This window comes from Pristiophorus japonicus, chromosome 4 (genome assembly GCF_044704955.1).
Source record: "Pristiophorus japonicus isolate sPriJap1 chromosome 4, sPriJap1.hap1, whole genome shotgun sequence".
Taxonomy (NCBI): domain Eukaryota; kingdom Metazoa; phylum Chordata; class Chondrichthyes; family Pristiophoridae; genus Pristiophorus; species Pristiophorus japonicus.
In genome coordinates, this window is record NC_091980.1 from 107,797,517 (window position 1) to 108,950,949 (window position 1,153,433).

At 44.4% G+C, this 1,153,433-nt stretch overlaps 3 protein-coding genes and 2 pseudogenes across 4 annotated transcripts; 1 reads left to right on the top strand and 4 right to left on the bottom strand.

Moving 5' to 3' along the window:
* Positions 1-10,230: 10,230 nt before the first annotated feature.
* On the top strand, positions 10,231-722,906 carry unc5a (unc-5 netrin receptor A). Its single transcript, XM_070877285.1, has 16 exons — positions 10,231-10,482; positions 362,708-362,929; positions 409,679-409,822; positions 453,538-453,641; positions 462,212-462,392; positions 489,175-489,342; positions 507,516-507,680; positions 562,117-562,305; positions 577,157-577,453; positions 596,184-596,271; positions 598,475-598,643; positions 628,521-628,754; positions 666,223-666,372; positions 682,713-682,877; positions 720,039-720,217; positions 722,741-722,906. Exons 1-16 carry the CDS (start codon positions 10,257-10,259, stop codon positions 722,904-722,906), a joined length of 2,847 nt encoding a protein of 948 aa, XP_070733386.1. The 5' UTR covers positions 10,231-10,256.
* Positions 722,907-739,825: 16,919 nt separating this feature from the next.
* On the bottom strand, positions 739,826-905,704 carry pdlim7 (PDZ and LIM domain 7). 2 transcript variants are annotated; one of them, XM_070878487.1, is made up of 10 exons: positions 905,402-905,704; positions 864,024-864,175; positions 833,079-833,112; positions 821,561-821,685; positions 791,514-791,587; positions 774,193-774,436; positions 749,489-749,669; positions 748,337-748,457; positions 744,331-744,446; positions 739,826-741,879 (listed from the first exon to the last, which is right to left on the bottom strand). In XM_070878487.1, the coding sequence occupies exons 1-10, from the start codon at positions 905,495-905,497 to the stop codon at positions 741,793-741,795; spliced, it is 1,230 nt and encodes a 409-aa protein (XP_070734588.1). In that variant the 5' UTR covers positions 905,498-905,704; the 3' UTR covers positions 739,826-741,792. The 2 variants fall into 2 exon arrangements, with proteins under 2 accessions (XP_070734588.1, XP_070734587.1); XM_070878486.1 differs by having other exon boundaries at positions 821,417-821,685.
* A 2,547-nt stretch (positions 905,705-908,251) lies between these two features.
* LOC139263596 (U2 spliceosomal RNA) lies at positions 908,252-908,490 on the bottom strand (annotated as a pseudogene).
* Positions 908,491-1,001,300: 92,810 nt separating this feature from the next.
* Positions 1,001,301-1,108,052, bottom strand: LOC139262476 (NADH-ubiquinone oxidoreductase chain 5-like; annotated as a pseudogene).
* A 15,630-nt stretch (positions 1,108,053-1,123,682) lies between these two features.
* Positions 1,123,683-1,124,588, bottom strand: LOC139262137 (transcription factor Atoh1-like). Its single transcript, XM_070877286.1, has one exon. The coding sequence runs from the start codon at positions 1,124,586-1,124,588 to the stop codon at positions 1,123,683-1,123,685; it is 906 nt and encodes a 301-aa protein (XP_070733387.1).
* Positions 1,124,589-1,153,433: the final 28,845 nt, after the last annotated feature.

Consider the following 1,153,433-nt stretch of genomic DNA (forward strand, 5'->3'; position numbering starts at 1 on the left):
ACTGACCGACCGAGAGAGAGAGGGAACTACACACTGACCGACCGAGAGAGAGAGGGAACTACACACTGACCGACCGAGAGAGAGGGAACTACACACTGACCGACCGAGAGAGAGAGGGAACTACACACTGACCGACCGAGAGAGAGAGGGAACTACACATTGACCGACCGAGAGAGAGAGGGAACTACACACTGACCGACCGAGAGAGAGAGGGAACTACACACTGACCGACCGAGAGAGAGAGGGAACTACACACTGACCGACCGAGAGAGAGAGGGAACTACACACCGACCGAGACAGAGAGGGAACTTCACACTGACCGAGAGAGAGAGGGAACTACACACTGACCGACCGAGAGAGAGAGGGAACTACACACTGACCGAGACAGAGAGGGAACTACACACTGACCGAGAGAGAGAGGGAACTACACACTGACCGACCGAGACAGAGAGGGAACTACACACTGACCGACCGAGAGAGAGAGAGGGAACTACACACCGACCGAGAGAGAGAGGGAACTACACACTGACCGACCGAGAGAGAGGGAACTACACACTGACCGACCGAGACAGAGAGGGAACTACACACTGACCGACCGAGAGAGAGGGAACTACACACCGACCGAGAGAGAGAGGGAACTACACACTGACCGACCGAGAGAGAGAGGGAACTACACACCGACCGAGAGAGAGAGGGAACTACACACTGACCGACCGAGAGAGAGGGAACTACACACTGACCGACCGAGACAGAGAGGGAACTACACACTGACCGACCGAGAGAGAGGGAACTACACACTGACCGACCGAGACAGAGAGGGAACTACACACTGACCGAGAGAGAGAGAGAGGGAACTACACACTGACCGAGAGAGACAGAGAGGGAACTACACACTGACCGACCGAGAGAGAGAGGGAACTGCACACTGACCGACCGAGAGAGGGAACTACACACTGACCGACCGAGAGAGAGAGGGAACTACACACTGACCGACCGAGAGAGAGAGGGAACTACACACCGACCGAGAGAGAGAGGGAACTACACACCGACCGACCGAGAGAGAGAGGGAACTACACACCGACCGAGAGAGAGAGGGAACTACACACCGACCGAGAGAGAGAGGGAACTACACACCGACCGAGAGAGAGAGGGAACTACACACCGACCGACCGAGAGAGAGAGGGAACTACACACTGACCGAGAGAGAGAGGGAACTACACGCCGACCGAGTGGGATATATTCAAGAGGGAGTTAGATATGTCCCTTGTGGCTAAAGGGATCAAGGGGTATGGAGAGAAAGCAGGAACGGGGTACTGAAGGAATGATCAGCCATGATCTTTTTGAATGGCGGTGCAGGCTCGAAGGGCCAGATGGCCTACTCCTGCACCTATTTTCTATGTTTCTATGACCGAGAGGGAGGGAGGGAACCACAAACCGACCGAGAGAGAGGGAACTACACACCGACCGAGAGAGAGAGAAAGAGAGAGGGGGAACATCACACCGACCGAGAGGGAGGGAGGGAGGGAACTACACAACGACCGAGAGAGGGAGGGAACTACACAACGACCGAGAGAGAGGAAACTACACACCAACCGAGAGAGAGAGGGAACTACACACCGACCGAGAGAGAGAGGGAGCTACACACTGACCGACCGAGAGAGAGAGGGAACTACACACCGACCGAGAGAGAGAGGGAACTACACACTGACCGAGAGAGAGAGGGAGGGAACTACACACCGACCGAGAGAGAGAGGGAGCTACACACTGACCGACCGAGAGAGAGAGGGAACTACACACCGACCGAGAGAGAGAGGGAACTACACACCGACCGAGAGAGAGAGGGAACTACACACCGACCGAGAGGGAGGGAGAGAGGGAACTACACACTGACCGAGAGAGAGAGGGAACTACACACTGACCGACCGAGACAGAGAGGGAGCTACACACTGACCGACCGAGAGAGAGAGGGAACTACACACCGACCGACCGAGAGAGAGGGAACTACACACTGACCGACCGAGACAGAGAGGGAACTACACACTGACCGAGAGAGAGAGGGAACTACACACTGACCGACCGAGACAGAGAGGGAACTACACACTGACCGACCGAGAGAGAGAGGGAACTACACACCGACCGAGAGAGAGAGGGAACTACACACTGAGCGACCGAGAGAGAGGGAACTACACACTGACCGACAGAGACAGAGAGGGAACTACACACTGACCGACCGAGAGAGAGAGGGAACTACACACTGACCGAGAGAGAGAGGGAACTACACACTGACCGACCGAGAGAGAGGGAACTACACACTGACCGACCGAGACAGAGAGGGAACTACACACTGACCGAGAGAGAGAGAGAGAGAGGGAACTACACACTGACCGACCGAGAGAGAGAGGGAACTACACACTGACCGACCGAGAGAGAGAGGGAACTACACACCGACCGAGAGAGAGAGGGAACTACACACTGACCGACCGAGAGAGAGGGAACTACACACTGACCGACCGAGACAGAGAGGGAACTACACACTGACCGAGAGAGAGAGAGAGAGAGGGAACTACACACTGACCGACCGAGAGAGAGAGGGAACTACACACTGACCGAGAGAGAGAGGGAACTACACACTGACCGACCGAGAGAGAGAGGGAACTACACACCGACCGAGAGAGAGAGGGAACTACACACCGACCGACCGAGAGAGAGAGGGAACTACACACTGACCGAGAGAGAGAGGGAACTACACACCTACCGACCGAGAGAGAGAGGGAACTACACACTGACCGACCGAGAGAGAGAGGGAACTACACACCGACCGAGAGAGAGAGGGAACTACACACCGACCGACCGAGAGAGAGAGGGAACTACACACTGACCGAGAGAGAGAGGGAACTACACACCGACCGACCGAGAGAGAGAGGGAACTACACGCCGACCGAGTGGGATATATTCAAGAGGGAGTTAGATATGTCCCTTGTGGCTAAAGGGATCAAGGGGTATGGAGAGAAAGCAGGAACGGGGTACTGAAGGAATGATCAGCCATGATCTTTTTGAATGGCGGTGCAGGCTCGAAGGGCCAGATGGCCTACTCCTGCACCTATTTTCTATGTTTCTATGACCGAGAGGGAGGGAGGGAACCACAAACCGACCGAGAGAGAGGGAACTACACACCGACCGAGAGAGAGAGAAAGAGAGAGGGGGAACATCACACCGACCGAGAGGGAGGGAGGGAGGGAACTACACAACGACCGAGAGAGGGAGGGAACTACACAACGACCGAGAGAGAGGAAACTACACACCAACCGAGAGAAAGAGGGAACTACACACCGACCGAGAGAGAGAGGGAGCTACACACTGACCGACCGAGAGAGAGAGGGAACTACACACCGACCGAGAGAGAGAGGGAACTACACACCGACCGAGAGGGAGGGAGAGAGGGAACTACACACTGACCGAGAGAGAGAGGGAACTACACACTGACCGACCGAGACAGAGAGGGAGCTACACACTGACCGACCGAGAGAGAGAGGGAACTACACACCGACCGACCGAGAGAGAGAGGGAACTACACACCGACCGAGAGAGAGAGGGAACTACACGCCGACCGAGAGAGAGAGGGAACTACACACCGACCGAGAGAGAGGGAACTACACACTGACCGACCGAGACAGAGAGGGAACTACACACTGACCGACCGAGACAGAGAGGGATCTACACACTGACCGAGAGAGAGAGGGAACTACACACTGACCGAGAGAGAGAGGGAACTACACGCCGACCGAGAGAGAGAGGGAACTACACACCGACCGAGAGAGAGAGGGAACTACACACTGACCGACCGAGAGAGAGAGGGAACTACACACCGACCGAGAGAGAGAGGGAACTACACACCGACCGAGAGAGAGGGAGAGAGGGAACTACACACTGACCGAGAGAGAGAGGGAACTACACACTGACCGAGAGAGAGAGGGAACTACACGCCGACCGAGAGAGAGAGGGAACTACACACTGACCGAGAGAGAGAGGGAACTACACGCCGACCGAGAGAGAGAGGGAACTACACACCGACCGAGAGGGAGGGAGGGAACTACACAATGACCGAGAGGGAGGGAGGGAGGGAACTACACAATGACCGACCGAGAGAGAGAGGGAACTACACACCGACCGAGAGGGAGCGAGGGAGGGAACTACACACCGACCGAGAGAGAGAGGGAACTACACACTGACCGACCGAGAGAGGGAACTACACACTGACCGAGAGGGAGGGAGGGAGGGAGGGAGGGAACTACACACCGACCGAGAGAGAGAGGGAACTACACACTGACCGAGAGGGAGGGAGGGAGGGAACTACACACCGACCGAGAGAGAGAGGGAACTACACACTGACCGAGAGGGAGGGAGGGAGGGAACTACACACCAACCGAGAGGGAGGGAGGGAGGGAACTACACAATGACCGACCGAGAGAGAGAGGGAACTACACACTGACCGACCGAGAGAGAGAGGGAACTACACACTGACCGAGAGGGAGGGAGGGAGGGAACTACACACCGACCGAGAGGGAGGGAGGGAGGGAACTACACACCGACCGAGAGAGAGAGGGAACTACACACTGACCGACCGAGAGAGGGAACTACACACTGACCGAGAGGGAGGGAGGGAGGGAGGGAGGGAGGGAACTACACACCGACCGAGAGAGAGAGGGAACTACACACTGACCGAGAGGGAGGGAGGGAGGGAACTACACACCGACCGAGAGAGAGAGGGAACTACACACTGACCGAGAGGGAGGGAGGGAGGGAACTACACACCAACCGAGAGGGAGGGAGGGAGGGAACTACACAATGACCGACCGAGAGAGAGAGGGAACTACACACTGACCGACCGAGAGAGAGAGGGAACTACACACTGACCGAGAGGGAGGGAGGGAGGGAACTACACACCGACCGAGAGGGAGGGAGGGAGGGAACTACACACCGACCGAGAGGGAGGGAGGGAGGGAACTACACACCGACCGAGAGGGAGGGAGGGAGGGAACTACACACCGACCGAGAGAGAGAGGGAACTACACACTGACCGAGGGGAAGAGAGAGGAAGGGAGAGAGATGGAGGAAATGAGACACCGACCGAGGGGGGGGGGCAGAGAGAGAGAGAGAGAGATGGAACTACACACCGACCGAGAGAGAGAGGGAACTACACACTGACCGAGAGAGAGAGGGAACTACACACCGACCGAGAGAGAGAGGGAACTACACACTGACCGAGAGAGAGAGGGAACTACACACTGACCGAGAGAGAGAGGGAACTACACACCGACCGAGAGAGAGAGGGAACTACACACTGACCGAGAGAGAGAGGGAACTACACACTGACCGAGAGAGAGAGGGAGCTACACACCGACCGAGAGAGAGAGGGAACTACACACTGACCGATGGAGAGAGGGAACTACACACCGACCGAGAGAGAGAGGGAACTACACACTGACCGAGAGAGAGAGGGAACTGCACACTGACCGATGGAGAGGGAGGGAGGGAGGGAACTACACACCGACCGAGAGAGGGAGGGAACTACACACCGACCGAGAGAGAGAGGGAACTACACACTGACCGATGGAGAGGGAGGGAGGGAGGGAACTACACACCGACCGAGAGAGGGAGGGAACTACACACTGACCGAGAGAGAGAGGGAACTACACACTGACCGATGGAGAGGGAGGGAGGGAGGGAGGGAACTACACACCGACCGAGAGAGAGAGGGAACTACACACCGACCGAGAGAGAGAGGGAACTACACACTGACCGAGAGAGGGAGGGAGGGAGGGAACTACACACCGACCGAGAGAGGGAGGGAGGGAGGGAGGGAACAACACACTGACCGAGAGAGAGGGAACTACACACCGACCGAGAGAGAGGGAACTACACACTGACCGAGAGAGGGAGGGAGGGAGGGAACTACACACCGACCGAGAGAGGGAGGGAGGGAGGGAGGGAACGACACACTGACCGAGAGAGAGGGAACTACACACCGACCGAGAGAGAGGGAACTACACACCGACCGAGAGAGGGAGGGAGGGAGGGAACTACACACTGACCGAGAGAGAGAGGGAGCTACACACCGACCGAGAGAGAGAGGGAACTACACACTGACCGAGAGAGAGAGGGAACTACATGCCGACCGAGAGAGAGAGGGAACTACACACTGACCGAGAGAGGGAGGGAGGGAGGGAACTACACACCGACCGAGAGAGGGAGGGAGGGAGGGAGGGAACAACACACTGACCGAGAGAGAGGGAACTACACACCGACCAAGAGAGAGGGAACTACACACTGACCGAGAGAGGGAGGGAGGGAGGGAACTACACACCGACCGAGAGAGGGAGGGAGGGAGGGAACGACACACTGACCGAGAGAGAGGGAACTACACACCGACCGAGAGAGAGGGAACTACACACCGACCGAGAGAGGGAGGGAGGGAGGGAACTACACACTGACCGAGAGAGAGAGGGAGCTACACACCGACCGAGAGAGAGAGGGAACTACACACCGACCGAGAGAGGGAGGGAGGGAGGGAACTACACACTGACCGAGAGAGAGAGGGAGCTACACACCGACCGAGAGAGAGAGGGAACTACACACCGACCGAGAGAGAGAGGGAGGGAGGGAGGGAACTACACACTGACCGAGAGAGAGGGAGCTACACACCGACCGAGAGAGAGAGGGAACTACACACCGACCGAGAGAGGGAGGGAGGGAGGGAACTACACACCGACCGAGAGAGAGAGGGAGGGAGGGAACTACACACTGACCGAGAGAGGGAGGGAGGGAGGGAACTACACATCGACCGAGAGAGAGGGAACTACACACCGACCGAGAGAGGGAGGGAGGGAGGGAACTACACACCGACCGAGAGAGAGAGGGAGGGAGGGAACTACACACTGACCGAGAGAGGGAGGGAGGGAGGGAACTACACACCGACCGAGAGAGAGGGAACTACACACTGACCGAGAGAGAGAGGGAGCTACACACCGACCGAGAGAGAGAGGGAACTACACACCGACCGAGAGAGGGAGGGAGAGAGAGAACTACACACTGACCGACCGAGAGAGAGAGGGAACTACACACTGACCGACCGAGACAGAGAGGGATCTACACACTGACCGACCGAGACAGAGAGGGAACTACACACTGACCGACCGAGAGAGAGAGGGAACTACACACTGACCGACCGAGACAGAGAGGGAACTACACACTGACCGACCGAGAGAGAGAGGGAACTACACACTGACCGACCGAGACAGAGAGGGAACTACACACTGACCGAGAGAGAGAGGGAGGGAACTACACACTGACCGACCGAGAGAGAGAGGGAACTACACACTGACCGACCGAGAGAGAGAGGGAACTACACACTGACCGACCGAGAGAGAGAGGGAACTACACACTGACCGACCGAGAGAGGGAACTACACACTGACCGACCGAGAGAGAGAGGGAACTACACACTGACCGACCGAGAGAGAGAGGGAACTACACACTGACCGAGAGAGAGAGGGAACTACACGCCGACCGAGAGGGAGGGAGGGAGGGAACTACACGCCGACCGAGAGGGAGGGAGGGAGGGAACTACACAACGACCGAGAGAGAGGAAACTACACACCAACCGAGAGGGAGGGAGGGACCTGTGGGCTGACTGTTGGCAAATTATATATGTTGTAACATTTTATTGTACTATTTGGGTACCGAATGTACTGGGTGTAACAATTTTTTGATTCATTCAAAACTTGTGTTTTTTTGGTTTTGTGCCTTTCCCAGGTGACTATGCGGCTGCAAATGGGGCAGAGATTATGTAAATAGTGTAAACAGCCTATGTGACCTCAGCTTTTTTCTTGTCCATTTGTGTGTGCACTTTGGCCACTCCGGACCCGAGCCATTCAATACTTTTCCACTTCTACCCCTCTTTTTCTCTCTATCCCTCCCTGACCGCTCTCTCGTGTCATCATGCCTCCTTTCATCTCTCCTCTCGGATACACTGTCCTCCCAAATCTCTACTGTTATATATGCAGACTATAAATATACTCTCTGTTCATCACTGTATAGTTGCATAAGATGGAGACGTGTTTACCTGATGTCCTTTCAATAAAGTTTACACGGTGTACATACTATGCTGGCACCACTAGAGGATGCAACTTGTGGAGACTGGGGTTTCCTGCCCTGGTAGCGGGCTATATAAAAGGGTAGCCACCATGTGGCTGCCTCACTCTGGAGTTTGGAATAAAGGACCAAGGTCACTACAGTTTGAGTGCAACACATTGCCTTGTGGAGTCATTCATAAGTACATTATAGACGTAATAACTGGTGACGAGAATACGGACTTTCACGCGATTATGGCTACATTTGGCACACTAAAAGACTTTGCAGAAGGTGATGATTGGGATGCCTTCATGGAAAGGCTTGAGCAATATTTTGTGGCAAACGACCTGGCAGGGGAGATGGACACATTGGCGGAGAAGCGCAAGGCTATACTGCTGACCAGTTGTAGGCCCGAAGTCTACCGCCTTGTCCGGGACTTGCTGGCACCCACGAAGACCAAGGATAAGACATACGATGAGCTGACTGCACTAATTCGCGACCAACTAAAATCAAAACAAAGCATCCTCACGGCCAGGCACAGATTCTACACTCACTGCAGAGCTGAGGGCCAGGAGATTGCAAAATATGCTGCCAACCTCGGGAGACTTGCGGCAACGTGTGATTTTGGCACACACCTCAATGAAGCATTGCGAGACATCTTCGTTATAGGAATTGGCCACAAGGGCCTCCTTCACAAGCTGTTATCTGCCGACGTCACAATCAACCTGCAGAAGGCCATCAGCATCAGTCAGGCGTTCATGACCTCGACCTGGAGCGCCAAGCAAATTATTCATCCTGTGGACTCAAACCTGGCAAGTACTGTACACAGAATAGTGCCTTTCACAGGCAAGACTGTAGAACGTGGCTCTGCCCAGGGCAGAGAGCACAGACCTCAGTGTTTCAGAACTCGGAATCCAACGAGGGGTGCTAATCGAGTAGCACCATGCTGGCGTTGCAGAGGAAACCATAGGGCTCACCAAGTGTCGGTTTGCCAAGTACGTATGCAAAGCCTGTAACACGAAGGGCCACCTCCAGCATATGTGTAAAAGAAATACAACTCACTGTCTAGCAGAGGAGTCGGTAGATGACTTTGAATCTAGCGGGGAGTATGATGATTTGACCAGAGAGGCAGCTCAGCCCCAAGAAGTGGTGTATGGAGTGTATACCTGCACCACTGATTGTCCTCCAGTGAAGATGGAAGTCGAGATAAACAGCATTCCAGTCTTCATGGAAGTGGACACGGGAGCGAGCCAGTCAGTGATGAGCCAGGATGTCTTCGAGAGGCTATGGAATGAAAAATGACCCGAGCTGGTTCCAGTACAGGAAAAGTTGTGCACCTACACCATGGAGCTGATCCCAGTCCTTGGTAGTGCGGAATTAAGTGTAATCCATAATGGCGTGGTGCACAAGTTACCTCTGTGGATTGTTGCAGGTGATGGTCCAATGCAATTCAGATGAAGGTGGATGGGGAAGATGCAGTGGAAATGGGAAGATCTCTTCACTCCAGCAATCGATGTCAGAGGCAATGCAAAAGCTCACCTTCGCTTCTGCCAGGCACCAGAGAACAGACCAGCGCAGCACCTGAGCACAGACCGTCCATCATAACTGCGTGGCAATGATCCGGCCGGAATGACCTAAAAGTACCTTCCTGGCTCCAGTGGCAGGACTCCTGGGGAGAAAGATCGAATTTAAAAGTACTCTTCCAGCTTTTGTGGCTGAATCGTGGGAGAGAAGAATCAAGGCACTCAACCTCGAGGACAGAGGCAAGGTGGCGACCTTGCTGCAGTGTGGCATGGTAGGGTTCTCTTAAAGGAGACCTGCAACCAACTGAACTTAGAGACATTGTATGCCTGGCAATCAATATAACGAACCGATTAAGAATGTAAAGAACAAAATGTTGCTGCGAGATGTCGGGAATAGAGTGTCCCCAAAAGTAGCAAGCGAGCGAATTCGGGAGGGTAAAGGCGCTGATCCTGATGCCTTGCCTCAGGTGTTCCCACAAGTTATAGGCCAGCGACCTCCAGAGGTGAAGGCACTGATCCTGATACCCTGCCCCAGGGCTATCCCATGCTGCAGGCACCCGATGGCACGATTCGCCACGGACCTGGAAACAAAAACTGTGCCAATATGCGCAGTCGGCCGCCATTGCCCACCATCCGGCTGGAGACGGCGCAGACCCCAGACCCAGTCGCTACCTCAGCCAGGTCCGGGAGCAAAAGGTCAGAACCAAACAGGACCAGGAACAGCCAGGCTCCCAAAACTGTCGGAGAACAGGCAGAAGATTCTGCAACCCTCAAAGGAGGACAGGGAGGCCCACCACTAGGCAACGGCAAAGGCCCTGTGTCCTGGCAAGGTGAGTGAACTGAGCCCACCCCGCCAGCAGGGGGCGCACCGTCGCTATCAGACGACGAGGACCCCGTCCGGTTGCTCTGGATATATCTGCAAACTATAGATATATTCTCTGTGTAGTCACTGTATAGTTGCATAAGATGGAGACTTGTTTACCTGATGTACTATCAATAAAGTTTACATTGTGTATACACTCTGCTGGCACCACTAGAGGGTGTAACTGGTGGAGACCGGGGTTTCCTGCCTTGGTGGCAAGGGCTGTATAAAAGAATAGCCACCATGCAGCTGCCTCACTCTGGAGTTTGGAATAAATGACCAAGGGCACTACAGTTTGAGTACAACACATTACCTCGTGGAGTCATTCATAAGTGCATTATAGACATAATATCTACCCCAATCCTTCATTACTCTTCGACCTTCCTACTCTCCTGTACTAGGCTTGACTCCCTCCTAGATAAGCCTACAGCTTCCCTCTATGCCTCTTTTGTCATCCTACGAAGGGCCCATTGAGGCCCATCAGGTACAGCCCTGATTTCCGCTCCCTAAAGTCCAAGGGATGTAGACTTGAACAGATATGGCGGACAGCTGTTTAGCCATTCACCACCAGATATGGCTAGACCACATAAAGTGCTATTGGGTCCTGCTCTTGTCTGCCCAAATCGCTCACTATTCCAGAACCATTCTGGAATGTAAAGATAAACCTCCGGACAATAAGTGTGAGGAGCTCATGGACTTCTTTGTCTCTAAGATTGAGACCATCCGTTCGGCCACCTCTGCTTCTTCCCTTCTTTCCCCGAGCTCACCGGGCCAAATTTCCTCTAAGGATCCCCCATTCCCTAGTCCTGGCCTCGCATTATTCTCCAGCTTCTCTCCAATCTCCCCTCATGACCTGTCCATGGGACCCACTTCCTGCTCCATTGACCCTATTCCCATCCAACTTTTTTTTCTGGCTCCCATGTTAGCTGACATTGTTAACAGTTCTCTCTCCTCAGGTACTGCCCCACTCTCCCTCAAATCTGCCGTCAGCACCCCTCTCCTCAAAAAAACAACCCTCAACCCCTCTGTCCCTGCAAACTACCGCCCCATCTCCAATCTCCCTTTTCTCTCAAGTCCTTGACCATGTTGTTGCCTCCCAAATCCCTGGCCATCTTTCCCACAATTCCATGTTTGAGTCACTCCAATCAGGTTTCCACGCCTGCCACAGTACCGAAACGGCTCTCATCAAAGTCACAAATGACATCCTTTGAGACTATTCCAGGACCATTCTGGAATGTAAAGATAACCCATTTCTTCTATTCTCCACTACAAATCGCCTTTTTAAACCTCTCTCCCCAGTTTCCACCCTCTCCTCCGGACAATAAGTGTGAAGAGCTCATGTCAAACTATTCCTCTTCCTCCTTCTTGACTTGTCTGCAGCATTTGACATGGTTGACCACTGTATCCTTCTCCAACTCCATCCATTGTCATCCAGTGGGTGGGACTGCAGTTGCCTGGTTCCATTCATACCTATCTAACCATAGCCAGAGAATCACATGTAACAGAGTCTCTTCCCACCCCCTCATTGTTGCCTCTGGTGATCCCCAAGGATCTATCCTTGGCCCCTTCCTATTTCTCATCGACATGTTGCCCCTTGGCAACATCATCTGAAAACACAGTCTTAGTTTCTACATGTACGCTGATGACCCCTAGCTTTGCCTCAATACCACTTCTCTCGACCCCTCCACAGTCTCTAAATTTTCAGACTGCTTGTCCACCATCTAGTTCTGGATGAGCAGGTATTTTCTTCAAATGAATATGGGGAATATTGAAGCCATTGTTTTCGGTCCCTGTCACAAACTCCGTTCCTTAGCCACGGACTCCATCCATCTCCCCAACTTGTCTGAGGCTGAACCACATTGTTCGCAACCTTGACCCTGAAATTAGCTTTTGACCACATATCCACAGCATAACTAAGACCAACTATTTCTACCTCTGTTTCATCGCCCGTCTCCACCCTTGCCTCAGCTCACCTGCTGCTGAAGCCCTCATCCGTGCCTTTGTTATTTCTAGACTTGACTATTCCAAAGCACTCTTGGCTGGCCTCCCACATTCTACCCTACATAAACTAGAGGTGAGCCAAAACTAGGCTGCCCCTGTCCTAACCAAGTCCTGCTCACCTATCACCCCTGTGCTCGCTGACCAACATTGGCTTCCGGTTAAGCAATGCCTTGGTTTCAAAATCCTCATCCTTATTTTCAAATCCCTCCATGGCTTCACCCCTCCCTATCTCTCTAATCTTCTCCAGCCCCACAACCCCCCAAGATGTCTGTGCTCCTCTAATTCTGCACTCTCGAGCATCCCTGATTATAATCGCTCAACCATTGGTGGCCGTGCCTTCTGTTGCCTAGGCCCCACGCTCTGGAACTCCCTGCCAAACCTCTCCATCTCTCTACCTCTCTTTCCTCCTTCAAGATGCTCCTTAAAACCTACCTCTTTGATCAAGCTTTTGGTCACCTGTGCTAACTTCTACTTGTGCAGCTCGGTGTAATTGTTTTATCTCATAATACTCCTGTGAAGCCCCTTGGGATATTTCACTACATTAAAGGCGCTATATAAATACAAGTTGTTGTTGATGCATTGAAGGGCAAGGTTTTCTTTAATCATCAGTGTTGTGTGTGGAGAAAGAGTCAGACTGAACACACTGAGCCCAAAGTAAAATGTGACCTTAGTCTTTTATTGCAGGTCTCCAGAATGCCTCTCCAACCTGTGAAGCCTCCTTAAATACCTGTGCTCCAAAGGGATTATGGGATCCTTTGGGACTCCAGGGGATGAGCCCTCTGGTGGCTGTACAAAGTAAATACAAGTATACATATATAACAATCAGCAAATGATTTTGGGGTGGAAATTCTGATTGGTTAAGTATGATTGATATGAAAACTTGGTTGCTAATGTAATGATTAATTCATGTTATTAAACCCATTATTATATTATAAAGTTTAAGGACACGAGCTTTTTTCAAAACACAATATTAAAAGTAATCTTAATTGAAATAAGTGTCAGGTGCCTGACCATATAAAAATGATGACTCAGTACAGTGAAAACTTTTGTAAGTTAATCACATGCAAAACGATTACTGTTGAAGAGACTTTCCACGTGATGTAGTCTATTTTAATACACTTCTACTGTTGATTACTTTCAACTTAAAATAAACTCTCTTCCTTTGACTATACTTATTGTAACCAGAATTGAACTGATTTTTGTTGAACTGGTTACTGTGAGTTGATTATATCTCACAAAAATCGGTTCAATACAATAGACACTTGTTTTGTTTTTACAAACTACATGAAGGTAAATTTCCTCAGCACTTATCCCATTTCACCGTCATAACTTTGGCAGAAGTTCAGCGGAAATGCGTGCATAAATGGACTTCCTGCCAAAGTTTCAATGGTGGAGCAGAAGAAGTATTTCTTACTTAATAAACTACTTCTGCGTCTCAGTGGCATTGCTCACGGGTCGTCTCACGGATCTGGGGGATGGTTGTGATATTTAGCTTTTAATCTAGTCTCTGGCTTTAAGACAACTGCTCTAAATTGCAAATTTGGGTAATTGTAGCTACTTGTAAATTGATGAGGGTGATTGTAACTGCTTGTAAGCTTCAAGGTCCAGGTATATGATGGGCTCTCTTTCTTTTAAGAATTGCCTATCATCTACAGACTGTTATGTCTGGCTTATGGTTAAAATGTGAAAGGCACAAGAATAATACACAATTGTTGATGTCCCAAGAGTGTCAAGACTAATTTAAATTTTTCAGATCAAGTAGTGGGTGGTGAATAATGGAACCATTGGAGGGGAAGGAAGATAAAAACCAATAAGAGGGGGATAGAAGTGTAGTGGGGAGGAGAGGGAAAGGAAGGGGAGAAGAGGAGGAAATTCAATAGTGACAGAGAATTCGATGGGAGAGGAAGGGAGGGGGCGAGGAAGAGAATGTGAGAGGTGACTGAAAGAACAACAGAGTGATGAAGATGGTGAATTCAGATTAGCGGGATAGGGACATGGGGCAGCCAGCCATTGGGGGAGGGACATCTAGTGGGGCTAGGTGCTGGTATTAATAGAATCATTGAATGATGCAGCTCAGAAAGAGGCCATTCAGACCATTGTTCCTGTGCTTTCAAAGAGCTATCCAATTAGTCCTACACCCCTGCTCTTTCCCCATAGCCCTGCAAATTTTTTCCTTCAAAGAAAGATGTTCCCCGCCCTTTCAGGTAGTGCATTCCAGATCATCATAACTCGCTGTGTGAAAAATGCTTTTCTTATGTCGCCTCTAGTTCTTTTGCCTTTCACCTTAAATCTGTGTCTCTGGTTACCAGCTCTCCTGCCACTGGAAACAATTTCTCCTTATTTACTCTATCAGGTGGGGGAGTGGAACTGGAGGCATGCACGTCAGGGGCAGGAAGAGTGTACTGGATTCTTCCTCAGTGGCGAATTGGGTGGGTTTAATGATGAATATTTTGCTTAGCGAGTGAGCTGAAATCATCTGCAGTGGTGGAGGGGGTTGGGGGCGGAAGAGGTTTACTCGATTGGATAGTACAGTACTTCCTGGCTTCACAATTCTTACCGAAGAGGTCAATGATTCCGATTGCTGCCTGTTTAATTTGGGTCTCCGCAAGATCCTGCAAATCCCCTAGGAGGATAGACGCACCAACATCAGTGTTCTCAATTAGGCCAACATCTCCAGCATCAAAGCATCACCACACTCGACCAGCTCCGTTGGGTGGGCCATGTTATCCGCATGCCCGATACTAGACTCCCAATTCAAGCGCTCTACACGGAACTCCTACACGGCAAGCGATCCCCAGGTGGGCAGAGGAAACATTTCAAGGACACCCTCAAAGCCTCCTTGCTAAAGTGCGACATCCCCACCGACAGCTGGGAATCCCTGGCGAAAGATCGCCCTAAGTGGAGGCAGAGCATCCGGGAGGGCGCTGAGCACTTCGAGTCTTGTCGCTGATAGCATGCAGAAACCAAGCGCAGGCAGCGGACGGAGTGTGCAGCAAACCAGACTCTTTCCTTCAACAACTGTCTCTCCCACCTGTGACAGAGACTGTAATTCCCGTATTGGACTGTACAGTCACCTGAGAACTCGCTTTAAGAGTGAAAGCAAGTCTTCCTCGATTTTGAGGGACTGCCTATGATGATGGTGTTCAATTTGGGGCTGGTATGTAAAATTTGGAAGAGGCTCATTGTAATCAAAAGCAAAATACTGTGGATGCTGGAAATCTGAAATAGAAACTGCAGAAAACACTTGGTTAGCAGGTCAGGCAGCATCTGTGGAGAGAGAAACTGAATTAATGCCCCGATATTTACTGGGGCAGGATTTATAAGCGGGGGAAGAAGTTTGTGCGTGTTTTTGGATCCATGCCTGGAAACCAGCCTGATTGACAGCTTTGGCTCCCTGTCGGGTGAGGAATGCTGCAGAAGTGGCTGCAGCCCAGGAGCAGGTACGGACGTGCTGCTTGGAGATGGAAGGGGGGTGGGTACAGAATGGCTTATAGGGTTGGCGCTGATTGTGGGAGGTCAGGGGCAGAGATTGTGGGGGGTGAATCGGTGTTTGGGGGTTACGATTGTGGATGAGAGGTCCGATCGCGGGAAGGGATACCGTTTAGTTTATGGAGCTGGGGCGGGGGGTGGGAGCACTGCTGCTCCTCCTGACCCACAAGTAGAAAGGGATATACTACTTCCATACAGCAGTTCTCATCTCTCTTCAGCTGCCGGCTTTCTTGAGGTTCGTAAAACCAAGCTGGTCAGCCTTAAATATAAAACGGAGATAAAATCTGAGGTACACAGCCTCATTAAAATATTTAAATGACCAGCCCACCTCCTGGGATCGGGTTGGTTGCCAGCAGCCCGTCCCTCCCACCTCCGTTAAAACTGGAAGTGGTTGGGTTCAGCTTTGAAATTTTTTTAATTTTCCATCCCACTCATCTCAAACCAAAACATTTTTGAGGGTTAAAATTCCCCTCAATGTTTCAAGTCGATGACCTTTCATTACAATTGGAAGATGTTCAAGATGAACAGCTAATAAGCAAATACAGATCCAGGGAAAAGGGGGCTGGAAAAGAACAAAAGGGGAAAGTCTGCGATAGGGTGGAGAGATGAGATCATGAGTCAAGTATAGAAAAAAGAAAGACTTGGATTTATCTCGTGCCTTTCACGACCACTAGACATCTCAAAGCGCTTTACAGTCAATGAAGTATTTTTGGAGTGCGGTCACTGTTGTAATGTAGGAAACGCAGTAACCAATTTGCACACAAGCAAGCTCCCACAAACTGCAATGTGATAATGACCAGATAATCTGTTTTTTTTTAATGTTGATTGAGGGATAAATATTGGCCAGGATACTGGGGATAACTCCCCTGCTCTTCCAAATGGTGCCGTGGGATCTTTTACGTCTACTTGAGAGAGCAGACTGGGCCTCCATTTAACATCTCATCCCAAAAGACAGCACCTCCAACAGTGCAGGCTCATTCAGCATTGCACTGGAGTGTTCCAGCATGGATTTTCTTTTGTGCTCAAGTCCCTGGAGTGGGATTTGAACCCACAATCTTCTGACTCCGGCGAGAGTGCTACCCACTGAGCCACAGCTGACACTGTATGTGCCCATATAGGTGCAAATGATTACATGAGGATAGCAGAGGAGGAGGGAAGCATGGGAACTCTGATGGAGAGAGATGGCTTCCATTGCCCAGGAATGTAATTGTAATCAGTTGGTCATATGTTTTAAGGCACTGGTGTAATATTTGTAAATGCTTGACCCCTTTTAATATTGAATACATTGTATGAACTTGCATAGCTTATAAAATGAAGTTCTCAGATAAACATTCGCATGTATTGAGGTTGTTGGTGGTGGTACATTAACACATCATTACATCGCAACACAATTTAATCAAAACATTAAAGTAATTGTCAGAAAAACGTTTAATACAACAAATGTCTTTGTTTTAAATCACTACTAGGTTAAGTCACAGTATAATTGTGTAAATAGTTATGCAAAGTAATATAAGCAATATAATATTGAGGTATTTTTACATTAGCGGGCCGATTTTATGAATGCTCACTGCTGGCAGACCAGGCTCCCTATCTAACAGGAATTCGTTAAAACAGACTGTCATGTATCTCTCATTACTGTATATAACTGTATCTTACCATGCTATACATGACTGTAACTGGATATGACCTGTAACAATAAGCATACCTTACCACCAGGGGTGCACTTGCAGGTGACACTCCATACCTGTCCCACTGAGGTATATAACGGGAGGTCTCAGGCAAGTGCAGCACTGGAGAGCTGAAATTAAAGGTGCAGGTCCTGAGTGACCTTGACTTCAGCATGTGTCTCGTGTAAGTCAGTACATTAGAGTCAGGACTTAACACAGACATTTGTTTTTTTTTTAAAGCATTTAAAAATAATACAAAATTGACTGGTTTCAGCATATTGTCAAAAACACACAATCGTAACTAATCTGCCACAGAATTTATTTGCTAGATTGGGTATTATATTTCTTGTTTCAACCTCTCTCTCCTCTATCTTTTGAAACTACAATTATTTTTATATTTCTTGTGTGAATTTTGATACATTGTAACATATTATTTAATGCACATTATTGATCTGCCCATTTCCACTAGCTGTATACACGGATAACTACAATTTTAACATCTAATATGAATCTCCATAGGAACATGTACATTGATTGACTGGGATTGAAAAATAACTGGACTGCCCATTACATGAGTATGTTCGAACTGGCTCCATTCATATGATTTTTATTGTGATGTACAATAGCTTCTGGAACATTTTGTCCTGGAGCTGGTATCATGCAAACATACAGCAAGAGCACTGACAGAATCACATCTACTGGTCAGCACTTGAATTTAGTAATAGATTTTCCATTAGAATAGTGTGAATAAAGCACAAACATCAAGTAGAATGGGTTATTAATCTCATTTCTCTCTGTCACTCTCATACCACAATTGTATGTACAGTACATGAAGGTAGAAGTCCTAACATTTTTATCAATAACTGCAGTATGTATTCTACACATGCTAAAATCCTATGCAGCATTATCACATAAGATGCAACTTGGTACATGGAAAGTGATTTTCACTAGGGGCTATTTGCAATACCATGTGTTCTCTTAAGACTGAAGAGCTGACTGGAGAATAATCTCCTCTTAGTAGATGCATGGACTGTTGGGTTGGAGACATATTGCAGATGAGACGTCATGGGGGAGAATTTCCTCATTGTTGTGTCTGGTAAACACTCAGTTCTTTGGTTCAGTAGAAAGGAAAAGTGGGATGGAGACTCACTGGGGTCAAGTTTCTGCTTTGGGTGCAATTGGAGATTCCGGCGCAAATTGAGCCCAGAATTGTGCCCATGTTTAAAGTGTTTTTTCCCCTCTTTCCCCTCCCCCCCCCCCCCAAGTTTCTGCTCAAACTCATTTGCATATCGGCGAATGCAAAATCTGTCATGAACCACTGCAATTGGGCAGCATTTCGTAACATAATTTTAAAACAAAATGTTGGTTCATATGAGTGGTAACCTGGTGCAGTTTGATTAATACAGCTGCAGATGGGATTATCACAAAAAATAAGTATTTTGAATCAGTGTCAATCCAGCACCTGTGAATAACCTGATTTGAAATGACTGAAAATTACTTTTTTTAAATACGCAACTATTTTCTACTTCAAGTGGGGTACAGTAGAATAGTCAGTTCCTTTAGTAAATTTTTAAAAAATCAAAAATTTTGAAAACATTGGGCTAGCAATTTGCCAGGTTTGCACCCATTTTACTGCCATTTTGGAGTGCTAAAAGTGTTTTTGGCGCTAAAAAAATCTAGCGCCATTTTGCAAGTTTTGCCAATGGTTTAGCGGCGGCGATAAAAATGATCAGCCGCCTTTTTTTGTCGTTTTTATGACGTCAATTGTCATGCAATGCTCCACTTTTGCTGTTTTTGCAAAATTCAACGATATCACCATTTTTAGCGCCGGCGATAAAACTTGCCCGAAAAAAATCAAGTCTGACCAGGTCGGACTCACGACGCACTCATCACTAACGACGCCATCTTGAAAAATGGAGCAAGAGTTCAGTGCAAAAAAGGATTTGGAGGGAAGGCTCCATTTTACAGATTGAGCTTTTTGAGAGTTTAACTTTGTTTTTAAGGAGATTTAAGGACATTTAAAAAAAATGGGTCCTATGCTATCTCTGCCATTATTGCTGGCTGTTTTTTCTATGCAGCATAGAGCTTGAAGAAGGCTTATTCAACAGCATTATGAGCGTAATCAAAGAGCTTGCAGAAGTATGGGGAGGAGGCCTTACCCACCATGAGTTTACAGGGAACAGCGCTCATACCTGCAGCTGTCTAAGGCACAGTGCGTTCGAAGGCTACGCTTCCGAAAGGGAATGGTCACAGAGATATGCCAGCTCATAAAGGCAGTCCTACCAGTGGGAAGAGGACTGCACTGCCCGTCGAGGTGAAGGTAACTGCGGCACTTGCCTTCTATGCCTCCGGTTCCTCTTAGGCATCAGCGGGGATCATGTGCTCCATCTCGCAGTACGCTACACATTGCTGCATTTGCCAGGTGACTATTGCACTGTATGCACGCAGGATGGACTTTATAAAGTTCCCAATGACCAGAGAAGCACAGAATGAAGCTATAGGTTTTACATGATTTGCTGGCTTCCCCAAGGTGCAGGCTGTCATTGACTATGCACATTGCCCTACAAGCACCTTTAAGAGGATCCAAAGGTTTACTGAAACCGAAAGGGATTCTACTCCCTGAACATACAAATTCGTCTGCAACAATACTCAGCACATCATGGCAGTAAATTTCCAGGGAGTATCCATGATGCGTTCATCTTGCGTGAGAGCAGTGTCTCATACCTGTTTGAGCATCAGCCACAAGGCCAGTGCTGGATGCTGGGGGGACAAAGGTTACGGCCTTGCCACCTGGCTCATGGCCACCTGGCTCATGGCCCCCCACCGGAACCCTCAGACAGAAGCCGAGCATTGCTACAATAACAGCCATGTACCACACGCAATATCGTGCGACAGACAATTGGAGTGCTCAAGCAGCGCTTCTGATGCCTGGACCAACCTGGAGGCTACCTGCAATACTCCCCTCAGCAGGTCTCTTGAGTTCATTGCAGTGTGCTGCATGCAACACAACTTAGCCATCATGAGGGGACAGGAATTGCCACTGGGGATTGCAGGACCACCTGAGGAGAGGGGGGAGGAGGAGGATGAGGAGCCTGGTGATGAACCTATGCCACCACCCCCACCACGACAGGGGAGGGCTCATGGAGCTTTCGCAAAAGCCTTGCGTCAGCAGCTGATAATTCAACACTTTGCACGAAGGTTGAATGGCACATTTGCTCATTGACTGCCCACTATATCCCATCATGTTGACTACTTCCCCCTGTAATTCTGCAAATGAGACACTGCACAAGATTGGTTAAGGTGAAAAAAACTTTAAATTTATTAAAATTTTTACATTAATGAAACTTTGTAATTTAGTAACTTGAATAACATTTTTCAATATTAAAGCTTTTGTAAACTTTATTTAAATAACAATAGCAAATCAACAACCCCGGTACGAAACATCCTTCAGCTGCAGCCACCTTTGCACCCCTTATTTGAACCCACCTGCCCCTGTCGATTGGGCCCAAGTTGTTTTTAGCAATGAGCCCAGGACACCGGTGTTGTTGGGGGAGAGAAGTATGAGACGCCAGTGGATCCCCTGGAGAAACTGGGGCTGCAGAAGGCCCAGCTTCTAAGTGTTGAGCCTGTCGCTCAGCCTCACCACTCACTGGTGCTGTCAGTCTGGGTGGCATGACACTGGGGACTGGAGTGCCGTGAATCGAGCCCGTCAATTGCCGTTGGGCATTGCCAGCCTCGGTGTTCTCCCTTGTTGTAAATACAAGCTACGAAAAACCATCCCCTATGTCCGCAGTTAGTGCTGCAATGTTTCCTGAGATCCCACCCATGACCTTGAGGAGCTGTCGGCTGAGCTGGATGCTCTCCCCAGACAGTCCCATCAAATCTAGATGTGCGTCTGCCTGCCTTTCCCAGGCCAGCTTTGCCGACTCCGCCTCCGCAGAGACAGCATGTGGGATTCAACCCTGGGGTTTGTTGCTGCAACCCACTTGGACCCAGGGCCTCGGATGCTGGGTAACCATGGAATATGGTGTCCTCATCCAACGAACTGGAGGCTGCAGCTGAAGTCTTTCGTGCCTGTGTGGGGCCCCACCCGCTCCATAACATTAAAGCTTTGGTCCTCCTGCTCCTCCTCCCGTAGAGATTCCTTAGCGTGGCTGATGTCTGTGTCCTCCACCATAACATCCAGCGAGGTGGGGGCTTCCACTCCTGGATGTAAGGCCTCGGAATCCACATCTGCAAAATAAAAAACAATGGACAACTGGTTAGCAGCTGGGGAGGGGGCAGGGTGACATGACTAGGGTTACATAGTGCAAGCTCATGTGAAGGACCACCATTCCTGTATTACACGTCAACGACAGAAAGCACATCGCATTACCTGAAAACTAGCCCACAGACAGTGCATAACATTGACTCAACCCAGACCATGGACTTTGCAGGACTCTCCCTCTCTCTCTTTCTCTCCATCTCTCTCTTTCTTTCTCTCCCCCTCTCTCTCTCTTTCTCTCCTTCTATCATCATCAGAGCACTTATACCATACTTGCACCTTATCAAGGAGGCTTTGAGGTTGTCCTTGAAACATTTCCCCTGCCCACCTGGGCTCGCTTGCCATGTAGGAGCATGCAAAAAACAATTGCAGGCAGCGGAAGGAGCGTGCGGCAAACCAGTCCCACCCACCCTTTCCTTCAACAATTGTCCCACCTGTGACAGAGATTATAATTCCTGTATTGGACTGTTCAGTCACCTGAGAACTCACTTTTAGATTGGAAGCAAATCTTCCTCAATTTCGAGGGACTGTCTATGATGATGACTATGACCTATACCATACCGTGTGCATTTAATACAATCCTGTGTTTAATGGCCCTGGTAGTTGCACGTCGTTCATGAGCAAGACATCGAAGTGCACAAACATCTTTTAAGATGTCAAAAAGCAGTCTTTATAATGTGTGATGATCATTCATGGCAAATAAGGTACAACACTAAGCCTAGCAATACTAACATGTGTAACATTTACAGTTTAAGTAATTGGAGTGCATCAATAAAAATATTACATATTCTGATGAACCTACAATTGCCATTTTACCTTTTCCGACACTGTACATACTCCCTCCTGATACAGTCGACAGAGGAAACCTTCTCGGCCACACTTTTCCACATTTTACACTGGCTGGGGGGAGTTTTGTACGAAACTTCTTCAAAGTCTCCCCCATCTGCTTTCTACACCAGTAATGAGGGCCTTATTTGCATCATCAGTGAATTTCCTGGCCCTCTTCCTGTCGAATTTTTAATTCCTGCTGTTTAAATCAACTCTCAAAAATGGCTGATTCAGCCCTGGGTGTACTGCGCATGTGTGGACACACCCTGACATGTGACCAGGATCGCGGGAAAAAAATCGTCCAGAAAAAAACATTTGTGCATGCGCAGAAGGTCCATTTTTTTTTAACTTCAGGAGTTTCAATTTGATTGCACAAATGTTGTGCAACGCTGTTATTTACCACTATCGCCGTTATTTACCACTATCGCCATCGCCACTTTCCATTTGGTGAATTTTGAGAGCTTACTTTATAGCGCTATTTCGACGATTTAAAAAAAAGACGGTAACCGCGATTAGCACAAAAAAAAACGGTGCTAGTGCTAATTGGCGAATTTTTAGCCCATAGTGTCCTTGCGCTAAAAAGTTCCACATTCATTTTAAGAGCCTCTTCGAAGGCCTGCAAATGAGCGCAATTAGCGAAAACTCCCAATGGTAATTAATTCCCCATCCTGCGGGTCTGGCCAGTTTTGTGGGTGGGGCCAGCTTCTTGTATGATGATCTTAAAACTAGCACGAAAGACCATGGAAGCTCAAGTTGTGCTGAATGCAATTTGCGCTTAAAATTCTGCGATCTGTTACGTTGGTTATGCCGATGTTGGTGGAATTATGCTGAACAGAAACAGCGCAATCGAGCGGAAACACTAGGGCACGGTCTTCAACCTCCTAACCCTACCCTGAGAATTCTGTGGCTTCCCCAAATTCATGCCTCGAGTTGGTATAGGCCTATAATAAGTGGTGTAATGAGGTAGAAGGGTCGAGAACCAGAGGGCACAGATTTAAGGTGATTGGCAAAGCATGAGGAATACATTTTTTTTACACAGCGAGTTGTTAGTATCTGGAATGCATTGCCTAAAAGGGTGGTAGAGACAGACTCAATCACGGCTTTTAAACGGGATTTTGGATAAGAACCTGAAAAAAAAATTGCAGCGCTACGGGGAAAAGGCTGGGGTGTGAAACCAGCTGTGAGGTGCTGTTGTAGAGAGCTGGCACAGGTTCGACCGGTCAAATGGCCGCCTTCTATGCTGTAACCATTCTATTCTATGAATGCTATGCTTGTAGTGTCTATACTGCGTAATTACATATCTGTCTATGTAGAGGGAGCGTAGATTCGGAGATAATGCTATAAATTGCTGGTTAGTTCATGGCTGAATGTAGACATCAATGAATAAAAACATGGTTGCTGAATTGGTCTTTTATCAATTTTTCTTCAATTTCATTTAAAATCTGTTCCACAGACACATTAAGTATTTCTTCCAAAAGAAGATATATTGCTTTCACTCAGTATGTGCCAAATGTGTTCATATTTTACCCAACTTATGTCATTTGGAACACAAGGTAGAGTTGAGCTACGTTAGGGAGGAAGAAAATGGAAATGAACTGGGAAGTGGGATTCAAAGAGATACCACACTAGGGGGATGAAAGTCTACAGCATTGATTTATTTGTTGCAATTATATGATAAGTATCTAAAGCGGCATTGTCTTCATGGAAGGTTGCTAATATTATTTCTTTGCAAATAAATAATGTAATGATGTAAATCTTGTTTACACGATCACGTCATTTGATCATGATAATGAACATTATGTATGACTCTGATTAGCTCTTAATTTTCTAAAATATTTATTTCCTGAAGATGTGTCCCTTTCATTTCACAGGGAAGCTTGGTGACAATATTCTGATTTCCTGTGATATCCGAACAAGTTATTTTATCAGTTTCACCAACCAATCTAATAGTTTTCGCCACTTTGGATTCTTTTGGTTCCTAACTCCTTTCCCAGTTTTTCCGAAGATTAGACTTTCCTCTTTCCTGCTCCACTGGGAGATTCCTTTTCCAAAATCTCCCTGCCCTAACGCAACTCCTTAATTCCTGGCCCTCCTAACTCTGTTCTATGTAATTCTTCCTCTGAGTCTCCAGTCTCTTATCTGCCTCACTCTACCATTATCTGTAATATCTCTTATCTCACTCTGGTTTGACACATAATTCCATTATAAAACTCTCAGTATCGATAAAAGAAAAATCTGGAGATACTGAGAATTGGATATAAATGCAAAAAATGTTGGAAATACACAGCACGTCCAACATCATTGGAGTCGAGAAAAGAGTGGTTATTATTTTGGCTCTAGACTTTTTAGCAAAGCTGGAACATGAGCGCACATCTTTAGACGATTAATCAAAGAAAAGAAGGAAGGGAGGGGAGGAAAAGAATGCTGAATTAGGGATAGTGTATGTAACTGTCGTGACAAAGAAGCAGTTAATAGAACAGTTTTTCATAAAAAGATGGAAAGAAAGAAAAGAGAGATTTGCATTTATGTGACGCCTTTCATGACCTCTGGATGCCCCAAAGCACTTTATATAGCCAATGAAGTACTTTTGAAGTGTTGTAATGTAGGTAACATGGCAGGCAATTTGCGTACAGCAAGTTCCCACAAACAGCAATGTGATAATGACCAGATAATCTGTTCTTGGGTGTTGGTTGAGAGTTAAATATTCACCAAAACACTGGGGAGAACTCCCGTGCTCCACGGGACCATTTACATCCACCTGAAAGGACAGATGGGACCTCAGTTTAATGTCTCGACTGTAATGTAATGAAGGATGGCACTTCTGACAGTTCAGCACTCCCTCAGTACAGCATTGGAGTGTCAGACTAAATGTTGTGCTCAAGCTCCTGGAATGGGATGTGAACGTCAACCTCTGACTCGAGGGAGAAGACTACTACTGATCCATGTTTTGGTTTAAAGTGCCAGATGATCCACAAAGATCAGTCATAGTGAAACCATGTTAGGGAGACAAAAGGAGGGTATGAAAACTCAGTAAGGTTGTCAAAAAGCATTAGAAAAACACATAAAAGGGAATATATATCGCTCAATAATTGAATGTAATGAAGTGGAAGATTGATGAGCAAAACAGTTATAAAAATAGAAAGATATGCAAGGCATAAAATAGCTAAAATTAGTGATCAGGCCAGAGGTTGGCAAAGTGCCAAGGTGAAAGATGAAGTTTGCATTGAAATTGTAGTGGGAAGTAGTGTACAGGATAAAAAATATAAAAGCAAGAGTGGGAAGGATGAGAATTTAATGAGGCAAGCTAAGGGAAGGCTGAGATCATGCTTGCAAACACATCATTGATATTCATCAAAAGTCACCAATCCGTTTTTGGACTTCCTGATGTAGAGGAGAAGTGCAAGTGTGTAAATTGTTGTAAATAGGCTTCCCGCGGGGAAATGTCGCTGATCCGCAAATAAAATACCCGCATACCTGATGGTCTGGGAAGTACGGAGATTCACGGTGCTGGGCTTCTCTGGATACCTGCGGGTGGAGGCCCACGTATCTCGGGTGCACATGGGCTGGCCCAATTAATAAAAGAAGAGAATCCCCATTCATGCTTCAGGGGATTCCGTATGTACGGAAACCCCACAAACATGAATGGGAATACCCCCAAAATACATCTGCACTTCAAATAAATAAAATTAAATATTTAAAATTAATGAAAATGTAATTTAATTCAATACTTAAAACAAAAATGTGATTTTTTTGGGGGGGGGAAATTTATTTGCAAGCTTTAACGGGGTTAAAAACAAACTTACCTTATTGCACAGGTTTTTAATATATAAATAAAATTTTTTTTAAATTCATATACTGGTAGAAGCAGGCCTTTTGTGTGCTTTTAAGAATTTCACGGGCATTTACTAGGCAGAAGTTGGGCAAATAGCCCAACTCTCCGCCTGCGGAGCCCTTTACACGTGCGAAAACCTGAAACTTGGGCAACCCTTACGGGCTTGTGTGCATGTCATACACGCTCGCAGGGGGCCGCAAATTATGGCCCAATGAAATTCTCCAGCAAGGGTATGAAATAGAACCAGCACAATCATCAATGTATTGGAGGAAGAGATCAATAATCGCACCTGTGCAAGTCTGGTTTGAGACTGCTGTAAATTATGTCCTGTGCTGGTGTCATTTGAAGATGCTTAAGTTGTGGGTCAAAGGCTGTTGCATAGGGCTTTCACTGTAGAAGAAAGCTGTGTAGGACTTATCCAATTAATGATTGCATTACATTCAGAAAGAACCAATTCACTGTAATTTATTGCTATCTTCATTTTTATGTATGCTTAGTTGACATTCATAATGCATTTATTTTCTGTTTAACTCTTGTTATTGTAGATTTTAAAATGATTAATTCCAGTGAGGTGTTAAACTGATGCCGATAAGAATTTTCCTTTTTACAGGCATTCTCATACCCTTTTGGTGATGGTTGGGTCAAACTAAAAGCTATAAAAATAAAAATATGCAAGTATTGTCTTAAAACCGGTGCTCATCTGTTTAAACTGGTATTTCTATACTTCTACTTCCAGACCTTGTTATAATTGTGACCAACAATATCAATTCCATTAGAGATGTAATATGTGTTCAGGTTTAACAGACTAGGGACAAATTAATCAAAAATCTTTGCAACATACATCATCATTTTAAATGAGAAGTTTTCAACCATAACAACCTATTTATTCAATACCTGTATAACATTCTAATTATGTTACTGTAAGAACAGCAAATTGAATCTGACTATTATATTTCTTTGTCTCACTGCCCCTCTTCCACTGTCTTTCTAATGTCAATGTTACTGGTACGGACACAATATACCATCTATTATTCCCTGCCAGGGTCTAACTTTCTTTGGAAGTAAGCCACATAGAGAGAAACACAGACACTTCTCTCATTTCATCTCATCACTTCATTCATTGTAGTTGATGGCTCATTTCGACTCTCTTTTACTGTCAACTCAGGATTTCTGGAGGCTCAGTACTTGCTTCTATTCTGTACTTTCTCCATTTCAATGTCCTTCTCTCTCAATAATCCAACCATAGCCATTCCTTTTATTGATGATTTCATTCTGGGATCATGAATGTCCTTCAGATTGTAAGTCCTCAGTGTAACATTTATTTTACTTGCAACGCAATGGTTTATTACTTTTGCACTTTTTGATCGAACAGTGAAAACCTTGTTCCTTCAAATATTTAACTGTTCTTTCAGTCTCTCAAGTCCAACAGACAGGGGCCACCTTTTACCATTGACACCATTTTAAGCCTTCCTTCATTTATTGACAATCTTGATCTCAGCTTTAGCTCCTCTATCACCACTACAGCTTAAGCTGCCTCAAGAAGCTTGTTTTTTTGTTCTTTCATGCCAAACATCTCCTTAGCACTCTTTCAATCCTAAAACTTAAATACTGCTTCCCAATCTGCGAAGCGTCTTCTAGCACTTCAATCACACTCCTGGCAAGGAAACAAAATGCTCATCATTTGTATGTGACCATTTTCACATTCATCCTCTTTTGGAAACATTTTTGTGTTTATCTGTTTTATCACTACCATTATGTTAATTGCTCCTTTGAACTTCCTTGCTTGAAACTCTTAAGCTCCAAATGTTCTATTTCAGATCATTTTCTTCCTATAATCTAGGGATTCTTTTACATATGAACTTTGTGCTCATCCAGTGTGGGATGTTCATTCTGTGAATGGAACTCTCCATTTTTCATGTCTATATTGATTACTTCCAGCTCCACCCTCAAAGCAATTCTGAGTGCATCAGTGCAAAATTTGCCATTTTGCCTTCCAGCCATTCTGTGGACTTTGAGCAAAATGATCCAATTGCTGTCAAATTTAGAAACCAGGGCTGTGCTTGAGGCCTATGCGTACAAGGGATTGGTTGAAACTGTCTAAATGCATTTCATAGGACCTTTATAACTAAGCAAGAATAGGAATCTTTAATCCCAATCTAAAGTCAATGTCGAATTCACTACCCACAATTATTTTTATTTTTCTCTTTCCTTTTTCATAATTTTAATGGCTCTTATCCAAACTCCTTAGTATATGTAAAGTGATTCAATAAAGCTCGAGTAATTTCAGCTATGGAGTTTTTCATAAAACTATCATAAACAAAAGCACTCTAAGCTTTAAACAGGAGCTGTATTTCTACATTTGTGTGTGTGTGTGTGTGTCTCTGGTTAAAAATATAACCCTTAACAACTTGATCCAACACTGTCATTGATGCGTCACTTACTTTTCCATCAGCCCCAACATCTTTCTCATTCTGACATTTCTTTCCCCGCCCACCTCAATACATAGAAACATAGGAAATAGGTGCAGGAGTAGGCCATTCGGCCCTTCGAGCCTGCACCATCATTCAATGAGTTCGTGGCTGAACATGCATCTTCAGTACCCCATTCCTGCTTTCTCGCCATACCCCTTGATCCCCCTAGTAGTAAGGACTACATCGAACTCCTTTTTGAATATATTTAGTGAATTGGCCTCAACAACTTTCTGTGGTAGAGAATTTCACAGGTTCACCACTTTCTGGGTGAAGAAGTTTCTCCTCATCTCGGTCCTAAATGGCTTACCCCTTATCCTTAGACTGTGACCCCTGGTTCTGGACATCCCCAACATTGGGAACATTCTTCCTGCATCTAACCTGTCTAAACCCGTCAGAATTTTAAACGTTTCTATGAGATCCCCTCCAATTCTTCTGAACTCCAGTGAATATAAGCCCAGTTGATCCAGTCTGTCTTGATTTGTCAGTCCCGCCATCCCGGGAATCAGTCTGGTGAACCTTCGCTGCACTCCCTCAATAGCAAGAATGTCCTTCCTCAAGTTAGGAGACCAAAACTGTACACAATACTCCAGGTGTGGCCTCACCAAGGCCCTGTACAACTGTAGCAACACCTCCCTGCCCCTGTACTCCAATCCCCTCGCTATGAAGGCCAACATGCCATTTGCTTTCTTAACCGCCTGCTGTACCTGCATGCCAACCTTCAATGACTGATGTACCATGACACCCAGGTCTCGTTGCACCTCCCCTTTTCCTAATCTGTCACCATTCAGATAATAGTCTGTCTCGCTCTGTTTTTACCACCAAAGTGGATAACCTCACATTTATCCACATTATACTTCATCTGCCATGCATTTGCCCACTCACCTAATCTATCCAAGTCACTCTGCAGCTCATAGCATCCTCCTCTCAGCTCACACTGCCACCCAACTTAGTGTCATCCGCAAATTTGGAGATACTACATTTAATCCCCTCGTCTAAATCATTAATGTACAATGTAAACAGCTGGGGCCCCAGCAAAGAACCTTGCGGTACCCCACTAGTCACTGCCTGCCATTCTGAAAAGTATCCATTTACTCCTACTCTTTGCTTCCTGTCTGCCAATCAGTTCTCAATCCACGTCAGCACACTGCCCCCAATCCAATGTGCTTTAACTTTGCATCTTAATCTCTTGTGTGGGACCTTGTCAAAAGCCTTCTGAAAGTCCAAATACACCACATCAACTGGTTCTCCCTTGTCCACTCTACTGGAAACATCCTCAAATTCCAAAAGATTTGTCAAGCATGATTTCCCTTTCACAAATCCATGCTGACTTGGACCTATCATGTCACCTCTTGCCAAATGCGCTGCTATGACATCCTTAATAATTGATTCCATCATTTTACCCACTGCTGAGGTCAGGCTGACTGGTTTATAATTCCCTGTTTTCTCTTTCCCTCCTTTTTTAAAAAGTGAGGTTACATTGGCTACCCACCACTCCAATGGAACTGATCCAGAGTCTATGGAATGTTGGAAAATGATTGTCAATGCATCCGCTATTTCCAAGGCCACCTCCTTAAGTACTCTGGGATGCAGACCATCAGGCCCTGGGGATTTATAGGCCTTCAATCCCATCAATTTCCCCACCACAATTTCCCGACTAATAAGGATTTCCCTCAGTTCCTCCTCCTTACTCGACCCTCTGACCCCTTTTATATCCAGAAGGTTGTTTGTGTCCTCCTTAGTGAATACCGAACCAAAGTACTTGTTCAATTGGTCTGCCATTTCTTTGTTCCCCGTTATGACTTCCCCTGATTCTGACTGCAGGGAACTTACGTTTGTCTTTACTAACCTTTTTCTCTCCTCCTACTCCTTTCTACATCTCAATTTTTGTTCTCTCCCCTCCATCTACGTCAATTAATTTTCTTCTTTGCCCACCTCATTTCGTCGTTCTTCTTTTCCCATCCCAATTCTTAGTCCTTTCCCCCTGATTCAATTCTTCTTCTCCTCTTTCCTCCTCCTCCTTTTCACTTCTCCTACATCAACTCTTCTTCTTCCCTCCCAGCCACTTCAACTCTTCTTCTTCTCTCCAACCGCCCCCTCTCCAACTTGTGTTTTTTTTTTAACTTGCACAAACTTTTGTGCAACTTTTCTCATCCAGATTTACAAGAATGTTAGATTCACAAGAATGGTTCCAGGGATGAGGGATTTCAGTTATGTGGATAGACTGGAGAAGCGGGAGTTGTTCTCTTTTGGGCAGAAAAGATTGAGCGGAGATTTCATAAAGGTATTCAAAATCATGAGACGTCTGGACAGGGTAGATAGGGATAACCTGTTTCCATTGGCAGAAGGGTCGAGAACCAGAGGACACAGATTTAAGGTAATTGACAGAAGAACCAAAGGCAACATGAGGAAGAACTTTTTTATGCAGCAATGGTTAAGATCTGGAATGCACTGCCTGAAAGGGTGGTGGAGGCAGGTTTAATCATGGCTTTCAAAAGGGAATTGGATAAGTACCTGAAGGAAAAATAAATTGCAGGGCTACGGGGAAAGGGCAGGGGTGTGGGACTAGCTGAAGTGCTCTTGCAGCACTCCTTCTGTGCTGTAACCATTCTATGATTCTATGAACTTGGATCCATAAAGAATTTCTATACCAGTTTGGCTGGTGTGTAAAGGATGAATCACTCTGGGACAGCAAATTAAGATGCAAATAAAACTATTTTCATTTAATTTAATTCATGTGAACATACCTTGTGTCCACTCTCCCAGTTTCCACCACAGACAGATTTCCACAGATATTTATTCTTGTAAGAGGTGCAAAGTTATTTTATGCTGAAGTTGATTCACAGTAAAAACAAAAGTAGGGACCTCTGCCTGTCCTCATCTTGTGGATCTTTCCCCCGATATAGTGCTTCTCTCCTCGCCCATCCCAAGACTGCTGCTGTAAATGTATCTTAGCTGAGAACATCTGACCTGTCAGGAGTCAAAACAATCATTAGAGTTTATTTCATCTTCGTTAGCTTTCAATCGAATTGAACCTGATGGGCACTTGTAGTTCTGTGCTGCTACCTACCAATAAAGCCAACTGTACTTACTATATTGACCACTTGAACTTATTGAAGACCACATGGTCTCACTGCTGAATTTACCTCACGTCTTCAATCTTCTAGCACCCTTAAAAGAATTTGGTGCTGAAAATCAGGCTAATATCATATACAAGTGTGCTTCACACAGTGAGTCACGCAGTGCAAAAAGCAAAAAGGACCACATTACAGCAAAATTCTAAAGGGGCAAAGAGTGTTAGAAAGACAAGCCTGAAGGCTCTGTGCCTCAATGCGAGGAGTATTCGGAATAAAGTGGACGCATTAACTGCGCAGATAGCAGTTAACAGGTATGATGTAATTGGCATCACAGAGACATGGCTCCAGGGTGACCAAGGCTGGGAACTCAACATCCAGGGGTATTCAACATTTAGGAAGGATAGACAGAAAGGAAAAGGAGGCAGGGTGGTATTGCTTGATAAAGAGGAAATTAATGCAATAGTAAGAAAGGACATTAGCTTGGATGATGTGGAATCGGTATGGGTGGAGCTGCGGAATACCAAGGGTCAGAAAACGCTAGTGGAAGTTGTGTACAGACCACCAAACAGTAGTAGTAAGGTTGGGGACAGCATCAAACAAGAAATAAGGGATGCATGCAATAAAGGTACAGCAGTTATCATGGGTGACTTTAATCTACATATGATTGGGCTAACCAAACTGGTAGCAATGCGGTGGAGGAGGATTTCCTGGAGTGTATTAGGGATGGTTTTCAAGACCAATATGTCGAGGAACCAACCAGGGAGCTGGCCATCCTAGACTGGGTGATGTGTAATGAGAAAGGACTAATTAGCAATCTTGTTGTGCGAGACGCCTTGGGGAAGAGTGACCATAACATGGTAGAATTCTTTATTAGGATGGAGAGTGACACAGTTAATTCAGAAACTAAGGTCCTGAAATTAAGGAAAGGTAACTTCGATGGTTTGAGGCATGAATTGGCTAGAGTAGACTGGCAAATGATACTTAAAGGGTTGACGGTGGATAGGCAATGGCAAATATTTAAAGATCACATGGATGAACTTCAGCAATTGTACATCCCTGTCTGGAGTAAAAATAAAACGGGGAAGGTGGCTCAACCATAGCTAACAAGGGAAATTAAGGATAGTGTTAAATCCAAGGAAAAGGCATATAAATTGACCAGAAAAAGCAGCAAATCTGAAGACTGGGAGAAATTTAGAATTCAGCAGAGGAGGACAAAGGGTTTAATTAAGAGGGGGAAAATAGAGTACGAGAGGAAGCTTGCCGGGAATATAAAAACTGATTGCAAAAGCTTCTACAGATATGTGAAGAGAAAAAGATTAGTGAAGACAAATGTAGGCCCCTTGCAGTCGGATTCAGGTGAATTTATAATGGGGAACAAAGAAATGGCAGACCAATTAAACAAATACTTTGGTTCTGTCTTCATGAAGGAAGACACAAATAACCTTCCGAAAGTAACTAGGAGACCGAGGGTCTAGTGAAAAGGAGGCACTGAAGGATATCCTTATTAGGCGGGAAATTGTGTTAGGGAAATTGATGGGATTGAAGGCTGATAAATCCCCGGGGCCTGATAGTCTGCATCCCAGAGTACTTAAGGAAGTGGCCTTCGAAATAGTGGATGCATTGGTGATCATTTTCCAAAAGTCTTATCAATTCAGGATCAGTTCCTATGGACTGGAGGGTAGCTAATGCACCACCACTTTTTAAAAAGGGAGGGAGAGAGAAAGTGGGTAATTATAGACCGGTTAGCCTGACATCAGTGGTGGGGAAAATGTTGGAATCAATTATTAAGGATGAAATAGCAGCGCATTTGGAAAGCAGTGACAGGATCGGTCCAAGTCAGCATAGATTTATGAAGGGGAAATCATGCTTGACAAATCTTCTCGAATTTTTTGAGGATGTAACCAGTAGAGTGGACAAAGGAGAACCAGTGGATGTGTATTTGGACTTTCAGAAGGCTTTTGACAAGGTCCCACACAAGCGATTGGTGTGCAAAATCAAAGCACATGGTATTGGGGGTAATATACTGACATGGATAGAGAACTGGTTGGCAGACAGGAAGTAGAGAGTCGGGATAAACGGGTCCTTTTCAGAATGACAGGCAGTGACCAGTGGAGTGCCGCAGGGCTCAGTGCTGGGACTCCAGCTCTTTATAATATACATCAATGATTTGGATGAAGGAATTGAGTGTAATATCTCCAAGTTTGTAGATGACACTAAACTGGGTGGCAGTGTGAGCTGAGGGGGATGCTAAGTGGCTGCAGGGTGATTTAGACAGATTAGGTGAGTGGGCAAATGCATGGTAGATGCAGTATAATGTGGATAAATGTGCAGTTATCCACTTTGGGGCAAAAACACGAAGACAGAATATTATCTGAATGGTGGCAGATTAGGAAAAGGGGAGTTGCAACGAGACCTGGGTGTCATGGTTCATCAGTCATTGAAAGTTGGCATACAGGTGCAGCAGGCGGCAAAGAAGGCAACTGGTATGTTGGCCTTCATAGCTAGGGGATTTGAGTATAGGAGTAGGGAGGTTTTACTGCAGTTGTACAGGCCCTTGGTGAGGCCTCACCTGGAATATTGTTCAATTTTGATCTCCTAATCTGAGGAAGGACGTTCTTGCTATTGAGGGAGTGCAGCGAAGGTTCACCAGACTGATTCCCGGGATGGCCGGACTGACATATGAGGAGAGACTGGATCAACTGGGCCTTTATACATTGGAGTTTAGAAGGATGAGAGGGGATTTCATAGAAACATACAAGATTCTGACGGGATGGGACAGGTTAGATGTGGGTCGATTGTTCCCGATGTTGGGGAAGTCCAGAACCAGGGGACACAGTCTTAGGATAAGGGGTAGGCCATTTAGGACTGAGATGAGGAGAAACTTGTTCACTCAGAGACTTGTTAACCTGTGGAATTCCCTGCCGCAGAGAGTTGTTGATGCCAGTTCATTGGATATATTCAAAAGGGAGTTAAATATGGCCCTTACGGCTAAAGGGATCAAGGGGTATGGAGAGAAAGCAGGAAAGAGGTACTGAGGGAATGATCAGCCATGATCTTATCGAATGGTGGTGCAGGTTCGAAGGGCCGAATGGCCTACTCCTGCACCTATTTTCTATGTTTCTAAGTATGTGTGATGATGTCACTAATGCAGGACCTCATTTTCATCAGAGAAAATGGGGAGAATTTTGAGAGTTTAAGATCAGAAATTGAAGTGAATTATTTTTTAAACAATGTAGCAAGCTGGGAACTTATGGTAAAAATCTGTAATAATTTTTTTTTTTAAAAAGGCTTTCATGATCTCTGTGTATCATAAATTAATCAGTATGACTCAAAAAAATAATTTAATCCGTATTGTTTACGGTTTAACAATAATCATAATGAAAGAAAAGCAATATGAACTAATTGGGATCTTGCATCTTGAATGTATTTGAAATCTGTATTTAAAGTATCCTACTCTTCTAAGTGTAATGTAAGCACTGCAATTAATAATTCATTACTTTCATGAGAAAGTGTTTGTCAAATCATTTTTGAAGTGGAAGAGCCAGAATTACTTTCTTCAATTTCATAATTTTAATCATGTATTCCAATGTAATTTATATCACGTATTACATTTGGAAACAACCCTGCCCCCAGTATACCTTTAAATTTAGTCGATATTAATTGGAGTATTGTTTTAATACAACAGGACTGAATGTAGCCTGAGGAAAATGTTAAGTTTCAGTCTCAAAATAAGTAATAAATTTGCATCGTTGATTAAAAGGAAATGCAATGGCACATATTGTTCCTCATATTACCAATTAAATAATGATTGTTATCTTGCATTGTGATTATTTGCTGAAAGAAGCTCAGCATGGTAAATCAAAGGCTGCCTGGAGTCACCAAGTATGCATGTAATGAATTTATCTCAATTAAACTGTTTACATTTGCTTGCGGCCTGATACTATTTGTTCTAATCCAATCCAATTTGTATAGTGGCCTATTCCTTTCTATTACAGTTTTGTTGTGGGGAGCCATATATAGTTTGAAGTGGAACTAACTTTTAATGATGCCCTATAAGCAACCCATCCTGTTCCGTTCCTGCCAAAAACTGGATACCATCGCCCCTCCCTCAATTCCCTTCCATGACCACTCATTTGAAATGTGCAGAGCCTCAGTGTTCTTGATCAGTTTTGATCTGTTACCAGCCTTACCTCTATCACTTTTGTTACACGGGCTTGAGTTTTTTTTCAACGATCTCACTCGCTTCTTCAGTTCCAATCGAGATAAACTCTAATGTGTCCAATACTCTGCTACCACCATCCTATCCTGCATTAGGTTGTGCTTGCCCATCACCACTGACCACCCGATGCCCAAACACATTGAATTCAAAGTCCTCCTTTAAAAATTGTTCCACGGCCTCACCCAATGTTACCTCCTGAAAGCACCTCCAATCTGAAACGGAGACTTCCTCCCTAAATCGCGCTCTCTTGCTACACCACTTCTCTTTCAAGAGCCTCCTTAATACCATGCCTTAGGCCATTTCCTTTAACTCTTGATGATTGGTGTACATTTGTCCTCTGTGAAACACTGTAGGATGCTTACTCATTGAAGTTACTGGGCAGAAATTTGCTGAAAGCCGGCACCATAATAGTGGTGCATCTACATCATTATCATCATCATAGGCGGTCCCTCGAACGAGGATGATTTACGTCCACATGAGTTTACAGATGTTGCTATGAAGGACCCGATGTTCCAGTCCTGAACTCCAATTGAAAGGGTGTAAAATGCCTGTGCGTGGATTATTTTAACGTGTGGTGGCTTGACCGAACTAGGCCTTTATCCAGTGGCAAGGGTTAACCAGGACAACTGGAGACCTGCTCTGCTGCATGGACCTAGTGCGCACATATATCGCAGTGTGGGCAGGCCCGTGCTGCCCCTGGGCCCTCTGCTTTTCTGGGCCCCGTACCCTCATTTGCCGCACCTCCGCCACAATCTCTCGCTGCTCCTCTACCACAAAAACACTTGCCGCACCTCCACCATGAACTCCTGCCGCACCTCCGCAGGATGCTAGCCAATTGAGTGAATCCCTTCCAAAAGAAGGAGGTGAGCAGCCTCTCCCCAGTCTCCTACCACGACGGTTAATTGAATCCCTTCGCACAGTCCCCACATTCCCATGGTTTCTCCGTGGTGCAGGTACATCTACAATGCACGCAATGATTACGGTGGAGAAATTCCAGGAAATTATGGCGTGATTGTTGAATGCCAGTACATACACCACGCCATAATTTCCTGGGACTTTTACATTGCTTAACATAGCACTTTGCCGAAAAGTTCAACAGCTAATCGTCATTGCTCCGCACCCATTAAAATCAATGACGAGATTGGGTTTGCTGAATTGACGCCATTGTGATTGTCTCTAACACTTAGACCATTACAGAATGATGCTGGTGGGCTTAGTACGTTTGCAAACACAGGAATCATATTTTGCTGTTTAAATTACAAAGTTAGATGGGAATGTAAGTTGTGAGGAGGATGGAAAGAGGCTTCAAGGTGATATAAACAGGCTAAGTGAGAAGACAAGAACACGGCAAATGGAATATAATATAATATGGAGAAATATGAAGTGACACACTTTGGTTGGAAAAATAGAAAAACAGAGTATTTTTTAAATGGTGAGAGATTGGGAAATGTTGGTGTTCAGAGGAACCTGGGTGTCCTTGTACACGAATCACTGAAAGTTAGCATGCAGGTACAGCAATTAATTAAGAAAGCAAATGGTATGTTGGCCTTTATTACAAGAGGATTTGAGTACAAGTGTAAAGATGTCTTGCTGCAATTATATAGGGCCTTGGTGAGGCCACACCTGGAGTATTGTGTACAGTTTTGGTCTCCTTATCTAAATGAAGGATATACTTGCCATAAAGGGAGTGCAACAAAGGTTCAGTAGACTGATTCCTGGGATGGGTGGGGGGATTGACCTATGAGGAGAAATTGAGTAGACCAGGCCTATATTCTCGAGAGTTTAGAATAATGAGAAATTATCTAATTGAAACATACAAAATTGTTACAGGGCTTGACCAAGTAGATACACAAGATAAGAACATAGAAATAGGAGCAGAAATAGGCCATACGGCCCCTCGAGCCTGCTCCACCATTTAATACGATCATGGCTGATCCGATCATGGACTCGGGTCCACTTCCCTGCCTGCTCCCCATAACCCCTTAATCCCTTATCGGTTAAGAAATTGTCTATTTCTGTCTTAAATTTATTCAATGTCCCGGCTTCCACAGCTCTCTGAGGCAACGAATTCCACAGATTTACAACCCTCTGAGAGAAGAAATTCCTCCTCATCTCAGTTTTAAATGGGCGGCCCCTTATTCTAAGATTATATCCCCTAGTTCTAGTCTCCCCTATCAGTGGAAACATCCTCCCTGCATCCACCTTGTCAAGCCCCCTCATAATCTTATACGTTTCAGTAAGATCACCTCTCATTCTTCTGAATTCCAATGAGTAGATGCCCAACCTTCTCAACCTTTCCTCATATGTCAACCCCCTCATCTCCGGAATCAACCTATGCAGGGAGGAGGTTTTCTCTGCTGGTGAGTCTAGAACCAAGGGTCACAGTCTTAGAATAAGGGGTAGGATATTTAGGACTGAGATGAGAAATGTCTTCACTTTGTGGGTGTTGAATCTTTGGAATTCACATCCCAGAGGGCTGTGGAGATTCAATTGTTGAGTATATTCAAGACAGATCGATAGATTTTTGGATATTGAGGGAATCAAGGGATATGAGGAGAGTGCAGGAAAATGGAGTTGAGGTAGAAAATCAGCCATGATCTTATTGACTGGCAGTGCAGGCTCGAGGGGCCGAATGGTCTACTCCTGCTCCTAATTCTTATGTTATATTAAGAAATAATTGTGTTGCTCTCATTTCATGCTTTTTTTATTCATCAGTGGTACAGTTCTGACAGTGTCTAGGGTCATTGGTACAAAGTGCAAAATATATATTCCAAAAATTATATAATAAAAATGATTAGAATGCATGAATATACATATATATATATTCCGCGTTTTTCCGGACTTTGGAATGTCTTTCTGACGTCACGAATCCAGAAACATCCGAGCCCAGGTTCAGATATTTCAGGATTTCGGAACATCAGAAAGGGTGGGGAGGAGGTGCTTGGCGAGGAGCTGTTTGGGCTGCCGGCCCCATTGATGAGGTCGTCTGGCGGGGTCCCTCCGCCGAGGAGCGGTTTGGGCGGGCTGGCAAGGAGGCCCCGAGTTAAGGGCAGCGACAGTGAGGTGAAGCCCGAGGTCAGGCAGTGGTGGGACCTCAAGGTCGGTAGGGTCGGCGGGTCCGGATTCCAGGACATTTTACAGATTCCAGATGACCCTGCCACCAATCAGTCCGGATTCTGGAACAGTCCGGATTTTGGACGCTGCTCCTGTGTATATAAATTATTTGTGTGTGCCTGTGTATACACACATTCATATATTATATATATGTATATGTATATATTTGTGTGTGTATGCATATGTGTATATGAATGTGTATATATTTATAAATACATATATGCAACATATACACATTCATATGTGCGTGCGTGTCTTTTGGTTTTCATGTTGTTCCTTCAACTGCAATGTGAAGGGGATTTCACTGTTCCATTTAATTAACTCATCTGACAAATATAAAGAAAAACAAACAGTCCTCAAGGCAAATCAGTTATCCTTAATTTGACAATGACATCCCAATGTCTCCAGAAAGAAAATGCCATATAGTTCTATTTTGTGTAGCATAACTGCATCTTTCTATTGGTGGTAACACTGGGAAGTAAAGTGCTTCAGATTTATTGGTGCTATTTATATAACGAAGTGCTTCTGATATTCACCACTGTTATTTCTCTTAATGAGCACCCTACTACTACAACTGCGTGCTGCCTGAGTCAGAAATGCAAATGTCCTCGCATGCTGCTGTTAGTTAATATGTATCTCAAATAGGAAAGTGTCTGTGAACACCTCCAATGTCTCTCCGTGAGTTCTCCCCACTTTGGCCTTTAACATCTTGTACTAAAATGTATTGGTAAGTCCAAAAGCAAGAATTCCCCTTTTGATCAGCAGTAGCCCTTTAAGACCTTTTGTCTTGGTGAAAACTCCCACCTGCCACTTCCTCCCGTGAATCCAGGTAATTTCCAGGAACTGGTATCCTATTACCATTAGAGATGGAGGCGGTTTCCATTGAGGGCAGCCCTCCTTACTGTCCGCACTGCTGTGCCACTGCCATTGCTGGATGCAGCTCCAAGTTTGCCTACACCACAGTTTGGCAGTTTAATGTTCAGCTATGGGGAGGATAATATCTCTCAGAACATCCACATGTGCATTTCCATCAGAGGTTGCTGGATAGCAATCCAGAGTGAGAACCCTGGAGGATGTTCTACTCCCTCATGGTTCCCTCATGTCATGGACATTTGGCCCCAGGTTACCTTGTAAATTATTTGGCTTGGCGATTCCAATTGTGTATAATAAGGCTTTATTGTAATATGAGCAGAATCAATCATACACACAGCATTTAAGCAACAATTAACATCAAGGTCAAGTCCCAGGACAACAGTGTGTGGAAGGTCTTGTTCAAATCTGCTGTGTTTTGTTTTGTTTATGCTCTTTCATTTATATCCCTTTTCTTATTGCTTTGTGCTGCATGCTCATCCCTGCATCAGCCGAAACACTGCTGTCTAGTTTCAACGAGCCATTATCTTGCACAGACGACTGTGTCCTTGTTTGCCTGGAATTCGGTGTGATTTCCCTCTCAGCAATTGTCAAAGCATGCAATTGTTAAGTTGTTCACAGTTAACTGTTAGTTAAGACCATCAAAGGCCATCGAACAGTTAACAAGGTAGCAGGCACCTCCTGATTAGTTCCACTCAGTCTAGCTTCAATCATCTAACAAGGGTATCTAACATCTCTAAATTTGGAGCACTGAGGCCAGCGGTACTGCCATTATATTCCATTCACACTCCAATCAGCTAACTCACCAAAGACTTGGAATCTTAGAGCTGATTTTAAGTCAGCCACCTGATGGAAATCGGGTCAGCAGCAGAGTTGGTCGTTGTGGTGAACAAGCTATCCCTTTTCGCTCTGCCATCATTTTTACTGGGGCCTTCAACTGGGCAGTCCAGATGCCCGCCTCTATAAGGTGGGAGCTTCTTCACTGTATAATACCCTCACAATTGCACCGAGGTCCTCTGTACAATGGGGTGGAATGTGTGTCACGCCAGGCGACGAAGAGGAAAAGATCCTCCTTAAAAAAAGTGAAAAATTATTTTTGTGGCGTCAGGAGCAGGAGTGCTCTACAAGAATAATGTGCGCAGCTGCCACTCTGGGCTTCCCCCATCAGCACTTGATTTCTCCAAACTAAATCTACCTTCCTTCCAGCTCGGTTGGTCTCGGGCAGCTTACTTGCTGGTCACATGCCTATCTCAGAAGAATTATTGGATAGCAGTGGAGAAACATAGAAAATAGATACAGGAGTAGGCCATTCGGCCCTTCGAGCCTGCACCACCATTCAATATGATCATGGCTGATCATGCAACTTCAATACCCCATTCCTGCTTTCTCTCCATACCCCTTGATCCCATTAGACTCAAGGGCCACATCTAACTCCCTTTTGAATATATCTAATGAACTGGCCTCAACAACTTTCTGTGGTAGAGAATTCTACAGGTTCACAATTCTGAGTGAAGATGATTCTCCTCAGCTTGGTCTTAAATGGCTTACCCTTTATCCTTAGACTGTTACCCCTGGTTCTGGACTTCCCCAACATCGGGAACATTCTTTCTGCATCTAACCTATCCAATCCCGTCAGAATATTATATGTTTCTATGAGATCTCCTCTCATTCTTCTAAATTCCAGTGAATATAAGCCTAGTCCGTCCTGCCATCCCAGGAATCAGTCTGGTGAACCTTCAGTGCACTCACTCAATAGCAAGAATGTCCTTCCTCAGATTAGGAGACCAAAACTGTACACAATATTCAAGGTGTGGCCTCACCAAGGCCCTGCACAACTGCAGTAAGACTTCCCTGCTCCTATACTCAAATCCTCTCGCTATGAAGGCCAACATGCCATTTGCCGACTTCACCGCCTGCTGTACCTGCATGCCAACTTTCAATGACTGATGTACCATGACACCCAGGTCTCGTTGCACCTCCCCTTTTCCTAATCTGTCGCCATTCAGGTAATAATCCGCCTCCCTCTTTTTGCCACCAAAGTGGATAACCTCACATTTATCTACATTATACTGTATCTACCATGCATTTGCCCACTCATTTAACCTGCCGAAGTCACCCTGCAGCCTCTTAGCATCTTCCTCACTGCTCACACTGCTACCCAGCTTAGTGTCATCTGCAAACTTGGAGATATAACATTCAATTCCTTCGTCCAAATCATTACTGTATATTGCAGATAGCTGAGGGCCCAGCACTGAACCTTGCGGGTACCCCACTAGTCATTGCCTGCCATTCTGAAAAGGACCCGTTTATTCCTACTCTTTGCTTCCTGTCTGCTAACCAGTTCTCTATCCATGTCAATATATTACCCCCAATACCATGTGCTTTAATTTTGCACACTAATCTCTTGTGTGAGACCTTGTCAAAAGCCTTTTGAAAGTCCAAATACACCACATCCACTGGTTCTCCCCTGTCCACTCTACTAGTTACATCCTCAAAAAATTCTAGAAGATTTGTCAAGCATGATTTCCCTTTCATAAATCCATGCTGACTTGGACCGATCCTGTCACTGCTTTCCAAATATGCTGCTATTACGTCTTTAATAATTGATTCCAACATTTACCCCACTACTGATATCAGGCTAACCGTTCGAAAATTCCCTGTTTTCTCTCTCCCTCCTTTTTTAAAATGTTGGGTTACATTAGCTACCCTCCAGTCCATAGGAACTGATCCAGAGTCCATAGAATGTTGGAAAATGACCACCAATGCATCCGCTATTTCTAGGGCCACTTCCTTAAGTACTCTGGGATGCAGACGATCAGGCCCTGGTAATTTATCAGCCTTCAATCCCATCAATTTCCCTAACACAATTTCCTGACTAATAAGGATTATTTTCAGTTTCTCTTTCTCGCTAGACCCTCGGTCCGCTCTTATTTCCGGAAGTTTATTTATGTCTTCCTTAGTGAAGACAGAACCAAAGTATTTATTCAATTGGTCTGCCATTTCTTTGTTCCCCATTATAAATTCACCTGATTCTGACTGCAAGGGACCTACATTTGTCTTCACTAATCGTTTTCTCTTCACATATCTATAGAAGTTTTTGCGGTCAGTTTTTATGTTCCCGGCAAGCTAACTCTCATACTCTATTTTCCCCCTTCTAATTAAACCCTTTGTCCTCCTCTGCTGAATTCTAAATTTCTCCCAGTCCTCAGGTTTGCTGCTTTTTCTGGCCAATTTATATACCTCTTCCTTGGATTTAACACCCTCCCTAATTTCTCTTGTTAGCTATGGTTAAGCCACCTTCCCTGTTTTATTTTTACGCCAGACAGAGATGTACAATTGTTGAAGTTCATCCATGTGATCTTTAAATGTCTGCCATTGCCTATCCACTGTCAAATCTTTAAGTATCATTCGCCAGTCTTTCCTAGCCAATTCACATCTCATATCATCGAAGTTACCTTTCATTAAGTTCAGGACCCTAGCCTCTGAATTAACTGTGTCACTCTCCATCTTAATGAAGAATTCTGCCATATTATGGTCACTCTTCCCCAAGTGGCCTCGCACAACAAGTTTGCCAATTAATCCTCTGTCATTAAACAAGACCCAGTCTAGGATGGCCTGCTCTCTAGTTGGTTCCTTGACATATTGGTCTAGAAAGCCATCCCTAGTACACTCCAGGAAATCCTCCTCCGCTGTATCGCTACGAGTTTGGTTAGCCCAATCTATATGTAGATTAATGTCACCCATGATAACTGCTGTACCCTTATTGCACGCATCCCTAATTTCCTGTTTGATGCTAGGAACTTGGGCCTTTACTTTTTCTTGTTCAACACTGTAGTGCCTTCAACACCAGCCCACCTGAGTTTGTCGCTAAGTCAGCAGAGTTAAGGAATCATTACTATAAATCCTCATTTTGACAATTCATGCCATCCTCTCTCCTGCAGAGCATAACTACATGCATTAACTCCTCTGGTGATATTGGTAATGAATAAAAGCAATTGCACGCTCAAAAATGTTTGCGTATTCTATGAATAGAATATTTGAATGTTTTGGTCAACTTACGAGAGATTTCTTTTCCATTTTGTTCCATTACGTGATGATTTATATTATTGAAATGCTTTTATTTGCCATTCCATCTTAATTTATGGTGCTACAGCACTTGAATGTTGTGAAGCAGAGCAGCTCGGCTTATTCTCTTGAGCTATGATGCGACTTGCTGCTCACACAGCACACAAAGTGAAGAACAATGAGCAAAAACATTCAAAATAGTTTGATTTGCATAAAGCAGTGTTGTGACTGGCATCCAAATGTATCAGCAATAAATTATAATCAAATTTTAAATATTAGAGGGGCCCATTTTAATATGAAGTGCATATCGGACAGGCAGTGGGCAGCACGATCGCTCCGCGTTGAGCCTCAAATGGATGTAATTGGCGAGCTGCCTGTCGATGGTCAATGAGCGCTAAAGAGAACTCGCCAATCAGAGGACACAAGAAATCTGTTGGATCCTCCATGGAATCAAACTGGAAGTCAAAACCTAAAGGAGAGAGGTATCCTGGGAGAAAATAATCCATGGGGTGGGGTGCATGAAAGTTGCATCGGGGTCCTGCAACTGGCATTGGATCCTGATTTAAAATAAGGCTCACGTCTGTTGCAGGCAAGAACACAGGCCATCCATTTTGAGGCCCACTCAAATCAAGTTGGCCAGCAGATTTAAAAAAAAATTAATTTGCGACCGCCCCATTTTTCAGTATTAACAGGGTGATAGAAAGACGAAAATCACCCCAAAGACATTGCTTGTATTCTGATGCATTGCCAACACTAATAAATTGATAAGAAGCTTGTTAATGGTTTCAGTATAATTTTCACTTCAGTTTAACGCTGAATGTATTCAAACACACCAATAAAGATTAAACTGCTTCGCTTCAGTTGTCATATATCGTGCGAGTTCATGAGCATTTTATAAACACTGCACCAGGCCTCTGGGGTGTGAACTCCATATCATTATTGACGGCACTGCAGAACTCTTTGTAGCTGTCGTTACAAAATGCCAAAATAATGACATGCATACAGAACTATGCAGCATAATCTATTATTGAATACAGAACTTTAATAGTGTTAGAGCTGGAATAACTTTGTTCATTTTGTTAAGCTTTTATCTCCTTTACTCCATATCTGTTTCCTGTAGCTATTTTTATGGGCTGTGATCAATTCTGCACTGACCTGAACCTGTATAAAGCCAAATCAAAATACTGCGGATGCTGGAAATGTGAAATAAAAACAATAAATATTGGAAATACTCAGCATTGGAGGAGGAAGGAACAAAAGAGTAGGTCTGTGATACGGTGGAAGGCAGGAGAGATTAAATGACAAAAGGGCTGATGGTGCAAGGCAAAAGAAGATGGTAATGGGACAAGTAAAGAAACAAAAGATGGATCTTGAAGAGGTGCAAATGGGAATAGCAAAATCATCAACCGCTGTAGTCTGAAAAAATGAGGGCAGAGGTTATGATCTGAAATGTCAATGTTGAGTTCAGAAGGCTGTAAGGTACCTAATCAAAAGATTGAGGTGCTGCTCCTCAAGCTTACATTGAGTTTCATTAGAACAGTGTAGGAGGCCGAGGTCAGAGTGGGAGTGGAGAATTAAAATGACAGGCGGCCAGAAGCTCGTGTTTGCACTTGTGGGCTGAAAGAAGGTGTTCTGTAAAGCGGTCACCCAATCTGTGTTTGGTCTCCCCAATGTAGAGGAGACCACATCATGAGTAGCAAATATAGTTTGCTAAATTGAAAGAAGTACAAGTAAATCTCTCTCTCACCTGGAAGGAGTGTTTTGGGCATGGTCCCTGGGAAGGGAGGAGGTAAAAGGGCAGGAGTTGCATTTCTTGCACTTGCACGAGAAGGTGCTGTGGGAAGTGGCGTGGGTGTTGGGGATGATTGAAGAGTGGACCAAGGTGTCGCGGAGGCAACCGTCCCTTTGGAATGCTGAAGGGGTGGGTGGGGGAGAGGGGGACGTGGAGAAGATGTATTTGGATCATGCTGGAGATGGTGGAGGGTTATCCGTTGAATGTGGACGCTGGTGCAGTGGAGGTGAGGACAAGGGAAACAATATTGTGGTTCTGGGAGGGAGGGGAAGGTGTGAGAGCAGAAGTGTGGGAAATGGGATGGACACGGTCGAGGGTCCTGTCAGCCATGATGGAGAGGAAAAAGAAAGACCTATCGGAAGCACTAGTATGGAAAGTGGCATCGTCAGAACAGGTGCGACTGCGACAGAGTAACTGGGAGAATGGAATAGAGTCTTTACAAGAAGTGGGGTGGGAGGAAGTGTAATCAAGGTAACTGTGGGAGTCACTGGGCTTAAAGTAGACATTGGTTATCCCCAGAAATGTAGATAGAGAAGTTGAGGAAGAGAAGGGAAGATGGACCATGTGAAGGTGAAGGAGGGATGGAAGTAAAGTCGATCTTTTCCTGTTCGGGGCAAGAGCAGGAAGTGGCATCGATGCAGTCATTATTTTACTGGAAAAAGCAGGAAAGGCAGCAACCTGAGAAGGACTGGAAAAAAGAATGTTCCATGTATCCCATGAAAAGGCAGATGTAGCCAGGATCCATACAGGTTACCATAGCAAAACCTTTTGTTTGGAGCATGTGAGTGGAGTCAAAGAAGTTGTTCAATGTAAAACCAGTTCAGTCAGGCAGAGGAGGTTGGTGGTGGATGGAGACTGATTGGGTCTCCATTCCAGGAAGAAGCAGAGAGCTCTCAGGCCATCCTGGTGGGGACGGAAGTATAGAGGGACTGGATATCCAGGGTGAAAAGGAGGTAGTCAGGGCCAGAAAATTGGGAACTGTTGAAGTGGTGGAGGCTGTCGGAAGAGTAGGGGATGTAGATCAGAAGGGACTGGACAAGGGGAGAAAAAATAGTCGAGATAGGAAGAAATCATTTCTGTGGGGCAAGAACAGACTGAAACTTGTATGTTGTGTACTGTTCTTGTTGATGTCAAGAAGCGTAATGTGACATAATTAGTAGAAATTTTCAGCGACATAAGTCCATACTCTACTTCAGCAAGATTACAACCTTTGATAATCCTGAAATATCACTGAAGGACTGCTATTAAACCAACATAAAATTGAATTAAGGAACACAACTCATTTTTTGATCCATCAAATCAATTTTACATGTATATGAACAAAGGCAGGCATGGAATGACGAAAAATAATCCAGCCCATTCTTTCCCTGACTACATACAATCGGATCTACAAGGAAGTAACTGACCCAAATAGTCTCCTGAGAAAGGGTTTTTGCAAGTGTCTCCTTATCTCCCGATTGAGTAATTGAAGGTAACTTCTTCTTCGCCATAACATTTCCATGGGTTCAGATACACAATCTTTAAAAATGCGAGGATAAGTTAGTAAAACACTGTTACTAGGTATTTGAAGATAGGGTACAGGAGCTAATGCCAAACCTATATAAGCCTTGATTCGGCACAGTTAGAATATTTATCCAGTTTAGAAAGCATTTTAAGGCCGTGGAGAGAGCGCAGAAGAGATTCTCTGAAGGGTTTTGAAGAAGTAAATCAGGAGAACAGAATCCCACTCAATTTTTATAATCATTGCCAAAAGAAAATGAGAGGTTTGAGGAATTCTTTTTACAGTGTTGTCACAATATGGGTGAATGAATGATACAGCAGAATTCATAATGGCCCAGAAATTCCGATCGAGGTCTTCCCGTGGGCAAACTACTGAAAAAAGGAAAACAAAAATGCGCACTTATCTGAAGGTGCTCCGCTCGCTCGAGCTTCCGATCCCGAGGCCTTCACTCCCTACACATCAGAGCTCGTGCATGTTGGGCTGTCCGTTTGCTGGAGCTGGAATCACATGGCTCTGAGCAGCCAATCAAGGTACAGTATATTCTCATTCATAATAATGGGAACTCCGTAAGTTGGAGTTCCCATTATTATGAATGAGAAAGCCCCCCAAACACACACACTAATAAAAAAAATAGAAAAATACACTACATACTTAACATTCATTTAAATTAAAGATCTTATTTAAAAAAATATATATTTTACCGACTTTTTAAAAAGTTTATTTAATTATGCCTTAATATAAGCTTACCATAGTGGGGAGCGTTTTTAACAATATATGTTTTCATATGTGTTTATTTAATTTCATTTTAATGTTTATGTATGTTTATAAACACTTGCGCCTGTAAAAGTAGGCTACACGCCTGCTTTTTCAGGCGCAAGATTTTTGAGGACATTTGCTGGGCAAGATATACGTAAATATCGCAAATCTTGCCCCTCAAGTGTCCTCGCTCCCAATATGCGTGAGATCTGTCAAGCCAGAAACTTGACGGATCAGAAAAGCCGGTTTTCAGCGCATACGCATTGCGCGCTGAAAACCGGCTTTTCCGATGCCTTCCCGGCTCCGTAGAAACTTCGTACGGACCCGGGTCATCGGAATTTCAGGCTCATTAACTTGTAAAAGGAAAGTGGGTAAATATTAGATTTTTTAAAAAAAGGGTATGGGGTGAAAGCAGAGAATCATTGTAAACCTCTGTTGGAGAATCAGCACAACACAAATTCAAATTCAAATGTGGCAGTGTGAGAATTTCAATTCAGTTTAAAAGGATCAGGAAATGTAAGATTTGGTATCAGTAAATGTGACCATGAAGCTGTCGGATTGTCATAAAAACCTAACTGGTTCACTAATGTCCTTTTAGGGAAGGAAACCTGATGCCCTTTTCCAGTCTGGCCTCTTTGTGTCTCTCGTTCTACACCAATGTGGTTGACTATTAATTGCCCTCTGAAGTGGCCTAGCAAGCCAGTCAGTTGTATCAAAATTTTCCCTGGGAAATAAATGCCGGCCTTGCCAGTGATGCCCACATCCCGAGAATTAATTTTTTAAAAAGCAAACTAAGCACTAGGGTTTATTTCTAGAGGTATAGAATTGAAAAGTAGGCAAGTTATGCTAAACCTGTATCGAACCTTGATTAGACCACACGTAGAGTACTGCATACAGTTCTGGTCGCCATATTATAGAAAGGATATAGAGGCACTGGAGAGGGTGCAGAGAATATTTACAAGGATGATACCAGAAATGCGAGGGTATATATATCAGGAAAGGATAAACAGGCTAGGTCTCTTTTCTCTTGAAAAAAAGATGGCTGAGGGGTGATCTAATAGAGGCATTTAAAATTATGAAAGGTTTTGATAGAGTGGATAGAGAACGAATGTTTCCACTTGTGGGGAAGATTATAACTAGAGGCCATCAATATAAAATAGTCGCCAAGAAATCCAATAGGGAATTCAGAAGAAACTTCTTTATCCAAAGAGTGGTGAGAATGTGGAACTTGCTACCACAGGGAGTGGTTGAGGTGAATAATATAGATGCGTTTCATCATCATCATCATAGGCAGTCCCTCGGTATCGAGGGAGACTTGCTTCCACTCTTAACCTGAGTTCAATACGAGAACCACAGTCTCTGTCACAGGTGGGGCAGATAGTTGTTGAGGGAAGAGGTGGGTGGGACTGGTTTACCGCATGCTCCTTCCGCTGCCTGCGCTTGATTTCTGCACTCTCTCGGCGATGAGACTTGAGGTGCTCAGCGCCCTCCTGAATGCGCTTCCTCCACTTAGGGCAGTCTTTGGCCAGGGTCTCCCAGGTGTCAGTAGGGTTGTTGCACTTTATCAGGGAGGCCTTGAGGGTGTCCTTTTAACATTTCCACTGCCCACCTTTGGCTCGTTTGCTGTGAAGGAGCTCCAAGTAGAGCACTTGCTTTGGGAGTCTCGTGTCTGGCGTGCGAACTATGTGGCCTGCCCAGCGGAACTGATCAAGTGTGGTCAGTGCTTCAATGCTGGGGATGTCGAGGACGCTAATGTTGGTGCGTCTGTCCTCCCAGGGGATTTGTAGGATCTTGCGGAGACATCGTTGGTAGTATTTCTCCAGCAACTTGAGGTGTCTACTGTACATAGTCTATATGTTTCTAAGCTATGCAGGAGGGCGGTTATTACTACAGCCCTGTAGACCATGAGCTTGGTGGCAGTTTTGAGGACCTGGTCTTCAAACACTCTTTTCCTCAGACGACCGAAGGCTGCACTGGTGCACTGGAGGCGGTGTTGGATCTCATCGTCAATGCCTGCTCTTGTTGATAGGAGGCTCCCGAGATATGGGAAGTGCTCCACGTTGCCCACCGCCATGCCATGGATCTTGATGATTGGGGGACAGTGCTCTGCGGTAAGGACAGGCTGGTGGAGGACCCTCTGAAGTGGAACTAAATTACAGAACCGGTGGGAAGCTGTTCATCCTTCACCATCGCTGGGCCAGGCCAGGTCCAAGACCACCTCTGTTGTTGGGCTACAGTACGCGGACGATGCCTACGTCCGCGCGCATACAGAGGCTGAACTCCAGGACATAGTCGACGTATTTACTGAGCTGTACGAAAGCATGGGCCTTACGCTAAACATCAGCAAGACAAAGATGCATTTAAGAGGAAGCTAGACAAGCATATGAGAGAGAATGGAATAGGGGGTTATGCAGATAGATTTAGATGAAGTAAGATGGGAGCAGCTTCGAGTGGAGCATTAATGTCGACATGGACTGGTTTAGCCGAATAGCCTGTTTCTGTGCCGTATATCCTATGTAATCCGATGAATAGAAAAAACATTGGGCCAAATGGCCTCATTCTGTGCTGCAAAATTCTATTACATTCTATGGTCCGAGCAGCATAGAAATTATTCATCCACAGAGCATTTAATCAACCTTAATGTACTTATCCTTATAATTCTGGAATTTGTACCTAACTAGTGAGTGTAATATATATACACGCACACACTTCAAAAATGAATTTTAAAAATTTGCACTGAGCACAACTAATCTTGTATTTTAACAAATACATTTGTTTTGGTGTGATGTATGCGGATCTCTGTCAGAAAATAACATATAACATGGTAAGTGTTGTATGTGTGGGAGGAACAGGTGGTGTTGGACCTATGTTTCCCAAAGCTCTCCATCACTGCGGTTTTCCATGCATCATGTCTGGCTCTGTTGTAGATTAATCAACAGTGATTGATTGTTATGATTAGTCAAGAACTCCATTATTGTTGTATCATGCGACTACCAGGATGCTAGAAGGCGAAATAGATATGTGAACATAGGATTTGGAAATGAAAATAGACCAAGGTACATATATATGTAAAACAATATAAATTATGCAAGTCACATGAAGCCTCTTTTTTTACAATGTACTTTACAGTGAATCATGCATAATCAATCCCATTTCACTTTGTCTTTTTATCTTGGATGTCCTAGTTGGACAAATTATTATTTAGATGTTTAAGGTCATAGTGCTATGTTTTCAATGGTTAGTTTACTTGCACTATGAAGGACTGCAGTGTTGTGTGCTACTCCAAATTGTAAATGCTGCTGATTATTCGATTGGCTGTTGAATTCTATAATCTAAAATAAAGGCAAACTCTTAAAGATAGTTATTGTATTTGAATGGAATTCACAATAAACATCTGTCTGAATGTGGTCATGTTTCCTTATTTGTTATCTTATCCCATCCTTCAAACTGAACAGCAAGTGAGGAATAAAAGGGGTATTTAAGTCAAGTGACTATAAATATAAGGGTTGAAAAGGGAAGACTTACACTGTGCCTTAAATAATGCAACTTAGTTCTTTGGTAAAGGAAGATGCCAGGAATAAGACTGATTAATAGTGAGTTATTGTACCGTCTGAGTTAAATTCCATATATGCCACTATATTTTAGTTCATTGTTCTGGCTTGAAATATTGAAAACGGGTTATGGAGAGAGGGAGCGGGATGGCCCAAGGACTGTTGAAGGGGGTTAATATTTACATTATCGACATCTTCATATCAAGAAGTTAAAATTGATATATACGTATAATGTAAATAATAAATCAAAGTTTATTTATACAGTTGAATACCTTATGGAAACTTACTGAAAAAGATGACTGAGCTAAGAGAAAGGGCTCAGAGATAGGGTCCACATGACCATTCAATGGACGGAGTGTGTAATTACAATCGTGACAGTTAACAGCTTTTTTACAAAATGAGGACAATAGCAACTGTTAATGGTGGGGAAAAGTTGACAAAGTGTTAACAAAATGTGAAATAATGTTTATAAAGACGAAATGGTTGAAGATGTAAGAGTTTAATAAGAATATAATTAATCAACAAGCACTTGGAGCTTAAAAGAATGAAAACAAGTAACTGAAGGATTTTTTGATGATCTGTTGGTAGGCACATTTACTTGAGTAAAGTGTTAAATCTATATCTATTAATGCACAGTTATCCAGGTATACATAATGAATTCTATAATTAAATAATTTCCCTTGATATTGATCTGACATTCCTGTGAAAAAGTAGATGCAAGTAAAAAGTGACTGGGAGGAAGTGCCAAAGGATGACTTCTATCTCCATAAAGAGAGCAAAAAAGGCAAACAAAAGTGAAGGGAGTGAAGTGGGGGAGTGAAGTTTACTTGTTTAGGCCAGATTTGGTTCTCAGTGGTAAACTAATATCGGCAACTATTCATTACACTTGCACTTGCCCACAGGCTTTTTATGTGATTTTGCATTGGAAGTTACACTAATTAGAGAACCATTTCAGCACCACGCCCTCGACAGGGAATCTGGGACTTGAACAGAGGGGCAAGCAATTGTATCTCTCAATCAATCAGATTAATGAAGTGTTAATGAGCTGTGCAGAGTCTGAACCAGGAAGTGTCAGTTAAGAATATTTAATTCAATGTCAAATCAGGTACAGAAGATTAAATAGAAGAATTAAATTTGGAATTAAGAGAGAAATAAAAGAGAGAAAAAGAAAGTTATTTCTTTTATTAAAAAAAAATCTCCAGCAATAATTAAACTCTGAAGGAATGAGATGTCACACTTTATAAAAGTTAGTGCCAGAAAAATTGTTTGGCAGCAATTAAGACTTCCCACATAGTGTAAAAATGTACTTACACTGGAATGGACATGTCTCAACTCTTTTGGTGAGTTGAGTGGGTATACATCACACAAGTACAGCAACATCACGGCATTCCATATATTTCAATGCCGAGTCTCTTGGTGAGATACCATTATAGTGCAGCTTCCGGAGGAGCAATGCAACTTGGACAGAAACGTCCTGATTGTCACATTTAACTGTGCATCTGCGGTCGTTGTCCGATTTAAACTTTAATAATGGTGAGCGCTGTTAGCCTCATCTTTATTTCCACAGCAAAATCAGACCTATTAATAATGTTGAACTTGAGCAATTCCAGGTCAGACCTGGAGTTAGAGAGTTCAATGAAAGGGAATCTTTGGAAGTAGTACCACAGGAGTAAAAAGTAAATAGTGTAAATTTGTTTTGGCCCAAAGCCGATGTGTCGTGACCATTGGAAATCATATTGCATTGAAACAAGAGGAGAGGACAACTCAGAAGTTCAGAGGGCATAAAATGTGGGTGATCGGTGGCAGATGATACTACCGGCAGTAGGTCGACCACAACCTGGATATGTTGGAATAGTAATGCACGAGGAAGCTGGAGCTCCACAAGATGGATACCACATAGTCCACGAAGAGCTGTAACAAAATCAACCTTCTGCCATGAACTACCAGCGGTAGCGAAGATCACCACTGCTGTCAACTTTATACTGTTGGGGCCTTTGAACAACTGTCACTTTATTTTCTTCATAACGAAAGGATGACAAATTGAAAACCATATTATAATTAACATAATTGTACTCAATTGTGCATCGCTGCTTGTATATCCATTTAATGTGCTTGGTAGTCTTAGAAACATAGAAAATAGGTGCAGGAGCAGGCCCTTCGAGCCTGCACCACCATTCAATAAGATCATGACAGATCATTCCCTCAGTATCCCTTTCCTGCTTTCTCTCCATACCCCTTGATCCCTTTAGCCGTAAGGGCCATATCTAACTCCCTCGTGAATATATCCAATGAACTGGCATCAACAACTCTCTGCGGCAGGGAATTCCACAGGTTAACAACTCTCTGAGTGAAGAAGTTTCTCCTCATCTCAGTCCTAAATGGACTACCCCTTATCCTAAGATTGTGTCCCCTGGTTCTGGACTTCCTCATTATCGGGAACATTCTTCCCGCATCTAACCTGTCCAGTCAAGTCAGAATCTTGTAAGTTTCTATGAGATCCACTCTCATCCTTCTAAACTCCAGTGTATAAAGGCCCAGTTGATCCAGTCTCTCCTCATATGTCAGTCCTGCCATCCCAGGAATCAATCTGGTGAACATTCGCTTCACTCCCTCAATAGCAAGAACGTCCTTCCTCAGATTAGGGGACCAAAACTGAACACAATATTCCAGGTGAGGGCTCACCAAGGCTCTGTGCAACTGCAGTAAGACCTCCCTGCTCCTATACTCAAATCCCCTAGCTATGAAGGCCAACATACCATTTGCCTCCTTCACCGCCTGCTGTACCTGCATGTCAATTTTCAATGACTGATGAACCATGACACCCAGGTCTCGTTGCACCTTCCCCTTTCTTAATCTGCTGCCATTCAAATAATATTCTGCCTTTGTGTTTTTGCCCCCAAAGTGGATAACCTCACATTTATCCACATTATACTGCATCTGCCATGCATTTGCCCACTCACTTAACCTGTCCAAGTCACCCTGCAACCTTTTAGCATCCTCCTCACAGCTCACACTGCCACCTAGTTTAGTGTCATCTGCAAACTTGGAAATATTACACTCAATTCCTTCATCTAAATCATTAATGTATATTGTAAAGAGCTGGTGTCCCAGCACTGATCCCTGCGGCACTCCACTAGTCACTGCCTGCCATTCTGAAAAGGACCCATTTATCCCAACTCTCTGCTTCCTGTCTGCCAACCAGTTCTCTATGCACATCAGTACATTACCCCCAATACCATATGCTTTGAATTTGCACACCAATCTCTTGTGTGGGACCTTGTCAAAAGCCTTTTCAAAGTCCAAATACACCACATCCACTGGTTCTCCCTTATTCAATCTACTAGTTACATCCTCAAAAAAATTCTAGAAGATTTGTCAAGCATGATTTCCCTTTCATAAATCCATGCTGACTTGGACCGATCCTGTCACTGCTTTCCAAATGAGCTGCTATTTCATCTTTAATAATTGATTCCAACATTTTCCCCACTACTGATGCCAGGCTAACCCGTCTATAATTACCAGTTTTCTTTCTCCCTCCTTTTTTAAAGAGTGGTGTTACATTAGCTACCCTCCAGTCCATAGGAACTGATCCCAAGTCGATAGACTTTTGGAAAATGATCACCGATGCATCCACGATTTCTATGGCCACTTCCTTACGTACTCTGGCATGCAGACTATCAGGCCCTGGGGATTTATCGGCCTTCAATCCCATCAATTTCCCTAACACAATATCCTGCTTTATAAGGATATCCTTCAGTTCCTCCTTCTCACTCGACCCTCGGTCCCCTAGTATTTCCGGTGGATTATTTGTGTCTTCCTTCGTGAAAGCAGAACCAAAGTATTTGTTTAACTGGTCCGCCATTTATTTGTTCCCCATTATAAATTCACCTGAATCCGACTGCAAGGGACCTACATTTGTTTTCATTAATCTTTTTCTCTTCACATATCTATAGAACTTTTACAATCAGTTTTTATGTTCCCAGCAAGCTTCCTCACATTCTCTATTTTCACCCTCCTAATTAAACCCTTTGTCCTCCTCTGCTGTATTACAAAATTCTCCCAGTCCTCAGGTTTGCTGCTTTTTCTGGCTAATTTATATGCCTCTTACTTGGATTTAACACTCTGCTTGATTTCCCCTGTTAGCCACGGTTGAGCCACCCTCCCCATTTTATTTTTACTCCAGACAGGGATGTAGAATTGTTGAAGTTCATCCATGTGATCTTTAAATGTTTGCCATTGCCTATCCACCGTCAACCTTTAAGTATCCTTTGCCAGTCTATTCTAGCCAATTCACGTCTCTTAGCATCGAAGTTATTTCCCCAAGTTCAGGACCCTAGTCTCTGAATTAACTGTGTCACTCTCCATCTTAATAAATAATTATACCATATTATGGTCACTCTTCCCCAAGGAGCCTCGCAAAACAAGATTGTTAATTAGTCCTTTCTCATTACACATCACCCAGTCTAGGACGGCCAGCCCTGTAGTTGGTTCCTCGACATATTGGTCTTGAAAACCATCCCTAATACACTCCAGGAAATCCTCCTCCACCGCATTGCTACCAGTTTGGTTAGCCCAATCAATATGTAGATTAAAGTCGCCCATGATAACTGTTGTACCTTTATTGCACACATCCCTAATTTCTTGTTTGATGCTGTCCCCAACCTCACTACAACTGTTTGGTGGTCTGTACACAGTTCCCACTAGCGTTTTCTGCCCTTTGGTATTCCATAGCTCCACCCATACAGATTCCACATCATCCAAGCTAATGTCCTTCCTTACTATTGCATTAATTTCCTCTTTAACCAGCAACGCCACCTCACCTCCATTTCCTTTCTGTCTATCCTTCCTAAATGTTGAATACCCCTGGATGTTGAGTTCCCAGCCTTGGTCACCCTGGAGCCGTGTCTCCGTGATGCCAATTATATCATATCCGTTAACTGCTATCTGTGCAGTTAATTCGTTCACCTTATTCCGAATACTCCTCGCATTGAGGCACAGAGCTTTCAGGCTTGTCTTTTTAACATCCTTTTCCCCTTTAGAGTTTTACTGTAATTTGGTCCTTTTTGCTTTTTGCCTTGGGTTTCTCTGCCCTCCACTTTTACTTTTCTTCTTTCTATCTTTTGCTTCTGCCCCCATTCTACTTCCCTCTGTCTCCCTGCATAGGTTCCCATCCTCCTGCCATATTAGTTTAACCCCTCCCCAAAAGCATTAACAAACACTCCCCCTATGACATTGGTTCCGGTCCTGCCCAGGTGCAGACCGTCCAGTTTGTACTGCTCCTACCTCCCCCAGAACCGGTTCCAATGTGCCAGGAATTTGAATCCCTCCCTTCTGCACCAGTCTTCAACCACGTATCCATCTGAGCTATCCTGCAATTCCTACTCAGACTAGCACATGGCACTGGTAGCAATCCTGAGATTACTACTTTTGAGGTCCTACTTTTAATTTAGCTGCTAGCTCCCTAAGTGCATCTTGTAGGATCTCATCCCATTTTTTACCTATATCGTTGGTACCTATATGCACCACGACAACTGGCTGTTTATCCTCCCCCTTCAAAATGTCCTGCACCCGCTCCGAGACATCCTTGACCCTTGCACCAGGGAGGCAACATACCATCCTGGAGTCTCGGTTGCGGAAACGTCTATCTATTCTCCTTACAATAGAATCCCCTATCACTATAGCTCTCCCACTCTTTTTCCTGCCCTCCTGTGCAGCAGAGCCACCCACGGTGCCATGGACTTGGCTGCTGCTGCCCGCCCCTGATGAGTTATCCCCCTCAACAGTACCCAAAGCGGTGTATCTGTTTTGCAGGGAGATGACCGTAGGGGACTCCTGCACTACCTTCCTTCCACTGCTCTTCCTGTTGGTCACCCATCTCCTATCTGGCTGTGTAACCTTTACCTGCGGTAAGACCAACTCACTAAACATGCTATTCACGTCATTCTCAGCATCGTGAATGCTCCAGAGTGAATCCACCCGCAGCTCCAGTGCCACAATGTGGTCTGTCAGGAGCTGCAGCCGGATACACTTCCCGCATATGTAGTTATCAGGGACACTGGAAGCGTCCCTGACTTCCCACATAGTACAGGAGGAGCATAACACGTGTCCGAGCTTTTCTGCCATGACTTAACCCCTAGATTAACTTAATTTGGCAACAATAATGCTAAAGGTTACTTACTGATAAAGAAAATAAAAATAAAAAACTACTCACCAATCACTTACCCTCTTGGCTGTGACATCACCTTTCGATTTCTTTCTACTTCCTTTTTTCCTTCTCTCCCTGCTGTAGCTGCCCCAGCTGGCCTTTATAGGCCACTCCGACGTCCCCGATCCTCTAGCTGTGACGTCAGACTTCATTTTCTTTTCCACCCAGGTCGGGGAGTCAGCACTGGTGGGGAAAACAAGACAAAGCAACACCTCCCGCACCCACTTGCTCAAACTCTCCCACTCGCCAAACTCTTACCTTTGCACTCTGACCTGCTGCTGCACTCCGAGCAAGACTGCACCAAGCCCCCTCTTTTTATACTGTTCCTAGCTGACTCACCACTGGCCTGTTTGCTCTGGTCTTGATTTCTCCCTCCTGTACTACTAAATAATACCCTCGCTGAAGGAATCGGACTGGTGTACAGCTGCAAAGTCAGATTGATTGCTACAGCAGACACGAGCTTCTACCTATATCTGTGACTAATCATAAAATTACTTCAGAAATAGTTTTCTATCTGGAGCTGCAGTGGAATTATCAGTGGAAACTTTTACTTGAGCAGAGCTACATGATGCTCATCCACTGGCATGAGGGCCAACTGACCCCTGTGTATGCCATTATTGCAGTCATTTTCTTATGATGCTCATTGTGTGCGCGTACAGGTGTGATGTCCGAAATCCGGAAACCTCGGGACCGAAGCAGTTCTGGATTCCGGGTATTTTCGCAACGGGCTGAGGCTGTTGGGGGTGGGGAGGGGGTCGGGCAGCTGAGGTAAGGGGGCGAGGTAAGGCCGCTGAGGGGCGAGGTTGGGCCTAGGCTGGGGGGGCCAAAGTGGGGGGGAGGTCGGGCCGCCAAGATAAGGGGGCGGGGTCGGATCACCATGGTAAGCGGGGGGGCCGAGATCAGGCAGTCAAGGTGGGGGAGTCCGGATTTTGGAACAGTTTCTGGACGACCCCACCACAGATTGGCCTGGTGTCTGGATTCTGGAACATTCCAAACTTTGGAACTCCGGATTTCGGATGCTCAACCTGTGTAGAACACAGTCGATCCATGTGTTTTCAGAATATCTCTCTCATAGTTGCCTGTATCCATTCACCAAGCAGGCTGAAGTCAGCCATGACACTAAATCCTCCATAGTAGTAGAGGAAGATTTCATAGATGTTTCTCTTATACCTATGGTGTAACTGAGACCTCCACTGTAGATGCTGTTGGCACTTGTTGAATAGCAGTCTGCAGTGCATACAGCTGATACTCCACGACATCGCTTGCAGTAGAGTGCATATCTGGGTGGTCTTCCCCCACACTAATGGATCTCCCCCCACATAGCTAGGGGATTTGAATATAGGAGCAGGGAGGTCGTACTGCAGTTGTACAGGGCCTTGGTGAGGCCTCACCTGGAATATTATGTTCAGTTTTGGTCTCCTAATCTGAAGAAAGATGTTCTTGCTATTGAGGGAGTGCAGCGAAGGTTCACCAGACTGATTCCCGGGATGGCAGGACTGACATATGAGGAGAGACTGGATCGACTGGGCCTGTATTCACTGGAGTTTAGAAGAATGAGAGGGGATCTCATAGAAACATATAAAATTCTGACAGGACTGGACAGGTTAGATGCAGGAAGAATGTTCCCGATGTTGGCGAAGTCTGGAACCAGGGGTCACAGTCTAAGGATAAGGGGTAAGCCATTTAGGACCGAGATGAGGCGAAACTTCTTCACTCAGAGAGTGGTTAACCTGTGGAATTCTCTACCGCAGAGAGTTGTTGATGCCAGTTCATTGGATATATTCAAGAGGGAGTTAGATATGGCCCTTACGGCTAAAGGGATCAAGGGGTATGGAGAGAAAGCAGGACAGGGATACTGAGGGAATGATCAGCCATTATCTTATTGAATGGTGGTGCAGGCTCGAAGGGCCGAATGGCCTACTCCTGCGCCTATTTTCTATGTTTTTACATGGACCACCTTCTGTTGTCATGCACAGAGCGGTCTTCAATGGAGTGCACTTAAACAGAATGGTTATTTGGGAATTTGGGGTTCTGCAGGGCTCAGTGCTGGATCCCTTGCTTTTTGTGGTATATATCAATGACTTGGACTTAATTGTTGGGAGTGTGATTAAGAAGTTTGCAGATGACACTAAAATAGGCTGTGTGGCTGATAATGAAGAAGAAGAAACCTGCAGATTGCAGGAAGATATCAATGTATTGGTCAGGTGGGCAGAACAGTGGCAAATGGAATTCAATTCGGATAAGTGTGAGGTTATGCATTTAGGGAGGTCTAACAAGGCAAGGGAATACACATAAATGGTACGACACTGAAAAATGTAGAGGAACAAAAAGGGACCTTGGAATGCAGGTCCACAGATCCCTGAAGGTAGCAGGCCAGGTAGATAAAGGCAAGTATTCCATTTACCTTCTTAACCACCTTATTAGTCGAGGCATGGAATATAAGAGCAAGGAGGTTATGCTTGAACTGTATAAAACATTGGTTAGGCTGTAGCTGGAGTACTGTGTGCAGTTCTGGTGACCACATTACAGAAAAGATGTGATTGTACTGGAAAGGGTGCAGAGGAGATTTGCAAGAATGTGGTCTGGCTACATGTAAAGATTGGAGATGCTGGGTCAGTTTTCTTTGGAATGGAGGATGCTGAGGGAGACCTGATTGAGGTGTATATAATTATGAGCGGCCTGGATAAAGATGATAGGAAGGACCTGTCTCCCTTGGCAGAGGGATCAACAACCAGGGGGCTTAGATTTAAAGTAACTTGTGGGAAGTTTAGAGGAGATATGAGGGAAAATTTCTTCAACCAGAGGGTGGTGGGGCTCTGGAACACTCTGCCTGAAAGGGTGGTAGAGGCAGGAACCCTCACCACATTTAAAAGATAGTTGGATGGGCACTTAAAGTGCCGTAACCTACAAGGCTATGGACCAAGAGCTGGAAGGTGGGCTTAGGCTGGATAGCTCTTGGTTGGCTGGAGCAGACACGATGGGCTGAAATGGCCTCCTTCCATGCTGTAAAGTTCTATAATTTTATCATTCTACAAAGAAGCAAGCAATTCCACAATACAGTATTGCTGCTTTAACACTGTTCATTTGAAAACAGGCCCACTAAAGTCTGTACCTCTATTCAAATCGGAGCATGAGCACAATGGATCTTGGCCCACTCATCTGCCACTGCTATTCCTTGTTCATTAGCGTTTGTTGTCATGCCTTGTCCTTCTGCATTAGTATGTTCTTCTCCTGTAGTGTGTGTATCTCTGCTGCTGCTGCTTGCTTCATGAGGGGTGCTAATTGTGCTTTATCGGTGCAGCTGGTAGTTAACTGGAATCTCTCTTGTTCTGTGAAGAGAGTAGATCAAACATTATGAATTAATGGGTACTGTATTGGCTTATGTACTCTGCACAGTGTGTAATAGAAAATATGATGAATATGGCATATACTAGTAGTATTGCACACTGCTTCGATCTCAGCAAGATCGTTCTTAGCTCTCCCTTCTGAATAAAATCAACAATAATTTCCTCATATGATGTGACACTTGGTTCAGCACCTGTTCTTCACTGTCTTCCTTTGATGTATACATTTTGCTTTGTACATAGGATCAGTGGGAATTGAGAATTGGGATTTGTTTTTTTCCTGAAGTGTATTTTCTTTCCCATCATGGTATATATAACAACATTTGCCAAACCCTACAATTTTCACTACTGGTGTGTTACTTGCTGCACTTTTACTAACATTTCTCTGTGTCTGTCCAATATTTTTTGTATACCAGTGGCATTGCACACACGCCATCAAATTCAAGTGCAGCATTCAGGTCAAGTAGGGTTAGAGGGTGGTGGGGCTAATTGGATAAAGACAGGGAAAGGATAGAAGGAGACGGAGGGAATCAGGCGAAGGATACAGGGATAGGAATGAAGGGAGGAACAAAGGACTGGGAAGATGGAGAGGAGCAGGATTAATGCAGCGAAGGGACAGGGAAGCCTTGAAAGTCTCAGAGCGGGGTAGAGATCTACTGAATGTCTCTTAAGCTGGGAAGTAGTTAGAGTTGAAAGGCCCTGAAAGTCTCTCAGCAGAATGGGGGAAGGGGTTTCTGAGGCCTTGGAACTCTCTAATGAGGAAGGAGGGGCCAACCACTGAGAGTAGATGTGGGAAATGCTTTTAAAACTGCCAAAAAATCAACAAATAACACTGTAAATGAATGGCATTGGTGACACAGGTGAGTCCTGTACACTGGCAGCAGATGCTGTCACTAATCAATAATGTTCAGCGGGGGAACATTTATGGCAGAGATTGTTTATGGAGAAAAGAGTGGAATGGGAAAGGCGAGAAGAGAGAATATTTGATTTCATGTGGGGGTGGGTAGGCCTACAGCTGAGTGACAACAGTAAGAGTCAGGGAGAGACCCAATGATGAAATGGTTGCTGCAATGAAGAGTCCTGCAAAGAGAACTGCTGCTTTGGTGTCGCGGACTACTGCTAGTACAGGACAGGGAGTTGACCAAAGTAGCTTTAAGGAGAAGGGAACCAGTGGAAACTCCCCATACAGGGAGAGTGTGAGAGCCTGAGAGAGGGTTTACAGTTGGACAGCGGAGTTGAACCTCCCTGTCAGAATACATGGAGACTCTGATAGGCAGCACTGAAAGATAGCTTTAAAATGTATGCTGTAGTTATGGAAACCGTTTTACTAAGAACATTTTAATTGCAATTTTGTTAATTTTTAAATAATCAACACAGTCATAAAACATAAAACTTTAACCCTTACCTTAAGCCTCAGATTTAAGGGCTTCATTCATATTCATGCACATCTTTTGTTACATTCAGAATAACTCCACAAGACTGTATATCTTAAGCTCAAACTGTCTCTTTATTGTAACTCCAGATTTAGGAAGCAGCATGGTAGACTGCCTTTTATACCTGCTTGCCCAGGGTGTGCAGGTGACCCTTGGGTCTCCCACAAGTGCACCCCCTGGTGGCATGTCTTATACATTGGTAATGTTTACATACATAACATCTTTACTGTTGGGTCTTTTAATATTATGACCCAGAAATTCATTGGCACAGCGCCCATTTTACAGACTTGAAATGTGCGACTAAGCATCTAACATGGATGGTGGGTGATATTGGTAAAGGCTCCAATTTAGGTGTCTGGGGCCTTTGCCTGAACAGGCGTTAGGATCTTTGCATATAACCGGGCCTGCTGTGTTCAGGATAACTACAACTGGAATATAAAACCTTCCATGGAATTCAAACATTCTATGTGTCAGCCCATTTTAAATCCCTTCACGAATATAAAGAGGCAACCACAGTTTGACATCTTTGAAAATTATTTGTGCACAACAATAAATTATTTGCCTATTATTATTTGTAATACACATTGTCCACTGATAGTATCTAACATTCAATAGGTGAATTCTGGTTGGCAAAAGAGGTAGTTAACACACAGTACATTAAACAGCTATCATATTAGGTGCACTCTCTGCTGTAATCGCATAAAACATGTTTGGCAATTATAAACTAGCAATGGCATCGTTTCAGAAGGATGTTTGAAAATAAATCTAGTCAAAGCCAACGACAGTAAATTGGCCTAGAAACATTTAATTTTCTATTGTTGCTTTATATTGCCGTCAAACATGGTGTAGTTGTGCAATCGTTAACACGATAGCAAGATCACATACATTAACACAAGCAGTAATAGGAAGTTCAAAGGATATAAATAGTACAGGACCAATTTTAAGCAGATCTATACAACGAATTTCATTCCATGCACAATGAATGGACACAAACTCATTCTTTTTTCCCTCCCTGGTCCTCTTGCTCAGATTTTTTAAATAATATTTAATATTGATAATTTAGTTCCTCTAATATATTACATATATTGGGTTTAATTAATCACATTTGGGTTTTTCCATGTACTTTTCTTTTATAGTAAGTTTTGACTAGCGGTGTGTGTGCATTCTACAAGTGAATGTGGCATGAATAGATTTCCACATTGTTACATTTAATAGATGTTCACTGATACTAAAAGTATTTTCCTCTCGCCACATCAATAATTTGTATAAAGATATACCCAGGTTGAACCTCCCTTATCCGCACCCTCTGGACCTGGCCTGCCCCAAATGAGGGATTTTGCCGGATGAGGGGAGGTCATGTGTTTGGGTGGACTGCACCTTTAGTGCTGTTGCTGGGGGGTAAGTGTGTATGTGCGCTGATGGGCATCAGCAGGCCAGGACCTGCTCTCACCTTCTGTCTCTCCTTCTCTCCCTCTTTCTCTGGCCTGCAAGACCATCAGCAGGCTGGGGCCATTAAAGGGAGCAGCGTGCGGTAGCATGCCACTTCAGGGAACAGCGCGTGCTGCTCCAGGAGGGCAACAGCTGACTGCAGTGTGGGCAGGTACAGCAGGAGTGGCGAGGTTGGGGCGAAGGAGCAGCAAGAGTTCGTAGAGGGATGTGATCGGGCCTCAGGAGAGGCGTGAGTTCGGGGCCCAGAAGAGGCGAGGATCCAGGGGCAGCACGGCCCACACGGCAATACATGTGCACACTAAGTCCATGCAGCAGAGCTGGTCTCCAGTCGTGTTGGTTAATCCTTGCCACTGGACCAAGACCTAGCTCTGTCAAGCCCGTGTGATGGCTAGTGTGCAACAGCCACCACACGCTAAAAAAAATCCACGCACAGGCATCTTCCACCCTTCAAGATGTAGTTCGGGATCTGGAATATTAGGTCCTTCATTGAAACACCTGTGAACTCATCCCTTTTTGGCGTGGAAGCAAGTCATCCTCATTTTAAAGGACTGCTTATGATGATGATGTATGTGCGCTGATTGGCTGGACCGACAGCCAATTAGTGTGCAGGGGACCCCGCGGAGCCGGCCTGACCCCCCGAAGGGAGCGCTGTGGGGAGGAGTGGCTGGCCCGAGGACTGTGGCTGCAGGAGTTGCAGCAGAGCGACGAGGAGGAAGCAGCCAATTGGGGAGAAAGATTATATTGGTGAGTAGGAGTTTGATGGTCGTGTTCTGCGCATGCGCCACCCGGTAGCCGTAGATGGTCCTGGATGAGGAGTGGTGCCGGATAAGGGAGTCCCGGCTAAGAGAGGTTCAATCTGCACTTAAAGCATGATGTCAGGTGCAACCCATTAAAATAAGTAATATCCAAAAGGCAGTAATTGCAAAAAGATGATTGCTTTCTGAAATGTGTCCTGAACTGCATATAATTTCTTAACGTATATTCTGATGGAGATGAGTCAGAGCTGTTCAATTTTGATTATATAGGTGGAGCTAGGAAATTAGATTTTGCAAATGCTATATGTGATGGTCAATACAAACTGTTCTGCTATTATTTCAATTATTTTTTTTTTACTTGTTGGTTTACGGAATGAATTATTCAATCCTTGAGTAAGTTTACTCCTCATTGGTGTATAAAATCATGCATGCACACAATTCTAACCAGTGGGCAGGTAGGTACCAGCTTGTGCAGTTGCTTTGATTGACCCTATGTAAAAGCTTCACCTGGCATCCTTCACAGGTTTTTCCCAAATAGATGAAATTTAGCATTTTTAAAATAATGGCCCAGAGTTTGCAATCCTTTGAAACTGACCGCAGCAGCAGGATTTAGCACATGCACAACTTAATGCGGAAATCCTGAAGTTACGGTCTTTCACTGCCCCTCGACAGGCTGCGTAGATCTTCCTTTTCCCCATTTGAGAGTCCCAATCTTTGTTTTGCTCTCTCTAGCATTTTTTAAAAGTTAGAATTTAGGAGCTTCCTTGTTCGCTGTCTGAGAATTCTGTGTTTTGATTGGCTGTTTAGACAGATCGCAAACGTCACAGCAGCTCTTTGCTGGGAATCCCCGTTAACTTCCGTTGAGTTGAACTATGTGTCGGAAAAGCCCAAATTCTCGACACCGATCAGGCGATCTTTCTGCGAAGCTTACTTCGGGGCCAGCGGCGAACACCTTTGCTTTGCCGCTGACTGCAAATTCTGGGCCATTATATACATATTCTTGATGGACATACTGGTAAAAGTTATGTCATGATTCATTCAAATAGATATTTAAATTGGCCCAACCATATATAATAACAACTATGTAGGAAATAGTATCTGATGCACCACAGATAAACTAGAATAAACCCGTCCATCTTACAGTAACAGAATATTTTAATCATGAAAATATCCGGATTTTGGATTGAACAAATACATGTGGGAGATCATAGCATATCATTTGTGTAGCATCTACAATGACATTTCTTTTAGTCATATTTGTGGCAGAATGTCACATTTGCAAATTAAATTTATGCTTTTTCTGCACTGGAACAGTCGCTATAATACGAAGAGTTTAAACTAGTCTGAATCACCAAATGTTCTGATTTAATTAATGCTAAGCCCCAAATAAACCTAGAATTGGAAATCTAGGGCACATTTAATCGTCATTTTAGGGTTCACTATGTAAAATCCTATTCATTAACACGGACAAAAAATTGAAGATAATTTAATTTTTGGGCATTTTGGTAAAACAATGAGCTCTCTATTCTATTAACTATAAAATGTCGTAAAAGCCAGCAGGTTGGAATCAGTTTAAGATGGAGGTTGGAAAGTGCCTGACTATTACTTGTTTATTTGTTTGATAATTTCAATTAAATTTGACTTAAAGACAATTGTTCTTTTTTTTTATATAGTTAACAGATATATCCATTCCTTTTTCCCATATCAAGAAATACTTTATAAACAGATTTAAAAACGTTTCTAATCGAATAGATATAATACTATTATAATTGGTCTTTGTATAACTGTTCAAGATTTAAGATTTTAAAATAAATCATAGTTTTTGTTGACCTTCACTAAAACATATAAAATGCAGTGAATTTACAGGAAATATATATTTGTGATTCAAAAGCAATTGCTCATTATAGGGTTTATAAAATAATGTACAAAAGTATACACTTAGTTTATTAATAATGATTTCCATCAGAAATTTTCCATGTAACTGGGGACTGCAAACTATTTATAGAGTAATATCTAACAACCAAGAAAAATAAACCTAATGTATGCATATTATTCATGATTATGTAAAGAAACATGGACCCAATTTTCAAAATGTTTGTAATTTTTCTGCAGTTTGTCACATCTCTACTTGTAATTTTAGAAAAGTGCAATTTTAATAAGTTTGATATTTGCAAAAAAGCAACGTAAATGTTGTAACATTTGTTTGCATACAACTAGCCAATTAATAAACGTGGAAATGTCTCAGACCAACCAAACTGGTGTGATAAGTGGTTGTTTTTGGAAGAAAACAAGATTCTAAGAAATCTTCCCTTCAACAGCTTAAGGTCAAATTCTTACAGAAAGAAACTGGATTCTGGTGCAAGAGTACATACATCATGCTTTGCAAAATATATACTACATAGGAAAATGTAACAAAGAAGTGCAAATTCTCCAATTGTCAGGTACACAAAGTAGCAAAATGAGTTATCATACTGCAATGCTATGAGTGTGGAAATTCAAATAAATTACTCGAGTTCCATGACCCCTATTTTCGCCATGATTGTGCACCGTTTTTTGGCGTGAAATCCTCCATTTCCAACTTTCGCCAATGTTCAAGCATAACCTCCCTGCTCTTATATTCTATGCCTCAGCAAATAAAGACAAGCATTCCGTATGCCTTCTCAACCACCTTATCCACCCGGCCTGCTTCCTTAAGGGATCTGTGGATATGCACTCCAAGGTCCTTTTGGTCCTCTACATTTCTCAGTGTCCTACCATTTATCATGTATTCCCTTGCCTGGTTGGCCCTCCACAAATCCATTATCTCTCACTTCTCCGGATTGAACTCCATTTTCCACTATTCTGCCCAGCAGTTCATTAACCTCTTCCGGCAGTCTACAGCTTTCTTCTTCATTATCAACTAAACGGCCAATTTTTTTAATCATCTGCAAACTTCTTAATCATAGAAAGATTTACATTTATATAGCGCCTTTCGCGATCACCAGACGTCTCAAAGCGCTTTACAACCAATGAAGTACTTTTTGAAATGTAATCATTGTAATGTTGGAAATAACCCCAACATTAAAGTCTAAACCAATGATATTTACCACAAAAGCAAGGGACCTAGTACTGAGCCCTGCAGGACCCCATTCGAAACAGCCTTCCAGTCACAAAAACACCCATCAACTATTACCCTTTGCTTCCTACCACTGATCCAATTTTGGATCCAACTTGCCAGTTTGCCTTGGATCCCATGGGCTTTTACTTTCCTGACCCATCTGCCATGTGGAACCTTATCAAAAGTCTTGCTAAAATCCATATACACTAGATCAAACACACTACCCTCATCGACCCTCTTTTTGTTACCTCAAAAAATTAAATCACTTTAATCAGACACAACCTTCCCTGAACAAATCCATGCTGACTGTCCTTGATTAATCTGTGTTTTTCTAAGAACATAAGAAATAGGAGCAGGGGTAGGCCATTTGGCCCCTCGAGCCTGCTCCGCCATTCATTAAGATCATGGCTGATCTGATCATGGGCTCAGCTCCATTTCCCTTCCTGCTCCCCATAACCCTTTACTCCCTTTATTGTTCAAAAATCTGTCTATCTTCGCCTTAAATATATTCAATGACCCAGCCTCCACAGCTCTTCCGGCAGAGAATACCACAGATTTACAACTCTCTGAGAGAAGAAATTCCTCCTCATCTCAGTTTTAAATGGGCGATCCCTTATTCTGAAACTATGCCCCCTAGTTCTAGTCTCCCCTATCAGTGGAAACATACTCTCTGCATCCACCTTGTCGAGCCCCCTTATTATCTTATATGTTTCGATAAGATCAGCTCATTCTTATGAATTCCAATGAGTGTAGGCCCAACCTACTCGACCTTTCTTTATAAGTCAACCCCCTCCGGAATCAACGTAATGAACCTTCTCTGAACTGCCTCCAATGCAAGTATATCCTTCCTTAAATAAAGAGACTAAAACTGTAAGCAGTATTCTAGGTGTGGCCTCACCAATAGGATCCCCTGTGCAGTTGTAGCAGGACTTCTCTGCTTTTATACTCTATCCCCCTTGCAATAAATGCCAACATTCCACTTGCCTTCCTAATTACTTGCTGTACCTACAAACTAACTTTTTGTGTTTCATGCACAAGGACCCCCTTTGCTTTTTTATTTTTTCTGCCACTTTCCCACATTATAGTCCATCTGCCAAATTTTTGCCCACTCAATTAACCTGTCTATATCCCTTTGCAGATTGTATGTGTCCTCCTCACATCTTGCTTTCCCACCCATCTTAGTATCATCAGCAAACTTGGCTACATTACACTTGGTCCTTTCATCTAAGTCATTAATATAGGTTATAAGTAGTTGAGGCCCCAGCACCGATCCCTGTGGCACCCCACTAGTTACTGTTTGCCAACTGGAAAATTACCCACTTATCCCGACTCTCTGTGTTTTCTGTTTGTTAGCCAATCCTTTATGCCTACATCCTATATTAGCCATGCTAAAATATTACCCCCAACCCCGTGAACTTTCATCTTGTGCAGTAACCTTTTATGTGGCACCTTGTCAAATGCCTTCTGGAAATCCAAATACACCACACCCACTGGTTCCCCCTTATTCACCCTGCTCTTTACATCCTAAAAGAACATCAGCAAATATGTCAAACATGATTTCACTTTTCATAAAACCATGCTGACTCTGCTTGACTAAATTATGCTTTTCCAACTGTCCTGCTGCTGCATCCTTAATAATGGACTCCTACATTTTACCAATGACAGATGTTGGGCTAACTGATCAATAGTTTCTTCCTTTCTGTCTGTCCCCTTTTTAAATTAAGGGCGTTACATTTGCAGTTTTCCCAGATTCCAGGGAATATTGGTAGATTACAGCCAATGCACCCACTATCTCTGCAGCCACTTCTTTTAAGACCCTAGGATGCAAGCCATTAGGTCCAGGGGACTTGTCCACATTTAGTCCCATTATTTTACTGAGTACTTCATCTTTAGTGATAGTGATTGTTTTAATTTTCTCCCTCTCTATGGCCCCTTGATTATCAATTATTGGGATGTTTTTAGTGTTTTCTAGTGTGAAGACCGATACAAAATATTTGTTCAAAGTCTCTGCCATTTCCCTGTTCCCCATTATTAATTCCCCAGTCTCATCCTCTAAGGAACCAATATTTACTTTAGCCACTCTCTCACTCTTTCTTTTTATATACTTGCAGAAACTCTTACTATCTGATTTTATATTTCTTGCTAGTTTACTTTCATAATCTATTTTCCTCTATTATATTTTTTAGTCGTTCTTTGCTGGTGTTTAAAAGTTTACCACTAATCTTGGCCACTTTGTACGCCATTGTTTTCAATTTGATACCATCCTTTATTTCCTTAGTTATCTACGGATGGTTATCCCTTCTCTTAAAGTCTTTCCTTCTCATTGGAATATATTGTTGCTGAGAGTTATGAAATATCTCCTTAAATGTCTGCCACTGCTAATCAACCGTCTTATACTTTAATCTATTTTCCCAGTCCACTTTAGCCACCCTGCCTTCGTACCTTTGTAGTCTCCTTTTTATGTAAGCTTAGGACAACTTTCTCACCCTCCAACTGAATTTGAAATTCAACTTTACTATGAGATCATTTATTAATCCTGTCTCATTACACAGGACCAGATCAAAGATAGCCTGCTCCCAGGTTGGTTCCGCAACATATTGTTCAAGGAAACCATCCCAGATACACTCTCTATGAACTCTTCCTCAGGGAATTATAGACCGGTCAGCCTGACCTCAGTAGTGGGTAAAATGATGGAATCAATTATTAAGGATGTCATAGCAGTGCATTTGGAAAAAGGTGACATGATAGGTCCAAGTCAGCATGGATTTGTGAAAGGGAAATCATGCTTGTCAAACCTTCTGGAATTTTTTGAGGATGTTTCCAGTAAAGTGGACAAGGGAGAACCAGTTGATGTGGTGTATTTGGACTTTCAGAAGGCTTTCGACAAGGTCCCACACAAGAGATTAATGTGCAAAGTTAAAGCACATGGGATTGGGAGTAGTGTGCTGACGTGGATTGAGAACTGGTAGTCAGACAGGAAGCAAAGAGTAGGAATAAATGGGTACTTTTCAGAATGGCAGGCAGTGACTAGTGGGGTACCGCAAGGTTCTGTGCTGGGGCCCCAGCTGTTTACATTGTACATTAATGATTTAGACGAGGGGATTAAATGTAGTATCTCCAAATTTGCGGATGACACTAAGTTGGGTGGCAGTGTGAGCTGCGAGGAGGAAGCTATGAGGCTGCAGAGTGACTTGGATAGGTTAGGTGAGTGGGCAAATGCATGGCAGATGAAGTATAATGTGGATAAATGTGAGGTTATCCACTTTGGTGGTAAAAACAGAGAGACAGACTATTATCTGAATGGTGACAGATTAGGAAAAGGGGAGGTGCAACGAGATCTGGGTGTCATGGTACATCAGTCATTGAAGGTTGGCATGCAGGTACAGCAGGCGGTTAAGAAAGCAAATAGCATGTTGGCCTTCATAGCGAGGGGATTTGAGTACAGGGGCAGGGAGGTGTTGCTACAGTTGTACAGGGCCTTGGTGAGGCCACACCTGGAGTATTGTGTACAGTTTTGGTCTCCTAACTTGAGGAAGGACATTCTTGCTATTGAGGGAGTGCAGCGAAGATTCACCAGACTGATTCCCGGGATGGTGGGACTGACCTATCAAGAAAGATTGGATCAACTGGGCTTGTATTCACTGGAGTTCAGAAGAATGAGAGGGGACCTCATAGAAACGTTTAAAATTCTGACGGGTTTAGACAGGTTAGATGCAGGAAGAATGTTCCCAATGTTGGGGAAGTCCAGAACCAGGGGTCACAGTTTAAGGATAAGGGGTAAGCCATTTAGGGCCGAGATGAGGAGAAACTTCTTCACCCAGAGAGTGGTGAACCTGTGGAATTCTCTACCACAGAAAGTAGTTGAGGCCAATTCACTAAATATATTCAAAAGGGAGTTAGATGAAGTCCTTACTACTAGGGGGATCAAGGGGTATGGCGAGAAAGCAGGAAGGGGGAACTGAAGTTGCATGTTCAGCCATGAACTCATTGAATGGCGGTGCAGGCTAGAAGGACTGAATGGCCTACTCCTGCACCTATTTTCTATGTTTCTATGTTACCTTGGATAATCTGATTTGTCCAAGCAATATGAAGATTAAAATCACCCATGATTATTGCAGTTCCTTTTTTACAAGCCTCCATTATTTCTTGATTTATACTCCGTCCACACTGTAGCTACTGTTAGGGGGCCTATAGACTCTGCCTACCAGTGACTTCTTCCCCTTATTATTCCTTATCTCCACCCAAACTGATTCTACATCTTGATCTTCTGAGCCAATATCATTTCTCACTACTACACTGATCTCACACTTTATTAACAGAGCTACCCCACCTATTTTTCCTTTCTGTTTATCCTTCCGAATTGTCAAATACCCCCGAATATTTATTTCCCAGCCTTGGTAACCTTGCAACCACATCTCTGTTATGGCTTTATCCTGTGCCTCAGAATTTCTTCCAATAATTTACCCACCACCGAGGTTAGGCTGACTGGCCTGTAATTACTCGATCTATCCTAGCTTCCTTTTTAAATAATGGTATAATGTTACCAGTCCTCCAGTCCTCTGGCACTACACCTATAGCCAGAGAGGATTGAAAAATTATGGTCAGTACCTTTGCTATTTCCACTTTTGCTTCTCTTAACAGCCTGGGGATTTATCTACTTTCAAAGCTGCTAAACTCCTTACTACTTCCTCTTTCTTCTATTATTTCACACTCCTCCTCCCTGATTGCAATGTCTGCATCGCCCCTTTCTTGTGAAAATAGATGCAAATTCAGAACCGTACCCACATCTTCTGCCTCCACACATAGATTATAGTCTCTAATTGACCCTACTCTTTCTTTAGTTATCTTCTTACTCTTAATGTACATAAAACTTTGGATTTTCCTTGATTGTACTTGCCAAAATGTTTTCATGCATCTCAAATAATGGCTGCTAAGGGCTCATAATTTAGGGGCTTTACGCCACCTGTTACAAGCAAAAAATAGCAAAGATTCCGGTCACCGCTCTTTCGCCAGCTGGTGGCAGGTTCCTAGGCATCCGTCACTTTCCAAGGCTCGGCAGCGCTGCTGGTAAGTGATGGATCTCCAAATTTAAATTAGAGAGAAGTGACGTAAGTTGGCTTGCAATGTTGATTTAACATCATCTTGGGGAATTTGGTGCATAGCGCTGAGTTCAGTGCTGGGTCCTAAGCTTGCCATGAAAACCCAGTATTCAGCAGACTCTGAGGTGCTGTCAGCATCTGTTAAAAGGAACTCACATCTTTCAGGTATGTTTGCATTTAAGCTTTTGGATTGGATTTTTCTGCTCTTATTGAAGTAGTGGCTTGCGGCAATGCGTGTTAAATGCTTTTTAAGTGTATAGGGAGCGCTGCTGGATGGTTGCAAGGCCTCGGATGGTAAAGGAAGGTCTCTTAGAAGACAGAAACTCCTGCAACTACTCAGCAGATCGGGCAACATCTGTGGAGAGTGAAACAGAGTTCCCGTCTCGGGTCATGATGCTGCCTGACTTGCTGAGTATTTCTAGTATTTTATGCTTTCATTTCAGATTTATAGCTGAGACAAAAGGAGAATGCTGAAGAGGAAGACACAGAAGGAAAAATGCAACCCAGACAGCCCTTTCTGGCCAGGATATCTGAGATGGAATCATCTGCCTGCAATCACAATGATCACAACCCCAATTTCCCTTTTAATTTTTATCCCACACCTTACCTTCCCAATGTGACATCAAGAAATCAATTCATCACCCTTATGCATTCCGAGGCATTACATTTACAAGAATGGTTCCAGGGATGAGGCACTTCTGTTATGTGGATAGACTGGAGAAGCTGGGGTTGTTCTCTTTAGAACAGAGAAGGTTTGGAGGAAATTTGATAGAGATGCTCAAAATCATGAGGGGCCTAGACAGAGTAGATAAAGATACATTTTTCCCATTGGTGGAAGGCTGTGTGCAATGAGGAAGCACGAGGTTGGAGTTGTGGTGAGGAGTGGGATAACAAGAGGTGCATGTGAGGAGAATACCAGCATCTTGTATGCTTTTTGCCCTGCTGCTTGTCAATGGCTGAGCCATGCATCTGCCAAAACTGGCCTGCATCGTTTCCTCCAAAGGGTTGAGGTGAGCCTAAGAATGAGATATTTGCCTCATGATTGGTACAGATTGTTGGTAGGTGAGTGATTTTTCTTTGGGGGGGTGGGGTGGGGTGGTGTCGTGCATTATGAAGTGTGTGAGGCTAGTGATTCAGTTGGTAGGAGACAGCTTTCGAAGGTGCAGTCACTGACCTTGACCAATGTTCTGAGGTCATGACGCTTATTTGGGCATTGGAGCCATGTGGTGGGGGCACACTGCTGGCAGTGATTGCCTCGGTGATGTGTTTCCACATCATTCTGTCTGGAGGGTCTCCTGGCCCCTGTGGGTAAAGGACCTCTCTTGTAGTGTTGACCCTCTGCACAATGCTGGAGTGCTGTGTGCGAAATCCTGCGTGCCCCTTCCCTAACTTGCTGAGCCACTTGTGTTAATGCTGAAGTACTTCTACCAGATTTGAGTTACGGAAGGGAATTCAGCTTTCAGTTGAAGTGGGCAAAATTGCCCTGCGCCCCTATTCGGGTGGTAACCTTCCGGGGCTGGGACTTTTAGTGCTTGGCGCAAAAGTCCCACCCCCACCGCAGAATTGCCCTTACCGCCCCTGAAAGGATGCGGAGCTTAGTCTCCCGCGCTCCACTTCCTTTGGGGGCGGTAACCGGGGCACGACTGGGGCAGGGAGTCAAGTGCTACATGGATGCTCCACGTAGCACGAAAGCACTTCAACATCCCTCCCCTTCACTTAAAGGGGAGGACCGCTGCACACTCTGCATGGCCTCTGATGGCCTCCACTGGGCCACCAAGGCAGTGTGCGACCGGACCAGCACCCGAGCTGCCTGATGGTGGCCTGGAACGCTGGCACCCTCCCCTTTAAGCACTGCCCTGAGAGCAGATGTCGGCCAGCTTCGTGACCCATGAAGCTGGATTTGATATCCGCTCGTGCCAGCCTCCCAACCCGTGGAGCAATTTCACCCACGGGGCTGTGAGGGGTCACTGCAGGGCCGTGAAGGGTCACTGAACACAGTGATGACATCATCACCTGTTGTTCGGCAGCCCAGGGCGTGGCATGTTGGAACAGCGCCTCGCAAACCACTGGATCAATTTCCTTGGATGAGGGAGCACTCTTTTTACCACCCCACCCTCCACTCCCGTCGCCCCAACCTTTCCAAATGAAAACTGTTATCGGAGGCGCTAATGGGGCTACAAAAGGGGGCTATTTCGCCCTCAAAGACTCCCACTTGGGACTTCTTTTTAATGTAAAAAAATGTTTAGGCTGAAAATTGCATGTTTTGCTTTATTTTAATGTTTAACAGTTCAGAAGGTATTGCCCTTTTTAACGTCCCACATTGCCTAGCGAACTCATTGCCTCGTTTCCAATGGCTGTTGGAAAATGGAACTCTGCTTCCAGATGCCAACTTTACCTCTGATGCCTGCACCAATGCTACCAGGAGGGCGATACATTGAAACATAGAAAATAGGCCCTTTGAGCCTGCAACACCATTCAATAAGATCATGGCTGATCATTCCTTCAGTATGCTTTCTCTCCATACCCCTTGATCCCCTGAGCCGTAAGGGCCATATCTAACTCCCTCTTGAATATATCGAATGAACTGGCATAACAACTCTCTGCGGCAGGGAATTCTACCGGTTAACAACTTTCTGAGTGAAGAAGTTTCTCCTCATCTCAGTCCTAAATGGCCTACCCCTTATCCGAAGACTGTGTCCCCTGGTTCTGGACTTCCCCAACATCGGGAACATTAACCCGCATCTAACCTATCCCGTCCCGTCAGAATCTGATATGTTTCTATGAGATCCCCTCTCATCCTTCTAAACTCCAATGCATAAAGGCCCAATTGATCCAGTCTCTCCTCATATGTCAGTCCTGCCATCCCGGGAATCAGTCTGGTGAACCTTCGCTGCACTCCCTCAATAGCAAGAACGTACTTCCTCAGATTAGGAGATCAAAATTGAACACAATATTCCAGGTGAGGCCTCACCAAGGCCCTGTACAACTGCAGTAAGACCTCACTGCTCCTATACTCAAATCCCCTAGCTATGAAGGCCAACATACCATTTGCCTTCTTCACCGCCTGCTATACCTGTATGCCAGCTTTCAATGACTGATGAATATGACACCCAGGTCTCGTTGCACCTCCCCTTTTCCTAATCTGCCATTCAGATAATATTCTGTCTTCGCGTTTTTGCCACCAAAGTGGATAATCTCACATTTATCCACATAATACTGCATCTGCCATGCATTTGCTTACTCACCTAACTTGTCCAAGTCACCCTGCAGCCTTCTAGCATCCCCCTCACAGCTCACAACACCAACCAGTTTAGTATCATCTGCAAACTTGGAGATATTACACTCAGTTCCTTCATCCAAGACATTGATGCATATTGTAAAGAGCTGGGGTCCCAGCACTGAGCCCTGCAGCACTCCACTAGTCACTGCCTGCCATTTTGAAAATGACCCATTTATCCCAACTCTCTGCAGCCTGTCTGCCAACCAGTTCTCTATCCACGTCAGTATATTACCTCCAATACCATATGCTTTGATTTTGCACACCAATCTCTTGTTTGGGACTTTGTCAAATGCCTTTTGAAAGTCCAAATACACCACATCCACTGGTTCTCCCTTGTCCACTCTACTTGTTACATCCTCAAAAAATTCTAGAAGATTTGTCAAGCATGATTTCCCCTTCATAAATCCATGCTGACTTGGACCAATCTGTCACTGCTTTCCAAATGCGCTGCTATTTCGTCCTTAATAATTGATTCCAACATTTTCCCCACTACTGATGTCAGGCTAACCGATCTATAATTACCCGCTTTCTCTCTCCCTCCCTTTTTAAAAAGTGGTGTTACATTAGCTACCCACCAGTCCATAGGAACTGATCCAGAGTCGATAGACTGTTGGAAAATGATCATCAATGCATCCACCATTTCTAGGGCCACTTCCTTAAGTACTCTGGGATGCAGACTATCAGGCCCCAAGGATTTATCGGCCTTCAATCCCATCAATTTCCCTAACACAATTTCCCGCCTAATAAAGATATCCTTCAGTTCATCCTTCTCACTGGACCCTCGGTCCCGTAGTATTTCCGAAAGGTTATTTGTGTCTTCCTTCGTGAAGACCGAACCAAAGTATTTATTCAATTGGTCATTGTGCCCCATTATAAATTCACCTGAATCCAACTGCAAAGGACCTACGTTTGTCTTCACTAATCTTTTTCTCTTCACATATCTATCGAAGCTTTTGCAGTCAGTTTTTATGTTCCAGCAAGCTTCTTCTCATACTCTATTTCCCCCCTCCTAATTAAACCCTTTGTCCTCCTCTGCTGAATTCTAAATTTCTCCCAGTCCTCAGGTTTGTTGCTTTTTCTGGCCAATTTATATGCCACTTCCTTGGATTTAACACTATCCTTAATTTCCCTTGTTCGCCATGGTTGAGCCACCTTCCCCGTTTTATTTTGACTCCAGACAGGGATGTACAATTGCTGAAGTTCATCCATGTAATCTTTATATCTTTGCCATTGTCTATCCACCGTCAACCCTTTAAGTATCATTTGCCAGTCTATTCTAGCCAATTCATGCCTCAAACCATCAAAGTTATCTTTCCTTAAGTTGAAGACCCTAGTTTCTGAATTAAATGTGTCACTCTCCATCTTAATAAAGAATTCTACCATGTTATGGTACTCTACCCCAAGGGGCCTCATACAACAAGATTACCAATTAGTCCTTTCTCATTACACATACCCAGTCTAGGATGGCCAGCTCCCTCGTTGGTTCCTCGACATATTGGTCTAGAAATCCATCCCTAATACACTCCAGGAAATCCTCCTCCACCGCATTGCTACCAGTTTTGTTAGCCCAATCAATATGTAGATTAAAGTCACCCATGATAACTGCTGTACCTTTATTGCATGCATCCCTAATTTCTTGTTTGACGCTGTCCCCAACCTTATTACTACTGTTTGGTGGTCTGTACACAACTCCCACTAGAGTTTTCTGCCCTTGGTATTCCGTAGCTCCACCCATACCGATTCCATATCATCCAGCTAATGTCCTTTCTTACTATTGCATTCTATTGCATTCATTTCCTCTTTAACCAGCAATGCCACTCCGCCTCCTTTTCCTTTCTGTCTATCCTTGCTAAATGTTGAATGCTCCTGGATGTTGAGTTCCCAGCCTTGGTCACTCTGGAGCCATGTCTCCGTGATGCCAATTATATCATACCCGTTAACTGCTATCTGCGCAGTTAATTCGTCCACCTTATTCCGAATACTCCTCGCATTGAGGCACAGAGCCTTCAGGCTTGTCTTTCTAACACACTTTGCCCCTTTAGAATTTTGGTGTAATGTGGCCCTTTTTGCTTTTTGCCTTAGGTCTCTCTGCCCTCCACTTTTACTTTTCTTCTTTTTATCTTTTGCTTCTGCCCCCATTCTACTTCCCTCTGTCTCCCTGCATATGTTCCCATCCCCCTCCATATTAGTTTAACCTCTCCCCAACAGTACGAGCAAACACTCCCCCTAGGACATTGGTTCCGGTCCTGCCCAGGTGCAGAACGTCCGGTTGGTCATGGTCCCACCTCCCCCAGAACTGGTTCCAATGTCCCAGGAATTTGAATCCCTCCCTTGTGCCCAACTCCTCAAGCCATGTATTCATCTGAGCTATCCTGCGATTCCTACTCTAACTAGCACGTGGCACTGTTAGCAATCTGAGATTGCTACTTTTGAGGTCCTACTTTTTAATTTAGCTCCCAGCTCCCTAAATTCGTCTTGTAGGACCTCATCCCGTTTTTTACCTACATCGTTGGTACCTGTATGCACCACAACAACTGGCTGTTCACCCTCCCTTTTCAAAATGCCCGGCACCTGCTCCGAGACATCCTTGACCTTTGCACCAGGGAGGCAACATACCATCCTGGAGTCTCGGTTGCGGCCACAGAAATGTCTATCTATTCACCTTACAATTGAATCCTCTATCACTATAGCTCTCCCACTCTTTTTTCTGCCCTCCTGTGCAGCAGAGCCACCCACGGTGCCATGAACTTGGCTGCTGCTGCCCTCCCCTGAGGAGTCATCCCCCTCAACAGTACCTAAAGCGGTGTATCTGTTTTGCAGGGAGATGACCGCAGGGGACCCCTGCACTACCTTCCTTGTATTGCTCTTACTGGTGGTCATCCATTCCATATCTGGCTGTGTACCCTTTACTTGCAGTAAGACCAACTCACTAAACATGCTATTCACGTCATTCTCGGCATCATGGATGTTCCAGAGTGAATCCACCCACAGCTCCAGTGCCGCAATGCGGTCCGTCAGGAGCTGCAGCCGGATACACTTCCCGCACACGTAGTCGTCAGGGATACCGGATGCATCCCTGACTTTCCACATAGTACAGAAGGAGCATAACACGTGTCCGAGCTCTCCTGCCATGACTTAACCCTTGGATAAACTTAATTTGGCAACAACAATGCTAAAGGTTACTTACTGATATAGAAAAGAAAAAGAAAAACTACTTACCAATCACTTACCCACTTGGCTGTGACGTCACCTTTCGATTTCTTTCTATTTCTTTTTTGCCTCCCTGCTGCAGCTGCACCAGCTGGCCTTTATAGGCCTCATATATGACACTGCTCTGCCTTTCAAACTGCCGCCGATCCCCAGACTCCCGCTGGGCCTTTACAGGCCTCATCCATGCTGCTGCTCTGCCTCTCGAACTGCCGCCAATCCCCAGACTCCCGCTGGGCCTTTATAGGCCTCACCCACGCTGCTGCTCCGCCTCTCGAACTCGATACAAGGTGAGTTAGTACCGGGCTAAAAATCTTTCGTCCCCAGCATGAATTTTTCTGTTCTGTTGCCACAACCATTTTCATTGGCCGTTAACCCGAGGCCGTAGTGACACTAGCAATTTTTGTGGCAGCCACAAATTAATAGGCCTAAGAGTTTGCCTGCACCTGATGTTAGATTCATTGATCTAGTTTAACCTTCACTTCCTTCTTGAACAGAAATGTTACATTAGCTACCCTCCATTTTTAAAATCTTATCAGCAATATTACCAGGAAGCATTTAAATTATGTGAGGTGTTTTTTAAATTTTTTATGTTGTGTTTAATAATATGTTTTGGTTTTTTTCTCATTGATAGCAATAAGAACTCGAAGATCTGGAGTTCTCATTGCTATCAAAGAGAATATTGTACCTGATTGGTTGTCCAGTCACATGTGACTCCACCTTCTTCGTGCGAACCTCCAGGATGGGGGCATGCTCCGAAGCACAGGAAGAGAAGGCCTCCCACTGCAATCACGGGCGCTTCCGGGACCACCAGGTACTTTCAGAAAAAATTATTGGGTCGGAGGCGTTTGTCCGAAGGAAGCCTCCGACCCGAATTCAGGCCCGTTGATAAATGTGGCTGAGTCTCAGGTGGAAACTGACTTCTACAAGCCAAGACTCAGATATGTTGCGATAGCTATCTGCTTTATATACTAGATAAAGTGAATCTGGCTATTCTTCACAGATTACAAAGTAGTCATCACACAAATAAACTGAGCGAACCAGACCTGTTATAAAAGGGATCATATGTTGAGCAAATCTTTGCTTGCAATTAATTATTGTCTCTGCAGTTACATTTGGTAGTGTGTACAAGAACCTTTGACTGAACAAGGCACACTAGAGAATTTTGAGTCTGATAAAGGCCTGTGAATGTGCTCTCTCAAAGCAAAGGGTGAATAAACCAACTGTTTTGCTGTGGAGACCATGGCATAGATACACAGTCTCCACTTCTGTTTGCAGTACTGATGGATTAGGGTTTAGAGAAATTAACAAAAATGGCTGGTAAATGCAAAAACGAAGTTGACAAAGTCTATATTAGCAGCACAATCTGAAGTTTTTGATGGTAAATGTGAACACTGAAATATTAACAATGATTTTAAGACAAAATTGATGAAGTTGGCTGAAGTGGTAAATATGAGGCATTGAATAGAAGTGGTACCTTGCTGAAGAAGGTTTCAGTCTTGAAACCATGATTCAACCTTGTGCATGCTGAGCACATCAGTGCTGAGTTAGGTATGTTGGTGACATGTGTCCTTCTAAACAATGAGATGTAAAGACAAATGTGGTTAATTTTATATGATAAAAAGTTCTGATGATGGAGTACACTGTGGCTAAAAGCTAAATATTTTCTGTCTTCTAAAATAAATACTGTGTGCCTCATTGTTAATTCCTGTCTGAGTGCTGTGAATGTGGCTGTGTTACATGCTCATTATTGCAGAGGGTCAGTTTTTGTAGAACAGAATAAGATATTTTGGTATTTAATTCTTTGATAACTCTTGTGGTTATAGCAGCCTCATTGCTTGCATTTCTTGTAGCAATGGTATGTGATTTCTGTCTATTAGATTGTAATTTAAATGAAGCTAGAATCCGAAGTATCAGTAACAAACACATTTTATTTACAACACATGACTTGATTTTGATGAGCACATGAATGCACTGTAACCGCACAGATCAGTTGCCAGATTCTCAATCAACACTTTTTCCATAATGTGAACTGGACAAGCACTCGTCACACAAACTCTGAATGTACTTAAGGAATTACGGGTGCATTTAACGACAAGTGGTTTTGTTTTGCACTAAAGCTGCAGTTATAATGTAAATACAGCCTAAATCCAGAGTCGTGGCCTGGATGTGGGGGATTAAAACCGTCGGGAAGCCAGCTCCAACCCGCCGACCTCTGCATTTAACTACAGTGCGTTAGGTTGTTTGTTCTAATTCTCAATTGCGGTGATATTGGCACAGGTTTTTCGGCTTAGCGTGTGATCCATAGGTTTGCTGGGCTTCCTGAAACTCTCCAACGAAAGCAAGGCGAGGCAACAGTGGCAATTGAGGGAGTCAATCTATCTTGGGGAAATATGGCACAACATACTCAGTACTCAGCTGCTTTCTTACTTGCTGGAGGGAAAGGGTGTTCACAGCACTTTTGCTGAGTGTACTTTCTACAATTTGGATGTTCTATACTTTTGAAGGGTTGATCTTTCAGATCGGGTTGGGTGCAGCTTGTGGTACCTTAGATTGGACCTCGAATGAGGACCAAGATGATCAGCAACATCAGCAGTAACAGCATCTGCAGCAGCCTGCTGGTCACAGATCTATAGCTGCACAGAGGAGAGGGGAGCAGCAGAGAGATAGATGCAGCTCGCAGCAGGCTATACCCGCTGTAATGTAATTGATTTATGGGTTCTTGCTTAAGAATTCATAGCAACACATTGTTGTTAAGAACTAATTGGTTTATTAGCAAAGGTTTAACAATCATGCTACACATTACCAGTTCATCCACCGGGCTCATAACTAGCTGCATAATGGTGGATCCCCTAAACCCAAGTGGCTGGGGTTTTATTGAGTCTTGTGAACATACTCACAGGTGCATACACTTCACTAACCACACAGGGTCTACAGGCAGGGGAGCAGCTTCCATGACATGTCGGAACAGCAGTGTCTCAGGAAGCTCGGGTTGTTGCGTCAGGTGGTGGCAGAAATCTGCAACCAGCTGGAAGAAGACCCGCTCCTTGCTGGATGTGGTGGCCACGCTTTACTAGTGAATGTCAAAAGTCACCACCATGCTCTACTTTTTTGTCTCTGGAAGCAGAGCTCTGCCAGAGACATTTGCAGGATCTCCCACTCAGCGACCCTCAAGTGCAAAAAATGGCTTGATCGGCAGGGCCGCCAATCATGTCAACTTTGGCTACGATGATGCCAGTCCGAATGAGCGGCCACTGGGGTTTGAGTCTCTGGCTGGCTTCCCACTGGTGCAGGGTGTCATCAACTGCACACACATGGCAATTTGGGCACCCACAGATCAACCACGAGTATTCGTCAATCACAAGAGCCCACACACCATCAATGTGCAGCTGGTGTGCAACCACAAAAAGATCTTTGTGCAGGTTTGTGCAAGGTTTCCAGGCAGCTGTCGCGATGCTTTCATCCTGCAGCAGTCTATCTTCCCTGATCTCTTCGTACCTCGAAGCAGAGTTGCTGGCTGATTGGAGACAAGGGATACCCACTTAAAACGTGCTGATGACACCTCTGAGAAACCCAAGGATTGAGGCCCAGGAGCAATACAAAGAATGCCATAAAGCCACCAGATGAGTCATTGAACAAGCCATCGGCATGCTGAAAATGTACTTCGGGTGCCTTGACAGATCTGGAAGTGCCCTTCAGTAAGCACCAGCCAGGGTCTCCAGAATGGTCCTGGTGTGCTGCGCTATGCACAACATTGCACAGCAGCAAGGTTTGGACCTGCAGGAGGAACAAGGCACAGAATGTAAATCCTCTTTGGGGAATTCCGAGGAGGAGGAAGATGATGATGAGGAGGAAGGTGATGAGGGCAAGCTGCACACATTGCTGCCAGGGATATCCTGATTATTGTGAAGCTCACTTTCCACCAATGGACCCATCTCACAACCACATCGCAACACCCTGATCAAGTGTTTTTCTTAAATTATTCGTTCATGGGATGTGGGTGTCGCTTGCAAGGCCGGCATTTATTGCCAACCCTACTTGCCCTTGGGAAGGTGGTGGTGAGCCACCTTCTTGAACCGCTAAAGACCGTGGTGTGATATTTTTTTTGCAGCAGTTTGGTATGACAGTCACTTCCTCAGCCATTTCAGAGGGCTGTTAAGAGTCAATGCTGTGGGTCTGGAGTACCACCTAGGCCAGACCAGGTAAAAACGTTGGATTGCTTTCCCTAAAGGACATTAACGAATCAGATGTGTTCTTGCATGTATAGGTGGCCAGCTCCATGGAACATCAAATGCTCCAGTCAAATGAGTCCATGCAGGCCTTAACCACAGCCATGCAGACTCTGGATGACATCATGTCTGCCACCTTAAATAGATTGACAGATACCTTAGCCTTGACCTTACAGTGTCACACTGATCGGCACCAAAGTGCTCTCCAGCACAGCCGTAACAGTGAAAATCAACTGGAATATAAGAGGGATGATGACGAAAAGGGGCATGGAAGGGGGAAACCTATCAAAACTCCCCCCCTCATTAGCTCACATTCTGCCTCATCTCCCGATGGCGCAGGTGCAGGCGGAGCAGTCTTTGGTGGGGTCTTCGTGGCTCCAAATCCCAGAGGACTTTGGCCAAGAGCATCTCAACAGTCAGAGCAGGGATGTGAGCAGCCTGCCTCAACCTCTGCTCAAGCCACGGCGGTTGCATTACATAGGAGCAGTAGAACAAGGAAGATTAAACATTAAAGAGTATGCACATGGGTGTCATGCACATGGTTTTGTTGTTAAATTTCTGTTCTTTACTTGAAGCACATTATATTATTACGAAGAAGAGCAGGGGAGTTATCTCAGTTGTCCTGGCCAATATTTATCCCTCAATCCACATCACTAACAGATTTGCTGGTCATTATCCCATTGCTGTTTGTGGGAGCTTGCTGTGTGAAAACTGGCTGCCATGTTTCCTACATTACAACAGTGACTACATGTCAAAAAGTAGTTAATTGGCTGTAAAAGGCTTTGGGATGCCCTGACATCATGTCATGAAAAGCGTTTTATAAATACAAGTCTTTTCTTTCTCACAAATATTATTCTTTTGCACCACTTTCCCATCTTGCCCATTCTTGGTTGTTGGGTGGCAAATGGCCTTCTAAGTTATTTGATGATGAATGGGAAGACATAACTTGATGGCGACCAATGGGGCATGTCAAAGGGATGGTTGGTTAGTTGCAGGACTGCTTTGTGTTAGCGGCATTGGGGTGGGGCAGGAGTCACAGAAAAGTGTCTGTTGTGTGTAGTTGTGAGATGGTTGAACCTAAGTGAATAGGTGACCTTCACAATAATCAGGTCATTGCCATGCATTGGACGACAAACCCAACAGTAAATGATAATGATGTGACTGCATTAAAAAGCCACTGGCAGACGTTCTTAACCTACTTCTGGGCTTCCTGCATGATATCGGAACTGCCATGCTCCCAGCGAGCCTCCCAGACAAGATCAGGGCCTGTAAATCTCTGGAGGAAGGAATCTCACTCTACTTTGCTTTGGAGCCAGATTGCGACTTACTATTTTATTGATACTGCATAAGTTTATTATTGATGCAAAGCTGAACCCGCTTCATGCTAATGCTAAACTTGTAGTGCAAATGCACCTTAAAACATAGATTTGACATTGTGATGCCTTGTGGCCAGATCTTTGTCTTTCAAGAAAAGGCAAGTGAAGTTCAATGATTTTGCCTTGCTCTTCCTTAGATTGGTTCATTAGCAGGGATATTCCCATATTAGAGTTTTGATTCTCCTGCAAAAGCCTTATGTATGCTGTTGCACAACTGAATCCACCTTTGGTGTCACCGCTTTGCAAATCAGGCAAAAGAGCTCTTTTTCCTCATGGCTCTCTGAGATTTCTCATTGTTGGTTGTTATTGATAATTTGGGTGGGGATGTCAGGAGGTCACCCAGTTGCCCTGTTAATCTTTCCTCCATCATTTCTTGTTCTGGGTGTCGAAAAGGCTGCAGAAGCTCAATCATTAATCCTGGAATTTTTATCTTGGAATTTGTTTTCCTCTTTCCAAAACCTCCATTGCTGGTAATTTTATTTTGGTAGCCACAAACCACCAGGTTGTGTGTGTTCTCAGCAGGAATGTAAATTGCAGGTGAATTAGATGCAGATATAGTCTAAAGTTGACCATGCACTGACTCGGCCTGATCAGCCTGAATCACCTCATGATGATGGTCATCATATGAATGACAACTGAGTTTGTGGTACCTCTCATTGCAATGCACACTCACTGTTATACATCCCTTGAATAATGCATTGTATGTAGCTGTGAATGAGCAGTGTAGTTAGCACATAAGCAGCAAGCAGGTTCAATGGGGTGTTGTGGGGTGGGGACTCTATCAAGCACAGCAATTCCAATCTGAGCATAAACATGAAGTAGAGTAAGCACATTTTTCCATTTATTAATAAACTGCTACATGATCTTGTACCACCAATTCAAACTGGGACCTGGTGTTACAGTTATAGGGCCGGATTTTTACGAAGTTTGCAACCGGGTTTTTGCCGCAATTTGACCCTCCACGGCGAAAACTCTGTCGCAAAGCCCGGGCGGAATCCTCGGGTACCTGTTTGTGGCACTTTCAAGCCAGGGAGAGGTGCACCGACGTACAACGATTGTGTTACCGTCGTCCTTTCGGCTCTCTCCCGACCCTCAAGCCATGCCCAGAATACCGAAAATTCAAACCTGTTGGTGCAGCCCTGCCAGCAGTGGTAAGTATGAAAATTTGCAACAAAAAAAATGTAACTTCAAGTTTTTATTAATTACTTTTCAGCGATTTGCTAGCTAAGGGTTTTGTGAATGTTTTTGGCTATGTTTCCCCCCCCCCTCCCAAGACCTCTCCTGCAGCACTCCTGGCCCCGGACTAAATTTGGCGAAACTCGCGTCTATGCACCGTGATCCTCGTGCAATGCCCCGCTTACCGATGCGCCCCTGGCACAGACGTAAAACCAGAAAGTTCGGCCTAAAAACGGTAGTGTATCGAAAATGGTAAACTTCACATATCGCTACTGTTTTCACCGACAAGAACAGGAAACCAAAAATCCAGTCCATACTATCAATTTTATATCACTAGGAAATGGAAACTGCCTTGAAGTAATGGAAAAGTGGCAGTATAACTGCATCATTCAAATGAAAGAAAACAGAATGGTTGCTAAAATATAACTTTTTAAAGCTCATTATTTTATTGAATCTTTCAATCAATGTATTGGGAATCCCAATATCCATGTAGCAACTAACCCACAGGAGTCAGGGGTCAAGTAGGGCTGCGTCATCGCACCAACCCTCTTCTCAATTTTCCTCGCTGCAATGCTCCACCTCACACTCAACAAGCTCCCCGCTGGAGTGGAACTAAACTACAGAACCAGTGGGTACCTGTTCAACATTAGTCGTCTCCAGATCCAAGACTGTCCCAATCTCTGTTTCGAGCAACATTACGCGGATGACGCATGCGTCTGCGCACATTCAGAGACTGAACTCCAAGTCATAGTCAATATCTTCACTGAGGCATGCGAAAGCATGGGCCTTACACTAAACATCCAATAGACAAAGGTCCTCCACCAGCCTGTCCCCGCCACACCACACTACTCCCCAGTCATCATGATCCACGACACTGCCCTGGACAGCGTGGATGACTTTCCATACCTCGGGAGCCTATTCTCAACAAGGGCAGACATCGACAACGAGATTCAACACCGCCTCCGGTGCACCAGCGCAGCCTTTGGCCTCCGGAGGAAAAGAGTTTTCGAAGATTAAATCTGCCACCAAGCTCATGGTCTACAGGGCTGTAGTGATACCCACCCTCCTGTATGGTTCAGAGACGTGGACCATATGCAGCAGAAACCTGAAATCACTGGAGAAATACCACCAATTATGTCTTTGCAAGATCCTGTAAATCCCCTGGGAGGACAGATGCACTAACGTTAGTGTCCTTGACCAGGCCAACATCCCCAGCATCGAAGCACTGATCACACTCGATCAGCTCTGCTGGGCGGGCCACATTGTTCGCATGCCTGACACAAGACTCCCAAAGCAAGCGCTCTACTCGTAACTCCTACATGGCAAGTGAGCCCAAGGTGGGCAGACTAAATGTTTCAAGTACACCCTCAAAACTTCTGATAAAATGCAACATCCCCACTGATACCTGGGAGTCCCTGGCCAAAGACCGCTCTAAGTGGAGGAAGTACATCCGGGAGGACGCTGAGCATCTCGAGTCTTATTGCCAAGAGCATACAGAAGACAAGCGCAGGTAGCGGAAGAAGCGTGCGGTAAACCAGTCCCAACCACCCTTTCCTTCAATGACCTGTCTGTTTCACCTGTGACCGAGACTGTAATTCCCGTATTAGATTGTTCAGTCACCTGAGAACTCATTTTTAGAGTGGAAGCAAGTCTTCCTCGATTTCGAAGGACTGCCTATGATGATGATGATGCATCAGCCGCAGAGTCAGACTGCCAACAATCCTAACCAAGATAGTATCTCTGTCATCTACAAGTAAAGAAAACAACCTTACACTAAAATGAACCAGAAAGTAAATCCACTGGCAGTGAATGCTCCCTATTAGAACTCAACTATGTAATTATCCTCTAAATGAGGATTTGCAGTTGACAAATACTCCTGATGACATTGGAGTATATGTGATTTGTTAACTATGAAAAGCACAGACATTCCCCTAAGGAGCAGCTGGCACTTCAGAGAACATCCATTTTTTAAATTAAGAAATGTGGGACTCTGGATTATCTGCTCGTGTGTCCCCTGCATTATGGTGGATAATCGAAGTCCTACTGTATTATTAAAACACTCATTATATAGTTTAAGTAGAGTGAAGAAAACATCACTGATAAAGTATAGAGGAAGGTTGGCTACTCAACATTCTTCCGCTGTTTGTAATAAAGAAACTCGAATTTTGATACAAAGTGGCACAAGGAGAGGGATTGCAAAGTTGGGAATAACAACTAAAATCCAATATAAAAAAAATAGTTCAAGGTCACACACAGACTCAAAATCTTTTAACACCATGACAAGTGATCTCTTTAAATTAAAATTGAACCCTTTTACCAAGATTATTTTCAAGAAAACAGTACCAAGAGGCAATTTTATCTGTTGGATGGCATGTGAAGTTCAATGGATGTGACCCATGACCCATTGACTTCACTTAGAGCTCAGTGCAGGCAATTGCAGAATGACAGATCAATAATTTAAGAAGTCAATGAATAATGGAACAGTTCAATAATCATGTTTTTGTGACAACTGGCAAAATCTCTTCAGAAACATTAGAACAGAAGCCTTTCAGAACACATTTTGAACAGGCTTTTTATAGCCTCGATGGTCTATTTAAGCTCTCTGATTGACCTCTGAGAATGAAGGGCAACAAGGTTGAATCAGGTTTGTTTTATCTTTATAAAACTGGACTACATAACCCAGGATAATGATGGCTTATCCTTACTAATGAAAAATTGGATCATTTGTTAGTTAAGTGGAGCTGATTATGAAGGCATGAAGAGAACGCTGCTTCAGAATAAGTAGAGATTTATTTTCCTTTTTTTTGTAAACAGATAGTCTGTGACTAATCTTTAAGATCATTCTGAAAATCTCACTACTTCCAAGTAGTCAAAGTGAATTCAAGGGACTCATGTTAAATGTTTTTTCGAACTGGCTATTATTTGAGCATAATCACAGAGAAAGCTTTGCATTACAATTTACTTAAGATCAGAATTTTTTTAAGTAGTAGCTTGGAAACTGGCATTTTAATTGAGAAAAATAAAATCAAAATGTTTATAAAATTATAACATTTCACTCATTTAAAGAAACTAATCTTGTTCATAATGATGTACTTGCATGAAACATTAATATGGAAATTGTTTATCACTTTCTTTCAATTATATTAGGAAAAAGAGGGAGGTCAGGAGCAATATGGCCCCTTGAAAACTGATAGTGCTATTGTAAATGAAAATAAGAAAATGGTGGACATGTCGAATAATTACTTTGCATCAGTATTTACAGTAGAGGAAGAGGATAGCATGCTGGACATCCCAAAGAAACTAATAATGGGACAGGGACTCACCAAAATTAACGTAAGCAGAATAACGGTAATGAAAATAATGGCACCAAAGAGTGACAAATCCCCAGGGCCAGATGGTTTCCATCCCAAGGTTTTAAAGGGAGTAGGTGAGAACATTGCAGATGACTTAACTATAATCTTTCAAAGTTTTCTAGATTCGGGAACCATTTCTTTAGTTTGGAAAATTGTGCATGTCACTCTGCTATTTAAGAATGGTGAGAGAGGGAAATCAGGGAATGATAGATCAGTTAGCCTAATATCTGTTGTCGGGAAATTACTAGAGTCTACAATTAAGAATAAAGTGACTGAACACCTTGAAAGTTTTCAGCTGATAGAGAGAGCCAGCATGGATTTTTAAAAGGTAATTCATGCCTGACGAACCTGACTACATTTTTTGAAGAGGTGACTGGAGTAGAAGCAGTGGAAATGTCTCTGGATGTTATATATATGGACTTCCAGAAGGCATTTTATAAAATCCCTCACAAGAGACTGTTGGCTAAAGTTGAAGCTCATAAAATTGAAGGCAAATTATTGACCTGGTTAGGAAATTGGCTGAGCGGCAGGAGATAGAGAGTAGGGGTAATGGGCAGGCAGTCTAATTGACAGGATGTGGCTAATGGTGTCCCACAAGGATCTGTGTTAGGGTCTCAACTATTCAGTATTTATTAACAACTTAGATAATGGTATAGAAAACCACATATCCAAATTTGCTGATGATACCAAGATAGGTGGCATGTAGCAGTTTAAATGGGAGCATAAAATTATAAAAAGATAATAGATTAAGCGAATGGGCAAAACTGTGGCAAATGGATTTCAATGTAGTCAAATGTGAAGTCATCCACTTTGAATCTAAAAAGGAGAGAACAGAGTACTTTCTAAATAGCTAAAAGTTAGAAAGAGTGGAGGTCCAAAGAGACTTGGGGTTCCATGTACGTAGATATTGAAATGTCATGGACAGGTACAGAAAATAATCAAATAGGCTAATGGAATGCTGGCTTTATATGCAGAGGACTAGAGTACAAGGTAGTAAAAGTTATGCTACAGCTATACATAAAGCCCTGGTTAGACCACACCTGGAGTACTGTGAGCAGTTCTGGGCACTACACCTTAGGAAGGATATATTGGTCTTGGAGGGAGTGCAGCGTAGATTTACCAGAATGAAACCTGGACTTGCAAGGGTTAAATTACAAGGAGAGATTGCACAAAGGGAGGTTACATTTCTGGTAATTTAGACAGTTAAGGAGTGATTTGATTGAAGTTTTCAAGATATTAAGGGGAACTGATAGGGTAGATAGAGAGAAGCTATTTCCGCTGGTTGGAGAGTCCAGGAGTCGGGGTCGTAGTCTAAAGGTTAGAGCCAAGCCTTTCAGAAATGAAGTTATGAAACACTTCTACACTCAAAGTGTGGTAAAAGTTTGGAACTCTCTTCCACAAATGGCAACAGATGCTACATTAATTGTTAATTTAAAATCTGAGATTGATAGATTTTTGTTAACCAAAGCTATTATGAGATATGGTGTTAGATCGCAGATTAACCATGATCTCATTGAATGGCGGAACGGACTTGAGGGGCTAAATGGCCTGTTGCTATGTTTCTGCCTCTCATTTATATCATCTTTTATTAACCATAAAAAAAGAAATTTAATACAAAAGTTGGAAGACTGGCACTTGTGAAATTTGCAAGGAACTGCAACAGAAGTTATTAGGTAAATTACATTATTTATTTGGTGCTCATCTCAATTTTCAACATATTCCTTTACCTCCAAACTGGAAAAAGCAGTAAGCACAGTGTCACGAACCACATTCTTTTTGAATGGGACCTATAAACTTGCAGTTTGAGGATTGCTATGTTCCATTCAGACAAATATCAACCAAAAGTAGTAGAAACCAAGGAAGAGACGAATAGATCCAAATCTTTATCTCCTAGAAGCCCTTGTACAAGGCAGAGACCACACCTCCACAGAGTCTGCAAATCAAGCAAACCCAAGGTAGTGATTCCTACATATTACTGTTCAATCACCAGCTGCCTCAGCAAATACTTCATCTACCGTGCTCCCACGGTAACCATTACATTATGATTTCCATGATTTCTGCACAGAGCCTCCAGGGATGAGAGTGAAGGTAGAATTGTGGCACTCATTCATTCCAACCTGCTTTGTGTGCTACTGGGGATTATAGCATTGATATGTGACATTTGAATTAGATAGCTTCTTAATGAGAACTATATATTGCAATTCAAAGTAATAAACAATGAGACATGTCGAGGTTGTAACCATGTATTTTGTCATAGGTTAACAACCTTGCATTGAAATAAATAAAACATTTTAGTTCTGTCCATGCTGCTTCACTTGTTTTTCCTGGCAATACCAAATGAGTGTTGCAATAGTTGAGTCTGGATGTGACATAAGGCAGGTTTAAGAATTTGAATAGTGAAGGGATGAAGTATTGGTAGAGGCCAGTAATATTCCTGTGGTGGAAGTGAGCAGTCTTTGCAAGGAGAGGATATTGGGTTTCAAACTCCGCTCAGGATGGAGCCAAAGGCCAAAATTACAAACAGTCTGATTTAACTTCAGACAGTGGTTAGGAAGGGTGACGGAGTCGCTGGCAAAGAAGCAAACATTTTGGCAAGGGCTTCTCTTCTGAAAATTAAGTTGGAGAAAGCTTTGACTCATCCAAGACTGGATGTTGGCCTTCATAGCGAGAGGATTTGAGTATAGGAGCAGGGAGGTCTTACTACAGTTGTACAGGGCCTTGGTGAGGCCACACCTTGAATATTGTGTACAATTTTGGTCTCCTAATCTGAGGAAGGACATTCTTGCTATTGAGGGAGTGCAGAAAAGGTTCACCAGACTGATTCCCGGGATGGCAGGACTGACATATGAAGAAAGATTGGATCAACTAGACTTATATTCACTGGAATTTAGAAGAATGAGAGGGGATCTCATAGAAACATATAAAATTCTGACTGGATTGGACAGTTTAGATGCAGGAAGAATGTTCCCAATGTTGGGGAAATCCAGAACCAGGAGTCGCAGTCTAAGGATAAGGGGTAAGCCATTTAGGACCGAGATGAGGAGAATCTTCTTCACTCAGACATTTGTGAACCTGTGGAATTCTCTACCACAGAGAGTTGTTGATGCCAGTTCATTAGATATATTCAAAAGTGAGTTAGATGTGGTCCTTATAGCTAAAGGGATCAAGGGGTATGGAGAGAAAGCAGGAATGGGGTACTGAAGTTGTATGATCAGCCATGATCATATTGAATGGTGATGCAGATTCGAAGGGCTGAATGGCCTACTCCTGCACCTATTTTCCATATTTCTAAGTAGTCTGATTGCACAGATACATTTGAAGGGTTGAAAGAGTCGAGAAGTATAGCTGGGTTTTATTGGGTATACGTGTAAGCTGACCTTGATTCCCTCGGTAGCACTGTCTACAGATATATGTAGATGAGGTTGGGGAGGATGCCAAAGGTCAATTTTTGGGAGACTCTGAAATAAATAGTGCAGGAGAGAAAATATGCCCTCGTTGGAGATTCACTAGCTTCTTTCAGATAAGGAAATCCTGCAGAAATGTGTGATGAAGAAATGTTGGAGGAGGATGATGTGTCAAGTGTATCAAACTCTGTGGATAAGACATGGAGGAGTAGTACACTAGGGTCATGGTCACCCAAGATATCATTCGTGACTGTGGTGTGAGTGATTTTCGTGCTCTGAGAAGAGTGGAAGCTTAACTGGAGGAATGGAACAGACAGGCTGAGAAATTGGACATGCTCAAAATGGATGGTGAGTTCGCAAAGTGATTTGCTTCGTGTGCTGGCTTTTGCCGGCCTGAGACCTGACCAAAATTCGTTATCAGGCCTTATTTGAATTAAACAGATGAACTGTAATTCGGGCCAGCAGCAGCCTGCAGTTAAGAAAAGCACCTCTGCTGTTCCTGGCTTACAGAAATAAAACTTGGAAAAGTTTGGTGCTCATTTCTACAGCGGTTCCTTTAAGCATCGCTCGTTGGGTCTTTCTAGACCTGTACAATTAGGCAGAGCTTGTATGGCACAACCTCCAGCCACTTGTACATGAATTTCGATCGGGCTCCTGCAACCAGCGTTAGGACCTCGATTTGAATATGCAAGGTGGTTTAACAGCTCTTTCAGACGGGAGACCAAAAAGTTGCTGATTTCCAATTTGGCGGTTGGCATACCCCCATTAGAGACTGGAACTCGTCCCCTTATCCTTCGTTTTATGCCCACAAAATATGTTAAGTGATGTTGATTTTCTCACCCACAGTTACGTGTGAGGTGGGCATGGTGCTGAGAATCAATGATCCATTTAAATCTCTAGGAGAGGAATGGTTAGCTGGTGAGGATGGAAAAATCCAATACTAACGTGACAAAAATAAATATTTGTGTCTAAAATTCTCTAATGGTTGTCATTTTAAATCTCAGTTGTTTAACAGTTTTTTGATACAATGCAAAAGGCATTGACCCTGTCAGCATGTTTCAGAACGAATCTCGTATCTCCATTTTCAAATCTATATAGGCTTCTGCTTATACTTCAATTTGTACTTTACTGAAAGCTCTTTCTTATATCTGAGAGGATGACTATTCAAGTAATAGGAAGTCTCCAGCCTAATCACTTCCACAGTTATGTTGTGTACACGTAAATAACTGACAAACTCAGCCAGGAGAAATATAACTTAATTGTGCTTTTACACAACCCAAAATGGTGTCCCCTAACTGGCATAAACCAGCACGAGTACAGCAACTGTGAATGGCAACCTAATGCCTGTCCATTGAGCTGTAACAAATAAATAGAGTATGAACACAACAATATAAAAAGACAAGCTTCCTGTGAAGTAGGGCAGGCAGCAGTTGGAGACTCTCTCTTGTGAAAAGATAGTCACATGGACTGATGCTCTAGAAAACAGCATATATTGTGACAAATGGGTATGATCTGATAGGCATTACAGAGACGTGGTTGCAAGGTGACCAGGACTGGGAATTAAATATTCAGGGGTACTTGACAATCGGGAAGGACAGACAGAAAGTAAAAGGAGGTGGTGTAGCTCTATTGATAAAGGATGGAATTACTGCAATAGTAAGAAACTATATAGGTATATAAAAAGGAAAAGAGTGGCTAAAGTAAATGTTGGTCCCTTAGAGGACGAGACCGGGGAATTAGTAATGGGGAACATGAAGATGGCAGAAACTCTGAACAGTCTTTACGGTAGAGGACACTAACCATATTCAGACAGTGGATAGTCAAGGGGCTATAGGGGGGAGGAACTTAACACAATCACAATCACTAAGGAGGTGGTACTCAGTAAGGTAATGGGACTAAAGGCAGATAAATCCCGTGGACCTGAAGGGTCTTAAGAGAAGTAACGGCAGGGATTGTGGATGCATTGGTTATAATTTACCAAAATTCCCTGGATTCTGGGGAGGTCCCAGCAGATTGGAAAATTGCAAATGTAACGCCCCTATTTAAAAAAGGAAGCAGACAAAAAGCAGGAAACTATAGACCAGTTAGCCTAACATCTGTGGTTGGGAAAATGTTGAAGTCCATTATTAAAGAAGCAGTAGCAGAACATTTGGAAAAGCAAAATTCAGTCAGGCAGAGTCAGCATGGATTTATGAAGGGGAAGTCATGTTTGACAAATTTGCTGGAGTTCTTTGAGGATGTAACGAACAGGGTGGATAAAGGGGAAGCAGTGGGTGTGGTGTATTTGGACTTCCAGAAGGCATTTGACAAGGAGCCACATAAAAGGTTACTGCACAAGATAAAAGTTCACGGGGTCGGGGTAATATATTAGCATGGATAGAGGATTGGTTAACAAACAGAAAACAGAGAGTCGGGATAAATGATTCATTCTCTGGTTGACAACCAATATCTAGTGGGGTGCCGCAGGGATCACTGCTAGGACCCCAACTATACAATCTATATTAACAACTTGGAAGAAGGGACTCAGTGTAACGTAGCCAAGTTTGCTGACGATAAAAGATGGGAGGAAAAGCAATGTGTGAGGAGAACATAAAAGATCTGAAAAAGGACATAGACAGGCTAAGTGGGCAAAAATTTGGCAGATGGAGTATAATATCAGAAGTGTGAGGTTATGCACTTTAGCAGAAAAAAATCAAAGAGCAAGTTATTATTTAAATGGAGAAAGATTGCAAAGTGCCGCAGTACAGCGGGACCTGGGGGTACTTGTGCATGAAACACAAAGGATAGTATGCAGGTACAGCAAGTGATCAGGAAGGCCAGTGGTATCATGGCCTTTATTGTAAAGGGGATGGAGTATCAAAGCAGGGAAGTCTTGCTACAGCTATATAAGGTATTGCTGAGGCCACACCTGGAATACTGCATTCAGTTTTGGTTTCCATATTTACAAAAGGATGTACTTGCTTTGGAGACAGTTCAGAGAAGGTTCACTAGGTTGATTCCGGGGATAAGGGGGTTGACGTATGAGGAAAGGTTGAGTAGGTTGGGCCTCTACTAATTGCAATTCAGAAGAATGAGAGGTGATCTTATCGTAACGTATAAGATTCTGAGGGAACTTGACAAGATGGATGCAGAGAGGATGTTTCCACTGATGAGGGAGACTAGAATTAGAGGGCATGATCTTGGAATAAGGGGCCGCCCATTTAAAACAGAGATGAGGAGAAATTTCTTCTCTGAGGGTTGTAAATCTGTGGAATTTGCTGCCTCAGATCTGTGGAAACTGGGACATTGAATACATTTAAGACAGAAATAGACAGTTTCTTAAACGATAAGGGGTTATGCGGAGCGGGTGAGGAAGTATAGCTCAGTCCATGGTCAGATCACACATGATCTTATTAAATGGCGGAGCAGGCTCGAGGGGCCGTATGGCCTACTTCTATGTTCTTAAAACATAGCTGCAAATTGATAAGCTATAACAGAGGAAGAATTCTCTCAGGTTTGCCAGTTACATTGAGTGATTTGAAGAGTGTTGTGTTCTAAACGCAGATGAGACTGCACACAGGGAGGTAAAAGTAACAGTGACCTCAGTCTTTATTAAGACACTCCAGAGTGAGGAACAGGCCTTAGGAGCCGACTTATATACAGTGCTCCCAAGGGATGCCGGGATCCCTTGGGACTTCAGGGGATGCACTCCCTGGTGGCGAAACATGGGAGTGCATGCTTAACAGATACACAACATCACTCCCCCCACAAAGTCAAAGTGAAAACTATTTACAAGGTGAGGCGGTCGGGAGTCTTTCTTTCCCTGGTGGACCACCTCAGTACAAATGTCTGTTCTGGTGTGTCGGCTGTGCCCTCGCTGGGCTGGCATGTTGTTGGCCCTGCATGGCTGCTGGGTGAGCCTGGCCTTGCTGGGCTGTTGGGCATGATAGGTTCGATTTCCTGGCCCGCAGTGGTGTCGTTGATCCTTTGGGTGTGTGTTGTGGGCTCAAAAAAGATGGTGTCTGCTGTGCGTTATTCAGTGCAGTCTGTGAACCGCACCCTCATTTGGTCCAGGTGCTTTCTGCAAATTTGTTCATTCTCTAATTTGACTACAAACACCCTACTCCCTTCTTTAGCTATCACCTTGCCCATGATCCACTTGCGACCATGTCCATAGTTTAGCACATACACAGGGTCATTCAGATCAATTTCCCGTGACACAGTGGCGCGACCATCGTTTATCTTTTGTTGCTGCTGCCTGCTCTCTACCTGATCATGCAGATTGGTTTTACGTGTCCTTTTCATGAGTAGCTCAACCTGGGGCACCCCTGTGAGCGATTGGGGTCCCATGCGGTAGCTGAGCAGTACTCAGGACAGGCGGGATTGGAGTGAGCCTTCTGTTACTCGTTTAAGGCTCTGTTTGATTGTTTGTACTGCCTACTCTGCCTGCCCATTGGAACGAGGCAGAGGTGACATGTTTGATCCCATTGCGGGTCATGAATTCTTTACATTCGGCACTGGTGAAACATGGCCCGTTGTCACGGACCAGTATGTCAGACAGGCCGTGGGTGGCAAACATGGCCCTCAGGCTTTCAATGGTAGCAGTGGCAGTGCTTCCCGACATTATTTCACATTCAATCCATTTTGAAAAAGCATCCACCACCACCAGGAACATTTTACCGAGAAATGGGCTCGCATAGTTGACATGGATCCTTGACCATGGTCTGGAGGGCCAGGACCACAAACTTCGTGGTGCCTCTCTGGGCGCGTTACTCAACTGAGCACACACGCTGCATTGCCGTACACAGGACTCTAAGTCAGAGTCGATACCGGACCACCACACGTGGGATCTGGCTATCGCTTTCATCATTACTATACCCGGGTGTGTGCTGTGGAGATCCGAGATGAACGTCTCCCTGCCCTTTTTGGATAGCACTACACGGTTACCCCACAACAGGCAGTCTGCCTGAATAGACAACTCGTCCTTTCGCCGCTGGAATGACTTGATTAGCTCTTGCATTTCAACGGGGATGCTGGCCCAGCACCCATGCAGTACACAGTTTTTTTTACTAGGGACAGCGGAGGATCTTGGCTGGTCCAAGTCCTAATCTGGCGGGCCCTGATAGGTGATTTATCATTTGCAAATGCTTCCATGACCATCAACAAGTCTGCGGGCTGCACCACCATCAACAAGTTTGCAGGCTGCGCCATTTCCACCCCTGTGGTGGGCAGTTCTTGGTGCCTGGCCTGTGGCGGATGGTATACTTTTACACTGATAGTGCGAGTGCCCACCTTTGTATGTGGGCTGAGGCATTAGTATTTATCCACTTGTTTTCAGCGAACAGCGATATGAGGGGCTTGTGATTGATTTCCAGATCAAATTTGAGGCCAAACAAGTACGGATGCATATTCTTGACCCCGAACACGCACGCTAATGCCTCTTTCTCAATTGTGCTGTAGGCCCTCTCGGCCTTAGACAAGCTCCTGGAGGCATAGGCGACAGGTTGCATCTTCCCCGCAACGTTAGCTTATTGTAATATACACACGACTCCGTACGACGACACATCACATGCTAGCACAAGTCTTTTACATGGGTTATACAATACAAGCAGCTTGTTGGAGCATAAAATGTTTCTGGCTTTCTCAAAAGCAATTACTTGGTTTTGTCCCTATACCCAGTTCTCACCTTTACGTAATAACACATGTAGGGGCTCTAAGAGGGTGCTTAACCCCGGTAGGAAGTTACCAAAATAGTTGAGGGGTTCCAGGAACGACCGCAGCTCCGTGACGTTCTGTGGCCTGGGCGTGTTTCTGATAGCCTCTGTCTTGGCGCCTATGGGCCGAATGCCATCCGCCGTGCTCTTTCTCCCCAAAATCTCCACTTCTATTGCCATGAAGACGCATTTCGACCTCTTCCGCTGCAGCCCTATGCGAACCAGTCGCTGGAGGACCTCCTCCAGGTTTTGAAGGTGCTCGATGGTGTCCCGACCCGAGACCAATATGTCGTCCTGAAAAACCACTGTGCGTGGTACCGACTTGAGTAGGCTCTCCATGTTTCTCTGGAAGATCGCTGCAGCCGACCGAATTCCAAACGAGCATCTGTTGTAGGTGAACAGTCCCTTGTGTGTGTTGATGCAGGTGAGGCCCTTCGAAGACACCTCCAGCTCCTGCGTCATGTAGGCTGAAGTCAGGTCAAGCTTGGTGAACGTCTTGCCTCCTGCCAGCATCGCAAGTAGGTCATCTGCCTTAGGTAGTGGGTATTGGTCCTATTGCGAGAAACAATTAATAGTTACTTTATAATTGCCGCAAACCTTGACTGTGCCATCACTTTTGAGTACTGGAACAATCAGCTGGCCCACTCGCTGAATTCCACTGGGGAGATGATGCCCTTGCGTTGCAGCCTGTCCAGCTCGATTTCCACACACTCCCTCATCATGTGAGGTACCGCTCGCGCCTTGTGGTGAATGGGTCATGCCGCTGGGACCAAGTGGATCCACACCTTCGCCCCGGAAAAGTTTCCAATGCCTGGCTCAAAAAGGGAAGGAAATTTGTTAAGAACCTGGGTACATGAGGCCTCATCGATATGTGGTAGCGCTCGGATGTCATCCCAGTTCCAGCGGATTTTGCCCAGCCAGCTCCTTCCAAGCAGTGTGGGGCCATCGCCCGGGACAATCTAGAGTGGCAGTTTGTGCACCGTGCTCTCGTAGGTGACCTTGACCATGGCGCTACCCAGGACAGTGATAAGCTCTTTGGTGTACGTTCTCAGTTTCATGTGGATGGGGCTCAGGGATGGTCTGAGTGCCTTGGTGCACCAGTCTCTCAAACATCTTTTTACTCATGATGGATTGGCTAGCACCAGTGTCTAATTCCATGGCTATGGGTAAGCCATTCAATTTTACATTTAGCATTATAGGTGGACATTTCATCGAAAATGTGTGCACCCCATGTACTTCAGCATCTGCCTCCTCTCTCTGAGGCTCGAAATTGCTTTGATCCTCCATGGACTGATCTTCTTCTGCCACATGATGGTTAGCCAGTTTTGCAGACCTTGCAGCTCATCTGCAAGCTCGTTGGAAGTGCCCCATTGTTCCACAGCTCTTGTAAACATACCCTTTGAAGCGGCATGAATAGGATAAATGGAAGCCTCCACAACACCAACAAGGTGTGAATTGCCTTGCATTATTCTTTGTTGCCGACTCTGAGTCATCTGGGTCACCTGAAGTCTGCTGGCAGTTGCAGACTCGTGGTTTCTGCCCTGTACATTTCTGCTCGCAAACACTGTTCCAATTGATTTATGAACATTGCTAGCAATTGTGTCCTGAGAGATTTCTTTGGTGTTATCACTGGTGGACATAAATGCTTGTGCTATCGCAATGGCCTTGCTGAGGGTCGGTGTCTCTACAGTAAAAAGTTTTCGTAGGATGGTCTCGTGGCCAATGCCCAGTACAAAAAAAGTCTCTGAGCATTTGCTCCAGGTATCCATCAAACTCACATTGTCCTGCAAATCGCCTTAGCTCAGCGACGTAGCTCGCCACTTCCTGACCTTCAGATCGCTGGCACATGTAGAACCGATACCTCGCCATCAGCATGCTCTCCCTCGGGTTAAGATGCTCCCAAACCAGTGTATACAGCTCCTCATATGACTTATCTGTGGGTTTCACCGGAGCCAGAAGATTCTTCATGAGGCTGTAGGTCGGTGCCCCGCAGACCGTGAGGAGGACCGCTCTCATTTTTGCAGGGGTTCCTTCTCTGTCCATCTTGTTGGCGACAAAGTACTGGTCTAGCTATTTGACATAGGCTTCCCAGTCCTCACCCTCCAAGAACTTCTCCAGGATGCCCACAGTTTGCTACATCTTTGCGTTGGATTCGTATACTCGTCACCAGTTGTTGTGTTCCTAACACAGATGAGACTGCACACAGGGAGGTTAAAGTAACAGTGACCTCAGTCTTTATTAAGACAGTCCAGAGTGAGGAACAGGCCTTCGGGGCCGGCTATACACAGTTCGCTGGGATCCCATGGGACTTCAGGGGATGCGCTCCCTGGTGGCGGAACATGGGAGTGCATGCTTTACAGATACACAACAAAGAGCAACTTGTGACAGTTTCGAAATGTAGGTAACCGAGAGAAGTTTTGTGTGGATCTGAGTCAAGCATAAATAATTAGATTAGTTGCAATCTGTTTGTTATTTTCTCTTTCAAGGATTTTAGATGATAGAATAATGTTTAATGTATGACTTACCACTGTTAGATTCTTAGCTTTTTTTGTGAGTTTCTATTTCCTTTCAGAGACTGGTTGCAATCTTAGGGTAGCATAAGTCACATTTTCAAAACCTTTCCTAGAGATTGAGGCAAAAATAAACATTGTAAAAGGCTTCTGGGAGTTGCACATGAGAGTGTTCTAAAACTTGACAGCCAAAAACAATTAGGATAAAAAGGTCTAGGATAGCCTGAAATCTTGACAACTCGGCTATTTCATAAATAATTTAGCTCTGTTAGTAGTGGTACACAGGATCTCAGTAGAATGCCAATTGTGTGCTTTTGAGACCCAATGGCTGCAGCTATATTTGAAACCCCTTTTGCTGAACTTTTCTGCAGATTGTTGCTGTCTGCTAGACAGAGAGCAACTTACTTCTGTCTGGTCCACCATTCTGCTTCAAAGCAGAAACCATTAAAGTCCCAGATAATGGTAAAACAATCCTTTTCAAAGTCGATCAAGATAATGCTAGATTATTTTAAGACTTATCTGCAGAATCATAGAAAATAGATGCAGGAGTAGGCCATTTGGCCCTTTGAGCCTGCACCGCCATTCAATAAGATCATGACTGATCATTCCCTCAGTACCCCTTCCCTACTTTCTCTCCATACTCCTTGATCCCCTTAGCCGTAAGGGCCATATCTGTTGGTGTATCTGTAAAGCATGCACTACCATGTTCCGCCACCAGCGAGTGCATCCCCTGAAGTCCCAAGGGATCCCAGCATCCCTTGGGAGCACTGTATATAAGCCAGCCCCTAAGGCCTGTTCCTCATTCTGAAGTGTCTCAATCAAGACTGAGGTCACTGTTACTTTAACCTCCCTGTGTGCAGTCTCATCTGTATTAGGAACACAATAATATCTAACTCCCTCTTGAATATATCCAATGAACTGGCATCAACAACTCTCTGCGGCAGGGAATTCCACAGGTTTACAACTCTCTGAATGAAGAAGTTTCTCCTCATCTCAGTCCTAAATGGCCTACCCCTTATCTTAAGACTGTGTCCCCTTCTGGACTTCCCCAACATCGGGAACATTCTTCCCGCATCTAACCTGTCTAGTCCCGTGAGAATCTTATACGTTTCTATGAGATCCCCTCTCATCCTTCTAAACTCCAGTGAATACAGGCCCAGTTGATCCAGTCTCTCCTCATATGACAGTCCAGCCATCCCTGGAATTAGTCTGGTGAACCTTCGTTGCACTCTCTCAATAGCAAGAACGTCCTTCCTCAGATTAGGAGACCAAAACTGAACACAATATTCCAGGTGAGGCCTCACTAAGGCCCTGTACAACTGCAGTAAGACCTCCCTGCTCCTATACTCAAATCCCTGAGCTATGAAGGTCAAGATACCTTCACCGCCTGCTGTACCTGCATGCCAACCTTCAATGACTGATGAACCCTGACACCCAGGTCTCGTTGCACCTCCCCTTTTCCTAATCTGCTGCCATTCAGATAATATTCTGCTTTCCTGTTTTTGCCCCCAAAATGGATAACCTTACATTTATCCACATTATACTGCATCTGCCATGCATTTGCCCACTCACCTAACCTGTCCAAGTCACCCTGCAGCCTCTTAGCATCGTCCTCACAGCTCACACCGCCACCCAGTTTAATGTCATCTGCAAACTTGGAGATATTGCACTCAGTTCCTTCATCCAAATCGATAATGTATATTGTAAAGAGCTGGGGTCCCAGCACTGAGCCCTGCGGCACTCCACTAGTCACTGCCTGCCATTCAGAAAAAGACCCGTTTATCCCGACTAATTATCCATGCTAATATATTACCCCCAACCCCATGAGCTCTTATCTTGTGCAGTAAACTTTTGTGTGGCATCTAATCGAATGCTTTCTGGAAATACAAATATACAACATCAACTGGTTCTCCTTTATCCATTCTGCTCATTATATCCTCAATGTACTCCAGCAGATTTGTCAAACATGATTTCCCTTTCATAAAACCTTGCTGACTCTGCTTGACTACATTATGATTTTCTAAATGTCCTGCTATTAATTCCTTAATAAAGGACTCCAGTATTTTCCCAATGACAGATATTAGGCTAACTGGTCTATAGTTTCCTGCTTTCCGTCTCCTTCCTTTCTTAAATAGAAGTGTTACACTTGCGGCTTTCCAGTCCACTGGGACCTCTCCAGAATTGAGGGAATTTTGATAAATTACTACCAATGCATCCACTATCTCTGCAGCCACTTCATTTAAGACCCTAGGATGCATGCTATCAGGTCCAGGGGATTTGACAACCTTTAGTTCCATTAGTTTGCCTAGTACTTTATCTCTAGTGATAGTGATTGTTTTAAGTCCTCCTTCCTCCCCCCTCCCTCCCCCCCCCCCCCCCCCCATGGCAATAGCTCCTTGATTATCAATTATTGGGATGTTATAAGTTTCCTCTACCATGAAACCTGATGCAAAATATATTTTTAAAATCTTTGCCATTTCCCTGTTTCCCATTATTAATTCTCCAGTCTCATCTTCTAAGGGACCAACGTTTACTTTAACTACTCATTTCCTTTTTATATACCTGCAGAAGCTCTTACTGTCTGTTTTTATATTTCTTGCTAACTTACTCTCATATGCTATCTTCACTGTCTTTATCATTTTGTTTTAGTCATCCTTTGCTGGTTTCTAAAAATATCCCAATCCTCTGGCCTTCTACTGTCCTTCGCAACATTGTATGCCTTTGTTTTCAATTTGATACCATCCTTTACTTCCTTAGTTAACCAGGGATGGTTCATCCTTCTCTTAGCATCTTTATTTCTCACTGGAATAAATCTTTGCTGAGAGTTATGAAATATCTCCTTAAATGTTTGCCATGGAGGTTCTACAGTCTTACTGTTTAATCTATTTCCCAGTCCACTTTAACCAACTCTGTCTTCATACCTTTGTAATTACCTTTATTTCAGTACAGGACACTAGTTTGAGACCTAGCTTTCTCGCCCTCAAACTGAATTTGAAATTCTACCATGTTATGATCACTCTTCCCAAGAGAGTCCTTCACTACAAGATCATTAATTAAGCCAGATTTGTTACACATTAGCAGATCTAAAATAGTTTGCTCCCTGGTTTATTCCACAATGTATTTTTCCAAGAAACCATCTTGAATACACTCTATGAACTCCTCCTCAAGGTTACCATTGCCAATTTGATTTGTCCAATCAGTATGAAGATTAAAATCACCCATGATTATTGCTGTACCTTTCTTACAAGCCTCCATTATTTCATGATTTATACTCTGTGCCACTACCACCAGTGACTTCTTTCCCTTATTACTTCTTATTTCCACCCAAACTAATTTTACATGTTGATCTTCTGAGCCAATATCATTTCTTACTACTGCACTGATCTCATCCTTTATTAACAGAGCTACCCTACCTCCTTTTCCTTTCTGCCTATCCTTTCGAAATGGCAAATACCCCTGAAATATTTAGTTCCAAGCCTTGGTCACCTTGCAACCACGTCTCTAATGGTGATCCGATCATACCCATTTACTGGGTTGCAGGATTCTAGCATTGCACTACTTGTGGATCCCGGGGTTGATGACGGCAATCCTATTCATGGTATTGGAACTATACTCCATGTGACCTCCTCATCTAGTATTTTTTTGAATACTGTCTACTGAATACTGAAAGTAGTGTCAATAGATGGTCTAAATTGGTGGTCTCAAGTGATAAAAGGTACCACTGCTTTCTTAACCTCATGGAAGATCCTTCTCTCAGGTTCATGGACACATTCATAAGTTACTTGTCACATAAATCAATTTGAACTTCAATCAATGTAATTGACACCGCTGTGAGTTAAGGATTAAAATTTGTGGTTAGACGGTTGATCTCCGACCAAAACAAAATACAACTCTGTTACACAAACAGGGCAGAACTTTCTCAACTTTATTTGCAGAGGCATTATGTCAGACACAACACTAGTGTCACCAGAACACTAATCTGGTGAATCTCTCTGCACAGTACACTGTAGGTGCGAAGAATAACATTTCTGTCCCGGAATATTTGATAGTTCGGGTTCATGTAACCAACCATACTGCCATGGAAGAGCAGACTGATGAGGCAAGATCTTTGACATCAAGGTTAATGAAGGGTGTGTAGAAAATAAAAACCCTCACTCAATCTCATTCTCCATAAATTTATGTCTGCTAATTTTGAACACATTTTATACCCTCAAATGTCAATCCTTTTAGTTTCTGCCTGCTAAATGAGCTGAGTGGATCCATTGAAATATGTGCACTATTCAGAAAAAGCCATTATTGGGCATATATACATTTTTTATACAAAATGTTATTTGTTCTGGGAGATTATGTACCTAAACTTTTGTTGCCACTGTACTCCTTGCAGTTAATTGTAGATATAAAGCCCTCCCATAGAACATGGCAAAATTCACAGCCTTTTATCAATCTGTGGTTTTCCTGGTTAAATGGCTGAGCTAGTTACCAGATGAGCTTCTTGGCTAGCAGAAAAGCTCAGTTATGCTCTTTCATACATTGATATCCAAAGTTGATTTAGCAATCCAGTCTATAGGCGAGATTTTCCATCAGTTTTTCATCACTGCCGCCCACTTAACATCCATTTTAATGCTGAGATGAAGTATAACGTCCAGATACCGCCCATTTCACAAAAAAATGGAAATTAATGCCTATTTATTGCTCACTTACCGCCCAGCATTACTTTCGGCATATAATTAACGCCGAGAGTTAATAATACCGCCCACCCATTTTTTTTGCCGTAAAGGTCAGAATAAACAAAACTAATGCCCATAATATCGGCAAGCGTTACTTTCAGCATCTTGCCCACATATCGCCGAAAATATCACTCGCCGAAAAAAATTGTGAAAATAAAAACACTCACCTGACCTTAACTCAGCGGTATGGACGACATTTTGTAAGTCAGAGGATTTTTCATATAAAAGACTGCTTCAACTTCTGGGGAGTTTTGATGTAATCTGCAGTTATTTTCAGGTGATTTGAAAATCTGAACAAACATCTTATCATACTGTGGACGAATTAAATTTATTTTATTTGTTTTAGTAGGTAAATTTATTGTTTGAAGAATAGGTATAATTGTTGTTGTAATGGGGCCTGTAATTTCTCAGCCTGTCTTAATGACTACTCACATGCTGCAGACAAGAAATGGGAGAAAGTATATTGAAGAGCATTATGTGCCCAATCAAAGAGGTGGCAGACTGACGAGGAGTGGGAGGAGAACTTACACCCACCGCACTTACCGGGCGAAGCGGCTTTACCTGAACTTGTCTGATAACACATGCCTTAGGAGACTGCGCTTCCAGAAGGAGGTCATCAGTGAGATATGCCAGCTCATTAGGGGAGATCTACAGCCTAACAGCACCATCAGAACTGTCGGTTGAGGTCAAGGTAACTGCGGCAGTGCCCTTCTATGCATCGGGTTCCTTTCAGGCCTCAGCTGGCGACATTTGCGCTATATCTCAGCATGCCACATATTGCAGCATTCGACAGGTGACTGAAGCCCTTTACGCACACAAGATGGGTTTTATCAGCTTCCCTATAACCAGAGAGGCTTGGACTGAAAGGGTTCTAGGATTCTCGAGAATAGCAAACTTCCTCAAGGTGCAGGGAGCAATAGACTGTACGCACATCACCATGCGGGCACCTTTTCAGGATGCTGAGGTTTTTAAGAACCAAAAGACAACTCGTTGTCGACCACAAGCAAATTATAATGGCAGTAAATGCAAAATTTCCAGGCAGCATCCATGATGCTCACATTCTGCGTGAGAGCACTGTATCTGGCATGTTTACCAGTCAGCCACAAGGTCAGTGCTGGATGCTTGGTGACAAAGGATATAGCCTCGCCACCTGGCTGATAACCCCCCCCCCCCCCCTGCATAATACCCAGACAGAGGCTGAGAAGCAATACAATGAAAGCCACAGAGCCACAAACAATATCGTTGAGAATACCATTGGAGTACTTAAGCAGCACTTTAGATGCTTGGACCACTCAGGAGGCGAGTTACAATACCACCCTGAGCAGATAGCTCAATTCGTGGTGGTGTGTTGCATGCTGCACAACTTGGCTACCAGGAGGAGACAAGAATTGCCAGAAGAGACTGCTGGTCCACCTCAGGAGAGAGAGGAAGAGGAAGATGAGGAGGTGGATGATGACCCCGGAGCAGACAAGCAGGCTGACGCTGAAACCATGCCCCGCCCCTCTGTAGACTGCAGGAAAGGGCTCGTGATGGCTACATAGCTGCAAGACTCTTATGTCAGCAGCTCATAAATGAGCGCTTTGCTTGAAATAATGTTGGTGGTGTTTACAAAGCTGCAAGAATGCTGTGTAATGGTATGCATTACCTTGGTGACAGTTAATGTTTAAAGTTGATTCAAGTTACGTTTAATTATCCCCTTTCATGTCAAGAATCACCAGTGTTTAATGTTGCAGCTATCTGAGAAAATGCACAAAAATGTTATGTTAAATAAAACATTTTTAATGATACCATTTCTAATTATTCATTATTATTACTCAAAAAAACCCACCCCACCCCACAACAAATGTATAACATTTATAACATTTCCAATAACACAAATGCAAGTACAACAAGGTATCCCCTCCTCCCTTCCCTAAACCTCCCAACATTGATTAACTAACAACAACAATACTGTAAGAACTCCAACTCCTGCGAACATGCACCTCATTTTTCTTTCCCCCCCGCTTGCATCTTCACCCCACCTTACCCCTTCCCCTTCCCCTCCCGACTCCAAGCCACTTTGCCACAGTGCTCCTCAGGCGCTGCTTTGTGGGGGTGTGGGGGGGTGGGGGGTTAATGGCAGATCTGCTGTTTGGCCGGATGCTGGAGAGAACATTCCCAAGGAGGAATCGTTCTCCAAGCCAGAAGCAAGAGCTTCCTCCTGGCTTGCATGTGGCTGTGTTGGCAATGGGGGTGCGACACCTTGGGGTTCAGTGCCGCATTCCAGGAACACTGATAGCCCTCTGGCACCAGTGTTCCTGGCTATCACCACTGCTATCCGCGTCATTTTCTCGTTCATGTTTGCAGATAGTGTGGCCATCTGGTCAGAGATACCCTCCCATTGCCTGGAGGAGCTGCTGACCTATCTCAACACTCCTCCTGGACAAATTTACCATGTCCCCGCTGAGATCTGATGATCGTGGAGCAGTCTTGCTGCGTCGAACCAACCCCTTCACAGGGTCGACGCTGGCATGGAAGCACTTGGGGAGCCCTGCGGCAAAGTGTTTGGGCCCGTTACCTCCATGGTGGAGGAGGACATGGTCGCAGGAGCACTAAAAGTAATTGGAGTGGTTGTTCTTGATATTGTTGCTGCAGACTCCTCCTCCAACTCTTCCCTGCCCTCAGTGGAGAGGATAACCTGCAGCTCAATGGGCGATATATGGGGCTCCTCAACACCAGCAGAAGCACGATCCACCGCTGACGCCGCTGCCAGATCTGCACCTTGTCTCGGTGCTGTCGGCAGTGACTGCGCTCTTGGCTGAGCTACAAACCATAAATGAGGTAATTATAGAGGAGAAGGGGGTGCTCGGGTCACTGGGTAATTCAAACGCTACAAACAGCACATGCATGAGAACAGCACTACTACTATAAAAATAATCACAGACATCACATTTAATGAACATAATCAAATTCTGCATTACAATGATTTTCATGAGCCCATCATTAATTACATAACACTTTCATCAATCATCTATCATATTGTACGCATATGAGTGGGTATGGCATCTATTGACTTTACATCACGCAATGGTGTATACTTTACTCACGTGGCATAACATCAGGTTCTGCTGCTGCACAGGTGGCCGACCGGTTATGGATCCTCACTAGTACCAGCGCCCGCTCCTCAATGTCCGTCTGCTCACAGATCACTGTGCGCCGCTACTCGGCCCTATTCTCCAAAAGCTTCTTCTGCAATAGGTAACAACAGCACGACATGGCATAAGATCATTGGTAGGTACTGTCACAGATACTGATACAACACATAACTGACAGATGTTATAATAATTATTATCATTATTAACCTAAACACGTACACCGTAAACTTAGGATTTGAGTAAAACATTACTAGTTCAACTGGAATACATCAGATCTGAATTTATTGACTTATTACACTTATATACAATTCCAATTATATACATATATAAGTAACTGTAATACTCTGCTGGAACCGACAAGGTCTTTCCAGCACTTGCGGAACTGGTTGCCCTCACGCACCTCGTGCGTCGCTGACGACACCACCTCAGTGATTTTAGACCAGATCTTCTGATAATCCTTCAGGGTAGGCTTCCCAGGTCAATTGGCCCCAACGTAACTCCACCTCCTGCAGGAGGGCAGCATTTGCCTCGTCCGAGAATCGCCTCGCTCTTTTTCTACCTCCCATCTCCACTTCCTCTCCAACCTCACTGCCCTCACCAGCCTCCTCCACTTCCACATCATAACCTCTTGCCTCCTCCATGCCTTCCATTTAAAAAAAATATTTTTTGGACAGATATTTCTCTCTCACAGAACTAAATAGTGATATTTGTAATTGAGTACTCCTCACAAAAATCCTTCAAAACTCCTACAATAGCCAAACAAACCATAAACACCTACACAACAAACTCACACAAGCTTTCTCTTCCTCTCTCCTCTCTCTCTCTCTCTCTCTGTGCATGTATTGATGACCCCTGACCTCCTAAAATGCGGGAAAAGACCATTGCTTTGGCATTGCTATGGACGCCGACATTTTACCACAGAAGAAAAGAAACGTGAATGCCCATTTCACATTGCTCCCACTAACGCCTATTTTATAAAGTGGAAACTAGCGGGTTTGAAAATGGGTGATAATCTGGCGGTCACAAAACCCATAATAAACGCTAATGATGGAAATAACGCCCATTTTTGGTGATCTGCACAATAATGGAAAGTCTAGCCCCCTTTTATTTATTTTTCATAATTCATGACCTTTTTCGCCACAGTCTTTCTCGGATTTAAAGATCTTGATTGTTAAGTAGATCAGCACTGAAAATGTCCACCAACAAATGCTTTGTTACAATTTCTGCGTTCCAATTAAGAGTTAACCCTTACATTTTAAAGCAATAACTTCCCTCTATGCCTGTTCGTAAAATATGTTTCATGATGATTTCACAATTGTGTTTGACAAATTTATTGGAGTTTCTTGAGGATGTAACTAGCAGCGTAGATAAAGGGGAACCAGTGAACGTAGTATATTTGGATTTCCAAAAGGCATTCGATAAGGTGCCACATAAGAGGTCAATACACAAGATAAGGGCTCATGGGGTTGGGGGTAATATAGTAGCATGGATAGAGGATTGGTTAATGGACAGAAAACAGAGAGTAGGGATAAATGGGTCTTTTTCAGGGTTGATCGGCAGAAACTAGTGATGTCGCAAGGGTCAGTGCTGGGGCCATAGCTATTTACAATCTATATTAATGACCTAGATGAAGGGACTGAGTGTAATGTTTCCGAGTTTACTGCTGATGTAAAGCTAGGTGGGACAGTAAGCTGTGAACTGAACACAGAGTCAGCAAAGGGGTATAGATAAGACTAAGTGAGTAGGCAGTAAGGTGGCAGCTGGAATTTAATGAGACTAAGTAAGTGGGCAGTAAGGTAGCAGATGGAGAATAATGTAGGGAAAAGTGAGGTTATTCACTTTGGTAGGAAGAATAGAAAAACAGAATCATTTTTAAATAGTGAGAAACTTTTAAATGATGTGATCCAGTTTTAAATGTTGGTTTTCAGAGAGATTTTCGTGTCCTCATGCAAGAAACACAGAAAGCTAACATGCAGGTACCGCAAGCAATAAGGAAGGGAAATGGCATGTTGGCCTTTATTACAAAGGGATTGCAGTACAAGACTAAGGTGACTGACAGCGCATCCATAATTTAAAATCTGGAGTGCCAGTGAGTGAAGCTCACCACAAATAGCCCATCGTGGAAAATTGCTCCCTTCATTTTCACTTTTTTAACATTGCGTTGTATTTTCACCATTCACATCTGTTGTGTTTGCACATGCCATTCATCATGATCTGCTTGATAGGTCATGCAAGGTGTGCTGCTCCCGATTTCTGCCAATGCTCTTGTGTAACCACCAGCTGACTGGTGTCTGACAGCAGCCTGATGTGACCGAATTTATTTTTTTTCCCACATCTCCTTCCATTGAAAGCCTTGAACCTCCATTCTGTGCCCTCCCCGGATGGCATAACTGAAATTCAGAACAATATTTCTGAAGATTAGCCGAGGTAAAGCTGCAATCTACCACTCTGTGTCACATGGCATTGGAGCTCCAACGTATTTTACCACGCACACGATTTTTTATTTGGCTCATTGAAAATATAATTTCTGAAGGTGGAGGAGATAGCGGATTATTGTACTTGCCTAGCAGAAAAAAAACCACTGCAAAAGTGGAACATACATAGTCAAGAAAATAGTTGAATAACAGTGTTTCTGTAAACTTGTGCAGTATTGCTCCTTTTGTTCCAACTGAAACAGCTCATCAGCTGGTTCGGGCAAGATTGCATTACAGCTTTAAGATTGTTCATCGTAAAGATTGTTTTCCTTTTGACCTCAGCTCTGTTATGTTTTAATGGAAATTAAGGCCATTGTACCTATTACAATGTTCTTGGATTGAATGTACCGTAGAGTTACTGAGAGATTTCTTAACATGCTGCACATTGATGTTTGTACATATGCCAAGCATAAGCATTTTTATAATGTACCATAGTTAAAAGAAAGAACGAATTGCATTTATATTGTGCTTTATATATAGAAATATCCCAAAACACTTCACATAGAATGAATTACTTTAAAATGCAGCCACTGTTATGTAGGTGACCGAATGTAGCATCCATTTTGTGCACAGCAAGATCATATAAATAACAACGGAAACTTTGACCAGTTAATCTGTTTTTGTTGTATTTGGCTGTGGGAGTATTGTTGGCTGGAGAACGCCTTGCTCTGAATAATGTTTTGGGTGCTTAAATTTAGCTTCTTCCGAATACTTTTTACTGATGCATAATAAAAGATTAGCTTCTATAGGCAAGCCTTGTGCTTCCGATGAACCAACACGACTTTATGCCAGAAGTATTCAGGACAGCATGTCACAGAGCTAATGCTGAATCCTCTTACCACTGTATCCTTCTGATCTCTACCCATCAGCACCATGCTGACAGACCGCATGGTACAAGCTAAAAGCTAATTCAAGTTGATAAAAAGGTAAAATTATACAAAAATAAGAATAAATTGCCAAGCGAAAATAGGAATATAATGTTTAATTTCTCACTTTCTGATACCAAAATAACAACTGTCCTTTTTTGAGCTTTCTGTTAAAGTGCACACGATTGTCCTCATGGTATCCTGCCTCAATGCAACCATCCATACATGTGATTAAACTCTGTGAACTGAACCAGCAAATTCTTTTCATTTATACTCCATTGCAGGCAGCTGATCACTACAGAACTGTAAATTATAATCAAAACAAATACACAATTAATGAGCAACAACAAGAGGACTTGCAATGCCAAGGAAAGTAAATGTTGCACAATGTGCACCTGACCATTAGAAAAATATGGTACTGTATCTCTTTACAGCCAATTATCACATCAGCAATCTTTTCCTGCTTTCTTGCATAGAACCTAACTCTGTTGTCAGCTGGTGATCTCAACATAAGAACATAAGAAATAGGAGCAGGAGAAGGCCATATGACCCCTCAAGCCTGTTCCGCGATTTAATACGATCATGGCTTATCCGATCATGGACTCAGGTCCACTTCACTGCCTGCTCTCCATAACCCCTTATTCCCTTATCGATTAAGAAATTGTCTATTTCTGTCCTAAATGTATTCAATGTCCCAGCTTCCACAGCTCTTTGAGGCAGTGAATTCCACAGATCCACAACCTTCTGAGAGAAGAAATGTTTCCCTATCTCAATTTTAAATGGGTGGCCCCTTATTCTAAGATTATGTCCTCTAGTTCTAGTCTCACCTGTCAGTGGAAACATCCTCTCTGCATCCACCCTGTCAAACCCCCTCATAATCTTATACATTTCGATAAGATCACCTTTCATTCTTCTGAATTCCAATAAGTAGAGGCCAACCTACTCAACCTTTCCTCATAAGTCAAACCCCTCATCCCCAGAATCAACCTAGTGAACCTTCTCTGAACTGCCTCCAAAGCAAGTATATCCTTTCGTAAATATGGAAACCAAAACTGCACGCAGTATTCCAGGTGTGGCCTCACCAATACCCTGTACAGCTGTAGCAAGACTTCCCTGTTTTTATACTCCATCCCCTTTGCAATTAATGCCAAGATACTATAGGCCTTCCTGATCACTTTCTGTACCAGCATATTAACCTTTTGTGTTTCATGCACAAGTAACCCCAAGTCCTACTGTACTGCAGCACTTTGCAATCTTTCTCCATTTAAATAATAACTTGCTCTTTGATTTTTTTTCTGCCAAAGTGCATGACCTCACAATTTCCAACATTATACTCCATCTGCCAAATTTTTGCCCACTCACTCAGCCTGTCTATGTTCTTTTGCAGATTTTGTGTATCCTCCTCACACATCAAGAGAAAGGATAACTTTCATTTTAACATGCCAATTTAGAAAATTCATTTGGTTGTTCCTTGTGTGTCTGTGTGTGTGTGTATATGTATATGTGAAATTAGAGAATAAAGGATGAAATATATAATACCCACATTTTATTATTCGTGGAAGGACAAATCTCACTCTGACAATGATATCCTTAACATCCATTGGATCAGGCAGATGGGCACCTCAATTTAAAACCTAATCTGAAGAACGGCAGCTCTGCCACACTGCTGCATGCCCTCAATATAGACTAAAGTATTCAAGGGAATTCTTCCTGTTGGCTGCTCCAGACAGAGTCTTGCCTATTAGGAATGCAGACCAGGAAACTGTGCCTGTTCAGTTCAACAAATGAATGGCTGGGAAATTGTGGGCTGTGTGTGCACATAATGTCCCAGTCGACACCCCTGGTTGGCAAGACTTTGTGTGGGGAGCATGCAAGTAGAAAATGTATCCTTAGATGCTCAAGTCCTGGTGTGGGGTTTAAACCCTCACCTCTGCATCACAAGGTTGCTATGTTATCAACCATGCTGAAATTCCATTTGGTTTATTCAAAGGTTATTGAGATGTTAAAAGAAATTGGCTGGAATTTGCAGTGGTTTTATAGCGCAAAAATATCACCGTTTGGGCAGGTGGGATTTAGGGTGCATCTTCTGCTCCCCCCACCCCACCCCATCCCACCCCGCCCCGCCACAGTGATAACACTAGACGAGGTGAAACTGGTGGAATCTTGTCAGGTGTACTAAATTCTGGTGTTCTAAATCAGTTGCTTCTGATGCACTGTGCACCCCAACATAACTCTTTTAAAGGAAATAACTTGCATTTATACAGCTTCTTTCATGTCTTCAGGAAGTACTGATAAATTCCTAGCCAGCACAAGCACAAAAGACCTCCTATTGTGCAATATGATTCTATGAAATAGTTGTTTTTCGATGTGATGTGGTCCATAACAATTTGTTGCAGCTGTCACTTTTTTAAAGCAGGAATTTGAAATTTGGGGACTTTCGCCTCTTAGGTGAACCCTGTTCGGCTCAGCCAGCCCTGGTATGCTGTGTCAAGCAGCAATCAATGGCGGAAATCCTACCCTCTCTCACTTCTGATGGCACAGCCTGTTATCAACCTGAACGAGGGTGTCATCCTTATTTATTTAAAACTTATCCCTATAGATGATATGATTATGGAACTAGTAAAATATAGTTTAATATTGCAGATAGGAACTTGCAAACAGATTTATTGTCACATTTGGTAGCTATCTTTTTATTTAGAAACTGCATTTTCTCAATTCTTGCCTTCTGACATGCAACAGTAACGCATTAGGTGAGTCTCTTGATCTATTTACAACAACGACGACTTGTATTTATATAGCACCTTCAACATAGTAAAATGTCCCAAGGCACTTCACAGCAGTGTTTCAAGACAAAACAAATACATTTGGCACCGAGCCACATAAGAAATTACGGCAGATGATCAAAAGCTTGGTCAAAGATGTAGGTTTTAAGGAGTGTTTTAAAGGAGGAAAGAGAGGCGGAGAGGTTATGTGCGGAAGTTCCAGAGCTTAAGGCCCAAGCAACTGAAGACACAGCCGCCAATGGTTGAGCAGTTATAATCGGGGGGGGCTTGTAAGGTTGGGAGGGGTGAGGAAATGGAGGGATTTGTAAACCAGGATGAGAATTTTGAAATTGAGGCGTTGCTTAACCGGGAGCCAATGTAGGTCAGCGAGCACAGGGAGATGGGTGAGCGGGACTTGGTGCGAGTTAGGACACGGGCTGCCAAGTTTTGGATGACCTCAAGTTTACATAGGATAGAATGTGGGAGGATAGTCAAGTCTAGAGGTAATAAAGACATGGAGCAGGATTTCAGCAACAGAGGAGCTGAGGCGGGGCAGAGGTGGGCAATGTTATAGAAGTGGAAATAGGGGTTTTAGTTATGCTGCGGATATGTGGCCGGAAGCTCATTTCGCGGACAAATATGACACTTGCAAACAGTCTGGTTCAGCCTCAGACAGATGCTAGGGAGAGAGGGATGGAGGCAATGGCTTGGGAACGCAGTTTGTGGCGGGGACCAAAGACAATGGCTTCGGTCTTCCTAATTGGAGAAAATTTATGCTCATGCAGTACTGGATGTCAGACAAGCAGTCTGACAATTTAGAGACCGTGGAGGGGTCGAGAGAAATGGTGGTGAGGTAGAGCTGGGTGTCGTCGGTGTACATATGGAAACTGACTCCTTGTTTTCGGATAATATCGTCAAGGGGCAGCATGTAGATGAGAAATAGGAGGGGGCACAGGAGGACACCATAGGTAACGATGTGTGGAAGTTGGAAGAGAAGCCATTGCAGGAGATTTTCTGGCTACAATTAGATAGATAAAAATGGAACCAGGCGAGTGCAGTCCCACCCAGCTGTACGATGGTGGAGTGGCGTTGGAGGAGGATGAAGTGGTCAACCATGTCAAAGGCTGCAGCCAGGTCGAGAAGGACAAGGGACTAGAATTTCCTAACAACGTGCCAGCACCCGATTGCCACCCAAAAGACCGTTAAGATTCCCAAGATTATCGCAGGCGAAAACTTCCCCCAAAAAAGAAAAACATTTCGTACAGTGACAAAAATGGTCATTGCACCCCGATTCTCGGCGAAAAAGGTGAATTTTGGGTTGATTGGGCAGTTCTTAAAGAAAATGGGCGACAATAAATTTACTAAGTATTTACCCCGAGACCTAGGAGGAGAAAAACAATAAATATTTTTTTAAAACTAACATAAAAAGTCATAAAAACATTCTCAGAACTCTTTTAACTTAAACCACTACAAAAGAATTTCAAAATAATTAGTAAAAAAACAATTATCTTTTTCTTGCAGGGCTACTCACCTACCGCCCAGCTCCGCTGATTCTCGTGGGCTTTTATTTTTATACTTACCTATGGGTCACCGCTGAGCCAAATATTGTGCCAGGGCGGTCTGTGGATGGTGCACACCGATGGTCCACTCCCCAGTGGTACCTCGAACCCGCCGACAGAACTCAGCTGGGCAATTTCTCGCAGACCCGGTTATTGCCCAAAACGGCCAATACCGCCCACAAACCGGGCGGTGAGCCACAGCAAATTCTAGCCCGAAGAGGGATAGTATACCTTTGTCACAGTCACAAAGGATGTCATTTGTGACTTTGATGCAAGCCTTTTCGGTACTGTGGCAGGGGTTTAAATAAATATAGAAACATAGAAAACAGGTGCAGGAGTAGGCCATTCGAGCCTGCACCGCCATTCAATATGATCATGGCTGATCATGCAACTTCAGTACCCCCCTCCTGCTTTCTCTCCATACCCCGTGATCCCCTTAGCCGTAAGGGCCATATCTAACTCCCTCTTGAATATATCCAACGAACTGGACTCCACAACTTTCTGTCGTAGAGAATTCCACAGGTTCACTAAACTCTGGGTGAAAAAGTTTCTCCTCATCTCGGTCCTATATGGCTTACCCCTTATCCTTAGACTGTGACCCCTGGTTCTGAACTTCCCCAACATCGGGAACATTCTTTCTGCATCTAACCTGTCCAGTCCCGTCAGAATTTTATATGTTTCTATGAGATCCCCTCTCATTCTTCTAAATTCCAATGAGTAAAGCCTAGTCGATCCAGTCTTTCTTAATATGTCAGTCCTGCCATCCTAGGAATTAGTCTGGTGAACCTTTGCTGCATTCCCTCAATAGCAAGCACGCCCTTCCTCAGATTAGGAGAACAAAACTGCACACAGTACTCAAGGTGTGGTCTCACCAAGGCCCTGTACAACTGCAGTAAGACCTCCATGCTCCTATACTCAAATCCTCTCACTATGAAGGCCAGCATGCCATTTGCTTTCTTTAATGCCTGCTGTACCCTGCATGCCTACCTTAAGTGACTGATGTACCATGACACCTAGGTCTCTTGCACCTCCCCTTTTAATAATATGTCACATTCAGATAATAATCTGCCATCCTGTTGATGCCACCAAAGTGGATAACCTCACATTTATCCACATTATACTGCATCTGCCATGCATTTGCCCATTCACCTAACCTGTCCAAGTCACCCTGCAGCCTCTTAGCATCCTCCTTACAGCTCACACTGCCACCCAGCTTAGTGTCATCTGCAAACTTGGAGATATTACCTTCAATTCCTTTGTCTAAATCATTAATGTATATTGTAAATAGCTGGCGTCCCAGCACTGAGCCTTGCGGCACCCCACTAGCCACTGCCTGCCATTCTGAAAAGGACCCGTTTATTCACACTCTTTGCTTCCTGCCTGCCAACCAGTTCTCTATCCACATCAATACATTACCCCCAATATCATGTGCCTTAATTTTGCACACTAATGTGGGACCTTGTCAAAAGCCTTTTGAAAGTCCAAATACACCACATCCACTGGTTTTCCCTTATCCACTCTATTAGTTACATCCTCAAAAAACTCTAGAAGATTTGTCAAGCATGATTTCGCTTTCATAAATCCATGCTGACTTGGACCGATCCTGTCACTGCTTTCCAAATGCTCTGCTATTACATCTTTAATAATTGATTCCAGCATTTTCCCCACCACCTATGTCAGGCTAAACGATCTATAATTCCGTGTTTTCTCTCTCCCTCCTTTTTTTAAAAAGTGGGGTTACATTAGCTACCCTCCAATCCATAGGTATTGATCCAGAGTCCATGGAATTTTGGAAAATGACCACCAATGCATATATTATTTCGAGGGCCACTTCCTTAAGTACTCTGGGATGCAGACTATCAGGCCCTGGGGAAAAATCGGCCTTCAGTCCCTTCAGTTTCACTAACACCATTTCCTGACTAATAAGGATTTCCCTCAGTTCCTCCTTCCCGCTAGACCCTTATTCCCCTAGTATTTTTGGGAGGTTATTCGTGTCTTCCTTAGTGAAGACAGAACCAAAGTATTTGTTCAATTGGTCTGCCATTTCCTTGTTCCCCATTATGAATTCACTTGATTCTGACTGCAAGGAGCCTACATTAGTCTTCATTAATCTTTTTCTCTTCACATATCTATTGATGCTTTTGCAGTCAGTTTTTAATGTTCCCTGCAAGCTTACTCTCATACTCTATTTTCCCCCTCCTAATTAGACCCTTAGTCTTCCTCTGCTGAATTCTAAATTTCTCCCAGTCCTCAGGTTTTCTGCTTTTTCTGGCTAATTTATATCCCTCTTCCTTGGATTTAACACTATCCCTAATTTCCCTTGTTAACCACGGTTGAGCCACCTTTCCTGTTTTATTTTTTACACCAGAGAGGGATGTACAATAGTTGTAATTCATCCATGTGATCTTTAAATATCTGCCATTGCCTATCCACTGTCAACCCTTTAAGTATCATTCGCCAGTCTATCCTAGCCAAATCACGTCTCATACCATCAAAGTTTCCTTTCTTTAATTTCAGGACCCTATTCTCTGAGTTAACTGTGTCACTCTCCATCTTAATGAAGAATTCTGCCATATTATGGTCACTCTTCCCCAAGAGGCCATGCAACAAAAGCAGCAACACTTCTTAAAATAAAGTCTGCTAACATTCTTCGCTCACCATCAGTGATCGTTCAGATTTACAATCCTGGGCGCAATTAGCAGCAATTGCAAACCATTTGCCAACCTAAGCGCCCAGTGTTGTTCTCATTCTTCTGCTCTGTGTTGAGAAACTTAAGTTGAACTAGAGAAAATTCACTAAGCAGATCAGTCACATGTCTTGTAAAATCCCCATTCTCATTCCTTATCTTGCTAATTTCTGCCATGCTATTTTGTTGAAATAAGGTTGTCTGGAGCACACTCATGTATGTAATGGTACTGCTGACAGCAACATTGATTTACACAGTCAGACCCAATGAGATTTCTTCATTTCATTTTTTTCCATCTCGATGTAAACCTTTTGCACCATTTCTTCACAGTTAATGTTTTAAAATAAATTGAGACATTTTTATATTTGAGAGCTGACTTACTGGTTGCATCCAATGTTTACAATGTTATCTTTCAGATATGGTCCTGGTCGTAAAATAAAATAAACAAGACCACCTACCCAGCATAGCTCTTTTAAAGGAAATAACTTGCATTTAGATAGCTTCTTTTACGACCTCAGAATATCCCAAACCGTTTACAGACAATTAAGTACTTTCAATTAAACTGTTTGATTGCTTCATAGAAAAAATTGAACTAATTAAAACATTTTGGGTGATAGACACTTTGTGCAAAGGCTACATGCAATTTTGTGATGGCAGGAATATTGTATCATATGATGTACAAAGTAGTACTGTGCTGCTAAAGTGGAGTTGTAATTAAGCTGAACCATAAAGGTTATAGACTCTAATTGTTATAGGCAAGAGTCTAAGGTCACTCTGGGTTCAGTTGCTTGGTCAGTGATGTTTGAGGTTGCCGGTGAGAAGCAGCCAACATGTTAAGATTATTTTGCATTTATACAAAACGTCACACTTGTTTTTTGGTGATGTAATATTATTCATATATTTCTGGCAGATGTCCTGTGATGTTTCTCACCGTAAGTCAGATAATATGCTGCTCTATGATGACTAGTATTATAACATGCTAAATACTATGCATTATTCTACTGGTTAGGTGGAGCTCTATTCATTTAACCCACAAAGTCTAATAGATAAATGATCAGAGGTTCAGGTTGTTCATAATTTAATTGTTATTTGCCAAGAAACTTTGCAATTTGCAATGTGCTTATAAGTTTAAGTCTTCAATTCAACAGTGTAAAAATGCAATCGATGAGGAAGCCTATCCGGGGAAATTCAGCTCGGGGTTTTTTTTTCCCAGCGGGGCAGAAGTGAATCTTCATGGGGGTGGAAGTGGGAGCAGAGCAGAGTGAGAATCACTAGCGAAGCGGAAATGGGGGCGGGATGGAGTGTCTGCAGCTGTCGGTCATCGTGCTTGTGCGTCACAACGCCTCTCCCCTTCAGTTAAAGGGGAGAGCCGCTGTGAACGCTGTATTCATTTTAGTTAGGTCCACTGGGCCATCCGGGAGGAATTCGGCCAGGCCAGTGGCTTGGCACCCAAGAGGGAGTGTCAGGCTGCTTGTTGGCAGCCCGGCCGAACCCGGGAGCATAATTGTTGGGCTGACCTGGCAGTCGGCCGGCAAAAAAAAATAACATGGCCCTTTAAGGGTGGACGTGCCGTCATTTCACATAGCGCACTGACAGCAAAAGCTGTTGAGGGCACCGGCCTGCGACATTGCCACTCCAGCGGGGCAATTTTGGGTAAAGGGCGATTTCACGAGGGGGTCCCCGACAGACGTGCACGTCGCGGTGGGAAAACGGGCGGTGCGGTCCCGGACACTGCTCCGCTCCTGAGGAAGAGCAATTTCTAAAATTCCAGCCCCTCCACGGAGAGTCGGCGGCCATTCCATACCGCCCCATGGGTGCTGCTTTCTGGCGATCAGAGGCCTTATCAAAATGGGCAATTTCGGACCCCAAATGTCAAACTATTACTAGCAGCTCTCCTGTGGCATTGTTCACCTTGACTCTCAAGATATGGTTGTACCAGAGAGGGGACAATCCTGGATGTATTAGCACTGGAGACGGGAGAGATCTGGTGATTCAAGCAGCAGTACAGAAGAGATATTTGAATTTTGTAGTACTGGAGAGAGTTAGATCGCAAGGTTTGGCAGCACTGGAGAAAGGTTATAGCATTTGCAACAACTGAAAATGATTTTCGGGTTTGGCTTCATGTTATAATATAATTTTGCATTGTGATCTGCCACGCCCAAACTGTACTGGGTGTGTGCTTGATGCTACATTGACTCAGGATGCTTTTAGTCATCCAAGGCTCCTTAAATATGCAAATCAGCATCCTACACTGGTGGTATGACCCTGAATGTGAATTTCAGGTAAAACGTGTTCCCCACATACTTTGCTGCATTAGGCATTGAGCAGCTTAACCAAAGCCTGAGCAGGCCGCTAGAGCCCACTCAATAAAAGGCACATGAAATTTCCGTTTTTATTTTTGTGGCCCCATGTCAATCAAGACTACTCCCACTGGGCTCATTTAAAAAAAAACTCAGGCTGGCTCGCACCTGGTCCATTCAAGGTTCTCCCCAAGATAGCCTGCCGCCGCACCCCCCCCACCCCTCCCCCCGATCTCCCACCCTGCCTCAAGCAATCAAATCTACATTGACCATAACTTGTATACTTGGTACCTGCCTCTGGCATGACATGATCTCTGCCCCAGCCAGGAACCAATCCAGGTCTCTGTCCAATTTCTTCCAGCAGTCAACTATTCTCTGGGAAAAGAAAAACCTCATAACATCTAACTTAGTTCTATCCGTTTATTACTTATTAGCGTGATCCCTGGTCCAAACTATGTAATTGAAATAATTTTCAATATGGACACAATCTGATCCCATTTATTATTTTATGGACCTTAATCAAATTGTTCCTGGGTATACACTGCTCTAAAGTAAACAGGTCCAACTTTAGAAGCCTATCTGGATGGTTCAGGTGTTTTAAACTGGGAATCAAGCTTGTGGTCATCCTCTGAACCTATCTCAATAACATCCATCATGTGCAGGAACCAAAATTGGATACCGTATTCCAAATGTACAAGTACAAATGGGTAAGTTTAGTTTTATATTGAATAGTCCTATGAATGTAGCCTAGTACCCTATTTGTTTTAGATATAGCTTCATGGTCTTGATCATGAGCTTTTAGCCACTTATGCATTATGACACCAAGATCCTTTTCTTTCTTCACTGGCTTTAGTTTTGTTCCCTGTAGGATGTATGCATACTTAACATTGCTCCTGCCCATGTTCCTTGCACTGAAGCTAGCGTGGTCCTTCTTTAAATATGAAGATTGAGTTTTGATCACTTCGCTGGACTCCGACTGCAAAATGAACCCCAGACCTGCATGGGGAAACCCTTGACTTTTCTGCCAGGCCAAACCTACCAGGAACAGGAGTCCTGGTCAGAAGAGCCCTGGTAGTCCAACCCCTGACATGGAATCTCTCTGGACCTCCCGTGGCCTCGGCATGCGAGCTTGCCACTTGCTCCAGTCACTGGTCTCGCCTCTCGTTAAAATCAACCCCTATATTTTAGCCTGTCTTCTAATTGAGTAGACTGTCTGAAGCCGTCAGAGATAGTTAGAAAGGCTGCGAGACTCTATACAAGATCATCAGCAAACTACCATGTAAGCTTAATATTCAATGACCTTGTCGGATGCAGTTATCATTGATGTTTATGTGGCAAATGCAATTGTCTGTTATTTCCTTGCTCAGAGGGAGATAGTTAATCCTTTAATAACTGTAAATCAATGATACTGTTCATTTATCTATTTACTATTTAATAAATCTGTTTGGCGGTTTGAGACCTAAGCTACAGTCTAGTGGAATATTTATTCTGCTGCCATCTGAAGTCGAAGAAGGTCTTATGAGGGCACATGATATAAGCATTAAACCAAAATACAGTGGCAGGGACTTTCTTTACAGTACCCATGCTCTCTCTAAATTAATTAGATATATGACAGGCATAGGCATACTGTGGTTTGTAGTGAATGAGGGCTCAGCTGCAGGAATGGGTTGAGATGTAGACCCCAAGAAAAGTATCTGGAATGAAACCCCAAAAACATAATGAATGGATCCGTGAACATTGGGGACTGGCAATTTCGGCAGCATTGTGGAATCCAGTGTACAGCAAAATTTGGAGGATTGTTAGCATTGATGTGGAGGAGGTCCAGGAAATTGTGACCTGATCTCTTCTGCTGTTGCCTCCACCATCATGTGTAGCACACTGACCTCCATTCCTCACCAACAGGCCTGGGGCCTGAGTCCAAGTCTTCCTGCTGCATTCTCATCTGCCAGCAAGGAACATCCTTTCATTGAGTAATGACTGGCGACAATAAAGAAAGGGGTGAAAGGCACTGACCACAGGAGGAGGTGGGGCCCATGAGGTGCAGTAGGAGAGAATGTTGGGTAAAAGGCTTGTTTTTCCTAGGCTCGGGTGTTGATGCTGAAACCAGCGCTACCTTCTTTGGAGATGGACTCAATCAAGGTTAGAATACTAAATAGGCAAGTTTAAGTGTGACAAATAGGTGTGACAGGTGGATGTTACAGAAAGTAAGTTTTATTATTTGTGTAAGAACTTTTAACATTTGCACACTGTGTTTGTATATGTAATGCTTTTATTTATTACTGGAGCTTTTTTGAGTTGCTTAGCTGCACTGGATGCCTTTGGGTTTTTCTGTATTTTTGTTCTCCAATGCTAGAGGACTGAAATTGGCTAATGATGTATCCAACACTAATATAGATGAGTGAGATTGGACTGAAAGTATGCATGACTGGTTTTGTAGTATCATTTTATGGGAAATGAATTCAGGTTAATAAAAGTGGCAATGTTCATAATATTCAGAGGATTGTCAAGGGAGAACCCCTGAAATTAGGCCATGTGTGAGGAAAACAAATAAATCACATATGACTTTGTCACTCAGTTGTGGCCAGCTTGTTAAAATTTATGCAGTGAATTCTGATTTCCACAGTTCCTACTTCTTTACATTTTTTTCACTTTGAGATTTTGATTTAATCAGCCTAGCTGTGTGTTAACGAATAGACAAGCATTTGATCCTTTAGTTCAGCATCTTTTATTTTGATTACGTTTCTGTGAAGTGCCTATGTTACAAGCATTATATGAATGTAAGTAGTTGTTGTATCTATGTACTGCACCATTTCTCTATAATTCACAAATAATGGGCATGAATTCTGCCTTTTAAATTGGCCAGTGAGCCACCTTTCAATTATGGTACAAGTCTGTGGTGACCATGATCTACTGAGTATAAATATTTTAACTGCAATGTTTTCAAAAAATTATTTCCTTTTATTTATTTTTCTTGAGGACAGTTTATGCCAAATTTCTCCCCTCCCCCATGAAGAACTTGACTTCTTGCTGGAATACAGTTTTTGAATTTTGATTGCGATCATGCAACCAAAATGTGATAGCTTTACTTTGCTCGTTATAAATGCTGACTGGCCTGTGCATTAGCTTTTGCTTTTATCACAGTTTACAGGTACCAGGGAGGTGTCTCCTGATACCATCCCCAAGTAGCCATTATTATGTGAACCTAGATATTTAGGCTGCGATCTCACCAACGGTGGTGAGATGGGGATGGCCAGGGTTGGTGGCAGATGGTGGTGACTCTGCACTGTACTGTATGAAGAATATTCCATTGATATGAATTGTTGCGCTTGCCCTGCGAGGTTCCTGGCCAATTAAAAGGAAGTGGGTCTGATTACTTCATTTGATGATGCTTCATCAGCTAGTTTCCTTAAAGGGACCATGGCCACGTTGATTTTGACAGTTGTTCTATCAGTGTTTTGCAGCATTGAGCTGCTGCAAACACTGACATGCACTGCATAGAGGTGCATGGCAACACACAGACTCTCCTGTGACTCCCAACATATGCTTATGGAGGGAGACACAGCATGAGGGGAGGTTCTCCTCCCTTCCAATGGACAAAAGAGACCTCCCCAGGACACCAATGTAGCTTGGTTGCACATTGTACAGGAGGGGACAAGCAGGGATGTCGTCAGGATGAGTTGGCTGCAGTGGCGCAAACCTTTCAATGATCTCAGTAGTTCACGAAACATTACTGCAAAGCTGCACTCAGCCTCATCCTGCTGTGCCACTCATCACATCCCCATCATCACTCTTCCCAACCCTACTCCTGCACATCCTTACTCACGCAAACTTACCTTGCACTTCCACCCGTCCCTCTCTCACTATCTATATTATCACTTCCCCATCTCACTAACCACCCTTCACACGCGCCTTCATCCTTGTCCAATCATGCCAACTAGCAACACACAAGGGTGGGCACTTTGATCTTTTAGTCAATGTACAGGTAGAGTTTCTACTAATGTGTTCTCAAACATTGAAATCTTTATTTTGAACACTTTGTGTTCTTGGGCAGATTTATGTAAACCTTTGGAAGTAGTTTAGTGAGTTGTAGTGAATGGTGAGACATAACGGTACCCCCCACAATAGTGATGAGTGTGAAAGGAATGGGTTGGCATTGTAAGGATGCTTTATGATGCTGGTGTGGGGTGGTACCAATCTGGCACACCATGTGGCAGACAGCGTCAAGTAAAGTAAGTGTGGCCATGGTGAGGCCATCCCTGGCCTCCCAAGCAGCAATGTGTTCGGGTGCTAATGTCCTCTGCCCTGTGCAGCATCAGGTGATTATGGAGAAGTTTGGTGGTGGTGTTGGTGATGCTGGTGTATTTAATGATATTGGTGTTGGGGCTGATCGTGGTGGGATTCTGAAGACCAAGGTGAGATTTTTTCAAGGACACCGATGCTCCTGGAATAGATGGCAGCTGAGGTTGAGATGACAAAAGTGATCTGTCAATGGTGAGAGAGTTTGCTCCAAGGCAGTGACAGTGAATAGAGAGTTCACTGCAGACACTTACAAACTGCATACACCTCAAAAGTGTCTTCCAAATCCTGAAGGCTTCAGCCTCTAAAATTGGAAAGTGAACAGCTGTTAAATGGGAGCTTTTATACCACTTTTGCAGCTGTCAATTAGTCAAAGCAAAAGAGAGTCATTGAGAACCCAACAAATTTACCTGCCGGAGCAATGGGAAGCTGCTGAAAAGCTTGGAAAAATGGTAAGTACCTGGTAAAATTATTTTAAAGTATCTCTAAACTACCTCTTAATGGTGCTAATTGGCTGGCCCGCCGCTTAGTGTCAGGTCTGTGAACCGCAGCCAGACTCGATACTTTGGAAGCTGACAAGGAGGTGGGTTCAGAGTAGGATCCCGCCCCGTTGTCAATCAAGGTCATTTTGACAGTGGGCCCGCTTCGAAACCCGCACTCGCAGAGGTGGTAAGATTCTGGCCTGAGTGCCACTAGGTTACTCAACCACAACCATACCAGGACTGGGTCTCATCCTGTCCTCAACTGATGCCCTGACCAATAATCAGTATTTGAAACTCTAATCAATTTTACTCCATCACACAGGGACTAAGGCCAAATGCCATGTCCTTACCAATGCACCAACTGAGATCAGCTAACTCAGCATAGATTGGGAATCAAACCTGGGCCCATCAAGGTCTGAATGGCTCAGCGATTCACTTAGCCATTGGGGGTGTCTGACAGGTAGCTGGTTAGTATCTTCAATTAGACACCAGGTTAAATGCAGGACGTTTCGGCATCATACTAGCAACCTAACAAGACAAAAGTACAGGAAGATAAAATTAGGAGCCATTTTATTTGAAAGTAAAATATCAAGAGGCTGGAATTTAGGCACGCCAAAAAGCTGTCGCATCCACGATTTTTTTTTTACCGCCAGATGCGTTGAGTGATTTTCTGCACTTTAACATTTTTTGCTCGCTGGACTTGAAGTCGGTCATAGTGGGCGGAAATGCGCCGGTATGTCCTGGTGAGGGGAGGGACCCAGTTTCCACCGCCATCACTCAGTGGCAGAGTGGAGATGATGTCACAATGTGTTCGGTATTCACAAACATCGGTCCGCTGGGCCACCAGGGAGGGTTTCGGCCGGGCCAGCGGCCTGGCACCCAAAAGAGGGTGCCAGGTGCCTGTTGGCGGCCCGGCCGAACCCGGGGCAATAATTGGCTGGCCGATCAAAAAGTCGACCGGCAAAAATAACATGGCAGCTGCAGCATTAGGCCCTCCCCTTGAAGGGCTGCCATGCTGCACACAGATAGGAACAAGTGCACCGACAGAAAAAGCAGCAGCTTATGGATTTTTTTCACTCAATTTGGGGTGGATTAAAATGTAGGTGCGGGATAGTGGAGATGCGCACTTTGATGATGCGCTTGCGGCGGTCGGCAGCAGTGGGGTGGAAGTGGGGACAGGCCGAACAATCCCCAAACTGAATTTGGGTCGGGGCAGTCAATGGACTGCAATTTGGCGGCCACACGATGCCACTGCAAAATGGCAGTAACGGACCTTATACGGACCCTGAATTTCAGCCCCCAAGACTTTTCTTTAAGAGCTTTTTCATTCTGTTTATGCCATAAGTAAGACAGGAAAATTGTATATATATTTTTTACTATGGAATCTGCCTTGTTGAATTTTGTTGGAAATGACCTACAGTAATCGAGTTCATTTTTAATTATGGGCATGTGTACTGCCCTGAACTTGTCTTCGAGACAAGCCAAGGAGAAGGCAGCACTGAATTGTAATCACTATCAAACAAATAATTATAACTAGGCCTCTTTTTTTTTTTACTGTGGCCATATTATACTTCCTTGATTTAAGCTATTTTTTGTTCACGTGGGGTTCAATCACCTCTGGCAGTGCACTAGTTAATTAGTTAATGGGCAGGATGGGAGTGTTTTCAAATTTGCAGATGGGAAGAAATAGAAAACTTGAAATTATTAGTGAAGTGGCAAATATAAATGAAACAATGAAATATTTTTGAAGGAAATATAGGTGGCTGTGAGTAATTTGAAGGAATAGCGTGAAAATGTTTTTTTTAAAAAGAGGATATAGAAACTGTATAAGATGCAGAAATTGAGGCTGGAGGAGATAGTTTAGAGAATGAAAACAGGATTGACTGAGCAATTCCATGAGTTGTTAAATATAGGCTGGAAAAAGCTTAGTGGAAGGGAAATAAATTGTCGGAACTGAAATGAAAAAATAGATCAAAAGGAAATTAAAGAAGTAACACAACAACAAATATAGGTAAAACAATCTAAAGAGAATAAAAGAGGAAAAATGAACTGCTGATGCTAGTCAGACCAGACAGTAGCATTTTCCTCTGCATTTCCTTCATATCCTCGTTGACTTCTGGCTCACTTCTTATCTCACCTTGCATGCCATTACTGTCAGTTCAAGTCTCATCTGGACTGCATGCTGTGCTGTCTGCCTTTGATGAATACTACTTCTTCCTAATTATCTGGTTATATCACCCCTACCCAAAAGCAGAAATGAGTATAAAGGTTAAAATATTGATTCGAAATGTTACGTTTGCATTAATATTTTCTACCTTCCAGCAGATATTTTAACATTGAATATTTAACCATGTTTCAAATTCCATTCTGAACTATTCTTACAGAATTATAATAATTAGGAAAATAAATTGGTTATTTTATTTTCAAAAACCAAATCAGCATTATGTTATTAATATTACTGTTGGTGTTTTAATGTTCGAATTTATTTGCAATATTTTGTGAATAACAAAATTGCATTGCATACAATAAATTGGATGCATATAATTAGATGCACGGCATTTGGACGAGAATTTAAAAAAAATTAATATTGTTTTCCACAGTAGTAAAAATGTCAGCATTATTTAATCTTTTAAAAAAAACTCAACTATCAAGACTGCATTTAATAAACAGAAAGAAAAGCTTATTAAGAGATCTCTTTATCAAGGGCATTGTAATTATAGAATCAATTTCTAATGTTGCTGAAATTAAGAAGCTGTGTAGCCCCAGCACCATCGAATAGATCAGGGCTTTGCATCAATTCCTGTTTTGACTAAGAATGGATGTGAAATTATGATTAAAAATTAAGTGTGTCTTGACCAGTCACTTGGGTTGGAAGATAACTGGGTGCAGTTTCCACTTTGGGCGCAATTGACAATCTGGGCTTAAATTGCGGCAGTTTTCCAAAGTGAAGTTATGATTCAGGTTTCCGTCCAAACTCATTTGCATAATCACAAACCTAACATCTTCCATAAACCAGCGCAATCAGGTGGTGCGATAGAATGTAATTGTTTAATTTTCTTGCCTTGCATTAAAAAATATTCCTTGATATATTTAAGAGTGGTAACCTGATGCATTTATTAATACAGCTGAAAATGGGTTTATTACAAAAAATAAGCATTTTTAATCAGTGTCTGTCCACCACCTGTTAATATCTTGATTTAAAACAACTGAAAATGACTTTTTTTTAGAAACTATAATGAACCATTTACTAGTTTAATTTGTGTAAACTAGTCAGTTTCTTAGTAATGTAATATTTTTTAATATGTAAAAACGTGCCTTTGCACCTATAAATAAATAAATAAATAAACAAATAAATGAACAAACAAATAAGTTTAATTTGAAGAGCCTCCTCAAATGGATGTGATTGTTGGAAACTTGCCATTGCTTATTATTACAATCTGGGGCCTGGCCAGTTTTGTGAGTGGGGCTGGCTTCCAGCGCAATGTTTTTTAAACCAGTGTTAAAAGTTAAAATGAGGTAACTTGTACTTAAAACGCCTCGATCTTCTAAGCTGATTTCAGGCAAATTAGGCTGATAAAATTAGCACAAACTAGTGGAACCTATAGGCCAACATTTATATTTCAAATCCGTATAACTAACTTTGTATAGAAAGTTTGTAACATCATGCATGCCAAACTAGAAAATAGAACCAACTGCTTCAAAAGATCTGACACTCCTAGAAAGCTGACTGCTACAAAAAGATGGGGTGTATTTTAACTGTTTGCTCCAGGCAGTAAATGGGTAACAACTGCTTGACTCTCAGTTTTTCACTCCGACCCATTTTCCTGTCTATTGACTTTTAGATAGGATATTAAGTGCAAAGAGAGACAGATATTTTATTCCAGAACTGAGGAAATGGAGCTATGAGAAGTTAGCAACACTAGGACTCCCGCTGGAGTTCCGGCAAGAGTTTGCTGGAATGGCCAAGGAATTTGGCCCCTTTATATTGGATATCAGAACAGCCCATGGAATTAATGGGGCAGTAGCTGTTAAGTTCAGAATAACTCCACGAGACTGTGTTGTAAGCTCAAACCATTGTGACCTTGGTCTCTTTACTATAACTCCAAAGTGAGACAGCAGTGTGGTGGACTGCCTTTTATACCTGCTTGCTCCAGGGTACACAGGTGACTCATAGGTCTCACACAGGTGTGTCCCCTAGTGGCAAGTCTTGCACACAGGCGAGGTTCACATACATAACATCACTTCCCCCCCCCAAAGTCTTGAGTACAAGTTATTTACAGGTTGAGGCGATCTGGCGCTCTGCATACCCGGGTCGATTGCCTGAGTTGAAGTCCTGGCATGGGTGAGTTGGTCGGATCATTGCTGCACGGCAGCTCGGCTGGTCTGATCGGACTGTCGGGCAAGGTGGGTTCATCCTCGTGGTTGACAGTGAGGTCAATTGCTTGTTGGGTGTGTATTGTTGGATCATAGATGGTTGGGTCGTCTTCAACTGTTCTTGGTAGTCTGTGAATCGCAGTGTGGTCTGATCCAGATGCTTTCTGCATGTTTGCCCATTCAACAATTTCACAACATTCTATTCCCCTCCTTGGCTAAGGCAATGCCAGCAATCCACTTGGGACCGTGACCATAATTTAGAACAAACACCGGATCATTGACCTCAATGTCATGCAAGGCCACCACATGATCATGGTACACGTTATACCTCTGCCGCCGGGTTTCTACGTGATCATTGAGATGGACTAAGGAGAGCCTGGTTTTGAGTGCTCTCTTCATTAACAATTCTGCAGGGGGAACATCCGGTAGCTGAGCAGGACCCTAGTTAACTGAGTCTGCAAGGAGCCGACCGTTACGTGTCTCAAGCTTTGCTTGATTGTTTGAACTGCCCGTTCCGCTTGGCCATTGGATGCGGGCTTAAATGGGGCAGATCTGACATGCTTGATGCCATTGCGGGTCATGAACTCGTTGAATTCCGAGCTGGTGAAACATGGTCCATTGTCACTGACAAGGTCGTCGGGCAAACCATGGGTGGTGAACATGGCTCTGAGGCTTTCAATGGTGGCAGTGGACGTACATGATATTATTATACATTCAATCGATTTAGAGTAAGCGTCCACTGCTACGAGAAATATCTTCCCTAGAAAGGGGCCAGCGAAATCTACGTGGACCCTGGACCACAGTTTGGAGGGCGATGATCACAGGCTCAGGAAGGCCTCCCTGGGTGCGTTGCTCAGCTGTGTGCAAGTGTTGCATTGGTGTACGCATAACTCTAATTCGGAATCAATGCCGGGCCACCAGACGTGCAACCTGGTGATAGCCTTCATCATGACAATGCCTGGGTGAGTACTGCGTAGGTCGCGTATAAATGTTTCCCTGCCCTTTTTGGGCAAAATCACGCAATTACCTCATAGGAGACAAGTCGACTGGATTGACGGTTCGTCCTTGCGTCGGTGAAAAGGCTTAATTTAATTTTGCATTTCCCCAGGATCCCTGACCAGCTCCCATTGAGGATGCATCTTTTTACTAGTGATAGCAGGGGGTTTTGGCTGGTCTAGGTCCTGATCTGGTGAGTCGTGACCCCTCGCTCTCAAAAGCATCCGTTACCAGAAGCAAGACTGCGGGTTACATCATTTCCACCCAGGTGGTGGGCAATGGCAGCCGACTGAGGGCATCAGCGCAGTTCTCAGTGCCTGGTCTGTAGCAGATTACATAGTCATATGCAGACAATGTTAGTGCCCATCTTTAGATGCGGGACGAAGCGTTGGTGTTGATACCTTTGCTTTCTGAGAGCAGTGAAGTAAGCGGTTTGTGGTCAGTTTCGAGCTCGAATCCGAGACCAAATTGATATTGGTGCATTTTCTTAACCCCGAATACACAAGCCAGCACTTCTTTCTCAATCATACTATAGGCTCTTTCAGCCTTGGATAAACTCTGGATGCATATGCAACCGGTTGCAGTTTGTCTGACACATTTGCTTGCTGTAACACACAACCGATCCCGACGCATCACATGCTAGTACTAAGCGTTTACATGGGTTATACAATATAAGTAACTTGTTAGAGCATAGCATGTTTCTAGCCTTATTAAAGGCTGTCTCTTGAGATTTACCCCAAACCCAGTCGTCACCCTTGCGTAGCAACAAATGCAAGGGTTCCAGCAAAGTGCTCAAGCCCTGGTAGAAAGTTACCAAAGTAGTTGAGGAGTCCCAGGAACGAACGCAGCTCCGTCACATTCTGCGGTCTGGGTGCATTCTTGATGGCCTCCACCGCAATGTTTCTCCCCAGAAATTCGACCTCTGGTGCCAGGAAAATACACTTGGAGCATTTCAGTCTGAGTCCCACTCTCTCCAGTCGCTTTAGAACCTCTTCCAGGTTGTGCAAGTGTTCGGTGGTGTTGCGACCAGTGATAGAGATATCGTCTTGGAACACCACTGTGCATGGAACCTATTTCAGCAGACTCTCCATGTTCCTCTGGAAGATGACCGCCGCCGAGCGAATCCCAAAGGGGCATTTGTGGTACACGAACAGTCCTTTGTGCGTGTTGATGCACGTCAACTTCTTTGACGGTTCAGCCAGCTCCTGTGTCATGTAAGCAGAGGTTAGGTCTAGCTTGGTGAACAACTTTCCCCCTGCTAGTGTTGCGAATAAGTCCTCCATTTTGGGTGGCGGGTACTGGTCCTGTAATGAGACTGGGTTGATCGTTGCCTTGTAGTCCCCCAGATTCTGACCATCCCATCGCTCTTTCGTACTGGCCCACTTATTGAATTCGCCTGGCAATCGTTGGTCTGTCCAGCTCGATTTCGACTTTCTCTCGCATCATATATGGGACTGCTCGGGCCTTGTGATGACCGGGCTGTGCCCCAGGAACAAGATGGATCTGCACTTTGACATCTGTGAAGTTGCCGATGCCTGGCTCAAGTAAAGCCGAGAATTTGTTTAGCACCTGGGCGCATGGGGCATCATCCACCGAGGACAGTGCTTTGATGTCGTCCCAGTTCTACCAGATCTTGCCTAGCCAGCTCCTGCTGAACAGTGTTGGGCCATCGCCTGGTACAATCCATAGTGGTAAATCATGTACCCTTCCATCATACGATACTTTCACTGCCGCACTGCCGATAACAGGTATGAGCTCTTTGGTGTAAGTGCCCAGCGTAGTGTGAATGAGGCTCAGTTTTAGCCTCTGTGCCTTGTTACTCCACAGTTTCTCAAAAGCCTTCTGGCTCATAATCGATTGACTCGACCCTGTGTCCAATTCCATGGAGACTGGAATGCCGTTAAGTTTAACTTTTAACATTATCGGAGGGCTTTTGGTGGTGAAGGTGTGTACCCCGTACACTTGCTTCTTATCCTCCAGTTAATTGCCTCTCCTGCTCGTTCAACGTGATCTGTGCTGGATCGGTCGCTCTCTGCTGACTCTGCCACATGGTAAGTCCGAGGTCACTTGCACATTCGCTGGAGGTGCCCCATTATTCCACAGCCCTTGCACACATAGTGCTTGAATCGACATTGATGGGCTCTGTGACTGCCCCTGCAGCGCCAGCGGGGTGTTAATGGATTCACATTAGCACTCCCTAGCGGCCTCTGAGTCACCCTAGGCTGCTCTCTGCGGTTGTGTGGGCCCTACTATGTACAGTTCTGCCTGCTGAGGTCATTATTTTATGCACAGTACTTGCCGGTGAGCTTCGATTCTGTGAAGATACCTGTTTCGTGTTGTCGCTCGTGGATGTGAAGACCTGGGCTATCGTGATGGCCTTGCTCTCAGATCTAAGGATTCGGCAGACAGAAGTTTGCGGAGGATGACCTCATGGCCAATTTTGAGCATGAAAAAGTCCCGCAACATTTCCCCCAAAGATCCTGCAAATTCGCAAGGTCCTGCAAGGCGTCTTAAGTCAGCAACAAAGCTCACCACGTTCTGGCCCTCGGAGCGATGGTGCATGTAAAAGCGATACCTGGCCAATAAAATGTTCTCCTTCAGCTGGAGGTGTTCTCGAGCCAGCGCACACAGCTCTGTGTAAATCTTGTCCGTTGGTTTGTCTGGGACCAGTAGATCTTTGAGGAGGCCATATACCGACAACCCACATGCGGTGAGAAGAATTGCCCTGCTCTTGGTCTCCGTCTCAGCCGTGTCCAGCTCGTTCGCCACGAAGTACTGGTCGAGACACTCAACGAAGGCTTCCCCATCATCACCCTCAACAAATCTTTCAAGAATACCAACGGCAGCCATTTCCGCATGAAAGTTCGCGATTTGTAACTTGGCGCCAGATGTTATGTTCAGAATAACTCCATGAGACTGTGTTGTAAGCTCAAACCATTGTGACTTTGGTCTCTTTAATATAACTCCAAAGTGAGGCAGCATCGTGGTGGACTGCCTTTTATACCTGCTTGCTCCAGGATACACAGGTGACCCATAGGTCTCCCACAGATGTGCCCCCCTAGTGGCAAGTCTTACACACAGGTGTGGTTCACATACATAACAGTAACAGTGTGGATACATTGATGGCTAAGACACAGAAAACAGAGAGTAGTGGCAAGCAGTTGTTTTTCAAACTGGAGGGAAGTATACAGTGGTGTTCCTCAGTGGTGTTCCTCGGATCACTGTTCTTTTTGATATAAATTAATGACCTGGACTTGGGTATACAGGCATAATTTTTAAGGTTGCAGATGGCACAAAACTCCTAAAATATAATAAACAGTGAGGAGGATCGTAACCTATTTCAGGAGGCATAGTTAGACTGGGGAAATAGGCAGACAACGAGGAGAGGCAATATAAACTAAATAATACAATCTTAAAAGGGGTGCTGGAACAGAGAGACCTGGGGGTGTACGTACACAAATCTTTGAAGGTGGCAGGACAAGTTGCGAAGACTTAAAAAAAGCATACGGGATTCTTTGCTTTATAAATAGAGGCACAGTGTACAAAAGCAAGGATGTTATGCTAAACCTTTACAAATCACTTGTTAGGCCCCAACCGAAGTATTGTGTCCAATTCTGGGCACCACACTTTCAGAAGGATATCAAGGCTTTAGAAAGAATGCAGAGGCGATTTACTAGAATGGTACCAGATACACTGGAGAGACTAGAGAAACTGGGGTTGTTCTCCTTGGAGCAGAGAAGGTTGAGAGGAGATTTAATAGAGATATCAAAATCATGAAGGGTTTTGACAGAGTAAATAAGGAAAAACTGTTTCCAGTGGCAGAAGGGTCAGTAACCAGAGGACACAGATTTTTTAAAGTGGTTGGCAAAAGGACCAGAGGCGACCTAAGGAGAATCTATTTTATGCAGCAAGTTGTTATGATCTGGAATACACTGCCTGACAGGCTGGTAGAAGCAGATTCAATTATAACGTTTAAAAGGGAAACAATTGCAAGGCTATGATGATAAGGCACGGGCATGGCACTAATTGGGAGCTCTTTCAAAGAGCCGGCACAGGCACAATGCGCCAAATGGCCTCCATCTGCGCTGTATCCTTCTATGACTCTATGATGAAATAAGGATCCAGAAAGAAAGTGTATTACAATTTGAACTATTAATGGGTAATATATATGCACAAATAGAGGATCCCGCTATGGTTTGTCAGCTGCTGGAGCTATTTGAGTCTCCAGAATATCTGTTAGGATGGGTTGTGGATTTGACTTAAGTGACTATTTTGCATAGATCAGGATCATCCAGATTTACAAATGCAATTTCATTTAGAGCATTACAGGAATTTATAAAGACATAGGTTTAGCTGTAGGGATAATTATATATCCCACAGATGAGATATAATTCTACACTTTACAACTTGTATTCCAGAATAGATCCCCCCCTGCCCTCCACAGCCCTTTTCATCAATCATGCATAGATGCTGAGTTAATATTTTAATATTGGATTCTGACTTTTTCACGTTCACTTGTCAACTTCTAAGCTTCCAGGCATAATGATTGAATTGTTCAGAGATGATAGATTTCTTGTCACAATGATTTTCTGGAGTAGTGCAGTGACATGTTGTTGCTGCTGTTACGGTGATTTCCACATGTTGAGTTACTGATCTGATTCATACCTGCTGGGGAGATACTGCTCGTGAATGAGATGGTTCCACACATGCAGGGGAGATCAGAAGACATTCTAAACTTACACAATGGGGATAATTTTTACTATGAAGAGTGAATGGGTTTGGGAGCGGATGGGTGGTTAAAAGCACTGTTATGTGGCTCCAAATTGCCAATATCCACATTTAACTGGAGCATGCAAGAAGCCCCCTCGGGGGAGGCGGGTTGCCAATTTAAACATGCTCAGAGGGAATTAACAACTTTTTTAACGAGGGTTTTCAACATTAAGTGTGGGTGCAGAGATTTTCCAGGCTTCGGGACCTCGCCAGTGAAAGCAAGGTGAGAGAGAGCACAGCGGCAATTGAAGGGGCTGAACAAATGACAGGCAAAATTTCCTAAAAGTATTGGGACCACACACCTGCTCCCATGTCTAAGTGAAAGGCTTTTGCTCAGAGCAGTTGTTCTGAGAGTTTGCTTTCAGCAATTTTCAGGTAGTTTCTACTAATTTGGAGGTGATTTCTGCTACCTTGGTGGTCACTCTCCCCAGTTTGGAGATTTGTGCATCTGATCTCCATTTTCCATCTGTCATATGTCAGTTCAGCACAAGTGCCGCTTATGCTGTTTAACCTTGGACCTCAGATACAGCAGCCACCTTCTCCTCACAGACCTGCTGCTCCGCAAGAGAGATGGGATGAGCTTCGAGATGCAGCTCACAGGGTATAAAGACAGAGGATCAGCTTCCAGGTCATGCCTGAGCACCAATGCCTCAGGAGGCTCAGAATATTGTATCAGGTTGTGATGGACATTTCCAGCCTGCTGGACCAAGACCTGCTGCCAAGTGGCCCTGGTGGCCATGCTTGATCAGTAACTGTCGAAAAGTGACCACCGCCCTCAACTTCTTCACATCAGGCTCTTTTCAGGGACCTGCAGGAGACTTTTGCAGGATTTTGCAGAAGACCACCCGCAAATGCATCGCACAGGTGATTGTTGCCATGTTTGCCAGGGCCGGAGATTATGTGGACATTGCCACTGATGAAGCCAGTCAGAATGAGCGGGCTCTTGGATTTGTGGCTCTAGCTAGTTTCCCACAGGTGCAGGGGTTATCGACTGTACATGTGTGGTAATCAAGGCACCCCCCCCAATCACCCAGGAGTGTTTGTGAACCGTAAGAGCTTCCACTCCATCAATGTGCAGCTCGCCTGCAACCACGGATAGATAGTTATGATGGTGTGTGCAAGATTCCCAGGGAGCTGCCATGACTCATCCTGTGTTAGTCCGCCCTCCCTCAGCACTTCGCCCTCCGAACAGACTTACCGGCTGGTTGCTTGGAGACAAGGGCTATCCACTTAAAACGTGACTGCTGACACCCATGAGGATCTCAAGATGTTAAAATTATACCTTAGTGTAACTATATATAGACTAAACGTTTTTTTCTGATTATCCTGTGTTTAAATTAAATAAAGAAATGATAAAGAAAGACGTGCATTTATCTAGCACCTTTTACGACCACTGGATGTCTCAAAGCGCTATACAGCCAATTAAGTATTTTTGGAATGTAGTCATTGTTGTAATGTGGGAAATGCGGCTTCCAATTTTCACACGGCAAGCTCCCACAAACAGCAATGTGACAATGACCAGATAATCTGTTTTTGTTATGTTAATTGAGAGATAAATATTGGCAGGGATAACTCCCCTAATTTTCTTCAAAATAGTGCCATGGGATCTTTTATTTTGACCGAGAGCGCTGACGGGGCCTTGGTTTAACATCTCATCTAAAAAGACAGCACCTCTGACAGTGCAGCACTCCCTTATGTTTTAATTTCCCTGGATTACCTAATACAAAGTATGTGACATGACCTCCTCGCAATCAAGCAGAAACGTCATGATCACACGAGAGGAAAAACTATACACATGGAAAGACAGTGGAGAGATTATTGGTTTACCAGCTTAAAAAATGTCAGTATTATATCAGCAATGCAAGTCAAACAAAATAGCAATACAAATATAACTGCTCCTAATGACAGTAATAAAACATACAATGGCAATTTATAGATGGCAATACTTAAAAGCCAATTTAGAACAATTTTTGTTGGACTTCATTTCCGACAGCCGTCACAGCAGCTACTTGAGGCATCTTTTAGCTTGAGGGAGCTGGAGAAAGCAATAATTATGCTGATTAATGGAAAGATAATTAAGGATGAATGACTGTATAATAGATTGTTAAATGAGATTTTCACAGGTCAAGTCACTCCTTGACCTTTACAGAGCGTGAAGTTGAGATTGAATAATACATTGTTTCAAAATTCAGTAATACTGAAAAGTTATTATGCTTATCTATTTTCTAATAAACAGTTACTATCCTATTTCTCTGTAAATTGTAACACTATCATCAGCCAGGCACCCAATGTAAGATTCAAGAAAGGTATATCATCTTTTTTAGTAATTATCCATTTTGTTTTGGAAAATCTGCCCGATTCTGATGATGTGCATCAGAATTGCAACCAAGTGGAACAAATCATCTGCATTAGCATTATCACATATCGAAAAAGCTTATGGAGTGGAAGTACTTAATAGTTTCTCTTCAGTGGTTTGTCTTTTGACTATACTTTTATAATTGGATTTGTACCTCATATTTTCTTGCTCGGCATCATCCAGTACAAATGGTTATCTTGGCCTATCAGAATGAGTAAATGTACAAAGTAAGCCTGTCCCCTCTCTCCCTATTTTTATTGGAAAATGGAGAAACAGTGTTATCATTTCAAGGCCATATATGCACTCATAAACATTATGACACGGTTAACTATTATCTATCTTACTTTCAGGGATCCCTAGATTAGTTAGAATCGTAGAATGGTTACAGCACGAAAGAATGCCACTGGGCCAGGCGAATCCATGCCAGCTGTCAGCTAGTCCCACTCCTCCTCCCTTTCCCCATAGCCCTGCAATTTTTTTCCCTTCAGATAATTATCCAATTCCCTTTTGAAAGATAAGATTGAGTCTGCCTTCACCACCCTTTCAGGCCGTGCATTCCAGATCTTAACCACTCACTGCGTAAAAAAGGTTGTTTTTTGCCTCGCCTTTGGTACTTTTGCCAATCATCTTTAAACCTCTGATTCTCGACTCTTCTGCCAATGGGAACAGTTTTCCTCTACCTAGTCTGTCCAGGCCCCTCGTGATTTTGAACACCTCTATCAAATCTCCTCTCAATCTTCTCTACTCCAGCTTCTCCAGTCTATCAACGTAACTGAAGTCTCCCATTGCTGGAAGCATTCTCGTAAATCTTTTCGGCACCTTCTCTAATGTCTTCACATCCTTCCTAAAGTTTGATGCCCAGAGTGGGACACAGTACTCCAGTTGGGGCCGAATCAGTTAAAAAAGACAAATATTGGAAACAAGAATCAGCCTTCAGAATCTGGAAGGATCAAATCTATTTGTCCTGTTGTGACACCATGTGCTTTTAAAATTGTAATCAATGATTGATTGGCAGAGTCTCCAAAAATTAGAATTTATAGCTGATTTTATAAGAGAATAACATTTGTCATGATTTGTGAAGAAGTAAATGATCAACAATATATTAATGAAAACAGAAAAGAAAGGGGGAGGGGGGATAAAAGAACACATGGGAACTTCTGTGAAAGGGTGGAAGGCTGGAGTGATTAAATGAAACAAAGAATGATGGGGCAAGGCAAAAGGGGGTGGTAATGGGAGAAGTAAAGAAACAAAGTTGGGTCCAGAGAGGCTGTCAGTGGCAACAGCAGAATCATTACCAGCGCCTGCTGTCCAGAACAAAAGGGAGCAGTGGTAAGGATCTGAAATTGTTGCTGTTATGTTCCTAACACAAATGAGACTGCACACAGGGAGTTAAAGTAACAGTGACCTCAGTCTTTATTAAGACACTCCAGAGTGAGGAGCAGGCCTTAGGGGCTGGCTTATATACAGTGCTCCCAAGGGATGCTGGGATCCCTTGGGACTTCAGGGGATGCATTCTCTGGTGGCGGTACATGGGATTGCATGCTTGACAGATACACAATATCATTGCCCCGCAAAATTCAAAGTGAAAACTATTTACAAATTGAGGCGGTCGGGAGCCTTTCTTTCCCTGGTGGACCGCCTCGGTACAAATGTCTGTTCTGGTGTGTTGGCTGTGCCCTCGCTGGGCTGGCGTGTTGTTGGCCCTGCAGGGCTGCTGGGTGAGCCTGGCCTTGCTGGGCTGTTGGGCGTGATGGGTTCGATTTCCTGGTCCGAGGTGATGTCGTTGATGTTTGGGTGCGTGTTGTGGGCTCGAGAAAGGTGGTGTCAGCTGTGGGTTGTTCAGGGCAATCTGTGAACCGCAGCCTCATTTGGTCCAGGTGCTTTCTGCAAATTTGTCCATTATCTAGTTTGACTACAAACACCCTACTCCCTTCTTTAGCTATCACCATGCCCGTGATCCACGTGGGACCATGTCCATAGTTTAGCACATACACAGGGTCATTCTATAGGTATGTAAAGAGAAAAAGGTTAGTAAAGACAAACGTAGGTCCCCTGCAGTCAGAATCAGGGGAAGTCATAACGGGGAACAAAGAAATGGCAGACCAATTGAACAAGTATTTTGGTTCAGTATTCACTAAGGAGGACACAAACAACCTTCCGGATATAAAAGTGGTCAGAGGGTCTATTAAGGAGGAAGAACTGAGGGAAATCTTTATTAGTCGGGAAATTGTGTTGGGGAAATTGATGGGATTGAAGGCCGATAAATCCCCAGGGCCTGATGGACTGCATCCCAGAGTACTTAAGGAGGTGGCCTTGGAAATAGCGGATGCATTGACAGTCATTTTCCAACATTCCATTGACTCTGAATCAGTTCCTATCGAGTGGAGGGTAGCCAATGTAACCCCACTTTTTAAAAAAGGAGGGAGAGAGAAAGCAGGGAATTATAGACCGGTCAGCCTGACCTCAGTAGTGGGTAAAATGATGGAATCAATTATTAAGGATGTCATAGCAGCGCATTTGGAAAATGGTGACATGATAGGTCCAAGTCAGCATGGATTTGTGAAAGGGAGATCATGCTTGACAAATCTTCTGGAATTTTTTGAGGATGTTTCCAATAAAGTGGACAAAGGAGTACCAGTTGATGTGGTATATTTGGACTTTCAGAAGGCTTTCGACAAGGTCCCACACAGGAGATTAATGTGCAAAGTTAAAGCACATGGGATTGGGGGTAGTGTGCTGACGTGGATTGAGAACTGGTTGTCAGACAGGAAGCAAAGAGTAGGAGTAAATGGGTACTTTTCGGAATGGCAGGCAGTGACTAGTGGGGTACCGCAGGGTTCTGTGCTGGGGCCCCAGCTGTTTACATTGTACATTAATGATTTAGACGAGGGGATTAAATGTAGTATCTCCAAATTTGCGGATGACACTAAGTTGGGTGGCAGTGTGAGCTGCGAGGAGGATGCTATGAGGCTACAGAGTGACTTGGATAGGTTAGGTGAGTGGGCAAATGCGTGGCAGATGAAGTATAATGTGGATAAATGTGAGGTTATCCACTTTGGTGGTAAAAACAGAGAGACAGACTATTATCTGAATGGTGACAGATTAGGAAAAGGGAAGGTGCAACGAGACCTGGGTGTCATGGTACATCAGTCATTGAAGGTTGGCATGCAGGTACAGCAGGCGGTTAAGAAAGCAAATGGCATGTTGGCCTTCATAGCGAGGGGATTTGAGTACAGGGGCAGGGAGGTGTTGCTACAGTTGTACAGGGCCTTGGTGAGGCCACACCTGGAGTATTGTGTACAGTTTTGGTCTCCTAACTTGAGGAAGGACATTCTTGCTATTGAGGGAGTGCAGCGAAGGTTCACCAGACTGATTCCCGGGATGGTGGGACTGACCTATCAAGAAAGACTGGATCAACTGGGCTTGTATTCACTGGAGTTCAGAAGAGTGAGAGGGGACCTCATAGAAACGTTTAAAATTCTGACGGGTTTGGACAGGTTGGATGCAGGAAGAATGTTCCCAATGTTGGGGAAGTCCAGAACCAGGGGTCACAGTCTAAGGATAAGGGGTAAGCCATTTAGGACCGAGATAAGGAGAAACTTCTTCAGCCAGAGAGTGGTGAACCTGTGGAATTCTCTACCACAGGAAGTAGTTGAGGCCAATTCACTAAATATATTCAAAAGGGAGTTAGATGAAGTCCTTACTACTCGGGGGATCAAGGGGTATGGCGTGAAAGCAGGAAGTGGGTACTGAAGTTTCATGTTCAGCCATGAACTCATTGAATGGCGGTGCAGGCTAGAAGGGCTGAATGGCCTGCTCCTGCACCTATTTTCTATGTTTCTATGTTTCTATTCAGATCAATTTCCCGTGACACAGTGGTGTGACCATCGTATACATTTTGTTGCTGCCGCCTGCTCTCTGATCATGCAGTTTGGGGTGAGCCAGCGAGAGTCTGGTTTTAAGTGTCCTTTTCATGAGTAGCTCAGCCGGGGGCACCCCTGTGAGCGAGTGGGGTCTCGTGCAGTAGCTGAGCAGTACTCGGGACAGGCGGGTTTGGAGTTTGGAGTGAGCCTCCTGTGACTCATTTAAGGCTCTATTTGATTGTTTGTACTTCCCGCTCTGCCTGCCCATTGGAGGCTGGTTTAACCGGGGCCGAGGTGACATGCTTGATCTCATTGCGGGTCATGAATTCTTTAAATTCGCCACTGGTGAAACATGGCCTGTTGTCACTGACCAGTATGTCAGGCAGGCCGTGGGTGGCAAACATGGCCCTCAGGCTTTCAATGGTGGCGGTGGCGGTGCTTCCCGACATTATTTCACATTCAATCCATTTTGAAAAAGCATCCACCACCACCAGGAACATTTTACCGAGAAACGGGCCCGCATAGTCGACATGGATCCTCGACCATGGTCTGGAGGGCCAGAACCACAAACTTCGTGGTGCCTCTCTGGGCACGTTGCTCAACTGAGCACACATGCTGCATTGCCGTACACAGGACTCTAAGTCAGAATTGATACCGGGCCACCACACGTGGGATCTGGCTATCACTTTCATCATTACTATACCCGGGTGTGTGCTGTGGAGATCCGAGATGAATGTCTCGCTGACCTTTTTGGGCAGCACTATGCGGTTACCCCACAACAGGCAGTCTGCCTGAATGGACAGCTCGTCCTTTCGCCGCTGGAACGGCTTGATTAGCTCTTGCATGCTGGCCCAGCTCTCATGCAGTACACAGTTTTTTACTAGGGACAGCAGAGGATCTTGGCTGGTCTAAGTCCTAATCTGGCGGGCCGTGACAGGTGATTTATCATTTGCAAATGCTTCCATTACCATCAATAAGTCTGCGGGCTGCGCCACCATCAACAAGTTTGCAGGCTGCGCCATTTCTACTTCTGTGGTGGGCAATGGTAGCCGAGTGAGAGCATCCGCACAGTTCTGGGTGCCTGGCCTGTGGCGGATGGTATAGTTATATGCTGATAGCACAAGTGCCCACCTTTGTATGCAGGCTGAGGCATTAGTATTTATCCTCTTGTTTTCAGCGAACAGGGATATGAGGGGCTTGTGATCAGTTTCCAGCTCAAATTTGAGGCCAAACAGGTACTGATGTAATTTCTTTACCCCGAACACACACGCTAATGCCTCTTTCTCAATCATGCTGTAGGCCCTCTTGGCCATGGACAAGCTTCTGGAGGCATAGGCGACAGGTTACAACTTCCCCGCAACGTTAGCTTGTTGTAATACACACCCAACTCCGTACGACGATGCATCACATGCTAGCACAAGTCTTTTCCATGGATTATGCAATACAAGCAGCTTGTTGGAGCATAAAATGTTTCTGGCTTTCTCAAAAGCAATTACTTGGTTTCTTCCAACAAGGTGTGAATTGCCTTGCATTCATCCTTTGTTGCGGACTCTGAGTCATCTAGGTCACCGAAGGCCTGCTGGCAGTTGCAGACTCGTGGTTTCTGCCCTGTACATTTCTGCTCGCAAACACAGTTCCAGTTAATTTATGAACATTACTAGCACTTGTGTGCTGAGAGATTTGTTTGGTGTTATCACTGGTGGAGATAAACGCCTGTGCTATCGCAATGGCCTTACTGAGCGTCGGTGTCTCTACAGTCAAAAGTTTTCGTAGGTCTCGTGGCCAATGTCCAGTACAAAAACGTCTCTGAGCATTTGTTCCAGGTAGCCATCAAACTCACATTGTCCTGCAAGTCGCCTTAGCTCGGCGACGTAACTCGTCACTTCCTGACCTTCAGTTCGCTGGCACGTGTAGAACTGATACCTCGCCATCAGCACGCTCTCCCTCAGGTTAAGATGCTACCGAACCAGTATACACAGCTCCTCATATGACTTATCTGTGGGTTTCACCGGGGCCAGAAGATTCTTCATGAGGCTGTAGGTCGGTGCCCCGCAGACCGTGAGGAGGACCGCTCTCCTTTTTGCAACGCTTCCTTCTCTGTCCAGCTCGTTGGCTACAAAGTACTGGTCTAGCCGTTCGACTTAGGCTTCCCAGTCCTCACCCTTATATAGAGTGCTCCCAAGGGATGCTGGGATCCCTTGGGACTTCAGGGAATGCACCCCCTGGTGGCGGTACATGGGAATGCATGCTTTACAGATACACAACAGTTGCACTCAGTGTTGAGTGCGGAAAGCTATAAAGTGCTTAATAGAAAGATGAGGTGCTGTTCCTTGAGTTTCCGTTGAACTTCATTGGAACAGAAATTGAGACAGTCGATATCATGCCGGTGGTTCCCAATGAAAAGATCTAGGGAGGGTAAGAGGCCAGAGGGAGGGGTCTAGATGGTACTAGAATTCTGAAGATGGGAGAAAGGGTCTTCTGTACAAGGGAAAGACTCTTGGCCAAAGAAGTGGGCACGAAGACAACAAAAGAGAATCTGAATCGTGCCAAGCTCAAAATTAAGCGATGTGGGACATAAGGGGATGAAGCTGGGGCCTTTGCTGAGCACTGACCGTTCAGGGTTAGAGAAGGGAAGGTCAGAAGGAATCGTGAAAATAGTGCAAGGGGTGAGATTGGAAGGAGGGATGGGGTCAGTGACGGGGAAGAAGAAGCCAGAGGAGTGTTGTTATCTAAGAGTTGTTGAAGCTTGCGATCCTTGACACCTGAAAAGAAGAAAAATAGTTTCTTGTTAAAGCATCGGATGAGGCGAAGGATGAAATGGAGCTGCTGACTGGGACAACTTTGAGGTAGAGTGAGTCGGTGCTGCGAAGAGCGAGGCTGAGCGCGTGCATGTGGATTTCAGGAAGCGGCAAGAGCAGTGGTTTGAGAAACACTGAATGTCTTTGAGATTTGTGTAATCATGGGTGGATCTGAAACATGAAGGTGGAATTTCAGTTGGAATCCACATGGAATAAGTCAGAACCGGAGACAGTTGCTGAGGAAAGAGATGCGACTGTGAAATTGGGTTTTAGTAGATACTCGATCAACCATGACAAGGGAAAGAGAAAGCAATGTAAACCAAGGTAAAAGAGACGGGCTGAAATCCCATTAGAGAGAAGAGCAGAACTTCTTCAAGTGGGGCTCTCCTGGAATAGAAATGGCAATGAATTAAACAAAAGCAAAATACTGCGGATGCTGGAAATCTGAAGTAAAAACAGAATTTGCTGGAAATACTCAGCAGGTCAGGCCACGTCGGTGGAGAGAGAAACAGAGTTAATGTTTCAGGTCGATGACCTTCAGAACTGGCAGCAGTTAGAGATGTGATGGATTTTAAGAAAATACAGAAACTGGGAATATATTCACCATCTTTATTATAAACAGTTTATAAACATGGTTTGCAGGTTGAACATTATTGTGAGCTCTCTGAATAAGTTTGCCACTTTATGCTGATTTTTTTTTTGCATGTTCCTGGGATTTGGGTGTCGCTGGCAAGGCCAGCATTTGTTGCCTACCCATAATTGCCCTTGAGAAGGTACTGGTGAACTGCTTTTTAGCAGTTTGGTACAAAACAAGTGGCTTGCTAGGCCATTTCAGAGGGCAGTTAGGAGTCAATCACATTGCTGTGAATCTGGAGTCACATATTGGCCAGACTGTGTAAGGACAGCAGATTTTCTTCCCTAAAGGACATTAAAAACCAGATGGGTTTTTACAACAATCTGGTAGTTCATGGCCACCATTACTGATCTTAACTTTTCATTCCAGATTTATTTACTTAACTGAATTTAAATTACCCAGCTGCTGTGGTGGGTTTATGAACCCATGTCTCCAGATGATTAGGCCTCTGGATTACTAGTCCAGTAACATAGCCACTGTAAAGTCCTTACTCAATGGCACAAAACCCACACGAGGCACATTCTATGGACAAGGTCACTATGACCTGAACCTTTATTCACAGGACCAAGAAGTGATGACCCTGCGTATGACCAGGTAAGGAGTGTCTCCCACAAATTCACCCCCTGTGGTCAAGGTATGCATTGCTTAAGTATATATAGTGTTGCGGTGGTGTTACATAGAGGTTATATACATGACAACCACAATGCTAACATTCCTGATTATGGTTATCCTTTAGCTCTAGACCAGCCTCTACTAGGAAATGTCTTTGAGACTGCCGAAACCCATTTCACCTAGGGTTTTGGAACTTTCATTAGTCCAGCCTGGATTGAAATCCAGAGATAACAGAATCACAGGATTATAGAATCATAGATTGATACAGCACAGAAGGAGGCCATTCAGCCCATCGTGCTTGTGACGGCTCTTTAGTAGAGCAATCCAATTAGTCTCACTCCCCTGCTCTTTCCCCATAGCCCTGTAATTGTTTTCCTTTCAAGTATTTATCCAATTCCCTTTTTAGAAAGTTACTATTGAATCTGCTTCTACCACCCTTTCACACAGTACATTCCAGATCACCACAACTCGCTGTGTAAAGCAAAACGTTTCCTCATGCACCTCTCGTGCTTCTGCCAATCACTTTAAATCAGTTTCCTCTGGTTAGTGACCCGTCTGCCACTAGAAACAGTTTCTCTCTATTTACTCTCAAAACCCCTCATGACTTTGAACATCTCTATCAAATCAAGAAGTAACGGAACAATTTACTGACTTGTTTCACTCCTTGTCATCTGTGTGACTGTGATTAGGGCACAACACACAAAAGGCATAGCTTACATTTGCTTGATATGTCAGTTTGGCTCAGTGTTCATGCATTCATGTCCCACTCCTGGACATAATCTAGATTGACACCTCCGAGAAGTGAGGAAGCACTGCATTGCCTGAAGTGTTGTTTTTCTAGTGAGACTTTAAACAGAGATCCTGTGTGCTTGTTCCGATAAATGAAGGGTAGGCCAACTCAGGTTGGAGAAATTCCTGGAGGTTTGGTCAAGTAATTGGTGATCACATGATTTGCAATCAGTTGACAGAAGATCACATGACCTATGCAAATATTATTTTATATCCCTTATAATGATCGAGTATCTTTGCTTGTGGTTTATCACTAGCAGCTGTAGTGTGAAAGGTTCCAAGAATCAGGACGCCACCCTAAAGATGGAACCCATGGGTATGTAACTGGCAGTAATAGGTATAACATCCGAATTTCCTACCTGTAACTAGTAGAAATCCTCGATGCTCCTAATATTCACCCTGAAACTTCAGCCACAATCCCCCTGCACACTGCACAAGATGCAATTGGGTTCCCCAGTCAATACCACATTTAACAGATCTGACTTCTCTCCCTATCGCCTTGGACTCTGGTTCCATGTGAAGGTACCAACTCTGAACTGGGAGCCTCAGTCACACCTTATCTATGCTTGGACTTCACACGTCAAAACCATCCAGCGCAGATCAACTTGAACCAAACCGAGAGATCGCACAGAGGACAACAGGCTCAGTTTTTTGGACACTTCTCAGAGGCTCATCGTCTTAAGCTCAGCTGTGGACCAACATTTTAAAGCACACCTTGGGGCCTGTGCTGGCACACTATCATGTAACCCCATTCCCCACCCCCCTCCCCCCCACCCCACAGATCATTTTATATTCCTCCTTTTTAAGTACTTATCCCAATCACTTTTAAATGATCTTGTTTCTGTCTCAATAGCATCTTTCGGATCAGACATTAAACTGAGGTCCCGTCTGCTCTCTCAAGCGGACTTAAAAGATTCCATGGCACTATTTTGAAGAAGAGCAGGGGAGTTACCACCCATGTCCTGGCCAATATTTATCCATCAATCAACACAACAAATAAACAGATTATCTGGCCGTGATCACATTGCTGTTTGTGGGAGCTTGCTTGTATGCAAATTGGCGGTGACGTTTCTTACATTACAACAGTGAATACATTCTAAAAGTACTTCATTGGATGTAAAGCACTTTGAGACATCCAGTGGTTGTGAAAGGCGCAATATAAATCCAAGTCTTTCTTCCGTCCTTCTTTCTTTACTTGTGGTGAAGCATCCCTTGGTCCCATAGCTCTCAGTTCAAATACGTTTGTTCCTCCTTCCCTATAGTTTCTTTCAGAGAAAATCCTTAGTTTCCAAACCATTCGTTTAATCTTCCACTATTTACCCACAGTAAGGATACCCCTTTAGTGTCCGCTCCTCTCGCGGCGCCCTCCCACTCACCATGTTACTATTGCTCCCAGCTTTCCAGGAAACTCTGGGCCCCACACTCGCCTATCCCATTCTCCCTCACCTCATCCTCCCACCCAAGCCTCAATCCCTGACCCCCCCAGTCACATATTTTATCTCTCTCTCCCGCTCTCTCGCTCCCTCGCTCCCTCAACCCCCAACCCAAGTCTCAATCCCTGATCCCCAGTCTCGCGCTCGCTCGCTCTCTCTCTCTCTCACCACCCCCCCACCCAAGCCTCAATCCCTGACCCCCAGTCTCACGCTCGCTCGAGCTCTCTCTCTCATACCACCACCCCCCCCACCCAAGCCTCAATCTCTGACCCCAAGTCCCACTCTCCCTCTCCTTCAGCCCTGCCACACAAGCCTCAATCCCTGACCGACAGTCCCAGTCTCTTTCTCTTCCCCTCAAGCCCCAATACCTAGTCTCCTCCAGAGCCCCCATCCCTGACAACTCCCCCCCCCCCCAGTCTTCTCTCCTCGGACCACCAGTCCACTGTCACTCTCGCCTCATATTCCTGTTCATTACTCTAGCCCCTAACTCTCTCTGTAAGCCTCTCCATCTGACCTGACTCGGCTACACTCATGTCTCTCTTCCCCCACCTGCTGGTCCTGTTTCTGGTGACTCCTAAGCGGGAACCAGCTCTCTGCAGTGTCAGGGGGTGATGCCACCAAGTCGGAGCCTTCTCTGGGCGGCAGTGAGTGATGTGAAGTGGGAGTGGTGGTGGAGGAGGATGCCGCTGTTGCGGCAGAAAATTAAAAACACGAAGGTGTCCCAAGCTGCCAGTAGGCCTTCCTCTCCTATTTTGCCTCGACGCCCCCCCCATCCACTCTCATCTTTTCCCTGGCTCCGTACTTTCTTAAAGCTATTACGGGCCAAAATTGCTGCTCCAGAAAGCGGCGGCCACGGGGTGGCGCGGAATAGCCGCCGGCTCTCCGTGGCGAGGCCGCATTTTGCAAATTGCCCTTCAGGGGCAGATCGGTGTAGGGGACCGCTCCACCCGTTTTCCTGCCCCGGCGTGCACGCGCTGACCCCCTACTGACTGGCGGTGACTGCTTCCCAAAATTACCTCTCGGGAAATATTCCTTTTGTGGAATTGTCCTGCAGGAGCGGCACCACTGGACGGTACCCCCGACAGCCGTTTGTGCTGGTGCACTTCTTGTTGGTCGGCGGCGTGGCTGCCATTAAAGAGGAGGTGGCGCTGCTGGCGACATCACATTTTTTATTGTCGGCTGACTGTCCGGTCGGGTCGACAATTATGCCCCTCTTGGGTGCCAGGCCACTGGCCCATCTGAGACCTTCCCTGCTGGTCTAGTGGAACTAACTGAGAAATATGCAGAGCTCACAGTGGCTTGCCCCTTTAACTGAAGGGGAGAGACGTTGTTACTTGTCTGCGATGCACTGACGTCATTAGCGTGGCACTGATGAGTGATCGGGGTGGCCAAGCCACGACAAGGGCACTTCCACCCCTCAGCCACGGCTATATCCTCCCTGAGCAAAAAAAACACATCTAAGTGCCGAATATCAATGGTACCTCCGCTGCAACCCGGGCGGCAGAGAAAATCTACAAAAAACAGAATGTGCGCCCCATTTCAGGCGGAGGTAAATTTCTCTTAGTTCTGATGGACGATCATCAACCTGTAACATTAACTCTGACCTGTTGAGATTCCATATCTCTTCCCAGGTGGCCGTACAATGCTTCCCTAATAATCCCTTAGAGCAAATTGTCCATAACCAAAGTCAAACGGAGTAGCTTCCATTGAATTATCGATATCACAAGGGCCTCTCTCCAGCCACATCACTGTCTACTCTGTTTCATAGACAGAAAATGATTCATTTTGTTCACATATGCTTTATGTGTTTTTGTATATGTAGTAAATTGAATATAGGGCAATAAAATCATTTAAAATAATCTCCACATGGTGTTGCTATATAATTCATAGCAGCATCTTGAGTGATCATTCTGGTCAGTCTATTTATACAGTACACTCCATTTGGTTAGGTCTGTTGAATAATTTAGCTAATCAAATTATGATGTGGTTATAATAAGCTGATGGCAGGCTATGGTCAGGAGGTGTGGATTTTTTTTTGTACTATGGCTGAATTTGATTAGTTATTTAACTGAAACCAATTTTAGTGACTTTACATCGAGGATATTTGATGCTAACTTTTTTTCATCATTGGCTTACAGTTACATCCTGTAATAGCATTTTTGCATAAACTTACAAGGAGCAAAGTGTAAGCAATATGTGAAGCTGCAAAGCATAATGTGTCAACGTTATCCCCTCTCAATTGTTGAGGATGCACAGAAAGATAAAACTTGCATTTATGAGATCCCTAATATGACAAACATCCCAAAGTACTTCACATACAATTAATTACTTTGAAGTGCATTCACTGCTGTTATTGTGCAAGGAAAGTATTCAGGTTATTTATAGTATCTGTTTTAATGATTGAAAACTTTCTAGGTCAGAAGCTTGTGGTTTCGAAAAAATAGAACTTGCATTCATATAGTGCCTTTCATGACCTCGGGACATCCCAAAAAGCTTTACAGCCAATGAAGTCGATGAAAGCGGGAAGGGGAAATCCAAATGCTAATGGAACAAAATTGGTGGTACATTTCTAGGGAGTTCTGGGGGCATACTCCCCAGTAACATTTTGAATTTTTCTATTTATATTTATGCATTCAAGGTTTACTGGATTTTTAAATCAAATATTGTCATATGGAAAAATCTCACACAGGAGCCACCGGATTCCGGGCCTCTTGTCTGTGTTCCAATCATGTAGGCAGCTCATTGATGGCATGTTAATGAGGTCTGACCATGAAAATTGCCTGATGTCCTTCCAAAATGAAAGTTGGCCCTATTGTGTTCAAAGCCATACACAATAGCATCTTACCAGTTTATACAGATATTTCTGTCTCTCCATTCATGTTCGGTACCCTATCATTTCTTTCTCCTGCCATTGAGCATATTGCCATGTTAATCTATTTGTTTTGGGTTTTTTTTAGTCTGCATTCCAAATCATACATCAGTTAGGCCGAAACTGACTTTAATGCACTGGGACCTCTGAAACTTCTAAAGATACCTAATATCAAGCATAAGGGAGCCTATTAGGAAGCAATAATTTAATCAGTTTATCTATACTTGAAATTTCTGCATTTTCTAAATGCTAACATGAGAGAGGAACATTGGAACAGAAGTATACCATTCAGCCTCTCAAGCCTGTTCTGCCTTTCAATGAGATCATGGCTAAACTGTATCTTAACTCCATCCACCTACCTTGACTCCATATCCTTTTAAACACTTCTCTAACGAAAAATCTATTGATCTCAGATTTAAAATTATTAATTGAGCTAGCATCTATTGTTTTTTGTGGGAGAGAGTGTCACAATTCTACTACCCTTTGCATGAAAAAGTGTTTTCTAACTTCTCTCCTGAATGGCCTGGCTTTGATTTTAAGGTCATACCCCTTGTCAGACTCCCCAATCAGTGGAAAAAGTGTCTCTATCTACTTTATCAATTCCTTTCAAAATACTAAAGCCCTCAATCAAATCAACACTTAACCTTCGATATTCCAAGGAATAAAAGCCTAGTTTATATAATCTCTCCTCATAATGTAAGCCTTGTGGCCAATATATCCTTTGTAAGGTACGGTGCCGAGAACTGTACACAGTACTCTTGATGTGGTCTAGCTAGGTCTTTGCATAGCTGTGGCAAAACTTCCGCTTCTTTATATTTTGACCCTCTAGTTGTAAAGGCTAATATTCCATTAGCATTTTTGATTATTTCTTTGCATGACAAATGTGATATAACTTGACAAAACTTAAATATTATAGTATTTCTAATAGTTGAACACTTTCTCCAGTGAGTTTTAGACATAATAATGACGAGTTTATGCATATTGAAATGATCACTTTTGCAATAAACAATGAATGAAACAATGCAGCATTATATTTTTTTACAGAATAGTGAATTACATATGTCCAAACCCATACAAAACAGTTCCCAGCATCTCTCTCTGAAAAATGAGAGCATCTTGATGCTGAAGTGCTTTTGAAGGATAGACTTATACTTGTCTACACTTGTCTATCTTTTATCACATTAGGCTCCAGGATCCATTGCAATCCAGGCTTTGCTTCAATTAGGTTTTCTTCTCCTGGCTATCTCAGTTGATGGACTGCTGGACTGGAGGTGAGAGATCCCTGGGGTTGAGTCACAGCCATTCATCCATCGGAGGTGGATAACATTAATAAATGAATAGCGCATTTTAGAATGTAGAGAAATCAGGAGCCTGCAGGGGTTGCATGCAATGCTTGCCACACTGTCACAAATACCGTCCTTGGACACGCATAGAATCTTACAATACAGAAGGAGGCCATTCGGCTATTGTGCCTGCGCCAGCTCTTAAAAAGTACTAATTAGTCCCACTCCCCTGCTCTTTAGCCATAGCCTTGAAATTTTTTACTTTTCAAGTATTTCTCAAATTATCTTTTTTTTTTAATTATTATTGAATCTGCTTCCTCCAGCCTTTCAGGCAGTGCATTCCAGATCATAATTTGCTGCGTAAAAAGTTTTCTCATCATCTCTCCTCTGGTTCTTTTGCAAATTATCTTTAAATCTGTGTGCTCTGGTTCCCAACTCTCCTACCAGCGGAAAAAGGTTTACTCCGTATTTGCTCTATCAAAACTTCATAAAATTTTGAACACGGCTATTAAATCTCTCCGTAACCTTTTCAGTCTATAGAGGACAATTACTGATTCTCTAGTCTCTCCACATAACTGAAGTCACTCACCCCTTATATTACTCCTGGCTCTCAGCGATAGAAATGGAGATCATCACCACACTTCTCGCACTCTCAACAATTATTTTTTTTCTCGTGTTATCTAACGTGCATGCACCTCTTTTGTGGCTTTCGTGCGTTACAGCATCACTTGTCTGGGAGGCAATTAGGTTTTACATAAGAACATCAGAAATAGGAACAGGAGTAGGCCATATGACCCCTCGAGCCTGCTCCGCCATTCAATAAAGTCATGGCTGATCTGATTTTGGCCTCAACTCGACTTCCCTGCCCTCCCTGCGCCCTCCCCACCCCCCCCCCCCCATAACCCTAGACTCTCAACTTTCAAAAATGTGTCTATTTCCGCCTTTCAAAATATTCAATGATCCAACCTCCACAGCTCTCTGGGGTAGAGAATTCCAAAGATTCACGACCCTCTGAGAGAAGAAATTCTTCCTCATTTCCATTTTAAATGGGCGACCCCTTATTCTGAAACTATGGCCTCTAGTTCTAGCATTTTACATTTCAGTAAACAAGCAATGCATTCTCCTCGCGAGACTTCAATGTCACCTGTTTATATCTTGGACAGCCTGTTGCTTTAAGATGCCTGGACCACTCAGGAGGCAAGCTCCAATACGACCCTGAGCAGGTAGCTCAATTTGTGGTGGTGTGCTCCATGCTGCACAACTTGGTTATCAGGAGGGGACAAGAATTGCCTGATGAGTCTGACAGTCCACCTCACCAGAGAGAGGAAGAGGAGGACGAGGAGGTGGATGCTGAAGCCATGACAATCGGCCCAGACAATCAGGCTGACGCTGAAGCCATGCCCCCGTCCCCCTGTAGATGGCATGAAAGGGCCCGTAGTGGCATGGTAGCTGCAAGAGCCTTATGTCAGGAGCTCATCAATGATCGCTTTGCCTGAAAGAACGTTGGTGTTATTTACAAGGTTGACACACTGCTGGGTGTGCAGATGATACATCAGTGGTGGGACAGAGAAGGTTGCGAGGAGACCTCATTGAAGTTTACACAATGTTGAGACATAATATATAGTAAGGGTCTATTTCCATTGGTGGAGGGGTCTATTTAAAGGGGGCATAGTTTTAAGGTGGTTGGTGGAAGGTTTAGAGGGGATTTGAGGAGGGCCATAGCCTGCACCACCATTCAATGAGTTCATGGCTGAACATGCAACTTCAGTACCCCCTTCCTGCTTTCTTGCCATACCCCTTGATCCCCCCAGTAGCAAGGACTTCATCCAACTCCCTTTTGAATATATTCAGTGAACTGGCCTCAACAACTCTCTGTGGTAGAGAATTCCACAGGTTCACCACTCTCTGGGTGAAGAAGTTTCTCCTCATCTCGGTCCTAAATGGCTTACCCCTTATCCTTAGAGGGTAAGGATAAGGGTAACCGCAGAGGGTTATGGGGATCTGGCACTCACTGCCTGGAAGAGTGGTGGATGCAGAAACCCTCACCACTTTTAAGAGATGGTTGGATGGGCACTTAAAGTGCAGTAACCTGTAAGGTTACGGACCTAAAGCTGGTAATTGGGATTAGACTGGATGATCTTTTGTTAGACGGAGCAGATATAGTGGTAAGTACTGCAGGGAATAGAATATGGCCAGGGTGATCTCCTGGACCAGTTTCGATCGCCTGGATGGGTCAGAGAAGAATTTTCCCAGATTTTATCTCCTAAATTGGCCTGGATTTTTATCTGGTTTTTGCCTCTCCCAGGAGATCACATGGCTCCGGTGGAGGTAGAGTGTAGAAGGTTTCAGTATAAGAGGTATTGCAGTTGGGTGAGGCGGACTGGTTGGGCTGGGTATTCTTTGCCTTTCCGTCATTGTTCATAGGTTTATATGTAACCTTTAGGGCTGCTGACCAAGGGCCATGCGACTCTTTGTCGGCCGGCGCAGACACAATGGGCCGAAATGTCCTCCTTCTGCGCTGTAACTTTCTATGTTTCATAGAAACCTTGGTGACAGTTAAAGTTTAAGTTGATTGAAGTTAAGTGTCATTATACCCTTTGATAAGGAATCACCAGCGTGTAACAGTGCAGCTATCTGAGCCAATGTGCTACAAGGTTTTGTTAAATAAAAAACATTTAAATTGAACATTAGTCTGAAATCAGTATTTCTGTACAAACCCAACCCTTCCCCCTCCCCCTCCCCCACCCCGCTTCTCATCTGCACCTCTACCTCTTCCTCTTCCCTTTCCCCTCCTGACTCCAAGCCACCTGGCAGAGGAGCTCCTCAGGCGATGCTTCATTGGGGGTGACAGCCAAAACACTGCTTGGGACCATTGGGAGCCCTCTGCCACCAGTTTTCCTGGCTACCAGCTCCAGAGTCTTCTCCATCCCTTCCATGTTATTTCTTATTTGTTGGACAAAAACTTGGTGCCAACTATATTCTTGGTGCTTAGTAGGCTTTTTGCTGCTGGTGAATCTCCCTCGTGCCTCCCACAACAGCCAGACAAGCACACACCACAGCCACACACGCTTTCAGTCCCTCTGAGCTCTCTCTCTGTCTCCTCTTCTGTGCATGTCATGATGACCCTTGACCTCCTGAATCACGGGAATCGAGCATTGCCATGCTGTTGCTAAGGACGCTTATGGCAAAAGGTCAAAAAAGTTTAACGCTACTGCCCATTCATATCGCTCGCGGTAACGGCCATTTTCAAAAATGGAGACTAGGTGCTTTGAGAATGGGCGAGAAGCCGGTGATCTGAAAACCCATTTTTACTGCCCATGCTGGAAATAACGCTCATTTTTGGGTGATAAGCACAAAAGTGGAGATTCTAGCCCTATGCCCTTTTGCAGGTTTTTTCTGTACTCTTTACACATTGCTTTTCCTCCCATTTTTGTATCATCAGCAAACTTGGCTACGTTATACACGGTCCCTTCATCCAAATTGTTAATATAGAGTGTAATTAGTTGAGGTCCCAGCACTGATCCCTGCGGCACCCCACTAGTTACTGATTGCCAACCTGAGAATGAAGCATTTATCCCGACTCTCTGCTTTTTGTCAGTTAGTTAATCCTCTATCCATGCTAATATATTACCCTCAACCCCGTGAACTTTTATCTTTTGCAGCAACCTTTTATGTGGCACCTTGTCAAATGCCTTCTGGAAGTCTAAATGCACCACATTCACTGGTTCCCCTTTATCCACCCTGTCCGTTACATCCTCAAAGAACTCCAGCAAATTTGTCAAACATGACTTCCCCTTCATAAATCAATGCTGACTCTGCCTGACTGAATTATGCTTTTTCAAATGTCCTGCTATTGCTTCTTTAATAATGGACTCCAACATTTTCTCAACCACAGATATTAGGCTAACTGGTCTATAGTTTTCTGCTTTTTGTCTGTCTCCTTTTTTTAAATAGGGGCGTTACATTTGCAGTTTTCCAATCTGCTGGGACCTCTCCATAATCCAGGGAATTTTGGTAAATTACAACCAATGCATCCATTATCCCTGCTGCTACTTCTCTTAATACCCTCAGATGCAAGCCATCAGGTCCAGGGGATTTATCTGCCTTTAGTCCCATTATCTTACTGAGTACTACCTCCTTAGTGATTGTGTTAAGTTCCTCCCTCTCTATAGCCCCTTGACTATCCACTGTTGGGATATTTTTAGTGTCCTCTACTGTAAAGACTGATACAAAATATTTGTTCAGAGTTTCTGCAGTCTTCATCACTAATTCCCTTGTGTCATCCTCTAAGGGACCAACATTTACTTTAGCCACTCTTTTCTTTTTTATATACCTGTAGAAACTCTTGCTCTCTGTTTTATTTTTCATGCTAGTTTACTTTCATAGTCTATCTTCCCTTGCTTAATCATTTTTTTAGTCATTCTTTGCTGGCTTTTAAAAGCTTTCCAATCTTCTGTCCTCCCAGTAGTTTTAGCCACTTTGTTTGCCCTTGTTTTTAATTGGATACCATCCTTTATTTCTTTAGTTAGCCATGGATGGCTATCTTTTCTTTTACATCCTTTCGTCCTCACTGGAAAATATTTTTCTTGAGTTATGAAATATCTCCTTAAATGTACGCCACTGTTCATCAACCGTCCTACACTTTAATCTATTTTCCCAGTCCACTTTAGCCAACTCTGCCCTCATACCTTTGTAGTCTCCTTTATTTAAGCTAAGCAGGCTGGTTTGAGATCCAACTTTCTTGCCCTCCATCTGAATTTAAAATTCAACCATACTATGATCACTCATTCCAAGGGGATCCTTTACTAGAAGATTGTTTATTAATCCTGTCTCATTTCACAGGACCAGATCTAAGATAGCCTGCCCTCTGGTTGGTTCCGTTACATACTGCCCTGACCAATTTGATTTGTCGAATCAATATGGAGGTTGAAATCACCCATGATTATTGCTGTTCCCTTTTTACAAGCCCCCACTATTTCTTGGTTTATACTCCGACCAACAGAGTTGCTCATGTTAGGGGGCCTATGGACTATGCTCACCAGTGACTTTTTCCCCTTATTATTCCCTAGCTCCATCCAAACTCTTTCAACATCCTGATCATTTGAGCCAATATCGTTTCTCACTATTGCATTGATTCCATCCTTTATTAACAGAGCTACCCCACCTCCTTTTCCTTTCTGTCTGTCCTTCCGAATTGTTAAGTACCCCTGAATATTTAGTTCCCAGTCCTGGTCACCTTGCAACCACGTCTCTGTAATGGCTACCAGATCATACCCATTTGTATCCATTTGTGCCATCAGCTCATCTATTTTGCTACGAATGCTATGTGCATTTTGACAAAGAGCTTTTAAATTTGTTTTTTTTACCTTTTTTCCTGCTTGTTTCCTCTGTCCTTCAAACTCACTTTCTTCATTTTTGCTTTCTATTTCCAGCTTTACTCCCCTCCCTACTGAATCTATTCTCAGGTTCCCACCCCCCTGCCAAGCTAGTTTAAACCCTCCTCCCCCCATGAGGATATTGGTCCCGGCTCTGTTGAGGTGCAACCCCTCCGGCTTGTACAGGTCCCACCTCCCCCAGAAATGGTCCCAATGCCTCAGGAAACTAAAGCCCTCCCTCCTACACCATCTCTCCAGCCACGCATTCATTTGCCCTATCCTCCAATTTCTGTACTCACCAGCTTGTGGCACCGGGGGTAATCCGGAGATTATTACCCTTTGAAGTCCTGCTTTTTAATCCCTCTCCTAGCTCCCTAAACTCTGCATGCAAGACCTCATCCCTCTTTCTGCCTATGTCATTGGTCCCGATATGGACCATGCCCTCTGGCTCTTCACCCTCTCCCCCCAGAATGCCCTGCAGCCGCTCGGTGACATCCTTGATCCTGGCACCAGGGAGGCAACATACCATCCTGGAGTCAGGTCTGCAGCGACAGAAACACCTGCCTGTCTCCCTGACTATTAAATCCCCTACCACTGTAGCTTTTCCATCTTTTTCCTCCGTCCAGCACTTCCTCAGTAACTTACTGTAGTGTCACTCTGAATTATTTATTCAAATCTCTGGAGTGATGTTTGAACCCACAATATTCTGACTCAGGTGAGAGTGCTACCAAGGCTGACACACTGTAACCATGTGAATTTCAGATGATTCAGTCTAGATATGGCATTAGGCTTTGATTCAGGTGATACTGTCACCTGACCACCCTGACTTGGATTTCCCTTCCCTCATCGAACTGGGACTGACACTGGCCAATCCTTCCCTGTACCACAATGAACTAGCGATAGGTGAAGGGCCTGAGTTTCTGGTAAATTTCCCCCTCCTCGATTTCACCTACCGCCATTTCCCAGGACCACTATGTGCAAGGTGGCGATAGGCCCTAGCTCGCAGTGGTGAAGGACTTAGGTACCCCCACTGGAGTGAGAAAGGACCTTGTAGCCTCCAAGTAGGCCCAAGCACTTACCTGCTGATGGCTTCAATCTAAATTGAGGCTTTCAGTGGGACCTTTGCTGCCATCTTTTGGGTGCTCCTGTTCCTTATAGGTCCCATTTCTTCTGGTACTGATGCAACATCCTTGCTGTAGCACCACTGAGATTCACTGCCCTCTCACTGATGGGCTCCCTTTTGGTGGCGAGAATCCCACTGGGATATATACGAAATGATTCTTGACCCAGGAAAATAAGTCAGGGTGGATCTAGAAGGGTGGGTGAAAATATGCTCCTGCCAAAATTCCACCCTGAAGAAGGAAATACCTCCCTCCGCCCTGCCCATACATCTTATACAAACATGGAAGTATTTCTGTAAATTGACAAACTAAAGAGTTTCTTTGCATTATCCTTTTGTGAAGTGACACAAAGCGGGCTTAGGAGTCTTGAAAACAATGGCCTTGTAATTTTACCCAATTCTTTTATTCAGCTATTTTAGATTTGTTGCAACAGAGCTTGACTTTTGATATCAATGTAAGTCTTGATGGGAAAACAAATGGCCTAAAATTCTGATCAGATGAATGATGCAAACCCAGTGGATTGATGAAGGTGTCCAGAATTTGGGACAGAAGATGGATCTGCAGGTTTTCACCCCTCTATGTTCCACCACAAATTCTGCCGGAATCGAGAATAGTGAAGAGTAAATAGCCAACGTGTAACTAGTGCATTCTGGTGCTCAGGGTTTCACTTGTCTCTTTAAGGCTTGTCTCTTTTTCTGGGGGGGGGGTGAGGGGATGGAAGGAGGTGGGTGGGTCGGGGGGGAGGGTGGAGGTGGTGTCAGGGGAAGAAGACTTTTCTAAAATAAGCCTGTAAGGCTGAAAAACATGTTTTGCAATGAGTATTCCCCTCGTTATGATATATGTTGAAGGAGGAACGGGCAACCAGTGAGGACATGCTTAGAAAGATCCACCATATGAGATCGAGCAAAATGGCTGCAAAGGGATATAGACTGGTTAAGTGATAGTACAAGAAGATGGCAGATGGAGAACAAGGTGGGGAAATGTGAAATTATCCACTTTGGTAGGAAGAATAGAAAATAATATTTTTTTTAAAGTGAGAGACTATTGAATATTGTGAATCAAAAGGATTTGGGTGACCTTGTACACAAATCATAGAAAGTTAACATACAGGTACAGCAAGCAATTAGGAAGGCAAATGGTTCCACATACGGTCCGAAAGTTTCACAGTCGTGATGAAATTCCCCCAAGCACCTTATTATTCCCATAGGCGCAGCTATCTGGACTCTGGCAGTTTAGCCAAGTGTGCTTCTAATTTACCTTGGATTTTTAGCTGTTAATCAAAACAAAGAAGCCCTCAAAGTCTTTCTGTCAGTTGGCTGAATCATCCACCAACAACAATTTCAGCTCGGTTATCCAGAAATCTTATCCTTCATCGCCAATGTTATATATTTCGTACGACCTCACAAACGCACAGCTCTAAGATGGTGATAGCTTCAGGAACCTGTCAGGTGACCTGTTCCTTTTTTATTGTTGTAAACAGCAATGGCTGCATTGCCACATTAGTGCAGTTTAGAAGAATGAGATATGATCTCATTGAAATGTATCAGGTTCTTAAAGTGCTTAACCGGGTAGATGCTGAGACGCTGGTTCCTCTGGCTAGAGAGTCTAGAACTAGGGGTCATACTCTCAGGATAAGGGGTAGGCCATTTAGGACGAAGATGAGGAGTAATTTCTTCACTCAGAGGGTTGTGAATCTTTGGAATTCTCTACCCCAGAGGGCTGTGGACACTCAGTTATTGAGTATATTCAAGACTGAGACTGATAGATTTTTGAGCACTAAAAGAATCAAGTTTATGGGGATAGGGCAGGAAAGTGGAGTTGAGGTCGAAGATCAGCAGCCATGATCTTATTGAATGGTGGAGCAGGCATGAGGGGTCATATGGCCAACTCCTGCTCCTTTTTCATGTTCTTGGATCCTACCTCAAGAGTTCAACTTGAGACCCTCGACCTTCCTTTAACATTTCAATTTCAAGGCCTTTTTTAAGAGAAAAATGATGGAGGACACAGCAGGTTAACACAATTCACAAAACAGTTTTGGAACATTACTGGAGAGAGCTCCCTGGAGAGAACTCCCTGGAGAGAACTCCCTGGAGAGAGCACCCTGGCCTATCTAGGTACCTGAAACTTTCCTTCAACATGCTTATGACCTGTTCAATTTTAATTCAAGTGCAGATGTTGTAGTGGTCCTCCGCTGCACTGATGGTCTTTTGCAAAGGTGTTAGCAACCATGGTAGAATTAAATACCCTTTATCTCCAAGAAGCCAACCTTCACCTTGCCCTTGATTCTGAAGAGTGCAGGGATTAATGAGGTATGGCAGATCTTTGCATACTGGACATTGATGCGCAGGAATCTATGCCTGTAGCCATACACTAATTGGACACTCAGGGACTGAAATCTTTTTGGGTTCACAAAGTAGCGTGGGCTCACAGCAGGAGCTCATGATGCCCTGAATGTCCAATTATTATAACTATTGCTCCCAGCACTCATAGAAAACCAGCAAGCTGATAAAAATTAATGGCACGATCACTCATCTGTCTTGCCTCTGCATGAAATTTAATTAACTAAGCTGACCTGCCAAACACGGCATTAATTATATGCCTTATGCAAGAATGGACAGCAAATTGACTGACCTGTCAGAAGTTGCCAGTTGCCCCTTGGAATGATCCTGTGGCAGTAAAATTAAGCAAAAGTCCCATGAAGATCCAAAGGTTGAAAACATCTACTTGCTTTGTCCTGTACCAGGTTATGTTAGATTTAGAACAATTATGACATTCTCTCAATTTCAACTAATTCTGTGTATTTCTGAAGTTTCCTAACAAACAAAAAAAATCACAGAGATTTGCCACCAAGCATCCCCTTGTGACAGTTCTAATTTTCCTTCGGCCTATTATAGTGTCGCCTTGAGGTCTGAGATATCATGGCTGTTCTAAGTGACTGAGCATCTTGGGAAAGAGGTAGTTCTCTTCTCAAACCTGGAATGAACAACAGCAACTTGTAGTTATATAACACCTTTATCATAGTGAAATGTCCCATGGCATATTCTGTACACAGATGTATTATGAGACAAGAAATTTGACACTGAGCTACGTGATAAGAAATTAAGGCAGGCTTGTTCAAAGAGGTAGGTTTTAAGGAGCATCTTGAAACGGTAGAGAGGTGGAGAGGTTTAGGCAGGAAATTCCAGAGCTTAGGGGCTAGGCAACAGGAGGCACGGCCACCAATGGTTGAGCAATTATAATCAGGGATGTTCAAGAGAGCAAAATTAGAGGAGAGCAGACATCTTGGGGGAGTGTGGGGGGCTGAAGTAGATTACAGAGCTAGGGAGGGGCAAGGCCATGGAAGAATTTGTAAAAAAGGATGAGAATTTTGAAATCGAGGCATTGCTTAAACGCGAGCCAATGTAGGTCAGCAAGGACAGGGGTGATGGGTGAGCGGGACATGGTGCGCGTTAGGTTACCGAGTTTTGGATCACCTCTAGTTTACATAGGGTAGAATGTGGAAGGCCAGCTAGGAGTGCATTGGAATAGTCAAGCCTAGAGGTAACAAAGGCATGGATGAAGGCTTCAGCAGCAGATGAGCTGAAGCAAAAGCGGAGACGGGCGATGTTACGAAATGGTCGCTCTTCGTTATGCTGCGGATATGTGTTCTATAGCTCATTTCAGGGTCAAATATGACACCAAGGTTGCGAACAGTCTGGTTCAGCCTCGGACAGAAGTTGGGGAGAAGGATGGAGTCAAGGGCTAGGGACCGAAAACAATGGCTTCAGTCTTCCCAATATTCAATTGGAGAACATTTCTGTTCATCCAGAAATGGATGTCAAACAAACCGTCTGACAATGTGGAGACCGTGAGAAGTGGTAGTGACGTACATACGAACATAACAACATAAGAAATAGGAGCAGGAGTTGGCCCTAAGGCCCATTGAGCCTGCTCCACTATTCAATAAGATCATGGCTGATCATCGACCTCAACTCCACTTACCTGCCTGATCTCCATTTTCCTTGATTCCCCTAGACTCTCAAAATCTATCTCTCTCAGCTTTGAATACATTCAGAGACTCCGCATCCACAGCCCTGTGGGGCAGAGAATTCCAAAAATTCACAACCCTCTGAGTGAAGAAATGCCTCCTCATCTCTGACTTAAATGGCCTTCCCCTTATCATAAGACTGTAACCCCTAGTTGTAGACACTCCAGCCAGGGGAAACAACCTCTCAGTATCTCCCTGTCAATCCCCTTCAGAATCTTGTATGTTTCGATGAGATCACCTTTCATTCTTCTAAACCCCAGAGAGTATAGGCCCATTCTACACAATCTTTCATCATAAGACAGCCCTCTCATCCCAGGAACCAATCTAGTGAATCGCCGTTGCACTGCCTCCAAGGCAAGTATATCCTTCCTTAGATAAGGAGACCAAAACTGTGCACACTCTCCAGGTGTGGTCTCACCAAGCCCCTGTACAATTGTAACAAGACTTCCTTACTCTTGTATACCAACCCCCTTGCAATAAAAGACAACATGCCATTTGCCTTCCTTATTGCTTGCTATACCTGAATGCTAGCTTTCTGTGTTTCTTGCACAAAGACACCCAAATCTCTCTGAACATCAACATTTAAAATATTCTCACCATTTAAAAAATATTCTGTTTTTCTATTCTTCCTACCAAAGTGAATAGACTCACATTTCCCTACATTATACTCCATCTACCACCATACTGCCCACTCACTTAGTCTATCTATATCACTTTGCATGTATTCTCCTCACAGCTTACTATCCCACCTAGCTTTGTATTATCAGCAAATGTTGATACATTACACTTAGTCCCTTCATCTAGGTCATTAATATAGATTGTAAATAGCTGAGACCCCAGCACTGATCATTGCGGCACCCCTCGAATTACAGCCTAACAACGTGAAAAAGACCCGTTTATCCCTGCTATCTGTTTTCTGTCCATTAACCAATCCTCTATCCATGCTAATAAATTACCTGCAATCCCATGAACCCTTATCTTGTGTAATAACCTTTTATGTGGCACCTTATCGAATGCCGTTTGGAAAACAAAATATACTACATCCACTGGTTCCCCTTTATCTACACTGCTAGTTACATCCTCAAAAAGCTCTAATAAATGTGTCAAACATGATTTCCCTTTCATAACACCATGTTGACTCTGCCTAATCATGTTCTGATTATAAAAGTACGCTGATACCACTTCCTTAACAATGGATTCCAGCATTTTCCCAATGACTGATGTCAGGCTTACTGGCCTGTAGCTCCCTGTTTTCTCTCTCCCTCCTTTCTTGAATAATGGTGTTACATTTGCTACTTTCTAATCTGTAGGGACCGTTCTAGAATCTAGGGAACTTTGAAAGCTGGGTGTCATCAGCGTACATGTGAAAACTGATGTGTTTCGGCTGATATCACTAAGGGGCAACATGTAGATGAGAAATAGGAGGGGGCCAAGGATAGATCCTTCGGGAACACCAGAGGTAATGATGCGGGGGTGGGAAGAGAAGCAATTGCAGTTGATTCTCTGGCTACGATTAGATAGATAAGAATGGAACCAGGCGAGTGCAGTCCCATCCAGTGTAGAGAAGTTGGAGAAGGATGGAGTGCTCAATCGTGTTAAAGGCTGCAGACAAGTCGAGAAGGATGAGGAAGGATAGTTTGCCTTTGTCACAATCACAAAGGATGTCATTTGTGACTTTGATGAGAGACATATCGGAACTGCGGAAATCGGATTGGAGGGATTTAAACATGGAGTTCTGGGAAAGATGGGCACGGATTTGGGAGGCAACAACACATTCAAGGACTTTGGAGAGGAAAGGGAGGTTGGAGACGAGGTGGTAGTTTGCAAGGACGGAGGGATCAAGGGTTGGTTTTTTTGAGGAGAGGGGTGATGACGGCAGATTTGAGGGAGTGGGAGGCAGTACCTGAGGAGAGAGAACCGTTAACAATGTCAGCTAACATGGGAACCAGAAAAGGAAGTTGGGTGGTCAGCAGTTTGGTGGGAATAGTGGCAAAGGAGCAGGAAGTGGATTTCATCGACAGGATGAACTCGAAGAGGTCCTGAGGGGAGATTGGAGAGAAACTGGAGAACGATATAAGGTTAGGGCTAGGGCAGGGGGGATCCTTAGAGGAAGTTTGGCCCAGTGGGCTAGGGGAAGGAAATGAAGAGACAGAAGAGGCCGAACGGACAGTCTCAATCTTGGAGACAAAGAGCTCCTCATACTTATTGTCAGCGGTGAGGGTGGAGACTGGGAGGAGGCGTTTAAAAAGACGATTAGCAGTGAAGAATAAGAGCTAGGGATTATCTTTACATACCAGGATGATTCTGGAATAGTGAACAATTTTGGCAGACGAGAGCAGGACCCGATAATGCTTTATGTGGTCCAGCCAGATCTGGCGGTGAATGGTTAAACCAGTTGTCCCCACCTTATCCATTGGACTTAAGGGAGTGAAGATGTACTGGGAGAAATGGCCAGGGTGAGTGAGAGAGTAATTGTTTTAACAAGGACTACGGCATCAAAGATGATGGGGAGGGTCTGATTGAACAGATCGGTAGCTGCAGAAATGTTACAGTGAATGGAAGGCCAAAGGCTGGACAGTTGGGAGTTCATAAGTGCCATTGTAGGAGAGACGGGAAAGGGTCTTGTGCCATAACAGTCTTGAAGCCATAACAGACTGTTTGTCTTCTCTGCAGCCTTGGTCTACCTGCAAAAGACATCTTGGGGGATGAGCAGTTAATTCTCTTGTACTGCTATCCTAAGGGAAAACCATCTCCTCAGAGTACTCTTCTGCTCTCCCACAAGACTCGGGAACATTATATTCCTTAAACCTTGAAGAGAGTGTTATTCTTCAGTGCGAGGAATGGTCAGCTATGTTGAAACATAAACTAGACTGTTCTCTCCACAGATGCAGAGTGACGAACTGTGTGTTTCCAGCATTTTCTGTTTTTCTTTGATTTCTCGCATCTGCAGTATTTTTCTTTTAGTCCTTTTGACATTCTACCATAGATATTAAGATGTACTGTGAGAAAAGGTCTGCTTGCTTTGAACAAAAATACATCAATTGAGTTAAAGGTGCTTTGAACCAGATGTGAAAGGAATACGTCAAATTTCTATTATGGATTGAAATTGCATCAGAATTGCCAAACGATTTATATTTACAGTTCTCATCAAACACTGTGGTAACCAAGTGCCTTTGTTCTTTTAGTTTGTAAATGCTGCGATGATGTCCATTGGCTTTCAACCCCCATGCCTGTTCTTCAGAGGGATTATATATGACCAAAGAAACACATTTTTTATTTGTTGCAACTTTGTATATCTTGGTGTGGAGCTTAGAGGTAAATTAGGCTTGATAAGTACACATTTACTTAATTGTAACACATCCTATTCTGCTTTTGCTGAGGAAAAAGGTTGCTTATTTTCTTTTTGTGCAGTCCTTCATCTTAAATTCTGAAAGAAGAATTCTAAGGGACTTGTTAACTTGTTTAGTTTGATTCACCTCTTATGAACTATTTCCAGTTGTGAACTGTATTGAATAGTTCGATATTGTGCGTGTAATGTTAGTTTTTGTTTATTTTATTACAGAAACTCTAAATACCTCGCTTCTGTTTAATGACTTGGTCTCATACAAAAGGTGACTGTCAATATCTGTCTTCTGAAATGGTACGAGATGTAGGCGGTATCCTACACCAAAAGGATTGGTAGCACTGATGTAGAGTTGGCAAATACAGTATTAACAGAATTTGTGCTTAAAAATAATTTCAGGTTGCGAAATGGGCAGTGATTGATCAGGGTGGCAACAGCAGCAATGAGCTATACAGAAAGGTGGCAAGCAGAACACAGAAAGCAGGCAGACACATATACACACAGTGGACAGTGCAACAAAGAACACCAGACAGGTAAAAATATGAGGCAGACACACCAAAAAAACAACGTATAACATGATAAACATGAGCCTTAAATTTCTTGGAGAAAAGCAAGCCTCTGACTCATAATATTAACGAAGGCACAAAAGGGAATATTATAGGTAGGTGTGGAGGACTGTATGGTCCTTAGAATGCACAGGTTGCGTATAATGATGGCGTGCACAGTCAAAGTTCAGTTGTCCTCTGGGTGATACACACGTGTGAATGCTATATGTCGACATTGTTGTCTGTTCCTCAGCTGTGTTTAATTACGCCGGCATTACTATCACATTGCAGTAAGTCTAATCATGTTCTTGTGAGAAATGTCATTTTTAATATTTTAACTTGTTAGCAAACCTGGGTCCAGAAACCCACAAGTCCTGCCCTGCTGCTACAGCAATTGCAGACCGGGACTTGTGTGCTGGCAAGTTGATCCCTTGACATTGTTTGAATTCCTGAGGTCAGGGATATTTACATACAATGGTTGGGTACCTGGGCCAGGGGGGGGAACAATATTTACAGTGGCACTGTACACAACTGCAGGTTGTGTCAGACCAAAATGTCCTAAACTGTAGGATTGCTAGGGAGAGTCCATCCCTTAAAAAGTAAAGAAAGAAAGACTTGGATTTATATAGCGCCTTTCACGACCACTGGATGTCTCAAAGCGCTTTACAGCCAATGAATTATTTTTGGAGTGTAGTCACTGTTGTAATATAGGAAATGCTGCAGCCAACTTTGCGAACAAGCAAGCTCCCACAAACAGCAACATGATAATGACCAGATAATCTGTTTTTGTTATGTTGATTCAGGAATAAATATTGGCCAGGACACCGGGGATAACTCCCCTGCTCCTCTTCGAAATAGTGTCATGGGATCTTTTACGTCCACTTGAGAGAACAGACGGGGCCTTGGCTTAATGTCTCATTGAAAAGACAACACCTCTGACAGGGCAGTGCTCCCTCAGCACTGCATTGTAGTGACAGCCTAGATTTTTTTGTGTTCAAGTATCTGGAGTGGGACTTGAACCCACAACTTTCTGACTCAGAAGCGAGAGTGCTGTAATATATAACTCCACCTGGTGGACTACTTGGTGTACAGCCATTGCTGTTTACAATAATAAAAAGGTCAGGTCACCTGACAAGTTCCTATGTTAGGAGCCATCTTGAAGTCTATGTGTTGTGATGTCATAGAGAATATATCACATTTGGCGATGAAGGATAGGATTTCTGGATAACCTAGCTGCAATTTTTGTTGGTGGATGATTCTAGCCAAACAACAGAGAGAGTGCAGAACAGCTAAGAATCCAAGGTAAATTACAAGCACACTTCGCTGAACTGCCATTGTCCAGATGGCCATGTCTATGGGAATAATAAGGTGCTTGGGTGCATTTCAACATGACCAGGAGACTTTCGGAGTGTATGTGGAGTGGCTAGAAATGTTTTTTCACCATAAATTGTATCATTGAAGTCCCCGATGATGAAAACTGTAACTGGGTGGTGTTGGAAAGAAAACGGTTATTTTCTTGACTGAAGCATGCCCCGATGTGTAAGAAACCCTGAAAAATGTGCTTGCTCCTGTCAAGCCAAAGGACACATCACTTACGGAGATTCTAAGCAAGTTAGAACAGCACTACAGTCCTGAGCAACTGGAAATTGCTGAAAGTTATAATTTTGGAATATGAAATCAATTACCTGACGGAAGTATCAGTGAGTATATTGTAGTCTTAAAGAAGCTATCTATTTATTGTCATTTCGGAAACTTTCAGGACCGAGCATTACGTGACCGCTATGTTTGTGGGATGAAAAATGAAGCGATCAGAAGAAAGTTATTGACAACCCCTAACTTGACTTTTGATTTAGCTTGTCAGACAGCTATGTCAATGAATATGGCTGACCAATATTCCCGAGAATTTTGTACCATTTCCAGTTATCAGACAACCGAGGTGAATCGCCTGCAGGTTAAAAATAAAAGGCAGTTGGGACCCAAGGCCTCAGCAACTGGCCAAAGTAACAGAGCATTGAAGTCATGCTATCAGTGCCTGGGACAACACATTGCTCAAAGTTGTCCATATGTGAAGGTAGAGTGTTTCTTCTGCAAGAAAATTGGACATCTTGCAAAGGCATGCCAACCGAAAAGTAAACCAACTTTCAAGGCTATACATAGAAATCCCCAAAGACTACATGGCATACATGGCATGGAAGAAAAGCAACAGAACAAAATGATACACGCCATCAGGAGCACGGGGGTATCTAATAGTGATTCAAAAAGTATCATCATCCAAGTAGATGTTGCAAGAACCAGGATACCCATGGAAATCGACATTGGCACATCCGTGAGCGTAGTACCGGAATCGCTATATCTCGACAAATTGCATGATTTTCCATTCGAGAAATCCAAGGTAGAGCTGCGAGGCTACTCAGGAGAGAAAATTCCTGTGGTAGGTCGTATCACAATACTGGTGAAATACTAGGATCAATTTCAGAGCTTGTCTCTCTTAGTAGTGGCAGGAGACAACCCTGCCATAGTAGGTAGAAATTGGTTGGGATCACTGAAGCTTGATTGGAGTGAGATTTTTCGTATTGAATCAAGATTTGCATCGAAGGATGATGTCATCAAGAAGTATCCAAAGGTGTTCTGAAAAACAGGCAGTCCGATCCAAGACTTCGAGATGAGTATCAGGGTACAGAAGGACGCTAGACCAGTTTACTGCAAGCCACGTCTCATACCATATGCACTCAAGGGGAGAGTTGAGCAAGAACTCAAAAGTCTAGAGACTGAGAACATTATCTGTAAGATATACCTCTGTAATTGGGCTACACCCATTGTTGTTGTACCTAAGTCCAATGGTAAGGTACGATTGTGTGGTGATTATAATGTAAACATAAACCAGGATCTAGTAGGTAATCTCCCCAATACATTGCCAAATATAGAAGATTTGTTCACAACACTGACAGGTGGTCAGATTTTCTCAAAGTTAGATCTCACAAATGCCTACTTACAATTGAACTAGATAAGGAGACCAAGTCTAGGCCTATATCAATTTAATAGGCAACCATTTGGAGTGTCTTCCAGCCTCGCCATATTTCAAGGGATGATGAACCAGATTTTGCAAGACATTGAAGGTGTAGTATGTTATTTAGATGACATACTCATTTCAGCACCAAACAAGAAAATCCATAATAACGTATTGAATGAGGTGCTCAAATGGCTAGAGAAACACAGAGTATGAGTATGTGCTCACAAGTGTGAGTTATTTCAAAACTCAGTGGAGTACTTAGGGCACAGAGCACACAAAGATGGTTTACATCTAACCAAGGGAAAGCTGGATGCAATTAGAATTGCACCCACTCCCAAGAATGTCACTGAACTTTTGACTATTATAGGAAGTTCCTACCAAATTTGGGTACAGTGTTACTTCCACTGAATGAGCTGTTGAAACCACGGGTCCATTGGAAGTGGTCAGAAGAATGTGGTGCAGCATTCAAGGAGTGTAAAAGCCAGTTGGAAGAGAGAAGCATATTAATTCACTATGGTGTACCTAAAGAGATCAAACTAGCATATGATGCCTCTCTGTATGGAGTTGGGCAGTGATCTGTCATATACTACATAGTGGGGAGGAGAGACCAATTGATTTTGCTTCACGCACTCTCAGTGCCATTGAGCGTAATTATGCGCAGATCGAAAGAGAAGCTTTTTCATTAATTTTTGGGGTCAAGAAGTTCCACAATACTTGCATGGTCGTAAGTTTACCATCGTTATGGATCATAAGCACCTGACAGCAACCCTCCATCCAAAGTCCTCAGTTCCAATATTAGCTGCAGCCTGAATGCAGAGATGGGCTTTGATTTTATCAGCATATATATATATATGATATTGAATACAGATGGTCAGCTGATCACAGTAATGAAGTGCTATGTCTAGATTGCCTTCCCCATCAAAAGTTACACTCGATAGGGAAGAAGTGTTGTATTTTTCATATATTGATAAACTGCCAGTCACAGCTGAAGATATTTGTAGAGCAACCAAATGTGACCCAGTTATGTCAAAGGTGTATTATTACATAGCAAATGGCTGGCCAAACCAGATATAGCTTTAGTGGCTAAAGTAAATATTAGTCCCTTAGAGGATGAGACTGGGGAATTAATAATAGGGAACAGGGAAATTTCAGAGACTGAACAAAAATTTTGTATCGGTCTTCATGGGAGAAGATAAAAACATTCCAATAATGGACAATCAAGGGGCTATAGTGAAGGAGGAACTTTAAACATTCACTGTCACTAAAGAAGAATTACTCATCAAATTAACGGGACTAAAGGTGGTCCCTTGGACCTGATGGCTTGCATCCTAGGGTCTTAAAAGAAGTGGCTGCAGAGATAGTAGATTCCTTGGTTGTAATCTACCAAAATTCTCTGGATTCTGGGGAGGTCCCAGCAGATTGGAAAACCGCAAATGTAATGCCCTTATTTAAAAAAGGAGGCAGACAGAAAGCAGGAAACTATAGACTAATTAGCCTAACATCTGTCATTGGGAAAATGCTGGCGTCCATTATTAAGGAAGCAGTAGCAGGACAGTTGGAAAAGTTAATTTAGTCAAGCAGAGTCAGCATGGTTTTATGAAAGGGAAATCATGTTTGATGCATTTGCTGGAGTTCTTTACAGATGTAACGAGCAGGGTGGATAAGGGGGAACCAGTGGATGTGTTATATTTGGATTTCCAGAAGGTATTCGATAAGATACCACATAAAAGATTACTGCTCAAGCTGAAAGTTTACGGGATTCAGGGTAATATATTAGCATGGATAGAGGATTGGCTAACTAACAGAAAACAGATCGAATTAAATGGGTAATTTTCCAGGGGCAAACAGTAACTAGTGAGGTGCCACAGGGATTGGCGCTGGGGCCTCAACTATTTACAATCTTTAGTAATGATGTGGATAAAGGGACCGAATGTAATGTAACCAAGTTTGCTGATGATACAAAGATGGGTGTGAAAGCAAATTGTGAGGAGGACACAAAAAATCTGCAAAGGGATATAGACACGCTAAATGAGTGTTCAAAAATTTTGCAGATGGGGTATAACGTGGGAAAGTGTGAGGTTATCCACTTTGGCAGGAAGAATAAAAAAGCAAATTATAATTTAAATGGAGAAAAATTACAAAATGCTGCAGTACAGAGGGACCAGGGGGTGCTTGTGCATTAAACACAAAAAGTTGGTATGGAGGTATAGCAAGTAATCAGGAAGGCAAATGGAATGTTGGCCTTTATTGCAAGGGGGATAACGTATAAAAGCAGAGAAGTCCTGCTCCAACTGTACAGCATATTGGTGAGGCCACACCTGGAGTACTGCATACAGTTTTGGTCTCCATATTTAAGGAAGGATATACTTGCATTGGAGGCTGTTTAGAGAGGGTTCACTTGGTTGATTACAGAGATGAGGGGGTTGACTTATGAGGATAGATTCAGTAGTTTGGGCCTATACTCATTGGAGTTCAGAAGAATGAGAGGTGATCTGATTGAAACTTATAAGATAATGAGGGGGCTCGACAAGGTGGATACAGAGAGGATATTTCCACTCATAGGGGAAACTAAAACTAGGGGACATAGTTTTAGAATAAGGGGTCGCCCATTTAAAACTGAGATGAGAAGGAATTTCTTCACTGAGGGTTGTAAATCTGTGGAACTCTTTGCCCCAGAGAGCTGAGGAGGTTGGGTCATTGAATATATTGGAGATAGACAGATTTTTGAGTGATAAGGGAGTAAATGTTGATGGGGAGCGCGCAGGGAAGTAGAGCTGAGCCCATGATCAGATTAGCCATGATCTTATTGAATGGCGGAGCAGGATCGAAGGGCCAAATGGCCTACTCCTGCTCCTACTTCTTATGTTCTTATGTATCAGAGAAAGACATTCATCTGTTCATAGGAATGAATTATCAGTCGATAAAGATTGTATCATGTGGGGTGCAAGAATGTTTATACCCAAATAAATTCTGGTCCAAGCTATTAGGAGATTATGACCAGCACCTGGGAATCTGCTTGTCCAAGAGTCTTGCACGCAGTTACTTATGGTGGCCAGATCTAGATAAAGATCAGGGGCCCGAAATTCGTTAACATACCGCCCACTACTGCCTGTGTACTGCGTGCTTACTGCACAAGAATGCGATTTTGGTGAAAAAATACTTACATACCGGCGACATACCGCTCGGCGGAATATTCATCATTGACATACCGCTGAGCAGTATGCACACCATCCGCCATGTAGGACCACCTGCATACCGCCCAAGAAGTCCCATTTTCATGGCATACCGCGACATACCACTGGAGCCACATACCGTCTTGGTAAAGGTGGTTTTACGCGATGTTAAGTGGGCGGGAATGGGCGGTAGTAATTGGAACCGCCATTTTGAAATCAGGAACAGTCAGCTAAAGCAGCACCTCTGTATTTGTGAGGTGAACAGTGACTTTACAGTGCAATTTACAGTGGAAAGCATATTCTTATTGGTAGTGAGTAAATTATTAAGTTACATGTTTTTCATTGAAAAATATTCTGGAGATTTAAAAAGAATGGGGCCTGTACTATCTCAGCCTGTATTGCTGACTATCTATCTAATGGAGGATCCAGATGTGAGAAGGTTTCTTGAACACAGTTAACAGGATAATGAAGGATGTTGCAGACTAATGAGGAGGAGGAAGCCTTACCCGCAAAGGATTTTCAGGGAGAAGCACTAATGCTTGGACCTGACTGATCGAAAGTGTGTTCGAAGGATGCGCTTCCGGAAAGAGGTGATCAATGAGATTTGCCAGCTCATTAAGGTGGACCTGCAGCCCAGTATCTCCAATATAACTGCACTCTCTGTCGAGATGAAGGTGACTGTGGCACTTTCCTTTTCAGGCATCAGCTGGGGACATATGCTGTATTTCTCAGTACGCTACTCATCGGTGCATTCGACAGGTAATCGAAGCACTGTATGCACGCCGGATGGAATTTATAAACTTGCCAATGATCAGGGAGGCACAGAATGACAGGGCTTTGGGATTTCCACGCATTGCCGGCTTCCCCAAGGTGCAGGGTGCTATTGACTGTATCCATATTGCCCTGCGAGCACCATTACAGGAGGCGGAGGTGTACCAAAACTGTAAGGGATTTCACTCCCTCAACGTGCAGCTCGAATGCGATCACACACAGCGGATAATAGCAGTGAATGCCAACGTTCCAGGAAACATCCATGATGCGCACATCTTGCGTGAGAGCACTGTGCCTGACCTGTTGAAGTCTGAGCCACAAGGTAAATGCTAGATGCTGGGAGCCAAAGGGTATGGCCTTGCCACCTGGCTCTTGACTCCCCCCCCCCCCCCCCCCCCGCCGCCTCCCCCGCGGAACTCTCACAGAGAATCCGAGCAACGATATAATAAGAGCCATATAGCCACACGTAATATTATCAAAAAGGTAACTAGAGTGCTGAAGCAAGCTTTCGATGCTTGGACCACTCGGGAGGCAGGCTGCAATATCACCCTAAGCAGGTGGCTCAGTTCACAGTGGTGTGCTGCATGTTGCATAATTTAGCAATCGTGTGGCGACAGGAATTGCCACAGGAGATTGTGGGACCACCTGGGGAGAGAGTGCAGGAGACGGAGCAGGAAGAAGAGGAAAATGAGGGGGAGAAGAATGAGGAGAAGCTTCCAGATGAACTCATGGCACCACCCCGCCCCAACAACACAGTGGAGGGCACGTGGAGCATATGCCACTGCAAAATTGTTACTTCAGCAGCTCATAAATGAACACTTTGCTTGAACGTGGAGAGCTGCGTTTTGGGACCTGGTGACTGTTAACCCAAAAGTTTGACACTGTACAAGAGAGTGCTTAAATTCAATTCAAACGTTTATGTAAAAATTTCAAAAATATACAACAATTTTAAAACTTTGTAAAACTTATAACTATAAAACAACTTTAACAAAACTTCAACAAATTGAATAAACTTTAAAAAACTCAAACTTCAATTATTAAATGAATAAGTGCAAGAAAAGGCCCTTTAGTGTCCTTGACCACGACCTCGACCTCGACCACGTGCTACACCACCCATAGGACGTTTCCCCCCTTTCTTACTCCCACCCTTCCCTTTCCCACTGCCTCTGAGCCCAGACCTCCCCGTGGTGGTACCAAGCCGGCGTGCAGCACCGCACTCTGAGTGCTGTTGCTGTCGTTGGGGGTCAGACATTGCAGACGCAATGAATGGGGCCTCAGGAGAAGCTCATGGTATGGAAGGCATAGCTTCAGGGCTGGAAGCTGCTGGCAGCTCCTCACCCTCAGGCGCTGTCGACCTGACTACTATAGCACAGGGAGATTCGCGCCATGTCCCGATCCTGTCAATTGCTGCATAGCATCGACGGAGTCGGCGGTTCGCTCCATTGCGGTGATCAGACGCGACATATCCTCCGACTGCCGTCCTGCTAGAGCCACGATGTTTGCAGCTCTTGTACCCATGGCCTTGAGCAGCTCTCGACCTATGTCGATGTTGGCCTGTGACAGATGCACCATGTCCTGGTACATGCCTACAGCAACTGACCTTTTCTGCACCAACGTCCATTGCTGCGGCAAAGGCACTGCAACATTGGGGGTGCCTTGCTGCGCACTGATTGGTCCCACAGTATCAGAGGAGCCATGGGGGAATCCCCTGAATATAGACTCGGTGGTTGAGGATGTTCCAGCTGTCCCACATGGAACTGGTGTATCCTCCTCTGCCTCCACCCCCATCTGCACCTCCACTAGCTGCAGGATCAGCGGATCTTCCTCTTCCTCTTTGTCATCTTCATCTCTGCCAGTGGTGAAGTCAGGAGAGGGCTGGGTGACGCCAGAGGTGGAAGCAATAGGTCTGTCATCTGGTCTCTTTGAGGTGTGGTCTGAATCGTCCGAGTCTGGAAGTACAAAACAACATTTAAAAATGCTTGGCACCAAGGGAGGGGTCAGGGTTACATGAGTACTCAGTGACTTATCGCAGTCTTACTTAAATGTCTACCATTGCTGCATTACTGCATTACATATCACAGACAATATATATATGATTTGCGTTACATGCCCCCAACATTGCAGAACATCACATGAGGACAACATTACAGTGCAATAAACTTACATTACATAACATCAGGCCAACATTACAGTTACATGGCATGACAGAACTGCAACACAGACCAGGAATTGTATTCAACTTGCCATCCTGTGTGAGTGGGTCAGCTCCAATGCCAGTGGTGGCACGGTTGCTATCCCTGACCAGGGACGGGATACGGGTCTCTATTTCTGTCAATGGCACTTGTGTTGTGGATAATTAGCAATCTTGTTGTGCGAGACCCCTTGGGGAAGAGTGACCATAATATGGTAGAATTCTTTATTAGGATGGAGAGTGACACAGTTAATTCAGAAGCTAGGGTCCTGAACTTAAGGAAAGGTAACTTCGATGGTTTGAGGTGTGAATTGGCTAGAATAGACTGGCAAATGATTCTTAAAGGGTTGACAGTGGATAGGCAATGGCAAACATTTAAAGATCACATGGATGAACTTCAGCAATTGTACATCCCTGTCTGGAGTAAAAATAAAATGGGGAAGGTGGCTCAACCGTGGCTAACAAGGGAAATTAGGGATAGTGTTAAATCCAAAGAAGAGGCATATAAATTGGTCAGAAAAAGCAGCAAACCTGACGACTGGGAGAAATTTAGAAATCAGCAGAGGAGGTCAAAGGGTTTAATTAAGAGGGGGAAAATAGAGTACGAGAAGAAGCTTGCCAGGAACATAAAAACTGACTGCAAAAGTTTTTATAGATATGTGAAGAGAAAAGGATTAGTGAAGGCAAACGTAGGTGCCTTGCGGTCAGATTCAGGTGAATTTATAATGGGGAACAAAGAAATGACAGACCAATTGAACAAATACTTTGGTTCTGTCTTCACGAAGGAAGACACAAATAACCTTCCGGAAGTACTAGGGGACTGAGTGTCTAGTGAGAAGGAGGAGCTGAAGGATATCCTTATTAGGCGGGAAATTGTGTTAGGGAAATTGATGGGATTGAAGGCCGATAAATCCCCGGGGCCTGATAGTCTGCATCCCAGAGTACATAAGGAAGTGGCCTTAGAAATAGTGGATGCATTGGGTGATCATTTTCCAACAATCTATTGACTCTGGATCAGTTCGTATGGACTGGAGGGTAGCTAATGTAACCCCACTTTTTAAAAAGGGAGGGAGAGAGAAAGCGGGTAATTATAGACCGGTTAGCCTGACATCAGTGGTGGGGAAAATGTTGGAATCAATTATTAAGGATGAAATGGTAACGCATTTGGAAAGCAGTGACAGGATTGGTCCAAGTCAGCATGGATTTATGAAGGAGAAATCATGCTTGACAAATCTTCTGGAATTTTTTGAGGATGTAACTCGTAGAGTGGACAAGGGAGAACAAGTGGATGTGGTGTATTTGGACTTTCAAAAGGCATTTGACAAGGTCCCACACAAGAGATTGGTGTGCAAAATCAAAGCACATGGTGTAATGTAATGTAAGTACTATGCCACACCACAGAGGGCGCTGCGGTGGGAAACCCTGGTAGTACCTGTAACAAGGACTATATAAGGGTGACCACCACACCTGGGAGGTACTCTGGAGCTGAACAATAAAGGACGAAGGTCACAGCAGTTAGACTTACACCAGACCGTGTGGAGTCAGTGATTTGTGTGCTACATACACCACATATGGTATTGGGGGTAATGTACTGATGTGGATAGAGAACTGGTTGGCAGACAGGAAGCAGAGAGTCGGGATAAACGGGTCCTTTTCAGAATGGCAAGAAGTGACTAGTGGAGTGCCGCAGGGCTCAGTGCTGGGACTCCAGCTCTTTACAATATACATCAATGATTTGGATGAAGGAATTGAGTGCAATATCTCCAAATTTGCAAATGATACTAAACTGGGTGGCTGTGTGAGCTGTGAGGGGGACGCTAAGAGGCTGCAGGGTGACTTGGACAGGTTAGGTGAGTGGGCAAATGCATGGCAGATGTAGTATAATGTGGATAAATGTGAGGTTATCTACTTTGGGGGCAAAAACACGAAGACAGAATATTATCTGAATGGTGGCAGATTAGGAAAAGGAGAGGCGCAACAGATCTGGGTGTCATGGTTCATCAGTCATTGAAAGTTGGCATACAGGTACAGCAGGCGGTGAAGAAGACAAATGGTATGTTGCCCTTCATAGCTAGCGGATTTGAGTATAGGAGAAGGGAGGTCTTACTGCAGTTGTGCAGAACCTTGGTGGGGCCTCACCTGGAATATTGTGTACAGTTTTGGTCTCCTAATCTGAGGAGGGACGTTCTTGCTATTGAGGGAGTGTAGCGAAGGTTCACCAGACTGATTCCCGGGATGGCTGGGCTGACATATGAGGAGAGATTGGATCAACTCGGCCTTTATACATTGGAGTTTAGAAGGATGAGAGAGGATCTCATAGAAACATACAAGATTCTGACAGGACGGGACAGGTTAGATGCGGGTAGCTTGTTCCCGATGTTGGGGAAGTCCAGAACCAGGGGACACAATCTTAGGATAAGGGGTAGGACTGAGATGAGGAGAAACTTCTTCACTCAGAGAGTTGTTAACCTGTGGAATTCCCTGCCGCAGAGAGTTGTTGATGCCAGTTCATTGGATATATTCAAGAGGGAGTTAGATATGGCCCTTACGGCTAAGGGATCAAGGGGTATGGAGAGAAAGCAGGAAAGGGGTACTGAGGGAATGATCAGCCATGATCTTATTGAATGGTGGTGCAGTCTCGAAGGGCCGAATGGCCTACTCCTGCACCTATTTTCTATGTTTCTATGTCCTTCCCCCATACGCCGCTGAATGGCTGCTATTGCAGATGTCATCTTCTGCAGAAGGTCAAGTAAATGAAAATAAAAATCTTCAATCTATTTAACATCATACAGACACACAGGCTCTCTCTCTCTCTCTCTATCTCTCTATCTCTCTCTCTCTCTCTCTCTCTCTCACACACACTCACACACACACACACACACATTAAAACACCGTTTATCCTCTTGTCATTGCCTGAAAGCGCAAATACATCGCCGTAACCTTAAGATAAATGACATCATCCATGTGACACGGAACCTACATTTACATGACACATGGGGGTGCATAAATAAAATCATTACTTTTGCTACCCTCACCGGGTCGTTTCACCTTTTACGGCTGAATGATCAGCCATGATCTTATTGAATGGTGGTGCAGTCTCGAAGGGCTGAATGGCCTACTCCTGCACCTATTTTCTATGTTTCTATGTCCTTCCCCCATACGCCGCTGAATGGCTGCTATTGCAGATGTCGTCTTCGGCAGAAAGTCAAGTAAATGAAAATAAAAATCTTCAATCCATTTAACATCATACAGGCACACAGGGTCTTTCTCTCTCTCTCTCTCTCTCTCTCTCTCTATCTCTCTCTCTCTCACACACACACACACACACACACACACATTAAAACACAGCGTTGATTCTCTTGTCATTGCCTGAAAGCGCGAATACATCGCCGTAACCTTAAGATAAATGACATCATCCATGTGACACGGAACCTACATTTACATGACACATGGGGTGCATAAATAATATCATTACTTTTTCTTCCCTCACCGGGTCGTTTCACCTTTCCCCGGTGCGTACCATGGTACTTGTGGAGGATACAGCCTCCCCGATCTCGTCCCATATCCTTTGTGGGTTGGGGGGGGGCGGCAGTGGGGCGTGGGTTGGTGCTTTCCATAACCACCCTTCATTAGGTCGGAGTACCTCTCTGTAATATTCTCGAGAAGATTCAGGTAACTCCGTCTCGTCGAAGGCGGGTGCCCTTAACCTCCCGTCCTTTTCGATGTTCCTGCGCTTCGATTTTTTTTAACATTTCCTTTTATATTTTTGTTGTTAGGATTTTTGCTTTGTAAAATATGTCTTATTGTTCAAACTGTATAATTATTATTTGTTATGAATATTTTTTAACTCTGCAATCTGTTATTAAACCAACTGACCATCGACTAGCTTGCTGATCTTTCTCCCCCTCTCTCCCTCGACTTCAACTCACTGTGCCTGCGCGGGTGACCCCGATCCCCGAAATCACAGATAAAATGTTTCTGTGAAAAAAATGGGGGAAAAAAATCGCGTATGCGCAGTTCAGTGCCACACCGTCCATCGAAAGGAAAGTCGATCTGGATCTACTACAATGTTACCTACCGCCCGCTGCAGACTGCTCGCATATCAATGAAAAATAATCGACCAAAATTGCGTTCTTCGGTATGCCAATGGTTTTTAAATGACGTACTTCTGGCATGCCGCCGAGAAATGAGCGGACCTTATGCAATGACCAATTTCGGGCCCATAGAGTACATCATTAGTCAGTGTACAACATGTCAATCGGTAAGCAAGAAACCACCATCACTACCATTACAGCCATGAAAATGGCCTCAAAGGGTGTGGCAAAGGTTACATATCGATTTTGCTGAGTTAGAAGGACAGCCATTATTCATTGTGATTGATAGCCATTCAAAGTGGCTAGAGGTGTTTCTGATGCGGAAAATAACAAGTAAAACACGAGACAATTTGCGAAGATTATTTTCTTCATATGGCCTCCCAGAAGAAATTGTGTCTGATAATGGCCCACAATTTGGTTCAGAAGAATTTGCACAGTTCACGAGCAAAAATGGTATGAAACATTTCAAGGTTCGACTGTACCATTCTGTTTCAGAGTGCACAGTCCAAATTGTAAAACTTGCCCTCATCAAGCAAATGTTGGATCCAAATCCAAGGAAGTAGCAGTTGTAGTTGGACAACAAACTGACACATTTTCTGATTACTTATCAGAATACTCCTCATAACACTACTGGTAGAACACCAGCAGATTTGTTTCTCAAACAACAGCTACATGAACCAGATTCTGGTTGTTAAAAGCAAACTTGGCACAGTCCGTAGAATAGAAACAATTAAGACAGAAAGAGAATCATGATCAAGGTAGAGTAAGAGAGAGAAGTGTGAAATTCAACCAGAAGGTTAGAGTGAAGAGCCATCACCATAAATGGTAAATCGGTTACCAGGAGGAGTGGTGAAGATATGGGGTCCTCGCACATATTTGGTCAAGATGTTTGATCATGGACAGGTTAGGTTTGTTCAAACTGATCATATTTTACCTACAGATGTGGAAGGAGTTGAAAGTCGGAATGATTCGATTATTTCTGACTCATCAGATAGTCTTGTTACAAGTAGAGTACTAGTAGCAAATCCTACATCAGATGTACTCGAAATAAGTCCAAGAGAAAATCAGAATTTAAGTTTGAGTCCAAGTTAGGCAGACAAGCAATCTGAAGTTGTAGAAAGTTCAAATGTAGATCAAGGGCATCCCTTGGAGGAAAACTCTCCTCACGATCAGCCTAGAATGAGTCTAAGTTTGACACCATGTTTGGAAAGTTCTGTTCGAGATCGAAGGTATCCTCTTCAAAACAGAAAACAAATGGTTATGTTTGATTTATAAATATGGCAAAATAAGTCCATATCTTTTGTTATGTATAACCATGCAAGTTATGTATGATGATTATTTTGTTACACTTCTCCCTCCTTAATGAAGAAGTAATTATAATATAGAGCTCCACCCAGTGGACTACTGTGGTAATGCTGCCATTGCTGCTGACAATAATGTAACGGTCAGGTCACCTGACAAGTTCCTGTGTTAAGAGCCATCTGGAAGTCTGTGTATTGTGATGTCATAGAGAATATACCACAAGAGCTCATCATCATAGGCAATCCCTCGAAGCGAGGATGACTTGCTTCCACACCAAAAATGGATGCGTTCACAGGTGTTTCAATGAAGGACCTAATATTCCAGATCCCGAACTACATCTTGAAGGGTGGAAGATGCCTGTGCGTGGATTTTTTTAACGTGTGGTAGCCGTTGCACACCAGCCACCACACGGGCTTGACAGAGCTAGGTCTGTCCAGTGGCAAGGATTAACCAAGACGACTGTAGACTAGCTCTGCTGCACGGACCTAGTGCACACACATATCGCAGTGTGGGATGGCCCATGCTGCCCCTGGGCACTTGCCTCTTCTGAGCCCTAAATTCACGCCTCTCCTGGGCCCCATTCACTTCCATCTACAAACTCTTGCTGCTCCTTCGTCCTTCCTGCTGTGCCTGCCCGCACTGCAATCAGCGACCTGGCTTCGCAGCCATCGCCCTCCTGCAGCAGCACGCGCTGCTCCCTGAAGCGGCATGCTGCTGATTGCTGTTTGCTCTAATGGCCCCGGCATGCTGATGGTCTTGCAGGCCGGGACCGCACCTATTTCCGGCCGGGCCGCTGCATGCTGCTCCCTCCAATGGCCCACGACCCACTGAGCCACAGCTGACACTGTGCTTTAGTCTCCATTCTACTTTAAACTAAAATAGATACTTCAGAAGCAAAGTGTTTTTTCCCTGTACTGTGACATAACACAGCTGTTAATCATATTCTTCATTTAGATTAAATCCAGAAAGTTCCCTTTACTTGCATTCACATAGTATTCAATGATTTACATTGCTACAGAGATACAGTACATTGCAGTACATTGACTGTTCACTGAATTAGCAAACTATGAGCCATTGCCCAGAAGAGTTTGTATCTCTTACTGGTGATCAACTGATGCAAAGAGAAATTATGTCATGTTGACTTTGTACCTGTTAGATAAAAGTGTATGGTACCTTGGCTTAGAATTGCAGATTTGTTTGCTGACTTGTATGTATAAAAGGAGCATGGTTTTTACACTTGTTTGATGACCAAAATAAGGTTGTGCTATAATGGTCTGCAATAAAAATTTGAGCCAAATGAAAAGCCACAGTACAAGTATGTGTGGGTAAACCCTCCCCTCCGCCCTCCCCCCTTCTAGTCGAGTGGGGGAACAACACTGAAGCATTTCTTTAGGATTAAAAATCTGAACACACAATAAACTATTTTGTTTTTAATCTAAAATATATTCCGGCAGATTATCCATTCCGTTGTTGATAATGAGTTGAAGGATACGCTGTTCTATAACAATAGGGCTGCTGCGTTATGTAATGCGTATAGAGTATAAAGGCCATTGATTTATAGAAAAGGTGACAATGTTTTTATTACAAGATTTTTGCTAATGTTTTAAAGGTCAAATTTCCCACTTCTACACATGTTCCATGAAAATTTTAAATTGGTGGTTTTAATGATTATACTTTCTATTATCTCTGTAGTCAGTTTCTATCTCCTACCTATTTTTAAACCCAGGAAATACAGCAAGGCTTCCCAGAATGGTCTCGAGTATGTGGGGGGTTCCAGGCAGTAGAACTAGAGTGGGGACTCTGGAATTTTTCAACACTGGAATGGAGCAGCTCAGGCTTTCTCGCATTGGGAAGGGAGTTTGCTGAAGTTCAACAACACATGAGGGGAAGGGGCTCCTGAGTTTCAAAGCACTACGAGGGTTTTCCTGCAGTTGAAAGCACTTGTATGAGGGTCTTGCAATTTGGCAGGACTGAGGTGGGAGGATCCTGTGGTTTTGCAGCACCAGAGGGTGAGGGCGATTTGGGATTTAGTCGGATGGGAAATAGCACCTGACATTTGGAAGAACTGAGATGATGGAGCTGGGGTTATGCAGCATGGTGATATCACAGCATTTAGCAGAATGGGAAATGGTCCTAGGAATTGGTAGTACTGACGTGATGGCTCTAAGGTTTGACAACACTGGGGAGGGGAGGAAGGGGTCTGTGGGGTTTAATAGCACTGTGGAGGGGTAATCTGGGGTCTAGTAGAATTTAGATTATGGGGTCTGGCGGAAACGGTGGAGAGAAGACTTTGAAACAAAGTTTGCAGGAGTTATTTTCAGTGATACAGAAATATTTTTTGATTGGTTCTTGAAAGATTTTTTTTAAGTGTTTCTAGCTATTACCAATCTGAATGTTGAGAATTCTGCAGCTTTTCGAGAGTGATATGTGTTGCAAACCCAATGAAATTCTGTAAGAGAATGTAAATTCTGCAGCTCCTTATCCAATATCTGCAGTGCATTAGTAAGTCCTCAATATGTTTATGTATGTAGCAGATTTAAAAATTCATAACACCATTATTCTAATCAAATATTAATGGCTTAAAAATGTAAATTGCAAAAATATCAATTTACAAACTCAGACATTTCTTCAATGGTATTCTGTGCTTAACTCAATTGTTTATTCCATCCCCATGAAAGGCCAATATATTTATGTTTAGCATTAAAATGATGTTCAATGCTCTGCTCCTTCAGGGCCATTTTTCTCTCAATGTATTTTACATTTTGTATTCTAAAGCTCTGGTCTGAATCAGCAAAATTTGGGAAACATTTGTTGGAGGTCAAAGCTAGACTTTCAAGATGTGGTACACATGTTTTTGCACATCATCAAAAAATAATCAAATCTTTGGGGTTTACCCGTCATAGTTTGTGATCTGATTTGGTCCTATAATCTTTAAATAAGTTTCAAATTTCTCGACTGAAATATCTTGGCATCCTGGGATAGTATTGAACTCCCTTTCTGTGCAGAAGGAATGTCATCTTGAAATGTTCAGTCTTTGAACACCAACCCTTCCCCTTGCTGAGCAAAATCTCCTTTACCCTTTCCTCTCACCCCTCTCTCTTATCTCACTCACTCCTCCCCTCTCTCTTCCTTCCCCTCCCCTCACTTCTCCCTCCCCCCCCTTGTCCCCACACCCCCTCACCTCTCTAATGCCTCTCCTTCCCCTCCTTCTCCTGCCTTCCCCCTACACTTCCCTGTCCCCTCCCCTCGTCTCCTTCTCTCATTCGTTTTCTTCGCCACCTCACCCAGTTGTCCCCATCCACAGTCTCTGTCCTCTCCTCTGGCCTCTTCTCTGTCACCTCTGCTCCCTCTCTTCTCCCTCCTCTCTTCCACCCCTCCCCTCTCTCTTCACCCTCCCTCATCCACCCAGTCCCCTTGCCCGCTCCTTGCCTTCTCCTTCTCCCCCTCCCTCTAGGGGGTCAATTTTATTCCATACCAACCTGAAAGAACAGTTAAATTCTCTTTAGCGCACTTACTGTTTCATTCTCACTGCCACTTTAACAACAGATTTCTTAGTCGGTTGAGATGCTTGCCAGAGGCAGGCGGGGCCTCATGACTACATATAATATCATTGGGACCCTAATGCAATTTTAATGCAAAATATGCTTCTAAAACTAACTTTTTAAAGAATGTTTTGTTCTTAACATAATTAGAAACTTTAGCTTTCTTTTTTTAGAACAGAACCCCTGAAAAGATTGTATCAATATAGCTACCATTTTTGAGCAAAAAAACAAAATAAAAAATATGGCAGTTTCAACATGTGCCCTATTACTACATGCAAAAAAAAATCCTTTTCATTCAAATAGCAACAAAGCAGTAAATTCCAGCTTAATCATCTTACTGCTTCGTACAAAAGAAACAACAATGTTATTTAAGCACACATGATGCTAATTATGCAAGACTTGCTACAATCAGGGAGCCTTACTCCGAGACAGGGCTGTTTGGAGAATCTGAGGTGGAGTCAGTCTGCTTGATTTCCGGCACCGCTAATTTTCCCGAAGTCGGGAAGGCTGATATCCACGTCACATTCTCCGAGTCGTGGCCCACCAGAGTCCGGTTCCGAGCCAAGACTGAAGTCTTGCTAAATCAGCTCAAACTTTTCTCGCGCAGGGAAAAAAAATTAGATTAAATATGAAATCCTATAAAGCATAGCATTAAGCCAGTTACCACATTAAATCACTCACCTACAAAAAAACTAGTACCTGTAGGAAAACCAGGTAAAAACAGCAGCAGGGTGTCTCCTGAACCAATGACACTGCGTAACAGAGCGGGGCTCTTTATGATTAGCGAACAGACCTTCTTGTGGTTTTCACACTGCTATTTGTTAAAAATGTAAACTAAGTTGGCTGATTAGCATCACATGATTTTAAAGTAATTGGTAGGAGGTTTAAGAGGGGATTTGAGGGGAGATTTCTTCACTCGGAAGGCTGTGGGGGTCTGGAACTCAATGCCTGAAGGGGTGGTAGAGGCAGAAACCCTCACCACATTTAAAAAGTACTTGGATGTGCACTTGAAGTGCCGTAACCTACAGGGCTACGGATCAAGAGCTGGAAAGTGGGATTAGGCTGGACAGCTCTTTGTCGGCCGGCGCGGACACGAAGAGCCACAATAGCCTCCTTCCGTGCTGTAAATTTCTATGATAATATGATATTCACCATGTGATGGAGAAGCAGTTCTCTGCAGGATCCTAATCATTTTATTACCAAAGACTTTTTAATTTAAAAATGTTTGGTGAGGAGGATCAATTCTGTGTACGGAGGGGTGGGGGTACAATTTGGCAGCTATGGGGAAATTCTGTGGTGTGTATTCCATCGCTGCAGAATTGCTACAGGTTTAGGGCCTTCTTGAAAACCATCACATGGCTGCTTTAATACAGATCAATCGGGAGATTCCCAGCCCTTGCTCTGTTAACACAAAGCAGTTGAGAGATTAGATCGCACTTGAATCGTTGCGCAATGCCGGTGCTGCGCACTCTGCACACACCTGAAGAGGTCGGTGACCGACCACGGCGAATTGGTCTACCGGTCCTGTTCATATAAACGCCAGTCTCGCTGGTTCCACGAGGCACGATGATCGGCTGGCTCGGATGGAAACCGAGGTCGTAAGGAGAGTCCGGAAGGTCAGGGGAAGCGATCGGGGAGGGGGCAAATGATCGTCGGCAGCAACTCATGAATTTAACATGTAGCAGAGTGGAGCACATCTGCTCCTCCCTGCTCCACAATAAGATCAGTTTCAAAAAAGGTGAACTCACGTTTCTGGTGGCAGCCTCCAATGGTCTCATTAAGTCTGCTGCCAAGCGTACAGAGAGGCTGCAGTTAGTCACTGTTATATCTTCAGTGTAACTCATACAAACACACAGACAGCAGAACATTCTGGAACTCCAGTCAGGTGACCTGTTCCCTCTTTATTTGTACACAGCACTGGCTGCAATGCCACAGTAGTCCACAGGTGGCGCTATATATATATTACACTTCTCCCTCCTTAATGAAGAAGTAATTATAACAAAATAATCATCATACATAACTTGCATGGTTATACATAACAAAAGATATGGACTTATTTTGCCATATTTACCAATCGAGCTTAACCACTTGTTTTCTGTTTTGAAGAGGATACCTTCACTCTCGAATAGAACCTTCCAAACATGATGTTGAATTTTAACTCATTCGAGGCTGATCCTGAGGAAAGTTTTCCTCCAAGGGATGTCATTGATTTCCATTTGAACACTCTAACTTCAAACTGTTTGTCTGCCTGATTCGGACTCGGACTTAAATTCTGACTTTCTCTTGGATTTGTTTCCAGTACATTGGATGTAGGATATGCTACTGGTGTATCAAAACTATCTGATGAGTCAGAAATAATTGAATCATTCCCAAATTCAACTACTTTCATGTCTGGAGATAAAATATGATCAATGTGAACAAACCTAACCTGTCCATGATCAAACATCTTGACCAAATATGTGCAAGGACCACATATCTTCACCACTCTTCCTGGTAACCACTTTAATCATTTATGGTGATGGTTCTTCACTCTCACCTTCTGATTTAATTTCATACTTCTCTCTTTTACTCTACCTCTATCATGATTCTCTTTCTGTCTTAATTGTTTCTCTTCTACGGACTGTACCAAGCTTGGTTTTAACAGCGAGAATCTGATTCGTGATTATCGTTTGAGAAACAACTCTGCTGGTGTTCTACCAGTAGTTGTATGAGGAGTATTATGATGCGTTATTGGAAAATTAGCCAATTTGTGGTCCAATGACCACTGCCGTTTCTTTGCATTTGGATCCAACATCTGCTTGATGAGAGCACATTTTACAATTTCTACCGTGCGCTCTGCTGCACCATTTGAAGCAGGGTGGTACGGTAGAACCTTGGTATGTTTCACACCATTTTTGCTCATGAACTGTGCAAGTTCTTCTGAACAAAATTGTGGTCCATTATCAGAAACAATTTCTCTTGGGAGGCCAAATGAAGAAAATAATCTTCGTAAAATGTCTCATGTTTTACTTGTTATTTTCCACATTGGAAACACCTCAACCCACTTAGAATGTCTTTCAATCACAATGAACTATTGTTGTCCTTCTAGCTCAGCAAAATCGATATGTAGCCTTTGTCACACCCTGGGAGGCCATTTTCATGACTGTAACGGTACTGATGGTGGTTTCTTGCTTACTGATTGACAAGTCGTTCACTGACTGACGATGTACACTATGGGCTAGATTTTCCCATTTTTTTCCATGCTTAACGCCCACTTAACGTCCATTTTACCACTGAACTGATGTTTAATCACCCACTTAGCCACAAAATGGAAACTAACTGACTGCCATTTTTCGGAAACTTATTGCCGAGCGTTACTTTCCCCATGTGCGTAACGCCGGGAAAAAAATCATACCGCCCCCCCACTTTTTTTGGGCGGAATCTTCAGAATGGGTGAAATCAACGGCGATAATATTACCCAGCATTAGTTTCCACGTGGAATTAACACCAAGATTCAATAATACCGCCCGCCCGCTTTTTTTTGTCGTAAAGATCACATTTGCCGAAACTAGCGGCCATGTGATCGCTCAGTGTCACCTCCACCACCTCGCACACATATCGCCCACAATATCACTCACCCGAAAAACTACCCAGAAAAAGTGGAACTAACCGGAACTAATCACAGCGTTAAGGACGCCATGTTCTAAATCACATGTCGCATCCTTTAAAGGCTGCTCTGCTTCAACCTCGGGGGGAGGTCGAATGTACTCTGGAGGTCTTTGGAGGTGATGTGAACATCTGTACAAACATCTTGATCATACTGCGACCAATTGGAATTTAACACGTGTCTTCATCGGGACATTCATTCTTTGTGACCAATCGGTGGAAAACAGAGAGCTATTGCAATGGGGCCTGTTCTTTCTCACCCTCTCTTGGTGACCATGCTGCAGACTCGAGATGGCCGAAGGTATGCTCCACAGCATTATGAGCCAGACTGATGAGGAGGACCAGACATTACACCCCCCGCAAGTAGAGAGGCAAGCGGTCTTACCTCGACTTGCCCGACACCACCTGCCTTCGGAGACTGCGCTTCCACAAAGAGGTTATCACTGAGCTATGCCAACTCATAAGGGGAGATCTGCAGTCTGCCAGCACCATCAGTACTGCACTGAGGTCAAAGTCACCGCGGCACTGTCATTCTACGCCTCGGGTTCTTTTCAGGCCTCAGCTGGAGACATTTGATATCTGTCTCAGCATGCCACACATTGCTGCATTCGACAGGTCACTGAAGCCCTGTATGCACGCAGGAGGGACTTGATCAGCTTCCCTATGACCAGGGAGGCACAGACTGAGAGGTCTCTAGGATTCTCCAGAATTGCAAACTTCCCCAAGGTGCAGGGAGCAATAGACTGTATGTACATCACGATGCGGGCACCTTTTCAAGATGCAGAGGTTTTCAGGAACCTCCATGGTTTCCAGTCCCTGAATGTCCAACTCGTTGTTGACCATGAGCAAATTATAATAGCAGTGAATGCTAAATTTCCGGGCAGCATCCATGATGCTCACATCCTGCATGAGAGCACTGTATCTGACTTGTTTAACAATCAGCCACAAGGTCAATGCTGGATGCTTGGTGACAAAGTATATGGCCTCGCCACCTGGCTGATGACCCCGGTGCGTGACACCCACACCGAAGCCAAGAGGCAATACAATGAGAGCCACAGAGCCACTTGCAATATCGTGGAGAAAACCATTGCAGTGCTTAAGTACCGCTTTAGATGCCTGGACCACTCAGGAGGTGAGCTCCAATACCACCCTGAGCAGGTAACTCAATTCGTGGTGGTGTGCTCCATGCTGTACAACTTAGCTATCAGGAGGGGACAAGAATTGCCTGAAGACTCTGACAGTCCACCTCACCACAGAGAGGATGAGAAGGCGGACGCTGACATTGGCCCAGACAATCAGGCTGATGCTGAAGCCATGCCCCCGCCCCCTGTAGACCGCATGAAAGGGCACATGGTGGCATGATAGCTGCAAGAGCCTTACGTCAGGTGCTCATCAATGATCGTTTTGCCTGAAAGAACGTTGGTGTTATTTACAAGGCTGACACACTGTTGGGTGTGCAGGTCATACATCAATGCTGGGCATCAATGGTGGGCATCACTTTGGTGACAATTAAATTTAAATTGATTGGTTAAGTATGATTATACCCTTTGATAAGGAATCACCAACCTGTAACGGTGCAGCTATCTGAACCAATGCGCAACAAGGTTTTGTTAAATAAAAAACATTTAAACCGAACATTTGTCTGAAATTATCAGTATTTCTGTAAAAACCAACCCTACCACCTCCCCCCCCCCCGCCCCCACCACTTCTCCTCCCCGCCTCCACCCCTTTTCCTTCCCCTTCTGACTCCAAGCCAACTGGCCGAGGACCTCCTCAGGCGATGCTTCATTGGGGGGGGTGGGCGGGATGACGGCCAAACTGCTGCTTGGACGGATACAGGAGAGGACAGTCCCAAGGTGGGAACATGCTCCAAGCCAGAAGCAACATGTTGCTCCTGGCTCTTGTATGGTTGGCAATGGGGGTGCGGCACCTTGGGGTGCAGTGCTGCACTCCGGGACCACTGGGAGCCCTCTGCCACCCGTGTTCCTGGCTACCAACTCCAGGGTCTCCTCCATCCCTTCCATGTTATATCTTATATGTTGGCCAAAAACTCGGTGCCAACTATGTTCTTGGTGCTTAGTAGGCTTTTTGCTGCTGGTGGATCTCCCTTGTGCCTCCCACAACAGCCAAACAAGCACACACCACAGCCACACACGCTTTCAGTCTCTCTCAGCTCCCTCTCTTTCTGGCTCCTCTTCTGCGCATGTCATGATGACCCTTGACCACCTCAATCATGTGAATAGAGCGTTGCTGTGCCGTTGTTTAGGATGGTGACACTTTACAGCAGAAAGTAAGAGAGATTTAATGCTACCACCCATTTCATATCGCTCGCGGTAATGTCCAATTTCAAAATGGAGACTTGGTGCTTTGAAAATGGGCGAGAAGCCAGCGATCTGAAAACCCATTTTTACTGCCCACGCTGGAAATAACGCCCATTTTTGGGCGATATGCACAAAAGTGTAAAATCTAATCCAAAACTTTACCTGGACCTGGCCACCATAAGTAATTGCTTGCCAAACTCTTGGTCAAGCACATTCTCAGCTGCTGGTCATGGAGGTCTCTTAATAATTTGGACCTGAATTTATTTAGTATAATCACTCTTGCACCCCACATGATACAATCTTTATCGATTGATAATTCATTCCTATGAATGAAGAATGGATGAATATCATTGTCTATTTCCTGGTTTGGCCAGCCATTTGCACTATAATCATACACCTTTGACATAACTGGGTCACGTTTGGTTGCTCTACCAATCTCTTCAGCTGTGACTGGCAGTTCATCAATGTGTGAAAAATAGAACACTTCGTCCCTATCAGGTGTAACTTTTGATGGGGAAGGCAATCTAGACATAGCATCAGCATTTCTGTGATCAGCTGATTGTCTGTATATGCTGACAAAATCAAGGCCCATCTCTGCATTCAGGCTGCAGCTAATGTTGGAACTGGGGACTTTGGATAGAGGATTGCTGTCAGGGGCTTATGGTCTGTAACTATGGTAAACTTAGGACCATACAAATATTTGTGGAACTTCTTGTCACCAAAAATTAATGCCAAAGCTTTCCTTTCGATTTGCGCATAATTACGCTCACTGGCACTGAGAATGCGTGAAGCAAAAGCAATTGGTCTCTCCTTCCCACTACGTGATACATGAGAGATCACTGCCCCAACTCCATGTGGAGAGGCATCACATGCTAGCTTAATCTCCTTAGATATGTCATAGTGAACTAACACGGTGCCCTCTACCAATTTGCATTTACACTCCTTGATGCTGTGTCGCATTCTTCTGACCACTTCCAATGGACCTGTTTTTTCAATTGTTCATTCAGTGGATGTAATACTGTAGCCAAATATGGTAGGAACATCCGCTAATAGTTCAAAAGACCCAAAAATAATCAAAGTTCAAAGACATTCTTGGGAGTCGGTGCATTTCTGATTGCATCCAACTTTCCCTTGGTTGGATGTAAACCATCTTTGTCTACTCTGTACCCTAAGTACTCCACTGAGTTTTGAAATAACTCACACTTGCAAGCAGACACTCGTACTCTGTGCTTCTCTAGCCATTTGAGGACTTCATTCAATATGTTATTATGAATTTGCCTATTTGGTGCTGAAATTAGTATGCCTTCTAAATAACATACTACTCCTTCAATACCTTGCAAAATCTGGTTCATCACCCCATGGAATATGGCGGGGGTGGAAGACACTCCAATTGGCAGCCTATTAAATTGATATAGGCCTAGATGAGTAGTTGCAGTCAAACATGACTTGGACTCCTCATCGAGTTCAAGCTGTAAGTAGGCTTTCGTAAGATCCAACTTTGAGAAGATCTGACCACCTGTCAGTGTTGTGAACAAAGCTTCTACATTTGGCAATGTATTGCTGAGATTTACCTCTAGAACCTGGTTTATGGTTACTTTATAATCACCACACAATCTTACCTTACCATCAGACTTAGGTACAACAACAATGGGTATAGCCCAATTACATTGATCTATCTTAGAAATAATGTTCTCAGTCTCTAGTCTTTTGAGTTCTTGCTCAACTTTCTCCTTGAATGCATATGGTACAGAACGTGGCTTGTGGTAAACCGATCTAGCATCCTTCTGTACCCTGACTCGCCTTGAAGTCTTGGATCGGACTGCCTGTTTCGCAGAACACCTTCGGATACTTCTTGATGACATCATCCTTTGATTCAAATCTCATTTCAACACAAATAATCTCACTCCAATCCAACTTCAGTAATCCCAACCAATTTCTTCCTAGTAAGGCAGGCCTGTCTCCTGCCATTACTAATAAAGGCAAGCTCTGAAATTGATCCTTGTATTTCACCACAGGAATGTTCTCTCCCAAGTAGCCTCGCAGCTCTACCTTGAATTTCTCGAATGGAAAATCACGCAATTTGTTGAGGCATAGTGACTCTGGTACTACACTCACAGATGCACCAGTGTCGATTTCCATGGGTATCTTGGTTCCTGCAACATCTACGTGGAAGATGATATGTTTCAAATCGCTGTTAGATACCCTTATGCTCCTGATAATGTGTAGCTCTAAAACCTCCTCATTTTCTTCCATGCTATGTAGTCTCTGGGGATTTCTACTTATAGCTTTGAAACCTGGTTTACCCTTCAGTCGGCATGCCTTCGCAAGATGCCCAGTTTTCCTGCAGATGAAACACTATGCCTTCACATATGGACAACTTTGAGCAATGTGTTGTCCCAGGCACCGATAGCAGGACTTCATGCTCTTATACCATTGCCAGTTTCTGAAACCTTGGGGCCCAACTGCCTTTGACTTTTAACCTGCAGGCGATTCACCTCAGTTGTCTGATGACTGGAAATAGTGTGAAATTCTCGGGAATATTGGTCGGCCATGTTCATTGACATAGCTGTCTGATAAGCTAAATCAAAAGTCAAGTTAGAGTTGTCAATAACTTTCTAATAATCGCATCATTTTTCATCCCACAAACAAAGCAGTCAAGAAATGCTCGGTCCTGAAAGTTTCTGAAATTACAGTGAATAGATAGCTTTTTTAATACCACAACGTACTCAATGATACTTTCTTCAGTTAACTGATCTCGTATTCTGAAACGATAACTTTTAGCAATTTCCAGGGGCTCAGGACTGCAGTTCTAGAATCTGCTTAAGAGTTGTGTCTTTTGGCTTGACAGGTGCAAGCAAATTTTTCAGGGTTTCATACACCTCGGACCCTGCTTCAGTTAAGAAAATAGCCCTTTATCATTCTAACACCACCCGGTTATGGTTTTCATCATTGGCGACTTCGATGATATTATTTGTGGTGAAAGACATTTCTAGCCGTTCTGCGTAAGCTGTGAAACATTCACGGTCACGTTGAAACTTCCCCAAATGCCCTATTTTTCCGATCGGCATGGCCATCTAGACTCTGGCAGTTCAGACAAGTGTGCTTGTTGCTGTGTATCTGTAAAGCATGCACTCCCATGTTCCGACACCAGGGAGTGCATCCCCTGAAGTCCCAAGGGATCGCAGCATCCCTTGGGAGCACTGTATATAAGCCGGCGCCTAAGGCCTGTTCCTCATTCTGGAATGACTTAATAAAGAATGAGGTCACTGTTACTTTAACCTCCCTGTGTGCAGTCTCATCTGAGTTTGGAATACAATAACTGGCGATGAGTATACGAATCCAAAGCAAAGATGCAGCAAACTGTGGGCATCCTGGAGAAGTTCTCAGAGGGTGAGGACTGAGAAGCTTATGTCGAATGGCTAGACCAGTACTTTGTAGCCAACGAGCTGGACGGAGAAGGAAGCGCTGCAAAAAGGAGAGCGGTCCTCCTCACGGTCTTCAGGGCACTGACCTACAGCCTCATGAAGAATCTTCTGGCTCTGGGGAAACCCACAGGTAAGTCATATGAGGAGCTGCGTACACTGGTTCGGGAGCATCTTAACCCAAGGGAGAGCGTGCTGATGGCGAGGTATCGGTTCTACACATGCCAGCGATCTGAAGGTCAGGAAGTGGCGAGCTACGTCGCCGAGCTAAGGTGACTTGCAGGACAATGTGACAACCTGGAGCAAATGCTCAGACTTTTTTGTACTGGGCATTGGCCACAAGACCATCCTACGAAAACATTTGACTGTAGAGACACCGACCCTCAGTAAGGCCATTGCGATAGCACAGGCGTTTATGTCCACCAGTGATAACACCAAACAAAGCTCTCAGCACACAAGTGCTAGCAATGTTCATAAATTAACTGGAACTGTGTTTGCGAGCAGAAATGTACAGGGCAGAAACCACAAGTCTGCAACTGCCAGTAGATCTCGGATGACCCAGGTGACCCAGATTCCGCAACAAAGGATGAATGCAAGGCAATTCACACCTTGTTTGCCTTGTGGAGGCTTCCATTCAACCTATTCATGCTGCTTCAAAGGATATGTTTGCAAGAGCTGTGGAACAATGGGGCACCTCCAACAAGCTTGCAGATGAGCTGCAAGCTCTGCAAAACCTGCTAACCTCCACGTGACAGAGGAAGATCAGTCCAGGGTGGATCAAAGCAATTTCGAGCCACAGAGAGAGGAAGCAGATGCTGAAGTACACGGGGTGCACACATTTTCGACGAAATGTCCACCTATAACGCTAAATGTAAAGTTGAATGGCTTACCCATAGCCATGGAACTGGACACTGGTGCTAGCCACTCCATTATGAGTAAAAAGATGTTTGAGAGACTGTGGTGCTACAAGGCACTCAGACCAGCCTTGAGGCCCATCCACACGAAACTGAGAACGTACACCAAAGAGCTTATCACTGTCTTTGGCAGCGCTATGGTCAAGGTCACCTACAAGGGCACGGTGCACGAACTGCCACTCTGCATTGTCCTGGGTGATGGCCCCACACTGCTTGGAAGGAGCAGGCTGGGCAAAATCCGCTGGAACTGGGATGACATCCGAGTGCTATCACATGTCGATGAGGGCTCGTGTACACAGGTTCTTAACAAATTTCCTTCCCTTTTTGAGCCAGGCATTGGACGAAGGTGCGGATCCACTTGGTCCCAGAGGCACGACCCATTCACCACAAGGTGCGAGCGGTACCTCACATGATGAGGGAGAGAGTGGAAATCGAGCTGGACAGGCTGCAACGCGAGGGCATCATCTCCCCAGTGGACTTCAGCGAGTGGGCCAGCCCGATTGTTCCAGTACTCAAAAGTGATGGCACGGTCAGGATTTGCGGCGATTATAAAGTAACTGTTAATCGTTTCTCGCTACAGGACCAATACCCACTACCTAAGGCAGATGACCTATTTGCAACGCTGGCAGGAGGCAAGATGTTCACTAAGCTCAATCTGACTTCGGCCTACATGACGCAGGAGCTGGAGGAGTCTTCGAAGGGCCTCACCTGCATCAACACGCACAAGGGACTGTTCATCTACAACAGATGCCTGTTTGGAATTCGGTCGGCTGCAGCGATCTTCCAGAGAAACATGGAGAGCCTACTCAAGTCGGTACCACGCACGGTAGTTTTTCAGGATGACATATTGGTCACGGATCGGGACACTGTCGAGCGTCTACAAAACCTGGAGGAGGTCCTCCAGTGACTAGATCGCGTAGGGCTGTGGCTGAAGAGGTCGAAATTTGTCTTCGTCTCAACAGAAGTGGAGTTTTTGGGGAGAAAGTTTGCGGCGGATGGCATTCGGCCCACAGACGCCAAGAGACAGGCTATCAGGAATGCGTCCAGGCCACAGAACATCACGGAGCTGCAGTCGTTCCTGGGACTCCTCAACTATTTTGATAACTTCCTACCGGGGTTAAGCACCCTCTTAGAGCCCCTACATGCGTTATTGCGTAAAGGTGAGAACTGTGTATGGGGAAGAAACCAAGTAATTGCTTTTGAGAAAGCCAGAAACATTTTATGCTCCAACAAGCTGCTTGTATTGTATAACCCGTGTAAAAGACTTGTGCTAGCATGTGATGCGTCGTCGTACAGAGTCGAGTGTGTATTACAACAAGCAAACGTTGCGGGGAAGTTGCAACCTGTTGCCTATGCCTCCAGGAGCTTGTCTAAGGCCGAGAGGGCCTACAGCATGATTGAGAAAGAGGCATTAGCGTGTGTGTTCAGGGTAAAGAAATTTGAGCTGGAAACTGATCACAACCCCCTCATATCCCTGTTCGCTGAAAACAAGGGGATAAATACTAATGCCTCAGCCCGCATACAAAGGTGGGCCCTCACGCTATCAGTGTATAACTATACCATCCGCCACAGGCCAGGCATCGAGAACTGTACGGATGCTCTCAGTTGGCTACCATTGCCCACCACGGGGGTGGAAATGGCGCAGTCTGCAAACTTGTTGATGGTGGCGCAGCCCGCAGACTTGTTGATGGTCATGGAAGCATTTGAAAATGATAAATCACCTGTCAGGGCCCGGCAGATTAGGACTTGGACCAGCCAAGATCCTCTGCTGTCCCTAGTAAAAAAAACTGTGTACTGCATGGGAGCTGGGCCAGCATCCCCGTTGAAATGCAAGAGCTAATCAAGCCGTTCCAGCGGCGATAGGACGAGCTGTCCATTCAGGTCGACTGCCTGTTGTGGGGTAACCGCGTAGTGCTACCCAAAAAGGATAGGGAGACGTTCATCTCGGATTTCCACAGCACACACCCAGGTATAGTAATAATGAAAGCGATAGCCAGATCCCACGTCTGGTGGTCCGGTATCGACTCTGACTTAAAATCCTGTGTACGGCAATGCAGTGTGTGTGCTCAGTTGAGCAACGCACCCAGAGAGACACCACTATGTTTGTGGTCCTGGCCCTCCAGACCATGGTCGAGGATCCATGTCGACTATTCAGGCCCATTTCTCGGTAAAATGTTCCTGATGGTGGTGGATGCTTTTTCAAAATGGATTGAATGTGAAATAATGTCGGGAAGCACCGCCACCACCACCATTGAAAGCCTGAGGGCCATGTTTGCCACCCACGGCCTGCCTGACATACTGGTCAGTGACAACGGGCCATGTTTCACCAGTGCCGAATTTAAAGGATTCATGACCCGCAATGGGATCAAACATGTCACCTCAGCCCCGTTTAAACCAGCCTCCAATGGGCAGGCAGAGCGGGAAGTACAAACAATCAAACAGAGCCTTAAACGAGCCACAGAAGGCTCATTCCAAACCCGCCTGTCCCGAGTGCTGCTCAGCTACCGCACGAGACCCCACTCACTCACAGGGGTGCCCCCGGCAGAGCTACTCATGAAAAGGACACTTAAAGCTGGTTTACCCCAACCTGCATGATCAGGTAGAGAGCAGGCAGCAGCAACAAAATGTAAACGATGGTCACGCCACTGTGTTACGGGAAATTGATCTGAATGACCCTGTGTATGTGCTAAACTATGGACATGGTCCCAAAGTGATCGTGGGCACGGTGATAGCTAAAGAAGGGAGTCGGGTGTTTGTAGTCAAACTAGACAATGGACAAATTTGCAGAAAGCACCTGGACCAAACGAGACTGCAGTTCACAGACTGCCCTGAACAACCCACAGCAGACACCACCTTTTTCGAGCCGACAACACACACCCAAAGGACCAACGACACCACGCCGGAACAGGAAATCAAACCCATCACGCCCAACAGCCCAGCAAGGCCAGGCTAACCCAGCAGCCCTGCAGGGCCAACAACACTCCAGCCCAGTGAGGGCACAGCCAACACACCAGAACAGACATTTGTACCGAGGCGGTCTTCTAGGGAAAAAAAGGCTCCCGACCGCCTCACCTTGTAAATAGTTTTCGCTTTGACTTTGTGGGGGAGTGATGTTGTATATCTGTAAAGTATGCACTCCCATGTCCCATGTTCCGCCACCAGGGAGCTCATCCCCTGAAGTCCCAGCATCCCTTGGGAGCACTCTATATAAGCCGGCCCCTAAGACCTGTTCCTCACTCTGGAGTGTCTTAATAAAGACTGAGGTCACTGTTACTTTAACCTCCCATTTGTGCAGTCTCATCTGTATTAGGAACACAATACTTGTAATTTACCTTGGATTTGTAGCTGTTACTCAAAACAGAGAAGCTCTCTAAGTCTCTCTGTCAGTTGGCTGAATCCTCCACCAAGAACAATTGCAGCTTTTTTTTTACAATTATCCATCTTCATCGCCATTGTTATATCTTCAGTACAACTCACAAACACAGCCTCAAGATGACAGAACACTCCAGAACTCCAGTCAGGTGACTTGCTCCCTCTTTATTTGTACACAGCACTGGCTGCAGTGTCACAGTAGTCCACAGGTAGAGCTTTATATATTACAGTCACAAACTCATTTTGAAAATGGGACCTCAAACACGACTTGGAGGGTCTCTATTTGAATATGCAAAGGGACAGCTATGTAGAGCTCCTGTGCAAGAAACCTCTTTACCAATATTTTGGCTGCTCATCATGTTGGATCCTTATGCATATAAAATGGGTGTTGCATGAGCCAATTTTAAGTCCATGTGTTATCTGTTTCCAAATGCGTGCTGGGATGTGAAAATGGGAATGGATGCACATCTCCTCTGCAAGAATTGGAAAAATTATTATTTATTGTTTCACGCAAAAATCACGGCAGTACAAACACCCATTATGTAAATGATGATTATTTATCTTTGTTGATTCCAAAACAACACAGCTGTTTTCCCCCTCTCAGCAAGATTTTTTTTTTTGAAAAAATAAGTTTATGAAAGCTTTCTTATGAAACTTCTGCTCAGAATAGCTTCTTAAACTCATATTTTCACATATTTATAAAAAATATAGAAACATAGAAATCTACAATGCAAAAGGAGGCCATTCCGCCCATCACGTCTACGCCGGCCAACAATGAGCCACACGGCCTTTGATCAGCAGCCCTAAAGGTTACATATAAACATGTGAACAATGACGGAAAGGCAAGGAGCACCTAGCCCAACCAATACTCCTCACCACAACTGTGACACCCCTAATAGAAACATAGAAACATAGAAAATAGGTGCAGGAGTAGGCCATTCAGCCCTTCTAGCCTGCACCGCCATTCAATGAGTTCATGGCTGAACATACAACTTCAGTACCCCCTTCCTGCTTTCTCGCCATACCCCTTGATCCCCCTAGTAATACTAAAACATTCTACACTCCACCCCAACCGGAGCCATGTGATCTCCTGGGAGAGGCAAAAACCAGATAAAAACCTAGGCCAATTTAGGGAGAAACAAATCTGGGAAAATTCCTCTCCAACCCATCCAGGAGATCGCAACTAGTCCAGGAGATCATCCTGGCCGTATCCTATTCCCTGCAATACTTACCATTATATCTGCTCCATCCAACAAAACGTCATCAAGTTTAATCCCAATTACCAGCTCTAGGTCCATAACCCTGCAGGTTACTGCACTTTAAGTGCTCATCCAACCATCTCTTAAAAGCGGTGAGGCTTTCTACATCCACCACTCTTCCAGACAGCAAGTTCCAGATCCCCACAACCCTCTGCGTAAAAAAAGCCCCCACTAAAATCCCCTCTAAACCTTCCACCAACCATTTCAAAACTATGCCCCCTCGTAATAGACCTCTCCACCAATGGAAATAGACCCTTACTATCCATTATGTCCAGGCTCCTCAGTATTTTGTACAACTCAATGAGGTCTCCTCTCGACCACATCTGTTCCAATGAGAACAAACCCAGCCTATTCAATCTGTCCTCATAACTAAGATTCTCCATTCCAGGCAGCATCCTAGTAAATCTCCTCTGCACCCTCTCTAGTGCAATCACGTCCTTCCTATAATACAGCGACCAGAACTACACACAATACTCCAGCTGTGGCCTAACCAAAGTATTATACAATTTCAGCATAACCTCCCTGCTCTTATATTCTATGCCTCTGCCGATAAAGGCAAGCATTCCGTATGCCTTCTTAACCACCTTATCTACCTGGCCTGCTACTTTCAGGGATCTGTGGACAAGCACTCCAAGGTCCCTTTGTTCATCTACACTATTAAGTGGCCTACCGCTTAATGTGCATACCCTTTCCTTATTAGCCCTCCCAAAGTGCATCACCTCACACTTCTCTGAATTAAATTCCATTTGCCACTGCTCTGCCCATCTGACCAGTAGATATCTGAACTGAAATAATTATGCACTGAGCAAAAACCCACTGATAGTGAAACATATAAACACAGCTGGCACAAGCCCCCCTCCCCTTCATCTGTACTGAAGAAAGGTTAGAAAATTCATTTTGTAGCTGATTTCAAAATGACCAGACATTCGCATTTGCAGTGAAATGAAAATGTTGAAAATACTCAACAGGTCAGGCAGTATTTGTGGAGAGAGAAACAAAGTTAATGATTCAGATTGATGACCCTTCTTCAGACCAAAAACGATAACCCTGTTTCTCTCTTTACAGATTCAGCCTGACTTGCTGAGTATTTCCAGCAATTTCTGTTCAGATTTCAGATTTCCAGCATCCGCAGTATTTTGCCTTTTGTATGAGCATTTTCAGGCTGGTTGCACCAGCAGCACCTGCCTCAATGAGCCGCCAGAAATATTTGAGTGGTATGGCACACTCTGAAGATAGAGGTGTATTTGTGGTCCTCAAAAAGGTCTGCCCCTGCCTCCCTCGCCCCACCCCGTAAACTGGAAAATAGCAGAATGGAAAACATGGGTGGAATTCCAGTGGAACTGGGTTCTACCCCATTTTCTGGTATCTCAAATGATGTTCTGCTCAGGGCCTGACCAGAACTTCAAATTCAAGGTCTCGATAATAGTTTGAATGTTAAATGTAACTAGAGTAAAATTGTTCCAGCTGGCTTTCAAATCATTTGGCAACAGAAAGGATCTCAGAAATCCTTTTGCAGAAGCAGGGAAGGGAGTTTACAAGTTGCACACACGGGAGATTATTCTAATCCCTGATAGGAAATTCTGCACACGCTTAAATTGTAGCATCCAGGGAATTGCAGGCAGACAGAGTAATAGCTGTGTGAAACATTATCAACTACAAGCTCAAACTTTTTTGAGATGCCGAGGCCTGGAATTTTAAAAAAAAAATGAAATAAAACTTTAAAAGACAAAAAAAGATAACTGTGGGTAAATTTAATAAACTTATGAATTGATCCCACTTGGTCTTGCACATGGAGGGCCAAGTGATGTTTTATGGTGAAATGTGCTTATAGAGTATTTTTTGAAAATCCTGGGGTTTAAAAAGAGATAATTTAAATATAAAGGTAAATTAACATATAAAAATAATCAAGGGCACCCATTTCCAGTTTTAACAAAAAATTGACTGAATGATAATAGTCTATGCATAAAATATTGGTAACATTCCCATAATATCATGTAATGAGAACAAAATTTGATCTATTCTGTTTGCATAAATCAGTGGCCTTGGCCGGCCGATTTCACTCTATTGCACTGGTATCAGTGTAACCGGCGCAAAAGATTTCGGAATTTTAAGCGCAACTTGAGTTTCCGAGATCTCTTACGCTAGTTTTAAAAACATTGTGCTATAAAAGCAGGCCCTGCCCATAAAACTGGCCATGCCCCCAAGATGAATCAATCACCATTGGGGTTTTCTGCTAAGTGTGCTCATTTGCGGGCCTTCGAGGAGACTCTAAAAATTAAGCTGAGTCTTTTGGGCCAAGGGGACTTTGAAAGGTTTTCAATTAATTTTATTTTAATTTACTAAGAACTGATTACAATACATCAATGTAACTAGAAAATAAGTTTGCATATTTTTTCAGTCATTTTCAATAGTTTTAAAATCGGGTTAATCACATGCGGTGGATTGAGACTGATTCTTAAAGTGCTTATTTTTTTGAGTTAAAACCATTTTGAGCTGTATTAATCTAACTTTACCAAGTTACCCTTCTTAAATATATTAAGGAATATTTTGTAAAGCAACATTTTTTTAAAGTTGTGTTTTAAAACGTTGCCCAATTGCGGTGGTCCATGGCTGATTTTGCATTCGCCAATGTATAAATGAGTTTGAGCGGAAACTCGGGGGGAGGGGGGGGGGAAACACTTTCAAAACGAGCCCAATTTTGGGCGCATTTTGAGCCGGAATCGCAAACTGCATCCAAAGCAGAAATTCTACCCCCTTGTATGTTACATGGTGTAAAGTGTTACAAAGTAGGATATAAGAACATAAGAACATAAGAAATAGGAACAGGAGTAGGCCATGTGGCCCCTCGAACCTGCTCCACCATTCAATAAGATCATGGCTGATCTGATCATGGAATCAGCTCCACTTCCCCGGCCGCTCCCCATAATCCCTTATCGCTCAAGAAACTGTCTATTTCTGCCTTAAATTTAATCAATGTCTCAGCTTCCGCAGCTCTCTGAGGAAGCAAATTCCACAGATTTACAACCCTTTGAGAGAAGAAATTTCTCCTCATCTCTGTTTTAAATGGGCGGCCCCTTATTCTAAGATCATGCCCTCTAGTTCTAGTCTCCCCCATCAGTGGAAACATCTTCTCTGCATCCACCTTGTCAAGCTCCCTCATAGTCTTATACTTTTCGATAAGATCACCTCTCATTCTTCTGAACACTAATGAGTAGAGGCCCAACTTACTCGACCTTTCCTCATACATCAACCCCTTCATCCCCGGAATCAACCTAGTGAACCTACTCTGAACTGCCTCCAAAGCAAGTATATCCTTTCGTAAATATGGAAACCAAAATTGCACTCAGTATTCCAGGTGTGGCCTCACCAATACCTTGTATAGCTGGAGCAAAACTTCCCTGCTTTTATACTCCATCCCCTTTGCAATAAAGGCCAAGTTACTATTGGTCTTCCTGATCACTTGCTCTACCTGCATACTATCCTTTTGTGTTTCATGCACAAGTACCCCCAGGTCCCGCTGTACTGTGGCACTTTGCAATCTTTCTCCATTTAAATAATAACTTGCTCTTTGATTTGTTCTGCCAAGCATGACCTCACACTTTCCAACATTATACTCCATCTGCCAAATGTTTGCCTACTCACTTAGCCTGTCTGTCTTTTTGCAGATTTTCACACATTGCTTTTCCTCCCATCTTGGTATCGTCAGCAAACTTGGCTACGTTACACTCAGTTCGTTCTTCCAAGTCATTAATATAGATTGTAAATAGTTGGGGTCCCAGCACTGATCCCTGTGGCACCCCATTAGTTACTGGTTGCCAACCAGAGAATGAACCATTTATCCCGACTCTCTGTTTTCTGTTGGTTAGCCAATCTTCTATCCATGCTAATATATTACCCCCAACCCCGTGAACTTTTATCTTGTGCAGTAACCTTTTATGTGGCACCTTGTCAAATGCCTTCTGGAAGTCCAAATACACCACACCCACTGGTTCCCCTTTATCCACCCTGTTTGTTACATCCTCAAAGAACTCCAGAAAATTTGTCAAACATGACTTCCCCTTCATAAATTCATGCTGACTCTGCCTGACCGAATTTTGCTTTTCCAAATGTCCTGCTCCTGCTTCTTTCATAATGGACTCCAACATTTTCTCAACCACAGATGTTAGGCTAGCTGGTCTATAGTTTTCCACTTTTTGTCTGCCTCCTTTTTTAAATAAGGTCATTACATTTGCAGTTTTCCAATCTGCTGGAACCGCCCCAGAATCCAGGGAATTTTGGTAAATTCCAACCAATGCATCCACAATCCCTGCCGCTACTTCTCTTAAGATCCTAGCATGCAAGCCATTAGGTCCAGGGGATTTATCTGCCTTTAGTCCCATTATCTTACTGAGTACCACCTCCTTAGTGATTCTGATTGTGTTAAGTTCCTCCTCCCCCCCCCCCCCCCCCACATAGCCCCTTGACTATCCACTGTTGGAATATTGTTTGTGTCCTCCACCGTAAAGACTGATACAAAAGATTTGTTCAGAGTTTCTGCCATCTCCATGTTCCCCATTACTAGTTCCCCGACCTCGTCTTCTAAGGAACCAACATTTACTTTAGCCACTCTTTTCTTCTTGTATACCTATAGAAACTCTTGTTATCTGTTTTTATATTTTGTGCTAGTTTACTTTCATAGTCTATCTTCCCTTTCTTAATCATTTTTTTAGTCTGAATCACTATAGGCAGAGGTATGCCAGGTCAAACCAGATGTACCTCACTGACCGGGACTGACCAGAGGATTCAAGCTTTAATTAAGGACTGGAGCCCTGATAAAAAGTTGCTTTTTTTCTTTAAAAAAAATGCAGTCCACTTGTCAAGATGGCAGCGGTCGGCCCACCTTTGAACTTTCCAGTTTAGATACAATGGCTAGCAGATCAAATGCACTGTTAGTGTCACAGTAGCCCCTGATGTCAGTTAAATGAAGATACCTCCCCTTGATCCCTTCAACATTGGTGGAGTAGTGGGCACATCTCAGCACTTATGCCAAGGTGTGCCACTGCATGGATTTTCAGGGCCAGAATGCCTAGCGCACATTTCTTTCCATCACCTTTTCTGGCATCAAGTGTAGCAGCTAGTTTTCTGCATCACACTTCCAAGAATATTAAAAATGAACTGGACTTAGGATGTCAACAGTTGTTTTAACTTGCATCTATAGGATCTCACCCCAGGTTTACTTAGCAACAGACTCTTATTTACCTCTGTGTGAACCCATTGTTAACTTTATTGCAATGTATTAAAGTAGTGTCGTTTTTTGCAGTATCAAAATGGTTGAGACTTTTTTTGAATGCATTTACCAGGTTTTAAGTTCAGTCCCATTAGCGGCAGTGATACAGATTCATGCTCCACCCAAAATGTTTACAATAATGGTGCAGATGGGGGAATGTACCCCATATGAATGGAATATTCTTTCAGAACCTCTAATTTCCAGTATTCCATTATATGGCCTGGGTTTTCTTCCAAATCACTTCCCAATTTGATGTAGTAAATAAATTAAAATGGGTACCTGGAGACTAGTATCTCAAATCGGCTGCAAATAATCTGCACCTGAATTATTCTGCCAAGAAAAGCACTGTCCCCTTTAAAATCACGACTCATTACCACAACTTCTTCCCAAAACTGCCCCAAATAATGACCACCAGTATATCAGTGGCAGTAGGAGCTGCAGGAAGGTAGTCCCAAGGCAGATGCCACATTGGAGAGACCATTTTGTCTTGTCTCTTGTGTCTGCATCAGTCAAAGTCACCACTTGCTATCACTGGTGCTCGCCACATTAGTCAGGTAGATGCTCGCTATTGCAATAAGAATGTGACTTACATTCTATTCAGGAGAGCTTCGCGGTTACTGAAAGTTGGTGTTACTTTGCCTGCATATCGATCTCTAGCCCTCTGGAGGGTGAGCCAGGACTTTGGCTGCTAGTGTCATTAAGTTATGCTCATAATACTGCTTTGCTTGGAGACATGGATTTCCTGATGGGAATCAGATATCCCTATGCTAAAGGGAGGAGGAGTATGAGGACATGGAAGAGGCTAGATTGAAGAATATTAGAGTCATGCTCCACTGAAAGCATCTGTCCTGCACAGGATCACACATACTCACCAAGGTCTACAGACCCAGAGAGAGTTATTTAGGCTTTTCTGACTATTAGGGCCTCAGGTGGCTGTGCTACCACCAGAGGTTATTGGGGAAATATGTCAAATGCTGGCTGAGGACCAACAGTGCACTTTCACCAGGAGAACAGCATTGTCTGTATCAGTCAAAGTCACCACTTGCTTTCGCTGGTGATCACCACATTAGTCAGGTAGATGCTCGCTATTGCATAAGAAGGTGACTTACATTCTATTCAGGAGGGCTTCGCAATTCATATCCTTCCTAATGGAAACAGGCAAACAAAGGAAGCGCGCTATCCAATCCTACAGACTGGCAGGTACAAGGAGCAATTGACAAGACACATGTGGTACATCGAGCCGCTACATTTTATAAGTGGGAAAGGCTTTCATTCTATTACTGTGAAGCTAGTATGTGATGTGACTGACCTTATCTGACGTCAATGCCAGATAAATAGTAAGCTGTTACAATGCTTTCACCATACGACAATCCATCATACTTGCCTCCGTGAGTCTGAGCCTCGATGGTTGGTTTTCGTCCTATCAGTGCTATCCCCGGCAGTTGCAACTGCAGTAAGGTTTGCACAGACAGAGTGAGAGAGCAGATACAATGAGACCCATGCCAGTACAAGAAATGTCATCAAACGAACTATAGAAATTCTCGGGTCCTGTTTTACATCTCCGGATAAATCTGGCGGAGGCCTGCAATACAGCCCTTGGGAGAGTCTCCAGGATCATTGAGATCACCACATTCCACATAATGTCACAATGAACAAAGGCTGTTGAAGGTGGCAAAGAGGGGCTGGAAGAACCTCCCTCCCCACATGAGGATGGTGCACAGGAAAGCGAGGATGTGTTGACAGGAGAGCCAGCAGCAAGGAAAGGATGGCATAACTGTGGTCTGGTGCTTTCAATAAATCACACACCAAGTAAAGTCACTTCGCACCTACCTGCCCCCTCCCCCCACACACATTCTCACAAAGTCTCTCTCTGACGATGACTTCTGCCAAGTTCCTTTATGCAGCAGAAGTCGACATTTCCCCTGCCATCATCCCAGCCCCCAAAAGCTGAAAGCATGCACAGTAACAGACTTCTAACTCTATGTACACAAGCTGTGTTTACTTTACACAATATCATATTGTTCAAAGTGCCAAAAATTCCACACACCTCGCCTACAACTATTTCTAAATACCGTGTCTACCCTGTGTGCCAGCTAACTTACTTGTGTGTGCTCCAAATCTGCCACTTCTACAAGGTATTCCATCGGTGAGATAAGTTTGTGAGGGATGTCTCTTGTGGAGCCTCTCAGACCTGAAGTAACTCTCATGTCCTGTCCCTGAAGGACCAACTTCCTGCAGCTTTTTTCCAACAGTGGAAGGGGGTGCTAGGCCAATGTATGAAGCTATCTGGAGGGGGCCTTAAGGCAACAGGCTTAATGCCACTCTCCAGAGAGACAGTGACATCTCATTTGCAGCTAATGTTTGAATATTGTTTCTCCCCTGCTTTCAACCACCCCACTCATCATTTCAGCATGCCTAATCACTTCACTCCTCTTTCTTCTCCACCCCATTCCCATCCATCATACTCCTTATATAATTGAATCAATATGTGAATTTATATTTCACAGCTTCCCATTTCTGCTATAGTTCTTTTTATTCTTTTAAATTTTGTCCCTGCTGTTTCAATCCACCCACCTGATATTTTAATACTTCCACCCACTTCCCCACTTTTTCAACTGCATCAATTCCTCCTAATCTACTCTTTTATTTTAAATACAAGACACCCTTTCACAATCTCCAATGTCCTACTGCTGTAATAAAAAAACTCCCCTCCCCCTGCCGTCCCCCCCCTCCCCCGCCACACACACATCCTCTTTTTTCTTTTCCATGATTACATACTGGCAGTGTTAGCTGCGGCTCGGTGGGTAGCACGCACACCTCTGAGTCAGAAGATTGTGGGTTCAGGTCCCATTCCAGGGACTTGAGCACCTAAAGCTAAGCTGAGGGAGTGCTGCACTGTCGGAGGTGCCGTCTTTCGGAAGAGACGTTAAACTGAGGTCATGTCAGCTCCCTCAGGTGCACGTAAAAGATCCCATGGCACTATTTCGAACAAGTGCTGGGGAGTTCTCACCGCTGTCCTGGCCAATATTTATCCCTCCATCAACATCACTAAAACAAATTATCTGGTTGTTATCACATTGCTGTTCATGGGAGCTTGCTGTGCGCAATTTGGCTGCCACATTTCCCAGTGACTGCACTCCAAACGTATGTGGCTGTCAAGTGCTTTGAGACGTCCGGTGGTCGTGAAAGGCGCTATATAAATGCAAGTCTTTCTTTCTTCCTTTCTTAAACCTTTCACCTTTACTATTTCTTTAAACTTCTTAACCCAACAACTTTTTGATATGTATAATACTTGCTTATTGTTCACTGAACACTTGATGGCCTCCTGATGGGAGTAAGCACATTGCACCAATTATACTTCTCTTGTATTATTTTTGTTATTCTTTTACGGAATGTTCTAGAGGGACTTGGAAATAATAGTTATTACCACAGCGATACGAATGGTTATTCAGATATATTGAACTTGCAACTCCATCTCACTCCTCCACCAATTACTCCAACCCTCTTCTCCTTTATGAGACACCGCTCTTAACCTAACTCCTTCTGCTATTTCAGCTTGCCCAGCCCCTCCCCTGTTGTCCCCTCTCTCAATGCCATCTCTGCACCATTGCATTCCTGCCTCTTCAACTATTTATGCTTGTTTAACCAACTCAGCATGTGTTTCTTTAGGTCTCATTCCCCATTCCTGTTCTATCACCTTCCTCACTCTCACCCCATTCCGTTCCTCACTGTGATATTATAAGGCAACTTCTGTTGCAACATGTTTCTGTTATACTGTCTAACATTCCTATTCTTACACTCATGCACCCTCTGACACATCATGAGTAACAACGGGAGATCGACTAGTTACAATAATGGGCCAAAAATAGCAGACGGAGGCTTCCTGCGGAAGGATGCCTCTAACCACAATAATTTCTACGAAAGTACCTGGTGGTCCCGGAGGTTCGGTGACTTGTGGTCGTGGGACTCGACGCAAAGGCCAGCGTAGGGGCCCACATTTCCCAGGATCGTACGTGTTTCGTATGGATGTCTGGGGTCACGTGGATGTTTGGGTCATGTGGGCTGGCCAAACCAGAGTCGGGGGATCCCTATTCATACAAATGTGAGCTCCGTATGTACGGAGCTGCCATAAGTATGAATGGGAATACCCCAAAAACACACAAACACTGAAAATAAATTTTAAAAAACACATTACATATTTAAAATTAATTAAAATGAAATTTAATTAAATATTTTATACAAAGATTTTTGAATTTAATGAAAAAATGTTTTAACAGGGCTAAAAATAAACTTACCTTAATGGATATGGTTTTTAATATATAAATTAAACCAGCATAAGTATTTGAAGGACATTCGCTGGGCGAATAGCCCAACTCTGCACCCGCGGAGGCCCTTTTCCTTCGTATGTGTGCAATCTGTCAAATCGCAAGTGCCGGGTTCATGTGCAGTGCATACCTAAACCTGGAACTTGCTCGGCCCCTACGGGCACGTGCGCACCTCGTCCGAACCCGTAGGTGCCACAATTTACCGCCCAATAAAACTACTCCTAACATCTGAACAACTTTTAAACTGCAACAATATTTATTTCCGTATCATGGTACATGTGCGACAAATGGTAAGCACAAGGAGCCTGGAATTGCCTTGAGCTTCCAGCAATCTAAGAGTTAATACTACTTATGTAGCTTTTGTGAACTGCCTCTCATTTCCTTTGAGAAGGAAGTAGCTCCTAATTTCTTAGTGTGATGTAGAATTAAATGTGTGTGTGCCACTGACTAATATAGAATGTGTTGCAGCAGATGAGTTGATAGTTACATGACTCAACACTAGACAGAAACAACAGTACAATCACAATTCAACCGATGCACAAATGAAAACAAACTATTACTGCTTTCGTTCTGTCGGAAAATAATTTCCAATTTCTTCCTCCTAGCTACATAAATGTGAATTCATGCAGGTTTGTCATTCATCACCTCACCTCCACAGATGGAATTGTTAAAATATTGCAGATGAGCCACATGATAATACAGCTTACAGCAGCACCATAGAATTGGAGGAATCAGGTTTGATCACATATGGTTGCGTTTTGAGTCTGTCACTGTGGGCAGGTGGGGGATATAACCAAGCACAGGTTGGGAGAGAGAATGGGCCTCAAACCGCACTTGTGCATCTCCTCATAGATGGATCAGGGTGACATTGTTGGAAATTAAGGATCAGGTTGGCTGTCCATCTTCTTGGTAATAGTTGTTATATGGCTGATGGAGAACAGAGGATGAAAAATGAGAGAAGAATAGAAAGTTTACCCTCAAATAATAATAAATATCAAAGTAATAGCATGATAGCGATTGTAATAATAGATTTCATAGCAACTGTGCTGACAGTGAATCCAGAAATAATCCCATTTATCATTTCTCATAAATATAGGCTGTTTCTTTATCCTTGGAATGGGGAAGCCTAAGTTTATAGTACATTTTAATGAGCTATATCTGTTGCGTATAAATATCCGCTTAAATATAAAAATAATGCATATTTGTATATTAGAAACAAATTCTTGCAAACCCATTACAAATCTTAAAATACGTGCACTCTGCAGATGATGATGCAGCTAATTCAGGGCACATGATGAAAGAAGGTTAGAAATGGTATTTTGCTCCTTAAATATTTTGAGGTTGAACACAATCTTTTCCAGGGTCCTTCAAACAAACTAGATTGAAAATAATTAATTTTAAAGCTTTCAAACTGCAAGTGAACTTGAGTTATTACTTTGAATGAACTACGAATCAATAAATGCAGGAATGGGACGGTAGTGAGCCAAAATGGCAACACCTCTAACCGCCCCATTCCAGCTCCTAGCATGGCCTTTTTGTTGAGGCCTTCATACAGGCAATCTACATGGTAGCCTACTTTCAATATGCCCATTATGGTCCTATGATTTACGTTGGATCCCTGAGGCAATTTTGAAGTACCAGTAACGCCTGCCCATTAGTATCGGATGTAAATGGATCTAACCAGCAATCCTTAAAGGGACTGCTGCAGGCCACTCAGAAAAATGTACAAGTCATGCTAAAAAAAATTTGTAGGGCTAGGCTCCACAAAAATCTTTTAGTCCGCTCTATGTCACCCCTCACTACCGCCCCGCGCCCCCCCCCCCTCCCCGTAACCCATTCCCACAATTGCCTCCCTCTCTTTAATTGAATGCTTCCAGGTTGGCTCTGAAGAAGAGCTGCCAGATTTCCTGCCCACCTCAACTGACCAGCTGCCTGTGAGCACTAGTTCCGTGTTCCCAGCTCGCCGATCAAATAGTGATGAGGCCTGGACCTGGCTTGATCGCACCGCCCATTGACCACCTGATATCTGCCCAGGTTAAAACCAACCCACACGGGTGCTCATACAGATCATGGAGGCAACTTCAGGGACCTCACCACACATTTCAATTGTATTTTAAGAAAATCGTTGGCTTCCCCACATAGAGCGGAATGCATTGATGTCTTCGTGAAATTGATCAACGATTTGCTTCTGTTGAAGTCGGATCGGGGTGGTGAAATCCATTTTGTTTGTTTCCACCTTACCAAATCATGGCCTGAGGCATTAAATCTGGAACTTAAAACTGAGCTGGATTTAAGTTAGTGTTCCCAACCTCAGCGAAAAGAATTTTTGAATTTTTAAGCTATATCACTTGTCGCGCTTGGAAATTAATGCTGCTAATATCTCACTCATGAGACCATTTTATATAACCTCCTTATATTAAGTATTTTAGTATCAATATTCATGAACGACTTAATATAAATTATTAAAATTTTAAGTGGTGCTATGCTAATCAATTCCAAGCCACAAGTTGAGCTAGTACCTAAAACTTGGAATGAGTCATCTGTGTCTAAATAGCCCACAGCCTGCTGTCCCCAAATTACAAACAGAGCAAGTTTCCTACATTCAGTGCAAGTTGAGAAAAGATGGAAAATGAATGTTCTAGCATCGTGAAGACTATCCGCTCTTCCTTATTGATTGCCTCTGCACAGGTTGCACCATTTCTTCTACATAACTAAAACAGATATTTTTGCTCCTGCCACAAAATGAGCAAAAACATCGTCCTTCTCCACTAGTCAGGACTGCACGGGTTCTTTGGGCTATATTCCATTAATGTTTTTCTCAAAATACTTTTTTGTAATTAATATTTATTGATTAAAATGCCAATAACAAAACTAAAAGGCAATGCTGTTTATGTCTTTAAAGTTCAGTGAAATCAGTAAGTAATATTTGGACCCATAAATGAGATTAGGAAATTGGAATTAGCAATTCAACTTGTCTGTGCAAGCCATTATTCTGAGAGACCTTGCTTTATTTAAACAGATCTGTATTAATTCATCTAGGTCTAGCAATTCATTGTTCACATTAAGCTAGATTGCTTTGTGCTAAAGACTGTTACCTATCAAGTCACTGGTTTACATCACTGGAAGTCTTCAATGTGAAGGCTGTGATCTGATATGGGCTTATGAATCACATTTGAGATATCCCACAGGCATTAATTACAGTTTGGTTACTAGTTAACTTGCAAGTTAACAAGGATAATGTTTGAGTGACTTCTTCAATACCATGCACATTTGATGGTATTGGAGCCTATCATTTTATGGTACAGTTTGGGCTACAGATAATGAGGATTAATTCATATAATCAGAAGGTGAGAATCTATTTTGGACTGTTGGTGTACTGTATGCACCTGTGAGTGTGTGCTCTCACAGGTTTGTAGAGCTGTTGCATTGTGAGTGGCTTAGCCAGTCACGTGACATTCACAAGACTCAATAAAACCCCAGTCATTAAGGTCAAAGGTCATCCATGCTGAGGCATGTAGTTGTGAGCCCAGTGGATGAACTGGTAATGTGTCATGTGATTGTTAAACCTTTGTTAATAAACCAACTAGTTTTTAATAGCAATGTGTTGCTATGAATTCTTAAGCAAAGGACCCATGAAGCAAATACATTACAGTTGGTAATGTTGATCTGTAAAGGCAATCCTTCTGGCATATATCTTGCTTGATTGTCTACAGTCAAAGGCTATGACTTGCTCCAGTTGTGAACTAATTATTATTGTTGTGCTGATTTTGCGACTTATACCTGGAGTACCTATGACAGCCTCTGTTCTACTGCTCTATAGTAGATCTACCCCCTACACATGGAGATGGACCTTGCATACTGGATATTGGTGCAAGCAGGAAATGGTGCCATAAACTTTCAATCATAGTACTGATATAGTTTATCAAAGGTTTTCTGTTTTCTAGTTGCTACAATTATGAGGACTGCACAGAATACAGTTCAATAGACCATCTTTAGTGGTTGATATTGATGTAACTTAAAACAAAAGCAAAATATTGTGGATGCTGTAAATCTAAAATAAAGACACAAAATGCTGGAAACACCAGGTCAGGTAGGTCAGAGAGAAACATGCAACGTTTCAGGTCAGCGACATTTCAACAGCATATTTCTGAATGAAATTTCATCGACCTGAAATTGGTCAGATCTAGGTTGATCAGCTGAGAAACAATTCACTCCAACTCAGATAATAGTTGTACCTTTTCCACACTCAGTGTTTAAAACATTCACTTAGCAAAAAAAATAACTGGGTTGGAGGTCTCAAATAGGTTCAGGACTTTTATGTTTTCTGCCATGAACTATTCTCAAATTCACTAATATACATGGTTCAAATGTGGAAAGGCGATTATACATTAAATTTGGAATTGATTTGCTCAATTAAGCGGACAATGGCGTTTAACCTAGAAACCTGACTGGCTGCCAGATCTTGTTTTCTTTGGTCAAATAAGGAATTCCATTTTGATAATCGTGCAAAACTTGATGGCTTGTGGATGTTACAGGCTATCTAAAATGTACTCAAGTCATGAAGCAAAAAAGCTGCCAAAGATATAAGAGTTAAATGGAAACTTACCTATTTTAGGGTTGAGTTCCTCAATGTGCTGTATGCAGCAAAATAATTTTTCAAAGAAAGCATTTATAAAGATCATCAGGCAGAACATCTGCAGCCTTTCTGGCATAAGAACATAAGAACTAGGAGCAGGACTAGGCCATTTGGCCCCTCCAGCCTGCTCTGCCATTTAATAAGATCATGGCTGATCTGATCATGTACTCAGCTTCACTTCCCTGCCCGCTCCCCATAACCCTATATTCCCCTATCACTCAAAAATCTGTTTATCTCCACCTTAAATATATTCAACAACCCAGCCTCCACAGCTCTCTGGGGCAGAGAATGCTAGATTTGCAACCCTGTGAGAGAAGAAATTCCTCCTCATCTCAGTTCAAAATGGGCAACCCCTTATTCTTAAACTATGCCCCCTAGTTCTAGATTCCACCACGAGTGAAAACGCCCTGTCTGCATCCACTTTTTGTTGAGCCCCCTCAGTATCTTATATGTTTCAATAAGATCACCTCTCATTCTTCTAAACTCCAATGTATATAGGTCCAACCTGCTCAACTTTTCTTTATAAGTCAACCCTCTACTCAATACTCTCGGTTTGGTCTCACCAATACCCTGCACAGTTGTAGCAGGTCTTCCCTGCTTTTATACACCATCCCCCTTGTAATAAAGACCAACATTCCATTTGTCTTCCTGATTACTTGCTGCATACTCACTTTTTGTGTTTCATGCACAAGGACCCGCAGGTCCCTGTGAACTGTAGCATTTTATAATCTCTCTCCCTTTAAATAATAATTCATTTTTTTATTTTTCCTGCCAAAGTGGATAACCTCACAATTCCCACATTATACTCCATCTGCCAAATATTTGCCCACTCACTTAGCCTGTCTTATATCCCTTTGCAGATTTTTTATGCCCTCCCCACAACTTGCTTTCCCACCAATCTTTGTATCAGCAGAAAACTTGGCTATGTTACACTCGGTCTCTTCATCCAAGGCATTAATATAGATTGTAAATAGTTGAGGCCCCAGCACCGATCCCTGTGGCACCCTACTCTGACAACCCTGCAATGCTCACTGAACTTTTTCTGACGCTGTTGATGGTCCCTCTTCGTATCATCCACTGAGGAAACCTCCTTGGCCACGCTGATCCACAGACTCCTTCGCACAGCTGGGAGGGGGTTACTGGCACCCTTCCTATTAAATTCCTCCCATCTGCTTTGCACAGATACAATGAGGGCCTCGTTTGCCTCATAACTAAATGTTTGGGCTCTCTACCTGCTGAAGTCCCCTTCCAATCTCTGTAAAAAGTACCTGCTTCAGGCCTGGATGTACTGCGCATGTGCGGGCGCAGCCTGACACTTGACCAGAATCACAGGAAGAAAAATTGGGGGAAAAAACGGAAAAAGAAAAATTCACGCATGCGCAAAAGGTTTGTTTTCTTCTTTTTTTTTTTATCGCAAATTTGGCTCCGGCGCACAAATTCACTCGTGCAAGGCTGGATTTAGCACTATCGCTGGTCACCATTTGACGAATTTTGCGACTTCCAGCAATAGCACTACCCCGGCACTATAAAAAAATACCGCCAAGGTTATCACCCAAAAACGGGCAAAATCGCTAAAAGCTGAATTTCTAGCCCATAGAATTTGCATCATAATGGAGAAATTTGACATTGCGAAATATAACATTAATTTTCAGGGCCATAAAGATTCAGCCGTAATTATGCCATAGTACACCATTAAAAGCCCAGTTACACTTCATTCAACAATGCTTAACTTTTTTTTTGAGGGAGCGGTGGGGGGGAGGGGAAACACATTTACAGTAATATTGGCACATACAAAATGGAAGTACATGTCAATTTAATTAATTTGCAAGATTTACATCTGGGAGGACTTCAACAGTGTCTAGGAACGGGGAATTACTAACAACAACTTTTAGAATTCCCCTTTTAACTGTGTATCTGCGGATGCAAGAAGTTGCTGTCAGTTTCACAGAGTAATGATGGCAAACATTGACAGTTTCACTGTTATTACAACTGCAAATTCTGGGCTATTATTTATGAATCGCAGATTTTGCACAGTACGGTGAGATTCTCCAATGAAAAGTATTGTGAGATTCTCCAATGAAAATCTGAATATAAGCGTAACATTTTCTTAACTTGATAGAATCTGAATTTATGCACACAACCATATGCCACAGTGAAACAGCACAGGTAGAAAGCAAGCAATGCTGAGTTTATTTGAACAAAACAGTATTGCAACCAATATCTAGGGATGCTCCGTTTTGGGGGAAACAAATAATGGATTTTAATCACTTGTGACGGAAACAGTTGCTAGTCCAGCTTGCTAGACCTGTGATTGATGATAAACAGCTGGTGCTAATCGAAATAATAAGTGTGCTTATCAAGCAAAATATCTTCAACGCAGGTTACTAATTAGCAGCTGTGACCTTATATATCAAGGGCTGTGATTAAATTAATGAGGAAAATTGAATCTACTGCTGGAAATGAAGAAGATATTGTCAAGGCCCCACTCAATTCCAGGTTCTTTCAAAGACATAATTAGTTTGGAATGGCCATTTAGAAGTTGGAATGCTAATTAATATGTAAATTAGGGACTTTAAACATTTACATTGTATGCCAATTTCTTGTATCCAGGTTATAGAAGAATGAACACATCTGTTCCAATATAACTGGCTTTACTTGTCAAATAATTAATGTATCCCTTTGTATTTGCACAATGGAAAAAAATAATGAAACCCCGGCCTCCCCAGGTCTGGACTGAGTGTGTACGGACCCAGGAAGTCATTGCAAAAGCCGGTTTTCAGTGCACAATGCGCATGCGCTGAAAACCGGCTTTTCCGATCTGTCAAGCTCTGGCTTGACATATCCTCTGTATCCCACAGCCAGGACATTCGCATGGGCAAGATTGCGGTATTTACCCATCTCTTGCCCAGCGGATGTCCTGAAAACTCTTGTGCCAAATAAAAGCAGGGGCATAGCCTACATTTACAGGCATAAGAGTTTTAAAACATACAAAAACATAACACAATAAAATCAAAAGCACACATTTTATTGTTTAAAAACCCTGCCCACTATGGTAAGTTTATTTAAGCTATAATTAAAAAAAACTTTACAAAAAAAAATTGGAAAAATATATTTTTTTATAAGATATTATTAACTTTAATTTAAATTAATCTTAAATATGTAGTGTTTTTTTCTATTTTTTATTAGTGTTTTGAAGTTTGTGGGCAGTTTCTCAATGATAATAATGAGAACTCCTACTTACGGAGTTCCCATTTTTGTGAATGAGAAAATACTGTACCTTGATTGGCTGCCCAGAGCCATGTGACTGCAGCTCTAACCTATGTCCGTCCAGAAATGCACGGGCTCTTATGCGCAGTGAGTGGAGGCCTCAGGACCAGGATCTCTCGTGGGCGCAGCAGGAACAGGTAAGTGCGCATCTTTTTTCCCTTTTTTCAGTTGTTCGGGAAGAACTCGACTGGGATTTCTAGGCCAATAGCTATAACTTTAAAAAGTGAATGCATTGTTTGAAAGTTCATTTTTAATGAATTATACGATATTCTTTGTCTACAGAGGAGTTTAAAACCTTATGTATATTTTAATGCATCTGGACAATAATGACATGACTAAATATAAGTACAGAAATCTGCATTGTGTGTACCTGTGTATACAGCACAGAGTATAATGATGGCAGACACTTATTTGTTCTATTTGCACTGCAGCAACTAATACAGTTTTATTGCACCTGATCAATACTATCTAATTATGTGTAGCTGTGCAATTGCCTGCTATAAAATTGTGGCCCAAAATCTCTTTACCTTTTATGTGTAGATTCAGTTTTATTTTGCAGTCAATTAATGCCAACTTGGACTATGTAAATGACTCACAACCATTTAAAGGGGTATTGATGTCCTATGGTGGGCCAGAAGCTCACTCACATTTCCAGCTGGATGTGCGCACCTGCCGTATTGGTGACAGAAAACAACTAGGCGACCAGGGCCCATGACTGAAACTGGTGTTAATCCCTTTCCAAATGCAAATAAGGGGCCTAACACCTGTTTGAGGCCTCCACTGCAAGAGTGGTTTGTCCTGTGGTAGCCGGTACCAGCGTTGGCTAATACCAGACCGTCGAACCACCTGGCGCCAAACAGATATGTTTTTGACATTTACTTACATGATTGTGGAGCCGGGCGAGCAGGAGTGCTCCTCCTACCCTCATATTTACAGAAAGTGGGTCGCCATTTCATATGTGAGTAAACCGTGCTGCACATTGTTATTAGGAGCAGCATAGGGAAGGGCATTAAAAATTATTTGATGAATGCAATGCTTCAATTTGTTGCAATTGCATTCATGCCCCAGAAAAATCTTCCCTCCTGCTGCCAGCACCTCCACATGGTCTTTTCCCACAATTGCCTCCTCCCTCTTTAGCAGGAGCCTCAGGATTTTTTGCCTCCCTCCCCGATTGAGTGCTGGTTCAGCCCGACCATTAAAATGATCTCTGCCCACTGCCTTCGGTAATCTGCCAAAAGTTAAAGTGCACCCTATTCTCTCTTTTTAATTCCTCATTTCTTCACGTGTTCCAGCACAACAGCCAAGATCGGCAAGGAGAAAAATCTGAGTGAGTTTAAGCTGGTTGTTGAGGGGTTGGTGCAGTGCCAGGCATTTTCTATATCTGCTGACTGGTTTAAAACCATTGCCATATAAATCAACCCCCCTCTACAGCTGGAGAAATAGAAACAATACTAAAGGTGTTATTAGAGGCTCACAGTTACCATAGTAGGAAAAGAGGGGAGGAGGAGTTGTGAGAGGGAGAGACGATGTTCTAATGCATTGCACCATGGATTAGATGGATGTGAATTTTCCGCAGTACAAGATGGTGATCTTATACCCGATACTAATAACCTGATACCTGGTCAACTCCCACTTGCCATTACAAGCAGGTCAAGCAAAAATCACATTGAATAAAACCCATCTTATTGGTGGATTTTGAAAAGTTAGCCACAGTTGAATTTTATACACCTACCTGTTTCATGGAAGTTGACCTTTTGACAGATATTAATAGAATATGATAAATATATTATATACATATATATATATTATATTAATTTTAATAAACTGCATCAACCTTTCTCTCAATTCTTTTATTCCGTTACATTTTATTTTTTACAGTGCTGACCTCATTATTTTCATCTGTAATCCTGTCCCTTGATTCTCTCTGTTGGTACAGTAGAATTAGAGTGACATCTGGTAGCTCTACACTATGAGTTTGTGCCAAACAAAAACTGTTATTGGTGTAAAAAAAATTGTGATTATGGCAGTGGTATGAGTCAGTTCAGTAGTAATGTCCAGGATGCAGGGAAGTAGGTAAGGATGTTGTGGCTGAGAGAGTGACAGCTTCACTTGTTTTGTTCTGGCGCATGGGAGTTGAACTGATTCAATTTCAATTTCCTACTATTAGTATCAGGTATTTAGATTGTCACCTTGCATTGAGGCGAACCTGCATCCAACCCATCCACAGTGCAGTGCATTACATCCTCAGTCCCTTCACCTCCCATTTCTTTTCTATATACGTCTTAAATCATTCATCCAGTGCATCTAAAACCTGATCATTCCTAGACTTCCAACAATGTGTGACACTCAAATTAGACACTGCTGAGGATGAATCTTACCCCGGTATAATCTTTTGAATATGAATTTGCTGATGAAGCACAAAGTCTGGAGGCAGCACTATCCCCACTGTCAGTTTGAACCATTTATCTGCACCCTTGAACTCTGGAATACATATGGCTCAATAGGTTACATTTTTAGATTTGTATAGAAAATAGGTGCAGGAGCAGGCCATTCAGCCCTTCTAGCCTGCACCGCCATTCAATGAGTTCATGGCTGAACATAAAACTTCAGTACCCCCTTCCTGCTTTCTCGCCATACCCCTTGATCCCCCGAGTAGTAAGGACTTCATCTAACTCCCTTTTGAATATATTTAGTGAATTGGCCTCAACTACTTTCTGTGGTAGAGAATTCCACAGGTTCACCACTCTCTGAGTGAAGAAGTTTCTCCTCATCTCGGTCCTAAATGGCTTACCCCTTATCCTTAGACTGTGACCCCTTGTTCTGGACTTCCCCAACATTGGGAACATTCTTCCTGCATCTAACCTGTCTAAACCCGTCAGAATTTTAAACATTTCTATGAGGTCCCCTCTCATTCTTCTGAACTCCAGTGAATACAAGCCCAGTTAGGTGCAGTGCAATTGATTTGTATTCTGTGAACAGCAGTTAGCCTTTGAAGAGGGATTACTTTGGAATTCTGGAGTACATTTTCTGAAATGCAGACTAAAATTTCAATACAGCACCAAACAAGGGTAAAGTTGGTCGAGCTTATGGGCAGACTGATTGTCTTGAGTCTAACATGAGTCTCAAATGCTTGACTGAACTGTGTAAGCATCAGAGATAAAATGAGTCCAATTTGAGACTGAATCAAGTGGCCTCCCAAGGGCAGCTGAATTCTATCCAAAGTGTTTTTGGATTTTCCTTTTCAAAGGAATATCAGTCGAACAGAACATAAATATCAACGGCTAAAATTCTGTGGGATGTCCACTGGCCTTCCACTGTATCTCTGGCAGACAATGTAATATATCTTGAAATCATACAATGTATGATTAATAATGTACATACTAGTAATTCTACACAATTCTCCAGTCTTTGTAGTCCCAGTGCTTTTCAGCCTCTGTATCCCAACTAATTCAACTAACCCAACAAACATTATGGAACCGCTCTAAACAATAAACATGTCCATGTGGAATAGTTGTCGCTGAACCCTCAGGCATCAGTAAAGCATTCACGGATGAGCTGCTGGTGCAAGGCTCGAGAAATCGTTAAAGGAGTACGATGATCCACCCTCCTCCGCCGTCGTGCTCCGGCCTCAGGCAGTTGCATGGTTTCCTCATCATCGTCATCCTCCTCCTCCTCCTCCTCCTACTCCTCCTCCTCCTCCTCCTCCTCCTGCTCGTCACCTGCAGCTTCCACATTATTATCATCAGCCACTCTCACCTCAGGTGGGTCTTCCACTATCGGCTGCTGCCTCATGATGGCTAAGTTATGCAGCATGCAGCAGACAACTGACCGGCAGTCTCAGGGGAGTATTGCAAGTAGCCTCCAGAATGGTCCAGCATCGGAAATGCTGTTTCAAGATGCCAATGGTCCTCTCTATGATGCTGCATGTCGCAATGTGCGACATGTATTCATGGTCAGCTTCTGTCCGGGTTACGCGTAGGGGCATCATGAGCCAGGTGGCGAGGCGGTACCCTTTGACTCCAAGTAGCCAGCTCTGCCTTTCTGGCTGCTGCTGAAACATGGCAGATATAACGCTGTCGCATAGGATGAACGTATCATGGGTGCTGCCAGGGTATCTAGCATCGTCTGACATGATGCGATGCATGTTGTCACACATGAGCTGTACATTAATGGAGTGGAAGCCTTTTCTATTCCTGAACATCTCGGAATCCTCCAAAGGTGCTCGCAAGGCGATGTGGGTACAATCAATGCAGCCCTGTTCCTTTGGGAAGCCAGCAAAGTAGACTATGCAGTGTAACTGCAACAGAGCAGCGGCATTTCTAGAAATCATTCACAAATAAAACAATTTGAAAAATCCTCTATTGTTAACAGTACAAATGGATTGACCAGCCAAATATTAAAATTATAGGAATAAATGTTAATTATTAACTCTAATGTTAAAACTAATTCAAATTATTCTGCTGCACCACTGTATTGGCATTTTTTACAGTTTCCTTGCCTGTTACGAGCATTGTGAGCTTAATTGCAATTTCTCTGCCCCTTGTGAGAAGAGTATCACTTAATTTATCACTGCATAACACATAGATAGAAACATAGGATTTACTAGATGAAAATAGACCAAGGTTCATTGAGTTCACTTTCTATCATCCTGGTAATCACATTGATAAAATGTTAATGGAGTTTGTTGACTAATCATAGCAATCAATCTCTATAAATTAGTCTACAACAGATCTGGACATGAGTGGTAGAAAGCTTTTAGAACCATAGGGCCAAAGCCACCAGTTCCTCCCAAGCATGCTATACTCATCATATGTCATGTCTCAAATTACTCACATACTGTATCACAAAATGTTATTTTCTGAAAGAAAGCTATGTAATTTTGCATCTGAATGAGTTAACACTATCTGCTTCCAACATCTCCTTTGGGATCCCGTTCCATAGATTGACGACTCACTCACTGAAATAATGAAGGGAAATTTTACTTGGAGCAGCGTGTAGGTTTAGGTGCAGGGAGGTTGGGGGGGAGGCAGCGTTAAAGTGGCCAAAAATGCGTTTGCATCCGGATGCTGGCTCCAACACACTGACATGTGGGTTAGCTTGGGCACGGTCTGCTGGTTCCTCATGATCCCCTCCGAAGAGGTGGGATAGCAATTTAAATAAGTTAATCAATCAATTCCAGCAATATTTTAACCGACAATCAAATTTACGGGCGCATCCACAGGTTTCCCGGGCTGGCATTGAAATCAAAGCAAGAAGGGAATGGCAATTCATGGGGCACATTAAAAGTCAGGCAAATACAGCAATATATAATTAGTGCTCGGAGCTGCTTTCTTATCTACCACTGGGAAAGGGTTTGTTGAGAGTACTTGTGGTAAGATGTTACTTTCTGCACTTTGGAGGTATTGAGACTCGAATCAAAATGGGTGGCGAGGTAGCTACTTTTGATTGGACCTCAGATGAGGAGCAAGATGACCATCAGCAACAGCCTACTGTGGAGAGATCTGCAGGTGGTCAGCACAGAGTGGAGCAGCAGAGGGCTTGAGCTCACGGGAGGCACGACTCGCATAACAGAGTGCACACGCAGGGGCTCAGCTTCCTTGTCCTCTCAGAAGAACAATGCTTCCAAAGGCTGAGGCTGTTGTGTCAGGTGATTGCGCACAACTGCAGCCTCCTAGAAGACCTGGTCTTCTGGACCTGGTGGCCATGCATTGCCAGTGGCTGGGAAAGTGACCTCTGCCCTCAACATTTTTGCCTCCAGCACCTTCCATGACTCATTAGATTGTCGCGATTGATGGTCCATGGCGATGGCCACTCTATCCATTGGAGAAGACATCCTTGCAAATGCCCTGTGACATGCTTGAGGAGAAGTCCTCCATTCTCTCTGCAATCGTGAATAGTGTGCATGGAAGGCCTGTCAGTACATCACAGATTTTCTGCTGTCCCTCAATGATCGCTGACCCCTGGGGTACAGCATCTTTGTCCAGCTGAGCAGAGCTTGACAAGGGCTGCGCCCTCCAATCCAGACTCTCCACGGCTGTCCCTTCCACCGCTGCATACTCTTGCTCCCTTGTGAAGTGTGAGTCACCAGGTGAAAACCCAACTATCTGTCCACCGAAGTGGGAGTATCTGCGTTGGTGCATGGTAAGCATGAGTCACATGATGGTGCACACTCATAAGGAACCAGCTCCTCTGAGAATCTGTTGTCCACGTGGTCCACAGACTGCTGCTACATACTTGAAAGCACTGGCAAAGAGAAAATATTTGAATTAGTACTGGCAAGGTAAGAATGTTGCAACCTATTGTGGAAATGATCATATTTCGCTCGCTGCTGAAATCAGGTCAACATGACTGAGTGCTGTATCGATGATATTTAATTCTGTCACCAGGTCGCTGGGAGCAAACCATCTCTGATGGCCAGTGACACTGAGATGCCACTGAACTGCGAAGGTCCCTCTTCTGTAGTTGTCAGCTGGGAAATCTGTGGAGGACCACCTCCGGTTCTCTTCATCTCCCTGATGTTCTGTTCTCACTCCTGCAACAATGTAATGGCATGTGTTCACCTAGTGGATTCGGTACATTTGGTGAGGGTGACTATCAGAACATAAGAGCTGGAGTAGGCCATTTAGCCCTTTGAGTCTGCTTCGGTCATTCATCAAGATCGTGGCTGATCTTCTACTTCAACTCCATCTTCCCACACTATCCCCATAATCTCCCAAGGGTTAGACTTTCTCGAGAGCTCCTCAGTGCCCGATTGCCCACCCCAAAAAAACGCTAACGTTTGGTAAGTAATGCTGGCGAAAATTACACTTTTATGTTAAAACTAATTAAAACAAATCGCCCGGCGAGAAAATGAGCCTTGCACCTTTATTCTCGGTGATTTTCTCGACGGTTAAAGGAAAACTAAGTAAAACAAGCGTTTAAAAAAAAAAATTTCGTCCGAGGCTGCAGTTGGGCCCAGGGAGAGAGGAAAACATTTTTAAAAATTCACGAAAAAAAGGTAAAAAGCATTCCCAAGACACTTTTACACCTAATCGCCATTTAAAAATTAAAAAAATAAAGAACCTTTAACTAACCTTTCTTTGCAGAGTACTCACCTACCACCCTGTTTAAGCAGCTTTCACAGGGCGGTTCCCTCGGCGATCTGGATCGGCTTCCGTTGAGGCTAAACTTACGCCCTGGCGATTTTCTCGGCATTGCACGTTGGCGGTTTGGTCCCGGCAGGCGTTTTCGGATTTGGGTGATACCACTAAAAAAATAACGGGGAAACTTTCGACGGGCAACAAAAGAGTTGTACCGCCGAGAAAATCGCCACAAACCTGCCGAAAATGATCGGAAAGTCTAGCCCAAATTCCCTTTGTTCTCAAAAATTTATCGACCTCTGTCTTGAAAATTAGATTCAGCGACTGAGCATCCACAGCTCTCTGAGGTAGAGAATTTCAAAGATTCACAATCCTTTGAGTGAAAAAATGTCTCCTAATCTCAGTCCTAAATGGCCTATCCATTATTCTGAGACTATGACCTTGTGTTCTAGATTCCACAGCCAAGGCAAACATTTTATCAGCATTAACTCTGTCAAGCCCCTTAAGAATTTTATATGTTTCAATTAGATCACCTCTCATTCTTCTAAACTCTAATGAATATAGCCCTAGGCTACTCAAACTCTCCTCCTATGGTAATCCCCTCATCACAGGAACCAACCTAGTGAACCTTCGCTGCACTCTCTCTATGGCAAATATGGTTTTCAGTAGGTGAGGAGACCAGAACTGTACACAGTACTCCAAGTGTGGCCTCACCAATGCACTGTATAATTGTAGTAAGACTTCTTTACTCTTATAGTCTAATCCCTTTGTAACAAAAGCTAACGTACCATTTTCTTTCCTAATTGCTTGCTGTACCTGCATGTTCACTTTCTATGATTCATGTACAAGGATACGCTGGTTCCTCTGTCTACAAACATTTCTCAGTCTCTCGTCATCTTTTTTATTCCTCCCAAAGTGGATAATTTCATACATTCCCCACGTTTTATTCCATTTGCCTTGTTCTTACCCACTCAGTTAACCTGTATAAACTCTCTGCAGCTTCTTTGCATCCTCCTCACAGCTTACTTTCCCACCTAACTTTGTATCATCAGCATTACACTCAATACCTTCATCTAAGTCATTAATATAGATTGTAAATAGCTGAAGTCCAAGCACTGATCCTTGCGCTACCCCACTAGTTACAGCCTGCCAACTTGAAAAAGTCCTGTTTATTCCAACTCTCTGTTTTCTGCACATTAACCAATCCTCAATCCATGCTAATATATTACCCCCAATCCCATGAGTCCTAATTTTGTGTAATAACCTCTTGTGTGTCACCTTATTGAATGCTTTTTGAAAATCCAAATAACCTACATCCACTGGTGCCTCCTTATCCATCCTAATAGTTATATCTTTGAAAAACCCCAACAGATTTGTCAAACATGATTTCCTTTTCATAAAACCATGTTGACTCTGCCAAATCATATTATGATTTTCTAAGTGCCCTGTTGCATGTCCCTAATAATAGATTTTAGCATTTTGCCGACTATTGATTTCAGGCTAACTGGCCTATAGGTCCTTGTTTTTTCACTTCCTCCTTTCCTAAATAGTAGGGTTATGTTTGCTACCTTCCAATCCCTGGGGACTGTTCTAGGCTCTAGAGAATTCTGGAAAATTAATACCAGTGAATCCACTATCTCTGCACTCTGCAGCTACCCCTTTTAAAATGCAGGCCATCAAGTCCAGGGGATTTGTCGCTACTTAGTCCCATTAATTTCTCCAGTATTATGTGCTGGAATTTGATCACAAACTGCCATCGCCGGGTTACCACCCAATAAATCGTTAAGATTATTCAATTAAGGCCGGCCGAAAATTGATCAAAAAACGGAAAAAATTCCGCCCGGCAGGAAAAATCGGTGTTCCACGTTGATTCTCAGCGGAAACTGCGATCCTGGTCAAATTGAGTGGTATTTAGTCAAAATTTAGTCCGAGGCTGTGAGTTGGGCCTTGGGAGGGGGGAAAACACACACAATATTTTTCAAAAAATAAAAAATCGGAAAACATTCATAGGACCCTTTTCCAGTGAATCGCTGCAAAAGAATGTAAAAAAACCTTTTCTTGCAGGGTTTCATACTGACAGTTGCTGCTCCGGTTGGTTTCGCCTGGTTGGTGTTTTTTTCAGCAACTACGGAACACCGCTACCAACAAACTCGGGCGGAAGCAGTTTTTTCAGAGTTGCATGCCAGTGGGCCGCTCCTCAGCAGCATTCTGAAACCGCTAGCAGAATACTTTGATCAAACTTCAACCAAAAAATAGGAATACCGCCAAAAAACCCGGCAGAAATGCTGACCAAATTCCAGCCCTATGTCGTTACTTATCCTAATTTCTTTTAGTTCCTCATTCTCTCCAGACCCTTCGTTCCCTGTTATTTCCGGAATGTTTTGTATGTCCTCTAATGTGAAGACAGATATGAAGTATTTGTTTAATGTCTCTGACATTTCCTTATTTCCCATTATAATTTCTCCTGTCTCTGTCTCTAGTGGGCTTATGTTTACTTTCATTAGTACCTTCCAGTTACATACCTGTAGAAATGTTTAAAATCTGTTTTGATATCTCATGCTAATTTACTCTCATTTTGTTTTCTCTTTCCTTATCAATTTTTTGGCCCTCCTTTGCTGAATTCTAAAATACTCCCAATCCTCAGGCCTACTACTCTTTTTGGCAACATTATAAGCCTCTTCCTCTGACCTTATACTATCTTTAACCTCTTTTGTTAGCCATGGTTGGACCACTTTTCTCGTGGGTTTTTGTGCCTTAAAGGAATGTATATTCATTGTAAATTATGTATTAATTCTTTAAATGCTAGCCATTGCTTGTCTACCATCATACCATTTAATGTAGTTTCCCAATCTATCTTAGCCAACTCGCCCCTCATACCTACGTAATTTACCTTGTTTAGATTTAAGACCCTAGTTTCGGATTTAACGAAATCACTTTCAAACTCATTATAAAATTCTATCACATTATAGTCACACTTCCCTAAAGGCCTCTTTATTACAAGCTTATTAATTCATCCTTTCTCATTGCACAATACTAGGTTGGTCCACAGCTGGAGTACTGCGTGCAGTTCTGGTCACTGCATTACAGGAAGGACGTGATTGCACTGGAGAGGGTACAGAGGAGATTTACGAGGATGTTGCCGGGAGTGGAGAATCTTAGCTATGAGGACAGATTGGATAGGCTAGGTTTGTTTTCATTGGAACAAAGGAGGCTGAGGAGAGACCTCATTGAGGAGTATAAAATTATGAGGGGCCTAGATATAGTGGATAGAAAGGGCCTATTTCTCTTAGCAGAGGGGTCAACAACCAAGGATATAAATTTAAAGTAATTGGTAGAAGGTTTAGAGGGGATTTGAGGGGAAATTTCTTCACGCAGAGGGTTATGGGGGTTGTGGAACTCACTACCTGAAAGGGTGGTAGAGGCAGAAACCCTCACCACATTAAAAAAATTCTTGGATGTGCACCTGAAGTGTTGTAACCTGCAGGGTTATGGTCCTAGAGATGGAAAGTGGGATTAGTCTGGATAGCCTCTTGTTGGCTGGCACGGACAGAATGGGCCGAAATGGCCTCCTTCCGTGCTGTAAACTTCTATGAGTCTATGCTCTAAAATAGCCTGTTTCCTCAACATACTGATCTAAAAAAACTTTCTTGTATACATTCCTTGAATTTGTCCTCCACACTACTACTGCAAATTTGGTTTGGGCGATAGGGAGGGAGAACTTAATACAATCACTATTACTAAAGAATAGTACTCGGTAAAATAATGGGACTAAAGGTGTCCGAGTCCTCTGGACCTGATGGCTTGCATCCTAGGGTCTTAAAAGAAATGGCTGCGGAGATAGTGGATGCATTAGTTGTAATCTACCAAAATTCCCTGGATTCTGGGGAGGTCCTAGCGGATTGGAAAACTGCAAATGTTACGCACCTATTTAAAAAAAAGGAGGCAGGCAGAAAGCAGGAAACTATAGATCAGTTGGCCTAGCATCTGTCGTTGGGAAAATGCTGGAGTCCATTATTAAGGAAGCAGTAGCAGGACATTTGGAAAAGCATGATTCAATCAAGCAGAGTCAACATGGTTTTATGAAAGGGAAATCATGTTTGACAAATTTGCTGGAGTTCTTTGAGGATGTAACAAGCAGGGTGGATAAGGGGGAACCAGTAGGTGTGGTGTATTTGGATTTCCAGGAGGCATTCGATAAGGTGTCACATAAAAGGTTACTGCACAAGATAAAAGTCCATGGGGTTGGGGGTAATATATTAACATGGATAGAGGATTGGCTAACTAACAGAAAACAGAGAGTTGGGATAATGGGTCATTTTCCAGTTGGCAAACAGTAACTAGTGGGGTGCTGCAGGGATCAGTGCTGGGGCCTCAACTATTTACAATCTATATTAATGGGTTGGATGAAGGGACCAAGTGTAATGTAACCAAGTTTGCTGATGATACAAAGCTGGGTGAGAGAGCAAATTGTGAGGAGGACACAAACAATCTGCAAAGGGATATAGACAGGCTAAGTGATTGGGCAAAAATTTGGCAGATGGACTATAATGTGGGAAAATGGCACTTTGGCAGAAAAAATAGAAAAGCAAATTATAATTTAAATGGTGAAAAATTGCAAAGTGCTGCAGTACAGAGTGACCTGGGGGTCCTTGTGCATGAAACACAAAAGGTTAGTATGCAGTACAGCAAATAATCAGGAAGGCAAATGGAATTTTGGCCTTTATTGCAAGGGGGTAGGAGAATAAATGCAGAGAAGTCCTGTTACACTATACAGCGTATTGGTGAGGCCACACCTAGAATATTGCGAACAGTTTTGGTCTCCGTATTTATGGAAGGATATACTTGCTTTGGAGGTTGTTCAGAGAAGGTTCACTAGGTTGATTCCAGAGATGAGGTGGTTGACTTATGAAGATAGGTTGAGTAGGTTGGGCCTGTACTCATTGGAGTTCGGAAGAATGAGGTGATCTCATTGAAACATGTAAGATAATGAGGGGGCTCGACAAGGTGGATGTAGAGAGGATATTTCCAATCATAGGGGAAACTAAAACTAGGGGACATAGTCTCAGAATAAGGGGCCGCCCATTTAAAACTGAGATGAGGAGGAATTTCTTCTCTCAGAGGGTTGTAAATCTGTTGAATTCTCCTCCCCAGAGAGCCATGGAGGATGGGTCATTGAATATATTTAAGGCGGAGATAGACAGATTTTTGCGCGTTAAGGGAATAAAAGGTTATGGGGAGTGGGCAGTGAAGTGGAGCTGAGTCCATGATCAGATCAGCCATAATCTTACTAAATGGCGGAGCAGGCTCGATGGGCCAAATGGCCGACTCCTGCTCATATTTCTTATCATCTTATGTTCTTATGTACTGTTTGGGGGCCTATAAACAACTCCCACCAATGTTTTCTGCCCCCTGCTGTTTCTTAGCTCCACCAAAACTGATTCTACTACTTGATTTTTCGAGCTAAGATCCTTTCTCTCTACTGTCTTTATCCCATCCTTTATTAATAGGGCTACCCCTCCCCCTTTTCCATTTTGCCTCTCTCTTCCAAAAGTCAAGAATCCTGGAATATTTAGTTCCCAGGGAGAGGCATCAAATTGTATAATGATCAAGATGAGTTGCAGTGGTTGATGAATTGATGCGGCTGTGAGAAAGTTCATAGAAAGAGAAGATTGGGCGTGCTTGCAAGTTAAATGGGTGTGAGGAGTGATGTGATGGAGTAGGCAGAGTGAGGGGGGAGGTGATGTGCACAACAGGATGTAGGCGAATGTACAACTGTACTCACGTTTCCTTACCTGGGTACTTCATTAAAGCTCTTCATGTACTGAAGCCAGGAATGTGGCACAATGCTCCGGCTGCTGACTTCCAAATTTGCGGATGACACTAAGTTGGGTGGCAGTGTGAGCTGCGAGGAGGATGCTGTGAGGCTGCAGAGCGACTTGGATAGGTTAGGTGAGTGGGCAAATGCATGGCAGATGAAGTATAATGTGGATAAATGTGAGGTTATCCACTTTGGTGGTAAAAACAGAGAGACAGACTATTATCTGAATGGTGACAGATTAGGAAAAGGGGAGGTGCAAAGAGACCTGGGTGTCATGGTACATCAGTCATTGAAGGTTGGCATGCAGGTGCAGCAGGCGGTTAAGAAAGCAAATGGCATGTTGGCCTTCATAGCAAGGGGATTTGAGTACAGGGGCAGGGAGGTGTTGCTACAGTTGTACAGGGCATTGGTGAGGCCACACCTGGAGTATTGTGTACAGTTTTGGTCTCCTAACCTGAGGAAGGACATTCTTGCTATTGAGGGAGTGCAGCGAAGGTTCACCAGACTGATTCCCGGGATGGCGGGACTGACCTATCAAGAAAGACTGGATCAACTGGGCTTGTATTCACTGGAGTTCAGAAGAATGAGAGGGGACCTCATAGAAACATATAAAATTCTGACGGGGTTAGACAGGTTAGATGCAGGAAGAATGTTCCCAATGTTGGGGAAGTCCAGAACCAGGGGTCACAGTCTAAGGATAAGGGGTAAGCCATTTAGGACCGAGATGCGGAGGAACTTCTTCACCCAGAGAGTGGTGAACCTGTGGAATTCTCTACCACAGAAAGTTGTTGAGGCCAATTCACTAAAATATATTCAAAAAGGAGTTAGATGAGGTCCTTACTGCTAGGGGGATCAAGGGGTATGGCGAGAAAGCAGGAATGGGGTACTGAAGTTGAATGTTCAGCCATGAACTCATTGAATGGCGGTGCAGGCTAGAAGGGCCGAATGGCCTACTCCTGCACCTATTTTCTATGTTTCTATGTTTCTAACAGGATGTAGGCGAATGTACAACTGTACTCACGTTTCCTTACCTGGGTACTTCATTAAAGCTCTTCATGTACTGAAGCCAGGAATGTGGCACAATGCTCCGGCTGCTGACTTCCTCAGCTACATCCAGCCACACCTTCTTTGTGGCGGCAGCAAGTTTCTTCCTCCCACTGTTGGTGAAGAGTATCTCTCCCCGAATCCTCATTGCACCTAGCAGTACATCCAAGGGGGCGACCTTGAAGTAGGGCACAGCCTTTGAGTGTCCTGAGTCCAAAACCCCCCAACTGGTCAAATGGTAAATACTTGAGTTGAGATCACGTCATGTGGGTCCACACCATGCCCACTGCTGTGCCTTTGACACCAAACCTGGAAGTCAAATTATAATGAGGTGGCTGCATTAAATGCCACTGACAGATGCACTGAAATTATTTCCAGGTTTTTCCCCTACAATATTGGAATGCCACCTCCTCCCACTCCCACCCCCGCTCCCAACATCACGGCCAAAGTTTCCGCAGATTAGTTCTGAATTTACCCCCTTTCCAGAGGAGGCCGTGTCCTCTGTTGTACACGGTGAAGTAGCTATTCATAGTTTACATGCTCTAGTCCATTTAGATTCCCAAAACAACAATCGGAATGCCTCCTAACCTTGATCCGGATTTTACGGTGGTAATGACGGCGAACTGTCAACGTTTGCCGTCAATACCCCTCTGAAACTGACCGTAACGTCAGAATTTAGCACATGCGCAGCTAAACACAGAGAATCCTAACGTTGTGGTCAGTCATTCACTGCTCCGACACTGGCTGCACTACAGAACTTCTTCCCCCCCACTTTGTTGGAATCAGTTCTAACTGGGGTTTTAACGTGTATTGACTGCTGAACAGCCATTCATGCTCTGAAAAACAAATGTTATATTTGTGGAATGTCAAATTTCTCCCTATGATAGAAAATTACTAGATTCTTAAAATAATAAAATAATATTTAAAAAAAATGTTTTTATTGTTTGAGATATTTCAGTTTCTACCAAAACCCTGTGTATGTCCCAATCTTTATCTTGCTCTCTCTAAAATGTTCTAAATGTGAATTAAATCAGTGCTTTTAATTTCCAGGTTTGCTGTCTGTGAGAATTAGTCAGTGTGATTGGCTGCTTAGACAGCTGCTGTCACTGTTGCGCTCTAGTTGGGATCCCGTTTTGACAGTGCTACAATCAATTTAACGGCAAGAAAGCTTACATTTTCGCCACAGAAATCACGAGATCTTTTTTGGCAGCTTTCTACGAGGTCAGCGCCAATTGGCGTTGCTTCACTGCTGACCGCAAATTCCAGGCACCTATCTTTTCCAGGGAGAACCTGTCCAATTTACATAATCATTCCTCATAATCCGATCCCTCCATGTCCTTGTCTCTATCCTTTCAATAGCTGTACAGGTGCAGCGTCGAGAATCCGGAGTTCCAGAATGCGGAGTCCAGACCGATCAGTGGCAAGGTCGTCCGGAATCCATAAAATATTCCGGAATCCGGACCCGACGACCCTGCCAACCTCAAGGCCCCGCCGCTGCTCATCCTCAGGCCTCGCCTCACTGCCACTCGCCTCGCCCCACTGCCGCTGCCCTTACCTCGGGGCCTCTTCACCGGCCTGCCCGACATCGTCCTTGGCGGGGCCTGGCCGACGACATCCTCCTTGGCGCAGCCGGATGGCCTGAACAGCTCTTCGGCAGGAATCCCACCCCCCCTTCTGATGTTCCGAAATCTGGAAATACCCGAACCTGGGCTCGGGTGTTTCCAGATTTGTGACATCAGAAAACAAATGAAAAGCCCGGAATCCGAAATGGCCTCCTCCCGAGAGTTCCGTATTTTAGGCGCTGCAACTGTAATATTGTTTTTGAACACTGGCGACCAGAACTATACACAGAATAAATATATCTCTTCTAAAGTTATGCATTCTTAAGAAAATATTAATGGAAACAGTATGATCAATAATTTTCCAAGATGACGGTTATGATTCTTATGACAATAAAAAAATTCTGAAACCGTAAAGTTCTAAAAATAATTTAAAGATTTGAATTGTATCCTATGGAATCTTTATTGATCTATTATAGTATATAATGCATGTATGATTACTGTTGTCCTTAGACAGTTCCAAAGGCATTTTTCTTCAGGTATTATTGAATTGTAAATAGTAATGGTGGAACTATGCATCTTTCAAATCATTGGCTGCCATGCAATCGCACAGACACCACTGCTTGCATGTTCTGAAGTAAGGCTGATCATTTAGAAATTCTGCTTTATTATAAAATTATCCCAGACAATGGGCTGGTTTTTCATGAGGCTTGCGACCGGGTTTTCACCGGGATTTTACTCGAGTGGCGAAAACCTGGTTGCAAAGCCCGGGCGGATCCTCGGGTACCTGTTTGCGACGGCGCTTCCAAGTACCGCCAGGGAGAGGTGCGTCGATGTGCAATGACGCGGATTGCATTTGCGTCATACTTTCGTCTCCCAAACATAACTTATTTGAACATTTTTTTTGTCTTCTGATGCTAGAAACTTGGTTATTTATAAAAGTCATGTTGCAGTCCTATTAGTGGTGTGGAGTTGATCTACACAGGAACATTAGGAACAGGAATTGGCCATTCAGCCTCTCAAGCCTGTTCGGCCATTCAATTAGATCATAGCTAATTTATACTGTACCTCCATTTACCCACCTTATTCCATATACCTTTATACCCTTCTTCAACATAAATCTATTGGTCTCAGTCTTGCATTCAGTGCCTTTTGGGGGAGTGAGTTCCAGATTTCTATTACCCATTGTGTGAAAAAGTGCTACCTGTTTTCACTTCTAAATGACCTAACTCCACCATTAAGATTATACTCTCTTATTCTGGATTTCCCAACCAGAGAAAATAGTTTCTCTTTGACTAGGGCCAATAATTGCATTGCCGTTTGGTGTATGAAGCCTGCCCAATAAACCTAATGAAAGCTAATATGTCCTTACTATACAGTACAAATGCACACGAGACCCATACGAGGGAGAAGGTCACTCTGTGACCAGTAACCTTTATTACTCAGCACTGAAGTGATGAAGATGGGTGGAGCTTTCGCTTTTATACCTGAAAGTCCAGGTTAGGAGTGTCTCGCACAAGTTCACCACCTAGTGGTTAGTGTTTTCACGCTGTACAACTTAGGTCAGTTTATACATGGATTACAATGACAGTTGAATACATGACATCACCTTCCCCCCCCCCCCAAAGTCTTATTGGGATCACAGGTTAAGTCTCTCTGGTGGTTTACGCTCCCTTGTAGAGCGCCTGAGTTGGAGCTCCGGTTTTTGGGCACTGGCCTGAGTGTCTGCTGTTTGCGGTGCCTCAGGCCTGTCCGGACTGCCCACAGTGACTGGGCTCTCCTCCACTTGGTTCCGGTGTTCAGTCACCTGTGGTGGAGTGAACTCTACATCATGTTCTTCCTCTGCTTCTTCTATGGGGTTGCTGAACCTCCTTTTTGTTTGATCCACGTGTTTGCGGCAGATTTGTCCATTGGTAAGTTTAACTACCAGAATCCTATTCCCCTCTTTGGCAATCATTTGGTCCCTGCAGCGTAGTTGAGGACAAAGACAGGGTCATTGACATGAATACATTGCGCCCTCGCATTCCAGTCATGGTAGTCACATTGTGACTGACGCCTGCTCCCAACAATTTCTTTCATGGTGGGGTGTATAAGGGATAACCTGGTTTTGAGCGTCCTTTTCATTAGCAGCCCTGAGGGTGGAACCCCTGTGAGCAAGTGTGGTCGGGATCTATTGGCCAACAGGAGGCGTGATAAGTGGCTTTGTAGAGAACCCCCTTGGATTCTGCGCATCCCTTGTTTGATTATCTGCACTGCTCGTTCCGCCTGACCGTTTGAGGCTGGCTTGAACGGTGCCGTTCTGACATGGTTGATACCATTTCCTGTCATGAAGTCCTGGAATTCAATGCTTGTAAAGCACGGGCCATTGTCGCTGACCAAGACATCCGGTAGACCATGGGCAGCGAACATTGCCCGTAGACTTTCTACCATGACAGAGGATGTGCTTGAATTGAGAATGTCACACTCGATCCATTTGGAGTAGGTATCTACTACAACCAAAAACATTTTTCCCATGAAAGGACCTGCGTAATCCACATGGATGCGTGACCATGGCTTGGCGGGCCAGGACCAGGGGCTAAGGGGGGTTTCCCTGGGCACATTGCCCAGTTGGGCACACGTGTTGCACCTGCGAACACAAAGTTCCAGATCTGCATCTATCCCTGGCCACCAAACGTGTGACCTGGCAATTGCCTTCATCGTGACAATGCCCGGGTGCTCATTGTGGAGTTCTCGGATGAACATCTCTCTGCCCATCTGGGGCCTGACTACTCGGTTTACCCATAGTAGGCAGTCGGCCTGAATCGAGAGTTCATCCTTGCGCCTGTGAAATGGTTTAAATTCCTCAGGGCATGCCACGTATGTGGCTGCCCAGTCCCCATTCAGGACACATTTCTTGACTAAAGACAGTAGCGGGTCACTGTTGGTCCAGACTTTGATCTGACGGGCTGTCACGGGTGAGCCTTCGCTTTCGAAAGCTTCAACAGCCATGACCATCTCAGCAGCATGCTCGGTTGCCCCCTCGGAGGTGACTAGTGGTCGTCTACTGAGTGCATCGGCGCAGTTTTCAGTGCCTGGTCTGTGCTGAATTGTATAGAAATAGGCGGCTAACGTGAGTGCCCACCTCTGTATGCGGGCCGACGCATTTCCATTTGTGGCCTTGTTGTCGGCCAAAAGGGACGTTAGGGGTTTGTGATCTGTCTCCAGCTCAAATTTCCTGCCAAACAGGTACTGGTGCATTTTTTTTACTGCACATACACATGCGAGCGCTTCCTTTTCTACCATCCCGTAGCCTCTTTCTGCCTGGGACAGACTTCTGGAGGCATAAGCTACCGGCTGTAACTGACCCTTGGCGTTAACATGCTGCAACACACACCCAACCCCATAGGACGACGCATCGCACGTTAAAACAAGTTTCTTACATAGGCCATATAGCGTTAACAGATTGTTGGAGCATAACAAATTGCGTGCTCTACCAAACTGCAGGACTGACATACCAAGAAAGACTGGATCAACTGGGCTTGTATTCACTGGAGTTCAGAAGAATGAGAGGGGATCTCATAGAAACGTTTAAAATTCTGACGGGTTTAGACAGATTAGATGCAGGAAGAATGTTCCCAATGTTGGGGAAGTCCAGAACCAGGTGTCACAGTCTAAGGATAAGGGGTAAGCCATTTAGGACTGAGATGAGGAGAAACTTCTTCACCCAGAGAGTGGTGAACCTGTGGAATTCTCTACCACAGAAAGTTGTTGAGGCCAATTCACTAAATATATTCAAAAAGGAGTTAGATATAGTCCTTACTACTAGGGGGATCAAGGGGTATGGCGAGAAAGCAGGAATGGGGTACTGAAGTTGCATGTTCAGCCATGAACTCATTGAATGGCGGTGCAGGCTCGAAGGGCCGAATGGCCTACTCCTGCACCTATTTTCTATGTTTCTATGTTTCTATGTTTCTAAAAGCCCTCTCCTGGCTGTCCCCCCAGACCCATTCACGATCTTTGCATAGGAGCACGTGTAGCGGCTCTAACAGCGTGCTCAATTTGGGAAGAAAGTTACCAAAATAGTTCGGGAGTCCCAGGAATGAACGCAGCTCTGTCGTGTTACGGGGTCTGGGTGCTCTCTGGATCGCTTCCGTTTTGGGCGCAGTAGGTCTGATCCCGTCTGCTGCTACCCTCCTCCCCAGGAATTCTACCTCTGGAGCTAGGAAGACGCACTTCACCTTTTTCAGTCGCAGACCTACCCGGTTCAGTCTGCGTAGCACCTCCTCCAGGTTGTGGAGGTGTTCTTCAGTATCGCAACCCGTGATGAGAATGTCGTTTTGAAAAACCACCGTCCTTGGAATCGACTTGAGGAGTCTTTCCATGTTTCGTTGATAGATCGCGGCGGCCGAATGAATCCCGAACGGACATCTCTTGTACTCAAACAACCCCTTGTGTGTCGTGATGGTGATCAGCTTCTTCGACTCACTCGCCAGCTCCTGGGTCATGTAAGCTGAGGTCAGGTCCAATTTTGAAAAATGTTTGCCACCGGATAGCGTCGCAAAGAGGTCCTCCGCTCTCCGTAGTGGGTACTGGTCTTGGAGTGACACCCGATTGATGGTAGCCTTGTAATCGCCACATATCCTGACCGACCCATCCGACTTGAGCACCGGCACAATTGGGCTCGCCCAGTCACTGAATTCGACTGGCGAGATGATGCCTTCCCTCAGCAGGCGGTCCAATTCGCCTTCTATCTTTTCCCGCATCAAGTACGGCACCGGTCTGGTCTTGTGGTGTACTGGCCTGGCGTCCGGGTTTATGTGCCAATGCTGGGTTGAAATAGTGAGTCAAATTTGTCCTGGACCTTTGAGCATGATATTCGCTCCACACAAGAAATTGCATTGACATCGCCCCATTTCCAGTTCATGACAGCAAGCCAACTCCTCCCCAGCAGTGCGGGACTGGCAGAGTGGCAACCTGTTCTCCGACTCTTTGTGGGTCATGACTACCGAGGCGCTGCCTAGCACTGGAATGACCTCCTTTGTATATGTCCGTAGCTGTGCATCAGTCGGCAATAATTTTGACCTCCTGGCCTTGGACGCCCACAACTTGTCGAACTGTTTGATACATATCAGGGACTGGCTGGCTCCCGTGTCTAGCTCCATTGATACTGGGATTCCATTGAGGAGCACTTTCATCATTATCGGTGGCGTCCTGGTGTATGAACTATATTTGTGCTTCACATGAACTCGCTGAACTTCAGCTTCCAGCGATTTCCCCCAGTATTCATTTGGCCTCGTAGAGCTTACATCGGACCCGTCCTCCTCGTACATCAACCTGGCTGCAGGCTTCCTGCACATACGCGCCAAGTGACCGCCGACGTTGCAGTTTCTGCAGGTATATTGCTGATACCTGGAAGCTCTGGCTGTATGCTTACCTCCACACCTCCAACATGAGCCGTTGTTGGAAACAAAAGGTCCATTACCAGTCGATCGTCTCTGACTGTCTCTGTAACTGTCCTTAAATGCACTATTGACAGGTGTTGATGGCCCCATTACTGGCCGCAATGTCCCTTGCAATAGCGTGAATCGCCGTTCAGCTAGCCATTGTCTCTGTTGAATTCCCCCTTTGGGTTCGACTACATGCTCAGGCATGTCCGATTGCCCCTGTCTGCCTGGAGAACTGTGTGCCGCGTTAACAATGTAGATTCCCTGTCCATTTGCTGCATTTAAACCAAGATTTTTGTCAAACATCATTCTGGTCTCTTCCTCCCCTGAGATAAATGTCTGGGCCATCAAAGCTGCTGTTTCCAGGGTCAAGTCTTTGGTCTCAATCAGTTTCCTGAAAACCCCAGCGTGCCCGATGACCTCGATAAAAAAATCTTGCAGCATCTCCGCTCTGCATGCATCTGGGAACTTACATAGTCTCGCCAGTCGCCAGGGGTCTGCCACGAAGTCTGGAACGCTTTGCCCTTCTCGCCACCGGTGCGTGTAAAACCGGTGTCATGCCATGTGCATGCTGCTTGCCAGTTTAAAGTGTTCCCCGATCAACTTACTGAGCTCTTCAAAAGTCTTGTCCGCCGGCTTCTCTGGCACTAGAAGGTCCTTCATCAGGGAGTAGGTCCTGGATCCACAAACAGTCAGGAGATGAGCCCTGCGTTTGTCGACCGAATCCTGTCCCAGCCATTCCTTGGTGACGAAACTTTGCTGTAGCCTCTCAATAAAATCGTCCCAATCATCACCAACACAGTACCTCTCTTCTGTGCTGCTAGGGGCCATGCTCGCGTGGTTTAAATCCCAGTTTCTCGTCGCCAATAATATGTCCTTACTATACAGTAAAAATGCCCATGTGGCCCATACTAGAGAGAAGGTCACTCTGTGACCAGTAACCTTTATTACTCAGCACAGAAGTGATGAAGGTGGGTGGAGCTTCCCCTTTTATACCTGAAAATCCAGGTTTGGAGTGTCTCCTACAAGTTCACCACCTAGTGGTCAGTGTTCTCACGGTGTACAACTTAGGTCAGTTTATACATGGTTTACAGTGACAGTTGAATACATGACAAAAGCCAATGTGGATTTCATGAGAACCCTGAGAATAGAAGTACTTACCGTTATTACATTTGCTTATATTGTATTCATGCTCAAGAGCTTCTGGGTTGGAATCTTGCTCTGAAGATTTGCCAAAGCAGAATAAGACATGAAGTGCAAATAAGGAGTTTATTACAAGCATATTATTGCTGAAGCTTGGTATAATTTGTAAACTTATCTGCTTCAGCCATTGGCTTTGACAGTTTACATATATTCCCTCAACATGAAATTGATGAATTGCCAGAGGGAAGCTGTTGTTCAGGAGACATAAGGGGCCTGAAATTGCGCTTCCCACGTGCATAAGAGGTGCACACGTGCCCGTGGTGTCCCCTCAAGTTCCGAGTTTTTTTTTTTGTTTTTTTTTTAATTCGTAGCCAATCGTTCCAATTCTTTGTCAAATCACAAACGCCAGAGGTCACCTTGCACATGCCAAAGATCACTCTGCGCCAATGCTCTTAGCCAAAAGGCCTAGAGCCACTGCACCGTTCCTGGAAGTACTGCAATACCAGGTTCGTGCCATGGAGGTGGATGGGTCAGGTCCCCCACACACCTCCGTGGAGGTGGATGGGTCAAACCTCCCCACCCACCTCCTCAAGTTCCGAGTTTCGGTATGCGAAGTGCATGTGCCTAAACCTGGCACTTGTGATTTGTCAAAAAATCCACCGCATCTGAACGTAAAGGGCCTCCGCAGGCTGAGAGTGGGCAGCGAATGTCCTTCAAATTCTTATGACTGATAAAAGCAGGCATAAGACTTTTAAAGTACAGAAAAATACATTTAAAAAAAAATTATTTAAACATTTAAAATCCTGTTAAATAAGGTAATTTATTTTTAGACCCTTTAAAATATGCAATTTTTTTTTTAATTATATTTTTGTTTTAAATCATTAATTAAATTCCATTTTCCAAATAAATGATGTTTTTTAAAGTTATTTTCAATGTTTCTGTGTTTGGGGGGTATTCCCATTCATACTTATGGCAGCTCCGTACATACGGATTTACCATAAGTATGAGCAGGGATCCCCCTACTCAGATAGTTGGGTCGGCCCATGTGATCCCATTGATGCATATGAAACCCTTACGATCCTGGGATACATGTGTGTCTACAAAGACTTTCGTGTAGAGGGCCAGGAGCAGAAGTCGGCAAAACTTCGGAATCACTAGGTAGATTCATAGAAATTTTTCTGGTTGGAGGCGTCGGCCTGCTGGAAGCATCCGTCCGCAATTACTGGGCCAATATTTTCCGCTTTAGTGTTGGGAATCTCTGGAGAAGTGCATTAAGGATTTGGATGACCCTCAAATTAAAGCTTTTAGTGAATTTCAGGTTTGAGTTGAAGAAACCTTTCCTGCTCATATCTCCATAATTTTAAACTATTTCTCCACAGGAGAACTTTGATCCCATTCAGTGGGTGCAGAGGATGCCAGGTGGACAACAATTTGCCCTATGGACTGAACCAAAGCAATAATCATGTGCCTCAGTTGTCAATTTTGTTATGTAAGGCAGAAATTTGGAGACGGTTGAGGGAAGCAGAACGATGCAGCAGGAATGTTGACAGTAGATGTATTAATCATGTCATTAGAGAGAGTGTGTGTAAGCTGGCTCGGTAGGGGTGAAAGCCAAGCTGTCTGCATCACCAGTGGTGATTGCTTCGGAGCTAAATCTAGGAAGGAAGTGATGGATTTTTCCATTCTGGAGTTGGGAAGGGTTGAGGGGTCCATTGTCCCACAGGGATTACCAGGTTAAAGAGTCAGAAAATATGATGACTCCTCCATGGCGCTGAGCCGGATGGGTGAGGGAGGGGTGGTGGGGGGGGTGCAGGTGGGAGATGGCGAGGGGGGTGGGTGAGGGAGGGGTGGTGGGGGATGGGGTGGGTGAGGGAGAGGGTGGTGGGGGGGTGTAGGTGGGGGAGGAAGAGGGGGATGGGGGAGGGAGAGGGGGTGGGGGGGCTGCCGATGGGGGAGGGGTTGGGGGTAGGTGGGGAGAGGAGTTGGGTGGGAGGGGGAGTGGTGGGTGAGTGGGGGTGGGGGAGGAGAGGAGAGGGTGGGTGGGATGGGGGGAGAGGAGGGGGGGTGGGTTGGGGGGAGAGGAGAGGGGGTGGGTTGGGGGGAGAGGAGAGGGGGTGGGGTGGGGGGAGAGGAGGGGTGGGGGGAGAGGAGAGGAGAGGAGGGGGGGTGGGGGGAGAGGAGAGGGGGGTGGGTTGGGGGGGAGAGGAGAGGGGGGTGGGTTGGGGGAAGAGGAGAGGGGGATGGGTTGGGGGAAGAGGAGAGGGGGTGGGTTGGGGGGAGAGGAGAGGGGAGTGGGTTGGGAGAGGAGGTGGGGTGGGTTGGGGGGTGGGGTGGGGGGAGAGGGGGGTGGGGTGGGGGGAGAGGAGACGGGGGTGGGGGGAGAGGAGAGGCGGTGGGGTGCGGTTAAAGGGCAGGGGGATGGGGTTGGGTGGGGGTGAGAGGAGAGGGGGTTGGGGTGGGGGGAGAGGGTGTGGGGTGGGGGAAGAGGAGAGGGGGTGTGAGGGGAGGGGGTGTGAGGGGAGGGGGTGTGAGGGGGGGCGAGGGGAGGGTGGTGGTGTGGGGGGGAAGAGGGGAGGGTGGTGGTGTGGGGGGGGGAGAGCGGAGGGTGGTGGTGTGGGGGGGTGAGGGAGGTTGGGGGGAGTGAAGAGGGAGTGGGGGTGGGGTGGAGAGGGGCGTGCAGGGGAGAAGGGGTGGGGAGGAGAAGGGGTTGGGGAGGAGAGGGGGTTGGGGAGGAGAGGGGGTTGGGGAGGAGAGCGGGGTGGGGAGGAGAGGGGGGTGGGGAGGAGAGGGGTGGGGAGGAGACGGGGGTGGGGAGAAGATGGGGGGTTGGAGTGGAGGGTGGGTGGGGAGGAAAAGAGGATGGGGTGGAGAGGGCGGGTGGGGAGGAGGGGGGTGGGGTGTAGAGGGGGTGTTGGGTGGAGAGTGGGGTGGGGAGGAGAAGGGGGTGCGGTGAAGGAGAGGATGGAGTGGAGGGGGGTTGGGGTGGAGAGTTGGGTGGAGAGTGGGGAGGGTGAGGGGTTCGGGGGAGAGAGGATGGGGGGTGGGGTGGGGTGGGGGAGAAGCACTGAGTGGCTGGTAGCAGGTGGAAAGATTTTTGCTCCTCCTGGTCCCACAAAATTCAGTGGCACCGTGGTTTCTGCCCAATTTTCAAAGCAGACCAACAGCAGTCCTTTTAACGACCATTAATTAGGTCACCCTATGTCAAATACCTAAAAATTGCATTGAGGTCCTACAATTGGTGTAGGACCCCGATTCAAATACTGGGTAGTGAAATAAAGCCAACTTGAAAATAAAGTCAAGCAGGCCTCAGGCACGATTTCAGCTGAATTTTCCTTTACAAATTTCATCCCACTACTCCCCCACTCACATCAAAAATCAGAGTGGTAGAGAGTGAAAAATCAGTTCCATTAGTTCTGTTTAAAAAGAACTGGGTAATCTGAAGAAATATAAAAATATGCTTAACTGATAGCCAGGTCTAGAATGTGAGATAATTTGAATGATATCAGGTAATGAAAGAAATAATAGTGGAGCTAGGTAAAACTGAACTGATGCTAAGGTGTGTTAATTGTCTTTTGTAGAGAACATGAAAAGCCATTCATGTGTCAACAATAAGGTTGATGATATCATGTTCTGTATGTTGACGACATGACTTTGGAAGACCAATAGAATTAGACACAGGCTCCAGCAGTGTGAATACAGAATGAAGAAGAGAAGAATTTTCTATGGAGTTGTATTAGGACTGGAATTATATCAGTTTTAGAACTATGTGGGATGATATCCAGGCCTCAGCGAAACATTGCTAATTTGGTTAATTCAGACCAGAACTAAATCGAGCCCACAAAAGTTCAGTTGTAGAATTTAGAAAAGAAGAAAATGGCCTATACTTGTCACTTGACTTGACATCAGGGTTGTAATGATGTTGATGATGATGCCAGTGCACAGCAAATAACAAGCACAGTGCAGCTGGTTTTGCTGGGTCCTAGCCAGCATTATCAGGAAGATGAAACATCCTTTGGGAGAAAAGTCAACATTGTCTGACACTTAAAACATCCATCAGCAAAGCAGTCAAATTACAAGGGCTGGCAGTATTCATCAGGATAAACTTGAAGCATTCATGTGGGACACTAGTATGTCCTTCAGAGAAAGTTTACAGCATCATTATTCAGGGAGCACAAACCATCTGCTTGGGCAACTGGGAAGAGTTTTGATCGAGGAAATAGAGCTTTGATTGGTGTAAACTGGGCCAGGAATATAAATTGTTAGTGGAGGACCCTACAGCTAGCGATATTGTTCAACAAATGCATGAATAAATTTGGGACACCTGCGCATTTATTAGCTTAATGGGAATTTAGAGACAGGTGAAGACCTGATAGCCCATTCAGTGTAATTGTCTCAATATATTTATTTTCTTAAGAGCTAATAATAAAACATTCCCAAAACTAATATTTTAGGTAGAAGCAGCAATTGAACAAAGAAGTTAATAAAAAGCTTAAGTTTATTCAGTAGTTTTGAGTAATTCAGAACTATATGACTGGGGATTTTCAATCTAGCTTGCTCATCTCCTCCAAGTGATGAGACTAAACTTGTGATAATGATAGTGAGCTCTTGGAGCTAGTACGAATAGTGATGGAAGTAATGATAATAGAGGTGGTTTTGGTGGATATATTATGGAATGTGCAATTATTGTTTTTGTTAATTCATTTATATATGACGAGTAAGATTTAACAATTAATGCAGCTATACAGAATTAAAGGGGTGGCTTTAACCTTACCTGCGTGATGGCAATTGGGCAATTAAATTCCTGCCTGGATCCCGTCATCTTTAATTTTAACCTGCTCTCTGAGCAGTTGGAAAAGGCAACTATCTGGAGCCACTGTGTTGTCAGACTGCTTGTCTGACATCCAGTCCTGGTTGAGCCAAAGTTTTCTCCAATTAAACATTGCAAAGACCGAAGCCAATGTCTTCAGCTCCCGGCATAAACTCCGTTCTCTCACCAATGATTCCATTCCCCTCCCTGGCCACTGTCTGGGGCTGAGCCAGTCTGTTTGCAATCTCAGGGTCCTATTTGACCCTAAGCTGATCTTCCAACTCCATAATCGTCTATCACCAAGAATGTCTCCATAATATCTCCTATCTCTGCCCCTGCCCATCTGTGGCTGAAACTCTGATCGATCGTTTTTCTATCTCCAGCCTTGGCTACTTCAATGTTCTTATGGCTGACCTTCCATCTTCCTCAATCCATAAACTTAAGCTCATCCAAACTCTGCTGCCTGCATCCTAACAAGCGGCAAGTCCCATTCACCCATCACTGTTGTGCTCATTGACCTACATTGGCAGCCAGTCCACAAATGGCTTGAATTTAACATTCTCATTCTTGTGTTCAAAACCCTCCATGGCCTTGCCTCGCCTTATCTCTGTAACTTGCACCAGTCCTACTACCCTCAACTTTCCGAAAACTCTGTGTTTCTTCAACTCTAGTCTCTTGTGCATCCCCCACGTATTTTCTCCAAAATTGGCAGCAGTACCTCAGCCATTTAAAAAGACCCTAAACTCAGGAAGCCTGGGAAACCCATGGATGCACCGTTAAATGTAAGTTGTTAATTCTGAATGTACACGGAAATATCGCTGTAATCCATCGATTTGCATATTTAAGTTGCTAACCCGCCTCTCCTAAGGGGTTATGCGCAAACAGCCGAATGTACCCGAGATAAACGTGGAAGCTGGCGGGTTGGAGCTGGCTTCTGGACGCATTCAAGTAATTAGCTTCCATAAACCCATGCACTGCTCCAGGTTAAAATCTGCTCCCCCCCCCACCCCCCCAAGTGTTTCCTTCTGTGGCTTGGTGTCAATTTTTGTCTGATTATGCTCCCTTGAAGTGCCTTGGGACATTTTGTTAAAGGCGCTATATAAAAGCAAGTTGTTGTTGATGCTGTCTGGGCCCTTTGGCGTAATCGGGCCCTGACTCTAATTCTAACTGCAGCCTCAGTGGGGAAGTCATTATAGCTTTCGATGTAAATAAAGGCTGGGAGTTAAAATCACACAGGCCTCATGGCATCAAGTTTGGGGGTGTTGCCGCTTACCCAGCCTAAATCGTATTCTAAGTTAAATAACTCGTCAAATAAATTGAAAGTTGTGCAGTGTTCAATAATGCATTCATAATATAATAATTGAAGAATAAGTGGTATCAAGCATAGGAAACATGGGACAAGAGGAATTACAGTCCTATAAAGCTCCATATTTTTGAATTGGGAAGTAGCTTAATCTAATCATTTGACACATTCAGACATGTTTATATTGTTACAAAGATCTTAGATCTGCGTCTTATGATAAGATATGACATAAAGATTTAGGTGACTTGACATTAATTTTGAAAGAAACTTTGTTGCAAGAAGCTGTGCCTTCGACAGCTACTAGATGTGTTACATTCACCAAAAATACACAGCTTAATTCATCATCTTCACTGTCCTGTCATCAGGTTAATATCTAATTTTGGAGGACTATAAAGAAATGGGCCAAGGAAGCCTGTTAACTGAAACCTTAGGCCCATTTCCACTGGATGAGTGATACACCACGGAAGTTCGAACAAGGGAACAAATTTAAATAAATACACAATCAAACTGAGGGCAGTATTTGCTGATATCAAAGCTTCATTATTGGCCCCAAAATAGCTTCTTGTATCTATTGTTATATCTAATTTACTGAGATTTTTATGTTAAAAAAGTAAATGTAAAGAAATCTAACTATCCAATTTCTATCTGGGGAGAGGCTGTTCTGTCAGCTATAGACCTTGGTTTCCATATTCTACTGGATAGATGCAGCCTTGCTGTTGGAAATGTGCAGTTTTGTCATGATTTTGTGTTTACTTTACTTTTGGGTTAATGATTATTCTGCTTTTTACTCTATGGCATCTCTACTCTAGACATCTATCTAGTACCTGGTTCATCTAACTCCCCTCTCACATGTTTAGTTTGCTGTGTTCCCTTCATATATCCTGCAGATTCAGTGTCCCAAGTTGTTACTCCTTGAACCTAGCTATTTTGTTGTGGGGAGGAATGGGGAAAAAGTGGGGGAGCGGGATGGTGAAAGGGAGAGGAAATTGTTCTTTATTCCGTATAATTGGCTATTTTCATTTGGTCTATTGCTGAAACAGGGGGAGAAATTGTACTGGTCCTCTCTCCTGCTCTGGAGTATATATATCCATGATTATTTTTTATTTCTATTATGTGGCTGCAAGATGTATATTTGTTGGGATCTCATAGATTTTTGGAAATAAACCAAAGATAACCAGTAAACTGTAGAGACTGGATTGTGCACTGCTATTCATCACAAAATCAGGTGGTGTAGCGAGGACGAAAAAAGGGAGGAATTTGGTTGGTGAAGTCTACCCTTTGTCCGCTACCCCCACCCCACACTCCCACTTCAGCAGAAATTGCTCCATGCTGCTCCTTCCCGCCAGCCTCATACAAATACCAGTGTGGGCAAATCGGGGCCAGGGTGCCTCCTTCCTGTCTGTCCCATCCAGTAACCATGTCAGCAGGCTCAGGGTAGTGCTGGAAGGCCACAATTGCTCCAAATGAAGGGAAAGTGTCTTGTTGCAAGCCTCCTTGCCATCGAACTCTCCACTATGCCTGAGCTGCTGAAGGCCTTGGGCTTGGTCTAGTCTTTGGGGCCCAGTGACCCCTTTATGTCTCCTTTGGGCCCCTTCTAGATCAGCACTGGAATCAGGGAAACTTAGCTTTAGATATTTTGTCAGAGTACAATTTTCTTCACTTCTCCTTCTGGTGTTTTCCAGTTATTGGAAAACAGAATGTTCTTCATCTATAAAATTAGTTTATATAGCAATCATTTAGCATTAATAATGGACACTTGGATTTAAAATTCAATTTATTAAGAGCTAAATACTTAAAAATGTCAATAACAAATAGACATGACATCCTCTTCAACAAGACTTGTGGGGGGGGTTGATTTCATCTCGGGGCAGGATCGGAGCGTGTGGGGGACCAGGATGAGTGATAATCTCGCATACCGAGGACTGGAGAGATTTTAGCTCCAGGCCTCATTTCCAAAAGGAATAGTGAACTCCCACTTGAAAATTATCAGTGAGCTTGTGACAACTACTTAGTGTTTCTTATCACTCGATGTAATGAGCTAGTTAAAATAGCATGTGTAAGGATACTACAGTCTCATGCACAATAAGGATTGACTCACTAGTTTATCACACACACTCCACACAAACATCTGCAAAGATCAAATGCATGAAAGGTTAGAAAAGCAGCACCACTTCCACAGTAACTGCAACTACTTCTGAATGCAAAGAGAATAGGCATTGCGAATAAGCCGTGGGTAATGATGCTGCAGTAAGTCATGAAAATCTTTTATGTCTCTGCAAGAAAAGGCAGCATTTAACTGACGGCAGGATGAGGCGGATCTGCTACTGGGTAGAAAGTAACCCCATTTGCAGAAAGATCAATAGAACCCCAGCCTTACATTTTGAGAGAGGGGTGGCAGGGAAACGATGAAGCAGGTGGGCCTGTCCTCACTGAGATTAATTCTTAGCTTTCCTTCCTTCCCTCCCAGTTCTGGTCACTGTGTCCGAATATGTTAACAATCAGGACCTTTCTATGAAGCCCATTTGTACAAGGGGGTGCCAACTCTGGTTGGGTGTATTCTTGGAGCTTTGATCACGTGAGGTTTGGGAATGGGTAGTAAGGAGAGTGAGCGAGCAAACCTTATGACCTCGAGGTCAGGAAAGTAGAGTACAAACAGGAGCCTGAAATCACTGATGTAGCAAAAGGTTAACAAATAAAAGTACTAATCTGTATCAAGCGTCTCCGCCGTGCCTGAGCACTTTACTCCTCTAATAGTACAAGGTCGTGTTCTGCGAAGAGCAACTGGTGTAGAGTGCACTTCCATTCAAAAGAGGGTAAAACTAAATATAGTTTCTCATGATTGGCTTCACACTAGCGAACAGAGAGAACCGCGTTTGAAGGAAGGAGTGTGAGCAGAGTAATAATATATAAAGGAAAATATTCCTTTGGCTCTTTAGCCACTACTTCAGTAAACTTACAAAAATGATTGCTTTTAACATTGAAATAGTGATTCATTCTGTTGTATTTTAGATGTAACTGAAACTGTGGATTTATAATAATGAACTGAAATTCACAGGTCTCATTTTGCTTGTGTGTGTATTGCTAACTTAATAGCTTGATTGCTGTTCAAGAGGGAATGTGATAAGGGACTAAATAACTTAGTCCCTTATCACATTAGTTGCAACCAATCCTCGTACAGCAAGGGCGGGACTTCATCTAGTGGGTGAGCGGGTTGGGAATAGCAGCGTCTCTTTCTGAGTAAAGACCTGGAAGTTGCGGCAAAGCTGTGGGGCTTATTCGTTTTAAATTGATTGTTTGATTTTTAGAAAGTCAAACTGATCTTTTTTCATTTTTGAAGAAACACTTCCTTTTTGTTTTGCATTTAAACAGAAAAAGAAAAAAATCCCTGTGATGTGCAGCAAACATTGTAATATTTGAATAAAATCACGTATTTTGGATGGATTTATTCTTGATGACAGGCATTTTAAAAATGATGCGAGTGCTGAGAGACTCAGGTTCTCTTCTGTGTATTTCTAATGAAAAGTGGTTCTGTGCCTTCCTATGTGTGGGGATAGGTATTTAAAGCAGCACTATCTACAGTATTTTTTCTGTCATCCAGTTAACATGATACTACCATTTAGCTTGCTCTGTCTGCAGACTGCATCTCACATTCATGCTGTCAGAAGTCAGGCTCTTCTGTATTCAGTGATTATGGCTGCAAACCTGTCTATTTGAGTGGCTTCGGCATTTTTAAAATGACTTATTTTTAAAACATCCATTTCAGAAAATCACAGAATAATAATGGGTGAGGAGGGGCATTCAGCCCATCTTAGTTCATCCCTCCAGAATGGCCCTCCTGATAACGCACCAACCACAACTGCGTAAGCATGACATGGGAGCAGGTTGGCTAGGTCTTCGTGCAAGATCACCCACTTCAGCTGCTAGACTGTGCGTGCTCAGTGGGGAAGGATGTACTTGGGTGCATGCTACCTTTCTCTTTGGTTGCTAGCAACTGTACCCAGAATCTTTCATTTTGGGATGATTGGCAACTCTATTCGAACATATTCACTTAACTGCGAATTTGCCTTTCTGTTTGTCCATCTTTATGTCTGCACAAGGAAAAAAAGCAATCAGAGGACTAAATCTCTACAGAACCCGCAAGAAGCTCCTCATCTCGCACCCCTCACAATACCAATGCATCCGTCCATATGTCTGGTTGATTGTTCCTCCTGTTTGGGTGTTCTTAGGGCACTGTATCAAAGAAAATTAATCTTCTAAAGTTTAATTTTGTTTATTTGTACTGATATGCTACTCTGGTTTCACTTACTTTTGTATGTTAATAATTGGGGCAGTTAATGCCTCTGTTAAAATAGCAGACAGAAATATATCAGATTTGTTGTAATTTCTAGTCTTATATGTTTTGAGGGTGTTGCCTCTCTACACAATTTCTCCAATGTTCTCCTTATTAACCTCCAAATCTCCTTTAATTCTAACTTGTTCAAAACTCAACACTCCCATGTCCTGTCCTTCAAAGTGCTTTTTGTTCAACACCCAATCCTCACTGATCTACACTTACTTTCTTTTCCCCAACGCTTTCAATTTAAAGTCCTCATCTCAAATCCTTTCCAGTTTTGCACAGCCTACCTGTGAAACCTCCTCTAGCATTATGTCCTTTTCTTATCCACTGGTCCAACAAACTCTGGCTTTACATCCCTCCATTAGTTCACCCCAACATTGATGACAGATTCTTCAGCAACCTTGGCCCCACTCACTGTACTACCTGAAACCCTTCCAAATCTCCACTCCTCTCATCACTTTCAAAGACCTTCTCAAAACCCATCTTTTCTACCAAGATTTTGCTCACCTCTCCTAACTCTTCCTTACAGAATTGGAATTCACTCTGTTGCACCTTAAATCTGCATTTTTTTCTTCTTTCTGTAAAGCACCTGGGGTACTTTCTATGTTAAAGGTGCTTTATGAATGCAAATTGTGTTGCTGTTTCTCTCCTATTTTACAATATTCTTTGCTGTGGTCCATGCAAGCTTTGTTACGAGCCTTCAGTCTGAGACCTCATCTGTATCCATTTAAGTTCATATCTCCTGTTTGGTTCCTAAACTTCTTGTTGCTCTTTGACTTCTATGGTGCACAATACGCTTCAGTATTCTGTTCTGCACAGAATACATATGTTTTTTGAGGCACTCCTGCATGTCGCTAATCATTGGGCTCAATTTTGGCCATGCGTTGCTCCGTTTTTTTTGGAATAACTTGGTTTTTCTGGCGTAACTTAAAAATCCCCTGTTTCGCCAATCAATTTGCACCAGCATAACTGAGTAAGTTACGATTTTTTTAGGTTTGTTTTTTTTTCTCAAAAGGGGGCATTACCAGGCACCTACGCCAGTTCTGCCCATTTAGGCAACTTTGTTCAGCTAATAGTTACTCCATTTCTACTTCGGCCAACATATGTGGCCACTTCAGAAAACCCTTACAGAGAGTTAAAGAAATCGGTGCAGGTAAGTACGTCGGAGGCCATTCGGCCTGGGATAGGGACGGGAAGCGGAGAGGACCTGCACCTAAACCAACCAAGCCTTATCGATAGCAATGTTTGCAAACAAAAAGTACTAACAATTCAATAAGAAATAAAAAATTGAAGACCTACCTTCATCTTCAAACTCAGCCCGGGAAGGCAGCGGGCCGGCCGGTGTGGGAGGCCACTCGGCCTGGGCTAGGGGCGGGAGCGAGTGAACTGGCCGGCATCGGGATTCAACGAAGTGGCTGCAGCAAGCAAATCAATGGAAAGGCTGGGGGTGAGGAGTGATTGAACTGGCCTGCATTGGGATTCAATGGAGAGGCTGCAGCAAACAAATCAACGGAGAGGCTGGGGGGATGGGGAGAGAGAGGAAGGGAGCAAGGGAGCTGGCAAGCATCGGGGGCCACAGAGAGAGAGGCTGCAATTTAACGGAGAGACTGGGTGGGGGGTGACGGGGGAGGGAGGGAGAGAGGTCACAAGACTCAAGGGGGGGAGGAGGAGAGAGAAATAAGTCTCAAGACTCAAGGGGGGGAGGAGGAGGGAGAGAGAGGTCACAAGACTCAAGGGGGGAGGGAGGGAGAGAGGAGAGGACAAAAGACCTTTGGGTGTGATCCATCCATACAAACCTTGGGGGAGAGAGAGAGAGAGAACTGTGAACCTGTGCTGCCTGGTTTCCTGCCATTTTGACCTTCTTTGAAAGTTTAACTTTAACTTTGGGGGCAATACTGACAATGCCATACATTTTGCAAGTGTTCTGCATCATTGTGTTATGTAGGAAGCAATTGATTGGAGCTCATCACATCAGGAACATCAGAGCCCATAGGCTGCTGGGCAGGAGGCCTTACCCACGTTGGCAATTTCAAGTCAGGCATTCGAACCTGCACCCGAATGATGCAGACTGTGTCAGAAGGTTGCGTTGCCACAGAGAAGTTGTCCGTGAGATCTGTGAGTTGCTGAGACCAGACCCACAGCCGAGAAGTGGCAGGTGGACTGCTTTGTCAGTTGAAGTGAAGGTTACAGCTGCACTTTCATTCTATGCCTCCGGATCGTTTCAAGCTACAACTGGAGATATGTACACCATCTCTCAACATGCAATACATGTCTCCATTCACCAGGTCATGGCTGCACTGTATGCACGGCAGAATGAATTAATCAAGTTCCCCATGACCACCCAAACAATCTATGACAGGGCTATGGGTTTCTCAAGGATTTCTGGTTTCCCAAAGGCACAAGGCTGCATTGATTGTACCCACATCGCCTTGCGAGCACCTTTGGAGGATGCTGAGCTGTTCAGGAATAGAAAAGGTTTCCACTCCATTAATGTCCAGCTCGTGTGTGACAATATGCATTGCATGATGTCAGTCAAGTAAGATACCCTGACAGCACCCATGTTGCGTTCATTCTATGCGACAGCATTATATCTGACATGTTTGAGCAACAGCCAGAAGGGCAGAGCTGGCTACTGGCCGACAAAGGGTACGGCCTCGCCACCAGGCTCATGACGCCCCTACACGTAACCTGGAGGGAAGCTGACCGTCAATACAACATGTCGCACATTACGACACGCAGAATCATAGAGAGGACCATTGGCATCTTGAAACAGTGTTTCCGATGCCTGGACCATTCCGGAGGCTACTTGCAATACTCCTCTAAGCTTGTTGGTCAGTTCACTGTTGTGTGCTGCATGCTGCATAACTTAGCCATCATGAGGCAGCAGCAGCTGATAGTGGAAGACGAAGACCCACCTGCGGTGAGAGTGGCTGATGATAATGATTTGGAAGATGCAGGTGACGAGCAGGAGGAGGTGGTGGAGGAGGATGATGACGAGGATGAGGAAACCATGCAAGTGCCTGAACATGATGTCGGAGGAGGGAGGACCATTGTGCTCCTTTAACGATTGCTCGAGCCTTGCGCCAGCAGCTCATCGGTGAACGCTTTACTGATGTCTGAGGGCTCAGCGACAACTATTCCGCATGGACATGTTTATTTTTTGGAGCTGTTCCATAATGTTGTGTTGTATTAATGGAACATGATTCAGTTTTAATGTAAAATATATTTTTTCAAAAGTTTACAACTTTAGTGTAATAAAATAATTCTTGTATCAAACGTTACTTTAATATGACTCTTTAAGATCAATTAAAAACTTTAAGATCACTTGTAAAGTTGTAAATTTACATAACTTACAAAAAACTTTCAATTTGAAAACAGTTACAACAGTAACATCAACAATAACAACAGCAGCATGAAAGGCTGCACCCATCTCTCATCCCCCTTAGTCTAACACCACCCAGTCTTGGACTTTCCACCACCCTGGCCCGCAGACGGTGGCGCAGTCATTTTGGGCTTGGCACCAAGGTTATTCCTTCTAACATCTCGTTGAATGTGCATTTCTTGATGGGTGGTGGGGGTGGGGTCAGGTGTTAATGTGGAGGGCCCGGCTTGGGTCTCTTCAGAGGCTGGTGTGGGGATTGCAGTGGGAATGGCAGTTGAATCCGTCAATGGGCGCATGGTCTGGGTGTGTTCCCTTATTGCAGCAGCTACCTCACACATGCCCTCCCTCATGGCCTGTGTCATTGCCAGTGTTGTCCTTTCCACTACCTCTGACATTCCCTCCCTCATGGACACTATTCCCTCACTAATGTTCCCGGACATTGTTCCCATTTTCCGTGCCATTGCTGTTATTTCTCCCGACAGTCCCGCTACCTCATCACCCACCCCACTGATGGTGTCCAGGAGATATCGGGTAAGGTCAATTCTCTCTGCCATGATCTGAACCACATCTATTGCATCCTGCATTGCAGGAGAGCATGGTCGATTTCTCCTTCCCCTTGCAGCATCCCAGTGGAGCCGCAGGCTCGGATGGTGGGGCCCTGGGTGTGCCGTGCGGAATCCCAGTGGGACCCACAACCTCCGACGGTGGGGTCCTGGGTGTCACTTGCTGCAGCCTACTACTGGGACCCACAACCCCGGATTGTGTGAAACCATGGAATGTCCCACCAGAACTCAAAACAACTAGTCACGGAAGGGGCTGGCAACTCCGATAAGTGCACATACTCGAAGTTCAGTATATAAGTGGTAGCTTCAACAAGTTGACCCAACTCACCCTCACCCCCATGTTGGTCTGGACGGTTGGCTTGGAAGATGTTCTCGTGCTCAAGCTCGTCTGCGTCCGCATCTGAATTTTCTTCTGGATCTTCAGGATTGGCATCAGGTTCTACAAAATATAACAGAAGTCAAATGGTTAGCAGCACAGGAGGGGGCAGGATGGGTGGCATGAGTAGGATCACATATAGCAGGCCAGGCAGCAGGTTGATTTGAAGGTCCACGATGAATTTTCAGGACTTACCCTCTCCCTCGAGTGTGGGCCCAGCTTGTGCAGTGCTCATTGTTTTTCTCCAGGCATGACCCATCAAAGCAGCGACCCTCTCTTCCAAGGGTGTCAGTGCATGCAGATTTGCTGGGCCTCCTTCTGTTCAATTTCTTTCCCTTTTGTTGTTGAACAATTTCTTCTGCATAGATGAAAATGCAACTTTTTAGAGAGAGAACTTTTTATGTCCTGCTGGGTGGGACATATACAGCTGGTCACATTTACAATTGCAATTGCATTGAAGAAATGAAAATATTACTTACACTAACTACTTGACAAAGGTCCTGCTATTTCTTTTTACACTGGCTTCCAGATCTCTTGGTGTTCATCAATGCGCAACTTGGTTCCAGCGTTTCTTCATTTCTTTGGGTGGCACAGCTGGTATCCAGCTCCTGCTATCTGTTCTGTGACATTAACTAGTATCTGCACTTCTTCCAGCAAGAAATTCTTTGTTCTTGGTGCACGTTGCTGCATTGCTGTATTGCTGCAGCTGCTCTGAGACACAGCACTTTTCCAATGCTCTTCGACGCAGTGATTTTTCCAAACACACAGTAGTTATTTTGCATGCAGCAGTGATGTTTCCAAATACAACACTCCTTCTGGCACTTCTGCTGGCATACAGCACTGATTTTACCAAACAGAGCACTGCTTCTTGAATTCAGTCGTGATTTTCCTGTCACAGCACTCCTTCTGGCACGAAAACACAAGCAGCTAGCTAGCTCTTTAAAAATGGCCAATTTCCAACTCACAGCAGCACTACTGCTCATGCACGGACATCACCATACTCAACAACGCGACTGCAGTGAAGAGGCCAGACAGCGGCCAAAGTTCCAACATTGTTTTTCGGTGCATCTCGGAACAAAAATAAGCGGCGCATCTCTGGTAAGTGTGCCGAAAAACGGGCTCGGCCAAAATTGAGTCATTAAGTGGCAAAAAATAAGATTCACCTTTTATATGCCTCACAATGTGATACTTTTGAGCATCATGTGATTTGATGCAGGATCATATCGAAGGTAAAACCTAAATTGGGATTGAGCTGAATGTTTACATATTTGTAAGTACACTGTAAAACAAATGAGGCTGAATTTGCGGCCCTTACGGGCATGTACGAGGTACGCACTCGCCTGTAGGGGCCCCGCAAGTTCCGGGTTTAGGCATGTCTGCGTGCAAAATGCCTACTACCCTGGGATACATAGAGGCCCAGGAGTGTGAGTCCCGAACCTCCCGGACTACCAGTCAAGTTCGTAGTTTGTTTTTAGGTCGGAGGCTTACACCCGTGGGAAGCCTCTGAACACAATTTCTGCACCAATATCTTTGAACCTTTAGTTAATGAAATGATGAAAGTTATATTGCATTTATAGGGTGATTTTAAATTTGAAGCATAGTGTATAAATATAATAAATGTCACTTGTGCAATAATTCCCATTGGTCTTAATGAAGTAAAGCATGGGGAGTGATAAATTGTCATAAAGAAGAAATAATATAAAATATGTATTTCACATGAATTAGCTACTTGATTGAAACCTTTAACTCAGGGTGGTTATAAGTCTCCAATTAACAGTTTGATCATGATGAAAGAGTTATGTTGTCATTGTGACTATATTTTGCACACTGGTACATTGTTCTAGTTACGACATTCATCTATCTGTTTTCTAGATTTAAGATGCCCCAGATATTGTCAAGTCAGAAATGAGATATTCAATGTAGACCCAATTTTAACCTTGCCCACTGGCGGGAATGGTGTGAGCAGCTGGTTCAACTGATGGTCATGTGCTTCCTGCAGCATTCCCAATGCATTTGCGCCCGCCACCATTTTATGCTCATTTTAAATTAACATAAGGCACTGCCACAGGCAGGCATATGCCCGATTAACATGTAGAAGTTAGCTCCGATGGCATCACCTGGACCCCAATGCCATTTTAACTGAAAATCACGGAAGCCGCGCTATCCTGGAGTCCAGCTTGGTGTATGAGAGCTACTGAAGTTACATAAACAGGGGCTCTCGTCTGTAGCTCAGTGGTTCAGAGGATCGTTTTGCTGTCTGGTTTGTCAACTTCCAGAATGCTTTCACACTTTTTTGGCCTTATCATCTTCAGTAAGCTTTAGCTGCTTATTATGAAGGCTATTGCTAATTTACTCTCCAGACATGTAGGACTTGTGCATATAGCGCAAGTGGTGAGAGGTGGTAAAGAAGCAATAGAATGAGGATGAGGAGGTGATAAATGTCAAGGGAAGTGAGTGTAATGTGAAGTGAGTAGGGAGTGGTGATTCTGGTGGCACTATACCTTTCAGCCACCACTGTCCAGGCCAGTTTCATTGTGGATGTTTTTGTGGCTTCCAGGGAACAATTTCAACTGGGACCTACAGGGAGGTTTCCAAAAAGCTGGGAGAAGCCCTTTGCATTAGCTGTCTTGCCAAATAAGAGTTGTACAAGTGAAAGTTCAAACTTCTTTAAGAGGTGCATCTCTGTTTTAAGAGTCGCCCCTGAAATTAGGACGTGGTCTGTCAATCATATTAAAATGAGGCCCAGGTCTTACAATGGCCTGGGCTTCATGTCAAAAACATCATGCGAGGTTTCCATCCACTCCATCACCCGTTCACCCAATTTGTGCCCCCAGAGAAAATCATTATTTTGCTCTGGACATATGGATCAATAGCACTTTCCTAATTTGGGCCTCTCTGTCAAACTATTTGTTAATAAAATGACCGCTTCATGTCATCAAGGTGATAAATATGAGCCTTTGGTCGCCTTAGGAAGAGTGTTTGAAGACCTCAAATCCGGCACCAAGCTCATGGTCTACAGGGCAGTAGTGATACCCGCCCTCCAATATGGCTCAGAGATGTGGACTATATACAGCAGACTCCTCAAAACGCTGGAGAAGCGCCACCAGTGCTGCCTCCGCAAGATCCTGCAAATCCATTGGCAGGACAAACGACCAATGTCCGTGTTCTCGCTCAGACCAACATCCCCAGCATCGAAGCACTGACCACACTCGATCAGCTCCGTTGGGTGGGCCACATTGTCTGCATGCCCAACACAAGACTCCGAAAACAAGCGCTCTACATGGAGTTTCGACACAGCAAGTGAGCCCCAGGTGGGCAGAGGAAACACTTCAAGGACACCCTCAAAGTCTCCTTGATAAAGTGCAACATCCTCACCGACTCCTGGGAATCCCTGGCCCATGATCGCCCAAAGTGGAGGAAGAGCATCCAGATGGGCGCTGAACACCTTGAGTCCCATCACCGAGAACAAGCAGAAACCAAGAGTAGACAACGGAAGGAGCATGCGTCAACCCAGGCTCCCTGACCATCCTTTCCTTCAACCACTGCCTGACCCACCTGTGACAGAAATTTTAGGTCCCACATTGGACGCCTCATCACTGAGAACTCACTTTTAGAGTGGAAGCAAGTCATCCTCGACTTCGTAGGATTGCCTATGATGATGATGCGCTCTGTAATTGAAATATAAACTGCACTTCATGAATTTAATCATGGTAACTGGAAAAAATGCCATGGATAATATTTAGACCTTCTTTACCTATCAGTTGGATCCAACTAGTTCTTGTAACCTAAGCAAGAAATAATTTCTGCAAAAAATACATTACCAGTGTAAGATGGGCAATGTTCTTTTAATCCTTTTTTCCTTCATTGATGATTCTATGGTGTGCGCATTTAAAAAAAATATTTATCTGATGTTTCCATCTTACAAGTATTGTTACAGCAGAGCATATTCTGTTGAGCATCTTGACAAATTGCTGCCATTCTTGCCTTTCCCTGTGCCCACATTAAAACAGTGATGGTGGTCATGAAAGGCGCTTTATAAATGCAAGTCTTTCTTTTTAAATATGGAGCTAAATGCATTGAGATTTATGCAACCTTTTTTAATTGAATTACTTCACTTCTCATCCTGTACTGCTTGTACCGGTAAGGCTTTCTGAAACAATACAGATGCTTTATTTTGAAGAGACAGCAACTTCTTCATGACAAGATAGCTCAAAGTTTCAATTATAAATACCAAACTGGGCTCCCTCATGATTTAGCAAAATATATCATAAGATCGAAAAAGCTTTGCATGTTTTTCCATCAATAAAACCAATAACTGGCCCAAAATGTAGCTTTGCTTACTTGTAAGGATAAAGTATTTATGGATTATGAAAAATTGTCCTAATTTATGTACATACAAATTACATTTGTTAGATTAGACTCTGCCTAATCACTGTATAAAGCTTATAATGTAAAATAGTGATGTTACTTTTAGATCATTTAAATGAAAACATTGAGAATCAAGAATTGCAAATACTGTATCTTGTTTAAAACTGACTACAATGCTGTTGCTGCATTAACAAAAATTATTTTGTAAAAACGTTCTAATGTTTTGGTTTGGTACGGGTTATAAACACATAGGGGTAGAACGGGGTGCTAATTTTTGAAATCTTGAGAAATGATTTTCAGCTTCCACTAAATTGGCTGTCAGCACCCCGGGAAACAACTGGAGCGCTAAATCAAGCGCTAATGACCTCAGTGGGGTGCTACCAGCAGAGCGATAATGAATTTCAGGTGCAATGCAATGAGGAATGATCATTCACACTGGCTCCTTCCAGCTCTTAAATGGGAGGTTGCATCATTGTGCAGATCCTCATTATCAGCATTACTAGTTGTGAAGGCGACCTGCAACCAATTAAATCCCCTGATCGTAATGACTGATCTCACTCCCAGGGAGAGAGCTTGTCATTTCACTATCGAGGCATTGGTCGCAGAAGGAGGGCAGTGCTGTTCCCGGCCACTGGAAGGAAGCCATTGCCGTAGGACTTCAGGGAAATGTGGAAGGAAGTGGCCCAGGAGGTCTTGGCCAGTAGTGTGGTCATCTGGAGCCTGACACAGTGCCAGAAGAAATTCAACAATCTCACTTGGATGGTCAAGGTGAGTACATGCTTCAACAGCTCCTATGTACCAGTATCTGAACCACAGTCTGTGCACACTGCACAATGCACCACATCCCCAACATTCGCCAATCAAGCATCTCCGCCTACTGAAACTCACATCCATATCTCATGCCTTGCCTGTAATTACAGCTATTCAACTATAGAATGCATATCTCCCAAACGCATAGTAGGACTCGCACTCACACACATTCGTTTCTCTTACAAGCCAAGATGGCCCACAATAGGTGGGGGTGATGTGCAGCTCCAGCAGCTTATAGACCTTGAGGAGCGAGTGCTGCGACTCATTGGGTAGCAGGTGGTGGGTGCTGTGGCCGTCGGCGATGTTGACCCTGTTGCGGTCTTCAAACTCTCGCCTTTTCTTATCCCACTTCCCCCTCAGACCACAGCCTTTCTACTTTCCAGCTCCTGAAATTATCTGCATTCCTTAATCTATTCCTTCCCCCCTGCCCGCACCTTAATGTGAGTCATTTCCCTTATGTTTTCAGATGGTGGATGGCGAAAGCACAGGAGATACAGCAGCTGGCCGACAGCCATGATGTGCAAGGATTCATCATCGCAGTCAAGGCCACCGACGGTCCAAACACCCAAGGCCCCACCCCACTGCTGGCCAAGAATGGGGAAACACTCATCAAGGACACCGAGGCAATCAGGCTCCGCTGGAAGAAGTACTTCGAAGATCTCCTCAACTGAGACTCTGCCTGTGACTCGAGTGTTCTCGACTCCATCCCGCAGCATGCTACCTGCCACCAACTCAGTAAGACCCCAACACTGCACGAGGTAGAAAGGTCATAAGACAGCTTGAAAACAACAAGGATACGGGAGCAGATGGAATCCTGCTGAGACATTGAAGTATGGCGGAGAGGCACTGTTGGCGCGAATACATGACCTCATCTCTCTCATCTGGAGGGAGGAGAGCATGCCGGGAGATCTCAGAGATGCAGTGATCGTGACCATCTTCAAAAAAAGGGACAAGTCCAACTGTGGCAACTACTGAGGAATCTCCCTGCTATCAGCCACTGGGAAAGTCGTCGTTAAGTCCTCCTCAACCGTCTTCTCCCTGTGGCCGAGGAGCTCCTCTCGGAGTTGCAGTGCAGATTTTGTCCCCTAGGGTGCAAAATGGACATGATTTTTGCAGCGCGACAGCTGCAGGTAAAATGTGGGGAACGGCGCCAGCCCTTATACATGGCCTTCTTCGATCTTACAAAGGCCTTTGACACTCAACCGCGAGGGTCAATGGAGTGTCCTCCTCCATTTCGGATGTCCCCAAAAGTACGTCACCATCCTCCGCCTGCTCCACGATGACATACGGGCCCTGTTCTTACCAACGGATCCATCACAGACCCAATCCAAGTCTTGTCCGGGGTCAAGCAGGGCTGCATCATCGCCTCAACCCTCTTCTCAATCTTCCTCACTGCCATGCTTCACTTCACAGTCGACAAGCTCCCCGCTGGATTGGAACTAAACTACAGAACCAGTGGAAACCTGTTCAACCTTCGCCGTCTCCAGGCCAGGTCCAAGACCAACCCAACCTCTGTCGTCGAGCTACAGTACACATACGACGCCTGCATCTGTGCACACACAGAGGCTGAACTCCAGGACACAGTCGATATATTTACTGAGGTGTATGAAAGCATGGACCTTACGCTAAACATCAGTAAGACAAAGGTCCTCCACCAGCCTGTCCTCACCGCACAGCACTGCCCCCCCCAGTCATCAAGATCCATGGCACAGCCCTGGACAACATGGACCACTTCCCTTATCTTGGGAGCCTCCTGTCAACAAGAGCAGGCATTGACAACGATATCCAACACCGCCTCCAGTGCACCAGTGCAGCCTTTGGCCGCTTGAGGAAAAGATTGTTTAAAGACCAAGCCCTCAAAACTGCCACCAAGCTCATGGTCTACAGGGATGTAGTAATACCCGCCCTCCTGTATGGCTCAGAAACATGGACCACGTACAGTAGACACCTCAAGTCGCTGGAAAAATATCACCAACGATGTCTCCACAAGATCCTACAAATCCCCTGGGAGGACAGATGCATCAACATCCAAGCCAACATCCCCAGCATTGAAGCACTGACCACACTTGCAGCTCCGCTGGGCAGGCCACATTGTTCGCATGCCAGACATGAGACTCCCAAAGCAAGCGCTCTACTCAGAACTCCTTCACGGCAAACGAGCCAAAGGTAGGCAGTGGAAACATTACAAGGACACCCTCCCTGATAAAGTGCAACATTCCCACTGACACCTGGGAGTCCCTGGCCAAAGACCGCCCTAAGTGAAGGAAGTGCATCCAGGAGGGCGCTGAGTACCTCGAGTCTCATTGTCGAGAGCATGCAGAAACCAAGCGCAGGCAACGGAAGGAGCGTGCAGCAAACCAGGCTCCCTGCCCACTTCTTCTCTCAATGACTATTTGTCCCACCTGTGACAGAGACTCTGGTTCTCGTATTGGACTGTACTGCCACCTAAGAACTCATGTTAAGAGTGGAAGCAAGTCTTTCTCGATTCCGAGGGACTGCCTATGATGATAATCAGCAACCGATGACCAATCTGTCCCTGAGCCCCCCACTGAAAGTGAGGTAGGAGAAGAGGAAGAGGAGCAAAGCATCGCGTCACTGCAGGCACCACCTCAGTTACTGTCACTACGCGATCTTCAGAGGCACGTTTAGTAGAGGGCCAGCACTGCAGACGATGGTTGGTGGCATCGAGTAGCAGACTGCTTTAGTGCAGTCTCAGCTCGATGACACGCAAGCTCTGACTGCTGCCATTGTCGCTGGATCCACCACATTCCACCGTAGATCTCTCTGTGTCACAGCCGACCACTAGTCTGTGCTCCAGTAGTTTGGTAGGGATGCTGAGGTGCTGCCCCGGGGAAGTGAGAGTCGGTCAGTGGAGCAGGAAGACAGCACTCCTGATCCCACCATCTCAGGATGACAGCACTCCTGATCCCACCACTGCCACTCCACCATTGCACTTGTCACTGCCTGTCACCCAGCCAGTTCAGACTGGCGCTGCCCATCCTGAGGTGGTGCAGTCTACAACTGGGCCTTCCAGGCTCAGAGCTGGTCGAGGGTGTCCAAGTCTCTAGTCTCTGGCATTGACACTCAGCAGCCTTCCACCAGCCCTGCTGCAGGCACAGGGGACACACTATGTAGGAACAGTAGATTAGGCAAAGGCACTGTAAAGAGAAGAAGTAAGGGCTGCACAGAGGTGATTAGTTAATATTGTTGTGGCTATGTGGTTACTGAATTTGAATGAATTTATTATTGGAATGTTGCGGATTTGGTGCTGTCTCATTTCAGCTTTGGGATGTGATATGGAACGAGAAATTGATGGAATGATGGGGAGATGCTGAGCAACTGGGAAGTGGCCTCGAATTCATTGGAACTGAATTCTAATGAGGCATTCATGGACCGCCCTACCACAAGGCCAATTGAGTGGCTGACTCCTTCATTGCTTCTGTTCATGCTCCAGTTCCTCCTCCTCTTCGTCTCCCTCGTGAGATAGTGTGACTATGCCTCGTGGCAATGGCTGTGGCCTCATGATGGCCAAATTGTGCAGCATGCAGCAGACGTTCACAAAAAGGGACATCCGCTCAGCCGAGTACTGGAGGGCTCCTCCTGAGCGGTCAAGGCAGCGTGTTTGACCACTCTGATGGTCTGCTAATGATGTTCCTGGTGGCAGCATGGCTCTCATCAAATGAGTGCTTGGCACATGTATTTGGGTTGCAGAAGGGAGTAATGAGACAGGTGGAGAGCGGATAGCTTTTGTTACCCAGCAGTCAGCTGCGAGCTTGACGTGGTGACTGGAGCAGAGCTGGCATGGGATGAATGCAGCATGGCAGCTGCCAGGATAGCGGGCATTGACGATGAGGATTCGTTGCGTGGGGCCACACACCAGCTGCACATTCAGTGAGTAGCCTTTGCAGTTATGGAATACCTCAGGATTGTTATGCGGTATCCGCAAAGCGACGTGGGTGCAGTCAATGGTGCCCTGCACCATGGGGAAGCCTGCTATCCTGGCAAAACCACATGCACACTCGTGCTGCTTATCTCTGGTGATGGGAAAGGAAATGTGCTGCCTTATCCTTCTGTAGAGAGCATGTGTGACCTTGCAGCAATGCACGGCAAACTGTGATATACTAGATATGTCTCCTGTTGCACACTGAAAGTATCCGCTGGTGTAGAAATTGAGGGCGACGGTGGCGTCAATTGCCACTGAGAGAGCCGTGGTCACCCTGGTCTGTGGCTGGAGGTCTGGTTGCAGGAGGTGGCAGAGCTCTGTGACCAGGTCCTTGGTGAAGCAGAGCCTTCTACGACACTATCCTCAGTGAAACTGATGTAGGAGAACTGCTGCTGGAATACCCTGGGAGGGTAATGCCTCCTGTTGAGAGCTCTGTTGGCCCTCCTCACTCTGGACATATTTTGCAATCTTTCTCTCTGCCTCCGCTGCCTCTGACGGTGATGCTGAAGGGTGAGGTCCAGTGCCAGTACAGCCCCCAGTAATGTGTAGAAATGTTGCACTTTTAAATCTCACCTAAATGAAAGTGAATAATTTTTCTGAGACAGAAGACTCCTGAAAGTGAAAAACAGAGGCGCTCACTGGAGGCGCAAAGGAGGCCAATTTCTCCCTCACAGAATATTAAGTGTAAAATTTTCAGTCACATGATTGATTCCTCAGGCTTTGTCTCTGAACACAAATATGGTTACACAGTGGCTGCACCTGTCATGTGGGCTGCAAGGGATGGCCAAGTGTCAATCATGTATTATGGAGACAAGAATATTAAACATCCTTAATATTAGTGAAATCCCTCTATTAAAACTACAACTTCAATGTTACTTTTTGCAGTATTACACTTAAGCCTTTTTATGAGATTCCTTGGGGGGGGGAATTCGTGGCCACACTGGCAACTCGGGTTAATGGCCACTGAAAATGGATGAAGTGCTACCCGAGAAAAATGTACTCTGGGGGCTAAAGATTTTTATCCCAGCGCTAACTTACTTTCTGCACCCTACTGCTGGCATTGGAGAGGCCTGGAAGTCGAAGTTCCCGCCCTGAAGTGTGGTTCCAGCTTCCAGCAACCTCTGCTTGCGAGGCTGTGGAGTTCGCAAGGAATTGTTGGCAATTAAAAGGCTATGAATTAAAGGGGGAAATCCGTTCAGAACTAATAAAAATTTAAATGAAATGAAAAAATGCTGCTTTCAGTCCTTAAATGAACATAAAAAAGAAGTCCTAATTGGGAGTCTTGAGCTCTTAAAGCTGAATTCCCTTCCGAACCTCAAAAAATGGGAAAAGTGCTTCAGCACTAACACAAATGGCTCAGCAAGCCACAGAATGGACACCCAGGGTCCCACATGTGCAGGGGTCAACATTGCGAGAGAGGTCATCTACCCACAGGGGCCAGGAGGCCCTCTAGAAAGAATGATGTGGGACTACATCACCAAAGTCAACACTGCTAGCAGTGTTGCCCCCACCACCTGAATCCAGTGCCCAAAGAAACTTCATTACCTCAGACCACTGGTCAAGGTCAGTGAATTCATCTTCAAAGGTCATCTCCTACCAACTGAATCACTAGCCTCACCACGCTGCTCAATGCATGACTCTCCCTACCCCCCGCCCTCCCCTCACCACAACTCCACCCTTGAGCCTTCCTCATTTCACACACCCAAGAAATGCAGCCTGCCCAGTCAGTGGTTGGCCAAGACAAGGGACAGTAGAGTGAAGAAGCAGGAACACTGTCACTCGATTTGACGCTCCACTGTATGTCAGCAGCCTTCCACCAGCCATGCTGCAGCCACTGGAGTAGCAAAGGTTGGATAGGCAAAGGCAATCACAAGACAGTCACTAGAAAGAAAGACTTGCATTTATATAACACCTTTCAAGACCACCAGATGTCTCAAAGTATTTTACAGCCAATGAAGTACTTTTGGAGTGTAATCACTGTTGTAATGTGGGAAAATAAGGGTGATAGGCTGATTTCTTGATGTCCCATTGGATGGATAGATGTATAAAGTTGGATTGGAAAGTTTGCTTTGTGGTGGCTTTTATTTCAGCATCGTGTCCAATTGGACGCAGTGATGGTCAGTAACAGAGGGATGGTAAGGTATGGGACAAATGTTGAAAGGAGCATTGGGGTAGTGGTCACTGGGACCGCAAATGGATACTTCCATCCCAGATATCCTGGCCAGAAAGGAGCTGTGTCTGGGTGGCATCCTTTCTTCTGCATCCTCCTCTTCTGTTTCTTCCTCTTCCTTCTGCGAGTAGATACTGTAAATCTGAAATAACAGCATAAAATGCTGGAAATACTCAGCTGGTCAGGCAGCATCGCGACCTGAGTCGTGAACTCTGTTTCTCTCTCCGCAGATCTTGCCTGACCTGCTGAGTATTTGCAGCATTTCCTATATTCACAGCGGCCTTCCTTTACAATCTGAGGTCTTGCAAGCATCCCCGAATAACAGCATTCCCTACCCACTTAAAAAAACTTTTAACATCTATTGCAGGAAGCCACTACTTCAGTAACATCAAAAAAACCCAGTCCAACAGCTGAAATGCAACTTACCTGAAAGATGCGTTTGTCCCTTTTAAGAGGTGCTAACAGCGCCTCTGTGAGTCTGCTTGCATGCTGGATTTATCTGGCATGCTTAGGACTCGGTGCTAGGGTCGAAGTTCACCGTAGTGACATTAAGTCAGCATTGCACGCCGGCTGACGTCACCACTCCACCATTTTCCTTTGCAGGGCCATACTTCATAACAGCAGCACTACGGGGGCCTAGGAAAATGGAGCATGCCGCGGAACCCGACACCAGCTGACGAAAGGTCACCCTCTTTGTGCCATTTTTGCTGGTAACCGATGCTGTTAAGCCCCCAAATTTTTAGCCCCTTATCCCTTATTTTAAAATAAATTGGATAATGCTTCTGTTAAAATAGCAGGCAATGGAATATCTTAAACATTTTATCTACTAATGTCCCATACAGGCTTATATATCCTCCAGTTTTAATAGAGGGCTTTCACTACCACTGGGATAGTTTTGTTTCCGTGGGAATGTCTTGATTTCCTTAATTGTCAAGTGAAAGAAGGCAAGGAAAATGCCAGGAATGAACTACACATATGCATATCCTCAGGTGGGAGAGTGGTGTATAAGGTGCTGCCAGAGGTGGAAGATTTGCTAGACTTGAAAACACTATTGACGGTTCACTGTTTAAATAAACCATCCCGTGGCACTGAAAATCCTCCAATAGGCCAGAAGTCCAGAGACATCTTATGACTTTTACTTTACATATACAGCAGACAACCTGACTCCAGAACTGAAGACCGAGTTACCAAACAGCTGTTGTAAAAGTAAAGATCTACAACTGTGCTGTTTGTACTGGAATTCCAGCATACAAAAAGACTTCACAAAGAATATTACCTCAACATTGATAATGACATAAAAACTACAAAATAAATGTCACTAACTTACTAATGTACTTTTCTGACTACATAATAGCATAATTATGACAGAATTATAAAGACTTAAATGATACAGCTCAGCTTTTGCTGTGCACATCCTATATTGACAGAAATTTTAACCTGCAAATGAAGGGGAAAAACACAGAACATAACTGTTCTGTTAAAAGATAACTGTGCAGTCAAATAATGATTTAAGCACTACTAATAAAGGCTGCGTTTAATAGGTCCACATATGAAGTATCATGGTTCAGTTGGAATAATTCTGAGCAGCTAAACTGAGATACATTTTGAAAACAGCCACTTTAGCTGCCTTTGTGTTATTTAAGATTTTTCAGATTTTTGAGGGCATATTTTCATAATATGCAATGTTGAATGGGAATAGTTCAAGAATTGCCAGCATTGTGGGGAATAGCCATCGTCATTAGTCAGTAATACACATGCGTATGGGACTGTTTAAGTGCAGCAGGAGTCAATGTGAATTAGCATTTTCATAATCAAATACTGACAAACCACTTTAAATAAAAAAAAATTAAATGAGCTTTGATAGAAATGTCACTAGAAGCATCATGTCACAGTAAAAGGATGCCCTTATCTTCACAAAATTGATAAAGTATATTTAAACAGTCTTTAAGGGATAAAACTATTTATGATTATGGAAATCTGATCTGATTTACACATGTATATTAGGATCCATTAAAATACACATTTCCCAGTTATTGGAAAAATATGAATCTTATAAAGCTTAGAATATAGATATAAGAGAGAAATTCTCAGCAGGTTTTACAAATTAAGTGCAATTTTGGGCACCCTACTTTCAAAGGGATATTGGTGCATCAGATATCCTGATGGAAGGAAGAATGCTGAAGGTGATTCTAAAATTTATGTGTCTTAAGGTAATAAGAGAAGGTCACAGACTTTTTTTTTGGAGAAAAAAAGATTGAAAAGGTACTCCATCCAGGATTTAAAAATACTGCATTGGATGGATTACATAGATGTAAGCAGGTTGCCCAACTTAATCCGTGATGGCAAAATTAGAGAAAAAAATTAGCAATCTATGGTGAGAATAGACGTGAGATTCTTTTCCCCACAGTTATAGATACTTGGGGAAAAAAAAGGGTCGATGACCCTTCGTCGACACGAAACGTTAACTCTGCTTTCTCTCCACAGATGCTGCCTAACTCATTGAGATTTCCGGCATTTTCTGGTTTTATTTCAGATTCCAGCATCCGAAGTATTTTGCTTTTGTAATAGATTCATGGAGTAGACTTTCAAAAGTAGTTAATGCTATGTTCATTAACTTCTTTAAAAGGAGTTGGCGTTAAATGTGGTTTAGAAAGGTTGGCTAAAGGTTATCTGGATATGTTTGGACATGCATGATCAAACGCTATATGGAACACAATATATAATGCACTACTGGGAAATGTCATTTGTGGGATGCAGCTGGCCAAGCATGTTATTCAGGCAGCTATAGCAGCTCAGCACAAATACAGTCTCACACTTGGTTTAGTCATATCACCTCTCAATATTTATAGGCATTTCCTGTGCTGGAAATATATACAAACTAACACAACTGATAAAAGGGTCATATAATATTCTGTAATATGACTATTGAGCAAAGAACATATTTTCATTATTAAGCAAGTGCATGCCTCAGTTTTTGAGAGCATAGTATTTTCAGGAGATGCAGTTTAAAAAAAAACATTAGTCACTGGCTGTAATCAGCTCATGAACCAAAATCCCAGAGCACTCAATTATAATCTGAAGCAGAGATACTTTTTCAGATTCACGATCATTTTACATTGTTAATAAAGTCCACCTGGAATAGAAAGCAGGTGTGAATGATGACATTCCCCTGCAATACTTAATCTACTCGAAGACAAAAGTATTTCGCTGGCTTTGGGAGCCGACACCCATACCTTATAATGTGTTCAGTATTCAAATCTAAATCTTGATGCGTCTCAAGACAATATTTCATGACCATGAAAAGCTTTAGTTACTCATTTTTGACAAGATGGGTGGCTTATACATATTAAAGGGCTTCGTTAGAAACTCAGATATGAATCAAAGTAACAACATTCTTTATATTAAAGTATTTGCCTTGCAGGATAGGGCATATTTTCTTCCCCCTCAGCTTCAGTTATGCCATAAACTAATATATCGAAAAACAAGCATGCAAGAATAGAAGTGCAATTGTAAGCAAACAGCATTGTTGCAACTGTGAAAATAAAAACAAGCATAGTAAGGTTTCATTATATCATAAATATCATTAATTTTACATTTGAAGTGATCCAGTTTTGTATTACATTGCAGTACATTGTGATATACCTGTTCATTTCTCCCAGTACATTAACAGGTTGGTGTTAAATTTGTTTATTAGGAACCTCGATATGAATCAAATGTAACCAAATCTTACAAGGAAATATATATTTCATATATAAATGATGTTGTGCAAAGCAGGATTACCTGGTAACTTTCAAGTGCCACAACTGTGTTTTATCAAGTTTAACAAATTATAGACACCATATTCAAATACTCTGTCAAAATGTTTTTTTTTTAAATCTTAATTTGAACATTCTTTACTATGTCATGTTACTTAGTTTCACCCATTGAGCCTGTTGGTCGGTATTACATTCTATAGCAGACGTAGTGTGAGATGGTACAGCACAGAAACAGGCCATTTGGCCCAACAGGTCCATGTCAGTGTTTATACTTCACATGAAGCTCCTCCCACCTCTCTTCCTCTAACTTTATCTGTATAACCTTCTATTTCTTTCTCCCTCGTGTGTTGATCGAGCTTTCCCTTAAATGCATCTACGCTATTCGCTTTAACTATTCTTTGTGGTAGCGAGTTCCATATACTAACCACTCTCTGGGTAAAGAAGTTTCTCATGAATTCCTTGTTGGATTTTTAGTGACTATCTTATAATTTATGCCCCCTAGTTTTTGTCTCCAACACAAGTGGAAACATCTCTACGTCAACCCTATCAAACACTTTCATAATATTAAAGACCTCTATCAGGTCACTCCTCAACCTTCTATTTGCTGGAGAAAATAGCCCCAGTCTGTTCAGTCTACCCTGATGGGTATAACCTTTCAGTTCTGGTATCATCCTTGTAAATCTATTCTTGCACTTTTCTCCAGTGCCTCTAATTGCTTTTATAATGGCCCGGAATTTGTGGTTGGGATCACGTTGACCTGGCAGCCATCATTCCATCATTCAAACTGGCGGCAACTGAAATCCCGAAGTTGCGGACTATTAATGACTGGTCTGAAACTTGCTGCGCTGTACCACCCCACTCCCAACAGAGCCGGCAATCAGCAAAATCTTGTAAATCATTGAAACTGAAGAAAACTTTGGATCTTCCGCAGTAAGTATCTGTGGATCCAAGGGAAAGAGGCAAGTTGGATCCAAAATTGGCTCAGTGGCAGAAAGCAAAGGGTAATGGTCGCCGGGTGTTTTTGTGACTTGAAAGCTGTTTCCAGTGGGGTTCAGCAGGGCTCAGTACACGGTCCCTTGCTTTTTGTGGTATATATCAATGATTTAGACTTTAAGTTAGGGGACATGATTAAGAAGTTTCAAAATGATACAAAAATCGGCCATGTGGTTGATCGTGAGGAAGAAAGCTGTAGACTGCAAGAAGCTATCAAAGGACTGGTCAGGTGGACAGAACAATGGCAAATGGAATTCAATCCGGAGAAGTGTGAGGTAATTCATTCGGGGAGGACTAACAAGGCAAGGAATTACACAATAAATGGGAGGACACTGAGATGTGTAGAGGAACAGAAGGAGCTTGGAGTGCATGTCCACAGATCCCTTAAGGTACCAGGACAGATAGATTAGGTGATTGATAAGGTATACGGGATGATTTCCTTTATTAGCCGAAGCATAGAATATAAGAGTAGGAAGGTTATGTTTGAACTGTAAAAAAACATTAGTTAGGCCACAGCTAGAGTACTGTGTACAGTTCTGATCACCACATTACAGAAAATATGTGATTGCACTAGAGAGGGTACAGAGGAGATTTGTGAGGATGTTGCCAGGACTGGAGAATTTTAGCTATGAAGAAAGATTGGATAGGCTGGGGTTGTTTTCTTTGGAACAAAGAAGGCTGAAGGAAGAGTTGATTGAGGTGTATAAAGTTATGTGGGGCCTAGCTATGTGGGGATAGGATGGACCTATTGCTAGCAACTAGGTCAATAACCAGGGGGCATCGATTTAAAATAATTGGTAGAAGGATTAGAGGGGAGTTCTGGAACTCTCTGCCTGAAAGGATGGTAGAGGCAGACACTCTCGTCACATTTAAAAAGTACTTGGATAAGCACTTGAAGTGCTGTAACCTACAAGGCTACAGCCCAAGAGCTGGAAAGTGGGATTAAGCTGGGTAGCTCTTTTTCGGCTGATACAGACATGATGAGCCAAATGGCCTTATCTGCGCCGTAAATTTCTATGGGGCTGGAATTGGTGGACATACTGGCGCGTAATGCTCACGGACTACCGACATACCGCCCAAAATTGCGAAATTGATCAAAAAATACCTACATACCATCCGTCGGGAAATTCATCAGTGACATACCGTCAGACAGTATGCACAACCATCCGCTCACACGGAGCACCCTACAGACCACCCAAAAGTCCGACATTGGTAGCATACCGCCGACATACTACCGGAACTGCACACCGTCTGAAAAAAGGTGGTTTTATACCAATGGTGTGTCGGTGGTATGTAAACTACAATGTTCCTCCCCCCAAGCGACCTATTTCTCCCCCCCACAGAGAGATCTAATCCCGCCCCCACAGTTAACTAGTCCCACCCCCAGAGATCTAAGCCCCCCCAAGAGAGATCTAATCCCCCCCTGGAGATCTAATCACCCCAGCCATCTAGACCTTCCCCCCCCCCCGCCTCCCCAGTGATCTAGTCCTCCTCCCCCGGAGATCTAGTGCCCCGGAGATCTAGTGCCCCGGAGATCTAGTGTCCCAGAGATCTAGTGTCCCAGAGATCTAGTGTCCCAGAGATCTAGTACCCCAGAGATCTAGTGCCACCAGAGATCTAGTCCTCCCCCAGAGGTCTATACCTCCTCCCCAGAGCTCTATTCCTTCTCCCCAGAGATCTCGTTCTCCCCCCTCAGAGATCTATTCCCCCCCTCAGAAAAACATGAAAATAAATAAATAAATAAATACAATATTATAAATAAATCAAAAACACTGCACAAAACAATTAAAAAGCTACACTTACCTGCGATCCAATGTCGACAGTCTCTGGCCTCCGGACTGCTCTTCTCAGGGTGGGGGGGTGGAACAGAAGTCGATGGAAGAGCGTGTGCGCGCAGAACTCAGGATCCGAAGAGTCCCGAGTCCCAGACAACTTACCCTGCACCGCCGGAGCAGACCATCCATTGCACTCCACTGACACACCGCTTAGGACTGGCTGGACCAATGTTGCCAGCACTCTGCCCCAGCGGTACCAGGCGGTGAAGATTGACCGAGAATTAGGCGATCCACCAACTTCGGCCCCTATGATTCTAAGTACACTGTTAAATTCCCCACTAAAAGTTAGACCCAAAGGGATTAGGTGTAACTGGGGTTTTAACAGTGTATTGACTGCTAAACAAATGTTAAGAGCCTAGCAAACTAATTTTAATTTTGTGCAGTGTGAAATTTACCCATTTTAATAAAAATCTAAATTTTTAAGAAAGTTTAAAAAAAAAATTATTAATTATTTTAAGTTTGTCAATCTTTATTTCAAGTTTGCTTTTTCCCCATGTGAGAAATCCAATCTTTCTTTTGCTCGCTAACATTTTTTAAAAGTTAGAATTTTGAGGGCTTATTCACTTCCTTCTTCGTGGACTGAGCATTCTGCCGTTTGATTGGCTACTTAGACAGCCTGTTGATGCCACAACAGTTCGAACAAGGGGATCCCCACTACACTCCATTGAATTGAATTGAATGCCAGAAAACCAGAACTTCTCGACACCAGGATTGCGAGATCCTTCTGCAGAGCGTATTTCCAGGCCTGTAGCAAATGCCTTCATTTCACTGCTGATTGCAAATTTCTTGTTAATATGGAGACCAGAAATGTGCAAAGTACTTCCAAGTAGTCTAACATAACATCTCTGCTTTTCAATTCTGTCCCTCTAGAAATGATTTCCAGTGCTTTGTTATATATTTTTATTAACCTCGACTGTCGCTACTTTTAGCGATTTGTGGGTCTACCCCTAGCTCTCTTCGCTTCTCTACCCCATTTAGACTCTTTGAGCTCGAATTTGGTCAAACCTAAGTTACACCCATTTACCGTCGAAAAGACCGCTAAGATCCTGACGGTACTTTGGGCGGAGGTTTGGTGAAAAAAATGGAAAAGAAAACGCCCAGCGGAAAAAATGGGCATTACTTGCCGATTCTGGGCGGCAGCGGGCGGTAGGTCGGAATCTGGGTAGCAAATGCAATCCTCTGCAAAGTAACGCCAAGGCTAGAGTTGGGCCCAGGGAGGGGGAACGCAAAAAATAACCTTCAACAAATAAAAAACAAAACATGACAAAACCTTCAGAGGACCCTTTCAAATAAAATCGCTGTAAAAGAAATAAAGCGAAACATCTCACTGACCTTTTTTTACAGGTCTTCATACTTACCGCCCAGGTAAGATCTGCCTCCACACGGCAGTCTTTGCTCCTGCAGGAGTGGAAGACCGCCCGGATCAATCTCGGGCGGGAGGACTTTTTTCGGCGTTGCACACCAGCGGATGCTCCGCAGTGGTCTTTTCAAAAGGGCCTCCCAAAACTCGCACGTAGGGGAGAGCGCCGAGAAAACTCTGCGGCAACCAACGGTAGGTTCACCAAATTTGGGCCCTTTATTTTCCAAGGAGCACGTGGCCTCCTTATTCTTCCTACCAAAATGTACCACCTCACACTTATCTACATTGAAATTAATTTACCAATTGCACACCCATTCTGCCAGTTTATTAATGTCTTCTTGTATTTTGTCACAGTCCTCCTCACTATTAACTATACCCCACCCCCACTGATTTGGTGTCATCTGTAAATTTTGAAATTGTACTTCCAATTCCAGAGTCCAAATCGTTTATGTAAATAGTGAATGGCAGTGGAGCCAATACCAATCCTTGTGGAACACCACTTTGCACCTTTTGCCAGTCTGAGTAATGACCCTTAACCTCTTTTTTAACCAGCTTTCTCTCCATTCTGCTACTTGTACCCTGACTCCAGATGCTGTGACCTTAGACTTGAGCAATGTAAGCTGAGTGGCCGCACAGTAGTTTGGAGGTCCAGCGCAGGTTGCTCACCGGCTTTTAAATGGGAATAAAAACGCATATGCGCGAAGATTTGAATGGGCCGCGCAGCTACTTAAAGGGACCGTGCACCCCAAGAAATCAGAGGGAACATTGATCATAAGTCTAATGTATGGTATCTTATCGAAAGCATGTTACGTCAATTATTTTGTGTTAGAGATGCTATTTTTATCTCTAACGCTTACGCAGATTTAGATCTTTTTCCAGATACGTATCACAAAGTTCAGATATAAAGCTATATATTAGCCTGCCTGCTGGTCCTTCCATTAGTGACAGGCACAGTGTTTTACACTACTTCCCATTTGTGCACAGCCCACAGCTGAAACATGAATCACAGCTGAAACTGGAGGTATGGCCTTGGTTTCAATTCAGTTATTTATTTCACTGTGGATGAAATATTGTGCAGTTTCATTCACATTGCTAAATATTTATCTACATTTGATTGCCAAGTCAGCTGAGAAGCTATAGTTGCTAATGTTTTCAGGTTGGTTTTCAAAAGCATTTTTATACCAAAGGATGGTCCTGATCATAAAGTCACCGTGCCATTGATATGTTTTTCATGTAAAAAGTATAGATTTTTGGTGTGTCTTTGCTCACATCACTTTCTAAATCATATATGCAAGGATAGTGTAGTGTATATAGGCACCTTTAGTAATGACTCCACGAGGCAGGGTATGATACTTAAACTGTTTAGACCTGTAGTCCTTTATTTGCAGCTCCTGAGTGAGGACAACAAGCTGTGTGTTCCTTTTTATACTGGATTACCTGCAGTGTGCAGGTAACCCTTAGGTCTCCAGCAGCAGTACCCTCTGGTATACAGGCAAGGTGTGTACAGTATAAGGGTACATTCAATGTTGCATAACAGTGTTACAGACATCATACAGTAAACAGGCAAATATACACAATAACATTTTTCATATCCTTATTGTCATGCCCAGGGGAGGTGATCAGTGGTGTACTATGGGAGGTTGTGGTCAGGGTTGTGTGGTTGCCAGGTGTGACCCCTGTGCTTGAGGCTGGCCTCATACGTTTCCCCTCCCTCACACACAGACCATGTGGGTGTTACTGTTGTGGGATCCCTCGGGGATGGGGGGGAGGGTAGCCACGGCAGCAGTAGGTGGTGTGTATACACTATGATGTGGGTAGTTGTGGGCAGGGCCACAAGACTGGGTAGGCTCCTTGTCCAATGTTGTTGTGGGGTGGTGGGCAGGGTCACAAGACTGGGTGGGCTCCTTGTCCATCTAAGGATAAGGGGTAAGCCATTTAGGACCGAGATGAGGAGAAACTTCTTCACCCAGAGAGTGGTGAACCTGTGGAATTCTCTACCACAGAAAGTTGTTGAGGCCAATTCACTAAATATATTCAAAAATGAGTTAGATGTAGTCCTGACTACTAGGGGAATCAAGGGGTATGGCGAGAAAGCAGGAATGGGGTACTGAAGTTACATGTTCAGCCATGAACTCATTGAATGGCGGTGCAGGCTCGAAGGGCCGAATGGCCTACTCCTGCACCTATTTTCTATGTTTCTAATTGGGATGAGGGTCAGGTCATCCAAGGGTTTGCCAGGGAAGCTGGAGGGTATTGGCCTCATGCTCCTGGTATTGGCCCTGGTGGCCAGGGGTTGTAGGGCTGGTCTGGTGCAGGTTGCCATTGGCGGTGGTTGGGCTGCCCATTGACCACTGTCCCTGTAGTGGGTGTGCTCCCACTGGCTGTGTGTGTGGCCTGCAAGGGGCATCACATTCGTTCCAAAGGTCCAGGCTACATGATCAAGTAGCCTGCTGGACCTGGGTGTCTCCCACAGGGCGATTCCATTGGCATTAACATGGTCCCTGTAGGACCCAATGTCCTTTGGCAGTGTCCGACCGGTATACATGATACCTTGGCTCTGATCACAAATAGTCAAGCCTGCATTATACATTCTAGCATTTGCATCACTTTTAGGTGTCTTGGTTTCAACAGACATGTTTACTTTAGGCATTTCACATTCTTTATCATTATTGTTAAGCATAATAAACTTGTTCTTAACCTTACTGACACCTGCATTCATCTCATTAGTCACATTAGTTAAACCAGCATCACAATTCATGGTTACAACGCATACATTTCATACTTGCACCCTTTAACCGCATCTTTAGCTTTAAAGTCCGTGTACTCAAATAGTTGAAACTTCCCCTTTAAATTTCTTTGGTTACCAGTTTCCTTTAAGGGAGCCTTCAAATCCGATTGGCTGCTCGGTGTCATGTGATGCTCCCCCATGCTCACTGGTGGCATGGCGGTGGCCATTTTGATTATAAGTGTTTCTCCTTGTGCTGCTGATGCTGCAGCCATTTCCTGGCTTTCCTGCAGGAGGGCTGTGGTGGTCTTTTCTTTCACAGGGCCACTTCGCCTGATGTGGACCCGGTTTATCCAATTCCTGCCCAACAGCGTGCTACAATCCAAAGGGGGAATTTGTTCAACATGCCGCCCTGGGAGACCTGGACGTCTACACTGTCAACGATTTGGATTTTTCCTTTGGTGTAGGTGAGCAGCTTTGCCTGGACAGGAGACAGTTTTGGTCAAGTGGCAGGATTCATCCAAATTTTTTCAAAGGTCATTTGGCTCATCACAGACTGGCTCGCCCCTGTGTTGATCTCCATGGAGACTGGAACCCAATCGATGTCCACTTCCATCATCCACAAAGAACTTCCGGTGGAGCAGGTAAAGATTCCATACTCTTCTTCCAGGGTGTGAGCAGCTTCATCTTCATCTGTGTCGGAGCCCCGGTGATCAGCCAACTCATCAGAGACGCAGTGAATACAACCTTTTCTGCACATTCTCTGAAGGTGCTCTTTCTCTTTGCAGCCTTTGCATGCATAGTCTTTGTCGCGGCACTGGTGGGCCCTGTTTGCCCCATGTGGCGGACTCAGGGTTGCAGGACTCGGGGCAGCATTTCTGCCTTTAGAAGTATCCATGCGGTGCACTGCGCTCGCCGGTTTAGAGTCCCTTAGTGCTTCATTTAGGTGGTCGCCAAAGTGGCACGGTGCAGTCAGTCTCTTTAAGTGTTCCAATCTTTCTACAAAAGCGTCCCAATCTTCCCCATTGGTAAATTGCTGAAAGATGCTGAGATTCGACATGCTGAGCATGTGGATCGTAACCTCGTATTCCTGTCGCCAGTTGTAGTGTAGTTAGGCACCTTTAGTAATGACTCCACGAGGCAGGGTATGATACTTAAACAGTGTAGACCTGTAGTCCTTTATTTGCAGTTCCTGAGTGAGGACAACAAGCTGTGTGTTCCTTTTTATACTGGGTTACCTGCAGTGTGCAGGTAATCCTTAGGTCTCCAGCAGCAGCACCCTTTGGTGTACAAGTAAGGTGTGTACAGTGTAAGGGTACATTCAGTGTTGCATAACAGTGTTACAGACATCACACAGTAAACAGGCATGCATACACAACAGATAGCATGCTGACATGATCAACAGTGAGATTACAGTACTTGTGTTAGAGATCAAATTTGTGGTTATAGTTTGTTTTTCAAATCTCATTTTTATACATAAAAAAACCCAACATTCTGCAGCTTGAAGTTGCTTTGTGGCAGGAATTTTCCAAATAAACTGAGCCTGCCTGAGATGTCTCTAAAGGTACATTTATATGCCAGAATGTTGAATATTAATGTGGAATTGATGATATTACTTGGGAAGCAGGTTCTTTTCTGACAGTGAAGAGCCCTAAAGACCAGCAGTTTTGGACTCCCTCCAGGAACCGATCAGACACTGCTCTGAGTTCACACCATGTGTGATATAACTCTAGTGCAGCCCTACTCTGCATTTTAATATTTTCTAAGCAGTCCATCAGACATCCTGGGTAACTTCTAAATTTGCATCTGAATATTTTAATACTAGGAGAAAACGATGGCCGGAATGTTGTGGGATTTGTATGGGCGCAATCGGAGATGGGTCGGTGGGAAATTTGAATTAGGTTGCAGCGGGTCGGGAACCCACCATCACCCCACCCCCTCGCGTATTTCCCTCGAGCGCCTTTGCCGGTGCGGCAGTGACCTGACTGCCAGAACAGACGAACTAAATCGAATCATTAACAGGTAGTAGTCAAACCCTTAAGTGCCTTTTTCAGCTTTCCTTTCAAATTTCTCTGGCTGCCTACAGGATTCACGCAGCTCAGGAACCACGGCTGTCAGCCTGAGGCAGAAATTGAGTGGTCATTGCACCAGCTGATTTCATGACAGCATGAAATGTACTATAAAAGCTCCCACCTCACAGCTGATCACTTTCCTCAGGCAGAATCTGTTGCTGACTGCATTCCCAGCACACATTTAGCTTTCTACAGGCTCCAAGTGTTTCCAGCAAAGTCGCCAACCAGTCTCGTTTCATTGGTATAACCTATCACACAATTGACAGCTTGCTCCTCTGATCTCTACTTGACCTGCCATCTATTCCATCAACCTTCTCCTCAATCACCTGATGCTGCTCAGGACAGAGGGCAGCAGCGTAGGGCTGCACTGCAACGGATGCGATACCCCCAACACAGAGTATATAGGCAAAGGATGAGCTTCCTCAACACGATTGAGCAGCAGTGCCAAAGGAGGCTCAGGCTATTGCGCCAGGTCATCACAGACATTTGCACATTGCTCGAGCAAAACCTGCAGCCCAGGGGAGCGGGTGGACACTGTGATATCTTTAGACACAACTACACAAGCCCACACACTACAAGATGGCTCCTAACAGAACTGTGATCACATGACTTTGCCACATTAATTTTTTATTGTTATTACATCAGTAGTTGTTATTATATCAGTATTTCACTACACTTCTCCCTCCTTATTGAAGGAGTTAATCATAATAAAATAATCATTATACCTAACTTGCATGGTATACACAACAAAAGATATGAACGTATTTTTCCATATTTACAAATCAAACTTAAGCACTGTTTTTCTTTTTCGAAGAGAACAGAACTTTCCAATCTTGTTGTAGGACTTAGACTCATTCTAGGCTGAGCCTGAGGAGAGTTTTTCTCCAAGGGATGCCCTAGAATTACATTTGGATTCTCTGCACCTTCAGACTGTCTGCCTGCCTGACTCGGACTCGGATGTAAATTCTGACTTTCTCTTGGACTTGTTTCTAGAACATCTGATGCAGGATTTGCTACTGGTACTCTACTTGTAACAAAACTATCTGACTCATCAGAAATAATCGAAACATCCTAACTTTTAATTTCTTCCACATCTGTTGGTAAAATATGATGAATGTGAACAAACCTAACATTTCCATGATCAAACATCTTGACCAAATATGTGTGAGGACCACATATCTTCACTATTCTTCCTGGTAACCACTTTAACCATTTATGGTGATGGTTCTTCATTCTAACCTTCTGATTCAATTTCACACTTCTCTCTCTCACTCTACTTCTATCATGACTCTCTTTCTTCCTTGATTGTTTATCCTTTACTGACTGTGCTAAGTTTGGCTTTAACAATGAGAACCTGGTTCATGTGGCTGTCGTTTGAGAAACAACTCTGCTAGTGTTCTACCAGTAGTGTTATGAGGAGTATTCCAATAAGTAATCAGAAAATGTGCCAGTTTGTGGTCGAATGACAACTGCTGTTTCCTTGGATTTGCATCCAACATTTGCTTGATGAGGGCATGTTTTACAATTTGTACTGAGCGCTTTGTTGCACCATTTGAAGCATGATGGTATGGTCGAACTTTGGTATGTTTCCATCAACATGTATCCTTTGCTACACCCTGGGAGGCCATTTCCATGGCTGTAATGGTACTGATGGTGGTATCTTTCTTACCGATTGACATGTTGTACATTGACTGATGATGTACTCTATCTCTTTATCTACACATGGCCACCATGAATAACTGCATGAATAATTCTTGGTCAAGCATATTCCCAGGCGCTGGTCATGAAGATCTCTTGACAATTTGGACCTGAACTTATTTGGGATAACCACTCTTGCTCCCCACATGATACAATGTTTATCCACTCACAATTCATTGCTACGAATGAAGTATGGATGAAAATCTTCCTCTGATATCTGGTTTGGCCATCCATTTGCAATGTAATCATACACCTTTGACATAACTGGGTCATGTTTAGGTGCCCTACTAATCTCTTCATCTGCGACTGGCAGCTCATCAATGTATGAAAAATAGATCACTTCTTCCCTATTGGGTGTAACTTGTGATAGGGACGGCAATTTGGACTAGCCACCAGCATTACTGTGATCAGCTGATCATCTGTACTCAATGCAAAATGTATATGCTGACAAAATCAAAGCCCATCGGGCTGCATTCAGGCTGCATCTAAGGTTGGAACTGGATACGTTGAATGGAGAAATGCTGTCAGGGCTCATGGTCAGTAAGTATAGTAAACCTAGGACCAAAGAAGTATTTGTAAAATGTTTTAACCCCAAAAATCAATGCCAATGCTTCCCTTTCGATCTGCGCATAATTACGCTCACTGGCACTGAGAGTGCGTGAAGCAAAAGCAATTAGTGTATCCTCCCCACTATCTAGTCGATGAGAGATCACTGCTCCAACTCCATAGGGAGTGGCGTCACATGCTAGCTTGATTTCCTCCGATAAGTCATCGTGAACTACCATGATACTTTCTACTAACTGGCTTTTACATTCTTTGAATGCTGTGCCGCATTCTTCTGACCACTTCCAAGCAACCTGTTTTTTCAATAGCTGATTCAGTGGATGTAAAACTGCAGCCACATTTGGGAGGAACTTCCCGTAATAATTCAAAAGACCCAAAAATGATCGAAGTTCGGAGACTTTCTTGGGAGTGGATGCATTTCTGATTGCAGCCAGCTTTCCCTTGTTTGGATGTAAACCATCTTTGTCTACTCTGTGCCCTAAGTACTCCACTGAGTTTTGAAATATCTCACACTTGTGAGCAGTCACTCGTACTCTGTGCTTCTCTCACCGTTTGAGCACTTCATTCAACACGTTATTATGTATTTGCCTGTTTAATGCTGAAATGAGTATGTCATCTAATTAACATACTACCCCTTCAATCCCTTGCAAAATTTGGTTCATCACCCCTTGGAATATGGCGGGTGCAGAAGATGCTCCAAATGGTAGCCTATTAAACTGATATAGGCCTAGTTGAGTATTTATAGTCAAGCATGACTTGGACTCCTCATCTAACTTAAGTTGCAGGTAGGCCTTTGTTAGATCTAACTTTGAAAAGATCTGGCCATCTGTCAGCATTGTGAACAAATCTACATTTGGCAACATATTGGTTAGATCGCTGTTAGATACCTTCATGCTCCTGATGATGTGTGTCTCCAGAACCTCCTCGTCCTGTTGCTTCTCTTCAATGCTATGTAGTGCCTGCCAATTTCTAGTTCTAGCATTGAAATTAGGTTTACTCTTTACACCTTTGGTACGCCTTTGGAAGATGCCAGTTTTCTTGCAGCAGAAATAATCTGCCTTCACATATGGACAGCTTTCAGCAATGTGTTGTCCCAGGCACTGATAACACAACTTCAATGCAGTGTTACATTGGTCAGTTGCTGAGGCCTTGGGGCCCAACTGGCTTTTACTTTTAGCCTGCAGGCGGTTCATCTCGGTTGTCTGATGACTGGAAATGGTGCAAAATTCTCGGGAGTATTGGTCGACCATATCCATCGACATAGCTGTCTGACAAGCTAAATCAAAAGTCAAGTTGTCAACAATTTCCTCCTGATTTCTTCATTTTTCAACCACAAACAAAGTGGTCATGCAATGCTTGGTCCTGACAGTGAATGGATGGTGTTTTTAAAGCTACAATGTACTCAGATACCCTCATCATTTAATTGATTTTGTGTTCCAGAAATGAAAACTTTCAGCAATTTCCAGGGGCTCAGGACTGTAGTACTGTTCTAACTTTGTTATAATCTCTGTCTGTGGCTTGTCCTTTGGCTTGATGGGAACAAGCACATTTTTCAGGGTTTCATACATGTCGGGGTCTGCTTCAGTCAAGAAAATAGCCTGTTTCCTTTCTAAAACCATCTGGTTATGGTTTACATCAGCGACTTCGATGATACTAGTTGCAGTGAAAAACATTTCTAGCCACTCCACATACGATCCAAAAGTCTCTCAGTCATGATGGAACCCAGCCATACACCCTATTATTCCCATAGTTGCAGCCATCTGGACTCTGGCAATGTCGACAGTTCAGCCAAGTGTACTTGAAATTTACCTTGGAATTTTAGCTGTTCTGCAAAACAAAGAACCTCTCAAAGTCTCTCTGTTGGTAGGCTGGATCACTCACCAACTAAAATTTCAGTTAGGGAATCCAATAATCCTATCCTCGTCACCAGTCTGTGAAATCTTTAAACACAGTTCCACAAGCACACACACTACACGATGGTTCCGGACAGAACTGTGATCACGTGACCGTTTATTGTTATTACATCAGTAGTTGTTATTACATCAGTAGTCCACTAGGTGGGGCTCTATTACAGACACACCTTACCCATGGCTGTCAAAGTCACCAATGCCCTCAACTTATTTCTCTTAGACACCTTCAAGGGATTTACAGCAGACAGTTGTAGCATCTCGCAGTTGGCCACCCACAGATGCATCACACCGGTCATCAACGGCCTCTTTGGCAAGTCAGTCAATTAATCAACTATGCCACTGATGAAACCAGTGTTACTGAGCGGGCGGTCAGCTTTGCCACTCAGGCTGGCTTCCCACAAGTGCTGGGCGTCATCAACTGCACACATGTGGCCATCAGGGCACCCCATCATCACCCAGGAATGTTTGTCTTGCAAGGGCTTCCACACTCTCAATGTCCAGCTCGTCTGCAACCATAGCATGATCATCATAAGAATATAAGAACATAAGAAATAAGAGCAGGAGTTGGCCATTTGGCCCCTCGAGCCTGCTCCACCAATCAATAATATCATGGCTGATCTGATCATGGGCTCGGCTCCACTTCCCTGCCCGTTCCCCATAATCCTTTACTCCCTTATCGCTCAAAAATCTGTCTATCTCTGCCTTAAATATATTCAATGACCCAGCCTCCACAGCTCTCTGGGGCAGAGAATTCCATAGATTTACAACTCTCTGAGAGAAGGAATTTCTCCTCATTTCACCTTTAATGGCCTTATTCTAAGACTATGTCCCCTAGTTTTAGTTTCCCCTATGAGTGGAAATATCCTCCCTGCATCTATCTTATCAAGCCCCCTCATTATCTTATGTTTCAATCAGATCACCTCTCATTCTTCTGAACTCCAATATGTATAGGCCCAATCTACTCATAAGTCAACTCCCTCAGCTCCGGAATCAACCTGGTGAACCTCCAAAGCAAGTATATCCTTCCTTAAAAACGGAGACCAAAACTGTATGCAGTACTCCAGGTGTGGCCTCACCAATACCCTGTACAGTTGTAGCAGGATTTCTCTGCTTTTATACTCTATCCGCCTTGCAATAAAGGCCAACATTCCATTTGCCTTTCTGGTTACTTGCTATACTTGCATACTAACTTTTGTGTTTCATGTACAAGGACCCCCAGGTCGCTCTATACTGCAGCACTTTGCAATTTTTCTCCTTTTAATTTATAATTTGCTTTTCTATTATTTCTGTCTAAGTGGATAACCTCACATTTTCCCACATTATACTCCATCTGCCAAATTTTTGCTCACTCACTTAGCCTGTCTATATCCCTTTGCAGATTTTTTTGTGTCCTCCTCACAATTTGCTTTCCCACCCATCTTTGGATCATCAGCAAACTTGGCTACATTACACTCGGTCCTTTCATCGAAATCATTAATATCAATTGTAAATAGTTGAGGACCCAGCACCGATCCCTGCACACCCTACTAGTCACTGTTTGCCAACCGGAAAATGACCCATTTATCCCAACTCTTTGTTTTCTGTTAGTTAACCAATCCTCTATCCATGCTAATATATTACCCCCAACCCCGTGAGCTTTTATCTTGTGCAGTAATCTCTTATGTGGCACCTTATGGAATGCCTTCTGGAAATCCAAATTCACCATATCCACTGGTTTCTCCTTATCCACCCGACTCATTACATCCTCAAAGAAGTCCAGCAAATTTGTCAAGCATGATTTCCCTTCCATAAAACCATTCTGACTCTGCTTGATTGAATCATGCTTTTCCAAATGTCCCGCTCCTTCTTCCTTAATAATGAACTCCAGCATCTTCCAAACGACAGATGTTAGGCTAACTGGTCTACAGTTTCCTGCTTTTTATCTGCCTCCTTTTTTAAATAGGGGTGTTACATTTGCGGTTTTCCAATCAGCTGGGACCGCCCTAGAATCCAGGGAATTTTGGTAGATTACAACCAATGCATCCACTATCTCTGCAGCCACTTCTCTTAAGACCTTAGGATGTAAACCATCAGGTCCAGGGGACTTGTCGGCCTTTAGTCCCATTATTTTACCTAATACTACTTCATTATTGATAGTGATTGTATTAAGTTCCTCTGTACCTTAATGATTTGGATGAAGAAATAGGCTGTAATATCTCCAAATTTGCAGATGACACTAAACTGGGTGGCAGAGTGAGCTGTGAGGAGGATGCTAAGAGGCTGCAGGGTGACTTGGACAGGTTAGGTGAGCGGGCAAATGCATGGCAGATGCAGTATAATGTGGATAAATGTGAGGTTATCCATTTTGGGGGCAAAAACACGAAGGCAGAATATTATCTGAATGGCGGCAGACTAGGAAAAGGGGAGGTGCAATGAGACCTGGGTATCATGGTTCATCAGTCACTGAAAGTGGGCACACAGGTACAGCAGGCGGTAAAAAAGGCAAATGGTACTTTGGTCTTCATAGCTAGGGGATTTAAATATAGAAGCAGGGAGGTCTTACTGCAGTTGTACAGGGCCTTAGTGAGGCCTCACCTGGAATATTGTGTTCAGTTTTGGTCTCCTCGTCTGAGGAAGGATGTTCTTGCTATTGAGGGAGTGCAGCAAAGGTTCACCAGACTGATTCCAGGGATGGCTGGACTGTCATATGAGGAGAGACTGGATCAACTGGGCCTTTATTCACTGGAGTTTAGAAGGATGAGAGGGGCTCTCACAGAAACAATTAAGATTCTGACGGGACTGGACAGGTTAGATGCGGGAAGAATGTTCCCGATGTTGGGGAAGCCCAGAACCAGGGGACAAATTCTTAGGATAAGGGGTAGGCCATTTAGGACTGAGATGAGGAGAAACTTCTTCACTCAGAGAGTTGTTAACCTGTGGAATTCCCTGCCGCAGAGAGTTGTTGATGCCAGTTCACTGGATATATTCAAGAGGGAGTTAGATATGGCTCTTACGGTTAAGGGGATCAAGGGGTATGGAGAGAAAGCAGGAAAGGGGTACTGAAGGAATGATCAGCCATGATCTTATTGACTGGCGGTGCAGGCTCGAAGGGCCGAATGGCCTACTCCTGCACCTATTTTTCTATGTTTCAATGTTTCTACCCATAGCCCCTTGATTATGCACTATTGGGATATTCTTAGTGTCTTCTACTGTGAAGACCGATACAAAATATTTGTTCACTGTCTCTGCCATTTCCCTGTTCTCAACTATTAATTCTCCAGTTTCATCCTCCAGGGGACCAACTTTAGCCAGTCTTTTCCTTTTTATGTACCTGTAGAAACTCTTATTATCTGTTTTTATATTTCATGCTAGTTTACTTTTATAATCTATCTTCCCTCTCTTTATCATTTTTTTAGTCATTCTCTGCTGACTTTTAAACATTTCCCAATCCTCTGGCCTCCCACTAGTCTTGGCCACATTGTATGTCTTTGTTTTCAATTTGATACCCTCCCTTATTTCCTTAGTTAGCAGTGGATAGCTATCCTTTCTCTTACAGTCTTTCCTTTTCATTGGGATATAGATTTGTTGCGAGGTATGAAATATCTCCTTAAATGTCTGCCACTGCTCATCAACTGTCCCATCCTTTTGTCTATTTTCCCAGTCCACTTTAGCCAACTCTGCCCTCATACCTTTGTAGTCGCCTTTATTTAAGCTTAGGACCCTGGTTTGAGAACCAAATTTCTCACCCTCAAACTGAATTTGAAATTCAATCATGTTATGGTAACTCATTCCTGGAGGATCTTTTACTACGTGATCATTTATTAATCCTGCCTCATCACACAGTACTAGATTTAAGATACCCTGCTCCCTGGTTGGTTCCGCAACATCCTGTTCAAGGAAACTATCCCGGATACACTCTATGAATTACTCCTCAAGGCTACCCTGGCCAATTTGCTTTGTCCAATCAATATGAAGGTTAAAATCACCCATGATTATTGCCGTTCCTTTATTACAAGCCTCCTTTATTTCTTGATGTATCCTCCATGCAATCATGCATTTGTGTACCAAATTCCCCGGCTGCTGTCATGACTCTTTCATTCTTCGCCAGTCCATCGTCCCTCAGCACTTCTCACCTCCAAACAGACCTTCTGGCTGGCATCTTGGAGACGTGGGCTTCCCACTGAAGATGTGGCTCATGACAACATTTAGGAGACCAAGTACTGAGGCCCAGGAGAAATACAATGAAAGCTACATTTGCACTAGATGTGTTTTAGAGCAGACAATAGTCATGCTCAAAATGCACTTCAGATGCCTTGACAGATCTGGAGGAGTCCTTCATTATGCACCAACTAGTGTCTCCAGAATTATTATTGTCTGCTGCGCCCTGCACAACATTGTGCAGCAGCCAGGATTAGTGCTGCATGAGGAGCAAGGCACTGAGTGCACAGCCTCTTCAGAGGAGGAGGAGGAGGAGGAGGAACAGGAGCTGGAGGAAGCTGTGCACCAGATCCCACCAGCCCTCGAGCACATTGCTGCCCGGGAGGCCAGGAATGCCTCATCATATCCAGATTGAAGCAGTACACCCTGGCTGCCACATGCTGTGCCAGGTTGGCACCACCCCACAGTAACACCAGGAAGGATCTCTACAATAACCAAGCCAGTCCTTCCACACTGACCACCATTGCTGGAGGTAATGTTATGTCTCACCATTCACTCCAACTCACTAAGCCACTTCCAAAGCTGCACACTAATTTGTCCAAGACTGGAAAGTGGTGAAAATAACAATTTTTATGGTTGACAATACATTAATGGAAACTTGACATGAACATTGACTAAAACACCCAAGTGTCTACCGTTGTGAATCTACTTGTGTGTCATCTTTCTTTTATGCATGCTTCTACGAGGTGCTACCCCTGTAGCTTCAGCAGAGGCAGAGGAAGCCTGTTCACTTCCCTGCTGTGACTGATTAGACACTCTTGGCAATGTTCTCTGGGTTTTGGGGCCTGTGATGGCCCCACCAAAGTCTGCTCCTCCTGTCACTGTGCAGGGGCAGACTTGGCCATCCCGATCTGAGGAATCATTTGGGTGGGTGACAATGGGGGAGAAGTGTGAGCGTTTGGAGAGGAGCCCACACTTCTATGTCCCCTTTCACCATCATACTTCTCATGGGCCACCTGCGCTTCTCTGCTAACAAGAAGCTGGAGAGCAATTTGCTGCACATCAGTGGGGCCATGAGGACCCACTCTACACTGACATCCCTCCTACAGAGGAGGTCTATGAGCCGCTACCATCCATGCTCCATAGATAGAGATCTATTCTCTATCGAGACCATGTGTTCCTGTGAGTAGTGCATTAGCTGCTCCATGTAGGTGGCCATCCTGTCCATGGAAAAGCCTGCAGTCGCCATCGCCAATGATACGCTGGTGTTCATGTTGGAGATGGACTCCTCCATTCTCTGAACATTTGTAAATATCACAATTGCAAAACCTGTCAGAGCCCCCTGTACTTCTTGCTGCACATGCAGGATCGCCCTCTTTCTGGATGTCCCCTGAGGCTCAGCATCTGCATGCAGCTGAGCAGGTCTGTGAGGGTACTGAGCCCTCCGACGGAGTCTCCACTGCTGTGCTTGTCTCCAACATCTACTTGTACTAACTTGTGACTTGTGACAGACCTGGTGGCAACGCCACTCTATCTCACATGGACATTTGCTTCTCTGCGCTGGTGCTGGGTACGCTTGTGTCTGGTGACGCTGCGCCCTCCTGAGCTGGAGGCTCCTCTGATGAGTCATCTTCCTCTTCCACCTGGACAGTTGAAGGGGGGGCGGGGGCTTCTTGATGGACCTGTTGGAGAGTAAAGAGATGTATTAGATATGCCATATGAAAAATGGGTACAGATACCATTATGCACATGATGACCATTCAGTGATTGATGACATCTGTCCCCATATGAGTGTCTGATATATGATATGTAATTCTGTCACCAGGTTGCTGAATGTCCCCCTCTCTCACCGTCTCCCACCTCCAGCTGCTCGGCCACTCCTGATACAGCCTCCTCTGCTGTTGTGAGGGTGGCAAATGATAGAGGCCCACCTCCAGTTAACATAGAAACATAGAAACATAGAAATTAGGTGCATGAGTAGACCATTTTGCCCTTCGAGCCTGCACTGCCATTCAATAAGATCGTGGCTGATCATTCCTTCAGTACCCCTTTACTGCTTTTTCTCTATTACCCTTGATCCCCTTAGCTGTAAGGGCCATATCTAACTCCCACTTAAATATATCCAATGAACTAGCATCAACTACTCTCTGCGGCAGGAATTCCACAGGTTAACAACTCTCTGAGTGAAGAAGTTTCTCTTCATCTCAGTCCTAAATGGCCTATCCCTTATCCTAAGGCTATGTCCCCTGGTTCTGGACTTCCCCAACATCGGGAACATTCTTCCCGCATCTAACCTGTCCAGTCCCGTCAGAATCTCCTGCATTTCTATGAGATCCCCTCTCATTCTTCTAAACGCCAGTGAATAAAGGCCTAGTTGATCCAGTCTCTCCTCATATGACAGTCCAGCCATCCCTGGAATCAGTCTGGTGAACCTTCGCTGCACTCCCTCAATAGCAAGAACTTCCTTCCTCAGATTAGGAGACCAAAACTGAACACAATAATCCAGGTGAGGCCTCACTAAGGGCCTGTACAACTGCAGTAAGACCTCCCTGCTCCTATACTCAAATCCCCTAGATATGAACGCCAACATACCATTTGTCTTCCTTACCGCCTGCTGTACCTGCATGCCCACATTCAGTGACTGATGAACCATGACACCCAGGTCTCGTTGCATCTTCTCTCCCTCTCCCTATTATTGCGCGCTCTCTTCTACAAGGAGGGAATGAAGAGAAGGTTGAGTGAGAGTGATGGAATAAATATAAAAAATGGATGGGTTACATTTTTAGAGGGAGACTATGCTGGATTGGGGTGGCTATGCCAAGTGGCCTCCTTGCGTGTTGTTAATTCGTGTGATTGCATTAGGATGAGGGTGAGTGTGAGAGGTGGCTAGTAAGATGGGGATGTGATAATGTAGCTAGAGATGGGTGGTGGTGCAAGGTATGTTGGTGTGAGTAAGGATGTGCAGGAGTAGGGTTGGGAAGGCAGAGAGATGGGGATGTGATTAGAGGCACAGCAGGATGAAGTTGAGTGTGCCTTTGTACTCACCTTTCCTGATCGAATTAGATTATTGAAATGTTCCTGAACACATTCCTGCTGTTGACTTCTTCTGCAATTTGGAGCCAGGCTCTTTTAGTATCCTGGGGAGGTCTCTTCCACCCATTTGAAGGAAATAGAACGTTCCTGCTTGCTCTGACTCCCTACACAAGCATATAGAGGGAGTCATCAGAGAACCTGGGTGCAGCCCTCTGTCTCTGTGCAATCATGTCTCCAAATATTTGGACCAATCAACGCCTCCAGTGCAGTAACTGCACACTCCTAGATGAGCCTTCAAATGCAATGTGACCATGGCATCTTTAAATATCCCGGCTGAAAAAGCATCATGGATGACGTCATCAGACCCGCACCATTTAATAGGGCCAGGTAATGCGCAGGGTAGGCCCCATTAGCACACAGTCAATTTCTGCAGCGGGATGGAAGCAATAACAGGGTCATGATCTATCACGCCAACCGCGCGCAACTGACCCGCCCAGGTTAAGAAAATTCCGGCCACTGTTCCCACCTCTCAGAGCAGTGAAAATGAACAGCTGACTAGGTGACCTCTATGCAAGAATCCAAACTTCTTTATCACTGACCTGAGTGTAACCTGCAACTTGCAAAGTTGGCAGTATAACTATGGTGTGCCAACTTTACATCCCACTTCATTCGTTGTAGCACGGGAAAGGCACTATAATGCTTAAACACTGAATAAAAGTGCCATCTGTAATGTTGTGAATAAGTGTTTGATTCGAGTACATTGTAGTAAACACATTTTTGTTATGATCCATTCTCACATCCTTTTATTACTGCCTCTTGTATAAAATATTTTAAACTCTGCCCATTGCTGAAAGATAGTGATTGCTGTACTAGAAATTAAGATGATTGATCATGCTCGCTCAAGGCTATATTTAAATGTGTTTGTACAATAGAATTTGAATATAATGATCGATTTGGTAGCGCGCTGTTTGTTACATCAGTTGATCGCTACATGCAAATCCATGTGGCACTATGCAGTAGTGCACTTTACTGATCACTCAAGCAGAATTGTATTATTGACTCTAATGATAAACAGCTGTTCAGCACTACATACACTATGAAAAACACATTAGAATGATATAAAAACATTCGTTTAAATTGGGATGCTGTGTCCATATGTGTTCTCTGCATTTGAAGTCTCTGTTATTATTGAGTAGTCAGTTCTGATTTATCCTTGTTCCTCATCAGGTTAGACAGTGTGGAATGTTAGATTTTAAAGTGCTTTAGAACATAAGAACATAAGAACATAAGAATTAGGAACATGAGTAGGTCATCTAGCCCCTCGAGCCCCTTGAGCCTCTCCACCATTCAACAAGATCATGGCTGATCTGGCCGTGGACTCAGCTCCACTTACCCGCCCGCTCCCCATAACCCTTAATTCCCTTATTGGCTAAAAATCTATCTATATGTGATTTGAATACATTCAATGAGCTAGCCTCAACTGCTTCCCTGGGCAGAGAATTCCACAGATTCACAACCCTCTGGGAGAAGAAATTCCTTCTCAACTCGGTTTTAAATTGGCTCCCCTGTATTTTGAGGCTGTGCCCCCTAGTTCTAGTCTCCCTGACCAGTGGAAACAACCTCTCTGCCTCGATCTTGTCTATCCCTTTATTATTTTAAATGTTTCTATAAGATCACCCCTCATCCTTCTGAACTCCAACGAGTAAAGACCCAGTCTACTCAATCTATCATCATAAGGTAACACCCTTATCTCCGGAATCAGCCTAGTGAATCGTCTCTGTACCCCCTCCAAAGCGAGTATATCCTTCCTTAAGTAAGGTGACCAAAATTGCATGTAGTACTCCAGGTGCGGCCTCACCAATACCCTGTACAGTTGCAGCAGGACCTCCCTGCTTTTGTACTCCATCCCTCTCACAATGAAGGCCAACATTCCATTCGCCTTCCTGATTACCTGCTGCACCTGCAAACTAACTTTTTGGGATTCATGCATACCAACTGCCTGCCTCTCTTCCGCTCTTACATCCGGTCCAGGGTGTCCTTGGAGATGGAGCACGCGGTGTCCACCGGTACGCTTGCGGCCTTCCGCGAGAGGTGGGCACCGGAGGGACTGGAGTGCATCATCACGCCCGGCAACCAAATTTTAATTTGATTTTACGTTTTAAAGTTTAATTTGTTTTAATTGCCGGTGCTTTTAGTGTCCCCTTCCCTTTTATAGGGGGCACTGGAAAAATTTGATTTTAGCGCCCAAAAAAAACCCCCAAAAAAATGAAAAACGCAAAAAAAAAAAAAAAAAAGGAAAAAAGGGCCTTGTAAATGTCTGGTGTGTCACCCAGGTCGGGTGGCACGGTTTAATATTTTATGTTTTTGCAGGTGAACTCCAAAAAGAGTTTCATGCATACCAAAAAGAGTTTCATGCACAAGGACCCCAAGTCCCTCTGCATCGCAGCATGTTGTAATTTCTCCCCATTCAAATAATATTCCCTTTTACTGTGTTTTTTTACCAAGGTGGATGACCTTACATTTTCTGATATTGTATTCCATCTGCCAAACCTTAGCCCAGTCGCTTAACCTATCCAAATCTCTTTGCAGCCTCTCTGTGTCCTCTACACAACCCGCTTTCCCACTAATCTTTGTGCCATCTGCAAATTTTGTTACACTACATTCTGTCCCCTCTTCCAGGTCATCTATGTATATTGTAAACAGTTGTGGTCCCAGCACCGATCCCTGTGGCACACCACTAACCACCGATTGCCAACCTGAAAAGGACCCATTTATCCCGGCTCTCTGCTTTCTGTTAGCCAGCCAATTCTCTATCCATGCTAATACATTTCCTCTGACTCCGCGTACCTTTATCTTCTGCAGTAACCTTTTGTGTGGCACCTTATCGAATGCCTTTTGGAAATCCAAATACACCACATCCATCGGTATACCTCTATCCACCATGCTCATTATATCTTCAAAGAATTCCAGTAAATTAGTTAAACATGATTTCCACTTCATGAATCCATGTTGCATCTGCTTGATTGCACTATTCCTATCTAGATGTCCCGCTATTTCTTCCTTAATGATAGCTTCAAGCATTTTCCCCACTACAGATGTTAAACTAACTGGCCTATAGTTACCTGCCTTTTGTCTGCCCCCTTTTTAAAACAGAGGCGTTACATTAGCTACATTTGCAAAATCCTTGTGGCTAATTCTTGCATTACATCAGTGCCCTAGAAAATATCTACTTTACCCTAAATATGTAACTATATTATATTTTCTGATATGTTTATCTTTTGTAAAGTCAATTTATTACATATTTTAAGCTTAAAACAAAGCTGATGCGATGCGCCACTGCTTTCAAAGAATACAGTGAGACCTTATGGAGGTGTAGGATAAGTCAGGGTTTGCAATGTGCAATTATCAGAACTGTTCCTTTCCCAACCATGTGATGAAAAACGTACCTCGACCTCAAGGCAAGGATAGACACTCTCAAAGGCATGGGGAGTTGGGATTGACAATCGGAGTAATCTAAGGTAAGAAGGTTAGAAAAGACCCAGAGATATAACTGTTTTATTGTGGATAAATGTATATTATTGCTAGTTGAAACAGGAAACAACAAATGTGTACATCTGTCTGTTATGAATGACATGAAAAGGAAAAGATTTGGTGTGATTATTGATCATTTACAAAGTGCATTTCAAGCCATTATCAACAAAGTTAATCAAATACTTGGATATTTCAGAAGGCATTGACTAAGTTTAATCAAGTAATCCTCAGCATATGTAAAATCACCTTGGTATATTATGTGACATTTTGGGTACTTTCAGAAGGATTTTATGTGTTGGAGAGGCAATAATGTTGGTTCAGTATTGTATAGCTTTAAAATCTTAGAAGTTAGGCTCTTTCAATATTAACATATGACACATGTGTATGAAATTTCACCAAGCTCACTAATCTGTTCAAGTTAATGGTTTTATGCTTTATTAAAACAACAGAAAAAGGAATTTTAATGTTCATATTCTAATATTTGAAGAGCCTTTTTTAAAAGCATAAGTTGTGAGGGCAGATGCCTTGAGTTGTACTTATTTTCAATGGATAAAAGAATGAAGATTGATATAGATATAAGCAATCTTATTTGTCTTAAGGCTCAAAGCTGGAGGAGACAGGTTTAAAATTAACAACTTTTCAGCAACATTAGAGACTGGAAATATGTAGTTTTCCCACAGTGGATATATGGAATAGAATTCCAGCTCAGTTGATTAACTCATTCCAAAAGAACTTGGATAAATATCTGGATTGGAGGTTAAAATGAGAGAAACATAATGATTGTTGTGGTATTGACACTGAAGAATGAGAATGAGAAACTCCAGTGATGGAGATGGATAAATATTCAGAAATGTTGTTGTTTCCTTTTTGAAATCAATCTAAAACTTTCCCTTAAATTATATAGTGAGGCAAAGTACAAGAACTTGAAAGAGTAAATTGGAAGGAGTGTGCGATCAATGGCCCTTTTGCTGTTGAATGCTTGATCACACGTAACCTAAGAATATCTAGGGATAGCCCAACCAACAAGGACATTCCAGGTGACATAATTCAGGCATGTGAGGATGAAGAAATTGGATGTTCCATAATCTCACACTGTTCCCCATGTCTGATTATGCAATTGGGCCATTATGTCTGTGTATACTGCTCTCATGCATTTTCTATAAGAACTTGATTAAGCATTCATCCTGCATGCAAGTGAGTGACAACCGATTCTGACAATTTCCTGATCTTCAGTCAGATGTCCTGCCCAATGTTATTTCTGTCCATTAAAACTGGCTGTTAAATATAAGTTATATGCAGGAAGGGCACAAACGTTTGTGGGTTTTTCCACTTTTTCTTTGTTTTCTTTAAAGGGGTCGAACTTGGTCCTGCCCAAAAGGCCGCCGATGGCCGCCGAGAGACCGGGCAGCACTTTGGGTGGGAAGTTGATGAAAAATAATTTAAAAGTTGGGCCGCCGGCAAATGAGCGATGTACGCCGTCAAACTGGGCGGGAGCTCCCAATCTCGGTGGCAAAGGCTCTTAACGCTGAAGTGCTGCCGAGGATGGAGTCGGGCCCACAGAGGGTTAAAGACGTTCAAATAAAAATGATTGGAAAAGAAAAAATACCCTGAATACCTTTGGGGGAACCCAATAAGGTAAGTCACTGTGGGGAAAAAAAAAAAGTATTAAAAAGTTCACTAACCTTTTTTTTCAGTTTTTTAAACTTACCTTGGGGGTTAGACCAGGCTCCTCACGGCAGTCCTTCCCCCTGCCGGCGCCGACTCCCACCCGCAACAATCTGGCATCTCGGCGGGCGGGAGGTCACTTGCACCACTTGGCCATCCACTGATATCAGCAAGCAGCTCTCGGCGGTTCTCCCCTCCCACCCGCTCCAGCCCAAGTGCAAACTGGCACTGGGCGTAACGCAGAGAGGAACGTCGGTGGATCTCGGCAGCAGCGGGCGGTAAGGCAATCAATTTCGGCTCCTTTGTTTTTTAGGTGCTGTGGAGGGTTTATTTTGCTGTTGGCTTTTTGGATCAGAACATGTGTAAAATGTTTATTTTAGTACAAAAGCAGCCACATTATTGCCTCCACTATTACCAGAGAAATACCGATAGATAAAGCATTTCTAAGGGGCCAAAATTGCCCCTTTCGATAAGAGAGAGGCAGCAACGGGGTCGGTAAGCACTCACCGCTCGGTCGGCGCAGAGCGGCCGCCATTTTGAAAATTGCCTTTGTGTATTTTCCCGGCAGAGAACGTCTCCGCTCCAGCCTTGTTGCTGCCCCATCAATCCCTTTCCGCCCCACATGGGAAATTGCCCCATGGGAATGAATTAGCCGCCGCTCGGTGCCCCCGACAACTTTCCCCAGCGGGATTCTCCTTGTGGCTGGGTGGCGCATCCGACCTTAAAGGGGAGGGCGCAGTGCCACGGCCGCCATTTTATTTGAATTGGCAGCCAACGGCCAGGTAGGCCTGACAATGGTGGCCACAGGTTCAGCTGGGCCGCCAACAGGCAACCTAGTACCCCCTCTTAGGTACCGGGCCACTGGCCCAGCTGAAACCCTCCCTAATGGCCCAGTGTTTGCCACTAAAGTGGCTGCAGAGTTTGCAGCGGCGCTCCCCTTTAACTGAAGGGGAGGGATGTTCTGACGCTTCAGCGCAACACGGCACATCTACCACTTGTCAGCCCAAGCCTAAATGTTGTCCAGGTTTTGCTGCATGTGGACACAGACTGCTTCATTATCTGAGGTAGAAGATTCCAGTCCTCCTTTGGCACAGCACTTACTCTCCCTCCTCCCCTGTGTACTGTGACTTAACAATGCTATTTCTTTTTGCTCACTAACTGCATCCTACAGGGTGTGTGTAGCTATGTTGATGTTTACATTGTCATTGTTGAGATTGATGCAAGGTGCTGTCTTGTTCTGAGTTACTGGGAGTGCTGACAGTTTGCTTTTCCAGCCCTAAAATGACAGAAGAGGATCATTTATTAAAATTCTATGAGATGGTTTTGTGATTGTGTGTACAACTGTGTGCGCGAGTATGAAGGAGGACAAGAACTAGAAGAACAGGATTGTGTTCGCCCTGAGCTAGGGAACGTCCTGCAACTTCATCTTTCTTCATTCCCTTGATGCTCCTGTTGTATAAAGTGGGATTTTATTTTTAAGAAGGGGTATTACTCCCCAAGCTGGGGTACATTTGACCCTATCATTGCAATGGTTAGCTCTGCCTTTAACTATTGATGGCTGGGCCAATGACAAGCCACAGTGTCAACAAGCCAGGAGGGTTTGGTAACAGCAACCTTTTGAGAGTTGCCAAATGATCAGCGGAAAGAAGTGCAATCGCTTGTAACTGTACTGTGCACACATGAGCTGCGGAGATACATATAGTTAACATAGTGTCATGTGTGTACTTTTGGGATCACTAGCCACTAGATGGCGTCACTGTTGGAGACCATTGGGCTGCACTCACATGTGTGCAGTCCAAGTATAAAAGGCCAGCCATTTTCTATATTAGGCACTTTGGGCTTTAATAAAGCAGAGCCAAGGTCATACCTCTTGGAGTTAAACTGTACTCAGTCTAACAGTTATTGCATAACCAACATTTGGCAACGAGGCAATAAGAACCTTTGCCAGCAAAAATTAGCACAATTGGATTGTTGGAGCGATTTGTGGTAGAAGATTGGGCAGACTATGTGAGCCTTTTGAGCCAGTTCTTCGTGGCCAACACAATGGAGGAGGTCTGCGACGCAGATCGGCGCCAGGCAGTGTTCATGGTTTGCGGTCCAAAAATTTTTATGGTCTGATAAAGAATCTACTCCTGCCTGGATTTCTAACAGAGAAGACATATAAAGAATTATGTATACTGGTACAGGACCACCTTAAGCCAGACGAAGGCATCATCATCTCAAGATACAGATTTTACACGCACGTTCGCTCAGAGGGCCAGAATGCGGCGGAATTCATTGCCGACCTGAGATGTCTAGCGGGACTGTGTAAGTTCGGGGCTGTGTTGGCAGACATGCTGCGGGACTTCTTTGTAATCGGCATCAACCACGAGGTGATCCTGCATAAACTACTGGCGGTGGAGACGTTGGACTTGAACAGGGCCATCACAATCGCTCCGTCATGCATGACGACGGATAGAAATCTAAAGCAGATATCAGTGAAAAATCAAAACTCGGCAAGTACTGTAAATATGATTGATTTGGCGTTCGGCAAAGCGGCACATGGCAGGGCCTACCTGATGGCGTACGCGAAACCTGTGGCTGCCCAAAGTCTGCCAGCGGGAATGCATCTGATTTTTCCGTGTTGGCGTTGTGGGGGAAATCACCGGCATCAGCAGTGCTGATTTAAGCAATATAGTTTTAAAGGTTGTCTGAGAGTGGGGCATCTCCAGTGCAAGTGTCCACAGATGAGCAAGCGTGCTGCAACACACCACGTGGAGGATGATGGTCAGACTAGCGCAGATCCGGATATGCAATCCGAGATACCAGAGGAGGAAGCGTATGGACTGTACTCATTCCTAACTAAGAGCAAGCCGATAATGATCAACGTGAAATTTAATCGAGTATTGGCATCGATGGAAGTGGACATGGGGGCGAGTCAATCGATAATGAGCCAGAGGGCATTCGACAAGCTGTGGGATATTAAGGCTGTGAGGCCCAGGCTGAGTCCAGTCAATGCCAAGTTGCGCATGTACACCAAAGAACTCATAACCGTGATTGGCAGTGCCACAATTAAATTGTCGTATGATGGTACGGTTCATGAGTTATCACTGTGCATTGTCCCAGGCAATGACCCAACGCTGTTCGGCAGGAACTGGCTTGAAAAAAATTACATGCGATTTGAGCAACATCAAGGCGTTGTCGTCGGAGAAAGATACATGTGCCCAAGTACTTTGCAAGTTCCCCTCGCTGTTCGAACCAGGCATCGGCAACTTCACGGGAGCCAAGGTGCAGATCCACGTGGACTCGGATGCAAGACCTGTTCATCATAAAGCTCGGGCATTTCCGTACATGATGAGGGAGAAGATTGAAGTCGAACTGGACAGATTCCAATGAAGGGATCATATCACTGGTTGAATTTAATGAATGGACCAGCCCTATTGTTCCTATGCTGAAAAGTGATGGCACAGTCAGAATGTGTGGAGACTACAAGGCTACGATCAACAGGGTTTCGAAACAGGGTCAGTACCTGTTACCGAAAGCTGATGACTTGTTTGCAACGCTAGCCAGGGGGAAGCCGTTCACCAAACTGGACTTGACCTCGGCCTGCATGACACAGGAGCTAGTCGAGAGGTTGAAGAGACTTGCGTGCATTAACATGCATAAAGGACTGGTTATTTATCACAGGTGCCCTTTTGGAATTCGCTCGGCTGCAGCAATATTTCAGAGGAACATGGAGAGTCTACTGAAGTCCGTTCCCAGAATCGTTGTGTTCCAAGATGACATCCTCATCACAGGTCGTGACTCCGAGGAACATCTGAACAACCTGGAAAAGGTTCTACATCGTCTGGACAAAGTGGGACTCAGACTGAAACGCTCAAAGTGCGTCTTCATGGCACCAGAGGTTGAATTCCTAGGAAGGAAAATTGCTGCTGGTGGCATCAGGCCCACAGACGCGAAAACCAAGGCCATCAAGAATGCACCCAAGCTGTAGAATGTGACAGAGCTGCGTTCGTTCCTGGGTCCACTCAACTACTTCGGTAACTTCCTACCTAAATTGAACACCTTATTAGAACCACTGCACATGCTGCTAAGAAAAGGCGGCAACTGGGTGTGGGGTGCGTCTCAAGATAGAGCTTTTGAGAAAGCTTTGCTCTAACAAGCTGCTGGTACATTATGACCCATGTAAACGTTTACTATTGGCCTCCAACAAGCTTAATGAGTTGGGTAAACTTTAAGCAGTCGCGTATGCTTCAAAAAGTTTGTCTAAAGCGGAAAGAGCCTACAGCATGGTAGAGAAAGAAGCACTATCCTGTGTGTATGGGGTTAAAAAAGTACCTGTTTGGTCTTCAGTTTGAACTGGAGAAAGATCACAAGCCGCTCATTTCACTGTTCTCTGAAAACACAGGTATCAATACGAATGCTTCATCCGACATCCAGAGGTGGGCGCTGACATTATCCGCTTATCATTATGTCATTCGCCATAGACCTGGCACCGAGAATTGTGCCGATGCTTTGAGCCATCTGCTGTTGCCCATACCGGAGGTTGAAACGCCATAGCCGGCAGACCTATTGTTAGTTATGGATGCTTTTGAGAATGAAGGAACCCCTGTCACGGCTCAACAAGTTAAGACCTGGACCAGCCAAGACCCGATTTTATTGGTGGTGAAGAGTTGCATCCTCAAAGGTGATAGGTCTGCCATACCCAAGCAAATGTGCGAGGAGACCAGACCTTACATTCGTCACAAAGACGAACTGTTTATTCAGTCGGATTGTATACTGTGGGGCAATCGTGTTGTTATGCCTAAGAAAGGGAGAGAGAAATGTGTACGTAAGCTACATAGCACACATCCCGGCATTATAATGATGAAAGCCATCGCCAGGTCTCATGTATGGTGGCTGTAAATTGACTCTGAGCTGGAATCATGTGTGCATCAGTGCAACACTTGCATGCAGCTCAGCACAGCACCAGCGGAATCGCCGCTGAGTTTGTGGTCGTGGCCGTCCAAACCATGGTCCAGGATCCACATAGACTTTGCAGGTCCCTTCCTGGGGAAGATGTTTTTAGTTGTGGTGGATGCATATTTGGAGTGGATAGAGTGTATAAACATGTCATCCAGCACATCCACAGCTACCATTGAGAATCTCAGTGTCATGTTCGCAACACATGGTCTGCCTGACATCATTGTTAGCGACAACGGATCGTGCTTCACCAGTCAGGAGTTTCAAGAGTTCATGAAACTTAATGGTATCAAACATGTAAGATCAGAACCATTCAAACCTACATCCAATGGGCAAGCAGAATGTGCTGTCCTAATCATAAAGCAGAATATAAAGCGAGTAACCCAAGGGTCACTGCAGACCCGTCTGTCATGCATACTGCTTAGTTACAGGACAAGACCACACATGCTTACCGGGGTCTCGCCTGCTGAACTAATGATGAAGAGAGGTCTTAAGACCAAACTATCTCTTGTACACCCTGACTTGAATAATCATGTTGAATATAGAAGACAAAATCAGCAAGGGTATCACGATCGTGCAGCTGTGTAACATGATATTTCTATAAATGATCCTGTATATGTTCTGAATTATGGTCAGGGTCCCATGTCGCTGGTACTGTCATGGCCAAGGAGGGCAACAGAGTATTTATTGTCAAGCTCAAAAATGGGCAAACATGAAGGAAACATATGGATCAGACAAAGCTGCGGCACACAGACGAACTGGAACAGTCGGAGGAAGAGGCAATCGACGACCAACCAACCTACCCTCAGTCATCAGAGGACTCAGTGGTCATCAATTAATAGGGACTTTCAATCACTGACATGTTCAATGAAAATGGACTTTCAATCCCTGACATAGCCACTGCCACTCCCACCAGGTCAGCCACCCAGCCACCAGTCACCCAAGGCTGGAGTTGAACTGAGACGGTCAACCCGGGAGTGTAAAACACCGGACTGTCTCAATTTGTAAAAGACTGTTAATATCTCAGAGGGAGGTATTGTCATGTATGTACGTTTGGGATCACTAGCCACTAGATGGCGTCACTTTTGGAGGCCATTGGGCTGCACGCCCAAGTATAAAAGGCTAGCCATTTTGTATATTAGTCACTTTGGGCCTTAATAAAGCAGAGCCAAGGTCACACCTCTTGGAGTTAAACAGTGCTCAGTCTAACAATTATTACATACACAACACGTATTTTCACTGAAAGGATCAAATATCTGACCCCATGCAGAAATTATTAATGATCTTTGATTTAATCTTTATTGTATATCTAGATTTCTCCATGCAGTGCACTGCCAGATCTACGATATAAATCAGAAATGTGAGAGTGGGTCATTGCTGTTCTGGGAATTGCTGTTCTGGGAATTACTGTTCCCTAATCACCCTAATTAAAATAAAAAGAATGATTTAACTGGTTTTGCACATTACTGAAGAAGTATGCATTCAGAGCATTGTAATGTTCGTATAATAAATGGATACAATCAATAAAGATATTGCATATGAGGAGGTATTTTAAGATCAAAACTCATTCACTTGCCATATCGGTGTATAGCAGTTACTAATGAAATCACAAAAGCTCCGTGTTGTAAAGACTCTCATCTGAGTGACCCATTAAATGTTGAATAATCAATACAATTTCATCAGCAACATTCTACATCACTATTTCATAATTCTCATGCTGTAAATTAAACTTACTTCTGATTATTTACATTGCATTGGGACCTTCCAGGGATAAATCTAGAAGCTAATCATTGTCATAAAATTAGCCAACCAGAAAATACAATGTTCAGATTTTAAGTTTATTAGTAATTTAAAATATTTGCTTCATAACTTCAAATAAAAATGCATAGTTAAAGATTTTTGCATGCATAAATTTAACACTGCACATAAATTATATAGAGCATGTATGCATTTTGATACAGTGCATTTGAATTTTAGTGTCACCAGCATGAAAATGCCTGAGACTAAGATTTCCAAATGCTGTACAAGAAAGAAAAAATGTTGCTGTAACAGGACTGTTGTTTAATGTAATTATTCAACAGCAAACATTCAGTCTTGTAGGAAAGAACACAGCAGTATACTCTGTAAATAAATCAGCCCCACTTCTGGTATAACAACAATTGTATTTCTCTATTGTTCATTACACAGAGAGAAAGATATCAAACTGCTTTAAAGATCTGTGGATAGCAGGTGCTCACTGAATTGAGTGGTGGCAGGCGTGTTGGGGTGGGGGGCTGCGGTGAGTACGCACAGTTGAGGAAGAGGATCTCCTGAAGGGTTTTGAAGGAAGGGAAGGAAGGCGGAGATGCTGAAGGCATTCCAGAGGCCAGTGCAAGGTGATTTATGGAGCAGCTACTAATGGTGAAATGGGGAACAAGAAATGGATGAGTATTGCAGGCCCATAGGACAGGCAAGGATCTTTGAGGTTGGGTGCATTGAAGCCACAGAGAGATTTTAAAGTGAGGACAAGAATGTTGAAGTGGATTCTCTGAAACAGGACATGCCAATGAAGTTTGGCATCGACAGAATTAATAGGGATGGAGTGGTGGCCTTCTGAATGATATAATTTATGAATAAGGGAGACCAGCAAGGATAGCATTGGAGATGTCCAGGTGATAAAAGTATGGATTATGGTTTCGGTCACAGAGGAGCAGAGTTTAGCAGTCTTTACAAAGGAGAAAAAAATAGTCTTGGTGATCAATCAGGAATGGAAATTGTCATGTATTCAACTGTCATTGTAACCCATGAAAAGCTGACCTAAGTTGTATACCTTGAGAACACTGACCACAGGGGGCGAACTTTTGGGAGACACTCCTAACCTGGACTTTCCGGTATAAAAGGGGAAGCTCCACCCACCGTCTGCCTCTTGAGGTCTTGGTAATAAAGGTAACTGCTCACAGAATGATCTTTTCTCAAGTATGGGCCTCGTGTGCATTTATACTGTATAGTAAGGACATATTATTGGCGATGAGAAACTGGGATTTAAACCACGCGAACTTGGCCACTAGCAGCACAGAAGAGAGGTACTGTGTTGGTGATGATTGGGACGACTTTATTGAGAGACTACAGCAAAGTTTTGTCACTAAGGAATGGTTGGGACAGGATTTGGCCGACAAACGCAGGGCTCATCTGACGGTTTGTGGATCCAGAACGTACTCCCTGATGAAGGACCTTCTAGCGCCAGAGAAGCCGGCGGACAAGACGTTCGAAGAGCTCAGTAAGTTGATCGGGGAACACCTTAAACCGGCGAGCAGCATGCACATGTCGAGACACCGGTTTTGCACGCACCGCGGCGAGAAGGGCAAAGCATTCCAGACTTCGTGGCAGATCTCAGGCGACTCGCGAGCCTATGTAAGTTCCCAGATGCATGCAGAGCGGAGATGCTGCGAGACTTTTTTATTGAGGGCATCAGGCACGCTGGGGTTTTCAGGAAACTGATTGAGACCAAAGACTTGATCTTGGAAGCGGTGGCTATGAAAGCCCAGACAATTATCTCAGGGGAGGAAGAGACCAGAATGATTTATGACCAAAATCTTGGCTCAAATGTGGCAAACGACCAGGGAGTCAACATTGTTAACCCGGCACACAGTTCTCTAGGCAGACAAGGGCAATCGGACATGCCCCAGCATGCAGTCAAACCAAAAGGGGAAATTCAACAGAGATAATGGCTAGCTGAACGGCGATTCATGCCATTGCAATGGACAATGCGGCCAGTAATGAGGTCATCAACACCTGTTAATGATGCGCTTAAGGACAGTTAAAGAGACAGTCAGAGACGATCGACTGGTAATGGACCTTTTATTTCCAACAAATAAATAGCGGTGTGGAGGCAAATACCCAGCCAGAGCTTGCAGGTATCAGCAATATAACTGCAGAAACTGCAACATCAGCGGTCACTTGGCGCATATGTGCAGGAAGCCTGCAGCCAGGTTGATGTATGAGAAGGACGGGCCCAATGTAAGCTCTACGAGGCCAAATGAACACTGGGGGAAATCGCTGGAAGCTGAAGTTCAGCGAATTCATGTGGAGCACAATACAGTTCATATACCAGGATGCCACCAATAATGATGAAAGTGCGCCTCAAAGGCATCCCAGTATTAATGGAGCTAGACACGGGGGCTAGCCAGTCCCTGATGAGTATCAAACAGTTCAAAAGGTTGTGGGTGTCCAAGGCCAGGAAGCCAAAATTATTGCCGATTGACGCACTGCTACGGACATATACAAAGGAGATCATTCCGGTGCTAGGCAGCGGTAGTCGTGACCCACAAAGATTCGGAGAACAGGTTGCCACTCTGGATTGTCCTGGGGGATGGTTCCACACAACTGGGGAGGAGTTGGCTTGCTGTCATGAACTGGAAATGGGGCGATGTCAATGCAATTTCTTCTGTGGAGCGAGTATCATGCTCACAGGTCCTGGACAAATTTGACTCATTATTTCAACCTGGCATCGGCACTTTCATGGGGACCAAGGTAGTGATTCACAAAAACCCAGTCACCAGGCCAGTACACCACTAGGCCAGAGCGGTGCCGTACGTGATGTGGGAAAAGATAGAATGCGAATTTGAATGCCTGCTGAGGGAAGGCATCATCTCGCCAATCGAATTCAGTGACTGGGCAAGCCCGATCGTGCCGGTGCTCAAGGCGGATGGGTCGGTCAGGATATGTGGCGATTACAAGGCCACCATAAATCGGGTGTCACTCCAAGACCAGTATCCGCTACCGAGAGCGGAGGACCTCTTTGCGATGCTATCCGGTGGCAAACTTTTTTCAAAATTGGACCAGACCTCAGCTTACATGACCTAGGAGCTGGCGAATGAGTCGAAGAAGCTGATCACCATCACAACGCACAACGGGTTGTTTGAGTATAACAGATGTCCGTTCGAGATTCGTTCGGCCGCCGCGATCTTTCAGCGAAATATGGAAAGCCTCCTCAAGTCAATTCCAAGGACGGTGGTTTTTCAAGACGACATCCTCATCGCGATACGAAAGAACACCTCCACAACCTGGAGGAGGGGCTACGCAGACTGGACCGGGTCGGGCTGCGACTGAAAAAGGCAAAGTACGTCTTCTTAGCTCCAGAGGTAGAATTCCTGGGGAGGAGGGTAGCAGCAGACAGGATCAGCTCTACTGCATCCAAAACGCAAGCGATCCAGAGAGCACCCAGACCCCATAACATGACGGAGCTGCGTTCGTTTCTGGGGCTCCTGAACTCTTTTGCCAACTTTCTTCTCAAATTGAGCACGCTGTTAGAGCCGCTATACGTGCTCCTACTCAAAGGTCGGGATTGTGTCTGGGGGAACAGCCAGGAAAGGGCTTTTGATGGAGCACGCAATTTGTTATGCTTCAACAAACTGTTAACGTTATATGACCCATGTAAGAAACTAGTTTTAACGTGTGATGCGTCGTCCTATGGGGTCGGGTGTGTGTTGCAGCATGTGAATGCCAATGATCAGCTACAGCCGGTAGCTTATGCCTCCAGAAGTCTGCCCCGGGCAGAAAGGAGCTACGGGATGGTAGAAAAGGAAGCGCTCGCATGTGTATATACAGTTTTAAAAAAATGCACCAGTACCTGTTTGGCAGGAAATTTGAGCTGGAGACAGATCACAAACCCCTAATGTCCCTTTTGGCCGACAACAAGGCCATAAATGCGAATGCATCAGCCCGCATACAGAGGTGGGCACTTACGTTAGCCACCTATGACTACACAATTCGGCACAGACCGGGCACTGAAAACTGTGCCGTGCACTCAGCAGGCTCCCACTAGCCACCACTGAGGGGGCAGATGAGCATGATGCTGAGATGGTCATGGCTGTTGAAGCTTTCGAAAGCGAAGGCTCACCTGTGACAGCCCGTCAGATTACAGTCTGGACAAATAAAGACCCGCTACTGTCTTTAATTAAGAAATGTGTCCTGAATGGGGACTGGGCAACCACGTACGGGGCATGCCCTGAGGAGTTTAAACCGTTTCATAAGCGCAAGGATGAACTCTCGATTCAGGCCGATTGCCTACTGTGGGAAAACCGAGTAGTCATGCCCCAGAAGGGCAGAGAGATGTTTATCAGAGAACTTCACAATGAGCACCCAGGCATTGTCATGATGAAGGCAATTGCCAGGTCACACGTTTGGTGGCCAGGGATAGATGCAGACCTGGAACTTTGTGTTCGCAGGTGCAACACATGTGCTCAGCTGGGCAATGCACCCAGGGAAGCTCCCCTTAGCCCCTGGTCCTGGCCCGCCCAAGCCATGGTCACGCATCCATGTGGACTACGCAGGATCTTTCATGGGAAAATGTTTTTGGTTGTAGTAGACGCCTACTCCAAATGGATTGAGTGTGCCATTTTAAATTCAAGCACATCCTCTGCCACGGTAGAAAGTCTACGGGCAATGTTCGCCGCCCATGGTCTACCGGATGTCTTGGTCAGCGACATTGGCCCGTGCTTCACAAGCACTGAATTCCAGGACTTCATGGCAGGCAATGGAATCAACCATGTCTGAACGGCACCGTTCAAGCCGGCCTCAAACGGCCAGGTGGAACGAGCAGTGCAGATACTCAAACGTGATGCTCAGAATCCAAGAAGGTTCCCTACAAAGGCGCTTATCACGCCTCCTGTTGGCCAATAGATCCCGACCACATTCACTCACAGGGGTTCCAACCACAGAGATGCTAATGAAAAGGACACTCAAAACCAGGTTATCCTTTATACACACTACTATGAAAGAAATTGTTGAGAGCAGGCGTCAGTCACAATGTGACTACCATGACAAGAATGCGAGGGCGCGATTTATTGATGTCAATGACCCTGTTTTTGTCCTTAATTATGCTGCAGGGCCCAAATGGATTGCAGGCACTGTGATTGCCAAAGAGGGGAATAGGGTTTTGGTAGTTAAACTTACCAATGGACAAATCTGCCACAAACACGTGGATCAAACTAAAAGGAGGTTCAGCAACACCATAGACGAAGCAGAGGAAGAACACGACGTAGAGTTTACTCCACCACAGGTGACCGAACACCAGAACAAGTGGAGAAGAGCCCAGTCACTGTGGGCAGTCAGGACAGGCCTGAGGCACTGCAAATAGCAGACACTCAGGCCAGCGCCCAACAACCGGAGCCCCAACTCAGGCGCTCTACAAGGGAGTGTAAACCACCAGAGAGACTTAACCTGTGATCCCAATAAGACTTTGGGGGGGAGGTGATGTCATGTATTCAACTGTCTTTGTAACCCATGTATAAGCTGACCGAAGTTGTATACCTTGAGAACACTGACCACAGGGGGCGAACTTTTGGGAGACACTCCTAACCTGGACTTTCTGGTATAAAAGGGGAAGTTCCACCCACCGTCTGCCTCTTGAGGTCTTGGTAATAAAGGTAACTGCTCACAGAGTGATCTTTTCTCAAGTATGGGCCTCGTGTGCATTTATACTGTATAGTAAGGACATATTAGAAATGAATCTGAGCTTGAGGTCAAGTGATGTGCTTATGGTTCCACCCTCTCGACTAAATGTGAGGTGATGGCCAGCAAGTAAGATGGAGTTGAGGCCGGAGGCACCTAGGCGTTTGTGGAAGCCAAAAATTATGGGCTCAGTTTTGCTGACATTGAGTTGGAGAAATTTGTTAAAGCTCATGAGAGGCTTAAACTGCTAAAGTTCAATAAAGGTAGTGAAGCTCAAATACAGTCTCCAATATAATTTTACAGTTACGATGTGCAGCAAACTAAAACCATGCTTTGAATATCAATTATAGATATTTTAGTATGATCCTGACATCAAAGGGTGATGGGCTAAACGTTTTGACTGTTTCTTCACAGTTTGCAGTGCTTATATAATTTTGTGACCTGCAAACCAGGCAGTGTATTTTAATCACAGCACAGGGTTATTTTAGGAAGTTGTTAGGAAGAGGTGGGGAAGATATTAATAAAAGGCCAAAGACATTTATTCCAAATATCAACATGTCAATATAGTGATTCCCTCCCCTTCCCTGGCGACTGTCTGAGGCGAAACCCGACTGTTTGTAACCTCCACGTCATATTCGACCCTGAGCTGAGCTTCTGACCCATTTCCTCACCATCGACAAGGCTGCCTTCTTCCACCTCCGTAATGTTGCCCATCTCTGCCTCTGCCTCTGCCTCAGCCCATCTGCTACTCAAACCCTGATCCATGCTTTTTTTACATCCAGACTCGACTGTTCCAATGCTCTCCTAGCCGGCTTACTATATTCCATCCTCCGCATCTCATCCAAAACGCTGCTGCCCGTATCCTAATCGAAATCCTGTTCAAATATCACCCCTGGCTCTCCAGTCCAGCAATGTCTCAAATTTAAAATTCTCATCCTTTTGTTCAAGTTCCTCCAAGGTCTTGCCTTTCCCAATCTCTGTAACCACCTCCACCGGCCGCTTCTGTCCCCGGCCGAAGGGACACTGCACTGGCCCGGACCAAAGGTCTCTGCTGGTGTTTTTGCATCGTCTTCGCAATGCGGGGAGCGGCTCTGGCTCAGTACAGCGCAGTATCTTCCAGCCAGCCATCTGGCCCGGGAGAAGCGCTCTGTCCACAGCCACCTAGCCTGGGAGAAGCACTGGATTTGGAGGGCGTCTGGCCGGCCGAGGAGGGACAAGCTGTCAAAGGGACTCGAGGACGTGGAGCCGGCCGAAGGGACTCCAAGACCAGCATTCGATCCACCAAAGGGACTCTGAAGCCGGCTTTTAACCGGCTGAAGGGACCGAGGCGTGGCGTCGTCTCATACTCCCAACCGACTTTTAATTAATTTTTAAACTTTTAGCCAACTTTTAAACATATTAAACAACCAAAATACTTTTAAACATCAATTATTAATTTACATCTCTGACTTTTAACAACTTTTAGAAACTTTTTAAATTGGGGAAACTTTTATAATCTATTATTGACTTACATCTTAGATTTTTAACAATTCTTAGAAACTTCTTAAAACGTTTTAACATATCTTAGAAACTTTTGAAACAAATTGGGAATCTTTATCAACTTTTAATCTTTTAAAATAACTTTGGAAGTCACCTTCCTAATGCCTGCCCCCCAACCTGGCCGCAGGCCATTGACCATCAATGGCGTTACTCGGTGCCGAGCATGCAGCCAACACTTCGCCGTAGGCAATTAGGCGGATCGAGCTGTGCCTGGTCTCCAGTTGTCTTGGACCCCCTTGCCACTGGACCAAGACCTTGTTCAGCTAAGCCCGTGTGGTTGCCGGTGTGCAGCGGCCACCCCACGTTAAAAGAACTCACGCACAGGCATCTTCCACTCCATCAGTATGAAGTTCGGGACCTGGAACATCAGGACCCTTATGGACAATCCCAACAGCAGCAGGCCGGAACGCCGCACCGCCATAGTTGCCCGGGAACTCAGACGTTTTGACATTGACATCGCCGCCCTAAGCGGGCAGGGAAAGGCCAATTGAAGGAACATGGTGGAGGTTACACCTTCTTCTGTAAAGGGAAACCAGAGGCAGAACGCCGCCTTCATGGAGTCGGCTTTGCCGTCAAAAATGAGCTGGTCGACCGCCTCAAAGACTCCCCCTGTAGGGTCAACGAATGCCTCATGACTCTCCGTATCACTCTATCTCGGAACCAATGTACCACAGTCATCTGTGCGTACGCCCCCACATTCCATGCATCGGATGAGGCTAAAGAGGGTTTTTATTCCAACCTCGAAACATCCTTGTCCCATGTCCCCACGGGCGACAAACTGATCCTCCTCGGTGATTTTAATGTCAGGGTTGGCAAAGACACAGCCCTCTGCGGAGGCGTGATTGGCAGAGAGGGGGTAGGGAAAGCCAACTCCAGTGGTACCCTACTCCTGACAAAATGTCTAGAATAGGAACTCCTCATTACCAACATGCTGTTCCGCCAGAGGGACAAATACAAGGCATCGTGACAACACCCTCGCTCCAAACACTGGCACCTGCTTGACTATGTCATCGTCCGAACCATGGATCGCAAGGATGTGTGCATCACCCGCGCTATGACAGGAGCTGACGACTGTTGGACGGACCACCGTCTAATCCGATCCATCATCAACATTAACATTGCCTTAAAGCAGAGGGGACAGCAGAAGCAGTTTTGCAAAAAAGTTAATGCCAGGGCACTTTGAGACCCAGCTAAGAGAGCCCTATACAGCCAGCGCTTCACAGCCAACCTGGCGTGCCTTGATGACCCTAAGATGCTGAATCCCCATAGTGCTTGGTCTGGTCTCCAGGCCTCTATAACTAGTGCCTGTGAAGAGACACTTGGTCACTCAACCAGAAAACATCAGGATTGGCTTGATGAAAATGATCAGGGGATTGAAGAACTAATAGATCACAAGCGCAAAGCATTTCTGAGCCTCAAGCAACAGCCAACTCGGGAGCTGCAAAACAACATTACAGACGGCTCAAGGCTCAGGTCCAACAAAAAACTCGGGACCTAAAGAACAGGTGGTGGATGGAGAAAGCACAGGAGATACAACAACTGGCCGACAACCACCATATGCGAGGATTCTTCACTGCAGTCAAGGCCACCTACGGTCCAAACTCCCAAGGCCCTACCCCACTCCTGGCCAATAATGGAGAAACACTCATCAAGGACACTGAGGCTGTCAAGGCCCGATGGAAGGAGCACTTTGAAGATCTCTTCAATCAAGATTCTGCCTTTGACTCGAGCGTTCTCGATTCCATCCCGCAGCATGCCACCCGCCACCAACTCAGTGAAACTCCAACGTTGCACGAGGTTGGCAAAGCCATAAAACAGCTTAAGAATAACAAGGCTACGGGTGCGGATGGAATCCCTGCTGAGGTGCTAAAATATGGCGAAGAGGCGCTGTTGGCGCGGATACATGATCTCATCTCTCTCATCTGGAGGGAGGAGAGCATGCCGGAGATCTCAGAGATGTAATGATTGTGACCATTTTTTAAAAGGGGGACAAGTCCGACTGCGGCAACTACAGGGGAATCTCCCTGCTTTCAGCCACTGGGAAAGTTGTCGCTCGTGTTCTTCTAAATCGTCTTCCTGTGGCCGAGGAGCTCCTCCCGGAATCACAATGCGGATCTTTTCCCCTAAGGGGCACAACAGACATGATCATTGCAGCGCGCCAGTTGCAGAAAAAATACAAGGAGCAGCGCCAGCCCTTATACATGGCCTTTTTCGATCTTACAAAGGCCTTTGACACTGTCAACCTTGAGGGTCTATGGAACGTCCTCCTCCGTTTCGGATACCCCCAAAAGTTTGTCAACATCCTTCGCCTGCTTCACGATTACATGCAGGCCATGATCCTTACCAAAGGATCCATTACAGACCCAATCCACGTCTGGACCAGAGTCAAGCAGGGCTGTGTCATCGCCCCAACCCTCTTCTCAATCTTCCTCGCTGCCATGCTCCTCCTCACAATGAACAAGCTCCCCGATGGAGTGGAACTAAACTACAGAACCAGTCGGAAGCTGTTTAACCTACGCCGCCTCCAGGCCAGGTCCAAGATCACCCCAATCGTTGAGCTGCAGTATGTGGACGATGCCTGCGTCTGTGCAATTTCAGAGGCTGAACTCCAGGATATAATCAATGTATTCACTGAGGCATATGAAAGCATGGGCCTTATGCTTAACATCCATATGACAAAGGTCCTTCACCAGCCTGTCACCGCCACACATCACTGCCCTCCAATCATCAAGATCCACGGCGCTGCCCTGGACAACATAGACCATTTCCCATATCTCGGAAGCCTCTTATCAACAAAGGCAGACATTGATACGGAGATTCAGCATCGCCTCCAGTGCGCCAGCGCAGCCTTCGGCCGCCTGCGGAAAAGAGTGTTTGAAGACCAGGTTCTCAAGTCTACCACCTGTAATGTCTGTAAGCTTGTAATCTTTGTAGTTCCACACTGTGGATGTGGATGTATTGTGTACTGCAAGTGCAGGGTTAATAATAAACAGAACTAGTCAGATTTCCGGAGAATTCCAAGAGAGCTGCCTGCCATGTTAGGAAGCTGTGTGTGCTGTGCTCTGTGAAGATATCATATTTAGCGACTGAGATGGGATTTTTCGGATGATTTAAGCTTAATTTTTGTTGATGAAGGATTCAGCCAGCCGACAGAGAGACTTTGGAAGTTTCTGTCTTTGGAAAAAAGCTACAAAATCCGAGGTGAAATACAGCACATGGAGTGAACAGCTAGAGATTAAAATGGTAGCACCCGCAGGTGTATTGGGACATTTGGGGGAACATAGACATGACCGGGAACGTTTTAAAGCGTATGTGGATCAGCTAGAAATGTATTTCATTGCAAATAACATAATCGAAGTTCCAGACAATGCAGTCCAGAACTGGGCTGTATTGGAACGTAAGAAAGCGATCTTCTTATCGGAGACAGGTCCGGCATTATATGACACTCTTGTAAATCGGCTTGTGCCTGACGAGCCAAAGGACACAATGCTTAAGAGATTTTAACGAAGCTGGAGCAGCACTATAACCCCAAATCGTTAGAAATTGCTGAAAGCTATCGTTTTGGGATTTGGAATCAAAAGGCTGATGAAGTTATCAGTGATTACATCATAGCATTAAAAAAGCTATCGATGCACAGTAATTTTGGAAACTTTCAAAACCGAGCATTACAGGATCGTTGTGTTTGTGGCGTGAAAAATGATGCGATCAGAAGGAAGTTATTGACGACGGATGACTTGACTTTTGAGATTGCTTGTCAGACAGTGAGGTCGATGAGCATGGCCAAACAATATTCCCGAGAATTAAATAATGATTACAGCCATCAGTCAACTGAGATAAGTCACCTGCAGGTTCAATGTAAAAGACGGTGGGGGCCCAAAGTCTCAGAAACTGGAAATTCTAACAGAGGTCAAAGTCATGTTTTAGGTGCCTGGGAGAACACATTGCTCAAAGTTGTCCATACGTGAAGGCAGAGTGTTTCTTCTGCAGAAAGACTGGGCATATTGCGAAGGCATGCCAACTGAAGGGTAAACCAGTTTTTAAAGCTATGAGTCCAGCGTTCAAAGTTATGATTAGAAATCCCAAGAGACTACATAGCATGGAAGAACAACAGGACAAGGAGATGTTAGAGTTAAACATCAGGAGCACCAGGTTAACGGACAGCGATTCGGAAAGCATCAAAATCCACATAGATGTTGTGGGATTCAAGATACCAATGGAAATTGACACGGGTGCATCCGTGAGTGTAGTACCGGAGTCACTATATTGCGACAAATTGCGTGATTTTAAATGGATAAATCCAAGATAGAGCTGCGAGGCTACTCAGGAGAGAAAATTCCTGTAGTAGGTCATATCACCGTACTGGTGAAATATAAAGATCAATTTCAGAACTTGCCTCTAATAGTAGTGAAAGGAGACAAGTCTGCCTTACTAGGAAGAAATTGGTTGAGCTCACTGAAGCTGGATTGGAGTAAGATTTCCTGTGTGGAAGCGAGATTTTCATCAACAGATGAGGTTATCAAGAAGTATCCGAAGGTGTTCTGTGAATCGGGCATTCCGATCCAAGGCTTCAAGGCGAGTGTCAGGGTACAGAAGGATGCTAGATCGGTTTACTACAAGCCACATTCCGTACCATATGCACTCAAGGAGAAAGTTGAGCAAGAACTCAAAAGACTAGAGACTGAGAACATTATTTGTAAGATAGATCGATATAATTGGGCTACACCCATTGTTGTTGTTCCTAAGTCCGATGGTAAGGCAAGATTGTGTGGTGATTAAAAAGTAACCGTAAACCAGGTTCCAGAGGGTAATGTCCCCAATACATTGCCGAATATAGAAGATGTGTTCACAACACTGACAGGTGATCAGATCTTCTCAAAATTGGATCTTACGAATGCCTACCTACAGCTTGAACTAGATAAGGAGTCCAAGTCATGTTTGACTATAAATACTCATCTAGGCCTATATCAATTTAATAGGCTACCATTTGGAGTGTCTTCTGCCCCTGCCATATTCCAAGGGGTGATAGACCAGATTTTGCAAGGTATTGAAGGGGTAGTATGTTTGGATGACATACTAATTTCAGCACCAAATAGGCAACTTCATAATAACATATTGAATGACGTCTTCAAACGGCTAGAGAAGCACAGAGTACGAGTGTCTGCTCGTAAGTGTGAGTTATTTAAAAACTCAGTGGAGTACTTAGGGTACAGAGTAGACAAAGATGGCTTACATCCAACCATGGAAAAATTGGATGCAATCAGAAATGCACCCACTCCCAGGAATGTCACTGAACTTCGTTCATTCTTGGGTCTTTTGAACTACTATGGGAAGTTCCTACCAAATTTGGCTGCAGTATTACATCCACTGAATGAATTTTTGAAAAAACAGGTCCATTGGAAGTGGTCAAAAGAATGCGATACAGCATTCAAGGAGTATAAAAGCAAATTGGTAGAGAGCACCATGTTAGTTCACTATGACGTATGTAAGGAGATTAAGCTAGCATGTGATGCCTCTCCGTATGGAGTTGGGGCAGTAATCTCTCATGTATTAAATAGTGGGGAGGAGAGACCAATTGCTTTTTCTTCATGCACTCTCAGTTCCAGTGAGAGTAATTATGCACAAATTGAAAGGGAAGCTTTGGCATTAATTTTTGGGGTCAAGAAGTTTCACAAATACGTGTATGGTCGTATGTTTACCATCGTTATGGACCATAAGTCCCTAACAGCAACCCCCATCCAAAGTGCCCAGTTCCAACATTAGCTGCAGCCCGAATGCAGAGATGGGCTTTGATTTTGTCTGCATATACATATGATATTGAATACAGACGATCAGCTAATCACAGTAATGCTGATGCAATGTCTAGATTGGCTTCCCCATCACAAGTTACACCCGATAGGGAAGAAGTGTTTTATTTTTCATACATTGATGAACTGCCAGTCACAGCTGAAGAGATTGGTAGAGCAACCAAACGTGACCCAGTGATGTCAAAGGTGTATGAGTATATTACAAATGGATGGCCAAACCAGATAACAGACAAAGTTACACATCCATTCTTCATTCGTAGGAATGAATTATCAGTAGCTAAAGATTGTATCATGTGGGGTGCAAGAGTGGTTATACCAAATAAATTCAGGACCAAATAATTAGGAGACCTTCATGACCAGCACCTGGGAGTGTGCTTGACCAAGAGTTTTGCTTGCAGTTATTTATGGTGGCCAGCTCTTGATAAAGTTATAGAGGACATCGTGAGTCAGTGTACGACATGTCAATCGGTAAGCAAGCAACCACCACCAGTACCATTGCAGCCATGGAAATGACCTCCTAGGGTGTGGCAAAGGCTACATATTGATTTTGCTGAGTTAGAAGGATAACAATTGTTCATTGTGATTGATAGCCATTCGAAGTGGGTTGAGGTGTTCCCAATGTGGAAAATAACAACAAGTAAAACATTGGACATTTTACGAAAATTATTTTCTGCATTTGACCTCCCTGAAGAAATTGTTTCAGATAATGGACCACAATTTCATTCAGAAGAATTTGCACAATTCACAAGCAAAAATGGTGTGAAACATACCAAGGTTCCACCATACCATCCTGCTTCGAATGGTGCAGCACAGCGTGCCCTCATAAAACAAATGTTAGATCCAAATCCAAGGAAATGACAGTTGTCATTGGATCACAAATTGGCTAATTTTTTGATTACTTATCAAATACTCCTCATGTAACTACTGGTAGAACACCACCAGAATTGTTTTATTCAAACGACAGCCACGAACCAGATTCTCGTTGTTAAAGCCAAATTTGGCACAGTCCGTAGAAGAGAGACAATTAAGACAGAAAGAGAATCATGATAGAGGTCGTGTAAAAGAGAGAAGTGTGAAATTAAACCAGAAGGTGAGAGTGAAGAACCATCACCATAAATGGTTAAAGTGGATACCAGGAAGAGCGGTGAAGATATGTGGTCCTCGCACATATTTTGTAAAGATGTTTGATAATGGACAGGTTAGGTTTGTTCACATTGATCATATTTTACCTACTGACATGGAAGGAGTTGAAGGTGGAAATGATTCAATTAGTTCTGACTCATCAGATAGTTTTGATACACCAGTAGCAAATCCTAAATTCAATGTACTGGAAACAAATCCAGGAGAAAATCAGAATGAAAGTCTGAGTCCGAGTCAGGAAAACAAAGAGCCTGAAGTTAGAGTGAGTTCAAATGAAAATCAAGGAAATTCCATGGAGAAAAACGTTCCTCAGGATGAGCCTCGAATGAGTGTGAAATCGACACCATGTTTGGAAGTTTCTGTTCGAGAGCAAAGGTATCCTCTTCGAAACAGAAAACAAGTGGTAAAATTAAATTTGTAAATAATGGAAAAAAAATAAGTTTATATCCTGTGCTATGAATAAACATGAAAGTTACGTATGATGTTTGTTATGATGGCTTCTTCATTAAGGAGGGAGAAGTGTAATGTCTGTCAGCTTGTAATGTTTGTAGCTCAACACTGTGGATGTGGACGTATTGTGTACTGCAAGTGCAGGGTTAATAATAAACAGAACCAGGCAGATTTTCGGAGACTTCCGAGAGAGCTGCCTGCCATGTTAGGAAGCTGTGTGTGCTGTGCTCTGTGATGATATCATACCACCGAACTCATGATCTACAGGGCTGTAGTAATACCTGCCCTCCTGTATGGGTCTGAGACATGGACGATGTACAGAAGGCACCTCAAGTCGCTGGAGGTATATCACCAACGATGTCTCCGCAAGATCCTGCAAATCTCCTGGGAGGACAGGCGCACCAACATCAGTGTCCTTGACCAAGCTAACATCCCCAGTATTGAAGTATTGACCACACTCGATCAGCTTCGCTGCGCAGGCCACATAGTACGCATGTCAGATATGAGACTCCCTCAGCAAATGCTTTATGCGGAGCTCCTTCATGGTAAACGAGCCAAAGGAGGACAGCGGAAACATTATAAGGACACCCTCAAAGCCTTCCTGGTAAAGTGCGACATCACCACTGACATCTGGGAGACCCTGGCCGCAGACCGCCCGAGGTGGAGAAAGTCCATCCGGGAGGGCATTGAGCTCTTGAGTCTTGACGCGAGGAGCATGAAGAGGCTAGGCGCAGGCAGTGGAAGGAGCGCGCGGCAAACCAGCCCTACCGACCCCTTCCCCCGAAGAATGCCTGTCCCACCTGTAACAGTGTCTGTGGCTCCCGTATCGGACTGTTCAGCCATCAAAGAATTCACTTAGGGAGTGGAAGCAAGTCCTCCTCGATTCCGAGGGACTGCCTATGAGGATGATAAACTACCTCCACCCATACAACCCTCCGAGTTGCTTCAATTGGCTGCCATGCCGTCAGCTGTCTAAGACCGCCCTAAGCTCTGGAATTCCCTCCCTAAACCGCTCTGCCTCATCACCTCCTTTAACACACTCCTTAAAAACCTATCTCTTTGACCAAGCTTTTGGCCATCTGTCCTAATGTCTCCTTATGTGGTTCAATGTCAAATGTTGTCTGTTAATGCTGCTGTGAAGCACCTTGGGACATTTTACTACATTAAAGGTGCTATATCAATGCTGCAACTTGTTGATCAGCATTCTGGGGGACCAATCTGTGTGTCAACATTTGCTGTCAGAAATAAATACAAACACTGTTCCTCCTGGATACAATACTGGAGAAACTATTCTCATTACTGACTAACCAATGAATTGTATAGGATTAGCACTGCCAATATGCCCCTATTTGTAACCTAGGATCCTGTGTGTTCTTTTTTTAAAGCTTGATCAACTTATTATTCCACTTTTAAAGATTTGTGTGTATGAGCCCCTATGTTTCTCTGCTTTTGTACACTTTAAAAATGTTTAACTATATATGTCCCCTTCTTCCTTCCAAAATATAATGCTTCATATTTTTCTATATTAAATTCCAAAGGGTGTCTATGTGCATAATCTACTGAACTGGTTGATTTTCTTCAATAGACCCCTTTATTTGTCTCAGCATACCAGAGATGTGCTGTGCCTGTGAAAGGAAGACTCAGCTGAATAGGTCTGGTGCAGGCTTACCCTTGACAGGATTGTGTTGGGATTTGGGAGAGAGGCATAAGCGGGAGTGTAGTTGTCGACCTGAAGACCCCAAGGCCCAAGGATTGACAGCAAGAGGGCATAGGAGAAGGGAAGGAGTTCTTAAAATACTGCAGTTACCATGTCTCCTTTTATTTTATTGGGGTGTTCCCTTGCCGCCTGCAGAGTCTCCTGTCCAAGGAAGGTCGTAACGCACGCCCCACAGCAAGGTTTCTTTGGGTTCCCCTCCATTTGGATGCAACACAGGGAACAGTAGCATAGTGGTTATGTTACTGGACTGGTAATCCAGAGGCCTAATGATCTGGAGACGCGAGTTCAAATCCCACCATGGCAGCTTGGGGATTTAAGTTCAGTTAATTAAATAAAATCTGGAATTAAAAAGCTAATGTCTGTAATGGTGACCATGAAACTACCAGATTGTCTTATAATCCATCTGTTTCACTAATGCCCTTTAGGGAAGGAAACCTGCCGTCCTTACCTGGTCTGGCCAATATGTGACACCAAACCTACAGCAATGTGGTTGGATTTTAACTGCCCCTGAAATGGCCTAGCAAGCCACTCAGCAACAGAGTCAGCATCAGTAACTTCACCATACAGACTGCAGCGGTTCAAGAAGGTATCTCACCTTCTCACTGACAGTTAGGAATGGCCAATAAATGCCAGCCTTGCCAGTGACGCCCATATCCCAGGAACAAGTACATTTTTTAAAAGATGCAGAGGAAAATGAGCTGGCAGAGCTGGAATGCCCTCTCCCACCTCAGCAAGCCTACCGTAGGCCAGAGCCTACAACAGGATTAGGCCCGGGTGTGAGAGTTTGAGGATGTCCCATAACGGGTCACTGCCTCGATTTCCCCCTGACCGTTCCCTTTGTGCAAGAAAGGGGACAATCTGCTTTCTTTCATCTTTATGAAATCACTTACAATCCTATTCACAGTTAAACAGGATGCCTATTTTTTTGTTGTCTGCAAATTTTGATATTGTGCCCTCTTTATATAATTTATTATATTATGGACACTGCTCCCAACTATCACATTTACATTCCTCCAGGTCAAAGAAACATCCAGTTATCTCAATTCTGGCTTTTTAACAACTTCTTATTCATACTGCTATATTCCCTTTAATACTGTGCACCTTCATTTTAGCAATAAGCCATCTGTGCAGCAAATTATCTAACCTATTTTGAAAATTTATATACACAACATTTTTATCAATACACTGTTATTTCTTCAAAGTGACCTATTTTAATTGTCTGACCTGACTTGCGTTTTAAAGATCTGTGCTAGTGTTTTTAATTAACCTCTTGATCTTCTTTAAGTCTTTCTAAGTGAGTATTAATTTTATCCCATATTAAAGTCACAAGAAGGTTATCTGCTATCACTGTTAGGTTGTCTGGTCTGTAGTTACCAGGTTTATAGGTTTAATAATTTGAACTTGGGAACAAGTAACTCTTAAGTAACATTTGCAAATGATACCAAACTGCATGGTATAAGTAATACTGAGAAGAATGTAACATAATACAAGAAAACATTAGAAAACTTGCAGACTGGGCAGTTAAGTGGCAAATAAAGATTAACATAGATAAATATGTTTGCTGAGAAAAATAGAAACATCCCCTACACCTTAGAACATAAGAAGCTGAATGGAGTAGAAGAGTAAAGGGATCTCGGGATAGAGGTGAACATTTCATTAAAAGCAGCATCGCAGGTCAGCAAAGCAATTAATGCTAACAAAACACTAAGATTTATTTCTAGGGGTACATATTTTTTTTTAAAGTGAAGTTCTGTTAATCTTGTATAGGACCCTGGTCAGGCCACACTTAGAGTACTGTGGACAGTTCTGGTCTCCATGCTATAAAAACGACATAGAAGCACTGGAGAAAGTGCAAAAAAGATTTACAAGGATGGTACCAGAATTGAGAGATTACAGCTATTGGAAAAGATTGAACAGATTGGGGCTTTTTTCTTTAGAAAAGAGAAGATTTAGAGGACTCTTTAAAATGATAACTGGGTTGGACAGGAATGTTTCCACTTGTGAGAAAATCCAAAACTAGGGGCCATAAATACAAAATACTTACTAATAGATCGAATAAGGAAAAAAGGAGAAATGTCTTTTCTCAGAGAGTGATTAGAATGTAGAACAGGAGGTGATTGAGGCAAATCGCTTAAATGCTTTCAAAAGGAAATTAGACGAGTACATGAGAGGAAAAGAAATAGAAAGATGTACTGAAAGGAATAGAAAGATGTGCTGAAAGGAATAGAAAGATGTACTGAAAGGCTTAGATGAGGAAATTAGAATGGGAGGATATTCCTGTGAAGTATAAACACCAGCATCGTCTAGTTGGGCAAAATGGACGGCTTCCGTGCTGTGTATTCAATGTAATGTAGCATTGACAGTTCTTCAATCCACTGGCACAACTTCTATAGCCAAGAAAGTTTGAAAGATTGCGGTCAACGACTACTACTTCCTGTCTGGCTTCCCTCAGCATTCTAGGATTCATGCAGTTCCTTTTCAACTTTGTGGCGGGACTGACATATGAGGAGAGACTGGATCAACTGGGCCTATATACACTGGAGTGTAGAAGGATGAGAGGGGATCTCATAGAAATATATAAAATTCTGACGGGACTGGACAGGTTAGATGTGGGAAGAATGTTCCCGATGTTGGGGAAGTCCAGAACCAGGGGACACAGTCTAAGGATAAGGGGTAGGCCATTTAGGACTGAGATGAGGAGAAACTTCTTCACTCAGAGTTGTCAACCTGTGGAATTCCCTACCACAGAGATTTGTTGATGCCAGTTCATTGGATATATTCAAGAGGGAGTTAGATATGGCCCTTACGGCTAAAGAAATCATGGGATATGGAGAGAAAGCAGGAAAGGGGTACTGAGGGAATGATCAGCCATGATTTTATTGAATGGCGGTGCAGGCTCGAAGGGTCTACTCCTGCACCTATTTTCTATGTTTCTGTGTTCCACCAACATTTTCAGTAATGCCTCTTACACCTGGAGACTGGGAGAAATTTAGAACTCAGCAGAGGAGGACAAAGGGTTTGATTAGGGCAGGGAAAATGGAGTATGAGAAGAAGCTTGCAGGGAACATTAAGACGGATTGCAAAAGTTTCTATAGATATGTAAAGAGAAAAAGGTTAGTAAAGACAAACGTAGGTCCCCTGCAGTCAGAATCAGGGGAAGTCATAACGGGGAACAAAGAAATGGCGGACCAATTGAACAAGTACTTTGGTTCGGTATTCACGAAGGAGGACACGAACAACCTTCCGGTTATAAAAGGGGTCGGGGGGTCTAGTAAGGAGGAGGAACTGAGGGAAATCCTTATTAGCCGGGAAATTGTGTTGGGGAAATTGATGGGATTGAAGGCCGATAAATCCCCAGGGCCTGATGGACTGCATCCCAGAGTACTTAAGGAGGTGGCCTTGGAAATAGTGGATGCGTTGACAGTCATTTTCCAACATTCCATTGACTCTGGATCAGTTCCTATGGAGTGGAGGGTAGCCAATGTAACCCCACTTTTTAAAAAAGGAGGGAGAGAGAAAACAGGGAATTATAGACCGGTCAGCCTGACATCGGTAGTGGGTAAAATGATGGAATCAATTATTAAGGATGTCATAGCAGTGCATTTGGAAAGAGGTGACATGATAGGTCCAAGTCAGCATGGATTTGTGAAAGGGAAATCATGCTTGACAAATCTTCTGGAATTTTTTGAGGATGTTTCCAGTAGAGTGGATAAGGGAGAACCAGTTGATGTGGTATATTTGGACTTTCAGAAGGCGTTCGACAAGGTCCCACACAAGAGATTGATGTGCAAAGTTAGAGCACATGGGACTGGGGGTAGTGTACTGACATGGATTGAGAACTGGTTGTCAGACAGGAAGCAAAGAGTAGGAGTAAATGGGTACTTTTCAGAATGGTAGGCAGTGACTAGTGGGGTACCGCAAGGTTCTGTGCTGGGGTCCCAGCTGTTTACACTGTACATTAATGATTTAGATGAGGGGATTAAATGTAGTATCTCCAAATTTGCGGATGACACTAAGTTGGGTGGCAGTGTGAGCTGCGAGGAGGATGCTGTGAGGCTGCAGAGCGACTTGGATAGGTTAGGTGAGTGAGCAAATGCATGGCAGATGAAGTATAATGTGGATAAATGTGAGGTTATCCACTTTGGTGGTAAAAACAGAGAGACAGACTATTATCTGAATGGTGACAGATTAGGAAAAGGGGAGGTGCAAAGAGACCTGGGTGTCATGGTACATCAGTCATTGAAGGTTGGCATGCAGGTGCAGCAGGCGGTTAAGAAAGCAAATGGCATGTTGGCCTTCATAGCGAGGGGATTTGAGTACAGGGGCAGGGAGGTGTTGCTACAGTTGTACAGGGCATTGGTGAGGCCACACCTGGAGTATTGTGTACAGTTTTGATCTCCTAACCTGAGGAAGGACATTCTTGCTATTGAGGGAGTGCAGCGAAGGTTCACCAGACTGATTCCCGGGATGGCGGGACTGACCTATCAAGAAAGACTGGATCAACTGGGCTTGTATTCACTGGAGTTCAGAAGAATGAGAGGGGACCTCATAGAAACATTTAAAATTCTGACGGGGTTAGACAGGTTAGATGCAGGAAGAATGTTCCCAATGTTGGGGAAGTCCAGAACCAGAGGTCACAGTCTAAGGATAAGGGGTAAGCCATTTAGGACCGAGATGCGGAGGAACTTCTTCACCCAGAGAGTGGTGAACCTGTGGAATTCTCTACCACAGAAAGTTGTTGAGGCCAATTCACTAAATATATTCAAAAAGTAGTTAGATGAGGTCCTTATTACTAGGGGGATCAAGGGGTATGGCGAGAAAGCAGGAATGGGGTACTGAAGTTGAATGTTCAGCCATGAACTCATTGAATGGCGGTGCAGGCTAGAAGGGCCGAATGGCCTACTCCTGCACCTATTTTCTATGTTTCTATGTTTCTATATTTCCACGGCCACAATCTTCTGTGAAAACCAAAGTACAGATTTGCCATTCGCTAAGCTTGTGGGTGTAAATTGGGTTTGAAAGCCCAAGCTGAATCGTCAGTGAAGTGGAATGTTGCGCCCTCCTCCACGGAGCCCTGCCTGGTGATTCAAAGAAAGAACCTGCATTTATGTAGTATTTTTCATGAGTTCAGGGTGTTCCAAAGTGCTTCACAGTCCGTGAGCTACTTTTGAAGCGTAGGCACTGTTGTCACATATGGAATAGCAGCCTATTTGTCCTGTCCCACAAACAGCAATGAGATAATCTGGTTTTTTAGTGATGTTGGCTGACTGATAAGCGTTACATAGGATCACATAGGATGTACGGCACAGAAACAGGCCATTCAGCCCAACCAGTCCATGCCAGCGTTTGTGCTCCACTTGAGCCTCCTCCTAGCTTTCCTCACCTAAATCTTTCAGCATAACCCTCTAGTCCCTTCTCCCTCATATGCTTGTCTAGCCTCCCCTTAAATGCATCTATACTATTCGTTTCAACCACACCCTGTGGTAGTGAGTTCCACATTCTCACCACTATTTGGGTAAAGAAGTTTCTCTGAATTCCCCGTTGGATTTCTTGGTGACTATCTTATATTGATGGCCTCAAGCTATGCTCTGTTATTCTGTTAGCCAGGACTAGTGGGAAAGTTCATGCTCTGTGAATATGCCATGGATTTTTATGTCCACCTGAGCAGGCTTCAGTTTAACATCTCATCTGAGAGCGCAGTACTCCCTCAGTGCTACACTATTCAACCTCGATTATGTGCTGAATTCAATGGAGTTAGGCTTGAACCTGCCACATTCTGACTCAGAGGTCATACTGACCATAGCTAACACCCACATTCAGGCTGCATTTATTACTGCAGCGCCAGTGAGAAGTAAAACACATTTGCACCAATGCTACTGTCATAGTATAAATGCATCCTAAAACTTCATCACATTTATTAAGTACAACTTTTATCTAAAGACCAGTAAAGTCATAAAAGAAGCGATAAAACTTATTGAGAAGAAAATTGAAAGGTACCAAATCGAGTAAATGTACTATGCTATAGTAATGGCAAAGCTTATATTATGATTCTATTTTTGACAATATAATAGTTATCTGATCATTGTTTGTCTCCACTGATCATCTAACCACTAATTCACGTGAAAAATTTATGGTTGGTGCAAAGTCAATTGGGCTTCACATGGCTGCGAACTTTGTGGGGGCACAAATTTCAATGAGGCATATGAATGGAGAGCAGATGGATTACCTAAAGGGGTTCAGATTTTAGGGTGGTACCCAGTTCTGCCTGGATTCAACCTTGTATGCAACCTAGTAAATTCCAGTAAAAGTTTGATGCTTTATGGGAGATTTCCACCCGCCCTCTCTACATGAAGCAGTTATAGTCTTGAAAAGGCTTTAGAAGTTTCCAGGCAAATGTAATCAATCCTGGATGTGATTAATGACCTTTTTAAGACACCATATGGCATTCTAGGGAACTGAAGATAAATATGCTCACATTGGGGCAGAAATCCCGGCAACCCTGGGTCCGTACAGAGTGTGTACGGACCTGGGAAGGCATCGCACAAGCTGGTTTTCGGCGCACAATGCGCATGCACCAAAAACCATCTTCTCCGCTCTGTCAAGCTCTGGCTTGACAGATCATCCGTATCTTCACAGCCAGGACATTCGCATGGGCAAGATTGTGGTATTTACCCATCTCTTGCCCAGCAAATGTCCTGAAAACTCTTGCTCCTGATAAAAGCCGGCAATAATAGCCTAGTGTTACCACTAAGAATTTTTAAACATAATAAAAACATATAAAAATGAAATGTGAAAAAAATTAAAGTTAACAACCCTGCCCACTAAGCTAAGTTTATTTTTAATCCTAATTACAAAACTTTTTTAAAAAATCGGAAAAATATATATTTTTTCTAAGACATTTATTAACTTTAATTTTAATCAATTTTAATGATGTGAGGTGCGTTTTTTATTTTTTTATTATGGTGTTTAGTGTGTTTGTTTTTTTTCTCAATAGCAATGAGAACTTGCTATTAATGAGAATACTGTGGAATGCTGTACCTGATTGGTTGTGCAGCCACATGTGACTGCATACTCTGCGTCCAAACCTTGAGACCTTCGCAGCGTGGGAAGAGAAGGCCTCCCCACCAGAATCTGAAGCACCTCCGGGATCACCAGGTAAATTCGTAAAAATTCTCCAGTCGGAGGCGTTCGTTCGTTTTGTTTCAGTCCAGTAAAGGCCTTCCTCTGGCAGATTGGGCAGGCATTTCTGATAAGTCCTTACAGGTATGAATCATATGAGTATTTAAATTATGCTATGTCCAAAATTATGATTGGGATCTGTGGCAGAATCCATGGACAGACTAGACTTCTGCTCAGCTGCACTTTCGCTGGCAGAGTGGGAATGTCGGTCTCATGGACTGTAAATCTGGAGTGAAAGCCCAAACTGACTACAAAATGAAGTGAAGGTAAATTCTCCTCTGGGAAGTCTTACTCCAGATTCAACCTTTTTCTGCAACATCTTTGAAGTAAAACTGTTTGAATACACACTTAAGCTCTGGTTTATAGCAGTTAAATCAATCAATTCTAGGCATAAATACTTTGAGGAACCAAGATATAGGCATAGGAATTCATCTCGTGCAGTGGCGCAAAACGGGCGGTGTCAGATCGGCCGCCCGTTATAGGCAGCGCCTGATATTCAGGTCCCTTGACTGCAGTGGAACTGATCCCGTGAATGCAGTGGAACTGAATATCAGATGCTGTATATAACGGGTGACCAATCTGACAACGCCCATTTTGCACCACTCCCCGAGATGAATTTCTAGGCTATAGAGTTCTTTCTCTGATTTTGAATTGTAGACTGTGTAAGTTATACAATTTGGCCCAGTAAATCTTCAGGCTGCAATGCCAACAGTTATGTCAGTATCGCTCCCAATGTTGACCTCCAGGTAGACCCGGCAAAGTATGTGAGGCCAGTGGTTGAGGCCAACAGGCATGTGAGCCTATATGAGCACATCTTGGAAGTCCACACGGTCCAACACTCCGGCACCTGACTGCCTGCCAGTGAAATGTCCAGTTCTCTCTTCTCCCTCTCTTCCCCCCCCCCCCCCAAGAAGCATTTATTATTCTCTGTTCAGCCTCCTTATAAAGGTGGAGGGCCAAGAGGTTTACTTATTTTAAAAACAATTATTCCTCATCTTCAGCCTCCCTAGACTGGATCCCCCATTTGCACCTGATCTATTTCCAATACTGCTCCATCAGACCCCCTGCTGAAACAGTTGAGTAAATTCATCCCCTTTTATTTGTTTTGCATTGGATATCTTTGTACTGCAATTATTTGTGTTAAAGAGAATGCAGAATTAACACCAAAACAAGTATAATATCTTTAATTTCCTTCTGATTGTTTCATTCTTCAACCCACAAACAAAGCGGTCATGCAATGCTCGGTCCTGAAAGATTCCAAAATAACCGTGAATGGATAGCTTTTTCAATTAATTGATTTTCTGTTCCAAAACAATAACTTTCAGCAATTTGTAGATGTTCAGGACTATAGTGCTGTTCTCTCTGTCAGTGGCGTGTCCTATGGCTTGACGGGAACATGCACATTTTTCAGGGTTTCATACACCTCAGGGCCTGTTTCAGTCAAGAAAATAGCCCGTTTCCTTTCTAAAACCACTCGTTTATGGTTTTCATCATCGGGGACTTCGCCAAAACTATTCGCGATGAAAAACATTTCTAGCCACTCCACATACGATCCAAAAGTCTCTCAGTCACAATGGAACTCATCCAAGCACTCTATATTATTGCCATAGTTGTGGCCATCTGGACTGCTTGAAATTTACCTCGGATTTTTAGCTGTTCTGCAAAATGAAGAACCTCAAAGTCTCTCCGTCGGTTGGCAGGATTATCCACCAACAAAAATATCAGCTAGGGAATCGAAATATCCCACCCTCATGGCCAAACTGTGATATCATTGCAGACACACTAACACAAGCACAACCTACAAGATGGCTCCTTAACAAGGACTGTGTCATGTGTCCTTGTCACTTGACCTTTTAGTGTTAATAAATCAGTAGTTGCATTAAATCAGTAGTCCACTAGGTGGAGCTCTATTACAGTATCCCATAATTCTATGAGATAGATTCTTGAGATGTGTCCTTCATAGCTCGATATATTCTACAATAATCATAATAGCATTAAGCAATATGTAACATTCGGTAATTAAGTGCCCCCATATCATAATCAACCTTTGTCTGTGGATCCCAATCATTTCTCTGGTGTTTGAACACAGCAAAAAAAAGTACGAAAATAATGAAACAGATTTTACAATGGTCTTACTTATGTGAATACAGGAATCCTTAATGATATAGGAATTTTAATATTTAGAACTTTATGGTGATGCTAAAATGAAGGACAGGAGAAGGCTAGCAGGTTCACTGGCACTATTCCATCCCAGCCTGGTGCAACTTGCATACGCCATCACCCCCATCCCTCTGCAGTCAAGAAAGCTCGTGAGAGAGGTAAGAAAACAAAGAAAGTACCTTGGGTCAATTTGAGAAAAATTCTGTGAAATTCCTCTCTGACCCACAAAGGATACAGAGACAGTCCTGAAACCTCCAGGAATTAAAAAATAATCGCTTGGACACTGCTGTAAGCAACCCAGGAGAAAAATCATAGGGGCATTAAAAAGGATGTGTTTTTTTTTCATTTACTTTGAACGCTTTCATTTATTCGTTAAAAAAAATATTGGAGATGGTGAAAAAGGTTGACTGGGTGGGGCGTTTACAGGTGGACGGCCACGTGATGAAACCGCCATTCAAACAGTGTGGATGACCCTACCCCAATAACTCACCTATCTTTCTGTATGTAGCAATGTATCACTTGCAGGCTCTTGTCCATCTGAGTTTTGAATGCTTACAGTAAATCCACATACATTGGACATGCTATTCCAGAGGATGACAAGTCTCTGTGAAAATAATTGCTTTGCTTACCAGAGTCTAACCTAGCTCTGAGCTTTTGTAAGTTATACTGATGTCCTCTAGACCTCCCTAACCTATCGAGCTCAAATAGCCTATTCTCGTGGGCAGAATCTAATGCTTTCACTATTTTCAAGACCTCAATCATATCTCTTCACAGTCTATGCGTTTCCAAAGTAAAAAGCTCCAGCTCGGTCCTGATTTTTCGATTCTACCTTTTCATTTTTTTTCTCAGTGATTTCTGTTTCTTTTCTTTTAGCTATTCCTCTCATTTGCCAAGGCTCTGGATTATCTAGAATTTCAGGAATTTCTTATCCACATCCATTTTCTGACAGAGGGTCACATGAAAAGCAGGAATCCTTATTGAAAATGGCCACTGGGAATAGAAATGAGAGGATTATAGATACCCCGAAGTGATTGAAACACGGCATTATAGAGTTGAAATTATTCCCCAGTCCCTGTTCTGCTTCAATAAATTATTACACCAGAATGGTGGTGAGGCGATTTTATTTCATTTTTGTTGCTACGACAGATGTCATAACAGACATTGATGGCAAGACTGCTCTACATAGCTGATGCTGATCGAGGATTAATGATTATGAAATGATCACTGCAAGGTATTGAGTAATAATTTAGAGCGAGTTTTGAGAAATTAACAGTCAATGTGTGCAGTTTGATATATGCTTAATGCATTCCTATCATATTCTTCTGCTTGCAATTTTAAGTAGGTTAATATACTCATAAATATTATAGATGGAGAAATGTCATACGAGCTTGTTACGTGTTGAGTTGCTAATCTAGCCAACAGTAACTTCCAGCTTCAAATGAAATGTTAGTGTTACAGCACAGAAACAGAAAATGTGGCCTGTCAGGTCTGACCCTTTGAACATGAAATTCCTCAATGTCAGTTATGCTGTTATCACACTGTGGTTGTTGGAAAGTTTTGTTATCCAAGTTCCCTGGGGTAAGTTATTTTAAATATTCTTGGCACAATTCTGGTGCAACTTGAGTATAGAAACTGCCTAAGTTGCTGACCTCTTGCAGGAGACTTCTGTACAACAACTACATAATTCTTCAAAAGCACTCGACCAAGTCCCCACAAGACATTGTCCGATAGCAAGATAATCCGCCAATAAGTAATTTAATTGCCAATTTCTACCAAGTTACTTGACGGCATCTCTCACGCAAAGCAGCAGTGCAGATTGGCAGATTGGCACCACTGCCCACTGTCAGCTGTTCCCACTGGCCAGGACAATAAGCAGAAGCACAATTGGCTTCTCCAACGAAGACTTCCAAGCTCTCCTCCAAGGGATACAAGACAGGAGCCTCACACTCTTGATTTTTTTTATCAAGCCGGCCATCAATATTAGTTGTGCCGCCTGCAGGGAGACATGGCACTGACTGCCAAGCCCCTCATCCACTTTGGCCAAATGTTTTAATATGCCTCATTCTAAAGCATCTATCTAATTTACTTTTAAAATAACATATGAACTCTGATTCAACAATGTTGTGTGGCAGTGTTCCACTTTCTGTATAATGATATTTCTTTTAACTTTCCCTTTAATTTTTGTGGTTGTCTTAAATATACACTCTGCTGTTGCCATCTCAACAACAAATGTTGGAAACATTTACTGTTTACCCTATTAGAATCTTGAAGAAGTATGTCACGTCACCCCTTAACCTTTTCAGTTCCAGTTAAACAAGTCCTAACTTCTCAAGTTTGTCATAATAACTGCAACACCTCATCCCTGGTAAGATGCTATTGAAATTTGCTTTTTGTTGTTTTTATGTCTTTCCTATTCTGAGGTGCCCAAAACCGAACAGAAGACTCCAACTGTGGCAATACTAAAGTCTTGTAGAAGTTCAAATTACCTCCTTTATTGTGTTCTTTGTCTCCATATACAGAGACAAATATAGAGATTCTGTTTGCCTTTTTATGGCTTTATCTACTTGCACTGTCATTATAATGAGATGCGTATCTGTACAAGGTCCTTCTGCTCCTCTACTCCATTCAAAATGTTTCTGTGAATTAACTTAAATTGTTGCAGTAATTACCATACAAAAAGGGCTTTTCACTGAATGGTTAAAAAAAGCCTCAACCTTTTACTGTGCAATAATCATCAATGCTAACCTTACTTAGTACTCGCTATGAATAATGCTTGCACAGTCCTTAAACTGATTTAAAGTGCGTGTATTTCATTAAATTTTATGTGAAAAGTACCATTATCGAATGTTTTATCCAAACAAGAACGGTAATAGTTTTTGAAATATGATCAGTCATAAATGTTTCATAATTCAATTTACAATGTTCACAATTTTCAAATATAAGACATATATTTTGATTTTTAAACAAAGTAAAAATGTTATATCATTTGTATAACTATTATTAAAAATAATCATAAATGCCAATGAGTGGTTATTATTTAAATTTTGTGAGGTCTCTGATGGTTTAATGTTTCCCATTGCTATTCTCCACAAGCAGTTTTCAATATCACTACATAAAAATAGTTAATTTGTTGGCAAGTATACCGGCAAAATAGATTCTTTTACATGACTTATCCCTCCCCTATTCATGTATCCCATACCTTTTGGAAATTCTGTTAATTTCATTTTGTGCAGATTTCACAGTCCACACAGCATCCAGTTTACATGTTATCATCCAGTTTACAATGTTATCATTCAGTTTAAATGAATTGGCATGACATTTTAATAAATGCTTTTGCATGTGAGGTAGTCTGTGAAATAAGTTAAAGCATGAATTACGCAAATTAAAAAACTATACAGAATAAAGCTACAAATAACCTAATTATTTGACAATAAAGTTGAATTATATCACTTATGTAATTCCAATCACTTCGTAAATATTTATGAATAACGGACAATAACCACTTTAGAATTGGAGAGTAATCTTGACAGCTAAGAGGCTAAATTGTTACTAATAAATATTAAGCAGAAAATTCATGTGCACCTTACTGTAAACTTTTAAATTAAACCAATAAAGTTAAGGAATTTTTGGCAGTTTGTAATGTGCAGTGTTGTGAATGAGAAGTCATTTTAGCCTTTGGGTGGTTAAGTACAGTTCATATGTGTTTTACTGACGGAGCAAGTAGATTTCAGAGTGAACACCATCATATTTAAATCTGAACTGCTGCAAATTGGACTAACTTGGTTAAATCCAGGAAAGCAGCCCTTTTGGTAACCAGCACAAAATGTATTTGAGAAAGGAAGCCCAGGCAGGTTTTGGGTGAGTGGGTAGTGGGTGCTGCTCCAGTAATGAGGCCCAGGCTATTTTAACTCTTCGGTTTCAGTCAGCAGAAAGCGGTGGCAAATCACTTAGCCCAGAGGCCAAGGTCGGTGGCGGGAAGGGCCTTCGAAGCCATATTATTGGGGTCTCATGTTCAAGAAGGGTGAGGGTGTGGGTGGGGAGTCCACAACAGGGGAGGCCTAAACATTCCTTGTGGGTCCTGAAGGAACACTCCTGCTCCTCTAGGTTACACAAGGAAAGTTTTTTAAAAAAAGGTACTTGTTTGACAAACCCACTTCCGCTGTTGGAAGCAAAGTCTGCGGTGGTGATTTCCTTCCCCCTCTCCTGAGACAGGCCCCCAGGCATAAGCAGAAATCCTGCTCGGAATCTGCTAAAATTATTACATTCAGGCTAATCCTGGAAAATCTGATTTGATCAGTAGCTGGCAAGTTGGCCGATTGTAAAACCTTCATCCACCTTTATGTAAGGTTGCTGCCAAAGTGAAAAATTGACAAGTTGATTACAGTCATGGAATGCATTTCAACTGTGCTATCAGTCTGTCCAACATCAAGATGTGTCAGAATGGATGTGTCAGAAATTCCACCAATGCAACATTGGGAAACTCAAAGCTGTTGTTTTGGCTCCTATTACTAAACACTATCCCTTCAAAATCGACTCAGCTTTCCTCTCCTGCCACTTGCTCAGGCCGAACTAGCCTGTGCAAAATCTTGGTATAGTTTTAGACCTATTCATGAGCTTTAAATACTATATTCTATCGATCACCAGGGCCATTTACTATCACCTCCACAAAGTCACCCACCTCTACCCCTATCTCCCCTCCACTACTGTTCCCTTATCCATGCTTTTGAGCTGGGATAATAATGTGCCTGGTAAATCCATAAAGCAAGTAATAATTTTTAACCTCTTTACCTGAATTCCACATCAGAGAACTGGCTGGAGATTCACCACTCTTGTCTATAGGCTATTAGATGCCTAAAGTCTTTGTTTGCTTTTGAACTGTGTTACATTGCCCAGGCTAAAGTATATTAGCAATTGCACAAATGAACCCAACCACCTAGGGGCACCATTTACTATTGAGTGAAGGAGTCAACCTCTTCTTACCAAAGTCAACAAAGTTAAAGTCAAATACTGAAATTCATGAACCAATGTTTCTTTAATGGTACACAACAAGCACACTGCTGTGGGTCTTCAAGGAGCACGACTTATACCTCAAATTCAGCGAGGTGCAATGTATTCGGTACCTGCACTTCATCAAGGACCCCTGCCCATTTTCGTGTGCAATCAAATATCTCGCCCTTTATCTCTTCAGAAGGGAAAAATTTAAAAGAGCACAAATGTATATGCCAACTTGCTTCTCTATTTAAACAACTATCATATACACAGCTCCCCACCTTCTTGTCTCCTTATGAGTTATGAGAGTAGCTAAAATCTGCCTGCCTTTTTATGAAGATTTTAATTTGTTTGCTTTAACTCCACGCAAAGAATAGTTGTCAAATGTGGCTTATTTATATTCATTTTCAGGATATCAAGGATGATTTGATTTTCATACTGCCAGCATCAAAACAGGCTGTCACATCCATGACTGAACCAATTAAAAAATCCATGATTGAATCAATTACAAAGTCCAGCGTAGAACTGCAGACCAGTAAACCGTGTGCAATGATTACCCTTCAGTTGGCATAAGCAGGCCCTACTTGAGCAGTGAGGGAATGGGGGAATGGCTTCCAGTCAAGGGTAATGGCTTGGATCTCAAAGAAAATGGTAATTTTTTTGTTGAAAAGATAACATGGACTTGCAAAGAGACAAATGAAGGACACAGTGGAGTCTTGGGAAGGCCTGGACAACAGCCCCTCCCCCAACTGTGGGAAAGCAGCAGATTTTCTGGCTGTGGGGGAAAGATGGACACAAGATGAACCCGTACTGGTGTGGGCCCCGACCATTACCTTCCTGGTGGCACCACAAACTCCAAGGGAGGGTACCAGGAACTGTCATCTGTTATAACTGACAGTATCATGGGCTACTAGTTTTAGGGCCTATACATCTGAAAATCTTTTTTCCGACTTCCTCTCAAGTCTGATACTAGGGAGACAACAATGACAGAATTCACAATATATGTAACAGTTAAGGCTTTGGCTGTACAACTGTCTTTTTAAACACTCATGTACTATTCCTCATTTAAAGGGACAACTACTAGACACAAACAAGACTAAGGTGCGTCTTATTCTTACAACAGCGAGCTGGGTTCACAATGTGTCTGAATTGGAATCTCTTGGTTAAACGCAGGACTTAAATGCCATTTGGCATGGTATGACAGACACCCCTAATCTTTGTTTTGAATTTTGATATTTGCACTCTGCATCTACAGCCATCTAGACTCATCCATCTCTAGAGAGATTGTTGCTAATTGGCCCATTTTCCCCGAACCCGGGAATCAATCTATCAGCCTTCCCTTGGTTCACACAGATTCATCTCCTTTACAGGTTGCTACAGCGAGGCTGGATTCCATGCCCCTGAACTTACTTGCTGTTTGTGGCATATTATGGCAATGGAATGGCACATCAGCATTTTTAGGCCTGCAAATTGGGGTATCCATTTTCTACTGGATTTCCAGTGCTGAATCGATGCTCTCCAATTTCTAATATTTGTTTGGGCCTCCCATGATTTATCTCTCTGTAGAGTCACCAAAGGACTCATAAACATTCATTTAAATGAGGGTCAGTGGTGTAAGCACACTAAATCCTAGAAGCTATGCAATGTGCACCAGGGGTAAGTTAGAACGAGATAAATAAGGCATCCCTGCAGTTTAGATCAGCGAATATGAGGAACTTTTGAGCCTGCGGCTGATGAAAACTTTGATTACACATGAATGGATCTGGGATTAAATGCAAATTCTTTATTTTAACTGTTCGTCTAGATAGAAGTTCTACATGCAAATAATTGTTCTAAGTGGAAATGGCAATGAAGAAGGAGGGATTTTGGTTTCAGTCTTATGGCCAGCTGCTCTGTATCTGCCCCAACCTTGATGTGTTTTCTTTAGTTAGAGTTCATTATGTATGTGCGATGGGCTCCTGCCCGCCAGTGCAAGAGTAGAGAATTCTGGCGGAGCTGCAGACAGCTGTAATATTTCTCAAATATCCTCATTACCTCGCTTTTTTGTTCCACGAACAGCAAGATAGTGACTACATTTGGGTTAAGAATATTCTTCTGTGAATCTTTTCAAAAAAAAATTACTTACACTTGCAACCTCCTTGTTATAGGCATTTCTACCTGTGCAAGATAATTGGCACTCATACCCATATAGCAATGTCTAGTAACTGACAGTCATATCCATATATAACAATGTAAGATAATTGACAGTGATCTTTATTGTTACCATAGTACTTTTCTTCAAATGAGACATCTTCTATATATCTTTCAATGTGAAGAGACCACATTCCACACCTGCTCGATCTTCTCTATTCACCCGTCCATAATAATTTGCATGACCCCATTTGTGAAGCTTGTTTTTCTATTACTCCCTCCATCAGCACAGATGAGTGTACTCTGCAGCTGCACTGATGCATTGACATTTTGATTGCACTATTAAGGGAGTACTGGATGAATCAGCAATTTATCCTGATTGTTCAGTTGCATCTTAGTTGGACCGCCTCCGAGCTGTAATAACATGGCCTGAGTAAATCTGCGCAACCCTGCGAGTGTCCTAAATAAGAAAAAAAAATGGACTCTCATTAATACATCAATGATGTACTATAAGCAAATTAAACCCCCACTAAATTAATAACCTGACTCCGAGAGGCCACAAGAACGGCTGGCATAGGAAATCAAAAAACTCACAGTGGTGCAGTTATGGAATGCTGTTGTGAATTGGGGTTAAGGTACATTGTTGATGGAGCTTCACTCAGCATCTGGTCATTTTATATCTGACCTATCATGAGCATCTTCCAGACATAGCTGCATAGTAAAGACACCCATCTGGACACAAACTGACAGTGCAGCTGTCCTGGGATTTTCAATTGCTGATGAAGTAGCTTCCTCAAGTGAAAGAACTGGGTTGAGGCCCCTAACAATCTGATTACACCGTTCTAGAGACACATTTGACCACAGTGCCGTCGGAGCAGTCGAAAACTCTGAACAGTGATGGAACAGGCAGGAAACAAGATCTTGGAGAAAATGGAATGGGAAGCTGAGAAACGTGAATTTTATTTTACTCTGTATGTGAAGTTGAAGAACAATTATTTTGCTAAGCTATCATTTTTTTATGATGACAAATTGGTAGTAAAATTTTTTTTCATATATATAGACAAATATACTCCAAATCAGTTGGAGATGGAGAGTAAAACTTCTTTAGTTCAAAAATTATGAGAATGAGATACATGGGAGGGAAAAATAGCAAAAAAAAGGGTTTGGCAACCATTGTTTCCTACACATATATATCAACTAATATACAACCATTACAGATCTTAATCAGATCTAATTAATGTTTCCAAACAAACAAAGGTGATTCTAAACCATTGGAAAAATGCACAGGGAGATAGAACAGGTGGGCATGACATTGGATGATGAAATTAGTAATGAGATAAGTGCATTTAAAATTAAAAAGGATATATATTAAATAAACTACTCAAACTCAAAGAGGATAATACACTTGGTCCAGGTGGATTGCATCCGCACATTTAAAAAAAAAAATCCAGGGAAGAGGTAGCAGAGGCATTACAACACATATTTAATAGTTCTTTATACAAAGGTGCAGTGCCAGAGGACTGGCAGATAGCTCACATAAAACCTATATTTAAGAAGGGGGATAGAACATGTCCAGGGAATTATAGGCCAGTCAGCTTAACATGGGTTGTAGGAAAAGTAATGGAATCCAACTACAGGAGAAAATAGAAGAACATCTAGAAACCAAAAATATAATAATGAATACTCAGCATGGATTTCAAAAGGGAATGTCTTGCTTGACCAACCTCATTGAATTTTTTGAAGAGATGCTGAAGATGTAATTTATCTAGATTTTCAAAAGGTCTTCGATAAGGTACCCCATAATAGATTGATGAACAAGATCAGAGAAGTCAGAGTCAGGGGACAAGTAGCAGAATGGATAGCTAGCTGGCTTCAAGACAGAAAGCAGAGAGTAGGAGTAAAGGGTAGCTATTCACAGTGGCAAAAGGTGGGTAGTGGTGTTCCACAAGGATCACTGCTGGGACCACTGCTGTTCACAATTTACATTAACGATTTTGGAATCAAAAACACAATTTTTAAATTTGCGGATGACATCAAATTGGAGGGGGATAGTCAATACTGAGGAGGAATGCAACGCATTACAGGAGGACATTAATAAACTTTCAGAATGGGCATATAATTGGCAAATGAAATTCAGCACAGATAAATGTGAGGTACTACATTTTGGTAGGAAGAATAGAGAGGTCACTTATTACTTGGAGGGTGCGAGTCTTGGTGGGGTAGAAGAACGAAAGGATCTCGGAGTACAAATACACAAATCACTAAAAGTTGTGGCACAGGTTAGCAAGGCCATAAAAAAATGCAAACCAAGCACAGGTTTATTTCTAGAGGTATAGGGGCCTAAATTCATCACCTCACCGCCCACTGCCGCCGACATTCCTCGTCAAGATCTGCCTAGTGCCACTTTCGTGGTGGCCTGGAGTGGGCGGGAGGAGAGAGCCATCGGGAACCACCCGCTGACGTCAGCGGACGGCCGAGTGGCGCAACTGACCTCCCGCCCATCGAGCTCCCAGATTCCTGTGGGCGGGACTCGGCGGCAGAATGGGGAGGACCACTGGCTGGAGGCTGGTCTGTCCCCGATGGTAAGTCTGAAGAACCTGAAAAAAAGGTAAGTGAACATTTTTTTTTTAAGTTTTCAACAGCGACTTACCTGCATGGAGTCCACTGAAGGTCTTCCGATAGTTTTTAGTTTTTATTGGTGATTTTTTTTTCAGGCCTCCGTGGGCCCGGCTCCATCCTCGGTGGCACTTGGTCGGCAAGCACCTCTGCTGCCGAGAATGAGACCTCCCGCCCACTGCCACCCAGATTGGTGGCGTACGTCATTCATTTGCCGCCCGCCGACCTTCGATGGACCTCGGCCATGAATATCCCGCCCAAAGTACCATCCAGTCCCTCGGTGGCCATCGGTGGCACTTTGAGCAGCACTTGGGCGGGTGGAGGCCTTGATAAAAATCGGCCCCATAGAATTGAAAAATAGAGAAGTTATGCTAAACCTGTATCGAAACTTGGTTAGACTACACTTAGTGTACTGCATACAATTCTGGTCGCCATATTATAAAAAGGATATAGAGGCACTGGAGAGGGTGCAGAGAAGATTTACAAGGATGATACCAGAAATGCAAGGGTATACATATCAGGAAAGGCTGGGTCTTTTTTTCTCTTGAAAAAAGAAGCTGAGGGGTGACCTAATATAGGTCTTTAAAACTATGAAAGGTTTTGATAGAGTGGATACAGAGAGAATGTTTCCACTTGTGGGGAAGAGCATAACAAGAGGCCATCAATATAAAATAGTCACCAAGAAATCCAATAGAGAATTCAGAAGAAACTTCTTTACCCAAAGAGTGGTGAGAATAAGGAACTCGCTAACGCAGGGAGTGGTTGAGGTGAATAGTTATAGATGCATTTAAGGGGAGGCTAGACAAGCATATGAGGGAGAAGGGAATAGAGGGTTATGCTGACAGATTTAGATGAGGAAAGATGGGAAGAGGCTCGAGTGGACCATAAATGCCGGCATGGACTGACTGGGCCAAATGGCCTGTTTCTGTGCCGTATATCCTATGTAATCCTATGTATGTAATCCTATGTGTATTGCACGTTTTGAAAGGAGCTAAGAAGCAGGAGATTCATATAAGCTAGTATGAATAGCTGATGCTAATCTCTTGCGCATTTCATTGTGCGTGTGTTGGGTAAGTAATTAAATATCTTCAGGATCTGACCAAACCAGCACTGACTCAAGTCGTCCTCTCTATAAATCTGGCAGGATTTCTACAAATCAACTTGAATGCAATGTGGTTGTGGTGTATCAAGTTCTTATGGTGCATTCATTTCACTCTAAATAAAGGTCAGCTTTGTTCAGAAGACTAATAAAATATAATTCAACATTGCAGCAAAAGCTGTACAACACGATCTGATGAATACTGTTTGTAATCTCTTCATTGATTCTTTATTTCCCCCTTCCCACTTTTGACATTTATGTAAATGGTATTTATTCTAATTTTGTTTATCTGGAAAATCAGATTAAAATTATTCATTGGGAGCGGTGTTTGTGCATTATGTTACATATTGTTATATTAAGTACATTTGCGACCACAGCCACTGGGCACCTGATAATAAGGCATTCTATTGAACTAGCATTTTAAATTTTCCAGCAGCTTTTCAAATAGTTTTGGAGGCCATATTTTGTTTGTGCTCACTGACCATCAAGTTTTTATTTGATTTAAAACTAAGCATGACTGAATAAAATCTAAATATGAATGGAATGCAAAATTCCGTTGAGGTGCAATTTGCATACCAGATTTCTTCAGGTTACCAAGTATCATTGTAGAAATGGTATTAATTTGTCGGGCTCCTTGAGCCTGCTTTATTTTAGCACTTGTTTTTTGTGGTATAATCAATGATTTAGAATTGAATTTAGGGGGTATGATTACGAAGTTTGCAGATGATACCAAAATTGGCCGTGTGCTTGATAATAAAGAAGAAAGTTGTAGACTGCAGGAAGATATCAATGAAATGGTCAGATGGGCAGAACAATGGCAAACTGAATTCAATCTGGAGAAGTATGAGGTATTGCATTTGGAAAGGGCTAATAAGGCAAGGGGATACACAATAAATGGTAGGACACTGAGAAGTGTAGAGGAACAGAGGGATCTTGGAGTGCATGTCCACAGATCCCGGACGTTGGCAGGACAGGTAGATAAGCTGAAGAAGGCATATGGGATACTTGCCTTTATTAGCCGAGGCATAGAATACTAGTTAGGCCACAGCTGGAGTACTGCATGCAGTTCTGGTCACCACATTACAGGAAAGATGTGATTGCACTAGAGAGGGTATGGAGGAGTTTTATGAGGATGTTACCTGGACTGGAGAATATTAGCTTTGAGGAAAGATTGGATAGACTGGGGTTGTTTTCTTTGGAACAGAGGAAGCTGAGGGGAGAACAAATTGAGGTGCAGAAAATTATGAGGGACCAAGATGGAGTGGATAGGAAGGACCTATTTCCCTTAGCAGAGGGGTCAATAACCAGTGGGGCATAGATTTAAAGTAGTTGAAAGGAGGTTTAGAGTGGTTTTAAAGATAATTTTTTTTACCCAGAGGGTGGTGGGGATTTAAAACTCTTAACCTGAAAAGTGGTAGAAACTCTCATGGCATTTAAAAAGTACTTGCATATACACTTGAAGTGTCGTAACCTATAAGGCTACGGACCAAGAACTGGAAAGTAGGATTAGGTTGGATAGCTCTTTGTTGGCCGGCATGGACACAATGGGCCGAATGACCTTCCTCTGTGCTGTAAATTTCTCTGATTCTATAATTGTCCAGTCACAATTAAAGGAGAACATAAATTGAGGTAGGAATAATTGGGCTGCTCTTCCCCTCCCAAAAATGACGAAGGATATTTTAAAGGAGGTACTTAAGCTGATGCAGTTTCGAAAGAGCCTTAAGAGATCTTCTATGTGGATCTCCCAACTGTAAAACACTTTTTAATTAATTTATCTGGTGGGTCCTTCAGTCTGGCTGTAATTAGGGTGAGCATAGATTAACATTATTTAATTTCCCGACTCCAGACCCAGTTTTTACACCTAAGTTAAAGTCATGGCCATGATTGCGTTTGAATTCCAGCCAGCCTAAATGGAGTCTTTTGAGCTTTCTTTATTTCGGTCACTGTACCTGTTAGATAATCAATGAATATTTCTCTCCAAGCTGAAAATATAACTCCATTATTTAAAAAGGTGAGAGAGAAAAATTTGAGCTGATTAGAGAGAGCTAACATGGATTTTTAATGGGTAGGTTATGTCTAACAAACCTAATTGAATTTTTTGAGGAAGTAATTCAAGTTGTAGACAGGGGAATGTCAATGGATGTAGTTAAATGACTTCCAGAAAGCACTCAAGAAGGTTCCACATAAGAGACTGTTAGCTAAAATTAAAGTTCATGGAATTCAAGGAAAATTATTGACCTGGTTAGGAGCAGGAGTAGGCCATTCGGCCCCTCGAGCCTGCTCCACCTTTAATGAAATCATGGCTGATCTTCTACCTCAACTCCACTTTTATGTTTCAGTGAGATCACCTGCCATTCTTCTAAACTCTAGAGAATATAGGCCTAGTCTACTTAATCTCTCCTCATAGGATAAGCCCTCAATCCCAGAAATCAGTCTGGTGAAACTTCATTGCACTCACTCAATGGCAAGTATATCCTTCCTTAGGTAAGGAGATCAAAACTGTACACAATACTCCAGGTGCAGGAGATTGATTAGATGGCAGAAGACAGAGAGTAGGGATAATGTGGATATACTCAAGTTGGAAGGAAGTGACTAATGCCCCATAAGGGTCTGTGCTGGGACCTCAACTATTCACTCAATTATCAATGACTTAGATAACACAATAAAGAGCCAGATAGAGTTAATGTTTCAGGTCAATTACCTTTTGTCAGAACTGGAAAACTTAGAGATATAGCAGGTTTTAAGCAAGTGCAGTGGCAGGGAAAGGGGGAGAGGATGAATGAACAAAAGGGAAGATGTGTGATTGAGTGGAAGTACAGGAGAGATTAAATGACAAAAGGTCTGATTGTACAAAGCAAAAGGAGATGTCAATGGTCCTATTGCTTTGTACAGTCATATCTTTGTCATTTAATCTCTCCTGTCTATCACATACCTGCCCTTTTGTTCTTTCCTCCCCGCTCCCTTTCCCTGCCACTGCACTTGCTTAAAGCCTGTATCTCTAACTTTTTCCAGTTCTGTTGAAAGGTCATCAGCCTGAAACCTTAACTGTTTCACGCTGCCTGACCTGTGGAGTATTTCCAGCATTTTCTGTTTTTATTTCAGATTTCCAGCATCTGTAGTATTTTGCTTTTGTATTTGTTGTAGAGAGCAATATATCCAAGACTGTCCATAAGAGAGATTGGTGGTGTAGTTGGTAGTGTAGATGGGAGGATAAAATTATAAAGATAGCTTAATTGAGTAGGCAAAACTGTGGCAGATAGATTTCAACACAACTTAAGTGTGAGGTCATCTAGTTTGGACCAAAAAAGGATAGATCCAAGTATTATTTAAATCATGAAAAGCTAGGAACAGTGGAGTTCAAAGAGATTTAGGGGTCCATGCACACAGTTCACTGAAATGGTAGAAGTAACCAAAAAGGCTAATGGTCTTTATAACTTGAGGGTTTGAATATAAAGGGAAAGAAGTTTAGCTACAGCTATACGAAGCCTTGGTTAGACCATATCTGGAATACTGTGCACAGTCTGGGCACCGCACCTTAGAACGTATATATTAGCCTTGGAAGGAGTGCAGTTATGATTCAACAGAACATTGCCATGGCTCCAAGGATTAGATTAAAGAGGAGAGATTACAGAAACTATGCTTGTATTCCCTGTAATATAAAAGGTTAAGGGCTAGATTTGACACTTTTTGTGCAGATCGCCCAAAAATGGGCAGTATTTCCGGAGTGGGCGGTAAAAATGGGTTTTCAAATCGTCGGCTTGTCGCCCATTCTCAAATTCCCTAGTCTCCATTTTTGAAATTGGACATTATCGCGAGAGATATGAAATGGGCGTTATCGTTAAATCTGTCTGACCTGCTGCCGCAAAGTGTCGCCGTCCTTAGCAACGGCATGGCAACACTCGATTCCCGCGATTCAGGAGGTCAATTGTCATCATGACATGCGCAGAAGAGGAGACAGAAAGAGAGGGAGCTCAGAGGGACTGAAAGCGTGTGTGGGTGTGGTGCGTGCTTGTTTGGCTGTTGTGGGAGGCACGAGGGAGATCCACCAGCAGCAAAAATCCTACTAAGCACCAAGAACATAGTTGGCACCAAGTTTTTGTCCAACAAATAACATATAACATGGAAAAAATGGAGGAGGCCCTGGAGCTGATAGCCAGGAAAACTGGTGGCAGAGGGCTCCCAGTGTCCCCGGAGTGCGGCACTGCACCCCAAGGTGTCGCACCCCTGCTGGCCAATCTCCTGGGCATTAGTTTTGGCAAATGTGATCTTTACGACAAAATAAAGTGGGCAGTCGGTATTATTGAATCTCGGCGTTAATTACATGCGGAAACTAACGCTGGCCGATATTATGGCCGTTGGTTTCACCCATTCTGATGATTCCGCCCCAAAAAAGTGGGCGGGCAGTATTATTTTTTCCTGATGTTACCCACATGGGGAAAGTAACGTTCGGCGATAAGTGTCCGAAAAATGTGTGTCAGTTTCCATTTTGTTGCTACATGGGCGATATCTAGGCGTTATACGTCATTTCAGCGTTAAAATGGACGTTAACTGGGCATTATGCATGCAAAAAAAAGTGGAAAATCTAGCCTTAAGGTTTTAGGATTTTTAAAGGAATTGATAGGGTAGATAGGGAGAAATCTTTTCCACTGGTGGGAGAGTCTAGGACAAGGAGCTATAACCTTAATCAGAGCCAGGCCATTCAGGAGAGAAGTTAGAAAACATGTCTTCCTGCAAAGGGTGATAGAAGTGTGGAACTCGCTCCCACAAAAAGCAGTAAATGCTTGCTCAATTAATAATTTTTAATTTGAGATTTTTCTAGACAAGGGTATAAAATGATATGGGTCCAAGGCAGGTGAATGGAGTTAAGATACAGATCAGCCATGATCTCATTGAATGGCAGAACAGGCTCGAAAGGCTGAATGGCCTACTCCTGTTCCTATATTAGCTCTTTCACAGAGCCGGCACAGGTATGATGGGCCAAAATGTTTCCTTTTTTCTGCAAAATTTAGGGGGTATAGATTTTGACTTTTGGGCGACCAACCAGTCGTTTATACCCGTGGCAAAGGGCTGGCTGTGATTTTAAGGCCTTATTTACATCGGGTCAACAAACTGCTGGTTGCATTCCCTTAATGTTCCAACATGTACATGTACACGAGCCATGGAATTATGATGTTCAGTATCAGTGATTGTCTATATGTGTGCATGGATATGATGCAGTTGGTAATGATACTCCCAGTTCTGAAGAGATCGGAGGCATCCACGGGTGTCACTAGTGGAACCAGGGTGACCAAGCAACGGTTTATTTGAGTTGTCTAAGGAGTTGGCCTTTTACATATAAGGTCACAAACCAATTGCTGTAGTCCACGTGGTCACCTAAAGCATAGGGGAGCTTAATATTTGCTGGAATGGATTTTGATGTAAAAAAAATGGCAGAGCAAGCTGGGTGGCCTGGATGCATTTTTCTCATTCTTATGGCATAAAACTCACTCGCCTGCAAATGACCTTGAGTACCTTATGGTATGAGCACTTAATGTATCAAATTCCTCTCTCTACTAATTTAATGGCAGTGTTAACCCATTTAAAATAAACAGGTTAACACTTTCTTTAAAATAGCAGAGGGAGAAATTGGATACAAGAATGAAGCTGTCGTACAGTAATGCCTACAGCAGTTTCCAGTAACTATGACAAGCACATGACATGAGCGGTACTTTCTGTTTTTTTATGACTTCCATAATGAGAAGTTAATTTGTTCACCACTAAACGTTATGTGACTTCTTGATGTCAAGATACAATTTTTGATTTCAAAATGCACATTAGGAGTTGACATCCAAGGTGATCACTGTTACTCTAGTCTGCTTCCGATTCAGTTATTTGTTTTAACAATTTAAAAAATGAAATGTGCAATAATTTAGAATTAAACAAAGTAAGTAGTATGGAAAAGTGGGGAGTTGATGCCAAATAGTCTGAATGATCAGATTACTTGAATTAAGAAACCTTTTAATCAAGATGTAGACCGGGCTCTGATTTTCCTTTAGTCATATAGCATTGATACTATTACATTGATCAATATTAAATTCCATGTTTGACGCACAGAAAAGGGTATTTGTTGAAGAATTACAGCTCCAATGGCATTGCTTAGTTTCTCTGCTCAATGATGTGTAGCCCCAGAAAACAACAAAAGGACACAAATAGAGATACTAGCAGGGGTGCTTTAATCTATTTAATTATTTAACATCTGTACCAGCCCCCTACAGTGATGGCCTTTATAGTTACTCTTTTCTTCCCTCAATCGGCATTGTAACCAAAATGCAAGTACAATAATCCACAACCCATGCAATGATGATGGTTTCTCTACAGGTTGATTACTTCTGCTCCCTGCCAGCAGAATTGGCTTAACTGCAGGTAGTGCTGTTCTCCTTCCTGTCATCACTTTTATGTAAATCCTCCACAGTGGCAGTGGTTACTTCCTGGGATTGTTGTTTCTGTGAATTTACTACCAGGAGAAAAATATGTATTGGCAGTAAATCTACTTGTGGTCCTATCATTTCCAGTCAGTTTTAGTGCTGGCGGTAATAATTACTGACGGAGCCATTACGCCTGATTAATCAAATAATTTAGTGGAGAAACAGGAGGGAAAGTTTCCAGTTCCAATCTACCTCAAATTTCAGTATCTGGACTGTAAAGGGGAGGGGGCTGAAACAGAAAATCTTTCTCCGAATTAATGGCTGTGATCAGGCATTACCATCAAGGAAATGAATGAAAATGGGGAGAGGAAGACTTCAGCTAGCACCCCGCCCCTAAAAATGTCCAATTAAGTTTTGCTTCATGAAATGGCAACTTCATGCCCATTGACCATCCTGCCGAATGTAAATGCTAGTGAGTATGTGGGACTTCGTTCACTGCTGCACTTTGTTTCAGGACCAGCATTTTCCCAAACCCAGGAAAGAACACCACTATAAAGGAGGGGTTGTCACTTTCAGTACAGTGTTCCAGAGCTGGAAGGAGATTGTGGAACCCAAAATTGTAGGATTTTGAAGAGCTGCAAGTATATTACGTATTTATAGGTATTTGATCTTGAAAAGGGGAAATAAAACTTTATTGAAAATAAAACCAGGTGATTCTAGTTTTTCTTATATTCGTTGCTGGGATATGGGAGTCGCTGGCAAGGCCAGCATTTATTGCCCATCCCTAATTGCCCTTGAGAAGGTGGTGGTGAGCCGCCTTCTTGAACCATTGCCTTGAGGTGAAGGTACTCCCACAGTGCTGTGAGGGAGAGAGTTACAGGATTTTGACCCAGTGACAATGAAGGAGGGTCAATATATTTCCAAGTCAGGATGCTGTGTGACTTGGAGGGCAACTTGCAGGTGATGGCATTCCTATGCACCTGCTGCCCTTGTCCTTCCAGGTGGTAGAGATTGCAGGTTTGGGAGGTGCTTTCGATGCATCTTGTAACTGGTACATACTGCAGCCACAGTGCCCCGGTGGTGGAGGGAGTGAATGTTGAAGGTGGTAAATGGGGTGCAAATCAAGCAGACTGCTTTGTCTTGGATGGTGTCGAGCTTCTTGAGTATTCGAGTTGCACTCATCCAGGCAAGTGGAGAGTATTCCATCATACTCCTGACTTGTGCCTTGTAGATGGTGGAAAGGCTTTGGAGAGTCAGGAGGTGAGACAGTCGCTGCAAAATACCCAGCCTCTGACCTTCTTTTGTAGCCACATTACTTATGTGGCTGATCCAGTTAAATTTCAGGATGTTGATGGTGGAGTGTTCGGTGATGGTTATGCAATTCAATATCAAGGGGTGGTGTTTAGACTCTCGCTTGTTGGAGACAGTCATTGCCTGGCACTTTTGTGGCGCGAATGTTATTTTCCACTTATCAACCCAAGCCTGAATGTGGTCCAGGTCTTGCTGCATGCGGGCATTCATTATCTGAGGAGTTATGAATGGAACTGAACACTGCCGTCATCAGTGAATATCCCCACTTCTGCCATTATGATGGAGGGAAGGTCATTGATGAAGCAGCTGAAGATGGTTGGGCTTAGGATACTGCCCTGAGTAACTCTTGCAGCGATGTCCTGGGGCTGGGATGATTGACCTCCAACAACCACAAACATCTTTGTTTGTGCTAGGTAACACTCCAGCCAGTGGAGAGTTTTCCCCCTGATTCTCATTGAGTTCAATTTTATTAGGGCTCCTTGATGCCACACTCAGTCAAATGCTGCCTTGATGTCAAGAGCAGACACTCTCACCTCAGGAATTCAGCTCTTTTGTCCATATTTGGACCAATACTGTAATGAGGTCAGGAACCGAGTGGTCCTGGCTGAACCCGAACTGAGCATCGGTGAGTAAGTTAATGGTGAGTAAGTGCCGCTTGATAGGACTGTGAACCACACCTTCCATCACTTTACTGATGATTGAGAGTAGACTGATGGGAATTGGCCGGATTGGATTTGTCCTGCTTTTTGTGGACATACCTGGCCACTTTGTTGGGTCGATGCCAGTGTTGGAGCTGTACTGGAACAGCTTGGCTAGAGGGACGGCTAGTTCTGGAGTACAAGTCTTCATAGGACAAAAATTAAAAATATTGGAGACATTCAAGAACTATGGAATTTCCACTTGCAATTCCCTTCTTATGCTACAAGAAAGGGGATAATAAGTTTTCAGCAGATGAGTTTTGAGGTCAGTTCAAAACAAAAAAGTGACTCGTGTTATTTTAAGTCCGAGCCTCAATATACTGCCACCAACTGATATCCCATCTATTCCAGGTGGGAAGTCGGTGGGATGCAGCACAAGTTTGCGCAGCCCGGAGGCCACCCACTGAGTAAGTATGTGTGCGGGGTGGCCAGGCTGTCCCGTGGGGGGTCCCCGCAATCGAGATTGGCAGGGGGCGGGGCAGTGGGTGAGATCATGGCAGGGAAGACCAAACATTTCCTTGTGGAGACTGACAAGGACATAAAAAAAAACATTCAAACCTACCATTATGAGCCTCTCCTGGCCCCGCACTGGGTTGGCCTGCTGGGAAACTGTCTATCGTTTTATGCTCAGGCCTCCGAGTAAATACTGCAGTTGGGTCCCGATGATGACTTCGTGACCCGCCATGCTTTTGCTAAGAAGGATCCTGCCAGCTTGGTGCAGTGGTCCTTGCCACCTGCTCAGTGAAACGGGTGAAAACTCTGGCGGGCCAGATCCTAACAGCTCCAGGGGCAAAATTGATTTGGTGGATTTTAGCTGCCTAACTACCTTGTTTCACTAGCTGAGTAGAGTTAAGATCACCCCTAGTGTCTGTGAAGGATGCGTTTTCCACCTGATGTAATGTCTGAGTTATGCCAGCTGTCGGCTCTTGAGTTACAGCCATTTCGACTATGGGTACAGCCCCGTCAATGGCCATAAAAATTACAACTGCTTTAAATTTTTATGCCACAGGATCTTTCCAGGCTGCTTTGGGGAAACATAAACTACATAGGCAGTCTGCAATCCACCACTGCATAAAGCAGGTAACAGATGTCCTTTTGAAGCTCCGTTCAGCTGGGCCTCACAATTCATTTGACTCCCTATGGACCCAGTGAAGCAGAGAGTGTAAATGGTCAAGTTCCCCAGGTTCAGGGCACTATAGATCGGACCCATGTGGCACTAAAGGCACCATATGAGCTTCCATTAAACTAAATCAATAGAAAAGGCTTTCACTCGCTCACTCAGTGTGTGATGCCAGCCACATTATTCTTAATGTGACTGCATGCTATCCAGGAAGCTGTCCACAATATTTTTGTGCTGAAGCAGTAGTTTATCACTTCAGGAATATTCAGCCAGAGGCATGTGTCTGGATGGTTATCTGGTGATTAGGGATACCCTCTACCCTTGATTTATGACCCCATTCTGTCATCTAAGAACAGCAGAGAATAGGCACAATGAAGGAATTGATGCTGCAAGAATCCTAGTTGCTATTTGTGAAGGATTGATTCTTTCCTCTGCAGAGAAGGAAGAGAAGGTGCAAGAAGGACAGGAGCAGGACGTGTTGCAAATGTGCAGGAAGAGGTGCCACTGACTGCCATTTCCACCTTCCATAATGCCTGCACCACTACCTTGTTAGGCTTCCAGTGCTCCGTGCCTCAGAACTAATCACTGCTTAACCTTATTTCTGCAAGAAGAACCTCCACAGCAAATTTTGGGGTTCTTGCCACTGCTGATACACCAGAAATACATCAGACATCGTTGCAATTTGATGAGAGCTGCCAGGATTTCCAAAGTTGCCTGCTCCTTTGAACAGCTACAGCAATTTATACACTGCAGATACATTGCATTTCCCTCCCTCTCAGAGGTGGGCAGCCATTTAGGAGCAGGAATGCTGCTCTCAGCCTGCCCTGAATAGCAAATTAACTTCAGCCCAGGAAAGTGGCTCGGGTTACCACAGGGTCACACCAACTGCTGGAATTCCAGCACCACTGCACATCCAGCGGGGAAAACCACCATTGGAGAAATATTCAGGCCTAAAAGATTTCTCATATTGTCTATTAATTTATGTTAAGGTTTCCATCCAAATATAAAACTAAAATGCTCAAGCCGGATATGCCTGGTGGTAGAGAGCTCAATTTGTAAATGCATAATTGTGATCATAGTAATAACCATCATAGAAACATAGATATAGAAACATAGAAAATAGGTGCAGGAGCAGGCCATTCAGCCCTTCTAGCCTGCACCGCCATTCAATGAGTTCATGGCTGAACATGAAACTTCAGTACCCCCTTCCTGCTTTCTCGCCAAAACCCTTGATCCCCCGAGTAGTAAGGACTTCATCTAACTCCCTTTTGAATATATTTAGTGAATTGGCCTCAACTACTTTCTGTGGTAGAGAATTCCACAGGTTCACCACTCTCTGGGTGAAGAAGTTTCTCCTCATCTCGGTCCTAAATGGCTTACCCCTTATCCTCAGACTGTGACCCCTGGTTCTGGACTTCCCCAACATTGGGAACATTCTTCCTGCATCTAACCTGTCTAAACCCGTCAGAATTTTAAACGTTTCTATGAGGTCCCCTCTCATTCTTCTGAACTCCAGTGAATACAAGCCCAGTTGATCCAATCTTTCTTGATAGGTCAGTCCCGCCATCCCGGGAATCAGTCTGGTGAACCTTCGCTGCACTCCCTCAATAGCAAGAATGTCCTTCCTCAAGTTAGGAGACCAAAACTGTACACAATACTCCAGGTGTGGCCTCACCAAGGCCCTGTACAACTGTAGCAACACCTCCCTGCCCCTGCATTCAAATCCCCTCGCTATGAAGGCCAACATGCCATTTGCTTTCTTAACCGCCTGCTGTACCTGCATGCTAACCTTCAATGACTGATGTACCATGACACCCAGGTCTCGTTGCACCTTCCCTTTTCCTAATCTGTCACCATTCAGGTAATAGTCTGTCTCTCTGTTTTTACCACCAAAGTGGATAACCTCACATTTATCCACATTATACTTCATCTGCCATGCATTTGCCCACTCACCTAACCTATCCAAGTCACTCTGCAGCCTAATAGCATCCTCCTCGCAGCTCACACTGCCACCCAACTTAGTATCATCCGCAAATTTGGAGATACTGCATTTAATCCCCTCGTCTAAATCATTAATGTACAATGTAAACAGCTGGGGCCCCAGCACAGAACCTTGCGGCACTCCACTAGTCACTGCCTGCCATTCTGAAAAGTACCCGTTTACTCCTACTCTTTGCTTCCTGTCTGACAACCAGTTCTCAATCCACGTCAGCACACTACCCCCAATCCCATGTGCTTTAACTTTGCACATTAATCTCTTGTGTGGGACCTTGTCGAAAGCCTTCTGAAAGTCCAAATATACCACATCAACTGGTTCTCCTTTGTCCACTTTACTGGAAACATCCTCAAAAAATTCCAGAAGATTTGTCAAGCATGATTTCCCTTTCACAAATCCATGCTGACTTGGACCTATCATGTCACCATTTTCCAGATGCACTGCTATGACATCCTTAATAATTGATTCCATCATTTTACCCACTACTGAGGTCAGGCTGACCGGTCTATAATTCCCTGTTTTCTCTCTCCCTCCTTTTTTAAAAAGTGGAGTTACATTGGCTACCCTCCATTCCATAGGAACTGATCCAGAGTCAATGGAATGTTGGAAAATGACTGTCAATGCATCCGCTATTTCCAAGGCCACCTCCTTAAGTACTCTAGGATGCAGTCCATCAGGCCCTGGGGATTTATCGGCCTTCAATCCCATCAATTTCCCCAACACAATTTCCCGACTAATAAAGATTTCCCTCAGTTCCCCCTCCTTACTAGACCCTCTGACCCCTTTTATATCCGGAAGGTTGTTTGTATCCTCCTTAGTGAATACCAAACCAAAGTACTTGTTCAATTGGTCTGCCATTTCTTTGTTCCCCATTATGACTTCCCCTGATTCTGACTGCAGGGGACCTACGTTTGTCTTCACCAACCTTTTTCTCTTTACATACCTATAGAAACTTTTGCAATCCGCCTTAATGTTCCCTGCAAGCTTCTTCTCGTACTCCATTTTCCCTGCCCTAATCAAACCCTTTTTCAACTGACCTAGCCTCGGCAGCTTTTTGGGGGAGAGTTCCAGATTTCCACGACCCTTTTGTATGAAGAAGTGCTTTCAAAACATCACCCATGAACAGTCTAGCTCTAATTTTAAGGTTCTGTGCACTACCTCACCAGAGAAAATAGTTTCTCTATATCTACCCTGTCAACCCCTTTGATCATCTTAAACACCTCAATTAGATTACCCCTTAATCTTCACTATTCAAGGAAATACAAGACTAGTCCATGCAACCTGTCCTCATAATTTAACCGTTTTAGGCCCATGAAAGATTTAAAGGCATAATCTGATGCCTCATTTCAGGAATCATGTTTATTATTACCAAGGGTAATTCCAAGGTCAGTTTATGAAACAAAGCAATGTTAAAGCTAAAGTTGTAGTTTGTGATATTTTCCAATACTTTGCTTTTGTTCACACCTAGATTGCAATTTCCGTATGATGTAATTGAATGGCAGAACAGGCTTGAGGGGCTGAATGGCCTGCTCTTGTTCCTATGCTCCTATTGCTGACATGGTGCTGCATGCTTAACTTATAAGATGATGATGAGTATGATCACAATTATGCATTTACAAATTGAGCTCTCTACCACCAGGCATATTCGGCTTGAGCATTTTAAGTTTTATATTTGGATGGAAACCTTATGAATTGAAACTTGTGTCTTTATTCACTGCCATGTATCGATTAATGTAGCCCATGTTTAAATTGTTGGAAAATATGTGAAATATCCACCATGTTACCCTGTTACCTCAGAAGGGAGATAAATACCATACCACTGGACCGCTGTGTACAAGCTAAACCTACTGTTTTTTTATACCAAAAAATAATATACAGGATCAGAAAGGTAGGAAAGAAACCATTCAATTTAAACCTTTTTCACACCAGAAAATTAACTTTATCTTAATCAATTTGCAGACGAAATCCACTTGGTCTTTTCTGTGGACTATCTGCTGCCTTCCATTTTAAAAATGAGTGAAGATGAAGTCATCTCTATTTTGGCCATAGATATTTTAAAAAATATATAAATTCCTGTGATTATCACCGATGGTTAAATTATTCTACATGTGTTTTCTATTGGTCAATTTACTTTTTTTCGCTAAATGTTGTCTGAGAACTGTGCTTTGTCTTCCCAGTTACCTGTTGTCACTGAAAGAATGAAAATGCATGTTCCATAACCCCAGCATAAGTTCCAGGATGCACCTACCTGGAACATCTGCAGCCAACCCTTGTCAGGTGGAACATTAAGAGCGCATCTCAGACATCCACGACATCAGGGGGGGCAGGATAAGTGATGCTGTCCCAGGGCCACCCAATTTAAAGGTATTTTTTTTCCATGGGCCATCAGCCCCTTTTACCAGGTCCGATGAAGCCTCAAAGATTGTGGCCATGTTTTGGAGTTCCAGTCCAAGATGCAGGCCTTGAGCCCATGGAAGGCTCTACCTGTACTTACCAAGAGGCCGGTACACCTCCTTTTATCCCATGTACCCGCCACCTAGTAAATTCTAGGCTGGGGCTGAGAAAAATCCTAGCCTGGGTGTCCCCTCCTCGGGCCATAACCTCTCTGACACAAGAATCCATATTTGTAGTGGAGAGTGTGAGGGCAAAAATCCTGCCCTAGATAGGTCCCCCGGGAAACTTGAGACTGAGACCTGGCATATCCGAGTCCCAGTCTTACTGGCCTTCCACTGCACACCCGCCCAACTTATGGCAGCAGTGTGCTGGATGACCTACAGAAATTTTGGGCCCAAATGTCAGTGTGGATTATTGTGATTTAGCAGTTGAACGAATCAGAGCTCAAGTTCTCTGCAGTGTTCAGTTTTGAGGTTTGCAGTCAGATCCTAATTCTGGCTGTACTAGTCAATATGTGCCTGCTGGCGTACTAAAATAGCTTTAGACCCCTATGTATATCATCGGACTCCAATTTGCATTGAGTAATGAAGCTCCCATCTGTTTCAGACAGGATGCTTAATTCCTGGTCTGCTCCAAAATCACAGCAGGCTGGATGTCAGTAGGAATGGGATGATAAGTACTGCTTAGTGATATGATCTTCCTAGTCCTACACCTGCCAAAAATGGGGTGATGAGATCAAAATCATTCCTGATACTTGATTTGCTGTAAGTTTCATAACACCTTTGATCTGTTGAAATTTTTTATAAAGGAAAGCAAAATTTAAATTTGCAATTTCATACTATAATGGTGAAACTTCATATTACTGTCGCCACCTCTTACGCTGTCCATGCTTATCACAGACAGCCACCTTTATCAGACAAATGGTGTTCACCATTTGTCATTGCCATAGGAGTCAATTTTAAAGGCGCCGCTTAAAATGTAATAAGCGCACAATTCAGTATTTACCGATTTAAAAGCTCCGCAAATTTCAGGCAATGTCAAGTCTTCAATCAGCTGTTCACATTGTTAACAACAACGGGATTCAGTCAAAAAGTGATGACTTCAGGCAGCTTAATTCAAATCGTTTCGCTGTTAGCATGAACATGCCCACTTTATGTGGTGAGGACTGCATTCCAATGAAAGTTTATGCATTTCGTGAGAATTTTTTACAAATTACTAATGTCATAATTTGAACTCACGCCTTCTGAATTGCTAGTCCAGTACCATAACCACAAGGCTAATATACCCATTGCATAAATGTTGGGCAGTACACCAGGAGAATTCTCAAGCTCTATTTTCGAATAATGTCATGGGATCATTTACATCCACTTGAGCAGCCAGACAAGACCTTGGTTTAACATCTCAACTGAAAGACAGTGCAACACTTGTTTAGTACTGTACAGCAGGAACAGCCTAGAGTGTGGGTTCAAGTCTCTCGAGTGGGGTGTGAAAATCTACTGGAGAAGAGATGAGAGTGCTGTAATTGAGCCAAGGTTGGCAAGTAGAAGGTTTTTAGATTAGAAAAAAGCAGTATGAAACCAAAGATAATTTTTACACTTTGGCAGGAGCTTGAACATTCTGAGTTTTTAATTGCTGAATTGAAGCCCCTTGAAATAGAAAGCATTGTGAAGGGTGACATGTGAAAGTGTTCCTTTAAGCAGGTGAAGAGAGTACCCAGGTGTGCAAGGAAGAAATGGAAGAAGTGTGCAGTGTGTTTAATTGAACATCCTGCTGAGGATTTGGAACTTTTTGCTTCACTATTCTGCAGTCAGGGGTGAGGGAGTTGGCACACAATGGCAATGTCACTTCCATAACAACATAAGAAATAGGAGCAGGAGTAGGCCACCTGGCCCCTCGAGCCTGCTCCGCCATTTAATAAGAACATGGCTGAACTGATCATGGACTCAGTTCCACTTCTCTGCCCGCTCCCTATAACTCTTTATTCCCTTATCGCTCAAAAATTTGTCTATCTCCGCCTTAGATATATTCAATGACCCAATCTCCATAGCTCTCTGGGGCAGAGAATTCCATAGATTTACAACCTTCTGAGAGAAGAAATTTCTCCTCATCTCAGTTTTAAATGTGCGGCCCCTTATTCTGAGACTGTGTCCCCTAGTTTTAGTTTCCCCAATGAATGGAAATATCCTCTCTGCATCCACCTTGTCTAGCCCGCTCATTATCTTATATGTTTCGATATGAACCTCTCCTTCTTCTGAACTCCAATGAGTATAGAGCCAACTACTCAACCTATCTTCATAAGTCAACCCCCTCATCTCTGGAATCAACCTATTGAACCTTCTCTGAACAGCTTCCAATACAAGTATATCCTTCCTTAGATACGGAGACCAAAACTATACTCCCAAGTGTGGCCTCGCCAATACCCTGTACAGTTGTAGCAAGACTTCTCTGCATATATACTCCATCCCCCTTGCAATAAAGGCCAACATTCCATTTGCCTTCCTGATTACTTGCTGCACCTGCATACTAATTTTTTGTGTTTCATGCGCAAGGAGGGACTGGAGTGCATCATCACGCCCGGCAACCAAATTTTAATTTGATTTTACGTTTTAAAGTTTAATTTGTTTTCATTGCCGGTGCTTTTAGTGTCCCCCTCCCCTTTTATAGGGGGCACTGGAAAAAAGGAAAATTTGATTTTAGTGCCCAAAACAAAAAAACCAAAAAAAAAGGGCCTTGTAAATGTCTGCTGTGTCACCCAGGCGGGTGGCACCGTTTTAATGTTTTATGTTTTCGCAGGTAAACTCAAAAGAGTTTCATGCGCAAGGACACCCAGGTCCCTCTGTACTGCAGCACTTTGCAATTTTTCTCCATTTAAATTATAATTTGCTTTACTATTTTTTCTGCCCTAGCGGATAACCTCACATTTTCCCACATTATACTCCATCTGCCACTTAGCCTGTTTATATCCCTTTGCAGATTTTTTGTGTCCTCACAATTTGCTTTCCCACCCATCTTTGTATCATCAGCAAACTTGGCAACGTTACACTCAGTCCCTACATCCAAGTCATTAATATAGATTATAAATAGTTGAGGCCCCAGCACCGATTCCTGCGGCATCCCACTAGTTATTGTTCGCCAACCAGAAAATGACCCTTATCCCAACTCTCTGTTTTCTGTTCTTTAGCCAATCCTCTATCCATGCTAATATATTACCCCCAACCCCATGAACTTTAATCTTGTGCAGTCACCTTTTATGTGGCACCTTATCGAATGCTTTCTGGAAATCCAAATACACCACATCCGCTGGATCCCCCTTATCCACCCTGCTCGTTACATCCTCAAAGAACTCCAGCAAATTTGTCAAATATGATTTCCCTTTCATAAAACCATGCTGACTCTGCTTAATTGAATTATACTTTTCCAAATGTCCTGCTACAGCTTCCTTAATAATGGATTGCAGCATTTTCCCAATGACAGGTGTTAGGCTAACTGGTCTATAGTTTCCTGCTTTTTGTCTGCCTCCATTTTTAAATAGGGACATTACTTTTACGAATTTCAAATCCGCTGGGACCACCCCAGAATCCCTCTTGGTAGTGTGAGTGATATTTCTAGCTAGCATGGGGGCAAGAGTCTGTTTGTCCTGCCTTCAGTGCCTTCCAGAAGGGCTGGGAGGTCTGAATGAGTTAAGTTATGAGTTCTCGGGTACAGTAGCATAGTGGTTACGTTACTGGACTAGTAATCCAGAGGCCTGGACTAATGATCCAGAGGACATGAATTCAAATCCCACACTGGGAATTTAAATTCAATTAAATAAATCTGGAATAGAAAGATATTAACAATAATGGTGACCACTAAACTACCGGATTGTTATAAAAACACATCAATCCACTAATGTCCTTTAGGGAAAGAAAACTGCCATTCTAGTCTGGTCTATATGTGACTCCGGACCCATAGCAATGTGGTAGACTCTTAACTGCCCTCTGCAATGGTGGCTCACTGCCACCTTCTCAAGGGCAATTGGGGATGGGCAATAAATGCAGCCTTGCCAGCGCCTCCCACATCCCATGACTGAATTTTTAAAAAGCTTGGTGCCTTGCCCTGCTGCCCTCTGGTCCAGATGGTCCAGATGGGCATTGACTGTTCATAATTCTATAGAAGTATAATAAAATTATTGCAAAGACATGCAGTGCAGTGTGTAATGAAAGAGCAAATCACTGTTCCTCTCTTAGCTTCTTGTGCCCCAGTCTGCTGTTGAAGTGCAGGCTGAACTATGTTCTTAAAGGCTGTACAGGAATTGCTGGTAATTCAGCTGCCTAAAGCAGTCTTACACAGGTTTTTCACTACAGCCCACCTCACGCACTGTGTTGGGTGGGCAGTGTAATCCCCAGCCCACCTCACTCACTGTGTTGGGTGGGTAGTGTAATCTCCAGCCTGCAATCACGCACTGTGTTGGGTGGGCTGTGTAATCTCCAGCCTGCAATCACTCACTGTGTTGGGTGGGCTGTGTAATCTCCAGCCTGCACTCACTCACTGTGTTGGGTGGGTAGTGTAATCTCCAGCCTGCACTCACTCTGTGTTGGGTGGGTAGTGTAATCTCCAGCCTGCACTCACTCTGTGTTGGGTGGGTAATTTAATCTCCAGCCTGCACTCACTCTGTGTTGGGTGGGTAGTGTAATCTCCAGCCTGCACTCACTCTGTGTTGGGTGGGTAATTTAATCTCCAGCCCACACTCACTCTCTGTGTTGGGTGGGTAGTGTAATCTCCAACCTGCTCTCACTCACTGTGTTGGGTGGGTAATTTAATCTCCAGCCCACACTCACTCTCTGTGTTGGGTGGGTAGTGTAATCTCCAGCTATTACAGGGAAAGGGCGGGGGAGTAGGACTAGCTGAAGTGCTCTTGCAGAGAGCCGGCACGGGCTAAACGGGCCGAATGACCTCCTTCCGTGCTGTAACCATTCTATGATTCTATGATAATGGGAATGTAAATGAGCAGACCCAGGAAAGCCATGTGTAATTCCCTCGACTGTTAACCGGCAGGAATATTTTGAAAGGGGCAACAGCAGTGAAAATCACTGAGGAAATCCTCGGTCCAACTATAATACAGTTTGTACAATGAATACAATTTTGTAAGCTGTTGTTCATCAGTTCACTGTAAACCACTGTGATTGTCTCATGTGAAATTTATTTTTAATCACTATGAGTATCTTTGATTAAGTAGCAAAAGTTTCAATTATTGTTTCTTGTAATGTAATATAAACATTCTACTCAGGAAACATTAAAAAATATTATGTTCAGTGAAACACACCTAATTTATTTTCCATGCTGTTGCATGCCAAATATAATCACACTGGCTTCTTGATGTGACGGAAAGTGATATATATCTCCCATCAGTCTCAGAACATTTATTTTTCATTAACAGTTAAATGCATACATGAAACATATTTGAAAGGGTTCAGTGAGTTCCTTTTCTGGACTTGTATCTTACATTGATGAATTGATGCAATCAATGTGTCACAAATTGATGGTAGAAACCTGTAGACTGATGTTATGGTATGTTGCAATAATCCAACAGAGCAATACAAAACCTACCAGTATGCAATGCAACTAAGTATATTTCTGTACATTTTGCTCAACTGTATAAAAGCTAACAAAAATATAGCAGTGAATTAGTTTGTTTTTACTTGGTCATTTTTAACTTCAGTTGTTCTCCCATCGCTTCCCATGTGTGGAGAATCAAGGGGCTAATGAGATTGAGGAACTTAAAGTAATTAACATCAGTCAAGGAAAAATACTTGGAAAGTCTAAAAGTCGTGCACGCCAACCCCTTTGCGCCCCTCGGGAAATTGCCCCGCGGTACGTGAGGTCGCCGTGAGGCATTGCCACTGACAGCTTCCCAGTGCAAGAAGTTATGTCAACCTGGTCGCCCTTAAATGGGAGGTGGTAGCCATCTTTTTTCAATCGGCCCGACGATGACGGCCGCTGGTGTGGCCGGGCCGCTAACATGCACCCCCTCTTGGGTGCCAGGCCGCTGGCCCAGCCTACACCCTCCATGGTGGCCCAGTGGGAACCTTAATGAGGCTGCAGTGTTCGCAGCGGCCATCCCCTTTAAAAGAAGCGCGTACGAACGCCAGGGGAATGCTCTGTTAGCACAGGCAACATTATTTTTAAATTAGAGAGCTCAATCCGTGATGGGGCTAGTTCTTACTGAGCCGGCGTGAAAAATATCACTTTTAGCGAAATGACCACCCCAAACCCAGCACGGGGCAATTTCAGCACCAATATTTTTAAATGCTGAGAAACTATTTAATGTTGGTGTTCAGAGAGATTTAAGTGCCCTCATACAGGAAACCAAGAGAGTTAGCATATAGGTACAGCAAGCAATTAAGAAGGCAAATGCATGTTGGCCTTTATTGGAGTGGGTTGGAGTACAAGAGTAAGGAAGTCTTGCTACAATTGTACAGGGCTTTGGTGAGACCACACCTGGAGTATTATGTACAGTTTTGGTCTCCTTTTCTGAGGAAGGATATACTTGCCTTAGAGGTGGTGCAATGAAGGTTTATGAGATTGATTCCTGGGATGAGAGGATTTTCATATGAGGAAACATTGAGTAGATTGGGCCTATACTCTCTGGAGTTTAGAAGAATGAGAGGTGATCTCATTAAAACATATAAAATTCTGAGGAGGATTGACAGGGCAGATGCTGAGAGATTGTTTCCCCTGACTAGAGAGTCTAATACTAGGGGGCATTGTCTCAGGATAAGGGGTCGGCTATTTAAGACTGAAATGCGGAGGAACCTCTTCACTCAGAAGGTTGTGAATCTTTGGAATTCTCTACCGCAAAGGGCTGTGGATACTGAATTGTTGAGTACATTCAAAGCTGAGATAGATAGTGTTATGTAATGATGTGTGTATCGTCCCAGTACCTTAAATGTAATTTAAGTACTATGCCACACCACAGAGGGCGTTGCGGTGGGAAACCCTGGTAGTACCTGTAACAAGGATTATATAAGGCTGACCACCACACCTGGGAGGCACTCTGGAGCTGAACAATAAAGGACGAAGGTCACAGCAGTTAGACTTACACCAGACCGTGTGGAGTCAGTGATTTGTGTGCTACATACACCACAGATAGATTTGTGGACTCTAAGTGAATCATGGGATGTGGGAATCGGGTGGGAAAGTAGAGTTGAGGTTGAAAATCTTATTGAATGGCAGAGCAGGTTTGAGGGGCCATATGGTCTACTACTGCTCCTAATTCTTATGTTCTTGCGTACTCTGAGCTCATCAGGCCCATGAGACTCACCCCCTACTTTCTCAACCCCATTTCCAATAAACTTCTGGACAAAAATTCCCATCCTAACCCTCATGCTAGCTGCCATTGTAAATTGTTTCCTCTCTTTAGGAACCATCCCGGCCCCTTTAAAACTGCCATCATGACCCCTCTCCATAAAAAAAACACCCTCCCTCCTCTTTCCCCCCTTCTCCAACTTTCTTTTTCTCCCCAGTGTCCTTGAACGTGTTGTCATTTCCCAGATCTGTGTCCATCTGCTGCACTTCCCCTGTTTGAAGCCCTCCAATCAGGTTTCCACCTACAGAACCAAAATTACCCTAACTAAAGTTATGAACAACATTCTCTGTAACTGTGATGATGGTGCATTATTTCTCCTTGTCTTCCTTAACTTCACTGCAGCATTGAGAAAGTTTACCACACAATTATCTTGCAATGCCTCTCCTCCATTAGTCCAACTTAGTTCGCTTAGTTCCAGGCTTACCTATCCAATTGAAGCCAGAGCACCTCTACACATAACTTCTCTTCCTTGCACTTTCACCTTGAGAATCTTCCAAGGACCCATCTTTGGCCTTCTCCTCTACCTCACCTACATGCTCCCTCTTGACAATATCAACAACCAGTTCTTCCTGTTCACCATCTTTCTGGAGCCCTCCCTGCCTCTGTGCTGTAAGACTACTTGTCCAACATGCATCTTGAATCAGCAGCAATTTCATCCAGCTAAAATTTGTACGGTCTGAAGCAATCATCTTGGACTTCAGCCACACATGCCATTCATTCGCTACTGACGCCCTGCCAGGCCATTCTGTCGGAAAAGGTCTGTGGCCTCAAGCTCAGCTTTTTACCCTACATCCTCTCCACCACAGAGCCAGTATGTCCACCTCCGTCAGATTGACCACGTCTGCTGCTACCCTCAGCTCAAATACACTGAAATCCTGATCCGCTCTCCAGGCTCAATTGCCAAGCTAATTATGGCTTGTATTGAGAGAATTTTATTGATTGTCATTAATTAATTCCTACAATATGTTGTTGTAACCCTGAGAATAAACATATTTCTCATACTTTAAATTATAAATTTCAAATGCAAAGTTTCTTCAAAAATATAAAAATTGCACCTTAAAGTTCCTTCATTTGTTAGTATTTCTGACTGGATAGTACAGATTTAATATGGATTTGCATTTTTAAGAGTGACTGGTCACTTATGGATTGGAACTGGATTTTCTGGAGCTGAATAGAACTGTTTTCAGCTTTCCAGTTCTGTCAAAGTTTTAAGAAATATCTATAGTGCATTCTGGTACAATTTTATTTGGAGTTTTCAAGCCAAATATTGGTTAAATGTTTCCTGGAAGTAAATAAATTGACTTTTTTCACGACAGTTTCCCTCTTTGAAACAATTGAATTGAGTGGCAATAAAGAATTATTCCAGCAGTTTTTCAGTAACGCGAGATGAGGATTCAATTAAACCATTTTACCTTGAAATTAGCTCTTTTAATATAGCATATTCATATGAAATGCCTTTGCTAGTTTAATGGAGGTGTTCATCCATTAAAAATCAGTCTTCATACACTAACATTCAAGAGTATAATTTTAAGGGATCTTTATTACAAGGAATTACACTGACTGGTTCTTTTGGTTTATCCAGAACTAAATCAAATAAGTTACAGCTTTGTGTACTATAAATGTAACAAAATAATTGCATGATGTACATTAATCAAATTGATCACATTCTAGTCATATGTTGTGTGACTTATATTACAATAGCTAAGTCTATAAATCACTATTATATTTTAATCATCAACACCATTGCATGATGAAAATGGCTGCTCTGTCTTGATCACTGTCATTTTTGCCTAACCCTACTTTTGCAGATTATGATATTAATTAACAGATACAGATAATAAGTTCTCGATTTAAAACGATGTGGTTGACTTCTATTGCTGATTTTTAAATGGCCATAGTGAGAAAAGAGAAACAACAAATCATCTCCTTAAAAAAAACCTAGTGTCTGTTAAAATGATCATAAAGCTGTCAAATTGTCATAAATCACTGGTCCTCTGATGATCTTTAGCAAAGGAACCCTGTCATCCTTACCCGGTCTGGCCTATATATGACTCCAGTCCCACAGCAACGTGGTTGACTCTTAACTTCCTTGTGAAGTGGCCTAGAAAGCAATCCCACCATTGCCTTCTCTGGGCAAATAGGGATGAGGAATAAATGCTGGTAACATCCACATTTCAAGAACGATTTTTTTTTTTAAACAGAAAAAATTACAATTCTTAACACTATGCATTTTTCTTCAGATGCAGAATACAGTGAGACACAGTCTGAAACCATTCCAGTGGCTTCTTCAGAATCCTTGCCTCATTTTCTGGTTGAACCAGAGGATGTGTACATTGTAAAAAACAAACCTGTCACCTTGGTCTGCAAAGCAACACCAGCCACACAGATATATTTCAAATGCAATGGTGAATGGGTGCATCAGATGAATCATGTAACGGAAGAGACCATAGATAAAGTCACAGGTAGGTCTGCACTTATTTCATCAATTGTGAAAGTGAAATTAGAATTAGAGGTGTGCTAGATGAATAATTGTTTAATTAATATTGTTTTACCTGGAATACAAAGACCTCAGTTTTAATTAACCATGGACTGGTGGAAGCGGGGCCCGGTGGGTGGGTGGGGGAGGGGTGGGTGGGTGGGGGTTGGATTGAAGAGTTAAAATACGGAAGTGACTTACCCTCCCACCCTGGGATCCCGCTGCTGCCGAAAGGCGGTGGGGTCCTGTTTTAAATATTCAGATTGGGACCCGACTGCAATTTTATCTTGATGTCTGAGTGGGCAAGCAGTGTTGTCTTCACCACCAGGCCAAATCTGCCAGGAATTGCATCGCAGGCCAGTAGAGGCTCAATGAGGTAGGTTTTAACAAAACATTTTATTTAGGTTTCCTTATAAGGCAGGAGGTGCAGGAGTGCTCCTTCACACTCCACAGGAAACCTTAGGCCTCCCCTTTCCCCTCAACAAGTTCCTTCTCTGTACCTCCCCCAAAAGGCTAGTGTGAATGATGATTTGCTGCACTTCATCTTTCAATCACTCGTGTTGATGGTTTGTCTGTCAGTATTGATGATGACTGCCCATAATCCATCTCCAATTAGTACAGATTGTGGGTTCTTGTATGAATGTAATCCTGAATTTTCACAAGAAATGTTTTCCTACACACAGCACATCGGATTGACTTGAGAGCTGATCTTTCCTTGATTTCCTTTGGGCTCACTTCTCTTTGTCTAGCTGGCTACAACTTGTTTTCAAGCTACACGTGTCATTGTAAATCATCTTGAGTCATTTTTCGCTGTCATGAGCTTCATGCTGTCATTTGTCAGTTGAGATGCCTTTTTTTTTAGCTTGGTCTTTAAGCAATCCTTATATCTTTTGAACTGACCACCATCAGCGGATAGTCAAGGGACTATAGGGGTGAGGAACTTAACACAATCACAATCACTAAGGAGGTGGTACTCAGTAAGATAATGGGACGAAAGGCAGGTAAATCCCCTGCACCTGATGGCTTGCATCCTATGGTCTTAAGAGAAGTAGCAGCAGGGATTGTGGATGCATTGGTTGTAATTTACCAAAATTCCCTGGATTCTCGGGAGGTCCCAGCAGATTGGAAAACTGCAAATGTAATGCCCTTATTTAAAAAAGGAAGCAGACAAAAAGCAGGAAATTATAGACCAGTTAGACTAACATCTGTGGTTGGGAAGATGTTGGAGTCCATTATTAAAGAAGCATTTGGAAAAGCAAATTTCGATCAGGCAGAGTCAGCATGGATTTATGAAGGGGAAGTCATGTTTGACAGATTTGCTAGAATTCTTTGAGGATGTGACAAACAGTGTGGATAAAGGGGAACCAGTGGATGTGGTGTATTTGGATTTCCAGAAGGCATTTGACAAGGTGCCACATTAAAGGTTACTGCACCGATAAAAGTTCACGGGGTTGGGGATAATATATTAGCATGAATAGAGGATTGGCTAACGAACAGAAAACAGAGAGTCGGGATAAATGGTTCATTCTTGGGTTGGCAATCAGTAACCAGTGGTGTGCCACGGAATCAGTGCTTGGACCCCAACTATTTACAATCTATATTAACGACTTGGAGGAAGGGACGGAGTGTAACGTAGCCAAGTTTGCTGATGATACAAAGATGAGAGGAAAAACAATGTGTGAGGAGGACACAAAAAATCTGCAAAAGGACATAGACAGGCTAAGCGAGGGGACAACAATTTGGCAGATGGAAAGTGTGAGGTCATGCATTTTGGCAGAAAATAATCAAAGAGAGAAATTATTATTTAAATGGAGAAAGATTGCAAAGTGCTGCAGTACAGCGTGACCTGGGGGTACTTGTGCATGAAACACAAAAGGATAGTATGCAGGTACAGCAAGTGATCAGGAAGGCCAATGGAATCTTGGCCTTTATTGCAAAGGGGATGGAGTATAAAAGCAGGGAAGTCTTGTTACATTTGTACAGGGTATTGGTGAGGCCACACCTGGGATACTGTGTGCAGTTTTGCTTTCCATATTTACGAAAGTATATACTTGCTTTGGAAGCAGTTCAGAGAATATTCACAAGGTTGATTCCGGAGATGAGGGGGTTGACTTATGAGGAAAGGCTGAGTAGGTTGGGCCTCTACTCACTGGAATTCAGAAGAATGAGAGGTGATCTTATCAAAATGTATAAGATTATGAGGGGGCTTGACAAGGTGGATGCAGAGAGGATGTTTCCACTGATAGGGGAGACAAGAACTAGAGGGCATAATCTTAGACTAAGGGGTCGCCCATTTAAAACTGAGATGAGGAGAAATTTCTTCTCTCAGATGGTTGTGGATCTGTGGAATTCGCTGCCTCAGAGAGCTGTGGAAGCCGGGACATTGAATACATTTAAGACAGAAATAGACAGTTTCTTAAACGATGAGGGAATAAGGGGTTATGGAGAGCGGGCAGGGAAATGGACCTGAGACCATGATCGGATCAGCCATGATCGTATTAAATGGCGGAGCAGGCTCGAGGGGCTGTATGACCTACTCCTGCTCATATTTCTCATGTTCTTATGTTCTTATGTTCTTATGTTCTTATGTTCTTATGTTCACAGAGCTGATCCCAGAGAAGCAGTAAAATTGGTCAAGAGTGAACAAAGCAGCGCCACATACTGAATGTATTGTTGCTGTAGGTGAGATCCTCAAACACTTGAGACATTTTAATTTCATGCCCTTTCATCAGGCCATGCTACTTTGTTAACTTCTTGACTAATTCTTCTGTGTCTCTGGGATCAGCCCTGTGCTCTCCACGAAGGTGCCATTAAGCTGTACATAATAATGGCCCGAGGTTGGACTCAAAAGTGATATTCTTCAGCTACTTTGACAGTAAGGAGACATCCATCATACTTACTACCGTCATGGTGTCAGCAGCCTGAGGAGCCTCCATTAAAAAAATATACTTCAAGGTCCTCCTGACAGTCAGCAGCCAATCTCCTTTACTGGGTATTATACTCATCACCTCAGTTACCCTTCCCTCCAGGGTGACCTTGTACATATTTAAGCAGCACCAGGCAATGGTTGACTGTGAAATGTTTAGAAAACACATAAGCAGTGCCAGTGTAAGAAGCAAGTTGGTGCTACCCTAGTTTTAAATTATTGGTACCATCTTGCTCCCCAGTAACGGCCTTTCTGCTGCCCTCATTATCTGCCCTGTGTTTTCAGGCAGGTGAATCTATTATAATAAGTCACAGTTTCTCTATCAATATTTCATGTAACTGGAGCCAGTTTTCAGCTATTAAGAGAACTTGACAATGCAGGTCCCGGCACCAGAATGGATGCGGAGACTCAGAAGCAGAAGAAAAATGGTAACTTTAATAACTTTTCGGGGAAAAGATAAATAAAATGTAATATATACATCATCTAGAAAAAAGAACATCTTTAAAATTGGAAAGTGGGAATGAGAAGTACTGAATGGCTCAGTAAACTTGCATAAGATTAAAAACTAGAAGAGGTAAGATAAATTATTGAATTGTTTTGCATCCTCTCAATTACATAGAGAGAGAGTAAGATATCTCATTGTGCATTTTTTGAAAAGAATTATTGTGATTGCATTTAAAATATTTTCTTGTAATATGTAAATTTGTCTAGTAATGAATTTGGCATAATTACTTGGAATTAGCAGGACTGGAAACATTGAATTTCAACAGATAAATTCAAAGTTGGTATTAGATGTTCTGGATATTGAACTCATGGGGTACCATAAGGTGCAGTGATTCCATAGATGGTTACAGTACTTGCTGTCTGTTTTTTCCCTACTTATTAGTACATGAGTGTTCCCTTGAAAATATGAATCTACATTATAAGTGAATCAGTTCTGTACTTCAGAATAATGGTGAACTAATTTAGTCCCATTTTTCCACTTTCTTTCATTCTGTAATAGCAGAATCAATAGACTGTAAACCTGTTTCAAGGATGTTTACTGCTATTTTTTGCTAGTAGCTCCCACAGACCATCTGGTCACTTGTGATCGACAACTTGTTTCCTGGCTGCTGAAGAGCCCAAAATATGCCATGGAAAGTTATTTCATTCTCATATTTGACATCGCTGCTCATCACAATTGACAGATATTTCTTGGCACCCTAACTTCTGTCGCACAAAGGAAAGTTTAACCTTGGCTTTAATGGTGATTTTGATTATTCCTCTGCTATTATTACTTAATTGTCAATTTAATTATCTAGATGAGGCAACTCCCCTGTGCATCTGATTAATTCCCAAAGCAATCCTGTACATCTGTCTGTTTGTAAGAATGTTAACAGCTCACACATCTCCTAAATGAAGGCTCTTGACACCTCTTGACCAGAGGGCATCTTTTTTCCTCCTGTAAACTGTGCTACTGATGTACATTTTGTAGAATTTCCAAGTGTCATGTAATTCAGCATTAATATTAAAGTAATTAGCATCATAATTTGAATATGTTCTACCTAGTGTACTCAGCACATTGGAGAATATCGAAATATAGAAACATAAAAGTTTACAACACAGAAGGAGGCCATTTCGGTCCATTGTGTCCATGCCGGTCGACAAAGAGCCACACGGTCCTGGGACACTGCCAAACAAATATGAGGCAAAGTGTCACAACCTTCTCTACTTCCTTCAGCAGTTGCCATCTGCAGCAGAGTAAGCAGGTTGGGAGGAATGACATTAAACACTATGTAGACTTAAGAATTGGATATGTCTTCTTGCAAGAAAACCATTAAGCCAAATAGCCTTCCAGTTACATGTGGTAAATGGACTGGATAGATCCCCTCCCCACTATTCTTTTATCCATTTGATAATGTTTTTTTCAACCCTATTAAGAATTTGGGACATTTTAGACACAAATTGGCCTCAATTTTAACCCCCCCCCTCACCCAGCGGGAATGGTGTGAGGGAGGGGTTGAGATTAGGCTGAGTCTACTTATATGTAGGGAGACTGTCCATTATTTAAATGAGGCCTGGGAGTGAAAATGGCCCAGGCTGAGAATCCCCATGGTAGTTTTCCTCCCGCCTGCACCCCCACCCGTCCCAAACATGCCCCCCTCCCATTGAACTTTACATTATGGTTTGGTAGATTTGAGACCTGTTTGTGGCGTGTGAAATTATTTTTCCATCTCCCATATCTGTATGGTAAGCCATGGAAATGAACTCTTTGCTTTATTAATTGCTGTCCCTTCAAAAAAATATTTGAAATCTTCTTCCCGGATGAGGAAGGATTTCCCAATTGGAAACCCCAATTCCTATTTTTTGAAGAGGTGGATATGAAATAGGCCAGATTGGAGCTACTTAGAATAAGGTAACACAGAAGACATTTGGTTTTTACAAGTACCTAGCCAGGGTTTAAAGACCACAAGTAACTTACTTGGGCAGTCGGCAGCCTCAGAATGCCATGCCTTCACCTCGGAGCTGCAACAAGTATCCAACAGGATAATAGCATTGTCTGTACCAGTCAAGGTCTCCACAGCTTTGGCTTTCTTTGCAACTGGATTCTTCCAGGCAATACCTTTGTCACTTTAGTTAGGCAATAGTTTGCCACTGTATAAAGCTCACGGATGTTCTCTTCAGGTTGGCTATAAACTTAATTTCCTTCTCACTGGCACCAGCTAAACAAAAAATGAGAGCTATCCAATTCTACAGACCAGCAGAGTTCCCACAGATGAAAGGAGTAATTGATAGAGTGCATATGGCACTCAGAGCCCCTTATGAGAACAACCCACTCAATTTAGTGAACAGAGGTAGGCTTTTGTTTGATTGATGTGCAGCTAGTGTGAGAGGCTAGTCACTTTATTCTGCATGCTAATGTCCGCAACTCAGGGAGCTATCATGAAGCTTTCAATATGTGCATTCCACTATAGCAGCCTGATTCATGTATAAGAATTGTTGACTGGTGACCACGCTATCCCCTATAGTTGTAGTTTGTGGCTCCAGTAAGATTTCTGCAGGCAATAAAAATAATAAGCTTGTGGGATGACAGTGTCATGTATGTACATTCTGTTTGTAGCCACCAGATGGTATCATTGTTGCTAGCCACTGAGCAGCATGCACATGGTGCTGCTCAGGTATAAAAGACCAGCCATTTTGAGAGTCAGGCACTTTGGGCCTAAATAAAGCAGAGCCAAGGTTGTACCTTGCTTATTTAAACAGTACTCAGTTTGAACCTTTATTGCATACTTAACATTTGGCGACGAGAATGTAAGAATCTTTCTTTGCAAAATGAGCACGATTGGATTTTTAGAGCGATTCGTGGAGAGAGAAGATTGAGCAGACTTTGAAAGCCGTTAGAACCAGTACTTCGTGGCCAACAAAATGAAGGGGGTTGATGATGCAGATCGGTGCCGGGCCGTGTTCCTCACTGTGTGTGGTTCAAAGATCTACGGTCTGATAAAGGATCTACTCATGGCTGGAGATACAACAGAGAAAACATATGAGGAATTGTGTACACTGATATGGGATCATCATCTCGAGATACAGGTTTTATACACAAGTTCGATCGGAGGACCAGAGCGCGGCAGAATTCGTTGCCGACCTGAGACGTCTAGCGGTACCGTGCAAGTTCGGACGGTGTTGGCAGATATGCTGCGGGGCTTCTTTGTTATCGATATCAACCACAAGATAATCCTGCGCAAACTTCTGGCAGTGGAGGAGTTAGATTTAAAAAGGACCATCCAGATCGCTCAATCATGTATGACGATGGACAGGAGTCTAAAGCAAATATCAGTGAAGAACCAAACCTCGGCAAGTAAAGTAAATGCGATTGATTCAGCGTTCGGCAGAGCGGCACATGGCAGGGCCTAACCGGCTGCGTTAGCGAATGATTTGGTGTTTGGCAGAGCGGCACATGGCAGGGCCTATCTGGCTGCGTTCGCGAAACCTGTGGCTGCCCAAAGTCTGCCAGCGGGAATGTATCTGACTTCTCCGTGTTAGCGTTGTGGGGGAAATCATCGGCACCAGCAGTGCCGATTTAAGCAATATAGTTGCAAAGGCTGTCTGAGAGTGGGGCATCTCCAGCACAAGTGTCTGCAGATGAGCAAGCGAGCTGTGACACACCACATGGAGGATGAGAGTCAGACTTGCGTGGATCTGGATACGCAATCCGAGATGCCAGAGGAGGAAGTGTATTGATTGTCCTCCTTCACAACCAAGAGTAAACCAATTTTGATTAATGTGAAGTTTAATGGGATACTGGTATCGATGGAACTGGACACGGGGCGAGTCAATCGATCATGAATGAGAGGGCATTTAATAAGCTGTGGATTACTAAGACTGTGAGGCCCAGGCTGAGCCCTGTTAACGCCAAGCTGCGCACATATTCCAAAGAACTGATAAAGGTGATTGGCAGTGCACAAATTAATGTGTCATATAACGGTGCGGTTCACGAGTTACCGCAATGGCCCAACGCTGCTCGGCAGGAGCTGGTTGGAGAAAATCAGATGCGACTGGAATGACATAAAGGCGTTGTCATCGGAGGAAGATACATGTGCCCAAGTATTGAGCAAGTTCCCCTCGCTGTTCGAACCGGGTATCAGCAACTTCACGGGAGCCAAGGTGCAGATCCACATGGACTCAGATGCAAGACCCGTCCATCATAAAGCTCAGGCAGTGCCATACATGATGAGGGAGAAGGTCGAATTTGAACTGCACAGACTCCAGCGTGAAGGGGTCATATCACTGGTCAAATTTAATGAATGGGCCAGCCCCATTGTTCCTGTGCTGAAAAGTGATGGCACAGTCAGAATCTGTGGAGACTACAAGACTACGATTAACAGGGTTTCAAAACAAGATCAGTACCCATTATCGAAGGCTGATGACTTGTTTGTGACGCTAGCTGGAGGGAAGTCATTCACAAAACTGGACGTGATGTCGGCCTATATGACACAGGAGTTGGTCGAGACGTCGAAGAGACTTACGTGCATTAACACGCACAAAGGATTGTTTATTTACCACAGGTGCCCTTTTGGAACTCGCTCGGCTGCAGCAATATTCCAGAGGAATATGGAAAGTTTACTGAAGTCAATTCCTAGAACCGTCGTGTTCCAAAATGACATCCTGATCACCGATGTGACTCCAAGGAACATCTGAACAACCTAGAAGAGGTTCCACTGCGTTTGGATAGAGTGGGACTCAGACTAAAATGGTCGAAGTGCATCTTCCTGGTACTGGAGGTCGAATTCCTCAGGAGGAAAATTGCCACTAATGGCATCAGACCTACTGACGTGAAAACCAAGGCCATCAAGATTGTACCCAAGCCGCAGAATGTAATGGAACTGCATTCGTTCCTGTGTCCACTCAACTACTTTGATAGCTTCCTACCTAAATTGAGCACCTGACCTGAACCACTGCACATGCTATTGAGCAAAGGCGACAACTGGGTGTGGGGCGCATCGCAAGACAGAGCTTTCGAGAAAGCCACCAATCTGCTTTGCTCGAACAAGCTGTTGGTACATTATGACCCATGTAAACTATTGTGTTCCTAACACAGATGGGACTGCACACAGGGAGGTTAAAGTAACAGTGACCTCAGTCTTTATTAAGACACTCCAGAGTGAGGAACAGGCCTTAGGGGGCCGGCTTATATACAATGCTCCCAAGGGATGCTGGGATCCCTTGGAACTTCAAGGGATGCGCTCCCTGGTGGCGGAACATGGGAGTGCATGCTTTACAGATACACAACATAAACATTTAGTTTTGTCCTGTGACGCATCGTCATATGGAATTGCTTGCATACTCCAACAAGCCAATCAGTCGGGGAAACTTCAACCTGTCGTGTATGCATCCAAAAGTTTGTCTAAAGCAGAAAGAGCCTACAGCATAGTAGAAAAAGAAGCTTTAGCATGTATGTACAATGTTAAAAAGATGCATCAATACCTATTCGGTCCGAGGTTCGAATTAGAGACCGATCACAAGCCTCTCATTTTGTTGTTTTCCGAAAGCAAAGGTATCAATACCAACACTTCATCCCGCATCCAAAGGTGGGCGCTGACATTATCTGCCTATGATTATGTCATTCGCCACAGACCTGGCACAGAGAATTGTGCCGATGCTTTGAGTCAGTTGCTGTTGCCCACACCGGAGGTGGTTATGCCACAACCGGCGGATCTAATGTTAATCATGGATGCTTTTGAAAGTAAAGGAACCCCTGTCATGACTCAACAAGCTAAGACCTGGACCAACCAGGACCCGATTTTATCAGTGGTAAAGGGTTGCATCCTCAAAGGGGATTGGTCTGCCATATATAAGCAAATGTGTGAGGAGGCCAAACCGTACATTCGTCGCAAGGACAAACTGTCTATTCAAGCAGATTGCATATTGTGGCGCGATTGCGTTGTAATGCCCAAGAAAGGGAGAGAGAAGTTTGTGTGTGAGTTACACAGCACACATCCAGGTATAGTGATGATGAAGGCCATCCCAGGTCCCATGTCTGGTGGTCAGGAATTGCTTCTGAGCTGGAAGCATGCATGCATCAGTGCAACACTTGCATGCAGCTCAGCAAAGCACCAGTGGAATCGCCGCTGAGTCTGTGGTCGTGGCCATCCAAACCTTGGTCCAGGATCCATGTAGATTTTGCAGGTCCCTTCCTGGGCAAGATGTTTTTAGTGGTGGTGGACGCTTATTCGAAGTGGATAGAATGCATAATCATGTCATCCAGCATGTTTACGACAACCATAGAGAATCTCAATGTCATGTTCGCGACACATGGTCTGACTGACATAGTGGTGAGTGACAATGGGTCGTGTTTCACCAGTCAGGAGTTTCAAGAGTTCATGAAATTTAATGGCATAAAACATGTAAGCTCATCACCGTTCAAGCCTGCGTCCAATGGCCAAGCTGAACGTGCACTACAAATTATCAAGCAAAGCATGAGGAGAGTAACCCAAGGGTCACTGCAGACCCGCTTGTCCTGCATGCTGCTGATTTACAGGAAAAGACCCCACACACTCACAGGGGTCTCGCTTGCTGAACTCATAATGAAAAGAGGTCTTAAGACCAAGCTATCTCTGGTACACCCGGAGTTAAATAATCATGTTGAATACAAAAGACAAAGTCAACAAGGGTACTAAGATCGCGTAACGCGAGATTTCTGTTAATGATCCTGTATATGTGTTGAACTATGGTCAGCGTCCCAAATGTATCGCTGGTAGGGTCATGGTCAAGGAGGGCAACAGAGTATTCGTTATTAACCTCAAGAATGGGAAAACTTGCAGGAAACACATGGATCAGACAAAGCTGAGGCACACAGAAGAGCTAGAACAGTCGGACGAAGAAACCATCGATGACCAACCAACCTACCAACAGTCTTCAGAGGACTCAAGGGTGATCAGTGAACCTGGAATTTCCATCACGGACCTGTTCAATAAAAAAGGACTTGCAATTCCTGACATGGCCACTGCCACCCCCAACAAGTCAGTCACCCAGTCATCAGCCACAACAGACCTTGTGCACTCACCCAAGGCTGGAATCGAACCAAGACGGTCAACCCGGAGCACAAAGTACCAGGCCGCCTCAACCTGTGAAAGACTGTGATAAGATCGCAGAGCGGGGTATTGTCATGTATGTACATTCTGTTTGTAGCCACCAGATGGTGTCATTGTTGGAGGCCACTGAGCAGCACGCATATGGTGCTGATCAGGTATAAAAGGCCAGCCATTTTCAGAGTCAGGCACTTTGGGTCTAAATAAAGCAGAGCTAAAGTTGTACCTTGCTTAGTTAAATAGTACTCAGTTTGAACCTTTATTGCATACCTAACAGACAGGAAATGCTATAGAGCAGATTATAAGCATCTAGATGACTAATTTTAGGTGCCTGAATTAGAGCCTTGCAATACAGCCCAGTAAGGCTCTCCAGAATCATTTTACATGCCAAGATAAAGAAAGGTTTGTTGCTTTCAGAAGTTAAAATTGATGATGATGAAGAAGGAGTAGAAGGACCCCCTTTCCCACAGTATAAAGATAGTACACAGGAAGGAGAGGATGAGCAGCCACAGAAAGGAGGAAACAACTTACAGCCCAGTGCTTTTGATGAATAAAAGTTGACACACCAAATAAAATCACTTCACACCTGCCTGTTCTCCCTCCACTCTTACAAAGTCCGTCACTGTCAAAGACTTCTGTCTATTCACTTCACAAGATGAAAATCTAAATTTAATATTCAAAAAGTTGCAAGCATGCAAGAATTTAATTCCAAAGTCTATCTGCACAAGCCATGTTTACTTGCCAGAAAAGCATTCACCAAAAAGTCCAACTAATCCATATTCTCTACCTTGAGCTACTTCTTGCCTCCATCCATCATTTGTGCCAGCTAACTTATTTCCTCTTGCTCTTAATCTACCGCTTTTATGAGGGGCTCCCTGAGTGAGCTGAGCTTGTGCATTGAGTGACTGGGAAGAGACTGCTGGAATTTAAGGTTAGAGGTGACTCTTGTCTTAGCGAAGCATCTGTCCCAAAGGAGACCAGCTTCCAGCAGCTTTTATCTTGCAAAGTCAATGCGTACTGGGCGCATGTCTTAAGCCCCTTCATATGTAAGGATTGGAACAGCCTTAAGGAAGCAGGTTCATTCTCTCTGGAGAAACAGCATCTGTGATCACTCCTTGCAGCCCACTTGTGCTCGGCACTGACTCTAAGGTACTAGTGCTCCCCTGAGGTCTGTGCATCCAGGATAAGGACTCACTTATGTTTTTACATGAAGATATGATTTTAACTGGGCAACTTTATTTATTTGGACAATAATGAAATTAAAGGCATATGTTTTATTCCTCCAAGAACTGTGTGGGTGCAATGTAAACGCGAGAGCTAATTCAAAGCATTGAAATCTACGCCTTTAAATGTATAATTATTGTTAGCTGACATTTATGTGTGGAATCTGTCATGTATGTAGACCATGTATACGAACTGTATAGTCACATAAGGTGTGTCACCAGAGGGCACTGCAGTGGGAGACCTGAGGGTCACCTGCATAGGTGTGCAGGGCCCAGTATCAAAGGCTGCCCACCATGCTTGTGCCTCAGTCTGGAGTTACAGTAAATGATACTAAGGTCACAGCAGCTCAAGTACAATACTAGACCTCGTGGAGTCATTCATAACAGTATTAATGATTTAACAACTGACGACGAGATTATGAACTTTCACGCAAAAATGACTAACATTGGTGCATTAGAAAAGTTCACAGAGGGTGAAGATTGGGAAGCCTTTATGGAATGGCTTGACCAATATTTCATAGCAAATGACCTGGTAGGCGATGATCCGGCCACGCTGGCAGATAAGCGCAGAGCTATCCTGTTGACCAGTTGTGGGCCCGCAGAGACGGCCTCGTCAGGGACTTGCTTGCATCAGAGAAAACAACGACCAAGTCATACGAGGAGCTGAAAGTGCTAATTTGGGACCAACTCAAACTGAAGGAGAGCATCCTCACGGCCAGGCATCGATTTTATACACACCGCCATCCCGAGGGCCAGGAAATCGCGAAGTACGCTGCCGACCGCAGGAGGCTGACAGGACCGTGTGAATTCGGCGCATCCCTTGCCGATGCGTTGCGGGAGAGAGGGGGAGGGAGAGAGGGAGGGAGGGAGAGAGAGGGAGGGAGAGAGGGGGGCGTCGGGTCGGGGAACAGGAGCGCGGGAGAGGGAGGGAGGGAGAGGGGGGGGGCGTCGGGTCGGGGAACAGGAGCGCGGGTCGGGGTAGTCGGGGGGGGGGGAGCGGGTCTCGGGTCGGGTCGGAGGTGGGAGCGGGGGTCGGGTCTCGGGTCGGGGCGGGGGGGGGAGCGGGTGTCGGGTCGGGGCGGGGGGGGGCGCGGGTGTCGGGTCGGGGCGGGGGGGGGAGCGGGTGTCGGGTCGGGGCGGGGGGGGAGCGGGTGTCGGGTCGGGGCAGGGGGGGGGCGCGGGTGTCGGGTCGGGGCGGGGGGGGGGAGCGGGTGTCGGGTCGGAGCGGGTATCGGGTCTCGGGTCGGGGCGGGGGGGGGAAGCAGGTGTCGGGTCGAGTCGGGGCAGGGAGGGGGAGCGGGTCTCGGGTCAGAGCGGGTGTCGGGTCTCGGGTTGGGGCGGGGGGGGCGGAAGCGGGTCTCGGGTCGGGTCTGGTCGACGGGGGGCGGAGGGAGGGAGGGAGGGAGCGAGAGGGAGGGAGGGAGAGGGAGGGAGAGGGAGGGAGGGAGAGAGGGGGGCGTCGGGTCGGGGAACAGGAGCGCGGGAGAGGGAGGGAGGGAGAGAGAGGGAGGGAGAGAGGGGGGGGCGTCGGGTCGGGGAACAGGAGCGCGGGTCGGGTCAGTCGGGGGGGGGAGCGGGTCTCGGGTCTCGGGTCGGGTCGTAGGGGGGAGCGGGGGTCGGGTCTCAGGTCGGGGTGGGGGGGGAGCGGGTGTCGGGTGTCGGGTCGGGGCGGGGGGGGGAGCGGGTGTCGGGTCGGAGCGGGTGTCGGGTCTCGGGTCGGGGCGGGGGGGTGGGGGAAGCGGGTGTCGGGTCGGGGCGGGGGGGAAGCGGGTGTCGTGTCGGGTCTGGTCAGGCGGGGAGCAGGAGCTGGCCGTGGGAGGAGCCCCAGTGAGGCCATTGGGCCAGGGCTAGGGGCTGCCTGCTTCGGGCCCCTCCCACACAGTTGGGCGCCTGGAGCTACTGCACTTGCGTGCCGACTGTAGCGCGCATGTGCAGAGGTCCCGGCACTGTTTTCAGCGCAGGGACCTGGCTCCGTCCCCCCCAGAGCTCGTGCTGGCTGCGCCGAGGGCCACAGGACCTGTAAGTAGGTGCAGAATACCGAGGATTTTTTTAGGCGCTGTTTTAGGCGTGAAAAACGGGCGCCCAGCTCGGAGGGGCGCCCGTTTTTTTTCTTGTGGAAACTTGGGCCCATTGTGTGCAAAGGCTGCAGCACAAAGGGCCACCTCCAGCGAATGTGCAAAAGAGCTGTGACTCACCACGTGGAAGAGGAGTCAGCAGATGGCTGTGAATCCAGTGTGGATTACGAGGTGATGGCTAGAGAGGCAGCTCAGTCCCAGGACGAAGTGTATGGAATATATACCTACATCACAGATTGTCCTCCAGTGATAATGGAAGTCAAGATAAATGGCGTTCGAGTCTTCATGGAAGTGGACACGGGGGCAAGTCAGTCAGTAATGAGCCAGGAAGCCTTTGAGAGGCTATGGAACGATCAAGCTGAATGACGCAAGCTGGTTCCGGTTCAGACAAAGCTGCGCACCTACGCCAAGGAACTGATATCAGTTGTTGGTAGTGCGGATGTAAGTGTATCCCATGATGGCGTGGTGCACAATTTACCATTGTGGATTGTTTCAGGTGATGGACCAACGCAATGGGGAAGATTCATTGGAACTGGGAAGACTTCATGTCTCCAGCGATCAGCGACCCCCGTCCTCACAGGCAGAGCAAGACCCCACCTTCGGTTGGACCAGGCACCGGAGAGCAGATCCACGCAGCCCCCGAGGCACAGACCGCTCATCACGACGGCGTGGTGATGATCCGGACGAAACGACCCGAACGCACCTTCCCGGTTTCAGTGGCAGGACTCCTGGGAGGAAGATTGGATCCAAGGGCGCCTTCCCAGCTTCAGTGGCAGAATCCCTGGGAAAGAAGAGCGCGGCAGTCGACCTCATGGACAGGGAAAAGATAGCATCCAAACCACGAGGTGCAGCGCTAATGGAGCAACGATACGTGGTTCCACGCAAGGAAGATGATTGGGATAAAAGTAGTAAGGCCATTTTAAAGGAGGCCAGCAACCCGCCATTTTTGAATGAACTGCTTGGTTACCAATTTCAAAATTTCAATGTAAAAGTCCAGCTTTAACAAGCAAAATGTTGTTGAGCGATATCGGGTGCAAATTGCAATCGGCCAATGTAGCGGGCGAACACCTAACATTCGTATACAGGTCCAGTATACTCCATTCTGTAGCTTGTGTCCCCACAGCTGACAGAAGTAGACAAGCCATGGAGTAAGTGATCCCCGGAGAGCAGAGGCACCGGTAGTGATACCCTGCCTCAGATCGGTTTAACATTGCAGGCACCCGATGGCATGAATCGCCACGGGCCAGAAACCGTAAACTACACCTAATCTCGCAGTCGGCTACCATCGGCCACTTCCCGGGTAGAAAACGCGCAGCCACCACGGCAATGCCCAAGAGTGAAGGGTCGCCCGCAACAGCTCCTCCGAACGGGACCTGGACCAGCCAGGATCCCAAACTAGAGGGTGCTCACAGCGGTGCCATCAAGAAAAGCAAGTCAGCAGTCCCCTGCGAACTGCTAGACAAGACGAGGCAGCCCCACCGTCGCTTAGACGAAACACTCACTCGCTCAGACCGCTTTCCAGGGAGCAGCAGCGACACTGTGCAAACGAAAAGGACAGGGAGGTCACAGACACATCAGCTGTCTTTGGGCCTGCCCAACACTAGGAGTAATGGCAAGTGCTCTGAGCTCTGGCAACGCAAGCAAAATGAGCTCACCTCACCCACAGACCCACTAGCATTCTGCTCCACCACCAAATGACCCGGATCTTATCCGGCCGTGCTGGAACAAGACTGTCCTTGTGTACTTGTACTGATATACCTGTACTGATCATGGAAATGTACCACACAAAAAGAAACAGAACTGTAATCCACCCAACAAATATACCAAGATGTAAATGTAAAACACATGTGATGAACTTGAATGCAACTTGCATGTAACGGGCCATTATCATGATCTCTGTGTCGGGGGGAGAATGGAGTAGTCATGGACTCAGAAACCAATGGGACCTCCACTGGCAACAAATCTCACTACCAAACCACCCAAACTAGAAGCGACCCTCTGACGGTCAACCAGGAAAAGCAAAGCGCAGGTCACCGTCAATGTACGAGCCAATTTGCATTAAAGACTTGGAGGGAAGTGATGTCATGTATATAGACCATGTATACTAACTGTATAGTCACATAAGGTGTGCCACCAGAGGGCACTGTGGTGGGAGACCTGAGGGTCACCTGCATAGGTGTGCAGGGCCCAGTATAAAAGGCTGCCCACCACGCACTCTGGAGTTACAATAAATGGGACTAAGGTCACAACAACTCAAGTACAATACTCGACCTCGTGAAGTCATTCATAATAGTATGAAAGACACAACAGAATCAATCTTCTTATTTAATATGTATAAAATTGGTTTCCATTGTTCACAACAAACCTCTGGTGCCGAAAAATCTAAAGCTTTTTCAGCTGCAGAGTATGGTGTGTGTTTATTAGAGGTTTTGTTAGGATCTTCAATCAATCAGCATTCTCCTTTAATGATCTAAGAACTATTGATGCAGATTGAAAGGTAAAGAACTGCATTAAATCATAAGTTTGATTTTCAATCTAACCTGTGTCCAGTATGTTTGTTAAGTCAGTACATGAGTGAGGTGTGGAGAAAGATTGCACAGGAACGGTTGCACCTAGGGAGAAAAGAATAGAAGGTTTCTTGATACAATCACAGAGCGGTATTGATAATGTTTACAGAGCATGAGGACAAGGGACTGTAGTGGCATACATTAAAGGAATAGAGATGAAAGAAAGTATAGAGGACAATGATTTGTTAATGTCATGTATTTAATATTTCACATTTGCTTAAAATGTATCCAGTTGTCAGCAGAATGTAATTGTTCTGCCAAGAGTCCCAGCAGTTTATTTTGATATAAATTGCATCAATGTCAATTTATTACAACTATTTTTAATAGTACATACATCCTAATGCGTTATGATGCACAAATGTGTACTGTGGTTGACTGAGCTTTTTTGAGATTCTCATTAATATGGATCAAGATGGAGAATGTTTTTCAAATGGTTTGTTCACATTGTCTTGAAGGTCTTGTTATGTTGCTGACAGTGTTGTGTAAGATTAGTGCAGTTAATATTAAAATATCATAGGACTAATTAATCAAGAACTGTCTCATTATTTGTAACACCAGGTTTCAGAAGTAATTTATGTTCAGCAGCTTTTCACTGGATCTGTTTAATTGTATTTGTGCTTGCATCCACACAGGTGCTTTTTCAGTTATTTGTAATGGAGAGGGCAGAATGGTTCTATTGCATTTGCTTCTCAAGCACCAGCCCAGGTACACCCGCTCAGGACAAGGATATTACTGAGACAATAGGGATAGCACTCGGTGAATTAGCAGATAGCAGGAAAAGTTGGGAAAATAATGAGGAAATAGCCATCTCCCCCAGGGGGGGGACAGAGACTGTCCTTATGCAATTCATTAGTCCAACTAAGCCAGCACTAGTTGACCAAGAGGTGGCACAGATGTTGCCGATACTTGTAGCAGGTTTGTGTCTGAGCCTAAAATATCTAGATAGTGTCCACAATGTTAAATTTGAATTAAATCTTATCTTTATCAGTCCTGCATTAATATCAGTTGTATTTTCCATAAACTCATAATGGGCTAGATTTTTGGTTTTCGGCAAAAACAGTAGTTTTACACCAAAATTACCATTTTCGCTGTGCTACGGTTTTTAGACCGAAATTTCGCCCTTTACGGCGCATTGGTAAAGCAGGCGCTGCACAATGATTCAAGGTGCAAACCGTGAGTTTCAGCAACTTTAGTCAGGGACCGGGAGCGCTGCGGGAGAGGCCTTGGGAGGATAGGGGAAAAAAATAAAAAATTAAATTCAATCAAACACTCAAAGAAAATTCACAAATTAGTCACAAAACACTTAGGGCGAGAAACTCTACTTTTTTTTGCATGCTTAACGTCCATTTTACCGTAGAAATGGCGTATAACACCCATATATCGTCCATTTTGGCACAAAATGGAAACTGGCGGGCAGTTTTCGGAAACTTACCGCCGAGCGTTACTTTCCCCATGTGATTAACGGTGAGAAAAAATATTACCGCCCGCCCACTGTTTTGGGGCGGAATCAGCAGTATGGACGAAATCAACACCCACAATATCGCCCAGCATTACTTTCCGCACGGAATTCAAGCCGAGATTCAATATTAACGCCCGCGCACTGTTTTTTGGCGTAAAGAGCATATTTACCCAAACTAGTGGTCATGGAGATCACCCATTGTCAATTTCACCACCTCTCACACATATCGCCCACAATATCACTCGCCCAAAAACCGCCCACAAAAAGTGGAACTAACCGGAACGAATCACAGCGTTATGAACACCATGTTCTAGATCACATGTCGCTTCCTTTAAAAGGCTGCTGTGCTTCAACTTCGGCAGAGTTCGGATGTACTCTGCAGGTCATTGGAGTTGATGTGAACATCTGTAAAAACATCTTGACCACACTGTGACCGATTAGAATTGAAGAGGTGTCTTCATCGGGACATTCCTTGTTTGTGAGCAATCGGTGGAAAGCAGAGAGCTCCTGCAATGGAGCCTGTCCTTTCTCACCCTCTCTTGATAATGCAGCAGACTCAACATCGCCGAAAGAACGCTCCACTGCATTATGTGCCCAATGTAAGAAGTGACAGACAGATGAGGAGAACCAGATGTTACAACGCTAGTATAAGGAGAAGCATTTTTACCTCGACTTGCCCGACACCACCTGCCTTCTGAGACCGCGCTTCCACAAACTGAGGTATGCCAGTTGATAAGGACAGATCTGCAGCCTGCCAGCACCATCAGTACTGCATTGTCTGTTGAGTTCAAAATCACCGCGGCACTGTCATTCTATGCCTCGGGTTCTTTTCAGGCCTCAGCTACCGACATTTGCAGACTTTTGCAGCATGCCACACATTGCTGCATTAGACAGATCACTGAAGCCCTGTATGCACGCAGGAGGGACTTGATCAGCTTCCCTATGACCAGGGAGGCACAGAGTGAGAGGGCTCTAGGATTCTCCAAAATTGTAAACTTCCCTAAGGTACAGGGAGCAATAGACTGTACGCACATCGCGATGTGAGCACGTTTTCAGGATGCTGAGGTTTTCAGGAACCGCAAGAGATTCCACTCCCTGAATGTCCAACTGGTTGTCGACCACCAGCAAATTATACTGGCAGTGAATATTCAATTTCTGGGCAGCTTCAATGATGCTCACATCCTGTGTGAGAGCACTGTATCTGACTTGTTCAACAATGAGGCACAAGGTCAATGCTGGATGCTTGGTGACAAAGGATTTGGCCTCACCACCTGGCTGATAACCCCCCTGTATGACACCCACATCAAGGCCGAGAGGCAATACAACAAGAGCTACAGAGCAACTCGCGACATCGTGGCGAAAACCATTGGAGTGCTAAAGCAGCGCTTTAGATGCCTGGACCACTCAGGAGAGGCGAGCTCCAATATCACCCTGAGGAGGTAGCTCAATTCGTGGTGGAGTGCTCCATGCTACACAACTTGGCTATCAGGAGGGGACAAGAATTGCCTGATGAGCCTGACAGTCCACCTCACCAGAGAGAGGAAGAGGGGGATGAGGAGACGGACGCTGACATCGGCCCAGACAATCAGGCTGATGCTGAAGCCATGGCCCCGCCCCCTGTAGACCGCATGAAAGGGCCCATGGTGGCATGATATCTGCAAGAGCCATACGTCAGGAGCTCATCAATGATCACTTTGCCTGAAAGAACGTTGGTGTTATTTACAAGGCTGACACACTGCTGGGTGTGCAGGTGATACATCAATAGTGGGCATCACCTTGGTGACAGTTAAAGTTTAAGTTGATTGAAGTTAAGTGTCATTATACCCTTTGATGTTAAAGAATCACCAGCATGTAATGGAGCAGCCAACTGAGCTAATGTGCTACAAGGTTTTGTTAAATAAAAAACATTTAAACCGAACATTAGTCTGAAATCATCAGTATTTCTGTACAAACCAAACCTTCTCGCCCTCCCCCCCCCCACCCCGTGCTTCTCATCCCCACCTCTACCCCTTCCCCTTCCCCTCCTGACTCCAAGCTGCCTGGCCGAGGAGCTCCTCAGGTGATGCTTCATTGGTGGTGGGGGGGAGAGAGGCGTTGACGGCAAGCGTTGCTTGGACGGATGCGGGAGAGGACAGTCCCAAGGTGGGAATGTGCTCCGAGCCAGAAGCAAGATGTTGCTGCTGGCTCTCATGTATGGTTGGCAATGGGGGGTGCGGCACCAACGTTCTTTCAGGCAAAGTGATCATTGATGAGCTCCTGACGTATGGCTCTTGCAGATATCATGCCACCATGGGCCCTTTCATGCGGTCTACAGGGGGCGGGGCCATGGCTTCAGCATCAGCCTGATTGTCTGGGAGCCCTCTGCCACCAGTGTTCCTGGCTACCAGCTCCAGGGCCTCCACCATCCCTTCCATGTTATATCTTATATGTTGGACAAAACTCGGTGCCAACTATGTTCTTGGTGCTTAGTAGGCTTTTCGCTGCTGGTGAATTTCTGTTGTGCCTCCCACAACAGCCAGACATGCACATACCACAGCCACACACACCTTCAGTCCCTCTAAGCTCCCTCTCTCTCTGTCTCCTCTTCTGCACATATCATGATGACTCTTGACCTCCTGAATCACGGGAATAAAGCGTTGCCATGTCGTTGCTAAGGATGGCCTCACTTTACGGCAGAAGGTCAAAAAAATGTAACGCTACCGCCCATTTGATATTGTTCGCGGTAACGCCCATTTTCAAAAATGGAAACCGGGTGTTTTGAGAATGGGAGAGAATGTGGAGATCAGAAAACCCTTTTTTAACATCCATGCTGGAAATAATGCCCATTTTTGGGTGATAAGCACAAAAGTGGAGGTTCTAGCCTTTAGCTGCTAAATCGCTGAAAAATAATTTTAAAATAAAAAATGTAAATACCTTTTTTGCAGGTTTTCATACTCACCGCTGCTGTCAGGGATGCACCGACAGGTTTGACCTGTCGGTTTTCTGGGCGTGGCGATTGGGTCAGGAGAGTACCAAAGGTACGACGCAAACGCAATCTGCTTCGTTGCACGTCGGCACACCTCTCCCCGGCGGTACTTAGAAGTGCCACCACAAAGAGGTAGCCGAGGATCCCGCTGACTGGGTTTTCATCGCGGAGGGTCAAATCGCGGCGAAAACCCGGTCGCAAACACTGGCGAAAATCCAGCCCTTAGTGTTTCTGAAATTTTGTAAGTAGTTTTAAAAACATAGGAAACATAAGACATAAGAAATAGGAGCAGGAGTAAACCATTTGGCCCCTCGAGCCTGCTCCGCCTTTCAATAAGATCATGGCTGATCTGATCTTGGCCTCAACTCCACTTCCCTGCCCGCTCCCCATAACCCTCGACGCCCTTATCATTCAAAAATCTGTCGATGTCCACCTTAAATATATTCAATGGTCCAACCTCCACAGCTCTCTGGGGTAGAGAATTTCAAAGATTAATGAGCCTCGAAGAGAAGAAATTCCTCCTCATTTCCGCTTTAAATGGGCGACACATTATTTTGAAATTATGCCCCTTAGTTCCAGATTCTCCCATGAGGGGAAACATCCTCTCTGCATCTACCCTGTCAAGCCCCTTCAGAATGTTACATGTTTCAATAAAATCCCCTCTCATTCTTCTAAACTGCAATGAATATAGACCCAACCCGCTCAACCCTTCTTTATAAGACAACTCCTTTATGTCAGGAATCAACCTCGTGAACCTTCTCTGAACTGCCTCCAATGCAAGTATATCCCTCCTTAAATAAGGAGATCAAAACTCTATGCAGAACTCCAGGTGTGGTCTCACCAACAGTCGGAGCAGGATTTCCCTACTTTTATACCCCATCCCCGTGCAATAAAGGCCAACATTCCATTTGCCTTCCTAATTACTTGCTGTACCTGCATGCTAACTTTTTGTGTTTCATGTACAAGGTCTCCCAGGTCCCTCTGTAGCTCAGCATATTATAATCTCTCCCTATTTCAATAATAACTTTCTGTTTTATTTTTCCTACCGAAGTGGATAACCTCACATTTCCCACATTATATTCCACCTGCCAGACTTTTGCCTACTCACTTAGCCTATCTATATCCCTTTTCTTTATGTCCTCCACACAATTTGCTTACCCACCTATCTTTGTATCATAGAAACATAGAAACATAGAAAATAGGTGCAGGACTAGGCCATTCGGCCCTTCTAGCCTGCACCGCCATTCAATGAGTTCATGGCTGAACATGCAACTTCAGTACCCCATTCCTGCTTTCTCGCCATACCCCTTGATCCCCCTAGTAGTAAGGACTTCATCGAACTCCTTTTTGAATATATTTAGTGAATTGGCCTCAACAACTTTCTGTGGTAGAGAATTCCACAGGTTCACCACTCTCTGGGTGAAGAAGTTTCTCCTCATCTCGGTCCTAAATGGCTTACCCCTTATCCTTAGACTGTGACCCCTGGTTCTGGACTTCCCCAACATTGGGAACATTCTTCCTGCATCTAACCTGTCTCAACCCATCAGAATTTTAAACGTTTCTATGAGGTCCCCTCTCATTCTTCTGAACTCCAGTGAATACAAGCCCAGTTGATCCAGTCTTTCTTGATTTGCCATCCCGGGAATCATTCTGGTGAACCTTCGCTGCACTCCCTCAATAGCAAGAATGTCCTTCCTCAAGTTAGGAGACCAAAACCTGTACACAATACTCCAGGTGTGGCCTCACCAAGGCCCTGTACAACTGTAGCAACACCTCCCTGCCCCTGTACTCAAATCCCCTCGCTGGAGTGCATAAGGGATGGTTTTCTAGACCAATATGTTGAGGAACCAACTAGGGGGGAGGCCATCTTAGACTGGGTGTTGTGTAATGAGAGAGGATTAATTAGCAATCTCATTGTGCGAGGCCCCTTGGGGAAGAGTGACCATAATATGGTGGAATTCTGCATTAGGATGGAGAATGAAACAGTAAATTCAGAGACCATGGTCCAGAACTTAAAGAAGGGTAACTTTGAAGGTATGAGGCGAGAATTGGCTAGGATAGATTGGCGAATGATACTTAGGGGGTTGACTGTGGATGGGCAATGGCAGACATTTAGAGACCGCATGGATGAAGTACAACAATTGTACATTCCTGTCTGGCGTAAAAATAAAAAGGGGAAGGTGGCTCAACCGTGGCTATCTAGGGAAATCAGGGATAGTATTAAAGCCAAGGAAGTGGCATACAAATTGGCCAGAAATAGCAGCGAACCTGGGGACTGGGAGAAATTTAGAACTCAGCAGAGGAGGACAAAGGGTTTGATTAGGACAGGGAAAATGGAGTACGAGAAGAAGCTTGCAGGGAACATTAAGGCGGATTGCAAAAGTTTCTATAGGTATGTAAAGAGAAAAAGGTTGGTGAAGACAAACGTAGGTCCCCTGCAGTCAGAATCAGGGGAAGTCATAACGGGGAACAAAGAAATGGCGGATCAATTGAACAAGTACTTTGGTTCGGTATTCACTAAGGAGGATACAAACAACCTTCCGGATATAAAAGGGGTCAGAGGGTCTAGTAAGGAAGAGGAACTGAGGGAAATCTTTATTAGTCGGGAAATTGTGTTGGGGAAATTGATGGGATTGAAGGCAGATAAATCCCCAGGGCCTGATGGCCTGCATCCTAGAGTACTTAAGGAGGTGGCCTTGGAAATAGCGGATGCATTGACAGTCATTTTCCAACATTCCATTGACTCTGGATCAGTTCCTATGGAGTGGAGGGTAGCCAATGTAACCCCACTTTTTAAAAAAGGAGGGAGAGAGAAAACAGGGAATTATAGACCGGTCAGCCTGACCTCAGTAGTGGGTAAAATGATGGAATCAATTATTAAGGATGTCATAGCAGTGCATCTGGAAAATGGTGACATGATAGGTCCAAGTCAGCATGGATTTGTGAAAGGGAAATCATGCTTGACAAATCTTCTGGAATTTTTTGAGGATGTTTCCAGTAAAGTGGACAAAGGAGAACCAGTTGATGTGGTATATTTGGACTTTCAGAAGGCTTTCGACAAGGTCCCACACAAGAGATTAATGTGCAAAGTTAAAGCACATGGGATTGGGGGTAGTGTGCTGACGTGGATTGAGAACTGGTTGTCAGACAGGAAGCAAAGAGTAGGAGTAAACGGGTACTTTTCAGAATGGCAGGCAGTGACTAGTGGAGTGCCGCAAGGTTCTGTGCTGGGGCCCCAGCTGTTTACATTGTACATTAATGATTTAGACGAGGGGATTAAATGCAGTATCTCCAAATTTGCGGATGATACTAAGTTGGGTGGCAGTGTGAGCTGCGAGGAGGATGCTATTAGGCTGCAGAGTGACTTGGATAGGTTAGGTGAGTGGGCAAATGCATGGCAGATGAAGTATAATGTGGATAAATGTGAGGTTATCCACTTTGGTGGTAAAAACAGAGAGACAGACTATTATCTGAATGGTGACAGATTAGGAAAAGGGAAGGTGCAACGAGACCTGGGTGTCATGGTACATCAGTCATTGAAGGTTGGCATGCAGGTACAGCAGGCGGTTAAGAAAGCAAATGGCATGTTGGCCTTCATAGCGAGGGGATTTGAATACAGGGGCAGGGAGGTGTTGCTACAGTTGTACAGGGCCTTGGTGAGGCCACACCTGGAGTATTGTGTACAGTTTTGGTCTCCTAACTTGAGGAAGGACATTCTTGCTATTGAGGGAGTGCAGCGAAGGTTCACCAGACTGATTCCCGGGATGGCGGGACTGACCTATCAAGAAAGATTGGATCAATTGGGCTTGTATTCACTGGAGTTCAGAAGAATGAGAGGGGACCTCATAGAAACGTTTAAAATTCTGACGGGTTTAGACAGGTTAGATGCAGAAAGAATGTTCCCAATGTTGGGGAAGTCCAGAACCAGGGGTCACAGTCTGAGGATAAGGGGTAAGCCATTTAGGACCGAGATGAGGAGAAACTTCTTCACCCAGAGAGTGGTGAACCTGTGGAATTCTCTACCACAGAAAGTAGTTGAGGCCAATTCACTAAATATATTCAAAAGGGAGTTAGATGAAGTCCTTACTACTCGGGGGATCAAGGGTTATGGCGAGAAAGCAGGAAGGGGGTACTGAAGTTTCATGTTCAGCCATGAACTCATTGAATGGCGGTGCAGGCTAGAAGGGCTGAATGGCCTGCTCCTGCACCTATTTTCTATGTTTCTATGTTTCTATGCTATGAAGGCCAACATGCCATTTGCTTTCTTAACCGCCTGCTGTATCTGCATGCCAACCTTCAATGACTGATGTACCATGACACCCAGGTCTCGTTGCACCTCCCCTTTTCCTAATCTGTCACCATTCAGATAATAGTCTGTCTCTCTGTTTTTACCACCAAAGTGGATAACCTCACATTTATCCACATTATACTTCATCTGCCATGCATTTGCCCACTCACCTAACCTATCCAAGTCACTCTGCAGCCTCATAGCATCCTCCTCGCGGCTCACCCTGCCACCCAACTTAGTGTCATCCGCAAATTTGGAGATACTACATTTAATCCCCTCGTCTAAATCATTAATGTACAATGTAAACAGCTGGGGCCCCAGCACAGAACCTTGCGGTACCCCATTAGTCACTGCCTGCCATTCTGAAAAGTACCCATTTACTCCTACTCTTTGCTTCCTGTCTGACAACCAGTTCTCAATCCACGTCAGCACACTACCCCCAATCCCATGTGCTTTAACTTTGCACATTAATCTCTTGTGTGGGACCTTGTCGAAAGCCTTCTGAAAGTCCAAATATACCACATCAACTGGTTCTCCCTTGTCCACTCTACTGGAAACATCCTCAAAAAATTCCAGAAGATTTGTCAAGCATGATTTCCCTTTCACAAATCCATGCTGACTTGGACCTATCATGTCACCTCTTTCCAAATGCGCTGCTATGACATCCTTAATAATTGATTCCATTATTTTACCCACTACTGAGGTCAGGCTGATCGGTCTATAATTCCCTGTTTTCTCTCTTCCCTCCTTTTTTAAAAAGTGGGGTTACATTGGCTACCCTCTACTCGATCGGAACTGATCCAGAGTCAATGGAATTGTTGGAAAATGACTGTCAATGCATCCGCTATTTCCAAGGCCAACTCCTTAAGTACTCTGGGATACAGTCCATCAGGCCCTGGGGATTTATCGGCCTTCAATCCCATCAATTTCCCCAACACAATTTCCCGACTAATAAGGATTTCCCTCAGTCCCTCCTCTTTACTAGACCCTCTGACCCCTTTTATATCTGGAAGGTTGTTTGTGTCCTCCTTAGTGAATACCGAACCAAAGTACTTGTTCAATTGGTCTGCCATTTCTTTGTTCCCCGGTATGACTTCCCCTGATTCTGACTGCAGGGGACCTACGTTTGTCTTTACGAACCTTCATCAGCAAATTTGGCTACATTACACTCGGTCCTCTCATCCAAGTCATTAATATAGATTGTAAATAGTTGTGGCCCCAGCACTGATCCCTGTGCCCAACCCCCCCACGTTACAGTTTGCCAACCTGAAAGTGACCCATTTATCCCGACTCTCTGTTTTCTGTTAGTTAGCCAATCCTCTAGCCATGCTAATATATTACCCCCAACCCCATGAGCTCTTATCTTGTGCAGTAACCTTTTATGTGGCACCTTATCGAATGCCTTCTCGAAATCCAAACACACAACATCTACTGGTTCCTCTTTATCCACCCTGCTCATTACATCCTCAACGAACTCCAGCAAACTTGTCAAACATGATTTCCCTTTCATAAAACTATGCTGACTCTGCTTGACTGTATTATGCTTTTCCAAATGCCCTGTTACCACTTCCTTAATAATAGACTCCAGCCTTTTCCCAATGACAGATGTTCGGCTAACTGGTTTATAGTTGCCTGCATTCTGTCTCCCTCCTTTCTTAAATAGGGACATTACATTTGCAGTTTTCCAATTTGCTGGGACCTCTCCTGAATCCAGAGAATTTTGGTAGATCACAACCACTCCATCTACTATCCCTGCAGTGACTCCTTTTATGACCCTAGAATGCAGGCCATCCAGGAGACTTGTCCACCTTTCATCCCATTAGTTTACCTAATACATTTTCTCCAGTGATAGTGATTGTTTTAAGCTCCCCTTCCCAATAGCCCCTTGATTATCAATTATTGGGATGCTTTTAGTGTCTTCCAACTTGAAGACCGATACAAAATATTTGTTCAAAGTGTCTGAAATTCATATTTATAATTATATTTATATTTCTAAACATCAAAATTATTATGTACACATTCATTACATGAATTTAAGAAAAAATTATTTTTTGAAATTTGGAAACCGAAAAGGAACGACAAGTACAATGTCCAAATCCGGAATTCCGAAATCTGGAATTGTCCGAAAACCGGACATTTTTGAGGCGGCTAAGATGGCGACATCGGGCAGCGAGAGATGAGGAAACTGGTAAAAAGCACAGCACCATGGGCCGCGGGAATCCGCGGGCGGTACGGAGCAGCGAGGAGCGGAGGAATGGCGTGAATCGGTGAGCAGCGAGGAGCGGATGTTCGGCAAGGGGCGGCGGGAATCCATGAGGAGCGGCAGGAATCAGCGAGGAGCGGAGGAGTGGCGGGAATTGGTGAGCGGAGGATCGGCGGGAATCGGTGATCGGCGAGGTCCGAAATCCAGCAAAACCCGAAATCCGGCATGGATTCGGTCCCGAGGATTCCGGCTTTCAAATGTTGTACCTGTTCTGAAAAGGAAATTTGAGATAAAGGGCAACAAATCTAATCTGTTAAACCTAAGTAAAAAAACTTACACACACTGAAATGTATTCAACCAGCATTGTAACCCATGTATAATCTGACCTAAGTTGTACACTGTGAGAACAATGACAACTAGGTGGTGAACTTGTGGGAGACACTCCTAACCTGGACCTTCAGCTATAAAAGGCGACACTCCACCCACTTTCATCACTTGAGTGCTAAAAAATAAAGGACAGGTCACAGGCATGGGCCTCGTGTACATTTATACTGTATAGTAAGGACGTATCAATGGCGACGAGAAACTGGGATTTAAACCACGCGAGCATGGCCACTAGCAGAACAGACGAGAGGTACTGTGTTCAGGAATGGTTGGGACAGAGATTCAACATTGCTAAAGCTGCACACAGCTCTCCAGGCAGACAAGGGCAATCGGGCATGCCCCAACATGTAGTCAAACCCAGAGGGGGAGTTCAACGGAGACAATGGCAAGCTGAACGGCAATTCACGCCATTGCAAGGGACAATGCGGCCAGTAATGGGGCCATCAACACCTGTTAATGGCGCACTCAAGGACAGTCACAGGGGCAGTCAGGGCCGATTGACTGGCAAGGGACCTTTTGTTTCCAACAACAGCTCATGTTGGAGGCATGGAGGCACACACTCAGCCGGAGTTTGCAGAGATGAGCAAAATACCTGCAGAAATTGCAGAAATGAACGCTGGGGGAAATCGCTGGAAGCTGAAGTTCAGCGAATTCATGTGGAGCACGTATACAGTTCATACACCAGGACGTCACCGATAATGATGAAAGTGCTCCTCAATGGCATCCCAGTATCAATGGAGTTAGACACGGGTGCCAGCCAGCCCCTGATGGGTATCAAACAGTTCGAAAAGTTGTGGGCGTCCAAGGCCAGGAGGCCATAATTATCGCCGATTGACGCACAGCTACGGACATACACAAAGGAGATCATTCCGGTGCTAGGCAGTGCCACGGTAGTCATGGCACACAAAGATTCGGAGAACAGGTTGCCACTCTGGGTTGTCGCGGTGGACGGTCCCGCACTACTGGGGAGAAGTTGGCTTGCTGTCTTGAACTGAAAATGGGGCGATGTCAATGCAATTTCCTCTGTGGAGCGAGTAACATGCTCACAGATCCTGGACAAATTTGACTCATTATTTCAACCCGGCATTGGCACTTTCATGGGGGCCCAGGTAGTGATTCACATAAACCCGGATGCCAGGCCAGTACACCACAAGGCCAGAGCGGTGCCGTACGTGATGCGGGAATAGATAGAAGGTGAATTGGACTGCCTGCTGAGGGAAGGCATCATCTCGCCAGTCGAATTCCGTGACTGGGCGAGCCCGATTGTGCCGGTGCTCAAGGCGGATGGGTCAGTCAGGATATGTGGTGATTACAAGTGAGTACAACAGATGTCCATTCGGGATTCGCTCGGCCGCCGCGATCTTCCAACGAAATATGGAAAGCCTCCTCAAGTCGATTCCAGGGACGGTGGTTTTTCAGGACGACATCCTCATCACGGGTTATGATACTGAAGAACACCTCCACAACCTGGAGGAGGTGCTACGCAGACAGGACCGGGTAGGGCTGCGACTGAAAAAGGCGAAGTGCGTCTTCCTAGCTCCAGAGATAGAATTCCTGGGGATGAGGGTAGCAGCAGACGGGATCAGCCCTACTGCGTCCAAGACGGAAGTGATCCAGAGAGCACCCAGACCCCGTAACACAACGGAGCTGCGTTCGCTCCTGGGGCTCCTGAACTATTTTGGTAACTTTCTTCCCAAATTGAGCATGCTGCTAGAGCCGCTACACGTGCTCCTACGCAAAGGTCACGAATGGGTCTGGGGGGACAGCCAGGAAAGGGCTTTTTAATAGAGCACGCAATTTGTTATGTTCCAACAATCTATTAACGCTATTTGACCCATGTAAGAAACTTGTGTTAACGTGCGATGCATCGTCCTATGGTGTCAGGTGTGTGTTGCAGCATGTCAGTGCCAAGGGTCAATTACAGCCGGTAGCTTATGCCTCCAGAAGTCTGTCCCAGGCAGAAAGGGGCTACGGGATGGTAGAAAAGGAGGTGCTCGCATGTGTATATGCGGTAAAGAAAATGCACCAGTACCTGTTTGGCAGGAAATTTGAGCTGGAGACAGATCATAAACCCCGAACATCCCTTTTGGCCATCAACAAGGCCATAAATGCAAATGCATCGGCCCGCATACAGAGGTGGGCACTCACGTTAGCCACCTATGCCTATACAATTCGGCACAGACTGGGCACCGAAAACTGCACCGATGCACCCAGCAGGCTCCCACTAGCCACCAATGAGGGGGCTACCGAGCATGCTGCTGAGATGGTCATGATTGTTGAAGCTTTCGGAAGTGAAGGCTCACCCGTGGCAGCCCGTCAGATTAAAGTCTGGACAAATAGAGACCCGCTATTGACTCTCGTCAAGAAATGTGTCCTGAATAGGGACTGGGCAGCAATATACAGGGCATGCCCTGAGGAATTTAAACCATTTCACAGGCGCAGGGATGAATTCTTGATTCAGGCTGATTGCCTACTGTGGGGAAACTACGTAGTCATGCCTCAGATGGGCAGAGAGATGTTCATCAGAGAACTCCACAATGAGCACCCAGGCATTGTCACGATGAAGGCAATTGCCAGGTCACACGTTTGGTGGCCAGGGATAAACGCAGATCTGGAACTTTGTGTTCGCAGGTGCAACACGTGTGCCCAGCTGGACAATGCGCCCAGGGAAGCCTCCCTTAGCCCCTGGTCCTGGCCCACCAAGCCTTGGTCACACATCCATGCGGACTACGCAGGTCCTTTCATGGGAAAAATGCTTTTGGTTGTAGTAGACGCAGACTCCAAATGGATCGAGTGTGACATTTTAAATTCAAGCACATCCTCTGCCACGGTAAAAAGTCTATGGGCAATGTTCGCCGCCCACAGTCTACCGGACATCTTGGTCAGCGACGATGGCCCGTGCTTCACAAGCACTGAATTCCAGGATTTCATAGCAGGCAATGTCAGAATGGCACCGTTCAAGCCGGCCTCAAACAGCCAAGGAGAACGAGCAGTGCAGATAATCAAACAGGAGATGCTCAGAATCCAAGGGGGTTCCCTACAAAGCTGCTTATCACACTTCCTGTTGGCCTACAGATCCCGACCACACTCGCTCACAGGGGTTCCACCCGCATAGTTGCTAATGAAAAGGACGCTCAAAATCCAGTTATCCCTTATACACCCCACCATGAAAGAAATTGTCGAGAGCAGGCGCCAGTCACAATATGACTACCATGACAGGAATGCGAGGGCGCGATGTATTGATGTAAATTACCCTGTTTTTATCCTCAACTACGCTGCAGGGCCCAAATGGCTCGCAGGCACTGTGATTGCCAAAGAGGGAAATAATATTCTGGTAGTTAAATTTACCAATGGACAAATCTGCCGCAAACACGTGGATCAAACAAAAAGGAGGTTCAGCAACCCCATAGAAGAAGCAGAGGAAGAACATGATATAGAGTTCACTCCTCCACAGGTGACCAAACACAGGAACCAAAGAGAGGAGAGCCCAGTCACTGTGGGCAGTCCGGATAGGCCTGAGCCACCGCAAACAGCAGACACTCAGGCCAGCGCCCAACAACCGGAGCCCCAACTCAGGCGCTCTACAAGTGAGCGTAAACCACCAGAGAGACTCAACCTGTGATCCCAATAAGACTTTGGGGAGGAGGTGTTGTCATGTATTCAACCAGCATTGTAACCCATTTATAATCTGACCTAAGTTGTACACTGTGAGAACAATGACCACTAGGTGGTGAACTTGTGGGAGACACTCCTAACCTGGACCTTCAGGTATAAAAGGAGAAGCTCCATCCACTTCCATCACTTGAGTGCTAAGGAATAAAGGACAGGTCACAGACTGATCTTCTCTCAGGCATGGGCCTCGTGTGCATTTATACTGTATAGTAAGGACGTATCACATACCATTCTGAAAGTCTAAGTAGCTAAAATCATTGCTTTGTAATTACTAATTGATGTATTTTTTTAAATGATTTATTGGATTGTAAAATAATGAAATAACAGTTTCAACTTTCAAGGGTTTAAAAGTGAATAGTGACGAAAACTTGAACTATATTGGCTTGGCTTTTGCTGTAATAATGATGGCGAGGCTATTCGTGCTAGCTTTTATAGCAGAGTAAATCTGACAGCAACTTCTGGCATCCACACATGCACAGTTACATGCTGGCAGAGATACCCTGCTCCTCCACAGGGTACGCCAACTGAAATCAAAATAATAAACTGATTTTCTTTTTACCACTTTTGTTTGTCTCTTTTATCTCTGTCTCTTAATCCTATCTGTATTTCCCAATCTTTATTTCACTTCCTGTACAAGACTTAAATGTAATATATATTTGCTGTTTTTTACATCCAGGTTTGCAGTCTGCATGTCATGGGGAGGATACTTCAACCTAATTGTTTGAAGGGCCTCGCTATTGCTCTTCCTGATCATAGACACCACAAATCCCCTTTAGAGGGCATTGTGCTGGAAAAGATGCCGGATTAATGGAAATTCCCATTGACCAGCCTGCAACAAGTCTCTGGACAAATGCACAAGAGGTGAATGGCAAAATCCGTTCCTTTGCCATTAAGAGCAAATTCCGGGCCATTAAGCTTCTGTAACTAATCTGTAATAGTCACACATAAATTATTCATAACCATATTGGCAGAGTAGCACAAAATATTCATTGCTACACTTATCTACACTTGTACTGCTATGCATCTTATTTAACATGTTCTTGTTCTCTGATCGCAACCTTTCTTCCATGCAAATGGTTCATGTATTACATTTTATTCTTTACAAGTGAAAATTCTACACAAGAACAAATCTTTACTTACAATATTCAGATGAAAAGAATATTTATTGCTATGCTTCTCTACATATAATTTATTACCAGTGGCCCATGTGGAGATATCAACACTGTTGGCATAGAACCAAACATTTGACAGTTCAGAAAGAGGCCATTACAACAACAACAATTTGCATCTATACAGCGTCCTTAACATATTAAAATATCCCAAGGTGCTTCATAGGAGCGCTTATCAAACAACATTTATATTGACAGCCCATCATGGGTGGTGCTGGCTGTCATTATTCCCGTTTTCTTATCCTCTCCACACAGCATATATTTATTTATCTTTTTCAAACATTCACTTCCCTTTTAAATGCTATTATAGATTCTCCTTCCACCACTACTTCTGGCAGGACATAATGGACTGGAATTTCCTCAGGACAGAATCACCATTAGATGTATACTAGAACTGCTTAGAAAGCTGCCTGTGTTCTACCACCAAGTTTTACTCAAAATCCACGCCGATTGACATTACGCTCCGACTCATTACAATACTCTCGACAAGTACAGGCAACGGCAACGCTGCCGATCTGCCAAAAATGGTGGTCACCTGGAGCGGGCAATAGAGCAGTGCCCGCCAATTTATCCTCGATTCTGGTGGTAACGGGTGGCACTAAACCCTCGAATTTTTATTTCAAAAGTTTGGATCTCATGGGCTTTCGTTAACAGATTTATCGACCCACTTTTAAACATTTGAGCTTCTGAACATGTAAGTCTCTCTGCTTGTGTACTTTTTTAAAGTAAAGTATTACCATTTAGTGTATGTCCTCCCTTTATTCTTCCTTCCAAAATATATAATCTCACCTGTCTTCGCTGATAATTTCATCTGACATCTTTCTGCTCAATCTATAAACTACCTTATGCCGCCGCCCCCCGTCAAGCACATTCTCTATTTGTGTGTAATCTGCAAATTTTAATAATGCGTCTCCATACCCAAGTCCAGATAAGAAAAAAACCGCAGAAAACATGCATTCTATATAGTTCCTTTTATCTTCGCAGGGCACCCCAATGAGCTTTACAATCAATCAGTTACTTTTGAAGTGTGGCTATTTGCTTTGTAAGCAAATCAAGGGAAAGTACTTATTTAGGGCCCAAATTTCCCCAAGAGTTGCTTTTTTTTTGGAGCAACTTGATTTCTCTGGAGTATCTTAAAAATCCCCATTCTGCACATTTAATTTGTATCAGTTTAAGTGATTTTGTTTTTGTTTCAAAAGGGGGCGTTACTAACCACCTATGCCTGTTTTGCCCATTTAAGCCAGTTAATAGCCAGCTAATAGTTACTCCAAACTCCAAACTAACTTAGGCCAGCATATGTGGTCACTTGTGGCCGCACAGAAAACCCTTGCGGTGAATTAAGAAATCAGCGCAGGTAGCCTCCAAATGACAGGATGTTATGATAGGATTGCTAGTTTTTTTTTTAAATCCCAAGCAGCGAGACGGGACAGGGTGTAGGTGCTACCAGCCTGATTAAACTGAGTATGGGGTTTTTACAAGAGTAGAAATTATCTTATAATGAAGGCTGAAGTATAGGGGCCACTTAAGCAAGGAGAGGGTTTTCTTTGTAAGTAATAGATCAAGAGCGCCTAATGGATTTGTGTGCGGCATCACAGCAGATTGGATTTTGACTTCTGCAGCACCAAAGAATTGCCCTGACTAGGTTTAGAAATTTAAAACGTTAGATTTAACAAAAAAAGCATGTCAAAATGTAAACTTAAATTTTGGTGTTCAGTATTGCATAGTGTGACTCTGATAATTAGTAATATTTTAGAATTCTATGCAGTAGTGGGTGAGCTGTAAGATATTGCAGATAGGGAATTTTTAATAAAGATAGCTAGATATTAAAGTATTGGAAAATCTTTGAAGATTCTTTCTTCCCCCCACCAACCTGTTTCTTGTAACCCTCAGCGCGGGATGACAGCAGCCGGCCTGTGTGACAGACCACTTGGCCCGGGATAGGGGCGGGACACATTGGGTCATCATCACAATCATGGGAGGACCTATTGCGCATGCGCGAACACTCCAACGCGCATGCGCAACACTGTCGGCACTCTTACAGACACTGGGCCCTAGCCCCGCCCCCCCGCTGACTCTGTTTCAGCAGTATGGCCCTAGCTCCGCCCCCAACTGCTTTTGCCATGCCACGCCAAGGCCTAGGACGGTCCACGGAGCAGGGAGAATACGGAGCTACATTTTTGGCGCCGTTTTGGGAGCAGAAAGTCGGCGCACCTCAGGTCAGTGCGCCGAAAAACCTGAGGGAGAAATTTGGGACCTTAGTATCTCTGCCATTTTTATCCATCATATCTCATTGGCTCTACTTTTCCATTAACTATTTAAAAAAAACTTTTATGGAGGTAATGTTCACCTTCACTGCTTGGAAAACAAATCAAGCATATTCTATAAAGGGAGGGTGATCAGTTAGTTTACTGCCGATTCAGTGAAGGAGAAAATTACTCCCATGCGTTAAGGAAATCCTTTACTATTTCTGGTATTGTTTTTCACCAGTCTAACATTTGCTTTTCCTTCTATATTTTCTAGATTTGGCTTGATTTTCTTTAATGTGATTAGCCCTACATTTGTTTAGAGTAAATTGTCTATCCACTGTCACCTTATTGGAGCAGCCTCTCTCACCATTCAGCTACCATCTATTCCAGCAACATCGGTGCCCTTGAAAAAATCTCACCTTGGTCCTCAGAATCCCACCACAGTCATCCCCAACACCAACATCACCAGGCACACCAGCATCACCAACAACAACACCAACCTTCTGACACAGTGCATCAGCAATTGACCAGATTGCTGTCCGGGAGGCCAGGGATGGCATCACCATGGCCAGATTTACTTCACTTGATGCTGCACACCCTGGCTGTCACATAATGCACCAGATTGGCACAACCCTACACCAACACCAGAAATCATCCCTGCAATGCCCAAGCCATTCTTTTCACACTCATCACTGTTGCAGGGGGTACCGTTATGTCTCACCATTCACTATAACTCACTAAGCGACTTCCAAAGGTGCACAAAAATCTGCTCAAGAAGGCAGAGCATTGAAAATAAAGGTTTCAATGTTTGGCAACATATTAGTAGAAACTTTCCATGAACATTGGATAAAAGACCCAAGTGCCTACCCTTGTGTGTTGTTAGTTGGTACAATTGGACAAGGATGAGTGTGAATGTGAGGGGTGGCTAGTGAGATGGAGATGTGATAATGTAGATAGAGAGAGCGAGGGATGGGTGGACGTGCAAGGTAAGTTGACGTGAGTAAGGATGTGCAAGAGTAGAATAGGGAAAGCAGTGTGATGGGGATGTGATGAGTGGCACAGCAGGATGAGGTTGAGTGTGGCTTTGCAGTAATGTTTCATGATCAATTGATATCATTGAAAGGTTTGTGCCACTGCAGCCAAGTCCTCCTGACGACATCCCTGCTTGTGTCCTCCTGTGCAATGTGCAACCAGGCTGCGTTGGTGTCCTGGGGAGGTCTCTTCTGCTCATTGGAAGGGAAGAGAACCATCCTGGATGCTGTGATTCCCTCCAGAAGCATATGGAGGGAGTCAAGGGAGAGCCTGGGTGCATGCAGCCGTGCACCTTTGTGTGGTGCTTGTCAGTGTTTGCAGCACCTCAATGCTGCAGAACACTGACAGCACAACTGTCAAAATGATTGTGGACATGGCCCCTTTAAGGAAACCAATGATGATGCATCATCAAATGAGATCATCAGACCCGCTCCCTTTTAATTGGCCGGGAACCTCGCAGGGCGGTCTTAACAAGCCCCATCAATGGAAGATTCTTCTCACAGAGCGGAATGGAGCCGGGAGTGTGTTCACAGTCCACCGCCTACCTTGTTCACACTGGACCTGCCTCAATAGGTGAAATCGCGACTATTATTTTTGGAAACTTTGATCAACCAAGCCTTAACAAGTAAAGTCTGCCTCTCTCACCAGTCTTTTTCACTCTGATTTTGAAGAGATAGGAATCTTTACACTGATGTTTGTTGGGTTTTTTTCGTGACAACATACCACTTTTTATTAATGTGTAATTTTTCTTTGAATTTTTCCTTAAGTGGTTTGGAGAGTGCCTTGATGAACTAGTGTTTTAATGAGGAAATGTAAATTTAAGTTTTCAAGATTCTGAAGGGAATTAATAAAGTTAATCCAGATAAATTATTCACAACGGTGAATTGTTAAAACACAAGGGAGCATGTGTTCAAAATTAGGAGAGAGAGGAGCTCTCCTATTTAGCTGTAAAAATAGTTTAGCAATATAGGGGTAATTTCTAAACTTCGTGATCCCAAGGATACGTTCATCTGCCAGAAGTGTATATTAGACATTCTGATGATCATAGCTTGATCACAGGCTAGATACTGTATTGCTAAAGGGTGTTGTGTAAATACCCAGCTAACAACCTGAAGGCCTCAGAGAGGGTGCAGAAATTATTTACAAGAATGGTTCCAGGTATGAGGGACTTCAGTTACGTGGATAGACATTCAAAATCATGAGGAATCTAGATAGAGAGAAACTGTTCCCATTGGCAGAAGGGTCAAGAACCAGAGGTTATAGATTTAAGGTGATTAGCAGAAGAACCAAAGGTGACATGAGGGAAAACCTTTTTTATGCAGCGAGTGGTTATGATCTGGAATGCACTGCTTGAGAGGGTGATGGAGGTAGATTCAATCATGGCTTTCAAAAGGGATTTGGTTGTACCTGAAGGAAAATAAATTGCAGGGTAATGGGGAAAGGCGGGGGAGTGGGACTAGCTGAAGTGCTCTTGATGAGAGCTGGCGTGAGATCAATGCAATGAATGGCCTCCTTCTGTGCTTTAACCATTCTATGATTCTAATAGTCATTTCACACAGAAAAAATTATTCGGGGATTGTGCCAGTCTCTCCAGTAATTCCATTGGGAGACTTAGTTGCTCAGGGTTTGTGCTATTTCCTGCATTCTCCTGGTTGCCTTGTAAGAGGCAATAGCATTATCCACTCCTTACAAGGTAAATGAGAGCAAGGGGACACAGCCAGAAACAGGGTCTCAATACAAGAGGAGATTCCAATTCTTTGGGTGGACTGGCACCTGGTATATCTGCGAAGAATGATACTTCGTGTGAGTTAAGGCATACTGGCCATCAGAAAGGTAGATGATGACTCACTGGTGGGTTCAAGTTAGGAAAGCAGCTTGGATCCCAACTAAAAGGAGGTTTAAAAACAATGTTTTGCTTAGGAGTGACGGGACCAAAACCAGAGATGGAAGGGGCCTGGCCAAACTTTCCTTCCAATGGCAAGCAGATGCCAGTGTTCCTAGCAATCATAGGGAAGTAGGTGTTAGAGATATGCCCAAAGTGGTGTTTGTGCCTCGTAAATGAAGTGTCCTCTCACTGACCCCGCACCTCTGGTGGGCTGAGCACTGACCCTGGCACAACTGCTGGGATCATAACCCTAGGAATTTTCAAGCCATTAAGTTTAAAACGTATAAATTATCCAAAGCTGGAAAAATGCCTTGTGGTGGGATGTTCTGCCCCAATTCCGATTCCCCTAGTGCAGGGTGGAGGAAAATCTACTCTAATGATTACATTTTATTTGAAATATGGGGCCCAAGTTTCGGCCTCAGTTGCTCCTGATTTTTTGGAGCAACTGGTGTCGAACGGAATATCTTAGAAATTCAAATTCTCGGCATTTAGTTTGCTCCAGTTCGAGTCAGTTAGAACAGTTTCACTTTGGAACAGAATTTTTTTTTCAAAAGGGGGCGTGTCCGGCCACTTACGCCTGTTTTCAAAGTTTCGGCAGTGAAAACTTACTCCAAACTAACTTAGACTGGAGTCAGTGAAGATTTTTGTACGCTCAAAAAAAAACCTTGTCTACACTTTAGAAAATCAGGCGTAGGTTACAAATTAGGCGTAGGGAACGAGGGGGGGGGGGGGAGGGGGGGAAGGGAAGTCATTAAATTCTACAATCAATCCTTAGTTCTACTTATACAAATATTATACAAATAAATCCAACCTGAATAAAAATTTATAAGCAAAGAAAAGATTAAATAAACCATGTTCCTACCTGTGTGAAACAGCAGCAGCCTTCGAGCTGCTGTGCTTCAGGCAGGCCTTTCATGTTGGAGACAGGCAGGGGTGTGGCGTCAGTGTCTCGACGGCAGCCCCAACAGTGGCAGCAAGCAGCCTTCGAGCTGAGCTGCTGTGCTGCAGGCAGGCCTTCATTCTGTTAGTGGCTGGCTGGCAGCCGAAGGATCAACACCGGAGGCACGCAGCTTTTCAAGGGGGCTGAGGCCATTCGGCCATGGGATAGGAGCGGCGTCAGTGGCTGGTCGGCAGCCGAAGGATCAACACCGGACGCACGCAACTTTTCAAGGGGGCTGAGGCCATTCGGCCCTGGGATAGGAGCGGTGTTAGTGGCTGGTCGGCAGCTGAAGGATCAACACCGGACGCACGCAACTTTTCAAGGGGGCTGAGGCCATTCGGCCCTGGGATAGGAGCGGTGTTAGTGGCTGGCCGGCCGCCGAAGGATCAACACCGGAGGCACGCAGCTTTTAAAGGGGGCTGAGGCCATTCGGCCACGCTTAAGGGGCGGCGTCAGTGGCTCGACGGCAGCCGAAGATACAGCACTGAACCGACGTGAGGCCATTCGGCCATGGGATAGCAGCGGCGTCAGTGGCTGGCCGGCAGCCGAAGAATCAACACAGGACACACGCAGCTTTTCAAGGGGATTGAGGCCATTTGACCACGCTTTAGGGGCGGCGTCAGTGGCTCGACGGCAGCCAAAGGTACAGCAGCAGCCTTCGAGCTGTGAGGGGGACTGAGGCCATTTGGACAGGGAGAGGCAGCCACATCGACAGTTTTATACTTAAATTTGCAGAATGGATGCTGCATTGTCAACACCACGTATTATGCAATGGTTCGCCATCAATTCACTGCATAGGAGAGCTGGCGACTGGGAGACAAAGGGTACGGCCTGACTACCTGGCTTATGACACCCCTACGCGTGACACGGACAGAAGCTGACCGTCAATACAACATGGCGCACATTACGACGCGCAGCATCATTGAGATGAGCATTGGCATATTGAAACAGCGTTTCCGATGCCTGGACCATTCCGGAGGACAGTTGCAATACTCTCCTCAGATTGTCAGTCACTTCACTGTTGTGTGCTGCATGCTTCATAACTTAGCCATCATGAGGCAACAGGAGCTGGTAGTGGAACCAGAAGACCTACGTGAGGGTCCAGTACATGATGATAGTGTTACGGAAGAGCAGGATGTGGATGATAACGACGATCAGGAAAGCATGCAAGTGCCTGATGCCGAAGCACGAGGTCGGAGGAGGGCCGTCCATCGTGCCCCTTTAACGATTGCTCGAGCCTTGTGCCAGCAGCTCATCCATGAACGCTTCAACTACTGATGCCTGAGGGCTCTGCGACCACTTTTGCGTATGGACATGTTTATTCTTTGCAGTTGTTCCTACGTTGTGTTGTGTTAATGGAACATGAAACAGTTTTAATGAAAAAATATTTTATTGAAAAGTTAACGTCACTCTAATAAAATATTTGTTGTATCAAACTATACTTTTTAATATTACTCTTGAAGATCACTTATAAACTTGTAAAGTTACAAAACACTTTCTATGTGAAAAATTTTACACTCTAAGATCACTTACACTTCAAGATCACTTTTTAGATGTAAAATTAAATAATTTACAAAATGTGAGAGCATTTACACTATAAGATCACTTGAAAACCCTGAGATCACTTATAAGTTGTAAAGTTACAAAACTTACAAAACAATTTCATTGTGAAAAATCTTACACTCTGAAGAATACTTAAACTTCAGGATCACTTTTTAGGTGCTAAATTAAATAAGATACAAAAAATTGTGAGAGCATTTACACTATAAGATCACATAAAAATCATAAGATCCCTTATAAGTTGTAAAGTTACAAAACTTACAAAACAGTTTCAATTTGAAAAACGCTACTACAGCTACATCAAGAACAAGAACAAAAGCAGCAAAGAAAGGCTACAACCATCTCTAATCCACATCTCAGTGAATGTTCACTTCCTCATTGGGGTGTTATTTGATTGACTGGGCTGTGTGCCCTTATTGCAGCAGCTACCTCAACCAGGCCCTCCCTGACGGCCTGTGCTGACACTTGCATGCCCTCCCTGACGGCCTGTGCCGACACTTGCATGCCCTCCCTGATGGCCTGTGCCGTCGATTGCACTCCCTCGGATATTCCCTCCCTAAGTTCCCGTGTCATTACTGCTATTTCTCCCGTCAGGACTGTCAACTCTTCACCTACTGCACTGACGCTACCGATGAGTGATCGGGTAAGCTCATTGGTCTCCATACTCAATGCCACAACCTGAGTCGCATCTGTTGCACGCTGCATCTCAGGAGAGCGTGTCTCCAATCTCCTCCTCCTCTGCCTGGGTCTGCCTTGTGGCAGCACTACACTGGGAGGCAAGGGCACGGACTGTGGGACGCTCTGTGTTCCAGACGGCTGAACTGGAGGGAGAGGCTCAGGCTGGAATGGTGGGATGCTCTGTGTTGCAGACGGCAGAACTAGAGGGAGAGGCTCGAGCTGGAACGGTAGGACGCTCTGTGTTGCAGACGGCAGAACAAGAGAGAGAGGCTTGGGCTAGGATGTTGGGGTGCTCGGTGTTCCAGACGACAGCACTCGAGTGCGAGCCGTGGGCTGGGATGTTGGACGAATGGGTGTAAACTGCTCCATGATATCAGCAGCAACACTGGGACCCAAAGCGTCGGAATCAAAACCATAGTAGGTGGCACCAGAACCTATGCGAGAGGAAGGCGCAGGCTCGGACGGTAGTGCACTGACTGTAGAATGCTGCATGATACTAGCAGCACCACTGGGACCTGCAACATCGGAAGCGAAACCATGGAAGGTGGAACCAAGAACTATGCTAGGGGTTGAAACTCTGATGCCCCTTGACGGAGGCTTATAAACATTAAATTGGAAGCTCTCCCCTGCAGACATTTCAGTCATCGCTGCCATCATCCAGTCTAGTTCGTCCGCAGCTGGTTGTACTGGTTCTTGTTCTGTACCCTCAGGATCCTCAGGGTTGGCAGCAGCAGCATCGTCATCATCATCATCAGCATCATCATGTTCTGCAAAATACATCAGAACAGTGAAATGCTTAACAGCAAGGGAGGGGGCCAGATGGGTGACATGAGTACTCTCACACATAGCAGGTTAGGCAGCAGGTTGATTTAAAGGGCCACGATGCATTTTCAGGACTTACCCTCTTCCTCGCGTGTGGGCCCAGCTTGTGCTGTACCGATTGCTTTTCTCCATGTACGACTCATCATAGCAGCTACCCTTTGTTCCAAGGGTGTCAGTGGATGCAGATTGGGCACACCTCCTCCTGTTCGAGTTGCCTCCCTTTTGTTGTGGGCCAATTTCTTCTGCAAAGAGTAAAATATAACTTTTTACAGAGTGTGTCAGTCTGCAAGGTGGGACATACAGATAGCCAGGTTACAATTACGATTAAAGTAAAAATGGGAAATATTACTTGCACTAACTACTTGACCAAGGTTGTGCCATTTCTTTTTACACTGGCTTCCAGATCTCATGATATGCACCACTGTACAGTAATCTTTTGCAACTTGGTTCCAGCGTTTCTTCATTTCTTTTGGTGGCACTTTTATGCGACCTCTGTTGCTGGTATCTAGCTCCTGCCACCTCTGCTCAATTATGTTGACTAATATCTCTACTTCCTCATGCAAGAAATTCTTTGTTCTTGGTGGATGTTGATCCATTGCAAAGTTGAATTGGCACTCTTATTTCTCAAAACACACAGTCCTTAATTTGCATGCACCATTGCAGCACCGGTTCTGCAAGTTTAGCAGTGAAAAGCTGAACTCACTGATTTCAGCAGGTGATTTATTCAACAGTGCTGCTAAAAGCACTCCCTCACACACAGAAATATCACACAAATTAAATTACAAGCCTTTGCAGGGGTCCAAGAGACAAATCTTCACTTTTTCTCCAGTCCTTTTAAAAATGGCCGAGTGCCAATGTTTGTTTGACACTGCGCGTGCGCGCACGCTCTAACGCGCACGTGCAGGGTTGCCGGCACCACGTTGGCTTATTTAAATTGGACCCGCCCCCCCACTACTTACAGAATCGGCGCGAATGTTTGGCTCCACCCCCCGCTGTGAAGAGCGCGCCGCGCCAAGCAAAGATCGAGCTCCGAGGAGCCGGAGAATATCGAAGTTTTTTTCTAGCGCACTTTTAGGCGCGAAGAACAGGCGTCCAGCTCGGAGGTGCACCGTTTTCGGTGCGGGCCGAAACTTGGGGCCTTAATGTTTCCAGTTTTCATATTCGTTATTTATCCTTGATAAAACCTATAATTGTACAGTATAATATAGAAGGACTGTATCAGAACAATCAGACCTTGAAATTTTGCTTTAAGAATTTGCAGTAATCTTTGGTATGGTATGATGTTACTTGCCTGCGTGAAAAGATATGACATTTTTCAGGTGTTGCACTAAATGTGACTGATCTCGCTATGAATCAGCATCAGAATTCTCTAGCATTCATTACACTGTTTTGAATGTTGCTAATTTCTGATGAAGTGAGCATTAATCTTCCCAATATATGAAGCATATGATATATGTATCATAAAATGCACCAAAAAGAGCACATATCGTTGGGATTCTGGATGGTTGAGAATGCGAGATTTGTATGAAGGTGTTAGCTTTTTAACCAGGGGTTCTTGGTTCAAATTCCTCCCTACCAATAGCAGACATCATCTGCTGGTGCAAAGACATCTCTAGCTATATTCTCTTCCCATTATTGGGTACTGAGCAGGGTGTGATTTGCACCCACCCACATGACTACACTGCAAACCCATTGAAACATCCTCCCAGGATTCTCGTTAGCCATATTGGGTTACAACCACTAGTCTCACAGAAGATTGTGTGCTCGTCTTTTCTTCCTCCTTCAATGCCCATGTAATTTCTCCAGCTGTCTGAGCCATATCCTCGACTGAAATACTCATGTTCAAAATGTTTTCCAGGTCACCCTGAAACTGATGGCACAGCTCTTTAATTGGCTCCCTTCTAAATTCAAGCCTCCAGAGGTTGGTATACCTGGGTCTCCAGATGCAATGGGTGGCATAACAAGCCCAGACAGTACCTCTCTGGTGGCATCTGACATCTCAAGCAGCCATCCTGTGCTTTTGCTCATCCTGTTCTACGAACTCAAGTGCCAAGGCAGCACTGAAATCCCCATTCTAGTAATCCTTCTGTCTGTTTAAATTGTAGCAGTTCCATTCTGAATCCTGCGATGCAAGAATCTGACTCAACTAAAACATTTATTTCATATAATTGGAATTAGTACATCACAATGCAATGCATGAAGATTAGAATTTTGTAGGCTGCCTAATTAACAAACAGGCAGCCTGGAATTAATGAGCACAACAATGCTAACACTCAGTATGAGCATTGTAGTGTATTAAAGAACTCAACAATGCAACAATAATTTCCTAACGTGCAAACCAAGTTGGAATTGGGTGAAATGATGAATTCCTCAAATTGTTGGCCAGTAATGCTGAATTGCCACCTAAGAATACTTTACTCCAACACCAATTTCTATGCTTACATGCAAGGGTGGACTGGCTGCCCCGAAAAAGTGCAGGATCCTTCAGGATTTTCATGGGAAAAGGGTGACTGCTACGGAACCATTCACAGGGGAACTCGTGAAATATCCTAATTTCCTATATGTCCAATCTGCCCCTGCTTACATGAGTAATTTTCTTAAGCAACGGACTCACCATAAATGGGTTCCAGTCTATCCAGTTGCTAAACCTACACAAGCATTGTTGGGATGTCAACAAGAATCCTGTCAGCAGGAAGCACACCATTATGTTGAATCCTGCTTTATTTATTTTGAGTGATTTATGTCACAGAAACCATTTTTTACTCCTTTAACAGCAATTAGTAAAGTTCGGGGAAGATGATCAAAGGATAAGATTGAAGGACTCATCCTTCAAACAAGTGATCTATGTGCTCAATTACAGTCTAATGTGCAACCAGAAATCCAGTATTTCTATCTAATTATAGTTTTTGTACAATCCAATAGTTTTGTAACATGATTTGTGGTGGTGGGAGCAGTGGTCATTTTGTCTAGGGAACTCCTAGGCTATCATTTCATACTAACAGTACTAAGAGGTACATGCTATTATTTTGAGAGGCTTCCTTCTAGAACTGTATGCTGTTAGCTTAGCAGATCTGGCAAACAAAAGGGCACTGAAGGAAGGTAATCCAAATACAACTTTCAATTCTCTTGTCAAAAATTCAATAAATCAACTCATTTGAGAGGACGTATTCCAGACACCTGTTAAAAATCTCTTCAAAAGTGTAGAATAGTCTGGAGTAGCAGGATGATTTATTTAAATTAAGAAAACAGTACCTTTCTGTAACTTAAACTAAAAAGACAAAAGCAATGAATTGTTCTGAAGCCTGTGGACCGCATTAAGATTCCATCACATTTGATTATAAGGAAGGAACAGAACGAAACTTTTAGTTTGCCCTATGTTCAAATAATCTATACATTGATCTAAGGTCAGTGAATTCACCAGTGTATCAGCAACTACATAGCATTTCTGAGCTTGACATAGCATTGGTTAGAAACCTTTCACGTAGGTGTCTGCTGTTCCCACATGTTTTGCTTTCTTCTCCACAATTTAACAGAATGGTTGTTGAATGTTGTGGAACTGGAGAGTGGGTATACTTGGCGCCAGGGTCAGAAACTGGTAATGATGTTTTACAGGTGTTCTTCATTTATAGAAAGTTGTCTTCAACTGAAAATTGAGACATCGGCATTATCAATCAGGAGTTAGGAATCTTGGACAGTTATCATTTAATTCATGTTGTTGAGATCTATTGTGTTAACGTGTTAATTCTCTTAATGCATATACATGTGTACCTCCTTGGAAATACGTGTTTTCATTATTATTCCTTTACATTTTAATAACGACTCAGTTAAAAATGCCAGGATCAGGTTTTGATTTATGTGTGAATAGACAAAGAGTAAAATTAATTTACTAATTATTCATTTACAGGACATGATCAACTGTATGGAGCTGGACCATTTTTGTATTTGTCCAGTTGGCTCCACGCAGCCAATTAAAAACTAATCTATCTTAGTTCAAATTTCTAGTTCAGTGATTAGCTGTAACTTATTAAAAACAAAAATATAGGTTGAACCTCCCTTATCTGGAATCCTCGAGACCTGGCCTGTTCCGGATCAGGGATTTTTCCGGACGAGGGGTGGTCACGTTAAATTGGATGGTACAGGTACTGAGCAAGGGGACAAGGGGCTGGGACTGCAGCAGAGAGATCATGGGGGCGGGTGGGTGGATCACGGATCAGGCCAGCGATTGTGGGAGTCGGCAGCGAGGAAGGACTTCAATTTGTTCATGTTGGAGTTCTGCGCATGTGCCACCTGGTGGCTGGGAATGGTTCCGGATGAGGGGTGGTTCAGAATAAGGGAGTTCCGGATAAGGGAGGTTCAACCTGTACCTGTTCATATAATAGTCTTGCATTAGCAAGGCCATGCTCTCCCCTTCTGTTCCACATCAGTAGGTCATGCAAAGTAAAAATAAACAAAACTGAAGCAGGATATTTATATGTATTACTGGTATTTCCCGAAAAGGTCATGATTTAAATGTCTTTTAAAAACATGGCCTGAAAAATTATACTTCAACAGCACCCCTCAGCCATGAAACCTCTATTGTTGAGAAGGGCAAGTACAGTAACAGCATGGAACACCACCACCTGCATGATTCCCTCCAAGTCACATATCATTCTGTCTTGTAAATTTACCCCCTTCTTTCATCATCACTGGATTAATGTATTGGAATTTCCCATCTAAACCACTATGGGAGCACCATGACCACAAATATTGCAGCGTGTTATGGAGAAGGCCCTTCTCAGAGCAACTAGGGCTAGGCAATAAATATGGCCTTGTCAATGTCACCCAAAATGCGAGAGAATTAAAAAAAAAAAAATTCTGACTTAAAAACCGTTCTGGCACGTAAAACCCATCTGATGATATGCAGATATTTAACTGAAACTGTAGATTTTACATGAAAATTCTCCGTTTGATGGGCAATGTATAACTGCAGTTGAAGCTATGCTTAACCCATTGTTGCGATTTACATGGTTCAATGAAAAGCAGGTTAGAACTGATGTGTTGAGGCATTACTAATACCATTGTTGCTACCTACAGGGCTCATGGTACTACAGGTTAGAACTGATATTTCACGACAGCAAGTAGAGAAGATGTTTGGCTTGGAAGAATACTGGTGCCAGTGTGTGGCATGGAGTACGTCAGGCACTACTAAAAGCCAAAAGGCCTTTGTCCGCATTGCATGTGAGTACCCAAACATTACTGCATGTACAACTTTTATGTCAGTATTAATTAAGATTGCTGTAATTAATAATTGTATTTTTTGCAAAGATTTCAGCTTGGCCCAGTTGGTAGCACTCTTGCCTATGTCAGAAAGTTGTTGGATTAAGACCCACTCTAGGATCTGAGCACATAATATAGCTTTACACTTCAATGTTGTACTTATGGAGTTTACATTATTAGAGATGCCATTTTTTGGATGAAATATTAAACCAAGGTCCCTCCTGCTATTCAGATGGATGCAAATAATCTTATGGAATGATTTGAATACCAGGAAGTCTTCTAGTGTTCTGGCCAACATTTTTCCCTCAAACAACATCGCCATTCATTTTATTTGCTGCTGTTGGGATCTTGCTGTATGTAAATTAGCTGCTGTATTTGCCTAGATAACAACAGTGATCGCAATTTTAAAGGGTGAGAAATTGGCCTGGTTTGCACCTCCCATTAGCGCCTGTGGGTGGTGATAACAAGGCGCGAAAGGGTTACCGACCAGGCGTGGCGAAATCACTGATGCCCGCAAACTTCCCTGGCCGTTTTGTGCCGGTGCTAACAATTGCTGCCTCACTCTTATGTGCCCCGGAGATCGTGACATCATCCGGTGCGAAGCACCCCGTCATCACCCCAGATGCAATCTTCACTCCTGCCCCGTCACCGGGTATCAACAACGGCAGCTGCAGGAGGCATTGTCACCTTGTCTGGCTGCTTGAGTTCTAATTAAAGGCAGTAGTGGTCAGGTAGGGCCAAATTTATTTATCTCCCCAGTCTGGTGCCTCCTGATTTCCTTTGCTCCCACAATTGATCAGCCCTGCACTCTCTTAGAGTGCTTGGGGCTGCTCTGCACATAGCTGAGGTGCTGTGGCTCAAAACAGACAGCATTAAAAACTCATTCACCCACAACATTGATCCTTCCCTTTAAGGGAGAGAAGGAGCCTGTTGAGACGGCACCACTGCACTGGTCCTGTACCAACCTGCCCCCGCCAACAGTACTGCCCCCTGGTTATCAAAATCCATGACGAGGCCTTAGACAATGTGGACTATTTTCCATACCTCGGGAGCCTACCGTCAACAAAGGCAGACATCGACGATGAGGCTCAACACCGCCTTCAGTGTGCCAGTGCAGCCTTTGGTCGACTGAGGAAGAGAGTGTTTGAAGACCAGGACCTCAAACCCGGCACTAAGCTTATGGATTACAGGGTAGTAGTGATACCCGCCCTCCTATATGGCTCATCTCCAAATGCTGGAGAAGTACCACGCTGCCTCTGCAAGATCCTGCAAATCCACTGGCAAGATAAGTACACCAACGTCAGTGTTCTCGCTCAGGCCCACATCCCCAGCATCGAAGCATTGACCATGCTCGACCAGCTCCGTTGGGCGGGCCACTTCGTCCACATGCCTGACATGAGATTCCCAAAGCAAGCACTCTACTCAGAGTTTCAACATGGAAAGTGAGCCTCAGGAGCAGCGGAATCATCATAGGCAGTCCCTCAGAATCGAGGAAGACTTGCTTCCACTCTAAAAATGAGTCCTGAGGTGGCTGAACAGTCCAATACAAGAACCACAGTCCCTGTCACAGGTGGGACAGATAGTCGTTGAGGGAAAGGGTGGGTGGGACAGGTTTGCTGCTCGCTCTTTCCGCTGCCTGCGATTTCTGCATGCTCTCGGCAATGAGACTCAAGGTGCTTAGCGCCCTCCCAGATGCACTTCCTCCACTTAGGGCAGTCTTTGGCCAGGGACTCCCAAGTGTCAGTGGAAATGTTGCACTTTATCAGGGAGGCTTGAAGGTATCCTTGTAACATTTGCTTTGCCCACCTTTGACTCGTTTGCCATGAAGGAGTTCCGAGTAGAGCGCTTGCTTTGGGAGTCTCGTGTCTGGCATGCAAACAATGTGGCCTGCCCAGCGGAGCTGATCAAGTGTGGTCAGTGCTTCAATGCTGGGGATGTTGGCCTGGTCTAACGTTGGTGCATCTGTCCTTCCAGGGGATTTGTAGGATCTTGCAGAGACATCGTTGGTGGTATTTCTCCAGCGACTTGAGGTGTCTACTGTACATGGTCCATGTCTCTGAGCCATACAGGAGGGCGGGTATTACTGCAGCCAGTGACAGATTTGAAGGCCTGGTCTTCAAACACTCTTTTCCTCAGGCGGCCGAAGGCTGCACTGGCAGACTGGAGGCAGTGTTGAATCTCGTCGTCAATGTCTGCTCTTGTTGATAAGAGGCTCCCGAGGTATGGGAAATGGTCCACGTTTTCCAGGGCCGCGCCGGGCAGAGGAAACACTTCAAGGACACCCTCAAAGCCTCTTTGAAAAAGTGCAACATCCCCACCAACACCTGGGAATCCCTGGCCCAAGACCGCTCAAAGTGAAGGAAGAGCATCCGGGAAGATGCTGAGCATGTCGAGTCCAATCGCCGAGAGCAAGCTGAAGCCAAGCGTTGACAGCGGAAGGAGCGTGCAACAACCCAGGCACCCCACCCACCCATTCCTTAAACCACCGTCTGCCTCACCTGTGACAGAAATTGTGGGTCTCACATTGGACTCTTCAGTCACCTGAGAACTCATTTTTAATCTGAAAGCAAGTTATCCTCAACTCCAAGGGACTGCCTTAGAAGAAGACTGAACATTGCTCAGCCCTCTGCCGATACCGCCCCTCTCACTCCCTTTAGCACTCCAAGGGACGTGGTAGCGCTTGATTTAGTGCTCCATTTCTCGCTTGGAGTGCTAAAGCGGAAGTTCCCGTCAGCTGTAAAGCTGCTTGATCTGGCGATACTTTCGCGCTCCCTGAAAAGTTATCGTGCCAAACGGGGCGCTATGCAATTTCTAGCCCAAAGTTTTTTAATGTGTGTGAAGGATTTGGGGTTTTCCTCGGCATATGATAAGGTGCTATTTAAATGGAAATTGTTTTTTGCTGCCTTTTAAAATACATTTCATAAATGTATGGAAGAATATTTAGAGAAGTTCAAGTAAGTATGATAGGCAGGAGTTTTTAAAAATTTGTTTGCAGGACATGGGTATTGCTGGTTAAGCCAGAATTTATTGCCCATTCCTAATTACCCTTGAGAAGGTGGTGGTGGTGAGCCACCTTCTTGAACCGCTGCAGTCCTGTGGCGAAGTTACTCCCACAATGCTATCTTTGACGTCGTGGTTTGGTACAACTGAGTGGCTTGCTGGGCCATTAAGAGTTACATATGTTATAGTTAGGAGTTACATGTAGGCCAGACCGGGTAAGGACGGCAGTTTTCCTTCCCTCACATTAGTGAACCAGATGGGTTTTTATGACAATCCAGTAGTTTCATGGTTACCATTACTAGCTATTTTAAATTCACTGAATTTCAATTCCCCGAGCTGGGATTTGAACTCGCATCTCTGGATTATTTGTCCAGGTCTCTGGATTACTAGTCCAATAGCATAGCCACTATGCTACTGTACCCTTTCTGCTGGGTTGCGCTGTTTTTTTTTGCACAATTAGGCCGGAATCGGCCAAACCAATGCAAAAGTTCGAGGAATTTCCAGCGCAAATGACATCCAGCGGGAATCGAGTTTCTGCGATCTTTTGTGCTTGTTTAAAAAGATCACGCTGGAAACTGGCTATGCCCACAAAACTGGCCATGCCCACAGATCAAATTAATCACCATGGCGAGTTTCCACTAATTGCACCTGTTTGCGGACAATCAAGGAGGCTCTTAAAAATAAGTTGGTTCTTTTAGGCACAAGGACAGTAATAGGCAGCTTTTAAAAGCTTTTATGTTTTCTTTAATTTGCTAAGAATCTGACCACTATTGACCAATGTTCTGTTCAGGATTTTAAAGTGATTGTCAGTTATTTAAAATTGGCTTACTCACAGGTGATCAACTAGAGGCTCTGATTATAAATGCTTATTTTTGTGATACTCATTTTAGCTGTATTAATAAAACTGAACGAGGTTATCTACTTATCAAAAAATATTTTGAATGCAAATTTTAAAAACAAAATACGTTCTACATATCTGCCCGATTGCACTGGTTCATGGAAGATTTTACTTTCGGCGATATGCAAATGAGTTTGAACGGAAATATAAGACAAAAGAATTCTTAAAACTAAAGCAATTTTGAGTGCATTTTGCAATTTGCACCCGGATCACTGATTGTACACAAAGCAGAAACACTTGGCCTATATTTTTAATGCTTCATTTCTCTCATGCTTACCACAAGTGAGTACTGGCTCTTTACAAACTGGAGTATGAGTTTCTGTGTTCAATACCTGTTAATGTATTATTGCCCAGTGGTTAAACAGAAACTGTTGCTGTAATCAGCTCACTGAATTGACACAAGCCCTCTCATGTTCTCCTAAACTTTGAATAGCAGAACAATAAATACTCGATCAGCTCAAGTGACTTGGGTCATAAATTATAAATCAAGTTTATTAAAAGTAAAAAGTAGACAGTAGTGGTAAATCAAAACAGCATATTTCAGCTGATTATAAAACTTTTAACTTGCAAATTGTCACATTTTTCCAATCATCTTAGCAATCCTAAGCCTGGACCAATGTCTGTAACATAAACTTATATGTGAGGTTTCATCTAACCATCACATCTTCAGCTTCTATCTTAATGGACTTAGATGATCTGAAGAATTGTAAGTGTCTTGCCAAATTTATATTGTTGCCTTGCTATGGAGTTGTCAATCAACCCCTCTCTGCAACCCTTCCCGCCCGAAACACATCATGGGACATCCTGTTACTATGCAAATACAGTCACTTGAGTGTAAGTTCCACAGCCCTTTGTTACTCAAACAAAAGATACAATGGAAACTGATTGTATTTTCCCTAACAGCCTCATAATAGATGCTAGGTTTAAATCCATTCATGTCTGATTCCAATTTCCTTTATTGTAATTGATTAACTTCAAACCAAAGCAAGCAGCTTGTCTCCATAGAATCTATAGGATTACTTGCTTCCAAATATTGAGCCTTGTCCCTTCAAAAGGTGAGTAGAGCTATATTCCAGACAGAGTGAGATGTAGAATCTGTTTGCAATAAACGCATCAAACGCAAGGTTCTGTGCTGAGGCCCCAGCTGTTTACATTGTACATTAATGATTTGGACGAGGGGATTAAATGTAGTATCTCCAAATTTGCGGATGACACTAAGTTGAATGGCAGTGTGAGCTGCGAGGAGGATGCTATGAGGCTGCAGAGTGACTTGGATAGGTTAGGTGAGTGGGCAAATGCATGGCAGATGAAGTATAATGTGGATAAATGTGAGGTTATCCACTTTGGTGGTAAAAACAGAGAGACAGACTATTATCTGAATGGTGACAGATTAGGTAAAGGGGAGGTGCAACGAGACCTGGGTGTCATGGTACATCAGTCATTGAAGGTTGGCATGCAGATACAGCAGGCGGTTAAGAAAGCAAATGGCATGTTGGCCTTCATAGCGAGGGGATTTGAGTACCGGGGCAGGGAGGTGTTGCTACAGTTGTACAGGGCCTTGGTGAGGCCACACCTGGAGTATTGTGTACAGTTTTGGTCTCCTAACCTGAGGAAGGACATTCTTGCTATTGAGGGAGTGCAGCGAAGGTTCACCAGACTGATTCCCGGGATGGCGGGACTGACATATCAAGAAAGACTGGATCAACTGGGCTTGTATTCACTGGAGTTCAGAAGAATGAGAGGGGACCTCATAGAAACGTTTAAAATTCTGATGGGTTTAGACAGGTTAGATGCAGGAAGAATGTTCCCAATGTTGGGGAAGTCCAGAACCAGGGGTCACAGTCTAAGGATAAGGGGTAAGCCATTTAGGACCGAGATGAGGAGAAACTTCTTCACCCAGAGAGTGGTGAACCTGTGGAATTCTCTGCCACAAAAAGTTGTTGAGGCCAATTCACTAAATATATTCAAAAAGGAGTTAGATGTAGTCCTTACTACTAGGGTGATTAAGGGGTATGGCGAGAAAGCAGGAATGGGGTACTGAAGTTGCATGTTCAGCCATGAACTCATGGAATGGCGGTGCAGGTTCGAAGGGCCGAATGGCTTACTCCTGCACCTATTTTCTATGTTTCTATGTTACCTGCCTGCTCACAGGGCCAATTTTATGACTGCATACTACTGGTAGGCAGGCTTGCCCATTGGTTGTGCATACTGATGCAGTGTCCCCCATTTATGTACTAATAAAATTAGCCTTACTCTATTCGTCAAAGCTTTTATGTAAAAATGTATAATGTAATACATTTCTATGACAATAAGTAGGACAATTTCTCATCTACCACAGGAGAAAATAAAACTGTGCCTTCTGATTTCCGATGTTCTGTACCTTCTTCGGCATGGAATTTAGATTGTAAAATATGTTTCACGTTGTTTACTAAACATATGCAGCAAGAATGTATTGGCCAAATATTCCCAAATATAGTCAGTGCATATTTCACCTTAATATTTGGCTAAATTTAGTGAAGGCAGGAAAACATTATTTAAGATGGTTCACAAAGTCTTATAATTAAAAATCTTGCATCACAAAATAATATTTATAACCCAAAAATAGAATAATTCATTAAATCAATAAAGCATACCAGTAAATTTTCAAAATTTCTTTTGGAAATCGATCCAATATGTTTTTCTCCGAGCAAAGCCTCAAGGGTTTGAATTTTTCTCCTTTCCTAGAAATTACTTTCTTCCACTGGACCTTCCTTCTTGATATTTTTGATCTACTTCATATTAAATCATAAAAATTATGATACAGAAGATACTCATTTGGTCCATAGTGACTGTTTGTTCTTCATCGTGAGCCATCCACTCTAATGTGTCTCTTCTCAAATTATGTGAGAACAACACAATAATCACATTCACTCCTCTCTGTAATAGAGCTCCCTCTAGTGGTACTACTCCACCTAGTGGACTACTGTGGTAATGCAACTAATGATGTAAATAATAAATGGGTCATCTGACAAGGTCACAATAGTTTTCTGCAGAGCCATCTTGTGTGTAGTGTGCTTAGTGATGTCGTAAAGATTATATCACATGGCGATGAGGATAGGATAATCACATTCCCTAGCTGAAATTTGTGTTGGCAGATGATTCCTGCCAAACAACAGAGATTTTGGGCCCAAGTTTCACGCCACAAAGTGCGCCTAAAAAAATCCTTGGTATTCTCCACCTACTTGCAGGTCCTCTGGCCCTCGGCGCAGCCAGCACGAGCTGTGGGGGGGCGGAGCCAGGTCCCTGCGCTGAAAACAGTGCCGGGAACTCTGCACATGCGCGCTACAGTGGGCACGCAAGTGCAGTAGCTCCAGGCTCCGAACTGTGTGGGAGGGGCCCGAAGCACGCAGCCCCTAGCCCTGGCTGAATGGCCTCACTGGGGCTGCGTGAATAAGGCTCCTCCCACGGCCAGCTCCTGCTTCCCCCCCCCCCCGACCAGACCCGACACTCGCTCCCCGCCCCCCCTGCCTCCCGACCAGACCCAACACCCGCATCCCGCCCCCCCCCCCCCCCCGCCTCCGGACCAGACCCGACACCCGCTCCCCGCCCCCCCCTCCCTCCGGACCAGACCCGACACCCGCTCCCCGCCCCCCCCTCCCTCCGGACCAGACCCGACACACGCTCCCCGCCCCCCCCCCCCGCCTCCGGACCAGGCTCGACACCCGCTCCCCCCCACCCTGCCTCCGGACCAGACCCGACACCCGCTCCCTGCCCCCCCCTCCCTCCGGACCAGACCCGACACTCGCTCCCCGCCCCCCACCCCCCTGCCTCCGGACCAGACCCGACACCCGCTCCCCGCCCCCCCCTCCCTCCGGACCAGACCCGACACACGCTCCCCGCCCCCCCCCCCCGCCTCCGGACCAGACCCGACACCCGCTCCCCCCCACCCTGCCTCCGGACCAGACCCGACACCCGCTCCCCGCCCCCCCCTCCCTCCGGACCAGACCCGACACACGCTCCCCGCCCCCCCCCCCCGCCTCCGGACCAGACCCGACACCCGCTCCCCCCCCGCCTCCGGACCAGACCCGACACACGCTCCCCGCCCCCCCCCCGCCTCCGGACCAGACCCGACACCCGCTCCCCCCCTGCCTCCGGACCAGACCCGACACCCGCTCCCCGCCCCCCCTTGCTCCGGACCAGACCCGACACCCACGCCCCCCCCCCCACCGACTGACCCGACCGACCCGCGCTCCTGTTCCCGCTCCCCGCCCCCCCGACTGGACCCAACCCGACCCGTGCTCCCGCCCCCCGACCCGACCCCCCCCCACTGGACCCGACCCGACTCCCACTCCCGGACTGGATCCGACCTGACCTCCCCCCCTCTCCCCCTCTTTCTCTCTCTCCCTCCCCCCCTCTCTCTCTCTCTCTCCCTCCCCCCCCTCCCCCTCTCTCTCTCCCTCCCCCCCTCTCTATCCCTCTCTCTCTCTCTCCCTCTCTCTCTCCCCCCCCCCCTCTCTCTCTCTCTCCCTCCCTCTCTCTCCCTCCCTCTCTCTCTCTCTCTCCCTCTCCCCCCCCCCCCCCGACCCGAACTGAACCGAACCGAACCGAACCTCCCCGACCCGACCCAACCCAACGCCACCTACCTGTAAATCTGGTGCTGGGGACGGGCTCTGCCTGAAGTCTCGGGCCCGGCTTGTTCAGCCTTCGGTCCCGAAAGGCCTGCCTGAAGCACTTTCACACAGGTAGGAAGATGGTTTATTTAATCTTTTCTTTGCTTATAAATGTTTATTCAGGTTGGATTTATTTGTATAAGTATAAATAAGGATTTATTATAGAATTTAATGACTTCCCTTCCCCCCCATCCCCACCCCAACCTCGTTCTGGACGCCTAATTTGTAACCTGCGCCTGATTTTTTAATGTGTAGAACAGGTTTTTTCAGTTCTACAAAAATCTTCACTTGCTCCATTCTACTTTAGTTTGGAGTACGTTTTCACTGTGGAAACTTTCAAATCAGGCGTCAGTGGCCGGACACGCCCCCTTTTGAAGAAAAAATTCTGTTCCAATGTAGAACTGTTCTACCTGATTAGAACTGCAGAAAAAAAAATCTGGAGAATTGCAATTTCTAAGATAGTCCGTTCTCCACCAGTTGCTCCTAAAAATCAGGCGCAAATCATGTGGAAACTTGGGCCCTATGAGAGGTTCTTTGTTTTGCAGCATAGCTAAAAATCCAAGGTAAATTTCAAGCACACTTGCTAACATTGCCAGAGTCCAGATGGCCATGACTATGGGAATAATAGGATGCTTCGATGAGTTCCATTATGACCGAAGACTTTTGGAGCGTATGTGGACATGTTTTTCACCACATACAATATCATCAAAGTCCCCGATGATGAAAAACGTAACTGGGTGGTTTTAGAAAGAAAACGGGCTATTTTCTTGACTGAAGCATGACCCGAGGTAGAAGAAACCCTGAAAATATACTTGTTCCCGCAAAGCCTTAAAACATGCCACTGACGGAGATTCCAAGTTTGAACTGCACTGCAGTCCTGAGCCCCTGGAACTTGCTGGAAGTTATCATTTTGGAATACAAAATCAATTAATTGACCAGAGTATCAGTGAGTACAGTGTAGCTTTAAAAAAGCTATCCATTCACTGTCATTTCGGAAACTTTCAGAACCGAGCATTAGGTGACAGCTTTGTTTGTGGGATGAGAAATGAAGAAATCAGAAGAAAATTGTTGACAACCCTGAACTTAACTTTTGATTTAGCTTGTCAGACAGCTATGTCAATGGATATGGCCGACAAATACTCCCGACAATTTCGTGTCATTTCCAATCGTCAGCGAACCGAGGTGAATCACCTGCGGTTAAAAGTAAAAGGCAGTTGGGTCCCAAGGCCTCAGCAACTGGCCAAGGTAACAGCGCATTGAATTCATGCCATCAATGCCTTGGACAACACATCACTCAAAGCTGTCCGTATGTGAAGGCAGAGTGTTTCTTCTGCAAGAAAATTGGGCATCTTGCAAAGGCATGCCGACTGAAGAGTAAACCGATGTTCAATGCTAGAAGTAGAAATCACCAGAGACTACATTGCATTGAAGAGAAGAAATAGGATGAGGAGGGTCTGGAGATACAAGTCATTAGGAGCACAAGGATACCTAAAAAACAATTCACGAAGAATCGTCATCCAAGTTCATGTTGCAGGAACCAGGATACCCATGCGAAAAAACACTGGTGCATCCATGAGCGTAGTACTGGAATCGCTATATCTCGACAAGTTATGTGATTTTCCACAAGAGAAGCCAAAGATAGAGCTGCGAGGCTACTCAGGAGAGCAAATCCCTGTGGTAGGATGTATCACCATACCAATGAAATACAAAGATCAGTTTTAGAGCTTGCCTCTCTTAGTAGTGGCAGGAGACAAACCTGCCATAGTAGGTAGAAATTGGTCGGGATCACTGAAGCTGGATTGGAATGAGATTTTTCATGTTGAAACGAGATTTGCATCGAAGGATGATATCATCAACCAGTATCAGAAAGTGTCCCGTGAAACTGGCAGTCCGATCCAAGGTATCAAGTCAAGTGTCAGGGTACAAAAGGACACTAGACCAGTTTACTGCAAGCCATGTCCCATACCATATGCACTTAAGGAGAATGTTGAACAAGGATTCAACAGACTAGAAACTGAGAACATTATATCTAAGATAGATTTAAGTAATTTGGCTACACCTATTGTTGTTGTACCTAAGTCAGATGGTAAGGTACGGTTGTGTGGTGGTGATAATGTAACCATAAACCAGGTTCTAGAGGGTTATCTCCCCAATACATTGCTAAATGTAGAAGATTTGTTAAATTTTCTCTAAGTTAGATCTCACTAAACCTACTTACAACTTGAACTAGATATGAGGAGTCCAAGTCATGCTTGACTATAAATACTCATCAAGACCTAGATCAATTTAATAGGCTACCATTCAGAGTCTCTTCCACCTCTGCCATATTCTAAGGGGTGATGAATCAGATTTTACAAGGCATTGAAGGGGTAGTATGTTATTTCGATGACATACTAATTTCAGCACCAAACAGAAAAATCCATAATAGTGTGTTGAATGAGGTGCTCAAATGGCTAGAGAAGCAAAGAGTATGAGTGACTGCTCACAAGAGTGAGTTATATCAAAACTCAGTGGAGTACTTAGGGCACAGAGAAGACAAAGGCAGTTTACATCCAACCAAGGGAAAGCTGGATGCAATCAGAAATGCACCCACTTCCAAGAATGTCACTGAACTTAGATCATTTTTGGGTCTTTTGAACTATTATGGGAAGTTCCTACCAAATGTGGCTACAGTGTTATATCCACTGAATGGGCTATTGAAAAAACAGGTCCATTGGAACTAGTCAGAAGAATGCGACGCAGCATTCAAGGAGTGTAAAAGCCAGTTAGTAGAGAGCACTACGTTAGTTCACTAAGGACATTAAGCTAGCATGTGACTCCTCTCTGTATGGAGTTGGAGCAGTGATCACTCATGCACTATATAGTGGGGAGGAGAGACCAACTGCTTTTGCTTCACGCACTCTCACTGCCAGTGAGCTTAATTATGCGCAGATCGAAAGGGAAGCTTTGGCATCGTTTTTTGCCGTCAAGAAGTTCCACAGATACTTGTTTGGTTGTAAATTTACCATCGTTGCTGACCATAAGCCCCTGACAGCAATCCTCCATCCAAAGTCCCCAGTTCCAACCTTAGCTGCAGCCCGAATGCAGAGATGGGCTTTGGTTTTGTCAGCATATAAATATGATATTGAATACAGAGGGTCAGCTGATCACAGTAATGCAGATGCTATGTCCAGGTTGCTAACCCCATCACAGGTTACACCCAACAGGGAAGAAGTGTTATATTTTTCATACATTGATGAGCTGACAGTCACAGCTGAAGAGATTGGTAGAGCAACCAAACATGACCCAATTTTGTTAAATGTGTTTGATTACATAGCAAATGTCTAGCCAAACCAGATATCAGAGGAAGATATTCATTCGTAGGAATGAATTATCAGTGGATAACGATTGTGTCATGTGGGGTGCAAGAGCATTTATCCTAAATAAGTTCATGTCCAAATTATTGGGAGATCTTCATGACCAGCCCCTGGGAATGTGATTGATCAAGAGTTTTGCAAGCAGTTACTAATGCTGACCAGATCTAAATAAAGATATAGAGTACATCGTTAGTCAGTGTACAATCGGCAAGCAATAAACCACCATCAGTACGATTACAGCCATGGAAATGGCCTCACAGGGTGCAGCAAAGGTTATATATAGATTTTTCTGAGCTCGTAGGACAGCAATCGTTCATTGTGATTGATAGCCATTCAAAGTGGGTAGAGGTGTTTCCGATGCGCAAAATAACAAGTAAAACACTAGACAATTTCCAAAGATTGTTTTCTTCATATGGTCTCCAAGAAGAAATTGTGTCTGATAATGGGCCGCAATTTTGTTCAGAAGAATTTGCGCAGTTCATGAGCAGAAATGGTGTGAAACATATCAAAGTTCCACCATACCACCCTACTTCAAATGGTGCAGCAGAGCACACAGTACAAATTGTAAAACGTGTCCTCATCAAGCAAATGTTGGATCCAAATCCAAAGAAATGGTAGTTGGACCACAAATTAGAAAATGTGCTCATTACTTATCGTAATACTCCTCATACAACTACTGGTAGAACACCAACAGAGTTGTTTCTTAAATGACAGCTACGAACCATTTTTTTTTAAAGCCAAACTTGGCACAGTTAGTAGAAGTGAAACAATTAAGACAGAAAGAGAATCATGATAGAGGTAGAGTAAGAGAGAGAAGTGTGAAATTGAATCAGAAGTTTAGAGTGAAGAACCATCACCATAAATGGTTGAAGTGGTTACCAGGAAGAGTAATGAAGATATGTGGTTCTTGCACATATTTGGTCATGATGTTTGATCATGGAAAGGTTAAGTTTGTTCACATTGATCATATTTTACCTACAGATGTGGAAGGAGTTGAAAGTTGGAATGATTTGATTATTTCTGTGAGTCAGATAGTCTTGTTACAGTTAGAGTACCAGTAGAAACTACAAACAAGACCAAGACAAAGTCAGAATTTAAGTCTGAGTCCGAGTCAGGCAGACAAACAATCTGAAGTTGTAGAGAGTCCAAATGTAGATCAAGGGTTGCCCTTGAAGAAAAACTCTCCTCAGGCTCAGCCTAGAATGAGTCTAATTTCAACACCAAGATTGGAAAGTTCTGTTCAAATGTGAAGGTATCCTCTTCGAAACAGAAACAATGGTTAAGTTTTATTTGTAAATATGGCAAAATAATTCCCTATCTTTTGTTATGTGTATAACCATGCAAGGTATGTATGATGATTATTTTGTTATGATTACGTCTTCATTAAGGAGGGAGAAGTATAATAGAGCTCCCTCTAGTGGACTACTGCTCTTCATAGTGGACCACTGTGGCAATGCAACTAATGATGCAAATAATAAAAGGGTCATGTGACAGGGTCACATGATAGTTTTCAGTAGAGTCATCTTGTATGTAGTGTGCTTAGTGATGTTGTAAAGAATATATCACACTCTCTAGCCCACTCTCCGTTTAAAATATCCTTACAGATTCTTCACCCGTGTGTTCTTATGGTCCCTGCTCCCCACTGCCACCTCTTGCTTGATCTCCAGTGCTAATTCTTGCCCACTTCCAGCTGCCAACATCTCTGTTACATTCCAGCAATGTACATCTACTATTCTCTGGTTGGCACCTTTTTTCCATTTGCAGACTTGGTTGCTTCCAGGCCTGACCTTGCCCTTGAGACCTGGGACAGTCCTTGGGACTTGGACCTGTATCCGTCCAGCACCATGGCACAATGTTTCCCACATCACATTATCCCTCTCATTGCTTCCAAATCCATTCTACTCCCACAACCTGTCCAATCTCAGCTGCTGCGTCACCCCCAACCCTCTTCATTGGACCGAGACCTCAGCATGAGAGGTGCTTTCAGACTCCAGCATGACCACCAACTCTTCCACTTTCTGCTTCCAGACACCAATACCCTCCCACATCTGCCAGACCTCCAACCTACTAAATCTTGCTAGTCTACAGACCCCCACTTGAGTGCTCTCATTCATCGAAGTACTGCCAGACTACTGCCCTAACCTATGAATACTCCCATGGACCAGCCCTTCCCCTATGTGTGCTCACAGAGGTCCAGCTACCTAAAAAGTAATTTCAATCCCAGATTATAATCTGCAGTGTTCCCAAACCTAAATACCGAAATGTTCCCATATCCCATTATTCAATCCCCCTTTTCCTCTCAAACCACAACCCCATCTGCTTATATGTTCACAGTACCAACACCAACCCCAGTCCCCTATGTTGTCCTGGCCACAGCTCCACTAATTCCTCCTGGTCTTTCTTGTACATTTTCCTAGTCCCTGCTTCTCTCTTACCTATTCATGTTGCAGTATCTGTCTGGCAGCCTGTCCCTGTTTGTTACCTCCAAACCAGTAAATGATGCCTTCCATTTTGCAGCATAAACAAGGTCTTAGAAAATATAAGAGACTATGGCCTGGACTTTCCGGTCCTTTGCACTCCAGGTTTCTCCCCGGAGCTGCGTGAAATGAGGCGGAAAGGTCTCCTGCGTCTGGTCAGGAGCTTTGGGCGGGGTTTTCCGGTGGCGCGGGAAGAGCTGCACCGAGTGTGCAGTGCTTCTCGTTGCGACACCGTCTGAGTTTTGACTTGCACTCGACCTGTCCGCCTGGTATCACGCCTCGCAATGACTGCCTGGGAAATGAGAGTGGTCCACCATGCCAGCGGCGGTGAGGAAGGTAATGTGCTGTAAAGGTAAGTGCGGGTGTTTGTTCTTTTAATTGTTTTAGCGATTTGTGTTGTGGTGGCATGGGCAATGTTTTGGGAATGTTTTTGTGGGGTTTTTTTAAAGGTTTTTCACCCCCCTCCCCCCCCACCCCCCAAGGTCTGTCTCGGAGCGCGCACGGCCCAGCACTTTAGTTGTCGAAATTCCCATTTTTGCGCCTTGAAAGTTGTGCAAAACTACCCTTTGCACTGCGCACCCTGGCACAGGGTGCAGATAATGCAAATTCCTTACTAAAGCGCAACCTATTCCCGGCCAGTAATTTTCCCACCCCGCCTCCATTTTTGCCCCGAAAACAGAAAAGCCTAAAATCCAGCACATAAACTGAGTAGCTCAAGAATGGAATGTGTGTAGGAGCCACACAGAGATATCGGAGATATATAGGGCCCAAGTTTCCACATGATTTGCACCTGATTTTTAGGAGCAACTGGTGGAGAATGGATTATCTTAGAAATCGCAATTCTCCACTTTTTTTTTTCTGCAGTTCTAGTCAGGTAGAACAGTTCCACTTTGGAACAGAATTTTTTCTTCAAAAGGGGGCGTGTCCGGCCACTGACGCCTGATTTGAAAGTTTCCACAGTGAAAACGTACTCCAAACTAACTTAGAATGGAGCAAGTGAACATTTTTGTATAACTGAAAAAACCTTGTCTACACATTAAAAAATCAGGCGCAGGTTACAAATTAGGCGTCCAGAACGAGGTGGGGGGGGGGAGGGGGGGGGAAGGGAAGTCATTAAATTCTATAATAAATCCTTATTTATACTTATACAAATATTATACAAATAAATCCAACCTGAATAAAAATTTATAAGCAAAGAAAAGAACCATCTTCCTACCTGTGTGAAAGTGCTTCAGCCAGGGAGAATGCTGCTGGGGGGGGGGGGGGGGTAGGAGGAAGCCGTTCGTTCCCACGGGGGGGAGGGAGGAGGGAAACGGCTGCCTCAACTTTCTGAGGCTTCCTGCAGCCTTCTCACTGCTGCAAGAAGCCTCAGTGCTGATGTGCTGATGGCAATGTGCTTTCATTAAAAAATGTTCAAAAATTAAACTGCTACAAAGAACTACAAAAATGGCCGAGTGCCAATGTTCCCTTCACACTGCGCATGCGCGAATGCTCCAACACGCACGTGCAGCGTTGCCGGCAGGAAAAAAACTAATTTAAATGGTACCCGCCCCCTCCCACTTACAAAATCGGCGCGAGTGTAGGCTCCGCCCCCCTGGGCGCCGCGCCAAGCAGACATGGAGCTGCAGGGCGCTCCAGAATCGCGCGTTTCTTTTCCTACGCCGTTTTCGGCGCGAAAAACGGGCGCCCAGCTCGGAGGGGGGCCGTTTTTTATCGTGTGGAAACTTGGGCCCAATGAAAGGAGAAAGTGTGGAAAAGATACTTGCAGAAAGTGTGAGACTGGAACATTGAAAAGGAGTTGGACACAGAGAAAGACAGACACCACAACTGGAAGTGTGTATTGCAATCAGACAGAGAGAAAGAAAGAAAAAGAGTGGGAAGCTAACAGAAAGAATTCGACAGTGATAAAGAAGTCTTGGCAGTTACAGGAAGAGAGATGTAATTTTATTTTGTTTGTGAGCAATGACATGAGTGATCAACGATATTATAGTATGCTGTGTGTTATAGATTATAACGCTTCAAAATAATGCATCTTGCCATTCATTGTGGCCAGTGCCATAGGAGATCCACTACTGTATTTCCAATAATTTTATATTAACATCTTTAAATTTTCATTGTGATACATGAAGTATCAGAATAATTAAAAATGGTCAGCTGACTGTGATAAATCATAATTTATATTGCAGTGATTTTACTAAGTTGCTAAACTGACAAATCAAATTTCAAAATAGTTCATTTCATGGCACACTAATTAAAACAAATTAATATTTAATTACAAAAACCTCATGATGTAAAACTGTGCTCCCAAATTAATTTTGTAAATGCCAATTACTGTTCCCATCATCAACCACCATAGTTCACACAGATTACTCCAGCATCAACATATTAGGAATAAGTGTCGATAGTTAGTTCCAAACTAGTTCATGCTGCAGCTTTATTTCATTTTAAACATAACAAAAATTGAAGCAGTATAATGTCAGTTTAAAGGAAATTTATAATCCACTTCTTGAAGCGTCTGAATTCTTTGACTTGCTGCTTTTTAAACTGCTCCATTTACGCTGTAGAATGTTGTGCTGCAGCCAGATCAATTTTACGTCATCTGTGTGTGTGCGCAAGACTGTACACGTACAGCTTTGAAACTAATGTCTTTGATTGTCTTTAGTATTAATATCTTCCCCAATGTCTGTGGAAGGTCTGTGCAGGCAGCTTGTACTGAAACAACTTAGCCTGCTGGCAGCTTGTCATTTACATTATAGACTGAAGCAGCACTGGCACCAGAGGCATGGCTGAAAGCCAACAGTTTTGGTGATGTGGGCTTCCTCTGACAGGACCAATACTGCTGCATTTACATTATGAGCTTGTTGCTAACAGCAACAGTGCCATTGGAAATAAACTCCTAGTACGAATGGAGTGTTGGGTATCTGCTAATGCCAATATTCTATAAGATGTTGTTTAAAATGACTCAATCTTCCCTCTTCCACAAGTGGAAATGAGACAGTGCAAATGAAAATGACTTATGAGCCCAGAAGGTCCGGCCAGCGAGAGAGCAAGCAGGGACCACAGAAGCATGAAATCTAAAAACTCTCTCCCCGTCGGAGGATTTCAATCATAATGATGATGAAGAAGAAATAAGAAGGCAAGCCAGATGGATCAGGTGGCACACACACTATTGTGCTAGCAACTATGGGCCCAAGTTTCGAGCCGCGCCTAGAACGGCGCAGTCCCGACCTGGACGCCCGTTTTTCGCGCCACAAAGTGCGCCTAAAAAAAACCTCCGTATTCTCCACCTCCCTGCAGGTCCTCTGGCCCTCGGCGCAGCGCAGCAGGAGCTGTAGGGGGCGGAGCCAGGTCCCTGCGCTGAAAACAAGTGCAGTAGCTCCAGGCACCCGAAACTGTGTGGGAGGGGCCGAAGCACGCAGCCCCTAGCCCTGGCCCAATGGCCTCACTGGGGCTGCGTGAATAAGGCTCCTCCCACGGCCAGCTCCTGCTTCCTGCCGACCCGACTCCCGCTTCCCGCCTCCGGACCGGACCCGACTCCCGCTCCCCCCCCCCCCGACTGGACCCGACCCGACTCCCGTTCCCACTCCCTCCACTCCCCCCCCCCCCCCCGACTGGACCCGACCCGACTCCTGCTCCCGCTCCCCCCCCGCCGACTGGACCCAACCCGACTCCCGCTCCCCCCCCCCCCCCCCCGACTGGACCCGACCCGACTCCCGCTCCCCCCCCGCCCCCGGACTGGATCCGACCTGACCTCCCTCTCTCTGACCTCCCTCTCCCTCCCTCCCCCCGAACCAAACTGACCTCCCTCCCACTACCCCCCCGACCCGACCCAACGCCACCTACCTGTAAATCTGGTGCTGGGGACGGGCCCTACCCTAAGTCTCGGGCCCGGCCCATTCAGCCTCCCTCCCCTTTCTCCTTCCCCCCCCCCAATCTCCTTCCCACCCCAACTCCTTCCCCCCCCCATCTCCTTCCCCCCCATCTCCTTCTCCCCCCATCTCCTTCTCCCCCCCTCTCCTTCTCCCCCCCATCTCCTTCTCCCCCCCCATCTCCTTCCCCCATCTCCTTTCCCTCATCTCCCCTTTATCCCCTTCTCTCCCCCTCCCCCCTTCTCCCCTCCTCCCCCCTTCTCCCCCATCCCTCCCCCCTCCCCCTTCTCCCCCTCCCCTCCCTCTGCTCCCCCCCTCTCTCCCTCTACCCCCCTCCTCCCCCTCCCCTCACTGTCAGAAACACAGACACTGACAGACAGAGAATGAGAGACACACACAGACAGACAGAGAGATAGAGACACTGACAGAGACACACTAGGGGGGGGTATCCCAGCACGCTGTTGGAGGGCTCCCGGTGCTGCAGTCGGTAAGTAGAAAATGTTTTATTTATTGATTTAAAAAAAAAAATTATTTCTTATTATTATTGGTTGATTTATTGATGTATTTATCATTTATTATTGATGATGGCTCTTTATTTGTAAAACTGAAGTGTTTAATGTTTGTAAACTTCCCTTTAAACCCCCCCCCCCCTCCACCATTCCCTACGCCTGATTTGTAACCTACGCCTGATTTTCTAAAGTGTAGACAAGTTTTTTCGAGCGTACAAAAATCTTCACTTACTCCATTCTAAGTTAGTTTGTAGTAAGTTTTCACTGACAAAACTTTGAAAACATGCGTAAGTGGCCGGACACGCCCCCTTTTGAAAAAAGAATTCTGTTCCAAAGTGAAACTGTTCTAACTGACTAGAATTGGAGCAAACTAAATGACGAGAATTCCGATTTCTAAGATACTCCGTTCTACACCAGTTGCTCCTAAAAATCAGGAGCAAATCATGTGGAAACTTGGGGCCTATATGTGGATACTCATGCACAACTAATGGAACTGACACAGAAACGTATTCTTTGGCCCAGGTTCAGCTGTGGCATTTGTTGCAATGAGACCTGCAGCCAACCTCCTTTGGAAGGGAGAGCACCGCCAATGGCAGCTAGGGTAGTCATGATCGTTACATTTGGACCTCCAGCTCCTTCCCAGCTAGTAAAAGGGAATTCTGCCGTATTGGTTAATTTGCTGTCGAGTGATATATCAGGTACTGTTACGTTATTCATTGTTCTGTAGAGCCAACAATGACACCACTTTTCCCACTACATCGCAACTATGGCATAACAGGGCTGCCTAATTGTAATGCTGGATTTCCCAAAGCACAAGGATCCCTTGATGGCACCCTCGTGGCCAACTGGGTCTGAAACACTTGCCAATGCCAACATGAACAGAAGGGTTTCAACTCCATCAAACAGAAACACAAGTGAAGCCAGGAAGACTGATGCATCAGGCACTAATCCACTAGATATTCAAAGGCGATTTTAAATCTTGATACCCTCCATTGGGTCGAAGGAGTTAAAATCAAGTGACAACATTTGCTGCTCTGATACCATCTCATGTAAGTTTTAACACTGGGTGGTTGAAACGTCTACCTGAGTAGTCTTATGCTTCATTAATTTATTACTCAGATAGGATCCCAAGACAATTTTAACAGCCTACTGGCCAAAGCAACCGGCCTGGCTGTTAAAGTCAGCTGGGCCTTCCACCGAGACTCCATGTTATGAAGTTTGTTGGCTATATCCGGCTTTCTGTCCAAGAGTTCAAATTCACACTTAAAAATCTGAGCTTCTCCTTTAAGGGACCCTGCTGTCCAATTAGCAAGAAAGTGGCTTCAAACAAATACTGTAGTAACGTCGTTTGCACTTCATCCATGAATATCAGTGCTTATCCTTGGTTTTGCTGCTGGCTTTTTTGATACAATGAAAAAGACAAAGCTCAAATACTATGCAGCCAATTTATTTATCATCTTTGTGCATTGTGTCATTAATGTTAGTATCTTTTCCCACTGTGCATCCTTTTTGCGCTGGTATATTGTATGCAACTTCTAACTCCTAATCTGTGACTGCTACTAAGTGATTCCTAGGTGGAAGTGGTAAGTCCACTAGCTGGCTGCAAGGTTTCATTGGCCAAACCCGTGGCTGCCATTGTTGGCCGACTTCGGAGTCAGCCGACAATTAAAATAAAATGGCGGCCATGGCAGTGCGCTCTTCCCTTTAAGGGCGGATGGACTGCCCAGCCACAAAAAGCTTCCCGCTAGAGAAAGTTGTCAAGGGCAGCGACCAACAGCTTGATCCGCTCCCGCGGGGCAATTTCCCAAGCGAGGCGGAAAGGGGGTCGCCGCCAGTTGGTGTGTGCCCGACAGGACGGGAACATGGCCAGGGCAGTCCCGTACACTGCTCCAAAAATAAAGGAGGGCAATTTAGAAAAAGTCAGCCCCTCCGCGCCGCCTCTTTGAGGTGGTAACGGCTCTTAAAAAAAGGGGCAATTTTAGCCCCCTAATCTCTTAGGAGATTAAATCTGGACAAAACATAAGGATAGTAGAATCCATATGGATAGAGTTGAGGAATAGGAAGGGTATGGTACAAGTTGTGGTGTACATTACAGGCCACAAAAGAATGGAAATGAGATCGATGAGGACATTCTTTTGACAATTCAGAGAAATTTATAAGAAAAATGGGACAATAAAATTGAGGGATTTTAACAATCCCAAGGTAGACTGAGAAAAGTGGAGAATGCGTTTTAGAATGCATTCAATACTGATTCTTAGAAGTTTGTTTCTATTCTAACACGGAAAGAAGCATTGCTTGATTTAATTCAGGGAAATCAAGTGGAACAAATAACTGATATGAGAGCGGGAGAACAATGAGGAAATAGCGGTCACAACGTAGCTATGCTCAATGATAAAATAGAAAAAAAAATAACGAAAATTAAAATTAGGGGTACTGAACTGAAAAAAACCCAAAGTTCAATGCAATAAGATAGAATCGAGGTCAAAGTTACTGTGCAGAAAAGTTAACAAACAGGATAATGTATTTGTCGTGGGAAATCTTCAATTTTAAGATAGGCAGAGTTCAAATAGATTGAGAATAGAGTGCTGTGAGAAACTAAAACTGATTGGAAATTTAAGGTTAAGGCATATGATAAAACTAAGGCTGACAATATTAAAGGAAACTATGAGGAAGAAAGACATTATACCGGGGAGATGAGAAAGGAATTAAAAGAGCTAAAAGGCAATGTGAAAAAAGACTTGCAGATAATATAAGAGGAATTAGTAAGGGTTATTATAAGAATATTAAAAGTAAAGGAATAATTAAAGAGAAGGTAGGATTGCTCAGGAATGAGGCGGGAGATCTGGTATTGAAGGATGAAGGTATAGAATGCTTTGCCATTAGGAATAGTCAAATCAGAGACCATTGCATCTTTTAAGTGAGGAAGCTTCCCTCAAATTTTAAGGGAAGGACAGAAAAAACATTTGAAACAGAGGAAGAAACAGGGGTAGGGGGAAAGAGCAGATTAATGAGATTAGTGTTGTATTGCTCCAGCTAAAGCATGCATAAACAATTTCCTGGATCATAATGTTCCGACCTAAATTGCACTTATATCATGAGCCACATGGCATCCTTCTGTGCAATAAACTTCTACAGATACTCTGTTGTAGATTGGAGCACTATTGTGAACATTCATGAGAGTTATTTCCAATGCTCTACAGACTCCCCTGCAGATGCCCCTGAGATTTTAGTGTGCATCATGAATTTGTGTCCTGTTGAAGTATGGTGATCCATTCAAAGAGCTCTAAGGTTCTGAGGGCTATAAATTCCCCAGTCTATTATTTGATAAATAACATCATTTTTGTGAAGAAATAAGAAGAAAGAAATTTGCCATTTTTTAAGGGGGTAAGTTTGGCCAAAAAATACCCATGTTGTTAAAAAACGGCATTGCTGGAGGAATCGTGTTTAATACCGCCGTCCTCTCTATCTTTACAACGCGGTCGATATCGCCAAAAATACAAGGGAGAAAACACAAAAAACAATTTGCAGAAATTAAAAAAATTTAAAATTAAAAAACATTCATAAAAACCTTAAGAAATGAATCACTGAAATTTTTTTTAAAACTTCAACTTAACTTTTTTGTAGGTCTTCTTACTTACCGACGTTTCTTAGGCTGCAACGCCTGCTTTTTCCATGCGTTGTTTTTTGACCCGAATACGGCCAAAGTTAGGCGGTACGATTTTTAAGGTATGGCGATCCGGAAAATGCCGATATTTTGAAAATGCCATTCTTAAACTTTGGGGAATCTTGTATACTTTATTTTAAGAACAAAAAAGCAGTTTTAACACAAAAAAAATCACGTTAAAACGTGCGTTAGGATGGCTAATTTCTAGCCCTGAGTGTTTTTCATGGATTAGCAATAAAAAAAGTAATCAGTTATGAATAAACGGGCTGTAGCATGCATAATGGGGGCAGCTATTCGGTACAGGAAACTGCTACCAAGCCTTACTTTGGTAGCTTTCCTTTAGTCTATCAACTGTTTTCTTATCTGTAGCAAGGTCCTCTAGCTGTCCTAGACTTCAGTTCACCCAGTCAGCTAATTTGTGTATGGTGTTTTGGATGACTATTCTGTGGGGAGGTGTGCCCTTGCGTTTCATATTATACAGCTCTCCTTTGTCTTACTTCATGCAGCATCACCTCAAGAGTAGTCTCTGCAAATCTTGTTGATTGGTGTCTGAATCCCTCATGTCACTGCAGTTATTTATTTTCGGTCACCAAGTCTCCTGGTCAGCAGAATTTGTAGCCCTTTAAATAGCTGCAGCAGGGTTGGAAAGTCAGCTGTGCAAGTATTATCACAGGCAGGCTGCTCTATATTGCCATAAACAGAAAATTATGCAAATACCTAATGGAATGGTTATGAGAAAAATATTGCTGGAACCTCCTGCATCATACAGTTCCCACGTGAATTGTACCCCAACAGGAGGTAAGGGATGAAAACAAATGGTGAACAAAAACATTGTTTCAATGAAGCAGTACATCAAAGTCAACTTTGCTTTTTTGATCAGATCAAACTCGATGGGATAATGAATGCCTTTAAAATAGAGCTGGTGTTTCATGAATTTGAATAATTACCTGTCCAATTCATAATGATGGCATTCAGATGCATTTATAAACAAACCACACAGCACATTTGTATTTCAATTTCAGTTGAATGGCTTGGCTCTTCCTTCAAGTAAGTTGCATGTAACCATCATCAACATAAGCAGTCCCTCGGAATTGAGGAAGACCTGCTTCCACTCCTGAAGTGAGTTCTTTGGTGGCGGAACAATTCAATACAAGAGCCGCAGACTCTGTCACAGGTGGAACAGATAGTCGTTGAGGGAAAGGGTGGGTGGGATTGGTTTGCCGCACGCTCTTTCCGCTGCCTGCGCTTGATTTCTGCATGCTCTCGGCGTTGAGACTCGAGGTGCTCAGCGCCCTCCCGGATGCACTTCCTCCACATAGGGTGGTCTTGGACCAGGGACTCCCAGGCGTCAGTGGGGATGTCGCACTTTATCAGGGAGGCTTAGAGGGTGTCCATGTAGCGCGACCGCTGTCCGCCTTTGGCTCGTTTGCCATGAAGGAGCTCCGAGTAGAGCACTTGCTTTGGGAGTCTCGTGTCTGGCATGCGAACTATGTGGCCAACCCACGGAGCTGATCGAGTGTGGTCAATGCTTCAATGCTGGGGATGTTAGCCTGAATGAGGACGCTGATGTTGGCGTGCCTGTCCTCAAAGGGGATTTGTAGGATCTTGCGGAGACATCGTTGATGATATTTCTCCAGCAACTTGAGGTGTCTACTGTACATGTCCATGTCTCTGAGCCATACATGCATGTTACCAACCGACCAATCCTTCCAACGTAGGTATGGATTTTGTGCTCAGTGGTGAACAAACTGCACTCGCCATTCATTCTACCCACAGCTGTCCATAGACTTTTAGTGGGCTTTTGCATGGCAACTTATGGTGATTTTAGAGCCATTTCAATGTGGCGTCTTCTACATGGATGTGGAACCTGATCGAACAGAGCAAGCAAGAGCATGTCTCTTCAACCAATAAATTGAAGAATCCTTACTGAGACACGCAGGGGAAGTTTACCATGGGTGAACGGGTGGGTTTGAGTGTGGTTGGGGAGACTGAATTCCTGGAAAAGTGCGAGCACGTCGGGAAGCCGATGCCAACTCACCGATAACCACATTTCGCTCAAGCGCGCAACTATCGAGAGAGAGAGAGCGAGGTGGATTGTCAATTTCAATATGTTAATCGTGCAATTAGAGCGATATTGACGTGGGTTTTGCAATTTAACTTTGGATCCATAGATTTCCTGGAACTCGCTAGTGAAGGCAAGGCAAGAAGAAGTGACAATTGAGGGGCTGAAGCCATGACAGGGAAATATACCAACCCATAATAGTAACAGTCAGTTTTTGTCTGGCCTGGGCGGGGCCAGGGGCTGTGAGCACGTGGCTCGGACTGAGTGACAGTTGCACCGACCAATGTATGATCAGGGCCCGTCCGGCCTCGCAACCAATCAGGTTGGGGAGCGATGGTGCAAATTTTAAAAGTTTGATTGATGCTGGGTCTGCTCCAATGAGGGGGCAGCAGTGGAGGCGGTGGGGCCTCCCTGGCATTGCTGCGGAGCCGGGAGGGGTGGGAGAGGGAGAGAAAGAGAAAGGGAGAGGGAGGGAAGGGGAGAAAGAGAAGGAGGGAGGGAGAGAAAGATAGAGGGGGTGGATGGAATGGAGGGAGAGAAAGAGAGGGAAGGAGGGGGAGTGGAGAGAAGGGAGAGAGAAGGAAGGGGAGTAAAGGAGGAGGAGAGGGGGAGGAGAGGAGGAGGAGAGGGAGGGTGGAGGAACAGAGAGGGTGGGCAGGAGGGGTGGGAGGGAGGAGGGAAAGAGAGAGAGAGGGATGGTGGGAGAGAGAGGGAGGGTGGGAGGGGGTTGGAGAGTGAGAGAGAGACAGATAGAGGGAGAGAGTAGGAGAGAGAGGATGGGAAGATGAGAGGGAGTGAGCAGCTCCAACAACACTCAAGAAGCTCGACAAAGCAGCCCGCTTGTTTGGCATCCCTTCCACCACCTTAAAAATTCACTCCTTCCATGGCTGCAGTGTGTATCATCTACAAGATGCACTGCAACAACTCGCCATGGCTTCTTCGACAGCACCTCCCAAACCCGCAACCTCTACCACCTAGAAGGACAAGTGCATGAGGCACTTGGGAATATCACCTGCAAGTTCCCCTCCAAGTTACACACCATTCTGACTTGTAAATATATTGCCGTTCCTTCATCATCGCTGGGTCAAAATCCTGGAACTCCTTCCCTAACAGCACTATGGGAATACCTTCACCACACATACTGCAGCGGTTCAAAATGGCGGCTCACCACCACCTTTTTAAGGGCAATTAGGGGATGGGCAATAAATACTGGCCTTGCCAGCGACGCCCAAATCTCAGGAACCCATGTTTGGATGGAGAGCATTTTTTGAGGGTGACTGAGGAATAGGCATGACATTGCATAAGAATGAGTGTGAGTGTCAGTGGTAGGTGCATAGGTGGAGATGTGAGTAATTGCATAAAAAGAGATGGATGGGTTCACCTGCAAGGTAAGTTGGTGTGAGGAGTGATGTGCTAGAGTAGGTTTTAGAAGGCAGAGTGAGGGAGCTGGAGTGATATGCACATGAGGATGCCGGTGATTATGCCATTGCTCTGACCTTCCCTATCCTGCTTAGTTCATTGAACTGCTTTCTGCATTGAATCCAGGAGTGTGAGACCACAATCCTGCTGCTGATTTCTTGGGCAACCTCCAACCATGTCATCTTTAAGTCACCTGTAGGCTTCTTCCTCCTGTCAGTCCAGCACATCCAGTGAGGCATCGCTGAAGCAGGATGCAACCTTTGACCTTATACCTCCCATGGCAACACTTCTTTCTCTCCTTTCTATCTCCAACTTCTTCAACTTGCATGTTTGGAGTGTCCCTTTAAATGGTGGAGTTTAAATTGCGCCATACATGTCATCAGCATCCCTGCTGACACTAGTTGGTCAGGAAACCCAGACATCATATAGAAGAAAGAAAGTCTTGGATTTATGTAGCGCTTTCCACGACCACCAGACGTCTCAAAGCGCTATACAGCCAATTAAGTACTTTTGGAGTGTAGTGACTGTTGTACAATAGGAAACTACTGTGTTAATAAGCCACTAATGGATGCACTTAATGTATTTCGAAGCTTCCTATGCGTTATTGGGTCCAGCGCGTCTGAACATTAAAATCCAGCCCAACCCAACCAAGTCTAAACCAGGGAGTGCAAATTAGATTATTTAATTCAATGTAAAATCATATGCAGAAAGTGAAAGAAAGATGGGATTAAGAGATAGAGACAGAAAAGTTAGAAACATTTTAATTTTATTTTTTTTTCATCTCCAACAATAATTAAAATTTGAAGAAATGAGACTCCACACTTCTAGAAGTTAATTTTCAGCATCGGAGAGGTTGTTTGGCAGTAATTAAGACATTGCACCGTTAAAAATTCACTTACACTTGAATGTAATGAGGGGCCCTAACTTTTTCTGGCATGTTTAGTGGGTTAGTACTGCAACTTCAGCCCTTCATGTATTTGAATGCCGAGTCTCTTGGCAAGGTACAGTTTTGATTTTCGTGTTTAAATGCTCATAGAAACATAGAAATTTACAGCGCAGAAGGAAGCCATTTCGGCCCATTGTGTCCGCGCCGGCCGACAAAGAGCCACACGGCACTCAGTCAGCAGCCCTGAAGGTTACATATAAACCTATGAACAATGGTGGACAGGTAAAGACCATCCGGCCCAACCAGTCCACCCCACACAATTGCGATACCCCATGTATTGCAACATTTTACACTTCACCCCACCCAGAGTCATGCGATTTCCTGGGAGAAGGCAAAAAAACAGATAAAAAATCCAGGCCAATTGGGGAAAAAAAATCTGGGAAAATTCCTCTCCGACACATGGTTGAATTTGTAATACAGATTGAGGGTGAGGAAGTAGTGTCTCAAAAGAGCGTACTATGCTTAAACAAAGGGGACTACAGTGGGATGAGGGCAGAGTTGGCTAAAGTAGACTGGAAACACAGACTAAATGGTGGCACAATTGAGGAACAGTGGAGGACTTTTAAGGAGCTCTTTCATAGTGCTCAACAAAAATATATTCCAGTGAAAAAGAAGGGCGGTAAGAGAAGGGATAACCAGCCATGGATAACCAAGGAAATAAAGGAGAGTATCAAATTAAAAATCAAAGCGTATAAGGTGGCCAAGGTTAGTGGGAAAATAGAAGATTGGGAAAATTTTAAGCGACAGCAAAGAATGATTAAGAAAGCAATAAAGAAAGGAAAGATAGATTACGAAGGTAAACTTGCGCAAAACATAAAAACGAATAGTAAAAGCTTTTACAGATATATAAAACGGAAAAGAGTGACTAAAGTAAATGTTGATCCCTTAGAAGATGAGAAGGGGGATTTAATAATGGGAAATGTGGAAATGGCTGAGACCTTAAACAATTATTTTGCTTCGGTCTTCACAGTGGAAGACACAGAAACCATGCCAGAAATTGCTGGTCACAGGAATGTGGGAAGGGAGGACCTTGAGAAAATCACTATCACTAGGGGGGTAGTGCTGGACAGGCTAATGGGACTCAAGGTAGACAAGTCCCCTGGTCCTGATGAAATGCATCCCAGGATATTAAAAAAGATGGCAGAAGTTATAGCAGATGCATTCTTTATAATCTACCAAGAGGAGGTACCAGAGGATTGGAAAGCAGCTAATGTAACGCCTCTGTTTAAAAAAGGGGGCAGACAACTATAGGCCGGTTAGTTTAACATCTGTAGTGGGGAAAATGCTTGAAACTATCATTAAGGAAGAAATAGCGGGACATCTAGATAGGAATAGTGCAATCAAGCAGACGCAGCATAGATTCATGAAGGGGAAATCATGTTTAACTAATTTACTGGAATTCTTTGAGGATGTAACGAGCATGGTGGATAGAGGTGTACCGATGGATGTGGTGTATTTAGATTTTCAAAAGGCATTCGATAAGGTGCCACACAAAAGGTTACTGCAGAAGATAAAGGTACGTGGAGTCAGTGGAAATGTATTAGCATGGATAGAGAATTGGCTGGCTAACAGAAAGCAGAGAGTCGGGATAAATGGGTCCTTTTCGGGTTAGAAATCGGTGGTTAGTGGTGTGCCACAGGGATCGGTGCTGGGACCACAACTGTTTACAATATACATAGATGACCTGGAAGAGGGGACAGAGTGTAATGTAACAAAATTTGCAGATGACACAAAGATTAGAGGGAAAGCAGGTTGTGTCGAGGACACAGAGAGGCTGCAAAGAGATTTAGATAGGTTAAGCGAATGGGCGAAGGTTTGGCAGATGGAATACAGTGTCGGAAAGTGTGAGGTCATCCATCTTGGGGAAAAAAAACAGTAAAAGGGAATATTATTTGAATGGGGAGAAATTACAACATGCTGCGGTGCAGAGGGACCTGGGGGTCCTTGTGCATGAATCCCAAAAAGTTAGTTTGCAGGTGCAACAGGTAATCAGGAAGGCGAATGGAATGTTGGCCTTCATTGCGAGAGGGATGGAATACAAAAGCAGGGAGGTCCTTCTGCAATTGTATAGGGTATTGGTGAGGCCACATCTGGAGTACTGCGTGCAGTTTTGATCACCTTACTTAAGGAAGGATATACTAGCTTTGGAGGGGGTACAGAGACGATTCACTAAGCTGATTCCGGAGATGAGGGGGTTAGCTTATGATGATAGATTGAGTAGACTGGGTCTTTACTCATTGGAGTTCAGAAGGATGAGGGGTGATCTTATAGAAACATTTAAAATAATGAAAGGGATAGACAAGATCGAGGCAGAGAGGTTGTTTCCACTGGTCGGGGAGAGTAGAATTAGGGGGCACAGCCTCAAAATACAGGGGAGCCAATTTAAAACCGAGTTGAGAAGGAATTTCTTCTCCCAGAGGGTTGTGAATCTGTGGAATTCTCTGCCCAAGGAAGCAGTTGAGGCTAGCTCATTGAATGTATTCAAGTCACAGATAGATAGATTTTTAACCAATAAGGGAATTAAGGGTTATGGGGAGCGGGCGGGTAAGTGGAGCTGAGTCCACGGCCAGATCAGCCATGATCTTGTTGAATGGCGGGGCAGGCCCGAGGGGCTAGATGGCCTACTCCTGTTTCTAATTCTTATGTTCTTATGTTCTTATCCAGGCGATTGAAACTACTCCAGGAGATCACTCTGGCTGTATTAGATTACCTGAAGTACTTACCATCGTATCTGCACCAGCCAACAAGAGGTTATCCAGTCTAATCCCACTTATCAGCTCTAGGTCCATAACCCTGCAGATTACGGCACTTCAAGTGCCCATCCAAGCACCTTTTAAATGTGGTGAGGGTTTCTGCCTCTACTCCCTTTCCAGGCAGTGAGTTTCAGAGCCCCACAATCCTCTGCATGAAGAAGCTTCCCCTCAAATCACCTCTAAATCTTCCACCAACCACCTGAAACCTATGCCCCCTTGTAATTGACCCCTCCATCAATGGAAATAGGCCCTTGCTATCCACTATATGCAGGACCCTCAAAATATTTTACACCTCAGTGAGGTCTCCCCTCAGCCTCCTCTGTTCCAAGGAGAACAAACCAAACCTATCCAATCTGCCCTCATAGCTAAGATTCTCCATTCCAGGCAGCATTCTCGTAAATCTCCTCTGCACTCTCTCCAGTGCAATCACGTCCTTCCTATAATACGATGACCAGAACTGCACACAGTATTCCAGCTGTGGCCTAAACTGTGTATTATACAATTGAAGCATAACCTCCCTGCTCTTATCTTCTATGCTTTGGCCACTAAGGGCAAGCATTCCGCATGCCTTCTTAACCACCTTATCCACCTGGCCTGCTACTTTCAGGGATCTGTGGACAAGCACTCCAAGGTCCCTTTGTTACTGTTTAATGTGTATACCCTTTCCTTATTAACCCTCACACTTCTCCGAATTAAATTCCATTTTCCACTGTTCTGCCCGCTTGACCAGTCGATTGATATCTTCCTACAGTCCATGACATTCCTCTTCATTATCAATTACACAGCCAATTTTAGTGTCATCTGCAAACTTCTTAATCATACCCCCTATATTCAAATCTAGATCATTGATGCATACCTCAAAAAGCAAGGGACCCAGTACTGAGCCCTGCGCAATCCCATTGGAAACATCCTTCCGGTCACAAAAACATCCATCAACCATTACTCTTTGCTTCCTAATTCTAAGCCAATTTTGGATCCAACTTGCCACTTTGCCCTGGATACCATGGTCTTTTACCTTCGTGATCAGTCTGCTATGTGGGACCTTATCAAAAGCTTTGCTAAAGTCCATAGACACTACATCATACGCACTACCCTCATCGACCCTCCTGGTTACCTCCTCGACATGTTAGTCAAACACGATCTTCCCTTAACAAATCTGTGCTGACTATCCCTGATTAATCCTTGCCTTTCCAAATGTAGATTTATCCTGTGCTTCAGGATTTTTTCCAATAATTTTCCCACCACTGAGGTTCGGCTGACAGGCCTGTAATTACTCGGTCTATCCCTTTCTCCCTTCTTAAACAAGGGCACCACATTAGCAGTCCTCCAGTTCTCCGGCACCCTGCTTGAATCCAAAGAGGACTGGAAAATAATGGTCAAGGCCTCTGCTATTTCCGCTTTTGCTTCGCTCAACAGCCTGGGATGCATTTCATCCGGGGCTGGGGACTTATCCACTTTCAAAGCTGCTAAACCCCTTGATACCTCCTCTCTCATTATATTTATTTCATCCAGAATTTCACACTCCTCCTCGATAGCAGTATCTGCATTGCCCCTTTCCTTTGTGAAAACAGAAGTTAAGTATTCATTAAGAACCATACCCGCATCTTCTGTCTCCACACACCTCATGGTCTCTAATAGGCCCTACCCTTTCTTTAGTTATCCTCTTGCTCTTAATTTTTTTATACAACATCTTTGGGTTTTCCTTGATTTTACTTGCCAAGAATTTTTCATGTTCTCCTTTTTAATTTCACTTCTGAACTTTCTATATTCCTTCAGAGATTCTACAGTATTTAGCCGTCGGTATATGACATATCTTCCCTCTTTTTCTTTATCCTCCCCTATAAGCTCCTAGACATCCATGGGGCTCTAGAATTGTTATTCCCTCCCTTTTTCTTTAAGGGCACATGTTTGGCCTGAGCCCTCCGGATCTCCTCCTTGAATGCCTCCCACTGTTCCGACACTGATTTACCTTCAAATAGCTGTTTCCAGTCCACAGTGGCCAACTCACTTCTCAACTTATCAAAGTTAGCCTTTCCCCAATTTGGGACTTTTATTCCTGGTCTATCCTTGTCCTTATCTATAACTACCTTGATCTGACTGAATTATGGTCACTGGCACCCAAGTGCTCTCCCACTGATACCCCTTCCACCTGCTCAGCTTCATTCCCCAAAACTAAATCCAGAACCTTGTTGGGCTTGTTACATACTGACTAAAAAAGTTCTCTTGAATCCATTTTAAAAATTCCGCACCCTCTATACCCTTCACACTATATTTGTCCCAATGAATATTAGGATAATTGAAATCCCCTACTCTTACTGCCCTATGGTTTTTGGACTTCTGTGTGTGGAGCCGGAAGATGTGCGGAAGCTGTCAGTTGCTGGCCGATTCACTCCTTAACAATGATGCGCATTTGAACACTGATAGCCTCACTGTTATTCTTATCTCAAAGTCCGGGCCATTGTTCTATTTAGATAAACTGGGACATGATTTTTGTGAGTAAAGCTAAATTTTAACCCCTTGTGTACTGTGACAAAATGAACAAAGCCAATACTAAGATAAGATTTAGACAAATAAAACACAGAAGTCAATCCTTGCAAATTCTCTGAACAAAAATAAACTGTGTTTGTCATCATCATCATAGACAGTCCCTCAAAATCGAGGAAGACTTACTTCCACTTCAGAAGTGAGTTCTCAGGTGCCTGAACAGTCGAATACGGGAATTACCATCTCTGCAGGTGGGACAGATAGTCGTTGAAGGAAAGGGTGGATGGGGAGTCTGGTTTGCTGCATTCGGCTTCCGCTGCCTGCGCTTGTTTTCTGCATGCTCTCGGCGACAAGACTCGAGGTGCTCAGAGCCATCCCGGATGCTCTTCCTCCACTTAGGATGGTCTTTGGCCAGGAACCCCCAGGTGTCAGTGGGGATGTTGCACTTTATCAAGGAGGCTTTGAGGGTGTCCATGAAACATTTCCTCTGCCAACCTGAAGCTCGCTTGCTGTATAGGAGTTCCGAGTAGAGCGCTTGTTTGGGAGTCTTGTGTCGGGCATGCGAACAATGTGGCCCGCCCAACGGAGCTGGTCGAGTGTGGTCAGTGCTTTGATGCTGAGGATGTTGGCCTAATCAAGAACACTGATGTTGGTGCATCTGTCATCCCAGGGGATTTGCAGGATCTTGCTGAGGCATTGTTGGTTGTATTTCTCCAGTGATTTGAAGTGTCTACTGTATATGGTCCACGTCTCTGAGCCATACAGGAGGGCAGGTATCACAACAGCCCTGTAGACCATAAGCTTGGTGCCAGATTTGAGGGCCTGATCTTCGAACACTCTCAGAAGCGGCCGAAGGCTGCACAGGCAAACTGCAGGCAGTGTTGAACCTCGTCGTCGGTGTCTGCCCTTGCTGATAATAGGCTCCCGAGGTATGGACAGTGGTCCACGTTGTCCAGGGCCACGCCGTGGATCTTGATGACTAGGGAGCAGTGCTGGTGGGATCAGATTGGTGGAGGACCTTTGTCTTACAAATGTTTAGTGTAAGGCCCATGCTTTCGTACACCTCGGTGAAGATGGTAATGATGGCTTGGAGTTCAGCTTCTGAATGTGTGCAGATGCTAGCATCGTCCGTGCACTGTAGTTCAACGACAAAGGATGGGATGGTTTTGGATCTGGCCTGGAGGTGACGAAGATTGAACAGGTTCCCACTGATTCTATAGTTTAGTTCTACTCCAGCGGGGAGCTTGTTGAGTGTGAGGTGGAGCATGGCAGCAAGGAAGATCGAGAAAAGGGTTGGCACGATGCTTGACCCCGATTCGGATGTTGATTGGGTCTGTGGTGGATCCATTGGTCAGGATCACAGCTTGCATGCCATCGTGGAGTAGGTGGAGGATGGCGGCAAACTTTTGAGGCAGCCGAAACGGAGGAGGACGCTCTATAGTCTCTCGTGGTTAACAGTGTCAAAGGCCTTTGTAAGGTCAAAGACAGCCATGTACAAGGGGGTTGGTGCTGTTCCTTGCATTTCTCTTGCAGTTGTCGGGCCGTAAAGATCATGTCCGTTGTACCCCGTAGTGGACGGAATCCGCACTGTGGCTCCGGAAGGAGCTCCTCAGCCACAGGGAGAAGATGCTTGAGGAGGATTCTAGCGATGACTTTCCCAGTGGCTGACAACAGGCTGTAGTTGTCGCAATCGTACTTGTCCCCTTTTTTAAAGATGGTCACGATTTCTGCATCTCTGAGATCTCCCGGCATGCTCTCCTCCTTTCAGATGAGAGAGATGAGGTCATGTATCCATGCCAACAGTGCCTCTCCACCATACTTTAGTGTCTCAGTGTGGATTGCATCTGCCCCCGATGGCTTGTTGTTGTTGAGCTGACGGATGGTCTTTTCTACCTTATGCGGGGCTGGGGTTCTGCTGAGATGGTGGCAGGTAGCATGCTGCAGGATGGAGTCGAGGACACTCGAGGACACTCTGTTTTGAAGCAATTAATGTCAATGCTCATGCAGTCTGGGCACACATTACGCTTGAAATTGCACTAGTATAAGGTGTTTTTTCTCTCTCAACATTATCCGCTCAAACTTACTTGTATATTGCCGAACATAAAACCTTCCATGAATCAGCACAATCGGGTGGAATAGAACGGAATTGGTTATTTTTTTCCCCTTGCATTAAAAAATATTCCTTGATATATTTAAGAGTGATAACCTGGTACTGTGTTATGAATACAGCTGGAAATGGGCTTATCACAAAGAAAATGCATTTTTAATAAGAGTGTCTCATCCAACACCTGTGAGTAGCCTGATTTTAAATCACTGAAAATGACTTTTGTAAGATTTCTAAATCTCGCACTAAAGTGACAGCAAGATCAATTATTTTAAAACAATTTGGAATAAGTTTAAACACACACACATTCATGTAACCTATCGAACAAAATCACAGTCCATTAGTATCTTACAGACTCTACTTAATGACATCAGGTAAGGTAATGAGTTACAGATTTACGTAGACATACTTCCCTCTGAGTCAAGCAAAGCTCTCGGCCTTCTTTGTTTTTTGGTCTGGTCTGTAGAGGGAGGTTTCCTACTTTGCCGTGTGGTCATCCAAAAAAAAAGAGAACAGGCTTGGGGTTGCCTTTTTATATCTCTTAAGGTCCACTGTCTCTCAATATAAGTTGGTAAAGCCCCAGGATTCGGTCTTAGTTTCAGGGAAGTTCTTTATTGGCTTTCTTCACATATGTGACTGTCTGCAGTAACTGGAGCCATCCTTGATTAGGTTCATCATTTCCAATTCACACCTTTTCTAGCTTGGTGAATTTTGATAGGCCTGCCCACCCCGAGAGGGCAGTGACTATTTATCCTAACTCGCACTTCTGCTCGTGCGCCTCCTGACGCTTGCGCAGGAGCGAGTTAGGACAAATAATCTCCGACTCCTCCCCTTGTGCAATTTACACTAACCCTTTTCTGCGCGTGCGTCAGAACTCGAACACCACATTGCCCGCTGGGCCGCTGGCCATCAAGCCTTGAGCCAGGGGCAGAGAGAGCCGGCGAGTGACTGCAGGGGAGAGAGAGAGCCTGTGTGGGGCGGTGGGTGGCGGAGGAAGAGAGAGCCTGTGTGGGGTGGCGGAGGAAGAGAGAGCCTGTTTGGGGGAGGAGGTGTGGAGAGAGCCTGCTTGGTGGGGGGGGGGGGGTCAGAGAGAGAGAGCCTGTTTGGGGGGGAGGGGAGAGCTTGTTTGGCGGGGGGGGGGTGGGGGCGGGGAGAGAGAGCCTGTTTGTGGGGGGAGAGAGAGAGACTGTTTAGGGTGGGGTGGGGGGAGAGAGAGAGACTGTCTGGGGGGAGAGAGAGCCTGTTTGGAGGAAGAGAGAGAGAGAGACTGTTTGGGGGTGGGGGAGAGAGAGAGACGATTGGAGGTGGCGCGAGAGAGAGCCTGGTTGGGGGGAGAGAGAAGGACTATTTGGGGGGTGGTGAGAGAGCGCCTGTTTGGGGGGGAGGGGGGTAGTGAGAGACTGTTTGGGGGGGAAAGATAGAGAGACTGTTTGGGGGGCGAGAGAATGCCTGTTTGGGGGTGGGGGGGGGAGAGAGAGCCTGGTTGGGCGGGGAGAGAAAGAGAGACTGTTTGGGGTGGAGAGAGAGAGCCTGTTTGGGGGGGGGGAAGAGAGAGCCTGGTTGGGGCAGGGGAGGCAGAGAGAGACTGTTTAGTGGCGGGGGGTTGGGCAGAGAGAGAGGGCCTGCGGGAGTTGGGGGGGGAAGAGAGAGCGAGACTGTTGGGGGGGTGGGGGAGAAAGAGAGCCTGTTTGCAGGGCGGGGGCGTGGAGTGAGCCTATTTGGTGGGGGGGAGGGGGCAGGTGTGGAGGGAGATAGAGAGAGACGGAGTGGAGGGGAGAGAGGGAACTCAGGGAAGACAAATCACATTCTTCCAACCCCCTTGACACCTATACCCAACATCGTTGGAGTGGATGAAATCCAGAAGTCACTACACTGACACTTCATACCCAATAAACATGTTAATAATCCACACACAATGCTCCATCTATGGCGGGGATGAGGCCGGGGGGGGTGGGAGGGGTTCATAGTCAGGGCCTGCACTTGCGCTTGGGTAAGGGACTTCGGCTGGGGGAGGGATGCACTTGCGCTGGGGTAAGGAGGGACTTTGGCTGGGGGGTGGGGGGGGAATGTATCCTTTCTAACTTCTGAAGTCAAAATGGATCTTGTTACAATGTGCAAAGTTAGGTTGGGCAGTTCCATTTACACATTCCAGCGAAACTTCAGGGTGTGGCTTATTCGCCAAGGGGACCAATCAGCAATAGGTCATGTGATAATGTAGAGGCAATCAGATAAACAGCTGCAATTCACTTGGTACAAATAAACACATCCCGCCGGCGACCGGGGAGATGCCCCTCTCTTGGCGCAGGGCAGTCATCGTCCTGCTGCCTAAGAAGGGCGATCTCCGCCTCCTTAAGAACTGGCGCCCGGTCTCCCTCCTCAGCACGGACTACAAAATCTTCGCCAGGGCGATGTCTGCTCGCCTTGGTGCCGTGCTGGACCACATGATCCACCCCGACCAGTCCTACACGGTCCCGGGCCGGACAATCCACGATAACATCCATCTGGTCCGGGACCTCATCCATTGTTCCCAGGAGGCTGGTCTGTCGGTCGCCTTCCTATCCCTCGACCAAGAGAAGGCGTTCGACAGGGTGGATCACGACTATCTGCTCGGAACTCTGCGCGCTTTCGGGTTCGGGACGCATTTCGTCGCCCGGATCCGACTTTTGTACGCCGCCGCGGAGTGTCTGATTAAGGTTAACGGGTCCTTGACGGCGCCCCTTCGCTTTAGGAGAGGGGTGCGCCAGGGATGCCCCATGTCCGGCCAGTTATACGCCGTTTGCGTGGAACCTTTCCTGCGCCTCTTGCGGACGAGGTTGACGGGACTGGCTCTGCAAGGGCCGGGCGTGGAGGTCATCCTCTCGGCTTACGCCGATGACGTGCTCCTCGCGGTAGAGGATCCCGCTGACCTGCGGAGGATGCGTGAGTGCCAGGAGATTTACTCGGCCGCGTCCTCCGCCAGGATCAACTGGGAGAAATGTTCCGGACTCCTGGTGGGTCAGTGGCGGGTGGACTCCCTGCCGGAGGAGCTCAGGCCTTTTGCCTGGAGCACGACCCATCTCCTCTATCTGGGAGTCTACCTTAGCCCCGACGAGGGAGCCTGGCCGGCGAACTGGCAGGAGCTGGAGGCCAAGGTCGCCGCTCGCCTAGGGCGCTGGACAGGACTGCTCCGAGTGCTGTCCTACAGGGGTCGAGCGCTAGTCATAAACCAGCTGGTGGCCGCAATGCTGTGGTACCGGCTGGTCACTTTGACCCCTCCCCCTGCGTTTGTCGCCAAGATACAGAAGAAGCTGGTGGACTTCTTCTGGAACAACAGGAAGCACTGGGTCTCTGCCGCGGTCTTGAGTCTCCCGCTTGAGGAGGGCGGTCAGTCGTTGGTGTGCGTCAGCGCCCAGCTCGCGACTTTCCATCTTCAGACCCTGCAGAGATACCTTTACGTCGAGCCCCCTCCTAGGTGGTGTGCTCTGGCGAGGTATTTCTTCCGCCAGCAGCGCGACCTCAATTATGACACGCAGCTCCTGTTTGTGAACTTGGGGGGGTGCCAGGACCGCCCTCCGGGAGCTGCCTGTCTTTTACAGGGAACTCATCAGGGTCTGGAACAAAGTCTCCACCAAGCGCAGCTCTCCGCCGGCTGGAGTGGCGGCCGTCCTGCAGGAACCGCTGCTCGGGAATCCGTACCTCCACGGCCGAGGTTTTATGTGGCGGTCGGAAGAGAGGGCTGTGGCTGGTGAGGTGACCAGGGTCAGGGACCTGCTCGATGGCGGAGGAGCGGGCTGGATGGCGCCAGACACGCTGGCACGGCGCCTAAATTCTGCCAACGTCCGCCACGCGGCCGATGCCATCGAGTCGCTAAAAACAGCTCTGGGCCCTGACTCCGTTAGGTGCATCGAGGAGGCTCAAGCACGTGGGGAGATCCCGTCCGAACTGACCCCCGTCCGGACGGAATTCCTCATCGGCGCCAAACCCCGGAACCTCCCTCGGGGGCCGGCGCCTCACAACTTGAGCCGCCTCGGGGAAATCCCCTCCGTGCCTTTCAGTTCCGCGCGGAGGGGTTTCCTGTACGGGCTGCTCCTGCACACCCTCAACTTTGCCATCCTCGCCGGCCGTCCGGACACGCCATGGCGTACCATCTTGCCGTCCGGAGGAGGCGGGGGTCCCCGATGGAGGGCACTCTACGCAGGGGTCCTCCCACTATTCATCGGGGACTTGGCCTGGAGGGTGGTGCACGGAGCAGTGCCATGCAACAAATTTTTAAGCCGGTTCACGGACTCCCAGGCCGCCTGCAATTTCTGCGGTCTGGAAGAGTCCGTGTTCCATGTTTTTATGGAATGCACAAGGTTGCAGCCCCTGTTTTATTATTTGAAGGGGCTGCTCCTGAAATTCTGGCTGCACTTCAGTCCCACTCTCCTGATCTTTGGGCACCCTGTGCGAAGGGGAGCGGGTAGGTCCGAAGGCCTCCTCGTAGGACTGCTCCTGGGCACGGCCAAGGGTGCCATCAGCCGGTCCAGGCAGCGGGCGGTCGAGGCGGTCGTTCAACCTGACTGCCTGCCTCTCTTCCGCTCTTACATCCGGTCCAGGGTGTCCTTGGAGATGGAGCACGCGGTGTCCACCAGTACGCTCGCGGCCTTCCGCGAGAGGTGGGCACCGGAGGGACTGGAGTGCATCATCACGCCCGGCAACCAAATTTTAATTTGATTTTACGTTTTTAAGTTTAATTTGTTTTAATTGCCGGTGCTTTTAGTGTCCCCCTTCCCTTTTATAGGGGGCACTGGGGAAAATTGTGATTTTAGTGCCCAAAAAAAAAGAAAAACACAAAAAAAAAATAAACACATCCCGCCGAGAGTCATGTTCCTTTTGTTCTTTAAGCTCCGTCCAGAAGGGAAGACTTGAACTTGGATGTATCAATTTATCTCGAGTTCAAACTGCACCTCTCTGCCCATCTGGGGCATGACTACTCGGTTTCCCCACAGTAGGCAATCGGCTTGAATCGAGAGTTTATTCCTGTGCCTGTGAAATGGTTTAAATTCCTCAGGGCATGCCCTGTACGTGGCTGCCCAGTCCCCATTCAGGACACATTTCTTGACTAGAGACAATAGCGGGTCACTATTTGTCTAGACTTTAATCTGATGGGCTGTCACGGGTGAGCCTTCGCTTCCGAAAGCTTCAACAGTCATGACCATCTCAGCAGCATGCTCGGTAGCCCCTTCAGTGGTGGCTAGTGGGAGCTTGCTGAGTGCATCGGCGCAGTTTTCGGTGCCCGGTCTGTGCTGAATTGTATAGTCATAGGCGGCTAACGTGAGTGCCCACCTCTGTATGCGGGCTGATGCATTTGCATTTATGGCCTTGTTGTCGGCCAAAAGGGACGTTAGGGTTTTGTGATCTGTCTCCTGTTGAAATTTCCTGCCAAACAGGTACTGGTGCATTTTCTTTACAGCATATACACATGCGAGCGCCTCCTTTTCTACCAACCCGTAACCCCTTTCTGCCTGGGACAGACTCCTGGAGGCATAAGTTACCGGCTGTAACTGACCCTTGACATTGACATGCTGCAACACACACCCGACACCATAGGATGACGCATCGCACGTTAACACAAGTTTCTTACATGGGTCGTATAGTGTTAACAGAGTGTTGGAACATAACAAATTGCGTGCTCTATTAAAAGCTCTTTCCTGGCTGTCCCCCCAGACTCATTCACAACCTTTGCGCAGGAGCACATGTAGCGGTTCTAGCAGCGTGCTCAATTTGGGAAGAAAGTTACCAAAATATTTCAGGAGCCCAAGAACGAACGCAGCTCCGTTGTGTTACGGAGTCTGGGTGCTCTCTGGATTGCTTCCGCCTTGGATGCAGTAGGGCTGATCCCGTCTGCTGCTACCCTCATCCCCAGGAATTCTACCTCTGGAGCTAGGAAGACGCACTTCGCCTTTTTCAGTCGCAGCCCTACCCGGTCCAGTCTGCGTAGCACCTCCTCCAGGTTGTGGAGGTGTTCATCAGTATCGTAACCCGTGATGAGGATGTCGTCCTGAAAAACCGCCGTCCCTGGAATCGACTTGAGGAGGCTTTCCATATTTCGTTGGAAGATCGCGGCAGCCGAGCGACTCCCGAACGGACATCTGTTGTACTCAAACAACCCCTTGTGTGTCGTGATGGTGGTCAGCTTCTTCGACTCACTGGCCAGCTCCTGGGTCATGTAAGCTGAGGTCAGGTCCAATTTTGAAAAAAGTTTGCCACCGGATAGCGTCGCAAAGAGGTCCTCCGCTCTCGGTAGCGGGTACTGGTCTTGGAGTGACACCCGATTGATGGTGGCCTTGTAATCACCACATATCCTGACCGACCCATCCGCCTTGAGCACCGGCATGATCAGGCTCGCCCAGTCACTGAATTCGAGATGATGCCTTCCCTCAGCAGGCGGTCCATTTCGCCTTCTATCTTTTCCCGCATCACGTACGGCACCGCTCTAGCCTTGTGGTGTACTGGCCTGGTGTCCGGGGTTATGTGAATCACTACCTTGGTCCCCATGAAAGTGCCGATGCCGGGTTGAAACAATGAGTCAAATTTGTCCAGGATCTGTGAGCATGATACTCGCTCCACAGAGGAAATTGCATTGACATTGCCCCATTTCCAGTTCATGACAGCAAGCCAACTCCTCCCCAGTAGTGCGGGACCGTCCCTTGGGACAATCCAGAGTGGCAAGCTGTTCTCCGAATCTTTGTGGGTCACGACTACAGTGGTGCTGCCTAGCACCGGAACGATCTGCTTTGTGTATGTCCGTAGCTGTGCGTCAATCGGCGATAATTTTGGCTTCCTGGCCTTGGACGCTCACAACTTTTCGAACTGTTTGATACCCATCAGGGACTGGCTGGCACCCGTGTCTAGCTCCATTGATACTGGGATGCCATTGAGGAGCACTTTCATCATTATCGGTGGCGTCCTGGTTTATGAACTGTATACGTGCTCCACATGAACTCGCTGAACTTCAGCTTCCAGCGATTTCCCCCAGCGTTCATTTCTGCAATTTCTGCAATTTCTGCAGGTATTTTGCTCATCTCTGCAAACTCCGGCTGAGTGTGTGCCTCCACGCCTCCAACATGAGCTGTTGTTGGAAACAAAAGGTTCCTTGCCAGTCGATCCTCCCTGACTGCCCCGTGACTGTCCTTGAATGCACCATTAACAGGTGTTGATGGCCCCATTACTGGCCGCATTGTCTCTTGCAATGGTGTGAATCGCCGTCTGCTAGTGGCCATGCTCGCGTGGTTTAAATTCCAGTTTCTCGTCGCCATTGATAGGTCCTTACTATACAGTATAAATGCACATGAGGCCCATGCTTGAGAGAAGGTCAGTCTGTGACCTGTCCTTTATTCCTTAGCACTCAAGTGATGAAGGTGGGTGGAGCTTCCCCTTTTGTACCTGAAGGTCCAGATTAGGAGTGTCTCCCACCTAGTGGTCATTGTTCTCACAGTGTACAACTTAGGTCAGGTTATACATGGGTTACAATGCTGGTTGAATACATGACACTTCTAACCATTTTCATCATGGCTCCTAAATCTGTGAGTGCCTGATTACATTCCTTGTTGCATTATGTGGGGAATAGCCATTTGATAAGGTGCAAAAGGAATCTCAAGCAGAAACAGGGATAGTGATTACCCAGATTATATGCAGCTCTTTGTTGTTCAAGTTTGTGAAAGTGTGGGTGGAACTTTCAACTTCAGCAGAGGTGTAAAATGGGTGGCAGCGGATGGCTACCTGTAATACTCCCTGCCTGGTTTTCCTTTCCATTGACGTCAACAGAAAGGAATATTGAGTGGGATATTTGATGGGCAGTCAATCAATCACCACTCATTGTTAGCTATGTGATGTATTTAAGTTGCTTATAATTCGTTCTTGGGATGTGGGCACCCCTGATGAGGCTGCATTTATTGGCCATCCCTGGTTGCCCTGAGATTGCCATGGTGGACTATCATCTTGAATGGCTGCAGTCCTTATGGTGATGGTCCTGCCAAAATGGTATTAGGTGGAGAATTCCAGGATTTTGACTCGGTGACAATGAAGAAAGTGTGATGTACGCTGGTATGTGACATGGAGGGGAACTTGGAGGTGATGGTGCCCTCATAACATTCCTGCTTTTGTCATTCTCAGTGATAGATGTCACGGGGCTCAGAAGTGCTGTCAAAGTTGCTGCACTGCATCCTGTTGATAGTCCAGTAATGATGGGCAGATATTAAATCCAGCAGAGGCGTGTCGATGAAGTAGATTATTCTGTCCTGGATTGTGACAAGTTTCCTGAGTGTTAATCACACTCCTGCCTTGTACCTTTTAGATGGTTGAGAGATTTTGAGTGCAGAGGAGATGAGCCATTCTTTACAAAATATATAGCCTCTTTCCTGCTCTTCTAGCCATGTTGTCCAGTTAAACTTCTGGTTAATGGTGACCACCGAGATGTTGATGGTGAGGGACTCAACAATGAGAAAGGTTGAAGGTTAGGAGATGTGCTTGGACAATTTCTGGTTTTAAGTCAGGAACAACCATATCAAGATTGCCCATAAAACATAGCACCAAATGTTGGTAAGTTATCAGTGAGATGGCATGAGCTTAATACAGCAGCAATTTCAGTGGTTAAATTATGAAATTTATTTGTGTTGTGTATCTGTAAAGCATGCACTCCCATGTTCCGCCACCAGGGAGCGCATCCCCTGAAGTCCCAAGGGATCCCAGCATCCCGAAGGCCTGTTCCTCACTCTGGAGTGTCTTAATAAAGACTGAGGTCACTGTTACTTTAACCTCCCCGTGTGCAGTCTCATTGTGTTAGGAACACAATAGTTTGCAAAAGGTGCTTCTGTCTGATGATAATGTTGCATTTTATATGTAATGTTTCAAATAATGTTTCACCATAATTATGTTTTCCAGTCTAGTCCAAGGAATTCAATATAAAATTTGATTTAGTCTTAAGGTTTTTCCTAATTTTGTCTCCTGCCTCTTTTAATGTTGTAGAAGGTGTCAGCATCGTAGCATTTCCCTCCTCAGCACAGCTCCCTCTTGGTGGCGGGGATTCTGCCAGGAACTCGCTCTGCATAAATAATCAGCCCAAACCAAAAGATGGGTCAGGGTCAGGGCAGAGTTGAGGCATTGGGGAGATGTCCTGTCCCATACCAATCTCCAGTGCGAGATAAATCCAGGCCAAGCTCTTAATATTGTAAATGAGATGGAGGAATGGAATTTCAGTTTCAGCAGTTAAAGATTGAATGGACCTCTCTTAGATTTGACTGGAGATTCCTCGTCATTGCCCTGATTTGATCTAGACAATAGACATCAACAAGGATTTAAATCTCAGTTTGTAAACTTTTACCTTTGTCAGACTGAAAACTTCAATTAAAGTGAAATGTTTTTATAAGAACAAAATTCCATGTGTTAAGTGCTAAATTTGTTTTTGAGACAACAGGTTTCATAACAGTGCAGATTTACTTAATTATAGTTCTTGTTTCTGATTTGGAGATCTGCGGAAGAATTTTGAACAAGAACCATTAGGGAAAGAGGTTCCATTGGACCAAGAGGTTTTACTTCATTGTCGACCACCGGAGGGCATTCCATCAGCTAACGTAAGTAATAACACTGTTCCACGACTCTGCCAGAAGCCACCAGATAACTAAATAGAAACAAACTCTGGCTTTAGAATATACCATATATTATAAGTACATAAGAAATAGGAGCAGGAGTAGACCATTTGACCCGCCATTCAATAAGATCCTGGCTGATCTGGTCTTGGCAACTCCACTTCCCTGCCTGCTCCCCATAACCCTTGACTCCCTTATCATTCAAAAATCTGTCGATTTCCACCTTAAATATATTCAATAACATAGCCTCCACAGCCCTCTGGGGTAGAGAATTACAAAGATTCACAACCCTCTGAGAGAAAAAATCCCTCCTGATTTCCATTCTAAATGGGCGACCCTTTATTCTGAAACTATGCCCCCTAGTTCTAGATTCCCCCACAAAGGGAAACATCCTCTCTGTATCTACCCTGTCAAGCCCCATCAGAATCTTATATATTTCAATAAGATCACCTCTCATTCTTCTAAACTCCAGTGAGTATAGGCCCAACCTGCTGAACCTTTCTTCATAAGACAACCCGTTCATCTCAGGAATCAGCCTCGTGAACCTTCTCTGAACTACCCCCAATGCAAGTATACACCTCCTTAAATAAGGAGACCAAAACTGTACGCAATACTCCAGGTGTGGTCTCACCAATGCCCTGTACAGTTGTAGCAGGACTTCCCTACTGTTATACTCCATAGTTTAGCATTCACCCTAAATTATAGTTTAAACAATGGGTTCTTGGGACTAATTTCAAGATGGCTAGTTCGTAGAAGGGCAAGAAGTAGTAATGAGTTTGAAACCATCTGGCACAGAAGAAATGATGTGCTACATTCATGTTCATACCATTTTTTCTTACACTCCTTATATTCATAGCAGAAATTCACTGAATACAGATTATAGTATTTGTATGGGCATGCTGAGTAAAATGGCTATGTAGCATAAATATCAATACTAATACGTATAGAGACAATATATATAAAAAAAATAGACTTATTGCATGGACATACTGATTTAAGGATGGTCAACATTTATGCTTATCTAAGATTACAATGAATATGAGGTAGAATTTCCATGGACCTCTCCTGATCTTGCACCATAGCTTTGGCAGAATTCCTACAGAAACAGCAGAAACATCTATTAACACAGTTTCTCTAGTGTTTCCGCCGCTTCTAGGCTTATGGCGAAAGACACCAGGTGGAAATTACAGCATATGTTTTCAATCGCTTTCAAGTCAAGTACTTGGGTCCTTTTGGTATGAGTTTTATATCTGTTTCTCACATTACAACAGTGACTATACTTCATTGGCTGTAATAATAATAATAAAAACTTGCGCCTTTAATGTACAAAACAAAACAGATAAATTTGACACCGAGCCACAAAAGAAGAAATTAAAGCAGATGACCAAAAGCTTGGTTAAAGAGGTAGGTTTTAAGGAGCATCTTAAAGAGAGGTAGAGAGGCAGAGAGGTTTAGGGAGGGAGTTCCAGAGCTTAGGACCAAAACAGCTGAAAGCACGGCCACCAATGGTTGAGCAGTTATAATGAGGAATGTTCAAGAGGGCAGAATTTGAGGAGCGCAGACATCTTGTGGGATTGTGAGGCTTAAAATGATTACAGAGATAAGGAGGGGCAAAGCCATGGAGTGATTTGTAAATAATGATGAGAATTTTGTAATCGAGGCATTTAACCGGGAGCCAATGCAAATCAGAAAGCACAGGGGTGATGGATGAAGGAGCAGCGAGAGATTGTAGAGGAACGTGATTGGGGCCCAGGAGTGGCACGAGTTCAGGGCCCAGAAGAGTCAAGGGCCCAGGGGCAGCACGGGCCAGCCCACACTGCAATATGTGTGTGCACTAGGTCCGTGCAGCAGAGTTGGTCTCCAGTCGTCTTGGTTAATCCTTGCCATTGGACCAAGACCTAGCTCTGTCAAGCCCATGTGGTGGCTGGCGTGCAACGGCCACCACACGTTAAAAAAATCCACGCACAGGCATCTTCCACCCTTCAAGATTTAGTTCGGGACTTGGAATTTTAGGTCCTTCATTGAAACACCTGTGAACTTTTTGACGAGTTTTTGGATGATATCGCCAAGGCGCAGCATATAGATGAGAAATAGGAGGGGGCCAAGGACATATCCATGGGGGAACACCAGAGGTAATGATGCGGGAGTGGGAAGAGAAGCGATTGCAGGAGATTTTCTGGCTACAATTAGATAGATAAGAATGAAACCAGGCGAGTGCATTCCCACCCAGCTGGATGATGGTTAAGAGTCGTTGGAGGAGGATGGAGTGGGCAACTGTGTCAAAGGCTGCCGATGGGTCCAGAAGGACGAGGAGGGACAGTTTATCTTTATCGCGCTCACAAAGGATGTTATTTGTGACTTTGATGAGAGCCGTTTCAGTACTGTGGCAGGGGCGAAAACCAGATTGAAGGGATTCAAACACTGAATTCATGGAAAAATGGTCACGGGTTTGGGAGGCGACAACATGTTCAAGTATTTTGGATAGGAAAGGGAGGTTAGAGATGGGGTAGCAGCCAGCAAGCAAAGTGTTGTCAAGGGTTGGTTTTTTGAGGAGAGGGGTGATGACAGCAGATTTGAAGGAGAGGGGAACAGTACCTGAAGAGAGAGAACCGTTAACAATGTCGGCTAAAAGCGCTTTGAGATGTCTGGTGGACTATATAAATGCAAGTCTTTTTTTCTTTCTACATTACATAAGAACATAAGAACATAAGAATTAGGAACAGGAGTAGGCCATCTGGCCCCTCGAGCCTGCCACGCCATTCAACAAGATCATGGCTGATCTGGCCATGGACTCAGCTCCACTTACCCGCCCGCTCCCCATAACCCTTAATTCCCTTATTGGTTAAAAATCTATCTATCTGTGACTTGAATACATTCAATGAGCTAGCCTCAACTGCTTCCTTGGGCAGAGAATTCCACAGATTCACAACCCTCTGGGAGAAGAAATTCCTTCTCAACTCGGTTTTAAATTGGCTCCCCCATATTTTGAGGCTGTGCCCCCTAGTTGTAGTCTCCCCGACCAGTGGAAACAACCTCTCTGCCTCGATCTTGTCTATCCCTTTCATTATTTTAAATGTTTCTATAAGATCACCCCTCATCCTTCTGAACTCCAACGAGTAAAGACCCAGTCTACTCAATCTATCATCATAAGGTAACCCCCTCATCTCCGGAATCAACCTAGTGAATCGTCTCTGTACCCCCTCCAAATCCAGTATATCCTTCCTTAAGTAAGGCGACCAAAATTGCACGCGGCCTCACCAATACCCTATACAGTTGCAGAAGGACCTCCCTGCTTTTGTACTCCATCCCTCTCGCAATGAAGGCCAACATTCCATTCGCCTTCCTGATTACCTGCTGCACCTGCAAACTAACTTTTTGGGATTCATGCACAAGGACCCCCAGGTCCCTCTGCACCGCAGCATGTTGTAATTTCTCCCCATTCAAATAGTATTCCCTTTTTTGTTTTTTTCCCCAAGGTGGATGACCTCACACTTTCCGACATTAAACATGGTTTACACTGACAATTTCACAGTTAATAATCTCAGTATCATTTCCACATATGAATATAAATTTGTATCCTCTTCCCGTTTTGCAACCTACTTAAAAATGTGAGCTTACTGATTAAATGTTCTTTCTCCCTTACCCTCAGGAGAATCATTATGCTATTAACTATCTATGGAGTACATTTCCTCTTTTGCTACTTTTGTCCCACATATTAAAGTAAACTTGTTACCGCTCTGATCTGATCTGCCAGAGTAACATCCAGAAGGTGAAGACAAAAATCGATCCCATTTCCTATAATAATAAGTTATGAAATTTAGAATTTCCTATCATTGCAGTGATTCTTACTGAAGCTCTAATTTTATCCCTGCCCACCGGGGACTTGGGTGGGCAGGAGGTTAAAATGGCGGCTAGATAGATTCTGCCGTGTTCCCGCCCACCACAATTTCATCTCCTGGGTTTTCGGGACAAGGAGGCCGTCAGTCACATAAATAATGATATGTTGGGATCCAATGACATAATTTGAACCCCAAAGTAATGTTAAGTCTGAAAGGTGCACCACAGTCTCTGAGCAATTCGATATCCCTTGCTAGTTATATTTTTCACAATCCCTTTTTTGCACCTCTTGTTAGTTTATTTGTATCATTTGGTTGCTTTTTATAGTTCTCTCAATCCACTCGATTTCCCCTTTTCTTTGCATTTGTGCACACTTTTTTTTCCCTTGACACTGTCTCTTTCTTCATTTGTTGACCATGGTTGCTTAACAGCACAAGTGGCGCTTTTGTTTTTTTGGGATATATCCTGGTTTTGTCAATTCAAAATATTTCTTTGAACAGATCCTACTGATGATCTGTAGGTTTATTCATTAACAGTTCAGCACAGTGTACTTTGATCAATTCATTATGCACCCTTTTGAAATTTGCCTTACCTAAATTTGCACCTTGGTTTGTGACTCACCCGTCCCCTCTCAAACCTAATATCACATTCAGTTAGATTATGGCCACAATTTGTATACTGTTAATTAATTCTGGTTTGTAATTCATCACTAAATTTAGAATGACCTGTTCTCTTACTGGTTCTAAAACATAGGGGCTAAAATTCCGGCCTCACGGAAAAGTACGAACCCAGCAAAGCTCCGCAAAAGCACAGTTTTCGCATCGCGATGCGCAAGCGCCGAAAAACAGCTTTTCCGATCTGTTTTGGCTTGACAGATCGCACGCATCCCCGCAACCAGGAAATTCGCGCAGGCGAGATTGGGCTATTTGCCTAATTCTTGCCCAGCGAATGTCCTTAAAACTCTTGTGCCTAGTAAAAGCAGGCGTATAGCTTACTTTTACCAGCATAAGAGTTTTAAAACATATAAAAATAAAATTTAAACACTCATTTTTATGTTAAAAACTCTGTCCACTAAGGTAAGTTTTTTTTATTAAAACACTATTAAAACACTTAAAAAAAAATCCCCAAAATATTTTATTTTCTAAAACATTTAATGAACTTTGATTTCAATTAATTTTAATTATGTGAGGTGTGTTTTTTTAATTTTATGTTGTGTTCAGTGTGTTTGGGAGTTTTTTTTCTCATTGATAGCAATAAGAACTCGGAGATATGGAATTCTCATTACTATTAATGAGAATACTGTACCTGATTGGTTGTCCAGTCACACATGTCTCCACCTTCTGCATCCGAACCTGGAGGACTGGGGCGTACTCCAAAGAATGGGAAGAGAAGGCCTCGCACAGGAATCGCAGGCGCCTCCGGGAGCACCAGGTAATTTCGTAAAAAATTCTTGGGGCAGAGGCGTTCGTCCGAAGGAAGCCTCTGACCCGAATTTCAGGCCCAATTGTTCTAGAAATCTGAATACATTCTAGAAATTCATCGCCTTTACTACTTGAGGTGTTCTACTTCTCCCCATCTATGTGAAAATTAAAATCTCCCATTGTAACTACATTGTTTTTGTTGCATGCTTCCCTGATCTCAGTATTTATACATCCTCACCCCACTATATCACTATTATTAGGAAGCCTGCAGACAACTCCTACCAGAGTCTTGTATCCTTTCCTGATCTTTATCTCTACCTATAGTGGTCCAGTGCCGAACCATCGTTACTGAAAGTGCTTCTCCCCCTCTGCCACCTTAAATTTGGCGACAGTTCAGCGGAAACCCTGTTAACGCACGAATACGAGGCAAATTTCCACAGAAGTAATATGGTGCAGCAGGAGAAGCCCCACAGCAATCCCCAGCAAATAGTTATATATTTGTCGAGATTACAATGTTACATCTACATGCACTTCGTGACCCTGACCCTGACTTCAAGTACTGCTGACTTCACAGCTATTTTGGGTCAAAGTTGAAAATCTCCCAAGATCTTTATCTTTATAAATCAGCTTATCATCTCTTTTAGTATGAGTAACACCAAGGGTGATCCATTACTGGATAAAAAAAAACCTTCATAATGTAAAATCTCACTTATATTATTATTAATAAAGAAAACCATTGTAGATGACTTTTTTTTAAACAGTTTTTCGGGGTAAATTTGGTGAGGTGTGTTCCTGGTGCAAAGCCTCACTCATGGGGCCTCAGTTGCTCCTGATTTTTTAGAGCAACTGGTGTAGAACGGAGTATCTTAGAAATTCTAATTCTCGGCATTTAGTTGCTCCAGTTCTAGTCAGTTAGAACAGTTTCACTTTGGAACAGAATTTTTTTTTCAAAAGGGGGCGTGTCCGGCCACTTATGCCTGTTTTCAAAGTTTCGGCAGTGAAAACTTACTCCAAACTAACTTAGAATGGAGTAAGTGAAGATTTTTGTACGCTCAAAAAAACCTTGTCTACACTTTAGAAAATCAGGCGTAGGTTACAAATCAGGCACAGGGAATGGCGGGGGGGTTTAAAGGGAAGTTTACAAACATTAAACACTTCAGTTTTACAAATAAAGAGCCATCATTAATAATAAATGATAAAAACATCAATAAATCAACCAATAAATCAATCAAAAAAAATTAATAAGAAATAATGTTTTTTTTAAATCAATAAATAACACATTTTCTACTTACCGACTGCAGCACCGGGAGCCCTCCAACAGTGTGCTGGGATGCCCGCCCCGCAGTGTGTCTCTGTCAGTGTCTCTATCTCTCTGTCTGTCTGTGTGTGTCTCTCACTCTCTGTCTGTCACTGTCTGTGTTTCTGACAGCGAGGGGAGGGGGAGGAGTGGGGTAGAGGGAGAGAGGAGGGGGAGGGAGGGAGGCAGAGGGGGAGGGAGGGAAGGAGAAGTGGTGGAGAGAAGGGGGTGAGGAGAAGGAGAAGGGGGAGGAGGAGAAGGGGAAGGGGAGAGAGGAGAAGAGGAAGAGGGGGGAGAGGGGGAGGAGAAGAGGGGGGAGAGGGAAAGGGGAAAAGGGGGGAGAGGGAAAGGGCAAAGGGGGGGGAGAGGGGAAGGGGAAAGCGGGGGGAGGGGGAAAGGGGAAAGGGGGGGAGAGGGGAAGGAGAAAGGGGGGAGAGGAGAAGAGGGGGGGAAAGGAGAAAGGAGAAGGGGGGAAGGAGAAGGGGGGGGAAGGAGAAGGGGGGGGAGGCTGAACGGGCCAGGCCCGGCCGGGCCCAAGACTTCGGGCAGGGCCCGGTCCCCAGCACCAGATTTACAGGTAGGTGATGTTGGGTCGGGTCGAGTCAGGTGTCCGGGGTCGGGAGCGCGAGTCGGGTGGAGGGAGGGTTGGTTCGGGTAGGGAGAGAGCGCGGGTCGGTTCGTGTCGGGGGCGGGGGGAGGGAGGTCAGGTTGGGTCGGGTCCAGTCTGGGGGGAGGGGGCCGGGAGCGCAGGTCAGGTCGGGGTGTTGTTGGGAGGGAGGGAGGTTCGGGTCGGAGGGAGGGAGGGAGAGGGAGGTCAGGTCGGGTGGGGGGAGGGGGGCGCGCGGGTCGGATTGGGTTGGGTCTGGTCCGGGTTCGGGGGGGGTGGTGGGAGGGAGGTCGCTTCGGTTTGGGTCTGGGGGGGGAGGGAGGGAGGGAGAGGGCGGTCAGGTCGGGTGGGGAGGGGGGGTAGCGCGGGTCGCGTCCGGTCTGGTGCGGGGGCAGGGGGGGAAGCGGGAGTCGGGTCGGTGTCGGGGTCGGGCCCGGTCTGGGGGCGGGGGGGGGGTGGGGGGGATGCGGGAGCTGGGCGTGGGAGGGCAGCCTTATGCATGCAGCCCCAGTGAGGCCATTCGGACAGGGCTAGGGGCTGCGTGCTTCGGGCCCCTCCCACACAGTTTTGGGTGCCTGGAGCTACTGCACATGCGCGCCCACTGTAGCGTGCATGTGAAGAGGTCCCGGCACTGTTTTCAGCGCAGGGACCTAGCTCCGCCCCCTACAACTCGTGCTGCGCCGCGCCTGGCTCAAGAGGACCTGCAGGGAGCCGGAGAATCTGGAAGTTTGTTTTAGGCGCATTTTGTGGCGCGAATACAGGCGTCCAGGTTGGGGCTGCGCCGTTCTAGGCGCGGCCAAAAACTTGGGCCCATAAAGAGCACTGATCAGAGAATTTGCTCCCAAGGTCAACGCATCAATCCACGTCATTCCAAAAATCCACTCCTGCTCCAACTTCTTGTACTCTTATAGATGCCGAGAGGTTGTTTCCCCTGGCTGGTGTGTCTAGAACTAGGTGGCATAGTCTCAGGATAAGGGGTAGACCATTTAATACTGAGATGAGGAGGAATTTCTTCACTCAGAAGTTTGGGAATCTTTGGAATTCTCTACCCCAGGGGGCTGTGAAGGCTGAGTCTTTGAATCGATTCAAGGCTGAGATAGATGGGTTTTTGGACTCTCGCGGAATCCAGGGATATGGAGATCAGGCAGGAAAGTACAGTTGAAGTCAGTGATCAGCCATGATTCTTTTGAATGGTGGAGCAGACTCGAGGGGCCAAATGGCTTACTCCTGTTCCAATCTCTGAAAACTGAAAATGCTGTGAATTACGCATGCTCACTTTATGCCGTTTCTCTAATCCATGATCCTGTTGCATGAAGCTGAGCACCGGGATTGCAGTTTTGTAAAATTTATCCTTTCTTTTCTGTAATGAATTCTCAAAATTTCTATTTGTAAGGTGGAATGGTTGAAGAACGAAGAACTGATTGACCCAACTCAAGATCCTAACTTTTACATCACAATGGACCATAATTTGATCATCAAAAAGGCTCGACTATCAGACACAGCAAATTACACCTGTGTGGCAAAGAATATAGTAGCCAGACGTAGAAGTGCAACTGCAGCTATAACGACATACGGTAACAAGATTTTAAGTCTATGTTTATTGTTAATATAAAGTATGCACAGCTGTTTTTTCAAGAATGGAATTTTTAAAATGATAATTGTTATTGAAACTAAGCATGTTTTACTCTCTCATGTGAGATTTATGAGTGTCTCCAAACTGTAAACATGAATAGATCATACATTTAAAATGCAAAGACACCATCGTCACATCAGTTAGAAACACCCCACTCCTTTTGGAGCATGCATTATGCAATTGTGGTGCCCTCTAGTCATAACTGAGCTAGGTGACCATCTTTCAAACAGCAAATATCCTGAAACAAAATATTAAACATCTAGAAATTATTTTTTAAATTGCTCAGAAATATCCCATTACCACATGGTCTTGACCTCTGCCAATATGTTGATCTCACTGCTCAACTACTATATTATCTAATGACACAACACACAAATATTTGGTAAATCCTTCCCTAATTTGAGCTGTTTTAATTGACAATGAGTGTTATGAATTCGAGTCCGCCTTACATTCCTGCTCTGGTTCAGTGGTGTTAATTGTTCCCATAAGCAATCTGAGTGTCTTTCTTTTATAGCAGCTGATTCACACTGCTACTGTATGACAGCACAACCTGGGGGTGTAATAACAGTACCCCCTTGTGATATGAACAGGATAATTGTGTATTTTGCGTGTATACTGCTTTAATCTCTCCAAATGTGAACCTAACAAACTCTTGGTGAGATAAGGCCTGATACAATTGATAAACTGCTTTATTTCATAGTAAGGTGACAGTTATTGTCAGACTCACTTAGTTCAAACAGTACTTATCTTCACTTAATGATACAAATTACAGAGCATCTCCCATGTCCCCCACATCAGTGGGTCATCTTACTTGACTTAAAGAAGATGACTTCTAACTGTTCCTCCAACACTTCTGACCTCTTGGTCTTGGAAAAAGCCACTATAGCTTTTTCCGCAAAAGAATTCACTGTTTGTACATCCTTCCTGTTTCAAAACACTAGCTGCCAGGCAGTATGCTAGTGTCTCTGTTTACAGCCAAAAAAGGTATCAAAGACTTTCTAACATAATGGGTGTGAGGTGTTTTTCAATTGCTGAGACAGTCTCGTGAATTGTTAGTTACCATATATGGGGAAACAACACAAATATTGCTCACGGAAATTCTAGCGACTAATCTTGTACCTCTAGGCCGGCATGTAAGTTTTGCTGGTGCATTTGAGGGGGTGGAGTGCACTCCCATTTGTATCACTTTGCTGCCAGGCAAACAGATGCAAACTCCCTTCTGTGTCATTATGAATTAGATTATCATGAGGATACTAGTGATCAAAATTGTCCTATTATTCAAACAAACAATATGAATGCACACTAGATAGCCAGATGCACACTACATGCAGAACATCACACGAGGGAAGTAAACACATCAAACCAGACTGCCATGGAAAACAGATGAACATTAGATTTTTTTATGGATCTGACATTCTCTGGATCACCAAGTTGTAAAAATATTTTGAACTGCATTTCTAAAAAAGACCCTTCTCTTTGTCACTGTCCCTATACTGATGAAAGCTGCTTGTCCATTACTTGCCATGACTGCAGAGAAAAACAGTATTTTACAAGAGCAGAGGAATATTTTGTTTTTGTCCATGTACGCAAACATTTTCCAAAAGGAAGGATCAACCTGAATTTAGTCAAATCAAATTATAAACTGACACAAAGTGTCCTAATACAGGCCACAGAATTGGTTTCAAATGTTATCCCTGCAGGAAAGCTGTCAGATTCTGATGTCCACACAGTGCCTCCTTTCAGAATCATGAAATGATAGAAGAGATAATATTTCCTCCTTCATCATCATTAATGCCTATAATGTGGCTGGGACACTCGTTACTCAGTTTATAGCACACTATGATGATTGCATTGTTAAATACATTACTATTGAAATAAACAGATACAGCAAGTTGTTAACTTTTATCTATTCTGCAACACTGTATTTTACGTGTAGATCAAGCAAAAGAAATCTCCATTTAGATCACATGATTTTATTTAAATCTTCCTAAAATACAATCATTTGGAGGGAATTATTTCTTCTGTGTACTGTGTTTAACAATAATGAATGTACAAAAATGAAGGACAGGAAAAGACTAACAGGTCCACCAGGCCTATCCCGTACTGTCATGGTGCAAATTATCATCGAAATATAGAATAATACAGCACAGAAGGAGACCATTCGGCCCATTGACTCTGTGCCAGCTCTTTCGAAGAGGAATCCAGTTAGTTCCACTCCCCCGCTCTTTTCCCATATCTCTGCAATTTTTTCTCCTTCAAGTATTTATCCAGGTCCCTTTTAAAGGCTACTATTGAATCTGTATCAACCACCCTATCAGGCAGTGCATTCCAAATGCTAATGACTCACTGCGTAAAAAGGTTTTTCCTCATGTTTCCGCTGGTTCCTTTGCCAATCACCTTCAATCTGTGCACTCTGGTTATTGACCTTCAGCCATTGGAAACATTTTCTCTTTGTTTACTCCATCTATACCCTTCATTATTTTAAACACACCTATCAAATTGTGTTCAACGTAAGCTCGAGAAACAACACCTCATCTTTCGATTAAGCATTTTACAGCCTTCCAGACTCACCATCGAGTTCAACAATTTCAGATCATAAACACTACCCGCATTTTCTCAGACAGCTGGTGCTGATTCTGCTACTCCCATTTACACCTCTTCCAGACCCATCCTTTGTTTCTTTAGTTGTCCCATGAGCACCCTCTTTTGCCTTGCACCATCATCCCTTTTATCATGCAATCTTTCCTGCCTATCATAGACTTCGCTTTTGTTCTTTCCTCCCATCCCTCCCTTTCCTTGCCACTGTACTTGCTCAAATCCTGTTTCATGTGTAACATTTTCCAGTTCTGATGAAAGGTCATCGACATGAAACTTTAACCCTGTTTCTCTCTCCACAGTTGCTGCCTGACTTGCTGAGTATTTCCAGCATTTTCTTTTTTATTTCAGATTTCCAGCATCTGCAGTATTTTGCTTTTGTATCAAATCTTCTTATAGCCTTCTGTCCTATAAGGAGAACAACCCCAGCTTCTCCAGTCTATCCATGCAACATAAGAACATAAGAATTAGGACCAGGAGTAGGCCATCTAGCCCCTCGAGCCTGCTCCGCCATTCAACAAGATCATGGCTGATCTGGCCGTGGACTCAGCTCCACTTACCCGCCCTCTCCCTGTAACCCTTAATTCCCTTATTGGTTAAAAATCTATCTATCTGTGACTTGAATACATTCAATGAGCTAGCCTCAACTGCTTCCTTGGGCAGAGAATTCCACAGATTCATAACCCTCTGGGAGAAGAAATACCTTCTCAACTCAGTTTTAAATTGGCTCCCCCATATTTTGAGGCTGTGCCCCCTAGTTCTAGTCTCCCCGACCAGTGGAAACAACCTCTCTGCCTCCATCTTGTCTATCCCTTTCATGATTTTAAATGTTTCTATAAGATCACCCCTCATCCTTCTGAACTCCAACGAGTAAAGACCCAGTCTACTCAATCTATCATCATAAGGTAAACCCCTCATCTCCGGAATCAGTCTAGTGAATCGTCTCTGTACCCGCTCCAAATCCAGTATATCCTTCCTTAGGTAAGGTGACCAAAACTGCACGCAGTACTCCAGGTGCGGCCTTACCAATGCCCTATACAGTTGCAGCAGGACCTCCCTACTTTTGTACTCCATCCCTCTCGCAATGAAGGCCAACATTCCATTCGCCTTCCTGATTACCTGCTGCACCTGCAAACTAACTTTTTGGGATTCCTGAACAAGGACCCCCAGGTCCCTCTGCATCTCAGCATGTTGTAATTTCTCCCCATTCAAATAATATTCCCTTTTACTGTTTTTTTTCCCAAGGTGGATGACCTCACACTTTCCGACATTGTATTCCATCTGCCAAACCTTCGCCCATTCGCTTAACCTATTCAAATCTCTTTGCAGCCCCTCTGTGTCCTCTACACAACCCGCTTTCCCACTAATCTTAGTGTCATCTGCAAATTTTGTTACACTACACTCTGTTCCCTCTTCCAGGTCATCTATGTATATTGTAAACAGTTGTGGTCCCAGCACTGATCCCTGTGGCACACCACTAACCACCGATTTCCAACCCGAAAAGGACCCATTTATCCCGACTCTCTGCTTTCTGTTCGCCAGCCAATTCTCTATCCATGCTAATACATTTCCTCTGACTCCGCGTACCTCTATCTTCTGCAGTAACCTTTTGTGTGGCACCTTATCGAATGCCTTTTGGAAATCTAAATACACCACACCCATCGGTACACCTCTATCCACCATGCTCGTTATATCCTCAAAGAATTCCAGTAAATTAGTTAAAAACATGATTTCCCCTTCATGAATCAATGTTGCATCTGCTTGATTGCACTATTCCTATCTAGATGTCCTGCTATTTCTTCCTTAATGATAGTTTCAAGCATTTTCCCCACTACAGATGTTAAGCCTATAGTTACCTGCCTTTTGTCTGCCCCCTTTTTTAAACAGAGGCGTTACATTAGCTGCTTTCCAATCCGCTGGCACCTCCCCAGAGCCCAGAGAATTTTGATAGATTATAACGAATGTATCTGCTATAACTTCCGCCATCTCTTTTAATACCCTGGGATGCATTTCATCAGGACCAGGGGACTTGTCTACCTTGAGTCCCATTAGCCTGGCCAGCACTATCCCCCTAGTGATAGTGATTGTCTCAAGGTCCTCCCTTCCCACATTCCCGTGACCAGCAATTTTTGGCCTGGTTTTTGTGTCTTCCACTGTGAAGACTGAAGCAAAATAATTGTTTAAGGTCTCAGCCATTTCCACATTTCCCATTATTAAATCCCCCTTCTCATCTTCTAAGGGACCAACATTTACTTTAGTCACTCTTTTCCGTTTTATATATCTGTAAAAGCTTTTACTATCTGTTTTTATGTTTTGCACAAGTTTATCTTCGTAATTTATATTTCCTTTCTTTATTGCTTTTTTAGTCATTCTTTGCTGTTGTTTAAAATTTTCCCAATCCTCTAGTTTCCCACTAACCTTGGCCACGTTATACGCATTGGTCTTTGATTTGATACTCTCCTTTATTTCGTTGGTTATCCATGGCTGGTTATCCCTTCTCTTACTGCCCTTCATTTTCACTGGAATATATTTTTGTTGCGCATTATGAAACATTGAAACATAGGCATAGAAACATAGAAAATAGGTGCAGGAGTAGGCCATTCGGTCCTTCTAGCCTGCACCGCCATTCAATGAATTCATGGCTGAACATGCAACTTCAGTACCCCATTCCTGCTTTCTAGCCATTCCCCTTGATCCCCCTAGTCATAAGGACTGCATCTAACTCCTTTTTGAATATATTTAGTGAATTGGCCTCAACAACCTTCTGTAGTAGAGAATTCCACAGGTTCACCACTCTCTGGGTGAAGAAGTTTCTCCTCATCTCGATCCTGAATGGCTTACCCCTTATCCTTAGAGCTATGAAAGAGCTCCTTAAAAGTCCTCCACTGTTCCTCAATTGTGCCACCGTTTAGTCTGTGTTTCTAGTCTACTTTAGCCAACTCTGCCCTCATCCCACTGTAGTCCCCTTTGTTTAAGCGTAGTACGTTTGTTTCTGACACAACTTTCTCACCCTCAATCTGTATTACAAATTCAACCATACTGTGATCACTCATTCCGAGAGGATCTTTTACTCGGAGATCATTTATTTTTCCTGTTTCATTACACAGGACCAGATCGAAGATAGCTTGCTCCCTTGTAGGTCTTGTTACATACTGTTTTAAGAAACAATCCCGTATGCATTCTATGAATTCCTCCTCCAGGCTACCCCGTGCAATTTGAGTTGACCAATCGATATGTAGGTTAAAATCCCCCATGACTACTGCCGTTCTTTTTTCACATGCCTCCATTATTCCCTTGATTATTGCCCGCCCCCCCGTGAAGTTATTATTTGGGGGCCTATAAACTATGCCCATCAGTGACTTTTTCCCCTTACTATCTCTAATCTCCACCCACAATGATTCAACATTTTGTTCATTAGAGCCAATATCGTCTCTCACAACTGCCCTGATATCATCCTTTATTAACAGACATACCCCACCTCCTTTCCCTTCTTGTCTATCTTTCCGAATCGTCAGATACGCCTGTACGTTTAATTCCCAGTCTTGGTCACCCTGCAACCATGTTTCTGTAATGGCCACCAAATCATACCCATTTGTAATGATTTGTGCCGTCAACTCTATTACTTTATTTCGAATGCTGCGTGCATTTAGGTAGAGTGTTTTAATCCTAGTTTTTAAACCATGATTTTTAGTTTTGACCCCTCCTACAGCCCCTTTATATTCAGTGGCCCTTTTCGTTTTTTGCTTTGGGTTTCTCTGCCCTCCACTTTTACTCATCTCCTTTCTGTCTTTTGCTTTTGTCTCCTTTTTGTTTCCCTCTGTCTCCCTGCATTGGTTCCCATCCCCCTGCCATATTAGTTTAACTCCTCCCCAACAGCACTAGCAAACACTCCCCCTAGGACATTGGTTCCGGTCCTGCCCAGGTGCAGACCGTCCGGTTTGTACTGATCCCACCTCCCCCAGAACCTGTTCCAAATCCCCAGGAATTTGAATCCCTCCCTGCTGCACCACTGCTCAAGCCACGTATTCATCTGCGCTATCCTGTGATTCCTACTCTGACTAGCACGTGGCACTGGTAGCAATCCCGAGATTACTACTTTTGAGGTCCTACTTTTTAATTTAGCTCCTAGCTCCTTAAATTCAATCTGCAATCTCTCATCCCTGGAACCATTCTAGTAAATCTCCAAAGCCTTCACGTCCTTCCTAAAGTGTGGTGCCCAGAATTGGACACAATACTCCAGCTGGGGCCGAACTAGAAATTTATATAGGTTTAGCATAACTTCCTGGCTTTTGTACCCTATGCCTCTATTTATAAAGCTCAGGATTCCATATGTTTTATTAACTGCTTTGTTAACCTGTCCTTCCAATTTAATCGATTTGTGCACACACACCTCCAGATCTTTCTCTTCTTACACCCCCATTAAACTTGTATCATTTAACTTGTATTGTCTATCCTCATTCTTCCTACCAAAATATATCACCTCACACTTTTCTACGTTGAAATTCATCGGCCATGTGTCCACCCATTCCACCAGCCTGTCTATGTCCTCTTGAAGTCTATTAATATCTTCCTCACTGTTTACTTCTCTTCTAAGTTTCGTGTCATTAGCAAATTTCAAAATTGTGCCTTGTACCCTCAAGTCTAAATCATTCATGTATATCAAAAACAGAAGTGCTCCTAGTACTGAACCTTGAGGAACTCTACAGTACACCTCCCTCCAGTCCAAAAAACAGTCATTCACCACAACTCTGTTTTCTATCCATTAGCCAATTTTGTATCCAGACTGCTACTGTCCCTTTTAAGCCATAAGCTTCAATTTTGCTAACAAGCCTTATATGTGGTACTTTATCAAACATCTTTTGAAAATCCAGATACAAAACATCAACAGCACTGCCCTCTCTGTTACCTCATCAAAAACCCCAATCAAGTTAGTCAAACACAATTTGCCTTTAACAAATCCATGCTGGCTCTCCTTTATTAATCCATACTTGTCCAAGTGGCTGTTAATTTACTCCCAGATTATGGGGACGAAATTCACCGTCCCTGAAGGGACTGCTACCGTGCGGGGTTTCGGCCGCCAATTTCGATCGGCGATCGGCCGCCGCAGTCAGGTGTTATTCCCTCCCTGAGCCATATTCAGCTGGGGGGGGGCGGGGGGGCGGATTTGAGTGGTGCGCGCTTCCGCCGGAATCGGCGGGGTGAAACCGCGCCAAACGAGCTGTGGCGCGGTGAGGTCTTCAACAGGCTGCCCACTGGAAAATGGCCATGCCCGCGAAATTCAGCAGCAAAAACTGAGGACTTCTTCAGGCAGTGCCCCCGTGAGGTTTTCCAGTCAGTGCACGTATGCGACACCGCTGGAGTTTTGCTGCGATCAGGTCCGTTTGGTAGGGAAATAATTTTATTATATATTACTGTTTTTATTTCAGAATCCAGCATCCGCAGTATTTTGCTTTTGAAATAGTTTTATTAATTCTTTTTGGCTCCGTTAAACCTGCTGAGTGCTGCTCAGAGGTGTTCACAGACTTTTGTATAACTTTCACGTCTGACTCTTTAGTGGAAGCCTGTGGGCTGCAGAGACTTGTTTGAAAGGGTCCACCCTGAGGATGGGAGGAGTGTTGGGAGGGCAACTCCTGGTACACCTGGTCAGAAGCAGGGTGGCAAGCAGGAGAAGGCATCGCCTTCAGCATCATGCAGAGAGGCAGCAGGCAAGGGAGGCAGCAGCCATGATTTGATCATTCTGTGCTAGACCAGGATACCCGCCGTCTTCACCGGCCCAAATCAAGATTGCGGTTGGCTGCTTGGGGACAAGGGAGATCCCCTGTCCACTTGGCTGCTCACTCCACTGCGGAACCCCAGGACAGCGCCAGAGCATGCATACAATGAAGCTCATTGTGCCACCAGGTGCATCATCGAGCAGTGCATAGGCAATCCTTAAGCAGAGGTTCCAGTGCCTGGACTGCTTTGGTGGCACCTTCCAGTACTCTGCTCAACCGGTCTCCATAATCGTCGTGGTCTGCTGCATGCTGCACAACCTGGACATCATGAGGGGACAGCCACTGGAGGTCGAGCCAGCAGTAGCACCTGAGCAGGAGGAGGAGGAGCAGGAAGAGGGGGTTCCCCGTTGCCCCCAGAGCTAGAAAGCATCAACCCATTGCAACCCTGGAAGGGCCGGGTGCAGACTGACCAGCACCCTCTTGGGAAGGTGTATCCTCACATATGTGGAGGTGACTGACACCTCCCCTGCAATCTCCCTCCATGCATTATGTACTGTCTGTCTGCCAGGTCTCCCCACGTCAGGAAACAGTATTCTTCTTCTGTCCTCCACACCGTCCATCAGTGTCTCCAGCTCCATATCAGTGAACCTTTTGGCTCTACTTTCACCTCTTACACCAGCCATCCTTCCAACGTCCTTCCAAACTCCGACCAAACTCCTTCCCCCTCAGGGCCTTGCTGCAAACCTTGGCCTTTAAAAAGGCCAGGGAGCATCTGGCTTGTTAGAAACACATACCTGCATGATGATGGCCCCAAAAAGGTGGGGGGATCACCAGCTTTCCAGCGGTATTGAATTTCGGGCCCTATGTGTCGAAAAGCTTCCCCACCATTGATGTTAAACTGACTGGCCTATAATTGCCAGGTGTATCCTTCTCCTCTTCTTTTGACCAAGGGTGTAACATTTGCAATCGTCCAGTCCTTTGGCACCACCCCTGTATCTAAGGAGGATTGGAAGATTGTAGCCAACACCTCCGAAATTTATACCCTTACTTCCCTCAGCATCCTGGGATGCATCCCATCCAGAGCGGGTGACTTATATACTTTAATCCAGTGTCCCGGAAACCTGCTCATTTTCCCTAGCTTTGGCAAAGTTCTCTTCCTTGGTAAACACAGATGCAAACTACTCATTTTAGTATCTCAGGCATGCCTTCTGCCTCCACCAACAGATCTCTATTTTGGTCCCCAATCGGCCCGCTGCTCCTCTGACAACCCTTTCAGTGTCAATATGCCTATGGGGCTGGATTTTAGGCTTTTCTGTTTTCGGGGAGAAAACGGAGGCGGGGTGGGAAATTTACCGGCCGGGAATAGTTTGCACTTTGGTAAGGAAGTTTTGGCATCTGGCCCTGCGTAAGGAAGGCATGTACTCTTTTTGTGGTGCAAGGATGGGAAACTCACAAACTAAAGTGTTGGGCCATGTGTGCTCCGAGAGAGGGAGGCCTGGGGGGTGGGGGGGAGTGGGGGGAAGGGGGGGTGGCGGGGACCTTAAAAAAAAACACAAAAACATTCCCAAAACATTGCCCACACCACCACAACATAAATCGCTGAAAAAATTAAAAGATCAAGCACTCGCACTTGCCTTTGGAGTCCTTTACCTTCCTCTATGCCGCCGGCTATGCTGGATCGCTCTGATTTCCCAGCGGTCATTGCGGGCGCACTTCTAGGTGGACGGATCGGGCAAAAGTCCAAACTACTGCCAGTGTTGCAACCAAAGCCGTTGCACACCCGGCACAGCTCTTCCCAGTGGTGCTGGTCAACTCCGCCCCAAAACCCAACCGGAGGATCGCGACGAGGCGCAGAAGTCCTGAATGTTGCATTTCACACCGCTCCGGGGCGAAACCCGGAGTGCCAAGGACCGGAAATTCCTGCCCTTGGATTCCATTATGTTAGCTACCAATCTATTCTCATACTGTCTCTTATGTACAACATGACCCTCATCCGCACCCTCCGTCACCCCCTCACCCTCGCAAACAACCAGCCATGAAATCTCCTGGGTGAGGTAAAAGAATAAAGAGAAAAAAACAATTTATGAAAAAGATTATTGGAAATTTCTCTCCTACCCCCAAAGTAACTCTGACATCTAACCTAGTTCTATGGGTAATAAGATATATTCATGTCCCCTGCTCCTCTATACCCTATCTAGCTCAAATAGCCTATCCTCATGGATTGAATGTAATCTTTTAATTACTTTAAAACCTCAATCAAGTTTCCTTGAAGTCTATGCTCTTCTGGAAAGCCCTAGTTCTCTAAGTCTGTTGTGATAACTAAGAGCCTTTAAATTAGATATCAATCTTGTGGCTTTTTTCTGAACCTTTTCCATGTGAAGGGACCAAAACTGGACACACCATTCCAAATGAGACATAAGTAAGATCTTATACGGAGACAATATAGTATTTTTTTGTTTGGTATTTAATCATACTAGCACTCTATTTGCTTTTGCAATAGTCTTGTGGCACTGATCGTGGATCTGAAGAGATTCATGTACTATAATACCTAGATCTTTCTCCTGCTCAATAGCATTAAGCTTACAACCCATGCTTGCTGTTGCATAACATAACATGTATTCATATTAAATGGCATCTTCCAGATCTGGGCTCATTCCCCCCATCACATCTAGATTTGCCTGTAATCCGTTTTTCTCATCTAAGATCCTAACACACATACATATATTTGTATTATCCACAAACTTGTAGATTGTTCCCCCAATGCCTTCATCATAGTCATTAATATAGATGCTGGAGACTAACAGCCCTAACACTGATCTCTGCGGCACTCCTCTAGTAACTGGTCCCCATGCAGAAACATCACAATTAATAACAATCTTCTGTTAACAAGAATGCAACCAATTCCTTAACCAACCCAAAACCTGCTCTCTAATCCCACAGGACACGATCTTATTAAGTAGCATATTATGTGGCACTTTATGAAATGCTTTTAGAAAATCAAGGTACACCGTATTAGCCTGGTGACATATACCATTCAACTTTAAAAAATTCAACCAGGTTAGTGAGACAAGACCTTTTTTTTTACGGAAGCCATGTTAAGACTCAAATAATTCCTTCTTTGTCAAGGTAAGTGTACAGTGTATCTCCAATGAGCCCTTCGCAAACTTGTCTCAGACTAAAGTCAGGCTAATGTGCCTGTAGTTTGCCAGTTCAGATTTATTGGCCCTAATAATCTGAAGGCAGCTCCTGAGCGGGGGCGGGGGGAGGTGCTGGAGATTGAATTGTGTGGTTGAAATCCGGAAATCAACTCAGCTGGTTGGAATCTGCGATCGCAACTCACTTGAAGCTATTGTTTTTGAATTCTGGGTTCTGCGTCGCCAAGCTGCGCAGTAGGCGTGGTGCGCACCGGCATGACGCAACCTCAGCTCTGTTTAAAATGACAATGCACAGATGGCATTTGGAGGTGTTCATGATGGATGGTGCGCATAGAGCAAGGGCAGCACCCATTGTCAATGACACGTCACTGCAATTACTGCTGGGTGCAGCCAGGAGATGGAGGGACATACTTTTCCCCAGCAATGGGAGGAAGAACCTGCATCTCACCAAGAAGGGATGGTTGGAGGTAGCCGAGGAGATGAGCAGCAGGACCGTTGTGCCCAGGTCTTGAATGCAATACAGGAAGTGGTTTAATGACCTAACCAGGTTGGGAAAAGTGAGTACATTTCCTGATTCAACTACATCCTGTGGTCGAAATCCCCCCATCTCTTCATGCTATCTTGCAAAGCGTTCTCTTTCACATTGGTCCTTACATCCACACAAGCACCCAGCCTTCACTTTCTATGCCTCTCATCACCTCCCCATTTATCCATCCCCTGTTGCCACTCACCCCAACGCTTATGCTATGTGATACATCTGTCTCAGTCACCCTCACCGAATGCACTGCACCCATTGGGTGAACACCTGACCTTCATTTTCTCACAGATCTGTTACTTCGCCCCTTCTAGGAGATGACAGCACAAAATGCAAGGGAGAGGACTGGAGGTGGACCACCACAAATAGACCAGCTCACAGATACAGAGAACGAGGGCTGGAGATAAGTGGCACATCTGCAAACCTCTCAGTCAGAAATGGAGAGACAGGGAACTTGCAGATAGCTGGTGACTGAATTATAAATAGCTCTGACACACATATTCTAACTTTATTTCATCAATGACTGAACTATGAGAAGACTGAGTATGGTGATTGTCAAGATTGTAACTTTGCCATGATTAAATCATATCCCTTTTTTTGTCTTCCAGGGTATTCATGCATACAGCAAGTGTTGCTGGATATTCATATGTACAATTCCTCAGAGGACCTCATTCCTTCTGAGGTGCACTGTCACAGGACGTACAGCCATGCACCAGATCAAATACTCGCACTTCGGTGGGTCCAATTAGAAAGTTAGTTGAGTTTTCACTTGATGATTCACAATTCACAAGTGAACAGGAGCAGACACTGGTGGCAGGGACAGCTGTGGAGAGTTCTCTCCGAGCTCTGCTCAGGAGTAGGCAACAGAAGGAGCACGCGGCAAATCAATCCCACCCACCCCTTCCCTCGACGAATGTCTGTCCCACCTGTAACAGGGTCTGTGGCTCTCATATTGGACTGTTCAGCCACCAAAGAACTCACTTCAGGAGTGGAAGCAAGTCTTCCTTGATTCTGAGGGACTGCCTATGATGATGATGCTCAGCTGGACACAGATGCTGAACCCCGGTGGCTATTGTTGAGAATGAAAATGCTAGAGGTACATCAGCAACATAGCCAGGTATTGACAGCTGTACTACGCACACGCTCCACAATACTGGAGAGGATGGAGGAGTCCAACTCGATCGCTACTGGATTTGTGGTGCAGGGAATTGCGTGAATGTCTGCCATGGAGAGAGTAGTTGCCACCATGGAGAATTCAGCATGGCCCTCAAATGAGTCCATGCAGGCCATGACCACGGCTGTGCAGGAGATGTCTGCCATCTTAAACAGGATGACAGCCATCATATCCGTGGTCTTACTGATTTCCAACACACTGCTCTGCAGCAGAGTGGTAGGAGTGATATGGTGCTGGCTGAGGAGATTGATGATGGTGAAAGGGGGCATGGAAGTGGGGACTCGACTCAAAGTGTTCCCACTTTCCACCTGTTACCCCCACATCATCCAGTACCCGACATGCTGAATTGTCTCCCATGGGCCGAGTTTTCCCCTGCACAGGTGCAGGTGGAGCAGTCTTTGGAGGGGCCCTACAGGCTCCAAATCCCAAAGGACATAGGCCAAAAGCATTTCAGCAGTAAGGGCAGGGATATGAGCAGCCTGCTGCCCCCTCTGCTGAAGCCACAAAGGATGCACCATGTAGAAATGGTAGGGAAACACAAGTTCAATAAATTGTAATTCGAAAAGGGTACGCTCGTGGGTGTTTTTGTTAAAATATTATGCTGTTAAGTTTCCTTCTTTTATAATGCCACATAAAATTAATTGATTAACATCACTTCTACGTCTTGCCAATTATTGCATCGTGAGTGCGAACTCACCCTTTCCCTTGTTTGGGTGGATTGTTTGCCAGGGTTGGGAGTTAAGTAAACTTCCCGTGATGACAATAGCCAGAATGAACGGGCACTTGGATTCGTCTCTCCGGCTTGATTCCTACAGGTATTCCTGTGGAAGTACAGCTCTTCCGAGAGATCAAGGAAGCTGAGCCACTGTCTGTAAACCCTGTGACATGGGTAGTGTCACGTGACTTTGACCCCACTCCTGTGTCTCCCCCTCCTGTGTCTCCCCCTCCTGTGCCCCTCCCCCTCCTGTGCCTTTCCCTCCTGTGCCCCTCCCTCCTGTCCCCCTCTCTCCTGTGCCCCTCCCCCCTGTGCCTTTCCCTCCTATGCCCCTCCCCCCCTGTGCCCCTCCCCCCCGTGCCCTCCCCTCCCTCCTGTGCCCCTCCCTCCCTCCTGTGCATGTGCTGATCCCAACACAGCAGGTCATCATTGCTGTGGATGGTGATGGTCTTCCTTTTCTGATGTACTGTCAAACACATCCAACGCAGCTCCCATCCTGATCTTGACAGTTTTAAAGCCTCCAGAGTTGAGAGAAAGCTGCATCCACACAGGAACTCTCCATCAAACATTTGCCAGAGGGAACAGAGACACAAGCTAAAATAAGTGAGCTTTTATTCAGATAGGGCAACCATTATTTTGAATACCCACCTCAATTTTGCCTTCGTTTCACGAGTCAGCTTCCTGACCCCTGGGAAACCCATGCTGGTGATGTTACATTTGAAGGTATGTTAAATTCAATTTCAAAACACCTTACTGACATCTCCTAAGGATGTCAATTGCACCAATAACTACCTGCCCACCTGCAGTAATTAAAGCCCCAACTTTGGCGTGTAGGTTACTTGTAGTCAATCTGTCTATATCTCTATGCAACTTCCTTGCATCCACCTCACAGCTTACTTTCCCACCTAACTTTGTATTATCAGCAAACTTGGATACGTTACACAGTCCCTTCATCTAAGTCATTAATAAGATTGTAAGTAGCTGAGGCCCAAGCACTGATCGTTACAGGACCCCATTAGTTATAACCTGCTAACCCCAAAAAAGTCCTGTTTATTCCTATACTCTGTTTTCTGTCCATTACCCAATCCTCAATCCATGCTAATATATTACCCCAATCCCATGAGTCCTAATTTTGTGTAATAACCTCCTGTGTTGCACCTTATTAAGTGCTTTTTCAAAATCCAAATACACTACATCTACTGGTTCTTCCTTATCCATCCTACTAGTTACATCTTCAAAAAACACAATTTCATTTTCATAAAACCATGTTGACTCTGTCTAATCATATTACGCTCTTCTAAGTGCTCTGTTACCATGTTGCTAATAATAAATTCGAGCATTTTGCCGACTATTGATGTCAGGTTAATCTGTTTTTTTCTTTTCCTCCTTTCTTAAATAGCAGCATTATGTTTGCTACCAGTTCTAGAATCTAAGGAATTATGGAAAATGAATACTAGTGCATCCAATATATCTTCAGTTATCATTTTTAAAACTCTAGGATGCAGGTCGTCAGGTCCAGGGGATTTATGGCCACTTACTCCCATTAATTTCTACAATACTATGGGGCAGAAATTCGGTCGCGCTTCTGTTGTGCCATTAATCGAGGCGGAGCGGTACTTTTAATGCCTTGAAAATGTTTGTGCCTCCCGCCCAGAAATTCATCAGAATCGGTCGAAGAGCTGACAGGGGTGCTAAGTTAACCGTTGGGCACCAGAGCTGGGGGTGCCATAACAAAAAATGTCAGCGCTAAATCTCACTTTTGCTGAACTCTGATTAAGATCCCGGCAAAAGCCGAGTCTTAAAGGCATGAACTAGTAATGCATGCATTAAAGTTTTCAAAATCACTTTTCTCAAGCTGAACTCATATTTCTGTCAGCCACTGCAAACTCGGAGGCTCACCACCGTGTTGTGTGTAAACGTTGCACTGACTGTGACCTCCTAGGGAAACGCTTCCTCATCCCTTTAAGTAGCCACCAGTTAACGACACTGCAAGCCTGTAACGACTGTTTTTCCAGACGTTGTTATTGGTTGGTGCTCAATGAGGCACATGCACCGAAATTAGCGACCGGGATGCAAGCGGTGCATTGCACTAGGCTGACATCATGATCGGAGTGATTGTCAGCAGCCAGGCACTAGCGGTTTGCACCCCGGTGAACCGCTAATCAATTTACCGTTGGGGTGCTAAAAGCTGCACACTGGGTCGCTAAACTCTAACGCTCACATTCATGCCTCCGCTGGCCACTAACTGAGGTGATAGACAATCGAAAATCCAGCCCTAAGTCCTTACTTATACTGACTTCTTTAAGTTCCTCATTCTCTCTAGACCCTTGGTTTCCCATTATTTCCAGAATGTTTTTTGTGTCTTCTGTCGTACGATGGGTACAAAGTATTTGTTTAATGTCTCTGCTATTTCCTTATTCCCCATTATAATTTCTTCTGTCTCTGCCTCCAGTGGGCTCATATTTACTTTCACTAATCTCTTCCTATGTACAAACCGATAGAAACACTTACAATCTGTTTTTATGTCTCTTGCTAATTTACTCTCATAGTCTTTTTTCTCTTTCTTTATCAATTTCTTTGTCCTCCTTTGCTGAATTCTAAAACTATCCCAATCCTCAGACTTACTACTCTTTTTGGCAACATTATAAGCCTCTTCCTTTGATCTAATATTATCTTTAACTTCTCTTGTTAGCCACAGTTGGATCACTTTTCCTGTGGGATTTATGTGCCTTAAATGAATGTATATTTATTGTAAATTATGTATTAACTCGTTAAATGCTAGCGATTGCTGGTCTACCATCATCACCTTTTAATGTAGTTTCCCAATATGCCTTAGACAACTCACCACTCATACCTATGTAGTTTGCTTTGTTTAGATTTAGGACCCTAGTTTCGGATTTAACCAAATCACTTTCAGACTCAATATAAAATTCTATCATATTATGGTCACTCTTCCCTAAAAGTCCCTTTACTACAAGGTTATTAATTAACCCTTTCTCATTGCATAATACCAGATCTAAAATAGCCTGTTCCCGAATTGGTTCATCAACGTATTCCTCCACACTATTACTGCAAATTTGGTTTGCCCAGTCTATATGTTGATTAAAGTCCCTGATGATTACTCTAATAACTTTTATGCCGCAGCCTCTGCTACCGGTGCTCCCACTCAGATCTGTTGTGTCCTGGATCTTCTCCGGTGTTCCCTTTATGCCGCTGCCACCACTCCCGCTCAGTTCCGTACTGTCCCAGCAAGCTGTTAAATATATGATCAAGGGGCTCGCAAGGCACAGCCCCCATTTCATTGCATATCCTCGGGTGAAAGCTATCAGGACTGGCAGTCACCTCTTTTTGAGATCCCTTATTCCAGCCAGGACTATATTCACATCCAATTTTACACTTTCAGCTTTTGTATCAACCTTATGAATTAGTATTGGTAACACAGCAATGTCTTCCATAGTGAGCCCTGATGCAAAGAACTAATTTAGAACCTCTGCTGAACCTGGCCTGAGCAATTCTTCAATGGCCCTATACAACCCTTAATTGCCTTCTGCTTCCTAACCTAACTAAAAAAAAGACCTTGCTATTACGACCACACTTCTTCATTATCTGATAATAGCTATTGTTGTGTTTAACGGTGATCAATAATAGGAAGCTAGGAAAAATTTGAAGAGTAATTAAAGCTCTGTTTTTGAGTCTGAGTCCATTTTAAGTCATTATCCATTATGATGGTCGCAGCTGTTCATTGTTAAAAGAAACATCAAGAGAATGTGAAAAACTGAAAAACAAGTGCCAGAGACCAGTTAGGAAAAAGGATTAATAAACAGAAGATGGCTTGCTAATTGGTATAATAGACTTTGAATGGAAAGAAAAAAAGGCCTTTGTTCCACATAAATCCACCAGCTCAATTTGATTTTACGAAGGCAGCTAGATAAAGCGATTTGAAAGATTTAAAATTGCTTCAGGCTTAGATAGAAAAAGATCTTTCTACTTCTTGTGGATGTGGAAGATCTCATGAATACCTTATCAGAAAATCTTTCCATATTGCGATGGATTACAGTATAAACTTTTCTAGGCCATAAATAACTCCCTCTTGAATATATCCAACGAACTGGCATCAACCACTCTCTGCGGTAGGGAATTCCATAGGTTAACAACTCTCTGAGTGAAGAAGTTTCTCCTCATCTCAGTCCTAACTGGCTTACCCCTTATCCTTACACTGTGTCCTGTGGTTCTGGACTTCCCCAACATCAGGAACATTCTTCCTGCATCTAACCTGTCCAGTCCTGTCAGAATTTTATATGATTCTATGAGATCCCCTCTCATCCTTCAAAGCTTCAGTGAATAAAGGCCCAGTCGATCCAGTTTCTCCTCATATGTCAGTCCAGCCAACCCGGGAATCAGTCTGGTGAATCTTCGCTGCACTCCCTCAATAGCAAGAACGTCCTTCCACAGATTAGGAGACCAAAACTGAACACAATATTCCAGGTGAGGCCTCACCAAGGCCCTGTACAACTGCAGTTAGACCTCCCTGCTCCTATGCTCAAAGCCCCTAGCTATGAAGGCCAACATACCATTTGCCTTCTTCACCGCCTGCTGTACCTGCATGCCAACTTTCAATGACTGATGTACCATGACACCCAGGTCTCATTGCACCTCCCCTTTTCCTAATCTGCCGCCATTCAGATAATATTCTGCCTTCGTGTTTTTGTCCCCAAAGTGGATAACCTCACATTTATCCACATTATACTGCATCTGCCATGCATTTGCCCACTCACCTAACCTGTCCAAGTCACTCTGCGGCCTCTTAGCATCCTCCTCATAGCTCACACCGTCACCCAGTTTAGTGTCATCTGCAAACTTGAAGATATTACACTCAATTCCTTCATCTAAATCATTAATGTATATTGTAAAGAGCTGGGGTCCCAGCACTGAGTCGTGCGGCACCCCACTAGTCACTGCCTGCCATTCTGAAAAGGACCCATTTATCCCAACTCTCTGCTTCCTGTCTATCCACGTCAGTACATTACCCTCAATACCATGTGCTTTGATTTTGCACACCAATCTCTTGTGTGGGACCTTGTCAAAAGCCTTTTGAAAGTCCAAATACACCACATCCACTGATTCTCCCTTGTCCAATCTATTAGTTACATCCTCAAAAAATTCCAGAAGATTTGTCAAGCATGATTTCCCTTTCACAAATCCATGTCAACTTGGACTGATCCTGTCACTGCTTTCCAAATGCGCTGTTACTTCATTTTTAATAATTGATTCCAACATTTTCCCCACTACTGATGTCAGGCTAACCGATCTATAATTACCCGTTTTCTCTCTCCCGCCTTTTCTAAAAAGTGCTGTTACATTAGCTACCCTCTGGGGCCACTTCCTTAAGTACTCTGGGATGCAGACTCTCTGGCCCCGGGAATTTATCGGCCTTCAATCCCATCAATTTCCCGAACACAATTTCCCACCTAATAAGGATATCCTTCAGTTCCTCCTTCTCTTTAGACCTCAGTCCCCTCATACTTCCGGAAGGTTATTTGTGTCTTCCTTCATGAAGACGAACCAAAGTATTTGTTCAACTGGTTTGCCATTTCTTTGTTCCCCATTATGAATTCACCTGAATCTGACTGCAAGGGACCTACGTTTGTCTTCACTAATCTTTTTCTCTTCACATATCTATAGATTTTATATTTTTTATATTCGTGGCAAGTTTCCTCTCATACTCTATTTTCCTCCTCTGAATTAAACCCTTTGTCCTCCTCTGCTGAATTCTAAATTTCTCCCAGTCCTCAGGTTTGCTGCTTTTTCTGGCCAATTTATATGCCTCTTCCTTGGATTTAACACGATCCTTAATTTCCCTTGTTAGCCATGGTTGAGCCACATTCCCCGTTTTATTTTTACTCCAGACAGGGATGTACAATTGTTGAAGTTCATCCATGTGATCTTTAAATGTTTGCCATTGCCGATCCACCGTCAACCCTTTAAGTATCATTTGCCAGTCTATTCTAGCCAATTCATGTCTCATAATTCACGTCTCATACCATCGAAGTTAACTTTCCTTAAGTTCAGGACCCTAGTCTCTGAATTAACTGTGTCACTCTCCATCTTAATAAGGAATTCTTCCATATTATGGTCACTCTTCCCCAAGGGGCCTCGCTCAAAAAGATTGCTAATTAGTCCCTTCTCATTACACATCACCCAGTCTAGGATGGCCTGCCCTCTAGTTGGTTCCTCGACATATTGGTCCAGAAAACCATCCCTAATACACTCCAAGAAATCCTCCTCCATTGTATTGCTACCAGTTTGGATAGCCCAATCTATATGTAGATTAAAGTCGCCCATGATAACTGCTGTACCTTTATTGCATGCATCCCTAATTTTTTGTTTGATGCTGTCCCCAACCTCACTACTACTGTTTGGTGGTCTGTACACAACTCCCACTAGCGTTTTCTGCCCTTTGGTTATCGCAAGCTCCACCCATACAGATTCCACTTCATCCAAGTTAATGTCCTTTCTTACTATTGCATTAATTTCCTCTTTAACCAGCAACGCTACCCCACCTCCTTTTCCTTTCTGTCTATCCTTCCAGAATGTTGAATACCCCTGGATGTTGAGTTTCCAGCCTTGGTCACCCTGGAGCCATGTCTCCGTGATGCCTATTATATCACATTCATTAATTGCTGCCTGTGCAGTTAATTCGTCCACCTTATTACGAATATTCCTCGCATTGAGGCACAAGCCTTCAGGCTTGTCTTTTTAACACACTTTGCACTTTTAGAATTTTACTGCAATGTGGCTCTTTTTGATTTTTGCCTTGGGTTTCTCTGCCCTCCACTTTTAATTTTCTTTTTTCTATCTTTTGCTTCTGCCTCTATTTTACTTCCCTCTGTTTCCCTGCATAGGTTCCCATCCCCCTGCCATATTAGTTTAACCCCTCCCCAACAGCACTAGCAAACACTCCCCCTAGGACATTGGTTTCTGTCCTGCCCAGGTGCAGATCGTCCGGTTTGTACTGGTCCCACCTTCCCCAGAACCGGTTCCAATGTCCCAGGAATTTGAATCCCTCTCTTCTGCACCACTCCTCAAGCCACGTATTCATCTGAGCTATCCTGCGATTCCTACTCTGACTAGCACGTGGCACTGGTAGCAATCCTGAGATTACTACTTTTGAAGTCCTACGTTTTAATTTAACTCTTAGCTCCCTAAATTCAGCTTGTAGGACCTCATCCCATTTCTTACCTATTTTGTTAGTACCTATAAGCACCACAACAACTGGCTGTTCACCCTCCCTTTACAAAATTTCCTGCACCCGCTCTGTGACATCCTTGACCCTTGCACCAGGGAGGCAACCCCATCCTGGAGTCTCGATTGCGGCCGCAGAAATGTCTATCTATTCCCCTTACAGTAGAATCCCCTACCACTATAGCTCTCCTACTCTTTTTCCTGCCCTTCTGTGCAGCAGAGCCACCCATGGTGCCATGACCATGGCTGCTGCTGCTCTCCCCTGATGAGTCATCCCCCTCAACAGTACCCAAAATGGTGTATCTGTTTTGCAGGGGATGACCGCAGGGTACCCCTGCACTACCTTCCTTCCACTGGTCTTCCTGTTAGAAGTTAGAAAAAGATTAGTCTAGATAGGGTGTGAATGGCGGAATAATTACTAGTTGCCATGGGAAATAGAGAGAAACAATTACCTAAGATCGGGAAGGGGGTGGTGTTAAAAAAAGGAGGAAAGGGAGCAAAATATGGGTAAAGGTTATGGTCTGAAATTGTTGAACTCGACGTTGAGTCCAGAAGGCTATAAACTGCCTAAATGAAAGATGAGGTGCTGTTCCTTGAACTTGCGTTGAGCTTCTTTGAAACAGTGTAGAAGGCCGAGGCAGGAGATGTCAGGGTGGGATTGGAGTGAGTAATTAAAGTTGCAGGCGACCGGAAGCTCAGAGTCACACTTATGGACTGAACGGAGGTGTTCCGCAAAGCGGCCATCCAATCTACGCTTGGTCTCCCCATTGTGGTGGAGACCACATCGTGAGCAGCGAATACAGTATACTAAATTGAAAGAAGTACAAATAAATCGTCGTTTCACCTGGAAGGAGTATTTGGGGCCCTGGACAGTGGGAAGGGAGGAGGTAAAACGGCAGGTGTTGCATCTCCTGTGCTTGCACGGGAAGGTGCCATGGGAAGGGGAGTGGGTGCTGGGGGTGACTGCGGAATGGACCAGGGTGTCGTGAAGGGAGTGGTCCCTTCAGAATGCTGAGAGGGGAGGGGAGGGGAAGATGTGATTGGTGGTAGGATCACGCTGGGGGTTGCGGAAATGACAGAGGATGATCAGTTGAATGCGGAGGCTGGTGGGGTGGAAGGTGAGGACAAGGGGAACCCTGTCATGGTTCTGAGAGGGAGGGGAAAGGGTGAGAGCAGAGGTGCGGGAAATAGAACAGACATGGTCAAGGACCATGTTAACCACGGCAGAGGGAAATCCTCGGTTGAGGAAAAGGTCAGAGGCACTAGTGTTAAAGCTGGCATCGTCAGAGCAGATGCGATGGAGGTGGAGAAACTGGCAGAATGGAATGGAGTCGTTACAGGATGTGGGTTGGGAGAAATTGTAGTCCAAGTAGCTGTGGGAGTCAGTGGGCTTATAGTGAACGTTTGTCAATAGTCTATCCCCAGAAATGGAGACAGAGAAGTCGAGGAAGGGAAGAGTCGGAGATGGACCATGTGAAGGTGAGGGAAGGATGGAAATTGGAATCAAAGTGAATCAAAGATACCATCATCAATGTACTGGAAAAAAAGGCGAGGGAGGGGACCTGCATAGGACTGGAACAAAGAATGTTCCACAATCGCACAAAAAGGCAGGCATAGCTAGGAGCCATATGTTACATCCAATCAGTAATAGAAGATAAAAAATATGCTTCAAGCAAATCAGATCTGTAAGCTGATCAAGGAATAAAAGGATGGCTGAAAAAAAAAATGAAAGCTGGTGATATACTGATTCCATATTTGGCCATCGCAGGAGGATTTACATTTCAGGATGGGCTTCCATTTTCGATTGGTAATGTGCTCAGATCTTTTTACAGAATACCAGCAGAACACCAAGGGACTGAAAACTCAGAGTTTGTGGTTGTCAGCCCAATGTGGACGGTAGAAACTTCACATACCCATTCTGAGATTTGTATGAGAAACTATCAAATTCTTCAGGCTAACCATACTCTAGACATTAACTTGAAGTGATCATATGCAAGAAAGAATAAAATAATTTGCATTTATATAGCGCCTTTCACAACCTGAGAACATCACAAAGCATTTTACAGCCATTGAAGTACTTTTGAAATGTAGTCACTGTTGTAATGTAGGAAACGCAGCAGACAATTTGTGCACAGCAAGGTCCACAAACACCAACGTGATAATGATCCGATATCTGTTTTAATGATGATGAGCAGTAAATATTGGCCATGACAGCAGGGAGAACTCCCCTACTCATCTTCAAAATAGTGCCATGGCATCTCTTATGTTCATCTGAGAGGGCAGATGGGGCCTCAGTTTAGCATCTCATCCAAAAGACAGCACCCACAGCAATGCAGTGCTCCCTCAATAGTGCACTGGGATTGTCAGCCTAGATTTTGCTGCTCAAGTCTCTGGACCGACAACCTTTTGACTCCAAGGCATGAGTGCTACCCACTGAGCCACAGCTGACAACAGATCTGAAGAGCCTTATTGGTGTCCAACATGATTTTATTAACCAAGTCTTGAAGCATAAGTTAACCAATAAAGTAAGAAAACTTTATGGCATGCATAAACTCATTAATAGATAAGCAAGGAAAGGATATGGTTGACTCACTTTTATAATCTCACACTCACATTTCTGATTGGTAAGTCAAGTAGTGGCATGTGATGAGATTTCTATGGGCCTCATTTGTATTTCCTATTAAAGTCTACAAACACTAAATAAATGCCTCGGCTTTCTGTGTCAGTATTTATTCACCTCACAGTTGTATTTTAGTGCTTCTTGCTTTGGGGAATAATGCATTTTATGACTTACAAATGGAACATGTTTTTCCCTGAGTATTTGAAAAACTGTTAATTCACTCCCTGAATGCGGCTTTTCAAATGCTGTTTAGCAGTCAATATGATATTACTGAACTATAGCGTCAGACATTTCACCAGGTGGTGCTCATTTTGTACTTGCCTTGATATGACTGAGAATGAACATTATGTGCAAAATGTGTCAGTAATATCAAAGAAGCCCCAACAATAAAATAGGCACAACTCTGCTACCTACCTTTTTTACTCTGCCTATGTAGAGAGCAAATTGTAGAATAAGGTAATTAGAAGAAAAATGTTTTCAGGTTTTCAGTATTTGTCTAAAATAAATCATCAATAGAGTATTGGGATTATCCTAATACAGCATATTATATCAAATTCAATTAAATTGGATATAAGTAATGCTGCAATTCAACTAACCAGGAAATACATTGTGGTACATTATGTAAAATTTGTTTTCGGCTCTTCCTAAAAATATCATTTATTAAATATATCTTTAGCACATTACTCTGCAAAGCAGGAAATAGTCAACACTTGTTGCCTTTGTAATAAGGAAACATTGCAACACTGAGTCTATATAATTATATAATGGCACGTAATTTGCAGTCAGCGGCGAAGGAAAGGCATTTGCCGCTGACCCAGAAGTAAGCTTCCTACAAAGATCTCGCGATCTCTGTGGCGAAAAGTTCGGGTTTTCTGACGTGTAATTGAAATCAATGCAAGTTAATGGGGATTCTCAGTGGAGAGCTGCTGTGATGTCAAAAGCTGTCTAAGCAGCCAATCAAATAGCAGAATTCTCACAGACAGCGAACCAGGAAGTGAGTAAGCGCCTTTGATTCTAACTTATTTTAAATGTGAGAGAGAGCAAAACAAAGATGGGGGCTCTCATTTGGGTAAAAGGTAAAACCTGAAATAAAGATTAAATCATTTTTTTAAAGTTTTGTTTAAAAATGTAATTTTTATTAAAATGGATAAATTTGACACTCCACAAAATTAAAATTAGGTTTTCAAGCCCACAAATGTAGTCGAGCAGTTACTACACTGTTGAAACCTCAGGTACACCTAATCCAAAAGGGTCTAATGTTTACTGTGGTATTTAACAGCAGTATTAATGCGACACAGCCAAAGTTTTCATCCGTTTCCACGATTTGACAGATCACACTGATTGCTGGTTCTGGGGGATGCGGGGTGGGTATGGGTGGGGGGCAGGGCACGGTGCAGCCTGTGGAGGAGCAGCAAGTAACAGACCACAACTTCAGGATTTCCGCTTTAGATTGCACATGCGCTAAATCGTGAAGTTGCGGTCAGTTTCAAAGGCGAAATGACGGCGAACACTGCCAGTTCGCTGTCATCTGGACCGCAAGTTCCAGACCATTCATAGTTATTATACCTCAAAAGCTGTTTCTTTGGATGAGAAGCACTTTGGGATGTCCTAAGGATGTGAATGAGGTGCACTATAAGTGCAAGTCCACCCACCCATTCGTTTTTTATTTAACTTTCACACTTTGAACTTTCTGGTCTTTGCCACATCTATCTGCCATGGATATAAGATTATGTATATTTATGCATTTGCGAGGTCTTCAAAAATCAGGACCTAATGGGGGCATTTTAACCCCAAAAAACAGGTGGGTTGGTGTCGGGTGAAAGGTTAAAGTTTTAAAAATCTGAATCCCGACCAGAACCCACCTCCAACCCGCCCAGTTCCAATTTTAATAGAGGCGGGACGGGCAACCAATCCACTCGCAAGTGCTGGGTTGGCCCTTGAAATATTATAATGCATGCCTCATTTTGAAGCACCATTTTAAATTTAACTCTAGGCAGCCATTTTCCCAGGCCTCGTTGAACCTGGCAACTAAAGGAAGGCGGGAGTACTGAATCCAGGAGGTATCACCGACCCAGTATCGGACACCCTTCCAACCCTTCCAATTTCCCCCGATCCCCACCCACCCCCAACTTCTAATCTCCAATCCCCCTCTGGCCTTCCAACCCCTCCTTTCCAGCCTTCCAACATCCGGCCCCTGACCCTCCCCTAACTTCCAACCCCTGATTCCTCCGATGATCTGCTGCCCCCGACCATGACGATGATCTGCAGCCCCCTCCCCTCTCCCTTCCCCAACCTTTAGCCCCAACCATACCGATGATCTTTAGCCCTCCGACCTCACCAACAAACCTCTAGCCCCTGACTTTGCACGATCTGCCGCCCTTAAACTCACAGGCCTACCTTCTGGTTGGCTGCTGGGGGGAAACAGAGAATAAAAATGTTAATTGGGCCCTGCCATTAAATTTGTTTTCCCAGGACCGCATTACAGCCGCTCCCCCCCCCCCCCCCCCCCCCCACCCTGCTCCCTACCCATCTCCAAGGTAAGATTCTAGCCAATGTGACTGGTGAATTGGTTTAACAATTTAATTTCTTTCAGGTATATTAGAAAGTTAATTTGGTACACAGTGCATATATTAATGCATATATGTTGACTGTCATATCCTTCAGCAAAATAAAATTGCTTCCCATTGAAGCATGAAAATGGAAATGAACATTGTTTGTCTATGCATCTGCTAAACTAATTTAAGAACCAAAGCTATTTTGTAAGTCAAAATTCTTAAACGAGACAGTACACGTTGTCACTTAGTTAATCAGATCAGCAGTGTTTTCTGTAAATAAACAAGTTTTCTCTGAATTCTATTATTGTGTGTGTGTATGGATTTAGCCAAAATAGTAGAAAATTCTTAATTTATTATATTGATCGTTGATTACTTAAGTGGCTATTTGTAGTATTTAATGATTATTCCTTTTGAACAGTAAATGGTGGCTGGTCTACTTGGACAGAGTGGTGGTCCTGCAGCACTACCTGTGGTAGGGGATGGCAGAAAAGGACACGATCCTGTACCAGCCCCAGCCCTCAGAATGGAGGATCATTCTGTGATGGACAGAACATTCAGAAAACTACCTGCACCATCTCCTGTCCAGGTAAGCAACTGACTTCTGTTAAAGCTGATTAATGTTTATAAATTGCTCCATTAGCCATTCACATTTATAATTTGGGGCGATATATGACATGAGAAAAGGTAGAATCAGAACAAAGATGATGATAAAAGCAAACAATCTATCAGAAAATAACAAATCTAGATGCATTCTAACTAAGTTAAAACAACAACACAGTTAAAGGATTACAGAAATAATGCAAAACTAGTAGGAAAGGATTAATTGCTCTGTCTGTCGATGCTTTGTCAGCTACTACGGGGCTGCCATATAAACGAGATAAATTATTTCTGGGAACTATGAAATCATGAATGTCTGGAAAGTTTGACAGCCGAGTTCTAAATAGTTAAAATTTTGAGGTCAGAAATCTGATGAAATACAAGAACAGTTGCAGCATTAGGGCATGCAACCTGTACAATTACACAGGGCTTTGCCCCAGGCCAGGGCCCCAAGCAGATCCAGTGAAATTACACCTACGCTCTATGGGACACATTGAGTGCAATATAGCGTCGAGCACAATCAGGAGATTTTTAACATTTTACTACTGGTTTGTTGTCATATATTGAATTTGCAGCCTGCCTTTATATTGTAAAAAAAAATGATTTGCCTCCTGCACAGGAAAAGGAATCATAAGCACTTGGTCACAGCGACAGGAGGTATGGAAGAGTATCCCCAATGGGAGCCTTGGTCTTCGGGTCCTGCCGTACCTCAGTCAGTGATTCCAGCTATCAGTTTAGGGCTGCTGATACTGTGTTGCTAGTGAGTGTAAGGGTCTGTCTCTGGGGTCCCATAGAATGAAGGGCAAGGAAAGAGTGGAATCAAGACAGCGAGAGAGGTCAGGAGAGAGAGAGAGAGAGAGAAAATGAAAAGGAGTACAATAGCCTTGCACAGTGAGATCAGGGTACAATGCTCTCTCACCCTGGGATGAGGGCACAATTCCCTCTCCCCCATGGGTATAGAGGGTGAATTACTTATTGAGTGAGTTAGAGAATGAGTGAGTGTGTGAGCTTGCATATGAGTGAGCGAATATGGGAGTAAGTGAGAAAATGAATGTGAGAGCAAGTGAATATGAGAGAAAAAGGGATGAGGTACCGACTGCCCTCAAAAGTTTGTCACCATCCTCCGCCTGCTTCACGATGACATGCAAGCTGTGATCCTGACCAACAGATCCACCACAGACCCAATAAACATGTAGACTGGGGTCACGTAAGGCTGTGTAATCGCACTAACGCTCTTCTCGATCTTCCTTGCTGCAATGCTCCATCTCACCCTCAATAAGCTCCCCGCTGGAGTGGAGCTAATCTACAGAACAAACGAGAAACTGTTCAACCTCCGTCGTCTCCAGTCCAGATCCAAGGTCGTCCCATCCTCTGTCATTAAAGTCCAGTATGTAGAAAACGCCTGCGTCTGCGCACACTCGGAGGTCAAGCTCCAAACCATCGTCAATACTTCACCGAAGCGTACGAGAGTATGGGCCTTACACTAAACATCCAAAAGACAAAGGTTCTCTACCAACCTGCCCCTGCCACACAGGACAGCCCCGCCGATTATCAAAATCCATGACGAGGTATTGGACAACGTGGACCATTTTCCATACCTCAGGACCCTACTGTCAACAAGGGCAGACATCGAAGACGAAGTCAAACACCACCTTCAGAGTGTCAGTGCAGCCTTCGGTCACCTGAGGAAGAGGGTGTTTGAAGACCAGGACATCAAACCCGGCACCAAGCTCATGGTCTACAGAGCAGTCGTAATACCCACCCTCCTATATGCTTCAGAGACAGGGATTATATACAGCCGGCACCTCAAAGCACTGGAGAAGTACCACCAATGCTGCCTCCGTAAGATTCTGCAAATCCATTGGCAGGAAAGGTGGACCAACGTCAGTGTTCTTGCTCAGGCCAATATCCCCAGCATTGAAGCATTGACCACGCTCGATCAGCTCCGATGGATGGGCCACATCATCCACATGCTCGATACTAGACTCTAGAAACAAACACACTACTAAGAGCTCTGACATGGCAAGAGAGCCCAGGTGCACAGAGGAAACACTTCAAGGACACCCTCAAAGCCTCCTTGAAAACGTGCAACATCCCCACCAACACCTGGGAATCCCTAGCCCAAGACTGCTCAAAGTAGAGGAGAAGCATCCAGGAAGGCGCCGAACATCTCGAGTCTCTTTGCCAGGAGGACGCGGAAGCCAAGCGCAAAACAGCGGAAGGAGCGCATGACAACCCAGGCACCCCACCTACCCTTCCCTCCAACCACCATCTACCTCACCTGTGACAGTGACTGTAGGTCACACATTGGACTCATCAGTCACCTGAGAACTCATATCCATGTGGAAGCAAATCATCCTCAACACCGAGGGACTGCCAAAGAGAGAGAGAGAGAGGTAAAGTGTGATTGAGGGCCCCCACAAGACAAATGCCACTCCTGCACCTAAGTAGTGTATTTAGGACTGTATTTTCCAGTCCTTTGTGCTCTGGGTTTCGCTCCGGAGCAGCGTGAAAGGCGGCAGTGAGGTCTCCAGCGCCCGCCGCGATCCTCTGGTCGGGTTTTGCGGCGGCTCTGAGCAACACCGCCGGGAAGAGCTGCACGGTGTGCAACACCCCTGGTTGCGACACCATCGCGAGTTTTGAGTCTTGCCCGACCCGTCCGCCTAGAAGTGTGCCCGCAATGACCGCCTGGGAAATCAGAGCAGTCAAACAATCCCGGTGGCAAAGAGTAAGGTAATGCACTGAAAAAGTAAGTGCGAGTGTTTATTGTTTTATATTTTTGTGTGAATGGGCAATGTTTTAGGAATGTTTGTTTTTAGGTTTCCTCTCCCCATCCCCCCTCCCGCCCCGGGCCTTTCTCGGATCGCTCACGGCCCGGCTCTTTAGCTCGGGAGTTTCCCTTCCTTGCACCACGAGAGGTGTACAACACCTCCCTTAGCACTGCGCCCCCTGATGCAGGGCCCAGATGCCCAAACTTACATACTAAAGCGCAACTTATTCCCAGACGCTAACTTTCTAGCCCCATCGCCGTTATCGTCCCGAAAACAGAAAAGCCAAAAATCCAGCCCTCAGGCTTTTTCAGGTACAGATAAAGTTCAGGTACACTCAGGTATAAAGCTCTGATGTCAACGGAGATTAAAGGAACACAATACAAATGCTGGAGATCTGAACTAAAAGCAGAAAATGCTAGACGTGCACCTAAAAGATGAAGATAGGTTAATGTTGCAGTAGTATTTTGATGAAGCTCACACCTCAAATATTAACCCATCTTTCTCTTTCAGGTGCTGACCAACATGCTGTACAATTCCAGAATGTTTTTGTTTTAATGAAATTTAAGCAATAACTAGTTGATCTGTGGCAATGCTCATGGTCATTTAAAATATATATTTACTATATAGTATGTATTGTGCACATGTTTGCTATTTCATTGTTTATCTGCATATATCTATATTAATATGAGAGTAAATGGAACAAAAAGCAAAAGTTAATGAAATGGTAGCTGTAATCTCCTCAGGCAATTCCCCATTTATATTTTTTATTAATAGTAATTGAGGGCATAAATTATGAATAAATGCTATCTTCATTTTTCTGGAAAAGTAGTCCTGATGGCAATAATATTTTTTTCCGCCAAGAAAAAAATGTAATTACTAACGTGTTACATCTAACAGCCTTTTATCGTTTTGCCCTGTGATCTGCCAGTTACAGCTCCCCACTGAATCAAGCTGTTTCATGTAGGCTTTAGAAGCCGTTCGATTTTAAAGTTATTAGCTTTCACCAGGCACCTTTTCACTCAGCTGATTTTTTTTTAACATGGCTGAGTCTGGGGAGTTTACTGGGCTGGGAGAGGTAGTTGATGCTGGAAAATGTTAGGAGGCCAGGATCTGTGAGCTGGAGCAATTGTATGCGACACATGAATGGGATTGGCCATCTTTTGTTGAATCTAATCTGCTGACCCGAATATGATCATCGGCATGGGAGGAGGAGGAGGGGCCAAGGCTGGGATGGGGCCACCCATTCAGCAAGCAGCGAGACTAGGCATATTGATCCACCGAATGATGGAAGTGGCGATGACATGGTTCACAGCCTGGATTTTTGAAGAGAAAATAAATGTTCTTTTGTTTTGCCCCCTTGATAAAGGTGGCTGTTTTCTGAAGGGGAAGCCCTAATACCCGCCTGGCCCATTTCCGTCGTAGTATGCAGCATCCTTCAGCAAGTGGGTGCCCCAGACATGCTCCTAATGGCACATGTGCCCACCTGAGACATTTAATAGAAGGGTCCATCCCCTGACTCCATTAGTTTTGGCGGGTCATCTACAGAGATCCGTTTGGGCAGGGCACACAACGGCACTTTTGCGAGGATTTGTGGCCCATATATATCTATATCATTTTCACTATATAGATATTCAACATGATTTGTTCTGCCATTCTTCTCTGGCAATTCCTCACTAATTTTTTAAAAAATTAATAGTAAGTGAAGGCATTACTTATGGATATATGATTTCTTAATTTTTCTGGAAAAGTAGCCTTGATGGCAATAATATATTTTATCCCACAATTTATATTTGATTCATATCTTCAAATATCACTATAGTATGTCTTAATTTTTTTTTATAAGGAAACTATCAATTAATATTGTGTAATGCTACATTATGTATTTCTTAAGATGTACAATTAAGGCCTGACATTGTGCTCCTGATATAAGTGAGGTTTTAGTGCTGCACTGCCTGTGCACTTTTGCCCTTGTGCAGGGGGCCAGTCCAATGGAACAAATGGAATTTCTGGCCATCAATTCTAGTTTAAAAGAATAAAAGCACATAAATATATTTACCTGCGAATGAGAGAAATATTTATTTCACCTTTAGCAAGCTTGAAAATCAATTTCAGATAATTATGATTCTTGACCAAGGATGGGGACAGGGCCAAAGCGTCAGGCACAAGTGCAGCAAAAGGACATCCAATATGGATGTGCAAAACTAAAATTACAGGACAGCTTTTTCTAATATTGCTGGGAGGCACGGGGTATTGTTGCAGTGCACCTGGAAAGCATGGACAATATGTGGCGAGGTGGAGGAAATGGTTCTGAGGGCATCGCTGCAGGATTGAAAGCTGGGATGCTCTGAACTATCAGGAACAAGTATGAAGAGAGCTGCAAACTTCTCAGAGAGTGGCATGTATGCTTCCAATTGAAATTAGGGATAGGAGGCGTGGACCAGTGGGAGTGGATTGCAAGAAATCGGCCAGCACAGAAGTCAGGACAATGTGGAAGGATGAGCACACGTAGGAATGGCAACTCCCTAACTCCCAAGAACCCCCTCCAGTTTACTGATCACACAAGGTCAGCAAAGGTAAACGGGAAAGCAGAAGTGTATATTTTAATGTTTACATGCCACAGACAAATATGAATTCTAAAAGTGCAGTAACAAAGTTAAGGGTATAAAGCAGTGAAATAAAAGAACTGTGGAACAATTACATAGAACAATTGCATTATATTACCAGAGAATCCTGCAATGCATATATGCCCTTTGAAGAATTATTTTCTATGAGAACTCCATTAGAGAAGTGATATAAATTCTCCAATAGTTGTCAAATAAACCTGTCTGGGGCTAAAAGTAACAACCACTCCTCTCTCATGCAGGAAATAATTGCATGGAATTTGTGGGAGTGACCAGCTACAGGAAGAAGAACAAAAATATGTGTCCTTTATCCCAGCAGGAGGAGGCTGTTGAGATATTGAGATCTCACTCAGCCGAGATTATTACGACGAGACATAAAAAATCCTAATTTATGCAAAACAAGTAACAAGTAGACCAAAAACAATTTCTGTTTTATCATGCTCTTACTCTGAGAAGACCCTTATATGATCAGAACAGTAAGGGAACAGTGGATAGTAGACTCATTGCATTTCTCTTTATCTTGCTACAGGATATGGAAGAGGGAAAAGAAGCCAAAAGAGAAACTGATCTAATGCAAGACCATCAGCAGTAGGGACAGCCAGTCGCTCACACCACCACCTCTCCTTCACATTCACCAGCTCAGTTTTTTAAAATATTCATTCTTGGGATGTGGGCATCGCTCGCAAGGTGGTGGTGAACCCTCTTCTAGAACCGCTGCAGTCCGTGTGGTGAAAGTACTCCCACAGTGACTTTGTCGTAGCGGTTTGGTACAACTGAGTGGCTCACTAGGCCATTTCAGAGGGCAGTTAAGAGTCAACCACATTGCTGTGGGTCTGGAGTCATATGTAGACCAGACCAGGTAAGGATGGCAGATTTTCTTCCCTAAAGGACATTAGTGAACCAGTTAGGTTTTTATGACAATCTGGTAGTTTCATGGTTACCATTACTGATACTAGCCTTTATATTCCAAATTTATTTAATTAACTGAATTTAAATTCCCCAGCTGCTGTAGTGGAATTTGAACTCATGTCTCCGGATCATTGATCCAGGTCTCTGTATTACTAGTCCCGTAACATAACTACTATGCAACCCTTCTCATGGGGGTACGGGGGAGAAATAGATAGCTCCAATGAGAAGTGGTCAGTAGGTGCTGCACAAAACATAGGGAAACCAGAGGAAGAAGAAAGGAAGTAGAAAAGGAAGTTCCTGAGCAGAGGCTAAGGAAATGTCAGCTCTTGGCTGAAAACCATTTGGATGATGATTTTGGGGATCCTGCACGAAAAGAAGGATACTATCAGAGCAACAAACTCATACAAAGACACGGCAAAGCCTCTCTGAAAATGTGCAGCAGATGACTAGGCTTGTGGTAGAGTCCAATGCCCTCTTGTGGCAAATAGAGTGAGAGGCAGCTGAATAAATCTCTCCTTATGTCTCTCAGAACATGAAGACCTGGAGGCAAGTCATCACCTCTAGTGTGTAAGCTTTGACTGGTGATGTTCAGGCCTTGAGTGATGTAATGGAGAGAATGGAGACAGCAATATTTACTGGATACTGAGATCTCTAGGGCACTATTTTGGAGGCCTTGCAGAATAATGAGGGCACTTTATCCCAGGGATTAAGGGATATTTATAAATGCGTAATGTATGTGTTCCTGCAGGTCAGTGCCAGCCAATATCCTGATGCCATGTCTAGTGGGAGAGCAGGAGATGGCTGTGTGGAATCTGTCTTCTTTCAGGACAGTTGAACCAGCGTCTTCTCTGCTCTGTCCTGTCAGATACCTTTACAGGTGGAAGAAAGTCAGCAAGCCAAAGCTGTGAAGATTCCAAGTCAAGCAAAGAAGTTTGTCCTGGGCCCATCCCAGGACTCAATGGCCTTGAGATGAGGGTCAACTTAGCCCCAAGAGGTTCATTGAAATCTACAGCAGCTGTCCACATCTCAGACTCCAGGCCCTGAGGTGAATTTAATAGAAGTATTAGAATGGGATTGAGTAAAATTTGTAAAGTCACAAGGGTAATGCACAGTGGTGATTCAAATTGACTTCTCAATTCTAAAGTTCCAGAATCATTATGATTGTTGTTGTCAGAAATATTATGATGTTCATGATTTTTCTGTTGAAAACATAAATTTGCCCTGGAACTGCAAAAATCGTATGGCTACATTAGTGCAATCTTTAGCTCCAAAATGGAAACCCACTGAACCCAATGAAAATTAATAGCTCACTCATTCAATATCCTTGCTCCTGTGTCAAATGTAATGACCGGACTGACTTGACAGACAGGACATTAATGACTTGCTTTATGCAACAAAGGACAGAAAAGCAACTGACCTGGCTGAAGTCACCTGATTCCCCTTTGGAATGAGCCAGTTGCCAGTTGCAGTAGTGACTCTTTTGAGATGCAGTAATTTCTATCCTATTTCTTGAACTTTGCAGATCTCTGTGTAGGATGATGCAGAACACTCCAGGGCTTCTGGAGCGATACTTAACTCCAGGGAAATATTCAAATAAGATTTTTTGGGTCTATACCCTCTGGTAGCTGGGTATCTATGGGGGATCGGGACCTCATGTGGTGCTACCTTAGGAGCCTGGCCCCTGGGTTTTTTGTTGCTCTTCCTCCTCTTGTTCCTCCAATATATATATCCCCATTGGGAAACCCATACTGCAACATAATACTATATTTTTGGAAAATTCTCAAACAAAAAAACAATCTCTATGGAGACTTCCCAATGAAGCTAAAAGGATCAAAAATAAATGGCAAATTGTGTTGACAAAATACCAATCCAAATTAAAGTTATCATTCATTGTCTATCAGTACAATTAAATACAGCAATTCGCTTTTAAGATTTCAGCATCGGCCTTCCTTAGTTCCTATTCTAATTTATCCATGTTTTACAGTGGCATTGGTTAGATCAGTGGCTCAGAGGGTAGAAATGATTAAATTTAGGAGTGATGGTGTTATCTGGGCCTAAACCTATCTTTGCATGATTGCATCTTAGCTAGGGCATGTACATCTTGCATAGAAACACAGAAACATAGAAAATAGATGCAGGAGTAGGCCATTCGGCCATTCAATGAGTTCATGGCTGAACATGCAACTTCAGTACCCCATTCCTGCTTTCTCGCCATACCCCTTGATCCTCCTAGTAGTAAGGACTACATCTAACTCCTTTTTGAATATATTTAGTGAATTGGCCTCAACAACTTCCTGTGGTAGAGAATTTCACAGGTTCACCACTCTCTGGGTGAAGAAGTTTCTCCTCATCTCGGTCCTAAATGGCTTACCCCTTATCCTTAGACTGTGACCCCTGGTTCTGCACTTCCCCAACATTGGGAACATTCTTCCTGCATCTAACCTGTCTAAACCCGTCAGAATTTTAAACGTTTCTATGAGATCCCCTCTCATTCTTCTGAACTCCAGTGAATACAAGCCCAGTTGATCCAATCTTTCTTGATATGTCAGTTCCGCCATCCCGGGAATCAGTCTGGTGAATCTTCAATAGCAATCCCTCAATAGCAAGAATGTCCTTTCTCAAGTTAGGAGACCAAAACTGTACACAATACTCCAGGTACTCACCAAGGCCCTGTACAACTGTAGCAACACCTCCCTGCCCCTGTACTCATATCCCCTCCTATGAAGGCCAACATGCCATTTGCTTTCTTAACCGCCTGCTGTACCTGCATGCCAACCTTCAATGACTGATGTACCATGACACCCAGGTCTCGTTGCACCTCCCCCCCCACCCCCCCCGCTTTTCCTAATCTGTCACCATTCAGATAATAGTCTGTCTCTCTGTTTTTATCACCAAAGTGGATAACCTCACACTTATCCACATTATACTTCATCTGCCATGCATTTGCCCACTCACCGAACCTATCCAAGTCACTCTGCAGCCTCATAGCATCATCCTCGCAGCTCACACTGTCACCCAACTTAGTGTCATCCGCAAATTACACCCTCATTCACTTCCGATGGAATTTAGGGCAAAACTTAAATGGGGTGTAAAACTGGTAGATTCTCTCTCATCCCCAAATTCCGAACCCCAGAAAGATCCATCAGGTTTAATCCTTCCTAAATCAACAGAATTTTGGGGCCCTGAACTGTGTATATTGCCAAAGACAATTTTAGCTCAGAAGCAGATTATATCCATTTATTTCTTCACTCTTTTTGGATTCATTCACAGAACTTAATTAGAGTTATTCTTGGAAGTTAAGATGAGAAGTCTAACACCAAAAGCTCAGTACAGAGCTTTAACACATCAACAAAGAAGAAGTACTGCTTTACATTTTGTTGACTTGAAAATCATCACCATCAAAGGTAATCCCTCAGAGTCGAAGATAACTTGTTTCCACACTAGAAATGAGTTCTCGGGTGCCTGAAGAGTCCAATGCTGGTCCTACAGTCTCTGTCACAGGTGGGGCAAATGGTGGTTGAAGGAACAGGTGGATGTGGTGCCTGGGTTGGCACGCGCTCTTTCTGCTGTCGACGCTTGGCTTCAGCTTGCTCTCGGCGAAGAGACTTGAGGTATTTAGCACCTTCCCGAATGTTTTCCTCCACTTTGGGCGGTCTTGGGCCAGGGATTCCCAGGTGTCGGTGGGGATGTTACATTTTTTCAAGGAGGCTTTGAGGGTGTCCTTGAAGTGTTTCCTCTGCCCACCTGGGGCTCGCTTGCCATGTCGGAGCTCCGATTAGAGCGATAATGTTTTGGGAGTCTCGTGTCTGGCATGCAGGCGATGTGGAGCTGATCGAGCATGGTCAGTGCCTCAATGCTAGAGATATTGGCCTGAGTGAGGACATTGACGTTGGTGGTGCACCTATCCAGCCAATGGATTTGCAGGATCTTGCGGAGGCAGCGTTGGAGGCACTTCTCCCGTGTTTTGAAGTGCCTGCTGTACATAGTCCATGTCTCTGAGCCATACAGAAGGGCGGGTATCACCACTGTTCTGTAGACCATGAGCTTGGTGCCAGGTTTGAGGTCCTGGTCTTCAAACACTCTCTTCCTCAGGCAACCAAAGGCTGCACTGGTACACTGAAGGCAGTGTTGGACATCGTTGTCAATATCTGCCCTTGTTGACAGTAGGCTCCCAAGGTATGGAAAATGGTCCACATTGTCCAAGGCCTCATTGTGGATTTTGATAACCAGGGAGCAGTGCTGTGTGGCAGGGACAGGTTAGTAGAGGACCTTTGTCTTACAGATGTTTAGTGTAAGGCCCATGCTTTTGTATGCCCTGGTGAAGCTGTTGACGATGGCTTGGAGTTCAGCCTCCGAGTTTGCACAGATGCAGGCATCATCTGCATACTGTAATTCAATGACAGAGGATGGGACAACCTTAGATCTGGCCTGGAGGCGGCGGAGGTTGAACAGATACCCATTTGTCCTGTAATTTAGCACCACTCCAGCAGGGAGCTTGCCGAGGGTGAAATGGAGCATTGCAGCAAGGAAGATCGAGAAGAGCATTGGTGCGATGGCACCAGTCTGTTCAGCCTAGTCTCAACGTGGATTGGGTCTGTTGTGGATTCGTTGGTCAGGATCACGGCTTGCATGTCATCGTGGAGCAGGCGGAGAATGGTGACAAACTTTTGAGGGCAGCCGAATCTGAGGAAGACATGCCATCACGGTCACGGTTGACAGTGTCGAAGGCTTTTGTGAGGTCAAAAAAGGCCATGTACAAGGGTTAGTGCTGTTCCCTGCATTTCTCTTGTATCTGCCGCATGGTGAAGATCATGTCCATTGTGCCCCTTAGTGGGCGGAATCCGCATTGTGACTCTGGGAGAAGTTCTTCAGCCACAGGGAGAAGGCGATTGAGGAAGATTCTTGCGATAACTTTCCCGGTGGTTGACAGCAGGGAGATTCCTCTGTAGTTACTGCAGTCAGGCTTCTCACCTTTCTTGATTACAGCATCTCTGAGATCTCCTGGCATGATCTCCTCCTTCCATAGAAGAGAGATGAGGTCATGAATCTGTGCCAGTAATGCTTCTCCGCCATGTATTAGTACTTCGGAGGGGATTCCATCTGCTTCTGATGACTTTTTGTTCTTCAGTTGTCCAATGGCCTTTTCTACCTCGTGCCAAGCTGGGGTTGTGCTGAGATGGTGGCGGGTGGCATGCTGTGGGATGGAGTCGATGGCGTCGAAAACAGCGTGTCGGTTGAGGAGATCCTCGAAGTGCTCCTTCCAGAGGGCACTGTGCCTCACTTTTTATGGTGAAGCCAACCCCATGGAGGTAACATTCTGCTTCTGGTTTGCCTTTCCAGAAGAAGGTGTAGCCACCAACTTGTTCTTTGAGCTGGCCTTCCCCTGTCCGCTGGGTCTTGCTTAGGGCAGCGATGTCTATGTTGAAGTGCCCGAGTTCCCGGGCAACAATAGTGGTGCGGCGTTCTGGTCTGTTGCTGTTGGGGTTGTCCATAAGGGTCCTGACGTTCCAGGTCCCAAACTTCATCTTAAAGTGTGGAAGATACCTGTGCATGAATTCTTTTAACGTGGGGTGGCGGTTGCGCATCAGCTACCACACGGGTTTGGCAGAGCAAGTGGCAAGGGGATCCAAGATGACTGGAGACCAGGCTTTGCTGTCGAGGCCTAGTTATATACACACACATGCTCCTATTTTCCTCCTTCCTCCTTCCCGCAGGGCCTCTATCCCTGGGTTTCGTAGGACACAATGGCGGTTTCATGAACTCGCCGTTCGCCCATGCTGCGCCGCTCCTGGGCCTGCTGCTGTCCTCAGACCTCTCGCTGTCCTCCAACCTCCTGCTGTCTTCTGACCTTTGTGCTCTCGCTGTCCTCCGATCTCCCTCTGTCCTCTGATCTCCCTCTGTCCTCCGACCTCTCTCTGTCCTCCGACCTCTCTGTCCTCCGACCTCCCACTGTCTTCTGACCTCTCGCTGTCATCTGACCTCTCGCTGTCATCTGACCTCTCGCTGTCCTCCAATCTCCCTCTGTCCTCCGATCTCCCTCTGTCCTCCGATCTCCCTCTGTCCTCCGATTTCTCTCTGTCCTCCAACTTCCTTCTGGCCTCCGATCTCCCACTGTCCTCTGATCTCCCTCCGACCTCCGATCTCCCGCTGTCCTCTGACCTCCCACTGTCCTCGGACCGACCTCCTGCTGTCCTCTGACCTCCACTGTCCTCTGACCTCCCTCTGTCCTCTGACCTCCCTCTGTCCTCTGACCTCCCTCTGTCCTCTGACCTCCCTCCATCCTCCGACCTCCCTTCGTCCTCCAGCCTCCCGCTGTCCTCCGACCTCCCGCTGTCCTCTGACCTCTTCTGAGCCCCGACCCTGCTGCTGGGCTCCACCTCGCACCGAGTCGCCAACCAATCCGCTACCTGGGATGCTGTGACGTTTGGTTTGTCGCTCGTTTTGCCTTCGTTGAACTCTGAATCTGGCTCGGCTACTCCTTGCAGTGGATGGCTCCTTCTGATGCTGCGCTGGGTCCTGGGGCTCTCCTCCTTTATGCTTCCTGCTCCGCTCCTGTTCCGCTGCTGTTTCCCCTCAGTTCGACTCTGTTAACATAAATACTAGCCGCAAGGTATCAATCAGCAGCAGTTAACACTGCTAAGAAGTTGTTTTTAAATTTGTTCATGGGAATGCTACTGACACTGAAAAAGCAGTATTTATCAATCGTCCAGTTGCCTTGAGGGTTTAAGGAGTCAACTTCATAATGTGGGACTGGAGTCATATGTAGGCCAGACCAGTGAGGGCTGGCAGGTCCCGTCCTGAAAAATATTAGCAAACCAATTAGGTTTTTAAAACAATCTAGTAGCTTTCATGATCACTTTATCTGGTGCCAGCCCAGATTTATAAATTTTAGTTTCACAATTCCCTGCGTAAACCTCTTCACCAATCTACCTCTTTCTCCTCCTTTAAGACGCTCCTTAAAACCTACCTCTTTGACCAAGCTTTTAGTCACCTGCCCTAATTTCTCCTTACGTGGCTCGATTTCAAATTTTTGTCACACAATACTCCTGTGAAGCGCCTTGGGACATTTCACTACGTTAAAGGAGCTATATAAATACTAGTTGTTGTTGTTGTTTCTCCTCTCAACCAGCACCACCAAAACCTGGTCATTTTATCCCATTGCTGTTTGGGGGACCTCGTTGTGCACAAACGGTGACTATAATTCAAAAAGCAATTCATTGGCTGTAAAGCATTTTGGGACATCCCCACAAAAATTTGAATATTCAATAGAAATACAAACATCAACTATGTGTATTTAAATAGCACCTTTAATGCAGTAAAACATCCCAAGACACTTAACAGGAATGACTTAACAGATACAAATTGAAACCGAGCCAAAGAAGAAAACATGAAGATAAGTGACCAAAAGCTTGGTCAAAAATGTAGCTTTTAAGGAGCGACTTAAAGGAGCATCGAGAGACTGAGAGATTTAGGAAGGGAATTGCAGCACTTTGGGCCTGGACAGCTGATGACACAGCCACCAATGGTGGAGTGAAGGAAATGGGGGATACATACGAGGCCAGAGTTGGAGGAGCATTGTTGGAGGAGAGTTGCCATACTGGAGGATATTACAGAGATATGGAGGAGAAAACAAAATAAATCTTCACAAACCCATTTACCATGTTATTACTTGGTGTCAAAAGGAAGTCCTACCCCTCTTATGTGAATTTGGTGATGTTTTAGTCATAAAAATCCAGTAAAACTGAAATTATGTCTTCCATTAGAGGCATAAGTTTAATGCTGTTTGAAATTGACAACAATTTTTCATTTCTAGTAGTTGATATGATAAAATTTATAACTAAATATAAATCTTATACAAATTACAACTATAATTTTATAGCACTTCACCTTTAAAACTGAACATTGGTTATATTTATTATGTATGAACATGATCCTTGAAAAGTGGCTTTGTCCAGGCTATCTACAATTGTGAACTTGCTGTGCAACGCCCAGTGCCAAGGTTTCCCTCCAGAAAAAATAAATCCTGGGTGACAGATTTCACAGTGAAGCAAATGCAAATGTATTATAATAGGAAATTAGCTGCTACAAAGTCTTAGGGTTGGATTTTCAGCTTTTGAGATTTTGGGGCAGTGATAGTGGTGGGGTGGTCCTGTTACCGCCTGGAAAAAGTTTGCACCCTCTTCTGCAAAATTCAGCAAAAAATTAGGTTCCATAATCGGGTGCACAAAATCAGGAACTTTTTTGTGCCCCGGCTGAAAATGGTGGCGTTAAGAAAATGTTGCTGATTTAAGGGACTTAATTGTTGCTCAGTGCCCTGTGTATTGTGTGGTTTTATTTTGGGGGGAAGTTTTTGTTACTTTGTTGCAGTAAAATTTATGGTTCATCCTTTGCCATTGGTGTCTTGTGTATCATTCCAACGTTCACCGGAGATGTGCCTTTATGGGGGCACATAGCATGTCCAATATTAGCTCCATCCCTCAATTTCCTACATTTAGGAAAACTGGTCCATTATGAGCTTCCTCCCCCATGGATGATGTGGTTATTCAATGGGGGCCTCGCCAGGCTTCTCTTCATTGTCCTCCTCCTGAGGTGGGCCTGCAATCCTCACTGGCAATGCCTGTCCCCTCATGATGGCCAAGCCGTGCAAGATGTAGCACACCACAATTAATTTGGATACCTGTTGAAGAGAGTATTGAAGGCTGCCATCAGAACAGTCCAGGCATTGGTCTGCCTGTAGGAGATGGCATATCTGTGTCAGCACTTCCTATCGGGAGCACAGCCTTCTCGCACACTGCTCCTCAGAGAACTGAACGTATGAGCATTGGTGCCTGTAAACCCATGGGGGGTAAACCCTCCTCCCCAGACGTCTTCGGCTTCTCTTCATCCGTGGGCCGACACAGCCAAAATCCCATCTTCTAGCTTGACACCACCTGGGAATCGCATGGAGCATGATACACTGTTGAACTAGTAGTGCCCCCATGAAATTCTCTCATTGAAGTTGTAAGGACACTGTAATGGCAGATAAAAGTGATGTTTGCAAGTCGGAGCTTCACGCAGTGTGATGTGCGCAACCGTTGCAGTCAATGTGATCTGCGATGTAAAAGCCTCATCCCTCCATTTAAATATGCTGCAATACCACCTGCTGCACCCTGGTAATGCCTGGTTTTTCAGACGTTTCCTGGGACAGACGTTAAATGAGGCGTTAGGGCCGAATTTTGCATCCGAGGCAGTAGCGGAACGTTGCACAACGATTGATGTCATGATCTCAGTGAAACTAGAAAGTGGGGCAGTAAGTTTTGTGCCATCACAAACCATGAACCGAATTTGTTGGCCGGACATTAAAAGCTGGATGCCCGCCGTAACGCCTAGAAATACCATTAACCGCCCCCTCCAGGGCATTAACAAAGGTGCAAGCAAGTCAAAAATCCAGCCCTTAGTTCCTAAAATATTAACACCCATTGTGCACCAACCTGTTAAGGCACAAAAAGTCAACAAGACATTTATTGTTTGTGGTGATTGAGGAAGCCCTGATATTTACTTATCCTCAATCGAAAGCCACTTACAGCTCCACTAATACTACTTTTGGATCAATGAGAACTGAAGTAAAACGTCAGCTAGAAAGATATAGGAGATACCAGTACTGAAGATAGATATTTCTTATCCAACAGTCATGATTTAATCAAATGTTAAGGTATTTTTTTCTCTGGGAGAGGTGTCTTAGCTCTTTTAATTAATTATGACAGAGACTTATAGAAATCTGTTTTAAACTACATAGTTCCAAATACACAGACACATTTTATTTATTAAGACATGGGTGAGAGGCCAGTTCTATTTTAGTGATTGGTCCGCATTGAAATAACAAGCTGCCGGTGCTGATACACTGCTTATAGACAACTCGACCTTTGGGAGGGCGGAAAATCCAGTGGGCGTGCCACTTCTTAAAGTGGAGTTGCACTTATTCTATACCCTTCTAATGACTCAGGCCTTGGATCAATGCAGTTTGAAGGGGGAACACCGTCCTAATGGTGCACTGTCAGTCGCTCATATCTTCCCCAGCACCAGAGATTGGCACCCTAGGTGACATAGATAGTGAATTAGTGGAGTCTGTACAGGGTGATTCACTCAGCATAAATGAACCAGGAGCAGGGTACAGGTAGAAAGGACAGCTCAGGAAATGGCCCACCGGAGGGAAATCTTGGCTCCTAGCTCTGCTGAATAGGACAGAGAGGCAGACTTCAGGGGCCCAGCAATCAACAGAAACAAGTTTTCTGTGAAGACAATTGCTCAGTGTATTAGACAGCCTGCCAGGGAGCTACTGCCAAATGTTGGAGATAGTGGAGGAGATAGCTTCTGGCTTTGGCATTGAGACACTGCAGTCATTCATGGAGCGTGTGGTCACACAGTGGCTGCAGCAGCTGGGCCCTGCTTGCAGGAGTCTGTGGCATCAGTAGTAACATCTGTCAGCCATACTCATATTGGCAGAATGACACCTCTACATGGAAATAGAAATCAAGACCTTTGTTATTCTTTTATCTACAGAACTACATACTAATTAGCATTTGAATTAGGGCCATGATCCCTTTAGTCTCTCTAAACTTTCTTGTCTTCCAACCTATCACAGACCTTCCCTTTTGTTCTTTCTTCCCCTCCCCCTTTCAGTGCTTGTTAAGAATCTGTTCTTTCCGAACACTCTTCAGTTCTGACGAAGGGTCATTGACCCGAAAGGTTAACTCTGCTTCCTCTCTACAGATGCTGCCTGACCTGCTGAGATTTCCAGCATTTTCTATTTTTATTCCAGATTCCAGCATCCGCAGTATTTTGTTTTTGACATACTAATTAGGGTAGACCTGGGCTCCCTGATTGGTTAGCTGGATAAACCAGAGGAGAGCCATACAGTTCAGGAAAACCCACATTGGATCGTCGATGGTGCTAAGTTAAGTGATCTTAACTGGGATGTCAGGAAAGCTGCTTCAATTGGCTTCAGTGCCCTATGGTTTACAGAGGGGAAGGTCAGCCAGAGTTCCTACTCTTGATCAAGATTCAGCAACCCCTGTTAGATGGGCATGTTTGTGGATGTCACTTGAGGATAGGGTAAGGCTTAACTGTTGAATAGCCACTTGGATGAGTGAAAGTCTTCAGGCGAATGGGAGGAAGGAAATTGGTGGACAACAAGGTCAAAAAAAAGAGAAACCCTTGATATGTGTATATGGGAAATGAATCAATAATATTTTAGGAGAAGAGGTGAATAAATATTTCAGATTTGTGTTTTTACTTTAAAATGCCTTTACACCAAAAGTTCCTGCACTAAAAGTTACACTGAAATTCCAGTCTATTACCTTGTAGGATAAACTACTCCCTGTGACAACATTCCATGCACTTTTCCAGAAAGGGTTTTCTAACCTCTTTACTCACTCGCTTAGTGATTGTTTTAAATAGACGACCCCCTCATCATGGATTCACCATCCAGAGGAAGTAATCTTTCCGTATTTACCCAATCAAAACCTTTCGTACCATACTCCTGGTTCCAGACAACACGTGAGCAATGCCATGTCAGATCTACTGGTATAGTAAAATAAAATAATATTGTTGTGATGAAATACTAATGCAGATGTGATTCGTTATGACTCTGCAGCTGAGATACATTTCTGACTATCATTTGTGTATATACTGCCCAAAATCAATATCATGCTGCACACGTTATAATATATTTATAATCATTCAATATTGAATCGGCTATTCTGTAGTATGGATTATGTGTTAATTGCTATCATTAAGAAGAAACTGATATAATCAGAGATTAATTCAGAGAAGTCAAATTTCCAAAATATTGGTCTTCAATATGATTTTCTTTTATATTTTAGTAGATGGAAGTTGGACTGAATGGAGCAAATGGTCTACATGTGGGACAGAGTGCACGCATTGGAGAAATAGAGAGTGTACTGAGCCAGCACCGAGAAACGGTGGGAAGGAATGTGATGGACTTGTCCTAGAGTCAGAAAATTGCACAAGTGGTTTATGTCCACAGAGTATGTATGATTTTAGCACATGATGTCTGCTGCAAAAATGAAACCATGCAATGTAGAATTATGATAAAGTACAAAATCAATTATTACTTTACAATTGTTCACTGACTTATTCAAAAGGAAATGTAAAGCACCAAGCCTGAAATTTTGTGTAAAAATATAGACGCAGAACCAAAGAAAATAAATTCTCCAATGCAAGGCATCCCTGTGTGCATAATAGTGATTAAACGCCACATTATACTGGATAAAATTAAATTAAATTAAACCGTACCAACTTAGCAGATATATTAAATTGAAGTCTTGTATTGATTTGAAACTGTTTTGTTAGTCACAAAGCTACTCAAAAAGCAGCTAAACATAGTTGCATGAAATAAATTAGGATAGAGAAGTACAGAAAATCCAATTACATATAGTGTAACAGAATGAACTTATCAAAGCTGATTAAGCACTCAGTATAGCAGTGTAGTGTAGAGGCAAAGTGATATGAAAGAGGAATTATAATTTCCTCACAGTTCAAAGTAAATTCTGCCAAAAGACTCAGATGGGAGATGAGGAGACATTCCTTTACACAGCGAATTATTATGATCTAAAAGGCACTGCCGGAAATGGTTTTGGAAGCAGATTGAACAGTAACTTTCAAAGGGAAAATGGATATATACTTCAAATGGAAAAATTTGCAGAACTATGGGGACGAGCGGGAGATTGGGACTAATTCGATAGCACTTTCGAACGGCCTCCTTCTGTGCTGCATGATTCTATGGCCTAGAAATTCATGAACGCCACAAAAACTGCCAGTGCCACCGGGGGTGGGGGGGGGGGGGAATGCTAACAGCCATCGAAAATGGTGGCGCAGGCAGGATAAAAAAATTACCGCCGGGGACTAATTAACATTAGCCCAGCGCTAAACTCATTGTGCATGGCTACTCTTTTGGTGTGGTCCTGGCAGCAGGCCCCAATGTAGCGTGGCCAAAGCGTTATTGCAGCTCGAATAGCCTCTCTAAAAGTGATGTCATGTCAGAAAGCAATTCAGTTTCTTAAAGGGGCACTGCCTTCTGAAATTAAAAAAATTAAAATCATGTAAAAATAAGCAGTTTTTAGCCCTTACAACACAACTGCCTTTTGAAAAGAAAATTTACATTTAAAAAGAACAGGTTGCACCACAACAGAGCCGATGCCAATACCCTCACGGGGAGGTTTGCAAGTGCAGTTGTGGAAAGTTTAAACTAAGTTGTCAGCGGGATGGGCACCAGGATGTAGCAGTAGAAAGGAGAAACAAAGGGCACAAAAGATTGGGAAAGACAGCTAGCACTAAAGTAATAAATAGTAAGGTATTCGGTGGGGTCAGACTAAGGGAGATTACAAGAAAGTCGAAGACAGGTTTACAGTGTACGTATGTGAATGGACGAAGCATAGTGAACAAGATTAGTGAGCTGCAGGTGCAAATAGTCACATGGGAATATGATGTCGTGGCAATGACGGAGACCTGGCTCAAAAAATGGCAGGATTGGGTATTAAATAATCCTGGATATAGATTGTTCAGGAAAGATAGGGAAGGAAAGATAGGAGGCGGTGTGGCATTATTGGTTAAGGAGAATGTTACAGTGCTGGAGAGAGAGGATGTCCTAGAAAGGTCAAGGACAGTATCTATATGGCTAGAGTTAAGAAATAATAGAGGTGCCATTATACTACGAAATAGTGCGAAAAATATGGAGGAGCAAATTTATAGAGAGATGCAAGAACTATAGAGTAGAGATAATGAGGGACTTCAACTATCCTAGTACAGACTGGAATAGTAATAGTGTAAAGGGCAGAGAGGGGGAAGAATTTCTGAAGTGTGTTCAGGAGAACTTTCTTGATCAGTATATTTCCGGCCAAACGAGGAAGGAGGCATTGCTGGATCTGGTTCTGGGGAATGAGGTAGGCCAAATGGAGCAAGTGTAAACATTTAGGGAACAGTGATCGTAGTATCATAAGGTTTAGATTAGCTATGGAAAAGGACAGGGAGCAATCTAGAGTAAAAAAACTTAATTGGAAGAAGGCAAGTTACAGTGGGATGAGAACGGATCTGGCCTGTGAAATTGGAATCAAAGATTGACAGGCAAAACTGTCGTGGAACAATGGGCTGCCTTTAAAGAGGAAATATTTTGGGTACAGTCAAGGTACATTCCCACTAGGGGGAAAGGTAGGGCAACTAAAGCCAGAGCTTCCTGGATGACAAAAGAGATAGGGGCCGACATTCACCAACCCCGAAGTGACGGCTACCGCGGGGTTTGGGCGGCCAATCGAAAAAATCGATCGGCCACCGCAGTCGGGTATTTTTCCCACCCGAGCCATATTCAGCTCGGGGGGATTGCAGCGGTGCGCACTTCCGCCGGAAACGGCAGTGTGAAGCCTCAGTAAAGGAAGGTTTGCAGTGGTGACCTCAGCAGCGTGCGGGCCGCTGAAAAGTGAAATTCAGGGATTAAAAAGGTTGGATGTTTCCCGGCAGTGTCCCTGCGAGGTTTTCCAGTTGGTGCACAAATGCAACACTGCTGGAGGTTTGCCACGATCGGGTCAGTTTCTTGTGGTAAATAGTTTGTAGTTGTTTTGGCTCCATTAAACCTGCTGAGTGCTGCACAGAGGTTTTCACAGACTTTTGCGCAACTTTCAGGTCTGACTGTTTAGTGGGGGCCAGTAGGCCTCATTGTGGGCTGCAGAGACCTGCTTGGTAGGGTTCACCCTGAGGATGGGATGAGTGTTGGGAGGGCGACACCTGGTACAACTGGTCAGACGCCGGGGGGCGGTATGCAGGAGAAGGCGCCGCTGTCAGCACCATGCACACAGGCAGCGGGCAAGAAGGCAGCAGCCATGACTGCACAACAGAGAGAAGGGCCTGCAGATGGCCGCAGTCCTGTAGCTGGAGAGGGTGGCCAGGAGGGAGATAGCATCAAGAAGAGGGTGAGGGAAGCTGACCACCCCCTCCAAATACTGGGCGAGGAGCCTTTGCAGCAAGAGCCTCCACAGGAGCCTGAGAATGAGGAGGACCAGAGAGATGGCCAGCAGGTAGCTGCCAGGGGAGGTGGCTAACGCAGACACGGGGGAAGGAGGCCCTACCCTCAAAGGGTCTACAGTCCTCAGTTTTCCTTCTTCCAGTTCAGTGATGAGCAATGCCTACGAAGGCTACAATTTCAGACAAGTACCGAGGGAGCTCTGCACTGTCATAAGATAGGATCTGCAGCCTCAAACAAGGCTCAGAACCACCCTCACCATGGAGACCAAGGTCATCATCACCATGAATTTTTACGCCATGGGATCTTTCCAGTCTGCCACTGCAGACATTGGCAATATCTCACAATTCTGAGCACATCGGTGCATCTGGCAGGTCACAGATGCACTGTACAGGAGAAGGGTCCATTACATCTTCTTCCCAATGACAAGGGACAAACAGTTGGAGCGGCAGGCCAGATTTGCCCGAATGGCAGGCTTCCCGAGGGTGCAGGGTGCAATTGACTGCACACACGTTGTGCTGAGTGCGCCACATCACCCCGAGATCTTTGTCAATCGCAAAGGCTTCCACTCACTGAATGTGCAACTCGTGTGACCACCAGCATCGGAACCTGGCAGTTTATGTGAGATTCACAGGCAGCAGTCATGATTCGTTCATTCTGCGCCAGACCGGTGTGCCCGCCGTCTTCACCGTGGTTGATGAGGGCAATGCCGTTGACGTAGTGTACATGGATTTTCAAAAGACACTTGACAAAGTGCCACATAATAGACTTGCCAACAACAATGATGCCCATGGAATAAAAGGCACAGTGTCAGCATGCATACGAAATTGGCTCAGTGATAGACAACAGAGAGTAGTGATGAACGGTTGTTTTCCGGACCGGAGGTAGCTATACAATAGCGTTCCCCAGGGATCAGTACAAGGTCCACTACTTTTCTTGATATTATTAATGACTTGGATGTGGGTGTACAGGGCACAATTTAAAAATTTGCAGATGATACAAAACTTGGAAATATAGTGAACAGTGATGATGTGAGGATGACTTCAGGAAGACATAGACAGGCTGGTGAAATGGGAAGACACATGGCAGATGAAATTTATCGCAGAAAAGTATGAAATGATGCATTTTGGTAGAAAGAATGAGGAGAGGAAATATAAATTACATGGTACAATCCCAAAGTGGGTGCACAAACAGAGAGACCTGCAGGGCATGTTGAGAAAGCAGTTAAAAAGGCTTACGGGATCCCGAGCTTCATAAATAGAGGTGTATGGAGTACAAAAGTGTAGAAATTATGATGAACCTGTATAAAACACTGGCTCGGCTCCAACTGGAGTATTGTGTCCAATTCTGGGCACCACACTTTAGGAAGGATGTGAAAGCCTTAGAGAAGGTGCAGCAAAGATTTATGAGAATGATTCCAGGAATGAGGGACTTCAGTTACGTTGATAAACTGGAGAAACTGGGGTTGTTCTCCTTGGAGCAGAGAAGATCGAGAAGAGATTTGATAAAGGTGCTCAAAATCATGAGGGGTCTGGACAGAGTAGACATAGACAGGCTGGTGGAATGGGCGGACATGTGGCGGGTGAAATTTAATGCAGAAAAGTGCAAAATGATACATTTTGGTAGTAAGAATGAGGGGAGGAAATATAAACTAAAGGGTACAATCCTAAAGGGGGTACATGAACAGAGGGACCTAGTGGTATACGTGCACAAATCGTTGAAGGTGGCAGGGCAGGTTGAGAATGTAGTTAAAAAAGCTTACGGGATCCTGGGCTTCATGAATAGAGGTATAGAGTACAAAAGCGTGGATATTATTATGAACTTGTATAAAGCACTGGTTCAGCCTCAACTGGAGTATTGTGTCCAATTCTGAGCACCGCACTTTAGGAAGAATGTGAAGACCTTACAGAGGGTGCAGAAAAGATTTACAAGAATGGTTCCAGAAATGAAGGACTTTAGTTACGTGGAGAAGCTGGGGTTGTTCTCCTTAGAACAGAGAAGGTTAAGAGATTTGATAGAGGTGTTCAAAATTATGAGGGGTCTGTTCGCATTGGCAGGGGGTCAAGAACCAGAGGAAATATAACTAAGGTGATTGGTAAAAGAAACAAAGGCGACAAAAGAAAAAATAATTTATGCAGGGAGTGATTAGTATCTGGAATGCACTGTCTGAAAGGGTGATGGAGGCAGACTCAATCACGGCTTTCAAAAGGGAGTTGAATAAGTACCTGAAAGAAAAAGAAAATTACAGGGCTATGAGGAAAGGGTGGGGGAGTGGGACTAGCTGAAGTGCTCTTGCAGAGAGCTGGCATGGGATCGATGGACCGAATGGCTGCCTTCATGCTGTAACCATTCTATGGGCCCGATATTAGTGGCCTTACCACCTGCTGCCGCCTGCTGTCGCCGACTGCCACCAGTTTTGCCTCCGGTTTCCTCTCTATCCCAGTTTCCATTTGGGCTGGAGCGGGCGGGAGGGGAGTACTGCCGGGAACCGCCCACTGATGTCCTCTGGCAGCCAAGTAGTACAAGTGGCTTCCCGGCCACCGAGATGCCACATCGGTGCGGGTGAGAGTCGGTGCTAGCAGGGGGAAGGACCGCTGCATGGAGGCTGTTCTAACCCTGACGGTAGGTATGAAGAAGGGAAACAAAGGTTAGTGAAAATATTTTAAATGTTTTTTTTACATCGACTTACCTCGATGGGGTCCCCTGAAGGTGTTCCGGTGTTTATTTTTGTTTCCTATGATTTTTATTTGCAGATCTTCCAGCCTCCCTGGGCCTGACTCCATCCACGGCGGCACTTGGCGGCAAGTACCTTTGCCGCCGAGATTGAGAGCTCCCGCCCGCTGCCGCCCAGATTGACGGCGTAGGCGGTTGTTTGTCCGCTGGGTGGTACTGCCACCACTTTTAGAGGAATTTTCCAGGCAAAGTACCGCCCAGTCTCTCGGCGGCCATCGGCGGTCCTTTGATTGGCACTTGGGTGGGCCTTGGCCTTCACCGATTTCGGCCCCTATGATTCTAATTCCCAGCTCTTAAAGCTGAATTCCCTTCTACACCTAAAAAAAAAATGGGAAGAGTGCTTCAGTGTTAACACAAATGGCTCAGCAAGCCCGTGAAGGGGCACACAGGGTCTCGCACACAGCACTCCAGCTTTTTGCAGAAGGTCAACACTGCAAGAGAGATCATGTATCCACAGAAGCCAGGTGGCCCTCCAGAAAGAACAATGTGGGACCAGATCACTGAGGCCATCACTGCCAGCAGTCTCGTGCCCACGACCAGGCTCCATTGCCTAAAGAAGCTTCATGACCTCAGAACACTGGTCAAGGTCAGTGAATGCATCTTCAAAAGCCGTCTCCTACCAACTGCACCACTAACCTCACACATTGCTCAATTCATGACCCCTTCTCCCATCACTCACCTACCAACAATCTGTACTAAACACGAGGCACACCTCCCACTCCTAGCTTCACCACACCCGCTTGGAGGAGACGGTGCTGGCCTTTATTGGCAAGGGCATGGCTGAGCCCTTGGCCATGGCCCTTGGTTGAAAGGAAAGAGATGCTGGTATCCTCATACGTCGTCCTCCTCTACCATGCACTTCTTGCTTTCCCGTCCTCCCTTCACCATAACTTCATTCTTGTGCCTTCCTCATTTCACGCAGCCAAGAAATGCAGCCTGCCCAGTTAGTGGTTGACCAAGAAGAGGGAGAGGAGCGTGAAGAAGAACAATAAACAACATCACTTGATTTCACACCCCCAGCCACCAGCTTCTCAAGGTGTACCAGCAAGGCCATTTGCAGTGGCTCACACTGAAAGTCAGCAGCCTTCCACCAGTCATTCTGCAGTCACTTGGGCAGCACTGCGTGGCATCAGTAGAATAGGCAAAGGCACACACAAGACAGTCACTAAGGGAATGCATAAGGGTGATGAGTTGATATCACTTTGGATGGATAGATGTACAAAGTTGGATTGGAAAGCTTGCTTTGTGGAGACTTTTTTTTCAGCATTGTGGCCAAGAGGATGCTGTGATGGTCAGTAACAGAGGGAAGATAAGGTGTGGGACTAATGTTGAAAGGGGAGTTGGGATTGTGGTCACTGGGACCGCGGACGGTTGATGCCATCCCGGATATTCTGGCCAGAAAGGTGCATTCTGGGTTGCATCTTCTGCTTCCTCATCTTCTGCACCTTCCTCTTCTCGCTGCACACGGATGCTGTAAATCTGAAATGAAAGCATAAAATCCTGGAAATACTTAGCAGGTCAGGCAGCATCTCGAACAGAGATGTAAACTCTGTATTCTCTCCATAGATGCTGCCTGACCTGCTGAGTATTTCCAACATTTTCTGTCATCTCAGAGGCCTTCCTCTACCAACCAAGGCCTTGAAGTGTCTACCCTGCACACTTGCAAATATATTTTAACATGTATTGCACCGGCACTACTGCAATAAAATGTTAAAATCCAGTCCAAAAGCTTAAATGCAAACATACATGAAAGATGTGTGTATCCCTGTAAGAGGTTCAGACAGCATCTCTTGTCAGTCTGCTGAACGCTTGGTTTTCAGAGCGAGCTAAGGACCCAATGGTAAAGTCGAAGATCGCTGAGGTGACGTTAATTCGGCAGGGACTTCACCCTCTCTTCGCTTACAGGTCAAGGACCAGCGCTGATGGCAGCGCTAAGATCCTCACCAAAATGGCAGCCGCCAAGTCCTGTGCCAAAGAAGTGTGCTCGAGTGGCGGCCACCATTTTTCGGCAGGACAGCAGCACAAACAAGTGGTGGTAAGTGGCCCAATTTCTACACCTATCATTCTAAATGCTAGTCCTGCAGTTGGCAATGGTGAGAGTAACAGCTGGTGAAGGAAATCCTGTGGTTAGTGGGAAGAAAATTGGTTAAGAAGATAAAATAATTTAAGCAAAATGAACAGAAAAAGCTTAATAGTTGCTGTAAATGTAGTTAAAAAAAACATTTTGCTAAAAATAAATACATTTGAAATTTGCTAAATTTGAAGTTGTTCAGTGAACATTACACAAGATTAATAATAGATTCATGGAAGCCAGTCATAAAGAAAATAGTTTAAAAATATTGAAATTAGGTCTAAAGACAATCTATAATAATTATTGTGTGAGAGTCGCTTTTTTAAAAAAGAAACTATTTTCAGGAATTATTACCTGTACTTTGAGCATCAAATTCTGTTCCACTTTCCATGAAAACTGTAGATAAGTGGCCTTGATTACTAGATGTTCCTTTAACTATTGATTGAACTTTAACCCTTCTCATTTCTAAAGACCAGGGTACACGGCATAGAAGGTCAATTTTAGCAGAGAGAAGACAGGTATGTGGAGCTTAACAGTAGTTGGCAGAAGTGATTGTGGGATTTAATAGCAGTTGTGGGAATTGTTGGATTCTGGTGGCTGTGGGCTATGACAGTGTATTGGAGGCACAATCTGGGATAGTAGCACTAGGGAAAGTGGATTGTAAGGTTTGGTTCACTGGCTGATCCCTGAGGTCTCGCAGTTGTGGGATAGAAAAAAAAGAGAAACATGTATAGTTATTGTTAGGCAAACACGACAGCCAATTTGCACACAGCAAAATCCTATCCACAACAATGAGATACATAACTAGATTTAGTGATGTTGGCTGGTATGAATGTTGACCAGGACAACTACCTTGCTGTTGTTCAAGTAGTGCAATGGATCATTTGCATCCACCTATGCAGTTCCAGCCTCAGTTTAATGTCTCATCTAAGATTGGATGAGACATTTGTTCTGCACAGATCAGCAGAACACTATTTTTGTATTTGTATAATCAGTCATTTCCTTCTTTGTTTCCTGTCAGCCAGTGGCTCAGTTGGTAGCACCCTTGCGTCTGAGTCAGAAGGTTGCAGGTTCAAGTCCCACTCCAGAGACTTGAGCACAACAATTTAGGCTGACACCCCAGTGCAGTGCTGAGTGAGTGCTGCATTGTCGGAGGTGCTGACTTTCAGATGAGATGTTACACCGAGGCCCTGTCTGCCCTCTCAGGTGGACATAAAAGACTGAAGAAGAGTAGGGGAGTTATCCAATATTGGCCAATATTTATCCCTCAATCAACATAACAAAAACAGATTATCTGGTCATTATCACATTCCTGCTTGTGGGAGCTTGCTGAGTGCAAATTGGCTGCTGCGTTTCCTGTTTTCTACATTACAATAGTGACTTCACTTCAAATTTAATCTTCATATTGATTGGACAAATCAAATTGCCCAAGGTAGCCTTAAGGAAGAGTTCATGGGGTCTATCCAATATTGTTTCCTTGAACAGTCTGTTGTGGAACCAACCAGGAAGTAGGCTATCTTAGATCTGGTACTGTGTAATGAGACAGAATTAATAAATGATCTTGTAGTAAAGCATCCTCTAGGAAAAAGTAATCACAGCATGGTTGAATTTCATATTCAGTTGGAGGGTGAGAAAGTTGGGTCTCAAACCAGCGTCCTGATCTTAAATAAAGGTGATTACAAAGGTATGAAGGCAGAGTTGGCTAAAGTGGACTGTGAAAATAGATTCAAATGTAAGATGGTTGATGAGCAGTGGCAGACATTTAAGGAGATATTTCATAACTCTCAACAAAAATATATTCCAATGAGAAGGAAATACTTTAAGAGAAGGGAGAATCATCCATGTCTAACTAAGGAAGTAAAGGATGGTATCAAATTAAAAACAATGGCATACAATGTTGCCAAGATTAGTGGGAGGACAGAGGATTAGGAAATTTTAAAAAACACAGCAAAGGATGACTTAAAAAAAAAATAGAGAGAGAGAAGGTAGATTATGAGAGTAAACAAGCAAAAAATATAAAAACAGATTGTAGCTAAAGTAAATGTTGGTCCCTTAGAGGATGAGACTGGGGAATTAATAATGGGGAACAGGGAAATGGCAGAGACTTTGAAGAAGTACTTTGTATCAGTCTTCACGGTAGATAACACTAAAAGCACCCCAATAATAGATAATAAAGGGGCTATAGAGAGGAGGGGGACTTAAAATAATCACTATCACCAAAGAAAAAGTACTCAGTAAAATAATGGGACTAAAGGTGGACAAGTCCCCTAGACCTGATGGCCTGCATCCTAGGATCTTAAAGGAAGTGGCTGCAGAGATAGTGGATATTTGGTTGCAATCTACCAAAATTTCCTGGATTCTGGAGCGGTCCCAGCGGATTGGAAAACTGCAAATGTAATGCCCCTATTTAAAAAAGGAGGCAGACAGAAAGCAGACAACTATAGATCAGTTAGCCTAACATCTGTTGTTGTAAAATGCTGGTGTCCATTATTAAGGAAGCAGTTGCAGGACATTTGGAAAAGCATAATACAGTCAAGCAGAGTCAGCATAGTTTTCCAAAACATAATGGAGAGCATGATGGAGTCTGCTACACACTTGTGTGGGGTTCTCACGCATGGCATCAACATTCTGCAGTCCACCATGGAGTGTGTGGTCACTGTGAGCCCCATTGCAGCTAATTATCCCTGCAGGAGTCTGTGACACTAGTAATAGCATCTCTCAAGGTTGTTCATACTGGAGACATCCAGGACTTGGGTTGAACTTTTTCTTCCATTTGAAGACGAAGATCAAACAGAGGGGAATTCACTCAACTTAGTAATCTCCGAGAGTCTGTTCTCCAACAGATCAGTGGGAGTGATGAGCTGCAACCCAGTAGCAGTCATGCAATGGGACTGAAAAATTGCGGCAGCTCTCATAGTGCCACCTCTGTGTCTTAGTGACCTCCCAGAACCAAAGCCTGCCTCGGTGCAAAAGACAAGCTAGAAATCGCTGACCATGCGCATCTCATGAGGCATTGATTAAACCACAGCAGCCTAACAACCTCTCATGTTGGAGCCACTGTGGTGAGCAACACGCTACATTAGGGGAAAGAGCAATTCAGACAAGTAGTAGGGACTCACACGAGGGTGGAAAGTAGCATGTTAATCTTTGTTTAAGCCATTACATTGAAAATTCTATTTGAATGTCTTATGTACGGAAAGTGTTTCTGTAATGACTGTTGATCTTGCAGTCTGAGGTGGCATAAAGAAGAGTTTTGGTAGTTGAGCAGACACTGTTGATTGTAGGGTGGAAGGACTGTGATAGATGTTGGCTATTGGGATTGTGAACAGACATTTTCTTCATTACATTAAGCTGCTGTCAGCTCTGGCTGCAGGTAAGTGCTGGACATTTCCAATTCCTCAGTGTCTTCCATGTCATGGACATTGTCTCATGGCCCTTTTTCAGTGGTGGCTGACACATGCAGGCGGGCGGGTGTCAAACACCTATTGTGGTCAGGCCTTTGCCGGAGAACCTTGGGAAAAGTAGTCGAGGTGGCGGTGAAGATCGGTCAGGTGAGAGGAGTGGGGGGCCCCAAGGTATCTTTGTAGGGCCAAGAGGAGCACTACTGCTCTTCCTAGCCACAAGAAACCTTTGAAAAGTTGTTTTAAAATTTAGGCCCCCACTCCTCTGGGGCTGTGACCTTCATGTTCCTGATTTCAGGCTGGTTAAGATGGTGGTGCGGGGGTGGGGCAGGGCAGGAATGTGTTAGGAACACAGCTTCCTGCCATCATAACACCTTGCCCACACCAATCCCGCCAGACAGGGAGCGAGTTAAAATTCTCCCTTATATTTCAGGACTCTATTGAGCATAGTTGTGCACTGGAAGATTGGAGAGTGGTCAATATGTACTCAGGGAGGTGGCTAGCTCAGCTAATTACAGGCCAACCAGTTTAATAGTTGTGGTAGGGAAAATTTTATAATCTTTAACTAAAGATGAAATTATTAAATATTTATATGCTGAGAGGATAATTCTCAACTGCCAGGATGGATCTCAGAAAGGAAGATTGTGCTTGACAAACCGAATAGAGTTCTTTGAGGAGGTGACAAATACAGTGGATGGGAGAAGTGCAGTGGATATGGTGTACTTGGAATTTCAGAAAGTTTCTGACAAAATGCCACACAGGAGACAATTTGTGGGGTATAAAATTGGAGGAAGGGTTGCAAATTGGATTAAAAACTGGTTGAAAGGGAGGAAACAGAAAATAAAAGTTAAGCGCAGTGTCTCAGAGTGGAGGGATTGGGAAGCAGTGTCCCACAGATTTCTGTTCTGGGACTGTTTCTGCCTACTATACATCAATATGGGGCTAGATGGAGTGGTGTTCAAAGCTGCAAGGGGATATTGGTAAGATATAGAATAGGCACAAACCGTGGCAGTTGGAATTTAATATCAGAAAGATAGAAGAGATCAGCACCTCAAGTGGATAAGGCTGTAAAAACAATGAATGGAATACTGCATTTCATAGCAAGAGATGTAGAATATGAAAGTCAAGGTGTAATGGAAAATATTTATAAAACCTTAGTAAAACCACAGTTGGAATACTGTACGGCATTTTGGGCTCCACGCGATAGGAAGGATGTTGAGGCAATAAAGAAGATACAGTGCAGATTCACTAGGACTGGTGTGGGAAATACAACTGTAAAAAAGATTTGATAAATTGGGGCTGTTTTCATTAGAACAGATGAGATTATGGGATGATTTGACAGAGGTCTTGAAAATTATGAAGGGTTGTGACAGAGTGGATGGAAACAGATTGTTTCCAGTGATTGAGGGGTTTAGAATGAGGGGATAAAGATATCAGATTAAATGTAAGAGATTTAGGACAGACGGCAGGTGAAAGTTATTTTTTACACAGAGGATTGTGAGGTTGCGGAATGCATTACCGGAGTTGGTGATTGAAGCAGAGACCATGTTAACAGTTAAGAATAGTTGAAATAAATGGTTGAAGAAATGAAAGATGAACCGATGTGAGAACAGGGCAGGCACAAGGGATTACGACTACTGCCGAAGGATAAAAAGTAACAGACTGGTTAGGCTGAACAATCTTTCCATTTTGGAATTCCTGTGTAAGCTTGCTTATACATTGCTTCACCGAGAACTGCAAGTATGTTCTCCTGGGCCTTTGCACTTTGTTGGGAGGGTAACGATTTCTTATAGCATGCATCTTTTATTTGCTCTCTCTCCAGGTGCAGCTGTTTACTCCTTCCTCCTCCTCCTCCCAGCGTGAGAAGTACCACTAAAAAGATGCAACTGCAAAGCCAAAAGCTTGCCATAGCAAATAAAAGAAAACTCATTGGGTCAAAGCTTCCTGGAAAAATAACAGCGTGTTAATGACAAACGCCATTATTAATGCGCAAATCGTCCAGTATATTCAGGGGATAAGAACATAAGAACTAAGAAATAGGAGCAGCAGTAGGCCATTTGGCCCCTTGAGTCTGCTCCGCCATTCAATAAGATCATAGTTGATCTAATCATGGACTCAGCTCCACTTCCCCGCTCGCTCCTCATAAACTTATACTCCCTTATCACTCAAACATCTGTCTATCTCCGCCTTAAATATATTCAATGATCCAGCCTCACAGCTCTATGGGGCAGAGAATTCCACCGATTTACAACCCTCTGAGAGAAGAAATTTCTTCTCATCTCAGTTTTAAATGGGCGGCCCCTTATTTTAAGACTATGTCGCCTAGTTTTAGTTTCTCCTATGTGCAAATATCCTCTCTGCATCCACCTTGTCGAGCCCCCTCATTATCTTATAGGTATCAATAAGATCACCTCTCATTTTTCTGAACTCCAATGTGTATAGGCTCAACCTATCCTCATAAGTCAACCCCCTCATCTCAGGAATCAATCTGATGAACCTTCTCTGAACAGCCTCCAGTGCAAGTATATCCTTCCTTAAATACGGAGACCAAAACTATACGCAGTACTCCAAGTGTTGCCTCACCAATACCCTGTACAGTTGTAGCAGGACTTATCTGCTTTTATAATCTATCTCCCTTGCAATAAAGGCCAACATTCCATTTGCATTCCTGATTACTTGCTGTACCTCCACACTAACTTTTTGTGTTTCATGCACAAGGAGTCACAGGTTTCTCTGTACTGCAGCACTTTGCAATTTTTCTCCATTTAAATTATAATTTGATTTTCTATTATTTCTGCCAAAGTGGATAACCTCACATTTTCCCAATTTATACTCCATCTGCCAAATGTTTGCCCACTCACTTAGCCTGACTATCCCTTTGCAGATTTTTTGTGTCTTCCTCACAATTTGCTTTCCCACCAATCTTTGTATCATCAGCAAACTTGGCTACATTACAGTTGGTCCCTTCATCCAAGTCATTGTCATTAATATAGATTGTAAATAGTTGAGGCGCAGCACCGATCCCAGCGGGACCCCACTAGTCACTGTTTCTCGACCAGAAAATGACCCATTTATCTCGACTCTCTGTTTTCTGTTAGTTAGCCAATCCTCTATCCATGCTAATATATTAACCCCAACCCAGTGAACTTTTATCTTGTGCAGTAACCTTTTATGTGGCATCTTATCGAATGCCTTCTGGAAATCCAAATACACCACATCCACTGGTTCCCCCTTATCCACCCTGCTCGTTACATCCTCAAAGAACTCCAGCAAATTTGTCAAACATGATTTCCTTTTCATAAAACCATGCTGACTCTGCTTGATTGAATTATGCTTTTCCAAATGTCCTGCTACTGCTTCCTTAATAATGGACTCCAGCATTTTCCCAACAACAGATGTTAGGCTAACTGGTCTATAGTTTCCTGCTTTTTGTCTGCCTCCTTTTTTAAATAGGGGCGTTACATTTGCGGTGTTCCAATCTGCTGGGACCACCCCAGAATCCAGGGAATTTTGGTAGATTACAACCAATGCATCCACTATCTCTGCTGCCACTTCTCTTAAGACCCTAGGATGCAAGCCATCAGGTCCAGGGGACTTGTCTGCCATTAGTCCCATTATTTTACCTAGTACTACTTCATTAGTGATAGTAATTGTATTAAGTTCCTCCCTCCCTATAGCCCCTTGATTATCCACTATTGGGATGTTTTTAGTGCCTTCTACCGTGAAGACCGATACAAAATATTTGTTCAACATCTCTGCTATTTCCCTGTTCTCCATTATTAATTCCCCAGTCTCATCCTCCAGGGGACCAACATTTACTTTGATGAAGAGATACGCAGTGAGTTGTGAATCTCCAGAACTTGCTGATCGATTTATGCCGCTCTGCGTTTGTCTCACACAATTAGCATCTCCTCTTTAGCCTCCCCGTTATTTTTAAGAACTTGCTGGATTTACACATTAATTGTCATTAAACTCACCGCAGAAAGCTAGGGCTCATAGTTAACAGCATAAGTACCCTTTTAACAACATGCTAATTGTTAATTCAATGCCAATAAATCTCTCCAGCCAGAAAGGGAACAATTTAAACTGTTGAGTCTCATTACTGCTTATAGTAAATTGTTGTTAAAGATTTTAAATTTCCAAGTTTTATTTTTTTAAATCTTTTTTTCTTACATTTCCTTTCTGTCTCTTTTCTCACTCTCTCTTAATTAAATACTTCTTTCCCTCTCTTTATTTCTCTTTCCGTACCTGATTTGACTCTAATTCACACTCTTTCTCCGTCATTCCTCTGTGTCTTTCTCAATCATTAAAGCTAATTGGTTAAGGAGATACACTGTTGGTCCTGCTGTTCATTGAGGTCCCGGGTGCCCTGTTGCCTTCATACTATCAGCTCGCACTTCCAATAAGTTATAGCACCAATTACATTTGAGCTGAAGAGTGCAGGAAAAATCTAACTAATGGTACACGCCATAAGATGCCACACTCTAACAAAATTTGGCCTATTAACTTTAAGGACAAGTTACCCACAAGGTAGTGCACAAAAATATATACGAAAGCTCCCGCAGCTTTATCTAAGAGCAGTTGAGGTTCACTTTAAATGATGTTTGAGATAGAATTAGTCAGGCGATAATTTTGGAAATCACAGTTGCATCTCAACAGCATCAATGCAACACCAATTTGCACTGTTTCATGAGGCCCCTGCCGATTTCTGACAGGAACTCTGGCCATCAGGCATTGTCCCTCCAAACCCACCAAAAATAGAGCAGTTTCAGGAACCAAGACAAACTGGGGTGGAATGAACACATACCTTTTTGCTCACTATCACCCCATTTTTACGTACTAATGGGGCATTAAGGAGACAAAACTGTAACTTTCGGTGATGGTATAAAACGGGTGATGTCACATTGAACGCCCATTATACACTTTGCGCAATTTTCCTTTACCATTGTTGGTAGAGCACCGGAATTTTTTGAGGGGCACAGAAGGAGCAAAAAATTAAGTTTCCTGTGTATTTTGTGAGTGGCCTCCAGCAGTCCCTTTAAAGGCTAAATATATGCTGCTTAATGCCTGGTACAAATGGGCAGAACGTGTGCAGTACATGCTCTACCTCTACCTCCAAACCTACCTGAAAATTGCATTTGGGTTCCTCTGACTGGCATAAGACCCTGATTTGCGTATTTAAGCAGCCTTCCACCTGTTTCAGGTGGGTGGTTACGTGTCCACTTATATGCTGTCCTGGAAATTGAATCAGGTGGACCTGGGTGCAAATGTGGCCTGCACATAAATCTTGGCAGTTGAGTGCATCCACAAAAGTTACAGGGGTCATTTTTAACCACCGCCTGAGTGGTAACTTGGAGGGACGGGATTGCCCACCTGACGTAGAATCTGCCTGATTTTTAGTCATTGATTTAAAATTGGCGGATGGGTGATCTGCTTCACCAGGTTATCGCGAAGTTGAAAACTACCACCTACTTGTGCAGTCTAGATTAATTCCACTTTCTACCAATGATGTTGTATTGCTATGCAGAGAATATAAGGCAGGGCTTTTAATAAACTATGTTGACATACAATTGGCTTTTAATTAAAAAAAATGGAACAAGGTGCTTTATAAAAATAACCTCTTCAAAAAGAAATAATACTAACATTTTTCTTTTTGGATCTCCAACTCAGATATTGATTATGACTGGAAGCTTCAAGAAAAGTCTGATAGGAGGGAAAGGCCAGTGTAAGCAGCAGCATACAGAAACAACAATCTTTAAAAAAAATTACATGAGAAGAGATGTGGTGGGAAGCGATCAAACTCTGTAAAAGGAAAATAATTAAAACAACATGGAACTGTACAAAAATATTGCGGAAACCGCTAACCATTAGAACATAAACTAACCTGGAGAGAAAACAAGATGGTAGATGGGGGTTCTGATATTTTTCAGAAAGGGGCTTTGTGTGAACACTTTCACAGTCTGAGAGGAAACCACCCAATTGCCAGATTGTGCAATTACTATGTGCCAAGTTTACATTGGCGAAAAACATTATTCATGTGAACATAGGAATTTATAATTGGAAAATTGACACAAAAATTGTAACAAAAATATAATAATAGGAAGGTTAGTGGTGCAAACAGAAAGTATGCACAGACTTAAGAATTTTAGTAAGATATTGATAAATATATACTGAATTTATATTAGTATCTTCATTTTTACAAGCAGTAGTATATAATCTAAACTAACTAACATTAGCAGTTAACACGTCAACAGCAATTATGCCATGAATACCAGGGGGTTTATTTTCAACTGACGTTGCAGATGTGGCTGCCCGATATAGAAAGCACCTGTTTTTCATTTTCACGCACCTGTCTTACTGTTCATGTTTTCCAGCTAATTGCAGAATTTCTGCCTCAAATTCTGTTCATTAATCACCACAGATTGCCTCATACATCTTAGACTCCAAACCAGTCATCACATGAATTTTGTAGCCAAGTTCTCCATGGCTGAAGAATAAAGATACAAAAATAAAAAGATATGATAGTGGCATTGTGTGCTGCAACGGCAACAAATAGTGCGATTTGGTGGGATGCGTGGCAGCCTATGTCATAGACTTCCCAAACTGTGTCGCGTAGGTGTGAGCAGAAGCTAGATGTTTCCACATGGGGACTGCACTTTATAGTGTCCTGTCTGAACCACTATAGTCAGAGGCTTGGAAGAGGATCACCTTTCTGTCCTCTCCTCTGTGCACTCTTATTGACGTGTTACATCTGGAAAGCAAAGAGCTTAGAAAAAGAAAAACAATGTTATAAATAGAAAGTCCCATAGGTCATAGTGTGATTAAAAAAATGTATATAAATACCATGGGCACAACTGAACATGATGCAGTCACATCTTCAATCGCTCATATAACATAGATTAAATTATTATGTACACTATAAATATGGAATCACTGTCTAACAGATATTCACAATTTTTTGAGATAGATCAGTAGTAAAGTGAAGAACTATGTATTAAAAGTGAAAGACAAAGGAATAGATTAATGTGTAAGGAAGATACAAATGACTGGATCGACTAGGCTTATATTCAATGGAATTTAGAAGAATGAGAGGGGATCTCATAGAAACATATAAAATTCTGACGGGATTGGACAGGTTAGATGCAGGAAGAATGTTCCCGATGTTGGGGAAGTCCAGAACCAGGGGTCACTGTCTATGAATAAGGGGTAAGCCATTTAGGACTGAGATGAGGAGAAACTTCTTCACTCAGAGAGTGGTGAGCATGTGGAATTCTCTACCACAGAAGGTTGTTGAGGCCAGTTCATTAGATATATTCAAAAGGGAGTTAGATGTGGTCATTACGGCTAAAGGGATCAAGGGGTATGGAGAGAAAGCAGGAATGGGGTACTGAAATGCATGATCAGCCATGATCATATTGAATGGTGGTGCAGGCTCGAAGGGCCGAATGGCCTACTCCTGCACCTATTTTCTATGTTTCTAAGTGCTAAAGGTTTAGTTAAAGTTTAATTTTGAACCCTTATTTAAAAAAGATTAACCATTTGATTAACAAACTTTAATTATCTGTATCAATGACATTCTAATAGATAACTTACCAATTGTGTAAACTTGGATGTAAAATCAATAAACTTACTTGAAGACATGACCTTGCATTTAAATTAGAGCAAATGAACAACCATCAGAATCTGAGAGTCAGATCAAAATAGGCTATAAACTAATCACAGGTATTGAGTGGCATATCAGGTTATGCTTACAATCTTTAAAATGTAAAGTGTGGAAATAACCAAGCAATCAAAGGTGTTCTTTGACATATTAAAGTCATTAAATGTTTATCAAACAACCTCCTTATCGTCTTTAAGCTACTGTAGATTTCACTAAACCAATGAAACAAGCAAGCACTCAAACTTTTTCATGACCAATTTACTTGTCTAAATATCATTGAATCAATGATTAGTTTGCTTAATAATTAGATTTTATAGATAATCCTCAAATTAGTTACTTTTAATATTTCAATTTTATTCCTAATCCAGAAATGTTATTTTTCTATTTGGATGACACATATAACTCCACAAAATTGAAATATTTCAATTAAAAAAATTTTATTTGCAGATATTACAGTAACAAATCATTCAAAGGGCTAGACTTTCCTATCACTTTCGGTGGGTTCTTGGCGATTTTCTCAGAGGTTCAGCTCTTTTTCCGCACGGCAAAAGTTTCCCGGTTATTTTTGTAGTGGTATTGCCCAAATCTGAAAACGCCAGCCAGGAGCAAACTGCCGACGTGCACCACCGAGAAAATTGCCAGGGCGTAAGTTTTGTCTCAACGGAAGCCCATCCAGATCGCCGAGGGATCCACCTGTAAAGGCTGCTTAAACACGGCGTTAGGTGAGTACTCTGCAAAGAAATGTAAGTTACTTACCAAACATTAGCGGTTTTTCTGGGTGGGCATTCGAGCATTGAGGGGCTCTCAGGAAAGTCTAGCCCAAAATCTTAGTTAATATGCCACTCTTCCTAGAAACCAGAGATTAAATTATTCTGAAATGAAATGAACAAATCACTTTCCTGAATACTGTCTGCAAGATACTTAGAGTTTCTGAGTGAGTCTTTGAGAATGTGCTGAAGAAACAAATTGCACGCTTTTATCAGATGCCCAGATGTTTTCCTGAAGTTTTATACATTGAAAGAAATGTAGTTAATGATAATTGAATGAATCTGTGCATCAAATGGATAGTGTAATGGATTGGAACATTGCTTTCATTTCTTTGACCTGGCTTCAAACCCAGACCAACACTATGAATTTCTTCTCTCTGTTTATAGAGTGTCCCAAATGAAATAAGTTTGAGCAATTTGAAACCACTCTATGGATTCAGGAAGGAGAGGTATTTCTGATATATGTACAGGGAACTTTCTCGATCAATATGTCTCCAGTCCAACAAGGAAGGAAGCAATGTTGGATCTGGTTCTGGGAAATGAAGTTGGGCAAGTGGAGGGTGTTACGAGATCATCTAGCTAACAGTGACCACAGCATAATTCGGTTTAGAGTAATTATGAAAAGAGACCAGAAAATATCGAAGATAAAAATGCTCAACTGGGGAAGAGCTAATTTCAATGATTTAAGAAAGGACCAAGCACAGGTAGTTTAGAAAAGGCAATTGCAAGATAAAGATGGAAAGCATTCAGGAAGAGATAGTTCAGGTATAAATTAGGCATATTCCTTTCAAGGAAAAAGATAGAGCACCTGATGTGCCTTGGATGACAAAATAAATAAAAGTTCATATAAAACAGGAAAAGGAGGCTTATGACAAATGTCAGGAGCAAGATTCCGTTAAAAAGCAGGAATATTATGGAAAGTACAGGAGGGAATTGAAAAAGTTAATACGGGAGGCAAAGAGAGGTTATGAGAAAAGATTAGCAGGAAATATTAAATTGAACCTTAAAACATTTTATAAACATTTGGCCAGAATCTTACCAGCTCTGCGAGTCCGGGTTTGGAGGCAGGCCCACTGTCAAAATGGCCCTGATTGACAGCGGGGCGGAAGTCTTCTTTGAACTTGCCTCCTTGTAAGTTTCCAAGTGTAGGGCCTGGCTGCGGTTCACAGACCTGACACCAAGTGGCAGGCCAGTCAATTAACATCAATAAGATGTACGTTAAAGGTATTTTAAAATAATTTTACCAGGTACTTAACATTTTTCCAAGTTTTGTACGAGGTTCATGTCCCATGGAGAACATGTCAGATAAGTGTGTTGGGTTCTTACCAACTCACCATTGCTTTGACTAGTTGATAGCTGCAGAAGTGGTATAAAAGCTACCATTTCACAGCTGTTCACTTTCCAATCTCAGAAGCTGAAGCCTTCAGAATTTGGAAGAAACTTTTGAGCTGTATGCAATTTGGAAGTGTCTGCAGTGACCTCTCTATTCACGGTCACCTCCTTGGAGCAACCTCTCTCACCATTGACAGATTGCTTCTGTCATCTTATCTTCAGCTGCCAACTATTCCATTAGCATTGGTGCTTGAAAAAAATCTGACCTTGGTCCTCAGAATCCCACCAAAATTAGCCCTAATACCAACATCACTAAACACACCAGTATCACCAACAATAACACCAACCTTCTCCGCAGTCACTGATGCTGCACAGGACACAGGGCATCAGAACCTGACCATATTGCTGCCTGGGATGCCAGGAATGGCCTCACCATGGTCAGATCTTAACACTGTACCCCCTGGCTGTCACATGATGCACCAGGTTAGCACCACTCCACACCAGCACCATAAATCATCCCTGCAATGCCAAAGTCATTCCTTTCACACTCATCACCATTATGGGGGCTACCCTTATGTCTCACCATTCACTACAACTCACTAAGCCGCTTCCAAAAGTGCACACAAATTAGTCCAAGAATACAAAGTGTTCAAAATAAACATTTCAATGTTTGACAACACATTAGCAGCAACTCTACATGAACATTGACTAAAAGACGCAAGTGCTTACCCTTGTTTGTTGTTAGTTAGTATGATTGGACAAGGATGAGGTTGAGTGTGATGTGTAACTAGTGAGACGGGGAACTGATAATGTAGATAGAGAGAGCGAGGGATGGGTGGAGGTGCAAGATAAGTTGATGTGAGTAAGGATGTGCAGGAGTAGGGTAGGGAAAGCAGAGTGATGGGGATGTGATGAGTGCCACAGCAGGATGAGGTTGAATGTGGCTTTGCAGTAATGTTTCATGATCAATTGAGATCATTGAAAGGTTTACGCCACTGCAGCCTGGTCCTCCTGATGACATTCCTGCTTTTGTCCTCTTGTGCAATGTGCAACCAGGCTGCATTGGTGTCCTGTGAAGGTCTCCTGGAAGGAAAGAGAACCTCCTTGCGTGCTGTGGCTCCCTCAATAAGTACCTTTGTGCGGCATTTGTCAGTGTTCGCGGCACCTCAATGTTGCAGAACACTGACAGAACAACTATCAAAATCAATGCGGCCATGATCCCTTTAAGGAAACCAGTTGACGATGTGCCATCAAATGACGTCATCAGACCCACTTCCTTTTAATTGGCTGAGAACCTCGCAGAGTGGGCTTAACAAGCCCCATCACCGGAAGATCCTTTTCACAGTGCGGGCTAGAGCCAGGAGCGGAGTTGGCACCCGCCACTGACACCGGCCACACCGGACCCGCCACGGTTGATGAAATCGTTGTCATAAAGTGTAAGAGGTTAGCTGGAGAAAAAGTGGGCTTGATTATGGACCCAAAGAGAAATCTTCATGCAGAGGAAGAGGACATGGCTGAAGTATTAATGAGTAGTTTGCATCAGTCTTCAAAAGGATGATGTGAAGGTTACGCTAAAAGAGGAAAGGAGAGGGAAGTTATGGACTGGATAGTAATAGATAGAGAAGAAGTCGTAACAAGATTAGCATTATGGAAAGTTAATAAGTTACCTGGTCCGGATAGAATGCATCCTAATACAAAAGCAAAACTGCGGATGCTGGGATCTGGAATAAAAACAGAAAATACTGGAAATCTCAGCAGGTCAGGCAGCATCTGTGAAGAGGAAGCGGATTTAACGTTTCGGGTCGATGACCCTTTGTCAGAACAGAAGAGAGTTCGGAAAGAACAGATTCTTAACAAGCACTGAAAGGGGGAGGGGAAGAAAGAATAAAAAGGAAGGTCTGTGATAGGGTGGAAGGCAGGAGAGATTAGAGAGACAAAGGGGATCATGGCCCTAATTCAAATGGTAATGCCAGGAGTTAGAAAAACATTCATCAAGATGGGGTGTAAATGGCGGAATAATGACCAGCTGCTATTAGAGACAAGGAGAAAAAGAAAGAAAGAAAGAGGCTCTGGGGGGGATGGGGGGCGGGGGGGGGGGGGTGGGGAGGGGTGAAAGGGAGCCAAAAATTGGCATCCTAAGTTGCTGAAAGAAGCAAAGGTAGAAATAGCAAAGGCATTGGTCACAATCTTTCAATCCTCATTGGAAACAGGAGTAGTACCGGAGTAATGAAGGATTGGTAATGCTATATCACTATTCAAGAAAGGGGAAAGAGATAAACCAGGAAACTATAGGCCAGTCAGCCTAACATCAATGCTGAGGAAGATATTGGAAATCATTATCAGGGACAAAATAAACATGCATTTGGATAAATCGAGGCGAGCCAGCATGGATTTGTTAAAGGCAAATCATGTCTGACTTACTTGATTGAATTCTTTCATGAGGTAACAGAAAATTGATCAAGGTAGTGCAGTAGATGTTGTATATGTGGACTTCCATAAGGCATTCGCCAAAGTGCCACATGTGAGTCTTGTTAAGAAGATGGAAGACCATGGAATTAAGGGGAATGTGGTGGTATGGATACGGTATAGGCTCAGTGACAGGAAGCAGAGGGTGGTGGTGAGTGGATGTTTTTCAGACCGGGAGGTGGGTTGCAGTGGTGTTCCCTAAGCATCAGTTTGCAGTCCATTACTCTTTGCAATTTTTATAAACGACCTAAACTCGGGTGTAGGGAACAGCATTATAAAGTTTGCAGATATTACACAACTTGCTAACATCGTAAATAGTTATGAGGACAATTATGGACTTCAGGATGACATAGAAAGGATGGTGAAATGGAAAGAAACATGGCAATGGAGTTTGATGTGGAGAAGTGTTAAGTGATGCACTTTGGGTAGACTAATATGGAAAGACAGAATTCTATAAATGGCATGATTTTGAAAAGTGTAGATGAGCAGAGACACCTTGGTGTCCATATATACAAATCCTTAAAGGTAGCAGAGCAAGTTGATAAGTTGGTTTAAAAAAAGCATATGGGTTTACAAATAGAGGAATAGAATATAAAAGCAAAGAGGTCATGCTTGAACTTTATGAATCACTGGTTAGGCCTCAGCCGGAGTATTGTGGATGATTCTGGGCACTGCACTTCAGGAAAGATGTAACGGCCTTTGAAAGGGTACAGAGGAAGTTTACCAGGTTCTTAGCAGGAATGAGGGACTGAGGAGAAGTTGGAAAAGTTAGGACTGTTATCCTTGAAACAGAGAAAGTCAAGAGGTGACCTAATACAGGTTTTTAAGATGGTGAGGGGTTTTGATTGTGTAGATAAAGCAAGGCTATTCCCTCTGGCTAATGAGTCAATAACCAGAGGTTATAGATTTAAAATCATTGGCAAAAGATCTAGATGGGCGAGATGAGGAGAATTTTTTTTTGCTCAGATTTGAAGAACTCTACTGAAAAGGTGGTGGAAGCAGATTCCATAAATAATTGTAAAAGGGAGTTGGGCAGGTACTTGGGGATGAGGAACTTACAACGTTACGGACAAACACGGGGATGTGGGACTAAGCACAGCTGCTCTTTCAAAGAGTCATCACAAACACGACAAGCCAAATGGTCGTCATCTGTGCTGTAAGTTTCTATGATTCTATAATTCTATGAAATCCATAAATTTCCCGTCATTCAGCTCTAATTGTTACCAATTGGGGAGTGGCAATCAGAGAGGTTATAAGAACAAGAATATGGGACATGTCACACTGATACAGCATATAAAATTTACTGAAGATAATGTTGAGGCACGTTTAATCAGTTCTATATCAGACTTGGAAATGCTTGATGTCAGTAGCTGCATTGAAAAGGGTTCAATTTATTACATTTGTATCTTATAAATTAATGAAAACAGAATTTACAAAAAAGGACATTAAAAGGTGAATAAGTCTGTATCATTTTGATAACGAGAGGAAAAAAAACCCGTTGCTAAATAGAAACAGAATTGCTGGAAATGCATTTCACATCTGAAAAGAGAGAAGATTGCTTAACATTGCAGTTGCAAACCCTTCATCTGACCTGGAAAGAGAAGCTAGATTAGCTCCTTTATAATACTCACCAAAACAAAGGGGAGAATAACAAATAAAGACATTGGTCAGAATACCAGATAAAGGTCATTAGTCTTGAGTGTTATTGTCACCACAACACACTCAAGAGGCTCAACACCATCCAGGACAACAAAAAGCAAAATACTGTGAAAGCTGCAAATCTGAAATAAAAACAGAAAATGCTGGAAATACTCAACAGATAAGGCAACATTTGTGGAAAGAGAAACAGAGTTTGTATTTCGGATCGTTGACCTGATGAAAGATCAACCACCTGAAATGTTCACTCTGTTTTTCTCTCCACAAAATGCTGCCTGACCATCCAGTGCTAAATACTAGTACAGGGAGAATGTATTAGCTATTTTAATAGCCTGGAACTGAATAATTTCAAAGTACGAAGAGATTAAAAAAAAATGCCTGATGATATACAAAGTTAATCTCAGTCGAGCTATGGAAAGGCATGATTTTTTTTTAAATGTTCGAAGATGTATTTCTGCACAGTACTATAGCAATGGAACTTGGTGTTGTATTGATCTTAGAATTTGAGGTTTCTTTTAATATAGAAGATGTCTCAAATGTTGTTGTTTGTTGTTTATTGTTTCAGTTTATAAGATTTGCTGAATGGATCATAGAATTTTGGATATGCTCACTTTAAACGTATATAATATATTATATAATGCACATATATGGCAGCTCAACATTCCTGGTTACAGGGTTTTCAGACGGGATAGAGAAGGGGGTAAAAACGAAGGGGGTGTCGCAATATTAATTAAAGAAACAATTACAGCTGTGGGAAGGGATGATATGTTTGAGGGGTCATTAAATTAAACCATATTGGTTGAATTGAAGGACAAAAAAGGGGTGATCACACTACTAGGAGTGAACTATAGACCCTCCAAACAGTCAGAGGGGGATAGAAAAACAAATATGTGGACAAATTGCTGTGAACTGCATAAACTATAGAGCTATAACAGTGGGAGATTTCAACTACCCTAATATTAACTGGGAAAAAAGCAGTGTGAATGATACAGAGGGTGTGGAATTCCTAAAATGCATTCAGGAGAACTTCTTTAGCCAGTATGTAACCAGCCCAACAAGGGAAGGAGCAGTTCTGGACTTGGTTTTGGGGAATGAAGAGGGGCAGTGGGAGAGCATTTTGGTGCTAGTGATCATAATTCAGTAAGATTTAGGTAGTTCTGGAAAAGGACAAAGGTGGACCAGGGAAAATAGTTCTCAACTGCTTCAATTGCTGATTTTCTAAATTTAATTTAATGTCTAATTATTGTATATATTATTTAATTTTGTTTAATTATAATTAATCTTTATTATACTGATTTTACTATTGTATACTCCTTATTGTTTTATTTGCAATGCAATTTAAGTTTTTTTTTTAGTTCTTTCGCCTGTGCATATCTGCATGCGCATTTTGGCTGACGCTTCAGACCCAAGCCTTTTGCCTATTTTACACTTCCTTCTCCCGCTTTTTCTCTCTTTCCCTCCTTTGTCAATATCTAACTTGTTGTAAGACTGTTGTGAAGCGCCTTGGGACATTTTACTACGTTAAAGGCGCTATATAAATAAAAGTTATTATTATTAATATTATTATTAATAAAAATAAAACCAATTTTGCTGAGCTGTGATGGGATTTGGCCAAGGTGGACTGGAAACGGCTACTTGATGGTAAATCAGTGTCAGAGCAGTGGGAGGCATTCAAGGAGGAGATCCTGAGGCTACAGAGCAAGTATGTTCTCTTTTTTTTTTAAAAGGGTGGGACTAACCAATCTAGAGCCCCCTGGATGTCTAAGGAGATACAGAGTAGGATGAAGAAAAAAGGGAAGCTTAGGACAGAGTTGAGAACTCAATACTGCAGAGATTCCAGACGAGTATAAGAAGTGCAGGGGTGCAATTAAAAAAGAGATCAGGAAAGCAAAGAGAGAGCATGAAATCAGGGAAAACCCAAAGATGTTTTATAGATACATTAACAGCAAGAGGATAACTAAAGAAACAGTGGGGCCTATTAGAGACCACAAAGGAAATCTGTGTGTGGAGGCAGAAGATGTGGGTATGATTCTTGATGAATATACTTTTAATGAAAAAAGAGAGGAGTGATACAGACTTCACAATGAGGGAGGAGGAGTATGAAATATTAGATGAGATAAACATAGTGAGAGAGGAAGTATTAAGGGGCTTAGCAGCTTTGAAAGTGAATAAATCCCCAGGCCCGGATGAAATGAATTTCAGGCTGTTAAGAGAAGCAAAAGAGGAAATAGCAGAGGCTCTGACCATCATTTTCCAGTCCTCTCTGGCTACAGGTGTGGTGCCAGAGGACTGGAGGACTGCTAATGTTGTACCTTTGTTTAAAAAGGGAAAAAGGGATAGACCGAGTAATTACAGGCCAGTCAGCCTAACCTCAATGGTGGAAAAATTATTGGAAAAAATCCTGAGGGACAGGATAAATCTTCATTTGGAAAGACATGGGGCTAGATTTTCCACCTTTTTTGCATGCATAACGTCTACTTAACATCCATTTTAACGCTGAAATTGTGTATAATGCACAGATATCACCCATTTAGCCACAAAATGGAAACTGACGCCCATTTTTCAATAATATCGACCGCCCACTTTATTTTGTCATAAAGATCACATTTGCCAAAACTAATGCCCAGGAGATCGCCCAGCGTCACTTTCACCACCTCACACACATATCGCCCACAATATCACTCACCCAAAAAACCACTGGGAAAAAGTGGAACTAACCACTTTAGAGCATTATGGAGGCCATGTTCTAAATCACATGTCGCATCATTTAAAAGGCTGCTCTGCTTCAACCTCGGGGGAGTTCGGATGTACTCTGGAGGTCTTTGGAGGTGATGTGAACATCTGAATAAACATCTTTATCATACTGTGAACGATTGGAATTTACTAGGTGTCTTCGTCGGGACATTCATTCTTTGTGACCAATCGGTGGAAAACAGATAGCTATTGGAATTGGGCCTATCCTTTCTCACCCTCTCTTGATGACCAATTACATGCTGCAGACTCGCGATGGCAGAAGGTACGCTCCACAGCATTATGTGCCCAATGTAAGACATGCCAGACTGATGAGGAGGACCAGACGTTATACACCCCACAAGTACAGGGAGAAGCGGTCTTACCTCAACTTGTCCGATAACACCTGCCTCCGGAGACTGCGCTTCCATAAAGAAGTTATCACTGAGATATGCCAGCTCATAAGGGGAGATCTGCAGCCTACCAGCACCATCAGTATTGCATTGTCCATCGAGGTCAAAGTCACCGTGGCACTGTCGTTCTACACATCGGGTTCTTTTCAGGCCTCAGCTGGTGACACATTGCTGCATTAGACAGGTCACTGAAGCCCTGTACGTACGCAGGATGGACTTCATCAGCTTCCCAATGACCAGGGAGGCTCAGACTGAGAGGGCTCTAGGAGTCTACCGAATTGCTAACTTCCCCAAGGTGCAGGGAGCAATAGACTATACACACATCGCGATGCTGGCACCTTTTCAGGATACAGAGGTTTTCAGGAACCGCAAGGGATTCCACTCCCTGACTGTGCAACTCATTGTCAACCACCAGCAAATTATTATGGCAGTGAATGCTAAATTTCCAGGCAGCATCCATGATGCTCACATCCTGTGTGAGAGCACTGTATCTGACTTCTTTCACAATCAGCCACAAGGTCAATGCTGGATGCTTGGTGACAAAGAATATGGCCTCGCCACCTGGCTGATGACCCCCCTGCATGATACCTACACCGAAGCCGAGAGGCGATACAATGAGAGCCACAGAGCCACTCGCAATATCGTGGAGAAAACCATTGGAGTGCTTAAGCAGCGCTTTAGATGCCTGGACCACTCAGGAGGTGAGCTCTAATACCATCCTGAGCACGTAGCTCAATTCGTGGTGGTGTGCTCCATGCTGCACAACTTGGCTATCAGGAGGGGACAAGAATTGCCTGATGAGTCTGACAATCCATTTTACCAGAGAGAGGAAGAGGAGGACGAGGAGACGGACGCTGACATCGAGCCAAACAATCAGGCTGATGCTGAAGCCATGCCCCTGCCCCCCTGTAGACCGCATGAAAGAGCCCATGGTGGCATGATAGCTGCAAGACTCTTACGTCAGGAGCTCATAATGAGCGCTTTGCCTGAAAGAAAGTTGGTGGTATTTACAAGGCTGACACATTGCTAGTTGTGCAGGTCATACATCGATGGTGGGCATCACCTTGGTGACAGTTAAAGTGTAAGTTGATTGAAGTTAAGTGTCATTATACCCTTTGATAAGGAATCACCAGCGTGTAATGGTGTAGTTAACTGAACTAATGTGCTACAAGGTTTTGTTAAATAAAAAATATTTAAACCGAACATTTGTGTGAAATCATAAGTATTTCTGTAAAAACCAACCCTTGACCCCCCCACCCCCCGCTTCTCCTCCCCACCTCTATCCCTTCCCTTTCCCCTCCTGACTCCAAGCCACCTTGTCGAGGAGCTCCTTAGGCGATGCTTCATTGGGGGCAGGGGGTGATGATGGCCGAAGCGCTGCTTGGATGGATATGGGAGAGGACAGTCCTGAGGTGGGAACGTGCTCCAAGCCAGAAGCAAGATGTTGCTCCTGGCTCTCATGTGTCGTTGGCAATGGGGGTGCGGCACCTTGGGATGCAATGCCGCGCTCCGGGACCACTGGGAGCCCTCTGCCACCAGTGTTCCTGGCTACCAGCTCCAGGACCTCCACCATCCCTTCCATGTTATATCTTATTTGTTGGACAAAAACTCGGTGCCACGTTCTTGGTGCTTAAAAGGATTTTTGCTGCCGGTGAATCTCCCTCGTGCCTTCTACAACAGCCAAACAAGCACACACCACACCGATACACGCTTTCAGTCCCTCTCTGCTCCCTCTCTCTCTGTCTCCTCTTCTGCGCATGTAATGATGACCCCTGACCTCCTGAATCATGGGAAACGAGCATTGCCATGCCGTTGCTAAGGATGGCGACACTTTACGGCAGATGGTCAGACAGATTTAACGCTAACGCCCATTTCAGATCACTCGTGGTAATGCCCAATTTCAAAAATGGAGACTCGGGGCTTTGAGAATGGGCGACAAGCCAACGATCTGAAAACCCATTTTTACCGCTCACGCTGGAAATAACGACCATTTTTGGGCGATTTGCACAAAAGTGTAAAATCTAGCCCATGGATTAATCAAGGACAGTAAGCATGGATTTGTTAAGGGAAGGTCGTGTCTGACTAACGATTGAATTTTTCGAGGAGGTGACAAGGAGGGTCGATGAGGGTAGTGCGTATGATGTAGTGTACATGGATTTTAACAAAGCTTTTGATAAGGTCCCACATGGCAGATTGGTCACGTAAGTAAAAGCCCATGGCATCCAGGGCAAATTGGCAAATTGGATTCAAAATTGGCTCAGAGGCAGGAAGCAAAGTGTAATGGTTGATGCATGTTTTTGTGACTGGAAGGCTGTATCCAGTGGGGTTCCGCAGAGCTCAGTGCTGGGTCCCTTACTTTTCGTGGTATATATCAATGAATGTTGGGGGTATGATTAAGAAGTTTGCAGATGACACTAAAATAGGCTGTGTGGTTGATAATGAAGAAGAAAGCTGCGGACTGCAGGAAGATATCAATGTACTGGTCAGGTGGGCGGAACAGTGACAAATGAAATTCAATCCAGATAAGTGTGAGGTCTAACAAGACAAGGGAATACATATTAAATGGTACGACACTGAAAAGTGTAGAGGAACAAAGCGACCTTGGAGTGCAGGTTCACAGATCCCTAAAGAGAGCAGGCCAGGTAAGGTGGTTAAGAAGGCATATGGAATACTTGCCTTTATTACTCGAGGTATGGAATACAAGAGCAAGGACGTTATGCTTGAACTGTATAAAACACTGGTTAGGCCGCCGCTGGAGTACTGTGTGCAGTTCTGGCCACCACATTGCTGGAAAGATGTGATTGCACTGGAACGGGTGCAGAGGAGATTTACAAGAATGTTGCCTGGACTGGAGAATTTTGGCTATGAGGAAAGATTGGAGATTCTGGGTCTGTTTTCTTTGGAACAGAGGAAGGTGAGGGGAGACCTGATTGAGGTGTATAAAATTATGAGGGGCCTGGATAGAGTAGATAGGAAGGACCTGTTTCCTTTGGCAGAGGGGTCAACCACCAGGGGACATAGATTTAAAGTATTTGGAGGAGATTTAGAGGGGATATTAGGGGAAATGTCTTTACCCAGAGGGTAGTTGGGGTTTGGAACTTACTGCCTGAAAGGATGGTAGAGAGAGAAACCCTCAGTACATTTTTAAAAATACTTGGATGTGCACTTAAAGTGCCATAATCTACAGGGCTATGGACAAAGAGCTGGAAAGTGGAATTAGGCTGGATAGCTCTTGGTCGGCCGGCACGGACACGATGGGCCGAAATGGCCTCCTTCTTTGCTGCAAATTTCTATGATTCTATGATTATAGAAAATCTTGGACATAAATGTAGTGCATGGAGGTTTCCTTCAGAATAATAGAAAAATTATCCACTTTGATCTGAAGAATGGAAAAGCAGAATATTTTTTTGAAAGGTGCAAGACTATTTAATGTTGGTATTCAGAGGAATTTGGGGGTCCTTGTACACAAATCACAGAAAGTTAACATGACGCTACAGCAAGAATTAGGAAGCCAAATTGTATTTTAGCCTTTATTGCAAGGGGATTGGAGTATAAGTGTAAGGAAGTCTTGCTGCAGTTATATAGGGCTTTTTGTTCACATTACCAAAGGAAGGGTATACTTGCCTTAGAGGGGGTACAGCAAAACTTCATTAGATTGATTCCTGGGGTGAGAAGGCTGACCTAGGAGGAGATATTGGGGCCAAAATTCAGGAGGCCAGAAAGCTGGTGCACCTCCCGACTTTATCGAGCCATCGCCGCCAAAATTTTTGCGGCAGGCCCCGATCCAAATTCAACAAAAAATAAATGGCATTCTGCGCTAAGGAGTGGCTTTAAACGCCACTTTGCAGTGGGGTGGGTGCCTTGATTGCAGCGGGATCACCATGGAGAAATTCTGCATTGTGCTAATGTGGAGATAACAAGCCAGCTGCTCCCAGGCCTTTTTAAAGGTCAGGGTTTGCAGCTAGGCCCTGAGGAGGGAAGGAATTGAGTTGCAGGATGGCTGGGGCCAGTGGACCAAGGAAGCCAAGCCGATTTATTGAGGCAGAGCTGGAGACCCTCATATAAGGTGTCGAGGGCAGGTGGAGATTGATTTATCCCGATTTGGGGAGACCAACTCATGAGGTGCTAACCAATGCATGGAGGGAGATTGCAGGGGAGGTTTCAGGCACCTCCATTCATAACAGGACTGCAACGCAGTGCAGAAAACACTTGAATTATATCATCCTGTTGTGAAAGTGAGTACCTGTTCCACCAACTGATCACCTTGCATCTGCGAGACTCTCCTTCAACATTCTCGTATTTCCCATCCTCACTGTTTAGTCACTGAAGCAGCATTTCAGTGTTGACACCCAGATATATCTATAAGTGTGTGTGTTCTCACAATGGAGGCTCCTTTTCATCTCACACATGTCAGGGATAAACACTTGTGCACTCATTTCTGATGCTTCATCGCAGTGGTATTCACCAACCATTCTTTGTTTTGCAGGCCAAACTGGCTCATAATAGAATGGAGCAAAGGAGGACTGGTGGTGTCGAGGCAGACATCCAGGTCCTCACACCCTTGGAGGAGAGGTTTGAGGCACTCGTAGGTGGAAATGGTGCCTTCCATGTGGGCAAGGCTAGATTAAGGCTGTGAGGGGCCTATGGCTAATAGGAGGGAAGGGCCTATATATGTATTGGCACACACATATGAATAAATAACCTAACAGTAAATAATGTGTTGTCATTCTCAAGAAGTTATGAGGACAAATAGTGACAAGTTGATAAAATGAGGAGATTGCTAAGCCTAATCCTTACATAGTTACATGAAGTGCAAAATTTAAAATTTAGAAAGCCAGGATCGAAGGTATTTTAGTGAATCAGTTTTTCCCAAAGAAAACAGTATTGAGATGACTATCTTGACTCAAAACCTACTTGACTTGAGAACACAGGTCAGACTAACATAACAATATAGGAAAAAAAGAGCAGCGAAGGGCCACACGGGGTTATCGAAGCTGCCCTCCCCCAAAAAACAAATGCATAATTCCAATATAGTCTTTCAGACTTAATTTGGAATATTCCTGTTTTACCCCTAGTAGTCTCCAGTAGGATATCTAAGGTATCTATGAAGGATATCTCGGGGTATTTATGAGGACATACATACTCTACAAAATACTTTTGACATTAGACTTTGATATCTACATTTCCACTTTCAATGATAAATAAAAATTCTTCATCCTTTCATAAGCATTCACAATGATCAAACCTGATTATTTATGCATTTATCCTATGGACAGCGTACATAACTTTCTGGGTGAATTTTTTTTGGATACTTATACATGTTTCAAGATTGTTACAGAATGTTATACATACTTTGAACCATAAGGACACAATAATTTGCACCTCCGAAGATATAATTATGCAGTTATATATGATATTGCTTAACCAACCTTGTGACAAAGATTTATGGTTAATGATATAAAAATTAGGGCCTAAAGTCAAGGGCTTAAAAATATGAGGGCCTAAGGCTACAGCCTTATTAGCCTATGGGTTAATCCTGCCCTGCCTGTGAGCCAGGGTACTGCTGACGCCGATGTGGGTAAGTGAAGGCCCACCTTTAATGCGTTCTCTCTTTGAATGCGCCAGCGCCTACTGTGCCTTTTCTTCTGGCTCCATGCGTCAATTCCCCATCTCCCCCTCACGGCAGCCCTCTCCCATTTATGCTTGCAGATAAGACACCGAGTGGCAGCACAGTGGAGAGTGAGGGAAGACCTCACAGAGCAGCTGGAGGCTTGGATGAGACCCTTCTCCACAGCAGACATCTCAAGTCGAAGCAATGACGATATTGAGGGGTCAAGACCTGGTGACAATGTCGAGAGCACTCCATCGTTTGGGGATGCGACTGATGAGGAAGAGGAAGAGAAGGACACTGATGGCACCAACGTGTCATTGCTTTCACCCACACCCACCAGCTCAGATACTGGGAGTGCACGGTCTGATATAGTTGACATAGTACAGGGGTCTGTACTGGGTGTTGCACTGGGGCCGAGCGGGCTGCAATATTGTGACGGGGCTAGGCAACCTTGGGTACCATCTCTCCAGGGGGTGAGTTCACACCAGAATTCTGCCGAGGAGGACTCAAATGATGCCATTGATGTTGCGGCTTACGAAAGAAGCATGGAGGCCATGCATTCGCAGATGTTGGAGGCACTGACAATGGTGCCAGAGAGGCTTCGGAAGTGGTGAGGAGCGTGGAGGAGTCTGCCTACCGCATAGGCGACAGTTCTGCACACATGGACTCCCAGAGAGACCGTGCGGATCCAGCTGTGATGCTGCAAATGCAGGTGATATGGCAGCTGCCATTTCATCACAGGCGCAAGGGAACAAGCACATCAGTGCTGGATTGGAGAGGATGGCCGCAGCCCTGAAAGCTCAGAATGCTCTTATGCACTCTGGGCAACAGGCCATGGAGCATCTTACTGCTGCCATGGAGCGTCAAACTGCTGCCATGTCTGCTGGCTTTGAGATTGGCTGCGCCCATGTAGTCTCAGCTCGTTGCCGCCCGACACCTCAATGTTGCCTTCGCGGCTTGGTCCAAAAAGGGCCACAGGGGACGTTCCGGTGTGGTGCCACAGCACCGACCTGACCTCCCTCAACTTGGTGCTGGTGTTAGTGTGCTGCCCCCCAGTGAGTGACTCAGGCTCCTCGGACCAGGATCCTGATGATGTGCTCTCTCAGGATCACAACATTCCTGGCCCCAGGCCTGCTACTCTGCCAGAGAATCTGTGCATGGCCTCGCCTGAGCCAAGCCAGACTGAACCCTCCCAGGAGGGTGCTGACCAGTCCGCACCCGGCCCTTCCAGGCCCAAAGGTGGTCAAGAGCGTCCGAGAATGAAATCTGTAGCTCCGACACAAGAACCACAGCAGCCTTCCCAGACTCATGAGGCAGCCACACAGGGGGCGTAGTGGTAGGATAGGCACGTGTAAGAGGTGTTATAAGGAGGGGTAAAAGATGATGCTGTGTTAGTTTCTAGTATTGTTTTTTGTTCTGTTGTCTTTTTGCACTGATGCATCATGTCATAAATCTTTATTTTTTTGCACATATATCTGGACGGGTGTTTAATTTGAGAGTGGCATGTGGGGATGAGAGGAGGTGAATCGAGCAGCAATAAGACATGTCTGCACCTCCCTTGCATCGTTGCGATGGCAATGACGCCTCTTGGCTGGGTAGCGACGGAGATCCTCCTCCTCCTCCTCCTCCACCTCCTCCTCCTCCTGCGCCTCTTCCTCTTCCTGCGCCTCCTCTTCATCAGGTGGTACCGCCGACTCGACCTCCAGCGGTTGGCCCCTCATGAGGGCCAGGTTGTGCATCATGCAGCAGACCACCACGAATATGGAAACGCATTCAGGAGAGTACTGCAAGGCTGCTGCCTGGATACCTGGCATCAACTGCCAGGATCCTACGCTGGTGGTCACACACCAGCTGCACATTGAGGGAGTGGAATCCCTTCCTATTGGTGAAGAGTTTAGGATGGTATTGTGGTGCCCTCAGGCCAAAGTGTGCCAGTTGATGGCACCCTTCAGCCTGGGGAACCCTGCAATCCGGAAAAATCTAGCTTGCTGCTCCACCTGCTTTTCCCTAGTCATCGGGAAGGAGATATAGTCCACTCTTCTCCTATGTAGAGCATCAGTGACCTGCCAGATGGAGCGATGGACAGAGAATTGTGAGATGTAGGCGATGTCTGCAGTCACAGACTGGAAAGACTCCGTAGCATAAAAGTTCAGAGCTATGGTGACCTTGGTCTCAATGGTCAGAGCGATCCTTAGCCTTGTGTGAGGCTCCAGATCTTGGCGCAGGACATTGCAGAGCTCCCTCAGTACGTCCTTTCCAAATCTGAGCCTTCGCAAGCATTGCTCATCACTGAGCACCAGGAAGGAGAACTGACGTCTGTAGACCCTTTGAGGGTAGGGCCTCCTTCCCCCAGCTCTGTGCTGGCCACCTCCCATGGCTTCTGGCTGATCACCTTCTCCCTGTTCCTCCTCATGTTTGGGAGCCTCTGCAGGCAGTTGCAGGCCAGGCTCCTGGCCCGGTATGTGGTGCGGGGGGTCAGCGTACATAACCCTCCTCCTCACGCCATCTCCCTCGTGGCCACCCTCTCTACATGGAGGTCTGCGCCCATCTGCAGGCCTTTCTGGATATTGGGCAGCCATGGCTGCTACCTCCATTGCCCGCTGCCTCGCTACACATTGATGACAGCATCGCCTTCTCCTGCGTAGTGCCCTATGTCTGACAAGGTGGAAAAGGCGTTCCCCTGCCAATACTGAGCCCATTCTGTTTGAAGGCTGCACCCTAACAAGCAGGCCTCAGGGGCACTGAATGAGACTTACAGGCCTCCACTAATCAATGAGAGCTAAAAATCCTCAAAACTCTCCCAAAAGTGATGAACATGACTCTGCAGGTTAACCAAAGGAACAGAAAAAGTTGTCACCACAAATACCCGATCGTGGGAATCCTCCGTTCTCCTCCTCCAGCGGTGTTGAGTAGCACAGCAAAGTATACTGACCCAAAAAGCTGGCGGGGGTACTGTCCAACAAAAAGCTCACGTTTTAAAGGTGAATTTGGGTGGCATGACCGCGTAGCAGCGGCGTTCACCGCGATGACGTCAATACGGTCACAAACTCCATACCTCGGTGGAAGTCGGCAGCTTTCGCCGGAAGTGCACACTGCCGAAAAAAACTCCCGCGCTGAAAATGCATTGCGGGGGCCAATTGACCGGAAAGTGGCAGCCACTCGATTTTGCCGAATGGCCGCCAAAAACCCACGGTAATGGTCCTTCCCGGGATCTTGAATTTCAGCCCCATTGCGTCTAATGGGCCTATATTCTCTGCTGTTTAGAAGAATGATAGGTGATCTCATTGAAATGTATAAAATTCTTGACAGGGTAGATGCTGAGAGGCTGTTTCCCCTGGCTGGAGAGTCTAGAACCAGGGATCTCAATCTCAGGATAAGGGGTTGGCAATTTAGGACTGAGATGAGGAGAAATTTCTTCACTCAGAGGGTTTTGAATCTTTGGAATGTTCTGACCCAGCAGACTGTGGATGCTCAATTGATGAGTATATTCAAGACTTAGATCGCTAGATTTTTGGGCACTAAGGAAATTAAGGGATATGGGAATAGGCCAGGAAAATAGAGTTGATGTCGAAGTTCAGTCATGATCTTATTGAATGGCAGAGCAGGCTTGAAGGACCGTATGGCTTTCTCCTGCTCCTATTTCTTATGTTCCTATATGAACATTAAAAATTTGCATAGCTTAAATATCACCTAAGAAATTTGCAAAATATGCTGTAGTTATCGATTTAATAAACTAGAGAATTTTCAATGTATAGATACTTGGCATGCATGTCTGACAGTAGTCATCAATCATTGTGATCTAAGATTACCAGCATCTGTCTCTCCAGATGTAATTAAACAGATTTCATTTTCACCAACTGAAATGTTCACCAGCACTGAACAGTTGCCAATTGTAGTAATGAGAGAATGAATGTGTATGCTAATGAATTTTCTCATTTGTCAATATAATTTAGTTTTACTCATCAAACACTTTCAACTTGAGTTTTTCAAAAATGATGTATAAATTGAATATTTTTTATATAATTGGCTTGTTAATAGAGCTTTGTGACCTTATTTTATGAGGACTGTACAGCAAATGATAAACCGTAGCACTTTCAAATCAGTGCTCTTAATATCAAAAATAATTTTGTCTTTTATTTTTAGTAACGTCACTTGAATGGTCAAGCAATTTTAATAATCGACCAATTGTAATTTTAAAGATGCAAGCTTAATGCTGTTAAATCAGCACAGAAGTACTTTAGTTTCTTTGGTGACTAGTGGGGTACCACAGTGATCAGTGCGTGGGCCCCAGCTATTCACAATATTTGTAAATTATTTGGATGAGGGAACCAAATGTAATATTTCCATGTTTGCTGATGACACAAAACTAGGTGGGATTGTGAGTTGTGAGGAGGAAGCAAAGACGCTGCAAAATGATTTAGATAGGTTGAGTGAGTGGGCAAACACATGGCAGATGCAGCACAACGTGGATAAATGTGAAGTTATCCACTATGGTAGGAAAAACATAAGGGTAAAGTAGTATTTAAATGGTGATGGCTTGGGAAATGTCGATGTACAGAGGGACCTATGTGTTCTTGTACACCAGTTATTGCAGGTGCAGCAAGCAGTTAGGAAAGCAAATGGTATGTTGGCCTTCATTGCAAGAGGATTTGAGTTCAGGAGCAAGGATGTCTTACTACAGTTGTACAGGATCTTGAGACCGCACCTGGAGTATTGTATGCAGTTTTGGTATCCTTACCTAAGAAAGGATATACTTGCCATAGAGGGAGTGCAGCGACTGATTCCTGGGATGGCAGGACTGTCGTATGAGGAGAGATTGGGTCGACTAGACCTGTATTCACTAAAGTTTAGAAAAATGAGAGTGGATCTCATTGAAACGTATAAAAAAATGACTGGGTTGGACAGACTGGATGTGGCAGGATGTTTCCCCTGGCTGGGAAGTCTAGAATAAGGGGTCACAGTCTCAGGATATGGGGTAGGAAATTTAGGACCGAGATGAGGAGAGATTTTTTCACTCAGAAGGCTGTGGAGGCCAAGTCACTGAATATATTTAAGAGAGAGATAGATAGATTTCTAGAAACAAAGGGCATCAAGGGATATGGGGAGAAAGTGGGAATATGGTGTTGAGATAATCAACCATGATCATATTGAATTGCGGTGCAGACTCGAAGGGCCGAATGGCCTACTACTGCTCCTATTTTCTATGTTTCTATGTTTTCTAAATGATAAGTTAGTGTTTTTGTATTGATGAAGAAAAGAAAAAACACTTCTAGAAAATGGAATCTTTCCCTTGCGATTCCTAGTGAACCCACATCTATAAGTTTTCCTTACTTTACATAAAGTTTCAATATGTTTTATTTGTTCCCAGGATATGGTCAATATTGGTACAGCCACATTTATTGCTCATTTCTAATTGCCCTCTGACGGTGGTGGTTTATCTCTTTGAACTGCTGCAATCCATATGCTGGTGGTATTCCCACAGTGGTGTTAGGTAGAGAATTCCACAACTTTCATCCATTGACATTGAAAGGACTGCGATTTATGTTCAAGTCAGGGTGACATGTGACTTGGAGGATAATGTAGAAGTGATGGGTTTCCTATGATTTTGCTCCTGTCCTTCCTGGTGGTGAAATGCATGGGGCTGGGAGATGCTGTTGAAGTTAATTTGGTGAATAGCTCAGTATATCCTAAGAATAGTACAAAGTGTAGCTGGACAACTATATTTCACCAGTGGTGGAGTGGTTAATATTGAGTTAATTTGCAGGGGCACTGATGGAGCAAACTACTTGTCCTAGATGATATTGAGTTTCAGGTAAGTGGTGAATATTCCATTCACAGTCCTGCCTTCAGCTGTTTAAATGGTGGAGAGGCTGTGAAGGGTCAAGAGATATGCCATTTACCACAAAGTACCCAGCCTCTATCTTACTGTTGTAGACATGGTATGAATTGATTGGTTCAGTTAAGCTTCTGGTCAGTGTTGATCTCCACGATGTTGATGGTGTGGGACTCAGCAATGACAGTACTGTTGAGAGTCAGAGGGAAGTGGTTGGGTCTTTTCATGTTGGAGATGGTCATCACCTTTCCCTATGCCCCACTCATCTGCCCAAGCCCGGATGTTGTCTAGGTCCTGCTGTAGCTTGCCGCACGCTGCTTCAATGAGGAGGAATTGTGAATGGAATTACACAGATATAGGAAGTGATATGTAGTGTACTTGATCATCATCATCATAGGCAGTCCCTCGGAATCGAGGAAGACTTGCTTCCACTCTTAGAATGAGTCCTTAGGTGGCTGAACAGTCCAATACAAGAGCCACAGTCCCTGCCACAGGTGGGACAGATAGTCATTGAGAGTAAGGGAGGGTGGGACAGGTTTGCCATGCATTCCTTCCGCTGCCTGCGCTTGTTTTCTGCATGCACTTGGCGATGAGACTCGAGGCGTTCAGTGCCCTCCCAGATGCACTTCCTCCACTCAGGGCGGTCTTTGGCCCGGGACTCCCAGGTGTCGGTAGTGATGCAGCACTTTATCAGGGAGGCCTTGAGGGTGTCCTTGTAATGTTTCCTCTGTCCACCCTTGGCTCATTTGCCATGAAGGAGTTCTGAGTAGAGCGCTGCTTTGGGAGTCACGTGTCTGGCATGCGGACATTGTGGCCTGCCCAGCGGAGCTGATCAAGTCTGGTCAATGCTTCAATATTGGGGAAGTTGGCCTGGTTGAGGACGCTAATGTTGGTGCATCTGTCCTCCCAAGGGATTTGCAGGATCTTGCGAAGGCTTCGTTGATGGTATTTCTCCAGCGACTTGAGGTGTCTACTGTACATGGTCCATGCCTCTGAGCCATACAGGCGGGCGGGTATTACTACAGCTCTGTACATCATAAGCTTGGTGGTAGATTTGACGGCCTGGTCTTTGAACACTCTTTTCCTCAGGCGGCCGAAGGCTGCGCTGGTGCACAGGAGGTGGTGTTGAATCTCCTCATCAATGTCTGCTTTTGTTGATAAGAGGCTCCCGAGGTATGTGAAATGGTCCACGTTGTCCAGGGCATTGTCGTGGATCTTGATGACTGGGGGGCAGTGCTGTGCGGCGAGGACAGGCTGGTGGAGGACCTTTGTTTTACAGATGTTTAGCATAAGACCCATGCTTTCGTATGCCTCAGTAAATACGTCAACTGTATCCTGGAGTTCAGCCTCCGAATGTGCGCAGGTGCAGGTGTCGCCCGCGTAATGTAGCTCGACGACAGAGGTTGGGGTGGTCTTGGAGCTGGCCTGGGCTTGAATATCATCAATGGAACACTAACGGGCTTGCTGATGGGAGCCAGCCTACTATAAAATAAAACATAGGGTCAACTCATGATACTGGTTAATATGTCCAGGAAAGAATGTTACAGAATGAACTGAATAAAGCAGCCATTACATTTCCACATCAACTGAGTGTTTAATGGACATAACATGATTAAGATAACATGTTGTTATGAAGATCGAATGTTGAACAACTTGGTTATTTACATAGTAGTCACCCTTGCCACTGCAATGATGTATCACGTCATTATTAGTTGGGTTCAGCAAGAAATACCAAATGGGATTTAGCTAGAGTAATCAAAAGAATTTACAAGTATGCCAAAAAGAGAGCGATTTTGCTTTCTATCTACAGATCTGCAACAAATACATTGAATAAGATTCTGAACATTCCTGTTCAATCTGGGAGTGTGTTCAATTTGTATTTTCTATTGTGGGCACGAATTATGGCCTGATTAGTTATGAGCCCAATTAGGTGAGTGACATGTCAAAATATAGTAATTTGTTAATGTGCAGACACCAAACTTTCCTGGTTGCAGCAAACCTACTCAATCCTATGAAAGCCTTTGACAAGTGAAGCAGCCCTGCCCACTGTATACTCTGCCAGTTCGGGTCTATGCACTTGCTAGCATAGATTCAAACCTTTTGTTCAATTCTCCCACCACAGCAGCCATGGGCAGAATGAGATTCTGCCTCATATCTCCAAGAAAGTGAACCTACAGGGACTGCTCACCTGTTGAAGCCAGTAGCAGCCAGGATCAAACAGGTACCGTAATGAGATTGAGCCCTGGGAGGGTAATCCAATTTGATGTCCCTCTTTGCAGTCCAATTTTTATTTTAAATGGCTAGAATCCTGCTTGAAATGGGTGAAGAATTTGGAAAGCTTCTCGGTTACAAAGCAAATTGAATCTAATCAGAGACAATGCTCTCTTGAGTAACATTTAACTTCATATTGATGCATCCACCTAGGCATGCTGGGAGAAGGGCATAGAAAACTTGTGAAGATACAAGATCTAAGCCTCAAAGGCTACCTAAGCGATTGATGTAGGGGTAAGTGTAATTCACTGTTGGAGACCTGGTGCAACAACAGAATAGAAAACCTGCTAATGATTAAAGGTGGAATGTCAGCACTGGAGAAAGCAGTCAACTTGGAAGAAAAGGGATGGCAGCAAACACCTGTCAAATAGCGGCAAACTTAAGCGAGTCTGTGCTAGATGTCCTCCTAACAGAGAAAAGCAGCAGCTGGAACTAGCAGTTTGGGGTCAGGCGCAGGGAGATTTATCTAGTTGTTGTCCACATTTTGTGAAGGGAGGTCGGAGTGGTATTGTGAGTACCACCTTCTTGACCTACAGGACTCCTTTCTAGTGTGGAAAGAAGTTTAACTCCAGCCTTCATCAGAGCCTCAAGCTAGGCCACCTGCTCCCCCTCCAACTCTTTCTAATTTCTTTATATGTGTGACAACTTTTCATTCATTACTCCCTCTGTGCTCTGGGACTGTACGTTAAACCACTTATCCCTTTTCTCATTCTACTTCACCTGCTACCAACAAATGCATCTTCCTTCAGCAATTAGTGAGCCTCCCTAACGCACACCTGTTTGTTCTTGTTTTCTGTTGCTGTTCTAACCTTGTATGCCAAACTGTTGTAGCAAAAACCTCTGCCCATCTTTCACTGCTATATTCATTACTTCTTTTTTCCTTTCTCTCTCTCACAGGAGCAGGTGGCACACAGCAGCCAGGAATCTCATGCCACAGGTGGTGGTTCCCCCAGTAGTAGGTCTCTGACTCCTTACGAGGAAGAAGCCTTGGAAATCCCGGGGAGCCATGTGGCCGAATCTGTTGGGATGGAGAAGTAGGAAGGCCAGTGGTAGCTGCAGGTTAATCTGAGCCACTTGTAGCCTGCCTGTTTAATGGTTTTGGATCGCAAGCACACCATCAAACAACATAATTGAACACCTTCAAAATCTACAGAGGAAGCGTTATGGTAGCCACCTAATATTACAACATCTTTTCATTATATTTTCTTCTAGGCAACCTAAAGAATATGCAACTTAGGTGATATAAGAAGAACAAGGCATGTGGTCTTTCACCTATGCCCTACTAGCCATATTCTCACCCATACTATTATTGAATCTTTCCCACTTACTCGCCTAGCCAGAAAAATCCACCCGAGTGAATATAGATAGTTCCAATGAGGATTTTGTAAGAGTGCTGGAGAAGTCAGAGTTGAAAGAGGGATTTGACAGAGGGGAGCAGTGGCTTCACAGATATCAGCCTTTGGCTCCTGAGCATGTTGTCTCAAATCTCTAGATTCCTGCTCTAAAGCAAAGGTTGCAAGATGCATGTCACACACAGAGACACTGAGGTCCATCTTGGAGGACGTGAAACAGATGGCAAAATTCTCAGTGGAGTTCAATGCCAACCCCAGTGCCAATATCCAAGACGGATTTGTCAGTGTAATGCTATCTGGATTGAGTGGTGCGTTTGTAACAACTGTTTCCATCCCCCCTGACAGAGAGGTCTCCAGACTAGTCAGTACATCCAACAACGATGTTTTGACCACTAGCCTTCAGGCCTTGTAGAAATATTTGGAGAGAACAATGGTAACTGACTTCTAGATTGGAGTAAAGCTGATTTTGAGGGGCTGAGAATAGAACTTGGGAAAATAAAATGAGAAACAATATTGGCAAAGCACGATGTAGAAAATTAATGGGAAACAATTAAAATGGTGTTCAACAGAGTGCAGGAAAAATATAATCTGCTAAAAGGAAAGAAAAAACTAAACACTAATGAGACTCCATGAATGAATAAAGCCATAAAGGAACAATTGAGGGTAAGGAAAGAGGCATACATTAAGTGCACAGACAGGAAGGGAGTGCACGATAAAGGAGAATATGAAGAGATTAGGAGTGAAGTCAAAAAAACAATTAGGAAGGCAAAGAGGAACTATGAAATTAAATTATCAAGGAATATAAAACAAAATAGTAAACTATTTTACACGCACATCAATAAAAAAACGAAGATTGGGATAGGAATAGGGTCATTAAGGGATGGACAGGATAATGCCACAGATAATGATAGAGAGATGGCAGAAATATTAAATAATTATTTTGCTTCAGTATTTACCAGGGAGATAGAACAGGTGGCCAAGACATAGGATAATGACATTAGTAATGCGATAAGTGTATTTAAAATTAAAAGGGGATATATTAAATAAACTAATCAAACTCAAAGCGGATAAAACTGGTCCGGATGGATTGCATCCATGCATTTTAAAAGAATCTAGGGAAGAGATAGCAGAGGCATTAATACACATATTTAATAATTCATTAGAAAAAGTTGTAGTGCCAGGACTGATGGATAGCTAATGTAACACCTATATTTAAGAAGGGGAATAGAACATGTCCAGGGAATTATGGACCAGTCAGCTTAACATCGGTGGCAGAAAAAATAATGAAATCCCTACTAAAGGAGAAAATAGAAGAGCATCTAGCAATGAAAAATATAATAATGAATAGTCAGCATGGATTTCAAAAGGGCAAGTCTTGTTTGACCAACCTTATTGAATTTTTTGAAGAGGTAATGGAGAGAGTAGACAATGTGATTGGAGTAAATGTAATTTATCTAGATTTTCAAATGGCCTTCGATATAGACTGATGAACAAGGTCAGAGAATGTTGAGTCAGGGGACAAGTATCAGAATGGATTACTAGCTTGCCTCAAGACAGAAAGTTTAGAGTAGGAGTAAAGAGTAGCTATTCAGAGTTACAGAAGGTAGAGAGTGATGTTCCACAGGGATCAGTGCTGGGACCACTGCTTTTCACAATTTACATTAACAATGTAGACTTTGGAATCAAAAACACAATTTCTAAATTTGCAGATGACATCAAATTGCGGGGGGTGGGGAATAGTCAATACTGAGGAGGACTGCAACAAATTACAGGAGAACATTAATAAACTTCTAGCCCTGTATCACGTGGAAGTCAATGCAGGAAGTTATTGTCCCATAAGTGATCAAACCATTAGGGCAACTAGTCAGAACTAAAATGAAAGTGTTAAGTAGATTATTCAGATATTGTATGTTGTGAATTGATCCACATCTGTAATTCTGAAATAATATGAAATCTTGTTGTAATAAATGTGAGACCCTCAGAAATAGTAAACAAAAGTTATCTACAAAGGTTATAAATAATTGATCATTAGTCGTCAATAATACTTTAGACTATGGAAATAAATAAATGTGTCAGTAGTATTTACTTTTCCCACTTAAATTTAAAGTTTTTGAACACATTTTCTGAATATCTTAGAACAAAAATATGCTTAATTTCTGTTTCTCTCCTTTCTCTCATTTTTCACATCTTTCTTCATATTTGTATTTCCTCATACTCGGCAGAGTCCAAGTGCATCATATCTAAAGTCTCAATATCCTTCTGATAGCGTGGAGCACACTGTATTCTTCTTAAAACCACACTGCAGTCTTATTTTTATATAGGCTCATAGTTATCTATTTTTATCCATCTCAACTATCCAATATCCTTCTGGCTGTATTTGTAATTAATTCTTATATTCTGAACTGAACCACGTTTCTATAATACTGGTAGATCTCCCATAATGTTGCTCACTTTGAGTCAGAGGATTCACTATTTTATAATAATAGGTGATTGTATGCCATATTAGGGATTTTATCAAGGCTACTGATTTGTATTCAGCAAATTTCATTTTTATTAAATGTGATTACATTGCACAACTTTGTCCATTATTCCATGTAAACTGTAAGTGGCTATATGTGTGTGTGTGTGTGTATATGACAAATTTCACCCCCACTAACTTTTAGGTCTGTCCAATATAAATTAGCATAACAAATTTACTTTGGTTTAATATTTAATTTTTAATAATTAAGGAAAGGAAAGAAAAGAGCTTACATTTATATATCACTTTTCGTGATGTCAGGACATACCAGAACAACCAATGAAGTACTTTTTGAAGTGTAGTCACTGTGGTAATGTAGGGAGATGAAGCAGCTAATTTACATGCAGCAAGGACACACAAACAGCAATGACATGCATGATCAGATAATGTGTTTTCTGTGATGTTTGCTGAGGAAAATATTGATCAGCACATCGGAAGAACTCCACTGCTCTTCTTTGAATAGTGTCATGGGATCTTTGACGTCCATCTGAGAGAGCAAATGGGGTCTCGGTTTTATGTCTCATCCAAAAGCCAGCACCTCTCACCATGTAGTATTCCGTCAGTACTATACTGAAATGTCCACCTTAATTATGTGCTTAATAATAATGATTACTGATCATTAATGAATTGTATCCGTTGCTTGCTGTTACTATATTGATGATATAAATACTGCCACATTAATAGATGGAAAAGGTTCATGTTACAATTGCTGCATTGCTTAATGACAAACTTTTTTGATGCCTCTTTGGGTTAATTTCTTTTTTCTATTACTATATATTTTAGTGGCAGGTACAACAATATTACCATGGCACTGATAGGGTATTGATCTAAATGCTTGAATCTAAAGAAATTTACATGATTAGACTAAAAATAAAGTGACAAAGGTCGATATATGCAAAATTTAAGTTATTTCACTGATTTCCACCATTTGCATTCACCATGCACATATAACATGGCAGTAAACCAGTAGTCTGTACTTCTTTGATTTGATTCTTAAAACTATCTATCCTGAAAATATGTATAGTTTTATTGGAAGCATAGATAATTGGTTGCATTTTTCCTTTGCAGTTTGCATTTGAGGAGAGATGAATAGGTTTTGAGAGGGAGTTCAGTAAATGGGACCTAGGCATCCAAAAGCTCTATATCAATGGTGGGGTGAAGAAGGGAAAGGGTGATGCACAAAAAGCTAAAGTCCGAGGATATAAGGGTTTAAGAGGTGATACGAGAGTAGAAGAGGTTTAAAAGAAAGGCCATGAATGGATTTGAAGATGAGGAGGGGCTGAGGTTGTGTCAAAGTTGGGAGATGTTGCTGAAGTGGAACTGTCATCTTTAATGGTTGACAGAATATATAACTTGAAGCTCAGTTCTGAGTTGAACAGGATGCCAGAGTTTTACATGGTCTCCTCAAGCTTGATCAAGTGGCCAGGAAAGGTAAGGAATCAATGGAAAGGGAGCGGAGTATTCACGGGGACTAAAAATGATGGATTTGAATTTGGTCTTCCCAATGTTCAGCTGAAGAAAAGTGTGAGCTAGCTATGCCTTGAAGTCAGATAGGCACTCTGATGACATGGACATGATCATGGGGTTGAGTAAAGTGATGAAGAGGTAGTAAACAGTGTTATCAGCATACATATGGAAGCTGATCCATTGCCTGTGGGTGATGTCACCAAAGTGCAGCATGTGCATGAGGAAGTCGAGGGGCCCACCCAGCGATCCTTGGTGAACTCCAGAGATGATGGTGTAGGGACTTGAATAGGAACTTTCATCGGCGATATGCTGGCTATAAATAGAGGCAATTGAGAAGGATTGTGCAATTGATGGTAATCAAACACTATGGAGAAGTTGAGAAGGACAAATAGGGATAATGCATCAAAGTCACAATTATAGGAGATGCCATTCATGACTTTGGCAAAGTCCTAGAATATATGCAGAAATGTTTAAATGAATATTTAATGCCATTTTCTGGCTTCTGCATGATGATTACACTTTCAGTACAAAGTCCATTTTGACTGGGCCTGAAGAAAGTTCCATGATCGATGAAAATCTTAAGAGTGAACAGATTTGGGATTTTTTATTTGTTGTAAACTTTTTACAATACCTTTTTATTACTGTGTTCTTATTAGAAATTTTAGAGCGTTTTCAATATTTCAGATTTATTTTACTATGAATCTGTGGGATTATTTTTTGAAGGAGCAATTTTTATTTATCCATTAAGGTAACCTTAGTTTTTTTATACCCCTGCTGCCCACCCCAAAAAGAAAAGTCCATTATGGTATATCAAGTGTGTCATTTATACTACATTAGTGGAACAGAAGCAGATAAAAGGCCATATTTAAAGGAACCTTCCACTACAATTTTCACAGGAGCGTAAACATCCACAAGGCATCTAGGTGCAAGCTATAGAGTACCATGCAGGCTGGTTTGTACATACCCCAAATACAGTATTGCAAGGTTGAAGTGGTACAAGATGAAAGGACTTTGTCCAGGAGATTAGCAGACCATCTGAGCTGCACTGGCCACATTTGCCTTTATGCCACCAATTATATCGACATGCATACCTGCCAATGACTGAAAATAACTTCCTCTCCAGGCTTTAGAAGAGCAGGGAACCAATTGTGAAGCTTCGCCATCTTTTCAAGGACACCTGCAGCCAACCTGAAAAAGAGACCTTATCCTGCCCATGTTTTGAAGGTCAATTTACCCCTTTACTTGATGCCTCAGGCTTACTATAGACATACTATACGACAAGCCTAGATGGAGGGACTTTGGAGTGCATACGAGGGAAACCCTTTCCCACACCCATCTTTTTCTCACAGGCATTTCATGCAGCATAATGTTAACATCAGCCATGAAACAGGAGGTCAAGTGATGCATGGCTCTCTGTCACTTGCCCCCAGTCGTCATATTGTGCCTGGCAGTTCTTTTCTCTCTCTTCCACTTTATATTTGATCAGAACTACCGAATGGTTGACATGCCTTTTGGATTTTCTAAAAGCGATACAAGATATTGTCTCCGTCAAGAAGCCACATCCTTTAAAATTCACCTGCACCATAATTGTCCACCCTCTTCCCATGAAACTATCTCTTGTATAAGGACAAAGCTGTACTGGAATCAGTGAATAACTGGAAAAGAGCTAGTCCAGAAAAATTGTATGTAGGCAGCAAACTACATTTCTGGCTAGGTTTGCGAAAAGATTTAGCCATTCTCAATCAAAATCACCAGAAACTGAAAATCCATAGTCCCATGACTACAGTGCAATTTTTTAAAGAGAGCCAACTTGCTGGATGGATCACATTTGGTTGTAGCAGCTTGGAGAGCAATTTCACAGACTTCCATGATGTCTCTTCCTGTTATAGAATGATCCTTAGAAAGGCTGAGGAAGAAAACATCATTCCATCACTGGGAATGAGAAAGGAAGAATTCAATATCTTTGCACAGCTAGGTCATTCTGAAACTGATGGTGAACTCAGTGATGAATTCAGGAGAAATACTGTAAAGCAGTTAGCAGTGATGAATAGAATTTGGAAAGTGAGCAAGGTCACACAATTTTACACTAGATTCTTGAGAAGGAATGAACCTGGTGAAGATGTTGACTGAATTTCATTTTAAAGAAAGAACTTCCATTTATATAGTAATTAGCCACAACGAATGAATGAATGACAATATATATTTTTTAATGGTGATGTTTGTCAGGATAATGGAAGAACTCCCTGCATTTGTTTAAGTAATGTCATGAGATCTTTTACATAAACTGGTCGACAGGGAGTTGGTTTAAATCTTATCTGAAAGGCGGTATCTCTGATAATGCAGCAAGTTCTCAGTACTGCACTGAAGTATCAGCCTAGATGATGTGCCTAAGTCTATAGTGGGTCTTAAAACTTATGGGGGCTGAAATTACCCCTTCCCTTAAGGACTGTTACCAGCGAAAATGGCGGCCACATTGCGGAGTGGAATGGCTGCTAATTTTTAGTGGAATAGCCACCATTTTGAAAATTCTGCTTCTGCGGTATCCCAGTGGTGACCCGCTCTCCCCATTACCGCTCCATCCTAAGTGCATCCTCAGTGCGTGCACCGTCAATGTTCCAACCTCGATTGTGAAATTCCGCCGAGAAAATCTTCCTCCCACCGCTTGGTGCCACCGGCAGCTTTTTCTGCCAGTGCACTGAGCTTGGAGTGTGCTCAAAATGGCGGTGCAACTGCCATTAAAGGGGAGGACCTACTGCTGCGGCCGCTATCTTATTTCTTTTTGTCGGCTGACTAGCATGGTGGGTGACGATTATGCCCCTGGATTTGGCCGTGCCGCTAACAGGCACCCCTCTTGGATGCCAGGCCGTTGGCCCAGCCAAAACACTTCCTGGTTGCCCAGTGGACTGAACTTTAAGAATCACACAGGTTCTCCCCTTTAAGTGAAGAGGAGAGACATGATGACGTACCAGCGTGATGATGTAATAAGCTCTATACTGATGAATGACAGCGCCCACCCCCCACCTCCGTCCCTCTAGTCTGCGAACATCCACTCACTGCCGCAGTTCCATCCCCATTATGACCAAGTTCCGGTCCGCTGGAAAAAAAGAGGCCAAAGAGCGAAATTTTACTCAAGAGGCCACACAGCCACTGCGCCGGTAAAAACAACTGAAACGGTAAGTGCGCTGCGTTTTCATCAGGGGGCAATTTTGGCCCAATGACATTCTAACTCAGAGGGCAACTGCTTTGAGCCAAGGTAAGACTTTGTGTTTATAGAATTACATTACATAAGTTATAACAACACAGAAATAGGCCAATCGGCCCAACCAGTCCATGCCAGCGTTAATGCTCCACTCAAGCCTCCTCCCGTCTTTCCTCATCTAAATCTATATGCATAACCCTCTAATCCCTTCTCCCTGCTTCTCTAGCCTCCCCTTATATGCATCTATACTAATCGCTTCAACTAATAGTTATGCTCTTCATCACAATTGGAAACATGTCTCTCTATATCTACTCTATCAAAACATTTCATAATTTTAAAGACATCTATCAGGTCACCCCTCAACCTTCTTTTTTCAAGAGAAAAGAGACCCAGCCTGTTCATCCTATCCTGATATGTATACCCTCACAATTCTGGTATCATCCTTGTAAATTTTCTCTGCGCCCTCTCCAGTGCCTTTATATCCTTTTTTATAATATGGCAACTATATTATAAAGCAGTACTCTAAGTGTGGTCTAACCAAGGTTTAATACAGGTTTTATTTTATGGCCTTGTTAACCTGTGTCGCAACTTTTAGTGATTTGTGTATTTGTACTCCAAGATCCCTTTGTTCCTCCACTCCACCTTGACTCGCACCCACCAAGTAACAAGTAATCATCTTTGCGTTTTGTGGAAAATGATAGGCTCCAAAATTCCTCGGGTTTCAATATGGTGCTCGATGGTGCCCTCCAGCATTGACTCTGCTTTAATTTGCAGGATGAGTGGGAGGGTGCCACATCAACATGAGGTAAGCATATGTAAATGCCTGTTCTATGCCAAAGGAAACCTTGGTCTCTGCCTGTCATTGGGGGGTTGCCCATGCTCTCCCCATACCCAACCCCAAAACTGCTCCATTTGGGCTATGGGCAAAGGAGCTAATCTATTAAATTTTTTAATTGGTAGCACTCGCACCTCTAAGTCAGAAGTTTATTGATGTAAGCTCCATTCCAGGACTCAAACACATAATCTAGGCTAACACTTCAATGCATTACTGAGGGAGTGCTGCATTTTTGGAGTTGTCATTCTTTGGATGAGATGTTAAACTGTGGCCTGTCTTCCTGTTCAGTTGGCATAAAAGATCCCATGGACATTATTCAAAGAAAAGCAGAGAATTCTGACCAAAATTCTTCCCTCAATTAACTACACAAGAACAATTTTAGTGGCTAAAGTGCACGTTGGTCCCTTAGAGGATGAGACTGGGGGATTGATAATGCGGAACAGGGAAATGGCAGAAACTTTGAACAAATATTTTGTATCGGTCTTCACTGTAGAAGACACTAAAAACATCCCAATAGTGGATAATCAAGGGGCTATAGGGAGGGAGGAATTAATACAAGCATTATCACTAAAGAAAAAGTACTCAGTAGAATAATGGGACTAAAGGGAGACAGATCCCCTTGACATGATGGCTTGCATCCTAGGGTCTTAAAAGAAATGGCTGCAGAGATAGTGGATGCATTGGTTGTAATCTTCCAAAATTTCCTCGAATCTGGAGAGGTCCCAGCAGATTGAAAAATCGCAAATGTAACGCCCCTATTTAAAAAAGGAGGCAGACAGAAAGCAGGAAACTATAGACCAGTTAGCCTAAAATCTGTCATTGGGAAAATGCTAGAGTCCATTATTAAGGAAGTAGTAGCAGGACATTTGGAAAAGCATAATACAGTCAAGCAGAGTCAGCATGGTTTTGTGAAAGGGAAATCATGTTTGACAAATTTGCTGGAGTTCTTTGAGAATGTAATGAATAGGGTGGATAAGGGGGAACCAGTGGACGTGGTGTATTTGGATTTCCAGAAGGCATTCAATAAGGTGCCACATAAAAGGCTACTGCACAAGATAAAAGCTCACAGGGTTCAGGGGAATATATTAGCATGGATAGAGGATTGGCTAACGAACAGAAAACAGAGTTGGGATAAATGGGTCATTTTCAGGTTGGCAAACAGTAACTAGTGGGGTGCCGCAGGGATCGGTGCTGGGGCCTCAACAATTTACAATCTATATTAATGACTTGGATGAAGGGACTGAGTATAATGTAGCCAAGTTTGCTGATGATACAAAGATGGGCACGAAAGCAAGTTGTGAGGAGGACACAGAAAATCTGCAAAGAGATATAGACCGGCTAAGCGAGTGGGCAAACATTTGGTAGATGGAGTATAATATTGGAAAGTGTGAGGTTATCCACTTTGGCAGGAAAAATAAAAAAACAAATTATTATTTAAATGGAGAAAAATTACAAAGTGCTGCAGTACAGAGGGACCTGGGGTCATTGCGCATGAAACACAATAAGTGAGTATGCCGGTACAGCAAGTAATGAGGAAGGCAAATGGAATGTTGGCCAAATGCAAGGGGGATAGAGTATAAAGCAAAGAAGTCCTGCTACAACTGTACAGGGTATTGGTGAGGCCACACTGGAGTACTGCGTACAGTTATGGTCTCCTTATTTAGGGAGAGATATTGTTAGTTGCATTGGAGGCACTTCAGAGAAGGTTCACTGCATTGATTCCTGAGATGAAGGGGTTGATTAATGAAGAAAGTTTGAGTAGGTTGGGCCTTTACTCATTGGAGTTGAGAAGAATGAGAGGTGATCTCATTGAAACATAAAAGATAGAGGGGGTTCGATATGGTAGATACAGAGAGGATGTTTCCCTCGTGGGGGAATCTAGAACGAGGGGACATAGTTTCAGAATAAGGGGTTGCCCATTTAGAACTGAGATGAGAAGGAATTTCTTCCCTCAGAGGGTCATAAATATGTGGAATTCTCTGCCCCAGATAGCTGAGGAGGTTGGATCATTGAATATATTTAAGGTGGTGATAGACTTTTGAGCAATAAGGGAATGAAGGGTTATGGGGAGCGGGCAGGTAAGTGGAGCTGAGCCCAAGATCAGATCAGTCATGATCTTATTAAATGGCGGAGCAGGCTCAAGGGGCCAAATGGCTTACTCCTGCTCCTATTTCTTATATTCTTATGTTCTTATTTAACTGGTCATTCATGTCTGTGGGACATTGCTTCGCAAAAAATGACTGCTTAAAAAAAAAACACAATTTATTGGATGCAAAGGGATAGATTTTCAACTTGCTGCCTGGGTATAAAAATTATGTTGTGGATCAGCCGTTTAGAAACTATGATTTTTATTTCCATTTATTTCACTGAAATAAAAACCGGGCGGCTTCGATTGGGTGGCCTTTCCGAAACACCGATTTTACGTCCGGGCAGCAAGTTTAATATCTACATTGAAGTGATTTGGCGCATACTGAGACTCATGATATGCAAGTTCGTTCTTTTATATTAAATTAAGTGAATTTTCTCAAGTATATTCATCAATATGCTCCTTGGTGTGTAGCACCATAGTTCATTTGGTCTTTATTCATCATACCAACTATGCAAGTTGATTTTGTATGATATTGTGTCTTTACACAAGAAGTGAATAGTGTACTTAGAATGTTTTCAAAAGCTAATGTGTATAATTCCTTTTTCTTCAAATAGTCAAGACATATTTTGATGTTAGCTAATCATAATCTGATAATCTATTTGCATCAGCATCAATACGACACTATTGAAAATCAAATGCTCAAATTTAAATCCAAGTAATGGGAAGATGATTATGTCTGAAAATGACTTTCTTCAACTGAATTGCTGACAAAGTATATTTAAAGATAATTTTTATTCTTTTCACAAATTTCTCTTTCTATCAAGTAAATATGCTTAGGGATTTAAAGTAGTGCATCTCATTTCACTCAATATAGCAATGTAATTGACAGTTATGAGGGATTCCTGAGGTTGTGAATAACTTGAGTAATACTTATTCACATTGATTAACTTTGATTTTCCAGCAGTGTTCTGATCAAAAGAAAATCATTTCTCCTTTTGTGATAGATAATATGCATTTACTAATGGTTTAAATACATTTTATTTTCTAGCTTCTGCATTACCAGGCGATGTTGCACTGTACACTGGTGTTGTGGCAGTGGCTGTATGCCTTACATTACTATTAGTTGTAGTAATACTCGTTTATCGCAAAAAACAGCAAGACTTCGATTCTGATGTCACCGACTCTTCAATTTTAACAACAGGATTCCAACCTGTGAACATTAAAACACCTAAACAAGGTTAGTCATTCCAATTTTCTTTTAAGATAGTTAATTTAGAACTTTTTTCAATGTTAATTAAGTCGTTTTTAAGGAAAATATAAGGAAGCGATACACAAAGCAAGGCATAGAGTCAAGAATTAAAAGTAGCGATGCAAAATCCCAAATGAACATTTAACCCCTTACTTCCCTGCTAAAACCATGCAGCACAGAGCACTGACAAGCTTCTTGCTGCTTGTCCAGCTCGATGCATTAGCTTGTGGGGTTATCTAGCATGGGATCAGAAGAATCCCAAGATTCAGAGACAAGTCTACCTCACCAGGTCAATCAGCAACAATGCTCTGGAGTATTGCCGGCTTGCCTTGCTCAGCTATCAAATTACCAAGTTTGCAATCTTGTATAAAACCTCAACACTGCCCCATAGACCCTTTACTCAAACAAAATGTAGTCTGTACCTTTTTTATTACATTTCAGACTTCACTGCATCCAAGATACAAACCGCTGTGACAAACCGAAGGCCGACCTTAGTGAGATTCCTTAGTAACTTTTAGTCCCACTAGAATCCCTTATCTTGCGGATAGAAAGCACAGTTGTGCTCTGTAATATCAAGGGGCCTGAATTTGGTGGACCGCCAGTTCTCGGCGGTCTCCCGGTGGTCGGTCAATTTTCACCACCTGGTACCGCTGTGGCGGAGTGCTGGCAACATTGGTCCGGGCGGTCCTGAGTGAAATGCGATGGACAGTCTGCTCCAGCGGTGCAGGGTAAGTTGTCTGAGACTCGGGACTCTTCGGGTCCCGACTTCTGCACACATGCGCTCTTCCATCGACCTCCATCCCTCACCCGTCTCCCGTCCCCCGCCCATGAGAAGAGCAGTCCAGAGGCCGACGTCGGATCGCAGGTAAGTGTCTCCAGGTACGTTTAGATTTTTAATTGTCTTGTGCAGTGTTTTTGATTTATTTATAATACTTATATTGTTATTTATTTATTTTCACATTTTTCTGGGCGGGCAGGGGGGAATAGATCTCTGGAGGGATTAAATCTCTGGGAGAGGAGGACTAGATCTCTGGGGGTGGGATTAGATCTCTCTGGGAGGGATTAGATCTCTCTGGGAGGGATTAGATCTCTCTGGGGGGGGATTAGATCTCTCTGGGGGGGGATTAGATCTCTCTGGGGGGATTAGATTTCTGGGAGGGGGAGGACTAGATCGCTTGGGGCGGGGGGGGCGGGGGGCTGAGAAATAGATCACAAGAACATAAGAAATAGGAGCAGGAGTAGGCCATACGGTCCCTCGAGCCTGCTCCGCCATTTAATACGATCATGGACTCAGGTCCACTTCCCTGCCTGCTCCCCATAACCCCTTATTCCCTTCTTGGTTAAGAAACTGTCCATCTCTGTCTTCAATTTATTCAATGATCCAGCTTCCACAGCTCTCTAAGACAGTGAATTCTACAGATTTACAACTCTCTGAGAGAAGAAATTCCTCCTCATCTCTGTTTTAAATGGGCGGCCCCTTATTCTAAGATTATGCCCTCTAGTTCTAGTCTCCCCCATCAGTGGAAACATCTTCTCTGCATCCACCTTGTCAAGCCCCCTCATAATCTTATACATTTCGATAAGACTGCCTCTCATTCTTCTGAATTCCAATGAGTAGAGGCCCAATCTACTCAACCTTTCTTCATAAGTCAACCCCCTCGTCTCCGGAATCAAGCTAGTGAACCTTCTCTGAACTGCCTCCAAAGCAAGTATATCCTTTCTTAAATATGGAAACCAAAATTGTACACCGTATTCCAGGTGTGGCCTCGCCAATACCCTGTATAACTGTAGTACGAATTCCTTGCTTTTATACTCCATCCCCTTTGCAATAAAGGCCAAGATTCCATTGACCTTCCTGATCACTTGCTGTACCTGCATACTAACCTTTTGTGTTTCATGCACCAGGACCCCCAGATCCCACTGTACTGCAGCACTTTGCAATTTTTCTCCATTTAAATAATAAATTGCTCTTCGCTTTTTTTCTGCCAAAGTGCATAACCTCACACGTTCCAACATTATCTGCCAATTTTTTGCCCACTCACCTAGCCTGTCCATGTCCTTTTGAAGGTTTTTTGTGTCCTCCTCACACATTGCTTTTCATCCCATCTTTGTATCGTCAGCAAATTTGGCTACGTTACACTCAGTCCCTTCTTCCAAGTCATTAATGTAGATTGTAAATAGTTGGGGTCCCAGCACTGATCCCTGCGGCACTCCACTAGTTACTGATTGCCAACCCGAGAATGAACCATTTATCCCAATTCTCTGTTTTCTGTTAGTTAGCCAATCCTCTATCTATGCTAATATATTACCCTCAGCTCCATGAAATTTTATCTTGTGCAGTAACCTTTTATGTGTCACCTTATCAAATGCCTTCTGGAAGTCCAAATACACCACATCCACTGGTTCCTCTTTATCTACCCTGTTCGTTACATTTTCAAAGAATTCCAGCAAATTTGTCAAACATGACTTCTCCTTCATAAATCCATGCTGACTCTGCCTGACTGAATTATGCTTTTCCAAATGTCCTCCTATTGCTTCTTTAATAATGGACTCCAACATTTTCTGAACCACAGATGTTAGGCTAACTGGTCTATAGTTTCCTGCTTTTTGTCTGCCTCTTTTTTTAAATAGGGGCATTACATTTGCAGTTTTCCAATCTGCTGGGATCTCCACAGAATCTAGAGAATTTTGGTAAATTGCAACCAATGCATCCACTATCCCTGCCACTACTTCTCTTAAGACCCTAGGATGCAAGCGATCAGGTCCAGGGGATTTATCCGCCTTTAGTCCCATTATCTTACTGAGTACCACCTCCTTAGTGATTGTTCAGATGCCGATGGTATGATGGTGAATCTTTGTTCAGATTTTCTGCTATCTCCATGTTCCCCATCACTAATTCCCCAGTCTCGTCCTCTAAGGGACCAACATTTATTTTGCCACTCTTTTCCTTTTTATATACCTGTAGAAACTCTTGCTATCTGTTTATATATTTCGTGCTAGTTTACTTTCATAGTCTATCTTTCCTTTCTTAATCATTTTTTTGGTCATTCTTTGCTGGCTTTTAAAAGCTTCCCAATCTTCTGTCCTCCCACTAGTTTGGCCATTTTTTATGCCCTTATTTTTAATTGGATATCATCCTTTATTTGTTTAGTTAGCCACGGATGGCTATCTTTTCTTTTACATCCTTTCCTCCTCACTGGAATATATTTTCCTTGAGAGTTATGAAATATCTCCTTAAATGTACACCATTGTTCATCAACCATCCTACAGTTTAATCTATTTTCCCAGTCCACTTTAGCCAACTCTGCCATCATAACTTTGTAGTCTTCTTTATTTAAGCTTGGTACGCTGGTTTGAGGTCCAAGTTCCATGGGGATCCTTTACTAGGAGATTGTTTATTAATCCTGTCTCATTCCACAGGACTAGATCTAAAATAGCCTGCCCCCAGGTTGGTTCCATTACAGACTGCTCAAGGAACCCGTCCCCTTTGCACTCTATGAACTCTTCCTCAAGGCTAAACTGACCAATTTGATTTGTCCAATCAATATGGATGTTAAAATCATCCATGATTATTGCTTTTCCCTTTTTACAAGCCCTCACTATTTATTGGTTTATAGTCCGACCAACAGAGTTGCTACTGTTCGGGGGGGCTAGAGACCATGCCCACCAGTGACTTTTTCCCCTTATTATTCCTTATCTCCACACAACCTGTTTCAACATACTGATCATTTGAGCCAATATCGTTTCTCACTATTGCAGTGGAGAGATCTAGATCGCTGGGGATGGAGGAACATTGTAGTTTATATACTGTCAACATACCATCGGCATAAAATCGCCTTTTTTTAGACTGTGTGCAGCTCCGGTTGTACGTCGGCGGTATGCTACTAATGTTGGACTATTGGGCGGTCTGTAGGGTGTTCCATGTGGGTGGACGGTATGCATGCCGCCTGGCGGTATGTGGCTGATGAATTTCCTGCCGGCGGTATAAGAATATAAGAAATATGAACAGGAGGAGGCCATACGGCCCCTTGAGCCTGCTCCGCCATTCAATAAGATCATGGCTGATCTGATCATGGACTCAGCTCCAATTCCCTGCTCGCGCCCCATAACCCTTTATCCCCTTATCGATTAAGAAACCGTCTATTTCAGTCTTAAATTCACAACCCTCAGAGAAGAAATGTCTTCTCATCTCTGTTTTAAATGGGCGGACCCTTATTCCAAGATCGTACCCTCTAGTTCAAGTCTCCCCCATCAGTGGAAACATCCTCTCTGCATCCACCCTATCAAGCCCCCTCATAATCTTATACGTTTCTATAAGATCACCTCTCATTCTTCTGAATTCCAATGAGTAGAGGCTCAACCTACTCAACCGTTCCTCATAAGTCAACCCACTCATCCCCGGAATCAAGCTAGTGAACCTTCTCTGAACTGCCTCCCAAGCAAGTATATCCTTTGGTAAATATGGAAACCAAAACTGTACGCAGTATTCCAGGTGTAGCCTCACCAATACCTTATATAGCTGTAGTAAGACTTCCCTGCTTTTATACTCCATCCTCTTTGCAATAAAGGCCAAGGTACCATTGGCCTTCCTGATCACTTGCTGTACCTGCATACTATCCTTTTGTGTTTCATGCACAAGTACCCCCAGGTCCCGCTGCACTGCAGCACTTTGCAATCTTTCTCCATTTAAATAATAACTTGCTCTTTGATTTTTTTCTGCCAAAGTGCATAACCTTACACTTTCTGACATTATACTCCATCTGTCAAATTTTTGCCCACTCACTTAGCCTGTCTATGTCCTTTTGCAGATTTTTTGTGTTCTCCTCACGTAGAAACATAGAAAATATGTGCAGGAGTAAGCCATTCGGAACTTCAAGTCTGCACCACCATTCAATAAGATGATGGCTGATCATTCCCTCAGCAGCCCTTTCCTGCTTTCTCTCCATACCCCTTGATCCCTTTAGCCATAAGGGCCACATCTAACTCCATCTTGAATATATCCAAAGAACTGGCATCAACACCTCTCTGCAGTAGGGAATTCCATAGGTTAACAACTCTCTGAGTGAAGAAGTTTCTCCTCATCTCAGTCCTAAATGGCCTACCCCTTATCCTAAGACTGTGTCCCCTGGTTCTGGACATCCCCAACATCGGGAACATTCTTCCCGCATCTAACGAGTCCAGTCCCGTCAGAATCTTAAGTTTCTATGAGATCCCCTCTCATCCTTCTAAACTCCAGTGTATAAAGGCCCAGTTGATCCAGTCTCTCCTCATATGTCAGTCCAGTCATTCCTGGAATCAGTCTGGTGAATCTTTGTTGCACTCCATCGATAGCAAGAACGTCCTTCCTCAAATTAGGAGACCAAAACTGAACACAATATTCCAGGTGAGGCCTCACCAAGGCCCTGTACAACTGCAGTAAGGCCTCCCTGCTCCTATACTCAAATCCCCTAGCTATGAAGCCCAACATACCATTTGCCTTCTTCACCGCCTGCTGTACCTGTATGCCAGCTTTCAATGACTGATGAACCATGACACCCAGGTCTCATTGCACCTCCCCCTTTCCTAATCTGCCACCATTCAGGTAATATTCTGCCTTCGTGTTTTGGCCCCCAAAGTGGATAACCTCACAGTGAAGGAACTGAGTGTAATATCTCCAAGTTTGCAGATGACACTAAACTGGATGGCGGTGTGAGCTATGAGGGGGATGCTAAAAGGCTGCAGGGTGACTTAGACAGGTTAGGTGAGTGGGCAAATGAATGGCAGATGCAGTATAATGTGGATAAATGTGAAGTTATCCACTTTAGTGGCAAAAACACAAAGACAGAATATTATCTGAATGGTGGCAGATTAGGAAAAGAAGAAGTGCAATGAGAACTGGGTGTCATGGTTCATCAGTCATTGAAAGTTGGTATACAGGTACAGCAGGCGATGAAGAAGGCAAATGGTATGTTGGCCTTCATAGCTAGGGGATTTGAGCATAGAAGCAGCGAGGTCTTACTGCAGTTGTACAGGGCCTTGGTGAGGCCTCACCTGGAATATTGTGTTCAATTTTGGTCTCCTAATCTGAGGAAGGACATTCTTGCTATTGAGGGAGTGCTGCGAAGGTTCACCAGACTGATTCCCAGGATGGCCGGACTGACATATGAGGAGAGACTGGATCAACTGGACCTTTATACATTGGAGTTTAGAAGGATGAGAGGGATCTCATAGAAATTTACAAGATTCTGACGGGACGGGACAGGTTAGATGTGGGTAGATTGTTTCCAATGTTGGGGAAGTCCAGAACCAGGGGACACAGTCTTAGGATAAGAGGTAGTCCATTTAGGACTGAGATGAGGAGAAACTTCTTCAGTCAGAGAGTTCTTAACCTGTGGAATTCCCTGCCGCAGAGAGATGTTGATGCCAGTTCATTGGATATATTCAAGAGGGAGTTAGATATGGTCCTTACGGCTAAAGGGATCAAGAGTTATGGAGAGAAAGCAGGAAAGGGGTACTGAGGGAAAGATCAGCCATGATCTTATCGAATGGTGGTGCAGGCTCGAAGGGCCGAACGGCCTACTGCTGCACCTATTTTCTATGTTTCTGTGTTTCTATGTTTATCCACATTATACTGCGTCTGCCATGCATTTGCCCACTCACCTAACCTGTCCAAGTCACCCTGCAACCTTTCAGCGACCTCCTCACAGCTCACACCTTTCCACCCAGTTTAGTGTCATCTGCAAACTTGGAGATATTACACTCAATTCCTTCATCTAAATCATTAATGTATATTGTAAAGAGCTGGGGTCCCAGCACTGAGCCCTGCGGCACTCCACTAGTCACTGCCTGCCATTCTGAAAAGGACACGTTAATCCCAAATCTCTGCTTCCTGTCTGCCAACCAGTTCTCTATCCACGTCAGTACATTACCCTCAATACTATGTGCTTTGATTTTGCACACCAATCTCTTGTTTGGGACCTTGTCAAATGCCTTTTGAAAGTCCAAATACACCACATCCACTGGTTCTCCCTTGTCTACTCTACTAGTTACATCCTCAAAAAATTCCAGAAGATTTGTAAAGCATGATTTCCCTTTCATAAATCCATGCTGACTTGGACCGATCCTGTCATTGCTTTCCAAATGCGCTGCTATTTCATCTTTAATAACTGATTCCAACATTTTCTCCACTACTGATGTCAGGCTAACCGGTCTATAATTACCTGTTTTCTCTCTTCCCTCCAGTTTTAAACAGTGGTGTTACATTAGCTACCCTGCAGTCCATAGGAACTGATCCAGAGTCGATAGACTGTTGGAAAATGATCACCAATGCATCCACTATTTCCATGGCCACTTCCTTAAGTACTCTGGGATGCAGACTATCAGGCCCCAGGGATTTATCGGCCTTCAATCCCATCAATTTCCCTCACAATTTCCCGCCTAATAAGGATATCATTCAGTTCCTACTTCTCACTAGACCCTCGGTCCCCTAGTATTTCCGAAAGGTTATTTGTGTCTTCCTTCGTGAAGACAGAACCAAAGTCTTTGTTCAACTGGTCCACCATTTCTTTGTTCCCCATTATAAATTCATCTGAATCTGACTGCAAGGGACCTACATTTGTTTTCACTAATCTTTTTCTCTTTACTTATTCATAGAAGCTTTTGCAGTCAGTTTTTATGTTCCCAACAAGCATCCCCTCTCATACTCTATTTTCCCCCTCCTAATTATACCCTTTTTCCTCCTCTGCTGAATTATAAAATTCTCCCAGTCCTCAGGTTTGCTGCTTTTTCTGGCCAATTTATATGCCTCTTCCTTGGATTTAACACTGTCCTTAATTTCCCTTGTTAGCCACGATTGAGCCACCTTCCCCATTTTATTTTTACTACAGACAGGGATGTACAATTGTTGACGTTCATCCATGTGATCTTTAAATATTTGCCATTGCCTATCCACCGTCAACCCATTAAGTATCACTCGCCAGTCTATTCTAGCCAATTCACATCTCATACCATTGAAGTTACCTTTCCCCAAGTTCAGAACCCTAGTCTCTGAATTAACTGTGTTACTCTCCATCTTAATAAAGAATTCTACCATATTATGGTCACTCATCTCCAAGGGGCCTCGCACAACAAGATTGTTAATTAGTCCTTTCTCATTACACATCACCCAGTCTAGGATGGCCAGCCCTCTAATTGGTTCCTCGACATATTGGTCGAGAAAATCATCCCTAGTACACTCCAGCAAATCCTTCTCCACCGCATGGCTATCAGTTTGGTTAGCCCAGTCAAGGTGTAGATTAAAGTCGCCCATGATAACTGCTGTACCTTTATTGCATGCATCCCTAATTTCTTGTTTGATGCTGTCCCCATCCTCATTACTACTGTTTGGTGGTCTGTACACAACTTCCACTAGCGTTTTCTGCTCTTTGGAGCTCCATCCATGCAGATTCCACATCATCCAAGCTAATGTCCTTCCTTACTATTGCATTAATTTCCTCTTTAACCAGCAATGCCACCCCACCTCCCTTTCCTTTCTGTCTATTAAACTAATATGGTAGGGGGATGGGAACCAATGCAGGGAGACAGAGGGAAACAAAAAGGAGACAAAAGCAAAAGACAGAAAGGAGATGAGGAAAAGTGGAGGGCAGAGAAACCCAAGGCAAAGAACAAAAAGGGCCACTGTACAGCAATTTTTTAAAAGGATAAAGGGTGTTAAAAAAACAAGCCTGAAGGCTTTGTGTCTTAATGCAAGGAGTATCCATAATAAGGTGGATGAATTAACTGTGCAAATAGATGTTAACAAATATGATGTGATTGGGATTACAGAGACATGGCTCCAGGATGATCAGGGCTGGGAACTCAACATCCAGGGATATTCAACATTCAGGAAGGATAGAATGAAAGGAAAAGGAGGTGGGGTAGCATTGCTGGTTAAGGAGGAGATTAATGCAATAGTTAGGAAGGACATTTGCTTGGATGATGTGGAATCTACATGGATAGAGCTGCAGAACACCAAAGGGCAAAAAACTTTAGTGGGAGTTGTGTACAGACCTCCAAACAGCAGTAGTGATGTTGGGGATGGCATCAAACAGGAAATTAGGGGTGCATGCAATAAAGGTGCAGCAGTTATAATGGGTGACTTTAATATGCACATAGATTGGGCTAATCAAACTGGAAGCAATACGGTGGAGGAGGATTTCCTGGAGTGCATAAGGGATGGTTTTTTAGACCAATATGTCGAGGAACCAACTAGGGGGGAGGCCATCTTAGACTGGGTGTTGTGTAATGAGAGAGGATTAATTAGCAATCTCGTTGTGCGAGGTCTCTTGGGGAAGAGTGACCATAATATGGCGGAATTCTGCATTAGGATGGAGAATGAAACAGTTAATTCAGAGACCATGGTCCAGAACTTAAAGAAGGCTAACTTTGAAGGGATGAGGCGTGAATTGGCTAGGATAGATTGGCGAATGATACTTAAGGGGTTGACTGTGGATGGGCAATGGCAGACATTTAGAGACCGCATGGATGAACTACAACAATTGTACATTCCTGTCTGGAGTAAAAATAAAAAAGGGAAGGTGGCTCAACCATGGCTATCAAGGGAAATCAGGGTTGGTATTAAAGCCAAGGAAGTGGCATACAAATTGGCCAGAAATAGCAGCGAACCCGGGGACTGGGAGAAATTTAGAACTCAGCAGAGGAGGACAAAGGGTTTGATTAGGGCAGGGAAAATGGAGTAATAGAAGAAGCTTGCAGGGAACATTAAGACGGATTGCAAAAGTTTCTATAGATATGTAAAGAGAAAAAGCTTAGTAAAGACAAACGTAGGTCCCCTGCAGTCAGAATCAGGGGAAGTCATAACGGGGAACAAAGAAATGGCGGACCAATTGAACAAGTACTTTGGTTCGGTATTCACTAAGGAGGACACAAACAACTTTCCGGATATAAAAGGGGTCAGAGGGTCTAGTAAGGAGGAGGAACTGAGGGAAATCCTTATTAGTTGGGAAATTGTGTTGGGGAAATTGATGGGATTGAAGGCCGATAAATCCCAGGGCCTGATGGACTGCATCCCAGAGTACTTAAGGAGGTGGCCTTGGAAATAGCGGATGCATTGACAGTCATTTTCCAACATTCCATTGACTCTGGATCAGTTCCTATCGAGTGGAGGGTAGCCAATGTAACCCCACTTTTTAAAAAAGGAGAGAGAGAGAAAACAGGGAATTATAGACCGGTCAGCCTGACATCGGTAGTGGGTAAAATGATGGAATCAATTATTAAGGATGTCATAGCAGCGCATTTGGAAAGAGGTGACATGATAGGTCCAAGTCAGCATGGATTTGTGAAAGGGAAATCATGCTTGACAAATCTTCTGGAATTTTTTGAGGATGTTTCCAGTAGAGTGGACAAGGGAGAACCAGTTGATGTGGTATATTTGGATTTTCGGAAGGCTTTCGACAAGGTCCCACACAAGAGATTAATGTGCAAAGTTAAAGCACATGGGATTGGGGGTAGTGTGCTAACATGGATTGAGAACTGGTTGTCAGACCGGAAGCAAAGAGTAGGAGTAAATGGGTACTTTTCAGAATGGCAGGCAGTGACTAGTGGGGTACCGCAAGGTTCTGTGCTGGGGTCCCAGCTGTTTACACTGTACATTAATGATTTAGGCGAGGGGATTAAATGTAGTATCTCCAAATTTGCGGATGACACTAAGTTGGGTGGCAGTGTGAGCTGCGAGGAGGATGCTATGAGGGTGCAGACCGACTTGGATAGGTTAGGTGAGTGGGCAAATGCATGGCAGATGAAGTATAATGTGGATAAATGTGAGGTTATCCATTTTGGTGGTAAAAACAGAGAGACAGACTGTTATCTGAATGGTGACAGATTAGGAAAAGGGGAGGTGCAACGAGACCTGGGTGTCATGGTACATCAGTCATTGAAGGTTGGCATGTAGGTACAGCAGGCGGTTAAGAAAGCAAATGGCATGTTGGCCTTCACAGCGAGGGGATTTGAGTACAGGGGCAGGGAGGTGTTGCTACAGTTGTACAGGGCCTTGGTGAGGCCACACCTGGAGTATTGTGTACAATTTTGGTCTCCTAACCTGAGGAAGGACATTCTTGCTATTGAGGGAGTGCAGCGAAGGTTCACCAGACTGATTCCCGGGATGGCGGGACTGACCTATCAAGAAAGACTGGATCAACTGGGCTTGTATTCACTGGAGTTCAGGAGAATGAGAGGAGACCTCATAGAAACGTTTAAAATTCTGATGGATTTCGACAGGTTAGATGCAGGAAGAATGTTCCCAATGTTGGGGAAGTCCAGAACCAGGGGACACAGTCTAAGGATAAGGAGTAAGCCATTTAGGACCGAGATGAGGAGAAACTTCTTCACCCAGAGAGTGGTGAACCTGTGGAATTCTCTACCACAGAAAGTTGTTGAGGCCAATTCACTAAATATATTCAAAAAGGAGTTAGATGAAGTCCTTACTACTAAGGGGATCAAGGGGTATGGCGAGAAAGCAGGAATGGGGTACTGAAGTTGTATGTTCAGCCATGAACTCATTGAATGGCGGTGCAGGCTAGAATGGCCGAATGGCCTCCTCCTGCACCTATTTTCTATGTTTTCTATGTCTGTTTATCTCTATGTCTATCCTTCCTCAATGTTGAATACCCCTGGATGTTGAGTTCCCAGCTTTGGTCATCCTGGAGCCATGTCTCCGTGATGCCAATTACATCATATCCGTTAACTGCTGTCTGCGCAGTTAATTCATCCACCTTATTCCGAATACTCCTCGCATTGAGGTACAGAGCCTTCGGGCTTGTCTTTTTAACACCCTGTGCACTTGCTGGCACTTGCAGGCTTTTGCTGTAATGTGGCCCTTTTTGCTTTTTGCCTTAGGTTTCTGTGCCCTCCACTTTTACTTTTCTTCTTTCTATCTTTTGCTTCTGCCCCCATTCTACTTCCCTCTGTCTCCCTACATAGGTTCCCATCCCCCTGTCATATTAGTTTAACCTTGCCCCAACAGCACTAGCAAACACTCCCCCTATGACATTGGTTTCTGTCCTGCCCAGGTGCAGACCGTCCGGTTTGTACTGGTCTCACGTCCCCCAGAACCAATTCCAATATCCCAGGAATTTGATCCCTCCCTTTTGCACCACTCCTCAAGCCACGTATTCATCTGAGCTATCCTGCGATTCCTACTCTGACTAGCATGTAGCACTGGTAGCAATCCTGAGATTAATACTTTTGAGGTCCTGCTTGTTAAATTTAGCTCCTAGCTCCCTAAATTATTCTTGTAGGATCTCATCCCGTTTTTTACCTATATCGTTGATACCTGTATGCACCACGACAACTGGCTGTTTACCCTCCCCCTTCAAAATGTCCTGCACCCGCTCTGAGACATCCTTGACCCTTGCACCAGGGAGGCAACATCCCACCCTGGAGTCTCGGTTGCGGCCACAGAAACGTTTATCTATTCCCCTTACAATGGAATCCCCTACCACTTTAGCTCTCCCACTCTTTTTTCTGCCCTCCTGTGCAGCAGAGCCACCCACAGTGCCATGAACTTGGCTGCTGCTGCCCTCCCCTGATGAGTCATCCTCCTCAACAGTACCCAAAGCAGTGTATCTGTTTTGCAGGGGGATGACCGCAGGGGACCTCTGCACTACCTTCCTTCCACTGCTCTTCCTGTTGGTCACCCATCCCCTATCTGGCTGTGTAACCTTTACCTGTGGTAAGACCAACTCACTAAACGTGCTATTCACGTCATTCTCAGCATCGCAAATGCTCCAGAGTGAATCCACCCGCAGCTCCAGTGCCACAATGCTGCCAGGAGCTGCAGCGGATACACTTCCCGGATATGTAGTTATCAGGGACACTGGAAGCGTCCCTGGCTTCCCACATAGTACAGGAGGAGCATAACATGTGTCCAAGCTCTCCTGCCATGACTTAACCCCTCGGTGAACTTAATTTGGCAACAATAATGCTGAAGGTTACTTACTGATAAAGAAAAGAAAAACTACTCACCAATCACCAGCCAATCACTTACCCCCTTGGCTGTGACGTCACCGTTCGATTTCTTTCTACTTCTTTTTTGCCTTCTCTCCCTGCTGCAGCTGCCCCAGCTGGCCTTTATAGGCCGCTCTGACTGCCGCCGCCTCTCGACTGTCGCTGGGCCTTTATAGGCCACTCTGACGTCCCCAAACCTCTTGCTGTGACGTCACACTTCGTTTTCTTTTCCTCCCAGGTCAGGAAGTCAGCACTGGTGGGGAAAACAAGACAAATGCAACAACACCTGCTCCCACTTGCCCGAACACTTACCTTTGCACTCTGACCTGCCACTGCACTTCGAGCAAGACTGCACCAAGCCCTCTCTTTTTATACTGTTCCTAGCTGACTCACCACTGGCCTATTTAGGGAACCAGTTTTTACTAGCTGTCCAATTAACTAAGCTAGCTTGCTTGTTTGTCTCTACTTAAACCTACAAGAATCCTATCTGTTTAATATTGCAGTTTTACTAAAACTTGTAATCTTATTTTACCTTTAGAAGCTACTAGAAATTGTCACTCGTAATTTACACCAACCTTGAAATGGTTTAAAAGGAATTAACCCTTAAAGTTCTCCCACTTACCAAACTCTTACCTTTGCACTCTGACCTGCTGCTGCACTCCGAGCTTTTCCTCACACCTTTGTAAATCAGCAAACTTGGCTATATTACACTCAGTCCCTTCTTCCAAGTTGTTAATATAGATTGTAAATAGTTGAGGTCCGAGCACTGATCCCTGCAGCACCCCACTAGTTACTTGTTGCCAACCAAAGAATGAATCATTTATCCCGACTCTCTGTTCTCTTGTTAGTTAGCCAATCCTTTATCCATGCTAATATAGTCCCCCCAACCCCGGGAACTTTTATCTTGTGCAGGAATCTTTTACGTGGTATCTTGTCAAATGCTTTCTGGAAGTCCAAGTATGTGGGCGGTATGTAGATATTTTTTGATCAATTTCACAATTTTGGATGGTAGGTCGGCGGTCCGTGGGTGGTATGCGGCGATATGTCCACCAATTTCAGCCCCCATGTGCAATGTGGCCCATGCAGAACATTAGGAGTGATTTTGCAATCCCACACTCCCACTTCATACCATTTAGGTATACTAGTTTGGAACAACTTTTTAAAAATTATACTTATTTTTTTTATTCGGTTCTACCTGCACCCACACTGGCCTCCTGAATCAGGAATGATGTGTGAGCCAGTCAATGGATACTCGCATGTATGTTGTGAATCCCACACTTTGACCTATTTGTGAGATGGGCTTGTGTAGGAAGAAAATGGATTCCTAATCTGAAAATTTGCATGATCCAAGTGATGAAGGGAAGTTTGGCAAGCTCAGTCTCTCAGGGATGTCTGAAATGCAAGTAATGAGTGAATTTTACACTTAGATTTCTGAACTGAAATGTCTATGTCCCAGCATTGTATCATGTGCAGAGTTGCTACCATAGAAAGTCAATAGATAGTTTTTCTGTAATAAAATCTATTAACAAATACATATCAGTGAATTCGACACAACAGTATGGTGTCTGTTGACAATTTATTATTTACACAGAACCCAAATAATTAGGGGTTTGAGAATCAACCCATCCATATAATGTAATCAGAACGTCAGCGTTCCATCTGAACGATTATGCCTGTATTTTACTGTAATCTGTAATATTTGAAAACCCTTTTGCTGTAAACCTTATTGAATGAAGATATATGCAGTCAGCATTCGGAGAGCATATAATTATTCTTGTACTGGTGTAAAAATTATGATTAGTAATCCCTGAAATGCAGAGTATTTTTCACAGTGGCTTGTCTGTTTTCATTCTGATAGATAACTCCCATTTGCTTACAATCCAGCCTGACCTCACAAGCACATCAGCATACCAAGGCTCCATCCGTTCACGACAGGATATCTCAGACAAGATTCCAATGACTAACTCTCCCCTTCTGGACCCGCTTGCAAATGAAAGGCATACATTACGTAATGGTACAGCACATTCCGACACTTCAAACTTTATGGCAAGACTCTCGATGCAAATGAGCACCAAGTCACTATTGAGGGATGCTTCAACTACTGCATTTGGAACATTTAATTTTTTAGGTGGTCGTCTTACCATTCCAAACAGAGGTAAGTGAGATGTAAATTGATAACCATTAGCCACGTCAGTGATATTAATTGTATGAACTTGATTTGGCATAAACAACCCCTGCATTGCTTAAATTGAGTCCATATGTATTTATAATGAATACAAAATTGGTTAGTATTAATATTTTTCTCTATATTACAATATACATTTAATTACAGTAACATTTTAGTATCAATGTTCACAGAAAAATTGCAATATATATTAACTGAAAAGTTATTCTCCATTTTACAATAGGTGCATTTTTTAATAATGTGATTGAACTGGGCAGCTGGATTTTACTCCTATTGGAGGGTTAGTAATGGAACCGGACTTGTGACTCTGCACTAACCTGCCACTGTTCCCTTCTGGGACCCTCATTATCAGTGCAGGGTGGGTGCGGAGCAGTAATACCACACCTTACAGGGTTATCAGTCTGTAGAATTGCATAGCTTCCTTCTCTCTTTGTTTCTCTGGATCCATTTGGGAAAGAAATTAACTACATAGTATGCTTGAAGAGAACAGAAGTGACCTTCTTAATGCAGTAGTGGGCTGCTGCCTGATTAATGTTGCAAAGGTCGCCAGATGCTGTCTGGAAGGATCCAGTGGCAAATAAATTCAAGGCAGTGGTGACGTTGCTTTATAGAGACAATATTGTTCTCCTGATGGAAGTGGGTTGCAGGTTTTTGGCCAGCAGCTTGCATGTCTCTCCAATAGCCTCTGAAGTGAAGCACAGCATTCGAAGGCAAAGAACATAATAAGAACATAAGAATTAGGAACAGGAGTAGGCCATCTAGCCCCTCGAGCCTACTCCGCCGTTCAACAAGATCATGGCTGATCTGCCGTGGACTCAGCTCCACTTACCTGCCCGCTCCCCGTAACCAATAATTCCCTTATTGGTTAAAAATCTATCTATCTATGACTTGAATACATTCAATGAGCTAGCCTCAACTGCTTCCTTGGGCAGAGAATGCCACAGATTCACAACCCTCTGGGAAAAGAAATTCCTTCTCAACTTGGTTTTAAATTGGCTCCCCTGTATTTTGAGGCTGTGCCCCCTAGTTCTAGTCTTCCCTACCAGTGGAAACAACCTCTCTGCCTCGATCTTGTCTATCCCTTTCATTATTTTAAATGTTTCTATAAGATCACCCCTCATCCTTCTGAACTCCAACAAGTAAAGACCCAGTCTACTCAAGCTATCATCATAAGGTAACCGCCTCATCTCCGGAATCAGCCTAGTGAGTCGTCTGTACTCCCTCCAAAGCCAATATATCCTTCCTTAAGTAAGGTGACCAAAACTGCATGCAGTACTCCAGGTGCGGCCTCACCAATACCCTGTACAGTTGCAGCAGGACCTCCCTGCTTTTGTACTCCATCCCTCTCGCAATGAAGGCCAACATTCCATTCGCCTTCCTGATTACCTGCTGCACCTGCAAACTAACTTTTTGGGATTCATGCACAAGGACCCCCAGGTCCCTCTGCACCGCAGCATGTTGTAATTTCTCCCCATTCAAATAATATTCCCTTTTACTGTTTTTTTCCCAAGGTGGATGACCTCACACTTTCCGACATTGTATTCCATCTGCCAAACCTTAGCCCATTCACTTAACCTATCCAAATCTCTTTGCAGCCTCTCTGTGTCCTCTACACAACCCGCTTTCCCACTAATCTTTGTGTCATCTGCAAATTTTGTTACACTACACTCTGTCCCCTCTTCCAGGTCATCTATGTATATTGTAAACAGTTGTGGTTCCCAGCACCGATCCCTGTGGCACACCACTAACCACCGATTTCCAACCCGAATAGGACCCATTTATCCTGACTCTCTGCTTTCTGTTCGCCAGCCAATTCTCTATCCATGCTAATACATTTCCTCTGACTCCGCATACCTCTATCTTCTGCAGTAACCCCCTTTTGTGTGGCACCTTATGGAATGACTTTTGGAAATCTAAATACACCACATTCATCGATACACCTCTATCCACCATGCTCGTTATATCCTCAAAGAATTCCAGTAAATTAGTTAAACATGATTTCCCCTTCATGAATCCATGCTGCATCTGCTTGATTGCACTATTCCTATCTAGATGTCCCGCTATTTCTTCCTTAATGATAGTTTCAAGCATTTTCCCCACTACAGATGTTAAACTAACTGGCCTATAGTTACCTGCCTTTTGTCTGCCCCCTTTTTTAAACAGAGGCATTACATTAGCTGCTTTCCAATCCGCTGGTACCTCCCCAGAGTCCAGAGAATTTTGGTAGATTATAACGAATGCATCTGCTATAACTTCCACCATCTCTTTTAATACCCTGGGATGCATTTCATCAGGACCAGGGGACTTGTCTACCTTGAGTCCCATTAGCCTGTCCAGCACTGCCCCCCTAGTGATAGTGATTGTCTCAAGGTCCTCCCTTCCCACATTCCTGTGACCAGCAATTTTTGGCATGGTTTTTGTGTCTTCCACTGTGAAGACCGAAGCAAAATAATTGTTTAAGGTCTCAGCCATTTCCACATTTCCCATTATTAAATCCCCCTTCTCATCTTCTAAGGGACCAACATTTACTTTAGTCACTCTCTTCCGTTTTATATATCTGTAAAAGCTTTTACTATCTGTTTTTATGTTTTGCGCAAGTTTACCTTCGTAATCTTTCTTTCCTTTCTTTATTGCTTTTTTAGTCATTCTTTGCTGTTGTTTAAAATTTTCCCAATCTTCCAGTTTCCCACTAACCTTGGCCACCTTATACACATTGGTCTTTAATTTGATACTCTCCTTTATTTTCTTGGTTATCCACAGCTGGTTATCCCTTCTCTTACCGCCCTTCTTTTTCACTGAAACATATTTTTGTTGCGCACTATGAAAGAGCTCCTTAAAAGTCCTCCACTATTCCTCAATTGTGCCACCGTTTAGTCTGTGTTTCCAGTCTACTTTAGCCAACTCTGCCCTCATCCCACTGTAGTCCCCTTTGTTTAAGCATAGTACGCTCATTTCTGACACAACTTCCTCACCCTCAATCTGTATTACAAATTCAACCATACTGTGATCACTCATTCCGAGAGAATCTTTTACTAGGAGATCGTTTATTTTTCCTGTCTCATTACACAGGACCAGATCTAAGATAGCTTGCTCCCTTGTAGGTTCTGTAACATACTGTTCTGAGAAACAATCCCGTATGCATTTTATGAATTCCTCCTCCAGGCTACACCGTGCGAATTGATTTGACCAATCGATATGTAGGTTAAAATCCCCCATGACTACTGCCGTTCCTTTTTCACATGCCTCCCATTATTCCCTTGATTATTGCCCGCCCCACCGTGAAGTTATTATTTGGGGGCCTATAAACTATGCCCACCAGTGACTTTTTCCCCTTACTATCTCTAATCTCCACCCACAATGATTCAACATTTTGTTCATTCGAGCCAATATCATCTCTCACAACTGCCCTGATATCATCCTTTATTAACAGAGCTACCCCACCTCCTTTCCCTTCTTGTCTATCTTTTCGAATCGTCAGATATCCCTGTATGTTTAATTCCCAGTCTTGGCCACCCTGCAACCATGTTTCTGTAATGGCCACCAAATCATACCCATTTGTAATGATTTGTGCCGTCAACTCATTTACCTTATTTTGAATGCTGCGTGCTTTTAGGTAGAGTGTTTTAATCCTAGTTTTTAAACCATGAGTTTTAGTTTTGACCCCTCCTGCAGCCCCTTCATATTCAGTGGCCCTTTTTATTTGTTGCCTTGGGTTTCTCTGCCCTCCACTTTTACTCATCTCCTTTCTGACTTTTGCTTTTGTCTCCTTTTTGTTTCCTTGTCTCCCTGCATTGGTTCAGTAAACTGCACTGAGTGGGTCTGTACATATAATAAACAAATGTCTTCTTTAAGTCCTAACTCTATAAGCCTCCAATCTAGTTTTTTTCATCACCTCTTCTTCATAACAAAAGAACAATAGGATTCCCATTAAGAAGTTTATTTCCCCAGTTCAAAGCTACACTTTTTACAGAGGTGTTTAAAACTAGCACAAACATCCTGACAGACCTCCAAAGTACCAAACAGAGCAATACACTCAGTTATAGCAAACAAAATGGGCTTAGATCCAATATTTTCCTCAGGGATATCATACTGGTGCTCTACCTGCCATTTATATAGTGGCAATTTAAATTAGGGACAGATTTAGGCAAGAAGTTAGGATCAGAGATGTGAGCCATGCTCGCTTGACACCGTTAACATATGGCAGGCCTCAAATGTTAGACTGACAGTTTTGAAGTACTAGAGATTTCTGTCCCTTTATACTCCATTTACCACTTCAAAACTGCTCCAAACAAATGGGAGTCATGTGTAATTTGAACACGTGGACCATGTAGTGAGGTTGGGGATGGCATCAAACAGGAAATTAGGGATGCGTGCAATAAAGGTACAGCAGTTATCATAACTTTAATCTACATATAGATTGGGCTAACCAAACTGGTAGCCATAAGGTGGAGGAGGATTTCCTGGAGTATATTAGGGATGGTTTTCGAGACCAATATGTCGAGGAACCAACTAGAGAGCAGGCCATCCTAGACTGGGTCTTGTGTAATGACAGAGGATAAATTGGCAATCTTGTTGTGCGATGCTCCTTGGGGAAGAGCGACCATAATATGGTAGAATTCTTCATTAAGATGGAGAGTAACACAGTTAAATTAGAGAGTAGGGTCTTGAACTTAAAGAAAGGTAACTTCGATGGTATGAGACATGAATTGGCGAGGATAGACTGGCGAATGATACTTAAAGGGTTGACAGTGGATAGGCAATGGCAGACATTTAACGATCACACGGATGAACTTCAACAATTGTACTTCCCTGTCTGGCGTAAAAATAAAACGGGGAAGGTGGCTCAACCGTGGCTAACAAAGGAAATTAGCGATAGTGCTAAATCCAAGGAAGAGGCATATAAATTGGCCAGAAAAAGCAGCAAACCTGAGGACTGGGAGAAATTTAGAATTCAGCAGAGGAGGACAAATGGTTTAATTAGGAGGGGGAAAATAGAGTATGAGAGTAAGCTTGCAGGGAACATTAAAAACTGACTGCAAAAGCTTCTATAGATATGTGAAGAGAAAAAGATTAGTGAAGACAAATGTAGGTCCCTTGCAGTCAGAATCAGGTGAATTTATAATGGGGAACAAAGAAATGGCAGAACAATTGAACAAATACTTTGGTTCTGTCTTCACTAAGGAAGACACAAATAACCTTCCGGAAATACTAGGGGACCGAGGGTCTAGCGCGAATGAGAAACTGAAGGATATCGTTATTAGTAAGGAAATTGTGTTTGGGAAATTGATGGGACTGAAGGCCGATAAATCCCCAGGGCCTGATAGTCTGCATCCTAGAGTACTTAAGGAAGTGGCCCTAGAAATAGTGGATGCGTTGAGGGTCATTTTCCAACATTCTATAGACACTGGATCAGTTCCTATGGACTGGAGGGTAGCTAATGTAACACCACTTTTTAAAAAAGGCGGGAGAGAGAAAAGAGGGAATTATAGATGGGTTAGCCTGACATCGGTAGTGGGGAAAATGTTGGAATCAATTATTAAGGATGAAATAGCAGCGCATTTGGAAAGCAATGACAGGATCGGTCCAAGTCAGCATGGATTTATGAAGGGGAAATCATGCTTTACAAATCTTTTGGAATTTTTTGAGGATGTAACTAGTAGAGTGGACAAGGGAGAACCAGTAGATGTGGTGTATTTGGACTTTCAAATGGCTTTTGACAAGGTCCCACACAAGAGATTAGTGTGTAAAATTAAAGCACATGGTATTGGGGGTAATGGATTGACATGGATAGAGAACTGGTTGGCAGACAAGAAGCAGAGAGTCGGGATAACCGGGTTCTTTTCAGAATGGCAGGCAGTGACTAGTGGGGTGCCGCAGGACTCAGTGCTGGGACCCCAGCTATTTACAATATACATCAATGATTTAGATGAAGGAATTGAGTGTAATATCTCCAAGTTTGCAGATGACACTAAGCTGGGTGGTGGTGTGAGCTGTGAGGAGGATGCTATGAGGCTGCAGGGTGACTTGGACAGGTTAGGTGAGTGGGCAAATGTATGGCAGATGCAGTATAATGTGGATAAATGTGAGGTTATCCACTTTGGGAGCAAAAACACGAAGGCAGAATATTATCTGAATGGCGGCAGATTAGTAAAAGGGGAGGTGCAACGAGACCTGGGTGTTATTGTACATCAGTCATTGAAAGTTGGCATGCAGGTACAGCAGGCGATGAAGAAAGCAAATGTCATATTGGCCTTCATCGCTAGGGGATTTGAGTGTAGGAGCAGGGAGATCATACTGCTGTTGTACAGGGCCTTGATGAGGCCTCCCCTGGAATATTGTGTTCAGTTTTGGTCTCCTAATCTGAGGAAGGATGTTCTTGCTATTGAGGGAGTGCAACGAAGGTTCACCAGACTGATTCCCGGGATGGCAGCACTGACATATGAAGAAAGATTGGATCTACTAGGCTTATATTCACTGGAATTTAGAAGAATAAGAGAGGATCTCAGAAATTTCTGACAGGATTGGACAGGTTCGATGCAGGAAGAATGTTCCTGATGTTGGGGATGTCCAGAACCAGGGGTGACAGTATAAGGATAAGGGGTAAGCCATTTAGGACTGAGATGAGGAGAAACTCCTTCACTCAGAGAATTTTGAACCTGTGCAATTCTCTACCACAGAATGTTGTTGAGGCCAGTTTGTTAGATATATTCAAAAGGGAGTTAGATGTGGCCCTTACGGCTAAAGGGATCAAGGGGTTTGGAGAGAAAGCAGGAATGGGGTAATGAAGTTGCATGATCAGCCATGATCATATTAAATGGTGGTGCAGGCTCGAAGGGCCGAATGGCTTATTCCTGCATTTATTTTCTATGTTTCTATGTTTCTAGTTTCTATGTTTCTATTTATTTAAAACCAATTTTATTAAAAAGAAAAAAATAAAGATAAACCAATAAAAGTTGCTATGTCAGCCATGGTGAATAGCTATTTTCATTGTTCTGATTTGCTGGCATCTGTAAAGTGACTCAAAATCCGTCTCTGTGCAAAACAGGGAACTATATCCTGGGCCGAAATTAGTCGATACCGATGGTCTGCCCATTTCTTGGCGGAATGTCGTTGCATACCGCCCGGTATTGCTGGGGCGGAGTGTGCACGATTTTCATGACTTTTTTCTCGGCAGTATGCCGAGTGGAGTGCAGCGGGCGGAGCAGAGTGCAGCCGGTGTGCGGGCAGTGAGTCCTTTTCACTCGGGAATCTTCTGCTCCCGAGTTGTGCTCTCGCGCATGCTGCTGTGAAGCTCCGCCCCCCGAGAGGCGCCGACCAGAATCCACAGAGACTGCCAGCCTGAGAGCGCTGTGGGGCAGCCTGAGATCACTGTGGAGGTATGTACAGTATTCTCTTGTACAAAATAGCACATATTTATTTTGATTGCAGGCTTTATTTACTTGTACTTTTAAATGAGGTTTAGTTTTTTTCTTCAGATGTTTTTGCAATGTATATATATATATATATATATAGCAGGGAACTTAATGGGGTTGTGGAGGGGTGAGATCGGTGCGGGGAGGGAATCGCTGTGGGGGGAGGGGATCGCTGCTGGGGAGAGATCGCCCGGGGCGGGGGGGGGCGGGAAAAGAGATCGCTGTGGGGGGAGAACGCTGTGGGGGTGGATGGTTGGGGAAGAGATCGCTGTGGGGGGGGAGAACAGATCGCTGTGGGGGGCGGGGGGGGGGGGTGCAGAGAAGAGATCGCTTTGGTTGGAAGAGATTGTTGTGGGAAGGGAGGGGGAAGAGACTGGGGGGTGGGAGAGACTGGAGTGCTGGCAGACAAAATTTTTATTGCAACTAAAGATGCATACCTCCGATTGAAGATCGATTTAAAACCACCTTTTCCAGGGCGGTCTGCAGAGTCGACGGTATGTCGGTGGTAAGTGATGAATTATGCAATTTTGGGCAGTATGTTGGCGGTCGGCATGGGCAGATGGTATGCATACTGCCCGGCAGTATGTTGCTGATGAATTTTCCGCCGGGCGGTATATAGGTATTTTTTGATGAATTTCGCAAATTTTGGCGGTATGTCGGTGGTCCGCGGGCGGTATGTCGACCAGTTTCGAGCCCACAATGTAGAGTATGATTTGGAATGATTGTTTGCACCTGTTCTTGAATATTTGAGAGATTACAGTTAACTGGACTAAAATTCATGCCTCCTATGTGTTTTATCCAACCGAGTTAAATATTTAGACCGCAGTCTCAGTTGACAGAATTGCAACAAACAAAGCAAAAATTAAGTTAGTGGAATCTTATTATGCTCCAATCAACTTAATTCATGTTCAGAATTTCATTATTTGAGCCTTTTGTTACAAATACTTTTCAGATAGTGTTACATTTACACAAAATAACCCAGAACAAACATCTTTTTTTCCACTTCAAATGACAAGTTGCATCTTCCCTTATTAATAATAAAGATAATGGCCTGGGAATTTGCAGTCAACAGCGAAGTGAAGGCATTTGCTGCTGGCCCCAAAGTACTCTTGGCACAAAGATCTCACAATCCCTGTGTCAAGAACGTTCCTTCAATTCAATACACTGGAGTGCAGTGGGGATCCCCTTCACCGAACTGCTGTGACACCAACAGGCTGTCTAAGCAGCCAATCAAAAGGCAGAATTCTCACAGACATCGAACAAGGAAGTGGGTAAGCCCTTAAAATTCTAACTTTTTAAAAATGTTTAAGAAAGCAAAGGAAAAGTTAGGGTTCTCACACGATGAAAAGGCAAACCTGATCTAAAGATGGACAAACTTTAAAAAATCTTTTTTTGAAAAGTTTTTTCAAAATTTACATTTTTATTAAAATGGACAAATTTCACACTGCACAAAATTAAAATTAGTTTTCCAGGTCCTTAAGCTATGTTTACAATCGATATGCTGTTAAAACCCCAGTTACATCTAATCCCTTTTGGTCTATCTTTTAGTGGGAAATTTAACTGCGTAATAACTGAGGATAATCAAAGTTTTCGTCAGTTTCAATGATTTACGAGATTTCACTGAGCACAGCCTGTTTCGGAGCTGTCATTGACAGACCGCAACTTTGGGATTTCTGTGGAATGCACAGGCGTCAAGTCCCAAAGTTACGGTTAGTTTCAAAGGCGGAATGACGGTGAACGCTGCCAATTCATTATCATTCTGACCACAAATTCCGGGCCATTGGTTTTTCTTGCATTTTCCTACCTTGGTAAGGAATTTTGTTTTAATGTTAGTGCTTGAATAATAAATCTGGCAAATATAGATCTCAAATGCAAAGCATTCAAAAAAGGTTATTTCCTGGCAAGGAAAAATGGAAATAATGCTAAATGGAATTATTCAACAGCAGGGAAAGGAGCTGTGGTCATTGATATACGTATTGAAATATAATTTTGTTCGATGTATGAACATATCTTGGTCTTCCAAAGGGATCAAAGGCCTTTGTGCTGACTAACGTGTTTAAAACAATATGTAATGCCATATTGCATCTCGCTTCTGTGAAAATTGAGAAATTTGAAACTCGAATGCAATATCAATCTATCATCAAATATATGAATGTAGATGCACTTCAAAGGATCCAGAAGTGACACAGAGTTAACTAATGGGAACAACTGGAAGGAAATGTAATGAATGTTATGCATGTGGATTTTCAAAAGGTGTTTGATAAGTGCCGCAGAGGAACTTGTTAATTTAATTAAGGCATACAGTATTAAAGGGATCATAGCAACACGGATAGGAATTTGATAAAAGGACAGAAAACAGAGAAAAGTGTCTAATGGGTGGGTTGGAATGGAGGGAATTAACGGTGGAAAGGCTGCAGTTAGAATATTGTTCCCACGTTTGAGGTGCTTTACTTTAGGAAGAATCTAATGGGATAAGATGCAGAAGATATCAACTAAGCTGATACCAGAGGTGAAGGGCTTTAGTTACAAGGAGAGATTTGAGAAACTGTGGGGGTGAAATTAGTTTATACCAATGGCACAAGACAGGCTTATTGAGAATCCATAACCCGTTTTACACTGCACCAGATGCCACTGAAGTCAATGAAAAAGAAAATCGAGTGCAATGTAAAACAGGCTGCTGATTGGCTATGAGCTCATTTTGTGTTAATTGTGTAGAACAATTTAAACCCGAGTTTAGAAGGAATTTCTTCTCCCAGAGGGTTGTGAATCTGTGGAATTCTCTGCCCAGGGTAGCAGTTGAGGCTAGCTCATTGAATATATTCAAATCACAGATAGATAGATTTTTAACCAATAAGGGAATTAAGGATTATGGGGAGCAGGCGGGTAAGTGGAGCTGAGTCCACGGCCAGATCAGCCATGATCTTGTTGAGTGGCGGAGCAGGCTCGAGGGGCTAGATGGCCTACTCCTATTTCTAATTCTTATGTTCTTATGTAAGAACCAGAAGCTGCACAAAAGCATTCTGCGCATAAATCTGTGGTGGTTCAATTATTAATGTATAATAATATCGTATAATAATGTAAGGGATGGGAACCTATGCAGGGAGACAAAGGGAAGTAGAATAGGGGCAGAAGCAAAAGATAGAAAGAAGAAAAGTAAAAGTGGAGGGCAGAGAAACCCAAGGCAAAAAGCAAAAAGGGCCACATTACAGCAAAATTCTAAAGGGGCAAAGTGTGTTAGAAAGACAAGCCTGAAGGATCTGTGTCTCAATGCAAGGAGTATTCGGAATAAGGTGGACGAATTAACTGCGCAGATAGCAGTTAACGGGTATGATGTAATTGGCATCACGGAGACATGGCTCCAGGGTGAACAAGGCTGGGGACTCAACATCCAGGGGTATTCGAAATTTAGGAAGGTTAGAGAGAAAGGAAAAGGAGGCGGGATGGCATTTCTGGTTAAAGAGGAAATTCATGCAATAGTAAGAAAGGACATCAGCTTGGATGATGTGGAATTGGTATGGGTGGAGCTACGGAATACCAAGGTGCAGAAAATGCTATTGGGAGTTGTGTACAGACCACCAAACAGTAGTGAGGTTGGGGACAGCATCAAACAAGAAATTAGGGATGCATGTAATAAAGGTACAGCAGTTATCATGGGTGACTTTAATCTACATATTGATTGGGCTAACCAAACTGGTAGCAATGCGGTGGGGGAGGATTTCCTGGAGTGTATTTGGGATGGTTTTCTAGACCAATATGTCGAAGAACCAACTAGGGAGCTGGCCATCCAAGACTGGGTGATGTGTAATGAGAAAGGACTAATTCACAATCTTGTTGTGCGAGGCCCCTTGGGGAAGAGTGACTATAACATAGTAGATTTCTTTATTAAGATGAAGAGTGACACAGTTAATTCAGAAACTAGGCTCCTGAACTTTAGGAAAGGTAACTTTGATGGTTTGAGGCGAGAATTGGCTAGAATAGACTGGCGAATGATACTTAAAGGGTTGACGGTAGATAGGCAATGGCAAACATTTAAAGATCACATGGATGAACATCAATTGTACATCACTGTCTGGAGTAAAAATAAAATGGAGAAGGTGGCTCAACCCTGGCTAACAAGGGAAATTAAGGATAGTGTTAAATGCAAGGAAGAGGCATATAAATTGGCCAGAAAAAGCAACAAACCTGAGAATTGGGAGAAATTTAGAATTCAGCAGAGGACAAAGGGTTTAATTAAGAGGGGGAAATAGAGTACGAGAAGAAGCTTGCCGGGAACATAAAAACTGACTGCAAAAGCTTTTATAGATATGTGAAGAGAAAAAGATTAGTAAAGACAAACGTAGGTCCCTTGCAGTCGGATTCAGGTGAATTTATAAAGGGGAACAAAGAAAAGGCAGACCAATTGAACAAACACTTTGGTTCTGTCTTCATGAAGGAAGACACAAATAACCTTCCGGAAGTACTAGGGGACCGAGTGTCTAGCGAGAAGGAGGAATTGAAGGATATCCATATTAGGCGGGAAATTGTGTTAGGGAAATTGATGGGATTGAAGGCCGATAAATCCTCGGGGCCTGATAGTCTGCATCCCAGAGTACTTAAGGAAGTGGCCCGAGAATTAGTGGATGCATTGGTGATCATTTTCCAACAGTCTATCGACTCTGGATCAGTTCCTATGGACTGCAGGGTAGCTAATGTAACGCCACTTTTTAAAAAGGGAGGGAGAGTGAAAGCAGGTAATTATAGACCGGTTAGCCTGACATCAGTAGTGGGGAAAATGTTGGAATCAATTATTAAGGATGAAATAGCAGCGCATTTGGAAAGCAGTGACAGGATCAATCCAAGTCAGCATGGATTTATGAAGGGAAAGTCATGCTTGACAAATTTTCTGGAATTATTTGAAGATGTAACGAGTAGAATGGACAAGGGAGAACCAGTGGATGTGCTGTATTTGGACTGTCAAAAGGCTTTTGACAAGGTCCCACACAAGAGATTGGTGTGCAAAATCAAAGCACATGGTATTGGGGGTAATATACTGACGTGGATAGAGAACTGGTTGGAAGACAGGAAGCAGAGAGTCGGGATAAACGGGTCCATTTCAGAATGGCAGGCAGTGACTAGTGGAGTACCACAGGGATCAGTACTGAGACCCCAGCTCCTTACAATGTACATCAATGATTTGGATGAAGGAATTGAGTGTATTGGGCCCAAGTTTCGAACCGCACCTAGAACGGAGCAGTCCCGACCTGGACGCCCGTTTTTCACGCCACAAAGTGCGCCTAAAAAAAACCTCCGTATTCTCCACCTCCTTGCAGGTCCTCTGGCCCTCGGCGCAGCGCAGCAGGAGCTGTAGGGGACGGAGCCAGATCCCTGCGCTGAAAACAGTGCCGGGACCTCTGCACATGCACGCTACAGTGGGCACGCAAGTGCAGTAGCTCCAGGCGCCTGAAACTGTGTGGGAGGGGCCCGAAGCACGCAGCCCCTAGCCCTGGCCGAATGGCCTCACTGGGGCTGCGTGAATAAGGCTCCTTCCACGGCCAGCTCCTGCTTCCTCCCGACCCGACTCGACTCCCGCTTTCTGCCTCCCGCCCCCAGACCGGATCCGACACCCGCTCCCCCCCACCCCCACGTTTCCTCTCGTACTGCGCAGGATTACTATTGCAACACATCATCAGTAGGGTAAAACTAACCTGTCTCACGACGGTCTAATCCCACCTCACGTTACCTATTACCGGACCCGACACCCGCTCCCGCCCCCGGACCGGACCGGACCCAACACCTGCTCCCCCCCCCCCCCCGCCCCCCGGACCGGACCCGACCCGACACCCGCTCCCCCCCCCCGCCTCCGGACTGGATCCGACCTGACCTCCCTCCCCCCGACCTGACCTCCCTCTCCCTCCCCCCAACCCGAATCGAACCAACCTCCCTCCCACCAGCCCCTCGACCCGACCCAACGCCACCTACCTGTACATCTGGTGCTGGGGACGGGCCCTGCCCGAAGTCTCGGGCCCGGCCCGTTCAGCCTCCCTCCCCCTTCTCCTTCCACCGCATGCCCCCCAATCTCCTTCCCCCCCCAATCTCCTTCCCCCCCCAATCTCCTTCCCCCCCAATCTCCTTCCCCCCCAATCTCCTTCCCCCCCAATCTCCTTCCCCCGACAATCTCCTTCCCCCCAACAATCTCCTTCCCCCCGACAATCTCCTTCCCCCCGACAATCTCCTTCCCCCCGACAATCTCCTTCCCCCCAATCTCCTTCCCCCCCAATCTCATTCCCCCCAATCTCCTTCCCCCCCAATCTCATTCCCCCCAATCTCATTCCCCCCAATCTCATTCCCCCTCAATCTCATTCCCCCCAATCTCCTTCCCCCCAAAATCTCCTTTCCCCCCATCTCCCCTTTATCCCTTTCTCCTCCTCCTCCTCCTCCCCCTCCCCCTCCTACCCCCCTCTTCCCTCCCCCTTCTCCCTCCCCTTCCCTCCCCCTTCTCCCTCCCCTTCCCTCCCCCTTCTCCCTCCCTCCCCCTTCTCCCCCTCCCTCTCCCTTCTCCCCCATCCCTCCCCCTTCCTCCCCCTTCTCCCCATCCCTCCCCCTTCTCCCCCTTCCCTCCCTCTGCTCCCCCCCTCTCCCTCTACCCCCCTCCTCCCCCTCCCCTCGCTGTCAGAAACACAGACACTGACAGACAATGAGAGACACACAGACAGAGAGATAGAGACACTGACAGAGACACACTGAGGGGGGGCATCCCAGTACGCTGTTGGAGGGCTCCCGGTGCTGCAGTCGGTAAGTAGAAAATGTTTTATTTATTGATTTTTTTTTTTTTATTATTTCTTATTAATTTTTTTTGATTGATTTATTGGTTGATTTATTGATGTATTTATCATTTATTATTGATGATGGCTCTTTATTTGTAAAACTGAAGTGTTTAATGTTTGTAAACTTCCCTTTAACCCCCCCCCCCCCACCATTCCCTACGCCTGATTTGTAACCTACGCCTGATTTTCTAAAGTGTTAAAGTTTTTTCGAGCATACAATAATCTTCACTTACTCCATTCTAAGTTAGTCTGGAGTAAGTTTTCACTCACGAAACTTTGAAATCAGGCGTAAGTGGCCGGACACGCCCTCTTTTGAAAAAAAATTCTGTTCCAAAGTGATGAAACTGTTCTAACTGACTAGAACTGGAGCAAACTAAATGACGAGAATTCCGATTTCTAAGATACTCCGTTCTACACCAGTTGCTCCTAAAAACCAGGAGCAAATCATGTGGAAACTTGGGGCCAATATCTCCAAGTTTGCAGATGACACTAAACTGGGTGGTGGTGTGAGCTGTGAGGGGGACGCTAGGAGGCTACAGGGTGACTTGGACAGGTTAGGTGAGTGGGCAAATGCATGGCAGATGCAGTATAATGTGGATAAATGTGAGGTTATCCACTTTGGGGGCAAAAACACGGAGACAGAATATTATCTGAATGGCGGTAGATTAGGAAAAGGGGAGGTGCAACGAGAACTGGGTGTCATGGTTCATCAGTCATTGAAATTGGCATGCAGGTACAGCAGACGGTGAAGAAGGCAAATGGTATGTTGGCCTTCATAGCTAGGGGATTTGAGTATAGGAGAAGGGAGGTCTTACTGCAGTTGTAAAGGGCCTTGGTGAGGCCTCACCTGGAATATTGTGTTCAGTTTTGGTCTTCTAATCTGAGGAAGGTCGTTCTTACATTGATTTAATTATCAATGTAGAATAATTTTGCAGGGGGATAGTTGCAGAGATTCATTTGTTTGGAGCGCAAGCTCTGTGTGAAGGAAAAGGTGAGGAAAATGAATTGCTATTGGGGTCTATCAGTTCATTAACCGTAATACCCGTGGAGTGCAGCGAAGGTTCACCAGACTGATTCCCGGGATGGCCGGACTGACATCTGAGGAGAGACTGGATCAACTGGGCCTTTATACATTGGAGTTTAGAAGGATGAGAGGGGATCTCATTGAACCATATAAGGTCCTGACGGGACGGGACAGGTTAGATGCAGGTAGAATGTTCCCGATGTTGGGGCAGTCCAGAACCAGGGGACACATTCTTAGGATAGGGGTAGGCCATTTAGGACTGAGATGAGGAGAAACTTCTTCACTTAGAGACTTGTTAACCTGTGGAATTCCCTGCCGCAGAGAGTTGTTGATGCCAGTTCATTGGATATATTCAAGAGAGAGTTAGATATGGCCCTTATGGCTCAGGAGATCAAGGGGTATGGAGAGAAAGCAGGAAAGGGGTACTGAAGGAATGATCAGCCATGATCTTATTGAATGGTGGTGCAGTCTCGAAGGGCCAAATGACCTACTCCTGCACCTATTTTCTATGTTTCTATGTATTGCATAAATCTATGGAGCTCTGGGTTAGTTTAATAATAAATATAATAATATTGCGGGTTGATTTAATTATCAATGTAGAATAATTTTGCAGGGGGATGGTTGCAGAGATTCATTTGTTTGTGTGAAGGAAAAGGTGAAGAAAATGAATTGCTATTGGGGACTATCAGTTCATTAACCGTAATACCCGTGTTGTGTAACAACCTTGAATTGCACTTCTAACCGAGACCACATTAGCGGCTCTCACTGTTCGACGTCATCCACCAGGAGTCTCGGCTCCAGTTTAGCTCCCGCCATGGCTCCTGTGAAAAGGGATCAATCCATAATCTGATATTACTTGTACAAAGATTGAGCTCGTATATCTGCTGTGAATTCTCCTTTATTCCGAACTGTTACATGTTGAAAGAGGATGGAGAATAAACCTGCATTTGGATCGGATTAGAAAATAGAGTCTGGAATTAGTGATGGGCAATGTGGAGAATCCATGGTTGTAAAGACGGAGATTGAAATATCTTAAGACAAAAAACACTGAAACTGTGCATGAGCAACCAATTAATTTTGTTGACAGCAGTTGTGTCCATTTTAAAATTGTCACTGAGACAGTGAGAGGAGAGGGTAGGAGAAATGGTGTTACATAGAGTTACTGGAGCATGGGATACTTTGCTAAAGAGGACAGTTGTGTTTTCAAAGGAAGAATAGATAAACATCAAAGCCGATGAAAATATAGGGCTATGGGGAGAAAGCAGGGTGCCGAATTCGTTTTTGATTTCTGGAGCTAAGAGTCAATATAGATGTGATGGGATCAATGGCCTCCTGTGTTGTGAACTTCTATGGCATTTGGGCTATGGCGTGTATGATAACATGCATACCATCAATAATGCCCTGTGCGTTAAAGAATGCAGCCAGACAGTAAAAGTGGTGGGCTCTCTTGTGTTGCCAAGTTTTTCCCATGTGAAAGTTGATGAATTGAGAGACCGAGGCAAATAGGAAAGTGCAACATGATTGTGTTTTTGAGGAGCTGTAGCACCCATATGCAGGTTTCATCTGACATTTCCAAGTATGAATTTCTGGGTTTGTATAAATGGTTGGTTGCATGAAAATAGATCTTCTTGATAATGTACCCGTCTTGGTACCTGCAGTGATTCCCCTCCCCATATCGCCACAATAATATGAATAGCTCCTCTGAAAGCAACAAACAGTAAGATAGCTTGGTGAAACAGGCACAGATAGCACATCGACCACAGCTTCAAGCATCTATCAATAAGACTGCAATATGCTTCACTAACTTCATTTTTCCCACAATAACAATGAAAGACAGTAACAGCAACTGGCAAACAGCTACACAGAAATCCGAAAAAAACAGCAATGCACCTCCAATAACATCATCATCATAGGCAGTCCCTCGGAATCAAGGAAGACTTGCTTCCACTCTAAAAATGAGTCCTTAGGTGGCTGAACAGTCCAATACGAGAATCACAGTCCATGTCATAGGTGGGACAGATAGTTGTTGAGGGAAAGTGGGCAGGACTGGTTTGCCGCACACTCTTTCCTTTGCCTGCGCTTGATTTCTGCATGCTCTCGGCAATGAGACTAATAACAAGAATGCAACTGAAGGGAAGAGGTGTTCCATACAGCACCCATTCTAAATGGGCACTGAGCTTCTACAGTGCAATTCAGACACTCCAAATGTATTATGGGAGCATCTCATAATTTAAGTAAACATTGGGGTGTTACTGAGCTTAATGCACAACTGACGTGCAGGCTGTAAGAGCCACAGACATTTGTGAGTCATGTAATGATGTATATTAAGGATCAGGTGCTTAGAAGGCCTCAACACTACCTATTGTAGAGAGCTGGTGCCAGGTGCACTCTAGTGTTATAGATCCTGAAGATTGTGAGATTGGCCCTCCAATTTAAATAATGAAGTAAAATATTGCATGGAAAAGAAGCTCAGTGATCCAATGATAAAATACTTCTGACAGAGTTTCTTAGTTCTAGAATTCCCAGCGCAAAGCTGCCATTATCTGGTTGGGCAGAACAGGAATTTAGGATGATACCAATTTTCATGGGCATCTGTCATGTTTTGTGTGTTATCAAGAAGTGAAAAATTTGCTTGCACCTTATTCCATGTGGACATCACCAGAAGGAGCGGAAATGGTGGGATCGAGCAGGAGTAGTAGGATGCCAGGATTTGATTCTGGCAGAAGTGGGCCTAGCATTACTTAAAAGGTCACTTTGCCCGTGACAATCAATTGCAGAGCTGGAAAAGTGGCAAATTTTAAATTACAGCCTTCTCCAGTTGACTCTCTTACATTGTGGCAAGGCACCCCAGTATCCCCCCCCCCCCCCCCCCCCCGCATCCCCTCGCCTCCTGCCTGTTGTTACTGGTGCCTGCATACAAAATGCTGGATTTTAGGATTTGGTCAGGGTGTAACCAAGGGACAGCCAGATGTCTCATCCTACTCACTCCATTCCAAGGATCTGCTACCAGGAAATTTTGGCCTTTTGAGTGCAGTGTCCAATGCTTCATCTCACTTAAGTTGGTTTGCCTTCATTTCATGAATCTTGTGGATTCTTATCTATGCCATCCTATATAGAAACCCACAGGCATTCATTTAGTTTGAGGGAGAGAATAAAGTGAGAAGAACCTAAATTGTACCCCATGGCGACACATAGTGGAGCTGCATTAACAGCTGCTGTTGTGAATTCAATACCATCTTAGTTGTAAGCTGAAGGGAGCTGTGTGAAAATAACTGACATCAGTAGAAGAAAATGCGGCACAACACCAAAAACTGAACTATGCATCGAGATGTGGAGAAACAAATGGTTAGGTACAATTTTTCCAACCAGAAAATTCAGCGTGTATAAACATTTTATTCTGCAAACGTTGATTGATATTGAAATGGCAAGCGACAAACTCTAAATTCCTGCTTCATTTATAGGAATTAGTTTACTCATTCCACCAGAAGCCATTCCTCGAGGCAAGATCTATGAACTATATCTTACTGTCCACAAAAAGGAGGATGTGAGGTACGTAGCAACTCCAACCTTAAATCATGCTACAACTCTCTTTCAGCATCTGCCTATATAACCATTAAGTTTTTATGTGTGTCACTACTGTGCCAAGTCCAGGAGTTGGAGCAGTTATATGCCTAGAAGAAAATCAATAATCTTCTAAGTTACAAATTTAAATGGACAGAAATTTAGGCAGGCTCCATTATGGGCATGCGTTTTAGCACCTGCAATTTTTCTTTGTGTCTTCCATCCAAGTTATCTTCGACTCCCAATTGCTACAGGAGAGAAATCTCTCCTTAAATTTACTATATTCTTGTTTACCAAATATGCTATGGACCTAAAATCCCTCAGGTCATGGTCTTGTCACTCATGTTTGATGGTCCCCTTCAGCGTTGATCCTGTTACTGTGTCAGTGGGAAGAATCTCATTTGTATGGGTAAGGCATGTATGTGCAAGTAGTACTTTAGACATTTCTCCCCATCATCCAATACCTGCTGGAATCTATGGCACTCCCCCCCCTTCCCTCTACCACCCGCACCCCTCCCTCTCCACCGCACCCCCCTCCCTCTCCCCCCGCTCCACCTCGGACTGGGGGCAGCCTCCTACCCACCCAGACCCCAGCAATGGCCCTTAATCAGGGTACTAATACTAACTGCACTTTTGTAAAAAGAAATTGCTGAATTCTTTAGCTTGTAAGTCGTCTCCCTCTTCAAAGGGAGCCACATGCGCCCTTGTGAAGGTTGGTACACTCCACTCACTTGACATACCAGCTGTCACTACTATGTCAAGTCCAGGAGTTGGAACTTCCAATTAGGGAATCCCTGCCCCTAGCTCTGTCCCATGACTGCCATTTGCCTTTGTAGCACCAGGGAATAATAGAGACCCAGCATAACTGGGTCTCCTCTGTTTGTCTGGGAGTTGCGCCAGTCTCCTGGCAGAGTTATATTGGGAGACTGGTGGAACCCCTGTAGAATTTCATCCACTATCTTATTTTTATTTAACATTTAGGGCGCAGTTATCCTGTGGCTACCAATCTGAGACTTGTAGCATCAATATTAGTTCCAGTCTGGAAACATATTGCCTAGCTCCAGCTGGAATATTTCTGCCCAAAGAGAGCACTTGGTTTAAGATATGTGCAACCCCTGAGTCTTAAAATTTAAAATAATAAACATAAATATTTAGATTTCATGGATGGAAGGATCTGTGCTCTCAATACATTTAGATTAACTCAGTGATCAAGAAGACTTCTGAAACTAGATTTAGCACAGTAATTGAGCAATATTCAATGCAATGTCAAACTCAAACTGCTCAAGACTCGCTTCTCCAGGCATTTTGTTCTATTTCTTATTAGAGTCTGGTCAAGACTCAATTCTGGAGTGATACTGCAACTTTAGTGTCACTATGAATTAATGTTTAGATTAATAATTGTGGCAAGCAGTGTTTATTAATCATAAATATCAAATTTACAATTTGAAAATACTGATCCCAGTTTACTTATTTGATAAAATGCATCAGTGTCACTTCCAGCATTGTTTTTCCAAAAGCAGCAATTTCTTCAGCATTTTTTCACCATATCTGAGCACATGTTATGCTCCAGATTACAGTTTTGTGGTGTTTGGCACAAGATTATTATTTATGTTATTTATAAATATTAACTGACTAAGAGAAGTAGAATCATTGTGCTGTGAGAATGGGGCACAGGCTCGCAGCCAAGGTTCATTCATCAGCAAGTTCCTGAACTGAGTTGTGCTTTCAGTTTTAGCTATCAAGCTAAGACAAAGGTTTGCTCATTAACAAAGGCAAAATTGGATAATTGTTCCCTTGTGGTAATTCCTTCCCTTGCGGAATGTCAGGGTTTTTGTGACATAAAACACCTGTTTAAAAAAATAAGTTAAGAATCCTGAAAATTATAAAATATAATTTTAGATCTACACGGAACCAAAAGAAATGTTAGCTGAAAATATTCTTGGAATTCTGCAGGCAAGAAAGTTAACTCAGTACTCACACAGTTAAATTGTGTTGAGTCCTTCTTATATCTTAGCCCAGAAAGAGAATGGCAACCTTCACATTGTGTTATTGTTTGAATTAAGTGTTCCTTTAAAGTGCATTTGAAACTAAATTGTAAGATAAATAGTAGCAAATATAGAACTGAATAATACATTTTCTGCATCTTTTATTCTGCATTGCTCATTAAATTTTTACCATTTTGATAATTGAGGTTACCTCTAGCAGGGTGCCAGACCCTGCTCAGTCCAGTTGTAAGCTGTGGGCCGCCAGGTGTCCTGCTAACTGGACCAGTCATTCTTAGCGTTCAGCACTGCGCAGAAGGAAATCTGGAGAACTGGTCTGTAAAACTGAAGAAACAATCACCTCAAGGAAACTGGGAGGTAAAAAAAAAAATAATTGTGTATGTTTCGGAAAGAAAAGAGTTACATTTCATTTACAATTTCAATTACAGGACAACTATCAATGTTAAAATAATGCTCTTAGAAAAAAGATATTAAACAACTAGTAAATTGCCCATGGTCAATTGATGAATATGAAGGCTTTGGTGAATATGCAAGATGGCAATGGAGTTTAAGGCGATTTCAGAAACTGGACCCATAGATCCACCTAATGGTCACAGCCTGCAACTACATCACGCCAGTTGACATAGTAAAATTGAATGGGAAATACTGGCATAACAATTTACAATGTTAAACATTGACAGAAAAGCAAGTCCAAAAATTTGACTTTAGGAAGTAAGGTTTGTGGATAGAAGTGCATGCCCAATGCTAGATTTTTAATATTATATAGTTGTCTGCACTTGAAGGCATTATTTCAATATAAAATGTGTTTTGTGTGTTTTTGAGATGTAGGTGACACTGACATGGCAATATTTATTGCCCAAAACTCAATGCCCTGAGAGCATTTAGGGGCAACCACGTAGTGTGAAACTGGGGTCTCATGTAAAACAGACTGAGTTTGGCAGGTTCCCTTTCCTGAGGAAGATTAGCAAATTAAAATGAGTTTTTATGAGAATCCAGCAGCCTTAATGATCATCTCGCCTGCAAATTACCAGACTTATTGAATTCAGTGTTACATCAGTAGGTATCATTTATAAATAGTTCTTTAAGTTGAACTCCAAAATTGATCTATTAATAACTAATATCATGAACTGATTTGAATTATTCTTTTGTTTCAATGTTTGTAGTTGGAAAATATTGACAAAACAACTGCACCATCTAATTTGTAAATGACAATACAACATGAACTTGCCTCAAAAAATTTCAAGACATGTGGTAATAGTTTCAATTTAACAATCAATAACCGCACCCTTTTATTAATTGATTTGGTATGTTTTCTACCGTTTCTTAGCTCCAACAACAGCACAGATGGATATTAAAACTGACAGAAAACTGGGACAAAAGCTGAACCCACTTTTTGTTTTTACTCTTCTGTACTACACCTTATTTTCTTCTCCCAAAAAGGGAGCAAAGTTGGTAACAAGTTATTTGGGGTCTTGTTAATGAGCTTTCAGAGAAAGATGTGGCAGTTTTCTATTAGGGGGAAACTAAAACAGCAAGGTAGGAAATAGCTCATCAGTTGAGCTGGAGTTGTGAATGGAGCAGCTAAATCCTTTGGCACAGTAGCTGTTAAACATGGATTTGCAGTAATGGTTACATTAACGGGTTCAGTGTTGCCATTGATAGGAGAGGTCTGCCAAGGAGCACAAGCTCCACCAAAGGCAAAGCACCCTTCCCACCAATTACCATCAGCTTTTAAATAGTTGGCTGCACTATGCTCAATCAGTTGAACAGTCCCAGTGAGATGTTCAGCTGTGTATTTCGCTCTCCCGCATTGAAAACCAAAGTTTGGATGTTGAAATCAATTGGTACAAGTAAAAACAGCTAAGCAATAAATTCATTTAAATATAATTTTCAATAATATTACAGAAGTTGACAGTGAACACAAATCTCAAAATGTTCTCAACAAAAGGCAAATAACTGCAGCTGCCGGAAATCTGAAACCATAAATGCTGAAATACTTAGCTGGACCTATTGCCATCTGTGCACAGGCAAGTTAACATTTCAAGTGTAGACCCTTCCTTGGAATATCTGATGAAGTGTCTACATTTGAAGCATCTGTTGTCTCCACAGAGGCTGACCTACCTGATGCGTGATTCCTGTAAGTTCTGTTCAAAACTTTCTAGTTTATTCTTTGTTTCTGATTTCAAAACTCAGATTTTGATTATTCACATAAAAGCAAATACTTTGGTTCTAATGCCATAGATGAGCCGTGATCTAATTGAACGGCAGAGCAGGCTCGAGGGACTAAATGGCTTACTCACGTTCCTAATGTTCTTATCTACAAATCAGTCTTTCAAATGCTGGAATTGTTCATGCCAGTGATTTAGGTTCTACAATCTCACTGCCGTTCTTAATTTCCTACAGTTTCCTGTCTCCAGGGCTGGATTAATGTTCTTGCATTATACTTGACTAGTTAAGTGGCTGTTAAACCACTTGAGAGGTGGAAAATGAGCATTATAGCAGACAAGAACCCGATTGGCCCTTTTTCTGCCAGAAAGCCTAATGAAAAGCTGAAGACTGAACTCACCCAGAGGGAAACTGAGTTAATCAACAATTCTAATTGCTGCCATTAAAATCAACAACATAAAGCAAAATTAACACCCCCATTTCTATTAGTGGACAACATTCTTGATGATGTCTTTCTTAAATTCTGTTCATAATCATAGGTGAAATACACAAACAATGTTGAATATGTGAAGTGATGGTAATGTGGTAAAGGTTATTTTCTTAATCTATTCACGTACAATAGGAGAATAATGCCAAATTCAAAGTAAACAACAATCAAAAAAGAACTGAAATCTAGAAATCTGAAACAATTCCCCACAGTTTCCTGCTTCCAGGACTAGATTGATGTTTGTACCTATTACTTGATGAATTTGAGAGGTGGAAACATTTTACAGGGCTGTGGGGAAAGAGCAGGGGATTGGCATTAATTGGATAGCTTTACCAAAAAGCTGGTACAGGCATGATGGGATGAATGATCGCCTTCTGTGCTGTATCATTCTATGATTCTATGTGAGAAGTCTGGTGTTGACATAATTTAGGATAAAGTAAGTTAGTTACGCAGATCTCAAACAATTTTGGATTGGGTTGAGGTGATCATTTGTAAAGAGGGATGAAATGCTGGAATACCATTTTGCAGACTCAGACATAACGGGAGTAAGGGTTCTAAATTGGGGGAAGATCAACTTTACTTGGCTGAGAAGTGATTTAGCAAAAATGGACTGGAAGCAGTTAGTTGAAGGTAAATCAGTGCCAGAGCAGTGTGAAGTATTCAAGAGGAAGGTACCTGGAGTTCAGGATAAACATGTTCCTACAAAGAAAAAGGGTAGAACTGCCAAATTTAGAGCCCCCTCACTGATGAGATGCATACAGGGTAAGATAAGGCAAAAAAGGAAAGCCTATATCAGATATCGTGAGCTTAGTACTGCAAAAAGCCTAGAAAGTGCAGGGGTGACATTAAAAAAGAAATTAAGAAAGCAAAAAGTGGGTATGAAAAAATACTGGCAAGTAGAATCAAAGAAAACCCAAAGATGTTTTACAATTACATAAAGAGCAAGAGGATAACTAAGGAAGGAGTAGGACCTATTAGGGAACAAAATGGTGATTTATGTGTGGAGGTGGAGGATGTGGGTAAGGTACTAAATTAATACTTTGCGGTTGTCTTCAGAAAAGAGGGAGACAATGCTGACATTGAAGTTCAGGAGGAAGATGGTGAAATATTGGATGGGACAAACATAGAGAGAGAGGAAGTATTAAGGAGTTTAGCATCCTTGAAAGTAGATAAATTGTCAGGATCAAATTAAATATATCCAAGGCTATTAAAAGTAGCAAGGGAGGAAATTGCGGAGACTCTGACCATCATTTTCCTATCCTCCCTGGCTGCAGGAGTGGTGCCAGAAGATTGTAGAACTGCTAATGTTGTACCATTGTTCCAAAAGGGAGGAAGGGATGAACAGAGCAATTATGGGCCAGTTAGTTTAACCTCGGTGATGGGCAAATTACTGGAATCAATCCTGAGGGGCAGTATAAACCTTCATTTAGAAAGACACAGATTAATCAAGGACAGTCAGCATGGATTTGTTAAGGGAAGGTTGTGTCTGACTAACTTGATTGAGTTCTTTGAGGAGGTAAGAAGGAGGGTCAATGAGGGCAGTGCATTTGATGTAGTTACATGGATTTTAGCAAGGCTTTTGACAAGGTCCCACATGGTAGGTTGATCAAAAAGGTAAAAGCCCATGGGATCCAAGAGAGAGTGACTAATTGGATCCAAAATTGGCTCAGTGGCAGGAAGCAAAGGGTAATGGTTGAGGGAAGTTTTTGTGACTGGAAGGCTGTTTCCAACGGGGTTCCACAGGGCTCAGTACTTGGCCCCTTATCTTTTGTAGTATATATTAATGATTTAGGCTTAAATGTAGGGGGCATGATAAAGAAATTTGCAGATGATACAAAATTTGGCCTTGTAGTTGATCATGAGGAGGAAAGCTCTAGACTGCAGGAAGATATTGATGAATTGGTCAGTTGGACCAAAAAGTGGCAAATGGAATTCAATGTGGAAATGTGTGAGGTAATGCATTTGGGGAGGGGCAACAAGGCAAGGGAATACACAATAAATGGGAGGATACTGAGAGGTGTGGAGGAACAGAGAGACCTTGGAGTATATGTCCACAGATCCATAAAGGTAGTAGGACCGGTCGATAAGGTAGTTAAAAAGGTATAGGGAATGCTTTCCTTTATTAGCCGAGGCATAAAATACAAGAGCAGGGAAGTTACGCTCGAACTGTATGCAACACTAGTTAGACCATAGCTTGAGTACTGCGTGCAGTTCTGTCATCACATTACAGGAAAGATGTGATTGCACTAGAAAGGGTGCAGAGGAGATTTACGAGGATGTTGCCAGGACTGGAAAACTTTAGCTATGAGGGTAGATTGGATAGGCTGGGGTTGTTTTCCTTGGAACAGAGGAGGCTGAGGGGAGATTTAATTGAGGTGTATAAAATTAGATGGGGCCAAGATAGAATGGATAGGAAGGACCTATTTCCCTTAGCAGAGGGGTCATTAACCAGGGGGCATAGATTTAAAGCAGTTGGTAGAAGGATTAGAGGGGAGATGAGGAAACATTTCTTCACCCAGAGGGTAGTGGGAGTCTGGAACTCATTACCTGAAAGTGTGATAGGGACAGAAACCCTCATCACATTTAAAAAGTACTTAGATGTGCACTTAAAGGGCCCAAGTATGCTTCCAGGGTTAGAACGGCGCACCTCAATGTAGTGCGCCGACTTTTTAGGACAGAAACAGCGCCTATTACTTACCATGGTATTCGCCCCGCATTCTGGTCGATCCAGGCTCTTGACTCAGCACAGCAGAACACGTGGGGGGCGGAGCCAAGTCCCAGTGCTGAAAACAGTGCCGGGACCTATGCACATGCGCACTCGAGTGTGCGCGCATGTGCAGTAGCTCCTCGCAGCCCGAATCTGTGCAGGCTGCGTGGGAGGGGCCCAAAGCACACCGCCCCTAGCCCAGGGCTAAATGGGCTCATGGGGCATTGACGATCAGGACTCAGGCTTTCCTCCCGATCAGCTCCCCCCTCCCTCTCCCATTCACCTCCCACCCCTCCCTCCCTACATCTCCCCACCCCCTCCCTACATCTCCCCTCCTCTCCCTCCTCTCTCCCCATCTCTCCCTCCCCCCTCCTCTCCCCTCCTCTCCCCCTCCCTTCCCTCCCTCCCCTCCCCTCCTCCTCCTCTCCCCCACCCCCTCCTCCATCCCCCCCTCCTCCATTCCCCCCACCTCCTCCCACCTCCTCTCTCCCCTCTCCCCCCTCTCTCCCACTATCCCTCACTGTCAGACACACAGAGAGACACTGACAGAGTCAGAAATGACACTGAAAGAGACAGAGAGAGAGACACTGACAGTCAGAGAGAGAGACACTGGGGGCGCCCCATCCGAGCATGTTGTTGGAGGGTTCCCAATGCTGCAGTAGGTGAGTAGAAACGTAATTTTTTATTTATTGATTTTTTAATTTTTTTTATTGATTTATTGATTTATTTATCATTTATTATTGATGATGGTTCTTTATTTGTAAAAGTGAAGTGTTTAATGTTTGTAAACTTCCCTCCACTCCTCCCCCACCATCTCTCATTCCCTACGCCTGATTTTTCCAGTGTAGGCAAGGTTTTTCTGAGCATACAAAAATCTACACTTACTCCATTCTCAGTTAGTTTGGAGTAAGTTTTCGCTGCCTAAACTTGCAAAACAGGAGTAAATGGCTGGACACGCCCCCTTTTGAAAAAAAATCTGTTCTAAAATGCAACTATTCTAACTCACTAGAACTGGAGCAAACTAAATGCTGAGAATTGCAATTTCTAAGATGCCCCATTTTAAACTAGTTGCTCCAAAAAAATAGGAGCAACTCAGGCCAAAACATGAGCCCAAAGAGCTGTAATCTACAGGGCTGCAGACCTAGTGCTGGAAGGTGGGATTAAGCTGGGTAGCTCTTTTTCAACCGGCACAGACACGATGGGCTGAATGGCGTCCTTCTGTGTTGTCATTTTTCTATAATTCTATGATTCTATAACTGTCCCTCGTGTAAAGAGAGACAGTGAGAAAACTGTTTATCAAGTCAAAAACAATGTGGGAAGGGGAAAGATTTGGGATAATAATCCCAGCAATAATAGTAAAGTATGTTCTGATCTTTGATAGTTTAATAAGTTACTTTAAACTACAGCCCAATAATAGGGATGTATCATTATATAATGGCCCGGAAATTACGAAGTTTCTACGGACCCGGGAAGGCATCGGAAAAGCCGGTTTTCAGTGCGCAATGCGCACGCGCTGAAAACTGGCATTTCCGATCTGTCAGGTTTCTGGCTTGACAGATCCTCCGCATCTCGGGAGCGAGGACATTTGCAGGGCATGATTTCCGATATTTACGAATATCTTGCCCTGCAAATGTCCTTTCAAATCTTGTGCCTGAAAAATCAGGTGTATAGCCTACTTTTACAGGTGTAAGAGTTTAAAAACATAGAAAAAACATGATTAAAATAAAAGTTTAAAAAACACTATGTTAAAATCCTGCCCACTTACATAATTTTATTTTAAACCCTAACCCTAACTTTTTTTAAAAATCGGGAATTGTTTTTATTTAAAAAACATGTGTAACATTTTTAATTTCGATTAGTTTATTGTGTGAGGTGTTTTTTAATGTTTTGTATAGTATTTGTGCGTTTTGGGGTTTTTCTCATTCATAGTATCGGAGATTCGTAACTTACGAATCTCCTATTACTATGAATGAGAAAATACTTACTTGTGATTGGGTGTCCAGGCACACATGACTCCTGCAGACGTTCTGACGTGCACGCGCTGAGCGTCGTTGGGAGAGGAGGTCTGTGAATCGGAAGTCCCAACATGCACAGCAGCTCCAGGTAAGTGCGCAGTTTATTTCTATTTTTTCAGGATTTACCCGTTGGAAGCCCTCCTCGGAATTTCAGGGCCAATATAATTGTAAAGCACTGCATGATAGATCAATTTCACAAATGTGTTATCCTTACACACAACCTCACTCACCAAGAATATATATCAGGACATAACGCTCCCGGCAGGCATGCTGGGGATGCAATTTCATTAACCCTTGCATCTCCGATCTACTGGCACTTCTGGTTAAAGGTGGTTGCACTCATATGGTGGGTTCTGCCATTGTTGAGGAAGGGGATGTTCATGGAGCCTCCTCCTCCTATTATTTGCTAAATTGTTTACCATTCACAACTAGATATAACAACAACTTACATTTAAATAGCATATTTAATGCAGTAAAATGTATTAAGGTGCTTAACAGAGCGATATGAATCAAAAAACGTTTTTTGACACCAAGGCACAGAAGGAGCTATCAGGACAGATGACCAAAATCTTGATCAAATAGGTAGGTTTTAAGGAGCATCTTAAAAGAGGTAGAGAGGCAGAGAGGTTTAGGGAGGGTGTTCCAGAGCTTAGGGCCCAGGCAGCTGAAACCATGACCGCCAATAGTGGTGAAATTAAAATCGGGGACGCACAAGAAGCCAGAATTCGAAGAGCGCTGAGATTTTCAATGCTTGCAGGGCTGGAGGAGGCTACAGAGATAGGGATGGGTGAGGCCATGGAAGGATTTGAAAAGTTATGGCAGGGTTCTAGAGCTTTGACCTGATCTATTGGTTGTGGGATAACTTTGTTCTGTCTTTCGCTTTTTAGCAAGCATGATATCCAATTCAACTTTTCTGCCACCTCTCTTTGTCCTGTCAGATTGCTTATCTGACATTTAGTAGTTGTAAGATCAAAGTCATTGGGATAGAAATTGGATATGGCCCATTTTCAAGCACATAATCAATGACATGTGGACAGTGTCTATCCGAACCGAGAAGCCCAAGGTTCATCCTCAATTGGGCCTCGAGCCTCATTTAAATAATTTAGGTGAGCTACTGGTGCCTGTTGCACCTCCAGATACAGGACCCATTTTAAGGGAATCAATTTCGAGCCGTTTGCCTCGCCGGCAGTGGCCCTCAGTAAGTCCCGGGGGAGGGAGATGGACAACAGGAAGGGGGCCAATTGCAGGCCAGCAGCGACCCTCTGGGGTTCTGTGGAGCCAGAAGGACCCTTCCTGCTCCTCTTGGCTCCTCATCAAGCTCCGCTCCATGTTGTCCAATTTAGAGGAGTCCTAACATCTGCTTTAGGTGGCTGCCAGGGGCATCTGAATAATCGTCCGTCCAATTTGGGGTCAAATATATTTGAAGAGCCCTTGGAGAACAGGAGACTGCATTATGAAATTGGTGCTTTTTGGTCCCATTTTATGCGAAAGAACTGGTGCAGTGGGGCCCAATTTCTCCCCAATCCTTTTTGGCCCATGCCACAAATGCCAGTTTGTTACCACTGACTGTAGCCTGTCTCCAGCTATCGTCTCAGGCTGAACCAAACTTGTTTGTGTTCTCTTCACCCGAAGCTGAGGTTCAGACCTCATATCTCCTCTGTCACAAAGATTGCCTTGTTCCACTTCCATAATGTTGCCCACCTCCAACACCGACTCACCCCATTTGCCACTTAAACCCTCACTCATGTTTTTGTAACCTCCAGTACTCTGATGCTCTCCTGACTGGTCACTCATCTTCTACCCTCCATAAACCAGCTCGTCCAAAACCCTGTTTTCCAAATACTAGCCTACAAAGCCATACTATCCCATCATATCTGACCTCGCTAATCTATATTTGTCCCTGGTACTCCTATGATTCATATTTAATATTCTCATTGTAGTGTTTAAATCCCTCCATTGCCTCACCTCTCCCTATATCAGTATAATCTCCAGCACTACAAATCCCCTGCCCTCCCATGTAATCTCGACTTTTCTCTTATCTGTAACCTCCCGCTCCCTTTGCTCTGCCATTCATGACTATATCAATGATTCAACTTGGCCCTATTCTCTGGAATTCCCTGCCTAAACTACTCTGCCTATCCACCTCCCTTTCCTCATTTATGACCCACCTTTAAATCCACCTCTTTGACCAAGCTTTTGGCTATTCTTCCTAATCTGTCTTTCCTTGGCTCAGTATCCATTTTCTCTGTGAAGCTCCTCGGGACATTTTTCAACTTCAAAAGTACGATATAAGTGCAAGGTTTTCTTGTGAAGAGCAAGGATTAATTACAGATTTGTTCTTGCAAAAAATTATCTCTGTAAAACTCAAAAGATTTACAGAAATCTCAACTCCTTAGGTGTATTGTGGCCATTTATTACATTCTGAGACATCAATTGTACTTTGTTTTACAAATAACAGGCTCAACCTTCCTGTCTTCACTGTTTTTAATTAAAGAGTAGATGAGTTAAAAAGGGCGTGACATTGATGGAAAGCACAAATAGACGCATGGCAATGCCAGTTCTATCTCATGATGTGCCCCTGCTCTCGGCAAAGGCTCAGTGCTTCAGCCACAGCTATTTACAATCTATATTAATGACTTAGATGTGAGTATTGTATCCAAACTTGATGATGATACAAAGCTAGGTGGAAAAGTAACCTGCAAAGGGATGTGGGCAGGTAGGGGAAAAGGTGACAGATGGAGTATAACGTGGGGAAATGTGAGGTTATTCACTTTAGTATGAAACATAGAAATACAGAATATTTTTTAAATAGTGAGAAATTATTAAATGTTGGTATACAGAGGGATTTGGGTGTCTTTGCACACAAAACACAGAAAATTAGCATGCAGGTGCAGCAAGTGATTAGGAAGGCCAATGGTATGTTGGTCTTTATGGCAAAACGTTTGGTGTACAAGAGTGCGGAAGCCCTGCTATAATTGTACAGGGTTTTGGTGAGACCACACCAAACTGTACTGTGTACAATTTCAGTCTCAGTACCTAAGGAAGGATATACTTGCCTTAGAGGGGATGCAACAAAGGTTCACTAGATTGATTCCTGCGATGAGAGGGTAGTCCTATGAGGAGAGATGGAGTAGAATGGGCCTCTACTGTCTGCAGCCTAGAAGAATGAGATGTGATCTCATTGAAACATGTAAGATTCTGAGAGGGCTTGACAGGGTAGATGCTGAGAGGTTGTTTCCCCTGGCTGGGGATTCTAGAACTAGAGGGCATTTAGGACTGAGATGAAGAGACATTTCTTCACTCAGGGTTGTGAATCTTTGGAATTTGCTATCCCAAGAGGGATGCTCTGTTGTTGATTATATTCAAGGCTGAGATTGATCGATTTTGGACTCTAATGGAATCAAGGGATATGGGGATCGGGCAGGAAAGTGGAATTGAGGTTGAAGATTAGCCATGATCTTATTAAATGGCGGAGCAGGTTTGATTGGTTGTATGGCCTACTCCTGCTCCTATTTCTTATGTTCTTATGCTCAATTCATAGTGGGCACTACCCATTGAAAGCAATGATCTCACAGCAGCCCTGAAAGAAGGAAATCCCTGGCACGGGTGCCCTAGAATGCCATTCATTAAGACACCACACAATAAGATATATCTTAGTTGATCTGCATGCTGTATGTGTATTATAAAAAAAATATGAGCCAACTGCCAGTTATAAACATATGCTGAACAGATGTAGTGGTCAAATTTGGTGAAACACAAATTCCGCCCGTTTTTTGGCGGTCGCCGGGCGGTGAGTCATTGTTTTACCGCCCAGTACCGCTGGGGCAGAGTGGGCAGGAGTTTCATCCCACTTTTCTTGGTGGTAACCAGAGTAGAGTGCAGTGGGCGGTGTGTGGAGTGCAGCGGGCGGGAGCGGAGTGCAGCAGGCGGTGTGTGGAGTGCAGCGGGCGGTGTCGGAGCGGAGTGGGTGGTGGGTGGAATGCAGCGGGCGGTGGCCAATGGAGGAGCCTTTTTTGCCGCGGGAATCTTCGGCTCCCAAGTTGTGCTTACGTGGCTGTCAAGCTCCGCCCCACGAGAGACACCGACGAGAGGCCAGAGACTGCCGGCCTGAGATCGCTGGTGTGGGGGCAGATCACTGTGGGTAGAAGAGACTGCTGGGGGGCGGGAATCGCTGTGGGGGGGGAAAAGATCGCTGTGGGGGAGAAAGACTGGGGGTTAGGAGAGACTGGGGGATGAGAGAGAGAGAGAGACTTGGGGGGTGGCGGTGAAAGAGACTGGGGGGGTGGTGAGGGAGACTGGGGGGGGTGAGAGAGACTGGAGGATGAGAGAGATGGGGGGGGGGATGAGAGAGACTGGGGGATAAGAGAGAGTCAGTTGAGGAGGCGGGAGCTCGGAGCAGCGCGAGTCCGGGGTTGGCGAGAGGCCTATAAAGGCCAGCGGGAGTCAGGCAGTTCGAGCAGTCAGTCGAGGAGGTGGGAGCTCGGAGCAGCGCGAGTCCGGGGTCGGCGAGAGGCCTATAAAGGCCAGCGGGAGTCAGGCAGTTCGAGCAGTCAGTCGAGGAGGCGGGAGCTCGGAGCAGCGCGAGTCCGGGGTCGGCGAGAGGCCTATAAAGGCCAGCGGGAGTCGAGCAGTTTGAGCAGTCAGTCGAGGAGGCGGGAGCTCGGAGCAGCGCGAGTCCGGGGTCGGCGAGAGGCCTATAAAGGCCAGCGGGAGTCAGGCAGTTCGAGCAGTCAGTCGAGGAGGCGGGAGCTCGGAGCAGCGCGAGTCCGGGGTCGGCGAGAGGCGTACCGGTGCAGCTACAGGGAGAAGGCAAAGAAAGAAACAAAGGTGACGTCACAGCCTAGGGGGTGAGTGATTGGCTGGTGATTGGTGAGTAGTTTTTCTTTTTCTTCTTATATTAGTCAGTAACTTTTAACATTGTTGTTGCCAATTTAAGTGTATCTAACGGTTAAGTCATGGCAGGAGAGCTCGGTCGGGTGTTATGCTCCTCCTGTACCATGTGGGAACTCAGGGACACTTCCGGTGTCCCTGACGACTACGTGCGCAGGAAGTGTATCCACCTCCAGCTCTTGACTGACCGCGTTGCGGAGTTGGAGCTGAGGGTGGATTCGCTCTGGAGCATCCACGATGCTGAGAATGACGTGAGTATCACGTGTAGTGAGTTGGTCTTACCGCAGGGAAAGGGTCCACAGCCAGCTAGGGAATGGAAGACCAGCAGGAAGAGTAGTGCAAGGAAGGTAGTGCAGGGGTCCCCTGCGGTCATCCCCCTGCAAAACAGATACACTGTTTTGAGTACTGTTGAGGAGGATGACTCATCAGGGGAGGGCAGCAGCAGCCAAGTTCATGGCACCGTGGCTGGCTCTGCTGCACAGGAGGGCAAGAAAAAGAGTGGGACAGCAATAGTGATAGGGGATTCAATGGTGAGGGGAATAGATAGGCGTTTCTGCGGCCGCGACCGAGACTCCAGGATGGTATGTTGCCTCCCTGGTGCAAGGGTCAAGGATGTCTTGGAGCGGGTGCAGGACATTCTGAAATGGGAGGGAGAACAGCCAGTTGTCGTGGTGCACATTGGTACCAACGACATAGGTAAAAAAAGGGATGAGGTCCTACGAAACGAATTTAAGGAGCTAGGAGCTAAATTAAAAAGTAGGACCTCAAAAGTAGTAATCTCGGGATTGCTACCAGTGCCACGTGATAGTCAGAGTAGGAATCGCAGGATAGCGCAGATGAATACGTGGCTTGAGCAGTGGTGCAGCAGGGAGGGATTCAAATTCCTGGGGCATTGGGACCGGTTCTGGGGGAGGTGGGACCAGTACAAACCGGACGGTCTGCACCTGGGCAGGACCGGAACCAATGTCCTAGGGAGAGTGTTTGCTAGTGCTGTTGGGGAGGATTTAAACTAATATGGCAGGGGGATGGGAACCAATGCAGGGAGACAGAGGGAAACAAAAAGGAGGCAAAAGCAAAAGACAGAAATGAGATGAGGAAAAGTGGAGGGCGGAGAAACCCAAGGCAAAGAATAAAAAGGGCCACTGTACAGCAAAATTCTAAAAGGACAAAGGGTGTTAAAAAAACAAGCCTAAAGGCTTTGTGTCTTAATGCAAGGAGTATCCGCAATAAGGTGGATGAATTAATTGTGCAAATAGATGTTAATAAATATGATGTGATTGGGATTACGGAGACGTGGCTCCAGGATGATCAGGGCTGGGAACTCAACATTCAGGGGTATTCAACATTCAGGAAGGATAGAATAAAAGGAAAAGGAGGTGGGGTAGCATTGTTGGTTAAAGAGGAGATTAATGCAATAGTTAGGAAAGACATTAGCTTGGATGATGTGGAATCTATATGGGTAGAGCTGCAGAACACCAAAGGGCAAAAAACATTAGTAGGAGTTGTGTACAGACCTCCAAACAATAATAGTGATGTTCGGGAGGGCATCAAACAGGAAATTATGGGTCCATGCAATAAAGGTGTAGCAGTTATAATGGGTGACTTTAATATGCACATAGATTGGGCTAGCCAAACTGGAAGTAATACGGTGGAGGAGGATTTCCTGGAGTGCATAAGGGATGGTTTTCTAGACCAATATGTTGAGGAACCAACTAGGGGGGAGGCCATCTTAGACTGGGTGTTGTGTAATGAGAGAGGATTAATTAGCAATCTCATTGTGCGAGGCCCCTTGGGGAAGAGTGACCATAATATGGTGGAATTCTGCATTAGGATGGAGAATGAAACAGTAAATTCAGAGACCATGGTCCAGAACTTAAAGAAGGGTAACTTTGAAGGTATGAGGCGTGAATTGGCTAGGATAGATTGGCGAATGATACTTAAGGGGTTGACTGTGGATGGGCAATGGCAGACATTTAGAGACCGCATGGATGAATTACAACAATTGTACATTCCTGTCTGGCGTAAAAATAAAAAAGGGAAGGTGGCTCAACCGTGGCTATCTAGGGAAATCAGGGATAGTATTAAAGCCAAGGAAGTGGCATACAAATTGGCCAGAAATAGCAGCGAACCTGGGGACTGGGAGAAATTTAGAACTCAGCAGAGGAGGACAAAGGGTTTGATTAGGGCAGGGAAAATGGAGTACGAGAAGAAGCTTGCAGGGAACATTAAGGTGGATTGCAAAAGTTTCTATAGGTATGTAAAGAGAAAAAGGTTAGTAAAGACAAACGTAGGTCCCCTGCAGTCAGAATCAGGGGAAGTCATAACGGGGAACAAAGAAATGGCAGACCAATTGAACAAGTACTTTGGTTCGGTATTCACTAAGGAGGATACAAACAACCTTCCGGATATAAAAGGGGTCAGAGGGTCTAGTAAGGAGGGGGAACTGAGGGAAATCTTTATTGGTCGGGAAATTGTGTTGGGTAAATTGATGGGATTGAAGGCCGATAAATCCCCAGGGCCTGATGGACTGCATCCCAGAGTACTTAAGGAGGTGGCCTTGGAAATAGCGGATGCATTGACAGTCATTTTCCAACATTCCATTGATTCTGGATCAGTTCCTATGGAGTGGAGGGTAGCCAATGTAACCCCACTTTTTAAAAAAAGGAGGGAGAGAGAAAACAGGGAATTATAGACCTGTCAGCCTGACCTCAGTAGTGGGTAAAATGATGGAATCAATTATTAAGGATGTCATAGCAGTGCATCTGGAAAATGGTGACATGATAGGTCCAAGTCAGCATGGATTTGTGAAAGGGAAATCATGCTTGACAAATCTTCTGGAATTTTTTGAGGATGTTTCCAGTAAAGTGGACAAAGGAGAACCAGTTGATGTGGTATATTTGGACTTTCAGAAGGCTTTCGACAAGGTCCCACACAAGAGATTAATGTGCAAAGTTAAAGCACATGGGATTGGGGGTAGTGTGCTGACGTGGATTGAGAACTGGTTGTCAGACAGGAAGCAAAGAGTAGGAGTAAACGGGTACTTTTCAGAATGGCAGGCAGTGACTAGTGGGGTGCCGCAAGGCTCTGTGCTGGGGCCCCAGCTGTTTACATTGTACATTAATGATTTAGACGAGGGGATTAAATGCAGTATCTCCAAATTTGCGGATGACACTAAGTTGGGTGGCAGTGTGAGCTGCGAGGAGGATGCTATTAGGCTGCAGAGTGACTTGGATAGGTTAGGTGAGTGGGCAAATGCATGGCAGATGAAGTATAATGTGGATAAATGTGAGGTTATCCACTTTGGTGGTAAAAACAGAGAGACAGACTATTATCTGAATGGTGACAGATTAGGAAAAGGGAAGGTGCAACGAGACCTGGGTGTCATGGTACATCAGTCATTGAAGGTTGGCATGCAGGTACAGCAGGCGGTTAAGAAAGCAAATGGCATGTTGGCCTTCATAGCGAGGGGATTTGAATACAGGGGCAGGGAGGTGTTGCTACAGTTGTACAGGGCCTTGGTGAGGCCACACCTGGAGTATTGTGTACAGTTTTGGTCTCCTAACTTGAGGAAGGACATTCTTGCTATTGAGGGAGTGCAGCGAAGGTTCACCAGACTGATTCCCGGGATGGCGGGACTGACCTATCAAGAAAGACAGGATCAACTGGGCTTGTATTCACTGGAGTTCAGAAGAATGAGAGGGGACTTCATAGAAACGTTTAAAATTCTGACGAGTTTAGACAGGTTAGATGCAGGAAGAATGTTCCCAATGTTGGGGAAGTCCAGAACCAGGGGTCACAGTCTGAGGATAAGGGGTAAGCCATTTAGGACCGAGATGAGGAGAAACTTCTTCACCTAGAGAGTGGTGAACCTGTGGAAATCTCTACCACAGAAAGTAGTTGAGGCCAATTCACTAAATATATTCAAAAGGGAGTTAGATGAAGTCCTTACTACTCGGGGGATCAAGGGTTATGGCGAGAAAGCAGGAAGGGGGTACTGAAGTTTCATATTCAGCCATGAACTCATTGAATGGCGGTGCAGGCTAGAAGGGCTGAATGGCCTGCTCCTGCACCTATTTTCTATGTTTCTATGTTTCTATGAGAGAGATTGGGGGATGAGAGAGACTGCGGGGGGGGTGGGGGAGGGAGACTGGGGGTTGAGAGAGACTGGGAGGGATGAGCGAGACTGGGGTGTGGGAGAAACTGGAGGGTGAAAGAGACTAATAACATTTTTATTAGAGTTCATTAACAAAAGAAGTAAATAAGGCTTTGTTAGATCATTTAAATTAATGCCTCACACTAGAAAATACGACAATCCATTTAAAAATACATCAAACTGTGGAGAACTATAAAGATCTGTATAATATCAAACAAAGCTGTCAGCTCTGTGTACATACTGTCCACTTCACCATCATAGGCAGTCCCTTGGAATCGAGGAAGACTTGCATCCACTCCTGAAGTGAGTTATTTGGTGGCTGAACAGTCCAATATGAGAGCCACAGACTCTGTCACAGGTGGGACAGACAGTCGATGAGGGAAGGGGTGGAAGGGGTTTGCCGCATGCTCTTTCCGCTGTCTGCGCTTGATTTTTTCATGCTCTCAAGGTGCTCAGCGCCCTCTCGGGTGCACTTCCTCCACTTCGGGCGATCTTGGGCCAGGGACTCCCAGGTGTCAGTGGGGATGTCGCACTTTATCAGGGAGGCTTTGAGGGTGTCCTTGTAGCGTTTCCGCTGCCCACCTTTAGCTCATTTGCTGTGAGGGAGCTCTGAGTAGAGCACTTGCTTTGGGAGTTTCGTGTCTGCCATGTGGACTATGTGGCCTGCCCAGCAAAGCTGATCGAGTGTGGTCAATGCTTCAATGCTGGGGACGTTAGACTGAATGAGGACGTTGATGTTGGTGCTTCTGTCCTCCCTTGGGATTTGTAGGATCTTGCGAGACATCGTTGGTGATATTTCTCCAGCAACTTGAGGTGTCTACTGTACATGGTCCGTGTCTCTGAGCCATAAAAAAGGGCAGGTATTACGACAGCCCTCTAGACCATGAGCTTGGTGGCAGTTTTGAGGGCCTGGTCTTCAAACACTCTTTTCCTCAGGTGGCCGAAGGCTGCACTGGCGCACTGGAGACGGTGTTGGATCTCATCATCGATGCCTGCTCTTGTTGCTTGGAGGCTCCCGAGATATGGGAAGTGGTCCACGGTGTCCAGGGCCACGCCGTGGATCTTGATGACAGGGGGGCAGTGTTGTGTGGTGAGGACAGGCTGGTTGAGGACCTTTGTCTTACAGATGTTTAGAGTAGTGCCCATGCTTTCATACACCTCAGTAAATACGTCGACTATGTCCTGGAGTTCAGCCTCTGTATGTGCGCAGACGCATGCGTCGTCTGCATCCTGTAGCTCGATGACAGAGGTTGGGGTGGTCTTGGATCTGGTCTGGAGATGGCGCAGGTTGAACAGGTTCCCACTGGTTCTGTAGTTTAGTTCGACTCCAGCGGGGAGCTTGTTGGCTGTGAGGTGGAGCATGGCGGCGAGAAAGATTGAGAAGAGGGTTGGGGCGATGACGCAGCCCTGTTTGACCCCGGTCCGGACGTGACTTGAGTCTGTGATGGATCCGTTGATAAGGATCATGGCCTGCAAGTTGTCATGGAGCAGGTGGAGGATGTTGACAAACTTTTGGGGGCATCCGAAACGGAGGAGGACGCTCCATAGACCCTCGAGGTTGATAGTGTCAAAGGCTGTTCCCTGCATTTTTCCTGTAGCTGTCGTGCTACAAAAATCATGTCCGTTGTGCCCCGTAGGGGACGAAATCCGCACTGTGACTCCAGGAGGAGCTCCTCGGCCACGGGAAGAAGATGGTTGAGGAGGACTCTCGCGATTACTTTCCCAGTGGCTGATAGCAGGGAGATTCCTCTGTAGTTGCTGCAGTCGGACTTGTCCCTTTTTTAAAGATGATCACGATTACTGCATCTCTGCGATCCCCCGGTATGCTTTCTTCCCTCCAGATGAGACAGATGAGGTCGTGTATTCGCACCAGCAGTGCCTCTCTGCCATACTTCAGTGCCTCAGCAGGGATTCCATCTGCACCCGTAGCCTTGTTGTTTTCAAGCTGTCTTATGGCTTTTTCTACCTCGTGCAGTGTTGGTGTCTCACTGAGGTGGTGGCGGGTAGCATGCTGCGGGATGGAGTCGAGAACACTCGAGTCAAAGGCAGAGTCTCGATTGAGGAGATCTTTGAAGTGCTCCTTCCAGCGAGCCCTGACTGCCTCGGTGTCCTTGATGAGTGTTTCCCCATTCTTGGCCAGCAGTGGGGTTGGGCCTTGGTTGTTTGGCCCATAGGTGGCCTTGACTGCATGAAGAATCCTTGCACGTCATGGCTGTTGGCCAGCTGCTGTATCTCCTGTGCTTTCTCCATCCACCACCTGTTCTTTAGGTCCTGGGTTTTTGTTGTACCTCAGCCTTGAGCCATCTGTAATGCTGCTTTGCTGCTCCCGCATTGGGTTGTTGTTTAAGGCTCAGAAATGCCCTGCACATTCAATCTATTAGTTCTTGGATCTCCTGATCATTCTCATCAAACCAGTCCTGGTGTTTCCTGGTTGAGTAACTGAGCGTCTCTTTGCAGGCACTGGTTATGGAGACCAAGCGCTGTGGGCATTCTGCGTCTCAGGGTCGTCAAGGCATGCCAGGTTAGCTGTGAGGCGCTGACTGTATAGGACTCTCTTAGCTGGGTCCTTAAGTGCTCCGGCATTGACTTTTTTGTGGCATTGCTTCTGCTGCCCCCTCCGCTTTGGGGCTATGTTGATGTCGATAATGGATCGGAGTAGGCGGTAGTCCGTCCAGCAGAAGATCCAGTTAAAAGCACCTTCTCCAGGACGGTATGCAGTTCCAGCAGTATGTCGGTGTTATGTCATGAAACTTGCACTTTTGGGCGGTATGTCGGCAGTCTACATGGGCAGGCGGTGTGCATACTGCCCGGCGATAAGTCACTCATGAAACTTCCGCCGGGCGGTATGTCGTCAGTATGTACCTGATTTTTGACGAAACTTGTGTTTTTGGGAGGTAAACGGGTGGTAGTGGGTAGTTTGTCAATGAATTTCAGGCCCGTAGTGTTGGCATTGGAGATACAAATGCAAATTTTTATTCAAGGTCCATAGGTTTTGGTAGGCTACATTTGGTATGCTAAAGGTTAGATTTTAGATACGATTTAATTCTCCAGTACTTTTAAATCCAACAATCAGAATGCAACGGGCTATAAATTGCATTCAAAATTGTGCTACTTTTGCGAAGTGAAATTTTTGCTCAAGTTTCCATTCAAGCTAATGTTCATATTGCCGAAAGTAAATTCATCCATTTACCAGTGCAACCAGGCAGTGTTCTGGAATGTAATATATATATATATATTTTTTAATTGCATTCAAAATATTCCTTCTTGTATTTAAGAGTGGTAGGCTGGTGCTATTTGATTAATACAGCTGAAAATAGGTTTATCAGAAAACAATAAGCATTTTTAATCAGAGTGTCAATCCACCACCTGTGAGTAGCCCGATTTGAAATAACTGAAAATGACTCAAAAATAAAAACAGAACCATTTGCTCGTTACATCGGCATACTGTAGTCAGTTTCTTGCTAAGATAAAAACAATGGGCCCATGGGATCCTCGCAAGTTCCGGCTTTAGGTATGCAAAGCGTATGCGCCTAAACCCGGCTCTTGTGTTTTTGGGCGGTAAGCGGGCGGTAGTGAGTGGTCTGTCAATGAATTTCGGGCCAGTAGTGTTGGCATTGGGGATACCGCATCTGAACTTAAAGGGTCTCCGCAGGCAGAGAGGTGGGCTATTTGCCCAACACCTGCCCAGCGAATGTCCTTCAAATTCTTATCACTGATTAAAAAAAAGACATGAGGCCTGCCTTTATCAGCGTAAGACTTTTAAAGTGCAGAAAAATATACATTTTAAAATAATTAAACATTTAAAATCCTTTTAAATAAGGTAAGTTTATTTTTAGACCCCTTAAAATATGTAAATTTAATTTCCAAAAAATTAAATTTTTGTTTTAAATAATTAATTAAATTAAATTTTTATAAATTTGAAATAGGTGACTTTTTTTTTAGGTATTTTCAGTGTTTCTGAAGGTATTTTTGGAGGATCCCCATTCATACTTATGTGAGCCCCAATTTACATAAGTATGAATGGGAATTCCCCCTACTCTGATAGGTTGGGCCGGCCCACATGATCCCATTGATACGTAGATAATCCATACCCAGGATATGTGTGCCCCTACGAAGGCCTTCACATAGAGGGCCAAGACTGGTAGTCTCCAAACCTCAGGGACCACCAGATACTTTCGTAGAAATTTTTGCAGTTGGAGGCATCCGCCCGCGGGAAGGAAGTAACCAACCGCTATTTCTGGGCCAATATTTAGATTTTAAAAGGTATCTATTAGTGTCCTTGCGCTCCCCCCAAAAAAGCTTAATTCTAAGAACCTCTTCAAAGGCTCACAAACGGCACAATTAGTGGAAGCTCGCCATGGTGATTAATTTGATCTGGGGGCGTGGCCAGTTTTGTTTGCCGTATCAGCTTCCATCACGATGGTTTTTAAACTAGCACTAAAGATCGCAGAAACTCAATTTGCACTGATTTAATTTGTGCTTGAAATTTTTCGATCATATAGAATCATAGAAATTTACGTCACAGAAGGAGGCCATTTGACCCATCGTCTCTGTGCCAGCCGCAAAAGAGCTATGCAGCCTAATCCCACTTTCCAGCTCTTAGTCTGTAGCCCTGTAGGTTTTTTGGCTGTTTTTTTGCGCTGGTTTGGCCGATTTGGGGAAAATTGTGTTGCTAACCAGTGCAACCTAGCAGAAACTCCAGGCCTTTATGTTAGCATTCTAAGGGGCTGAAATTGATGAAGGCCCCCGCCCGCCCAAGTGCTGCCCAAAGTACTGCCGATGGCTGCCGAGGTACCTGACGGTACTTTGGGCAGGATTTTCATCAAAAATGTCCTTCAAAGGGCGACGGGCGGCAAATGAGGGACTTATGCCGCCAATCTGGGCGCTTGCCGCCCAAGTGCCGTCGAGGATGGAGTCAGCCCAGGGAGGGTCGAAGATCTGCAAAGAAAAATCATTGAAAAAAAAACCATCGGAACACCTTCAGGGGACCCAATCAGGTAAGTCGCTGTGAAAAAAGTGTTTAAAAAATATTTACCAACCTTTTTTTAAGGTCTCCATGTTCACCGTTGGGGACAGACCAGCCTCCAGCCAGCGGTCGACTCCTGCCGACTCCCGCCCGCATGAATATGGCATCTTGGTGGGCGGGAATCCACTTACACCACTCGGCCGTCCGCTGATGTCAGCGGACGGTTCCCAGTGGATCTCCCCTCCCGCCTGCTCCAGACCAAATTGAAAGTAGCACTGGGCGGAACCCAAAGAGGAATGTCAGCGACAGTGGGTGGTGAGTCCATCAATTTTGGGCCCTTTTTATTAACTGAATTTTGATTTCACTGTGAATTAATTTTCTACACTTAAGTGTATTTTTAATGTACAATATAATGCTTTATGGAGCAACAATGAATAAATCCAATTTTATTGTAGTTATGAAACAAACAGGAATTTTTGTTGACCAAATTATATTTTCCATCTGCTTTCAAAATGAGAACATAAGATAATATGGAATGAAAAAAACCATTAGAGCCACTTTGCATCCCCGACCTGCAAGGACCATCAGCAGGTTGGGGCCTTCAAAGGAGCAGTGTGGAGCGTACCACTTCAAGGTGCAGCGTGTGCTGGAGAGCGATGGCTGTGAAGAGGGTAACTGGATTGGACGTCACCTTGGCCCAGGTTGCTGATTGGGGTGTGGGCAGGTACAGCAGAAGCGGTGAGGTTGGGGCGCAGGAGCGACGAGTGATCAGGAGAGGCGTGAGTTCGGGGCGCAGAAAAGGCGAGGGCCCAAAGAAAGCACGGGCCAGCCCACACTGCAATATGTGTGCGCACTAGGTCCGTGCAGCAGAGCTGGTCTCCAGTCGTCTTGGCTAATAACCCTTGCCACTGGACCAAGACCTAGCTCTGTCAAGCCCGTGTGGTGGCTGGTGTGCAATGGCCATCACAAGTTAAAAAAAAATCCACGCACAGGCACCTTCTACCCTTCAACTTGTAGTTTGGGACCTGGAATATTAGGTCCTTCATTGAAACACCTGTGAACTCACTTTGGCATGGAAACAAGTCATCCTCGATAGGAGAGACGGCCTATGATGATGATGATGACTTTATTATGGATTGTACCATGCAGTTAATCCTTGCCGGGAAAGTTGTTCATAGTGCTCCCGATTCCCAAACAGAAAGCAAAACTCCAAAACTATCAGCCATTTCCACTATTAATTTTTGGTTTGCTGCCCTCAACATTCACTATCCCCATTAATTTACAGCTCTATGGGCTCAATTTTCCCCAAAGCTTTTTTTTTGGCGTACTTAAAGAATTACACACATTTTTTGGGGGCCCCAAGTACGGCAAAAAAAATGTTCCAAGTTTCCCCGTTGGATTTCTTCATTCTGGCACAGCCTAACCTGTCCTTTAGTTTTGGGGGTGGAGCCTTGATCTGCGCCAAAAAGATCGGGTTGCCACGGTAACCAGGGACACAATGTAAGCTGAGGCTGGAAAGTGAAGCATACAGCCAGCTCGCAACACATTAAAACACATTGCATCAACTTAAAAACACATTCATCAACTTAAAAACACATTAAAATATATTGCAGCAACTTACCTCCAATTATTAAACTCACCCCCCCCCCCCACCGATTCCGGTGCCGATCTCCGCCCCCGCCCCTATCCCAGACCCGAGGGCCTCCCAGTCTGCTTCCCGCGCCCGCCTGGAGCCTCGAGTGCCTTGCCATTGCCAGTCCCGCTCCCCTGCCCCTAGCCCTGGCCGAAGGACTTGCCGGTCCTGCTCCCACCCCCAAACCCCTTGCCAGTGCCAGTCCAGCTACAGCTCCCCCGTCCCCCCCCAGCCCCGACTGCCTTACCGGTCCTGCCCCTATCCCAGGCCGAGTGGCCTCCCGGTATGCTCCCTCATTCCTATCCCAGGCCGTGTGGCCTCCCGGTCCGCTCCCCCGCCCCTATCCCAGGCCAAATGGCCTCCTCCCTCCTGGTCCCCACACCTAACTACACCCGAAAGGCTTCCCCCCATCCCCCCCCTCTCTCTCCCCCCACTCTTTCTCCCCTCCTCTCACCCACCCCACCTGCCCAACCCCCTCTCTCTCCTCTCCTCTCTCTCTCTCTCTCTCTCGCCCACCCCCCTCTCTCTTACCTTTGCTGCTGCTGCTGTCTGGGCATCTGCTGCACTTACCTGCGCCAATTTCCTTACCTGCGCTGATTTCTTTAACTTTCCAGAAGGATTTTCTGCAAGGGCCACATTCGCTGGCCTAAGCAGTACTGGAGTAACTCTCAGCTGGCCAAACTTGCCTAAATGGCCAGAATTGGCACGGGTGGCAGGTTGCGCCACCTTTGGCTGAAAAAAAACATACGTTAAAAAAAACCGTAACTAACTGAGTTACGCTGGTGCAAATTGATGGGGGAAACTGTGGTTTTTTAAACTAAGGCCAAAAAAAGCGGCCTGCTCAAAAAAAAAGAGTGCAAATCACTGGGGAATATTGAGCCCATAGTATATCCTGCATTCAAGCATTTTGGGATATATTCCCATCTTTACAAATTTTTATAATATTTTTTATTTTGGAAGATTTTAACATCTGCCAATTGAAATTGCTACTGTTTGAGATTTACCTTTGGGCAACTTTGTTGCTCCCAATTATGATAGTGGGAACCATAGAAAAATCACCACTACCATTACTACACATGTAATAATGCTGCTTTCACACTGTGCAAACAGCTAATTGGAACATAACAAAAAATAATTATGAAAATGTCTTCAATACGGCTGTGGAGTATTGCAAACTTAGCTGAAATAGACCAACAATATTACAAAAGCAAAATATTGCGGATGCTGGAATCTGAAATAAAAATAGAAAATGCTGGAAATCTCAGCAGGTCAAGCAATATCTGTGGAGAGAAACAGAGTTAACGTTTCAGGTCTGTGACCTTTTGTTAGAATTGGAAAAGTTTGAGATGGAAGTTCAGGGGCACTGAAAGGGGGGAGGGGAGGAAAGAACAAAAAGGAAGGTCTGTGATAGGGTGGAAGGCAGGAGAGATTAAGTGACAAAAGGGCTGATGGGGAAAATGAGATGGTAATGGAACAAGTTAAGAAACAAAAGATGAGTCTAGATAGGGTGCGAATGGCAGAATCATCACCAGCTGCCATGGGAAAGAGAAAAAAGGGGTGTTTTTTCAACAATATTACAAATCTCCAACTTAACCCAAATACACGGTCCAGTCCAAGCTGACCTGACCCGACTCCCAATGATAGCGCCAACTGGACCCAATTCACAATTGCAGTTCACAAACTCAAATAAACAAACCTATAACTAACCCATATACTAAAAGGATTAACATATATATATGAGTTGAAATTCCAATCGTTGTTTATTTGTAAGATACGAGTGAAATAAATAAGTCACGTACTGAAAAGAATGAACTTACAGCTGACAAGCTGATAATTTCTCTGTGCACAGATGAGTTAATGACTTTGTTAAAAGCATGCACAGCATTTTGAAGCAAGGCATAATAACCCTTTTAACAATGTGATAATTATTAATTACTGCCAATCAACCTTTCTGCAACTGAAAATTGAATATTACAAGTTTGGAGTCTCATTCCTTCAGGTATTAATTGTTCAAGATTTTAAAAATGTCAAATATAATTTTGTTTATTAATATACTTTTTCTTTCTGTCTCTCTTTTTTCCCTCTCTCAAATCAATCTTTCTTTCCCTCTCTTTATTTTTCTTTCTGTTCCTGATTTGACATTGAATTCACCCATTCTAATTTGCATTTCCTTCTCAGTCCTTCCACCATTTATTTCTCAATCCTTCAATTTAATTGATTAATGAGACACATTGTTGGTTGTCCTGTTCACTCGGGTCCCAGATACCCTGTTTCTGCGCTGTTATCAGCTCACACTTTTGGCAACTTAGTGGTCAAAAATGTTTTGAGCTAAAGGGTGCAGGGACCAGTTTAGCTAACAGTAGATGCCATTATATGCCCTGCTTTAGCAAAATCTGGCCCAATATTAACTAGCTATTTAAAAAATAGTGCAATGAGAAATTTCAATTCCCTTGAATTTTATCTTAATATTTGTTTTACTGATATCTGTTTGTTTTATAAACTAAAATGACAGAATTGGGACCACTTCTGAACACACTGTGAAGAAGACATTTAACCCCGCAATTGTTATTGAGAAATGTAATTATCTGAGTACTGTTGGATTCCAAGAGCCTCTGACAAAGACATTTGCTTGGTTGCCCTCTTCCTGGTATGATGTGTAAAGCACACCAAAGATTTACTAGGTTGTCCCTATGGTACAACAATGTTGATATTCCAAATCTGGGTATTTTTATTGGTGGAAATTGCCCTTTAAAGACAATTTATAGGCAATAAAATGGATGTATTTTAAAATTTGTACTGATCGCCAGAAAGGACACCAGAGAGTCAAGAGACTGAGTAAACAATGTAAGCAATTTAAAACTTGTGTTTTAGGGACCACAGCATTGTAGAACCATGGGATTAGAGAGATTTGCTAGAAAAAAAAAAGTTTATAAAGAGAATCAATAAGGAAAAGTAACGCTAAAGTAATAAAGGAATTCTAGACAATGAGAGAAGGGGAATGTGGGAATAATATAGCAAACAGAAGTTAATGATTTTTGAAAAACATGTGTTTAAAGTGTATATTTTAGTCCTGTATGGTCAAACTTATCGTAACAAAATGAATCTTGATATTTGAGTAACTTTACTATATAATTGCTTGTTATTTTTAATATCCCAATGTGTAAACTGAAAGCAGGTGAACTTGCTGTCTACTACTAACTTATCTGGAAAAAAAAATCTGCAAGTTTTTTCACTTCTAATACACGTTTTAGTTATTTTGAACTGAACATTATATGGCTCCCAGATACCAGTACTATTTTGTTTTCTTATAAAATAATTCAGATTAGCCTTTAGATTAGTTTTGGCTTTTAAATTTTGCTGCCGTGGTCAAGGTACTCAGTTTCTCCATTTTTTCTCATAGGAATGTCTTTACTTTTCACGCCTTTTAATATGGTCTTTAAAATGATCCTTTGTTTTCTCTATCCTTTTGAACCTGGGGAGCTATTAGTGAGGCTTAGACACTGAGGTTTAGAGAGTCATGGCACTGGATAAGGCTAAATATTGATAATAGAGTAACATGCATCCTGATCTTACCCGATTTCTAATGGCTGCAAATATTATCAAAAAAATAAAACTTTACCTCTAAACTATCACTTCAGTGCAGTACTAAGGGGGAGCGCTACATTGTCAGAGGTGCCATCCTTAAGATATAACATCAAGCTGAGGCCCTGTTGTCTTTCGAGTGTGGTTCAATGGTTTAGGTAGGTGTTAAAGATCCCATGACACTCTTTGAAGAAGAGATGGAACTTTCCAGGTGACCAGGCCAAGATTCTTCCCTCAAACAATACTATCAGAAACAGATTCACTGGTTATTTATCTAGTTACCATTTGTAGAATCTTCCTGCGAGCATAAGGCTCACTTAACAACCATCATTGCATTTCTAAAGTAATTCATTGTGTGAAGCACTTTGTAAGACTTTTCTAAGAATATTGGTATAGAAGGAAAGAGCTGCCATTTATATAGCATCCTTCATTCACATCATCAGGATGTCCCAAAGCAACTCACAACAAATTAAGTACTTTTGCCTTTTCCCTTGTGGTTTTGAAGTGTGGTCAGTTGTATAATGTAGACAAACACAGCAACCAATATATACATAGTAAGGTCCCACAAACAATAATGAGATAAATGACCAGAGAATCTGTATGAGTGATGTTGGTTGAAAGATAAATGCTGACCAGTATAACAGGAGAACTCCCTTGCTCTTCATACAATAGTACAATGGGATATTTTACATTCACCTGAGGGGACAAATGGATAGCATATCTGACAGTGCAGAACTCCCTCATACTGAGATGTCAGCTTAGATTATGTGCTCAAGTCTCTAGAATGGGACTCAGAGGTGTGAATACTACCACCGACCCAAGGTAAGATTTGAGATAATATGCAAATCTTTCTTTCTATTGTCCATTCTTTGGCATACAAAGTGGCCAAGATTAGTGGGAAGCCAGAGGATTGGGAAACTTTTAAAAACCAGCAAAGACCGACTAAAAAAATAATAAAGAGTGGGAAGATTGATTATGAAAATAAACTAGCAAGAAAAAACAGATAACAAGAGTTTCTACAGGTATATACAAAGGAAGAGAGTGGCTAAAGTAAATGTTGGTCCCTTAGAGAATGAGACTGGGGAATTAATAATAGGGAACAAGGAAATGGCAGAGACTTTGAACAAATATTTTGTATCGGTCTTCATGGTAGAAAACACTAAAAACATCCCAACAATGGATAATCAAGAGGTTGAAAGGAGGAAGGATACAATCACTGTCACTAAAGAAGAAGTACTCGGTAAAATAATGGGACTAAAGGTGGACAAGTCCCCGGGACCTGACTGCTTGCATTCTAGGGTCTTAAAAGAAGTGGATGCATTGGTTGTAATCTACCAAAATTCCCGGGATTCTGTGGAGATCCCAGCGGATTGAAAAACAGCAAATGTAATGCCCCTATTTATAAAAGGAGGTAAGCAGAAAGCAGGAAACTACAGACCAGTTAGCCTAACATCTATCGTTGGGAAAATGCTGGAGTCCATTATTAAGGAAGCAGTTGCAGGATATTTGGGAAAGCAAAATTCAGTCCAGCAGAGTCAGCATGGTTTTATGATAGGGAAATCATGTTTGAAAAATTTGCTGGAGTTCTTTGAGGATGTACAAGCAGGGTGGATAAGGAGTAACAAGTGGATTTCCAGAAGGCATTCGATAAGGTACCACATAAATGGTTACCGCACAAGATAAAAGTTCACAAGGTTGGGGTAATATATAGTGGATTGGCTAACGAACAGAAAACAGAGAGTCGAGATAAATGGGTAATTTTCCGGTTGGCAAACAGTAACTAGTGAGTGCCGCAGGGATCGGTAATGGGGCCTCAACTATTTACAATCTATATTAATGACTTGGATGAAGGGACCGCGTGTAATGTAGCCAAGTTTGCTGATGATACAAAGCAAATTGTGAGGAGGACACAAAAAATCTGCAAAGGGGTATAGAAGGCTCAGTGAATGGGAAAAAATGTGGCACGTGGGGTATAATGTGGGAAAGTGTGAGGTTATCCACTTTGACAGAAAAATAAAAATGCAAATTATAATTTAAATGGAGAAAAATCTAAAGTGCTGCAGTACAGAGGGAACTGGGGGTCCTTGTGCATGAAACACAAAATGTTAGTATGCAGGTACAGCAAGTAATCAGGAAGGCAAATGGAATGTTGGCCTTTATTGCAAGGGGGATGGATTATAAAAGCAGAGAAGTCCTGCTACAATTGTACAGGGTATTGGTGAGGCCACACCTAGAGTACTGAGTACAGTTTTGTTCTCCATATTTAAGGAGTGATATACTTGCATTGGAGGCAGTTTAGAGAAGGTTCACGAGGTTGTTTGCAGAGATGCAGGGGTTGACCTATGAAGAAAGGTTAGGCAGATTGGGCCTGTACTCATTGGAATTCAGAAGAATGAGAGATGATCTTATTGAAACATATAAGATTATGAGGGTGCTCGACAAGGTAGATGCAGAGAGGATGTTCCACTCATGGGGAAATCTAGAACTAGGGGACATAGTTTCAGAATTTAAAACTGAGAGGAGGAGGAATTTCTTGTCTCAGAGGGTTGTAAATCTGTGGAATTCTCTGCCCCAGAGAGGCTGGGTCATTGAATATATTTAAGGCGGAGATAGACAGATTGATGAGCGATATGGGAATAAATGGTTATAGGGAGTGGGCAGGGAAGTGCAGCTGAGTCCATGATCAGATCAGCCATGATCTTATTAAATGGCGGAGCAGGCTCGAGGGGCCAAATGGCCTACTCCTACTCCTATTTCTTATGTTCTTAGTCAGAATTGAATAGCACCTTCCCTAAAGGCCTAGTGAGTAAAGGCCACCCAATGTAATACTGAGCCACAGAGACAAGAAGATCTCATGTTTGATCCCCATTCTGATTACCAAGCTGCATTAGTTCATTTTAGTTAGGCAAGGTTAGATTATTATAATTAGCCTCAGCATTTATGGACTAAAGAAACGGAAAAAAACCCCACAAGGTTTGTGCATCTGGTTAATATCTAGAAACCCTTGCTGGAATGTGATTATGTGTGGATGTCAGGTGAGAACAGGATCTCGTACTGCTGTAACAACCTCCACAGTCTAATAGCACATCAACATCGACTGTTCTGGCTCCCATTTGAAAAATAGCCATTTGGCGAAGGTACTGCACCACTGCTAACACCTCTGAAACTATAAGCCAGCAACAGTCAGTACTGTCAGGAAAGTAATGGAAGAAAATTTGAATACAAAAAAATGAACAACATTCCTTAATCAGAAAAGGATTGTTGTTGGTGCTGAGACATGATATGATTGAACCGTAACCCTAACTTCTTATGGTTCTTAAAATAAACCTTAAATAAGAATGGACCCGTCATTTCAATGCTACATCAGTCGCTGTTGAAACTTTGTTAACTTTTTAAATTATAAAAAGTGAAAATTAAAATTGTATAATATTTGATTTTTAGCACCACAAATAAGTCCGTCACTGCTCAAATTTATTTCATAGCAAATCTATAAATATTTTAAGCATACAGATCAAGTTATGTTAAACAAGCAATTTTTGTGTCCATCCTAATCTATTGCATATGTGTGGGTGGCAGTGAGAATGTTACTACATTTATTTGTCAAAACTGTAATTCAGTCTTTTTTCTTTCCACAGGAGGTATTACATTTGGGGAAAGAAATTCCTTCTAATCCCTATTATTGCCAACTTGATGGTCAGATGTCCCATGTATTTACTGAGACACTGGGCAAGTACACACTAGTCGGTGAATCACTGAACATGACTGCAGCAAAGCGTCTAAGGCTAGTTCTATTTGCACCAGGAACATGCACGTCATTGGAGTATAGCATACGGGTCTATTGTCTGGAAGATACTCAAAATGCACTGAAGGTAAATAATTAACCAAAACTTTCATACACGCCTATTGCTTTCAGAAGGCTGTATCATAGAAACATAGAAAATAGGTGCAGGAGTAGGCCATTCGGCCCTTCTAGCCTGCACCGCCATTCAATGAGTTCATGGCTGAACATTCAACTTCAGTACCCCATTCCTGCTTTCTCGCCATACCCCTTGATCCCCCTAGTAGTAAGGACCTCATCTAACTCCTTTTTGAATATATTTAGTGAATTGGCCTCAACAACTTTCTGTGGTAGAGAATTCCACAGGTTCACCACTCTCTGGGTGAAGAAGTTCCTCCGCATCTCGGTCCTAAATGGCTTACCCCTTATCCTTAGACTGTGACCTCTGGTTCTGGACTTCCCCAATATTGGGAACATTCTTCCTGCATCTAACCTGTCTAACCCCGTCAGAATTTTAAATGTTTCTATGAGGTCCCCTCTCATTCTTCTGAACTCCAGTGAATACAAGCCCAGTTGATCCAGTCTTTCTTGATAGGTCAGTCCCGCCATCCCAGGAATCAGTCTGGTGAACCTTTGCTGCACTCCCTCAATAGCAAGAATGTCCTTCCTCAGGTTAGGAGACCAAAACTGTACACAATACTCCAGGTGTGGCCTCACCAATGCCCTGTACAACTGTAGCAACACCTCCCTGCCCCTGTACTCAAATCCCCTTGCTATGAAGGCCAACATGCCATTTGCTTTCTTAACCGCCTGCTGCACCTGCATGCCAACCTTCAATGACTGATGTACCACGACACCCAGGTCTCTTTGCACCTCCCCTTTTCCTAATCTGTCACCATTCAGATAATAGTCTGTCTCTCTGTTTTTACCACCAAAGTGGATAACCTCACATTTATCCACATTATACTTCATCTGCCATGCATTTGCCCACTCACCTAACCTATCCAAGTCGCTCTGCAGCCTCACAGCATCCTCCTCGCAGCTCACACTGCCACCCAACTTAGTGTCATCCGCAAATTTGGAGATACTATATTTAATCCCATCATCTAAATCATTAATGTACAGTGTAAACAGCTGGGGCCCCAGCACAGAACCTTGCGGTACCCCACTAGTCACTGCCTGCCATTCTGAAAAGTACCCATTTACTCCTACTCTTTGCTTCCTGTCTGACAACCAGTTCTCAATCCATGTCAGCACACTACCCCCAATCCCATGTGCTCTAACTTTGCACATCAATCTCTTGTGTGGGACCTTGTCGAACGCCTTCTGAAAGTCCAAATATACCACATCAACTGGTTCTCCCTTGTCCACTCTACTGGAAACATCCTCAAAAAATTCCAGAAAATTTGTCAAGCATGATTTTCCTTTCACAAATCCATGCTGACTTGGACCTATCATGGCACCTCTTTCCAAATGCACTGCTATGACATCCTTAATAATTGATTCCATCATTTTACCCACTACCAATGTCAGGCTGACCGGTCTATAATTCCCTGTTTTCTCTCTCCCTCCTTTTTTAAAAAGTGGGGTTACACCTCCACTCTATAGGAACTGATCCAGAGTCAATGGAATGTTGGAAAATGACTGTCAATGCATCCACTATTTCCAAGGCCACCTCCTTAAGTACTCTGGGATGCAGTCCATCAGGCCCTGGGGATTTATTGGCCTTCAATCCCATCAATTTCCCCAACACAATTTCCCGGCTAATAAGGATTTCCCTCAGTTCCTCCTCCTTACTAGACCCCCCGACCCCTTTTATAACCGGAAGGTTGTTTGTGTCCTCCTCAGTGAATACCGAACCAAAGTACTTGTTCAATTGGTCCGCCATTTCTTTGTTCCCCGTTATGACTTCCCCTGATTCTGACTGCAGGGGACCTACGTTTGTCTTTACTAACCTTTTTCTCTTTACATATCTATAGAAACTTTTGCAATCCGTCTTAATGTTCCCTGCAAGCTTCTTCTCATACTCCATTTTCCCTGCCCTAATCAAACCCTTTGTCCTCCTCTGCTGAGTTCTAAATTTCGCCCAGTCCCCAGGTTCGCTGCTATTTCTGGCCAATTTGTATGCCACTTCCTTGGCTTTAATACAATCCCTGATTTCCCTTGATAGCCACGGTTGAGCCACCTTCCCTTTTTTATTTTTATGCCAGACAGGAATGTACAATTGTTGTACTTCATCCATGCGGTCTCTAAATGTCTGCCATTGCCCATCCACAGTCAACCCCTTAAGTATCATTCGCCAATCCATCCCAGCCAATTCACACCTCATACCTTCAAAGTTAGCCTTCTTTAAGTTCTGGACCATGGTCTCTGAATTAACTGTTTCATTCTCCATCCTAATGCAGAATTCCACCATATTATGGTCACTCTTCCCCAAGGGGCCTCGCACAACGAGATTGCTAATTCATCCTCTCTCATTACACAACACCCAGTCTAAGATGGCCTCTCCCCTAGTTGGTTCCTCGACATATTGGTCTAAAAAACCATCCCTTATGCACTCCAGGAAATCCTCCTCCACCGTATTGCTTCCAGTTTGGTTAACCCAATCTATGTGCATATTAAAGTCACCCATTATAACTGCTGCACCTTTATTGCATGTACCCCTAATTTCCTGTTTGATGCCCTCCCGAACATCACTACTACTGTTTGGAGGTCTGTACACAACTCCCACTAATGTTTTTTGCCCTTTGGTGTTCTGTAGCTCTACCCATATAGATTCCACATCATCCAAGCTAATGTCCTTCCTAACTATTGCCTTAATCTCCTCCTTAACCAGCAATGCTACCCCACCTCCTTTTCCTTTTATTCTATCCTTCCTGAATGTTGAATACCCCTGGATGTTGAGTTCCCAGCCCTGATCATCCTGGAGCCACGTCTCCGTAATCCCAATCACATCATATTTGTTAACATCTATTTGCACAGTTAATTCATCCACCTTATTGCGGATACTCCTTGCATTAAGACACAAAGCCTTTAGGCTTGTTTTTTTAACACCCTCTGTCCTTTTAGAATTTTGCTGTACAATGGTCCTTTTTGTTCTTTGCCTTGGGTTTCTCTGCCCTCCACTTTTCCTCATCTCCTTTCTGTCTTTTGCTTTTGCCTCCTTTTTGTTTCCCTCTATCTCCCTGCATTGGTTCCCATCCCCCTGCCATATTAGTTTAACTCCTCCCCAACAGCACTAGCAAACACTCCCCCGAGGACATTGGTTCCGATTCTGCCCAGGTTACTCATGTTACTATGAGCAATAATAAGAAAAAACTCAGATGTTGATTAACTAAGCAACGGTGTAGTGAAAGTTGAGTAGTAATGAGTTGGGGACAGCATCAAACAAGAAATAAGGGATGTGTACAATAAAGATACAGCAGTTATCATGGGCGACTTTAATCAACATATTGTTTGGGCTAACCAATCTGATAGCAATGCGGTGGAGGAGGATTTCCTGGAGTGTATTAGGGATGGTTTTCTAGACCAATATGTCGAGGAACCAACTAGAGAGCTGGCCATCCTAGACTGGGTGATGAGTAATGAGAAGGGACTAATTGGCAATCTTGTTGTGCAAGGCCCCTTGGGAAAGAGTGACCATAATATGGTAGAATGCTTTATTAAGGTGGAGAGTGACACAGTTAATTCAGAGACTGGGGTCCTGAACTTAAGGAAAGTTAACTTCGATGGTATGAGACATGAATTGGCTAGAATATACCGGCAAATGATACTTAAAGGGTTGACGGTGGATAGGCAATGGCAAACATTTAATGGATGAACTGCAACAATTGTACATCCCTGTCTGGAGTAAAAATAAAACGGGGAAGGTGGCTCAACCGTGGTAACAAGGGAAAATAAGGATAGTGTTAAATCCAAGGAAGAGGCATATAAATTGGCCAGAAAAAGCAGCAAACCTGAGGACTGGGAGAAATGTAGTATTCAGCAGAGAAGGATTAAGGGTTTAATTAAGAGGGGGAAAATAGAGTACGAGAGGAAGCTTGCCGGGAACATAAAAACTGACTGCAAAAGCTTCTATAGATATGAGAAGAGAAAAAGATTAGTGAAGACAAACGTAGGTCCCTTGCAGTCGGATTCAGGTGAATTTATAATGGGGAACAAAGAAATGGCAGACCAATTGAACAAATATTTTGGTTCTGTCTTCACGAAGGAAGACACAAATAACCATCTGGATGTACTAGGGGACCGAGGGTCTAGTGAAAAGGAGGAACTGAAGGATATCCTTATTAGATGGGAAATTCTGTTAGGGAAATTGATGGGATTGAAAGCTGATAAATCCCCGGGGCCTGATAGTCTGCATGACAGAGTACTTAATAAAGTGGTCCTAGAAATAGTGGATGCATTGGTGATCATTTTCCAACAGTCGATCGACTCTGGATCAATTCCCATGGAATGGAGGGTAGCTAATGTAACACCACTTTTTAAAAAAGGAGGGAGAGAGAAAACGGGTAATTATAGACCAGTTAGCCTGACATCAGTAGTGGGGAAAATGTTGGAATCAATCATTAAGGATAAAATAGCAGCACATTTGAAAAGCAGTGACAGGATCGGTCCAAGTCAGCATGGATTTATGAAAGGGAAATCATGCTTGACGAATTTTCTGGAATTTTTTGAGGATGTAACTAGTAAAGTGGACAAGGGAGAAGCAGTGGATGTGGTGTATTTGGACTTTCAAAAGGCTTTTGACAAGGTCCCAAACATGGAATTGGTGTGCAAAATCAAAGCACATGGTATTGGGGGTAATGTACTGGCGTGGATAGAGAACTGGTTCGCAGACAGGAAGCAGAGAGTCGGGATAAACGGGTTCTTTTCAGAATGGCAGGCAGTGACTAGTGGAGTGCCGCAGGGCTCAGTGCTGGGACCCCAGCTCTTTACAATATAGATTAATGATTTAGATGAACGAATTGAGTGTTATATCTCCAAGTTTGCAGATGGCACTAAATTGGGTGGCGGTATGAGCCGTGAGGAAGATGCTAAGAGGTTGCAGGGTGACTTGGACAGGTTAGGTGAGTGGGCAAATGCATGGCACATGCAGTATAATGTGGATAAATGTGAGGTTATCCACTTTGTGGGCAAAAACACGAAGGCAGAATATTATCTGAACGGCGGCAGATTAGCTAAAGTGGAAGTGCAACGAGACCTGGGTGTCATGGTTCGTCAGTCATTGAAAGTTGGCATACAGGTACAGCAGGCGGTGAAGAAGGCAAATGGTATGTTTGCCTTCATAGCTACGGGATTTGAGTATAGGAGCAGGGAGGTCTTACTGCAGTTGTACAAGGCCTTGGTGAGGCCTCACCTGGAATATTGTGTTCAGTTTTGGTCTCCTAATCTGAGGAAGGACGTTCTTGCTATTGAGGGAGTGCAGCGAAGTTTCAGCAGACTGATTCCAGGGATGGCTGCACTGACATCTGAGGAGAGACTGGATCAACTGGGCTTTAATATACTGGAGTTTAGAAGGATGAGAGGGGATCTCATAGAAACATATAAGATTCTGATGGGACTGGACAGGTTAGATGCGGGAAGAATGTTCCCAATGTTGGGAAAGTCAAGATCCAGGGGACACAGACTTAGGATAAGGGGTAGGTCATTTAGGACTGAGATGAAGAGAAACTTCTTCACTCAGAGAGTTGTTAACCTGTGCAATTCCCTGCTGCAGAGAATTGTTGATGCAAGTTCACTGGATATATTCAAGAGGGAGTTAGATATGGCCCTTACGGCTAAAGGGATCAAGGGGTATGGAGAGAAAGCAGGAAAGGGGTACTGAGGGAATGATCAGCCATGATCTTATTGAATGGTGGTGCAGACTCGAAGGGCCAAATGGCCTACTCCTGCACCTATTTTCTATGTTTCTATGAGTACTGCAGTGAATGACCTGTCCGAATTTGCAACCTATTGTTTGACTCCAAGCTAATTGCTGCCATTCAATTATGCTTTATTTTTAAAATATTTTGAAATTGTTATTTTATCGAGCTTTAAACAAGAGTATTCCTTTCACATATGTGTGATTCAATCATGTCTAAGGCATCCATATAAAAGAGCAGCACAGTTTAATTAATATTGTCTGTAATCATTCAGTTCATTATTATTTAATTCTATTTTTGCCATATTTTGTTTGGGTCAGCACATTGTACACTATTCTTTCTTGAAGAGGTTGTCAGAATCTGTGAGGCCAATGCTAAACAAATTCTATTACTGAAAGGGTAAGCATTACTTTTGGGACCATAATTTCTGATATTTTAAAAACTGATTCTAATTATGCAACTTATTCCACTTGGAACAAAACTGCAATGCCTAATGACATATTTTGGCAATTGTCCATTTTTCCATAGAAAAGGATTTGTAAAAGGAATTGCTTTTAATGTTGGGGTTTTAAAGAAAATGGTGTCCTCAGGTTTTTTAAAAAGGCACCTCGACTATGGTGGTAAATATGCAAATAAAAGTTATTTTCTGCAAAGATTATCAACAAAAACCAGTTCATTTGATTTCCTTGGTAACTGGAAAACACTTCACACCCATTGTGTTAAAAAGTCTTTGATTCTTGGCTGCCTGTCAACAGATGGAGATAAAACGTAGAAATTTTGATGCAGGAAGTCAGTCAGGTTTACAAAGAATATGATTTCACCAAGACTAAGAAGTTAGAAATGCTGGTGAACAGTTACGGGCCAAAATTGCCCCTTCCCTTAAAGCCTGTTCCGGCAGCCACGCTGCAGAGTGCAATGGCTGCCAATTTCTCGTGTAATGGCCGCCATTTTTTAAATTCCACTCCGGCTAGTCAGAGTTGGAATCGCAGGATAGCTCAGATGAATACATGGCTTGAGGAGTGGTGCAGAAGGGAGGGATCAAATTCCTGGGACATTGGAACTGGTTCTTAATATGTCCTTACTATGCAGTATAAATGCACACAAGGCCCATACTAGAGAGAAGGTCACTCTGTGACCAGTAACCTTTATTCCAGCACTGAAGTGGAGAAGATGGGTGGAGCTTCCCCTTTTATACCTGAAAGTCCAGGTTAGGAGTGTCTCCCACAAGTTCACCACCTAGTGGTCAGTGTTCTCACGGTGTACAACTGAGGTCAGTTTATACATGGATTATAATGACAGTAGAATACTGACATCACCTCCTCCCCAAAGTCTTATTAGGATCACAGGTTAAGTCTCTCTGGTGGTCTACGCTCCCTTGTAGAGTGACTGAGTTGGGGCTCAGGCCAGCGCCCAACAACCGGAGTGTCTGCTGTTTGCGGTGCCTCAGGCCTGTCCGGACTGCTCACAGTGACTGGGCTCTCCTCCACTTGGTTCCGGTGTTCGGTCACCTGTGGTGGAGTGAACTCCATATCGTGTTCTTCCTCTGCTTCTTCTATGGGGTTGCTGAACCTTCTTTTTGTTTGAGCCACGTGTTTGCGGCAGATTTGTCCATTGGTAAGTTTAACTACAAGAATCCTATTCCCCTCTTTGGCAATCAAAGTGCCTGCGAGCCATTTGGGCCCTGCAGCGCTGCTGAGGACATCAATACATTGCATCCTCACATTCCCGTCATGGTAGTCACATTGTGACCGGCGCCTGCTCTCAACAATTTCTTTCATGGTGTGGTGTATAAGGGATAACCTGGTTTTGAGCATCCTTTTCATTAGCAGCTCTGCGGGTGGAACCCCTGTGAGCGAGTGTGGTCGGGATCTATTGGCCAACAGGAGGCTTAAGAAGCGGCTTTGTAGGGAACCCCCTTGGATTCTGAGCATCCCCTGTTTGATTATCTGCACTGCTCGTTCCGCCTGGCCGTTTGAGGCCGAGTTGAATGGTGCTGCTCTGACATGGTTGATACCATTTTCTCTCTTGAAGTCCTAGAATTCAATGCTTGTAAAGCACAGGCCATTGTCGCTGACCAAAACATCCGTAAGACCATGGCCGGTGAACAATGCCCGTAGACTTTCCACCGTGGCAGAAGATGTGCTTGAATTGAGAATGTCACACTCGATCCATTTGGAGTAGGCGTCTACTACAACCAAAAACATTTTCCCCATGAAAGGACTTGCGTAGTCCAAATGGATGCGTGACCATGGCTTGGCGGGCCAGGACCAGGGACGAAGGGGGGGCTTCCCTGGGCGCATTGCCCAGCTGGGCACACATGTTGCACCCGCGAACACAAAGTTCCAGGTCTGCATCTATCCCAGCCACCAAACGTGCGACCTGGCAATTGCCTTCATCATGACAATGCCAAGGTGCTCATTGTGGAGTTCTTGGATGAACGCCTCTCTGCCCATCTGGGGCATGACTATTCGGTTTCCCCATAGTAAGCAATCGGCCTGAAACGAGAGTTCATCCTTGCGCCTGTGAAATGGTTTAAATTCCTCAGGGCATGCCCCGTACGTGGCTGTCCAGTCCCCATTCAGGACACATTTCTTGACGAAAGACAGTATCGGGTCTCTATTTGTCCAGACTTTGATCTGACGGGCTGTCATGGGTGAGCCTTCACTTTCGAAAGCTTCAACAGCCATGACCATCTCAGCAGCATGCTCGGTTGCCCCTCGATGGTGGCTAGTGGGAGCCTGCTGAGTGCATCGGCGCAGTTTTTCAGTGCATGGTCTGTGCCGAATTGCATAGTCATAGGCGGCTAACGTGAGGGCCCAGCTCTGCATGCGGGCCGACGCATTTGCACTTATGGCCTTGTTGTCGATCAAAAGGGGCGTTAGGGGTTTGTGATCTGTTTCCAGCTCAAATTTCCTGCCAAACAGGTACTGGTGCAGTTTTTTTAATGCATATACACATGCAAGTGCTTCCTTTTCTACCATCCCGTAGCCCCTTTCTGCCTGGGTCAGACTTCGGGAGGCATAAGCTACCGGCTGTAACTGACTCTTGGCATTAACATGCTGCAACACACACCCGACCCCATAGGACGACGCATCGTACGTTGAAACAAGTTTCTTACATGGGCCATATAGCGTTAACATATTGTTGGAGCATAAAAAATTGCGTGCTCTGTCAAAAGCCCTTTCCTGGCTGTCCCCCCAGACCCATTCGCGACCTTTGCGTAGGAGCACATGTAGCGGGTCTAGCAGCGTGCTCAATTTGGGAAGAAAGGTACAAAAATAGTTCAGGAGCCCCAGGAATGAACGCAGCTCCGTCGTGTTACAGGGTCTGGGTGCTCTCTGGATCGCTTCCATTTTGGACGCAGTAGGTCTGATCCCGTCTGCTACGACCCTCATCCCCAGGAATTCTACCTCTGGCGCTAGGAAGACGCACTTCACCTTTTTCAGTCGCAGACCTACCCGGTCCAGTCTATGTAGCACCTCCTCCAGGTTGTGGAGGTGTTCTTCAGTATCGCAACCCGTGATGAGGATGTCGTCTTGAAAAAGCATCATCCTTGGAATCGACTTGAGGAGACTTTCCATGTTTCACTGAAGATCGTGGCGGCCGAGCGAATCCAGAACGGACATCTGTTGTACTCAAACAACCCCTTGTGTGTCATGATGGTGGTCAGCTTTTTCGACTCACTCTCCAGCTCCTGGGTCATGTAAGCTGAGGTCAGGTCCAATTTTGTAAAATGTTTGCCACCGGATAGCGTCGCAAAGAGTTCTTCTGCTCTCGGTAGCGGGTACTGGTCTTGGATTGACACCCGATTGATGGTGGCCTTGTAATCACCACATATCCTGACCGACCCATCCGCCTTGAGCACCGGCACAATCGGGCTCGCCCAGTCACTGAATTCGACCACCGAGATGATGCCTTCCCTCAGCAGTCGATCCAATTCGTCTTTTATCTTTTCCCGCATCACGTACGGCACCGCTCTGGCCTTGTGGTGTACTGGCCTGGCATCCGGGTTTATGTGAATCACTACCTTGGTCCCAATGAAAATGCCAATGCCGGGTTGAAATAGTGAGTCAAATTTGTCCAGGACCTGTGAGCATGATATTCGCTCCACAGAAGAAATTGCATTGACATCGCCCCATTTCCAGTTCATGTCAGCAAGCAAGCTCCTCCCCAGCTGTGCGGGACAATCCCCCGGGACAATCCAGAGTGGCAACCTGTTCTCTGAATCTTTGTGGGTCACGACTACTGTGGCGCTGCCTAGCACGGGAATATCTCCTTTGTATATGTCCGTAGCTGTGCGTCAATCGGCAATCATTTTGGTCTCCTGGCCTTGGATGCCTACAACTTGTCGAAATGTTTGATTCTCATCAGGGACTGGCTGTCCCCCGTGTCTAGCTCCATTGATACTGGGATGCCATTGAGGAGCACTTTCATCATTATCGGTGGCGTCCTGGTGTATGAACTGTATATGTGCTCCACATTAACTCGCTGAACTTCAACTTCCAGCGATTTCCCCCAGTGTCCATTTGGCCTCGTAGGGCTTACATCGGGCCCGTCCTCCTCGTACATCAACCTGGCTGCAGGCTTCCTGCACATACGTGCCAAGTGACTGCTGACGTGCAATTTCTGCAGGTATATTGCTGATACCTGCAAGCTCTGGCTGTGTGTTTGCCTTCACACCTCCAACATGAGCCGTTGTTGGAAACAAAAGGTCCATTACCAGTCGATCGTCTCTGACTGTCTCTGTAACTGTCCTTAAACGCACCATTGACAGATGTTGATGGCCCCATTACTGGCCGTATTGTCCCTTGCGATGGCATGAATCGCCGTTCAGCTAGCCATTGTCTCTGTTGAATTTCCCCTTTGGGTTCGACTACATGCTCGGGCATGTCCGATTGCCCCTGTCTGCCTGGAGAACTGTGTGTCGCGTTAACAATGTTGACTCCCTGTCCATTTGCTGCATCTAAACCAAGATTTTTGTCATACATCATTCTGGTCTCTTCCTCCCCTGAGATAAATGTCTGGGCCATCAAAGCCGCCATTTCCAGGGTCAAGTCTTTGGTCTCAATCAGTTTCCTGAAAACCACAGCGTGCCCAATGCCCTCAATAAAAAAAGTCTCACAACATCTCCGCTCTGCATGCATCTGGGAACTTACATAGGCTCGCCAGTCACTGGAGGTCTGCCATGAAGTCTGGAACGCTTTGCCCTTCTCGCCGCCGGTGCGTGTAAAACCGGTGTCTCGCCATGTGCATGCTGCTCGCCGGTTTAAAGTGTTCCCCGATCAACTTACTGATCTCTTCAAAAGTCTTGTCCGCCGGCTTCTCTGGCGCTAGAAGGTCCTTCATCAGGGAGTACATCCTGGATCCACAAACAGTCAGGAGATGAGCCCTGCGTTTGTCGGCCGAATCCTGTCCCAGCCATTCCTTCATGACGAAACGTTGCTGTAGTCTCTCAATAAAATCGTCCCAATCATCACCAACACAGTACCTCTCGTCTGTGCTGCTGGTGGCAATGCTCGCGTGGTTTAAATCCCAGTTTCTCGTCGCCAATAATATGTCCTTGCTATACAGTATAAATGCACACAAGGCCCATACCAGAGAGAAGGTCACTCTGTGACGAGTAACCTTTATTTCAGCACTGAAGTGGAGATGATGGGAGGAGCTTCCCCTTTTATACTTGAAAGTCCAGGTTAGGAATGTCTCCCACAAATTCACTACCTAGTGGTCAGTGTTCTCACGGTTTACAACTTCGGTCAGTTTATACATGGATTACAATGACAGTAGAATACATGACAGTTCTGGGGAAGGTGGGACCAGTACAAACCAGACGGTCTGCACCTGGGCAGGACTGGAACCAATGTCCTGGGGGAGTGTTTGCTAGTGCTGTTGGGGAGGGGCTAAACTAATATGGCAGGGGGATGGGAAACTATGCAGGGAGACAGAGGGAAGTAGAATGGGGGCAGAAGCAAAAGATAGAAAGAAGAAAAGTAAAAGTGGAGGGCAGAGAAACCAAGGCAAAAAACAAAAAGGGCCACATTACTGCAAAATTCTAAAGGGGAAAAGTGTGTTAAAAAGGCAAGCCTGAAGGCTCTGTGCCTCAATGCGAGGAGTATTCGTAATAAGGTAGACGAATTAACTGCGCAGATAGCTGTTAACGGATATGATGTAATTGGCATCACGGAAACATGACTCCAGAGTGACCAAGGCTGGGAACTCAACATCCAGGGGTATTCAACATTCAGGAAGAATAGACAGAAAGGAAAAGGAGGTGGGGTAGCATTGCTGATTGAAGAGGAAATTAACGCAATAGTAAGGAAGGACATTAGCTTGGATGATGTGGAATCGTTATGGGTGGAGCTGCGAAATACCAAAGGGCATAAAACGTGAATGGGAGTTGTGTACAGACCACCAAACAGTAGTAATGAGGTGGGGGACAGCATCAAACAAGAAATTAGGGATGCGTGCAATAAAGGTAATGCAGTTATCATGGGCAACTTTAATCTACATATTTATTGGGCTAACCAAACTGGTAGCAATGCAGTGGAGGAGGATTTCCTGCAGTGTGGTTTTCTAGACCAATATGTCGAGGAACCAACTAGAGGGCTGGCCATCCTAGACTGGGTGATATGTAATGAGAAAAGACTAATTAGCAATCTTGTTGTGCAAGGCCCCTTGGGGAAGAGTGACCATAATATGGTAGAATTCTTTATTAAGATGGACAGTGACACAGTTAATTCAGAGACTGGGGTCCTGAAATTAAGGAAAGGTAACTTCGATGGTATGAGACGTGAATTGGCTAGAATAGACTGGCGAATTATACTTAAAGGGTTGACGGTGGATAGGCAATGGCAAACATTTAAAGATCACATGAATGAACTTCAACAATTGTACATCCCTGTCTGGAGTAAAAATAAAATGGGGAAGGTGGCTAACAAGGGAAATTAAGGATCGTGTTAAATCCAAGGAAGAGGCATTTAAATTGGACAGAAAACGCAGCAAACCTGAGGACTGGGAGAATTTTATAATTCAGCAGAGGAGGACAAAGGGTTTAATTAGGAGGGGGAAAATCGAGTATGATAGGAAGCTTGCTGGGAACATAAAAACTGACTGCAAAAGCTTCTATAGATATGTGAAGAGAAAAAGATTAGTGAAGACAAACATAGGTCCTTTGCAGTCAGATTCAGGTGAATTTATAATGGGGAACAAAGAAATGGCGGACCAGTTGAACAAATACTTTGGTTCTGTCTTCATGAAGAAAGACACAAATAACCTTCCGGAAGGACTAGGGGACCGAGGGTCTAGTGAGAAGTAGGAACTGAAGGAAATCCTTATTAGGCAGGAAATTGTGTTAGGGAAATTGATGGAATTGAAGGCCAACAAATCCCCGGGGCCTGATAGTCTGCATCCCAGAGTACTTAAGGAAGTGGCCCTAGAAATAGTGGATACATTGGTGATCATTTTCCAACAGTCTATCGATTCTGGATCAGTTCCTATGGACTGGAAGGTAGCTAATGTAACACCACTTTTTTAAAAAGAAGGGAGAGAGAAAACAAGTAATTATAGACCGGTTAGCCTGATATCGGTAGTGGGGAAAATGTTGGAATCAATTATTAAAGATGAAATAGAAGCGCGTTTGGAAAGCAGTGACAGGATCGATCCAAGTCAGCATGGATTTATGAAATGGAAATCATGCTTGACACACCTTCTAGAATTTTTTGAGGAACTAACTGGTAGAGTGGATAAGGGAGAACCAGTGGATGTGGTGTATTTGGACTTTCAAAAGGCTTTTGACGAGGTCCCACACAAGAGATTGGTGTGCAAAATTAAAGCACATAGTATTGGGGGTAATGGACTGACGTGGATAGAGAACTGGTTGGCAGACAGGAAGCAGAGAATCGGTATAAACGGGTCCTTTTCAGAATGGCAGGTAGTGACTAGTGGGGTGCCGCAGGGCTCAGTGCTGGGACCCCAGCCATTTACAATATACATTAATGATTTGGATGAAGGAATTGAGTGTAATACCTCCAAGTTTGCAATGACACTTGATACATCCTTACTATACAGTATAAATGCACATGAGGCCCATACTAGAGAGAAGGTCAGTCTGTGGCCTGTCCTTTATTCCATAGCACTCAAGTGATGAAGGTGGGTGGAACTTCCCCTTTTATGCCTGAAGGTCCAGGTTAGGAGTGTCTCCCAAAAGTTCACCACCTAGTGGTCAATGTTCTCACAGTGTACAACTTGTCAGTTTATACATGGGTTACAATGCTGGTTGAATACATGACATCACCTCCCTCCCCCAAAGTCTTATTGGGATCACAGGTTAAGTCTCTCTGGTGGTTTACGCTCCCTTGTAGAGCGCCTGAGTTGGGGCTCCGGTTGTTGGGCGCTGGCCTGAGTGTCTGCTGTTTGCGGTGCCTCAGGCCTGTCTGGACTGCCCACAGTGCCTGGGCTCTCCTCCCTTTGGTTCTGGTGTTCGGTCACCTGTAGTGGAGTGAAGTCTACATTGTGTTTTTCCTCTGATTCTTCTCTGGGGTTGCTGAACCTCCTTTTTGTTTGATCCACGTGTTTGCGGCAGATTTGTCCATTGGTAAGTTGAACTACCAGAATCCTATTCCCCTCTTTTGCAATCACGGTGCCTGTGAGCCATTTGAGCCCTGCAGCGTAGTTGAGAACAAAGACAGAGTAATTTACATCAATACATCGCGCCCTCGCATTCCTGTCATGGTAGTTACATTGTGACTGGCGCCTGCTCTCGACAATTTCTTTCATAGTGGGGTGTATAAGGGATAACCTAGTTTTGAGCGTCCTTTTCATTAGCATCTCTGTGGGTGGAACCCCTGTGAGCGAGTGTGGTCGGGATCTGTAGGCCAACAGGAAGCGTGATAAGCGGCTTTGTAGGGAACCCCCTTGGATTCTGAGCATCCCCTGTTTGATTATCTGCACTGCTCGTTCTGCCTGGCCGTTTGAGGCCGGCTTGAACGGTGCCGTTCTGACATGGTTAATTCCATTGCCTGCCATGAAGTCCTGGAATTCAGTGCTTGTGAAGCAAGGGCCATTGTCGCTGACCAAGATATCTGGTAGACCGTGGGCGGCGAACAATGCCCATAGACTTTCTACCGTGGTAGAGGATGTGCTTGAATTTAAAATGTCACAGTCGATCCATTTGGAGTAGGCGTCTACTACAACCAAAAACATTTTTCCCATGAAAGGACCTGCGTAGTCCACATGGATGCGTGACCAAGGCTTGGTGGGCCAGGGCCAGGGGCGCATTGCCCAGCTGGGCACACGTGTTGCACCTGCGAACACAAAGTTCCAGATCTGCGTCTATCTCTGGCCACCAAACGTGTGACCTGGCAATTGCCTTCATCATGATAATGCCCGGGTGCTCATTGTGGAGTTCTCTGATGAACACCTCTCTGCCCATCTGGGGCATGACTACGCAGTTTCCCCACAGTAGGCAATCGGCCTGAAACGACAGTTCATCCTTGCGCCTGTGAAATGGTTTAAATTCCTCAGGGCATGCCCCGTACGTGGCTGCCCAGTCCCCATTAAGGACACATTCCTTGACTAAAGACAATAGCAGGTCTCTATTTGTCCAGACTTTGATCTGACTGGCTGTCACGGGTGAGCCTTCGCTTCCGAAAGCTTCAACAGCCATGACCATCTCAGCAGCATGCTCGGTAGCCCCCTCAGTGGTGGCTAGTGGGCGCCTGCTGAGTGCATCGGCACAGTTTTCGGTGCCCGGTCTGTGCCGAATTGTGTAGTCATAGGCGGCCTAACGTGAGTGCCCACCTCTGTATGCGGGCCGATGCGTTTGCATTTATGGCCTTGTTATCGGCCTCCAGCTCAAATTTCCTGCCAAACAGGTACTGGTGCATTTTCTTTACCGCATATACACATGCAAGCGCCTCCTTTTCTACGATCCCGTAGCCCCTTTCTGCCTGGGACAGACTTCTGGAGGCATAAGTTAGCAGCTGTAACTGACCCTTGGCATTGACATGCTGCAACACACACCCGACACCATAGGACGACGCATCGCACGTTAACACAAGTTTCTTACATGGGTCATATAGCGTTAACAGATTGTTGGAACATAACAAATTGCGTGCTCTATCAAAAGCCCTTTCCTGGCTGTCCCCCCCCTGACCCTTTCACGACCTTTGCGTAGGAGCACGTGTAGCGGCTCTAGCAGATTGCTCAATTTGGGAAGAAAGTTACCAAAATAGTTCAGGAGCCCCAGGAACGAACGCAGCTCTGTCGTGTTATGGGGTCTGGGTGCTCTCTGGATCGCTTCCGTCTTGGACGCAGCAGGGCTGATCCCGTCTGCTGCTACCCTCATCCCCAAGAATTCTACCTCCTGGAGCTAGGAAGACACACTTCACCTTTTTCAGTCGCAGACCTACCCGGTCCAGTCTGCGTAGCACCTCCTCCAGGTTGTGGAGGTGTTCTTCAGTATCGCAACCCGTGATGAGGATGTTGTCTTGAAAAACCACCGTCCCTGGAATTGACTTGAGGAGGCTTTCCATATTTCGTTGGAAGATCGCGGCAGCCGAGCGAATCCCGAACGGACATCTCTTGTACTCAAACAACCCCTTGTGTGTCGTGATGGTGGTCAGCTTCTTCGACTCACTCGCCAGCTCCTGGGTCATGTAAGCTGAGGTCAGGTCCAATTTTGAAAAAAGTTTGCCACCAGATAGCGTCGCAAAGAAGTCCTCCGCTCTCGGTAGCTGGTACTGGTCTTGGAGTGACACCCGCTTGATGGTGGCCTTGTAATCACCACATATCCTGACTGACCCATCCGCCTTGAGCACCGGCACAATCGGGCTCGCCCAGTCACTGAATTCGACTGGCGAGATGATGCCTTCCCTCAGCAGGCGGTCCAATTCGCCTTCTATCTTTTCCCACATCACGTACGGCACCGCTCTGGCTTTGTGGTATACTGGCCTGACATCCGGGTTTATGTGAATCACTACCTTGGCCCCCATGAAAGTGCCAATGCCGGGTTGAAACAATGAGTCAAATTTGTCCAGGATCTGTGAGCATGATACTCACTCCACAGAAGAAATTGCATTGACATCGCCCCATTTCCAGTTCATGACAGCAAGCCAACTCCTCCCCAGTAGTGCGGGACCGTCCCCCGGGACAATCCAGAGTGTCAACGTGTTCTCTGAATCTTTGTGGGTCACGACTACCGTGGTGCTGCCTAGCACCGGAATGATCTCCTTTGTGTAAGTCCGTAGCTGTGCGTCAATCGGCAATAACTTTGGCCTCCTGGCCTTGGACGCCCACAACTTGTCGAACTGTTTGATACTCATCAGGGACTGGCTGGCCCCCGTGTCTAGCTCTATTGATACTGGGATGCCATTGAGGAGCACTTTCATCATTATCGGTGGCGTCCTGGTGTATGAACTGTAGACGTGCTCCACATGAATTCGCTGGACTTCAGCTTCCAGCGATTTCCCCCAGCGTTCATTTCTGCAATTTCTGCAGGTATTTTGCTCATCTCTGCAAACTCCTGCTGAGTGTGTGCCTCCACACCTCCAACATGAGCTGTTGTTGGAAACAAAAGGTCCCTTGCCAGTCGATCGTCTCTGACTGCCTCTGTGACTGTCCTTAAGTGCGCCATTAACAGGTGTCGATGGCCCCATTACTGGCCACATTGTCCCTTGCAATGGCATGAATCGCCGTTCAGCTAACCATTGTCTCTGTCGAATTCCCCCTCTGGGCTTGACTGCATGTTGGGGCATGCCCAATTGTCTTTGTCTGCCTGGAGAACTGCGTGCTGCTTTAACAATGTTGATTCTCTGTCCCAACCATTCCTTACCACAGTACCTCTCGTCTGTTCTGCTAGTGGCCATGCTCGCGTGGTTTAAATCCCAATTTCTCGTCACCATTGATACATCCTTACTATACAGTATAAATGCACACGAGGCCCATGCTTGAGAGAAGGTCAATCTGTGACCTGTCCTTTATTCCATAGCACTCAAATGATGAAGGTGGGTGGAGCTTCCCCTTTTATACCTGAAGGTCCAGGTTAGGAGTGTCTCCCAAAAGTTCACCACCTAGTGGTCAATGTTCTCACAGTGTACAACTTGCCAGTTTATAAATGGGTTACAGTGCTGGTTGAATACATGACAACACTGAACTGGGTGTGAGTTGTGAGGAGGATGCTAAGAGGCTGCAGGGTGAATTGGACAGGTTAGGTGAGTGGGCAAACGCATGGCAGATGCAGTATAATGTTGATAAATGTAAGGTTATCCACTTTGGTGGTAAAAACATGAAGGCAGAATATTATCTGAATGGCGGCAGATTAGGAAAAGGGGAGGTGCAACGAGACCTAGGTATCATTGTACATCAGTCATTGAAAGTTGGCATGCAGGTACAGCAGGTGGTGAAGAAGGCAAATGGTATGTTGGCCTTCATAGTTAGGGGATTTGCATATGGGAACAGTTGTACAGGGCCTTAGTGAGGCCTCATCTGGAATATTATGTTCAGTTTTGTTCTCCTAATCTGAGGAAGGACGTTCTTGTTATTGAGGGAATGCAGCGAAGGTTCACCAGACTGATTCCTGGGATGGCAGGACTGACATATGAGGAGAGACTGGATCGGCTGGGCCTGTATTTACTGGAGTGTAGAAGGATGAGATGGGATCTCATAGAAACATATAAAATTCTGATAGGACTGGACAGGTTAGATGCAGGTAGAATGTTCCCGATGTTGGGGATGTCCAGAACCAGGGGTCACATACTAAGGATAAGGGGTAAGCCATTTAGGACTGAGATGAGGAGAAACTTCTTCACTCAGAGTGTTATTAACCTGTGGAATTCTCTACCGTAGAGAGTTGTTGATGCCAGTTCATTGGATATATTCAAGAGGGAGTTCGATATAGCCCTTATGGCTAAAGGGACCAAGGGATATGGAGGGAAAGCAGGAAAGGGGTACTGAGGTGAATGATCAGCCATGATCTTATTGAATGGTGGTGCAGGCTCGAAGGGCCGAATGACCTACTCCTGCACCTAGTCTCTCTGTTTCTATGTTTCTATGCAGTATCCTGGCAGTGAGCTGCTCCCCCTCCTACCGCTCCACTGCTGCCAATCTGTCCTAAGTGAGTCATAGGACCGCGCACCGCCGATGTTCCCCCACTGTGGTGAAATTCCGCCAAAAAAATCTTGCTCCCGCCGTGCAGTGCCAAAAGCTGCTTTTTTCTGGCGGTGCTGTGAGGTTCTCGTCCATCTAAAATAGTGGCGCAGCTACTATTAAAGGAGGGAGCGCACTGCAATTGCTGCCATGTTTTTTTTTTGTCGGCCGACTGCCATGTTGGGCTGATAATTATGCCCCCAGGTTCAGCCGGGATGCCAACAGCTGGCCCGGCCGAAACCCTCCCTGGTGGTCCAGTGGACTGAACTTTAACAATCGCGCAGGATCTCCCCTTTAAGTGCCATGATGACGTCATCAGCACTACACTGATGACTGACAGCATCAGCCCATTCACCCGCCCCCAACTTTCGCCCCTCTAGATTCCAAACTTCCACTTACCCACCTCACTTCTGCCCCCATTATGAACCATTTACGGCTGGGGAAAAAAAAGCTGAAGAGCGGCATTTCACTCAAGAGGCCATCACTTCCACCGCACCGGTAAAATCACCAGAAACAGGGTAGGTGCGGCCCGTTTCCAGCAGAGGACAATTTCGGCCCCTTACAGTTTAATTCAAATAAGATATCCCACTGGTGTGTGGAAGGTTGTTTCCAGTCACACAGCGGACCTCATGGTGTTCAAGAAATGGTTCTGTACCACACCTCAATGATGAGATAGCTTTCCGTGTCTTATCTTCTCAGGGATAGACATGCCATATCATGTGGTATTCAAACAGGTTGGGGGCAGAATGAACTGGTTGTTCAGCGTGACTGGGTTGGGACATTGGTTAAGCATGACGAGTTTCTAGTGGGATCCATGCCAACAGAAGAAGCCAGACACTGCAATGGAGAAAGCACTAGAAGAGAAGGAGCCCAAATTCAAAGGGACAAAAGACCCTAAAGATCTGCCCAAAAGATTTATTTTGGTACAGTTTGGAGGCCTGTGGTGAGGGAGAGGTGCCCACTGCAGAATCTTCTCCATCTGAAAGGGGCTTTAACGGTAGACCTGAGGTCTGCCACCATCCGTTTCCTGTTAGTCCTTGGTCAGTAGCAGTGCTGGCAGAAGGCAGGTAAATCAGGTAGGTTTCCGTGTCCTTCTGTTTCACCATTGTTTACATGTAGTGCAATTAATTTCCAAATTCTCATCATTTTTTTCAAATCCCTCCATGCCCTCACCCTTTCCTATCTCTGTAATCTCCTCCATCTTCCCCCGCCCCCCCACCCCACCGACCCTCGAGATGTCTGTGCTCCTCTAATTCTGCTCTTTTGACTATCCTTGGTTATAATTGCTCAACCAATGGTGGCCGTGCCTTCTGTTGCCTAGGCCCTAAACTCTGGAATTCCATACCTAAACCTCTCCACCTCTCTTTCCTCCTTAAAGAGGGTCCTTAAATCCTACCTCTTTGACCAAAGTTTTGGTCACCTGCCCTAATTTCTCCTTTTGCGGTTCAGTGTCAAATTTTTAATCTCATAATACTCCTATGAAGTGCCTTGGGATGTTTCACTATGTTAAAGGGGCAATATAAATAAAAGTTATTGTTGCAGAGGGGCAGTTATCCACTTTACCTGCTAGCGCAGAAGGGCAAACTTCCACAGTCATGCTGTTAGGGGCGAAGATGCAGTGATAGGCCTCTTCACTTGATTTTCTATCATTATACCACATTATTTCAGATGGTTTAGTGAAGGAAAATGCCGTCCCGAATGTCGTGATGCTCTATATTCTTTGAGGATGTCAGAACGTAGCTGGTTTGATTGGGCAGTGCTCGGACTCAGACAGCTGAAGAGGATCAGAGATAAAGCTTCAGACTTCTTGTTCAGATAGGTAATAGTGGAACATGACAGGTGAACAAACGGGCCTGGATTTTCCTGGACAAATTCAAACCAATACACTACCCTCAAAAATAGCTGCAACAACTTCCCTCTACTTTGATCCCATTGTAACCCAGATCTGCCCAGCCAAGCTATTCCCAGGCCACATGAATTATAACAGTATCCAGTTCATATAAGGATTACATTATTAAAGCTATGTCATGCTATTGTACAACTAGATGTGCATTCCTGATCCTATTGTCTTTAGAAAATTGAAGAGTGATCTAATTAAATGATCATTGAAATGATAAAGGGATTTGATAGGGGAGGTACAGGCAAGCTATTTCATCTGACAGAGAAATCCAAAACAACAATTGTAAAATTACAGCTAGGCCAATTAGGAGTGAAATCAGAAAGCACTTTTACAGGCAAAGGGTAGTGGAGGTCTGGAAATCGCTCCCCCAAAAGGCTGTGGATGTTGAGTCAATTGAAATTTTCAAGATTGAGATCGATAGTTTGAGGGGTGTGGGGAGGGGGTGATGTAAGGGTATCAAGAGATATGGAACCAAGGCGGAGAAATGGAGTTCAGATACCGATTAGGGATGCACAATACATTTACATGGGAGACTGATGGAATGGAACCTGAAAAGGTATCAGACCCAGAATTTGTATTAGGCGTAAAGAGTCGAGCGGAGTAAATGTTGGTAATCAGATGTCTTTATCATACTTCTTAAATATGGAGTATCTTGGCAATTGCTCAATGGTCTATTGGTACCGAGTGTCAGAGCACTAGTATTGAACTTTCCTTGTTTTTATTCTGTTGACATGTTATCTAATCTTAGGGATGAGTTCACAGGTGTTTCAATGAAGGACCTAATATTCCAGATCCCGAACTGCGTCGCGAAGGGTGGAAGTTGCCTGTGCATAGATTTTTTTAACGTGTGGTGCCCGTTGCACACCAGCCATCACATGGGCTTGACAGAGCTAGGTCTTGGTCCAGTGGCAAGGATTACCCAAGACAACTGGAGACCAGCTCTGCTGCACGGGCCTAGTGCGCACACATATCGCAGTGTGGGCTGGTCCGTGCTGCCCCTGGGCCCTCACCTCTTATGGCTCCGAATTCACACCTCTACTGGGTCCTGATCACATCCCTCTACGTTCTCTCGCCACTGCTTCGCCCCGACCTCGCTGCTCCTGATGCACCTGCCCACGCTCCAGTCACCGATCTGGGCCTTGATGACATCCCTCTTCTCTGCCGTCGCCCTCCTGCACCAGCTCACGCTTTACCTTGAAGTGGCACGCCGCCACACTGCTCCAGGGGCCGCCGCTAGCCGCTCCTTTTATGGCCCTGACCGGCCGCTGCTGGTCTCTCGCAGGTCGGGGCTGCCATGCTGTGGTGTACAACTGCAAAGTCAACTGATCATCAGCCATTTTGACATTGGTAAACAAACCTGAAATAGTTCACCTTTGATGAATAATTCAATTTAAATCTTATTTCCAGTAAATGACCATTGGCAGTTCACGAAGTGGCATAAATTTTCTCTCACATACGGCCACTCACCTTGTTTGCACTTACCACATCTCGAATTGTTACAGTTGAGATCAAAACTTACTGTATGGTATAAAATGGAGATGGAATCGTAACCTGCAACTCTGTAGTGCAGAAAGACAACGACACACTATAGCACTGGCCTGTCCTGCTGTTTGATTATGTTACCCCCTGTTGTAATAAAGGAGAGTCACTGGGAATAAACTTACAATTTCACAGTGCTGTCTCTTAGCTAATGAAGCTGCCTCAGACATAGTTCCCTAAGTGGCACTCACATGGGCTGTTTCCAATCTGCTGAAAGAGCAACAAATATAATGAAGTCTGTAATAATGGATCATTGTGGCCTATTCACATTTTCATTGTATTACCATCCATCTACCCACCTCTACATACAACAGTATCATTAACTACTAAAAATGGTTCAAATAGCGATATATTGCTTAGTGATACAGCTTGAAATAATTGTCATTATTTATATCAATTCTGTGCAATGATTGCCTTATAACAGCTAACCACTGCATACTTACAATCATGCATTTCAGGCAGTAATCCACTGTGTTTACTTGATAACGATTTTGATAGTCTTTGTGAATTATCACAATACTTCATACACCACTGAAACCATAAATTATTTTTAATTGTATTATAAGTATGAGAATTAAAATAACATGCATTTTGAATAAATTAATATCATCGCCAGTATAATATACAAGCTGGCTTCTAATTCTTCAGAGTTATTTGCACATAAATCTAATAGTGTGTGCTTGTATAATGCAGTAACAAAATGGCAATTAGTTCTGTTGTCGCAATTTCTTTTTCCTTTTTTAAGTCGTGTATGAGGTGTAAAAAGTAGACTAATAGACTCAATGACAGTTTTGATATTGCTGCATTAAACAGCTGATATAAGGTACGTAGTTCATTGACAGCAGGTAGTGGCCAACCAAATACTACTCAATCTAAAGCAAGATCGAGGCCCAGGGAAGGTGCAGCATGGGCCAGCAGCAAGGTCGGGAGGCCTATTCTGCGTTCTCACAAACCCAGGGAAAGAGGACCTGTGGGAAAGAGGGAGGGGGTCAGTAGGTGTGTGTGTGTGTTTCCGTGTGTGTGTGTGTGTGTGTGTTTCCATGTGTTTTCACTGGGCAGAAACATAGCCGTAGCACACCAAAAATCTCAGGCCTGCACTTACAGGCCCCATTCCCACTCCCGATGTGCCCATTGCCATTCACAAGGGTGGCTCAGACACTTGCCCAAAGAAGATACAAGCCACATTATTGTCTTTGAATCAGAATTTTTGGACATCAGTAGGACTCCAATGCCATTTTCACTGGAAAAAACAGAAGTAGCACACTTTGCTGGACCCAGAGTGATATTGAAAGGGGAACGTACATTCAGGACTCAGATTGTTGGAATATGTTTGCAATTCACCTGATTGGATTTTTTTTCCCGAAGTTTCAGCAACTTGTCTTTAACATAGTAAAATGTCCCAAGGTGCTTCACAGTTGTGTAATAAGACAAAAGTTGACACCGAGCCAAAGAAGGAGATATTAGGATGGGTGACTAAAAGCTTGGTCAAAGAGATAGGTTTTAACGAGGGTCTTGAAGGAGAGAGAGGTGGATAGCAGAGAGGCTTAGAGAGGAAATTCAGATCTAGGGGCCTAAACAGCTGCCAATGGTGGGGCGAAGGGAGTGTAGCTTGCACAGAAGGCCATAGTAGGAATAACACCGAGTTCTTGAAGGATTGTAGGGCTAGAAAAAGTTGCAGAGATAGGCAGAGGTAAGGCCACAAATAGATTTTAACACGAGGATGAGAATTTTAAATATGCAGAGTTGATGGACTGGGAGCCCATATAGGTCAGTGAAATGGAGTGATGAGTGATCAGGACTTGGTGTGGGTTAGGATACGAGAAGCAAATATTTGGATCAGCTCTAGTTCATGGGTGGTAGAAGTTGGGAGGCTGACCAGCAGAGCATTGGAATAGTTGAATCCAAAGGTAACACAAGCATGGATGAGGGTTTAAGCAGCAAAAGGACTGAAGCAGGGGCAAAGCTGGGTCATGTTACGGAGGTGGAAGTCGGCATTTTTGTGACGGGATTATATGAGGCTAGAAGCTCAGCTCAGGGTCGAATAGTGTAAGATTTGCTCTCTCTCTCTGAGAGCAAGACCATTCTGTTAAAACAATTTGGAATAAGTTTATTAAACACACACATGCACGTAGCCCATCGGACAAAACAACAGTCTACTAGTATCCTATGGACTCTACTTAATTATGAGTTACAGATTTAAACAGAATTATACTTCCCCCTGAGTCAAGCAAAGCTCACGGTCTTCTTCCTTGCTTCTTGGTCTGCTCTGCAGAGGGAGGCTTCCTGCTTTGCCGCGTGATCATCAAGAGAGAGCGAGCAGGATTTGGGTTCCTTTTTCTTTTTCTTTCAAGCCTATTGTCTCTTAGCATAAGTCGGTAAAGCCCCAGGATTGGGTCTTAGTTTCATGGCATTTCTTCAATTGGCTTTCCTTACCCAGGTGCCTGTCTGCAGAAGTTGGTGCTGTTTCTTGATCTAGTTAATCATTTTCCTATGAACACTTTTAATGGTTCTGATAGTTTGGTGAGTTTCGATGGGTTTATTTATCCTGAAAGTCATGCTATCTTTTGTTACGTTTTGTGCCGTTGTCTTAAGCTCCGCCCACCCAGAGAAGACTTGAACTTAATGTTTTTTCTCTGTTAAGTGCCATTTTGTATCCATTTTGTGTCCTTCAGTTTCCTTTAATGGGAGCTCTTGAGTTCAAACCGCAGCCCATCTGTGTCGATCGCCCCTTGCTGCTTACCAACGTGACAGCTGAAAGCCGTCAGGCCTCCCAATCCTGCAGCCACACCCAGTCCCAAAAAGGGAACCCCCCATTATAATCTGCACTTTTGACATTTATACAGACACACCAAATTCATCTCGATTACATACATCCCATATCAATAGTCTCGATTCCATCACACATCATATTTCTATCACTAACATACACTTTTATTCTTACAATAGGACATACAGATTGTAAAATGTCTAGCTCTGTCTGAGATGGTGGCCGGAGAGGAGGACAATATCAGTGGCAAGGGAACAGAGTTTGTGGTGGGTGCTGAACACAATGGCTTCAGTCTTCACAATGCTTAGTTAGCTCATCCAGGACTTGATGTTGGACAAGCAGGCTGACAACACATAGGCAGTGGAGAGGTTAAGAGAGATAGGGGTTAGGTGTCATCAGCGTATATGCGGAAGCTGACATTAATGTTTTGGGGATGATGAGCAGCATGTAGATGAGAAATAGAAGGGTGCTAGGGATAAACATTTGGGGGGGTTCCAGAGGTAATGTTGCAGGAGTGGTAAGAGAAGCCATTGCAGTAGATTGTCTGGCTATGACTGGATAGGTAAGAGTAGAACCAGGCGGGGGCAGTCCCACTAACTGGACAATGGAGGAGAGGCGTGGCAGACCGTATCAAAGCTTGCAGAGATATTGCAAAGGATAATAAGGAAGAGTGCACTATGGTCACAATCACATAGAATGTCATTTGTGGCTTTGATTAGGGCTGCTTCAGTGCTGTGGCAGGGATGGCTACCTGATTGGATAGATTCAAACATGGAGCTGCGGGAAAGATGGGCACGGATTTGGGAGGGGATCACACATTCAAGAATTTAGGGAAGGAAGAACGGTTGGAGATAGGGCACTAATTTGCATTGACAGAGGGGTCACGGGTGGATTTTGAGGAGGGGATAACAGCAGTTTTGAAAGGGAGAGGACTATACGAGGAGAGAAATGTCAGCTAGCATTGAGGCCAGGAAATGAAGGTGGAAGGTCATTTTAGTGGGAATAGGGTCAAGAGAGTATGAGGTGGGTCTCATGGACAAGGTGAGCCCGAGAGGGCTTGAGTTGGCAGAGAAACTGGAGAAAGGTGCGGGACCTTAGCAAAAGTTTGGCTTGGTGGGCAAAGGGAAGGGAGAGATGCTTTAAAGGCAGCTGAAAGGGGGCCTCAATCTTAATGACAAAGAAGTCCATGAACTTGTTGTTGGAATGAGGATAGAGGAGGCAGGGGAGAGGCGTGTAAAGAGACAGTTGGTAGTGGAGAAAAGGAGACAGTGGTTAGATTTGCTGTCCAGAATGATCATACAGTAGCGTCCAGTTTGGCACATGAGAGCAGGGCCCAATAGCGCTTGATGTGGCCCAGCAAGATCTGGCAATAAAAGGCAGTTGTGCACTATATACATTCAAGTCTTTACCTCTTGGACTTAAGGGAAGCTCAAGGTGCGACTGCACAGCGCTCAGCATTGGGTCATTCTGGCCAATCTATTCTGGTTGGAGAAAGAGGAGGAAAAAGAACAAGTTGGGAACGTCAAGGAGTTGCAGTTGCCCCTCTGATACTCCTCGAGCTGCCTGCTCCAGTGATTTCTATGGCTTCCTCCGCCATCTGGAGAGGGCATAGATGGAGGCTAGACCTCCCTTAATTCTAGCCTTCTCCATAGTGCTGTGAGCCATTTTGTCCTGCAAAAAAAGTGGGAATGAGTTAGCGTGTGATTCTTGTGAAAGCTTGTACAAATGTGGAGGCAGATTCATATTGTGTCCAAGTTGAGAGAGAGAAGCCGCAAGTTGTGAGCATGATGGGGAAGTGGCCATGTGTAAGAAAGTGGCTCCAGAGTGAGAAGTGAAAGCAGTTAAGGGAAGGATAAAATGTTGCTGCCAGGTGAAAGCAGAAAGCTGTTTGTGCCTCAAGTGAAGACAACACTAGCAGGTGATTGTGTCACTAGAATGAAAAGGGGAGATGGTGCGGTTTCCCATTTTAGTTAAAGGAGGAGCCTGTGGTCTGGGGTGGCTTGCGACACTGAACCATCAATGTCCTGGAGGTGATGGTCCTTGTTATATATGTGGACTTGTATTTACTCTTACAGCCACCAGGGGGCACATTCCCCAGAGTCCCAAGTGATCCCATAATCCCTTGGAACACAGGTATTTATGAAGACTTCACAGGTTGGAGAGGGACTCTGGAGACCTGCAATAAAAGACTAAGGTCATACTTTACTTTGAGCTCACGGTGTTCAGTCTGACTCTTTCTTCATACACTAGAACTGGCGACGAGATATAGATAGCGAACCCAAAGATGCAGAGAACAGTGGGCATCCTGGAGAAATTTTTGGAGGGAGATGATTGGGAAACTTTTGTGGAGCAACTCGACCAATACTTCATGGCCAGATGGGGAAGAGAGCGCTGCCAAACGAAGGGCGATCCTCCTCACTGTCTGTGGGGCACCAACATATGGCCTCATGAAGAATCTGCTCACTCCAGCAAAACCCACGGAGAAATCATACAACGATTTGTGCACACTGGTCCGAGAGCATTTGAACCCGAAGGAAAGCATTCTGATGGCGAGGTACCGGTTCTACACCGACAAAAGATCTGAAGGCCAGGAAGTGGCGAGTTATGTTGCCGAGCTAAGACGCCTTGTAGGACATTGCGAATTTGAAGGACATTTGGAGCACATGCTCAGAGACATTTTCGTACTTGGCATTGGCCATGAAACCATACTTTGCAAACTTTTGACTGTAGAAACCCCAACCTTGAGTAAGGCCATAGCGATAGCCCAAGCATTCATTGCCACCAGTGACAATACTAAGCAAATCTCTCAGCACACAAGTGCTGCTACAAGTACTGTGAACAAAGTGATGTTTTTGTTTTCGAATCGTAACATACAGGGCAGGTCACACATACCTGCAGCTACACGTCCGCAGATGTCTCCGAGTCCACCATCAAGGGTGATGAATGCAAGGCCATTAACACCTTGTTGGCGCTGCGGGAGTGATCATCGTTTCCATTCATGTCGATTCAAAGGATATGTTTGCAAGGGCTGTGCAACAATGGGACACCTCCAACGAGTGTGCAGGTGAGCTGCTAAGCCTGTTAAACCTGCAATCCACCAGGTTGCAGAGGAGGATCACGATGAAACAGAGCCTCAGATAGAGGAGGCAGAGGTATATGGGGTACACACATTCACCACGAATTGTCCCCCAATAATGCTGAATGTTGAACTAAATTGACTGCCGGTGTCAATGGAGCTGGACACGGGTGCAAGCCAGTCCATCATGGGCAAAAAGACTTTCGAAAGGTTGTGCTGCAACAAGGCCTCAGGCCAGTCTTAACTCCAATTCGCATGAAACTAAGAACTTACACAAAAGAACTGATTCCTGTAATCAGCAGTGCTACTGTAAAGGTCTCCTACGATGGAGCGGTGCACAAGCTGCCACTCTGGGTGGTACCGGGCGATGGTCCCACACTGCTCGGCAGGAGCTGGCTGGGAAAGATACACTGAACTGGGACGACATCTGAGCGCTATTGCCCGCTGACGATACTTCGTGTACCCAGGTCTTAAACAAATTTCCTTCACTGTTCAAACCAGGCATCGGGAAATTCCAAAGAGCAAAAGTGCAGATCCACCTAATTTCCATCACAAAGCGAGAGCAGTACTTTACATGATGAGAGAAAGGGTAGAGATCGAGCTAGACCATCTATAAAGAGAGTGCATTATCTCACCGATCGAGTTCAGTGAGTGGGCCAGTCCTATTGTCCCAGTCCTCAAGGGAGACAGCACCGTCAAAATTCTGTGGCGATTACAAAGTAATTATCAATGGTTTCTCCCTGCAGGACCAATACCCACTACCAAAAGCGGACGACCTCTTTGCAATGCTGGTGGGAGGAAAGACGTTCATGAAGCTGGATCTGACTTCAGCCTACATGACGCAGGAACTGGAGGAATCATCGAAAGCCCTCACCTGCATCAATACGCAAAAAGGTCTTTTTGTTTATAACAGATGTCCATTTGGAATCCGATCAGCGGCGGCAATATTCCAGAGAAACATGGAAAGTTTACTGAAGTCGGTCCCGCACACCGTGGTCTTCCAGGATGACATCTTGGTCACAGGTCGGAACACAGTCGAACACCTGCAGAACCTGGAGGAGGTTCTTAGTCGACTCAACCGCGTGGAACTCAGGTTAAAATGCTCAAAGTGCGTTTTCCTGGCACCTGAAGTGGAGTTCCTGGGAAGGAGGATAGCAGCAGACGGCATCAGGCCCACCAACACGAAGACGGAGGCAATCGACAACGCACCGAGGCCACAGAACGTGACGGAGTTGCGGTCGTTTCTGGGCCTCTTGAACTACTTTGGTAACTTCTTACTGGGTCTCAGCACCCTGCTAGAACCACTACATGTCTTACTACGAAAAGGGGGCGAATGGGTTTGGGGCAAAAGCAAATAAAATGCCTTTGTAAAAGTGAGAAAATTGTTATGCTCAAACAAATTGCTTGTGTTGTATGATTCATGTAAGCGTTTAGCACTAGCATGTGATGCGTGCTCATATGGCATCAGGTGTGTAGTGCAACAAGCTAATGATTTCGGAAAACTTCAACCAGTTGCTTATGCATCCAGGAGTCTGTCTAAGACCGAGAGAGCCTATAGCATGATTGAAAAAGAAGCCTTGGCATGTGTCTATGGGGTAAAAAAAATGCATCAATACCTATTTGGGCTAAAATTCGAATTGGAAACTGACCATAAGCCACTTATATCCCTGTTTTCCGAGAGTAAAGGGATAAATACCAACGCATCGGCCCGCATCCAGAGATGGGCGCTCATGTTGTCTGCATACAACTACGCTATCCGCCACAGGCCAGGCACAGAAATCTGCGCCGATGCTCTCAGTAGGCTGCCATTGCCCACCACAGGGGTGGAAATGGCGCAGCCCGCAGATCTAGGCAATCACCCATCACTGCCCGGCAGATCAAAACCTGGACAAATCAGGACCCCTTATTATCTCTAGTCAAAAGCTGTGTGTTTCATGGCAGCTGGTCCAGTGTCGCAGTGGAAATGCAGGAAGAAATAAAGTCGTTCCAACGGCGCAAAGATGAAATGTCTATACAGGTAGACTGCCTTCTGTGGGGCAATCAAGTAATGGTCCCTCAAGAAGGGCAGAGACACCTTCATCAATGACCTCCACAGTACCCACCCAGGCATCGTAATGATGAACACGATAGCCAGATCCCACGTGTGGTGGCTCGGTATCGATGCGGACTTAAGAATCCTGCATTCACAGATATAATACATGCTCGCAGTTAAGCAATGTATACAGGGAGGCGCCGCTAAGTTTATGGTCTTGGCCCTCCAAACTGTGGTCTAGGGTACACGTCAACTATGCAGGCCCGTTCTTGGGTAAAATGTTCCTTGTGGTTGTAGACGCGTACTCCAAGTGGATTGAATGTGAGATAATGTCAGCTAGCACGTCCGCTGCCACTACTGAAAGCCTGCGGGCCATGTTTGTCACTCACGGCTTACCCGATGTTCTGGTGAGCGACAACGGGCCATGCTTTACCAGTGCTGAGTTCAAAGAATTCATGACCCGTAATGGAATCAAACATGTTACATCTGCCCTGTTTAAACCAGTGTCCAATGGTCAGGCAGACAGAGCAGTTCAAACCATCAAGCAAGACTTGAAGAGGGTAACTGAAGGCTCACTGCAGACTCGCCTATCCCGAGTCCTGCTTAGCTACCCCACAAGACCCCACTCACTCACTGGGATTCCACCTGCTGAACTGCTCATGAAAAGAGCACTTAAGACAAGGCTCTCGTTAGTTCACCCTGATCTACATGAACAGGTAGCAAGCAGGTGGTTTCAACAAAGTGCATACCATGATAGCGCAAATGTGTCATGCGAGATTGAAGTCAATGATCCTGTATTTGTATTAAATCATGGACAAGGTTCCAAGTGTCTTCCCGGCACTGTTGTGGCCAAAGAGAGGAGCAGGTGTTTCGGGTCAAACTTTCAAATGGACTCATTCACCGGACACACTTGGACCAAATCAAACTCAGATTCACGGACTACGCTGTGCAACCCACCTTGGACCCTACCTTTTTTCATCCCCCAACATACACACCAGTGGCAACCGACACCATGGTTGACCACGAAGCAGAACCTATCATCCACAGCAGCCCTGCAGGGTCCAACACACCAGGCAGCCCAGCAAGGCCAGCTGCACAGTAGCCCAGCGAGGGTCCAACAAATGATTCAACAACACCAGCTTTCACACCGAGATGATCAACCAGGACAAGAAGGGCCCCAGATCGACTCACATTGTAAATAGTTACCCTATTGACTTTGGGGGGGAATGTTGTTATATATGTGGACTTGTATTTACTCTGTACAGCCACCAAAGGGCTCATTCCCCGGAGACCCAAGGGATCCCATAATCCCTTGGGAGCACAGGTATTTAAGGAGGCTTCACAGGTTGGAGAGGGACTCTGGAGACCTGCAATAAAAGACTAAGGTCACACTTTACTTTGAGCTCACAGTGTTCAGTCTGACTTTTTCTCCATACACTACAGTCCTGGCTTGATATTTTCAGCCATCCCCTACAGGCCAGCTGCAGAGACTGTCGGGGCAGCTCCCATCATTTGTGGGCAAGAACATCTGCCTGTCTGCCCTCACTTGTTCAACAAGAACTTCATTAAATCAAGGTGCTCTAGCCTGAGACACGTTGCAGCTGAAATTTCCCAATACCAGCAAGAATTTCCAGTGAGTAAAAGGACACTTCGCTTTAATAGGTGCACATATGTTTTCAATGGATGCTCAGGCCTGCTGGAAATCCTGCCCTCCAAAGAGGTGGGCTTCCCATCATCACTGGAACTGCATGAGCAGTCTGCCAGTGGTATTTAAATGGGGCCCGACCATCAAAACATCATCATAGGCAGTATCTCGAAATCGAGGAAGACTTGCTTCCACTCTAAAAGTGAGTTCTTGGTTGACTGAACAGTACAATACAGGAATTACAATCTCTGTCACAGGTGGGACACACTGTCGTTGAAGGAAAGGGTGGGCGGGGAGTCTGGTTTGCCACATGCTCCTTCTGCTGCCTGCACTTGCTTTCTGCATGCTCTCGGTGACGAGACTCGAGGTGCTCGGCACCCTCCCGGATGCTCTTCCTCTGCTTAGGGTGGTCTTTGGCCAGGGACTCCCAGGTGTCGGTGGGATGTTGCATTTTATCAAGGAGGCTTTGAGGATGTCCTTGAAATGTTTCCTTTGCCCACCTGGGGCTCGTTTGCCATGTAGGCGTTCCGATTAGAGCACTTGCTTTGGGAGTCTTGTGTCAGGCATGTGGACAATGTGGCCCGCCCAACGGAGCTGGTCGAATGTGGTCAGTGTTTCGATGCTGGTGATGTTGGTTTAATCGAGGATGCTAACGTTGGTGCGTCTGTCCTCCATCCACCAAAATCCAAAAGCTGCCCAAAGTCAAAATCTACCCCTTGGTGTTTTACTGTGATGTGTAAGATGAACATCACAGGCCTTCCATGTGTTATTTACTGTTTTCTCTGCTGTATCACTGCACCTGGCCTGGCTCCTCAGGTGGGCCTCACATCTGCTCCATTGGGTGAAACCAGGCATACCTTCGCCAATCATATGCCAGGTCCTGACTGAGGCCCTAGGAGTGGGAACTTCCGGTTTAGGGAGTCCCCAGCCTGGCACCACCCCCTCTTATGATAATAGTTTTATGGGATGGGCAGAAGCTCTGTCCCATAAGATCAGCCTGGAAACATTGGCGCAAGGCTGGGTTTGCAGCCGTTCTGGTGGACTCCTGCTGAACTTGCTGTGAGAGACTGTTGGACGAGCCACAGGGCTCATATATTTACATATTTATCTTTAAGCCAAAATTTGCAGCTGTATCTTGAAGTTTAATTTTATCAAAAACTTTTTAAAGTAAATTGCTTGCAATAGGTAGTTATTATCTGTAATTCCACAAGGAAAATTGGCTGCTTATTATGCTGCTTCAAAGCAATTTTAAAAAATCAGAAAAGAATGTTTATCTTTCATTAGGGATTTGTCCAATCAATTCAGGAATTCTAAGCATAGAACAAACCATTACCTTCCAACTGTCATTGAATATTCACTCAAGGATCATTCATAAGAAATCAGGAAAGGCATTGAATGTTTAATTTTGGAACATTGTCCCATAGAGGTTTTTAAAGTCTATGGAAGTATGTGGAAACAATTTGTCATGGTCATGTTAGCTATATAATTTTTCTTACTTGTCAACAGTAATTTATAGTCCATATTAATACCCATATGCAGTTAGGCCAGTTTCCTTCTTGAAACAGTTGCCTGTGTTTAGTCACTTGCCTTAGGAGAGCAAATAAATTAAAGGAAGAGGTCATGATGCTGCAAATTGTATATGGTCCAGCAGTAAGAGGAGCAGCCATATATCAGTGAATGGTCTTTCACATTTCATGTTGCCTTATTTTTTTGAACTGTCTCTTTAGAGGAAGCAATGAATATTCGCTGTGGCATAGAAATAGGTTTTATATCTCCTATGGCATTGTTTGATGTTGTTTGTATTACTGGAGGTGTATCTACATTGTAATAAATTGTCTGTCATTTGATAGATCTGTTTCTTAATGTTCACTTATAGTTGTTTCCGTTTATTGTCTGACTGCTTGTTGTCAGTCTTCACCTACCCTGCTCTTCATATCTTGTCGCCATTGATCACCCAGAGCTGGCGCCCATTTGCTGAAATGAGTGGGCTGGGGGGAAGGGAGTATAGATATTAAATGGTAGCAGTAGAGTAGGGGAATTGAGAAAAGGATATAGCAAGAGGAGAATCTAATAAAAAATATCGAACATGGCCAGGAGGAGGGTAATTAAAAATAATCAGGAGATGTCAAATAGAAGAGAGGATGGTTGAGGGAGAAATTTACAAAATAAAAGGGAATACAACATGTGGCAAGGGATCAGAGGGGAATTTAGATTTAAAGGAGACAGATTGACATAAAAGTACAAGACAAGGCACCCAGTTCCCTTAATTTTCAGCAGGCCTTTGCAGATCTGACTTAAAACTTCATTTCCAGTCAGGCTCCCAGATTTCACTGACTGGTTCATTCAGGAAGGGCTTTTGGCTCACAATTATGGAGCAGAGTCTGAGAGGAAGAACAGGAAGCAAGGTTGATGCTGGGCAGACACCAAAGTGGAGTGAGGAAACACTAGCCAGCGAATCACCGACAATGGCCTCTCTTCCTGTTCCTGCACCGTTACCTCTGGAGTCCCCCAAGGTCTATCCTTGGCCCCCTTCTACTTTTCATCTACACGCTGCCCCTCAGAGCCATCATCCTAAAACACAATGTCAAGTTCCACATGTACGCTGATGTCACCCAGCTCCATCTCACCACTACCTTTCTCAGCCCCTCCACTGTCTCTGATTTGTCACACTGCTTGTCCGACACCCAATATTGGATGAGCAGACATTGGCTCCAACTAAATATTGGCAAGCCCGAAGACAGTGGGCAGAATTTCAAACTTAAAAAATGTGTGGGTTTGGAGCGTGGGGGTAGTTAAATGGTTAAAAATCGGATTCCCGACCTGAACACTACTCTAACCTACCCACTTTCTGTTTTAACAGAGGTGGGATGAAGAGGGAGGCCGTGGGTTAGGGGCGGGAACCAACCCGCTCCCAGGGGGCAGGACATTAATATTATAATGAGGTTGGAAGCCTCTTTTGTAACTTCCACTTTGTGTTTAACTGCATGTAGATGTGTTTTTGTGAAACCCGGCAGTTACAGAAGGGTGGGGACAGCCATATCCTGGAGGTAAGTGCCTTTATACCTACCTCCTGGATCCAGGATCGCTGCCTAGCCCACCCCCTGTGATCACACCCCCAGGGATGGGCAATAAATGTTGGCTTTGCCAGCAATGCCCACATCCCAGGAACGAATTACAAAAAAATTTCCCCCCCCCCACCCCACGCCAGCGATGATGCTGAGGCCAGCCACAATCCTCCAGTGCCAAGCCATGGTCTTCTCTTCACCCTCCCCTGACTCCCGATCCTCTGCCCAACTGCCCAACCTCGGATCCTCGACCCACCCTCCCCCACTCAATCCATTTAATGGCCCTGCCCCCATGCGAATCCTCACTTTTTACTTCGTACGGCAGCAGGCCTACCAGCCCACAGCCTGCCCACCTCTCAATCTGGTTGGCTGCAGGCAGGAAACAAGACCTCACATGCAAATCAGGCCCTGCCGCGAAATGCCCAGCCTCCCAGCTTTCCCGACCGCCTCGGAAACCCCACACTGCCAAACCCCCTTCCTCCTTAAAATTGCAGTCATTGTCTTTTGTCCCCGCCGCAAACTCCATTCCCTCGCCACCATTTCCATCGCTCTGCCTGACAACTGCTTGAAGCTGAGCCACACCATTTGTTGCCGGTGTTGTGTTTGACCCCAAGATGGGCTCCTGACCACATATCCACTCTATCACCAAGACTGCCTATCACCATCTCCATAACATCACCCGACTCCAGACCCTACCTCAGCTTATCTGCTGCTGAAGCCCTCATCCATGCCTTTGTTACCTCTAGACTTGACTATTCCAATGCTCTCTTGGCTGGCTTTCTGTCTTCCACTCTATATAAAGTTATGCTCATCCAAAACTCTGCTGCTCGTATCTTAACTTGCATCAAGTCTCATCACTCTTGTGCTTCCTGACCCACATTGGCTTCCAGTCCGGCAACGCTTCAATTTTAAAACTCTCATCCTTGTCTTCAAATCTCTCCATGGCCTCCCCCCTCCCTATTTAACCTCGTCCAGTCCTACAAGCCTTCAGATCTCTGCATTACTCCAATTCTGGTAGCTTGCGCATCCCCGGTTTTAATCGCTCCACCATTGGTGGTCATGCCTTCAGCAAGCTTGGCCCTAAGTTCTGGAATTCTCTCCCTAAACCTCTCTGCCTCTCTACCTCTCTCTCCTTCTTTAAGATGCTCTAAAAACCTACCTCTTTGATCAAGCTTTCGTCATCTGTCCCGTTATCTCCTTCTATAGCTCAGTGTCAAATTTTGATTGATAACGCTCTTGTGAAGCATCATGGGATGTTTTGCCACATTAAAGATGCTATATAAATGTAAGTTGTTGTTGCGTGTCAAGGCTACAATGAAAGGAGGCGGTGAGATATGAAAATAGGAGCATGGGATAAGGGAAGAACTAGAAGAGGGAAGACAGCTGCAGACTCTAAAGCGAAGGGCGAGCAAGGTGAATGAATTATGACTTGGAATTAGGGAGCTGGTGAGGTGAATGGATGGAGACGAGATGCCTGAGATCCAGAGTTGAGAGGCAAGAGCCGCAAGAATCGAGGGAGAAAATGAGGAAAAATTAATATCAGCAGTTTCTCTCAACAGAAACCCTCTAATCCACAGAGCAGTCCCTTGCATCATGTTTCTTCAGGTATTCCTTTGCTGGGGATTCAAATTTTGTGTGTTGGAGCAAGCTGAATCGGTAGGCCAGGAAAGTCCTTCCCTTCTCTTTAAAGTACTAACACTCGGCCTGCATCTACTCCAGCTGCAAGCCATGCCGGCCTAGTTCTGCCCATTGCCCGAGAACTATCTGTGGGAAACAAAAGGAGAGGAGAGATGATGTAACAGGTCCCCACCATTTTTTTCTCTCCACTTTGCCTGAGTCCTGCTGATTTCCCAGGTGCAGTGAAGGGGAAAATACATCTTAAAATGTTAAGGGACAACTGAACCATGAAAAAGAAATTGGCAGATGGAGTTGAGAGTTCAGAGATTCACTCGAGAGTGCCATATAGTGCTCAGATGTTAAATTATATTCTGATAATTCACAAATTAAAATTGAATGGAGGATGGGTGATGTGGTATGTTGTGACAAGTAAAGGAGACGCCATCAGCTGTAGACTGCTTTTGTTGGGCTGGGAGTTGCGAGGAAAATGTGTCCCCCAGTGGCTTCCATTCCAACCACTCATGTTTCCTCTGACTCTCACTTCCATTGTGTTCCTTACCCAATCCCTTTTTTACCACTCCCTCATTCCTTTCACTTTCTCCACCTCTTCCCCTATGAACTATCTCCTCAACCCCAATATCCACCTCTTACCCATGTTCCACTGTCACTCACTACACCTTTAACCATCCTTTTGCTTAATGCATTCATATTAAATTATTTTATTTCTCACTATTTTGAGGTGTTGACCCTTTTAAAAGTAATGTTTTATTCTTTAAAAAAATCATTAAAATAAACAAGTTAATGCCTCTGTTAAAATAATGAAGAGGTTTCTTTAGATTAGCCAAGATGATATTCAGTATTATTTCAAGACCTTTGTTTTACAAGTTACTTTTATTAATTAACATTTTCTTATGCAGGAAGTGATGCAGCTGGAGAAGCATCTTGGAGGGCAGCTCCTAGATGAGCCTAAGATTCTTCACTTTAAAGACAGCTATCACAACCTACGACTTTCCATACATGATATACAAAAGTCTCTCTGGACAAGTAAGCTGCTGGACAGCTATCAGGTAAAGGCAGTTTGGAATGTCAATAAGCATAGCAAATCAGTTAAAATGTGGCCAATTTTATTTCCAAATATAGATAATGGGTAGTACCATCCATTAATACTCCAGTAGGCATTCAATAAGATTCCACACAAGAGACTGTTAGAACAAATGGAAGTGCATGGAATTGGAGGCAACCTCTTGACATGGGTAGGAGGTAGGAGACAGAGAGTACGGATAATGGGTATGTACTCCAATTGACAGGATCTGTACTGGGCCCCTCAGCTTTTCACTTTATTTATAAATGACTTAGATGAAGGAATAAAAAGCCGTATATCTAAGTTTGCTCATGGCATTGTTAGGTGGCACACTAAATAGTGTAGCTGGCAGAAGAAAGATGCAAAGGGACATTGATAAATTAAGTAAGTGGGCAAAACTATGGCAGATGGAATTCAATGCGAGGAAGTGTGATGTCATCCACTTTGGACCTAAGAAAGGTGAGAAGCTAGGAACTGTGGAGAAGCAGAGAGATTCAGGGCTCCATGTACAGAAATCATTAAAAACAAGTGGACATGTACAAAAAAATATTATGAAGGCGAATGGACTGTTTGCCTTCAACTCAAGAGGGCTGGTATATAAGTTATTTCACAATTGTATAAAGCACTGTTTACACAGCATGTGGAGTACTGGGCACTGCACCACGGGAATGAAATATTAGTCTTGGAGGGGATGCAGAGCAGGTTGACCAGAATTATACCAGGACGAAATGGGTTAAGTTATGAGGAAATGTACATAGACTAGACTAGTATTCCCCTCAGTATTAAATATTAAGGGGGGATCTAATTGAGCTGTTTAAAATGATCAAAGGTGTTTATAGGGTAGCTAGAGAGAAACTAGTTCCTCTGGTGGGGGAATCCAGAACAGGGGCACATGATCTTAAAATTCGAGCTCGGCCATTCAGGATTGATGTCAGAAAGCACTTCTTCACACAAGGGGTAGTGAAAATCTGGAACTCTCGCCCCCAAAAAGCTGTTTAGGTGAAGTCAATTGAAAATGTCTAAACAGAGATTGCTAGATTTTTATTAGGCAATGGTATTAAGGGGTCACAGAACCAAGGAAGGTAGATGGAATTAAGATCACTGTTCCCCCTAATTTTATTTTGGGTGCACAGCCCATTAGAGTTTCTGCATGTGTGACATTTAACATTGGAAGAGCCAGTCCCTGTCTGCACAGGGCTGGCAGACAGACACACAAACATACGGCCACACAGCTTAAAGGGATAAAAACATAAAATGCTGGAAATACTCAGCAGCTCAGGCAGCATTTGTGAGAGAAAAACAGAGTTAATGTTTCAGTTCGATGACCCTTCATCAGAATGGAAAAAAGTTAGAGATGTAACGGGTCTATAAGCAAGTGTAGGGGCAGGGAAAGGGTGGAGGAGAGGAAAGAACAAACAGGAAGGTCTGTGATAGGATGGAAGGCAGGAGAGATTAAATGACAAAAGCGATGATCGTGCAAGGCAAAAGGAGATGATAATGAAACAAGTAAAGAAACAAAAGATGAGTCTAGGTCTTTGGAGATGGCAGAATCATTAACAGCTGCCATGGGAAAGAGAAAAAAACAGAAAAAAATAGGGTCAGAGACTATGGTTTGAAACTATTGAAATCGATGTTGAGTCCAGAAGGCTGTAAAGTGCCTAAGCGAAATATGAGGTGCTGTTCCTCGAGCTTGCGTTGAGCTTCATTGGAACAGTGTAAGAGGCCAAGGCCAGAGAGGGCAGAGTGGGAGTGGAGCAGAGAATTAAAGTGACAGGTGACCGGAAGCTCAGGGTCATGCTTACGGACTGAATGGAGGTGTTCTGCAAAGCGGTCACCCAATCTGCGTTAGGTCTCCCCAATGTAGAGGAGACCACATTGTCAGCAGCGAACACAGTGTACTAAATTGAAAGAAGTACAAGTAAATCGCTGTTTCACCTGGAAGTGTTTGGGGCCCTGGACAGTGGGAAGGGAGGAGGTAAAAGGGCAGGTGTTGCATCTCCTGCGCTTGCACAGGAAGGTGCCTTGGGAAGGGAAGCGAGTGCTGAGGGTGATTGAGGAGTGGACCAGGGTGTTGCAGAGGGAGTGGTCCCTTCGGAATGCTGAAAGGAGAGTGAAGAGGAAGATGTGCTTGGTGGAAATAGCAGAGGATGATCCGTTGAACGTGGGGTGAAAGGTGAGGACAAGGGGAACCCTATCGTGGTTCTGGGAGGGAGGGGAAGGGGTGAGAGTAGAAGTGTGGGAAATGGAACAGACACGGTCGAGGGCCATGCCAACCATAGTAGAGAGGAATCGTCAGTTGAGGAAAAAGGAAAACTTAGCGGAAGCACTAGTATGGAAGGTGGCGTTGTCAGAACAGATGTGACGGAAAAACTGAGAGAATGGAATGGAGTCCTTACAGGAAGCGGGGTGGGAGGAAGTGTAGTCCAGTTAGCTGTGGGATTCAGTGGGCTTATAGTGAATATTTGTCAATAATCTATCCCCAGACATGGAAACAGTGAAGTCGAGGAAGGGAAGAGTCAGAGATGGACCATGTGAAGATGAGGGAAGGTGTGAAAATTGGAAGCAAAGTGAATGAAATTTTCTACTTCAGGGAGAGCAAGAAACGGCACTGATACAGTCATCAATGTACCAGAAAAAGAAGTGTGGAAGGGGACCTGAGTAGGACTGGAACAAAGAATGTTCCCTATATTCCACGAAAAGGCAGGAATAGCGAGCACCCATGCAGGTTCCCATAGCGACACCTTTAATTTGGATGAAGTGAGTGGAGTCATATAGAAACTTTTCAACGTGAGAACAAGTTCAGCCAGGCAGAGGAGGATGGTGGTGGATGCGGACTGGTTGGGCCTCTGATCAAGGAAAAAGTGGAGTGCCCTCAGGCCATCCTGGTGGGGGATGGAAGTGTAGAGGGATTGGACATCCATAGTGAAAAGGAGACAGTTGAGGCCAGGAAACTGGAAACTGTTAAAGTGGCGGAGGGCTTCGGAAGAGTCGCGGATGACCGTGGGAAGCGACTGGACAAGGAAGAAACGATAGAGCTACCAGGGCAGTCCTGCATGTGGATCTTGGGAAGGAGGTAGAAGCGGGCTGTGCGGGGTTGGGGAACGATGAGGTTGGTGCCTGTGGAGGGAAGATCTCCAGAGGAGATGAGGTCAATGATGGTCTGGGAAATTATGGCTTGATGTTCAGTAGTGGGGTCATGGTCCAGGGGGAGGTAGGAGGAGGTGTCAGAGAGTTGCCGATCAGACTCTGCAAGGTAGAGGTCAGTTCGCCAAACAACAACAGTGCCTCCCTTGTCAGCAGGTTTAATCACAATGTTGGGGTTGGATCTTGAGCGTGGGGGTGTGCTGCAATTTCAAAGGGAGGTAGGTTGGAGTGAGTGAGGGAAGCAGAGAAATTGAGACTGCTGATGTCACGCTGGTAGCTTAAAGGGACGTTGGTTAAGATACAGATCAGCCATTATCTAATTAAATGGCAGAACAGGCTCAACGGGCTGAGTGGCCTACTCCTGTTCCTATGTTGCTATTAAAATGAGGATTCATATTTTGCATTTTCATTTACCAGCTGAACTCCCATGGCATTGCAAATGGGGAGTTCAGACCAAATGCACTATTCAAGTAAAATAGGGCTAGTGGGCAGGGTGATAATTCCCCCAAGCTGGGGGAGGGGGAAGGTGACTGTTGTGAGGGGAAAAGGGAGAGAGAACAGTAGAGGAGAGAGCGAAGGTGGGTGGGAGAGATTGAGGTGTATGTGTAGAGGAAAGAAGAATGGGCCAGGACTCTGCGGATGGCATAAGGGTGATGGGAACTGGGGATGCAGGAGAGGGAGATGTGAGGGGGAAGAGGAGTGGGTATAGGGAAGGGGGAGAAGGAGGAGGAAGAGGAGGAAACAGCTGAGGAGGGTGAGAGGCGACAAGGGATGGGAGGAGAGTGTGTGGACAATAGAACATTTTATGGAGAGATAGTAAAATATATCAATTTTTGTTTGAGCGCTCAGAGTACTCTTTATAAGTTTTGTTTTTGTGGACGGAGGTTAATGGTCGATAAGTAGGAAAACCGGCAAGTGTGGCAACAGTAGGAAGAAGCAGTGCCAGCCCAAGCTGGGAGATCCAAGGAGAGCAGCGGGGGACTGATCAGCAGATTCAGCATGGGGACGGTAAATGGGAGTGGGAACAAAACTTTCCCCAATAGGTGGTACCCCACTACTCACTGCTGCCACCCCGAAAAAGACCCGTTTACTCCTACTCTTTATTTCCTGTCAGTTAACCAATTTTCAATCCATGCCAGTACATTACCCCCAATCCGATGTGCTTTTATTTTGCACACTAAGCTCTATGTGGGACTTTATCAAAGGCCTTCTGAAAGTCCAAATACACTATATCCACTGCATGTTTGCTTTCAATGACTGGTGTACACCCAGGTCCCTTTGTACATCGACGTTTCCCAAGCTATACTTTGTCTTTATGTTTTTCCTACCAAAATGGATAACTTCACATTTATCCACGTTATACTGCATCTGCCTGAAAGGGTGATGGAGGCAGATTCAATCACGGCTTTCAAAAAGAAATTGGATAAGTATCTGAAGGAAAAAAATGGCATTGCTACGGGGAAAAGGCGGGGGAGTGGTGTTAGAAATAACCAGTTTACAGCTATCTCTCGTCACTTTACATAATCAGGTTCGCGTGCAAACCAATAGAGTGGATATATTGTGTTTAATCAGAGGGTGGTGGAGGCAGACTCAATCGTGGCTTTCAAAATAGAATTGGATAAATACCTAAAGGAAAAAAATTTGCAAAGCTATGGGGAGTGGGACTAGCTGAAGTGCTCTTGCAGAGAGGCGGCACAGGCCCGATGGGCCGAATGGCCTCCTTCTGTCCTGTAATCATTCTATGATTCTAAGCTAGCCTGAACCTCTTAAAGGGGGGGTGCATTGTGGCCACAGCAGGTGCTGGGAGTTGTGCAGCAAGTGAATCGTTCTGGAAAGCACTGACAAATAGCACAACATTGGAGCATGTGGGCTACAAGGTTTTGAACGCTGCTCTGGAGGTCTTGGTGGAGGATGTGGAAAGGAGGAGAGATGTCCTGTAGCCACAGAGGAGCCAGTGACCCTCCAGACACACGGTCAAAAGACAGTGGCAGCAGATAACCATGGAGGTTAATTGTGGGAGTCAAGGCTTGAGGTTGCAGTGGCTCAAGAAGTTCAATGACCTCATGCGAGTGGTCACGGTCAGTGAATGTATCTTCAAATGCCATATCCTACCAACTGCACCACTAGCATCAGCCACTGCTCAATTAACCACACACCCATCACTCACCTACCAACAATCTCTACCAATCAGGAATCATACCTAACATTCATATGCTTCACCTCACTCTCACACACACAGTACTGCTGCAAAGCCAACACCCACACTCTGCCAGCTATTCAACCATGATAGCCACATCACCCAAACAGATTGCCCGACATTCACTGACACACTGCCCCTCTCTTGCAGGACAAGGTGGTGCACAACTGGAGGCAGCAGAGGCTACCTGTAGGGGGATAGGCACACCTGCATATCCTAACCCTCATGGAGGAGACAATGCTGGCCATTGTTGGAACTGTTAATGGTGAGTCCGTGGACAGCGGTGGGGTGGAAACCGTCGAGGATGACGGTATCCTCATAACGAAGCCTCCTTCTCAAATCCCACTTCCCCCTCATCGCACAATCTCTTACAAGCTACAGATGGTGTAAGCATACACCTCTTACTTTCCGTACCCACCTCACCATAATCCTATCCTTGTGTCTTTTTCCTTTCAGATACCCAAGAGGTGTAACCTGGCCATGCAGTAAAACATAGAAACATAGAAAATAAAAAAACTGTACACAATACTCCAGGTGTGGCCTCACCAAGGCCCTGTACAACTGTAGCAACACCTCCCTGCCCCTGTACTCAAATCCCCTCGCTATGAAGGCCAACATGCCATTTGCCGCCTTAACTGCCTGCTGTACCTGCATGCCAACCTTCAATGACTGATATACCATGACACCCAGGTCTCGTTGCACCTCTCTTCCTCACCATTCAGATAATAGTCTGTCTCTCTGTTCTTACCACCAAAGTGAATAACCTCACATTTATCCACATTATACTTCATCTGCCATGCATTTGCCCACTCACCTAACCTATCCAAGTCACTCTGCAGCCACATAGCATCCTCCTCGCAGCTCACACTTCCACCCAATTTAGTGTCATCAGCAAATTGGGAGATACTACATTTAATCCCCTTGTCTAAATCATTAATGTACAATGTAAACACTAATTAATCCTCTCTCATTACACAACACCCAGTCTAAGATGACCTCCCCTCTAGTTGGTTCCTCGACATATTGGTCTAGAAAACCATCCCTTATGCACTCCAGGAAATCCTCCTCCACCCTATTGTTTCCAGTTTGGTTAGCCCAATCTATGTGCATATTAAAGTCACCCATGATAACTGCTGCACCTTTATTGCATGCATCCCTAATTTCCTGTTTGATGCCCTCCCCAACATCACTACTTCTGTTTGGAGGTCTGTACACAACTCCCCCTAGCGTTTTCTGCCCTTTGGTATTCCGTAGCTCCACCTATACCAATTCCACATCATCCAAGCTAATGTCTTTCCTACAATTGCATTAATTTCCTCTTCAACCAGCAACGCCACCCCACCTCCTTTTCCTTTCTGTCTATCCTTCCTAAATGTTGAATACCCTTGGATGTTGACTTCCCAGCCTTGGTCACCCTGGAGCCATGTCTCCGTGATGCCAACCACATCGTATCTGTTAACTGCTATCTGCACAGTTAATTCATCCACCTTATTCCGAATACTCCTCGCATTGAGGCACAGAGCCTTCAGGCTTGCCTTTTTAACACACTTTGACCCTTTAGAATTTTGCTGCAAAGTGGCCCTTTTTGTTTTTTGCCTTGTGTTTCTCTGCCCTCCACTTTTACTCTTCGCCTTTCTGTCTTTTGCTTCTGTCTCCATTTTGTTTCCCTCTGTCTCCCTGCATTGGTTCCCATCCCCCTGCCATATTCGTTTAACTCCTCCCCAACAGCACTAGCAAACACTCCCCTGAGGACATTGGTTCCGGTCCTGCCCAAGTGCAGACCGTCCGGTTTGTATTGGTCCCACCTCCTCCAGAACCGGTTCCAATGTCCCAGGAATTTGAATCCCTCCCTGCTGCACCACTCCTCAAGCCACGTATTCATCTGAGCTATCCTGCGATTCCTACTTTGACTAGCATGTGGCACTGGTAGCAATCCTGAGATTACTACTTTTGAGGTCCTACTTTATAATTTAGCTCCTAGCTCCCTAAATTCGTCTCGTAGGACCTCAACCCGTTTTTTACCTATGTCGTTGGTACCTATATGCACCATGACAACAGGCTATTCACCCTCCCTTTTCAGAATGTCCTGCACCCGCTCCGAGACATCCTTGACCCTTGCACCAGGGAGGCAACATACCATCCTGGAATCTCGGTTGTGGCCGCAGAAACGCCTATCTATTCCCCTTACAATCGAATCCCCTATCACTATAGCTCTCCCAGTCTTTTTCCTGCCCTCCTGTGCAGCAGAGCCCACCACGGTGCCATGAACCTGGCTGCTGCTGCTCTCCCCTGATGAGTCATCCCCCTCAACAGTACCCAAGCGGTGTATCTGTTTTGCAGGGGGATGACCGCAGGGGATCCCTGCACTACCTTCCTTGCATTGCTCTTCCTGTTGGTCTTCCATTCCCTATCTGGCTGTGTACCCTTTACCTGCGGTAAGACCAACTCACTAAATGTGCTCTTCACATCATTCTCAGCATCGTGCATCGTGAAGAAACAGCAAGACGACAGTGATGATGAAGATACAGTGCCATCACTTGATATCACACTCGCAGACACCAGTTCAGATATTGACACTGCATGCATCTTAGGGGATAGAGTAGTGTCAACATCTACATGCGGCGAGACACAGGGCATGAGCGCAGGTGCCATCTCGCAAGAGGGCGAGGTCTCACAAGGGTTCTGCTACAGAGGACTCAGTTCAGTACTTTGATGTACTATAGAAGAAAGCTGATGGGTATGCACTGGGTGGCCTGCCAGAAAATCTGCATTCAATGTCAAGGAACATGGAGGAGTCCAGCACAAACTTGGCACAGTGCCCATCCTTTCCAGCACATAAGTGGTGGCCAACTCTGTCGCACACTTGCGGACCCAACCACGATGATGCATCGAATGGCCGATTGTAGAAGCAGAGGCCACCCAACGTCTGAGTGCTCCAGTGAAAGCTCAGACTGCTGCCATGCAAGGTCAACTTGCTGCCATCATGGCAGTGGATTACAGTGTTCAAAGGGGATTGCAGGGTGTCACATCAGTTCAGCAATCTGTCCGCCAACAGATTACTAGGATTGCTGATGCGCTGTCCCGGGGGATTGGCAGCGGCTCCAAGGAGCACAAACCTGCTGTCCTCGCTCATCTTCCCACCCCGCCACTCCGCCAGTACCCTTGCTGTTGCCTATCAGCCAGCCAACCCAGACTGCTGCCACCTATACCGAGATGGTACAGTCCGCAGAAATGGCCTTCTCGGCCCAGACCTGCTCAAGGTCTTCCTGCAAGTCTATCTGCAGTATCCTCCACTGAAAGTTAACGGCCTTCCATCAACCCTGCTGCAGCTATAGGCGTAGGCACGGCGTAGGAACACGAGGACAATCAAAGGCACATGGATGACAGGCACTAAGGGAATGCACAAGGGTGATTAGTTTTTGTTTGTATGCAGTGTGGCATGACTTCCATTTATAAAATAGGTTTGGAATGTTAATTTTTTTGTTGGCCAAGTGGACACTGTGCTGGTCAGTGACAGAGGGAAGGTAAGGTGTGAGTCTGTTGGTGAATGGGGAATTGGGATTGCAGTTACTGATATCGCACGCAAATTAGTTCTTCACGCACAGCCCGGACAGAAAGGGACTGTCTAAGTTGCCTCCTCCCTTCCTCTTCTTCCTCTTTCTTCTTCTTCTTCACCCTCTGCTTCCTCTTCTCCTCATGCTCCCGCTTCTCAGCTGCTCGCCATATAATTGGTAGCAAAGGCTATCCCCTCATGATGGCAGCAGACTACCTCAAATCTTGACACCCGCTCAACCAAGTACTGCAGGGGTCCTCCAGAGCGGGCCAGGCAGTGGAAGTGTTGTTTCATCATGCCAAAGGTCTGCTCTGTCACATTTTGTGTGGCTGCCTGGCTTTCATTGTATGCACGTATGGGTGGGATTTCGCAACGGAGTTATGAACCATGTTATCAGCGGATAGCTTTTGTCGCCCAGTAGCCATCCTTTAGTTTGCCATGGTGGCTCAATGCAGATGGTACAGCAGCTGCTACAGAATGAAGGCATCATGACTGCTGCAAGGATACCGGGCATTGACCTGCATGGTGCGCTGCCAATGGTCGTAAACCAGCTGAACGTTGAGGGAAGAAGCTCCACTTACTGGTCTCTGGCAAGAGAGAATGAAAGGCAGTTAGCTCTCTTTAAATAGAGATTTTGCAAATATCTCCACCTCCAGCCTGAAAGGAGCCAGACACACAAAAGTTCATGGCAACGGTCACATTCACAGCCACTGGTAATGCAGTCCTTGCCCTGCTCTGAGGTTGCAGTTGTGGCTGGAGCAGGTGGCAGATTTCAGTGAGGATGTCCTTATTGAAGTGCAAACGTCTCACACATTGATCCTCACTGAGCTTCAGGAAGGAGAATTGGTCCCTGAACACCCTGGGTGGATATGGCCTCCTCCAGAGAACCCTTTTCCCACTCTCACCCCCACTTCCAGCAGCTTGACCTGCTCTGCGTGGCCTTTGCTCTTTCTCCCAGTAATGCGGTATTCCGAGGAGAATGCCAACTAGTGCACCCATGTCTGGCAGCAAATGGTTTGTGCAGAAGCCTTGAAGTCAGCTAAAAACTCTTCAGTACCTGCCACACCACTTCCTGTAGACTTTTGCAACTGGAAAGAACTATGGAAAACAACAAACACGTGTAGAATCGTAGCAACAGCCAGGAGAAATCAACCAACACCTAATCTGTAAATAGGTGATGATCCCTTTAAATATCGCCGGTGGGAAGGTCCATCCTACTGCTTAATGTGTGTTCAGCTGTGTGAGATTACATTGGCTGGAACATTGAACATCAAAATGGCACTGTCATTGACATCATGATCTGCCTGCTCTGCATACTTTTGGTGGATGTTAGCTGCGCGCGCTCACTAAAATGGTATCCAGCACGATTCATGGCAGAAGTGTGCACGCACATTGGACGCCATTTTGGTCCCCAAATAGCACCTTAGTACACAAACAATGCGCACTACCGAGCCCAATGTTGCATTCAAAGAATTTAACTGGGATTGAAAGAGAAAAACTGCCATTGTCTGACATGGCCTACATGAATTGCACCTCTTGCTGATTTATTGCAGGGAACTTGAAGCAGTGCACATCTGAATTGTTTTAATTTATTTTTTATTTATTTACTTAACAAGGTGTGGGCATCAATGGCAAGGCGAGCATTTATTGCCCATCCTTAATTACCCTTGAAAAGGTGGTGGTGTGCCTCCTTCTTGAATTGCAGCAGTCCGTGTGGTGACGGTACTCCCACCGTGCTGTTAGGGAGGGAGTTCCAGGATTTTGAACCAGCGATGATGAAGGAATGCTTATATATTTCTAAGTCTGGATGGTGTGTGACTTGGAGGGAAACTTGGAGGTGGTGGTTTTCCCATGTGCGTACTGCCCTTGTCCTTCTAGTTGGTAGAGGTCATGGGTTTTGGAAGTGCTGTCGGAGAACCCTCGGCAAGTTGCTGCAGTGCAACTTGTAGATAGTACACACTGCAGCCACGGTGCGCCAGTGGTGGAGGGCGTGAATGTTGAAGGTGGTAGTTGGGGTGCCAATCAAGTGGGTGCTGTGTCATGGATGGTGTTGAGCTTCTTGAGTGCTTTTGGAGCTGCGCCTATCCAGGCAAGTGGAGAGTATTCCATCACACCCCTGACTTTTACATTTTAGGTAGTGGAAAGACTTTGGGGAGTCAGGAGATGAGTCACTCAACACAGAATGCCCAATTTCTGACCTGCTCTTCTAGCTACAGTATTTATGTAGCTGGTCCAATTAAGTTTCTGGGCAATGGTGACTTCTATGATGCTTATGATAGGGGATTTGGCAATGTTAATGTCATTGAATGTCATGGGGAGATGGTTAGAATCTCTCTTGTTGGACATGGCCATTTCCTGGCACTTGTGTGGTGCAAATGTTACTTTCTACTTATCAGCCCAAGCCCTGGATGCTGTCCAGAGCTTGCTGCATACACGCATGGACTGCTTCATTATTTGAGGAATTGCAAATGGAACTGAAGACTGAAATCATCCGCGAACATCCAGCCGTCTGACCTTATGATTGAGGGAAGGTCATTGATGAAGCAGTTAAAGATGGTTGGGCCTCGGACACTGCCGTGAGGAACTCCTGCAGCAATGTCCTGGGGCTGAGATGATTGGCCTCCAACAGCCACAAGCAACTTCATTTCTGCTAGATATGACTCTAGCCAGTAGAGAGTTTGCACACAGATCCCCATTGCTTCGACTTTACTTGGGCTCCTTGATGTCACACTCCATTAAATGCTGCCTTGATGTCAAGGGCAGTCACTCACAGCTCACTTTTGGAATTCAGCTCTTTTGTCCATGTTTGAACCAAAGCTGCAATGAGGTCTGGAACCGGGTGTTCCTGACGGAACACAAACTGAGAATCGGTGAGCAAGTTATTGGTGACGAGCTGCTGCTTGATAGCACTCCAGAGTCTGGAGTCATATATAAGCCAGACCACTTAGGTTTTCTTCCCTGAAGGACACCAGTGAGCTATTTTATCAAACAATCCATGGTCACCATTACTGATGCTAGACTTATTTAATTAACTGAATTTAAATTCACAAACTGCCGTGGAATTTGAACTCATGTCTCCGGATCATTAGTCCAGGCCTCTGGATTACTAGTTCAGTAACATAACCACTATGATGGAAATCTCAGTGGGTCAGGCAGCATCTGTGGAGAGAAAAACAAAATTAAAGTTTCGGGTCGACGACCCTTCATCAGAATTGCCGAATGTTCGAAGAGAGCACATTATTAAGCATCGAAAGGGGGAAAGGGAGAAAGGATAAAAAGGGAAGGTCTGTAATATGGTGGCAGGCAGGAGAGATTAGAGAGACAAAAGGGATGATGGGCCGAATTGAAATGGTAATGACAGAAGTTAGAAAAAGATGAATCTGGATAGGATGTGAATGGCAGAGTAATGACCAGCTGCCATTAGAGACAAAGAGAAAAAAAAGAAGAAAAAAAAACATAAGATGGGGAGGCGGATGAGGGGGTGGGAAGGAGCCAATGATGGCCAGACGTTAAGGTCTGAAGTTGTTGAACTCGATGTTGAGTCCAAAAGGCTGTAAAGTGCCTAAACGAAAGATGAGGTGCTGTTCCTCGAGCTTCATGGGAACAGTGCAGTAGTCAGAGAACTGAGATATCAGAGTGGGAGTGGAGTGGAGAATTAAAGTGACAGGTGACCGGAAGCTCAGGGTCACACTTACAGACTGAACGGAGGTGTTCAGCCAAGCGGTCACCCAATCTACGCTTGGTCTCCCCAGTGTAGAGGAGACCACATCGTGAGCAGCGAATACAGTATACTAAATTGGAAGAAGTACAAGTAAATCGCTGTTTCACCTGGAAAGAGTATTTAGGGCCATGGATAACCTCACATTTATCCACATTATACTTCATCTGCCATGCATTTGCCCACTCACCTAACCTATCCAAGTCACTCTGCAGCCTCATAGCATCCTCCTCGCAGCTCACACTGCCACCCAACTTAGTGTCATCCACAAATTTGGAGATACTACATTTAATCCCCTCATCCAAATCATTAAAGTACAATGTAAACAGCTGGAGCCCCAGCACAGAACCTTGCGGTACCCCACTAGTCACTGCCTGCCATTTTGAAAAGTACCCATTTACTCCTACTCTTTGCTTCCTGTCTGACAACCAGTTCTCAATCCATGTCAGCACACTACCCCCAATCCCATGTGCTTTAACTTTGCACATTAATCTCTTGTGTGGGACCTTGTCGAAAGCCTTCTGAAAGTCCAAATATACCACATCAACTGGTTCTCCCTTGTCCACTCTACTGGAAACATCCTCAAAAAATTCCAGAAGATTTGTCAAGCATGATTTCCCTTTCACAAATCCATGCTGACTTGGACCTATCATGTCACCTCTTTCCAAATGTGCTGCTATGAGATCCTTAATAATTGATTCCATCATTTTACCCACTACTGATGTCAGGCTGACCGGTCTATAATTTCCTGTTTTCTCTCTTCCTCCTTTTTTAAAAAGTGGGGTTACATTGGCTACCCTCCACTCGATAGGAACTGATCCAGAGTTTATGGAATGTTGGAAAATGACTGTCAATGCATCCGCTATTTCCAAGGCCACCTCCTTAAGTACTCTGGGGTGCAGTCCATCAGGCCTTGGGGATTTATCGGCCTTCAATCCCATCAATTTCTTCCTTTTTCGCTGAGAGGGAGGGGAGGGGAAGATGTGATTGGTGGTGGGATCACGCTGGAGGTGGCGGAAATAATGGCGGATGACCCATTTAATGTGGAAGCTGGTGGTGTGAAAGGTGAGGATAAGAGGAACGCTGTTGTGGTTCTGAGAGGGAGGAAAAGGAGTGAGAGTAGAGGTGCAGGAAATAGAATGGACACGGTCGAGGAGCATGGCGGAGGGGAATCCTCGGTTGAGGAAAAAGGAAGACATGCCAGAGGCACTAGTGTGAAAGATGACATCGTCAGAATAGATGTGACGGAGACGGAGAAACTGGGAGAATGGAATGAAGTCCTTACAGGATGCGGGGTGGGAAGAAGTGTAGCCCAGGTAGCTGTGGGAGTCGGTGGGTTTATAGTGGATACTGGTCGAAAGCCTATCACCAGAAATGGAGATAGAGAAGTCAAGGAGGGGAAGGGAAGAGTCGGTGATGGACCATGTGAAGGTGAGGGAAGGGTGGAAATTGGATGCAAAGTGAATGACATTTTCAAGTTCAGGGCGAGAACAGGAAACGGCACCGATACAGTCATCAGAAAGAGAGGTGAGGGAGGGGATCCGAGTAGGACTGGAACAAAGAATGTTCCACATATCCCACGAAAAGGTAGGCATAGCTGGGACCCATGCGGGTTCCCATAGCTACACCTTTAATTTGGAGAAAGTGAGTGGAGTCAAAGGAGAAGTTGTTCAATATGAGAACATGTTCAGCCAGGAGGGTGGTGCTGGATGGGGACTGGTTGGGCCTCTGCTCGAGGAAGAAGCGGTGTGCCCTCAGGCCATCCTGGTGGGAAATGGAAGTATAGAGGGATTGGACGTCCATGGTGAAAAGGGCCAGGAAACTGGAAACTGTTAAAGTAAAGGAGGGCGTCAGAGGAGTTTTGTTTATTTCAGATTCCAGCACCCGCAGTATTTTGCTTTTGTATAACCATGATGATACCGTACCTGTATATCCTACATTCCCAGCTAGAATGTTGTGCCCCCATCCATCTTGTAGCCCTGATCAAGTCAGCAAAGCTTTCTGAAATAGTGTAGCATGATTTGAGTGACAGTTATGGCTGTGATTCAGACTTGTAGACTTTTCTGGTATTTTGCCAGAGTGCTCAGAAACCCAAAGCTCTGATTTGTTTAAAAGATACTGTGACAGCAAACTGACACATTTAGAACATTGTAATGCATTGCATGATAAAAATATTTTTGATTAAATAATTTCTAAGTGTATACTGGAACATTGTTTTCCTGCAATAAAATGCAGACAAAATTGCTGTAATTTAACAGCAATTACATCAAAAATTTGATCTTTCATTAAAAGATTGTTAGGCATCAAATAAATTGAGCATCTTGACTGTCAAACTCCAAAGAGACAACATAAAATAAAATACAGGACAAAGTGAGTGCAAAATAAATAATCTAATTTTTTGCATTTATGATGTCTGAAGTGGGAAATCATTTCCTCAAGATTTCTCCCCTTCATGCATTGTACTTTATTTTGTTCAAAGTACTTAAAATGACTTATTTGGTAACCAAATTAAACTTCCGTTTATTCAATAAAGTATTCTTTCCAATGTATTTATTTTAAAAATCATAAAGGTTGAATTTCTCAATGTCATGAGGGTGTCTTGAAGCAAGAACTTTTACCTAAAAATAAATAGTAACAATGCAGATAAATAGGTCCTATGTAAAATGTTTACTCTTATCTTCCAGATCGTTATTTTTAAAATATTTTGGGGTGGATTTTCGGCTTTACTGATTTCGGGGCAGTGATGGCGACGAGGCGCTAAAGTTTACGCCCAGGAACAGTTTGCGCCTCAGTCATTAAAATTGGGAGGCTGGGCCCTGGGTCTGGGGCGCAGCGTTAAGGGAGCTCTCCATTGCACACCTCTCTCAAGGCGTTAGCATGGGAAAATCCCAAACTAAATAGCTGGGCCGGGAGCGCTCTGAGAGACATCTGAGGAGAAAAAGAAAACTTGAAAAAACACGAAAACATTCCCAATACATGTCCCATGCTACCACAACATAAATCACAAAAAGAAATTAAAAGAAAAGACAATCACACTTACCTTAGGACCGCATTACTTACCTCTCTGCAGTTGGTATAATTTGGACCACCCAATTTCCCAGGCGTTCACTGCGGGGCACATTGCAGGGTGTACGGGTCGGGCAGGAGTCAAAAAGCATGCCGGTGTCACAACCAGGGGCATTGTGCATTTCCGAGTGGTACTGCTCCCCGACGCCGCAAAACCAGCCCCAAAAACCCCCACGGGGCGCTGGAGGCTGACCACCCATCCAGAAGACCTCACTGCTGCCATTGCCGCTGCTCTGGGGTGAAAAACGGACAAAAAGGATCGGAAAATCCGTCCCTTTAGTTCTTTTCCATGAAATTCAGTGGCCAGAACCTTCGCCATAGAGCCCAGGATGCCCCTGTAAATATGTTTCAGTGACATTTAGAGTGAACTCATTGTTAGGCGCTGAAAGGGTGGTGGAAACTGATTCAATAGTAGCCTTCAAATGGGAATTCGATAAATATTTCAAGGAGAAAACATTGCAGGGACTAATTGGATTGCTCTTCGAAAGTGCTGACGCAGACTCGATGGGCCAAATGGCCTCCTTCCGTGCTGTACTATTCTATAATTCTGAGTGTTTTCTGTTTGACTTTAGATTGTTTAGTCATTTTTGTTTCTAACTCGTGCTAACTGAACTCAAAGAATAATATCTGCCTTACTTAATTTCGTAGGAAATTCCATTTTATCACATTTGGAATGGCTGTCAAAGAAACCTGCACTGTACCTTCACTCTGGAACGGTACAGTCTGTCCACAACTGAACTCAATGGTAAACTTTGGGTTTGGCAGGTAGAAGGAGAAGGACAAAGCTTTCACATTCATTTCAACTTTGTGAAGGTAAGAAATACTTACATAATTTCAAATGTAATATCATTGCATTAAGCAGATCCCTATAGCTTAGTGAAAATTAACTAACTGAAAAATATCTGTATTCCTGTGAAAGGTAACAGTAAAGCCTGGATTTTATATTCTAGTCCATATTTATTTTTGTATTGTTTTCTATACTGCAATAAATTTCCATGCTTTTGTGCCAAACTGGAGTAAACCACAGGAACACTTTGCACCGCTGATGCAGAAAAAGAATGTGCAGACCAATGTTAAAAACATTTATATTGCTGTTTTCTACCACTCCTCGGAGCAAATTCAGATGGATCGTTAACAGAGAATTATTTAAATGTCAGGACTTCCTCCTGTGTCATTAATATACTCACTCATCACTCAAAAACTGGATATCATGCTGATTTCTTAGAAGCAAAATTATCAAAAAAAAGCTTGGTCCAGTACCAGTACATTTACCTACATTTACCAACTAATTGAATATTGTCACACTGCTTGATCATCTGGAAAGAAAATCCATCCCTTCCTCCGTCAGAGGGTTTGTCATACCCTTGGCAACTCATACCATCCTTGTCAAACTGTGAGTTCCCTATGAGATTAATTATTGGATCAACACCACAAATTGCTGGCACTTGAAGTTAGGCCTGGAGTACCATGTGCTGCTGAACCTGTACCTGAACATCTTTTATTAAGCCCCAAAATGTGCTCTGTTTGCTGTTTTTTTAAAGTAAATTGTTGATAGTTTCTGTAGCTTGGATGAAGACAAGATTAGTTAAGCTTTGATGTTTCCTTTGCAAATATCTTAGTAGCACTTCTATAGACTCATGGACATCAATCAGAAAATGGTTCTTATCAATCGTTATCAGATGAGGCAATTATTTTCAGTTTAAATGTGAAGCTTAATTAGTCAAGTGCAATATTATGCTTTTCTTCAATATGTGAATGTGGAAAAACTGAGCTGAAATTACATTTTCACAATATTTCTGGAAATTAAAACAACAAAAATGATTCAGTCATAACAGAGGGATGACAAAATCAGAGTAACCTGATTTATATAATGACATTTCTCTTTTCGGTACTGACAAACCATAAACCATTTTAAATGTGCACTGACAGCCATATGTAATTATCAAAAACGATTGTTTAATAAAATCTGGAGAGCCCCAAGATATTGATTTGAAACATTTTTCATAAAACAAATCTAATTGAATCTTTTCCGTCATGTTAATGGATAGTCAGCCCTGAAAATCTACGGAGATGGGACCGCAGCATAAATTTTGGGATGCACCTACCAGCAGCTTTTGGGATTGACCCCACCAGAATAGATAGGCCAGGGGAAGGCTTCATTATTAGAATTTCATTGGTGGGCACCTGTCATTCAGGGAAGGCCGGTAATTCTGGCAGAATCTGCCCTCTCTGGGGGAAAGAGTGATGCTGGGGTCTCCCCAAAACATTCTGAAATCTGAAATAAGGGAGTTGAAAAAAGTCAAGAGAATTTTCCAATTTTTCAGAAATCGAGGCCAAATCAAAGACCCCTATACCCCTAGCTGTGATTTACTTCCACCAGCCAGTAAGTCAGTAGGCCTCCTCATTTGGTGTACCAGGCAGATACTGTTCTGCTAAGCCAAGGCAAGAAAACCCCCAGCCTGTGAGTCACTTCCTTCTGATATGGGGAGAAAGGTTCCACCCCAAATCATGCTCCAGGAAACTGGCAGGATCATGGAACATAGATACAGCGGGGCCTGACTTAACCTCTGGTCATTCCACCGCAGCACAGAAGACTTACAGTGGGAGCTTGCTGGAATGACTGTAGATTTTCAGCCCATCTTGTTTTGTGCACAGGAGATGTAGCCTACATTTTTTTTCTTAACACACATGCTTAGCAAGAATGATTTGTTTAACATTTCAGTCAGGTAACTTTGCCTTGAGCACAAAAAATGTTTATTTTGCACAATGACAAAACAGCGAGTGAGCTGTATTTTTTTGCCTCTGTAGGGAAAGAGCAGATGACCTCTCCAAGGTCTCAGATTGCCTCCAGACAATTTGGCTATAAAATGATCAAAAACTCATGCCAACAGAATATTTTATGAAATGCATAATTTCCTTTATAGCTGCCAGCTAAGCTGACCTCCCCCCACAATCCCCACCCCCTCCCCTCACCCCTATTTAAGGTAAAAGGTTTCCTACTAACATTATACAAGAATGTCAGAAGAGAAAAAGTTTGAAATAAATCAATTCTGCATTGATTTGTTCATGTATGTGGGGGCAATCTTTAAAATTAAAATTGATGTATTATTATGATCATGCCAAATCAAATTTTGTGAAACAATAGCAATGTGGTGAGTTTGGCTAGTTCCCAGTTGGACAGCTAGATGGATTACCCCAGCATGTACTTTGTCCATCTCAGGTCAGTTGGCAGCAGCTATAAACTATCAAGCAGCATTGGCATTGCAAGATAAACAGAGATTATGGCCGGAATTTTCCTCACCTTGGCAGATCCAGTGCAGGAGGTGTCCATGCAGGTCGCGACACCGCTGCTGGCTCCATCCCGCTGTACAAAATGAATTTAACTTAACGGGGTCTATTAACCCACCCAGCACATTACTCAGCCTAATTACATTGAGCAGGTCACTCATGACGCATTTTAAGCTGAGATCCTTAAAGGGACCCTGGCCACTTTAAATTTAAAGTTTAATCTAACATAGTGGGTGTTGAATTTTTATTGTACAATAATATAATAAAAGACATATATAAGAACATAAGAAATAGGAACAGGAGTAGGTCATATGGCCCCTCGAGCCTGCTCCGCCATTCAAAAAGATCATGGCTGATCTGATCATGGATTCAGCTCCGCTTCCTAGCCCGCTCCCCATAACCCTTTATCCCCTTATCGATTAAGAGACCATCTATTTCAGTCTTAAATTTATTCCATGTCCCAGCTTCCACAGCTCTCTGAGGCAGCAAATTCCAAAGATTCACAATCCTCTGAGAGAAGAAATTTCTCCACATCTCTGTTTTAAATGGGTGGCCCCTTATTCTAAGATCGTGCCCTCTAGTTCGAGTCTCCCTCATCAGTGGAAACATCCTCTCTGCATCCACCCTGTCAAGCTGCCTCATAATCTTATACGTCTCGATAAGACCACCTCCCATTCTTCTGAATTCCAATGAGTAGAGGCCCAACCTACTCAATGTTTCCTTATAAGTCAACCCCCTCATCCCCGGAATCAACCTAGTGAACCTTCTCTGAACTGCCTCCAAAAGAAGTATATCCTTTCATAAATATGGAAACCAAAACTGCATGCAGTATTCTAGGTGTGGCCTCACCAATACCCAGTATAGCTGTAGTAAGACTTCCCTGCTTTTCTACTCCATCCCGTTTGCAATAAAGTCCAAGATATCATTGGCCTTCCTGATCACTTGCTGTACTTGCATACTTTCCTTTTGTGTTTCATGCACAAGTATCCCCAGGTCCCGCTGTACTGCGGCACTTTGCAATCTTTCTCCATTTAAATAATAACTTGCTCTTTGATTTTTTTTCTGCCAAAGTGCATGACCTCACACTTTCCAACTCTGACAAATTTTTGCCACTCACTTAGCCTGCTTATGTCCTTTTGCAGATATGATTGACAAATATTTAAATAAAATTATTAAGTATTATGACTCCATCTACAAATGCGATCAAGAACAAATTTAGAAAGTACATTAATTGGGAAGTTATTGGTGCTTTAATCACAAACACAGAGAGAACAGCTCCGCAGATCGGGAGGATAAAAGATCTGGAGCGGCGTACCACTTCAACCTCCAGCGTGAGCTGCTCCATGTGTGCAACGATTTTGAGATGGGCGACTGGGTGATGTCATCAAAACCCTGGTTGCCGTTTTGGAGCGTGGGCAGGAACATCGGCAGGGCCCAGGTACAGAGGAGTGGGAAGGTCGGGGCGGATGAGCGGCAAGAGATCGTGGTGGAAGTACGACAAATGAGGGTACGGGGCCCAGAAGAGCTGAGGGCCCGGGGCAGCATGGGCCAGCCCACACTGCGATATGTGTGCGCACTAGGTCCGTGCAGCAGAGCAGTCATCTTGGTTAATCCTTGCCACTGGACCAAGACCTCGCTCTGTCAAGCCCGTGTGGTGGCTGGTGTGCAACGGTCACCACATGTTAAAAAAATCCACGCACAGGCATCTTCCACCCTCTCAATTGGAGTTCAGGACTGGAACATTGGGTCCTTCATCGAAACACCTGTGAACTCATGAAGCAAGTCATCCTCGGTCGAGGGACCGCCTATGATGATGATGATGAATCATAAAATAATAGACTTTTGTATCAGTAACTGGTACAAATAAAAGATGTGTGTATAAGTAACATACAAAATTAAGCAGCTTTTAAATGTAATTGTAAAGGGGTGGATTTGCAAACTTGTGCAAGTTCAACAGAAGAGCTGTGAAATCCCTGACAAACAGTGTAAGTGGTGCTTACAATGTGTTTCTGGGATTTCTATAGCACTTTCGTTGAAGTTAACAATGGACAAGTGATAGAACTGCCAGAGATATTCACCCTAAATTCTCAGACTGAAAAATTAAATTAGTCATAGGGACTGAAAGCAAATTAAACCAATGGAATGAGTGATAAGAATGAAATTGTTACGGTTGATGACTTGATTTAACATAACTGGACAATCACAGTACACTGTGAGAAAAACCTGACCAGAAACAACACAAACGTTCGTTCAAATGGTATATGTCATTTTTTATAGTGCAGATCAATTCACTGCAATTACTGTTCAGTTAGAAGGCAACAGCTGAGAATAGTGAGTGAAACATTAACATTTACCAATAGCTTTTCAAGTAGTACAGTATCTCCATCAATCTGTTAGCTGATGTAATCGACATGGTTTTATTTGGGTTTGGTTTTCATGCTGTCAAGAAATCAGCTGGAGCAATGGTCATGGAACTCACACCTCAGATTGACAGACATGGTTCCTGAGCTGTGTGAATCCCTTGGCCATGCAAGGAAATTTAAAAAGTAGGAGGAAAAAGGCTCTTAAGTGCCTGTAAACTACCCGATAATGATTTCAATTGGGTCCCCCTCCACTGCAGGTCGGTTCAGCTCCACACTGACAGATGCGCCTGTCTGAAAGGCTCATGGGAGTGAGTTGATAGCAGGTTCCCCATCCTCTGTCAAAAAAAACAACTTTACCCCCCGACCCACCACCCATCGCGGCCACTACCACCACAGAAAATTCAGTCCTATGGTTCGCCCACACTCATTCAATTGGAGGTTAATAGTATGAATTTGATTTTTTTAAATTTGAAACAGGAGAAATAATGCTGGGGGTTAGAATAAAGAAAATGTTTAAAGTACTTTATTCTGACTTGCATACCTAAAGGGCTTTAGGCAGTTATGTGGCAGTAAATTTATTCACTCACCACCAAAGCAAGCATCTTAAGTTACCACAAGCAGAATGTTAAAACACCCAATCTTTCATAGAGTGTACAAAGAGATAGCTTAAAAGATAGGAATGTGCTCTGGCAGACAAAGACGTATGTCAGCTACATGAAGGGAAATCTAACCTGTAGACACACCCCATCATCTCAGACTTGTGGAGAGGGCTGCTGATGAGGGTTGGGGCAATTATGCAGCCCTGTTTGACCCCGGTCCGGATGTGGATTGGGTCTGTGATGGATCACAGTAAGCATCACGGCCTGCAGGTCGTCGTGGACTCATGCTCCAACCTCACAGTCAATAAGCTCCCCGCTGAAGTGGAACTAAACTACAGAATCAGTGGGAACCTGTTCAACCTGTGCTGTCTCCAGGTCAGGTCCAAGACCACCCCAACCTCTGTCGTTGAGCTACATTACGTGGACGACGCCTGCGGTTGTGCACAAACAGAGGCTGAACTCCAGGACATAGTTGCTGTATTTCCTGAGGCATATAGCAGGATAGCACAGATGAATACGTGGCTTAAGCAGTGGTGCAGCAGGGAGGGATTGAAATTCGTGGGGCATTGGAACAGGTTCTGGGGGAGGTGGGACCAGTACAAACTGGACGGTCTGCACTTGGGCAGGAACGGAACCAATGTCCTAGGGGGAGTGTTTCCTAGTGCTGTTGGTGAGGAGTTAAACTAATATGGCAGGGGGATGGGAACCAATACAGGGAGACAGAGGGAAACAAAAAGGAGAAAAAAACAAAAAACAGAAAAGAGATGAGTAAAAATGGAGGGCAGAGAAACCAAAGGCAAGAAACAAAAAGGGCCACTGAATATAAAAGGGTTTCAGGAGGGGTAAAAACTAAAAATCATGGTTTAAAACTACCTAAATGCACGCAGCATTCGAAATAAAGTAAATGAGTTGACGGCACAAATCATTACAAATGGGTATGATTTGGTGGCCATTACAGAAACATGGTTGCAAGGTGGCCAAGACTGGGAATTAAACATACAGGGGTATCTGACAATTCAGAAAGATAGGCAAGAAGGGAAAGGAGGTGGGGTAGCTCTGTTAATAAAGGATGATATCAGGGCAGTTGTGAGGGATGATATTGGCTCCAATGAACAAAATGTTGAATCATTGTGGGTGGAGATTAGAGATAGTAAGGGGAAAAAGTCACTGGTCGGCGTAGTTTATAGGCCCCCAAATAATAACTTCACGGTGGGACGGGCAATAATCAAGGGAATAATGGAGGCATGTGAAAAAGGATCGACAGTAGTCATGAGGGATTTTAACCTACATATCGATTGGCCAAATCAAATCGCAGGGGGTAGCCTGGAGGAGGAATTCATAGAATGCATACGGGACTGTTTCTTAGAACAGTATGTAACAGAGCCTACAAGGGAGCAAGCCATCTTGGATCTGGTCCTGTGCAATGAGACAGGAAAAATAAACAATCTCCTCGTAAAAGATCCTCTCGGAATGAGTGATCACAATATGGTTGAATTTGTAATACAGATTGAGGATGAGGAAGTTGTATCAGAAACGAGGGTACTATGCTTAAACAAAGGGGACTACAGTGGGATGAGGGCAAAGTTGGCTAAAGTAGACTGGAAACAAGGACTAAACGGTGGCACAATTGAGGAACAGTGGAGGACTTTTAAGGAGCTCTTTCATAGTGCGCAAAAAAAATATATTCCAGTGAAAAAGAAGGGCGGCAAGAGAAGTGATAACCAGCCGTGGATAACCAAGGAAATAAAGGAGAGTATCAAATTAAAAACCAATGCGTATAAGGTGGCCAAGGTTAGTGGGAAACTAGAAGATTGGGAAAATTTTAAACGACAGCAAAGAATGACTAAGAAAGCAATAAAGAAAGGAAAGATAGATTACGAAAGTAAACTGGCGCAAAACATAAAAACAGATAGTAAAAGCTTTTACCGATATATAAAACGGAAGAGAGTGACTAAAGTAAATGTTGGTCCCTTAGAAGATGAGAAGGGAGATTTAATAATGGGAAATGTGGAAATGGCTGAGACCTTAAACAATTATTTTGCTTCCGTCTTCACAGTGGAAGACACAAAAACAATGCCAAAATTTGCAGGCCACAGGAATGTGGGAAGGGAGGACCTTGAGACAATCACTATCACTAGGGGAGTAGTGCTGGACAGGCTAATGGGACTGAAGAGAGACAAGTTCCCTGGTCCTGATGAAATACATCCCAGGGTATTAAAAGAGATGGCTGAAGTTATAGCAGATGCATTCGTTATAATCTACCAAAATTCTCTGGACTCTGGGGAGGTACCAGCGGATTGGAGAGCAGCTAATGTAACGCCTCTGTTTAAAAAAGGGGGCAGGCAAAAGGCAGGTAACTATAGGCCGGTTAGTTTAACATCTGTAGTGGGGAAAATGCTTGAAACTATCATTAAGGAAGAAATAGCGGGACATCTGGATAGGAATAGTGCAATCAAGCAGACGCAGCATGGATTCATGAAAGGGAAATCATGTTTAACTAATTTACTGGAATTCTTTGAGGATATAATGAGCATGGTGGATAGAGGTGTACCGATGGATGTGGTGTATTTAGATTTCCAAAAGGCATTCAATAAGGTGCCACACAAAAGGTTACTACAGAAGATAAAGGTACGCGGAGTCAGAGGAAATGTATTAGCATGGATAGAGAATTGGCTGGCGAACAGAAAGCAGAGTCGGGATAAATGGGTCCTTTTCCGGTTGGAAATCAGTGGTTAGTGGTGTGCCACAGGAATCAGTGATGAGACCACAACTGTTTACAATATACATAGATGACCTAGAAGAGGGGACAGAGTGTAGTGCAACAACATTTGCAGATGACACTAAGATTAGTGGGAAAGCGGGTTGTGTAGAGGACTCAGAGAGACTGCAAGGAGATTTGGATAGGTTAAGCGAATGGGCTAAGGTTTGGCAGATGGAATACAATGTCGGAAAGTGTGAGGTCATCCACCTTGGGAAAAAAAACAGTAAAAGGGAATATTTTTTGAATGGGGAGAAATTACAACATGCTGTGGTGCAAAGGGACCTGGGGGTCCTTGTGCATGAAACTCTTTTGAGTTTACCTGCAAAACATAAAACATTAAGATCATGCCACCCGACCTGGGTGACACAGCAGACATTTACAAGGCCCCCTTTTTTTTTTTAATTATTTTTTTTGGTTTTTTTTTGGGGCGCTAAAATCAAATTTTCCCAGTGCCCCCTATAAAAGGGGAGGGGGACACTAAAAGCACCGGCAATTAAAACAAATTAAATTTTAAAACGTAAAATCAAATTAAAATTTGGTTGCCGGGCGTGATGATGCACTCCAGTCCCTCCGGTGCCCACCTCTCGCGGAAGGCCGCGAGCGTACCGGTGGACACCGCGTGCTCCATCTCCAAGGACACCCTGGACCGGATGTAAGAGCGGAAGAGAGGCAGGCAGTCAGGTTGAACGACCCCCTCGACCGCCCGCTGCCTGGACCGGCTGATGGCACCCTTGGCCGTGCCCAGGAGCAGTCCTACGAGGAGGCCTTCGGACCTACCCGCTCCCCTCCGCACAGGGTGCCCAAAGATCAGGAGAGTGGGACTGAAGTGCAGCCAGAATTTCAGGAGCAGCCCCTTCAAATAGTGGAACAGGGGCTGCAACCTTGTGCACTCCATAAAAACATGGAACACGGACTCCTCCAGACCGCAGAAATTGCAGGCGGCCTGGGAGTCCGTGAACCGGCTTAAAAATTTGTTGCACGGCACTGCTCCGTGCACCACCCTCCAGGCCAAGTCCCCGATGAATAGTGGGAGGACCCCTGCGTAGAGTGCCCTCCATCGGGGACCCCCGCCTCCTCCGGACGGCAAGATGGTACGCCATGGCGTGTCCGGACGGCCGGCGAGGATGGCAAAGTTGAGGGTGTGCAGGAGCAGCCCGTACAGGAAACCCCTCCGCGCGGAACTGAAAGGCACGGAGGGGATTTCCCCGAGGCGGCTCAAGTTGTGAGGCGCCGGCCCCCGAGGGAGGTTCCGGGGTTTGGCGCCGATGAGGAATTCCGTCCGGACGGGGGTCAGTTCGGACGGGATCTCCCCACGTGCTTGAGCCTCCTCGATGCACCTAACGGAGTCAGGGCCCAGAGCTGTTTTTAGCGACTCGATGGCATCGGCCGCGTGGCGGACGTTGGCAGAATTTAGGCGCCGCGCCAGCGTGTCTGGCGCCATCCAGCCCGCTCCTCCGCCATCGAGCAGGTCCCTGACCCTGGTCACCTCACCAGCCACAGCCCTCTCTTCCGACCGCCACATAAAGCCTCGGCCGTGGAGGTACGGATTCCCGAGCAGCGGTTCCTGCAGGACGGCCGCCACTCCAGCCGGCGGAGAGCTGCGCTTGGTGGAGACTTTGTTCCAGACCCTGATGAGTTCCCTGTAAAAGACAGGCAGCTCCCGGAGGGCGGTCCTGGCACCCCCCAAGTTCACAAACAGGAGCTGCGTGTCATAATTGAGGTCGAGCTGCTGGCGGAAGAAATACCTCGCCAGAGCGCACCACCTAGGAGGGGGCTCGACGTAAAGGTATCTCTGCAGGGTCTGAAGACGGAAAGTCGCGAGCTGGGCGCTGACGCACACCAACGACTGACCGCCCTCCTCAAGCGGGAGACTCAAGACCGCGGCAGAGACCCAGTGCTTCCTGTTGTTCCAGAAGAAGTCCACCAGCTTCTTCTGTATCTTGGCGACAAACGCAGGGGGAGGGGTCAAAGTGACCAGCCGGTACCACAGCATTGCGGCCACCAGCTGGTTTATGACTAGCGCTCGACCCCTGTAGGACAGCACTCGGAGCAGTCCTGTCCAGCGCCCTAGGCGAGCGGCGACCTTGGCCTCCAGCTCCTGCCAGTTCGCCGGCCAGGCTCCCTCGTCGGGGCTAAGGTAGACTCCCAGATAGAGGAGATGGGTCGTGCTCCAGGCAAAAGGCCTGAGCTCCTCCGGCAGGGAGTCCACCCGCCACTGACCCACCAGGAGTCCGGAACATTTCTCCCAGTTGATCCTGGCGGAGGACGCGGCCGAGTAAATCTCCTGGCACTCACGCATCCTCCGCAGGTCAGCGGGATCCTCTATCGCGAGGAGCACGTCATCGGCGTAAGCCGAGAGGACGACCTCCACGCCCGGCCCTTGCAGAGCCAGTCCCGTCAACCTCGTCCGCAAGAGGCGCAGGAAAGGCTCCACGCAAACGGCGTATAACTGGCCGGACATGGGGCATCCCTGGCGCACCCCTCTCCTAAAGCGAAGGGGCGCCGTCAAGGACCCGTTAACCTTAATCAGACACTCCGCGGCGGCGTACAAAAGTCGGATCCGGGCGACGAAATGCGTCCCGAACCCGAAAGCGCGCAGAGTTCCGAGCAGATAGTCGTGATCCACCCTGTCGAACGCCTTCTCTTGGTCGAGGGATAGGAAGGCGACCGACAGACCAGCCTCCTGGGAACAATGGATGAGGTCCCGGACCAGATGGATGTTATCGTGGATTGTCCGGCCCGGGACCGTGTATGACTGGTCGGGGTGGATCATGTGGTCCAGCACGGCACCAAGGCGAGCAGACATCGCCCTGGCGAAGATTTTGTAGTCCGTGCTGAGGAGGGAGACCGGGCGCCAGTTCTTAAGGAGGCGGAGATCGCCCTTCTTAGGCAGCAGGACGATGACTGCCCTGCGCCAAGAGAGGGGCATCTCCCCGGTCGCCAGACTTTCCCCCAGGACCCGCGCGTAGTCGCTCCCCAGGACGTCCCAGAACGCCCTGTGGAACTCCACGGTCAGCCCGTCCAGCCCCGGGGATTTTCCCCTCGAGAGCCGGGCGAGGGCACCGGTCAGCTCCGCCAGGCTTAGCGGAGCTTCCAGATTTTCGGCGCCCTCCGGGCCGACCTTCGGCAGGTCCTCCCACAAAACTCTACGCGCTTCCTCGCTGGACGGATCCGGAGAGAACAGAGCCCCGTAATATTCACGGACCCTGTTGTTGACGCCCTCCGGATCCGAGACGAGAGAGCCGTCGTCGGCCAGCAGCGTCAAGAGCTGCTTACGGACACTCTGCCTTTTTTCCAGCGAGTAGAAGAAGGGGGAGCCGCGGTCCAGATCCCGCAGGAACCGGATCCGCGACCTCACGAACGCGCCTCGGGACCCGACGAGCTGCAGGTCCTTCAGCGCGGCCTTCTTCGCTTCGTACACCGTCCGCAGGGCCGGGTCCTGGACGACTTGACCGAGACGGGCTTCCAGGTCGAGCACCTCTTTTTCTAGGCGCCCGACTCTGGCCGCCCGCCTCTTGGTCGACCCCCTCGCGTACTCTTGACAGAAGACGCGGAGGTGAGCCTTGCCCACGTCCCACCATAGCCTCAAGGAGGGGAAGCCCCCCTGCTTCCTTCTCCAGTCGGACCAGAATCGACGGAACGAGTCCTGGAACCGCACGTCCTCCAGCAGCTGGTTGTTAAAGTGCCAGTACGCGGACCTCCTTGTGCATGAAACTCTTTTGAGTTCACCTGTGAAAACATAAAAACAATAAACGGTGCCACCCGACCTGGGTGACACTCCAGACATTTTCAAGGCCCTTTTTTTCCCCCCTTTTTTTTGGTTTTTTTTTTTGTGTTTTTCTTTTTTTTTTTGGTTTTTTTTTGGGCACTAAAATCACAATTTTCCCCAGTGCCCCCTATAAAAGGGAAGGGGACACTAAAAGCACCGGCAATTAAAACAAATTAACTTTAAAACGTAAAATCAAATTAAAATTTGGTTGCCGGGCGTGATGATGCACTCCAGTCCCTCCGGTGCCCACCTCTCGCGGAAGGCCGCGAGCGTGCCGGTGGACACCGCGTGCTCCATCTCCAAGGACACCCTGGACCGGATGTAAGAGCGGAAGAGAGGCAGGCAGTCAAGTTGAACGACCCCCTCGACCGCCCGCTGCCTGGACCGGCTGATGGCACCCTTGGCCGTGCCCAGGAGCAGTCCTACGAGGAGGCCTTCGGACCTACCCGCTCCCCTCCGCACAGGGTGCCCAAAGATCAGGAGAGTGGGACTGAAGTGCAGCCAGAATTTCAGGAGCAGCCCCTTCAAATAGTGGAACAGGGGCTGCAACCTTGTGCACTCCATAAAAACATGGAACACGGACTCCTCCAGACCGCAGAAATTGCAGGCGGCCTGGGAGTCCGTGAACCGGCTTAAAAATTTGTTGCACGGCACTGCTCCGTGCACCACCCTCCAGGCCAAGTCCCCGATGAATAGTGGGAGGACCCCTGCGTAGAGTGCCCTCCATCGGGGACCCCCGCCTCCTCCGGACGGCAAGATGGTACGCCATGGCGTGTCCGGACGGCCGGCGAGGATGGCAAAGTTGAGGGTGTGCAGGAGCAGCCCGTACAGGAAACCCCTCCGCGCGGAACTGAAAGGCACGGAGGGGATTTCCCCGAGGCGGCTCAAGTTGTGAGGCGCCGGCCCCCGAGGGAGGTTCCGGGGTTTGGCGCCGATGAGGAATTCCGTCCGGACGGGGGTCAGTTCGGACGGGATCTCCCCACGTGCTTGAGCCTCCTCGATGCACCTAACGGAGTCAGGGCCCAGAGCTGTTTTTAGCGACTCGATGGCATCGGCCGCGTGGCGGACGTTGGCAGAATTTAGGCGCCGCGCCAGCGTGTCTGGCGCCATCCAGCCCGCTCCTCCGCCATCGAGCAGGTCCCTGACCCTGGTCACCTCACCAGCCACAGCCCTCTCTTCCGACCGCCACATAAAGCCTCGGCCGTGGAGGTACGGATTCCCGAGCAGCGGTTCCTGCAGGACGGCCGCCACTCCAGCCGGCGGAGAGCTGCGCTTGGTGGAGATTTTGTTCCAGACCCTGATGAGTTCCCTGTAAAAGACAGGCAGCTCCCGGAGGGCGGTCCTGGCACCCCCCAAGTTCACAAACAGGAGCTGCGTGTCATAATTGAGGTCGAGCTGCTGGCGGAAGAAATACCTCGCCAGAGCGCACCACCTAGGAGGGGGCTCGACGTAAAGGTATCTCTGCAGGGTCTGAAGACGGAAAGTCGCGAGCTGGGCGCTGACGCACACCAACGACTGACCGCCCTCCTCAAGCGGGAGACTCAAGACCGCGGCAGAGACCCAGTGCTTCCTGTTGTTCCAGAAGAAGTCCACCAGCTTCTTCTGTATCTTGGCGACAAACGCAGGGGGAGGGGTCAAAGTGACCAGCCGGTACCACAGCATTGCGGCCACCAGCTGGTTTATGACTAGCGCTCGACCCCTGTAGGACAGCACTCGGAGCAGTCCTGTCCAGCGCCCTAGGCGAGCGGCGACCTTGGCCTCCAGCTCCTGCCAGTTCGCCGGCCAGGCTCCCTCGTCGGGGCTAAGGTAGACTCCCAGATAGAGGAGATGGGTCGTGCTCCAGGCAAAAGGCCTGAGCTCCTCCGGCAGGGAGTCCACCCGCCACTGACCCACCAGGAGTCCGGAACATTTCTCCCAGTTGATCCTGGCGGAGGACGCGGCCGAGTAAATCTCCTGGCACTCACGCATCCTCCGCAGGTCAGCGGGATCCTCTATCGCGAGGAGCACGTCATCGGCGTAAGCCGAGAGGACGACCTCCACGCCCGGCCCTTGCAGAGCCAGTCCCGTCAACCTCGTCCGCAAGAGGCGCAGGAAAGGCTCCACGCAAACGGCGTATAACTGGCCGGACATGGGGCATCCCTGGCGCACCCCTCTCCTAAAGCGAAGGGGCGCCGTCAAGGACCCGTTAACCTTAATCAGACACTCCGCGGCGGCGTACAAAAGTCGGATCCGGGCGACGAAATGCGTCCCGAACCCGAAAGCGCGCAGAGTTCCGAGCAGATAGTCGTGATCCACCCTGTCGAACGCCTTCTCTTGGTCGAGGGATAGGAAGGCGACCGACAGACCAGCCTCCTGGGAACAATGGATGAGGTCCCGGACCAGATGGATGTTATCGTGGATTGTCCGGCCCGGGACCGTGTATGACTGGTCGGGGTGGATCATGTGGTCCAGCACGGCACCAAGGCGAGCAGACATCGCCCTGGCGAAGATTTTGTAGTCCGTGCTGAGGAGGGAGACCGGGCGCCAGTTCTTAAGGAGGCGGAGATCGCCCTTCTTAGGCAGCAGGACGATGACTGCCCTGCGCCAAGAGAGGGGCATCTCCCCGGTCGCCAGACTTTCCCCCAGGACCCGCGCGTAGTCGCTCCCCAGGACGTCCCAGAACGCCCTGTGGAACTCCACGGTCAGCCCGTCCAGCCCCGGGGATTTTCCCCTCGAGAGCCGGGCGAGGGCACCGGTCAGCTCCGCCAGGCTTAGCGGAGCTTCCAGATTTTCGGCGCCCTCCGGGCCGACCTTCGGCAGGTCCTCCCACAAAACTCTACGCGCTTCCTCGCTGGACGGATCCGGAGAGAACAGAGCCCCGTAATATTCACGGACCCTGTTGTTGACGCCCTCCGGATCCGAGACGAGAGAGCCGTCGTCGGCCAGCAGCGTCAAGAGCTGCTTACGGACACTCTGCCTTTTTTCCAGCGAGTAGAAGAAGGGGGAGCCGCGGTCCAGATCCCGCAGGAACCGGATCCGCGACCTCACGAACGCGCCTCGGGACCCGACGAGCTGCAGGTCCTTCAGCGCGGCCTTCTTCGCTTCGTACACCGTCCGCAGGGCCGGGTCCTGGACGACTTGACCGAGACGGGCTTCCAGGTCGAGCACCTCTTTTTCTAGGCGCCCGACTCTGGCCGCCCGCCTCTTGGTCGACCCCCTCGCGTACTCTTGACAGAAGACGCGGACGTGAGCCTTGCCCACGTCCCACCATAGCCTCAAGGAGGGGAAGCCCCCCTGCTTCCTTCTCCAGTCGGACCAGAATCGACGGAACGAGTCCTGGAACCGCACGTCCTCCAGCAGCTGGTTGTTAAAGTGCCAGTACGCGGACCTCCTTGTGCATGAATCCCAAAAGGTTAGTTTACAGGTGCAGCAGGTAATCAGGAAGGCAAATGGAATATTGGCCTTCATTGCGAAAGGGATGGAGTACAAAAGCAGGGAGGTCTTGCTGCAACTGTATAGGATATTGGTAAGGCCGCACCTGGAGTACTGCGTGCAGTTTTGGTCACCTTACTTAAGGAAGGATATACTAGCTTTGGAAGGGGTACAGAGACGATTCACTAGGCTGATTCCAGAAATGAGGGGGTTACCTTATGATGATAGATTGAGTAGACTGGGTCTTTACTCCTTGGAGTTCAGAAGGATGAGGGGTGATCTTATAGAAACATTTAAAATCATGAAGGGGATAGACAAGATAGAGGTGGAGAGGTTGTTTCCATTGGTGGGGGAGACTAGAACTAGGGGGCACAGCCTCAAAATATGGAGGAGCCAATTTAGAACCGAGTTGAGAAGAAATTTCTTCTCCCAGAGGGTTGTGAATCTGTGGAATTCTCTGCCCAAGGAAGCAGTTGAGGCTAGCTCATTGAATGTTTTCAAGTCAAAGATAGATAGATTTTTAACCAATAAGGGAATTAAGGGTTACGGGGAGAGGGTGGGTAAGTGGAGCTGAGTCCACGACCAGATCAGCCATGATCTTATTGAATGGCGGGGCAGGCTCGAGGGGCTAGATGGCCTACTCCTGTTCCTAATTCTTATGTTCTTATATGAAAGCATGGGCCTTACGCTAAACATCTGTAAGATAAAGGTCCTCCACCAGCCTGTCCTCGCCGCACAGCACTGCCCCCCAGTCATCAAGATCCACGGCGCGGCCCTGGACACCGTGGACCACTTCCCATATCTCAGGAGCCTCCTATCAACAAGAGCAGGCATCGACAACAAGATCCAACACCGCCTCCACTGCGCCAGTGCAGCCTTCGGCCGCCTGAGGAAAAGAGTGTTTGAAGATCAGGCCCTCAAAACTGCCACCAAGCTCATGGTCTATAGGGCTGTAGTAATACCTACCTTCCTGTATGGCTCAGAAACATGGACCATGTACAGCAGACACTTCAAGTCACTGGAGAAATATCACCAACGATGTCTCTGCAAGATCCTACAAATCCCCTGGGCCAGGCTAACATCCCAAGCATTGAAACACTGACCACATTTGATCAGCTCCGCTGGGCAGGCCACATAGTTTGCATGCCAGACACAAGACTCCCAAAGCAAATGCTCTACTCGAAGCTCCTTCACGACAAATGAGCCAAAAGTGGGCAGCGGAAACATTACAAAGACACCCTCAAAGCCTCCCTGATAAAGTGCGACATCCCCACTGACACCTGGGAGTCCTTGGCCCAAGACCGCCCTAAGTGGAGGAAGTGCATCCGAGAGGGCGCTGAGTACCTCGCGTCTCATCGCCGAGAGCATGCAGAAATCAAGCGCAGGCAGTGGAAAGAGTGTGCGGAAAACCAGTCCCACCCACTCCTTCCCTCAACGACTATCTGTCCCATCTGTGATAGAGTCTGTGGCTCTCGTATTGGACTGTTCAGCCACCAAACAACTCACTTCAGGAGTGGAAGCAAGTCTTCCCTCGATTCCGAGGGACTGCCTATGATGATGATGCTGATGAACCCCTGACAATGCCAGTGTAGGATTTGGAAATATCCTGCTGCACATTGATATGATAATGCTGCATTTATAGTGTGACTTAAGTGAACTTGATCTGCTCCCTTACACTCTCACTCAAGTAAGTTGCTAAGTTCATGACTTTAGACCACTGGTGTAAAAGATTTACTGACATAGAGTTTCCACTTTGGGCGGAATCGGTGTTCTGGGTGCAGATTGTGCTCAAAATTGCACTAGTTTAGAGAGTGTTTTTTTCCCCTCGAGTTTCTGCCCAAATTCATTTCCAAATCATTGAACATAAAACCAGTGCAATTGAGCAGTGTTTTAGAATGTAATTTTTTAAAACATTTTGCTTTAAAAAATATTCCTTGATGTATTTAAGAGTGGTAGCCTGGTGCAGCTTGATTAATACAGCTGAAACTGGGTTCATCACAAAAAAATATGCATTTTACTCCGAGTCTCTAGTCCATACCTGTGAGTGACCCGATTTTAATTAACTGAAAATGACTTTCAAAATATACAGAAACATTTCCTTGTTATATTGGGGCACAATAGTCAGTTTCTTAGTAAATTTTAAACTTGCCTATTAGTGTCCTTGCACCTAAACAAAAGAACAGCTTCATTTTTGAAGCCTCCTCGTAAACCTGCAAACGAGCTCAATTAGCAGAAACTCCCAATGGTGATTAATTGATCCTGGGGCCTTGGCCAGTTTTATGGGCAGGGCAGGCTTCTAGTTGATGTTTTTTAAACTAGTGCAAAGGATCGCGGAAACTTGAATTGCGTTGAACTGAATTTGCGCTTAAAATTCAGCGATCTTTTGCGCTGGTTTCGTCAATTTTGGGGGAACTGCACTCTAAAAACCAATGCAACTGAGTGGAAACTCCAGGCCACTGATCCTAAGTTGTAAAATATAGTCAGTGTAAGTTCCTCACAAATGCACTTTTGTACCTGGACAACTGTTATCTGCACAGTTCTAGGTAGCATTAAAGCTGCTGTCCAGTGGAAAAAAAATAACTATCTCAGTTGTTTGAGAAGATTTCTGTTAGATAAAGGTTTGTGGTTTGCACAAATTAATCCTCTAGTCTCATGAGGGGCAATTAAGACTTCATGAATTAGGCATAGGCATAATAATAACAAAAGTGCTGAATAATATTAATAATTTCAAAGGAATTGTTAGTTTGGGACTGATAGCTAAACTACCAGGAAAAGATGAACTTGCACTGCTAAAACTGCAAAACAACTGCAGTGTAACTGCCGCTATTGATTCCCTTGTCTTCCATTTATCCCTCAGGCAAAGTCACAGGTGCTATGTGACTTTGCTCACAGTATAGATGTAATATACAGAGCATTTTTTTTCCCCTAACTAAAAGTTTCAAAGAACTTCGGCTACCTACTGTTTTGCCTTCACATTTTGAATGATCGAACAGAGCCTACTGTCCCATTTGCTTTTTTTTTCATTTGAAACTTTGCCAGTGAGGTATGTGCTGTGTGTGTGTAAATACATACAAGGAAATCTGCTTCCCTCCCTCCGCTCAAGGGGTATGAGTGAGCATATAACTGACATCATTCGCACAAATGCATCTGATACTGGAAGATAGTTTTATTGGGCATTATGAAGAAAGTTCAGAACATTCTGTTTGCCCAGGAGTTGCTCCGTTTTTTTTTGGAGCAACTTGATTTTTCTGGAGTATCTTAAAAATCCCCATTCTGCACATTTAATTAGCGCCAGTGTAAGTGAGTTAGTTAGGATTGTTTTAGTTTATTTTTTATTCAAAAGGGGGCATTACCAGCCACCTACGCCCATTTTGGCCATTGAAGCCAGCTTGGACAGCTAATAGTTGCTCCAAATTAACTTAGGCCAGCGTATGTGGCCAATTGTGGCCGCACAGAAAACCCTTGCGGAGAGTTAAGAAATCAGCGCAGGTAGCCAGAGATGGGGGTGTGGGGGTCGGGGGGGGGTGGTGTGGTGGGGGGTGGAGGGGAATGGAGAGGACCTTGCAAAGCACTAAACACCTTCACAACAACATTCAAGAAGCATAAAAACCATCAATAATAAATAAAAAATAAAACTTAAGTCCTACCTTCCTAACTCAGCCCGGGAAGTCAGCGGGCTGACTCCGAGTCTCTCTCCGACTCAGACTCTCTCGAGGACTCTCTGAGGACTGGACATATCCGAGAGACTTCTCTGAGGACTGGACTTCTCCGAGGGACTGGACTTCTCCGAGGGACTGGTGGACTTCTCCAAGAGACTGGTGGACTTCTCCGAGGGGCTGATGGACGACTTCTCCATGGGACTGGTGGACTTCTCCGAGGGATTGGATGACTTCTCCGAGGGACTGGTCTCCTCTGAGGATTTCTCCGACGGACTTCTGGCTGGGGGCAGGAGCTACCACGCATGAGCAAAACCTCCATATTTTTCATGCAGGGCCCTAGCTCCGCCCTCTAATGGACAGACCACACGGCGCCAAGCTATGGGAGAGGCCACAGAGCTGCCACAATTCAGCGACGTCTTTTTGGTGCCGTTTTCACCCTAGGAAGTCAACGCATCTCCGGTGAGTGCGCCAACAAAAACGGGTGGCCCAAACCTGGGCCCTGTAAGTGGACAGGAGACAGGAGTAATACATGAACGGGATGAGATATGGGCAGCAGAATTTTGGATGAGCTGAAGTTTACACAGATTGTAGGAATGCCAGCCAGCCAGCTGATCATCGGAATAGTCGAGTCTGGAGAGATAACGACAGACAGCAGATAACGACAAACAGCATAAGAACATAAGAACATAAGAAAGAGGAGCAGGAGTAGGACATACGGCCCCTCGAGCCTGCTCCGCCATTCAATAAAATCATGGCTGATCTGATCATGGGCTCAGCTCCACTTCCCCGTCCGCTCCCCATAATCCTTTATCCCATTATCATTTAAGAAACTGTCTATTTCTGTCTTAAATTTATTCAATATCCCAGCTTCCACAGCTCTCTGAGGCAATGAATTCCACAGATTTACAAACCTCTGAGAGAAGAAATTTCCCCTCATCTCTGTTTTAAATGGGCATTCCTTACTCTAAGATCATGCTGTCTAGTTCGAGTCTCCCCCATCAGTGGAAACATCCTCTCTGCATCCACCTTGTCAAGCCCCCTCATAATCTTATACATTTCGATAAGATTACCTCTCATTCTCTGAATTCCAATGAGTGGAGGCCCAACCTACTCAACCTTTCCTCATAAGTCAACCCCCTCATCCCCGGAATCAATCTAGTGAACCTTCTCTGAACTGCCTCCAAAGCAAGTATATCCTTTCTTAAATATGGAAACCAAAACTGCACGCAGTATTCCAGATGTGGCCTCACCAATACCCTGTATAGCTGTAGCAAGGCTTCCCTGCTTTTATACTCCATCCCGTTTGCAATAAAGGCCAAGATTCCATTGGCCTTCCTGATCACTTGTTGTACCTGCATACTATCTTTTTGTGTTTTGTATATGGACGGGGGCAGTCATTGCGTTGGAGAGTGTGATATATTCACAGAGTACAAGCACACACAGCTTCCAACTTGGCAGGCAGCTCCCTCGGAAGCCTCCGGAAACTGTCCAGTTCTGTTTAAGATTAACTCTGCACTTGCAGTACACAATACATCCACATCCACAGTGTGGCGCTACAACATTACAAGGTTACAGACATTACACTTCTCCCTCCTTAATGAAGAAGCCATCATAACAAACATCATACATAACTTCAATGTTATACATAACACAGCATATAAACATTTTTTCCATATTTACAAATTTAACTTTAACACTTGGTTTCTGTTTCGAAGAGGATACCTTCGCTCTCGAACAGAACCTTCAAAACATGGTGTCAATTTCACACTCATTTGAGGCTCATCCTGAGGAACGTTTTCCTCCACGGAATTTCCTTGATTTTCATTTGAATTCACTCTAACTTCAGGCTCTTTGTTTTCCTGACTCGGACTCAAACTTTCATTCTGATTCTCTCCTGGATTTAGGATTTGCTACTGGTGTATCAAAACTAGCTGATGAGTCAGAAATAATTGAATCATTCCCATCTTCAACTCCTTCCATGCTCTGCTGCACCATTCAAAGCAGGATGGTATGGTGGAACCTTGGTATGTTTCACACCATTTTTGCTCGTGAATTGTGCAAATTCTTCTGAACGAAATTGTGGTCCATTATCCAAAACAATTTCTTCAGGGAGGCCAAGTGAAGAAAATAATTTTTGTAAAATGTCCAATGTTTTACTTGTTATTTTCCACATTGGAAACACCTCAACCCACTTCGAATGGCTATCAATCACAATTAACAATTGTTGTCCTTCTAACTCAGCAAAATCAATATCTAGCCTTTGCCACACCCTGGGAGGCCATTTCCATGGCTGTAATGGTACTGATGGTGGTTGATTGCTTACCGATTGACATGTCGTACACTGACTCACGATGTACTCTATATCTTTATCATGACCTGGCCACTATAAATAACTGCGTGCAAAACTCTTGGTCAAGCACATTCCCAGGTGCTGGTCATGGCGGTCTCCTAATAATTCAGACCTGAATTTATTTGGTATAACCACTCTTGCACACCACATGATACAATCTTTATCGACTGATAATTCATTCCTACGAATGAAGAAAGGATATGTATCTTTGTCTGTTACCTGGTTTGGCCATCCATTTGCAATATACTCATACACCTTTGACATCACTAGGTCACATTTGGTTGCTCTACCAATCTATTCAGCTGTGACTGACAGTTCATCAATGTATGAAAAATAAAACACGACTTCCCTATCATATGTAACTTGTGATGGGGAAGGCAATCTAGACATTGCATCAGCATTACTGTGATCAGCTGATCGTCTGTATTCAATATCATATGTATATGCTGATAAAATCAAAGCCCATCTCTGCATTCGGGCTGCAGCTAATGTTGGAACTGGGGACTTTGGATGGAGGATTGCTGTTCGGGGCTAATGGTTCGTAACAATGGTAAACTTACGACCAGACAAGTATTTGTGAAACTTCTTGACCCCAAAAATTAATGACAAAGCTTCCCTTTCAATTTGCGCATAATTACTCTCACTGGCACTGAGAGTGCATGAAGCAAAAGCAATTGGTCTCTCCTCCCCACTACGTGATACATGAGAGATTACTGCCCCAACTCCATATGGAGAGGCATCACATGCTAGCTTAATCTCCTTAGATATGTCATAGTGAACTAACATGGTGCTCTCTACCAATTTGCTTTTACACTCCTTGAATGCTGTATCGCATTCTTTTGACCACTTCCAATGGACCTATTTTTTCAAAAGTTCATTCAGTGGATGTAATACTGCAGCCAAATTTGGTAGGAACTTCCCATAATAGTTCAAAAGACCCAAGAATGAACGAAGTTCAGTGACATTCCTGGGAGTGGGTGCATTTCAAATTGCATCCAATTTTTCTATGGTTGGATGTAAACCATCTTTGTCTACTCTGTACCCTAAGTACTCCAATGAGTTTTTAAATAACTCACACTTACGAGCAGACACTCGTACTCTGTGCTTCTCTAGCTGTTTGAGGACTTCATTCAATATGTTATTATGAATTTGCCTATTTGGTGCTGAAATTAGTATGTCATCCAAATAACATACTACTCCTTCAATACCTTGCAAAATCTGGTTCATCACCCCTTGGAATATGGCAGGGGCGGAAGACACTCCAAACGGTAGCCTATTAAATTGATATAGGCCTAGATGAGTAATTATAGTCAAACATGACTTGGACTCCTCATCAAGTTCAAGCTGTAAGTAGGCATTCATAAGATCCAGTTTTGAGAAGATCTGACCACCTGTCAGTATTGTGAACAAATCTTCTATATTCTGCAATGTACTGGGGACATTACCCTCTAGAACCTGGTTTACGGTTACTTTATAATCACCACACAATCTTGCCTTACCATCGGACTTAGGTACAACAACAATGGGTGTAGCCCAATTATATCGATCTATCTAACAAATAATGTTCTCAGTCTCTAATCTTTTGAGTTCTTGCTCAACTTTCTCCTTGAGTGCATATGGTACGGAACTTGGCTTGTAATAAACCGATCTAGCATCCTTCTGTACCCTGACACTCGCCTTGAAGCCTTGGATTGGACTGCCCGTTTTGCAGAACATCTTCGGATATTTCTTGATAACCTCATCCATTGATGAAAATCTCGCTTCCACACAAAAAATCTTACTCCAATCCAGCTTCAGTGAGCTCAACCAATTTCTTCCTTGTAAGGCAGACTTGTCTCCTTTCACTACTATTAGAGGCAAGTTCTGAAATTGATCTTTATATTTCACCGGTACCACAGGAATTTTCTCTCCCGAGTAGCCTCGGAGCTCTATCTTGGATTTCTCCAGTTGGAAATCACGCAATTTGTCGCGGTATAGTGACTCCAGTACCACACTCACGGATGCACCCGTGTCTATTTCCATTGGTATCTTGAATCCCGCAACATCTATGTGGATTTTAATGCTTTCCGAATCGCTGTCCATTAATCTCGTGCTCCTGATGACGTGTAATTCTAACATCTCCTCATCCTGTTGTTGTTCTTCCCTGTTATGTAGTCTCTTGGGATTTCTACTCATAGCTTTGAACGCTGGACTCATAGCTTTAAAAACTGGTTTACCCTTCAGTCGGCATGCCTTCGCAAGATGCCCAGTCTTCCTGCAGAAGAAACACTCTGCCTTCACGTATGGACAACTTCTAGCAAAGTGTTGTCCCAGGCCCTATAGCACGACTTCGACGTTCTGGTAGAATTTCCAGTTTCTGAGACTTTCGGCCATGCCCGTCTTTTACTTTAAACCTGCAGGTGATTTACCTCGGTTTACGGACAACTGTAATTATTATTTAATTCTCGGGAATATTGTTTGGCCATGCCCATCAACCTCGCTGTCTGACAAGCAATCTCAAAAGTCAAGTCATCCACCATCAATAACTTCCTTCTGATCGCATCATTTTTCACCCCACAAACGAAACGATCCCGTAATGCGCGGTTTAGAAAGTTTCCAAAATTACAGTGCATCGATAGCTTTTTTAATGCTATGATGTAATCACTGATATAATCATCAGTCTTTTGATTCTGAATCCCGAAATGATAGCTTTCAGCAATTTCTAACGGTTTTGAATTATAATGCTGCTCCAGCTTCGTTAAAATCTCTTTAAGCATTGTGTCCTTTGGCTCGTCAGGCACAAGCAGATTTACAAGAGTGTCATATAATGCCGGACCTGCCTCCGATAAGAAGATCGCTTTCTTACGTTCCAACACAGCCCGGTTCCGGACTGCATTGTCTGGAACTTCGATTATGTTATTTGCAATGAAATACATTTCTAGCTGATCAATATATGCTTTAAAATGTTCCCGGTCGTGTCTATATTCTCCCAAATGTCCAATTACACCTGCCATTTTAATCTCTAGCTGTTCACACCGTGTGCTGTGTTTTCCCTCAGATTTTGTAGCTTTTTTCCAAAGACAGAAACTTCCAAAGTCTCTCTGTCGGTTGGCTGAATCCTTCACCAACAAAATTTAAGCTTTAAATCGTCCGAAAAAATCCCATCTCCTGTTGCCAAATGTGACATATTCACAGAGCACAAGCACACACAGCTTCCAACATGGCAGGCAGCTCTCTCGGAAGCCTCCGGAAAATGCCTAGTTCTGTTCAATTATTAACTCTGCACTTGCAGTACACAATATGTCCACTCCACAGTGTGGCGCTACAAACATTACAAGCTTACAGACATTACAGAGAGGATATGAGGTTGAAAGCTCAGCTCGGAGACAAAGAAGGATGCCAAGGTTGTGAACACATTGGGCTGTGTTTTAAGGAGGAAGGCGGTTTGAGGGCGGAATGGTTCCGAGGCTGGGTTTCCTGCGGGCCATGCTGACATTAACGGCAGGGTCTGATTTGCATGCGAGGCCTTGGTTTCCTGTCTGCAACCAGGCAGATTGAGAGGCTGTGAGCCGGTAGGCCTGCGGCACTAGGCCGTACAGAGGAGGGATCGGGTGGGGGCCGGAGCCAGCCTCCGGAGGATGAGGGGGTGTGGTCGATGAAAGATCATCGATATCGTGAAGGTGGGGGGGAGGAGTGAACATTGCTGACATCGTGGGATGGCGGGGGGAGAAGATCACTAAAAGCATGAGACCAGGTGGGAGGTGAGGGGGGGTGGGAGGGCAGTGTTTAGAAGATCACTTTGGAGAGGGCCACCAGAGGATTGTGGCTGGCCTAATGCAGATGGAGGGGGAAGGAAGATCTGGGCTGGCCATCAGAGGATGGCCACCAGAGGATAAATGTGGGGCGTGGCGGGGAGGTTTCTGGGAAAGTGATCCAAGGTCTTGTGGGGAGGTCTCCTATTGTGGGGGCTGGGTTAGGTAGGGATCATGGATCCAGGAGGTTGGTATAAAGGCACTTACCTCCTGGATCCAGCAGTCCCCATCTTGCTGTAACTGCTGGGTTTTACGAGGTGTGTGAAACCCATCCACATGCAGTTAAAAACAAAATGGAGCTTAAAAAGGTTTCCTGCCTCATTGTAATATTTAAATAGACTTCCATGGCTGCCCGTCCCTATTCTGCCTCCCATCCTGCCTCCATTAAACCTAGAAGTGGGCGAGTTGGAGGCGGGTTCTGGCTGGAAATCTAATTTTTAACTATATAACTACCCCCACGCTCCAAATCCACCTGTTTTTTTAGGTAAAAATTCCCCTCAGTGGTTCAGCCTAAGACATTGGCCAAGGGAGGAATTAGAATCAGTGCACAGTGTACACAGTTTATGGTGGGGGCCAAACAGGGAATAGTGGATGGAAATTGTGGTTCATCCAAGACTGGATGTTGGAAAACCAAAGAACACAGATGCACTGAAGGGGTTGAAAGAGAGCATGGAAAGGCAAATCTGACTGTCGTCAGGGACATAGATACAATAGCTGATGACAGTTTTCTCATTTTCAACAGGCCATCTTCAGTCGTCCCTCTTTCAGGCATATTTTAGATTCTACAGACTTCATATTAAAAGATCTTTGAAGGTTACGTTTTGAAAAATCCTAGGATTAAAAAAAATGTGTTAATTCACGGAAAGTGACTGTGGCTGGCAAGGCCAGCATTTATTGCCCATTCTTAATTGCCCTTGAGAAGGTGGTGGTGATCCGCCTTCTTGAACCGCTGCAATCCATATGGTGAAGGTGCTCCCACAGTGCTGTTAGGGAGGGCGTCCCAGGATTTTGACCCAACGACAATGAAGGAACGGTGATATATTTCCAAGTCAGGATGGTGTGTGACATGGAGGTGAACTTGAACCATCATCAACACGTTTAACGTAGCGCACGAGAGCATGGGTCTTACACTAAACATCTGTAAAACAAAAGTGCTCTATCAACCTGCTCCCCGTCACACAGCACTGCCCCCCAATTATCAAAATCCATGATGAGGCCTTGGACAATGTGGACCATTTTTCATACCTCGGGAGCCTACTGTCAACAAGGGCGGACATCGATGACAAGATCCAACACCGTCTTCAGTGTGTCAGCGCAGCTTTGGTTGCCTAAAGAATAACGTATTTGAAGACTAGAACCTTAAAACTGGCACAAAGCTCATGGTCTACAGTGCAGTAATGATACCTGCCCTTATATATGCTGCTAAGACAGATACAGCAAGCACATCAAAGCATCAATGCTGTCTCAGGAAGGTCCTGCAAATCCATTGGCTGGATAAGCGCACCAACGTCCATGTTCTTGTGCAGGCCAACGTCCTCAGCATTGAAGCATTGACAACGCTCGATCAGCTCCGATGGACGGGCCACATCGTCCATATGCTTGATACGAGACTCCCAAAGCAAGCACTCTACTCGGAACTCCAACAGGGCAATCGAGCCCCAGGTGGGCAGAGGAAACGCTTCAAGGCCATCCACAAGGTCTCCTTGAAAAAGTTCAACATCCCCACCGACACCTGGGAATCACTAGCGCAAGATCGCTCAAAATGGAAGTGAATAATCCGTGAAAGCGTCGAACCCTTCGAGTCTCTTCACCGGGAGCAGGCAGAGACCAAGCGCACACGGCGGAAGGAGCACATGACAACACAAGCACTTCAACAAACTGGCACTTCAACCAATGTACTTTCAACCACGGTCTGTCCAACCTGCGACAGAGACTGTAGCTCCCGCATTGGACTTATCAGTCATCTGAGAACTCATTTTTAATGTGGAAGCAAGTCATCCTCGAATCCGAGGGACTGCCTATGCCGCTGATGAATTTGGAGGCAGTGGTGCTCCCCTGCAGCTGTGGCTCTTGACCTTGAAGGTTTGTTACTTGCAGCTAGTGAGGAGCAATTCATGTCGCATTCACTCCAAATAAAAAAATAACCAAAATAATATAGTAAACCTATTAAATCATATCTGTTCACAATTCTATTTGAAAAATTCCAACTTGTCCCTATCTTCTTTGTTCATGATTTACAACATATAAGATTATTCTTTCCTTGCTTCTCTTCTTCGTCTTACCTATTTCCAGGGTGGTGAAGCCCTAAAGGTGAGAATGATCTTTAGAAAAAATATATACTGTGAAGACTGATCATAATTCTTTAATCAGAATTAGCTTTTAACATTTGGCTTGATTAAAAAACAGTGTATTTGGTATGAAACAGATTAACAGACTCTCATAAACTGTTCCTAATTAGAGCAGAGCAGAGCTGATTTTTTGCCTCAAAAGGTGAACCGGCCTTGAATCAGAATTGATTTTCATTTGTGACTGATTCAAACTGATTGAAATTAGAGGGCTGACTACTGAGTGTTAATTCCAATAAGGGAACACAAAATAAGTGACATTTGTCAGATATCAACATAACCTAATTTCCACCTTTGATTTCTGGTAGCATTGAAGGAAAGTTGCTTATTTTGCTATTTTTTTTAACTTATTATGCTTATTTTTCTATTTAATTTTATTTTAATTGATTCTGCATCTATGCTCCCTGCGGCATTGCATTATCCATTCTCACAGGGCTCTGGGTAAAGACATTCTTTATGGGAATTTTATCATTTGAAACACTTCTATCAAATTGCCTGTAATCTGTGATGTTTTAATGAAAACAGACCCACTTTTTCAAGTTTTTCTTTATATTTGTATTTCCCCTTACTGGACAGCGTCCTAGTGAACCAACGTTATACCCTCTCGAAAGCCTTAAAATCCTTCCTAGACAGTACAGCCCAATATTGCACTCAGTACACTAACTGAGCTCTTATTAAAGTTTTATATAGGTTCATTATTTCTTGACATTTATATTCTATACCTTGTGATAAAACCTAGAAATTCATTAGCGTTTTCATGACCCGAATCTCTCTTCGGATTCTAGGATGCATCGTGTTGGTGCTTAGCCGAACTAACTCATCTAAAATGTTCCTTTTCTTAATCATAATATTGCTCTCAATCACTTCAGGATTCACCTCCACACTGATAATTATCTCTTTTGTAAAAACTGATGCAAAGTACTTATAAATACCTCCACCGTTGTTTTCCTCCTACTCCTTCATACCTTTCCTTATCCCACTCTTGACCTCTAATTTTCTCATCTTGTCCTTTTGTTTTTTTCATTCTTATACTCTCTATCGGCTCTAAAACTTGCAGTAGTTCCTTTCTTTTCTAATTGAATATATTTATTCTGAACCTTTGCAATTTATTTTTTAATAAGATCCCACTGTTACTTTAGAGTCCTGTGTGCCTATTTCTTCTCCCACCTTATCTGTCATGGTTCATCAGTCATTGAAAGTTGGCATGCAGGTACAGCAGGCGGTGAAGAAGGCAAATGGTATGTTGGCCTTCATAGCTAGGGGATTTGCGTATAGGAGCAGGGAGGTCTTACTGTAGTTGTACAGGGCCTTGGTGAGGCCTCACCTGGAATATTGTGTTCAGTTTTGGCCTCCTAATCTGAGGAAGGTCGTTCTTGCTATTGAGGGAGTGCGGCAAAGGTTCACCAGACTGATTCCCGGGATGACGGGACTGACATATGAGGAGAGACTGGATCAACTGGGTCTTTATACACTGGAGTTTAGAAGGATGAGAGGGGATCTCATAGAAACATATAAGATTCTGACAGGATTGGACAGGTTAGATGCGGGAAGAATGTTCCCGATGTTGGGGAAGTCCAGAACCAGGGGACACAGTCTTAGGATAAGGGGTAGGCCATTTAGGACTGAGATGAGGAGAAACTTCTTCACTCAGAGTTGTTAACCTGTGGAATTCCCTGCCGCAGAGAGTTGTTGCCAGTTCACTGGATATATTCAAGAGGGAGTTAGATATGGCCCTTATAGCTAAAGGGATCAAGGGATGTGGAGAGAAAGCAGGTAAGGGGTAATGAGGGAATGATCAGCCATGATTTTATTGAATGGTGGTGCAGGCTCGAAGAGCCGAATGGCCTACTGCTGCACCTATTTTCTATGTTTCTATCTTGTTACAGATCTTTCTTAAATCTGTTGGAATCCAAATCTGGTGTTCTAGTTTTTGTACTTACATTTTCCCTTAATTTAACCTTATCATATTGTGGTCACTATTCCTAAGGTACTCACCAACATTTAATTAAACTGGTATGTTTGTATTCCTCGACGAGCCGGATAGGTAATTGCCCAATTTTACTTTTATTGTTTATTTAGTTGCAGCACTTTAAAAGATTGCGCCCCAGTTAGGAGCGGTAACATCCGGGAGGCGGGACATTTTGCGCCGGGAGGGCGGAATTCCCGCCCTGCTCGCTAAATTTGGGTTACCGCCCCTGAAAGGAAGTGGAGCACAAAATAAAGCGCTCTACTTCCTTTCTGGGGCGGATGGGTTGGGAGCGGGGCACAGTGGGCTGCATAGAGCTGCAGCGGAGTGTGGGCTCTTCCCTTAATTAAAGGCAAGTGCCCAAGCTGCTAACTCTGGAGTGATGAAAGGAGCCTCCCTGGATCACCGGGGAGTGGGGACGATGCCCAATTTAGGGGTCCGGGGTGGTAATGAGGTACTGTGCACGGTGATGACACGTCATTGCCAGAACAGCGGAGCGTGGCACTACAGATTACCGCAGCCGCTAAACTCCCGTGGAATTTAGCTAGGGTTGTTAGCCATACCGCACGCAGGCAAAAAGTCGTTTGTGCCACCCCCACGCCCCCCACCCCCCCGCCCCCGCACCCGGAGGCACTGACGGGAGGTGCAAACTATCTGAATTTCCAGGCTTGAGTGACTTATTCAGTACAAACAAACAGACTGGCCCTGACATTGCTGAGTCTGTTCCACTGCCAGAAAGCCTGTGGGAGTTCCAGCCTCCTCTGCTGACTGTACAGGTCGTTGACCCCATCCAACATCCCGGGGATGCGATCATTTAAAAATTTAAGCTGTAGAGGCACAATAGAGGTGCTCGCCCCGAGTGTCTGGCAGAAGGTTTGTTGCGATAAAGGGATCCAGAAACCCTTAATGGGTTGAAGAGGAAATTTAAATAAATTTTTTTCCCAACGGGAAACTTGGGCCAGTATTCCGAAAGAATTTGATCTCTTCTGGCAGCAGGAAGTAGAAGCAGCTAGTGCCGACGGTGGCACTGTACTTGTATTTCTGAACATCAAGGTGGCTTGCATATGACCTTCTACTGTGCTGAAGAAAGATGCCTTTAATATAGCTGATGAGGCAATTCTGATGCTTTACACGACAATTGCTGGAAGGCATTACTTGTAGACTGCGAGTGAGATTATATGCTCATGGATCCACATTTTGGTGTCGACTGTGAAAGGTCCTGTTTGGTAATACATGGGGCTATGGATCTATATGTGGACAGCAGTCAAAATTTTATAGCAAAATGAAAAATAAATTCAATGTTTTTTTTCATGGGGTACTGAAGAAATAGACTGCACAGTTAAGAAAGTATGGAGTAAATTTACTGCTTGCGTGCACGCCCTCACCCGCAGTTAATGGGAAATTGCATGAATTCAGCCCATGATTTTCCATTCATCAAAATTAATGGATAAAAAAATCATTGACTCTGCCTGCATCATTCCTTGATATTTCCTGCCAGGAGCATGGTAACAGAAAATTTACCTTTATATCATTTCAAAGCTGTCGAGAACATTCAGTTTACAGACTGGATAGTCAGACAATGCAAATTCCTATTAGAAGGGATATTGTAGAAAGGCAGTGTTAGAGTGGTTAATTTTTGATACACATTTAAATAGCATTTGTATTTAGTAACATATTACTAACTTCTATAATTGCTAATAATATTTGTTCATGATGTTAATAGATGGAGAAGTCTCATCATCTTTAATAAAAATTCCAATGAAAAGGATATTTATTTGTACTGCAGCAAGTTCTTTTTAAATTGTTTTCAAAGCTGCTTATTAAAACAGAAATCAGATACAAAATTAGATTCAAGTAGTCCATGGAGTTGGCTTTTAATAAGAAGATTTTTCTGATTGGACTCTTTATTGGAATTATTTATTACCAGAAGATTTGTTTTAGCTTGTATAAAATGTGCAGAGCAGCACAAATTCCCAGAATGAAGTCAGTAGAATCTGAGTAATTGGCTATTACATAAAATTTACAGCAGGGAAACATGTCATTCGGTTGGTGGAGTAAGTTCAGACTTGGGCTCCTTAGTTAAACAAATCCAAATAATGGAGGGAAAATGGGGTAAAACGCCTCTGACCGGAAATGTTTTAATTAAAATACCTGGTGGTCCCAGATTGCGGTCGGAGCCTAGTTTTGCAGCCCAGCGTACGGGAACATGTCTTCCAGGTACGTATTCATATCCTGAGATCACGTGGGCCTAGACCACACCGTTTGTACAAGCTCCCATTACTATCAATGAGAACCCCCCCCAAAAAAAAAACAAGAAACACAACACAATAAATTTTTAAAAACCTCCTATATTTAAAATTAATTGAAATTGAATAAATGTTTTAGAAAAACAGTGTTTTTTTTTTAAATTTTTTTAATGTGTTTTGATAGGGTTAAAAACAAACTTACCTTATTGGACATGATTTTTAATATAAAACTTAGTGATTATATTTATTTTTCTATGTTTTAAAACTCTTACACTGGTAAAAGTAGGTTATATGTCGGCTTTTATCAGGCATAAGAGTTTGAAGAACATTTGCTGGCCATGAGCTGGGTAATAGCTCAAATCTCTTCCCCGCAGATGTCCATCTCCCAGGGATGTGTGCGATCTGTCAAAAGAAAGACATTTTGACAGATAGCAAAAGCCGGTACTTGGTGCGTGTGCATTGCGCGCCAAGAATCGGCATTTGTGAGGTCTCTTCGGGTGTGTGCGCATATCGTACGCAACCAGCGAGGCCGCAATTTTTGGTCCAGTGTGTATATATTTAAGAATAAAATATTTCTAAGTAGAGCCCAAAACTAAACAGTCTTTTAAATTCCCTGCAATTTGTACAAAGTTTGACTTTTATGTTAAATACTACATTTGCACTGTCAACATGTTTCTGGTTCCAATTCCGAATAAATTCTATTAATTTGGATTGTACACTGAGGAATAATTCTCTTACCACAAGTATACATGGTGTCAACTGGCAGGATGGAACAACATCCATGTGTGCTTCAAGAAAACATATTTAAACCCTGTACTACCAATAGCGTCAGGGCAATCTGTAATTCCTGGGCCTGTGTTTTGAGCTTTTAGGATGTCATTTTATGTCGTCAATAGTGTCTATCCATTCTCTTTCCCCTCAGATGCAACAATGGTTCCACCTAGGAATTGGTTGTGCTTTAGGTTGTGGATGATATCAATATGGATATGAAGATATGATTTTGGAGCATAAGACTTTGCATCATCTGAAAAGTTTTTTTTTCAAAAGAAGCAAAATATTCAGGCATATGTTTTGTTTCAAAACTTTATGGGATGCAATAAAACTCGACAATAAACATTACATAGGTCATTATATGCATTGTAATGCATTATTGATATTAATATCAAATCTTATTAGCACACAGTCATTATACATTATGACAAAAGCAAAATCCTGCGGGTGCTGGAATCTAAAATAAAAACAGAAAATGCTGGAAATCTCAACAGGTAAGACAGCACCTGTGGCGAGAGAAACAGAATTAATGTTTCAGGTCGATGGCCCTTCATCAGAACTGGCAAAGGGTTTGTTTTTCTCTCCACAGATGCTGCCTGACCAGCTGAGATTTCCAGCATTTTCTGTTTTTATTATTTATTATACATTGTGGATTTGTTTGTTCAGTAAATAACATGGTATAATGTGCAAAACTAAGAAAAAATGTTTACCAGAATCTGAGGGCTTTGTGGATTCTGGCCATTCTAAGTAAGCTTTTATCAGCGCAGCTTCATCCTTGTCTTTGTTTCACAGATCTTTAACACGGACACTTCTCATGTTTTTTAAAATAGAAATCCACCTTCTACTATCAAGACCAATAACTTACATTTCTATAATGCCTTTATCATTGAAATATGTTTCATAGTACTTCACAGAGGCATAATCAAAAGATGGATACTGAGCCAAAGGAGAGAGTAGGCTAGGTGACCATAAGCTGGTCAAAAAGTGGATTTTAATGAGGGTCTTAAAGGAGGAGAGGGGAATAGGGGTGGAGAGGGTTAGGGTGGGAATTCCAGAGTTTGGAGGCTAGGTGACTGAAGGCATGGCTTCCAGTGGTGTTGCAAAGGGGGAATGGGGTACCACAAGTGACCAGTGTCCAAGGAGCAGAGAAGTTCAGGAGGGGAACTGTAGGAGGTTAATGAGATAGGGAGAGGTGAGATCTTAGAGGAATTTAAACACAATTGTGATCATTTTAAATTTGAAGCATTGGGATACTGAGAGCCAATGTAGGTCAGCGAGCACAGGGATGGTGGGTGAGTAGGATGGTGTGGAATAAGATATGGACAGAAGAGTTTGATGAGCTGAAGTTCAGGAAAGATAGAGGATGGGAGGCCATCCTGCAGAGACTTGGAAAATTGTTTTAGGAGCTGCTTATTCAAATAGAAATCAGATACAAAATTAAATTTAAATACTCCATGGATATAAAGACATGGATAAGGGTTTCAACAAGAGTAGCTGAAATTGGGGCGGAGGCAGGTGATGTTGGGGTGGAAGTAGGCCGTCTTTGTAACGGAAAGGTTATGGGGGTTATAAATTCAACTCAGGGTCAAATAGGATGCTTATTTTGCTTAACAGCCTGGTTCAGGCTGAGACAGTGACTGGGGAGGGCAATGGAATTTGTGGCAAGGATATGGATGGACAGGGGTTTGTGGTAGGGCCCGAAGACAATGGCCTTGGTGTTCGCACAGTTTAACTGGAAAACAATTGTGACTCATCAACAACTAGATGTTGGACAACATTATGACAGCATAAAGGCAGAGGTGGGGATTGAGGTAGAGGTGGATGTTTTCAAGGTACAACTGGAAGCTGACACCACATTAGCATATCATATTAGCAAGGCAGCATGTAGGTATGGAAGGAGAAGGGAGCCAAGGATAGATCCTTCAGGTCCTTTGGGGATGTGCAGGGTGGGAAGAAAAGTCATTTCTGAATGGGCTCAGACTATGAGAGAGTGAAGATGGGAGCATACCAGGGAACAATTGGGATAGGAGCATGTTAAGGGAAGCATGACATCAAAGGTGGAGGTGAGGGAATAGTTGAGCAAGTATATGACTACAGAAGTATTCTGGCAAATGGAAGGCCAAAGACTTGGTAGTTGGGAGTTTCAAAGTGCAGTTGTAAGCATGGGAGGGGGGAGGGGGGGGGATGGCGGTTGGTGAGGGTGAGAGTGAGAGTTTTTTTTTCCCAATGGCAGAATGAAGATGCAATGGATGGGTTAAAGGGATATGGTTAGTGAGGGATACAAAGAAATGCTCAGTAATTGAGACCATGAGAGTAGATAAAGCCATGGTATATAGCAAGGGTGAGGAGTGGCTATGAATATGGATGCGAGTTTAAATGGAGGAAGAGGTTTAGGGAGGATAGGAGAGCCGTGAATTCAAAGGAGGGATGGCAAGGGGAGCTGAGATGGAGGTTTAAATCATTAAGAATGAAGAATTGCTCATTATAGATTCTTGGGGTGGGCCCAGTTGGGGGCAGGGGGAATGTTGACAGTGAGGGTTTCTACTTCGTACTGCTCTCTCCATCTGTCTGTTTATTTGAGGGCTATTCTGGGTCAGCATTTTGATAACAATTGCTGCAGCTAATGGCCTTTTCAGTCTATTGCTTCCTCTTTTATTGTTTTTTTGCGCTAAAATATAAAGTTCATGCTCCCCAAAACATGACCTTCCCTCCATCATAAGGACAGAATTGTGGATTTTCGCTGATGATTGCATAGTGCACCATTCACAACTCCTCAGATAATGGATCAATCCTTGCCCACATGCAGCAAGACCTGGAGAACATTCAGGCTTGGGCTGATAAGTGGCAAGTAACATTTGCATCACACAAGTGCCAGGTAATGACTATCTCCAACAAGAGAGAGTCTAATCACCTCCCCATGTCACTCAATGGCATTATCATCGTCGAATACCCCACCATCAAGATCCTGGAATGTCAACATTGACCTGAACCAGAATTGGACCAGCCACATAAATACTGTGGCTACAAGAGCATGTCAGAGGCTGGGTATTCTGTGGCAAATTACTCACCACCTGATTCCCCAAAGCCTTTCCACCATCTACAAGGCACAAGTCCGATGGAATACTCTTCAGTTGCCTGGATGAACGCAGCTCCAACAACACTCAAAAAGCCCAACACCATCCAGGACAAAGCAGCCCACTTGATTGGCATCCCATCCACCACCTTAAAAATTCACTCCTGAAACCACCAGTGGACCGTGGCTGTATTATGTACCATATATAAGATGCACTACAGCAACTCTCCAAGGCTTCTTCAACAGCACCTCCCAAACCCGTGACCTCTACCGCTGAGAAGGACAAGGGCAGCAGGTGCATCACCTGCAAACTCCCCTCCAAGTCGTACACCATCCTGACTTGGAAGTATACCACTGTTCCTTCATCGTCACTGGGTCAAAATCCTGGAACTTCCTCCCTAACAGCACTGTGGGAGTACCTTCAACACAAGGACTGCAGCAGTTCAAGAAGGCAGATCACCACCACCTTCTCAAGGACAATTTGGGATGGGCAATAAATGCTGGCCTCTCCAGCGATGCCCACATCCCATGAATGTTTAGAAAAACTGCGTAGAGTTTGGTAAGCCATTTTAGAACAGTTATCACAAATGTGAATAAATCAATCATTAGGAAAGATCATTAGGCTTTTTTCCAGTTGTTAAACTGTTTAATATGCATGATTCCATTTAATGTTCTACTTGATGGTTTAACTTACCATAAGTAATAAATGTAGTTGTGTAAAAGCACAAAATTATCACTTAGATTGTTGTTAATTTTAATTAGGAGTTTTAGCAACTGAAGTTGAGACAATCTTACTGCATGTTCTTTAAGTAGCTATGATTGGGGTTGTCAAGATGTGTCTGAAGATAAATGAATGATTGATCTTGAGCAACATTCAGATCACAATAATCATTAACAACGTGCAACTATTGCATATAAATTTATTGCTTTTTGATGTCATTAAATGTGTCTTCTAAAATGTTCATGTACTGTACTCACTGATTTTTCTGTCAATACTTGTAAGTAAAGTAAATATTGGCTGCAGAAAGTTGGCCTTTATATTGAAACTTATCTTTGGTTTGGAACATGATAACCAATGCCAGTCAAACTTAAGAACTAAATGTGATTGGTTGAAAACTTATTAGGTGAGAAAATATTGTTCTATTGAACATTAGTTTAATGCCAATGGGTAATATATTCAGTAATTGTGGTCACCAGGCAATACAGCAGAAAGCAAGGTGCTGAGATCAAAAAGCATAAGCCACTTTCACTAAGTAAAATGGTTTCCCATTTTAAAATATGCTCAACAGTATAGTGAATAAAACTTTGTTACTTTAAAAAAAAAATTGTAGATGATAACCTATTGGCTTAATGGTCCCGAAATTATTTGTAGGTTGCGATACTGTGGTCAACATTCAGCTTATTTTAAATCTGTATCTGTCTATCTCACTCTCTCCAAGAGACAGCGCATGCAAGGCAAATGAAACATTTGATGGACTGAACTCAATATTGTCTCTGTGGATTTTAATTATTTTGATATGTTCCCTGAATAGTTGAAATGCATTATAATAGGCTGAACTAGAATTATTTTTATTCTCTTAAGGATGCAAGGCAGATAGACTTTCAATTTATGGAGCCAAACAACTGTGGCACATCTTTAGCAGGACCTTGTGCTTTCAAAATCCCTTATCTGATCAGACAAAAGATTTGCAGTAGTCTGGATATTCCAAGTTCAAGAGGAAGTGACTGGAGGATGCTGGCTTATAAATTGAAATTGGACCGGTGAGTCTGAATAGATTTATACAATCGTATTAACATACAAGTAATAATTTTGCATGGTTATGCCCCTGGTGAGGAGCCTCGCATGACCAGAGTGGGTGTTTGAATCATTTTTATATTGTGGAGCATGGATCAGAGGTATGGTTATAACATCAGGAGTGGTTTCTTGCAAGATTACCTTTACAATATGAATCAGAGAGTGGTACAAGTTATCAAGAGACACAAAAGTCTATATATTAGTCATAGGTGGATATTATTAGTGTACATTTAGCAGACCAATTGGAAAAGCATCGATCAAGATGTTTCTATCCATGCTTAACGCTAAGGTGCTACGGAACAATGTAATGTAGATTGTCTTGGAGATGAGGAAATGGGACTAAATATTGAAAACATCAACTGTATCAGCAGGAGGTAAGCTGTAGAATAACGCTTCTTCTTAAATTTTAGCTAACTCTAAGTTCTAAACCATGTTTGCAAACGTTCTACATCTTTTGAGCAGTACCTTTGCCAGTTATGGTGTAGCTCCAATGTAGCAGCAGCAGAAAAGTACCATTATCCCATATCTGAAAAACAATAATGATCATAACATTGATGATAAATGGCACTGGAGCTGGGTAAAGGGTATGCCAGTTTAAAAAGGAGCAGGTTCACAGTTGAAATGACTCAAATTTAAATTTTTTCCTATAACTTCACCTTTCCTGGGTCAAACCCAATTATTTTAATTTGAGCTCACGGGAATTATTTTGAGGTTATTTCATCCTCCTTGCTTCAGTTTTATTTTTCAGAAGCACCTTTCTATTTTAGCATCTCTTTCTGGTTCATGCATATTGATAGCCTAATGGTTGAAAAAAAATGAGTGCTGTGAATATTAAGTATCCAAGCTGAAAATAATTTGTGTCGTGTGCTGCTTCTTTGAATTGAAAAGTCATCAGTCTTAATTCTTATATCTATATTGAAAAAACAATGAGGAAATCTTTGGACTGATTGACTGGGGGTGGGGGTAGAGGAGGGGTGCCAAAGTTGGATCAAAATATACAGTATTGCATTACTGTTCCCACCTTAAAATAAAGAAATGAGATTGAGGTGAAAGATGGGTTCAGAGGTATTAATTCACTCCTGATTACTCGCGCATTGTTAGCAATTATAATTGTTACAGATTTCCTTTTTGCTTTATATTGTACCACAGTCATTCCATATAGCCACTGACAAGTCACTTGAGACAATCTCAATATCCAGTCTGCACTTCTATTTAATAATATAACATTAATTTTATTAAGAATCCCTCTTGCTGCTCTTGCACTTTTGTATACTGTTTGTATAGTTAGAAGCAGTATGTCTTACTACTGAAATAGTTTGATTTGCTCACAGAACCCATCATTGGAAACCAAGAGACAAAGGGGCTGAAATTGTCCCTTTCCTTAAAGCTGTTACCCCTGAAAATTGGAGGCCATGCTGCCGAGTGGCTGCCGACTTTTCATGGAATGGCCGCTGATAGCCCAATTGCCCTCCCGAGTTTCCCCAGCGGTGCCCCGATCCCCCCCACCGCTCTGCTGCTGCTGATCCGTGGTAAGCGTGTCATCGCCGTGCACACCGCCGATCTACCCCCACCCCAACGGCAACATTCCCCTCGGAAAATCTTCAGTCCGCCTGATAGTGCCAAAACAAGCTTTCACCCGGTAGTCCAGTGAGGCTGTGGCCTTCTGCAACGGCAGTGTTGCTTCCCTTAAAGGGAAGGGCTCACTGCCACTGCCGCCATGATTCTTTTTGTCGGTCGATTGCCAGGTCAGCCTGACAAATATGCCCCCAGGTTCGGCCAGGCCGCCAACAGGCAGCCTGGAACCCCTACTTACCCAAAATCAAAGATTACATTTTGAACTATGATTTTAAATGAGCCCACATCCCAAATATGAATAATTGCACCATAGTGAACATCAATCGTCAAATGTTGCTTAAGCAAAGACATTCTTTAGGTGTCTGTGTATATCTTTGTAATGCTGTGACCCAGAATTAATTGTGCTGAAATCTAAGAATTTCTTGTACATGTTTACCACAATTGTGCGCAGTATTTGCACCAACTGTCAGAACTTAAAATATTGCGTTATACACCTTTGAGATACAATAATTAGTGTAGTATCTACAATTAAGGCATATTTTACCTCATTCAGAAACTTTTCATGTGTCTCTTGAAGGCTTTGCACAAGCTGTAATTACGAGGTAAGCTGGATGACCTGCTCCCAGTTTTTAGTCTCGTGTCAGCTTTTTAGCTAGGAAATACATCAGCACGAACCAATAAAAAGGTGGGGGAATATGTGGAAAATCAAATTGCATTTCTGTTGCTACTTTATTCAGAAGTGTTGAGGGTGATATATCTATATGATTTTTCCTGTTGGACTGTGAAATGCTAAAGACATGCAAGATAATCTACATTCACATAATTCTGAAGGTAAATAATCCATTTTCTGAATTAAAGGCACTTGAACTTACTAATGAAACAGTTCTGAAGCATTTTTTTTTGTATTTTAACAGGTATCTCAATTATTTTGCATCTAAAGCTAGTCCTACCTCTGTGATTCTTGATTTATGGGAAGCTCAGCACTTTCATCATGGCAACCTGAACCATCTTGCTATGATCATGGCAGAAATGGGAAAGCAAGAGCCAATGATTTTTGTCGTATCAGAGGCAGAATGCTGAGGTAGTTTGAATATGTTATTGACAGATTGTGAACAATCATTTTAAAAGAAAACGTATTCAGAATCAACGGAAGTGTTGCTTAGGCAGTAATTCTCTTCATCCCAACCAATATCTTAACAATGGATTAAGGCTTCTGTGTAGATTTGCTACTTTTGTGAAAAAACATTCATGACTGAAGTTGATTTTGTATTGTTAAGTATGTTAACTAATTCAAAAAAGGGCGTCAAAAGAGTAACCATATGGCCCTCAATGGCTTATTTGATAAATATACCACATGATGCAGCACAGTGCAAGAAGACGAGGAATGGCCCTAGATTCAAACCTTTCCCTGTTATTAAATTAACCAATTACAGCTAGGATAGCAGAGGGGCATTGTAACTGTCCTCAGTGTTCCTAGGCTAGGGAATGGAAACATCAGCCAGAGTCCATGCTCTTGATGATTAACTAATGGCATTTTCTAGAAGTGTGTATATGTGGAGGCAAGGTAAAGAAAGGATTGAGCTAAATGATACAGCTTGATATGGTGCAGGCGTTCCACTCTGTCAGGTTTTAGCCCAGATAGGTGAAGTTGAAAATCACTTCCAGGGTTATTGCCCATCACAAGGCTAGTATTCTATTTAGTTCAAAAGGTCAGCATATCAAATTTATAACAAATTTATTTAAGAGACACACCATTTTATTACTAATTACCAGATTTTGTTTTTTTGAACATCTCAGCAAATATTTATACTGTGTTTCACATTAGCCCGGATTGTCCCGAAAACCTGCACCGACAAACCAGCGCAAGTGTACGGTAATGTCCGTTTACGGTGCAAGACATTGAAGAAATTTGGACATAAGTGAGTTACACCCCTTTTTAGGCTACACCAGAATTTCCTCGCCTTTTAGGCCAATTCCCCAAAACGTCCTTGGATTTATTAGTAACTATCTTCTATTTATGGCTCCTAGTTTTAGGTTCTCCCACAGGTGGAAACATTGGCCCCAAAATTGACGGGGCAGATTTTTTGGGTGGGGGAGGGGAGTGGGGGGGGGAAGAGTGATGGAGTTTTGAACGGGTAACTCGGGAAGTCCAGGTTTTCTCCGCATGCTGTGCCGATTTAACGCCACAGTGTGCGTCTTTTTTTTAACAGGATCCCCGCCCGGAAATACAGCCTGCTTGACAGGCTTGCCTCCCAGTGGGAACAATCTGGAGCAGGCCGTCAATCAGGTGGAGAGCATGCAGCTGCTAATGGGAACAGCCGGGGGGGTTGGTGGGAAGGAGCTTCTGATCCCTGACCTTGGGGAAGGAGTCATTTTGATGGGCGGGGGAGGTTGTGTCTGATGGGTGGGGGTTTCTGGGGGTTAAAATTACCCCATTCTCTCTACATCTATCCTGTCGAACCCATTCTTGCTTTTTTAAAGACTTCTATTAGATCTCATTGAAGTCTTCTCTTTTCTGAAGAAAAAAGAACCAATCTGTTCAATCCTTCCTAATAACTGTAATCACTCAGTTCTGGTGCCATCCTTGTAATCCTTTTTTGCACTTTCTCCAGTGCTTCTATGTTTTTTTTCTCGTATGGAGACCAGGGGTCCGAAATTGTCATCAGCAGGAAATTGGGGAGAGCAATTCGATTAATCCAATAACTTTCTGCCTGGTGGGAGTTAGAGGGAAGAGCCAGAAAATTCGGCTCTTTAACTCTGACACCGCCTCCCAGCGCTTTGGGGTGCTGTAGGGGTGGGTTCCGGTTGGGAGCAGGGTGGTGTCCGTCATCGGCGCACTGACCATGTCAGGGCAGCGGTAATGACGTCAGCGCGATGCGGACGTGCCGCAACATTCCTCTTCTTCACTTAAAGGGGAGGGACGCTGCGAAGCCTACATTGAGCCCACTGGGCCACCAGGGAGCATTTTGGCTGGATCAGCGGCCTGGCACCCAAGTCGGGGTAGCGGGCTGCCTATTGGCGGCCCAGCCGAACCAGCGGTCGCCATTGTTGGGCCGACAATTGAAACAAAATGGCGGCCGCAGCGGTGCGCCCTCCCCTTTAAGGGCGGCTGCACTGCCCATCTACTGGAAGATTTCTGCTGCATGAAGCTGTCGGGGGCACCGATCGGCGGCATCCACGCTCCCGTGGGGCAATTTCCCCCGCAGGGCGGAAAAAGGGCTGTAAGTGGTCGGCGCGCCACGAGGGTCGGAATGTTGGGGCATGATGGAAACCCGTTCTTGCTGTCCCCCCACCCCCCCCCCCCACCCCCCGATCCGGGGCAATTCTGGATGGGTCGCCGCCCAGCGGAAAGCTCTTAAAGGCAGTAATGGGCATTCAAGAAGGGGGCAATTTCCCCCAGAACTATGCACAGTACTCTAAATGCAGCCTGACCAGGGTCCTATACAAGTTTAACATAACATTAATACTCTTGAATTCTACATCCCTAGAAATAAATCTCAGTGCTTTGTTAGAAATTTTAATTGCTTTACTGACCAGCAATGCTGTCTGTAATGATTTGTTCACTTGTATCCTTACATCTCTTTGCTCTTCTACGCCATTCAGTTTCTTATTTTCTAAGGTGTAGGTGATGTTTTTACTTTTCCTACCAATGTGCATCATCTCACATTTATCTATGTTAAAGTTAATTTGCCACTTTAAGTGCCCAGTTTGCAAGTTTTCTAATGTCTTCTTGTATCATGTTGCATTCTTCCTCAGTTTTAGCTATACCCCCATCCCAGTTTGGTGTCGTCTGCAAATTTTGATATTGAGTTTCTTGTTTCCAAGTCCAAATCATGAATGGAAATTATGAGTAACAGTGGTCCCAGCACTGATCCTTATGGAACACCGCTTTTTATTCTCATCAATCTGAATAACTCCTTCTACCATTACTCTCTACTTTCTAGTTTTTAGCCAATTTGTTATGCATTCAGCTATTTGTTCCCTGACTCCACGTGCCCTAATCTTTGTCATAAGCCTACAGAGTGGTACCTTATTGAAGGCCTTTTGAAAATCCAAGTATATGACATCTACTCCAGTACTTTGGTCTACTCTTTCAATTACCTCTTCAGATAATTCTATCAGGTTAGTTAAACATGACTTAGCCTTTCAGAATCCATGCTGACTATTTTTCATTATATTTTCTGTCTCTAGATGCTCTTCTATAATTTATTTTAGTATAGATTCCAGTACCTTTCCTATCACTGATGTTAAGCTACAAAAAGGGATATAGAACAAATTTCTCACAGTTTATCTGTCTCTTTGATTTTCAAGATTTTCTTCCAGTTTATCTTCTTTAGTTCCACCCTCATTTCATCATAAATCATCTTACTTACACCATTCTCAAAATCCTAATCTTGAACCTTACTATGTTGTGATCACTACTACTAAGATGCTCTCCTACACTTACTTCTCCAATCTGTTTGGTTCATTAACCATTACATGATCCAGCAGTGATTTTTTTCTTGTTGGACATCTTACACATTGAGTGAGAAAGAAGTTCTATATCCCTTTTTGTGTATAAGAACATTAGCTGTTCACCACTCCTCTGGCACTAGTTCCTCGCCAAGAAACATATATATATATGCACGCAGGCACACCAAAACTAGTGCCTCTGCTATCTCCTCCCTAGTTTCCTTGAGTATACCATCTGGGCCTGGGGTTTTATACTTTTAGTTTTTCTACTTTGTCAATTATTTTCTCCCTTTCTGTCCTAACTGTATATTAAAATTATTTTTAAGCTCATCCTCTAGTGAAGTGTCTATTTTTTTTATCTTCTTTAGTAAAAACTGAGAAATATTTATTTCATGCTTCTGCCATTTATCTGTTATTACCTGTGAGTTTATCTTGCTCATCCTTTAGTGGTCCTATCCCTACTTTAATTTTCCTTTTGTTATTTGTATGTCTATAGAACACATTATCGCTTTTTATATTCTATGATTTGATTTCATAATTTCTCTTTACCTTCCTGATCTCCTAAGTTAGTCGTAATCCCTTTTGTCCTCATCTCCTTTAGTAGTTAAAGTCTTCTTATAAATCTTTTTCTTCAGATTCAATTTTTCCTTTAGTTCTTTATTTATCCACGATGGCCCATAATTAGTTTGTTTGTTTTAGCTTTTAGTGGAATACATTTCTCTTGAACTCTATCGATTACCATTTTAAAGATTTCCGACAGTTTATCTGTCTCTTTGATTTTCAAGGTTTTCTTCCAGTTTATCTTCTTTAGTTCCACCCTCATTTCATCATAAATCTTCCCACTTATGCCACTCTCAATCCTAATCTTGAACCTTACTATGTTGTGATCACTACTACTAAGATGCTCTCCTACTCTTACTTCTCCAATCTGTTTGGTTCATTAACCATGACAAGATCCAGCAGTGATTCTTTTCTTGTTGGACATCTTATATATTGAGTGAGAAAGAAGTCCTGTATACACTGTAAAAACTCCATTTCCTTTTTTCCTTTCGCTACTTCTTCCTGCCCAGTTATTTTGGGGTAGTTGAAATCTCATCATGATTATTATTCTTTGCCTGCTACTCACTTGGTAGATTTGCATTCATATTTCTTCCTCCAATTCCCTTCCACTTTTTGGTGATCTATAGTATATCCCTATTAGGGTGATGGATTCCTCCTTGTCTTTTAGCTCAATCCATATGCATTCTGTATTTATCTTACTGCTAGTTACATACTTTTTTCCACTGCCATTATGTTATCTTTAACTAGTACAGCTATTCCACCTCCCCGCCTTCCTTCCTAAATGCATTATATCCTGCAATATTTAGATGCAAATTCTGTTCTCATTGTAGCCATGTTTCATGTTAGTCATCCTACTATATCCGGATCCTCTCTACAAATTATTGCTTCCAGTTCATCCATTCAGTATTCTAGTCTCATAAAACCGAGCTTCAGTTTGCCTACAAAAAGGTTGGAGAAGTGGATGAGAGGGCATCCCTAACTGTAATTTCTAAACAAAAAACATTCTAACAATATTGGGGGAAATCAAACAGAGGATCACATGATGCCTGTGCATCATGAAGACTTCCAGCGACCTAGCATACTGCTTATTGGTAGTTTGTGGCAGTTGGAGCTAGAAACAGTAAACAGTCAGAGTAACCCAACCCCATAATCTTGCATGTTTGGGATCTGTGGCGGTCTTATCTAAGTTCTGCTATTAGGATTCCTATTCATGGAGCAGCTCCATCTTGAAAGCCTTCATTTATAATTGGAAAGAGGTTAATTCTATATAATTTTAATACCCCTCTGCCCTAGGTAGACGCAAAAATCTCACAACACTATTCAAAGAGCAGGGGTGTTCTCTCCCCAAAGTCCTGGCCAACATTTGTCACTCAACCAACACATAAAACAGATGATCTGGTCAGTTATTTAATTGTTATTTGTGGGGGCTTGCTGTGTGATATTGGCTGCCACACACGTCAAAAATGCTTCATTGGTTGTAAAGCACCTTGGACATTCTGAGATTGTTAAAGGCACTATATAAATGCAAGTCTATACTTCCTTTTGTAGAAGGTGGTTATTATTTAATATACTGTATGTAGATTTTGACACCCTACATTGATGTATTAGAGGAATCTAAGTGGAGAGTGAAAAAGAATGAGTTCAAGATTTGAGATGGGTTAGAGAGACACACAGACCTGAATTTGTTTTACTGCAGAAGAGATTGAAAGAAGGTATGATTCCGTTTTAAAACTTCTCAGATAATATAGATATAACTAGGCTATTTAATTTGTACCTGGACCAGAGTACAGGACACAAGTACAAATCCAACATGCTTCCAACAATGCAGATTCCCCTGCATTGAGTGTAGCAGGTAGGTGCAATACATAACCAGCAAAAGGAATTAATGTGTCAGCCAACTATTTATTTACTCTTTTTATTAAAAAAAAATAAAATTAGTGAAATAAAACAAGATTGAAAAAGTTATAGAGAACTATAGACATAAATTAGTAACCACAATGTAGAATGTAATTTCTATCCTGAATGAAAGTATCAAGTAGAAAATGCAGCTTGTCAGGGTTGAGTAATGCAGATTGTAAAGTTTGATTAATATTCTCGAGTTTTTCCAAAATGTCACAGAACTTCATTATCATAAAAGTTGTACCTAGAATCATACACAGGAGGCCATTCAGCCCAACATACCTGTACCTGCTATTTTACCAAGAAATCTAATTAGTCGCATTACCCTGCTCTTTCCCCTTAGTCCTGAAATGTTTTCCTTTTGAAGTATATAATCAATTCGCTTTTGACAGTTACTATTGAATCTGCTTCCACCACTTTCAGCAGTTCATTCAATACAACAGCTCGCTATGTAAAAATATCTCATCTTCCCTCTGGTCCTTTTGCCAATTATCTTAAATTGGTGTCCTCAAGTTACTGATCCGCCTGCCAGTGGAAACCTGCTGTTATTTAACTCACAAGGCTGTGGATGCTGATTGGTCTCTTCTCATCTATGCTTTATTAGTTTATACATCTTGAGCAGGGAATAGGCAGTATAGTTTTATGGAGATGGTATTTTTTTTTTAATTTCCAGTTTTTATTGTACTCTGACATTGGGATTGGTTATGATCAGTGACTGTATGGACGTAGCACATTTGTAAAAGCAATTCTTGTTAAACTTCAAGCCAATTAGATTAAAGGTTGAATCAGCTTTTATTTAATCATGCATTAAAACAAATTTAATACATCAAATCACGACAGAAGCAGTTCAGAAAAATGTAATAAAACACCAGAACACAACAGGTGGCAGTTACTGATTAAACCTGAGCCGATCGTATTAACAATCACTGCCACATTTGTCAGTGTGCATGAGAAGAGACCTGATCGGTATTAAATATCATAAATTGCAGGCTGTAGAACAAAACAGCTAAAAATTAACTTCTGGGTAAAATAAATTGTTCACCACCTCCTTGCTAAGCATTATACATTATTTCTACTTTATATTGAAAATGTAATTCTGTATATGGCTAGTTTTACCAATTGTAAATGTTTAGCTATGCAGTCACTTGCATATAGGAAGGCTTTTGCTGGAGGATATTGGGAATACATGTTTTGTAGCGTTATGGTAGTAAACTTTACAGGTGTGAAGATTATGTAAAATGTGTGTAATTATTTTTAAGTACTCCTTTGCTGCTTGCTGTCATTTACTGTATATGATGTATAAATGCTACAAAAGTACAAAGGCATTTCATGTAAATTATCATTGCAACACTTTGCCTTTAAATAGTATCCCTTGTATTAAACATGTTTGAGACACAAATGCTAAAATTGTTTCAACAGTGCCATTTTATACTTTTTACAATGTATTAAGTGTATATTCTTTTTAATTAACCCTTTGAGGACTACATTTTAGCACCAAAATAGTAAAACTTCTGTTTCATTTCAAGATTACAGAGTAAGAAATTTTCTATATTGAGTATTACCATTATAAATTCTATATGAAGGGTTGAGAATGTCTCCAGTATTCAAAGGGTTAATTAAAATTTGAGTTCCATTGCTCAATCATAATGTAGACTAAGTTTTCAGTCTTATCCAACTCTTCAAATGTTGACTGTATGCACTGGGCTCCTTTCTTCAGCTTGCATTATGGCAAGTCTGAAGGTATACAATAGTCATAAGTTCACATCACCACGAGAGAACTTTAAAAACATTGTCCACTGAAGTGAAGCACACACATATTTGCAGATACTCAAAGTATTTGAAAGTAAAATATATGATGCATGGTCCTAGTGATTTATTTTTGCCGTAAATGTACAATGTTCATTTTCATTTCTTGTTATTTTTAAAAAATATGTATGTTTATTTTGACAGAATCCAACTGTGATCAGAAATATATGACTTTTCTTTGGTGATGTTACCACCAGCACTCTAGTTAGTGTCTATTCTCCATTCAGCAGCAAAGTTGGCCTGCTCCAAATTGGCTTGTGTTTTTTGTGCATATTCCCAATGTTTACAAAACTAACAAGAAGCAAGAGCTGAGCATTATATAATGTGACCAATGCATCAAAAGCATACACAAAGCAGTTCAGGTCTGTAATGGAAAACTTATGTTCAAGTGTTAACCAACAATGTAAACGCTGCTTTCAAAATGAAAGTAAAATTCCACTTCATGCAGCAAATATTAGGAAATAGTTAACATAATTTGCTTCAGGTTTATATTTTTCCACACTGCTTTGGCTTATGGTTCTACATCTTTGTGCTGTGCAATTTTATTGTCGTTTTCATATTGACAGTGATTTTTAAACCCAAGCTATTGTTTATAATGTTATATACAGTTGAATGATAAAGAATCCAGTGGTGCTAACAGGACAATGTTTTTCCACATACATTTTGTTGTACAGCTGTTGTGAAACTATATTGCATTTTAGATCACAATGACCAATTACAGTACTTTGAATTAATTTGGAATACAGCAGTCTATAGATGTACTATTTTGAAAAGTAATTCTGAAGTGCTTTCAAATATATTGGCCTTATGTACATATGCCCACTACAGTAAATCTATGTATTGTAATTTAACCCAAGATTCCAGTAAATGAAGTATATATTGTTAAATTTGTTGATTTGCTTTTTTCTGCATTTTGTATATTGATTAAATATTGGAGCAGAAGACTGGTTGTCCTTCCTCAATCTGATCAGGAAATGAAAATTAATTCTACTTATCCTTTTAGATTATTAAACAGCAAAATTATCCTATTCCAAATTAAAGTATGTGATTTTTGTACAAATTCCTAAGAGTTTACAGCATTAACAAGAAGCAAGTAAGAGTTAAGTGTTATATAATTTATTTGATGTAACCAAAAGCACACACAAAAATCTTAACTGGATTACAATGCAAATGGTATGGTTCCACCATTGATCATTTGCATGGTTCAAAGCAGTTTATTTCCATATTAGTGACAGTCATTTTTGAGGGGTTGAATTTAAAACGCTGATATTCAATATATTGTTTCCAATCTTTGAACATACAACAATTAAAAACCTGATTTACTTGCTTTAAGTTTTTAACTAATTAAGTTAACCCACTCATTAGTGCAACTAATGACAATTTGTCAGTTAGTAAGCCCAAGGTTTTGACGGTGAAGAATTCTTGACTCTATAGTATTCTACTTGTATTAACATGACAGATAGGAAGGTGGGTTCAGTAAGATCACAAGATACACATGAAGCAGATAGCTTGCAGAATGCATTTCAACTTGTGGGTGAGTCCAGAACAAGGGGACATAATTATAATATAGTCACCAACAAATCCGATGCAAATTTAGGAGGAATTTCATTACACAAGAGAGTAATGAGAATGTGCAACTCGCTGCCACATTAAGTGGTTGAAGCAGCATTGCTGCTGTTAAGAGGAGGCTTGATGCATACACAAGGGCAAATTAAATAGGGGCATATGGGAGCAGGATGAGTAATTAGAGTGGGAGGAGATCTTTTTCAACTTCCTGGGTCAACATCCTGGTGCTCTCCAGCAAAATTCTGGCAGTACTTTCACCACATGGATTTCCGCAATTCAAAGAGGTGGCCCTCCACCTTCTTCTCAGGAGCTGGCCTTGCCAGTGATGCCCATATTCTGAGAATGAATAAAAATTGCTCTTCCTTAGTTAGTCAAAACCATTCACGGAACATAGGAAGGAAAAAGAGCAACTCACATGTGCAGTACTTTAAATTTGTATTAAATTTTAGCTGCAGTTGTTTTGTTCACTTACATAAATTGTCCAACGCATTCTTAATTTGAGCTGGCTTCTCCAATTCCACTACGCTCCTGCTTTAGAATAATCTGCAAATTTAACTAATGTCCCTGAATGCCCATAACTTTTGAGATTAACTAATAGCCTTCCATGTGGCATGTAATGCCTAGCATGGTACTTAAAAACAACAGTAATGGACTGAGTTCAGTGCCCTATATGCATCATCTTTTCCTGCAGATAGCTGTTAGTCAAGTAATGAACTGCATTATAGGCCCTGGATTCAAATCCAGCAGGGGTCACTCATCTTTTTATTTTCCAGGATGCATAAATTTAATGCCACATTTTAGGTGACAACAAGGCCCTCTCATTTCTCCCACCCTTTCCTTTCTTTCCCCAGCCTGCCCCCTCCTTTCCTCCCCTCCCCTCTCCCTTACCTTTCCAAAAACACATGTCTAATGCAAAAGCACAGTTTCATAGGTACTGGCAGCTCTTCAATACCTTGTCTACCGAGATAGTGATTGTCATATAGCTATTTGATCATGAGGGAGCATCATAGCTGAGATTCATCTTATACACACTTGATATCTACTCATCCATATTTGCCAACGTGGGCACTGAAAGACACCTGACTAACTTTTGCATCACCACTGTTTGCAATTAACGTAACAACACCACCTTGTATTGATATAGTGCCGGGTTTGAGGTCTTGGTCTTCAAACACTCTCTCCTCGGGCGACCGAAGGCTGCACTGGCACACTGAAGGCAGTGTTGGACTTTGTCATTGGCGTCTGCCCTTGTTGACAGTAGGCTCTCGAGGTATGGAAATTAGTCCACATTGTCCAAGGCCTCATCGTGGATTTTGATAATGCGGGGTGGTGGCAGTACAGTGTGGCGGGGGCAGGTTGGTAGAGGACCTTTGTCTTATTGCTGTTTATTGTAAGGCCTATGCTCTCGTAAGCTTCTGTGAAGGTGTTGACGAAGATGACCCTCTAACACAGCAAGCGAGCTCCAGGTGGGCAGAGGAACGCTTCAAAGACACCCTCAGAGGAACGCTTCAAGGACACCCTCAAAGCCTCCTTGAAAAAGTGCACCATGCCCCCACCGTGACCTGGGAATCCCTGGCCCAAGACCGCTCAAAGTGGAGGAGATGCGTCCGGGAAGGCGCCGAACACCTTGAGTCTCTTTGCCGGGAGCAAGCGCAAACAGCAGAAGGAGCGCACAACAACCCAATCATCCCGTCCCTTCAACCAATGTCCCTTCAACCAGCGGCTGCCCCACCTGTGACAGAGATTGTAGATCCCGCACCTGAGAACTCATTTTGAGTGTTGAAGCAAGTCATCCTCGACTCCAAAGGACTGCCGAAGAAGATTTATATAGTGCCTTTAACATAGTAAAACATCCTAAGGTGCTTCACAGGAGTGTTATAAAACAAAATTTGACTGAGCCACATGAAATATTAGGGCAGATGACCAAAAGCTTGATTAAAGAGGTAGGCTTTAAGGAGCGACTTAAAAGGAGGAAAGAGAGATAGAGAGGCGGAGAGATTTAGGGAGGGAATTCCAGAGCTTAGGGCCCTGGCAACCGGCAATGGTGGAATGATTAAATTCAGGAATGCTCAAGAGGCCAGAATTAGAGGGCAGATGTCTCAGGGTTGTAGGGCTGGAGGAGATTACAGACATAGGGAGGAATAAGGCCATGGATGGATTTGAAAATGAGGGTGAGAATTTTAAAACTGAGGCGATGCTGGACCGGAAGCCAATGTAGGTCAGTGAGCACAGGGGACTTGGTGTGAGTTAGGACACGGGCAACAGAGTTTTGGATGTCCTCAAGTTTAAGTAGGGTAGGAACATGGGAGGTCAGGCAGGAGAGCATTGGAATAGTCAAGTCTAGAGGAAACAAAGACATGGATGAGGGTTTCAGCAGCAGATAAGCTGAGGCAGGGCAGAGTCAAGCGATGTCATGGAGGTGGAAATAAGGCAGTTTTAATTATGGTGTGGATAGGTGGTCAGAAGCACATTTCAGAGTAAAATATGACACTAAGGCTGTGAACATTCTTGTTCAACCTCAGACAAATGCTAGGGAGAGAGATGGAGTTTGTGGTGGGGACCAAAGACAATGGCTTCGGTCTTCCCAATATTTAATTGGAAGAAATTTCTGCTCATTCAATATTGGATGTCGGACAAGCAGTCTGGCAATTTAGACACAGTGGAGTCTTCGAGAGAAGTGGTGGTGAGGTGCAGCCGGGTGTCGTCAGTGTACATGTGGAAAATGATGCTATGCTTTCAGATGATGTCACCAAGGGGCAGTATGTAGATGAGAAATCAGAGGAGACCAAGGATTGGGGGATAGCAGAGGTAATGATGTGGGAGCAGAAAGAGAAGCCAATGCAGGCGACTGATTCTCTGGCTACAATTAGAAAGATAAGAATGGAATCAGGTGAGTGCAGTCCTTCCACCCCTACCCCTACCCCTACCCCTACCCACAACTGGCTGATGGTGGAGAGGTATTGGGTGAGGATGGAGTGATCAACCTACATCAAAGACTGCAGACAGGTCAATAAGGAGGAGGGATCAGTGGGATACATGGGGCTGAGGTGGTAGCAGGGAGAATGTCACTCCTGAGCTGTTCATCTGTATGGCTAAAGCCCACACCATATTGTGCAATTACCCATTGGGGTATCAGGGGAGGCCCATCATTTTAAGCTTGAATTTGACTAAATAACTTTCCATGAAATGTGAAAGACACAAGGAGCTAGTCTGTCTCGTTTATGCAAGGGTACAATTGCTGAAATATTTTTGCATCTGATGGAATGTCTGCCACCTCACCAACACTGCAACCATGCCAAATGCATAGGTACATTGGCCTAGCATTGGATTTGTATGTAATTTTTGCATGCTTTATAAAAAGTCCACATGATAATTCAGTATTTTTAAAACCTCAGTTATGGTGCAAGTATTCAAGATGACCCATGTATCAACACAACAGAAATGGCAGCTGAATTGGTGCACTATATACCACAAATCATTACTTCTAATTTTAATATTTATTTTACTTATGCCACCAGGATGCAAATACTTTTTATAAATAATCTATCTTTGCAAATATTTATGGCCGATAGGTAGATTGCTTACTTCAATTCTAGCTGTGCCTACTATTTTTTAATGCCTGTATCATATCTCCCTTCAATCTTCCCTTCAGTTCAAGTCACTTGAACCTTTATTCATAACTTAATTACTCAAGGCTAAAATTATTTCAGCATTCTTCTCTGAATCCTTTCTAATGCATCTATCATTTTGTATATCATACTCTGTAATCCCTTACCACTGATCTGTATAATGCCATTTTGGATTGAAATCCAATGCCTCTTGATTAAATTGCAGTATCATATTTGCCCTGTTGATAACTGCTCCAGATGCTTTCACTCCTAAATCCTCTTCAGTGGTATAAATCTGGCAGGAGTACAGAAGAATGCTTGTGAATTAGGCCGGGACCCAGTGAAGCTGTATTTTACAGCATCTCCTCTCTGACAGGTGTCTGAAATTAATCTCTTGCAGCATGGGCTCCTGTCCCATTTATGTAAATTGGGTGACCTCCCCCTGAACCCAATCAGTAAACCTAAATACGAGAATCAAAGATCTGCTCATTTTTCAGAGCCAATCTTGCTATTCGTTTCCTGCCCATCTAGCAGTCTTATCAGTAAGCTTAATAGTACAGGACACTTTGCTTCACATCATTCAGAGAACAGCTCCTGTGGAACTGTGCAACTTTCTTTCCCACCCCAACCCTACATTTTCAATTCATCACCTCTCCAGTCTTCTATTCTTAAACTAATTTTCAACCTACCTAGGCAATTTAAAATGTATTCCATGATCTTTAATCTTCCTGACTAATCTAACAAGAACGTTTGTCAAATGCCTATTTCAAACACACAAACTACATCTACTGAAATAGAATGAAAAATATATTAATAAAGTGCCTAATCACAATGTCAGGGTGTCCCAAAGTGCTTTGTAATTAATTAATTACTTTTGAAGTGCAGTCATTGATAATATATGGATCTGTTGGGTCAAATGGCCTGTTTCTGTGCGGTAAATACTTTGTGTTAGGTAAACCTGTGTGAGTACTCAAAGGCAAAATAGAAAAATGTTGAATAATTGAACGAGATGGCTCAGGAGTACACAATATGTTATTACATGTAGGCCAAATCTGCCTCACATTATACTTTCACCTAGATTCCAATCCATGTTTTAAATACTCAGATCTCTTTTTTAAAAAAAGGAAGCTTCTACCACAGAATAAGCTGTTCACCTTTCAGCAGATCATTGGTATGTACCTGATCCTGTGGAATGTCACTAGTCTGTACTTGAGCATTTTTAAAAGTTTTTTTGAAAAACTAATGGTGGAAAACAAATCAGACACAATGGTCGGGATTTTGTCAAAAGAGGTGACTTCAATGCAGACGGCATTGGTGCAGCGTGGGAAACCTTCTCCAAAGTGCAGTCCGTGGCTGGGGCCGGTTAAGCCCGCCTTGTGGGTTTTCCGGCCAATTAACTGGAAGCAGGTCTGATGACACATCATCAGCCGGTTTCCTTAAAGGGACCATTTCCAACTTTTTTTTCCAGTTCTTCTCAGTCTTTTGCAGCATTGAACTATAGTAAACACTGAAACACTGCACAAAGGTGCACAGCTGCACCCAGGCTCTCTCATGACTCCCTCAAAATGCTTATGGAGGGAATCACAGCACACAGGAAGGTTATCTTCCATTGCAGGACACAAACGCACATTGCACGATGGCACACGCATGGAGGAACTGGCTGCAGTGGTGCAAAGCTTTCAATAATCACAAAATGTTACAACAAAGCCACACTCAACCTCCTCCTGCTGTGCCACTCATCCCCATCACTCTGCCTTTCCTACCTTGCTCCTGCACATCCTCACTCACACCAACTGAGCTTGCATCTCCACCCATCCCTTTCTATCTACATTATCAGTTCCCCATTTCATTGGCCACCCCTTGCACTTACCCCCATCCTTGTTCAATCATACCAACTAATAACACACACGGGTAAGCACTTGAGTCCTTTAGCCAATGTTCATGTATAGTTAATGTTGATGTGTTGTCAAACATTGAAGTCTTTATTTTCAGGACTTTGCATTCTTGGACAGATTTGTGGGCACCTTTGGAAGTGGCTTAGTGAGTTGTAGTGAATGGTGAAACATAAAGGTAACCCCCATAAAGGTCATGTGTGTGAAAGGAATGGGTTGAACAGTGCAGGGATGCTTTATGGAGCTGGTGTGTGGTAGTACCACCAACCTGGCACATCATGTGGCAGTCAGCGTGTAGTGAAGTAAAAGGTGGTCACGATGAGGCTATCACTGTGGTTGGTTGCTGATGCCCTGTGTACTGTACAGCATCAGTTGATTGTGGCAAAGGTTGGTGTTGTTGTTAGTGATGCTGGTGTTGTTTAGTGATATTGGTGTAGGGGCTGACCATAGTGGGATGCTAAGGACCAAGGTGAGATTTTTTCAAGGGCACGGATATTGCTGGAATAGATGGAAGGTGAGGTTGAGAAGACAGAAGCGCATGTCAATGGTGAGAGAGGTTGCTCCAAGGAGGTGACAGTGAATAGCGAGTTCACTGTAAACTCTTCCAAAGTGCATATAGCTCAAAAGTCTCTTCCAAAGCCTGAAGACTTCAGCTTCTGACCATGGAAAGTGAACAGCTGTGAAATGGTAGCTTTTATATCACTTCTGCAGCTGTCAATCAGCCAAAGCAATAGAGTCACAGCGAACCCGATGCCATTTACCTGGCGTGTAACCCGAGGGACGGCAAACCCACCAAAGGGTTGTCAAAATTGTAAATGCCTGCTTGTAAGCCTCTAAACTAGCATTTAAGTACTTTTTAATGATGTTAATTTTCTGTCCCGCCACTTGCTGTCGGGGGGTCTGCTATCCGAACGCTGATCTGACAGGTCAGAAACTCACGCGGAGGTGAATTCAGAGTGGGATCCTGATCCACTGTCAATCAGGGCCATTTTGACAGTGGGTCCGCCTTCAAACCCGCACTTGTAGGGCTGGGAAGATTCTCGCCAATCGTTTGTCCAAAATTGCTTTTAAAAACACAAACGAAAGAATAAACATGCATTTATATAGCACCTTTCAGGACCTCAGGACATCCCAAAGTGCACTATTGATTATATTATTCCGTTTTAGCAAGTGAAATCAGATGTTCTTACCAGTGACCATATGCCCAGCCACTCGAATCCCAAAGATGATACATTCCAGTCCTCGAGGCGGAGTTACTCCATTACAGCAGCCAATACAAGTATAATTTGTTTTAATTCATGTCAAACAATAACTGCATCATCAAAGATTCATTAGATGTTTAAGTAAACAGCTATGGATCTTGCCATCTTGGACACAATGAGGACTTTGCAGGACCCTGTACACAAGAACATAACATAAGAAATAGGAGCAGGAGTAGACCATATGGCCCGTCGAGCCTGCTCCACCATTTAATACGATCATGGCTGATCTGATCATGGACCTAGCTCCACTTCTCTGCCCGCTCCCCATAACCCCTTATCGGTTAAGAAACTGTCTATCTCGGTCTTAAATTTATTCAATGACCCAGCTTCCACAGCTCTCTGAGGCAGCAAATTCCACAGATTTACAACTCTGAGAAAATAAATTCCTCCTCATCTCAGTTTTAAATGGGCATCCCCTTATTCTATTATGCTTCCTAGTTCTAGTCTCCCCCATCAGTGGAAACATCCTCTCTGCATCCACCTTGTCAAGCCCCCTCATAATCTTATACGTTTCGATTAAGATCACCTCTCATTCTTTTGAATTCCAATGAGTAGAGGCCCAACCTATTCAACCTTTGGTCAACCCTCTCATCTCCAGATCAACCTAGTGAACCTTCTCTGAACAGCCTCCAAAGCAAGTATATCCTTTCTTAAATATGGAAACCAAAACTGTATGCAGTATTCCAGGTGTGGCTTCACCAATACCCTGTATAACTGTAGCAAGACTTCCCTGCTTTTATACTCCATCCCCTTTGCTATAAAGGCCAAGATTCCATTGGCCTTCCTGATCACTTGCTGTACCTGCATACTAACCTTTTGTGTTGCTTTCTTGTTTTGACTCCTCAAATAGCAAAACATTCCCATAATTCCCATATCTGCAGAATTTAAATTGAGGTTTAATGAAGGAAATGAAAAATGTTTTAATAAAACCAATAAAAACACGGAGCACAGTCTCAGAATCCCTCTAATGTTTTAATTGTAAGCATGTGTCAGAAACAGTATGTATGCAATTTCAAAACAGAATGCCAAGAAAAACAATACACAATTTGAATCATAGCTTGCTTTAATTTCAAATGATTATGCTCCTTTCCTGGCAAAGTACAATAGTGTTTAAAAAAAATTATGTAATACGTGTCTGTTATACTTGTCAACCAAAGGAGGATAAATTCAAGTAATGAAACTTAGGCTAATAAAGCAAGCACTTTACACCAACACCGAGTAAATATAGGATCCATACTTGTGACAAATGCAATAAATAAAGTCTAAGTATGGAATTAAGTTTACAAAAACAAGTGAGATTTGTGATGACCAGATTCTTTATTGCAGCACTTTCTACTTGCATCCAACCTGAACACTAAAAATAATTATTAGGTTTAAATGATGCCAACAAATTTGCCAAACCAGTTCACACATCTTCAGATCATTTAGCCATCAATTGTTGCAGAAAAGTCTCACAATGTAATACTATGTGGTCCTTTGGCAGACAGCTCCTGTGTGCGACATAACTTGGTTCCAGAGCTCGACGGCGATATGACACTCTGACCTCTGGCGCCAGTTTTATACAAGTTCCTCTAATAAACATATTGAGTATCATCTTTTGAGATTTGCCGTTAATATATTCACAAAATAAAACCTTAAACAAATCAAAAGTTATCTAGATAGAAAATGTTCCTAAGTAGATAAATATATCTTTGGCTGCTTGATAAGTCTTTTTGGTTTTCACAGGCTGTTAAGTGTGTTATACCTACACAAAATCTCCCCTTCTGCCAACAGTCTGGTAACACCAATTTAATCCTACACACAAACCATTTGAAAGGAAAAGGAAACTGGATGCATTCCTTGCACTACTACTTCTAATCAAATCTACTTGGTCAAACACAGTATTCCAAATTTTCTTTGATGAAATCCAGAAGAAATCTTCAATTCCTCCTGCAGGAAGAATACAAGCTGCAAAGGTACTGGTCACAGGTACCCACATGGGGCAAGTTCACTACTCACTACTAATGTCGGTGCACTCAGCAGGTTTTAGACCAATTGGGCGCAATGTAAGCAAAAAAAAGTGTACAAAACGTGTACTAGACCTAATTTAGGTTTTACAAATACAGTGACTAATCTGTCTGAATATTAAAAAAAACACCAATACTTGTAAATAGTGAACACATTCCATATGAATTCAGATCATCTTCCTGCACTTAAAATATGTTTTTTTTTAAACCAATCTTAGCACAAGTACTTTGGTGTAGATCTCCCTTCTCATACAATCCATAGAAGTTGCAAGTGCAATTTAGTATAGTACTTACATAAGCGATAACTGACAAATTAGTATCTTATGTAAAGCTGTTTGGCTTAGTCCTGAACACAAACATTTTAAACAAGTTTTTCTAGTTCCTATTATCAGGCAACCAAACTAATTCTGCAGATGAAATAATGGCCAAAGTTCTAAAGTTTACGAATAAAATACTGACACTGATTTTGCTTTACAAGTATCAACATAATCCACCAAAATAAAGAGAGATACTGCATGGTGCAAAAAGTCTCAAAGAACAAATACTTAATAAACAGAATTCAATGTGTGCAAAACAATGATATTGGTGAAATGCGTGAGGATATCCTTACGCTGTATGGATGTCCGAGATAGCTATCACTAAGCTTAGTTCCCTTTTGAAAGGGGAAGTTAAAATTTAAATTTATAGGAGATTACATACACAACAGAAAGACATGCAACATAATTGGCCCTTTGAGATAGGCTTATGTAACAGCTTTGTGTGTTGATAAATTGCCTCTGAAGCATTTCATAGATTCTTGTTGTACCAGAGAGCCAGAATTCTTTTGCAACTTCAGTTCTCTTTGTGACTTCTTCCAAGCTCCCTGTTTCTGAGTCAGGTTTCTGTTGTGCTCTCTGGTAGTTATCAGTGTAGGACTAGACAGTTGAAAAGGCATGGGTCTTGCATAAGGGCTTCTCTTTTTTGGAATAAAATGTCTTGCCTTCCAAGTTTATATGACATACCTGGATGGTTAAAGAAATTAAATCAAATAGAATCAGATCCCCTCGGATTTAAATGGAAAGTTCAGACGTCATTATTATGGACTTATTTTACATATTTGCACTCATATAATTGCGTAAATACAATGGTTTACATTTTCAAATGCACTCAGAATTTCTGTACCTTTACTAGAGATATCTCACATTAATATAACAGAAATGTTAAAAGTTTTCCAACTAGACTAACATAACACATCATATATAATTTTGTCCATTCTAAATGAAAAATAGGCACAATATTGCTAATCTTTATTTTCCTAAACTAACCTGGAACGGCAATCCAGTTGTTCAGTATTAGCAATTTTAAAATTTGACACTCTATAGTGATTTAAACATTAGAATTCACACTTGACATACACTCCTGTGCTGTCCACCCTCAATATTCAATTCTGGGCACCACACTTTAAGCAGGATATCAAGGCTTGGAGAGGGTACAGAGGAGGTTTACCAGGATGATACCGGGGTGAGGGACTTCAGTTATGTGGACAGATTGGAGAAGCTGGGATTGTTCTCCTTAGAATAGAGAAGGTTAAAGGATGATGAGGTATTCAAAATCATGAATGGTTTTGATAGAACAAGTAGGGAGAAACTGTTTTCTCTGGCATATGGGTCAATAACCAGCACTCATAGATTTAAAATAATTAGCAATGAACTAGAGAGGAAAGGAAGAGAAATTACTTCACAGAGGTTTGTTATGATCTGGAATGCACTACCTGAAATGGTGGTGGAATCAGTTTTCATAGGAAATAATTTGCAGAATTATGGCGAGAAAGCTGGGTTGTGAGACTAAATTGGACAGCTCTTTCAAAAAGCTGGCACAGGTACAATGGACCGAATGGCCTTCTTGTATGCTGTAAAATTCTATGATTCAAAATATCCAGAAATAACAACATTGCATTATAGAACAGCTAATGCACATCAAGTACGCTGCAAATTATGAAAACAAAAAGGTCAAAGTCTTTTTTTAAAAAAAAAAGTATGTGTGTGTGTGTCATGGCTGCAATATGCTCTTAAAATTTAGTTGCTACATCATTTGTCACAATGGTCAACATAAAGTAAGATGGTTGATTGAGACAGGGTTAGAACTTACAACCTCTAAGAGTCTCATCAGATGTGTAAAATAAAGATAAAATAGTCAGTCTGGTTTGTTTATGGCCACCTATCTGATGATGGCTTCCAGCATGTGCCTGAAATAGGAGGCCTGAGGACCAGTCTTTGGGCCTTATTGTAGTAATCGGGGGGAGCTGCCAGTGTCTATTGTGTCTCCAGAGGTCGCTCGCTCATGTGGCCGGATGGAATTTCAGCTGCTTGCCTCGTGGCAATGGCACTCAAGCAAGTCCTTGGGAGGTTTGGCAAGTGGAGGTGGGGGGGAGGAAGGGCGAATGAGAATGAGAATGAGAACTGGAGGAAGGCCAGGTGGAGGCTGTCAGCGACACGCAGTAGTGTTGTGGAGCCAGAAGGAACACTTGCTCCTCCGAGCTCCAACTTGAGGCAAGAATGAAAAAACAACTTGCATTTCTGGTGGCGGCCTCCAAGGACTGCTTGTTAACCACGCAATACTGAGCAGGGCAGGCCCACTGTGGACGGGTCCTGAAAGTGGCAGTGGGCCCTCATTCATATTGAAATGAAGCCTGCATTACTTTCAATCGCTGCCAGGGCCACCTAACAAAAAGGCCCTGATGAACTTCACAGTGGCCCGGATGCACACGCAAATTGGGAGCGGGCCTTCTCACTGCTAAATTTGTCATTGTTGTGCTCATTTTACACCCATGAAATGGATGCTGCAATGTTGAATGTCCACCTCTATGATTTGAACAGCCTATGTTCTTCAAATACTTAACCAACAGTTACGTATTTGAAAAATTGCCATTGAATTCAAAAGTAGTTGTCAGTTAGTTACAGAAACCAATTACGATTTTGTTGAAAGGTGGGAGGGATCCTACCCTCAAACCATCTTCTTGCCAATCAAAGCAGGTTTGGAACATTTATTTTGGTTAGGCTGGAACATGAGTATGGAATGTAACTGTTTATTAAACTGCTCATGTATTGTGACTGAATTAAAAGGATCAGTACCAAACTGAAACGGGACAAAAATATTTAATTTACGTCATATTCATGACCAACAAATCTCCTCAATGTTTTTAAATTAAATTTAAATTGCCATTTTTGCACATCAATTCAGTGGTGGCCATTTTCAAAAGAAAGCACTATCTGGATACAAATAAAACAAAAATTGTTAATAATCCTTGCCAATTACATCACGTGTGCCTCTTGAAGCAAGTAGGCCTTTAATTGCTCTCTGCTCTTCACCTCCCTAACAGTTTATCTTAGAAGAGACATGTAAAGTTGTCAATGTATTACATTATGACTGTAATAGGTCAGTGATGGAGAATAGAAAAAAAGGTTAATACTCACTGCACATACAAAACAGGTGTCATGCCAGCTGTACCCTAGAGCTTCAAGAAATCTATCACCAGCGTCGATCTTGAAGTCACAACCCTGGCATTTAGTGCCAAACATTTTCTCATAGTCTAATAAGATAAATTGAAAATGTAGTTTCAGATTTACTTTTACAGTGCACTAGAGACTTTAATGTTAGAGACACACATTTTTATAATTATTCATTTTTTCATTTAATAAATCACTGTTCTGGCCTCAGCTGGAGTATCGTGTCCAATTCCAGGCACCACACTTTAGGAAGGATGTCAAGACCTTGGATAGGGTGCAAAGGAGATTTACTGGAATGGTACCAGGGATGAAAGACTTCAGTTTTGTAGAACGACAAAAGCAGCTGGAATTGTTCTCCTTAGAGCAGAGAAGATTAAGGTGAGATTTAATAGAGGTGTTCAAAATCATGAGGGGGTCTTGATAGCGTAAATAAAGAGAAATTGTTTCCCTGGCAGGAGGGTCAGTAATCAGAGGACACAGATTTAAGGGAATTAGCAAAAGAACCAGAGTGGAGATGTACAGAAATTGTTTTACTCAGCAAGTTGGGAAGAATGCATTGTCTGAGAGGATGGTGGAAGCAGATTCAATAATGGAAAAGAAAATCGGATTGTGTGTAAAATGGACTACCAATTACCTATCTCCCATTTTCTGCTACCGCCCAAGAATAATCTCACCCCACAGAGTCCATCCAACCCAATTCTCTGAACTAGTTCTAATTATAACCTACCACAAATTGAAGCTTTGAATTTAGATTCTCTTGCAAATTTGTGAAAAGGTTTACCAGGATCATATTTCGAGAGCACAAAAATGTTGCATCAGAATGTTTGAGTAACTGAAGGTCAGACAGATATAGCATCCCATCAAGGAATATCAGAACTGACAAAATAGGAAGAAATACAAAATGAAAGCAGAAGAAAATACGAAACACTAGATCTTTGCTTATGTAGTGAAGATAATTTATGTAGATAGATTTGTTTTTCTTGAAAAAAGATTACATACTGATACATTTCAACTTTTCGCATTTAATTCCATATTCATGCAAGTAACAATGTGTCACACATGCTCCAACATAAAAGACTGCCCGAAATATAAACCATCACTTTTTTCTCCTTAAAGACAAAAGATATCTTATTAAAAATCTTGCATAGCTCCTGTAAACATTTTAACGTCAGCCTTTATAATGGTATTCTCTATGTACACATTTTATAAATAAATATTTTTTTAAACTCATGGTTTCATAGAATAAATGGACAGAGTTATGGAATTCAATGTCTAAAAACACCATTAAAAAGTCCCCGAATAACACTTAAAGTAAAGTTGCCTTATTCAGTCACTGTGAATGAATGGTTGAGATAGAAACATAGAAAATAGGTGCAAGAGTAGGCTATTCGGCCCTTCTAGCCTGCACCGCCATTCAATGAGTTCATGGCTGAACATGCAACTTCAGTACCCCATTCCTGCTTTCTCGCCATACCCCTTGATCCCCCTAGCAGTAAGGACTTCATCTAACTCCTTTTTGAATATATTTAGTGAATTGGCCTCAAAAACTTTCTGTGGTAGAGAATTCCACAGGTTCACCACTCTCTGGGTGAAGAAGTTTCTCCTCATCTCGGTCCTAAATGGCTTACCCCTTATCTTTAGACTGTGTCCCCTGGTTCTGGACTTCCCCAACATTGGGAACATTCTTCCTGTATCTAACCTGTCTAAACCCATCAGAATTTTAAACGTTTCTATGAGGTCCCCTCTCATTCTTCTGAACTCCAGTGAATACAAGCCCAGTTGATCCAGTCTTTCTTGATAGGTCAGTCCCACCATCCCGGGAATCAGTCTGGTGAACCTTCGCTGCACTCCCTCAATAGCAAGAATGTCCTTCCTCAGGTTAGGAGACCAAAACTGTACACAATACTCCAGGTGTGGCCTCACTAAGGCCCTTTACAACTGTAGCAACACCTCCCTGCCCCTGTACTCAAATCCCCTCGCTGTGAAGGCCAACATGCTATTTGCTTTCTTAACCGCCTGCTGTACCTGCATGCCAACCTTCAATGACTGATGTACCATGACACCCAGGTCTCGTTGCACCTCCCCTTTTCCTAATCTGTCACCATTCAGATAATAGTCTGTCTCTCTGTTTTTACCACCAAAGTGGATAACCTCACATTTATCCACATTATACTTCATCTGCCATGCATTTGCCCACTCACCTAACCTATCCAAGTTGCTCTGCAGCCTCATAGCATCCTCCTCGCAGCTCACACTGCCACCCAAACTTAATGTCATCCGCAAATTTGGAGATACTACATTTAATCCCCTTGTCTAAATCACTAATGTACAGTGTAAACAGCTGGGGCCCCAGCACAGAACTTTGCGGTACCCCACTAGTCACTGCCTGCCATTCTGAAAAGTCCCCATTTACTCCTACTCTTTGCTTCCTGTCTGACAACCAGTTCTCAATCCATGTCAGCACACTACCCCCAATCCCATGTGCTTTAACTTTGCACATTAATCTCTTGTGTGGGACCTTGCTGAAAGCCTTCTGAAAGTCCAAATACACATCAACTGGTTCTCCCTTGTCCACTCTACTGGAAACATCCTCAAAAAATTCCAGAAGATTTGTCAAGCATGATTTCCCTTTCACAAATCCATGCTGACTTGGACCTATCATGTCACCTCTTTCCAAATGCACTGCTATGACATCCTTAATAATTGATTCCATCATTTTACCCACTACCGATGTCAGGCTGACTGGTCTATAATTCCCTGTTTTTTCTCTCTCCCTCCTTTTTTAAAAAGTGGGGTTACATTGGCTACCCTCCACTCGATAGGAACTGATCCAGAGTCCATGGAATGTTGGAAAATGATTGTCAATGCATCTGCTATTTCCAAGGCCACCTCCTTAAGTACTCTGGGATGCAGTCCATCAGGCCCTGGGGATTTATCGGCCTTCAATCCCATCAATTTCCCCAACACAATTTCCCGACTAATAAGGATTTCCCTCAGTTCCTCCTCCTTACTAGACGCTCTGTTATCCCCTAAATGCATAAACATGCCTATCCGTTGTAAAATCGCAAATCCTTTCATTCACCATCATTAGCGCTAATATAACAGATGTTAATATAAAAACCTAATTTCTTTGAGCAAGTAATATTAACTTTATAGACATGTCTTTGAACATCTTTGGTTAGGTGCTGAATTATTCTTTCCTGACTGGAAAGACACAGTGCTAATGTGCAGATGAGTTTGCAGTCATTTACACTGTATATGACAGGTTGAACCTCCTTTATCCGGAACCACTCCTCATCTGGAACCATTTCCGGCCACCGGGTGGCACATGCGCAGAACTCCGACATGAACAAATTGAAGTCCTTCCTCGCTGCCGAATCCCGCAATTACTGGCCTGACCCCGCAATCCCCTCACTCCCCCCACCAATGATCTCTCTGCTGCACTCCGAGCCCCAAGCCAGCCAGCTCCGATATCCCCTTGCTCAGTACCTGTACCATCCAATTTAATGTGACCACCCTTGGTCCGGAAAAATCCCTTATCTGGAACATGCCAGGTCACGAGGGTTCTGGATAAGGGAGGTTCAATCTGTACCGCTATTCTTCATGTTTTACTGCTTTTAGACTATTTGTCTCCATGTTCAATGGACAGCTGGCGAGATTGGATTTGTAACCAATGATGGGATAACATTATAAATGTTATGTTGGTGAATGCTGCCAGAGTTTCTAAATAGTTCTGTTACTGTATACTACCAAAATGATTTTTAATATTACGAATATGCAAGAATGTTTAGATCCATAACTTAATTTAAAATGGTCTGCGAATAAATGTTTTTGAAATGAATATATTGAGTTACATATTTGATTTTTGTGCAAAAAGCTACTTTAGTCTTAAAGACAATGAATCCAACTTTGACCAAGCACATGTTTACCAGACAGTATGCTCAACTTCTTCTGTAGTACATAATCTACTTACCTTTCTCACAGTAGGGTTGACCTTCCTCCATGTAAAATGCTTTGTTGCGGATGGGGGTTTTACACGCAGCACAATTAAAGCACTTAACATGCCATGTCTGCTTCAAGGCATGCATAATTTCCTATAAACAAAAAATGCAAGTTAGTTTTGGGAAAGAAAACTCACACGGGCAGAGCTTGACATTTTTTTCTGGTGATTTTTCAGCTAATTTAGCACACAAGCTAACTTCAAGTAATTCACTGACTATATTTGTTTAGACATAGCTAGGATAAATAAAGTAGATATGTAACGCAAACTCTATTAGCAGTGGGCCTCAACGCCATTTTGGGGGGTTTTGAGGTAAGCCAAGTTCAAGTACAGCCAGTTTTCATGATGATGATTAAATATGTCTATGATAGGCCATTGTGAAAATTTATATCACAGCTTTTTTATATCATTTGCATTTTGACGTTTGTATGGTCAAAAAAAGGTGAGGATTGTTAGTAATGGTGAATGAAGCACTTCCCTATTTTAGACATTAAGCACTCCCTGGTCACGTATAGCTTGAGCCAGGTACAAAGTAAATCTCTTTTTACTCTGTCCTTCCAGTGTACATTTGCCCAATGACATTAGTGTGGTATTTTTCTATAGAAACAACTCTTGCTTCTCTGATCCTAATAGAAGTTTTATTGATGTTCCCCAAACCCTTTTCCACATCTTGCAGCCAGACCATAGACTCTTCAATCGGTAAAGGTTAGATGTCTCAGATGTGAAATGATAGGGAAGCTACTGGGTTACAAAGACCCCCTTTCATTGCAATATTTTGCTGTTTAGTTGACAGTTGCTGCGGCAGACAAAATCAATGACACTACAGATCTACAGTTCATTCATTGAGTCACTGTTTATCTTTTATAACGGATAATTACTAGGTGAACGTACACCTATATTTTATTTTCAGTTTAAAATTTCACATATTCTGTGCATATTCAACCTTCTATTAATAGAATAAACAAACACAATAATAGATTTTGGTCCATCTACCTGGGTTTCCACTTTTGACAAAGTGCTTCTGATGAATATTTTAAAGACTATGCATATATTTTTTGGTTCACATGTTGGCTTGCTTTATGCAAATCGTTTATGTATTTAAAACTACAAATATATATTACTCACGCCTATAATCTTCTGCTTGCATTTGGCACAATTGGGTGCATGCTTATTTTCATAGCATTTTCCACAGAACACAGAGCCCTTTTCCTCAAAGAATCCTCCCTCAGTCAAGGTCATTTTGCACTGATTGCAAGTAAATTCTTCAGGATGCCAAGAGCGGCCCAAAGCTACAAGATAGCGACCTCTAAACAAAAGGAGCAAAGGCAAACATCAGTCAATGTTAATGGCAATTTTTCCACCTGATGTGGTATGATGACAGTAGCTCCCTTCTGCATGGGGAAAAGTTCACAAATTAACACAACAGATTTTTCTGCTGCAGTCATTAAGCTGATTTATTCTTTTCCCCAAGCATTATTAAGTCAGTTTTATAAATTTACACAGCTGTACAACTGAAGAGATATTTGCGAGTCACATAATCTGTCTCCTGGCTGTTTGTGTTAAGGCAGGCAAGTACATCTCAGTGCCACAAATATATCTACCTTATAAAATTACATCCCAGGACGTATTTTAAAATCTAACACATCAGTGTTATGGCCAATTTCAAAAATAGAATGCCAAACAGATGAAAGAATGTGGCTTCGAAGACCACCTTTCTCCCCCTCAAGTGATGATCTTGGAAATGGCAAAGAACCCTCTCTCCCAGAATATATCATAATTGGATGAAAATAAATAAATACTTCACCAATTAAACAGTGTAATTTAACTTTTAGAAATTAAGATAACAACTTGTATTTATATTGGGCCTTTAACATAAAAAAATTTCCCAAGGCACTTTGCAGTGGCGCAAAAGAGATGGATGCTGAGACAAAGAAAGACATGTTAGGAAAGGTGACTTAAAGCTTCGTCAAAGAGGTTGGATTAAGGAGGGTTTTAAATGGAGGAGAGAGAGTGGAAAGGCGGAGGGGTTTAGCACTGAAATTCCAGTGTGAGACCGAGGTGGCTTAAAGCACAGCCACCAATGGTTAGGTAAAAGGAGGGGGTTGCAGGGTATGCACAAAACATCAGTGAGAGGAATCGAGAACTGCAAGGTGGGGGGAGGGGGGGGGGGAAAAGAGAGGAGATTAGAGTTGAAGGAGTAACAGAGATAGAGATGAGAATTTTAAACTTGAGTAGGAGGTCAGCTGGACAGGTGTGATGGGCAAGCGGGACTTGCAGGATAGGATTAATTCAACAGAGTTTTAAATGAGCTTAAGTTTTTAAGAGAACAGAAAACAGAGAGCCGGGATAAATGGGTCATTTTCCGGTTGGTAAACAGCGACTAGTGGGGTGCCGCAGGGATCGGTGCTGGGTCCTCAATTATTTACAATCTATATTAATGACTTGGATGAAGGGACCGAGTGTAATGTAGCCAAGTTTGTTGATGATACAAAGATGGGTCAAAGAAAATTGTGAGGAGAACACAAAAAATCTACACAGAAGTAAAGACAGGCTAAGTGAGTAGGCAAAAGTTTGGCAGATCGAGTATAATGTGAGAAAATGTGAAGTTGGCAGAAAAAATAGAAAAGCAAATTATAATTTAAATGGAGAAAAATTGCAAAGTGTTGCAGTACAGAGGAACCTGGGGATCCTTGTGCATGAAACACATAAACTAAGTATGCAGGTACAGCAGGTAATCAGGAAGGCAAATGGAATGTTGGCCTTTATTTCAAGAGGGATAGAGTATAAAAGCAGGGAAGTCCTGCTACAACTGTACAGACTATTGGTAAAGCCACGCCTTGAGTACTGCGACAGTTTTGGTCTCCTGCCAAGGATATACCTGCATTGGAGGCTGTTCAGAGAAGGTTCACTAGGTTGATTCCAAAGATGAGGGGGTTGAATTATGAAGATAAGTTGACTAGGTTGGCCTATACACATCGGAATTTAGAAGAATGAGAGGTGAGCTTATTGAAACATATAAGATAATGAGGGTGCTTGACAAGGTGGATGCAGAGAGGATATTTCCACTCATAGGGGAAACTAAAACTAGGGGACATAGTCTCAGAATAAGGAGCCACCCATTTAAAACTGAGATGAGGAGGAATTTCTTCTCTGAGATTTGTAAATCTATGGAATTCTCTGCCCCAGAGAGCTGTGGAGGCTGGGTCATTGAATATATTTAAGGCGGAGATAAACAGATTTTTGAGCGATATGGGAATAAAGGATTACGGGGAGCGGGCAGGGAAGTGCAGCTGAGTCCATGATCAGATCAGCCGTGATCTTATTGAATGGCGGAGCAGGTTTGAGGGGCCAAATGGCCTACTCCTGCTCCTATTTCTTATATTATGTTCTTATGAGAGTGCAGAATGGTTGGCTAGCCAGGAGAGAGCATTCTTTCGAATTGGAAAGTCTGGAAGTCAGAAAGGAATGGATGAGGGTTTCAGCAGAAGATCGGTATTGTAAGAGAAATTTGGCATTAGGGGTACCAGCGGGACAAGGGTTAAAGTGCTGGTTCCTGCACCGACCCATAAGGAAGTAAAAGGCCTCTCTTCGGCCTTGTACCAAGGCTCCAGAAGTTATCAATTCAATAATATTCCGACAAGATACGATGTGAGAACCTAAACAGACATTGATAAGACCTTGCGCGAAGAGGCTCGAGGCAGACTCATGGACACCAAGGAGAATCAACAAATTCTGACCTCATGAAGTCATTCTAATCACGGCCTAAGGTGGTCACGAGGGTCTTGGCCTGTCAATCCAAAGTAGCCCTGTCAATCCAAAGTAGCCCTAATAAGGTAGTCCAATTAGAGAAGTAGCACTGATAAGGCAGTCCAATTAGATATCTAGGGAGGTCTTACCAGGGAACGGAGGGGTTTTTGAAATGTATAAAAGTTGTATGATAGTACTGTTCGAGGAGCATTTCCACTCATAGGCGGCTGTTATAAGAGGTGTTCCCGGACGTTCTTAATAAAAGATCGTTATACCTTGCCATCCATCTCTGCCTGCTAACTCGGGGGCTGTTACGAGGGTTGGGGTGAGCGTCGACCCTCTATATCAGACTTCCCATTTTCCCTTACATTTGGCGCTGCGAGCAGGGTACAGACTTCCCGAACAGAACAATGACCCAGATGTTGGGGTGAGTATGTTTTAATTTACCACCTTCAAGTTAGAGCTGTGGCATTGTAAACCGCCGCAAGGGAAGGACATCTGTACAAAGAACCATTTGTAGCAGGTCCAGGAGGGACGGAGACGGAGGACAGGGACGATCTAGGGGTAGAAGGGGGTCAAAAGGTGCATCCTAAAACGCGCGCGTGGAGGTAGCACGGCAGTGCGAGGGTACGACGCAAGGGCAGATATAGAGGAAGGTTTATTGACCCGAAGCGGTACGAGCGCACGGTGCAGGGACGAGACATATTGACCCAAAGCATGGCAGTACGAGTGTACGGCGCCAAGGGAAGACATATAGATATAAATAACGTGCTGCATACCTAACACGAATTAAAGGGAGTGCCCAAGATAGTCCCGAAGAAGATGGGTAACACGGCTATTAAAAAGGCGAATAAAACCAATTGTAACTTGCGTAACTACGTAATGCCATAAAAAAGCTGATAGTGACTATCTTAAGTGACATATGGATCCAAAAATAGAGCTGGCCAAACAATTAATAGGCTTTGTTGAATGAAGAAAGACTTTTGTGAATGTCTGTCGTTGAGCGAGAGTCCTTGTGTTAATTTTTTCACTGCAAAATGAATTTTTCATGTTTCTGAAAGCCTGTTTGGAAAAATAGTGCAGCTCCACCCACTTTTCCAAACAGAGTGAAAGTTTTTTTTTAAACCCTTTGTAGTGTTGTCCTGTATGTGGGAAGATTTAAGACATTTTAAGTTAGAAACGCAGGTGTGGATTTATTCGGATGATAAGTTACGGAGCTAGGAAATGCACAAAGGATAGGTTTGTTGAGCAAAAGATAAAAAATACGTGGTCCCGGTGGTTAAAAAAAAAAAAATTTATTTGACACGCTCATTTACTTATCCGAAAGAAAACACGCATTGGGTTGAAAGACATAAATTTAGTCTAGGAATGAGATAAAGAATGCCTTTTAAAAAAGGCCTGTGAGGATCTCTCGCGGCTGCGAGCTGGGGAAGTACGCTCCCATTTTCCTTTGTGTAAAACCTTGATGCAAAAGCTTCTAGCTCAGTAAAAAAAAAAAAGAGTTTTAAATGAAGATTGAAATTACAAAATTTGAATTGGGATTTTGAGGTATTAAGAGAAGGCACAGCAAAATACTGAGATGGATTCAAACTAAAAAAAAATATTAAATTAAATCTGATCTTTTTTTAAAAAAAAAAGAGAAATAAAACTAAAAGGTTTGGAAACAATCTAGAAATACCTTCACAGATCAAGTCAAACTCCTGGGCGAGTGGTGAGCTATCTGCGAAGGTGTAAAAGGGACTTTTGAAAAATGTTAAAACAGCAAGCTTTAGCAGTTTAGAAAAAGACATTGTTACAACCTTGAAACTGGAACATTTTAAGATAACGAAAAGCAGCCCTCAAAGCCTACGTGCTAGACCCCGTTCTAGTTATGGAGAAAAGAAAAAGATAAAGACGCCACTTTGAAAGTAAACAAATTGAACGAATTTGAAAGAAAAAGTGTTTTCGATTGTCTGATGATTTTAAATTAACAAATTTACGGAGTCACGAGCCCTGTGTAAAATACAAAACCTAATTTGAAGAAAGGTGATCTGAAAAAAAAAAGATGTAACGCACTAATTAGGTGCTGGAAAAAAAAAAAGGGGTCTTTGCGATGGAAAAAGACATAACTTACTAAATACTAGTTGATATCGGCTGTGAAAAAGATATTGGTTTAATTGGAAAAAAAAGAATTTGAAGAGGTAAAAGACACTCTCCATTGATAATGATTTTAAATTACGAGAAAGTTTCACTGCAGTTTGAAAGATTTCCAAAAGTGACGTTGTTTATCAAGAAAAGTCCCGAACAGTCTAAACAAGCAGGAGGGTTTTGAAAATAATGAGAAATGATCTAAGCTATGCGAACTCAGCACAGAAAGAAAAAACTGGGAATTAGAGAATCTTATTGAATTTTTAAATTCTTATAGAAAATGGAACTGGCACGGATGTTTAGATTTTGTGCTGAGAGAAATAAAACACAAGATTTGCCCAGTGAACGGGATCGTAAAATAAAACGAAATGTTGGAATGTGTACAGCGTGTGTGAAAATTGTATTTCAGTAAACAAAATAGCTATTAAAAATGTGTGGTCTCGTTTTAAATCAATTTAAAAAAAATCTTTGGCAAGTACTTGAATTAGAAGTTAAGAAAAAATTGGAGTTTAATCTAAAATGCCGTCTTTCCTGATGAGAAGACTTTTATTATGATGGCTATACTAATGATTTCTGCTGTTTTAACGGATTCCTAATTTCTAAGCAAGTTTTGAAGGCACAAAGACTTAAAGAATTTTTCAGATGATTACGCGAAGTCACGTAATGACATCAGGCTTTCTTACAAACCTGTAAAAGAGTTAACCCTTTCCATTGACAGCTGTTTTATACTGGACATTATTAATTTGGATTTCTAAATAGAATAAAAAAGACTCATCTGACAGATAGAGGAAATGGTGGGATAATCAGAATAAAAATAAAACAGAACTAGTCTATGTAATAATACTCGCCTGACACAAATAAAAGATAGATACTCAAACAAAACAAATTCAAGAGTTAAAAGCTAAGATAAATAAGCTGGAAGAGATTTTTTTTTTTAAATGGGACCAGACGGATAGTGCAGTGCGCAGCCATAGCACCATTACCTATGACAATAGAGCCAATGTACCCCATGGTGGGTAAGTGTAGTCCACAAACCCAATCTAACCCTTACTTCCGATTTCACAGAGTGACCTCAACATGCATGGATAAAACATCAGTAGACCAGAACCTAACACCTGGTGACGACCAGGCTATCTGTTTAAAATTTGCAGATAAAACACTCACCGAGATGGGACCGCAGTGGCTACTTCGACTCTGGAGACTCAGGATACTGGGAATCTTAAGGCCCACGCAGGCACTGGATAATACAGATGGACTACAAGAGATATAGCACACGCAGGAAAGACACAACTACATGAGATGGGGCTTTGTTTAATTTAACTGCCGAAATATGCATCCCAGCAGCCAAGGACTGGAGCAAGGACAGAACTTATTTTAATGCATGGCTATGTATAGTGTATTAAGTAAGGTTGTAATGCAGCAGGCTGCCGATGCCACGGGCGCCAGTAGATTCCGAGGACAAGAGCAAGTTCATCGGACCAAAAGGGGAAGGGCGCAGAAATCCAACTGGATGGAATTTCAGTTCCAGAAGCTCATGCCTGGGCAGACGAAGCTGCAAAACAAACAACCAAATCCACCCCGCAAGAGAAACAGAAGGGTGGGAACAGAACGGAGCAAAAAGGGGGGTGAGACCCCAGGATGTTTAGGAAAACTGGCCAATGGGATAAAATAAAGACCAAGGGAGGTCTTTGGAATATAAGGTGTTTGTCCCGAAGCGTGACATGGTAATAACATGGAGAAGCCGGTATTGATCATGCGCAGCGCAAACAAGAAGGAATACAACTTAAAAAGGGGGGGCAGGTGGAGTGTGGAGGAAAGATGACAATAAAGGTCTGGCTGGGACACCAAACACGCCCAAAGGGATCATGGGAAGCCCTACCACTGCCCCGACAACCACCCTGGGGACAACAACTCTTCTCAGCACAACCACGCAAGTCCCCCCATAAGCCCGTCCATAAAGACCGGAGCCAAAGGGGGGCTAGTAATAAAAGAATCTAAAGAAAGGGTATAATTGGGGTGCGTCAGCGACTACTTAACCTAAATCTAATGGATATCATTCTTCCTAGCTTCTGTGGGAATGAAAGTATGGGCCCAAGTTTCCACAAGAAAAAAAACGGGCGCCCCTCCGAGCTGAGCGCCCGTTTTTCGCGCCAAAAACGTGCCTAAAAAAATCCTCGGTATTCTCCACCTACTTACAGGTCCTCTGGCCCTCGGCGCAGCCAGCACGAGCTGTGGGGGGGGGCGGAGCCAGGTCCCTGCGCTGAAAACAGTGCCGGGACCTCTGCACATGCGCGCTACAGTCGGCACGCAAGTACAGTAGCTCCAGGCGTCGAACTGTGTGGGAGGGGCCCGAAGCACGCAGCCCCTAGCCCTGGCTGAATGGCCTCACTGGGGCTGCGTGAATAAGGCTCCTCCCACGGCCAGCTCCTGCTCCTCCCCCTCCCCCCCCGCCCCCGACATCCGCTCCCCTCTGCCTCCGGACCAGACCCGACACCCGCTTTCCCCCCCCAGCCCCCGCCGACCAAACCCGACACCCTCTCTCCCTCTCTTCCCCTCCCTCAGCGACACGAACGGCTTTCTCCACCCTCCACCCCACCCACCCACCTCCCCCCTCCCCTCCCGCTCAGCAGCACGAACAGCTGCAGAATTCTCCCTGCCTGAAGCACTTTCACACAGGTAGGAAGATGGTTTATTTAATCTTTTCTTGGCTTATAAATGTTTATTCAGGTTGGATTTATTTGTATAATATTTGTAGAAGTATAAATAAGGATTTATTGTCGAATTTAATGAGTTCCCTTCCCCCTCTCCCCCCCCCCACCTCGTTCTGGACGCCTGATTTGTAACCTGCGCCTGATTTTTTAATGTGTAGAACAGGTTTTTTCAGTTCTACAAAAATCTTCACTGGCTCCATTCTACTTTAGTTTGGAGTACATTTTCACTGTGGAAACTTTCAAATCAGGCGTCAGTGGCCGGACACGCCCCCTTTTGAAGAAAAAATTCTGTTCCAAAGTGGAACTGTTCTACCTGACGAGAACTGCAGAAAAAAAAATGTGGAGAATTGCGATTTCTAAAATAGTCCGTTCTCCACCAGTTGCTCCTAAAAATCAGGCACGAATCATGTGGAAACTTGGGCCCTATAAGTCTATACTAAAACCTGGCACAACCGATCCTCGAAGGCCCAGAATCCACTATCCTGAGATTTAATGTCAGAAAGGGAACAGGACAAGGTCGAACAAAAAGGGGAATAATGGAAACACTAGGCACAGGTTATGCGACAGGGGTTACAACGATGAATTCCATCGACCTGTATGCAATATATGACTGGGCTAACAACTTAAGGTGTAGTCTTGAGGGGTTTACTGGGGAGGGACATGGATAACCAAGCCCTACAAGCGCGGTTAGGAGATGGCGCGGAAGGGGAACTGTTACAAGTGGCCCATACATTACAGAAGCATGCCAAGACAATAAATTTGATCCACGCAATGGGGAACGACATAAGTAAATGATTACAAGCTGAGATAGTTTGCTCCGGGTATGGGGCCTGGATTAAGTGAAGTATAACATAACTTGGAGCAACTCCAGAATGGGGACATACCAGATTGGATCCCGAACAGCATACTTAACAATTGGACTCTAGATTAAAAAAATGAATGACAAATGTGAGGTACGAAGGAAGAATCACGCATGGGTGCCAAAATTCAGATGTATTACTGGGCGGGTGAATATGATCGGATTTATGTTGTCCATACCACAGTATGATGCAACAAAGGGAGACCCCTTATACCAGATCGATAATATCGGTGAAGTAAGAAACCAAACTCGGTTGCATTACCATCAGCCTGCCAGATGGGTGATTAAAATTAAATTAGTATGAAAGGCATTGACATAACTGATTGCTATAAAAATAATCAAGTGATTTTATGTCGAGGTACGCCACGAATGACAAATGATGATTGCAGATTCCACCAAACAAACGGATGCATGCTGAGTATCACTCCTCTTGAACACGATTCCAAAACAATCGCTGCTCCACAAGGGAATGGAGATTTGATGCGTGAGCACAGGAGCAGCCAACCCGACGATTAAGACCAGGGGAGGAGTCACACCCTGTGTCATCACCAACCCTAACTTCTGTTTCAGGCCCATGGGAAAAATAAACATAAATGGATACCACATACATCCCAAGACAACGGAAATCATCCACGGAACGGTCACGGATACCCTCCGAGAGGGGTACAAGGAGGCAGTATGGGAACTGCAAGGCACCAGAATTAAATGAGGAACAATTTTGTTTGGTGCAAGGAATCCAGAATCAAAGACGACAGTATATCCAGCTGATGGAAGAAGTAGACAACCTACAGAGAGACACTAACGCGATGCTGGCTGATCAGCTCTGGTACTCAAAGCTGTGGAACATTGGACTTAATATTCAGATTCATCCATGGGATAAGAATTATATCACATGTACTTGTAGTAATACAGGGCCTGGTTCTGATGGTCATGATGGGATTAACATGTGCATGAATTAAACAGGCCAAACGATACGTCAGGGCACGCACTGTGATTAAGGCCATAAGAGATGAAAATTTAAGCAGTCCTACAGGAAGGACTTACCTTTTTTAACTCTGCAGGAAAGGTCTCAGAAGGTCCCGAAACTTGGGAGATGGCCACCCAGCTGAACGGACCTATTTGGAACTTGCCGACAGGGAGATAGTTATCGGGAAATATGGCCAGCTTGGCGTATAGCCAAGGGCCAAAAGGGGGGAATTGTAAGAGAAATTTGGCATTAGGGGTACCAGCGGGACAAAGGTTAAAGTGCTGGTTCCTGCACCGACCAATAAGATGGTAAAAGGCCTCTCTTCGGCCTTGTACCAAGGCTCCAGAAGTTATCAATTCAATAATATTCCGACAGGATACGATGTGAGAACCTAAACAGACATTGATAAGACCTTGCGAAGAGGCTCGAGGCGGACTCATGGGCACCAAGGAGAATCAACAAATTCTGACCTAATGAAGTCATTCTAGTCACGGCCTAAGGTGGTCACAAGGGTCTTGGCCTGTCAATCCAAAGTAGCATGAATAAGGTAGTCCAATTAGAGAAGTAGCACTGATAAGGTAGTCCAATTAGAGATCTAGGGAGGTCTTACCAGGGAACGGAGGGGTTTTTGAACTGTATAAAAGTTGTATGAAAGTGCTGTTCGGGGAGCATCTCCACTCACGGGCGGCTGTGATAAAAGGTGTTCCCGGACGTTCGTAATAAAAGATCGTTATACCTTGCCATCTGTATCTGTCTGCTAACTCCGGGGGCTGTTACGCGGGTTGGGGCGAGTGTCGACCCTCTATATCAGGGGGCCCACTCGTGGGAGGAGAAGCCTTCCCATTTTCCCTTACAGGTATCGGCAGGGGCAGAAGCGGATGATGTTACGGAGCTGGAGGTCTTTGTAATGGAGAATACCTGAGGTTGGAAGCTTAGACAGGGTGGAATAGGATGTCAAGATTGTAAACAAGTCTGGTTCATCCTGAGACAACGGCCAGAGATGGCTGGAATTGATAGTGAAGGTGCGGAGTTTGTGGCCAGGGCTGAAGATGTTTTATTGGAGGAAATTGTGGCTCATCCAAGACTGTGGCCTGGATATCAGCAGGGGTGAGTTACATAAGCAGCAGGGCAGAGTCTCGGATACATGCTGGGGAGTTTTATGGGGTGGGGGGGATCTCCGATCCTTGGGGTGGGGGGGGGGGTGGAGGTGGGTGATCCCCGAGGGGCTCCAATCACCAACCTTTGTATTGGGAGGGTTGGGGTCGCATGGGGGCAGCTGAGATCCATGGTGGGGTCACAGCTGCTGCTCCTCCTCGGCCCACAAGCAGTGCTGTGAAGGCACATAGCTTCACCCTGAAGCTGTCCTCGCCTCACTTTGCTGCCGGGTTTCCCGAAGCCGGGGAAAGCCGGCTGTCCACTGTAAAGCTTCAAATCAGAGGCTGACAACCTCATTAAAATGTTTACATTGCCAACCCACCAACTGGGAGCAGGTTGACTGTCCGCCCCTTGTCCCACTTCCATAAAACCTGGAACTGGGCAGGTTGGAGGCGACTTGGGGCTGTGATCCAAATTTTTTAAATTTTAACATCTGACCTGAACTCAACCTACCCATTTTTGTGTGCTAAAATTCAGCCTTGTATGTTTGACAAGCAGTCTTAGAGATGATAGAGGCAGGGATTTGAATTGGGTGTCATCAGCAAACATGTGGAAGCTGATGCCATGTCTTTGCATGATATCATCATCAAGGGGAAACATGTAGATGAAGAAGCAGGGGGAAAGGATAGATCCAGGGTGATTCCAGAGGCCATGATATAGGAGCAGGAAGAGAAGCTATTACTCGAGGTGCTTTGGCTACGATCAGATAGGCAAGAGTGGAACCAAGTGAGATCAATCCTACAGAGCTAGATAACGGAGGAAAGGCATTGGAGGATGTTGGTGTGGTTGATCATGACAAAGGCTGCAAAAGAGGTGAGAAGGATTAATGCACCACTGTCACAGTTACAGTGGATGTCATTTGTGACTTTAGTTAGGGCCATTTTTAGTGCTGTGGCAGGGATGGAAGCCAGACTAGAGAGATTCAAACTACAGAATTGCAAGAAAGGTGGCCAATGATTTAGGAGGGAACAACATGCTCAAGAACTTAGGAGAGGAAGGGAGGTTGGAGATGTGATGGTAGTTTGCACGGACAGACAGGATGAGTTACTTTCCTTTTTTGAAGAGGAGTTATGACGATGGTTTTAAAAGTGAGACACACAGTACACGAGAAGAGGAAACTATTTAAAACTTTAGCTAGAATGGGGGCCAGATGAGAAGTTGGGTTGTCAGGCGTTTAGTGAGAATGATTTCAAGGCAATAAGAAATACATGAGTTTGAAACGGGTATGAGGGGAGGTAGGGAAACTGGAGAAAGATAAAGGTTCAGGGCTGGGGCAGAGGAGAAGTTTAGCTTGGTGGGCAAGGGGAAAAAGAGGGAAAAGCAGCAAAGACTGTTGAATGGATGGTCTCAATCTTAGTGCTCAAGTTCATGAGCTCTTTGCACTTGTGTTTTAGGTAAGGATGGAGGGGAAGGGGAGAGAGGCTTAAGGAGACAGCTGGTATTGGAGGGAAAAAATGCCATGGGTTATCTTTGTTTTCCAGGATGGGCATGAAATATTGGACAGCTTTGGCAGAGGAGAGCAAGGTCTGATAGCACTTGATGTTATGCAGCTAGATATGGTTATAGATGTCAAAGCCAGTTGTCTTTCAGATACGCTCAAGTCTGCACCCCAGGGACTTAGGGATAGAAATGGAGGCCATAACAGTGAGATCAACCTGACTGAGGAAAACGTCAGAAGTGGACATGAGGGAGTGATAATTAGATTGGCAGCTCCATGTAGCTAATGGAGTGACAACGTTTTGGCAGTTGAGATTTAGAAAAGTGCAGTTGTGAATGATTTAAGAGGAGAGTTTTTTCCAGAAATGAACACAAAAGAAAGTGAGGTTGGAATGGCCAGGGGATTGTGGGTGCTGAAGGATACAAGGAAGTAGTCTGAGATTGTCTGTGATAGAAACCTTGGGAGTAAGCAAGGCCATGGGAGATGACAAGATTGAGAGTATGGGTTTGAGAATTTATTTTGGAGGAAGCAGTTATGGAGGTGAGAACATCAAGTAAATTCAGAGGAAGAAGGAAAGGGGAATTGAGATACAGACTGAAGTCACTAAAAATGAGGAGTCACTCAGAGCAGAGGGAGGCTATCTTGGTGTGAAACTGGGATGATGTTTGCAGGGGCAGTAGACAATGAGGATTTTAGAGGATGGATTGTAACAATAGTGAGTTGCTTGAAGGAGGAGATTGTACAAAAAAAAAGGGAAGTGAAGATGTCATTTGATATTAAAGGCCACACTGCAACTGTGGGGATTTAACTGGGGCTTGTGGTGGAACGTTTAGTCGGTGGTGAGACTTCAGTAAGGGACAAGCTGTTGCTATGTGTGAGCCAAGTTTCAGTCAAAGCCAGGGCATCAATGGAATTATCCATAAGGTCATGGATGACAAGGGCCTTGTTGTGAATGGATGGATTTTCTGGAGGAAAATGAAGAGAGGGGCAGTGATTGTTGATCTGCTGGTGAAGTCCAAGGCAGCAGTGGTAAATGGAGTCAGTGGGATAAGAAGGAAGGTGGTAAGGTTAGCCCCCAGCAGATGAACTGGGCAGGAACATTGGTGAAAGAGGAGGATGGAGCAGTTGGGGTTGCTGCCCATAAGGAGGGAGCAACAGATGCCTCGATGGAGATTGTTGAGAGAGCCACCGAGGGTGATTGTTGGATTATCCAAGGGGGATTAAAGCCTAGAATGGAGATAGGAGAGTAGGAAGGTAAAGGATAAGTGATGGCTTGGGGGAAACAAAGTAGGTAAGAGGAGAGAAAAGAAAGGTGGCATGATTGGGCAACAGGAAGGGACAGAGACAGGAAAGAAGGGCACAAAGGAAAAAAGATAAGGTATGATGCAGCCACCAACATGCATGTGAATGGACAGAGGCAATTCCGGTTTACATTGGCATGGCAGAAATTAGGAGAGACATGTCATTAACAGAGACCTTCTCCGAACTTCAGAAACTGTGTCAAAGGGATCAAAAATAAGACATGCACATTGCTATAAATCTTGGCTGCCTTTAGCTCACCTGTTCTTTCTCTGCTTTTTCTCTCACTGGCTCTTATTTCTTCTCTGTGACAACCTCTCAGATAATAATCAGAGTTCTCTATCTATGTAGATCTCAAATGCTCATGAAGCAAGTGTCCTGTTATTGGATTGCTACATATATACTTAGTTATGTCAAACACAACTGAAACCACTCTGGTCAACTATTTTGACAGTGAGGCTTTTTAGACAATAAACTAGTTTAGTGACAACAGTAAAAATATATATCAACAATTTTGATCTGGTTAAGTTGAGAAACCACAGCTAAGAGACAAGGCCCGTTGTTTAAGAAGTGAACCAGATTGAAAAGAAAGAAAGAAGGCAAGAAAATCAGAAAATAATGAGCTAACACACTGCCTGGGTTTTAAAAGACCAGGAGATTGCATGAAGAAGGGAAGACAGAGGATTGCTACTTTTGAGGACCCGAGAAAAAAAAATCAATGAATTACAGTGGGAGACTGCAAGGTGCCTAGATTCTTTGTTCCATAAAAATCTCAACTAAATGTATATTATTGTATTACCATTGAATAATCTTGCACCAAAATGTAATCGATAGAATGGAAACAAATGTGGAGGAATACACAAAACTGCATAGTCATTAACAAAGCTGCACACAAGGCACGTATATGTAAACTTTAAGAACATAGGAACAGAAGAAATAGAGCAGGAGTAGGCCATTCGGCCCCCTCGAGCCTGCTCCGCCATTCAATGAGATCATGGTTGATCTTCCAGCTCAACTCCACTTCCCTTCACTATCCCCATATCCCTTGATTCCCTTAATATCCAAAAATCTATTGATCGCTGTCTTAAATATACTCAATGACTGAGCTCCCACAGCCCTCTGCGGCAGAAAATTCCAAAGATTCACAACCCTCAGAGAAGAAATTGTTCCTCATCTCAGTCCTAAATGGCCAACCCCTTAATCTGAGACTGTGACCCCTAGTTCTAGATTCTCCAGTCAGGGGAAAAATCCTCCCTGCATCAACCCTGTCAAGCCCTGTAAGAATGTTGTATGTTTCAATGAGATCACCTCTTATTCTGCTAAACTCCAGAGAATATAGGCCTAATCTGCTCAATCTCTCCTCATAGGACAATCCCCCCCCCATCCCAGGAATCAGTCTGGTGAACCTTCATTGCTTTCCTCTATGGCAAGTATATCCTTCCTTGGGTAAGGAGACCAAAACTGTACACAATATTCCAGGTGTGGCCTCACCAGGGCCATTTTTAACTGCAGTAAGACATCTTTACTCTTATACTCAAATCCTCTTGTAATAAAGGCCAACATACCATTTGCTTTCTTAATTGCTTGCTGTACCTGCAGGTTAACTTTCAGTGACTTGTGTACAAGGACCCCCAGGTCCCTCTGAACACCAACATTTCCCAATCTCTCTATTTAAAAAAAACTCAGCTTTTTTATTTTTCCTACCAAAGTGGATCACTTCACATTTCTCCACATTATATTCCATTTGCCATGATCTTGCCCACTCACTTAGCCAGTCTATATCCCCTTAAAACCTCTTTGCATCCTCCTCACAACTTACATTCCCACCTAGCTTTTTATCAACAAACGTGGATATATTACATTTGGTCCCCTCACCAAATCATTGATATATATATATGTGAATAGCTGAAGTCCAAGCACTGATCCTTGCGGCACCCCACCAGTTACAGCCTGCCAACCCGAAAGTGACCCGTTTATTCCTACACTCTTTTTTCTGTCCATTAACCAATTCTCAATCTTTACTAATCCAAGTTCCTCATCCTCACTGGACCCTTCGTTCCCCACTTTTTCCAATGTTTTTTGTATTTTTGGCCGTGAAGACAGATACAACGATTTGTTTAATGTCTCTGCCTCGGAGACCTATGTTTACTTTCAGCAATTTCTTCTATTTTGCATACCTATAGAAGCTGTTTTTATGTCTCTTGCTAGTTTACTCTTATTCTATTTTCTTTCTCCATCAATTTCTTGGTCATCCTTTGCTGAATTCTAAAATCCTCTCAATCCCCAATCCCATGAGACCTAATTTTGTTTAATAACCTCATGTGGCAACTTATTGAATGTCTTCTGAAAATCCAAATACAACACATCCGCTGGGTCTCCCTTATCTATTCTGCTAGTTACAAACTCAAAAATCTCTACCAGATTTTTCAAACATGATTTCCCTTTCACAAATCCGTGTTGACGCTGCCCAATCTTATTGGCCCAGAAATTGCGGTTAGAGGCTTCCCACGGGCAGAAAAATTTCTACGATTCTACCTGGTGGTCCTGGAGATTCGTAGACTTGCGGTCCTGGCCCTCTACGCGAAGGCCTTCATAGACGCACATGTATCCCAGGAGTGTAAGGGTTTTGTATGCATCAATGGGATCACGTGGGCTGGCTCAACCTATCAGGAGTAGGGGGAGCCCCATTTATACTTATGGTAATTCCGTGTATAAGGAGCTTTTCAGTCGTAAGAATTTGAAGGACATTCACTGGCCAGGAGTTGAGTAAATAGTCCAACTCTCCTCCTTTGCATCTACCAAAAGATTCAGGCTCATGCACTTCACATACCTAAACCCGGAACTTGCGGGGACCCTACGGGCACGTGTGCACCTTGTCCATGCCTGTGGGGAGCGCAATTTCATGCCCATTATTCTCTTCTAAAGAGCCTTATTACCACGTCCTTAATAATAGATTCTTGCATTTTCTCTACTACTAATGTCAGGCTAATTGGTGTGTAGTTCGCCATTTTCTGTCTCCCTCCTTTCTTAATTAGTGGGGTTATATTTTCTACCTTTCAATCTGTGGAATTTTGGAAGATGGCAACCATAGTATCCACTACCTCTATAGCCACCTCTTTCAAAACCCTAGGATGTAGGCCATCATGTCCAGGAGGTTTATAAGCTTTCAGTCCCATTAATTTCACCTTATCATTTTTTTACTAATATTAATTTCTTTCAGTTCCTTATTCTCCACTATTTCCGGCAAGTTTTTTGCGTCTTCTTCCATGAAGTCAGACACAAAGTATTTGTTTAATTTCTCTGCCATTTCCTTATTCCCATTATAATTTCTCCTGTCTCAGCCTGTACATTTAGCTAATCTTTTCCTTTTTACATATCTACAGTAGGTTTTACAGTCTGTTTTTATGTCTCTCGCTAGTTTACTCTCATTCTATTTGCCCTTTCTCTATCAATTTCTTGCTCCTCCTTTGCTGAATTCTAATTCCTCCGGCTTACTACTCTTTTTGGCAACATTAAGCCTCTTCCTTTGATCTAATACTATTTTTAACTTCTCGTTAGCCACGGTCGGACCACTTTTCCAGTGGGGTTTTTATGCATTCATGGAATGAATATTTGTTGTAAATTATGTATTAATTCTTTATACGCTATCCGTTGCTTGTTTACTGTCATACCTGATTGATTTGTGTGGCAGCCTGAGGGAGCAGGTTATCTGGAGGGAGAGAGCCAGAGACACAGGCCCAGCTGCTGGGGGACCCAGCTCGGAAATCGGTGTGGTCCCGGCCTGCAAGACCATCAGCAGGCCGGGGACATTAGAGAGAGCAGCGTGCGGTGGCATACCAGTGCAGGGAGAAGCGTGTGCTGCTGCAGGAGGGTGACAGCTGACTGCAATGTGGGCAGGTACAGCAGGAGTGGCGAGGTTGGGGCGAAGGAGCGGCAAGAGTTCATAGAGGGATGTGATCGGGGTCCAGGAGAGGCGAGAGTTCAGGGCCCAGAAGAGGCGAGGGCCTAGGAGCAGCTCGGGCCAGCCCACACTGCGATATGTGCGCGCACGAGGTTCGTGCAGCAGAGCTGGTCTCCAGTCGTCTTGGTTAAATTGCACAGGGATCGGTGCTGGGACCACAACTGTTTACAATATACATAGATGACCTGGAAGAGGGGACAGAGTGTAGTGTAACAAAATTTGCAGATGACACAAAGATTAGTGGGAAAGCGGGTTGTGTAGAGGACACAGAGGCTGCAAAGAGATTTAGATAGGTTAAGCGAATGGGCTAAGGTTTGGCAGATGGAATACAATGTTGGAAAATGTGAGGTCATCCACCTTGGGGAAAAAAAATACAGTAAAAGGGAATATTATTTGATTGGGGAGAAATTACAACATGCTGCAGTGCAGAGGGACCTGGGGGTCCTTGTGCATGAATCCCAAAGAGTTAGTTTGCAGGTGCAGCAGGTAATCAGGAAGGCAAATGCAATGTTGTCCTTCATTGTGAGAGGGATGGAGTACAAAAGCAGGGAGGCCTGCTGCAACTGTACAGGGTATTGGTGAGGCCGCACCTGGAGTACTGTGTGCAGTTTTGGTCACCTTACTTAAGGAAGGATATACTAGCTTTGGAGGGGGTACAGAGACGATTCACTCGGCTGATTCCGGAGATGAGGGGGTTACCTTATGATGATAGATTGAGTAGACTGGGTCTTTACTCGTTGGAGTTCAGAAGGATGAGGGGTGATCTTATAGAAACATGTAAAAGAATGAAAGGGATAGACAAGATAGAGGCAGAGAGGTTGTTTCCACTGGTCGGGGAGACTAGAACTAGGGGGCACAGCCTCAAATACGGGGGAGCCAATTTAAAATCGAGTTGAGAAGGAATTTCTTCTCCCAGAGGGTTGTGAATCTGTGGAATTCTCTGCCCAAGGAAGCAGTTGAGGCTAGCTCATTTAATGTATTCAAATCACAGATAGATAGATTTTTAACCAATAAGGGAATTAAGGATTATGGGGAGCAGGCGGGTAAGTGGAGCTGAGTCCACGGCCAGATCAGCCATGATCTTTTTGAATGGCAGAGCAGGCTCGAGGGGCTAGATGGCCTACTCCTGTTCCTAATTCTTATGTTCTTATGTTTATTCACTGGAATTTAGAAGGATGAGAGGGGATCTCATGGAAACAAATAAAATTCTGACGGAACTGGATGGGTTAAATGCGGGAAGAATGTTCCCGATGTTGGGGGAAGTCCAGAACCTGGGGACATAGTCTTAGGATAAGGGGTAGAACATTTAGGACTGAGATGAGGAGAAACTTCTTCACTCGGAGAGTTGTTAACCTATGGAATTCCCTGCTGCAGAGAGTTGTTGATGCCAGTTCATTGGATATATTCAAGTGGGAGTTGGATGTGGCTCTTACGGCTAAGGGATCAAGGGGTATGGAGAGAAAGCAGGAAAGGTGTACTGAGGGAATGATCAGCCATGATCTTATTGAATGGCGGTGCAGGCACGAAGGGCCGAATGGCCTACTCTGCAACTATTTTCGATGTTTCTATCAGTTTGGGTGGTGCTAAGAAACAGGAAGGGGCAGAAAACATTGGTGAGAGTTGTTTATAGATCCCCAGTAGTTGTAATGTAGGGAAGAGTTTAAATCAGGAAATTAGAAATGCATGTAATAAGGGCAATACAGTAATCATGGGGGACTTTAATCTACATATAGACTGGGCAAACCAAACTTGCAGTAATAATGTAGAGGACGAATTCATGGAATGTATACAAGATAGTTTCCTAGATCAGTATGTTGAGGAACAAACTAGGGAACAGGCTATTTTAGATCTAGTATTGTGCAATGAGAAAAGGTTCATTATTAAGCTTGTAGTCAAGGGGTCTTTAGGGAAGAGTGACCATAATATGATAGCATTTTATATTGAGTTTGAAAGTGATTTAGTTAAATCTGAAACTAGGGTCTTAATTCTAAATAAAGCAAACTACTTGGGTATGAAGGGCAAGTCGTTTAAGGTAGATAGGGAAACTACATTATAAGGTATGACAGTCTCTCATCTCATAGGCAGTCCCTCGAAACGAGGATGACTTGCTTCCACGCTGAAAAGGGATGAGTTCACAGGTGTTTCAATGAAGGACCTAATATTCCAGATCCCGAACTACATCTTGAAGGGTGGAAGATGCCTGTGCGTGGATTTTAATGTGTGGTGGCCATTGCATCCCAGCCGCCACATGGGTTTGACAGAGCTAGGTCTTGGTCCAGTGACGAGGACCTGGCTCCGCCCCCCACAGCTCATGCTGTGCTGCGCCCAGCTCCAGAGGACCTGCAGGGAGCCGGAGAATAGGTGAGTTTTTTTTAGGCGCACTTTGTGGCGCTAAAAACTGGCGTCCAGGTCCGAAACTTGGGTCCCAAGAATCTTGGTCCAAGAACCATTTTCTCGCTGGGCAGTATTACTTACCTCATTAATGGAAATTTTCGCCGCGTTAATTACTGAAGCTCAGCTGTCATATCTGGGCGGCAATTGGGCAGTGAAGGCTCTGGGGAAAGTCTAGGCCTTGGACACTGATGTGAGCAATCCAAGAGAAAAATCATCGTGGCATTAAAGAAAATGGTGGGTTTTATTCATTTGCTTTGAATATTTTGAAAAAGCAGCTGTTTGACTGGGCAAGGCTAGTGGAGGTGGGAGGTCATGTGATGAATCCTCCAGAGTTGGCAACCTGGCAATACAGTTAGCATTTCTCATCCCCTCTCACAGCCAAATCTCAATCACATGACTGTGATCTCGTTAGAGTTCACCCCACAATATCTAAACCTTGAAACTTTTAATCCTCACTTCATCACAGCTCTAATCTTGATGACCTCATTGTGTGCCATTATTTTTAGGATCTATAATTCTATGATATTACAATATTGTAATTAAATGACAAATTTGTCGAGCAAATTGGTAAGATATTTATATTACTATGATACATATTCACTGCAATTACATTTACTAGTAATGAGTATCATAAGCTTAAGGTGGAAGGTATTTTGTAATTACTGACCAATGCCAAACTGGGAAACAGATTTTTTTTTAAAAATTATTAAAATAACAATAATATTACAAGAAACAAATCTGAACTCTAGGCATTTTTCAAATCACCACACAATTTGTGTACATTGGAGTTAAACAGGCTCTGCTTGGACTAATAATTGCCATTTTGGGGTCCATACTGACTCTAATGGCCTCCAGAATGATACACTGACTGAAATCGTCAACCATTTCACATGATTATCTGAGATATTAAAAACCCAAGCTCCTAACATACTACTATCATCTTCAGTAGTGGAACTGAAAATTTCCTGCACGCACTGTGACTATTTTTAAATCTTCAGTGCTACACAGCTGTTCTATTTTGCAATGTTATAAATTCCTTTAACATTTTGCATTCTATACTCAGCCAATCCCAGAAGAAGTCAAGCTCAGGAAAGCCTGGTTCATGTACTCAGGCCTGTTTGCCATTCTTCATCCCTGGGTTTTGTTTCTATGATTTATAGATACTCAGGCTAGAAGCATGGAGGTCAGCAGTGATATACAAACCACATATTGATCTTGGAGGTTAAAACTACAGAATAAATGGTGTTAAAAAAAAAGAGTAAGAGATGTTTCGCAGATATAAAATAAATTAAAAGGAATTCTGCAGCAACTAGCAATGCAATCTTAAGGGTTTACAAAACTTTTTATAATTTCAAAATTGTGATTATGAATCGTTCAAAAAGGAAATCTGTTCCCCATGAAAACATAGCCATGTGTTAATATCTGTACAAAACGAAGCTCTGTGTTTATTTGAAGAACATGTGGTATTACCTCCATCAGTTCAAGCTAAATTGGCAATAATGCAGCCGTTGAGGTTGCTATATTCCATTATTACTGTGTGCATAAAACGGATTATTTAAGTAATCATCTTAATTTATTTGCATTACTTAAATCTTTTCCTCATTTAGTACATGTACATATCAAAAGAGCTGAAATTCTGATGTATCTAATGCATGTCAATTTATTGCTGTGATTTTAAAAGTATATAAATCCAATTTAAAAAAAACAATTTCATTTAGCATAGAAATTAAAAAGCTTAATTAAACTGGAAATGTCTTTTCAATTTAGCAATTCCATCTGATCCTCCTCAACAGCACCATGTCTACAAATGGCATGGCTGGCAGCTGTACACAGTTTCCAGATTACTTTGCTAAATTAGTCATTATTTCTAATCTTATTACGTCAGACGTTTCGTTTGAGTGGTCAGTGCAATCTCCAAGGGGTAAATGATCCAAGGCTCCACTAGCATTAGCGAGCTTTGTAGGAACCAGGAGATAAGGTAAAAAATCAAAACTTAAATTTTTGTGAGTAAAAATGGGGACATGCTGCTGGCATTACCATTCAGTAAATATTTAAATGTGTCCCTTTCCTGGATTCCCAAGGGACCACACATGGCGCACTCTTTGCACAGTTGAAGTGGGCTCATTTGTAATCTTGGAGTCTGGCCTACCCAAGTAGGTTTATTAAAAAAGGTAGATAGATGTCCTGTTGGCTGTTATAATGTTAAATTCTAATAATGTCTCTTTGAAGTCAATGGAATTAAAAATATAACAAGATATGTAAAATGTGCTGCAGATTTTCTATCACCTGTCTTACATAAAGTCAAAATTACCCTCACTGTTTTTCAGGTCCAATGTCTTCATTACTTCCCTTGAGGAAAAGAGGAATCAGCTGAGCTGGAGGACATCCCAGATTTTCTCAGAATTTCCAGCACACTTGCTGAGTTGTGCCTGTTTTTCCCCCCCGAGAGAGCATTCGCAAGTTACTTACGCCAGCTTTGTAAGTTGTAATGCAAATTCCCTTGACCATTTGTACCACTCCCAAGTTACGTCCACTTAGTTCATTAACATAGCTCCACTGATATGCCAAACACTAGGGAATGCAAATTTCCTGCATTTATACCCGTTCTAAACTGGCATAAATTTCCGTCCAATCATTTAGGCGCAGCAGGACACAGGAATATTTCCATTGTTTTATAACGAGTTATAAGCTTAAAAAAAAAAAAATTCTCCTCACTGGGATATGCACTGCATTTTCTATATCTTTGAATGCTTTTTTACGGCATCAGAATCCGTTAATTTAAAAGAGAATAGTTTGCACGGTTCTATTTTCTTAAACATGCTGGGGTAGGGCTTCCACTTTGGGCGTAATTGACAATCCAAGTACAAATTGCGCTAGCTTTTCAAATTAATTTTATGGTTCAAGTTTCCGTTCAAACTCATCTGCATAATCACAAATGTAAAATCTTCTATGAACTTGCACAATCGGGCAGCGTTTTAGAACGCAATTATTTTTTTCCATTAAAAAATATTCTTTGATATATTTAAGAGTGCTAACCTGGTACAGTTTTATTAATACAGCTGAAAATGGTCTCGTGTCTAGTTCACCACCTGAGAGTAACCCGATGTTACATAACTGAAAATGGCTTTAAACAAACTATACAGAACCATTTACTACTTTCATTGGTGTATAGTCGTCAGTTTCTTAGTAAATTAAATATTTTAATATTCAATTGCTTTTAAAACATGTGCCTATTAGTAGTGCTCTCCTCCTATTTAAAAAAGCTCACGTTTAAGAGCCTTCTCAAAGGCCCACAAACGGGCCCGAGTCGCGGAAACTCATCCTGGTGATTAATTTGATCTGGAGTCATGGCCAGTTTTGTGGGCGGGGCCAGCTTCTAGCGTGGTGTTTTTTTAAACCAGCGCCACAGATCGCAGAAAGGCGATTTATGCCGAACGAAAGTTGCATCTGAAATTCCTCGAGCTTTTGCGCTGGTTTGGCCGATTTCGGGTGAATTGCGCTCGAAAAACCACATAACCGAGAGGGAACTCTAAGCTTAATGTGCATGAATGATGGTTTGAAATCTTAAACTTTAATTTTCATGACATCAGTAAGGTAAAGAGGGGCATAAATGGCACATTCGCACTTTCCTCAGACACTGAATGTTTACACTGGTTTCCGTTCGTTAATGGGATTCTCAGGATGTCTTTTTGCATAACTTCCTGCTGGCAAAATCGGTGTAAACATGGGCAGAAATGTTGACATATCTTTATATTATACCATTCAAAGAACTTTCAGGTTAAAGATTTCACCAAGTGGTGAACTTCCCCTGAGTGTAGGATGTAAAAAATGGCACCCAGGTGGGCACCAATGTTGCTCAGAGCAATCCTGTAGCCTGCTTGCAAAGGCAGGGTTTGCATCAGCTAATGATCAAGCAGTATCTGACCACAGAAATATCACTATTAAAATCAATGGTTGCTTTCCAAGCAGTGATCATGATACAATCTGTAAGTTGCAAACTTTGATGTCTGCATTTTTGAAAGTAGAAGAAACATGGTGGGGTGTTGGGTGAGGTGGAATGCAATTGCTTTTGGGTAACAATCATTAAAAAGTTATGGCCAATTAAAAATCCCTTTTTGCAGGTTTTAGTTTTAGTATAAAGAAAATGAGAAAAAAACTTGCGGAAGAAATTGGGACCCCTAAAAAGTAATTTCAGAGAAAAATCAGTTAAAATGTTTTTATTTTGATCATCGGTAAAACTCGAAAAAGCAAGCAAAGCACTTACCAAAGAAGCATTGCTACTGTGGCCTTATCCATGTATCTGGTGTGCCACTGATTTATTTCTCCACTTCTGTTTGCACCACAACTTCCCTCTTAGTCATTACCTACAACCCCACAAGGTTTTCCAATCCCCACCCAAGGGTGATACAGGCCAAGTTATCTGGCCAAGCTTTCCCTGTGCCTATATTCTATTTAACTTAAGGGAAGCCATTGGAAATATGAGCCAAACCTAACATCTGTTCTGAACAAGCAAGGGAATCTCTGCATTGGACTAGTTCAACCTCATATTTCTTCATTATGAAACCGGGAATCCAATAGTTTACTTGCGCAGGTTTCGCATCCAATTCAAATAAAACAGAATCAAATAATCTTAATGCTGACCTATACATAATGCATTTTGATCAAGCTGGAAGCAAAATAATTTTTTGCCTTCTATTTAACAGAACAGGTTTAAAGAATTGTGGTGCTGTTATCTCATTGAAGCTATAGAAGAAAATATTTCACTTCTGAATTCAGAAGGAGAGAAAGGAGAAAGGAAAGAAGAAAAGGGAGAGATCGAGAGAGAGAGAAAGAGGAGCAGATGAGGCCACAGAGTAAAGTGAAGAGTTAAAGGCAAAGAAGTAGCAATGAGAGAGAAAGAGAGAGAGAAAGAAAGATTGAAACAGAAGAGAGGGGAAACACAAAAACAGCAGTACAAAGATAGGTAAACAATTATCATATTTACTGACTTGCCATGAGCAACCTCACAGGAGATCAGCTAGTGCGATATAATAACTGACCTGTCACAGTAGATAATTAGGAAAATACATTCATAATAAATGTAATTTTGGAATGAAAAAGCAGTCTTTTACATGATCCAACTGTACGCAAGAAAACATGAATAATTACTCTTATCTGCAATCCTTACTCACTTGATAACCTTGTTACAGTGGGCACACACTGGAGTCCTGTTAGTCCCATCAGGTGCTTGCTGTGCTGCCTGGACAATAGAGTTTCGATTTTGCTGAGGGGTTGGCTGAGCAGGCTGAGTGAATTTAGTCATTATGGTGGTAGTCTTGTTTGGTGCATACTTCTCTGCAAAGGAATCGTCAACCACCCAAGGTGGTCTGCAACTTGGAGCTGAAGGAACTGGAGCAGTTCTTGGAACATTTTTTCCTGAAAAAAACCCAAATAAATAATAAAAACACTTCCATGAATTAGGTACCATTTTGCCTGTAGTTTTCAAGTTGCACCTTTGTATGGGATTGCATTCTAGTGATGTATACATTTTGTTCAAATGCAATCTTTTATTACCTTTTCTATTTCTGGCCTAAGACGTGGTTACTTAACCAGTGTAATACAGCTCAATAAATTAAATTATTGTTCAACTACTATTGATGAGATTGACACATCAATAGAACAAGTCACAATCATGTCTTCAGGATTTCAATAGAATCAATGACTTGCCAGCCATTCACCTCTTAGAAGGGATCTCCCATTACACCATGCGGGTGTGGTGGTAGGGGGAATAGCAGTGCAGGCGGGGGGCTGGGGAGGATACAGTTGTTGTTGTTTATGTTGGGAGCAATGACATATGGAAGAAAAGGGAGGAGGTTCTGCTGAGGGAGTATTAGGGGTTAGGAACTAAATATAAAAGCAGGACCTCAAGGATAATAATCTTAGGATTATTGGCCCCATGTTTCGCCATGATTTGCTCCTGATTTTTAGGAGCAACTGGTGTAGAACGGAGTATCTTAGAAATCGGAATTCTCGTCATTTAGTTTGCTCCAGTTCTAGTCAGTTAGAACAGTTTCACTTTGGAACAGAATTTTTTTTTCAAAAGGGGGCATTTTCAAAGTTTCGTGAGTGAAAACTTACTCCAAACTAACTTAGAATGGAGTAAGTGAAGATTTTTGTACGCTCGAAAAAACCTTGTCTACACTTTAGAAAATCAGGCGTAGGTTACAAATCAGCGTAGGGAATGGGGGGGAGGGTTTAAAGGGAAGTTTACAAACATTAAACACTTCAGTTTTACAAATAAAGAGCCATCATCAATAATAAATGATAAAAACATCAATAAATCAACCAATAAATCAATCCAAAAAAATTAAGAAATAATTTTTAAAAAAATCAATAAATAAAAAATTTTCTACTTACCGACTGCAGCACCGGGAGCCCTCCAACAGCGTGCTGGGATGCCCCCCCCCCCCCCCTGCCCCCTCCCCAGTGTGTCGCTGTCTGTCTGTGTGTCTCTCTCATTCTCGGTTTGTCAGTGTCTGTGTTTCTGACAGTGAGGGGAGGGGGAGGAGGGGGGGCAGAGGGAGAGAGTGGGGGAGCAGAGGGAGAGAGTGGGGGAGCAGAGAGATGGGGGGGGGGAAGGAGATGGGGGGGGGAAGGAGATGGGGGGGGAAAGGAGATGGGGGGGGAAAGGAGATGGGGGGGGAAAGGAGATGGGGGGGGAAAGGAGATGGGGGGGGAAAGGAGATGGGGGGGGAAAGGAGATGGGGGGGAAAGGAGATGGGGGGGAAAGGAGATGGGGGGGAAAGGAGATGGGGGGGGAAAGGAGATGGGGGGGGGGAAAGGAGATGGGGGGGGGAAAGGAGATGGGGGGGAAAGGAGATGGGGGGGAAAGGAGATGGGGGGGAAAAGGAGATGGGGGGGAAAAGGAGATGGGGGGGAAAAGGAGATGGGGGGGGAAAAGGAGATGGGGGGGGAAAAGGAGATGGGGGGGGAAAAGGAGATGGGGGGGGGAAAAGGAGATGGGGGGGGGAAAAGGAGATGGGGGGGGGAAAAGGAGATGGGGGGGGGAAAAGGAGATGGGGGGGGGAAAAGGAGATGGGGGGGGGGAAAGGAGATGGGGGGGGAAAAGGAGATGGGGGGGGGAAAAGGAGATGGGGGGGGAAAAGGAGATGGGGGGGGAAAAGGAGATGGGGGGGAAAAGGAGATGGGGGGGAAAAGGAGATGGGGGGGAAAAGGAGATGGGGGGGAAAAGGAGATGGGGGGGAAAAGGAGATGGGGGGGAAAAGGAGATGGGGGGGAAAAGGAGATGGGGGGAAAAGGAGATGGGGGGGGAAAGGAGATGGGGGGGGAAAGGAGATGGGGGGGAAAAGGAGATGGGGGGGAAAAGGAGATGGGGGGGAAAAGGAGATGGGGGGGGAAAAGGAGATGGGGGGGGAAAAGGAGATGGGGGGGAAAAGGAGATGGGGGGGGAAAAGGAGATGGGGGGGGGAAAGGAGATGGGGGGGGGAAAGGAGATGGGGGGGAAAAGGAGATGGGGGGGAAAAGGAGATGGGGGGGAAAAGGAGATGGGGGGGGAAAGGAGATGGGGGGGAAAGGAGATGGGGGGGGAAAGGAGATGGGGGGGAAAGGAGATGGGGGGGGAAAGGAGATGGGGGGGGGAAAAGGAGATGGGGGGGGGAAAGGAGATGGGGGGGAAAAGGAGATGGGGGGGAAAAAGGAGATGGGGGGGAAAAAGGAGATGGGGGGGAAAAAGGAGATGGGGGGAAAAGGAGATGGGGGGGAAAGGAGATGGGGGGGAAAAGGAGATGGGGGGGAAAAGGAGATGGGGGGGAAAAGGAGATGGGGGGGAAAAGGAGATGGGGGGGAAAAGGAGATGGGGGGGAAAAGGAGATGGGGGGGAAAAGGAGATGGGGGGGAAAAGGAGATGGGGGGGAAAAGGAGATGGGGGGGAAAAGGAGATGGGGGGGAAAAGGAGATGGGGGGGAAAAGGAGATGGGGGGGAAAAAGGAGATGGGGGGGAAAGGAGATGGAGGGGAAAGGAGATGGAGGGGGGAAAAGGAGATGGGGGGGTGGAGAGGAGAAGGGGGAGGGAGGCTGAACGGGCTGGGCCCGAGACTTCGGGCAGGGCCCGTCCCCAGCACCAGATTTACAGGTAGGTGGCGTTGGGTCGGGTCGGGGGGAGCGCGGGTCGGGGGGGTGGTGGGAGGGAGGTCGGTTAGGTTCGGGTCGGGGGGGAGGGAGGGAGAGGGAGGTCAGGTCGGGGGGAGGGAGGTCAGGTCGGGTCCAGTCCGGGGTCGAGGCGGGGGGCGGGGGGGAAGGGGAATCGGGTCGGTGTCAGGTCTGGTCCAGAGGCGGGGGAAGCGGGAGTCGGGTCGGGTCCAGTCCGGGTGGTCGGGTCGGGTGCGGGGGCGGGGGGCGGGGGAAGCGAGAGTCGGGTCGGTGTCGGGGTCGGGTCCGGTCCAGGGGCGGGGGAAGCGGGAGTCGGGTCCGGTCCGGAGGCGGGGGGGCGGGAAGCGGGAGTCGAGTCGGGTCGGGAGGAAGCAGGAGCTGGGCGTGGGAGGAGCCTTATTCACGCAGCCCCAGTGAGGCCATTCGGCCAGGGCTAGGGGCTGCGTGCTTCAGTCCCTCCTACACAGTTTTGGGTGCCTGGAGCTACTGCACATGCGCGCCCACTGTAGCGCGCATGTGCAGAGGTCCCTGTTTTCAGCGCAGGGACCTGGCTCCGCCCCCTACAGCTCGTACTGCGCCGTGCCGAGCTACGAACGACCCGCAGGGAGCTGGAGAATCTGGAATTATTTTTAGGCGCACTTTGTGGCGCGAAAAACGGGCGTCCAGGTCGGGACTGCACCGTTCTAGGCGCGGCTCGAAACTTGGGCCCATTATCCCAGGTACATGCTAATTGGTATTTGGGAACAAACCGATCAGGAGTGTAGACACGTAGCTAAAGAAGTGGTGTGAGAAGAAGGAGCGGCTCCATTTCATGGGACAGATTAGGAAAAAAGAGCAGAGTTTGGGTCACAACAGCGATATAGATACTCAAGGTGAAGTGAATACTAAAATAACTAAACAACAGCAGGAGTGACAAATAAGGAACGTTTTACGTTAAAGAATGTGAGTAAGAGAGCATTAAAGCAGAAGGACACGTTAGTATCTCTTGAAAGACTTACATTTATATAGAACCTTTCACGACCACCAGACATCTCAAATGAAGTAATTTTTGAAGTGTATTCACTTTTGTAACGTGGGAAAATCTTGTCCAAATAAGAGTTGTATATACTAACACATGGCATACAAGAAATAAATTGAATGAATTGGAGGCTCAAATCAAGCTGAGAGAGTATGGCATAGTGGCGATTACTGAGACATGGCTGCAAGCTAGTCATGATTGAGTTTAATATTCCACGTTATCAGGTCTTTAGAAACAATAGGGAAACTGGAAGAGGATGAGCGGTAGCCTTATAGATTAAAGATACTATTAAACATTATTAAGGGAGGGTAAGGAAAAAAAAAAATCAGAGACGACTCTATGGTTAGCATTAAGGAATGAGAGAGGACATAAAACTGTAATGGAAGTTGTCTACAGGCCCACAAGGATCTGTGATGGTGCCTCAACTATTCACTATCTTTATTAATGACTTGGATAACACAATAAAGAGCCATAAATCCAAGTTTGTTGATGACACAAAGGGCCCAAGTTTCCACATGATTTGCACCTGATTTTTTTTTTTTTTTTTTTTTTAGGAGCAACTGGTGGAGAACGGACTATTTTAGAAATCGCAATTCTCCACATTTTTTTTTCTGCAGTTCTAGTCAGGTAGAACAGTTCTACTTTGGAACAGAATTTTTTCTTCAAAAGGGGGCGTGTCCGGCCACTGACGCCTGATTTGAAAGTTTCCACAGTGAAAACGTACTCCAAACTAAAGTAGAATGGAGCAAGTGAAGATGTTTGTAGAACTGAAAAAACCTGTTCTACACATTAAAAAATCAGGCGCAGGTTACAAATTAGGCGTCCAGAACGAGGTGGGGGGGGGGGGGGGGAGAGAGGGCGGGGAGGGGGGGGGGGTGGGAGGTCAGGTCGGATCCAGTCCGGGAGCGGGAGTCGGGTCGGGTCCAGTGGGGGGAGGGGTCGGGTCGGGTCCAGTCGGGGGGCGGCCGGGGAGCGGGAACAGGAGCGCGGGTCGGGTCGGGTCCGGTCCAGGCTAGGAGCGGGAACAAGAGCGCGGGACGGGTCGGGTCGGGTCCAGTCGGGGGCGGCGGGGAGCGGGAACAGGAGCGCGGGTCGGGTCGGGTCCAGGCGGGGAAGCGGGAACAGGAGCGCGGGTCGGGTCCAGTCGGGGGGGCGGGGAGCGGGAACAGGAGCGCGGGTCGGGTCGGCGGGTCCTGTCGGGGGGGCGGAGAGCGGGAACAGGAGCGCGGGTCGGGTCGGATCCAGTCGGGGGAGGCGGGGAGCGGGAACAGGAGCGCGGGTCGGGTCCAATCCGGTCGGGAGGACGGGGAGCGGGAACAGGAGCGCGGGTCGGGTCGGCTCCAATCCGGGGGGGGCGGAGCGGGAACAGGAGCACGGGTCGGGTCATCGAAACATAGAAAATAGGTGCAGGAGTAGGCCATTCAGCCCTTCTAGCCTGCACCGCCATTCAATGAGTTCATGGCTGAACATGAAACTTCAGTACCCCCTTCCTGCTTTCTCGCCATACCCCTTGATCCCCCGAGTAGTAAGGACTTCATCTAACTCCTTTTTGAATATATTTAGTGAATTGGCCTACTTTCTGTGGTAGAGAATTCCACAGGTTCACCACTCTCTGGGTGAAGAAGTTTCTCCTCATCTTGGTCCTAAATGGCTTACCCCTTATCCTTAGACTGTGACCCCTGGTTCTGGACTTCCCCAACATTGGGAACATTCTTCCTGCATCCAACCTGTCCAAACCCGTCAGAATTTTAAACGTTTCTATGAGGTCCCCTCTCACTCTTCTGAACTCCAGTGAATACAAGCCCAGTTGATCCAGTCTTTCTTGATAGGTCAGTCCCACCATCCCGGGAATCAGTCTGGTGAATCTTCGCTGCACTCCCTCAATAGCAAGAACGTCCTTCCTCAAGTTAGGAGACCAAAACTACACACAATACTCCAGGTGTGGCCTCACCAAGGCCCTATACAACTGTAGCAACACCTCCCTGCCCCTGTACTCAAATCCCCTCGCTATGAAGGCCAACATGCCATTTGCTTTCTTAACCGCCTGCTGTACCTGCATGCCAACCTTCAATGACTGATGTACCATGACACCCAGGTCTCGCTGCACCTTCCCCCTTCCTAATCTGTCACCATTCAGATAATAGTCTGTCTCTCTGTTTTTACCACCAAAGTGGATAACCTCACATTTATCCACATTATACTTCATCTGCCACGCATTTGCCCACTCGTCTAACCTATCCAAGTCACTCTGCAGCCTCATAGCATCCTCCTCGCAGCTCACACTGCCACCCAACTTAGTGTCATCCGCAAATTTGGAGATATTACATTTAATCCCCTCGTCTAAATCATTAATGTACAATGTAAACAGCTGGGGCCCAGCACAGAACCTTGCGGTACCCCACTAGTCACTGCCTGCCATTCTGAAAAGTACCCATTTACTCCTACTCTTTGCTTCCGGTCTGACAACTAGTTCTCAATCCACGTCAGCACACTACCCCAATCCCATGTGCTTTAACTTTGCACATTAATCTCCTGTGTGGGACCTTGTCGAAAGCCTTCTGAAAGTCCAAATATACCACATCAACTGGTTCTCCTTTGTCCACACTACTGGAAACATCCTCAAAAAATTCCAGAAGATTTGTCAAGCATGATCTCCCTTTCACAAATCCATGCTGACTTGGACCTATCATGTCACCATTTTCCAAATGCGCTGCTATGACATCCTTAATAATTGATTCCATCATTTTACCCACTACTGAGGTCAGGCTGACCAGTCTATAATTCCCTGCTTTCTCTCTCCCTCCTTTTTTAAAAAGTGGGGTTACATTGGCTACCCTCCACTCGATAGGAACTGATCCAAAGTCAATGGAATGTTGGAAAATGACTGTCAATGCATCCGCTATTTCCAAGGCCACCTGCTTAAGTACTCTGGGATGCAGTCCATCAGGCCCTGGGGATTTATCGGCCTTCAATCCCATCAATTTCCCCAACACAATTTCCCGACTAATAAAGATTTCCCTCAGTTCCCCCTCCTTACTAGACCCTCTGACCCCTTTTATATCCGGAAGGTTGTTTGTGTCCTCCTTCGTGAATACTGAACCAAAGAACTTGTTCAATTGGTCTGCCATTTCTTTGTTCCCCATTATGACTTCCCCTGATTCTGACTACAGGGGACCTACGTTTGTCTTTACTAACCTTTTTCTCTTTACATACCGATAGAAACTTTTGCAATCCGCCTTAATGTTCCCTGCAAGCTTCTTCTCGTACTCCATTTTCCCTGCCCTAATCAAACCCTTTGTCCTCCTCTGCTGAGTTCTAAATTTCTCCCAGTCCCCAGGTTCGCTGCTATTTCTGGCCAATTTGTATGCCACTTCCTTGGCTTTAATACTATCCCTGATTTCCCTTGATAGCCACGGTTGAGCCACCTTCCCTTTTTTATTTTTACGCCAGACAGGAATGTACAATTGTTGTTATTCATCCATGCGGTCTCTAAATGTCTGCCATTGCCCATCCACAGTCAACCCCTTAAGTATCATTCGCCAATCTATCTTAGCCAATTCACGCCTCATATCTTCAAAGTTACCCTTCTTTAAGTTCTGGACCATGGTCTCTGAATTAACTGTTTCATTCTCCATCCTAATGCAGAATTTCACCATATTATGGTCACTCTTCCCCAAGGGGCCTCGCACAATGAGATCGTTAATTAATCCTCTCTCATTACACAACACCCAGTCTAAGATGGCCTCCCCCCTAGTTGGTTCCTCGACATATTGGTCTAGAAAACCATCCCTTATGCACTCCAGGAAATCCTCCTCCACCGTATTGCTTCCAGTTTGGCTAGCCCAATCTATGTGCATATTAAAGTCACCCATTATAACTGCTGCACCTTTATTGCATGCACCCCTAATTTCCTGTTTGATGCCCTCCCCAACATCACTACTACAGTTTGGAGGTCTGTACACAACTCCCACTAACGTTTTTTGCCCTTTAGTGTTCTGCAGCTCTACCCATATAGATTCCACATCATCCAAGCTAATGGGTCGAGTCCAGTCGGGGAGCGGGAACAGGAGCGTGGGTCGGGTCGGGGGGGGAGGGGGAGCGGGTGTCGGATCTGGTCCGGAGGCAGTGGGGGGGAGCGGGTGTCGGGTCTGGTCCGGGCGGGGGGGGGGGGAGCAGGAGCTGGCCGTGGGAGGAGCCTTATTCACGCAGCCCCAGTGAGGCCATTCAGCCAGGGCTAGGGGCTGCATGCCCCTCCCACACACGGTTCGGCGCCTGGAGCTACTGCACTTGCGTGCCCACTGTAGCGCGCATGTGCAGAGGTCCCGGCACTGTTTTCAGCGCAGGGACCTGGCTCCACCCCCCCACAGCTCGTGCTGGCTGCGCCGAGGGCCAGAGGACCTGCAGGTAGGTGGAGAATACCGAGGATTTTTTTAGGCGCACTTTGTGGCGCGAAAAACGGACGTCCAGGTCGGGACTGCGCCGTTCTAGGCGAGTGTGGAAACTTGGGCCCAAAGATTGGGGGTATAGTAAGTAGTGTAGACGAGAGCATGAAATTATAAAAAGACTGACAGATTAAGTGAGTGGGCGAAACTATGGCAGATGGATTCAAACACAGGCAAGGGTGAGGTCATCCATTATGGACCAAAAAAGGATAGATCAAAGTATTTTTTTTTAAATGGTGAAAATAGGAACAGTGGAGGTCCAAAGAGATCGTAGACAGGTGCAAAAATAAACAAGGCTATGGAATGTTAGGCCTTTATATCTAGAGGGCTCGAATATAAAGGGGAGGACATTCTTCTGCAGCTATACAAAGCCCTGCTTAGACCACATCTGGAGTAATGTATAAAATTCTGGGCACTACACTTTAGAAAGGATATATTGGCTTTGGAAGGATTACAGAAGCAGATTCACTAGAATGTTACCAGAGCTACAAGGGTTAAATTATGAGGAGAGATTATATATACGCGGCTTGTATTCCCTGTAATATAGAAGGTTGGGAGGTGACTTTAATTGAGGTATTTTAGGATTTTGAAAGGAATTGATAGGATCAACAGAAATAAACTTTTTCCACTGGTGGGGTAGTCTGAGACAAGGGGGCGTAACCTTAAAAAGGCCCTTCAGGAGAGAAATTAGGAAACACAACTTCACAGTGTGGTAAAAGTGTGGAATTCTCTCCCACAAAAAGCAGTAGATGCTAACTCAATGAATAATTTTAAATCTGAGGTTGATAGATTTTTGCTAGCCAAGCTGTTATGTACGCAACACCTTGCAACCAGCAGGCGCATCTGCTGCCATCCCAAGGGATCCCAGCAACCCTTGGGAGCACTGCATATAAGCAGGCCTCCCATGCTGTGCCAGCACTCTGGAGTCAGAATAAAGAGACTAAAATCACACTTACTCAAGTCTACAGTACTCAGTCACGTTGCTTTACTTGAGACATACCAACTGGTGACGAGCAATAGAAAATGAACCATCACGCGAAAATGCAGAGAACTGTTGGTATCCTGGAGAAATTTTCAGACGGTGACGATTGGGAAGCCTTCGTGGAGCGACTCGACCAATACTTTGTGGCCACCGAGCTAGAAGGGAATGAGAAGGGTGCTAAACGAAGGGCGATCCTCCTCACTGTCTGCGGGGCAACAACCTATGGCCTCATGAAGAATCTTCTTCCTCCGGTGAAACCAACAACCAAATCGTATGAAGAACCGTGTACCCTGGTCCGGGAGCACCTAAATCCGAAGGAGAGCGTTCTGATAGTAAAGTATCGATTTTATCCATGTCAACGGACTGAAGGCAAGGAAATGGCGAGCTACATCCGCGAACTAAAGCGCCTTGTAGGACATTGCAAATTCTGTGAATTCCTGGAGCAAATGCTAAGAGACTTTTTTGTGCTTGGCATTGGCCATGAGGTTATCCTTCGCAAACTATTGACTGGTGAAACACCGAACCTGAGCAAAGCCATAACGATAGCCCAGGCATTTATGTCCACCAGCGATAACACCAAACAAATTTTGCAGCATAAAGATGCATCAGTAAGTACTGTACACAAGTAACGTTGTTTTCAGGAATGCATATGGCAGAACATACACGCCTGAGCTGCACGCCCTCAGATGACTCAGAATCCGCCATCAAGTGTGAATGCGAGGCAATTAACACCTTGTTGGCGCTGCGGAGGTGATCATCGAGCCCATCAATGCCGCTTCAAACACTATGCATGCAAAGGCGGTGGAACAATGGGAGACCTCCACCGAATGTGCAGACGAGCTGCAAACCCTGCAAACCACCATGTTGCAGAGGAAGACCGAACCATGGCGGATCAAACTGAACTAGAGACCCGAACTGAGGAGGCAGACGTGTATGGGGTACACACCTTCACCACGAAATGTCCACCGATCATGTTAAAAGTTGAACTGAATGGAATTCCAGTATCCATGGAATTGGACACGGGTGCGAGTCAGTCTATCAAAAGTGAAATGGCCTTCGAGAGGCTGTAGTGCAACAAGGCACAAAGGCCCAAGTTGAGCCCTATTCATACCAAGCTGAGAACTTACACGAAAGAGCTGATCACTGTAATTGGCAGTGCAGTTGTAAGTCTCCTATGATGCAGCGGTGCATGAACTACTATAGATTGTACCAGGAGATGGCCCCACACTGTTCGGCAGAAGTTGGCTGGGGAAAATCCGCTGGAACTCGGACAACATCCGAGCACTTTCTTCCGTCGGCAACGCCTCGTGCCCAGGTTTTGAGCAAGTTCCCATCTTTGTTTGAGCCGGGCATCGGAAATTTCTCTGGGGCGAAGGTGCAGGTCCATTTGGTTCCCGGTACACGACCCATCCACCACAAGGCACATGCGATGCCATACATGATGCAAGAGAAAGTGGAGATCGAGCTGGACAGGCTGCAACGAGAAAGCATCATCGCGCCAGTTGAGTTCAAAGAGTGGGCCAGTCCAATTGTTCCGGTTCTCAAGGGCGATGGCACAGTCAGAATTTGTGGGGACTATAAACTAACGAGTAACCGCTTTTCGCTGCAGGGCCAGTACCCGCTACCCATGCCAGATGACCTATTTGTGACGCTAGCAGGAGGGAAGACCTTCACCAAGTTGGACCTGACCTCAGCCTACATGACACAGGAGCTGGCGGAATCTTCGAAAGGCCTCACCTGCATCAACACGCAAAAAGGTCTGTTCATCTACAATAGATGCCCGTTTGGGATTCGATCGGCCATGGCTATTTTTTCAAAGGAACACGGAGAATCTGCTAAAATCTGCTAAAGTCTGTTCTGCGCACCGTGGTTTTTCAGGACGACATACTGATCACAGGTCGGGACACCATCGAACACTTGCAGAACCTGGAAGGGATTCTGAGTTGGCTAGATCATGTGGGACTCAGGTTGAAACGCTCGAAGTGTGTTTTCCTGGTGCCAGAGGTCGAGTTCTTAGGGAGAAGAATCGCGGCAGACGGCATCAGACCCACCGTTCTTGAGGCCATCAAGAATGCGCCAAGACCACAGAACATGACGGAACTGCGGTCATTCCTGAGACTCCTCAACTATTTTGGTCATTTCCTACCCAGGTTGAGCACCTTGCTAGAACCGCTACATGTGTTGCTATGCAAGGGAGATGACTGGGTATGGGGGAAATCACAAGAGACTGCTTTTGAGAAAGCCAGAAATCTGTTATGTTCCAACAAACTGCTTGTTCTGTATGACCCATGTAAACATTTAGTGCTAGCTTGCGATGTGTCTTCATATGGGGTTGGGTGTGTTACAACAAGCAAACGAATCGGGAACATTGCAACCGGTCGCTTATGCGTCCAGGAGTTTGTCCAAGGCCGAAAGGGCCTACAGCATGATTGAAAAAGAAGCTCTGGCATGCGTTTACGGGGTAAAAAAAATGCACCAGTATCTGTTTGGATTTAAGTTTGAGTTAGAAACTGAGCATAAGCCACTCATATCGCTATTCTCAGACAGCAAAAGTGTTAACAACAATGCCTCTGTTTGCATCCAAAGATGGGCACACACACTGTCTGCAAATAATTATGTAATTTGCCACAGGCCCGGCACAGAGAACTGCGCTGATGCTCTGTCGGCTACCATTGACCACCACTGGGGTGGAAATGGCACAGCCTGCAGACTTGGTAAGGGATGCATTTGGAAATGAAAAGTCACCCGTTACGGCCTGCCAGATCAGGACCTGGACCAGCCAGGCACCTTTACTGTCCCTTGTAAAAAAACTGTGTCCTCCATGGGAGCTGGTCCAGTGTCCCAGCGGAGATGCATGAAGAGATCAAGCCGTTCCAGCGGTGCAAAGACAAAATGTCCATACAGGCAGACTGTCTTTTGTGGGGTAATCACGTGGTTTTGCCCAAGAAAGGCAGGGAAACATTCATACGCGACCTACACAGTACCCACCAAGGCATAGTAATGATGAAAACTAAAGCCAGATCCCATGTGTGGTGGCCTGGCATCGACTCAGATTTGGAGTCTTGCATGCATCAATGCAACACTTGCTCTCAACTGAGCAATGCACCCAGGGAGGCACTGCTAAGTTTATGGTCATGGTCCTCCAAACTATGGTCTAGGATCCACGTTGACTGCGCTGGCCCGTTTCTAGGCAAAATGTTTTTGGTTGTTGTGGATACTTATTCAAAATGGATTGAGTGTGTAATAATGTCTGTAAAGACGTCAACTGCCATCATCGAAATCCTACGAACCATGTTTGCCACGCACGGCCTGCCTGATGTCCTTGTCAGCGACAATGGGCTGTGCTTCACCAGTGCTGAATTCAAGGAATTCATGACCCGCAATGGGATCAAGCACGTCACAGCTGCCCCGTTCAAGCCAGTATCTAATGGCCAGGCAGAACGGCATCAAGCAAATCTTGCAACGCGTGTCGGAAGGCTCCCTGCAAACCCGCCTGTCCCGAGTCCTGCTCAACTACCGCATAAGACCCCACTCGCTCACCGGAGCTCCCCCTGTCGAACTGCTTATGAAAAGGGCACTCAAAAGAAGGCCCACTCTAGTTCACCCTGATCTCCATGATCATGTCAAGGGCAGGCGACATTAACAAAGCATGTATGATGATCGCGCAAATTTGTCATGCGATATTGAAGTCAATGACCCTGTATTTGTACTCAACTATGGACATGGTCCAAAATGGCTTGCTGGCACTGTCGTAGCCAAAGAAGGGAGTAGGGTGTTTGAGGTCAAACTCGCAAATGAACTAACTTGCAGAAAGTATTTGGACCAAACCAAACTGCGATTCACAGACGGCCATGAGAAACTTGAAAAGGACACCACCAACTTCGACCCTCCGATACACACACAAGTGGCAACCAACATCACGGTTGACCACGAAGCTGAATTCATCAACCCCAGCAGCCCAGCGAAGGCCCATGCAACTCACCTGTGTTTGTACCGAGTCATTGGACTAGGGAGCGGAAATCCCCAGATCGTCTCGCCCGGTAAATGTGTGTATTATTGACTTTGTGGGGGTGGGGGGGTGATGTTATGTATGCAACACCTTGTAACCAGCATTCTACCGCCACCAGAGGGTGCATCTATTGCAGTCCCAAGGGATCCCAGCATCTCTTGGGAGCACTGCATATAAGCAGGCCTCCCATGCTGTGGCAGCACTCTGGAGTCAGACTTACTCAAGTCTACAGTACTCAGTCACATGTGTTATGTCTCAAATAAACCAAAGGGTAGTAAGGGATATGGAGCCAAGGCAGGTGGGTAGTTTCAATACAGATCAGCCATGATCTCATTGAATGGTGGAACAGGCTGGGCTGACTGGCCTACTCCTATTCCTGTGTTTATCTCGCAGCAACACTTCTGCTGAGAAGCTAATTAAGTCAAAAGTTGCTCGACGACAAGAACTGCTGTTTTGAAATGTCAACAGCCTCGGGAATAGTGGAATTCAATTAATGTGATGGCTGAACCATTAAAGGGAAATATTTCAATTAAGACTAATATCCTTCGCTTTCAAAAGGTATGGCTGCCACTTGAAAACTGCCCAATAGCAATATATTACAGTGATTTATTCAGCATCTGTTCTATCATATTCTGAACTCTGGACAACTTTGCATAGTGGTGATTAACAGAAGACTATTCATGCAGTTGTTCATCAACCTGTGGAAGAAATGTCTTTTGGAAGGAATATTTTAAATTTTTGTGGAGTGATTTTCTATTGTTTAAGTATTGTACTTTAAGCAATTTTCAGGGCCTCACTGTTTCTATGTATTACTCTATCTGTAAATAAATCATAGTTTTCGCCTGTACATATTGATCTGTGTAGTGTTTTCCATTTTTCAGAGAAGGCAGGAAAACCTGGTGTGAACCTAGCTGATCTCTTGTGAATGGTATTAACAAAAAAGTAATTGTTAAGTCTTGGGCACAGTTTCAAGTATAGAGGCACAGATTTCAGTTTGTTGGAGTTTTGCTAGCTTATTGAAAACCATTGATATAAAAATAAATATTTATGTTTAAATCTAGCAAGATATCAGGTTTCCTAATTTTATCATAGTAAAGATTAAGAACCAGCTTCACTTACAAAATTTATGTTTCAGCTAAACTCAATACAATATTGTAATGATTTATCTACTGGTCTACATGAAAGGCACTCAATTCAAATCTGAACATGCTGAGAGATTTGTTCAAACATGTGTTTGATTGGCAGCTCCTTTTGAATTAAATAGTTATTTAAGTTCACAAAGCCCTGGTCACCACCTGGAGATATTATTAACCATTCAAATCAGAAAGTTAACCCAAGAGTCTTATAAAGAAGGTTGTCTGACTGCAATTGCTGAGAAGACTAACAAGGCAACTTCTGGAGCTGATGAGGAAATAATTAACAAGGCAACTGCATATAAAGCAACTATATTCATAGCTTTAGCAGTAGCATTGTGCATTATTTATATTTTTACCGTACAAGGAGCTAATAAATTTTGAAAGTGAAAAATGTTAAGGATTTTCTTTTCAGCTGTATACAGTTTTTCTCCAAGTTTTTAGATTTTCAGATATAGCAATAACCAAGGACATGTCATTTACAGGCATGATTCTCTGTCACAAATACCTAGGTTAACAGTTGGTCCCAAAACTGTCCATCACTTTGTGACTGCAAACTACTTGGTCAGCAAGGGGACATCAAAACTAAGAACATAAGAAATAGGAGCAGGAGTAGGCCATTTGGTCCCTCGAGCCTGCTCCGCTATTCAATAAGATCATGGCTGATCTGATCATGGACTCAGCTCCACTTCCCTGCCCGCTTCCCATAACCCTTTATTCCCTTATCACTCAAAAATCTGTCTATCTCCTCCTTAAATATATTCAATGACCCAGCTTCCACAGCTCTCTGGGGCAGAGAATTCCACAGATTCACAACCTTATGAGAGAAGAAATTCCTCATCTCAGTTTTAAATGGGCAACACCTTATTCTAAAACTATGCCCCCTAGTTCTAGATTCCCCCATGAGTGGAAACATCCTCTCCGACCTACCTTGTCGAGCCCCATTATCTTGTATGTCTCACTATCACCTCTCATTCTTCTGAACTCCAACGAGTACAGGCCCAACCTACTCAACCTTTCTTTATAAGTCAACCCCTTCATCTCAGGAATCAACTGAGTGAACCTTCTCTGAATTGCCTCCAATTCAAGTATATCCCTCCTTAAATACGGAGAGCAAAACTGTACGCAGTACTCCAGGTGTGGTCTCACCAATACCCTGTACAAAAGCAGACTTCTCTGCTTTTATACTCTATCCCCCTTGCAATAAAGGCCAACATTCCATTTGCCTTCCTGATTACTTGCTGTACCTGCATACTAACATTGTTTCACATGCACAAGGACCCCTAGGTCTCTCTGTACTGCAGCACTTTGCAATTTTTCTCCATTTAAAGTAATTAGCTTTTTTATTTTTTTTGCCAAAGTAAATAACCTCACACTTTCCCACATTATACTCCATCTGCCAAATTTTTGCCCACTCAACTAGCCTGTCTATATCCCTTTGCAGATTTTGTGTGTCCTCCTCACTTCTTGCTTTCCCACCCATCTTTGTATCAGCAGCAAACTTGGCTACATTACACTCAGTCCCTTCATCCAAATCATTAATATAGATTGTAAATAGTTGAGACCCCAGCACCGATCCCTGTGGCACCCCACGAGTTTATCTCAACTCTCTGTTTTCTGTTAGCATGGATAAAGGATTGGCTAACTAATATATTACTCCCAACTCTGTGAACTTTCATCTTGTGCAGTAACCATTTATGTGGCACCTTATCAAAAGGATCAACTTTCCTACTTCGACCTGAGTCACATACACTGTTGTAATGAAGCTCAATGGAAACTCGAGAAACAGCACTTCATCTTTCAATTAGGCACTTTACAGACTTCCAGACTCATCAATTTCAACAGTCTCAGTTCATAACCACCGCTCCTGTTTTTTGGACAGCAGGTGCTGGTATAATGGCTCTGCTGTTTGCCATTTACAGCTCCTTTCAATCTATCTTTCCTCTCGTTACTTGTCCCATTACCACTTCCTGTTGCTCGCACCATCATCTCTTGTCATTTAATCACTCTTGCCTTCCACTCTTCCCTTGTGTTCCTTCCAGCACCCCCCCCCCCCCCACACTTTCCCTGCCCCTGCACTTGCTTAAAATCTGTAACTTTTGCTAGCTTTGCCGAAAGATCAACAACCTGAAACTCTATCTTGGTTTCTCTCTCCACAGATGTTGCCTGACCTTCTGAGTGTTACCAGCATTTTCTGATTTATTTCAACTTTTTGGGGTATTTAACTCTGCATACAAGTTTACATGGACCATTTTTGATATTGGAACATAAACTAATGCTGCAATAGATTGGCAAACACATGTTTCCTTACCAAATAAATTAGTTAGGTTCATTCTTTGTAATCATACAATCCTAGAATTTTACAGCACGGAAGGAGACTGTTTCGGCCCATCATGTGCAATGTTGGCCAACAAGACGCTATCCAGCCTAATCCCATTTTCCAGCTCTAGGTCCATAACCCTGCCGGTTACGACACTTCAGGTGCACATCCAAGTATTTTTTAAATGTGGTGAGAGTTTCTGCCTCTACCACCCTTTCAGGCAGTGAGTTCCAGACCCCCACCACCTTCTGGGTGAAGAAATTTCCCCCTCAGATCCCTTCTAAACCTTCTACCTAATACTTCACGGTGATGAACGTTTTTTTGGAAAAAACCTGACAAATTATCGATATATTCTGATTTCATATCATTTTGGGAAAGCTATAGAATTGACTTGGGAGTCTATTAGCCGGCGAATTAATAAATAATAAGAGCTCAATTACCTGGATCTTCATAGGAGGTGGGCTCAATAGCAGAAGCTAGATCAAATGGACTCCCTGCAGCACCTGTCTCAGGGCTAAAATGACAAAAATAAAACAGTGTTCATCACTCAATACTGCAATCCATAATCATTCTGGCCGAAGCACATACAAACATGAACGTAAGTTCCAAGACAAAGCATCACCTGAGCAGTGACAGTAAACTTCCTCAGAGGTGAAGAAGATCATGTAGTCAGTTTCTGAATAACCAATATAATACCATCAACTTAGAAGAACATGCATCAGTAAAACATTGGATTACTGTGGTAGAACTAAGTTGCATAATTTCAACAAATTTGAGTAAAAACTAAATGCTAGATGAATGGGAGTTTCCTTTACTTAGCAAGATCCTGGAACAATCATCTGTAATCTATAAAAACACAACCATTACTACCGTCTTGCCAAAAATGCCCAATCGATAACAAAGATCTTGATCTGCTAAAAAAAAGGCTACCATTACATTGTAGCTATACTATTCGGATATACGTAGAATCCATACACATTCAATTTTTCCATTAAATTTTAATTTTATGTCCTGAGAGAAAGATAAACAAAAAGAAAAAAACACAAGCACATGCACGAGCAAAGGGGGAGGATGCAAGAGAAAAGGGAAGAGAGAGAGAGCGCGAGTGAAACAAAGGGAGCAGGAGGAAAACAAGACTAAGAGAGAAAGAAAGAAAATGGAAACAAAGAAATGTAGCCTGTGAAATACAGGCAAAGAGAAAGGGAGAGCAACAGAAACAAAGATAACCCAGAGAGAGAGAGAGAGAGAGAGAGAGAGCAGGAGTGTGCACGAGAGAATAAATGAGCGAGAGAAAGAGAGAGAAAAAAAAAAACTACAAATGTATTTAAAAATGTAGTCCAAACCACAAAATAGCAATACTAATACAAAAAGTAAAGCAGTTAAATAAAACCTACAATGCTATTTCCAAAGTCTGATAATTAAAAATAATTTCTGGGGGGAAATTATTACATCTTTAGCTCTTGACTCACTTACTTCTTAATTTAATATGTATAAAAGTTATTTTTATAATAATAACTTTTATTTATATATCACCTTTAAAGTATTAAAATGTCCCAAGGTGCTTCGCAACAATTTTACAACACGGTAGACATTGACCATTGAGGGAAAGAGAGGAAAAGCGGGAGAAGGAAGTGTAAAAAGAGGTTAAAGGTTCGGGTCTGAAACGGCAGCCAAAATGTGCACGCAGATAAACACAGGTGAAAAAACTATAAGAAATGAAATTCAAATTACATTGTAAATAATACAATAAGGAGTATACAATAGTAAAATCGGTATAATAAAGATTAATTGTAATTAATTTAGACCCCCAGTGTTTGAATAAATGGGCAACAGGCTGATTTGTACTACACAAGAGATGAATACTTTACATCAATTACAATTAGAACAGATAAAAAGAATCACCAAGAGAGCCAGTGTTGAAACAGAAGGTGATGGGGGATTCTTGATGTTTTAATGAAAGAGCAAGTTCATAACAGAGTTGATGAGAAAGCAATCTGAAAAGATAGTAGTAATAAGGCCCACACACCAAGGAAGTGAAATCAAGTCAGGTTTAAAAGAGCTAAAATGCAATAAAACTGACTCTTCATATTACCAAAAACACAAATCTAATAATGCAATTTTTTGGGCCAATTTTGTCGCCTCCTCTCCTGAAGGCACAATCGTACACTGTGTTACAGACTAGGATTGCTGGCAATGATGTGGTAGTAAACAGCTGTCAGGAACAAGAATCTTAGGTAATTCTTCCTGTCCACAAACCCAGGCAGCTGAAGTAAATAGTGGCACACCTCCTGCTAATCTGCTTGAAATGAGCTTAGCACAAGCCAGGAACACATCTGTAACTACTTTTGTATGTGAGTACCACACCAGGCAGTACATTTATCCACCGAGTCACTGGGAGACTGAAAATGAAATTTTCAATTCCTATTCTTCATCTGCAATCCATCCATGGTGTATTTTTCATTTGCACATTAAAACTAAATAAAGCCCACAACAATGCAGGATCATTGGTCGTGACATCATATACTTTTTCAGTATTAATGTAACCATTCCCATTTCCATCTTCACTCACTCCTACAAACAAAAAAGCCATTTATATTATCTAGAATTTGTGATAATGTAGCGGAGCATCATACTAAAAAGAACCACAGCAAACAATGATATGCACATACAGAGGAGTGCAGCGTCCAGATAAACCAACAGAAACACAGCCACCTGGAGGAGAGTAAACATTTTCTCGATGTGACAGCTACTGAAAGGTACCATCACAGTCATCTACAACAGACACAGCTCTAACTTTGTGTTCTTTTGTAACTTAACATGTTCTCTTGCCAATGATGCATCTAAACACCATCTGTCTTCTATATTCTGCAAATATAATTCAGTCCCATTTCCTGTTATTAATGAGGTAGAATTTCCTACAGCACAGTATTGGGAAGATTTGCCCACATTTACATCTGTTTGTACGCAGGCCTTGCCAATGTCAATTTACAGTGAAATTTCCCATGCACTTCATTAGACTACACCGGAGCGTTTAAAAAAAGCATGATTTAAATGCAACAAAGAAATGCCCTCTGCTTCCATCAGATGGTTCCAACATTGTTGCGACTCTCACAGAAATCTTATTTTGGAAGTACTCAACTCATTAAATAATATTGTTTATTAATGAATTCATAACATTTTTGACAGAAACAATTAAAGGTGACATGATTAAGTTTGAACCGAGTAAAAGTTCAGGGTTTGTCAGGGATACTTGTATTTGCTGAACGAACAATAATCAGTTTGTGAATGTGAAAGTGTACCTTGTGTTTACCTTTGTTGTGCCTCATCTAATTAATTAACAAGAAATTGTTGGCATTTCAATTAATTATTAGACAAGACAACACAATGGGATATCCAAATCCTAATTTCTAATTTCAAATTAACAGTTACTAATCTCCCATCGGAAGCCAATGTCCTAATCAATCTTCAGCCATAACTATTGCAGTCATATTTGGGATTGAGACCAAAAAGAAAATCAGCAGCAACATTCTCATTAGTGTTCAAGCAGGAATACCTAAAAGGCAGACATTATAGCCCTCAGCTGATCAAAGCAGCAGCCCTGGAGTTTAATAGCCAAGGTAGAGCCATGAGCATCAGGGAAGGCAAGGCTGGTAGCCTATCGGAGCAGAGAGTCTGCATATTACCTGTAATCCTTTACTTACCTCAGCAGAGAATTTCAAGCTGTAGTCTGGAGACTGCCACCTGCCAATGTCCAGCATCTTATTGCTATTCTGCATCTTTCAAAGAGACACTCATCTTTTGCACTCTGCTCTCGTGTCGATCTGCCAGACCCTCGGGAGCGGCAGAGATGCAGTGTGAGCAGTATTCATTGCCTTCGTTCAGCATATCAATGCCCTTTCCGCCCCTTCAGCCAACCATGATACCAGGAACTCACTGTGTCAGATTCCCCTGGCAGCAGCCGAAGTGCAGCAGTCTGCAGGTGGACCCTCGCAGCCTCCAGCACCGAGATATCACTGGCCACCAACATCTCAAGGGCCTACCATGTGGAACAGTAGCCTTCCACCTGCTCTTTTTGAAGCCATTAGGGATGCACCTCACAAGAGTAGTAGAGTTAGGAAACCTTCTTATAAGGAAGGCGCCATGGGTTGACACTTGGGTAAGAGATGAATGGAAGACAAATATGATGTTTGACATAATTACTCACCTGATCACATTGGCACTTTGTCTGCAGTGTGGTTTAGTAGCAGCTTCTTAAATGTTGTTTAATGCAAGGTTAGGGGGTTGGTGATGAATGTAACAAGGACCGTTAATGCAGAGGGGCTCTGTGTAAGTTTTGAAGGTATGCTACCTCCTTGCCTGCTGCCTGGTTTTCCTCATCTCAAGAGGCTCAGGAGTGTTTTTGGGGACGGTTACTTTCTAAATGGTGAAAAGTTAAAAAACAGTGGATGTCCAAAGAGACTTGGGGATCCAGGTACACAGATTAAAATGCCATGAACAGGTACAGAAAATAATCAAAAAGGCTAATGGAATGCTGACCTTTATATCTAGAGGACTAGAATAAAAGGGAGAAGAAGTTATGCTGCAGCTGTACAAAATTGTGGTTAGACCACACCTGGAGTACTGTGAGCAGTTCTGGGCACCACACCTCAGGAAGGATATATTGGCCTTGGAGGGAGTGCAGCATAGGATTACCAGAATGATACCCGAACTTCAAGGCTTAAGTTACAAGGAGAGATTACACAAATTCCCTAGAATTTAGAAGGTTAAGGGGTGATCAAAGTTTTCAGGATATTAAGGAACAGATATTGTAGATAGAAACTATTTCCGCTGGTTGGGGATTTTAGGACTAGGGGCATAGTCTTAAAAAAAAGAGCCAGACCTTTCAGGAGTGAAATTAGGAAACATTTCTAAACACAAAGGGTGGTAGAAGTTTGGAACTCTCTTCCACAAAAGTGAATTGATGCTAGATCAATTGTTCATTTTAAATCAGAGATTGATAGATTTTTGTTACCCAAAAATATTAGGGATATGAGCCAAAGGCAGGTATATGGAGCTAGATCACAGATCAGCCATAATCTCACTGAATGGCGGAACAGGCTTGAGGGGCTGATATAGGGGTTATTTCTTGTTGCCCAGCGGTCATCCTACCACTTCCCTGGGAGAGCGAAATACTGAGAGGATGGCAGAGTGTCTCAGTATAAATGCCTTGTCGCAGCTGCCTTTGTACAAACTGGTTTGATTCTGTTTGTGGTCAGACGCTGGCTGCACAGTAATGGAGTGCTTGCCTTTCCGATTGCGGAATGCTGCTGGCTGGTGATGTGTTGCGCTGATGGCAACATGTGTGTAGTGAATGACGCCTTGCATGCAGGGGAAGCAAGCGACTGCTGCAAATTACCGAATTCTCTCCTGCTTAGATCAATGGAGAAGGTGGTATATTGGTTATCTCTGGTGAAGGGGGCTTAATGCACCTATGCGCTGCAGACAGGGAGACACAGGTGATATCCACTGCGGCAAACTGGAAAGTACCAGTAGTGAACAAGTTGAGGGCTGTGATGACTGAGTCACTGGCAAAGCACGTCCTCCTGCTCCAGCAGGCAGAAGATCTCCTTACAGGAGATTGCAGATGTCAGATACACCCTGCCCGGTTAAGCAAAGCCTCCAGAGGTACTGCTCCTCAGGTAGGTCCAGGAAAGTTACTCCGGGCCTGTGCATCCTGTGTGGTGGGTATGGCCTCCTACGATCAGTCACCCTCACAAGGTGTCTTTCGAGAGTCGCGGGTTCCTGGAGCTCCTGAAGTTGCTGCTGTTCCTCAAACTAACTGTTCCTCCATCCAGAAAAGGCTAAAGCAGCACCCATGATGAGAGAAAGGTTTCTGAGCTGCACTCATCCAGGCATGTGGAGAGTATTCCATCACACCCTTGGCATGTGCATTGTAGATGGTGGAAAGGCAGAATACGCAGCCTCTGACCTGCTCTTGTGACCACAGTATTTATGTGGTTAGTCCAGTTAAATTTCTAGGCAAAGGTGGCCCCTAGGATGTTGATGGTGGGGAATTTGACGATGGTAATGCCGCTGAATGTCAAAGGGCAGCGGTTAAACTCTTGCTTGTTGGCGATGGTCATTAACTGGCACCTGTGTGGCATGAATATTACTTGCCACTTATCAGCCCAAGCCTGAATGTCATCCAGATATTTATGTATGCGGACATGGACTGCTTTCTTATCTGAGGAGTTGCAAATGGAACTGAACACTGTGCAATCATCAGTGAACATCCCCACTTCTGATCTCATTGAAGCAGCAGCTGAAGATGGCTGTGCCTAGGACACTGCCCTGAGGAACTGCTGCAGCAATGCCCTGGGGCTGAGATGATTGACCTCCAACAACCACAACCATCTTTTTGTGTTAGTTATGACTCCAGCCAGTGGAGTGTTTTTCCCGATACCCATTGACTTCAAGTTTACTAGGGCTCTTTAATATCACACTCGGTCAAATGCTGCCTTGAGAAGAAGGGCAGTCACTCTCACCTCACCTGTGGAGTTCAGCTGTTTTGTCCAGGGTTGTAATGAGGTCTTGAGCCCAGTGATCCTGGCAGAACCGAAACTCTACATCAGTGAGCAGGTTATTGGAGAGTAAGAGCTGCTTGATAGTACTGTTGATGACACCTTCCATCACTTTGCTTATGATTGAGAGTAGACTGATGGGGCAGTAATTGACCAGATTGGATTTATCCTGCTTTTTGTGGACAGGACGTACCTGGGCAGTTTTCCACATTGTCGGGTAGATGCCAGTGTTGTAGCTGCACTCGAACAGCTTGGCTAGAGACGTGGCTAATTCTGGAGCTCAAGTCTTCAGCATCACAGCTGGGATACTGTTGGGCCCATAGAAACGTAGAAAATAGGTGCAGGACTAGGCCATTTGGCCCTTCGAGCCTGCACCACCATTCAATAAGATCATGGCTGATCATTCACCTCAGTACCCCTTTCCAGCTTTCTCTCCATACCCCTTGATCCCTTTAGCCGTAAGGGCCATATCTAACTCCCTCTTGAATATATCCAATGAACTGGCATCAACAACTCTCTGCGATAGGGAATTCCACAGGTTAACAACTCTCTGAGTGAAGAAGTTTCTCATCAGTCCTAAATGGCTTCACACTTATCCTTAGATTATGTCCCCTAGTTCTGGACTTCCCCAACATTGGGAACATTCTTCCTGCATCTAACCTGTCCAGTCCCATTAGAATTGTATATGTTTCGATGAGATCCCCCTCTCAGCCTTCTAAATTCCAGTGAATACAGGCCCAGTCGATCCAGTCTCTCCTCATATGTCAGTCCTGCCATCCTGGGAATCAGTCTGGTGAACCTTTGCTGTACTCACTCAATAGCAAGAACGTCCTTCCTCAGATTAGGAGACCAAAACTGAACACAATATTCCAGGTGAGGCCTCACTAAGACCCTGTACAACTGCAGTAAGACCTCCCTGCTCCTATACTCAAATCCCCTAGCTTTGAAGGCCAACATACCATTTGCCTTCTTCACCGTCTGCTGAAGCTGCATGCCAACTTTCAATGACTGATGTACCATGACACCCAGGTTTTGCTGCACCTCCCCTTTTCTTAATCTGCCGCCATTCAGATAATATTCTACCTTTGTGTTTTTGCCACCAACCTCACATTTATCCACATTATACTGCATCTGCCACGCGTTTGCCCACTCACCTAACCTGTCCACGTCACCCTGCAGCCTCTTAGTGTCCTCCTCACAGCTCACACCGCCAGCCAGTTTAGTGTCATCTGCAAACTTGGAGATATTACACTCAATTCCTTCATCCAAATCACTAATGTATATTGTAAATAGCTGGGGTCCCAGCACTGAGCCCTGCGGCACCTCACTAGTCATTGCCTGCCCTTCTGAAAAGGACCCATTTATCCCGACACTCTGCTTCCTGTCTGCCAACAAGTTCTCTATCCACGTCAGTACATTACTCCCAATACCATGTGCTTTCATTTTGCACACCAATCTCTTGTGTGGGACATTGTCAAAAGCCTTTTGAAAGTTCAAATACACCACATCTACTGGTTCTCCCTTGACCACTCTACCAGTCATATCCTCAAAAAATTCTAGAAGATTTGTCAAGCAGGATTTCCCTTTCATAAATCTATGCTGACTTGGACCTATCCTGTCACTGCTTTCCAAATTGCTGCTATTTCATCTTTAATAATTGATTCCAACATTTTCCCCACTACTGATGTCAGGCTAACCAGTCTATAATTAACCATTTTCTCTCTCCCTCCTTCCTTAAAAAGTGGTGTTACATTAGCTACCCTCCAGTCCATAGGAACCAATCCAGAGTCGATAGACTGTTGGAAAATGATCACCAATGCATCCACTATTTCCAGGGCTACTTCCTGAAGTACTCTGGCATGCAGACCATCAGTCTGCGGGGATTTATTGGCCTTCAATCCACTCAATTTCCCTAACATAATTTCCCGCCTAATAAGGATTTCCTTTGCTGTGTCCAGTGCGCTCAGCCATTTCTTGATATCACATGGAGTGAATCGAATTGGCTGAAGACTGGCTTTTATGATGGTGGGGACCTCAGGAGGAGGCCGATATGGATCATCCACTCGGCAGTTCTGGCTGAAGATGGATTTCAAATGTTTCAGCCTGGTCTCCGCCATCTTTGAGCACGGGAATATTCATGGAGCTTCCTCCTCCCATTAGTTGTTTAATTGTCCACCACCATTCACGACTGGATGTGGCAGGATTGCAGAGCTTTGGTCTGATCCCTTGATTGTGGGATCTCTTTGCTCTGTCTATAGCATACTGCTTCCGCTGTTTAGCATGAATTTAGTTCTGTGGTGCAGCTTCCTGAGGTTGGTACCTCATTTTCAGGTACACCTGGTGCTGCTCCTGACATGTTCTTCTGCACTCCTCATTGAACCAGGGTTGGTCCCCTGGCTTGATGGTAAAGGTAGAGTGAGGGATATGCCGGGCCATGAGGTTACAAATTGTGGTGGAATACAATTCTGCTGCTGCTGATGGCCCACAGCGTCTCATGGATGCCCAGTTCTGAGCTGCGAGATCTGTTCTGAATCTATCTCATTTAGCACAGTGGTAGTGCCACACAACACGATGGCGGGTGTCCTCAATGTGAAGACGGGACTTTTTCTCCACAATGACTCTGCGGAGGTCACTGCTACTAATACTGTCATAGACAGCTGCATTTGTGACAGGTAGATTGGTGAGGATGTGGCAAATAGGTTTTTCTCTCATGTTGGTTCTTTCATCACCTGCCGCAGGCCCAGTCTGGCAGCTATGTCCTTCAGGACTCGGCCAGTTCGGTCAGTCATGGTGCTACAAAGCCTCTCTTGGTGACAGACACAGAGGTCCCCCACCCAGAGTACATTCTGTGCCCTTTATGCTTTTTTAAATCAGTGAGGTGCCAATGATATCGGTGGGCTGAGACTTTCGTATGACAAGCAGGCCGCCACCTGCCTGAGTCAGGCTGCCCTTCTGAACTAGTTTTCTGTTCAGTTAAATGTTGGCCGGCAAAAAAAAAACCCTCTCCTCCCATCACCATTTTAACTATTGGCATGTAGTGTTCACAATGGACAAACTGTGATAAAACCAAGACTGAAGATAGCCAACAATTCAAGTATTTATGAAGCAATTGTTTAAGTCATAATAAACTGAATTTCATTCAGCCTCATGCTCTGAGTTATTGATGTAACAAAAATGCATATGGCAATTCTGTATCGCTTGTGCGAGTAAGTAGCTAGCAATCCTTTTTGGTTTATTCAAATTGAATCGAAGAACCTTCAGAAAGATAATTCATACCTCGCCAATCTTAAATTTACTTCAAATAATATTATGTAAATCAGTTCGACACAATGAAAGTACTGGTGAAACCCCCTATACAATATTCATTACAATCTTTCACAAAAATACATGAAAACTGTTGAATGGTAAATTATTTTAACCTTTATACATGCTGTTTTTGACAAATGGGAACCTGGGATAGCTAGCAAAAACAATTTCTCTTCAAAGTATAATATGACCACTGGAACATTGTGTCAAAATTAAAATATCTCAAGTAGGTAGATTTTGGAACCTCACCCAAACCAGATCTAGAATTAACTTTTGCATAACTATAAAAGGATACCGAATAACCAGATTCAATTCAGCATCGATATCATTAATATTGCATTATTTTTGGCTGTGGCAATTCAAATTATTAAAAGTAGAGAACTTACAAATGTATATGGAAAACAGTGTGCTTAGACCCAAACACACAGTAGTACCTACTGGTAACTGAAACTAAGCTCCAGTACAATCAACGGGGTCAGTTTCTAGCCCTGCAACCATTCACTGATTGCTCTTTTGTGTCGGCTAAATGTCAGTGGTCATTAGTGTTGAATTAAGGGTCACTCTTTTGTGCGGTTTAACAAAGCCAAACATGATCACTTAGTTAAAGATTTGTTACCAAGCAATTAGCAGTTATTTCAGACCCAGCCATTCTAACTCTTCTGATTGGTCGATGAGGATGACCCTGGTCATCGATCAAAATCAATTTGACAAAAAGGGCCCTTTTTTTTTTAAAAAAGGGGCACAAACAATAAAATCCAAATTGCAAATAAATAAAGCCAAAGGAAACTTAAAAAATTTAAATCATAGTTCCTCATGTCCACTATGCAGTCCAGTCCCTTCAGTGCCCACCGGTCACGGAAGGCCAGTCATTCTCGTGTGGTGTGAATTAAAGATATTAAGCTAGTTTTAGGTGGTAGGTGCGTCTTTGTCATGAGATCTCTCCGCTGTTAAATTGCAACAACTCCTGGCCTTTCCCCCACCCCCACTCACCTGTAATTAATATGTACTGATCAACGGAGGCACAAAAGTGACTGGAAGACTTAATTTTGTGTTTCAAAATTCGGCAGAACAGATCAGGCTTCTGTATTGTCTAATTATATCTATGAAATAAAGGTCTTTAAATGTATCAGCATGTAATCCTGAACTCCTACAGAAGCTGGTTTCCAGGGCATTGGCTTGTGACCGTCAAAACAACATTACATTGAGCACGGAGTGAAGGCGAGAGAAGCAGCAAGGTTTCGGTTATCGTATTCAATAGGAGGAACTTAAAAATAATTTATTGCCAGGACCTCTCCAAATATGATACTGATGTAAACTGTGGGAAAACATGATCAAATGTCACATGATCAAAAGTCCAGGAATACACCCAACAGAGTGAGCAACCCCAGGTGAAATTAGTGCATCCAGTGGCATAGCCAGCAAGAGTTCAACAGCAACTACTTATCAATAACTAAATTGTAGACCACTACATTTGTTCTCATTATTTAGCACTGCAATGCTTGGTCAAGAGAAAGCTGAAACATGTCAAAATGTGGAAAGGTATATCATTTTGATACTTCATTTCCTTCATGAAAAAGGTTCCACTTACCTCTGTGTAATAGTTAAAAAGTGTAAGAAGAATTAAATACGTACAGGATTTCCGTCAGTAGCGACTTGCATTATTCTGGTCATCATCAAACTTGTGCTTGTGATTGTGATTATGTGGTTAATATATTCAGTTGTACTTTTGCACTAGGAATGTATCAATCAAATATGGGCACACAGTTTTTGCCCTCCAAAATTTCACAATTCATCGCTACTTTTATTAGAATTGGATATCCAATCTCAAATCTATCATTTAGTTGGAATATTAATATGGAAATCAATATGGAGAAGCACTTAATTCAAGAACCTTTATTAAAATATTTTCTCAAAACAAACCAGTATATATATATTTGTATACAGTGCATTAATGCTATGTTACAAACATATGCAATAGCTTCCCGGTCCCCAGTTCTACAATCATTAAACTCGCAGTCAGTGTGAAGCTCTATCCAATGATTTATGTTCCCACAACTCAGGACCAACCTTTACAGACTCTCTAGTCAGGTGAAAGGCTTCAGGCTAAATTTAACCAGGTTGATTTGATTCATGTGCTCCTGCGTCTAGACCTTACATTTGCAACCAAAAGAAAATGTATGCATTACTCAACTGTAGCTTACTAAGTTCCAGCAATATTTTGTTCAACTCAAATCATGCTCAACTGTTTCATTATTGTGTATTATGTTTTGTACTAACTGAATTTTTAACCAAAAACATGCTGATTAACAAGTTGAAATCTTCAAAACAATCCAGTCTTTTATAGTTTCTGTATAGCAGATATTGCAACAGTGTATTACAGTGCACATATATCTGAAACTTTATGGGCGAGCAAAAGAAAGCTCAGAACTAAAAGAGAAATGAGATGTTCAGTACAGAAACGAGGTTCAGTACAGAAACTATGTCTAGACATAAAGGATTCAAGAGATAGCAAACTATTGACAATTGTACTCTACTCCAGTTCAAGTTTTTATATTAAGAGTGTGAGCAGATCTTTCATGATGCCAATCACGCAATCTTGTATAGCGTGGGCTCTGCAGTTCGGTGATGAACCTTTCTCTGTGGAGGATAAGAGAGGAAGATGAGAAGATAGAGAGAGAGTAAAATGACAGATTTAGAAAGTTAAGAAAAAGCATCAATATTTCTCAAAGTCTAGCCTTTAATATTAATCCTGCATTAAGGTCACAGGTACCAGACTTCTTGGAATAAGCTCAGAATTGGTTTTTAATGCAGGTGTACCTTTGTACCACTTGAGATTATTTTAAAGAAACTTCAAAGCAATTTAATTTCACAAAATAAAATGTTGCACTATGCAACAAGGTAAAGATGTTCTATAAACTTGTGTAAAAGTAATAACATTTATTTTACAGCTAGAGACAAGCAGCTCCAATAAATCTGGAAAGTACTTCTGCTGATACGTACCAGATTAACACATTACAGTTGCAACTAAAGTAACCAATAGAATTAATGTTATGAAGAAAAAGTGACTTATAAATGGGCCATTACTAAGCCAGAGTAGAAAAATCCACTTGATATGACTTCAATATAACATATTGGTGAAGCTTAGGTTAGGAAAGTAAGACTTCATGATCCACAAAAATATCATTTCAAAAAAACTTTTGTAGCCGTTTTTTAAAAAACTGTCTTCAGCAGTCCCTTTAAGGATCGTTGGTTAAGTCGCTGAAGACCTGCCACAACTGGATGCAAGCTCTGCTCATGTTTATCTGAATTCTGCATCAGTATCGTACAACCAGCATTGGGCCCAATTTGCTTAGTAAAGTAGTCTTATGACTATTTCGGGTGGATAGGCAATTTGCCAATTTGGAAGCCCACCTGATTATGACATCAGATGAGCCTTGGGTATCATTGACCAGCCGAGGAACACTCACCCTCCCACCCCCAACTCCATTATCAACTCAGAGCCAATGGTTTTTCCAGGTGCATAAAACAGATAGCCATGAATTGAATTTCTCCCCCCAAAATTATAACAATTATTGCTTTCCAAAAGCTTCATTCCTTTTCAGAATACTACAGACTACCTTGTTTGTTCCATGATTAGATCATTTAACTGCCTAATGTTTCAGCTATGTCTTTTGGCCTTCAATTGTATATCACTTGATAAACAATGCACTGTATTCAACAACCTCTCCTTTGTACTTTTGGCTCCTTAACCTTGGATAATCACTCAGCAGGTTTTGCTGACACTAACCAAGGCAAGGAACAAAAATATGAAAGCCAACTTTAAACAAGACATTTATTCTATAAAAGTTTCATTTATAGATATTTGCACACATAGGATGGAAAATTCAACTTCAATTGGGATGTAAAAGTGGTGGTATCAGATTAGCCGCCTGTTATACACCCAGTCTGATTTTCCTTTCCAGTGAAGTCAATGAAATGGAAAAGAGGCAGCTGATTAGACAGTTTTACGCCGATGCTGAATTGAAAGTTCCAGTCTTACTTTTTGCTCCCTTGTTGCTGGATATCATTCAATATGCTTATCTAGTCTTCAAATTAATAAAAGTTATTGATGCTTCATTTATGCTTACAAAAGAATAACTTTATAAAAAAGGGAACTAAACTAAGAAGCAAGTGTCATCAAATGGGAGAAGGGGAAAGAAATTCCTCTGTTTGCTATTTGCTGCAAAATCGGAAATTTAGTTATAAAGAATGAGTTTACAATTTTGCTACAAGGAGTGCAGAGAGGAAACTTTCCTCGTTAGCATTCAGGCCAGAGCACCTATACTCAAGCTACTGTGTATACTTGACAGGTTCCACTATGTAGTCTTTTCTTGGTTCACAGAGCGGCTCATAATTTTACAGCTCAGTTACAAAAGCAATATTTCGGATTGAACCCAATAATGAATCTAATCCTCACTCAGATGATTTTCAAGATAGTGTAAAATGCCATCTGAAGAAAGACAAGATGCACTGCACAAAGCATAACATGGAGTATTAAAGTGATCGGTCAAACTTTTCTTTTTGGCTTCATTTATTAAACACTTTTTAAACATATCTAAATCGCTGTGATGCTTATTAGTTACTATAACCAGAAGATGTAAATTATCATATAGCACCAGTCAATTAAGGTGGCAAACCACATGGGGAGGTAAGACCATGTGCCGTCTAAAGGTGAAGCAAGGTTAGAGAGCAGGGGATAATTGGAACTGGCATGCAGATATAATTTAGCCCCTATTTTAAAGCTATACGTTCTGTCCTTATTTTTATATTTCCAATTATATTGCAACTACAGATGGAAACTTGTCACAATGTAATTATACCCTCCTCCCAGTCATGTCACTGCAGTGCCTCCACTGGCAGGAGGGTGCAATTACAATGTGACAATCTTGCATCGACAGCTTCTACTAGAAATACAAAAATAGTATTTATAATACGAAAGGTTAACGGGAAGTATAAACAAATATAAGATTTTTAATACTATAATATATATAAAATGTAATGGGTTCAACTGCCTAGAATATGCCACTCTTAAAGTGCCATCTCAACCAACCCTAATGTTTAATAAAATGACATTTATTTTCTGTAATAGCAAGATTGGCCATCACTCTTTTCTCTTCCACATCTTACCTTGCCCTTTTAACAACTTCATCATCTGGATCTCGCACTAAAATTAATTGGAAAGAATAAGGGAAGCTCAATTAACAGCATGCGCCATTTCAAAATTTTAAAAAAACCACAAAATCATTTTGTTTTCTGATTGTAACCTCTAACTAGTTATAAACACATTGAAATATTACGACCAATCTCTTATTTTCATGCTCACAGGTTGGTTTTTCCAACACAATAGCTGTTTTGTATAAGAAAAAACTACTAACATTAGTAACGTAAGCTTTTTGGGGGCAAACTTCCTACGTGCATTTTTGCGTGGTCCGCCATTGTGCAGCCCGGCACTCTGTTTTGAGTGCAGGGCTGTAGGCCCGGTCCCACGCTGCCCTGGTGGTGCAGTGGAGGCCATCAGATGCCTTGCAGAGTGCACAGCGGCCCTCCCCTTTAAGCAAAGGGGAGGGGCATTGAAGTGCGTCAGTGCTACCCAGAACATCTGTGTAGTGCTGAACAACTCACCCCAGCATCGCCCGGGACACAATCCTAAAGGAAGTGGAGCGCACGAGATTGCGCTCCTCTTCCTTTGAGTGGCGGTAAGCCATATTCAGCGGCCAGGGCAGAACTTCTGCGCCATGCACAGGACATCCCAGACTTAGCAGATTACCGCTCCCAGTCGGGGTGCAGAGCAATTTCACCCCCGTCATTTAAGTTCCATGTAAGTACCATTAAAAAAATGTCAACTAAGTTTGCTCTCATGCAATTGAGGAGATGTGTTTACACCAGAGTACAAGTCAGTTTTATAGGTCATGAATCCTAGTTGATAGTGTAACATATGCACTGCTCATTGCAAACTTCTGCATGCAATACTCCTACACCCCACAGTGAAGACCTATTTCTGAATTAAAGGAAACCATGACTTGCCCATTTCTCAGGTTATAAAACGAACTATGTTTTGGCAAAAATAAACTGCTCCCAACTTAAATTCTCGCCACAGTTCTAGAAATCATTATTTTTCAATATTGAATAGGAATATTTTCATCAGCAATTCTATTTTGTTTAGATTTCTACCCTAGAAAAATGTGTAGAGGTATATGCATTACAATGATTATTCAGAAGCACAAATTAGTTTAATATCTTCACAACTGATGCACCAAAATTTTGGTGTTTCTCAGTCTTTCAATCTACAATTACTGACCTTCCACATAAAGGCTATTGATATAAAGATGGTGGAGTTGAATTAAGTTATTTTGTAACTGTTACTGCAGCTGCTAGTTTATACCCTTGATTGCTTTATGCTTCTATTACCTCCAGTCTCAACAGTACCAATGCCTGCCTCACTAGTCTCCTAAGTTCCACCCCATGCAACTCCAACTCTTCTAAAATGCTGCTAGCCATGCATGTCCTTCACTAAGTCCTGCATGCTCATCACCACCAACCTCCACTGACCCCTGCCTTGAATTCCATTCCCTCCATGACCTTACTCCACCCTACAACTGCAACTTGCTCCAGACCTACAAGCATGCATATGCTCTCTGATATTCTGATTGTGGCCTCTTGTATATTCCACTTTACCCTCACTATCAATGGCAGACATTTCAGCCATCTTGTCCCTACTTTCAAACTCCCTTCCTAAACCCAATCACTTCAACTTTCTCCATCTTAAAGTCTCCTTGCCAGCCGTTTCTTCACGTGTTGACCTCTGGCTGCATTGTTCCTTGGAGTCCATTGCTGATGTTGTACCTTGGATCATTTATTATGTAAGTTGTTCTTCTAACCCTCTTTTTCAAAGCTAAAGATTTTCTGCATTCTAAAAGCTCAAATAATACATTAGATCAAATAAATTCTCCTCACAAAATGTGAGATACCATAGGTCTTCAGCAGTTGCATGAATGTGGAAGTTAGGCATTATATTTTTCAGAGCGTTGTTTTGCATTAATGTTAAGAAAATATCAACTGTCCACTTGACATGCAGTTTTTTTTAATGTCATTGCATGTTAATGATACCACTACACTTACTGAAATCTGTGCCTGTCAGCTGAGCAAGGATACGGAAAGAGCGGGACTGGGTTGTTCCTGTTTTTGGCTGCCAATCCTCAGTGTTCTCCATCAGTCGCTTCTTACTGGCGTCATTGGGGATGATAATACGATGGTCAGCCTTGGTAGAATGCCTATATTACATGTTTGTTAGATGTAAAAAGAAAGAAAGAAAGAAAGAGAGAAATTGAAAGAAAGAGAAAGGAAGAACTTGCATTTGTATAGCACCTTTTGTGACCTCAGGACATCCCAAAGTGCTTCACAGCCAATAAAGTACTTTTGATGCGAGTCATTGCAGTAATGTAGGGAAAAGTGTCAGCCAGTTTTCACACAGCTTGATTCCAAAAACAGCAATAAGATAATGTCGAGATAATCTATTTTTAGTGATGTTGGCTAAGGGATAAATGTTGAACAGCACATCAGAAGAATTTCCCTGCTCTTCTTCGAATAGTGCTATGGGATCTTTTACATCGACCTGAGAGAGCAGATGGGGCTTTATTTAATGTCTCATCTGAAAGACAGCACCGCCAACAGTGTCAGCTTCGATTGTGTGTTCAAGTCTCTGGAGTGGGGCTTGAACCCAGAACCTTTTGATTCAGAGGCAAGAGCATCATCACTGAGCCAAGGCTGACACCTAAAACCTTCAGAAAAATCCTATAAGTATTCTAACTGCAACGACTGCCAAAGGCAGAAAGGCTACGTTCAGCAAATACCATGTAGGAGGAGGATCTGAAATTCTATAATGTATTTTGATCTGTTACAGAATGGTTCTCTCAAAAGAGATTATCAGTCACCAGCCATCTCGTCAGTACTGCAGAAAAAAAGACGACAACACAGCCAGGACTTCACCAGTGTGTCAAATTGTAAAATTATATTCTATTCATATGTCCTCCAAAAAACAAAGGTATCAGCAGTAAACTATTCCAGAAGAAAATGTCAGACCAGTCAACTGGAGGCTAGGTGACATTAACTAACGTTGTTCCACACACACACTCAATGATGCACTTTAGCTTTAGTACCACTACTGTTATCCTGAAGCATTTTCCCTTTCTATGGCTTATTTTGTGAAAATAAGCCATGAAATATCTATAGGAGATATTTATAGTAAAAAAATCACTTATTTCTGTTGATATCAATACCTCTCCTGTTAAACTTTGTATTTGATTTCAAAGTTTAAAACTGGACCATAATCTTTTACACTGAGCTAGTTTGGTGGGAAATAGAAGTGGAGCCATTCGAGCTCTTTATTCCAATATATGGGAATAGGAGAGAATAGAATGATGGATACAAAAATAAAGACATGACTGCCAATCTTGGTAGCAGCTTTTATGAGAGATTGAAACATACATACTGCATCTTCTGGGTCTCATCAGATTAGACATGTACAAGAATGGATTTTACCAACAGGACAAATATCATTTCGAAGTTTTTCAACAGTTAGTTATTCTGACAATTCAGGATTTCTTTCTCAAAGAGAAAGTGAAAGAATGCAAACAACAATACTAACACCATGCACCGTGCCTCAGTTCATATTAATTTCATCTGCTACTTGATCTCACCTCACTAAATAGGTGCTGAAGGATCAAAATTGGCAAGACTACATTCAGTGTCTCTGATGACTCAATATATGAATTTATTGCACTGGTGCACCATTGAGTCATGCAGACCAGGGAGATATTTATAGTAAAAACATTTCCTGAGCTGGAGGTATATTTCTCTGCAATACTAAAAAAAATCGTCTTTTTGTACAGTGCAGAGTGCACATTAAACTAAAAAAAAAAGTTTCAGAGTTCTGTGCATGGTCAACTCTAGCTTATAAATATATACTGAAAGTTTTTTCCCAGATTGCCACATGACATGAAAAGTGGTGTCTTCTCAGCTGAAAGCTATTTGGAGAGAAGAGAACAAAGGTAAAATAAGGATACAAAGATATGAGGCTAAAAAAAGATAAAACCATGCAGAAAAGATTTAAAGCCAGTCATATTCAGAATTCTCGAAGGTTTCATGCTTGCTCTGCTTACCTATAGTCACCAAGATCATAAAGCATTTCTTCATCTCGAAGAACATGAAACTTGGGACGATTCTCAGATTTATCCTCATTTTCACTGAGTGTATTACAGTACAAAAATCAAGATTAGAGTAAATTACAAGACATGAAAAACCACAGCAAACAAGCAATGTGAAAAGAAAATTAATAGAAAGTGAACTAAATATAGGAAGCAATAGAACAGCTAATTGCTTTTGATGAAAACTAAGGGAAAAAACTGCTCACTAAGTCATCGCAGTCAGCAACTATACTAACATGACATGCAACATGCAAATTTTAAATGTCAATTTTCATGTAGAGTTTGAAATTTGTGAATTTATGGAAAGATATCGTGCATTCTCAACAAAATAAACTACTTGCAGGCATTAATTTAAAACACACACGAGAGAAAATAGTTACTTTTTTTTAGTATTTCAATATAGAAAAACAAATAGGTTTACCGGCAACCAGACAAAAGATGTACTATTGTTTGAAGTCTTGCAAGATATGTTACTTACGTTTGGAAACTGAGGGGGTCACTAAGATGTCAGCAGTGATGTGTAAACCTTGTCATTGTTGTTTTTTTTTAAATGTTGTTCATTCCAAATTATTTTAAATGGTGAGATTTCACACTGCAGCAGACAATGCATCTATTGCAGTATGAACTCATCTCTACAGCTAGAATTCCGTCAGAATTTTCAGAGCTGGCTGTTCCAGATATTCCAGAAACTTAGCTTGCTTGAAAATTGCCAAATACAGCTACCTATAAAGCACTTATCAAATAGTCAACTACACATTAAAATCAACAAATTTATATAGCATCTTTAATGTAGAAAGCATCCAAATGCAATCAGCATTGTAGAGGCAGCATGGAAAGTGGACAATGAAATGGTTCAAAAGATGATTATTTTGAAGTGTAGATGTAGCAAAATGGGAGTTTAGGGAGAAAGTTCCAAAATAGGACAAAGGAAATTCTGCCCGAGAAGATGGACCCAAGGGGAGGGAGGAAAGGAGGGGAGAAGGGGAAGAGGAGAGATGCAGAGGAGGATACATGCTGGCACATTGGGATGGAGGAGGTTACAAGGACTGAGATGGTAGAGGGATTTGTAAATAAGGATTTTGAGGGAAACTTAAGTCAAATGGGGGTGGGGAGGATAAGTATGATAGCCAAGTTGAAGTTAGAGAGAGAGAGATAAAATGTGGCAGACTTATGGGCAAGTTGACATTTAGAGGGTGAATCTCAGGACTATGTCAAAGTATTGAAGTTATCGAGCCAGGAAGGTGGTGTGAATGACAATTTCAGTGGAGGCAAGGTGGGATAAGAATAGATATGACCAGTCTTGAAGTGGAAATAGACACACTGATGATAATCAGGTTAAAAGTCAGCTTAGTGTCAAACTGAGTTTTCACATAGATGGGTTCAGAGTGAGCAATTGGGGAGGCAATAGAATCATGGGGTAGGATACAGGGTTTTGGTGAGAGATGAACAAGATAGTTTCAATCTTGCCACAGATGTCTTTGCTCTTGCCAGAATTGAATTGAAGGAAGCTCCAAGTAATTCCTGATGACATTGAACAAGCAGTCAGATAAAACAGTGGTGGTTGTAGACTTGAGATTGGTAGTGAAGAGGTAAAGCTTGGTGGTATTGGCTTAAATCAGATAGCTGTCCCAGATCTATGAATAATATTGCTGAGGGCAAGCATGTAGACAAGGAATTGAAGAAGGTCAAGATGAAACTTTTGGGCATTACTGAGACATGGCTGAAGAAAAATCATGGGCTGGAAATGAAACATGGCAGGGTATAAGATATTTAGAAAAGATAGAGGGGGGAAAGGATAGGTGGAGTAGTTGTACTTATTAGAGATAACATAATGGCAGTTGAAAAAAGTGATGTAGCTATCACCAAGACAAAAATAGAATCTATATGGATAGAGATGCAAGATCAATCACAACAACAATAGGTGTAGTCTGCAGACCATCTAATATTGGAAGGGAGTTGAAGGAAGAAATATGCAGACAAAATAGGGAAATGAGTAAAACACATAGAATAATAATCATGGGGGATTTGAACTATCCTGATATTAATTGGACAGAAGAGGCAGATAAAGGGGATAAGGGAATGGAGTTCCTACAATGTGTGCAGGACTCCTTTCTAAACCAATATTTAAAAAGCCCAACAAGGGAAGATTCACTATTAGATCTACTAATGGGGAATGAACTGGAGCAGATAAGAGAAGTAAAAGTAGGGGAACACCTAGGCAATAGTGACCATAACATAATACACTTTATGATAATTGAGAAGGATATAAGTATGATGAAAACCAGGGTAATAGATTGGAGAAAAGCTGATTTTGAAGGGGTGAGAATAGAACTTGGGAAAACAAAATGGGCAACGGTATTGGCAAAAAATAATATAGAACAGCAATGGGAAACATTTAAAACTGTGTTCAAGAGAGTGCAGGAATAACATATTCCGCTAAAAGAAAAGAACTAAACACTAATGAGACTTCATAGATGAATAAATCCATAAGAGAACAATTGAGGGTAAGGAAAAGGGCATACATTAAGTACATAGACAGCAGGGGAGTGCATGCTAAGGGAGAATATGAAAAGATTAGGAGAGAAGTCAAAAAAATCAATTAGAAAGGCAAAGAGGAACAATGAAATTAAATTATCAAGGAACAAAACAAAATAGTAAAATATTTTACAGGCACATCAATAAAAAAAAAGGAAGGTTGTGATGGGAATAGGGCCATTAAGGTATGGACAGGATAATACCACAAGAGAGATGGCAGAAATATTAAAACATTATTTTACTTCAGTATTTACCAGAGAGATAGAACAACAGGTAGTCATTACATAGGATGATGAGATTAGTAATGAGATAAGTATATTTAAATTAAAAGAGAGGATATATTAAATAAACTAATCAAACTCAGGATAAAACCCCTGGTCTAGATGGATTGCATCCACACATTTTAAAAGAAGCTCGGGAAGAGATAGCAGAGGCCTCACTACACATACTTAATAATTTGTTAGTCTTCTGGCACTGCACCTTTTTCTGTCAGATAGCTAAGGTAATACTATATTTAAGAAGGGGGAATAGAACATATCCAGGGAATTATAGACCAGTCAGCTTAACATCGGTGGTAGGAAAACTAATGGAATTCATACTAAAGGAGAAAATAGAAGGACATCTAGAAACCAAAAATATAACGAATAGTCAGCATGGATTTCAAAAAGGGAAAGTCTTGCTTGACCAACCTCATTGAATTTTTTGAAGAGGTAACAGAGAGAGTAGACAATGGTAATGCAGTTGATGTAATTTATCTAGATTTTCAAAAGACCTTCAATAAGGTACCCTGTAATAGACTGAAGAATAAGGTCAGAGAATGCGGAGTCAGGGGACAAGTCGCAGAATGGAGAGCAAGCTGGTTTCAAGACAGGATGCAGAGAGTAGGGGTAAAGGGTAGCTATTCACAGTGGCAGAAGGTGGGTAGTGGTGTTCCACAAAGATCAGTGCTGGGAATACTGTTGCTAACAATTTATATTAATAATTTAGACTTTGGAATCAAAAACACAATTTCTAAATTTGTGGATGACACTATATTGGGGGCGAGTCAATATAGAGGAGGACTGCAACAAATTTCAGGAGGACATTAATAAACTTGCAGAATGGGCATATAATTGGCAAATGAAGTTCAACACAAATATATGCGAGGTTTTGGCCTAGAAATCCTGGCCTGCCCGGGTCCATACGGAGTATGTCCAGACCTGGGAAGGAATCGCAAAAGCTGGTTTTCAGCACATAATGCGCATGCGCTGAAAACCGGCTTATCCGATCAGTCAAGCTCTGGCTTGACAGATCGTCCATATTCCCACAGCCAGGACATTCGCATGGGAACGATTGCAGTATTTACCCATATCTTTCTTGCTCAGCGGATGTCCTGAAAACTCTTGCGCCTAGTAAAAGCAGGCGCATAGCCTATTTTTACAGGCGTAAGAGTTTTAAAACATACACACAGTACAATAACGTTTTTAAAACACATTTTAATGTTACAAACCCTGCCCACTAAGGTAAATTTATTTTAAACCATAATTTAAAAACTTTAAAAATAATCAGAATATATATATTTTTTTATATGACATTTATTATCTTTAATTTAAATTAATCTTAAATACGTGGTGTATTTTTTCTATATTTTTTTTTGTGTGTTTTGGGGTGTTTCTCAATCACAATGAGAAGTCCTACTTAGGGAGTTCCCATTATTATGAATGAGAAAATATTGTACCTGGATTGGCTGCCAGAGCCATGTGACTGCAGCTCCAGCATATGGACGTCCCGACGTGTATTTGATCTGATGTACAGGGAGAGGAGGCCTCAGGACTGGGATCGCTGGTGGGCGCAACAGGATAAGATAGGTGCGCATCTTTTTTTTACCTTTTTCTCTCAAGCGCCCGCGGGAACCAGAGTACCAGGATTTCTAGGCAATTACATTTTGGTAAGAATGAATAGGGAGGTCACTTATTACTTGGAGGGTGAGAGTCCAGGTGGGGTAGAGGAACAAAGGGATCTCGGAGTACAAATACACAAATCACTAAAAGTTGTGATGCAGGTTAGCAAGGCTATAAAAAAAGCAAACCAAGCACTGAGGTTTATTTCAATAGGTATAGAATTGAAAAGGAAGTTATGTTAAACATGCATCAAACCTTGGTTAGACCACACTTAGATTACTGCATACAGTTCTGTTCGCCATATTATAAAAAGGATATAGAGGCATTGGAGAGGGTACAGAGAAGGTTTACAAGGATGATACTAGAAATGCGAGGGTATATATATCAGGAAAGGATGAACAGAAGGCTGAGGAGTGACCTAATAGAGGTCTTTAAAATTATGAATGGTTTTGATAGAAAGGAGAGAGAATGTTTCCACTTGTGGGGAAGAGAATAACTAGAGGCCATCAATATAAGATAGTCACCAAGAATTCCAAGAGGGAATTCAGAAGAAAATTCTTTATCCAAAGAGTGGTGAGAATGTGGAACTCGCTATCACAGGGAGTGGTTGAAGCGAATAGTATAGATGCATTTAAGGGGAGGATAGACAAGCATGAGAGAGAAGGGAATTGAGGGTTATATGGATAGATTTAGATGAGGAAAGATGGGAGGAGGCTCGAGTGGAGCATAAATGCCGGCATGGGACTGGTTGGGCCGACTGGCCTGTTTCTGTCCTATGTAATCCTATGGAGGTGGAACTGGGAGGAGAAGCCATTGGAGGAAATGAGTTTAGGATGTGGCATAGGATTGGAACCAAGTGAGGGCTATGCCACAGAGGAGGTCCATGGGGGAACAATGAATGAGAGTAGAATGGTTGACTGTTCAATGCTGTAGAGCAGACGAGAAATGCGGAAGACAGCACTATGGTCTCAATCACAAAGGATACAACTGGCAAGTTACATTCAAAATGAAGAATTCTTAATATAAATGAGCATTTAATAATCTATTAGCAAGAGCAATATATAAAAATCTTGTTCAGAGCAAAATAAACTCAAATATTGGTATTCTTTTTAGTCCACTAATGTAAAAAATATTGCCTCTATTAGATTGAAATTACTTTAAATTTTCCAGAAACACATTTTGTGGCTGCAAAGCTTTTGAACTATGCCATGTAGAGCTATTGTAATGTAGAGGCTTTCATGATGCTAAGGAATGCTGTTAAAACTAAATGCGATAAATAACACTCATTAGTCCACAACTTCCATTAACACTCAAGGAGGTATCAATCTTTTTATTTACGGTGCTTTCAACATGGTTACTACTTTCCTGACCTCCGAGGTTCAATGCCTTCCCTTTACAATGCAAACACATTTATTTTCTATAGACATTGCTTTGTACACTATGTGGACTGATTTTCAGTAACCATGGCTGAATGTACCAGAGCAGGAAAGTTCTGAATTTATAAATGCCCTTACATTGAAAAGCATGATTTTTTTCATCCACTTAGGATAGATAGCATTGTGTTGTACTGTTTTCAAATGGGAATGATCTAAAGATGCTTAATTTGTGCCAGTTCTTTAAAAAGACAGATGTCTTTAGCTATATTTAGAATTTTTTAGAATTTAAAAAATATATTTTGACACTTTCCTTTGGGGATCTTTTTTGTCATGAGCTTGTAATGTTTGTGGAACCTAAAATAATATTGTTTGCTGAGCCACTTAATATCCAACTGTAATTGAAGCATTTACAGGACTTGTGCAGAACAAAAGGAAGAGAAGGGAGCACAAAATGATGAGTTCAGGGAGTGGTAAGGCAGTCAATTATGATTAATGATTATGGTTAGTTCTGAAGCATCCTAAATACAGTATTTCATGGATGAAGTGGTACAACATGAAAGGAGGCACACCAGGGAGTTCTGCAGAGGTTAGAGCCAGACCGCTCATCATATTTATAAACCCCATTTCACCTAACTGGCAATGGCCTTAGAATAACAGCCTTCAGGTCAGCAGTCATCTGCTCCAAGGACACCGGCAAAAGCCTTAACTTTAAGGATGACACTGCCACCTCCTGTCAAGTCTAGATGCCCAGAGTACCAAACAAGTTATCCTCCTTGCATTCACCTCATGCAACAGTACTTCCTCTTTACTAGCAGGGGAGATTTCATTGCTTCAACATTTATCATTCTGCCCAGTGTCCCGCCTCCATAAGGTTTTGTCTTTGATTACTTTTTGCCAGCCACTTCTACTCTTTACTGCCTCCAGCCCCCACCCTCACCCCCATATACAGTCACTCACTGCTTTATAAGTTGCTTTGTTACTTTTAAGGGCTCATGACACAAAATATGTCTCCCTTGACTAAATTTCAACACCTGGCTCAATACGAGCAGTGAACTTGCTAATGCATAATTAGGGTGAACCTAAATCAGCTTATTTAGACTTCTACACACATCACCCTTTGAGTACTGCATTTCTTTAACAGCTACATAAATTATATGAAGTATTCCAATTTGTATTGAAATCTGAAATGTTTCCTGGTGAACACTGAGCAAACTGATTGGAAAGGCAGTGAATTTGATAAAAACAATTAAAATACTATCTTGGTACAGTACTCGTTTGTTAAACAGGAACAAAATGTAGTATTGCATTCTTTGTGCAGTATAATAAAAGCTTTCTCTCAAAAAGATAAATATTTGTGCTCTCTCTCTTTTGCTACACAAAACTCATTACTATCCTAGTTGTCAATATTTACTGCATTGCTGCAGGCATTTATATTTTGGAACACAACTGTAAAGGCTTTGCGCTTTATTACACAAGGATGCAATGGCTGTGTATTTTAAGTTCATTTCTTGTAGTTCTACATATAAAGAATGAGGAACTACTCAAGTCTGTGATCTCTTTTTACTAAAAGGAATTACAACATGGCACCCATATCAATAAATGCAAAGACAGAAAAGTACTAACTTGATTAGAGTATCCACCTGAAGAAAAAGAAAGATGCAAGATGAGTTAAATATGAAATATAGCCAACAGATAAAGCTTACCAAGAAAGCCGAAAAAGAAAATGGCTGTTTAAATAAATAAAGTAGGAGATAAAGCTCAAGGTAAATACAGATGGAAGAAGGATCTGTAAACTGGAGGAGGAAGACAGTCCAGAGTAACAATAGTTGATTAATATCAGAATTATTCTAACTTCCAGGGTGCTGAAAGACTCAATTTCAAGCATCCTTTTCATATCTGTTTGTATTGTCCCATGTGTGTGAAAATAGTAGTGAAAATCAATGAAACAGAAGTACACATTTCCACGCTTCTGGTGATTCAGGAAAAAATCAGAACCTTGACTGTCTTCTCTACCAATAGGATTAACAGATAGCATCCTGTTTTGAATTTTGTACTATTGCAAACATCTTGAGGCACAACAGACCTGTGATACTAGTTGACTAATTAGACAGATCTGTTGACTACATATTAAAAAGTCACATGCAGGTACATCCTGCCATTCGCCTCCTTCTCACAGACCATGCATCATAATTCATGAGGAAAAGTAGAGCATTTTTTTCTTGCCTCTTGTCTTACTTCACAATGCAAGTAAAATATAGAAAATCTCAACCACCTTATGTCAACACCTTTTACTCATGTTCTACTGGAGTGCCATATGCCAGGACATTTTTAAGGAGGGGCAGAAAGAGAGGAGAAGAAAAAAAGCAAACTAAAATAAAACCTATAATTGTAAGAATTAGAATGCATGGAGAGGCACATCACACTATTTTTATTGCAGCTTGCCGTACAGACCATAAGCATTATTTGGTCAGCCAGTTGTGGAAATAAAATCACACATGTAATTTGTGGTTGTAATGACAGTGAAACTGCCAGCGCTCGCCATCATTACTGTGTAAAACTGACGGCAACTTCTGCTGTCTGCACATACACAGTTAAATGCGGAAATTCGGAAGTTGCCATCTGTGATACCCTACTCCTCCACATGGTGCGCTGTGGCAGTCTTTGCAGATGCAATCAACACAGAATCAGTGAAATGACGTGAACTTCATCTGTTTACATGCTATTCTCACTGTAAAACATTGACAATGTTAAGCCTTGCTGAATGAGGTGTAACTGAGTTTTTTTAAACAGCGTAATAAGTCATAACTACTGCTGAACAACCTCTCTGGCACTGAAAAACTAATTTTGTGTGTGTGGCTCCATTCCATGATAGATAAAATAACAAATATTTTTTATTTTCTTTTAAAGTTTATGATATTTCAGCTTCCATCTTAATCCCATGTGTATATCCCAATCTTTTCTTGGTTTCTGTAAAATGCTTAAAAATTGAATAATCTGTGCTTTTTCCTTCCTGGTTTGCTGTGTGAAAATTCTTCAATCTGATTGGCTGCTTAGCCTGCTTAATGTCACTGGTGCTGGGTGCCACAGGTCCCCTATAGATGGCGCCAGATTGAAAATCACGTCGGAATAGGGGAAATTTATGTCACAGAGCCTTTGTGGGCAGTTTTCTTAGAGGTAAGCGGCGAGTGCTATACCTTCACCTCTGACTGCAAAATCTGGGCCAATATGCGTCTCATCATATCCCCATCATTGTAATACTCCATTTATTGACAATTTTTATAAATTAAATTACAACATGGGTAACCCTCCTGTAATTGGTGGATATTTAAAACCGACAAACATCGCCAGTACTGAGACTTAATCCCATTAGGATTGAAAGTGTTTGCAACTCCAAAAATACAATATGCAAGGCCGCAGAACTGTTTTCAGGTGAGTAAAGAGCCACAAATTAAGGGTGCAATTTGTCTTTGGTGGGAGCACAATATGGCCGATAGTGAATCGGCAGTCCCTTTTATATCCTGCTGATTTTCTTACCCGTTTTCACTGTGTTACATTTTTTAGGCTGAACTATCGGGTTTTACGTGGCAAGGGGGTTGTTGCATGACGATTTGCGGTGCAAAAAAGCGAATTTCGACAAATTTAGTCTGGGGCCAGGAGCGCTGCGAAAGAGGCCTTGGGGGGCGGGGGAGGGGGGGGGGTTGAAGAGGGGAGGAAACATTCAAAAAAACATTCCAAAAACATTTACAAGACCCTTATCTATTGAATCACTGAAAAAAAATTAAAAATAAAAACTCTAACTTACCTTTTTGCAGGTTTTCATACTTGCTGCTGCTGGCAGGGTTGCACCGACAGGTTTGACCTGTCGGTATTCTGGGCGTGGCGTACGGGTCGGGAGAGAGCTGAAAGTTGGATGCAAATGCAATTCACGTCATTGCGCATCGCGCACCTCTCCCCGGCGGGACTTGAAAGTGCCGCTGAAAACAGGTACCCGAGGATCCCGCCCAGACTTTGCAACTGGATTTTTGCTGTTGAGGGTCAAATCGCGGCAAAAATCCAGTCGCAAACTTCTCGAAAATTCTGGCCATTGACTTTTGCGCTGTGGCCAAAAACAAATTTCACCCCTAATGTTACCAAGTTTCTCCATTTAAATTAGAAACCTTGCAGCAGTTATATTTATTATTTTATGGAACACTTTCCACTCACAGGGTTAACAAAAGTTCACTGAAGTTAAATCTTAGCATTAACTCATCTATTTTAGTTCCACATGGATGACTGAGATTTTGTTGGCTCCATATTTTTTTTTAAAATTGAGCAAAATTATAGATCAGAGTTAGAATTTCTGTGACATGAGGACAATATTCTGCATCGGCAGTGGATATACACACTCATATCTTCCTGACGAACACTAGCATCAAGGCTTGCAAGCGGGAGCAATAGGTAAGCATTCAAGAGGCCCAATATAGGCTGAGATAAATATATGCCTTTCCAAGTATGGGCCTGTTTGGGCACTCGGTACTGCACACTTGTATAATATGACCCTGACCAGAAGCTCATTTATAATTTCTTAAAAAGGAAGTGTTACAACCTGGAACATGTGTTACTGTGGCCAATCCACAGTTCCTACACAGTAATCTCATGCCATACTGTTGCATGCACTTAATCAACAGGCAACAATCAAAATGAAATGTGGGCATGCCAGAAACCCACACCACCTTGGACTAATCAAGGATAAAATACAATTTAAAAAATGAGCATCATTCACTCTGTGCAGAAATAGTTTTAAAGTACTACACATAATTACCCAGGGGAAATAGTTTGATTAGTTGGAGACTTCTGCATCATTTTGAAATGCAAATATTCCAAGCAGAACTACATCACAGCTGGTGAATTAAACTACCAAAATCTATTGGTAAATGAATGCGATATAAAGCAAAAGCAAATTGTGAAGTTACATTCATAAGGCAGTGAACAGTGAAACATTAAACTTAAAAAGGCACAGCTTTCAAGAAATTTGAAAAACTGTTTCCCTTGTTTCGGAAACTAGGAAGAGTTTGAATAGCCATGCATCATGCAAAAAGCATTTTGATGCAATTTATATTAATACATTGAGTGCAAATAAAAGTTTTCTAGATCCTTTCATAAAGGCAGTGCTCACTTGAGAGGAAAATCTAGCACTAAATCATGTGGTTTTTAATTCCAGTTGGTTGTACTTAACATTTCATCCAGTAGTAACAAAGCGGATCCTGACCTAAAGAATTCTGCCCATCCAGCTAAAATGCCTGAGCAGATAATATATAATTTCTTAGAAATTGAATGTTTTTGAATAAATCACTCAGTAAATTGTAACTTAGCAGTAGATCTTCCTCTCCAGCACAACAATTTTGAAGCTGCAGTTTATTAGGACTATATTTCGTACAGAGGTTTGAAAGCATGTTTTGACATACCCATTCGGATGCTGCAGTGTGGATGCAGTTGAGCTGTGTTTTTCTGTGGTTGAACCATATTTTAGTTGTGTCTGGGATGCGGGTGTGGTACTAGGCAAAGCAGAAGGTGGAGTATATAGGGATACAGGTTTGTAGCTCACTGACTTTATTGGTGTCCCTGAGTTTGAACTTTCCGTTGTTGTAACACCAAATGGTCTTGCTGTCTTATTCAATGGCATGCTGGAGTCAAACGAGTACTTCGGAATGGAAGATGATGCAAGCATAAAATCCTGAGCAAAAAAACACACAAAAACTCAAAACACCACAAGCAACATGCAGTTATACAGTTATCCAACAGCAAAACTCAAGCACTGTTAAGAGAGCTTTAAATTATCATTTTAAGTTTATAATTACATAACAGTACAAAACAATGAATTGCCAATGTAGAAATCTAAGCAGCCTGAACATTGCAGGTCAAGGTAAAACATTAATATGCAATATATTCTAATCATTTGCACTTGGTCCTTGCAAAAATGTTCTCACTTGGCCCTGGAGAATAGTTTCTCCACAACAAACTTGTTGACTTGCAAACCATGCTGAGAATGTGCAATGTATAACAGTTGCCTTAACAACAATTACAGCTTTAGAATAAGGTTCTTCCACTTGAATGCCCACCAACAGGATTGGCCAATGCATTAAACTGAAGGGGTTGGAGAAGTGGCAGTGAATGCACAAGTGGGTATCCGGCCAAGACATGATGTAAAATAGAGACAAAAAGCTACAAATCCTAAATGTAACAATATTACAGGCCATGCCACTTGAGGTTTCGTGGGTCTGTTTAAGCATGATTCAGGTAATTTGTAACCGCTCAAATCAGCTACAACCTCTCATTTTAATCTTTATGCAACAAATGACAAGTGTTAAATTCAGTTGCATTTAAACCTAAGTTTGTGTCAGAAATAATTTGAGTGAGCAAATATTTGAGGATGCATGTCCCATGCAAATGAATTAAGAGCATCACAAGAGACATAATACTACATTGATTTAAGTGCAATGTTGTACAAAACCAATTCACTACACTGTATAAGCCTAATGTTAGAAAACTATATTTTGAAAGCTGTGAACTGAAGTCAATTCTAAATTCACTAGAAAAGAAAGTCTAGGTGAGGGAAAGACTAACAGGTTAATCAAGTTTGTCTTATTACAATTTGGTACAATCTACACAAACCATCAAGTCTCCCTCCCCCAGTCATATGCTATCTGGGGAAGGGCAGAAAAAAAGTCGGCAATCAAGCAAGCTCCAGAAAATGCAGTGACTGAGGTGACTAGTTGCAGCTAACCAGCCTATCTTCTATAACTCGAGATGGCTTCCACTTGCAGGATTTGTCCAGTTCTCTTTTGAAGGTTTGCAATGAATCTGCACTGTGCATGTACTGACAACCCAATTCCAGAAATTGGTGACACTGTGAAAAGTAGTACTGTCTAACCTAAGTCAATGCTTATGTAATTTGTCTTGAAGCTCCCTAGCCTTCTCCTGCCCATCCAGCTCAAATAACCTGTTAATATGGACAAAATCTAATCTCTTCATTATGTTAAGGATCTCAATCTTATCCCTTCAACGTTTATGCTTTTCCAGAGTAAAAATGATAATCCCCGCCATGTAAGGAAACAAAAACTGGCACAGCTACCAAACAATGGCCTTGTAAGGCAAGAATTGTACTACTTGTTTTATATTTAATTGTCCTAGTAAACACAAACACTCCATTTGCTCTTGTTACAGCTTTGCAACACCTTCAATGTTTCTGCATCCCTCAGCCTTGGGTAGGCAATCTTGCTTGACATATACATGCCACTTATTACTGGACCCCAAAACATTAAACTTCATTTGTCTACATTGCAAGATACCTGCCACATGTGGGCTCATTCCTCCATCACGTCTAGATCCACCTGCAGACTATCTGTTTTGTCTACAGTCCTAACTCACTAATCTCCAGCAAACCTGTAAACTGTTTGCCCAATACTTTCATTCAGATCATTATGATGGTGAAATGCAACAGGCGCAACATAAATCTCTGCAGGTCTCCACTAGGGTCTAACCACCACACAAAGCTGTTATCAGTAATTAGTCTCTGTTTTATACAAATGCAACAAATTTGTTATCCAACCTAAAATCTGCCTGCTAATCCCATGAGACACAATCTTATAAATCTTGTGTGGCATTTTATCAAAGACATTTTGAAAATCAAGTCCTATCAGACTTACGCTTCCATGAACTTTGCAACCTCGTAAAAAAATGTAATCAATTTGGTGAGACATGGAGGCCGAAATTCAGGCACACCTATGATTTTTTAACTTCGTTTTTCTGCCGGTAGTGATGCGGCTGCTGTCCGATCCATTTTCAGCACTGAGAAGATTTTTTAACTTTGGACCGGAAGTCGGCCATAGTGGGGGCGGAAGTGCAGCGTTAAGTCAGGCTGAGGGGCAGAAGTTGGGGCGGATCGAGACTCCACCGCGGTCACTCAGTGGCAGAGCGGTGGTGACATCACAGCGCGCGTGCGTCACCACGCTCTCTCCCCTCCGTTAAAGGGGAGAGACTCGGGCATTTTTTTATCTTCAGCCACTGGGCCACCAGGAAGGGTTTCAGCTGGGCCAGCTGGTGCCAGGCTGCCTATTGGCAGCCCAGCCGAATCCGGGGGCAATATTTTGCCAGCCGATCGAGAAGTCAGCCGGCAAAAATAACATGGCAGCAGCGGCAGTGGGCCCACCCCTTGAAAGACCGCCGTGTTACTGGCCTGCACACACTCTGGATAAGGTGCACTGAGAAAGCTGTCGGGGCACCGCGCGACAGGCAACGATTTTTTTCCAAAATATGGGTCGGAGTCTTCTGCAGGTGAGGGAGAGCTGCCGTGCGCGTTTTGATGATGTGCTTACAGTGGTCATCAGCAGTGGGGCGAAAGTGGGGACAGGCCGAAAAATCCCTGAATAGAATTTGGGTCGGGACGGCCATTGGACTGCAACGCAGTGGCCACTCGATTCCGCTGCATGGCTGCCACAAAACAGCAGAAACAGGCCTTATCTGGAACCAGAATTTCGGCCCCAGGACCTGCTTTTCAGAAGCTAAGCTGGGATTCCCCAATAACCTCTGCCCAATCTAGATGATCATACAGTGCATCTCTAATAATTAGTTATATGCAAGTCGCTATAAAGTAAGTTAAATTAATGGGTCTATAACTTGCTTTCTTTTTTTTTTGAATTATTGCCGTTTTTACAGGCCTCATTTCAGTCCGTTGTACAATCCCAGCTCTCAATGAGTTAAATATACGAATCAATGGCTGGCAAACCATAGCCACCTCTATTTCGTGACTATTATCAGGGCCAGCAGACCAATTTGCTAATTCTGAATGCACTTTTACACATTCAATTTTAGCATCATTTTTATGTAACAGCATTGGTAACACAGTATTATTAGTGGTAAAGACTGATGCATAACAAACATTTCAAACTTCAACTATATCTTGAGACTCCGAAATCTGCCTGCAGAATCCCACAATGGCCCTGTACAGTCCTTGACGGCTCTCTGTCTCTTAATATAGCTAACAGGCCTCGCTATCACTGCCACGCATAACCACTGTGCTATACGGCCAGTCTGATACTTATCCCTATTCTCTTGATTTTTCAAGTATGAGCCAATACAATGACCTATTAAACTGTACGCTCTTTCAAAATCATGAATCGGCAACAGCCAGGGAATAAAATTGGGATGTTAAAATTTGGAGGAACATCTATGGAAATTCAAATAAATTTCTACCTTGGATACCAGTGACAAAGTGACATTTCAAAGAAAATTTCAACTTATTTTACAATGCTACAGAAACACTAACATTTTTCTAAGTTGAAGACGTCATCCTCGAAACATCATAAAGTGTCATTACCAGCATTGCAATAGGCCTCCATTCATGTGTCTGGCAATGATCTAAACAGACTTGAATTGTTTCAGGGCTAGATGATGCAGTCCCAAGGCTGTTATATTAACACTTATGCATCACTGAGCCCCTGAAAAAAAAATGGACACACATCTGAAAGATTCCCATCGACATGAAAGTGCCAACATAACTCAGGAATCAGGTTCTAAGCATACTAAATCCAAGTGATGCAAGACCACCTCTTTAAAAAAAAAACACCAACACCTTGCATTTATATAGCACCTTTAACATAGTAAAACGTCCCAAGGTGCTTCATAGAACTATTAACAAAATTTGACACCGAGCCATACAATGAGATATTAGGCAGTTGACCAAACAGATAGATTTTAAGGAGTGTCTTCAAGGAGGAAAGAGAGGTGGAGTGTTTTAGGAAGGGAGCTCCAGAGCTTTGGACCAAAGTAGCTGAAAGCAGGTCTGCCAACAGTGAAGTGATTAAAATTGGGGGTGCGAAGAGGACAGAGTTAGAGAAGCGCAGAGATCTCAAAGGGCTGTAGAGCTGAAGGAGGTTAGAGAGATTATGGAGGGGCAAGGCCATGAAGGGATTTGAAAGAAAGAAAGACTTGCATTTATATGGCACCTTTCACGACCACCGGACGTCTCAAAGCATTTTACAGCCAATTAATTACTTTTGGAGTGTAGTCACTGTTGTAATGTAGGAAACAAAGATGAGAATTTTTTTTAAACGAGGCACTGTCAGACCGGGAGCCAATGTAGGTCAGCGAGCACAGTGGTATTGAGTGAACGGGACTTCGGGCAAGTTAGCATATGGACAACAGAATTTCAGACGAGCTCAAGTTTATGTTGGGTGGAAGATGGGAGGCCAGCCATGAGAGCATTGGAATAGTCAAGTTTAGAGGTAGCTACCGCATGGATGAGGGATTCAGCATACCACTCAGCTTTACAATGAGTAGAGCATAATAAAAAGCTTGTTGCTTCTAGTGCTGCAGTGGGATGCTAGGATCAGAGATGAATACTAAAATACAAGAGGCATGTCTCAGCTTGGTTACATCCCATAAATTTGTAAAATCAGGTTGATCAAAGCAGAAGGACGGGTTGGTATCAATGACTGTGCATCTCCACCCATAACGTGCATGAAGGTTATTTCCAGTGGTTCAGAAGCTCCTGCCAGAAAGATATAAGATCTTCATTTCAATATTACAACGGAGCGATGGATGTATTCTTAACATCTGCACTTTTCAGAATTCTTTAGGTCAGAACTAGCCTTTCATAATAAGCACCCAGAGTAAGGTTTTCAAAACTGTGCTTTGGAATGCAAAGTTATTTAAAGAAAAAGACAGTTAATTATACACACAGTTACCCAAGTCTTTATCCACAGTTTTTATTTGCTTTTTTTGGCTAACTCAAGAGAGTTTCTGCCATGAAATTTAGCGCAGCTAGTTTTTGTTTGTCATATACAAACTAGAACAACGAGTAGCGCAAAAAAGTCGATAACTCATTGGCAATGCGTCTTACACCACACCCCAATCGGATGGAGTGTAAAACGGACTGCCAAATTTGTTATTGTCCATTTGCACTACCACCAAAGACCAATTTTAGCTCCCGAGTGCTCTAATTAAAAAGACTTGCATTTATATAGCGCCTTACATGACCACCAGACTTATCAAAGTGCTTTACAGCCAATGAAGTACGTTTTGAAGTGTAGTCACTGTTGTAATGTGGGAAACGCGATAGACATGTGCACAACTCCCACAAACAACAACGTGATAATGACCAGATAAACTGTTTTTGTTATGTTGATTAAGGGATAAATATTGGCCAGCACACTGGGGATAACTCCCCTGCTCCTCTTCGAAATAGTACCATGGGATCTTTTATGTCCACTTGAGGGGGCAGATGTGGCCTCGGTTTAATGTCTCATCCGAAATACAGCACCAACGATTGTGCATCACTCCCTCAGCACTACACTGGAGTGACAGCCTAGATTTATGTGCTCAAGTCCCGAGACCCACAACCTTCTGACTCAGAGGCGAGTGTGCTTCCACTGACACTGGGAAATATTTGGAGGGAGGAGAAGACATCGATCATGCTTTTATTTAAGATAATCCACCATGTGCCCATTATCTGAACCACAAAGAAGGTTGTCTCCAAAGAAACCAAGGCTATGCTGTGCAGCATGACTCGTAACACCTGCATGGCACATTAACCTAGTGAGTACATGTACACTTGCACAGATACAGTGAGGTGTAGGCATCAGAGTCAGCACAAAATATATCATAGGCAGTCCCTCGAAATCGAGGAAGACTTGCTTCCACTCTAAAAGTGAGTTCTTAGCTGACTGAACAGTACAATATGGGGATTACAGTCTCTGCCTCACCTGTGACAGTCATTGAAAGAAAAGGTGGGTCGGACTGGTTTGCTGCACGCTCCTTCGGCTGCCTGCGCTTATTTTCTGCATGCTTTCGGTGACGAGACATGAGTTGCTCAGCGCCCTCCCAGATGCACTTCCACCACTTAGGGCAGTCTTTGACCAGGGACTCCCAGGTGTCGGTGGGGATGTTGCATTTTATCAAGGAGGCTTTGAGGGTGTCCTTGAAATGTTTCCTCTGCCCACCTTGGGCTTGCTTGCATGTAAGAGTTCCAAGTAGAGCGCTTGCTTTGGGAGTCTTGTGTCAGGCATGCGAACAATGTGGCCTGCCCAATGGAACTGGTCGAGTGTGGTCAGTGCTTCGATGCTGGCGATGTTGGCCTAATTGAGGACGCCAATGTTGGTGCGTCTGTCCTCCCAGGGGATTTGCTGGATCATGCGGAGACATCGTTGGTGGTATTTCTCCAGCAATTTTAGGTGTCTACTGTATATGGTCCATGTGTCTGAGCTATACAGGAGGGCGGGTATCACTACAGCCCTGTAGACCATGAGCTTGGTGGCAGATTTGAGAGTCTGATCTTCAAACACTCTCTTCCTCTTGCAGCCGAAGGCTGCGCTGGCGCACTGGAGGCGGTGTTGAACCTCGTCGTCGATGTCTGCCCTTGCTGATAATAGGCCCCCGAGGAATGGAAAGTTGTCCACATTGTCCAGTGTCCACATATACCATAGTAATGTTATAGCAAACCTTCGGATGTTCAGACAGATCAGGGGATGAAGTACAATTTAGCATGGCCATCATGCATGTTCCACAATTTGCCATCCAATGAGACATAAAAGAAAAAATAAGATTTAAAGAAGAGAAAGGAAGAAAAAAGAAAGGAAAAGAAGAAGAGAATCATAGAGAGATAGTATTTCCCCAGCTGCTAAAGTTGTTAGTCAGACTCCAATTACCCAACCCTTCATTACTACATTCCTGCTTCAATCTTCAGTGCCATCAACAAATATACCTTTCACCTAATTGCATTTGGTTTCCAAACGATTTACGCAGATCCCATTCCTGTCACCTGCTGACAGAATATCCAACATCATTACAAGAACATTGTACACACATTTATTTGCCTAAATTTGATGTTTTGATCAGACAAGTATTTAGCACAGCAGGGCTTCCCTTTGGTGATCGTCTGACTGATTGCTCTGCAATTTAACTTAATGTTTCTTCTACCTGCTTTCCCATGGAGCACGAGTTTGGGAAATGGCTGGCTTCTGTGTCCAAGATAGGCTTTTAAGTGATTCAGGTGGCCTTTGACATTTGAGTTGTGTCCTGACACATAGCAGCTCCTAGTCTGGCCACTTTGTAGCACACGTACGATAAGTGAAGAGAGTCCAGAATGGGCAGCACCATAAACCATACCAATTTTACCCATGCCTCCTCCACTGGGCACTATCTCACTATGCCTAATAATATATGCAACAGCAAGCCATATAAAACTGAGATTGTCAAATCCCCAAAGAATGTTCACTTAATCTGATCCCAAGCTAGTCTAAGTCGGAAGAGAGTCTGCGGCCTTTATGGCAGCAGTCTTAAAATGTAACATTTATTTACATACTTATCAACTTCAGTTCATGATATTTGCCCAAGTACAACATTTCTACACTGCAAACTATTAATTATCAGCAGCAATCTACACTACTTTCAGGACACGCTAGCTATTACGCAAGTCCTTCAGAAAAAACAAAATTAGCCTCAATTTTAACTCCTGGCCGGGATCGCAGCAAAGCAAGCAGTGTGCCTGTCCAGGAGTGGCCGCAGGCAGGCTCACCTGATTTTAAGGGCCGGGCCTCATTAACATGCTGCTTGCCAGCTTCCTGACCAAAAGGGCTGGGAAGGGAGTGGGAAGTAGCTGCTTAGCGACAGGAGGCCACCACCAGGGAACCGCAGGATGATCATTGGCACAAGGCAAGTGTTCCAGCAGGGGAAGGCCAAGGTTCCCGTGTGGGGCCACACCTGCTCCTCCTGGCCCAGCAAGGGAAGTAAAAAAAAAGTTAAAACTTACCTTGCCGAGCCTGGTTCCGATGGGGAAGCCATCAGAGTCTGCCCTGCCCTCTCCAGTTCGGGCCTCAGTAAACAGTAGCAGATCAGGCCCCAATGAAATCATCAGAGCCCGATCTGCATATTTAAAGCGGATCCCCCATCTGCAATTTATATTGCAGTCAGCCAGATCGAGGAAAGGGAAGGAGTAAGCCCCCATTCCATTGCAACTGCCCCCGTCTGGTTTCTGTCAGGCACAGGGAGGGAGGGAGAAGTGAAGAATCTACCCATTGTGTTCAGCGTATGTGTTTTGTTTGTTGTCTCTAAATGGTTCGTGGCAATATTTCAGTCTGTGTAGATGCGGAAACGTAAATTAACACTTGAGAGCTTGGTCTGCGTATATAAAAGAACCACTCCTTGCTTTGGTATGGAAATAATTAATATTTGTTGAAGCAAGTTTTCAGAAAACTAAACTGAATTCAAAAATAGCTCAACTTCAGCACCTCCCCCACCCCACACTTGAATGAAAGTTTATACAAAGACAAAGTGCAGCCTTGAGTCCTTTCACCTTTCTGAGCTAGATATAAAGGGGTCAAGTTTCGGGCCGCGCCTAGAACGGCGCAGCCCCGCCTGATTTCCACGCTCAAAACCGCGCCGGAAACTTACCTTGGTATTCTCCACTCCCTCAGGTTGATCCAGGCCCTCGGTGCAGCACAGCACAAGCTGTGGGGGGGGCGGAGCCAGGTCCTTGCGCTGAAAACAGTGCCGGGACCTACAGTGTGTGTGCATGTGCAGTAGCTCCAGGCACCCGAAACTGTGTGGGAGGGTCCCGAAGCACGCCGCCCCTAGCCCTGGCCGAATGGGCTCACTGGGACGGCGAAGATCGGACTGCACCTCCCTCCTCCAGCTCTGGCTCCAGCTTCCACTCCCTCTGGCTCTCTCCCGCCCCCCGCTCCGCTGCCTGCTGCTTCCCCCCCCCACCCCAGCTCCTGCTCCGCTGCCTGCCGGTTCCCCCCCGACCCCCTCAGGTCCGGTTCGCTCCGCTCCCTCTTCACGTCTTCGGCAGGGCCCGCCCGCCCGACATCTTGCAGGGGACGGGCCCCGCCCAAAGTCATCAGCTGGGCCCATTCAGTTTGTTCTCTCCCTCTCTCTCCTCTCCACCCGTCCCTTCCCTCCCTCTCCTCTCCTCTCCTCTCCCCCGCCCCTTCCCTCCCCCCCCCCTCACCCCTTCCCACCCCCTCCCCTTCCCTTCCCCCCTCCTCCCCCACCCCTTCCCTTTCCGCCCCCCCATCCCCCAACTCTTCCCGCCTTCTCTCCCCTTCCCTCCCCCTCCTCCCCCACCCCTTCCCTCCCCCTCTCCCACCCCACCCCTTCCCTCCCCTCCTCCTCCCCCACCCCTCTCCCACCCCACCCCTTACCTCCCCTCCTCCTCCCCCACCCCTTTCCTCCCCTCCTCCTCCCACACCCCTTTCCTCCCCTCCTCCTCCCACACCCCTTTCCTCCCCTCCTCCTCCCACACCCCTTTCCTCCCCTCCTCCTCCCACACCCCTTCCCTCCCCTCCTCCTCCCACACCCCTTCCCTCCCTCTCCCTCCCTACCCTCCCTCTCCCTCCCCCCCCACCCTCCCTCCCTCTCCCCCTGCCCTCCCTCCCCCACCCCTCCCCCCACCACCCCTTCCCTTCCCACCCCTCCCCCCACCTCTTGCCCTCCCCCCCCTCCACCCACCTCCCCCCCCTCCACCCCTTCCCTCCCTTCCCTCTCCGCCCCCACCCCCTCCCTTCCCTCTTCCTCCCCCCCCCCCCACCCCCTCCCTTCCCCAACTCGCTGTCAGAAACACAGTCACTGACAGAGAGAGAGACACACACTGACAGAGACAGAGATACACATACTGGGGGGGAGGGGTGCGTCCCAGCATGTGTTGGAGGGCTCCCGACGCTGCAGTCGGGAAGTAGAAACTTAATTTTTTATTTATTGATTTAATTTTTTCATTTTAAATTTTTTTTTGATTGATTTATTGGTTGATTTATTGATTTATTTATTATTTATCATTGATGATGGCTCTTTATTTGTAAAAGCGATGTTTCATGTTTGTAAACTTTGCTTTCCACCCCCGCCCCCCCCAATCTCTCTTCCTTACACCTGATTGCTAAGTGTAGACAGGGTTTTTCTGAGCGTATAAAAATCTACACTTATTCCATTCTAAGTTAGTTTGGAGTAAGTTTTCGCTGCCTAAACTTGCAAAACAGACGTAAGTGGCCGGACACGCCCCCTTTTGAAAAAGAAATCTGTTCTAAAATGAAACTGTTCTAACTCACTAGAACTGGAACAAACTAAATGCCGAGAATTGCAATTTCTAAGATACTCCATTCTAAACTAGTTGCTCCAAAAATAGGAGCAACTCAGGCCGAAAGTTGACCCCAAAATCTGCACTTGAGATTAAACTGCACATCTGATTTTCATGGAACTGAATTTTGGATATAATCTGACTTTTGAATTAAAAAGATTTACAAAAAGGATGAATTGGTGTGAAGCAGGATTCTGGTGTATATATTATGCAACAGAGGTGGGAGAATGTAGAAGAACAGTGGCAAGAGAGCTCTCAGGAACATCTGGAGTACTGACCTTTTAAATAATAATTCAACAGGAAGAAAATGGCTGCAAGCAAGCATAGTACTGACAGTTGTTGCAGGAACATAATCAACGGAAATTAGTGCCATTTGCTTACAGCAAAATAGGAAATTTGTAATTTTCTCCAAGCTTCATACTTAGAATCTGAATCAAGTGGGACAGATATGTCACTACTCAAAGCAAAACTAATGGTGAGCAATAAACACTACAAGTATTAGGAATGCTAGTTAACAATGCATTAGCAATCACTATAGATCAAGTGGTTTCCGTAGTTTTTAATACACTTCACAAAGTGACAATCCCATCATTAAGCCATTAATTACAACACTAAACAATTTGGCTTACATGTACATGATCTTAATAGGTATACAATCATGTGAGATTAACCAAGGCTGAACTCTGCACCCTTTGGTATTGACAGTTTGGTGCTTTGATATACATCCAGGACTTCCAAGAAAAAAGATGGACAAAAATCAAATCAATAATTGAGGTAATATAATCTTACCATACAGGAATGTTATAATCCATTTTCAGGGAAGGGGGTATTTTTTTACATATGATATAAATAGAAGCTTTTGTGGAAGTTGCTACAAAATGAAGGAGTCACGGTGAACCTGTACAATTAAAACATACTTGGCACAGTCTACCTTAGTTTGAGATTTTTTAAATAAATCTGTACAATATGAACACTGCATAAAAAGTAGTTGGCTACTGTACCTTCTCATCACTGCCTCCTGAGGAACGAAGAACTCTGAGAAGAGAAGACAAAAGAAATAAGTGTTGAAACACATACTATACTAAAGTTCATTAGGAAATGACATGCTAGAGGATGGGATACCACAGTGCTCTGTCTTGTCACATGCATCATGGAACCTTTCGCACATCAGGATTGGCAGATGTGACTTTGGTTAAATATTTAATCCAAAGGAACGACTGCACGGAGATAGTGCAAAATCACGTTTCTGAGATCCTTGAAACCACAACCTTTTGATTGTTGTATGAGTACCTCAAAAATGCACTATTATGTGTAATCTATAATAATAGATACCACTATGAATTTAAATCAATACTCATTTTATAGTCCGAGGAAAATCGATGTCACAAACACAATCATAAATTATCAAGGAAAATGGCCGATGCTAATCACAACCAATAGCCGGTTACAGATCTCTCATACACAAACTGTTAAACACCTGCATTTCAGAGAAACCAAACCCCAAAGAGTCCATGTCTCAAAACCTTTAAATGTGTGCTGCAGAACCATTAGGGGCACAAAAGATAGAGTAGAGGGAGACTGACAAAACTAGCAGAGAAATTTAAGGTTGGCCAGGGAAACTCCCTAAAGTAACCAATCTGTTCCAGCCATATTTGATAATAGCAAGGATTGTAGAAATGATGTCATATTTGCAATGCAAATGGTTTCTTCGCTAAGTAGAATTTTCTTGTGTCAGTTTTGACTCACTGGTAGCACTCTCACCTGAGTGAGAAGGTTGAGGGTTCAAGCCCCACTCCAGAAACGTGGGCATACAGATATAACGTCCCAAAACCGGAAACCTCGGGACCAAGGCCATTCCGGTTTTCATTTTTTTCTGGATTTCGGAGTAGAAATCCGATATTCCGAATTCAGAAACCCTTGGGCCGACTTTCGTGTATTTCCGGATTTCGGAGCCAAAAATCCAACTGCCCAAATCCGGAAACCTCATGGATGATTTTTGGGTATTTCCAGATTTCGGAGACAATCAGATGTCCTGAATCCGGAAACCCTTGGACCTAGTTTCGTGAATTTCTGGATTTTGGAGCATTACATCCGACAGCAACCTCGAGGCCGGCCACACGATGCCGGGCTGCGTATTTTTTGGATTCCTGCTTGAAGACTTAAAAGTCCGGTTTTCGGGAAATATTTCCAGATTCCGGACAATGACTCTTGCAACCTGTACACTGTCCGGTTTTTGGACAATTACTGTTTTTAGCACTCCGGATTTCGGACGTTCGACCTGTATATTGTCGGCTGGCACTTCAGTGCAGTACTGAGGAAGCGTAAAGGCGCTGTCTTTTGGATAAGACATTAACCTAAGGCCCCCATAGGTGAGCATAAAGATTCAACTGAACTATTCAAAGGTGAGCAGGGGTGTTCTGGCCAATATTGAATCGCTTAACAGCAGCTATTACTTCTTGCTTTGTATTCCTTTGCTGTTCTTTATAGCTCTCCTAGTCCGTGGGATCTCTACTATTCTTTGAAGCCCTTTCTTTAGTTTTATACTCACCTCTTGTTAACCAAGGTTGTTTAATTACACAAGTGGAATTCTTGCTCTTTAGGGGTATGTCATTATCATAGGCAGTCCCTCAAAACGAGGATGACTTGCTTCCACGGTGAAAAGGGATGAGTTCACAGGTGTTTCAATGAAGGACCTAATATTCCGGATCGCTAACACCTCCCAGTGCTGGCCATTAAATCTCCTGTGGAATTATCCTGGGTCCGCAGCAGAGTGTTGATGTTTAGATGTTCACCTGGCTTGTCCCTTTTAAGGTTGTCACTCCTAAACTGCTGAGGTAAATCAGAGGGCTGTTGCAACTGCTTGGTAAATGTTCAGATTAGGGGTAAGTACACAGCTTGTATTGTACCCAATACTTATTTGAACACCTTCCACTGTTAATTTGTAGTTTTACCCATTAACAGTTCCTCTTAGTTTTCTGTGGTCAATTTCTATGTCATCCCTTCAGAGTCAGCCTTACCGAAATTTAAAAGCTTACTTTATGCCTCACCCTTCTCCCAGTCAAATCTAATATCGAATTCAATCATATTATGGTCACAGTTAGCTAGATTGTTATTCATGAACGGTGTCCCCAAGCACAAAAATTATACTTTGAGCATCAGCAGCACATTGTTGCTATGTATGCAATTTAACACATCGGTCAGTGGGGGGGAAATTACTCTTGGATGGCAGTGCAAACCAGGCGATAACAAAACAGTAGCCCGTTTTACAGCCCGCCTGATTATCTTTTCTGATTGTATGTCAGCTGTAAAAAGAGTTGGCGAATCGCAACTGCCCAAGGTCAATCTCAGCTCCTGCTGGTTAGCGTTTCATTAAAAAATGGGGGGACATGGAAGTCAGCTTTTTTCATAAGGATCGGTCATCAGTATCAATTAACTAGTTCAGTCAAAAGATAGGACTGAAGGACATCAGAACTAATTGGATCAGTTGGAAGGCCAAATAGGAAGCCACTAGAATCAAATGTTGTTTTCTCAGACTTTAAACAGACAAGCTTGCTGGATGAATTTGTTTCACATTCCTCTATCTGCTATTTTAATAAAATACCACATGAGCACGATTAACAGTCATCTGTTACTATAGCCAAGTAATTTCTATCGTTATGGCCCAGATTTCGCAGTGTTAATTATAGCTTTCACCATCATTACCCTTCTGAAACTGACCGTAACTTCAGGATTTAGCGCATGCGCAGATAAACGCGGAAATGCTGAAGTTGTGGTCAGTCAGGCTGCACTGTGGAACTCCCCAGAACCGGCAATCTGTTGAATTGACGAACACTTAACAGGGGAGAAATTCTGTATGGCCGCATTTGGGGGCAGTAACAGTCGGGAGGAGCATGACTTAGCGCCAGGTGCTGAAGTCTCACCCCTCTCCAGAAATTCGGGTTACTGCCTCCGAAAGGAAGTGGAGTGCCGCAGCGGACATGCACTGGGCCATGCAGCGCACTGGGCCGGGCAGCGGACGCACACAGGGCCAGGCAGTGGATAGGGCCGGGCAGCGGACAGGGCCAGGCAGCGCTGCCGCTTCCAGGGGGCTCTTCACTCACTTAAAGGGAAGGGCCCACATTGCTGACTCTGCACAAGGAAAAGGGACTTATCTGGACCACCATGGAGTGGGAGTGCTGCACAATCAGCACTCCAGCAGAGTGCCACATTGTGCGATTGTGGCCAGAACCCTGCGAAGAAACCGGATCAGGAGCAGCAATAAGGCAAGTTTTTTTTCAAATTTTTCACTCCGCTACCGCGCCTTTAATTTTTGCCCTGGTGGTGGCCGGCCACCCAATACATGTCCCCGGTGCTGCTGCAGGGGACAAAAGTGAATTTCAGGCCGGGGGCGCTAACGGGGCAATGTGCACGGCGAGGAGCACACGATCTCCGGATGCAACGCCGCAGCAAAACTCTCGCCCAATATGGTGGGAGTCGTTTCCAGCGCCGCCCCGGGGGGGTGCTAATGGGAGGCGCAAATGGACTGAATGTTCGAGCCCAAGCTTTTACGATCTAATATTGCTGTTAAACACCCCATAAAAAGTTAAGCCTTATTGGAATAGGTGTAGCTGGGATTTTAACGACGTATTGACTGCTGAACAACCGTTCTGGCCCTGAAAACCTAATTTTATATTTGTGGAATGTCAAATTTCTCCATCGATTACCATCATTAGATTTTTAAAATAAAAGAAATATATATATATTCTAAGTTTGATATTTCAGCTTTTACCTTAACCCCATGTGTATGTCTCAATCTTTATTTCGCTCTCTATAAATTTTTTTTTAAATGAAATGATAATCAGTGCTTTTTACTTCCTAGTTGGGGCTTCAGTTAATATCTTATCCGAAAGACATTAGTCGGCGCCCCACGACCTGTGAGGGAACACCATCGCGGCAGGTCAGGGATATAAGAAGCCAGGCACTGCAGAGAGCAGCACGAACTAGTCCAGGAGTGCGACTGGATTGACATCACCGAAATCCAGGTCGCCGATTTGAGCACGGGTAAGACCATCGGTGGGGTCAGGACCCAGGTGCTGGAGGAAAGATGGAGAGCAGCAGAGGAATGACGAGGTTGGGTCCAAGGTGAGACAAGAGTTCAGGACCCAGCAGAGGTGGAGTCGAGGAGCGGAGGAGTCGGGGCCCAGCATACATCAACAGCGGGGTCGGGGCCCAGGGATTGCGCAGCAGAGTTTGGTCTCCAGTCGGCTCGGTTAATCTTTGCCACTGGTCCCACGGCCTTGCTCTGTCTAGCCCGTGTGGTGGCTGGTGAACAGCCACTCCACATTAAAAGAATTCACGCACAGGCGTCTTCCACCCTTCAAGATGTAACTCATTGAAACACCTGAGAGCTCATCTTTTTTTGGGACTGCCTGATACTATACCTCTAACAGCATCTCCAACAATGCAGCAGTCTCTCAGTACTCAACTGAAATGTCAGCCCAGATAATGGGTTCCTATCACTGGAATGGAGCTTGAAACCATAATCATTTTGTTCAGAGGCAAGAGTACCATCACTGAACGGCACAGTTACAACAGGATCCAAATATCAGAAATGTACTGAAGAGTCCGAACCAAACTTTTCTGGGATATTCCCCAGAATAATTTTGAAAATTAATTCCATGCCTTTGGCCCGCAAATTTCCCCATCAGCAATTTCCAAATCCACCATTGCTGGAATGGCACATTTGAACACTTCAGGTTTACTCACCTGCAAATAAAAGTGATTGAGCATGCACAGCTTAGGTTATGACAAGCCCATGTCCCAGTGCACCTCAGTCCAACTACTCAACGACCCCGCCACGATCTCTAAATTGTCAGACGGCTTGTCCAACATCCAGTTCTGGATGAGCAGAAATTTTCTCCAATTGAATATTGGGAAGACCGAAGCCATTGTTTTCAGTCCCCGCCACAAACTCCATTCCCTAGACATTGACTCCATCCCTCTCCCCAATTCCTGTCTGAGGCTGTCATATTTGACCTTGAAATGAGCTTTTGACCACATATCCGCAACATAACCAAGACCGCCTATTTCCACTTCCGTAATATCGCAACGTCGCCGCCCTTGCCTCAGCTCATCGGCTGCTGAAGCTCTCATCCATGCCTTTGTTACCTCTAGACTTGACTATTCCAACACACTCCTGGCTGGCCTCCCACATTCTACCCGACGTAAATGAGAAGTGATCCAAAACGCAGCTGCCTGTGTCCTAACTCGCACCAAGTCCCGCTCACTCATCATCCTTGTGCTCGCTGACCTACATTGGCTTTCGGTTAAGCAAACCTCAATTTCAAAATTCTCATCCTTATTTTCAAATTCCTCCATGGCCTCACTCTTCCCTATCTCTATAATCTCCTCCAGCCCCATACCCATCCAGACCCCCGAGATGTCTGTGCTCCTCTAATTCTGCCCTCCTGAGCATCCCTGATTGTAATCGGTCAACCACTGGTGGCCATGCCTTGTTATCTGGAACTCGCTGCCTAAACCTCTCCGCTTCTCTTTCCTCCTTCCAGACTTTCCTTAAAACATAGCTCTCTGACCAAGCTTTTGATCATCTGCGGTAATTTCTACTGAATTTCCCATTTCTACCTGCGCTAATTTCGGCTCGGTGTCAAATTTTTATCGCTTAATACTCCTACCATGGGACGTCTCACTGCATTAAAGGCGCTATATAAATACATGTTATTATTGTTGTTATCGTCACACAACCCAAGGCATCTATTCAAATAAGCTTTGCAGCCATTTGTCATCTTTTACTTTAAAAAAAAATAGGCTTGCCTGTATGGTACCATTTACCTTGGTGCTATTCTTTAGATCAGTCTGTTTTGGCAATTTCACTTCAGCTAGGACTGAAACCAGCATAATGTATAACTCCAGAAAATTAAAACAAATAGTCCAAAGGAAATTGTAAAATGATTGATGGAGTGACAGTTTACAACTATTGGAACATATACTATGCCCTAACACCCTGATAACTTATCAGGAAACTGTTAATGTGTGCAACGTTATAAACAGGAAACAGACCATGGGTAAATCTTCCTCTGCTTTAAGCTAGTTTCTGTTGCAATTAATGTTTTACAGACTAGTCAGTGAACAAGACACACCTCTGCTCCAGATCATCTTTTTAAGTGGCTTAAAACAATTCATTTAAGTTGCAGCAACCTAGTTCTGCATTACTGGATCCATACAAATTGTATTAACCCCTGTAGCACCACTGGCAAGATGGTTAGTTAATGCTCAGCAACATAGGTAGAAAAGTAAGCTTTTGTTTAGAAACGAGTATTGAATACAAGGCCAAAAGAAAACCATACAAGAGGGGGAAAACAATTATGAGAAAATACCATTTAACTTCTCAAACTTATCTCTCCAGTATTCCCATCCTGGCAATCAACTACATCTTGAACTCTCGAAGCCTACCTCCTCTGCTTTACCTAGTAGATACCGGAATAAATAATGGGAAACAGGGAAATGGCAGAGAATTTGAACAAATATTTTGTATCAGTCTTCACAGTCGAAGACACTAAAAACAGCCCAATAATAGATAATCAAGGGGCTATAGGGAGGGGGGAACTTAAAACAATCATTAAAGAAAAAGTACTCAGTAAAATAATAAGACTAAAAGGTGGACAAGATGGCCTGCATCCTAGGGTCTTAAAAGAAGTGGCTGCAGAGATAGTGGATGCATTGGTTGTAATCTACGAAAATTTCCTGGATTCTGGCGAGGTCCCAACGGGTTGGAAAACCATAAATGTAACATCCCTATTTAAAAAAGGAGGGAGACAGAAAGCAGGAAACTATAGACCAGTTAGCCTATCATTGGGAAAATGCTGGAATCTGTTATTAAGGAAGCAGTAGAAGTCATTTGGAAAAGCATAATACAGTCAAGCAGAGCTAGCATGGTTTTATGGAAGGGAAATCATGTTTGACAAATTTGCTGGAGTTCTTTGAGGATGTAACAAGCAGGGTGGATAGGGGGGAACCAGTGGATGTGGTGTATTTGGATTTCCAGAAGGCATTTGATAAGGTGCCACTACTGCACAAGATAAGAGCTCACGGGGTTGGGGGTAACATATTAGCATGGATAGATGATTGGCTAACTAACAGAAAACAGAGAGTTGGGATAAATGGGTCGTTTTCCCGTTGGAAAACAGTAACTCGTGGGGTGCCACAGGGATCGGTGCTGGGGCCTCAATTATTTACAATCTATATTAATAAATTGGATGAAGGGACCAAGTGTAATTTAGCCAAGTTTGCTAATGATGCAAAGATGGGTGGGAATGCAAGTTGTGAGGAGGACACAAAGAATCTGCAAAGGGATATAGACAGGTTAAGTGAGTGGGCAAACATTTGGCAGATGGAGTATAACGTGGGAAAGTGTGAGGTTATCCACTTTGGCAGGGAAAAAAAAATTATTTAAATGGAGCGAGATTGCAAAAAACCTTTGAAGTTTAATATATTGAATAGTATGCAGTACTCAATGCGTTCTAATCAGTGCATTATAATGCCTCAGCATACTCTCTGTAGACATATTCCAGTCATTCATTACAAACAGATCAACTCGCACAACTACCCAGATTCTCACCCCACTTCCTATTAAAACTCCACCCTTTTTTCCCTGCCCCTCTTGCATTTAGGATGATATATTTACTGCTCATGATGCAATCTCCTCTACATTGCAAAGATCAAACACAAGATTAGCTGACCATTTAAATTGAACACATGCATTCTGTCCACAAGTGTGACCTTGACTTTGCTGCGGCTTCAGTTCCCCTCAGATTCTTTCTCTGACCGCTCAGCTTTTGGCCTCCTGTATTATTCCAACTAGGCTTAACAAAGGCTTTCGAGATAGGAGCTTGTCTATCTCTTGGGCACTCTGCAGCTTTATTGTCTAAACATCGACTTTAACTTCAAATCCCAGTGATATCCTCCAGTTTTATTATAGCATATTGGCATTTCAAGTGTAGAGCCTTTCCTGCAAACAGTGCTGGCTCGGGGGAAACGTTTATTGTGGTGGTACCTTGCTTTTTCCTCTTCTAGAAACCAACAGACTACTGTGTTTTTTTCAGTGCTTTAATTTTAAGTTTTTTACATTTGCAGCTTCCTCCTCAACTTTAAATCCTACCATTTTCTCACCGTTTATGTGGGCCTCACTAATGTCTTTTCACCCTCAACTGTTTGCATTTTTCCATTCTTTTAATGCCTCTCCATTGCCTCAGCTACAACATCTAACAGTTTTCTGTTAAGTAGTATATAGTTAATTCAACCTATTAAGAACTTCTGCTCCAAAATTAGACTATCTGCTAATTCTCCATTTTTTCTCTATTTTTTTCCCCAACCTCAATAAAATTCTCATTTATCGTTTGGTTTTCAGTTCTATAGAGATACACCCCAAAACATTAAATTGCTTTTTCTCTTTATAGGTGCTGACTAATCTGAGTAAATATGTATATATTACTGTACAGTTCTACATTTTAAAATACATTTTTCACATTGTGCAGACACTGAAAGAGATAAGGCTACCGACACTCCCATGTCGCTTTCAGTTTCCCTGTGCCAATTCTACTTACTTCACTGTATACCTGCTGCTTATTCTTGCAATGAGTCAGCAATATATGGGGAAAGAGCAGGGAAGTGGGACTCAATGGATAGTTCTTTCAAAGAGCTAGCACACGCACGATGGGCTGAATAGCCTCCTTATTTGCTACATGTTTCTATTATTCTATAACATAATTTGCCATTTGCCTGTCCAATTTCATAATTGATCTAAATCGGTCCACAAAAGGGTAACTGCATCTGCCATTCACATCATACTCACCATTTTAGTATTTTTACAAATTTAATAAGCTTACGTTGCTGTGCCCTGGTTGCTTACATAAATCAGAAATAGGCATCTTAGCACATTCATCTTTCATTATTGTATGAGTATTGCTGTGCAGAAGGTAGTATTTTCTTTGAAATACATAGTCCACACACCCTAGAGTTCGAAAAAGCTGCTGGCAATCTAATGAGTAAGGAAATCATTTATTTTAGTAAGTCAGATAAAATTTGAATGCTCAATTTTGATTTAAAATGAAAAGTAATTTGAATTTTATATACAGAAGTAGACGACTATATATGGATGAACACATGTTGGCAAACTGACCAGTGAATCAAACAGGGGAACCCAGAACTTGGGAGGATAAGAGTCAAACAAAAATAAACTTCAGAAACAAGTATAATATAGATTACAGGTCAAACACTTGCTCACTTGGAATGGAGATATCGGAGATTGTTCATTGGTGTGATGTGAATGACAGACTTCTCCAATGAAAGGCACCCCATAGTCAGGAGCTAGGGGCCCAAGTTTCGGGCCACGCCTAGAACGGCGCAGCCCCGACCTGGACGCCCGTTTTTTGCGGCAGAAAGTGTGCCTAAAAAATACTTACCGATTCTCCGGCTCCCTGCAGGTCCTCTGGAGCTGCGTGCGGCGCAGCACGAGCTGTGGGAGGCGGAGCCAGGACCCTGCGCTGAAAACAGTGCCGGGACCTCTGCACGGGCACGCTACAGTGGGCGCGCATCTGCAGTAGCTCCAGGCGCCCAAAACTGTGTGGGAGGGGCCTGAAGCACGCAGCCCCTAAGCCCTGCCCGAATGGCCTCACTGGGGCTGCGTGGATCAGGCTGCACCTCCCACGCCCAGCTCCTGCTTCCTCCCGACTCGACTTCCAACCCCCCGCCCCCAGACCCGGCTCGATTCCCGCTCCCCCCCGGACCGGGCCCGACCCGAACAGACTCCCACTACCACCCCCGGACCCAACCCGAACAGACTCCCACTCCCCCCCGCCCCGGACTGGACCCTGGACCCGACCCCCATCCTCCCGCAATGGACCCGACCAGACTCCCACTCCCACCACCCACCAGACCTGCCGACCCGAACAGATTCACACTCCCATCCCCGGACCAGACCCCAGACCCCGGACCGGACTCCCGCCGTGGACCGGATCCGACCCCCGCCCCCGGATCTGACCTGACACCCGCCCCCGGACCTGACCCGACCCCCTACCTTTAAATCAAATTTTGGGCCCGGCCTGGCACGGCCCGTTCAGCCTCCATCTCCTCTCCCTCCCTCCCTCCCTCCTCCTCCACCTTCCCTCTTTCCTCCCCCCCCTCGCCGTCAGAAACACAGACACTGACAGAGAGAGAGTGAGAGAGACACACACAGAGAGATAGAGACACTCTGCCCAGGGGGGGGGCATCCCAGCATGCTGTTGGAGGGCTCCCGGTGCTGCAGTCGGTAAGTAGAAAATGTTTTATTTATTGATTTTTAAATTTTTTTTATTTTTTATTAATTTTTTGATTGATTTATTGGTTGAAATATTGATGTATTTATCATTTATTATTGATGATGGTTCTTTATTTGTAAAACTGAAGTGTTTAATGTTTGTAAACTCCACTTTAAACCCCTCCCCCCACCCCCATTCCCTACGCCTGATTTGTAACCTACGCCTGATTTTCTAAGTGTAGGCAAGGTTTTTCTGAGCATACAAACATCTACACTTACTCCATTCTAAGTTAGTTTGGAGCAAGTTTTCACTGCCTAAACTTTGAAAACAGGCGTAAATGGCCAGACACGCCCCCTTTTGAAAAAGAAAATTCTGTTCCAAAGTGAAACTGTTCTAACTGACTAGAACTGGAGCAAACTAAATGCCGAGAATTGCAATTTCTAAGATACTCCATTATAAACCAGTTGCTCCAAAAAAATAGGAGCAACTCAGGCCGAAACTTGGCCCCTATATTTCTAGCAGGGCACAACTGGTTCAGACATGCTTCTTACTCCCACCTATTGCTAGAGCGTTTTGTTAACACGCCAACACGTCATGCACTATTTAACAGCCAGGCTGAGAACTGCCAAGTTTGTCGACAAGAACATGAATTGGACAAACCTCTGCTCGCAAATTGTTGCCAATAGTTGTGACTCTAGGAACAAGTTAAAAACAATATCAATAGTTCAAACAGTTTAGTAGGCTACAATTTACAATAAACATGGGATATAAATACGAATGGATTTCTGCCCCTTTCTTTCCTTCCTCTATAATGACATTTTAAGGGAAACATAAAACAGGCATGATATAATCAAAACATACTTACATTCCACCAGCTCAAAAGAGAGACGTTGTTTCCTCCACATTTTCACGCAGAGACATGCATAATCTGGGCATAAGTGAGTTATACGTGTCACTAACTAAATAAGCCCAAGGCTCCTCAAACTTTTATGACTGTCCATCAAGAACTCTCCACCCACAAAACAGGCCACGCCTCTCAACTTACAAATTTGAAAACTACAATTGCGGAGGGTCTCTCCACAGGTTTGATGGTGCAGCAAGAACAAAAGTAATTCTTCTGATATCTTATTGCAATTTTTTGAGTGTTGTATGGCTTTAATTTCCTTCCTGCAATGAGGCACCTATTTTTTTAATGACTTCACCTAAATGCATTTACACTTTCAAGAAAATATGTATTTGTACTCTGGGTCTATATTCATCTAAAACCTTTCAGCATCTCTTGATTACAATTACACTCCCACTTCATGCTTTTCCACCCAAAAATGCATTCTCTCACACTGCTCCACATCAAGTGCTATATGCCATCTAGCTGCCCAGTCTACTAGACTGTAAAAGACATCAGAAGGATATACAAGGTTGAAATTCGGTATCGACCCATTTGGAGCAGTAACCGAGGTGAGGCGGGACTTCCTGCACTCACCACAGAAGTCCTGCCCCAGCAGCAAAATTGGGGTTATTATCTCCAAGCGGAAGTGGAGCACAATGTCGGCCTCTCCGCATAGCGCTGACCCAAGTACAGGGCCCTCCCCTACCCTTAGGGGAAAGCACGTTGAGAGCTCTGCAGTAGGGTGAGGGGCCTCCACTAGGCCACTGGAGATGCGGGGTGCTGAGCCCGCAGTCTGGCACAGAAGCGGAGTGCCGGGCTGCGCCACTGCACATGGACCACGTGTAATGAAGAACGGAAGGCTGGACCGGTATGTCAGCCACAAGAAAAATATGGTGCTGCGCACCTCTCCTTTAATTTCCACCCTGCGAGCAGAGTGCGGGGCTAGCGCTGACATTCCCCACAGCGGCCTCACGGGGCACTGCTCAAAATACACCGCAAGGCGAAAACAAGGCACTGTATACACAGATGAAATCATAGTCGGCGCAGCGGCCCGGGATGCTACCGGCGAGAGTGGGGCGCTGCCAGTTTTGTGCCTCCGCTAACTCTCGTAATTTCACGGGAACAGGTAGCGCGCCCCCACCCACCTCCCTCGGGCGAAAACCCATTTGGGCCAATTAGTGCCCCCCAGAGATGCTAATGATAGGCGCACATCAATCCAATTTTGGCTCCAGAGTCTCCAATCGCAACACTATGATTTGGAAAAGGCCAGATACTTTGACTTTAGCCATTATGTTCTTTAATTTTGAGCACAGCCTGATGCGCTAGCTCCTCCAATTAAACAACTGCTCCAGACATTGCCACAATAGAACCGGAGGAGTACAGGCACTGCTGCATCCTATTTCTATGCGACCTTTGTAATATTCATGTTAATATTGAAATTTCTGGTGCAAAAGTTACAAATGAGTTCATTTCAAGCAATCTAATCCTTTAATCAGCCGAATAAACTTGGCAAGAACAATTTTCTATCTACAAATAGACAATGATGCTAAACTAGTCATAGCACGTCCTAAAGTTGAATTACCATCGAAATATAACATTGTCTATTAGTTGCTATTTAGTACCAATCAATATAGTTTGTGTTCAATTCTTCCCTGCAGCACCATTTGCTGGTTCATTCAAAGTAGCACCCCAGATCAAGGCATCAGCATTTGCTTTGACATTGCATTACTTTCAAAAGAAAGTCACACACTGTGGGCCCAAGTTTCCACATGATAAAAAACGGGCGCCCCTCCGAGCTGGGCGCCCGTTTTTCGCACCTAAAACGGCGCCGGAAAAAAAACGAGCGATTCTGGAGCGCTTTGCAGCTCCTTGTCTGCATGGCGCGGCGCCCAGGGGGGCGGAGCCTACACTCGTGCCGATTTTGTAAGTGGGAGAGGGCGGGTACTATTTAAATTAGTTTTTTTCCTGCCGACAACGCTGCACGTGCGCGTTGGAGCGTTCGCGCATGCTCAGTGTGAAAAAAACATTGGCACTCGGCCATTTTTGTCGTTCTTTGTAGCTGTTTAGTTTTTGAACATTTTTTAATAAAAGTACATTGCCATCAGCACAGAGGCTTCTTGTAGCAGTGAGAAGGATGCAGGAAGCCTCAGAAAGTTGAGGCAGCCGTTTCCCGACGACCTCCCCCTTTTGCCGTCGGGAAATGGCTCCTCAATTTTTGAGGCTTCCTGCAGCTTTCTCTCTTTCCCGCCAGCCGTCTGGAACGGCTCCATTCCCTCTTCCCCCCCCCCCGCGTTCGGTCGGCTCCCTCCCGCCCGCGTTCGGTCGGCTCTCTCCCTCCCGCGTCCGTCGGCTCCCTTCCCTGCCCCCCCCCCCCCCCGCATTCGTCAGCTCCCTTCCCTTCCCTCCCCCCCCCCCCCCCTCCCCCTCCGCGTTCGTCGGCTCCCTTCCCTTCCCTCCACCCCTCACGTTCGGTCGGCTCCCTCCTCCCCCCCCCACCCGCGTTCGGTCGGCTCCCTCCTCCCCCCCCCCACCCGCGTTCGGTCGGCTCCCTCCTCCCCCCCCACCCGCGTTCGGTCGGCTCCCTCGTTTTGTGAGGCTTGCTGCACCATTCCTCCTAGCTGAAGCACTTTCACACAGGTAGGAAGATGGTTTATTTAATCTTTTCTTTGCTTATAAATGTTTATTCAGGTTGGATTTATTTGTATAATATTTGTAGAAGTATAAATAAGGATTTATTGTCGAATTTAATGAGCTCCCCTCCCCCCCACCTCGTTCTGGACGCCTAATTTGTAACCTGCGCCTGATTTTTTTATGTGTAGAACAGGTTTTTTCAGTTCTACAAAAATCTTCACTTGCTCCATTCTACTTTAGTTTGGAGTACGTTTTCACTGTGGAAACTTTCAAATCAGGCGTCAGTGGCCGGACACGTCCCCTTTTGAAGAAAAAATTCTGTTCCAAAGTAGAACTGTTCTACCTGACTAGAACTGCAGAAAAAAAAGTGGAGATTTGCGAATTCTAAGATAGTCCGTTCTCCACCAGTTGCTCCTAAATATCAGGCGCAAATCATGTGGAAACTTGGGCCCTAAGTAACTACAATCTTTATAGCTACCCTTTCTAAGCTAGACACATGTATGGCCGAGTTCACAGAGCATGTATATTGTGCATCTAAGATTTACTTTGCACCACCATTGGCGGCCAGCACTTTCAGCTGCCTAAGCCATAAAAGCTCTGGAATCCCTGCCCTAAACTTTCGTGCCTCTCTCTCTCGCCCTCTCTTTCTCTCCTTTTAAGAAGCTCGTTAAAACCCATTTCTGACTAAGCTTTTGGTCACCTGTCCTAAAAAAAAATGTTTTGGCTCGGCTCAAATTTTGTCTAATAATGTTAAGGTCACAGGTTCAAGTTGCACTCCAGAAACTTGAGCACAAAATCTAGGCCAAAACTCCAGTGCAGTACCGAGGGAATGCTACACTGTCAGAGATGCCGTCTTTGGACGAGGCGCTATGCCGAGGTCCAGTTTGCCCTCTCAGATGGACATAAAAAAGATCCCATGGCACTATTTTGAAGAAGAGGAGAGTTCTCCCCAATGTCCTGGCCAATATTTATCCCTCAACTAACATCACTAAAAATGATCATCTGGTCATTATCTTATTGCTGTGTATGGGACCTTGCTGTGCGCAAATTGGCCACCATGTTTCCTACATTACAACAGTGATTATACTTCAAAAGTACTTCATTAGCTGTAAAGTGTGTTGAGACATCACAAGGTTGTGAAAGGCATTATATAAAACACAAGTTCTTCCTTATAAATGCTACTAGCACACTTGCTAATCAGCAAAGAGGCACACACTTTCAGCAAAATAGTAGAGACACCTTTCCAATTGCTTCACAACTCTCTTTCCTCCTCCTCCCGTAAATCTTCTTAGCCTCCACTGGCACTTTTTTGCAGTGTAGAATGCAAACTATGTTCTTTACTATGATACTAAATGCCAAAGCTACAATTTGCAATACTGCCTAATTCAGGACTTACTGAAACAAAGATAGTCAAAAGAAAATGTGAACAAAATAAGCCTTAGTTCATTTTAAAACTCCTTAAAAAGAAAGCTTTGATTGGGAGACAAGGTTCTCTTTAAATGTTGCTCTACTGAGAGCAGAACTACAGTCACCATCTATGCAATTCTATCAAAAAGGAATTGATCGATTATACAGTGAGATGAAGAATATCCTTTAGTAGATTAGGCAGAGTTATCAAATCTGTTTTTTTTAAATAGAAAACTATAGAGCTAACACAAAAGCAAAATACTGCAGATGCTGGAAATCTGAAACAAAAACAGAAAATGGTGGAAATACTTAGCAGCTCAGGCAGGATCTGTGGAGAGATAAACAGAGTAAATATTTCAAGTCGATGACCTTTCATCAGAGTGACATAGTGACAACTAAAAGGGTTTTTTCCAAAGGACATAGCACATTAAAAATCACGTTTATAATTTTAAAAAAAACTATGGCTTGAACGTTCCTTTGTTTTTTTTTTAGCCATACGAAAGGTTCAACGTCCAAGTTCAACAAATTTGGACCATTTTTTTTCCATTACTGTTTTTGGCAGTCATTCAACATTATGTTATTATTGGGTCCAAGAAACTGTACCAACCCTTCCTGAAAGTACAGAACAGATTTGTGTCTGCTATCAAATGGCCAGTTTTGTAATTCAAACAAATTTTATCACTAAATTTGTGGGCCAACATGAACCCTATTTCAAGCTGCACAGGAAATTAAAATAAAAAGTGGCTGGGTTGTCTTTTTGCAAAAAATGCAAACTCCAATATTGACGCAATAAATTTGATGTCACTCTTCACTGCACAAGTTGCTAAACCGTTCATGCTCCCTTATTTAGGGTACTAAAGTTCCGAGAAGACACATGTTTCTACGATTTTTGGTTTGAATAAAAGAACTTCAAATGCAAGACATAAATCATCCTTTAACGAAAAAGTGGATTCCCTGTGGTATTGCTCACAGATAATCCAAGACATTGGGATGAAGTGGAATAGATGTTGCATAATGGAGCACAGGGTCAGGGACAGGAGCAGGATATAAAGTCAGAATTAAAATGGGAAAGGGCAGGACAAATTCCATGTTATCTGGTGGCTAATCCAGGATTTGAAGTAGAGGATTGGTTACTGGCACCAGAGCCAGGGTAGATGATGGCAAGAATAGCTGGGTCAATTTTCTGACCTTCCCCATCCATACAAATGCTGGAAATACATAGCGGGATCCTTCAGAATCCAAAATGACACGTTATTCTCCCAAACATTTTACTTTCAAAAACATAGCTTATTTTGCCTCTTTATAGATACTGAAATCTGCTCTGTATTTTCAGTATTTGCATTTTTCCTTTAATTCTTCTACAAAGTTACTGTTTTGTTCTTCCTTCCTGAAAAGGGGAGAAAGAAGCAAGTGGAGCTTCAAAACAGTTAGTTCTGTTGTTGCTGGGGTTGTTCTCCTTAGAGCAGAGGCAGCCAAGAGGAGATTTGATGGAGGGATTTAAAATAATGAATGATTTAGATCGAGTAAATAAAGAGAAATTGTTTCTAATGACTGAAGGGTTGATACAAAGTCGACACAAATTTAAGATGATTGGCAAAAGAACAAGAGGTGGCATGAGGAAAATCTTTTTTACACAATGACTATTTAAGATTTGGAATGCACTGCGGATAGGATGGTGGATACAGATTCAATAGTCGCCTTCAAAAGCGAGTTGGAAGGAGACAAAATTGCAGGGATATAGGGAAAATGCAGGGGAGTGGGACTAACTGGATTGCTCTTCGAAAGAGTTGGCGGCGACCCAATGGGCCGAATGGCCTCCTTCTGTGCTGTGCTATTCTATGATTCTGGCTTGTTCTGAATGGCCAATCTTGCTGTCAATCTAAATAATGTTATGCACCCCCAACTCCAAATGCAGCATTGCTAACATAATTGAAAGGTGAATTGAGAGAGTTTTGTCCAAAGTGCTTGCACAGAATAACACTTGTGCATTCTGTAAGTTTGTTTGCTACCTGCTTGAAACTCTTCATTCAGACGAAGGAGCCCTAGGGTCCTCACAGAGGGACTAGTGGCCAATAGAAAACTTCACAAAATACAAGAAAGATTGTGATCTTGTTAATTTTGTAAATAATTTCTTAATGTTGAAAACCTTACTTTCACAATATTGGGGGCAAAATTGCTCCTTTTTCAGAGGCTAGTTAGCACCTCTGGCAAGACACTTGGGGGGGGGGGGGGGAAGAGAGGGGGAAAGAGAGAGAGAGAGAGAGAGAGAGAGAGAGAGAGAGAGAGAGAGAGAGAGAGAGAGAGGGCTCCCAGAAAATTGCCCGGGTGTTTGCGGAGGCACTGCCACGGCAGCGGCACACCCCCTGGGTAGATGATGACGACGACAACATTATCGGCACGCACATCAACCTCTCAGCACCGCGTGCCGACGCCTTCCGCTGCGTGGGGAAAATTGCCCCGCTACCCGCTAAGCTGGCACGAGCGGGTCGCAAAGCCGCCCGACATCCGCTCGCGGGGCAGAAATTGAGGTCGCCAGCGCCCCCACACCGCCATTTTACTCTTTTTACCGACTCTCCGGTCAGCTTCCCTATCTGTATTTTCAAGTGGTCCAGGTCGCCATTGTGCAGCTCCGCAACATGAGGTCTAGTGGAGGCCATCAGATGCCTTGCAGAGTGCGCAGCAGCCCTTCCCTTTAAATGTATGGAGGGCCGCTGCGCTGCCACATAGTGCTGCACTACTCGCCCCATTAGCACTGCTGGTCCCGCCCCTAAAGGAAGTGGAGTGTGCAAGGTTGCGCTCCACTTCCTTTGAGGGACGGCAAGCCCAATTCAGCGGCCGGGGCAGGAATTTTGCCCCAGCTGGTTACCGCCCCCAATCGGGGCGCAGGGCAATTTCACCCCCGATGTTCCTGAGCTTACTGACATGAGATGGCTACCGCACTTATTTTTAAAAATTGAACTTTTTTTTTTTCATATGCCGAGTTTCAATTTGGATATAGCTCTCATACCTCCGTAATAGTTCTCATTCCAGTTCGCTAATTGACCATTGATATGTTCCTAACCACTCATTCATTGTGGTAACACAATCAGCTTTATACATGACTTACTTTGTCTATACAAACTCAGTCCATATAGCACGTACACATTTATCATACTCATAACTGAATGAAAATTGGACCTGTGACAAATTGCACTGAATCCGAAGGTAATGCAATCAAACAAACATGGGAAAAGCACATAGATAAATTCCAATGAAAAATTATAAAGATTGTATGAAAATAGCCAATTCTGAATGACCAGTTAGCAAAACTCACCAATAGTAACAATTAAAAAAAAAGATATAATTCTTTTGGCCACCATATTGCTTCTGTATTATGCGGAGAACACAAGGCTGAAAAGAAAATTCATAACATTCAAAACACAATTTAAAAAAAAACTTTTCCTATAATATAAATGCCTTCAACTCTTTGTTGAAGCCTGTCCCTGTCTATAAATGTTAACATAGTGGTTATGTTACTGGACTAATAATCCCACCATGGCAGCTGGGGAATTTAAATTCAGTTAATTCAATAAATCTGGTATTAGTAATGATGACCATGAAACTACCGAATTATCGTAAAAACCCGTCTGGTTCACTAATGTCATTTGGGGAAGGAAATCTGCCATCCTTACCTAGTCTGGCTTATATGTGACTCCAGACCACAGCAATGTGGTTGATTCTTAACTACCCTCTGAAATGGCCTAGCCAGCCACTCAATTGTAAAAAAAACGCTACTAAAAACAAGAATAATAAAACTGGTTAGACCACCCAGCATCGACCTCGGCACTGGCTTCGGACACAACAATGGCACACCCAGTCCAGTTGACCCTGCAAAGTTCTCTTCACTAAAATTTGGGGACTTGTGCCAAAATTGGGAGAGCTGTCCCAGACTAGTCAAGCAACAGCCTGACATAGTCATACTCACAGAATCATACCTTTCATCCAATGTCCCAGACTCCTCCATCACCATCCCTGGGTACGTCCGGTCACACCAGCAGGACAGACCCACCAGAGGTGGCGGCATAGTGGTATACAGTCAGGAGGGAGTGGCCCTGGGAGGCCTCAACATTGATCTCTTGCTGATTACCACCTATTGCCCTTCCTCAGCTGATGAATCAGTACTCCTCCATGTTGAACACCACCTGGAAGAAGCACTGAGAGTATCAAAGGCACAGAATGTACTCTGGGTGGGGGACTTCAATATCCATTACCAAGAGTGGCTCGGTAGCACCACTAATGACTGAACTGGCTGAGTCTTGAAGGACATAGCTGCCAGACTGGGCCTGCGGCAGGTGGTCAGAGAACTAACACGAGAGGAAAATCTACTTGACTTCGTCCTCACTAATCTACCTGCTGCAGATGTACCTGTCCATGACAGCATTGAGGAGTACCGAAGAGCATGCCAGGAGCAGCACCAGGCATACCTAAAAATGAGGTGCCAACCTGGGGAAGCTGCAACACAGGGCTACAATGCATGCTGAAAAGCAGAAGCAGCATGCTATAGACAGATAAGTAATCCTATCGACGGATCAGATCAAAGCTCTGCAGTCCTGCCACATCCAGTAATGAATCGTGGTGGACAATTAAACAACTAATGGGAGCAGGAAGCTCTATAAATTTCTGTATCCTCAATTATAGTGAAGCCCAGCATGCGAGTGCAAAAGGCAAGGCTGAAGCGTTTGCAACCATTTTCAGTCAGAAGTGCCGAGTGGCTGATCCATATCGGCCTCCGTCTGAGGTCCACACCATCACAGAAACCAGCCTTCAGCCAATTTGATTCACTCCATGTTATATTAAGCTGAATTCCAGAGGTGAGGTGAGAGTGACTGCCCTTGACATCAAGACAGCATTTGACAGAGCGTGGCATCAAGGAGCCCGAGTAAAATTGAAGCAAATGGGAATCTTGGGGGGGGGGGGGGGGGGTGGGGGGGCGCGGGAAACACTCAACTAGCTGGAGTCACATCTAGCACAAAGGAAGATGGTTGTGGTTGTTGGGGGTCGATCATCTCAGTCTCAGGACATTGCTGCAGGAGTTTCTCAGGGCAGTGTCCTGGGCCCAACCATCTTCAGCTGCTTCATCAATCACCATCCCTTAATCAAAAGCTCAGAAGCTGTGATATTTGCTGATGATTGCAGTATTCAGTTCCATTCGCAAGTCCTCAGCTAATGAAGCAGTTCATGCCCACATGCAGCAAGACCTGGACAACATTCAGGCTTGGGCTGATAAATAGCAAGTAACATTCTCACCACACAAATGCCAGGCAATGAATATCTCCTACAAGCAACTGTCTACCCACCGACCCAAGACATTCAACGGCATTACCTTCGCCAAATCCTCCACCATAAACATCCTGGGGGTCACCATTGACCAGAACTGGACCAGCCACATAAATACTGTGACAATGAGAGGTCAGAGGCTGGGTATTCTACAGTGAGTGTCTCACTTCCTGACTTCCCACATCCTTTTCACCATCTATAAGGCTCAAGTCAGGTGCTGAAATACGCTCCACTTGCCTAGATGAGGGCAGCTCAACAACACTCAACAAACTTGACACCATCCAGGATAAAGCTGCCCGCTTGATTGGCACCTCATCCACCACCTTAAACATTCACTCTCTCCACCACCGACACACCGTGGCTGTAGTGTGCACCATCTATAAGATGCACTGCAGCAACTCCCCAAGAATTCTTCGGCAGCACCTCAAACACCCACAACCTCTACCACCATCAACTGGGGTGGGACTCATGGGAGAACAACTTGGACTTGGACAAGGACAGGAGGTGCATGAGAACACCATCACCTGCAAGTTCCCCTCCAGGTTACACACTGTCCTGACCTGAAAATATATTGTCACTCCATCGTCGCTGGGTCAAAATCCTGGAACTCCCTCCCTAACAGCACTGTGGGAGTAGCTTCAACTCATGGACTGCAGCAATTCAAGGCGGCAGCTGATCACCACCTTCTCAACATAAATTAGGGATGGACAATGAATGCTGGTTTTGCCAGTGATGCCCACATCCCAGGAACGAATAAAATAAAAAGCCCAAGGTTTTTGGAGACATCATTCTCTGCTGAAGAGACTGAACAAGGTAGCAGATAGTGACTCCCAGAATCTAGAAACTTGCAATTTTTACTCACCATACAGAGAATGCTAGGGCTTAGTTTTAAACCCATCCTATCCTGTACTTCTCTAATGATAAAAAATGACTTTACACCAAAATGGTTTTCCAGGGGATTGGGGAGGGCGAATGCAGGAGTGAAACATAGAAAATAGGCTATTCAGCCCTTCGCGCCTGCACCACCATTCAATAAGATCATGTCTGATCATTCACCTTAGTACCCCTTTCCTGCTTTCTCTCCATACTCCTTGATCCCTTTAGCTGTAAGGGCCATATCTAACATGCTCTTGAATATATCCAATGAACTGGCATCAACAAGCGGGAAGGAATTCCACAGGTTAACAACTCTCCGAGTGAAGAAGTTTCTCCTCATCTCAGTCCTAAATAGCCTACCCCTTATCCTAAAGACTGTGTCCCCTGGTTCTGGACTTCCCCAACATCGGGAACATTCTTCCTGCATCTAACCTGTCCAGTCCCGTCAGAATCTTGTATGTTTCTATGAGATCCCCTCTCATCCTTCTAAACTCCAGTGTATAAAGGCCCATTTACCCAGTCTTTCCTCATATGTCAGCCCTGCCATCCCTGGAATCAGTTTGGTGAACCTTCGCTGCACTCCCTCAATAGCAAGAATGTCCTTTCTCTGACCAAAGCAATTCAAATTGATCAAAAACAAGGCAAATAATTTTTTCCTAGCTAATTTTCAAAGCAAAAATGACATACTATGTACTAGCTGATCTCTTGCAACTATATTTGGCAAGTATAGTGAGCGTTGAATACAGGATGGAGGAGAAAACCATCAACTGGGGTCGGACTCATGGGAGAACAACGTGGACTGGAGCAGCTCCATTTATTTTTAGTGTTTATCACAGAACTCAAAACAACCAGGCAAAAGGATCTATTCATGAAATGGAAAGTTCTGGAAGGACTCTTGCCATTCAAGTGAATTTTGATAAAGAAGAATAGCTACAATTTAGCTTTGAATTTTATATATTTCTTCGATACTGCCTTAAAAAAGCAATCTAAACAACTGAACAGTAAATATAAAAACAACTCCCCATATTCCATTAAGATTTAGGCGCCTGTAGTGGGTAAAGAAAACATTATTTTCTAGGAATGATAGACAGTCACCTTGCCTTTGAAGACTCTTATTAACAGGTAGATTTATAGTGTAATAGTTGTTTTATAATTTAGTAATACAACATCTCAAATCCAGCTGTCCAAAAATCGGAATCGTCTGAAAACCGGGTATTTTTGAGAAAATCCAATTTGATATTCAGTAACATTAAATCCAGAAATGTTGTTCAAAAACAGGCGGGCTGGACTAGTTATTTGCTTCGCCGCTATGTTTTTGGATTTGAGACGTTGTACCTGTAGTGGGGAGGTGGCCAAGATGATGGCAGCCTAACCACTGGGTGTCTCCAATCCGGCGATATCGGACGGTGAGGGACGAGGAAACTGGTTAAAAAAAATGTTTTAAATTGCACGCTGGGGGGCAGTGGGCAGCGAGAATCGGTGGGCAGCAAGGAGTGGAGGAGCGGTGGGAATCGACGGGTGGTGAGGATTGGCGGGCGGTGAGGAGCGGAGGGAATCGGCAGGCGGCGAGGAGCAGAGGATCGGTGGATCGGCGAAGAGTGAAGGATCGGTGGGCGGTGAGAATCGATGGATCGGCAGGAGGCGAGGAGTGCCAACAGCGAGTTCCGAAATCCAGAAAAATCTGAAAACTGGCACGGTCTCAGTCCCGAGGTTGCCGATTTGAGCCGTTGTACCTGTACCAATGTCTATTTTAATTTGCCGTTGATTCTGTATCACAGATAAAGATGTATATTTCACACAATTGCTAAGATCCCAGTGGAGCATTTATAGGATAGTAATTCTAGAAAAACTCCTTTGGCCATTTCATAGCTTGGCATACACAATATAAATTGAGGCTATTACACTCTGAACATACTTAAATGCATCTGAAGATGCTTTGCCTGCTGTCTCCTGCCTTTCCCCCACCTTTGTCCTCAACCTCTTCCCGCCCCTGAAGTATTACATTCACAAGTTGTTTGTCACAATGAGAGTCCAGTTTTCAGATTTGTCAGCACTCATTTCATGAGTCTCTTCAACAAAGGTCATGTTCTCTTCTATTCTGTTATGCAATATAATTCCTTACAATAGTTTGAATGGAAGTACAGGTATTAGGAACTGGAAAAAGAAACAAATTTCAATTGGCCAAATGAAATGAAGTTACTTAATTTCTATCAATACTGGAAGCTTTGATTCTGATGGCTGAGGGCTGAGTTGGTGAATGTGGACTGATATTGTACCACCAAGGTCATTGCCAAGGTCAGTGCCATAACTGACCTTGAGTGTCACAAATTGGGAAGGGGCAGGGAAAGAGGAAGATGGTAAAACAAAATGAATAGCCAGCACGTGGAGATAGAAACAGGCTTGAGTATACTTCCTGTCCACATGGCCAAATCTAGGATGGTCATTTTAACAATGCATATTCAACAATACCAAGGCTTCTGGGTATCTGTACATCAATACCCCATAATCAATCATTTGTAGAACAGTCCAGGTAAACGTCTGGGGAAAAGCAGAAATGCAATGAAAGTTACATCACGATGATTTCTTTCTTGTGCTTAAGCTGTATTCTATGATATATAAAGGGTTCTACAATCTCTAGCTGCCAACACAAGATAGAACAGGATCAACTCGCTTTCAGGTCTTCACCTGCAAATCTACATCTGGCTTTCACTTGTGTTACTTTAGTTAAAAAAAATGATAAATTACCTTGGGCATAAGTCCCTTGTGTCCTGTACAATAATGTCAATGACCTCATCGCAGAAATATGCTACAACACCTCCACAGGGGTGTGTATAGCATACAATTTTAACAACTTCAATGAAGCATTAAATTTCCAGTTGAAATTACTCAGGAAATATTCATAGTGGAATAAGCACAATTTATTTTCTGAATCGGTATTAAACCTATGACTGTAGGTTAACTGCTGGGGAAGGCAGGTTGGGGCGGGTGGCTTTGGCGGCCTGGAAAAACAGGTTTCTCGCAGACCCTGCTGATTTAAAGGAGGGGGGGGGGTGGTCGAGGAGGAGCACAGGGTGGCAGCAAAGATCAGCAGCCAGAGAAGCAGAGGTGGTGACTGGTGGTGGGGAATAGTGGCCCGGGTGGGGGAGTTCAAAGGTCTAAGGGGGTCTCTGATTGTGGGGGGGTGGGGGGGAGGGAACCTGGATCGAGGGAGTTAATGTAAAAGGCACTTGCCTCCTGGATCCAGCAGTCCTCACCTTGCTGTAACTGACAGGTTTTATGAAGTATGCAAAATCCGACCAGCTAAAGTTAAATACAAAATGGAGGTTAAAGCAGATCCAGCATCATTATAATATTTAAATACATGACCCGCCTCCCAGCAATGGATTGGCTACCCGTCCTGTCTAAACCAAAAGTGGAGGTGGGTTCAGTTCGGGATTCAGATTAACACTTAACTACCCACATGCCCCCAACCCACCCTATTAAAAAAAAGGTTAAAATACTCCCCGATCTCCCTAAATGCACTGGTCCAGTCTAAAAATCATTTCTACCAAGCAGATTAAAAGTACCTTTAATATCTAATTTTCTATACACTTACCACAGAAATAGATGCATCATATTTAAACATAGTTTGGCCAGGAACTGCAGAAGTGCAATTCTAGGGGCCAAAATTGCCCATCGCTGCAAACGGGGTGCAGCTACCCTGCTTCTGTTGTTTTTACCGGCGCGGTGGATGCGGTGGCCTCTTGTGCGAAATTCCGCACTTTGGTTTTTTTTCTGGCGGTCCAGAAGTCGGTCATAATGGGGGCGGACGTGGGGCGGTAAGCGGAAGTTCGCACTCTAGCGTGGCGGAAGTTGAGGGCGGTTGGAGTGGCCGCCGCTGTCAGTCATCAACGTGGTGCTGATGATGTCACCACGGCTCTCCCCTTCACTTAAAGGGGTGAGCCTGCGTGATCAGTTAAGTTCAGTCCACTGGGCCACCAGGGAGAGTTTCGGTCGGACTAACGGCTGGCACCTAAGAGTGGGTGCCAGGCTGCCTGTTGGTGGCCCGGCTAAACCTGGGGGCATAATTGTCGACCCAACATGGCAGTCGGCCGGCAAAAAAAAAACATGGTAGCAGTGGCAGTAGGTCTTCCCCTTTAATGGGAGCTGCACCGCTATTTTACAAGGTCTACAGCCTCACTGCATCAGCAGAAAAATGCAACTTTTGGCACCACGTGGCGGGAACAAGAGATATTTTTTGTGGAATTTTGCCATCGGGGGAGGGGAACATCGGCGGTGTGTGCTCTTATGACATACTTAGGATGGATCATCAGCAGTGGAGCGGGTCACCGCTGGGATACCGTAGGAGTGGAATTTTTTAAATGGCGGCCATTACACGAAAAATCGGCGGCCATTGCACTCTGCAGCGTGGCCACCAATATCCGCCGGTAACAGGCCTTAAGAGAAGGGGAAATTTTGGCCCCCTAGTTTCCCGATGGAAATTGTTATTAAACATTAAACTTGAAATGCTCCTTTAACCCAAAAATGTGGGAAAAGTTGGAGGATAAATCAGTTTAAATAACCAAACTATGACCAAAAAGCTTGGATAAGCAATTTGTTCTGAAACAAAAGTTCCCAGTTCCAAGGTCCCACCCACAAAGGTTACGTCTAAATGATGTGCCATACCACAGTCTACATTCTTAGTCACTGGCTCCAGTCCACAGATGTGCAAGAACATGACATCAGAGGTTGATTACAATTTTATTCAGTTGCTTCTCTCCTCAAAATTGAAACCTTCAATCTCACAGGGGCTACTTGTGTGAGGGTCATGCATTTTAGCAACGTAATGATCAGGCAGGAGAATAAAATGGCTCAAATTTGTTTCAAGAATATCAATAAATAGGAACATGGCAAACAATTTCACACACCCAACATGGTTAAAGATTAGTCATTGCTACACCCACAGAATTAGCAGCTGTAGTTTTTGGAACCCATATGTAACGTTTGAAGTTATTCTTCCTCCCCCAATTTCAGTGCTCCTTTCCTGAGACAATGATGCCTTGGTGGGAATCTAGCTCAAATAGCTATAAGCCAATATCCTCCTCCTCGGCAACACCTCATGGCAAGGGAGCAGCGGCAGCAGTTTTTCCTTGTAATGTATAGCACAGATCATATTTGAAATGGGAGTGCTGCTAATCTGTACAGCTCACTGGTCATTAGCTAAACACATCAGAGGAGCCTGAAACTACTTTACAGACATGGCTGGACGCTTGGGCCGGAATTTTCTGAGCCAAGAGCGGGTGGGTTGGAGGCGTGGAGGGAAGTGAAAGTTGAAGAAATCTGAACCCGACCCCAACCACTCGGGCAGGACCGGGAGGGGGGTGGGGGGGGGGGGCGGGGAGGGGATGCGGCCAACCCGCTGCCAAGATGCGGTTTGGCAATTTACATAAGATAATAATGCCTGAAGTCTCTACTTTAACCTGCAGATGGCCAGGGATCCCAGGCTCAGGAATCCCGCTTCCACCCAGCCCCTCCCCACCAAGCTCACCCACCTTCAGTCTGGCTCTCCCCGGGATTGGAACCCCCACCCTTAGTCCCCAGGGATCAAGAATCGGCACTAGGTATTGGACCCCATCCCCACCCTCCACAGGTCTGGAACAGACCCTAGGGGATGGGTACACCCCACCCTGGGGAATCGGACATCCTCCCCTCCCAGGGGAAATCAGACCCCACCCCCACCATCCTGGGCCCAGAACTTACCTATTGCCTCCTTCTCAGAGTTCCCTGTACAAATAGAAGCCGGCCTGTCAACCAGGCTGACTTCCAGGCGGGAAAGCCGTCCCCGACGTCGCACGCATACTATGAAGTTAACTTCACAGCATTCCGGGAAATCTGACCATCCGGGTATCTTGCCATCTCCCAGGTCCCCCCGCACCGTGCAGTTCCTTTTTGGTTTCCTCGAACATCACAAACACTTCTGTTGCCTCAAATCAGAAGGTTGTAGGTTCAAGCCCCACTCCGAGCACATAATCTGAGCCAAGTCCTGCATTGGTATCGGTGCCATCCTTCAAATGAAACATTAGAAGTTGCATTTGCCTGTTCAGGTAATGCACGATATTATTAGAACAAGAGAGATGCAAAATGTAATTAGTCCATATTATCTACAATGCAGCAATATCATCCCTCATTTATATAGTGTATGCAAGAGCTGAATGAATAGACAGTTCCACACCCACTTGATAAAGGTAACTACAAAAAAAAATAAAAGCAACTTTCTTTGGGGCTTCTGAAAGGCAGAGGCACCAAACACTAACTTTGATGATATGATCCTGTGGCTCTTAAACTATGATAGTGACAAAACAAAAACAGCGCAGTCTAAACACATGGACATGGCTAGCACCAAGATTCACTGCTTCTCCCTGTTCCCCCATTCGAAGGGGTATTAGGCCCAATTATCAACACCTGTGTGCTGAACTGCTTCAACCTGGAGGAACAAATTTACAATATTGTACAATTGTACAACTGTGCACCAGGAGCATGCCCCATACATGAACAAGTGCTCAGATTTTAAAACATATTTTACACATAGAATTATAGAAGGATATAGCACAGGAGGCCATCTGGCTCTTTGGTAGAGTTATCCAATTAATTCCACTCCCCTGCTCTTGTTTATAGCCCTGTATATTTTTTTCCCTTGAAGTATTTATCGAATTCTCTTTTGAGCGTTACTATTGAATCTGGTTCCACCGCCCTTTCAGGCAGTGCATTCCAGATCACAACAACTCGCTGTGTAAAGAAATGTTCTCCCTTCTCCCCTCTGGTTCTTTTGCCAATCACCTTAAATGTGTGTCCTCTGGTTACTACCATTGGAAACAGTTTCTGCTTATTTACTTTATCAAAACCATTCATGATTTTGAACACCACCATCAAATCTCCTCTTAATCTTCCCTGCTCCAACGACAACCATCCCAGCTTCTGCAGTCTCTCCACATAACTGAAGTCCCTCATCCCTGGTACCATTCAAGTAAATCGCTTCTGCATCCTCTCCAAGGCGTTGAATCGTTCCGAAAATATGGTGCCCAGAACTGAACATAATCCTCCAGCTGGGGCCTAACCAGCGTTTTATAAAAGGTTCAGCAAAGCTTCCTTGCTTTTGTACTTTGTGCCTCTATTAATAAAGCCAAGAATCCCATATACTTTTTTTAAAAAACGCCTTTTCAACTTGTTCTGCCACCTTAAGGAAGTGGCCCTAGAAATAGTGGATGCATTGGTGATCATTTTCCAACAGTGTATCGACTCTGGATCAGTTCCTATGGACTGGAGGGTAGCTAATGTAACACCACTTTTTTTTTTAAAAAGGAGGGAGAGAAAACGGGGAATTATAGACCAGTTAGCCTGACATCAGTAGTGGGGAAAAATGTTGGAATCAATTATTAAAGATGAAACAGCAGCGCATCTGGAAAGCAGTGACAGGATCGGTCCAAGTCAGCATGGATTTATGAAAAGGAAATTATGCTTGACAAATCTTCTGGAATTTTTTTGAGGATGTAATTAGTAGAGTGGACAAAGGAGAACCAGTGGATGTGATGTATTTGGACTTTCAAAAGGCTTTTGACAGGGTTCCACATAAGAGATTGGTGTGCAAAATTAAAGCACATGGTATTGAGGGCAATGTATTGATGTGGATAGAGAACTGGTTGGCAGACAGGAAGTAGTGAGTTGGGATAAATGGGTCCTTTTCAGAATGGCAGGCAGTGACTAGTACGGTGCTGCAGGGCTCAGTGCTGGGAACCCCAGCTATTTACAATATACATCAATCATTTAGAAGAAGGAATTGAGAGTAATATCTCCAATTTTGCAGATGACACTAAGCTGGGTGGCAGTGTGAGCTGTGAGGAGGATGCTAAGAGGATGCAGGGTGATTTGGACAGGTTAGGTGAGTGGGCAAATACATGACAAATGCAATATAATGTGGATAAATGTGAGGTTATCCACTTTAGTGGCAAAAACAGGAAGGCAGATTATCTGAATGGCGGCAGATTAGGGAAAAGGGAGGTGCAACGAGACCCGGGTGTCATGGTACATCAGTCATTTGAAGGTTGGCATGCAGGTGCAGCAGGCGGTGAAGGCGGCAAATGGCATGTTGGCCTTCATAGCTAGGGGATTTGAGTATAGGAGCAGGGAGGTCTTCCTGCAGCTGTACAGGGCCTTAGTGAGGCCTCACCTGGAATATTGTGTTCAGTTTTGGACTCCTAATCTGAGGAAGGACATTCTTGCTATTGAGGGAGTGCAGCGAAGGTTCACCTGACTGATGCCCGGGATGGCAGAACTGACATATGAGGAGAGACTGGATCGACTAGGCCTGTATTCACTGGAGTTTAGAAGGATGAGAGGGGATCTCGTAAAAACATATAAAATTCTGACGGGACTGGACAGGTTAGATGCAGGGAGAAGGTTCCCGATGTTGGGAGAGTCCAGAACCAGGGGTCAAAGTCAAAGGAGGAGTTAGCCATTTAGGACCGAGATGAGGAGAAACTTCTGCACTTGAGAGTTGTTAACTTGTGGAATTCTCTTCCGCAGAGTTGTTGATGCCAGTTCGTTAGATGTATTTAAGAGGGGTTTGGATATGGCCCTTACAGCTAAAGGGATCAAGGGTATGGAGAGAAAGCAGGAAGGGGGTACTGAGGTGAATGATCAGCCATGATATTGAATACTGGTGCAGGCTTGAAGGGCCAAATGGCCTACTCCGACATCTATTTTCTACGTTTCTATGTTTCAATGTTAAGATTTGTATACATACAACCCCAGGTCTCTGTGATCCTACAACCCCTTTAAAATGGTACCATTTATTTCATATTGCCTCTCATTCTTCCTACTAAAATGTATCACTTTTAGCTCCTTAAAATAGTTCAGTACAGAACAAAAATATCACCTCAAAACCACTTCAGTTACAAAATGAGATACTGGAGATCTTGTGGCAGACCGAAGAAAGCAACAACAATGTTTTGGCCACTTTTACTGCTGCTGCTTTACGATTAGAAGGACAAAACCACAAATGTAGAGTCATTTTTAGAACACTACTATAAAATACAGTACAACATACAAAAGCATAAAGACATCTTGAAGCAAGAGCATATTTCAAAATATTTGCCTGTAACAATGTTGAAATAAATGTAAATTATGAAGCAAATATATCCATTAAGCAACACAGCGCACCCCCCATCCCCATGGCAGCCGCCCCCCCAACAAACATTTTGGCCAGAATTCAATGGAAAAGGAAGGACTTGAGCTATCTAGTTCATGCAATGTACTCTCTTATAACTCCTCCACATTTTGAGCAGAAGAACAAACAATCTTTGTTCTCCACTATAAATATAAAAAAATGAGTCATTCATCATATTATATCACATGGCATACTTCACAACAAATTGCAACTATCTCAGTTTGCAGCCAGACCACAGGAGTACATTAGTATCCATCAGCCATTCTTACATCAGCACCATTGTATTTATGAAGGTTACAAGTCCCATTCCCCCATCCATGTTCTTCTTTAAACTTACTTCCCCAGGGAAAGGGTCAGGAATCCTACACAGGCCTTGATTTTGTTCTGCGCTTCCAGATGAGTCATTCCTTCAGTATTTTCACCATCGATGGACAGCACAGTATCTCCCAGTCCAACATTCGCTAGGTCTGCCTTACCACCCGGTGTAACCTGTAGCAAAACACACAATTTTGATGTTTTAGTACAACCTAAACAAAAGCTTTTAAGATCAATAGTGAATATACAATTTATGCATGATCAAATACATTTTCTACAAGCTTCCCAATGATTTAATTATACACTCTGAAGTTATTTCAATATTCCATGTCATCCAGAATTTTATTGAAAACAAGCCATCTTTTCACAGGCTTATACATTGGCTGCTTTTATAAGATATCGTGGTTGAGTTGATAAAGGAGCTCTGTCCTACTTCATGTTATAAACTCCATGGGGTTTCTTCATTCTCCTGCTGTAACTTGTTGGAACCTGAGAGAAAGTGATTCAATGTGCCCTTTTCAGTGGTTTTACACCGTTTCTCAGAGTGGGTGGATGGGGGAGGGGGCAGGGTGGCGGTCCCAGCGATCTCCAACTGAAGTTATGGTGGAAGAATAGTAAACCGACAAAAATTTGGGGTTGCTGTTTTTGTCTGGGTGCTCGGGTTAAAATAATGTCCAAGTAGGAATATATACACATTAGCGAGGCCTTTCAAACCCTTCCCATCTCTGGGAGGGAGTCATTACATCTTAATTATCTCCCTTCTTTGAAATGTTAGACAGATGAAAAGTTTGCAGGCGCACATTAAGGGTGGTTCGGGAGACCAAGTAATTTGAGATCATGTAATTCAGATGTTATAATAAAAGCAATTCAAATGCTGAAACAAAAAGCCATCAATTCTCTGTCTGGAAAGGTAAAAACTGTTTACATGCCAAGTGTAAAATGACTGCTTTGATCTGGCATGTGGAAAACCCTCGGAGTGGCATTTATGCCGCTGCCTTTCCTCACCTTGCAGTGCCCGTACCCATTTCCACATCGTAGTGGAAAGCTGCCACCACTGCATGAAACAGATAGGGCTGTTACATTCATCAAAAATCAGATTCTGAAAAATGACCCAATATTTCAGACATTGTGCAGTTACTGTATTGTCCATTCCTGCTGTATTCCTTTTGATTCGGTTCAGTTCGAAATCTTAAAATGAGCTCCATTTTGAAGGATATGGTCGGATGGTGACCATTTCTTTCTTTTTGATTGTCAGGTGTTAACGGTGGAGAGCCTGTGTACCTTCGGTGTGAAAAAGGAAATTAGCTCATCCAGTGGCAATTTACAGCACGGAGAGCCTGATTACTTTGTCTATTCTTAGCAACTGGAGGGTTCAAGGAGTCCAAAATTCAGGGTCCCAATAAGGCCAATTACTGCCGGAATGCGGCGGCCAGGCGGTGGAATCCAATGGCCACCAATTTCTGGTCAAATTGCCGCCGCCAGCCAAATCCAGCAGTGGGGGGTTTCTGGCAGTCCCACTTCCGCCTCGCCGCTGCCGAGCAGCCGTAAGTGCGTCATTCGTGTGCGCACCGCCGGGACTCCCCACCTCCGTCAAAATTCAGGCCGAAAAATCTATTGCCTGCCGAGAGCTTTCTCTGTCGGTGCACCTTGTATTCTCTGTGAGCCCTGGCAGTGTGGCGGCCATTAAAGGCAAGGGCCAACTGCCGCGGCCTCTATTTTATATTTTTTGCCGGCCGAAAACTATTGTGCCCCCGGGTTCGGCCGGGCCGCCAACAGGCAGCCTGGCACCCCCTCTTGGATACCAGGCCACTGGCCCGGCCGAAACCCTCCCTGAAGGTCGAACCTCAATAATTGGCGATTCTCTCCCCTTTAAGTTAACGCAGACGCGCAATGACGTCATCACCGCTCCGCTACTGAGTAAGAGCAGCGGAGAATCCAGCCCGCCTCCACTTCCACTCCTCACCAGCACTCACCGCCGCACTCCCGCCCCCAATTATGGCAGGAGTGGTCGCTTAAAAAAAAAAAGACAAAGCTGAATATCGATCAAGAGTCGACCTCGTCCTACCCAGTGGTGAAAACACTTTAAAAACGGTAAGTGCGCCAGGTTTCTGGTGGGCCTGAATTTTGGCCCCAAGATCTTTTGACCATTTTTTGCAGAAAGGACTTGGGGGTGGCAGGAGGAATAAAATTTTAAAGCAGTGTGTAATTCTTCAAGTAAAACAAAAAAAGGGTCTGAGACAGTAGGTAGTTAGGGTATTAATTAGCTACTGTTACGAGTTCATGTCTACTGTGGATACCTTCTTAGATTCATTGCTATTGTTTTTTCTGGCCTGAGGAGGTTTTATGAAATCTGGCTTGCACTACCCTGAATCAATTGTATGATAGTACGGCTCAGGGGTGTAACAATCACACCCCTTATGACCTAAACTGGATATCCATGTCTTTCTTCAATCTCTCCAAAGGTGGACTGGGTTAACACTTGGTGAGGTGAGACTTAGTTTGAAGTACTAAGCTGCATAATAACACAGTAAGGTGAATGTGCAGAACAATAATTATAATTAGATTCACTGTTTGATGAATACAAATTATCTTTATGTAATAATATAAATACTATGCTAGCCTACTTCAGTGAGTCATCCTGCTCGATTTAAACAGAACTCCTTTGCATGCTGCCTTTTTGAGCCTGCCCTTTCTGGGGTCTTTCTGGTTAAGCTGCTGCTTCTGCTTTTTTCTCAATTTTTCAAAGTAAAAAAAATGTCCAACAAAATGGGTACAAGGTGTTTATGAATTATAGAGACACGCCACTGAATTGATTATTTACAATCAATGAGAAGCCAACTTCAAGACTAGCTCATTAGCATATGAACAACCCACTGTCTCAGATCTTTTTTAAAAAACTGCTGTAATACAGTATGCCTTTAATGTAACTCTTTATCTAAATCCTTTATGGAAAATATTTTTTTTTTAAATCCTGAAACAAGACCTATAATCTTGACAGAAAAAAAAATTGAAGAAATCTGAAATAAAAAGAAAATGCTGGAAACATTCAGCAGATCAGGCAGCATCTGTGCACATAGAAACAGAGTTAACGTCTCAGATTAATGACCTTACATCCGTTGTCCCTCCTTACTTTCTGCCTGACCTGCTGGCTGTTTCCAGCATTGTGTGTTTTTACTTCAGATAACTTTGATGTTGTTTCCTCATTAACTGCAAAGAAACAACAATTTCATAGCTTTAAACCAAGCCTTTGCTCAGCTAATGTTAACTCATTATAAGGTGTATCTTCAGATAGATTGAAGAAATACATGTACAAAGACACAAGGATCGCTTCCAGATTGCAAGGCAATGCTATTGCTAACATCCCTGGTATCATACAAATAGATATCGGGAAATGCAAGCCAATTTCCATAAAAGCTAGACTACTCAGGTCACTTAGGTACATGTGCTGATCGTTTTAATGATCTCATGAACACTGAAAGCTGTTGCGTGGGTGAGATATCAGATGTCGCATGCCATCCCATGAACCACTGTTCAAAGTGCCTTGGGCACAGCTTGGGGAGGGGGACAGGGGGGAAAGACACCAAGCAAGAAGTCAGATGTGTGGACAAGGTGATCAGGTGTTTTAAATGCAGTGAAAGTGGCCAGAAGTTGAATCACTGTTGTTGGGAATCTTGGGATGTGAACAAGGCGGCTATGTGAGCTCATAAGGTTTGAAACGGCCAGGTGTGCGGTGACTGTGGTTGTGGATAGGTTGACTCATTTTCACTTGGGTCATGGCAAATAGGACACATGTAAGGGGTAGAGAGATTCTGGCTATTCAATCATGATAGCATATGCAAGCCCAGTTAATGACTGCAGTTACAGAAAAAAATGCTCATATTCAGGCTCTATGCATGACCTCAGAACAGCCTGTGGCCAGAGATTGGCTGGAATATTTTGGTTACAGAGGAGTCATAGAAGTGAGAGTTTATTCAGCTATGCCATTCAATGTTTTAGGAGGTAATAACATAGATAGAGAGAAAGCAGCGCAGGCAAGAGGAAATTATGCTGCATAGGTGTAAATATGCTTCGTATTAGCCAGAATGCATTAATTTAACCAGAGTACATTATTAAATATAAAATTCTATATCTTCTGAACCTCCAGAAATTCACCATTCCCTGCCTTCACTCTTTTGGTGAATGTTCCGTGATTTTTTTTGGTACACGGACTCTTTGGCGGGCCCAATCTTTCACGCATGCGCAGTTATTTTCCATTGAAAAGCCGGTGAACGGCCTGCACGGGACCTCCAGACTGCTGGCTGCACAGCTTAGTGGGAACGAAAGTGGAAGCTGGGCTAATAAAGCACACCTGTTTAAAAGTCTGGCTTCAGCCTGCAAATTTGGGATTATTCGATGTCTACCATGATTTACACATGCCTGGAGACGCTAAAACAGACGCCTGCAGGTTTAGCACTCAAGCACTGTTAAGCAATTTTGGTGGAGCTGTAAATGCAGCCTCCACGCACCCACTTCCACCAAAGGTGCGGAGTGTGCTGGCTGACAACGGAACGTTTCAGGATCGCTCAGGGACTGAGGTGGAGGTATGTCCTGTACTCGTGGGGGGTGGGGGGGGGGAAGCCAACTCGCCCTCCTGACCCTCTCTGCAGCAGAAGATGGTGCTCCTCTGCCTGGCCTCATGTCCTCCTCCAGATCAAGGGGACCCCTCGTAAGATACCTGTAATCAAGCACTCCCTTTCTCCTGGTGACTCCTATAAGGCACTCATTCTCTTTAGGTGAAGTCCTCAAAGTTTCCAAAATAAATGTTGGGAGTGTTGGTGAAGTCTTGACAAAGTCTTCTGATGTGTCTCCGTCCTCTTCAAACTTCCGGCAGCAATTGAACAGTGAAAGCTGAGCATAGCTTTAAGTAGTGGTCGAAATCCTCAGCAATGACTGGTTTGCTCCTGTTCAGCTGGTCATTGTTGGAAGAAGTTGTTAAATTAAGCACGATCCACCAAAATGCTGCCTCTTTAATGAGCACTAGCAGGCAAGTTAATTGTCAATCAGGCCCTTAACGATCCTCCGGGTGGCCGTTCCTAGTGGCGCTTTAACTCCTTTACCAAGATGGCGTCTTGCGCTAAATGTAGGCTAAACCAGCGTTGTAGATCAAGACTCCATTTTGGCCACCTCGGAGGCTCTTTAGCGCCTAAAATATTCGAGGAAAATTGCCCCCTTGGACTTCCTCCTTCAGTCTCCATGTACCTATGATTTTCCCCTTTAATACAAGTGAGGAAATATTGGGTATACCCACATCTTAAAATTACAAAGCCCATGTAACAAATTGCACATATTACAGGTTTATAATCAGAGATGTTCTGGAACATTCAGCTTTTTGAGGCCACGTCAACTTTTGATAGTATTCTAGATTCACATATATGCAAAAAGTAATGTGTTAGTCATGATTTAAGTTTACCTGGAGCACCCTTATGAGTGAACTGTAAAATATGTATGGAGGGGGGGGGCAGATCATTGCATTAGCATTACCACAGAGAGCTTTGCTGCAAACTGAGACTACAGCTATACAACAAGACCAGCTTTAAAGGTTTTAAAAATAATGTTATAATAGAAAAATATAAGAAAATTAACTAAAGTTAAATTGTACATTCCCTTTCTATGCACTCGATCAGCGAGGAAACCTGCTCTCTCTCTCCTCTGATGCTAAGTGAATAAGTGCATTATAGGCATCAGCCTTGGCTCAGTGTAAACAATCTCACCTCTGAGTCAGGTGGTCATGGGTTCAAGTCACACTCTGAGACCCGAGATCAATTGATATTTGGGCACTAAGGGAATCAAGAGATATGGGGATAGGATGGGAAAGTGAAGTTGATGTAGACAATCAGCCATGATCTTATTGAATGGCACAGCAGACTCCGGGGCCATATCACCTACACCTGCTCCTATTTCTTTTGTTCTAGCACATAATCTAGTGTCCTAGCCACTATTTATCTCTCAACCAACATCACTAAAAAAAATTATCTGATCATCGTTTCATTACTGTTTCTCTACATCATCATCATAGGCAGTCCGTCAGAGTCAAGGATGACCTGCTTCCACATTACATTATAAGAATGACGACATTTTGAAAATACTTAATTGGCTGTAAAGAACTTTGGAATGACCGGAGGTCGTGAAAGTCACTATATAAATGCAAGTTGTTTCTTTAGTTGAGCCTTATAGACCAAGAAGGTGTCCTAGACTTCCCTAGACTGTACCAAGGTAGCTGATCTCATCCAGCACTGAATACAAGAATGACAAATAACATACTTTAATAAATGCAGGTATAAATGCACAAGCATTAGGTGGATAAATTGCATTATAACTCATCATTTGAATAGCATAATTTATTTCTATGTCTACCTCCAATAAAGGCAAAAGATATAAATAAGCACATTTGACATTTTTTGTAATTGTTTAATTCAGTCCACATGGGCTGACTAAGGGATACTGTGTAGAAACATGTGTGTTTGTGGGGGTCAAGTCAAATCTTACTGACAGGAATTGCAAACCACAATTGGCTTGCTTGCATCAGAAAGTAAAATTGCCACAGATACCTGCCATCTTTTGTAATAGTCTGTGAATGCACACACAAGGTTCTGGTTTATGAGGGTTACCATCAAATTTTATCTGGATTTCATCACCCCATTTCCTGTAGAAAGGATGATTATTTTCAGACATTACCTCACAATCGTTTCAGATAATTCAAAACCTCAGCTCATCATACAACTAATATTACTAAAAATTATAGGACAAATTTAATTATTAGATTGTACTCAGTACCATTATATAAAATGTTCAACTTCCATCACCATCACTTGCATAACATCTTGAGTAAAAGTATTGTCATGTTACAATACTGTTCCACAAATTATAAAAACACTGCTGCAATGCACAACACTTAAGCTGAGTATTTTTCCAAATCTGTTTGCCTAAGCTTCTACACTGGCAAAATTAATGGCCAGCTTGTATCCATACTTACAATGACCACCACCTAACCCAATCAGCATGGCATAATGTAGGACACCACCACCACACTGGTAATGCATTTCCTCTCCCATTCCCAAACAACTGCAGAAAATAACAAAATATTTTTAGAACAACCAAATGGGTTTTCTGGACTTTTGCAGCAATGTAATAAAGCCCTTTATTAAAAAAAAACATTGTATTGGCCATATTTACTTAAAAGTGTACCATTGCAAATAAGTACAGGTTGAACCCCCCTTATCCGGAACCACCCCTTGTCTGTAACCATTCCCGGCCACGGTGGGGAAGAGCCACAGTAAACCCAGGGGCTGGAATCAATATAAAACTCCCCTCGGGCTGTACTTGTAAACTTTTTGTATATAGGTTTTTTCAGATCATGGCGCTCGATGTAGTGCCATGTATAATGCAAGTTCTGTTTAGTAATGTATGTTGCAAAGAAATGTAACTGTACCCTCACCCATTCCATGTACCGTATAGTGCCACTAGTAAAGTAATTTGATGACGGTATTACAATGTATCCTGGATTGTACTGAAATGTACCTGGAAATGTAAAGCAAGCAAATGTATTGAACGGAACTGCCATTAGCATCCAAATGTATTGTATGGAATTGCTGACCGCATCCAAATGTACTGAACTGCCTTCCAATGTATTGTGCAAATTTTTGTACGAATAAAGTATATTTTGAAATTGAAAAAAATTCCCGGCCACCGGGTGGCGCATGCGCAGGACTCCGACATGAACAAATTTAACAAATTGAAGTCCCTCCTCGCTGCCGACTCCCGCAATCACTGGCCTGACCCGGGATCCACCACCCACCCCCCCACCCATCCCCATGATCTCTCTGACACACTCCCAGCCCCAAGCCAGCCAGCCCCGATATCCTCTTGCTCAGTACCTGTACCATCCAATTTAACGTGACCACCCCTCGCCCAGAAGAATCCCTTATCCGGAACAGGTCAGGTCCCAAGGGTTCTGGATAAGAGAGGTTCAACCTGTATCTATATTCGGGCAATGTAATAACATTTACATCACTGATACAAATTGCAATGCATCAATACACTGTCTGGTAGAGGTCAGATTCAAACAATACCACAGAGATGACTGGGACTTCAATCCAATGCTTTAACACCCAAAGTTTGTGCTACAAATTTATCACTATTGCTGTCCACAAACTTCACTGGCAGCTAATATACCAGCTGCAAAAAGGAACAGTTTGCAGAATGGGCCAAAGTTTGCTAGAAAATAAGGAACATCACAAAATGAAAAAAAAAAATCACACCCCTTCGAATCTATTCCTTTTAAATGACCAGCACAATGGTTTAGAATATGTACTCAGGTTCTGTGTTCAAATTCAGCCCTAATGAGGGGTACAAACGTTATTGCCTCCTATTTGCAAATGGTTGCAAGATTTTCAGGTGAAGTGAACTTACATAGCCTCAAGTCATAGCCAAGTTTACCAAAACTTGGTGCTAAATGAGCACGGTGAAGAGGCCACAGATTCAATGGCGTTGGAAGCTGAAGATTGGTCTGGTGAAGAGATACTCTGGTGAAGTGCTGGACATTTTGTAGAGTTTTAGCCAGGACTCAACCTTACCAAGTAAATAAAACTGGATGAAAAATAAAAACAAACGTTGAATTTTCTTACAATGATATTACTCATTTGAATGCAACAAAACTCACGTCGAAAATTTTTTTAACCCACTTATCAAGTCCCTTACTTCCAAAATGTCGTGCATTTTTTTGGTCATGCTCCTTTTACAATTTGAAACAAACTAAAGAAAAGATACACCAATCAATAAAATATCCAAAATAAGAAACACTTGAAGCTTCACCAACTCCCACAAGGACAACTACAAGATATGTAGCCTTTATTATTTCATTATGACCAGTTGTATTCCATAGTTAGCATTCTGATGATCTTAAACAAAAAAACCTAGAAGCATATAATTTTGATTAATCCCTTAAATCTGCAATGTTTTTATATGGCCAGCCATGGGCAATACCAAGCTGTCCCATTCTCAACTGCTCGCTCTACATAATGCTGAAGCTAGAAAACCTTAATGTACCTACGTACAAGAAAGAGGTATTGTAAGATCACATGATAATTATGGTCCATCTTAGTTCATCCAGTTATTCCACATGTTGAACATGTGAAGAAGAATTTCTGTAGTCCAAGATTACCCCTCACTAGTTTGAATCGATGTGTCCTAGTCCTACTTCTGTAGTTTAAAGTAACAATCAAGGGTAACTTCTTCAAGACCATTAAATATCTTCTATATTCATACAAGATCACATCTCAGGTGCTCTTTCTCAGCTGAAAAGCCCAAGCTTCTCCAATCTTTCCTCATAACTCATACCCTTGACACTGGGACGAGACTAGTAGCACTTTGTTCATTGCTTTAAGCGCTTGACTGTATCTCGTTTCTTGGCAACTAGAACCAGATGCAGTATTCAAGGTGTAAAGTGTAGCATGATTATTGTTCACGCATTTACATTTAAAAAAAGGTACTACTGGAGAGACAAAGGGCCCAACTTTGGCCATAACTTGCATCAATTTTTTTGGAGTAAGTTGTTTTTTCTGGCCTAAGTTAAAAAAATGCCATTTTCCCCAAACAATTTGCTCCAGAGTAATAAGTCAGTTAGGTGCGATTTTTTTTAATATCTGTTTTTTTTCCAAAAGGGGGCATTCCCAGAAACTTACACCTGTTTTGGCTATTTATGCCACTTTGGCCAGCAAAAACTTATTCCAAATCGACTTAGGTCAGTGAAGAAAATGCAGCGCACATTCGGCAGACATTAGCGCAGGGATAGGGAAGGGAAGGGAACTAGAGAGGACCTCAACAACCAAGCACCAAACATTGCAACGAAAAGCTCAAACAATTAAAATACTAATAAAACTGAAGTAAATCCTACCACGATGACACCGGGAGAGTGCCGCTACACAGAGCGACCGGAAAAATGTGAGCTGCTGGCCGCAATGTCACAGGGCCGGGGGGGTAGCCAGAGAGAGAGATATGCTGATAAACAAAACACAATTTCTCTTCGCTCCGCCCCCCCCCCGGCCCAAAAAAAAACTCTCCTCCTGCTCCCCCAAACAAAACTCTCAAGCACAACCAATAAATAAAAAATAAAACTGAAGTCCTACCTTGCCCGGGAACTCATGGGGTCAGCCGGCCGGCGCGGGAGGCCACACGGCCAGGGATAGGGTGCGGCGAGATCGGGGCGACCCTTCGGCCGGGGATAGGGGCTGCAAGCATCAGGTCCTGCTCACAGCCCGCAGGACACGCTGGGAGGGCAGGAGCATGCGCGCAGGCTTCACTGCGCATGCGCGCTGGTGCCGGCACTGTTTTCGGCGCTGGCCTGTTGCTCCGCCCCCCACTTCAGAATGCACTTCAGCCGGCCGCCGGGACTCTGGGGACTCGGAAGAGCGGCCAGGATGGGGCCCCTTTTTTCCGGCGCCGTTTCCAGTGCGCAAAGTTAGCGCACTTAAGGTAAGTGCGCCGAAAAAAAAGGGGTTGGCAAAGTTGGGCCCAAAGAATTTTGCAGTACTGTAAAAATGTACTCAAGTCTGCATACGGTCTGTCATCAGTGCAGACTCTGGAGAAGCCATACAATTTCTGAAAAAAAAACTTTCCAACGCTCCTGAGGATTGGGGTCAAGAGTTTCAATCTTTTTTAGTCTTGCCTACGTGATGTTCTTCATCACATTTGTAACCCAAGGGGCAAATATTCAGACACTGTTGCCAAAGAGCTCCATTTAGAATCTGTTTCATCAATACCTTCAATCAAAGCTGCACCTCAGGAAACATTCTTCTACATCATATAATTACATCATTCATCTTTCTCATTTTACTCAAAGTTGAAATTTGACTTGCATAAACTACTGCAGACATATGTAAACTATATAAACAAGAACAAGTTCAAAGAAATATAGTGAAACAAAAGGCCAAAAATTAAGTTAATGCTTTGCCTCAAAAATACTTCTAATTTAAAAGATGACTAAATGAAAGTATTCTGGCTCAGTGAGATTTTGATATATTTTGTACAATTAAGAAGTTAATGCTTGAGAAAGTAAGCTTTATCATAAAGAACTCAAGGTCCCTCACTGGCTCAGCAAGTTCATTCAGTGCATAACTCAGCTATAAAGTACTACATTACAACACCAACATATATTTATATAGCACCTTTAAATGAGAACAAAAACATACCAAGGCACTTCACAGAGGCATAAAGAAAACAAACTCAGAGCCAAATGGAGATTTGCGGCATGACCAAAAGCAGGATCATCCCAGCTTCAATTTCCAGTCTGCTGTGTTTGTTTATTTTAGCAAAGTAGCACATTAATTGGCCCCAGTATCCCTTGTGTGATAGGACTTTCATTTACTTCCACAGCTGGAACTGGCAAATAAATAAATCACACTCAGCTGCATATTATGGAATTATACCAACTATTTAATATAACCCAAACATATGGACATAATTGTGCTTCAGTTATTACAATACATCATTCCAAATATTGATAAGTAATCAATAAGGTCAGATGCAATAATACAATGGGGATACCCATTTCTTTTAAAAATGACTTGTTTAGTCAAAATGGGCCCAAGTTTCCAATATCCGCTAGAACGGCGCATCTCCGAGAGGCCCGTCTATTTTGTGGAATGAAAACTTATCTCGCGATTCTCCCGAGTGCAGCAGGCCTATTCAGCAGTCAGCGCGACGCAGCACAACAGCAGGGGGGGTGGCGGAGTTACAACCCTGGGCCAAAAAGAGTGCCGGCAGCTTCACGCGTGCGAGGTGGAGTCTCCTAGCCCCCAGATTCTGTGTATGTGTGCTGCTGGCTGAGTGGGAGGGGCCTGAAGCACGCAGCCCCTAGCCCTGACCGAATGGGCCCCTGGAGCGGGCAGAGTGCCGATTTCCAGCCTGCAGCATGTAGCCCATAGCCCTGGCCAGGCTGCCGGACGGGTAGATGAGGTAGGAACTTTTTATTTTTTTATTTAATGATTTATTGAATGATTTTTTATTTTTTATTTATTGATTTATTTATAATTTATTATTGATGATGGTTCTTTATTTTTTTTTAAAGTGGAAGTGTTTTGGAAAATCCCCAAACTTCCCTTCCCTGCCCCTTCTCTGGCTACCTGCGCCTAATTCTAAAGTGTACGCAAGGTTTTTCTGAGCATACAAAAGTTGACACTTACTCCGTTCTAAGTTAGTTTGGAGTAACTTTTCACTGCCTAAACTTGCAAAACAGGCGTAAGTGGCTGGTAACGCCCTCTTTTGAAAAAAAAACTGCACTAAAACAAAACTGAACTATCTCACTAGAACTGGAGCAAACTAAATGACGAGAATTGCGATTTCTAAGATACTCCAAACTAAACTAGTTGCTCCAAAAATATAGGAGCAACTCCACCCGAAACTTGGGCCCAATATAACAGTTGTAAAAATTGTACTTGTGTGCTAAACACAAACCTTTTTGTTCTTTGTTGCTCAAATGTCCAAACCTAATTATCAATAGCAGTATTTTCTAGTGCCTCCATAGCCTTCGACCTTGGTTTTAACAAAAGCCACTCATGAAACATCAATATTCTGAGACTTGGTTTCCACATCTAAAGATTTAAGTGGAAATAGTTGGAAAAAATGATACAACAGTTAACAATAAATAGCTCTACTGAATTGCCAATATAAAAAGAAACTTTCAATCTATACTTATTCATAAATTCACTGAGGTAAATCCTTTATAGATAAAGAATGCTCAACTGTACAAAGGTTTCTTCCTGGAGAGAAATGTGAATCAACTATATTCATGATCAAGTGTTTACAAAAATAAGAGCCATTTTATTCGACTCGTGTATGTTTGGTTTCTAAATCCCCCAATTACCCTCAGTTTAGCTTAACTGGCTAGTAATGCCATGTTTTTGCCATTCAGCTTCTTGATCCTGTTCTGCCATTCAATTAGATCATGACTGATCTGTACCTCAACTCCATATCCCTAGATACCCTTGCTGAACAAATGTCTATTGATCTGTCTTGAAATTTTCAACTGATCTGGTATCCACAGCCATTTAGGGAAGCGAGTTCCAGATTTCCACTAATCTTAAAAAAAATACTTCCCGATTTCACTCCTAAAAGGAGAAACTGTTTCCACTGGCAGGAGAGTCTGTAATCAGAGGACACAGATTAAAAGATAAATGAGAAAAGAATCAGAGGGAGATTTTTCTTTGTATATCATGAGTTATGATGCACTACCATGAAAGGTGAGCAAATTTGATAGTAAGTTTCAGAAGAGAATTGGATATATATCTGAAAAGGAAAAATTTGCCAGGTTATGGGGAAAGAACAGGGGAGTGGGACTAATTGGAGAGCTCTTTTATCTAGAGCTGGCACAGGCATGATGGACCAAATGGCTACCTGCTGTGCTGTATCATTTTAAATGCCATAGCTCTAATGTTAAGATTGGTACACTCATAATAAAGGATGAAACTGAGTACTGTGTACAATGAGCAAGTATGACCTTAGCTCTTTTAATAAGACTCCAGAGTGCAGGTACCTCGTGGGTGGCCTGCTGATATACCGTGCTCCCAAGGGATACTGGGATCCCTTGGGACTCCAACAGGTGGGCCCTCTGGTGGTCAGGTGTTATACAGGTTACATGGGGTTAAATAAATAACAAAGATTATGCTCTCTTGTTCTGGATTCCCAACAGGAAATAGTTTCTCTGCATCTTATGCATCAAATCTCTTTACCATTTTCAACACCTCGATTAGATAACCCCTGAATTTTCTAAACTCCAGGGGCTACAAGCCATGTTTATGCAAGCTATCCTCACAACCTAACCCTTTAAGCACTGGTATCATTCTGGCAAATCTGTGCTGTACCTCTTCTAAAGTCAATATATCTTTCTTGTGGTTCAGTGCTCAAACAGAATGCAATATTCCAGATTGGGTCTGAATCATGCTTTGTACAACTAAACCATCACTTTCTCATGTTTGAATACCAACCCCTTTGAGATAAAGGCCAACATTCCATTAGCCTTTGATTACTTTTGTACCTGTGCACTCGATTTTCATGATCTCTGTACATGGACATCTAAATCTCTTTGCTCTTCCACAGCTTCTAGTCTCTCACCATTAAGAAAATGTTCATCTTTCAGATCCAAAGTAGATGACTTCACATTCCCTCATATAAAACTCCATCTGCCATAGTCTCTCCCACTCACTTAGTCTGTCTATGTTCCTTTGTAACTTTTTGCTCCCATCCACACAATTTACTGTGCCTTTTGTCATCTACAAACTTGGGGATGCAACTCTCTATTCCTTCATCCAAGTCATTAATATAAACGATGAAAAACTGAGGCACCAGTAGATTCCTGGGGACCTCCTACCAATCAGTGAACGTTCCCTTTATTCGCACTCTGTCTGCTAGCTCCCAACCAGTTACTTACCCATGTCATAAGGTTACCTCCAAATCTGTGCGTGCTCATTTTTGCCAATAATCTCTTATGCTGAATGGCAAATGCCTACTATTCATAGACACTCCCTTATCTACCATGTTGGTAACCTCCTCAAAAAAAGTCAACTAGTTTAGTCAGATATGGCCGACTCTTCACAAATCTATGCTGACTTTCTTGGATCAGTTCATACTTGTCCAAGTGCTTAGTCACTTTTTAGTCTCTGGTGATAAAAGTTACTGGAATCTATGTGAAACTGACAGGTCTCTAGTCACCTGGTTACTTTCTTACCACATCATTCTTATGGCACTCCCTTTTTGCCATCTACCATAATCAGTTATCAGTACAAAGTTGAAGTAGCACATTTCAATTGATCAAATATGTACAGGATGAATTTTAGTATTTAAAATTTTATCTGCCATTCCTAAGCACATTGCTGTCAATAAAATAATTTTCCTCTGTACAAAAAAAAATTGTTGTTGGGAGCAGACATTTTTTTTTATATAAACACAATAGGTTTGTTTTTTGCCAGCACTGGAACATGTTTCAACGGCTATCGACTGTGATTGAATTGCACTCTTGCATTGACAAAAAGCCAACATAACTGAAGTGGGAAGTAAAAATAAAATTGCTGTCCCATCATTTTATTTTAAATGAGACCTTTTAAATTAGCGGAAACCTAAACGTGAGTGCAAGAATCACCTGGAACATTAGCTCCAGTGCACAGGCAGGATTGCATTTACTGCAGTTGAAGTGCACACTGCAATATAATGTACAATAATTCATCAGCAGGAGCTGTATCAGCAATCGAATACTTAAAACCATTTCAAAAAGACTCTTTCTCCATGAGTCATTATACTAGCTTTATACTCGTGGGGTCACCACCGTGCGCAGTGACCCGCTTCTGCCCCGGAACAAAAATTCAGGAGTGCCCACTGAAGCTGCACCAGGTTGCAGGGCGCTAGTTAAAGGGGTATAGAAAAGCAGTGGTCATAGAACCGAACCTTGGCGAACAGCACTGAATATCTTCCTCCAGTCCGAAAAACAACCGTTCACCACTACTCTGTTTCCTGTCACTTAGCCAATTTGTATCGATGCTGCCACTGCTCCTTTTATTCCGTGGGCTTCAACTTTGCTGGTAAGCCTATTATGTGGCACTTTGTCAAACGCCTTTTGGAAATCCATGTGCACCACATCAAATGCATTACCCTCATCAACCCTCTCTGTTAGCGCATCAAACAATTCGATCAAGTTGGTTAAACATGAATTGCCTTTAACAATTCCATGCTGGCTTTCCTTAATTAATCCACACCTATCCAACTGACTGTTAATTTTGTCCCTGATTACTGTTTCTAAAAAGTTCTCCACCAGAGGTTAAACTGACTGGAATGTAGTTGCTTTTTTTGAACTGTAGCTGAATTATTTCCTCTTTAAAGGCAGCCCATTGTTCCATTACAGTTTTACCTGCCAAATCGGTGATTCCAGTTTACACAGGCCAGATCCGTTCTCATCCCACTGAAATTGGCCTTCCCCCAGATAGATTGAGAAAGCGGTTAAAAAAAAAGCACACCGGGTACTGGGCTTCATGAATAGAGATAGAGATAGAGTGTACAAATGCAAAGAAGTTATGATAAACCTTCATAAAACACTAGTTCGGCCCCTACTCAAGTACTGTGTCTAATTCTGGGCACTGCACTTTAGGAAAGATGTGAAGGCCTTAGAGAGGGTGCAGAAAAGATTTACGAGAATGGTTCCAGAAATGAGGGACTTCCGTAAGGAGAATAGATGAGAGAAGTTGGGGTTGTTCTCCTTAGAGCAGAGAACGTTGAGAGGAGATTTAGTAAAGATATTCAATATCATGAAGGGTCTATACAGTGGAGTTAGAGGGAAACTGTTCCCATTGGCGGTAGGGTCAAGAACCAGAGGACACAGATTTAAGGTGATTGACAAAAGAACCAAAGGCAAAGCTTTTGAGGAAAAGCTTTTTTAACGCAGCGAGTGGTTAGAATCTGGAATGCACTACCTGCAATGGTGAAGGAGGCAGATTCAATCACGGCTTTCAAATAGGAATTGGATAAGAACCTGAAGGAAAAATGTTTGCAGAGCTACTGGGAAAGGGCGGGTATGTTCTCTTGCAGAGTGCCAGCATGTGCTTGATGGGCCGAATGGCCTCTTTCTGTGCTGTAACCATTCTTTGATCAGCATCACAGAGATGATTGCTACCTCAGTCCGCAAGAGCTCAACTGATACAGTCGTAGCCTCCAATCTTACAACCTCGTGAAAAGAGTATGTGTCAAGAGATAGATACGGTGATAACAAATAACAATAAGACATATTGGAAAGACAATTAGTAAATGTAGAAATATTTGGCACAATGGTTTGTTCATGCGTTATTTTGTTAAATGTGGGGTCGGGAGAAGCAGTCCTGCTCTTCCGGGTTCCACATTCCAATAAGTAAACGTGGAAAAACTTACCTTGTAGGTCACAGATGATCCCATTGTTTGGTTTCCCAGAGTGCAACCGGTGCAGGTGTGGGCTACCTCAGGGCTAATCAACCTTAAAGTGGGGGTCTCAAACAGGCATATGCAAAAGATCTGTTTTAGGCATGGATAAAGAAGGTCATTTTTTCCCCTTTCCCAATATGGAGGAGCCGGAATTGTGCGCGCAGTTTCTACTCGCTATATTGGGAGCTTAGGCGGCCAGTTAGCGCCTGTAAAATGCAGCGGGTGTTGCAGGGAAAGAATGAGAGCATCTTTAGTTTAATGTAGCAACAATCAGGCTCCCAAAGGTTAGAGAATGATATTAATAACTGTCTTAAGGTTACAGTTCACTTATAAATCCAAATTCCTTGGCTAATAGTCTACTCACAGTGCAATGCATCAAAAAGTAATGATACTTAAAATGGAATTAGATCAGACACTTTCCCACAATATCTGCTCAAATACAGACATTAAAGTTCTCATTTGTATCTATTCTAATGGATTTGCAGGAAATTTTGTTTTAAACTTACTATTTCAATTGGTAACTCAGAACTTCTTCCCTTCCCAAAAAACATTTTCAAACATTCAATTAAAGATAGCCTTGCAAACATCACTTCCACTTCTCAGCTTGTTTTGTAGTAGAAAAGCAGAGAGTGCTTCTTTTTAGCTCTTCCCCATAAATTCAGTCATCCAGTCAAGATAGTGCAGAAAACCTGTAGATCATTTTTACAAAACTATCTGCATTGAATCCATTGAAATCCAGAAGTTATACAAATGTTTAATCTTACATATGTATCTCTTGAAAGTTAATTCATTGCTCATTTGGCAGAGAAGCTTGCAGCTGTTTATGACCACTACAAAGACATGTCATTCAGGAGTCAGTTTACAGCATGTGTAATTCCATCCTTTTATTTCTGGAAAGAAATCTGCAAGCCTTAACACTGCAGGTCCATAAATATTCTCGAAATAAAATACCCTGTGCCATGTACAACTGGTGCAATCAGTTATTAAAACCTCATGTGTTAAACATTTTAATGGAAATGAACCATGAAAATAATTCAGGATCGTTGCATGTCTATTTAACCATGGAATAGTTTGCATTTTATCAAATACCTGCATGCCACATCTTTATGTAGACGATGTAATCTGATGGCAGTAATGCTGAGGTACTCATGACTTTTCTTCTCTGAACGCATCTCAATTTACACAAACATTATGGCAAACATACCAATGTTTGTTGGGTTTGCAAAGGAACTTTAATTTATATGGTACTTTATATCCTCAAAACACCCCAAAGCGCTTTTGAATTGCAATGTTCAAGTGATTTGTCCTTTGTGTTTTATTGCTGAAATAGCATAGTCACTATTTTTATTTTCAAGTTCAGTATGCAGTAGATTCCGCTTTTCAAAAAAGGTACAATGTACGATTTTTAAATCTTACCAAGACACAAAGTACTTGTCAATTCACTAAAGAGTTCAGTAATAAAGCACACTGTGGATCCCCACACTCGTATCATTTGCCTGCTTCGGCAAACAATTTAAACATCATATACTCATTAATATTGTGAGTAAGCTGTAGGTTTGCACTATGTTCTCTCACATATTCCAAGGACATAATAAATATACAAAACACTTTTGTAAGACACTGGAGGAGAGGAGGTAAAAGGGCTGAGAGGGATTTTAATTTTCTCCGGAAAATAAATCTTCAAAATTTAATTCATTTTTCTGCATTTTGCAAATGGCAAAATATATTGACCTAAAAGCACTAAAATGCCAAATATTTGGAACTCCTTTATGGAAGGCCGATAAATCCCCAGGGCCTGATGGACTGCATCCCAGAGTACTTAAGGAGGTGGCCTTGGAAATAGTGGATGCGTTGACAGTCATTTTCCAACATTCCATTGACTCTGGATCAGTTCCTATGGAGTGGAGGGTAGCCAATGTAACCCCACTTTTTAAAAAAGGAGGGAGAGAGAAAACAGGGAATTATAGACCGGTCAGCCTGACATCGGTAGTGGGTAAAATGATGGAATCAATTATTAAGGATGTCATAGCAGTGCATTTGGAAAGAGGTGACATGATAGGTCCAAGTCAGCATGGATTTGTGAAAGGGAAATCATGCTTGACAAATCTTCTGGAATTTTTTGAGGATGTTTCCAGCAGAGTGGATAAGGGAGAACCAGTTGATGTGGTATATTTGGACTTTCAGAAGGCGTTCGACAAGGTCCCACACAAGAGATTGATGTGCAAAGTTAGAGCACATGGGATTGGGGGTAGTGTACTGACATGGATTGAGAACTGGTTGTCAGACAGGAAGCAAAGAGTAGGAGTAAATGGGTACTTTTCAGAATGGCAGGCAGTGACTAGTGGGGTACCGCAAGGTTCTGTGCTGGGGCCCCAGCTGTTTACACTGTACATTAATGATTTAGATGAGGGGATTAAATGTAGTATCTCCAAATTTGCGGATGACACTAAGTTGGGTGGCAGTGTGAGCTGCGAGGAGGATGCTGTGAGGCTGCAGAGCGACTTGGATAGGTTAGGTGAGTGGGCAAATGCATGGCAGATGAAGTATAATGTGGATAAATGTGAGGTTATCCACTTTGGTGGTAAAAACAGAGAGACAGACTACTATCTGAATGGTGACAGATTAGGAAAAGGGGAGGTGCAAAGAGACCTGGGTGTCATGGTACATCAGTCATTGAAGGTTGGCATGCAGGTGCAGCAGGCGGTTAAGAAAGCAAATGGCATGTTGGCCTTCATAGCAAGGGGATTTGAGTACAGGGGCAGGGAGGTGTTGCTACAGTTGTACAGGGCCTTGTACACCTGGAGTATTGTGTACAGTTTTGGTCTCCTACCCTGAGGAAGGACATTCTTGCTATTAAGGGAGTGCAGCGAAGGTTCACCAGACTGATTCCCGGGATGGCGGGACTGACCTATCAAGAAAGACTGGATCAACTGGGCTTGTATTCACTGGAGTTCAGAAGAATGAGAGGGGACCTCATAGAAACATTTAAAATTCTGACGGGGTTAGACAGGTTAGATGCAGGAAGAATGTTCCCAATGTTGGGGAAGTCTAGAACCAGTGGTCACAGTCTAAGGATAAGGGGTAAGTCATTTAGGACCGAGATGCGGAGGAACTTCTTCACCCAGAGAGTGGTGAACCTGTGGAATTCTCTACCACAGAAAGTTGTTGAGGCCAATTCACTAAATATATTCAAAAAGGAGTTAGATGAGGTCCTTACTACTAGGGGGATCAAGGGGTATGACGAGAAAGCAGGAATGGGGTACTGAAGTTGAATGTTCAGCCATGAACTCATTGAATGGCGGTGCAGGCTAGAAGGGCCGAATGGCCTACTCCTGCACCTATTTTCTATGTTTCTATGTTTCTATTGCTGTTCTGTTCAAGTTTTGGACTTTGATAAATAGCGCTTATAACAAGTAAAGGGATATGAGCAGCAAAAAGTATGAGGAAGTTTTTAAATAGTCTTTTAACACATGTGACCGCAATGCAGACATGAAGAAGCTATTATAAAACTCATTAAATCCTGCTTTTAGTATGTCAAAAGTTAATATGGCTATATTCAAATTCAAAGCTGAAGTGCCCACTTTTCTGTTTTCTCATTAAGAAACATGTACTATATACTTCCATTTTGCCTGCATAGTAACGGGTATTCGAAATGCATCATTTTCCATTTTGGTGAAGCATCAAAATGCCTAGTTTTATCTTTGTAACTATCATGTTTCATCCATGAACACAAGCTACTGTTATTGTCTGAGTGCTGACACAAAGCACAGGGGTGTTTTGTGGTAATGAATCAGTTATAAAGATTGCAGAAATGTTAGGAGTGAAATTTATCAAAATGAGCGAGATTACAAAGCTATTGAAACATAGAAAATGTTTTCCTTTCTCTTGAACAAAATAGATCCTTTTAAACTGCACCAAGTGAGTTTTGCTTTAAAACCCAGTTTCTATGGTGCATTCAAAAAACAGTCATCACAAAGATATTAGGATCAAAAAGAGCAAGATGGATTTCAAAACCATTTAAATAAATTACCCTTTTCTTTTTGCGAGTGCACTACTAAAAAATCTCCTCTTCTGCTTTCTCTAGACCTATGAAAGACTTTACTTTTCATTCAATTCCGACGATCTATACCCAAAACCTAGATGCGTCTTTCCAGAAGCTGAGAGGACCAGCTGAAACTCTTTTGAGTTTACCTGCAAAACATAAAAACATTAAACGGTGCCACCCGACCTGGGTGACACTCCAGACATTTACAAGGCCCTTTTTTCCCCCCCCCCCTTTTTTTTTGTGTTTTTCTTTTTTTTTTGGGCACTAAAATCACAATTTTCCCCAGTGCCCCCTATAAAAGGGAAGGGGGACACTAAAAGCACCGGCAATTAAGACAAATTAAACTTAAAAAACGTAAAATCAAATTAAAATTTGGTTGCCGGGCGTGATGATGCACTCCAGTACCTCCGGTGCCCACCTCTCGCGGAAGGCCGCGAGCGTACCGGTGGACACCGCGTGCTCCATCTCCAAGGACACCCTGGACCGGATGTAAGAGCGGAAGAGAGGCAGGCAGTCAGGTTGAACGACCCCCTCGACCGCCCGCTGCCTGGACCGGCTGATGGCACCCTTGGCCGTGCCCAGGAGCAGTCCTACGAGGAGGCCTTCGGACCTACCCGCTCCCCTCCGCACAGGGTGCCCAAAGATCAGGAGTGTGGGACTGAAGTGCAGCCAGAATTTCAGGAGCAGCCCCTTCAAATAATGGAACAGGGGCTGCAACCTTGTGCACTCAATAAAAACATGGAACACGGACTCCTCCAGACCGCAGAAATTGCAGGCGGCCTGGGAGTCCGTGAACCGGCTTAAAAATTTATTGCACGGCACTGCTCCGTGCACCACCCTCCAGGCCAAGTCCCCGATGAATAGTGGGAGGACCCCTGCGTAGAGTGCCCTCCATCGGGGACCCCCGCCTCCTCCGGACGGCAAGATGGTACGCCATGGCGTGTCCGGACGGCCGGCGAGGATGGCAAAGTTGAGGGTGTGCAGGAGCAGCCCGTACAGGAAACCCCTCCGCGCGGAACTGAAAGGCACGGAGGGGATTTCCCCGAGGCGGCTCAAGTTGTGAGGCGCCGGCCCCCGAGGGAGGTTCCGGGGTTTGGCGCCGATGAGGAATTCCGTCCGGACGGGGGTCAGTTCGGACGGGATCTCCCCACGTGCTTGAGCCTCCTCGATACACCTAACGGAGTCAGGGCCCAGAGCTGTTTTTAGCGACTCGATGGCATCGGCCGCGTGGCGGACGTTGGCAGAATTTAGGCGCCGCGCCAGCGTGTCTGGCGCCATCCAGCCCGCTCCTCCGCCATCGAGCAGGTCCCTGACCCTAGGACCAGCTGAATATTACTGTTCACCAATACAGGTGTGTTTAAATGCAACCCAGAGTGATTGGATCCTCGAGGTTTTTACCAATCTGCTGTAAGAGTCCCAAGTTAAAGATTCTGCAAAAAACTTAATTAGTTCTTTGTGATTGTATACCCATGGAGCCAAACTGCCTACAATTCTGAATAAAATTAAACATTCTTACTTAGAGAGGCCATAAATATCACTGCTGTTGAGCACAAAACATTCACACTGATTCAGGGGAGCAGACTTAGGAACATAGGAATTACTAGACAAAAAATCAAGGGCATTCCAGTTCGCCTTCTCAAATCCTGGTAATCGCACAATACAATGACAATCAAGTTGTTGATTAATCACATCAATTTCTATCAATTAGTCTACAACAGACCTCAGAAATGATATGGGGAAACCCCAGAGGTGGAGAGCTATATGTCCAAAGTTACCCTTTTCCTCCCAAGCATGCTTATGCCTACGATGCCATGTCTCAAATTACTCATATACTGTACGCCAAAATATTATTTTCTGAAACTAGCAGAATTGAGGCAATGTAAACTTCTCTTTACTCATGTACAGTTGCATTATTCTGACCTCTGAATCCTCAGTGCTGATTTCAGGGAGCTAACATGAGAGTGTGTTCCATTTCTCAGGATTAAGATCATTAACTAGCAGAAAATTTACAAATATATTAAATGAGAATTTTTTTTTTTTTAAACTGGAAATTTGAAATCAAGAACGAATTAAATCAAGAAATCAAGAACATCTGCCTATTACTTTACTGACTACAATTAAATCAGGCATTAGTAAAAACCAGTGATGATTATTCAGCAACTCAAAATTAAGCTACAAGCCAATGAGAATCATGTTGCAATGTTGTTTACAAGAATATTTAGCATACTGATGCCAATATTCAGCAGAAAAATAAAACCAACTCAATCCAAAATACATTACATTTGTGCCAACGTTAATTCATCACTTTAAATGGCTCTCCGGTTTCACCAGAACTGTACCCTGGTGCTAGATAGCTTAAGATACTGGGCTTGCTTTCAACTACCATATGGGAATACGGTAAAGCAAGCGGTGTGCCCGTCTGGCAGTGGCAACAGGCAGGCTTGGCCGACTTTACTGACCGGACCGAATTTCCAACCAAAATGGCCGGCTGCCCAGCTCGAGGTTAGAATTGGGCAGCTCGAAGCCACCGCCAGGGACACAGGAGTACAGTCCCCAGTACACGTTAAGCGCTCTGGGAGGGGAATTACAGTCGAGGGAGAAGCCCAGGGCAGGGAAGGCCCAAAGTTTCCTAGTGGGGCTTAGAGTACTCCAGCTCCTGTTGACCTACAAGCAAATTAAAATAAATGTTGAAAAAACTGAGCTTCCTCTGGCCCTGGCTGCTGTTCCCAGCAGATTGTGCCTGGTGAGACAGCCACCACCACTGCCCTGCTCAGGGCTCATTAAAATGGCAGATCAGGACACACGCAATTTAAAATTTTAGGTGGATAGATTAAGCTGGGAAAGGAGTGGGAAAGGCCCCCGCTCCATTTTAACTGCCCACACTCGATTTCCACCAGACAGAGGGCGTTACAAATTGAGTCCACTGTCTCCAAACACAATTCCAAAGTTTGAAAAATGATATGCACCATTAATTGTACAAGTGCATGTTTTTCAGAGTTCAAGTGGATACTGCACAAACATTTGCATGCTGCAATTGTACTTTATTGAATTCCTAGTAAAAGAAAACAGGACTAAAATTCACTCACCTACTAGTCTGATTTACAACATCCCAAGTGACAATACAAGTTAAAAGTTCTGACATTTCTTTAACGGTGGTGGGTAACTGTAACCCCAGGACAGATGGATACATTTCTTACTAAATAAAATTTCCATGAGAAAATGACCCAACAGATTTAGCCAACTTTGGGCCAAAAATTGCGGGGGTCGGAGGTGTACCTCCGGAGTCTGCCTCTGACCTGCAGAAGAATTGGGAACAAAGAAATGGCAGACCAATTGAACAAGTACTTTGGTTCGGTATTCACTAAGGAGGACACAAACAACCTTCCGGATATAAAGGGGGTCAGAGGGTCTAGTAAGAAGGAGGAACTGAGGGAAATCTTTATTAGTTGGGAAATTGTGTCGGGGAAATTGATGGGACTGAAGGCCGATAAATCCCCAGGGCCTGATGGTCTGCATCCCAGAGTACTTGAGGAGGTGGCCTTGAAAATAGCAGATGCATTGACAGTCATTTTCCAACATTCCATCGACTCTGGATCAGTTCCTATGAAGTGGAGGGTAGCCAATGTAACCCCACTTTTTAAAAAAGGAGGAAAGAGAGAAAACAGGGAATTATAGACCGGTCAGCCCGACATCGGTAGTGGGTAAAATGATGGAATCAATTATTAAGGATGTCATAGCAGCACATTTGGAAAGAGGTGACATGATAGGTCCAAGTCAGCATGGATTTGTGAAAGGGAAATCATGCTTGACAAATCTTCTGGAATTTTTTGAGGATGTTTCCAGTAGAGTGGACAAGGGAGAACCAGTTGATGTGGTGTATTTGGACTTTCAGAAGGCTTTCGACAAGGTCCCACACAACAGAGTAATGTGCAAAGTTAGAGCACATGGGATTGGAGGTAGTGTGCTGACGTGGATTGAGAACTGGTTGTCAGGCAGGAAGCAAAGAGTAGGAGTAAATGGGTACTTTCCAGAATGGCAGGCAGTGACTAGTGGGGTACCACAAGGTTCTGTGCTGGGGCCCCAGCTGTTTACTTTGTACATTAATGATTTAGACGAGGGAATTAAATGTAGTATCTTCAAATTTGCAGATGACACCAAATTGGGTGGCAGTGTGAGCTGTGAGGAGGATGCTATGAGGCTGCAGAGTGACTTGGATAGGTTAGGTGAGTGGGCAAATGCATGGCAGATGAAGTATAATGTGTATAAATGTGAGGTTATCCACTTTGGTGGTTAAAAACAGAGAGACAGATTATCTGAATGGCGACAGATTAGGAAAAGGGGAGGTGCAACGAGACCTGGGTGTCATGGTACATCAGTCATTGAAGGTTGACATGCAGATACAGCAGGCGGTTAAGAAAGTAAACGGCATGTTGGCCTTCATAGCGAGGGGATTTGAGTACAGGGGCAGGGAGGTGTTGCTACAGTTGTACAGGGCCTTGGTGAAGCCACACCTGGAGTATTGTGTACAGTTTTGGTCTCCTAACTTGAAGGATGTTCTTGCTATTGAGGGAGTGCAGCGAAGGTTCACCAGACTGATTCCCGGGATGGTGGGTCTGACATATCAAGAAAGATTGGATCAACTGGGCTTGTATTCACTGGAGTTCAGAAGAATGAGAGGGGATCTCATGGAAACGTTTAAAATTCTGACGGGTTTAGACATTGTAGATGCAGGAAGAATGTTCCCAATGTTGGGGAAGTCCAGAACCAGGGGTCACAGCCTAAGGATAAGGCGTAAGCCATTTAGGACCGAGATGAGAAGAAACTTCTTCACCCAGAGAGTGGTGAACCTGTGGAATTCTCTACCACAGAAAGTTGTTGAGGCCAATTCACTGAATATATTCAAGAAGGAGTTAGATGTCGTCCTTACTACTAGGGGGATCAAGGGGTATGGCGAGAAAGCAGGAATGGGGTACTGAAGTTGCATGTTCAGCCATGAACTCATTGAATGGTGGTGCAGGCTCGAAGGGCCAAATGGCCTACTCCTGCACCTATTTTCTATGTTTCTATGTACCTACCTGCTGGCGGCGAGTCTGCTAAAACTTGCAGTCTGAAGCTGCGAGGCGGAGGGCAGCATAATGGCCATGGACCCAGGTGGTGAGGAAGCTTACCTCGGATCATATGGGCCTGGTCCTCTAATCACAAAGCAGAATTCCATTTTAATCATTTCCAAAAGCAATCCCGTAATGAGATGCAATTAAATCCCAGAATCTGATCCAGTTATGAATTAACTTCCAATTGTGTAAATTGTAAGTAAGCTTTATTCCACCAACCTCATTACAAATTTATTTTTTTGATAATTTTAGACATTAAAATTCTAATCCGGGCTAATATTTGCAGAAACTCATTTGATTCAGTATTGGTAGATAATTTACATATGAAAATGTTTCAATTGTGCCTGAAAAATTCCCTTATGCTAATACAAACAGGCCCTGTGCCTGTTTGCATCAACCGTAACATTTCCATCTGCAATTGCTGGTCACACGCTCCGCTAGCAATTGCTTTTTTGTTGCCCGTGCAGATGGCCTGTCAACGATGACAGATCTCATGTTCCGGATTTTGCACATGCGGAAATCCAAACTTGCGGTGGATTTCAAAAAGCGGTATGGTAACAGAAGAGTACGTTGCCATACCGACTGCAAAATCCGGGCCTTTATTTTGTACTTGTAAAGTAAGAAAACATTTTCTCAGAGATGGGAGATCTACCTTTAAGCTAGTTTCTAAATAAACAAAATATCAGTAATTCAATGGTTAGGATGGTTATTTTTTTCCTTATTTTATATAAACAAACAGTCTACCTTGAATGACTTGTTTGAACACCACATTCTGCAGACTAGGAAACCCTACTTTATTTGCCACAGATTATTGCCTCAAAAAGCGATAATATTGCATGATTTCAGACGCGGTACAAAGTGTGGCACGGCATCAAGCAGGAGACATTGTGCTTACTCAATAGGAGGCAAGAAAAAAAAAGATTCACACATTTCAATGGATGTATAAGGGGCGGTCGATCTTCTACCGTCCATTTTGAATTTGAATTTCACCCCAAATGTGTGGAGTAAAATTGGTACTGTCTGGCGTGCATGTTGACGCTTAAGGGACAAAGCCTGATCTACACTGCAGTGAGCTAAGCTTGGTTGAGTGTGTGTAGGAAAAAAGGACATTTAAAATGAACCCAAATTTATGTATTTGGTGCCAGATGCTCAAGTCAGCTTTGCTCCAACAAAATTGTAAGCCATCTCCTTTACTCCCTTTGCTTATTAGCAAGATATCACAGACAAAAACAGAGACATTCGTCCCAAAGAATTACAACAAAAACAGCTACAGGTACACCAAAAAGGGTAGCATTCAAAATCTTGTCGAAAACAATCCTGTCTTTGTACCATTTATAATAAAAACAGAAAATGCTGGAAATCGCTTCACTTTTTAATTTCAGATTCCAGCATCCGTAGTACAGTATTTTGCATCTGTCTTTGTACCATATATTTTAGCATCGGTTTACTATCAATGTAAAAGCTCTATAACAGTCGTGCTATGACTTCAAAATGCTTTCAGCTTTGTTTATTTCTCTTTATGCAGATGATAGAGCTGCAATTCCAAGAAAAGAATTATCCCTGGAGGAAATGATCTTAATCAAACAATGGTCCATAAAACATGCAAATGGCCCCACCAGAACAAATTAATCAGTTTCAACATTAAGCTTTATTTTCACATTAAGCCATCAGGTCAGCCATATCTGTACAAAATGGAACATACCCTGTTTAGTAATGCACAAGTATTACACTAGGTATGAACTGCAAGAGTGCTTTTAAGATTTCAGCAGGCCTAGCCCATGAGCCATAGTTCCATTGCTGCAGGATGATTAAACTGTTCTCCACAGGAAACAATGCCAAATTTGACTGTTTAACTCAAGGACAAACTAATATACAACTCGTGTTTACCCAACGTGTCCACATAAGCCATATAATAATAAAACATGTCTACTCAGTTGAATGATGCATATTCACAACACAACACGCTCAATTTTTCTGTACACAAACAGCAGCCAGTTTGGGTCAAATGTTGTGCAATAGGGAAGGAGAACAAAGGGAGGACACATATACAAGCCATTTTTTAAACTGTCATTACTAGGAGTATGAAGCACTCAATTAATAAAACCACATCAATCCCAACTAGCAAAATAAAATCTTTCCCTAAAATCTGAATGACGAAACCTCTACTGCCTACCTGCTATGCACAAATACCAATGGAAATATTAATCGACAAATTGAAGTTTGATTTCTGAGATTGTGTATTTCCATTATTGATCTGAGACATTTATCCACAATTCCTGCCCAGAACAGGACAAGATGCATAGAACCAGCTTTAGCTGCTTCATCCGTGACCTCTGCCATAAGATCAGCAATGGGGTGTTTGCAGTTTCAGTGTTCAATTCCATTCATGCCAGGCAACAATTGCACCACAGAAGTGCTGGTTAATGATCATCTTGAACAGGAGAAAGCCCAGCCATCTCCCCATGACCTTCAAAACCACCACTATTGCCAAGTCCCCCAGCATCAACATTTTGAGGTTGTCCAGCAGCTTAAGCAGACCAGCCATATCAACAGCATGGCTTAAAGAATAGGGCAGAGGCTGGGTACTCTGACATTTGATGCTTGCAGAACACCCAATCTAAATGGTATGCTTGCAACATGTGGGACCGAAGTTTTTCTTTGCACCAATCATGCCTACACTTCAAAAGTGGTTACAAGAGCGGGCCAGAGGCTGGGTGCTCCCATTAGAGGCTCCTCAATGCATCTCCACCATCCACAGGACTCAGGACAGTAGTATGATGGAATAGTCACTGCTCACCTAGATGGATACAGCTGCAACACTCAAGATCATTATGCAGGACAAAGCAATTCTTTTGATCAATGCCCTGACTGCTTGACTCCATATCCTCCCCTACCTTCTCAGCGTAACTATGTTTGAACACTAAATGTAGCATCGCCCGCATCCCACAAACAAATATAAAAACATTGGACAGATATTTACATTTTCTCTACTGCCAGATTCAGCTACAAATTTTGCAGTAAAACAAAAAACTCAGATTGTGTGAAAGTCTAACTAACTGTTGCCATATATCACACAGTCAAAACAACTAAGCTCTGCCAAATCTAAGCAATGCATTTTTTAAATATATTTCCTTGGTACTATCAATCTATACAACAAAATGGACTCAAGTTTGCATATCAAAATAGTTCTGCAGTGGAACAGTGAAAATCTTGTGTGCAATATTTGTATTGAGCATTTAATCTTGCCATGATCTTAATAAACCAGATGTTTCCCATTTTTGTTTATAAGAGATCTCTTTCTCTATCCCTCTACTGCCTATGATACGTTACTTGCAGACATCAAGTATTCGATGAGCAGAAATTTCCCACAATTAAATATTGGGGAAGACCAAAGCCATTATCTTTGGCCCCTGCAACAAACTCCATTCCCTAGCCGCCGATTCTATCCTCCTCACTGGCTACTGTTTGAGGCCGAACAAGACTATTTGCAACCTTAGCATTCTATTTGACTGAGCTTCCGACCCCAAATCCTCTCCATCACCAAGACCACCTACCTCCAGCTTCGTAACATTGCCCATCTACTGCTCAAACCCTCATCCATGCCTTTGTTACCTCCAGACTCAACTATTGCAATGCTCTCCAGCCAGCCTCCCATCTTCCACTCTCCATAAACTTGCGCTCACCAAAACTTTTCTGCCGTATCTTAACACGCACCAAATCCTGTTTTCCTATCACTCCTGTGCTCACTGACCTACATTGACTGCTGATCCAGCAATGCCTCAAATTTTAAATTCCTATCCTTAATATTCCTCCATTGCCTCAACCCTGCCTGTCTCTAACACACTCCAGCCCTACAACCCTCCAAGATATCGACAATCCTCGAATTCTCGTCTCTCATGCCTCCCAATTTCCTTCGCCCCACATTGGTGGCCGTGCCTTCAACTATCTCGACCTCAAGCACTGGAATCCCCTCTCTAAACCTCTCCGCCTGTCTACTTCTCTCTCCTTTAAGATGCTCCTTAAAACCTACCCCGACCTGTCCAAATATCCCCTTATGTAGCTCTGTCAAATTTTGGCTGCTAATGCTCCCACGAAGCGCCTTGGGATGTTTTACTATATTAAAAAGGTGCTATATAAATGCAAGTTGTTGTTGGTATTGCTCTAGGAAGTAGGTGGTGGTCAGTTGAATGATGTTCTGCTGTTAATGAACACTCAGGTCATTCAATTTTACTGTTTTGTTATGAAATTTCTGTAAATTGTAAAATGTTGAGAAAAGCATTAAATATTTTTTCAAAAGGAAAAAGCACCAATTGTTTGGCATTTGTAACAGTGACATCTGGCATACATTGACATAGATTAGCAAATTTCCTGTAACACTGCTCACAAGAGGACAGGACATTATACCATGTAAAACACAATATATTATTTTTCTGTTGAACTGTAGATCTCTAAGGTTAGAAAATCCACATGTTGCTCGGTAAAAAATGTGTGGATTCAGAGGTCAGTTTAAAGGATGAAGATATTCTGTTTTCCTGGAGAATCTCTTAACCTCTTTATATGGGTCTGGAGAGTAACTAATATAGTGCCTTTGTTCAAGAAAGAAGAGGCATAAACTGAGCAACAATAGGGTCAGTTTGTTGAATGTTAGTGGTGGGGAAACGCTTAGATCCATAATTTAAGATAAAATACGTGAACATTTAGAAATGCATGGCTTAAGTCAAGGACAGGCAGCAGTGATTTGTTAAAGGCAAGTTGTGTTTGACAAATTTAAGTTTTTGAAGATGTGACTGATTGGAGAAATAAAGAAATACAGGAAATTTGGCAGCATGTATAGAAAGTTGGTTGATAGATAGGAAAGAGATTTTGGCCAAAAGTGTGTTGCTAGAATCGGAGAAGAATTAGAGTTGGCAGATGTCAATGGTCAGTGCTGGACCCACTTTTATTCTCAGTATATAGGGACGATTTGCACTTTGAAAAAAGGAGCACAATCTCAATTACCTGACAACACAAAAGTAGCAGATTAGCAAACAGCGAGGACTGTAAAGGATTTCAGGAAGATATAGACTGGATGGCAGAATGGACAGTTCGGCGGTAAATATAATTTAATGTAAATAAGTATGAAGTAATACATTCTGGAATTAAATACAAGGAATGGAAGCATACATTTAATGGAAAGACTAAAAACATGTGAATTAACAGAAGCCTATGGATCCAAATACATAAATCCTTGAAAGTGCAATAAAGCCATAAAAAAGCATAGCATTTTGGGGTTTTATCAATAGATGCATTGAGCACAAGAATAAAGTAATTTATATAAAGCATTGGTTAGACAACTATATACAGTTTGGGGCTTCCCATTACCAAAAGGACATTAAGGCCATAAAGAGCATTCAGCATAGATTGAGACTATGGTTCTCAGGACAAACTCAAGATGCTTGGATTTTTCCATGGAGCAGAAGGGAGCAAGTGGAGATGTAATTAAGGTTTTTTTAAATTATGACGGTTTCTGATAGAGTGAATAGGGTAACACTATTTCCGCTGGATGGGGAGTCATCAGTTTAAGGCTGTCACTAAAGGAGTGAGGAAAGGGATTAGGAGAAATGTCGTTACACAAGAGAGCGGCTGAAATGTTCTGCCACAGGGAGTAGCTGTGGCAGAGACCATGGTAACTTTTATTATTTTAACTGAGTAACTATTTGTATTAAGTCTCCTGACGCATGCACAGAAGCGAGTTAAGACAAATAGTCCCCAACTCCGCTGCCCCCCCACCCCCGCAGCGCAATTTACACAAACCCTTTTCTGCGCATGCACCCATCCACCAATCCGTCCACCACGTTGCCTCCACTGTGCCGAGCCGCCGAGCAGCCCTGCAACACCATGTTTCCCCCACTGCAGTTCCGAGGCGTGGACAGTGTCGAGCCTCCGATCTATCTGGCCACAAGAGGGCCCATGGGCAGCTGAGAGCGACGGCAGGGAGAGAAGCAGCGCTCGGCCGAGAGCAGGGCTGGAGAAGCAGCGGGCAGCCGAGAGGGGAGTGGAAGAGAGAGAGACAGGGGAGGGGAGGGGGTTGGGTGGGGTAGGGAAAGAGAGAGAGAGAGAGAGAGAGACTGAGACTTGGAGGGGTGGGGGGGCGGGGAGGCGAAGAGACAGGCGGGGGGCGGGGAACAGAGAGAGCAAGCGAGTGAAAGACTGGGGGTGGAGAGAGAGAGAGAGAGAGACTGTGGGGAAGGGGTGGGTGGGTGGAGGGTTGGGGGAAATCGGGAGGGGGGGCGCGGAGGGGAAGAGAACTCGGAAGACGGATCATGTTCTTAGAAACCCTTACAAGGGACATCATTGGAGTGGATGAAATCCAGAAGTCACAAGGCTGTCACTATTCACTTCATACCCAATAAACCTGTTAACAATCTACACACAATGCCCCGTCTATGGTGGGGGGGTGGGGGGTAAGGTAAGGCACCGGGGTAAGGCACTTTGACTGGGGAAGCGATGTGTCCTTTCTGACTGAAGTCAAATTGGATCATGTTCCAATGTGCAAAGTTAGGCTGGGGGATTCCATTCATACATTCCAGAGAAACTTCAGGGTGTGGCTTATCCTCCAAGGGAACCAATCAGCAATAGGTCATTTGACAATGGAGAGACAATTAGAGAATCGGCTGCAATTCAGCAAGTACAAATAGACGCATCCTTATTTTAAACAGCGGAAGATTATGCATTAGAACAGGAATTCGTTTTGGATTGCTCTGGCAGAGATACTGGGCAAAATGGCCACCTTCTGTTCTGTACACTTCTATAGGTCCAATTGTGAGCAACAGAGCTAACCTGATCAATTGAGATTATGTATATTGTAGGATTTGGCTGGTGCCAGCACCAGTGTGTGTATGGGCCGGAAGGACTTTTGGACTTTTAAAATGGATCTGAACCCTTTTAAAATGGAGACGCACATGGGCTACGTTTCAAAATGGAGTTTGGACTTTTGGACTTTAAAAAGTACTGATTTTTGGTTTCTGTGAAATATAGCAGGAGCTGTCTGTCTTTTGGGTTGCCATGGGATTAGTCTCAAGACTGACTCATGAAAGGCAGAGGCCTTTTCATTTCAAACTTTGTGAGATTTGTGGAAAAACACCTTTTGTCCATGGAGCTGATATGTCTGGATGGACAATGAGGTTTGTAGGCCAAATATAACACCTCTGGACTCTTTCAATGAAGGAGCAGTCAAGAACTCAACAACAGTTAGCACTTCGAGAACTGCTCATCTACAAATGGCCTACCATTATTTTCATCAAGATGACCAATCCAGGACAGAGACATCACCAGGAAGACCAATTAGCATCTCTGCGACCATGGTAACCAGGAATCGCCCAGCCAGTTGTGTGTGTTATACGGGGTATAAAGATGCTGAACTTTGGAGGATTCAGTGATTACTTTTCTCTACCATCTGGAACGGGGTTCCCCATGTGGTTAGGCATCTGTCAACTCTCCAGGAACGCCTGAAGTAAGTGCCTCACCATACCGCCCGAACGTAACTTTCTAGGCCTCATCACATACCTCTGTTAGGCACGGTTTTGTCTTTAGAGTTGAACAGACCCGGGACCGCGTGAATCACGACAAGGGCTGATAATTATATCCAGCATACATCTCTGGAAATCTCCAAGACCGCCAGCATGTTTGGCTGCTGAGGAACTGCAAGTGTCCAAGACGCAGGCTAACATGTGTTTATGTGTGTGGGTTCTGTAACTCACACTTGGAGTTAGTAACTCCTCGAGTCCGAATTTGGAGGTTGTGGGGCTTGTGGTTCGCGGTATAATTTGGAAGACCAACTGGGCGGCATCCGCTCATGGCCGGGTTACACAGTAATCCCGCTGGGGACGCTGCACAGACATGAGAAGACCTATCTGATCTTGTTCTTGTTCTTGTTCTCGCTCTCTCTCTCTCTCTCTCTCTCTCTCTCTCTGTGGGCTAGGTAGGAACTATTGACAAAAGCTCCTGCCGTCCAAAGGGAAACAACCCAAACTGGGTAGTTTTAAAGCACAGGTCGACTCAAGGGAGAGTCATAAAGACACGGGGCACACAAGACACCCTACATATTCGGATATCCAAAGTTTTTTTTTTTACTTTTTATTTAAGTGACTCTTTATTGGAGAGGTTTACTACTTTGATAGTCATTTTCTTGTGATTCACAGTTGAATTGGATACCCCTTTATATTACAGGAAAACAGAGTAGAAAGCAAGTCTGTATGGGTCGGCGGAGTGCTCAGCCTCAGTAGATGAAAGGGAATGGCACCATGCACTCCCAGCACAACATAATTTTTGTACATTACAGTGTTGTTACAAAGTTGGTACTGAAGGAGGTGGTGGCAACAGCAGCATGTACAGCAGTGATGGAAAATTTCACAAACTTAGCTGGAGTTAACCAAGAGGGCAGTGAGCAATGAAGGAGGAAATTCAGGGGCGAATTATCCATGCTACTACTAAACAATCAGTTACACTGGAAGCTATTGGTGGATTAAAGTCTGGTACTGGAGATTAAACAGTTAAGGGAAAAGTGTGGAAAGAGAGAAAAGGTTGGCAATGAAAAGTTGTTAAAAGTCAGTTAACTATCCTACTGAAAATATTAAATATCCTACATAAAACTGTTACACTGTTCATACAAATTCAACATTATTATTGAATCTGCACAAAACAAGCACACAGCAAAGGCTCTGCCATCCATGATCAAAATAGGAACATAGGAACAGACGTAGGCCATTTAGCCCCTCAAGTCTGTTCCGCCATTCAATGAGATCATGGCTGATCTGCGACCCAACTCCATATAGCCGCCTTTGCCCCATATCCCTTCATAGTTTTGGTTAATAGAAGTCTATCAGATTTAAAATTAACAATTGATCTCATAGAATGGTTACAACATAGATGGCCATTCCTGTGCCGGTTCTCTGCAAGAGCAGCTAATCCCACTCTCCACCTCCCCACCCCGCCCCTCCTCTCTCTCCCGGTAGCCTTGCATTTTTTTTCTTCTTCAGGTACTTATCCAATTCCCTTTTGAAAGCCACGATTGAGTCTGCCTCTACACCCTTTCAGGCAGTGCATTCCAAATCCTAAGCCAAAGTGCTTTACCCTAGCACAAGTGCATCCCTTCCCCAGCCAAAGTGCCTTACCCCAGCTGCGTAAAAAGTTTTTCCTCATGTCACCTTTGTTTCTTTTGCCAATCACCTTAAATTTGCATCCTCTGGTGCTCAACCCTTCTGCCAATCAGAACAGTTTTTCTCTATCTACTCTGTTTAGACCCCTCATGATTTTGAACACATTATCAAATCTTCTCTCAACCTTCTCTGCTCCTAGAAAAACAACCACAGCTTCTCTGGTCTACCCACGTAACTGAAGTCCCTCATCCCTGGAAACATTCTTGTAAATCTTTCTCACCCTCTCTAAAGGCCTTCACATCCTTCCTAAAATATGGTGCCCAGAATTGGACACAGTACTCCAGTTGAGGCCAAACTAGTGTTTTATAAAGATTCATCATAACTTCTTTGCTTTTGTACTCTATGCCTCTATTTATGAAACAAGTTTTGTAACCACTTTCTCAATGATTTGTGCACATATTCTCCCAGGTCTCTCTGATCAAACATCCCCTTTAGAACTGTACCGTTTAGTTTATATTGCCTCATCTCGTTCTTCCTACCAAAACGCATCACTTCGCACTTTTCTGCATTAAATTTCATCTGACAGGTGTCTGCCCATTCCACCAGTTTGTCTATATCCTCTTGAAGGTCTATCACTATCCTTCTCTCTGTTCACTAGACTTCCAAGTTTTGTGTCATCTGTAAATTTGAAATTTACACCCAAGTCCAAGTCATATTAAGAAAAGCAGTGGTCCTAGTACCAACCCCTGGGGAGCACCTCTATAAACCTTCTTCCAGTCCAAAAAAACAACCATTCACCACTACTCTTGTGTTTCCTGTCACTTAGCCAATTTAGCCACTGTTCCCTTTATTAAATGGGCTTCAACTTTGCTGGCAAGTCTATTATGTGGCACTTTCAAATGCCTTTGCCACATCATCAATCCTGTTACCTCATCAAAAAACTCAATCAAGTTGGTTAAACATGATTTGCCTTCAACAAATATGTGCTGGCTTTCCTTAATTAAAACAGTTGTCCAAATGACTTAATTTTGTCCCTAATTATTATTTTCTAAAAGATCTAGCATCAATTGCTGTTTGCGGAAGAGAGTTCCAAACTTCTACAGGTACCACCCTTTGGGCTCAAGTTTCGACTCGAGTTGCTCCTATTTTTTGGAGCAACTAGTTTAGTATGGAGCATCTTAGAAATTGCAATTCTCGGCATTTAGTTTGCTCCAATTCTAGTTAGTTAGAATAGGTTTGTTTTAGAACAGTTTTTTTTGCAAGTTTAGGCAGCGAAAAGTTACTCCAAACTAACTTAGAACGGAGTAAGTGTCAATTTTTGTACGTTCAGAAAAACCTTGCCTAAACTTTATAAATTAGGCACAGGTAGCGAGAGATGGGGGGGGGGGAAGAAGGGAAGTTAGGGGATTTTCCAAAGCATTAAACACTTCACTTTTACCAATATAGAGCCATCATCAATAATAAATGATAAATAAATCAATAAATCAAACAATCAAAAAAAAATTAAAAAGTCAATAAATAAAAAATGTAAAGTTTCTACTCACCTACTGCAGCACCGGGAGCCCTCCAACAGCCTTTTAAAGAGCTGCTTGGGCAGGGCCCACCCCCGACGAGCTGCTGGTTGGGCGGGCCCCGCCACCAAGGTGCTTGGGTGGGTCCGGCCGCCGCCGAGGAGCTCAGACGGGGCCCGCCCCCGAGGAAGAGTTCGGGTGGGACCCACCCCAGAGGAGATGCCGGTCGGGTGGGCCCCGCCACCGAAGAGGTAAGGGCAATCAGGCCACTCGGCCCGGGATAGGGGCGAAGTCTCTTTGGCCAGGGATAAGGTTGTCGCCCAGAGACAGGACGCGCTGGGAGGGCCAGGAGCTACTGCACATGCGCGCAGCCTCCACTGTGCACGCGTGCAGCTGCCGGCACTCTCTTTGGCGCAGGGCTGTAGCTCCACCCCCAGCAGCTCCTGCTACGCCAAGCTGGAAAAGGCCCGTCATATATCCGAGAATCGCGAGGTAAGTATTCGGCGCAATTTCTGTTCCACAAATTAGGCGGGCCTCTCTGATGTGCGCCATTCTAGCAGGGGGTCCGAAACTGGAGCCCTTGGTGTGTGTAGAAGTGTTTCCCAATTTCACTCCTGAACGGTCTGACTCTAATCTTTAGACTATGCCCCCTAGCCCTGGAATCCCCAACTAGCGGGAATAGTTTCTCTCTTATCTACCCTACCTGAAAACATTGATAAAATCAAAACTTAATCTTCTAAATTCTAGGGAATACAACCCTAATTTGTGTAATCTCACCTCATAATTTAACCCTTGGAGGTATAATTCTGGTAAACCTACACTGCACTCACTCCAAGGCCAATACATCCTTCCTAAGGAGTGTTGCCCAGAACTGCTCACAGTACTCCAGGTGTAGTCTAACCAGGGCTTTTATAACTGCAGCATAACTTCTACCCCGTTGTATTCTCATTCTCTAGATATAAAGGGCAGCATTCCATTAGCCTTTTTGCTTATTTTCTGTACCTGTTCACATTTTATGTATCTGGACTCCTAGGTTTTTAGCTTTTCACCATTTAGAAAGTAGCCTGTTCTATCCTTTTTAGGTCCAAAGTGGATGACATCACATTTTCCTACATCTAAATCCATTAGCACAGTTTTGCCCATTCACTTAATCTATCAATATCCCTTTGTAATTGTATGCTTTTGTCTACAATGCCACCTATCTTTGTGTCATTGGCTAATTTGGATATGTGGCTTTCTGCAAACCTGGACTATAAATTTGTACAAGTTCGATTAACCTAAAATAGTGCTGAAAAGGTTACGAGTGGATGGTATGTACTGTATATGTATTTAAATTTTACCTCATATGGACATGTTTGTTGAGGTGCACTCATCGATTATGTTGAGTAATATGGCTTCACGTGCAGAAATGGATCTGAATCATCAAGTCAAACCCTTGTAGGAGTTCTGTCATTGCATACTGTCTGGAATTTATCATTTTAGTGCTCATGATGAATTAATTTGCCTCGGGGTATTACTATGTGTATTGGAGCATGGCCAAAATATCTAACAGCTGAAGTCACAATTTATGCTGGCATATTCTTTTTAAAAAACAGAGATTTTTAAAGTTACTCTGCAATGGAAGAGACCAGATTTTTTTTTAAATAAAAAGACTTGCAATGGATAGCTTTCCATTTAAGTATTCTGACTGCCAACCATCAAGTGATTTAGGGCATGACACACTATTGGCGCCATATATTGTAATAACTAGTCTTAGCTACAGCTCATTTACATTAGGACATGATTATTATTAATAACAGGCCTCAAATTTTATCTTTTCTGTTCCCAACATTCCAAAAAAAATTAATAATCCTTAAACAGATTGCACAATACATTAGCAAACTACTCCTGGGAAAGAAACGGTTGTTCAGCACAAATGGATCCTGGACTTTTCATATTGAGACACAACTCACATGCTGTAACTGGTTGTCAGCCTAGGGTGATTTTGTTTTAACATGTTTCACATAGCGAACAAGCTGTTGGCCCAACTATTGGTTCAATTTCCCTTTTTATTGGATTGCAATGGAACTCTAATCTCAGATATTTTGCTTTTAAAATCCGCACCGGAGCATTTGTTGGCTCAAAGAATGACTTAAGTCATCACTTGTTAGTTCAGGCCAATCACATTACCAATTACTGCATGATATTGTTATTCATTAATAGCACTTCCATTACCATTTAAATTATTTTTTTCTCCAATGCCAAAATTAAGTCATATTAGCTCCTCTCAATTTTTTTAATATAAAAGGCTTTGGAAAGCACCACACAAACTGAAATTATTTTGTCCGAATAAAGTCCTTAGAGAAATTCTTGCCAATATTTCATATGTGAATTTTTGCCAATATTCTAGAAGTGTATTTTTTTATTGTTTTGTTTCATAATCTCTTTGCTGTTTAGTTTAATGCATCTCTGAGGAATTTAAATTCACTACAAAACATGGATCATCTGGCACAAATTACCGCCAAGGACAAACAGTTCTTCACAGTAGGGAAATGGCAATTGCCTAAGAAAATATTTGGAGAAAAAGGCCATATTGCCCATCAAGTCGGTTAGTTCACTAGATCTTATACAATTTGCACTAATATTCACCTCCGACCAAGTACATTCTCCTCCATTGCCTCACCAACTGTCATGTTCTGTGGCGAATCTGATGTACTTATTATTTACATATTACCTTTAATGCTTAAATTCATAAAATATCTATTTAAGAAGGTGGGGCAAGGGGAGACAGAAAGAAGGCACGAGGTGAGGGGAGAAGAGGATAGAGAAAGGATGGTGCGAGCGTTGGGGAGAAGGGGCGCGGGGGAGGACGGGCGCGGGGCCAGAGGTCGGGGCAGGCGAGGGGAGGAGCCGATGGGGCGAGGCCAGAGGTCGGGGGGGCAAGGGGAGGGGCCAAGGTTGGGGAGGGGGCAGAGGGCGTAGTGAGGTGAAGGGAGGGGGCAGAGGGCATAGTGAGGTGAAGGGAGGGGGCAGAGGGCGTAGTGAGGTGAGGTGAAGGGAGGGGCAGAGGGCGTGGTGAGGAGAAGGAGGCAGAGGGCGGGGGAGGGGGAGGAAGACACCTTCTGTATAACGTGATGAGAGACTGGAATGTGTTTTTAATACGCTGCTTTTTGATACCACTGAAGGACCACATTAGGCTGTTCCAACAGTCCAATTTCTGGTTGTATTACACAATTATAAAATGCTTTCCTGACTGGAAGACTTATAGACTTCAATTAAATCAAAATTCCAAAACTTAAATCATTGCGCTAATATAGGAGTAATGGTTCAAAAGTCAAAGTAGACCAAATACACCTTAGACTGAAATAAGTTAATAAAAAACCAAGCACATAAATGGGACTTGTACAAATATGGAAGGACCATAAACACAAGAACAAACCCTTTCAATAATGTGATTTCGGAGACCTATATGGAGTTGTTATTCTGCTTCCCAATGCTTAAACTCTTGCCCATATCTGGTAATGATGAACGAATCTTCCCGACACTTAAAGGATTATGGGGATTGATCAGCTAAGAGAGCGTTATGCATAAAAAGGTTCAGTTTTTCCGCACGGTGATAACATTCTTCAAAAATGAACTTTACAAGTTATTCTGTGAAATAAAACAGGGTGAATGGGAAAATATTTGCTTTTCAGCGATTCTATAGCAAGAACATTGTGAAAGCTGAGATTTTTTCATCAACAATTAATGCTGCAGACTAAATGGTGGAACTTAAAAGACGGAAACTTTTACTTCGCCATAATTTAAAGCTGTAATCTTGAAGAATCGTTATAACCAGGTTAACACTCAAGAAGATAAAACCGACACAGTACCAAACACATTTAAAATTCCGCTAGAAACTTTTGCCTCGGATGGAATATATTTGCGATTCGCCCCGAATTAAACAGGACTTTAGGTGATAATGAGCTCATCTGGCTGGTGCAAAGAGAAGGGAAGAGAGTCCTGGCAGTCTCCTCAAAAAGGCCGGATCGGTTTACACCGCCAGTCCTCAGTACAGTTGGGAGCTTCAGTCTTTTACTAATCCCCTCGCATTCCTGATATGCAAGAATCACTCTGGAATGCGTTTTCAATACTGGGATTTTAAGATACCATTTTGTATCACACTACCACCCCGTGTGACATTCACAACATGCCTTGGGTTCCTTCAAAGCGAGGAACGCCGCCAGTTGTTGATTCTTAAACGAAAAAAGAACGCTTGAGGGCCGATTTCACGGGTTTGCATTTAACGCGTGAACCCATATGGCCTGACCTGCTGGGGGTCACAGCTGAACCGGGGTTACAGCTGAACCAGGACCGATTGAAGCTCCAGGCTCCGCTTCGGAACATGAAGCGACTGCAGCCCTTACTGCATTACAGGGCGTGCTTTGAACTTTCTGCAAGAGTTGGAGGAGTGATTGCAAACATTATCAAAGCTCAAATCCGTGCAGTTAATGGGTGGGCTCCAATCTCTTGTCCTCGCAGAATGACTGTTTGCAACACAAGCCTTTTCCTGAGTCACTATTAACTTAAACACACACACACACCACACAGGTAACACGTAGAGAGAGAGGAAGAAATATCTGGACACCCCGGTTGTTCTCGCTCACCCTGGACATGGTTAAAGGTTTGTTGAAGTCCTTTCCTCCCTGTAGTCTAAAACCCCACGGAGCCGGTCCTTCCAGGCTAACCTTGTACAAGTCCATCGTCGCTGGAGGGGATTTGTGTTTGATTAGTTTTTTTAAATCGCTTCTTTTTTTGTTTAAAGACCGGAGCAGGAAACTTTTTTGTTGGGAAGGTGCAGGAGGCAAATTGAAGATTGAATAAAGGAGCGCGATCCCCGTGCGAAGTAAGGGAGAAAGTGGGTGGTAGATGCGTGCGGCTCCAGCCACTCACTTTATTCTGCAGAGAATGACAGCTCTGCACTCCCAGCCTATATAAGGCGTGTAAAACTACACCAAACAATTTCAGCACTTTTTATGACTCACGCCAGGGAATTCAAACGCCACACCACACGTCACTGCCATTTCCCGTCCAGTTTTTTTTCCGTCGAGAAACTGAACCAAAAGAGAAGATAAAGCCCAGCAATATTTGCAATTGGAAACACTTGGCGTTGCTGCTGGGTTTGTGGAAGGTTACTGGGGACAGTTCACACTGCTGCAGTATTTGCGGCAAACTGCCTAAAGTCCTGGGAGTTCCCATCTTGACAAAACAGCCAAGCAACAGAATGTCAAACTCCCATCGCCAGTGCATTAGTTGTGCGAAAGTTTTAATTTGAACAGTTTTCCTGTATCTCACTTTTATCAAGCAGGAGAAATGGTGACCAACTTTCCTGCGGCGAAATTCCAAGGAGCCGGCGCTGCAACACGGCCCATCATCAGGGCAGCATTGCATCATCAAAAATCCCAGCAAAAGGGCGCACCTAAAACTGGGGACAGGCAACGTTTGATGGGCAGCGGCATTGTTTGTTGCTAAACGGCCGGTGATTGCTCTCGGATCAAAACACTGCAAGTTCCCACAACACCTAACCTCATTCACCGAGCACCAAAAAAAATGCTTCTACTGGGTACAAACGTCACACCCAGCAGCCTCTGTCTTAACGAGGAGTAATAAACATTAACAGGCGTGTCCAATAAACACACCAGCGCACACGTACACCGAGATCATATCCCAGCTAAAAAACTCTTTTAGAGTCTACCTCCAAAACATAAAACATGTATCCGTGCCACCCGACCATATCCCAGCTAAAGAGGCAGAACTAAAGACCCATCTGGTGTAGCTAAAGATTGGCCAAAGAAATTAGGAAAATATATTCCAGATAAAATATGGTGAATAACAAAGTTGTTACACTCATAATAAATGTTGGGGCTAAGTACTGTGTGTAATTTTTTTTTGAAATTCGTAGCCAATCGTTCCAATTCTTTGTCAAATCACAAACGCCAGAGGTCACCTTGGGCCCATTCAAGGATCACTCTGCGCCAATGCTCTTAGCCAAAAGGCCTAGAGCCACTGCACCGTTCCTGGAAGTACTGCAATACCAGGTTCGTGCCATGGAGGTGGATGGGTCAGGCCCCGCACCCACCTCCTATTTCCAAAAAAGCAAGCATATACCTTCCTGGAGTTCAGAAGAATGAGAGGGGATCTCATAGAAACGTTTAAAATTCTGACGGGTTTAGACAGGTTAGATGCAGAAAGAATGTTCCCAATGTTGGGGAAGTCCAGAACCAGGGGTCACAGTCTGAGGATAAGGGGTAAGCCATTTAGGACCGAGATGAGGAGAAACTTCTTCACCCAGAGAGTGGTGAACCTGTGGAATTCTCTACCACAGAAAGTAGTTGAGGCCAATTCACTAAATATATTCAAAAGGGAGTTAGATGAAGTCCTTACTACTCGGGGGATCAAGGGTTATGGCGAGAAAGCAGGAAGGGGGTACTGAAGTTTCATGTTCAGCCATGAACTCATTGAATGGCGGTGCAGGCTAGAAGGGCTGAATGGCCTACTCCTGCACCTATTTTCTATGTTTCTATGTTTCTATGTTTTCCTGATCCAGGGAGAACCACCTTGGGGTTATGGTGGTTACTCCCCTGTCAGGTCAGTTACGCATGATCTTAGCCAAAAGGCCGAGAAGCAAGTGTGACCTTAGCTCCTTTAATAAGGTTCCAGAGTGCTGCTACCTCGCGGGTGACCTGCTTATATACTGTGCTCCAACAACTCTTTTGGGGGGGGAACAAAATATACGTCAGATCAAGTGCCCCCCGATCTGGGGGACATGCCAGACACTTAACTGCCCCCTTTTTAAAAGTTTTTTGTTTCTTTTTTTGTTTTGTGGGGTTTTTTTGTGATTTTTTTTTTGGGGGGGGGCATTAAAACCATATATTTTACAAGTGCCCCCTATAAAAGGGGAGGGGGGCACTAAAAATCCGGCAATTAAAAAAATTAAACTTTAAAACATATAAAATCAAATTAAAATTTGGTTGCCGGGGGTAACGATGCACTCCAGTCCCTCCGGCGCTTGGGACTCCAACAGGTGGGCCCTCTGGTGGTCAGGTGTCATGAAGGTTACAAAGAGTTAAATACACATCACTCCCCCGTGAAGTCAATGGTACACTTATTTACAAGGTGAGACGACCTGGGGCTTTACGATTCTTTGTCGATCGTCTCGGTACAAATGTGGGTGTGGGTGGGTTGGTCAGTTCTTCACTGGGCTGTTGGGCAGCCGGCCTTGCCGGGCTGCTGGGGATGATGAGTTCAGTTTCGTGGTCAACTATGATGTCACTTACCACTTGTGTGTGTGTTGGAAGGTCAAAGTTGGTGGTGTCCTCTTCGGGTTGTGTGTAGCTGTTTTTTTTTTAAATTCGTAGCCAATCGTTCCAATTCTTTGTCAAATCACAAATGCCAGAGGTCACCTTGGGCCCATTCAAGGATCACTCTGCGCCAATGCTCTTAGCCAAAAGGCCTAGAATCACTGCACCGTTCCTGGAAGTACTGCAATACCAGGTTCGTGCTATGGAGGTGGATGGGTCAGGCCCCCCACACACCTCCGTGGAGGTGGATGGGTCAAGCCACCCCACCCACCTCCTATTTCCAAAAAAGCAAGCATATACCTTCCTGATCCAGGGAGAACCACCTTGGGGTTATGGTGGTTACTCCCCTGTCAGGTCAGTTACGCATGATCTTAGCCAAAAGGCCGAGAAGCCTTTGTGTCCCAGTGGAGATGTAGGAGGCGATTAAGCAGTTCCACAGACGGGTTGTGTGTAGCTGGTTTTTTTTTTGAAATTCGTAGCCAATCGTTCCAATTCTTTGTCAAATCACAAACGCCAGAGGTCACCTTGCACACGCCAAGGATCACTCTGCGCCAATGCTCTTAGCCAAAAGGCCTAGAGCCACTGCACCATTCCTGGAAGTACTGCAATACCAGGTTCGTGCCATGGAGGTGGATGGGTCAGGTCCCCCACACACCTCCGTGGAGATGGATGGGTCAAGCCACCCCAATGTGTAGCTGTTGGTGAACCGCAATTTGATTTGGTCCAAATGTTTTCTGTGCGTTTGCCCATTGATCAGTTTTCAGTTTGACCTGAAACACCCTACACCCCTCTATGACTGTGATCATGCCAGCATACCATTTGGGACCATGTCCATAACTGAGCACAAACACAGGATCATTGATCTCAATATCGTGTGACAAATTTGCGCGGTCATGGTACACACTTTGTTGATTCTGCTTGCCCTCTACATGATCATGGAGATCAGGGTGAACAAGAGAGAGCCTTGTTTTGAGCGCCCTTTTCAAGAACAGCTCAGCTGGGGGAACCCCGGTGAGAGAGTGGGGTCTGGTGCGGTAGCTGAGCAGCACTCGGGACAACCGGGTCTGTAGGGAGCCTTCCGACACACGTTTCAAGCTTTCCTTGATGGTCTGAACTGCCCATTCTGCCTGGCCGTTGGATGCGGGCTTGAACGGGGAAGATGTGACATGTTTGATCCCGTTGCGGGTCATGAATTCCTTGAATTCAGCACTGGTGAAGCACGGCCGATTGTTGCTGACTAGGACATCAGACAATCAAAAACATTTTGCCTAGGAATGGGCCTGCATAGTTTACATGGATCCTCAACCAAGGTTTGGATTGCCATGACCACAAACTTAGTGGTGCCTCTCTCGGTGTATTGCTTAACTGAGAACAAGTATTGCACTGGCGCACGCATGACTCTAAATCTGTTGATGCCGGGCCACCACACATGGGATCTGGCTATGGCTTTCATCATTACGATGTCTGGGTGGGTGTTGTGCAGTTCACATATGAATGTGTCTCTGCCTTTCTTGGGCAAGACCACACGATTGCCCAACAATAGACAGTCAGCCTGTAGGGACAACTCGTCTTTGCGTCTGTGGAACTGCTTAATCGCCTCCTGCATCTCCACTGGGACACCGGACCAGCTCCCATGGAGGAGACAGTTTTTTACCGAGGACAGTAAAGGATCCTGGCTGGTCCAGTCCTGATCTGGCGGGCCGTAACGGGGGACTTCTTGTTCTCAAATGCCTCCATGACCATGAGCAAGTCCGTTGGCTGTGCCATTTCCACCCCGGTGGTGGGCAATGGTAGCCGACTGAGAGCATCTGCGCAGTTCTCTGTGCCCAGTCTGTGGTGGATTTCATAGTTGTATGCCGACAGCGTGAGCGCCCACCTCTGGATGCGGGCAGAGGCATTGGTATTAATCCCTTTGCTCTCAGAGAACAACGATATGAACGGCTTGTGGTTAGTTTCAAGCTCAAACTTGAGTCCAAATAAGTACTGGTGCATTTTTTTTACACCGTAAACACACACCAGAGCCTCTTTTTCAACCATGCTGTAGGTCCTTTCGGCCTTGGACAGACTCTTGGACGCATAAGCGAACGGTTGCAAAATCCCCGATTCGTTAGCCTGTTGTAACACACACCCGACCCCCTATGACGAAGCATCTCAAGCTAGCACTAATCGTTTACATGGGTTATACAGGACAAGCAGTTTGTTAGAACACAACAGATTTCTGGCTTTCTTAAAGGCAGCCTCTTGTGAAATCCCCCTTACCCAGTCGTCTTCCTTGCGCAGTAGCGCATGCAGGGGTTCTAGCAGGGTGGTTAACCCAGGTAGGAAATTACCAAAATAGTTAAGGATTCCCAGGAACGACCGCAGCTCTGTCACGTTCTATGGTCTCGGCGCGTTCTTTATGGCCGCCATCTTGGCTTCGGTGGGTCTGATGCCGTCTGCTGAGATTCTCCTTCCTAAGAATTCAACGTCCTGTGCCAGGAAAACACACTTCAAGCATTTCAACCTGAGCCGCACGTGATCCAACCGACAAAGAACCGCCTCCAGATTCTTCAAGTGCTCCATGGTGTCCCGACCTGTAACCAATATGTCGTCCTGGAAGACCACTGTACAAGGAAATTACTTTAGCAGGCTCTCCATGTTCCACTGGAAGATCGCCACGGCCGACCGAATCCCGAACGGGCATCGGTTGTAGATGCAGGTGAGGCCTTTCAAAGACTCCTCCAGCTCCTGCCGAGTTCAGGTCCACGTGGTGAACGTCTTCCCTCCAGCCAGGGTCGCAAATAGGTCGTCTGCCTTGGGTAGCGGTACTGGTCCTGCAGTGAAAAACGGTTAATCGTTACTTTATAATGCCCGCAAATTCTAACCGTGCCATCCTCCTTGAGTACCAGGACAATCGGACTGGCCCAGTCGTTGAATTCCACCGGCGCAATGATGCCTTCTCGCTGCAGCCTGTCCAGCTCAATTTCCACTTTTTCACGCAACATGTACGGTACCGCCCGAGCCTTGTGGTGGATGGGTCGCATATCTGGAAACAAATGGATTTGCACTTTCGCCCCCGAGAAGCTTCCAATGCCTGGCTCGAATAACGATGGGAACTTGCTCAAAACCTTGGTACATGAGGCGTTGTCGACGGACGAAAGCGCTCGGATGTCGTCCAGTTCCAGCGGATTTTTCCCAGCCAGCTTCTGCCAAACAACGTGGGGCCATCCTCTGCTACAATCCACAGCGGGAGTTCGTGTACTGCTCCGTTGTAGGAGACTTTGACTTCTGCACTGCCAGTTACAGGAATTAGTTCCTTGGTGTAAGTCCTTAGTTTGGTGTGAATGGGGCTGAGCTTGGGCCTGTGTGCCTTATTTCCCCACAGCCTGTCGAAGGCCTTTTTACTCATTATGGACTGACTTGCCCCCGTGTCCAGCTCCATAGATACTGGAATGACGTTCAGTTCAACTTTCAACATTATTGGGGGGCATTTCATCGTGAACGTGTGTACCCCATACACTTCTGCCTCCTCAGTACGAGTCTCCAATTCAGCCTGATCCACTGTAGATCGATCTTCCTCTGCAACGTGGTGGTTTGCAGGGTTTGCAGCTTGCCTGCACATTCGTTGGAGGTGTCCCATTGTTCTGCAACCATTGCACGCATAGTGCTTAAAGCGGCATTGATGGGGCCGATGATCACTTCCGCAGTGCCAACAGGGTGTTAACTGCCTCGCATTAACAGTTGATGGCAGACTCTGGGTCAATTGAGGTCGGGCCACAGCAGCCGGCGTGTATGTTCTGCCCTGTACATTTCTGCTCAAAACTAACGTTACTTTATGCACAGTACTGGCCGAAACTTTTTTGTTCTGCTAAATCTGCTTGGTGTTGTTGCTGGTGGACATAAATGCCTGGCTATCGTTGTGGATTTACTTAGATTCGGAGTTTCTACAGTCAACAGTTTGCGATGGATTGTCTCATGTCCAATGCCCAGTACAAAAAAATCTCTGAGCATTTATTCTCAGAATCCCTCAAACTCACAATGTCCTGTGAGATGCCTTAGTTCGGCGATGTAGCTCGCCACTTCCTGGCCCTCCGATCGTTGACACATGTAGAACCGATATCTCGCCATCAAAACGCTTTCCTTAGGGTTTAGGTGCTCCCGGACCAGCGTACACAATTCTTCGTAGGATTTCTCTGTTGGTTTTGCCGGGGCCAGGAGATTCTTCATGAGGACATAGGTTGTTGCCCCACAGACAGTTAGGAGAATTGCCCTTCGATTGGTAGCGTTCTCATCCCCTTCCAGCTCGTTGGCCACGAAGTATTGGTCAAGCCTTTCCATGAAGGCCTCCCAATCGTCCCCTTCTGAGAACTTCTCCAGGATACCGAATGTTCTTTGCATTTTTGCGCGGTTGTTCGTTACCTTGTCGCCAATTATTATGGTCATAATAAATGGTGAGACTGAGTACTGTGTGTAATGAGCAAGTGTGACTTTAGCTCCTTTAATAAGATTCCAGAGTGCAAGTACCTCGTGGGTAGCCTGCTTATATACTGTGCTCCCAAGGGTTGCTGGGATCTCTTGGGACTCCAACAGGTGGGCCCTCTGGTGGTCAGGTGTCATGCAGGTTACAAAGAGTTAAATACATAACAAAAGTAATGAACATTTAAAAAATATTGTTTTGGTGTTGATTGAAAGATGAATGCTGGCTAGAACAGTGGGCATAAGTGAATTACCCCCATTCGAACGTTACGCCAAAGTTTCCTCAATCTGTAGTGCCTCTTCTATGAACCCTCTGCTGAAACCCACCGCTGTTCATTAACATAGCCCCACCCTCACTTAAAATAGCAATCACCCGCATTTCCTGAAGTTATGCTGGTTTCCCAGTGGTTACCAGAAATCCAGGTGCAGCAGGCCCCGAGGTCAGCCTTTGGCACAATCACACCATTCTTCTCCAACGCCTTTTTCCATTGTACAGCTCAGGTTAACTGTCCTCATTTAGTTCCAATCGTATCTACCCAATCAAAGCCAGAGCATCTTTACCATTAACTTTTGTTCCCATCCCCACATCATCAACTTGGATTTATTCTTGGCACCTTCCTCTTCTTCATCTACATACTGCCCCTGGGGGTCAGCTTCCATATGTGTGGCTGATGACACCCAGCTCTACCTTTCCACCAACTCTCAACCCTTCCACCCTCTATTGCCTCTGTGCTGTCAGACTGCATGCCTGACATCCAGTCTCAGATGTGCTGTAATTTCATCCAGCTAAACACCTGAAAGACCAAAGCTATCATCTTTTAACCTCATCACAAATTTAGTATCCTTGCCACCGACTCCATCCCCCTCCCCAGAAATAAAGACTTGCATTTGTTAGCACTTTAACCAGCTTAGGATATCCCAAAGCACTTTACAGCCAATTAAGTAATTTTGAAGTGCAGTCACTATTGTAATGTAGGAAACTCGGCTGCCAATTTATGCACAGCAAACTCCCACAAACAGCAATTTGATACTGAGCAGAATATGTTTTTAATAATGTTGGTTGAGGGATACAAATGGGCCAGGGCACCAGGGAACTCCCCTGTTCTTCTTCAAAATAGTGTCATGGGATCTTTATGTCCACTTGAGAGGAAGATGTGTAAAACTAGGGTATCTTACAGACAGGCCCTTGGTTTAATGGCTCATCCAGAAGATGGCACCTCTGACAGTGCAGCATTCCCTCAGTACTGCATTGGAGAGTCAGGCTAGATTTTGTGCTGAAATACCTGGAGTGGGACTTGAATCTACAATGTTCTAACTTAGAGGCAAATGTGCTATCCACTGAGACACAGTTGACATCTGCCTTGGGGTGAACTAGACTGTTCACAATCTCAGTATCCTACTCAAGACAATCTGCAGTTCGTATCCTTATCTTACCGATCACAAAGACTACCTACATGCAGTACTGTAACATCACCTGCCTCTGTCCCTACCTCAACATATCTGCTGCTGAAATCCTCTTCCATGCCTTTGTCACCTCGAAAACTTGACGATTCCAATGGTCCCCTGGCTGGCTTCCCCTTTGCATCAACTTCAACTCACCTAAATGTTCCTGCCCATATCTTCTCCCGCACTAAGTCTCACTCACCCATCACTGCAGTCCTCGCTGATCTATATTGGCTCTTGGTTTGTCAACCTCAAACTTAAAGTTCTCATGCTTGTGTTTAACTCCATCCATGGTCTCACCTCTCCCTATCTCTGTAATCTACATTTCACCACAAACTGTCCCTTTTACTTCCCGTCGTTCCTTGGCCCCACCATTCAGTGCAAGCCCTGGCACAGTGGTAGTACTCCTGCCTCTGATTCTGAAGGTTGTGGATTCAAGTTCCACTCCAGAACTTGAGCACATAATCTAGGCTGATACTTCAGTGCAATGCTGATGGAGTGCTGTACTGCCAGAGATGCAGTCTTTTGGACAAGGTTAAACCAGGGCCCTATTTATCCTCTCAGGTGGATATAAAAGATATATTTGAAGAAAAGCAGGGAAGTTCTTCCTGGTGTGATGGCAAATATTTATCCCTCAACTAAAACAGATTATCTGTTCATTACATCATTACTGTTTGTGGGACCTTGCTGTGTGCAAAATAGTTGCCACATTTGCCAAAATTACAACAGTGACTACACTTTCAAAAGTACTTCATTGGCTGTAAAGTGCTTTGATACATCTGGAGGTTGCAATGGTACTCTTTAAATGCAAGTCGTTGTTTTCATTCACGGCTGTGGTTTCAGTCTCCTAGGCCTCATGCACTGGAATTCCCTTCTTAAATCTTTCACCTCCACTTCTCTCTCCTTTAAGACCCTTCTCAGAATTCACCCTTCTTATTATCTCCATCTTTGGCTTTGTGTTCATTTTTTGCCTTATACCTCTGAAGTGCCTTCAGGCCATTTTCTATGTTGAAGATGCTATATTGTTGTGCTGAGGTTATTGTTACCTTTGGACTTCCGTGAATGCCTGAAAAACATATTCCAGATTTGTTCCTACATCTGCTGGACCTGAGACAGTGTTGACCTATTATATCTTTTGAAGAAATCATAGATTGGAAGAAATCGTGAATTGGAAGAAAAACCTTTAGACAAAAATGTCTCTTCAGACTGGTGTTAGAATAACTGGACAGATGCTTAGAATTTGCATATGTTTTTGATTCGCTGCGGATGTTATAACATTTAATGATTCATTCCATGATACAATAGCTAATGCTACTTGAACAGCGTGAACATAAACAACTGATAACAAGCATCTAAAATCCATATGCACTACATCAAATGCACTACCCTCATCGACCCTCCTAGGAGCCTCCTCAAAAAATTCATTCAAGTTAGTCAACCACGACCTTCCCTTAACAAATCCATGCTGACTTTTCTTGATTAATCCTTGTTTTCTAAATGAAAATTTATCCTGTCCCTCAGAATTTATTTCAATAATTTTCCCACCACTAAGGTAAGACTGTCTGATCTGTAATTATTCAGTCTATCCCTTTCTCCCTTTTCAAACAATGGTACAACATTAGCAGTCCTCCAGTCCTCTGGCACCACATCTGTAGCCAGAGAGGATTGTAAAATGATAGTCAGAGCCTCTGCTATTTCCTCTCTTGGTTCTCTTAACAGCCTGGGATACATTTCATCTGGACCTGGTTATTTATCCACTTTCAAAGATACTAAATCCCTTAATGCTTTGCCTCTCTCTTTTGTGAAAACAGACGCAAAGTATTTTTTAAGAACCATACCCATGGCTTCCATGTCCACACATAGGTTACCTTTATGGTCTCTAATAGGCCCTACTCTTTCTTTAGTTATCCTTGTTATGTCTTAAATAAGGCAATATGACTGAGTACTGTAAACTTGAGTAAGTGTGACCTTAGTCTCTTTATTCTGACTCCAGAGTGCTGCCACAGCATGGGAGGCATGCTTATATACAGTGCTCCCAAGGGATGCTGGGATCCCTTGGGACTCCAACAGATGCACCCTCTGGTGGTGGTAGAATGCTGATTACAAGGTGTTGCATACATAACATCAGTTCCCCCGCAAAGTCAATAGTACACTTATTTACAGGGTGAGACGAACTGGGGCTTTCCGCTCCCTCGTCAATTTTCTCGGTACAAACACAGGTGCAGATGAGTTGGTTGGGCCTTCGCTGGGCTGCTGCGCAGCTTGCCTTGCTGGGCTGCTGAAGTTGATGAGTTCAGCTTCGTGGTCAACCGTGATGTCGTTTGCCACTTGTGTGTGTATCGGAGGGTCGAAGTTGGTGGTGTCCTCTTCAGGTTACTCGTGGCTGTCTGTGAATCGCAGTTTGGTTTGTTCCAATGCTTTCTGCAAGTTAGTCCATTTGCAAGTTTGACCTCAAACACCCTATTCCCTTCTTTGGCTACGACAGTGCCAGCAAGCCATTTGGAACCATGCGCATAGTTGAGTAAAAATACAGGGTCGTTGACTTCAATATCGCGTGACAAATTTGCGCGATCATGGTACGTGCTTTGTTGATGCTACCTGTCCTCGACATGACCATGGAGATCAGGGTGGACTAGAGAGAGCCTTGTTTTGAGTGCTCTTTTCATGAACAGTTTGGCAGGGGGAACCCCGATGAGCAAGTGGGGTCTTGTGCGGTAGCTGAGCAGGACTCAGGACAGGCGGGTGTGCAGGGAGCCTTCCGACACGCGTTTCAAACTTTGCTTGAAGGTTTGGACTGTCCGTTCTGCCTGGCCGTTAGGAGCGGGCTTGAATGGGACAGATGTGACGTGCTTGATCCCATTGCGGGTCATGAATTCCTTGAATTCAGCACTGGTGAAGCACGGCCGATTGTCGCTGACAAGGACATCAGGCAGGCCGTGCGTGGCAAACATAGCTCCTAGGCTTTCGATGATGGCAGTGGACGTGCTTACAGACATTATTACACACTCAATCCATTTTGAATAAGCATCCACAACAACCAAAAACATTTTGCCGAGAAACGGACCAGCGAAGTCAGCGTGGATCCTAGACCACGGTTTGGAGGGCCATGACCACAAACTTAGCGGTGCCTCCCTAGGTGCATTGCTCAGTTGAGAGCAAGTGTTGCATTGGCACACGCAAGTCTCCAAATCTGAGTCAATGCCGGGCCACCACACATGGGATCTGGTTATAGCTTTCATCATTACTATGCCTGGGTAGGTACTGTGTAGGTTGCGTATAAACGTTTCCCTGCCTTTCTTAGGTAAAACCATGCGATTACCCCACAAAAGACAGTCCGCCTGTATGGACATTTCATCTTTGCACCGCTGAATGGCTTGGTCTCTTCATGCATCTCCGCTGGGACGCTGGATCAGCTCCCATGGAGGACACAGTTTTTTACAAGGGATAGTAAAGGATCCTGGCTGGTCCAGGTCCTGATCTGGCAGGCTCTAACGGGTGATTTTTCATTTTCAAATGCATCCATTGCCAAGAGCAGTCTACAGGCTGTGCCATTTCCACCCCGGTGGTGGGCAATGGTAGCCGAATGAGAGCATCAGCGCAGCTCTCTGTGCCTGGCCTGTGGCGAATTACATAGTTACATGCAGACAGCGTGAGCGCCCATTTTTGGATGCGAGCAGAGGCATTGGTATTAATACCTTTGCTATCTGAGAATAGCGATATGAGCGACTTATGATCAGTTTCTAACTCGAACTTAAGCCCAAACAGATATTGGTGCATTTTTTTCGCCACGTAAATGCATGCCAGAGCTTCTTTTTCAATCATGCTGTAGGCCCTTGCAATGTTCCCAATTCGTTTGCTTGTTGTAACACACACCTGATCCTGTACGAAGATGCATCGCAAGCTAGCACTAAACGTTTACATGGGTCATACAGAACAAGCAGTTTGTTGGAACATAACAGATTTCTGGCTTTCTCAAAAGCAGTCTCTTGTGACTTCCCCCATACCCAGTCAGCTCGCTTGCGTAGCAACACATGTAGAGGTTATAACAAGGTGCTAAACCAGGGTAGGAAATTACCAAAATAATTGAGCAGTCCCAGGAACGACCGCAGCTCCGTCATGTTCTGTGGTCTTGGCGCGTTCTTGATGGCCTCCGTCTTGGCGTCGGTGGGTCTGATGCCATCTGCCACGATTCTTCTCTCTAAGAACTCGACGCCCGGCACCAGAAAAACATACTTCGAGCATTTCACCCTGAGTCCCGCACGATCTAGCTGACTTAGAACCTCTTCCAGATTCTGCAAGTGTTCGATGGTGTCCTGACATGTGATCAATAAGTCGTCCTGGACAACCCCAGTGCGCGGAACTGACTTTAGCAGACTCTCCATGTTCCTTTGAAAAATAGCCGCGGCCAATCGAATCCCAAACGGGCATCTATTGTAGATGAACAGACCTTTGTGCGTGTTGCTGCAGGTGAGGCCTCTCGAAGATTCCGCCAGCTCCTGCGTCGTGTAGGCCGAGGTCAGGTCCAACTTGGTGAATGTCTTCCCTCCTGCCAGCATCGCAAATAGGTCGTCTGCCTTGGGTAGCGGGTACTGGTCCTGCAGCAAAAAATGGTTAATCGTTACTTTATAGTATCCACAAACTCTGACCATGCCATCGCCCTTGAGAACCGGAACAATCGGACTGGCCCACTCGTTGAACTCAACCAGCGTGATGATGCCCTCTCATTGCAGCTTGTCCAGCTCGATCTCCACTTTCTCTCACATCATGTGTGGCACGGCACGTGCCTTGTGGTGGATAGGTCGTGCACCACAGAATTTTCGCCCCAGAGAATTTTCCGATGCCTGGCTCAAACAACGACGGGAACTTGCTCAAAACCTGGGCACATGAGGCGTCGTCGACGGACGAAAGCGCTTGTATGTCGTCCCAGTTCCAACGGATTTTTCTCAGCCAGCTTCTGCCGAACAATGTGGGGCCATCTCCTGGTACAATCTATAGTGGTAGTTCATCATGCACCGCTCCATCATAGGAGACTTTTACTACTGCACTGCCAATTACAGGGATCAGCTCTTAGCTTGGTATGAATAGGGCTCAACTTGGGCCTTTGTGCCTTGTTGCACTGCAGCCTCTCGAAGTCCTTTTTGCTCATGATAAACTGACTCGCACCCATGACTAATTCCATGGATACTGGAATTCCATTCAGTTCAACTTTTAACATGATCGGTGGACATTTTGTGGTGAAGGTGTGTACCCCATATACTTCTGCCTCCTCAGTTTGAGTTTCTAGTTCAGTTTGATCCACCATGGATCTGTCTTCCTCTGCAACGTGATGGTTTGCAGGGTTTGCAGCTCGTCTGCACATTCGCTGATTGTTCCACAGCCTTTGCAGGCATTGATTGGCTCGATGATCACCTCTGCAGCGCCAACAAGGTGTTAATTGCCTCGCATTTACACTTGATGGCAGACTCTGAGTCATCTGAGGTCATGCAACTGCAGGCGTGTACGTTCTGCCATATGCATTCCTGCCTGAAAACGACGTTACTTTGTGTACAGTACTTGCCGATGCATCTTTATGCTGTGAAATTTGTTTGGTGTTATCGCTGGTGGACATAAATGCCTGGGCTATCGTTATGGCTTTGCTCTGGTTCGGTGCTTCAATAGTCAATAGTTTGCGAAGGATAACCTCATGGCCAATGCCAGCACAAAAAAGTCTCTTAGCATTTGCTCCAGGAATCCACCGAATTTGCAATTCCTGCAAGGAGGCGCCTTAGTTCGGCGACGTAGCTCGCCATTTCCTGGCCTTCAGACCGTTGACATGTATAAAATCGATACTTGCCATCAGAACACTCGGATTTAGGTGCTCCCGGACCAGCGTACACTGTTCTTCATATGACTTGGTTGTTTGTTTCACCGGAGCAAGAAGATTCTTCATGAGGCTGTGGGTTGTTGCTCCATAGACGGTGAGGAGGATCGCCCTTCATTTGGCAGTGTTCTCATTCCTTTCCAGCTCGTTGGCCACGAAGTATTGGTCAAGTCGCTCCATGAAGGCTTCCCAATCGTCACCTTCTGAGAATTTCTCCAGGATACCAGCAGTTCTCTGCAGTTTCGGGTGATGGTTCGTTATCTATTACTAGTCGCCAGTTCTTATGTCTCAAATAAAGCAATGTGACTGAGTACTGTAGAGTTGTGTAACTGTGACCTTAGTCTCTTTATTCTGACTCCAGAGTGCTGCCACAGCATGGGAGGCCTGCTTATATACAGTGCTCCCAATGGATGCTGGGATCCCTTGAGACTCCAACAGATGCACCCTCTGGTGGCGGTAGAATGCTGGTTACAAGGTGTTGCATACATAACAATCCTCTTGTTCTTAATGTATTTATAAAACATCTTTTGGGTATTCCTTGATTTTACCCTCTGTTTTCTTTCCTAATTTCCTGTATAATTTCACCCCTGTACTTTTTATACTCCTCTAGGGTTTCTGCAGTACTGAGCCCTTAGTAAGCTTCCCTTTTTTTCTTTATCCTACCTTGTATGCCTCTTGACATCCAGGGGCTATAGATTTGTTCATCCCACCCTTTTTCTTTAAGGAAACATACTTGGTCTGAACCCTTACAATCTCTTCCTTTAATGCCTCCCACTGCTCTGACACTGATTTACCTTCAAGTAACTGTTTCCAGTCCACTTTGGCTAAATCACATCTCAGCTTAGTAAAATTGGCTTTTCCCCAATTGAGAATTTTAATCCTGGTCTATCTTTGTCTTTTTCCATAACTAGCCTAAATCTAACTGAATTATGACCACTAGCACCAAAATGCTCTCCCACTGATACCCCTTCCACCTGCCCAGCTCAATTCCCTAAAACTAAGTCCAGAACTGTCCCCTCCCTCGTTGGGCTTGCTACGTACTGGCTAAAAAAGTTCTTCTTAATGCATTTTAGGAATTCTGCACCCTCGATACCTTTCACACTACTATTATCGCTCTATAGTTTTTGCATTTCTCAAAAATTTGCCTACATATTTGCTCTTCTATCTCCCTCTGACTGTTTGGGGGTCTATAGTACACTCCCAGCAGTGTGATTACCCCTTTTTTGTTCTTCAGCTCAACCCATATGGCCTCATTTGATGATCCTTCTAACATACCATCCCTCTTCACAGCTGTAATTGTTTCTTTAATCAATATTGCAACCCCCCTCTCTATCCCACCTGAAAACTCTATAACCAGGAATGTTGAGCTGCCATTCCTACCCTTCTTTCAGCCATGTCTCATTAATAGCTATAATATCATACTCCCATGTGTCGATCTGTGTCCTCTGCTCAACTGCTTTATTCCTCACATTCCTTGCATTGCATTGAGTCTATCCTGATTGTGTGTTGTGTTTAATTATATTTGAACTACTGCTCCTTCATAAAAAATGTCTTATAACTCCTCGGGCTGGACTTTCCATTAGATTTGCATCACTACCGCTCACTTAATGTCCATTTTAACACTGAGATGAGGTATACCACCCAGATATCGCCCATTTCGCAAAAAAATGGAAACTAACACCCATTTATCGCTCACTTATCGTCCAGCGTTACTTTCGGCTTTTATTTAACACCGAGAATTAATAATACCGCCCGCCCATTTTTTCTTGCTATGAACATCAGAAAAATGGAAATTAACGCCCATAATATTGCCGAGCATTACTTTCGGCATCTCGCCCACATATCACCGAAAATATCGCTCGCCGAAACAAACGCTGAGAAAAATTTGCTCAGTATGGACGCCATGTTGTAAATCAGAGGAGTTTTCATAAAAAAGGCTGCTTCAACTTCTAGGGAGTTTTGATGTAATCTGGGGTTATTTTAAGGTGATTTGAACATCTGACCAAACATCTTATCATATTGTGGATGAATTGAATTTATTTTATTTGTTTTAGTAGGGAAATTTATTGTTTGTGAACAATAGATCTAATACTGATAGTTATTATAATGGGGCCTGTAATTTTTCAGCCTGTGTTGATGACTATGCACATGCTGCAGACAAGAGAATGCAGAAGGTTTATTGAAGAGCATTATGTGCCCAATCAAAGAGGTGACAGACTGAGGAGGAGGAGGAGGACGAGAACTTACACCCGACGCACTTACCGGGAGAAGCGGTCTTATCTGAGAAAATGCACAACCATGTTATGTAAAATAAAATAAATTTAATATGAGTATTAAGTCATACTGAGAATTGTACAAAACACCCCATCCCACAAATTACGACATTTAAATCATCTATTACTTTTTCAATACTTCCAACAACATTTCAAACACAGAACACAAATGCAAAAAAACAAAGTACGCCCCTCCCCCTCCCCCTCCCCCTCCCCCCAAATCTCCCAACAAAATAGCAACAACACCAATATCAAAATACTCTCTCAAATACAACTCCTGCGGCCATGCACTCTCTTTCCTTTTCCCCCCAGCTTCTCCTCCCCACCTCTACCCCTTCCCCTTCCCCTCCCGACTCCAAGCTGCCTTGCCAAAGTGCTCCTCAAGCGCTGCTTCATTGGGGGGATGACGGCAGATCCTCTGGTTGGCCGGATACTGGAGAGGACGGTCCCGAGAAGGTTCCTCCTGGCTCGCATGTGTCGAATGGGGGGGCAGCACCTTGGGGTTCAGTGTCGCGTTCCGGGACCACTGGTAGCCCTGTGGCACCAATGTTCCTGGCTATCATCTCCAGGGCCACCGCTATCCACGGCACGTACTCTGCCATTTTGGTGGACATGGTGGCCAGCTGTTGGGATATGACCCCCATTGTCTGGAGAATCTGCTGACCTATTTCAACACTCCTCTTGGACAAATTAACCATGTCCCCGCTTAGATCTGCCACTCAGACATCACATTTAATGAACATAACCAAATTCTGCATTACAATGATTTTCATGAGCCCATCATTAATTAGATAACATTTTCAATCATCTATCATATAGTGTTTGGATACGAGTGGTTGTGGCATCTATTGACTTTACATAATGCAATGGTGTATACTTTACTCACGTGGCATCACATCAGGTTCTGCTGTTGCTTGCGTGGCTGACCGTGGGTGGCTCCCCACTAGTACCAGCGCCCGCTCCTCGACGCCTGTCAGCTTGCTGATGACTGGTGGCCCGCCGGCTGTGCGCCACTGCTTGGCCCTATTCTTCGAAAGCTTCTTCTGCAAAAGGTAACAACAGCACAACATGGCATAAGATCATTGCGTAAGATCATTGCTAGGTACTGTCACAGATACTGATACAACACATAACCGACAGATGTTATAATTATTATCATTATCGTTATTAACCTTAAGACGTACACCGTAAATGTGGGCTTTGAGTTAAACATTGCCGGTCTAACTGCAATACATCAGATTTGATTTTAATCACTCATTACACTTACAATTCTAATTATACAAATATATAACACTCTGCTGGATCCAACAAGGTCGTTCCAGTGCTTGCCGCACTGGTTGCCCTCACGCACCTTGTGCATCACCGATGAGACCACCTCAGCTATCTCGGCCCAAATTTTCTGGTAAACCTTCGGGGTAGGCTTCCCATGCCCACCCCGGGTCAATTGACCCAGCGTGACTCCACCTCCTGCAGGAGCGTAGCATTTCCCTTGTCGGAGAATCTCCAAGCTCATTTTCATCCTCCCACTTCGACTGCCTCTCCTACTTCCCTACTCTCACCAGTATCCTCCCCCTTCCACATCGTGCTGTCTCGCTTCCTCCATGCCTTCCATGTAATTTTTTTTAAACCAAAATATCGGTGTAAACAAACTAAATAGTGCTCTTAATTCTTCTTACTCCTCCAAAATATCTTTCCTACCTCTCATAACAGCCAAACAAACCACAAAGAACCAAACAACACACCCATACACGCTTGCACTTCCTCTCTGCTCTCTCTCACTCACTCTCCTCTTTGGCGCATGTATTGATGACCCCTGACCTCCTGAAACACAGGAAATGGCCTTTGCCATGGCGTTTCTATGGATGCCGACATTTTACGGCAAAAGCAAAAAAAATTACTACCAACGCTCTTTTTACATCTCTCCCGCTAATGCCCATTTTATAAAGTGGAAAGTTGGGGGTTTGAAAATGGTTGATAATCTGGCAATCTCAAAACCCATAATAAATGCCAATGCTGGAAATAACGCCCAGTTTGGGCCGATCTGCACAATAATGGAAAGTCTAGCCCCTAAGACCCTTTGGGTAATCGATGTGTGATTTGTGATCCAAATCTTACACTGTGGCATTTTAGCTTTCTTAGCCCCTCTCAAAATGAACACAGGCATTTAAAAAAAAATAATTAGCAGTATTTGAATGTTGTAACATTGTTACTGTTCCACAAGCTAGTTCCTGAAATAAACATAATTGAACAGCAGGCTAAACATTATGGGAGAGCATTACAGTGTGGTCTCCTCATCTCCCGCTGTCACTTCAGCCCAAGATCAGTAGAATCCCCAGAGAAATAATATAAATGACCATTAATTCACAATTCCACAATTCCACTAACCTTGCTCTGAAACTACGGCTAGAGATCGGAGAACCTCCAAAGAAATTACAGATGTTTGAGTGGTGTTAGAGTAAACAATAGAAAACATAACTTCAAATAGTAATTCTTTCAATTAATTTAAATTCAGATATGTTTTGTGATGGATTGAGATATGTTGGACCCTTTCAAATGCCCTGAAAGATAAAGAGTACAAAAAGTCCTATGGTGCCCGAGAGGTGCAGTGCAATTGAAGTGTGCTTAGGGTCTCAGTATTATTCTGTATATGTCTCCTCTGGGTTGTTTTGAATCCGAAATGATTTGATTTGGACAACTGTTGAATATTCACAAAGCAATCCAGCATTTCCCAATTCTGACCACTCCAATATTCCAAAAAAGATAAACTGTCAACTATTTTGAAATTTAATGGCTGGAATTTTCTGTGCCTGGGCAGATCGGGTGCGGGCGGTCGGTGTGGCGGGTCGCGACCCCATTCTTCATTTCATCCTGCTCCTCAGATCAACTTTCCCTTAATACGCCTATTAAGGCAGCCCTGCATGTTATCCTATTAAATGGTGCGGGTCTGATGATATCATTGATGTTGCGTTTTCAGTTGGGCTATATAAAGGAGCATGGCCACATTGCAGTTGAAGGTTCATCTAGGATAGTGCAGACACTTCACTGGACCATTGGAGTGTTGGAAAGACTAGCAAACATAACTGCACAGAGACAGGGCTGAAGCCAGGTTCGCGGATAACTCCCTCCAAACGCTTGTGGAGGGAGTGAGAGCTGCAAGAAGGTCCTCTTCCCTTCCGATGGGCAGAAGAGACCTCCCCAGGAGACCAAAAGAGCATGGCTCCAAATAGCGGAGGAGGTCAACAGCAAGGATGTTGTCAGGAAGACCTGGGTGCAGTGCCGGAAGCATTTCAATGATCTCATTAGATCACACTCAACTTTATCCTGCTGTGCCTCTCCTCATATTCTCATCACTCTGCCTTTCCAACTTTATCATGCACTTCATTACTCACACAAACATATCTTGCTAGTCCACCCATCCCTCTCATTCTAGCGACATTATTACATCCCCATCTGACTAGCCACCCCTCACATTCACTCTCATCCTAATGCAATCACTCCAATTAACAACACACAAGGATGTCACTTGGCATTGCCACCCCAGTCCATCATAGTCTCCTTCTAAAGATGTAACACATCCATTCCTTACTCTCGTTCCATCACTCTCACTCAACCTCATCTTTCCTTCCTTGCAGGAAAAGACAGCTCACAAGAAGGAGAATACCAGAGGTGGCCCTTCATCATTCATCATCTTAACAACAGCACTTCCACTCCTGGAAGTGTCAGGAGTCGCAGAGCAGCTAGAGGTGGGAAATGAAGAGATGGGGACATCTCAGCAACCTGGTGACAGAATTACATCTCATACAGCCACATGGCACGCAGAAGTCACTCAAAAAGGGACTGATTACATCAAAGAATCTGGAAGGCAAATGGAATGTTGGCCGTTATTGCAAGGGGGATAGAGTATAAAAGCAGGGAAGTCCTGCTACAACTGTACAGGGTATTGGTGAGACCACACCTAGAGTACTGCATACAGTTTTGGTCTTCTTATTTAAGGAGGGATAGACGTGCATTGGAGGCAGTTCAGAGAAGGTTCATTAGGTTGATTCCTGAGATGAAGGGGTTGACTTATGAAGAAAAGTTGAGCAGGTTGGGGCTATAATCATTGAAGTTTAGAAGAATGAGAGGTGATCTTATTGAAACATATAAGATACTGAGGGGGCTCGACAAGGTAGATGCAGAGAGGATGTTTCCACTTGTGAGGGAATCTAGAACTAGGGGAGCATAGTTTAAGAATAAGGGGTCACCCATTTAGAACTGAGCAGGAATTTATTCTCTCAGAGGGTTGTAAATCTGTGGAATTCTCTGCCCCAGAGAGCTGTGGGGGCTGGGTCATTGAATATATTTAAGGTGGAGATAGACAGATTTTTGAACAATAAGTTCAATAAACAGTACTCAGTCTAACAGTTATTGCATACACAACATTTGGCGATGAGGCAACAAGAACCTTTGCATGCAAAAATGAGCACAATTGGATTGTTGGAGCAATTTCTGGAAGGAGAAGCTTGGGCAGATTTTGTGAGCCATTTGAGCCAGTTCTTCATGGCCAAAAAATGGAGGAGGTCGGCGACGCAGATCAGCGCAGGGTGCTCCTCACGGTTTGTAGTCCAAAAATTTATGGTCTGATAAAGAATCTACTCCTGCTGTGAGTCCAACAGAGAAGACGTATGAAGAATTGTGTACACTGTACAGGACCACCTTAAGCCAGATGAAGGCATCATCATCTCGGGATACAGATTTTACACGCACATTCGCTCAGAGGGCCAAAATGTGGCGGAATTCATTGTCGACCTGAGACGTCTAGCGGGACCATGTAAGTTCGGGACTGTGTTGGCAGACATGCTGCGGGACTTCTTTGTAATCGGCATTAACCACGAGATGATCCTGCGTAAACTACTGGCGGTGGAGACATTGGACTTGGACAGGGCCATCACAATCGCTCAGTCATGCATGACGACGGGTAGAAGTCTAAAGCAGATATCAGTGAAAAATCGAAACTCGGCAAGTACTGTAACTATGATTGATTTGGCGTTTGGCAGAGCGGCACATGGCAGGGCCTACCCGATTGTGTACGCGAAACCTGTTGCTGCCCAAAGTCCGGCAGTGGGAATGCATCCGATATCTCCGTGTTGGCGTTGTGGGCGAAATCACCAGCACCTGCAGTGCCGATTTAAGCAATATAGTTGCAAAGGCTGTCTGAGAGTGGGGCATCTCCAGCGCAAGTGTCCACAGATGAGCAAGCATGCTGCGACACACCACGTGGAGGAAGATGGTCAGACTAGCGCGGATCCGGATATGCAATCCAAAATACCGGAGGAAGAAGTGTATGGGGGACTGTACTTGTTCCTAACTAAGAACAAACCGATAATGATCAACATGAAATTTAATAGGGTACCGGTATTGATGGAACTGGACACGGGGGGGTGTCAATCGATAATGAACCAGAGGGCATTCGACAAGCTGTTGGATACTAAGGCTGTGAGGCCCAGGCTGAGTCCAGTCAATGCTAAGTTGTGCATGTACACCAAAGAATTCATAATGGTGATTGGCAGTGCCACAATTAAAGTGTCGAATGACGGTGCGATTCACGAGTTACCGCTATAGATTGTCCCAGGCAGGAACTGGCTTGAAAAAATCAGAGGCGATTGGAACGACATCAAGGTGTTGTCGTCAGAGAAAACTACAAGTACTGAGCTGTTCGAACCAGGCATCGGCAACTTCACGGGAGCAAAGGTGCAGATCCACATGGATTTGGATGCAAGACCCGTCCATCATAAAGCTCGGGCAGTTCCGTATATGATGAGAGAGAAGTTCGAAATCGAACTGGCAGACTCCAGCGTGAAGGGCTCATATCACCAGTTGAAGTTAATGAATGGGCCAGCCCCATTGTCCCTGTGCTGAAAAGTGATGGCACAAATAGAATCTTTGGAGACTACAAGGCTATGATCAACAGGGTTTCGAAACAGGATCAGTACCCATTACCAAAGGCTGATGACTTGTTTGCAATGCTAGCCGGGAGGAAGTCGTTCACCAAACTGGCCTACATGACACAGGAGCTAGTCGAGACGTCGAATAGACTTACGTGCATTAGCGTGCAAAAAGGACTGTTTATTTATCACAGGTGCACTTTTGGAATTCGCTCGGCTGCAGCAATATTTCAGAGGAACACGGAGAGTCTACTGAAGTCTGTCGCCAGAACCGTTGTGTTCCAAGATAACATACTGGTCACAGGTCGTGACTCCGCCGAACATCTGAACAACCTGGAAGAGGTTCTGCATCGTCTGGACAAAGTGGGACTCAGACTGAAACGCTCAAAGTGCGTTCCTGGGGAGGAAAATTGCTGCTGGTGGCATTAGGCCCACGGACGCGAAAACCAAGGCCATCAAGAATGCACCCAAGCTGTAGAATGTGACGGAACTGCGTTTGTTCCTGAGTCTACTCAACTACTTCGGTAACTTCATACCTAAATTGAGCACCTTATTAGAACCACTGCACATGCTGCTAAGAAAAGGCAATAACTGGGTGTGGGGTGCGTCTCAAGGCAGAGCTTTTAATAAAGCCACTAATCTGTTTGCACTAACAAGCTGCTGGTACATTATGACCTATGTAAAGTTTAAAATTGGCCTGTGATGCTTCGTCATATGGAATTGGTTGCGTGCTCCTATAAGCTAATGAGTCGGGTAAACTTCAACCAGTCGTGTAAGCTTCAAAAAGTTTGTCTAAAGTGGAAAGAGCCTACAGCATGATAGAGAAAGAAGCACTAGCCTATATTTATGGGGTTAAAAAGATGCATCAGTACCTGTTTGGTCTTCGGTTTGAACTGGAGGCAGATCACAAGCCATTCGTTTCACTGTTCTCTGAAAACAAAGGTATCAATACCAATGCTTCCTCCCGCATCCAGAGGTGGGCGCTGACATTATCCGCTTATCATTATGTCATTCTCCATAGACCTGGCACCGAGAATTGTGCCGACGTTTTGAGCCGTCTGCCGTTGCCCACACCGGAGGTGGAAACACCACAACCGGCGGACCTTTTGTTAGTTATGGATGCTTTTGAGAGTGAAGGAACCCCTGTCACAGCTCAATAAGTTAAGACCTGGACCCGATTTTATCAATGGTGAAGAGTTGCATCTTCAAAAGGTGATTGCCATACCCAAGCAAATGTGCGAGGAGACAAAACCTTACATTCGTCGCAAAGAAGAACTGTCTAATCAATCAGATTGTATACTGTGGGGCAATCGTGTTGTTATGCCCAAGAAAGGGAGAGAGAAATGTTTATGTGAGTTGCATAGCACACATCCCGGCATTGTAATGATGAAAGCCATTGTCAGGTCTCATGTATGGTGGCCGGGAATTGACTCTGAGCTGGAATCATGTGTGCATCAGTGCAACACTTGCATGCAGCTCAGCAAAGCATCAGTGGAATCGCTGCTGAGTCTGTGGTCGTAGACGTCCAAACCATGGTCCAGGATCCACATAGACTTTGCAGGTCCCTTCCTGGGGAAGATGTTTTTGGTTGTGGTGGATGCATATTCGAAGTGGATAGAGTGTATAATCATGGCATCCAGCACATCCACAGCTACCATTGAGAATCTGTGTGTCATGTTCGCAACACATGGTCTGCCTGACATCGTTGTTAGCGACAACGGATCATGCTTCACCAGTCAGGAGTTTCACAAGTTCATGAAACTCAATGGCATCAAACATGTAAGGTCAACACCGTTCAAACCTGAACGTGTTGTCCAAATCATAAAGCAGAGTATGAAGCAAGTAACCCAAGGGTCACTGCAGACCCGTCTGTCATGCATATGCTTAGTTACAGGACAAGACCACACACGCTAATTGGGGTCTCGCCTGCTGAACTAATGATGAAGAGAGGTCTTAAGACCAAGCTATCTCTTGTACACCCTGACTTGAATAATTATGTTGAATATAGAAGACAAAGTCAGCAAGGGTATCATGATCGCGCAGCTGTGTCACGCGATATTTCTGTAAATGATCCTGTATATGTTCTGAATTATGGTCAGGGTCGCAAGTGGATCGCTGGTACTATCATGGCCAAGGAGGGCAACATAGTATTTATTGTCAAGCTCAAAAATGGGCAAACATGAAGGAAACATATGGATCAGACAAAGCTGCAGCACACAGACGAACCGGAACAGTCGGAGGAAGAGACAATCGACAACCAACCAACCTACCCCCAGTCATCAGAGGACTCAGTGATCATCAATTAATTGGGACTTTCAATCACTGACATGATCAATGAAAATGGACTTTCTATCCCTGACATGGCCATTGCCACTCCCACCAGGTCAGCCACCCAGCCACCAGTCACAACAGACTCTGGACACTCACCCAAGGCTGGAGTTGAACTGAGACGGTCAACCTGGGAGCATAAAACACTGGACCATCTCAATTTGTAAAAAACTATGTTAAAAGACCAGCCATTTTGTATATTATTCACTTTGGGCCTTAATAAAACAGAGCCAAGGTCATACCTTTTGGAGTTAAACAGTACTCAGTCTAACAGTTATTGCATAAACAAAGTAAGAGAAAGATGACACACAAGTAAATGCATAAGGGTAAGAACTTGGGTGTTTTATTAAATGCTTGTGTAAAATTTCTGTTACTGTGGTGTCAGAGATAAAAATCTGTATTTTCACCACTTTCCAATCACGGGCAAATTTGTGTGCAACTTTAGAAGTGGCTTAGTGAGTTGGAGTGAATGGGACATAATATTACCTCCAGCAATGTAATCAGTGTGAATGGGCTGGCGTGGTTATTGTAGGGATGCTGAATGGTGTAGCTGTGGGGTGGTGCAAACCTGGCACAGCGTATGGCAACCATATGGGTGTAATGCCTGAAGTTAAGTAAATCTAGCCATGATGAGGCCATCCTCCCAGGATCCTAGGCAGCAATGTACTCAGGTGCTGGTGGGATCTGGACTGCAGGTTCCCCCTGCTGCTCCTCCTCCTCATCTTCTGATTGATGCTCCTCCTCCTCTGAAGAGGCTGTGTGCTCAGAGCCTCGTTCCTCTTGCAGCGCTAATCCTCGCTGATGTGCAATGTTGTGCAGGGCGCAGCAGATCACAATAATTCTGGAGATCCTGGCTTGTGCGTACTGACGGGCTCCTCCAGATCTGTCAAGGCATCCGAAGTGCATTTTCAGCATCCTTATTGTACGTTCACATGCATAACGATCTTCCTACGGTTGCACACCAGCTGCACATTGAGGGAGTGGAAGCACTTGCGGTTAACAAAGACTCCTGTTCAATGATGGGGTGCCCCGATGGCTACATATGTGCAGTCAATGAGGCCCTGCACCTGTGGGGAGTCAGACGGAGCGGCAAAGGCCAGCACCCACTCGGTAACACTGGCTTCATCAGAGACAAAGTTGATATAATTGGCTGACTTGTCAAAGAGGGCATCAGAGACAAGAGTGATGCATTTGTGGGCGGCCGACTGGGAGATACCACAAATATCTGCTGCAGATCCCTGGAAAGAGCCTGATGCAAAGATGTTGAGGGCACTGGTGACTTTGACAGCCACTGGTAAGGCATGTCCACCCGCTCCTCTGGGCTGCAGGTCTTGTTCCAGCAATGTGTAAATGTCTGTGACAACCTGGCGTGATAGTCTGAGCCTCCTTTGGCACTGCTGCTCAGTCATGTTGAGGAAGCTCATCCTTTGCCTGTATACCCTGTGTTGCGGATATTGCCTCCGGTGTGGTTTCCTCTGTGCTCAGTGCCGGATTAAGGCTGTGAGGGGCCTAAGGCCAATAGGAGGGAAGGGCTTATATATTGCATACAATTCATAAAATCATCAAACAAATATAATTGTATATTTATCCAAATTTAACAACTAACAAAAATCAAAGCTATTTACACTAAAAAAAACGCATACAATTCAAACAGAGAATGGTTTCGTTCTGGCTTTAAACTGTGATATCAAACAAAACATTCTCTGAATATATATTTTCAAACATAGATTGGTAACTTCCTGGCTTTGACTGTGGCAAACAAATGACAAAAATCAAAGCTATGTACATTAAAAAAAACAGCAAAAACAGCATACAGCTCAAGCAGAGATTGGTTTCTTCCTTGCTTAAACTGCAACATCAAACAAAAAATTCTTTAAATACATCTCTTCAAACAAAGTGGTGGCAAAATTTAAAGCTCTGACATTTTCACTCTTAATGCTCAAAAGAGACAAAGCACCCCTGATTCATGGTGGATTCATGGTTGATCGTAAGACATGTTTTATCCTTTTGAGAAGAGAGAAGGAATGTTCTCCACTACAATTAGTGAGCATTAATGACCAGTACCCATAGTAGTTTCTCATAGGATATCTAGGGGTATCTATGAGGACATACATACTCCGCTAAATACTTTTGACATTTGACTTTGACATCTACATTTCCACTTTCATAAGAACATAAGAACATAAGAAATAGGAGCAGGAATAGGCCATACGGCCCCTTGAGCCTGCTCCGCCATTCAACACGATCATGGCTGATCCAATCATGGACTCAGGTCCACTTCCCTGCCCACTCTCCATAACCCCTTATCGTTTAAGAAACTGTCTATTTCTGTCAAAATTTATTCAATGACCCAGCTTCCACAGCTCTTTGAGGCAGCGAATTCCACAGATCCACAACCCTCAGAGAATAAATTTCTCCTCATCTCAGTTTTAAATGGGCAGTCCCTTATTCTAAGATTATGCCCTCTAGTTCTAGTCTCCCCTATCAGTGGAAACATTCTCTCTGCATCCACCTTTATCAAAAGATAAATGAAAATTCTTCATCCTTTCGTAAGTATTCACAATTATCAAACATAATATTATTTACGCATTTATCCTATGAACAGCGTACATAACTGGCTGGGTGAATTTTTTTTTGATATTTACACATGTTTCAAGATTGTCACAGAATTTTATACAGACTTTAAGCCATAAGGATGCAATATTTTGTACCCCTGAAGATATAATTATGCAGTTAAATATGATATTGCTTAACCAACCTTGTGACAAAGATTTAGGGTTAATGATATAAAAATTAGGGCCTAAAGTCGAGGGACTAAAAAATATGAGGGCCTAAGGCTACAGCCTTATTAGCTTGTGGGTTAATCCGGCCCTGCCTATGCTGATGCCCTCTGTCAGTGTCAGGTTGGTAAGGAGACGGGTTAGAATATAATATGTACAAGTACTTACAAGAACTTTTGAAACCTAACTGATCAATATAAAGCAGAGTACAAGACTTCCAAAGCACCCACTTGAAGGTTTTATGTCAGATCGTCCATTATAACAATTAAGTTTTCACGTACTCCAGTATATTTTCGAAACATGCAGGTTTCTCCTTTGACGACACGTCTAATGTCACTTCACATGTTAATTTGGTTTGCTTCATATGTGATTTACTCATCGGAACTATAAACAGAGAAAAATCATTCTGGGATTTACCGAGTGAATGCAATTGATAGGCATTTCTATCAAAATATGACTAGTTTAAAGAAAAGGACATAGCATGGGCAAAAGTCTGCTCTTAGACTCTGATCAACGGTGCGTCAAACAGGGCCTGCTGTATCACCCTGTGTGGAGCAGAAAATCGGAGGAGAAAGAGTCACATATGGCAGAGCCTAGTGCATTCTAGAGGCTGACTACAATGGCCATTGGCAAGCTCTCTGGAAGCAGGCTGACCATCTGCCTCAAAAAATAATTTATCTCTGGAAAAAAACTATAGATAATTAATTGACTTCAGAGAACAGATGAAGACTGTGCTTCAGTGCACTTCACTATTGCAGTGCTGAATTTGTGCCACTAGGTAGCATCAGAATACTTCATAAATGCTTTAATATGGAATGGAAAAAAATGCAATACTTTATCCTGATATACAAAATTATATTTACATGATCAGCAAGGTCTGTATGGACTTGTTTATCATTATAAGTTATCAAAGCAAAAACACATGCTATTTCAAAATACTTACATCATTAAAAATCTGCCTTTGCATCATGTGAATACTTAAGAGTTGAGAGTTTAAGTAATATGTTAAAATATATTCATAATAATTCATATTAATCCCAACACAAATCTGTAAAGATGTTGTTTCCTCTCCAATATCAAATGATGAAAATCATCAATGATCAATATTAATGCACTCACACTGAAAGGTAAACTAAAATTTTACGCATGCTCATCTTTGGCATGGATTCTCATCCACCAAGACTGCATGGTGGGAAATGGTGCATACGCAGCACGTCATTTTGTCCGTTAATCATTTGTTGCATCAGGCACGATTTCCCAATATGCACTCCTACTAGGCGACTCCTTCCCTCTCCCTGGTCGCTGTCTGAGGCTAAACCATTTGCAACCTTGGCATTCTATTTGACTCAGATGATGAAAATCATCAATGATCAATATTAATGCACTCACACTGAAAGGTAAACTAAAATCTGTTCCCATATCCCCTCTACCACCAAGACTGCCTACTGCCACCTCTGTAGCATTGCCCATCTCTGCCCATACCTTAGCTCATCTGCTGCTGAAATCTTCATCTACACCTTTGTTAGCTGTAGACTTGACTATTGCAATTGCTCTGTTAGTTGGCCTCCCATCTTCCACCCTCCATAAGCTTGCACTTTGCTGCCCGTATCCTATCTCACACCCGTTCACCCATCATCTCCTTGCTCACTGACATATATTGGCTTCCAGTCTGACAACGCCTCGATTTTAAATTTCTTATCTTTATTTTCAAAGCCCTCCATGGCGTCCCCCTCCCTATCTCTATAACCTCCTCCAGCCCTACAACTGCCTTCCCCCCACCGCCCGAGATCACTACACTCCTCCAATTCTGGTCTCTTGCTCATCTCCGATTTTAACCACTCCACCATAGTGGCCGTGCCTTCAGCTACTGAGGACTTAAGCTCTTGAAATCCTTCCCTAAACCTCTCCATCTCTCTGCTGTGCTGCCTGTTATATCTTCAGTACAACTCACAAACACACACAAGCATTAAGATGGCAGAACACTCCGGAACTCTAGTCAGGTGACCTGTTTCCTCTTAATTTGTACACAGCACTGGCTGCAGTGCCACAGTGGTCCACAGGTGGCGCTATATATATTACACTCCTCCCTCCTTAATGAAGAAGTAATTAGAACAAAATAATCATCATACATAACTTGCATGGTTATACATAACAAAAGATATGGGGCTAGATTTTACACTTTTGTGCAGATTGCCCAAAAATGAGCAGTAGTTCCAGCGTGGGCAGAAAAAATGGATTTTCAGATCGCCGGCTTGTCGCCCATTCTCAAAGCCTCTAGTCTCCATTTTTTAAATTGAGCGTTACCGCAAGCGATATGAAATGGGCGGTAGCGTTAAATCTCTCTGACCTTCTACCGTAAAGTGTTGCCGTCCTTAGCAACAGCATGGCAACGCTTGAATCCTGCGATTCAGGAGGTCAAGGGTCATCATGACATGCACAAAAGAGGAGACAGAGAGAGAGGGAGCTGAGAGGGACTAAATGCGTGTGTGGGTGTGGTGTAGCTGCTTTGGGAGGAAGGAGGGAGAGTTTAGAACTTTAGATAAATAGGGAAACAAAAATTAGCTGTTACCAGCCAGATGTTTGCCCAAATTTGGCCTATAATGATGAAGGGAGAGGAGGAGGCGTCACAGCACGCTGTGGAGACTGAAACTGGCGAGAGCAGTGAGCAGGAGCACATTGGAGGGCGCAAAAGAGTGAGGAGGCAAATGTCTCCCTCCTGCAGGAGGTTGAGTCACACTCGGGTAATTTGACCCAGGGATGGCGTGGGAAGCCCACCCCAAAGGCCTACCAGAAGATATGGGCCGAGATAGCAGAGGTAGTCTCGTCGGTGACCAACGAGGTGTGTGAGGGCAACCAATGCCACAAACGATGGAAAGACCTTGTGGGATCCGCAAGAGTAAGTATTACATTTATTTACATGTACTTATGTATTTATATAATTTTATTTGTAACAGTCCTGAGTGACTATCAGCAGATTTGAGGTCTTTCACATTTACTGGGAATGTTGTAGTCAAAGCCTGCGGTCACGGTGCACATCTCTCGATAAAGAATGATAATTATGTAAAAATCATAATTACTTCTGTCGGTTATGTGTTGTATCAGTCTCTGTGACAGTACCTCGCAATGATATCACGCACTGATCTCATGCCATGTCATCCTGTCACCTTTTACAGAAGAAGCTCTCGAAGAGGAGGTCTGTGCAGAGGTGAACAGGTGGGGGTCCATCACTGAGATGGAGGAGCGGGTGCTCGCACTCATGGGGAAGCATGCTCGGACAGCCACGGACGCATCTGCAGACCCTGAAGTGGTCACCTGACTAGAGTTTCAGAGTGTTCTGCCATCTTAAGGTTTGTGTGTGTTTGTGAATTGTACTGAAGATATAACAGGCAGCACAGCATAAAGATGGAGAGGTTTAGGGAAGGAATTCCAGAGCTTAAGGCCTCAGCAGCTGAAGGCATGGCCGCCATGGTGGAGTGATTAAAATCGGAAATGAGCAAGAGACCAGAATTGGAGGAGTGCAGCGATCTCGAGGGGGTAGGGGGGAGGCAGTTGTAGGGCTGGAGGAGGTTATAGAGATAGGGAGGGGGAGGCCATGGATTATGACAGGGTGGAAGACACTCCAAATGGTAGCCTATTAAATTGATATAGGCTTTATAGTATTTATAGTCAAACATGACTTGAACTCCTCATCTAGTTAAAGTTGTAAGTAGGCATTTGTAAGATCCAGTTTTGAGAAGATCTGACCACCTGTCAGTGTTGTGCACAAATCTTGTACATTTGGCAATGTATTGGGGAGATTACGCTCTAGAACCTGGTTTACGGTTACTTAAAATCACCACACAATCTTACTTTACCATCGGACTTAGGTACAACAATAATGGGTGTAGCCCAGTTACATAGATCTATCTTAGAAATAATGTTCTCAGTCTCTCGTCTTTTGAGTTCTTTCTCAACTTTCTCTTTGAGTGCATATGGCACGGGATGTGGCTTGCAGTAAACCAATGTAGCATCCTTCTGTACCCTGACACTCACCTTGAAGCCTTGGATCGAACTGCCTGTTTCACAGAACACCTTCGGATAATTCTTGATGACATCATCCTTTGATGCAAATCTCGTTTCAACATGAAAAATCTCACTCCAATCCAGCTTCAGTGATCCCAACCAATTTCTTCCTTGTCTCCTGCCACTGCTAATAGAGGCAAGCTCTGAAATTGATCCTTGTATTTCACCAGTACGGTGTTACGACCTACCACAGGAATGTTCTCTCCCGAGTAGCCTCGCAGCTCTATCTTGGATTTCTCCAGTGGGAAATCACGCAATTTGTTGAGGTATAGTGACTCCGGTACTACACTCACGGATGCACCAGTGTCGATTTCTGTGGGTATTTTGGTTCCTGCAACATCTATGTGGATTATGTTACTTTTCGAATCGCTGTTAGTTAACCTCGTTCTCCTGCTGATGTGTAGCTCTAAAACCTCCTCGTCTTCTTGTTTTTCTTCCATGCTATGTAGTCTCTGGGGATTTCTACTTATAGCTTTGAAAGCTGGTTAACCCTTCAGTCGGCATGCCTTCGCAAGATGCCCAGTTTTCCTGTAGATGAAACACTCTGCCTTCACATATGGACAACTTTGAGCAATGTGTTGTCCCAGGCACCGATAGCAGGACTTCAATGCTCTGTTACCATTGCCAGTTTCTGAGATCTTGGGGCCCAACTGCCTTTTACTTTTAACCTACATGTGATTCACCTCAGTTGTCTGACGACTGGAAATAGTATGAAATTCTCGGGAATATTGGTCGGCCATGTTCATTGACATAGCTGTCTGACAAGCTAAATCAAAAGTCAAGTTAGGAGTTGTCAATAACTTTCTTCTGATCGCATCATTTTTCATCCCACAAACAAAGCGGTCACGCAATGCTTGGTCTTGAAAGTTTCCAAAATTACAGTGAATAGATAGCTTTTTTAATGCTACAAAGTACTCACTGATATTTTCTTTGGTTAACTGATCTTGTATTACGAAACGATAACTTTCAGCAATATCCAGGGGCTCAGGACTCGTGCTGTTCTACTTAAGAGTTGTGTCCTTTGGCTTGACAGGCACAAGCAAATTTTTCAGGGTTTCATACACCTCGGGCCCTGTTTCGGTTAAGAAAATCACCCGTTGTCTTTCCAACACCACCCGGTTATGGTTTTCTTCATTGGTGACTTTGATGATATTATTTGCGGTGAAAAACATTTCTAGCTGCTCTGCATATGCGCCAAAACTTTCACGGTCGCGTTGAAGCTCCTCCAAGTACCCTATTATTCCCATAGGCGCAGCCATCTGGACTCTGGCAGTCAAACAAGTGTGCTTGTAATTTACCCTGGATTTATAGCTGTTAATCAAAACAGAGAAGCTCTCAAAATCTCTCTATCTGTTGGCTGAATCCGCCACCAACAAAAATTGCAGCTTTTTTTTCCCGATTATCCTATCCTCGTCGCCTTTGTTATATCTTCAGTACAACTCACAAACACACACAGGCCTTAAGATGGCAGAACACTCCGGAACTCTAGTCAGGTGACCTGTTCCCTCTTTATTTGTACACAGCACTGGCTGCAGTGTCAGAGTAGTGCACAGGTGGAGCTATATATATTACATTGCCCTCCTTTAAGATGTTTCTTAAACTCTACCTCTTTGACCAAGCTTTTGGTCATCTGTCCTAATATCTCCTTATGCGACTCGTTGTCAAATTTTGTTCAGTAATTCCCCTGTGAAACACCTTGGGATAATTTACTACCTTACAGGCACTATATAAATGCAAGTTGTTGTTATTGTTGTTTTTGAGGCTCTGCATCAGTAGTGTACAGTAGAACAGTTATCCTATCACTCTTACCATTACAAAACACGTGATCTAAATTGATGACAAGCTTCTAATTCACTTCAGGATTTAAACGGATGCCAATTGGAGTTATCTCAGTTCCAATGTGAATGTTTTTGAATGTTTGCCTGGGTGTCCATGGGGTTCAATGCCAAAATATTACAAATTATGTTTTCAGTTAGGAGTATAAACAAACTGATGTGAAACTAAAAAAGATTTGTAATGTTTTAATTTTAATGGTATTAATGTAAATAAATGCATTTTTATTTATTACATTTGCAATGGAATTTGGTGTAACAGACTAAATGCTAAATGTCAAGTCTGGAGCATTTTTCTGTCTTTGTATTATTTCAATTGAATTATTTTAACCATTGTTTGCTAGAATAGAAAGCAGAAATCAAGTTAGTCTTTAAATGTTAAAAAGGTCATAATTGCTAGAATGAAAATATAATTGAGTATGGATACAAAACTTTTAATTTAAACTTGTTTCTAAACTCTGCATTGTTAAACTGATAGGTAACTCACTGGTATATGCTGTGTAATCGGTTTAATAGGTTGCATAAATCTGATAATTTGTGGGCTTCACCAAGAAAGTAAGCATGATAGCTGCCAGATTGTGGTAAAACCCAACTGATTCATTAATGTTCTTCAGGAAAGAAAAACTGTCACCTTTACACCTTACTCCACTCTACACTACATGGTTGGTTCTTAATGTTTTCAGGGAAATGAAGAATGAGCAGTATTTACATAGAATTGCATAGAAATTCCAACATCGAAACAGGTAATTTGACGATCAGTGTCCTCCATATGAGCAATAGTTCTATTCCAATGTGCCTGTTCTGTTCATATATCCCATTATTCCCTATTTGTTCAGCCACCTATCAAACCCATTCTTAAATGTTGACATACGGGCCGATTTTCAGCACCTCAGCGCCCGCTGCCGCCGACTGCTGCCCACTGCCGCTGACATTCCTCCTGAAGATCCACCCAGTGACACTTTTGGGGTGGCCTGGAGTGAGCGGGAGGGGAGAGCCGCCGGGAATCATCCGCTGACATCAGCGGACAGCTGAGTGGCACAACTGAGCTCCCGCCCGCCGAGCTCCCAGATTCCTGTGGGCGGGAGTTGGTGGAACTCGGCAGCAGAGCGGGGGTGGACCGCTGGCTGGAGGCTGGTCTGTCCCCGATGGTGAGTATGAAGAACCTGAAAAAAAGGTAAGTGAACATTTTAATACTTTTTTTCAACAGCGACTTACCTGGATGCGGTCCCCTGAAGGTCTTCGGATACTTTAAAACATTTTTTGCTGTTGTTTTATTTTCCAGGTCTTAGACCCTGCGTGGGCCCGACACCATCCTCGGCAGCACTTGGGCGGCAAGTGCCTCTGCCACCGAGAATACGACCTCCCACCCGTTGCCGCCCAGATTGGCCGCGTACGTCTTCCATTTGCCGCACCGACCTTCGAGGGACCTCGGCCATGAATATCCCACCTAAAGTACCGCCCAGTACCTCGGCGGCCATCGGCGGCATATTGGCAGCACTTGGGTGGGCGGTGGCCTTGCTGAAAATCGGCCCCATAGTCTCTGCTTCAATCATTAATTCCAGTAGTGCATTCCACAACTTCACAGCACTTATTATCTAAAATCACTTTCGTTTAATTGTATATCAATGCCCCCTTATTCTGGATTTGTAAGCCACTGGAAACAATTTTGGGGGAAATTTTACCCCCCCCCCAGCCCAAACTCACCTTGAACATGACCACTCACAGATTTTAATGGGGGCTGGTTGGCGGGGTGGGGGGGGGGGTGGGGGCAGGCAGGTAATCTGCTCTCCAGAGGAAGGTCAATCATGTAAATATGTTTCTGAGGCTGCGTGCCTCAAATTAAAAAATGTGTTAACATTTAAGTGCTTTGAGCCATGTTTCCAGGGCTCGGGAACCTGTCAGTTGGATGGAGGCGAGCAAAGCCAGATGCATCGGGTAAGTGCCTTTCCAGCATTGCTTATCAGCCTGGAGGAACAGGAGTGCTTCCCGCCAGCCCCTCCAAGGTAATGTGCTTTCTTCTCCGCGATTGTAACTGCCTCTCCGCAATCGGACAATCCTCCCTGCAATTGGACCCACGCCCCCCATGATTGGACCCTCCCCCCTGCCTTTCTCTTCTCCCAGCTCATGAAGAAAACCTCTCCCAGCTCTGAAATATCTGATTCCATCCTGTCACTACTTTTCTATCTCTCTCTCTCTCCTTCATTTCTCACTTCTGGGCTGGTTATATGTTTAATGTTTCCCGATGTCCCCCCGAACTCCGATCTTCCCTCACCCAACTCCCACCGCCTTTCTGATCGCTCCCCCAACTTCCACGATCTCTCTATCCTCTCCGCTCCCCAGCTGCAGCCTACCAGGTGGAAAGGCGAAGCAGTTTAATAAGGAAATTCCAGAGTGTGCAACTTACATATTCAGCATGAATATGTTCAGTTTATCGAATGGTTCCAGCACAGCAGGAGTCCATTCGGCCCATCGAGCCCATGCCGGTTCTCTGCAAGAGCACTTCAGCTAGTCCTACTCTCCCGCCCTTTCCCCATAGGCCTGCAAATATTTCTCCTTCAGGTACTTATCGAATTCCTTTTCGAAAGTCACAATTGAATCTGCCTCCACCACCCATTCAGGCAGTGCATTCCTGATAACGAGTCGCTGCATAAAAAAGTTTTTCCTTTTCAGTCTTTGGTTCTTCACTGTAAGTTGTGTCCTCTGGTTCTTGACTCTTCTGCCAATGGGAACAGTTTCCCTCTATCTACTCTGCCTAGACTCCTCATGGTTTTGAACACCGCTAACAAATTGCCTCTCAATCTTCTCTGCTCTAAAGAGAACGACCCCAGTTTCTCCAGTCTATCCACATAACTAAAATCCCTCATCCCTGGAATCATTCTCGTAAATCTTTTCTGCACCCTCTGTAAGGCCTTTACATCCTTCCTAAAGTGTGGTGCCCAGACTTAGACACAATACTCCAGTTGAGGCTGAACCAGTGTTTTATCCTTACACTCTTTTTTGAACAAGGCTGTAACATTTGCAATTCTCTAGTCCTCTGTCACTACTTCTGTATCTAAGGAGGCTAGGAAGTTTATGGTGTGTGCCTCCGCAATTTCCACCGTTATATTCCTCAGCATCCTAGAATGCATCCCATCCGGTCCTGGTGAATTATTTACTTTAAGTACAGTCAGCCTTTCCAGTATCTCCATTTTATCAATTTTATCCCATGCAGTATCTCAACTACCTCGTCTTTCATTATGACTTTGGCAGCATCTTCTTCCTTGGTAAAGACAGATGCAAATTACTCATTTAGTACCTCAGCCTTGCCCTCTGCCTCCATGTGTAGGTCTCCTTTGAGCTCCCTAATCAGCCCTACCCCTCCTCTTACTACCTGTTTATTATTTATATGCCTATAGAAGACTTTTGGATTCTCTTTTATGTTAGCTGCCAGTCTATTTTCGTACTCTCTCTTTGTCCCTCTTATTTCCATTTTCATTTCCTCTCTGAACTTTCTATATTCAGCCTCGATCTCAGTAGTATTCTCAGCCTGACATCTGTCATACACCCCCTTTTTTCTGCTTAATCTTACTCTATATCTCTTTCATCATCCAGGGAGTTATGATTTTGGTTGCCCTACCTTTCACCCGTGTGGGAATGTACCTTGAATGTACCCGAACCATCTCCCCTTTAAAGGTAACCCATTGTTTAATTAATTTTGCCTGCCAATCCTTGATTCTAATTTACCCGGGCCAGATTGGTTCTCAATCCACTTAAATTGGCCCTCCTCCAATTAAGTATTTTTACTCTAGATTGCTCCTTGTCCTTTTCCATAGCTAATATAAACGTTATGATACTATGATCACTGTTCCCTACATGTTGCCCGACTGACACTTGCTCCACTTGACCCATCTCATTCCCCAGAAGCAGGTCCAGCATTGCCTCCTTCCTCGTTGGGCCAGAAAGTTCTCCTGAACTCACTTCAGAAATGCTTCCCCCTTTCTGCCCATTACACTATTACTATTCTAGTCTTTATTAGGATAATTGAGGTACCCCATTATTACTACTCTATAGTTCTTGCACCTCGCTGTAATTTTCCTGCAAATGTGCTCCTCTATAAATTTAATCAAATAGATTCTGTCCTTGACCCCTCCAGGACATCCTCTCTCTCCAGTAATGTAATATTCTCCTTAATCAATACTGCCACCCCACCTCATTTCCTTCCTTCCCTATCTTTCCTAAACATCTTATATCCAGGAATGTTTCGTACCCAATTCTGCCCCTTTTTTGAGCCAGGTCTCCGTTGTCACCAAAATATCATATTCCCATCTGGTTATTTGCATCTGCAGCTCACCAACCTTATTTACCACGCTTCGTGCACTGACACATATGCACTGTAAATCTATTTTAGACGTTCTTGTATTCTCTCTTAGTCTGACACCATCTATTTCTAACTCTAGTTCTATCTGTCTCTCCAAATCCTTTGTTCATCTTGTTTCTCCTTTCTACTGCTTCATCCTTATGCCCATCCCCTGCAAAATGAGTTGAAACCCTCTCCAACAGCATTAGCAAACCCCACACCCTGCGAGGACATTGGTCTCGGCTCTTTTTAGGTGCTACCCGTCCGGCCTGTACAGGTCTCACCTCCCAGCTAAAGATGCTATAACATGAAATTCAAACCTTGAAAAACTTACTTCAAGATCCACATCTTTGATTTCTATTCTCTGAACATGACCAAAGCTGATTACAAATTATATTTTCAGTTAGGAGTATAAATAAACTGATGTGAAACTAAAATAGATTTGTAATGTTTTTATTTTAATGGTGCTAATGTAAATAAATAATTTTTTATTTATTACATTTGCAATGGAATTTGGTGTAACAGACTGAATGCTAAATGTAGAGCCTGGAGCATTTTTCTGTCGTTGTATTATTTCAATGGAATTATTTAACCATTGTTTGCTAGAAGAGAGAGAGAATATTAAAAAGGTCATAATTGCTGCACTGAAAATATAATTGAGTATGGATACGAAATTTTTAATTTAAGCTTGTTTCCATACTCTGCATTGTTAAACTGGTAACTCACTGGTATATGCTGTGTAATCGTATTACTAGGTTGCATAAATCTGGTAATTTGTGGGCTGCACCAGGAAAGTAAGCATGATAGCTGCCAGATTGTGGTAAAACCCAACTGATTCATTAATGTTCTTCAGGGAAGCAAACCTGCCACCTTTACACCTTACTCCACTCTACACTACATGGTTGGCTCTTAATGTCCTCAGGAAAATGAAGGATGAGCAGTATTTACATAGAATTACATAAAAATTCCACCATTAAAACAGGCTTTTTGGCCCTACCAGTATTCTCTATATGAGCAATAGTCCTAATCCAATGTGCCTGCTCTGTTCATATATCCCATTACTCCCTATTCGTTCAGCCACCTATCAAACCTATTGTTAAATGTTGACAGAGGCCCCTTTTTTCCAGCTTCTCGATTTTTGGTGCAAGCGTACAATAACGTACGATTTATTTTGCCCGTTTGCGCCAAGAGAACAAAAATTGGTAGTTTCCCCAAAGTATAAGTTATTTTTTTCCGCTGAACTACCCGAAGTTAATTCTGGGGGCGGAGCTTGAAATGTGGACTGAAAAGTCTCTGCGCATGCACCGGAAAAAAAAAAAATCACTTTCTACAAGTGACGGGTCTGCCTGGTCTGGATCAACAGCGAGAATCCATTGGTAGCAGAGCTGGATTTGAAGATTAAAATTACAGCTTCAAAAGATGGATACAAGGGAAGGGGACAGAGAAGGAGAAAGGGAAAGAGAAGGAGAAGGGGAATCTGTAAGGGACAAGAGATTTCTCGCAGAAGAAACTGAGCCCCTGGTAAACATAATTGAGAGGAGATGGGATGTGTTTGAAAAAAAGGGGAGAATGGGACAAAAGAAACTAAAACCCTCTGTACTCGCAAAAGTTTGGGACCAAGTTGCAGAAGAGTTTAATTCATTGTCCATTACCCCGAGAAATGGTACACAGTTCAAAAGAAAGTGGCAGGACCTCCATCAAGCAGTTACTGTAAGTAATATTTTAATTTAAATTTATATTTATGCACTGCAATAACATTTGTAAATGTGACTAATGTGTATGTGTGTGTGTGTGCAGAAGGTTCCTCTCTTAAAAAGTTCTATTTTCAGCTTTGCAGAAGATAGTGTCACAGATCATCCGCAAAAGATCAAAAACTGGAGGAGGTCCAGCAAGTCATCATCATCATCATCATAGGCGTTCCCTCGAATCGAGGATGACTTCTTCGCCAAAAAGGGATGAGTTCAATGAGTTCACAGGTGTTTCAATGAAGGACCTAATATTCCAGGTTCTGAACTACATGTTGAAGGGTGGAAGATGCCTGTGCGTGGATTTTTTAACGTGTGGTGGCCGTTGCACACCAGCCACCACACGGGCTTGACAGAGCCAGGTCTTGGTCCAGTGGCAAGGATCAACCAAGATGACTGGAGACCAGCTCTGCTGCACGGACCTAGTGCGCACACATATCGCAATGTAGGCTGGCCCGAGCTGCCCGTGGACCTCTTCTGGGACCAGAACTCACGCCTTTCCTGGGCACCGATCACGTCACTTCACGAACTCTTGCCGCTCCTGCGCCTCAATCTATTACTATCCTGTCCATATCCTCTCTCTCCACTTTTAGTGGAACCTTCACAACATCCGCTTCCTTTGTGAAGACAGATGTAAAGTACCGATTTAATGCTTTAGCCATGTCCTCTGTCTCTACATGAAGATTTCCATTTGGGTCCTAAATATGCTGAACCTTTCCCTAGCTAACCACTTACACTTATATCCCCAATTTTAATTGCTCCACCATTGGTGGCCATGCTTTCAGCTGCCAAGGCCCTAAGCTCTGGAATTCCCTCCCTAAACCTCTGCAACTCTCAACCTCTCTTTCCTCCTTCAAGATGCTCCCTAAAACCTACCTCTCTGACCAAGATCTGTCCCAATATCTCCTTATGTGGCTCGATGTCAAATCTTGTTTCATAATGTTCCCGTGAAGTGCCTTGGGACATTTTAATATGTTAAACGCTCTATATAAATGTAAGTTGTTAATATGTTTATGAAATGTTTTAGGGTTCAATTCACTCTTTTCTCATAATCTCTCTTTACCTTCCATATTAACTTCTTCAATTCCCTCCTGCACTTGCCATAATCTCGCTGGTTATTAACTAAATCTTGCACCTGACATTTTTCATAAGCCTCCTTTTTCTGTTTTATTTTAAACTTTTTTCCCCTTTATCTTGGGATGCTCTCCCTTTCCCCTTCAAAGGAATCTGCCTGGTTTGTACTTCAACTATCCCTTCCCTGAATGTCCCCCATTGCTCCATTACTGCTTTATCCCGCAATTGCCTTTTCTAATCTACCTGTGCTAGGTCTCTGCTTAAATCACTGAAATTAGCTTTTCCCCAGTTGAGCATTTTTATCTTTGATATTTTCTGGGCTCTTTCCATAATTACTTTAAACCGAATGATGTTGTGGTCACTGTTAGCTCGATGATCTCCAACTATAACACACTCCACTTATCCTGTTTCATTTCCCAGAACCAGATCCAACACTGCTTCCGTCCTTGTTGGACCAGAGACATATTGATCGAGAAAGTTCTCCTATACACTATTGGAACTTTCTCTCCTTTCCTACCCTTAGCACCTTGTTTTCCAAGTCTATATTAGGGCAATTAAAGTCTCCTAACAATACTACTTTGTGCAGTCAGATTCAGGTGAATTTATAATGGGGAACAAAGAAATGGTGGACCAGTTAAACAAATACATTGGTTCTGTCTTCACAAAGGAAGACACAAATAACCTTCCAGAAATACTAGGGAACCGAGGGTCTAGTGAGAAGGAGGAACTGAAGGAAATCCTTATTAGACGGGAGTTGTGTTAGGGAAATTGATGGGATTGAAGGCCGATAAATCCCTGAGGCCTGATAGTCTGCATCCCAGAGTACTTAAGGAAGTAGCCCCAGAAATAGTGGATGCCTTGGTGATCATTTTCCAACAGTCTATAGACTCTGGATCGGTTCCTAGGGACTGGAGGGTAGCTAATGTAACACCACTTTTTAAGAAAGGAGGGAGAGAGAAAATGGGTAATTATAGACCGGTTAGCCTGACATCAGCAGTGGGGAAAATGTTGGAATCAATTATTAAAGATGAAATAGAAGCACATTTGGAAAGCAGTAACAGGATCAGTCCAAGTTAGCTTGGATTTATGAAAGGAAAATCCTGCTTCACAAATCTTCTAGAATTTTTTGAGGATGTAACTGGTAGAGTGGACAAGGGAGAACCAGTGGATGTGGTGTATTTGGACTTTCAAAAGGCTTTTGATAAGGTCCCACACAAGAGATTGGTGTGCAAAATTAAAGCACATGGTATTGGGGGTAATATACTGACGTGGATAGAGAAGTGGTTGGCAGACAGGAAGCAGAGAGTCGGGATAAATGGGTCCTTTTCAGAATGGCAGGCAGTGACTAGTGGGGTGCCGCAGGGCTCAGTGCTGGGACCTCAGCTATTTACAATATACATTAATGATTTGGATGAGGGAATTGAGTGTAATATCTCCAAGTTTGCAGATGAAACTAAGCTGGGTGGCGGTGTGAGCTGTGAAGAGGACTCTAAAAGGCTGCAGGGTGACTTGGACAGGTTAGGTAAGTGGGCAAGCGTGTGGCAGATGCAGTATAATATGGATAAATGTGAGTTATCCACTTTGGTGGCAAAAACGCGGAAGCAGAATATTATCTGAATGGAGGCAGATTAGGAAAAGGGAAGGTGCAATGAGACCTGGGTGTCATGGTACATGTCATTGAAAGTTGGCACACAGGTACAGCAGGCGGTAAAGAAAGCAAATGGTATGGGCCTTCATAGCTAGGGAATTTGAGTATAGGAGCAGGGATGTCTTACTGCAGTTGTACAGGGCCTTAGTGAGGCCTCATCTTGAATATTGTGTTCAGTTTTGGTCTCCTAATCTGAGGAAGGACGAAATTGCTATTGAGGGAGTACAGCGAAGGTTCACCAGACTGATTACCGGGATGGCAGGACTGACATATGAGGAGATACTGGATCGACTGGACCTGTATTCACTGGAGTTTAGAAGGATGAGAGGGGTATCTCACAGAAACATAAAATTCTGACAGGACTAGACAGGTTAGATGCAGGAAGAATGTTCCCGATGTGGGGGAAGTCCAGAACCAGGGGACATAGTCTAAGGATAAGCGGTAGGCCATTTAGGACTGAGATGAGGAGAAACTTCTTCACTCAGAGTTGGAATTCCCTGCCGCAGAGAGTTGTTGATACCAGTTCATTGGATATATTCAAGAGGGAGTTAAATATGGCCCTTATGGCTAAAGGGATCAAGGAGTATGGAGAGAAAGCAGGAAAGAGGTACTGAGGTGAATGATCAGTCATGATCTTATTGAATGGTGGTGCAGGCTCGAAGGGCCGAATGGCCTACTCCTGCACCAATTTTCTATGTTTGCTAACAAATTTGCTCACCTATCTACCTCACTGTTTAGAGCTCGATAACAAACTCCCACTAACGTAACACCTGCCACTCTCTTCGTCAACTCAAGTCAAATAGTTTCAGTCCTGGAACCATCTAAGTTATTCTATCTATTTAGAATGGTAACATCATCTTTAATCAATACTGCCACTCCATGAGATGGTGTGCGAGGAGATACAAGACAAACTAGAGAGACGTGGATTGAGGGCTAAGATTGGGGGGCCTGAATGGAGGCTTGGCTTGGTGGGTAATGGGATAAGAAGCAGAGGCAGCTGAATTGCACGGTCTTCACATTGGTGGCAAAGAAATCCATGAGCTTCACACACTTTTTGTTCGAGGGTAGGGTGGTGGGGGCAGGGGAGAAGGTTTAAGGAGATGGTTGGTAATGGAGCAAAGCCAGAACTTATATTTGTTCTCCAGGATGAGCCAGGAGTGGTGGTCAGTTTAGATCTGATGATATATGGCCAAACCAGTTGTGCACCAGATACACTGATGTTTGCACCTCTTGGACTTGAGGCATCAAATATAGGTGTGTTATAGAAAGAAAGAAAGACTTGCATTTATATACTGGACATCTCAAAGCGCTTTACAGCAAATGAAGTACTTTTGGAGTGTAATCACTGTTGTAATATAGGAAACGCAGCAGCCAATTTGCATACAAGCAAGCACCCACAAACAGCAACGTGATAATGACCAGATAATCTGTTTTTTTAATTCTATGTATTGAGGTATAAATATTAGCCAGGGCACCGGGGATAATTCCCCTGCAATTCTTCCAAATAATGCCATGGGATCTTTTACGTCCACTTGAGAGAGCAGACAGGACCTCAGTTTAATGTCTCATCCAAAAGACGGCATCTCCGACAGTGCAGTGCTCCCTCAGTACTGCCCTGGAGTGTCAGCCTAGATTTTTGTGCTCAAGGTACTGGAGTGGGATTTAAATCCACAATCTTCTGACTCAGATGAGAATGCTACCCACTGAACCACAGCTGACTGTTTATTTACATTACTGTTATTTAATTGCTTGTTTATCTTTTGCTAAATAAGTGTGCTGACTATTCTAAACCTAAAACCAGGTCTGATGGTATAATGCCCTGTCGTATATTGAGGACGGAAGAGAGCGCCTATAGAGGAACAGGATCATTCCAGGCTAAAACCAGGAGCTGAAAGGTGAAAGGTGAATTGTCTCAGTTGTGACTACTTCTATTTCCTTCACAGCTCAGATGACAATCTTTTATTATAAATCCAACAAGATTGTAAAACCATATTGTAGGATGCCAGTTGTGCTCAAGTTTTTAAAAGTCAACTATTTCCTGGCGTGTCCCAACAAAGGGAACGGATTATTGCTCAGGATTGAAGTACATGGCCAATCTGTTGAACATCTAGGCTTGTGAGTTGCCTCATCCAGCTGGGTGTGTGATATGTGGAGAAGCAGACAGACAAACATATGAAAAAGTGAGGGGCAGGAAACGACCAGCTGGTCCGTCAAGCCTGCCCCACACCATGATGGTTGGAGCATCCTGACTAGACACATCCTCCCTCCCTCACTTGCCCCACAGCAAACCAATCAATTCACATTGCCAGAGCTTGAGTTTCCGATATTAGTTTGTGCAACATGGAAAGCAGGTTGACAGAGCCAGGCCAAAGGTGAAGTGTCGCCGTATACTGGAGAGTAACCCCCCTCCCCAGCACAGAGCATGGGGGGCTATCGGTAGTGACCTCCCCCCCAGCACACAGCCTGGTGAGCTATCTGTAGTGACGTCCCTCCCAGCACACAGCACGGTGAGCTATCTCAAGTGACATCCCTCCCAGCACACAGCACGGTGAGCTATCTGTAGTGACGTCCCTCCCAGCACGGTGAGCTATCTGTAGTGACGTCCCTCCCAACATACAGCACGGTTAACTATCTGCAGTGACGTCCCTCCCAGCACACAGCACGGTGAGCTATCTGTAGTGACCTCCCTCCCAGCACGGTGAGCTATCTGTAGTGACGTCCCTCCCAGCACGGTGAGCTATCTGTAGTGACGTCCCTCCCAACATACAGCACGGTTAACTATCTGCAGTGACGTCCCTCCCAGCACACAGCACGGTGAGCTATCTGTAGTGACCTCCCTCCCAGCACGGTGAGCTATCTGTAGTGACGTCCCTCCCAGCACACAGCACGGTGAACGATCTGTAGTGACGCCCCTCCCAGCACGGTGAGCTATCTGTAGTGACGTCCCTCCCAACATACAGCACGGTGAGCTATCTGCAGTGACGTCCTTCCCAGCACGGTGAACGATCTGTAGTGACGTCCCTCCCAGCACGGTGAGCTATCTGCAGTGACGTCCCTCCCAGCATACAGCACGGTTAACTATCTGCAGTGACGTCCCTCCCAGCACACAGCACGGTGAGCTATCTGTAGTGACGTCCCTCCCAGCACACAGCACGGTGAGCTATCTGTAGTGACGTCCCTCCCAGCACACAGCACGGTGAGCTATCTGTAGTGACGTCCCTCCCAGCACACAGCACGGTGAGCTATCTGTAGTGACGTCCCTCCCAGCACACAGCACGGTGAGCTATCTGTAGTGACGTCCCTCCCAGCACACAGCACGGTGAGCTATCTGTAGTGACGTCCCTCCCAACATACAGCATGGTGAGCTATCTGTAGTGACGTCCCTCCCAGCACACAGCACGGTGAGCTATCTGTAGTGACGTCCCTCCCAGCACACAGCACGGTGAGCTGTCTGTAGTGATGTCCCCCCCAGCACAGTGAGCTATCTGTAGTGACCCCCCCCACCCCCCCGTATACTAGAGTGTAACCGCCTCCCCACCACAGTGAGCTGTCTGTAGTGATGTCCTCCCCACCACAGTGAGCTATCTGTAGTGACGCCCCCCCAAGCACAGAGCACGGTGAGCTATCTGTAGTGACCCCCCCACCCCCCCGTATACTAAAGTGTAACCGCCTCCCCACCACAGTGGGCTATCTGTAGTGAGCCCCCCTGTATACTGGAGTATAACCACCCCTCCCCAACAGCATGGTGAGCTATCTGTAGTGATGTTCCGCCCCCCCCCCCACCACCCCTCCCCAGCATACAGCACAGTGGGCTATCTGTAGCATCCCAACCAATGGAAATGTTTTCAGGGTTATGTGGAGCCGAGTGGGAAGCATCCCAGTTTCCAGTGTTTGTAGTGACAGGTCTACATCTCCAGCTTCTAGTATTAAGGCAGGCTGGCTGGATAATCACCAAGAGTGTCCTGGAACACTAACACCAAGATACTACGGATGCTGCAAATCTGAAATACAAACAAAATGCTGGAAAGACTCAGCAGGTCAGACAACATCTGTGGGGAGAGAAACAGAGTTAACGATTCAGGCCGATGACCTTTCATCAGAACTGGAAAATGTTGGAGATGTAACAATTTTGAGAAAGCACATTACTCCTTGCACCCCATCACAGACCTTCCCTTTTGTTCTTTCCTCCCATCCCCTTTCACTGGCTCCATGCCGATCTTGTATTTATGGCCACGAATGGAAACATCTTCTCTATGTCTACCCCATCAAACCCCTTCATAATTTTATCAGGTCACCCCCTCGGCCTAACCTTTTCTAGAGAATAGAGCCCCAGCCTGTTCAGTCTTTAGCTGACGTGCTACAACGCCCCTCCTTTCAGTTAAAAGGGAGGGCCACTGCGCATTCTGCAGGCCCTTTGGTGGTAGTCACTGGGTTACCAGGGATGGGATTGACCGGGCCAGCAGCCCGGAATGCTAGGCGGAGTGCCGTGCTGCACGATGGAGGTCCGATTGATGTGAGGGCCACCATTACCTGGCTGACCCAAGAGTTGGCCGACAAATAAAGATGGTGGCCTGGGTCACTAAAGGCCTCCCCTTTAACGGGCACCCTGGCAATAGATATCCGCCAACTTTGCGGCTCGTGGGGCAATTTCCCCCGCGGGACGTTAAGGGGTCGGCATGAGACAGTGAGTGGTCGGCGCCCACCCCCCCATCCCCAAACCTCTGGTGTAATTTCCCAGGAGGCGGTAACGCCTCCTCCCCTGGAGGCACTAACCGGGCTATTAAAAAAAAGGGGTCATTTTGCCCCCTATTTCTTTTTTATACAGATCACAGTACTCCGTGTGGTCTAACCACGATTCCGTACACGTTCAACATGCATCCCTGCTTTTCAATTCTATTCTATTAAAAATGAACCTCAGTGTTTGGTTTGCATTATTTATGGCCATGTTAACCTGCATTAATACTTTTAATGATTTGCAAAGGTGTATCTTGAGATCCCTTTACTCCTCTACCCCATTTATGAAGGATATATTGGCCTGGTTAGACACTGTCTGGAGCACTGTGTTCAGTTCTGGGCACCACACCTCAGGAAGAGTATGTTGGCCTTAGAGGGGGCGCAGCACTGATTCTCCAGAATGATACCGGGGCTAAAAGGGGTAAATTATGAGGAAAGGTTGCATAGACTAGTCTGGTATTCCCTTGAGTATAGAAGATTAAGTGGTGATCTAATTGAGGTGTTTAAGATGACTAATCAAATTGATAGGGTCGATAGAAAGAAACTATTTCCTCTGGTGGGGGAGTCAGAACAAAAAGGGGCAAAATCTTAAAATTAGAGCTCGGCAGTTTAGGGGTGATGTCAGGAAGCACTTCTTCACACAAAGGGTAGTGGAATTCTGGAATTCTCTCCCCAAAAAACTGTTGAGGCTGGGGGTCAATTGGAAATGTCAAAACTGACATTGCTAGATGTTTGTTAGGATGGGTATTAAGGGTTATGGAACCAAGGCAGGTAGATGGAGTTAAGATACAAATCAGCTATGATCTCATTGAATGGAACAGGCTCAAGGGGCTGAATGGCCTCCTCCTGTTCCAATGGGCCCAAGTTTTGGGTGGAGTTGCTCCAATTTAGTTTAGTTTGGAATATTTTAGAAATTGCAATTCTCGGAATTTAGTTTGTTCCAGTTCTAGTGAGTTAGTTTAGTTTCGTTTTAGTTCAGTTTTTTTTTCCAAAAGGGGGTGTGTCCAGCCACTTCGGCCTCTTTTGCAAGTTTAGGCAGCGAAAACTTACTCCAAACTAACTTAGAATGGAGTAAGTGTCCACTTTTGTAAGTTCTGAAAAACCTTACCTAGAGTTAAGTTCAATGCAGGCACAGCCAGAGATGGGGGTGGGAAGCATTAAACACAAAGGACTAAAAGCATTAAACACATCACTTAGAATGGCCTGAAACCTCTTGCGATGATATTTTGCCTTATATCTGCTGAGTGAGGACAATTGTTTCTGTCATGTATTCAACCAGCATTGTAACCCATGTTTAATCTGACCTAAGTTGTACACTGAGAAAAATGACCTCTAGGTGGGAGACACTCCTAACCTGGGCCTTCAGGTACACAAGGGGAAGCTCCACCAACGTTCATTACTTGAGTGCTGAGGAATAAAGGACAGGTCACAGACTGACCTTCTCTCAAGCATGGACCTCGTGTGCATTTATACTGTATAGTAAGGACCTATCAATGGCGACGAGAAACTGGGATTTAAACCATGCGAGAATGGCCACTAGCAGAACAGATGAGAGGTACTGTGTTAAGGAATGGTTGGGACAGAGATTCAACATTGTTAAAGCAGCACACAGTTCTCCAGGCAGACAGGGACAAGCGGGCATGCCCAAACATGTAGTCGAACCCAGAGGGGGAGTTCGACAGAGACAATGGCAAGCTGAACGACGATTGCAAGGGACAATGCAGCCAGTAATGGGGCCATCAACACCTGTTAATGGCGCACTCAAGGACAATAACAGGGGCAGTCAGGGACGATCGACTGGCAAGGGACCTTTTGTTTCCAACAACAGCTCATGTTGGAGGCATGGAGGCACACACTCAGCTGGAGTTTGCAGAAGATGAGCAAAATATCTGCAGAAATTAACGCTGGTGGAAATCTGTGGAAGCTGAAGTTCAGCGAGTTCATGTGGAGCACGTATACAGTTCATACACCAGGACCCCACCGATAATGATGAAAGTGCTCCTCAATGGCATCCCAGTATCAATGGAGCTAGACACGGTGGCCAGCCAGCCCCTGATGGGTATCAAACAGTTCGAAAAGTTGTGGCCGTCCAAGGCCAGGAGGCCAAAATTATCGGCAATTGACGCACAGCTACGAACTTACACAAAGCAGATCGTTCCGGTGCTAGGCAGCGCCACGGTAGTCATGACCCACAAAGATTCGGAGAACAGGTTCTCACTCTGGATTGTCCCAGGGGACGGTCCCGCACTACTGGGGAGGAGTTGGCTTGCTGTCATGAACTGGAAATGGGGCGATGTCAATGCAATTTCCTCTGTGGAGCGAGTATCATGCGCACAGATCCTGGGCAAATTTAACTCACTATTTCAACTCGGCATCGGCACTTTCATGGGGGCCATGGTAGTGATTCACATAATCCCGGACGCCAGGCCAGTACATCACAAGGCCAGAGCGGTGCCGTACATGATGCGGGAAAAGATAGAAGGCGAATTGGACCGCCTGCTGAGGGAAGGCATTATCTCAGTGACTGGGCGAGCCCGATTGTGCCGGTGCTCAAGGCGGATGGGTCAGTCAGGATATGTGGTAATTACAAGGCCACCATCAATTGGGAGTCACTCCAAGACCAGTACCCACTACCGAGAGCGGAGGACCTCTTTGCGACATTATCCGGTGGCAAACTTTTTTCAAAATTGGACCTGACCTCAGCTTACATGACCCAGGAGCTGGCGAGTGAGTCGAAGAAGCTGACCACCATCACGACACACAAGGGGTTGTTTGAGTACAACAGATGTCCGTTCGGGATTCGCTCGGCCGCCGCGATCTTCCAATGAAATATGGAAAGCCTCCTCAAGTCGATTCCAGGGACGGTGGTTTTTCAGGACGACATCCTCATCACGGGTTACGATACTGAAGAACACCTCCACAACCTGGAGGAGGTGCTACGCAGACTGCACCGGGTAGGGCTGCAACTGAAAAAGGCGAAGTGCGTCTTCCTAGCTCCAGAGATAGAATTCCTGGAGATGAGGGTAGCAGCAGACGGGATCAGCCCTACTGTGTCCAAGACGGAAGCGATCCAGAGAGCACCCAGACCCCGTAACACGACGGAGCTGCGTTCGTTCCTGGGGCTCCCGAGCTATTTTGGTAACTTTCTTCCCAAATTGATCAATCTGCTAGAGCCGCTACACGTGCTCCTACGCAAAGGTCGTGAATGGGTCTGGGGGTACAGCGAGGAAAGGGCTTTTAATAAAGCACGCAATTTGTTATGTTCCAACACTCTGTTAACACTATACGACCCATGTAAGAAACTTGTGTTAATGTGCGATACGTCATCCTATGGTGTTGCAGCATGTCAATGTCAAGGGTCAGTTACAGCCGGTAGCTTATGCCTCCAGGAGTCTGTCCCAGGAGAAAGGGGTTACGGGATGGTAGAAAAGGAGGCGCTCGCATGTGTATATGCTGTAAAGAAAATGCACCAGTACCTGTTTGGCAGAAAATTTGAGCTGGAGACAGATCACAAACCCCTAACGTCCCTTTTGGCCGACAACAAGGCCATAAATGCAAACGCATTGGCCCGCATACAGAGGTGGGCACTCACGTTAGCCGCCTATGACCACACAATTCGGCACAGACCGGGCACCGACAACTGCGCCGATGCACTCAGCAGGCTCCCACTAGCCACCACTGAAGGGGCTACCGAGCATGCTGCGGAGATGGTCATGGCTGTTGAAGCTTTCGGAAGCGAAGGCTCACCCGTGACAGCCCGTCAGATTAAAGTCTGGACAAATAGAGACCCGCTATTGTCTCTAGTCAAGAAATGTGTCCTTCATGGGGACTGGGCAGCCACATACAGGGCATGCCCTGAGGAATTTAAACCATTTCACAGGCGCAGAGATGAACTCTCGATTCAGGCCGATTGCCTACTGTGGGGAAACCGCGTAGTCATGCCCCAGATGGGCAGAGGTGTTCAGAGAACTCCACAATGAGCACCCGGGCATTGTCATGATGAAGGCAATTGCCAGGTCACACGTTTGGTGACCAGGGATAGACGCAGATCTGGAACTTTGTGTTCGCAGGTGCAACACGTGTGCCCAGCTGGGTAATGCGCCCAGGGAAGCCCCCTTAGCCACTGGTCCTGGCCCACCAAGCCTTGGTCACGCATCCATGTGGACTACGCAGGTCCTTTCATGGGAAAAATGTTTTTGGTTGTAGTAGACGCCTACTCCAAATGGATCGAGTGTGACATTTTAAATTCAAGCACATCCTCTGCCACGGTAGAAAGTCTACGGGCAATGTTCGCTGCCCACGGTCTACCGGATGTCTTGGTCAGTGACAATGGCCAGTGCTTCACAAGCACTGAATTCCAGGACTTCATGGCAGGCAATGGAATTAACCATGTCAGAACGGCACCATTCAAGCCGGCCTCAAACGGCCAGGCAGAACGAGCAGTGCAGATTATCAAACAGGGGATGCTCAGAATCCAAGGGGGTTCTCTACAAAGACGCTCATCACGCCTCCTGTTGGCCTATAGGTCCCGACCATACTCGCTCACAGGGGTTCCACCCGCAGAGCTGCTAATGAAAAGGACGCTCAAAACCAGGTTATCCCTTATACACCCCACTGTGAAAGAAATTGTTGAGAGCAGGCGCCAGCCACAATATCACTACCATGACAGGAATGCGAGTGCGTGATGTCTTGATGTAAATGATCCTGTTTTTGTCCTCAACTACGCTGCAGGGCCCAAATGGCTCGCAGGCACTGTGATTGCCAAAGAGGGAAATAGGATTCTTGTAGTTAAACTTACCAATGGACAAATCTGCCACAAACACGTGGATCAAACAAAAAGGAGGTTCAGCAACCCCATAGAAGCAGAGGAAGAACACGATGTAGAGTTCACTCCACCACAGGTGACCGAACACCAGAACCAAAGGGAGGAGAGCCAAATCACTGTGGGCAGTCTGGATAGGCCTGAGGCACCGCGAACAGCAGACACTCAGGCCAGCGCCCAACAACTGGAGCCCCAACTCAGGTGCTCTACAAGAGAGCGTAAACCACCAGAGAGACTCAACCTGTGATCCCAATAAGACTTTGGGGGCAGGGGTGGGGGAGGTGATGTCATGTATTCAACCAGCATTGTAAACCATGTATAATCTGACCCAAGTTGCACACTGTGAGAACAATGACCACTAGGTGAGAGACACTCCTAACCTGGGCCTTCAGGTACAAAAGGGGAAGCTTACCACCTTTATCATTTGGAGTGCTAAGGAATAAAGGACAGGTCACAGACTGACCTTCTCTCAAGCATGGGCCTCGTGTGCATTTATACTGTATAGTAAGGACGTATCAATTTCTCTTTTTATAAATAAGCAAGTGTAGGCTCCCGGCTGAGGCAGACACATCAACATCAATGGGGGGGGGGGCGGGGGGGGGGGGGGTGGAGGGAAGTTAGACGATTTTCCAAAGCACTAAACACCTTCACAACAACATTAAAGAAGCATAAGTACATTTAAAGCACGAAACAAAGCAGTACATTTAAAGCACCAAGTACTAAACGAAACACAAAAAGTAATAAGCAATTCATTAACAAATAAAAAATTGAAGAAAACCTGCACCTAAAGCACCAAGACCAAAGCAATAAGCAACCAATCAATAACAAATAAAAAATAGAAGTCCTACCTTTATGTGACGGGAAGGTGTTTCTGTCAGCCTCTCCATGTCTCTGTCACTGTTTCTCTCTCTCTCTGTGTTTCTGACAGGGAGGTGGGGAGAAAGGGGGAAGGGAGGAGGGAGGAGCTGAATGGAAGGCGGAATGAGGAGGGAGGCATAGAGGTTTATTAGGGAGGGAGCTACAGAGCTTAGGGCCTCGGCAATCTGTGACACAGCATAAAGAACTCGCACAGTGCAACAACCAGGAATTTTTGCACCTGAGACAAGTTCAGAGGCACAGTACCTAACTTTATACAAACTCAATTTCAGAGTCTCTTCTCAGCACCCACCCACACACAACATTCAGATAGGTCAGACGATTTTACAGTAAAAAATATTCTCACACACAAGTCATTATTGTCAGCCTTTTATTTACAAGATTTTACAGTAAAACAATAAGCTGTGAAATATTTAAAATATCACAAATACAGTGTCATCAGGTAAACACTTGGTACATTTTAGCTGCTCTGGTCAGTACCAGAGGTTTAACTGCAATGATGAACTTATACCAGTTTGCAAAAATGAAAACTATTTTTCAGTTCAATTCATACCACGCGGCAGCGGGCCTGCAGAGCTTCAGGCTGCGAGGAGCTACTGCACATGCGCGCACACTCTAGCGCACATGTGCAGGGGTCCCGGCACTGTTGTCAGCGCCGGGACCTGGCTCCGCCCCCAATCCACTGGGCCACGCTACGCTGAGGCCGAAGATGTCCTGAGGAGACTGGAGAATTACAAGGTAAGTTTTCGGCACCCTTTTTATCCTAGAAAGTCGGCGCATCTTATGGAGGGGTGCCGTTTTTGCAGGGGGCGGTAACTTGGGCCCTATGTTGCTAAATCGGAGACTTTAAAATTCAAATTTTCAGACAAAGCAATCTGCTGCTTTTTCGATCTGGGGTTTTACAAATACAGTGTATAGTTTCACTAATAAATATCTCGGTGTAGTATTTAACCAGTTGGAGTCACATGAAACTTGATGGGAGAAGTGCTCCCCTCTTTCTCACATGTTCTTGTATTATTTCAGTTTTATTCACACTTCTAACTCTTCATTCCTCAGTGTCCAGTTTGGACATGTTAATTGTTTTGAATTCAGAGATTTAATGCTGTTGCGAAACCACTGGAGCTTACCCTCCCCCATTAGTTTATCATGTCTGCCCAGTCCTTCTGTATCTCTCTGTAATCCACTAGCCATTAACCATTAGAACAACCACTCACCTTTAATGCAGCAAAACGTCCCAAGACGCTTCACTGCAACGATTATCAAACACAGTTGATGCCGAGCCATATAGGAACAGATTAGGACAGGTGACCAAAAGCCTGATCAAAGAGACAGGTTTTAAGGAGCATCTTAAGGAAGGGAAGTAGAGAGACGGTCAGGTTTAGGGAGGGAATTACAGAGTTTAGGGCCCAGGCAGCTGAAGGCACAATGGAGGATCGATGAAAATGGGGGATGCTCAAGTGACCAGAATTGGAGGATATCTTGGGGTTGTACAGCTGGAGGAGATTAGAGTTAGGGAGGGGCGAGGCCATGAAGGGGTTTGAATGCACGGATGAGAATTTTGAAATTGAGGAGTTGCTGAACCGGGAGCCAAGGTCGGTCAGTGAGCACAGTGGTGGTGGGTGAGTGGGACTTGGTACGAGTTAGGACACGGGCAGCAGAGTTTTGGATGAGCTGATGTTTATAGAGGGAGGTTGGCTGCGGATGATAATAACTGTTGATCCCGGGCAATGGGTTGCACAGTGACGGGAAGAATCCCTTTCCCTCTCAGGAATGTGCCTCCAAGTCCCTGAAGAAGATCACGGAGGATAGTCCAAAATGGCATTTCATCTTCTACATGAAGGAAAGGCAAGAATGCTTAGATTTGAGTCTGTAAAACATCGAGGATGGTTCATCAATAATCAGTGGAGGCAAAGGATTGCTGAAATGAAAACAATGGTGGAAGAGACTTTAAATGCTGATTTAATCTTTATTTTGGTAAAGATCTAAGATTGGTCATTGGGGGATGTGGATGTGAACGTAATGATGCAATTGGAGTTATTTTATTGATGTATTTTGGTTGTACCCTCATTCCTCCACAGAAAGAGTTTTTAAAATGATTAATTTTCTGTTTTGTATGCAATAAAGGTACAAACTGAGTACTGTTTAACTGAATAAGGCACAACCTTGTTCTGCTTTATTACGGCCCAAAGTGCCTGACTCATAAAATGGCTGGCCTTTTATACCAGAGCAACACCATGTGCGTGCTGCTCAGTGGCCTCCAACAATGACACCATCTGGTGGCTACAAACAGCATGTACATACATAACATTTTTAATGCTCACTGCAGCACACCTTCCTGTAGCGTATCAATCCATTCCAGATTAATAATCGGACATGAGCACATGCTAATCATCAGAGGTCAGAAAGGAGATAGTGACTAAGAGGCAGCTAGCGACATGGCTAGTTACTGTGACCTAAATTGTGACTGGCAGTTAGTGATGGTGCTAGTTAATATAAACTGCAATGTGACTGGAGCTAGTGACAGTGCTAGTTACTATTGCAATGCATGTACCGGTGATCAGGTATACAGTGGCTTTGCCAGTCATGTGATGTTCACAAGATGCAATAAAACCCCAGTTAATTGAGCTGAGGCTCCCCAGGATGAGGTGGGCTGTTGTGAGCCTGATATAGGAACTGGTCGTATTCAGTTTCATTGTTAAATCTTTGCTAATGAACCAGTTAGTTTTAGGCTGCAACTAACAGCCATGGAACAGAGGATCGCTGATATGATTAAATCTCACAAGGGAAGGTCAACCACCAATGTGGACGCTGGGCCCAGGTTACCCAGAGGGTAAGCCCTGCAAATTGCACAGTCTGGCTTGGCTAAATGTTAAGTACTGCGTGGGCTGGCTATGTTTCCGTGTCCTTCCCTGCCGCTAACCAAGCATCTGCTCTGTTATGTTTTGCAGATGTTGCGCATTAGGCAGAAGATGCACCTGAAGTAGAAGAGCATGATCAGGAAGTCATCAGTCCAGATATTGTTCATCTAGATCAGGAGAATGAAGGGCAGCAGGAAGACCCCGATACTGAGATGGTTACACTGGAATTGGAGCTGGTGAACCTCTTGAAGATTCCAAACCCTTTCCTGAGCGATTCAATTCACGTGACATTCCAAGGTATACCGTTTGAGGCTGCAAGTCCCAGTGTGTTGCAGCAAGCCACACCTGGGAAACGGCAGAGGAGGGTGGGAGGGAGAGCTGAACCTGAAATACTGAAATGCAAGGAACATAGGGCAGCTCATGGGGATGAGTGGGGAGAGCATCCAGCTAACGAGATCGCTCCTGAAAACCATGGGTGGGGCGAGGGTAGCATTAGCGGGACTGGCACTTGAAGTAGCCACACTGGCTGGAGGAATGGGTGAGGTGAGGGGAGAAATTGCAACACTGTCAGGATAGATGAGGGAGGGGATGTCAGAGGTAGTAGCAGCAATAAGAGGGCACAGTACCAGGCCGTCATTGCTGCTACTAAATTCTAACCCCCAGACCAAAGTCAGGGGTTGATCCACAGGCTGAAGAAGAGTCTGAAGAGGAACCCGGGCCTTCCACAATGACGTCTGCTAGGTCTGTCCCTGTCGGAACCCACCAATAACAAATGCGTCGTCAGAAAGAAAACAGAGAAAACCTTGGGGTCAGGTGGGGGGGGGGCATGGGGAAGAAGAAGCAGAAGTCTGCAACAACGGGCACGGGGAGGGATAGAGGCAACAACAGGGGCAGGAGTGGCGCACAGTGCTAAGGGGAGGAGAGATAGCTTGTTTGTTTGTTTGTTTCTTCATTGAAAAGTTTGATACTGCATTTTTTATGAAAGTTAAAAGTTAAAGTACAACTGTTTAATAAATCTATTTATTTTTTAAAATGTAACCAGAATCCTGTACATTATTTTTTGAATTAAAGCAACACAACATTACGTTTTCACACTAACACGTGCAAAGAGTCAACACAGTGGAGACGGGACACAGTGATTTATGGCACCTTAATGATGACAATCAGCACTTTGTGGAAGCTTGCAAAATACCAATTACTCAAAATAAAAAATTGCCGGGCGCCAAAAAACCAGTGCCCAACGATGGCGAAAATTAATTTTATACACTTGGAGTCACATCAAGTTACAAGTGTTGACTCTGTTCCCCGACGAGAGTAATTAGCACCTATTCAAGACAATCACTTACATCTGACTGTCAGTTAACTACCACTGGCAGGCAGTTTCTGTTAATTACAGTTTTTAAAGTTCGAGGTTAAATTCCACATTTTACAGCTAATACTCACCCAGTACTTACTGGAGACTCTTACACTCTCCAAATACCCAACTTTAGCATTCTGTTTAGAAGCACTCTGTCATGTATCTTATATTATTATATATAACTGTATCCTACATGCTATACATGACTGTGATAAGATATGACCTGTAACCACCAGCATCCCCTACCACCAGGGGTGCACTTGCAAGAGACAGGTATATAAGGACAGGTCTCAGGCAAGTGCAGCATTCCAGAGCTGTGAAATAAAGGTGCAGGTCCAGAGTGACCTTGACTTCACTACATGCCTCGTGTGAATCTGTACTGAGGGGACAGGACTTTACAGTGGCGATTCTGGGATTACAGAATCTACAGAATGGCGAACAACGGATCAGATGAAAAGTACAATGCGGAGACAATTGGGAGGACTTCATAGAAAGGCTCCAGCAAAGCTTTGTAACCAAAGACCGGTTAGGCGACGATAAGGCAGACAAGAGAAGAGCCTATCTCTTGACCAGCTGTGGCTCGAAAACATACGCTTTAATGAAGGATCTGTTGGCATCCGAGAAATCAGCAAGCAAGTCGTTTGAAGAATTGAGCACACTGGTAAAAGTCCACCTGAAGCCAGCGAGCAGCCTACACGTGGCCAGACACAGGTTCTACAACTACAGACGCTGTGTGGGCCAGAGCATACCCGAATTCGTGGCGGAACTTCGGAGGTTGGCTAGTTTATGTGAGTTCTCCAATGAACTGGAGAAGAGAAATGCCGAGAGACTTTTTCATTGAAGGAATAGGCCACGCAGGCATATTCTGAAAGCTCATAGAGACTAAGAACCTGACCTTAGAGGCAGCAGCACTGGTTGCAGAGATATTCTTGGTAGAGGAAGAAGAAACGAGGTTGATTTACAATGCAGGTACGACAACTAACGAAATATCGGAAGAAGAAGTTCACAGCACTAAACAAGCTGCTACCCCCACACACAGACAAAATACAGAACACAGCAGGCAGAAGCCATCAAGGGCCACAGGAACGGCTGTTCACACGTCCTCATCAACCCACAATGCAAGCAATCAACTACAAACTGAGAGAAGCTCAAGAGAAATCAGCCAGACACAGCTCATTCTTTGGGAACACGTTGAACAATGGAACAGGTCTGTGCTGGAGGTGTGGGGGTGGGCAATCGTCAAGGGGATGTCTATTTCAGCAGGCTGTTTGCAGAAATTGTGAATATACAGGGCATTTGGCCCGCATGTGCAAAAAAACGGCAGCTCGGCTGGTATACGAATCAGATGGGTCGGAAAGCGGACCAGAAGATGGTGGGGACAGTACCCGGGACACCGATGTACAGCGGGTCAACACGATCAATGGCCACTGCTCCTACAACAGGACGCCTCCTATAATGATAAGGGTCCTACTCAACGGGATATCTGTCAACATGGAGCTGGATAAAGGAGCGAGTCAATCTTTCATGGGCGCTCAACAATTTGAACAACTGTTGCCGCATAAAAGAGACAGACCAAAACTCACAAGGGTTGACACCAAACTAAGGACCTATACCAAAGAATTCGTACCAGTCCTCGGCAGCGCCATGCTCTCGGTCACACACAAAGGGACAGTGAACCGACTTCCCCTGTGGATTGTCCCCGGAGACCCCCCAGCACTGCTGGGGAGAAGCTGGCTGGCAAAACTAAACTGAAAATAGGATGATGTCCATGCCATGTCATTAGAGGAACGGACCTCCTGCTCAATAGTTATAAAGCGATTTGAACATCTCTTTCAGCCAGGTGTGGGCACTTTCAAAGGGGCCAAAGTCAAAATCTACATCACACAGGATGCTAGACCGGTCCATCACAAGGCCAGAGCTGTACCCTATGTGATGAGGGAAAAGATTGAACACGAACTAGACAGGCTTCTTTATTACCTGTGGAATTTAACGACTGGGCAAGTCCCATCGTCCCAGTCATGAAGCCTGATGGATCCGTACGAATCTGTGGGGACTACAAATCTACCATAAACAGAATCTCCCTACAGGACCAGTACCCGCTGCCCAGAGCGGAGGACTTATTTGCCACATTGGCTGGAGGTAAACTTTTCTCAAAATTAGACCTCACATCTGCGTATATGACGCAAGAATTGACCGAGGAATCCAAGCTACTCACCACCATCAACAATATCGAGGCCTTTTCATGTACAATCGATGCCCATTCGGCATCAGGTCGGCAGCTGCCATATTCCAGCGCAACATGGAGAGTCTGCTCAAGTCCATCCCGGGGACGGTTGTATTTCAAGACAACATACTTATCACGGGCAGGGACACAGACTCCCATCTCCATAATTTGGAGGAAGTACTAAAGCGGATGGATCGGGAAGGCCTACGAGTCAAGAAATCCAAGTGCCTGTTTCTCGCACCAGAGGTTGAATTTTTGGGCAGAAGGATTGCTGTTGATGGACTCTGCCCAACAGAGTCCAAAACAGAAACAATTCGCCTGGCACCCAGGTCCCGGAATGTCTCAGAACTGCGCGTCTTTCTCGGGCTACACAATTACTTTGGGAACTTTATGCAGAACTTAAGCACGCTGCTGGAGCCTTTCCACATGCTACTCAGGAAGGGGTGCGATTAGTTTTGGGAGGACGCCCAGGAACGCGCCTTCAATAAGGCACGCAACCTTCTGTGTTCCAACAGTGTTTTGACTTTCTTTGACCCAGGTAAAAAGCTAGTTCTCACATGCGATGCATCAGCGTATGGGGTCAGGTGCATTTTGCAACATGTCAATAGTGCAGGCAAATTAAAACCCATAGCTTATGCCTCCAGGTCACTTTCGCGGGCGGAGCACGAGTACGGAATGGTGGAGAAGGAGGCGCTCGCGTGCGTGTACAGTGTCAAAAAGATGCACCAATACCTTTTCGGGGCCAAGTTCGTGTTAGAAACTGACCACAAGCCCCTCACGTCCCTCCTATCTGAGAGCAAGGCAATAAACGCCAACGACTCGGCGCGAATTCAATGGTGGGCACTCATGCTGGCGTCCTACGACTATACCATAAGGCACAGACCAGGCACAGACAACTGTGCCGATGCGCTCAGCAGGCTACCCCTGGTGATCATGGAAGGGTCTGACGAACAGGACTGAGAGATAGTCATGGCAATCAATGCCTTTGAGTCCACAGGTTCGCCCATGACGGATCGCCAAATCAGAGCCTGGACGGCCAGCGACCCCACGTTATCCTTAGTAAAAAGTTGTGTCCTAAACGGTGACTGGGCAGAGGCTCGCGATGCCTGCCCCGAGGAATTAAAACCCTTTCACAGGCGCATGCATGAGCTATCACTACAAGCAGACTACCTGATGTGGGGCAGCCGAGTAGTCATGCCTCTGCGAGGCAGAGAGACATTTGTCCGGGAGCTCCACCGCGAGCACCCGGGGATCGTTCTCATGAAGGCCATAGCCAGATGCCACGTCTGGTGGCCTGATATTGAAGTGGAGTTGGAGCTCTGTGTCCGAAGGTGCACCATTTGTGCCCAACTCAGCAATGCCCCCAGGGAGGCTCCACTGAGCCCCTGGCCCTGGCCTACCAAACCGTGGTTGTGGGTGCACGTAGACTATGTGGGCCCATTCATGGGCAAAATGTTCCTCGTAGTTGTAGATGCATTTTCAAAGTGGACCGAATGCACCATTTTAAACTCGAGCACAACTTCCACCACTGTGGAGAGCCTCGCAACCATGTTTGCAATGCACGGAATCCCTGACATATTGGTCAGTGACAATGGTCCGTGCTTCACCAGCGCAGAATTCCAAGACTTTATAATGGCATAAATCACGTCAAGACGGCACCGTTCAAGCCGGCCTCCAACGGCCAGGCGGAGAGAGCAGTGCAAATCATTAAACAAGGCATGCTCAAAATCCAAGGTCCCACGCTGTAGGGTCGCCTGTCGTGACTGCTGCTGGCATACAGATCTCGTCCGCACTCACTGACTGGGAACCCCACCGCGCAACTGTTGATGAAAAGGACTTTAAAAACAAGGCTCTCATTAATCCTCCCAGACATGCACAAAATCGTTGAGGCAAAGCGCTGTAAGCTGACGGAGTACCATGACAGAAATTCGAGGGGGAGATGGAATGAGATAGGGGACAAAGTATTTGTACGAAACTATGGCAGGGGTCCCAAATGGCTTGCAAGGACAGTAACGGGCAAGGAAGGAAACAGGCTACTGGTAGTACAAATGGATAATGGCAAAACCTGCCGGCGGCATGTAGACCATTTCAAAAGCAGATTTACCAACAACACTGCGGAACCAGAGGCAGACTACAATGTGGAACTCATACGACACCTGGTGGACAGATAGAGGGGACAACCTGAGGAAAGGGCAATCCCAACAGACAGCCCAGGCGAGTCAACAACAATCACACCAATCGAAACAGACAGCCCAGGCGAGATACCAGCAACCACACCCAAAGAAAAACAGACACCAAGGCAAACAACAGAACCACAACTCAGACGCTCCACGTGAGAGCGTAGACCACCTGAGAGACTGAACCTATAAAGACAATAAGACCTTGGGGGAGGGTGATGTCATGTATCTTACATTATTATATATAACTGTATCCTACATGCTATACATGACTGTAATAAGATATGACCTGTAACCACTAGCATGCCCTACCACCAGGGGTGCACTTGCAAGAGACAGGTATACAAGGACAGGTCTCATGCAAGTGCAGCATTCCAGAGCTGTGAAATAAAGGTGCAGGTCCAGAGTGACCTTGACTTCACTACATGCCTCGTGTGAATCTGAACTGAGGGGACAGGACTTTACACACTCCATTTTGGATCACTGTGCAGATTTAAAGATTGAACGAAACTGTGTTTAAGAATTAGGGATCTTTGTTGTAGGAAATAATTACAATAAAATGTTCCTACATTAGGTAATTATAATAAACTTCTCAAACAACTTATATTTCTATAGCGCCTTTAACACGGCAAAATGTCCCGAGGCGCTTCACAGGAATGTCAAAACAAAATTTGACACCCAGCCACATGAGATATTAGGTCAGATGACCTGTTTGGTCAAAGAGGTAGGTTTTAAGGAGCACCTTAAAGGAGGAAGGAGGGGAGGTGAGGTTTAGGGAAGGAATTCCAGAGAATGGGGCCTAGGCAGCTGAAGACATGGCCACCAATGCTGGAGCGATTAAAATCAGGGATGTGCAAGAGGCCAGAATTGAAGGAGCGCAGATATCTCAGGGGTTTGTGGGGCTGGGGTTTACAGAGGTAGGGAGGGGCGAGGCCATGGAGGGATTTGAAAACGATGAGAATTTTAAAAATCGAGGTGTTGCTTAACCAGGAGTCAATGTAGGTCAGCGAGCACAGGGGTGATGGCTGAATGGGATTTTATGCGAGTTAGGACATGGGCAGCTGAGTTTTGGATAACCTCAAGTGTCCATTGAAATAGTCAAATCTGGAGGTAACAAAGGCATGGATGAGGGTTTTAGCAGCAAATGAGCTGAGGCAAGGGCAGAGACAGGCGTTGTTAGAGGTTGAAATCGGCAGAATTAGTAATGCTGCGGATATGTGGTCAGAAGTTTGCGAACAGTCTGGTTCACCCTCAGACAAACTATGGAGAGGAATGGAGTCGGTGGCTAGCGAACGGAATTTGTGGCGGAGACCGAAGACAATGGCTTTGGTCTTCACAATATTTAATTGGAGAAAATTTCTGCTCATCCAGTAATGGAGGTTGGATAAGCAATCTGACAATTGAGTGATAGTGGAGGAGTCGAGAGAACTGGTGGTGCGGTAGAGCTGGGTATCATCAGTGTACATGTGGAAACTGATGCTGCGTTTTTGGATGATGTCGCCGAGGGGCAGTATATAGATGAGAAACAGGAGGGGGCCAAAGATAGATCCTTGCGGGACACCAGGGATAATGATGCGGGACATCTAAACATCTAAAGAACTATTCATTATTTTGGAATGTTATACATGAGCTGTAATCAGCTATTTCAATGTAATAATTGGTTAGCTTCTGAAATTATGATTAAAGAAAACAATCTGAATTTTAATTTCATGAAAATGGGGCAAAACTGGGAGCTTTTATCATCACAGCAACTAAATCATAAGGAACAACCTTTTTATTAAGAAAGTAAAGTGAAAGGTGATCTATAAAGTAGCACCGTCAAGGTTGAAAAAGCTGAATACTGGGTAAATAAGGAAGTAGTGATGAGCTGATGAAAAACCTGGGTTTTAAAAGATAACATTGTAGAAGGAATGAAAGACCAAGGAAAGGTAGAGTAGAAGGTTGTGCAATGAGTCTCGATTTCTACATAGTGAGGGTGCAAGTGGAGGGGGAAAATGCGAATAATTATACATTTGGAGCTTAGAATGTACAAGATACAGGAGAAGAAATTGCAATGCATCACGTATGTTTTTGGGGTTCATAATGGTCCGATGAAGTTGAACACTGCAGTTCCATGCCAGAACTGCAGGCAACACTAATATGGTCCGAGCGCTCGATAGGCAACCATGGCAGCAACAAGTGGTATTTAAAGGGCTCCTCACCTCCATTAAGATAAGTCTCTGGTTTGTCATTTTTGGCTGTTCTTGTGGAGAGCAGAATTTATTTGTTTAACTCCCTTAAAAAAAAAGAACCAAATAAATTGTTGCGAATCGGTGTTTAAGGTGATAAGTTTAGACGGAGATGAATAAAAGTCCATGCAATATGATTATTTCTGCACTTTTGGAATCATAGAAATCCCATTCATGAAAAGCACTTGACCAACCTGGATAGTGGAGATGCAACGATAAAAAGGAGATTTTAAATTTCACTTGGTTAAGTTTTCAGAGCTTTCCTTCCTAAATTAAAAAGTAGGACCTCAAAAGTAGTAATCTCAGGATTGCTACCAGTGCCACGTGCTAGTCAGAGTAGGAATCGCAGGATAGCGCAGATGAATACGTGGCTTGAGCAGTGGTGCAGCAGGGAGGGATTCAAATTCCTGGGGCATTGGAACCGGTTCTGGGGGAGGTGGGACCAGTACAAACCGGACGGTCTGCACCTGGGCAGGACCGGAACCAATGTCCTAGGAGGAGTGTTTGCTAGTGCTGTTGGGGAGGAGTTAAACTAATATGGCAGGGGAGACAGAGGGAAACAAAAAGGAGGCAAAAGCAAAAGACAGAAAGGAGATGAGGAAAAGTGGAGGGCAGAGAAACCCAAGGCAAAGAACAAAAAGGGCCACTGTACAGCAAAATTCTAAAAGGACAAAGGCTGTTAAAAAAACAAGCCTGAAGGCTTTGTGTCTTAATGCAAGGAGTATCCGTAATAAGGTGGATGAATTAACTGTGCAAATAGATGTTAACAAATATGATGTGATTGGGATTACAGAGATGTGGCTCCAGGATGATCAGGGCTGGGAACTCAACATCCAGGGGTATTCAACATTCAGAAAGGATAGAATAAAAAGAAAAGGAGGTGGGGTAGCATTGCTGGTTAAAGAGGAGATGAATGCAATAGTTAGGAAGGACATCAGCTTGGATGATGTGGAATCTATATGGGTAGAGCTGCAGAACACCAAAGGCAAAAAACGTTAGTGGGAGTTGTGTACAGACCTCCAAACAGTAGTAGTGATGTTGGGGAGGGCATCAAACAGGAAATTAGGGGTGCATGCAATAAAGGTGCAGCAGTTATAATGGGTGACTTTAATATGCACATAGATTGGGCTAACCAAACTGGAAGCAATACGGTGGAGGAGGATTTCCTGGAGTGCATAAGGAATGGTTTCCTAGACCAATATGTTGAGGAACCAACTAGGGGGGAGGCCATCTTAGACAGGGTGTTGTGTAATGAGAGAGGATTAATTAGCAATCTCGTTGTGCGAGGCCCTTGGGGAAGAGTGACCATAATATGGTGGAATTCTGCATTAGGATGGAGAATGAAACAGTTAATTCAGAGACCATGGTCCAGAACTTAAAGAAGGGTAACTTTGAAGGTATGAGGTGTGAATTGGCTAGGATAGATTGGCGAATGATACTTAAGGGGTTGACTGTGGATGGGCAATGGCAGACATTTAGAGACCGCATGGATGAATAACAACAATTGTATATTCCTGTCTGGCATAAAAATAAAAAAGGGAAGGTGGCTCAACCGTGGCTATCAAGGGAAATCAGGGATAGTATTAAAGCCAAGGAAGTGGCATACAAATTGGCCAGAAATAGCAGCGAACCTGGGGACTGGGAGAAATTTAGAACTCAGCAGAGGAGGACAAAGGGTTTGATTAGGGCAGGGAAAATGGAGTACGAGAAGAAGCTTGCAGGGAACATTAAGACGGATTGTAAAAGTTTCTATTGATATGTAAAGAGAAAAAGATTAGTAAAGACAAACGTAGGTCCCCTGCAGTCAGAATCAGGGGAAGTCATAACGAGGAACAAAGAAATGGCAGACCAATTGAACAAGTACTTTGGTTCGGTATTCACGAAGGAGGACACAAACAACCTTCCGGATATAAAAGGGGTCAGAGGGTCTAGTAAGGAGGAGGAACTGAGGGAAATCCTTATTAGTCGGGAAATTGTGTTGGGGAAATTGATGGGATTGAAGGCCGATAAATCCCCAGGGCCTGATGGACTGTATCCCAGAGTACTTAAGGCGGTGGCCTTGGAAATAGCGGATGCATTGACAGTCATTTTCCAACATTCCATTGACTCTGGATCAGTTCCTATCGAGTGGAGGGTAGCCAATGTAACCCCACTTTTTAAAAAAGGAGGGAGAGAGAAAATAGGGAATTATAGCCGGTCAGCCTGACCTCAGTAGTGGGTAAAATGATGGAATCAATTATTAAGGATGTCATAGCAGCGCATTTGGAAAGAGGTAACATGATAGGTCCAAGTCAGCATGGATTTGTGAAAGGGAAATCATGCTTGACAAATCTTCTGGACTTTTTTGAGGATGTTTCCAGTAGAGTGGACAAGGGAGAACCAGTTGATGTGGTGTATTTGGACTTTCGACAAGATCCCACACAAGAGATTAATGTGCAAAGTTAAAGCACATGGGATTGGGGGTAGTGTGCTGAAATGGATTGTGAACTGGTTGTCAGACAGGAAGCAAAGAGTAGGAGTAAATGGGTACTTTTCAGAATGGCAGGCAGTGACTAGTGGGGTACCGCAAGGTTCTGTGCTGGGGCCCCAGCTGTTTACACTGTACATTAATGATTTAGACGAGGGGATTAAATGTAGTATCTCCAAATTTGCGGATGACACTAAGTTGGGTGGCAGTGTGAGCAGCGAGGAGGATGTTGAGGCTGCAGAGTGACTTGGATAGGTTAGGTGAGTGGGCAAATGCATGGCAGATGAAGTATAATGTGGATAAATGTGAGGTTATCCACTTTGGTGGTAAAAACAGAGAGACAGACTATTATCTGAATGGTGACAGATTAGGAAAAGGGGAGGTGCAACGAGACCTGGGTGTCATGGTACATCAGTCATTGCAGGTTGGCATGCAGGTACAGCAGGCGGTTAAGAAAGCAAATGGCATGTTGGCCTTCATAGCGAGGGGATTTGAGTACAGGGGCAGGGAGGTGTTGCTACAGTTGTACAAGGCCTTGGTGAGGCCACACCTGGATAATTGTGTACAGTTTTGGTCTCCTAACTTGAGAAAGGACATTCTTGCTATTGAGGGAGTGCAGCGAAGGTTCACCAGACTGATTCCCGGGATGGCGGGACTGACCTATCAAGAAAGACTGGATCAACTGAGCTTGTATTCACTGAAGTTCAGAAGAATGAGAGGGGACCTCGTAGAAACGTTTAAAATTCTGATGGGTTCAGACAGGTTAGATGCAGGAAGAATGTTCCCAATGTTGGGGAAGTCCAGAACCAGGGGGTCACAGTCTAAGGATAAGGTGTAACCCATTTCGGACCGAGATGAGGAGAAACTTCTTCACCCAGAGAGTGGTGAACCTGTGGAATTCTCTACCATAGAAAGTTGTTGAGGCCAATTCACTAAATATATTTAAAAAGGAGTTAAATGTAGTCCTTACTACTAGGGGGATCAAGGGGTATGGCGAGAAAGCAGGAATGAGGTACTGAAGTTGCATGTTCAGCCATGAACTCATTGAATGGCGGTGCAGGCTCGAAGGGCCGAATGGCCTACTCCTGCACCTATTTTCTATGTTTCTATGTTTCTATGTCTATGTTTCAAGAAATTAAGTAAGCCGGTGAAGTCGATGATGGGGAAGTTATACCTGGTCTGTGTAGGAATGGCCTTGATGGGCTGGGTTGTCTTTTCTTGTTCCATTCTATTATGTTTTTCATAACTCTGCCAATAACAGGAACATTTTCCATTCAAACTGATAAAGTAATTTATTTTCACCCTCTCCAATTCGGACATTGCTACTCATTACCATAAAATGTCAGCCTAAAATTCTATTGAAATTAATTTTTTTTTTTAAATTACTCTAATTAATTTTAATAACACACTTCACAATGCTATTGATGTGCACTCTCTTCTTCAGACAGCATAATGGCAATGATTCCCAGCTCTGGGTTAGGATGTGAATTAATCGTACAGGGATTTGACATCATCTGAGGAGAGTTTGGATGACTGCTTTGCTCGCCATTGAACTATGGGGCAAAAATTGCCCTGTTCTGCGCTTCCCGTTAGCGCCTCTGGGGGGCACTAATGGGCACAAAATGGTTTTCACCCATGGTTGGGGGGAGCTATCGGCTCCCACGAAATTGCATGGGTGTTAGCGGAGATGCTGCCACAATAGTGCCACGTCCTCGGCGACCCCTTAGCGCTGCATGGCAACCCCTTTCCGCCCAGCAGCAGAAATTGGCCAGCATCCTGTGGCGTCAGCATCAGGCTCATGGATTGCGAACAAGGCCGACATCCGCTTGCAGGACGGAAGTTAAAGGGGAGGTGGTGAACGGTGTGCGTAGCCATTTTCTACTTTTGCCGACACACTGGTAGGCCCCTTCTGTGTCTCTTTCATGTGGTCCAGGTCGCCATCGTGCAGCCCGGCACACTTTTAGGGTGCCGGGCTGTGGCCTCAGCACCACGCTGCCCTGGTGGCCCAGTGGAGACCATCAGAGCCCCGCAGAGTGCGCAGCAGCCCTCCCCTTTGCCAGAAGAGGAGGGGTGTTGAACCGCGTTCTACTACGTGGAGCAGCCGTCTAGTGCTGATGAATGCACCAGAGTAGCGCCCACAAAGCAACAGGAAGAGAAGTGCGCGATATTGTGCTCCACTTCCTGTGAAGTGCGGCAACTGCAATTTCGTGGCCAGGGCGGGACTTCCACACAGGCCGCAAGAAGTCTTCCGAGTCAGTTACTACTCCCAATTGTGGAGCTGGGGAATTTTACCCCCTATATTTATTTTTATAAAAGTTTAGGAGTGAATATAAAAGTGAACAATTAACATTTAATATACGAATGTAATATGCTCCGTAAAGAACTTGCATTTCTATTGAGCCTTTCATGACCTCAGGAAAGCCCAACGTGCTTTTAAATTGTACAGATTGCAAAGTAAGGAAATGTGACATTCAATTGCACATCTTACAACAGAAATGTGATCAATTACTATATAATCTTATTTCATTGATGTTGTTCGAGGCATACATATTAACCAGAACAACTCTTCTGCACTTCTTCAAATAGTGCCAGGGGAACTGCTTCAGTCACTAAATTTGGGCTACTGTGCCATCTAAATGAAAAAGATCTTAAATTAGCCAATCTCAGTCATGGTGGTAGTCGAGTTGCTACACTTCATGTTTTGGTCCTTGATGATGAGTGAATAATGTCTGCTGGAGAGGGGTACTGGAGGGTGCTTGGCACTCATGCAACCATATCCATTAATTCAGGGGAGGAAGAGAGAGAACTATATCAACACCTTCAGGTGATGAAGGGCGAGAGCCATATCAATATCTTTAGGGAGGAGGAGCGAGAACTCTATCAACCTCTTCAGGAGGAGGAGGGGAGAAAACAGAAAGGTTCATAACTTTTGGAACTCAATAATGTATTTCTATACAGTTAACTTGGACCTTATTATAAAGCAGAGCATTTCAGACTTATGTGTGGTGGATTTTTGCTCATAATGATAAATTCCCGAGGCACCCCGGTCTTAACTTCTGAAAAACAATGTAGGCTACAAAGGAAAACCATGCTATTGTCGTCGAAAACCTTTTTCAAATTACTATATAGCAACAAAAATAGTGTGCTGGTAAGTTGGAAAATACAGAAAAGTACAACACTCTGCTGATTTATGGAGATTAACTGATGATCATCAATCCTTTTGAGATCGCTTATTGGAGTCCCTGGGACCTATGAATTCCTCTATTTGAAACTAATACAGTACTGTTCAAATTTAGTTAGCCATGCACAAATAAAAGTAACTTAAAAAGGTGCTTTATTGATATTTCATGTACCAGAGTTCTTCCATTTTCTCCTATAGCTGTTTCTATTCTTTACATTACAACATTTGAAAAATCATTTAAAATTACCAATTGAATAAATGCTATTGCTACAAAAGATGATTAAATTACCCAAGTTATAGCGGAGATTCTGAGGTAATTTTCTGAGTACGCACTGGAGCACACAAGTGCCATCAGCACTTATGAGGAGAATGACTCCCTAAATAAATTATTTCCATTACGCTGTAGTTTCACACATAGAGCACAAGAGGGCACAAGTGGCTTAAGCTGAACATTCGCAGATCTTCATCAAAAGTGCTTTTAAATACTGTGAACACCTGTTCTCCCAAGAATGATCCTTGGGGTACTCGGATGGTCACAGTTGTTCAATTAAAACTACCATTTATCACTATCTTTTGTTTCTTATTATTTTGTCATTTTATTGTCCGATTTATAGCATTCTCTTTTATTAGACGAGCTTTCACTTTATCCACATGACTCTTAGTAGATTATAGAATCATAAGGGGAGATTTTAAACTCGGGTGAGGGGGGGGTAAACGAGGTGTAGGGGGTCAAGGCATGTGACAAACTGTCCGGCCCCTTGGAGCATGAGGCTCATGAGTATTTAACATCGTTTACAGGTCCCAACTTTGACTCCCGCCCGAAGATGGGGGAAAATGATGTCACCGCTGACAGGCGAGAGTCAAAATGAGTTACTAATTTCAAAGGCCCAGAATTTGAGGTTGTGATGGTGAAACGGTCAGCATTCACCATCATTACAACTGTAAAACTGACAGCAACTTCTGATATCTGCACATACGGAGTGAAACGCGGAAACCCAGAAATTGTCCTCAGGGGATTACCTGCTCCCCTACAGGGCGCGCTGTCGAACTCCTCGAAGCCGGCAATCAATTCAAATCATTAAATGAAGAAAACTTTCCCCTTTTACGCTTTAATATCGTTGTTAAAAACTCCTGCAAAAGTTAAGCATTTTACAATGAGATGTAATTGGGTTTTTAATGGCATACGGAGTCATAATTACTGCTGAATTACAGTTCTGACCCTGAAAAACTCATTTTATATTTGTGGAATGTCATCCAGATGAGCCAAATATCCCAGGATTGGCTGTAACTCCTGCAGCGTTCCTTTATTTTCACCCCCGCTCTTGGGATCGTGCCTATTTCTGGAACTCTGCTAGCAGGATATGATTTCAGTGATACTTTCTGTTCGTTGGGTTTCCCAGTTCATTGCTATCCTTTTCATTTGAGGAAGGGATATCCTAATGCTTGGATCTGCACATTGGCACTCTGCGCAGAGCGAGGTGTCTGCTGTCGGGACAGAGTGCCTGGGAGATCTCAGCCAAATTGGAGGGGGATTAATGTCCTGCAGACCCTTCTTCGGGACCTTCTCCCTCCGTGTGCTGCAGCTACTAATGTTTGAAGTGCTGCGGGTGGGTAGGGGGCTATTTGCAGCTCGCCAATACCTGATGTACTGGCGGAGTGAGATGCGATCCTCCAATCGCATTTACTTTTGTCCGCACTCTCCAGCCCCTCCCACATTTTCGGTTGGGTTTTGAGCGTTGCCACGCGCATTGCACACCTGGCTTAGAGTCTGGCCAGACAGTTCCTCTTGCACGGCTACTTTCACACTGCACCCATGCTCCTCTGCTCTTCACTTAGAACCATTTCAAATGATAAATACCGGATTATATCTGACAGGAATGGAATAAAATTCCCCACCTGGAATCCGATAGTGCGCTGCTCGACAGGGTGAAGTTTGAAGGAGTGCCCATGCACTTTACGGCTTTGTGGAATGGGAAGCTCTTTACCCAGCATTCACAGTGGCAGTGAAACCTGCTCTTTCCTGGGATACAGCTGTGCAAGCATTCAATCCCAAATATAGGGGCCGAAATTGATGGCCTTACCGCCACTGCTGCTGACATTCCTCTGGTTGAACCGCCCAGTGCTACTTTCGTCATGGCCTGGAGCAGGCAGGAGGGGAGAGCTGCCGGAAAGCACCCGCCGACATCAGTGGATGGCCGATGCGCGCAAGTACACTCCTGCCTGCCGAGATGCCATATTCATGTGGGCGGGAGACCGCTGAGTGCAGGCAGCTCTGTCCTCAACGATAAGTGTGAAGATGCTGTAACAAAAGGTTAGTGAAGTTTAGTTAAATTATTTCTTTACAGGTACTTAACTGGATGTGGTCGCCTGAAGGTCATCAGATGTTTATGAAGCTTTTTATTTTTAGTTCTTCGACCCTCCATGGGCTCGATTCCATCCTCGGCAGCACTTGGGCAGGTTTACTTCCCGCCAACCTTGGAGGGACCTGGGTGATGAAAATCCCACCCAAAGAACTGTCAGGGACCTCGGCGGCCATCGGCGGTCCTTTGGGCGGCACTTGGGCAGGCAGAGGCCTTCATCAAATTCAGGCCCACAGAGCGGATTCTCTGATGCTATGGATGCTGGGTAAAAAGATCTCCATTCCACAGAACATGTTTCTTTCACCTGTTGCTACCACTCGCTTACCTGAGTGTCCCTTGTTTTAAGCTGCAAATAGAATTGGTGCATTGAAGGCTGTCCGTAGTTCATAATTTGCAAGTGTCTGTGGTTTCAAGGTGCAGCTTGTACCTGTTACAATGCAAGTTATTTGGGACTGTCAATACGTATATTTTCTCTGCCATACATACGGTAAATTCTCACTGCATCTCCAGTGGGTGTGTGGCAGCAGTGTCCAGAAAGAAAGACCAGAAAGGCTTGTATTTATATAGAACCTTTCATGACCTCAGGATGTCCCAAAGTGCTTTACGACCAATGTAGTACAGTCACTGCCTTCTCAGGTGGACATAAAAGATCCCATAGCACTGCTTCGAAAAAGTGCAGGGAAGTTATCAGTGTCCTGGCCAACATTTATCCATCAACCACCACTTAAAACAGCTGATATGGTCAATTATTTCATTTGTGGGAGCTTGCGGTGTGTAAATTGGCTGCTGCATTTCCCTACATTACAACAGTAACTAGACTTCAAAAGTACTTAATTGGCTGTAAAGCACTTTGGGATGTCCTGAAGCTGCGAAAGGCGCTATATAACTAAGTTTTTCTGCATTATGCTTCAGACACACTTCAGCAAAGGGTCGGGGGCGGGAGGGGGGCCAACTTAATCCACCCAAAACAAGTGTTTCAATGCAAATTACATGCAAAAGATCAGCAAGTGATGTCACTGGAGCATGCACACTAATATCCTCCTCAGACTGACAGCACTGTGGGCTCTCTCAGTGGGAGTACAGTGACATAAGTCTGAGCAAAGTTGCTGTCCTATTTCAGTTGAATCCTCTGGGGATTGTCAAGATGTGCAACATGCAGCACACTATAATGATGAGGGGAACGTTGTCTGGGAGATACTGTAGGGAGCCCCCCCCCCTCCCCTCCTCTGCCCTCCAATATAGCCAGGCACCTGATGCTTTGCTTCAAAAACCCGGTGTGCTCAATGATGTTCCTGGTGGACCCATGGCTGTGATTGTACTGGAGCTGTTCAGACATGGTGGGGATGCAGAGGGGTGCCATCAGCCAGGTGTGCAGGAGGTAGCTCTTGTTCTCAATCAGCCATCTTCTTCCATTCCTGGAAGAGTGGAATAGTGGGGGGTGCAGGGGGATAGTTGGCTATTTCAGGATGAAGCTATCCTGACAGCTTCCTGTGCCAATGACACAGCCTTTTATGATCCTGTTGTGATGATTATTAATGGAATGAAAGCCCTTGCTGTTGACCCTGGTGGCTGGTGCTTATATGGCTACATGAGCTCAGTCTATTACCCCCTGAACATGAGAGAAACCCGGCACTGCTGAAAATCCCCAAATTCTCTCATTTTGACTATTAATGCCGACAGGAAGTGTAATGTATTGGTTGGCCCTGTCAAACAGGGCATCGACGACCTGCTTGATGAACTTGTGCACTAATGGGAGATGGGGATAATGTCCCCTGAATCGCCTTGAAGGAGCCGGAGACAAAAAAAAAACTAAGGTGGCTTTGACAGCCACTGGCCACCTGGCCCAGCAAGCAGGTTGCATAGATTAGTGACTGCCTGCCTACAGAAGTCCAGCCTTTGCATGCACTGATCCTTACATAGCTAGGAAGCTCATCATTGGGCCTATGGACCTTGTGGGTGGGGTAAGGACTTCTATGATCAGCACTCCCCCGCCCCCACTTGATCTCACCTGCTGCCTTCTAAGAGGTCTACCTGTACCTCCACATGATTGTTAATGCTGCTGCTACTCTGCCTCCTCCTCTTCCTCCATCCAAAACAATGAAGCAAGAATGATAAACTGTAAGTGCTTATTCATGTTTACTAAAGGCAAAAAAAAAGTAACAAGTAATCACCAAGCTCAAAAATCCCTTGGAAATTCAAAGACCTCAATACGCACAAAGAACACTATGATCAGAGTGCCTGCACTGGAGAGTCCCTTTACATAATGCTTCGAGAGGCCCATAAAAACCACTAGCTTTTACTTAGCATATTGGGTGCTGGGCGGGACTTCCAGTTTTTTTTTTAAAGTTAAAATACGGAAAATCCTAATCACATCATAGGATTCTGATTTGTATGTATTCATGAGGCTTGACCACGTATAAAAATGCACAGTTGAAGCGGCAGTGTGTGGGAATTGAGCAGGAATGTGGCGGTAAGTTTTAGAGGTGATTTTAAGAGCACGGCCTGCCCATTCCCACTGGGCAGGGTGGGTTTCAATGGCCCCCTCAGACACCCGGCTTCATTCCCTTTCAAGCAGAAGGCAGTGTCTCCAGCATCCCTTCTCAGCAAATACCCAAATCAGTGCCCACAGTGCAACTACCCCATTCCCGTCCTTACACACACTTGTGAATTCATAAAATTCTACTGTGCTCATTTCATATCCCCCGTGCATTGGATAAGTTAATATGTTTCTCAACAGGATCAATAGTTGCAAACAAATATACCATTTACCAAACTCAACTGTTATAGACAAAGCAGCTGCTCTGAAAGATAGCAAAATGATCATAAAACAATAATAATTCTTCTATGTATTGTTTTCTTAGGAGTAGCTAACAAAAGTGCAGTCAGTCTGTTATATAATGAAGTATTCATGTCACTAATTTGTATGACTAACCATTTAAATAAGGGTGTGTGTATTTATTTCAGATAATAGTCCTCACAAGCACGTCATGGTCACTTTGTATGTTGCCAATCTGTGCTTGCCAGATGCCTTATGAGGAAGAGATTTTTTCATCTCCTAAGATTTTATTGTTGGAATTTATATTTGTGCTAAATTATCTCGTATTTGGGAGCAAACACTGCTATCTTGGCGATTGAGAAACTTTAAAATGTTAATCTGCAAAATAAATATATTTTCTACATACACCATTTTAAAAATGTCAGAAAAGTTAGCTTTGTGTAAATTATTTTTAAATAAAATCAGGTGATCACAAGTTCTGTGCAGCCAACTAAACTCCTGTTAACAATACTACAGTAAAGTTCTTTCATCAACCTTAGAGGTGTACAAGTCATTCCCATCTCTGAATTCATTTACAGTAAGTATAGTCACTCTCTTATTTGCAAGTCTAGCTAAATGCAATTTATGTCTGTCTAATACACATAATAGAACTTCATTGTATATTGATGTTGTCTTTCATTTGTAACTCAGAAGATTTGGAATTATATTACACCTTATCACATTTTGGAAATATCTCCAAAAGTTTCACTTACCACAAATTATTTAGGCAATATGTTGGCCAATTTGTCTCCAGTCGACCTGTTTTTGGTGGTGTTGGTTAAGGGAACAATTTTGGCCAAGAAATCAGGGATGTCCTTGCTCTTCTTTAAATAATACCATGTGATATTTAATGGCACTTGAACTCTAGGAACAGGAAAATATGGCCTTGTCTGATAGCAGATACAAATCTTAAATGGAACATTGTGGTATGGTGGAGTCCAAACATATAGCAATCAAACTGCCTCCAGCTAGGCATTCTATACTTTTTTAAAAACTCTTACCAGGTAGGAGGTAGTTTCAATTTGTTATTCAAGATTGGTTCAGACACCAATCTAGAGAGTTTAGAAACAGTAATATTCCCTCCAGTTAAGATATTTCACTCAAAAATACTTATCTGGACTAGTTACAGTACAGCTATAGTAATATACTCCCTTAAACAGTCAAGTGGTATTACATTTTTTATTGAGATGTATTAGCATTTTATGAAGATTACAAAATAATTAAACAATAGAAAAATATGCAAGAAGACCTTCTCACTTGACATGCAATGATACAGCTTGATAATGTATATGTTTCATTTTGCTTGCTTATCAAGAACAGAAAGGTGTCATAACATTTAGTCATATCAAGAAGACAGGGTAATCTCTAATTACTTACCCCATAATAGTAAGCTCTTGTGGTATTTTAAATCTAGTCTACCTAGAGCCAGACTGTCACACGCAACCACATACCACCGCACTAAATAGCAGCATGACTTGCTGGGTAATCTTTACAGTTACCATAGTTACTCTGTATTATTTCAATCCTTCCACCAGAGGCTTTTAAAACCCACATGAATTCTTCATTTCAGGTTGCATGTAGGAATTTGCTGAACTAATTTGCATCCGTTATAAAATAATTTTAGGAGTTAATAAGAGTTTATTGATACTAGATAGCTGAAGGCATGTGCCTTAATAATTCATAATAGAAGTTACAACATGAAATCAAGGGATTGAATACAACCGGTTTAATAATATCACCTTACTTGGAATGTACAATATATTACTCAAGGGATTTTGTATTCATTATATAAAACTTTAATTCCTTAATGGAAATTAACTGACTCACAAGTACATTTAACCGAAAGGCATGGTTGCCTCATATTTAAACTGGTCTTTGTGCCAAGTGAAAGTGTGAAGCAGGCTATAAAACCATGTTATGCAATTATAATGCAAGGCAGACATTTCCATGGCAAACATAGTTAATTGGAAAAACATCAGAGTGTTAATTAGTATGCATTAGTGCCATAATAATGATTCATCAGTCTCACTTACATCTTCCTGGTGGCTGTACTTTGCTGTGGTAAGATTAAAGTCCCTCTGCAGGGAGTTCTGATAGTTAGAAACAACTGGCTCCTGGTGCCTAGAGAGATCTGTCTTTAATAAAAAGAACTGACTATGTGTATACAATGAAGAGGTCAAATATCAGGGGGTAAAGGCAACACAGGTTTTAGAATATAATGAGGTGCCATCCTGATATCTCCAATGAATATAAAATATACCCATATTACGACAGCTAGGTCCCATGGTTACTGAAGTTTCAGATTTGGTATTCAGTTTCTCTGCAGGAAGTTTTAAAGAAACAAAACCTTGTTGCAATAAAGGACTTCCATTAAAATCGTGCACTTTAATAACCAAAAGCATTTGCATTTTTAGCTCTTTCCATAAATGTAAATATATGGAAAGAGCTAAAAATGGTAAATCTGTACACTTTTTATGAATAATTCTAAAATGTTGGATCAGTTTTGTTTTTTTCTTAAAATTGTGAAAGTAATATGGACTTGGCTAAGAACACACATTACAGCAAATTTCAGTGTGATCGCTGCAGGCACAACTCTGTGCACTTTCCAATCCACTCAAAATTAGCACCTCTTCTCTAATGAACCTCGTAAAATAGGCAGCTTTTGTAGCAATAAAAATAATCTGATTTGAATTCAGATCTTCTGGCTTCTCTGCCTTAAAACATGTTTATTTCCTTTCAGCAAATGTAATTGCAGGCAGTTGTGAGTCAACTGATAGACGCCACATTCATTTATTGTCATTAGCAAAGATTCTCGCCATGGAAACTTTTCAAAAACTCTGGCTGTTAGAAGTGCCAGAACAGACTGCCAATCTATTATTATGACAGCTTAAGAGCAAGACCTTCAGATGCTTTTCTTGGGCCAAGTACAGAACCAGAAACATTACCCCATGTGTACTCAACTATTCACAATGCCCAGGAGCTAATTCAACAACTTTTCTATCTTATAAAAAACATCCTCCTTCACTGAGACTTTTTAAATTGTTTGTTTTATGGGATGTTCCTCATATTTTGTTTGTTGTGTGGGCAGAAAAACAAATTAAGACTCAGGTGACTCGGTTAGTAACCAAATAAAAATACATGCACTTCTTGCTGATGTAATGTCAAAGATAGCAATAGTCGGTGGTTTATTTTTGAATTGCGTACTTTATATGTAGAAAATGCAAGGCATTTGAAACAATTCCACTGACAACAAGTGTACTTCTTTTTCCCTGTGAGGAATCATTATGCCCAAAAAATCAAACAAAACAAATGTAATATGTAATGCATCCTATAATGATAGCTAATACAATTTCCCAGTAAATTTTCAAACCAAGTGTGCTTTCATTAAGGCATTTAATTCTCAACTCTGTTCTAGTATAGCAACTTTTGTCCATGTTGGTCTAGTTCTAAGAAAGTATTGTTCAATCCATCTATATACAGGATATTATTCTAACCTCCCAACATTGTCTCAGGTGGCAAGGCAACTCCACTGGTTTCAGCAAGGGGCATGGGGGAGTGGGACTGTTCTACAAGATCCCAAAACAATCATTTTAGTGCTGGATTTTAAATGCTTTATACAAGTTTTAGTCTCAGTTTTATTAATTTTCTGAAAACATTCCGTTTGGGGTGTAAACTACAAGTGTGCTTTTTGCTTGTTTCAATTGGTCTCCAAATTGTCAAATTTACTACTGCATGGACTCTCTCACTCTTGACTACTGCAGTATGAAGACTGTAAGCTTGACAGTACTAACATAATATTATCATCTCAGGTCTGTGACATTTCATCAGAACTGTCCAGTTCTGACGAAAGATCTCAGACCTGAAGCGTTAACTCTGTTTCTCTCTTCACAGATGCTGCCTGACCTGCTGAGTTTTTTTTCAGATTCCAGCATCCGCAGTATTTTGTTATTGAAATAGTATTATCATCTCTGCCTCTCCTACCAGGGAAAGACTATTCACAAAACATCACAACAGTAGACAATCAAAAGTTTTTGTAACAAAAATAAACTTCTTTTGAGAAGGGGATAAGATAATAAGAGACTCTGGCTACAAGTTAGCATCAATAGGCTTTGGAACTCACCTGTCAAGCCTATGTCGACTCTCTGCAAGAGCACTTCAGCTAGGTCAACTCCCCTGTCCTTTCCCTGTAGCCCTGCAAAATTTTCCTTCAGGTTCAGATTGAGCGTCCGAAATCTGGTGTTCCAAAACTCGGAATGTTCCAGTATCCGGACACCAGGCTGATCCGTGGCGTGGTCTTCTGGAATCCGGAAAATTTTCCGAAATCCGGACCTGCCACCGCCCCCCTCCCGCTCAGTCACCGGACTCCTCCGCCTCACCCCCACTCAGCCGCCACCCAGACCTCGCCCCACTCGCCAATTTCCTCACAATGGATACAAAATTAATATGGAAACAGGAGAGATTTTCCCGAGGGGATTCAGTTTCAGTTACCTGTACAGGTCCTTCCATTCCCAGTATGTTCAGCCCTATACACACGTTGAAACAGGCGTTTCCAGATTCGGGACGTCAGAAAGACGTTCTGAAATCTGGAAATACCCGAGATCCGGAATGGCCTCGGTCCTGGGGTTTCCGGATTTCAGATGGTCTAACTGTACTTATCCAATTCTCTTTTGAAAGCCACCATTGAATCTGCCTCCAACATTCTTTCAGGCAACGAATTCCAGATCCTAACCACTCACTGCGTAAAAAAGTTTTCCCTCATGTTGCCTTTGGTTCTTCTGCAAATCACCTTAAAGCTTTGTCCTCTGGCTCTCTGAGCCTTCTGCCATAAATCACTTGGAAAAAAGGCCAATAAGGAAATGACTGAAATACTCGTACTTGAAATCAAACAAAAGTGATTATAATATCGAAATTTATTAGGTTGAAATTTAACTTTTAGTTAATTTTTAGAGTCTTGAAATGTAACTTTTAACATTGAATCCAAGTTACCTCACAATTCAGAAATTTCCTTTCAATATTGGACATCAGGAGTCAACAGTTCAGTGGCACCAGTACAAGATAGTCTCAGAAATAAAACAGGAGTCCAGCACTATGTCGTCATTGTGAGGTTATAATTGCTTGCAATACATTTATTTTTATTCCACACCACATGACTTAAAACAACAGATTTTGGGTTTAACATTTAATATATAATTTTGATCTATCTTTATATAATGAAGTTTTAAACCTTCAAACATTTCCATTTATAGCATTTGGTGAGGTCATACTGGTCATACAACTGATTTGCTCAATCTGTAGTAAGTCAGTTGAATGCGATTTTTAGTTTAAATGTAATTAGAAAATGAGATTTCCAGCAATGTGCGGTTTCATTTCAAGTCATTCAAACCTGACGAGCTTGCATAATAAATATTTAAATCAAATTTATGATTTTACAAATACAATTGAAAGATTACGGAGGAGGGAGAAAGATTGGTTTGGGGTAAAAATGGATTCTCAGCCATCAAAGCTAATCCTCGCTTTAATGATGCCTCCCTAGACATCATGCTGCGATGTGTTAGGGCCCACAGGGAGGTTTTATTCACCTGACAGGAGGAAGAAGCCATCTTTTCTTACGATGGCATGGCTCGAGATATTCAGCAACAGGGTGGTGCCACACTCCTGGATACAGTGCAGGAAGAGATTTAATGGGCTGAAAATTCTGGACTTGCCGGATCCGTATGAAGTGCGCAGGGACCCGGCGAGGCCTCGCAAAAGCCGGTTTTCGGGGCGCAATGCGCATGTGTCGAAAACCGGCTTTTCCGATCTGTCAAGATTTCTTTCGACAGATCCTCCGCATCCCTGGGTGAAAGACATCTGCGTGGCAGAGATGGGCTATTTGCCCAACTCATGCCCAGCAAATGTCCTTCAAACTTTTACGGCAGTTAAAAGCAGGCGCATAGCTTACTTTTACCAGCCTAATGGTTTCAAAACATATAGGGCTAGAAATTTGAGAAATACTGCTATGACCATTTTAGGGTGGTATTTGAGGATTTAGATTTTTTTTTAACGCCGGAATACGACTGCTGCTGGGGGCCGCAAAATTTGACAAACAGTAGCGGTAAAATCCGAACTTGCACAATAGAATTTGTGCACTGGAGCCAAATTCTGCGCATGTGAAAATATTTTTCTTTCCACCGATTTTTTTTTCCCCCCCCGATTCTGGTCAGGTGTCAGGATGTGCCCGTGCATGCGCAGTACACCAGCTGTCAAACATTGCTTTTTCAGACACAGGAGAAGATGCAGCAGGCAGAGGGCCAGAACATTTAGTTGTGATGCGAATGAGGCACTTATGAAAGCAATTGAGAGTATATGGGGGAAGTTTAATAGGAGGGGTCAAGGTAACCCCGCCCACACCCCCCACCCACTGTAAAAAGATTTTGGACCGCTGTTGCTGAGGAGATGCCCTCAGTGGATGACATTCCCAGGAACTACCAACAATGCAGGAAGAGGTGGAATGATCATTGCAGGGTCGTGAGAGTAAGTAATATTTTCTTCATGCACTCCTGATTACTTAAATTGTAAATCTGACACATGTTGCTGTAGATAGGCTTAGTGCTGCACCTTATTTGCCATGAATGATCTTTACACATGATTAAGATTGCTTTCTCAGTTCTTAAAGATGTAACTGCACTTTGATGTCTTCCTCATGAACCACGTGCAGCTTCCAAGGCCATTAAACAGAGGACTGTATTAAATGCACACAGTATGAGAACATAAGAACATAAGAAACAGGAGCTGGAGTAGCCCATACAGCCCCTTGAGCTTGCCCCGTCATTCAATACGATCATGGCTGATCCGATCATAATCCCTTATCCCCTTATCGTTTAAAAAACTGTCGATTTCTGTCTTAAATTTATTCAATGTCCCAGCTTCCACAGCTCTCTGAGGCAGTGAATTCCACAGACTTACAACCCTCTGAGAGAAGAAATTTCTCCTCATCTCTGTTTTAAATGGGTGGCCCCTTATTCAAAGATTATGCCCTCTAGTTCTAGTCTCCCCATCAGTGGAAACATCCTCTCTGCATCCACCTTGTCAAGCCCCCTCATAATTTTATACGTTTCGTTCAGATCACCTCTCATTCTCTGAATTCCAATGAGTAGAGGCCCAACCTGCTCAATCTTTCCTCATAAGTCAACCCCTTATCTCCGGAATCAATCTAGTGAACCTTCTCTGAACTGCCTCCAAAGCAAGTATATCCTTTCTTAAATATGGAAACCAAAACTGCACACAGTATTCCAGGTGTTGCCTCACCAATACCCTGTATAACTGTAGCAAGACTTCCCTGCTTTTATACGCCATTCCCTTTGTAATAGGGCAAGATTCCATTGACTTTCCTGATCACTTGCTGTACCTGCATACTAACCTTTTGTGTTTCATGCACAAGTACCCCCAGGTCCCGCTGTATGGTATCAGTGCTTGATGGCTATCTGTATGTGCCACAAGAGCAGAAGGGCACTCTGGTAACCATTGCGATTGTCATTTTTGCAGAAAAAGCTGTCACACAATCGGCAGTGACGGACAGGCGGTGATCCACCCAATACGTATCTCTTGAGTGACCTGGAGGAACGCGGGGCAGGCTCAATCGGTGCTCACAGGAGACCAACTACCCATGCACTGAGCCCATGGTTGGAGCTGAGGGTAAGTCCTGCAAAATTCCCAGGCTGGGTTGGGGTCATGTCATGTAGTGCCTGTAGACTCAGGTTCGGGTAATGTGATGTAGTGTCTCTCGCCGACATATAATGTAGTAGTGGTGGTCCTTCAAATAAGCCTGCGCTATGTGACCTTACTCATGTCACCCTGCCCCCTCCCCTGCTGCTAACCACTCATCTGTTGTTTTCTATTTTGTAGATGAGGATTCTGAGGCGCCACATCATTCTATGCAAGCCTCCACCTCAGCCTATCGTGTGTGGGTCGAAGAAGAAAATGAGGGGCACACTGAAGTCCCTCCATGGGAAGCTGATGCGGGGGAGGGGGATGTTGTTGGTGGGGGTGGAGGAGGTGCTGGGTGTAGATGGGGTGGAGGGGGTGCTGGGGTGAAGGGGGTGGAGGGGGTAGTGGGGGTGCTGGGATGGAGGGGTGCTGGGGGTGGAGGGGGTGGAGGGGGTAGTGGGGGTGCTGGGATAGAGGGGTGGAGGGGATGGAGGGGGTGCTGGGGGTGGAGGGGATGCTGGGGGTGGAGCAGGTTGAAGGGGTGCTGGGGTTGGAGGGGATGGAGTGGGTGCTGGGGTTGGAGGAGGTAGAAGGGGTGCTGGGATGAAGGGGGTGCTGGGGTGGAGTGGGTGGAGGGGATGGGGGGGTGGAGCAGGTACTGGGAGTGAAGGAGGTGGAGGGGGTGGTGGTGGAGGGGGTGCTGGGGTTGGAGGGAGTGGAGGGGGTGCTGGGGGTGTTGGGGGCGGAGGAGGTGCTGGGGTTGGAGGGAGTGGAGGGGGTGCTGGGGTTGGAGGGAGTGGAGGGGGTGCTGGGGGTGAAGAGGATGTTGGGGGTGTGGGGGGCAGAGGAGGTGCTGGTGTTGGAGGGAGTGGAGGGGGTGCTGGGGTTGGAGGGGATGGAAGGAGTGCTGGGGGTGGCGGGGGTGTTGGAGGTGTGGGGGGCGGAGGAGGTGCTGGGGTTGGAGGGGGTGGAGGGGGTGCTGGAGGTGGAGGGGGTGTTGGGGGTATGGGGGGGGCGGAGGAGGTGCTGGGGTTGGAGGGGGTGCTGGGGGTGGAGGGGGTGGAGGGGGTGTTGGGGGTATGGGGGGGCGGAGGAGGTGCTGGGGTGGAGGGGATGGAATGGGTGCTGGGTGTGGAGGGGGTGGTGGTGGAGCGGGTGCTGCGGTTGGAGGGGATGGAAGGAGTGCTGGGGGTGGCGGGGGTGTTGGAGGTGTGGGGGGGCGGAGGAGGTGCTGGGGTTGGAGGGGGTGGAGAGGGTGCTGGGGGTGGAGGGGGTGCTGGGGGTGTTGGGGGTGGGGGACGTGCTGGGGTTGGAGGGGGTGGTGGTGGAGAGGGGTGTTGAGGGTGCGTGGAGGGGGCAGACAGAGCGATGCAGTCAGCATTTCTTTTAGCTGCAGGCACAAGTTCCTCGGAGGAATCCACATTCACAGGCTTCATCCAATCCGAGGCAGCGGGTCCAAGCCGTATGCAGCAATGCACCCCCCAGGGTAGAACCCCGTATGCCATCCCTGCAGAGGTTGAGTCGGTAAAGCCGGACTGCTGAAAGACAGACAGATGCACACTTGGACACGGTGGAACTGTCAAGGGAGATCGTCGAACTCGGTCGCGAGCTCCTCCAGGCCCTGAGTGGCATTTCTGGCAACATTGCCACATAATCTGCGACAAAATCTGCGGACATGTCACAGATTGTTGCTGTGATCCGGGAGAACACCGAGGCTGTCAATGCCCTGCGGCAATTGATGGTCTCGCCTTTTGGCACTGCAGTCCCCAGTGTCATACCACCCAGACCGACAGCACCTGTGAATGGGGAGGCCGAGCAAGAGCCTTTCGACTCACAAGCCGGGCCTTCCATACCCCGGGCTTCTCCAGGGCGTCCAATGCCATCTCCATTGTCTCTTCCCCAACAACAGCAGCGCTATGCGTGCCTTGCTGCACACCGTCTTTTTCCCGACGCGGGTAGATGTCGGGGCAAGAAGCGAGGGGGGGGGAGGGTTGTTGTTGCTGTTTGTTTTGGTTATTTTATAAAAGTTTTACAAATTGTTTCAAGTAAAACATGTATTTAAGTTTCACAAATAAAATTTACAAAGTTCCAACAGTGTACAAATGTTTCATAAATTTAACAATGTTTTATAAATTCTTTTGTTCAACTTAACCATTCTTGTGCAGTGTCTCGTTTGTAGAATAAGAGGGGTAACAGTCAACATGGTGGGATACAGTAGGCAGGCAAAGGTGAAACGTGTCTTTCACTGTTCAAGCAAAGCGTTGATTTATGAGCTGCTGACATAAGACTTTTGCAGTGGCGAAAGCTCCACGAGGCCTCCCCTGTGGTGGTGGTGGGGGTGGTGGCATGGGTTCATCGCCAGGCTCCTCATCCTCCGCCTCCTCCTCCTCCTCCCTTCTCTCTTCAGGTGGTCCTGAAATCCCCAGTGGCAATTTCTGTCCCCTCATGATGGCTCAGTTGTGTAGCATGCAGCACACCACAATAAACTCAGCGACCTGCTGAGGGGAATATTGCAGGCAGCCTCCAGAGTGGTCCAGGCATCGGAAGCACTGCTTGAGCACTCCAATTGTCTTTTCGACGATATTGTGTGCGGTTATTTGGCTGCATTATAGCGCTGCTTGGCTTCTGTCTGAGGGTTCCGGAACGGGGCCGTGAGCTAGGTGGCGAGGCCGTAACCTTTGTCCCCCAGCATCCAGCTCTGGCCTTGTGGCTGATGCTCAAACAGGTGTGAGACACTGCTCACATGCAAGATGAGAGCATCATGGATGCTCCCTGAAAACTGGGCATTCACTGCCATGATGCGCTGCGGCGTATGGTCGCAGACAATCTGTATGTTCAGTGAGTGGAATCCCTTTCAGTAAACCTCTGGATCCTCTACAGGGCAATGTGCGTACAGTCAATGGCAGCCTGAACCTGGGGAAGCCAGCAATTTGTGCAAAACCCACAGTCCTCTTATTCTGTGCATTGGGAATTTTATAAAGTCCATCCTGTGTGCGTACAGTGCAGTACTCACCTGGTGAATGCAGCTATGTGTAGCGAACTGCGAGATGGAGCATATGTCCCCTATTAATGCCTGAAAGGAGCCGGAGGCATAGAAGGCAAGTGCCGCAGTTACCTTCACCTTGACGGGCAGTGCAGTCCTGTTCCTGATGATAGACTGTAGGTGTGCCTTTATGAGTTGGCATATGTCTGTGAGCACTTATTTTCGAAAGCGCAGCCTTTGAATGCACTGTGCCTCAGACAGCTGCAGGTGTGAGCGCTGTTCCCTAAAATCTCGTGGTGGGTAAGGCCTCCTCCTCATATGTCTGCGAGCTCTTTGATTACACTCATAATGCTGTTGAATAAACCTTCTTCAAGCTCAATGCTGCATAGAAAAAGCAGCCAGCATTATTGGCAGAGATATTATAGCCCCTATTCTTTTAAATGGCCTCAAATGTCCTCAATATGTTCTCCGATGTGCTCAAATAGCCTCAAATAGGCTCAAGTAACCTTAAAAACGAACTATGAACTCACATAAAGCTCTGTGTAAAACGCAGCCTTCTCTTAAAATCCTTTAAAGCATTGAACTTCTGCTCCGTTTTTCAAAATGGCATCATTCGCGCTGGGTGCATCGTGGGTCAGAGCAGGTAAGACTTGAGTTTTCATGGCAGGTTTTTTGGCCTGCGGTAAAAATGGCAGTATTGCCGAATTTCCCACCCGCGGCGATAGCGGGGCATCGCATACCAATTGACATCATAAAAACAGTTAAAAAAAGGGCCGCTGGCAATAAATTTTGTCCATCACGTTTACCACCCAAAAATGGCGGTAAAATAGTGGTAAATGGGTGGAAACCTGCCGAATTTCTAGCCCATAAAAATTAAATTTAAACATTAATTTTTATGTTAAAAACCCTGTCCATTAAAGTAAGTTTATTTTTAACACTATTAAAAGACATTAAAAAAATTCCTATATATATTTTTTCTAAAACTTTTAATTACATTTAATTTCAATTAATTCTAAATTTGTGTGGTGTTTTTTTTTATTATGCTGTGTTTTGGTGTTTTAGGGTTGTTTCTCATTGGGAACCCGTACAAATAGCGTTCCCATTTTTATCAATGAGAATACTGCACAGTGATTGGTGGGCCAGGCACTTACGTACCTCAAAAACAGGTCCCCATGCGCTGCGCTTCCAATCTAGGCCTCCAACCAGGATCTTACATTTTTCTGGGACCAACAGATAGACTCGCAGATTTTTTTCGGGTTGGAGGCGTTCGTACGAAGGAAGCTCCTAAACGCATTTTCCCCCCGTTAACCTCATGACGGCAGGAAAGGTGAGTAAAATGCCACGTTCAATTACATCCTGATGTGGGTATCACCCCAACCCTCTGACTCTGCCTTCCCAAGCATACTGAGCATGCTTGCAGAGAGAATGAAGGAGTCCATCTCAAGCATGACTGGCCTGATGTCGCAGGCCTCAGCTATGATATGTTTGTCATGCAAAGGGTGACCACCTGCATGGAGCATCAAACGCGGTAGTCAAATGATTACATGCTTGCCCTCACCAATGGCTTGCACACTCTGAATACAACCTCAACGTGGATGGATCAACACCTAGCCTTGGCCGCTCATCTCCCCACTGATGTACAACAAAGTGCTCTCCAGCTCTTCGCTAGCAGGGAAGTGAGGGTGAGCCATGAGAGGGAAGATGGTGAAATGGGACATAGAAGTGGGAACTCTGCTCAAAGCACTTCCACTTAACACCCAATGCCCCCCTCGCTTCCCCCCCCTCCAATCAGCGACTTGTATCCCGATGGCTGAGTCTGTCACTGCACAGGTGCTGGTGGAGCAGTCTTTGAGAGGGCCCTCACGGGTTCCAAAACCCAGAGGACATTACCCAGGAGCATCTGAACAGTCAGAGCAGGGAAGTGAGCAGTCTGCCTTTACCTCTGCTGAAGCCACAGGGGTTGCACGTCGTAGGAGTTATAGGAAAAGGTAAATGAAATATTATTAGTTGCACAAGTGTATGCACATAGTGTTTTAGACATGTCACAATAATAAGTTACTGTGTAAGTTTTGATGCTCATATAAAAGTATTTCTTTGCAGCATTTTCTAGTCTTACCCATTTTTGTCTGCAGTCTGGCAACTGGTCTTTTCAGTTCTGCTGAATGATAAGATAAGACTTAAATCTGAGCAATTTGTGTCTATCAAAGGGATTCTTTGTTGATTGGAGAACTGCTTTGTGCTGGGGAAGAGGGGGCATGTAACTGCAAGATCGGTACAATGGTACAACCTAATTAAATGTTGCTATCATGAATCCATCCCGGGCAGCAATATGCGCTGCTACTCGTACTGTTGATGCTGGTGCTCACCTTGGTCCTCATCTGAGGTCCGAGGTGAAACAGCACAAGGCGCTCCCGAGCTGATCTCATATATGAGAGATTTAAAATGGAGATCAGACGCACAAACCTTCAAAGTATTGAGAGTGAACTCCAATGCCGACTCTTCTGGGGCCCAGCGACCCTCTCCTCGGCCTTCATGCATTAGAACATCTATTTCTTGCAACATGCATCTGTGTTTGTATATTCCAACAGCCAGCTGAACAAAATGTGCAGATAACCTCCTAGGACCCCGCACTGGCCCGCTTCTATCCCGGGCCAAAGGGACCCCGCATCGGCCCACTTCTATCCCACGCCGAAGGGACCCCGCACCGGCCCGCTTCTATCCCAGGCCGAAGAGACCCTGCACCGGCCCGCTTCTATCCCAGGCCGAAGAGATCCCGCACCGGCCCGCTTCTATCCCGGGCCGAAGGGACCCCGCATCGGCCCACTTCTATCCCGGGCCGAAGGGACCCCGCACCGGCCCGCTTCTATCCCACGCCGAAGAGATCCCGCAACGGCCCGCTTCTATCCCAGGCCGAAGAGACCCTGCACCGGCCCACTTCTATCCCAGGCCGAAGAGACCCTGCACCGGCCCGCTTCTATCCCAGGCCGAAGAGACCCTGCACCGGCCCACTTCTATCCCAGGCCGAAGAGACCCTGCACCGGCCCACTTCTATCCCACGTCGAAGGGACCCCGCACCGGCCCGCTTCTATCCCAGGCCGAAGGGACCCCGCACCGGCCCACTTCTATCCCAGGCCGAAGAGATCCCGCAACGGCCCGCTTCTATCCCAGGCCGAAGAGATCCCGCACCGGCCCGCTTCTATCCCGGGCCGAAGGGATCCCGCAACGGCCCGCTTCTATCCCAGGCCGAAGAGACCCCACACCAGCCCACTTCTACCCCGGGCCGAAAGGACTCCGGGGCCCGCTGGCTATTCTGGGCCTGCCGACTCTTCAAGGCCCGCCAGCTCTTCTGGGCCCGCTGGCCCGCCGGCCACAAGGAGGACGCTGGGGTGGAGTGTTCCGGCAGTACTGTGAGATATTCTGCCCGGGACCGGCGCTCAACCGGCCGAAGGGACTCCGGGGCTGGCATCGAACCAGCAGAAGGGACTCCGGGGCCGGCGCTAATTTGGCCGAAGCGACTCAATTTTTAAACTTTTAATCAACTTTTAAACTTCTTAAACAATTCGGGAAAACTTTTAAATTTTTAATCAACTTGGAGAACTTTTTTTCTATAACTTTTAATCCACTCTTAATCTATTTATTAAACCTTCAATCAACTTGTGTAACTTTTTATAAAATAATTTGGAAAAACTTTTAAAATCTTAAACTTTTAAAACAATTTGGAAACCTCTGGGGAAGTTTTTAACCTTGCAAGAAACTTTCCAAATATCACTTGGAACCCCAGCGGGTAGCTGACCTTCCCAATGCCTGCCCCCCCAAACAAGCCTCGGGCCATCTACCTTCAATGACGCTACTCGGCACCGAGCTTGCGGCCAACATCTCGCCGTAGGCAATTAGGCTTATACAGCTGTGCCTGGTCTCCAGCCATCTTGGACCCTCTTGCCACTGGACCAAGACCTTGCTCAGCTAAGCCCATGTGGTTGCCGGTGTGCAGCAGCCACCCGATGTTAAAAGAACTCACGTACAGGCATCTTCCACATCGTTAATATGAAGTTCGAGACCTGGAACGTCAGGACCCTCATGGACAATTCCAACAGCAACAGGCTGGAACGCCGCACTGCCATAGTTGTCCGGGCATTTAGATGTTTTGACATTGATATCGCTGCCCTATTTGAGACCTGACGGGCAGGCCAGCTCAAGGAACATGGTGGAGCTTACATCTTTTCCTGGAAAGGAAAACCAGAGGAAGAACGCCGCCTTCATGGAGTCGGCTTCACCATCAAAAATGAACTGGTCAACCGCCTCAAAGACTCCCCCTGCGGGATTAACGAACGCCTCATTACTCTTCGCCTTAGCCTATCCCGGAACCAATGTGCCACAGTCATCAGTGCGTACGCCCCAAAACTTGATGCAACACCATGAGGCTAAAGAGGGTTTTTAATTCCTCGAGACATTCCTGTCCCGCGTCCCCATGGGCGACAAATTGATCCTCCTGGGTGACTTTAATGCCAGGGTCGGAAAAGACACAGCTCTCTGGGAAAGCGTGATTGGCAGAGAGGTGGGTAGGGAAAGCCAACTCCAGCGGTACCCTGCGCCTGACAAAATGTCTAGAACACGAACTCCTCATCACCAACACCCTGTTCTGCCAGAGGGACAAATAGAAGGCATTGTGGCAACACCTTTGTTCCGAACACTGGCATCTGCTCGACTATGTCATCGTCCAAGCCAGGGATCGCAAGGATGTGCGCATCACCCGTGCCATGACAGGAGCTGACGACTGCTGGATGGACTATCGCCTAATCCAATCCATCATCAATATAAACATAGCCCCAAAGCAGAGGGGACAGCAGAAACAGTGCCACAAAAAAGTTAATGCCTGTGCACTTAAAGACCCAGCTAAGAGAGCCCTATACAGCCAGCACCTCACAGCTAATCTGGCATGCCTTGATTATCCTGAGATGCTGAATGCCCACAGCACTTGGTCTGCCCTCCAGGTCTCCATAACCAGTGCCTGTGAAGAGGCACATGGTTACTCAACCAGAAAACACCAGGACTGGTTTGATGAACGTGATCAGGAGATCCAAGCATTAATAGATCGTAAGCGCAGAGCATTTCTGAACCTCAAGCAACAACCCAACTTGGGAGCTGCAAAGCAACGTTATAGACAGCTCAAGGCTGAGGTCCAACAAAAAACCTGGGACCTAAAGAACAGATGGTGGATGGAGAAAGCACAGGAGATAGAACAACTGGCCGACAGCCACGATATGGGAGGATTCTTCATTGCAGTCAAAGCCACCTACGGTCCAAACTCCCAAGGCCCCACCCCACTCCAGGCCAAGAACTGGGAAACATCGAGGCTGTCAGGGCCCGCTGGAAGAAGCACTTTGAAGATCTCCTCAATCGAGACTCTGCCTTTGACTCGAGTGTTCTCAACTCCAGCCCGCAGCATGCGACCCGCCACCACCTCAGTGAAAACCCAACGCTGCATGAGGTAGGCAAAGCCATAAAACAGCTCAAGAATAACAAGGCTTCGGGTATGGATGGAACTCCTGCTGAAGCGCTAAAGTATGGCGGAGAAGCACTGTTGGCACGGATACATGACCTCATCTCTCTCATTTGGAGGGAGGAGAGCATGCTGGGAGATCTCAGAGATGCAGTGATCGTGACCATCTTTAAAAAGGGAACTATAGGGGAATCTTCCTGCTATCAGCCACTAGGAAGGTTGTCGCTAGAGTTCTCCTCAACCGTCTTTTCCCTGTGGCTGAGGAGCTCCTCCCGGAGTCACAGTGCGGATTTCGTCCCCTACGGGGCACAATGGACATGATCTTTGCAGCGCGACAACTGCAGGAAAAATGCAGGGAGCAGCGCCAGCCCTTATACATGGACTTTTTCGATCTTACAAAGGCCTTTGACACTGTCATCCATGAGGGCTTATGGAGCGCCCTCCTCCATTTTGGATGCCCCCAAAAGTTTGTCAACATCCTTCGCCTGCTCCACGACGACATGCAGGCCATGATCCTTACCAGTGGTTCCATTACAGACCCAATCCAGGTCCGGACCGGGGTCAAACAGGGTTGTGGCATCGCTCCAACCCTCTTCTCAATCTTCCTCACTGCCATGCTCCACCTCACAGTCAACAAGCTAAACTACAGAACTAAACTACAGAAACAGTGGGAAGCTGGTTAACCTTCGCCACCTCCAGGCCGGGTCTAAGATCACCCCAACCTCTGTCGTTGAGCTGCAGTACGCAGACAATGCCTGAGTCTGTGCAGCTTCTGAGGCTGAACTCCAGGATATGAGTTGATGCATTCACCGAGGTTTATGAAAGCATGGGCCTTACACTTAACATCCGTAAGACAAAGGTCTCCACCAGCCTGTCCTCGCCGCACAGCACTGCCACCCCAGTCATCAAGATTCACGTGCTGCCCTCGACAACGTGGACCATTTCACATACCTCGGGAGCCTTTTATCAACAAAGGCAGACATTAATGCGGAAATTCAACATCACCTCTGTTACGCTCATAATAAAGTGATGCAACTGAGTACTGTATATAATGAGTAAGTGTGACCTTAGCTCCTTTATTTAAACTCTAGAGTGTTGGTACAGCATGGGAGGTCTGCTTATATACAGTGTTCCCAAGGGATGCTGGGATCTCTTGGGACTCCAACAGGTAGGCTCTCTGGCGGTGTTATGATACAGGTTGCCAAGGGTTACATAGATAACTACCTCCAGTGGGCCAGTGCATCCTTTGGCCGCTTGAAGAAAAGAGTGTTCGAAGACCAGGCCCTCAAATCTGCCACCAAGCTCATGGTTTACAGGACTGTAGTAATACCCACCTTCCTGTATGGATCAGAGGCATGGACGATGTATAGAAGACACCTCAAGCCGCTGGAGATATATCACCAATGATGTCTCCGCAAGACCCTGCAAACACCTTGGGAGGACAGGCGCACCAACATCAGTGTCCTCGCCCAGGCTAACAGCCCCAGCATTGAAGCACCGACCACACTCGATCAGCTTTGCTGGGCAGGCCACATAGTTTGCATGCCAGACACGAGGATCCCTAAGCAATTGCTCTATGTGGAGCTCCTTCACGGAAAGCAAGCCAAAGGTGGGCAGCAGAAACGTTACAAGGACACCCTCAAAGCCTCCCTCGTAAAGTGCGACATCACCACTGACACCTGGGAGTCCCTGGCCGAAAACCGCCCTAGGTGGAGAAAGTGCATCCGGGAGAGCGTTGAGCTCGTCGAATATCAACGCCGTGAGCGTGAAGAGGTCAGACGCAGGCAGCGGAAGGAGCGTGCGGCAAATCAGTCCCACCGCCGCCTCTCCCCCCCCCCGCCTTCCCCGGACGACTATCTCTCCCACCTGTGACAGAGTCTGTGGCTCTCGCACTGGACTGTTCAGCCACCAAAGAACTCACTTTAGGAGTGGAAGCAAGTCTTCCTCGATTCCGAGGGATTGCCTTTGATGATAATGATGGAGTGAAAGTCACCTCCAAAATAGTACAAACTTAGTCCAAAGTTGTAGAAATCACCAGCAAACTCTCAGAGCAAGTGCTGTGAGCAAAAGCCTTTCATTTAGATAAGGAATCAGATGTGAAGTCTCTTTTTGCCTGTCATTTGTTCAGCCCCCTCAATTGCCGCTGTGCTCTCACCTTGCTTTGACTGGCGAGGTCCAGGAAGCTCTGGCAACCCGTGGACCCACAGTGAAAGTTGAAAATCTCTGTTAAAAACCTGTTAATTACTTGTTAACTACCTCTTAATTGCTTTCAATTGGTAACCCGCCCCTCCCGAGGGGTGTCCCTCACGCTGCTGAAACTCTTTTGAGTTTACCTGCAAAACATAAAAACATTAAACGGTGCCACCCGACCGGATTGCAAAAGTTTCTATAGGTATGTAAAGAGAAAAAGGTTGGTGAAGACAAACGTAGGTCCCCTGCAGTCAGAATCAGGGGAAGTCATAACGGGGAACAAAGAAATGGCGGATCAATTGAACAAGTACTTTGGTTCGGTATTCACTAAGGAGGATACAAACAACCTTCCGGATATAAAAGGGGTCAGAGGGTCTAGTAAGGAAGAGGAACTGAGGGAAATCTTTATTAGTCGGGAAATTGTGTTGGGGAAATTGATGGGATTGAAGGCAGATAAATCCCCAGGGCCTGATGGCCTGCATCCTAGAGTACTTAAGGAGGTGGCCTTGGAAATAGCGGATGCATTGACAGTCATTTTCCAACATTCCATTGACTCTGGATCAGTTCCTATGGAGTGGAGGGTAGCCAATGTAACCCCACTTTTTAAAAAAGGAGGGAGAGAGAAAACAGGGAATTATAGACCGGTCAGCCTGACCTCAGTAGTGGGTAAAATGATGGAATCAATTATTAAGGATGTCATAGCAGTGCATCTGGAAAATGGTGACATGATAGGTCCAAGTCAGCATGGATTTGTGAAAGGGAAATCATGCTTGACAAATCTTCTGGAATTTTTTGAGGATGTTTCCAGTAAAGTGGACAAAGGAGAACCAGTTGATGTGGTATATTTGGACTTTCAGAAGGCTTTCGACAAGGTCCCACACAAGAGATTAATGTGCAAAGTTAAAGCACATGGGATTGGGGGTAGTGTGCTGACGTGGATTGAGAACTGGTTGTCAGACAGGAAGCAAAGAGTAGGAGTAAACGGGTACTTTTCAGAATGGCAGGCAGTGACTAGTGGAGTGCCGCAAGGTTCTGTGCTGGGGCCCCAGCTGTTTACATTGTACATTAATGATTTAGACGAGGGGATTAAATGCAGTATCTCCAAATTTGCGGATGATACTAAGTTGGGTGGCAGTGTGAGCTGCGAGGAGGATGCTATTAGGCTGCAGAGTGACTTGGATAGGTTAGGTGAGTGGGCAAATGCATGGCAGATGAAGTATAATGTGGATAAATGTGAGGTTATCCACTTTGGTGGTAAAAACAGAGAGACAGACTATTATCTGAATGGTGACAGATTAGGAAAAGGGAAGGTGCAACGAGACCTGGGGTCATGGTACATCAGTCATTGAAGGTTGGCATGCAGGTACAGCAGGCGGTTAAGAAAGCAAATGGCATGTTGGCCTTCATAGCGAGGGGATTTGAATACAGGGGCAGGGAGGTGTTGCTACAGTTGTACAGGGCCTTGGTGAGGCCACACCTGGAGTATTGTGTACAGTTTTGGTCTCCTAACTTGAGGAAGGACATTCTTGCTATTGAGGGAGTGCAGCGAAGGTTCACCAGACTGATTCCCGGGATGGCGGGACTGACCTATCAAGAAAGATTGGATCAATTGGGCTTGTATTCACTGGAGTTCAGAAGAATGAGAGGGGACCTCATAGAAACGTTTAAAATTCTGACGGGTTTAGACAGGTTAGATGCAGAAAGAATGTTCCCAATGTTGGGGAAGTCCAGAACCAGGGGTCACAGTCTGAGGATAAGGGGTAAGCCATTTAGGACCGAGATGAGGAGAAACTTCTTCACCCAGAGAGTGGTGAACCTGTGGAATTCTCTACCACAGAAAGTAGTTGAGGCCAATTCACTAAATATATTCAAAAGGGAGTTAGATGAAGTCCTTACTACTCGGGGGATCAAGGGTTATGGCGAGAAAGCAGGAAGGGGGTACTGAAGTTTCATGTTCAGCCATGAACTCATTGAATGGCGGTGCAGGCTAGAAGGGCTGAATGGCCTGCTCCTGCACCTATTTTCTATGTTTCTATGTTTCTATGACACTCCAGACATTTACAAGGCCCTTTTTTTTCCCCCCCTTTTTTTTTTTTTTGTGTTTTTCTTTTTTGGTTTTTTTTTTTGGGCACTAAATTCACAGTTTTCCCCAGTGCCCCCTATAAAAGGGAAGGGGGACACTAAAAGCACCGGCAATTAAAACAAATTAAACTTAAAAAACGTAAAATCAAATTAAAATTTGGTTGCCGGGCGTGATGATGCACTCCAGTCCCTCCGGTGCCCACCTCTCGCGGAAGGCCGCGAGCGTACCGGTGGACACCGCGTGCTCCATCTCCAAGGACACCCTGGACCGGATGTAAGAGCGGAAGAGAGGCAGGCAGTCAGGTTGAACGACCCCCTCGACCGCCCGCTGCCTGGACCGGCTGATGGCACCCTTGGCCGTGCCCAGGAGCAGTCCTACGAGGAGGCCTTCGGACCTACCCGCTCCCCTCCGCACAGGGTGCCCAAAGATCAGGAGAGTGGGACTCACGCTGCTGAATGCACTCCAGTGAAATGCAGGTGGGAGCTGGCATCCCGATGCGATCAATTTCAGCACTTTTTACGGCCCACCCATTCCCGAATCCACTCACTACTGCTGGTAGAAATTCCCCCCACTGTGACAGGATCATAGGGCCCAAGTTTGCCCCCCGCGGTTAAAACGACGCACCTCCGTGACTTTGTGGAAGAAAAACCGCGCCGAAAACTTACCTCGGTATTCTCCCCGCTCCTGGAACATCGCAGGCTCTTGGCGTGGCGCAGCACAAGCAGTGGGGGGGGCGGAGCCAGGTCCCGGCGCTGAAAACAGTGCCGGGACCTCTGCACATGCGCGAAAGGGTGTGCGCGCATGTGCAGTAGCTCTTCGCCCCCACAATCTCTGCGTATGCTCTGCAGGTTGTGTTAAAGGGGCCCGGAGCATGCTGCCCCTAGCCCTGGCCAAATGGGCTCCCTCATCGGCGGCCCACTGCCTTATCCAGCCACACGGTTGCAATAAGGGTTAAGATCAGGGCTCAGGCATTTAATTGGGAAGTGTTTATCGACTCAATAATGGCGTCTTTTGAAAAAAATCCAGACAGGAAAGGCATGTCTGTAAGGGCCAGGCTTCCGATGGTAAAAGAGGATGAGGTAAATGGCAGGAGTTTATGTAATCCACCCATTTTTCGAATGTCGTTTTTGTCACTTAAGTTGTGGATAATTGAACCCGAGCAAAGAAGAAGTATTGCCTTAAAGAAAGAGTGGGTGCAATTATGAAGAAACAAATTGGGGCTGATTTAATCCGATTGTAACTATTATTAGGCCCAGTTGGCTTGATATTGAGAAGGCAACTATTTTTTTAATGTTGTTTTGGATGAGTGTACATGCGGCAGTAAATAGGGTAGTTAAGGCCCCCAGGCAGAGGCATGTTGCTAATGTTAGTTGATTGTCTTGTATTAGCTGGTGTAAATTAATTAATAGGAAGATGCCAGTGACAACCATGGTGCTCGAGTGGAGTAGGGTAGGGACTGGCGTGGGGCCTTCAATTGCCGCCTTACCTGTAAAGCAGCTGTGATCAGACCCCCTTAATTAGCCAACTCCCCCCACGATTGGACATGCCTCCCCCACACTACCCGATGTCAGCTCCCCTCCCAATAGCGGACGCCAGCTGTGGCGTGGATCCACAGGCCTAGCCACCCGACAGCCAGGGGAGGTGCGTCGGAGACCAAAATTGGTCAAACAACCCGGCATGGCCAGGGTTGCCCCTCCATCCTTTCCGCCCGCTCACAGGCCTCCTTGCCTCCCCGTCCAACCAGTAGTTTCCCCCCCCCCCCCCCCCGCACCCGAGTCTCCCAATCGAAGGCATCCCCCCAGTCTTTCTAATTGAATCGCCGACCACGGCTGATGCTCCCTTCCCAGTACTGGGGACCAAACCCAAAGGTCCCAGGCTGCAGTCTCCGGCCCTGCTGGTCCCTCCCACCCACCAGCCAGACTGTCCATTTGGCCAGCAGCTGGGCAGGAGACAGTATAGACTCTGTGCAACAGTACCCACATGCTAGTGTTTTTCTGCAGTAAAGCTTTGCTGAAGGTAGGACTATTTTTTATTTGTTTATATATTTATTGATTGATTGATTGATTGATTGATTGATTATGTGGTCCTAAATTCTTGTTTGGTTCTTGGTGCTAGCTGCAGGTCCTTTCAGCTTCCTTGTATTTTTTATTTGTTATTGAATGCTTATTTTTGTGCTTTGTTTAGTGCTTTGTGCTTTAAATGTATTGCTTTGTTTAGTGCTTAGTGCTTTAAATGTCCAGCGTTGTTTAGTGCTTTGTGCTTTAAATGTACTTTTGCTTCTTTAATGTTGTTCTGAAGATGTTTAGTGCTTTGCAAGGTGCTCTCTCTTCCCTTCCCCTCCCTCCCTCGCCCCCCCCACCCCCATCTCTGGCAACCTGCACTGATTTCTTAACTCACTGCAAGGTTTTTCTGTGTGGCCACATATGCTGGCCTAAGTTAGTTTGGAGTAACTTTTAGCTGTCTAAACTTGATTAAATGGCCAAAACAGACATAAATGGTTGTTTTGAAAAAAAAGAAACTAAAAAAAAAACCTAACTAACTCACTTACACTGGAGAAATTAAATGGGCAGAATTGTGATTTTTAAGATACTCCAAAAAAATCTAGTTGCTCCAAAAAAAACAGAACAACTCCTGGGAAAACTTGGGCCCATAGAATCCAGTTTAGTGCCCACCATTTCCCACCTGATGAGTTCCTAATCTCAGGCAATTTGTTAGTGCTCGGCTGATTCCAGATAAGGTGAGAACGTTTTTGTGAATTGCATAATGCACCTCTTTGCAGTTGATTACAGAATTACATTGATGGGAACCAGAGAACACACCCTATCATCTAAGTACATGATTCTGAAGGACCTGAAGTTTAAATGGAAGACAATATACTTCTTCTGCAAACTTAAAGAATTGTTACAAATTTTACGTTTCTGTAATACATAGGAGTGGAATCCCAAGAGGAATCAACTCTTGTGTGATTAAATTAATTTCATAATTGTTAAGTTTACCATCCAACTTCAGTTTTAGCAGTATCTGTTGAGTAAGAGGCACATCAGATAGATTGGAGTATACTGTTGACTGTGCATTGTTGTAGGTTACACTTAGGTTAGTGACAAAAGAGCCTGTATGTGTGCTTGGATAGTTAATTTTTTATGTAAGGACAGCATATGTGAAAACAGTTTCATATTTTAATATATCTCATGTGAAGTTATATTAGTATTCGATGCCTCTTGGAGGGGATCGCACAGCTCTCACCTTTACTGCATGTGGGAGTCACGTTGGGACTGGAATCCCAAGTTATACTAACACTTTCTCATCAATGTGAACTCAAAACTGAGTTGAGCCAATGATAAAGTAGCAGCCTCGCTGAACCCTTTCAGTCTTTAAGTAGAGATTAACTGATTTGGTTTCATCGGCAGTACAGTAAATGGAGCAGTAAATTGAACTGTCAATTCTAATTCTGCTACTTGCTTTATGCATTGAGAATGCTTACAGTGGTACAACGATGTTCCAGCAACTAGTAGGATCAAACATGCAATTGAATGCTGTACAAGGCTTGCCAAGTACAACAATGGGCCGTGTGCTCTGTCGCATGAACCGAAAACAGACCAGTTCAAGCAAGAATGCAAATCATACCCGTTTATCTCTTTCATTTTCATTCAGGCTCTTTATTAATGACACCCGTGAAGAACAGCTTAGCAATGGCAGCAATTACTGGTGGTAACTATGCTGCCCTTCATGGTTATTACCTTTAGAATTCCCTGTAGAACAAATGAAAGTGAAAATGCTTTAATTTAACACAAAGTTACAGCATAAGTCCCACTTTAGATTTTAAACAGGAAATAATTCTGGGAGAATTTGTTCATCTTTAAAACAATACATTTTCTGAAGTTAGAAACAAATTTTCAAGTATCTTGTAAAAACGTACTCAATTGTGTAAGTAATTTTTCTAAAGGTGAACCGATAACCTCAGTGTTGTGATTTTTAAGTTACAACATTGAATTAGGCTTGTACAAATTATTGAACTAATCAATACAAAGCAGATCTAGTCTCGATTTTATAGACTGTTCTGAATCACCCTTTTCGTATTTTTTAAAGTAACATTGATTCAGTCAATTTTAACCCATTCCAAGTTCTACAGTGCATAACATTATTTACAAATCAGTAAAGAGCTCAGGTATCAAAGCCTTTGGTGAGACTATTTTAGATTAGTGTTCTTTCAAATTTGCTGTCTGGAATAATTTACCAAAGTCTGTTCCAATCGGATCATCTGAGATTGGAGTGAATGTTACACTGCAACAGCAGCACTGCAGTAATTCGCACTCAGCTAAGGGACTGCCAGACACAAGAGGAGAAATGTTATGTTGTTCTATCTGCGACACTCCATTGCCACTTCCATTTTCTTGGGGCCTCCGCATGCGTCTCCCTGGTGCCTGGCTGTTTAAGGTGGGTGATTCATTCAAGTATGGTAACCGGTGTCCTATGATATACATAGGACCCCAAAGCAATTTCTAGGTATCAATGGGAAGAGCCTGTGCCATGCACACTCTTCCATTGGTACTCGGTGTTGAGCAGCCTAACCAACAGTCCTTAAAGGGACTGTTGCAGGCCAATCAGGGAAAGGTTTGTTTGTTTATGTTAATTTTTGTTGGGCCAAGAGCATGAATTCTTGAATGCTGTGCCTGCCCCCACAAAATTTTTTCCCCACTGCTATTTGATATCCCTCTCCTTTGATAACATTTTTGGCTCAGCTATGCAATGGAGCTGCCAAAATTCCACAAAATACCTCAGGCTCACCCACAAATAAAATTGATTTCAAAATATTCTGTTCTTTAACAATGAGCAGCATAAACACACAAAACACACCCACAACAGTAAATGGAGAAAATAGGAGTGTTTGAAAAGTAATTCTCTCACTATTTATACTTTAGCTTTTACGAGACTGCACAGCTGCTAGCTACCTTATCAACACTGTTTGGGAGCACGTATTTTACTGGTAGTAGTTATCAATAGTCTGAAATAATTTGTTTTAAACTTATTTCCTCTTAATTACGAAACTAATTTAGCATAAAGATGAGAAACCACTTTAATATTAACAACACCGTGCATTTATTCGGTGCCGCCCAGTGTGGGGGCGGTAACAGCCGCGAGGCGGGAGTTCCTGGGCCAGGCGGTCATTTCTTTTGCTGCCGCACCTCCTCTTTAATTTGCGCCCTGTGAGCAGCTTACAGCCCGGGACGTGCCCTGTGAAACTATCACAGACGCTGCCGAATTTTTGCTCTGGGGTGACAACGGGTCGCTGTGCACGGTGATGACGCTGTTATTACCGGCCCAAGGCGCTACCGGCGAGAGTGGGGCATTACTGGTTACCACCGCCGCTAAACTCCCACTGAATTTCGTGGGAGTCGGTAGACATGCTCTATTTAGGCAAAAAGTTGTTTGCACCCTGTTAGTGCCCCTGGGAGCGCTAACGGGAGGCGCAAACAACCCAAATTGTTCCCCCATAGTATCACCTTACATTATGTCCCAAAATGGTTTACAAAATTAGTAATAAATAGAACAAAGATCATGTCAACAAGAACGATTACAGCAGACAACTGAAGGGCAACCCAAAAGGATAGGTCTTGAGATTTTTGAAGGAGGGCAGAAAGGTGGAGGGAGTTCCAGAAAGTAAAGTTAAGGCAATTGAAAGCTGTAGTGAAGGAAGCGGGAATACATAGGAGGCCAAAGTCAAATGATCTGAGAGTGCAAAAGGGCTATAGCTGGAGGTAACTGCAGAGATATGGAGGTTTAAAGCCACAGAGAGATTGAAGGCCAGGATTCTGCATTGGATGCATTCACGGATGGTGTGCATATATAGTGTTGTGTCCTTACACACTACTATAAATTCACACGAGGAACATTCTGCAGACAAAGTCACTCTGTGACCTAACCTTTATTCACAGGACCAAGAAGTGATGAAGGTGGATAGAGCTTCCCCTTTTATACCTGAAATACCAGGCTAGGAGTGTCTCCCACAAGTTCACACCCTGTGGTCAAGGTGTGCATTTCTTAGGTGTATATAGTATGCAGTGTTGTTACATGAAGGTTACAGTTACATGAAGGTTACGTACATGACATCACCTCCCCCCCACGTCTTGTGGGGTCAAAGATTAAGCCTTTCGGGTGGTCTACGCTCTCTCATGAAGCGCCGCAGTTGGGGCTCTGGTTGTTGAGCCTTGGCATGCGTCTTTGTCACCTGTGGTGATTCCAGCTCATCCGGGCTGGCCGCAGGGACTGTGCATGCTGCTGAAAGTTCTTGTTGCTCATTCACTGGGCAACATCTCATGATCTTCCTCAGGTTCCTCAGTGTCCATGCTGAACCTTTTTTTTACTTGGTCCAGATACTTGTGATATATCTGTCCATTGTTAAGTCTGACCACTATGACCCTATTCCCCTCTTTGCCAATTACAGTACCCTCAAGCCACTTGGGCCCCAAAGCGTGATTAAGAACAAATACAGGGTCATCGATTTCTATACATCTTCCCTTTGAGTTACATGGCATTCATTTTGGGACTGGCGCCTGCCCTCAACAATGTCTGACAGGACTGGATGAATGAGGGACAGCCGAGTTTTTAGTGTACGTTTCATGAGTAGTTCCGCGGGCGGGACTCCCGTGAGCGAATGCGGTCGGGACCTATAGGCCAGCAGGAGGCGCATTGAAGGGAGGGTCCTTGAATCCGGAGCATGCCTTGTTTTATGAATTGGACCGCACATTCCACCTGGCCATTGGAGGCTGGCTTCAACGGTGCTGTCCTGACATGCTTGATGCCATTACCCGACATGAATTCCCGGAATTCATAGCTAGTGAAACACGAGCCGTTGTCGCTAACCAGGATGTCCGGCAAGCCGTGGGTAGCAAAGACCGCATGCAGACTCTCCAACAATGGTGGATGTCGTGCACAAATTCAGTATGATGCACTTGATCCATTTCGAGTACACATCAACAACAATGAGGAACATTTTTCCCATGAACGGGCCCGCATAGTCTACGTGAATACGTGACCATGCCCTGGTGGGCCAGGGCCACAGGCTGAGTGAGGCCTCCCTGGGGGCATTGCCCAGTTGGGCACACGTCGTGCACCTGCGAACACAGTGTTCCAGGTCTGAGTCAATTTCCGGCCACCATACATGTGACCGGGCAATGGCCTTCATTATCACGATGCCTGGGTGCTTGCTGTGGAGTTCCCTGATGAATGCTTCCCTTCCCTTCTGGGGCATGACTACCCGGCTGCCCCATAGTAGGCAGTCGGCTTGGATGGAGAGCTCATCCATCCGTCTGTGAAATGGTCTGACCTCCTCGGGGCATGCTCCGTGTGCGGGCGCCCAATCCCCAGTCAGGACACATTTCTTAATCAAGGATAGGAGGGAATCTCTGTTGGTCCAGATTTTGATCTGGCGGGCTGTGATGGGGGAGCCTGCGCTGTCAAAAGCATCGACAGCCATGACCATCTCAGCGCTTTGCTCCGCTGCCTCCTCAGTGGGCACGTCAGTGCAAATTTTCGGTGCCTGGCCGGTGCCGTAAGGTGTAGTCATACGCAGCTAGTGTGAGAGCCCATCGCTGTATGTGAGCTGATGCATTGGCATTGACAGCTTTGCTGTCTGACAACAGGGATGTTAACGGCTTGCGGTCCGTTTCTAACTCGAACCTTCTGCCAAAAAGATACTGGTGCATCTTTTTCACCCCGTAGACACATGCGAGTGCTTCCTTTTCAACCATCCCATATCCCCTTTCTGCTTGGGAGAGCGACCTGAAGGCATAAGCCACAGGTTGGAGTTGGCCCTCATCTTTACTCTGCTGCAACACGCACCCAACCCCATAGGATGATGCTTCACATGTCAAAACCAATTTCTTACAGGGGTTGTACAAGGTCAGTAGCTTATTACAACAAAGTAGGTTCCGTGCCCGATTGAACGCCCGTTCCTGACAGTCCCCCCAAAACCAATCGCAACCCTTACGCAGGAGCACATGTAGCGGCTCCAACAATGTGCTTAAGTTCGGCAGAAAGTTCCCGAAATAGTTCAAGAGTCCCAGAAATGAACGCAACTCCGATGTGTTACCAGGCCTGGGTGCACGACAAATCGCCTCCGTTTTGGATTCGGTAGGCCGGATCCCGTCTGCGGCAACCCTCCTAACCAAAAAACTTGACCTCTGGGGCCAAAAACACACACTTGGACTTCTTTAGTCGCAGGCCTACCCAGTCCAATCGGCGTAGCACCTCCTCCAGGTTGTGGAGATGTTCCTCAGTGTCTCGACCCGTGATAAGGATGTCGTCCTGAAATACGATTGTTCCAGGGATGGATTTGAGCAGGCTTTCCATGTTCCTTTGAAAGATAGCGGCTGCTAAACGAATGCCAAACGGACTCCTGTTGTAGACAAACAGCCCCTTGTGCGTGGTGATGGTGGTCAGTAGCTTGGATTCTTCGGCCAGTTCCTGGGTCATGTAGGCTGAAGTGAGGTCCAACTTGGTGAACAGCTTGCCGGCTGCCAGCGTGGCAAAAAGATCCTCCGCTCTCAGAAGTGGGTATTGGTCTTGTAGTGACACTCGGTTGATAGTGGCCTTGTAGTCGCCACAGATCCTGACCGAGCCATCCGTTTTTAGGACAGGGATGATGGAGCTTGCCCAGTCGCTGAATTCAACGGGCGAAATTATGCCCTCTCTTAGCAACCTGTCCAACTCACTCTCAATTTTCTCCCGCATCACATACGGCACAGCTCTGGCTTTGTGGTGCACTGATCTGGCGTCCGGGGTGATGTGTATCACAACTTTGGTACCTTTGAAAGTCCTGACTCAAATTTCTGTAGGACTTGTGAGCGTGAATTTTGCTCCACAGATGAAATGGCGTGCACATCCCCCCATTTCCAGTTCATCTCGACTAGCCAGCTCCTCCCCAAAAGTGCGGGACCATTTCCCGGGACAATCCAGAGTGGCAGCCAGTTCTCTGATCCATTATGTGTGACCACCAACATTGCACTGCCTAACACTGGGATGATCTCTTTGGTGTACATCCGTAATTGCGTGTCAATGCGTTCGAGTTTGGGTCTGCTAGCTCTGAGTGGCCAAAGTTTCTCAAATTGTTGGACACTCATAAGTACTGGCTGACCCCTGTGTCCAGCTCCATGCGTACTGGGATGCTGTTTAATAGGACTTTCATCATCATAGGTGGTGTTTTTGTATGTGAGCTGTGGATGTTTGCCACCTGAACTCGCTGTACTTCAGCGTCCATTGCTGCGTCACAAGCATCACCCTGCCTTGCAGACCCCTCTTCTGGTTCATCTGTCTCATAAATTAGCCTTGCTGCGGGCTACCTGCACATTCTGGCTAACTGTCCACTGAAGTTACAATTTCTACAGATGAATTGTTAGAACCTGCAGGTTTTTGCAGCATGTCTGCCCCCGCACCTCCAGCATGAGCTGAGATTGTTGTGAACAAAAGGGCTGTTATCAGGCATTCCTCTCTGATTGTCTCTTTGATTACTCTTGAGCACTCTGTTAGTGGGTGTCAGTGGCCCCATCCCGGGACGTATTGTCCCTTGTGATGGTGTAAATGTCCGTTGAACCTGCCATTGTCTCTGTTGATGACTCACTCTAGAGTCTGTTACTGCCTGGGCGGTGTTGAATTGCCCTTGCCTGCCTGCGGGGTTCTGAGTCACGTTTACAATGTTAACTCCCTGCTCCATCGCCATGTTAGGAGCAGAGTTGCGTGCGTATATTATCTTGGTTTCCTCCTCCCCTGCCATGAAGGTCTGAGCCGTCAATGCCACCGCTTCCAAGGTCAAGTCCTTGGTCTCAATTAGCTTTCTGAAAATCCCAGCATGCCCAATGCCCTCAATGAAGAAATCCCATAACATCTCCCCCCTGCAGGCGTCTGTGAACTTACACAGGCTGGCCAAGTGCCGAAGGTCCGCAACAAAGTCCGGTATGCTCTGTCCTTCCCGACGTCGGTGTGTATAGAATCTGTGTCAGGCCATGTTTATACTGCTTGCCAGTTTGAGGTGCTCACCGATCAGTTTGCTGAGCTCCTCGAAGGTTTTGTCCGCCGGCTTCTCGGGTGTGAGCAGGTCTTTTATCAGCGCGTACGTCTTAGGTCCACAGCTGGTCAGTAGATGCGCCCTTCGCTTGTCAGCAGCTGCTTCTCCCAGCCAGTCCTTCATGACAAAGCTCTGCTGGAGCCTCTCAACAAAATCGTCCCAGTCCTCACCAACACAGTACCGTTCCTCTGTGCTACCGGTGGCCATTCTCGTGAGTCGTTGATTCCCGTTTCTCGTCGCCAAATGTTGTGTCCTTACACACTACTATAAATTCACACGAGGCACATTCTGCAGACAAAGTCACTCTGTGACCTAACCTTTATTCACAGGACCAAGATGTGATGAAGGTGGGTGGAGCTTCCCCTTTTATACCTGAAAGACCAGGCTTGGAGTGTCTCCCACAAGTACACCCCCTGTGGTCAAGCTGTGCATTTCTTAGGTGTATATAGTATGCAGTGTTGTTACATGAAGGTTACATACATGACATATAGGGTGGTGGGAATGCGGATGATAGACAAGCAGCAGGGGGAGGAACCGAAGTTTGGGTCCGGAGCGCTATCGCGGCGATGACATCATGATCTCCGCGCCCGCTTGCTAAGTGGTTAGCGTACCATTATCACCTCCCGGAGGCGATAACGAGAGGAGCTAAGGAAGCCAATTTCTAGGCCAACGTTTCTAACAGTTACAAATAATTTGAACACATGGAGTAGATTTTTCTCATCCTGTACTTTATGTTCTTATTTATCTCTAGGTTTCTATCTGATTTAACGCCTCTCCTGAAGGTGGAGATGAATGCTAACGTACAGCTCCACAGGCACTTCAATACTTCACACAAATGGCCATTTATTTTGTCGTCAATAAGTCGTCCTCACTCAAAACCCACACATGCATTTTTCAGAATAAGTCAAAGAACAGCTATACGAATAGCTGCTATACTGTTTAGCTGCCTCATGTCAGTGAAACCAATTGCAATTGTCAAACAACTGGCCAGGCCAAGATAAGTTAATCCATTACAAACCAGGAATTGAATCTCGGACCCTTTGATCTGTACCGTGTAGTACACACACGGAATGGTTAATTTACCCACTAAAGGAGATGCAATTCTCAGCTTTGAAAAACTTAGAGACATAACCCTGGCTATATAGGATTGTTAGCTTAATGGAGTGTACTGTCTGGTAAGCAATTCAAAAAGGAAGGTAATTAAAACCAACATGAGTCTGTGCATGGTAGGTCTATTCACATTCTTTAAAGATCTAAGCCAGTAAGTGTACAATTGAGTCACCATCAATAACTTGAAATGTAAAATAAAATTCCACAAGGTCCTTCAAAAAATAATTACACAACAGGTGAAAGTTTATGAAATCAAGGTGGTTGCAAGGGATACAGGTTTCCTTGACAATTGGAAACAAAGAGCAGTTATCAGTGGAATAAATCAAACTGGTCAACTGTCATTAATAAAATCTCATGCAAGACAATATTAGATTTCTGCTGATCATATTATGGATTGAACAACCATGATGAGGTATGGCACGGAAAATGTCTTTGTTTATAGAACTGTGTGAGAACAATAAATATTCTGAGACGAGGATATTAATCAAAAGGATTTTTTACACTTAGCATCTGGGCAGATTAGTTGCAAGTAGCCATTAGTATTGATAAATGTCAGCTGATGAATACAGATATAAAACACATGAAGCTATAATCACAAAATGAAGGTTTTCGGCTTGAAAAAGCTGGAGTATAAAGACTTTTACAAATGTTAAACGAACCTTTGTATCATATTCTTTAGATAATAATAGAGAAAAAGTGTATGACAGGTCTATAATGCACAGGTGAAATGAAATAATCTTGACAGTCCATAAATCAGCACTCATTTACAAAGTTAACATAACTACGCAAAGATAGAAAAGATATAAAGCAGGTGAAATTTGTCTTCGCCAGTAATGGAAAATGGGCAATAGCGAATCAGTAGCCTATTTTGCTGTCTGCCCAATTTTCTTTTCCATGGGATTTTGTACAGTTTTGGTCTCCTTACCTAAGGAAGGATATTCTTGCTATTGAGGGAGTGCAACGAAGGTTCACCAGACTGATTCCTGGGATGGGGGGAATTGTCCAATGAAGGGAGATTGAGTAGACTAGACCTATATTCTCTAGGATTTAGGAGAATAAGAGGTGATCTCATTGAAACATACAAAGGGCTCAATTTTCCCCAATTATCTGTGCCATTTTTTTGGCGTGCACTGTTTTTTTTTGGAGTAAATAAAAATCTCCAAGTTTCCCCAAAGTTACTTGCCCAGCATAATTCACTTAGGTACGATTTTTTTAGGTTACAATTTTTTTGCGTCATAGGGGGTTGACCCGATGGTAACCTGATGTCTGCACCAGTTTTTCAGAATTAAGCAAGTTTGGCCAACTTACATTTTTCCTAGGACGGCGTATGTGACCACTCCCAAAAAACCTTCTGGGTACTTAAGAAAAATCAGCGCACGTTAAAAAATCAGTGCAGAAAGACGCCATTGTTTTTAGACGAAGTTTTGGAGGGAGTGAAGAAGGCAGAGATTATGCATCATAAATCTTCATTTTTTTCAAAGTCAAAAGGAAGAAATTGGAAGTCTGATGCAATTCTTGAATTTTCCATTTTTTTCAAAGTATCACCCCACCAGGGTCAAGGATTGGAGCGTTGGCCGACAGAATCGCTCCCTCACCCGGACACAGGGGCTCGGGGTTCGGCTTCGGCTTCAAAGGAAGCCTGGCGGGGGTGGGGGGTGGCCGAAGCTCCAACCCTCGAGCCCGGTAAGGAAACATAGAAACATAGAAAATAGGTGCAGGAGTAGGCTATTCGGCTCTTCGAGCCTGCACCACCATTCAGTAAGATCAGGGCTGATCATTCCCTCAGTACCCCTTTCCTGCTTTCTCTCCATACCCCTTGATCCCCTTAGCCGTAAGGGCCATATCTAACTCCCTCTTGAATATATCCAATGAACTGGCATCAACAACTCTCTGCGGCAGGGAATTCCACAGGTTAACAACTCTCTGAGTGAAGAAGTTTCTCCTCATCTCAGTCCTAAATGGCCTACCCCTTATCCTAAGACTATGTCCCCTGGTTCTGGACTTCCCCAACATCGGGAACATTCTTCCCGCATCTAACCTGTCCAGTCCCATCAGAATCTTATACGTTTCTTTGAGATCCCCTCTCATCCTTCTAAACTCCAGTGAATAAAGGCCCAGTTGATCCAGTCTCTCCTCATATGACAGTCCAGCCATCCCTGAAATCAGTTTGGTGAACCTTTGCTGCACTCCCTCAATAGCAAGAACATCCTTCCTCAGATTAGGAGACCAAAACTGTACACAATATTCCAGGTGAGGCCTCACTATAAGGCCCTGTACAACTGCAGTAAGACCTCCCTGCTCCTATACTCAAATCCCCTAGCTATGAAGGCCAACATACCATTTGCCTTCTTCACCGCCTGCTGTACCTGCATGCCCACTTTCAGTGACTGATGAACCAAGACACCCAGGTCTCATTGCATCTCCCCTTTTCCTAATCTGCCACCATCCAGATAATATTCTGCCTTCGTGTTTTTGCCCCCAAAATGGATAACCTCACATTTATCCACATTATACTGCCTCTGCCATGTATTTGCCCACGCATCTAACCTGTCCAAGTCACCCTGCAGCCTCTTAGCATCCTCCTCACAGCTCACACCACCACCCAGTTTAGTGTCATCCGCAAACTACACTCAATTCCTTCATCTAAATCGTTAATGTAGATTGTAAAGAGCTGGGGTCCCAGCACTGAGCCCTGTGGCACTCCACTAGTCACTGCCTGCCATTCTGAAAAGGACCCGTTTATCCCGACTCTCTGCTTCCTGTCTGCCAACCAGTTCTCTATCCACGTCAGTACATTACCCCCAATACCATGCGCTTTGATTTTGCACACCAATCTCTTGTGCGGGACCTTGTCAAAAGCCTTTTGAAAGTCCAAATAGACCACATCCACTGGTTCTCCCTTGTCCACTCTGCTACTTACATCCTCAAAAAATTCCAGAAGATTCGCCAAGCATGATTTCCTTTTCATAAATCCATGCTGACTTGGTCCGATCCTGTCACTGCTTTCCAAATGCGCTGCTATTTCATCCTCAATGATTGATTCCAACATTTTTCACACTACTGATGTCAGGCTAACCGGTCTATAATTATCCGTTTTCTCTCTCCCTCCTTTTTTAAAAAGTGGTGTTACATTAGCTACCCTCCAGTCCACAGGAACTGATCCAGAGTCAATAGACTGTTGGAAAATGATCACCAATGCATCCAATATTTCCAGGGCTACTTCCTTAAGTACTCTGGGATGCAGACTATCAGGCCCCGGGGATTTATCGGCCTTCAATCCCATCAATTTCCCTAACACAATTTCCCGCCTAATAAGGATATCCTTCAGTACCTACTTCTCACTAGACCTACTGTCCCCTAGTACAATCGGAAGGTTATTTGTGTCTTCCTTTGTGAAGACAGAACCAAAGTATTTGTTCAATTGGTCTGCCATTTCTTTATTCCCCATTATAAATTCACCTGAATCCGACTGCAAGGGACCTATGTTTGTCTTCACTAATCTTTTTCTCTTCACATATTTATAGAAGCTTTTACAGTCAGTTTTTATGTTTCCTGCAAGCTTCCTCTCGTACTCTATTTCCCCCTCTTAATTAAACCCTTAGTCTTCCTCTGTTGAATTCTAAATTTCTTCCAGTCCTCAAGTTTGTTGCTTTTTCTAGCCAAATTATATGCCTCTTCCTTGGCTTTAACACTATCCTTAATTTCCCTTGTTAGCCATGGTTGAGCCACCTTCCCCGTTTTATTTTTACATTCGGTGGTGGCGTGGTACTTTGAAAAAAAATCTAAAATTCAAGAATTGCAATATACTTTGTTGCCCCAAATGTCTTCATTGAATGCCTAGTTACCCGTTCTAAGCAAGCCTATTGTGCATGCGCAGACCAGATGTGGTCCATACTAGGGCATCCACCTTGGAGAGAGAGAAGAAAAAAGAGGTGTGAGTGCTTTGTCCTGCTAGTTTTGAGGTTATGGGGGCAATATTGACAATGCCATATCTCATGCAGGCCTTCTGCATGATGGTGCTGTGGAGGAGAAGATTGATTAACAACATCACCTGAGGAACCTCAGAGCACGTAGGATGATGGGCAGGAGGCTTTACCCACATCAGCTTTATCGAGACAGGCATTCATACCTGCACCTGAGTGAGGCAGACTGTGTCATAAAGAAGTTGGAATCGAGATCTGTGAGTTAATAAAAGCAGACCTGCAACCTAGAAGCATCAGGAGGACTGCTTTGTCAGTTGAAGTGAAGGTTACAGCTACACTTTCATTTTATGCATCTGGATCGTTCCAGGCCACAACTGGGGATCTGTGCGCCATTTCTCAACAAGCAAGACAGATCTGCATTCGGCAGGTGACTGCTGCACTATATGCCCAGAGGAATGACTACATAAAGTTCGCCACGACCGCCCAGGCAATGCGTGAAAGGGCTGAAGGCTTCTCCAGGATTGTTAGCTTCTCCAAGGTACAGAGCTGCATTGATTGTACTCACATCGCCTTGCGAGCACCTTTGGAGGATCCCGAGATGTACAGGAACAGAAAAGGCTTGCACTCCATGAACGTGTAGCTCTTCTGTGACAACATGCATCACATTATGCAGTTGATGCGAGATATCCTGGGAGCATCCATGATGCTTTCATCCTCTGTGAGAGTGCTATATCTGCCATGTTTCAGCAGCAGCCAGAAAACTATTCAGTTAAGTTCACTTATAAACTATAAGATCGCTTACAAACTTTTAAACTTGAAAATGTACATCACTTAGAAAAAAAATTATAAATTAAGAACAGTTACAACAATAATAACAATAATAACAACAACAGCAACAACAACAGCAGCAAAGAAAGGCTGTGCCCATCTCTCCTCCACCTTATTCTAAGACCGCCCGCTGTGCTTGGTCTTGTTGAGTCCACCCCTGCCCGTTGGCGGTGGTGCAGCATTTCTCGGGTTGGTACCAAGCTTATTCTTTCGAGCATCTCAAGTAATGTGCACTTCGAGTTGGGGGGTATGGGCAGGCAGTAATGTGGAAGGCCTAGCTTGGGCCTCTTCAGAGGCTGGTCTTGGGATTTAAGTGGGAGTGACGGTTGATTCCGTCCATGGCCTCAGGGTCTGGGCATGTTCCCTTATTGCAGCAGCTAACTCCGACATTCATTCCCTCATGTGCCCCGACAACGTCTCAGCTATCTGCGACATTACCTCCCTCATCTGCTCCACCAGCGTTTCAACTGCCTGCAACATTCCCTCCCTCATGTTAACCGACAGTGTATCAGCTACCTGCAACATTCCCTCCCTCATGTGCCTGGACAGTGTTCCTGTTTCTTGTGAGAGTGTTGTTACTTCTCCCAACAGTCCCGATACCTCATCAACCACCCACTGATGGTGTCCAGGAGTGATCGCGTAATGTCAATGCTCTCCTCACTCAATGCCACCATCTGAACCACATCTGTTACATCCTGCATCTCAGATGAGCACTGTCGAGCTCTCCTTTCCCTCCTCACCCTGGGTGTGGCTCGCTGCACCCCACTGGGACCCGCAGCCTCGGAAGATGGGGCCCTGGTTGAGGCTCGCTGCACCCAACTGGGACCCACAGTCTCGGATGGTGTGAAACCATGAAATGTCCCAACACTCGCACCACTCAGGAAAGGGGCTGGCACCTAAATGGGCAGCAGCAGCACCTCTTCCAGAGTGAGTACAAGAGTGGGGGCTTTATTCTCATCCCCTCACCGCCCTCACCCACATACGTTTGGTCTGGAAGGTCGGATTGGAAGATTTTCTCTTCTTCAGGCTCATCCGTGTCTGAATCTTCTTCTGCATCGGCTACATAAGAAAATAAAAACATAAGAAATAAGAGCAGGAGTAGGCCAACTTGCCCCTCGATCTTGCTCCGCCATTTAATAAGATCATGGCTGATCTGATCATGGACTCAGCTCCACTTCCCTGACTGCTCCCCATAACTCTTTATTCCCGTATCGCTCAAAAATCTGTCTATCTACGCCTTAAATATATTCAATGACCCAGCCTCCACAGCTCTTTGGGGCTGAGAATTCCATAGATTTACAACCCTCAGAGAGCAGAAATTCCCTCTCAACTCAGTTTTAAATGCGCGGCCCCTTAGTCTGAGGCATTGGGCTAGACTTTCCATTATTGTGCAGATCGCCCAAAAATGGGTGTTATTTCCAGCGTTGATGTTTATTATGGGTTTTGAGATCACCGGATTATCGACCATTTTCAAAACCCCCACTTTCCACTTTATAAAATGGGCGTTACCGCGAGCGACGTGAATTGGGCGCTAGCGGTAAATTTTTTGACCTTCTGCCATAAAATGTCGGCATCCATAGCAACGCCATGGCAACGGTCGTTTCCCGCATTTCAGGAGGTCAGGGGTCATCAATACATGTGCAGAAGAGGAGAGAAAGAGGGAGCAGAGAGGAATTGAAAGTGTGTGTGGGTGTGTTATGTGGTTGTTTGGCTGTTGGAGGTAGGAAAGAGATTTAGCAGCAGTAAAAAGAATTGAGAGCACAAATAACTTTGTTTGCATGGAGATTTAGGGAAAAAATATAATTAAAATGGAAGGCATGGAGGAGGTGATGCAGCACGATGCGAAGGGTGAGGATGCTGGTGAGAGCAGTGAGGTGGGAGAGGAACTAGAAGTGGGAGAACGAAAATGAACTTGGAAATTCTCCGAGGCAAATGCCTCCCTCCTGCAGGAGGTGGAGTCACGCTGGGGTCAATTGACCTGGAGTGGGCGTGGGAAGCCCTCCCCAAAGTTTTACCAGAAGATTTGGGCCAACATAGCCGAAGTGGTCTCATCGGCAACGCATGAAGTGCGTGAGGGCAACCATTGACTCGAACTTAGAATCATGTGTGCATCAGTGCAGCACTTGTATGCAGTTACATAGTGCCCCAAAGGAAGCTCCACTCAGTCTGTGGTCATGGCCATCCAAACCGTGGTCTAGAAACAACATCGACTTTGCGGGTCCCTTCCTCTGTAAAATGTTTTTTGTGGTGGTGGATACATACTCCAAATGGATAGAATGTGTGATCATGTCATCCAGCACTTCCACTGCCGCCATTGAGAACCTGAAAGCCATGTTTGCCACACATGGTCTGCCAGATATCGTTGTCAGTGACAACGGACCATGTTCACGAGCCTGGAGTTTCAAGAGTTCATGAAATGCAACAGCATAAAACACGTGAGGTGAGCCCCATTCAAACCTGCGTCCAATGGTCAAGCGGAGCGGGCAGTTCAAACCAAGCAGAGCGTGAAACGCGGAACTCACGGTTCCTTGTAGACACGCTTGTCACGCATACTGCTCAGTTACAGGACAAGGTCACGCCTGTGGAACTATTGATGAAGAGAGGCCTCAAAACCAGGCTCTCTCTCTCTCTCGAGTCCATCCTGACCTTAACGATCATGTCGAAACCTGATGTCAACACCAGCAGTGGTATCATGACCGCACCGCAGTGTCACGTGACATATCTGTAAATGACTCAGTGTACGTACTTAACCATGGTCAAGCACCCAAGTGGTTCCCGGGCAATGTTACGGATAAGGAGGGTAACCGGGTGTATATGGTTAGGCTCAAGAATGGGCAGATGTGCAGGAAACGCATTGATCAAATCAAGCTAAGCCACACTGACAAACCGGAACAGTTGGAAGAACACACCGTGAGATTAGACGACCAACCAACTAATGTCCAGCCATCAGAAGAACCCACTGTGGTCAATGCCCAGCCTCAAGTCGTGAAAGACTCAGAAAGCACTGGGATTGTACTGAGACAGTCAACCAGGGAGCAAAGGGCTCCGGACCGTCTGAACTTATAATATGGACTTGTGCCAAGAACTGGGGAGAATGATGTAATGCACATACATAAGGTCTGCCCACCACCAGAGGGAACTACCGTCGGAGGTCCTAGGCTCATAGGTACACTGCTGGGCCCGGTATATAAGCTGAACTTCAACTTTGTATCTTCACTTCTGGAAGCAGTGGTATCACGACCACGCCAGTGTCACGCGACATATCTGTAAATGACCCAGCGTATGTACTTAATCATGGTCAAGGGCCCAAGTGGCTCCCGGGCAATGTTATGGATAAGGAGGGTAACCAGGTGTATATGGTTAAGCTCAAGAATGGACAGATGTGCAAGAAACACATTAATCAAATCAAGCTAAGACACACTGATGAACCGGAACAGCTGGAAGAAGACACCACGAGCTTAGATGACTAACCAACTCACGTCCAGCCATCAGAAGAACCCACTGTGGTCAATGCCCAGCCCCAATCGTGAGAAACTCGGAAAGCATTGGGATTGTACTGAGACGGTCAACCAGGGAGCAAAGGGCTCCGGACCGTCTGAACTTGTAATATGGATTTGTGCCAAGAACTGGGGGGAAATGATGTAATGTAATGATGTAAAGGTCTGCCCACCACCAGAGGGCACTACCATCGGAGGTCCTAGGGTCATAGGTACACTTGTGCTGGGCCCGGTAAAAAAGCTGAACTTCACCTTTGTATCTTCACTTCTGGAAGCCATTAAAGACTGACCTGGTCACTGGCTCACAGTACGGAGTTCATTGTATCATTTCATACACCATAATATCCCTTTGCAGATTTTTTTGTGTCTTCGTCACAATTTGCTTTCCTACCCATCTTTGTTTCATCAGCAAACTTGGCAACATTACACTCGGTCCCTTCATCCAAGTCATTAATATAGATTGTAAATAGTTGAGGCCCCAGCACCGATCACTGCGGCACCCCGCTAGTTATTATTTGTCAACTGGAAAATGACCCATTTATCTCGACTCTCTGTTTGCTGTTAGTTAGGCAATCCTCTCTCCATGCTTATAAATTACCCCCAACCCCGTGAACTTTTTTCTTGTGCAGTAACCTGTCATGTATTCAACCAGCATTGTAACCCATGTATAATCTGACCTAAGTTGTACACTGTGAGAACACTGACCACTAGGTTTAAATCCCAGTTTCTTGTGGAGCTAGACACCGGGGCCAGCCAGTCCCTGATGGGTATCAAACAGTTCGAAAAGTTGTGGGCGTCCAAGGCCAGGAGGCCAAAATTATCGCCGATTGACGCACAGCTACGGACTTACACAAAGCAGATCATTCCGGTGCTAGGCAGCGCCACGGTAGTTGTGACCCACAAAGATTCGGAGAACAGACTGCCACTCTGGATTGTCCCAGGGGACGGTCCCGCACTACTGGGGAGGAGTTGGCTTGCTGTCATGAACTGGAAATGGAGCGATGTCAATGCAATTTCCTCTGTGGAGCGAGTATCATGCTCACAGATCCTGGACAAATTTGACTCATTTCAACCCGGCATTGGCACTTTCATGGGGGCCAAGGTAGTGATTCACATAAACCCGGATGCCAGGCCAGTATACCACAAGGCCAGAGCGGTGCCGTACGTGATGCGGGAAAAGATAGAAGGCGAATTGGACCGCCTGCTGAGGGAAGGCATCATCTCGCCAGTCAAATTCAGTGACTGGGCGAGCCCAATTGTGCCGGTGCTCAAGGCGGATGGGTCGGTCAGGATATGTGGCGATTACAAGGCCACCATCAATCGGGTATCACTCCAAGACCAGTACCCGCTACCTAGAGGGGAGGACCTCTTTGTGACACTAGCCGGTGGCAAACTTTTTTCAAAATTGGACCTGACCTCAGCTTACATGACCCAGGAGCTGGCCAGTGAGTCGAAGAAGCTGACCACCATCACGACACACAAGGGGTTGTTTGAGTACAACAGATGTCCATTCGGGATTCGCTCGGCCGCCGCGATCTTCCAACGAAATATGGAAAGCCTCCTCAAGTCGATTTCAGGGACGGTGGTTTTTCAGGACGACATCCTCATTACGGGTTATGATACTAAAGAACATCTCCACAACCTGGAGGAGGTGTTATGCAGACTGGACTGGGTGGGGCTGCGACTGAAAAAGGCGAAGTGCGTCTTCCTAGCTCCAGAGGTAGAATTCCTGGGGATGAGGGTAGCAGCAGACGGGATCAGCCCTACTGCGTCCAAGACGGAAGCGATCCAGAGAGCACCCAGACCCCATAACATGACGGAGCTGCGTTCATTCCTGGGGCTCCTGAACTATTTTGGTAACTTTCTTCCCAAATTGAGCACGCTGCTAGAGCTGCTACACGTGCTCCTACGCAAAGGTCGCGAATGGGTCTGGGGGGACAGCCAGGAAAGGGCTTTTAATAGAGCACGCAATTTGTTATGTTCCAACAATCTGTTAACGCTATATGACCCATGTAAGAAACTTGTGTTAACGTGCGATACGTCGTCCTATGGTGTCGGGTGTGTGTTGCAGCATGTCAATGCCAAGGGTCAGTTACAGCCGGTAGCTTATGCCTCTAGAAGTCTGTCCCAGGCAGAAAGAGGCTACGGGATGGTAGAAAAGGAGGCGTTCGCATGTGTATATGCGGTAAAGAAAATGCACCAGTACCTGTTTGGCAGGAAATTTGAGCTGGAGACAGATCACAAACCCCTAACGTCCCTTTTGGCCGACAACAAGGCCATAAATGTAAATGCATCGGCCCGCATACAGAGGTGGGCACTCACGTTAGCCGCCTATGACTACACAATTCGGCACAGACCGGGCACCGAAAACTGCGCCGATGCACTCAGCAGGCTCCTACTAGCCACCACTGAAGGGGCTACCGAGCATGCTGCTGAGATAGTCATGGCTGTTGAAGCTTTCGCAAGCGAAGGTTCACCCGTGACAGCCCATCAGATTAAAGTCTGGACAAATAGAGACCTGCTATTGTCTCTAGTCAAGAAATGTGTCCTGAATGGGGACTGGGCAGCCACGTACAGGGCATGCCCTGAGAAATTTAAACCATTTCACAGGCGCAAGGATGACCTCTTGATTCAGGCCGATTGCCTACTGTGGGGAAACCGCATAGTCATGCCCCAGATGGGCAGAGAGGTGTTCATCAGAGAACTCCACAATGAGCACCCGGGCATTGTCACGATGAAGGCAATTGCCAGGTCACACGTTTGGTGGCCAGGGATAGACGCAGATCTGGAACTTTGTGTTCGCAGGTGCAACACGTGTGCCCAGCTGGGCAATGTGCCCAGGGAAGCCCCCCCTTAGCCCCTGGCCATGGCCCGCCAAGCCTTGGTCATGCATCCATGTGGACTACGCAGGTCCTTTCATGGGGAAAATGTTTTTGGTTGTAGTAGACGCCTACTCCAAATGGATCGAGTGTGACATTTTAAATTCAAGCACATCCTCTGCCACGGTAGAAAGTCTACGGGCAATGTTCACCGCCTACAGTCTACCGAACATCTTGGTCAGCGACAATGGCCCGTGCTTCACAAGCACTGAATTCTAGGACTTCATGGCAGGCAATGGAATTAACCATGTTCGAACGACACTGTTCAAGCCGGCCTCAAACGGTCACGCAGAATGAGCAGATAATCAAACAGGGGATGCTCAGAATCCAAGGGGGTTCCCTACAATGCCGCTTATCACTCCTCCTGTTGGCCTACAGATCCTGACCACACTCGCTCACAGGGGTTCCATCTGCAGAGCTGCTAATGAAAAGGACGCTCAAAACACGGTTATCCCTTATACACCCCACCATGAAAGAAATTGTCGAGAGCAGGAGCCAGTCACAATATGACTACCATGACAGGAATGCGAGGGCGCGATGTATTGTTGTAATTGACCCTGTTTTTGTCCTCAACTACGCTGCAGGGCCCAAATGGCTTGCAGGCACTGTGGTTGCCAAAGAGGGAAATAGGATTCTGGTAGTTAAACTTACCAATGGACAAATCTGCCGCAAACATGTGGATCAAACAAAAAGGAGGTTTAGCAATCCCATAGAAGAAGCAGAGGAAGAACACGATGTAGAGTTCACTCCACCACAGGTGACCGAACACAGGAACCAGAGGGAGGAGAGCCCAGTCACTGTGGGCAGTCCAGACAGGCCTGAGGCACCGCAATCAGCAGACACTCAGGCCAGCGCCCAACAACCGGAGCCCCAACTCAGGCGCTCTACAAGGGAGTGTAAACCACCAGAGAGACTCAACCTGTGATCCCAATAAGGCTTTGGTGGGGGAGGTGATGTCATGTATTCAACCAGCATTGTAACCCATGTATAATCTGACCTAAGTTGTACACTGTGAGAACACTGACCACTAGGTGATAAACTTGTGGGAGACACTCCTAACCTAGACCTTCAGATATAAAAGGGGAAGCTCCACCCACTTCCTGCACTTGAGTGCTATGAAACAAAGGACAGGTCACAGACTGACCACCTCTTAAGCATGGGCCTCGTGTGCATTTATTCTGTATAGTAAGGACGTATCATAACCTTTATGCGGCACCTTATGGAATGCCTTCTGGAAATCCAAATACACTACATCCACTGGTTCCCCCTTATCCACCCTGCTCGTTACATCCTCAAAAAAACTCCAGCAAATTTGTCAAACATGATTTCCCTTTCATAAAACCATGCTGACTCTGCAGTCAGGGTTGGCCTCAAGTTCTGCAAAATATAACAGAAGAGCAGAGGAGGGGGCAGGGTGGCATGAGTAGGCTCACACAGCACAGGCTCATTTGAAGGACCATGATGAATGATAGCACATTGCATCAACCAAAGCATAGCTGACGGAGACATCCCCAGGAACCAAAGCATGGCTAGCCCGCGCAGTACTTAACATTTAACAAAACCCGACTGTGGAATTTGGAGGACTTATGCTCTCCCTTGAGTGTGGACCCAGCTTGTGCAGTGGTGATTTCTTTTCTCCAGGCAGGATCCATCAAAGCAGTGACCCGCTCCTCCACGGGTGTCAGTTGGTACAGATTTGCTGGGCCTCCTCCTGTTAGAGTTCTCTTTCTTTTGTTGTGGGCCACCTTCCTCTGCAAAGATGAAAATATAACTTTTTAGAGAAAGTGTCTTTCTGCTGGGTGGGATGTACAGATGGTCACATTCATAATTGCAATTCCAGTGGATAAATTAAAATATTACTTACACTAACTACTTGACCAAGGTCCCGCCACTTCTTTTTGCACTGGCTTCCGGACCTCGGGGTAGTCACATTGCACAGTAATCTTGTGAAAGTTGGTTCCAGCATTTCTTAATTTCTTTTGGTGAAACTTTTATTTGACCTCTGCTGGTGTCCATCTGGCCTCAATTACAGTAACTAGTGCCTCCACTTCGTCCTGTGAGAAATTCTTGGTCCTTGAGCCGTGTTGCATATTGCAGCTCTAATTTTTTCCACTCAGAATAAACGTTCTCTCACAAACTGGCTCTTTAAAGATGGCTGAACGCAGACCGGGCGGTATACTGGACATGCGCACCCATACCAGTCACGTAGAAAACGCCATTTTTTTCTCCTGCACGCGCAGAAGGGAGCATCCCTTTTTCGGCGCAGACATTAGGTTCCAACCCCCAAAACTAAAGGACAGGCTGCGCAGCGCTAATTTCAAAGATTAGAACGGAGAAACTTTAAAGTTTTTTTTTTGTTATAATCGGGTCCAAATAAAACAGGTGTAACTCTTCAAATACGGCAAAAAACGGCATTGGGTAAAATTGAGCCCAATATTCTTACAGGGCTTGACAGGGTAGATGCAGGGAGGATGTTTCCCCTGGCTGGGGAGTCGAGAACCAGGGATCAAAGTCTCTGAGGCACGGAGAAATTTCTTCACTCAGACGGTGGTGAATCTTTGGAATTCTCTACCTCAGAGGGCTGTGGAAGCTCAGTCGTTGAGCATATTCAAGGCAGAGATTGAAAGATTTTTTGAAATTAGGTGATATGGAGATAATATATGAAAGTAGAGTTGTGGTATAAGATCATGCTTGTTCGTATTGAATGGCAGAGCAGGCTCAAGGGGTCAACTGGCCTATTCCTGCTCCTATTTCTTATGTTCTTATGTTCTTATTACACATGGAAACAAGGAAAGGACAGAGTGTAAAGCAGGTTGCTGATCTACTTTCATCTGTTTTGTCCTACCTTCCAAGACACATTTCACTCGCAAAGAACCAGAACAAAGATCTTCCAGGTTTCAAACTGAGCTGAGGATAGGGTTCAGTTAATTCTCATGCTAAAGAAGGAGGACCGAAGAGGATTCAAAATGTTTTTATACATTTTTTTGAATATGTGGAAAGGACCTGCCTCAAAATACAGTGAGTGCAAATTCTGTTCAGTAATTTACAGGTTTCCAATTAAAATAGGAAGACGGGACCAGTAGTCGACCATTCAGCCCCTCGAGTCTGTTCCTCCATTCAATTAGATCATGAATGATCTGAATCTTAACTTCATCTACTCGCCTGAGTTCCGTAACCCAGGGTATTAAAAGAGATGGCGGAAGTTATAGCAGATTCATTTGTTATAATCTACCAAAATTCTCTGGACTCTGGGGAGGTACCAGCGGATTGGAGAGCAGCTAATGTAACGCCTCTGTTTAAAAAAGGGGGCAGGCAAAAGGCAGGTAACTATAGGCCGGTTAGTTTAACATCTGTAGTGGGGAAAATGCTTGAAACTATCATTAAGGAAGAAATAGCGGGACATCTGGATAGGAATAGTGCAATCAAGCAGACACAGCATGGATTCATGAAAGGGAAATCATGTTTAACTAACTTACTGGAATTCTTTGAGGATATAATGAGCATGGTGGATAGAGGTGTACCGATGGATGTGGTGTATTTAGATTTCCAAAAGGCATTCGATAAGGTGCCACACAAAAGGTTACTGCAGAAGATAAAGGTACGCGGAGTCAGTGGAAATATATTAGCATGGATAGAGAATTGGCTGGCGAACAGAAAGCAGAGAGTCGGGATAAATGGGTCCTTTTCCGGTTGGAAATCAGTGGTTAGTGGTGTGCCACAGGGATCAGTGCTGGGACCACATCTGTTTACAATATACATAGATGACCTAGAGGAGGGGACAGAGTGTAGTGTAACAAAATTTGCAGATGACACTAAGATTAGTGGGAAAGCGGGTTGTGTAGAGGACTCAGAGAGGCTACAAGGAGATTTGGATAGGTTAAGCGAATGGGCTAAGGTTTGGCAGATGGAATACAATGTCGGAAAGTGTGAGGTCATCCACCTTGGGGAAAAAAAACAGTAAAAGGGAATATTATTTGAATGGGAGAAATTACAATATGCTGTGGTGCAGAGGGACCTGGGGGTCCTTGTGCATAAATCCCAAAAGGTTAGTTTGCAGGTGCAGCAGGTAATCAGGAAGGCAAATGGAATGTTGGCCTTCATTGCGAAAGGGATGGAGTACAAAAGCAGGGAGGTCTTGCTGCAACTGTATAAGATATTGGTAAGGCTGCACCTGGAGTACTGCGTGCAGTTTTGGTCACCTTACTTAAGGAAGGATATACTAGCTTTGGAAGGGGTACAGAGACGATTCACTAGGCTGATTCGAGAAATGAGGGGGTTACCTTATGATGATAGATTGAGTAGACTGGGTCTTTACTCGTTGGAGTTCAGAAGGATGAGGGGTGATCTTATAGAAACATTTGAAATCATGAAAGGGATAGACAAGATAGAGGCAGAGAGGTTGTTTCCATTGGTGGGGGAGACTAGAACTAGGGGGCACAGCCTCAAAATACGGAGGAGCCAATTTAAAACCGAGTTGAGAAAGAATTTCTTCTCCCAGAGGGTTGTGAATCTGTGGAATTCTCTGCCCAAGGAAGCAGTTGAGGCTGGCTCATTGAATGTTTTCAAGTCAAAGATAGATAGATTTTTAAGCAATAAGGGAATTAAGGGTTATGGGGAGAGGGCGGGTAAGTGGAGCTGAGTCCACGACCAGATCAGCCATGATCTTGTTGAATGGCGGAGCAGGCTCGAGGGGCTAGATGGCCTACTCCTGTTCCTAATTCTTATGTTCTTATGTTCTTATTTAACCCTTAATACCCTTGCCTAACAAAAATCTATCACTTTTGAAATTTTTGAAATAACCAATGACCTGGCCTCAACAGCTTTTTGAGGGAGGGAGTTCCAGATTTTCACTGCCCTTTGTGTGAAGAAGTGCTTTCTGACATCACGCCTGAACTGCCTAGCTCTAATTTTAAGGTTATGTCCCCTTGTTCTGGACTCCCCCACCAGAGGAAATGGTTTCTCTCTATCTACCCTATAAAGACATTTGATAATCTTAAACACCTCAATTAGATCACCCCTTGATTTTCTATATTTAAGGGAATACAGCCCTAATTTACACAACCTGTCCTCATAATTTAACGCTTTCAGCCCCAGTATCATTCTGGAGAATTTGCGCTTCTCCCCCTCCGAGGCCAATATATCCTTCCTGATTTGCGGTGCCCAGAACTGACATAGAGCTCCAGATCTAACCAGAGTTCTATACAGCTGTAACATAACTTCCATCTATGTTTTCCAGCTTTCTAGAGATAAAGGCCAACATTCCATTAGCCTTTTTTCTATCTGTCCACTAGCTTTTGGTGAATTCTATACTTGGACTGCCTAAATCTCTCTGCTCACCTACAGTGATAGCAGATCCCTTCCCTGGTAAAATATGCTGCTGCTCCAACAAACTGTCACCTCTGCTAATAAATCTTGACTTTTCAAAATAAAGGTTAATTAATATTTGCTGTAATTACACATCATTAATATTTAAATTGCACCTTTTCTGTGACATATTTCCTCACTTTTGAAGTAGCTGTATCCATCTTACTTTGGAGGGCGACTGCAGTTATAGGCAGCACATGTTCTAGCAGCTCGATGTGGACCCACTACAGTCATCTTGCAGGCTAGGAGTCTCCTTCTCTCTCTCACTGTTGATCTTCCTCACTGCAACCTTTTGAAAATCGTTAATGGTTGTATGTGCTGGACAGCAAAACAGGTTCAGAGCATGGAATATGAAGAATTCTCATTTTGATCTCTGGGATAAATCATGCAAAGTAGAACGTCATGAATAGGTGAAAATATTTATGTGGTATACATAATAATGGAGATTGTCATGGATCTGCACCCAGGTGCACTGGTTCACCTGGGTGAAGCGAATATTGAAATTTTGGGTGTCCAGAGCACATGCCTGTAAAGGAATCTGCCTAATGTTCCGACACTTAAAATGATGGATGAAAATCAAGCTGGTTCTTTTGTAGGGGTGTACTCCGAGCTGCATTGTGATTTACTGATATTTGCTGTGCCCAGGTGATCTAGATGCTGGCCAAAGACTCAGGAAAGTCTCCCCGAATACCCATGGAATGAAATGTAAGTCCTGTGTGATTATAATTAACGTGGCTTCACTGTTCCTATTGAAAATATAACATCATTTTTTTAAAACTGTATGGTTAAATAATCTGCCAGTACTTACAGCCGTGGCACATACATGAAGAATAGTCATTAAGACCAAGCACAGACGGGTCCTCTCATACTATCACACACACAACCATACCCTAGCATGCATTCCGTCAGGAGGGCTTAGGTGAGAAAAGTGGGGAAAAAATTAAAGAGCAAACAGAACTAATAAAACTACACAGTATAATGACTAAAATCAAGAGTTTATTAATACAGAATGTTGAAACTGCTATCCAAACTATCAATATAGTACTTTTAACAATATATTGGGGGCTTCTGTTTAAAAATGCATTGTACTCTCCAGAACTGCTGCATTATAACAGAGTCCTAGATTATTCAGATATTTTTCTGTCATTGAAATTAAATCAACAGACCATAAAAAGACACAAAGCAAAGAGAAAACTCAAATGTTTCTGCCATTGTAACCCTGCTTATGGTATTTTCCATGCTATTCATAGATTATTCATGCCACAGTTCCTATAACACGAAGTCAATAGTTCTCCAGAAAGTTCTGAAGACACCCCTGCAGCTGGAGGTGAGAAGGTACATGTTAGCACCGATCAGCCTTACTGGGGGGTGGTGACAGTGCTCCATTGCTTACAGTTAAATAATGAGGCATGTCAAAGGCTTCTGTCTGACATGATCTCTTCCATTAGGAGACAGGGTGTGAACAGTGTACCACACCAGGGAGAGTTGTGTTACAGAGACTTGTAAATAGAACATTCTCACGACAGCAACTAATTAAAAATATATTTTAGGATTTACTAAAGAGTGAGGGTGACCATACAGCTAGAGATCCAAAGAAGCCAATCTAACTAATAGAATTAGGTTTGTTCTAGGTCTAGCCTGATGTGCTTTACAACAGCTTTCTAGTATGGGATTGATATGAAATTGTATCATCTCCAATCTAGTTATACATTTTTCTTGAATAGAAATCATATAGTTATTGCATATTAATATTAGTTAGCATAATTTGAAAGGTATCATTATATATATATATATATATTTTCTAGTGTTTTGTATAAGAAATTTAAATTTAAAATGTAATATTTGTAAAATAGTTTCTAGCATAACATTTATTAATTATTTAATTTAACAATTTCCTGGAGAATAATTGCCAACATGCATTCACTGGATATCCTAAAGTGCCACATTTGTACCACATAGAACTTATAGCACAGTAACAGGCCATTCGACCCAACTGGTATGTGCCAGTGTTTATGCTGCACATAAGCCTCCTCCCACCTGTAATGCTTGTTTTTAATTTAATTCCTAGACATTGTCTGCAGAATGGATTTAGTTCCTGGAAAATATTTGAAGTAATGACTTTGTAAATTTTTAGTCCAATTGTTACGACTGATCAGGCACTTGAAAATGGATCAGTGCTAGAAGGCATAAATGGCATAACACATTCTGTGCAAATTCAGAATCCTGGGGACTAATTTTAACCTAACTGAGCTTGGGGGGAAACGCCAATTTTACACCCTGGCCAATATTGCTCTCTATTGTCTTCAATAGAGACTAAAATAGAGCAGGGTGTAAAACCAGCATTATACAAGATCCCATCAGGGTTCCCCACCCCTGCCAGTATTGAGCAATACTGGCTTTGAGGAGTGGGGCTTAACTGCGTTTTGGTAGCACTGAGTACATTACTAGGCTTTGGTAGCTGTAGAGGATGGTTCTGAGCAGCGGCAAAGCTGGGATGTTGGTCCTGGGGTTTGGCAGCACTGTGGTGGAACGGCTGAGGTTTGGCAGCGTAAGGGAATTCTTTGGTTTGTCATCATTGTGGAATGGGAACCTATAGATAGTCAAAACTGGATGAGGCTGTAAAATGTTGGATTCGGCTGAGGGAAGGAGAACGCACAGGTGTGCCAGCACTTAGTGAAGTCGACGGCATTCCAAATATGGGTGCATTGATTTGTAACTTTCAAAACAAACAATAGATTTGATGCTTTTTGATTGATTCTTGAAAGTTTAACTTTGTGTATGTCTCTCTCACTCTCTTTTTTTTCTACTTCTTTCTCTGTCTCACAGGGGCCAGTAATTAAAATGTTTACATTTTCTAACTATCAATACAGTGTAGGTGATAATTGAATATTTTGTTTTTTCAAAATTTGATTCAGTCGTCTTATTAAATACCTTAAATTAGGATGAGCAAAGACACTGTCGGGGTGAAATTCAAGTTTTGGCAAGGGTGCAAAACAAGTGTAGCAAATTGGCTGCTCGTTATACACTTCACCCATTAACTTTAATGCTAAGGAAAATCAGGCCATATGTGTAATGGGTAGCTGATTCTTTAACATCCATTGTGTGCCCTTGCTGATGTTGAATTATACACCCTGTATATGTTTGTGTCTCTTTCTCAGATTAACAGCTTTCAGAAGTTTATTGAGTGTATTTCAAATCTAATAAATGCTACAATAGGTGAGTAATCAATACAATGGCCGAGATTTTCCAGGGAGTCAGTGGGCGCGATCGGTGGCAGATCAGTTGGGAAAGTGCTTTTTTCCCAGCGGGTCGGGACCCCAATGTAAACCCACCAACATGTGCCTTTATCAAATGTTGGGTCTGGCATTAATAACTCACAATGATTATTAGCTTGTTTACAGCCATTTAACAATGGTTTTAAACTAATGTTTTGAATTTTACAGCTCGCCCATGGGTTTCACGCTGTTGCCAGACAACATCTGTGAAGCTGTGGTGGGAGGCCAGTGGCCATTCAATCAGCTGATGCATTGACAGCTCCAAATAGAAACATAGAACATAGAAACATAGATATTTACAGCGCAGAGGTGACCATTTCGGCCCATCGTGTCCATGCCAGCCGACAAAGAGCCGCACGGCTCTTGGTCAGCAGCTCGAAAGGTTACATATAAACCTATGAACAATGACGGAAAGGTAACGAGCACCCAGCCCAACCAGCCCGCCTCACACAACTGCGACACCCCTTATACTAAAACATTCTACACTCCACCCCAACCGGAGCCATGTCATCTCCTGGGAGAGGCAAAAATCAGATAAAAATCCAGGCCAATTTAGGGAGAAAAAATCTGGGAAAATTCCTCTCCGACCCATCCAGGCAATCAAAACTAGTCCAGGAGATGACCCTGGCTGTATTCGATTCCCTGCAGTACTTACCATTATATCTGCACCATCCAACAAAAGGTCATCCAGTCTAATCCCAATTAGTAGCTCTAGGTCCATAACCCTGCAGGTTACGGCACTTTAAGTGCCCATCCAACCATCTCTTCAAAGTGGTGAGGGTTTCTGCATCCGCCACTCTTCCAGGCAGCAAGTTCCAGATCCCCACAACCCTCTGGGTAAAGAAGCCCCCCCCCCCTCAAATGCCCTCTAAACCTTCCACCAACCACCTTAAAACTATGCCCCCTCATACTAGATCCCTCCACCAATGAAAATAGGCCCTTACTATCCACGATGTCCAGGCCCTTCAATATTTTGTACACCTCAATGAGGTCTCCTCTCAACTGCCTCTGTCCCAATGAGAACTAACCCAGCCTATCCAATCTGTCCTCATAACTAAGATTCTCCATTCCAGACAGCATCTTAGTAAATATCCTCTGCACCCTCTCTAGTGCAATCATGTCCTTCCTATAATATGGCGACCAGAACTGCATGCAGTAGTCCAGCTGTGGCCTAACCAAAGTATTATACAACTTAAGCATAGCCTCCCTGCTCTTATATTCTATGCCTCGGCCAATAAAGGCAAGCATTCCATATGCCTTCTTAACCACCTTATCCACCTGGCCTGCTACTTTCAGGGATCTGTGGACAAGCACTCCAAGGTCACTTTGTTCATCTACACTATTAAGTGGCCTGCCGCTTAAAGTGTATACCTTTTCCTTATTCGCCCTCCCAAAATGCATCAACTCACACTTCTCTGAATTAAATTCCATTTGCCACTGTTCTGCCCACCTGACCAGTGGATTGATATCCTCCTGGAGCCCATGACTTTCCTCTTCATTATCAACCACACAACCAATTTTAGTGTCATCTGCAAACTTCTTAATCATACTCCCTATATTCAAATCTAAATCGTTGATATATACCACAAAAAGCAAGGGACCCAGTACTGAGCCCTGTGGAACCCCACTGGAAACATCCTTCCAGTCACAAAAACATTCATCAATCATTACCCTTTGCTTCCTACCTCCAAGTCAATTTTGGATCTAACTTGCCACTTTGCCCTGGATCCCATGGGCTTTAACCTTCATGACCAGTCTACCATGTGCGACCTTATCAAAAGCTTTGCTAAATTCCATATATACTACATCGTAAGCACTATCCTCATCGACCCTCTTGGTTACCTCCTCAAAAAATTAAATCAGGTTAGTCAAACACGATCTTCCCTTAACAAATCCGTGCTGACTGTCCCTAATTAATCCTTGCCTTTCCAAATGCAGATTTATCCTGTCTTTCAGGATTTTTTCCAATAATTTTCCCACCATTGAGGTTAGGCTGACAGGCCTGCAATTACTCAGCCTATCCCTTCTCCCTTCTTAAACAAGGGTACTACATTAGCAGTCCTCCAATCCTCCGACACCATGCCCAGATCCAAAGAGGACTGGAAAATAATGGTCAAGGCCTCTGCTATTTCTCTTTTACTTCGCTCAACAGCCTGGAATGCATTTCACCCAGACCTCTTATCTACTTTCAAAGCTGCTAAACCCCATAATACTTCCTCTCTCACTATATTTATTTCATCCAGAATATCACACTCCTCCTCGATAGCAGTATCTGCATTGCCCCTTTCCTTTGTGAAAACAGATGCAAAGTATTTGTTAAGAATCTTACCAACATCTTCAGCCTCCACACAAAGATTACCCTCATGGTCTCTAAATGTCAAGTAAAAGCTCCGACCTTACAGTGATATCTTCCCTCAGCCACAATCACTGTATTTCCACTACAGATTCACCATGTTGCAAGTTTTACACAAGTCTCCATCCAGTCTGACCTCATTACTTCGCTCACCATTGACAGATCACTTCTGTCACCTCTATTTCACCTGCCGTCTATTCCATCAGCATTGGTGCCTTTTATACTCTCTCATCGCGGTCCTCAGAATCCCACCACAATCAGACCCAACACCAGCAGCGCCAGGCACACCAACAGCGCCTACAACACCACCAACATTCTTCAAAATCAACTGATGCTGCACAGGACACGCAGCACCTGAACACATTGCTGCCTGGGAGGCCAGAGATGGCCTCACCATGGCCAGATTTACTTCACTTGTACATCCTGGGTGCCACATGATGCGCCAGGTTGGCATCACCTCACACCAACACTGTAAAGCATCCCTACAATGCCCAAGCTATTCCTTTCACACTCATCACCATTGCTGTTATGTCTCACCATTCACTGCAACTCACTACGCTGCTTTCAAATTTGTCCAAAAACGTAAAGCGTTGAAAATAAAGGTTTCAATGTTTGACACCTCATTGTGTGTTGTTAGTTGGTATGATTGCACTAGTGAGGGGTGTGAGGGATGGCAAATGAGATGGGGATGTGATAATATAGATAGAGTGAGAGGGATGGGTGAAGGTCCAAGGTAATTTGGTGTAAGTAATAAAGAGAGGGAAGATAGATTATGAAAGTAAACTAGCACGAAATATAAAAACAGATTGTAAGAGTTTCTACAGGTACATAAAAAGGAAAAGATTAGCGAAAGTAAATGTTGGTCCCCTAGAGGATGAGACAGGGGAATTAATAATGGGAAACACGGAAATGGCAGAGATATTGAACAAATATTTTGTATCGAACTTCACGGTAGAAGATACTAAAAAGATCCCAATAGTGGATAATCAAGGGGCTATAGGGAGGGAGGAACTTAATACAATCACTATCACTAAAGAAGTAGTATTCAGTAAAATAAGGGGACTAAAGGTGGACATGTCAGCTGGACCTGAAGGCATACATCCTAGAGTCTTAAAAGAAGTGGCTGCAGAGATAGTGAATGCGTTGGTTGTAATCTACCAAAATTCCCTGGGGAGGTGCCAGCGGATTAGAAATCCGCAAATGTAACGCCCCTATTTTAAAAAAAGAGGCAGACAAAAAGCAGGAATCTATAGACCAGTTAGCCTAACATCTGTCGTTGGGTAAATGCTGGAGTCCATTATTAAAGAAGCATTGGCAGGGCATTTGATAAAGCATAATTAAATCAAGCAGAGTCAGCAAGGTTTTATGAAAGGGTTTATGAAAGAACTCATGCTAAGAGTGGAAGCAAGTCTTCCTCAATTCTGAGGGACTGCCTATGATGATGATGAAAGGGAAATCATGTTTGACAAATTTGCTGGAGTTCTTTGAGGATGTAAAAAGCAGGGTGGTTAAGGGGGAACCAGTGGATGTGGTGTATTTGGATTTCCAGAAGGCATTCAATAAGATGCCACATAAAAGGTTACTGTACAGGATAAAAGTTCATGGGGTTGGAGTAATATATTAGCCTGGATAGAGGATTGGCTAACTAGCAGAAAAATAAGAGCCGGGACAAATGGCAAACGGTAACTAGTGGGGTGCCGCAGGGATTGGTGCTGGGTCCTCAACCATTTACAATCTATATTAATGACTTAGATGAAGGGACTAAGCTTAATGTTGCTAAGTTTGCTGATGATACAAAGATGGGTGGGAAAGCAAATTGTGAGGAGGACACAAAATATCTGCAAAGGGATATAGACAGACTAATTGAGTGGGCAAAAATTTGACAGATGGAGTATACTGTGGGAAAATGTGAGGTTATCCACTTTGGCAGAAATAATAGAAAAGAAAATTATAATTTAAATGGAGAAAAATTGCAAAGTGCTGCAGTACAGAGGGACCTGGGGGTCCTTGTGCATAAAACACAAAAAGTTAGGATGCAGGTACAGCAAGTAATCAGGAAGGCAAATGGAATGTTGGCCTTTATTGCAAAGGGGATAGAGTATAAAAGCAGAGAAGTCCTGCTATAACTGTACAGGGTATTGGTGAGGCCAACCAAGTGCTGCGTACAGTTTTGGTCTCCGTATTTAAGGAAGGATATACTTGCATTGGAGGCTGTTCAGAGAAGGTTCATTAGGTTGATTCCGAAGATAAGAGGGTTGACTTATGAAGATAGGTTGAGTAGGTTGGGCCTATACATATTGAAATTCAGAAGAATGAGGGTGATCTTATCGAAACATATTAGATAATGAGGGGCCTCGACAAGGTGGATGCAGAGAGGATATTTTCACTCATGGGGAAACTAAAACGAGGGGACATAGTCTCAGAATAATGGGCTGCCCATTTAAAACTGAGATGAGGAGGAATTTCAGAGGGTTGTAAATCTATGGAATTCTCTGCCACAGAGAACTGTGGAGGCTGGGTCATTGAATATATTTAAGGCGGAGATAGACATATTTTTGAGTGATAAGGGAATAAAGGGTTATGGAGAGCTGGCAGGGAAGTGGGGCTGAGACTATATTTAAATCAGCCATGATCTTATTAAATGGCGGAGCAGGCTCGAAGCGCCAAATGGCCTACCCCTGCTCCTATTTGTTATGTTCTTATATTTTTATGTAATGATGTGCAGGAGTAGGGTATGGGAAGGCAGCATGATAGAGATGTGATGAGAGGCACAGCAAGATGAGGTGGCTTTGTACTAACCTTTCGTGATCTACTGAGATCATTGAAACGTTTGTGGCACTACACCCAAGTCCTCCTGACCACATCCCTGGTTGTGCTCTCCTCTGCAATGTGCAACCAGGCTGTGTAAATCTCCTGGGGAAGTCTCTTCCACCCATGGTGTAATGTCTGTAATCTTGTAATGTTTGTAGCTCCACACTATGGATGTGGACGTATTGTGTACTGCAAGTGCAGGGTTAATAATAAACAGAACCAACAGATTTCCGGAGACTTCCGAGAGAGCTGCCTGCCATGTTAGGAAGCTGTGTGTGCTGTGCTCTGTGAATATATCACATTTGGTGATGGAAGATGGGATTTTTCGGATGATTTAAAGCTTAATTTTTGTTGGTGAAGGATTCAGCCAGCCGACAGAGAGACTTTGGAAGTTTCTGTCTTTGGAAAAAAGCTACAAAATCCAAAGCAAAATACAGCACACGGTGTGAACAGCTAGAGATTAAAATTGCAGGTGTACTGGGATATTTGGGGAATATAGACACGACCGGGAATGTTTTAAAGCGTATGTGGATTGGCTAGAATTGTATTTCATTGCAAATAACATAATCGAAGTTCCAGACAATGCAGTCCAGAACCAGGCTGCCTTGGAACATAAGAAAGTGATCTTCTTATCGGCGGCAGGTCCGGCATTATATGACACCCTTGGAAATCTGCTTGTGCCTAACGAGCCAAAGGACACAACCCTTAAAGAAATTTTAACGAAGCTGGAGCAGCACTATAACCCCAAACCATTAGAAATTACTGAACGCTATCATTTCGGGATTCGGAATCAAAAGGCTGATGAATTATATCAGTGATTACATTGTAGCATTAAAAAAGCTATCGATGTACTGTAATTTTGGAAACTTTCAAAACCGAGCATTACGGGATCGTTTCGTTTGTGGGATAAGAAATGATGCGATCAGAAGGAAGTTATTGACGACGGATGACTTGACTTTTGAGATTGCTTGTCAGACAGCGAGGTCGATGGGCATGGCCGAACAATATTCCCGAGAATTAAATAATAATTACGGTCATCAGTCAACCGAGGTAAATCACCTGCAGGTTCAAAGTAAAAGACGGTGGGGGCCCAAATTCTCAGAAACAAGAAATTCTAACAGAGCGCCAAAGTCGTGCTATAGATGCCTGGGACAACACATTGCTCAAAGTTGTCCATACATGAAGGCAGAGTGTTTCTTCTGCAGAAAGACTGGGCATCTTGCGAAGGCATGCCGACTGAAGGGTAAATCAGCGTTCAAAGTGTAGGGGGAATGTAGGAAGTCTTCTCCTCCCACAAGCGGGCCCCCTAATGTTGAGGCTCGACGCTCGCCCCAACCCGCATAGCAGTTCTCGAAGTTAGCAGACAGAGACGGATGGCAAGGTACAACGATCTTTAATTACGAACGTCCGGGAACACCTCTCATCACAGCTGCCTGTGAGTGGAGATGCTCTCTGAACAGCACAATCATACAAATTTTGTACATTTCAAAAACCCCTCCGTTCCCTGGTAAGACCTCCCTAGATCTCTAATTGGACTACCTTATCAGTGCTACTTTGAATTGACAGGCCAAGACCCTCGTGACCACCTTAGGCCATGACTAGAATGACTTCGTTAGGTCAGAATTTGTTGATTCTCCTTGGTGCCCGTGAGTCTGCCTCTAGCCTCTTCGCAATGTCTGTTTAGGTTCTCACATCGTATCCTGTCAGAATATTATTGAATTAATAACTTCTGGAACCTTGGTACTGGAATGTACAAGGCTGAAGGAGGCCTTTTACCTCCTTATGGGTTGGTGCAGGAACCAGTACTTTAACCCTTGTCCCGCTGGTACCCCTAATGCCAAATTTTTCTTACAATTCCCCCCTTTTGGCCTTTGGCTATACGCCAAGCTGCCCATATTTCCCGATAACTATCTCCCTGATGGCAAGTTCCAGATAGGTCAGTTCACCTGGGTGGCCATCTCCCAAGCTTCGGGACCTCCTGAGACCTTTCCCGCAGAGTTATATAAGGTAAGTCCTTCTAGTAGGACTGCTTAAATTTTCATCCCTTATGGCCTTCATCATAGCGCGTGCTCTACCTTGTCGTTTGGCCTGTTTAATTCGTGCACATGTTAATCCCATCATGACCATCAGAACCAGGCCCTGTATTACTACAAGTACATGTGATATTATTCTTATCCATGGGTGAATTTGAATATTAAGTCCAATGTCCCACAGCTTTGAGTACCAGGGCTGATCAGCCAGCATTGCGTTAGTGTCTCTTTGTAGGTTTGTCTATTTCTTCCATCAACTGGATATAGTATCGTCTTTGGTTTGGGATTCATTGCACCAATCGTTCCTCACTTAATTCGGGTACCTGTTTTTCTTGCGGTTCCCATACCGCCTCCTTGTACCCTTCTTGGAAGGTATCCGTGACCATTCCGTGGATAATTTCCATTGTCTCGGGATGTATGTGGTATTCATTTATGTCTATTTTTCTCATAGGCCTGAAACAGAAGATAGGGTTGGTGATGATAGGGTTGGTTGCTCCCCTGGTCTTAATCGTCGGGTTGGCTGCTCCTGCGGTCACGCACCAATCTCCATTCCCTTGTGGAGCAGCGATTGTTTCGGAATCGTGTTCGAGAGGAGTGATACTCAACATGTATCCGTTTGTTTGGTGGAATCTGCAATCATCATTCGTCATTCGTGGCGTACCTCGACATAAAATCACTTGGTTATTTTTATAGCAATCGGTTATGTCAATGCTTTTCATACTAATTTAATCACCTGTCTGGAGGGCTGATGGTAACGTAACTCTGTTCGGTTTCTTCACCGATACTGTTGGTTTGGTATAAGGGGTCTCCCTTTGTTACGTCATACTGTGGTATTGCGCCTGTAGGGCTTGGTTATCCATGTACCTCCCCAGTAAACCCCTTAAGATTTGCGGTAAGTTGTTAACCCGGTCGTCTATTGCATACAGGTCTATGGAATTCATCATTGTAACCCCTGCCGCATAACCCGTGTCTAGTGTTTCCCGTATTCCCATTTTTGTTTGACCTTGTCCTGTTCCCATTCTGACATTAAATCTCAGGGTAGTGGATTCCGGGCCTTCGAGGATCCATTGTGTCAGGTTCTGGGAAAGACTTATAGTTTCATTCCCACAGAACTAGGAAGAATTATATCCGTTAGGTTTAGATTATGTAGTCGCTGACGCACCCCAAATTATATCCATTCTTTAGATTCTTTCATTACTAGCCTCCCTTTGGCTCCAGTCTTTATGGATGGGCTTATTGGGGGGACTTGCGTGGTTGTGCTGGGAAGAGTTGTTGTCCCCAGGGTAGTTGTCGGGGCAGCGGTAGGGCTTCCTTTGGGCATGTTTGGTGTCCCAGCCAGACCTTTATTTCGGGTCCACTGCATTGTCATCTTTCCTCCACACTCCATCCACCCCCCTTTTAAGTTGTATTCCTTCTTGTTTACGCTGCACACGATCAATACCGGCTTCTCCGTGTTATTACTGTGTCACGTTTCGGGACATACACCTTATATTCCAGAGACCTCCCTTGGTCTTCATTTTATCCCACTGGCCAGTTTTCCTAAACATCCTGGGGACCCACCCCCCTTTTTGCTCTGTTCTGTTCCCACCCTTCTGTTTCTCTTGCGGGGTGGATTTAGCTGCTTGTTTTGCAGCTTCGTCTGCTCAGGCATGAGCTTCTAGAACTGAAATTCCATCCAGTTGGATTTCTGCGCCCTTCCCCTATGGTCCTATAAACTTGCTCCTGTCCTCAGAATCTACTGGCGCCCATGGCATTGGCAGCGTGCTGCATTACAACCTTACTTAATACACTATACATAGCCATGCGTTAAAATAATTTTTGTCCTTCCTCCAGTCCTTGGCTGCTGGGATGCATATTTCGTCAGTTAAATTAAACAAAGCCCCATAGTTCATGTAGTTGTGTCTTTCCTGTGTGTGCTATATCTCTCGTAGTCCATCTGTATTATCCAGTGCTTGCGTGGGCCTGAGTCTCCAGTATCCTGAGTCACCAGAGTCGAAGTAGCCGCTGCGGTCCCATCTCGGTGTGTGTTTTATCTGCAAATTTTAAAGAGATAGCCTGGTCGTCACCAGGTGTTAGGTTCTGGTCTACTGATCTTTTATCCATGCATGTTGCGGTCACTCGGAGGTAAGGGTTAGGTTGGGTTTGTAGACTACACTTATCCACCGTGGGGTACATTGGCTCTATTGCCATAGGTGATGGTGCTATGGCTGCGCACTGCACTATCCGTCTGGTCCCATTTAAAAAAAAAACTCTTCCAGCTTATTTATCTTAGCTTTTAACTCTTGAATTTGTTTTGTTTGAGTATCTTTCTTTCATTTGTATCAGGCGAGTATTATTACATAGGCTAGTTCTGTTTTATTTTTATTCTGATTATCCCACCATTTCCTCTGTCTGTCAGGTGAGTCTTTATTTTAAGAAATCCAAATTAATAATGTCCAGTATAAAACAGCTGTCAATGGAAAGGGTTAACTCCTTTACAGGTTTGTAAGAAGGCCTGATGTCATTATGTGACTTCGCGTAATCATCCAAAATTTTTTCCAAGTCTTTATATCTTTAAAACTTGCTTAGAAATTAGGAATCCATTAAAACAGCAGAAATCATTAGCAAAGCCGTCATAATAAAAGTCTTCTCATCAAGAAAGACAGCATTTTAGATTAAACTCCAATTTTTTCTTAACTTCTAATTCAAGTACTTGCCAAAGAATTTTTTTTTAATTGATTTAAAACGAGACCACACATTTTTAATAGCTATTTTGTTTATGGAAATCCAATTTTAAAATTCAGTAAGATTCTCTAATTCCCAGTTTTTTCTTTCTGTGCTGAGTTCGCATAGCTTAGATCTTTTCTTCTCGTTATTTTCAAAACCCTCCTGCTTGTTTAGACTGTTCGGGACTTTTCTTGATAAACAACGTCCATTTTGGAAATCTTTCAAACTGCAGTGAAACTTTCTCGTAATTTAAAATCATTATCAATGGAGATTGTCTTTTACCTCTTCAAATTCTTTTTTTTTCCAATTAAACCAATATCTTTTTCACAGCCGATATCAACAAGTATTTAGTAAGTTATGTCTTTTTCCATCGCAAACACCCCTTTTTTTTCCAGCACCTAATTAGTGCGTTACGTCTTTTTTTTTCAGGTCACCTTTCTTCAAATTAGGTTTTGTATTTTACACGGAGGGCTCGTGACTCCATAAATTTGTTAATTTAAAATCATCAGACAATCGAAGACACTTTTTCTTTCAAATTCGTTCAATTTGTTTACTTTCAAAGTGACGTCTTTATCTTTATCTTTTCTCCATAACTGGAACGGAGTCTAGCACATAGGCTTTGAGGGCTGCTTTTCGTTATCTCAAAATGTTCCAGTTTCAAGGTCGTTACAATGTCTTTTTCTAAACTGCTAAAGCTTGCTGTTTTAACATTTTTCAAAAGTCCCTTTTACACCTTCGCAGATAGCTCACCACTCGCCCAGGAATTTGACCTGATCCGTGAAGGTATTTCTAGATTGTTTCCAAACCTTTTAGTTTTATTTCTCTTTTTTTTAAAAAGAGATCAGATTTAATTTAATATTTTTTTAAATTTGAATCCATCTCAGTATTTTGCTGTGCCTTCTCTTAATACCTCAAAATCCCAAATCAAATTTTGCAATTTCAATCTTCATTTAAAACTCTTTTTTTTTTACTGAGCTAGAAAATTTTGAGTCAAGGTTTTACACAAAGGAAAATGGGAGCATACTTCCCCAGCCTGCAGCCGAGAGAGATCCTCACAGGCCTTTTTTAAAAGGCATTCTTTATCTCATTCCTAGACTAAATTTATGTCTTTCAACCCAATGTAATCAATGATTGCATGTTTTCTTTCGACAAGTAAGTGAGCGTGTCAAATAAATTCTTTTTTTTTAACCACCGGGACCATGTATTTTTTATTTTTTGCTCAACAAACCTATCCTTTGTGCATTTTCTAGCTCCATAACATATCATCCAAATAAATCCACACCTGCGTTTCTGACTTAAAATGTCTTAAAACTTCCCACAGACAGGACAACACTACAAAGGGTTATAATAAAATTTTCACTCCATTTGGAAAAGTGGGTGGAGCTGCACTATTTTTCCAAACAGGCTTTCAGAAACATGAAAAATTCATTCCACAGTCAAAAAATCACACAAGGACTCTCACTCAATGACAGACATTCACAAAATTCTCTCTTCATTCAACAAAGCCTAATAATTGTATGTCCGGCTCTATTTTTTGATCCATATGTCACTTAAGATAGTCACTATCAGCTTTTTTATGGCATTACGTAGTTACGCAAGTTACAATTGGTTTTATTTGCCTTTTTAATAGCCGTGTTACCCATCTTCTTCGGGGCTATCTTGCGCACTCCCTTTAATTTGTGTTAGGTATGCAGCACGTTATTTATATCTATATGTCTTCCCTTGGCGCCGTACACTCGTACTGCCACGCTTTGGGTCAATATGTCTCGTCCCTGCACCGTGCGCTCGTACTGCTTCGGGTCAATAGACCTTCCTCTATATCTTCCTTTGTGTCGTACCCTCGCACTGCCGTGCTACCGCCACGCGCGCGGTTTAGGATGCACCTTTTGACCCCCTTCTACCCCTAGATCGTCCCTGTCCTCCGTCTCCGTCCCTCCTGGACCTGCTACAAATGGTTCTTTGTACAGATGTCCTTCCCTTGCGGTTTACAATGCCACAGCTCTAACTTGAAGGTGGTAAATTAAACATACTCATCCCAACAGCTGGGTCATTGTTCCGTTCGGGAAGTCCATATCCTGCTCGCAGCGCCAAATGTAAGGGAAAATGGGAAGGCTTCTCCTCCCACAAGCGGGCGCCCTGATATAGAGGGTTGACGCTCGCCCCAACCCGCGTAACAGCCCCCGAGTTAGCAGACAGAGACGGATGGCAAGGTATAACGATCTTTTATTACGAACGTCCGGGAACACCTCTTATCACAGCCGCCTATGAGTGGAGATGCTCCCCGAACAGCACAATCATACAACTTTTATACATTTTAAAAACCCCTCCGTTCCCTGGTAAAGACCTCCCAAGATCTCTAATTGGACTACCTTATCAGTGCTACTTCTCTAATTGGACTACCTTATCAATTCTACTTTGGATTGACAGGCCAAGACCCTCGTGACCACCTTAGACTGTGACTAGATTGACTTCATTCGGTCAGAATTTGTTGATTCTCCTTGGTGCCCGTGAGTCTGTCTCGAGCCTCTTCGCAAGGTCTTATCAATGTCTGTTTAGGTTCTCACATTGTATCCTATCGGAATATTATCTAATGACCTGGTACATATTGAATTAATAACTTCAGGAGCCTTGGTACTGGAATGTGCAATGCCAAAGAGAGGCCTTTTGCCTCCTTATGAGTCGGTGCAGGAACCAGCACTTTAACCCTTGTCCCGCTGGTACCCCGAATGCCAAATTTTTCTCTTACATTTCTGATACAAAGGGTCCACTCGTGGGAAGAGAAGCCTTCCCATTTTCCCCTGACAAAAGCTATGAGTCCAGCGTTCAAAGCTATGAGTAGAAATCCAAAGAGACTACATAGCATGGAAGAACAACAACAGTACAAAGAGATGTTAGAGATCTCATCAGGAGCACGAGGTTAACGGACAGCGATTCGGAAAGCATCAAAATCCACATAGATGTTGCGGGATTCAAGATACCAATGGAAATTGACATGTGTGCATCCATGAGTGTAGTACCGGAGTCACTATACCGCGACAAATTGCGTGATTTCTAACTGGAGAAATCCAAGATAGAGCTGCGAAACAACTCGGGAGAGAAAATTTCTGTGGTAGGTCATATCACCGTACCAGTCAGGGTACAGAAGGACGCTAGATCGGTTTACTACGAGCCACATTTCATACCATATGCACTCAAGGAGAAAGTTGAGCAAGAACTCAAAAGACTAGAGACCGAGATCATTATTTGTAAGATAGATCGATGTAATTGGGCTATACCCATTATTGTTGGACCCAAGTCCGATGGTAAGGTAAGATTGTGTGGTGATTATAAGGTAACCGTAAACCAGGTTCTAGAGGGTAATATCCCCAATACATTGCCGAATATAGAAGATTTGTTCACAACACTGACAGATGGTCAGATCTTCTCAAAACTGGATCTTACGAATGCCTACTTACAGTCCAAGTCATGTTTGACTATAAATACTCATCTAGGCCTATATCAATTTAATAGGCTACCGTTTGGAGTGTCTTCTGCCCCTGCCATATTCCAAGGGGTGATGAACCAGATTTTGCAAGGTATTGAAGGGGTAGTGTGTTATTTGGATGACATATTAATTTCAGCACCAAATAGGCAAATTCATCATAACATATTGAATGAAGTCCTCATACGGCGAGAGAAGCACAGAGTACGAGTGTCTGCTCGTAAGTGTGAGTTATTTAAAAACTCAGTAGCATACTTAGGGTACAGAGTAGAGAAAGATGGTTTACATCCAACAATGGAAAGATTGGATGCAATCAGAAATGCACCCACTCCCAGGAATGTCACTGAACTTCGTTCATTCTTGGGTCTTTTGAACTATTATGGGAAGTTCCTACCAAATTTGGCTACAGTATTGCATCCACTGAATTAACTTTTGAAAAAACAGGTCCATTGGAAGTGGTCAAAAGAATGTGATACAGCATTCAAGGAGTGTAAAAGCAAATTGGTACAGAGCACCATGTTAGTTCACTGTGACATATCTAAGGAGATTAAGCTAGCATGTGATGCCTCTCCGTATGGAGTTGGGGCAGTGATCTCTCATGTACTAAGTAGTGCGGAGGAGAGACCAATTGCTTTTGCTTCACGTACTCTCAGTGCCAGTGAGAGTAATTATGCACAAATTGAAAGGGAAGCTTTGGCATTAATTTTTGGGGTCAAGAAGTTTCACAAATATTTGTATGGTCATAAATTTACGATCATTATGGACCATAAGCCCCTAACAGCAATCCTCCATCCAAAGTCCCCAGTTCCAATATTAGCTGCAGCCCGAATGCAGAGATGGGTTTTGATTTTGTCAGCATATACATAAGATATTGAATACAGACGATCAGCTGATCACAGTAATGCTGATGCAATGTCTAGATTGCCTTCCCCATCACAAGTTACACCCGATAGGGAAGAAGTGTTTTATTTTTCATACTTTGATGAACTGCCAGTCACAGCTGAAGAGATTGGTAGAGCAACCAAACGTGACCCAGTGATGTCAAAGGTGTATGAGTATATTGCAAATGGATGGCCAAACCAGGTAACAGACAACGATACACATCCATTCTTCATTCATAGGAATGAATTATCAGTCGATAAAGATTTTATCATGTGGGGTGCAAGAGTGGTTATACCAAATAAATTCAGGTCCAAATTATTAGGAGACCTCCATGACCAGCACCTGGAAATGTGCTTGACCAAGAGTTTGCACACAGTTATTTATGGTGGCCAGGTTTTGATATAGAGTACATTGTGAGTCAGTATACAACATTTCAATCGGTAAGCAAGCAACCACCACCAGTACCATTACAGCCATGGAAATGGCCTCCCAGGGTGTGGCAAAGGCTACATATTGATTTTGCTGAGTTAGAAGGACAATAATTGTTCATTGTGATTGATAGCCATTCGAAGTGGGTTGAGGTGTTTCCAATGTGGAAAATAACAACAAGTAAAACATTGGACATTTTACAAAAATTATTTTCTTCATTTGGCCTCCCAGAAGAAATTGTTTCGGATAATGGACCACAATTTCGTTCAGAAGAATTTGCACAATTCACGAGCAAAAATGGTGTGAAACATACCAAGGTTCCACCATACCATCCTTCTTCGAATGGTGCAGCAGAGCGCACTGTATAAATTGTAAAACGTGCCCTCATAAAACAAATGTTAGATCCAAATCCAAGGAAATGATAATGTCATTGGATCACAAATTGGCTAATTTTTTGATTACATATCGAAATACTCCTCATACAACTATTGGTAGAACACCAGCAGAGTTGTTTCTCAAACGACAGCCTCGAACCAGATTCTCGTTGTTAAAGCCAAATTTGGCACAGTCCATAGAAGAGACACAATTGAGAAAGAAAGAGAATCATGATAAAGGTAGAGTAAAAGAGAGAAGTGTGAAATTAAACCAGAAGGTGAGAGTGAAGAACCATCACCATAAATGGTTAAAGTGGTTACCAGGAAGATCGGTGAAGATATGTGGTCCTCGCACATATTTGGTAAAGATGTTTGATGATGGACAGGTTAGGTTTGTTCATATTGATCATATTTTACCTATAGACATGTAAGGAGTTGAAGGTGGGAATGATTCAATTATTTCTGACTCATCAGATAGTTTTGATACACCAGTAGCAAATCCTAAATCTAATGTACTGGAAACAAATCCAGGAGAGAATCAGAATGAAAGTCCAAGTCTGAGTCAGGAAAACAAAGAGCCTGAAGTTAGAGTGACTTCAAATGAAAATCAAGGAAATTCCGTGGAGGAAAACGTTCCTCAGGATGAGCCTCGAATGAGTGTGAAATCGACACCATGTTTGGAAGGTTCTGTTCGAGAGCGAAGATATCCTCTTCGAAACAAAAAACAAGTGATAAAGTTAAATTTGTAAATATGGAAAAAAAACTAAGTTTATATCCTGTGTTATGTATAAACATGAAAGTTATGTGTGATGTTTGTTATGATGGCTTCTTCATTAAGGAGGGAGAAGTGTAATGTCTGTAAGCTTGTAATGTTTGTAGCTCCACATTGTGGATGTGGATGTATTGTGTACTGCAAGTGCAGGGTTAATAATAAACAGAACCGGCAGATTTCCGGAGACTTCCGAGAGAGCTGCCTGCCATGTTAGGAAGCTGTGTGTGCTGTGCTCTGTGAATATATCACACGTGGGAAGGGAAGAGGACCTCCCTGTGAGCTGTAACTCCCTCCATAAGCAGGGAGAACCTGGGTGCAGCCCTGTACCTTTGTGCAGTCATTGTTAGTGTTTGCAGCACCTCACTGATTTGGAACACTGACAGCACAAATGCTAACTAAATTTGGAAATAGACCCTTTAAGGAAACCGGCTGATGATGCATCATCAAATGACATCACCAGACCCGCTTCCTCTAATTGGCTGGGAAACACACTGGGTGGGCTTAATGTGCCCAATCAAGATAAATTCATTTCAGACAGCAGCAAGGCCGCGACCAGCCACCGATGTCACCCACCATGTACCTGCCGAGGTAGGGGAAACCGAGGCCAATGTCTTTTCCTTCCTCTCACACACTTACATACGCAAACACAGGCAGCATTTTAAATAAACATTAAAATTAAAACTTTTGCAATGTGACCACTAGCTTTTCTTCAAATGATTTTGGAAAAAAACAAACAAGTAAATGTTGTTAGAGATTGATAATGAAGCAAGTGTCAATGTGACTGGTAAATTGTGCGCACCGTACAGACACAGACTGCAGGATCTGTATTCAGCTCCTGCTGTAAACCTAGGCATTTGGGAGAGCACGAGATCTTTCAAGAGAAATCAAAAACATAAAAATAATTGGTAAATGTAATCATGTTATTGTGAAGTATGTCATTTTGTTTTGTTTATAAAATATACTTAGCGAGAAAAATTTGTGGATAAAGTTTTTTCATCACCAAACTCTAACAGTAGAAAGTTGACATGTTGATATAAACTTTGCTTTTATAAATGTTGACAGATGGATTTCTATTATAATTGTTGACATAAAAATTGTGACTCAAATTAAAATGCAGTAAGTAATGTTTGTGGACAAGAAGTGTATGCCATACGCAAGGGAGGAGAATTTGGTATGCATCTCGTCCATTTTTGCAAGTGTAAAATGGGCGGAACATGGATCTTGTGTACGATGTCCTGACCCGGCGACATGGCCACCGCCATATTGATCCATGTTGCTCTTTGGCAACTCCGGCAGCTGTATGAAAGCAGCATTCAACCAATTTAAACATGGAGAGAAGAGTCCTGCGGCTTTTCAGGTCCCTTCTGCAAAATTTATGAAAAACTAGGTGATCATCATCATTATCATTATAGGCAGTCCCTCGGAATCGAGGAAGACTTGCTTCCACTCTAAAAATGAGTCCTTAGGTGGCTGAACAGTCCAATACGAGAACCACAGTCCCTGTCACAGGTGGGACAGATAGCCGTTGAGGGAAAGGGTGAGTGGGACGGGTTTGCCGCACGCACTTTCCGCCGCCTGTGCTTGATTTCTGCATGCTGTCGGTGACGAGACTCGAGGTGCTCAGCGCCTTCCCGGATGCACATCCTCCACTTAGGGAGGTCTCCAGGGAGTTAGTCTCAAAATGCTGGCCACAGTATAACTACATGAAGCCAAGTTTAACAGGTTCTCAGTTTATTGTATCTTTTTGGCATCAAAATGTAATTGGCATTTGGAAGCGCATGTGAAGAATGTTACTGCAAGTTGGGCCCTGACTCTGAATTTACACTGCCAGTTTAGCATTTTGGTGTTAAGCTGAAATCACTTTGCATCAATGCTAATCTTACAGTAAATGTGCCCGATGAGTTCAAAGTACAAACTGAATTGGAGTTCTGAAATTACATTCACTGAGCTCAGTTTGTACTTTTACAATTTGTGCTGCTTAAATGTTTGTGTGAATCTTGTATTCCAACTTATTTTCAGGAGATATAAAAAAATATCCTAAATGATTTACACTTTCCTCAACATATTTTGCAAGAGAAGAAATTAATATGGTCAATTCGCAATACATTTTTGACTTAGATTAAAAGGTGGTGGAATAAAAACAACAGATTCTGGAAATAGACGGGAGGCTCAGCAGCGTTTGAAAAGGGAAAAGGTGGATTAACATAATGGGAGCTGATTGTTCATCAGAACTGGAAAGCAGTCGATCAGCAACAGGATGGAATAAAGCAAAGGGTAGAGAAACATGAGGGAAATATTAAGCTTCAGGAAAGCTAACCCTGAATGGGTTTAATAGCCAGAAAAACATAGCCACGAAGAAAGATGAAAAGTGCTCAAAAAATACAAAGAATATCTCAGTCACACAATGAAAAAAGAACAAAGAACATATAAAGAGCTCAGCAAGGTAGTAAAAAGGCAAGTGGAAGAAAAGGGAGGGTGAAATGGGCCTAATATGGAAGGGGATGAAATCGAGGATGAATAGGAGAAAATGCAGGAAAATGGGGAAGACAGCTAATCTGTGAAGTTGCTGAAATCAGTATTCAAACCAGAGGGCTTCAGAATTGCCAAAGATGAGATTCCTAACAATCTATCTGTTGTTAATCCCCGCTTCAAAATTCTTCTCTTTGCTCATTTCTATAAAACGACGTGGCAATTTTCTGTATCCAATAATCAATGGATGGTCTACACCCAAAACATTAAGGGGTCGAAATTCAATATCGCCGATTTTGAGGCGGTGACACCGGCTGAGTGTAGATTTTAACACCAAGCGCCGTGAAATTCAGTGTTTCCGCCTGAAAAGTGGATTGCAGCATTAAATCATGGTGTTGCACACTTATCTGGAGGCCATAAATGGCATTAAGTGGGCTGATAAGTGGGGCGGCAACAACAGCATTTAAAAAAAAATTGCTGCCTTGGCCACGTTTTTTGGTTAATGATTTGCCACTTTTAGCCAATGCATTGAGCAGCATTTGGAGCTGCGTCACCTGCTTTCAATTGAGGTGGTGATTGGCGCCTCACCACCTTGTCATTATATTCGCTTCCAACGCACTTAGTCAGACGGTGAAGATGGCAGATGCAGCAGCAGCACACCAGCGTGCTCACCGCTTCTCGGACGCCGCCATCGATACACTCCTTCAGGCCCTGGGGAGGCGTCGGGAACTACTGAGGACAGAGGCTGGGCAGAGGCCACCGCAGCAGGTCATTCGATGCCAATGGAGGGAAGTGGCTGAAAGAATGTCAGCGAGTGACACGGTGCACAGGCCAGCCACTCAATACCGCAAGAATTGGAACAACATGACGCAGCTGCTGGGGATGAGTATCTTTAACATTAACCAGACCATGCCATGCTGTCAGTGCAATGTGCAGTCTGTCCTCAATGTGAATGTGTCAGGCCCCATGCTCTATGTGGGTGAGGTGAGATGCAACGTTCACATTTGCAACCTCACCCACTCCAAGGGCCTGCAAATGCTGGTAACCTTCCTCATCTTGTTACCTCCTCACTCTTCTTTTGGGAGGAAGGCATGGTCGGGGAAGTGGAGTTGGGTGATGCTCCGGGACCCAGTGGCCTGCACTGGAGAGGGGATGTCCGGGGACGCTCTCCCCGGAGGGTGAGTGTGTGCTTGGGTGATGCTCAGCAGCATTCTGATGAGGAGGCCGAATTACAGGTTGTCACAAGACAATCATTGCAGTTGCACAGTGATCTTCTGGGTGCACTGGCAAGATTGCCCGAGGATCTCAATGCACTAGCTGTGAGGATGGAGGAGTCCGCCTCTCAGCAGCCCACCGAGCCCATCCTTGGTAGAGACCAATGGATGTCGGATGCAACAAGTGACCATGGGGGTCTCCGACATGGTGGCACATGCTATGGCAGACGTTGCAGTAACCATTGAGCACCAGGCTGATGCTATTGGAAGCCTGCATAATTTAATTTCGTCAGTGCGTGGTGGCAGCTCTGTGGTGTGCTGCAGTGGCAGTCTGTGTTAATGCAGAGGCAAATTGATGCCACAGACGCACTGACCTCTGCCGTCTTATCTGGGGCCTCCATCATTTTAAAGTGGGACCTAACATTACTGAAGCAGGACAGCAATCTGTGCTCACCCAGATTTCATATTTCTCCAGGTGCTGAGCCCCAGGGGAAAAGCAGCGTGTCGGACCTGTTGGAACCTGATGTCCTCTCTCAAGACGACATCATTCCTCCTTTGCACCTGCCGATCTCTGCAATCCATCCACACCAGAGTGCTGCCGCCCATGCTGAGGCGATGCAGTCCGCAGTCAGGCCTACCAGGGCCCGAGCTGGTTTGGGACATCCTGGTAGGTCATCATGTGTGGCAGAAACTCAAAGTGGGCAACTGACTACCAGCCTTGCTGCAGGCCCTGAGACCCCATTGAGGAGGAGCAGTAGGCGTGGGAGGGGGGAGAAGGGAATGGGTGGGAAAGCACTCAGCAAAACCCATTAAACAACTGAGGATGGTGGCCACAGATTCTGGCCTTGTTAAACTTTGTTTAAATCTGGACTCATACAAATAGTTTCACTTGGATGAGCCAGCAAACAAACTGTTTGATAGTAGCCAGAGATGGCTACCTTGTTAGAAAATGAACTCTTATAAATCGTTGCACTTGGATGTCGGTGGGAATGTTTGAAGGGGTCTTGTGGGTTTGATTATTTGCTGAGCATATGGAATTATGTTTTGCTATTTTACAGCACATGATGGTTTTTCTGTTAAATAAATGAATTTTTGATTTTTGACATAATTGTGTTGAGATTTATATACAGGGAGGCTTGCAGGGTGGGGAGCGATGTGTTCAGCAGATGCCAAGGTGTATAGGGTGGCCAGTCAGCTTGTCTAGCATCATTCACTGGAATCAATGCGTGATGAGTCTCTGACAAGCAGCCGTTCCAGCTGCAGCAGTGTCAGGCTCTGTCACCATCTTCTCGCCAAACCGGAGCCATCTTATGCATTGTTCCTCAGACATATCAAGTTAAGAGTAATGCGCAGGGTAAACCCTGCATGTGTACGGCCTCCTGCCCTGACATCTGGGGCCTCTCCTCTGGCATAGACCCACATTCGCCATAAGCCGTCTCTGCAGCCGGCGCCTTTTAAGTCTTCGCCGCAGGATGACGTGGTGTGCTATCACTGCCCCCATTGAGTTGCAGAAGTAACAGTGAGATACGAGTTGCCAATGTCAATGACCTGAAGCCCACCAATGTTTGGGAAATCCTAGTAGTCAAGCTGAGTAGTCAGCAGACACAGCATGCCAACACCTACGCACTGTGTGAGGACCAAATGCTGGGCTGACTGCGATCTCTGTGCCCTGGTTGCAACTCCGTTTAAATGTCGCCCCAGAATCCATACCCCAACTTGTAAATGCCATCTTTTTGTGGCATGTTGGCTGCCAGCCAGTAAGTGAGTCGGCAAAAGTGAATTTGGCGAGACTGGCACCAACAAGGCCTTGCACATGAACTAACGTCATGATTTCCATGGCGGTAGTCGGCGGGGTAGAAATTCTTTATGCCCTTGATAAATCAGAACAAAATTTCGCACCAGGCGTCAACGCCGTCTGATGCCGGCGCGAAGCCACTGCCGCCCAGTCAACGCGGAACGGTGGCATTATCAGCTGGTGTTAGCAACAGAATTTCGGCCCCTCAAACTTTTAAATCTAATTTTAGATACTGATCGACCTGTTGTGTACTTCCAGCAATTTATTTTTCATAACTTGCTGAAGCTGATGTTCACAATTAATTTGGCTTTTTTACATTTGACTGCATGATTACGAAACCAGTAAAATGGTACGGTTACCTTAAAGAAAAGTATATGCTAAAAGTAGTAGCATTATCTCTCTCTTTATCTGAATGCATGCATCCTGTGATTAATAAAGTTTAAAAGATATATATATATATATTCTCCTTTCATTCGTTACTAATCTCTCATCATTTGAAACTCACTAGCATTTTGAAACATAGTTTGTTTGAAGAGGAATCCAGGATTTCTTTGTCTTCGATAACTATAAAAATTCATTTTATTATTCTCATTTCCATCCTTCCCTTCTAGTCTTTTTTGGGATTTATGATTTATTCCCTCAAAACATTAGGCTACAAATTGGCCTAGTTTGTGCCCCCGTTAACACCTCCGGGGGGCGATAACGGGATGCTAACAATTCTGCGCCCTGACGCGGTGAGAGTAGCAGCGCCAGCTAAATTCCCCTGGAGTTAACCCCAGCGCCATGACATCCTGCGCCTGGAGATTGTGACATCATTGTGCTGCGCATCACACCGGTAGTGCCCTGGATGCGAACTTTAGTTCCGCACCCTGCAGCATCCAACACCGACAGCTGCAGGAGGCGTTGTACGGGAGGCCGGGCGCTTGGGGAGCGGTAATTAAAGGTAAGGCCGCTTGTGTCCATAGAAAATGTTTTTTTTATCCATTTGGTTGTGCTTTGAAAATCTTGATGTGCTGCGATTGATCAGCCCTGAACTCTGTAGAGTGCTTGGGGCTGATCATCGCGGATCGCGGCTGCCATAGGTATTGAGGGGATCAACTTCGTGCAGAGCCTAAGGAAGGGAAGGAGCCTCGGATAGTAGCAGCGCTGCCCTCGGCATTGAGCCCTCTTGCCAGCTTTAGCGTTCCAAGGGAAGTGGTAGCGTTTGATTTAGCACTCCAACTCCTTCTTGGAGCGCTAAACCAAAAGTTTGTGGCAGAGTCCCTCGCGTAATGATACTCTTGTGCTACCGCAAGAGCTATCGCCCCAAACTGGGCGTAAAGCAATTTCAGCCCCAAATTTCCGATTATGAGTTAAGTAGGGAATAGTGAAACCTAATCATTTCAGTTTTAATATAATACAAATCCTGTGTTCTGTCTTGCCTGTTTATTGGAACATGAACCCTACTTTGTCCTAGAGATGAGGAAAGAGTTACATTGACCCAGATGACTCATTAGGGTAGATTTTACAAATTTGCCTTCCTTGTGTAGAGCTTCTTGGAAATTTGGGAGTGGGTATTAGTACCCATATGATTTGTTAAGGATGGAAAATCATATGGGATGTATTAACCTTTGCAGCCAGATGCCTAACTAGCACTCCCATCTTGTGAACCTCTGCCCTGGGAGCATAACGTTTGTAAAATCTACTCAATAGTGTCGATGTCAGGTCTTGTTTAACCAAAAGATTCAACAGATGGATTTTTTTCATCCAGCCGTCCATTTGCAAACACATATCTCATTAAATGGTTAGTTAATAGATGAGGATCAAACCTTGTTTGGAAATAGATCAAAGAGAGCCAGCAAAACTTTGCTGAATGTAAGTCTGACTAATTACATAGATTTACATAGAATATACCGATCAGAAACAGGCCACTCGGCCCAATCAGTCTATGCTGGCACTATGTTCCACTTGACCCTCCTCCCATCCTTCCTTATTAGCATAACCCTCTATTCCCTTCTCCCTCATATGCTTATCTAGCCCCCTCTTAAATGCATTTATACTATTTGTCTCAACTACTTCCTGTGGTAGCGAGTTCCACATTCTTATCACTCTTTGGTAAAAAAAGTTTCTTCTGAATTCACTATTTGATTTCTTGGTGACTATCTTATATTGCTAGTCTCTAATTTTGCTTTTCTCCACAAGTGGAAACACTCTCTCTCTCTCTCTACTCTATCAAAACCTTTCATAATTTTATTACCTCATTTAGGTCACCCTCTGCCTTCTCTTTTCAAGAGAATAGAGATGCAGCCTGTTCATCCTTTCCTGATAGGAATATCCTCGCAGTTCTGGTATCATTCTTGTAAATCTATTTTGCACCCTCTCTAGTGCCTCTATATTATTTTTATAAAATGGCGACCAGAACTGTACATGGTACTCCAAGTGTGGTCTAACCAAGGTTCAATACAAGTTTAGCATAAACTGCTCTACTTTTCAATTCTATCCCTTTAGAAATAAACCCTCGTGCTTGGTTTGCTTTTTTATGGCCTTATTAACCTGTGTTTCTACTTTTAGTGACTAGTGTATTTGTACTCCCAGATCTCTTTGCTCCTTTATGCCATTTAGATTCTTATTTTCCAAGTAATATGTGATGACCTTATTTTTTTTTACTAAAATGTAATATCTCGCTTTTCTATGTTGAAATTTGTTTGCCAATTTTATGCCCATTCTAATGTCTTCTTGTAATTTGTTGATTATCACCTCAATTTGGTGTCCTTCGCAAATTGTGAAATTGTGTTTTTGATTCCAAAGTCTAAATCATTATTATAAATTGTGAACAACAGTGGTCCCACATTGATTCTTGTGGAACACAACTTCCCACCTTCTACCACTCTGACTAGCTATCCTTTACCCCAATTGTCTGCTTTCTGTTTTGCAGCCAGCTTGTTACCCATCCTGCTACTTGTCCCCTGACTCCGCATAATTTGACCTTATTCATTAGTCTATTATGTGGTACCTTATCGAAGGCCTTTTGGAAATCTAGACACATTACATCTACGCCATTACCCTTGCCGACTCCATCTGATACCTCTTCAAAGAATTCAATGAGGATGGTCAAGCAAGACTTTCCCTTTTGAAATTCATGTAAATTATTCATTATTATATTTTTGATACACCTTCCTTTTCTGGCTCCCATGTTAGCTAACATTGTTAATGGATCTCTCTCCTCAGGTACTGTCCCCTTCTCCCTCAAATCTACCATCATCACTCCTCTCCTCAAAAAAAACCTCTTGACCCCTCCATTCTTGCAAACTACTGCTCCAGCTCCAACCTCCCTTTCCTCTCCAAGGTCCTTGAATGTGTTGTCACCTACCAAATCCGTGTCCATCTTGCCCGCAACTCCATGGTTGAATCCCTCCAATCCGGTTTCTGTGCCTGCCACAATACCAAAATGGTTCTCATCAAAGTCACAAAAAACATCCTCTGTGACTTTGACAAAGGAAATTATCCCTCCACATCCTTCTCAACTTATCTGCAGCTTTTGATATGGTGGACCACTCCATCCTCCTCCAATGTCTCTCCTCTGTCATCCAGCTGGGTGAGACTTCACTCAGTGGTTCCATTCTTATCTATCAAATCATGACCAGAGAATCACCTACAATGGCTTCTCTTCCTGCTCCCGCATCATTACCTTTGGTGTCCCCCAAGGATCTATCCTTGACCTCCTCCTATTTCTCATCTACATGCTGCCCCTCGGCGACATCATCTGAAAACACGGTGTCAATTTCCACATGTATGCTGCCAACACCCAGTTCTACCTCACCACTACTTCTTTTGACCTCTCCACAGTCCCTAAATTGTCAGACTGCTTGACCGACAGCCAGTTCTGGATGAGCAGAAATTTTCTCCAATTAAATATTGGGAAGACCAAAGCCATTGATTTTGGTCCCCACCACAAACTCCCTTCCCTAGCCACTGACTCCATCCCTCTCCCTAACATCTGTGTGAGGTTGAACCACACTGTTCACAACCTTGGTGTCATATTTGAACCTGAAATATGCTTCCGACTACATATCCGTGGCATAACGAAGACTGCCTATTTCCACCTTCGTAACATCACTAATCTCCACCTTTGCCTCTGCTCATCTGCTGCTGAAATCCTCATCCATGCCTTGATACCTGTAGACTTGACTATTTCCATGCACTCCTGGCTGACCTCCCACATTCTACCCACGTAAACTTGAGGTGATCTAAAACTCGGCTGCACCAAGTCCCGTTCACCCATCACCCTTGTGCTCGCTGGTCTACATTGGCTCCCGGTTAAGCAACGCCTCGATTTCAAAATTCTCATCCTTGTTTTCAAATCTCTCCATATCCTCGACCCTCCCTATCTCTAATCTCCTCCAGCCCCACTCCTCTTATTCTACCCTCTTGAGCATCCCTGATTATAATCGCTCAACCACTGGTGGCCTTGCTTTCTGTTGCTTAGAAACATAGAAAATAGGTACAGGAGTATGCCATTCGGCCCTTCAAGCCTGCACCACCATTCAATATGATCATGGCTGATCATTTTTGCAACTTTAGTACCCTATTTCTGCTTTCTCTCCATACCCCTTGATCCCTTTAGCCGTAAGGGACACATCTAACTTCCTTTTGAATATATCTAATGAACTGGCCTCAACAACTTTCTGTGGTAGAGAATTCCACAGGTTCACAATTCTCTGAGTGAAGAAGTTTCTCCTCATCTTGGTCCTAAATGGCTTACCCCTTACCCTGAGACTGTGACCCCTGGTTCTGGACTTCCCCAACATCGGGAACATTCTTCCTGCATCTAACCTGTCCAACCCCATCAGAATTTTATATGTTTCTATGAGATCCCCATTCTTCTAAATTCCAGTGAATTTAAGCATAGTCAGTCCAGTCTTTCTTCATAGGTCAGTCCTGCCATCCCGGGAATCAATCTGGTGAACCTTCGCTGCACTCCCTCAATAGCAAGAATGTCCTTCCTCAGATTAGGAGACCAAAACTGTACACAATATTCAAGGTGTGGCCTCACCAAGGCCCTATCCAACTGCAGTAAGACCTCCTTGCTCCTATACTCAAATCCTCTCGCTATGAAGGCCAACATGCCATTTGACTTCTTCACTGCCTGCTGTATCTGCATGCCAACTTTCATTGACTGATATACCATGACACCCAGGTCTCGGAGCACCTCCCCTTTTCCTAATCTGTCACCATTCAGATAATATTCTGCCTTCGTGTTTTTGCCCCCAAAGTGGATAACCTCACATTTATTTACATTATACTGCATCTGCCATGCATTTGCCCACTCACCTAATGTGTCCAAGTCACTCTGCAGCCTCTTAGCATCCGCCTCACAGCTCACACTCCCACCCAGCTTAGTGTCATCTGCAAACTTGGAGATATTACATTCAATTCTTTCATCTAAATCATTAATGTATATTATAAATAGCTGGGGTTCCAGCACTGAACCTTGCGGTACCCCACTAGTCATTGTCTTCCATTCTGAAAAGGATCCGTTTATTCCGACTCTTTGCTTCCTGTCTGCCAACCAGTTCTATATCCACGACAATACATTACTCCCAATACCATGTGCTTTAATTTTGTACACAAATCTCTTGTTTGGGACCTTATCAAAAGCCTTTTGAAAGTCCAAATACACCACATCCACTGGTTCTCCCCCTTGTCCACTCTACTAGTTACATCTTCAAAAAATTCTAGAAGATTTGTCAAGCATGATTTCTCTTTCATAAATCCATACTAACTTGGACTGATCCTGTCACTGCTTTCTAAATGCACTGCTATTACATCTTTAATAATTGATTCCAACATTTTCCCCACTACCAATGTCAGGCTAACCGGTCTATAATTTCTTGTTTTCTCTCTTCCTCCTTTTTTAAAAAGTTGGGGTTTCATTAGCTACCCTCCAATCCATAGGACCTGACCCAGTGTCTATAGAATGTTGGAAACTGATCACCAATGCATCCACTATTTCTAGGACCACTTCCTTAAGTACTCTGGGATGCAGACTATCAGGCCCTGGGGATTTATCGGCCTTCAGTCCCATCAATTTCCCGAACACAATTTCCTGACTAATAAGGATTTTCTTAAGTTCCTCCTTCTTGCTAGACCCTCAGCCCCCTCAGCCCTAAACTCTGGAATTCCCTCTCTAAACTTTTCCTTCTCTTTTTCCTCCTTTAAGACGCTCCTTAAAATCTACCTCTTTCTGCCTTCATTTCTCCTTATGTGGCTTGGTATCAAATTTTTCTCTTATAACACTCTTGTGAAGTGCCTTGGGACGTTTTACTACATAAAGGATGCTATATAAATACAAGTTGTTGTTTCTAGATGTTTTTCTAGGGATTTCATTATCTTTCCTTTCACCGACATCACCCTAGTTGAATTTTTTGAGGAGGTGACTACTAAGGTAGAGAAGAGTATCCATGGATGTTATTTATATGGACTTTCAGAGAGCATTTAATAAAGTTCCATAGAAAAGATTATTAGCAAAGATGTGAGCGTATGAATTAGAGGTAACCTTTTGATTTGGGTTTGAAATTGGATGGGAGGTCGGAGACAGGGAGTGGGGATTAAGGATATGTACTCAGATTTATAGGATATGACAAGTGGTGTTTGCCAATTATCTATTTTAGGGCATCAAGTTTTCACCATATTTATTAATGACTTAGAACTCTTTTTGGTTGGATAATGAAATAAACATTAAATCAAATGCCCCCCAATCTGGGGGACACTCCAAACATTTTTCAAACTGCCCTTTTTTTAAAACATTTTTTGGGCCATAAAATCATTAATTCTACAAGTGCCCCCTATAAAAGGGGGGGGGGGAAACACTAAAACCGGCAATTAAAACAAATCAAACTGTAAAATAAATAAAATCAAATTAAAATTTGGTTGCCGGGGGTAACGATGCACTCCAGTCCCTCCGGCGCCCACCTCTCGCGGAAGGCCGCGAGCGTACCATTGGACACCGCGTGCTCCATCTCCAAGGACACCCTGGCGCGGATGTACGCGCGGAAGAGAGGCAGGCAGTCAGGCTGAACGACCCCCTCGACCACCCACTGCCTGGACCGGCTGATGGCACCCTTGGCCGTGCCCAGGAGCAGTCCTACGAGGAGGCTCTCGGACCTACCCGCTCCCCTCCGCACAGGGTGCCCAAAGATCAGGAGTGTGGGACTGAAGTGCAGCCAGAATTTCAGGAGCAGCCCCTTTAAACAATAAAACAGGGGCTGCAACCTTGTACATTCAATAAAAACATGGAACACGGACTCTTCCAGACCGCAGAAATTGCAGGCGGCCTGGGAGCCCGTGAACCGGCTTAAAAATTTATTGCACAGCACTGCTCCGTGCACCACCCTCCAGTCCAAGTCCCCGATAAAAAATAGTGGGAGGACTCCCGCGTAGAGTGCCCTCCATCGGGGACCCCAGCCTCCTCCGGACGGCAAGATGGTACGCCATGGCGTGTCCGGTCAGCAGGCGAGGATGGCAAAGTTGAGAGTGTTGCAGGAGCAGCCCGTACAGGAAACCCCTCCTCGCGGAACTGAAAGGCACGGAGGTGATTTCCCCGAGGCGGCTCAAGTTGTGAGGCGCCGGCTCCCGAGGGAGGTTCCGGGGTTTGGCACCGATGAGGAATTCCGTCCGGACGGGGGTCAGTTCGGACAGGATTTCCCCACGTGCTTGAGCCTCCTCGATGCACCTAACGGAGTCAGGGCCCAGAGCTGTTTTTATCGACTCGATGGCATCGGCCGCGCGGCGGACGTCGGCCGAATTTAGGCGCCGCACCAGCGTGTCTGGCGCCATCCAGCCCGCTCCTCCGCCATCGAGCAGGTCCCTGACCCTGGTCACCTCACCAGCCACAGCCCTCTCGTCCGACCGCCACCTAAAACCTCAGTCGTGGAGGTACGGATTCCCGAGCGGCGGCTCCTGCAGGACAGCCATCACTCCAGCCGGCGGAGAGCTGCGCTTGGTGCAGACTTTGTTCCAGACCCTGGTGAGTTCCTTGTAAAAGACAGGCAGCTCCTGGACAGCGGTCCTGATGCCCCCCGAGCTCACAAACAGGAACTGCGTGTCGTAGTTGAGGCCGTGCTGCTGGCGGAAGAAATACGTCGCCAGAGCACGCCACCTAGGAGGGGGCTCGACGTAAAGGTATCTCTGCAGGGTCTAAAGATGGAAAGTCGCGAGCTAGGCGCTGACACACATCAACGACTGACCGCCCTCCCCAAGCGGGAGACTCAAGACTGCGGCAGAGACCCAGTGCTGCCTGTTGTTCCAGAAGAAGTCCACCAGCTTCTTCTGTATCTTGGTGACAAACGCAGGGGGAGGGGTCAAAGTGACCAGCTGGTACCACAGCATGGCGGCCACCAGCTGGTTTATGACTAGCGCTCGACCCCTGTAGGACAGCAATCAGAGCAGTCCTGTCCAGCGCCCTAGGCGAGCGGTGACCTTAGCCTCCAGCTCTTGCCAGTTCGCCGGCCAGGCTTCCTCGTCGGGGCTAAGGTAGACTCCCAGATAGAGGAGATGGGTCGTGCTCCAGGCAAAAGGCCTGAGCTCCTCTGGCAGGGAGTCCGCCCGCCACTGACCCACCAGGAATCCGGAACATTTCTCCCAGTATATTAATGACTTAGATGAAGGAATATCCAAGTTGCAGGTGACACTAAATTAGGAGGGACAATAAGTAGTGCAGATAGGAGGAGGAAGTTACAAAGGACAGGGATTAAATGAGTGAGCAAAACAACAACAATTTGCATTTATATAGCATCTTTAATATAGTAAAACATCTCAAGGTGCTTCACAGGAGCGTTATCAAAGAAAATTTGACACCGAGCCAAGCAAAGAGATATTGGAACCAAGCTTGGTCAAAGAGAGAGGTTATAAGGAGCATCTTAAAGGAGAATAGTGAGGTAGAGAACTGGAAAAATCTAGGGAGGGAATTCTAGAGTTTCGGACCCAGGCAGCTGAAGGCACAGCCACCAATGGTGGATTAAAATCAGGAATGTGCAAGAGGCCAGAATTAGAGGAGCACAGAGATCTCGGAATGTTGTAGGACTGGAGGAGGTTACAGAGAAAGAGAGGAGCGAAGCCATGGAGGGATTTGAAAACAAGAATAAGAATTTTTAAATCGAGACGATGCCAGACCATGAGCCAATGCAGATCAGCGTGCACAAGGGTGATGGGTGAACGGGACTTGGTGCAAATTAGGATACAGAGGGATCAGGAGAGGTGGTGATGAGTTAGGGCTGGGTGTCATTAGTGTATGTGTGGCACCTGGCATTGTGTTTTTGGATAATGTCACTGAGGGGCAGCATGTAGATGAGAAATAGGAGGAGGCAAGGATAAATCCTTGGGGGACTCCAGAGGTAACGGTGTGGGAGAGGGAAAAGAAGCCATTGCAGATGATTCACTGACTAAAACTGGCCAGATAGGAACGGAAGCAGGCGAGGGCAGTCCCATCCAGCTGAATGACAAAGGAGAGGCCTTGGAGGAGGATGGTGTGGTGAACCGTGTCGGAGGTTGCAGGCAGGTCGAGAAGGATGAGGAGGTTAGTTTACCACGGTCACAGTCATTTGTATACCATTTGTAACTTTGATAAGGGCCGTTTGAGTGTTATGCCAGGTAAAATTTAAGTGTGCATGAAGTCATCCACTTTGCACCTAAGAAACATTAATCAGAATATTTTCTAAATCTTGAGAAGATAGGAACTGTAGAAGAGCAAAGAGATTTGGGAGTCCAAGTACACAAATCATTTAAAACTAGTAGGTAGGTTGAAAAAGCAGCCAGAAAGGTTAATTAAATATTGGTCTTTATCTCAAGTTGGCTGAATTACAAAGGTGCGGAAGTTATGCTTCAGTTCTATAGAGCCTTGGTCAGATTGCATCTGGAGTACTGCATTCAGTTTTAGGCACCACACCTCAGGAAACATCTCAGGAAAGTCTTTTGAGAGAGTGCAGTGCAGATTCAGGAGAATGCTACCAGGGCTTAGAGGGTTAAATTATGAGGACATGTGACATAAACTTATCTTGTATTCCTTGATTATAGAAAATTGAGGGTGATCTGATTGAGGTGTGTAAAATGTTAAACGGATTCAATAAGATAGGTACAGAAAAATGATTTCCTCCAGTAGGGGAAACAAGAAAGAAGGACAGAAACTTAAATTAGAACTAGGTCATTTAGGAGGGAAATCAGGAAGCATATTTTCACACAATGGATAGTAGAAATCTGGAATTCTCTCCCCTAAAAGACTGAACGCTGGGACAATCGGAGCTTTCAAGACTAAGATCGATCTTAGGTAAAGGATCAAGAGATATAGAGTTGAGGTACAAAGTTGAATGGCACATTTCAAAGTCCGCCCTATCTGAATTGTCCTGGGAGCGTGTCTGTTCAGGAAAATCTACCCATGAAGATTCAAACAGGCAAAGGTTATTTAAGATAAAAAAAGCATTTCATGCATTTTATTCCACAGTTATTCTTTAATTAAGACACATTTACCTTACAAGACATTTCCCACAAATCTGGGTCCTGAGTCAGTGTTTTTTGGAGTTCACCTCAACATGTGGCTGAACAACAAGTTGATTTGATTTACAAAGTGTGTAATTGACTCTGGAATTTGTTGGTCCCATCAAAGGGGATCATTTACTCCAGACAGTTAAGTTTTCAGTAGATTGCTCCACTGCCGATTAGTTTGCACTAATTACTGTAAAGGATAATGTTTCTCTCATTACTAAAATAAACCTGGGGGCCAAAATTGGCCCTTTGAGGGGGTAACGGGGCGGTAAGGTCTTTTTGCCTGGGGGCAGGTGAGCGCGCGACACGTCCGCAATTGCCCCCGGGTTGGGGACGGCAGAAACGGGTTTCCGCCATGCCCCATCTTTCCCACTTCACCCGGCCTGCCGACCCCCTTTTGAGTGCTGCAGGGGGAATTGCACTGCGGGAGCGTGGTCAGCGCTGGTTGGTGTTCCCATCAAATGGCAAATTAGTCAGAGTGCCACCCCTTATTTAGTCAACAAGGTTATAATGTCAGTCATTATCTTTTGAGTTATACACACCTTAGAACTAAATTAGGGTAATGATAATGCATCCCAATAAATTAGGACTTGTGATGATGCAGAGGAAAAGCTTTCTGAGTTGATGGCATCAAATAGAATGTTTTTTTCTGTTTCCACAGCAGCAGTGTCATGGTGTGGATATCAATACATTTAGCTCTGCCATTGTTAGAAAGATCACTCAAAGCTCCACAAGACCCCCTTTCTAATTAATGCTTCCTACTGCACAGGGAAGCCATTTCTGAGATAAAATAAACTTAAACAAGGATATCCTTTTAGTTATAGCTGGCTGTGTGGCATTTTCTTACTCTTCCTTTTGGATAGTGGACGTCTTCTGAGTTCCCATACAATTGATGAAACTGCAGGGGTAACTTTGTCCCCGGTTAATTAACCTGTAAAGCCACAATTATCAGTCATTGAGTGATGACTGACTGTTTCAGCAGTGTCCCAGTTGGCCACCATGCATATTAGTTCCATGATTTATATCTAAGTTGTGACAAGAGTAAGTTAAATATTTCCATTATCAATTGATAGGTAATACTGCACAATGGTCATGAAATCAATCTTCAATGGTTTAAAGGTCCTGCCTCATATATTAGACATATATACCATCTGTGGAACATGCCGGCCTATTTCCATAATAATGATGTCTGAACATCACCCACACCCATAAAAAAATAAACAAGTCAGGAAGAGTTAGTACATCCTTTTGCCATGTTAATTTGAAATTAGCACTACAGTCTAGATTTTTGAAGACATGTTTTATTTTAATTCAGTTTAACTTTCATAAAACCTCTGAAAACACAGAAATTAACATTATCTTGAGTTTTGCAGCTGTAGCATTATCGTAGCTATGTTGCAGTATAGAAAGTTCCAAATGCAATATTCTGAGCATTTCACTGACCTTTGACATTTAACAGTGTAAACTAATATTTAAGAAAGATGGCGAGTGGCGAAAAACAAATATGCTGTGTCAGTAGGGCGTGTGTCTGAGATTGCAGTTAACTCATTGTTATGGCAGAACAGAAGAAATTTTATTCTGTATTTGATCTTTCATTTGGACCTGGGAGCACTTGGTACAGTGCCCTTTTTCAATCCATATCATATTTGAATATAATAAGTGTCATAATAACATCAACTTGCATTTATATAGTGCCTTTAATGGAGAAAAACGATTGAAGGTGCTTGACAGAGATTTAATTTATAAAAAATGTCAAGCCAAAAAGCAGACAAAAGTTTGGTTAAATAGGTGGGTTTTAAGGTGGGGTCAAAGAAGGAGAGGGAGGTGGAGAGGCAAAGTGGATTGGGCACAGTGGTGTGGGGGGGAGGGGGCGCGGGGGTGAATTCCACAGTGTGGGGCCTAGTCAGCTGAAGGCACAGATGCCAATGGCGTGGAGATGCATGGGAAGTTGGGGTCAGAGGAACAGGGAATGTGGGGAGGTGGTTAGTTGTAGAGCTGGAGGATACAAAGATAGGGAGAGATGAAGTCATGAAGAGATTTTAACATGAGGATGAGAATTTTAAATTAGAGGCTTTGGGGGACCGGGAGCCAATGTAGGTCAGCGAGGATGGGGATGATGAGTGAGTGAGATTTGGTGCAGGATAGGATGTCGGCAACAGAACATTGGATGAGGTGAAGTATATGGAAGGTGGAGAATGGGCGACCAGCCAGAAAGGTATTGGAGTAGTTCGGCTGAGGTTGGGGCAGAGGTGGGCAATGTTACAGTGATAGATGGGGGTGGGCTTTGGAATGGAGAGGATAGGAGGTTGGAAGCTAAGCTTGGACTCAAAGAGGTTTCAAATAGTCTGCTTCAGCCAGAGACAGCACTACTTTCAATCAGGACACTAGACTATATTTTTTTACCTCAGGAAACTGGCGCTGAAAATTTCCTCAGTGGATCCTCCCAATTAGCGACTGTGACTTCAGTGGGCGATTGGTGGAAACCCAATATCTATCTGGGATGCAGGCGCGTCTGTGATCTTCCTTTGAAGTTGCAATGGCTTATTGGGTGAACCCCCCCAAGGAAATTACCAGCGAAGGTTTTTATTCCAGTGCACTTAATAGCATGGGCTGGATTTTCATTGGGCTTGCTCCTCTATTACAGTAAGGTGTTTGCAAATGGTTTCTGTCCGAGTGGCCAGCTTCCAGCCAGGAAATTTGGTGCCGGTTTTGCGGCGGCGTTGAGCAGTACCACGTGTGCAACGCTCCCATTATTGTCCCGATCTCGAAATTTGTTTCGCACTGACTCAGTAGCGCCCCGTAGCCCACCCGCGTGAAAAGGCAGGCGGTCAGAGCTGTCCTGGCGAGTTGAGGGAAGGAATGACTACATGAGGCCGGTGCAAACCATTTCCCGGCACGAAATATACCGCTCTGCCACCATTATCACCCAAAAAAGCCTCCAATCGAAAATCCAGCGCAACCTATTTTGATTCTGTTGGATTCATCCCCCAGAATACTGCTGTAATGTTAATTCAGGATAAGTGACATATGGACGATAACCAACATCATTGATAGAAATGCTGGAAGTTATTTATAAATAAATTGGTAATTATTGACCTGCAGTTATATTTTCATATGCTTTGCACCTGTTTGACTCCCCCTCTGCAATATTGTTGTGCCTGAGGCAGCTGGCGCCGGCTACATTCAGGAAAACCAAATCTACATGTGGCCAAACCAGCCTGTCTTAAAGAGCCGCCACCAAAAAGTTAACTTTGCTTCAAATACTTACCTGAATATGGAACTGGAGGAGAAATTGTGTTCCTTCTGCTGCCAGCCACCACTCGATGCCACCTCCCTCTCCCCATCCAATCGCGATCTCGACCTCCAACCCTATCACCGCCACTACCCTCCCTCTCCATCAGACTCCACTTCCATTCAACCATCTCCCGTTTCCCCCACCCGCTGCTGCACCCCCACCACCACTCATCACTCACCATTAATTATACGTGGGTCGCTGCCGGTGATGATCCAGCAAACTGTCTAGGGACATCCATTATGTATCCTCAGCTCACCAGTTTGATGATAATGAAGCCCGAGTTCCAATAGTATGTGCAACTTAGGCTCATGCATCCAGTTCGCTGCCGGATGAAATTCTAGGCCATTATGTTCAAGTTTATGTTTGGTTTATATTGTTAAAAGCATTTTTATTAAGTTGATGAAGTAGCTTTATATGTTCCATTATCATTGTGTATTTTAAGGGTTTTCACTTGTTCAAAAGATAGATCAAAGTTTAGTAGCACTTTGCTGCTTCTCTTTCATATCCAGGATCAGAAGCCTCAACATAATATGCATTTTCTTTAGCAAAAAAAAATCCAGATGAATTAGTTCCTTTAAATTTATATGGTATCAAACAATACTTATCTTGGGTGCTATATTAACACTGTTCAGAAATTAATAAAGTAGCTGTACAAAGAATGAAAATGGGTCTAATGTACCAATCTATGGGACATTGCAGAAAGAATGCAGCAATAAGATTTAAATGAATCATCTAGTAAATATATAGGCATATTTATACAATGAAAATGTTGCTATTATTAATTGGTTTATACCTTGTATGAAAGATAAAAGGATCCTTCAAGTTCATTGACCCTAACTCTGTCAGAAATTCTGTCTCTTGCATCTCCCACAGCTCTACCCACATGCACTGCCAGATGGAGAGTGGAAGCTGCCACTTCTTTCTTAGCCTGTTCAGTCTGCAGGCTAGAGGCTGTTGTAACCTTATGAAATATTCATAGCTGAATTAAACAGCTCCCAAGTAACTATGCCTGCTTAAACATCTCTGCTACGCCTCATCGTCTCTTCATTGCTGACATGTCCAAGTTTAAATGATGATACAATTAGTGTTACCTCCAGTCATCTCCAACAGAAATATACAATGGAGAGCTTGATATCAAATATTCCAAAATATCGAAAAGACATTGAAGTTTAACCCACTGAGAACTCATTAAACATAAGCTGCATTTTAAAAAAAAGCTTAACTGACAAATTGTAATTATTAGCCTTCTTCTATTTGTAAAGAGAAGGGAAGGACCCATTGATACTTTTTATCTCTGAGGTTACTGATCGGAAACACTGTCTAAGTAGAAGCATCATTCTGCACCTAAATATCATAATGAAGTGGTTTGGCACATTAACAATGTTGCAGCTCAACATCACAGGATGAAAAACAAAATTATATGTTTACTTTTGAATAGAGATTTTCCTTTCCAATATTAAGTACGCTGAAGCAAAATTAAAGCTGGCAAAAATTAAATGTTACTTGAAGTAAAAGACTAATTTCCCCTGTGATACCCTCATTTAACATTTATCTTCTTTGTAGTAAATATTAAAGATACTTGTTGCTTTCATTACACAGGTAATGGAAACCAAGTATTGACTCCAGGTCAAGCAAAGTGAGAGGATGATTGCACCAAGGCACAGGAATCGGGGAATGAGGAAAGAAGAAAGGGGAAGTGCAGAATGGAGGAGGAGAAAGGGGAGGTACTAGGGGACTAGAGGGGAGAGGAGAAGGAGAGAGGGGTAGGACAGAAGGGGAGTGTACATCGGCGGGTGGAAGTTGAAGAAGTTCATCAATTGGGGTAAACAGCAACTAGTTCAATGGGGAAAGTATTTTAATGGATGAGAACTCAATTTTCCTAATATTTAAGAGGTACTGATGTATTTTTTTTAAACTATACCGATTTCAGTACTATTCGTCGGCATCAATTTAAAAGAAAAGGCCCAAAGTTTTCTTAAAGCGAAGAGGTTCTGCTATTTCAAGTTTGAAGAAATCCTGGTTTTCTAAAAAAGCAGAGAAATACCTACCTGTACTGGCAAGATTTCTCCAAGTTTGTTCTGTGTAAGACATGATGATATTCCGGACATTAAAATTCGGGTGCAAACGACTTCTTGCCCAGGCATGGCACTTCTAAATTCCACGGCGGTAACCCGTAGCGCCCCACTCACATGTGCAGCTTCACATTTTCACCCCGGAACAAAAATTGGGGAGTGCAACCTGAAGCTGCGCCGGGCAATGCCAGCAACAGCAGGACATGAAGCAGGCTGCAGATTGCTTGCGGGATACTACTTAAAGGGGAAGTGGTGGCCATGTTAAGAAAAATGTAGCGTTTTTCTTTGGTGCCCCGTTGGCAACGTGATCGCGGGGTCTGTGCCGCGATCATTCAGCCCGGCAATTCTAATTGTATGCCGGGCTGTTGGCACGGCAGCCCCGCTCCCCGGTGGTCCAGGGAGGTCCCTTTCTCACTGCCTAGTTTGCAGCTTGGGTCCAACCCTGTAATGAAGGGAGAGTCTCTCCTACACGGCTGTGATATATTCACAGAGCACAAGCACACACAGCTTCCAACATGGCAGACAGCTCTCTCGGAAGTCTCTGGAAATCTGCCTGGTTCTGTTTATTATTAACCCTGCACTTGCAGTACACAATACGTCCACATCCACAGTGTGGAACTACAAACATTATAAGCTTACGGACATTACACTTTTCCCTCCTTAATGAAGAAGCCATCATAACAAACATCATACATAACTTTCATGTTTATACATAACACAGGATATAAACTTTTTTCCCCCGATTTACAAATTTAACTTTACCACTTGTTTTCTGTTTCGAAGAGGAAACCTTCGCTCTCGAACATGGTGTCAATTTCACACTCATTCGAGGCTCATCCTGAGGAACGTTTTCTTCCACGGAATTTCCTTGATTTTCATTTGAACTCACTCTAACTTCAGGTGCTTTGTTTTCCTGAATGAACTCACTCTAACTTCAGGCTCTTTGTTTTCCTGACTCGGACTCAGACTTTCATTCTGATTCTCTCCTGGATTTGTTTCCAGTACATTAGATTTAGGATTTGCTACTGGTGTATCAAAACTATCTGATGAGTCAGAAATAATTGAATCATTCCCACCTTCAACTCCTTCCATGTCTGTAGTTAAATATGATCAATATGAACAAACCTAACCTGTCCATTATCAAACATCTTGACAAAATATGTGCGAGGACCACATATCTTCACTTCCTAGTAACCACTTTAACCATTTATGGTGATGGTTCTTCACTCTCACCTTCTGATTTAATTTCACACTTCTCTCTTTTACTCTACCTCTATCATGATTCTCTTTCTGTCTTAATTGTGTCTCTTCTACGGACTGTGCCAAATTTGGCTTTAACAAAGAGAATCTGGTTCGTGGCTGTCGTTTGAGAAACAACTCTGCTGGTGTTCTACCAGTAGTTGTATGAGGAGTATTTCGATATGTAATCAAAAAATTAGCCAATTTGTGATCCAAATGACAACTTGGATTTGGATCAAAGATTTGTTTTATGACGGCACGTTGTACAATTTATACAGTGCGCTCTGCTGCACCATTCGAAGCAGGATGGTATGGTGGAACCTTGGTATGTTTCACACCATTTTGCTCGTGAATTGTGCAAATTTTTCTGAATGAAATTGTGGTCCATTATCCGAAACAATCTCTTCAGGGAGGCCAAATGAAGAAAATAATTTTCGTAAAATGTCCAATGTTTTACTTGTTATTTCCCACATTGGAAACACCTCAACCCACTTCAAATGGCTATCAATTACAATGAACAATTGTTCTCCTCCTAACTCAGCAAAATCAACATGTAGCCTTTGCCACACCCTGGGAGACCATTTTCATGGCTGTAATGGTACTGGTAGTGGTTGCTTGCTTACCGATTGAAATGTCGTACACTGACTCACGATGTACTCTATATCTTTATCAAGACCTGGCCACCATAAATAACTGCGTGCAAAACTCTTGGTCAAGCACATTTCCAGGTGCTGCTCATGGAGGTCTCCGAATAAGTTGGACCTGAATTTATTTGGTATAACCACTCTTGCACCCCACATGATACAATCTTTTTCGACTGATAATTCATTCCTACGGATGAAGAATGGATGTGTATCGTTGTCTGTTACCTGGTTTGGCCATCCATTTGCAATATAATCATACACCTTTGACATCACTGGGTCACGCTTGGTTGCTCTACCAATCTCTTCAGCTGTGACTGGCAGTTCATCAATGTATGAAAAATAAAACACTTCTTCCCTATCGGATGTAACTTGTGATGGTGAAGGCAATCTAGACATTGCATCAGCATTACTGTGATCAGCTGATCATCTGTATTCAATATCATATGTATATGCTGACAAAATCAAAGCCCATCTCTGCATTTGGGCTGCAGCTAATGTTGGAACTGGGGACTTTGAATGGAGGATTGCTGTTAGGGGCTTATGGTCTGTAACGATGGTAAACTTATGACCATACAAGTATTTGTGAAACTTCTTGACCCCAAAAATTAATGCCAAAGCTTCACTTTCAATTTGCGCATAATTACTCTCACTGGCACTGAGAGTGCGTGAAGCAAAAGCAATTGGTCTCTCCTCCCCACTACTTAATACATGAGAGATTACTGCCCCAACTCCATACGGAGAGGCATCACATTCTAGCTTAGTCTCCTTAGATATGTCATAGTGAACTAACATGGTGCTCTCTACCAATTTGCTTTTATACTCCTTGAATGCTGTGTCGAATTCTTTTGACCACTTCCAATGGACCTGTTTTTCAAAAGTTCATTCAGTGGATGTAATACTGTAGCCAAATTTGGTAGGAACTTCCTGTAATAGTTCAAAAGACCCAAGAATGAACGAAGTTCAGTGACATTCCTGGGAATGGGTGCATCCAATTTTTCCATGGTTGGATGTAAACCATCTTGTCTACTCTGTACCCTACGTACTCCACTGTGTTTTAAATAACTCACTTACGAGCAGACACTCGTATTCTGTGCTTCTCTAGCCGTTTGAGGACTTCATTCAATATGTTGTTATGAATTTGCCTATTTGGTGCTGAAATTAATATGTCATCCAAATAACATACTACCCCTTCAATACCTTGCAAAATCTGGTTCATCACCCCTTGGAATATGGCAGGGGCGGAAGACACTCCAAACGGTAGCCTATTAAATTGATATAGGCCTAGATGTGTATTTATAGTCAAACATGACTTCGACTCCTCATCTAGTTCAAGCTGTAAGTAGGCATTCGTAAGATCCAGTTTTGAGAAGATCTGACCACCTGTCAGTGTTGTGAACAAATCTTCTATATTCGGCAATGTATTGGGAACGTTACCCTCTCGAACCTGGTTTACGGTTACTTTATAATCACCACACAATCTTACCTTACAATCGGACTTAGGTACAACAACAATGGGTGTAGCCCAATTACATCGATCTATCTTAGAAATAATGTTCTCAGTCTCTAGTCTTTTGAGTTCTTGCTCAACTTTCTCCTTGAGTGCATATGGTATGGAACGTGGCTCGTAGTAAACCGATCAAGTGTCCTTCTGTACCCTGACACTTGCCTTGAAGCCTTGGATCGGACTGCTCGATTCAGGGAACACCTTCGGATACGTCTTGATAACCTCATCGGTTGATGAAAATCTCACTTCCACACAGAAAATCTTACTCCAATCCAGCTTCAGTGAGCTCAACCAATTTCTTCCTAGTAAGGCAGGCTTGTCTCCTTTCACGACTATTAGAGGCAAGTTCTCTACGGTGATACGACTTACCACAGGAATTTTCTCTCCCAAGTAGCCCCGCAGCTCTCGCTTAAATTTCTCCAGTTGGAAATCACGCAATTAGTCGGGGTATAGTGACTCCGATATTACACTCACGGATGCATCCGTGTCAATTTCCATTGGTATCTTGAATCCTGCAACATCTATGTGGATTTTGATGCTTTCCGAATCGCTGTCCGTTAACCTCGTGCTCCTGATGACATATAACTCTAGCATCTTCTTGTCCTGTTGTTGTTATTCCATGCTATGTAGTCTCTTGGGATTTCTACTCATAGCTTTGAATGCTGGACTCATAGCTTTGAAAGTTGGTTTAACCTTCAGTCGGCATGCCTTCGCAAGATGCCGCAAGGTTCTGTGTTGGGGCCTCAGCTGTTTACACTGTACATTAATGATTTAGACGAGGGGATTAAATGTAGTATCTCCAAATTTGCGGATGACACTAAGTTGGGTGGCAGTGTGAGCTGCGAGGAGGATGCTATGAGGCTGCAGAGCGACTTGGATAGGTTAGGTGAGTGGGCAAATGCGTGGCAGATGAAGTATAATGTGGATAAATGTGAGGTTATCCACTTTGGTGGTAAAAACAGAGAAACAGACGATTATCTGAATGGTGACAGATTAGGAAAAGGGGAGGTGCAAAGAGACCTGGGTGTCATGGTACATCAGTCATTGAAGGTTGGCATGCAGGTACAGCAGGCGGTTAAGAAAGCAAATGGCATGTTGGCCTTCATAGCGAGGGGATTTGAGTACAGGGGCAGGGAGGTGTTACTACAGTTGTACAGGGCCTTGGTGAGGCCACACCTGGAGTATTGTGTACAGTTTTGGTCTCCTAACCTGAGGAAGGACATTCTTGCTATTGAGGGAGTGCAGCGAAGGTTCACCAGACTGATTCCCGGGATGGTGGGACTGACCTATCAAGAAAGACTGGATCAACTGGGCTTGTATTCACTGGCGTTCAGAAGAATGAGAGGGGACCTCATAGAAACGTTTAAAATTCTGATGGGGTTAGACAGGTTAGATGCAGGAAGAATGTTCCCAATGTTGGGGAAGTCCAGAACCAGGGGACACAGTCTAAGGATAAGGGGTAAGCCATTTAAGACTGAGATGAGGAGGAATTTCTTCACCCAGAGAGTGGTGAACCTGTGGAATTCTCTACCACAGAAAGTTGTTGAGGCCAGTTCACTGAATATATTCAAAAAGGAGTTAGGTGAAGTCCTTACTACTAGGGGAATCAAGGGGTATGGTGAGAAAGCAGGAATGGGGTACTGAAGTTGCATGTTCAGCCATGAACTCATTGAATGGCGGTGCAGGCTAGAAGGGCCGAATGGCCTACTCCTGCACCTATTTTCTATGTTTCTATGTTTCTATGAATTTGCGTTGATGGGGCTTGTTAAGCACACTCAGCACATTTATCGGCCAACTAGAGGAAGCAGGTCTGGTGATGTCATTTGAAGATGCGTCATCAGCCAGTTTCCTTATAGAGACCATGGCGAACTTTATTTTGACATTTGTGCTGTCAGTGTTCCACAGCATTGAGCTGCTGCAAACACTGACAAGCACTGCACAGAGGAGCACGGTTGCACTCAGGCTTTCCCATGATTCCCTTTATATGCTTATGGAGGGAGTCACAGCACGCAGGGAGGTTCTCTTCCCTCACCGGGGCAGAAGAGACCTCCCCAGGAAATCAACAAAGCCAGGTTGCACATTGCAGAGGAGGGTACAAGTTGGGATGTGGCCAGGAGGACCTGGGTGCAGTGCCACAAACGGTTCAATGATTGCGGAGAAGGTTGGTGTTGTTGTTGGTGCAGCTGGTGTGCCTAGTGATCGTGCTGTTAGGGCTGATCCTGATGGAATTCTGAGGACAAATGTGAGAGAGTTTCAAGGGCACCAATGCTGGTGGAATAGATGACAGGTGAAGTAGAGATTGCAGAAGGGAATTGTCAATGTTGGGAGAAGTAATGCAGTAAGACTGGATGGAGACTTGTATAAAAATTTGCAGCATTCTGAATCTGTAATGGAAATGCAGTATAAAGAAGCTAGTGGTTAAGGCAACATTTCTCAATCAGCTAGGAGCTTTGACTTGATATTTGAAGTTATCAACTTGTCAGCTGATATACTGGCCACTGACTTCCCATCTCAGCTTCACAGGTGAGGTCGAGGCACAGCAGGAAACTGGTGGGTGACTGGACGAATTCAAAAAGCTGTGAAAAAAACATTGTTAAGTGATTGTAAATAAGCCTCTAATGATTTTAATTGCCTCCCCCACCATTGCGTGTCAGGTCAGCCTAGCGCTGACAGTCCTGACATTTGGTAAAGTTAATCTAGTTTCCAACCAATATTAGCCAACTCACATTTAATATCTATGTAATTTGCTTTGTTCAGATTTAAGACCCTAGTTTCGGATTTAACTAAATCAATCTCAAACTCAAAATAAAATTCAATCATATTATGATGGAGGCTTCACAGTGGGGTCCCATCCTGCTGCGGAAAAAAAACCCTTTCTCACCCGACCTGCCCGATCGCGCCTGCTGACCTCCCGCAAAATCCCTCCACAAAATGGTTTTTCAGACTTTTCCTGGGGCGGATGTTTAATGAGGCATTGGGCTGAATTTTGCATCCAAGGTGCTAGCGGAGGTTGCATGACGATTGACGTCATGATCTCAGTGAAACTAGAGGTGAGGGCAGAAAGTTTTTCCACTGCCGCATGAGACAAATTTGCCGGCCAGGCGGTTAAAGCTGGGCGCTCACCGTATTTCCTAGAAACACATTTTAGTGCCCCTCTGGGACGCTAACTGAGGTGCAAGCAAGCCGAAAATCCAGCCCATTATTCCCGAAGGGAATGTATATTTGTCGTGAATTCTTTAAATATTTATCATTGTTTATCTACTGTTATATATTTTAATCTAGTTTCCAACCTATATTAGCCAACTCACATTTCATATCTATGTAATTTGCTTTGTTCAGATTTAAGACCCTAATTTCGGATTTAATTTAAATCAATCTCAAATTCAAAATAAAATTCTATCATATTATGATCACTGTTCCTCAGAGGCTCCTTTACTATGGTTATTAATTAACCCTGTCACATTGCACAATACTAGATCTAAAATAGCCTGTTTCCTAATTGGGCCCTTGAAATAGTGATCTAGAAAACTATCTTGAACGCATTCCATGAACTCGGCCCCTGCACTATTACTGCAAATTTGGTTTGCCCAGTCAACATTAAAATTAAAGTCCCCTATGATTAGTGTATTACCCTCGTTACATGCGCATCTGATTTCCTGATTTATATAAAGCCCGACACTACAGCTACTGTTAGGGGGCCTAGTATATGCAGAGGATAAGTTCACGGAATGCATTTAAGAGACAGTAGAAATTATAATGGGAAATAAGGAAATGGCAGAGACATTAAACAAAAACTTTGTTTCTGTCTTCAAGGAAGAAGACACAAAAAACATTCCGGAAATAGTGGGAAACCAGGGGTCTAATGAGAATGAGGAACTTAAAAATTAATATTAGTAAAGAAAAAGTCTGGAGAAATTAAAGGGAATAAAAGTCAACATATCGCCACGACAGGGGACACAGTCTGAGGATAAGGGGTAAGCCATTTAGGACCGAGATGAGGAGGAATTTCTTCACCCAGAGAGTGGTGAACCTGTGGAATTCTCTACCACAGAAAGTTGTTGAGGCCAATTCACTAAATATATTCAAAAAGGAGTTAGATAAAGTCCTTACTACTAGGGGGATCAAGGGGTATGGCGAGAAAGCAGGAATGGGGTACTGAAGTTGCATGTTCAGCCATGAACTCATTGAATGGCGGTGCAGGCTAGAAGGGCCGAATGGCCTACTCCTGCACCTATTTTCTATGTTTCTATGTTTCTATGACCTGATAGCCTACATCCTCGTAGTAGGGAAAATGGTAGGATCTATTATTGGGGATGTGGTAACTGTACCATGGTGCCGTGGACATCCACTCTGCAGACTTTGCCCTCATCCACCCAGGCAGAAAGAAGTTCGTACCTGTTGGATAAGGCAAAGGTTGAGGCTCCTCCTGCACTATACCTGGGGTCCCCTTACCTGCCTGAGTTGCAGTCACACCCTCCTGTTCCTGTCCACTAACCAAAAATTGGATAAGGCCTAAAAACAGGTAATGTCAAGATATAGTGGGGCTAAAATTCAGCCTCCCAAAAATGCCTCTTACTGCCGGATAGCGGTGGCCACAAGGGGGAGTCGAATGGCCGCCCATTTGGCGTTGAATGGGCGCCGCTTGTAAAATTCTCCTAGATGCTTTTTCCGGCAGTCCCCACTTCCGCCCCACTGCTGCCAACCCCTCCTAAGTGCGTCAACAAAGCGCGCACCACCGATCTCCCGCACCGCAACCTAAATTCAGGGGGAAAAAATCTTTGCGCCACCGAGTGGTGCCCTTGACAGTTTTTTCTGTCAGTGCACTGTGTTCACTGTGTAAGCGATATGGCTGTACGCGGCCATTCAAGGGGAGGGCGTACTGCCGCAGCTGCCATTTCTTTTTGTCCGACTGTCAGGTCGTCCCGACAATTATGCCCCTGGGTTCAGTGGGCTGCCAACAGACAGCCTGGCACCCCTTCTTGGCCCAGCAAAACCCTCCCTGGTGGCCCAGTGGACCTAACTAAAAGAATCGCAGAGCTCGCAGCGGCTCTCCCCTTGAAGTGAAGGGGTGAGACATGGTGACGACCAGCGACATGACGTCATCAGCGCTACGATGATGACTGACAATGGCGGAGATTCCATCCCACCTCCACTTCCGCCCCTCTAGTGTGCTCATCGCCGCACTATCAATATGACCGACTTCCGGTCTGCTCGAAAAAAAAAGACAAATAACTGAATTTCGTGCAAGAGGCCACCTCATCCACCGCGGCGGCGAAAACACATCAAAAGTGGTAGGTGCGACCCATTTCGGGTGACGGGGAATTTCTACCCCAGTGCTATTTTCCAGCGCCCTTTGAAACTGGTCCAGGCAGCACACAAAATTATAATGAATGCAGTGCTGATCTCAACGCTAAACGTGCTGCTGATTGGCTTAGCACTCAACAGGTAGACAATTTTTAAAAAAATTGTTCCTAAGATGTGGCATCACTGGCAAGGCCAATATTTATTTCCCATTCCTAATTGCCCTTGAGGAGGTGGTAGCGAGTCGCCTTCTTGACCGCAGCAGTCGATATGGCGATGGTACTCCCATTGTGCTGTTCAATCGGGAGTTCCAGGACTATGACCCAGTGATGATGAAGGAATGGTGACATATTTCCAAGTCAGGATGGTGTGTAACTTAGAGGGGAACTTAAAGGTGGTGATGTTCCCATGTGCCTGCTGTCCTTGTCCTTCTAGCTGGTAGAGGCCGAGAGTTTGGGCTAATGGCCAGTAATGTTTGGCCTAGGCTCTCTCCGCTACTTAAAGGGAACATTGCTTTGTTGCAGCAGCTCATGGTCACTCTAAAGGAAGACATGGCACAACAACCCAGAGAGAGAACAAGAAGGTTTTCGGATGCTGCACTTGAGGCCTTGGTAGTGGCAATTGAAAGAAGGCAGGATGTACTGTTCCTGCAGGGTGGCAGGAAACCATCCATTGCTACCAGTAAAAGTCTCTGGCAGCAGATAGCTACCTACATCATGGCCACCAGTGTCGTACGAAGGTCATGGATCCATTGCCAAAAGAAGTGTAATGACCTCACATGGCAGTTCAAAGTGAGTGTATGCTTCAGCAAATATTTATTTCACCATCTGCACCACAAGCCTCACACATTGCTCCATGCACCACACCCCCAGCAATCGCTACCTATCACCACTCATACCTCACAATCATGGATTCAGTTCACCCACCAAACCTTACCTCTGCTGCAACACTTACACCCACACCTTGCACATATTGATCACCCAAATACATTGCACTACACTCACTGATACACTTCCCTTTCACTTGCAGGCAAAGGAGGCTCATAATCCCCGGGAACAACGGCAGACAGGAGGTGGAAAAGCCGCGGTACAGACCCTCAGCTAACTGCAAAATAAGGGTATCACAGGCTCGACAGCATTGGAGGGGCAGTCACCGAGACTGTGGCAATAGGAGAAGTTGAAGCCCTTGGGGACAATGATGGTATGGTCATTCCTAATCTTTCGTCTCACATCCCACTTCCCCCTCACCGCACAATCTCTTCTCACTTACAAGTTGCTGTTGGTGTATGCATGAATACCTTGCTTTCCCCTGCTCTGCTCACCACAACCCAACTCTTGCGCTTTCAGATGCCCAAGAATTGCCAGAGGACCAGCCAGCCCCTCACGCTGTGGAGGAACATGAAGGAGAAGAAGAAAAAAGATACACCATCACTGCATCTCACATTCAGACATTAGCTCAGAAACTGGCATTGCACAGGTCTCTGATGATGACATCGAATGGGTGGCATTCAGAAGAAAGTTGATGGCCATGCACATGGAAATGCAAAGTACAATGGCAAGCCTGTCAGAGAGCCTTTGGTCAATGTCAAGGAGCATGGAGGAGTCCACCTCCAACATTGGATGGGGCTTTAGGCAGAGCTTGGATCCCATGGTTTCCAGGCTGGACATAATGGACAACTCCAGGAGAGATCTTGTCAACCCAGCCATGATGCTGCATGTGATGGGCGATGTCGCGGCTTCGATTGTAGCACAGGCAGAAGCAACCCAACATCTTAATATTGCAGTGGAAGCTCAAACTGCTCTCCTACGAGTTCAGCTTACTGCCACGCAAGATCAGACTGCTGCCATTGTGGCTGGGTTTATGAGTGTTGAAAGGGGCTTGCAGGATGTCGTAGCAGTCCAGCAATCCGTCCTCCAACAGTGGAGCAATAACCTGCTGTCCTCTCTCAGGATGACACTGCCGCTCTGCCATTGCCCTTGCTGCTGCCTGTCAGCCAGCCAGCCCAGACTGCTGCCGCCCATGCCAAGGTGGTGTAGTCTACAGCCGAGCCGTCTTGGTGCAGAGCTTATTGAGATTTTCCTCCAAGGCAATAAGTAGTCTCCCCCACGGAGACTCAGCAGCCTTCTACCAGCCATGCTGCAGCCACTGGGGGAGCACTGCGTAGGAGCACTAGAATAGGCAAAAGCACACGAATAACAACCACGAAGGGATTGCACAAGGGTGATTAGTTCACATTGTAATGTTGATTGAACTATGATCAATTTATTAATTTTGTTTAGAATGCTTGTTTTGTGATGGCTCTCATTTGAATTTTGTGCCCAGGAGGATGCTGTGATGTTCCGTGGCAGAGGGTTGGTATGATGGGGATGTGAAGACCAACAGGGATCTGGGGTTTCACTTACTGGAATCGGAGTCTGATGAGATGTTCACAGAGAGCTTGTTCGGAATGGGGATCTGCTGCCTGTCTCCACCTTTCCTCCTCACCATCCTCTTCCTCCTCCTCCTCTTGTCCCTATGGTGGTCCCACAGTTTGTTTTGGCAAGGGCTGTGCCCTCATGATGGCCAAGTTGTTAAACATGCAGCAGATCACCACGAAATGGGACACCCGTTCTGCCGAGTACTGGAATATTGGGGGGGGCTCTGCTTCACCAAGGAGGTGGTTACAGAACTCTGTCACATCCTGCAACCAGATCTGCATCCAAAGAGCATAGTGAACACGGCTCGCCCAATAGCCCTGAAGGCCAACGTGGCCCTCAATTTCTTCGCCAGTGGATCCTTCCAGTCTGCAAAAGGAAACATAGCTAATATCTCTCCATTCATAGTCCATCGCTGAATCCAGGAGGTCACAGAGGCTCTCTACAGCAGGACAAGGTACTATGTTATCTTCTCTCTGACCAGAGAGAAGCAGGAGGGAGGTGCGCTGGAGGGAGGGTGCCAGGATGAGGTTGTCACATCAGGTGTTGGTAGACATCTGCAGCCTCCTACCTGCTGGCTCTTGGGGGCATATATTACCACTAGCTGTGAAGATCACCATTGCCCTCAATCATTTTGCCTCTGGTTCCATCTTGAAGGTATCGCAGTCCGCTGCACATAAATGCATAAGGCAGGTGACGGATGGACTGTGTGCCAGTGCTGGGTGTTATGTAAACTTCCCCTGTGATGATAATAGCCAGAATAAGTGAGCACTTGGATTCGCCTCTCTGGCTGCATTCCCACAGGTACAGGGGGCCATTGACTGCACACACGTGACAATTGCAGCAGCACCACCACAGCAACCAGGAGTTTTTATAAACTCCAAGGGATATTTGTCCATCAATGCACAATCACAAGAAGAGTTTCATGAAGGTGTGCACTGGATTCCCTGGGAGCTATCATGATGCATTAATACTGTGGCAGTCCACCTTTCCAGACCTTTACTTTCCAGGAAGTAGACGTAAGGGTTGGCTCTTAGGAGACAAGGGATACCCCCTTCAAACTTGGCTCATGACATCTATGAGAAACCCTACCACCTAGGTGCAGGAGCACTACAACGAGAGCCACAGGACCATCCGGTATGTGATAGAGCAAGCCATCAGAATGTTGAAGGTGTGTTTCAGATGCCTAGGTAGGCGAAGGTGTCCATTTTAATAGTGCTGTACTGCGTCCTATATAACATTGCGCTGCAGAGGGGATTGCAGGGGGAGGAGGATGAAAGGGCTCATTACTCAGCATTGGATGAGGAGAAAATAGAGGAGAAGGAGGAAGATGGGGCAACAATCACCAGGCCAGTCACTTACATTACTGACTGAGGTGCCAGGAATGCCCTAATATCATAAAGGTTCACCTCGTGAAAAACATAAGAAATAAAATCCTGCAGTCCGTTCCCATCACCAGGACCAGTGTAGGCCTGGACCCTCATGATGGGCCCCGTAGAGGCTATTCCTAGGGCTAATATGCCCCTTCCTTCTATGCATACTACCAGGCACTATTCTTCCAGGACAAATCGAGATATCTGTGAACATTTATTTTCTTGAATTAAAATTATTTTCCATTGAATAGGCGGATAAAACATTTAAAACATGTTTCTCATTCTAATTATTTCATCATCTACCAGGTACATCAAATTAATAACGATCAATCAAGACAAATCAAAGTAGAAGCAAAACAAGTTCAAATCTTATAAAAATATGTTGACACAAATATATTATTAATCTATTTGAATTGCTTGTAAGACATTCTGTATTGCATTTTCAAACTTCAATTGTACACGCTATTTTAAAATATGAAGAATTTTCTTCTTAGATTGAAAACATTCTTAATTAAAACAGATATTATTGTTGTCACCGTGTACATATTTCTGCTTATAAAGAAAGCCAGAATGAAAGACTTGCATTTATATAGCGACTTTCAGGATCATCGAATGTCTCAAAGCACTTTACAACCAATGAAGTACTTTTGGAGTGCAGTCATATTATTATGTAGAAAAAACGGCAACCAATTTGTGCACAGCAAGCTCCCACAAACAGCAATGTAATAAATACCAGAAAATCTGTTTTTGTTATGTTGTTTGAGGGATAAATATTGGCCAGGACACCAGGGATAACTCCCCTGCTCTTCTTCAAAATAATACCATGGGATCTTTTGCGACCACCTTAGAGAGCAAAAGGGGCCTCGGTTTAATATCTCATCTGAAAGACAGTACCACCGACAGTGCAGAACTCCCTCAGCACTGCACTGGAGAGTCAGCTTAGATTTTTGAGCTCAAGTCCCTGAAGTGGAATTTGAACCCACAACCTTCTGATTCCGAAGCGAGAGTGCTACCCACTGAGCCACAGTTATACTAGATGTATAAGGAGCATAATTGCCCTTTTTTATAGTCCAATTAGCACCGCCGGGTGGGGCGCTCGTGGGCGCAACGAGGTTATCGCCCGGGGGAAGGGGTCAATAGTGCCTCCGGGGAAATTGTCTCAGAGGTTTGTGGATATTGTGTCGTTAATGCTGCGCTGCGCCCCGTGATTAGCTCCCTGAGCTGGTGCACGCAGAGCGATTACGTCACCTCCATGTGTGCCGACCCCGCACCGCCCCACGCTGACCCGTTTGGGCCCCATGGGGGGAATTACCCCATGAGCGGCTGATGTCACATCCACTGCCGGGACACCCGTTAAAGGGGAGGCCATTTGTGCCTTGGCCCACCATATATTTCTGTCAGCCCGACAATAGCGGCCATCCTCTCGACTGGGCCGCTGTCATGCAGCCCAGCACTCCATTATGGGTGCCAGGCTGTTGGCCTTGTCGAGGGCATCACTTGTGGCCGGAAGGGCCGAATTCCGCACCAGGGACGGAACTTCCAGGTTGTGCGATAAATGTCCCGGCCCTGGAAGTTTACCGCCTCCAAATGGGGCGCGGGACACATTCTCATACTGTACTTCAAAAACAAATCAAAAAATTAAAAAAACATTTATAAAGAAAAAAACCCCAAATAAAAATCGGTGGAACCAAGTTTTAAAGAGGAAAAAAAAAATTAACATTTTTAATTTTTTAAATGCTATTTAGCAAAATACCAAAGAAACTTCTGCTGCAGAGTACTGAGTTGTCAGCAATTCTTTTTCTCGCACTTGCACTTTGTGTTTCCTAGTTATAAAGGATAAACTGGTGTGACAAGAAAACTGTACAAGTAGGGTATATAAATCGGTCACTTGTACAAATTTCCTACCAAACTTGTAATAATAATGATATATTATATACTGAACACCCCATGAATTTATACTATACATGAAATATAAGATATAGATGCATACGCATACCTAGGTGCATTCGAAGACTGCGGCCATCTCTTGGAGTTCAACTAACAGTAAGTTTATGATGTAATTGGAATTCCTCAGAGTATGATGGCTTATTCTCCACATAAGGTTAGAACAATTTTAGTTTGCCATTCAGCTTGCCAAAAACAAAATACCACACAGAACCAAAATTCAACAGGATAATTCTGTTCAGTTTTAAAATGATTTTAAGAAAGAAGAAAAAAAACTTGCATTTATTTTGAAAATAAATCTTTGCATTACCAAGCCAAAATAATTATAATAATTATAATGTCTCAATATTTTTCTATTATGCTTTATTCTGCTAACTTTTCAATGTTCTTGGAGATCTATAGTATCTAGAGTCAGGAATGATTAAATGGTGATAACAACTTTCACATGCACCAGTGTGTGTGAATGTCATTGTTAAGCACCAGCAAACCAGTTGACTGCTGTAAATCACTGGAGACCATTTAAAAAAATTATTTATCTTCTAAAACTGTTAATCCAAGATAGAGTCTAATGGTCAAGTTATGGTAACATTTGTCATTCCTTCACGCTAGACACTTTTGCTTTTCTTCTGTGCAAGTGTTCTATTTATTTCAGAAGTCAAATACTAATCTCATATTTCACTATAACTAACATGAAATGGTCACCTCCCTGACAAAACTCAGAAAATATCTGATTCTATGCACATATTGGCCCAGGTTTTGCTGTACAGGGCATCTAACAGCATCTGTTAGTTATACTTGCCCTTGCACATTTAGGTTTGTATATTCTTTAGCGTGGAAAGTTGCTGAAAGTGGCAGCTGCTAATGTGGCAGCGAGGGAAACAGGGCACCTGGGACCTGAGTGAACCAGGCAAGCAAATTTCTATATCTCCTTAACCAATCAGACGGAAAGATTGAGAAATAAACAGCGCAAGGACCAAGAAGGAAACATAAAATAAAGTGAGAGAATTCCATGGCCAGGATTTTCCTGGACCTATGACCGCATGCGCGGCGGCCGTAAGCGTCTCAAAAGTTCCAGGTTTATGCATGCGCCGCACATGCACAAAAACCCAGAACTTACAATCTGTCAAGAATCTTCTTGACACGTCATCCCCAGGAAATGGACATTCGCTGGCGGAGAACCCAGTCAATGCCCATGAAACGTTTATGCCTGGTAAAAGTAGGCATAAGGCCTTCTTTTACCAGGCATATGGATGAAAATAAATATTTAAATAATTACAAAAAAATCATTTTAACAGTCAAAAACCTGAAAAATAAGTTTGTGTTATTTTTGGCCCCTTGAAAAATGTTTAAATTTATTTTTCAAAAAATTAAATTTTTGTTTTAAATGTTTCATTAAATTGTACTTTAATTAATTATGAACATGTAATGAATTTTTTTATTTCAGTGTTGATAAAATGTATTTTTTATGTGATTCCTATTAAGCTTAATGGGAATCACTTTTCTGATTGGTTGGGCCAGCCCACGTGATCCCAGGGGCACTTGCGAACTGCATGCACCCGTGGGATACATGGACTTCTACACAGACCTATGCATAGAGGCCCAGGAGCACGAGTCTCCGTGGATCCAGGACAAGCAGGTTGGTGTGTAATTTTATTACCGTTCGCTGACATCTGCCCACAGGGAGCCTTAAGAGAGTGAGAAAAAAAATTGTCAGAAAGGAAAAGTAAAAAAAAAATGTCATTTTAAATTTGACATTTTAAAAATCTAAAAATTAATACCTGAAGTAATGAGACTCCATCATCATCATAGACAGTCCCTCGGAATCGATGAGGACTTGCTTCCACTCCCAAAGTGAGTTCTTTGATGGCTGAACAGTCCAATACGAGAGCCACAGACCCTGTTACAGGTGGGACAGATATTCGTCGAGGGAAGGGGTGAGTGGGGCTGGTTTGCCGCACGCTCCTTCCACTGCCTGCGCTTGGCCTCTTCATGCTCTTTGCGTTGAGACGCGAAGAGCTCAACATTTCCGCTGTCTTCCTTTGGCTCATTAACATGAAGGAGCTCTGCATAAAGCATTTGCTTAGGGAGTCTCGTATCTGGCATGCGAACTATGTGGCCTGCCCAGCGAAGCTGATCAAGTGTGGTCAGTGCTTCAATACTGGGAATGTTAGCCTGGTTGAGGACACTGATGTTGGTGCGCCTATTCTCCCAGGGGATTTGCAGGAGCTTGCGGAGACATCGTTGGTGATATATCTCCAGCGACTTGAGGTGCCTTCTATACATCGTCCATGCCTCAGATCCATACAGGAGGGCGGGTATTACTACAGCCCTGTAGACCATGAGCTTGGTGGTAGATTTGAGGGCCTGGTATTCAAACACTCTTTTCCTCAGATGGTCAAAGGCTGCACTGGCGCACTGGAGGCGATGCTGAATCTCTGCATCAATGTCTGCCTTTGTTGATAAGAGGCTCCCAAGATATGGGAAATGGTCCACGTTGTCCAGGGCTGCGCTGTGGATCTTGATGATTGTTAACACTTGTAATAATTAATTTTCAGTGTCAGAGAGATTGATTAGCAGTAATTAACACTGATCACATTGTTAAAAGTGTACTTGAGATGGCTTGATTTAACTATCTGTGGCAAGTTTACTTTGTATCTACTGCGCAAACACAACAACTTCACATCCATAAATACATTTCAATGGTGAGGCAGACAGAAAAATGCCATTTTTCATGAAGCTAACAGCAGAGTGGCGCAACTCAGACAGTAACTTTTGAATTTCCGCACATCTGCCCATGCCTGCGGTTGCTGTACCACTTGTGCATAAATAACACCGAGCGTCATTAGCCTCACCGTTATTTTGACATTTTTATCAGATGAAAACCTTCACATTTCCCAATTTTCTCTTATCTACTTAGTACTCCAATCATGCAAAGGTTCTGTCACTAGAGATCTCACAAATATTTGGACGTGAGCATTTTTATTCCAGAGTCTGACATATTAAAATCTATTGTGTACTGAACAAGCACAAATCATTCTCAATGTTTGAGACAAGAAAATAAAATGCAAAGGGAGCTGATGGAGTGAAATATTCACTACTGAAGACACCGGTTTATCTTTTACTAGCATAAAAATAGCACTGGAAAAAATGGGCACCATAATTTGGCTGAGGATCTCGCTCACACTGAGGACACTCCTCCATCTTGTGTGGCACGACCACTAAATGGGATAGATTCAGAACAGATCACGCAGCTCAAAACTGGGCATCCATGAGACACTGTGGGCCATCAGCAGCAGCAGAAATGTATTCCACCACAATCTGAAACCTCATGGCCCGGCATATCTCTCATTCTATATTACCATCAAGCCAGAGGACCAATCCTGGTTCAATGAGGAGTGCAGGAGAGCAACAGGCGTACCGGGGAAGCTGTACCACAGGACTACATGCATGCTAAACAACGGAAGCAGCATTCTATAGACAGAGCTAAGCGATCCTAAAATCAACAGATCAGATCAAAGCTCTGCAGTCCTGCCCCATCCAGTCATGAATAGTGGTGGACAATTGAACAACTAACGGGAGGAGGAGGTTTTAGGAATATTCCCATCTTCAATGATGGCGGATCCCAGCACATGAGTGCAAAAGACAAGGCTGAAGCGTTTCCAACCATCTTCAACCAGAAGTGCCGAGTGGATGATCCATATCGGCCTCCTCCTGAGGTCCCCACCATCACAGAAACCAATCTTCAGCCAATTCAATTCACGCCACGTGATATCAAGAAATGGCTGAGCGCACTGGATACAGCAAAGGCTATGGGCCCCGACAACATCCCGGCTGTCGTGTTGAAGACTTGCACTCCAGAGCTAGCCAAACTGTTCCAATACAGCTGCAACACTGGCATCTAGCCGACAATGTGAACAATTTCCCAGGTATGTCCTGTTCACAAAAAGCAGGACAAATCCAATCCAGCCAATTACTGCCCCATCAGTCGTCTCTCAATCATCAGCAAAGTGATGGAAGGCATCAAGTGGCACTGACTCACCAATAGCCTGCTCACTGATGCTCAATTTGGGTTCCATCTCATTACAGTCTTGGTCCAAACATGGACAAAAGAGCTGAATTCCAGAGGTGAGGTGAGAATGACTGCCCTTGACATCAAGGCAATATTTACTGAGTGTGGCATCAAGGAGCCCTAGTAAAATTGAAGTCAATGGGAATCGGGGAAAACTCTCCACTGGCTGGAGTCATACCTAGCACAAAGGAAGATGGCGTAGTTGTTGGAGGCCAATCATCCCAGCCCCAGGAAATCACTGCAGGATTTCCACAGGGCAGTGTCCTAGGCCCCACCATCTTCAGCTGCTTCTTCAATGACTTTCCCTCCATCATAAGGTCAGAAGTGGGGATGTTCGCTGATGATTGCGCAGTATTCAGTTCCATTCACAACTCCTCAGATAATGTAGCAGTTCATGCCCGCATGCAGCAAGACCTGGATAACATTCAGGCTTGGGCTGATAAGTGGCAAGCAACATTTGTGCCACACAAGTGCCAGGCAATGACTAGCTCCAACAAGAGGTGAGTCTAACCACCGTCCCTTGACAGTCAACGGCATTACCATCGCTGAATCCCCCACCATCAACATCCTGGGGATCATCATTGATCAGAAACGTAACTGTACCAGCCATATAAATACTGTGACTACAAGAGCAAATCAGAGGCTGTGTATTCTATGGCAAGTGTCTCATCTTCTGACTCCCCAAAGCCTTTCCATTATCTGCAAGGCACAAGTCAGGAGTGTGATTGACTTGCTTGGACCGAGAGCAACTCCAACAACAGTCAAGAAGATTGACAGTATCCAGGACAAAGCAGCCCGCTTGATCAGCACCCCATTAACCGCATCACCGGAAACATTCACTCCCTTCATCACTGGCGTACCGTGGCTGCAGTGTGTACCATCTACAAGATGCACTGCTGCAACTCGCCAAGGCTTCTTCGGCAACACCTCCTAAACCCACAAACTCGACCACCTAGAAGGACAAAGGTAGAAAGCGCATGGGAACACCATCACCTGACAGTTCCCCTCCAAGTTACACACTATCCTGACTTGGAAATATACTGCTGTTCCTTCATCATCGCTGTGTTAAAATCCTGGAATTCCCTCTCTAACAGCATTGTGGGAGTACCTTGAGCACACGGACTGCAGTGGTTCAAGAAGGTGGCTCACCACCACCTTCTCAAGGAGAGTCAGGAGTTGTGCTGTACCATTGTTATTTAAAAGGATTGTCAGTTGAATTTAGGCAAGTACCTGATTTGTTTTCTTAAACTAATAGTGAGCTTTTGTGCCTATTTCTGGTTGTGTTTGCTACTGCAGCATTTGTGACAAGTTATTTTTTGAATCTTGGATAGAATTTCTGCCAAACTTCCTTTGGCAACACAGATGCGCTCCTTTTATATGGTAAAGTCAGTAATCCAAGAAAATAATTTCTGTGGATGAGTTTCCGTTTCATATTTTGTTGAACAGTGGAACCTTACCAAAATGTGTGTATGGTGGTGGTGGGGGCAGGGGGGGTGGAGGGGTGGGGAATCGACTGCAAGTGGCAATCAGCAGTTACCAAAGGAGAAATTTAGATGGCAGCAGCTATTTAAAGGTAAGTGGTAACATATATGAGAAATACATTTTCCAATACTTTATAAAGATTGTATGGGGCAAAACATTGGCTGTTAAAAACAATGTCAGCCAAAATATACATGAAGGCAGGGCGTCAGCGGAGTCTCTGGACAAATGATGGAGCTGATTGACACGGTGGATCTATTAGTACACGAGATGTAACGAGAGCTGTGCTGCTGCCCCTAGAAATTTTCACTCACTATATACTTTAATGTGTCAGCTGTGGCTCACTGCATAGCACTCTCGCCTCTGAGTTAGAGGGTTGTGGGACTTGAGCAATTAAATTTAGGTTGACTATGCAGTGCAGTGCTGAGGGAGAACTGCACTGTCGAAGGTGCTGTTTTTGGATGAGATGTTAAACCGAGGTCCCATCTGCTCTCTCAAGTGGACGTAAAAGATCCCATGGCACTATTTGGAAGAAGAGCAGGAGAATTATCCCCGGTGTCCTGACCAATATTAATCCCTCAATCAACATAACAAAAATCAGATTTTCTGGTCATTATCACATTGCTGTTTGTAGAAACTGGCTTATGCTCAAATTGGCTGCCGCGTTTCCCACATTACATCAGAACATAAGAAATAAGAACAGGAGTAGGCCATACGGCCCCTCGAGCCTGCTCCGCCATTCAATAAGATCATGGCTGATCTGATCATAGACTCAGCTCCACCTCCCTGCTCGCTCCCCATAACCCCTTAGCGTTTAAGAAACTGTCTATTTCTGTCTTAAATTTATTCAATGTCCCAGCTTCCACAGCTCATTGAAGCAGCGAATTCCACAGATTTACAACCCTCAGAGAAGAAATTTCTCCTCATCTCAGTCTTAAATGGGTAGCCCCTTATTCTAAGATCATGCCCTCTAATTCTAGCCTCCCCCATCAGCAGAAACATCCTCTCTGCCTTCACCTTGTCAAGCCCCCTCATAATCTTATACGTTCCGATAAGATCACCTCCCATTCTTCTGAATTCCAATGAGTAGAGGCCCAACCTACTCAACCTTTCCTCATAAGTCAACCCCCTCATCTCCGGAATCTTCTTTGAACTGCCTCCAAAGCAAGTATATCCTTTGGTAAATATGGAAACCAAAATTGCACACAGTATTCCAGGTGCGGCCTCACCAATACACTCTACAGCTGCAGCAAGAGTTCCCTGCTTTTATACTCCATCCCCTTTGCAATAAAGGCCAAGATTCCATTGGCCTTCCTGATCACTTGCTGTAACTGCATACTATCCTTTTGTGTTTCATGCACAAGTACCCTAGGTCCCGCTGTACTGCAGCACTTTGCAATCTTTCTCCATTTAAATAATAACTTGCTCTTTGATTTTTTCTGCCAAAGTGCATGGCCTCGCACTTTCCAACATTATATTCCATCTGCCAAATTTTTGCCCACTCATTTAGCCTGTCTATGTCCTTTTGCAGATTTTTTGTGTCCTCCTTACACATTGCTTTTCCTCCCATCTTTGTATCGTCAGCAAATTTGGCTATGTTACACTCAGTCCCTTCTTACAAGTCGTTAATAGAAATTGTAAATAGTTGGGGTCCCAGCACTGATCCCTGCAGCATCCCACTAGATACTGGTTGCCAACCAGAGAATGAACCATTTATCCCAACTCTTTGTTTTCTGTTTGTTAGCCAATTCTCCATCCATGCTAATATATTACCCCCAACCTCGTGAACTTTTATCTTGTGCAGTAACCTTTTATGTGACACCTTGTCAAATGCCTTCTGGAAGTCCAAAGACACCACATCCACTGGTTCCTCTTTATCCACCCTGTTCATTACATCCTCAAAGAATTCCAGCAAATTTGTCAAACATGACTAGTGGGGCGCCGCTTACAATAGTGACTACTCTCCAAAAGTATTTCATTGGCTGTAAAGCACTTTGAGACGTCCAGTGGTCATGAAAGGCGCTATATAAATCCAAGTCTTTCTTTTCTTTCATTTATTTGAATCCTTTTAACACAGCACACCTTATAATGTTCTCCTAGAAACATAGAAACATAGAAAATAGGTGCAGGAGTAGGCCATTCGGCCCTTCGAGCCTGCACCACCATTCAATAAGATCATGGTTGATCATTCCCTCAGTACCCCTTTCCTGCTTTCTCTCCATACCCCTTGATACCTTTAGCCATAAGGGCCATATCTAACTCCCTCTTGAATATATCCAATGAACTGGCATCAACAACTCTCTGCGGCAGGGAATTCTACAGGTTAACAACTATCTAAGTGAAGAAGTTTCTCCTCATCACAGTCCTAAATGGCGTACCTCTTATCTGAAGACCGTGTCCCCTGGTTCTGGACTTCCCCAACATCGGGAATATTCTTTCCGCATCTAACCTGTCCAGTCCCGTCAGAATCTTATAGATGTCTATGAGATTCCCTCTAAACTCCAGTGTATAAAGGCCCAGTTGATTCAGTCTCTCTTCATATGTCAGTCCAGCCATCCCGGGAATCAGTCTGGTGAATCTTCACTGCACTCCCTCAATAGCAAGAATGCCCTTCCTCTGATTAGGAGACCAAAACTGAACACAATATTCCAGGTGAGGCCTCACTAAGGTTCTGTACAACTGCAGTAAGACCTCCCTGCTCCTATACTCAAATCCCCTAGCTATGAAGGCCAACATACCATTTGCCTTCTTCAACGCCTGCTGTACCTGTATGCGAACTTTCAATGACTGATGAACCATGATACCCAGTTCTCGTTGCACCTCCCCGTTTCCTAATCTGCCACCATTCAGATAATATTCTGCCTTCTTGCTTTTGCCTCCCAAAGTGGATAACCTCACATTTATCCACATTATACTGCATCTGCCATGCATTTGCCCACTCACCTAATCTGTCCAAGTCACCCTGCAATCTCTTAGCTTCCTCCTCACAGCTCACGCTGCCACCCAGTTTATGTCATCTGCAAACTTAGAGATATTACACTCAATTCCTTTATCTAAATCATTAATGTATATTGTAAAGAGCTGGGGTCCCAGCACTGAGCCCTGCGGCACCCCACGAGTCATTGCCTGCCATTCTGAAAAGGACCCGTTTTTCCCGACTCTCTGCTTTCTGTCTGCCAACCAGTTCTCTATCCACGTCAGTACATTACCCCCAAAAGCACGTGCTTTGATTTTGCACACCAATCTCTTGTGTGGGACCTTGTCAAAAGCCTTTTGAAAGTCCAAAAACACCACATCCACTGGTTCTCCCTTGTCCACTCTACAAGTTACATCCTCAAAAAATTCCAGAAGATTTGTCAAACTTGATTTCCCTTTCATAAATCCATGCTGAATTGGATTGATCCTGTCACTGCTTTCCAAATGCGCTGCTATTTCATCTTTAATTATTGATTCCAACATTTACCCCACTACTGATGTCAGGCTAACTGGTCTATAATTACCCGTTTTCTCTCTCCCTCCTTTTTTAAGAAGTGGTGTTACATTAGCTACCCTCCAGTCCATAGGAACTGATCCAGAGTCGATAGACTGTTGGAAAATGATCACCAATGCATCCACTATTTTTAGGGCTACTTCCTTAAGTACTCTGGGATGCAGACTATCAGGCCCCAGAGATTTATCAGCCTTCAATCCGCTCAATTTCCCTGACACAATTTCCCACCTAATAAGGATATCCTTCAGTTCCTCCTTCTCGCTAGACCCTCGGTCCCCTAGTATTTCCAGCTTTCTCAATGAAGACATAACCAAAGTATTTGTTCAATTGGTCTGCCATTTCTTTGTTCCCCATTATAAATTCACCTGAATCTGACCGCAAGGGACCTATGTTTGTTTTCACTAATCTTTTTCTCATCACATATCTATAGAAGATTTTGCAGTCAGTTTTTATGTTCCCGGCAAGCTTCCTCTCATACTCCATTTCCCCCCTCCTAATTAAACCCTTTGTCCTCCTCTGCTGAATTCTAAATTTCTCCCAGTCCTCAGGTTTGCTGCTTTTTCTGGCCAATTTATATGCCTGTTCCTTGGTTTTAACACTATCCTTAATTTCCCTTGTTAGTCTCGATTGAACCACCTTCCCCATTTTATTTTTACTTCAGACAGGGATGTACAATTGTTGAAGTTCATCCATGTGATCTTTAAATGTTTGCCATTGCCTATCCACCGTCAACCTTTTAAGTATCATTTGCCAGTTTATTCTAGCCAATTCACGCCTCATACCATTGAACTTACCAGTATCACAACCAAGTATTAGGCTTTTGAATATATATGTGTGGAGTCACGTTGTTAATATATTTCTGGTATGTTAAATTAGAAGACTTTATTATTGAATTAACAGCACATAAACATCTTTAATTATATATGTTGAGTCTCAGACCTCACAAAATTTTTTCCAATATCATCACAAATCTGAAGAGAAATGTCTCAAATTCCTTCAGAGGTAAAGCTGTCATGTATGGAATGTGTCTTTATTGCACCATAGTCTTTATTAATGCATTTTAGAGATTTGCATTCTTCCTTTTTTCTTCTTCATATATTCAAAACATTGAGTGAAACTTTTAAAAGACCAGAGGATGCTAACTTTGTTGGGGTAATAAATCTAACTAGGCAAATGAATAATAACCCTGAGCTAATCAAGATTAACAATGGGACAGATTTTAAAACCAAAAGACAAATGATCCAGGCCAACTCTAAACTAAAGAGGCTCAGTCAGGCATGATAAAATGCACTAAAGTCAATGCGACCCTCAATTTTTTTGTCTGTCTCAGTTGATCAGGACAAAATTAATTAGACCTTGCCGAACAGTGAACAATACTCCTTACTACTGTTACACACACGTGTCTCATACATTACATATTGATGCATCTATTTAACATATATTTGTGACTTACCAACTTTTAGTTCATTCAGAGCTTAAATACAAAAATTATTGTTAAGTATTTACATTGAAAAATACAGTTAGTCAAATAATCCTATTGGCATCCACAATCTAGTTTTAAAAATTACAGTTTCTCATATAATTTTGTGATTAAAATCATTTATTTTATAACAATCTCCACGATAATGTTTTGAAATAACTGCAATAAATTTGACAACCTGTAAATAATGTTGCACATCAAATAATGTTTAATCAGCACATTATGGGCCCGAAATTGGTGGACATACTGCCTGCGGACCGCTGACATACCGCCCAAAATCGCAAAATTGATCAAAAAGTACCTACATACCGCCCGGCGGGAAATTCATCAATGACATACCGTCCGCCCACATGGAGCACGCTACAGATTGCCCAAACGTCCGACATTGGTAGCACATTGCCGACATATCACTGGAGCTGCACACCATCTGAAAAAAGGCGGTTTTATGCCAGTATGTAAACTACAATGTTATTAAAGAAGCAGTAGCAGGACATTTGGAAAAGCAACATTCGGTCAGGCAGAGTCAGCATGGATTTATGAAGGGGAAGTCACATTTGACAAATTTGCTGGAATTCTTTGAAGATGTTACGAATAGGGTGGATAAAGGGGAACCAGTGGATGTGGTGTATTTGGACTTCCAAAAGGCATTTGACAAGGTGACACATAAAAGGTTAATGCACAAGATACAAGTTCACGAGGTATTAGCATGGATAGAGGATTAGCTAACTAACAGAAAACAGAGAGTCGGGATAAATGGTTGATTCTCTGGTTGGCAATCAGTAACTAGTGGGGTGCCGCAGGGATCAGTGCTGGGACCCCAATTATTTACAATCTACATTAACGACTTGGAAGAAGGGACCAAGTGTAACGTAGTCAAGTTTGCTGATGATACAAAGATGGGAGGAAAAGCAATGTGTGAGGAGGACACAAAAAATCTGCAAAAGCACATAGACAGGCTAAGTGAGTGGTCAAATGGAGTATAATGTTGGAAAGTGTGAGGTTATGCACTTTGGCAGAAAAAAATCAAAGAGCAAGTTATTACTTAAATGGAGAAAGATTGCAAAGTGCTGCAGTACAGAGGGACCTGGGGTGTTACTTGTGCATGAAACACAAAAGGATAGTATGTAGATACAGCAAATGATCAGGAAGGCCAATGGAATCTTGGCCATTATTGCAAAGGGGGTGGAGTTTAAAAGCAGAGAAGTCTTGCTACAGTTATACAGGGTATTGCTGAGGCCACACCTGGAATACTGCATACAGTTTTGGTTTCCACATTTATGAAAGGATATACTTGCTTTGGAAGCAGTTCAGAGAAGGTTCACTAGGTTGATTCCAGAGATGAGGGGGTTGACTTATGAGGAAAGGTTGAGTAGATTGGGCCTCTACTCATTGGAATTCAGAAGAATGAGAGGTGATCTGAACGAAACGTATAAAATTATGAGGGGGCTTGACAAGGTGGATGCAGAGAGGATGTTTCCACTGATAGGGGAGACTAGAACTAGAGGGCATAATCTTAGAGTATGGGGCCGCCCATTTAAAACTGAGATGAGGAGAAATTTCTTCTCCCAGAGGGTTGTAAATGTGGAATTCGCTGCCTCAGAGAGCTGTGGAAGCTGGGACATTGAATAAATTTAAGACAGAAATAGACAGTTTCTTAAGCGATAAGGGAATAAGGGGTTATGAGGAGCGGGCATGGAAGTGGAGCTGAATCCATGATTGGATCAACTATGATCGTATTAAATTGCGGAGCAGGCTCGAGGGGCCGTATGACCTACTCCTGCTCCTATTTCTTATGTTCTTATGTTGCTCCCTCGCCTCCCAGCGATCTATTTCTCTCCCCCCCGTCCCCAGAGATCTAACCCTCCCCAGAGAGATCGAATCTCCCCCAGTGATCTATTCCTCCCCCCAGTGATCTATTTCTCTCCCCCCCCATTCCAGAGATATAGTCCCCCCCCCCGAGATCTAATCCCCCCTCCGAGATCTAATCCCCCAGCGATCTAGTCCTCCTCCCCCAGAGATCTAAGCCCACCCCCAGAGATCTAATCCCCCCCCAGAGGTCTAATCCCCCAGTGATCTAGTCCTCCCCAGTGATCTAATCTCATCCCAGAGATCGAGTCCTCCCCCAGAGATCTAACCCCCAGTGATCTAATTCCCCAGATATCTAATCCCCCTCAGAGAGATCTAATTCCCCAGAGATCTAATCACTACCCCCCATAGATCTATTCCCCCCCTCCCCGAAAAACATGAAAATAAAACAATACATAAATAAACAACAAATATATATATATTATAAATAAATCCAAAACACTGCAGAAAACAATAAAAAATCTACACTTACCTGCGATCCGACTTCAGCAGTATCTGGCCTCCAGACTGCTCTTCTTGATTGGGTGGGGGGCGGCGGAGGTTGATGGAAGAGCGTGCGTGCGCAGAACATGGGACCCAAAGAGTCCTGAGTCCCAGACAACTTACCCTGCACTGCCGGAGCAGACCGTCCATCACACTCCACTGACACACTGCTCAGGACCACCCAGACCAATGCTGCCAGCACTCTGCCCCAGTGGTACCGGGCGATGAAGATTGACCGACCAACGCGAGACTACCAAGAATTGGGTGGTCCACCAAATTCAGCCCCTATAACTGTAACCGATGAGTGTTAAGTTACATTTTAATATCTTTAACGGAACTAATAAAATGTTTTGATTTTTTTTACATCACATATGATGGAAAGAACCTGAAATGACTATTATCTTCTTAATACCAAATTTACTGGAAGGATTTTCACCATTACTTCCAAATTCCAATCCGTAAATCTTTGATAATATTCAAAATCCACCTGAAAAGTGTGACTTTTTTAAAGTTTCTTAGTAAAAGATTTGACAAAGCTTTGGCCAAGTGTTATTTCAAACATGCATTCTTAAATTTATAAGCTATCTTTAATAAAGGTAAGGAAATGGACAAATCTGATAGATTTTACTTGATAAGAATTATTAAGATTATTGAGATTATTTCTGTGTTCATGATAGCAGTTTGTTTATTTGGTAATTGTTTATATTTAATGCAAGAACATTTCTAAGGGTAGAAATTGGTGTAGGTTGCATCCATTTTTGGGGCATAAAATGGATGCAAAGCATACCCATTTAGGCGTGGGATTGCCTTCCCCAATTCTGCACAGGCATCGGTCCCACTGCTAAATTCGTGGGACCCATGTTTTAGGCGTCCCAGGTGAATATTCAAAACAGGTGTTAGGCCCCTTCAATATGTTAATTAGGGACCTAATGCCTCTCAAAGGACCCCTTCAGAAAATTAGTCACCGATGAGCGGAAAGGTGTTGGTCCTGTCCTGCTCAGGGTTATTCATCAGCCCCGACTACAGGTAGGTTTATTTTTAGTCAAAAAATGACTTTTTAAGAGCCAGTGCTCCCCGCAACTCCGTAGTCACCAAGCGATTGCTTCCCTATCAAACCCTCCAAAGATGCTCTCCAACCCAACTTCTGAAACTTACCTGTGAGCTGCTGCCGGCCCAAAAGTCAATTGTGGAGTAGGGCAATTTTCCTGTGGTAGCACGACAAGAGCCAGCAGCTCATCCAGAATATTTAGATGAGGACCGAGACCAAACAAAAGCTAGTTGTGCATTTGGGAAGCAAATTCACTTAAACCGGTCCTTTAAGTCATACAAATGAAGATCTCAACAAAAATACTGGATGAAACATGATGGCTCAGATACATACCTGCAAAAATATAAGGAACGAAAGACTTGCATTCATATAGCACCTTTCATAACCCCAGAACATCCCAAAGCACTTTTGAATTGTAGTCACTGATGTAATGTAGGAAACACAACTGCCAATTTGAGCATAGCAAGCTCCCACAAACAGGAATGTGATAATGGCCAGATAATTTGTTTTAGTGATGTTGGTTGAGGAATAAATATTTGTCAGAACACTGGGGTGTTTTACAGAGGCTAACCTTTGGTATATCTTAAGCAGCATTTGTATTTTAGCCCAAGACGGTTAATATAATCTATAATAGCACAGTCCCAAGTAAAACATCAGATGAACAGTCATCCAGGTATGGTTACTTTTTTATTCCCAATTTGATGACAATTAAAGAGCCATTGTGAGAACTAACTGTTAGAAATTAGGGGTACCTAAAATGTACATGGTTACGCAAATGAAATTGTGGCATGAATAATACTGTGTTTAGATGATTGTATTAGAGCTCGAGACAAGTAAGGGGTTAATGTATAAGTTGTGTTTTACTAGAACTGCTTACGTTTTGTTGTCCTGGAAAATGAGTATGAGATAAGAGACTCTAGCCTTGGCAAGATAAGGCCGGATAAGATTGGTTAAGTACAGAAACCATTTGTAATGATTGTGAGGACCCCGAACAGGTGGGAGATAACAGGAGGGTTGGCCTTTTTCCATGGTTTAAACAAAGAACTTGACATACCATTGGGCACCTTGTTTTAAGGAATATCTGTATAGATTAAATGGTCTTGTCAATATTTTACCCCAAATCCACCCCAAAAAGAATATAAAAGAAAGATCTGAAAAGTCCCTAGTGCAGGCAGTGGAGTGATAGCTCCTGAGGGTGGATCAATGCTGACTTCGCTGTAATACTCTTGGGTAGTTCAGAAAGAGAACGAAAGAAGAGCTGTTCGTACACGCCAGCGTCTGTCTGATCGAGGCCGATACTAGCCACTTGTCATGGTCATATGTTTTTGCTGTATGACTAGTGCGTTATATTCCATCTTAAACTCCGATTGAATGCAATATACCCACCATATTGGTTTGCATTCAATCCTGATTATTTGAAAGACCAGAGATAATCTAATCTCATCAAATTGGCAAGCTAACCAGGAGTGCAAAAGAGTTATTGTGGAGAAATGAGTTAGAGATGGGTGTCATAGACAGACTTGGACTCGATCTATAATGACACCATAAGGCACCAAGCAGGATGATCGGGTAGGGAAACCTCGTAAGAGGGTACATTTCGTCAGTGAAACCAAAAACAAAATGGTGAGTTCTTATTATAAAATCGCAAACAGTCCCTCAGAGAATTTAGAGGTCCTGGGCGCCCAAGAGATTATTGAAGTCGTCCAAGAGGACAGACATAGTTACTCCAAACACTTGGATGAGATAGCATTCCAAGTGAATGAGAAAAAAAGGAAACTTAAAGAAGCTAGATATAAACTGGCTTACACAACCCACTTCTGCGCTAAGCATGGAGACTTGAGAAACAAATAGGGGAGAGAGAGAGGAAAAACATAAAGAGCAGGAGAGAGAGTGGGAGAAAGAGAGGGCAAAAGATTTAGGCTGCATACTAACCCATCTGAGAACTCAGCAAAGGAAAGGAAAAACTGGGAATTTGGGAATAAGTGGCTGAGGCAATTTAAAAGATGAAAAAAAGAAACTTAAAATTGAAGCTTCCAACTTTCGTGCCGAGAAAAATGAAACACAAAATTTGTTGAGTGAAAGGAACCTTAAAGAATGCTGGAATTTCAGTTTGTGTGAAAATGTGTGTTAAAGTGTGGAAGTTCCCCTGACTATAAAAGATAAGCATGATCATGCCTACTTAAATGAAAGCAATTGCTGTCCAGTCACAAGGTGATGGCTTATTTTGATAGCATCTATTTAATGCAAGTTATTAGCTTATGAGCCATCTTTAATCAAAAAGAGCACCTTGATGCGATTAAATCTGTCAGAAATGCCAGTCATTCACTCAATTCCACAAAGCAATGCTACAGCCAGATTGAACGGAAAGCATTGGCAGTTAAATGGGCTGTGAAACAACTCCACTTACCCTCTATTATTAACAATTTACAATTATTACAGCTCACAAGTCTTTGATTTCCATATTCTCCAAGCTACAGTCTAAACCTTATTCGAGGATTCAGTGCTATTTAGTGACAATCCAGTGTTATACTATGATTGTTAATTACCCAACCCTCTGGATCTGATAATCCAGCTGATGAACAGATTGCACAACATTCAGATCCAGCAAAAAAAAATGAAAAACACAAAAAAAAAAAGGAAAAAAGGGCCTTGTAAATGTCTGGTGTGTCACCCAGGTCGGGTGGCACCGTTTAATGTTTTATGTTTTTGCAGGTGAACTCCAAAAAGAGTTTCAGATCCAGAAGCTGCCACAAGTTATTACTCAGAGAGAGTTGAGGAATTCATTAATTTTGCAGCTTAACATTCTACACCCAAGGCAATCACTGTAGCTGATAGCAAGCAAGTTTCACGGGATCTTAATTATACAAAAATCAATGGCATAAATTGAAAGCAGACTACGGGCAGCAATGATTGATTTGCCATGAACAATTTGTCAAAGAGGATATCATTCTACATGAAGAGTGTATAGTCATTCAGATGAACTACAGGATCAAACAATATCTTTTACCCACATTGAATGTGAAGCAACAGTCAAAATCAAACCCCACCACAGTACCAAAGTTCAGTTCCGAGACATACACAATGAGGTAGAAGAAATTATTAAAATATGTCATAGCTGTTAGGCAACAACTTTTTTTTCGCTCCAGGATGTGGGCGTCGCTGGCAAGACCAGCATTTATTGCCCATCCCTAATTGTCTTTGGGAAGATAGTGGTGAGCCGCTTTCTTGAACCAATCCAGTTTTCTCATAGCAGTTTGTTACAACTAAGTGGCTTGCTAGTTCATTTCAGAGGGCAGTTGAGAGTCAACCACATTGCTTATGGGTCTGGAGTCACATATAGGCCAGACCAGGTAAAGATAACAGATTTCCTTCCTTAAAGGACAATTGTGAACCAGATAAGTTTTTACAACAATCCAATAGTTTCATGGTCACCATTACTGATACTAGCTTTTTCTTTCCAGATTTATTTAATTAAATTTAAATTCCCCAGCTGCCATGGTGGGATTTGAACTCCGGATCATTAGTCCAGTAACATAACCACTTTGCTATCGTTCCCTTAAATTGCAAGACCCATTCACTTACCAGGTTAGATCTACCCAATTATTAGAATTAGTATTGATTTTTGTGGAATGTTTCCATCAGGAGACTCCTTCTAAGGAATGATTTGTGCTTTCTCCCAATAACTAATAGAACAAATAGTCAACTTTGGAGTGGCTAGAGCCATTATTTCATGCTTAGACAAGATTTTTTCAGCACACAGAATTCCAGATGTATCAATCAACAACTTGCATTTATGTAACGCATTTAACATAGTAAAACATCCCAAGGCGCTTCACATGAGAGTTAGCAAACACTGAACCATATAAGGAGATATTAAGACAAGTGATCAAAATCTGAGTCAAAGAGGTAGGTTTTAAGGAACATCATAAGGGGGAGAGAGAGGTAGAGAGGCGCAGAGGTTTAGGGTGGGATTTCCAGAGCTTAGGGCCCAGGCAGCTGAAGGCACAGTCACACAGTGGTGATGGATGAACGGGACTTGGTGCGAGTTAGGATACTTGCAGCAGAGTTTTGGATGAACTCAAGTTAATGGAGTACGGAAAATGGGAGGCCAGCAAGGAGAGCATTTGAATAGACAAGTCTAGAGGTAATAAAGGCACGGATGAGGATTTCAGCAGCAGATGAGCTGAGGCAAGTGTGGAGACAGGCAATGTTACATAGGTGGTAGTAGACGGTCTTGGTGATGAAGTGTGTAATGTCCTTACACACTACTATAAATTCACATGAGGCACATTCTGCAGACAAGGTCACTCTGTGACCTGAACCTTTATTCCCAGGACCAAGAAGTGATGACCCTGCGTGGGACCTCCCTTTATATACCTGGATGACCAGGTGAGGAGTGTCTCCCACAAGTTCACCCCCTGTGCTCAAGGTGTGCATTCTTAGGTGTATACAGTATACAGTGTTGTTAAGAAGGTTACAGTTACATGAAGGTTACATACATGACATCACCTCCCCCCCTCACAACGTCTTATGGGGTCAAAGATTGAGACTTTCAGGTGGTCGACGCTCTCTCGTGGAGCGCCGCAGTTGGGGCTCTGGTTGTTGAGCCTTGGCATGCGTCTCTGTCGCCCGTGGTGATTCTGGCTTGTCCGGGCTGGCCGCAGGGACTGTGCATGCTGCTGAATGTTCTTGTTGCTCGTTCACTGGCGGTGGTGTGGGCAACATCTCATGATCTTCCTTAGGTTCCTCAGTGTCCATGCTGAACCTTTTTTTTACTTGGTCCAGATGCTTGCGGAATATCTGTCCATTGTTAAGTCTGACCTCTATGACCCTATTCCCCTCTTTGCCAATTACAGTACCCTCAAGCCACTTGGGCCCCAAAGCGTGATTAAGAACAAATATAGGGTCATCGATTTCTATATATCTCCCCTTTGAGTTATGGTCATGGCACTCATTTTGGGACTGGTGCTTGCCCTCAACAATGTCTGATAGGACAGGATAAATGAGGGACAGCCGAGTTTTGAGTGTACGTTTCATGAGTAGTTCCGCGGGCGGGACTCCTGTGAACGAGTGCGGTCGGGACCTGTAGGCCAGCAGGAGGCGCGATAGGCGGCATTGAAGGAAGGTTCCTTGAATCCGTATGCGGGCGCCTAATCCCCAGTCAGGACACATTTCTTAATCAAGGATAGGAGGGGATCTCTGTTGGTCCAGATTTTGATCTGGCGGGCTGTGATGGGGGAGTCTGCGCTGTCAAAAGCATCGACAGCCATGACCATCTCAGCGCTTTGCTCCGCTGCCCCCTCAGTGGTGGCCAGTGGAAGCCTGCTGAGTGCATCAGCGCAATTTTCGGTGTCTGGCCGGTGCCGTATGGTGTAGTCATATGCAGCTAGCGTGAGAACCCATCGCTGTATGCGAGCTAACACAATGGCATTGACAGCTTTGCTGTCTGACAACAGGGATGTTAACGGCTTGTAGTCCGTTTCTAACTCGAACCTTCTGCCAAAAAGGTACTGGTGCATCTTTTTCACACCGTAGTCACATACGAGTGCTTCCCTTTCAACCATCCCATATCCCCGTTCTGCTTGGGAGAGCGACCTGGAAGCATAAGCCACAGGTTGGAGTTGGCCCTCATCATTACTCTGCTGCAACATGCACCCAACCCCATAGGATGATGCATCACATGTCAAAACCAATTTCTTACAGGGGTTGTACAGGGTCAACAGCTTAACAGGTTCCATGCCCAATTGAAAGCCCGTTCCTGACAGTCCCCCCAAAACCAATCGCAACCCTTACGCAGGAGCACATGTAGTGGCTCCAACTAAATATATTCAAAAAGGAGTTAGATGAGGTCCTTACTGCTAGGGGGATCAAGGGGTATGGCGAGAAAGCAGGAATGGGGTACTGAAGTTGAATGTTCAGCCATGAACTCATTGAATGGCGGTGCAGGCTAGAAGGGCCGAATGGCCTACTCCTGCACCTATTTTCTATGTTTCTATGTTTCTATGCTTAAGTTCGGCAGAAAGTTCCCGAAATAGTTCAAGAGTCCCAGAAATGAACGCAACTCCGATGTGATGCTGGGCCTGGGCGCATGACGAATTGCCTCCGTTTTGGACTCGGTAGGCCGGATCCTGTCTGCGGCAACCCTCCTGACCAAAAACTTGACCTCTGGGGCCAAAAAAAAACACTTGGAATTCCAGTCGTTGTAGCACCTCCTCCAGGTTGTGGAGGTGTTCCTCGGTGTCTCGACCCATGATAAGGATGTCGTCCTGAAATACGATTATTCCAGGGATGGATTTAAGCAGGCTTTCCATGATCCTTTGAAAGATAGCGGCCGCTGATCAAATGCCAAATGGACACCTATTGTAGACAAACAGCCCCTTGTGCGTGGTGATGGTGGTCAGTAGCTTGGATTCTTCGGCCAGTTTCTGGGTCATGTAGGCTGAAGTGAGGTCCAACTTGGTGAACAGCTTGCCATCTGCCAGTGTGGCAAAAAGATCCTCAGCTCTCGGAAGCGGGTATTGGTCTTGTAGTGACACTCGGTTGATAGTGGCCTTGTAGTCGCCACAGATCCTGACCGAGCCATCCATTTTTAGGACAGCGATGGTGGGGCTTGCCTAGTCGCTGAATTCAACGGGCGAAATTATGCCCTCTCTTAGCAACCTGTCCAACTCACTCTCAATTTTCTCCCGCATCACATACGGCACAGCTTCTGGATTTGTGATGCACTGGTCTGGCATCCGTGATGATGCGTATCACTACTTTGGTACCTTTGAAAGTCCCGACACCAGGTTGAAATAGAGACTCAAATTTCTGTAGGACCTGTGAGCATGAACTTTGCTCCACAGATGAAATGGCGTGCACTTCCCCCCATTTCCAGTTCATCTTGGCTAACCAGCTCCTCCCCAAAAGCGCGGGACCATTTCCCGGGACAATCCAGAGTGGCAGTCGGTTCTCTGATCCATTATGTGTGACCACCAACATTGCACTGCCTAACACTGGGATGATCTCTTTGGTGTACATCCGTAGTTGCGTGTCAATGCGGTCTAGTTTGGGTCTGCTAGCTCTGAGTGGCCATAGTTTCTCGAACTGTTGGACACTCATAAGTGACTGGTTGCCCCTGTGTCCAGCTCCATGCGTACTGGGATGCCATTTAATAGGACTTTCAACATCATAGGTGGCGTTTTGGTATATGAGCTGTGGATGTTTGCCACATGAACCCGCTGGACTTCAGCGTCCATTGCTTTGTCCAACCTGCCTTGCAGACCCCTCTTGTGGTTCATCTGCCTCATAAATTAGCCTCGCTGCGGGCTTCCTGCACATGCTGGCTAACTGTCCACTACAGTTACAAATTCTACAGATAAATTGTTGAAACCTACAGGTTTTTGCAGTATGTCTGCCCTCGCATGAGCTGAGATCGTTGTGAACAAAAGGGCTGTTGCCAGGCATTCCTCTCTGATTGTCTCTTTGATTACTCTTGAGCACTCTGTTAATGCATGTCAATGGCCCCATCCTGGGACGCATTGTCTACCGTGATGGCGTAAATGTCCATTCAACCTGCCATTGTCTCTTTTGAGGACCCACTCTAGAGTCTGTTGCTGCCTGGATGGTGTTGAATTGCCCTTGCCTGTCTGCGGGATTCTGAATCGCGTTTACAGTGTTAACTCGCCATGTTGGAAGCAGAGTTGCGCGCGTATATTATCTTGGTTTCCTCCTCTCCCGCCATGAAGGTCTGAGCCATCAGCACCGCCGCTTCCAAGGTCAAGTCCTTGGCCTCAATTAGCTTTCTGAAAATCCCGGCATGACCAATGCCCTCAATAAAGAAATCCCTTAACATCTCCCCCCTGCAGGCATCTGTGAACTTACAGAGGCTGGCCAAGCGCCGAAGGTCCGCAACGAAGTCTGGTATGCTCGGTCCTTCCCGACGTCGGTGTGTATAGAATCGGTGTCGGGCCATGTGTATACTGCTCGCCGGTTTGAGGTGCTCGCCGATCAATTTGCTGAGCTCTTCAAAAGTTTTGTCCACTGGCTTCTCGGGTGCGAGCAGGTCTTTCATCAGCGCATATGTCTTCAGTCCACAACTGGTCAGTAGATGCACCTTTCACTTGTTAGCCGCCGCATCTCCCAGCCAGTCCTTCGTGACAAAGCTCTGCTGGAGCCTCTCAATGAAATCGTCCCAGTCCTCACCAACGCAGTACCGTTCCTCTGTGCTACCGGTGGCCATTCTCGTGAGTCGTTGATTCCCGTTTCTCGTCACCAAATGTAATGTTCTTACGCACTACTATAAATTCACATGAGGCACATTCTGCAGACAAGGTCACTCTGTGACCTGAACCTTTATTCACAGGACCATGAAGTGACGACCCTGTGTGGGACCTCCCTTTATATACCTGGATGACCAGGTGAGGAGTGTCTCCCACAAGTTCACCCCCTGTGGTCAAGGTGTGCATTTCTTAGGTGTATACAGTATGCAGTGTTGTTATGAAGGTTACAGTTACATGAAGGTTACATACATGATAAAGTGGATATATGATCAGTAATTCCCCTCATGACCAAATAGGACACCAAGGCTGTGAACTGTCTGGTTTAATCTCAGACAGTGACCAGGGAGAGGGATGGAGTCCATGATGAAGATATTGCCGCAGGCTGCCATTGCTGGTGATTTTCTGGCTATGACTGGATAGATAAGAATGGAACCAGGCGAGGACAGTCCCATCCAACTTGATGACGGAGGAGAGGCAAATAACAGAGTTCAGAATTCCAGCAGTTTGCAGAACATCTTGGAGGAGAAATTCGGAAGCTTAGCGCCTCCCGTTAGGACCGGGGGAGGCGGCAATGGGGCGCTAGGGGGTTAGCGACCTGGCGCGCCGAATGCAGTGACGCCCGTGAACTTCAGTGCCGATTTAGCGCTGGCACTAACTTCTAGCACCGATGTTATCGTCCCGAATGTAAAATTGACTCTCACATTTTAGAGCCGGGCATCAATAACAGCAGGAAGAGGAGGCACTATGCATCTGGATGGCCGCTGTAGGATCAGTATTTAAAGGAATGAACCTCCGATTTATTTTTATTCGCCAATCAATGCTGCTTTGTCAGGTTCACATAGCAAAACAGCTGTTTTCAGTGAGTTCAGCGTTTTACTTTCAGGAGTGTTTTGCCTCCTAAATATTTGTCACTTTCATTGTGCTCAGATTTCAAAGTCCTACACTTGCATACCTTACTGGGGCCTGTACTGGCACTCAACCTCGCCCTCCAGCATCAATGTCAAAGGCAGCGGAGGCAGAGAGAAAGATTGCAAAATGTGGCCAGAGGGAGGAGGACCAACAGAGCTCTCAACAGGAGGCCTTACCCTCACAGGGTATTCCCGGAGCACTTCTCCTACATCAATTTAACTGAGGAGCAGTGTGTTAGAAGGCTCCGCTTCACCAAGGATGTGGTCACAGGGCTCTGCCATCTCCTGCAGCCAGACATCCGAGCCTCAGATTAAGGTGAGGATGGCTCTCTCAGTGACTGTCAAGGTCACTGTCCCTCTTAATTTCAACATCAGCGGATCCTTCCAGTCTGCAACAGGAGTCATATCTAAGATATAGGAGTTCACCATCCATTGCTGTCAGAGGTGACAGAGGCCCTCTACAGAAGGAAAAGGGACTACATTTCCCTCCCCATCAACAGACAGAAGCAGCACGAGCGTGCATGTGGCTTTACCAAGATAGCGGACTTCCCCATGGAGCAGAGCGCCATTGACTGTACCCACATCACTTTGCAGGCACTGCATAACAATCCTGAGGTATTCCAAAATCGCAAAGGCGACCACTCACTTAATGTGCAGTTGGTGTGCGACCACAGACAGCGAATCCTCACCGTCAATGCCTGCTATACTAGCAGCAGCCACAATGCTTTCATCCTGCTCCAGACTGGTGTACCAGCACTCATCCAACCACGACATCATGCTCACGGCTGGCTGGTGAGAGACAAGATCTATCTACTCTTCACCTGGCTCATGACTCCCCTCCACCACCCAGGCACTCCTGCCCAGCAGTCATAATGAGAGCCATGCTACCACCAGGAACATAATTGAGCAGACCATAGGAGTGCTCAAACAATGGTTCTGCTGCCTTGACCACTTGGGAGGAGCCTTCCAGCACTCAGCTGAGCGGGTATCCCTTTTCGTCGTGGTTTGCTGCATGCCGCACAACTTGGCCAACATGAGGGCCCAACCATTGCCACCAGGCAAAGGTGCACCACCTCAGGAGGAGGGAGAGGGTGAAGAGGAGGAGGAGGAGGATGAGGTTCGAGGATGAGGAACAGCAGTAAGGGAGGAGGCAGCCATTCAATCAGCCTTCTGGAAGAGCGGTCCGTGACCACCTCATCAGACTGTGGTGCCAATAAATTCGACCCTACATCCCGGTTGCTCACCACTTCCCCATCATGCCAAGCATTTTGCAAGTGCAAAGCTGAAATGATAGACAGCATCAAATCTGTAAAATTCCATTAATAAATTTATCAAAATTCAGTAAAGACATATATACAACAACAACATGAACTAATCACCCTTGTGCAAAACTTTACTTCACCTCTTTGCAGTGCCTTTTCCTAATCTACTTCTCCTATGTAGTGTCTCCCCAGTGGCTGCAGTCGGGCTGGTGGAAGGCTGCTGTGTGTCAGTGCCAGAGACTAAAGATGGCCTTACTGGATGCCCTCAACCAGCTCTGGGCCTGGAAGGCCTGGCTGTATACTGCACCACCTCATGCTGTGCGGCAGCAGTCTGGGCTGGCTGGATAACAGTCAGTGACAAGGGCAATGGCGGAGTGGTAGTGGTGGGATCAGGAATGCTGTCATCCTGAGGGAGGAGAGCAGATTCCTGCTCGACTGACAAACCGGCACTCCCCCTGGGCAATATCTCAGTATCCCTACCAATCTGCTGGAGCACAGATTGCTGGCCTGCTGCAACACCGTGATATCCCTGGTGGACTGTGGTGGACCCAACCATGATGGCAACAGTCAGAGTTTGCGTAGCATCAAGCTGAGACTGCATGGAAGCAATGTGAGACTCGATGCCACCAACCATTGACTGCATGTCAGCACTAAGATGTTGAGTCACTTCAGCTTGTACTGCAATGGAAGCTGCCACAGCACACATGACATGTGTCATGTGGTCTGGGTCCCCACGGTCTTTCTGGGAGTCCACCATCCTTAGCAGAGTGGAAATGATGGGCTCCATGATATGCGCAGAGTTCTAGGCAATGTTGGAGGTGAACTCCTCCACGCTCCTTATCATTGCTGAGGGGCTCTCGGGCACAGTTGCCAATGCACCTATGATCTCCGTGTGCATGGTCATCAGTCTACTTCTGAACGCTTCTCCATCAAGTTCCTCATCCGAGTCCTGTGCAGCAGAACTCGCACGCAAACTCACCCTCTGGGGAGCAGTCTCCTGTGCTACCCTTTCCCCTTGGTCTTACTGCATTACGCTTGTCCCCGAGACATCATCCAGTGCAGACTCCACTTCTAAATTTGCCTCTAAAGATCGCAAGTTTCTGAGCTGGTGCCTGCAGGTGAGAAATGCTTTATTCCTCCTCCTCTTCTTCCGCCTCACTCTCATTGGGAGCTTTAGGGACAGGCTGGCTATCTAGTTGCTGATTACCTGAAAGCATAAAGGCACAAGACTCATGCTAAGTTCAGGGCATGGGGATAGAAATGGAGCAAGGAATATAGACAGTATCAGGAGCTGGAAAATGGGAAAGTCTTGTGAGGGGGAAGTGGGATTCGAGGAGAGGGGATGAACATACCCTTGTTGCCCTCAAGAAAGTCGACATTGCCGACGGCCACAGCACCCACCACCTGTTGCCCAATGACTCTCAGCACTCGCTCCTCCAGGTTTGTAAGGTGCTGGATGTCCTTATTAGCTCCGCCTGTTCTTTGCTGCTCCCTCCTATTGTGGGCCATCTTGGCCTGCAAGAGAAAAGAAAGTGTGAGAGTGCAACTAGTTGAATAGCTTTGATTGTAGACATGGCGTGAGATGTGGATGTGAGTTTTAGTTGGTGGAGATGCTTGGTGGGTGAGTGGTGGGGATGTGGTGGTTTGTACAGTGTGTACAGACTGAGGTTCAGATGCTGGTATGTAGGACCTATTGAAGCATGTACTCACCCTGACCACCCAATTTCAGTCGTTTAATTTTTTGCAGCACTGTGTGAGGCTCCTGATGACCACAATGCTGGCCAAGACCTCCTGGGCCACTTCCCTCCATATTGCCCCGAAAATATTGAGGAACGATAAACAATAAGAAGCTATACGGCCCGAAATTGCCCAACACCCAAAACGAGGTGCACCTACTGGTTTCGATGTGTTCTGGCTGTCCCACTAACCGTCGAAATTCAGCACTTCGGAGATTTTTTTGGAGTGAGGCGGAAGTGCCCTTATCATGGGGACGGAAGTGGGCCCGGGTGGAGTGGCCGTTACTAGCGGGGCGGATGTGGGGGGAGACGGCGGAGCCAAGGCTGTAAGTCATCAGCGCCGTGCTGATGACATCATTGCGCTGGAGTGTCACAACATCTTTCCCCTTCAGTTAAAGGGGAGGGCTGCTCGGAACTCTGCAGCCTCTTGAGTGGCAAACACTGGGCCACCAGGGAGGGTTTTGGCCGGATGGGCCAGTTGCCTGTGACCATAATTTTCTGGCCAATCTGGCAGTCGGCCGACAAAGAAAATAACCATGCCGGCCGCGGCAGTGCGCCTCCCCTTTAAGGGCAGCCGCGCCACCCAGCCACAGAGAGTGTACCGACAGCAAAAGCTGTCGGGGGTTCCGATCGGTGGCAAGACTGCTTCTGTGGGGCAATTCCAGGAACGGGGCAATTTTCGGAGGGGCAATTTCACGAAGGTGTTGTCGCCAGTGGGTAAGCGGTTGGCATGTGCACGTGGCGGCGAGAAAACGGGAAGAACAGTCAAGGACATACTCCAAAACCGAGGAAGGGCAATTTGCAAAATGGCAGTCCCTCCGCGGAGGGTCGGCGGCCATTCTGCGCCAGCCCATGCCCTCCGCTTTCAGGCAGCCAGAGGTATTATCGGATGGGGCAATTTCAGCCTCATAGTCTCATACAAGCCACTCATCTACATTGTGCTTCACAAACTTGATTCCATTATTACTGCTCAATAAATAGCCGTAAATGTATCTTTCTTCAAGAAATAATTAGCATTTCCAGCATCTCAATATATCAAGCAGTCTGAAAATTATGTTGATTTTACTGGTTCTGAGCCAGGTGATGCAGCCATCAATATCCAGGATCAAGCATCATATAGTTCCTCCATTAAAGGAACAGGAGATTTTTAGTTTGTTCATTTCTTTAAGAACGTTTGGTTATTTCATTTACAAAGTGGTATGCTATTCGCCTATCCTAAAGGAGGGGGAAGGACAGTAGAGCGGGAGCTGGAAGTGTTTGTCATTAAGCAGTTCCACGCTTGCATTGTGTAACTTTTAAGAATGAAGGAATATTCCTGCAAATGCATAGGCCTCGAGTTTCTGCTGTGGTCGCCCAAAATTGTCCAAACCATTGCAAAAATTCACGGAATTTGAAGCGCAAGTTATGTCCAGCACAAATCGAGTTTCCATGATTTTTTGCACAGGTTTAAAAACATTGTGCAAGAAGTAAACCATGCTCACAATACTGGCCCCTCCCCAGATCGAATTAATCACTAAGGTGAGTTTCCGCTAATTAAACCCATTTGTGGGCCTTTGAGGAGGCTCTTAAAATTAAGGACCAAGGGCCCCGAGTTTGGTCAAACCTAAGTTCCGCCCATATACCATAAAAGGCTGCTAAGATCCTGACGGTACTTTGGGCGACAATTTGGTCGAAAAATGTGGAAAAAACTGCCCGGCAGAAAAAAAGGGCCTTGCACGCTGATTCTGGGCAGCAGCAGGCTGTAGGTCGCATTCTGGGCGGCAAATGCGATCCTTGGCAAAGTAACGCTGAGGATAGAATCAGAGGCCCAGGGCGGGGGGGACAGGACTAATAAAACATTTTCAATACATGAAAAAAAACTACTACAAATCCTTCAGAAGACCCCATCCACCCAAATCGCTGCAAAAGAAATGAAGAAAACAAGTGCACTAACCTTTTTTTGCAGGTCTTCATACCTACCGTTCAGTTAAGTCCTGCATCCACATGGCGGTCTCTTCTGCTGCTGAAGCGGAAGACCAATCTGGGGACTCAGCGGGCAGGAGGACTTTTGTCGGTGTTGTACACCAGCAGACACCAGCGGATGCTCCCCAGTGGTCTTCTCTCCCTGCCAGTGTGAGAACTTGACCAAACTTGCTCGGAGGGGAGAGCGCCCAGAAAACATGGAGACGGCCGAGAAAACTCGGCAGCAGCCGACGGTAAGTCGACCAAACTCAGGCCCCTGGTGTTTCTGTTCAGATGCGCTTTTTTTTTTGGTGCAATTCTCCAAAAATTGGTGTAACCGGTGTAAAAGATCACGGAATTTTAAGCGCAAATTATGTTCAGCGCAACTCGAGTATCCATAATCTTTTGTGCTAGTTTTAAAAAATAGCATGTTAGAAGCAACCCCACCCACAAAACTGGCCACGCCCCCAGGATAAATTATCACCATTGGGAGTTCCGCTAATTGCACTCATTTGTGGGCCTTTGAGGAGGCTCCAAAAATTAAGCTGGTTCTTTTGGCGCATGGATACTAAGAGGAATGTTTCAAAAGGTTCTGAATATCATTTTTTTAAATTTACTAAGAAACTGACTAATGTACCCCAATATAACTAGCAAATGTTCTGTATATTTTTTTTAAGTCACTATATTTATATTCAGGTTACTCACAGATGGTGGACCAGACACTCTAATTATCTCAACTCTATGATCTAAAATGCTGCTCGATTGTTCTGGTTCATGGAAGATTTTACGTCTGACAATATGTAAATGAGTTTGAGCAGCAGCTTGAGCAAAAAATTAAATTCCGAAAAATAGCACAATGTGCCTTCGGATTACCGATTGGGCCCAAAGTGGAACTTTACAAATGTTTGTTGATAAAGACAAACATGACAATGTGCATATCATATTAAATATTAACTATATGCATCAAATTACCACTGTTCAGCACTATCCAAGCAACAGTCAGCATGTAATACAGATTTTTACTTGCTTTCCATTTCCACAAAATAGAATGGTCTATTCCAAACACAGAACACTTGCAAGATACCCTTCTTCTATCAGTTGCTAGATCTGGATCAAAGGAAAATCACTGCTATGAAATGATTACATTCTGAAAAAGGCAGGAATTATTATTGTTTATGCAAAGTTAATTTAACAACACAGAGCTAACAAAGCTCCTTTTGCAAACTTAACTTTACCGTGAAATATGTGCACTGAAAAGCATGTACTGCTAAATTAATTTGGTTTCTCCCTGTTCTCAACAGCTAGCAGCCAATGGCCACAAGACTGGTTTCAGCCCTTCCAATGAGAGCTCCTGGGAACTTTTTGTGCATTGAACCAATAATTCATTTGTAGACATTTTTTGTTCTTTTTAGTTGACAGCCTAACTTCTTTCGGCAATGGCAATGTATTTTTTGAACATGAATCACAGGATTTCTATGATCTCTTATCACAGACACGGGATATTGAAGCAAATTACATTTTATAGCCATTCAGCAGCTCAGGTAAAATCCACTGCTCTCAGTGGGGTTAATTCTATACCATTCTGGCACATAAACAGACATTAAAGTGAACAATATCAATCACAAGTAATACAGTGGCCACCACCACCATCCAACATGCAATCAGAAATCAGAGGAAGCTTTAAAGAAATGTATTTGTCCACTTTCAGTTTAATATCACCAGAGGTGAATTATACTTTTGTTCAACTCCACCATTTATATAGGCCCGGATTTCGCATTAAGAATAACGTTGAGACTATCAGTGCTCAGTGTTCCGGTGACTGCACGTGCGTAGTTAAACACATAAATCAGAAAATTTGTGTCCAAGTTGCCCTGCTCCACCAGAAGCTGCGCTATACCGGAATCTCGCGAACAGACTCGACATTGAAACACAAGAAAGGGTGTGATGTTGCTGTACTTACGTGATATATACCTGCTAAACTCACCAGAAAAAGTTGGGGCTTTTCCATTAAAGTTTAAGTAATTTTTTAAAAGGCGTGATAAGTCTTAATTACTGCCAAACAACCTCTCTGGCTCTGAACATTAACTTACAAATGTGGTGTTACATACCTTCTGTTAAGTCCTGACTCTAATGTATTAACTTACACGAGACACATGCTGAAGTCAAGGTCACTCAGGACCTGCATGTTTAATTCACAGCTCTCCAGTGCTGCACTTGCCTGAGACCTCCCTTTATATACCTCAGTGGGACAGGTATGGAGTGTCTCCTGCAAGTGCACCCCTGGTGCTTATTGTTACAGGTCTTATCCAGTTACAGTCATGTATAGCATGGTAAGATATGGTTATATACAGTAATGTGAGATACATGACATCACCCTCCCCCAAGGTCTTATTGCCTTTATAGATTCAGTCTCTCAGGTGGTCTGCGCTCACGCGTGGAGCGTCTTAGTTGTGGTTCAGTTGTTTGCCTTGGTGCCTGTTTTTCGTTCAGTGTGATTGCTGGTATCTCGCCTGGGCTGTCTGTTTCATTTGGTGTGATTGCTGCTATCTTGCCTGGGCTATCTGTTGAGACTGCCCTTTCCTCAGGTTGTTCTCTCTGTCTGTCCACCAGGTGTGGTGTGAGTTCCACATTGTAGTCTGCCTCTGGTTCTTCAGTGTTATCAGTGAATCTACTTTTTACTTGGTCTACATGCCACCGGCAGGTTTGGCCATTGTCCATTTGTACAACCAGTAGCCTGTTTCCCTCTTTGCCTGTTACTGTCCCTGCAAGCCATTTGGGACCCAGGCCATAGTTTAGCACAAACACTTTGTCCCCTATCTCATTCCTCCTCCCCCTCGAATTTCGGTCATGGTACTCAGTTAGCTTTTGACGCTTAGCCTCAACAATTTCATGCATGTCTGGAAGGATTAATGAGAGCCTGGTCTTTAAGGTTCATTTCATCAATAGTTGCACGGGGGGAACCCCAGTCAACGAATGCGGACGAGATCTGTATGCCAGCAGCAGTCGCGACAGGCGGCTCTGCAGCATGGGACCTTGGATTCTGAGCATGCCTTGTTTAATGATCTGCACTACTCGCTCCGCCTGGCCTTTGGAGGCCAGCTTGAAAGGTGCCATCTTAACATGATTTATACTGTGGTCAACTATAAAATCGTGAAATTCTGCGCTGGTGAAGCACGGACCATTATCACTGACCAATATGTCAGGAATGTCATGCGTTGCAAACATGGTTCTAAGGCTCTCCACAGTGGTGGAGGTGGTGCTCGAGTTTAAAATGGTGCACTCAATCCATTTTGAAAATGCATCAATGACTACGAGGAACATTTTGCCCATGAATGGGCCCGCATAGTCTACATGCACCCACGACCACGGTTTGGTGGGCCAGAGGCTTAGGGGGGCCTCCCTGGGGGCATTACTGAGTTGAGCACAAATGGTGCGCCGATGGACGCAGAGCTCCAAGTCTGCATCAATGCCAGGCCACCAGACATGAGATCTGGCTATGGCCTTCATAAGGACGATCCCTGTGTGCTCGCGATGGAGCTCCCGGACAAACGCCTCCCTGCCTCGTAAGGGCATAACCACTCAGCTGCCCCACATCAGGCAGTCTGCCTGTAGTGAGAGTTCATGCATGCGCCTATGGAAGGGTTTGACCTCCTCGGGGCAGGCATCGCGAGCCTCTGCCCAATCACCGGTTAAAACGCATCTTTTAACTAGAGATAACATGGAGTCACTGGTCGTCCAGGCTCTGATTTGGCGAGCCGTCATGGGCGAACCTGTGGATTCAAAGGTATTGTTGCCATGATCATCTCACAGTCCTGTTCGTCGGACCGTTCTGTGGTCGCCAGGGGTAGCCTGCTAAGCATGTCAGCACAGTTGTCTGTGTCTGGTCTGTGCCTTATCGTGTAGTCATAAGCCACCAGCATGAGTGCCCACCGCTGAATGCGCGCCGAGGCGTTGGTGTTGATTGCCTTGCACTCGGATAGTAGGGACGTGAGGGGTTTCTAATGCAAAGGTATTGGTGCATCTTTTTGACACCATACACGCACGCAAGTGCCTCCTTCTCAACCATACGTACCCGTGCTCCACCCGCGAAAGTGACCTGGAGGCATAAGCAACGGGCTGCAATTTACCCGTATCATTGACGTGCTGTAAAACGCACCCGACTCTGTACGCTGATGCATCACACGTAAGGACTAACGTTTTACCTGGGTCAAAAAAGGCTAAAACACTCTTGGAACATAGAAGGTTGCGTGCCTTATTGAAGGCGCATTCTTGGGCGTCCCCCCAAAACCAATCACACCCCTTTCTGAGTAGCACGTGGAGAGGCTCCAACAACGTGCTCAAGTTCTGCATAAAGTTCCCAAAGTAATTGAGTAGCCCGAGAAAGGCGCGCAGATCCGAGACATTCTGGGGCCTGGGTGCCAGGCGAATCGCTTTGGTTTTGGATTCAGTTGGGTGGATTCCACCAGCGGCAATCCTTCTGCCCAAAAATTCAACCTCAGGCGCGAGAAACAGACACTTGGATTTCTTAACTCTTTGGCCTACCCGATCCAATCGACTTAGTATTTCCTCAAGATTGCGGAGATGAGAGTCGGTGTCCCTGCCCGTGATGAGTATGTCATCTTGAAACACAACCGTCCCCGGGATGGACTTGAGCAGACTCTCCATGTTGCGCTGGAATATAGCAGCTGCCGACTTGATGCCAAATGGGCATCGATTGTACACAAAAAGGCCTCGATGTGTGTTGATGGTGGTGAGTAGCTTAGACTCTTCGATCAGTTCTTGCGTCATATACGCAGATGTGAGGTCAAGTTTCGAGAAAAGTTTTCCTCCAGTCAACGTGGAAAATAGATCCTCCGCTCTGGGCAGTGTGTATTGGTCCTGTAGGGAGACTCTGTTTATGGTAGACTTGTAATCCCCACAGATTCGCACAGATCCATCAGGCTTCATGACGGGGACGATGGGGCTTGCCCAGTTGCTGAATTCCACGGGAGAAATTATGCCTTCCTGCAGAAGCCCATCCAGTTCGTTTTCAATCTTTTCCCTCATCACATAAGGCACAGCTCTAGCCTTGTGATGGACCGGTCTGGCATTCTGTGTGATGTAGATTCTAACTTTAGCTCCTTTGAAGGTGCCCACACCTGGCTGAAAGAGATGTTCAAAACAGCTTAGAACTGTTGAGCAGGAGGTCCGTTCCTCTGATGACATGGCTTGAACATCATCCCATTTTCAATTAAGTTCTGCTAGCCAGCTTCTCTCCAACAGGGCTGGGAGATCCCCGGGGACAATCCACAGGGAAAGTCGGTTCACCATCCCTTTGTGTGTGACCGAGAGCATGGTGCTGCCAAGGACTGGGATTATTTCTTTAGTATCGGTCCTTAGTTTGGTGTCGATCTTTGTGAGTTTTGGTCTGTTGCTTTTGTGCGGCCACAACTGTCCAAATTGTTGAACGCTCGTGAGGGATTGACTGGCCCCCGTGTCCAGTTCCATGTTGACGGGTATCCCATTGAGTAGAACCCTCATCATAATTGGAGGCACCTTGGTGTAAGAACAGTGGACATTGACCGTGTTAACCCGCTGTACCTCGGCGTCCCGTGCACTGTTCCAACCGTCTTCTGGTCCGCTTTCTGACCCTTCCGATTCGTATACCAGCCGAGCTGCTGTTTTTCTGCACATGTGAGCCAGATGCCCTGTGTAGTTGCAGTTTCTGCAAATGACATGCTGAAATCAACACACCCTGGTTGAGTGCCTTCCCCCACATCTCCCACACAGACCATTTCCATTGTTTCCGAAGGATGAGCTGCGTCTGGCTGATCTCCCTTGAGCTTCTCTCAATCTGTTGTTGATTGCTCGCATTGTGGGTTGATGAGGTATGATCGGCCGTTCATGTGACCCTTGATTTTGATGGCTTCTGGCACGACTGTCTGCTGTTGAAGGCCTGCTCTCCTGTCTTTGTCTGTGTGTGGAGGTAGCGGTTTGTTTCACAATGTGAACCCCTTGTTCCGATGCCTCGTTGGTTGTCGTACCCGAAGTATAGATCAGCCTCGTTTCTTCTTCGCCTGCCAAGAACATCTGTGCGACCAGTGCTGCTGCCTCTGGAGTCAAGTTCTTAGTCTCTATAAGCTTTTGGAATATGCCTGCGTGGCCTATTCCTTCAATAAAAAAGTCTCTCAGTACTTCTCTCCTTAGTTCATCGAAGAACTCACATGAACTAGCCAGCCTCCGAAGTTCCGCCACGAAGTTGGGTATGCTTTGACCCACATAGCATCTGTAGTTGTAGAACCTGTGTCTGGCCATGTGTAGGCTGCTTGCTGGCTTCAGGTGGTCTCTCACCAGGGTGTTCAACTCCTCAAATGACTTGCTTGCTGGTTTCTCAGGTGCCAGCAGGTCTTTCATTAAAGCGTATGTTTTCGAGCCTCAGTTGGTCAAGAGATGGGCTCTTCTCTCGTCTGCCTTATCGTCGCCCAGCCAGTCTTTGGTCACAAAGCTTTGCTGGAGCCTTTCTATAAAGTCATCCCAATTGTCTACAGCATTGTATTTCTCATCTGAGCTGTTGGTAGCCATTCTGTGGATTCTGTGATCCCGTAACTCGTCGCCACTGTTAAGTCCTTTCTCTAATGTACTGACTTACACGAGACACATGCTGAAGTCAAGTTCACTCAGGACCTGCACCTTTAATTCACAGCTCTCCAGTGCTGCACTTGCCTGAGACCTCCCTTTATATACCTCAGTGGGACAGGTCTCCTGCAAGTGCACCCCTGGTGGTAAGGTATGCTTATAGTTACAGGTCATATCCAGTTACAGTCTTGTATAGCATCGTAAGATACGGTTATATACAGTAATGTGAGATACATGACATCTTCAGATTTTAATTATTGATAGTGATTTAAAAAATAAACAAATACAAATTTAATTTTTTTTAAATTTTTCTTTCCATCTTTTTTTAATCTCTCTCCTTAATGCAAGCATTCTTTCTCTCTCCTTAACTTTAGCGTTCTTTCTCTCTCCTTAATCCTTTCTCTCTCCTTAATCCTTTCTCTCTCTATCCTAACGTTCTTTCTCTCTCCTTAATCCTAGCGTTCTTTCTCTCTCCTTAATCCTTTCTCTCGCTATCCTAACGTTCTTTCTCTCTCCTTAATCCTTTCTCTCTCCTTAATCCTCGCGTTCTTTCTCTCTCCTTAATCCTAGTGTTCTTTCTCTCTCCTTATTTTGCTTTCTGTACATGATTTGACAATGAATTAACTATTCCCTTCCTGGTTCAGACTCTGAGCACCTCATTAGGAATTCTTCAATCTGATTGATTAAGGAGATACACAGTTATTTGCCCTGTTCAGACAGACCTCCACCCTCTAAACCCATTTCACCTGAAAGCTACACTTGTTCTTGACTCCCTGGGGCCAATTTTAAGTGCCCTGTGCGGTATAACTGGGGTGGTAGTGGCCTGAAAATGGACTTGGGTCACTTACTGACCCAGTTACTTTGGTATTCTGGATGCTACCATTTTGGGTAGAACCTTGAGATGGATAGTTTCAGGCTACCTGTAAAAGAACATACCTAGGACCCTGATTGCAATCGTGAAGTACAAATGGATGAAGCAGGTGCTGCATTGTGCTGCCCATTTATACTAGCATTGAGCAGCATAATCAGCTGTTCTTAAAGAGATTACTGGAGGCTGCTCGGAAAAGTAACAGAGGTTTTTTTTACTTTATTTTTTGAGGGCCTGGAGAAACAGGAAGATTCCTTCTGGGCTCATGAAAAGCTCTGACCTGCTGGACCTTGCAAGGCCCACTGCCTCCCCCAAGGCTCTGACTGTCTGCTGGCCATGCACACAGGAGCTGTCCAATTTCCCTCCAGTTTGGGCGCTCATAGCTCACTGGCTGCTTGTAAATGAGACCTGGGCCTTAAGCCGATAATAATAAACAGTGGGTGCATTCTAACCGCTAACCACCCATTATGAGTCTCAAATTAAAATGAGCCTCACTGTGTTTAATGCTATAGAAGATTAACTAGTAGACTTTAAATTCAGGGAACATTGTGCTTTTATAAAAAAACAATTCATTCGCTCAGAGGCAGGCCATTGGGTAAACAAGAGACATTTTGATTTATTAACAAAAATGTTGTTTTGCTTTGACACATCTTCAATGTTACCTCCAGATTCAAACAGTGGCAGTAGCCTTACTTACTAACCATAACCGTTTAAAGTTTTTAAACGCATGTGTCAGCTTGCTGGTATTAGAAAAATCCTCCTTTCTTATTGGCATTGAAGGTTGTCAGTTTGTTACAATCAGATCAGCTGCAGGATAGAACTGGAATCTATTGGAATCAATCAAAAAAGTTGGATCATGGAATGGAAGGCTGTTGGAACCAATTAATTGGAGTTACTTTCTCGTTATTGGTTGAATACAAATTTGAGTAGGAACACCTTTCAGATGAGCTGATGGCTTCTGAGAGTAGCATGTTTACAGTTGTTTTAATTTAACAACATTTCCAAAGATGTTATGACACAAAAAAGCTGATAAATGCAGCTATTAAAATGGCATTACACTGCAACTTTAACACCAGTGCCAAGCAGAAATCACCATACTAAATTTATAGAATAAATATGACCTTAATTTCATACCCATTACGTAACCTGTGAAAACACAACCTTATATATTTAAGCAAAGATAAGGAGAATAAACTTGCACATAACGTGAAAACGTCAAAGCCTGAGTCAAAGAGGTGAGAGATTAAACATTCACGAAGTAGAAAAATAAGCTGAAAATCGGTAGAAAATACATGTAATGAGCATAAAAATTAAATGAAGTTAGGGGAACAGTCCATGTACTTTTAACCGTATTATACGTTAGCGGAAAGCGCTACTTTTGGCGAACAATCTCATTAAAGTTAAACTATATTAACAATCTGCCGCAAATGCGAACCGTGACAACATATGGTGAAGTCATCGATCTGTTGAATTATTTATATTAAAACTAATGAGCAATTATTCTTTTCAAAACATGTCCAATTGAGATTTCTTTTAGTGGAAAGTGATATTATTGATATTATTCAGGACCAGCAATTGCAAATCCCTGATGCCAAGTCAGTATCTTAGTTACTGTTTGAGGACAGCGACAGACCAGGCCTCGCCTACCGGGCGGCATATGGCAGATAGATCCCAAACCAGCGGCTTTTGTTCATAAATGTTCCACGACGCAATTGCAACATGCATTAAAACCGTTATTAATATATCTAAGTGTTGCGTAAATAATGTTTTAATTTGATAGGTAAGGTGTTAACTAAATTAATATTTCAAAAGTTAAATCATGTATTGCTGTTTGGTGGGAATTTCGGTAGAGCATGCTCATTTCATTTTTTTAGAACTGCCGTATTTTTCTCAAAAGCCCAATTCACAAACTTCACTTTCAGCAATTGGATATCTTAATGTAGCAGCCATACTTAAAAGAACCACGCTAAATTCAGAAAGGCCATGTATTCCCCACCGGATTGTGCCGATGTTATTGATTGACATCCCTCTCCCCAACTCCTGTCTGAGGCTGAACCAGACAGTTCGCAACCTTGGTGTCATATTTGACCCTGAAATGACTTTAGACCACATATCCATAGGCATAACTAAGATCTCCTATTTCCACTTCTGTAACATAGCCAGCCTCTGCCCTTAGTCAGCTCATCCCCTGCTGAAGCACTCATCCATGCCTTTGTTACCTCTAGACTTGTCTATTCCAACACACTTCTGGCTGGCCTCCCAGATTCCACCCTATGTAAACGAGAGGTGATCCAAAGCTCAGCTGCCCATGTCCTAACTCGCACCAAGTCCCGCTCACCAATCACCCCTGTGCTCGCTGACCTACATTGGCTCCTGGTTAAGCAACGCCTCAATTTCAAAATTCTCATCCGTGTGTTCAAATCCCTCCATGGCCCTTCCTAGCTCTGTAATCTCCTCCAGCCCCACAACCCACACCCCCTGATGTGGTTTAATAATAAATACCACAAGACGTCTGTGAAAAGTCAGAGTTGTTTATTTACTTGTAAGGAAGATTTGGATATCTCTTATCAGCAATTCACTGAGCTCTAAAATCCGATCTCAAAACATTCACTGAGGTGCGAAGCAGTTTAACAGAAAGCAAGTAGGCCTGTACATTCATTGTTCATCTACATGAACTTTTTCGGTCAAAGGTACAGCCATTGGTCAAATCATACAGTTTGGAGAAATTAGGGACTTTACAATTTCTGTTAAGAAGCAACAGCCTAGGATTCCTGTTATTCAACACCTCGCCTAATCACAAGTCTTAGGATAGACCTGGTGATGTGTGTTGCCATGGCCAATTTTAAAACTATTAATGAAGGCTATTGGCTAAAGCAGGCCCAATTCCTACTTCACCCCCACATCCCAAGATGTCTGTGTTCCTCCAAATCTGTCTTCTTGCGCATCCCTGAATATAATCAACAATTGGGGGCATGCCTTCTTTTCCTAGGCCCTAAACTCTGGAATTCCCTGTCTAGCCTATCGGCCTCTCCACCTCGCTTTGCTCCTTCAAGACTCTTCTTAAAACCTACCTCTTTGACCAAGCTTTTGGTCACCTGCCTTAATTTCTCCTTATGCGGCTCAGTGTCAAATTTGTTTTTGTCTCATATTACTCCTGTGAAGCTTTTGGGACGTCTCACTATATTGCAGGCGCTATATAAATACAATTTATTGTTAGCTGACTGTTTTCCTCCGATGCTTATCTCACTGCGAAACCTGATGTCCACGAATCTACATCAAATACAGAACCGGTTTGCTCCTGTTAAATACTTTGGAGCCTGAAGTCGAACTCACATCACGCTGCAAATTCCATACCGTTTTGCCCAGGTCCCAAACACCTCCGCCAATATTGGGCCTGAATGACGCTCGGAGAATTGTACCTCGTGTCACAAAATGTTTCCTATCTAGTCTCCATTACCTTTCAACCTTCCTTTCATTGACTTTATCTGAACTCAATTGTTTGACTGTTAAAAACTTGTTCTTCAGTTATTACCGCGGATGTTCTCTCCTAACAGTAATCTGTTGCTCTTTTATATAGTGTGATGTTGACTTATTACTTTTTTTTATTTTATTTTTGTCTTTGCGTCAGTACTTTTCTCTTATACTGAAGTTATTGCTATGGAAATTAAAATAAACTACAAGGGTAAAAAGTTTAAAAGCACACGATTCCAAGTTATTCTCTGAATCAAACGGTTTATTAGACTGGTTCGGTTAAGATACATTACAACATTTATATCTTGTATCCAAATTTCATACATAAACAAAAGCATTTCTTCCAAGTCATTGTCGGTGTTGTTCAAAATAAATCGACTTGAGTGAAATAAATCCATATTTTAAAAGCAGCTGTAATTTTGTAAGCTAAGATAATATAGTATAATGTAGTACAGACTGTTGCCCAAACTCTCTGTATTTGACCTTTGCTACTGGTGTATGACACTAGTACTTTATTTCAACTTGATTAATGTAAGTACGACAGGGCAGGACAAAGTGCGTCTCCCAGTGACAGGTGCGGTTCCTTTGCAGGCACTACACCTGCTCTTTTATAGCTTAAACTCATTTACTTAGTTTAAATTATTGAGTATATGGCCTCCTATTATTATAAAGTTTATTGACGTACACAGTTACTATATATATATATATATATATATATGAATACAACATAGATTCAATAGTTAAGAGTTACGCATATTATAAACATTTTTAAAAGTTTAGATCAGATCACCGCAGTACCTCAACATATCCATAAAACAACAAATTTGGATCTTTTCTTCTCTAACAAATGCCTCTAATATTTTTGCTTTATTTATTTCGAACATTAAATTATCTGGCTAGGAATTAATTGGAACAAAACTTCCTTTAAATGAGCACCGTAGCCGATTTATATTCCAACAATACAACTACTTTGACTGGATTTATTTTGAGTTTATTCGTCGATGCGGGAAGGTTGAATTCACCATCGCAGACCCCTCCCTGTAATCTGATCTAAACTTTTAAAAATGTTTATAATATGCGTAACTCTTAACTATTGAATCTATGTTGTATTCATATATATATATATATAGTAACTGTGTTACGCAAGGAGAGTCATTCTTTGCAAAACAACAAAATCAAATGAAACATTATAGTGTGATTTACAGGTGCACATTTTATTCAAAAATAAAGTCATTTTTCATTTTACACGAAACAAAGATAAGCAAGTGCACCAAATCCATTTCACTCTCACTATAATATAGGGATTGAGGGCCAAGGGTTGTGTTTACCATACCCTGGAACCTGTTATACCGAAAAAGATGCAACAGTGTTTAGGACGTAACATGAAGACGTCGGAACCTGGTAATCTTCAGTTTAACCAATAAAGGGACAGTCTGTATTTAAATAAATTTTATGTCGACAGTGAGAAGCAGCACAATACTGCTATTACTAAAACATACATTTTAAATATGAAATACAGATCATGGATTGCTCTGCCTCTCTATACTGAGTAACTGATGGCAGATTTCCTATACACACCTCATGTGACTCAGCTGCAATATTTTTAAAGTGCAACAAGCCATCCAGAAATTGGGCGAGCAAATATAAACAATCACCGTTTGGAATGTACAAAAATAAATGATGTTGCACTCTCTACATTGAGGTGACGTTAGAAAAATACAGTTGGTTTTAAAGTTCTTTAAAACAAAGTTTCAGCCTAATTGGTTTCCCGCACCATCGGGACATGTGAGAGATCTGACAAATGTTCTGAGCGTTGGTAGGGAAGCGTGTCTGTCTGTCCCTCCTCCCAGTCACTGGAATGAGAGTGAGGAGAAGATTCTCCATCACTGCGATTAGAAGTTACTTTACTTTCACCTATGGCTGATTTGGAAGGAGAAAGTAACTTCATGCGCCGAGCTGCAGATGATGTATCACCAATACCGTCGGAAATAAACTTTGGAGAGCTCTCGGGAATGTTCGGAGGAGAACATGCGCCGGCTGGGTGTTGTAAACTGCAGCTCGTACGGCAAGTTTTATTGGTGACTACTTTCACATTTGGGCAGTCAGACAACGAACCATCTAGGGTCTGCTTGCCTACATTCTCCAGAAGTTCAGACAATTCTGCTATATAGATCTGTGCCATTTGCAGTGTTTCGTATTTTGACAATTTCTTTTCATTGTCAAAAGCTGGGATTACACTTCGCAGCTCATCAAAAGCGTGATTTAACCCGTGCATCCTTCTTCTTTCGCGTGCATTTGCAGCAAGTCGTCGGTGTTTTGGTGGTTCTGTTGCCTGTTTGCTTGTAGCTTTTGTCTGACCTTTGAGATTGCAAAGGTCACTATCTTTCACTGCAGTCTCTGTGGGCAGTTTCGCGTTTGAAATTATATTGGCCAAATCTCCGTGACCAATTTCCTCATCGTACAAAGCTGCGACATTTCCTCCGGGTGAAAAGTAGCTTTGATATGATGGGCAGGTTGCTTGGAAAGCAGGTGAGAGCCAGACGCGTGGGTCGGTGTTTGTGAGGCGTGCGGCGTTTGCTGGATAATTTTGATTCATCTCATTCGGTTCTGGCGAGTCTTCTACCAGCCACTCTCCCAGAGCAAGTTTTACATTGCGGGACATGGTCGATGAGGACAATTATATCAACTGGTTTTGCACTGATATTCAGCGCTAGGCGTTTATTTATTGTTTTGCAAAGTTGATTTCCTTAAACCCCAGTGGCAGCTATAAATACAGCAAACTCTGCCAGTCATTGGGAAAGCGACCAATCGATGCCTGCGCCTGGCGCGTGCGATGAGCCAATCAGGGCAGCCGGTCAGGCCGGTGGTCAGTGATACGCGCGCAGATCGCGTGCGATAGGCCAATGAGAAGGCGCGGAATCATCTGTTGATGAATAATGAATATCGGATCCGGGCTCGGGTTCCATCCTGAGAGCTGGCACGCGCCGTGCATGGCTGACATTTCACCTCCACCTTTACCAGCAGGCACACGTTCGCGCTAACCTTACAATTCACCAGAAAACACTTAGCTGCAAGGTCAAGCACTGCTCATTTCTCGCACCTCTTACAGTCTGAAATATTGCTTCACACGTTTTTGCCGTATTCCATTTCTGTTTTTTTTGCATAAACATTTACAAAATCGACACTTAATTTCCATATCGTCCTTTGGATTTAACCGAAGTGTTGACATTTCGAATTTCGTTTCGCAAATAGTTTCACATGCACTATCACATTCACATGCAGCTTCAAAATACGGTGGATGGCAAAGGAAATTGTTTTATTTCCCAAATGACAATCATTTTTCAGCAATTGTGCAAGTGTGTAACTTCAATTTTTTTCAGTAATAAATAATAATTGGAGATAAATGGAAGTTACAAAGCCTTCATGTTAATGTTATTGCTGTTATGGACACAATAATCACGATAAAGAAAACATTTTTTCATTGCTGTAAATAATTCAGTGGTGCTCTGCAGGGCCCAGCAGACAAGCCCTTCATTGTTTATTAAATCATCTGTCTGCTTTTCCTCGTTCTTAAAGCTAAGAGAGAGAGAGAGTGAACAGACTAAAAAGAGTTAGGCATCTTATTTATATAGGTTAACGTTTTACAAAAATGCGTGTTTCACGCAGCGATGCTTAATGTTATTTCTATATGTGTATGTGAGAGAGGGAGTAGCGAGAGAAGCGTAGATACGGACTTTAGAAAATTAGCCTACTTAAAATTAATTTCTAAATGCAATTATTTATTTTAGTATGGCTGGATTCACTTATAACACAGGGCAGTATTTATTATACTAATTAATTGTTCCAAGTTAAGATTCTGTAATTTATATTGGAACACACTTTTGACAAATGCTGGCATTGTGAGGATTAAAACTCTCGTTAGCATAGATTAAATAACCCGAGGTGAGATTGCTTTATGGAACCATGCCTCGGACAGTCTCATTGAAGTGGATCTGCTGAAGAGTTCTCTTTATTTATCTCCTTGCTCAAGCCAAAGGTTTCGATGAAATCCAAAGCTTTGTATCACAAATCATTCCTTTCACTTAAGGCTGAAATATCGCCTCACTCGGCACTATCAACGACTTTCAAATGCTATGCCCGCCACATTTTAATCCGTTTGAAAGCAACTATGGGTTTTCATCAAAATTAACAGATGTTTATTTAGCTTAAGACAAATATTAGTTAGTTACATTCTTTGCCATGTTCAACATCCATAATTTTACAGATGTACAGTTGGCTGTACACAGACTTAGTATTCTGATTCAAAATTAATTTTATACCCTGTAGTTATGGTTTGCTCTGTATTGTAGACACAAAGATACTGCATTGTAGCTGTTTAACAACTTGTGTGAGGAAAATAATCTAATGCTGCAACTTATTGCAAGATACTGAATAGTCTAAATATAGTTCAGTCCTGCAAGTATGTTTTATACACATTATTACAACCAAGAGAGTTGACCATGTTTAATTATATAAAAGTTGGGTAGCTTTGGTTTTTGAGTGGTCAAATCTGTTAAACAAAAATGAGCAAGTATTTATTATTCAAAATTGTCATCAAGAATCTTCTTTCAACTTACTTTAAAGGCTAAGTTTTTCAATTTGAAAACTTAAAGGTGCTCATATTTAAAAGAGTCATATTTAGCTATTTAATCAAAGCTTAATTCAACATTTACTTGATTTAATGATCTATTTCAATCTCCAATTAACATAGTTCTATTAAAAGGTTTAATTGAACAAAATCAGGGAGACAAATTTTAATCAATAAATTATTGATATGAAAACATTGTGACCTAGAATAAAATTGATCTCAAAGAATTTAATACACAACAGACCAAACCTATGTTCTACTATTTGTATTCTGCTGTGTTAGTAGTGGAATTGAATCTTCCTTTAAAACTAAATGTCCTTAGGACAACACTTTTTTTCAACTAAACATGTACTTTATTTGACAATCAAGCGCTTTCTAGTTTTACTGAAAACTGAAGAATTCAAAATCCAAGTGATATAAACAAGCATTTAGCAATATGTACACAAACTGACAAACTAAACTCTTGCCATTTTATATATTTTGCTTTCACTAAACTGCAGTTGATTACACAATCATAAAAAATGATGGTTAACCATTTACCTAACTCATAATGTTGCATAAAAATGTTCCTATAGTGCATGTATACACCTGGTGCCATGACTGTACAATAGTCTGTACTTTATTAGATATTTACATACAACATGTTAAAAGTGTTACTGACCTGGCCACAGGCTGAATCATATCTTACTTCTTTCAAAGAAAACTTTCAGCAAACATTTTTGTATTTGTAAAACAAAATGATAATTAATATAAAAGGAAGTTACAGTAATAAGATTAGGACATTTTTAGTGCAAAATCCACAAGCAAGAATCTATTTTTGATCTTTTAGAAGGGTTGCGGGAAATATGTTTACAGACAATAGCATTAGACCCTCAATTAGTTCCTGATCTAATTTAAAAATGTTGCCAGTATATTAATTGAAATGTAATACTGTGAAGACCTTATATGCAAATATATTTATACGTACTAAATGATAAACTTGTACACTTCCACATAACTTAACATAATTACAGTAAACTCCCGAACAATATCTGTTTAATTCTACCATGTCTAAACAAGCCAGAATTCTAATGCACCAAATCATTTTCTAAGAATTCCTGTGACATATCATTCTTGATCCAAGGAAACTTAAATACAAAATCCATTATAAGTAGAACACTTTGCAAAGTTATTCTTTTTTTAATCACTTAATGCAATAATTATTCAGAGAATAATGAATCTCTGGAAGTGATTACAAGTCAATAACCTCATTGCATGATTCAAATTATGTCAAAATTTATGAGAAAAAAACAAAGCTCTCTAGATCTTTAACCATCATCTGAATATCTAAAGCATTTATCCTCAAAACTCATTCAGAATATATATAATACTTTATAATATATATTTTAATTCTACCTGAGTAGTTTTATTCAATTGAAGGTTTATTTTTCTGGATATTTGTGTGGGTCACAATGTATGCCAGTGCCCATTGGGCCGGAGTTTGTTCATTGGACATACACTTGCCCATCAACATTCTATGGACTTTTGCACTGGAAGGCTGTGATTTAGGCAAAACTGCAAGATCAGTGCGGCTGGCATTGGTGGCATGTGGGGAACGTGCTCCTGGCTTTATCCCGCCCTCTCAACACAATTTTCCCTTGATTGGGCTTGTTAAGCTCAAGTTTTCCGGCCAATTAACAGAACGCGGTTCTGATGTCATCACCTGATGATCCATCTTCAGCCAGTTTCCTTAAAGGGACCATGGCCAACTTTGTTTTGGACATTTGTGCTGTCACTGTTCTACAGCATCGAGGTGCTGCAAACACTGACAAGCACTGCACAAAGGTGCACGGTTGCACCCAAGCTCCCCATGACTCCCTCCAGATACTTATGGAGGGAGTCACAGCACACAGGGAGGTTCTTTTCCCTTCCAATGGATGGAAGATACCTCCCCGGGGCACCAACACAGTCTGGGCACAAGCAGGACCTGGCTCTAGTGGCACAAACCTTTCAATGATCTCAGTAGATCACTAAACGTTACTGCAAAGCCACACTTAACCTCATCCTGCTGTGCCACTCATCATATCCCCAAGACTCTTCTTTCCCTTACTCACACCAACTGATCTTTCACCTTCACCCATCCCTCGTTCTTTCTTTATCTACATTTCCCCATCTCACTATCCACCCCTCACACTCACCATCATCCTTGTCAAATCATACCAACTAACAACACACAAGGGTAGGCATTTGGGTATTTTAGCCAATGTTCATGTAGAGTTTCTGCTAATGTGTTGTCAAACATTGAAATCTTTATTGCGAGCACTTTCTGTTCATTGACAGATTTGTGTGCAGCTTTGAAAGTGGCTTAGTGAGTTGTAGTGATTGGTCAGACATAAGGGTAACCTGCACAATGGTGATGAGTGTGAAAGGGATGGCTTGGGCATTGCAGGGATACTTTATGGTATTGGTGTGGGGTGGTGCAAACCTGGCACATCATGTGCCAGCGAGGCTATACAGCATCAAATAAAGTAAGTGTGGCCATGGTGAGGCCTTCCTGGTGTCCCGGGCAGCAATGTGGTCAGGTAGTGTCCCTGTACAGCATCAGGTGATTGCGGAGAAGGATTGTGTTGTTGTTGGTGATGCTGGTGCGTTTAGTGATGTTGCTGTAAGGGCTGATCGTGGTGGGATTCTGAGGACCACGCTGAGATTTTTTCAAGGGCACTGATGCTGCTGGAATAGTCGGCAGATGAGGTTGAAATGACAGAAGCGATCTGTCAATGATGATAAAGGTTGGTCCAAGGAGGTGACAGTGAATAGAGAGTTCACTGCAAACACTTTCAAACTGCATACAGCTCAAAGCTTTCTTCCAATTCCAATTCCTGAAGGCTTTAGCTTTTGACATTGGAAAGTTAACAGCTGTGAAATGGTTGCTTTTATAGAAACATAGAAAATAGGTGCAGGAGTAGGCTATTTGGCACTTCGGGCCTGCACCGCCATTCAATGAGTTAATTGCTGAACATGCAACTTCAGGACCCCATTCCTGCTTTCGCGCCGTACCCCTTGATCCCCCTAGTAGTAAGGACTACATCTAACTCCTTTTTGAATATATTTAGTGAATTGGCCTCAACAACTTTCTGTGGTAGAGAATTCCACAGGTTCACCACTCTCTGGGTGAAGAAGTTTCTCCTCATCTCGGTCCTAAATGGCTTACCCCTTATCCTGAAACTGTGACCCCTGATTCTGGACTTCCCCAACATTGGGAACATTCTTCCTGCATCTAACCTGTCTAAACCCATCAGAATTTTAAACGTTCCTATGAGATCCCCTCTCATTCTTCTGAACTCCAGTGAATACAAGCCCAGTTGATCCAGTCTTTCTTGATATGTCAGTCCCGCCATCCCAGGAATCAGTCTGGTGAACCTCCGCTGCACTCCCTCAATAGCAAGAATGTCCTTCCTCAAGTTAGGAGACCAAACTGTACACAATATTCCAGGTGTGGCCTCACCAAGGCCCTGTACAACTGTAGTAACACCTCCCTGCCCCTGTACTCAAATCCCCTTGCTATGAAGGCCAACATGCCATTTGCTTTCTTAACCGCCTGCTATACCTGCATGCCAACCTTCAATGACTGATGTACCATGACACCCAGGTCTCGTTGCACCTCCCCTTTTCCTAATCTGTCACCATTCAGATAATAGTCTGTTTCTCTGTTTTTACCACCAAAGTGGATAACCTCACATTTATCCACATTATACTTCCTCTGCCATGCATTTGCCCACTTACCTAACCAATCCAAGTCACTCTGCAGCTTCATAGCATCCTCCTCGCAGCTCACATTGCCATCCAACTTAGTGTCATCCGCAAATTTGGAGATACTACATTTAATCCCCTCGTCTAAATCATTAATGTACAATGTAAACAGCTGGAGCCCCAGCAAAGAACCTTGCAGTACCCCACTAGTCACTGCCTGCCATTCTGAAAAGTACCCATTTACTCCTACTCTTTGCTTCCTGTCTGACAACCAGTTCTCAATCCACGTCAGCACACTACCCCCAATCCCATGTGCTTTAACTTTAATGCATTAATCTCTTGTGTGGGACCTTGTCGAAGGCCTTCTGAAAGTCCAAATACACCACATCAACTGGTTCTCCCTTGTCCACTCCAAAAATTCCAGAAGATTTGTCAAGCATGATTTCCCTTTCACAAATCCATGCTGACTTGGACCTATCATGTCACCTCTTTCCAAATGCGCTGCTATGACATCCTTAATAATTGATTCCATCATTTTACCCACTACCGTGTCAGGCTGACCGGTCTATAATTCCCTGTTTTCTCTCTCCCTCCTTTTTTAAAAAGTGGGGTTACATTGGCTACCCTCCACTCCATAGGAACTGATCCAGAGTCGATGGAATGTTGGAAAATGAGTGTCAATGCATCCGCTATTTCCAAGGCCACCTCCTTAAGTACTCTGGGATGCAGTCCATCAGGCCCTGGGGATTTATCGGCCTTCAATCCCATCAATTTTCCCAACACAATTTCCCGACTAATAAGGATTTCCCTCAGTTCCTCCTTCTTACTAGACCCTCTGACCCCTTTTATATCCGGAAGGTTGTTTGTGTCCTCCTTAGTGAATAGCGAACCAAAGTACTTGTTCAATTGGTCTGCCATTTCTTTGTTCCCTGTTATGACTTCCCCTGATTCTGACTGCAGGGGACCTATGTTTGTCTTTACTAACCTTTTTCTCTTTACATATCTATAGAAACTTTTGCAGTCCGTCTTAGTGTTCCCTGCAAGCTTCCTCTCGTACTCTATTTTCCCTGCCCTAATCAAACCCTTTGTCCTCCTCTGCTGAGTTCTAAATTTCTCTCAGTCCCCGGGTTCACTGCTATTTCTGGCCAATTTGTATGCCACTTCCTTGGCTTTAATACTATCCCTGATTTCCCTTGATAGCCACGGTTGAGCCACCTTCCCTTTTTTATTTTTACGCCAGACAGGGATGTACAACTTCTGCAACTGTCACTTAGCCAAAGCAATGGAGAGCCACTGAGAACCTAACACACTTACCTGGCGTGAAACCTGTTGCAAACTCATTGAAAACTAGGTTAAATGTTAAATGCCTGGGTAAAATCCTGTTAAATACCTTTAAATTACCTCTTAACTCTTTTTGGAGTTCACCTGCAAAACATGAAACATTAAACGGTGCCACCCGACCTGGGTGACACTCCAGACATTTACAAGGCCCTTTTTTTTCCCCCCCTTTTTTGTTTTTTTTTGTGTTTTTTCTTTTTTTTTTGTTTTTTTTTGGGCACTAAAATCACAATTTTTCCCCAGTGCCCCCTATAAAAGGGAAGGGGACACTAAAAGCACCGGCAATTAAAACAAATTAACTTTAAAACGTAAAATCAAATTAAAATTTGGTTGCCGGGCGTGATGATGCACTCCAGTCCCTCCGGTGCCCACCTCTCGCGGAAGGCCGCGAGCGTACCGGTGGACACCGCGTGCTCCATCTCCAAGGACACCCTGGACCGGATGTAAGAGCGGAAGAGAGGCAGGCAGTCAGGTTGAACGACCCCCTCGACCGCCCGCTGCCTGGACCGGCTGATGGCACCCTTGGCCGTGCCCAGGAGCAGTCCTACGAGGAGGCCCTCGGACCTACCCGCTCCCCTCCGCACAGGGTGCCCAAAGATCAGGAGAGTGGGACTGAAGTGCAGCCAGAATTTCAGGAGCAGCCCCTTCAAATAATGGAACAGGGGCTGCAACCTCGTGCATTCAGTAAAAACATGGAACACGGACTCCTCCAGACCGCAGAAATTGCAGGCGGCCTGGGAGTCCGTGAACCGGCTTAAAAATTTGTTGCACGGCACTGCTCCGTGCACCACCCTCCAGGCCAAGTCCCCGATGAATAGTGGGAGGACCCCTGCGTAGAGTGCCCTCCATCGGGGACCCCCGCCTCCTCCGGACGGCAAGATGGTACGCCATGGCGTGTCCGGACGGCCGGCGAGGATGGCAAAGTTGAGGGTGTGCAGGAGCAGCCCGTACAGGAAACCCCTCCGCGCGGAACTGAAAGGCACGGAGGGGATTTCCCCGAGGCGGCTCAAGTTGTGAGGCGCCGGCCCCCGAGGGAGGTTCCGGGGTTTGGCGCCGATGAGGAATTCCGTCCGGACGGGGGTCAGTTCGGACGGGATCTCCCCACGTGCTTGAGCCTCCTCGATGCACCTAACGGAGTCAGGGCCCAGAGCTGTTTTTAGCGACTCGATGGCATCGGCCGCGTGGCGGACGTTGGCAGAGTTTAGGCGCCGCGCCAGCGTGTCTGGCGCCATCCAGCCCGCTCCTCCGCCATCGAGCAGGTCCCTGACCCTGGTCACCTCACCAGCCACAGCCCTCTCTTCCGACCGCCACATGAAGCCTCGGCCGTGGAGGTACGGATTCCCGAGCAGCGGCTCCTGCAGGACGGCCGCCACTCCAGCCGGCGGAGAGCTGCGCTTGGTGGAGACTTTGTTCCAGACCCTGATGAGTTCCCTGTAAAAGACAGGCAGCTCCCGGAGGGCGGTCCTGGCACCCCCCAAGTTCACAAACAGGAGCTGCGTGTCATAATTGAGGTCGAGCTGCTGGCGGAAGAAATACCTCGCCAGAGCGCACCACCTAGGAGGGGGCTCGACGTAAAGGTATCTCTGCAGGGTCTGAAGACGGAAAGTCGCGAGCTGGGCGCTGACGCACACCAACGACTGACCGCCCTCCTCAAGCGGGAGACTCAAGACCGCGGCAGAGACCCAGTGCTTCCTGTTGTTCCAGAAGAAGTCCACCAGCTTCTTCTGTATCTTGGCGACAAACGCAGGGGGAGGGGTCAAAGTGACCAGCCGGTACCACAGCATTGTGGCCACCAGCTGGTTTATGACTAGCGCTCGACCCCTGTAGGACAGCACTCGGAGCAGTCCTGTCCAGCGCCCTAGGCGAGCGGCGACCTTGGCCTCCAGCTCCTGCCAGTTCGCCGGCCAGGCTCCCTCGTCGGGGCTAAGGTAGACTCCCAGATAGAGGAGATGGGTCGTGCTCCAGGCAAAAGGCCTGAGCTCCTCCGGCAGGGAGTCCACCCGCCACTGACCCACCAGGAGTCCGGAACATTTCTCCCAGTTGATCCTGGCGGAGGACGCGGCCGAGTAAATCTCCTGGCACTCACGCATCCTCCGCAGGTCAGCGGGATCCTCTATCGCGAGGAGCACGTCATCGGCGTAAGCCGAGAGGACGACCTCCACGCCCGGCCCTTGCAGAGCCAGTCCCGTCAACCTCGTCCGCAAGAGGCGCAGGAAAGGCTCCACGCAAACGGCGTATAACTGGCCGGACATGGGGCATCCCTGGCGCACCCCTCTCCTAAAGCGAAGGGGCGCCGTCAAGGACCCGTTAACCTTAATCAGACACTCCGCGGCGGCGTACAAAAGTCGGATCCGGGCGACGAAATGCGTCCCGAACCCGAAAGCGCGCAGAGTTCCGAGCAGATAGTCGTGATCCACCCTGTCGAACGCCTTCTCTTGGTCGAGGGATAGGAAGGCGACCGACAGACCAGCCTCCTGGGAACAATGGATGAGGTCCCGGACCAGATGGATGTTATCGTGGATTGTCCGGCCCGGGACCGTGTATGACTGGTCGGGGTGGATCATGTGGTCCAGCACGGCACCAAGGCGAGCAGACATCGCCCTGGCGAAGATTTTGTAGTCCGTGCTGAGGAGGGAGACCGGGCGCCAGTTCTTAAGGAGGCGGAGATCGCCCTTCTTAGGCAGCAGGACGATGACTGCCCTGCGCCAAGAGAGGGGCATCTCCCCGGTCGCCAGACTTTCCCCCAGGACCCGCGCGTAGTCGCTCCCCAGGACGTCCCAGAACGCCCTGTGGAACTCCACGGTCAGCCCGTCCAGCCCCGGGGATTTTCCCCTCGAGAGCCGGGCGAGGGCACCGGTCAGCTCCGCCAGGCTTAGCGGAGCTTCCAGATTTTCGGCGCCCTCCGGGCCGACCTTCGGCAGGTCCTCCCACAAAACTCTACGCGCTTCCTCGCTGGACGGATCCAGAGAGAACAGAGCCCCGTAATATTCACGGACCCTGTTGTTGACGCCCTCCGGATCCGAGACGAGAGAGCCGTCGTCGGCCAGCAGCGTCAAGAGCTGCTTACGGACACTCTGCCTTTTTTCCAGCGAGTAGAAGAAGGGGGAGCCGCGGTCCAGATCCCGCAGGAACCGGATCCGCGACCTCACGAACGCGCCTCGGGACCCGACGAGCTGCAGGTCCTTCAGCGCGGCCTTCTTCGCTTCGTACACCGTCCGCAGGGCCGGGTCCTGGACGACTTGACCGAGACGGGCTTCCAGGTCAAGCACCTCTTTTTCTAGGCGCCCGACTCTGGCCGCCCGCCTCTTGGTCGACCCCCTCGCGTACTTTTGACAGAAGACGCGGACGTGAGCCTTGCCCACGTCCCACCATAGCCTCAAGGAGGGGAAGCCCCCCTGCTTCCTTCTCCAGTCGGACCAGAATCGACGGAACGAGTCCTGGAACCGCACGTCCTCCAGCAGCCGGTTATTAACGTGCCAGTACGCGGACCCCGTCCTCGTGCGGAGCGAAGCGAGCTCTGCCCACACCAGGTGGTGGTCCGAACACGGCACCGGCCGCATGGAGGCCGCCGGGACGCAGGAAACGTATGCCCGAGACACGTAAAGGCGGTCGACTCTAGACCATCCTACTCCAGGCCTCACCCAAGTAAAGGCGCTGGAGTCGGGGTGGAGATTTCGCCAGACGTCCACCAAGTCGAAGGACCCGACCAGGTCCCTCAACTTCTCCATCGCCGTCATGCACTGCGGGGCACCGGAGCGGTCCCTCGCCTCAAGGGTGCAGTTAAAATCCCCCCCGAGGACAATGCAGTCGCCGACGTCGACGGAGCCAAGAAGAGCGGACACCTCTTCAAAGAAGCGCGTTTGCTGCGGGCCGGGCTGAGGGGCGTACACGTTCACGAGATGGAGCGGCACGTCCCCCAGGCGAACCGTTACGTGCAGCAAGCGGCCTGGCACGGGCTCCTCGACCCCCAAGATCTCCGGCTGAAAATGCGGGCCCAGCAAGATGGCCACCCCACTAGAAATGGCAGTGAGGTGGCTCATGCGGACCTCTCCTTGCCATTCCAGGAGCCACGTGGCTTCGTCTCCCGGAACGGTGTGGGTTTCTTGCAGGAAGCACACCACATATTTCCCCTCCCGCAAGAGCGAAAAATGGTCAAATCTACGGCGTGCCCCTCTGCTGCCGTTGATGTTGAGGCTGGCTATGGTTATCTTCATGGCAAAAGCATAGTGCAACCTCTACCTTAACCTATTGTGGGGGAGGGAGCGGAGTCTTTTGTTGAACTCCGCTCCCTCCGCAGCCCAGCGAGGAGTCCCTCGAGCTCGCGTAGCTCAAGGTGTTGCGCCTTTGTCAAAGGCCCGCCCGCGGCCAAGGTTTTAACGGCGGCGCGGACGGACCCCTTGATCAGCTCTGGCTCGGACCATTTTTCCAGGGCCAGTCGGGCTTGGTTGTAGTGACCCCGGCTCTGGGCCAAAAAGTCCCGGAGTTCCTTTGCAGGAATGAGGATGGTCTCGGCGGCGGCCGCGAGCAGATCCACCGCCTCGCTGGCGGTGGTCTCTAGGTCTTCACCCGCGTCCCCCACCGAGTCCCCGTCCTCCTCCGGGAGGTGGCCGCCAGCAGCCGGCCCATCGACTGCACAAGGTACGGCAAATGAACCGGCCGCTCCAACCGGCCCTGGCTCTGCCCCGATCCCACCCCCAGGATCGTCGGCAGAGGAGTCCCCACTGGGCTCTTTTAAAAATGGTGCTTGGTCGGGAAATGACAGCGGAAGGGGTTCCCCCTCCGCCCCAGGAACCGGGGAACAAGGAGAGACCCGGCCATAGGAAATCCCCAGGCTCTCCAAGTGCTCCAGCTCCACAGCAAGAGGCGAGGGTGGGTGTTCCTTCCCCTCCCCGCTGCCAACCCCCGGCCCAGCATCTACAGTTTCATTAAAATCACTCATTTGTGTTTCTGCCGGGTCGAGCGACTCCCGTGGGAAGTTGATTAATAGCTGGGCGGGCTCAGGTTCGGCCTTTTCGGCCCCGCCAGCCTCAGTCCGACCCGGCGGCAATGCATTCCTCCGCGATCCCCACGCCCCCCACGACAGGCAGATCTTCCACGCCATCCCCGGGAGGCAGAGGCTGGGCAGCCTCGACTGTCTCACCCTCCCCGGGTACAGACTCCTCCCGCCTACGGCGCTGCTTGGGGGCGCTGGTGGGGGACGCGGGACACGCGGCGGGCACCGACTCCTCCATGGAGGGATGTTGTTCCCCCTCCGCCTAATCGGAGCCGTGCCTCCTTTTGTTCCTGGGGGCGCGCGGAGGCAGGGAGACCTCCATGTCTGCCGAGGCCTCCCGCTCTGCCCCCCCTTTTCCTTTTCTTGCCCGCGCCCGGGCCCCTCTGTGGTGTTGTTCAAGGGCTCGGGCACGGGCTCGGGGCACCCCGCGCTCGCCGGTGACTGGGTTGGGCCGAGCGCGGTAAACAAATTGTCTGGCGCACCGAGGGGACCCGCCTCTGGATGTTTTGCCTTCCCCCGCGCCTTCCTTCCGATCGGATGCTCTTCCTCCCCCCCGCCGGAGGCCGTAATAGCAAGGGCCCCCGGCGATGCCCGCGCACCCATGGCTCCCGGCACGCGGACGCAACTAGGGGGAGGGGTGGCGGCGGCGCCAGCCTTGGCCGCCTTCGGTGGTTTGGCGGCCTTGGAGGCGGGGCAGTTCTTGCGAATGTGCCCCACCTCTCTGCAGGCATGGCACCGCACGCCGTCCGACGTCCAGAAGACGCGGTAGGCAGTCCCCTCGTGCACCACATTAAAAGACCCCTCCGTCGTCTCCTCCCGCGCCAGCCGGACAAAGAGCTGGCGGCGGAAGGAGAACACGTGGTGCAGGCTGTTCTCCCCGAGGCCGAACGGTATGGGGTTGATCCCCGACCTTACCTCCCCCAGTTGTTGTTGGTGAGGGAGGAGGAGCTCAGCGGGAACAAAGGGCGGGACGTTTGAAATGATGACCCTCTGCGCGGTGGCCTCGAGAGGGTCCACCGGCAGGAACGTCCCGCCCACCGTGAGCCCCTTTTCAAGGGCCGGGGACACCGCCCGCTCCGACCCCAGGAACAACACGGCCTTCCCAGACATCTTGGAGGCTGCGACAATGGCCGAGGGGCCGACTACCCCAGCCATCGCCCGCACGCACTCCTCGATGGTCATTGTGGGGTGAGTGTAGCGCTTGACCCCGTGTTTTTTGGTGATTAATCTGAATGGTGGCAGGGCAGCGGGTGGCGCAGGAGGTGCCGTGGAAGCGGTTGCCACCTGCGCATATGTCCTTGCTGGCCCTGCCACCGGCGTGGATGGGGTCGCCATCACGGGGTCCCTTTAAGGGCTACACCCACCCCAAAGTCACAGGCCTTAATGGTCTTTATTGGCCTCGTATATTAACTGAGCAGAGGAGCCCTTAACGAGGCACCTCTCCCCTAGTTGGCAATTGGGGAGGGGCTTTGCTCCCTCTGCTCAGTTGTCTTAATTGTTTTATCTTTTTTTTTAAATTAGGAGGAAGGGGTCTCAGAGAGAGAGGGGAGAAACAGAGAATAACAGAGAAAGAGAGAGGGGGGTGGGAAGCGGGGGGGGGAAACTGCGAGGGCAGGTCTCCCCTCGCAGCTGTGGGTGGGTGCAATCCCAGATGGCAAAACACAAAGTCTTTGGGGTGGTCTTCAGGTGAGGGGAGAAGATGTCTTCACCTGGGGCAGCTCGAGCCACCAGGCACACACTCCTAATGATGTTTAGTAGGGTGATTAAGGAAAATCTTCAGCCTGGTAGCTCCAGCTATCCCAGGCTAGGCAATTGGGGAGGGGGGGGTTCAGTTGTGTGTGGGGCCTAGTTGTAGCAAGGCCCCCACACACACTTCCACACACACACACCCCCCGCGATGTTCCGGCCCTCAGTGGTCTTCTTTCCTCCCCCCACCGATTCAACAAAGTCTTTTTGGGACTGCACCAATACACCCACCTGTAGAATGGTAGAGTCTCCCTCCTTCCACACTGGATGTTGTTGTTGTTGGTCTTTTCCCCCTCTCTCCAACTCTTTGCAGAAATGGTAAAATGTTGTTCAAAGTTTTCTTTTTTCCTCCTCTCCCTCTGGGTGAAAGTTGGTGGTGAAGCCCCTTCCTTCCTTCTCTTCCTGGGCTGTTCTCAGGGCTCTCCAGGCAGGAGCAAAAGTTGACAGCTGCTCCTCTCACTGCTCACAGCTCCAACTGAGCAGGACACGCCTCCACTGCTCCACAATTGGTCCTTGTGCATGAAACTCTTTTTGGAGTTCACCTGCAAAACATAAAACATTAAAACTGTGCCACCCGACCTGGGTGACACTCCAGACATTTACAAGGCCCTTTTTTTTCCCCCTTTTTTTTTTTTTTCTGTTTTTTTGGGGGTTTTTTTGGGCACTAAATTCACAATTTTCCCCAGTGCCCCCTGTAAAAGGGAAGGGGGACACTAAAAGCACCGGCAATGAAAACAAATTAAACTTTAAAACATAAAATCAAATTAAAATTTGGTTGCCGGGCGTGATGATGCACTCCAGTCCCTCCGGTGCCCACCTCTCGTGGAAGGCCGCGAGCGTACCGGTGGACACCGCGTGCTCCATCTCCAAGGACACCCTGGACCGGATGTAAGAGCGGAAGAGAGGCAGGCAGTCAGGTTGAACGACCCCCTCGATCGCCCGCTGCCTGGACCGGCTGATGGCACCCTTGGCCGTGCCCAGGAGCAGTCCTACGAGGAGGCCTTCGGACCTACCCGCTCCCCTCCGCACAGGGTGCCCAAAGATCAGGAGAGTGGGACTGAAGTGCAGCCAGAATTTCAGGAGCAGCCCCTTCAAATAATGGAACAGGGGCTGCAACCTCGTGCATTCAGTAAAAACATGGAACACGGACTCCTCCAGACCGCAGAAATTGCAGGCGGCCTGGGAGTCCGTGAACCGGCTTAAAAATTTGTTGCACGGCACTGCTCCGTGCACCACCCTCCAGGCCAAGTCCCCGATGAATAGTGGGAGGACCCCTGCGTAGAGTGCCCTCCATCGGGGACCCCCGCCTCCTCCGGACGGCAAGATGGTACGCCATGGCGTGTCCGGACGGCCGGCGAGGATGGCAAAGTTGAGGGTGTGCAGGAGCAGCCCGTACAGGAAACCCCTCCGCGCGGAACTGAAAGGCACGGAGGGGATTTCCCCGAGGCGGCTCAAGTTGTGAGGCGCCGGCCCCCGAGGGAGGTTCCGGGGTTTGGCGCCGATGAGGAATTCCGTCCGGACGGGGGTCAGTCCGGACGGGATCTCCCCACGTGCTTGAGCCTCCTCGATGCACCTAACGGAGTCAGGGCCCAGAGCTGTTTTTAGCGACTCGATGGCATCGGCCGCGTGGCGGACGTTGGCAGAGTTTAGGCGCCGCGCCAGCGTGTCTGGTGCCATCCAGCCCGCTCCTCCGCCATCGAGCAGGTCCCTGACCCTGGTCACCTCACCAGCCACAGCCCTCTCTTCCGACCGCCACAGGAAACCTCGGCCGTGGAGGTACGGATTCACGAGCAGCGGCTCCTGCAGGACGGCCGCCACTCCAGCCGGCGGAGAGCTGCGCTTGGTGGAGACTTTGTTCCAGACCCTGATGAGTTCCCTGTAAAAGACAGGCAGCTCCCGGAGGGCGGTCCTGGCACCCCCCAAGTTCACAAACAGGAGCTGCGTGTCATAATTGAGGTCGCGCTGCTGGCGGAAGAAATACCTCACCAGAGCACACCACCTAGGAGGGGGCTCGACGTAAAGGTATCTCTGCAGGGTCTGAAGACGGAAAGTCGCGAGCTGGGCGCTGACGCACACCAACGACTGACCGCCCTCCTCAAGCGGGAGACTCAGGACCGCGGCAGAGACCCAGTGCTTCCTGTTGTTCCAGAAGAAGTCCACCAGCTTCTTCTGTATCTTGGCGACAAACGCAGGGGGAGGGGTCAAAGTGACCAGCCGGTACCACAACATTGCGGCCACCAGCTGGTTTATGACTAGCGCTCGACCCCTGTAGGACAGCACTCGGAGCAGTCCTGTCCAGCGCCCTAGGCGAGCGGCGACCTTGGCCTCCAGCTCCTGCCAGTTCGCCGGCCAGGCTCCCTCGTCGGGGCTAAGGTAGACTCCCAGATAGAGGAGATGGGTCGTGCTCCAGGCAAAAGGCCTGAGCTCCTCCGGCAGGGAGTCCACCCGCCACTGACCCACCAGGAGTCCGGAACATTTCTCCCAGTTGATCCTGGCGGAGGACGCGGCCGAGTAAATCTCCTGGCACTCACGCATCCTCCGCAGGTCAGCGGGATCCTCTACCGCGAGGAGCACGTCATCGGCGTAAGCCGAGAGGACGACCTCCACGCCCGGCCCTTGCAGAGCCAGTCCCGTCAACCTCGTCCGCAAGAGGCGCAGGAAAGGCTCCACGCAAACGGCGTATAACTGGCCGGACATGGGGCATCCCTGGCGCACCCCTCTCCTAAAACGAAGGGGCGCCGTCAAGGACCCGTTAACCTTAATCAGACACTCCGCGGCGGCGTACAAAAGTCGGATCCGGGCGACGTAATGCGTCCCGAACCCGAAAGCGCGCAGAGTTCCGAGCAAATAGTCGTGATCCACCCTGTCGAACGCCTTCTCTTGGTCGAGGGATAGGAAGGCGACCGACAGACCAGCCTCCTGGGAACAATGGATGAGGTCCCGGACCAGATGGATGTTATCGTGGATTGTCCGGCCCGGGACCGTGTAGGACTGGTCGGGGTGGATCATGTGGTCCAGCACGGCACCAAGGCGAGCAGACATCGCCCTGGCGAAGATTTTGTAGTCCGTGCTGAGGAGGGAGACCGGGCGCCAGTTCTTAAGGAGGCGGAGATCGCCCTTCTTAGGCAGCAGGACGATGACTGCCCTGCGCCAAGAGAGGGGCATCTCCCCGGTCGCCAGACTTTCCCCCAGGACCCGCGCGTAGTCGCTCCCCAGGACGTCCCAGAACGCCCTGTGGAACTCCACGGTCAGCCCATCCAGCCCCGGGGATTTTCCCCTCGAGAGCCAGGCTTAGCGGAGCTTCCAGATTTTCGGCGCCCTCCGGGCTGACCTTCGGCAGGTCCTCCCACAAAACTCTACGCGCTTCCTCGCTGGACGGATCCGGAGAGAACAGAGCCCCGTAATATTCACGGGCCCTGTTGTTGACGCCCTCCGGATCCGAGACGAGAGAGCCGTCGTCGGCCAGCAGCGTCAAGAGCTGCTTACAGACACTCTGCCTTTTTTCCAGCGAGTAGAAGAAGGGGGAGCCACGGTCTAGATCCCGCAGGAACCGGATCCGCGACCTCACGAACGCGCCTCGGGACCCGACGAGCTGCAGGTCCTTCAGCGCGGCCTTCTTCGCTTCGTACACCGTCCGCAGGGCCGGGTCCTGGATGACTTGACCGAGACGGGCTTCCAGGTCGAGCACCTCTTTTTCTAGGCGCCCGACTCTGGCCGCCCGCCTCTTGGTCGACCCCCTCGCGTACTCTTGACAGAAGATGCGGACGTGAGCCTTGCCCACGTCCCACCATAGCCTCAAGGAGGGGAAGCCCCCCTGCTTCCTTCTCCAGTCGGACCAAAATCGACGGAACGAGTCCTGGAACCGCACGTCCTCCAGCAGCCGGTTGTTAAAGTGCCAGTACGCGGACCCCGTCCTCGCGCGGAGCGAAGCGAGCTCCGCCCACACCAGGTGGTGGTCCGAACACGGCACCGGCCGCATGGAGGCCGCCGGGACGCAGGAAACGTACGCCCGAGACACGTAAAGGCGGTCGCCTCTAGACCATCCTACTCCAGGCCTCACCCAAGTAAAGGCGCTGGAGTCGGGGTGGAGATTTCGCCAGACGTCCACCAAGTCGAAGGACCCGACCAGGTCCCTCAACTTCTCCATCGCCGTCATGCACTGCGGGGCACCGGAGCGGTCCCTCGCCTCGAGGGTGCAGTTAAAATCCCCCCCGAGGACAATGCAGTCGCCGACGTCGACGGAGCCAAGAAGAGCGGACACCTCTTCAAAGAAGCGCGTTTGCTGCGGGCCGGGCTGAGGGGCGTACACGTTCACGAGATGGAGCGGCACGTCCCCCAGGCGAACCGTTACGTGCAGCAAGCGGCCTGGCACGGGCTCCTTGACCCCCAAGATCTCCGGCTGAAAATGCGGGCCCAGCAAGATGGCCACCCCACTAGAAATGGCGGTGAGGTGGCTCATGCGGACCTCTCTTTGCCATTCCAGGAGCCACATGGCTTTGTCTCCCGGAACGGTGTGGGTTTCTTGCAGGAAGCACACCGCATATTTCCCCTCCCGCAGGAGCGAAAAATTGTCAAATCTACGGCGTGCCCCTCTGCCGCCGTTGATGTTGAGGCTGGCTATGGTTATCTTCATGGCAAAAGCATAGTGCAACCTCTACCTTAACCTATTGTGGGGGAGGGAGCGGAGTCTTTTGTTGAACTCCGCTCCCTCCGCAGCCCAGCGAGGAGTCCCTCGAGCTCGCGCAGCTCAAGGTGTTGCGCCTTTGTCAAGGGCCCGCCCGCGGCCAAGGTTTTGACGGCGGCGCGGACGGACCCCTTGATCAGCTCTGGCTCGGACCATTTTTCCAGGGCCAGTCGGGCTTGGTTGCAGCGACCCCGGCTCTGGGCCAAAAAGTCCCGGAGTTCCTTTGCAGGAATGAGGATGGTCTCGGCGGCGGCCGCGAGCAGATCCACCGCCTCGCTGGTGGTGGTCTCTAGGTCTTCACCCGCGTCCCCCACCGAGTCCCCGTCCTCCTCCGGGAGGTGGCCGCCAGCAGCCGGCCCATCGACCGCACAAGGTACGGCAAATGAACCGGCCGCTCCAACCGGCCCTGGCTCTGCCCCGATCCCACCCCCAGGATCGTCGGCAGAGGAGTCCTCACTGGGCTCTTTAAAAAATGGTGCTGGGTCGGGAAATGACAGCGGAAGGGGTTCACCCTCCGCCCCAGGAACCGGGGAACAAGGAGAGACCCGGCCATAGGAAATCCCCAGGCTCTCCAAGTGCTCCAGCTCCACAGCAAGAGGCGAGGTTGGGTGTTCCTCCCCTTCCCCGCTGCCACCCCCTGGCCCAGCATCTACAGTGTCATTAAAAGCACTCATTTGTGTTTCTGCCGGGTCGAGCGACTCCCGGGGGAAGTTGGGTATTGGCTGGGCGGGCTCAGGTTCGGCCTTTTCGGCCCCGCCCGCCTCAGTCCCCGGGACGCCCGACCTCCTTGTGCATGAATCCCAAAAAAAAGTTAGTTTGCAGGTGCAGCAGGTAATCAGGAAGGCGAGTGGAATGTTGGCCTTCATTGCGAGAGGGATGGAGTACAAAAGCAGGGAGGTCCTGCTGCAACTGTACAGGGTATTGGTGAGGCCGCACCTGGAGTACTGCGTGCAGTTTTGGTCACCTTACTTAAGGAAGGATATACTAGCTTTGGAGGGGGTACAGAGACGATTCACTAGGCTGAATCCAGAGATGAGGGGGTTACCTTATGATGATAGATTGAGTAGACTGAGTCTTTACTCGTTGGAGTTCAGAAGGATGAGGGGTGATCTTATAGAAACATTTAAAATAATGAAAGGGATAGACAAGATAGAGGCAGAGAGGTTGTTTCCACTGGTCGGGGAGACTCGAACTAGGGGGCACAGCCTCAAAATACGGGAGAGCCAATTTAAAACCGAGTTGAGAAGGAATTTCTTCTCCCAGAGGGTTGTGAATCTGTGGAATTCTCTGCCCAGAGAAGCAGTTGAGGCTGGCTCATTGAATGTATTCAAATCACAGGAGATAGATTTTTAACCAATAAGGGAATTAAGGGTTATGGGGAGCGGGCGGGTAAGTGGAGCTGAGTCCACGGCCGGATCAGCCATGATCTTGTTGAGTGGCGGAGCAGGCTCGAGGGGCTAGATGGTCTACTCCTGTTCCTAATTCTTAGTTCTTATGTTCTTATAATGATTGTGAAGCAGGAACTGCAAATATATTAAGAAATCATTGGATGATTATTATGAAATTTGGTCAATGCATATTAACCAGTGAATAACAATATACAAAGATGATTGAAACCAATTAATCTCCTGGAAGATTGAATGGTATTATAAGCATCATCTGAACTTTCTTGCTGAAATTAGAGCCTGTAGTCTCCCATGTGCCCATTAGTTTTATGGCATTCCAGGGAGTGGATTTAATTCCATTTTGCGTGCAAAGCATGTGCCACAAGAGATGCCAAGAGCCACCATGCTTCATGTAGATGATGCCTGGTAACATCCACACTGAAGAATTAACAACTGAATTCCTGCAAGTTTATCAAAAGATAATTTTAACACTTGTAGATGATACAAAACTTGACAGTTTTGTAGCATACTTTAGGAGGTCATAAACAAGCTGATGAAATGGGCAGACACATGGCAGGTGCTATTTAATGCAACTCAGTGTGAAGTGATACACTTTGGGAGGAAGAACATGGTGAAACAGTATAGTTTATATTGTATTATTTTGAGGGAAGGGGGCGGTGCAAAAGCAGAGGGATCTGGGGGTGCATATTCATAAATCTTTGAATGTGGCAGGTCAAATTGATAAAGCACATGGGATAGTTGGCTTTGTAAATAGGGGCATTGATTACCAAAATGAGGAAGTCATGCTAAGCTTTTACAAATTACTGGTTAGGCCTCAGCTGGAGGATTGTGTTCAATTCTGGGCACCACACTTTAGGAATGATGTCATGGAGAGGGTATAGAGGAGTTTTGGCAGAATGATACCAAGAATGAATGACTTCTTTATGTGGAGAGATTGGAGAAGCTGGGATTGTTCTCCTTAGAGCAAAGAATTTTAAGAGGTGACCTAATAAAGTATTCAAAATTATGAGGGGTTTTGATAGAGTAAGAAGGGAGAAACCATTTCTTCTGGCAAGTGAGTTAGTAACCAGAGGTCATAGACGTAAAATAATTGGCAAAAGAACTAGTGGGGAAATGAGAAGAAACCTAACATAGAGGGTTGTTAAATATGGAACACACTACCTGGAAAGGTGTTGGAAGCAGATTCCACAGGAACATTCAAAAGTCAGTCAGACATGTATTGAAGATAACTAATTTTCAGGGTTTGGTGGCAAAATCTGGGATGTAGGACTAAACTGGACAGCTCTTTCAAAGAGCCACACAGGTATGACAGACCAAGTGGCCTTCTGTGCTGTAAGATTCTATGATAATCAATTGATCACTGGAAGATAGTGATTTTATACTAAATTATAATCAATGAGCTACATTTCACATGGAAGCAGCAGTGCATCTTCAAAATCCAATTGTTACTTGTGTATAGTTTTGCTTCAGCATTTTCTGCTGTTTCTCATTTAATTTATTTTATAAATAGGCTGCAATACAAAGATGTGTAAATAGTCTATTTTAAGTCAGCAGTTACAAACCACCTGTTGCAAACATACGACTGATTGCAATTTATTATTTCTTAGCTTTGAGGTTATGCTTTTATCAGGATTCCACTACATCTGCCTATGATTATTATGCTCAAACTCCCAGCAGTTGATTGCTGACCATATTTCAATGTCTAATCATGGAGTCGAATGAAAGTAAAAATATAGCAACATGGGACTAATGACTAGCTGATGATGTAGATTAAGTAAATATATGATGATTCGGTAGGAGTGGTAAATGGTTTGTTTATGACTCGTAAACAAGGAAACAATGTAATTACATGAGCCTTACATAAAAATTGATTATATATTTAGCATACCTGTTCAAATACTTTGGCCCAGATTTTGTGTTAATAATAACAGTGAAGCTATCAGCACTCAACCGTTATGGAATAAAATGGACAGCAATTTCTGGAGTATGCACAGGCTCAGTTAAACATGGAAATCCAGGAGTTGTGCTCCTCTACAAGTTGCGCTTTAACGATACCTCACCAATAGACTCATCATTGAAAGACAGGCAACGGTGTGAATTTAGGGTACCTACCCACTAGTTACACACTAAACATGCCAGAGGGCTGATGCATTCAGGAGTAAGTGAATTTTTAACGGTGTGATAACTGATAATTACTGCCAAGCAACCACTGTGGCACTGAAAGTTTCATTTTACAAGTGTAGAATCTCATTCCTTCAGAAGTTAATTAGTGTTGGAGATTTAAAAAAATATATTTTTTTAACTTTTTCTGTCTCTTTTATCTCTCTCTCTTTATCCCATCTGTCTTTCCCAATCTTTATTTCACTTTCTGTACATGATTTAAATCTAATTCATACTTCTTGCTTTATACTTCCTGATTTAGACTCTATGGCTGGAATATATACCTGCCGACGCGCTGGGAGTCATTGGGGTCCAGTAGCGCTTGGGAAACCCAGAAGTAGCTGCAGCGCATCTGTCAGTGGGTTCGTAACCTAGTCGATGCATTTGCATCTGACTTCTGGGCTTCCTGACGAATTAGCATGAGCAGGCAAGATGACGACACGCATGGGCCTATTTCAGCTGAGGTAGTTAAAGGAACATTGCAAACATGGCAGTTGAAGGAATTGGGGGTGGGAGAAAGATAGCTGGCTGCGTACAATAGAGTCTTAGCGTTCAAAGGCTGCACCTCATTTTAATGATGCCTACCTGGACTTCATGCTGTGAGGTGCTAGGGCCGCAGGGAGGTTTTATTCCCTGATGATGGGAGGAAGAAGCCAGCCTCACTGATTAAGAAGGCATGACTGGGGATAAAGGAGGTGAGCAGCAGGAGTGTGATGGGGCGCTCCTGGATACATAGAAAATAGGTGCAGGAGTAGGCCATACAGTGCAGGAAGTGATTTACTGACCTCATGAGGGCAGGAAAGATGAATACAATGGCACATTCCACTACACCCTTATGTGCATGTCAACCTACCCCATCACTCTGCCTTCCCAAGCCTACTCCTGCACATCACTCCTCACAGGTGCATTCATCTCTCTCTGTCTATGCACTTTCTCACATTCTCATCAGACCATCTGATACCCTCATCTTACTACAATGTTACACTTCTCCCTCATAGTCACCCTCAACAGATGTTGGCCATCCATCGATTCCATTCATTCCATGAATCTCACTCAAAGGTCTCTTGTTACCCTCCTTGCAGGAGAAGAGAGCACCGAACAATAGGGAGAGGCAGAGAACCCTCCAGTCATTGCCATGTTCACAGATGCAGAGGAGGATGCACTTGAGATAAGCAGAGTGTCTGCATGCCTGGCGGTGGGAGTTGGGGGGCTCCCAGCTAAAATTGTGACAGAATTAAATATCACACAACACATGGCATACAACAGTCATTCATATTGACTTGATGTCAGCAGCCAGTGAAATATGAACATGTGCTTAATATTAACTTTAAACATTCTTACCTTGACAGTTCAAATGAATGTCTTTAATCTCCCACAGGCCCATCAAGCCGGAGGAGAAAGACGACTCCTCAGAGGAGGTAGCTAACCCTGAGGGTGTACCATCACAGGATGCATGCATATCATGCACCAGCCCAGACACATACACGTTGGTGGAAGCATCAAGATAGATAGTTACGTTGTCAGCTGGTGCTTCACACATCACGTGTGACCAAGAGCAGGCAGTGGAGACAAGGACAGCAATGGAGAATTGACAAAGAGAATGATTCTGGAGGAGGAGCTGAAAATGCTTGAATGTCTGGTAGGATTTCCAGCTGAGATGAGCAGATCTGCAGACAGAATGGAGTAGTCCATCTCCAGCATGACTGGCCTATTGTTGCAGGCCATGGCTATGATCTGTTCATCCATGGAAAGAGTGACCACCTGCATGGAGCATCAAATGCGGCAATCAAACAAGCACATGCTTGCCCTCACCAATGTCTTCCACATTCTGAATGCCATCTTAACTAGGATAGATCAAAATCTAGCTTTGACCGTTCAATGCCCCACTGATGTGCAGCAAAGTGCTCTCTGGTTCATTGCTAGCAGATAAATGCGGCTAAACCCTGAGAGGGATGATGGCGAAAGGGGACATATAAATAGGGACTCTGCTTAAAGCACTTCCATTTCCCTCCCGTTGCCCCCCGCCCCCTCCAGTCAGTGCCCCACATGCTGCCTCTGCCCCTGCACAGGTGCAGGTAGATCTGTCTTTGGCGGGGCCCTCATGGACTCCAAAACCCAGAGGACATCAACCAAGAGCATCTGAGCAGTCAGAGCAGGGATGTGAGCAACCTGCTTCTTCCTCTGCTGAAGCCACAGGGTTTGCATGTTGTAAGAGTTGCAGAAAAAGGAAGATGAAAGATTAGCAGTTGCAGAAGGGAATGCACCTGGGTGTGTTAGACACGTCACAATAATAAGTTAATGTATAAGTTTTGATCCACATATAAAATTATTTCTTTGCACTATTTTTCAATCTTGCGCATTTTTGCTTGAAGCCTAGCAATTGGCCTTCTTAGTTCTGATGAATGGTAAGATAAGACTTAAATCTGATCAGTGGGTGTCTGTGAAAGGGATGCTTTGTTGATTGCAGGACTGTTTTGTGCTGGGGAAAGTGTGTTCAGGATATAGCTGCCAGATGGGTGCAGTGATGCAACCTAACTAAATCTTGCCATGGTGAGTTCATCCTGGGCAGAAATGTGCGCTGCTGCATGGCGACATGATGTTCCTCTGACTCCTCCTCATCTTCCTCCTCTGAAGAGGCAATAAGTGCTGTGCCTTGCTCCTCCTGCAGTTCGCTGCTGCGGTATATTGTACAGAGCGCAGCAAACCATGATCATGCTGCAGACCCTGGTTGGTGTATATTAAAGGGTACCTCCACATAAGTCGAGGCAGCTGAAGCACATCTTCAGCGTCATGATTGCGTGCTCAATGACACATCTCGTCATATAGCTTTGATTATAGCGCCCTTGGGCCTCATTGCTTGGGCTCCTCATGGGTGTCATCGGCCACATCTTAAATCGATAGCCCTGGTCTCCAAGCAGCCAGCCAATAAATCTGTTTGAAGGATGAAGAGCTCAGGGAGGGTGGTGCAGGACAAATGCATCATGGCTTCTCCCTGGGAATCTGGCACACACCTGCATGATCTTTTTGTGGTTACAGACGAGCTGCACATTGATGGATTGGAAGCCCTTATTTTTCACCAACACTCCTGGGTGATCTGGCCGTGCCTTGATTGCCACATGTGTACAGTTGATGATGCCCTGCACCTTTGGGAAGCCAGACAGAGCCCAAAACCCGAGCACATGCTCATTCTTACTGGCTTCATCTATGGCATCATGGCATCGATCAAATGTGTGATGCATTTTTGGGCAGCCGATTGCAAAATCCTGAAAATGTCTACTGCAGATCCCTGGAAGGAGCCTTAAGTGAAGAAGTTGAGGGTGGTGGTCACTTGGACAGCAACTGGTAAAGCATGGCCACCAGGTCCAGTTGTCAGCAGGACTTGTTCCAGCAAGGTGAAAATGTCTGCCACGACCTGATGCAATACCCTGACCCTCCTGAGGCACTGGTGTTCGGACTTGTCAAGGGAGCTGATCCTCTGCCTTTATACTCTGTATTGCGGGTATTGTCTTCCGTGAGCTGCACCTCTATGCTCATCCCCTCTCCTGTGAAGCAGCAGGTCTGTGAGGAGACCGCTGCAGCTAATCCTGCTGATGCTGGTGGTGCTGTTGCTGCTGGTCCTCATCTGAAGCCCATGGTGAAATAGCATAAGCGGCACCCATGCTGATCTGATGTATGACAGATATAAAGTGGAGATCAAATGCACAAACCTCCAACATCTATGGGCCCCTACAACATCCAAGCTGCTATGCTGAAGACTTGTGCTCCAGAACTAGCCGTGCCTTTAGCTAAGCTGTTATAGTACAGCTACAAAACTCGCATCTACCCGAGAATGTAGAAAATTGCCCAGGTATTTCCTGTCCACAAAAAGCAGGACAAATCCAATCCAGCCAATTACCGCCCCTCAGTCTACTCTCAATCATCAGCAAATTGATGGAAGGTTTCAACAGTGCTAAGAAACAACACTTACTCACCAATAACCTGCTCACTGATGCTCAGTTTGGATTCTGCCAAGGCCATTTGACTTTAGACTTCATTACAACCTTGGTCCAAACATGAAGAAAACAGCTGAATTCCAGAGGTGAGCTGAGAGTGACTGCCCTTGACATCAAGGCAGCATTTGACCAAGTGTGGCATCAGGGAGCCCTAGTAAAGTTGAAGTTAATGGGTAAATGTAAGGGCAAGATTGATTATCAAAGATGTTATCTGACTATTGTGAAGGCACTGAGCTGGCTAAACAAGAGGTATGCTTAAAACCATATGTATGCATAAAACACATTAGATCCTCGAGATGACCATTTGTTGGCCTCGGGCTCAAGGGAGCAATAAAAAAATCCAAAGAGGAACTAATATAACCAGATAACCATATAAGGTAAGTGACACCTGGAAGCAGGAAACAAATGGGTAATCGTTCATGCGTTGGTACATCTAATCTCATCACTGTTAAGCTCTTCCACGAGGACACTCATGTGCCAAAACCTGTAAGATTAAGTTGTAATCTCAGGAGCGCAACGGCACTGGTATCGGCTCCACCTTTCAGGCACTCGATGGAACCAACCGCCACGAGCCTGAAAGCGCAAACTGTGCCAAGGCGCAGCCCCCAGACCCCATCGCCACCGAGGCCATACCTGGAAATGAAGGGTCACCTGCTACAGTCCCCCCAAAGGGGACCAGGACCAGCCAGGATCCCAAACCAAACAACGCGCAGGCTCGCGAGTCAGCGGTTCCCTGTGCTCACAGAAAGCAGCAGCGACCCAGGGCGCAACGAAAGGACAGGGAGGTCACAGGCATCTGTGAACCTGCCCAATGCTAGGAACCACGACAACAGCCCCAAGACCAGGCAACTTGAGCCAACTGGGTTCCTACTGCCAGCACTGGGCACTGCGCAGCCACCAGACTACAGGGACACCATCCAGCAGTTCTGGAACTAGTTTGTCCTTACACACTGGTCACTGCATCGATAATGCATCTCACCAGTCTATTGCACTTGTCTCACAATGGAACTACAAATGTAATGCAAACTGGTTTCCCTGAACTTGAATGTATATGAATGCAACAAACCTCCGGCATAATCTATATGTGGTGGGGGGCGGGGAGAATGGAATGGTCAGGGACACACACAAACAGCAACCACCAACCACTCACCCAAGATTGAAATGACCTGCCAAGGTTCAACCAGATAGAGCCCATATAGAGCTAAGCCCAGAGCACAGTCAATGCAGAGATGATTTGCACTAAAGGCTCAGGGGAGAGTGATGTCATGTATCCTACATGGCCACTGTTGGTACTATCACAAGGTGTGCTACCAGAGGGCACAGCAGTGGGAGACTTGTAGGTTACCTGTATAGGTGTGCCTAGTATAAAAGGCAGGCCACCAGTTGTGATCCTCACTCTGGAGTTACCAAATAAAGGACTAAGGTCACTACAGTTCTAGTACAACACATTGCCTTGTGGAGTCATTATTAGAGCATTCAAGGAGACAACAATTACAAGACTTAAGCAATGTTCCTTGTAATTTTTTAGGGGCCCATTCAAAATACCACACATACCCCGCTTTTCCAATGAAAAGCTGGCAAGACAGCTGCACGGGACCCCTTGTGCACAGTTTACAGGGAATATTGGGCACAAGTCAGGAGTGTGATGAAATACTTGTCAGATGCCTGGATGAGTGCAGCTCCAAAAACACTCAAGAGGTTCGACACATTCCAGGACAAAGCAGCCCGCTTGATTGGCACCCCATTCACCACCTTCAACATTCACTTCCTCCACTACTGGTGCACCGTGGCTGCAGTGTGTCCCACCTACAAGATGCTCCCCAAAGCTTCTTCAGCAGCATCTCATAATCCCACGACCTTTATCACCGAGAAGGACAAGCACAGCAGGTGCATGGAAACACCATCGCTTTCAAGTTCCCCTCCAAGTCACACACCATCCTGACTTGGAAATATATCACCATTCTTTCATCGTCGCTGGGTCAAATTCCTGGAACATCTTCCCTTCACTTCACAGACTGCAGCAGTTCAAGAAGGCGGCATCACCTTCTCAAGGGCAATCAGGGCTGGGCAATAAATGCTATCCTTGCCAGTGATGCCCACATCCCGTGAACGAATAAAAAAAAACTCCAAAGTTGCAGTAACTACCTCCAAAATTGTAGAAATCACCTGCAAAGTACTGAGAGCAAACTTCTTTGCTGTGAGCAAAATCCTTTGGGGGAAAAATTCCTCTGCTGTGCACCTCCCGTTAGCGTATCTGGGGGGTGCTAACTGGGTGCAAAAGTGCTTTCACCTGGGGGACGCTACCAGCTCCCGCGAAATTGCACGGGAGTTAGCGGAGGCGCAAAACTGGTAGCGTTGCATCCTGCTGGTAGCACCAAGGGCCGCTCCACCTCCAGTGATGATGTCATTGTTGTGCACGCCAACACCTTTTTGCGCCGCAACGGCCCGTTTTCACCCCGCAGCAGAAATTGGGCAGTGCCCCGTGAGGCTGCCGCGGGTAATGTCAGTGCCAGCCTCGCGGGTCGTGGATCAGGCTGCACTTCGATCGCGGGGTGAAACTTAAAGAAGAGCTGCGCGCCGCCATTTTGCTCCATCCTCCGACTTACTGGTCCAGCCTCCGGTCGCTGCTGAGATTGTGCAGACCGGCACTCTGTTTCAGTGCCAGGCTATGGCCACGGCACCCCACATCCCTGGTGGACTAGTGGATGCCCATCAAAAGGCCTGGAGAGCTCGCAGCATCCTTCCCCTTTAACGAAAAGAGGGGGCCTTTGGAACGTATCAGCGCTATAGCGCTCTGATGTTTGCCTGGGTAGGGCTCCTGACCCCACCCCG

What these genes read in the sequence shown, in the direction of transcription:
- pdlim7 (XM_070878486.1), bottom strand. Translation starts at nt 905,497, where the DNA reads ATGGACTTGTACAAGGTTAGCCTGGAAGGACCGGCTCCGTGGGGTTTT. An exon ending in CACTGTAACAAGGTTATCAA is followed by an intron (nt 749,670 to 774,192) that starts GTGAGTAAGGAT and finishes CCTTTTGTTTAG; the next exon opens with AGGTCGCTATCTTGTAGCTT. An exon ending in ACACCTGTTTTGTATGTGCA is followed by an intron (nt 741,880 to 744,330) that starts GTGAGTATTAAC and finishes TTAACCATCCAG; the next exon opens with GTATGTCATATAAACTTGGA.
- LOC139262137 (XM_070877286.1), bottom strand. Translation starts at nt 1,124,588, where the DNA reads ATGTCCCGCAATGTAAAACTTGCTCTGGGAGAGTGGCTGGTAGAAGAC.
- unc5a (XM_070877285.1), top strand. Translation starts at nt 10,257, where the DNA reads ATGCGCAGTCGGCCGCCATTGCCCACCATCCGGCTGGAGACGGCGCAG. An exon ending in CATTAAAACACCTAAACAAG is followed by an intron (nt 562,306 to 577,156) that starts GTTAGTCATTCC and finishes TCATTCTGATAG; the next exon opens with ATAACTCCCATTTGCTTACA. An exon ending in ATACTCAAAATGCACTGAAG is followed by an intron (nt 628,755 to 666,222) that starts GTAAATAATTAA and finishes TTTCTTATGCAG; the next exon opens with GAAGTGATGCAGCTGGAGAA.